The sequence below is a fragment of the Lithobates pipiens genome, unplaced genomic scaffold (genome assembly GCF_037356315.1).
Source record: "Lithobates pipiens isolate NorthernLeopardFrog02 unplaced genomic scaffold, aLitPip1_a1.2 Scaffold_25, whole genome shotgun sequence".
Taxonomy (NCBI): Eukaryota; Metazoa; Chordata; class Amphibia; order Anura; family Ranidae; genus Lithobates; species Lithobates pipiens.
This window is the reverse complement of record NW_027507787.1, coordinates 177,238,470-178,391,902: the sequence shown is the minus strand read 5'-3', so window position 1 is coordinate 178,391,902 and position 1,153,433 is coordinate 177,238,470. Positions and strand designations below refer to the sequence as shown.

General features: G+C 43.1%; 3 protein-coding genes and 2 long non-coding RNA genes across 5 annotated transcripts in view; 3 read left to right on the top strand and 2 right to left on the bottom strand.

Annotated features, from left to right (window-relative positions):
- Positions 1-320,079: 320,079 nt before the first annotated feature.
- Positions 320,080-938,262, bottom strand: DNTT (DNA nucleotidylexotransferase). Its single transcript, XM_077455236.1, has 11 exons — positions 937,952-938,262; positions 873,005-873,179; positions 801,290-801,406; positions 759,369-759,539; positions 754,686-754,757; positions 748,974-749,097; positions 735,012-735,144; positions 507,678-507,780; positions 503,811-504,071; positions 462,860-462,943; positions 320,080-322,747 (listed from the first exon to the last, which is right to left on the bottom strand). The coding sequence occupies exons 1-11, from the start codon at positions 938,152-938,154 to the stop codon at positions 322,661-322,663; spliced, it is 1,530 nt and encodes a 509-aa protein (XP_077311362.1). The 5' UTR covers positions 938,155-938,262; the 3' UTR covers positions 320,080-322,660.
- Positions 700,279-708,019, top strand: LOC143930700 (endogenous retrovirus group V member 2 Env polyprotein-like). The gene is made up of 2 exons (XM_077455237.1): positions 700,279-700,707; positions 706,132-708,019. Exon 2 carries the CDS (start codon positions 706,319-706,321, stop codon positions 707,594-707,596), a length of 1,278 nt encoding a protein of 425 aa, XP_077311363.1. The 5' UTR covers positions 700,279-700,707; positions 706,132-706,318; the 3' UTR covers positions 707,597-708,019.
- A 65,963-nt stretch (positions 938,263-1,004,225) lies between the features above and the next one.
- Positions 1,004,226-1,153,433, top strand: part of BLNK (B cell linker) — a gene marked incomplete in the record, with an annotated part of 346,417 nt that continues 197,209 nt past the window's right edge. Inside the window, 3 exon segments of the mRNA XM_077455234.1 lie at positions 1,004,226-1,004,410; positions 1,013,333-1,013,395; positions 1,113,931-1,113,977. Coding sequence (XP_077311360.1) covers positions 1,004,336-1,004,410; positions 1,013,333-1,013,395; positions 1,113,931-1,113,977 — 185 coding nt within the window.
- Positions 1,107,224-1,111,522, top strand: LOC143929958 (uncharacterized). Its single transcript, XR_013262673.1, has 3 exons — positions 1,107,224-1,107,506; positions 1,110,281-1,110,382; positions 1,111,416-1,111,522. It is a non-coding gene; the product is annotated as an uncharacterized LOC143929958 (long non-coding RNA).
- The window catches only part of LOC143929957 (uncharacterized), a 39,547-nt gene continuing 20,486 nt past the window's right edge, over positions 1,134,373-1,153,433 (bottom strand). Inside the window, exon 3 of the long non-coding RNA XR_013262672.1 lies at positions 1,134,373-1,134,632. This is a non-coding gene — a long non-coding RNA (uncharacterized LOC143929957). The remainder of the gene's footprint in view (positions 1,134,633-1,153,433) is intronic.

Below are 1,153,433 nucleotides of genomic sequence, written 5' to 3'. Positions count from 1 at the left end.
CTTTATTGCTGGTGTTCTATAATAAAGGCATCTGCAGGAGTTAGTGGGTGTTTTGTGCCTCCAGCACAGCACAGTATATACCTGTATCTACCCTTTATTGCTGGTGTTCTATAATAAATGCATCTGCAGGAGTTAGTAGGTGTTGTGTGACTCCAGAACAGCACAGTATACACCTGTATCTACCCTTTATTGCTGGTGTTCTGTAATAAAGGCATCTGCAGGAGTTAGTGGGTGTTTTGTGCCTCCAGCACAGCACAGAATACACCTGTATCTACCCTTTATTGCTTGTGTTCTCTAATACAGCCATCTGCAGGAGTTAGTGGGTGTTGTGTGCCTCCAGCATGGCACAATATACACCTGTTTCTACCCTTTATTGCTGGAGTTCTCTAATACAGCCATCTACAGGAGTTAGTGGGTGTTGCGTGCCTCCAGCGCAGTATACACCTGTATCTACCCTTTATTGCTGTTGTTCTCTAATACAGCCATCTGCAGGAGTTAGTCGGTGTTGTGTGCCTCCAGCACAGCACAATATACACCTGTATCTACCCTTTATTGCTGTAGTTCTCTAATACAGCCATCTGCAGGAGTCAGTGGTTGTTGTGTGCCTCCAGCCCAGCACAATATACACCTGCAGCTACCCTTTATTGCTGGTGTTCTCTAATACAGTCATCTACAGAAGTTAGTGGGTGTTGTGTGCCTCCAGCACAGCACAATATACAGCTGTATCTACCCTTTATTGCTGATGTTCTCTAATACAGCCATCTGCAGGAGTTAGTGGGTGTTATGTGCCTCCAGCACAGCACAATATACACCTGTATCTACCCTTTATTGCTGGTGTTCTCTAATACAGCCATCTGCAGGAGTTAGTGGGTGTTGTGTGCCTCCAGCACAGCACAATATATACCCATATCTACCCTTCATTGCTGGTGTCCTCTAATACAGCCATCTGCAGGAGTTAGTGTGTGTTGTGTGCCTCCAGCACAGTATACACCTTTATCTACCCTGTATTGCTGGTGTTCTATAATAAAGGCATCTGCAGGAGTTAATGGGTGTTGTGTGACTCCAGCACAGCACAGTATACACCTATATCTACCCTTTATTGCTGGTGTTCTCTCATACAGGCATCTGCAGTAGTTAGTGGGTGTTGTGTGCCTTCAGCACAGTATACACCTGTATCTACCCTTTATTGCTGGTGTTCTATCATACAGGCATCTGCAGGAGTTAGTAGGTGTTATGTTCCTCCAGCACAATATACACTACCCAATTGCTGGTTTTCCCATCTCCCTGCAGGCCATTACTATGTCTGGAAGGCCAACAAGGAGAGACAGACAGCCACGAGCCAATAAAAGTGGGCAAGCAGGCTCTGTGTCTAGAGACAACAGTGCTGGTCGTGGACGCGATGCATCATCATCAGCACGTGGCCATGGGACATGCTTGTCCTTATTTTTGGCAGCTGGACGTGTTGAGCCGCATCATGCCGAAGACTTGGAGAGTGGATGACCAAGCCCTCTTCATCCTTCTCATCCTCTCTCACCCAAGTTCAGGGTACTAGCAAAGAAGCTGCCAACGCATCCTCTTCCCTCGTCTCAATGTCATCATCAGTCATTCCTTCCCTAGACCCACCATGTCCTCCTGAGGAGTCCCCCAAACTGTTTGAGCACAGAATACCGCCAGCTGATGACAGCACGGCCGGTTCCACGGGTACCCGCGTGGCCGGTTCCGCGGGTGGCAGCGCGGCCGGTTCCGCGGGTGGCAGCGCGGCCGGTTCCGCGGCCGGTTCCGCGGGTGGCAGCGCGCCCGGTTCCGCGGGTACCCGCGCTGAGTGCACGGGTGAGGGGGGGCGGCTTAGGAGGGCTGCTGGCCAATCAGGAAGCCAGCAGGCAGGGGAGCAGTGAGATTACATCATCTCTCACTGCCCTGCATCCCTCCAGTTCCGCCCTCACTGTGCAGGAAGCTGTGTGCAGCAGAGAGATTACATCATCTCGCTGCTGCCTATCTTCACTCTGGACTCAACAAAAGACCACCTTAGCAGAAAAGTGACACAGTAGGTGACAATACGCAATGTGTGGCAGACTACGTGGCAAGTGGCAATCCGCAATGTGTGGCAGACTACGTGGCAAGTGGCAATCCGCAATGTGTGGCAGACTACGTGGCAAGTGGCAATCCGGAATGTGTGGCAGACTACGTGGCAAGTGGCAATCCGCAATGTGTGGCAGACTACGTGGCAAGTGGCAATCCGCAATGTGTGGCAGGCAACGTGGCAAGTGACAATCCGCAATGTGTGGCAGGTGACGTGGCAAGTGACAATCCCCAATGTGTGGCAGGTGACGTGGCAAGTGGCAATCTGCAATGTGTGGCAGGCTACGTGGCAATCCGCATCTGGTGGCAGGCGACGTGGCAAGTGACAATCCGCAATGTGTGGCAGGTGACGTGGCAAATGACAATCCACAATGTGTGGCAGGCAACGTGGCAAGTGACAATCCGCAATGTGTGGCAGGCTACGTGGCAAGTGACAATCCGCAATGTGTGGCAGGTGACGTGGCAAGTAACAATCCGCATTTGGTGACAAGTGACGTGGCAAGTGACAATCCGCATTTGGTGGCAGGCGACATGGCAAATGACACCCTCAGGGCTCCCACTGATTCTGCATTATGGTGAGTTGAACCATTTAATTTTATATTACAATGTATTAATAGAAATAATACGCTTTAATCATCCTGACACCATAACAACCATGGTGCCGTAATGATTGAAGCGCCAATACCAGCCATTTCCCATATAAATTGCCCCCAAAAAAACATATTTTATAGCAGTACCCCTCCCGAGACTAGACTCTGGATCCGCCCCTGGCACAGTGTTGGGTACATGCTTCAGGAGGATGCCCAGTGTTTTGAAGGCTCTGATGATGATACTCAGCTAGAGAAAGGACAGTAATCTGGCAGTCATGTTCCACCAGTTGCAGCATACTGCCAGGTTTGCTCCAGTGATGAAGAGGGAGAGGATGATGAGGTCACTGACTCCACGTGGGTGCCTGATAGGAGAGAGGAGGAGGCACATCTCCAATGAGGCAGGATGCCCTCCAGGGGTAGCGCACCGATTTAATCATACCGCAGAGCTCCACCTGTGCAGGGCGCTGCCTCTGCGTGTTATTCCAAAAGTTCTTTGGTGTGGGCCTTTTTTGAGACAAGTGCATCAGATCGCACCGCTGCTATTTGCAACAAATGTCTCAAGCGTATCTCGCATGGCCAAAACATTAGCCGCTTGGGCACCACGTGCTTGACCTACATATGTTGAACTGCCATGCAGCTCATTGGCAAGCATACCTTAAAGACCCACACCAAAGAACAAAGTGGACCTCTCCTTGCTCCTCCTCAGCTGGGATCTCCAACCCCACTAGACCTTCAGTACTCTCTGAAACCTGCACTGAGAGAAATGAAGGTGTAGAATTAGGTGTGTCACAGCCAAGTGCTTGCAGTCACTCTGCTAGCAATACACCCATGCCCGATTGCAGCAGGCAAATTTCGCTGCCCCAGCTGCTGGACCGTCGAAAGATGTTCACTCCCAGCCATCCACATGCCCAGCGGTTGAATGCTAGCTTGGCTAAATTGCTAGCACTTCAACTGCTGCCTTTTCAGTTGGTAGACTCGGCCCCCTTCCGTGAATTTGTGCAATGTGCGGTTCCTCAGTGGCAGGTCCCCAAACACCACTTTTCTCATGGAAGGCGATTCCGGCTCTCTACTGGCATGTGGAAGGCAATGTCCTTGACTCGCTGGACAGGGCGAGGAGTGGTAAGGTGCATATTACCAATGACTCATGGTCCAGCAGGCATGGACAGGGACATTACCTATCTTTCACGGCCCATTGGGTCACTCTTCTCGCACCTGGGAAGGATTCAGGACAAGGTGCAGTAGTGTTGGAGGTTGTTCCGCCACCACGCCTCCAAAATGCTACTACTGGATGTGACACACCTCTCTCCTCCACCCCCTCCTCTTCTTCTTCCTCCATGGCCTCTTCCAGTGCTCTGTCCTCGGAACCAGCGGTGCTCCGTAGGCGTTCAAGGGGCTACGCAAGTACGCAGGCAAAAAGATGTCACGCCGTGCTTGCGCTGGCTTGTTTGGGGGACAGGAGCCACACTGGGGCAGATATTTTGTCAGCTCTGCAGGGGCAGACCGAGAGGTGGTTGACGCCATGCCATCTTAAGCCAGGAATGGTGGTTTGCGACAATGGCACCAACCTCCTCTCCGCCCTCCGACAGGGACAACTGACTCATGTGCCCTGTGTGGCTCACATCCTTAACCTGGTGGTGCAGCGGTTCTTGGGCAGGTAACTGGGCTTACAGGATGTCCTGAAGCAGGCCAGGAAAGTCTGTGTGCATTTCCACCAATCATTTAATGCCAGTGCTCGGCTGGCTGAGCTCCAAAAGGAGTTGAACCTGCCCAAGAACTGCCTTATATGTGACATGTCCACCAGGTGGAACTCAACGTTGGCCATGCCGCAGCGGCTGCACATGCAGCAGAGGGCCATCAATGAGTACCTGTGTGACTACAGCACCAGGACAGGGTCAGGGGAGCTAGTTTTTTTCTCACCACGCCAGTGGGGAATGATCAGGGATGCATGCACTGTCCTGTCACAGTTTGAGGAGGCCACAATGATGGTGAGCAGTGACTATGTGCATGCATCAGTAACACTGTACCTCTTTTCCACCTGTTGGAGCATACCCTGCGTGGAATAATGGACAGGGCACTTGAGGCAGAACAGAAGCAGGAAGAGGAGGGCTTCCTTGCCTCTCAAGGCCCCCTTTATCCAGACAGTGTTCCTGCTGTCCCACCCATCACACAGGAAGAGGAGGAGGAGGAGGATTGTGTCAGCATGGGGGGGGGGGAGCCTGGCACTCAGCATCAGCAGCAGCAGTCTTGTAGGGATGATTTACAGTCCCAAGAAACCCGTGGACTTGTATGTGGATGGGAGGAGGTGGCTGCGGATCATGTTGTCCTTAGTGGCCCAGAGGACTCCGGACCGAATGCCTCAGCTAACCTACGCTGCATGGCCTCCCTGATCCTGCAAAGCCTGCGGAAGGATCCTCGTATTCTTCGGATCAAGGAGAGGGACCATTACTGGCTGGCCCCTCTCCTTGATCCACGGTACAAGGTTAAGGTTGCGGACCTTATCTTGCCGTCGCAGAGGGAGCAGAGGATGAGACATCTCCGGGAGGCCTTGTAGAAAGGTCTGTGCAACGCGTTCCCAGAGACTAGGAGGTTACAAACTCCTGGTCCTGGACAACATGTTGCTGAGGCTTCGGTCAGGAGTGGTGGAGAAGGTGGTCATCTGACCGATGCATTCAGACAATTTTTTAGTCCGCAGCCCCAAGGTATGATTGTTCCAGCAACCATCGCCAGTGTCTGATTTACATGGTGCAGGAATACCTAGGGGCAAGGTCAGACTTGGACACCTTTCCCACCGAAAATCCTCTGGCTTACTGGGTCTTGAGGATGGATCACTGGCCAGAGCTTGCACAGTATGCAATTGAGCTACTGGCCTGTCCTGCATCCAGCGTTCTTTCGGAACGCACCTTCAGTGCTGCTGGTGGCTTTGTTACCGATAACAGGGTGCGCCTGTCCACCGACTCAGTTGATCGACTGACCTTCATAAAGATGAATCAGTCTTGGATCACCACCAGCTACCAAGTACCTGAAGCTGATGTAGCCGAATAATTTTTTGGGGAAATGTCATATCCCTTCAAGACTGCCTATGCTGGTGCTGAGTGACTGTCCTGTTATGTTGACTGACTATCCTCTTCCTCCTCAATTATCTTTCTGATATCTTGGAAGAACATTTTTGGTTCTGGGTGATGCCACCAGCCCAATTTTTCAGCCCCTGTTTAACAGGGGCGTGTAATTACAATTTTTGATGCAATGCTTTGCAGCAGGTCTCATTCCTGCACTCCAAATAGAGTATATGGGAGAGGTTGCAGTGTCGTGGCACCAGCGCATAAGGCCCAATTTTTCAGCCCCTGTTTAACAGGAGCGTGTAATTACAATTTTTGATGCAATGTTTTGCAGCAGGGCTCATTCCTGCACTCCAAATACAGTATATAGGAGAGGTTGCAGTGTTGTGGCACCAGCACCAGTGCCTAAGGCCCAATTTTTCAGCCCCTGTTTAACAGGGGCGTGTAATTACAATTCTTGATATAATATTTCATAGCAGGGCCCGTTCCTGTGCCCACCGAGAGTAACTGTGAAGACTTATAGTGTTGTGGCACCAGCACCACCACCACAACCACCAAAGGCCCAATTTTTCTACCACTGGCATGTAATTACAATTCTTGATAAAATCGTTCACAGCAGGGTGCTCCAGCGCCCACCAAGAGTCACTTTGAGGGCTTACAGTGTTGTGGCAACACCAACACCTTAGGCCCCCATTTCTGCAGAGCATATAGGGTAGGCCCCTACTTTCAAACATCCAACTTACAAACGTCTCCTACTTGCGAACAGAAGGAGACAACAGGAAGTGAGATGAAAAAAGACGGATGGCAAAAAAAATTATACGGGGGTATTACCCCTTCCCTATGTTTTCCATAAATCTTAAAAATAGATTTTTTGACTGGAGCTACACTTTAAAAATGTACCAGTTCAAAATTACAAACAGATTCTACTTAACACAACAAACTTACACAGTCCCTGTCTTGTTTGCACCACCTGTATACTGCTGTTCTGAGTATATAGGGCCTGGGGGCCCCACGCCTTTCCTTATTTTAATATGGGTATGGGATTCCCCTTAATATCCGTACAAGACCAAAAGGGGCTGGTAATGGGCAGGGGGGCTACCCATGCCAGTTTTCTCAATGATTTTCATCCATATTGCCGGAACCAGATATTACATTAAAACCGCAAGCAGTTTTAAATGACTTTTTTTCCGTTAAATGTCATTTTGTGCAGGGACTGTTCTAAAGATGGGACACATGTGTCACTTCACAGGCATACTATAGACACCCCCCAGGCACGATATTTAAAGGAATATTTCACTTTTTTTTCACTTTAATTGTCATTAAAACCAGTGCTCCCGAAAAAACTGCAGTTTAAAAAAAAAAAAAAATGGCATTGACCCATGTCCCTTGGGGTAGGAGCCAGGTCCCCAAACCCTTTTTAGGACAATATCTTGCATATTAGCCATTAAAATTAGCACTTTTTATTTTGAACATTTGAGTCCCATAGACTTCAATGGGGTTCTAAAGTTCGCACAAATTTTCGGTCCGTTCGAAAGTTCTGGTGCGAACCGAACCGGGGGGTGTTCGGCTCATCCCTACTAGTAATATACTGTCCAGTCTGGAAACTGGAAGCAAAGAGGAGATATAGGAAGTTGAACAAAACATTTTATTTATTTATTTATTTTATTAGGAACCGCATATGCACCTGTCTGGCTGAGCAATGTCAAAAATGTGTACATTTCAAGATTGGCTGCTTGGAATTACAGATCCATGGGTTGTTCAAAGAGTAATGATACATACACACGACCAGACTTTTCGATGGACAACCCTGGCCCTTGGTTGTCGCTCGTCCCCACCCCCTTTCCTGATTGGCCGGGCTGCGTACTCGGATAAGGGTCTGGTATGGATTTTGTGGGGGACCCCACACCGTTTTGATGATCACGCTGGAAACATTCTCGCGGGCAGATGCTGTAGCTGCCCTTGCATCGTATTTAGTCCATCGGACCAGCATACAGACGAACGGGCTTCCTGATAGGAACAAGGTGCGCCGGACCAAGATTTAAAACATGTTCTATTTCTAGGTCTGTCTGACTTTTGGGAAGAAAAAGCCAGATGGGGCCCACACACGATCAAATTTTCCGATAAACTCTGGTCCACCGGACCAAGTCTGCCAGAAAGTCCGATTGTGTGTATGTGGCACAACTCTATTTATTCAACTGTTAGCTTGGAGCTTTACTTTAAAGTCTGTGGCAATGCTGTGCCGTGTCATGGTGTGAAAAGGGGTTGGTGTCATCTTGGGCTTCTTACCCAGACAAGTCAAGGAGCTTTAGGGAGGGTGCTTGTGCCATAAAGAGGAATTTGGATTTTTAGTTCCCGCCGAGATTTAGAAAACCCAGCTTGGGTCCTGGAGCGCAGAGACTTCTTAAACACTTGGGAAGGACAGAGTTTCATATCCTGGATCTAAGCTTTTGTGGACAACCAGCACCCACTGATTGCAGAGCTGCACACATCCCTTATGATATGGTCATTGACTAGTGTTCTGAGTTCCACCCTCCTGAGGAGACCATTGTGGGATGTTTGTTTGACTGCAATAACCAGGCCAACCCCTGGATTTATAGTTGCTGCAGAAGCAGTGTGGTAACCCCATTGTGTTCTGGATTGAGAGTCTACATTCTAGACTGAGAGATAGTGTAGCCCAAGGTGAGCTGCTTCGTAGCTTAGAGGCTGTGTTTTTTGCTTTGTTTGCTGTACAAGGTAAAACCCCTCTATGAGAAACCTACTGGAAGGGATCTTTATTTTTTTTTAACCACTTGCTTACTGGGCACCTAAACCCCCCTCAGTCCCAGACCAATTTTCAGCTTTCGGCGCTGATGCACTTTGAATGACAATTGCGCGGGCATACAACACTGTACCCAAATGAAATTTTTATCATTTTTTTCCCACAAATAGAGCTTTCTTTTGGTGGTATTTAGTTACAGCTCGGAGTTTTATTTTTTGCTAAACAAACAAAAAAAGATGCAAAAAAATCATGTTTAATAGTTTGTTATAAAATTTTGCAAACGGGTAATTTTTCTCCTTCATTGAAGTGCGCTGAGTAGGCGGCACTGATAGGCTGCACTGGTGGGCACTGATGGGCTGCATTGGTGGTCACTGATAGGCTGCATTGGTGGGCACTGATAGGCTGCACTGGTGGGCACTGATAGGCATAGTTAAGGCGGCACTAATAGGCACAGATAAGGCAGCACCGATGGGCACAGATAAGGCGGCACTGATGGGCAAAGATGGGCACAGATAAGATGGCACGGATGGGTGGCACGGATGGGTGGCACGGATGGGCACTGATAGGTACCACTGATAGATGGGACTGATGGGCACTGATAGGTGGCACTGATAGGTGGCTCTGATAGGTGGCACTGCTGGGCACTGATGGGCGGCACTGCTGGGCACTGGTAGATGACACTGATGGGCACGGATATGTGGCACTGGGGTGCAGCACCTTTGAGGCAGATTGTGGGCACTGCTGGGTGGCATTGTGGGCACTGCTGGGTGGCACTATGCGCACTGCTGGGTGGCACTATGGGCACTGCTGGGTGGCACTGACGGGGGGCACTTACTTTTAATACATGTGGCACTGCTGGGGGCAGGTGGGCACTGGCAGGGGGCAGGTGGGCACTAGCAGGGCTGGCCGTGATCGGGACTGATGTCCCGATCACGGCCGCCAGTGATCGGCTTTTTTTTTCTATAATAATAATAGCCGATTACTGGCTCCGTTATATCACATGATCAGCTGTCATTGGCTGACAGCTAATCACGTGATAAGGGGTCAGGATCGACCCCTTGCACGGATCGGTGATCAGGCGAGTCTCATGGACTCATGGACTCGCCGATCACAGAGCGCGCAGCGCGCGCCCCTCAGGGGGCACGCAGGCCGCTCGTGCACGGGACTACGTCAATAGACGTAGTCCCGGAAAAGGAGATCCGCGCTGTAGCCGTCATTTGGCTATAGCGCGGATCTCAAGTGGTTAAAGTGGACAAAGAAAGCCTTGACATGTCCTGCTGAGGCTAGACTAAGGTTTTAGAAAAATGCTACCATTAGGCTTAATCCCTACAAGCTGTAGAACAGTTACGTTTGAGGTGAGTGTAGGGGAAAGTAGCTACAAGTATTATGACTTTTATTAATTTCACTGCTACATATACAGTATCTAACAAATTGAGCACACCCCTCACATTTTTGTAAATAGTTTATTATATCTTTTCATGTGACAACACTGAAGAAATCACACTTTACTATGGTGTAAACTAGTCAGTGTACAGCTTGTATAACAGTGTAAATTTGCAGTCCCCGCAAAATAACCTATCACACAGCCATTAATGTCTAAAACGCTGGCAACAAAAATGAGTATACCCGTAAGTGAAAATGTCCAAATTGGGCCCAAAGTGTCAATATTTCGTGTGGCCACCATTATTTTCCACCACTGCATTAACCCTCTTGTGCATGGAGTTCACCAGAGCTTCATATGTTACCACTGGAGTCCTCTTCCACTTCTCCATGACGACATCACAGAGCTGGTGGATGTTAGAGACCTTGCGCTCCTCCACCTTCCATTTGAGGATGCCCCACAGATGCTCAATAGGGTTTAGGTCTGGAGTGGAGATATGCTTGGCCAGTCCATCACCTTTACGTTCAGCTTCTTTAGCAAAGCATTGGTCATCTTGGAGGTGTGTTTGGGGTCCTTATCATGTTGGAATACTTCCCTGCGGCCCAGTCTCTGAAGGGAGAGGATCAAGCTCTGCTTCAGTATGTCACAGTACATGTTGGCATTCATGTTTCACGGCAGTACTCATGCAGCCCCAGACCATGACAGTCCCACCACCATGCTTGACTGTAAGCAAGACACACTTGTCTTTGTACTCCTCACCTGGTTGCTGCCACACATGCTTTAGACCATCTGAACCAAATAAGTTTATCTTAGTCTCATTAGACCACAGAACATGGTACCAGTAATGGATGTCCTTAGTCTGCTTGACTTCAGCAAACTGTTTACAGGCTTTCTTGTGCATCATCTTTAGAAGAAGCTCCCTTCTGGGATGACAGCCATGCAGACCAATTTGATGCAGTGTGCAGTGTATGGTCTGAGCACTGACAGGCTAACTCTCCACCCCTTCAACCACCGTAGCAATGCTGTAGCAATGCCGGCTTTTGGGAGGTGGGAAGGGGAATTGAATCAATCAATCCCAGAAAAACTGAAAGGGAAAGTTATAGACTATACCCACTCCACTTCAATAGATACGAAGATCCAAGAAATGAACTATAAATTATTGGTTAGATGGTATTATGTTCCATCGAAAATGCATAAGATTAACAAAGACTTATCACCCCTTTGTTGGAGAGAGTGTGGGAGGGAGGGAACCCATGCCCATATATGGTGGCAATGCAGTGCAATCCAGTTATACTGGGAAAAGGTGGTGGGTTTAATTAAAGAGATCGACGGGAAGGAAATAGAACTGGATCCCTGGAAATGTTTGTTTCACGCGGCCGAGGGCCCTAGGGAAAAATATAGAAGAGCATTAACTCCATTTTTGCTAAACGCAGCGAAAGTACTGATCCCGAGATACTGGAAAGTAAAGGAAACACCCGGGATAAGAGAATGGTTTAGGGAAATAGATAGATTGAGGATTATGGAAGAACTAATACACCTTCAACGGGGAGCCGAAATTAGATTCCAGGTGACTTGGAGGAACTGGATGGAATTTAGAAAATCCTCAATATATCTTGGAATTATGGGGGATGGAGAGGGCATCTAGGGGAGGGAGATAAGATGCATATACTTCATAGCCCCCTATAAAATTTTTTTATTTATTTTTTATAGGGGAGGGAGGAGGAGAGGAGGGAAGAAGGGAGGAGAAGGGGAAAGGATCCTTTCCCCCCCTTGGTTCTCCCCCTTTTTTTTTTTTTTTTTTTTTTTTTTTTTTTTTTTTTTTTTTTGCGTGGGGGGGAGGAGATGGGGGACCCCTTGTTCTGGGGCCCTTTAGGGGGTTTGTCGGGGGGTTTTTTTTTTTTTTTTTTTTTTTTTTTGTAGAAGGGAGTGGGGATGGAAGGAGAGGAATCCCCACCTTACACAAATCACAAATTGGAAGTAAGAAAAAGCGTCACGTGGGAGGGGTAATAAATATGGGTAAGATAAAATCACAAAAGGATAATTCTAAACACATGAAGAGAGGGGGAGGGGGCGGGCTTAAAACCTTTTTTTTTTTTTTTTTTTTTTTTTTTTTTCTTTTCCCTCCCTCTCTCTCTCCTCTTCTTCTTCTCCCCTTTTGGGATATTTAAGATCGATCCGGTTGGGCACCCAATGTGTACTTTTTTTTTTTTTGACTGTTTGTTTTTATGTAAATGTTGAAAACACTGAAATAACATGAATGTTAGTCAAAGTGATTTTTAAAAGTATGTATAAGGAATATTTTGTACTGTTCTTTTTGTAAATGTGGAAAACGAAATAAACAATATTTAAAACGCAATGCTGGCAGCACCTACACATTTATTTCCCAAAGACAACCTCTGTATATGATGCTGAGCACATGCACTCAACTTCTTTGGTCGACTATGGTGAGGTCTGTTCTGAGTGGAACCCGTCCTGTTAAACTGCTGTATAGTCTTTGCCACCATGCTTCAGCTCAGTTTCAGGGACCTGGCAATCTTCATATAGCCTAGGCCATCTTTATGTAGAGCAACAATTCTGTTTTTCAGATCCTCAGAAAGTTCTTTGCCATGAGGTGCCATGTTGAATATCCAGTGAGTAACACACCTGCTCCCCATTCACACCTGAGACCTTGTAACACTAATGAGTCACATGACATAGGGGAGGGAAAACGGCTAATTGGGCCCAGTTTGGACATTTTCACTTATGAGTGTACTCACTTTTGTTGCCAGCGGTTTAGACATGAATAGCTGTGTGTTGAGTTATTTTGAGGGGCCAGCAAATTTGCACTGTTATACAAGCTGTACACTCACTACTTTACATTGTAGCAAAGTGTAATTTCTTCAGTGTTGTCACATGAAAAGATATAGTAAAATATTGTCAAAAATGTGAGATGTGTACTCAGTTTTGTTAGATTCTGTACATGTGAAAAAAATAAAAATAAATCAATAACTGTTAGCCCTTGTACACACGGTCGGACATTCTGACAACCAAATCCGTTGGATTTTGTACGATGAATTTTGTCTGACGGATTTTGTCCAAAACTGTTGCATACACACGGTCGGACAAAGTTGTCGGAAAATCCGATTGTACATAACGTGATGACATTATTTTGTTATGACGGGACTACGTTCAGGCTAGTAGCCAATAGCTTTGGTCTAGGAATTTGATCTGAGCATGGGTGGCACTTTGTCTGTCGGAGTAGGCTACACATGATCGGAGTATGTCCGATCGGAGCATTTTGTCTGAAAATTTTACTGCCAAGTTTGAAAAGTTAGTCCGTCGGATATTCCGACGGAAACAGTCCAATGGAGACCACACACAGTCAGAATATCCGACAAAACGGTCCGATAGGACACATTCCGTCGGAATCTCCGACCATGTGTACAAGGGCTTAAATTGACAATTAAGGCTCCCCGTTTAAAAAAAAAATTAAATGACAAACACGCAATACTTACCTGCTCTGCAAAATGGTTTTGCACAGGTCAGCCCCAATCCTCCTCTTCTTGGGTCCTCCGCCAAGTGCCCCTTTAGCAAGCGGATTGCTAAAGGGGCACTCATGTGTGCCTGCTCTTGAGCCCCACTCTGTGTGTCCATAAGACACATAGAGCAGGGATCGGCCCAACCCTTAACTCCCTCATCACTGGTTGATATTGACAGCAGCAATATTGCTGGATCGAGATCAGGCTCAGGTAAGTATTTAGGAGGGCTGCAGGGGAAGCTGCATGCAAAAGGTTTTTACCTTACTGCATAGAATGAAATGTGCTGTGTTTAGAAAAAAAAGAAGAGGCTCCATACTATGTACGGAAGCTTCCAGTTTCTGTCTCATTGGAGGCTGATTGCAAATACATTTTTTGTGGTATTTTAATGTACAATATGTTACACCTAAATTTGCATTATGTTAAGAAAACCCATGGAAATGAATGAACTGCCAGCACACCCTGATTTCTCAAATACCGGACTTGACCCTTTTTTGTAATGCAATGCACTAATGTCAAACACAACAAGAGGTGGGTAACCTCATCTAGTATGAAAAATAGCTTTTAAAAAAAGTAATTTCATTAATGATGTTCAATATTTGGACAGAATAATATGAAGCAATCTGTACTGCTTGGAAAAAACTGCCAAAGCAAATCAAATGTGGCAATAATTAAACAAATTATTAAAATCAGTGTAGTATTACTGAACTGGGTTTGTAGGCTGATAGAGAAATCCTTTCATCCCTTACTGTGTCCATCTGGAGGTCCTGGTGCGTGGGTGGAATCCCAAGAGGACCCAAGGGAACACTAGGAAGGAACACTAACACTTACACTATATGAGAAAGTCATTATTAAAATGCTCAATAGTCCACCAGGAATTCTTCGGTTTTCTCAGCATTTTCATATAATCCTCATATTCTTTTCTGTTTATACCAGATGGCTTTGAATATATTCAAAGGGAGTTATTTACTAAAGGAAAATCCACTTTGTACTGCAAGTTTAAGTGCACTGAAAGTACACTTGGAAGTAAAGTCGCTGTAGATCCGAGGAGGACATGCAAGGAGAAAAAAAAAAACAGCATTTTAGCTTGCACATGATTGGGTGATAAAATCAGCAGAGCTTCCACTCATTACAGCTGAGCTTAGATTTAGAGTGACTGCACTTCCAAGTGCACTTGAAGTGCAAAGTGGATTTGCCTTTTGTAAATAACCCCCAAAATGTTGGAAATATTAAGTAACAGTCAATTAACATTAAACAGTCATGGGTAGGGCACCATATAAGTGAAAGGGGAAGAATGACTGAAAATCAGCATACCTGCCAAATTTTAAAATAAGAAAGATGGGACTAATTTTAGCAGAAAGTATGAAGGAAGGACAAACCCCCACAACATCCCTAGTTACACTGATTATGGAGAAGGAACATACCAAAAATGACTGCTTGATTTTTTTCATTGCTTCTTTTCTTTTATATTGGCTTTTTTAAAATAGAAAATGCAATATTTTAGAGATTGGATAAAAGGTTTAGTGTTTTATAAAAATGTTGGTAGTCACACAGCAGATATTTATAGAGCTATATATATTAGAAAAAAAAGAGAGACATGGGGCAATAATTGCCTATGCCCTTGTACACACGGTCAGACATTCCGACGGAAAATGTCCAATCGGACCGTGTTGTCGCATAATCCGACTGTGTTTGGGCTCCATCGGACTGTTTCCGTCGGAATATCCGACGGACAACGTTTTAGAGCTGGGCTATAAAACTTTCCGACAACATGATCCGATCGGACTTTGTCCGATTGTGTGTAGAGAATTCCAATCGGACAAAGTGCCACGCATGCTCAGATCAAATTCCTAGACCAAAGCTATTGGCTACTAGCCTGAACGTAGTCCCGTCATAGCGAAATAACGTCATCACGTTACGTACAATCGGATTTTCCGACAACTTTGTCCGACCGTCTGTATGCAACACCAGTTTCGGACAAAATCCGTCGGACAAAATCTGACGGATTTTGTTGTCGTAATGGTCGACCGTGTGTACAAGGGCTAAGAGTGACAATCCCACCAAATATGGGACTTTGAAATCAGCTCCATATATAATGCATTTTATTAAAAGAGTTACACTTGCCAACTAAATCCCTTGGAACTGAAGAAAAAGGAAATTACTTTTAGTTTGCAACCGTTCTTCTCATCCTAAGCTGTGACTCACTTTACTGGGGGAGTTATACATCTATAGGCAATCATTTTAATGTACCAGTTGTTTACTGAGTTTACTGCTATGTATTTGATATTAACTCTGATCAGAATGGAAGTAGAAATCACTTAGGTCATAGCTGTAAACAAGCAATGGTTAAAGTAGGCCTTTATTGAGATTGTTATTGCTGACCTTCTATTCACACAGATGTCTTTGACTTCATATTTCCTAAGTACCTGACAATCATGCAGTCAGTGAAGTCGCAACTTCTGATTTACATAATATGTCTAGGTCAGTGACTTAGAATGTCATGAAATCATTGTTTAAAGCATTTGTTAACCCACTTCATGTACTTTATATAATCCGCTCTGCCTTATAATGATATGTCCCCCTGTGTGTGTGTTGTTTTTAAAAAAAAGCTGTATATACTTTATCTATGAGTGCTGATCAGCGGTCACGTAATGTGCTGTATCCCTTCTTTACCTGTCTGAGAGATGCAGCGGTAGGGGCCAAGATTCCCCCACTGACGTCAGTCTGGAGGGGGGAAGGAGGAGAGAGCCGAAGAGATGCGGAACGTCACATGGCCACAGCACTCACAAATAAGGTATATATGGCTTTTTTTCAATACAACACACACACACAGGGGGACATATCGTGTTAAGGCAGAGTGGATTATATAAAGTACATGATGTTATTACAGCAGCAGCAGGGGGAGCGGGGGGGATGGGCGGGGCGGACCCTAACACAGAAGCTGACACGCAGGGAGGAGAGGGGGAGGAGGACACAGGAGCAGAGAAGAGAGACAGCAGATGATGTAGGCATGCAAACTGACCACAGTGTCAGGGCTCAGCAACCATGATTACCGTGGTCAATTTACATAGGCAAAGGAAGAAACTGGCAGGATCAGCCAGGTTTTTTAGGTGTTACAGGTGGCCAAATGACGCAGGACCAGCACTGTGTCATATAACATGCTTTAAAGAAGCAGGATCCATTTTTTTTGGGGGGGGGGGGGGTTAACATACGCTTTAAAGGGGTTGTAAAAACGTTTCTTTTTTTTTAAATAGTGGGTTCCACTGATATTGTGTCAATCTCGCCACTGTTAGTGGCGAGATTGACACCCTCAAGCCCCGTTGCGGGAGCCAGCACCGAGCTATGTCACTCCTCCAGCTCGCCGCCCCAATACATTCCTATGGATACGCAGCATCTCGTGGGGGCAGCGAGCACGAGAAGCAAAGCTCGCAGCGGTGATTTCCAGTGTGATCCCTTCATACTGGAAACACAATATCGGCAGCACCTACTATAACAAACATGTTATACTTACCGCCACTGTGCAGTTTGCTTTGCACAGAGTAGCCCCAGTCCTTCCGTTGTGGGGTCCCGCCTGTCATGGCATGGCCCGAACTTGAAACAGCATAGTGTGCCCTTTCTAACTCTGGCGCATGCGCAGAATAAATTGCCCTACGGGGATTTGCAAGTATCTCCTAGACCGTTGGCTGCTCCCTGAGAGAAAGCTGCTCCCTGATACAGGGCATGTTAATACATAATTATACATAACACTGTGATACTAGCAGCTAACAGTAGAGGGCAGCAGATTCCTACACCTGCAACCTGGGCATTTGTCCCTGAAAATAAAATAAACTTATAGGCATGGGCATGAATGCAAAAGGATTTCACAGATAAGCAGTGGTCATTATATTTAGATGAAACTTGTCTCCTACGATTACTAATATTTTCTACGTTTGTATTGCACTGACATATTATGGTGCCAAGTCATACTGTCCAGGCAAACTGGGTCTAAAGAGGTATAGGTATGTCAGTGCATGAAGAGGCATTTGAAACAGAATGCTAACATAAGCATCGTCAATGTAATTGGGGGTCAGAGGCGGTGGAACAGAGTCCTACTGTTGTTCATCAAGGCACTGTAGGAGGTGTGAGCCACTAGACAACTCCACTTTTGTTGGATATCCCTGTTAGGGTCAGTGTACAAGTTTTTGAGAATAGGCTAGATGCACCTGCATTTGAGATGCATTTATCATACTTGTTTATACTTTTTCCATGCATTCTTACTTAGCCTATCTGGAAGAATGAAAGCAAAGCACAAACTTATCACAAACTGACCTTAACTAATTTCAAATGCCCATGTATAGTAGCCCTTAAAGCGGACTTCCACCCAAAAGTTTAACCTGTTTTTGACAGGTACCCTTCCCCACGTCTGGGAGACTGCGCTGTGGTGCTATCCCTCAGAAGTTCGGCTCCCTCTTTCTTCCTCCGCTACTGGGCTAGTTAGAAAGCACAACGCATGTGCGGTAGGGGACCGGCTGTAAAGCCAATAGGATTTACTGCCATTTCCCTCAACATGAATGGCAGCGGCAGCACCTGAGAGCTGACCCGAAAATCAGCTAGGGTGCTGACATCACGGGAACCCTGGACAGGTAAGCATCCTAATATTAAAAGTCAGCAGCTACAGTATTTGTAGCTGCTGACTTTAAATTTTTTCATGGGGGGACTTCTCTTTAAGTAATTCTGTACATGGCAACTCAACAGGTTCCCTTTCAAGTAGCCCTTCATTGTCCTTTTGCTCCATCACTTACTACTCAAGAGAAAGGAAAGTTCTATGTAAGCCAAGGGTCACTGGAGTTGTATTTTACAAAGGGATAAGAACTCTCCGTGTGAAAGTACTGACTGGCCCAGCACAGTCACATGGAGTGAGCAATATACTACTCGGTCACCTAGTATTTTCTTTGGCTCTCTGTGCTGAGCTGAACAGTGAGAGAGCAGTGGGAAGGTAAGTACACCCTGCTGGGGATGGGGGAATTTTAAAACAAGCCTTTTTGTCCTGAATATGCAAAACACAGCTTTCTTCAAAAGTCTGTTCGACAACAGTTTTGTAAATTTACTATTTTTCTTCCATGTGATTTAGCCAAAGACAGTGGTCACAAATTCAACCTACCACCAATTTTGCTTTTCATTTCATGCAATTCAAACCACCGCCTACTAGTATTTGAACAGCTGGAGTGCCCTGGTTTACCAATGCTATTTATTGAGTATTGCCATGCATGCCATGCAATCAATGGCTGTGTCTTTTCCCTAAGTATTATTTAATGAAGACTGTGAAAACATTTCTCAGATAGTACACAACCTCATTACATGCATTTCAGAATCATTGCCTTAAATGTGAAATTATTTGCAGCCTAACAACAAAGTGAGTATGGCTATTTTCCTGTCTGTACTCAAACAGTTTGTCACTCTTATGATGCTCAAGACATCAAACCCAATTTCAGTCCTCATTTCAATTAAACTTGAAGTGACCCTTTTTTCTCGGCAGGCTCAAAACCTATTTTCACTTTCCTTTTAAACTGTGTAATTTATGATGGAGGCAGCTGAGACTAGGCACTAAGCATCTCTTCCTTGCTGTTATTTACAACATTCACGATTGTCGTTATTGTTTTTCTTCAATTTTAGAAAAATGTTGGGCTGTCTTTATACAGGTAACTGGTATAAAAAAATATATATTACAACATAAATAAATAAAGTGAGATGACATGAAACCAGCTTTAGTGATAAATGGACTCCGTAGATGTACTACATGTCGGCAGACTGAGCTGAATACATAAACACTAGGGCCAATGGCTCAAAAGGAGAAGCATTTAAAGTGTTAGAGGGTCCAGTGTACAGTAGCAATGTTGCTTCCTGGTGGTGCAGGTGCTGCCCATTGGCTGCAAATAGTGCCCATCATTGCACCTTTACAGCATCCTAAAACATTCTAGCATGACATCATGGCAAGAGGTGTGCACAAGATCAGCTGGATCAGCATCAGAGGGGGAAGATAGGAACTGGGGGGATCATTTTATATGTACAAATGAACAAATTAAGAATTCCAACAATGGTATATTTATACGCAGTTGCATTTGTAGGCAGGTTAAAAAAGCCAGTCAGGCACTGTCCTGGCTGGGAGGGTAAGAGTTAATGCATTTCCTGGTTCTTTGGTATTTATGCAGGTTTTTCCCAGGGTCTGGCCCACCAATCCAGTATTATAAAAGAGGGACAGTGGCCCAGAGCAGGGGGAGGGGCGTAGAGTGGTCTGTTCTGTAAAGATTTCCATGGACTGCAGCAGGTCTAGGAGTGAGATGGAGAGCCATACCTGCGAGCAGCAGAAGGATGTTGCTCATCACTGTTTTGATGTAAAGTCATCAGAACCTGGGGTTCGCCCCAAAGACACCAGTTATGGAAGAATGCCGCTATGGGACCTTTGCAGGTATGCTGGGGCAGCACACAGCCTGTAGTTAGAGTTAGGGAATTAGGTAAGAATTATGCTTTTGAATGTTGGACTCTGTAATTGCCTTTGCATTTTTCTATGTAAAGAGTTTGAAATACTGCCCCTTCCTGGTCTGAAGTTGCTGAAAGGGATGTAATGCAAGAAACTGGCACACATAGGGAGTTATTTACGAAAGGCAAATCCACTTTGCACTGCAAGTGCACTGAAAGTGCATTTGGAAGTGCAGTCGCCCTAAATATAAGGGGCAGATCTGAAATGAGTGGAAGCTCTGTTGATTTTATCATCCAATCATGTGCAAGCTAAAATGCTGTTTTTTATTTTCCTTGCATGTCCTCCTCGGATCTGAAGCAACAATGTAGACAAAAGGTGCAGAGACACATCCCAGTTAGAAGGGACTGACTGCTTATCATAATCCCTTTGTGTTTAAACTGTAGTTTCTGTTTGAATGAACAAGTGTTGAGTTCCCATTGCTTCTTCCTTATCCTCTACCCCCTGTATGACAAAGCTAAGGGGAGTGTCCCTTATTAAAAGTGTATGTTTCGTACTTAATAAACAGTTTATGCTCTGCATGTTTAACCCTCAACATCTGTGTGGTCTGCCTCATGATTGGGGGTTAAGGGCTGGTTATGGCGAGTCTGCCAGCTGAGGGTGCATTTGGAGAACAGGAGACACAGTTCTGGTAGAGGTGCCCAGACAGGGCATCCGAGATCCGTCACAAAGACAATGGTGTGGAGTGAAGTAGTGAGAAGACACAAATGGTTACCTAGGGTAATGAAAGTTTTACAGCAGCCTGTAGATAGGATGTACCAGTTATAGGTGGAAAAGCCTCTAGCAGCAAGGGCGATGTTGTCAGCATTTCTTCCTCCAGTGGTCTGTCTCCCAGACTGATGGGAGTGCACATGGGCTGTAGAGGTTCCCATCCTGTGAAGAGGTACAGAAGTTCAAGATTTAAGTTACATGCATGTGTGGAGCCCATGCAGTGTTCACAGAGGGGCCCTCTCCACTACTGGGGAATGGTAGTGGAAAAGGCTGGAAAGGTGGATGTGGACAAAACTCAGCATGCCCTCCCAATTACAGATTACAGAAAGGAAGCACATTGTCACAGTTAACTGGAGAACAGTTGCAGTGCAAGTGTACAAGGTGTGCATTTATCTCTTATGCCCCGTACACACAATCTGATTTTCCAACAACAAATGTTGGATGTGAGCTTGTTGGCTGAAAGTCGGACCGTGTGTATGCTCCATCGAACATTTGTTGGCAGACTTTCTGCCAACAAATGTTGGCTAGCAGGTTCTCAAATTTTCCCCCAACAAAACTTTGTTGACGGAATTTCCGATCGTGTCTACACAAGTCCGAAGCACAAAAGTTCACACATGCTTGGAATCAGGAGCCGCACTGGCTATTTAACTTCTTTTTTCTCGGCTCGTTGTACATGTTGTATGTCACCACATTCCCACGTTCATAAATGTTGGCCTACATTTGTGTGACCGTGTTTATGCAAGACAAGTTTGAGCCAACAACCTACAAACAAAATTCCACGGTTTTGTTGTCGAAAAGTCCAATTGTGTGTATGGGGCATAACAGTATAGGCTCGCCTTAAAGTGTTACTAAACCTATGACCCTGCATTTACTATATGTGGTCTCCCACAGTACACAGAACATGGAAATGCGATAATTTTAGTAAATATAAATCTCTAAATACATTTTCTCATCATCAGTATATAGCAGTCTTGTGACTTCTATCAGTGCCCGGTTAAAGCTTGTATGGGGAGTTTTCATACTGCACTGGCTGTCTTATCAGGAAGAGAAGAGAAAAAACGGGCACCCCTTAGTGTAGACTGTATTGCAATTTATTTGTATTAAGAATAAAACTTACATGATGGTAGTGAGGAACAGGCATTTCACAGGAAAACATATACCCAAGGACATCCATAGGTGCAGGAGCTACATGAGCCAGCGTTGGAATTGTTACCACTGCTTGCTAGGCTGTTCCGGCCAGCTGGATGGTGAAGAGAAGGAAGAGCTTAAAGCGATTTCGGAGCACGCTCCTTTCTCAAGCTAGTTCCAGCTGCTCAGCATGGGTGCCATTCTGAGAATACTTTGCATTTTCTGAATGAATCCATATCATTCTCTTATTGGGCAAGCTGAAGAGGTGGGGAGATGATGTCACACTCAGGAAACGCTTTGCATTCATTCGGACGATGCAAAGCCTTCTCTGAATGGCACCTGTGCCAAACAGCCAACATCAGCGTAGAACCCTGAACCAAGTGGAGGTCACTGGAATAGCGGTGTCTACTTAAGTGATTTCCAGCTCTGGCAGTATGCCAGAATGTAAACTGAGCTATGCATGTGCAGTTCAATGAATCAGACTTGTGCTGAATGAAAAAAATTGTTTAGTTTTGTTTTTATTCTTTACTTACATAAATTAGTTTAGTTAAATGAAGTTCATTTGTTTTCAAAATTCATTTTGTTTATTCATTTCAAATTTGGATCCATTCAAAAAGTTTTAAAATCAATTTTGAATAGTTTTCGAGTTCAAAAAACGTTTGAATTTGAATAGTTTTCCAATTTCCAAAGAGACTAAAACAGAAAAGAAAATAAATAGAATAGAAAAATAATAGAATAGAAAAGAATACTATAATAGAGTAAAACAGAACAAATAGGATAAAAAATAAAAGAACAGAATAGAATGGAATAAAAAAAGAATAGAATAAAATAGAAAGAGTATAATTATCTTCTGAAATTTGAATACAATAGAAAAGAATATAATTAAAAAAAAACAATAAAATAGAATAGAATAGAAATTATATAATCCTTTTCCAAAAATTCAAATAGAATCATTTTGAATTTGAATAGAATAGAAAAGAATAGAGTAGAATAGAATAGAAAATAACACAATAGTATAGAAAAAAAAACAACAGAATAGAATGAGCATAACCATCTTCCTAGTGTAGCGCTGACATCATGGTTTATTGATGTGATTTTACATGCTTTAATGTGAGGTATATGGACAATAACTGTGGTTTTTCACTAGAGCCATCTAGTGGCCAAATATGGGTAATGCACCTGTTTTATTTTACCTCAGAACAACCTAAAGACTTGTACAGGAAGTGTCTGTTTGTTTTGGATTCTGAAGGTTGACCTCGTTACCCAGGAGTCTGTGTGTGACCTACTCATGAACACTCTCTTATGCAGTGCATGCTGGGTAGGGGATATAAGGGACAGCAGTGGCCATCTGCAAGGAGGTTTCCGGGAGACAGCTGCGTGGATTGCAAACCTGCTTGGTGCAAGGTGATTTGACGGAGCCTGAGAGCTGGTGATCAGATTGATGAGGCCCAGAGACGCTTATCAGAGTATCAGAGGACCAGATCCAGTCAGCGGAGTGACACAGAGCACCTGCACAGCTGATACAGAAGCAAGCTACAGTTGCCAGATTAAAGTCATCACCCAGAACTCCGATCCAGTTGATGAGCGGGTTACGGCCCACCGTTTGTTCATTTGCTGCACACAGTTAGACTCACTTACAGGCCTCGCTAGAACCTGTTGTTCCACGGAGATGTAACAGAGCAACTGACATTGAGCAGGCTTGAGGCCTACTTCACTAGTAGTGCCCAAGCGTTGTGTATAAGTTCTTGGAGTTATACCTGGAGTACCTTAAGCTAACCCTTACCTACCTTTTGGATTACAAATATAAGAGGAGTCATCTCTAGCTAGCGAAGAAAGAAGATACCCGAGAGAGTACTTTAAGTGAGGCCTCACGTATAACTTTAAAGTAGCGGGAGCTCCCAGGTTTAGATACATAGAAATATATATATATATATATATATATATATATCTTTTTATATTGTATTTGTCTGTTGATTTATATTGTACTGACATCCTACGTTGGGATGGCAGTGCAATCTCTGTAACCACCTGCTTTAATATACTTGCAGTAAAAATATTTCTGGTTAAGTGCCCAGTTGTGTGGCGTGCTGTTTTTCCACACAAGGTGGAGCCAGAGGATCTTGAGGGTATTATACAGATACTTTACATTGTTTTATATTGTACTGTTTTACATTGCACCACAGCTGTGCCAAAGGGAATGAGTCAAGTTAGTGGTGTTTCTTGATAGAGTGCAGGCCCAATTCAAACCAGCAGCTCCTTCGGGGGTCAGTGCTACACTAGTCTAATCTATTCTTCTCTATTCTATTCAAATTCAAATTGATTCTATTTGTATTTTGGGAAATCGTTATATTCTATCAATATTCAAATGTATTCTATTTTATTCTAATCTGGTGATTTTGCGAGCTACCATACACAAATTGTCAGCTCTAAGACAGGACGGTGCAGGAGGCAGTGTGAAGCGGGGAGCACCAGAGAGGACACAAGGACACGTTTTGCCATCACCAGTTTCTTTGGATGTTTTGAACTGTGAATGGACTGTATATATAATGCATGTCAGTTTGTAAATCAAGCAAAATAGCACTTTGCACATAGCACTTCTTAGTGCATGGGACCACGTTTGTGAATATTTTGAGCACATATATATTGGATTTATTTTATGACAGATGTTGATATTTGAGTATTAATGTATATATTTTATTTTGTTGCAGAGTGAGTCACTTTAATAATAATTAGTTGTGGCACTCATTAGCACTATATGCATGTGATTTTCTATAGGCATTAGTAGAGTGTGGATATAAGTATAAGCAGAGATACTAATCAATTAGAAGTCCACATGCTGCAATCTAATTAAGTACAGAGTTACACCTATTTGAGTTAGTGGTGCCATTATATTATTTTTTATGTGGGTTACTACAGACATAGTATAACGTGTGTATACATGTGTATTAAACACACACACACATTTTTTAGTGCAGGACTTTTTTTTTATTCTATTCTATTTTATTGTTTTTTTTTTAATGATATTGTTTTTGTATTTTTTCTATTCTATTCTTTTCTGTTCTATTGTTTTCTGTTCAAATTCAAATTTATTCTATGTGAAATTTGAATTTCAGAAGACCGTTATAGTCTTTCTATTCTATTCAGTTTTTTTTTTCTATACTATTCTGTTGTTTTCTATTCTATTCTAATCTATTATTTTCTATTCTATTCAAATTCGAATTGATTCTATTTGATTTTTTGGAAATGGTTATATTAGTTCTATTCTATTCATTTTTTTTTATTCTATTCTTTTCTATTCTATTATAGTCTATTCTATTGCTTTTTTTCTATTCTACCCTTGTCTATTTCTTATGTATTCAAATTCAAATGTATTGTATTTCATTTAAGAAGATGGTTATATTCGTTCTAAGTTATTCTATTCTATTCTATTTGTTGCTATTATAGTCTAGTATTTTCTATTCTATTTTGTTCTGTTTTACTCTTTTATTATATTTTTCTCTTTTATTTTATGTTATATTCTTTTCTAGCCTATTATTTTTTTTTTCAATACCATTCCTTTATTTTCTGTTCTATTTTATTCTCTTTGAAAATTTGAAAACTATTTGAATTTGAAAATGTTTCTAATTCGAATTTGAAAACGTATCTAATTCGAAAGCATTTCAAATTCAAATTTGAAAACTATTTGAATTTAAAAAACCATTCGAAAATGATTTGAATTAAAAATTTTCAGATTTTCTTTCTGTTATTTTGGATTCTTTTAAATTCGGTACTATTGTAACTCAGAAATTCGAGGACATTTCGGATTTCAGAAAAACTAAACCAAATTTCAATTTGAAACGAAACAAGCAAAGTCTACATTGAATATTTTGCTGAGAATTGCAAACAGGCAGGTAAGTGTACTTTACTGCAGAAGAGATATTGCATGTCTCTTCTACAATATAAAAAATAAAAGGTAAAACACAATAAGAAATGATTTAGTGAAAATAGATTACAGGACCATTAGGTAGTAGATGTACATGGATTATTTTTGGAGAATAAGGATATCGTTTAGTGTTACTTTAAGTTTTAGCACCTTTCAAAACTTCTAAAATGAAATGTAGATTTGTCTTTCATAATGATAAGTGATGTGTTAAATAAATAAAAGCAATCAGATTTTTTTTCTTCCTATTAATAATTTTTCCTATTTCCTGTTAACAAAATGGCAGATAACTGGCACACATCCACCAAAAAATATATATATGTGTTACATGTGGCCCAGAAGCAGATGGTGAGGATACAAATGTAGCATCATTATAATTCAGAATGTCAAAATAGTTTCATGCAGATTCCGATGACTAACAGTAGTAATGTACAAGGTTGGCACATTGTGTGGAATAACAGAAAAATTAAAGCTACAGACTAAAGGAGAAGTCCAGCCAAAGCTCGTTCAGCTGTACTTCGCCTATGGATTACAGGAGTACAGTTCGTTTTGCACTCCTGTGACCCGTTTTCAGCAGAGAGCGGACTGAAATCCGCTCTCTGCTGGCGTCACTGCTGTCAGTCAAGGCACCACGTCATCATGACCACAGGGTCGGGACCTACCGGGGGCCTGGACTGACAACCAGCTCAGTCTCTCAGCAAGCCGCTGAGATCCTGATATGGCCACTCTGCCCCCTCCACAGCTCAGTGCTGCAGTGAGTGTGGAGGGAGAAGAACAGAGAGCTGTGACTGACAGTCTGCAGCTCTCTGCTCACGGAGATGTGAAAACCAAGCGATTGGCAATGTCTGATCGCTCGGTTCTCAGTGCAAAGAATGTCAAGGGACAGATGCAACATTGGACTCATGCTGCATCCACCTAGGTAAGTATGAATCTGCAAAAAAATAAATAAATCACTTACTTCTCTTTTAGTCAGACCTTTCATGAAGATGCAATGTCGACCTGGCTTGTAGCGCCCGAACAAAGAAACACTAAAATAAAGCTTCAGAAATAAAATGCAAAAGATTCTTCTACCGTGCTCCCTCTGAGCATTGATGACTTAACTGGACCGTCTCATAGGAGACCAAGAAAGCAGAGGTTTCCAAATTCTTAATTAAATCAAACTGTGCTGCATTAAACAAAATTCAGGTATATACATATAACTTAGAAAAACTGAATAAAACTTGTAAGAAGAGTCCTTCTGTATTAAAAAGTCCTTATAATGTTTTTCAACCGTGAAACATCAAGAATCAGTGTATCCACCACCTATAAGATAAACCATCACTGGAAATTGTTCAGTGGAGGCTTACAAGAAATCCACAATGTTCTAACCCAGTGATGGCGAACCTTGGCACCCCAGATGTTTTGGAACTACATTTCCCATGCTGCTCCACTACACTGCAGCATAGTGGAGCATCATGGGAAATGTAGTTCCATAACATCTGGGGTGCCAAGGTTCGCCATCACTGTTCTAACCTAATAAGAAGGTCATATCAAGCATATTAGAGGACTCCTTGGTACTTGGTAAGACACATCTCTTGATAGCAGCTCTCATACAAGCACACCCACCGTAGTCTGATCAACCTTCCAATGAAGATGGAGGGGACACCTAAGGCTGATGGATAAATCTCCTTGGATTCCAAACCTCCAGGCAATTGTTGCTCAAAAGAAAGGAGACCCAGGTTCTACAAAGTGTACACCAGGTTATAAAATTAAATAAAGAATATAATTGTATTTACAACAAAGTTAAAACACAGTGCCATTAAATATCATTCAAAAGCCAACTCCAAACTTGATGACATCATGTGTGTGGCCCCGCTCTGATGCGCTTGGTCAAAAATGACATTTTTGACCAAAAAAAGGAGCTCCCCGCAAAATCATAACTTATATAAAAAATTGTCCAGGTGCTGCAAATGAACTATGCCACATAATATTAGTTTCATTTGAGTTTCCTAAAGTGATGGAGCTTTACTATTTCTGATACCTGCTTGTGTATTAGCATAGCGCGATCTTTAACAGTGTGTTCAATTTTGGAAGTTTTATCTGTAGTGTCCACACACAGACTGCTCATGTTCCTGGTGTTGACCTTTAGGTTTGAATTCTGATACAAGGAGTCCCGGAGAAAGGAGAGAAAAGGATGGACAGAGGGACGGCATAACAATGTGGACATTCACAGTCATGCAAGAAGATGAAAAAGTTGTCCCCTTTAAGGAAAGAGGGGTGGCCGGAGCAGGAAGGCACGTGTGCGTAGGAAGAGCAGGAGAGGGGGGAAGTGACGTAAGTTGTGAGTGTCGGAGAGAGAGATTCCCAACCATCCTTCCGAGGTTTGGTAGATAAAAAAGGGGGCTGTCAGGACAGCCCAGTAGTGTTGGGTCTTTGGAGGAGGAGAAGATGGCTGTTATATATATATAACATGGTTGGGACCCATCTGTGGTATGGGGTTCTCAGGTACCTTCCGGTTAACGAGAGGTTAACCAGGAAGGGGTAAAAGGTAGGTCACTGTGAAGGTTGAGTACTGTCTCAGAGTCAATGACTTGCGACTTGAGGCCTAAAGTTTAAAAGAAGTTGGTTGCAGTGACCAAGTTGTGTGTCGTTGCCCTTGAAGACCCCAAAAAGGATATAGAAAAGTTGGTTAATGGTTATTTAAAAGTTATTTATTTTATTTACGGTAATTGTTAATAAAAAGGCTGTAAGGCCATTTACTCCAAAAACCTTGTCACCTCATTTGTGGGGGATTTGAAGGAGTTTAGAATATGTATAACAGGTTGGTAAGAGACTGTGGGTTATGTCCTTCATATGTCATGGTTTACTGCTTGTTTGTGACAGATAACACCACTGTTTGCGAAGTGTTAATACTAATAAACATTCAGCGACAAAGAATTTACCTACCACCAACATGATGCAACATCAGCTATGGTGATTGATCAATGAAAGTGAAAACACAAAAAGCTTAAAGTGATTTTAAAAACTGTTTTACTTTTTGTTTTGTTTTTTCAAATAACAAGCATGTCATACTTACCCACTCTGTGCAGTGGTTTTGCACAGAGCAGCACCGATCCTCCTTTTCTCAGGTCTCCCGCCAGCACTACTGGCTCCCCCCCACATAGCAAGCCTCTCGCTTTGTGGGCACTTTTGTGGGCTCGCTCTTGAGCCAGCTTTGTGTGTCTATTGTGTGTCTACACAGAGCATTACTCAGACCCACTCCCACTCCTTCCTCACAGCCTGTGATTGACAGCAGCGGGAGCCAATGTCTCTAAGTCCAGGAGGAGTGAGAGAGCAAAGATAGCTGGTGCTCTTATGCACATCGCTGCATCAAGAGTGGGCTCAGGTAAGTATAAGTATTTTACCATAATGCAGAGAATGTAATAAAGTGAACAACATTCAGCCTTCAGAACTATTTTAATCCTGTAGGGCAAAAGACCTCTTAACAATCTATTATCAAAAAGTAACTGGATAAATTCACAGGTAAAATAGGAAATAAAAAAAAATTAGAGAAGATGTTCCGGTTTGAAGTAATATAGGAAATCAATCTAACTATAAGCATTGTTCAGGTTTAAAAAGACTTTCTTCAATTAAAAAAAAAAAAATCTGACTGAAAATTTCATATTTTCCTGTTGTAAAATGCCAAATGTTTTTTTACTTTAATTTTGAACTATAATATTTGAACTTGAGATTTCAGTAGCTTCCTAATCTCAAAATTGCTTTTTCTGTCACTCTGCAACAAAATAGAAATAATTGTATATTTATTTATACCTGCTGCGAGATCTCCAACCAGAGCAATTTGACTGTACATCAAAAAGTTCAAGTTGTATCCACTAACTGCAACAGAATGACTTATATCATGGTAGAAAAACAAAATTCTATATAAAAAAAAAAAAAGAATCATGATGTCATGTGACATCTTTTTTTTTCTTTTAAAACAGAGGTGTCAAACTGGCGGCCCTCCAGTTGTTGTGAAACTACAAGTCCCAACATGCCTCTGCCTGTGGGAGTAATGCTTGTAACTGTCAGCCGTGCGATGCCATAGGACTTGTAGTTCTGCAGCAGCTGGAGGGCCGTAAGTTTGACACCTAAGGCTCGGTTCACACAGGGGCAGCACGACTTGCAGCTCCGCGACCTGCATACGATCAGCGGCGACTTTCAAAACAACTTCTGTATAGAAGTCAATACAAGTCGCCTGAAGTTCCCCCAAAGTAGTACAGGAACCTTTTTTCTAAGTCGGAGCGACTTGAGTCACCCCTATTAGAACGGTTCCATTGTACAGAACGGGGTACAACTTGTCAGGCGGCGAAGTCGCCTGGACAAGTCACCCCTGTGTGAACCGAGCCTAAAAGATACCCCATACTGAAGTATTATTATTCATGTACTTATTTCTGTGACTAATAAAGAAATAAAGTAAAAAAAAATAAAAAAAAAGCAAACCAAAAACTGTTCACAGTACAGACCAGGAAACCAATAGATTGTTGGAGACACTTTAGCAATATTTTTCTGCTTAGTTCCTCATTTAGAGATAGGAATATTGGTTTCCAATTCACATAGTAGATTGAATTTTATACAATCATTGTATTGTTCTAAAGCTAATGTGGCTTCTTACAGATCACTGAAACATGACCAATGTCTTTTTATACGGTAGATAATGACTAATGTCCCCTACAAGGTCAAGGGAAGAGAAAGGAAAAGAAGAGAAACACTTTAAAGTGGTAGTAAACTTTTCCTCACAACTTTATCACATTTCAGTCTGCATAAAATCCCTAATGATCGCTGCTTGTAGATGTCTCCTTACTTGCTTTGTTTTCTTGTAATCCATCACGCTCTGTGTGGTGATGCCACTGGTGCATGCGCAACTCTCCTGATTTTCACGGCATGCTCCAAGTGCCATCTGTCCATTGACAGGTTGCCATGGCTGTGATTTCCACTCCCAGTGACATTCCGATCTAGACCTAAGTAAAGTGTAAGAACTAGCATAAAATGTAAAGCTTGAAAGACACGACACTCACTGTTTCATCTTTTGGCTCTCACTTGCAGCACTGCTGCTCTGGCCTTACATGCCAAGCCATTGTCTGTCTCCTACAGGCTGTTAACTGACCAGCTTGGTGCACACAGCTAGCAGCCTCTTGCTGCACTGGCTCCCATGTGGAGCCCTCCTGACTCCTAGGCCAGACCTCCTGTCTGCCCGAGTGGAGCTCAGAACCATGGTCAGGCTATTACTAAAACCCCAGCACACACCAGACCAATCAGTACACTGGCCTATCTGAATGTCTGGATTCAGGATTGGAGATTTCATCACACGCGGATCACTTTGAAATCTCCAGGCTCCACCCAGAAGGGCCAAACCTAGTCTTATCAGGTGACTTTCCCTGTGTCCCCCTGCTACACTGACTTGGGTACTATAAAGACACCCCCTGTGACTTTTTACGGGTGCACTTCCAAAAGCGCCATCTGCCTATTTTCCTTGGGACCACACAAGTCCTTTTGCCATCAGGGAATTTTCAATTCTTGGTACCATTTTTACTGTAGGCTGACCACTGACCATTAGGTGTCGGGTACCTTTAAAGTTACCAAGTGCTCCCTCAATTTCCTCTGGACCATTCCTTCTTGCTTGATTTAATTTTGAAGGGGTGACACTTTTAAACACTTCAGTAATATGCGTGGGCTTTTTTATTTTGGAATTAAACTCTTTTATTGACACCTTGTTAGGCTTTGGGCCAGTGTCCTCAGACCTTTTACTCTTACAACTTGGCAGGTTCCTGGACCTCTGGAAATCTTTCCCAGAATTACCCTCCTGAACCTGTCAGGGGCCTAATTCAACTGCACCTAATCCCTCTTCTGTGTCTGTCTTACCATTATTCATCTTCCCACATTTTTTAAGATTAGCAGCAACCAAGTCACCTTGACCCTTATTTTTGTATTCACTCAGTCATAATAAGACTATGACTAAGCGAATTCCAATTTGTGAAACACGTTAATCTCTGCCCGGTCTGCATTAATGTCATGATGTCTATGATATAGATTTTTATCTTCAATAAAGTCTTCACTTTTGCTTCAAACCTGTAAATGCGGTCAAACCTTTTCCTGTTCCAGTGGTTCCTATCCAGATTGTGGACTGGAGCTGCACCATGAGGTTGAAGTGTGGGATTGCTCTCACCTGGAGTGACTTGGCTTTGCTTTCTACCATAATATTTCTCTCAGCATGTCTGTCATAAAAAGGCAGAGTGATTCTACACATAAGACCTTCCTGGGGTCCTTTATGTTCCTTGGAAAGTGGAGAGACTCATTTACTGATGCCCCAGATGTGGTGATTTCCTAAAGGGACTTCCTCCCCGCTGGAGGTATCCAATACAACAACCTGGTGCTCTCCTAGAGAGCAGCTAGGTGCAAGATTCACCACACAACTCTCAGGCGCCATGTCAATCTATGGTCTTCTCTATGGATAACATTAGTTTGGTATACCACACCAATAACTTCTTTATGGGTTGTGGGCATGACCTCTGCTATGTGCTCAATCTTACTTGGCCCTTCCATCTCCTGGGGGATATCCTCTGCAGTAACAAGTACACTCTGGACTATAAGATGCTCTGCAGTCCCTCTATTCAGCACAGCAAAAATTGTGTCTGCTCCCCTATTACACACTGAGACCTCTTTCAATAAAGCCAACAGACTTGTTGCTGTCATGCCCAGCCCTTCCTTCTCAAAGCTGGCCTCTCAGCTGTTGGCTAATTGCCAGCTCCTTCCTCTCCACAGTGACTCACCTGTTGATGATATCCTGCTCATCAGTCCTGCCTACATAAGCCGTCCAGCCCAGATGATTTCTGCCTTCGCCTTGATCACATCTCTCCTTTGTTCCTCTTAAAGACTTGCTTGGCTGACATTCCTTCTGGCTCCAGATCCTGCTTGCTGTTCTACTACGCTCATCTCTGTCTTCCTGATGTTTTGAATTCTCTGAGTATCCGTTCCGGTTCCTGAACTGGCTATGTTTTGACTATGTTTACTCTGTTTACCTTTTTATTATTATTATTATTAAACAAGTGTGATATAATTGTACTTCTGTCTCATTCTGATTCATTAAAAGATATACTTTGAAATGTTGCCCCAGGCGTTTCCCACGGACAGAAGCAAAGTCGTTTTTGTGATATCTTTGCTTTCTGAGACAGCCTTGACCTGGGCAAACCCTCTATGGGAGATGCAAAAAAACCTGTTGTCTTGAGTTACCTAGAGTTTGTGGCTTCTTTTAAAATGGTATTTGATGTTCCCGTACACTCCGCTTCTGCTGCCAAGTGCCTCATGTCCATTAAACAGAGTACGAGAACTGTAGCCAATTACGCCATTGAATTCCGTACTCTGGCAGCAGAGGTTGCTTGGAACAATGGGGCCCTCATGGCTGCTTGTTTCGTGTGTGCTCAGAGTAATGCCCCGTACACACGATCGGACTATCCGGTGGACCAGAGTCCGCTGGACAATTTGACCGTGTCTGCGCTCCAGTGGACTTTTTCTTCCCAAAAGTCCGGCGGACTTTGAAAGAAGACTTGACTCAAAATTGTCCGCTGGACTTCGCTTTCGAGCAGACAATCTGCTCGTCTGTGTGCTAGTCCACCGGACTTTTCAAATGAACGGACTTGCCCACACACGAACTAAAGTCCGTTCATTTTGAACGTGACTTCAGGTATGACGGGACTAGAGAAGGAAGTCAATGTCGCCGCCTCCATCAGCGAGTTTGACACCTTGCGAGCCCTTATGCCTGGTATGGGTTTTAAGGGTAACCCCTACGCCGAAAAAACGCATATAGGCAACAGAAAAGTACATATATGTAAATAGTACTTTGTTTCACAATGAAATGCATAAACCCTAAACATCAGAAGCAAGATGTAGATCAGCCATCTAGGGGAATATGGAGAGTCCCAAAACTTTGCAAGTCCATTTGTTCATGCCCATGGACAGTACTTCCTCAGCTCCCGATACAGACTATCTTCTGCTGCCTCCATTTGACAGGACCAAATGCTGACTGATGCACTAAATATAAGAAACATTAGAGTAGGTTTCCCACTTACTTATGTTTTTTATACATACTGCATTGTCCAACTTACTATACCAGATTTTACTGTTATTGTTGCATATGTTTTGTAGAAATGCATCTGTTCCTGAGGAAGAGGATTGAAGACCACAAAAAACGTTGTATGATTTTGGCTGAAGTTGGGCTTCAACACAAGTGGTTGGTGGGACAAAATTCTGAAGTGTTTGTAAACTTTGGGCATAAAATATGAACAAATCACATCCCTTTATAGCGTGTGCTTGTCTCAGTTCAGAGCACAGAGAGAAAAAAGGTCACAGGGGAAGGATCTCCACAACACAGCCTGTAATTGACAGCCTTACCCTGTACTTGTGTACTATGTAAGGAGGAGGGGGGGGGGGGGGGGTTGTCCCTTTCCGCCAATCAGCCCTCACAGCTCTTCCCACTGCTTTCTGAAAGCTCACAAAAGGTACATCAATTCTTTACTTTGAAAAGATGTAGAGAAGAGAGGGCTATAGATAAGCATGTACAACTTACTGTATGTAGTAGATCTTCATCTATGTGTATCATTTAAGGCCGGTCAGTTCATTGGGTATATGTAAGGACTTGCAACCACTTTAAGTGAAGGAAAAGGAAAAAGGACAAGTTAAAGGAAGAGAAAGAGATGGAGAGGGAAAAAAAGAGAGAAGAAATAAGAGAGGCAAAAAGGAAGAATAGAAAGCGTGGAGGCATTTTCCATCACAATATATTAAAACTGCATATGTTAGTGAAATAAAAAGTCGTGTCTACATCTTTCTTTTTCATATAGAAAGATTTTTATAGGTATATTTTCTTCTTTTTGGTTCAAGTTATTACTTATTTTACTGTTTAAATTGCTCAGAATGTGTCAATTGATTTTAATGATTCCGGTTAAATCAATTTGTTGTTCTTAATATAATATATTACAAAACAAAGATAACGAAATGAGAGAACAGGTGCCTCGGCTCGGCATTTAGAAGCTGGAAGATTATCTCTGTGTGTATTGCACTCATATTTTGCATATTAATTTTCATCCTCTGCAGTGTTGTAATTTTTCTATGCACAGGTTCACATTTGTATTCACTTGCTCTAATAATTTAGACAGTGGTAATTGGAACAATTGGCTTCCTGCCAATACAGGTGTATTTAACTAGTCGCTGGATTAGAGGAAACAATGAATGCAACGGCAATGGATATGTTATTCTGAGTCCATTACATTGAAGGTTCTCATACATGGACATGAATGGCATTTTACAAAAATAATTCCAATTACCAAATCAGATTGCTATATGACTGTGTGTGTCGGTGCAAAGTTCCAAACAGAGCATGTTAAATGGACAAATATTTGAACTAACAAGCTCCAAATTCCCTTTTCTTTATTTTTGAACTAAAAGCTGTATATGCAGTCTAGCAGGAAGATCTGATATAAACTTCTGGCAGCCATAAACTCCCCCGTCACTCCTGCCACAATTCTTTACTTAAAAGCTTCTTGGGTTTTCACTTGTGTATATATATATATATATATATATATATATATATATACATATATGTGTATATATATATATATATATATATATATATATATATATTCGGATATTTCAATATGCTCTTTTCCCTTGATGAATAATGGAGAGACATAGGCACGTGCATGGTGTGTGCTGGGTGTGCCTGGGCACACCCTAATCAACCCATGCACCAGTGGCATATCATAAAGGGTGCAAGTATGTGCAGGGCACAGTGCGCTTCACACATGTAGTAATCCATCCTATTTTGCGAGCAGAGCTGCATATTCTGCAGCTAAATCCCTTTTGCCCTCAGACTTTTTGTCTAGGAGCTGTGTGACCCGTAATGTACTACCTCAGGTGGGCCCTACAAGCTGGGAGCACTAAGCTGTGTTTACAACAGTGCAGTGCTCCAGGTGGCTTGCACAAAGCCTGCCCTATCCTGTACATCTCTTTGGGAGCAAAGGAGGGGGCGGTGGATGTGTCAAGCTGCTCTAGTCTGGCAGCAGCAGCCTGCATTCTGCATGTAAGTAAGTAGTTGTAAGTTGTAGCCGCTTCTTTCTATGGCTGGAAGGAGAGTTCTGTTGGAGAAAATTTGTGAGGGAGAGCTCTGTACTAAGGTGGGAGGGGAGAGTCATTTTTGCTTGTAAGATATACACTCATGAACTCTGCCCTCTATATGCAGTGCAGCCCTGAAATTTGCCCTCTGTATGCAGCATCTGTCCTCTGTGCACAGCACACTCCTGAACTTTGTCCACTGTGTGCAGCGTACTCCTGAACTCTGTCCTCTGTGCGCAGCGCACTCCTGAACTTTGTCTTCTGTACACAGCACACTCCTGAACTATTTCCTCTGTATGCAGAGCACTCCTGAACTATGTCCTCTGTACACAGCGCACTCCTGAACTATGTCCTCTGTACACAGCGCACTCCTGAACTATGTCCTCTGTACGCAGTGTACTTCTGAACTCTGTCCTCTGTATGTAGCACACTCCTGAACTCTGTCCTCTATATGAGGTGCACTCTTGAACGTTGTCCTCTGTATGAAGCGCAATCCTGAACAATGTCCTCTGTATGCAGCGCACTCTTGAGTTATATCATCTGTACACAGCATACTTCTGAATTCTGTCCTCTGTACACAGCACACTCCTAAAATCTGTCCCCTGTATGCAGTGCACTCCTGAACTTTATCCTCTGTATGCAGCGCACTCTTGAACTCTGTCCTTCGTACACAGCGCACTCCTGAACTATGTCCTCTGTACGCAGTGTACTTATGAACTCTGTCTTCTGTATGTAGCACACTCCTGAACTCTGTCCTCTATATGAGGTGCACTCTTGAACTTTGTCCTCTGTATGAAGCGCAATCCTGAACAATGTCCTCTGTATGCAGCGCACTCTTGAGTTATGTAATCTGTACACAGCATACTTCTGAATTCTGTCCTCTGTACACAGCACACTCCTAAAATCTGTCCTCTGTATTCAGTGCACTCCTGAACTATGTCCTCTGTATGCAGCGCACTCCTGAACTCTATCCTCTGTACATAGTGCACTCCTGAACTCTGTCCTCTGTATGAAACACACTCTTGAACTCTGCCCTCTTTGGGGTTTATTCACTAAACAAGCAACTTTGGACAATTGGCAACATATAGATCAATTCAAAAGCAGATACCTGATTTGTGTTCATAGTTTTCTATTTAGTGAATCAAATCATATTTTGGGGTGCACACCCTAATGCAATAGACTGTGCACACCTATGTGGACAGTCAATGAAAAAAAGCTAAGTAAACTGACCTCAATCTTTCTGAACACCTGCAGGATGAATTGGGAAGATAATTGTGAGTAAGGATGAGGCAAACACCCCCCCCCCCCCGGCTCGGTTCGCAACAGAACTTGCGGACAGGCAAAACATTTGGATGAACACCGTTAAAGTCTATGGGACACAAACATGAAAAATCAAAAGTACTAATTGTAAAGGCTTATATGCAAGTTATTGCCATAAAAAAGTGTTTGAGGACCCAGGTCCTACCCCAGGGGACATGTATTAATGCAAAAAAAGTTTTAAAAACGTCAGTTTTTTCGGGAGCAGTGATTTTAATAATTCTAAAAGTGAAACAATAAAAATGAAATATTCCTTTACATATCATGCCTGGGGGTGTCTATAGAATGCCTGTAAACTGGCACAGTTTTACTGTGTTTAGAACAATACCACAGCAAAATGAAATTTTTTAAAGGAAAAAAAGTAATTTAAAACTGCTTGCAGCTGTAAAGAATTGTTGGGTCCTGGCAATAGAGATAAAATACAGCTCCTTATCCTGCTTGCTGTTCCTCTACTTGGATCCCTGACTTCTGGTCTGGCTGATTACCCGATCTGGTTACTGAACTCTGGCTTGGCTGATTACCCTATCTGGCTACTGAACTCGGGCTTGGCTGACTACCCATTCCAGTTACCGATTTCTGGCTATACTTTGACTACGCTTACTCTATTTACCTTTTTATTTTTATTAATAAACAAGTGTGATTTTACTGTTTACTGTTTTGGCCCGGTTCATGCTTTCTGACACCCCCCCCCCCCCCCCCCAGGCACAATATTTAAAGGAATAGTTCATTTTTATTGTTTCATTTTAAGCATTATTAAAATCACTGCTCCTGAAAAAACGGCAGTTTTTAAAACTTTTTTTGCATTGATACATGTCCCCTGGGGCAGGGCCCAGGTCCCCAAACACTTTTTATGGCAATAAATTGCAAATAAGCCTTTAAAATTAGCACTTTTGGTTTTTCATGTTAATGTCCCATAGACTTTAACAGTGTTCGTCGGCTTTCGAATTTGCCTCGAACACCGCATAATGTTTGCTGTTCAGCGAACAGGCGAACATCGGGCTCATCCCTAATTGTGAGCCAAGTCTTATCTTCCAACATCAATACCTAACCTCATTTGTTTTTGTTTTCTTTGACCAAATGGGCATAAAATAGGCCAGACGCATTCCAATTTAATGTCTATGGTTTTGGAATGTGATGTTCAACATTCTCAATCCCTTTTTGATATATAATGCTGTCCTGCTGTTTATTTTTGCTATATTAACATTGGCCAACTATACCCAAATTAATGATGGCATTCCCTCCAACATTGCTCTACAACAGTAAAAACACATGACCCATACCTCGGCATAGGTTATGTAAAAAGAGACAGACAGCAAAAATAGTATTGACATTTACAGTAACAGGTAACCCTTTATCCTTGATGGTGTTAGTCATAATAAGCTTAACTTGATTTGTTTTTAAAGTGTAAGTTCACCTTTAAAGAAAAATCTGTTAGGTGAACCACACAAGACCCCCTCCGCTGACCGGTTGCACGGTGATCTCTCATTCTGAGCCCTGTTGTAGCCGCCTCATGGTTCTGGGTCTTAGAAACCCCCTCTGCATTCACGTGTCTTCTTCCCCACTGAGAGGACAGGCTACGCTGTTCTAATTGGTCGGCAACCGCCCATGTGACAACATTGACCAATTAGAATGCTGCTAAAAATCTTTCCTGATGGGGTACGTTTAGGAGATTAAGCTCCGGGGATTTCTAAGCCCCGGAGCCGTGAGGCGGCTATAGCAGGACTCAGAATGGGAGATCGCCACGCTGCAGGTCAGCGGGACTGGGGGGAGTGAGGAGGGGGTCTTGTGTAAGTTCACCTTACAGATTTTTTCTGTAATGGTGAACTTACCCTTTAACTGTAGGTCTGCTCTAACATTGTGTTAACAAGATGATATTTCTGCCCACACAGCTTGGTACATCGCATGCCCTATTGTACACTACAGTTTTATTGGCCATAAGATATAACTACATGTATCAAAACACATAGCAAGTACTTTTCAGCAGTAGATCACACAGAGGTTATTAATACCTGCTAGCTCATCTCTTATTAAATAAAGTAAAAATGTGGAGCTCATTACTTTACAGATAATAGACTAAAGCTAAGAGACTAATGCTATCATTCACTTCCTGACCTGCTATCAATGGGCAATTACCAACAGCAATAGTTTACAGGAAGTGGCATGCACTCCTTAAAAATGTATTTTAACTTCTTGAGGGCAATTCCCTAATCGTGTAGTACATGTACCCAAATAATTTAATAATCTTGTCATTATTCCGTACTCTTACTCTTGGACTTCTCCGCTGCCTTTGATACAGTTGATCACCCCCTCCTTCTCAAAAATCTTAATTTGCTTGGTGTCCATAGCTGCACTCTCCGTTGGTTCGAATCTTACCTATCTTACCATACCTTCAGTGTCACTTACAACTCCACTTCCTCCTCTTCAACTCCTCTTACCGGTGAGGTCCCCCAAGGTTCTGTCCTTGGACCTCTACTATTCTCGATGTACACATCCTCCCTGGATCAGCTGATAGCCTCCCACTACCATTTATATGCCAATGTCAGCTGATAGCCTCCCACTACCATTTATATGCCAATGTCACCCAAATCTATCTCTCTACCCCTCAGCTCACCTCATCAGTCTCCTCACACATCACTGAACTACTAACAGACATATCAGCCTGGATGTCACACCACTTCCTCAAACTGAATCTATCTAAAACCAAGTACATTATATTCCCTCCCCCACATGCTGTATCAGTCTGTCCTCACATGCCAGGGTGCTAGGTGTAACCCTAGACTCTGAACTGTTCTTTCAGGCAATTCCATACACTATCCCCCTTCAGTCCATAATGAATGTGGCTGCAAGACTCATCCACCTTACCGACCATTCAGTATCCTCTGCCCCTCTCGGACAATCCCTCCACTGGCTTTCACTCTCCCAACGAATAAAATTCAAAGTACTAACAATTATTTTACAAAGCCATTCTTAACTCTTCCCCCAGCTACATCACTAATCTAGTCCCAAAATATCAACCAAGACGCACTCTTAGGTCCTCCCAAGACCTCTTGATCTCTCTCATCACCTCCTCCCATGCTCACCTCCAGGATTTCTCCAGAGCTTCTCCCATCCTGTGGAACTCCCTTCCCCAATCTGTCCAACTGTCCCCTAATCTATCCATCTTTAGTCGATGTCTTCTCTTTAAAGAAGCCTATCCTGCTTCTAACTAATGCACTGTGTTACTTTCTCCTTCAGCTCATCCCCCATAGCTATTATCTTGTTTATCAATTGACCCTCCCTCTGATTCCTCTTATGCCAAACTGTAATGCCTACCTTCATTTTGTTAATCAATTTGCAAACTGTTGCCGCTGTATTATAATAATAATAATAGTCCACGGGAACCAAATGTAAAGGATACATTTAAAAGAAAAGGAATTCTGATTGACTGCTAAGCATGCTATTAGTCAACAGAAAGGAATTCAATTATTAGTCTAAAATGAGGAAATCACTGCAACCAATTTACAATTTTGCCAAATTTGCTGCAATGGGAAAACAGGACCTCACACTTACAAAAATTAGGCAATGGTGCCCCTAATAGACATAAGCAAACTTCTGAAAATAAAAAGTCTGACACTTTCTTTAAAGCGTAACTCCACTTTAATTGAGAAAAAAAAACCATCCCCCTGTGTGATCTATGTACAGTGTAAGGATTATAACAAACTTTGTTGCAGATTCTTACCTTATGTTATTCTGACGCAATCCATGTGTATTTTTCTGTGCCCATGTTCTAAGTGGGTCTAATGGGAGTGGTTTCATAATTATCTGTCAGCTGTGCACCTGAAGGGCACTAATGAGGAAAGCTGCTGGGCCTACATCCTTTAGACGTGTTCCTATTGAAAATAGCTCACCAAAAATTATATTTTAGTTTGCAGGGGATGCCTGAAATCTGACTTGTATCTTAAGCAGACTTCTGGGAAAATTGGTGAGCCAATCACACAAGCAGGAATGATGTTTCTGGGGAGTGGTCAGTACATACTCTGTGTACAGAACAACTCCATGTAGCCATATTGCATTGTATTTATAGAAAATGACAGCAGCTGCAGATTGAAAAGGAAAGGTAATTTTTAATAACATTCAATTACAATATGACGTGTATCTAAATTGTACATGCTATATTATTTTTGCTTTATTTGCTATTTTTTACCCATTAAAGTGTAGTTATCTTTTATTGGAAGACAATGCTGCACTCTATGGACCATGACTTGTTGCCTACCTCAAGAGGCATTTAACCAACATATATACTGTAAGCTTTATCCCCTTCTATAAGTGTCCTGGAAGATGGAGGTATAGGATGCAGATGTGCTCAAAGGGTAAGTGTAGGTATTGGTGTTCTTATTAGCAGGAGGAAGGAGCGCAAAACATGAGCCATGATATACCTTATTTATTTTAGTATTGTCATATTTTTTATTATCGTCGCACTGTTACAAACTTTCAGGGCTTTGGTAAACTCCATGTAGCCATATTGCATTGCATTTATAGAAAATTACAGCAGCTGCAGATTGAAAAGTAAAGGTAATTTTTAATAACATTCAATTACAATATGACTTGTATCTCAATTGCACACGCTATATTATTTTTGCTTTATTTGCTATTTTTTTCCCCATGAAGGTGGAGTTACCTTTTAAAGATTCTGCCAGGAAAAATAAGTAGAAAGGTTGGATGGACAATTAAGCTAAGAGGGCTCAGGCAAGTGGAAGAAATAGTGTAGATACTGTATAGCTTCTGAAGCAGTTTGTGGTCCCTTTCTCCAGAAGCTTAATGGAATTTCAAACCACTACAAATAGCCATGACATGATCAACTCAAGTCCTTTTCACTAGATCACTAGATTATACTGGCTGACAGAAGGTTACATTGCATCATAAGTTAAGAAATGCTTAACCACTTGGGACCCGCGCTATAGCCGAATGACGGCTACAGCGCGGATCTCCTTTCCCGGGACTACGTCTAATGACGTAGTCCCGTGCACTAGCGGCCTACGCGCCCCCTGAGGGGCGTGCGCGGCACGCTCTGTGATCGGCGAGTCTATGAGACTCGCCTGATCACCGATCAGAGCAAGGGGTCGATCCCGACCCCTTATCACGTGATCAGCTGTCAGCCAATGACAGCTGATCATGTGATATAACGGAGCCGGTTATTGGCTATTATTCCTCCTCGCGCTGACAGCGCAAGGAGAAAAAAAAAAGCCGATCACCGGCGGCCGTGATCGGGACATCAGTCCCGATCACGGCCAGCCCTGCCAGTGTCCACCTGCCCCCTGCCAGTGCCCACCTGCCCCCTCATCAATAAAGATGATACAAAAATAAGTGCCCCCCGTCAGTGCCACCCAGCAGTGCCCATAGTGCCACCCAGCAGTGCCCACAGTGCCACCCAGCAGTGCCACCCAGAAGTGCCCACAGTGCCACCCAGCAGTGCCCACAATCTGCCTCAACAAAGGTGCTGCCCCCCAGTGCCACATATCTGTGCCCATCAGTGTCATCTACCAGTGCCCATCAGTGCCCAGCAGTGCCGCCCATCAGTGCCCAGCAGTGCCACCTATCAGAGCCACCTATCAGTGCCACCTATCAGTGCCCATCAGTCCCATCTATCAGTGGTACCTATCAGTGCCCCTTAGTGCCACCCATCCGTGCCACCCATCTGTGCCACCCATCCGTGCCATCTTATCTGTGCCCATCTTTGCCCATCAGTGCCGCCTTATTTGTGCCCATCGGTGCCGCCTTATCTTTGCCTATTAGTGCCGCCTTAACTATGCCTATCAGTGCCCACCAGTGCAGCCTATCAGTGCCCACCAATGCAGCCTATCAGTGCCCACCAATGCAGCCTATCAGTGCCCACCAGTGCAGCCTATCAGTGCCGCCTCATCAGCGCACTTCAATGAAGGAGAAAAATTACCTGTTTGCAAAATTTTATAACAAACTATTAAACATGATTTTTTTTTTTGCATTATTTTTTTTTTTTTAGCAAAAAATAAAACTCCAAGCTGTAATTAAATACCACCAAAAGAAAGCTCTATTTGTGGGAAAAAAATGAAAAAAATTTCATTTGGGTGCAGTGTTGTATGCCCGCGCAACTGTCATTCAAAGTGCATCAGCGCTGAAAGCTGAAAATTGGTCTGGGACTGAGGGGGGTTTAAGTGCCCAGTAAGCAAGTAGTTAAAGGAGACTGAATGTGAAAAAGGAAATGGCCACACACTAGAATACGAATCAGAGTTTGATTGACATGCTTCCTGACAGTTGAAGGCATAAAGATACCAAAATAAGAAAAGTTGTTTCTCAAAAGTGGCTGTTGGTTTTTAAAAATGATATTGGGGGTATGATATATCATCATTTTGATAAAATGTTTTCAGTGGTTATCTTTATTGCAATTAAAAATGACTCCTCTATTGAATGAGGATTCTGTAAAGAGAGTGGTGTAATAAAGGCACCCACAAAAATAGTTTTCCAGACAACAGACATTATGGATGTCAAAGGGAGAAAAAAAATATTTTTATTAATACCCAATGGTAGATTTTACACTCTTGTTAGGTGTTATGTATAAAAACTAGCTAGTTACTTCCTCAGGAAAAATGGGCCAACAGTAGCCTATCATTAGCAGAGCTGTAGAATGTCATACATTCTGCAGGGTTACCAACAGTAGAAGTTTTTATTTATATTTCCTTTACTGGAACTACTATTATCTTTGGTAGTTATCAATATGTTTAATGTTAAGAGTCAGTTTCAATTGTACTTTCAAGGATGCTGCTCTTTACTACTCAGCTCTTAATATCTACATTTAAAAAAAATATATATATTTTATATGGAGTAGGGATTTTTTTTCCAATCTCATTGGGAAGATTTCCGTTTACTTCTTGCCCTGTAAACACAATGGGTAAGTAGGAGGCAATCTCTATAAAGTGGGAGAAATTTCCTCCTAGACTGCTGTCACCTGAACAAGTATCCTCATCGAAAAATTCCCCCCTCTTTTCTTTTTTTGCTGTCAACTCAAACATAGGTTTTTCTTAATTTTCAGCCAGCAGCGGTGTTAACCAGGACAAATAGTAAATTTTCCCAACAAGGACCATACAGACAACAATAAAAGCCCAGTAAGGGTTCTAACCCTTCAAAGCACAGCTCTATCTAACAATAAAAAGATTTACTTTAATGACCCCACATAATTATTTTATATGAAATATGACTTGATACAACAATCTTCATGGATGAAAAGGCCTAGGTTTTAAGGACAGACCTATATGGTGGGATGCCATGGTAAACTAATCTTATGCATTGCTAGTAAAAACAATCTGTTTTCTCATGACTGCAGCTGTTAACTTCAAATTGCTTCCAAATTTTTACAAGTAGTTTCTAGGCTTTCACTGAATGCAATGTCCTACAATATAATGTTGCTCTTCCCACAAAAAGTTGAGAGGTGCCTGCTTTGCACAGTGGAATGTGATTGGGGCATGCAAATACTCTCTATCATATGAAAAGTTATAATATGCATAGGACTTTTTGGAGTTGCAGTGGAGGTGAAGGATAAAAGTGTGCTGAGCAAACACTGGAAGATGCCTACTCACTGCACAATTGGGAAAACATTTAAGAAATTAGGGAAAAGTAGTCCCTCATTCTCACAGAGAATAAAAGATGAAAAATGATTGGTGAATAGGAACTAGGAATAGGAGCTTGTATTCTTATATTTTTTCTCAATTTTTTTATAACTAGCCATGATATAGCTGATGATTTATCATTATTCATACTTACTATAATTTAACCTTTATCCATAGAATACAATTTCTCTCCTCTCCTTCATCCTCCTTTCCTCTACCACATATTTTATCCTTAGTAAAGACCCTTTCGTCTTCTATGCAGCCCCCCAAATCCTGATTCCTCATCTAGGCAAGGATGGTGTAAACTGTTCACCTGCTACATGTCTATGCCAACCCAGGGGCAATGGGACAAAGTATAACACAATTTCAATGGTAATAATGCAGGAGGTAACAAATAACCGCCCCTTGTTCACACCCCTCCACTCTTCTTGGATTTCACCTTAAAATAACAGCAGCCACTTAGCATTAAAGTTCAAAATCTAAAGTTGGCAATATTATAAACAACTAAATATCAAGTCCCAATAATCTTGCAGCAGCGCTTTTTTTCATTCATATATGTCCATCACTTTTTGTTATCAATATGATGAAGAAAATAGTAGATAGATAGAGTCTCTTATTGTGAACTGTACAGCTTCCACCCACAATTCACCACGTGTGGCAAACAAGCCCCTTATGGGAGTACATTCACCAGACCAAAAAAGTAATAACACCTTGATAATTTAAGATTAGACACTCCACCCTCCACTGTTCGTCTCCAACCATCCACTAGGTGTCAGGGTTGACTCACATAGGGCTCCAGGAATGCATAGAAAATAATAATAACAATATCCACATAGCGTAATCCCGTTTTAAATAGTTTTATTCAATGTTGCCCTCAACCTCTTGATAAAATCATGCATACCAAACAATAAAATATATGAAGCATGTAAAAAGTGCACTGTGCCTGTTCAGTAGAAACGTCCACCAGAAAACTGAGAGTCCACTGCCCATATAGAAGCAGCGGAAATCTCTCCACACGTCTGGGTAACTGGAACACACTCATGAGGCGCAGGCGTCGCTTCCGGTAGGTCACGACACTGATGCGTTTCGTCATATCCGACTTCGTCTGAGGGTGTGACCAACCAACCAAAAGTCAGCTTTTATGTGCGTCCCACGGCCATCCCAGCCAACCGGGCCCACAACATATTTGACAAACAGTGCGGACAGCCAATCTCCACTGTCAGAAAGAATAGCTCTAGAACTATTACTCCATTCACCTCTACTTCGGTAAACTGACAAACTTACTATATACATAATACATAATCATAAATTAAACATAAGTGTTGATCTGTAAAAAAAAATCATGAATAATTGGTGCTTAATACACAACTAGTCCCCACCTACTAAATGGCCAAAACTGGAGGACGATCGTGCACTATGTCAGTGTAATCGGGGTATCCTACATATACCCCCGATTACCTTGCAATACCGTTTATTCATCTCATACTGTGCGATATTAAAATGTATCTATTAATTTAGTACCCCTCACATTTAGTGTCTAACGATCTGTCCAACGATTTTCTCCCCGTGTATGGCCTTACGAATTCATACGTTTAAGAAATATTAATAAATACTATTTAAAAGCTAAACCGATAAATCCAATTAGTGACACTTTGATACATAAATAAATGCATAAAATATTGCACCTATTTAAAAAGTTAAAAAAAATATTGTCCAACTACAAGTATACTGCTACTGAAACGCAGACCCCTGGTGTTGAATAAAAATGGGGGGGGGAAACTTATTAAAAACATTTTCTTAGATATAATACCCATTACGTTCTCAGCAACTCAACGCATATTAAAAATGCGTTTAAAGTAAAAATGTGTTAAAATTTCAATCTTATTTTTTTAGATAAAATAAATGAAAATACTCTATGCACACCATCAACTATGCATAAGAAAGAGCATGTCGAAATTCACCGGAGAAGTGGATACCAACCAGTAACCCCTGGAGATTTGCACTACTGAGCGTAGAAACATAAATAAAGAACCCAACGAAAAAGGACTATCATTTATTAATCAGTACTATGTATCACTAATAAAACAATTGATATCCAATTCTATGTTCAGGCCTCTCTATCTTTCCACTATTTTCTTCATCATATTGATCACAAGAAGTGATGGACAAATATGAATGAAAAAAAGCGCTGCTGTAATATTATTGGGACTTGATATTTAGTTGTTTATAATATAACACAATTTCAATTGCAAGCAGAAGCAGGCACAGCACAGATTTAAGTCCTAGCAGAGACGTGTGGTATGTTGGCATAGCTGCAATTTTCCAAATGACAGGGCTCTGTTAGGTCTTTTAAAACTTTGGAAACTTACATGGCGGTGCATGCACAGAGAGTCCTAAAGATCTGGTAGAGACTTGTGGCTTGTCTGTGCATGCACAAGATAAACTTCAGGAAGAGGACTTTCAAGATGGAGATTTGTTCCAGGTGAACTACGGCTGCAAGGAAGACAATGCTGCACTCTATGGACCAGTAAGTATGTTTTTGCATAGGGACAAGTATCAGATAGATGCAATCTGATTTTATTCAGGTTGGGCAAAGTTCCTCTCTAAAATCCAGACTTTCTTTGGAGGACATTTTCCTTGAATTCCCTTGAAATACATGAATTGTTGCCTACCTCAAGTGGCATTTTACCAACCTATATACTGTAAGCTTTATCCCCTTCCATAAGTGTCCTGGAAGATGGAGGTATAGGATGCAGATGTGCTCAAGGGGTAAGTGTAGGTATTGGTGTTCCTATTAGCAGGAGGAAGGAGCAGGAGCGCAAAACATGAACCATGATATACCTTATTTATTTTAGTATTGACATATTTTTTATTATCGTCGCACTGTTACAAAATGTCAGGGCTGGGCTTAGCCCTTCCCTAATTGCCAGCTCCAATCTTTTCCCCCGTCACTCACCTAATGATGATATCCTGTTCATCAGTCCTGCTGGTTACTTAAGCTGTTCAGTTCAGTCCCTCTCTGCCTTCGCCTTGGTCAACACATCCAGAGACTCTCTCCTGTGTACCTGTTGAAGACTTGCTTGGCAGACGTCCCTTCTGGTTACTGATCCAGCTTGCTTTTCCACTACGCTGATTCTCTGGTTTCCTGATTTCCTGGCCTGTCCTGAAGTACCCTGACCTCCTGGCTTGTCTGACCATCCTTTCCGGTTACCGAACTCTGGCTATGATTTGACTACGTTGCTCTGTTTACCTTTTACTATTATTATTATTATTAAACAACTATGATTTTTAACTGCACTTCTGTCTTGGTCTGATTCATGGTTTCTGACACAAATTCATTTCTTTCTGTATTTATAATGAGTGATAAATAAGGAAACTAAGGCATGTAACACCTTCTCCATATTTTAGCATGAACTATAGCCCTACTTTCTCTAAGCGATGATATATTACATTACAAACTAGCGCCAATTAGTACAAAAGCCCGAGCAAGTTTGTTTTCTTAAGTGTCCATTATTGATGTAATACGATATTTACAGTCTGACTAATTATTATTTTTTTTTACGTTGAAATCGTTTTAACGAGAATACCCTCATTTAATTAGTTGTTTATTTTAAAAAGGTTACCTTGTGATGCTCCAACATTTATCAGTCTGTTTGCTAGATAATAAAGATAATTGAGTGTTCTAGAATGCTAAAGATGGGATTACAATTAGTGTACAGATCAACGGAAACCACATTGCCTATTAAGAGATTTACAGCGGTGTAAATAAATCTTGAAGAGACCTGTGCTCACAGTGTGGGGACTAAATCAGTCAATGCCTACTTCTCTTTCTTTTTGTATACAAAAGACTCCCTTCTTTGTGTTAGTCTGCAGTACCACTGGTTGTATTTTTAGTGGTAGACCAGAGAAAGCGCATTTAGCTTAAAGTGACCCTGTCACCTCACCGTTCATTACAACAACAATCTTCCTAAGAATATTATACTGTATGCATATTTAATATATTTAAAGCTGAATTACAGATTTTTTTTTTTGTTACATTGGTTCGGCTTGGACTAATGTAAGTATGTATGTATCACACCTAATCAAGGCCGGTGGAAGAGGAAAATTAATGAAGTAGAAAGTGATGATCACCAAAATTGTTTTCATTGTGAAAGTGTGGACCTAATTGCAAATTAAGGAGAAATATTCACCACCCTCTCAATAGCATGCAGCAAATATATTGAAAATTGACACTGGTTTGGTTGAAAATGTATACTTTATTTTACAAGAAAATATACAAAAAACAAATACTTCAACAGGGTACATTCCACTCTTTACTGTGATGCAGCGCATAAATACCCTACATAACAATACAGTTCCAAGCATACAAATAAATTACATTCATCCTGCGGTATGATGCCTGATGTGCTGCGCAGAGTAATAGTACGCCGGAACACCACATCATGCATGACGCCGCATTAACCTGAAAGCATTACTTCGAAAACATGTCACAAGGTATCAAGTCATATGCTGTCATTTGCATTTCAATGGCCATGGGTGTGATGGGGGGGGGGGGGGGTAGAAGAGGAAAAAAAGAGTTCACAGGCCCAAAGCTTTATTGAACTGCCAAATGACACATGGGGGGGATCTTCAGATCTCCTCTTCCTCCTTAAAGTCCATCAAGTTATAGTCTCTGAGCAGACTGTGGACCAGTCTGCGACAGTCATCGATGGACATCCTCTGCTGCTGGTGGATGAGGTGCTTTCTGGTGCACCATACACCATCCTTAAAGCAACACAGCACCCACCAAGCACTGTCAATGTCCTCCTGTGAATGAATTCCATAGAAGAGTCCGTTAAGCACACCAAAGTGTGTGTTTCCAGTCTGTAGTACAAAGTCTTTCAGTTCTGGTTCCAAGGCCCTCAACAGGCCCTGTGCAAAGGGGCACTCCCGGAGAACATGCCAAGCAGTTTCCTACTGGATGATGCAAAAAGGGCAGTGGCTGTATCTGCAGAGGTTTCTGGCATGCATGAATGTCCTGAGTGGCAACCGCCCTTGGATTGCCATCCATGCCAGATCATTGGCCTGTTGGTGAGTCTCTTTGAAGAAACATTCTTCCAGACCACTTTGCAAGTGGCTGAAGGGAGGCCTGGAACAGTCTCAACAATGTCAGATGCTCTAATCAACTTGTGGATAGTTTTTGGCTTCCAAAAGTCGGGCTTCACTCCATGCAGCCCCAGCTCCTTAATAAACTTGAAATTGTCCAAGCAATACCAAGGAGTGTCCCAGTTGTAGGGGATGGAACTGTCCCATTTATCCCATTCAATGGACCTCCAAAGAGGCAGGAGGAAGAAACGGGATATGGAGTTACCACCAGAGCCCACAGTTCTGTCAACCAAAGTCCTGCGAATGCAGTTACAAGCAAAGAACGTCCTTACCGCCCTTGAGAGATTCCTTGAACAGAATCGCCTGCTTCACTCTGTCCATTTTGGGGCTCCAGATGAAATGAAATACCGCCCTGGTGATGGCTTTGCAGGTGTTGACCCGGGGGTGCCAGGCATGAGCGAGGTACTGCAACACAGGGAGAATCAGTGTGGAGTACCAGTGTTTTACCTTTGATGGGGAGTTCTCTGAGGCTCCAAAGTCCAAACTTTTGTCGCAACTTTGTCTTTCCTCCCAGGACTTCAGGGCTGCACCCTCAGCTCCAAACCAGACCCCAAGGATTTTGATGAAGTCCACTTTGATGCTGAAGGGGATGGGTGCAGAAGAAGGCAGGAACCACTTTCCGAAGAACATGACCTCTGACTTCCCTCAGTAAGCTCGGCCGAAGTCCTCACAGGTCTGGATGAGTGTGTTGATGGAGCGCCGGTCAGCACAAAACATCGTCACATCATCCATGTAGAGTGAGCACTTGACCTCCCATCTGTCTGGTCCTGGTGTGGTGATCCCCCTGTTCTCTGGGTTCCATCTGATGTTCTGGGTGAAGAGCTCTATACAACAAACAAAAAGCAGAGGTGAGAGAGGGCAGCCTTGTCTGACCCCAGAATGAATTGGAAAGGGGTCAGTTTTCCAGCCATTTACCAACACCAAACTACAAATGTCATTATACATTACATTCACATACGAACAAAACATTTCCCCAAGACCAAACCTGCGCAGAGCTCTGCTTATAAACTTGTGGGAGACACAGTCAAAGGCCTTCTCCAGGTCAAGACTGACCAGGGGAGCGTGCACACGGCAGTCATGAATGTACTGGACTGTGTCCTGGACAAGCGCAAGGCTGTCTGTAATCCTGCGACCAGGAATGCCACAAGTCTAATCCGGGTGGATGATCTGTCCGATGACAGACTTTAGCCTGTTGGCTAAAACCTTGGCGAGGATTTTGTAGTCCATGTTCAAGAGAGAGATCGGACAAGTTTTTCAAATCTGATCTCTCCCCCTTCCATTTATACAAAATCATGATCATCCCCTCCCCCAGTGACGGAGGCATTCTGCCCTCTACCACCATAGAGAATTCAAGAACTTTGCTCACCAATGGGATTTTCAGCATGTCACTAGCAGTCTCAATTTCTCTAGATTCAATGGTCTTGCAGAACGTAGTGTCATCCAAGCAACTCCTAGAGAAATGTGCATGTGATGGTTCTGATGTTTATGCAGCCCTACTCAAGCTCCGCAACACACCTCGGGGTGGCATGCCTTTTCCGGCATAACGTTTACAGTCACAGCAAACCAAGACTCTGATTCCCATGGTCCCATCCCAGCTCCTGTCAAGAGTTGAGAGTGTTCAAGCTGCTTTATTTACACTCAGGCAAAAAGGAAAGACAAGCCATGACAGACACCTTTCTCCTCTGGAGCCTGGGTAGGTGGTAAAGATGGAGACAACCCATGGGTTTGACAAACTGGCCACGGTTCATGGAAAGGCATGCCAACTAGACAGCTATGTTGACCATTCTGATGGTAGGACCTATGTAAGGAACCGCCCTTACCTTCTATGGGTACCTAAATCATACTGTACTGTCACCGCCCACGTGCCAATGATCACTTCAGGACCCCAAGCACAGCAGTCTGCTGCTGTTCCAAATGACACTTCCACCAATGGATGTAACACACAATCACAACAAAATTATGATGGCAACAGGGAAGAGTGTGTAAACTCAATCCAAAGTTCCAAAACTTTATCACACACTGACTTTTACTCAGCATATTTAATTTTATATTGTAGTTTGTTATTGTTCCTTACTATGCTGCACTCCTTGTGGGTTCTATATTATACTTCATGTATATATGCAAATCCTTTCTTTAAAAGGGGAAAGATGTAGAATAGGTATGTGTTGTATTTACATAGCTGTGTTAGGACCTGGGGGGTGGGAACAGGAAGTAGGAAGTTATGAAGTGAAACAAGGGAAATAGGTTTTCCTGGTGCCTCCATGGCAACATACCTGTGACAAGCTCCACCTTGGTTCCTCCCTCAGGACTAGTTAATGTCATAAAAGAAATGGTTAGCGCAGCCCCAGAATTCTCCTTTCTTTCCTCATACCTCATGGCAGTGAATTTTGGTTGAACGCCCTTACCTTCTGCATTCGGCAGCTTCCATCCGGGTTCAACCTCTCCCGGATGCAGTCCCTTCTCTTGGGTAGCTAAACATGCTTATAAGGTTGGGAGTCCCTTCTGTAGGATCTTTTGGGACAAGCAGTTTGTCTCTTAACTAAGAGCTTCTCCTGCACTAGTGTTTTTATGCATTAGCTCAGAGGTAGCAGCTACTTTTTGTTTTCTTTCCTTTTTTTCCTTTCCAGGTTTCTTTCTATGTTCTGTTTCTCTTCCATTTCCCTATATGTTCCTGTCCCCCACACAGTCTCCTTAGGAGCTGCGCGCTCTTCATGCCGGCCTTTTCATTTGTCCCCGGCGTCTTCTGCCATGTACTGCACATGGACTGGAGCCTGGGAATTCCTGGTCCTGGGGCATGTGCGATGGCCTCAGAGGCCGCGGCTGCCATTTTGGAGAAGGACAGGATGCGTGTCTTTTTGCCCTCATGCACTAGGCTCAGGACAGAGGCGTTTCCTCTGCCCCTCCTTACTTATCTCCCCGGCAGCCTCAGTGGGATGCTTGACACTGCCCAAAGAGGTTGTCCTACTGAGAGCTCCAAGAAACTTTCTTTAAAAAAAACCTTAAGCCCCATACACACTATCAGTTTTTCTGCTGAGTTTTTCCTTCAGGATTACCAAAACCATGTAGTGCAAGGGCCTGCCTGATTGCATACACATTGAAACTCCTAAGGTTTGACCTCATATCATATGGTTTTGGTAAATCTGAAGGAAAAACTCAGCAGAAAAACTGATAGTGTGTATGGGGCTTTAGAAATGTTTTAAAAATTTAAAAGGGAAGGGGCAAAGGGGAAAAAGAAAACCACAATATAGGAAAATATCCCCTTAGTCAAGTCAGGACACAGCCCATTAACCATTTCCTATTCTTTTCTTAGCTGCTTCTTATGCTAGCCACCTAAAATGAGCCATTCACCACCCAAACAAGATCCTACTCTACATTTAAGATAAGGGACTATGTCCAGGGAAGTTTACACATGGAAAAAAAAAGAGTGCACTGAGGCTGGTACTCTTATGCATTTCAGCCCTGTATGCCAGAAGACATCCAAGAGGACCTAAAGGCGACATGATTCTAGTCCCAACAGAGAAAGGTCTTCCAGGTCCGGACATCATAGAAGTGGCAGAAAATCATCGATCAGAAAACACTGACATTCTAGTTCTCTGAGACCTAGATCCTCAAGATGTAGGGCCACTACCAGACAAACTGGTCTGTGAAATTGTCTCAGAGACTATGCAGCAGAGAGTCTGAAGGACTGCAGGTGGCGGACCTACTTAAGAAAACAGTGAAAGATTCTCTCGCAGAGTTGGTAGCAACAATGCCATCACAGCGGCCAGCCTCTCCTCCTCAAGAAGAAATGGCTGATGCATCCCTTCCTGGTCCATCCACAGGTGAAACCTCCCACCCGACGGCTGCTTCATCCTTTAAACATCTGGAGGAAAACATCATTTCGGAGGACTCCTCTGATGACCTAGATGCCTCAGGTTTTGCTTTCTCCATGGTCCAGCATTATGTGCAGGCAGTAAAACAAGTGATTGGCTCAGAAGAAACTGACACAGAGGCCAAGAAGTTAAAAACATACTTCCCTTTTCTAAAACGTCAGATTTCTTTCTTCCCGCTCATGGACAAGATCATAGATCTGATTGAGGAGGAGTGGAAAAAGACAGAGAAAAGATTCTCCCTTAATCGTCTGAGAAAGCTATACCCACTCTCAGAGATGGACTCTGCAATGGATGGATGGTCCACCAATTGTGGATGCAGCCATACTGAGGTTGGCAGAGAACGTCACATTACCCATAGACAGTAGAATGGATCTCGACCTCAAAAAGGCTTACCAGATGGTGGGCAAAGCTTGTAAAACTGCAATAGCCCTGACTTCAGTGTCCAATGCCTCCGTGTTTGGACGGATAGCATAGAAACATCCGTCTGCCAAGATATCCCAAAGGAGGACATCATCAAGGCCTTAGATGAGCTAAAGCTCTCGGCAGACTTTATTGGGGAAGCCGCTATTGACTCAGTCCAGTGCTCTGCAAGGTCAATGCTCCACACAGTGATGGTCAAACGGTCTTATTGCTGAAGCCATGGTCAGCGTATGTTGCCTCAAAACAAAACTGGTATAAAATACCATTTGACGGCAAAGCCTTGTATGGAGAGAAATTGGATAAAGCCATATCTCACGTCACAGTCGGAAAATCAGGCCTGTTACCCCAAGACAGATGACCCAGGCGCACCAGGGCATTTGCACCCAGATTTCAACATTTCAAGAACAAGGACTACAGGCATTTCAGACAGGGGAAAGGCTTTAGACAGAATTGAAGAAGCATGAAGCATTGAAGAAGCATGCCTGGAATAGACAGCATCTATCTCAACCCATGCACCTAACAAGTCTAATGCTCAGGAGTCTATCCCAACCCATACACCTAACAAGTCTAATGCTCAGGAGTCTACATTGGTGGATGAAGAAACACACGCTTATGAAATTGTGTCATAGGGCATATCAACTGGGTTATAATTACCACCAACGCCAGTGCAGCAGGCTGGAGGATACACTGCAACCAGATTTCAATGCAGGGAAGATGGTCCTTCCGCACAACAGACCTGGTATCAAACATCCTGGAAATCCTTGCATTACTAGCCCTAAAATTTGATATTATGGGGAAGCCTGTGGTATCTTACATACACTGACAAGGGGGGACACACAGCAACTCCATACTAAGAGAGGTGAAACTCATTATTCTATGGGCGGAAAGGAATCTAAGAGATCTAAGGACGGTCTATCTTCCTGGTCATCTAAACTCAAGCGCCGACCATCTATATTGCAGGTTCGTTGATGCCAATGAATGGTCTCTGCACCCAAAGATTTTTAATTGGTTTGTAGACCAGTGGGGTCTCCCCGAGCTGGACATATTCACAACAGCAATTAATACCAAGGTTCATCTCAAGGCTCCCTCACCCTCAGGTGGAGGTGATAGATGCTCTTTCAGCCCCCTAGAAATGTGGTCTGGCTTATGCCTTCCCTCCCTGGCCTCTTATCCCGAAATTCCTGGCGAGAGTTATGATAGAAACCACAATGGTAATAACAGTCCTACCATACTGGCCGAGAGGCCCTTGGTTATCACAAAATTACCACATTTTGGAAAGCAAACACCCCAACAAATGTTCCTTAATGAGTCTTTTGAAATAGCCATAATGAGTCTTTTGAAAATGTCTGTTTTGCCACAAGTTTTTAGAAAATGTGGAGAGAAAATGAAAATGTATTTTTTTACACAAAGATGTTAATTTATAGAATATATCTAACACACAGCCTAGCCACATAAAGAGGCCCAAAAATCATGGAGCATTTATGAATTGTAGATGGCTGGCCGGGTGTGACAGCAATCAGGGTACTGCAGCTGGTTGCACTGATGTGGCTGAATCAGGGCACTGCAGATAATAGCACTGGTGTGGCTGAATCAGGACACTGTAGATGGTTGCGCTGGTGTGGCTGAATCAGGGCACTGCAAATGGCTGCACTGGTGTGGCTGAATCAGGGCACTGCAGATGATTGTACTTCTGTATCTAAATCAGCGCACTGACAGATGCATGCACTGGTGTGTGACAAGTGTTCTCCGCAGTAAGTCACTGCAGCTGTTAGATACCTCAATGATCTGCCACAGATAACTCTCATGTCTGTGTGAAGGGAAGGAGAGGTGATGGCTGCCACAAGCAGCCTGTGTTTACATCTGTGATCACTGTGATTGGCACTGTATAATGTGATTACTGTGACCAATCACAGTGGCCCCCATACCCCAATCTTTGTTCAAGGGACATATCGCTCACAGATCATGCAGCTGCACACCTCTGGGGGCATGCATGGACACCAGAAGTGGGAAGACATAGGTGTACACCCTCCTGAAACAAGAGAGCTTCCGTTTATTTATAGTGCCGGCCAAGAGGAGGTGAAATAATATTTCAGATATAGCATTATATTACTGTGCCTAACTGTGCTGTTAAACCTGCTAAACCTGCTGTTAAACCTATAATAATAATAATGTTGGCTTAAAGTGGTTGTAAACCCCTGATATTAAAAATGATCAAGGCATATTCTTCTATAGTGTGTACTTGCCTCAATCCAAAGCACTTAGTATGATTTATGTCTGTTCTGTCATTCCTCTGCTATCTGCATGAGTCACTTCTGACAGGCTTTGCTGTTACCAGTCAAGTTTGGATACAGACAATCCCCCTATATCACATAACAGGTGATTGACAGCCTCAGCTGTGTGGGGATGTGTGTCCTTTCTCTTCACTAAGGTCGCAGATTACACTCAGCTCTATGTTCTATGTAGTGTGGTATGTGACTTCTGATCCCCATCTCCGATTTCTGGAGCTCATAAATGCTGTGTAAATGGTGCACTTTGAACAGCTTTAGATGGTTTGCAGATGAACAGATACAACATATGTAGAAGGATTTGTTTAATCTCTGTGTATTACCTGAGGCTAGTCACTTCAGTAGGTATATGTAAAGCCCCATACACACTATCAGATTTTATGCTGATTTTTTCCTTTGAATGGAATTCATGTACAGGACCCAACCTACCCATCCAGATTTTTATATTATTTCGTTTTGCAGTACTAAAATATAGCAAGCCATCTGACTTTACAAACTCGTAACTTCTGTATTGGGAACACCTGATCCAAAGCTTGTGCTTCTGTAGGCTTTGGACTTTAAAACTGCACTCATCAAAGTCATTCTGCAATCTAATTATGCACAGATGAAAATGTGGAGGGGAATTATTTATTAATTTGATCTTCTTATAGTACAGTCTGCAGAATAACTTTGATATATGGAGCAGTGTTTTATGGAAAAAGAAGTTGTACATTATAGAACGAGTGGGCAAGAGGCTGAAAACCCATCTAAAGACCTTTGGAAAGCCCTGCTAGGATGCCAGTATTAGAATATAAAACTCTACATAGAATTCAGAACCACTAAAAAGAACTGTAATTAATATTTAGTTTGCTGTTTTAAAATGTGAGATTGCTGAAAACATTAGATATAACCTAAGCTTGTATCTGTATTGAGGACCTGCTCTAGCAAAGGACCCCTAGGGAGGTGTGTTATAACAATATAGACATGTTGGTACTCCAGCATTGCTTACTATATTGGCTTTCATAATGCAGATAGAGACCTCTCATTGCACATTTTAAATGTCTGGAAAACAGACTGAAAAGGCTGATGTATCGCTAACTAACCTAACCCCTTTTCACTGTAATCTTGGGAGCATAATATTCCATTCATCCATCCATGTCTCCGTGCTTTATTTTGCTGAGAAATCACTTTGAAAAACACCCTCTAGCATGTCTGACTGTGGCCATCTTGAGTAAGGGCAGATGATTCATGTAGCATTTACTTCCTGGAAAATATTTGCCCTTAGCTCAGGCACGCAGGCAGCAGGGTGTGCATAGCTGAGAAAACTCCTCCTCCCCACTTGCCCTTCTGAAGACTCCTGGGATGTATGACTTAATTTGCCTAGGCATGAAAACCAGTAAGTAACTGAAGAAATGCAAAAAAAAAAAAAGTTTACAAGTAAATATAATATCCTTCTCTATCTATTTATTAATACTAGCAGCATAAGGATTAAAACTTAATCAATGTTGATTGAGAGAGTGAAGTTCCACTTTAATATCACAATGACTAGAGGTAAAAGCAAGATGAAAAGATAGATAGATAGATATCAGAAGCGCATTTATGATGTCAGGCATTGATGTTGGACGAGAACGCCTGGCTGCTCTAATTCATCCCAAAGGTATTCTATCGGGTTGAGGTCAGAACTCTGTGCAGGCCAGTCAATTTCCTCCACCCCAAACTCGCTCATCCATGTCTTTATAGACTTTGCTTTCTACACTGGTCTAAATCATTTGGTGGAGGAGGGATTATGGTGTGCGGTTGTTCTTCAGGGGATGGGCTTGGCCCCTTAGTTCCATTAAAGTAAACTCATAAGGTATCAGCATACCAAGACATTTTGGACAATTTCATGCTCCCAACTTTGTGGGAACAATTTGGGGTTGGGCCCTTCCTGTTCCAACATGACTGCACAACAGTGCACAAAGCAAGGTCCATAAAGACATGGATGAACGAGTTTGGGGTTGTTATGGCCGGGATACATACATTTTTTTTATAATTCATGAAACAGTCAGCCAAGGAGTCGTCATTTCAAGACCCCGCCCCCACCAGAGAAAAGGTTACTTGGATTATCCTCTCCAGTGGAGGGTTGAGGTCAATATACAAACCTTATGTTGAAACAGAGTAACCTTTACAATGGTGCCACTTTACACTAAACCAACTGACAATGGTCAAATTAGTGTTTTGAGATGCAGATATCAAGGCCTTTGATCAAAGAAAAGCCAGGGTAAATAGCCCCCTTGTTTCAAAGGGTGAGATCATCTTGTCAGTAAGAACCCATTGTTGACTCAGCCTTTCCCCAGACAATGGCAGAGACTCTTGATTTATATTACACCAGAAGGACACCAATCACAAGGGGAAATAGAACCAAGAGTATACAGTGGTGTGAAAAAGTGTTTGCCCCCTTCCTCATTTCCTGTTCCTTTGCATGTTTGTCACACTTAAGTGTTTCGGAACATCAAACCAATTTAAACAATAGTCAAGGACAACACAAGTAAACACAAAATGCAATTTGTAAATGAAGGTGTTTATTATTAAAGGTGAAAAAAAATCCAAACCATCATGGCCCTGTGTGAAAAAGTGATTGCCCCCCTTGTTAAAACATACTATAACTGTGGTTGTCCACACCTGAGTTCAATTTCTCTAGCCACACCCAGGCCTGATTATTGCCACACCTGTTCACAATCAAGGCATCACTTAAATAGGAGCTGCTTGACACAGTAAGGTCCACCAGAAGATCCTTAAAAGCTACACATCATGCCGAGACCCAAAGAAATTCAGGAACAATTGAGAAAGAAAGTAATTGAGATCTATCAGTCTGGAAAGGGTTATAAAGCCATTTCCAAAGCTTTGGGAATCCAGCGATCCACAGTGAGAGCCATTATCCACAAATGGCGAAGACATGGAACAGTGGTGAACCTTCCCAGGAGTGGCCGGCCGCCCAAAATTACCCCAAGAGCGCAGCGACGACTCATCCAAGAGGTCACAAAAGACCCCACAACAACGTCCAAGGAACTGCAGGCCTCACTTGCCTCAGTTAAGGTCAGCGTTCATGCCTCCACCATCAGGAAAAGACTGGGCAAAAATGGCCTGCATGGCAGAGTTCCAAGGAGAAAACCACTGCTGAGCAAAAAGAACATCAAAGCTCGTCTCAATTTCTCCACAACACATCTTGATGATCCCCAAGACTTTTGGGACAACATTCTGTGGACCGATGAGACAAAAGTGGAACTCTTTGGAAGGTGTGTGTCCAAGTATATCTGGCGTAGAAGGAAAACTGCATTTCATAAAAAGAACATTATACCAACAGTAAAATATGGTGGTGGTAGTGTGATGGTCTGGGGCTGTTTTGCTGCTTCAGGACCTGGAAGACTTGCCGTCATAAAAGGAACTATGAATTCTGCTGTCTACCAAGAGTACCTGAAGGAGAATGTCCGACCATCTGTTCGTGTACTCAAGCTGAAACGAACTTGGGTTCTGCAGCAGGACAATGATCCTAAACACAACAGCAAGTCCACCACCGAATGGCTGAAGAAAAACAAAATTAAGCTTTTGGAGTGGCCTAGCCAAAGTCCTGACCTGAATCCTATTGAGATGTTGTGGTATGACCTTAAAAAGGCCGTTCATGCTCGAAAACCCTCTAATGTAACTGAATTAGGACAATTCTGCAAAGATGAGTGGGCCAAAATTCCTAAAGGACGCTGTAAAAGCCTCATTGCACGTTATCGCAAACGCTTGGTTGCAGTTGTTGCTGCTAAGGGTGGCCCAACCAGTTATTAGGTTTAGGGGGCAATCACTTTTTCACACAGGGCCATGATGGTTTGGATTTTTTTCACCTTTAATAATAAACACCTTCATTTACAAATTGCATTTTGTGTTTACTTGTGTTGTCCTTGACTATTGTTTAAATTGGTTTGATGTTCCGAAACACTTAAGTGTGACAAACATGCAAAGGAACAGGAAATGAGGAAGGGGGCAAACACTTTTTCACACCACTGTATGTGTGTATGTATATATGTATTTATATATTGTGTATTGTATATTGTGTATATATATATATATATATATATATATATATATATATATATATATATATATATATATATATATATTACAATGTTGCAATGTATTTTGTAAGAATCAATGTGTATTGGAGTCACCCATGTATTGGACAAGGATTTTGCACCAGTCTTTCATGGTTAAAAGAGGTGGTATTGTTTGAGTCCATAAATCTCTGTCAATCTCAAAATATTTGAAGCAGTGGCTAATGCGTTTCAGCGATAGGCCTTAAACACAGAACACATAGACATGAAAAACAGTATATATATATATATATATATATATATATATATATATATATATATATATTTACCTAACGAGTCACTGCCTCTCCACTAATTGGGTCATCAATTAATCAATCAATTAGTCACTAGCAGCATTGAAGCAGATGTGGTGCTAAGGAAAGAAAGAAAACGTGATGGTAATATCACTAATATTAACCTTGAAAAAACAGGAAAAATACAGTTACATCTAAATAGATCAAAACTATATAAATATGCACATGTTTACTACAAAATCTATTTAAGAAAAAGATCCACATCATAACAATGATTCATACCCAGAGGCAATCTAGTTTGGAGGTGAAACATCCACCACACCTCCCACTTGAGCAGTTTGCATGTCCTCCTCATGGGCACAATCTGATGCTTTCCAGACCAAGGAAAGCAATTCCGATGTCATGTTGCCAAAGTGAACGTATTTGAAATATTTTGAGACATTAGACAAATTTTTGTCACTAATGTAAGAAGCACCATGAAAATGTTCGCTAATGCTAGCTCTGAGGGGTCTTGATGTACACCTCACATAATGTTGTTGCAGAGTTTGCATCTCACAGTAGACATGTGCATTCGTTATCGTCTCACAATGTACATCTTTGTTCTCTCACTCTTTAAAAACGTGAATAAAAAATAGATTTTACAAAAAAAACATGAAATGCATTTTTTATATGGTTGGGTCTGATTCTGTCTTTTTATTCACTGTCAATAATTCTTATGCCCTGTATGCACGATTGGACTTTCCGACAACAAAACCGTGTATTTTTTATTCGAAGCATGTTGGCTCCAACTTGTTTTGCATACACACGGTCACGCAAATGTTGGCCAACAATTACGAACGTAGTGCCGTACAAGACATATGTGATGTCTCCATTACGAGCACTAGTTTTACAAGAATGAGTGCTTCTGGCTCGTACTTGATTCCGAGCATGCATGGACTTTTTTCCGATGGACTAGTGTACATACGATCTGAAAGTCTGACACCATATAATATATGAGATCCTGCTAGCCAACATTATTGGCAGGAATCTGACAAAAAATGATCGATGGAGCATACACACAATTGGACTTTCCGCCAACAAGCTCACATCCAACAATTGTTGTCGGAAAATTTGATCATGTGTACGTGGCATTAGAGTTGTTGAAAGAATGGGAGTGCCACACTAGCTTGTATATTTCTTTAAAAGATTTACTTTTGCAACAGCCAACACATCATCAGGAGCTTAGCACTACCATTTCATCAGGGCTAAAAAAAACAAGCATGCAGGTGCCTGGATTGAAAGACACTAAGCGAGGAAGGGATGGCACTCTGAACCAGTCAAGCTCTGCGGTATTGCACAATGGGTGTTGTCAGCCTGAAGGTCTCTATAGGGGGCTTGAATTTTGGGTGATTCCGGCTAAATAGGCTGAATAGGCTGAGTTTCAAGTTGTGGTTGGCCCTGCAAGTGCCACCTGGCTCATTAAAATTCAATTAGTGTTTTTAGCAGTGTTTTGGCTCTTCATTGTCAGTAGAGAAAGGTTGGTGACCAAGCTCTATTGCTTAAGTGCAATGGAGAAACATGAGGCCGTCAATGTGCCTAGGCTCTCTGGCAGAGACATCTAGATAATAATACCAGATGAATCAAAGGTGGCAGAATAGAATTATGAATCTGTTTTACTGTTTACCTGAAATCCAGCGTAAATAATAATTATGCAGGCTTACTTGTGAAAGATATATAGGGGCACTTTATTAACCTTCATTTACTTTGTCTAAATCTGATTCTTAAAGTGATTGTAAAGTCTCCTTTTTTTTCCTATTAAAATAACAAACATGTTATACTTACCTGCTCTGTGAAGTGGATTTGCACACAGTGGATCCTCCTCTTCTCGGGTCCCTGTCTGAAGCTCAATGCACCCAACATATTTCATCAGGAGGCTCTGACGTCATCAGGGGTCATGAGACTGATGAAACATGTTGGGTGGATTGAACATGACACATTACCTCCGTTGATTGTAATGCAGCCTTAGGACGCTCGCGGTGTTCCTCAAGACACGTGCTTGTGCCAGCTGCTAAGGAATTATTCTCTGCTTTGCCTAAGCCTTTTTTAACTTGTTTTTAACAACTTTTTTTGGAATAAATTACAAATGTACTTACCTTTGCAAGTTCCATTTTTTATTTCCCACTAAAACAATTGGATTCCTGCCGAGGGTATGGTATACACCAGCTTGGAGCATACCCATTGGTATATCCAGTGATTGAAACAGATCAAATCCCGTTTGTGGCAATTAGCAGTGAGGTCGCTAGGATTTCGGGTCGAAATTGCTGTTTGAGTCTATATGACCACCTGTAATGGGTGACAGGGGATTTTGTTTGTAGCATACCAATTGAAATATCCAGCAATCAAAAATCGATCGAATCCCGTTTGTGGCAACCAGGGGCGAGGTCATTAAGATTTCTGGCCGGGATTGTTGTTTGAGCCTATATGACTACCTGTAATGGGTGTCATGAGATTTCGGTGAGTAGGATGTGTGGCAGGTGTTAAAGGTGGCGGAGTTTTCTAACCAAGACCAGGAATATATCATAGATCATTGAAGACTGAATTAACTTTTTCATTATAGGTTTTTTCACTTGATTATTAATTTCTGTGCACTTTGGTGCATATTATGGGACATTATAAATTTATTTAAGATAATTTCACAATTATTAATCAATTTTTTTTACAAATTTTATAGCACTTTAAAATTTCTTGCACTTGTTTTTTGCATTTATTCACAGGGAGAGCGGTTTAATTAATTTTTTATGAATTATTATTTCCCACAGCAAGCAGCTTGCTATGGGGGGCACCCAAGCTGAGCTGCAGCTCGGTGTATCCATTCAGACACAACGCTGTGGCCTGGCCTCCCCCTCTCTCTCTCCTGATTGGTTAACTGAGTTTGTTTTGTTTTTTTTCAATAATATTTTATAAAAAAAATTTCAGCATCATACAGCATAAGCAGTAGGTACAATTCTTATGGTACATATTAAACAGAGGAGTTACTGATAAACACCAAAGAAAAAGGAAGCAAAAAATGTCGACACTGGTGATATCCTTTTGCAGAGAACAACAGATATTAGAGTGAGCAGAGTTACCAGTAAGGTCATAGTAATGAACAAAGTACCTTAAACATGTAAGGTTAGGTAGTCTCGATTAGGAAACGTAATGAGCTTAAGAAGCTATAACTTTTAACGTAACAGATGTCTAAAAAAGGGTATAGCAACCTGCACCAATCTCCGGCCACCCCAATGGGGAGCAAACTGTGACCGGAGGGAGAACTTAATATCCTAACAGGGAAATAGGAAGGGGTCTTAAGATTTCTTAACTGACCCCGTGTCGAGAATAATGATCCCAAGTGTTGAACGAGACATAGTTGCTAAAGACACACTCAAATAGCTCCTTCGCTTTACCAGATAAAGGATTCAAGTAAAATCATAGGTCAGAAAGGAAGAGTATATCATGTCAGAGGATAGTAGGGGGACGAGAAGTATATATAGGGATGGGATCATATTAAACCTCTAACGTCTATAGGTATGCTTGGAACTTGTATTAGTGTGGTAAGGAAGTGTGGGAGTCAGGGGGGTGTAAGGAAGTTTTGAAAAGATTCCAGCACGCCCAAATTCGTCCATGTTTGGAGGGATCATCTTTAGTCTGCGCAATTAAGCATTCCATTTCAGCAATACGGTCTACTCTAGAAATCCATTCAGATATTGAGGGCAATGAGGTGTTCCTCCAATGTACTGGAATACACTGATTAGCAGCATTAATTAAATGCATAGTTAAGGATTTAGCATATTTATGTTCTGGGCTGGGGGAGTAATGTAGTAGGAACTGGGCAGCAGTAAAGTCTGGGATATACGTTGTAATTTTGGAGATGTGTCGGTGGATATCTCGCCAGAACTGGTGTAAAAGGGGGCATTCCCACCAAATGTGTAGTAGGGTCCCTAATGCGTTGTTGCAACGCCAGCAGGAAGGGGAGACTGCTTTCGAAAATTTATGAATTTTATCAGGAGTTCTGTACCAGCCTGAGAATATCTTATATCTATTCTCCTGAGTGGAAACATTCAAAGAGCCCTTGTGTAGAATGTGAAATATACGGCGCCAATCATCCGTGGATAAAGTGACTTCCAGGTCAGTTTGACATCGCTGGGTCAGTTTATCTTGGCGGATGTCATAAGTAGAGAAAAGGAGTGTATAGGTGATAGATATGACATGTTTTTGGGGTTCAGAGGCGTTGCAGATAGATTCCAGAGGAGTAAACTCCCTATACCAGTTGGATTTGGAAGTGGGACTTTGAAAGAAGTGTCGTAATTGCAAGAATTTAAAGAACGGGATGCGGTAATCAGGTAAGGATGAAACCATGTCTTAATAGGACAACAGTTTCCCCTTGTGAAAGAAGTGGTGGGCTCGGGGTATGGAAATATTCGGACTTATACAATTGTTGTGTAGTGGAAGGCCCGGTGGGAAATCAGGGTTATTATTCAGCGGTGTCATGGGGCCATTAATTGGGTCCAGCTTCAAGAAAAGGCATGACGCTTTGAAATTTTGTAACGTAGATGACAGAAATGGATTTAATTTAACGGAATTCTGGTAATGGGAAGAACGTATCCAGGGTAAATGTGTCAATGGAGATTGCGCGAGGGTCCGTTCGAGTTTGATTCATTTACGTGCCAATCTACAAGTCTAGTTAAATGACAAGCTAAATGATACTTTTGGATATCTGGTACACCCAAACCTCCCAGGTAAAGTCAGACGTTCCCATTTGATTCTAGGTGATTTGGATAACCAAATGAAATTTCTGCACATGCGTTTATACGTTAAGAAAAATGTCGGAGGTAGGCTGATAGGGATAGCTTGAAGTAAATAGAGGAGCCTGGGGAGAACATTCATTTTTAAGATGGCAATCCTGCCGAACCATGAATAAGGGCCTTTAATCCATTTGAGTAGATCAGCTTGAATTGTATTAAATAGGGGTTGGAAATTTATAGTATATAGGTCTTTAAGATCGGGGGGTATAAGAATGCCAAGATATAATTATACAAAGTCCATACAAACACTCATGACCCTGACATCTTTAATATGATATCCCAAAAACGTAATGAACTGGATTCCTTATTAACGTTTAAAGCCGAAAAGGCACTTAGATGGTCGAAGGCTAAATTTTTCTTATCTAGCAACAATTACTCCACAATGTTCGCACGTAAGCTTAACCAATCCATCAATCCTACACATGTTTATAAACTCAAAAATAATTCCAATCAAATAATCACTCACCCACAAGAAGTACTCTCCATTTTTAGGAATTTTTACTCTAACTTGCTGTCAACCCCATCCTCACCTATCCCTCCCACATCACTCTCTTGGTTAGACAACTTTCCCTTTCCCAAACTTACACAAACACAATTAGATACTTTAAATGCCCCATGCACAGAAGAGGAATTACTTACAACAATTAAATCCCTCAAAAAAAATTCCGCCCCTGGTCCGGATGGATTCTCCTCCTTCTATTACAAACAATTCCACCAAGTATTAATACCATATTTAATAAAGCTATATAATAATGTTCTAAAAGGGAACCACTTCCCAGAAGAGATGTTACATGCAAATATGTCACTTATTCCGAAACCAAATAAAGACCATACATTACCACAGAACTACAGACCAATCTCAGTAATAAACAATGATCTTAAAATATTCAGTCGAATCTTGTCAAATAGATTGGCCTCAATAATCCCCTCCTTAATTTCTCCCTATCAATCAGGCTTCATCCCAGGCAGACAAATCACGGACAATATAAGATTAGTTACAAATGTTATTCAAGATGCCAATATTAACTCCAAATCAGTTCTCCTACTTAGTCTGGACATTAACAAAGCTTTCGACAGCGTATCATGGAACTTTCTAGATATAATTTTAGATAAATACGGTTTTAAAGGGGAATTTACACATGCATTCCATGCACTATACCATAACCCATCCACCAGAATTAGACTACCAGGTTGTAATTCAGATTTTTTTAATGTTGGGAGAGGCACTCGGCAAGGCTGTCCCCTTTCCCCATTACTTTTCGCTTTAGCGATAGAACCCCTAGCAACAGCTATTCTACTAAACCCTGACATTAAAGGCTATATTACAAATGACAACACATATAAATTAAGTATGTATGCAGATGACATGATCCTCTTTCTTACACAACCAAATATTTCTCTACCGAACCTGCTTCAAACACTTAACACCTTTGCGTCTCTATCAGGGCTAACGGTAAACGTTTCCAAGTCTGTAGGTATGCCGATTAATATACCGCCATCTCAATTATATACCCTACGCTCCACGTTCAATTTTTCCTGGTCACTAGAATCACTCTCCTACCTGGGCATCTTCCTCACCCCCAACATCAATGATTTATATTCCAAAAATTATATACCTTTAATTAATAAAATAAGAGCTACCCTCAAAATGTGGAAATCATTTAAAATTTCATTCTTAGGCAGAATCACGGCAGTTAAAATGACCATTCTACCAAAAATTTTATATCTATTTAGAGCACTACCAATCAGACTAAATAAAATAATGATTTCAAGACTCCAGACAATTATTAATAAATATGTATGGTTGGACTCCCACCCACGCCTACCCAGACTGATATTATATAAACCACAGAGAAACAGAGGATTAGGCCTTCCGGACTTTTGGTTATATTATCTGTCTGCAAGATGGGCGCAAATGGCCCAATGGCGTATTTACAACTCTAAGATACCATGGGTCAGATTTGAACGAGAGTCTATCAAACCACTATCTATCTCTGGTATTCTCTGGGGCAACAAAATCCCAATAAACACTATTGATGCTCTCAACCAAATAGTCGCACACTCTTATCGATTATGGACTTTACACAATAAAAAATTCAATCTTATTTCTAGATCTCCACCTCACGCTTCCTTTGTAGGAGATCCAAGATCCCCACAGAACGACAATGATATGGTGGACTTGTCATGGTGGATCAACCATAATTTGACCTCCCTTAAGAACTTTATAGAAAATAACAATTTCTCCTCATTTGCATCTCTTAAATCAAAACATCAGATCCCAAATACAGAATTTTGTGGATATCTGCAGATTAGACACTTCTTCAATACATATTTCCAAACAACAAATCCCCCTCCCCCCTCGTTTTTTGAAAATATCTGCCTTAAAACACCAAGGAATCCCGGACTCATCTCAGAAATATATCATAACCTTCTCAATCACACTGAAATGACCAAACTCCCATACATGATCAAATGGGAACAGGAAACAAATCTCTTGCTCTCTTCCCATGACTGGGACATTTGTATTAGCAATCTACACAAATGCACGAGATCAATCACAGTCAAAGAGACCGCACTAAAATTATTTACCAGATGGTACTATACCCCAGTAAAATTACATTCAATATACCCCACAACACCTCGTACATGCTTCAGAGGCTGTAATTCCCCGGGCTCATTCTCACATATCTTCTGGGATTGTTCCAAAATTACATACATATGGAAACAGTTAGAAAACTTTGCCTCAGTGATCTCAAATAAAAACATAAAACTAACCCTACAGAATTGCCTCCTATATGCCCCTATCCCCTCTCTTTCCACTTACAATATGAGATTGATTCATACAATATGTGTCGCAATTCAATGGCTAATTGCTTTTCATTGGAAATCGCATTCAGTCCCCTTGGATCACCTTAAAATCAGAATTAATAATATTAATCTGATGGAAAAGATATTCCATATCACACAGAATTCCACACATTTATATAGTAAGAAATGGGATCCCTGGTTTAACCACTCTACCTCCTTTTTTAATACTCCCTGAAATTGGGTCTCCTATACATGATTGTCTACGGTTTACTGCACTATTATGGTTCTAGCCCATCACCTTACCAAATGAAAACACAAACTATTGCAATATATACGCACTGTATCTTGTACAAAATTTTGTATCTATGGTGATTTTCTATGTTTGTCTTGATATACATTGCATTTATTATATTATATCTATGCTTACTCTCTGTACTTTCTCTATGTACCAAATAAAAATCGTTTGTAAACAAAAAAAAAAAAGAATGCCAAGATATTTAATGGCCGAACGTTTCCATTCAAATGGGAAATTCTGTTTACATTGTGACACCAGTGAGTTTGATAAGGATATATTTAAGGCAGAGGACTTGGAAAAATTTATTTTCAAGTTGGCTAAGTTTTGAAATAATGAAAAATCCGCTAGGAGGTTGGGAATAGTGATAATTGGCTCAGATAGAAAGAGTAAGATATCATCAGCATAAGCTGCAACTTTGTAACTCTTGTTTTTTATGGTAATACCCTTAATATCTGAATTATCTCTTAATTTACGGAGAAGCGGTTCCATAGTAAGAAGGAAGATCAAAGGTGAGAGTGGGCATCCCTGACGTGTTCCATCGGAAATGGAGAAGGCGTTCGATAGGTGGCCATTAACCCTGATTTTAGCTGTGGGAGTTGAATACAGAAGCATGATCATCTGCAGTAGATGTGAAGGCAAACCCACCGCACGTAGAGCCGCCTCCATATAGTCCCAGGCCACTCTATCGAACGCCTTCTCCGCATCAAGGGATAAGAAAAAAACAGGTGTAGAGTTATTATGAGAGAGCCAGTGATGGATGTGAAGTGCCTTGATAGTATTGTCCCTGGCCTCCCTACCAGGGACAAATCCTACCTGATCTAGATTAATCAAAGAAGGCAGTAAGGGGGCGATCCGATTTGCAAGGGCTTTGGCATACAGCTTTACGTCAACATTGAGGAGCGAAATTGGACGATAATTAGTAACTAACATATGATCTTTGTCAGGCTTGGGTATTAGGGTGATGTGGGCTTCCAGAAGTTCTTTATGAGTCATGTGAGAAGGAGTAATCGTGTTAAAGGCATTAACCATGCGTGGAATTAAAATGTCTGTGAACGATTTATAACAGCCAACCGTAAAACCGTCTGGACCCGGACTTTTCCCAGGTTTCATTGATTTTAAGGCGTTTATTGTTTCTTCTACAGTCAGTGGGGAATTTAAGCTAGGGTAATCAGCAGGGTTAATAGGGTCCGGTGAGTATTTTTGTAGAAAGTCATTAATAGCAGTCGCGCGAACAGTCGGTGTAGCAATCGATTGCGCGTTAGGGAGGTTATAAAGGTTAGAAAAGTAATTTACGAATTGGTTCGCTATTTCATCCGTCTTAGAGAATACCTTACCGGATGCATCTTTTATTGAGCGGATGTTAAAACGAGCTTTCTGAGTTTGTAGGGTTCTGGCCAACAATCTGCCAGATTTATTTCCAGATTCGTAAAAAACTTTTTGGGATAATGCGAATTTACGTTTCATTTTTTTATGGATTTCTTCTAGAAGAGCCTCTCTGGCTAACGTTAATTCCGTCAGTGTTTCCGCGGCTTGTGAGGCCTTATGTTTTTTTTCCAAGTCCTTTATACGTCTGGTCAGGTCATCAATGTGTGCCTTTTTAATTTTTTGACGTCGAGCTGCTAGGGAGATAGCCGCCCACAGCAGATCTGGTTGTGAGTCAGCAGGGGAGTTTTCAGAGAAATAGTTGGTCAGACATTTGGATAGTTTTTGAACATTATCTAGGTCGGTGAGAAGCGAGTTGTCAAGGCGCCAAATAGGTGTGGATGCGGGGAGAGATAGTGTCATAGAGATTGGGTTGTGATCAGATAAAATCATTGGGTCGATATTGGCTTTGGACAGGTAAGGTAGTTCGGATTGAGAAATAAATAGATAGTCAAGTCGTGAATATTTGGTATGAGGTGGGGAGTAAAAAGTAAAATCTTTTGTGTTTGGGTACAACGTACGCCATGAATCATGTAGTAGGAGATCATGAAATTGGGATTTAATTGCGCTGAGGGCCCTGTATGTTAAATTGGAGAAACCATTGGAAGTGTCCAAAGAAGGATTTAAAGCTACGTTGAAGTCGCCACCTAACACAAGAAAACCACTTTGAAACACAGTCAGTTGTTGAAGAGTGTTGCGAAAGAAAGTAACTTGATGGGAGTTAGGTGCATAAATATTAGCAATAGTAATATGTCTATTAGCAAACGTGCCTTTCAGAAAAAGAAACCTACCGTGAGTGTCTATTTGAGACTCCGTGATTTGTAATGGGCAATTGCGGGAGATCAAAATGGAGACTCCTTTTGATTTTGCCTCAGTATTGGGAGCATGGTAGACCGTGGGAAAGTGTTTGTTATATAGTTTGGGGACCACATCAGTTCTAAAGTGTGTTTCCTGTATAAGAGCGATATGCGTCCTAGAATGTTTAAGCGAAGAAAGCAATTTTGTTATTTTCTCGGGTATATTGAGACCGTGCATATTAATGGAGCATATTTTGAGATGGGTAGTCGGTGGATCTGTACAGGATGTAGACGTGGACATAGTTCCAATTGTCGTTCGTATATATGATGCAAATTAAAAGATTGGGACTTTTGTGTATTTGGGGTTGAGAGGCAGTAGCGAAAAGTGAATACTGGGATATGTGGGAGAGAGTATAACTCTAAACCGATGAGGCAGTGGGGAAAGTAATCCCCACTATCTCCAGTGTGAGAAGATCTGTATATGTACAGCGTGGCAATGACAAGTCCACTCAATAATAAATGAAGTTGCCAAGTGTCACAACTGCATGGGGGTTGGCTGAAGCCAAACCAGGGATTAGGTGTGAGCAATAGGGAGAATCAGCTATCTCCCAACCTTGAAGATAATTAATGATGGAGGAAGTTTACCCGAAGTATTAGTTAGTTAGTTTATAGGGGATCCTCAAAAATAATGGAGAAGTTAAAAGAGCATTATAAAAGCAAAAGGTAATATGATATTAGCATAAAGACATAGGTATACAGCTAAATATGAAAAGTACAAAATCAGTGAACATAAAAACAAACTATAGTAAACCTTCCATATTACCGGTGCTTATGTGAGAGAAGGAAACAGAAGCAAATAAAAGTGTGGTGAGAGAGGTAGCTCCCCCTCAATGCCCTATCCAGTAGGAAGAGATAAGGCAGTTCAACCATTAAATACTTGCTGAAGCAATAAAAAGAAAAACAGTTCAGAGTAATAGTGGGTGCGTCTAGTACTTTCCTGTTTTAAGCTTGTGTCCCTTTCCGATTTTTCTCCTTCTTCTCCCTTTTCTGCTGGATGTGTAGTTCGGAAATATAGCATATTGTGGGAGCAAGGTAGAGTAAGTGGCAGTTCGAGGGTGATAGAGTATTATGGACGCAAAATCATGTTTCCCTCGTAAACCTTCAGAAAGGTGGGAAGTCCGGTAGAGGTGAGGTCAGGCAGGGAAGTGTAAATAAATGGCAAGAATGCATAAAATATATCGCTTCCTCGAGTCCTCGGGAGCGGTTGCAGCAAACTTGAATCATTGCCGTTCCGGGGCGCAATCAGGAAGCTGGATACAATAGGTCAGCGGAGATCACCGCAGGGCATTGTGGTAGCTGTAGTTTACAGTCAGGACCATGAATTGAACTAGATGTGTAATCTGAGAGCAGAGGCATAGGCAGGGAAGGAACTTGACATGTTAGAGATTGTGGTAAAAGCAATGTTTTAGAGAAGCGAGTGGAGTTTAAATAAAAACAGAAACGAACCAACCGATGTCCCACGGAAGCTAAGGTGACCAAAGTAACATAACGTACAGTGACTCCACATAACAAAGCATGAGATATTTTAGCGTGTCTGAATTGCAACGCAAAAAAGGAAAAACCAAGTCTCATTCATCAACTGTGAAGGAAAGAATAAATCAAGAGACTAGTATTAGATTCAGCGATCTCTCCTAGCCCTCCTTGAGCTGGGTGAATGAAACGGGCTGCGAGTGCGGCCGTAGCTCCTAGGTGTACCGCGGCTGTCTGCGGTGGATGGAGATCTGGGCCTTCTCAGATTATGGTCTTGTGCCTCCATAGGTTCGACGGGTGGCAGATCCTTGTGCACCGCTGAGCGACGGAAATCTGCAAGCCAATTAGGCACATCAACTAAAGGGATGTTTAGTGAGCGACAGAATTGAGGCAAATCCTCAGGAACTCTGAGAAGCGCGGTGCGGCCCTGAGCCGAGGCCGCCAAGCAGAATGGGAATTTCCATTTGTAGGTTATGCCATGAGAACGAGGAGTATCCAGTAACGGTCTGAGATCTCTGCGGAGTTGCAACGTAATACTGGAGAGATCTTGATAAATCTGTATAGCCGCACCAGCATGAGTGATTTGTGGTATGACTCTCGCTTGTTTAAGGATTTCTTCCTTAAGTTTAAAATCATTTAAACAGCACACGATATCTCGTGGGGGATCAGTGTCCCTTCCTTTAGGTTTAAGAGCGCGATGGATCCTAGCCATTTCGATGGGCGTCTGAGGTGGCCTGTTGAGTAGGTTATTAAAGATGGACGTCACAGCCTGAGGTAAACTATCACCTTCGATCGCTTCAGGAAGACCCCTGACTCTTAAGTTATGTCTTCTGCCCCTGTTGTCGAGGTCTTCCAGGTGGATATGGATTGCCCTGAGTTGGAGGGTATGTGTGTCCACATGATGAGTCGTCTTCCGCAGCTGTGCCTCTTGTTTGTGAACAGTGTCCTCCACCTCGACCATCCTGTCAGATAGGGAACGGATGTCTAATCTGAGCTCTGAAATGGCGGCCGACAGGGTATCCTTTATGTCAGCTGCGATGGTTTTAAGATCGTGGATGCTGAGCTGAGGTTGAGAGTGCGGTGTGGTTCGATCCAAGCTCTCTACACTGACAGACACCTGAGGAGCTAAAGTTGACGGTATGTCATTCAGCGAAGGCGCTTCAGGCCTTGGGTGGCTGTTGTTAGCGGTAGCCATGTTCCCTCTATTCGTCCGGAATAGAGCCGGGATGGTGGTGTTAGAACCGCTCGAATTCCTACGCGGGGAGTGGGATCTGGAAGCCGAGGGCGTCCACGAAGCAGTCCCCATTAAGGAGCGAGGTGGGGTAGGTAAAAGACCTCCGTTAGGCAGATAACAGGTCGTGAGGTAGCAGGAGCTTAGGCTCTAAGTGTCCATCTTCTAGTCCAGCCAGGCCACGCCCTGGTTAACTGAGTTTAAATGACAGCAGCAGTAGCCAATGGTGCTGCTGTGTTGTCTCAGCCAATCAGGAGGGAGAGTCCTGGATGGTCAAGGGACTCGTGTACATCACTGGATAGAGATGGGGCTCAGGTAAGTATTAGGGGGCCTGAGGAGCAGAAGGCTTTTTATTCTAATACATAGAATGTATTACCATACAAAACCTTCTGACTTTACAACTCCTTTAAGCTTGAGAGTTAAAGAGGAAGTAAACCCTGATAGGTTTTACTTCCTCTTTTGCTCTCTGCAAAGCCTGCAAATGAAAAGCATAATTATGTGCCACTTACCTGCAAAAGAATCTAGTGATGTCCTCTGTGTAGGCAGTGTCCATCTTCTGGACCCTCTTCCTTCCGGGCCGCAGACTCTGGCTCTGTGATTCGCCGGAGCCGCGTGACGTCACTCCCGCACATGCGCACGGGAGCCGCAATTAAAGACACAGGCCGGGGAAGAAATGGCACTTAGTTTAGTTTCTTCCCCGTGCATGCAGCGTTGAAATTTTCGGTGGACTATAAGTGAAATATCTCCTAAACGGCGCACGTTTAGGAGATATTTCCACTACCTATAGGTAAGCCTTATTCTAGGCTTACCTATAGGTAAAAGTTCAAAAAGTGGTTTTACAACCACTTTAAAGATGCGGACGATACCAAGCTAAGCAGGGCAATAACTTATCTGCAGGATGTGGAAACCTTGCAAAAAGATCTAAACAAATTAATGGGGTGGGCAACTACATGGCAAATGAGGTTCAATGTAGAAAAATCTAAAATAATGCATTTGGGTGGATAGAAAAAATATGAATGCAATCTATACACTGGGGGGGACGGGGGACCTCTGAAGGAATCTAGGATGGAAAAGGACCTGGGGGTCCTAGTAGATAATAGGCTTAGTAATGGCATGCAATGCCAAGCTGCTGCTAACAAAGCAAACAGAATATTGGCATGCATTAAAAAGGGGATCAACTCCAGAGATAAAGCGATAATTCTCCCGCTCTACAAGACTCTGGTCCGTCCGCACCTAGAGTATGCTGTCCAGTTCTGGGCACCAGTCCTCGGGAAGGATGTACTGGAAATGGAGCGAGTACAAAGAAGGGCAACAAAGCTAATAAAGAGTCTGGAGGATATTAGTTATGAGGAAAGGTTGCGAGCACTGAACTTATTCTCTCTGGAGAAGAGACGCTTGAGAGGGGATATTATTTCAATATACAAATACCATACTGGTGACCCCACAATAGGGATAAAAAATTTTCGCAAAAGGGAGTTTAACAAGACTCGTGGCCACTCATTAAAATTAGAAGAAGAGATGTTTAACCTTAAACTACATAGAGAGTTCTTTACTGTAAGAGCGGCAAGGATGTGGAATTCCCTTCCATAGGCGGTGGTCTCAGCGAGGGGCATTGATAATTTCAAGAAACTATTAGATAAACACCTGAATGACCGCAACATACAGGGATATAAAATGTAATACTAACCTATAATCACACACATAGGTTGGACTTGATGGACTTGTGTCTTTTTTCAACCTCACCTACTATGTAACTATGTAACTAAGATGTCACTTGAGGTCTGGCAGGCATGGAATGTGACATGCTTGGCCTTACATACTATCTTTCAACTTCTGAGTGTACATACTATTATAAAAGAATGGATGCAAGTTAACACTACAAAACTGTTATTACACTGCTATTTTTATTGTTTTGTTTTTTTGGCATAGTTACATACCTGACCAATCCCTGTGGAATAGTAGCATCCACTATGAAAACAAGAAATTTTCTGATTGGACAATGTGAATATCGTAAAGTCATTGCCGCATCTCTACACATGCATTAGCTGGAGCCAATGCAGCGTAAGCAACCCCCTGTGGATACTATTCAGCAAGGAAGCCTCTTGGCACAGGATCAGAAAGTCAGTGATGATCACCCTAGTAGCAATGCCTACTACAATGATTATCCCCTTCCACAGGGATCATCCATGGAATGGAATAGGTATACATGCACTGGTCTATGCTGGACCAATGTAACAAGGCAATAAAAATATCATATCTGGAATTCAGCATTAACTTAGAAAGCTGAAAGGCAGCATGTGAGGTCAGGCATTTGACAAGATAGCAATGCCAGACTTAAAGTGTTACTAAACCCAGGACCCTGCATTCACTATATCTGGTTTCCCACAGTACACAGGACATGGAAATGCAAAAGTTTTAGTAAATATAAACTGCTAAATACCTTCTTTATTTTTTTTCACTTGTATCAGTATCTGCTTAAAGCTTGTAGGAGGAGTTTTCATTCTCCCCTGACCCTCTGTCTGGACAGTGCTGATTGTCTCCGTGCTGATCACTTGCACTGTCCCAAGAAAAAAAAAAAAGTTTTTATCAATACACACCAAACTGAGCATGTGCAGACTGACTCCTAATGCTCTGTTTTACCAGGAGATGGATGGGAGTCAGTTAAAGAAGAGGATGACCAGAGAGAAAGAACACAGCTTTTATACACAATGCAGAGGATTAACCCCTTACGCTTCACAGAGAGTAAAACAAGCATGCTTTACTGCATATAAAGACTAAATTTAATGTTGTGGGTTTAGTAACACTTTAACCACTTTCAGACCGGACCAATTTGCTGGTCAAAGACCAGACCACTTTTTGCAATTCGGCACTGCGTCGCTTTAACTGACAATTGCGCGGTCGTGCGACGTGGCTCCCAAACAAAATTAACGTCCTTTTTTTCCCACAAATAGAGCTTTCTTTTGGTGGTATTTGATCACCCCTGCGGTTTTTATTTTTTGCGCTATAAACAAAAATAGAGCGATAATTTTGAAAAAAACGCATTATTTTTTACTTTTTGTAATAATAAATATCCCCCAAAAATATATAAAAAAACATTTTTTTCCCTCAGTTTAGGCCGATACGTATTCTTCTACATATTTTTGGTAAAAAAAATCGCAATAAGCGATTATTGATTGGTTTGCGCAAAAGTTATACATGTATATGTTAGTTTACAAAATAGGGATAGTTTTATAGCATTTTTATTAATAATTTTTTATTATTTTTTTTTTTACTAGTAATGGCGGCGATCTGCGATTTTTATTGTGACTGCGACATTGTGGGGTTCCCATCGGACATTTTTGACACATTTTTGGGACCATTGTCATTTATACAGTAATCACTGCTATATAAATGCAGTGATTCCTGTGTAAATGACACTGGCAGTGAAAGGGTTAACCAGTGGGTGGCAGTGTAGGGGTTAAGTGTTCCTAGGGGTGTGTTACTAACTGTGGGGGGTTGGGCTTTCATTTAGTGTACACTGATCTCTGCTCCAATCACATGGAGCAGAGATCAGCGTCACTAGTTGCTAGGCAGAATGGAAAAATGTTGTTTATACAGCATTTCCTCCATTCGGCCGCTCTGTGAGACGATCGCGGGGATGCCCGCGGCGATCGAGTCCGCGGGTCCCGCGACCGGACTCACGGGGGTCCCGACCAGCGCAGGAGCGCGCCGGCGGCGGCGCGCTCCCGATGGCACGGCGGCAACGAATATTGGACGTACATGTACGCCAATATGCCTGCCCGTGCAATTCTGTCGACGTACATCGTCGTGCGCTGGTCGGGAAGTGGTTAAGGTGACCTTCCATTCTAAATCTATATGAAAGTCAGAAACAAACATAAGTAAAGAAAATGGGAAGTATATAAACCTTCCATATGTCTGTTCAGTCAAAATAATTTAAGACAAAATATTCTGATTCCCCCATCATGACTGGTTCCCACAGAGTGTATTTTCCAGGGGAACAAAACATAAAATATGAAGAAGAGATAGCACAATTCCAGCAGTCAATCCAAGTTATTTTTTTATTTTTTTTGATTTTTTGGTCTCTGGGGATGTTTCACAAGCCATAGTCAGGAAACAAAATGTGAAACTGATTCCTGAAATTGTATTTCGCTTTATTCTTTCAATGGTAGAGATGAGTGAACTTTTAGAAATGTGCCACAGACTGCCAAAGTACCAAGATCAATAAAGGTGATATGTGTCTGCTAGTTAACAGCAGTCCAGGTCTTTCAGCCGCCACAATCATGTTTTGCTTGAATCACACTGTCTGCCATTCACCATGTAGAAAACACAACTGGGGGTTTGTTAGAGTAGGTGATAATATGAGAAACCAAAAAAAATGAATTTGCACCTTGTTCAAATAGACTGTAGGAATCCACAATGAAATGAAAAATCTCCATTTAAATCCTATCTCCAACTAAAAAAAGTTCTCCTATTTTCAATATAATGGGGAAGAGATAGATCATTCTATTGCCAACATTTTCCCTATTAGGATGATTTCCTCTACTTGTTGGTCAGGGAGTGATGACATAATCTCTCATATAGGGACACACAGAAATACCATGAACACTTTAGTAGAATGGTAAGGTTTAAAACGCTCAAATTTCTTTTGGTTTGAATAAATGCAATAGACAAGGCAATAACATCAAGCCAGTATTTTGTTTTATGCCACAGAAATGTACAATGAATTACAGTGTGCAGTACATGTATGACAGAGTCCCGAGAGTAATTAGAAAACACATGTAGGGGGTTATTTACGAAAGGCAAATCCACTTTGCACTGCAAGTGCACTTGGAAGTGCAGTTGCTCTAAATCTAAGGGACAGATCTGAAATGAGTGGAAGTTCTGCTGATTTTATCATCCAATCATGTGCAAGCTAAAATGCTGTTTTTTATTTTCTTGTTTGTCCCCCTCGGATCTACAGCAACTTCAATTCCAAGTGCACTTGCAGGGCAAAGTGGATTTTCCTTTAGTAAATAACTCCCATAGCTTCAGAACACCCTGTTCATAATGTAGAGAATTGTAAGGTACTTAGTCCCACGATAATAGGTAGGAAAGGTATAAACCAAATATCAGTGGAGTGCGACAAGTGAAGGACTACGTTTTTATGGCCTAAGGTCTATATGAGAGACTGCATATGTGAGAGACTTCTCCCTTTTCCAGAAAAGACTTAGAAGAACCCTCATTTCAGGATGATGGCTGCAAAGTCACAGGCTTGCTAAATGAATATAAAAAACTAGGTGAACAGAAAGAGGAAAAAGAGAACAGAAAAACAAAATGGGTTGGAGTTGAGCTGGAATTGATTCCATCCACAAGATGAGTCCCCTCAATGATACAGTAAAGTCGATTAAAGATGTCAGATTGTTAATAACCCCCCTAGGTAATTTAAAATCTAGGGGTTTAAAATCTTCCTAAATTTTTGGTATTACCACATAAGGTGCTAGCCAATTTCTCACTAGTTAAATATCACAACATATTTTGTATGACTTGAGCTACAATCAGGACTCATGACGTCCATGCCCTAGCCAAAGTTTGTTTAGCTGCCGTGAATATAAAAGATACCAATTTAAATTGATTAGAAGTGCACAAAGGAAGTTTTAAATCAGGCAAGGTCTCATACGGGTTCTTGGGAAAGCTATCTCCTATAACTGTATACATTTTTATAGGAACAATCAAAGATGCTCTAATGCTTACCCACAGAGGTGTGTTGGTGGTTACATGTTAACCTGTCAAGGGAGTGATTTGTGCTGCCTGAAAATACTGTTGAATATGGATATAAGTAGGTCCCCCCTGAATCGTGGATGAAACCAGACTATTGCCTTCAGTCTTGAGTTGTGCCATATAAACCTAATACAAGGCCATTGAAGAGATTGAAGTATATGGTGAGGAATATTTATTGGAATGGTCCTGAAGGGATATAAGAGTTTTGGAAGGATTGTCATTTTTAATACCACTAGGCAGCATTTTATGGGCACACTGGCAACATTTGATGGGCATACTGGCAGCATATAATGGGCACAGTGGCAGCGTTTAATGGGCACAGTGCCAGCATCTGATGGCACAGTGGCAGCGTTTGGGCACAGTGGCAGCGTTTGATGGGCACAGTGGCAGCATTTGATAGCACAGTGGCAGCGTTTGATGGGCACAATGGCAGCATTTGAGGGAACAGTGTCAGTGTTTGATGGCACAGTGGCTGCAATTGATGATTTTTTTTCAAAAAATTTTGCTCCCCCCCCAAAAAAAAATATGGAGCATCAGTCGCCACTGATCATAGGTCCATTGATAAGGAAAGTTTGCCTTGAGAAAACGTAATTAATCCAGGGAAAGGGTAATATTCAGAGCCTTGGATTTACAGTCATTGATATTGATGGCAGAGAACTCCTTGTGGATACCCATCAGGTTCAGAGGAGAAATCAAGGGATTCTGGAGGGACATTCAAAATGTTATCCATGAATAGCATACTTTATGCTGGTATCCACACACCTATACTCCAATACATTTGAGTTAGTTCTAACAAACAGAGTTAGTGGTTCCAGCACCAGAGAAAACAGCAATAGATAAAGTGGTCTCCTGCCCCTTTTAATGAGGAATAGGGGCTACTAAAACCCAACATACTGGATAAAAGCTTTAGGGTTATAATATAGTGGTATAATCAAGGAAAAAAATGGTGGCCAACACCCCAGGTTTTCAGAACTTGGCTGTCAAAAGCTCTCTGGATATCCAGGGAAATGAGGAAGACCATTTGAGCCTTCAGTTTAAAAAGCTAAATCAAGTGGATTGCGTGTCTATAGTTGTCGGTAGCTTGATGTTTAGGCTTAAAACCTTGTCTATTAATCCCAAAAATCTTGTCTTTCAGCCTGGTCACCAATATTTTAGCCAACAGTTTTACATCCAAATTAAAATTCTATAACGAGATAGGCTAAAGTTAACCCAGGATGAGTGAATGGAGTTTAGCTTTGGTAAGAATACCCACAGTCAGGGTGTCCCCATGCAACTTACTGTCCTCCAACAAGAAACTGAAATGATGGGAAAGACGAGGTGTTAGGATATCACTGAATTTATTGTAGAAGGGTCACTGTGAAGTCATCTGGCCCTGGGAGATTATTGATTTTGGGGAAGGCGTATATTAGACAAAAACCTGTCCATTCTTGCCTGGCTAAAGGTGGCTGTAGTAAGACAGTGATCACAACTATATTACTAGATTGTCAATGTGTCCCCGATTGCTAACATTAAGGTGAAGGGTATTAAACAAGGTCTCAAAGGTCCATAGAGGTTTAGCTAACATGGAGTCTGGTTTGTTACCTTTAAGATAGAATTTATTCTTAGAGCATTGGATTTGCTTCTCAGCCTTGTCCATCAGGAGAAGAGTGAGTTGTCATTGCACTTGTTCCAATTGTTGTTTAAAATGTCTGAATCTGTTTATTTTACTCTGAGCTTTTCTTTCAGATGATTATTGCTCTCCCCCATTTTTTGTAGGGGGTTAATGGGACAGGAAGTGAAGAGTGGATAAACTTTTTAAAGTGGGGTCACAGACTGAAGCCAAAATCTAACATGAATGTTATTTCCTTCTCATTGCATCCACAACTAAAAATGAATATGGGTTTTAAACATAAACTCTAGCCTTCCCTCCCCCTCCCCCCTAAAGTCACCCAAAAAAAGTATACATACATACCTTTTCCCTGCAGTCTTTAAGCCAGTCCCGTTACACCACATCTGTACAGTTCTCACACAATGATATCTGAGTTCCACTCAGTCCAGGAGTAGTGTGAGCCCAGGGTGCTTGATGAGGCATTCCTCAGGGGTGTGTCTATGACAGCCTTAACTCACAGGAAGTGGGTTGAATGACACTAGCCATCATTCAACCGAAAAACTGGCAAAATAAGTTATCGTGCTTGGCAGTTCCTGATAAAAGGTAATCATTGTAGTAAAAGTAAAAGTTGTGTGTTATATTTAACCATCTGATGAGTTTAGCTTTACATAAGCTTGTAAATGTTATTTATTTTAAAGCCAGTTTTACATATTCAAAATGTGCATTTTAAATAGAAGGGCTATTGTTCACATACGTATGTTATTTCTTTGCTTGACAGACGGTGCTCTATAGTTCAGCCATGTCAAATGTTATAATACACAGAACTCCTGATTACTAAAGCTTGCCAGATCAGCAGATGGGGTATGAACTACAGAAGGCTGCCAAATCTGGTAAGAAACCATAACTATAGTGTCTCTTAATACATTAACCTGACTAATCCATATATGCACATGGTGCACAGAGACTTAAAACTCACATATTTCTCCTTCATGTGCGCTCAAGGATTTTGGAGAATTTAAAATCACTGTACTTATAATTACCTCTATAAAAAAGTCCATAAAAAATTAACACTCCCTAAGACAAATCCTCTCTTCCTCAGGACCCATAAAACTAGTGTGTGAACTTTGTGCTAATAAATTGTATTCAATGGCATTAAAGAGAATTTATCATGAAAACACACACTTTTCTCCTCTAAAACTGATAATTACATTCTTGTTTTAAAACTGGAGTACCGCTCTGCCATTTTAATGCCCTGTATAATAAAAGAAGCTTATTTTTCAAAAACTCAGATTATTAGAGTTTAGTGCTGTCCTCTGAAGGACTGGTTCGCAACCTTTTTCATCTACGTGGCAAGTTATATTCATGGCAGTTGGCCAGTGGTAGATTTAAACTGCATAGAACAATCTTTATCAGGTCTTATCACATTTAACTCATAGCTGCAGACACCTTTGCCGTTTTGCCAGGTTCTGCCAGGTTACTGTATTTTTTTGCAGTGCATCGAAGCTATGCCTGAATTTTCTGCACAACTTGACTATCCAAATTATATCTATAGATCTTGAAGTCACAACTGCATTCGAAAACTCAGGAGGTAGGGGGAAATTGAATATAAACACTGCCTGTCAGAGGAGGACCAGGTATGTACAAAGCGAATGCCCTGCATCTGAAGCCTTTTTTTATATAATGGCTAAGGGGGAATGGTGGGACTTTTATAGGATTTTACATGTGGATATACACTGGTACATTAAGGTAAAACCCCCTCTTGGGAATGATATTAAATTTACCCATACAGTAGGTCCCACTCTCAGATTGCTTGGGTTACATGCTTATTTGGTAGGGGAGAAAAGAAAAAATGTAAATACTTTATTCCTTTCCTCTGCAGGCTTCTTCTCTCTGTGTAACCAGTTCCCGGAAGCCACTTTATCTGGCTGGTTGCAGCCCCCCAACATCATCATGTACAGTGCAGGACCAACAGTCCTGCATTTCCTTAGCAGTTCTGCATAGTATGTTGGAACCATAAGGGAAAGGTAGCCCCCAATTAGCACAAGGGACTTTTAAGGCAACTGATAAACAATTATATTATAATAATTTAGAAATTGTATTATAATAAAAACGATAGCAGAATCGGATCATATGAAAATATTCTGCTGGTACTGAGCCTGATATGTTTCAGGAGCTGTAGAGAGTCCTTTCTTTAGGGGCATTCCATAAGTAATTTTTATAATATATTTAACACTCTAAAATGAAACACAACACAAATTAAGAATCAAAATTCAAAGACTGAGAAATGAGAGCATTATGGGAAATGAATTTGAAAAGACATACCGATCCAACAGTGTCTGCTCTTTAACTGGTGGCAGTTAAAGCGCAGACCCTGTTGGATCAGTATATCTTTTCAGTGTTGCATGATCGTGCAAATGTCATTCGAATTGTGACAGCGCTGAAAGCTGAAAATTATTCTGGGCGGGAAGGGGATAAAAGTGCCCAGGATTGAAGAGGTTAGCATACATGCAAAAAATCCAAAAACGGCTCTGACAGCTGAAGGGTTAAGGGTTTAGGCCAATTGTTTTTTCTTGCTCTAAATAGGATAGATATGATTTACATTCCTGTCAGGTTTTTTTTTTTTGCAAAATGTTTCCCAATGGGGACAGTTCCTTTCATTTCCTGTCTGTGCAGGCCCTACCAAATAAGCATGAGTTTTAAAAGAAAGATAAAGTATGAAAAATGAAGAAAGAAAGAGGAGAAAAAAGTTGGTGGGTTGGGATAGTGCATCCCAACCCACCAACTTTTTTCTCCTCTTTCTTTCTTCATTTTTCATACTTTATCTTTCTTTTAAAACTCAATATTCTATCAAACATAAATATTATTTCCCATTAAACTATAATATATATATTATACTATAACTATAATATATATATTATACTATAACTATAATATATATATATATATGTATATATATAGGGTTTTACTCAATATTACAGTATGCATTTTTTTGGGGGGTATTTAAACCCATAATAAACCCCCAGACTTATTTGAATAATCAAATGTTTGTATAATTATTACATACATATCTTTACATTCACAGTTTATATATTAATCAGCTTTCTTATGTTATTAACCCCCCTGGCGGTATTCACAAGTCTGGCTCGGGGTGAAAATTCAGTACCATTAGCGGTAACCCCGAGCCAGACTCGGGATCGCATCGCTGGATCCAGAATGAGTTTACTTACCTTATCCCCTGGATCCAGCGATGTCCCCCCACTGTGCGGGCAGCTCGCCCTCCACTCGATCTATCATGGAGCCGCGCTCCATTCCCTGCAAGAGTTGCGATGCACGGGGACGGAGAATGGCGCCAAATTCAAAAAGTAAAACACACACATTACATACAGTATAATGTAATCTTACAGATTACATTGCTGTATGTAATTATTTCACATCCCCTTTGTCCCTAGTGGTCTGCCCAGTGTCCTGCATGTAGTTTTATATTATAAAAACTGTTCTTTCTGCCTGGAAACTGGAGATTGTCCATAGCAACCAAAACTGTCCCTTTACATCAAAAGTGGTTTTAGACCAGCTAGAAAACAGTGATAATAAATTAGAATCACTCGCAGAATTGAGTGATAGTGATTTGTGGGGAGATCTGTCATCAAATACTGAAAAGTAATGACAGTGACAATTCTGCAACTGAACAAATTTCAGTGTTTTTGATTTGATTACATTATTGAATCATTTTTATTATTATTATTATTATTATTATTATTATTATTTTTTATATTATTATTTGGTATAATTATTTATAGTTATTTATTATATTATAATTTATGATTAAATTTTTCAAACTTTATCATACCCGGGATGTCTACTAGACTCTGGTTTGGACAGATTTAAGTGAGTTGTTCCTAAGAATTACAGGACTACAATATAAAACTTTCCATGCAAAATAATTGTACCGCTTTCAGCACCTAAAATCTGAAATAACCATACCGCCAGGGAGGTTAATATTCCATACTATATACTGTTATTATTCATGTCACTGAACATACATTAATAAAAACTTTTGACAAGGAAAATACTTGTAGCGAGCTTGGCTATATGCCCAAATAAATATCTAAATAAATAAATATAATCATAAATACTGATAAATATGTCTGGCGCATAATGGGAACTTTAAGATTTTACAATAATACACACACACATATCCTTTTAGAATATGTGCATTAATCACTAACAGGTGTTATTAAGGGGGACAAACATATGTATATTAACAATTCTATGAAAGTGGGTTTGTCTTTAACTACTTCAATACCAGGCACTTACACCCCCTTTTCTGCCCAAGCCAATTTTCAGCTTTCTGAGCTGTCGCTGTTTAAATGACAATTGCGTGGTCAAGCTACACTGTACTCAAACATAATTTTTATCATTTTATTCCCACAAATAGAGCTTTCTTTTGGTGGTGTTTTATCACCTCTGCATTTTTTAATTTTTGCTAAACAAATAATAAAAAAAAAAACTTAAAAGAAAAACATTTTTCTTTTTTTTTTCTGTTATAAAATTTTGTAAATAAGTAAGTAGGTGGCACTGATGGACACTCATGGGGGGCACTGGTGGGCACTGATAGGTGACACTGATGGGCACTGAAAGGCTGCACTGATGGGTACTTATGGGTGGCACTGATAGGCAGCACTGCTGGGTACTGATGGACACTGATAGGCTGCACTGCTGGGAACTGATGGGCACTATTAAGTGGCACTGATATGCGGCACTGATACATGCCATTGATAGGCATCACTGATGGCACTGGCACTGGCAGGCATTGGGGATAGCACTGATATGCAGCACTGATAGATGGCATTGATAGGCATCACTGATGGCACTGGCACTGGCAGGCATTGAGGATAGCACTGATTGTCAGCTGCCTGGGCACTGATTGACATTTCCCTGGTGTTCTAGGGTGGCATACCTCATGGTCCAGTGTGGTGGAAATCCCTGGTGGTCCTGGGTGGGCATCCGAGGGGGGGGGCTGCGCTGATAAACTCCCTGTCAGGAGAGCAGCCGATCGGCTCTCCTCTACTCGCATCTGTCAGTGAGCAAAAGCCGATCAATGGCTCTTCCTGTTTACATCGTGATCAGCCTTGATTGGACATGGCTGATCACATGGTAAAGAACCTCCGTCAGAGGCTCTTTACCGAAATTGGTGTAGCGGTGTGTCAGATTGACACACCATACCACCAATCGCCGCAATGCATCCCCGGCGAGCACGCAAGAGCAGTCATTCTGGAGGGCCATCATATGACGTCCACCCAGAAAAAGAGCCGCTTCACCCAGCCGTCATTTGATGGCTAGCGGGCGGGAAGTGGTTAATGATGAAAAGCAATGGGTGGACATTTTCTTTATTGGTTACAACGTAATGTTGTAAATATCACTTGGTCATATCTTGACACTATATTGTATTTAAGATACTGAACCAGGAGATAAAGGCAGAGTGATGTATTATTCTACATTGCTCCCTGCAGAGCTAGACATGTGCGCTGTCCATAAATTTGTTTTGTTTCGTTCCCTTCCGTTTCATATTAGCCATTTTGTATTTCATAATTCGTGTCTGAAATTCAATTTAAATTGGTATGAAATACGAATTTTCGTTAAGTTCCTTAACTTTTCGTAACAATTACGAACGTTCGTTATGATGAATTTAAAAAGCAAAAAATATCTTTCGCATTCCATTAAAGTCAAAAAAAATTTAAAAAATGGCTAGTGTGTCCTCCTAAATATCCATACCAGACCCTTATTCGAGCATGCAACCTGGCAGGCTGCAGGAAAAGAGAATGCCCCCCCTCCTGAACCATAAAAGGGCCTCATCCTCAAAACCCTTGCCCGGTGATTGTGGGGGTCTGCAGGCAGGGGACTTATGGGAATCTGGAAGCCCCCTTTAACAAGGGGACCCCCAGATCCTGGCCCCCCTGTGTGAAATGGTAATGGGGCACAAATGTACCCCTACCATTTCACAAAAAAAGTGTGAAAAATGTTAAAAAAGACAAGAGACGGTTTTATACAATGTCTTCTTCTTTCCCCGCTTCTTCTTCCATCTTTTTCTGGTGTTCATTCGGTTTTCTTCCTCCATCTTGTTCTTCCCCTGCTTTTTCCTCTGCTTCTTCCTCCAATTCTCTGTTTCTTCCTTTGGTCTTCTCGTCCTTATGCGGTCCATTCGATGCGCATCCATGGGAGGTTACAGCTGTTTGACGCTTCTGTTCTTCTGAAGTTCTTATATAACTGACGCACAGACTTCACGGGGACTTCCCCGTAGTGTCAGAGGGGGGCAGGGTCACCCGGTTACGTAACGCGGGTGATCCCGCCCCCTCTGACATCACAGGGAAAGCCATAGGAAAGTCCCCATGCATCAGCGTTATATAAGAACTGTCAGAAGAACAGAAGTATCACACAGTGGGGACCTCCACACCATTTTTATTATTTTTTTTTATTTTGGCGTGGAGTTCGCCTTTAATATCCATACTAGACCTGAAGGACCTGGTATGGAATTTAGGGGGACCCCCGCGCATTTTTTTTTCTAATTTTGGTTCGGGGTTCCTTAATATTCATGCACTGTGGGGGAATCCCAGGCTGCTTTTTTTCAATGACTTTTATGTGTATTGCCGAGACCCGACAATTCATTTATAGCCGCAAGTAGTTTTAAATTACTTTCTTTTCCTTTAGAAATGTAATTTTGCTCTCGGACTGTTGTAAACATGGGAAACATGTGCTACTTTACAGGCATACTTTCACTTTTTTTGTTTCACTTTAAGCATTATTAAAATCACTGCTCCCGAAAAAACAGACGTTTTTAAAACTTTTTTTGCATTAACTTTTTATGACAATAACTTTCATATAAGCCTTTAAAAGTAGCACTTTTAATTTTTCATGTTAATGTCCCATAGACTTTAACGGTGTTTCGGCGACTTTCGAATTTGCCACGAACACCGCATATTGTTTGGTGTTCTGCAGCAAAAAGTTTGGATCGAACAGAACCGTTCACCCATCCCTACTCATCAGCAGAATAAAACCTCTGATTGGTCAACAAAACACCAGTCACGTTTCTGTCACGTTTCTGTTTTGGATCCAAAATCCATCAACGAAATTTCGTATTTCTTATACAGTTCGGAAGCATAGAAATTTGTATTTCGGATGCTTCCGAATGTACAAATTTTTGAAAATTCGTATGAATCAAAAACTCATACGAAACGAACTGCACATGTGTGTCTGAGAGTGTGGAACGAAGAGTTCTGGCAAAGGTTAGTATGGGAGTAATATAGGGAGGACATCTTTAATTAAAGAAATGTACTATTAACTTGCTGTAAGTCAGGTTGTACTTAGGGGCGGATCCAGAGTCTAGTCTCAGGAGGGGCACTGCTATAAAATATGTTTTTTTGGGGGCAATTTATATGGGAAATGGCTGGTATTGGCGCTTCAATCATTACGGCACCATGGTTGTTATGGTGTCAGGATGATTGAAGCGCATAATTTCTATTATTACATTGTGATATAAAATTAAATGGTTCAACTCACCGTAATGCAGAATCAGTGGGAGCCCTGAGGGTGTCATTTGCCATGTCGCCTGCCACCAAATGCGGATTGTCACTTGCCATGTCACTTGTCACCAAATGCGGATTGTTACTTGCCACGTCACCTGCCACACATTGCGGATTGTCACTTGCCACGTCACCTGCCACACATTGCGGATTGCCACTTGCCACGTAGCCTGCCACACATTGCGGATTGTCACTTGCCATGTCACTGCCACACATTGCGGATTGCCACTTGCCACGTCACCTGCCACACATTGCTGATTGTCACTTGCCACGTAGCCTGCCACACATTGTGGATTGTTACTTGCCATGTCGCCTGCCACACATTGCGGATTGTCACTTGCCACGTCACCTGCCACACATTGCGGATTGCCACTTGTCACGTAGCCTGCCACACATTGCGTATTGCCACTTGCCATGTAGTCTACCACACATTGCGGATTGCCACTTGCCACGTAGCCTGCCACACATTTCGGATTGCCACCTACTGTGTCACTTTTCTGCTAAGGTCTGGTCTTTTGTGTCTCAGAGTGAAGATAAGCAGCAGAGAGATGATGTAATCTCTCTGCTGCACACAGCTTCCCACACAGTGAGGGCAGAACTGGAGGGATGCAGGGCAGTGAGAGATGATGTCATCTCCCTGCTCCCCTGCCCGCTGGCTTCCTGATTGGCCAGCAGCCCTCCTAAGGCCGCGTACACACGGGCGGACTGTTCGCCCAACTTTGTCCGCTGAACAGTGTTTGGGCGGACAGTCCGCTCGTGTGTGGGCTTTCAGCGGACAGTTTCAGCGGACAGTTTGACGGACAAGGTTTTTCGGAATTTCCGAAAAACTGTCCGCTGAAACCTTGTTTCAGCGAACAGTCCGCTCGTGTGTAGGCTTGTTCGTCAAACAAAGTTGCGCGCATGCTCAGAAAGGATTTTCACGCCGAAAGTTATAATGCAGTGTATAGGACGTCGTATTTTTCGTCCCGTCGTACGTGCCGTTCACGTCATCGCGCACGGTTTCAGCAAACTGTTCGTCCGTCGTGTGTGGCCATGTCCGTCCATGCTAATTTTGAGCGGACTGTTTGCCGAAACTGTTTGACGGACAAAGTTGGGCGAACAGTCCCCGCGTGTGTACGCGGCCTAAGCCCCCCCACCCGTCCACTCACCAGCATTCAGCGCAGTCACCCGTGGAACCTGCCGCACTGGCACCCGCGGAACTGACCGCGCTGGCACCCGAGTGCACCAGTCTGACTAATGCAGGACACATCCCAGAGATCGCTATATACAGCGTGAAGAGCAGAAGATACTGGGATGGTGGCCACAGGAAGTTTCTCTTTTGGGGTACCCTTGAGTAGGCAAGAAGAGGAACAGGAGGAACCCCAAGCCAGTATCTGTCCAGCAGACCAGTCAACGTGTGGAGAATGGAGCCGTAACCAAGGAAGACCTAATATGATAGGAGATGAAGCCTTAGGTAAGACAAGGAAGGATATCCACTCCTGGTGGAGTGTCCCTACTGACAACAGGAAGGGTCTGGAAGCAGATAGGGCCCCCTGGGAGAACAGTGCCATCAATTGCCAAGACCACCAATGGCGTTGTAAGGAGGATGCAGTTTCCCAATCCATGAAATTGGCAGCGGCTCCGGAATCCAGATGTGCTGAGACCGAACGAGAGGAAGCACCTATATAAAGCAACACAGAAAGGAGAAGACGAGAAGGTGAAGGTGATATTTCAGGGTCTAATACTCCACCTTCCAGATGTATTAGCCCTGAGCGTTTTTCCAGATGAAGAGAACAAATGTCACGGAAATGACCTTTGGCCCCACAATAGAGGCATAGGCCCAGAGTTCTGTGCCTAGCGCGTTCTTCGGGAGACAACTTTGTCTGGCCCAACTGCATAGGTTCCTCAGATCAGCAGGATGGGATCTTCCTGCTAATTCATCCTTCACTCTAACAGAGAGGCCATGTAAAAAGGTTGCAACTAGGGCCTCATTATTCCAGCTTAATTCAGCTGTGAGGATATGAAACTGAAGAGCATACTGTCCCACAGATGTGGACTCTTGACGGAGATGTAAAAGAGCGCTAGCCGCTGAGGAGACACGACCCGGGTTCCTCGAAGATATTCCGAAAAAGGTTCAAGAACTCAGACAGGCTAGAAACCACTGGATCATTCGGTTCCCACAGAGGGGCAGCCCAAGCTAGCGCCTCGCCGGACAGGAGGGATATAATATATGCTAGTTTCGCCCAATTGGACAGGAAGTTTTGGGGCTGAAGTTCAAAATGAATTGTGCTCTGGCTAAGGAACCCCCTGCAAGCCTTGGAGTCCCCAGAGAAACGGGCCGGAGCAGGCAGTTGTAATGAATGTGTGGCTGCGACTGATGCGATAGGTGCAGCAGCAGATAGCGGTTGAGGTTGTTGAACCGGGGGTCCTAATGAGGCCTGAACCTGTTCAAAACGGGATGCCAAATCCTGATGGAATCACATCATCTGGGTCTGATGCGATTCTTGGGTCTCAAGTCTGCGAACTAAGCCCTGCAATGGATCATCTGCGGGTAGCGGCACATCAGCTGGGTCCATGGCTGATCAAACTGTCAGGTCACCTGACACCAGGTGACAGATGCACTCCATAGGAGTCGGAAGTGCACCGCTAGGTAGTGGACCTTAGGACTGACTGCTGCGGATTGTACCTGGGAGATTCAGGACACAGGTCTACAGGATCACTAACAGAGATACCAATGGGAGCTGGAGCATAGATTCCCCAGGGCGCGGAGTCTAAGATCCAGCGGGTGTTCGCCAGAGCCTCCAGTGGTGAGGATGAACTTCGCTACAGTCTGGCACCAGGTTGCGGCCCCTAGGGTCTCACAGCTCACACTCACAGTAGACTACAGGAGAAGGAAGCAGCAGGCTGGAACGACAAGGATAGTAAGGGGATACGGCAGAGGTCAGGGCAACTAGCAGACAGGAACAACAGAGTACACACCAAAGGTTCAGGGTCACAGGCAGACAGGGATGGTCGGAGTCATGCAAAAGGTCAAGGTCGCAAGCAGGCAGGAATCGTAGAGAACACGCCAAGGTTGGTAACAGAGTCAAACGTAGAGCACACGGCAAGCAGGAAACAGGAAGCCAAACACACAATGAATACACAATGGTTGATCAGCACCACTGGCTTGCAGTGCACAGGTTAATATAGGGTTCCCTGATTGGGCCTGGGGTGGAGCCATGCTTAGAGGAGAGGTTATAAAAACCACCAGGTGGAAGTGGCTGGCCTCTTAGTCAGAACACATGAGGAGAGGTAAGCAAACAGAGGAAGATTACTGCATAACCATGACAGCCCCCTATTTACGCCTCTATCTGGATGTTCTACTTGAAGAAATTACTTGATCCTTACATAGAGATCCTTGTCTCAGAAGTTCCTGGGAAGGCCTGGAGAGGGTTCATGATGCTAACACAAGGCCTGAAAGTTCCAGTGGACAAGAAAGATAGAGGATGATTCTTTGTTTCTTTGCAACATCAGTTCCAGTTTGTCCGTGGATGTCAAGTTCTGCCCTTACCAAGAGGCAAGCTCTCTCTTATGGGGTGGTAGATTTCTCCTGGCTATATGGGAAGGTACAGAGTCCTCAAAGGTGTTTAAAAGTTTAGGAAATGCACTTAAGGACTGAAATAATATGGATTTTGTACAACCTGGACATTTGCAAGATTCAAGGCAAGACAGACTTTTCTGCTCTGTTCTATTTTGCTAAAGATTACTTTATTAACTTAAGGACTATCACATTCTGCTTATTTCTCATGAACATTTGTTATACAGTTGAGATGGCAGTTGAAATGACCCTTATGTATGTATCATTATCTTGACATATGCAATTAAATGTATTATGTGAATGATTTTAAAGCTAAAATCTAGAAGATTTGAAAGGGATGAAGAGGATAATGAGACTATATGTTAGACCTATATTAGTGATCCTATTGGAGGATCAAAGGCAGTGAGCGATGGCACGAGGGCTGCGGTGCCGTCTCTGGCAGTGGGGAAGGGTACCTGACAAAAACAGGTACCCCCCTGAAAGGTGCCAAATGCGGCATTGGGGGGGGGGGGGGCACAGATAAGCGGAAGTTCCACTTTTGGGTGGAACTTCGCTTTAATAGGAGCACAAATTTCAATATAAGTACTGACAGATATTACAATCCCCCGGCGCTATATCCTAAACTTAAAATATTTTTGCCTTTAGATATAAAATCTTTAACCTTCACTTATTTTATTGTTGCTAACAACCAAAAATGAAAAAGATCATCATACTTATTACAATGCCATCAAAAACGAATCGATATACAGGCATTTAGTAGCTTTTATGTTTCGAATGGTGCTCCCCCTTGCCTCTTGAATCTCAGGTAACTGTTGATGGTAAATAAGTAATAGGATATCTTTTTTGAAAAGTTTGTTTGCACAAGATAGTCTAGTACCAGGATTCCTATAATGTGAAAACTATGATTGATCCTTTTATACTTTGAAGTTCTCTGTTTACGATTCAACTTCAATAAGAATAAAGTTGCAACATATTCTGGGTTTGTATTTTATTTCATTTTCTCTCATATTCCAACAATAAACACATAGCCTTCATTAATTTAGCTTTTATGTTTTCAAATTGGTTAATTATCTGGTGTCTTGGTATTTGGCGATGGATCTGAACATGTTTATATTTAGAATGATGTCAGTGTTTTAACTCGTAAGTTTGAGAAAAATCTTTAGCTTTCTTGGTTAATTAGCTCAAATAACTGAAGCTTTCAGCTTTCACAGTTATGAGAAAAATAATACAGAGCTTACATTATTTTACTGCCATAGATTTGTAGAAATCAAGCTAATTAAGTACAATTAAGGCCGCCTTCACATACTCTGACATTTGCAAGCAATATATTCTAATATATATTGCATTGCATTTTGCAATATATTCTATTTGAGCACTCACAAATGGCAGAAATGCTTGTTATCGCATACATAAACATTTTAACAGATGTAAAATTTAGGTGGAAATCAAAAACCCTACCAGTAAATTTTTGGATTATAGGTCAAATCTGGAGCACCCATGGAAACTAAAGAACATGCAAACTCCATGGATATTGGGTCCTTAGTGGAAAATAAACATTTAGCCACTGTGGGGCAACAAGTCATCCAAATCATGTAAAAAACTACAGCAGGCTTTGGTATATGGCTGAAAATGAACTTAGCTATAAAAGGCTGTCTGAATTTGCTTTACTTGTAGTGGAATCCTGGACTGGAAAAAATAAACATGGCCATTCAGCCCACAGCATATGAAGAGTATAATGTTCAGTTTGTCAATGGGATTATTTAACACAGAATAATACTTATCTTAACTTGTGGCCCTACAAGAGCTGGAGGTCTGATCCTCTTCTTTCCTCTATGTCAATATATACAATGCAGAACCAATGATTGCTGCAGGTCATCACAATCAGGGAGACTGTAGGACGGCAGTATTAGGTTACGTAATACTCTTTGGTTCAGGGGAACCTCCAGTGCTGAATGTATGTAATGGCAAGGGGTGCTGAGGGATCGATTGTCACTGGTGGGGATCTATTTTTGCATGGGGGTCTATTGTTGGTGGAAGGAATCTTCTGTTGAGGGAGAGGTCTATTGTTGCTGGCTGCTGGATGCTGGTTACTGGGAGACCTGTTGTTGCTACTAATGGTCCATTGTTGCTGGGGGGAAGTCTATTGTTGTGTGGTGAGGGGGGGTCTATATTTGCTGGGTGGGGTTGCACGAGTAGTTACATAGTAAGTTTGCATAAAGACACCAGTCCATCCAGTTCAATCTGAGTGAGTGTGCATGTCTACAATTATCCCTATCCCTGTACATTGCATCTCATTAAGATGCTCAGCTATTAAATTATTATTTATTTAAGGTACCCATATAGCACCATCAATTTATACATAGATTGCACACTCACATCAGTCCCTACCCTCAAGGAGCCCACAATCCAAGGTCCCCAACCCACATTCATGCACTAGGGCTAATTTTGGACAGAAGCCAATTAACCTACCAGCATGTCTTTGGAGTGTGGGAGGAAACCGGAGTACCAGAGGAAACCCACGCAGGCACAGGGAGCACATGCAAAGTCTAGGCAGGTAGTGTCGTGGTTGGGATTCAAACCAGCGACCCTTTTTACTGCTAGGTGAGAGTGCTAACCTCTACACCACTGCCGCCTATTCTTGTTGGGGGGAGGGTCTACTGTTGCTGGGGTGGGGTCTATTTTTGCTCACTGTGCAGGATCTATTTTCCCATCATTCTTGTTATCATTAACAAATGCCATACAAATTACTTAGTAGCATAAAATTATAATTGGTTCTGTATTCTGTAAAAGGGGCGCTGCTGGGAGCTGGGTAGGGGGCGAAACCAAGGTATGGCGCACAGAGGTGGGTAGAGATGAAGGTTGACTCAGATGGGAGGAGTTCTTACACCTATACTTTGAGAAAAAAGACCCTACATCCACTGAAGAAATATCATTTTATTCTACCTCTCCTGGGGGATGGTTTTCTCCAACGTGAGGCACAGACGAAAAATAATATATATATATATATATATATATATATATATATATATATATATATATATATATATATATATATAAAAATAGAATTGGGAAGGATTAAACAATGGGTTTTGAAAATGTTTTTACTGCGGTTTGTGTCTTCCTGTCTCTATCTATCTATCTATCTATCTATCTGTGTGGCCTAAAGACATTGGTTGGCCTATTACCCTTTTTGTTATAACCAGATGTTAAGAGCCCTATCCAAAAGTCAGGATATAATAAATTACGAAAATTGACTTTCCACCTCATCATTATTATTATTAAACAGGATTTATATAGCGCCAACAGTTTGCGCAGCGCTTTACAACATGAGGGCAGACAGTACACTTATAATACAAATCAATACAGGAGGGATCAGAGGGCCCTGCTTGTTAGAGCTTAAAATTTAGAAATGATTAAATGGTTTTTTTTTTTATTTTATTATTAAATAAATTTGACCAGGTATAATACTTTTACAATCTCCTATACAGCATAGTTTAGACTGGGAGAGGTAGATGCAGCACAGGTAGACAGTTGCACTGCTGTCCTCACTTGCTAACCATGAAAATGCTGCTAGGAGAAAGAATGACCGAGAAATAGGCTCATCCGTTTGATTCTTTACTTTTCACTGTCTAGTCAAGAGGCTGGAATATGGAAGACCTGTGAATATTACTTGACTGCAAGAAAAATCAGATCTCCTGCCATGCAAAATAGAGCTGTGCTGTGTGCCAGGGCTCTGTATATCTCAAAACTGAATAGGAAAAAATTCAAATCCTTTGGCAGGTAAAACAGCTCACTGTTATGTATTTCATCCCTGCATTTATTTTTATTTTTTTTCTGCCTGGGGTTCAGATTAAAAAAAAAAAAAAAAAAAAAAAGCAGTATATAAAAATAATAATCACTAGAAATAGGATAATATACTGGGGCTATTAGGTAATGGAAATGTTCTTTGTTCCAAGTCTTTTGTCTGCCTATTTTATTTTTTTGGTTAGGAATCTTTCATTTTAAATACAATGGCATCGCAATGTACAGTGGATGTAGAGTGCTTGCAGATGAAAAGCCTGGAAGTCATGATTCCACATCATGCATCTAACACTTCTGCTGCCATTTAAACACTTCGAGCAGAGTGAGAAACCCGAGATTGACAGCAAGAAGGACATAAAAGCAGACTGCATATTACTGTATAAAAACATCTTTTGTACAAGCTGTCGAGAAGGTCAAATTGAATTCCATGGAGAGGTCGTAATATATAAGGTTGTCTACACATTATGTATCTTTTCATCGTTTTATCAAGTTCTGTCATTTTATGGGATTTGTACCGTATAATGTATATTGCTCATGCCAAATGGCTTTAAAAAAATTACGTTCTATAAGGTAGGTTTTCTAAAGGTACAAAATATAATTATTATCAATGGTAGGGGTGAACCAATAGTTCTGGGTTCGATTTTGGGGTAGTTTGCCATACCCATCCTAAAGTCTATGAATTGGGATCCTTAATCCAAACCCAATTGAAGTCAATATGAGGCAAATCTTAAAAATCGAATCTGCCCATTTTCAAGGCTACTAGACAAGGGATTGTCAAATAAAGGGCATGAGCACTGCCATGGGGGAAATGTTCCAATGCAAAAAATAAATATTAAATAATGATGAGAAGGAAGATATTACTCATTTTTGTGTGTCTTTGTAGGCAACATAGGATGAACACCACTCTTTTCTAATACGTGTTTTGGGAGATTCTGTAATAAGCTGTAATAAGCTGCATTTGTTGTTACAGAACTGTATGTACAGTGGGTATAGAAAAAAATCACCCCCCTTGAAAATAATCAATTTTTTTCAGCCTGAAATGAAGACAGACACAGTTTTTGTTTTATCCAACTGCTTTTACTCGGTGCAGCTTATAACACCCAAGTGAAAGGTATAACACAAACATGTCAGTAACAAATATTAAAAAATGAAAAACAGAATCACAGAGTTGGAAAAAGAATCACCCCTCCTAAAAATGACTTGTAAACTCAATCAGTTGTAGCTAATCACCTTGCCAAAGCCATTTAACTTTCAACTGTGATCAGTTGTGGTTATTTTGAAAAGAGCTTTCCTGGAGAATTTCAGTCCCAGGGAGTGCAACTGAAGCAAACAATCAACTATAGGTGGCAAGGCACTGCCAAAAGATTTCTGGGATAACGGTGGGGACAGGCACAAGTCAGGACATGGATGCAAAAAAATGCAAAGACTTTATCAATGCCTATAAGCACAGTGAAGTCTATTATTAAGAAAAGGAAGGTATTTGGTACAACACAGACCCTCCCTGGATCAGGACGTCGCTCCAAATTGGATGGAAGAGTCAGAAGGAAAGTAGTCAGAGAGGCTACCAAGAGGCCTACAGCAACTCTGAAGCAGTTTCAGGAATTTATGACAGAGTAGTTATTGTGTGCATGTGACATCAATATCACAAATTCTCCACAAATGTGGCTTGTATGGGATGGAAGAAAAAAAAAACAGTCACCACTGTGCTTTGCCAGAACGCACCTTGAAGATTTTGAGGCCACATGGAAAAGGGTGTTATGGTCAGATGGGACTAAAATTGAATTATTTGGCCTCAACACTAAACCTTATATCTAGCGGAAATCCAATACAGCTCACCATCCAAAAAAGGCTATTCCTACATTAAACCATGGAGGCGGTAATATCCTGTTATGGGGGTGTTTCTCTGCAGCAGGGACTGGAGCAATTGTTAGGATAGAGGGAAAAATGGATGGAACAAAATACCATCAAATTCTTGAGGAAAATCTGCTACTCTCTCACAGAAAGTTGTCAATGGGAAGAAGGTTCAACATGACAATAACTCCAAGCATACAGCACAAATGATCAAACATGGGTTGAAGGAGATAAGGGTGAATGTCCTTGCATGGCTCAGTCATAGCCCAGTCATAGCCCAGACTTAAACCCCATTGAAAATGCTCCCTTGTGACATCATCAGCCAGGGGCATTTTGGGTCAATGAAGTCACAAGGGGTTTAGGTCAACCAGTGACATCACCAGGTGGATCCCGGGCCTTAGTTATTTAAGAACTGTCAGGTGATGGAGATGGCAGATGGCAGGAGCCTTGGACACCAGCATATCTTTTCTTTTCTCCTTTTTTTCAGATAAGCAGTGGTGGCAGAGGTCGTGCTTGATAATGGATCTACACCAAGGGACATTTGTTTTATTTTTATTTTTGAATAAAGGACTTGTTAAAAGAGAGGTGGGATCTGGGGGAGATTCCAGGTTCTGATAAACCTCTGGCCCACAGATCCCCACAACCACCAGCCAGGGTTGTGGGGAAGAGGCCCTTGTCCCCAGGAAGCGTGCTCGGATAAGGGTCTGGTATGGATTTTGGAAAGGGGCCCCACACCACTTTTTAAAAAAAAAATTGGCATGGAGGTTCCCTTTCAAATCCATAAAAGACCCAAAGGTGTTGCATTACTGCATGTGTTCACTACTAAAATACCACAATACTCATGCAGCATTGTAGTGGCGTTTTTTGTGAATGCCCAAAAACTTTTTGAAAAATGCTGAGGGGTATTTTACTGTATTTTAAAAAAATTAAAAACATACCCCTTTGTGAATGAAGCCCAGAGTGCATATGGGGCTGATCAACAGCATGGCTGTAAAATTGGGATGAGTGGCTGTGTCTGTGCAGCCTCTGTGTCCTCATACAGTAGACATGAATTAGCTGCCATCATATAGCACCTGGCGGCTCAGGTTGCATAAACACATGGCCCATTCACAAACTATGTGAATCAGCACCCATGTGAATGAGACCTTAGTAGACATGTTGTATGTAAAAATTGGACTCTTGGAGTCCGCATGTAGTTTGCATGTAGCTACTAATATATTTTGCTTGACAACAGGAATCCCTGTAATCCTAAAAAGTGGAAAATTACTGTAAATTTCTGCTTGATCGGTTTGAAATAAAAATCTTCAGCTTGCTTCTTTATGCTAGTCAATCGTGTTAAAATAAATTATAAAGTCATTGTTACCGCAGTGCACATGTCAATGTCATACACCATGCAAAACACTAATCTATTCTTCTTTAGCTTTTGCGGCATCTCTGTGTGATAATACAGGGTTCTGATTATATGTTATCAGTGTGCATTCCTCTCTCCCATCAATCAGACCTTGTCTTAAACAAAAGAAACAAAATCACAACAATCGCTGAGATGAATAATTCATTTTCTTTATTAAAGGGATCAGTGTACTGTATGCTGGAATTTATACTGCATGGTATATGCTTTAAATTACTGATCTTTCTTCAGATTAAATTACCAAAATGGTTGTAGGAAAAAATACAATTTAATGAGTTTCAATTCAAAGTGAGATTGACATTAAAAAGAAATTATAATACCTGTTTGAAAGAAAAATACAGAGTATTATAATGGGAATCTGTCATTTGTGTATAATGGAGGCTACCATTACCGAACCCTTCTTCTGAGAATGCTCTTTTCCTGGCTGTCACATTGATGCGTTGGCTTTATTGCAATCTGAGTCATTGAATAATTATAAAGATAAGGGATTCCAACATATTTTTCTACACTCATTTACAACATCCTTGTTCTAGATCTATGACAAATAAGTCAGACACAGCCAAGCAACTGGCATTGTCAGAAGGAGATCTGCAATGGCAACCCCCATACTTCACAGACAGAGTCACTTTAAGTAAATATTCATTTTGTGTAATTGGAACAAAGACTTTAAAAGATAGGCTGCAACTTTACTTGCTTTTCCTGCTTTGTCTTGTTGAAGTAAATGGAAAGACATATTAGCAGGGCTTTTTTTTTTCTCAGAGAGTAGGTGCAGGACCTTCCCTGCTCTGAGTCCCCCCTTGGTTCCACCACCTACCCACCTCTGAGCACCATCCCTTGGTTCCACCCCCTACCCACCTCCCAGTACTGCCCCTTTCAGAGAAAATAGAACAAAGTATCATTCTGTGGTTCTAAGTAATTTGTATGGAATGTGTTCATTATAACAAGAAAGCAGTATATAGATCCCCTGAAGCCAGCAACAACAGATCCACCCCAGCAACAAGAGATCCCCACCAGAAACAGCAGATCTCCCAGCAGCCAGCAACAATAGACCTCTTTCTCAACAGTAGATCGCTACCAGCAACAAGTGACCCCCTGGGAATATAAGACCCCTCCGGGCAACAATAGATCCTCCACCAGCAATAATAGACCTCCTCCGCAACAATAGACCCCCATGCAAATATAGACCCCCACCAGCAACAATAGATCCCCCAGCAGCCATCATCAATAGACCCAGAAGAACACCCCAGGTTTCCTTCAAATTACATACATTCAGTGCTGGATGTGCTGCAGGCGCTGGAACTGCACTCCACCATGTTCAACTTAAAAAAAAAAAGACATGCTTATTGGCAAAGTTATGTCAGATTAGAGTTCGACAATACGAATATTAATGCAAAAACAGAAATATTGCTATACAAATTTATTCTGTTTTTAGTGGTCATGTCATGCAGTTATGCCCAGTGCAGTGGTGGTGTGTACTTATGTATGCCAATATATCACTTTCTCTCAGATTACATTTCCCAACATGCCCCTGAAGCTATACTGCCAAGGGGTACTAAGGCCTGTTTATTGTAGGAAACACCAATATAAAATGTACAGTTGTAGTCCTATAGGAGAAATTGCAGGAAGAGGGTGACAACGCTGCTGGAATTTCAGATGTGGCATTGCAATGTTATTGGTCTTTCCGGGAAATTAGGTCATTTTCTCAAAACTGACAGGCTATAAAGTACATCATTTTCAGTGAGCTTTGCTTAACAATTAGGATGAATGCAAATTATTTAGTAAAGGGGACAGGATTTCATTTTTAATCACCCTAACAGGAAAGTTCCGCTTTATGCTCTTCTTCTTCCGTTTTCAATTTTTGGCACTTTTTTGGGGGGGGGGGGTACCTAGTTTTAAGGTACCCGCTCCCACTTACTATCAGATTGCCGCTGTGAATCACCAGAAGTTCTCCCCACACCACAGCCCTGGACACGTCGCATGCCCCAGAAGGCTGCAGGACCATTCACAAAGTGCAGCTCACACATGCGCAATGGGCAGCCTGCTGTTAAGCCACAAGAAATCACAGCCGTCTGCCCACAGTAAACGTGCCGCCACTGAAGACCCAAAGACCAGCGAAGAACCGGTTCAGGTGAGGACAACACTGGGTCCCTGGACAGGGGAGTGTCCTTTTATCAAAAGTCAGCAGCTGCAGCGAAGAACCACTTTAATAACACTTTAATTGCATTTCATGGACTTAAAGATTCTCCTTCAATGGCTTCATGTACACTATATTGTATTTCCACATAAGGGTATAATCACCCTTGCTAAGACAAAATCAATTACAGGAAAATCCATTAAAGATCACATTTATCTTATACATACACTGAAAAAACCCATAAGCCGCGCTAAATAGATACCAAGGCAAATGCAACCAACTATTTGTGCAATGATATAAAGGTAAATGTTGAAATAAATATTAATAAATACAACCAACTACTTGTGCAAAATAAACAAATAAATGTTAAAACAAATATTGTATAGAGTATAGCAACCCTATATGTGTATATGCATATACGTGATACAAAACATATAAGTATTAGGATTCCTGATCTCAAAAACCCACAAATGCTGATGGGCACATATAATGGGAATCAGTAACACACACCTATTGTAAAATATATACACCCAATGTGTGAACAATGAGTCCGTATAAAAACAAAAAAGGGGGTAACGTAAGGCCCAGTAAGGGTCCTCTGAGTAAACACCACACTCTTCCTGGAAATCCAAATATGGGAGCAGTTATATTCAATCCACCACCAACACACGAGAAGATTTACTGCTTACCAGATATGAGTGACCCCCCACTACAGAGGGTCGCACGGGGCTTAATAGGAATGGACGTCACTTCCAACCACAAGATAAAAGAGGTTCCTCGATGTCTTCCTGGATTCACTCTTTTAGGAACTCTTGGGAAGAGAACTCACTCCCGGACACTCAACTCAGTAGTCCAAACAGACTCAGGGACAGTAGTCCCTCAGTCAGGGACATCAAAGCCATAGGGGAAAGATAAAACTCAAAATAGTGTAAAACCCTTTTTATTTTAAAATTAAAAATATAAAAATACACTTACAAGCGTATAAAAAAGGAAAGCGCCTTAAGTGTACGCTTGTAAGTGTATTTTTATATTTTTAATTTTAAAATAAAAAGGGTTTTACACTATTTTGAGTTTTATCTTTCCCCTATGGCTTTGATGTCCCTGACTCTGAGTCTGTTTGGACTACTGAGTTGAGTGTCCGGGAGTGAGTTCTCTTCCCAAGAGTTCCTAAAAGAGTGAATCCAGGAAGACATCGAGGAACCTCTTTTATCTTGTGGTTGGAAGTGACGTCCATTCCTATTAAGCCCCGTGCGACCCTCTGTAGTGGGGGGTCACTCATATCTGGTAAGCAGTAAATCTTCTCGTGTGTTGGTGGTGGATTGAATATAACTGCTCCCATATTTGGATTTCCAGGAAGAGTGTGGTGTTTACTCAGAGGACCCTTACTGGGCCTTACGTTACCCCCTTTTTTGTTTTTATACGGACTCATTGTTCACACATTGGGTGTATATATTTTACAATAGGTGTGTGTTACTGATTCCCATTATATGTGCCCATCAGCATTTGTGGGTTTTTGAGATCAGGAATCCTAATACTTATATGTTTTGTATCACGTATATGCATATACACATATAGGGTTGCTATACTCTATACAATATTTGTTTTAACATTTATTTGTTTATTTTGCACAAGTAGTTGGTTGTATTTATTAATATTTATTTCAACATTTACCTTTATATCATTGCACAAATAGTTGGTTGCATTTGCCTTGGTATCTATTTAGCGCGGCTTATGGGTTTTTTCGTTTTTATTTGCATGTATGTGACATAGCGAAAGCCGCAGCTGAATATCCTTACAGGATTTTCTTTATACATTTACACATTCACACATTCACATATTTAACCTTAGCGCAGTTATTTTCTTTTTTTCTTTTTTATACATACACTGGCCCATGCAATGGGCAAGGGACAAGGGATCCCAGTAGTTTAAAATGCACTGTGCCATTTGTAAAAATATTGTTTGATACACATGCAATGCCTGTAGACCTTTTTTATATCAAGTCTGGCTGAAATAAACCCTGTGTTACATTCTTATGTGTTGGTTTATTTCCAGGACAGATGTTGGGCATGTGCCCTAACATCACAGGAGCTAGCATGTTTCCTGATTCAAGTGAGCAGTACACTCTCTCTTCACCCTATCCCAGGAACGCTAAACTCACCCATTGTTGTGATTGGGAAAGAGAGATCGAACTCACTGCACACTCGCTCCTGCGATGCTAGGGGTGAAGCCCAATGTCTGCCATGTCCTGGAAATAACTAATTGGAATATTTCAGCCCAGCTTTATGGGTGATAGAAAAGTCCAACAAGTATGGCATTTGCATTAACCACTTCTTCCCCGGACAGATTTACCCCCTTCCTGACCAGAGCACTTTTTGTGATTCGGCACTGCGTCACTTTAACTGACAACTGCGGGACGTGCAATGTTGCACACAAACAACATTTATGTAGTTTTTTTTCCCACAAATAGAGCTTTCTGTTGGTGCTATTTGCTCACCTCTGTGGTTTTTGTTTTTTGCGCTATAAAAAAAATAGCGACAATTTAGAAAAAAACGCATTATTTTTTACTTTTTGCTATAATAAATATTAAATATAAATATATCCCCCAAAAATATATAAAAAAAAACATTTTTTTTCCTCAGTTTAGGCTGATACGTATTCTTCTACATATTTTTAGTAAAAAAAAATTGAAATAAGCATTTATTGATTGGTTTGCGCAAAAGTTATAGTGTTTACAAAATAGGGGATAGTTTCATGACATTTTTATTAATATATTTTTTTTATCAGTAATGGCGGCTATCAGCAATTTTTATCATGACTGTGACATTATGTCAGACAGATCAGACATTTTTGGTGTGATTTTGATACCATACACATTTATACAGCGATCAGTGCAATTAAAAATGCATTGATTACTGTGTATATGTGACTGGCAGTGAAGGAGTTAACCACTAGGTGGCGCTGTAGGGTTTAATTGTGTCCTAGGGAGGGATTCTAACTGTGGTGGGGAGGGACTGTGTGTGACACTATGCAGAACAGGGAAATGCTTGTTTACATTAGCTTTTCCCTGTTCTTCCTCTCCGTGAGACGATCGCGGGTATCCCCCGGATATCGAGTCCACGGAACCCGCTATGATGCCCACGAAGCTCCTGGTGCACGCGCGCCCGCAGCCCACCTCTTAAAGGGCAAGAAACAGGTACGTGGTTTTTGCCTGTACGTGCCCTTCTGCCACAGTATATCTGCGTGAGGCGGTCAGGAAGTGGTTAAAGGGGACGTACCTGTATGCACATTTGCCCAGCCATGCCATTGTGCTAACGTATATAGTCGTGCACTGGTCGGCAAGGGGTTAAACATTATTTTACAAATTGCTCAGTGCATTTTAAAGTACTATGATCTCTTGTATGCATGGGCCACTTTATGTATAAGGTGAACTTTACAGACATGAGATCACATTTGCATAAAATGGCCAGATTAGGCAGTTATCTTGGGAGACAAAACCTACGCATGAGCGTCAGTCAACTTTTGTTGGGAGGAATAATGCATCATATTGCATTGCTTTATTTTTCATCTTACATTTGGACCCTCTCATAGCTAACTATATCGTAGCGACTTTATGCTGGACCTGCATGCAGGAGGAGCCATCTGTAAACATTAGGCCCTGTAAGCAGGTGGAGGCTAGGATGGCTCACAAAAAGTCTTTTAAGCTAGTTTGAAGATCCCTGTATGAGGTTGCTACCCTGGAGGGTTCCCCACATAGTTGTACCTAGCTAGGAGGTGTCTATAAAGAATACAGTCCTGTGACCACTGTTGATCCCTGGCAGAGGAGAGACTAGAGGGATGAGATGGCTGCGAGGTGCTGCACGTGATTTCACTGGTGATTACTGTGGATCACCCATGTTATGTGATTGACTGAGTATGTCAAGTGACTCCTAATTTCTATGTCCTAATGATGTGATTGTCTTGGCATTCCCTGAACAACATCACCAAAATGCAGAGAAGCTAACTAGTGAGCACATTCCTTCTTTGAGATACAAAGGTCTATGACCAGGAATGTCGTGAGGAGGCCTATGGAAAGGAATAGGGCACAAGATGGCATAGTGGTCGGCCTCAACAGGTGGGATTGAGTTCCAGCAAGGCTGGAGCAGGGGGTAGGGCCTTGTGCTTGGGCACCAAAACTAGCCAACCACAAAGACCCTATTATATGCTGTGTCCTTCACCACCATTGACAGCTTGAAGCTGCCATATATAATAGCAGCAGTAATACCACTATTTTACATGACGTCTGGTTTCCAGTGAAGAGGTAAATGTTTCAGTGTTTGTCCAAATAACCACACAACCATGGTTTGGTCAGAAATTGTGATCTGACTGAACTGTAAGCTCATCCTTAAATCGGAGCTCCACCCAAAAATGGAACTTCCGCTTATCCGGTTCCACCCCCCCCCCCCCCCCCGTGTCACATTCGGCACCACTCAGGGGGAGGGGAGAGCAGATACCTGTCTAATACAGGTATTTGCTCCCACTTCCGGCAAATAATCTATTTGCGGTGATCCATGTCCGCCCCTCCACCCCCCCTCCCCCGTGGTCTTCTGGGAGACACACAGGTCCCAGAAGACAGCAGGGACAAGTCCCTTACTAAATATGCCGGTGCCTGTACCTGGGAGCCGAGGGACAGGTTGGCTTCGGGTGAGGACATTGTGGGCACCCTGAACAGGTAAGTCTAAGACTTATTTTAAAAGTCAGCAGCTGCAGTATTTGTTTTTTTTTCCGGCGGAACGCTTTAAGCAGCGCATTGATTAGTCTTTTTTTTTGTTCAGCCAATACAAATCCACATACTTAATGTGGATTGGGGAATCCTCCCTGCTAAGCTATTGCATTCTGACAGTGGGGAAACTTTCCCACAATCAGAATACACTGATCAGTGCTGCCGGGCTATAGCCAGCGGTGTTGATCAAATGGGGAAAATCCGGCAGGCTGGTTGTACAGAAGTCGATCAGTAGACCAATTTTTGTACAACTAGCCTGCCTATACATCAAAATCATCAGGTTCCTGCTGATCCATGTATGGAGGGCTTTAGTGTATGGGAACATGTTAGGCATTCATTGGAGGTCTGCAATCTTTAAAATTAAGTTAAGCTAAAACAAATTCAACCAGACAGAATAACTGTTTCCTGAAGAATGATTGGCTAAGAGTATTGCAAGGTAATCCTATCAGCTGTTAGCAAAGTCTTCCAAAATTGGCTATAATGAAGCACAATAATTGCATATCTACAGGAATACAAACTGAGGATGCTCCTTTCATTCCAGCATCGCTCAAAGCTATCTCTGAAGATAAGAGCTGCAAGAATAAAGCTCACCAATCAAAATCATCAGGTTCCTGCTGATCCATGTATGGAGGGCTTTAGTGTATGGGAACATGTTAGGCATTCATTGGAGGTCTGCAATCTTTAAAATTAAGTTAAGCTAAAACAAATCCAACCAGACAGAATAACTGTTTCCTGAAGAATGATTGGCTAGGAGTATTGCAAGGTAATCCTATCAGCTGTTAGCAAAATCTTCCAAAATTGGCTATAATGAAGCACAATAATTGCATATCTACAGGAATACAAACTGAGGATTCTCCTTTCATTCCAGCATCGCTCAAAGCTATCTCTGAAGATAAGAGCTGCAAGAATAAAGCTCACCAATTATCTCCCTGCAAAACACAATATCTGTCTCAGGGAGGGGATTGCTTCGCTGAAATTATGAAACACATCAGGGGCCCAATGTGAGTTTCCTCTCATCTGATCAATTGGAAAATGAGTTCATCACCTTGAACTGTTAATTGCACAAAGTGCACTGGGGCGCATATTCATTGCATGTTAAATTGAATCTCCATGGCTGGAGGTAGAAAATACCCCACCCTACAACAAATCATTCTTCTCACAGCAGAATACATGATTGATTGCTCTTTTTCTTGCTTGAAACTGTTATGTGGCATAGAAAAATTCTGATGTGCTCAAATTCAAACACAATTTGTTGTATTTAAATTAGGTTAATAATAAAAAGAAATAAAAAGGAATAATTATTCCAAATATAACATTATTTATTGAATCTTTGATTTCAGCTTTTAAATATTAGAGGAAATTATGGACTGGAGCTGAGAATTTTCTACCTAGGAGAAACCCACTAATGGTGGTACACCTAATACAGGCTGCAAACACACTACACACCTTTAGGATGCATTGGAGGACAGTTATCAATTCTCTCGCACAGCCAGGCAATGCTAAATGGGAGCAGAGAGACGGATTTGAGAATTATTATAATTAAGCAGCTTCATTTAAAAAATTCTCTACTGCTCTAATGTAGTCCTGGGACAGAATAAAACCCCATAAACATTTGTCTCATCTCCAGTGCCAATTCCATCAGAGACCTGTGCAAACCTGTACCAGTTGGTTGCCCAGGATTACAGGTATAGGCATCACAAATACACATACAGAGAAGCCCGCAGCAGGATGCAGGCTTAGCTGCAGGGCTAGCATGACAGGGCAGCAGGGTAAAACAGCAGTTATAGGGGTTAAATTTGTAGCTGGCCAGGGTATGGCGGGGGGCTTCAGTTAGTTTATTCCCGGGTGTAGGAAGGGCCTGGGTCTGGTGGTTCAGTCACAGGTCACTGGATGAAGAAGGAGCTCCCACCCTCCCGCCCTAATAATTTGGTTTGACTGCATGTATGTTGGTTATTGGGGTAAGGGGTAGCTGTTTTGGAGGCATTTGAAAGTAAGACCAATATGGTATAAGTGGGGAACCATCATGGTATGGGATCTTTGGTTGATGCCAGTTAACCGAGATTTACAGTAACTGGCATTGGGAGATGGGTATCAGCGTGTGAAGGTGCAGAGTGGTATGGTCCTCGAGTGGGCATGCAGCGTCTGGGGACCTTGTGTGACCAGGCTGATATGAAGAAAATTTGGTCAGTGCCTTCGATGATCCTCAACACGATTACAACGTATCTGTGAAAGGATTGTTTGTAAATAAATGTTATGGTTAAACATTAATAAAATGGCCGGTGCAGCCAATTTATTCCAAAATGGGCATAGTCTTGTTATTATACAGTGGTGTGAAAAAGTGTTTGCCCCCTTCCTCATTTCCTGTTCCTTTGCATGTTTGTCACACTTAAGTGTTTCGGAACATCAAACCAATTTAAACAATAGTCAAGGACAACACAAGTAAACACAAAATGCAATTTGTAAATGAAGGTGTTTATTATTAAAGGTGAAAAAAAATCCAAACCATCATGGCCCTGTGTGAAAAAGCGATTGCCCCCCTTGTTAAAACATACTATAACTGTGGTTGTCCACACCTGAGTTCAATTTCTCTAGCCACACCCAGGCCTGATTATTGCCACACCTGTTCACAATCAAGGCATCACTTAAATAGGAGCTGCTTGACACAGTAAGGTCCACCAGAAGATCCTTAAAAGCTACACATCATGCCGAGACCCAAAGAAATTCAGGAACAATTGAGAAAGAAAGTAATTGAGATCTATCAGTCTGGAAAGGGTTATAAAGCCATTTCCAAAGCTTTGGGAATCCAGCGAACCACAGTGAGAGCCATTATCCACAAATGGCGAAGACATGGAACAGTGGTGAACCTTCCCAGGAGTGGCCGGCCGCCCAAAATTACCCCAAGAGCGCAGCGACGACTCATCCAAGAGGTCACAAAAGACCCCACAACAACGTCCAAGGAACTGCAGGCCTCACTTGCCTCAGTTAAGGTCAGCGTTCATGCCTCCACCATCAGGAAAAGACTGGGCAAAAATGGCCTGCATGGCAGAGTTCCAAGGAGAAAACCACTGCTGAGCAAAAAAAACATCAAAGCTCGTCTCAATTTCTCCACAACACATCTTGATGATCCCCAAGACTTTTGGGACAACATTCTGTGGACCGATGAGACAAAAGTGGAACTCTTTGGAAGGTGTGTGTCCAAGTATATCTGGCGTAGAAGGAACACTGCATTTCATAAAAAGAACATTATACCAACAGTAAAATATGGTGGTGGTAGTGTGATGGTCTGGGGCTGTTTTGCTGCTTCAGGACCTGGAAGACTTGCCGTGATAAAAGGAACTATGAATTCTGCTGTCTACCAAGAGATCCTGAAGGAGAATGTCCGACCATCTGTTCGTGTACTCAAGCTGAAACGAACTTGGGTTCTGCAGCAGGACAATGATCCTAAACACACCAGCAAGTCCACCACCGAATGGCTGAAGAAAAACAAAATGAAGACTTTGGAGTGGCCTAGCCAAAGTCCTGACCTGAATCCTATTGAGATGTTGTGGTATGACCTTCAAAAAGGCCGTTCATGCTCGAAAACCCTCTAATGTAACTGAATTAGGACAATTCTGCAAAGATGAGTGGGCCAAAATTCCTCCAGGACGCTGTAAAAGCCTCATTGCACGTTATCGCAAACGCTTGGTTGCAGTTGTTGCTGCTAAGGGTGGCCCAACCAGTTATTAGGTTTAGGGGGCAATCACTTTTTCACACAGGGCCATGATGGTTTGGATTTTTTTTCACCTTTAATAATAAACACCTTCATTTACAAATTGCATTTTGTGTTTACTTGTGTTGTCCTTGACTATTGTTTAAATTGGTTTGATGTTCCGAAACACTTAAGTGTGACAAACATGCAAAGGAACAGGAAATGAGGAAGGGGGCAAACACTTTTTCACACCACTGTAGGTGAAGTAGGGTTATGGTATTATAGATATGGGCAGTTTGCATCTGTCTTACCATAGTCAAGTATAAATTGTAGCACAGACTGCTGACAGCCCACATTCACACAGGCATACTTAAGCATCCAAGGGCTGTATTTGCCCACATACGTATACACAGATGTTCTGTGCATTCCCAGACAGGCAGTCCCACTCATGTCTAAATGTGACACAGTGGTTGCTCCTAGACAGCCATGCGGGTGTGCAGACTTGATTGCGAACAGTGTATGTTGGGCCATAAATCTGCACCTGTACGGCTGACAAATTGGGAGCAGCAGCTGTGTCTGTGCAGTTGCTGCATACAAATTTATGTAAACGGGTGGCCCCTCCCTCTGTTATATAAGAGCTGTCACAAGAACAGAAGCGTCACACAGCAGGAGACTCCCATTGAGGCAGATCGTCCGGAGGACGAAGTGGGGAAGAAGAACCCGGAGGAAGATGGCGGACGAGAAGACCGGAGGAAGAAGCAGAGGAAGATAGAGGAAGAAGCGGAGGAAGAAGAAGATGGAGGAAGAGGAAGAACACTGAAGGAAGACTAGAAGAAGATGGAAGAAGAAGCTGGGAAAGCAGAAGACAATAATAACATGATTGTCAAAATCCGTCTATTGTCTTTTTTAACATTTTTGACACATTTTTTGTGAAATGGTAGGGGTACATTTCTACTCCATTGCCAATTCACATGGGGGGCGGGATCTGGGGGTCCCCTTGTTAAAAGGGGCTTCCAGATTCCGATAAGCCCCCTGCCCGCAGACCCCCACAACCCTTCTCCCCATCTACCCCAAAGCACCCTCTCAATGTTGAGGGCATGTGGCCTGGTGCGGTTCAGGAGGGGGTGCTCTCTCATCCCCCTCTTTTCCTGTGGCCTGGTTGCGTGCTCGGATAAGGGTCTGGTATGGATTTTTGGGGGGACCCCATGCCATTTTTTTTTATTTTGACACGAGGTTCCCCTTAAAATCCTTACCGGACCTGAAGGGTCTGGTGTGGATTTTGACATGGGGTTCCCCTTAATATCCATAACAGACCTAAAGGGCCTGGTATGGAATTTGGGGGACCCCCACACATTTTTTTTTACATTTTGATTTCGGGGTTCTCCTGTGGGGAATGCTGTTTTTTTCAATTACTTTTATGTGTATTGTTTTAAAGGACTTTTTTTCCTTTAAAATATAATTTTGCTCTCGGACTGTTCTAAATACGGGGAAACATGCGCCACTTTACAGGCATACTATAGACACCCCCCAGATACGAAATTTAAAGGAATATTTTTTAACTGTGGTGGTGAAATCACCTCCTACAGCACTGGAGTTGCTGATTTTCTTATTATGAGAGCAAACACTGTTACTGTCAAGATAAATAAATCAGTGCTGCAGCTGAATGGCCTACCTGAAAAGCAAACAATGGTAACGATAAAACATTAACTCAATAAAACAACTTGATTTTTTTAATGCAATCTGTGCCGAAGCAGGGGGGCAATCTGCCCCTAATGTTAGGAGCAAATTGCTCCACCACCCCTGCACCCAAGGCCTCAGCATATATGCTCTTTTTTTAACTGTGGTGGTGAAATCACCTCCTACAGCGCTGGAGTCATGGCTTTATGTATCGTGGGAGCAAACACTGTTGCTGTCACAATAAATAAACCTGTGCTGCAGCTGAATGGCATACCTGCTAAGTAAATGATGGTTAACAATAAAACAAAGTGACATTACAGTATAACAGTATCACATACCATACCTGCAAAGCAAATACAATAAAACATAGTAAAAATAAAACATTACAGTTCCAAAATACAGTAACAATAGAGAGAGAAAAATAGATAGAGAAAAATTGAGAGTGAACAATAGAGTGGACAATAGAGAGCGGACATTAGAGAGAGAATAAAAATAAAACCACAATTATTTTTTGTGTTTTTGTGTGTTTTTTTATTTCTTTTTTATTGTTTGTACTTTTATATAAACTGTAAACATTCCAGATTAGGGTTTCTCAAAATGTGATTACCATCTCATCTTTCGAAACCATGTGTAAGTGTGCCCTAGGACTGTGCAGTGCTGTACCCTACGCTAATACTCCACTAGTGCATTTTTAAAATTTATTGAAGCCTAGGGCCCACTTTTAATCTTGCACACTGGCCACTGATTTGCCCCTCCCAGATAGCAAGGATAACTTGCCACAAATTTATGGCAGTGTTGAATTGTAAGTCTGTTAACTTGCTGCACATTTTCACTGGCACGTTGTATACTTGCAGAGCTGTTCTAGTTGACACTTCTAGTTGTAGTTGACACTTCTCCAGTTTGTAGCAAATTTGCATGGCAAGTCTCTAGCAAGAGCAAAGTTGCAGTGGTGAGTGTACAGCGAGAGCTCTGCAAGTCTACAGTATGAAAATTCAGGCACAGTGAACCCTGTGGTGGGATGACTATAGCACTACATAATTGAACCAGAACTTGCAGTAGACTTGCAGAATGTTTGCAAAGAAAGTTGATCTGGAGTCATGCAATGCGGACTTACTGCAATTGTGCAACAAACTTGTGAAGCCTGGCAAGTCTAGCAATAGTTTAGCAAGTCATTTTCAAACGTATAGCACAATTTCTTGCTATCTGAGCTCTTATTAACTGGCAGGGATGGTGGTGATGGGCAAGTGTAATTTGCTTTCACTAACATGTACATTTGACCTCCTGGCCTGCATTTGACCTGCTTCAAGCTGTTCTTGCGTCCCCAGAGACTTCTGTGGGAGTGAGAAGAAGTTCTGATGTGAATATATCCCCTTTGGCACAACCACTTGAGAAAAAGTAATAAATATATGATATTTCTTTTATTCTTGAACATACAGTAATAATACAAAAATAAAATAATATACAGTATAATCATGCTGTACCTTCATTATAGATTTTGAACCCTGTACCTAACTGCACAGTCCATTGATGTATAGCAGTTCATAAATCCGGTCTTTTTGCAGAATAAACCTAAACAGCCGGTTCGCTGTCTAGGCCGGAGGCCCCCTGAAATACCAAGACTTGCCCACGGTGACATACAAGTGTGTGATTCTGTCATCCAAGTACATTTCTTACAAAGGTCACACAATCTCTTGTGATATTCCCTGTATACCAGTAACCTTCTGCCAATATAGTTTGCAATATTCCATAAGAACTTTAAGTAATCATATATTTTACTGGGCTGAGAAGTTACTAGATGTATCCTAATGTTGGCTAAAAATGTGGGGCCAGAGATAGTGTAGATAGATATATCGATAGATAGGTATTAGATGGGTGAATAGATAGATAGTTAGATAGATATATAGATAAATAGATAGATAGATAGATAGATAGATAGATAGATAGATAGATAGATAGATAGATAGATAGATAGATAGATATTAGATGGATGAATAGATAGATATATAGATAAATATTAGATAGATAGATAGATAGATAGATAGATAGATAGATAGATAGATAGATATTAGATGGATGAATAGATAGATATATAGTTAAATATTAGATAGATAGATAGATAGATAGATAGATAGATAGATAGATAGATAGATAGATAGATAGATAGATAGATAGATATTAGATGGATAGATAGATAGATAGATAGATAGATAGATAGATAGATAGATAGATAGATAGATATTAGATGGATAGATAGATAGATAGCTAGATAGATAGATAGATAGATAGATATTAGATGGATGAATAGATAGATATATAGTTAAATATTAGATAGATAGATAGATAGATAGATAGATAGATAGATAGATAGATAGATAGATAGATAGATATTAGATAGATATTAGATGGATGAATAGATAGATATATAGATAAGACATCTCAAGTCTCCTGGAAGGTGCGAGAAACACCCGCAAGCGCCTCCTGATCTCTCGGGATCTCCCGTCGATCTCCTTTGTATAGATTTTTAGTTGACGGCCGTTTCTCCTTCTCTCCCTCCCGCGGCTGATGGCTAAAAAGCTATACAGGGAGATGGGTGATAACAACTGTCCCTCCAGCCGCACCGATCATCCCCAACTTCTCCTGTGTACTCCTCCCCGTCCCCCTCCATGTCCTTCTCTGACATCTCACCAAAGCCCCCCAAAAATAAAAAATAAATTTTTTAAAAAATATTCAAAAAAATAAAAAAGTGTAAAAAAATAAAAAGCCTTGTGAAAAAAAAATTCAAAACAAATTAAAATGTAAAAAAATTTATTATTAAAAGTAAAAAAAAAAACTGACACCGTCCACTGCTTCAGCTGCCCACAGTTAAAATGGCTGCAGTCAGACTCAGTGGAGGGAGATTTCTGCAGCATATTTGGTCAGTACAGAATCACAATATATATAAAATAATATGCAAAGTGGTTGGAGGGAAGCTTCAGAAAGGCAAAGAAGTTTTTATTACAAATTATGTGAGCAGACTGCAGTTCCTTTTTAACCACATGCTGACCGGGCCATAGCCGAAGGACAGCTACAGCATGGTCAACTCGTGCTCCCCACACACCCCCTGGGGAACGCGCACGGAAGTGTCCATGCTCGCTGGGTTTACGGGTCCCGGCTCAACACGAATAGTGGCAAAGGGCCAATGACAGCTGCCCTTAACCATGTGATTGCTCCATCCAATGAGGGAGCGATCACTATGTCAACAAACTGGGGTCATGCAGAGGTCCAGCTCTCTTCTCTCCTCACACTAATACAGCGTGAGAGGAGAGAAGAGAGATTGAGTGTCAAACAGTGAGTGTGACTAATTTGCAGAGTACAACAGTGCCCAGCAGTGCCATACAGTGCCACACAAATGCCACCACAGTGCTAATCTGTGCCCTACAGTGCCACCAGTGCCCCTACACTACCCATCAGTGCCACTACAGTACCCGTCTGTGCAGCCATATCTGTCCAAGTGTCCCTACCACAGCAGTTTGTCACCACAGCCCACAGTCACCAGTATGGCAAAAAGATTTTTTTTCTGCTGAGGAGGCATACCAACTGCTTAGCTTGACCGAGGAGAGCAGAATATGAACGTTGTAAGCAGTGGGTCTGCTACAGAATTGGAGGAAGAGCAAAGTGTGCCCATGAAACAAAGGCATTCTGGCATGGAGCAGCAGGCTACCACAAGTAGTGCTGTGGCATCAACCAGCAGCTCAGTGCCATCCACTAGAAATGCAGTGGCATCAACTAGCAGCTCAGTGCCATCCACCAGTAGCACAGTGCCATCCAGAAGTATTGAAGTACAGCAAAGGCCAAGAACTAGCGGGGTGTCATCTCGGCCCCAAAGCATTAGGACCCATGCTGGCCTTCCCTATGCTCTTGAAAACCCTCTGTGGCTTCCCCCTAATTCAAGAGCAGCAAACATCGCCCCTTTCACTGCCCAGTCAGATGTTCAGGTGAACACAGAGAATTTTGCCCCTATTGATTTCGTTTAATTAAATTTTTACCCAAGACCTATTATCCTCCATCATGGCCCATTGCAAACTCTATGCACAACAATTCATAACAAGCAACCCTGGTTCAAGTTATGCCCGTCCCTATGAGTGGAGAGCATTGACAGTGGAGGAATTGAAATAATTTTTAGGCCTAACATTTAATATGGGACAATCCCATCCACCACATGCCAATCTATTCATCCATTATGCCAAGATCATGATACCTTATGATAATGCGTTTTCCTCCAATACAATGACAACACCCAGTGCTCTCCCCGAAATGACCCATCACATGACAAACTATTTAAAATTCTGCCACTTATAATGTTCTTCTCTGAGAAATTCCCCCAGTTATTTATCCCCGACCAAAATATCTCTGTGGGTGGGTCATTGATCCACTTCACAGGCAGGCTTGGCTTCAAGCAGTTTATCCCCAGCAAAAGGGCCCGATATGGGGTTAAGCTCTACAAGCTATGTGACCGAGCCACGGGGTACATCTATGCCTTCCTGGTGTACGAAGGGAAGCATACCCAACTGCAACCCCCTGAATGTCCAGAGTACATCAGAGCCAGCGGAAAAGTGGTTTGGGAGCTTGTATATCCACTCCTTGGAAAGGGTTACCATCTTCATGTGGATAATTACTATACAAGCTTGCCCCTGTTTTGCAATCGTTACCGCAAGGACACTCCAGCATGTGCTACAGTGTGAGCCAATAGGAAGGGCTTCCCGCAAAGGCTCATTACTGAAAGACTACAACAAGGGGAGATGGTGCGGAATGAAGAGATATTGGCTATCAGGTAGAGGGACAGATGAAATGTCCACATGCACACGACGATCCATAATGATACCTACGTGGAAATCCCCAGAGGAAACAGCCCAATCCAGAGACCAGCATGTGTCCATGACTATAATTTGTTCATGGGGGAGTCGACTTCAATGATCAGATGATCGAACCCTACCTTCCCACAAGAAAAAGCCGCTATTGGTATAAAAAAGGCTGCAGTTTGGCCATTTACAATAGTTATGTTATTTACCATAAATCTACAGAGAGCCCCATATCTTATTTTCAATACCAAGAAGAAATTATATCCACCCTTTTGTACCCTGAAGGCCCACCAGAAAGCAAAGCATTCGCTCGGATTCAGTGAAGCAGACTCCATGAACGCCACTTTCCTGAGAGACTCCCCCACCACGAAACAGGCCGGAAACATCAGAAGAAATGCCGGGTGTGCTCCAGAGGAGGAGCTAGAAGAGACACTGTGTATTATTGTCCCCAATGTCCTTCCCAACCAGGCCTTTGTATTGGTGTATGTTTCTGCCATCACCATATTTCTCTACATTATTAGGGAAGTATGGTAAATGTAATTGTCATTTACGGCCACATCCTTTATGCCACTGTACATATCGCTGCCTTCTCCGGAACTGACCCTGGCCTGCTGAACGACCACGCTTGTGCCTAATGCTAAACTGTACCTACCTCTGCCTTCTCCGGAACTGACCCTGGCCAGTTATATGACCACGCTTCTGCCTAACGCTAAACTGTACTTAGCTCTACCTGCTCTGGAACTGACCCTGGACTGTCTGACCATGTTTTTTGCCTGCCTCTTGGAATGATCTTTTACTCTGCTACTGGAGTAGGGGGCTTCATAACACAGGGGTCTCACATATGTGAGGGGCTCCCCCACCAAGAAACAGGCTGGAAACGTCAGAATAAGTACCAAGTGTCCCCAATGTCCTTCCCAACCAGGCCTTTGTATTGGTGAATGTTTCCACCGTTACCATATTTCTCTACATTATTAGGGAAGTATGGTAAACGGAATTGTCATTTACCGCCACACCACTTATGCCATTGTACATACCACTGCCTTCTCGTGAACTGGTCCTGGCCTGCTAAATGACCGCGCTTCTGCCTAATGCTAAACTGTACCTACCTCTGCCTTTTCCGGAACTGACCCTGGCCTGCTAAATGACCACGCTTCTGCCTAATACTAAACTGTACCTACCTTTGCCTGCTCTGGAACTGACCGTGAACTGTTTGACCATGTTTTTTGCCTGCCTTTTGGACTGATCTTTTACTCTGCTACTGGAATAGTGGGCTTTATAACACAGGGGTCTCACATATGTGAGGGGCCCCATAATTGTTTTTCTGTATGAAGAAAACAATTTTTTTAGTTTTCTCATTCCCGGATTAGGGTTTGGAGACTCGGACGCTTCAAAGAGATTTGGGTGGAAGAAGCCTCTACCTCTGCCCCCATTCTTTCCTGGCCTGCTACTTGTATTATGGACCATGTTCCTGTTTACTACCAGGACCAGTATTTTGGCACTGCTGGCAATATCTCTACCTTCACCAAGCCTGGACTGTATATGGACAGTATTCCTGCCTGTACTGACTATGGACAATATTCCTGCCTAGACAATTCCATTCACTGTCGCTGACCACGTCCCTGCCTGCTGCCTGGATCAGGGCTCTCCTGCTGTGGAGAACTACACTACTTTTTGCACTACTACTATATCCAACAAAATAAAAAATAAAAATCCGATTTCATCATCACTTTTGGCCACTATGTATTCTGCTACATATTTTTAGTAAAAAAAAAAAAATCCCAATAAGTGTATATTGATTGGTTTGCGCAAAAGTTATTGCGCCTAGTAACGGTGGCGATCAGTGAGTTATAGCAGAACTTATATTGGGGCAGACAAATCAGACATCTAACTGTCACTTTTGACACTTTTTGAGGACCAGTGGCACTAATGCAGTGATCAGTGTTAAATAATGCACTGTCACGGTATTAATGACCCTGGCTGGGAAGGGGTTAAAATCAGGGGTGATCAAAGAGTAGACATATGCGGTTCCTTTTGTTCCGAATTAATATTTAGTTATTCGGAGATTCAGATATGTCCGAATACCCAAATTAAAAAATGAACAAATTTTACCGAATGCTCCGAATAATGTAATGAAATTTGTCCAAATTTTCGGAAATTCGGACTGAAATTCGAATCTAATTTTACATTGAACTCCAGTCTATCTCTAATTACGCATATTGCCGAAATCAAAGACTGTGTGTGTTATTAGCGTACCATTTTAGAAATAATGTTGTTTTTGTTAAGCCAAAAGGGATTTAAAGAGTCACTGTATTCATTTGATAAAGATTTTTCTTTCGTTTGTTCACTTTGCTGCATTTCAGTTCAAAACAATATAACATTTTAGTTTTGACTGCTTCTAAAATTTATCAACGTGAACATTTTGAATCGAAAAAATCTGTAAATTTGAAGAATATTTGAAAATTCCGAATACGAATTGAAGGAATCAACCGAATTTAACTAAACAAAATAACTTTATTAACAAATCAAAAAGAAATTAAGCACATTTTTTCGTAATGCACATCTCTATCAAAGAGTTAACTGTGTGCCTAGCTGCTGTTTTCTCTTTTGTGGGAGAGGTGCTTGTACTAGGAGAAGGCAAGGATCCATGTCTCTGCTTTTAGGGAACACAGGATCCATGCCTTCTTTACTGATAGAATAGCTATCTGCCTTGTTTACCATTCTCCTTCTGTACTGAAGGATCGAAGGGGGCTGGCAAACGTCGAGTCCACGGTCCCTGTCAATCAGCTCCAGTTGCGCATAATCAAAGTGGGAGTGGGACGCCGGTGGCATGCATGCACGCCCAAGACCTGGAAGTGTCGGATCACATACGGGTGTAGCCGTGCCACTTTGCCAACGTATATCTAAGTTATATGGTCGGCAAGCGGTTAACTAATGGGTAATATATGTTCTTTGTGTGTCCTAAATGAACTTTGGTGTATTTTTTACTGAAAATGTGTGCATGATAAGCTAGTTTAGCCACTGTTTTATTTTCCAGGGTCTCTGCTTGCAAAGAATATATAATGTTTTGGGGGTTTGAACTAATCTCCAGGCCTAAAATGATTTTCCAAACCTATGCAATAAAACGCAAAACAGCTCTGGCAGCAAAATGGTTATGGTATGATTATGATCATGATATAAATATAATTCTTATTTTTTTCTGCACATCTATCTTTATTTAGTAAGAATGCAGAGAGCGGTGACAATGAAAAGATTTTGGAACCTTATAGCTGCCAACCAGAATACAGTGTTGTGCATGGTGAAGAAATGTCAACGTTGAGCGATAGAAAGTAAAATTCACCGGACAGTCAGTGACACTTCCAACGCTAGTGCCATTGCTGATGGCATATAGCAACCGCCCCCATAAAGCGCAGATATTTTAAATTTTTTGTCACTTGGATATGATTAGCATAATATTCACATTGTTTAACACTTTCTATTTTTACATCCTGCCGCCTGCATTAAAAGCCTTTTGACATCACAGTGGCTAGTTTCACAGCATAAGCAGAGCCTAAATGGACAATGCAGCTGTAAAGAACAGAGAAACGCACAATCATTGTTAAAACTCCTTTTTTTCAAATACAAAAGACTTCAATATGTGGCAGAGATCCCCTAAGGTTAGAATTTTCTCGCTCAATGTCAGCCATTCCAAGGAAATGAATGCAAAGTCCAAATATTCCTAACAAGCCAGGTAATGACAAAGCAGAATGATTGCTGAGTTATGGTGGCTAATGAGCCGCAACCGGTCATTTCAAAACTCCCAACTTTACAAGAGAACCCTGTAATGTCACCTTAATGCAGTGTTTTGTAATTATAGTTTTTTTTTTTCAAACTGAAGTCTTTGCCTCGGGCTCTTTCAGCATGTATTCTGCAGCACAGGGAAAGTTGTATCATCGCACTGAAGGTTTAAGGTTTAACAAACCTATTATATTTTTTCCTCTATAAATATGTCATGACCAAGGTCTTAGATCTCATCAGAAAAGAATTCTCACAGGTACAAAATCCTCATCTTGCTGCCTGGTGTGGGCAAAAACAAAAATCCTGTCTTCAAAGATGTGATACGATATTCTTGTACAGGCAGAGCATTGGACGATGGAAGATTTAATGGCAGTTGCATTTTATTTTTCGTTACATGAAAAGAAAAAGAAACATCTGGTGGTGTGACTTACTAATTCACTTGTGTCTACAACATTCTCATGAAAATGGCATGGCTTTGTTTATAAACAAAGGAGAAAGGTTATTGCTAGGCTTCATTCACATAGGCAAAAGTTCCACCCTGAAGATTCCAGCAGTAGGTATAATACCAATTTTCGTCCAGGATCCCAGATGCGCCAATGATTGTGACCACTGGAGCCCCCACTCCTGTCACCTTGACATTCAGTTGTACATACTGAGTAGCTGCATCTTATGAAAACACCTGGGATCCCAGTCACAAGTATCTGCGGTATCCTTGCCTCAATATTCTGCAGGTGGGCACTTTTTGTTCATGTGAATGAGGACTTACGGTTAACTCTAGGCTTAAGTTTCTGAAATAAAATGTTTCTTTTCATTTTGAATAGCGTAGGGAATGAGTAGAACACCTCTTATTTTAATTCCACCATCTACAACAATAGACCACATTTTGGAAACTTAGGACTGACTGAAAAGTCGGGAAGACAGAGATGTTTACCTACAGCAACAAACTGGGTTCAAGCAGAGCTGAATTATTGGCCAGTCTCACACCAGTATGTCGTATGGTAAAATTATATGAGTAGTTTGACACGGGTTCAATCATTTCCTGGATAGTCAACCAATATGTAAATAAGAGTGCATATAGCTGAAGATTATGTAAAGTTTCAGCATGAAAGATGCCTGGACATGGGAAGAATAAGAATGACTAAGTATACTGTACATTCATAAGGGTGACCTCAGCTCAAAACAGATCTGAGCAATTAGCATTCCTTTGCTTGAAGCAGGCTTTCAGTCTCATTCTCTATTGCCGTGTTCACCACCAAATTACTGGTTGACCTGGTATGAGTAGATTAGACTGTCTCAGTTCTATTTGGATTAATCAAAAGAAAATCTATAAAGAAACAAGCAAAAGAAAGAGGGGCATGATACCAGAATGCTATACAGGGACTACTCCTTAGGTAATGATTCCAGGGGTCTAACAGAATGAGACACTGGGATTGATTTACTAAATATGAAGAGTGTAAAATCTAGTGCAGCTAGATTGGTTTCTGCATTGAAAGCAAACAGCTTCCAGGTTTTTCCTTGTCAAAGCTCAAATGAACAAGGTTAAGTTATAAGCTGATTGGTTTCAATGCAGTGTTGCACCAGATTTTGCACTCACCAGTTTTCGTAAAATAGCCCCGCTGTCTTTATTGGCTCTAGTAAAGACCATTAGATGGTAAGTAAATAATGTAGTAAATTCCTTTACCAAATGTCTAATTCATAACTCATCCAAGCCACTTTCAGTTCTAATGAAAACAATATGAAAGAAGTTAGTGAACTGTACAACAAGACCAAAACAAAGTACAAATTTCAATAGCTAGGAGATATCCAGGTCATAGCTCCCAATTGTCCCTGCTTTTGAGGGACTGTCCCCGATTTGGATCAAAGTTCCTCTTTCCTCCTCATTTGTCCCTCACTTTGTCTGTACAGTTGTATATAAAATGCACTTTTTATCTTTAAAATAGTGTTTCACAGTTCTAAACCTTTCACCCAATTTCTAAGTTGCTGTAAAATGTGTACATTTAAAAAGCCAGTATAAAGGAATAGTAGTGGTAAAAAAAAAGCACATGTGGGTTTACCTAAAAAAAAATTGGGATAATTCTCCTTTAAGGGGGTGTGGCAGGGGATGTGTCCTATGCCTACATACTTTTGCTAATAGATGTCCCATGTTCCCATTTTAAAAAGCTGGAACATATGCTAGGTGGTAGAATCCAAAACTCTGACCCAGTAAAAAATAGAAGACAAAAGCATAATAGTAGATCAGAAGACTACTAATAGTTACATGTAATGAGATTTGTTCTGGTGATGTTTCACAACATATCTCTGCAACTTTTTCAGTTCTAATGCATTTTGGAAACATATCCTATCCTTTATACTGTAGGCACACAATCCAGACACTCATCATTGTTACTCTACCGAGTGCCAAGTACATAACTCAGCATTTAGACTGGTTCACATCTATGCGTTTTTTAGTGCATTTTCAGTTTTGCTGAAACACACTACAGTCTATTTAACATGGTTTCCTATGGGTCATGTTCACATCTATGCGTTCTATGAAAAGTGCCAGAGATTTTTTTTCTGGTTTTTGGTTCCATGCACCTCAATGGATCAAAAGCGATTATTGAAATCACAAAATGCACCTGGAATATGCAACCTGCATAGGGGCGACCAGGCCTTACACTATAGCAACATGAGTTATAGGACCCACAACCAGAAAAAAAAATGTTTCCAGTCATGTTGGAATAGGAAAGAGCCATCCCCAAACTGTTCCCACAAAGTTGGAAGCATGAAATTGTCCAAAATGTCTTAGTATGTTGATGCCTTAGGAGATCCCTTCACTGGGACTAAGGGGCCAAGCCCAACTCCTGAAAAACAACCCCACACCATAATCCCCCTCCACCAATGATTTGGACCAGTGCACAAAGCAAGGTCCATAAAGACATGGATGAGTGAGTGTGGGATGGAAGAACTTGACTGACGCATATAACTTCATGTGCATGTCTCAATACTTTTGAGGAAGTGCGGTGAAGAAGTTCAGTTCTGAGAACAGGACCGGGGTTGTAAAGTACGTAGCATGGTGACATAAGTTCCGAGCAGGTGCTCAGAAAACATACAACAATGACCAGAAAAAATGGTGGACATGGGTGAACATTTGAAGTTCCCTTGAGGCAGTGAGCAGATGTGGTCAGTGTACACAGAAATAGTTCCTGCTGCGTGTGGTCACATGAGGGTACGCTCCAAGAGGTAGTGACTTGTACACGTAAAGCTTGGCAAAGAATAACAACAACAAAAAAAAAACTTAAAAAAACGAAAAGCAAAACAGTAAAGCTATAGTAAAAAGTTAGGCCTCCATAGGCCGGGCACCGAGATGCCCTATGCGGGGGGGTAATGGTACGTTGACAGGTACCAGATACACTCGGGGAGTCATAATGACATCTTGTGGTAGAAAGAGACTTTGTGGGCCTTCAAGTACGGCGAGTTTTCGATCTCCTTGGCTGAACTACTTGCCATTCATCTTGAAGTTTGGTTGGTAAGCGTCCCGTCTGTTGATGAGCATATATGGTTGTATCAGAAATCACTATCTGCCATTGTCTCAAGAGGATGAGCCCATCTTCCAGGGAGCGAACAACGTGTGTGGAACCATTGTGGGATATATGCAAGGTGGCGGGATATTTCCACTTGTATAAGATTTTGTGATTTCTCATGGCTTTTGTTAATGTGGCCATGTTACGGCGTAGTTGTAAAGTATATTGTGACAAGTCAGGCAGGATCTTGAGGTTAGAGATTGCTTCTGGGACATTGTCTCCTTTGCGTAGTGTCTCCAGTATTTTTTCTTTGGTGGTAAAGAAGTGGAGTCGGAGCAAAACGTCTCGGGGTATCTCTTGAGGTAGGAAGGATGGTTTTGGGACCCTGTGAATTCTGTCGATCGTCAGGTCCAGAGGAGTTAATGATGGCATTAGGGTACGGAAGAGGTTTTGGGCGTAGGGTAGGAGTTGTTGTGTCGCTACCTCCTCGGGGACCCCACGCAGTTTTAAATTGTTCCTACGAGAACGATCCTCGAGGTCCGCCATTTTTCTTTGGATTTTATCGATCGCTTCGTGGTGCACCGAATGTGAGTCCACTAGTGTATTGAATGACGAGGTAAAATCCCCCATTTTGGACTCCATTTGTTGTACTCTGTCACCCAATTCGCTTATTTCTGCTTTACATTGGCGTAAGCATGTCATCATGTCTGTTTGTAAGGAGGACCTTAACAACATTAACAGCTCTTTAAGCGTAGTGTCAGAGATGGGCTGCCCTGTAGTTGGGAACTGTGCAATGGGGTCCTGTGCATATTGAGGGGCTGATCGGCCACTGGGTTGTCCACTCACCTCCATAGCTCGGTCCGTTATACCGGCCTGTGTATTTGTGGAGGGTTCCATCCTGGGCTTTGACTTTACGGGGCTTCTGGTTGATGGGGATGAATTCGGGGAATCGGAGTCAGAGGTTTGAGTGTCGACTTCTTCCTCCATTTGCGCTGCGTCTTCCGCCCTTTCCTGTAAGTCTGTGGGTACTGGAGGCTGCGGGAGCTGCTGCGTGTGGTGTCTCCCTCCGCCATCTTTCCGTGGCCCGCGGTCAATGGCCGGATAGAAATCCGGCAATTTCAGCTCGGTTGGTGGTTTCGGAGATTTCCGCGGCATGTTGGTTCGGACGGCGGGTGTCTCCAGAGTCCGGATCAGTTATTCCCGCGGCCGTAACCGATGTATAGTGGGCGTATGATACGTTGTTCCCCGAGTGCAGAGCGGAGCTCTCTTAGAATGCGGCCATCCTGTTGCGCGGTCGCCACCCCCCCCCCCCCCCCCCACATGTCTCAATACTTTTGGCAATATAGTGTATGTTCCAACTTGGAGATTCTTAAAAATATAGTTAGGACAGCAGTATACAAAGGAACCTTGGCATAGGCACCGTGACTTCAACATATATTTGCAAATGTGTGCAAATAAACCCCCTGTTTTTGTTTTATTTTTTGGGTCATTTAGGGTTTTTGCAGGCTGACTGGAAAGTGTGCTGGGAATTTTTTGTCTGTGATGTGCCTTTCATGTGCACCTTTTTGCAAATGCTAGTTGGGGTGATTGTTATCTTCTTGTATAGCTTGTTTGGTGAGTTACTGATGACTCATAGGGGTGAATTTACTAAAGGGAAATCCACTCTGCACTACAAGCGCACTGCAAGTGCACTTGTAAGTGCAGTCACTGTAGATCACTGTAGATCTAGAGGGGAAGTTGTGCTCATTTTATCATCTAATCATGTGCAAGCAAAAATGCTGTCTTTTATTTTCCTTGCATGTCCCCCTCAGATCTACAGCGACTGCACTTAAAAGTGCACTTGTGGTGCAAAGTGGAGTTGCCTTTCGTAAATAACTCCCATTGTGTCATGAATGGTGTCATTGAATGGAAATCATAATACCCCCAGTCCGTAAAACCATGATGTTGGATGAAGGTGACTAAGTTACTTGTATGACTATAAATGCTAGTGTATATTCTTGATAATGATTTGTACTGCGGAAACCCTTGGAACAGCGTTGGAACGTCTTCAGAACAAACACAATTAAATGTGATTTACTACTACTAGCTATCCTACGACTTAGATAAATGAAAACCTTCACAGACAAAATCACGAAGCACAAACCCAGGATAAACAGGAAATAGAGAAACAGATAACAAATAAAGCCAAATAATGTATCAGCAAGGTTTTGGGATAAGAGAATTCTTTAAACAGCTTCTAAAACAAAGCAAACCTGAGGAGAGAGATAGACATACAAAGTAAGGGAAGCAATAAAAAAGGGCCAAGCAAAGGTAATGTGCTAGCCCTTAGCACAGCTGTAAGGGACACAAACAAGACCCTGGATCAAATCCAATCATATTGTTGTAATAGATAGGTGACAACTCTGTAAGTACTTGGAGATATATTTTGCAGCTACAGATTTTTCAACCTTATATCAGCTGTGTCAGCTGATTAGGAGCTAAGAATGATTGATTCCTTTTAAAACAATACATTACGCGCTGTCAGACAGGAGGAGATCTCTTTCTTATATGGCTACATCATACTTTGTTCTGGAAAAGGTATTTCATCACAGATCATTTTATGTGATCTATAAAGTGAAGACAGATCACTAGAATGCAATCTTCAATTCTTTTCATCAAACAATAGGATAAAGTTGAAAAAGTATATACTGTACATTTAAAACTAAATGCACATGAGTAATACAGTTTTTCTTATAATATGCCTTATTCTTAATATAGTCTATTGTATGACCTCTAAATTAAAATAGAAAACGTACACAACTATGCCAACCAAATGTGAAAGTGTCTTGGGTGCCCAATTGCCCGTGTATGAAGAGAAGGTACAATTAAATATATGCATAAAACAACAGTAGCTTTAGCTGAACTGTGTGTCCATTGTATGTACTCTTTCTGGTGTAGTTATGAAAGTAGCTAAGAGTTCAGCTAAACAGGTGTGCTGTAAAAATCTAATGATAAGAAAAAGCCAGAACTTTTATCAAGGTGACATGCAGAAACCTTGATGTCACCTTGTCACCTTGATAAAGAGAGCTAACATGCCCTTAAAAAACATTGGTGTTACCTTTGTTGCTGATATGGGAATTCAGTAAACACGTCATCTAGATTTACAGTTTGACATGCTTTCCCTTTCTAGCTATAGCCGTTAGCAGTAATCATTGTGTTCTCCCAACCAGGAAGGTTCCGCAACCCCCCATCACCTGCCAGCAACACAGTAGCACAGTGAGAGGCATCCCCCCTATCAATTGTGTTGATGGGGGAATTGAGTGATTTTCAATAGACATGTGCACTGCCGAAAAATGTGTTTGCTTTCATTTTTGTCTCATTTGTTTGTTTTGTTTTTTTGTTTGTTTTTTCAGGTCGCTATGATCACAATTCGTAAATTCGTAAATTTGAAAATTCATAAATTCAAAGATTCGTAAAATTCGAAGATGCGAAAATCTGAAAATTTGAAAATCCGAAAATAAGAAAGAAAATCCAAAAATTTGAAAGAATGAAAATTCAAAATAATAACTAACTAACTAATCACTAACTATTAAAATGTAGGTATTTCCTTTTTGAATTTGGCTGTTAGTGAACGTAACGAATATGAATTTATCCAAAGTTACGAATTATCCAAAATAACGAATGCCGCATCTAAACAAATGGAACGGAACAAATTAATAATATATAATAAGAACAATAAAAAGCTTTTATTTTTATTATTGTTATTTAATATTAAAAACATTGGTGTTACTTTCCATTTGTTTAGATACGGCATTTGATACTTCGGATAATTCTTAACTTCTGATAAATTCATATTCGTTACATTCACTAACAGCTAAATTTTAAAGGAAGTTCCAATACCTATAACTTCATAGGAGAAGAGAAAGCCACCACTCAAGGCCAATCCACCCGAAAAACTGTTTCGTTTCCAGACAAAGGGAGTCTCAGGTGCAGGCTGATTGCACAGACCAATAAATGGGGAAAGAAGAAACTCTGGACAGCCGCACTCCGGAACGAACCAAAAATGATTTGTGCCTTTATTCTTCCAAGTAGAGACTTACATCATATGAACCACAGCAACAAAGGAGAAAAATGGAACAAAAGACTGACACATTTCATGCTAAAATCAGCGCTTACTCATAGTTAGTTATTGTTCTGAGTGAGAAACAAATATATACTATATAGGTGATATCATGTGATCTCGTAATCAATGGTGAAAATCTGTGACGGCTGGTGGTCCATTACTACACTATTATTATTTATTATTATTATTATTACATGTGATCCCAATATTGAGTCACCAGTGAGAGAAAGTCCCAAATGAACAAGTGTGAATTGAAAAGAACCCCAAACTAAAACTGATTGCTCAAGTGTGCATGTATATACTCAATGTGTGTAAAGAAAGATACTGTGTATCCATATGTGTACATATGATCTGTTATATGTGACAGATATGGGGGGGGTGAAAAAATATGGAGAAATGTGAGTCACGTGATTGTAGTGTATGGGCATGTGTCCATAAGAACAAAAAATGTGTGCATATGAATATGTACATAATGTGCATACAAACTATGTCCATGTGATAAAAAATAACGAGGGGGGGAAGGGAGGGGAGTGAGAAAATCGAGTGTCAAAAGATGAGAATTTAGCCTTTCATAATAATAATAAAATCATGATAGTAACAGATGTATTTATAAAACCAAATATAAGTGTGAATTTAAAGTATTTGTGTGAACCTATACCTATAACTTAATAGTTAGTTATTATTTCAAATTGTCAAATTGTCAGGTTTTCGGATTTTCGAATTTACACTTTACAAATTTACAAATTTACGAATTTTCAAATATATTCAAATTTACGAATATTCAGAAAAATTTGTTAAATGGGTTTTCATTAATCCAGATGTTTCCGAATTAACAAATTTGTTGAAATTTGATAAAAAACTAATTTGGAACTAAACTAATTCCACATGTCTAATTTTCAAATGAACTATGGCCTGCCTTGCCCCTGACAGGGCTTGTAAACTTTTCAAAGAGAAAAAGGTTTTACCTGCTGTTTTACTTTTTTCATTTTTTTAGGCAATATATTTACCTAATATTAGGATTTTTTTAACAGCTTACCTGTAAAATCATTTTCTTGGAGGTCTTCTCGATCCTGGACCATTTCCCTTGGACCGTAGCTTCCTCTAGGACTGCTCCACAACCTGACAGATAGGCATCCGTCATCACAATCTTCCAAATAACTGGTTGAAGGATTTTCCCTTCTGCAAATTCTTGGCTACCAAACAGATGGCAAAAATTCTTCCCCCCGTAGGGTGGAGACTACTGACTGGATTAACTCCATCTGGAAAGAACGGGTGTTTAGGAACTGGCTTAGCTCCTTGTTGTCCAGTATGGGTCTGACATCCCCATTCAGTTTTTATTTTTTATTTTTTATTTTCAATAACGTTTTATTCGATTTTTGTCAGGTATACAATATTGATAACAGTATATAAACATTAACAAAAGATTGAAAGCAGATTGGAAAACGTAGATCTTTACAAACAGCAATCTACGGAGATGTAAAACAAAATAATTAGGTCTAGCTTTGAAGTAAACGTTATGCTAAACTGCGACATTCAATATCAAGGGTTACAAAACAAAATAAACTGAGAGAAGAGAAGAGAAAAAAAATAAAAAAATAAATAATATATATATATATAAACAACTTAAGATACACTATCAATGACCTCCCAATTAGTATATCATCACAGCGCTCACACACCCCCTCCCTCCAGCTGCCACTTAAAAAATTAAATATATCTATCAGAAGGTGGAAAGAAAGCAAATCTATCACTTGAAATGCAAAAAAAGGCACCTAGTGGCGCTATACAAAATCCACACTGTTAATTAACAGTGTGCTATAATAACCAAAAAATACCCAACGTGAAAATAAAAATGTGCATAAAAAATAAACAACAATACAATAAATATTGATGCAGTAGCAACAAAATACAATCAAACAAAAAAAGATTTACAGTCAAAAATATATAAATCACACAAAAAGTGATGCTGTGAATAAGTGACAAAGGGTGAAAATAAAAAATGAACACAAGAACAAATGGTGCTCTAATAAAGATGTGCAGTTCCAAAGTGGATTCGATTAATCTTCAATCAAGGAAAATTGATGGGGAGCAGTAACCATAATGGTGGCAATAGTTCAAAAAATGATTAATTCAGATAAACATTCTGTAGCCAAGTGTCCATCAAGTGAAAAACCTCCACCGCACCCTTGGTGCTCGTGCCCCCCTTGTATAAAAAACTCACCAAAAGTATTGCCCAGCACTTTCGTGTCAGACAAAAACGCTTATAGTGCATACAAATGATGATTATTTTCTCCAAGCCACTTCTTATGAAAACTTCGCAGGTCGAGGATAGTCACTTATTATCTCAGAATTACCTCAAGGAGACAAAAGTAACTTCCCATAGTGCAATAATGTAAAGCTAGTTTAATAAAACATCAAATTTTAAAATCACACTCACATGGATCCAATTAAAAACAAGCACTTCAAATAGACAATCCACTGGTCAGTTCAAAGGTTCTTCCCTCATAGGCATTGGTGAGTATACTGGAAGCAAGCTAGGTAGTATCACATAGCACCGTCTCTATACAAGGTATCTGTGTGGTACCTGACAGCAGATAGCTCAAATTGAAAACAGCGCCAAATGGTGATTTAGGAGAACATACAGATTGAAGGACGGAATATCACCATTTGGCGCTGTTTTCAATTTGAGCTATCTGCTGTCAGGTACCACACAGATACCTTGTATAGACTTTAGACATGTTTGAACTTAGAAAACGGTATGGTGGAAACTCCTGAAACTCCAGTTTGTAACCTAGAGATACTGTGGAGATGATCCATTTGTCCTGGATCTCTTCCTGCCAAGTCTCTGAAAACTGCAAAAGCCTCCCCCCTCCACCCAACTGAGCGGGGACGCCTCTTCAGAGGGAGGCCTTGGGACTCTGCTTTGTAGGCTTTTGTCCCCAGAGTTTTTTCGGCCCCTGGGATTGCCCTTGAGGTTTACCTCGAGAACCCGATGGTGTAGGCCATCACGACTGCCTGGAGGCAGATGTCCCTGAACCTGAAGAAGATGAACATTTAAAGGAAGGACGTTTAGTCTTCTTTTTCACTGGTAAAAGGGTACCTTTACCACTTGAATTTTTTTTTGGATATATTTGTCCACATCTTCCCCAAACAACCTTTGCTCATGAAAGGGGAAACCAGTCAACAGCCTTTTGCATGGTGATTCGGCTGACCAGTGCTTTAGCCACAGACTTCTGCACATTTGCACTAGCAAGAGAGCAAGGCGAGATGCCTGATGAATAGAGTAAAACAAAACAATATAAAGTTGGCGCACAAATGAATGGTCTCTTTAAGAGCGCTTGACTATCTCGTGGGATGTTTGTTTATTTAAATAAATGTCCTGTAGATGGTCTCAATGTGCGGCTGTTAACCCATTATGGACTTGGCAAAAAATGGATGCAGCAGAAAAAACGATCAAAAACAGCGCATCAAAGGGACTAGTAGATTGATGTGAAAAAGACTTTAAAATGTCATTTATTAAATGTAAAAAATGAACACAGACATCTGATCCCTGCAGGATCTAAAACACATAAAAAATATAAAAAACACCAATCATAAAACGGACAGATGTTTGATAATGAAAAGCTCCTCAGATCTCTCAATTATAACTTTGGAAAGCTTAAGGCAAAACAAAAAAGAAAGGGTGGAGACATAGTGGAAGAGAGTACCATAAAAATCTTCAACCTTTCATCACACACCCTCAATCCATATGAATTAGCATTATTGAAGAAAGGTCTAAGCTTTTCGCCATCCACTGGACCAAATAAATTTGGCCTCTTCAAAGATTTAAATAAATTTATTCGATCCCTTACCCTGAAAAGACATTTTGCAAAAACAATTATTAATAACAACAAAAAAGGAGATTCAACACCTGTAATCGATAATATTGATATGAATGTCACCCCTCAGGATGACATTTTGAGAATTCTTGAAGACTTGTGGAGCGAGTGTCATATCTCAAGCCAAACACAATATCCCTTTACAGAACCAGCGATAATTCATACTCATCTGAAACCGGCGTCCACCTTTAACCCAACCCATTCTAAGGGCCCCTTTATTGAGACTTTTTACCAAGTGGTTTATAAAGAATTTATTGAGTTATGCAATACAACCAATAACAAAAAACAAGCTAATCTAAATAAATTTGAACAACAGGCTCTTCAAAACCTTACCACCAACAAGGACATTGTGGTCAAACAAGCCGATAAAGGAGGGAGTCTAGTCGTACAGGACATGGGCGACTACCTTGGCGAAGCCAATCGCCTGTTATCTGATACGACTACATATCAAAAACTTCAAACCGACCCCCTTCCAATTTACCAGCGTGATTTAATTACGTTGGTAGACAAAGCTCAAAAAGATGGGGTGTTAAATCCCCAAGAAAAACGATTCCTCCTCCCCAAAGTCTGCAGCACCCCTTACTTTTATCATCTCCCCAAGGTTCACAAGTCCCTTACTAACCCTCCGGGTAGACCAATAGTGGCCAGTACTAATAGTTTCACTAGCGGCCTTTCGGCCTATATAGATCACATCTTACAGCCATTGGGTAGGTCAGCCATGTCCCAGGCCTGTTGAGCAGGCATATACTTTATGACCTGCTTCATTTGGTCCTTTAAGGGCTGACAAATACCAATTGCTGCCACTGCATCAGCCATAGCAAAGGAGGTTTTAAGCAAAGATTGCAGTTTTTTATCTACTGGGTCTTTAAATACCTGGACATTATCCACTGGACAAGTTAGGTTCTTAATCACGTAATAAATAGCCGCATCAACTGCTGGCACCTTCCACTTCTTGGTGAATTTTTCCTCCATAGGATAAAGCAAAGAAAACTTTTTAGGAAGAAGAAAATGCTTATCTGGGTGCTCCCATTCAGCATATATAAGCTTTTCCAACAACAGATGGAGAGGAAAAGCATGTAAAGCCTGAGGGGACTTTAAAGAGCCCAAAGAGGGAACTGAACCTTTGGGCGCCTCAGCAGAGGGTAATCTATAGGCCGAACGAACCATCTCTGAAAGGGATTAAACCTGCAACCTTTGAGATTGCGAGGCTGAGACAGTCTCTTCTGAGCCTGTCTCCTCTGAAGAGGAGTCATCAGATTGCCCCTCTTCTTGGTCTTCCGATGGTGATTCAACCTCATCTTCCCACTTTTCCTCCGGCTGGGGTTCCAGGGAGGGAGAAGGGAACCTGACAAGCTTTTTTCCCCCTTTCTGGGAAGATTTAGCGATTAATAAGGCTAACCTCTCTTCTAAGCAAACCAAAGCCAAAGCAGAACATCCTCAGTGATGTATGCAGGGGCTGAGATGTTAGGAGAGGCTGCAATATCTGATAGCACCAATGGCTCCTCCTGACTGGCTACATCTTTCCGGAGAGGAAGGAACTGCGGATGCATGCCCAGGATCCTCAGACCCTGAAGGTGATGCCTTTGTGTCCCCTTTTGCTGCAACCAAGCCCCCTCTGTGAGTACACATAGTCCTAAGCGCAAATGCAGAGGTACTAACCCAAATGCATCACCTGCTGAGTCCTAGTCCAGCAATATTTTATTTATGGGCTGCTATTAATTGCCCAGCCTGATGCCTTAAGTAAATGTGTCCCCTTAGGAAGTGCCTGGTTTCACCACCTTACATGCCTCTGACACTCCTGTGTGCCACCGACTGCTCAGCCAAATTGAGCGAGGCTTTTTAAAAACTTTCAGCCCGCTCCGCAACTGCGCCATTGCGAACGTGCACACCAAATACATGTGCATGTCAGCTTGCGCTTAACCCTGCCCCCTTTTCCCCGCCGTCCGATCATATCTATTTGGCTAGAGAGCGGAGAGAGGCAGCTGAACATATCCAAAGCTGCTGCTGCATTGAGCATTGTCACACTGTGAGGCAAGGTAAGTATATCAGGCAAGTATTTAGACTTTCATACCCTTTAGTGGTGAAAAATAGGTATGACACCATTTACTAAAAATAGAAGAAATCCATAGGATTTCCTTAGGATTGTCTTCACGTACCTTATCCCTGATACTGCTGAAGACCAGACAGACCCAAGCTTCACCCATCACAGCGGACCAAGGCATGATAGACCTTCAGGGACTGGGACTCCACTTACAGGGTCCCCTTTCCTGGACTCATATAGCACCCTGCTAGGAAACTTTTAGGTGTTCTGAAGAAAGACCAAAGTACTGGATCCCAGGGTCCAGCTCTCCAGGGAGAAGCATTACAGGCACCTTGAATGGATCTGGTAGCATAGCTCCTTGATCCAGTGAGGATCCTAGCAGAGCTTTTTTCTTTAGAACTTTTTGTACCTGTGACCAACACCTTAGTTTTATTATATAGGGAGGGGGGCTTCCTGTCTTGGGTGTCTTGGGTGTGCCAGTGTCCATCACCTGAAGGTGACCTATAACCCATGTAGTAATTATTATGGCTCTGTGTCCCATGATGTATGATAAAGAAATCTTGTTTTTATAGTGCATAACTTTTGTTAACCGTTAAAAAGGTAAAAATAACAACACAATTATTTGATACTGTGGGGTTTCTTGGTTATTGTGTCTTAATTATATGCTTGTAAAGATCATTGTTCTTTCACTCTCAAAGAAGCGCATTTACCTGTGAAACATGGGGAGGAATATTGGTTCCCCAAAACAATCCCAAAACTATTTTCATTTTGAAACCAGGACTGTTACATACGGAGGCCTCATAGACTCATTGGAATGGGATGGCATTAAATACTCATGATTTCTCTCAATGATGTATATGCTCCCACACTGGAGGTGCCCACCGGCAGGTCCATGCATTGATTTGTAATCTATAGTGATCACGTGACCTGCACTTCTAAAGCCAGAGAAAACAATAAAGACAAGTAATGATAGGCTTACATTTATCTATGTAAAAATGTGTTTATGAGTTCCGAGGTTCACAACTACTTTAAAACCTGCACTTGCTGTAACATTTCGCATATAAGGAGATAGCATTTATGTAATATCTACTTCATTTTGGATTGCAAGCTAGTTAATGTTTCCCAAAGTACAACAGCGACTCATGTATAAAGATATGAATAGATATAGTGGAAAACGAGTAAAATGGTATGCATTAGAAACTATTTGCATAATTCAGCTAACAAGTCAGCCAGCCATAAGACACAAACAACCTCATAAGAAGGCAGGCTTCATTAGTTTGGGTACAGCCATCAGAATATTATAGTTATAGTGGTGGCCGGGGTAGTGGTAGGAAACGCTCTTTAAATATAAATTTTAATTTCCGCTTGAAAGAAATCGATTTTCTTTTAAACAGCCCATTAATATTCCTCATGCATAAACATGCAGTCAGATAGAAAAATGATGTATCCCATCGTAGGCATCTGAATACCATTCTTGAAAAGTAAATAAATGTATTCTTTTTTTGTTTTATTTTTACTTGTAGGAAGTATATTTTAAGTTTACAGGAACTTAACTTTTAAGTTTCAAATAATTCTCCCCTACCTTCCACCAACCCCCTCTTGTCCACCTTTCTATGATCCTGGCAGATCCATATTCTAGTTGCCGCAGGGAACTCTCCTGAAATCCTTTGAGCACACACAGATGACAAATGACAACTCCAATTTGTTCCTATGGAGTGTCCATCCTCTGTTGTGTCACATAATAATCAACCTCTTAAAGAGAATAGATGGAACTTTGTGAGTACAAGCACAAGACTTTGGAACCAACTTGTAGAGTATCCAGCACAGCAATATCTGACTGTGCAGTTACCTATGGACCATACTGCATGAGGATCGTGGACATTTAAGTTTAAGACCTAAGAGTTAAATAGAGGATGGGGTAATTTAGAGGATGATTAGACTTAAAAAAAAACTTCACTAGGCATGATGTACAGGGCTGTCCTAAAGGCAAGGCAGCTAGGATAATTACTTTACTCTATACGGGCACATATTTTTGTTTGCCTCTGCTCACTGAATGTGTTAGTTTTATGCTATTGGCGTTGGAGCACTAAGGTCATTTGCCAATACCATTATAACATGCAACAGCGGGTGATGTGGGTAGAACATCTTCAAAAATAGATTTTGATAATAGACATTGTTTAGCCTCTTGCCACCAACTCATATAGCAGCAGGGAGGGTGGGCTTTAATGCCCACAAACTGCTTATATGTGTCCATGGGTGGTAATATGATCAGGAAGTCCTTCCCACCCCCTCGTCGTAAAGTCCCTGTTAAAGGGACACCAGGGCCAGACAGGAAAAGGTTAACACCTTGATGAGAGAACATAATTCCACATTTCATATTAGTAATTGGAGCACACTGCGTTGGCATCACTCTAATGTCCAGAAGCCATGCTAAATTGTTTTTTAACATGTGATCACTATGACAACATGAGTGTGTTTACAAACAAACCCACCCTATCTCTCTCTCTTTGTGCATTCCTTATATAGAAAGATGATCAATAACTGTTGTGAAAAAATTAAGAAATTATGATTAAAAATTGTTATCTTTAAAATAACAAGAATGCATATTTATGCTTTAGTCAATTTTTCAGCTTATAAGTCCTTAAAAATAATGCAACAATTATTTAGGCAGTCAAATTTGTCATACAGCTATTGTCAAGTTAACCAAAGCAATTTGGTCTTGGCATCTGTGCATGTACAACTTTTGTCATAAAGGGGTTATTAACAGTGAAGAATGACATTATATCAAAGACTGACATTGTACGTTTACTGACACCAAAAACTGAAAATATATCAGGAAAAAAGGTTGCATTTAAGTTTCACATTCCACATTTTCCTTAGACACCACATTGAGTTCACATGTCCTTGACAACTGGTTTCCAAAATATCCAGAACAGCTTTAAAAGAAATGAATGCCTCTAGCTGTGAAATTCACGCACAGAAATTTGACTGTTCCTTCCTGTGTTTGGCCACTCTTCATCTAGGCATGACATTGCACTCGTGATATAAGAGGGGCTTGTGGGTAGCATAGGGGAACTACATGCTGATATTTTATATTGTTTCACATATGAGTTAGCGCTACCTATGGCCAGAGTCAAACTGCTTCACCAGACCCCCCCCCCCGCAGAAGCATCATGTCTTATGACCTGCCAATGACACCTGTCCCGGCACTGACTAGGGAGACATTTTGAGGGGAATAGAGCTGGGCACTGATTGTCCTCCATCAGCTCTTTACAGCCCACTTTACTTTTTACTTATGTCCAGCCCTTTTGCAAGGTTTTACACCCCATGGTTCCAGGCCCAGACCCTATGAGGATTCCATTCTGCAGCATGCCCTATGCTCGGGACCTAGCCATTCAGTAGGGCTCACCAAGTACCAAGCTACCCCTAGTTGCAGAACCTCTGTCACCGGCCACCAACGTTCCCTCTCCTGAATTGGCTGCTCCTCCTTTATCACTCATCACTCCATAACCTCAAGGGTTAACTGTAATTGTACATTTCATTCATCAGTTCTCATAAAACAGCATAAAAGCACACTTTCCTCAAAAGTAATTAAGACCAAACAACTTGTCTTAACTAGTAACTTCTTTATTTAATAAAGTTTTATTTATACTTCTGTACAGGCTCCATAAGAGTACATTTGTGTGACATACAGACTCATAGATGCCTTCTCACACTTTCATTCAATTCACTGTGCTGGCTTTTAGCTGTGCTGTGTGGTCCTGTCCATACCTCTGTTTCTAGATAGTCCGATTCTCAGAACCCCTCCTAGGGTCCTGCAAAGGGAAACTCCTCTGTACAATCTGATTACATTTTTACACCATCCTCACTAATTGCTTTGCATTCTCAGACAGACAGACCACAGGTCTGACCTCTTTCTGCATAAAATTACTGAAGAAGCAGGAAGAGGGACATGCAGGCAAGGAGCACCACTGCACCAAGTATTAACCCCTGCAACACTACACAGTAACACTTAACTGGCAACTTTTGTACACCTGCCTACAGGCTTTCTTTGCTCTTCTGCTGCATGCCCTGAGCTGCACTTTAGCATGAGGAAGCAGTAGGATACAAGCAGTAAAAAACAGGCTAATAAAGGAATATTTTAGTAAGGAGAATGGGGGGTGTTCAGGGGGGCTGCCTTGGACATTCTACTCAAGATCCTAGTTTTCTGGCTATCTGTGGTTTCCATACTTTATGAGTGATCTTGACTAAGGGTGAGCTGAACACCCCCTCTGGTTCGGTTTGTACCAGAATTTGTGAACAGGCAAAAAAATTTGGACGAACACATGAACACCGTTAAAGTCTATGGGACACAAACTTGAAAAATCAAAAGTGCTAGTTTCAAAGGCTTGTATGCAAGTTATTGTCATAACAAGTGTTTGGGGGCCTGGGTCCTGCCCCAGAGGACATGTATCAATACAAAGAAAAGGTTTTAAAAACAGCAGTTTTTTCGGGAGCAGTGATTTTACTAATGCTTAAATTCAAACAATAAAAATGAAATATTCCATTAAATATAGTGCCCGAGGGGTCTCGGCAATATAGATAAAACTCATTGAAAAAAACAGCATGGGTCCCCCCCCCCCCAGGCCATCAACAGGCCCTTCAGGTCTGGTATGGATATTAAGGGGAACCCTGCGACCAATAAGATAAAATGGCATAGGGGTCCCCCAAAATTTCCCTTCAGGTCTGGTATGGATTTTAAGGGGAACCCTGCACCAAAATTTAAAAAAAAATGGCTTAGGGGTCCCCCCAAAATCCATACCAGACCCTTATCTGAGCACACAACCTGGCAGGCCACAGGAAAAGAGGGGGGCAATAGAGCACCCCCCTCCTGAACCTTACCAGGCCACATGCCCTCAACATGGGGAGGGTGCTTTGGAGTAGCCCCCAAAGCATCTTGTCCCAATGTTGATGAGGACAAGGGCCTCGTCCCCACAACCCTTGCCCTACAACCCCCTCTAACGCCACGTGACATCAGAGGAAGGCGGGGTCGCCCGTTTACATCACTGAGCTGCCCCACCCTCAGCTATATAACATCTGTCATCGAGAAGAAGCGTCATTCGGTGAGAGCCTCCCATGGAGGCGGAGCTGTTGGCGCTTTTTTTTTTTCTTTTTTTGGCTCGTTGGGCGGTGTGAGATGGATCTACATCGCAGGACATTTTTATTTATTTTTTATTTTTTTTATAAAGGACTTGTCCCAAAGTGTCGCCTGTCTTTTTTTACTATTTTTGACACTTATTTTTGTGAAATGGTAGGGGTACAATGTAACCGTTACCAATTCACACGGGGGAGAGGCAGGGATCTGGGGGTCCCTTTGTTAAATCTGCATCCAGATTCCGATAAGTTGTACACTCACTACTTTACATTGTATCAAAGTGTTATTCCTTCAGTGTTGTCACATGAAAAGATATAATAAAATATTTACAAACATGTGAGGGGTGTATTCACTTTTCAGAGATACAGTACATGCTTCAAGTCAGAGACTCAAAAAGTCTTGAAGCCAGTGGATTGGCGTGTCAGCCAGGCAGCTAACATTTTAAGAGCAAGTGTTCAGCATTGGTAGCCTCCATACTTTCTCAGTACTGATTTCCTTTAAGGTACCAGGTACTGGATTCACATATTGATTGTACAATGTATATATGAAAAGCACTGCATAAATTAATAGCGAAATATAAGTACCTGTAATAAATAAATAAATAAATAAATAAATAATTGTTCTGCTATAGTAAAATATGTATATCTTACTCATTCACCTAGTGGAGTGCATGTAAAGCCTAACAATGGGGTTCTCTTTTTTCTTCCTATTGATCTGTTGAATATAACATTTAAAGTGTTTTGTTATAACAATTTGTGTTGCTCCTACCAGAAATCCAGAGCTGTCCATTGCACTCTGCACTTTTATCTAAAACACTTTCTCTAGCCGGTTCCCGACCAGCGCACGCCGATGTACGTTGGCAGAATAGCACGGGCAGGCATATTGGCGTACAGGTACGTCCAATCTCTAATGCCGCCCTGCCATCGCGAGCGTACCACTGGCAATGGTTAACCAAGAATGGGTGGTAGTGTATAGCAGCCCGTCTAAGCGTGGAACCTGGTGTAGGTTAGAGGTACTCTGGTAGAGAAGGGGTCAATACACTGACTCCCTCACCAGCGTTCAGTTTCCCAAAAGTATCTGGGACTGAACACATGTTATGAAGACCCCATATCTCTTGCCACACTGTAGAGCTGATGGAGTTAACTGCATGCATGAGGTCCACCACGCTAGGTGCACAGCGGGACCCCATTCTGTCACTGGGAGTGAGGTGGTAGAGTTACACTGGACTGACAGAGAGGGCATGGGCTCTGCAGTGTCCTTCTTAAATTCAAGTTGTGTAGTAATATGGGACAGTACACTTAACTACTGCACACAGTGTACGGCTCATCTCTAAGCCAGATTACCACCAAAATGTTGACTTTCCCATGAATATGGCCTCGCCTGGTCTTGGGCATTAAAGTGTTGCTGAATCTACAGTAAAGCTGTTACTGTTTCATGCTTGGTCTGAAGTTACTCAAGAGAAAAGCAAAGATAACCCTGCACATTCAGGATGAGAAGGCCCCACCTACAAGGTGATTATAATGAACCAGACTCTCCCATTCAATATCATTATCCAAAGAACATAGTCAAACAAGCAGCAATTTCTTTAGAGCAACAAAAGGTAGGAATCTGTTACAAAGTTTGTTAAAATCCCTGCAATGTACATAGATCCCCCAGAGGAGATTGTTTTTTTTTCTTAACAAATGTGAAGTTACTCTTTAGGAATAAATACAAATTCTACCTACTGCTATTTCGAGCGACAACCCTTATTAATATCAGGGCTTTGGAAGTGGTAACAAAATGCCCACTTTCCAAAAACTGGACATGAATGAGGTAGAAGGAATTAAAAACTCCATTAATTCATAGAAATGCTAAAATTAAATTTTAAAAAAGCCGCTACTTGAAAAAGAATATTGTTACATAGGTATTTTAGCATGTACATACATTAAAAGGCAAGCATTAATTTCAACAGTTGTCTATAATTTTTTTCTGTACTGTTGAAAATGTTTCCTTAGCCACATGCATTTAAGTCGTAAAGCAAGATTGTCATTCAGCATTTAATTCAATCTTCTTTAATGTATTTATCAAGGCTTTTTTCTCAGGGAATAAGTGCAGGTACTCCCTCCTTCCAAATCACCCCTTGTCTACACCTCCATCCCACCTCCAAGTACTATACCTCCCAACTTTCTGAGATGGGAACGAGGGACACCTATCAGCAAAAGTATGTAGCATAGGACGAACCCCTTGCCATGCTCCCTTAAAGGAGAATTGTACAACAAATAAACGATTGGTTAGACGCACAAGCACTTTTTTTACTACTACTATTCCATGCTATTAGCTTATGACATTTACAAATGCAGCAATTTGGATTGGAGATTGGATGAAAGGTTTAGCACTGTGAAACACTGTTTGATAGATAAAAAGTGCATTTTATATACAACTATATAGATCAGACCAAAATGAGGGACAAATGAGGAGCAAAGAGGGACAGAGGGACATTGCTCCAAATCAGGGACAGTCCCTCAAAATCAGGGACAGTTGGGAACTATGAAGCACCGTCCCTTGGTTCCACCCCCTACCCACCTTCTTGTACCATCCCTTTTAAAAATTACAGAACCAAGTAATTGGTATATAATTTAATACCGATAACAAGAAAATCAATAAAATAGATCTCCTGAAGCCAATAACAATAGACCCCCCCCCCCATCAATAACAGACCCCCTGCAACAATAGAGCTGCCACAAAAAAATACCCCCTACCCCAACGACAATAGATCTTCCAGCAGCCTGCACAACAGACCCCTCCCTCAACAGTAGATCCCTCCCAGCAACAATTAACCCTCCTCCAGCAACAATAGATCCTCCACCAGCAACAATAAACCTCCCCGGCAACAATAGACCCCATACAACAATAGATCCCCCAGCAACCATAGATCCCCCAGCAGCCAGTATCAGTAGACCTTCCAGCACGCTCTAGTACCTCTTGCCATTTCCCACTGAAAAAAAACTCTGGTATTTATCAAAAACCATCACAAGTGCATTGAGATGCAGTTGGATGCAATTTCTATGCATTTTCACAGGTGCCCGCAACATGTACTCCAAAGCACTGAATGCAAAGACATGGGACCAGATTAACCACAAAGCCATAATTGAAAATTTTGTGGTGCAGCACAGAGACTCAGTGGTGAACACTCCTGCCCGACAGCACTGAGGACTTCTGTTCTCATCTCAGGGAACACTCTATCTGCATGGAATTTGCATGCTTTTCCTGCACATGCTGGTCAACTGCCTCCTAACTATATTGGCCCTAGCATGTGCAAATGGGATCTTGGATCGTAGGTTCCTTGAGAGCCAGGGCTGCTGTGAGTGTACAATATGTAAGGCACTGTGTAAATTGTGAGCGTACCTGTGTAAAAAAGAATATCGTCTACAAATAAAAAAAATAGTAAGTACTGTAGTGTTGCACTGCAATTTCCCAGAAACCACAGTAGTGTGTATGCATCCCGTTAAAGAGCCTTCTTGCTCTTGCTTCTATAATCCCACTACATCTCAGCAAAAATTATTTAATGAAAAGTGTTTGCAGCTTTCAAAATGTTTCCCCCACGTGTCTGCTATCCATTAGAACAGTAAAGTTTGTTGTGCAAAACTTTGAACCTGATCCTAAATGTTTTCAGCAGAACAAAAATTGTTCCTGCTTCAAATGTCAGGCAAAATGTGAACTGTGTGGAAATGAACACAGCTTTGCAGACAGAAGAATGAACAACTAGAGATGACCCAAGGTGACCTTGACAAGATAAATTGAGTTTCATACAGAAAGATGAAAGATTCAAAGTCACCTCCTCTAAACCCGGCTGAGTCACTGGATTTATATCTCGGCCGAACACAGACAACAAAAAACAAAGGTTTACTTTAAAGGATTGACGCATGTCCCTGGGTTAAAGCAAGAGATTTCCAGAGCTACCGAGAATGGTCAACGCTATTGTCCTCTATAAAATAGTCTTTTACCATTTTAACACTGTGGATTATAATTTGCAGAGTGTGCTTAATTTTCTGTACAACTATTGCAGATATGTTGGGACCTAAAGCAAACATGTTTACTCATACGGTGCAAAGAAAAATTTGCCCTCCGAAAAATGTACCCCCCCCCCCCCCCCCCAACCAGGCCTTTTTTTTGCAATATGGAACTGCATTAATTTAACTGACAATTGCCTGGCCATGCAACACTGTACCCAAATAACATTCATGTTCTTTTTTTCCCCACAAATAGAGCTTTCTTTTGGTGATATTTGATCACCACTGTGGTTTTTATTTTGGTGTCCGTTTATGAAGCAATGATCAGTGGAGATCCAGAGGATCGCCGCTGATCACAGCCCATAAACAGTATATAAACCAGAGATAATCGGGGGAGATGTGTTTGAACTTGTTCTCCCGCCGATTATCTCCGCACATGGAGAATCCTCATAGACTGACACAGTAACGGTCACTATATGAAGCTGTGATCTCAGCGCTTCACTGGTGATCTGTGTCAGAATTCACACGCCCCGATTCACCAACTCAGAGGTGGAGAACCGGGGTAGTGAAGAGGGAATCGGGGGGATCTGAGGAGGAAAGAGGAAGATAATTAACTTCCTTATGCCTCGTTCAGACCCCCCAACACTGTAACCATGTCCCCTTGTCATATGTATGTGTATACATATATATACATATATATATATAATGTGCATATGTATATATATATAATGTGTGTGTATATACATGTATATATAATGTCTGTGTGTGTATACATGTATATATTATGTAGGGGGACGCTTTATTTCACTAACATTAATCACACCGCGTGTCAGTGTATTGAGCTGTGATAATTTATCACTGCTTAATATAATGACATCTGTGTGTATCAGTGAATTTCTAGTACTGTAATCTCGTAAAGTCTCACGAGATTCCAGTATTAGGGGCCGTTCTCCAGTGTTAGAAGCGTTTGTAGATCTCTTCACTCCTCCAAGTGTGAAGAGATCTACTCCGCTTCATATAGTGGCACACAGAGGAGAAAGATCTCCTATGTGAATGCCGGAGAATGAAGCAGTGAATAGATTTCACTGCTTCATAAAAGGACACCTTTTTGCGCTATAAACAAAAACAAAAAAGACAATTTTGAAAAAAAAATATATATATTTTTTATTTTCTGCTATAAAACACAACCAATAATAAAAAAAAAATAAAAAATAAACTTTCTTTATAAATTTAGGCCACTATAAATTCTGCTACATATTTTTGGTAAAAAAAATCCTGATAAGCAAATATTGATTAGTTTGTGCAAAAGTTATAGCATTTACAAACTATGGGATATATATATATTTTTTTACTAGTATTGGTGGAGATGAGCGACTTATAGCGGGGCTGCAATATTGCAGCAGACATTCTGACAATAACAATGACACTTTTGACACTTTTTGGGAACCAGTGACACTAATAAAGTTATTAGTGCTAAAAATATGCACTGCCACTGTACTAATGACACTGGCTGGGAAGGGGTTAACATCAGGGGTGATCGAAGGGTTAGCTGTGTGCCTAACCAGTGTTTTACTATATTGTGCTTTTACTAGGGGGAGACATGGATCCTAGTCCCTGCTTTGCAGGGACACAATTTCCATCCATTCCCTCCTGTCAGAACTGTCGTTAAATTCAACCTCCCCAGCAACATATACTCACCCTGTCTTCTCTCCCTCACCAATCTGTTCAGCTGCAGAGAGCAATGAAAAAAGCCTGATTCTTCTGAGCATGTGTCCCACTCCTTTCCCATCAATGTAACAGTGCTGGGGCTTAGTGATTGGCAAACCATGTGGCCTTGTCTCATTGGGGTGGAGGAGGGAGTCCCCGGACATGTGTAAGCTTTGACTAGAGTAAACATGAACTTACAGAGGGCTTCCAATTCGCATTTACTATGGGTAAATAGAAGATGAAAAGTAGGTGAGCATGTGCTGCTCTTGTGGCCAGCCTTAAACAGCCTCTGTTCACTGAAGCCAAATACTGTGCTTTTTGTCATTATAGGAGACCAGGAGACTGAGGACTATATTCATAACAGCAAAAAATCCTTTGGTACACAGCAGCAAGCCAAAGACTCCATCCCAACAGCCTGACTGCGTACACAGGGCCCATCCCTGACTTCTTAATGGCTGAGGCATGCAGATAGAATCGTTAGTGTTTTAGAGCTACAAGGATTAAAGATGAGTTATTAGCCACTGTGCTTCCCCAGCTTAACTATTTAGTAAGCTAATGAAATGTTAGCTTCATTGTGGTAGTGGTGGGATACATATTAAACCCTAACTCCAGTTCATTTTATTGTATTTTAAAATAGAGTGAGACGTTTGTATTTTGCCGGTATTGCCTTGAAACATCAGTGTTTTTCTTGTATGGGACTTCATTAAAAAAATGTTCCTGGACTTTTCTGCATTTGAGGTTTTCATGGCAGCACCACTGAACTGCTTACCTACCTTTACTTATGACTCTGATATCTGTGCTGCATTCTACAATATAGCTTCAGGTTTGTACTTTTGTCTGTGATACCTTTTGGCGGATCCCCACTTCCGTTCCCTGTGAAACCTGAAAAAAATGCTGTAGGTGCTGTTGTTACTAGGATAGGAAGGTTTGGACAGAAAAAAACACTTTCGAAATTCTTACCCTCACTCTACTAAAACATGTGTCCCATTGTAGAGAGTTCTAACCACTTTCTGTCCTGACTGGATATGGGGGGGGGGGGGGGGATCGCCCAAATATGGAAAAATACAGCAATACAAATATTGTACAGTTCAATTTTCACTGCTCAATGCAAAACAAATGAATGCATTTTTATTTATCCAATCTTTAAAGACTGATGGGGCCTCTTATTTCCACCAACATGTCCATCAGCAAAATGAAGTGGTCTAGAGGTGGGCTAGTAGAGTTAAGTTGGGTTCTCCCAGCTGATTAGAAACTGTAGATCAACACTTAACTGCTTGTTATAGTCAACACTTTCAAATACTCTTTCACTTATCAAGAATTTGCAGAACATATAATAAAATACAGCACGCTATAAGGTTGAAAAATACACAGGTCCATCCAGTTCAACTTGTGTGTATGTATGTGTGATTTTTATTTTCATACAGTTCTCATAGACCTGTATGTTCTTCTACCTGAGGAAGACATCTGAGTTTTCTGAGGTTGTCAACACTCTCAGCTAGTACCACTTCCTGGAGGAAGGAAGCTCAATATTTTACAACTCTAACAGTAAGGAGCCCTTTAATCTAAGGTTAAACTTCCTTTCTTATAACCTCAAATAGTGGCCACATGTCCTTTTCGGGGACCATAAAGTAAACATTTATTATAGTTACTGAAGTCACCTTTCATATACAGTATTTGTAAAAAGTAATCATATTACCCCTTAAGCACCTTTTCTCCGGAGTGAATAAATGTAATCTATGGAATTGATCCTCATAGCCAAAGTCCTTTATCCCCCTTATTAATTTGGCTGCCCTTCACTGAACTCTTTCTAGCTCAACAACTTCTTTCCTGAGAATTGATGACCAAAACTGAACTGCATATTCAACATGAGGTAAAACCATTGTTTTGTAAAGGGGTTAGAATTATTGATTGAATGATAGTATACGTAATCCAGGCAATCTGCCCTAAAAAACTACACTTGCACACAGAGAAGTTAAATCACTAATTTGATTTAGAGAGAAGGGGTCAAAAGTGCTGATGTATCAGCAACAGCAGCATGAATTTCCAATAAAACTAAGTTATAAAGTTAGTATCAAGCCATTCCACAGCACTGTTATCTTGCTTCATATGTGACAGGTTTTCTTTAATGATATGAACGCTTACTGCTGGTGTAGTTGTCAGAGTAAGGAGACCTAGAGCAAGCCCAACAACTGACAAAATAAGAAAAGGCCAATGTTTAAGGTGGAAGAAGACATGCAATGTAAGCTTCATTAACAAGACATCAGGGAATACCCATACACAATTATCTGATGTATCATATAAGGGGAAATACTGTAGGAATCATATGGGATTCAAGTAATAGTAAATGTCCTTGGTTTAGCTGCCCTTTCTCTGGGGTTTACATCAGTTTATCTGAAGAGTCTTTAACTCAGACAGAGTGCAATCAAATTTGCTTTGCAGTTGCACTGTTATGCCGCGTACACACGATTTTCCGACAACAAATGTTCGATGGGAGCTTGTTGTCGGAAATTCCGACAGTGTGTAGGCTCCATTGAAAATTTTCCGTCGGAATTTCCGCCAAACAAAATTTGAGATCTGGATCTCAAATTTTCCAACAACAAAATCCGTTCTCGTTAATTCCGACCGATCGTGTGTACAAAATTCCGATGCACAAAGTTCCACGCATGTTCTGAATCAATTTCTGTTCTGAAAACCTGATATCTTTATTATTTCTTGTGATCTCATGAATATTTTTTATTTTTTTCATCAGATCTCCATAATAATGTTTAGAATTTCTGTTTATAGTGTTTTTTCTGTTTTTTGTTTTTTATAGTGATCTTCATAATTCTTTCTTTTGTTTTCTGTCAAGTTACCACAACACCATTATTATTTTGTATTTTTTAACCTCAAGGAGGTTGGTGTTGGTGTCCTTGATAATTTGACATTGTATTTTTGAAATGTACCTGCCTACTCACAAACAAACTGTCCTTTTTGAAGTAAAACACATAGGCAAGTATTTGTCAAAAATAAAAAGCCATTTATTATGGGTCATAACAAAATAAAGAGGAAGGCAGCGCTGGAGAAACTGGTGAAATTTGCGAAGCCTTTGTACCCCAGGACAGACATCAATTATTTTACAGTCAAAATTGGTGGCCTGAGGAGTCCGTATAATAGTGAGCACAATCGAGTCCAGGACTACAAGAGATCAAGAACAGCAGTAGATGACATATCTGTCCCCAGGCTGTGGTCTTACAACAGCCTGCATCTTTTGTCAGACCAAACTGAACCCAAGCCATCACTCTATTGTCTTCCTTACACACTTGCGTCCAGGCTGTGGCTCTGGTGTTGGAGTTGTGGCAGGAGGTGGAGGAGGAGGACTATGGTTAAAATCACAAAAACTTGACTTTGTATTGTGAGTTCACCCCTCAACCCCTTATTTAGGGCTTGTAACATAACTTCCTCACATAAGAGGCATTGGCCCTCCTTAATTTCCATTTTGCAGGCTGCCATGTAGGCATAGTCCTCTCGATAATCGGGGGGGGGGGGGGGGGGGCTTCTGAGGGTCACAGTAGCCTTACGAAATAGGCCAAGTGCTGCCTCCTCCGGGTTACTCCTCTTCCTGGGACTTTTCTTTTTGGAAGGCGGAGGGGAGGGACCTGGGATTCGGGCAAGCTACTGGGCCCGGTCATCTCTTGGCTGCCACTTACCCCTGTCATCTCTTGGCTGTCACTTTCCATGGCCTCCTCCTGGCTGAGATTTTCCTGTATGAAACTGAGGAACTCAAGAAGTCTGACTCAACTGAGGAAACGATGGGCAGACCTCAAATTTAGGGAGCAGGATCAATACAGAAGAATCAAGTGAGTTCTGCAAAAAAGTAAGTATTCTGTCATGTGTTCCTATTATTATTATTACGTTTGTGCTGCTCCATGTGCTTTTCTTTACTGTTTTACAGTTTAAAATGGCAAGTTTCAGGTTCATGGGAACAGTAATAGTTTGTAGTAAACATCGTTCATTCGCCCACTAATACAATTTTATTGGCAGATCCAGGTTAAGTACATTTGTTCAGGCCTATTTGTATACAAATAAGTTTGTTGTTTAGATGGGTTTGTAACTAGAATGAAATGCAACCTTGATTCAGCGTAAGAAGAGGACACTCAGGCGCAGGAGCACTAGTATAAAATAAATGGAAATACCACCAATCCACGCAATTGTTCATTTTTTCTTTTGCAGGAGCATTAGTGTGGGACACCAGAACAAACTTTTTAGGGTGTCCCACACAGGTGCTCCAGTGGATACTAGGGGTGTCTCCATGGGGGAAAAATGTACAAAAAAGGTAAGTATTCCAGCTTTATAAAGGGAAAAAAATAACGTCTTCAGCTTGGAACTCAAAAAAGACAATTGTACGACACTTCCAAGCAATGTTTCATATTACTATTTCTCGCATCAAAGATCTGTGTGCTAAGTATACCTTTTTTTTCTTCACATAAGAGAGAAAAGACTCGGGACATCTGAGGTCACCAGGAACCCCACACCTCCTAAAGAAGGGGAAATCCCCACACTCCCTGAAGAAGATGTGGAGGAAGGAGAGGTTTATGAAGTGGGCAAAGTAGTGACCACAACAGTTGAGTGTCTGAGACCACAGCTTCGGGTAATAGATGTATGCCTGCATATTTATAATACACGGTGTGTTTTTTTTATTTTAGGTGATGTGGAAGAAGAATCTAATTTCACAAGTGCAAGTGCAAAAATAAAATGTAATTTATGTTTTCGGCAAAATCTAAAACACCCCATAATTCTTCTAGTTTGTTTGTATTTTTTGTATTCTCACACATTTTAAATATTTTTTAGAAAGCCAAATTTTGAAGATGCACACAGTGTCTCAACATGTACAGTACTGTCTGCCATCACGGGATACCAGGGTAAGTATTTTGGGGGTAAATGAGAGGAAGGGGTTGCACCCCTGAAACACGTCCATTGATCCTCCATTATGGGAGCTAGCACATGTTGACATTAGGCATGGGATCAAACGGGAATTGCCCATTTTGACTCTCAATTTGTGTGCATCTTCAAAATTTTACATCACCTCATCTGATGAAGGTAATATCAACACAGTTTGGACATACTAATGTATGATATTACCTTCACTTTGTCAAAGTTGAACTTTGGAATTTCCTGAGTTGTGTATTGTTTTATGGTTTTAAACATGCCTGTTTTAACACAAAAAAGGCTATTTGTACTGTTCCAGTCTGCTCCAGTCTGGAGATACTCGCTTGGAGATCCAGACGGCGTTGTGGGAGTACTTCTCTATTAATGGGGCCTCGGTGGCTAACCCCCTTACTGTATGGGAGGCACATAAGGTGGTGATTAGGGGCGTGCTGATGAAAATAGGGGCCCGTCTTAAGCCGGAGAGGATCCAGCGCATGGACGAACTCCTAGCCACGATCCGGAGGCTGGAGACTCAGCATAAGGCGCATTTGGCACGGGCTGTTCTTCAGGACCTTCTTAAGGCTCGTGAAGAACTGCACTCTCTTCTTTTCCAGAAGACTAAACAAAAGCTGGCCTGGGCCCGACGGACTATGTTTGAGTACTCAAACCGGGGTCCTTACTGACAAGGGCCTTGAGGGGCCCGCGTGCCCAGACCTACATTCCCCATATTAAGTCGGCGTCTGGTCAGAAACTGAACGTGTCAGAGGGCATAGCGGCCGAGTTCCAGGCCTATTATGAAGGGCTCTACAATCTGAAAGGGCCGTCTGCTCCTGGCTCCCCTGATGTGGAGGGCCTGACCCCTCGGTCGTATTTAGCTGCCTCGGGTATGCCCTCCCTCCCTGGGGAGGTGCGGGATGAGCTAGAGGAACCCATTTTGGTCGAGGAGCTGGGGGTGGCACTGGCGGAGTCAAAGCCTAGGAAGGCTCCAGGCCCCGACGGCTTTACACCGACATACTACAAGACCTTCTTTGGGATACTGGGGAAGCCCCTGGTCACTGCCCTCAACTCCCTCACCGAGGGCACTTCCTTTCCAGTGGACTCCCTCAGAGCTCATATTTCCCTCATCCCGAAGGAGGGAAAGGATCCACTGTGTTGTGGAAACTACCGTCCAATCGCACTGTTAAATACGGACCTGAAGCTCTTTGCCAGAATTTTGGCGAACAGGTTACTCCTGCACATCCCTAGCCTCATCCACAGGGACCGGGCTGGGTTTGTCCCGGGGCGTGAACCCCGGGACAACACCATTAGAGTCCTCAACCTGATCCACGCGGCCAGAACCTCTAAGCGAGCCCTTCTCTTGCTGTCAACTGGCACGGAGAAGGCTTTTGAATGCATGGACTGGTCGTTTATCCGAGCTACCCTGGAACATATAGGACTGCGCCACTCCATGCTCCACTGGGTTTTGTCCCTCTATTCAAGCCCTACTGCGGAGGTTAAGGTAAACTAAACGAGGTCTCCCTACTTCTCTATCAAGAACGGTACCCGACAGGGTTGTCCCCTGTCCCCACTGATTTTTATTTTGTCTCTTGAACCCCTTCTGTGCCATGTTCGGTCAAATGCGGACATTGATGGCTATGCAAAGGCATCGGGTACCTACAAGGTGCCCGCATTTGCGGATGACCCAATTTTCTTTTTAACGGATCCCCTTACGTCACTGCCTACCCTGCTATCCTCTTTGGTGGAGTATGGTTCTCTCTCCCTTTCCCAAATCAATTTAGCTAAATCCTTCATCCTTAACATCACCGTAGGGGGAGATGTGGTTCGACGTCTACGGGGGGCATACCCGCTGAGGTGGGCTACGAGTCATGTTCGCTACCTCGGTGTTGATGTTACCCCTGACCCAGCGTCCCTCTATACAGCCAATTTTGTGCCTTTGTTGGACCGCTTAAGGGCAGATCTCCTGCACTGGCATTCACTAACGCTGACGTGGTTTGGCTGGTGCAGTGCACTTAAGATGACTCTGTTGCCAAAAATTTTGTATCTGTTACAGGCGTTGCCCATTTACCTCCCTCCCATCTTTTTCAAGGGGATAGATTCCCTGTTCCGTGCTTTTATCTGGTCGCACCGGAGACCACGTCTTAGATTACAGCTTCTGCACCTGCCTAAGCACAGGGGTGGAGTTGGTCTTCCAGACGTGAGGGCATACTACAGGGCAGTTCACCTGACCAGGTTGGTGGACTGGCATTGTCATGCGGGGGCGAAGCATTGGGTGGCCATGGAGGGAGAGGACTCTGGGGGCACGATCGGGAGCAGGCCCTGGTTATCAGTGCCCCTGCCAAGGGCTATACTGGATCACCCCACATTGGGAGGTACCCTGCGGGTGACGAGGGAGGCCTTTTGGAACTCGACGGTGTCCCCGGTGCCCTCCCCTATGGTGCCGGTTCTGGGTAACCCAGATTTTATACCAGGCTTCCAGAATCCCTGCTTTCATCATCTGCAGATGGGCGACAGGCGGCGGTTATGTGACTTTATTGGCCTGGATGGCCGACTTACCCTGGAGGCAGGGCCGCGGGCAGTGGACCCTCCACTGGACTTTTGGAGCGGCCTGCAATTGAGGAATTTCTTGCGTAACTGTTTGCGGACGCCGAGCATCTCTCGCCCCCTCACGGAGTTAGAGCGAATCTGTCATTGGGGGGAACCGGTGTGGCACTGCCTCTCGCTCCTTTACTCTGTCCTGATTCGTCCAGCTGAGGGGTATGTCCCCCCATTCGTGGCCAAGTGGGAGGCGGAGCTCTGCACCCACTTTACTCCAGATCAACAGCAGAAAATTCTTCTATGGCTACACGGGTTCAAGAGACGTGCTACAAAATCACATCTAGGTGGTATAGGGTCCCATCCGTTCTCCACTGCATCTTCCCTCAGGTGCCTGCCTGTTGCTGGCGTTGTGGGGAGGCGGAGGGAACCATGTTGCATGTTGTTTGGGCCTGTCCCAAGCTGGTCCCCTTCTGGCGCGGGGTGACCGACACGATCGGTCATCTGACGGGTGTCTCCCTGGAGGGGAACCCTGTGGCCTGCCTGCTGCACCTGTCGGAGCGATCCATTAAAAAGTATAGGAACTCTTTGGCTATTCAATTGCTGAATGTGGCGAAGGTCTGTATCCCTTTGTGCTGGAGATTGGAGAACCCACCGCCTATGTCTCTATGGTTCTCTAAAGTGAACGAATTAAGAGATATGGCAGACCTCACAGCGACGCTTCACAATAAGGAGGAGGCCTTTTGTGAGACTTGGAGACCATGGCAACATTTCACCTACACTGAGGCTTACCTCCGGGTGGTAGCTTTAGATGCCCATTGAGAGAGGGTCTCTGTTCTCTGGCTTCTGGACCCCCCCCCCCCCCCCCCCGTGGCTTGGTGGCGCCCACGGTCACTATTCTGCTCTTTTGTGTTAGGTTCTTTTGCTTCAGTCTGCCTGGAGTCTCTCCTTTGCTTCTTCTACTTGGTCTGTCTCTCTGTTCTGATCTCTCTTCCTTTCTCTCTGGCCCCCCTTCCCCTCTATCTTCCCCTGTAGTCCCTTTGTTCCATAACCCCTTCCCCTTTATCGTTTCACCTCCTCATTCCTTTTTCTTTCACGGTTAGATTTTGCCGGCTAGTCCATGTAGGATGCGGTGGGTTGTGGGCTCCCCCGGGAATGACCAGTTCTCAATAGTGTATGCTCTGCCCGCCTGGGGCCCAGCCCATCGCCCATCTCCCTCCTCTTCCCTTTCTTTATAAAATAACAAAATTTGTGCATCTCACTGTAATGCATGGCCATGTGATGATTACCGCTCACCTGGGTGGGATCAGATTGCCTAATTGGTGTCAGAGGTCTTAGAGGGGAATCTAGCCCCCTGTCCGGGAATGCTTCCATGTTTTGTTTAAGCCTAAGTTGGGGATGGTCTCTATATCTCCCACCCGGGTGTTACCGAGATGTTTATGTTTTGCAATTCTGTATGTTTTATTACTGTTGTCCATGCGCCTGTTATTTCTTCTGGCATTCAATAAAGGAATTACAAAAAAAAACTGTCATAAGGGGTATAGCTCCTAAACACAAGGGGTGCTGTTTTATTACTGTGTTGTTGAAATAATTTTGTTAATAATCTGTTTTAAATGTTTGCAAGAAAAAGAAAATTGGTAAATGTTATATTATTGGTTTTGTGTGCCTAAAAATGTATGTTTCAAACAATTGTTTAATAATACTTTTTAGTTAGGACGTGGTACTGTGTACTTAGTAACAGATTTCCACAACACCACCCAGTGGTTACTCAAAGCTTCATATTTGCTCCCTCTTTCTGGGTCTACAGCTGCAGACCCCCTAACCTCCTATACAGGTGTTTTAGCATTAAAAATAGCGCCTGCAAAGCGCTTCTCCTGTCACTCCAATGTGAAAACCTGAGTGCGTGCACACTGGAGCGGTGAACTTGCGGGATGTTAAAAAAAGTCCTGCAAGCAGCATCGTTGGGGTGCTTTAGGAGCGGTGTATACACACCGCTCCTAAAGCACCTCTGCCCATTCAAAATCAATGGGCAGTGCCGCTGAAGCACCTGCAAAGCGCTTCAGCAGCGGCACTACACAGGTGCTATTAACTCCTTAATTGGCCACTAATGGGGGTTAAAAGCACCCCGCTAGCTGCTGAAAAGGGCTGCTAAACTGACGGTAAAGTGCTGCTACAAAATATGCCTGGCTGTTGCCATTACCTTCGATGCCCCCCCCCCCGTCTCTGTGTGAAAGGGCCCCCTGAGTGCCAGCCAGCAGTGCTTTATATTTTGATGCAGAGACTCCAGCTCCCCAGGGGTTTTAAAGAAGCATTATGTATGTATGAAACGTTGTCACCCTTGGTCCATCGTCATAGTCCTGGCAGTCTTTCTATAAACCTGTTGGACAGATGTTGGTGTGCAGCTAACTCTTCTCATTTTGTCTCAGTTGCGAACTGGAGCTAGCACCCAGCCCCTCCTTTTTCATGGATTATCATACTCACCTGGAGCAGCGACCTGTCTCATTGTTCTGGTCCCCATGGTGCACCCAACCTCCAACAGTGTCCCTCAGCCCCCTCAGGGCCCTACAGTCTGACACAGTGCCCCTGCAAGCCCCCTCCCCCCAATCTTGGAGAGACCCAATCCCCCACAGTTTCTCCCAGCTCCCTCCGGAGACCTCATTCCCTACAGGGCCACTGATTTTGCTGCAGAGTCCTCTCTCCAGAACCCCCATTACCCTACAATTACACCAACCCTTATCCAGAGCCCTCCAGCATTTCAATACATATTTTGTTTTCCCATACTTTTACTGTGCCAATAAAAACATTATTTTTTTAAAATATTGGGGCATGGAAGATTTCAGAATAATTAGTTGGCCTTGGTTTCAATAAGGTTAATAACCACTGCTTACAGAGTACACAGCATATCCACCACCACCAATCCCTACCTACAAAACATTTACAGTATAATCAAGGAAAAAAAATGTAACATTATATAGCTTTCTAAGCAAACAAGATCACTTAAGTTTGACAATTTGTACACTCTATACTGCATCAGAGTAACCAAGTGAATTCATATCTTGGAAAATGTCAAAAACCTAAATTTAATTTGTTATCATAATCATGATTTTCATATAGACAATTTACAAAATATGCCTGGCTGTTGGCATTAATATATTTTGCTTACTGAAGTCACTTGTCCAGGCAGACCTACTGCTTTAATTTAGTGTGTCCCTTACTGAGGAGAAGAAAGTTTATTAAGCAGAAATATATTTATAGAAAGTATTATTACAGCAGATAAACCAGCAGGGATGATGGAGCACATTGTAGGCCGTGTCACAGGTCCTTCTCAGATTTATATACAGGGGTATAGGTTATATATTGTATCTTACTTCTGTTATAAAAAGTAGGTGAAAACATAATATGTTAACATCACATTGTATTCTCATCCCTTACTGGTATAGATCCTATAAAATTCATTCCATAGCAATGTCATAAATCATAAATAATACAAAATACAACTGATAGTATCAACAATTAAAGCACCAGCTCATATTTTACTAGGGTTTCAGTACTTCTGAAAATGTGTGATTATTAATTAAAGATGAATTCCAGGTCTGGACATTTTCTACATACTGTAGTCACTAACTATGGAGGTTAATTTACTAAAACTGGAGAGTGCAAAATTTGGTGCAGCTCTGTATGGTAGCTAATAAGCTTCCAGGTTTTATTGTTAAAGCTTAACCACTTGACCTAACGAAAAATTGTACACTCCCTTCATGACCAGTCTATTTTTTGAGATATGGCACTGCGCTATTATAACTGACAATTGCGTGGTCGCGTGACGCTGTTCCAAAATAAAATTGATGTCCTTTTTTTCCCCACAAATTGAGCTTTCTTTTTTTTATTTTTTATTTTTTTTTCTTCTTTGAACACCTCTGAGTTTTTTATTTTTTGCACTTTAACCTCCTCGCGCCCGCCCTATAGCCGAATTACGGCCGTAGAGCAGGCGCGTTCGTTCGGGCGGTCGTCCCTGGACGGCCTGATGTTTACTTCCGCAATGCGCGCCGCCGCGGGCGCGCATCGCGGAAGTTCTGTGTTCGCCGTGTCCCCCGGGGACAGGCAAACACAGATCGCTGTAAACGGCCAATCACAGCGGCCGTTTACAGCGTGATCGGCGTGTCCAATGGGAGATGATCTCATATGTAAACATATGAGATCATCTCGCAGCGCCGCTCTCCTTCCTCGCACAGACAGTGCGAGAGGGGAGAGATGAACGGCTGCAGCGGCAGCCGTTCTGATTCTGGAAAAAAAAAAATTAAAAAAATGAAATAAAAAGTGCCATCCGCCCCCAGCAGTGCCATCCGCCCCCAGCAGTGCCATCCGCCCCCAGCAGTGCTATCTGCCCCAGTGCCATCCACCCCAGTGCTACCTGCCCCCAGTGCCATCCACCCCAGTGCTACCTGCCCCCAGTGCCATCCACCCCAGTGCTACCTGCCCCTAGTGCCATCCACCCCAGTGCTACCTGCCCCTAGTGCCATCCACCCCAGTGCTACCTGCCCCCAGTGCCATCCACCCCAGTGCTACCTGCCCCCAGTGCCATCCACCCCAGTGCTACCTGCCCCCAGTGCCATCCACCCCAGTGCCACCTGCCGTCAGTGCCACCTGCCCCCAGTGCCACCTGCCCCCAGTGCCACCTGCCCCCAGTGCCACCTGCCGTCAGTGCCACCTGCCGTCAGTGCCACGTGTCATCAGTGCCACATAGTGCCATCTGTCATCAGTGCCACGTATCAGTGCCATTTGTCATCAGTGCCACCTGTCAGTGTCACGTGCCATCTGTTGTCAGTGTCACGTGTCATCAATGCCACTTATCAGTGCCATCTGTCATCAGTGTCACGCGTCATCGGTGCCATGTATTAGTGCCATCTGTCATCGGTGGCACATATTAGTGCCCCGTATTAGTGCCATCTGTCATCGGTGCCACGTTTCAGTGCCACGTGTCATCAGTGCCACGTATTAGTGCCACGTGTCATCAGTGCCACGTATAAGTGCCACGCGTCATCAGTGCCACATATTAGTGCCATCTGTCATCAGTGCCACATATTAGTGCCATCTGTCATCAGTGCCACCTGTCATCATTGCCACGTATCAGTGCCATCTGTCATCAGTGTCACGTGTCATTGTCCTGGTGCTTCAAAAGTGTAATAAATAGTCAACAAGTTAGATGTGTAACTTATGTTCCTAGAACACATGATGGCGCTACCTGCATGTTGGGCCTCTCTATGTGGTCAGGCTGTGAAAAAGTCCCACACATGTGGTATTGTAATACTCAGGAGGAGTAGCAGAATTTTTTGGGGGGTGTCATTTGTGGTATACACATGCCACGTGAGAGAAATAACCTATTACAATGACAATTTTGTGGAGAAAAAAAAAAAATGAAAAATCTTAATTTTGCAAAGAATTGTGGGAAAAAAATGACAACATCAAAAAGCTCACTATACCTCTTACTAAATACCTTAGAATGTCTACTTTCCAAAAAGGGGTCATTTGGGGGGTATTTGTACTTTCCTGACTTGTTCGGGTCACAAGAAGCGAGATAGGCCACCAGTACATCAGATGTGATCAATTTTGTGCGATTCGCACCACAGCTTGTAGACTCTCTAACTTTCACAAAGACCAAATAATATCCACTAATTTGGGTTATTTTTACCAAAGACATGTAGCAGTATAAATTGTGACCAAAATTTATGAAGAAAAATTAATAATTTGCATAATTCTGTCACAGAAACAAAGAAATATGCGTTTTTTTTCAAAATTTTCGGTCTTTTTTCATTTATAGCGCAAAAAATAAAAACCCCAGAGGTGATCAAATACCACCAAAAGAAAGCTCTATTTGTGGGAAAAAAAGGACAAAAAATTCATTTGGGTACAGTGTTGCATGACTGAGTAATTGTCATTCAAATTGTGAGAGCACCGAAAGCTGAAAATTGGTCTGGGCAGGAAGGTGTTTAAGTGCCCTGTAAGCAAGTGGTTAAACAAAAAAAGAACTACAATTTAGAAAAAAAACAAAACAAAAGAAAAAACAATATTTTTTTACTTTCTGCTACAAAAGGTATCAAATAAGAAAATGAAAAAAAAAATTTCTTCATCAAGTTAGGCCAATATGTATTCTACTACATATTTTTGGTAAACATTTTTTTCTAATAAGCGTATATTGATTGGTTTGCATAAAAGTTATAGCGTCTAAAAACTATGGGATTTTTTTTCTTTTTTTTTACTAGTAATGGTGGCAATCAGTGACTTATAGCAGGACTGCGATATTCCGGTGGCTAGTCAGATACTAACTGAAATTTTTGACACTTTTTGGGGACCAGTGACAGTCATACAGTGTTCTGTGCTAAAAATATGCACTGTTACTGTACTAATGACTGGGAAAGGGTTAAACACCAGAGGTGATCAAAGGGTTAACTGTGTGCCTAGCCAGTGTTTTAATGTACTATAGGAGGTGCTTTTACCAGGGGAAGGCATGGATCCATGTCCTTGCTTACATGATCCATGCCTTCCCTAATAACAGACCGCTGTTCTGCCTCTGTGCTGGATGATGGGCAGGTGTCGGCGATACCTGCAGATCAGCTCCTGCTGTGTATAATTATAGTGGAAGTGGGTCGCTGGTGGCATGTATGTGTGCCACAGACCCAGAAGTGTTAGATCACATACTAGGTACGTGATCTGGTGCAGCAGTGCCAACTTGCCACCATATAGGTAAGTTGTATGGGCAGCAAGTGGGTAATTGAACAAGGTGAAGTTGGAAGCTGACTGGCTACCATGCACAGCTGCACCAGATTTTGCACTGTCCAGTTTTAGTAAATCAACCCCTACCAAACTGTGTGAATCCAAATCTGGTTTGGAAGCACTCATGTGTCTTGCAGAGAAGGGAGATCAAAAACTGAAGTGTTTTTATTGTTATCATTTAGATGAAGCTCAGTCCATCTCTTTCAATACTGAAGTCTTGAGAAAGATAGACTGAGCTTCATCGAAACTTTGACAATAAAAACACTTTCGTTTTTGATCTTCCTTCTCTGCAAGACCCATGAGTGCCTCTAACTCAGTTTTGGATTTATATGTATTTCTTTGTGGGTGAGCACCTTGGCATTTACATTAAACATAGAGTGCTGTGGCTACCCTTGGAACCATTTAAATATGTATATACCGTAGCTAGCCAATGCCCCTGGCAGCTCAAAATCAATGAAGTAGACACTGCCACTCCAGTGACCTCCAGTTGCTTCCGGGTCCTGGGCTGAGTGGTTGGCCTACTGCATTCTGAACAAAACTGGTTGGTTGCTAAGCACGAATGCCATTTGCATTTTGTGAATGAATACAGAGTGTTCTCTCATTAGACAAGGTTTCAGCTTATAGGGGCATCGGCCAGGTATGGTATATACAGTTACATTTGTCCAGGGTGGACCAATGAAACTATATATAAAATATCCATACCTGGAATTCATCTCTAATAACATGTAAATAAGAACACTGTAACCCACCGAAAACTAAGCTATAAGTCACATTCGTTTACCCACTTGACCTCCGGAAAATGTTACCCCCTTCATGATCAGACCATATTTTGCTATTCAACACTGCGCTAATTTAACTGCTAATTGCCCCATCATGCAACACTGTATACACAATTTCAATTTATATAATTTTTTCACACAAACATTGATTACCACTGTGTTTTTAATTTTTATTTTATATAAATGAAAAAAGGATGACAATTTTTAAAAAACAAAATGATATTTAATGTGATTGAACAGAGCCGTTTAGCAGGTTTCAGACAAAATCATTGGCTGAAATTTGCTACCAAACTCGTTCTAACTGTGCCCAATCACAACATGGGTCGGCAGGTGGCGTGTATATAAGCACCCCAAACCTAGAAGAATGGTTGATACATACAGGTATGTGACTGTGCCAGCTGTCTGCTTGCAGTATATTAATGTGAGTGGTTGGCAAGGGAATCTTTACCCAAAACCTTTTTATTTAATTTCAGATAGTGTGGGAAAGGGTTAGAGCCTCTGTAAGGTTTTTAGTGCTGTCTGTGTCCCGGTTGTCATGACAGAAAGTTATGGATAATCTCTCCACTTCCTAAAAAAACGCAACTTTTTTGGAAGCATACTAAGTAGGAACAACGATCTGTCTCCTCTCCTAGTCAGTCTTATCCCCATACAGTTAGAACACATCCAGGGAACACATTTAACCCCTTGACCCCCCCACCCCTAGTATTAACCCCTTTGTTGCCAGTGACATTTACACAGTAAACGGTGCATATTTATAGCACTGATCGCTGTATAAATGTCAATGGTCCCCAAAAATGTGTCAAAAGTGTCCGATCTGCTCGTCGCAATGTAGCAGTACTGCTAAAAATCGTAGATCACCGCCATTACTAGTAACAAAAAAAAATGCATTTTTGCCCATTTGCAGATGCTATAACTTTTGCACAAACCAGTCAATATACGCTTATTGCAATTTTTCTCCCAAAAATATGTAGAAGAATATATATTGGCCTAAACTATATTTATTAAAAAGTAAAAAATATTGTTGTTTTTTTCAAAATTGACGCTCTTTTTTTTGTTTATAGCACAAAATATAAAAACCACAGAGGTGATCAAATACCACCAAAAGAAAGCTCTATTTGTGGGAAAAAAAGTACCGTGCAATTGTCAATTAAATCGACACAGTGCCATATTGTAAAAAGTGCTTTGGTCAGAAAGGGGGTAAAACCTTCCAGGGCTGAAGTGGTTAAAATTACAGTGAAACAAATGTGAAGACTCATGTTTACTGCAGAATGCATTGTAGTAGAAATTATGAACGAGTTCCAACAGCTATAATGTTGGTTGATAAAAGTAAATAAAATAAGTAAACAAATAGATTTTCTGTTTTTGTGCACAGTTTATTAGTGGATCGGTATTATTAATATATGCACAGGCCATCTGTTTTACTGTTTGATCGTCACAGTTTATACAACACAAGTTTTTTATACACATAGATGTGTGTTTTTCTACACAGATAATTAGTCTATGGGTATTACTAACCACTTCAATACAGGGCATTTTCACCCCCTTCCTGCCCAGGCCAATTTTCAGCTTTCAGCGCTGTAACATTTTGAATGACAATTGCATGGTCATGCAACACTGTACTCAAACTTTGATCATTTTTTTCCCACAAATAGAGCTTTCTTTTGTGGTATTTGATCACCCCTGCGTTTTTTATTTTTTGTGCTATAAACAAAAAAAGAGTGACAAAATGTAAAAAAAACACAATTTTTTTTTACCTTTTGCTTTAATAAATATCCCCCAAAAAAAACAAAAAAAAATGTCTTACTCAGTTTAAGCCGATATATATTCTTTTACATATTTTTTGTAAAAAAAAAAACGCAATAAGCGTATATTGATTGGTTTTTGCCTACAAAATAGGTTATTGATTTATGGTATTTTTAGTATTATTATTTGTTTTACTAGTGATAGCTACGATCTGCAATTTTTGTCAGGACTGTGACATTTCTTACTCAGTTTAGGCCGATATATATTCTTTTACATATTTTTTGTAAAAAAAAAAAAAACGCAATAAGCGTATATTGATTGGTTTTCGCCTACAAAATAGATTATTGATTTATGGCATTTTTAGTATTATTATTTGTTTTACTAGTGATAGCTGCGATCTGCAATTTTTGTCAGGACTGTAACATTGTGGCAGACAAATCGGACACTTTCGACATTATTTTGGGGCTATTGACAATTATACAGAGATCAGTGCTATAAATATGCACTATTTACTGTATAAATGTCACTGGCAGGGAAGAGGTTAACACTAGGGGGTGATCAAGGGTTTAAATGTGTTACTTAGGGAGTGATTCTAACTGTGGGGGGATGGGACTGACTAGGGGGGAAATACCACCCTATTTTTAAGCCTGTTAGAGCTCAGGTAATTTAAAAAAAACACCCCCTCTACTATAATACATGCACCTGGTGTCATGAAAGGGGACTGGACGCATGAATAGGGGGTGGCGGCTGTGCATATAGGGGGCAGTGCCCAGATGCCACTGCTCCTGGTCTTCCCTTTTCAGCTGCTTAATTGGCCAGGCTGGGCCATGTTGCATGCACATTGGAGTCACATCTTTTCCACACAGAGTCGTGCCATAAATGTACACTGAAGCTGTACATGAGCTGCTCAGTGTACAATTGTGCTGACAAGTATGGAGAAACAGCTATGACATAGGAAACCCTTTTGGTAAATGTCTTACATGTCAGGCACCTTTCAATTTTTACATTTATTTCCACTTTAACCACTTCAGCTTCGGAAGATTTACCCCCTTAATGAACAGGCCATTTTTTGCAAAATGGCACTGCGTTACTTTAACTGAAAATTGTTCAGGGTGGGGCGCTACACCCAAATCAATTTTGGATCCATTTTTTTTTTTTTTAAAAGCAATATTTTTTACATTCTGCTAAAAACATTCCAAATAAAAAAACGTAAAAAAAAAAATCGAATTTTGTCATCAATTTAAGCCAATATGTATTCTGCTACATATTTCTGGTAAAAAAAAATCCCAACACATGTATTGGTTTGTGCAAAAGTTATAGTGGCTACAAACTATGTTATATTTTTGTTCATTTATTTATTTTATACTAGTAAGGGTGGTGGTCTGCCTTGTTTACATAGGCAGATCGCCGTTCTGCCTTTCTCCTGAACGATTAGCAGGACCAGCCGAATAGGTCCCGCTGTGTCCAATCACAGTGGGAGCAGGTCACCGGCAGCGCCCGTGCATGCCCCAGATCCGAAATTGTCAGATTACATACTAGGAATATCTGCTTAGGGCGGTCGCTAAGCGGTCAATATATATACTGACCATTTGTTTTACTGATTGATCATTAGGCCTCTTGCACACTGCAACTTAAAAAAGCTCAGTACAGCTTTTTCTTTTGTTTTTGTTTTTTACTGATCTAGAATCCAGCCCATTGTTTACCCCTAGGAATGTATTGTGCCCATGAATGCGCGAACGCATATATATACCGTATATACTCGAGTATAGGCCGACCCGAATATAAGCCGAGGCCCCCAATTTACCCCCAAAAAAACTGGCAAACTTATTGACTCGTGTATAAGCCGAGGGTGAGACATGCCTGTCCATCCCTGTGTGTGTGTCCGTCCATCCCTGTGTGTCCGTCCATCCCTGTGTGTCCGTCCATCCCTGTGTGTGTGTCCGTCCATCCCTGTGTGTCCGTCCATCCCTGTGTGTCCGTCCATCCATCCCTGTGTGTGTGTGTGTCCATCCATCCATCCATCCCTGTGTGTGTGTGTGTCCATCCATCCATCCATCCCTGTGTGTGTGTGTCTCCATCCATCCATCCATCCCTGTGTGTGTGTGTCTCCATCCATCCATCCCTGTGTGTGTGTCTCCATCCATCCATCCATCCCTGTGTGTGTGTGTATCCATCCATCCCTGTGTGTGTGTGTGTGTGTGTGTGTGTGTGTGTGTGTGTGTGTGTGTGTGTGTGTGTGTGTGTCCAGCCTACCTGTGTCCCGAGCCTGTGTCCCGTGCCTTGCCTCCTTGCCTCCGTCCCGTGCCTTGCCTCCTTGCCTCTGTCCCGTGCCGTGCCTTGCCTCCGTCCCGTGTCATGCCTTGCCTCCGTCCCGTCCCGTGCCGTGCCGTGCCTTGCCTCCGTCCCGTGCCTTGCCAGGATCGCCGCTCTTCGTCGGCGCCTCGGCGGACATTCTACCATTCAAACGCCGCGCCTCCGCCTCCGCCTTCGCCTGTGATAGGCGGAACACTGAATTTCCCAGCAGCCTGTGTTCCGCCTATCACGGACATCGTCTCATCCTCGTCCGTAGTACGAGGATGAGACGATGTCCGTGATAGGCGGAACGCAGGCTGCTGGGAAATTCAGTGTTCCGCCTATCACAGGCGAAGGCGGAGGCGGAGGCGCGGCGTTTGAATGGTAGAATGTCCGCTGTCTGTCTGCTCGACACGCTGATCGAGCAGGCAGACAGCGATGACTCGAGTATAAGCCGAGGGGGGCACTTTCAGCCTCAAAAAAGAGGCTGAAAATCTCGGCTTATACTCGAGTATATACGGTATATATATACCGTATATATATATATATATATATATATATATATATATATATATATGTACAAATACGCACATAAATACACGTGACGTAAAACAAACGCCTGAAATTCTGTCTAAAAAAGCAGATGCTCAAACATCAGTACCGTGTGTAAGAGACCTTACTATACATTGTTTGGGATTTTATTTTTATTTATTATCATGAATTTTATAGGGTTTATTTTTTCCTGTATATAGAGTTGTGAGTTGGTATTATTTGATGTAAATAGCAATACAACCAGCATACAGATCTTCATTCAGCACCATTGACTGCACCGTTCAGGAACTGCTGCTAAAGGTATTTATGTCATTCAAAGGTTTTCAAATTCCTTTACAAAACCTGTCATGAGGAAAATATGTGGACTGTCATTGCTGATTATTATTATACAGGATTTATATAGCGCCAACAGTTTGCGCAGCGCTTTACAACATGAGGGCAGACAGTGCAGTTACAATACAAATCAATACAGGAGGGATCAGAGGGCCCTGCTCATTAGAGCTTACAATCTAGAAGGGAATCTCTCCTTCTAAAAATGCTGGTTGCCTGGCTAGCTATCATCATTTCTAAGTCTTTGTCATAGAACAATTATAGCAATTACCTGGCTAGCATGCTTGTTTTGTTATTGTCATTAACCGCTTCCGGACCAGTCGCCGCAATTAAACTGGAACAAATCCCGGTTCTTTCAGGAGAGAGGAGACAGATTGAACTTTATTTGACCACACCCTTTTTTATATTTATTTGCATTTATTTTCAATACTATTCATACATTTGAGTGCGGCATGAAATTAATTATTCATTTTCTTTTCAAAAATATACTACAAAAGATAAAAAAGCATTAATGATTGTATACAGTTTTTTTTTTTTAAATTGTTAAAAAGAAACAGAACATTGCACATGTCCTAAAGATGACCCAAGTTCATTGCGTATTACCAAGATACCGAGGTAGGCATAAAAGGTCTATGATATACGAAAAAATATTTCACAATGTAAGACAATGCAGCTCAGTATGTTACAAGAATGGTATTCAAGGCACAATAGGATACTTCAATACAGTGGAAATAAGGTGGCATACCTTGAACTGCCAAGATATTATGCTGTCAACTGAGTTTGGAATGCAGTTGTTCTGAACCTTGTTTTTGATGCTATTGGAAAGTGCATTATTTAGTAATAGATGGTGTATTTTAGAATAGACATGGAGGAATAACTGGAGGTTCCAGCAAATGTGCGGCAGAGGAGGAGGTTAGAGAGAAAGTAATATAGAACAAGGTGTAGTAAGATTCTATACGGTTTATCTTTTACATAATAACCAAGGTAAAAATCAATAAAAGTTTTCAGGAGTTGAAGAGACTCATTTATTGTACCAGTGACAATTTTACTAAACAGGATGTGAGGCAAAATCTCTAACCACAACACAGATTAAAATAAAAAATATTTTTCTTTAGTAATGTATAAGAAGGCTAGGACTGTCAAATTTTTATTTCTGAAACAAGAAACTATATATAAATTCCATACCGCGCTTATAAATTACAACTATGCGTAACAATTAATAAAGTCCATAAACCACCACCAAATTCTTTAGTCCAAGTGAAAGTGGAGTATTCTTAATTGCTGTGAGGAATACGTTTATCGTTAACATTATCATTGGCAAACTTAGTGTTTGAGGGCCGTATTATACTGGAGGATACATCTTCATTTACCAATGCTCATTTGACTACCTGTAATGGGTGTCATGGTGGTCTGGTGAGTAGCATATTTGCCTAATTATCGGTGGAAGATGGCATTAATTCTTCACAGCAATTAAGAATACTCCACTTTCACTTGGATTGAAGAATTTGGTGGTGGTTTGTGGACTTTATTATTTGTCATACATAGAAAAGGTTAGCCTCAAAAAGGGTATAGTAAAGATATAGGTACTATCATTCCGAATATTCAATTGGTAAAAAGAGAAGGGTGAATAGATGCAACAAGGGCTACTCCTAATCCCGTTAACCCTAAATCACCCAAAAGGTCTTAGGACTATTACGGTACCCAATAATGCAAAAAATCGTAAGTAAAAAAGGGGAATAACATTTATTAGAAAATATACAAGGGGAATTTAATTAATAATTCACAATACAAATAACGACACAATATTTAAAAATATAAAAACATTAAAAAGCTGGGTAGTATCCCCCATAGAAAACTGGGGGTATGATGTAGGTGTGGACGTGACCTCAACTAGTTTCGTGGCTTTAACTCCTTCCTCAGGAGGCATCAATCTATGAACATCTGGAGAAAAATGTAATACAAAAATATAACAATACAGAAATTCATAATTGCAAAAAATCGTAACAGAAAGTGTTGGGAGTATTTGATTATTTATGCAACTCACTGACAAACCCAAAAATAGAGTAACAGACGGCATAAACTGAGATACCCACAAATGGGTGTTCCCCCTGGGGGCTGGCACGGGGGGTATATATACGTGCAGGTAAGATTCTAAAAAAAAAGATAAAATAAATATAGATTTTTCTATAGGGGATACTACCCAACTTTTTAATGTTTTTGTATTGTAAAATATTGTGTTGTTATTTGTATTGTGAATTATTAATTAAATTTCCCTTGTATATTTTCTAATAAATGTTATTCCCCTTTTTTACTTACGATTTCTTGCATTATTGGGTACCATAATAGTCCTAAGACCTTTTGGATGATTTAGGATTAACGGGGTTTGGAGTAGCCCTTGTTACCTTTGTTACACATAGTTGTGATTTATGAACGCGGTATGAAATTTATATATAGTTTCTTGTTTCATTATTAGACCTTTGGTCTCACTACGGGCTGCTCTATATATATGTATCTCACTGTTAGTTCATTTTTAATTTATATTTATTTGTTAATTTTTGGTCCAGGACGCACGACCCATAGGATTTTTTTCGAATTAAACCAATTTTTTCAAAATGTTATTTCTGTCTTTATCTCCATTGTAGATTTTTAATCACTTCCTGTCTGGTGAAACTGTTCTTGCCATGACAGCAAATGCAGGATAATCTCTCCAACAAAGCCCTAAGCAGACCTAGAGATAAATTTACTAAAGGCTAATAGACTGTTTGCTTTTCAAGGGAATTTTTCCCCAGAGCTTAGTGAATGTGGTGAACTTATGCCGCGTACACACGATCGGAAATTCGGCCAGCAAAAGACCGATGAGAGCTTTTCATCAGAAAATGTGACCGTGTGTAGGCTCCATCGGACTTTTACTGGTGGAATTTCAGCCAGCAAAATATTGAGAGCATGTTTTCAATTTTTCCGATGGAAAAAGTTTCTATTGGAAATTCTGATCGTCTGTGGCAATTCTGAAGTCCAAAATTCCGACGCATGCTCGGAAACAATTCGACGCATGCTCGGAAACAATTCGACGCATGCTCGGAAGCGTTGAACTTTATTTTCCTGGCTCGTTGTAGTGTTGTATGTCACCGATTGTCCTGAGAGGGGTAAAGAATATGTCCCAAACAGCATGAACCTGTGGCTGCCCCCTGGACACATATAATAATATTAAATATTAAATATATTAACATTCTGGAAGTGGAGCAAGGTTATATAAAGGAGTCCTCCGTGGGAATCTCCTCACAGCTGGTCAGATTACAGCAACAAGCTCCCCATCCCCTCTACCCTTATCGCAGGCACTTTATTTGGTTTTGTCACCCTTCAAAGTTAAAAGGGGGGGGCTTGTTTTTTGATATACAGTATTGCACGAGTCCTGAAGACTGAGCTGTTTATATTTATTATTTACAAATGAGAATTTTATCAATTAATAAAATGATTGAATGGATTTAAGTTATTTAAAGTTTACACCAATAAACGTGCCTCGGCTAATTGGCAAGGAGGGCAATTGCCTCCCCCCCCCCTCAGAATCGTAAGAAGGTGTTGAAGAGTGAAGACAGTTGCCCTTGTGTTGCAATGGCCACCACGGCCGCCTCCGCTGCAGCCATGGATTTTTTTCTCTAAGTCTGCTGGCTTGGGGCTGCTCTCAATCTGTTCTGACTTATCACTGATACATACAGATATCCGTCCCTCCCTCCTCACCCCACGCCCAATCATTGGATTGGCTCTGCTGCTCAGGCCTCTGCTTGACATCTCGGCTGTTCCGTGACTAGCTGCCTGCCAGTCCGGCCAGCGCAGCTCCTCCCACAGGTGCGAGCAGAGGCCGAGAGAGAATACGCTGTCAGTGCCTGCCCTGGGCCTATCGCTGAAGAACCACAGGTAACAGCAGTGCCAACTGTCTGTGCCAGTTAGGAGGAGAATATATTGCTTGTAAAGTTGGACAGCTGAGCTGAGCTATTGCTGGAAAAATAATGTGTGTGTGTGTGTGTGTGTGTGTGTTTGTTATATATTATCTTCTTCACTTTGTATGGAGTTACTCTGTCTCTCAGGCATACCAGTCCATGCGGCCCATATAAATATAGCCTGGAGAATGTACATCTTTTTGTATTGCAATACATCTGTTGTGGACATATTTTGATCTTGTTGAAAACAACCTACAGTATAGGTTGTTTTCATAAAGATCAAATTATGGCTACAACAGATGTATTGCAATATAGAAAGATGTACATTCTCTAGGCTATATTTATAGGGGCATGAAGTGAAGCTGAATTATCTCAAGATCTATTTCACACTGTCAGCTGACCGCATTATCGGTAAAGCATCGCTAGTTTTAGCAGCACTTTACCATAGTTTTAGCGCTATACGGCCACTAGCAGGGCGTTTTTAACCCCCGCTAGCGGTCGAAGAAAGGGTTAAATGTGACTGTGTGGACCTTGCTCTCAATTGAGGACCTCCCTGAGTGCACTCCACTTTGCCTTTTTCTACCTTGTGCTCACACCAATCCTCTTATGCTACTTTGTCAAAAGAATTGGGACGCCTGCTTTTACACACACATGAAATTTAATGGAATCCCAGTCTTAGTCGGTAGGGTTCAATATTGAGTTGTCCCACCCTTTGCAGCTATCACAGCTTCAAATCTTCTGGGAAGGCTGTTCACAAGGTTTAGGAGTGTGTCTATGGGAATGTTTGACCATTCTTCCAGAAGCACATTTGTGAGGTCAGGCACTGATGTTGGACAGGAAGGCCTGGCATGCAGTCTCTAATCTAATTCCTCCCAAAGGTGTTCTATCGGGTTTTGGTCAGGGCTCTGTGCAGACCAGTCAAGTTCCTCCCCCCCAAACTCACTCATCCATGTCTTTATGTACCTTACTTTTTACACTGGTTACCATGTTGATACAGGAAGGGGCCAGTCCCAAACTGTTCCCACATATTTGGGAGCATGAAGTTGTCCAAAATACCTTGGTATGCTGACGCCTAAAGAGTTCCCTTGACTGGAACTAACGGCCCAAGCCCAACCCCTGAAAACATCCCCACACTATAATCCCCTCTTTGCCAAATGATTTGGACCATTGTACAAAGCAAGGTCCATAAAGACATGGATGAGCGAGTCCTGATCTCAAACCAATAGAGCACTTTTGAGATGAATTAGAGCAGAGACTGCGAGCCAGGCCTTCTCATAGAAAAATGGTAAAACATTCCAATAGACACACTCCTAAACCTTATGTACAGCCTTCCCAGAAGAGTTAAAGCTGTTATAGCTGCAAAGAGTGGGCCAACTCAATTTTGAACCCTACGGATTAAGACTGGCATGCCATTAAAGTTCCTGTGCGTGTAAAGGCAGCCGCCCCAATACTTTTGACAATAAAGTGTATCTAAATGTCCTTCGTGCAGCCATGAGGAGATCCATAGACAGCCACATGATCAGAACGATACTCAGGTTGTCCTGCACTGCACATAGAAAGTGTCCACAATAGAAGGTCATGGGAGCCATTCAGGGAAAGCCTGTGTCTCAACGAGATGCAGTTCCTGCTTTATATTAAAGCAATAATTCAATCTGGCGATAATCCATGGGCATTGCTAGGGGGAACTTTTTTTTTAACTGCTGCGTGAACAAAATTGTACACAATTTCTATGGATATTTTTGAAAAGCTTGCAAGTTAATGAGAAATAATTTCCTCGGAACATCATGCTAATATTATACTTTTAGTAAAAGTTGAATTTACTGGTAGCAGAACTATTAAAAAGTATTTTCTTTCATTTAATTTTGCAAACTTAGCACAAGGTTATGAAAGGATAGCAAAGTATTTCCAACAGATCCACAGATTAAAACACGGATGCAGCAGTGCTTCTTCAAATAGAAGTTTAGAAGGTTTTATTTTTCCATAAAGGAAACTTTGTGTAAATGCAATTCACTGTAACAGGACCACCTACCCAGCCACTTATCGAAATGTGACTAAGCAGGAGGTACTGCTAATGATTCTGTTAAAACCCCCATTGAGAATAAAGTTGACAGCAGTGTTGTCGAGTAGACAAGAAAAAAAAACTGTTCACTTAATCACTAAGTAATCATTGGGTAATGACAGGAGTAGGACAGGGCTAGATTTCACCTTGTGGAGGTTAAAAGACACTTTTTTTATGGCAGAAATGCACATTTTTAAAATGGTGGGTCACCTATTTAGTGCTATTACCATCGCTGTTTAATTCTGTCACTTTTAAACAATTTATTTGTTGGGTGTTCTTGAAATGGTGTAATTTTTTTTCCATCTCTTTGACACCTGAAAATTTTATTATGGATAATGCAAAGTAAGTAAACATGATGGGAGCCTACGCATACTAGACATTTAGGCTGGTGTTATTATGTTTTGCCTGTGGCTTATTTGGAGGAATTGTAATATTTTAACTTAGCTGTTAAAAGGTGTCACAAATGCCTGTGGATGTTTTTTAATATTGTGCTGGAGGAACATTTTTCAGCATGAGATAAAAATGTGGAGAAAATCATTCAAGCGACACAATGCTGTTTTCAATTTACCAGTATAAATATTAAGTATATTAATATTATATTAATTTTAAGTATATCCATTTTATATTATATATTATAGCAATAATATTATTTTATAGCAATAATAATATTATAATAATACATATTTATATTAATATAATTAGTCTAAATAAAGGCATTTTTTTTTAGATTTGGATAGATTAGTTAGGGATTAGAACATCTGTCAGGTTTATAGCACTATCTGTGTCACTGTTCAGCAGATTTACTCTCGTTAATTGTCCTGATTACCCATGTCACCGACAATGAAAGTGAGAGTTATTCCAACATTTTGATTTGACATCATAGCAGGAATAGAGAGGATATATTCTAATGGGGACAGTTGTTCCTGTGACAACTGTCTGAGAGGAGACTTCCCTCATACTGGAAACAGTACTACGAGGCAAACAAGCCATTTTTAAGGAGGCAGCACCACCCCAAGGCAGAAGGGCAGAGGTAATTCTTTAAACGCTTGCGGACCAGCCGCCACAGTTTCACGGCGGCAGGTTGGCTCCTCTGCATGAAATCACGTTATTGTACGTGATCTTGCAAGGCTTGCATAGCAGGCGTGTGTGCCCACCGCAAGCTCCATGAGTCTGAACGTGGGTCCCACGGACTCGATGTCTGCGGGGATATCTGCGATCGTCTCACGGAGAGGACGAATGGGAAAATGCTAATGTTACATAGTTACATAGTAGGTGAGGTTGAAAAAAGACACAAGTCCATCAAGTCCAACCTATGGGTGTGATTATATGTCAGTATTACATAGTATATCCCTGTATGTTGTGGTCGTCCAGGTGCTTATCTAAAAGTTTCTTGAAACTATCAATGCCCCTTGCTGAGACCACCGCCTGTGGAAGGGAATTCCACATCCTTGCCGCTCTTACAGTAAAGAACCCTCTACGTAGTTTAGGGTTAAACCTCTTTTCTTCTAATTATAATGTGTGGCCATTGTTAAACTCCCTTTTGTGAAAAAGTTTTATCCCTATTGTGGGGTCACCACCAGTATGGTATTTGTATATTGAAATCTTATCCCCTCTCAAGCGTCTCTTCTCCAGGGAGAATAAGTTCAGTGCTCGCAACCTTTCCTCATAACTAATATCCTCCAGACCCTTTATCAGCTTTTTTGCCCTTCTTTGTATTCGCTCCATTTCCAGTACATCCTTCCTGAGGATTGGTGCCCAGAACTGGACAGCATATTCCAGGTGCGGCCGGATCAGAGTCTTGTAGAGCGGGAGAATTATCGTTTTATCTCTGGAGTTGATCCCTTTTTTAATGCATGCCAATATTCTGTTTGCTTTGTTAGCAGCAGCTTGGCATTGCATGCCATTGCTGAGCCTATCATTTACTAGGACCCCCTAGAATTCCATCCTAGATTCCCCCAGAGGTCCCCCCCCCCCCAGTGTATAGATTGCATTCCTATTTTTGCCACCCAAATGCATTATTTTACATTTTCCTACATTGAACCTCATTTGCCATGTAGTTGACCACCCCATTAATTTGTTCAGATCTTTTTGCAAGGTTTCCACATCCTGCGGAGAAGTTATTGCCCTGCTTAGCTTAGTATTGTCGGCAAATACAGAAATTGAACTGTTTAACCCATCCTCCAGGTCGTTTATGAACAAATTAAACAGGATTGGTTCCAGCACAAAACCCTGGGGGTCCCCACTACCCACCCCTGATCATTCCGAGTACTCCCCATTTATCACCACCCTCTGAACTCGCCCGTGTAGCCAGTTTTCAATCCATGTACTCACCTTATGGTCCATGCCAAGGGACCTTATCTTGTACAGTAAAAATTATGGAGAACTGTGTCTAATACTTTTGCAAAATCCAGATACACCACGTCTACAGGCCTTCCTTTATCTAGCTAGCAACTCACCTCCTCATAGAAGGTTAGTAGATTTGGTTTGGCAAGAGCGATTCTTCCTGAATCCATGCTGATTACTGCTAATGATACTGTTCTCATTAATAAAATCTTGTATATAGTCCCTTATCATCCCCTCCAAGAGTTTACATACTATTGATGTTAGGCTAACTGGTCTGTAATTCCCAGGGATGTATTTTGGGCCCTTTTTAAATATTGGTGCTACTTTGGCTTTTCTCCAATCAGCTGGTACCATTACAGTCAGTAGACTGTCAGTAAAAATTAGGAACAATGGTCTGGCAATTACTTGACTGAGTTCCCTAAGTACCCTCGGTTGCAAGCCATCTGGTCCCAGTGATTTATTAATGTTAAGTTTCCCAAGTCTAATTTTAATTCTGTCCTCTGTTACCCATGGAGGTGCTTCCTGTTCCTGTGTATACAATAGCTAAGTATAAAATAAGAACAGTGAGCAAAAGCACAGATGAAGGGCAGGGGTTAAATATATACATACAAGCCACTCCCTGCAAAAATACAAATACCTAAATTTACACAACCTATTTTTTTCTAGAACAAAATTTGTAAAAAAATCCTGGGAGATGTTTCCACCAGAATGTTCAGTCATGCAGCCAATCTTTAACCCATTACTAACAGCCATCTTGACAGGGCTTTGCTTCCTCATATCAGAGCATCCACCAGGGAGAACAGTGAGCAGCACAGTACACATATACCACATCTCAATCTAAATCTCCTGAGACTAGAAAGCAGAGGCAGCAGTGTCTTAGATCTTACATGGCATATATAGCAATAGAACTGTAGGCACCCAAGCCTAAGCACACTCATACACCAGGAAGTGCACTGCTATTTTTCAGGAGAACTCAAAATGAAAGTTACAATTACTGCTTAACCACTTAAGGACCAGAAGGATTTACCCCCTTAATGACCAGGCCATTTTTTGCAATACGGCACTTCGTTGCTTTAACTGAAAATTGCACAGTTGTGCGACACTGTACCCAAACAAAATTGATGTCCTTTTTTTCCCACAAATAGAACTTTCGTTTGGTAGTATTTGATCACCTCTGTGGTTTTTTGCTCTATAAACAAAAAAAGAGCATCAAATTTGAAAAAAACGCAATATTTTTAAACTTTTCACTACCATAAATATCCCCCCAAAAAAAAAAAAAAAAAAAAAATATATATATATATATATATATATATATATATATATATAAATATAGATATATATATATATATATATATATATATATATAAATGCACATGTTTTCCTCAGTTTAGGCCAATATATATTCTTCTACATATTTGGGGGGAAAAAATCGCAATAAGCATATTTTGATTGTTTTGCACAAAAAATTGTATAGCGTCTACAAAATAGGGGATAGATTTATGCCATTTTTATTATTATTATTATTTTACTAGTAATGGCAGTGATCAGCGATTTTTAGCGGGACTGCGACATTGCGGCTGACAGATCGGACACTTTTGACACTTTTTTTGGGACCAGCGGCACTTATACAGCCATCTGTGCTATAAAAATGCACTGATTACTGTATAAATGACTCTGGCAGGGAAGGGGTTAATACTAGTGGTGATCAAGGGGTGAAATGTGTTCCTTGCAGGTGTTTTATAACAGTATGGGGGACTACTGTGTGACTGGGGAAACACACAGATCAATCTTGCTGCTTAGCAGAAAGACAGGATCTGTGTGATCTCTCCTGTCAGAACGGAAATCTGCCTTTTTTTACACAGACAGATCCCCATTCTGTCACCGTGGGGAGCGATCGTGGGTGTCCAGAGGACATTGATTCTCCTGGACCCGCTGATTGGCTCCCCCGCTGACCAATGGGAGCATGGGCAGGCCCTCAAAAGTGAGTTCTCGGCCTGACGTACTGCTACGGCGATTTGCGGGATCGTGCCACCTTGCCGTAGTATAATGACAGCGGCTGGCCGGCAAGTGGTTAAGTGCAAATTATACAAAAAGTATCTGTGCTTTTTGAGCTAAAGTCCATTTTAGCATTCAATCTGATGTTGGAACACCTCTGCTATCAGATGTTGGCAAATGTGGCTAAAAACCATCCAATGGTAGTCATCCACATTATAATTGTATTGGTTTTCCAACTAAATATGCAATGCAAATACATTTTGGATTCTTAATGCTGAACTGTTGTTTTCTCACGCAGATTTATATCCATATTCTTCTATTCCATTAAGAGTAACAAATACTGCAACATCTATAACACAAATTTCCACACCAGTTTTGTCTCTAATAAAAAGTCTTACCTTTCCAACTGTTTTATTACTTCCCATGCAATGTATTTGCATTTGGCTTAATGTTCTACTGCTGGTTGCAAGGTTGAGAGATACTTTCCCCAGAATGGTCAATTTATTTTCAGTGGAGATTTATTTTCGCTTGTAGCAGCTGTTCTGAAAATACAACAGAATAAATTTGCTGTGAAAATAAAGGGTTACAGTGAATTAAATAAAAAAAGAGAGAGAGAGGGAGATGCATGGCATATTTTATTTTTCATGTAGGACTGTTAAATGTCTTAGATTTAATCTACCGCCATAGGAAAAAAATGATAGCCGTGTTCATCAAATTATTGGTGCCCTAGTGAAAGCATTTACAATTTAAATGCTTCAGCACCTCCGTTCCTTTTATGATGCTGAAAAGGTCATCCTTCAAAAACTGTGATCCAATTCATATAGAAGATTTAATGTCTGCAGATAGAAAACATTCTAATGCTTCTGTGAAACAGGAGGAATACTTACCATAAAGTCACACTTTTTTTTTTTAACACGGCCATAACTTTTTCCGAAACAAAAGGAATGAATTTACAAAGACCTTCCAAAGTGAGTGAAACATCTATCCAATGCAAATCTGACAGACAGACATCTAAGGAGGGAATGTGAAATCATTTTCAGCCCTTTCGTAACCCCTATCTACAACATTTTTGTATGCATTTGCAAATTAAGCAGTGCACCTGAAACATTACCTAGTCTATATAAAAATATAAAATATAAAATGTGTTTGCAAAGGTTTCACAACTAGTACAGAAGTTGAAATGTTTCATCACATCTGGTTGAATTACTATAGTAATAGAGTGTGTTAACTTTGTAAAGTGAAAGTTCACTTAACTTAGTGAATAACATCAAAGAAAAAGAAAACACTGCGCTACAATATAAAAACGTGATAAGCAGCTAGCACTCAAGCAAACAAAGTTGGACGAAGTGATGGATAATTAGTGCAGCACTAAATATTATATGTTCAAATATGTGAAATAATGTAATAAAACACACAGCAAAATGATACACAATATGTCATAATATACATGAAAAAGTGAAAAACAAAGCTGAGTGAACGTAATTCACACTAGAGAACTTAGCTCCAATATATCACGTGAAAATAGTCTGTATAAACACAAATGTGCAAATAAGTGTTCAATAGAATGGTGACAGACACAGAAATATATGGAAAAGACAATACAAATGGTAGAGGCTGTAACTGGTTGTCTGAAGTCACATCAACACCAACTGGCTATCTGGAATCGCATCAACACCAACCACTCAAGGATAAAAGGATGGGTACTCTTACCGAGTCTTGTTAACCACTTACCGACCGCCGCACAATGATGTACGTCCCTTTTTTGAAGAGGGATTCTCAGTAACGGCAGCAGCTGTGGTTCGGTAAACGATAATGGTGGTCTATGCGGCGGATTCACCACAAGATCACCGTTATTGGCGGCGATAGAGGTGCCACTCACCCTCACACCGCTCTTCCGCACCCTCCGGCGCCTACCGGAGCCGTAAGCAGCAGCGGAGGCAATCGGGACCTGTCACTTCCTTGGTATGGAGACGAGTGAGGCTAAGATGGCGCCCACCCATCTCCATACCATAGCAGGGCGGAAGTGGTGTCAAAACATCACTTCCGCCCATACCTCTTAAAGGCATATTTTTTCAATGTCATTTTTTTTATTTTATTGCATTTAAGTCCAAATATGAGATCTGAGGTCTTTTTGACCCCAGATCTCATATTTAAGAGGCCTGTCATGCTTTTTTCTATTACAAGGGATGTTTACATTCCTTGTAATAGGAATAAAAGTGACCCAAATGTATTTATTTTTTAAAACAGTGTAAAAATAAATAAAATAAAATAAATAATTATTTAAAAAAATGTAACGCGCCCCGTCCCGACGAACTTGCGCACAGAAGCGAACGCATACGTGAGTAGCGCCTGCATGTTAAAACAGTGGTAAAACCACACATGTGAGATATCACCGCGATCGTTAGAGTGAGAGCAATAAGTAACCTCCTCTGTAACTTAAAACATGCAACCTGTAGAATTTTTTAAACGTCGCCTATGGAGATTTTTAAGGGTAAAAGTTTGACGCCATTTCACGAGCGGGGCGCAATTTTGAAGTGTGACATGTTGGGTATTAATTTACTCGGAGTAACATTATCTTTTACAATCTAAAAAAAATTGGGCCAACTTTACTATTGTCTTATCTTATAATCAAAAAAGGGATTTTTTTTCCAAAAAAAGTGCGCTTGTAAGACCGCTGCGCAAATACGGTGTGACAAAAAGCATTTTATTCTCTAGGGTGTTAGGAAAAAAATGTATAATGTTTGGGAGTTCTCAGTAATTTTCTAGCAAAAAAAACGTGTTTTTAACTTGTAAATACCGAGTCTGAAAAAGAAGCCTGGTCCTTAAGTGGTTAAACTCCCTTCTGCGATTGTGGGGTCACCAGTATGGTATCTATATATTGAAATCATATCCCCTCTCAAGCATCTCTTCTTCAGAGAGAATAAGTTCAGTGCTCGCAACCTTTCCTCATAACTAATATCCTACAGACCAGACTTTATTAGCTTTGTTGCCCTTGCTTGTACTCGCTCCATTTACAGTAATTCCTTTTTGAGTACCGATCCCCAGAACCGGACAGCATACTCTAGGTGCGGCCGGACCAGTCTTGTAGAGAAGGAGAATTATTGTTTTATGGAGTTGATCCTCTTTTTAATGCATGCCAATATTCTGTTTGCTTTGTTAGCAGAAGCTTGGCATTGCATGCCATTTCTGGCCCTATCATCTACTAGGACCCCCAGGTCCTTTTCCATCCTAGATTCCCCCATTGTCAAACTTGCATCTTAATTGCTTGCTATCTAGGAAGGGCAACAGGATTGGAGTCCAGTGATAGACAGGTATGGAGCACAATGTAAACAGTAAAACATACATTACTGATTATATCTCTTGATGATGTTTTCAGTTTATCAAAAAACTTCCTTTAGCTTTGTTGTGTTTTCTATTTTAAATGTTATCTGTCATTTTGAAAAAAAGGTGGTAGTTTTAAAATTTTATTTTTTTCAATAAGTTAACTTACAAAGAAGTCAACTCAGTGTAGCTAAATCCTTTTCCAGAAAAAGCTATCTCAAAGGCTTCCTTAATGCATACAAATACAAATCATAAATCTCATAGATCCTCTACCTATGACCTCCAGCTGCGACCTTCGTATGTGTTTACATAACCCATATGTTTCTTAGTGAACAATTTCCCTATAAAAATCAGATAAATCACTTTGGTGTTCCACCTCATGGTTAAAAGTTCAGCTTCACTCAAGGGGACTTTACTGACACAGTTCAAGTCTGGAAGGAAGCCCTTAAGATTCATGTTCCAGGTCAATAGATAGTAAAAGTAACAAACATGGAAGAAAACTAATGTACTGTATGTAAGAAACAAGCAGCACTAACACGCTTGCTCCCTAGAGTCTGCCTGCACTTTGATGCACTGGAATATGTTTTTTATTAACTGCAGGGCAATTGCATATAACTGCCCTGCTCGTCCTAAAATCTAATTCCGGATAATTAGCTAATAGGGATGAGCTTGATGTTTGGGTCGAACATATGGTCGACTCGAATGTCAGGTGTTCGCCCATTCGCTGAAGAGCAAACATTATGGAGCATTCGCAGGGTGCCTTTGGCCAACCATGGCTCAGAGTGACTAAGTCCAAGCCCCACACTATATAAGTCTGCTTACACGATGGCCGTGTGTATTGTTGTCATAGCTCGATTTAGATTAAGCAGGCAGGTTATTTAGTTAGTGGCAGTGTATTTGATATATATATATATATATATATATATATATATATATATATATACAGTCAGTTTAGTGTGTGTGTATATATATATATATATATATATATATATATATATACTCTGCATTTAGCATAGGCTATATATTCAGTGTTTACTCGATATTCAGTCAGTGCAGCAGGCAGTGTATTAATATATGTATACAGTCTGTATATATTTATATACTCTGCATCCAGTATAGCCTATATCTATTATATATATATATATATATACATATATATATATATATATATATATATATATATATATATATATATATAAGATACTGTATATACACACATTTGAGCTTGGCTTCTTATCGCCAGTGGCTACTGATCAAGGATGTATGCACTGTCCTGTCACCATTTGAGGAGGCCACAAGGATGGTGAGCAGTGACAATGCATGCATCAGTGACACTGTCCCTTTAGTGTTCCTGTTGGAGCACACTCTTCGTGGAATCATGGACAGGGAATTTGAGGCAGAACAGCTGGAGGAAGAGGGGGACTTCCTTACCTCTTAAGGCCTCCTTTATCCAGCATTACTGCAGGCCCACCAAACACACAGGAAGAAGAGGAGGAGAAGGATTGTGTCAGCATGCATGTAGAGGATAACACTCAGCAGCAATTACTACGTGTTCATAAAAACAGGTTACAATATTCTCATTTGATTAGAATAGTGGAAATCGACAACTGTGTGGGAGATGTGCCACATGACAGATGGTGTATTTCTATATGTGAATTCTCCTCTGTTTCAGTGGTGTTCCCATTCACATCACAATGCTCTCGGGCTCTGTACGGTGTGTACAGTAATTGTAGTTCATTAGTTGTTAATGTTGGTCATCTGGACCTGCACACTGGCTGGTGAAGGAGTTTCAGCTTGTTTAAAAGTGGGTACAAGTCTGAATTGATTGTTGGCTGACCCTGTGATCCTCCTGTCAGAAAGCTGTAGTGTGCTAAATATGACCCTGTGATGGTCTCCATGGTTTTTACTCCCCAGAAACCCAAGGAGTTGTACGTGGCTGGGGGGAGGTAGTTACGGATCATGTGATCCTTAACCACTTGGGTACCGCGCTATTGCAAAATGACGGCAATAGCGCGGACCCACATTTTCGGGACTACGTCTATTGACGTAGTCCCGGTTACGAGCGGCCTGCGCGCCCCCTGAGGGGCGCGCGCGGCGCGCTCTGTGATCGGCGAGTCCGTGAGACTCGCCTGATCACCGATCCGTGTAAGGGGTCGATCCCGACCCCTTATCACGTGATCAGCTGTCAGCCAATGACAGCTGATCATGTGATAAAACGGAGCCGGTAATCGGCTAGTATTCCTCCTCGCGCTGACAGTGCGAGGAGAAAAAAAAAAAGCCGATCACCGGCGGCCGTGTTCGGGACATCAGTCCCAAACACGGCCAGCAATTTAAACGGACACCTGCCCCCTGCCAGTGCCCACCTGCCACCCGCAGTGCCATCCTGAAATAAAGTAAGTGCCCCCCTGTCAGTGCCACCCAGCAGTGCCCATAGTGCCCACAGTGCCACCCAGCAGTGCCCACAGTGCCACCCAGCAGTGCCCACAGTGCCACCCACAGTGCCACCCAGCAGTGCCACCCACAGTGCCACCCAAAATCTGCCTCAAAGGTGCTGCACCCCAGTGCCGCCCATCAGTGCCCAGCAGTGCCGCCCATCAGTGCCCAGCAGTGCCGCCCATCAGTGCCCAGCAGTGCCACCTATCAGAGCCACCTATCAGTGCCACCTATCAGTGCCCATCAGTCCCATCTATCTGTGGTACCTATCAGTGCCCATCCGTGCCACCCATCCGTGCCACTTATCCGTGCCACCCATCCGTGCCATCTTATCTGTGCCCATCTTTGCCCATCAGTGCCGCCTTATCTGTGCCCATCGGTGCCGCCTTATCTGTGCCTATTAGTGCCGCCTTAACTATGCCTATCAGTGCCCACCAGTGCAGCCTATCAGTGCCCACCAATGCAGCCCATCAGTGCCCACCAATGCAGCCCATCAGTGCCCACCAATGCAGCCTATCAGTGCCGCCTAATCAGCGCACTTCAATGAAGGAGAAAAATGACCCGTTTGCAAAATTTTATAACAAACTATTAAAACATGATTTTTTTTTATTTTTTTTTTGCATCTTTTTTTGTTTGTTTAGCAAAAAATAAAACTCCGAGCTGTAACTAAATACCACCAAAAGAAAGCTCTATTTGTGGGAAAAAAATGATAAAAATTTCATTTGGGTACAGTGTTGTATGCCCGCGCAATTGTCATTCAAAGTGCATCAGCGCTGAAAGCTGAAAATTGGTCTGGGACTGAGGGGGGTTTAAGTGCCCAGTAAGCAAGTGGTTAATGACCCAGAGGACTCGGAATCGAATGCCTCTGCAAACTTACGCTGAATGGCCTCTTTCATTCTGCAAAGCCTGCAAAAGGACCCTAGGATTCGTGTTATCAAGGAAAGGGATCATTACTGGCTGGCTACCCTTCTTGATCCATGTTACAAGGAAAAGTTTGCAGACTTCATCCTGCCTTTGCAAAGGGAGCAGATGATGACACCTTCAGAAGGCCTTAAATATAGGTTTGTGCTATGCATTTACAGACCCTGGGATGTTACAATTTCCTACTGCTGGACAACGTATTGCTGAGGCTTCGTTCAGTCAGAGGAAGAGCGATGGAGAAGGTGGCCAGCTGACCGATGCCTTTAAAAAAATTCCAGTCCTCAGTGCTAAGGTCTGATTGGTTCAAGCAACCATTTCCAGCGTTTGCATTACATGGTGCAGGAATATGTAGGGGCAAGAGCAGACTTGGAGACCTTTCCAACAGAGCATTCACTGGGTTACTGGGTCTTGAGGATGGACCATTGGCCAGGACTTGCTCAATATGCAATTGAGCTACTGGTCTGTCCTGCACCCAGTGTGCTTTCTTTACTATTGTCTAATTTTATATTAAAAAAAGTGATTTTTTTTTGGGGCGTGGCCTGGCTGCTGGTGAGGATGGCCGCTTGATTCAGCTGCTCCGCTCCTCCGCAGCCACATACAGCATCAAGGCAGCTCGTATCCCGCCGCACTGCCTCCGGATCGGGGGACACAGCTAGGGGACGTCCCACGGAGTATGTCCCGCAAAAAATCTAAACTGAAGGGACTCCGTAGGCTCTTAGACTTCTACATGAAGCCTCCTCAGCAGGGGAGCCAAGATGGCGCCGGCCGCGCTAACCGCGCGTGCTGCAGCCCTGAGATACCGCCGAATACACAGGCAAGTGTCCCTCCTGACTGCCCTGAACATTTGGAGGATATGGACCACTTGGACAACCACACTTCGTCCCCGGGAGACAGAGGTAAGAGGCTAGCTGACTTTCCTGCACCTTCTCCTGACAAACAGCCTCCCTCTAAAAGACAACATGGCGCTGAGACTTGTAGTCCCTCTGCAGCACAATCTCAGGCACAGTCACTTGCTGCTTTTCCCTCTACAGACAGCCCTGCCTCAGAACACAGCATTAAAGCCATGCTAATGTCCCTCCAGGCTGAATTACATAGAGAGTTAAAGATTTCTATTAACAAAATACAGGACACAGTTAACTCTTTAGAGCAGCGCACAGAGCATATTGAGCAGCACCTTTCTGAAGCTACCAACGCGCATAACATGATGGTTGACATACAAGATGAGCAGGCTGCAGCAATATCCCAACTGCGTTTAAAAGTCGCAGACCTCGAAGATCGCTCACGCAGGAATAATATAAAAATAAGGGGGGTATCAGAGTCCCTGGCAGCAACGGATATTATTCCGTACCTACACCAATTATTCCGCAAACTTGTCCCATCTCTGACGACTCAGGACATGCTAATTGATCGAGCACACAGATTACATAAGCCGCAACACCTTTCCCCTTCAATCCCCAGGGACATACTAGCACGAGTGCACTTCTTCCATGTAAAAGAGGAAATCATGCGTGCTGCAAGAGCCTTACGAGCCCTCCCAGAGCCATTCAATAAGGTATTGCTATTCAATGATATTTCTGCCACCACGGCTCAAGCTCGTAGAGCATTCGCCCCAGTGACTTCCATCTTGATTGAACGTAAAATCATATACAAATGGGGACACCCCACAAAGCTCTTGGTGTCATATCGCAACCAACAAGTTACCATTATGTCTCCGAAAGAGGGCCTCAAGCAACTTCACAACTGGGTCTGATCACCCAGGCACCCCCTCCTGCTACTCCAGGAACAAGACCCTCATCCAGGATGGTCACCCCGTGGGACTCCCATACCCTCACTTAAATAGATCACACCCGGCTCTATGCGGTATTATGCACTAGTAGATACTGTAGTTGAATACTGCTGCCTTTTCTGTTTCTGTTTGTGTTTAATTGCACCTGTATAATGTCGCTGTGGAGGAGTGGAAGCTGATATTATATCCCTTCCACGTTCCACTTCTTTTTGATGTGCTAAGCACATCCGTTGGTTAGAGTTCAACTGTTGTAGGGTTCATCGCCCTATAGTTTACTACAATTTTTTTTTGTTTTTTTTGCGTTACTCTTCTATTTAAGTTACAACTGTACTGATTGCTACAGGGGTGTGAGTGGCTCAGCCATTTATCTGAGGAAATTAGTCTGATCTGATAACCCAATCTACTGTTTACGTAGCAAGTGAGATATTCCGATTTCCTCACTGTGTTTTTGCTCTGCTGCGACACCCCTGGAGTCTCCTTCTAGTGCGGGGTGTATCTCTCTTGGTACCACAGCATAGCTAATAGCAGCCCCTGATCACCGTCAGTCATGTCGATCAAGATTGTGTCGTTAAATGCCAAAGGCCTTAACAGTCCCTTTAAACGATCGCTACTGTGGCGAGAAGCCTTAACCCAAAAGCCTAGAGGCGATTCAGTTCGCATTGTGCGCTATATAAGTATTTCATTCATTCATTCATTCACATATTATGTGTTCAGGAAACGCATTTCTCTGAACTGAATCACCCACACTGTTCCCACAGACTATTTCCCCATTGCTTCCACGCTCGCGCCGATAAGAAAACAAGAGATGTGATGATCGCAGTGCGTTCATCCGTAACCTTCTCCCTCACACATATTGAACAAGATCCTGCGGGTAGATACTTAATACTCTCGGCTGTATTCAATTATCAACAGCTAGTTTTGGTTAACATTTATGCCCCGAACACCGGCCAAAGAGAATTTTATAAGTCCATACTAAGCAAAATCCAACCCTTTCCCAAGGAGCACTTAGTGCTCTGTGGGGACTTTAACGATGTCCTAGATACTCATATGGACACCTCCAATGCGAAACGTAGACATTCCACTGCCTTATCTGCTGTAGTCCTGCAGGAGGACCTTCATGACCCATGGAGGTGTCTTCATGGTACCAAGAGGGATTACTCCTTTTATTCTCATGCACAAAAGTCATATTCTCGGATTGATCTATTCCTAGTCTCCAAAATTGCACTTCAGAGAATTAGTGAAGCTACAGTGGGCCTCATAACATGGTCAGATCATGCACCAGTATCGATTACTATTGCCATCGCCCCATCCACGGTCAGACATTCTCTATGGCGTCTGAATCCTGCACTTATTAGTGTTCCGGAGACTAGAGAATTGATTAGATCAGAGATTTCATCATTCTTTGATTCCAACTCTGGATCTGTGACCAATCCCACAATGCTTTGGAACGCCCATAAGGCGGTTATCCGTGGAATATGTCTAAAATTGGGTTCCCAGGAGAAGAAAAAACGAACAGCGACCATTGACTCCCTCCTACAACAAATCCGCAATCTCGAAGTTATAAATAAAAGAACACCCTCCCTCTCGGTTGCGAAAGAAATTACCACCCTAAGAAATGACCTTAGCTCATTTCTCCACAAAAACTTTGATTATTATCTTAGACGCCTCCGACTCACCTGGTACTCCCAAAGTAACAAAGCTGGGAAGCACCTTGCCCAACAATACAAAAAAAGAGTAGCACAGAATAGGATCCCCTTCCTGCTAAACCAAAAAGGACAGAAACTTAGTAATCCCAAGGATATAGCCGATGAATTTAGTCACTTCTATTCGAAATTATATAATCTTGCCAATTCTACCTCAGAGCCAAAGCCCACGTCAGAGCAAATATTAGAATTCTTGGCCCCCCTTCAGCTCCCCTCACTTTCCCTTACACAATTGGAATCACTGGCCCAACCCTTCACTCATCAAGAACTTGCTAAGGCGATAAAAGACCTTCCCCTACATAAAGCTCCCGGACCTGACGGTTATACAAACGACTATTATAAAACCTACTTAGACCAGTTAATACCTCATTTATGTTCCTCTTTTAATAGGTTCTTAACAACCGGGGAAATTCCATCGGAATCTCTAGAAGCGGTCATCACTACTATACACAAATCGGGGAAACCATCCCATGACCCAGCTAATTATCGCCCCATATCGTTACTAAATACTGACACTAAAATATACGCAAAATTATTAGCCACCAGGCTAGCCAGGTTCATCTCATCCTTGATTCAGCCGGATCAGGTGGGATTTATCCCTTCCAGACAAGCCCCGGATGGTACTCGCAGGCTGATTGACATGCTCTACTGGGCTGAGCGCCGTCAGGTGCCTTCTCTGTTGATCTCTTTAGATGCAGAGAAGGCATTTGATAGGGTCAATTGGCTCTACTTGGACTTGGTCCTCCAAAAATTTGGCATCTCGGGAACATTCCATCAAGCCATACTAGGCCTATATTCTACCCCCAGCGCTAGAGTACTGACGTCAGGTCTACTGTCATCCCCCTTTCAGATCTCGAATGGGACTCGCCAAGGGTGCCCTTTGTCACCATTAATTTTTGCATTGATGATTGAACCCTTAGCACAAGCCATTAGGTCTAACCCCGAAATAACAGGCCTTGAAATTAATCAAACTTCTCACAAGATTGGCCTATACGCTGATGACATTGTCATCTGGCTCACCAATCCCAACCACTCTCTTCCTCCTCTCTGTGCTCTCCTGCACAGTTTCAGTCAAATTTCCTTGTATAAATTGAATCCTTCCAAATCCGCGATGTTAGGGATCTCCCTCTCTACACAACTTAAATCGAACATTACGTCAATATCACCCTTCTCCTGGGCGCCCAATAATTCCATATCTTACTTAGGTATTCAGTTGACTTCCCCAGCCTCCCTAATTCTGCATACTAACACTGCTCTGCTGACCAGGAGACTTCAGGAAACGGCTACATCACTTCTCTCCATAAAAGCCTCCTGGGCAGGCAGAATTGCTTTAGCTAAAATGTTCCTACTGCCGCATGTTCTTTATATGTTTAGAACGATACCTGTGCCTATGTTGAAACCAGATATTGCTATACTGCAAAGAATCATCAACAACTTTGTGTGGGTGGACCGCAAGCCACGTATTAGAGCCACACTACTTAATATTCCAACTAGATTTGCTGGGTTGGGAGTCCCAGACCTTAGAGCCTATTACAAGGCCATCATATTGGACCAATCTAGAAAACTGTGGGACTCAGCTTCACCACAACCATGGACCTTGATCGAATCTGCAGATATGTCACACTCCCCCTCTCACTTGATTGCAGCTATTTGGATGGGTCTACACTCTGCACAATTTCATCTCCCAACTGTCAAGGCCCTCATAAATAATTGGAAGGTGATTGTGCAATCATCAGGTGGCGTACATGCCCAAGCCCTTTATCACTTTCCGATTGCCTCCATCTCGCTTCTAGCGCAGGATCTTCCACTTCTTGATTGGACCCGGAAAGGCATAAAAACCCTGGGGGACCTGTTTCAAAACTTCTTGGTCTTGACATTGCCCCATGGCCCTCAAAATTCCACCCCATCATCACGCACATACTCATAGCAGCGAGATTGGCCATTTCCCGATGTTGGAAACAAACTTGCCCACCAACCATTTCCGACGCCATTAAAATCTTAAATGAACACCTATTGATGGAATTCCTTTTCGCAAAGGCGCATTTGTCCTTAGGGAAATTTTACAACAATTGGCAATATTGGTTATCTAACCCTAGAGCTGTGCTATGCACTTAATTCTATTATATCACATTGTGCCCCGCCACTATAACTCTCCTTTTAGGGACAACTGAGACACATTTGTGCCACTCATAAATTAAGAGGAGCCCTCCGCGGTGGATTCGGCCTTGTCTAATCTTATTTTATCGTATTGTATTGCAGTTTGATCTGTGAAGTGCAAATTTTTTATAGGTACTTCCAGGCCATAGTTCACAGCCTACTTCACCCTGTACGATTACTTTCTTCCTATGTGTCCCTGATCCTTGTGTGGATGCTCTGGAGAGGTAGGGATAGAGATAGTCCCTTCCTCCCAGTAGTCATCTTCCAAAATGGATACTATGCAATGCTGTTCAATATTTTTGTTCTTCCCTTTTTCAATTTTCTGTTTTGAGACTCTTGTGTTGGCTAGTACTATGCTATTGTTGCATAAAATCTGTACTGCTAAGCCATTGTGAAACTTGATGTACATTATGCTTTGTCTTCAATAAAATCCTTAAAAAAAAAAAAAAAAAAGTGATTTTTTTCCAAAAAAAGTGCGCTTGTAAGACCACTGCACAAATACGGTGTGACAAAAAGTATTGCAATGACCGCCATTTTATTCTCTAGGGTGTTAGAAAAAAATTTATAATGTTTGGGGGTTCTCAGTAATTTTCTAGCAAAAAAAACATTTTTAACTTGTAAACACTGAGTCTGAAAAAGAGGCCTGGTCCTTAAGTGGTTAAACTCCCTTCTGCGAAAATGTTTTATCCCTATTGTGGGGTCACCAGTATGGTATCTGTATATTGAAATCATACTTGGATACCTTTCCAACAGAGCATTCACTGGGTCACTGGGTTACTGGGTCTTGAGGATGGACCACTGGCCAGAACTTGCTCAATATGCAGTTGAGCTACTGGCCTGTCCTACATCCAGTGTGCTTTCTTAACACACATTCAGTGCTGCTGGAGGGTTTGTAATGGATAACATAGGGCATCTGTCCACAGACTCTGTTGATAGGCTCACATTTATAAAAAATGAATCAGTCTTGGATCAGCAGCTATCAAGCACCTGATGCTGATGTAACTGAATTGAATTTGCTATAGATGTGGGATCCCTTGAAGACTGCGTATGCTGACTATCCTATTCCTCCTCAATTTTGCTGATGCTAGCTTCCAACAATATTTTTGGTTTAGGACACCACCACCACCACCCAAGGCCCAATTTTTCTGCCCCTGTGGGGCATGTAATTACAATTTTGGATCTAATATTTTATAGCAGGGCCCGTTCCTACACCCAACGAGAGTAACTGTGAGGGCTTACATTGTTGTGGCACCATCACCATCACCACCAAAGGCCCAGTTTTTCTGTTTAACAGGGGCATGTAATTACCGATGAGCTGATGACTCATCGGTTGTTAAGAATGCCGCAGCCAGCTTCCTGGCCCCACTACTTAACAACCAGCCTTTACTGTGCCATGATTGGGCAAAGCTTTGCTCAATCGGGGCACAGAATGCAACATGCAGCATGCCGTGCATTGTAGAACGTTCAATGGGGCGAACACCCACCGAATATCCTGCTAATTCAGATGTTCCCCAAACCAATGTTCAGCTCAAGTCTTAAAAGGGATGAATGGGGGCTTTAGGACTTTAAATGCACCAATATAGACTTGAAAATACAATGAACTAATTTTTATATAAATTTATTCAAAATTTGAAAATATGCAGAGTAAAAGGTTAAAAACCATAGACAGAGATTTATATACACACAGGGATCTACGTCAGCATTAGCATCACGATACAACATAATACAATCCTAGGTATGTAATGGCTATTTCTGAACCAAATACAGTATGCATTAACATGTGTAGTCACTACAGTGATGAGCTGATATAGCGTCCCAAAGATATGCCCGACATGTTTCGCGTTCCAATGATGCTTCTTCTGGGGCGCAATAAAAACACTCTTGAAAGTAGAATACCTAGGATTGTATTATGTTGTATCGTGATGCTAATGCTGACGTAGATTCCTGTGTGTATATAAATCTCTGTCTATGGTTTTTAACCTTTGACTCTGCATATTTTCAAATTTTGAATAAATTTATATAAAAATTAGTTCATTGTATTTTCAAGTCTATATTGGTGCCTTTAAAGTCCTAAAGCCCCCATTCATCCCTTTTAAGACTTTTATTCATCAAGGATGGTGGCACCCCCCTCTAAACTATTATATCTCGAATGTTCAGCTCAAGCTCATGCTCGGACCGAACACTAGCCATATCTTTCTCTGATGCAGCTGCTGAAACTACCTTGTGAAATAAGGTATTGGGAGCATATAACCTCCTCCCCTCTGAGTGTTAGTGCCCAGCAGCCAATTGCTAGGCTCAGGCAATGTCATATGCCTACGCTAGTGATTTTACCACTTTCCCGGGCCCCACAACTGGTGATTTTAGTGCTGGCTGCATGAGAAACTCGAGTGGCAAGGAAATGAGGGCAGGGTAAGTATAGAAGGTTCTGGGGCACAGAGGGTCCTTTGCAGAGACACTATTACTTTACCCTGCATGAGCAAGGTGGCAGTAAGCACCATTGTTCTAACTTGCCACTGTTCTGCATCAATGTTTCTGCTCTACAAATTGGCTAGCTGCAGAGAATAGATCACCTCCACAGAAAAGAAAAACAGCAATTCTACATCAATATACAGCAACTTAAAACAGAAACATTGAATGTATTATAGATATATGGTTCCTTTTCTTTTCCATATGAACAGTAATGAACGCAAGCTTAATGATAGGTTAGCATATCTACGTGAACAATAGCTACCATACGGTGTTACAAGACAGAGGAGGTAAAATATTTACACTCAGTGATTCCAATTATGTTTTTCTCAAGTGTAACTTTCTTTCTTTTTTAAGATGATAATTGGGCATAATAAGCAGTAACACAATGTAAGCAGTTATTTGTCCAGTGGCGATTTTGTCAGCAGCTTAGTAGAGACATGCTGTTCAAGAGAAGTATTGCTGTATGAGGGATTTCTTTGGCCAGGAAATGAGTCTGATTGTACAGTTTCCACTACAATAGATAAAATAAGCTCATATTTTTCCCTGTGGTAATTGAAATTGGTATAGAATACTTTGTCAGAGGTTCTGTAAAAAGTGTGTAGAAAGCACAATCAAGCTTCTTTAGCAACAAAGAGAAAAAAATGATGTACAAAGTGGTCCCTCAGCAGCCAATCGGAATTCCCCTCCCCTGACCCTAGAGCTGTTCAGAACAATGAAATCTGATTTCAGATTAGTTGTTATAAAGTCGTGCTCTTTGTTCTAAGCCTTATTAGACCATTTTGTGGATTTAGCATTCATGAAGTAGAATATTTATTTTACAGCATGTGCCGGATTGCAAGGAAGCTGGCAAAATATGGAAGATCTTAAGCACTCAGAAGAGAGAGATGCAAATGGTGGGAGTGGACCCACTGCAGTGAGAATGACCTAAAGAAACAAGTGCAAGAGTAAAGGTTCCTACAGAGTTGGGTACTGGTGAAGAAGTACGAATCGTTGAGTATACCTTGCAAAGGGGCTATCAGGAGGTACTGTCACTTTACCCTAAATAGGCAAAATAGAAATGGGGTGTATTTACTAAAACTGGTGCACTCAGAATCTGGTGTAGCTGTGCATGGTAACCAATCAACATCTAATTTCAGCTTGTTCAATGAAGCTTTGACAATAAAACCTGGAAGCTGATTGGTTTCTATGCAGAGTTGCACTAGATTTTGCACTCTTCAATTTTAGTGAATAATCCCATGTCACTTTAAGAGGTCATGGTTAAATAGAACCCGTACCTTTTTGCTGTTTATACTGCACACATGTCAGACTCCATGCGCCCAGTCCTTTGTACCCAGTCCCTGAACTGAGAATCTCTTATAAGCACCGTAGGTATTGGTTAAAAAAGAAATAAAACTTTTCCATTAAATGTGATAACAGCATCAGAACTACACAGACACCTTCAGGCAAGAAATCAATCCACCCTTCATGGCTTGCATAGCTGGATGTCACTAGATCTAAGGAGACCTGGTACATTTGTTTCAGATGACTGGATCTGGTATTGTTTATGCCTGCTGGGCTCAATAACTGACTAATTAGTTTTATTTCTTGTGGATCATGCAATCTTTTTTTTCGCCCTAGTCTTAGGTGCTCTCATTCACCGTAGAGTCCACTTGTTTTGTGTTTTGCATTCCACATTACATAAAAAAACATGTAGTTGACACCTTGTAACTACAGCAGTAGCACGTGTACACATTTAGGATCTCTGTACAGAGATCTTACCAAAGTCCTAAAGAAATGAAAGAAACCATGACATGATACCCTATCAAGATTTTAAATAATATTTTGGATGGACTGACATTTATTTAAAGTTTAGAGTAGGAATAATTGCAAACTTTCCTGTCCCTGTGACAACAGTCTGTTCACGGGTGCTCAACCTGTAGCCCTCCAGTTGTTTCAGAACTACAAGTCCCATCATGCTTTTGCCTTTGGGAGTCATACTTTTAACAGTCAGCCTGGCAATGCCTCATGAGACTTTCCGCAACATCTTGAGGGCCACAGGTTGAGAACCCATGAGTCAGGGATTGGAAAAGTCTGCAAAATAAGGGGAAATCCTTCTCTTTTAAGATAGGAATACATAAATCTGCCAAGGTGTGGTTCATGAATCCCGGTTCGGTTCGCACCAGAACCTGCGAATTGACTGAAAATTCGCACAAACTTTAGAACCCCATTAAAGTCTATGGGACTCAAACGTTCGAAATCAAAAATGCTAATTTTAAAGGCCAATATGCAAGTTATTGTCCTAAAAATGGTTTGGGGACCCAGCTCTTGCCCCAGGAGACATGTATCAATGCAAAAAAAAGTTTTAAAAATGGCAATTTTTTGGGGAGCACTAATTTTAATGACGCTTAAAGTGAAAAAAAGTGAAATATTCCTTTAAATATCGTGCCGGGGGGGGGGGGGGGGGGTGTATATAGTATGCCTGTGAAGTGGCACGTGTTTCCCATGTTTAGAACAGTCCCTGCACAAAATGACATTTCTAATGGAAAAAATTCATTTAAAACTGCTTGCGGTTTTAATGTAATGTCTGGTCCTAGCAATATGGATGAAAATCATTGAGAAAAATGGCATGGGTAGCGCCTCCTGCCCATTTCCAGCCCCTTTGGGTCTTGTATGGATATTAAGGGGAACCCTGTACGAAAATTAACAAAAAGAAAGGCGTAGGGCCCCCAGGCTTTATATACTCAGAACTGCAGTATACAGGCGGAGCAAACAAGACAGGGACTGTGCAGGTTTGTTGTTAAGTAGAATCTGTTTGTAATTTTGAACTGCCACATTTTTAAAGTGTAGCTCCAGTCAAAAAATCGATGTTTAGGGGGGGCGTGGCTAGCGCGCAATAGGAATGGACGCCTGATCCAGGAGCTCCGCTCCAGCGCAGGGACATCGCACTCACCGAGGCGGCGATTTTCGCCCACAGACACACGGGACCGGAGCTAAGCTCATCCCCAACACCGGAGGATGACTCGCAAGCGGGCCAGTGCAGCACAGCCGAAGAAAATTAAGGATTTCTTCCACACTGTAGGCCGACCGAGCCAAGATGGCGCCGGCGCCAACTCTCCGCTGTCTGCAGACGGCTCCCCTCCTGCAACGCCGAGCCCGAGATCCGACGGAGGATCACAGCGGCACTCTCCGGCTGCTTCAACCCCTCTCTCATGCAGTCCTGCCAAATCAAGACCTCGCTTGATGGATGAGCCTCTAGGGGAGAAGGTTAGTGCAATCAATAGTTCCCTAGAAGACACAAGGGAGCTTGCTGACAACATTAACTCCTTCCCAACCACGAGCCAGCCCATCACAGACACAACACTCAAAGACATGCTGATCTCTCTGCGAGGCTCACTACACTCAGACCTTATGGAATGCATGCGGAATTTTAAAACTGAAGTGACTGAGTTGGGGACCAGAGTAGATCACGTTGAGAAAAAAATGGGTGAATATGCAAACTCATATAATACCCTAGTTGACTCCCATAACGATCAGGCCGAGGAAGTGGCCTGGCTTAAAAACAAACTCGCGGACCTCGAGGACCGGTCGCGTAGAAATAATGTCAAACTGCGAGGGGTGCCAGAATCTGTTTTGCCGAACCACCTGCAGCAGTATGCCAAAGACCTCATGATGGCGTTTCTCCCCTCAACTCCATCTGCCGAACTGGTCATTGACAGAATTAATCGCCTGCCTAAGCCGTCTCACCTCTCGGACAATGTCCCTCGAGACGTCCTGATGAGGGTCCACTTTTACCATATAAAAGACCAACTCATGACGGCCTACCGTAGGAACCCCAACCCCCCGGAGCAATACTCCACTTTGCAACTTTTTGCGGATCTCTCGCAACACACGATGCAACAACGCAAGTCCCTTCTTTCGATTACCAAGGCTCTTCGAAACCACAGCATTGTGTACAGATGGGGATATCCCACCAAAATTATTGTCACGCGTGATGGCAAAACCTCCGTGATAGCAACACTGGAAGAGGGTCTGGCCCTGCTCCGGTCCTGGGATATCTTGCCAGCCCAGGTTTCTGACACTAACTCTGCCGCCCAAGGGGTGAACACTAGCGACACCTGGCAGGTAGTATCTCGCAAAAAGCATGTGAAGAAACCTGCTGTTTAGCTGCCTCGATCTCAATACTCCGAGTGAAACGACGAGATCCCTTGCGCTCTGGAGCTCAAAGACCCATGTTTTACCCCCTGTTTATATGTTTAAGCAGTATATCTGCCTACAGATTCCGGATGGAATCCACCTTTTTAGCTCTCTACCGACTTACCCTTTTGTTACTATCTGACTTTTGTTGCTCTTCTAACTACTTCTTTTATTTTTATTTACTACTTACTGGTGAATGGACTCGGAGAAATACCCATGGAGACGAACAGCCAACTCATCTGTTACAGCCTCATGAAGCGGACCTGGACCAACAAGGTACTTTTTCAGCATCTCTCCCTTACCTGAACTATGTCTATTAAAATAACCTCTTTTAATGTGCGTGGCTTGAACCACCCAGCCAAACGAGCTTCGCTCTGGAAAGAGGCCTTCAGGCTCGGATCCGATGTTTTGTGTGTGCAAGAAACGCATTGGTCCTCTCTGAGCGAACCCATTTTCAAACATAACAAATTTCCACATATCTTTAAAGCCTCTGCTCCTACCAAAAGAAAAGGAGTTCTAATTGCTATCAAAGACACCGTTTCTTTTACGCTTCAACAGTCTCTTATAGACCCGGAAGGTCGATATTTAATCATACTGGGTAGCTTTAATGACAAGCCCTACACCATAGTAAATGTCTACGCACCCAATACCCATCAAACACGTTTTCTGAGAAAACTTCTTCGGAAGGTAGAACTACTAAAAAAGGGCGACCTGATTCTATGCGGAGACTTCAATATCATTCCTGATCAGGTCATGGACACGACCTCCAAAACACAGCGCCCAAGAATTGCTCTACAACCTTTGCTCCACACTGAGGACTTGTATGATGTATGGCGCTGCCAACATTCCACTGAAAGAGACTATTCTTTTCACTCTCTTAGACACAACTCGTACTCACGTATAGATTTGATTCTGACTGATAGGTTACTTCTTCAACGAATTACAAACTCGTCCATACATGAAATTACATGGTCGGACCACGCCCCCGTGTCCATCACGGTGGACGGGGGGCGCCCTCTGACTCCTGCTAGTGTATGGCGGGCTAATCCCCGCCTCTTTCAACAACCACAACAGGTCTCTTACCTAACTAAACATTTGCAAGAATTTTTCTCTTTTAATGCTACTCCTGATGTTAGTCCGTTTACCTTGTGGTGTGCCCATAAGGCTTTTATTAGAGGTATACTTCTACAAATGGGTGCAAGGGCAAAAAGGCAGAGGACACAGAGGCTGGACTCCTTGCTTTCGGAGATTAAATTATTAGAAGCCCAAAATAAATCCACGACTGCTACAAATCAGAGTGTTCTGCACAAATTGACCTCACTACATTCGGATCTCAGGCTCCTACTACTAGAGCAATACGATAAACACGTCCACTCGCTGAGATTATCACATTATTCATCTGGCAACCGGGCTGGTAAATTATTGGCCCAGAGGTTAAAAGATCGTAAAGCTAAAACCAAGATCCCCTTTCTTTTTCGTAAATCAGATCAGGGTAAATTATATGATCCTAACGACATTGCAAACGCCTTTGCGGACTACTACGCCTCTCTGTATAATTTAAGAGATGACCCCTCCACCCCACAACCTACGGATCAGGATATCCAGAAATTTTTCACCGACCTCTCCCTCCCCTCCTTGACCAGTGATCAATTAGAGACTCTCAATTCGCCCCTTACGGAACCTGAGATCCGACGGGCCATCAAAACTCTTCCAACCGGCAAATCCCCGGGACCTGACGGTCTTCCGAATAGCTACTACAAGATCTTTTCCCAGACTCTCTCCCCAACTTTGAGAGAGGTCTACTCTGCTGCGGTGTCCTCTGCCTCGTTCCCTCCTGAAATGCTTAAAGCATTTATAGTCACTATCCCAAAACCCGGGAAGGACCCCACGACTCCAGCTAATTTTAGGCCTATCTCCCTCTTAAATACCGATGTAAAATTGTTTGCTAAGATCTTGTCCCATAGACTTCTTCCGATCCTGCCGTCACTGATTAAGCCGGAACAGACCGGGTTCACTAGGGGAAGGCAGGCGTCGGACGCTACTAGAAGAGTCATTAATGTTCTGCATCACGCGCATTCCTGTCGGACGCCTTCTCTGTTACTGTCTTTGGACGCGGAGAAGGCGTTCGACAGGATACATTGGGGATATATGTCCCAGACTCTTAGTAGGTTTGGGTTCTCGGGTCCTATCCTGTCGGCAATCCTGGCCTTGTACTCTTCCCCCTGTGCCCAAGTTTATACCTCCAACATACTCTCCACTCCTTTCACTATCTCTAACGGTACTAGGCAGGGCTGCCCTTTATCCCCTTCCATTTTCAACCTTCTCATAGAACCCCTTGCTGAAAAAATTAGAACACATCCCGACATTCACGGTTTTAAATTTCTTGACAAGTCCCACACCATTAGCTTATTTGCAGATGATATTATTCTTTTCCTGACCTCCCCACAGACCTCCCTCCTCCATGCACATTCTATTCTTCACGACTTTAGCTGTATATCTTATTATAAAGTAAACTTCACGAAATCCCTTATTCTAGACCTTAACTTACCTCCCCAAATCCGAACAAGTCTCCAAAATAGTTTCCCCTACGCATGGGCAGAGTCTAGTATTTCTTACCTTGGCTTACAGCTAACGTCTGACCCACTTAATCTAGCAGATGCCAACTATATCCCCCTTATTGCTAAAATTGAAAAAGAGGCACAAAGACTGGCCAAGACAGAACTCACATGGTCTGGTAGACTGGCATCCTTTAAAATGCTCCTGCTCCCCCAGATTCTGTATGTGTTTCGCACATTGCCCATTCCTCTCAAAAATACACACCTGTTAGCGTTAAATGGCGTTCTTCGCAGATACATCTGGGGGAGCAGGAGGCCTAGGTGCTCTAGACACCTCCTAATCAAGCACAGATCGGTGGGGGGCATGGGTTTGATCGATCTTAAAGACTATTATAGGGCAGCCATGCTTACAGCACTTAGATATTGGATATCACCATCGCCAGATGTACTCTGGTGTGACATAGAACGGGCTCTCAGCCCCACTACTGACCTGCGCATGCTCCTGCTGCTGGACATCTGGAGACCTCTCTCCTTGTGTCGACTTGCCCCTACTCTTCAGGCTTCGCTACTTGCATGGCGCGATCTTCAAAGATCAACCATTACAACTACTGAAGTCACAACACTCCCTGTCCCCATTGAGCTATTGTCTCACATGATTCCCAACACAGACTACTCGTCTTGGAAAACAAAAGGAATCTCTACAATTGAAGACCTGTATAAGGATAACTCACTCCACTCGTTCGTATCACTTAGAGCAGAGTTTAATCTGCCCCCTACAGACTTTTACAGGTTTCTACAAACCTCACATCTCCTTAACACTCTAAGATGCCCCCACGTTTCCATACCGACCAACCTGTGGCATTTCTACACAAAAACCCCATCCCCAACCAAAGGTATCTCCCTTTTTTACTCCACTTTCCAAAATAAACGTTTGTTTACCGACTCGCGGCCCTTCACTAAATGGTCAACAGACTTTAATAAAAGCTTTGATCCATGTGAATGGAAGAAAGCATTTCAAACGATCTATACAGCATCTCGATGTGTAAATCATTGGGAGCTTGCCCAAAAAATAGCCCTGAGGTGGTATCTGACGCCATATCTCTTAGCAAAGTTCTCACCGGCTAATTCCCCCTTATGCTGGAGGGGGTGTGGGGAGGTGGGTAATATTTCACACATGTTTTGGTTCTGCAGACACCTCTCCAGCTTTTGGGGCAGTGTGTTTCGATGTATCTCCAGTGTTACAGGAATCCTAACTCCGGTTAATCCTACATTGGCAGTTTTGAATTTGGGTATCGACCATTTCCCCCCTTTCTGCCGCTCGGTTGTCACACACATTCTACTGGCGGCTAGATTATCAATTACCAGAAATTGGAAATCCAACAAAACCCCCAACCTGTCAGAGGTGCTTAGCATTACCAGACAAAATTATGTGTATGAATCATTACTAGCTGGTAGAAGGGGGAGCAGAGCAAAATTTGACGACCAGTGGAAAGTCTGGGTCGACTGGTCTAAACAGTCCACGGATGTTTAGTTGTCTCCAATTGTTAATTATTAATGGTTACGTTGTATTTTAAGTTTGTTCTTGTACTTCCTTGCCAAGTTCTAGGGCAATAAGTAGCTTCTTTCCTCCGGATGTCCATCCACCAGATTACTGTTTCCGTTTTTCCTAATATTTCTTCTTCTTTTCCCTTATCTCTACTCTCTTTCTATTCTTTTGACATTCGACCTATATGAGCATGACAAATAACCCTCTTTATGTGTACTGATGTTAATCTGTATCTATGATTATTCTTAAAGGTGACACAGCCACGATTGTTTTGAAATCTACTCATTTCTTGTGTGATTTGCTATCTGTTACACTATATTCTGTATGTAAAATTTTCTTCAATAAAAACTAATTAAAAAAAAAAAAAAATCGATGTTTAAGCTTTTTGGAAAACATAGGGAAGGGGTTATCACCCCTGTAACATTTTTTTTTCTGTCTGTGCACCTCTTCAGAAGATTTCACCTCACTTTCTGTCCCAATGACAAATGTTTTTTGAAAATGTGGGTTTTTTGGTAAAACAAGGATTGGGATTAAGCATCCGTGGAGAGGAGACACGTTTTTCCCATATCAACTCTTACAGGAGAGAATTTCTCTTCCTAGAGGTAGATTTCATCTCACTTCCTGTTGTTTCCTTCCGTTGCAAGTGAGAGACGTTTGTAAGTTGGATGTTTGAAAGTAGGGGCCCGGCCGATATGCTCTGCAGAAATTTGGGACTAACGTGTTGGTGTTGCCACAACAAGCCCTCAAAGTGACTCTTGGTGGGTGCTGGAACGCCCTGCTGTGAACTATTATATCAAGAATTGTAATTACACGCCATTGTAGAACAGTGGTAGAAAAATTGGGCCTTTGGTGGTGGTGGTGCTGGTGCTGGTGCTATAACACTGTAAGCCCTCACAGTTACTCTTGGTGGGTGCTGGAATGGGCCCTGCTGTGAAATATTATATCAAGAATTGTAATTACACGCCATTGTTGAACAGTGGTAGAAAAATTGGGCCTTTGGTGGTGGTGGTGCTGCTGCTGGTGCCATAACACTGTAAGTCCTCACAGTTACTCTTGGTGGGCGCTGAAACGGGCCCTGCTGGGAAATATTATATCAAGAATTTAAATTACATGCACCTGTTGAACAGGGGCAGAAAAATTCAGCCTTAGGCACTGGTGCCATAACACTGCAACACCTCACAGAAACTCTAGTTGGAGAGCAGGAATGAGCCCTGCTGCAAAGTATTGCATCAAAAATTGTAATTACACACCCCGTTAAATAGGGGCTGAAAAATCAGGCCTTAGCCACTGGTGGCGGCGCCCAGAACCAAAAATGTTCTTCCAAGCTATCAACAGGATCATTGAGGAGGAAGAGGACAGTCACTCAGCATAACAGTATAGTCACTCAGCATCAGCATAGGCAGTCTTGAAGGGATCTGACATTTAAAAAAAATATTCCGTTACATCAGTTTCAGGTGCTTGGTAACTGGTGGTGATCCAAGACTGATTCATCTTTATGAAGGTCAGTCGATCAAGCAAAACGGTGGACAGGCGGACCCTGTGATCGGTTACAAAGCCTCCAGCAGCACTGAATGTGCGTTCCGAAAGAACGTTGGATGCAGGGCAGGCCAGTAGCTCAATTGCATACTGTGCAAGCTCTAGGCAGTGATCCATCCTCAAGACCCAATAACCCAGAGGATTTTCGGTGGGAAAGGTGTCTAAGTCTGATCTTGCCCCTAGGTATTCCTGCACCATGCAAATCAGACACTGGCGATGGTTGCTGGAACCGATCATACCTTGGGGCTGCAGACTAAAAAGTTCTCTGGACGCATCGGTCAGACGGCCAACTTCTCCACCGCTCCTTCTGTGACTGACTGAAGCCTCAGCAACACGTTGTCCAGGACCAGGAATTTGTAACCTCCCAGTCTCTGGGAATGCATTGCACAGACCTTTCTGCAAGGCCTCCTGAAGATGTCTCATCCTCTGCTCTCTCTGTGACAGAAAGATAAGGTCTGCAACCTTACCCTTGTACTGTGGATGAAGGAGAGTTGCTAGCCAGTAATGATCCCTCTCCTTGATCCGCTGAATACGAGGATGCTTCCGCAGGCTTTGCAGGATCAGGGAGGTCATGCAGCGTAGGTTAGCTGAGGCATTCGGTCTGGAGTTCTCTGGGTCACCAAGGACAACATGATCTACAGCCACCTCCTCCCAGCCACGTACAAGTCCACGGGTTTCTTGGGACTGTAAATGATCCCTAAAAGACTGCTGTTGATGCTGAGTGCCAGGCTCCACCTCCATGCTGGCACAATCCTCCTCATCCTCCTCCTCTTGCTGTGTGATCGGCGGGTCAGCAGGAGCACTGTCTGGATAAAGGGGGCCTTGAGAGGCAAGGAAGTCCTCCTCTTCCTGCCTCTGTTCTGCCTCAAGTGACCCGTCCATTATTCCACGCAGTGTGTGCTCCAACAGGTGGAAAAGAGGTACAGTGTCACTGATGCATGCACTGTCACTGCTCGCCATCCTCGTGGCCTCCTCAAATGGTGACAGGACAATGCATGCATCCCTGATCATGGCCCACTGGTGTGGGGAAAAAAACATGCTCCCCGACCCTGTCCTGGTGCTGTAGTCGCACAGGTTCATTGATGGCCCTCTGCTGTGTGTACAGCTGCTGTAGCATGGCCAACATTGAGTTCCACCTGGTGGGCATGTCACAGATTAGGCGGTTCTTGGGCAGATTTAATTCCTTTTGGAGATCAGCCAGTCGAGCACTGGCATTATATGACCGGCGGAAATGCACACAGACTTTCTTGGCCTTGCACCACCAAGTTAAGGATGTAAGCCACACAGGGCACATGGGTCAGTTGTTCCTGTCGGAGGGCAGAGAGGAGGTTGGTGCCATTGTCGCAAACCACACAGAATCTCTGCCCTAGTTTGGCTCCTGTCCCCCAAGCACACCAGCACAAGCCCAGCATGGCATCTTTTTGCCTGCATACTTGCGTAGCCCCTTGAACACCCATGGAGCACCGATGGTTCTGAGGGCAAAGCACAGAAAGAGGCCATGGAGGAAGAAGAAAGGGAGGGGGTGGAGGAGAGAAGTGTGTCACAATCACCAGTAGTAGCATTTTGGAGGCGTGGTGGCGGAAAAACCTTCAACACTACTGCACCTTGTCCTGCATCCTTCCCAGCTGCCAGAAGAGTCACCCAATGTGCCGTGAAAGATAGGTAACGTCCCTGTCCATGCCTGCTGGACCATGAGTCAGCGGTAACATGCACCTTATCACTGACCGCCCTGTCCAGCGAGGCAAGGACATTGCCTTCCACATGCCAGTAGAGAGCTGGAATTGCCTTCCGTGAGAAAAAGGGGCGTTTGGTAACCTGCCACTGAGGAACCGCACATTGCACAAACTCACGGAAGGGGGCCAAGTCTACCAACTGAAAAGGCAGTAGTTGAAGTGCTAGCAATTTATCCAAGCTAGCATTCAACCACTGGGCATGTGGATGGCTGGGAGTGAGGTTCTTTTGACGGTCCAGCAGCTGGGGCAGGGAAATTTGCCTGGTACAATCGGGCGTCGGTGTACCGCTAGCAGATTGCCCGCAAGTACTTTGCTGTGACACACCTAATTCTACACCTTCATTCCTCTCAGTGCAGGTTTCAGAGAAGACTGAAGGTATAGTGGGATTGGAGATCCCAGCTGATGAGGAGCAAGGAGAGGTCTGCTTTGTTCTTTGGTGTGGGTCTTTTAGGCACGCTTGCCAACTAACTGCATGGCAGGTCAACATATGTCTGGTCAAGCATATGGTGCCAAAGCGGATGATGTTTTGGGCACGTGAGATACGCTTAAGAGATATGTTGCAAATTGCAGCAGTGCGATCTGATGCACTAGTCTCAAAAAAGGCCCACACCAAAGAACTTTTGAAATAATGCGCAGAGGCAGCGCCCTGCACAGGCGGAGCTCTGCGGTGTGATGCAGTCGGTGTGCTGCCCTTAAGCTGGCCCCTGGAGGGCATCCTGCTTTGTTGGAGATGTGCCTCCTCTCTCCTACCAGGCACCCATGTGGAGTCAGTAACCTCATCATTCCCTCCCTCCTCATCACTGGAGCAATCCTGGCAGTATGCTGCAGCTGGGGGAACATGACTGCCAGATTGATTTCTTTGGCATCCCCTCTCTCTGGGCTCACGTTACTGCCTTCCCCTAGCTGGGTAACATCATCAGAGCCTTCAACACGCTGGGCATCCTCATGGAGCATGTACCCAACACTGTGCTCAAACAGTTCAGGGGACTCCTCAGGAGGAGGACATGGTGGGACTAGGGAAGGAGTGACTGATGCCATTGAGACGAGGGAAGAGGCTGCATTGGCAGCTGCTCTGCCAGTACCTTGAGTCTGGGTGAGAGAGGATGAGGAGGATGAGGAGGATGAGGAGGACTTGGTCATCCACTCTACCAATTCTTCGGGATGTTGTGGCTCAACACGTCCAGCTGCCGAAATGAAGGACAAGCATGTCCCATGGCCACGTGCTGATGAGGATGTACTGTGTCCACAACCAGCACTGTTGCCTCTATACATAGAGCCTGCTTGCCCTCTTTTATTGGCTGGTGAATGTCTGCCTCTCCTTGTTGGCCTTTCAGACATACTAATGGCCTGCAGGGAGATGTAGCTGCACAAAGCTGGGACGTATATACTGATTATACTGCAGCTAGCAGAATCAACTGCCTGCCTGTAGTATTATTACTATGAGAACACCAGCAATTGGGGTAGCTTTAGGTGCACACTGTGCAGATGATACAATACACCAACTGTAATTACTGGAGCTGCCTGCGGTATAGGATCAGCAGAACAACAGCAATTGGTGTAGCTTTAGGTGCAAATTGTGCAGATGACACAGTACACCGACTGTAATTGCTACAGCTGCCTTCGGATAGAATCAGCAGAACACCAGCAATTGGGGTAGCTTTAGCTGAACATTGTGCAGGTGGCACAATACACCCACTGTAATTTCTACAGCTGCCTGAGGTATAGGACCAGTATAACACCAGCAATTGGGGTAGCTTTAGCTGTACACTGTGTAGGTGGCACAATACACTGACTGTAATTGCTACAGCTGCCTGTGATATAGGACCTGCGGAACACCAGAAATTGGGGTAGCTTTAGCTGTACACTGTGCAGGTGGCACAGTACACTGACTGTATTGCTACAGCTGCCTGTGGTATAGGACAAGCAGAATACCAGCAATTGGGGTAGCTTTAGCTGTACATTGTGCAGGTGGCACAATACACCGACTTTATTTGCTACAGCTGCCTTTGGTATAGGACCAGCAGAACACCAGCAATTGGGGTAGCTTTAGCTGTACACTGCGCAGGTGACACAATACACTGATTGTAATTGCTGCAGCTGCCTGTGGTATAGGACCAGCAGAACACCAGCAATTGGGGTAGCTTTAGCTGTACACTGTACAGGTGGCACAATACACCGACTGTAATTGCTATAGCTGCCTGTGGCATAGGACCAGCAGAACACCAGCAATTGCACTAGCTTTAGGTGTACACTGTGCAGGTGGCACAATACACCGACTGTAATTGCTGCAGCAACTGCATGTGGTATAGGATCTGAAAAACACCAGCAATTGGGGTAGCTTTAGGTGTACACTGTGCAGGTGGCACAATACACCGACTGTAATTGCAACAGCTTCAAAGGAAATTCAGACACTGTCTCTCCGTCTATTTCTCTCTCTCTTAGCCGACGCAACACACTACGCAAGGCCGCCTCACAGGTGGCCTTATATAGTGTGGGGCGTGTACTAAACCCCCTGAGCCATAATTGGCCACAGGCATCCTGCCGCCTCACACCAATATACGTCGGCAGAAGGGCTTGTACAGGCAAACTAACATACCTGTATGTGGCCCTTTAAGAGGCGGCCAGTGGGCGCGGCCAAATCCCCAAGGCACACTTAACCCCTACACTGCTCCCCAGTGGTTAACCCCTTCGCTGCGAGTGTCATTTATACAGGAATCAGTGCATTTGTATAGCACTGATTGCTGTATAAATGACAATGGTCCCAAAAATGTGTAAAAAATGTCTGCTGTGTCTGCCATAATGTTGCAGTCACAATAAAAATCGCTGATCGCCGCCATTACTAGTAAAAGAAAAAAGAAAAAGAAAAATGCCATAAAACTATTTTGTAAACACTATAACTTTTGCGCAAACCAATCAATAAACGCTTATTGCAATTTTTGTTTAACAAAAATATGTAGAAGAATAAGCATCGGCCTAAACTGAGGAAAAAAAATAATTATATATATTTTTGGGGGATATTTATTATAGCAAAATGTAAAAAATAATGTTTTTTTAAAATTGTCACTCTTTTTTTGTTTATAGTGCAAAAAATAAAAACCGCAGGGGTGATCAAATACCACCAAAAGAAAGCTCTATTTGTGGGAAAAAAAGGACGTCAATTTTGTTTGGGACCACGTCGCACGACCGCCCAATTGTCAGTTAAAGCGACGCAGTGCCGAATCACAAAAAGTGCTCTGGTCAGGAAGGGGGTAAAATCTTCCGGGGCTGAAGTGGTTAAATTGATAATTAATTGATATCTCAGTCTGCCTTTTTACTACCCTCTTTTAATTCACTGCACATCGGCAATCAGAATGGGCGAGAAAGGATGCAATGGAAGTCTAACTTTATTTTATTAAGGTTGCTGATTGGAGGGTAGAGCTAAGACGTAGAACTGCTTCTCATTCACAGAGACAGAGGCATAAAACCATCCCCTACTCTACTGAAAACTAAAATTATGTTTGGCTTTAAGACAGCAGTACCTGTTGCCAAAAGCATATTCTGAAGTGCAAATGCAATATGAAAAATTCATACACACCATTAATGCAAATATGCCCAAAATGTTCATATAAATTTCTTATATGAGCTGATGTATAAAGCCCCCTGTCTTTGCGTAGCAACGCTGCCATGACTTGTCTAACTGAATCTCCTTTTTTATTCCGCATCAATATTGCTGATGACAAATCAGCAAAGTCATTGCGCATACATCTTGGATGTTTACAGAGCAATATCTGCCATTACTAACATCTAAATCGTCTTGGCTGCTTTTTCATGGGCTGCTGCCAGTCGTAATAGAGAGAACAAGACCTTGTAGCGTTTTCTGCATCAATAGAAACTAACTATAGACATAAAAGACAGTGGGGTTGATTTACTAAAGGCAAATCCACTTTGCACTGGATGTGCACTTGGAAGTAAAGTCGCTGTGGATCTGAGGGAGACATGCAAGGAAAATAAAAAACAGCATTTTTGCTTGTACATGATTGGATGATAAAATCAGCAGAGCTTTCACTCATTTCAGATCTACCCCTCAGATCTAAAGAGGCTGCACTTCCAAGTGTACTTGCAGTGCAAAGTGGATTTGCCTTTAGTAAATCAACCCCCAGTGTCTGCTAGTTGCAGCTATTTACTGACTTATCAGTTCAAGGGCAAAACAGCTGGCAGTTTTTTTCTTTACTTCTGTAGTGAGCCCCAGCACTTAACCTCCCTGGTGGTATTCCTGAGTCTGGCTTGGGGTGGAATTTCAGTACCATTAGCGGTAACCCCCCGAGCCAGACTTAGGATGGCATCGCAGGATACAGGGAAAGTTACTTACCTTGTCCCCTGGATCCTGCGATGTATCCCCACTGTGTGTACAAGCCGTCTCCTCGCTCAATTCAAACAGTGCCGAGTTCCACCGGGCTCCGTTACCTGCGAGCGCTGCGACGCATGGGGACGGAGAACGGCGCCAAATTCAAAAAGTAAAAACACAGTACACACGCAGTACACTGTAATCTTACAGATTACAGTACTGTATGAAAAAAATGGCACATCCCCTTTGTCCCTAGTGGTCTGTCCAGTGCCCTGTGTGCACTTTTATATTATAAATACTGTTTTTTCTGCCTGGAGAATTTGAAAATTGTCCATAGCAACCAAAAAGTGTCCCTTTATGTCAAAAGTGGTTTTAGACCAGCTAGAAAACAGCCATAATAAATCAGAATCACTTGCAGAATTGAGCGATAGCGATTTGTGGGGAAATTCATCATCAAACACTAAATATAATGACAGAGACAATTCTGCAACTAAACAAATGTCAGTGTTTTTGATTTGATTACATTATTGAATAATTTTCATTATTATTATATTATTATTTGTTATAATCATTTATAGTTATTTATTATATTATAATTTATGATTCATTTTTCAAACTTAATCATAACTGGGATGTCTACTAGACTGTGGTTTGGGCAGATTTAAGTAAGTTATTCCTAAGAATTACAGGCCTACAATATAAAATGCCAAATTTCCATGAAAAATAATTGTACTGCTTTCAGCACCAAAAATCTGAAATAATTATACCGCCAGGGAGGTTAAAGGACAGGACAAATCTAAGTGAACTTGTGACTACTAAGTGAACTTGTGACTACTAATGGTAGCACAATGCACTGCAATGTGATGTCATTTTGAATGGAATCCTAAAGCACTATTACAGTAATAGGCAACACATCCGCACTGCAGGGCGCCACAACACACATGCAATGATCTGCTATAACCACCTCAATACTGGACACTTTAAACCCTTTCCTGCCCAGGAAACTTTTAAGTTTTCAGCGCTGTCACACTTTGAATCACAATTAATCAAATAGATTTTTTTTATCATTTTTTTAGACAGATAGACCTTTTTTAATAGTAATTAATCACCACTGGGTTTTTAATTTTTTGCTATATATATATTTTGCTATAAAATCAAAAACATACAGACATTTTGAAAAAAAGTTTCTGTTGTAAAAGTTTCAAATAAATAATCTTTCTTCATAAATTTAGGCCACAATGTATACTTTTATATTTCTTTGGTAAAAACAAAAAACAAAAAAACAAATCAGGATATATTATTTAGTCTGTGTTAATGTTAGAGTCTACAATCCATTGTATATATGTTTGAAAATTGATCAGTACTGTACTGATTGCCTATCTTATTTCTTGAGGCCCTAAAATGCCAGAACAGTTCAAATACCCCCCAAATTGCACCTTTTTGGAAAGTAGAAAATTCAAGGTGTTTAGCAAGAGGCATGCTGAGTTTTTTGAAGTTGTAATTGGTTTTTCAGTTTTTGGGAAAATTAAGAAGTTAAATAATTTAGTTTTTTTCACAAAGTTGTTGTTTTAACAAGTTATGTCTCACACACAATATAGGCATACTTAGAATTACACCCCAAAACACATTTTGCTATGCCTCCTGAGTATGAGGATACCACATGTGTAAGAATTTTGCACAATCTAGAAGGACTCAAAATTCAAGGAGCACATTTGAGCCTTCAAGTAGCATAAATTAGGCATCTAATTTCCAGACTACCTATTACATTTTTGGAGGCCCTGAAGCACCAGGACTTTGGAAATACCTATAAAAGAAAACACCTCAAGATATTTTCTAAATGGCATAGTGAGTCTTCTAAAGACTTTGCTTTTTTTTCACAAGTTTTTGGAAAATGCAGAATAAAAAAGAAAATGAAAATTGACTTTTTACACAGTTGTCAATTTAATAAGATATTAACCACACATACCACAAGCATACTTAAAATAACAACCCAAACATATTCTGCTACTTCTTCTGAGTATGGTCATACCACATGTGAGACTATTTAAATTTTTGGACTGATGATATAGCGGACATTGGGGGTTATTTACTAAAGGCAAATCCACTAGGAAGTGCACTGCAAGTGCATTTGGAATTGAAGTCCCTGTAGTTCTGAGGGGGACATGCAAGGAAAATAAAAAACAACATTTTTGCTTGCAGAGCTTCCCTCCTTTTCAAAGCTTCCCCCTCAGATCTACAGCAATCTACAGCGACTGCACTTTCGTAGTGCAAAGTGGATTTGCCTTTAGTAAATAACCCCTATTGCATCTTGTGTATCACAAAAATCAACCAATTATATCAAAACTAATGTACTAGAATGGTCACTTCTATATGTATCTATATATAGGGAATATAGCTTAGTGAAGTGCCACCTTTAGCAGTACCTATAAGCCAAGGAAGCCTAGCCTACTGGTACATAGCTGCCTCAAAGAATACCATCTCCCCAGTTCACTGGCCAAGAAGTACTGTAGGCTGAAGACAAAAGATTAAGTGGTCTATTGAGTCTGCCCCACTTTTTTTTCTTTTTCGTATACCGTATATACTCGAGTATAGGCCGACCCGAATATAAGCCGAGGCCCCCAATTTACCCCCAAAAAACTGGAAAACTTATTGACTCGTGTATAAGCCGAGGGTGAGACATGGCTGTCCATCCCTGTGTGTCCGTCCATCCCTGTGTGTGTGTCCGTCCATCCATCCCTGTGTGTGTGTCCATCCATCCATCCCTGTGTGTGTGTCCGTCCATCCATCCCTGTGTGTGTATCCATCCATCCATCCATCCCTGTGTGTGTGTGTGTGTGTGTGTGTATTCATCCATCCATCCATCCCTGTGTGTGTGTGTGTGTGTGTGTGTATCCATCCATCCATCCATCCCTGTGTGTGTGTGTGTGTGTGTGTGTGTGTGTGTGTGTGTGTGTGTGTGTGTGTGTGTGTGTCCGTGCAGCCTTGTGTGTGTGTCCAGCCTACCTGTGTCCCAAGCCTCCGTCCCGAGCCGCCGTCGTCCCGAGCCTCCTCTGTCCCGTGCCTCCTCTGTCCCGTGCCTCCTCTGTCCCGTGCCTCCTCCGTCCCGTGCCTCCTCCGTCCCGTGTCGTGCCGATGGATCGCCGCTCCAGGATCGCCGCTCTTCTCGGCGGCCATTCTACAATTCAAAAGCCGCGCCTCCGTCCTCCGCCTGTGATAGGCGGAACACTCAATTTCCCAGCAGCCTGTGTTCCGCCTATCACGGACATCCTCTCATACTCGTCCGTAGTATGAGAATGAACGGATGTCCGTGATAGGCGGAACACTGACTGCTGGGAAATTCAGTGTTCCGCCTATCACAGGCGGAGGCGGAGAAGGAGGCGCGGCTTTTGAATTTTAATGTCCGCCGTCTGTCTGCTCGATACGCTGATCGAGCAGTCAGACAGCGGTGACTCGAGTATAAGCCGAGGGGGCACTTTCAGCCTCAAAAAAGAGGCTGAAAATCTCGGCTTATACTCGAGTATATACGGTATATATTTCGAGTATAGATCCATGTTTTTCCCAAGCATGCTTTTATGCATGTGCATTTATACCTTTATTACGCATTTATACCTTTTGTATTGCTAATGCAGGCTGTACTACGGTATCCTGTTTTCTCACCTTGGCTAGATTGATGTCAGCTGCATGATATGCACATGTTAGATTTGCAGTGTTACATTTGCTGTTACTTTGGCAATGTATAAACCAAATTATCCCCCCCCCCTCACCATGGATCCCCTGCAGGCCCCTTACATGTATTTTTTTTTTATATATATGTTCCTTTTACAGATGTCTTCATCCCAGGTGCTTCTTGCATTTTGCATTTTTTCCAGTATGAGTAGTCCTCAAAGATGCAGATAGCAGCACTTCTCAGGGGACATATCCATGGTATCTTGCATTTAAAGGATGCCCTCAGTCTTCTAAATTGAATGATGCTGGGAGCAGTGCAAGAGAGTAGGTGAGTATTTTATTTTTTTATTTTTACACCATCAGCACAATGTTTATGAGGGAAAAATATCATATCCGATTGGTTGGAACAGTTCAATACTCAAGCCCTCTCATATGTATTTTATGAAAGATTACCAGGCTGAGGGATTCATTACGCTATGTACTTTTTGGCTGACTTTTTTTGGTCAATAGCACTGACCCTGTTAGAACATTGACGGAAAGTAGCTGGCAGGGACAGTGAATGAAACAACAAAATCATTATCAGCACATATGAGTTCTGTCTCTATTATTTATCAATGTTTGCCAAGAATGGGTACAGCCAAGAGCCAGCTTTATCCCACCATAGCTATTTGTCAAACTGTTGGATGAAAGACATTTTAGATTTCAGTGCTGGAAATAAAGATTAACAAGAGATTAGCAAAGCAATCTATTGCAGAACAGAATTAGTCAGTGGGGTATTTTCTTATTAAGAAAAATGATTTATACTTTAATATTTAAGGAATTATTCTAGGTATAGGGGGGGCAACAAGATGAAAGACTTGATTGTCCTGATCTGAGAAAAAAAAAGATCAAAAGCAGTACAACTGATAACAGCAAACAATCAGGATTCAACCTTCAAAAGAACTAGGGAATGGCTTGTTTCCTATGACCGGCTGCTCCTGGTTTGCTCCAGTGCTCATCACTTTTGTCTAAGTAAATTTATCCTACAGTTTTTATTTACAAAGACCTTAGTTAAAACTGAACTTCAGGCAAACAGCTAATTACCAAGATGAAATGCATATAGGGGTTTTAACTGCCAAAGCAATTGTATTTTTGTCTGACCAGTCCTGAGATTTACACAACTCTGCCACCCAATACAGCCTGGCCTGGTGGGGCAAGATACCTATTTTTTTTTATTCTGCAGTTCTGTAACATATACAGGTCTCTTACCACCCCCACCCAATGACTGGAAAGTGAAAGGAGAAGCAGCAGACTGATGAGTGCATCTATCTGTCAATGTGCTCTCTCACTCTGCTAGCATGGTCCTTTCCAGTGGTGGCCAGTAGTCATTTTTTGGTGGGGGGGGGGGCAGCAAACGGTATACCACCAACACCCTGACACCCCCGGTTGGTCAGTAGCACTTACCCCATCGCTTCACCAGTGGCTTCCCCTGCTCGGCGGCGGCTTTTCATTCCCCTGCCCTCCATGGGTCATCACGGCAGCCTCCTCCTGTTTACCTGCTCTCCGCAGGGCTTCACGTTGGTGGCGGCAGCTTCCCTTTCCTCCCTCCTCCTCGGTGGCCAATCAGGAGACTACTCCTTTCAGCCAACCAGAAAATGGGTCTCGCACCCACTTCTGACTGGCTGAATTGACGTCCAGTGTTTCAACAGCGAATATTCATTCGCTGTTGTAACACCTGGGTGGGCTCATGGTGCAATGCTCTGTGCCACAAGCCCACCCTATTTTGAAGCCTATTAGAGCCTATGGCTCTAATCAGGTGCTTCAAAAAAACACCCCTACCACTGTAATTCAGGCGCCCGGCCGTGGATAGATTCATGCTATGCATGAATCTGTCTATTATATATATATAGGGGGTGGTGTGGACAGAGGGTGCGGAGCCCGGCGCCCCCAATGGATGGGCTGCCACTGGTCCTTTTACTGCAGCAACAATTGATTGGCTCCTCATGCTCTTTGTCTGTTCCATATACTGAGTTCTGCTGTGCAGGAACTGCAAGAGATTAGGGAGTTCCATAGGAAGGCAGAGATTCATGTGAAGTCATGGAGGCGAGAATGGAAGGAGATGAGGAGGGGGCTAGAGAGCAGGAGGTCTTCAGAGGAACAAAGAGGTTGTTTTGGGTATTCTGAGATGAGATTTGTGAAGTAGCTTGAGGTAGAGCTGTTGATGGCTTTGTATGTTGGGCTAGTGGAAGCCAGTGGGGGCAATGGCAGAGAGGGGTGCTGATCCTAAGCAGTTGGTAAGGAGAATAAGTCTGGCAGAAGCATTCATTATAGACTGAAGATGGAATACCCTGTGTAAAGGCAGGCCAACCAGAAGAGAGTTACAATAGTCAAGATGCAAGATAACAATGCAGTGAATTAGAAGCTTTGTGATGTCATTGGCTAAGAAGGGACATATTTTGGAAATACTATGTAGTGCCACAATAATACTGTTGGTGCACATAAGGACAGTCACAGCAAGGCATGCAGGCAGTAATGGATTATAGGACAGTTAGGTGGGTGGTTTCTAAAGGTTCAGTTTCTTTAGTGGCAATAGGTCATGGCCACAAGGTTCTCTCACCAGACTCAGCGACCCAGATTGGAAATTCCCATTGCTTGAAAGAAAATCCACTGCCCTGGTTCGGCATGGCCCTTTTCACAGTGGGGGTAACACAGTCCCAGCTCCATCATCTCTAATGCTCTCTCTATCCATTCTCATGATGGTGTTGTTGAGGCCTTAGCTCTACCCACAGCAGGTCCAGATCCAGGGATGTGCTTAACCCTCAGCAAAAAAACGCCCAATATTTTTAGTCTCCTCTCTGCTAAGCCCCTGGGAACTGTAGCCCACTGGGTAATAGAGGCTCATAATAATTTTCCTGGTGTGGACTTCAAGTCCCATTATCCACTGCAGACAGTTTCACAGTCAATGGCTGCTGCTGGCACTCCTGATTGCTTTCAATGTACAAATAGCTACCTACAACATCAGAGTTGACAAGATTGGGTAATTTGGCAAGATCTGTACAGTGATTTTATGTGGGGTCTAAAGTATAGGACAGAATGCAGAATTACACCTAGAAACCTGGTCTGAGGGGAGAGATTGATTGTTGTGCTACTGATCTCATTCTCAACAAAGAAGTTGGGGTAGGGACAAATGGGGGAGCAAATATTATGTGCTCAGTTTCGGAAAGATTGAGTTTGATGAAGTGGTGTGACATTTATATTGCAACGTCAGTGAGTAAATTAGTAATGTAAAAGGAGATAGAAGGGGTGAGCTGAGGAGTAGAGAGATAGATTTGGGTGTCGTCAGTATAGTGGTCTTAGAAGCTGTGAAAGATTATCTACTCATCCGGAGAGAAGGCATAGATAAAAATAGAAGGGTTGTGAGGACAGATCCTTGGGGCACCCCAATAGAAAGAAGAACAAGAGATGAGGAGATAGAATTTAGGTAACACTGAAGGTGCCTTGAGAAAGGCTGGAAGGGAACCAGGAAAAAGCAGAGTCTTGGAGTCCAATAAAGTGAAGTTTTCTAAAGAGGAGCAGGTACAAAGGCAGCAGACGGTTCTGAAAGTATTGCATGAGTAGAGGTCATTGATTTTAGAAGTTAGTAAGTCATTAGTGAGTATTAGATGGGCAGTTGCTGTTGACAAAGCAAAATTGGAAGGAGTGGAGAAGGTTGTTAACAGCGAGGTAATGACAGACCGTTGTAGAATGGGGTTTTAAGAGTTTAGTGGTAAATGGAAGTGCAGATATGGGTTATCATTTATCAGACTAAAAGAGACCAGTGAGGGCTTTTAAATATAGGCATGGCTAGTACAGATTTAATGCATTATGACAGTTCACAGGAACAGATTGAGGCTCCATGCACACTAGTTTTTTTTTAACCACTTTCAGACTGGACCATTTTGCAGACCAATGACCAGACCACTTTTTGCGATTCTGCACTGCGTCGCTTTAACTGACAATTGCGCGGTCGTGCGACATGACTCCCGAACAAAAGTGACGTCCTTTTTTTCCCACAAATAGAGCTTTCTTTTGGTGGTATTTGATCACCCCTGTGTTTTTTATTTTTTGCGCTATAAACAAAAAAAGAGCGACAATTTCGAAAAAAAACGCATTATTTTTAACTTTTTGCTATAATAAATATCCCCCAAAAATATATAAAAAAAACATTTTTTTTCCTCAGTTTAGGCCGATACATATTCTTCTACATATTTTTGGTAAAAAAATCACAATAAGCGATTATTGATTGGGTTGCGCAAAATGTATAGCGTTTACAAAATAGGGGATAGTTTTATGGCATTTTTAGTAATATTTCTTTTTACTAGTAATGGCAGCAATCAGCGATTTTTATTGTGACTGTGACATTATGGTGGACACATCAGACATTTTTGACACATTTTTGGGACCATTGTCATTTATACAGCAATCAGTGCTATACAAATGCAATGATTCCTGTGTAAATGACACTGGCAGTGAAGGGGTTAACCGGGGGTGGCACTGTAGGGGTTAAGTATGTCCTAGGGGCGTGTTACTAACTGTGGGGGGCTGGGCTGTGTACTAGTGAACACTGATCTCTGCTCCACAGGAAGCAGAGATCAGTGTCACTCACGGGGGTCCCGACTGGCGGCACGCACGCGATAGGAGGGGTGGCAAATTCAACTGGACGTACCTGTACACCAGTTTGCCTGCCCGTGCCATTCTGCCGACATACATCGTCGTGCGCCGGTCGGGAACTGGTTAAGCTCCTAGCAGCTAGTTTGAGTGTTCTTTTTTTCTGCTCCTAGAAGCAAATAGTGTTAGTCTATGTGTCCATGCACATATGTCAATCACAATGAATGCTGGCCGCCGAACCGAAAGAAAACATAGACCCAGGGGGTTGCTGGGGCATACTGGGTCGATGACATCACAAATTTATTTATTGGTGGGTGGTGGTGGGGTTGTCAAATGGCGGGAGCCTTTGTCACTTGCAGACCAATGTACCCCTACTCATTCCCATGGGGGGGCAAGATTTGGGGCTGGTATGGGGTCTGGTATGGGCCTGGTATGGATTTTGGGGGGACCCCATGCCAAAGTAAAAAAATGGTGTGTCCCTCTCAAAATCCATGCTAGACCCAAGGATCTGATATGGATTTGGGGGGAATCCATGCCTTTTTTATTTGTTTTTTGCTGTGGAGTATCCCTTAAAATCCATACCAGACCCAAAAGAGCCTGGTAGGGATTGGGGGGATTCCTACCCTGTTGTTTATTTAATTTTTTTATTGCCAGCAATTGTTAAGTTTACATTCATTCCTAAACACTGCCACCCATTGCAGATTGTCCATTAGCCACGTCACCTGCCACAAGTTGCGGATTGTCACAAGTTGCAAATTGTACACTTGCCACATCACCTGCCACACATTGCGGATTGTCCACTTGCCTCCTCACCTGCCACAAGTTTTTTTTTTTTTTTTTTTTTATTGGCTGGCCTAAAACATGTACACTTAAAAGTGGTATTTGGGAGAAATTTGTAGATTATAATGAAACTGTTCCTATCAACTTTAACATCCTTATTCTGATAGCTTGGCTGTGGCTGCTATTAAAGATGGCTTATCACAATATTATGTGCCATAACTGACCTGGAAGAATATTAAAAACATGGTTTAGAAGCACTGGCAGCTCTGCACTAGTCAGAAAGGGTTATGAACATGTCTTACGATTGTGACAGTTACAATGAGTCTTTTATTGCAGGTTTGTGACATTTTGGAGCAGATAGTAACCACAAAGTGTCTCATGGGAATACACAATTGCAATGCAATCACATTAAGCAAATGTAACCTAAAACTTGTTTTGTTGTTCTCAACTCCCGAAAGGAACATGGTGACCTAAGTTTAAAGATATTTTTGCATAATAAAATCTAGAATGCAATTTATGTTCTAATTTATGTATCTAGGATGTAATGAATTCAAAGGCTTTACTTACTCATTAGAAGAATCCACTAATGGATGGTAATGCAAGCATTAGACTCTTTTTTTTCCTACATTGTGGGCTGAATAACGACCTTTTATGTTAATCTTTTAAGCTTGAGTATCTTTTGTTCTTTTTTTTTCTTTTATAAGTCGATCTGGTCCAGTTAAATATTAAGATATTGTTTCAATATGAGGAGGTGAGTAAATTGCTAAATGTAGTAAATGGATCATCCCTTATAACAGTGGCGGCCACTCCATTAGGAGCGTGGGGACGTCACCCCCCTAATCCATGTGCCTGGCCCCTAATCTACATACAAGCGCTGGACGCATGGATTTCAATGGGGTTTTTTGTTTTTGAAGCATGTGATTAGAGGCTGTAATTGGCTTCAAAAAAGGGTGGACTCAGAGCACAGAGCACTGAGCCCTGAGCCCACCCAGTTGTGTGACAACAGCGAATTTATATTTGCTATTGTCTTCTTGTTTCTTCTCCCAGCCAATCTGATGGGATGGAGAGCATCAATTGGGGCGTCAATCAATCGGATTTAAGTCTGGACTTTGACTGGGCCATTCTAACACATACATATGCTTTGATCCAAACCATTCCATTGTAGCTCTGACTGTATGTTTAGGGTTGTTGTCCTGCTGGAAGGTGAACCTTGACCCGCTCTCAGGTCTTTTATACATTCTAACAGGCTTTCTTCCAAGATTGCCCTGTATTTGGCGCCATCCATCTTATCAACTCTGACCAGTTTCCCTGTCCCTAATGAAGAAAAGCATCCCCACAACATGATACTGCCACCACCATGTTTTACAGTGGGGATAGTGTGTTAAGGGTGATGTGCAGTGTTAAGCCCTGTACACATGGTCGGACTTTCCGATGACAAAATCCGTCAGATTTTTTCCAACTGATTTTTGCCCAAACTTGTCTTGCATAGGCACAAAGTTGTCGGAAAATCTGATCGTTCCGAACGCGGTGATATACAACACGTACAATGGGACTATAAATGGGCCAGTAGCTAATAGCTTTCATCTTGTAATTTATCCTGAGCATGCGTGGCACTTTGTCCATTGTAATTGTCTACACACGATCGGAATTTAAACGATCAGCTTTTGTTGTCGGAAAATTTTAGACCCAGCTCTCAAACTTTGTGTGTCGGAAAACGTCCGATGGAGCCCATACATGATCGGATTTTCCAACAACACGATTCGATCGCACATTTTCTGTCGGAAAGTCCGACCGTGTGTACAGGGCACATGTCCTCCGCCACATGTAGCGTTTTGTTTTTAGGTCAAAAAGTTCAATTTTGGTTTCATCTGACCAGAGCACCTTCTTCCACATGTTTGCTGTGTCCCCCCCATGGCTTCTCGTAAACTGTAAATGTGACTTCTTATGGCTTTCTTTCAACAATGGCTTTCTACTTGTCACTCTTCCATGAAGGCCAGATTTGAAGATTGCGTGACGAATAATTGGCCTGTGGACAGATCCTCCCATATTGGGGTACAAAACATCAAAATTGTGGTCGATGGCTAAGAAACCTCCCAGACCTTAATCCCATTGAGAACTTGTGGTCAATCCTCAAGAGGCAGGTGAACAGAAAAAACCCCCCACAAATTCTGACAAATTCCAAGGATTGATTATGCAAGAATGGGTTGCCATCAGTCAGGATGTGGCCCAGAAGATGATTGACAGCATGCCAGGGCGAGTTGCAGAGGTCTTGAAAAAGGAGAGTACATTTTGTTCTCTTGTTCTAGTGAATTGCCCCCATTATCTCTTGTGTTTTTAATATACTGTATACTTATTTGATTGATCTAATAATTACTGCTCTTGCAAAATGAACCAATAGTCACTATGCTTTCAATGTATTTCTTTATTTGTTTATTTGTTGCTCTACTCGTTACATTTTTTCATTGTTATGTTTTCATCCTGTTCATAAATCAATATTTTTAGCTTCATTGCTATTTGAATAGTGTACCCCCATCCTTGTATTTCCTCAATTTGTCAATCTTTGTTATATTTAAAAACGAATAAACAAATCTGACAACAAAAACATTGCAAATATTGCCTTTTTGCATAAACCTAAAGGGGTTGTAAAGGCAGAAGTTTTTAAACACACCGCTAGTTTTTTTTCTGACAGCGATCATGTGTACAGCAATCCCCTCTGCTTATTCTTTACAGCCCCCACCAGAACCCTCCAGTCAGTGCTCTCAGCCATTGGCTGAGTTGGAGACTGTTGATGGAGTAGAGATGGAGATCATGTGTAGTGCACAATCTGGAAGATATTGGCATCAGTTGAGATGACGTCCTTTGGTTTGAAGGGAATTGCTTTTTGAAAGGAGCGTTTTACCAGATGCAAAAATCTTTTAATAGACAATAGTCTAGTTTGGTCACAACAAGGTCTTTTACCATGTGAGGCTGCGGCATTGACCATATGCTGGTGTTATTGTACGTAAAAAGTTGTGAGTTAAAATCCTCAGATAACTACGTTTTCAGACATCTTTGTTGAAGATTTAGGAAGCAGTTGAGATTGTGCCCTGTGGTTCAAAAGAATGGACTGTTGAAACGAATGGAGTAGAAATGGAGATCATGCCATGTAAAAGAGCTTGAAGATATGGCATCAGTTGAGATGAAATGTTCATATGGTTCAAGGGAATTTACTTTTTACATTTATCAGAGGCAAAGCTTTTTTTAGTAGGTCAAGTGAAAGACTAGTCTAGTTTGGTCACAAGAAGCTGACCTTTTACCTGAGGCTGTGGCACTGAGTGTATGCTGGGGTTGTCATAAGACAAAGGTTGTGAGTTTGAATCTTCAGCTAACCACCTTTTCAGACTTTTTTATTGAACATTTAGGCAGCAGTTGAGATTGTGCCCTGTGGTTCAAGAGAATGGCCTGGTAAAACTAAATTTTTACCAGATGGGAAGATTACTTAGTTAACCAAGTAGAGGACTAGTCTAGTCTTTGATATGAAGCCACTAATATGATAATACGTGATAATATAACTGCTGTTTTTGGCACTCCTATCACCTTTGCTGATAGTGTGTATGGCAGTGGTTATATAAAAACTATGCTTGTGAGTTTGAATCCTGAGGTAGTTACTTGCTTGGAATTATTTATTAAAGTTGCAGAAAGTCATAGTAACCAATTTCAGACTTGGTAATTGGTTGCTGGAGTGTTACTGCACTTGGTAGGCAACAGTTGAGATGGCATCCTGTGGTTCAAGGCAATGGAGTCTTGAAAGTGCACTTATGAGGAGGTGAAGTGGGAGACTAGCCTAGGTCTGATGGTAGAAATTTAATAAAATGTTTGAATAATAACGCACTAGTCATATGGTATTCCATGATATTAAAGGTCTAGTTCTGAGAAACACTTACAATCAAAGGAAATTCCCTTGTATGTATGCAACTAAGCTAACAAATAAATGGTTACAAGTTTGAGCCCTCAGGTGGCTACCTTTTCAGATTTAGTCATTAAAGCTACAGAAACCTTATGCAACCAATCAACTTTGAGACGAGGTGTCCTTCCATATTGGTTGCTATGTGTTATTGCACTTTGTAGGCAGAAATTAACAGTGTCCTGTGGTTCGTAGCAATGGACTCTTGAAGGTACAGTTTTTCCAGATGGGAATTTCCTTTAGGCCGAGTGAGAGATTTGTCTAGGTCTGATGGTAGCAGTTTAGTAAATTGTGTGAATATTATTTCCACGAGTCATATTCCATTAAATTAAAGGTCTAGTTTTGATACTCAAGGTAAGGTATTCTTAAAAATACAGATTTACCAGATGGGAATAACCTTTGGAAGGTCAACTGTGGGACTATTTTTTTTTTTGGATGATGGCAATTTAGTACAATGTTTGAACATTAATCCACTGATCATATGGTATGTCATGATATTACAACTATGGTTTGGGACAGCATCAACCATCTGAGACTATAGTCTTGGGGGTATGTTGGTAAACTCACAATTTAAAATGTTTGAACTTGAACACAGTAGAGTTGGCTACTGCAAGCTAAGGAATGAACCCACAGAGTTGATAAGTGCAATGCAAACATCTTGAAACTTAAGACATTATTGTAGGCTATATTATACCAAATCTCCTCCAACCCTAAACTTTGAAACTACAATTTTTACTATGTATCTAATCCAGTTATTAAACTTTATACATGTTTATCTTTAGCTAAAATGTGTTAAACTAATATATCCCAAATTACATGACTGTTATTATAGTATTCACCTCCTGTTAATATACTGAGAAGCCTCATTTCACACTTTTATACATTCTACTTAACTATAAATCTATTGTATGACTCTTTTTATTGCATTATATTCAATAAAATATTTGAAAAGAAGACATTATTGTAGGCTTTTTACCAATGAATTTCATATTTTTCATAAACATGCCCTTCTTCTTCACATTATTCCTGCTCACGTTCCAGGGTTACTCAAGGCCAATTGATGGTGGTCCACCAACTTAGTCAAGCCCTGACCACTTCATCACAGTCTTTACAATTACATCTCAATTTCACAGAACCCCTTGATGTTTCTTTGAGGAACCATCTTTCCGCATGTATGGGAATCCAACCTCCAGGCCTTTAGATTCAAACTTCAGGAGTTTGCATGCTGTGCCTCGGAATCAGAAGATGTCAGATGTAGTTGCTAGAGTACATATATCATGGATCTAGACTCTCTAAGCCTTTGAAACATAAAACTGTTACCACACCAGTGTTTTAAACTAAGAAATTCAGGGCTTTCAGCATTCAACACCAGCACACCAACACCATGCACCACAGGCTCTAGACAGCAAGTGATCTTCTCTGTAGAACTATATATCAAATACAACAAGATGAGAACAATTGAAAAACATTTGGTGGCTCGTGAGACACAAAACTGGGCGTTATACATGCAGATTTGAACACACAACCTTTGTTTGTTGAGTTACACCAAAAACAGCCACCTTTCTATATTCCAGGACTTTGTAAATGCAGTGCTCATTTTATTTGCCACAAATCAGTGCTGGGTTAGAGATTTACTAAGCAGTAAAGCAAACGGTATGGGTTATAGCTAGCAAAAGGCATAGGTTACAGCTTCCAAAATTAGACATTAGTGGTGGCTACCATTTTTTCTTTTTTTTATGCTGACAAGTCATTATGGGTACAGGCTCGGTTAGAAAGCATTCCCATAGACATTGGATGCAAAGCACAACCAGAAATTGAGTTTATTTTGGCCAACAACCAGACTGAGTTGCTAGTGCTCCCCTTGCAAAAAGCTATTGGCATAAGTGCCTAGACCTTGAACACAGGACTCTGTAATACCTGATGAACATATACAGTTTCCAATCTGACGGCCTGTTCTTTAAAAAGTTTGAGCAACCTGGGAGCCTCTGATCCCAGATAACACAATATGCAAAAAAAAAATTTTACCACTCGTTTGGAGAATGTGCAGTGCATCTCCCATTCGTGAGGCAGGGAGCACTTAAGCACCAAGAGTACATACTGTATAAGCATCTTGAAATTTGTACCTTTAGGTCCTTTTCTCACCTAAACTTAAAAAAAAAAAAAAAAAAAAAAAAACCTTTGTGGGAAGGCACTGGTGGAAGCTGTTATTCTTGCCAGCTCAGCCTGAATGTTACTCTAATGCTCACCCCCAAAAGGGCCTGTTGATTTGCCCCAGGTTCCTTTGCCATATTACTGCAATAGCAGCCAGGCTCACAGCAACAGTCATTCTTCTGGCTCATAAAATGCATATAATATGGATTGCACAAACTACCACCACAACTATTTAGTAACATATATCACTTCCACAATATTTTGTACAAAACCACATAAAGTGCCGTGACTTAATTAAGTTCCTCATTTTGCTCTCATACCCCTATATAGAGTGCAATTAATATAAACAACGTGGATAAACAAATCCAAACATAAAGAATATGCATCCAGTATATAAATAAAAAGTAAAAATAATAAAAAAATAGAGAAAACAATTTCAGTGCCACATGAATGTCCTAAGTGAGTGATCACTCCAGTGTCACTAAATTCCTCCCATTTAAAGTGATTCTTCTATAAAGTGCTTCTTCTAGTCACCAATCAAGTGACTTCACCACCACCTGCCAAAATGGCCACTGACCAGATTGAGTCTGTGTATGCACCTTTGGTTCATTTAGGATAACCACTCCGTTTAAGGTTTCACCAACAGCCTTTCCAAGCAGTATATGGGGGCCTCTTGCACTAGTTATTTCTCATAAAGATATATGAATAGCCATCATAGTTTAGTATATAGTAAAAAGTTTATTTAAACTGTAAAAAAATAAAATTCAAACTCACATGTGTCTGTGCCTATGCCGGCACCAAGCATGTCCAGTCGTATGTTTGGGGATGGTGTTCAGATCTGCCTGGGAACAGAGTTCCCAGCAGCCTCTATGCGTTTCAGAAAATGTATTGCGTCATCAGGAAAGCTCCCTCTATGCGCTTTCCTGATGATGCAATACATTTTACGAAATGGGTAGAGGCTGCGGGGAACTCCGTTTTTGTCACTGCTGGCACCACGGGAAAACAAGGCTTGGAATGCACTCGCAGACTGTGGGACACACACCACCACTGGTAGGGGATTGGAGCATTAGTAAGGCAGATCTGAACACCATCCCCAAACATACGGCTGGACATGCTTGGTACCGGCATAGGCACAGGCACATGAGTTTGAATTTTTGTTTTTTACATTTTAAATACACTTTTCACTAAATACTACACTATGATGGCCATTCGTATATCTTTATGAGAAATAACTAGTGCAAGAGGCCCCCATATACTGCTTGGAAAGGCTGTTGGTGAAACCTTTAATAGAGTGGTTATCCTAAATGAACCAAAGGCCGCATACACAGACTCAATCTGGTCAGTGGCCATTTTGGCAGGTGGTGGTGAAGTCACTTGATTGGTGAATAGAAGAAGCACTTTATAGAAGAAGCACTTTAAATAGGAAGAATTTAGTGACACTGGAGTGATCACTCACTTAGGACATTCATGTGGCACTGCTATTGTTTTCTCTATTTTTTATTATTATTTATATACTGGATACATGTTTTCACTGGAGTGATCTCTCACTTAGGACATTCATGTGGCACTGAAATTGTTTGCTCTATCTTTTTATTTTTATTTTTTATTTATATACTGGATACATATTCTTTATGTTTGGATTTTTTATCCACGTTGTTTATATTAATTGCACTCTATATAGGGGTATGAGAGCAAAGGGAGGAACTTAATTAAGGCACGGCACTTTATGTGGTTTTGTACAATATTTTGTCAAAGTGATATATGTTACTAAATAGTTGTGGTGGTAGTTAGCCCACCCATATTATATGCACATTTTATGTTAAATTTGTCCACTTATATAGTGACATTTATAGCTGATTGCAGCAAACTAACACATTATCTGTTGAAACCTTTTGCGCCGGTAATTCATTGGTTTTTTCATTCTTCTGGCTCAATCAATAGTCTAGGGCAGGGATCTCCAAACTTTCTGTATTGTATTGTACAATATATTGTGAAAGTGATATATGTTACTAAATAGTTGTGGTGGTAGTTAGTGCAATCCATATTATATGCACATTTTATGTTAAATTTGTTAAATTTGTCCACTTATATAGTGACATTTATAGCTGATTGCAGCAAACTAACACATTATCTGTTGAAACCTTTTGCGCCGGTAATTCATTGGTTTTTCATTCTTCTGGCTCAATCAATAGTCTAGGGCAGGGATCTACAAACTTTCTGTATTGTATTGGTAAATGGCAGGGGCATAGCTTACTTTCAGGACTGCCCTATATGACTCTTTATTGGGCAGAAATTGAAATGTGACCTATGTGTAGTATGTCCCTGAGATCCAGGCACACAGAAATCAATTAGAGATCAATCAAAGCTACTTGCAGGCATCGCAAGATTACAGTGTAGATTTACATAAATGACTTAAAATGAGGACCATAACATAGTCTACCACTGTGGATGTTTGAGGTTTACTAAAGAAAAATCTATTGTGAAGACTAAAAAAATCTCACATGGGAACCTTTAGCCTCTTATAGAATAAAATATAAAAAGATCCACAACATTTTTAATTTACTATTATACTAGTCCTTGAAATGTACCTGCCTCTGTGCACAGAAGCATACAGTTCCATTCTTTTTAATGCTACAAATAACAAATATCACAAACATGTAACAGAGACTCATACAGCACTCCATAGATTCCGGTGGCAGAGAAAGAATGGGCATCACGCAGCATTACCAGGAGACAATCGAAAAATCAAGCTTGAAGGAGGAGATTCAAAAAAATCAAAGATATGTGAGTTTAGCTGTTTCTATCTGATTTAAGAAAATAAATTAACTTGGATACCACTTTAAAAAAAAAACTGAAACTGCTTTTACAGGGTCATGGGTCTGAATTGTATTTGCTCTTACAGAGACAGTAGATGAAAGTGGCTTTTATTAAAGGGCCCATACTACCAAGAAAACCTTAACTATCTTGTTTTTCAGGAGTCCTGTATCCTTAACCCTCGCTCCTTGTACTGAGTTCACAAATAAATGTTAAAAAATGACTGATGCCCAACTTATGTTTCTCCCCGCCATATGATCCAAGCTCTGAGAAGTTAGATGCTAGTCTGCTACACTACTTTGGGAGTCATTCCAAACCACCCCTACAGGAAGAGTGCTATTTGTGTATGCTGTCTTTCATTCACATTGTTTAAGGGCAACAAGCAGATCAAGATTTGACAGAAGAGCTCCTGATAAGAGCAACTTTCACTTGGGCAGAGCAGGGCTAGGTGGGGGGGTATGGTGGCAAACATGGTGTGGAGATGCGACCCCATGTCACAGGTGCATATGGGCAGTGTATGCCTGATTTTGGTAGGCTTGCTAATTGCACACCTGTGCACTTGCTTCACAGTCACAGGAATAGAGGTCAGTGCTCATCCTTGTAGACAGCTCCGCCTGGCAGACGGGAGTTCTGTCCTAGGAGTTAGGAGGGAGGCAGTGCAGCACAAAGCTGCAAGCACAGAGGTACTGAACGTCAGGTCTGGGGAAGACAGACCAAGGCTTAATGCTGTGTACACACGGTCAGACTTTCCGGCAGAAAAGGTCTGACGGAATCATTCCATCGGATATTCCGATCGTGTGTGGGCTTCATCTGACTTTTTCTTTCGAAAATTCTGATGGACCTAGAAATAGAACATGTTTTAAATCTTTCCAACGGAATCAATTCCTATCGAGAAAACCATTCGTCTGTATGCTATTCCGACGGACCAAAAAACTATGCAAGGACAGCTATTGAAGTTCCTTTTTCTGGACCCATCGTATGTCATCACTTTCTAAACCAATCCGACTTTGGTGTGATTGTGTGTAGGCAAGTCAGTTTCAGTGGAACTCCGTTGGAAAGACTGTCAGAGTTTATTCAGACAGAAAAAACGGTTGTGTGTATGCGGCATAAGGTGTAAGGCCTGAGCAGGGGTGCTGTGTTTTAGCCAGGAAGGCTGAATGCTGGTTATTCTGAAGCAGGACTGTAATGCTGATTACCCCTGTGAGGGAATCTAATCTGATGTTTATTTTTGAACTTTGTTTCTTTTGAATAAAAATGGGCTGCCATGCGCTTGAAAATGCAGTTGGGACTGACACAATTTCTTCAACTGGAATGCACCACTAGAGCTTAATCAACCCGGATCATCACAGTTGGTGAGGAAATTGGCATTGGGCACAGATGGCGCTGGTCCAGATCCTCGTATGCCGGAAATTGTGAGTGTCAAAGATTGTGTGCATTGCTGTTGCTGTGTGAAGCAAAGTGATGGGTGCTGTGTCTCAGCTGTAAGGAGACAGTACACCAAAAAAAAAAAAAATTCTGAAGGAACCCTGCATCTGTTGCTGCAAAAATGCATGTGCATGTTGTTGCTCGTAGCAACAAAGGCAAGGTCGATTGTGAGACCTATGGTGGATGTGGAATGATCCTGATGAGAGTCCTGGCTGGTGAGCTCAAGAGGACCTGTTACAGCCAGTTGGAGAGGGCTAGAGAAGCTTTGCAGGGAGAATACAGTCTCCCATAGAAACCAGTGAAGTGTTGTCTGGATGGTGGGGCTGCTATGAGGAGGTTGCTCACTGTTCCCACAAAAAGGACTGGGATGCCCGAGAAAAGTCATCTGGATGGTGGGGCTCCTATGAAGAGGTGGCTCACTATTCCCAGAAAGAGGGCTGGGAAGCCCAAGAGTCTTTCTTTTGACCCGGTAACCGCATGGGGAAATGCAGCAGGAGAGCAATAGGCTGACCGGAAGTTCAAAAGGAGAGCGGTTGCCCGTAGCAATGCCTGTGATTCCAAGTCTACAGACTGAGTGAGAAAGACTGACTATGTGACTGTGCACACGGGAGTGAAAGTGACTCTAAATGAGAGATCCCCTGTTTGTGCTAAAAAGGACTTGCCTTGCTGCAGTGCTCTATTCAGTGGGGAGGCAAGTGTTAAAATAAAAAATAATATATGATAATGCAAAACTTGATGTCTGAAATGAAACTTCATATGCTCACGGTGGCACGGGTGAGGTACTGCAACATGGTGTGGTTAAAAATGTGTTGCCACAATGCAGGCTAAAAGAAAGTGATGTGTTTAATGTTGAGAAGTGAACAACTGACTAGAGCAGTGTTTCAGATGCTGTTGAGCCTCTTGGTCTGCCTATACCCCCTTGGGCAGATGCAGTGCTGAGGAGCATAAACTATTGGGATGACTGGGCCAAGAGACATAGCAATGCTGGAAAAAAATTCTGTGGCTAAAAGAGTAGTGGATGCTATGGCTGCTAGGCCAGGAGAGGCATCTGCAGAACAGCCTATAGCCCAAGGTGCACAGGCTGTTGTGGAGACGAATCTTCTCATGACAGAAAGACCAAGCGAGTGTAAACGCACAGCAAAAAGTTTGTCCACAATGCATAAAGGGAAAAATTTGTATTTTGTGACAGTCATGCTTAAAGAAATGTTACAAAAAACTGGCCACTGCCCACACCTATAACTGGCCTTCATAGTGAAGAGCCAATGGAGAGCGTATACATATAAAACAAAGACAATTCCATAGCTCAACTGACCAACCAGTCTGCTGACCAACCAAATGAACCTGTCTAACAGTCTGTCAAAAGTAGGGGTTTAGTAAGCACACATTTGCAAACGCATGTGAAAGCTGCAAGGTCTCGTCACAGCACCCTGCATTGCTTGCAGTCCTAACACTACAAATTTATAAGTGTCTCCACAGTGGAAGCACATGCATGGAATGGATAGATGTGGGACAGGTGAGCCTGGAGACTGCCCAAGCCCCCTTAAAGGAACAGGAGCACACTGGACACCCAGCAAGGGCACAATGGCAGCGAAGGTGCCCAGTGTGTCCCCGGACCCTATACCTTAAGGAAATGTTAAAATCATGAGTGTACAGCCAGTGTATGTCCTGTCGTCCTCTCTTGTGTTTGGAGACCTGGTACCATGGGGTACAGCTGATTGGAGCTGGATATTGCAGGCTGTACTGTGTAGAAATCGCAAATGGTGGAATCGTTTTAATGCAATGTTTTGTATTGATGTGAAAAGTTGTGCTGGATTGCTTTATACAAATATTGTATATGACAAGCACTCTGGAGCCCTGTTAGACAAGGATAGGTATCGGAAATACTAGCGGTAACAGAAATAGTAAAAAGTGTTGTGCAAGAACAGTCGCTGATGGAGTGTTGGACAACGGGGTGATGTGAAACTATGGGAAGGTCCCATGGAGAGTAACTGCTTCCCTGTGTGTAGTCCCTCCTCAGACACTGTCCTAGCAGGCAATGGGACCAGAGTTCCTGGTGGTTTTGAACTGGGTAATTTTAAGAAACCAGTTGCCATTGGTAACCACACTGGTATCAGTGAACCTGAAACCCAAAAAGTGCAGGGTAAAGTTGAGACAGATGTCATAAAAGTAGGCCCCCTACAGGCTTGGGAGCGTAGATCTGGGGGAGATGAGAAGAACTGTAAGCTCCCAAAAATTAGGAAGAGGTGCTCATGGAAGCACACCCGGAAAAAGAGGAGGGTAGAGTGCCCCTTTAGGAAGAAGGGTGTTTCTCCATCCGGTGCAAAACAAGGGGGGGGGGGGGTATGTGGAGCTACGACACCGTGTCACAGGTGCATATGAGCAGTGTATGCCTGATTTTGGTAGGCTTGCTAATTGCACACCTGTGCGCTTGCTTTATAGTCATCCCAGTAATAGAGATCAGTGCCCATTCTTGGAGAAAGCTCCGCCCGGGAGAGAATTCTGGCCTAGGAGTCAGGAGGGAGTCAGTGCAGCACAAAGCTTCAAGCATAGAGGTGCTGAAAATCAGGTCTGGGGAAGACAGACCAAGGCTTAAGGTGTAAGGCCTGAGCAGGAGCGCTGTGTTTTATCCAGGCTGAATGCTGTAAGCAGGACTGTAATTCTGAATACCCCTGCGAGGGAATCTGATGTTTATTTTTGAACTTTGTTTCTTTTGAATAAAAATGGGCTGCCATGCCCTTGAAAATGCAGTCAGGACTGACACGATTTCTTCAACTCGGTTGGACAACTAGAGCTTAATCACCTCGGATCGTCACAATGGTTACGGGACTGCAGCTCTGATCATCAAACTAAAGGGGGCACAAACTGACAATCACATCACCATTGATCTGCTTCCTTGAGTATGCTGCAGGAAGATAAAGGAATTGGCAGGTTCGTTGGCTATTGGACAGGAAATTAGAGTACAATGGAAAGAGAAGGAACTTGTACAACATACTTTATTAAAAAGGAAGTCATAACTTAAATATACATTTTACATTTTACGTGCACTTTAGCTTGTATAAAGGTCAAATCTTGCATGTGTGATTTTTTTAATCCTGGCAAGAGGTGGTCCCATAGTAAGCCCTAATCATCTGTACTGGTTGCTCTTAGTTAATGTACTGCTCCCCAGTTGAAGTCATTATGGACCCCGACTAAAACCTGACAGAATGAAGGAGTTATTGATTGAACATCCTGTGGATATGAAGAAATGCTTTTCCTACCTTTGTATTTATATCTTTGTGATGAAAGAGGGATAAAAGCAGCCCGACTGTGTAAAGAAAATTGGCAAATGCCAGACATATCATCAGAAACCAGTTTATAGCATTGAGGGTGACGGAACATCCTCCATGTACATACAAAGCTATTACTCCAGCTTATCATTATCTGCAGAGCAACATTGCATCCACAGGCAACGATATGATTCCCAATAATATATTTTATTGCCGCATACCCTGTATGACTATTATTGTTTTTTTCTTTAAAGGGACTCCAGCAGACCTCGTGAGGTGCAATTTAGAAATACAATTTGTAACGGCAGTTAGCATATTTGTCCTCATTTCATACCAAGTAATCATGGGGGAGCTCTGACAGTCCAGAACAATGGTTCTTGTAGGACAAAGTGATTGGACATTTTAGAGAACCTTGTTGAAATAATGCTGTTTACTTTTTCTCCTTCCTGTAGACACATTTCAAAACAACATGTGTCTGAATTATTCCTTTTCATACACTAAATGAAAGCAGGCATGGAAGGGCAATCTGGAAACCCTGACATTTGTCAAATGGACTGGTGTCTTTATGAGTGCTTGTGAGCCTAGGGGAGCTGCTCAGAGCAGTTCAATAGTACAACATAGTTAAAGCTTAACTCCTGGCAGATATAAAAAAGCAGCTCTCTATTCATGAATACATCCTCATATGTATTTATCTTAAACGCAGTGTAATTACCTGGATTTGACTTGTTATCAGCCTCTTGAAGTCCCGGTATAGTTGAGGGAGATGTTGCTTGAGTAGCCAATTAGTTGGCATGCAGTATAAGGAGCATTCCAAAGAGATGAGAGCAGATTAACATAGATAGGAACTCAGTGTGCTGCTTCTCCTTTTACTGTCCAGTAGGGATGCACCGATACCGGTATTGGTATCTGAACCGATACTTGGCTTTTTTGGGGGTATCGGTACTCGTGAAAATGCACTGATACCAGAAACTGATAGTGATGTCAGCTTGGGCAGAGCTCGGGAACCGGATAAGGTTGTGGCCTCTCCACACGGCAGTGAGTGCTGTTTCCCTCATGACACGTGTTTTGCTGCTGCTGTTGCGTCTGTTATATGGATGCCCCACATGGCGAGCATCCTCCTTACACCATGTCCCCTGGTGGCCAGTGAGTGCTCTTCTCTATTTCTAACTGTTGCTTGCTTACTTATGTGTCCCGCGGCCGGTGATTGAGTACAGTACTACTAGCTTATATCACTTACCTAACATGGTGGCCGGCTTGTGTTACACTTACTTTGTCCCACATTGTCACTCTCTCTTGCCATAATGTCCACAGTCCAGCATGGCGGCGGCCTGTGTTTGTGTGTGTTACATAACTTAGTGTCCCACATTGTCTCTGATGCCTAACATGTCCATCATGGTGGCAAATGACTGCTGCTGTTACATAAATCATTATGTTGCCTAACATTTTCCTGCATGTGCCTTTCTGAGACCATCCTCTGATTTTTGTATTGTAGAGATACCAACTGCGACCGTTGTACTCAACAAATGGATTTCCTCATCCCCACTGCCACAGGTTTACTTGGCTATACCAAGTTGCTGGATGCAACAGGAACAAACAACAAGCACTGATGAGAGCAGCTTCATTATGCTAAAATATAGTAGTTGTCATCATGTGTGAAAAAAATCAGAAAACAAATAATTTGGGCTCAACATTATTTTTTTTTGTTTCCCCCCTTAAGGTGGAGAGACTTACTTATTTCTAGCTTTAAAGTGGTTGTAAACCCTTACAAACCACTTTGACCTACAGGTAAGCCTAGATTAAGGGTTACCTGTAGGTCCAAGAAATATCTCCTAAACCTATATTTGCCCAAAGACAGGCACCGCTGTCTACGGCGCATGTGCTGTAGACAGTGGCGCGCAGGCGCACTGAGCGCGGCATCGTCAATGACGAAGATGCCGCGCGTGCCGGCTCCCGTGCGCATGTGCGGGAGTGACGTCATCGCGGCTTCGCGGAATGACAACGGCGGAGCTGCGAGACCCCACCGAGAAGATGGATGCGCCGGACTACAGGGGACAGCGGTGACTTCGCTGGCTCCTGTGTTAGGTAAGTGACACATAGCGATGCATAGTAGTCCATTATGCTTTGCCTTTGCATGGAATGAAAGAGGAAGTAAACCCATCAGGGTTTACTTCCTCTTTAAGTGCAATGCAAACGGATGCCACTGCCAGCAAAAAGTCAGCTGTCTGGAAGTTTTTTTTTAAATTGATGAAACCAACAAACGCATTGCAAACTGCAAACTCTGTTCTGGCAAAATATCCAGAGGAGGTTCAAAAGTTAGTTCTTATAATACCAGTAATCTCATAAAACAACTTAAAATGAAACACAACCCTGAGTATGGTGAATTTACAGCTGTCACTAGCTCTTGCATTCAGCGGCTGACACTGCAGCAAACCCTTGCCAGACGTGAAATATTTTCCATGGATAACCCAAGGGCTAAAAAAAATTCTGAAGTATTTACCCAATTTATCGTTCTTGATGATCAGCCACTATCAATAGTTGACAATGTGGGTTTTCGGAGACTTATGAATCTTTTGGAGCCAAAGTACGAAATTCCCAGCCGCCACCATGTCACAGATGTCATGTTGCCACAATTACACAACACAGTGAAAAAACACATTACCAACATGCTACAGGAGGACATAAAGGCTATCAGTTTCACCACGGACATTTGGATCAGTAGTGTGAGTCCCGTGTCTGTAATTAGCTTAACTGCACAGTGGATTGATGCCAATTTCACTCTGCACCAAGTCATTCTGCACGCAAAGAAATTTCAAGGCTCTCACAAAGGCCAAGCTATAAGAAGCATACTAGAAGAAATGCTTGACACTTGGGCGATTCCCAAAAGTTCTGTCCATGTGGTAGTCCGTGGTAATGGCAGAGGTATGATAAAAGGTGTAGAAGATGCTGCTCTTCAGAGTCTTTCATGTGTGGCACATACACTGCAGCTGGCTGTCCCAGAGGGGCTTTTATTCAGCAGCATTACGGAGGCTGTAGGAGTTGGGCGCAAAATAGTTGGGCACTTTAAACACTCAAACCTGGCATATTCTTGGCTGCAAGAAATTCAGATCCAGCTTGGTCAGGCCATTAAAAGACTTCAATAAGATGTTCAGACTTGCTGTAACAGCACTTTTTACATGCTGCAGTCTATGAAAAAACGGGCCATTGGAGTATATGTGTCAGAACATGAGCTGCCTGCAACGATCACTGCAAATCAGTGGAATCTCATGGAGAAGATGATCAACATCTTGGCTCCCTTTGAATAGTTGACTCGGCATGTGAGTTGTTCATATTCTTTTGCCTCGGGTGTAATTCCCGCAGTGACTGTGCTACAGTGATTGTTATCTAAAGAAGTGGATGAGGACCACGGTGTGAAAACGATGAAGAACACATTGCTTGGTGCTTTGCAGAAACGGTTCTCTGACATGGAGCAAAATCCACTTTACTGCATCGCTACCTTACTCGATCATAGGTAATCAATTATTTATTGATTTATTGACTGCTATTTTGACTTGTTTTTATTTGAATATTGATGATATGATTTTGTTTTTTGTTTTTTGGCTGAAGGTGATATTTTACAGTGTTATCACTTGCTTGCATTTGTAATGCAAGTGATAGCACTGTAAATCTCACCTTCATAAAATAAAAAATTGATAATGACAAACACACTTATCTGCTCTGCCTCTGTGGAAAGGTTTTGCACAGAGCAGGGCAGACAACTGTTTTTGCCATGTCCCCTGCCATCACCTTTACTTCTAGCAGTGCCCCCACAGCAAGCTTCCACAGTTGTTGCTTTGCTTGCATGACGTTGTCTAATGTCTTGTATTTTTCTTCTTCTAGCTATAAAGATAGGTTCTTCTCAAATGCAGATGCTGGCAGGCAGGCCAAAGACATGTTCGTGCTGGAAATGCAACAAATATCTTCTGTACAGGTACTACAGGCAAAGGCAGCTACACCTTAGTTGCTTGAGAAACCAGCTACCAAAAGGCCTCATACTGAGCAACAGCCATGTACCAGTGTGACTGTGGACAGTGTTTTTCAAGAAATTGCTTATTCATCTACATCTGGGAACAGTGCTCCCACAGCTGCTACCATACAACTAGAAGCATATCTTGGAGAGGTCACTGTGCCTCGTTTGGACAAACCTCTTGAGTATTGGACAGTCAATAAACTGTGATTTCCCACTCTAGCTCAAATGGCACAAAAATATCTTTCAGCTCCTTGCAGTAGTGTGGAAAGTGAGAGATTGTTCAGTGCAGCGTCACACATTCTGACTGACACCAGAAACCGACTTCTAACTGAACATGCAGAGATTATTCTGTTTCTTTAAAAAAACTTGCCACTTATGTTTGAATTGGAAAAGTAATCTACCGCCTGTTACTGTCCAAGTGTAAGGCATCATGCACAGTTGCACGCTTCGTCTCAAAGCAACTGCTCCACCTGGCATTTGAGTGGTTTTTAGCATTTCCTCTGCCTGTTAACTCCTCTCCATGTTGGCCTTTAAAAAAAAAAAATTTGGGATTATTTAACTCCATGCCACAAACTTTTTCCTTAAGTGAAAAAGTGAATCACCTATGGTGTGCACATTGCACACCATAGGTGATTCAATGTGCAATGCATGGGGGACACATAGCCTAATATGGAGCGGCAAAGAGTTAACACTACAGGCAAATGAAAGACTCAAAAACAGGGAGCTTAAATGCCTGTAGGAGCAGATCATTTTAGCTTTATTGTGCATGTGGCCTTATTGCTGCTAAGTCCTTGGCTCCTTGTTCTTGCCATCCTGGAATGAACCTAATTTTGGTCTGGGAAAAATGTTTTTTCACGAGTTTCATAAGAAGTTGAACTAGAAGCTAGCACTTTTTTTTTTTAATTTAAAAAATGTTTACAAAATAATGTTAGTTTTGAGGTACTGTTCAGTTGGTCCTCCTCAGGCCTAACATCATTTAACTTTATTGCACTTGGGTTGGTTGATGTGATGACGTGAACTTGTGATGTTTGTTTTATACGTGGCATCATCAACAATGATGATATTTTATGTTCTGTGTGACATTTCAGCTTTTCATTTTCAAGGCATAATGCCTATACAATGCAACTAAAAGCATCTGCTCCTCAAAGAGTTTGAGCTTTTTTCCTGCCTGGTAACGCCTCCCCTCCATGTCAGCCCATTGCACACTAGTTTCAGGAGTTTAGTGGCAGGAAAGTTTTCAGGCAGAAAAAAAAATCCAAAGATCTCCATTTCCAATTTCTTTGGATTTTTTTTCTGCCTGCTGCCTGTAAGCTGCCCTGCCACTAAACTCCTGAAACCGCATAGTGTTCCTTGGCCAATGGCCAAGAATGCACACATAGGATAAAATGGAGGGGAAGAGGTAACAGGTAGAGAAAAAAAAAGCTCAAAGAGCTAAAACACCTGGAGAAGAAGCTGCTTTGAGCTGTGCATGAGACCTTACTGCAGCCTATATGCCAACCTAACACACATCCTTCCTTGCCATCCCGGAATGTTCTGTCTGTGAAATGTGTTTCTCTTACACATGTGTAAGAAGTTGAACTGGAAACAAACACATGTGTTTTTATTTTATTTTTTTGGGTTTTTGAAATTGTATAATGTCTTGTGTTGTGAGTTGACTGAGGTACTGTACTGTTCTTGCTTCTCCTCATGCCTAAATTGTGAACTTGCAATGTACATATTGATGACATTTGACATTATTTTTTATATAACATATTCTGTGCAAATTGCACTTTAACATCTTTGTGACCAGCAAATAAATGTTTTCGTTCATAATGTCTTTTGACTGCACTTCAATTCCTCATATTATGGCAAAAATATGTAATTGTTCATTATTTTTTATTAAATGATCACATGACCAAAATCCGGTATCGGTAATTGGTATCGGCGAGTACATGATGTCAAGTATCGGTACTCATACTCGGTGTCAAAAAAGTGGTATCAGTGCATCCCTACTATCCAGTCAAAGAGTGGGTTTGGGGAACAGATCAGTAAAACTGGCTGCACAATGTTTGAATGTTGACCATTTCCTGAAGAACTGGTCAAAACTGTTTTTTTTAGGTGTGTCCCTATTAGCCCCTTCCTACCTGACATCCTTCAACTATAAAATAATAAAAGTGTCTGTATCCAATCTGTTCAGGTATTCTGACAGTTGTTGGTGCCTGAAGGGTCTGGTATGGATATTTAGGGGAGCCCCACGTCAATTTTTTTTAAATTTGACGCAGGGTTCCCCTTAATATCCATACCAGACCTGAAGGGCCTGGTAATTGAATTTGGGGGACTCCACGCTTTTTTATTTATTTATTTATTTTTTTTTTTTATCAATGGCTTTCAATGAGTGTTCTCTGTATTACGGAGCCAACAATTCATAATAGCTGCGAGTGATTTTAAAGGACTTTTTTTCATGCATAAACACTTTGTGCAGGGACAGTTCTAAGCACTAGAAACATGCGCCCCTTCACAGGCATACTATAGACACCCCCCCTCACGAAATTTAAAGGAATATTACACTTTTATTGTTTCACTTTAATCATTAATCACTGCTCCCGAAAAAACTGACGTTTTTGAAACTTTTTTTTGCATTGATACATGTCCCCTGGGGCAGGACCCGGGTCCCCAAACACTTTTTAGGACAGTAACTTGCAAATTAGTCTTTAAAATTAGCACTTTAGATTTTGAATGTTGGAGTCCCATAGACTTTAATAGGGTTCTAAAGTTCACACGAAGTATGCTATATACTAGCTCCGTCGAATCTTCTTTATACATTTGACAGACACCATAAGCCTTCAAAGACAGATTCGACCGTAATTCATGTGGATTTTCAGACGAATGCAATTTTTGAACGAAAAACGAAATAAATAAAAATGAATTTCGGGAGTAACTAAATAAATTAATTTTTCGGACGAAAACGAAATTCCGAAACAAAATATTTACATTTCTAGAGTTATTTTTTGATCAATGTACCCAGTAACTGTGTCCTGCTTATTAGTGGAGTCTGCCAGCCTGCAAAATCACCAAAGAGTTCTTGAGATCTCTAACTGGCAGCAAGATTTCCACATGTGATCATTGGTCCAGAGAATATCCAATTGCCTTCAGGGAATCAGGAAGGTTTCTTTTTCCCTGGTGGAGCAAATTGGACCCTGCTTTATAGAGTTTGTTTGCCTTCCTTTGGATCAACTGTTGGTATAGGGTTCTGTATATGGAGGCATTCTATTTACTATTTACTTTTTTCTGTTGGATGAACTAGATGGATGTGCATCTTTTGTCAATCTAACTATGAATTCCCAGCACTGAAACACAAAAGGATTGATTTACTAAAGGTAAATAGACTGTTCACTTTGCAAGGGAAGTTGAATTTTTGTGGTGGAATCATCCACAGAGCTTAGTGAATGAGGTGAAGTTCTACTGACTTTCATTATCAAATCATATACAAGTAAAACTGCAGTTTTTTTTTTCCATTTCCTTGCATGTGATTGGGTATTCTTTCCATATTAAAATTTCACCTCATTCACTAAGCTCTGGGGAAAATTCTCTTGCAAGGTGTAACTTCCCTTGCAACGTGTACAGCTTATTTGCCGTTAGTAAATGAATTCTGAATCTGCACTGCTCCTTATGCAGTCTACCTAATGTAAGATAAATAAAATATACAGTTAGTGAATTAGTGAGACTATCCCATAATGGTCAGACATGTAAACTTAAATGCAGTTCTTACGAATTGGATCCTGACAAAAATGAACACAAATTTGTCATGGAAACCAATACTGACTTCTTTGCTAGTTGTCCTGCTACTTTTTTAGCTTCACTCCTTAATAAGTCACTTAAGGCTTGTTCACATGGACTTACTAAAGTGTACGTCTGTGTGAGGACCATACTTGCCACATTGGGATGCACAAGTGTTCTGTGTATCCATGTGCAGGCAGTTCCATTAATGTTAATTGGGACACAGCTGCTGATCCCAATTTGACATGCATGTGGGTGCAGCTCCCTGAACATACACTATCTACATTCAAGGACCAGCACCTACATGCACCTCCATAACTGTCAAATTTGGAGCAACAGCTGTGTCCTTGCAGAATGGGATTACCTGCATGGGGATGCATGAGACACTTAAACAACACACAAACACTTAATTACACTCATGTGAATGAGGCCTTCTGCTGTAATGTAGCCAATTGGATTTCACTGACAGGTCTACCACAAGTTAGGAGATTAAGGTCAAGAGAGGACTGGTTGTTATGGGCATATTCTTCAATTGTTCGTTTCTTCAACATTAAAGAAAATCCCTGATTATAAACAAAGAAAACGTATTCAGCAATAGTAGAAAACCCAATTATTTGCTTGTAAGGTCTGGACAGAACAAGCATTGGCACTCCATTAAGCTGCACTTTTGTAAAGAACGAAATGACCGGAATGCTGCTCAATACATTCCCTTTCTATAAAACATTTATATTCGAATATCAATAGGGGCTACTGATTAGCTATTTTATGGGTAATTGCTTTTTGTTTGCAATCTTATGCTCAGTTGTGCAACAAATGTGATTTATAATTATGACCCCCTATAAATAATTAAGAACTCTATTCTGTAGCCAGCTTTGAGATGCAATGATTCAGTTTGTTGGATTCCTGATTAAAGGCCTGTCACATCAGCATTCAGTTAGTTACTGAGCTTTGACTGGTTTTTAAGTTAATGGCTAAATATGGTTTTTATTCAAATTAATATTAAGCAACCTAAAATCTAAATTCTAGATTATTAAAGCATTGGGATGATTTAACCCCTTTCCTGGCTGCAGTTAGTATATTAACATTCCCCAGAATGATAGCCCTTGCTGAGGATTTATTCATATACATCCTCCCTGTTAGGGCCACAAGCTAACAGTGTGCAACTGGCAACTTTCAAACTGGTACTGATGGTTCAAGTTTCCCACTGATCACTGGGAACCATTGTTCACGTGATTACTATGTCGTCTATGACATAATGATCACTTGCAGGCTTGAGAATTAGCTGACAAAATAATCCTTCAGTTTCAGCCTGAGAAAGTGTCAGTGTTCATTTGTTTAATACTTTAATGTCAAATATATATAGTCACAGTATTTAAAAAAGAAATTCATGAACAAATAAAAATGAAAAAAAAACATGATTTTTGTATATTTTGTATATGCAGTATCTCACAAAAGTGAGTACACCCCCTCACATTTTTGTAAATATTTTATTATATCTTTTCATGTGACAACACTGAAGAAATTACACTTTGCTACAATGTAAAGTAGTGAGTGTACAGCTTGTATAACAGTATAATAGTAAATTTGCTGTCCCCTCAAAATAAATCAACACACAGCCATTAATGTCTAAACCTCTGAGTATACCCTGAGTAAAACATGTGCAAATTGGACCCAATTATCAATTTTCCCGCCCCGGTGTCATGTGACTTGTTAGTGTAACAAGGTCTCAGGTGTGAATAGGGAGCAGGTGTGTTAAATTTGGTGTTATCACTCTCAATCTGTCACACTGGTCACTGGAAGTTCAACATGGCACCTCATGGCAAAGAACTCTCTAAGGATCTGAAATATAATGTTTTTAGCTCTACATAAAGATGGCCTAGGCTATAAAAATATTTCCAAGACCCTGAAACAGTGGCTGGGACCATACAGCTGTTAACAGGACAGGTTCCACTCAGAACAGGCCTCAGAGGCGATTCAGTTCGCATTGTGCGCTATACAAGTATTCATTCATTCATTCATTCACCATGGGCAACCAAAGAAGTTGAGTGCATGTGCTCAGTGTCATATCCAGAGGTTGCCTTTGGGAAATAGACATAGGAGTGCTGCCAGCATTGCTGCAGAGGTTGAAGGGGTGGGGGGGTCAGCCTGTCAGTGCTCAGACCAAACGCCGCACACTGCATCAAATTTTTCTGCATGGCTGTCATCCCAGAAGGAAGCCTCTTCTAAAGATGATGCACAAGAAAGCCCACAAACAGTTTGCTGAAGACAAGCAAACTAAGGACATGTCCTGTGGTCTGATGAGACCAAGATAAACTTATTTGGTTCAGATGGTGCAAGAGTGTGTGGCGGAAACCAGGTGAGGAGTACAAAGACAAGTGTGTCTTGCCTACAGTCATGCATGGTGGTGGGAGTGTCATGGTCTGGGGCTGCATGAGTGCTGTCAGCACTGGGGAGCTACAGTTCATTGAGGGAACCATGAATGCCAACATGTACTGTGATATACTGAAGCAGAGCATGATCCCCTCCCTTCAGAGACTGGGCCGCAGGGCAGCATTCCCAACATGATAATGACCCCAAACACCTCCAAGATGACCACGGCCTTGCTAAAGAAGCCGAGGGTAAAGGTGATGGATTGGCCGAGCATGTCTCAGATAGTGTATATATATATATATATATATATATATATATATATATATATATATATATATATATATATATTCTTAAAATCTATAAATTATTGTTATAGGCATAGAGTTATTGTAAAGTTAACTGGTGTATGCTGATGCTGCTGAATTTAACCTGGGCATCTAGGCATCAATGACTACTGTTTACAGAATAGTTAATAGGGTTTGTTAATGTAAAACATGAATGTATTCTTAGTAGGTTGCTAAAGGTTAAAGATTAATTTAGGGTAAATATGAAAAAAATGCAAAAAAGAATTGCCTCTCGAAAGAAAAAACCCAATTAGTGCTACCAACTATCCCTGAGGTTTTTCCTGCTGAAATGCAGAACACCTCCCCCTTATGCCATGAAGGTAAGGAGAGGGGTGTGTGTTCTGTAGTCTAGAGGGACTCAAGCTGGGCTCAGGCTGCACTGATCTGACTTTTTGCAGTGATTTTAAAGAGACAAAACATGGGAAAATGTGCATGTATTGTAGAGACGTACTGCTTATTGTTTTTTTTTTCACTAGCCATACACTTTAAGTTCTGTATCACAGAGGAATGGAGATGAATCTGTGTAAGTGTAGCACTCAGCATTGCACAAATTTACCAAGTATATCACTGTAGAATGTGGCTTACCATGATGACCATGACCCTCCACATGGCCTTGAGTATCCTTATACTTATATGTAGTGTCTACATAATTACCATTACATATATATATACTTTATATAAACTGCATATAGTATACTGTATATATGTGTTTGTTTTCCATTTCCTTTGCCTGTAAGGTGAAGCTGCAGATTTTTGCCTCATAATATTGATTTTCAGCTTGGAGAAATCACTATATTTTTATGACACCTCGCATAGAAAAACAGCTCAGTTGGGTGGTTCTTTTATTTTAAGAATATGCAGTGTGACATTTTGTCCCCACAGGGCTATTTTAGCTACTCAGGTAGAGGAAACTGTCTTCTATATAAATGTGATGGTTTATATGCCAACGGCAAAATCATATGTTGTGTTGCATTAGCGTATCGCGCTAAATGCCAACAAGAATTATTTAGGAGAAAGAAGACCGGCGACAATGTTGCTCAGTGAGTTATCTACAATGTGTCATAAAAGGGTGTCTAATTAATGGAAGCTTATAGGGGCAATTTCTAAATACATTATAGCAAAATTAAAGAAAATTCTTCCTTCAGATGACCTTAATGACTTGTCTTGGATAAGAAACTTTCTGTTAGGAAACACTAAACAGACCACCTGCTCTTTCTTTCTTACCATGTGTCACTAGGGCCAAGAGGTGGAACTCTCCAAATATAGTGGTGCTTTATGAGTACTTTCAAAACTGTCTGCTAAGCAAAGATAAACAACTTTGGGTCTTTCTGCTTCTGACTTTTCTTTTTTGGAAACACAAATTACATCACCCCTCCCCATTTCACCAGGGAAGGGATTCCTGTCCAGGGTTCTGTGAGTTCTGTGGAACCCTAAAGATTTTCCAGAGTTTGCTAGGGGTTCCTTGATCTAGTGCCAGATTTGGACCGTGGGGGGCTCGGGGCATTCCAAGTTCGGGGGCCCCTCAACATTGACATTAAATTATATGACAATTTAAAAAAGTGAACTGAAATGAATGATAAACCACATTTGTTCTAAATATATATAAGTTCCAAAGAAGACACTTGTCTGATGTTTTTCTCAATTTTACTGACTGTAAGAATACACATTACAAAGGTAATTGGAACTGGCAAGTCACACAGTTATGCATCACACTACAAATGTCCTTCTTCCTACACTTAGCATCTGCAAAAACTTTAACTCATCAAACTGTATCATCCAGTAGGCACAGACCATTTAGGTGGATTTATTAAAGTCAAATTTACTGTGCACTTTTGAAAGTGCAGTTGCTCCAGAGCTTAGTAAATGAGGGAGAGCTCTGATGGCTTCAATCATCCAATCATGTTTAAGCAAAAATGCTGTTTATTTATTTTCCTTGCATTTGATTGGCTGTTCTTTGTAAAGTGAAGCTTTACCTCAATTAATAAGCTCCGGAGCAACTGCACTTTCAAAAGTATGTGGTCTATATGCCTTTAGTAAATCAACCCCTTAGTCTTTCATGGGTCATTGTTGTTCTCAGATAATTCTTCAAAACCGAATTTTAGGAGAGTCATGGATAGGTAATTCCAGTTAACTCTATTGAACACCTTCTCTGCATCTAAAGACAGAAGCAAAGAAGGCGTTCCTGTTGAGTCGGAATGGTGGATAATATTGATAAGTCTCCTGGTTGCGTCTGAAGTCTGATGACCTTTAACCTCCCTGGCGGTACGATTATTTCGGATTTTAGGTGCTAAAAGCGGTACAATTATTTTGCATGAAAATTTGGCGTTTTATATTGTAGTCCTGCAATTCTTAGGAATAACTCTCTTAAATCTGTCCAAACCAGAGTCTAGCAGACATCCCGGGTATGATAAAGTTTGAAAAATTAAATCATAAATTATAATATAATAAATAATTATAAATAATTGTACCAAATAATAATATAACAATAATAAAAATTATTCAATAATGTAATCAAATCAAAAACACTGAAATTTGCTCAGTTGCAGAATTGTCACTGTCATTACTTTTCAGTATTTGATGACGGATCTCCCCACAAATCGCTATCGCTCAATTCTGCGAGTGATTCTAATTTATTATCGCTGTTTTCTAGCTGGTCTAAAATCATTTTTGATGTACAGCGACAGTTTTGGTTGCTATGGACAATCTCCAGTTTCCAGGCATAAAGAACAGTTTTTATTATATAAAACTGCATGCAGGACACTGGGCAGACCACTAGGGACAACGGGGATGTGAAATATTTACATACAGCAATGTAATCTGTAAGATTACATTATACTGTATGTTTACTGTTTGTTTCACTTTTTGAATTTGGCGCCGATCTCCGTGCCCGTGCGTCGCAACGCTCGCAGGGCACGGAGATCGGCGATGTAATGCATCGAGCGAGACACGGCTCGCTCGTACAGCGGGGAGACAACGCTGGATTCGAGGGAGAAGGTAAGTAAACCTCCTCCTGGATCCAGCGATGCAGTCCCGAGTCTGACTCGGGGATACCGCTCTTGGTATAAAAAATCCACCCCGAGTCAGACTCGGGAATACCGTCAGGGGGGTTAATGAAACCTGTTTGGTCTCAGTGTATTAGTGATGGGAACGTCTACAATTCTATTTGCCAGTAGTTTGGCGTATAATTTGAGGTCTAGGTTCAGTAATGATATGGGTGGAGAATTTGAGGGGTGGTAGGCTCTTTACCGGGCTTAGGTAAGTTCTCAGATAATTCTTTATCAGTGCCAATTTACTGAGTGACCTTTCTCTAAAACAACTAGTGACCATCATGCTCAAATATATTCTAAAAGCTACCTTAATGCCTGAAAAGGTATTACGATAGCCCTATCATGTAAAAAAAACTGCCTGTTGAGATGGAGGCTGGACAATTTCCTCAACGAACACCCTACTGGAGTCTTGGGGGAAAATAAGTTTCATTTTTTTATAAATAAAGTCTGGGGCCCCCTCTGGCAGGGGGCCTGGGACAATTGCCTTTTGCCCCCTAAAAATCTGAAACTGCTTTGAGTTATGGTTAATTGGCCTCTCATCTGAAAGTGTCTGGATAGTTCCCGGTCTAGTGCCAATTTCCAGCACCAGGACACCAATGATCTTTTAAACTGTCTGAAAAGAGGGCATTCTGACCACCACTGTATGGGGCATTTTTCTCACTGATCGACATTAGCAGGAGTTCCCTGACACATGAAAATTACTTCAAGGGTTCTTTTTGGTAAAAAGGTTGAGAAAACCTGCATTAGAGCAAACAAATGTAATGCTGGTCTTTGTCTGTAGTGCCGTCAGCAAGAAAAAAATGGCAGTGCAGTCGTCTCCAAATATAATGGTGCTCTATAAAATCAAATAAAAGAGACTTCTAAACCTTTCAGATTAGCCTTTTAAAAAAGAAAATATAAATATAGAGGGTTCTTCATTGCAAGAGCGGTGAGGATGTGGAATTCTCTTCCACAGGCAGTGGTTTCAGCGGGGAGCATCGATGATTTCAAAAAACTATTAGATAAGCACCTAAATGACTACAACATACAGGGATATGCAATGTAATACTGACATCACACACATAGGCCAGGTCAGATCTATCTATCTATCTATCTATAGATAGATATAGATATAATTACATAGTAGGAAAGGCCAAAAAAAGTCCATCAAGTCTGACCTACGTGTGTGATTTTATGTCAGTATTACATTGCATATACCTGTATGTTGTGGTCGTTCAGGTGCTTATCTAATAGTTTTTTGAAATTATCCCCACTAGAACCACTGCCTGTGGAAGAGAATTCCACATCCTCACCGTTCTTACAGTAAATAACCCTCTACGCAGTTTAAGGTAAAACCGCATTTCTTCTAATTTTAGTGAATGGCTGTGTGTCTTATTAAATTCCCTTTCACAGAAAAGTTTTATCCCTATTGTGGGGTCACCACTATGGTATTTTTACTTTGAAATTGTATCCCCTCTCAAGCGTCTCTTCTCCAGAGGGAACACGTTCAGTGTTCATAACCTTTCCTCATAACTAAGGTCCTCGAGTCCCTTTATTTGCTTTGTTATCCTTCTCTGGACCCTCTCCTGTTCCAGCACATCCCCCCTGAGGACTGGTGCCCAGAACTGGACGGCATACTCCAGATGTGGCTGAACCAGAGTCTTGTAGAGTAGGAGAATTATCATTTTATCATTTTATCTCTGGAGTTAATTCTCTTTTTACTGCATGCCAATATTCTGTTTGCTTTGCTTGTAGCAGCTTGGCATTGCATGCCATTGCTGAGCCTGTCATCTACTAGGACCCCCAAGTCATTTTCCATTTTAGATTCCACCCAGAGGTTCTCCTCCAACCCAAATGCATTATTTAAAATTTTTCTACATTAAACCTCATTTGCCATGTAGTTGCCCACCCCAATAATTTGTTCATATCTTCTTGCAAGGTTTCCACATCCTGCCGGGAGGTGTTATTGCCCTGCTTAATTTGTATCATCAACAAAAAAAAAATGAGATTGAGGTTGTTTATGAATAAATTAAATAGGATAGGTCCCAGGACAGAATCCTGAGGGTCCCCACTTTCCACCCCAGGCCATTTTGAGTACTCCCTGTTTATCACTACCCTCTGAACTTGCCCCTGTAGACAATTTTCTTTTTTTGTTTACAAAATTTTTATTGAAAAAATTCAAACAGGTACATAGGAAAAGCATAACAACTGCATTAATCAGCATTGGGAGCGTTATACATAGGTATGATCATTGTAAATACAATCTTTCATCAAAATAGAGTGCTGAGATTTAAAATTTATATAAGGAACACTAAAAATGATCAAATTCTTGGAATGCTTTTGATTGATATTGTAGAAAACTAAAAACCAAATTCAAAGCAAAATTAAATACTGCTACTAGTACAATAGGTATCATGTAAAACACATTGTTTAACCATCATGCAAAATATATCCGCATACATTTCTGTATAGTCGAGGCACTATTGATGTTAATTCTTGAAGAAAACAAACCCTTAACGGGTCCCACAGTTAGAGTCAGAGGTGCAGTCTGGTGCCCATGGGGCAAAAATGAACCACAAGCCAGCTAGGAAGCTGGCCAGGGGCCCGATTTTTGTTTGAAGATTCCTATAGAATGCCTAAGTTTGTGGTGGATACGTTCCATCAATTTTATGGATTCCATGCAAAGAAGAACCTGGGACCAAGGGACCCGAGGGTTTACAACAGTTTACGGCTATTGCCCACTGTACAGCACCAAACAGCATGTGGACCAGTTTTTGTTCTGAGGGTAAGACACCAGGGAGGTCAGGAAACAGAATGCACATCTGGTATGTCAAGGGGATGCTTGATCTTGATCCAGTTATTTGTAGTATTTTCGCAGTTGTCTGCTGCCAGAGATGTTCTAGAAATTTACAGCTCCAGAAAGTATGGAGGAGAGTACCCCTATCTCCACAGTCCCTGAAATATCTGTCAGGGATGTTTGGGAATATTCTATTGATTCTAACTGTATAGTACCATCTAGTATGTAGTTTCAGTACTGTTCTTTAATGGCCACTGAGTGGGTACATTTATGCATATTGGAGACCAGATCTTGCCAGCCCTCTGCTGAGAACTCCATGCCCACCTCAGATTCCCATCCCAGCATTGCTTGGGGTTTTGCGTCCAAGTGATGGTCATTGAGGTACATATACAATGTGGAGATCGTCCCCTTATCTCTGGATCCCCGATGGCATAGATTTTACATAGTTAGTCAGGTTGAAAAAAGACACAAGTCCATCCAGTTCAACCTTAAAAACCATATATAAATAGAATAAAAATTATCGTACAATCCAATATACCCAATTTTATACCCACACTTGATCCAGAGGAAGGCAAAAAACCCCAACAGAGCATGATCCAATTTGCTACAGCAGGGGAAAAAAAAATCCTTCCTGATCCCCCAAGAGGTAATCGAATTTTCTCTGGATCAACTTTAACTATAAATGTTAGTACCCAGTTATATTATATACATTCAGGAAAGTATCCATGCCTTTCTTAAAGCAATCTACTGAGCTGGCCAAAACCACCTCTGGCGGGAATCTATTCCACATTTTCTCAGCTCTTACTGTGAAGAAACCTTTCCGTATTTGAAGATGAAATCTCTTTTCCTCTAGACGTAAAGAGTGCCCCCGTATCTTCTGGGTTGACTGTAAAGAGAATAACTCAACACCAGGTTCACTATATGGACCCCTTATATATTTGAACAAGTTGATCGTATCCTCCCTTATTCTCCTCTTCTCAAGAGAGAATACATTCAGTTCCTCTAATCTTGCCTCATAGCTGAGTTCCTCCATGCCTCTTATCAGTCTGGTTGCCCTTCTCTGCACTTTTTCCAGTTCCCTGATATCCTTTTTGAGAACTGGTGCCCAAAACTGAACTGCATATTCCAGGTGAGGTCTTACTAATGATTTGAACAGAGGCAAAATTATAACTCTCTCTCTGGAGTCCATACTTCTCTTAATACATGAAAGGACTTTGCTCGCTTTGGAAACAGCAGTTTGGCATTGCATGCTATTATTGATCTACCAAAACCCCCAGATCCTTCTCCACCACGTATTCCCCCAGTTGTACTCCCCCTAGCATGTATGATGAATGCATATTTTTAGGCCCCAAGTGCAAAACTTTACATTTCTCAACATTAAACCTTATCTGCCACATAGTCGCCCAATTAGACAGAGCATTGAAGTCAGCTTGTAAATTGGAGACATCCTTTAAGGATGTTATTCCACTGCATAGCTTGGTGTCATCTGCAAAGACAGAAATGTTACTTTTGATCCCAGACCCAATATCATTTATAAAGATATTAAAAAGTAAGGGTCCCAGCACTGAACCTTGGGGTACACCACTGATAACCTTAGACCATTCAGAGTAAGAATCATTAACCACTACTCTCTGAATTCTGTCTTTTAGCCAATCTTTTATCCATTTACAAACTGATATTTCCAAGCCTGTAGACTTACCTTACACATGAGCCATGTGTAGGGAACTGTGTGTGGGGAACTGTGTGTGGGGAACTGTGTGTGGGGAACTGTGTTGAACGCTTTTGCAAAATCCAAGTATACCACGTCCACAGCCACCCCTCTGTCCAAGGTTTTACTTACCTCTTCATAAAAAGAAATCAGGTTTGTTTGACAACTTCTGTCTTTCCGTCTTTCTGTCTGTGTTCTAGTCTCATCCCCTATCTGGGAGATAGCCTTTTGGAAGAAATGGTATCTGTAGGTATTTTTAGAGATCTGAGTTGGGCATGGCATAGTTTTGGGTCAAGTGTTCAAAAGAACAGAATGTGGTGCCTTGTAGCAGGGAGTGCACCATCACCAGACCTTGTGAGACCCAGTATGCAAAAGCTATTTAAGCATGAAATGCCACTGGGAAGCTAGGATCTCCCAAAAAAGGATGCCAATCTGGATGGCTTATTGAAAAGTTCAAATGTTCCCTTATATAGGGTCCAGAGATACAGGTACTGCCCAACTACTTCATTGAGTTGGGAAATACTTCTGTAATTCACTGCATTAGACCATAGGAGGCCCGGGAGATAGTAAGGTTTAACTGAAGCACTCTCGAACTGTAGCTAAGGTATGTGTGACGGGGATCTGTAGCCAATTTTCAATCCATGTACTCACTCTTTGGTCCATGCCAACAGACCTTACTTTATACAGTAAACGTTTATGGTGAACTGTATCAAATGCTTTTGCAAAATACATCACATCTACGGGCCTTCCTCTATCTAGATGGCAGCTTACCTCCTCATAGAAGGTTAATAGATTGGTTTGGCAAGGACGATTCTTCATAAACCCATGCCGATTACTGCTAATAATACCGTTCTTATTACTAAAATGTTGTATATAGTCCCTTATCATCCCCTCCAAGAGCTTGTATACCATTGATGTTAGGCTAACTGGTCTGTAATTTACAGGGATGCATCTTGGCCCTTTTTTAAATGTTGGTGATACATTGGCTTTTCTCCTATCAGTTGGTATCATTCCAGTCAGTGGACTGTTCATAAAAATTAGGAACAATGGTCTGGCAATTATTTGAGTTCCTTAAGGACCCTTGGGTTCAAGCCAATCTGGTCCCTGTGACTTGTTTGTGTTAAGTTTTTCAAGTCTATTTCTAATGCTGTCTTCTGTAAGCCATGAAGGTGCTTCCTGTGATGTGTCATGAGGATAAACATTGCAATTTTGGTTACTGAAGCCCCACGATTCCCTTGTAAAGACTGAAGTGAAGAATTAATTCATTCTTTATGGGACCAATACAATCTGACCTCCTTTACTTACTACTTATATACTTGAACCATTTCTTATGATTTTTTTTACGCTCCTCCGCTATGTGCCTTTCGTGTGCTATCTTAGCCGCCCTGATTTCACCCTTACATTTCTTGTTGCATTCTTTGTAAAGTTGGAATGCTGCTGATGATCCCATAGCCTTGTATTTTTTTAAGGCCCTCTCCTTTGCTTTTATATGCATTTTTAGGTTGGAGTTAAGCCACCGAGAACATTTATTAGCTATTTTAAATGTATTTCCCATTGGGATGCACTGACTAATGCCCTTATTTAATATGCTCTTAAAGCACACCCATTTATCCTCCGGGTTCTTTGTTCCTAGGATTTTATCCCATTTAATATCTTCTAGCAAGGCTCATAGTTTAGGGAAGTTGGCTCTTTTGAAATTCAGTGTCTTTATATTCCCCTTTTGTTTCCTGGTATTTCCACATTCCACATCCGTGATCAGGTCTGTATTGTTGGTAATCAGTAGGTCTTGTAACGCTTTGTTTCTAGTTGGTGCATTCACCATCTGACCCATGAAAGTGTCCTGCAAGACATTTAGGAAATATATATATATATATATATTGTATGACTTATTCTGCTAAGCAAATAAGACATTTGTAACAGTTATCTGGAGCTTTTTATGGTCCCCAGCTAATACACTAACTCTTATCCCTTAAAAATGATTCTATATTTGTATTAGCTAAAATAACATGACAATACATATGCTGCAAAAATATAGAAAACAACATTTGATAAAATGACCATTATTGGTCACACACGGTACATTAAGTATAAGCAATCTTACTTAGATCTACCAACAACAATGCAGGAATCTCCCTGACACAGATTGAATAGATTGTTTAAGTATGTCTTCACATTACACCTTTTTTTGGTGGCCACGCACGCTTTGTTTTTATTATATGATCAAAATTATACAAAACCAATTAATTAGCTTTAACTTTCCTACTGATTTTGATTTGATTCACAGTGCCTTTAAAAACTATTCCTACCCCTTGAAATTGTCCACATTTTGTCATGTTACAACCAAAAATGTAAATGTATTTTATTGGGATTTTATGTGATAGACCAACACAAAGCGGCACACAATTGTGAAGTATATTTAAATAATGTTTTACAGATATGTGAAATATATGGCCAGCATTTATATTCAGCCCCCCTTTACTCTGATACCCCTAACTTAAATCTAGTGGAACCAATTTCCTTCAGAAGTCACCTAATTAATAAATAGAGTCCACCTTTGTGTAATTTAATCTCAGTATAAATGCAGCTGTTCTGTGAAGCCCTCAGAGGTTTGTGAGAGAGCCTTAGTGAACAAATAGAATCATGAAGGCCATGGAACACACCAGACAGGCCAAAGATGAAGTTGTGGAGAAGTTTAAAGCATAGTTAGATTCTAAAAAAAAAATATTCCAAGCTTTCACGGAGCACTGTTAAATCCATCATCTGAAAATGGAAAGAGTATGGCACAACTACAAACCTACCAAGACATGGCCCTCCACCTAAACTGACAGGGCAGGCAAGGAGAGCAATAATCAGAAAAGCAGCCAAGAGGCCCATAGTAACTCTGGAGGAGCTGCAGAGATCCACAGCTCAGGTGGGACAATCTGTCCACAGGACAACTATTGTCGTGCACTCCACAAATCTTGCCTTTATGGAGGAGAGGCAAGAAGAAAGCCATTGTTGAAAGAAAGCCATGAGAGGTCCCATTTGCAGTTTGCGAGAAGCCATATGGGGGACACATCAAACATGTGGAAGAATGTGCTGTGGTCAGATGAGACCAAAACTTTATATTTTTTGGCCTAAAAGCAACATGCTATGTGTGGCAGAAAACTAACACTGCACATCCCCCTGAACATGACGTCCCCATCATGAAACATGGTGGTGGCAGCATCATGTTGCAGTGATGCTTTTCCTCATCGAGAGCAGGGAAGCTGGTCAGACTTGATGGGAAGATGGATGGAGGCAAATACAGGGCAATCTTAGAAGAAAACTTGTTTTAATCTGAAAAAGACTTGAGACTGGGGCGGAGGTTCACCCTTCAGCAGGACAATGACCCTAAGCATACAGCCTGAGCTACAATGGAATGTAGATTAGATCATATTCATGTGTTAGAATGGCCCAGTCAAAGTCCAGACCTAAATCCAATTGAGAATCTGTGACAAGACTTGAAAATTGCTGTTCACAGATGCTCTCCATCCAATCTGACAGAGCTTAAGCTATTTTGCAAAGAAGATTAGGCAAACATTTTACTCTACAGATGTGCAAAGCTGGTAGAGACATACCCAAAAAGACTTGCAGCTGTAATTGCAGTGAAAGGTGGCCCTACAAAGTATTGACTCAGGGGGGCTGAATACAAATTCACGCCATACTTTTCACATATTTATTTGTAAAAAAAAAAATGAAAACCATTTATATTTTCCTTACACTTCACGATAATGTGACACTTCGTGTTGGTTTATCACATAAAATCCAAATAAAATACATTCACATGTTTGGTTGTAACATGACAAAATGTGCAAAAAAGGGTACGAATTATTTTTCAAGGCACTGTAGCTCATTTTTGATCAAACTAGTCAATTGTCCAAGGCAGAAAATTACTGATCATTTTGTATTGATTGGCAGAGCTGAGATACTTTCTTTACCATCATATTTCCATCAATCAGATTATGGGATTACATGATGGAAACAGAGATGCTATTGATTATGATTGTATCTTTATTATAGGTTTAAGTCTACTTTTTCATGTATGACATATTGATTGAATGGGTTGCTGATATAGATCAGTTATTTCTAGCAGAAAATATTGGCCAGAAGAAGATATTGGCCAGAAAAGAAATCAATCATTCGAAGTATGGTGGCCATTAGTAGATCTAAAGACTGTTGTACAGACATTATACGAGCAGATTGACAAATGTGTGGCCAGTTAAAGTCCACTAAACTTGATGCAGGTTGAACTGGTAAGGGGGGATATACCCGCAAAGTTTTTGGAATGCGTTAGCTTAGGTTTAGACACATGGCAAGGTTGCCACACCTCTGAAATCGATCTGCAGTTAGATTGCTGTTCAAAAGCATCTCACAGGTGAAGAGAAAATGATATGTCACCTCCTCACCATCTGTTATAACCGTGTAAACGCTGCACCACCATGCTGCAAGTATATTCATTACATGCGGTTGCAAGGGCAGTTACTGTGTAGCTGGATTAGGTTGAGTCAGTTGCATATGCCAGTGGTACTGCCTGGTGAACATGGCATGGCAGATCATTTTTACTATGTGAACACCCTGACTGCTGTCTTTGCAGCTTAAAGTGTGTGTGTGTGTGTGTGTGTGTGTGTGTGTGTGTGTGTGGGGAGGGCTAAATGAGCCCAAAAGAGCAAATCGATCCAACACTTTCCTCCAATGGGTTAATTTTCTCCTTTAGTATGCATTTTAGGTGTACCAGTCCTTTAACAAGTCTGTGCATAATAACAGTAAATAATAAAATACATTTTATGTAGCACATGATTTGTCAGATACCTTTTCTGTGCACGCTGACTGCTCTCATGATTTCTCGGAGTAAAAACAGAACTCCCACTGAGAAGTTTGTCATATCTGTTGCCTTTAGAAAATTAATTTCTAGTCCGCCTAACTGCAAATGACATTTACTCTCTTTCATTTGCATCTCTACTTCTGTTCTGTATATACATTAAAGTATTGCAATTCTTAGAATGACACCAAGAGTCTTAGCAGCTATTCTTCAGGGTATGAAATGTATAAATCCATATTGTTCATCGGAGATATTAGATTGTAGAGCGGGTCCATAAATAATTTTGTGAACACGCTATACTGTGTGACATTTTTATTTAATTTCGATCATATACTGTAAAGTTGATACAACCAATGTGCCCTCAAAAATGTCCAATATTTTTTTAGTTGCCACGAGGAAATAAACAGCGGTGTCTTTGTAAGGCTGGATCTGTGCATGTTTTTGGAACTGTTATGGGCCGTACACATGATCGGATTTTCCAACAACATTTGTGTGACCGTGTGTATGCAAGACAAGTTTGCAACATCCATCGGAAAAAAAATCCACGGTTTGGTTGTCAGAATGTCCGATCTTAGTATTGTCTAATACAATTTACTGGCAAGCACTTTGAAGGTACCTAAAGTGGCACTACAATTTGAAATAAAGAAAAATTGTTTTAAGTATATATTCTCAACTCAGAAAAGTCTCTTCTATTGCTCTCGGTCTCCTCCAAATTATTATTTGTTTTTGCTGCTGTGATCTGACTTCCAATTAGAGGGTAGCTACATTAATTCTCCATGGCCCCACTGTATGTAAGAACATAGCCTCTTGCTTGCTCCTGAGATGGACTATAAGATTTATAGTGTGAATTTAGAGCAGGGCACACTGCAAAGTTTAGATGACAGCTTCAGCGAGAGGGATGAAGCTCAGCTGAACTGAAGACAGAGTGTCCATATGGAAACTCCGACCTCAGTGTGCCCCCACACTCAGTGAATGCCCTAGATTCATGTACCTGTCTATAGCATGTACATGAATCTGTCACCTGCACCAACATTTGTTGTCTGGGGGCACATTGAATTGTCTTAAGCTGGCCATAGATGGATCTAAATGAATCCGATTTACCAGGGACAGGAACAATTTTGATATATCTATAGCCAGTCCCATTTGTGAGAAGTTAATCTAATGATCAACTTTTCATGAGCAGGCTTGTTGGAAATGTTTTGTTCATCAGGAGTGCGGCCAATTGGCTACAGCATTGATTAGTGTGCTCTGATAGCTGAGGAGGTAGATTGAGGAAATCTCTGTAGCTCTGGAGACCTGCAAATTATTTTAAAGGTTCCTCTATGTCAGGGATCTCCAAACTTTCTAAGCAAAGGGCTAGTTTACTGTCCTTCAGACTTTAGGAGGGCCAGACTGTGGCCAGTGGGAATAGAAAAGGTCCCAATGTCAGTGGGAAAAAATATTGCCTTATTGTTTGTTTCTGTCAGAGTAATTACACCCCAATATTGGTAAGTAAGGCTTTTAGCAGAATTTATTTGGAAGGAGCGCTTAGTACCAGAAAAAAAACCTCTGCCAGCACGTTCTGGAGCAGCAGCATTTTGGCAGAAAAAAAGCTGACAGCTCTTAAACTCTCCTAAACTCTGCTAAACACCGGAAAAGGAAAGGAAAAAGGACCATCCAGTCTTGCAGGAACCGCTTGTGGCAAATGAAACTGTCAGATCTGAGGGGAGCCGATGATGCCAGATTGTATCCCAGGACTGCAAGGGGTCCCCAGATCCCTCCTATGTAAATGAGTATAGGGTAGATAGTACCCCTACTCATTCACCACAAAAAAAGTATAGTGTAAAAGAAGACAGCTTTTGACAAGTCCTTTATTAAAAACAAACATTTAAAAAAATGTCCCCTGGTGTAGATCCATCGTCAACATGATGCTGTGACCAAGGGTTTGTGCCGAAACCTGTAAGCTATTTTATCCACCTTTATGTAGCAATAAAATGTATACATTTCAATGGATTCTGGAGTTGCTGGCTACCTTTTCTTCAAAATATGTGTTCCTACATTATCACCCTGCCTCATGAGCACCTGTTAAAGACTACACATGGATGTGCCAACACACATAGCATAGTTCAGGAACCCAGTCAGGAGCGATGATGTGCCACTTCAGTGACTGCATGTAGACAGGAAATGCTAAACTAGGCTAGAGGTATTTTGCTTTCAATAGTTTTTTATTGAGATATCAACATATGAAATCAACAAAATTACATGTAATACCTTTGTGAAATATTTACCGAAATAGTATCAGAAACATCATATATCATATCAAAGATAGAGACCTTTATAGTGCCTGCAATAGGTAAAATCTAACAAAGCCGACTCTGGTATGGGGGACCATCCCGCCACCCCAGAACCCCTCAAGGGAACTTGCTGTGCTGGGAAGGGAAGGCCGCCCCCCCAGGTGAAGCCAAACTTCCAATACCAAGGTGTATTGTGTAACAAAAATGGAATAAAACATTAAGACAGAAGAGAGGAAAGAGAGTGTACCGCATTCAAAGTGACTAGCATGAAGACTGTGCCTAAACTATTGGGTGGGCTATCAGAGATTGAAGGGGACAGAGGGATTCAAAATAAGCATCATCCAATTAGTGTTATTAACATGCAGAATAAACCTTTCTCCTGTAATTCGAAAAAGGGCTCAAGTAACGTCTCCAAGTGGTAGCTAAGTAGTAGAATCTGTAGGATGATAACGAAAAGTATAGAAGAGGAAAGGATAGAGAGGAAAGGAGAAAAGTGAGGACAGAGATGGAAGGGATTGGATATCGGAAGATGGTGCAGTGTTCGCTCATCTACAGAGGCGCCGGTGATATGGAATCGGTAGGAGGACGAGATATGTATCTAGTCCAGGGATCCCAGACAGCATCATGTTTGGTGGCAGTGTCCAAAAGGATGCTAATCATTTTCTCCTGGGCCATGATCCATGATATCTTTCTCTTAACCAAAGAAAAAAAACGGTCAGTCTTTTCCAAGCCTGTGCAATTGTGAGTTTAGTCCCCAGGAAGATGAACATAATAAGTCTTTGGGCTGGTTTTGGGGTTTTAGGGCAAGGAAAGTTTAAAAGAGCTAGTTGAGGGGACTTTTGGATGGGTAATCCCGTAATTTTCCTAATGATATTAAATATCTTATTCCATAGGCCCCTGATTTTGGGACAGTCCCACCATATGTGCAGCATAGACCCAACATCTCCGCAGCTGCGAAAGCACAAGGGAGAGGCGTTTGGGTAGATTTTGGAGAGTTTTAAGGGGACCATATACTACTGCATGAGGACTTTCAGGTTTGCGTCAATTAATGTGATATTTAGAATGCCCTTAGATGCTGCAGTAGATGCTCTATGCCATTCTTCAATGCTCTACGTGTGTTGCAAGACATTTTCCCTTTATTACTATTACCATTAAAGAGTGATTTGGTCTCAGCCTTAGCAAGTGATTGGTAAATCACCATAACCCCCCCCCCCCCCCCCCCTGCTCCACAGTCTGACCACACAACCTTTCATATTCTGTGATCGAAAGTGTGTCGTGTTCGCTGATGCAGTGGGCCATAGTGAGATGTTTAACAAAATGTCCTGAGTTGAGGACCAGAGAATATAGTCCAGATTATATTGGGGGATAGCGTGTCCTTCCATGTGTACCCAATAAGGGTGTGCAATTTTAGAGTAGATAGTGGAGAGTTGTGCTGCCTGATGGTACCAGAGAAGGTTAGGCAAACCCACACCTTCCTGGTCTCTGCTCAACAGGGACAGGGTCCCTTTGACTATCCTATGCCCCTTCGCTCCCCATATAAATTTAATGAGTTTAGATTGGAATCTCTGGAGGTGATCCTTGGGGATGGGTACGGGTAGTGATCTAAATAGATAAAGGACACATGGGAGTAGGGTAATTTTTACTGAATTGACTCTGCCTAACCAGGATAGCCCCATTTTATCCCATTGTGACAAATCCTCTCCAAGTTTGTGATAGAGTGGGACTAGAGGTATTTTCTTCTGAATACTTGTTACAGCAGATGGAGATCCTTTAAGCCTGTCAACCCAGCAGAAAGACTCCACTTCAGATTTGTTAGGAGTCTCCTTTTCTGAGAGCACTGCTCTTGTGTGTTAATGTAGGAACACAACTGGGAGACAGAAAGTGCTTGATCAAAGACTTTCATTACAGGATCACCAGGTATTATTTTAATGAAAGCTTCAGATTAAAATGATTTCAATGACATCAACATTTTATCAGTGATGTTATGAGATTTTTTTAGTTGGGTTTAGAACTACTTTATTAAAATTTCTGAATAGTGAAATGAGTGAAAGCTATCTGGAATGTTCGTACTGGCTCATCTGAGAAATACACTAGTTCACATGTAGTAGCCTTTCATCTTTCATGAAAAGTACAAGACTGGGTCTTCTAGATATGATATTTTCCACTCTGTGTGATAATAAGAACCTCCAAATGGCAAAGCCACTTATTACTCCCTAGGTCAGCCTTTCCCAACATTTTCACCCATAAAATACATTTTTGGTCTCAGGGAACCCTTACTAAATCCAATTTATCTGTGGCCAATAGGAAAACCGCCTCTTACATTGGTGGTCAGCAAGAGGAATGCAACCCTTAATGTGGTGGTCAGAATGCCAACCTTATCAATAGCTAAAAAATATTTGGTGTCATTTTGCAGGCTTTGCCAAGTGGCTTTTGCCCCGGAACTGTGCAGCCACATATCAAGAAAACTCTAGCAACCTCTGGGGGTACTCTGGTTTAGAATGACTGCCCTAGGGAAACAGAAATGACCCAGTTATCACAAGTCATGCTCAGTTCCTAGCTTTATTGGGTACTGTCTGCTTCTTTTGGTCACCCATACTGGTCCTGGCCATCACAACTCTGTAGTCAGTTTTCTTACCTGGAACAAACCAACACCATGATTTGTTGGGACCAGTTGTGAAAAAATATTACATTTGTAAAGTATTATGCTTTCTATAACAGTATTTTCCAGCTTTATTTCAGCATGCACCCCTCTTTAAAAGCCAATGTTTACTAAGCACCCTCGAAAATAGGTCTCCTTACAGTATATGTAAACCCATTTACTAAAATCTCATATATGTTTTAAAACATTAATGTAATTTTAAAATACATTTTCAATATTTGAAACATTTTTAAATACCTGACGATCCTTCCATGAAGGCCCTTGTTCTGGTGTTTCCAGTTAATGAATGACAACGATCTATCCCTGTCTCCCAGTTGTGATCCTACCATGTTGCTCTGTCACCCAAGCTAATGATAGAGAATGCAAATGGTAATTTTAGCACATTTTAGACATGCAAAATCCACTGTTATCCCCAACGGGAAACCAACCCTGAGAAATGCCATGCAGCTATCAAGGAAATGGTTGCAAAGAGGTAATTTAAGCGTATTGCTTTAAAAAAAGCTATTGATTATCATACACAGTGCTTTAGCAAAGTAAATGTCAGTCTACTTTTTTTTTGTCTGTTAAAATAGAGTTAGACAAACGGAATCAGAAACTAATTAAATTATCCAGCGCAGTAGAATTTTTTGTCCTATTAAGTGTAGCTGGAGGCTAGACTGACCCCATTAGAGCAACTTAGCAATGATGTGCGCGCTGGGATACCTACATAGGCAAGACAAATTTAGCTGCTGGAAAGACTAAATAAAAATGTTCTCTGTACTTGTGACATCGGCACACTGTGGCACTGATAACTCGCACAGCATGGCACTATTAAAGGGTCAGTCCACCCAAGACTGATATTTTAGAGCTAAAGAGAGAAATCCCTGATCGGTTTTTACTGCTGTCCAGAGCTCGGTGACAAAGATATCATCTTACTTTCTGTCCCAGTGACAATGGTTTCACCAATCAAGAAGTAAGGGAAAAATCTTTAAAAGGGACACAGAAAGAAATATATTTGTTCAACATAGTAGAGGAAAGCTAGAATCACATACCTATTTGTTTGGTGAAACTGCCTGTACATTTATTTTGTGTGAATTAACCATCAAAACAAAGCTGTGGCTGTTGTGCAAATGAGATAAAATTGATTGTTCTTAGGGTGTTTTATTGTCTGCGTGAACATTGTTTTAGGCTATTACTCTTGTGGTCTAGTCCAGTGATGGTGAACCTTGGTACCCCAGATGTTTTGGAACTACATTTCCCATGATGCTCAACTACACTGCAGAGTATATGAGCATCATGGGAAATGTAGTTCCAAAACATCTGGGGTGCCAAGGTTCGCCATCACTGGTCTAGTCCTACTGGTCACTAGGCAATTGTTTTAGGCTGTTTTTTCTTCTGGCTGAAGAAAAGGCTATTAGGCTATTATTTTAGCCGATTTTTGGCAGAATGTTGTTAGGTCATTGTTTTAGGCAATTTGGCTATTTTCTGCTTGAATGTTCTTAGGCTATTTTCTAGGTTTGATTGTTCTTAGGGAATGTTACATTTGCCCTACGCAAGACAGGTTAGCCACTTGTATTTCATCCTGTAATTCTCCTTCATTACCAGGCTATTTTTTTTCAGTGCTGTGATAGTTTGACTGACAAGTACACCACCATGCAACAATGTACCTACATGAATTTTTACACCTTTTTGCCTTTATTTTTTTTTTTTTTTTTTTTTTTAGAGATAGAACTTTTTTTTCCTAGTAATTAATAATCACTGTTGTTTTTTATATTTTATTATATAAAGGAAAAAAAAAACTAAAGTTTTGAAAAAAAGGATTTTCTCTTAAAATAAAGATGCAATAACAGTACAAAAATCCTTAAAATTCTTTGGAGAATAGACACCCCAAGGTAATCCCATTTTTTGCCACAATATTTTGGAAATAATGAAACATGCTGGTACCGAGGGGTGTTTAACACACAGAGCTTGGTAAAGATGCCCTAGATTCATTCATGTACAGATCGCACACAGAGTGACGTTAGAAGTGAAGGGGTAAAGTTTTAGTCACATACAGTGGCAGGATGAAGGTGAGAGGGTTAACGTTCATATATGCAGGATAAGGGAGCTGAAAAGGTTAATGTGCAGGTCATTAGGAACAATATTAGATATAGTATGTGTTTGAGAGGTGGGAGGGAGAGGAAAGGGTTAAATAAAAAAAGACTCTTGTGTCACAGTAACAGAATGAATAGATCAGCAGCTGCAGCTGCTAATCCATGCCTTCTGTACCCATTCACAATTACTTGATCTATTTCCTTCCCTTGATATAAGGGGACGGGGAGGGAACAGCACCATGTGATTGCTGTGATGACCAATCAAATGCAAATTGTATGATGCCCAACCACTTGGATCGGCTGGGTACAGTGCCTCTGTGTACCAAGCTGTCTAATGATGTCTCAGTACAAAGCAATCCCCTAGGAGATTGGCCACATGAGGGCTCTTTATCCAGTGCCAGTGCCAAATTGCACTTGATAAATAAAGGGTCACCAATCTGCCATTGATAGATTTACTATGATACAAAAGTGGTTAAATGTCAGGAGACACCATTTTGCACATAATAAAAACATTTGCAAAGGTAAAATTTGTGGCTTTTGTGTGAATGCTTATACATTTCTATAGCAATTTTTAATAAATGAACACCTAAGTATGGTTAAATTCCTTTAGCAGAGTCCCAGACAGCAGTAAAACCCCAGCAGGGGTCTAATCTTCCTCAATGTATCCAAAACCTAAAAAAAAAAGGGCATACACATTTAATCCCATTATAGGTTCCTATAACTATTGCTTATAAGCCCTTGTACACACAGTCGGAGATTCCGATGGAATGTGTCCTATCGGACCGTTTTGTCAGATATTCCGACTGTGTGTGGTCTGCATCGGACTGTTTCTGTCGGAATATCAAACGGACCAACTTTTCCAACTTGCCGGTAAAATTTTCCGCCATAATGCTCCAATCGGACATACTCCGATCATGTGTAGCCTACTCCGATGGACAAAGTGCCACGCATGCTCAGATCAAATTCCTAGACCAAAGCTATTGGCTACTAGCCTGAACGTAGTCCGTCGTAACGAAATAACGTGATCACGTTATGTACAATCGGATTTTCCGACAACTTAGTCCGACCGTGTTTATGCAACATCACTTCCGGACCTCCTCCGGAATTAATCTATCGGAATTACTGACCATGTGTACAAGGGCTAAGAGTCAGGATATCTGCTCTTGGGTATCCAGACTAGTGTCACTACCATAGATATTTTAAGGAATCTTACAATCCTCACCATATTTGTCATTTATTTTATATTTTTGGGTTGCAAAAGAAAGCCCCCAAAATGTTACAATACATACAACAGAGTCTGGATCTACGGTAGGTATATCTTGTAGTTGAAGTCCAAATTGAATAAACGTAATGGGATGGCTCAGCCTGCCATGTCCCTTTTATAACTGAAAATAATACTTTTAAATGGACTGGCCCTTTAGATTCTTTCAAGTATTTGCTTAGTTGTTTGCAATGTTTGGACAATGACTGTTAATAGTTGAATGTTACATTTCAAAAGGGTTTGAATTGAAAGAAGAAAAACAGTAAATAGTGTTTTTTGGAGTAAAGACTTGGCACGACGTAGAATGAAATTAATTACTGTTCAAATGTTTTTAAGAAAAAAAAGTTCATAGTGAAAAATAACTGGAGTCAACAGATAATAGCTAATAAGTCTTTCCAGATAGCAAGGATAACGTGGCACAAATTTGTGGCAGTGTTGAATTGTAAGTCTTGTTAACTTGCTGCACATTTTCAGTGGCAAGTTGGACACTTGCAGAGCACTTGAAGCACAAGTACTAGTTGACACTTTCCAAATTCAGCCACAGTGACCCCTGTGGTGGGATGACTATTGCACAACGAAACCAGAACTTGCAGCAGACTTGCAGAATGTTTGCAAAGAAAGTTAAACCAGAGTCATGCAATGCAGACTTGCTGCAATTGTGCAACAAACTTGTGAAGCCTGGCATGTCTAACAATAGCTTAGCAAGTCATTTTCAAACTTGCAGCTCAATTGTTTGCTATCTGGGTTAACACATATAATATTAGAATATTTGGCTCTGGAACATTTACCTTATTACCAGAAATTTCTGTTGTGTACATATTTGTTTAACCTGGATGGAACGATAGTAAGAATTGTTTCATTGCACTCTTAACTCAAGGCGTTTCATGTCTATCAAGCTGTAATATGTGCCCCAATTCTCTACCATTCCTTTCCCTCTTTCATCCAATGTACTATAGTACCTTGAGGAGTATGTCTCCCAGCCCTCATTGTCTGACCACTGGCCAGAGATTGAGTACACCATTTCAACATGCTGCACTTATTATATCAGATAACATATAACAAATATTACAGCTACAATACTTCCTATGTGTTAGTTATAATGATTGTCAATTTTAATGGGTTTGTGTTGATTCTATTTGTTTTTTTTTATGCTCACGTATTTTTAACAGCTTCACCCCCGGGAAGATTTTACCCCCTTCCTGACCAGAACACTTTTGCAATTTGGCACTGTGTCTCTTTAACTGACAATTGCGCGGCCATGCGACGTTACACCAAAATAAAACTGAAGTCCTTTTTTTCCCACTAATAGAGCTTTCTTTTGGTAGTATTTGATCACATCTTTTTTTTTTTTTTTTTTTTTTTAGCACTATAAACAAAAACAGAGCGACAATTATATATTAAAATAAGATGTTTTCCTCAGTTTAGGCCGATATATATTGTTCTACATATTTTTGGTAAAAAAAAAATTGCAATAAGTGTATATTGATTGGTTTGCGCAAAAGTTATAGCGTCTACAAAATAGGGGATAGTTCTATGGCATTTTTATTATTATTTTTTTATTATTAATGGCGGTGATCCCTGATTTTTATCGCGACTGCGACATTATGAGTGTAAATGACACTGGCAAGGAAGGGGTTAAACACTAGGGGGTGATGAAGGGGTTAAGTGTGTCCTAGGGAGTGATTCTAACTGTGGGGAGGATGGGCTTCCACTCACATGACAGGGAGCAGTGATCTCTGTCATGTGACAAGGCAGAATGGGGAAATGCCTTGTTTACATAGCGATCTCCTCATTCTGCGGCTCTGTGACACGATCACTTGACACCGGCGGACAACAAATCTGCGGGACCCGTGGGCACGGTCACGCAGTACGCGGCGGGCTCGCACCCACTAGCCCCTCCAATTAAAGGGGATGTACAGGTACGCCCATTTGCCAACTGCTGCCATTGTGCCAACGTATATTGGCGTGCAGCGGTCAGCAAGTGGTTAATGATGTGTTATACCTCTTATTTCTTATTCTTCTCTTCTGTGCATCCATTTCGTGGATCTGTGCTACATACATAGTTATGTAGTTAAGAAGGTTGGAAAAGACACAGATCCATCAAGTTCAATCTTTGTGTTTGTGGGTTGTATGCGTTTAAAACAAAATGAAGGCAAAAAAAAGAAGAAAAATAAAAAAACCTATAAGCATAGAAAAAAAAATACAAAAAAAGCCTTCCTGACCCCATTTACCCCCCCTTCCTTACCCCATAGTGATGAACAACAAGTGTTTTCTGAACCTTTCCTGCTGATTCTTGATTATGTCTCTATCAGTTATCAAAATGCCAGTCATCTGGATGGGGGGATGGGGGGGGGGGGTTCTTAGGCTTAATGGCTATATAGAGTGTACAACAATGCATGATAGGTCGGTAATGGGGAACAACTAGCTACACAGAGACCGCAGGGAATACTGGTGACTAGTCCTTTGGTTTTCATAAGCATATTTTCTACAGTTAAGGTAATCTTTAATGCAGGATACACCAATGACACTGGATTACCAGATCAAAATGAGTTTTCTAAAGATAAAGGGAAGAGCAAAAGCTATTTGACTATTTGGTGTAAATTTTTCTTAAAAATTCAGACAAGGTATTCTCATTTCTAGTTCAAATATGATACATCAGTGGTTCTTAACTCTGGGAAGCTGGGTTTCACTGCGGAAGGTTGGGGGGAACAGTGGAAGCTGAAGGCTCTCAGGGGGCCTGAGGGCACTGTGGACAACTAGGGGAGGCTGGGGGCACTATTGGAGATGGAAGACACTTTGGGAGGTTAAAGGATCTGCCACTTGCTGGATGCCTGGGAGAGAGGAGGCCATGGTGCGGCAGTGGGCCAAGACATGTTGGTTGAGGACTCCTGCCCTCCAGAACATGATCATCTCAAAGGAAGCTACAATTTTCACACTGCTTGCCAATATCAAGTAATAAATACCTGCACATACCCATGGTTCCACAGATGTAAAAATCAGGCAAGTATATTTCCAGCTCAGACTCTCACGACTCTCACGAATCAGAAACAAATTGTCACAATGTTACTTCTTTAAGATAAACTCCAGCATCATTTACAGATGTATATTGTACATATATTGTATGTGAATGATTTATTTGTCAAAGGATTTGTTGTTCTGTGTTGCAATCTAGGCACCTTGACTTCCCTGCAAACTACGTTGGGCAATATGGTCTGGTCTAGGGCACACCCTAGCTAATATCAGTTTTGCTAGTTTTATCACAAAATATATTTATTTAATTTATAACTGGACTGAATTTTGGTTTTAAGTGATATTTTGGAAGACTTTCAGATGATATAAGTGCTTTGGTGATATTATCCAAATTAAATGTTTGTAAGGTTTTTCAGTAATTAGTAACAGTTTGTACAGTAGTATGTTTGCTATTCACTTCTCATTTCCTGTGAATGGATCACTCTTCTAAGTAGATTTAGATCCTTTGGTTAATTCCTGTTCATTTAAATGACTATCTCTAAGCTGCATAATGTTCATTCATATGGAGTATCAGTCCGTAGACCTGCATTCACACTCATAAACTTCAGAATGATGTGTACATTGTTGTTTCTAAACAGGCAAAATCATCACCATAGCTGACAAAGGTAGAGAACTTACTCAGTGACAGATGTAATTATAAGTTCTCTGGCCTGCGGCAAAGACTCAAAGAAAAATGCACAGAGAGCAATGACAAATGCAGAAAAAGAGAGATGGACAGGTAAAGGACAACCAAGAAAGAACATGAAGACTATAGCTCTAATCTGTGTAGCAGAAGTGAAAGCTGATCCCTGGTCTAATCCCACAACTACACTTAACCCACCCACCCCCTTTATCTTACCCCCAATTCGAAATAATAAAAAAAAAAGATAAACCAAATGCAACAATTTTTACCTGAATCTACAATCACAAGACATGCTAGATCCTTGTCTGCTTTCTACTGCCCTAAAAAGTTAGACTGCCCTTCTTTGAGTGATCTTGTCCTTCCCTTGTAATGTGCATGCTATCTACTGGTTGCTTGTTGGTGACATCCTCAGAGGGGTTTTAAGACTGCAGAGGCTGGAGAAGCACCCACAAGCAGATGGTGGGATTGGACTGCAAAGGTGGATCACTAGTCCCCACATATAGAAAGAGGATCACATGACAGCTGACTCTGTTGAGTAAGGCCCCTTTCACACTGCTGCGACTTGGAAATCACATAATTTTGCCGTGATTTTGCAGCTGCGATTTTGACGTGATTTTGCCATGATTTCATGGAATGCCTGTGTAAATTTGAGGTCTATGGACCTCAACTCACATCAAAATCAGACCAAAGTAGTACAGGGACTACTTTGAAGTCTGTGCGACTTGAAGTTGCACAGATATGTATGGTTATCATTGGTAATCATGGGGTACAAGTGTGAAAGGGGCCTAAAACAAGGTTGTTAGAAATTTTTATTTTGAAATGCAAATAGGTAGGAGTAGGAGGATGGGTGGGAGGAATTGAGGTTGGGACTATATTTGTCAAGACATGGGCTTTAAGTATGGATCTCAAAAAGGAAAAGAAAGAATTCCCAGTGGGGTTTTCTAGCAGCAAGAAAGGACAATCACTTTGTAAAAGTCAAAAAACTATTTTTATTATCAAAATGACTTGTCAAACGATATTAGAGTATAAAAAAATGTAATTAAAATATGAGCTCTAGTGTACACTTGCTAGTTTAAGTATGGATCTAAGTATGGTCTATCAAGTGCTAGTGTTTAAATTAGACATTATATTCAAGTTTGGTTTAGGTATTAGGACTAAAAGTAAAGAATATCTCCAAGCAAATATTTTTTTTCCTAACCTTTCCCCCACCACTCGACAGAAAACCACGTTCTCTATGTTTTACTTATCTTGTCTTTGAAGTATCATCACCACCAGGCTTCACATGGCTTGAAGATCTTCCTGATCAAGCAGCACTAGGAGTAGGTGTCTGCTGGGCTTTGTCAAATATACATGGATTCAGGGCAACAAGAAAGACAGCATGTGTATGATTGCACAGATATTCACCTTTTTCATAAAAAAAAAATCAATAAACTGCACTTAAAATATTAGGACTTGATCTTGGGGAAATCAGCAGGATGAAGTCTTACAAAAAAAACATGAGGTTTTCTGCCTTAGAGCAGCCAACAGGAACAGGGTCAAAATAAATTAATAATAATTTTTAAATTATATTACATTATAATACAAATTATAGTAAATTATAAGCAATCTATAATTAAATATACTTAACCACTTACAGACCGGACCATTTTGCTGGTCAAAGACCAGACCACTTTTTGCGATTCGGCACTGCGACGCTTTAACTGACAATTGCGCGGTCTGCAACGTGGCTCCCAAACAAAATTGACGTCCTTTTTTTCCCACAAATAGAGCTTTCTTTTGGTGGTATTTGATAACCCCTGCGGTTTTTATTTTTTGCGCTATAAACAAAAATAGAAAGACAATTTTGAAAAAAACACATTATTTTTAACTTTTTTTATAATAAATATCCCCAAAAATATAAAAAAAAAAATTTTTCCCTCAGTTTAGGCCAATACGTATTCTTCTACATATTTTTCGTAAAAAAAAATCTCAATAAGCGATTAGTGATTGGTTTGCGCAAAAGTTATAGCGTTTACAAAATAGGGATAGTTTTATGGCATTTTTATTAATAATTTTTTATTATTATTTTTTTTTACTAGTAATGGCGGTGATCAGCGATTTTTATTGTGACTGCGACATTATGGCGGACACATCGGACATTTTTGACACATTTTTGGGACCATTGTCAGTTATACAGCAATAACTGCTATATAAATGCAGTGATTCTTGTGTAAATGACACTGGCAGTGAAGGGGTTAACCAGTGGGTGACAGTGTAGGGGCTAAGTGTTCCTAGGGGTGTGTTACTAACTGTGGGGGGCTGGGCTTTTATTTAGTGAACACTTATCTCTGCTCCAATCACATGGAGCAGAGATCAGCGTCACTAGTTGCTAGGCAGAATGGAGAAATGCTGTTTACAACGGCACTTCTCCATTCAGCCGTCCCATGAGACGATCGCGGGTATGCCCGTGGCGATCGAGTCCGCGGGACCCGCGACCGGACTCACGGGGGCCCCGACCAGCACGTGAGCCCACCGCCGGTGACGCGCTCGCGTTGGCAGGGCGGCATTGAAGATTGGACGTACCTGTACGCCAATATGCCTGCCCATGCCATTCTGCCGATGTACATCGGCGTGCGCTGGTCGGGAACCGGTTAAACAAATGCTTACAACTTGTGGATTTATGTACAAGAAAACAATCTTTTTACCTCTATTTTGTTTTTGTTTTTTTGTTTTTATCTATTTCGAACAGTGGTCAACATATATCACTGTGCTTTATCTTCATATTTCCTATGAAAATCAGCAATATATTTATTTAAACTTTAACTTGTGCATTTGGTTTTAAATACATTGACAGTCCTTTCTATATAGAAAGTGAAAAAGATAAGAAAAAAAAACTGAAAATTGAATTCAAATACTTACCGTAATTTTCCTTTCCTGACAAGCTCAATGGCAGCACAGCTGGGTATAGGCTCCGCCCCAAAGCCTCCAGGACTTAACTCATATATTTGAGCCCACCTACAGCCTCTGCATTCTGTAACTAGTCCTACTAAGCTGGGTGGGATCTGTGCTGCCATGGAGATCGTCAGGAAAGGAAAATTACATTAAGTATTTGAATTCAATTTTCTGTTATTCTGACGGCTCCATGTCAGCACAGCTGGGAACTAACTAGCCAAAACAGGGGAGGGATAATGCTACACACTCCTCAATTCTTACCAAAAAACAGAAGCCAGGATGCCTCTGCCAAACTCAACTGTCATTAAGCCATGAATATGAATATTTTGGTGCCCAAGTAGCTGCCTTGCAAAAAGTTTCAGACACTCGGCCTGCTGCCACTCTCAAGGTCGAGACCCTTCTAGTAAAGGGTGACCTGATTCTCCTGGCACAGCCAACCCATTCAACTTGTAGGCCAAGGAGATGAGCTTTACCAACCAAGAGGCAATAATCTTGCTGGAAGCCGTAAAATCATTATGTGTTCCACCTGGAATAACAAACAGATGCTCCGACTTCCTGATGGCAGAAGTCACCTTGATTAAACATTTTAAAGCTTGGCCCATTATCCAATGGGCTACTTTCTTGAGTACTTCCCAAAAGGAATGTAGGAGGACAACCTCTTGTGTGATATGGACTCTGTAGGTCAGTTCAGGCACAAAATTCGAGCATTGGCATGAGTACCACCCTGTCTGAGAAGAACGCAAGTATGGGTTCTTTACACCTCAAGGCCACCAATTCTGACTCTCTTCTGGCTGATGTTGTTGCGCTGTCCAACTTTACCATGATAGGCTTACCCCAAAACATGTTTCTTTAATCATAAGTTCAGGCCACTGGTCCAGAAACCTGACTTGAATGGGAGCGAGAGTTAAACTGAGCCTACCTGAGCTGCTGGAGTGAGGTGATTTCTATGGCTCAATCTCAGATGTGAAGGATGAAAGATCTCCAAATATGGCCTAAAATGCTTGCCTTAATGGACCACGTGTCAATCACCAAAGCCCTACCTATGTCCACAGAGGAGCCACATAGTGCCCATAAAGCATGTATGGGTGGCACAATCCCAAAATAACAGAAAGCATCCTGACATGGAACTCTTTACTGACTTCTTGGTTTATGCTTTGCCTTCTGACTGACTCTTGAGTTTTTCGGTATCCTTTAACTCAGCAGACATTCACCTTGAGGCAGGAAGCCAAACTGACCACTACTAAATTTAGGCTTGACCTTCTACAATTAAGAAATATGCAGTGATGGCATTTGTCCTTGAAGGCCACAACATCTTCTGATGGTAAGGTCATGTATATGGCCAATCCCACAAGGGAAACACACTGACCAGTGGGGTGATCCTAACCCTTGGACATCTTTCAGTTCAAAAGGGCATAACTTTGACATCCTGCTGTGAAAACATACTCTAATCTTGTAGAACGAGCACTCGATCCATCCAACATAATTGTCAAGCTGTCTTCTGGAGGTACTTCAAACACTTCCAAAGCTTCACTTCTATTTATAGGTATTTCACCAACCTTACCAATCTGGACAAAGGTCGCCCTCATCTTCCTGTTCATAAGAGACTGAATAGGATTGACTGGCTTGAGAAGGCCCTGAATAGAAGACTGGACATTGCCAGAATAGATGGCCCTTGCAGAAGATGAATTCAGCAATTCCTTTAGAGTGTCTTGACCATATGCTTAATTGTGACAACTTTGTCACCTTCATCTTAATCACAGCCTGCCTGAACAAAGTAGGAATCACATGTTCATTCACCTCTACTTGGCAAGAAGCTGACAAGGGTTAATTTGCCTGAGGAGGTTCTGAGACTACTCATTGGCACCATATATGACCCCATCACAGAGTGACTGGAAATTACTCCTTTAGAGTGTATTGACCACATGTATAATGAATGTGACATTTGGTTAGGTGTCATTGTCATCTTTATCCTTGGTCGCTTGAACAAAGCAACATCCTTGCAGCCATGTTCGTCTGTCTTCTCTTTGGAAGAATCTGAAGCAGATTGCTTGCCTGGGAAGGCTTGAGATTGCTCGGTAATCCTTTCACAGGGTGAGTGGAAACACTCCTTTAGAGTGTATTGACCACAGGCTTAATGAATGTGACAACCCGTTTTGTCATCATTATTCTTGGTTGCTTGAACAAAGCAGAATTATGCAGTCATGTCCATTCGGAAATTTGGATAATGGGCTGTTTCGCCTGATATTGCTAGGCAGCTTCTCATTGCCAGAGCAGATAACCCTTTCAAACGGGTGAGCAGAAACCATTCCTTTAGAGTGTACTGACAATGTGTTTATTGAATGTGACATCTTATTAGCTGTTATCCTTATCCTTGGCTGCTTGAGCCAGTGGGATACATACTGTAAGGTCTATCGGGAAATTCAGAAAATGGGCAGTTTCACCTGGTAAGGGCTAGGTAGCGTCTCATTTCCAGAGCAGATAACCCTTTCAAAGGGTGAGCAGAAACCACTCCTTTAGAATGTATTGACAATGTGTTTATTGAATGTGACATCCTATTAGGTGTCATCTTTATCCCTGGCTACTTGAGCCAGTGGGATACATACTATCATGCCCATACGTGTGTTCCAGAGTCTGAATAGGGATGTTTGCTTGGGAAAGCTGTGAGACTGGTCCTTGCCAGAGAATTCAACCCCTTCACAGCGTAAGTGGGAATAACTCCTTTGAGTGTATTGGTCACTTGTTAAATAATAGATAATATAGATAAATAAGAAAACCTGTTAGGTAATATCATCCTCATCTCTGGTTGCTTAATCAAAGCAAGATTCACACAGTCATGTTCATCCACATCTTCTTTATTGAAGAGCCTGAAGAGGGCTGTTTTGTTCTGAGACTGGTAATTACCAACAGATAACCTTTCCACAGGGTTTTGCGTGCCGATTAACAAACCAGCCCATAAAAATAATTAAATGCAGTAAAATAGTTTGCTTAGTAACAAACCTTAAGGGGTTAACCACTGCTAGAGGGAGACTGAAGCCTCCATCTACAGCCCTGATTCACTAGGTGGTTAATGAACTAAACCTTGCCCTGCCAGGAATCAGGACATAATGAAAAAGGTTGTTCAGAACAGCAAAATGGTAGGAATTTTCAACAGAATTGCACCAATATTCTGCAATGTACACAAACCAAGGGAATTGTAGACCACATGCTTCTCCCTTTTTTTTTACATGAAAAACTGGAGAGCACATAGAAATATAAAAGGATATCCCATATCTCAACAGGCCATGACTGGATCCAGTAATCATCCACAGGTGACTCATCTACCTTCTCTGGAAATGCTGGTCTTTTGAGGTGGTTTGCATAATGGCACAACAGTAAATCAAACATGAGAAGCCACCAACAGATTATTGCTATGTGTGAACAGACAAAGTGTTACTTTGCGTACCTGTTATGCAGAGTACTCCCTATAGAGGTGCTCAGGTTATGCATAGTGGCTGCAGGGAGCAAGGCGCCACAATACCCAGCAATGCAGAATTCATTTGGATACAAATCCTTTTTAAAATTTAGCTCACCCATCCTCCAACATCCAACCGTAAACACTGGCACAGCGCGGGTGCGAGTGCATAGGGGAGACTCTGCCAACACTGCTGCCCAATTTACATGGACCCAGCAGACGCAGACAAGGCTTTTAGCCCTGATAAAAGCTGCCCTGAGGACCAGCAGTGGGGCTCCCTGGATTATGGGTCATTTAGCCGAGACACCAGGGACTGTATCCAGCCTAATCCACATGCATGGACAGATAGCCAGCCCTTTGGACCAGCCAGGTAGAGGAGCACACTTAGGTCCTAGGCATATGAGGAAAAAAGAAGAACACGAGGCTGAAGGTGGGCTCAAATGTATATGAGTTAAGTCCTGGAGCCATGGGGGCGGAGCCTATACACAGCTGTGCTGACATGGAGCCATCAGGAAATAAATAAATGTAGGCCAAAAAATGCATGTATTGATTGCAAACCAGTAAGCCCTTGTACACACGGTCGGAGATTCCGACAACCAAATCCGTCGGATTCTGTCCGTCGGATTTTGTCCGACGGATCTTGTCCGAAACTGTTGCATACACACGGTCGGACTAAGTTGTCGGAAAATCTGATCATACTTAACGTGATGACGTTATTTCGTTACGACGGGACTATGTTCAGGCTAGTAGCCAATAGCGTTGATGTAGGAATTTGATCTGAGCATGCATGGCACTTTGTCCGATTGGAATTCTCTACACTTGATCGGAGTATGTCCGATCGGAGCATTTTGTCGGAAAATATTTCCAGCAAGTTGGAAAATTTGGTCCGACGGATATTCCGACGGAAACAGTCCGATGCAGACCACACACAGTCGGAATATCCGACAAAACGCTCCAATTGGACACATTCCGTTGGAATCTCCGATCGTGTGTACAAGGGCTAACACTTAAAATGCAGTACATATCAGTACAATTAGCTGCATTTAAAGATTGTATAAATAATGGAATAACACATCTGTGTGTACATACCCCTTTGGCACATGGCATCAAACAGTTTTATATATTTCTTGAAATATGTGACAAATATGAAATGGTTCTTAATTAGCAACAGACACTGTTGATATATCAACTTCAAATATTTAAATACAGCTAACAGTCTTGCTGCGATGGCTAAATATAGGAAAATAATGTCTTTCCCTATATTATTGTCACTAGCCTAGGCATTTGGTAATGAAATGCTGAATGAAGCATCGGAGCTACCATAGGCACCCCTGAGCCTTGATCACTAGACCATTGTGACTAGAACAGAAGGGAGCTTAAGTTAGCATTTTCTCTAGGATAGGTAAGCATTTCATGTTTAATTGAACTTTTTATATATCCACCCCAGCTTAGAGGTTAATATAGTTTTATGTTAAAGCCCATTTTTATATTTAAAATTCTCCCATGCAGTGGGGATGGGCTTACACTGCATTGGTTAATTGTTTGAGTAATTATTCAATCTTCTGCTTCCCCAACAGACAGCCCTCCCTTATGTCCAGTGGTGGACTGTCCCTTGGCATCATCATAGTCAATGTGGTGCTATCAGTCTTGATGATGACAGGACCTTTGACTGCTGGAGCATGGTGGAGAAGATGCTGTGAGGACCGGTCTAGCAGCATGGAGAAGCAAATATCAAGTAAGTAAATCCTTTTTTCTATGCCCCCTAGTAGGGATGAGCCGAACACCCCCTTGTTCGGTTTGCATTCAGAACATGCGAACAGGCAAAAAAATTTGTTCAAAAACGCGAACACCGTTAAAGTCTATGGGACATGAACATGAATAATCAAAAGTGCTAATTTGAAAGGCTTATATGCATGGTACTATCATAAAAAGTGTTTGGGGACCTGGGTCCTGCCCCAGGGGACATGTATCTTGTGTTTTTTTACCCTTTTGACACTTTTTTTGTGAAATGGTATTACCAACTCACACGGGGGGCGGGACCTGGGGGTCCCCTTGTTAAAGGGGGCTTCCAGATTCCGATAAGCCTTTTGCCCACACACACCCACAACCAGAGTTGTAGGGATGAGGTCCTTCTCCCCATCAACATGGGGACAAGGTTCTTTTGGGGGGCCGCTACCCCAAAGCACCCTCCCAATGTTGAGGGCATGTGGCCTGGTGCGGTTAAGGAGTGGGGCACTCTCTCGTCCCCCCTCTTTTCCTGCGGCCTACCAGGTTGCGTGCTCGGATAAGGGTCTGGTATGGATTTTTGGGGTGACCCCAAGCATTTTTTTTTTTTAATTGGCTCAAGATTCCCCTGTGGGGAAATTCCATGCCGTTTTTATCAATGAACTTTATGTGTTTTGTTGAACCGACAATTCCTTTTAGCCACGAGTAGTTTTAAATTACCTTTTATCCTTTAGAAATGTAATTTTTCTGTCAGACTGTTGTAAACACGGGAAACATAGGCCACTTTACAGGCATATTATAGACATCCCGCAGGTGCGATATTTAAAGGAATATTACACATATTCCATATTGCATATTGTTTCACTTTAACCACTTGCCGACCGCCGCACGACGATATACGTCGGCAGAATGGCACGGGCAGGCATATGGGCGTATATATAAGTCCCTGCCTGCCCGCGGGTGGGGGGCCCGACCGGGCCCCCCCCGGTGCCTGCGGCGGTCGGCATTCGTTCGAGAGCGATCCGGGATGAGGGGGCGGCCATTCATTCATGGCCACCCCCTCGCGATCACTCTCGACGAATGGAAATCCTTCGTGACATCACTTCCTCTCCTGTAATGTAAACACAGGAGAGGAAGTGATGTATTCTCTCCTCCGTGTCGGTATTTTTCGTTCCGGCACCGAGGAGAGAGGTTCGGTGAGTTGCACCAACACACCACACATACAGTAGAACATGCCAGGCACACTCACACCCCCCTTTACCCCCCGATCACCCCCCCAATTACCCCTGCCCCCCCAGTCACAGTGACACCAATTGCTTTTTTTTTTTTTTGCATTGGTGTCATTTGTGACTGTAATAACTGTTAGGGCAGTTAGGGTTAGCCCCCTTTAGTTCTAATGTGCCCCCCTAACCCCCCCAATAAAGGTTTAACCCCGTGATCACCCCCCGTCGCCAGTGTCACTAAGGCTGGGTTCACATTGCAGCGGTTTATGAGAACGGATGTGATTCGCACCGCACTGCAGTGCAAATCACATCCGATCTCTGTGCGATTCGAGTTCAGCCATACAGATAGTATGGCTGAATTCCCGCCGCACCCGCCGCAAATTCGCATGGGACCCTTTTTTTGGTCCGCAGCAGAATCGGATCGCATGGGTGTTCACACCATGCGATCCGAGTTTGCAGATCGCACTGCGATATGCGAACTGATCTGGGGGTGTCATTAACATTTCACTGACACTCCCAGCAGTTCGCATAGGGCAGTGTGAACTGCCGCCGGGAGGCATGCGATGCGGGAACCCACCGCGGATTCGTGGCGTTCCCGCATCGCTCCAGTGTGAACCCAGCCTAATAAGCGATCATTTTTCTGATCGCTGTATTAGTGTCACAGGTGACGCTAGTTAGGCAGGTAGGTATTTAGGTTCGCCGCAACTTTTTATAGCGCCAGGGACCCCCATATACTACCGCATAAAGCCCCCTGATTGCCCCCTAGTTAACCCTTTCACCAGTGATCACCATATAACTGTTACAGGTGACGCTGGTTGGTTAGTTATTTTTTTATAATTTCAGGGCACCCGCCATTTATTACCTAATAAAGGTTTAACCCCCTGATCACCCGGCGGGTGTCATTTGTGACTGTAATAACTGTTAGGGCAGTTAGAGTTAGCCCCCTTTAGTTCTAAGGTACCACCCTAACCCCCCCAATAAAGGTTTAACCCCGTGATCACCCCCCGTCGCCAGTGTCACTAAGGCTGGGTTCACATTGCAGCGGTTTGAGAACGGATGTGATTCGCACCGCACTGCAGTGCAAATCACATCCGATCTCTGTGCGATTCGAGTTCAGCCATACAGATAGTATGGCTGAATTCGTGTCGCACCCGCCGCACCCGCCGCAAACTCGCACGGGACCCTTTTTTTTGGTCCGCAGCAGAATCGGATCGCATGGGTGTTCACACCATGCGATCCGAGTTTGCAGATCGCACTGCGATATGCGAACTGATCTGGGGGTGTCATTAACATTTCACTGACACTCCCAGCAGTTCGCATAGGGCAGTGTGAACTGCCGCCGGGAGGCATGCGATGCGGGAACCCGCCGCGGATTCGTGGCGTTCCTGCATCGCTCCAGTGTGAACCCAGCCTAATAAGCGATCATTTTTCTGATCGCTGTATTAGTGTCACAGGTGACGCTAGTTAGGCAGGTAGGTATTTAGGTTCGCCGCAGCTTTTTATAGCGCCAGGGACCCCCATATACTACCGCATAAAGCCCCCTGATTGCCCCCTAGTTAACCCTTTCACCAGTGATCACCATATAACGGTTACAGGTGACGCTGGTTGGTTAGTTATTTTTTTATAGTTTCAGGGCACCCGCCATTTATTACCTAGTCTCACTAGTGTACCCCTAAATTTAGGGGTGTCTACTTTCCAAAATGGGGTCATTTGGGGGGGGGGTTTGTGCCATCTTGGCATTTTATGGCCTTTAAAACTGTAACGCCCTTAGAAAGCCTGAAGGCGGTGCTTGGTTTTCGGGGCCCCGTACGCGGCTAGGCTCCCAAAAAGTCCCACATATGTGGTATCCCCGTACTCAGGAGAAGCAGCAGAATTTATTTTGGGGTGTCATTTCACATATGCCCATGGCATGCGTGAGCAATATATCATTTAGTGACAACTTTGTGAAAAAAATTTATAAAAAAAAAAGTTTGTAATTTTCCCGCAACTTGTGGCAAAATATAAAATATTCCATGGACTCAACATGCCTCTCAGCAAATAGCTTGGGGTGTCTACTTTCTAAAATGGGGTCATTTGTGGGGGTTTTGTGCCATCTTGGCATTTTATGGCCTTCAAAACTGTAATAGGTAGTGAGGAGTGAAGTCAAATATTTACGCCCTTAGAAAACCTGAAGGTGGTTCTTGGCTTTCGGGGCCCCGTACGCGGCTAGGCTCCCAAAAAATCCCACACATGTGGTATCCCCGTACTCAGGAGAAGCAGCAGAATTTATTTTGGGGTGTCATTTCACATATGTCCATGGCATGTGTGAGCAATATATCATTTAGTGACAACTTTGTGAAAAAAAAATAAAAAAAAATTAAAGTTTGTAATTTTCCCGCAACTTGTGGCAAAATATAAAATATTCCATGGACTCAACATGCCTCTCAGCAAATAGCTTGGGGTGTCTACTTTCTAAAATGGGGTAATTTGTGGGGGTTTTGTGCCATCTTGGCATTTTATGGCCTTCAAAACTGTAATAGGTAGTGAGGAGTGAAGTCAAATATTTACGCCCTTAGAAAACCTGAAGGCGGTTCTTGGCTTTCGGGGCCCCGTACGCGGCTAGGCTCCCAAAAAATCCCACACGTGTGGTATCCCCGTACTCAGGAGAAGCAGCAGAATTTATTTTGGGGTGTCATTTCACATATGCCCATAGCATGTGTGAGCAATATATCATTTAGTGACAACTTTGTGTAAAAAAAAAAAAATAATTTTTTTTGTCATTATTCAATCGCTTGAGGCAAAAAAATAAAATATTCGATGGGCTCAACATGCCACTTATCAATTTCCTTAGGGGGTCTACTTTCCAAAATGGGGTCATTTGGGGGGGTTTTGTACTGCCCTGCCATTTTAGCACCTCAAGAAATGAGATAGGCAGTCGTAAACTAAAAGCTGCGTAAATTCCAGAAAACGTACCTTAGTTTGTAGATGTGACAACTTTTGCGCAAACCAATAAATATACAGTTATTGACTTTTTTTTACCAAAGACATGTGGCTGAATACATTTTGGCCTAAATGTATGACTAAAATTGAATTTATTGGATTTTTCTAATAACAAAAAGTAGAAAATATCATCAAAATTTGCGGTCTTTTTCCATTTATATCGCAAAAAATAAAAATCGCAGAGGCAATCAAATACCATCAAAAGAAAGCTCTATTTGTGGGAAGAAAAGGATGCAAATTTTGTTTGGGTACAACATTGCATGACCGCGCAATTACCAGTTAAAGCAGCGCAGTGCCAAATTGTAAAAAGACCTCTGGTCATTTACCAGCAAAATGGTCCGGTCTGAAAGTGGTTAAGCTTTATTAAAATCACTGTTCCCGAAAAAAACATCAGTTTTTAAAACTTTTTTTGCATTGATACATGTCCCCTAGGGCAGGACCCAGGTCCCCAAACACTTTTTATGACAATACCATGCATATAAGCCTTTAAAATTAGCACTTTTGATTTCTCCCATAGGCTTTTAAAGGGTGTTCTGTGGCTTTCAAATTTGCCGCGAACACCCAAAATTGTTCGGCAAACTGGCGAACAGCCAATGTTCGAGTTAAACTCATGTTCGACTCGAACATAAAGCCCATCCCTACCCCCTAGACTTAAACAAGCAGGGGCTGCACCCACACTGCAAGGGTCATTTTTAGATTTCCTGGAATTTAAGCCTAGTACACACAGGCCGAATATTAGCAACATCGGCCCATTCAATAACATTCGGCATGTGTGTATGGTAGCTGGTCCAACAGAAGCCGGCTTCTGTTGGACATGCATGCCAGAAAGCCAGTGGCCGTCTGGCTCCTGATGGCAAATGGCTGGGAGCGCTGATCAGAATGTTCTTGTGGAGGACAATACCCCTGTCAGAACACAATAGCCCAGCTGGGGAGATCACTGTACTAACATTGGATTATTAGTACAGAGGCTCCGACCACAACTAATGGTGTATACTAGGCCTTAGCCTTATGTCCATATAAAAAACGGATGGATCTCTGGTCTCATTTTATCACTAAAATAAGTTCAGGGATGATGGTAGTACTTAATCATTTAGTTTCTATTAACAATGACTGCAATGCAATATTTTGTGCTTAGTCTTTGAAAATTGCATCCAACCAGGAAAAAGTTCATGTACACCATGACAGCATAACATAATATTATTAGTGATGGAAATATCCAGTAAACGCCATTTCAGAACAAAGCCATATAACATTTCCAGACGTCAGGCAAAATGAATGACGTTTGATTTCCCATGGTGGGATCCTACAAGTTGGCTCATTTATTTAAGGGGTCATAGAACATGCTTGCTCATGTCTTTCAAGAAAAATAACAATTAACCTTCTGCCATGCACACAATTGTTTGAAAACAGACACCAAAGGTTCCGCCGAAAGAGCGTAAAGTTAATTAGCTTGTATGTAATATGGTAATTTTTATATTATCATCTTCGGCAGCTGGTAGGCAGAGCTGTTTTGAAACATTAATCAAGCACCAAATATATTCTGATTGTCTGATTGCACCTGTAAATTAAAAATATTTCCCATGAGCATTGATTCTTTATTTCTGTGCATATACATGGAAGGGAGTATGAAACAAACGACACAACTACTTTAACCAGATTGGGAGTATTACCCTATTATTAACCCCTATCAGGGGACTGTCTGTGGCTAATTTTATTAATTTCTAATACATTTCTTCATCAATGGTATTAATTTCATTTAAAGATACACTCTAATAACTTATGAAAATGTTGCATTTAAATTGACTCAGTTGACACAGGCTGCTCCCTATGTGCCTCTAATATCCACCAGGTACCTGTCTGATATGGAATCTAATTTTGTTAAAATGGAAAAAAGTGGTCTTTGGTTATGAGATATGCCTTCTACATTTCTCATAAGATAATCAGAAGAAAATCATGGGACAGCAGGCTGTTGTTTGACCCCAAAACACTAATTTGTAAAAATATATATAAAGAAGGAGAGAAATAGTCCAGAATTGCCGACAGGCCCAACATTTAGCGGTGGTGGGCCGGGCGCGGGCCACGGGCCGTGGGTTTTCCGAACCCCTGGCTTAGAGTGTGCTGGACACCATTGCTTTCACACACATGTCTGAAGCATGCTGGTATGGGCAAGCTTTTCTACTCGGGCTGTAGCTCCTTTCTAAAGAAAAAACCCATAATGCTCTGTAACCTTTTGTTTTAGAAAGGAATACATTTGGATGATTTTAAACTGAATATTCAGTTGAGCTTTAATGAAAAAAAACTGCACTGAACAGAGGAGCCATGTACACAAGCTATGGCATGGAGCAGACCAAGCTGTACAGTAAAAAAGACAGTATAAAGGTTGAACAAATCATTTAACACTGACGGGGTTGCTTCCAATGATCAGTTTTATTCATTTATGTTAAACATTTATCCCAAAAGAAAAAAAACTGTTGCTTTAACTGTTTAAAAAATGATAGCTGTAGTTCAGCTTTAAAGTGTTAGTTCACCTTTACCAAAAACTGTCCATGACCGTAGTATCTGAAAGAAGGGGATCATGCCCTGCTTCACTATTTCACAGTGCATGTTGGCATTCATGGTTCCCTCAATGAAATGTAACTCCCCAGTGCAGGCAGCACTCATGCAGCCCCAGAACATGACACTCCCTCCACCATTCTTGACTGTAGGCAAAACACACTTTATCTTTGTTCTTCTCATCTGGTTGACAACACACACGCTGACACCATCTGAACCAAATAAGTTTATTGTGGTCTCATCAGACCACAGGACATGGTTACAGTAATTCATGTCTTTAGTCTGCTTGTCTTCAGCAAACTGTTTGCGTGCTTTCTTGAGCATCATCTTTAGAAGAGGCTTCCTTCTGGGACAACAGCCATGCATACCAATTTGATGCAGTGTGTGGCGTATGGTCTGAGCACTGACAGGCTGACTGCCCACCCCTTCAACCTCTGCAGCAATGCTGGTAGCATTCATACGTCTATTTCCCAAAGACAACCTCTGGATATGACGCTGAGCACGTGCACTCAACTTCTTTGGATGACCATGGCGAGGCCTGTTCTGAGTGGAAACTGTCCTGTTAAACCACTGTATGTTCTTGGCCACCATGGTCCAGCTCAGTTTCAGGGTCTTGGCAATCTTCTTATAACCTAGGCCATCTTTATGTGGAGCAACAATTCTTTTTTTCAGATCCTCAGAGAGTTCTTTGCCTTAAGGTGCCATGTTGAACTTCCAGTGACCAGTATGAGTGAGTGAGAGTGATAACACCAAATGTAGCACACCTGCTCCCCATTCATACCTGATACCTTGTAACACTAATGGGTCACGTGACATTGGGGAGGGAAAAAGGCTAATTGGGCCCAATTTGGAAATTTTTACTTAGGGTATACTCACTTTTGTTGCCAGCAGTTTAGATATGAATGGCTATGTGTTGAGTTATTTTGAGGGGACAGAAAATTTACACTGTTATACAAGCTGTACACTCACTACTTTACATTGTAGCAAAGTGTCATTTCTTCAGTGTAGTCACATGAAAAGATATAATAAAATATTTACAGAAATGTGAGGGGTGTACTCACTTTTGTGAGATACTGTATGTATTGAAAAAAACATAAGGCTTACTAAAAAAAAAAAGGATTTTTGCGTGGCATATATTCTTGTCTGAGTATGAATATTATTTATTTATTTCTTTTTATTTTATTTCTTTTTTTTTATTTATTTTAATGCATAGACGATTTAAAAAAAAACATTCTGTGTGCAGCAGCTCCCCTCAGCCCCCCTAATACTTACCTGAGCCCCATTTCCATCCAGCAATGTGCCATTGGCTCCTGCTGCTGTCAAAGTCAGTGAGCCAAGTAGGAGAGAGAGGGGGTGGGGTCAAGCTGCGGCTCTGCGTCTGAATGGACACACAGAACAACAGCTCAGCTCGGATGCCCCCATAGCAAGGTTCTTGCCAGTGAGGGACCAGAGGAGAGGAGGATCTGGGCTGCTCTGTGCAAAACTACTACACAGAGCAGGTAAGTATAACATGTTTGTTATTTTTAAACAAAAAAACAAAAACAAAACTTTAATATCATTTTAATGAGATACATTGTGGTTTATTTACTAAAGCTGGAGAGTGCAAAAGCAGGCTCATTTCTGCATAGAATCCAATCAGCTTCCAGGTTTTAATGCCCAAGCTTAACCATTTATGGACCACCCCACATATATATATTGTGTCAGGGCGGACCTTAAGCGCATAATCACGTACCTATATGTGATTCCGTCCCTCAGCTCTGGGGCACGCACGCGCGTCGCCGGAGTTCTGCTCCATCTGTGATTGGACACAGCGGGAGCCAATCAGCGGGTCTATGATTGCTGTCGGGACCCACAGATCTTTCTCAGGAGAGGCAGAATGGTAGTCTGCCTATGTAAACAAGGCAGACCGCCGTTCTGTGAGGGAAGAAAATGGAGATCTTGTGTTTCTACTAAGCAGAAACACGGATCTCTGTTTTCCTTTTCACAGCATTCCCCCCACAGTTAGAAAGCCCTCCCTTCGAGCACAATTAACCCTTTGATCACCCTTGATGTTAACCCCTTCCCTGCCAGTGTCATTTATACAGCGACAGTGCATTTCTTTTAGCACTGATCACTGTATTGGTGTCACTGGTCCCCAAAAAATGTCACTTAGTGTCCAATTTGTCCTCTGCAATGTCACAGTCCTGCTAAAAATCGCTGATTGCAACCATTACTAGTAAAAACAATAAAAATAAATAAAAAGCCCATAAATCTATTCCATAGTTTGCAGACGCTATAACTTTTGCGCAAACCAATCAATATACGCTTATTGGGGTTTTTCTTTTACCAAAAATATGTAGCAGAATACATATTGGCCTACATTGACGAAGAAATGTGATGTTTTACTTTTTTTTTTTATTGGATGAGTTTTATTAGCAGAAAGTAAAAAATATTGTTGTTTTTTTCAAAATTGTCCGGCTTTTTTTGTTTATAGCGCGAAAAAAAAACAAAAAAAAGGTGATCAAATACCACCAAAAGAAAGCCCTATTTGTGGGAAAAAGGGACACCAATTGTATTTGGGTACAGTTTCGTATTGCCAAAGATGGCCTGGTCAGGAAGGGGGTGAAATCTTCCAGAGCCGAAGGGGTTAATTGAACCAGCTGGGGTTAGAAGATGATTGGTTTCTATGTAGAAGTGAGTTTGTTTTTACATTCTCCGGCTTTAATAAGTAAACCCCATTGCCGTTGCTTACCGCACACCACTACCCCTTTATGTCACAACCAGCCTAATGGAGTGTACTGTTTTTTTTTTTTTTTATGTTTTTATTTTAGATCTGCGGTTCCAATTAAGTGCATCTATTCTAGAATTCATTATCCCGGTATCCATCCATTTAGTTTCTTCTGTAACATTTACAGCATGCCATGGGTGTTAAACATGAATTTACTGCCAGGCCATAATTTAATGTTTTATTATTAGATTAAAAGGTGTTATTTCGCATGTCTTCGGATTCGGCTTTCCGTCAGCAGATGGACAGTAAGAGCTGTGCGCCTTTACAGCATATATAAATAACACTTTACAAATAGAGCCATTCTTATTTTTAACATGTAAAAAAAACAAACAAAAAAAAACAGCATAATGTTTAATTTTATTAAGCGCACAGCTAGTTATAAATTCTTGCCGAGCTTTGATAGACACAGCCGGTATGCAGATGTTGATGAATATCTAATAAGGAGGTTCTGGGAGCAGAATGTAGGACATATACTTTCAGCTAAGTTATGTTTATAGATCTCTACTTTTACAGTGCATTAGAATAACATTTGCTGCAGGTGCACTCAATTTATTTTGATTGAGTTTGGCTGACAGAGAATTTATGAGATTATTTTATGCAGAAGGGAACAACATTTTTTATTTTTTATTTTTTTCGGTGGTTGGAGAAAAATGCAGCTGAAGTAACAAGATAAGTATTCATCCAGTTAGATTAGCAGGGTTCATAGTCATTATGACAAACTTCAAAGCGAGACAAGAATTACATTTTCACCTACTGTTTTGTAACAGCCATCGTAAAAGGACTAAAACTGGAAAACGATGCCTGACGGAAAGACGTACTGCGATGTATATGTCATGGATACACTAATGGGATGAAGGACAAGATTGCATACTTTTTTGGTTGTGTGATGGCAGGTTTATGATTAATTATTTAACCCCTTTGTTCCAAGGCCTTGCGTTGGAACTACACCTATTTTCCTAAAAAAAAGAAGCTGCCCACAAAGGCTTTCTGCCACAGGTTTGTGCTCCTGCCTGGTGACTGGGCTTCCACATCACTGGGAATCACATCACTGTTTTCGTACAAAAACTTGAGGCCCCTGTTCAGCCCTTGGGCTGCTCATTTTTCATAAGATGCGGTATGGCTTGTTTGTTAAGAGCCGTAAACATGAGTTATGAGTTGTAATATAGAAAAACTATTAAACGAAAAGTTCAGCCAGAATAAAAAAAAAAAAAAACAGTAAACGTACCTAAAATCCATTAGGTAGAATGTTGTTTCTTTCTCTTTGCAATGCGTAGCAGTATGTGCAGTACTTCATAACCCTTTATGATCTGGGATATTTTGTGCCTTCATTAGAGATTCCTGTCAAAAGTCTTTAAAGCGGTAGTAAACTCTTTTTAAAAATAAAAAAAGTTTCTTCCTGCAAGGTAATATCATAACGTGATAGTATGCACCACATACTAGTACATTATGAGAGACTTACCTTGAAACAAAGCCCTCCAGCAGCACACTGTCACCAATGCAGAGGCTTAAATCTTCACCTGGTCTTCCTTCGGGGGTTCTTTGGCTGCTGTGGCTTGAATGCTCGAGCCACGATGACTTCACCTTCTTAGCCCAGTCTTGGCCCATGGCACACAGCTCTGAAGAAACAGTGAGGGTATGCAGTTCCTTCAGAGCGAATGCGTCGGTGATGCCACTGGCTGCTGCTCACTAGATTGTCTCCTAAACGGTGCATATTAATTTTACCTACAGGTAAGCAGGGCCGGACTTACCATTGGGCTTCACTGGGCTCAAGCCCATGGGCCCCACCCAATAGGGGCCCCCGCCGAGATACATAGCCGAGTGTACTCGGCTCCATTTCGCTCACCGTTACACCCAGTCCCGCCCTATGATGGACATAACACAGGGACTTGGCGTGACTGTGAGCCAAGCCGAGTAGACTCGGCTACTCTCAGCTCCGCTTGGGACTGAGAGAGGACCCGAGAGCCACCGAGAGGACCCGAGAGCCACCAAGAGGACCTGAGAGCCACCAAGAGGATCCGAGAGCCTCCGAGAGGACCCAAGAGCCCCGAGATACACATGACCCTGTATCTCGGCGGCACCATTTTTAAACTTAAAGACTGCAATGTCAAGGCTGCAAATGACACTGGGGCAAGGCTGCAAATGGCAAGGTTACACTGACAAGGCTGCAAATGACACTGACAAGGCTGCAATGACACTGAACAAGGCTGCATATGGATGGGCAAGGCTGCAGATGGACACTGATAAGGCTGCATTGATGGGAATTTAAATGTACGATTTTTCCTTAAACTTCCCTCCTAAAAGTTTTTTCCTTAAAATTCCCTCCTAAACTTGGGGTGCGTGTTATACGCTGGCACATGTTATACGCCGATAAATATGGTAATTTATAGAAGGTAGGGCTCAAAAGTGACTCAAGGGGCCCCCACCACCCTAAGTCCTGCCTTGCAGTTAAGGTTTATTATAAGCTTACTTGTAGGTAAAAATAATGAGAGAGTTTAAAACCGCTTTAGGTTACCTTAAGTAAAGGTAAACAACCATGTTTGTCGCTTTGGCACTACCAGGTTTGAGCAGGGACACTATTGAAGAAAAATCAAAATTACTCATACACAGTAATACATTTTTAAAATTGTTTAAAATGTTATTAACATTAAAATGATATACGGCATAGACAGGGAGTGGGGGAATGCTAGCGGGAAGTTAGCTGGTTTAAAAACTACATTTTAACATAAAAGTGGGAATAGTCCAAGGTGAAAAGTCCATGTATCCTGGGTAATAACCTCAGGAATATATGACAATCTGGAGATCAACACTGGAAAGGCAGCATGCCGAAGAGCAGGAGCAATTCTAGTAGTAAAGACATAAAAACAAAAGAGCAGCGGCAATCTAAGTGTAGAGATTAAAAAAGCATGGTTTAATCACAAGATATTGCACACACTAAACTCACTGTCTAATAAATGCAATATCTTGTGATTAAACCTTTCTTTTTTAACATCTACACCTAGAATAGTGCTGCGCCTTTGTTTTTATTTCTGTATTAAAGCTAAACCACACTAATCCCATCCTAGGTCCTTTTTTACCCCCACTGCACAGAGGCAACCTGCTCTGCTGTTTACATCCTCTGAGATTCTCTTTAACGCTGTCCATGCATACCCCACTAGCTCCATCAATTCTCTTAGGCTTAAATGGGGAAGTATGTCAATGATCTCCAATGTATGTGCAAGTTTGATAAGTTCTGATAAAATAAAATAAAAAGACCAATAATGTAAACACTGGATCAGCCATAGCTGTGCAATTGAGATAGGCATGTAAATGGGGTGCAGCACTCTCTCCCAGTGCAATAAAATAACTTTTTGTATTGAAATAATGCAGACATAGTTCACAAATAAACCAGTGGGAAGACAGCTCAACCTGGAACACTCACAGTTCCAACAATATGCATAGATCAGAGAGCAGCCACTGTCAGCATCTGTAGAGAGAGGAAGCATGTGGCCTGGCCGTCTTGTGCCCAACAGCCAGGTGTCCAGAGAAGTTAGGAGCCCTATGCTTTCCCTCCTTGTCAGGAACCTTTTCTTGCCACTAGCACTGTCCCTACCAGCTCGCAAGAGCACCAAAACCTGGGAGCCAGGGCCTTAAATTGTCTCTGTCTGATCCAAGATGGCTGCCAGAGTCACATAGGTCAGCAGCATCCAATTGGATGCTCCCCAGTGACCCAGGAAACCTGGGTTCCTCTTGACTTCCTCTCTAACTGCAGTGCCACTGTGGAAGAGCACCACCTGCAGTGAAGAAAGTAGACTGCACCTGGGTTGGGAGGGGCCTAGTACAGTATAGCTTAGAAGGGCTGGAGAAGGGGGGAAGGGGGACAATTCGTTTCTTCTAAAGTAGACATGCCTTTTAAAGCCCAATTTTTGTTCTTCTTTTAGTCATCTGAGAATGCAAGGGTTGCAATCTCTGTCAACAATCTATTGCTGTGTTTGTCCCTGTTTGGGAGATTTTTTCCTAATCTCCTATTTGACAAGAGTCAGATGGAGAAGAAAGGGAAAATCTCTCCAGTTCCTGTCTATTTAAGGAGTGGCAAAAAACAGTAAGAGAGGGAAAACTCCCATTTGGGGAAAAAATTTGCAATAAAAATAGACTTTTGAATTATGCAGAGAAGCTCCTCCAACACTTGACTAAACTGGAGTAACCTTATGTATATACTGTACATCTTTCTTAATGGTTATGTTTGCTTCTTACAGTATTACATCTACTCAGATGTTTGTGTACAGTCTAATAAGTGGAATTCAGCAGTATATACAGGTGCATCTCTAAAAAATAGAATATCATCAAAAAGTTTATTTATTTCAGTAATTAAATTCAAAAAGTGAAACTCATATTCTCATTATATAGATTAATTACACACAGAGTGATATATTTCAAGCACTCTGTTTGTAATGAATCTATATGAGTTTCATGTTTTAAATGCAATTACTGAGATAAATTAACTTTTTGATGATATTATATTTTTTTGAGATGCACCTGTAATTTGTAGAAAACCAATATTTAGAAATGTGAAAGAAAAATCAATAAGGCTGGGTTCACACCGCTGCGGGGGGAGAACCGGATGTGATTCGCACAGCAAATCACATCCGATCTCCGTAGCACTGCGAGTTCAGCCATACAGATAGTATGGCTGAACTCGCAGCGGTCCCGCAGCAAACTCGCACAGGACCCTTTTTTGGGTCCGCAACGGAATCGGATCGCATGGGGGTTCACACCATGCGATCCGATTCCTGTGCGAGTCGGCAGATCGCACTGCGATATGCCGACGGATCTGGGGGTGTCATTAACATAACATTGACACCCCCAGCCGTCCGCATAGGGCAGTGTGAACTGCCGGCGGGAGGTGAGCGATGCGGGAAAACGCCGCGGATTCGCGGCGTTCCCGCATCGCAATAGTGTGAACCTAGCCTAAGTGTACTTTCCTGATCCTGACTTTCCTGATGAAATTTTCCTTCCTTATGTAAACCAGGAGTATCCTAAAAGCTGAACAAATATGGAGGAACTAATGAGGAGAGACTGCCTGTGTTTCCTGGTTATGAAATAAGGGAGTCCTGGCATTCCTTTTGATGTGCTCACTTCTTGCTCATCCTTGCCAATAAATACTAATAGCTGACAGCTGTAATTTACTTCCAGGGGTAGTCCCAGGCTTTGTAGACTTGGCCAGGAAATGCTTATGTTAATTTCCGTTTTGAATTTATTCATGTTGCAGGTCTTTTACATTATTAATGTTTTAAGGAGGCAAAAAGAAAACTTTTTTATACATTGTGAAAAGTGATGATTGTAATGCAGTACTTAAACAGAGAAGGCAATTATCTGATGTGTTAAACAGAGAGTAACTGTGACTTGCAGTTTATCAAACAGGGGCAAACTTGGAATCAGTAATGCAAACCAGGTTTATGATGGCAAAGAGCATGCATACACTGCAGAATAATACAAAACAGGTTATGAAAGCTGCACAAATATGAACTCTTCAGCGCAAAGCCTCTTTGGTCCAATCAGGATAACTTGGCTGCATAGCACAATCTGTACAAGAGAATCTAGCTGAGGATCACTACTTCTACTTTAAAACAGTTTCAAGCACAAATACTTGTGATTGTCTTAATACAGTGTCCCTCTCAGTGAAGGCCAGTGTAGCTCTGGTAACACAAGCAAACAGCTGGAGGGATCCAAGGACAAACCCTACTAGAACTGGACATGGGATCGTATCCCTCTGCTGTGTGGACAGAGCCTTTTTCCTGGAGCTTGTGTAGAAAGACTAGTGAAACCACTTTTGCCTAAATTAGCTTTCCTTACCTCTCAGTGTGGAAATGATATTTTAGATACTTTAGCTACTTTAGTGAGCCACCGCGAGAGTGTAGGGGGAATTCCTGCTTCAAAAGCACCAGTATGCAGGCTTTGGCTGCAAATAGTGTAGAAGGTATTTAGCTGAGACTATAATCAAGACCCTACTTTGGACCAAAGAGGATATTGCACAGACCTGCCCTTATCTCCTCTTCTAGAGTCCCCCAATAGCACTCTTCATTCCTCTTCTTTTGTAAGTGCCTCCATAGCGAGCCAGCTGCTACAGAGCCACACATGCAGGCATGCTCCCGAGTCAGGCTGTGTGCATCCATAGACACACACAGCACAGAACAGCCCTGCCCTCTGCTTCCTCCTTACAGGATTTGACTTACAGTAGCAGGAGCCAATGGCTCCAGCTTCCGTTAGAGCTTCCTGTGAACACAGGAGTGGAGAAGAGCTACTGCATTTAGGCACAGTACTGGCTCAAGAAAAAACTCGGGTAAGTGTAGCGCCCTGCTCCTGATGGGCAGACGCTATTATTTTTTCAATTTAGTTATCTGAAGCTGTAGTTTGGTTCAGACTAATTGTCTCTAAAAGTTCTGGTTTCTGTAACAGTCCAGCTGGGTTGCACTGGCTCCCACTTGACCGCAGGTGTCGCTGTCACCGCCGGTAAGTGTGGAAGTGCAGCAGGCTTGATGCATTGAATACCACTTCTTGCTCGGAAATAGCTCAGTGGGAGTAGTTTCCCTGCTGCGTATTCTGGGAGAGGGTATTTAAGGTACCGACACCATTTTTGAGGGTTCTTTTCCGGGGTCCGCTATCCTCACCTCATGGCCATCCTGGCCTGGGATCTGTGTCGCATGATCCTGCGCCTTGGGGGCCAGGCTGACCCGAGGCTCTGCGAGTGAGAGTGTAGGCCCAGAAATGTCTTGGGGCCTACTGATCCAGGGCTGGTCCTGTGCTGTCTTGCCTGTGGGCAGAAGCCAAGAAAACTGGAGGATCCAGGGTAGGACTTTTCCAACCGAGCGCAAGGCTGGTGTCTCTGGAGGTACCTGGAAAGTCAGTTGGAGGATGCAACCCGGATCAATACCCTTACAGTATCATCGGGTTGGCTGAAATAATCTGGTACTGTATGGTAGTTCTTCTAAAACTCTCAAGATTTCTAAGTTCAATTGACAAGTCTGTGGCAGAGACTTTGTTGAGCATCTCATCGGCTGCAAGGTCAAGTGAGAGGGGCCTGTCCGGTGATTGCTGGATCCAGTCTGTGGAGCTGTTTGTCCTCTGGATCTGACTAATACCTCTAACTCACAATTACTAGGTGCCTGAACTCCCCTTTATCCTCTAACCCTCTATTGAAGGACTTTTTGTTTTATTCCTGAATAAATATTAAAAAAAGGACTAAGTGTGGGATTCCTCATCATTTAAGGTACTTTCCAACGGGACCCCTAAGCAGTGGCGTAACTAGAACCTTCAGGGCCCCGATGCAGGAAACCATGGCGCCCCCCCCCCGACTTCCGGACAGGGCTCTTTTCTCCAAGCCCGATGGTGGAACACCAGGGCCCAGTCCCAAGTGGGTGGCCGCATATAAAGGAACCGATTTAAAAAACATCAATTACAGCCACTGTGCCCATCAAACGCCACCACTGTACCATCAAACGCCACCACTGTACCATCAAATGTCACTACTGTGCCCATCAAATGTCACTACTGTGCCCATCAAACTCTGCCGCTGTGCCCATCAAACTCTGCCACTGTGCCCATCAAACTCTGCCACTGTGCCCAACAAACTCTGCCGCTGTGCCCATCAAATGCCACCACTGTGCCCATCAAATGCCACCGTTGTGCCCATCAAATGCTGCCAGTGTACCCATCAAATGCTGCCACTGTGCCCATCAAATGCCGCTACTGTGCACATCAAATGCTGTTGGTGTGCCCATCAAATGCTGCCACTGTGAATCCCCTGTCTTGGTGGGGCAGCGGGTAACGGTCATGAGCGGGGTCCTCCGTGCATCTCCTGCCATCCTCATCTCCCGTCCTCTCCTTCTGATGGGCATCCAATAGCTGTGTCTATCGTTTCAGCCAATCGGGTGATGGGTAACAGACCCACACACCTGATTGGTGGAGAGGTGGTTCAGTGTTAGGAAAGTGAATATTAATTCACTTTTCTAACACATCTGGGTAGACTGTGAGCGTCAAGCATGGCGCTCGCAGTTCACCTATTTTGAAGCCTATTAGAGCCCATGGCTCTAATCAGGTGCTGCAAAAACACCCCCACCACTGTAATTCAGGCACCTGGCACCCCAAAAAGGGACCAGACACCTAAATATGGGGGTGGCAGCAGTGTCCATGGATAGATTAATGCTATGCTATGCATGAATCTATCCATTGGTCATAGAGGGGGTGGAACATGTGCACCCTTTTGGATGCACCGCCACTGATAAACACATGCACATTCACATACATACATATGCATACATGCACACTCACATACATGCGCACACACATACATTTATGAACACACACACACACATACATGCATGCTCACACACACACACACACATACAAGCATGCTCACACACACGCACACACATACATGCATGCTCACACACACACATACAATCATGCTCACACACACGCACAAGCATGCTCACACACACGCACACACATACATGCATGCTCATGCACACACATACATGCATGCTCACACACACACACACACATACAAGCATGCTCACACACACACGCACATACAAGCATGCTCACACACACGCACACACAAGCATGCTCACACACACGCACACACAAGCATGCTCACACACACATACAAGCATGCTCACACACACACACACACACACACACACACACACACACACACACACACACACACACACACACACACACACACACACACACAAATACAGTAGATAGTATTATTAAAAAAATGGCAGACATTTACCTTGGCTCTTCCTGCCGGGTACTGCACTGTAGGGGGAGACAAAGAGCACACACTGTGCTTTCACTAAAGGCTAATGTGAGGAGCTCACCGCATAATGCCGATTTCAGTTTGGCTGATGATCGGGGAGCTCCTCTCAGCCTCCCCTCCTATGGAAGAGTACAGGGGGCCCTCAAGGGCCCCCTGCAGCAAGGGGCCTGGTCGCCATGGTGATCTTGGCGACCCCTATAATTCCGCCACTGCCCCTAAGACAGAGAGGCAAGCAGGTGAGGTAACAGTAAGCCCAAACAAAACCAGCAGCTCCTTCGGGGGTTAGTGCTACATATGTTTTTAGGAAGGGGGGCAGGGGCTGGGGGAGCTGCTATTGAAATGTTTTTTACCTTAATGCAAAGAATGCATTAAAGAAAAAAAACTTTTGCCTTTAGAACCGATTTAACTATAGTAAATAATTACTAGTCTGACACAGAATCTTCCCTGTATCCTCTGGAATATGTCATTTACCCCATTCATATCAGGGGCTCTGCCACTGAATGATGTTAGCAGGCATTTGGAGGAAGACACCAATGTAAATGAAAAATTTGGAAGCATATTATCTCCCTGTTGCAGTTCTACATTTTCCCACCAAAAGTATACTTATCCTGTAAGGAAGTTTCTTTTGTTCTTTACATGAAACAGAAAAATGGCCTTCTTGTTCAAGAAAATACTGTTGAAAGTGGAAATTGGATTCAGTGCCCTATAAAGTCAAATGATGTGGGCTTTTACATATCTCTTAAACATCAAATAAAAATACAATTTCAAATGCTTTCTCTTTTCTAATACTTGTAGTCCTTGTATGTCTTGGTAAAAACACAGCGTATAGGAGAGTGTAGTAAGTTATTACTGTAATGTAAAGGGATGTAATCTGAATTAATATGGCAAGCCAATGTTCCCAGGAGTCTGAAAAAGTAAGAGATATTCTAGCTTGAATAAGTAACAAATTGGTTTTATACATATATCTCTGTTAGAAAGTTTTTATGTCTTGGCACAATTCTTTCAATCATATGTGCATCATATCATCAATCATAAGAGACAGAAATTAAAATGTTTTAGTCCGTTTTGCTTAAAGGCATTTTTTTTACAGTTTTGAGTTTTATTTATTATCATTATTATATATATATATATATCGTTGTGATTAAAATGGTATTTCTATATACCTGACAAAGACCAGCTAGAGGTATAATTAATGCAATTACAATACTCACGAAACCCTTTACTTAACACTGCAGTATTAAGGCGACAACAAGAAGAGATGAGTCAAGATTACAGTTCAGCAGTTGTCTGGTGTATTGTGGGAGGGGCTGCATTTTATATGCACCCTTATCAGCCAATCATTGTATAGAGCATGGGTGTGGTTAATACAGAGGCGTACATTACACATCATCATTACATATCATTACATATCATTAATTATGTCATCTGCTTCTGAATCACAGTCAGGGGATATGTGGCCCAGACATATTGTGACACAATTTCTTTATTTAGACAGTACAGAATAAAACTGCCTATGCAAGCTATATTTTCTTATATGCATGTCCACAGAAAACCTGTCATAGTCTGCAGATACAGAGTCTAAGCTAACTAATAGGTTAACCCCAGTTAATCTTATGTGAACTTATAAAGATGGAGTCACTCTGGTTCTGCCAAATCACAACATATATTATATGATTATTATATTTTTTTAGTTAGCATATATTATTTAATTTATTATATGTGTTTATTTACAATGTATAAAAAAATGTTTTGCTTTACATGGGGGTACTCATGACACAGGATTCACAAAACCAAGTGAGAGAACAGCACAAACTGTTTGCCTTTTAATCTCTGATTAAAGCATTGCATGCTTCATCTGAACTGACAGACAGAGAGGGTAAGGAGCCACTGATATGGCTGTTTCAGGTGTAAATTTAAGCTTGAGTTATTGAGCTCTGCAAACAATGATCTTTAACAGCAAAGTAGATAAGGGTAGACTGGTAAATGCATATACAGTAGCCTAGAGCTTTCACTAGCTTGCTGTAGATCTGGAGGTCCCAGAATGCTTCATGCATTCTAAAATTTGCATAAACTGGGTATAAAAGTTGACCGTTCACAGGTGCTGTACCTGGGGTTATGGCCTCAAAAGAGTTCAAGCAGAGATGTCTGCTTAGATTAACAAAATATCAGGGCTTCTTCCAGGTATAAAGGTATATGTTCGCCTATAAAAGTGCACACACTGCTCATAACTGTAACATTTCCTGAACACCGATTATACTTTACTTGGAAATGCAGTTGCTCTAAATATAAGGGGTAGATCTGAAATGAGTGGAAGCTCTGCTGATTTTATCATCCAATTGCGTGCAAGATAAAATGCTGCATGTCCCCCTCGGATCTACAGAGACTTTACTTCCCAGTGCACTTTTGCAGTGCAAAGTGGATTTTCCTTTAGTAAATAACCCCCATTGTCATGTAACAGTTGTAAATAAAGAAATATAGATGTATTTGTGGACGAAACCTCAACCTTTTTCTCATCTAAATAGGCTCCTCTGTTTTTTACCATTGGGGGCCATAATGACTACCTCATGTCATGTCCCTCAAGCTTCCATCCACCATAGTGTAAGCTAGCAATAAAGGTGAAAAAACATCTAACACTGCTTGTGCCCCCAGCCCCCCTCCCCCCATTTTTCTTACCTGACCCCTCGAAAATCCCGCGCTCGCCCCCGACGTCCTCTTCACCGCTCAGCCTGGCCGCTGATTGGCTGGAGTGGATGGATGGAAAGCAGCGCAGCCATTGGCTCGCGCTGCTGTCAATCATATCCACTGACGTGGACCGTCGGGGGGCGGGGCAGTGTGATACAGCGAGCGGCTATAGCCGCCGGCTGTATCACGGGAGCGCGCCCGCAGGTGCTTCTAACCATGCGAGGGAGCTCGCATGAACATGAGAAGTACCTGCGGGAGGAAGCAGAGACAGCCGCCAAGGGACCCCAGAAGAGCAGGTTCGGGGCCACTCAGTGGAGGTAAGTATAACATGTTTGTTATTTTAAAAAAATACTTTTTTTTCCTTTACAATCCCTTTAAGATCGACCTGTCAAGCATCAAAGGTCTGTGTGGAGACTAATCTATTATCCACAAGTTCAAGTACTGATTGCTTCATCTCTCTGGCCTTCTAGCAACCCAACACAACAATGTGAGCAAAGGATTTATCATTACTGTGCCTTGCTACATTGAAACAATCCCACTGTTGAAATCAAAATGCTACACTTAAACGCATCTTTCTATTTTCTTTCTACAGTGGAACCTTGGATTACGATAATCTATTCCAGGAGAATGCTTGTAATCCAAAGCACTCGCATATCAAAGCAAATTTCCCCATAGAAGTTAATGGAAACGAAGATAATTTATTCTGCATTGAATTCTACTGCATGCAATACTACATGTAGTTAGAGGTGGGGGGAGGTGCAAGACAACACTCGCAAACCGAGTCAGAATAAAAAAAAAAAAAGTTGCTTGTCTTTCAAAACGCTCGTTAACTGCATTACTCGTTAAACAAGGTTCCACTGTATACTGTTTTTCTCTATTTTTTTTCCATTAATTATTGTCTACGCTACCTGCTGTGGAACTTTACACACTGGTGAGCAGCAGCAAAACAACATCCTTTACAATGTGTTTGTTTGTGGGAGGGGTTCTGGGCATGCCTTATCTTGACTATTATACTGGTGTGTTACAGCGCCTCTGACTGATTATACTATTCAGAGGTTTCCATCTTGAGTATTCTACAAATGTTTCCCATACGGTGGTTCAGGTTCTTTTATCAATTGCATATTTAGACATTCCAAAAGTACTAAATACATGTGTTTACATTATGAAGGTATTACACTTAAAAAGTGATATGGTATAACACGTAACAGATTGTATACAAGATTGTCTAGATCTTGAGGTTAGTCAGCTAATTAATTAACGTGTTTGGTGAGTATGTCTTAGAAATGTGTTATTTGTGCATGAGATTGGATGGTGTATAAAAAAGTATGATGATATGGGAAATGGGTGTGCAGTGGTTGAAATGAGTTGTGCACCATATGATACGGTAAGAGGGGGGCAGTAAGGAGGGGAGACTCAACACAGATGGAAGGCAAGGATAAGAGAGGAGAGAAACTGGGGTGGCTGGCAGGTGTACTGGCCACATAGGATATGTTCTGAGCGGCGTGTATATATCTTCTTTCTTTGATCTTCAGTTGATGGAACTTAAAGGGCAGGGTTAATGAGTGAGAAGGGTAATAAGTAGAAAATAAAAAGGATGGAGAGCAAGAGATGGGATGGTTGGTGAATTCTGCACTAGTTTGATTTGGCATACATGTCAGAGAGCTCCATTGCTGGCTGGGCTCTGTGGTGCCAGAAATGATGGTGTCCCAGAAGGAGGTGGCTTAATTTCTTAACCGCCCATGTGAGCATCTGCTCATGCCATCTAGTCTGCCTGTTTTTAATGTTCTCTGTTTGCCATCAGGTTCTCATTTAACCATTATCTCATCTTACATTTCTGTACCTCCCTTCGCTTCTGCCAGCTGTCAACTGTTGCCAGTGTGGGTGTATCTGAGGACCACAACCTGGGAGTGGTATGGTAAAAATATGGTAGCCCACCGTATTTTTACCATCTCCCGAAAGTACACAAGTCTCTGACAGATCCCCTGGGAAGAACCATAGTGGCCATTACTAATAGCTTCACTAACGGTCTATCAAAGTACATAGATTTTTTTCTACAACTCTTGATTTGCCAACTCCCATCATATATCAGAGATTCAAGTTATTGATGTTCTCCAACACTATACTTGGAAGAGGGATATATGTGGGCATCTCTTGATGTCGCCTCCCTCTACACATCAATACCCCTTAAGGTAGGCCTTATGACCTTACAACATTTCCTCAGCTAGAATGGAGACATCAATTCCGTACAATCAGAATTTCTGGTCAAATCAACAGAATTTTGTTTAAGACATAATTATTTTACATTTTTTGAGCAGTTTATTCTACGACGCAGGGGCACAGCTATGGGGGCAAATGATGCCCCTGTATATGCCAACTTGATGATGTGCTCCTGGGAGGAGAGATACATCTGGGCCAACAACCTGTTTGCTGAGCAAGCACATTGTGTTTTTCAGCAGATATATTGACATTCTGCTTATGTGGAGTGGTGGCCCATTTCCCTGCCCACTGTAATGCCAACCCCTTTGGGCTGTCCTTTACACACGTACGTGACTCCATTAAGTTGGTGTTTTGGGAACTTAGTGCTGACTCATGATCATGGTGGAATTGTTACTAAAAATCATGTCAAGCCAGGGCTAATTCCTGTAGTAGGCCTTTAAATAGGTAAACCTACAGTATGTATCCACATTTGCTGCAATGAAAAACTGTGTAAATGTAATATATAATGCAGCATGCAAAATTCTCTGTCACGGTCAGGAGGCGAGGCCGAGATGCTGAGAGGGCTCCCCTTGCGGCCGAGTGCAGCACAACCCTGAAGTTGACACAGGGATGCAGTGCCCACAGTAGCACAGGTTGCCAGGTAGCAGCAGCAGAGGTCAGGTGCCGGGTAAACAAGTCTCTAAGGGCAACCGTGCTAGGAAGTCCAAGAGTGGGCAGCAGAAGTCCAGAGAGTGGTCAAGACAAGCCGGGATCGGGTGCAGGGAGCAGACCAGGAACGTTGGGTACAGCAGGAAACACAGGTACAGGTTCACAGGAGAGCTGACGATAATCCAGCGATGCAGCACTGTCAGGCGAACGTTTAAATAGGCGAGGTACCCAGGTCACGTCGTGAGCGCGTCGGGGCGATCGTACGGCTACGTCGAGTACGTTGTGTGTTCGTAACATCACCGCGTATGCCCGCCTGGTTAGACGTAGCACCGGCCGTTCGTCTTGAAACTACCTTGCACTTCCGTAGGCGCCGACGCGCGCTAACACGAACGTACCTCGTGAGATTGCGCCTATTTCCCTGACAGTGCCCATCTTTCAGGATAGCGGCTGCGGAACCCGTGAATAAGCTTAGGAGCATGTACGTGACTGGCAGGTTCCCAAGAGTTCTCTTCAGCAGAATACCCCTTCCATTTGATTAAAAACTGGATAGTCCTACCTCTCCGACGACAGTCAAGGATAGACTCAACTTCATATTCGGTTTCTTCACCAACCTGAACTGGAGGCGGGGGCACTTCTTCTCTTCCTGAAAAAGGACTAAAGGTAACACGTTTAAGAAGGGAAACATGAAATACAGGATGGATCTTAAACGATTCAGGCAAAACAAGTTCAAAAGCTACAGGATTAATCTCCCGTTTAATCTCAAAAGGACCCCCGGAATTTAGGTCCCAATTTCCGGGATGGACATGGCAGTTTAAGATTTGCTGCTGAAAGCCACACCTTATCTCCTGCCTTGAAGGTAGGGTTAACTCTCTTCCTCTTATCGTACTGTTTTTTGTACTCCTCCTGAGCCCTCTTCATGGTATCTTTTTTTTAATTTTTTTTTGTAATTCTTTTATTTATTTAATGTGGAAGAAATAACAGGCACATGGACAATCATAATAAAACATACAGAATTTCAAACATAGAGCTTACAGTATCACTCAGGTGGGACATACATAGAGACCACCCCCAACACAGGCTTAAAACGAAACAAGAAAAACATTCCCAGACCGGGGGCTAGAGTCCTTCTCCAGACCTCCAACATCAATTAGCAAACCAATCCCACCTAGGTGAGCAGCAATCATCGCATGGCCATGTATTACAGTGAGATGGACAAATTTTTTGTGTTATAAAGAAAGGGAAAAGGAGGGAGATGGGCGATGAGCCGGGCCCCAGGCGGACAGAACAAACACTCGTTGAAAACCGGTCAGTCCCAGGGAAGCCCACAACCCACTACTGTCCGCCAGGGCTAACCGGCAGGATCTAAGCATGAAAAATAAAGGCTGGGAAAGCAAAACGGTAAGGGGAAAGGGGGGTACGGAAGGAAGAGACTACAGGGGGAAACAGAGAGGAAGGGGAGCCAGGGAGAAGGAAGGGGTATCAGAACAGAGAGACAGACCACGTAGAAGAAACACAGAGAAGGCTCCAGGCGAGCGAAAGCGAGGAAGGCAAACAGAAAAGAGCAAAACAGGGACCGTGAGTACCACCGGACCGCGGGGGGGGGGGGCGAAGCCAGCCGACAGAGACCCTCTCTCAACGGGCATTTAAAGCTACCACCCAAAGGTAAGCCTCAGTGTAGGTGAAATGATTCCAAGGCCTCCAAGTCTCACGAAAGGCCTCCTCCCTATTATGAAGCGTCGCTGTGAGGTCTGCCATATCTCTTAATTCATTCACTTTAGAGAACCATAGAGCCATAGCCGGTGGGTTCTCCGATCTCCAGCACAGAGGGATACAGGCCTTCGCCGCGTTAAGCAGCTGAATAGTCAACGAGTTCCTGTACTTTTTAATGGAACGGTCCGACAAGTGCAGCAGGCAGGCCGCAGGGTTCCCCTCCAGAGAAACACCAGTCAGACGACTGATCGTGTCGGTCACCCCGTGCCAGAAGGGTACCAGCTTGGGACAGGCCCAGAAAACGTGCAGCATCGTTCCCTCTGCCTCCCCACAACGCCAGCAACATGCCGACACCTGGGGGAAGATGCGGTGGAGAACGGATGGGACTCTATACCACCGAGTTGTGATCTTGTAGCACGTCTCCTGAACCCGTGTGGCCATAGAGGATTTCTGTGCAAAATGGAGAATTTTCTGCTGTTGATCTGGAGTAAAGTGGGTGCCGAGCTCTGCCTCCCACTTCGCCACATACGGGGGGACATACCCCTCAGCCGGACGAATCAGGGCAGAGTAAAGGAGCGAGAGGCAGTGCCGCACCGGTTCCCCCCGGTGACAGATACGCTCTAACTCCGTGAGGGGGCAAGAGATGCCCGGCGTCCGCAAACAATTACGTAAGAAATTCCTCAATTGCAGACCGCTCCAAAAGTCCAGTGGGGAGTCCACTGCCCTCTGCCCTGCCTCCGGGGCGAGTCGACCATCCGGGCCGATAAAGTCACACAGCCGCCGCCTATCACCCATCTGCAGACGATGAAAGCAGGGGTTCTGAAAGCCCGGTATAAAGTCCGGGTTTCCCAGAACTGGCACCATGGGGGAGGGGACCGGGGACACCGACGAGTTCCGAAAGGCCTCCCTCGTCACCCGCAGGGTGCCACCCAATGTGGGATGATCCAGTATAGCCCTTGGCAAAGGCGCTAATGACCAGGGCCTGCTCCCGATCGTGTCCCCCGAGTCCTCCCTCTCCATGGCCACCCAAAGCTTCGCCCCCTCATGACAATGCCAGTCCACCAGCCTGGACAAGTGGACTGCCCTGTAGTATGTCTTCACGTCCGGAAGACCAACTCTACCCCAGTGCTTAGGCAGATGCAGAAGCTGCAATCTAAGACGTGGTCTCCGGTGCGACCAGATAAACGCACGGAACATGGAGTCTATCCGCTTGAAAAAGGTGGAAGGAAGGTAAATTGGCAATGCCTGCAACAGATACAAAATTTTCGGCAACAAAGTCATCTTAAGCGCACTGCACCGACCGAACCACGTCAGCATTAGTGAATGCCAGTGCAAGAGATCAGCCTTCAGGCGGTCCACCAGAGGTACAAAATTGGCTGCATAGAGGGACGCCGGGTCAGGGGTAACCTCAACACCGAGATAACGGATATGACTGGTAGCCCACTTCAGCGGATAGGCCCCCCGTAAGTGCCGTGCCACCTCATCCCCAACGGTAATGTTAAGGATGGAGGATTTAGCTAGATTAATTTGGAAAAGGGAGAGAGAACCGTACTCCGCCAAGGAGGACAGCAGGATAGGCAAAGACGTAAGGGGATCTGTTAAAAAGAAAATTAGGTCATCAGCAAATGCGGCCACCTTGTGGGTACTCGACGCCTTTGCATAACCAGCAATGGCTGTATTTGACCGAATATGGCACAGAAAGGGTTCGAGAGCCAAAATAAAAATCAACGGGGACAGGGGACAACCCTGTCGGGTGCCGTTCTTGATAGAAAAATAGGGAGACCTCGTTTCGTTAACCTTAACCGCCGCAGTAGGGCTCGAATAAAGGGACAAAACCCAATGGAGCATGGAGTGGCGCAGTCCTATATGTTCCAGGGTAGCTCTGATAAATGACCAGTCCACGCGGTCAAAAGCCTTCTCTGCGTCAGTGGACAGCAGGAGGAGGGCTCGCTTGGAGGTTCTGGCCGCGTGGACCAAGTTGAGAACTCTAATGGTGTTGTCCCGGGGTTCACGCCCCGGGACAAATCCGGCCTGGTCCCTATGAATGAGGCTAGGGATGTGCAGGAGCAGCCTGTTCGCCAGAATTCTGGCAAAAAGCTTCAGGTCCGAATTTAACAGAGCGATTGGACGGTAGTTGCCGCAGCACAGTAGATCCTTTCCCTCCTTCGGAATGAGGGAGATATGGGCTCTGAGGGAGTCCACCGGAAAGGAAGTGCCCTCGGCAAGAGAGTTGAGGGCAGTGACCAGGGGCTTCCCCAGTATCCCAAAGAAGGTCTTGTAATACGCTGGTGTGAAACCGTCGGGGCCCGGAGCCTTTCTAGGCTTAGACTCCGCCAGAGCCACCCCCAGCTCCTCAACCGAAATGGGTCCCTCCAGCTCAGCTCGTACCTCCCCCGGGAGGGAGGGCATACCCGAGGCAGCCAAATACGACTGAGGATTCGTGCCCTCCGCCCCAAGGGGGTCAGGCGCAGGGGGCCCCCTCAGATTGTAGAGGCCTTCATAGTAGGCCTGAAATTCGGCCGCTATGTCCTCTGACCTGCTCAGCTTCTGACCAGATGCCGATTTAATATGGGGAATGTAGGTCTGGGTTCGCGGGCCCCTCAAGGCCCTCGCCAGCAAGGACCCCGGTTTGTTAGAGTACTCAAACATAGTCCGACGGGCCCAAGCCAGCTTTTGTTTAGTCTTCTGGAACAAAAGGGAGCGCAGTTCTTCACGAGCTTTAAGGAGATCCTGAAAAACCGCCCGTGCCAAGTGCGCCTTATGTTGGGTCTCCAGCCTCCGGATCGTGGCTAGGAGTTCGTCCGTGCGCTTCATCCTCTCCCGCTTAAGACGAGCCCCTATTTTCATCAGCACGCCCCTAATCACCACCTTATGCGCCTCCCATACAGTAAGGGGGTTAGCCACCGAGGCCCTATTAATAGAGAAGTACTCCCGCAACGATGTCTGGACCTCCAGACAAACATCCCCAGACTGGAGCAAGGCCTCGTTAAGTTTCCAGGATGGCGGAGGACGTGATACCAACCCCAACTGAAGGGTTAAGTGGACGGGCGCATGATCAGAGAACGAGATAACGTCAATGGAGGCGGATACCACCGCAGGCAGATCCCTATGCGACACCAATAGGTAGTCCAACCGGGAGTACGTATGGTGGACCTGCGAGAAAAAGGTGTAATCTCTGGTTTGTGCGTGCAGCAACCGCCACGGGTCGACCAGGCGCAGCGCCTGGAGCTCCGTTTTCAGTCGTTTTAAGCGCGCATAAGATAAGTGGGAAGCCCCCCTAGATACATCAAGTGCTGGGTCCATGGCAAAGTTAAGGTCCCCGCCAAAAACCAGCAGCCCGTCTGCAAATTCCAGCAACTCAGGGATAAGAGTCTGCATGAACTGCACCTGGTCAGTGTTCGGAAAATACACGTTGGCAAAGGTAACCTGCCTACCAAACACCGTCCCCTTCAGAAAGATAAAACGGCCCTGTGTGTCCGCCCGCTGCGCCTCGATACACCATGGAACAGATCTGGCTATCAAGATACTCACCCCCTTTGATTTGGAGATCGGAGAAACGCTGTGGTAGGCCCAGGGGAAGGCCCCATTGGTAAGTTTGGGTGTGCAACCCGCGCAAAAGTGCGTCTCCTGCAAAAATGCTACCTGCGACCCACCCTTGCGCAGGCTCGTCAACAGCTGCGAGCGCTTCTCCGGGGTGTTGAGGCCCCGCACATTCAGGGACGTGACCTTAAGGAGACCCATTCCACCTCACTGGAAACCAACGGCAAAGGAGCTCGGCAATCCCCAACCCGCTGCCCCCCCGGCGGCACGGGAACAACCCACAGGAGCCCCAAAAGAGAGTGGGCAGAGAACACAGGGGAAGAGGGGGGAGAGAAAGGGAAATAGAGGAGAAAAGAGGAGAAGGGGATCACCGGGAACGGGACAGGGAAAAGAGGGGGGCAAGAAGAAAGAGAGTCAGCGGTGATCGCTACTTAAACTCGTAGCCCTACGATTGGGCACACTAGGTGTCCACACCAGGGCCCACCCTAACGTGGGGGGGGTAAAAAAACAAAAGAAAAACGCTGGGATTCCCGAAGATGGACACTCGAGAGATCGTGGAGAGATAAAAATCAGGGATAGAGACATTGGAGATGCAGGAGACTAGCCAATGAGAACCAAAATCTAGAAAACTACACTGCGAACAAAACATTAATACATAAAAATATATAACAGGTGTCAACACTGGCAGAACATATCACATCATAACATGACATAACATAACCGGCCACCCATGACACTGTCCCGGGTCCCAAGACTGGGACCGGAGACAGTGGAGCAGGAGCAACCCAATCAGGACATAAGGATTCCCATGGTGGTCAGCAAGCTGGGGATGATCGGTAGGTCCGCGCCCAAAGCATTATCAGTGTGGGGGGGGTGACTCATAAAAGGGAGCAAAAGGGCCGCAGGGAGGGGCCAGCACCCCGGATCCTGCCGGGTGAGGCGTGACTATGTGAGGGCGAGTAAGGGCACCACAGAAGGACTAAGGGCATCCCAACTGTCGGGCATCTGGGGGGAGGAGAGGGCACAGGGCCCCAGCTACGCCGTGGGCAGGCCGACCAACCCATCCCCCCGCATGAACCCCCCCACCCCTCACCCATGACACAAATTCCCCCCCCCCCTGCAACACAGAAGAGTAACCCCATCCCCATCCAAGCAACTAACAAGGGATACAGGAAAAAAGGGGACAAGCAATATCAATTACAGTAAGACCCCACCAGTCATCACCGACACAGTCCTGGGAACCAAGGAATGCATGAAGTAGCACAGTAGCAATGAGGAAAAAGTTCAGCTGCTTACCCAACCCCGGACAGGGGTAGGATCCGTCCTCCGAAGCCAGTGGATGACGTCTAGTGTCCTCTCTGCTGGGCGCACGAGACCGGGGACGGCGCACACGCTGCGGCCTTGGCAATGGTGGTCCGAGTGCCTCCTGGGAAAGCAAATAGTCAAACCAGTTAGGAACTGAAACGGCTGGCCTACCAAGAAACCCAAAGAGGTTCGGCAACTGATCAGGAGAGCGAAGAAAAAACTCTGCTCCCCTCTTCCGGACTATTAGATGAAAGGGGTGGCCCCATCGATAGGTAGCTTCGGCCATGCGGATCACCTCAAGAAGGGGGCGCATAAGACCCCGGAGGGCTCTCGTTTGCCTGGAGACATCCGGGTAGATCCTGATATGAGCTCCATCAAAATCGATAGGGCCCCTTTCCCAAGCGAGACGTAGAATTTCCTCCTTTACAGTGAAGAAGTGCACTCTGCAAAGTACGTCGCGGGGTAGGTCTGCTGCTCCTGGGTCCCTGGATGCCGACGGAGTCACTCTGGGGCCTGGGATTCGGTGGACCCGGTCTAGCTCCAGGTCAGTACCTGGGGGCTTCCCAAGGACTTGATTCAGTATGGCCACCACCGTTGTACGTAGGTCAGGTCCCATAGTCGCCTCCGGGATGCCCCGGAGGCGCAGATTGTTCCTCCGACTTCTGTTTTCGCCGTCATCTACGCGAAGTTGCATTTCAATCAAATGTCGCTGCAAGGCTTGCTGCCCGCTCTCAAGGGCGGCCAAGCGGGTTTCCGAGGAAGAGCTGGAGGTCTCCAGTGCGGTGACCCGTTCATCAACAGTGTCCACTTGTTGGCGCAAGTCGTGTAGCTCGCGAGACAGGGCATTAACAATGGAAGCGGCCATCTCCTGCAGGTCCTGCTTGGACGGCAGGCCTGCCACTAAGTCCCGCCAGGGGCCGTCCACCCCAGTCCCCGTGCCCCCCCCGCCTGTTAGACTGCAGGGAACATCCAGGTTTGGAGAGGCCGGTGAGGCAGGGGAGGGGGCCAGGGAAGAAGATGCTTCGGATCGAGGGGGTTCGGGTGGGATGAAACTGTCCCTGCTGCACCATCCGTCTCCTGCGAAGCGATACCTTGTGTGGATGAGAGGCGCTGCGGCGCCATCTTGGCTGGTACGGCAGGGGAATCGAGCCCGTGCTGGCGAAGAAAGTAGTTGCTTATGCCGTGTCCTGACGGTGTCCCCGAGGCCCGCCGGTGCCTGCGCCCTCCTGGAATGTAGTTTCCACCACGTCTGACAAGTTTGAGTTTGCGGCCGGTTCCCTGGCTAGCTCCTGCAGAGCTCCAGCTTGCGGTTTCACATGCCCATCTTCACTCCACGTCCCCCAGGACGGCTACTTGGCAGGGTGAAATGTATAGTAGGAGGCCGGGCCGGCCTCGGAGCTCTCCCGCGGGTGGCTGGATCAGGAAAGGCCGGGGATCCACAGGCCTCACTAGGCCGCACTAGGCCGGAGCCTGCCGCGGCCTCCCAGAGCGTCCCACGGGCCCCAGAATCCCACCGGAGCGACCCCCAGCAATAGATGAGTGGCAGGGGGGTGTAGATGAAAGTCCCCTACCTGCCTGAGCGGCTTTGTGTGGCTGCAAACGGGAGGCCTCGAGGCGGCAAGATGGCGGCGGCCGGCGCCGGTTCTCCTCGCGGCCCGCGGGATTCGACGGCTCCGAATTCCTTCAATAACCACCTGGGGGGAAGCTGCAGAGTGTCCCGGACCCGACTCTTCATGGTATCTTGAAGTATTTGGTAGTTTGTGTGAATGAGGTTTACTCTGTCTTGAACTGCCGGGACAGAAGATTCAGGAATGGTATTAGGCAGAAATGAGGGGTGGAATCCGTAGTTTGCCCAGAAAGGTGACTGGTTGGTAGAGGCGTGCACTGAGTTGTTATAGGCGAATTCTGCACAAGGTAACAAGGAAACCCAATCATCCTGGGAAAAGGAACAGAAGCATCGCAGGTACTGTTCCAACGTTTGGTTGGTTCTTTCAGTTTGACCGTTGCTCTGTGGGTGATAGGCAGAGGACAAACATATTCTAATTGAGAGTAGTTTACACAGTTCTTTCCAAAATTTGGAGGTGAATTGTACCCCTCTGTCCGATACAATGCTGTCAGGTACCCCGTGTAATCGGACAATTTCTTTCATAAAAGTTTTTGCCGTATCCAGGGCAGAGGGAGTCCCTCTTAACGGCAAAAAATGCGCCATCTTGGACAGGCGGTCTACTACCACCAAAATGGTCGTAAACCCTTCAGAGGGAGGTAGTTCTACAATAAAATCCATGGAAATTTCTTTCCATGGTTTCTCCGGGACTGGCAGTGGCCTTAACAGACCCCAGGGTCTGGTGTTAGATCCCTTGTTACGTTGGCAGATGGTACAGGAGTCAACGTATACTTTACAGTCAGCCCTTAAAGTAGGCCACCATAGGGACCGCTGTACAAGGTCAGTCGTCTTCCGGACTCCAAAGTGGCCTGCAAGTTGGTGGTCATGGAAAGTCTTTAATACCAGTAACCTGGCTTTCCGGGGAACAAAAATCTTGTCTCGATGCCATAGAAGCCCTCCTTGGCTTCTCAGGGAAGAAACTTCAGTTTCCGTACACTGCCTAGTGGCCAGCTCGATTGAAGACCTTAGATCCGGTTGGATCAGTAAGAAATTTTGGGGGGACAAAATTGTACTGGGTGGGACTCCTTCCGGGGTATCAGAAAACATCCGGGATAAAGCATCCGCTTTGCTGTTCTTAGATCCTGGGCGATAGGTTATGTGGAAATTGAATCTTGAAAAGAACAAAGCCCATCGGGCCTGTCGGGGTCTCAGACATTTGGCTGTGCGGAGATACTCTAAGTTCTTATGGTCAGTAAAAATTAGAATGGGGTGAGCGGCACCTTCCAGGAGATACCTCCATTCTTCAAGAGCGGTTTTGATCGCTAGAAGTTCCCGATCCCCTACATCGTAGTTCCTCTCTGGGGAACTCATCTTTCGAGAGAAAAAGGCTACAGGATGCAGTAAAGCTTTGGAACCTTGACGTTGGGATAAGATCGCCCCTGTGGCCACCTCCGAGGCATCAACTTCTAGCACGTAGGGCAAGGCGGGATCTGGATGCTGCAGGATGGGCGCAGTGGTAAAGAGGGTCTTGAGCTGGTCAAAGGCGGACTGAGCTGCTGGGGACCAGTGGAACTTGGTGTGTTGGCGAGTGGTCTGAGTGATGGGGGCTACAATGGTGGAGAAGCCCCTTATGAATCTTCGGTAAAAGTTTGCGAACCCGATGAATCTCTGTACACTCCTTTTGTCAGAAGGAGCGGGCCAATCCAGGATAGATTTCACTTTCTGCGGGTCCATGGCAATTCCACCTGTGGTAATGATGAGTCCCAAGAAATGAATGGATTCCTTCTCGAAATCACACTTCTCGGCTTTGACATATAACCCATGTGTTCTAAGAATACATAGTACCTTTTTAACATGTACCCTGTGAAGCTCTAGCGAAGTTGAAAAAATCAGAATGTCGTCAAGGTAAGCGACAACAAAGTGGTCTAAATGCTCCCGGAAGATGTCATTAATGAAATGCTGAAAGGTTGCCGGGGCATTACATAGTCCAAAGGGCATGACTAAGTACTCAAAATGCCCAAATCTTGTTCTGAAGGCGGTCTTCCACTCGTCCCCCTCCCGGATACGGACAAGGTTGTAAGCCCCACGTAGATCGAGTTTGGTAAAGATACGTGAGGTGTGGAATCTTTGGAAGAGTTCAGGGATGAGCGGAAGTGGGTAGCGGTTTTTAAGGGTAATATTATTTAATTCCCTATAGTCCACACATGGTCTTAGAGTCTTGTCTTTTTTTTCCACAAAAAAGATGCCTGCACCGGCAGGGGATGAAGAGGGACGAATGAATCCTTTGGCCAGGTTCTCATCAATGTATTGTCTCAGAGCCTCAAGTTCAGTCTCAGAAAGGGGAAATATCCGGCCAAAAGGAATGGGGGCCCCCGGGTAATAATTCAATGGGGCAGTTATAGTGGCGGTGTGGAGGCAGGGTATCGGCTTTCTTCTTATCAAACACATCTCTAAATTCCTGGTAAACTGCTGGTATGTGAGGAACTGGACTGGGTACGGGTTGTACAGTCAGACAACTGGGAAAGTTATGGGGTACGGAATCTAAGCAATGCTGTTGGCAATAGGCAGATGTGAAGGATACCACCTTTTTGGGCCAATCGATCCGGGGATTGTGAGCCTGTAGCCAAGGAATCCCTAGGATAACGGGGAACATCGGAGAACTCAGAACATCAAATTTAAGGAATTCCCGATGACCTGAATCGGTGATTGCCAGGATGGGAATAGTCTCCTTGGTGACATGGCCAGAACTGGGTAAGGAGCCGTCGGCCAAATGGACAGTCAATCTCCGTTCCTTGAGGTTAAGTGGGAGAGCCAGACTCTTAGCCAGGGTTAAGTCCAGGAAGCAGCTACAGGCTCCGGAGTCAATTATCGCCTGTAGAGGAACCCCTCTACCTGCCACCATCAATGTAACCGGAAGAGTGATGTGGGCGGAAGCTGACTTCGCTACCTGAAGATGAAATGGAGTGCATAGGACTGGTTTACTCGGTCTTGTGGGGCAGTTGTTAATGAAATGTCCCGATTCCCCACAATAAAAACAAAGGTGTGCCTGTCGGCGATGAAGTCTCTCTTCGGAAGTTAAAGCGGGACGGGGCATGCCCCTCAGAACGGGAGCTACTGCTGGGCGAGCTGAAGGTGGAGCCTGGGTAGAACAAGAAGTCCGAGCGCGTTCAGACTGGCGCTCCCGTAGACGCCTGTCGAGCTGGATAGTGAGTAAGATGAGATCCTCAAGGGTAGTGGGAATCTCTAATCTGGCTAACTCGTCTTTGAGAGCTTCAGACAACCCCACCCGATATTGATATTTTAGTGCTGCTTCGTTCCAGCCGGAATCAGAGCTCCAGGTACGGAATTCTACTGTATAGTCCTCTGCAGGTCGCTCACCCTGGCGAAGGGCGTACAAGGTTGCTTCAGCTGTAGCTGTCCGAGAAGGGTCATCATACAAGCGTGCCATGGCCTTGAAGAACAGATCCAAAGTATCCACGTAAGGGCTGTATTGTTCCAGCAGGCCATGGGCCCACGTCTGGGGATTGTCCCTCAGCAGTGAAATGGTGAACCCCACCTTGGTCGCTTCTGAACAAAAGGTCTGAGGTTGCAGGGAAAAATAGAGAAAACATGAATTTTTGAAGGATCTGAATTTCCTTCGGTCCCCAAAAAAGCGTTCCGGGGCTGGGACTCGTGGTTCTGGAGCGGCTGAGGTTGTAAAAGCAGGAACTTGACCAGAGGAGGTGGGCGGTTCAGGAGGGTGTTGCAGGCGTTCCTTCAGCCAGTGATATCTCTCTTGGAGCTCCTGAATAGCTGGAGTAAGTTCTTGTAAAATGGCCTCCATTGGGGAGTCACCTCTGTCGACCTCTGACATGGCTGGATTATACTGTCACGGTCAGGAGGCGAGGCCGAGATGCTGAGAGGGCTCCCCTTGCGGCCGAGTGCAGCACAACCCTGAAGTTGACACAGGGTTGCAGTGCCCACAGTAGCACAGGTTGCCAGGTAACAGCAGCAGAGGTCAGGTGCCGGGTAAACTAGTCTCTAAGGGCAACCATGCTAGGAAGTCCAAGAGTGGGCAGCAGAAGTCCAGAGAGTGGTCAAGACAAGCCGGGATCGGGTGCAGGGAGCAGACCAGGAACGTCGGGTACAGCAGGAAACACAGGTACAGGTTCACAGGAGAGCTGGCGATAATCCAGCGATGCAGCACTGTCAGGCGAACGTTTAAATAGGCGAGGTACCCAGGTCACGTTGTGAGCGCGTCGGGGCGATCGTACGGCTACGTCGAGTACGTTGTGTGTTCGTAACATCACCGCGTATGGCCGCCTGGTTAGACGCAGCGCCGGCCGTTCGTCTTGAAACTACCTTGCGCTTCCGTAGGCGCCGACGCGCACTAACACGAACGTACCTCGTGAGATTGCGCCTATTTCCCTGACATTCTCATACTAATTACTGTGAGCATCAACTTGGTTTTGAGAGTATTTATAATTGATGGCAAAATATTGTTCCATTTATTTCCTGGTTACAATCAAAATGTAAAATAAAATGACAATCATTAATGCTGTGTGTGTATTAACACAGTCGCTGGTGGGTGGAACCATAGCATGCGACAGGGCATCCAACAGCTGCATGCAATAATTTCCAGCAATCAGCAGTCTACTTTTATTGTTCTGACTGGCTGATGAAAGTAAAGTATGACAGGCTGTTGCAGTTTACTGCAGCTTGGATACTTTTTATTTTTGTATCTTATTTAATATACGGTAACTAAGAATGTAATACCATTCTTACTATTGTGTTTGCTGAAGCTATTTTTCTCACACTTGGTAACTCATGTTCACAGATCTTTCCTAATACTCCAGATCAGTGGCCCCAGATCACTCCCCCTCCCAAAGCTAGTCATTAAAAAAGAAAAATTGGTCCTTTAAGTGTGTACAGGCACCGGACACACAGCGGTCTATGGGACACTTTTACACCTTGCAATCCTGTATATAGAGACTCGCTATATACAGGAAGGATGACGGTGGGCATATGTAGCTGCATACACAAATACACAAATTGTGATTACATCTGTCCTGTGTAGTGTACACAGCTATATACAACCACCTTCTTCCTGTATATAGAGACCTTCCTCCATCATCAATGACTGCAGATATACATCACCTGTCCTGTTACTGTATATATAGCTGTATACAGGACAGATGATATATATCTGCAGTCAGTGATGATGGAGGAAGGTCTCTATATATAGGAAGGAAGGTGGGTGTATTTATAATCCCATAGCTGCAAGTCAGTGCAGCAAGAGCAGAGTACAGGCATACCCCACTTTTAAGTACACAATGGGGTTTATTTACTAAACATGGAAAGTGCAAAATCAGGCTCACTTCTGCATAGAAACCAATGAGCTTCTAACCCCAGATTGTTAAGTTAAGCTTTGGTAATAAAACCTGGAAGCTCATTGGTTTCTATGTTTTTCACTTTTCCAGCTTTGGTAAATATGCCTGTACAAGCTTGTGGAACCACAGGTGCTAGCAGTCCTACAGCAGCAAAAGAGAGCACGATATATCTTCCTTATTTACATGATTATCATGGTACTGGAGAACAGAATTGTATCTGAGGGAGGAGTTTGGAGTGCATTGAGTGTAATCCATTTCCCGGCTGAGCGGTGTTCCCCAGTGATCCATTCCTGTCAACCCAGCTGAGTGGTGGTTCTTCAGTGTTTGTATTGTGTCGTCCCAGCAGAGTTGAGATCCCTGTGAGATCCCAGTGTCCTGCAGATCCAGGCTAAATATTGCCACCCAGTGCTTCATTTTGTGAATGAACAGAGGAGTTCAGAACCCTTCCCATTCATTCACTGCCCAGTGCAGCTGAGGCTACAGAGAAAGAAACTGAGGAATCTCTGTCCTCAGTTACTTTCTCTATCTCAAGTGAGACATCAGGGTTTTGTTTAGACCCCTAAAGGTCAGCAAAGTTCCAAAACAGGGCTGTTAAAAATGTGAAAAAAAAAATTCTAATAAGTAACTTGCTCACATTTTGGTCTCAGCATCCTGACTGCTTTTCAGAGAGCACTTGGCTGGTGGTGAGAAGGCCTTCTCATCATCTGCTTTAACCCAATCTAACCCTACACTAGAGTGCACACGGTTGCGGGGCACTTGCAGAGCATCACCATTCAATTTAACGGGTCACATTTGTCAGGAGATATATTCATGCTATGGCTGTGAAGCAAAGCATTATGGTCACAGCATGTGTAAACCCCCAGGGGCTGCATCTGCAGCTAAAGATGGGCAGCAATTAATATGCCCAGGTGGTGCTAGATTGTCCCATTTTGGCTTAATAATTGAACCACACCCACCTTTTAGACACACTCACTTTTACACCACATCCACTTTTGGCCGCAACATGCACATGCACTACATGCACTACAGGTCGCTGTCCCCTGAAGTGTCCCTCAGCTTCAAAAGTTGGGAGGTATGATCATCAACTGCACAGTGAAAGTACCTTCCTGCCTAATTATGATTTAAATGTACTATATCGGTAGAATTTCTTCTCATGTTATATAATTGCTGATATTATTTGTTGGTTTGGTAGATCAGATGTGAAACAAAGCTTAACTTTGTGCGTCCAGCATAGAAGTTTAGAATCATAAATGCAAATTTATTGTTATAATATATCTCCCCCACCGACAACTATAAATGGGTATTTTGTATGGTTTGTTTCCAAAGGTACGACTACTGATAATACCACTAATAAGTCCTGATGTGCAATCCATTTTATATCACCTCACAGCCTTATTGGCTTAAAAATAACATATACGTTACAAACTGACTTTTATTACTTCCAAACATTGAATTAAAAGTTGAAACTCTCCTTTGTGGCCTTGGTTATCATAGCAACATAACGTAGGAGTAACTGATCCAGTAATATAGCTTTGTAAGGCACATAAATGGCACAATAAACTTCCCTTATACAGTATAAAAATATTTGCCTTATTCAATACGCCATTCAATTCTAGAAAAATAAATGTGCACTTTCTGGTACTTTTTTTTTCATCAAATCAGAAAAGCACACATATTTATTCATTCTTAGAACTTATCCAGGAGCGTGGTTATATAAAAAAAATTGTCCAGATGACTATAGGAGGTGGATCTTTGTCCCCCAGGAGAAGGAGGAAATGGTTCAATGGCACTGAGAGTAATGGAACCTTTCAGACTGTTTAGCATTACTTTAAAAAATGCAGGTATACCACAGAACATACACAAAAGTATTGGGACACAAGTCTTTACACGCACATGAACTTTAATGGTATCCCAGTCTTAGTCCGTAGGGTTCAATATTGAGTTGGCTCACCCTTTGCAGCCATAACAGCTTCAATGTTTCTGGGAAGGCTGTCCACAAGGTTTAGGAGTGTGTCCATGGGAATACTTTACCATTCTTCCAGAAGTGCATTTGTGAGGTCAGGTACTGATGTTAGACAAGAAGGCCTGGCTCGCTGTCTAATTCATCCCAATGGTGTTCTATTGGGTTGAGATCAGGACTCTGTGCAGGCCAGTCAAGTTCCTCCACACCAAACTCGCTCATCTGTGTTTTTTTGGACCTTGCTTTGTGGACTGGTCCAAATCATTTGGTGGAAGGGGGGTTTGGAGTGTAGTTATTTTTCAGGGGTTGGCCTTGGCCCCTTAGTTCCAGTGAAGGAAACTCTTAAGGCATCAGCATACCAAGACATTTTGAACAGTTTCATGCTCCCAAATTTGTCAGAACATGACTGCCCACCAGTGCGAAAAGCAAGGTTCATGAAGACATGGATGATGAGTTTGGGGTGGAGGAACTTGACTGGCCTGCACAGAGTCTTGACCTCAACTTGATAGAACACCATTGGGATGATTTAGAGTACTGCGAGACAGGCCTTCTTGTCCAACATCAGTGCCTGACCTCACAAATGTACTTCTGGAAGAATGGTCAAACATTACCATAGACACACTCCTAAACCTTGCGGACAGCCTTCCCAGAAGCTGTTATAGCTGCAAAGGGTGAGCCAACTCAATATTGAACCCTATGGACTAAGACTGGGATGCCGTTAAGTTCATGTGCATGAAAGGCAAGCATCACAATACTTTTGACAATATTGTATATATTTTTAGTTACTAGCTTTACAATTTGGATGAACTGGCTAACAACTTACTAAAGTTTGAGTTGAGCTTTTAAGCAAAACGATGATTTGCCCATTAAAGCCCAATGCACTTGTGTGCCATGCTTTTCTGAAAGCTTCAGCAATGTCTTAGCTACTAATGTTTGCATGCAGCTAGTAAAATCAACATGAATTTAGAACAACTGATCTGCCTACCTAGTCCACATCACTGAGTCAAAATGTGCTGAACTCACTGGACCAACTTGACAGCCAGGCAACTAGAATTTCCAGGAGATATCAGTAATGGCAGCCCGCATATTTGTTTTTTTCAGTGCACTTTCCTTACAGATTTTCTGACAGCTGTTATAATAAAAGGTGGGTGATGTTTACGCTGTGATACATTGCTCTTTTATTCATCCTTAGGCAAGGTGCAGAGAGAGGTCGCGTCAACCTCTGATCAATACTAAGCACAAAATAAATGACTATTTTCCTCTGCGCCATTGACTTTTGTTTATAAAAATGCAGGACAGAGTTTGTCAAGCTCACAAGGAGTCATATCTTTGTGATATTTGTAAGTCATACTTATTTATTGTGACATTCTAGTTATTAGCTGCAATGGCCAGGACCTCTAGAACTTTCCTTCAATGTCCCATTCCTTTTCCATCTTTGACTGGCTGTGAAGAGAACACTACACAATCAATTTCCTCTGTGAATGGGATCAGTAGATTACCTGTCAGCCACATTGTTAACAGGTGGGCTTTGAGTGAAATGAATGGCCGCACTGCCAAAACCTGTCCTTTCTCTAATTCACAATATCTGTTTCTGAAGGGCTGAATCACATCCAAGTCAATACCTATCTGCTCTGATCTCCCAATAGAGAAAATTGCCATATAACAATGTAAAAGGGTTAGATTAAATACTGTATGCAATAGATCATACGCACAAGTGTCTAAAAGGGGTACTCAGTTGACCTAAATAATACCCTCTTCTGAGCATTCCCTAGAGACTGTGCTTAAAATGTTGTATGAAGGTGGCATAAAAGACAGTAAACAGCTCTTTATTTGTGTTCCATGACGGTAAAATTACCACTGAGTGCAATGTCTTCTGACTTTTGGTTATGTGGAAGCCAACATATTCCCCCGAATTCATAAAAACTGGTACAGATAGTTTTTTTGTTTTTTTTAACGTGTCACCCATGCATTCTGATAGTGGCATAGCATGCATCAAATGCATTCACCTGTCTAGAAGTTGTAGTTGAATTACGCACACACTTCACCACTTTTTAAATGCATGCAAGACACTTTTGCAAGATCTTTCTGTGCCAGGGTCTCTCTCTGTACACAAAGAAGAATTGGTCTCAATTACCACCACGTTCATAAGATACAAATTGTTGGTATTTAATTTTTAATTTGGCGCAGGCATTGAGCCACAATGTAAAAGTGGCACATCTCAGAGTCGTTGGCAAAACCAAAAAATGTCACAGATGCTTTATGAATTTGGTGCAACACATTGACCACTTCTCGACCACCTCACATAGATATACTGTGGAAGAAGGGCACGTACAGGCAGATTAGCGCACCTATACGTTATCCTTTAAGAGGTGGCTTGCGGGCGCGCCCACCGGGAGCTCTGTGAGCATGATTGCGGGTCCTGCAGACTCGATGTCCGTGGTGATACCCGCGATCGTCTCACGGAGAGGAAGACCGAGGAAATGCTAATGTAAACAAGCATTTCCCTGTTCTGCCTAATAACACTGACACTGATCACAGCTCCCTGTGATCGAGAGCGGTGATCAGTGTGGTGTCACACACAACCCCCCCCCCCCCCCCCACAGTTAGAATCACTACCTAGAACACACTTAAATTTACATATCTCTGTAACTGTATGACGAGTCAAGCACAGCCATTAGTTATTCAAAAGGAGAAAAACCCCAGCTCATATGCTTAGATTGCTACATATATATCTTAAAGCCTAACTGCAGCTTAAAAAGATAAAAATAAAAGTCATCTCTCCCCCTAATTTTCAGCGATGCTCCCCTCAAACTCTTTGCTCTGTCTACAAACTCTGCTACTGAAGCCTGCTGTTTAATAACTTTCCTACTGGGCACTTTTAATGACAATTGCGCGGTAATGCAACACTGTACGCAAACAGAATTGTTGTAATTTTTCCACACAAATAGAGCTTTCTTTTTTGTGGTATTTAATCACCACTGGGTTTTTTTTTTTGCTAAATTAATGAATAAAGACCAAAAAAAAAGAAGAATTCATAGTTTGTTATAAAATTGTGCAAAAAGGTAATTTTTTTCCCTTTCACTGATGTGCGATGATGAGGCTGAACTGATGGGCTTTGATGGCACTGATACGCTGCACTGTTGGGCACTGATTAGGTGACACTGGTGGGCACTGATGAGGCTGCGCTGATAGGTGGCACTGATAGATGGCACTTATGAGCACTGATAGGTGGCTCAAATTGGTGATACTACTGATAAGGAGGCACTGATGGGCACTGATTGGCAGCTCTGGTGGGACAGATTGGCAGCACTGATGGGACTGCACTGATAATCAGTGCCCTAATTATCAGTGTACATGTCTCTTTTACACAAGCCAGTTATCAGCTCTCTTCTCCTCTCCTTGCGCTGTCAGCGTGAGGAAAGGAGTGCCAATAACCAGCTTCTATTTACCTCTGTGTTCAGCTGTGATTAGACACAGCTGATCGCTTGGTAAAGGGCCACTGATTACTTCAATCTGTGATCAGCAGTGGCCATAGGACACAGAGCACGCTATTTGTACCCCACAGCAGGCGTCAATCACGGGAGGCCATCATATGACGGTGTCCCATAACTGGAAAACCATGCTGTAGTCATCATTCGGCTATAGCGTTGTCAACAAATAGTTAAATATAAGACTATGACATTTTCCTGTAATGTCCAACAATAAAACCTCTGAAATACATTGGCATATTGGGTTGTTATGATTAAATAAATTTAGTTGGTATCTACTATCATTATAACCCCAAAACACATTGAGTTGTTGAAATGAAATAAACAAAGTTGGCTTTGGCCGGTTATTAAAATTAAATAAACTTTTCTGAACTCTACTACCAGTTTTGGCTTCTAAAACCATTGACATCCATGATATGACGAGGAAGGTGTCAGAAACCATGAACCAGACCGAGACAGAAGTACAATTAAATCACACTTGTTTATTAGTAAAAAGGTAAATTGTGTAAGCATAGTCAAAGCATAGCCAGAGTCCAGTAACTGGATCGAGTAGTCAGCCAGGCCAGAGTTCAGTAACCAAATAGGGTAATCAGCCAGAAGCCAGGGATCCAAGTAGAGGAACAGCAAGCAGGATAAGGAGCCAGAAGGGATGTCAGCAAGCCCATCTTTAAACAGGAAAGCAGGATATGGTTGCTTGTGACGTGACCAAGGTGAAGGCAGAGATGAAGCGAGCTGGACAGCTTTAAGTAGGCAGGTCAGATGAGCAGGATCAGGAACAGCAGGGTAAGTGTGGAGAGAGATGAGAGCTGGCAATTAGCCGACAGCTGAGCAGCCAGCCCAAAGAAGGAAGGGCTAAGCCAGCCCTGACAGAAGGGGAGTTTCCATACACGGGTTGATTTCCTAAAACTGGAGATTGCTAAATCTGGTGCAGTTGAGCATGGTAGTCAATCAGCTTCTAACATCAGTATCAGGGAAGTAATTTGGATCAAGCTCACTATCTCCCTGCGCAAAGATGCACACAAATTCGCCATGGATCGGCGCTCTGGCGCACGCACATTCGCGGCCCTACTGAACGGACAAGCACTCGCATAATGTAAATTCCCTGACCAGCCTATAAAAGGAGCCTTAGCAGACAAACAAGTTGCTGGTTTGTCTCAGCTCACCTGTGTTCCTCTGCTTCCTGTTTACCACTTCCTGTTGTGACCTGGATTGCCTGAAGAATACGCTGATTCTCTCCTGACCTGACCCCTGCCTTGTTTAACGGACTTCCTGCTCTTAGCCTTGCTGGCTCCCGGACTGATACCTGTGTTTGACTCTCTGCCTGCCTCTGGATTAATCTCTGTCTGCTGCACTTAGCCTTGCTGGCTCCCGGACTGATACCTGTGTTTGACCCTTGGCCTGCCTCTGGATTATGCTCTGTCTTCTGCACTTAGCCTTGCTGGCTCCCGGACTGTTACCTGTGTTTGACCCTCGGCCTGACTCTGGATTATCCTCTGCACTAAGCCTTTCTGGCTCCTGGACTGATTACTTGTGTTTGACCCTCGGCCTGTTTCTGCACTTCTCTTACCTGTTTTACAGACTTGCTTACTACTTACCTTCTGCTCTGGTCCATCCTGCACGATCCCTCTTCCAGACCTTCACACAAGTCAGGTATCCCGCTAGAGGCTAGTGCCTCTTGGTGCAACCCACTCCCTGTATCACCTCCAGGGGTGGTGTGCGCTGAGTCGCAACAGCCACCGCTCTCTGCATCTTGGCCTCGGTGAGTACCTCTTTGCTGATAGTCAGCTTGTTCAATTCCATTTTGACAAAAAAAATGGAATCTAATTGGTTTCTATGCAGAGCTGCACCAGATTTTGCACTTTCCATTTTAGTAAATCAACCCCACAGTGTATTGTATTTTATTCTTCACATGTGGCTAAATGGTAGATGTGTGGTGTTTTCCATAAAAAGTTCTTATCTCTTTCTGTATTTTCTGTCTGGTTTCCCAAGCAGCTTAGATGTGAATAGACTTAGCAGAGTTTTTTCCTGAATTGTCGTCTAGTAGATATTTGTTTTACACAGTTGTTCAGCTGCAGTCTGCCTGTAACTGTATTACTTAATACATACAATCCATAAATTAATCAACTTGTCTTTCCAACACAAAGAGGAAGCAATTGAAGCCGTCACATCCTCTCTCATAATAACACCTTTGCTATAGCTCAAAAAGAACTTCTATTGTTTCCAAGGATAATCATCGCCCGTTTTCCACTTCTTTCCAGTGTACAAAATGTTATAATCATTTCAAAGGTTTTTCGGAGCGCCATTGTGAAAGAAAATGAGTTTGTAAGAGGCAGCACTCTCAATCACCTTTAATCTAAAAGTGACAAATTAATACTTACTAAATGACCTTACTTTCTCTACAGATAGATGTCCTTGGTGAATGGTGCCTCATTAGAGGATTAATGTGTTACATGTAATACAAGCCATCCATAGAGAACTCAAGGAGCTGTCTCTGCGATTAAACTTTGCCGTCATGACAGATGACAGCAAGGATTTAATAGCAGAAGAAACGTAACAAATCTTGCTCTATATTGGTGCCATTGGCTTAAGTATTTTAGGTTACAATGTCACCATCATCAATTACTATTAAATATTACTTATGCCTATTACTGCTTGGGGTTCTGTCAAATACTAATGGCAGAATCTGGACACTAAATAACACTTAACAAGCCAATACATTTACATATGAGGACAGAGATCCTGCAAATATTATTGGGTGTTTTATTAAACTCTCAGAATTCTCAAGGTATTTATCCAGGGCTAAATATGGGATAATAAGAACAGAAAAAAAATTATTTTAGATTTTAGAAGTTGGTCATTTCACTTCAACAAACGATGGGCCTTCTTAAAAAGATCGCTCAAACGATAGTTCTAAATTGCTAAACTACTAAGACTGAAGATGAAATCCAGGCAGATTTAAAAGACAGAAATCAATGCAGCTCTTTATCCATGAATACATCATTAACCACTTAAGCCCCGGACCAATTTGCAGCCAAAGGACCAAGCCCCTTTTTGCGATTCGGCACTGCGTCGCTTTAACTGACAATTGCGCGGTCACGCGACATGGCTCCCAAACAAAATTGGCGTCCTTATTTTCCCACAAATAGAGCTTTCTTTTGGTAGTATTTGATCACCTCTGCGTTTTTTTTTTGTGCTATAAACAGAAATAGAGCGTAAATTTTGAAAAAAATTCAATATTTTTTACTTTTTGCTATAATAAATATCCCCAAAAAATATATAAAAAAAAGTTTTTTTTCCTCAGTTTAGGCCGATACATATTCTTCTACATATTTTTGATAAAAAAAATCGCAATTAGCGATTATTGATTGGTTTGTGCAAAAGTTATAGCGTTTATAAAATAGGGGATAGTTTTATAGCATTTTTATTAATTTTTTTTTACTAGTAATGGCGGCGATCAGCGATTTTTATTGTGACTGGCGGACGCATCGGACATTTTTGACACATTTTTGGGACCATTGTCATTTATACAGCAATCAGTGCTATTTAAATGCACTGATTCCTGTGTAAATTACACTGGCAGTGAAGGAGTTAACCACTAGGGGGCAGGGTAGGTGTTATGTATGACGTTATGTGTTTTTTTTATTGTAGGGGGCATGGCCTGGCATGACGTTATGTGTTTTTTTTTATTGTAGGGGGCATGGCCTGGCATGTGGCATCACAGATTGTCCTTCCCTATAAAAGGGAACAGACGATCGGTGACAGCCACACTAGGAAGCACCGGGAGAGGTTTGTTTACACAGACCTCCCCTCGTTCTTCAGCTCTGTGACCTGATTGCAGGACACCAGCGGCGATCGGGTCCACTGGTCCCACGGCCACGGTGACGGAACTCAGGACCTGGTCGGGATCGCGCCGCCAGCAGCGCACTCCCGACCCACAGCTGAGCACTTAAAAAGCAACGTACTGGTACGTGTTTGTGCCCAGCTGTGCCATTCTGCCGACATATATGTGCAGGAGGCGGTCCTTAAGTGGTTAAACATACTTGTTAAAATGCATAGTATAAGTATCCATATGAGCAGTATAAGCACCAGAATTTCCTTGGGATCAGCCTCTGTCAAACCTTTACACAGCAGAGAATAAAAGGGGAGAGGGAGAAGCAGCACAAGGAACCAATTGGTTGTGCTGCAATGCTCACAAGTTTACAAAAAACATGCTGATGGGTGAAGAAAGCAAAGTGGCAGGGAGATGAGCTCATCAGTCTGCTGCTTCACCTTTCACTCTTTGCTGTATGATTGAGTCATTTTCTAAACATGGATTGCATTACATTGCAGTGGTGGCTGGTGCTAAACTTTTTAGGGGGTGCCAAAACAAACCCCCCGGTTCACACTCACCCCTCTACCACCGTGGCTTCCCCGGCCAACTCGGTCTTCTTCAGACCTGCCTCCTGCCTTGATTGGCTGGGAGGAGAAGCCAGAAACCAATAGCGAATATTGATTGAGTCTAGTGTCACAAATGGGTGGCTACGGGGCGTAGTGCTCTGCACCCAAGCCCAACCTTTTTCAAGCCAATTAGAGCCTTGGGCTCTAATCATGTGCTTGCAAAAAAAAAAAACTCATAGCAAGCTATGAGTCCAGTGCTCTGCATTCACACCACATGCAAACTAGGGGGGGGGGGGGCGGTGCCCCTTATGTGCCGGCCGCTCCTGTTCTTATGAACTAAGTTTAATAAAGTTATTATGTTCACAAGATTGTCAGTGTGTGAGAAATACAACCACAAAGTTATTAAGTGGTGCTATACCTGTAGATATGCAATTCACAAATCCATAAATTTTAACTTGTAAGAGTTTGAAAATTTCCGGAGAGAGAGAGAGAGTATATCCCAAGTATACCCATAAAGCTGTTGTTGACCTGTTCTTAAAATGCTAGTTGCCTGCCTGTCATGCTGGTTTTAATGATTTCTGAGTCATGGGGTTGATTTACAAAAGGCAAATAGACTGTTCAGTTTACATGGGAAGATGCACTTTGTAAGTGAATCATCTTCAGAGCTTAGTGCATGAAGTGAAGCTCTACTGACTTGATCATGATCCATTCATGTGCAACCAAAACATTTTTTTTTTTCTCGCACGTGATTGGGCATTTTTGCAAAGCGACATTCTACCACATCCACTAAGCTTTGTGCAAATTTCAGTTGCAAAGTCAACTGCTTATTTACCTTTAGTAAGTCAAACCCATTGACCCTAAAGAGTGCTGTCAATTTACAGAGCACTTTACAGATATATTGTACATTCACAACAGTCCCTGCCCTCTAGGAGGTTACAATAGAAAGTCCCTAACTCATATTCATACATACTAGGCACAATTTTAGACAGGGGCCATTTAACCTACCACCATGTCTTTGAGGTGTGGGGGGAAACCCACGTAGGCATAGGGAGAACATGCAAACTCCAGGCAAGTATATTTAAACCAACAACACTTGTACTGCTAGGCAGAAGTGATAACCACATAGCTATGCAAGGCTTTGGATAGAGACAAGTACACAATATAGAAGAATGTGCTTTGTTCATATTTCATGCCTAAAGGGTTTACAGCCACTTTAACCCAAGAATAAAAATGTCATTCATTGAAGCTTATCCGTCATGTGGCTACATTACTTTTCTTTTTTCATGCTTTTTGTGTCTTTATTTTCATGTGGTCCTAGCACAGAAATAAAGAACACCTTCACATTTCCTTTTATCCATAAAATAAGGTGGAGGTGCTCTGTAGTCCACAGAGATAGTTGGAAACAATGTAACTAAAATCACAGGAAGTTATTAGCTCACAACATGTATGGCAATATCAAAATATCTTTTTTAAACATATAAAACAGTGGGAAACAATTTCCATAAGGCCCCTTTCACACATGCGGATGGTATGTCCGTATTTCATCCATCCGTTTGCAGATGGAATACGGGCATACATTCATCCCTATGGGATAGCAGGTGTCTGCGGATGAGCATCCGCAGACACCCGCTATTGTCCGCCTCCGCAACTGTCCGATTCTGCAGACGGAGGAAAATCCTATTTTTCTGTCCGTCTGCAGAGCAGATCGGATGAACACGGAAAGACGGTCCGTGCTCATCCGATCCCCATAGAGGAGAGCGGAGAGATGACAGGGCGGTCCCTGCACAGTGTGCGGAGACCGCCCTGTCCGCCGCCGGCTCAGCGGGGACAACAGAGCGATCCCCGCTGAGCGAGCGGATCATCACAGGGCGGATCATTACTGATCCGCCCGTGTGAAAGAGGCCTAAGTCCCCTCGTCCCCCGCTGTACATATGTGTAATTTATAAAATCAATACTAAAAATTACAATAACATAGCATGACACGTAGTAAAAAAAAAATACTTTATTTCACACTGTTTTCTTGTGAGGAAATTACATTATGATGTGAGAGTGTGAAGAGAAAGTAGTGCAACAAATTCATAAAGCATTGCATTTATGTGATATTAAAGAGTTACCAAAAACATGAGTTATCCTGCATCTGTTAATAGCAATCACAACTGTTTATATAAAAAGTCTATATCCTGGCAGCTTTTGAGATATGTCATGCTGCTGTAGCATTTGCACATATAAATGAATGTAATTCATGGTTCTATGTTATCATCTATTTTAGAGCTTTGAGAAACAAATAGGGATATCTGTCAGTGGGTGGACTAGGCAGAAATTAAGCTATTCAGAGACAGTCAACTCATCAATCACAGCAAATAGATTTTGATGGATACCCTCATGTTGAATGACCCATCAGCTTTTTGTGTCTTTCAAGTCCATCAATAGTAGTGAGACCTCTGCAGATTTTCCTGCTCCATGTACCAACCTTACCAATTACAAGACATGTACGGTATATGCAAATGGCCCAGAAGCCACATGTAGCTCTAGCTATCTATAACATGGCTCTGGACTGTCTTTTACAACAAGTTGTGTATCTGTGTACCTGAACATCTGTTATTATGCATTATACAGTATATTCTCCATAAACATGGAACAAAATATTAGCTGCCTAATTAATACTAGTTAATGTAGATAATCAAAGTCTTGAAGCCTAACTCTGGGCTCAGTCTTTTCGTCTAGACATCCACTTATTTAGGATGGACCCACGATGCCCTACATTTACAGTATTTTCTTTATTCAGCTATGCATCATTCAACCATGAAAACTAAGAACATCTTGTGGGCAGTGGCAGCTGGTGTTTTTTTTTTTGTTTGGAGGGGGGGGGGTTGGTCGGTCAGTCAGTCGGGGCCCCCAGACTCCCCATATAGCAGGCAGTGCTCCAGCCGATAGGGTGATGGGTCTCATGACCTGCTTCCTGATTGGCAGGGAGGAGAATCAGTGTTACTGTAGCAAATATGAATTTGCTATTGTCACAACTGGGTGGGCTTTGTGCCCAAAGCCCACCCTTTTTTTGAAGCCTAGTAGAGCTTCTGGCTCTAATCACATGCTTCAAAAAAAAAAAAAAATGGGATTCCATACACCTACCACCCTGCATATAGATCAGGCTTGTGGGTGAAAAGAAGTAATGTAGGTGTCAGCTCAAGATTAAAAGTAAATATTTTTTTTAACCAGTTGGGTGATCATATCCCAAGCACAAAAAAATACCCTGAAGTTGGGACTTAGGGTTGAGCTCAATGCAATTTTGGAAGAAATAAAAACCCAGGATAAAAAACATTTGTTTCTGTGGTCCCCATGGCTCTAACACATTGGTAAGAATGTAAATAAGTGTGACATGGGTGTGGCAATTCATCCTTAATGTGTCCTTGGCTTACTAAGTCTGAATAAGAAAAACAAATATTTTCCCAGTAGACAATGTGTTTATATGTTTTTCATAAACCGATTTCATGAAACAATATGTTTTTCATGTGTCCTTCAAGATGATGCCATTGTGAGCATGGGAGCTGCCATGACATGGTTTCTACAATCACCATGTAAGGAGTGACACTTACTTAACTTTGATAGTGCTGCATAGCACAGAATAGTTCCACGGACAGATTTTACCTCTAGGGTAACTAGCACAGGTAATAGGTCACTGAGTGATTTGAAAGGATGAGTACTCAAGCTTAAGAGACTCTTGGATTTCAGTGGACTTTTAAGACAAACCTGAATTTGCATATAAGAGCATGAGTTATGTTAATGGTACTTAGCACCTCCATGGTCAGGTCCGTCATTAATTTCAAGGCTCTGGATATCTCCAAATCAAGGGGCCCCTGATTCTCTATTTTTTTCCAGAAATACAAGTTCAGAACAGGTTGCTTATGGCACCTTGCTGCCATTACTTACCTTTCTAAAAAAATGTATATCGCTGTGCTTATCTCCTCTCAGGCATGTGCTTCTAGCTCCAGATTGGGTCATAGAATGAGAAGTATTTGTTGGGTTACTTTGTAACGAATGCTGACCAGCAAGCCACAGAGTCCATGTCCCATATCCCAACTGCAACTAGTACAGTAGCAGGCACCTGCAAGGGACTGTGATTCTGGTGGGTGCACTGCAAATGCTTGCAATAGGTCTCTACAAGTTGAGTAGCTCTAAATCTCTTTTCTACAAGAACAAAATATACTATTACATTTTTTCTTTGGTTCTGAAGGACTTGAATATTTTAACCTTAAAAAGTTGTATAAAAATGTATGTTTATCCATTAATATCAAGAAACCCTAGTTCAGCTCATAAAACATCTACAATGAAAATGTAAGCTATAAAGCTTTTATGCAAGCGAGCTTCTATTTTAGCTCTATGTTAGCTAAGGTCTACATAAAGTAAATCTAAGGTATGCATATCTAAAAGTGTGTATTAATGTGAAGGATATGAAAAAAATTCAATAAATTCATTAATGCGAGATACAAAAATGTGATAAAAAGACAGAAGGATGATATGAAATAAAGTAAATAAAATGAAACATGCACATTTTTATGGATTTTTTCTTTGCTATGCATTTCTTTCCCATGGTTCCAGGTATTCTAGACCAAGGTGTTTAAAGATGTCTTCTTCTGTTTTAGCTTTGAGAAACATTTTCTGGGGAAAAAAAAAACACAGAAAAGTATTTTGAATCATATTGTATTGATAATTACCACAAAACAGAGCATACAGATGTCCATTTTCTAACAGTCATACAGTAATACAATATATCTAAATATAAAGCAACACACAAAAAGTAGAAAAATATTTACAAATATGCCTATAACATATTTTTATTCATAAAGTAATAGAATTTCTTTTTTTATAAAATTAATAAATTCAGAAAACCTATTATAGTAATAGGGTGGGTGCCATATGACATCTTCACAGTCTTGCACCTCGTAGGCAGCCTAAGAAATTAAATTATGTAAAAAAACTTTGAAAAAATGTAAATTTGTCTTTTTTTAAAAACACTGTCACCAGTCAGTGTCCCTGATCCCTGCCACACAGTCAGTATCCCTGATCCCTGCCACACCAGTCATATGATGACATTAAACTGCTCTGGTGACTGTAAAAAAATAGAAATTGTAAAAAAAAAAAAAAAAAAAAAAGTACCGTATTTATTGGCATATAGCACGCACAGATTTATAACACGCACCTTAATTTTAGAAGGAACGTTTCAGGAAAAAAAACTCAAATTTTTTATAAAGAACTTTGAAGCAAAATAAGGGTCAGTGCCGATCAATGCAGCCTCACCATTGCCTCAATGCAGCCTCACCATTGCCCATCTTCAGCCTGATCAATGCCATCTGCAGCCTCACAATTACCCATCAATGCAGCTTGATCAATGCCCATCTGCAGCCTCACCTCAGATTACTGCTGCCTCAGAGGAGACTCGGAGGGGACTCAGAGGGGACAGGGAGGGGATGGGATGAGCACCATCAGATATACATACAGCGAGAATCTCCTGTTTACTCGGTGGCTTCTTTAATACAAATTATTAAGCAGGCTTCCTGCCCAGGAGATGGGACTTCCTATTACAGAGGCCGATGAGTAAACAGGAGATTCTCTCTGTATGTAATCTGACAGCTCTCGTCCCAACCCCCTCCCCATTCCCTCCTAGGCAGCCCAAATTGCAGTATCGGCGTATAATATGCACGCGCTATTTGCACTCGATTTTCGGGGTGAAAAAGTGCGTGTTATACGCCAATGAATACATTATTTATTTTTAAATTTTTACAAAAAATTCTGACAAAAAAAAATACAGCTTCAAAAAACCCAGCATGCCTCTAACTAAAATACACTGGACTGTCATTTTGTATTGGTCTATCACAAAAAAATCCCAATATAAAACATTTATGATTTTGGTTGAAACATGACAAAATTTGGACAATTTCAATTGGTGTGAATACTTTTTCAAGGCACTGTATTATATTATGTTTGTCGTACACAGCTCAAATTTGAATATGATTAACGCTGAATTGGTCAAAATTCAACGTGTGGGTTTAGTTCATTTACTTTCTAGTCTATTCACATTGTTGTTAATCATGCCCTGGTGAGGGGGAGGGAGCCCTGAAGCAAGTTGGCTACTTTTTGGATTATCCCATTTACTTTTTGGAATGGACTTGTATCTAAACTTTTGTCAGTGGTGCTTCAATTTCCATTTTTGTTAGATTACACTACAAGCCAAGGAGAGAGTGGGTGATAAAATAGCTGACAACCTGGGAACCTGATCATTTATACCAGCATTAAAACTTCAAGATAGCAATAACATTGAAATAAACCTATGGGTCCTATCCAATTTGCTGTACTGTTCAGATTCTCTGATAGCCGTGAATACTGACTGTCAAATTACAATAACCTGCAGGGGAGATTCCTTTATCCACACTGTCAGATGTTTATACTAAAATATTAACAGTATTATATTTATGGAAATATGCAAAAATCTATGGTTCGGGAGATTTTCACGTCTTTCCACAAATCAACCAAATAATTAAAATGTATTTATCCATGTTAGTTTGAAGACAAAATGAATACATTGGTGTGCTAAATATATATATATATATATATATATATATATATATATATATATATATATATATATATATATATATATACTAAAAAGTCTCTGTCTCTTACATTCCCTCTGTGTTCCAGCACTGCAGCCTCCATCAGACTCCTCAGGATTCAACACTCCCAGTTTTGTATGCTCCATATGCAGGAATGGTACTCTATGTCATTGCTATGTCCTGCAGTGATGTTGGGGTGGAAAATGGATCCAGAGAACGTGGTGGTAAACACAGGCATCCAACACTCCAGGAAGTGTCAAATGCCCCCTTCCTGCCCAGGCTACTGGGCGCTATCACACTATAAATGACATTTACTGTTACCATGCAACACTCTGCCCACTGGGTTTTTATTTACTGGTAAAAGAATACAGAATATTTTTGGGGAAAAAGAAAAAATCTTTGTTTCTGTTAAAAAAATAAAAATAAATCTTTCTTCATAAATTTAGGCCAAATGTTTTTTGATTAATTTCTTTGCTAACAATAACCCAAAAACAGTGTATATTAATTACTCTGTGTGAAAGTTATACTCTACAAACTATGGGATGTATAGTTGAAAATTCACAAAAATATATAGTATACCGTATCCGTACCCTAATTACCTCGCATATACTATATTGACAGCGCTGTCAATATAGTATATGCGAGGTAATTAGGGTACGGATACGGTATACTATATATTTTTGTGAGTTGTCCTTCTGTATGATAGCAGCTGGTTAGGGTGAGCTTTGACTTACTCCATAGGGCGCTGGGATCATTGGTTGTCACTTTCAACATTTTGTGTGCGCATTCCAGTGATATTAGTACTTGTTATAGTTGAAAATTGATCAGTCCTGGTGCACTGACTGCCTTTTTAATTTCTTCAGTGCAAAATAATATCAAATATAATTGGTGATAATACAAAAAAAGATATAACTTCAAATATCAAATAATGTGGGTGATACTAATGATGAAAATTTTTACCACAAGCTCTTGTTACAAAAATACCATGTCTTAACACTTTATGATGGCTTAGTAAATAGCTTTCTGTGGCTTTACAGACAAACTAGGTGTTGATGCAACACTTGTGATTTCTTCTCAAACAGATAGATACAGACAAAATGTTATACTGTGCACAGTTTGTGGCCTCCAGCTACCTGAGTGGCTGGAGACATGATGACATCACTCCTGACCATGCGTGTGGGAGCCACTGTTTATGGCATGGGCTCTGAAGGTCCGACAGTCCGAAAGTCGGATCTTCAAAGCACATGCACCGGTGAAATCATCAGCTGCATGCAGTCTGAATATCTTCTAAACTGTGGGAGATATTCACATTACCTATACATAAGCCTTATAATAAGCTTACCTGTGGGTAGAAGTGGTGTAACAGAGTTTACTACCACTTTAAGTAATTTAACCAGAAGTTTAGTTATAGGTTGACACTAAATGTTGAGAGTTAACTTATGGTGGCTAAAAATTTAAAATCTATAAATGTATTTAAAGGTTCAAGTAATTTAATCTGAGGTTGAGTTATAGGTTGTCACAAGTCACCCACAAGTTGCACTTTTCCTCTTGAGCATTTTATTTTACATTAAAGAAAATCAGCAGAAAGATTTTCCCTCTGATGGAATTAGTTAGGTAGCACAACAGTTTTCAAAAGATTTTTTTTTTTTTACAGGTAAGAAGTGAAAAGACCATAATGAAAGCAAGATGAGAATTTTCAGCATAATCTTCAGCAGCTAAGTGTACTTTTGCACAAAGTCTGCCAAATGTTCCATTCATTTCAAGATCTAGTTCAACAATTTTTGCAATTCATCAGAGCGTGTTAGTCTTTTGATCAGTCAAACACGGCCAACTTTTGTTATTGCCGTACACTGGCTCGGGTACTAATCTGCAATCATCAGCTCTGAGTAGTTCTTTGTGTCAACAGAACAGCTAAAAGGTTTACGGTTTCATAGTTTAAATGTCTGTACTAGCACTGGCATTATTTATCAAAGGGTCTAAAATAAGAATTGGCTGCATCGTCTTATAGCATCAGATCAGATTCCATCTGCAGTTTATTTATGCAAATGAATGGAAAAATCTGTTTGGTTAATATTTGGCAAAACAGACAAGGAACATGTTATCTTTACACATTTAGGAAAGTAGCGCACATACTCTCAGCTGTGTTTCTTTTCCTCCAAGGTTTATTGTTCAGGTATATGTAAATTCAAGGATAAAAATGTAATAATTTTCTTTTTTTATAAATATTTGTTTTCCTTTATTTTCACTGGGTGATCCTGCCAGCAACACACTTCTTGTTCCATGGCGACAATGCTTAATCATCGATATCTATGGAGAAGCAATGTCACCCTAGTCTACTTGTTTCTTAGTTTTAGATCAGCGTCTCCACATTTTTGGGGTACTGGACTTTGATCAGTGGAAGCAGAAAATGGTATCAGGGGAAGGAATAGTGCCCCATATTTGGTGTCAGTGGGAAGAAAATCTGATGCCTGACTGTTGATATCAGTGGGAAGAACTGCCCCTCATCATTGGTGTCAGTAGGAGAAATTGCCCCTCGTCATTAATGTCAGTGGGAGGAATAGTCCTTCATCATTGGTGTCAGTGGAAGGAATAGTCCCCCACCACTGATATCAGTGAGAGGAATAGTGCCCCATCATTGGTGTCTTTGGGATGAATAATCCCTCATCATTGGTGTCCAGTGGGAGGAATAGTCTCCGAGGGCCAGATAAAGGCAAGCAAATATCCTCATACAGCCCACAGGCCACAGCTTGGAGACCACTGTTTTAGATTATAGAACACCTAACCCTCTCCATCTCCATAACATAGGGGTGAGATGTTCCATAGTTCACCGAGGTAATCTGTGCAGGGCTAATAATACTACTTGAGCTATCACTTCTGAGTGTACGGGATAACACTGGGTTTCTGACAGGATCAACAGGTATTTCTAGATCTTTTAAACCGATACAGCCTAATTTAAAAATTTTCAGATTTGACAGAAAATAAGAGAAGTTTACTATTAGGGTATACATATACTTTAACATAAAGCTGTGACACTGAAGGACAGCTGAAAAAAAAAAAATCCCACTGTACTTCCATTGATTAAAATATTAGTGTAATTGGTTGGAGTTTAAAGGCAATATCCAATCAAAATTGTATTTTTTGAAGTTTGAAATACCATGGGAAAAGGTTAGATGTTCTTATAATTCTTGTCTGTGACCACACTGGCAAGATTTCCCCTTGCCTTTATATCCCTGTGCCCCCAGGACAAATTATAAAGGGGGGGGGGGCAAGAGTCACAGGAATGGGAAGGCACCAACTGCATTGTCTAAAGAGAATCAAAATGCACATAAAATCAGACTTGATTGTAAAAACTTAAATATATAACATCACAGCTGGGTAATCTCCCTACAGAAAACAACACTGCTGAGAATAATAAAATAAATGACAATTTTCTCATCAACCTGTAGGAAGGGGTGAATTTAGTGCACCTTTATGATAGGTGTTTTTCTTAAATACTTCAAGGAAGTGAAATTAGTTTTCTTCCTGGCAGGATTCTTCATAAAGCCTGAGTGGAGCTTAGCTAGTGGTCAGTAGGCTGATGGTAATGGATAGGCCTGGTTGTTGGCATGCATTAACCCCCCTGGCGGTGTTCCCGAGTCTGGTATGGGGTGGAAGTTTTGTACCAAAAGTGGTAACCCTGAGCCAGATTCAGGACCGCTTCGCTGTATGCAGGAGGAGGTTTACTTACCTTCTCCCCTGGATCCAGCGATGTCCCCCCGCTGTACGAGTGGCTCGTCCTCTGCTCGATTCATCACGGAGCCGATCTCCGTTCCCTGTGAGCGTTGCGACCCACAGGGACGGAGATCGGTGCCAAATTCAAAAAGTGAAACACACAGTATACATATAGTATAATGTAATCTTACAGATTACATTGCTGTATTGAATTATTTCACATCCCCTTTATCCCTTTAGTGGTCTGCCCAGTGTCCTGCATGCAGTTTTATAATATAAAAACTGTTCTTTATGCCAGGAAACTGGAGATTGTCCATAGCAACCAAAACTGTCACTTTACATCAAAAATGATTTTGGACCAGCTAGGAAACAGCGATAATAAATTAGAATCACTCGCAGAATTGAGGGATAGCGATTTGTGCGGAGATCCATCATCAAATATTGAAAAGTAATGACAGTGACAATTCTGCAACTGAGCAAATTTCAGTGTTTTTGATTTGATTACATTATTGGATAATTATTATTATTATTATATTATTATTTGGTATAATTATTTATAGTTATTTATTGCATTATAATTTATGATTTCATTTTTCAAACTTTATCATACCCGGGATGCCTGCTAGACTCTGATTTGGACAGATTTAAGTGAGTTATTCCTAAGAATTACAGGACTACAATATAAAACGCCAAATTTTCATGCAAAATAATTGTACCGCTTTCAGCACCTAGTGCCGTAGACAGCGGCGCGTAGGCGCACTGAGCGCGGCATCATCAACGACGAAGATGCCGCACGTGTCGGCTCCCGTGCACATGCGCGGGAGTGACGTCATTGCGGCTTCGCCGAATGACAGCGGCGGAGCTGCGAGACCCCACCGAGAAGATGGATGCGCCGGACTACAGGGGACAGCGGTGACACTGCTGGCTCCTGTGTCAGGTAAGTGACACATAATGGACTACTATGCGATGCATAGTAGTCCATTATGCTTTGCCTTTGCAGGGAATGAAAGAGGAAGTAAACCCATCAGGGTTTACTTCCTCTTTAATGCCAAACAGGTGAATCTCATGGAGGAAATACACTGTAGGAAACAGGATCCTAAGGAGAATTGCACAAGTGAACACAAGTTTGGAGCTGGTAGTGGATAAGAGATGAACCTCTTTGTGTAGCATGTCACATGGGCGTCAGGTGATTGATGGACTGTCTGAGCCCTATCCTGTTATTACGGAGGAGATGCAAGGCCCTAGACAAGATCAGTCCTCAGCCATTGATGGGTAATTTTTTTGATGACTGGTGAGTGAAAGATTTACAATCTGCCATTCATGCATACTATGTAGAAACAGAGTTCTGCATTGACTGTGGAATTTCTGTGGCTGGTATGTTTAGGCCTTATTCAATCTGTCCTGAAGGAGACTCCCTAGTGGAATGTGTGGGTGACTCACTCATGGTGGACGCCTCCTTTAAACCATATATCATTCACCCTTGAACTGCATTAAAGCCTAGCAGAGGTTATCTTTTCCCCACTTTGCTGAAGAATGCCTTTTGCTGCTATATAACCTTTCTTCATTCTATCCAATACAAATAGAAAGTTTTGGCTGCAGTTGAGCTATAAATTATGCAGATGAAGACTTTAAAAATACTCTGTCAATTGATAGAACACATCCACCACACCCTCATGGATTCTATAAGAATCTTTGAGTGTAAATGGGGCCCATGGCCTGCATCTTAGCTAGCTTGGGGGAAGATTTTTCCTCCTGGGTACCAGAAAGCACTCATGACTATAACAGAGGGATTTGTTATTTGCTTTGTTTCTTTAAAGATCAACATCGATAGTGCCTTGAATATATGAGAGCTCATATAGATTGTTAAGATGAATTAGATATGCAGTACATTTCCTATAAAGTCTATTGCACTAGTAGCAGTTTGTATTTTTATTTTTTCGTTTTGTAATAAGTTAATCTATAGACTTCCAAGAACTTCAGCATTGTGAATGATACCTACACTTCATATTGATTTCAGCACTCTAGTCAGAGAATTGATTGTATGTACACTGATTCTAGGTTTATATAACACTCTCAATTCTGATTAATGTACACTTTATATTTTTTTCATGTAATTATCTTAATTTCTTTAATAAAAACATTTGTAAACAAAATAAAAATACACTGTCAGTTTGGCTATTCAGAAGAAAGTGTCAGGTCTTTCTGAAAGTAGAATCCCCCAAGTCACTGGCACTTATTTTTCACCTTTGCTACAACTCCATTTCTTCACTGAAGCCAGGATTCTAAACCCAATCTAAACTCCATATTGGATGGCGTCAGAGCTTAGGAAGGTTAATGACTTTCTTCCCCATCTCACATTCCATTCTAGGAGGTGGTCATATGCTCCTCCATACCCAGAAGAACTGGGTAATTAACAATGGCTCCAATAGCTCAATGGAGTGGCAGGTAAGCACAGAGACATTGTATATCAGAGGGTACGGAGCTGCCCGCAATAGGCAAAGTGCCAATTTTCTTTAAAGAACTCTAATTACCATATGTATTCAAAAAGACTGTTGTTTGTGGCAATGAAGCCATTCTGAGGTTTTTGGAGAAACATTCAAAAGACTACTGACAGATCTAGACAAGGATAAAAGGAGAGGAGCTTTTGGCAAAAAATTATTAAAGTTTGTATGTCTTTAAAGCATGACAGCTAGAATCACAGCTTATCCAGAACCATAAAGATCCAGTCATATATAATTTTGCCTTTATCTACAAACAAGTTGTACATTTTGTTTAGTGACTGCCATTAAGTAAATTCATTTGAGATTATCCTTTCTCCATTTTCTTCACTTCAGTAGTGAAGGTGTTTAGTTGATGATTATAATCAGTACTATTCTTTATGCCTTCCTCACAGGGGAAGTAAATAAGGAATTTTGTGTCACGCTCTACATTTCTACCAATTCAGAGCAGCATTTAACATGCTTATGGCTGATCTCTAATCAGCATCAATCAGGCTTATATAAATGCTTAAAAGCAGCTGGCACTCTCTTGTCTTCTCTGTGCCAATCAATGCTGTTATTTCGATGGCTGAAAATAATGCTTTCTGTGGCTGCAAACATGACCATTAACTACACTTAGTGCAAAACAAATGCCTCTAGAAAAGATCATGCCCTGATTTGTTACTTCCTACATTTTTATGTTGGTATTGATAATCAATAGTACTAAAATCGCCAGCAGAGGAAACAAGGAGGCCTAGATTGTCATAATTTGTATTTTCTTATTAGCACTAATAGAGACCGCTTTTCATGGATGCTTCCCTAAATAACAATTTGCTACAATTACCAATGTCTCTGGCAAAACAAAAATAAGGGAAATTTCAAAAGTCACATACACACATGAGCTCAAACAATAAATATGCTTTAAAGCAAGTCTTCAGTGATCTCTGTAGCTGCAGCCACTGTACAGAAATTCATGGAAATGCAGGCCGCACCTTACCCTCCCCGAATGCCATAAAATCTAATACATACTTAAATAATGACACAAAACAAATTGTTGGCAAAAATTGGCCGTATATTTATTGGTGTATTCAATTAAATAAATAATAATAACCTCATCTTGATAATTTTATTAATTCCTAAAATTCATAACTTTCCAAGCAATAAACTTAAAACAGCTCCGTCTTAAAGATCTTGAGCATACAGAATATCTATAACCAAATTCCCCCCTTCAAAAATGAAGGGTGACAGAACCACATAATGTGCCTAGCGACTAGGGAGAGAGGGTGGGGAGCTTGGTGAGCCGACACTGATTGACTGGCTCTTACATAGTTACATAGCAGGTGAGGTTGAAAATAGACACAAGTCTATCAAGTCCAACCTATGTGTGTGATTATATGTCAGTATTACATTGTATATCCCTGTATGTTGCGGTCGTTCAGTTGCTTATTTAATAGTTTTTTTAAACTATCGATGCTCCCCGCTGATACCACCGCCTTTGGAATTGAATTCCACATCCTTGCTGCTCTTACAGTAAAGAACCCTCTACGTAATTTAAGGTTAAACCTGTTGTCTTTTAATTTTAGTGAGTGGCCACGTGTCTTATTAAACTCCCTTCCACAAAAAATTGTATGCCTATTGTGGGGTCACCATTATGGCATTTGGAAATTTAAATCATATTCCCTTTCAAGCGTCTCTTCTCCAGAAAGAATAAGTTCAGTGCTTGAAACCTTTCCTCATAACTAACATCCTCCAGACCCTTTATTAGCTTTGTTGCCCTTCTTTGTATTTGCTCCATTTCCACTACATCCTTCCTGAGGACTGGTGCCCAGGACTGGAGAGCGTACGCTAGGTGCGGCCGGACCAGAGTCTTGTAGAGCGGGAGAATTATCGTTTTATCTCTGGAGTTGATCCCCTTTTTAATGCATGCCAATATTCTGTTTGCTTTGTTAGTATCAGCTTGCGTTGCATGCCATTGCTGAGACTATCATCTACTAGGACCCCTAGGTCCCTTTCCATCCTAGATTCCCCCAGAGGTTCTCCCCCCAGTGTATAGATTGCTTTAATATATTTGCTAGACTTGTGCACAACGGAAAATTTCGTTTCGTTTCAGTTCGTTGTCATTCGTAAAATACATCATTTCGTTCTGTTATATTCGTTATGTTACGTTAATAATTTGTTATTATTCGTAGAGTGTCGAATTAATTCGTTCGTATTCGTTGAAATTCGCTATTTATGTATGTATAGACATTCGTGATAATGATTCGTAGTTTGGAAAGTCTTTTGTTTATTGAATCTTTTAACACACACAATGACAATGTCTCTTCTCCTCGGCTCAAATACAATACAACACCCTTCTAACTCAGTTCTCAGGAATGCACTTTGCCAGTAATCCATCCTCCGGCACAAAATTAATTAGCTGATTGGACTAAGACTTACTTTGAGCTGGCCTTTTGTTTCATTAGATCTTTAAAGAATTACCGAATTAATTTGAATTAATTCGAATTCATTCGTTATATTTCTTTCGTATTCGTTGTTATTCGTTATTTTTTTATTCGGACATTCGGATGCATCCGAATGTCCGAAACGAATTGCACTAGCCTAATATTTGCCACCCAAATGCATTATTTAAAATTTTTCTACATTAAATCTTATTTGCCATGTAGTTGCCCACCCCATTAATTTGTTCATATCTTTTTAAAAGGTTTCTACATCATGCGGAGAAGTTATTGCCCTACTTAGCATAGTAACATCCTCAAATACAGAGATTGAACTGTTTACCCCATCCTCCAGGTCGTTTATGAACAAATTAAATATGATTGGTACCAGCACAGAATCACACAAGAATCACAAGAATGCAGAACGAAGTGCACTGCTGTAATCCCCAGGAGAAATAGAGCCAAAAGAGATTTGGCCCTGCTTCTCCTTTAAAAGCACCTGCTTTGTGCTTTTATTGGAGGTTATAAAACTGGAAGGCTTTTGAGTAAAGCCTGCCTTACACAATTTGAATCTTGGCCGGGTCAGCAATAAGAATGTATAAGCAGGCTCAATGTGCCCAAGTTGATCGATCAATCAACTTGGGTACAACCAGCCTGCTCGATTTTACATGGGATTTTTGCTAGTGGCTGTCAAACCCGCTAGCAATGATCACTGTGTCCTGCCAGCAGAGATGCCCCCCCCCCCCCCCCCGTTGGGAGAAAACAATGGCTCCATGGGAGGGATTCCCCTGTGAACACTGTCTGTATGGTTGCAGCAAAAGAAATTTGCCCCGTCTATGGCTGGCCTAACTGCTGAGAAAACAAAAAGGGGAAATTGATCTGACTTAAACAATAATTTGTGCTTTTTTGTGAAATTTTGAAGGAAGAATTGCTAAACGATGTCTGCAACTACAGAAGCCAGGGAGGGCTTGTTTTAAAGTTAATTTTCTGTTTTCTAAGAATCTGTAAACACATGTGCTGGTAGGTTAATTGGCTCCTTTCTAAATTGTCCATAGTATGTGTATGTATGAATGTGTATTAGGGACCTTAGATTGTAAGCTGCTTAAGGGCAGGAACTAATGTTAATGTATAATATATATATGTAAAGCACAGCATACATTGACAACATAATATAAGTACCTGTAATAAAATAAATAAGCAAATGTCTGTAGCCTGGGCTCAGTTACACTCAAAAGGAAAAAATATACTATAACTCCCTCACCCCTCAGCAACCACACTGGTGTTATACTTACCCATCCCCAGGACCATCTTAATAACATCATGGGCCCCTTGGCAAAGTAATTCACTGGGGACCTAATCCCTGCTGGCTGTCCTCTCTTACTCATCCCATGTAATCGGAACAGTACACATCCTGCCCATTCAAACAGCAGCAGTAGTAAGATGATCCATCTTGGGGTTCCTCCTTAACCTCTGTAAAGCGCCGGAAGAGTGCCAGAAACTGCGGGAGGAAAGTAGCTGGGAGAGATGTCATTCCGATTGTAGATTTAGGCTCAGTGACAGGCTGCTGCTATCCCTGCAGCTCAGATTCTGGGACCCTGTTATGAACATGACCATCCCGGGACAGCTTAGTAAAAAGCATGATTTTCCACGCAAATCCAGGACAATTTGCAAGTATGATGCAATGCAAGATTATCATGGGGCCCCCATGCACCTGGGGCCCCTGTACAGTGCTCAGGGGTGGCAATGCGTAAAGATGGCCCTGCCCACCCCCCATCCTTCCAAGATCTTTACTTGACTGAGAGAAGCACACCTTCCTGACTGAAAATCTCCTTGCCATGCAGGGAAAGCATAAAATCTCAATTTATTCATATAGCCATCTGTCCACCACTGAAACAAATAACTATTTTTTTCATAGAACTGAACAGAGATTTCTCCATGCATAAAAGATAGACAAGTATGAAGCAGGAGACATAGTTACATGACCTGATTGAAAGCCTCCTTCAGATTTATCAAGAACTATATTTTTTAAGCTCCTGCTTCATTGAAGACAGGGCCGGACTGGCTTACTGGGATACCGGGTAGGCCGCCTGTCCTGGGGCCGCTTTTAGTTGTGGCTGCATTGGTGCTCTCTACTGCGGATCACAGCACTGGCTGGCTCTGCGTTCGGCAGCCGCTCTGTAACATGGCCCCGCCCCCCCACAGACCAGCTCGTGTGATAGTAGATAGAAGAAACGTTCCGCCTATCACACGGTCTGTAGGGGCGGGGCCATGTTACAGAGTGGCCGCCGAACACAGAGCCAGGCAGCGCTGTGATCAAGAGGAGGAGATGCCGCCTGTACAGCCCACCGTGTGTGCCTGGATAGGAAGATCAGCAGGGGGCCTGCATATAGAGGAAATGAGTATTCTATATTCCTCCATGCAGCCGCTGAATGCTTGCAGGAGGGAGAGGAGAATCAAGCATTCAGTGGCTGCATGGAGGAAAATAGAAAGCTAATTTCCTCTATATGCAGCCCCCGCTGATCCTCCTATCCAACTTCTTTTACTGCCCCCTCCAGTTCATCTCGTGCTCCCTGCCCCCCCCAGTGCTCTCCTCCCCCACCACACTCTCCAGACCCCCCCCCCACAGTTCTATCCGACCCTGTTCTTTCTGCCCCCCCAACCTGCTCTCCAGTTCTCCCCATCCTTCTTTAACCACCATCCCAGTGCTCTTCACCCCCCAGTGCTCTTCACCCCCCCCAGTGCTCTCCCCCCAGTGCTCTTCACCCACCCAGTGCTCCCCCCAGTGCTCTTCACCCCCGCCCCCCAGTGCTCTTCTCCCCCCTGTTGTCCCCCCACCCAGTGTTTTCCACCCCAGTGCTCTCCACTCCCCCCAGTGCTCCCCCCGTTCTCCCCCCGTGCCCTCCACTCCCCCAGTACTCCCCCCCTGTTCTCCCCCCAGTGCTCTCCACCCCCCAGTGCTCTTCACCCCTGCCCCCGTGCTCTTCTCGTCCCTGTTCCCCCCAGTGCTCTCCACGCCAGTTCTCTCCACTCCCCCCAGTGCTCTCCCCCCTGTTCTCCCCCCCCCCAGAGCTCTCCGCCCTGTTCTGCCCCCCTGTTCTTTCCCCCCCCATGCTCTTTACTCCCCCCAGTGCTCTCCCCCCCGGTCTACCCCCCCAGTGCTCTCCACTCCCCCAGTACTCTGCCCCCCTGTTCTTTCCCCCTCCCAGTGCTTTTCACTCCCCCAGTGCTCTACCCCAGTGCTCTCTGCCCTTGTTCTCCCCCCTCCCCCTTGTTCTTCCTCCCCCCAGTGCTCTCCCCCCTGTTCTTCCCCCCTAGTGCTCTCCACTCCCCCCAGTGCTCTCCCCCCTGTTCTCCCCCCCAGTGCTCTCCACTCCCCCCATTGCTCTCCCCCCATTCTTTCTCACCTCCCCAGTGCTCTCCAGCTCTCCCCATCACTCTCTGGCCCCCACCTCAGTGCTCTCCAGCCCTCCATTCTCCCCACCCCTGTGCTTTATGGCCCCCTGGTGCTCTCAAGCTCCACCCATCTCTCTCCAGCCCCCCCAGTGCTCTCTACCCCCGTGCTCTCCACTCCTGTTCTTTTTGGCTCCCCCCAGCACTCTCCTCTCCCCACCTCTGTACTCTCCACTCTCCCCTGCATTTTGCCCCCACCCATGTGCTCTCCAACCCTGCCAATGCTCTCCACCTCCCATAATGCTCTCCAGTCCCCCATGCTTTTCCCCCTGTTCTTTCTGGCCCCCACTGGTGCTCTCAAGCTCTCCCCCTACTCTTTGTACCCCCCAGTACGCTCCAGTCCCCGTGCTCTCCACCCCTGTTTTTCTGCCCCCCCCCCCAGTGCTCTTCGCCACTCCACACTCTTAGCTCCCTCAGTGCTCTCAGCGTACTATGCTCTCCATCCCTTTTTATTTTTGCCCCCCCCCCCAGTACTCTCAAGTTCCCCCCCAGCACTCTCTGCTCCCCACCCCTGTGATCTCCACTACTCCCTGCTCTTTGCCCCCACCCATGTGTTCTCCAACCCCGCCAATGCTCTCCATCTCCCATAATGCTCTCCAGTCCCCCATGCTTTTCCCCCTGTTCTTTCTGGCCCCCACTGGTGCTCTCAAGCTCTCCCCCTACTCTTTGTACCCCCCAGTATGCTCCAGTCCCCGTGCTCTCCACCCCTGTTTTTCTGCCCCCCCCCCCAGTGCTCTTCGCCACCCCACACTCTTAGCCCCCTCAGTGCTCTCAGCGTACTATGCTCTCCATCCCTTTTTATTTTTGCCCCCCCCCAGTACTCTCAAGTTCCCCCCCAGCACTCTCTGCTCCCCACCCCTGTGATCTCCACTACCCCCTGCTCTTTGCCCCCACCCATGTGTTCTCCAACCCCGCCAGTACTCTCTGCTCCCCCTTCTCTCCAGATCCCACCCAGTACTCTCCACTTCCTCAGGACCAGAGGACAGGCTGACTGGGGCCGGAAAATGGGGACGGCTGAAGGTGCAGGTGGCCAGGGACCACTCGATCTCACAGCAAACAGATCCTCTGGAAGGAGCACCATCCCCATCCAAAACGAGAACAGACCCTGCCTGCTGCTGCCCGTCATGGATATCCTGCTGGCATGGAAGGTACTGTACAGAGCATCAACAACACACCTTCCCACAGACAGGGACTGTAGACTGGGACATGGGGCACAGGAGGGCTGCATTCATGGGCTCAGTGAGGCTGCATTCATGGGCACAGTGAGGCTGCATTCATGGGCACAGTAAAGCTACATTTGATGGGCACAGTGAGGCTGCAATAATGGGCACAGTGAGGCTGCAATGGTGGGCATGGTGAGGCCGCATTTGTGGGCACAGTGAGACTGCATTCACGGGCAGAGTAAAGCTGCATTTGGTGGGCACCCACCCCCCTTACCTTAGTGTATTCTTTCTGTGGAAGGTGGTCCCCCCCCCCACGTTCTGAGTTCCTGGGGTCCCCCTTGATGATTGTCCACTTACCACTTTTAACTGGAATTTGCATTTATATATATCCCTATGTGATTTCATATCTATATATAATACACTCTTCATCAAATGTGCTTTAAAATGTATGGTTTTCCCTTTCATGAAAAAGAAAATAATGACGTTATGCTGTTGGGCTGGTATAATAATGCTGTGGGGCTGGTATGAAATTTTTTCCAGGGCTGGTTTTTATTCCCAGTTCGGCCCTGATTGAAGATACTGTACGTTGTAGATTAAATGGATAGCTGTGTGGGTCATTGTACTACATAGTTGTGGTGCCACTCACTCAGATAGTGACAAAGCACTTTTTTAAATAGATGCAGGGGTGCTCCATTGTGAAAGGAGAAAGGTGGGGGATGAGAAAATAGGGATGGAGGACCTAAGCCCCGAGTTGACCTTTTAAGCATTACTATACAAAAATACAGGTACAGTATTCTTTAAAATGACATTGTCTTGGCCCCAAAGGGAATTTTCATTTTTTTTTTATTGGCTGGCCATAACATCAATCTGCCTTAGAGCGCTAAGATGGTAATGCCTAGTTCTTTATACTTATTCTCTGACACATCAAATTGCATGTCCCTGTACATAATGCTTTTTACTGAAAATCAGCACTTAGACTTTTTCCTGTCCTTGTTTTCAGACTCTGAGAATGACCTTATAATTTAATTATAGTTGAGCAGCTGCAAGTGTAATAAAACTTTTTTTTGTCCTCTTTCGCCCTTCTGTTATGCACGGTAAGAAAAATGTGATTGAAAATTCTAAATTAAAATAGATGCACATTAGACAATCCTACCATTTTTCTACCTGCAGGTATTCTGGAATGAGGAAGATTGCAGCCCCACTTCCAACTGCTCAAATCTGATCTAAAAGAATTATGTGACACTGGAAATAGATTAGTCAAGAAAATGCAGTACCAAAATCCAAGCATGCTCTGTGCGAAGTTCTTACCAAAATGATACGACATGGCTTTAAATTAGCAATTTATTTTAAAGTGAAATTCAGAGATGCATCTAAATGCAGTTATTTGCAAAATAATTCTATGTAGCGCCCTCTACTTTAGGTTGATGCTAGAAGTTAAATTTTTATAAGTGAAGGTAAATTTAATCAGGCCTAGCTCACAGTTTGTTTTGATCTGTGTGGGCCGAGAGTGGCTCAGTGTAGGCTAGTGACCCACAGATAGCATCATCTTTCGGTTACCTCCCTTCTGCTTCTAGAGGATTCTAGAAGGAAGGAGGGGAAGAGAGGTGGAGCTGTCTGGGGTGTCTCAAGGAGCTCTAACCAATCCCCTAGGAGTATTGGCAGGGGGCAGGCCTCCTTGATGTACAAAGGGTCAGCCCAGCTGGGGAGGAGTTGTCGGGTGGAAGAAGCTGGAGACAGAGCATTAGCATTAGGTTGTTGGGCCTTTGAGGCACTCCCAAGTCTGGGGGGTGACCTTGCGCCTGAGGGGTTTGGGTGCAAGTCAGAGCATTTCTGAGTAACAAAGAAGGATCTGGACAGGAGGCATAGAGAGGAACCCAGAAGAACAGTGGGAGCTAGTGTTGCCGGGAAAGTCTCCAGGAGGGATCCACCGGAGTGCAGCCAGGAGTGGTGAGTGACAGGCACACTTGGGGTCGGGGAACCCGCACACTGTTTTTTGATAATGCTGATTGCTAAGCAGCAGCCCGGAAGCCAGCCGCCGCATCCTTATTAACCGATGACTCATGAGCTGTCAGTGGCTTCCCCGCTGACAGCTGACTGTAAAAAAAAAGCAGACAATTAAAAAGTATGAAAAAAAAGCATACTAGGGCCTGGTCATACTTCTTAATTTGAGATATAAATTAAGCTTTGGCGCTAAAACCTTTTTGTGCACTGTGGATACCAAAATCATGTATGAGTGTGAAATGATCTATTATCTCTGCTAGTGCTCTGGAGAATTTAATACAAATTAAGGTGGAAATCTCCCAAAAACCACTATATACGTGATATTAAAATGCGTGAAAAAAGAGAAAAGGATGTGTGTCTGTTGACTTACACCTCAAAAATGCACATATGTATTAAAAAAATGGTGAATCAATCACATAGAAATAAACAATTAAAAATATTAATGTGCTCAATAGAAAAACATACGCAAACCAATATCTGAAAAATCATATGCAAACCAATATCCAAAAATTATGCTCTATGTTCAAAGTGACAATCAAAAAGCGTTTTGTGAAAGTACCAAGAAAAAATAATAATAACAACAAAAATCTTATAATGTCCAACAAATTTTTTTTTTCAAAGTCGCATCATCTGGTTGCTGGAAAAACGCATGGAACTTTCATCAAATGAGGAAGGTAGAGCAAAGTGACTAGTGCAGAAGGGTTAAATGCATTCCTCTCCGGTGCGCCACTCTGTGTTAGGAAAAAGGTATATATATGTGCTCACCAGACCAAAAACCCTCAATGGGTTAACCGAGCAGCCACAGTATGAGCCACTGTGCAGCTTTCTTTGGGCTCTGCTTCTGCTATGCTGGGGGGATGCTTTACACTTTTCCTTCCGCAGATAGTCCGTTTAGCAATTATACATAAAGGGAAACAGAAGTACAAACATAGTGCAATACTGTTGTTTGAACGTTTTTGTTTATTAAGAAGTCAGGTTACTCACAATATCCAAAGAGACAAATCGCTTTAAAATTAACTGCGCCGGCGTTGCTGCTTGTATACCAGTGTAAGGTGCACGTCCTAGGCCACGCCCTACGCGTTTCGTCAGAGCGACGTCATCTGGAGCGGCCATGTTGGTGCACCCTCACGTTTATGTAGGGTGCAGTGCTCTTCTGCGCTTGCGCGAGTGTATTAGCGCCATCTTTACTGTGGGAATGCCCTATACGAGCCGCTGTGTGTCTATTACATACTGTGTGCTCTCTTGTGACAGCACGAACATGGAAAAACTATTTCATTATTGTGGACACGGGATATGCTATATTCTGCAGTGTATTCACTTATGTCAATCCCAATGAAAACCTTTCTTTTTGCTTATTGTTGCGGACTCAGGGCATGACAAATTATTAAGCTATAGGGCACCGCAACCTACATATTACATTCCGGTATATTATAAGAGAATTGTCAACAACTATACATGATTATAATTAATAAAATGTATATAAAGAATTATCGTAAAACATTTATATAAAATATAAAAAAGAAAAAATAGAAAAAATTTATTTATATATGCATAAAAACTATGTTAATAAAAACAATAATTTCCTAACTAACCACCTAATACATATGACTCCTGCCGACCTATCAGAATGCAGGGTTTTTATCTGTATTTTTGAATGTGGATCATGATTACAGTTGCTGAGAAACAAATTACGTCAAACTGTATAATCACTTCCCTAGTAAATGAATATACTCCAGGGGGAAAAGAAAAATATAAAATAGAATAAAATAGAGGAAAAGAAGGAAGGGGAAAATGGGTAAATGGAACAAACTGGAAATATGAGTGTATGTATACATATGTATGCTTTTATATCTGCACTTCCCTGTAATACAAATCAGGAGGGCAATTACAGGTAAGGTAAAAGGAGTATGTTGTGAGGAAGTCTATTCATTTTTTAAATCATTTTTTTGAAATCATTTTTAAAATCATTTTTAAAAACATTATTTAAAACTATTTTTTAAAAACGACAGTCAGGATGAGAATATGTAGTAAAAAGAAACTGACAATAAGAATAAATGGGAAACGAAGGCCAATATGTGTGTATGTATACTGTTCTCATTTGAGAACATATATGTGTAACTTCAGATAGTGTGTATGGGCTCTCTTGTGGGGGCCAGAACTTTTTAGGTGGGTCTTTTTACTGTAATGCCACAGCTTATTGGGAGAACTTCCTTAGATACGGGTCGAATGTTGTACTATGATTTTTTGGGGTGTAGATGGTCCTACCTTAAGTAGGTGATGTATATTCTAGAGTTGGGACTAGGAGAGTTTTAAAAATTAGTCAGAAAACAATTTAAATCCAACTCCACATTCATTCCCTGTGGTTGAAGGGTATCTAAATTATATATCCATTTGGTTTCGTTTCTGGATATTTTGATGGTTTTGTCCTCACCTCTCCAATGGGCCCTTATTTTATCAATACCGTAAAACACCATTTGTCCTGGGTCCCGATTGTGGTAATCCCTAAAATGTCTGGAGACACTGTGATTGGGGTACCCTTTTTTAATGTTTCTAATGTGTTCTCCAATTCTGGTTTGGAGTTCCCTTGTGGTTCGCCCCACATATTGTCTGGAACAGGGACACTCTATAATGTAGGTGACATGAGTGCTTTTGCATGTAATGAGCTCATTTATTCTAAATTATTTTTTGTTTGAAGATGACTGGAAGGTAGTTCTCTTCTTTTCAGTTTTTTTGCTGTTTTTACAAGGGAGGCATTTGCCACACCTGAAAAAACCTTTTAGATTACCTGCTACTTTAATTTGTTTTGGGGGATCAATGGTATTTTTAACAAGTTTATTTCTCAGTGTAGGTGCCCTTCTGTAAATAAACAGTGTTTTTTTTGGTAGGATATCTTTGAGTGTATGATCAGCTTTCAGGATGGGCCAGTGTTTTTTGATGATGGATTCCACATCCTTATGTTGTCTATTGTATCCTGTGAGGAAAGCAATTGGTAAATTGTTAATCTTATCTCGTTTTTTGTCTTCCAATAATTTGTTTCGTTCCATTTGTTTTATTTCGTTTTTCAGTTTGCGCAGGCCCTTTTCATCATACCCCTTATTTTTGAATCTTTCTATGATTATGATTATGATTCCAGACAATATGTGGGGCGAACCACAAGGGAACTCCAAACCAGAATTGGAGAACACATTAGAAACATTAAAAAAGGGTACCCCAATCACAGTGTCTCCAGACATTTTAGGGATTACCACAATCGGGACCCAGGACAAATGGTGTTTTACGGTATTGATAAAATAAGGGCCCATTGGAGAGGTGAGGACAAAACCATCAAAATATCCAGAAACGAAACCAAATGGATATATAATTTAGATACCCTTCAACCACAGGGAATGAATGTGGAGTTGGATTTAAATTGTTTTCTGACTAATTTTTAAAACTCTCCTAGTCCCAACTCTAGAATATACATCACCTACTTAAGGTAGGACCATCTACACCCCAAAAAATCATAGTACAACATTCGACCCGTATCTAAGGAAGTTCTCCCAATAAGCTGTGGCATTACAGTAAAAAGACCCACCTAAAAAGTTCTGGCCCCCACAAGAGAGCCCATACACACTATCTGAAGTTACACATATATGTTCTCAAATGAGAACAGTATACATACACACATATTGGCCTTCGTTTCCCATTTATTCTTATTGTCAGTTTCTTTTTACTACATATTCTCATCCTGACTGTCGTTTTTAAAAAATAGTTTTAAATAATGTTTTTAAAAATGATTTTAAAAATGATTTCAAAAAAATGATTTAAAAAATGAATAGACTTCCTCACAACATACTCCTTTTACCTTACCTGTAATTGCCCTCCTGATTTGTATTACAGGGAAGTGCAGATATAAAAGCATACATATGTATACATACACTCATATTTCCAGTTTGTTCCATTTACCCATTTTCCCCTTCCTTCTTTTCCTCTATTTTATTTTATTTTATATTTTTCTTTTCCCCCTGGAGTATATTCATTTACTAGGGAAGTGATTATACAGTTTGACGTAATTTGTTTCTCAGCAACTGTAATCATGATCCACATTCAAAAATACAGATAAAAACCCTGCATTCTGATAGGTCGGCAGGAGTCATATGTATTAGGTGGTTAGTTAGGAAATTATTGTTTTTATTAACATAGTTTTTATGCATATATAAATAAATTTTTTCTATTTTTTCTTTTTTATATTTTATATACATTTTTTACGATAATTCTTTATATACATTTTATTAATTATAATCATGTATAGTTGTTGACAATTCTCTTATAATATACCGGAATGTAATATGTAGGTTGCGGTGCCCTATAGCTTAATAATTTGTCATGCCCTGAGTCCGCAACAATAAGCAAAAAGAAAGGTTTTCATTGGGATTGACATAAGTGAATACACTGCAGAATATAGCATATCCCGTGTCCACAATAATGAAATAGTTTTTCCATGTTCGTGCTGTCACAAGAGAGCACACAGTATGTAATAGACACACAGCGGCTCGTATAGGGCATTCCCACAGTAAAGATGGCGCTAATACACTCGCGCAAGCGCAGAAGAGCACTGCACCCTACATAAACGTGAGGGTGCACCAACATGGCCGCTCCAGATGACGTCGCTCTGACGAAACGCGTAGGGCGTGGCCTAGGACGTGCACCTTACACTGGTATACAAGCAGCAACGCCGGCGCAGTTAATTTTAAAGCGATTTGTCTCTTTGGATATTGTGAGTAACCTGACTTCTTAATAAACAAAAACGTTCAAACAACAGTATTGCACTATGTTTGTACTTCTGTTTCCCTTTATGTATAATTGCTAAACGGACTATCTGCGGAAGGAAAAGTGTAAAGCATCCCCCCAGCATAGCAGAAGCAGAGCCCAAAGAAAGCTGCACAGTGGCTCATACTGTGGCTGCTCGGTTAACCCATTGAGGGTTTTTGGTCTGGTGAGCACATATATATACCTTTTTCCTAACACAGAGTGGCGCACCGGAGAGGAATGCATTTAACCCTTCTGCACTAGTCACTTTGCTCTACCTTCCTCATTTGATGAAAGTTCCATGCGTTTTTCCAGCAACCAGATGATGCGACTTTGAAAAAAAAAATTTGTTGGACATTATAAGATTTTTGTTGTTATTATTATTTTTTCTTGGTACTTTCACAAAACGCTTTTTGATTGTCACTTTGAACATAGAGCATAATTTTTGGATATTGGTTTGCATATGATTTTTCAGATATTGGTTTGCGTATGTTTTTCTATTGAGCACATTAATATTTTTAATTGTTTATTTCTATGTGATTGATTCACCATTTTTTTAATACATATGTGCATTTTTGAGGTGTAAGTCAACAGACACACATCCTTTTCTCTTTTTTCACGCATTTTAATATCACGTATATAGTGGTTTTTGGGAGATTTCCACCTTAATTTGTATTAAATTCTCCAGAGCACTAGCAGAGATAATAGATCATTTCACACTCATACATGATTTTGGTATCCACAGTGCACAAAAAGGTTTTAGCGCCAAAGCTTAATTTATATCTCAGATTTCTAACCTATTCCTATTTTTAGGGACAGGTTTCAAGCACAGGCAGCTTTAACCCCTTGAGTTCATTTTAATTCATCTTTATTTCATTTTGTTTTTTCCCTTGCCTGTGTGGCGGACGGGTGGAATTTGTCCATAGCGCAATCTTATCTATTTTTATTGCATACTTCTTAATTGTCTGATTTTTTTTTTCTTTTCTTTTTTTTACTGTCAGCTGCCACTGACAACTGAGGAATCAGAATTTAAAAAAAAAAAACTGAGTGGGCGAGCAAGCCACATGCCCTTTTATAGGAAAAAAAAAAAACAAGACTTTACAATCACTTTAAGAGTTCCCTTCACTGGAACGAAGTGGGCAAGCCCAAGCCCTGATAAACAAGCTTGCAAAATAATCCCTTCTCCACCAAATGATTCAGACCAGTGCACAAATCAATGTCCATAAAGACATGGATGAGCAAGTTTTGGATGGAAGAACTTGACTGGCCGGCACAGAGTCCTGACCGCAACCCGATAGAACACCTTTGGGATGAATCAGAGTGGACACTGCGAGACAGGCCTTCTCATCCACATCAGCACCTGACCTCACAAATTTGCTTCTGGAAAAATACAAGAACATTCCCATAGACACACTCCTAATACTTGTGGAAAGCCTTTCCAGAAGTGTTGAGCCTGTTTTATCTGCAAAAGGTAGGCCAACTCAATATTGAATTCTACAAACTAAGACTGGGATGCCATTAAAGTTCATGTGTGTGTAAAGGCAAGTTTCGCAATACTTTTGGTAATATAATGTATCTATAAAATAAGTTACAAAATTGCATTTTTTTTTCTTAATGGGGATTAAAACATGCAAAACATACGTCCAAAAAATAATATTGTTTACATAAACCCATAATGGAAAATGTATCCACGGTTATTCAGCCTCCATGATATAATGAGATGTTGAAGAGGGGTCCAAAACAGCACAATAGCATTGTCTCTGCCAAAGGATCTTGGGACTAACATTCAAGCAAAGCTAAATAGCAGCTGTGCCTCAACGCTCTCCTGATGTCAGTATTCTAACATCCTCCACACTGGCAATCATGCAAGCTGAATGTTGAAATAAAGGTATATTAAAGCCAAAATATCCAGCCAAAGCGTTTCTTTTTTTAAAATTTATGATAGTGCGGAAGGGGTAAAGTCTGTGAGATTTTAAATGCTGCCTGTGTCCACTTCAAGGTGGTTTTGCCTGGCCTCTTGTTCTCTTTGAGTATCATCACCCTGACAGAAGGAAATAAATATCTCTATACAGTAGTAAAATCATCTACAATGCTCCCCTGCTAGAGCTGTCAGGGGATAATTACCAGAATCAGTTATGGTTCAATAGCTGACATGTTGCTGCTCTGATGAAGCTCTGTGCAGAACCCTGAAATTCATTAGTAGCTGCCACACAAGTGGGTTCTGTGTTTGAGGTCTGGTGGCTTCATTTTTAGAAGCTTAGAAGTTTGGCCCTGGGTCATTCCAGGCCAGCAAAATGTTGCACACATTCCCTCTGTGCCAGCCCTAGAAGCGTGAGTCTTGATTTGGAGGATTTGTGGGTCATTTGAGGCTACCTCCAACTTCATTCACATCCCCTCAGTGCCAGACTGCCAGCCTAGAAGGGTACAACAGTGATCTTGAGTTGGAATATTTTCATTCCATGGTACCCACAATGTTGCCCACATGCTCCCTGTGCCATCTAGAAAGAGAGAGCATCAATCTCGATATGGAGAATTTGTAGGTCATTCCAGGCTACCTCAAGTTAGAGTTAGGGGATAGGCTACCTCCAGTTTTATACACATCCCATCTGTGTCAGCACTAGGTGGAAAAAGCATTGATCTTAGGTTGGATTATTTGTGGGTCATTCCAGTCTACGTCCAATTTTTTACACATCCACTCTGTGCCAGTCCTTGGAAAGTAGCCCTGATTTAATGGTTTGCAAGGGCCATATTGTGGACTCTTGAGTAACCTACTATTGACTGTATGCTTGTGTAGCGCCAGTACTCCTAACGAGTATGCGCTATTTGTTAAATTTAGTTTTTTGCCTAAAACTGTAATGAGTTTTGGGACTAATTGTGCTAAATTGTACTTGGCATCAGTTTGGATGGGCTGTATAGAAGTTCTGCCTGGTCATAGGTGGGGTTGTACACCTGTGGGAGGCTTTAGAAAGCAGTCTGGTTGGACACATTGGGTACCAATATCTGTCTCTGGACCAATCAGTGGGAGTTTGTCTCACTGCGTAATCTGGGAAGGGGTACGTAAGGTGCTGAAGTCACGTGGTTTGGCGTTCCGGTCCAGAAGTTATTGCTGACTCCGTGGTCCTGGTCCTCCTGACCATCCCCCGGGGGCCCTCATGGACTAGGGTGTGGATCCATCAGTTCTCGAGCCTGGAAACTGGCTAGATCGAGGCACAGCAACTGGAAGGGGGATTCTAAGGTTTTCTGGTGCCGTCTCGGGTTTTGGAAAGGCCCAGTAACTCTACATGCGACCAGGGGAGGACTCTTCGAGCAGCCATGCACAAGGCTGGCTGCTCAGTAAGAGCCTGGAAGCTGAGCTGCCATGGACATTGATTGAATCCACAATTCTTAGCCCTTGTACACACATTCGGACATTCCGATGGACAATGTCCGATAGAACCGTGTTGTCGGATAATCCGACAGTGTGTGGGCTCCATTGGACTGTTTCCGTCGGAGTATCCGACGGACCAAGTTTTCCAGCTGGGCTATAAAATTTTCCGACAACATGATCCGATCGGACTTTGTCCAATCATGTGTAGAGAATTCCGATCGGACAAAGTGCCAAGCATGCTCAGATCAAATTCCTAGACCAAAGCTATTGGCTACTAGCCTGAATGTAGTCCCGTCCTAACTAAATAACGTCATCACGTTAAGTACGATCGGATTTTCTGACAACTTTGTCTGACTGTGTGTATGCAACAGTTTCGGACAAAATCCGTCGGACAAAATCTTTTTGGTTCTCGGAATGTCTGACCGTGTGTACAAGGGCTTACAGTATCACCAGACCGGCTGAAAGATTCTGGTACAGTAAGAAAAGTTCCTACTTCTACCCTTCCAGTTATATCTAAAGCCGCGTACACACGGGCGGACTGTATGGCCTACTTAGTCCGTCATACAATCCGACGGACAGTCCGTCATACTTTCGAATGAACGGACTTGACCACACACACCACTTTTTGAGTGGACTAATACGGCGTACTAAGTCCGCCATACTATCCGCCCTACTTTTGAAATGAACGGACTCACCCACACACGCGGAGGAAAGTCCGCTCATTTCGAGCGTGTCTCCAGGTAGGCGGGCCCGCGAAGGAGACGTCGCTGACCCCGCCGCCTGGTATGGACTTAAAGGGGAACCCCAACGCCGAAAAAAATCGGCGTGGGGATCCCCCCAAGTCCACAACAGACCCTTGTCCGAGCACGCTACCCGGTCGGCCAGGAAAGGGGGGCGAGCGAGTGCCCCCCCTCCTAAACCGTACCAGGCCGCGTGCCCTCAACATGGGGGGGTGCCTTGGGGAAGGGGGGGCCGCGCGGCCCCCCACCCCAAAGCACCTTGTCCCCATGTTGATGAGGACAAGGGCCTCTTCCCGACAACCCTGGCCGTTGGTTGTCGGGGTCTGCGGGCGGGGGGCTTATCGGAATCCGGGAGCCCCCTTTAATAAGGGGGCCCCGGATACCGGCCCCCCACCCTATGTGAATGAGTATGAGGTACAATGTACCCCTACCCATTCACCTGTAAAATAAAAGTACAAAAAAACACATGCTCTTTTACAGGCGGTTGCTCGGTCTTCTGTCGCCGCCGCCGCCTTCCGTTCTTCTTCTTCTTCTTCTTCTTCTTCTTCTCCAGGAGATGTTGCCTCGACGATCTCTCCGGCCGGAATGCCAGGGACGCACTGCGCGGCCACTTATATAGGGACAAGGGGCGGTGTCACATGGCTTTATGTCACATGGGTTGTTCACATGGGTTGATGTCACATGGGGACTATGACATCGTAAGGGGCGGGGTCACCATGTGACAATAACCCATGTGACATAAAGCCATGTGACACCGCCCCTTGTCCCTATATAAGTGGCCGCGCAGTGCGTCCCTGGCATTCCGGCCGGAGAGATCGTCGAGGCAACATCTCCTGGAGAAGAAGAAGAAGAACGGAAGGCGGCGGTGGCGGCGACAGAAGACCGGGCAACCGCCTGTAAAAGAGCTATAAGAAGGCGCGGTGGCCCGGCAGAAGAACCGAAGAGGGGGACAAGACCCCCGAAGTCGGGAGAAGAGGCTGGTGGCGAGGAAGAAAGCCGGACTCCTCCGCTAGCAAAAGAGCTACAAGAAGATAGTGGAGAAGCCCGGCGAGAAGACCCCCGAAGACGGAAGACCCCCGGAGCTGTGCAATAAAGTATTTTATCTTGTGTGTTGTGTTTTTTTTTGTACTTTTATTTTACAGGTGAATGGGTAGGGGTACATTGTACCTCATACTCATTCACATAGGGTGGGGGGCCGGTATCCGGGGGCCCCCTTATTAAAGGGGGCTCCCGGATTCCGATAAGCCCCCCGCCCGCAGACCCCGACAACCAACGGCCAGGGTTGTCGGGAAGAGGCCCTTGTCCTCATCAACATGGGGACAAGGTGCTTTGGGGTGGGGGGGCCGCGCGGCCCCCCCTTCACCAAGGCACCCCCCCATGTTGAGGGCACGCGGCCTGGTACGGCTCAGGAGGGGGGCGCTCGCTCGCCCCCCTTTCCTGGCCGGCCGGGTAGCGTGCTCGGACAAGGGTCTGTTGTGGACTTGGGGGGGACCCCCACGCCGATTTTTTTCGGCGTTGGGGTTCCCCTTTAAGTCCATACCAGGCGGCGGGGCCAGCGACGTCTCCTTCGCGGGCCCCGCCTACCTGGATACCCGCTCGAAATGAGCAGACTTTTCTCCGGGCGGGAAAAGTCCGCTCATTTCAAAAGTACGGCGGACTGGCATACACACGGGCGGATTGTCCGCCGAAATGCGAGTACGATGGACGGTATTTAGAAAAATCCGAAATACTTAGTACGCCGGACTGCACGCTGAAAAAGTCCGCTGAAGCCCACACACGAGCGGACTGTCCGCTGAAATGTGTTTCGGCGGACTAAGTAGGCCATACAGTCCGCCCGTGTGTACGTGGCATAAGTTTCCAAGTCTTTAACCAAGTCTGTGAAGACTTTGAATTCTAGAATTACCTGTTGGCTGCTAAACCCAGAACCTAAGGATTTATCCAACAGTTAAAGAGTCCAGTTGCAAGCTGCTGTTCCCTGGACTGTGTACATAGAGAGAGACTTTTATTGAAGTCAGCAGTTCCAAGCACCTGAGCTAAACTACCCTGATACCCTCTATTCCCAAATTAGAGACTGAGTTTGTTCAACCGTTTTATGCAAAATAAAAATCCTAACAAGGAATTTAAGTGTCGGTCTCTACTAGGGATGAGCTTCGAGTTCGAGTCGAACTTATGTTTGAATCGAACATTGCCTGTTCACCTGTTCAGCGAACAGTGAACAATTTGGGTTGTTCGCGGCAAATTCAAAAAGCCAGAAGACCCTGTACAAGTCTATGGGAGAAATCTAAAGTGCTAATTTTAAAGGCTAATATGCAAGTTACTGTCCTAAAGAGTGTTTGGGGACCTGGGTCCTGCCCCAGGGGACATGGATCAATGCAAAAAAAACGGTCGTTTTTTTTCCCAGGAGCAGTGAATTTAATAATGATTAAAGTGAAATAAAAGTGTAATATTCCTTTAAATTTCGTACCTGGGGGGTGTCTATAGTATGCCTGTGAAGGGGCGCATGTTTCCAATGCTTAAAACTGTCCCTGCACAAAGTGTCATTTCGCAAGGAAAAAAAGTTTTTTTAAATTACTTTGAATTGTCGGCTCCCATAATACAGAGAACACTCAATGAGTGTTCTCTGTATTAGGGAGCTGACAATTCATTCATTGATAAAAAAAAAAAGCGTGGGGTTCCCCTAAATTCAATTACGAGGCCCTTCAGGTCTGGTATGGATATTAAGGGGAACCCCGCGTCAAATAAAAAAAAATGGACGTGGGGGTCCCCCTTAAAATCCATACCCTTTATCCGAGCACGCAACCTGGCAGGCCGCAGGAAAAGAGGGGGGACAGGAGAGCGTACCCCCCCTCCTGAACCATACCAGGCCACATGCCCTCAACATTGGGAGGATGCTTTGGGGGTCTGTGACCCCTCAAAGCACCATGTCCTCATGTTGATGTGGAGAAGGGCCTCATCCCCACAACCCTGGCCGGCGGTTGTGGGGGTCTGTGGGCGGAGGGCTTATCCACTGAGGAGACTCTGCGGGGATTACAGCGCCTGACGTTTCTTATATTAGGAGGGCGGGCCACCTGTCACCTGACCCTGCCCCCTCTGATGCTGGTGAGGGAAGCCAGGGGTTCCCCATGACGTATGGGTGACCCCGCCCCCCTATGATGTAACGGAAACCTGCGTTACATCAGAGGGGGGCGAGGTCACCCATACGTCATTGGGGAACCCCTGGCTTCCCTCACGAGCGTCAGAGGGGGTGGGGTCAGGTGAAGGGTGGCCCCACCCTCCTAATATAAGAAACGTCAGTGCTGGGATCCCCGCAGTGTCTCCTCAGTGGAGACAGAAGACGGATGCATAGATGGACTGTGCTGGACTGAAAATCAGCTGTCGCTGGATCAGATCAGCCATCGCTGGACCCCGGAGAGATGATCATCCATCGCTGGATAGCAAGAGTGGATTAGCAACGCTGGAATCTTTTTTTAATTTTTTTTATTTTTAATAAAGGAATTTTTCAAAAATGTGTTTGTCTTATTTAACCATTTTTTTTACACTTTCTTTGTGAAATGGTAGGGGCACTTTTGTACCCCCTTACCATTTCAAAAGGGGGGGGGATCTGGGGGTCCCCTTGTTAAAGGGGGCTTCCAGATTCTGATAAGCCCCCCAACCGCAGACCCCCACAACGACTGGTCACAAAGAAAGTGCAAAAAATGGTTAAATAAGACAAACACACTTTTGAAAAATTCCTTTATTAAAAATAAAAAAAATTTAAAAAACTTTCCAGCGGTGCTAATCCACTCTTGCTATCCAGCGACGGATGATCATCTCTCCGGGGTCCAGCGATGGCTGATCTGATCCAGCGACGGTGATTTTCAGTCCAGCGCTGTCCATACATGCATCCGTCTTCTGTCTCCACTGAGGAGACACTACGGGGATCCCAGCGCTGACGTTTCTTATAATAGGAGGACGGGGCCACCCATCACCTGACCCCGCCCCCTCTGACGTTTTTTTTAATTTGACGCGGGGTTCCCCTTAATATCCATACCAGACCTGAAGGGCCTGGCAATTGAATTTAGGGGAACCCCACTTTTTTTTTCTTATCAATGAATGAATTGTCAGCTCCGTAATACAGAGAACACTCATTGAGTGTTCTCTGTATTACGGGAGCCGATAATTCAAAGTGATTTTAAAAGACTTTTTTCCTTGAGAAATAACACTTTGTGCAGGGACAGTTCTAAGCACGGGAAGCATGTGCCCCTTCACAGGCATACTATAGACACCCCCCAGGTATGAAATTTAAAGGAATATTACACTTTTATCGTTTCACTTTAATCATTATTAAAATCACTGCTCCTGAAAAAACTGACATTTTTTTGCATTGATCCACGTCCCCTGGGGCAGGACCCAGGTCCCCAAACACTTTTTAGGACAGTAACTTGTATATTAACCTTTAAAATTAGCACTTTAGATTGTGAACGTTCGAGTCCCATAGACTTTAATAGGGTTCTAAAGTTCACACGAAGTTTAGGTCTGTTCGCAGGTTCTGATGCGAACCAAACAGGGGGGTGTTTGGCTCATCCTTAGTCTCTACAATTACTGGGTTACCAACCCTGAGAACAGAGGTTGAAGGGGTGGCGGGTCAGCCTGTCAGTTCTCAGACAATACGCCGCACACAGCGTCAAAATGGTCTGCATGGCTGTTGCCCCAGAAGGAAGCCTTTTCTAAAGATGGCGCACAAGAAAGCCTACAATCAGTTTGCTGAAGACAAGCAGACTAAACACATGGATTACTGGAACCTGTGGTCTGATGAGACCAAGATAAATTTATTTGGTTCAGATGGTGTCAAGCGTGTGTGGCGGCAACCAGGTGAGTGAACCATGAATGCCAACATGTACTGTGACATACTGAAGCAGAGCATGATCTCCTCCCTTCGGAGACTGGGCCGCAGGGCAGTATTCCAACATGATAACGACCCCAAACACACCTCCAAGATGACTACTGCATTGCTAAAGGTGATGGACAGGCCAAGCATGTCTCCAGAGCCTATTGAGTCCCACTGCTGCATGCATTGGCACAGAAAGTGGGACTCAGCTCCTCCCCCATGTCACCGGATTTGATTGACAGCAGCGGGAGCAAATCGCTCCCGCTGCTATTAATCTGTCCAAAGAGGATAGAGATGGAGCCACTGCACTCGTGCACATCACTGGATCAGATCGGGCTCTGGTAAGGAAAAGGGGGGGGGGGGCTGGGGGCAGCTGCAGCACAGAAGACTGTTCACCTTAATGCATTGAATGCATTAAGGTAAAAAAAAAACTTAAGGCTTCAGAACCACGTTAATTAGCTTAACTATCTAAGATTCTAACATTCTCTCCTCCCTAGGAACCCTGGCATATACTTGTACACTTTCCAAAATGAACATGTGCTAAGTAAAACATTATTGCTTTAGTAAATCATGCCCATTGGATAATTGATTCTAGATTAATTTGTCTTCAGTAGGCTGTTAAAGGGTCATCTATGGTTGGCTCGGATACATAAGGATTACTTGTATCTTCCATCGGGCATTTTTAGTAAGGTAACACAAGTGCTGTAATGGATCTCGGGCACAGAGGAAACCAGGCCTGTTGTTTTTGCAGGTAGATCAGTGAGAGATGATTTCTGATTGCATGCTATAGGCTTACAGCACTTGACAAACCATCATTGTTCTTTACACTGCCTCAACTCAGTAAACCTGCATGGCCTCCTGCCGACTATTCTAACGTAAATCACATATGGCTGAAAAAAAAAAACAGATTTATAGCAAACTGCGAGTTGACTGTCCGGCACAAGCTGTGACTAAGACTGAAGAAAAAAACTCCTTCTATAAAAAGCATACATTGACGATGGCTTGATATTTAGAGGTTACCAGAGAATAGGTCAGCAATGTTAGATTTACCCATTAGACACAGCATGCACTAAAAAGCAGATATATATATAGATATATATTGTATATGGTATACTGTGTATAATATATATATATTTATGGTCCAGAGCCCTATGTCCGGTACGGATAAGGATGACAAACAGGGTTAAAATAAACTTACCACTTGAAATAGACCTAAAAGTGTGCCTTGGTCTAACATACGGTATACCAAAATAAGGGGGCATACCCTAGATAAGAAATGAGGATTAAATGAAATGAACATGAAATGAAGTAAAATGAGTACTCTGTGAGGAGTATGATGCCTTGAGAAATGCCCTAAAAAGGGGATGGGAGGGTGGGTATTGCACACAGGAACCGACAAGGAACACAGCAGAATGAGCTGATTAAATACCCCTCCGGGCTCCTTCCATAAATTCCGGCCACCATACTGGCTGATAAGGAACACAGCTGAACGGGCTGATCAATTACTCCTCCGGGCTCCTCCCATAAATTCCGGCCACCATACTGGCCTTCTATATATATATATATATATATGCATTGCACAAATAGCAAATTATATCACTTTTTGTGTTCTGCATTACAGTTCTCAAGCAGTTTGGCGGTTTGGGACTCCAAGTAGGATTTGGTCCCGGCAAAGAGGCCTTTACACATCTTTATGTAGTAGAAAGGTCCCACAGAGTCCTGACTAGGCCACTACCACCAGGACATCCCTCATGCCCCATGTTGGCGAGACTATTAAATTATAGAGACAGAGAAATCCTCCTGAGACTGGCAAGAGAGTACAGAAATGTTCAGTTTAACCGCTTAAGGACCGCCTCACGCCGATATACGTCGGCAGAATGGCATGGCTGGGCACAAGCACGTACAGGTACGTTGCCCTTTAAGTGCCCAGCCATGGGTCGTGCGCGTGCCGCCGCCGGCGCTCTTGTGACCCGGTCCTGAACTCCGTGACCGTGGCCGCGGGAACCGCGGACCCGATCGCCACCGGTGTTTCCCACGATCGGGTCACAGAGCTGAAGAACGGGGAGAGGTAAGAGTAAACAAACCTCTCCTCGTGCTTCCTAGTGAGGCTGTCATTGATTGTCTGTTCCCTGTTATAGTGAAAGAAGATCAGTGATGTCACACGCCAAGCCACGCCCCCCCTACAGTTAAAAAAACACACACACACTTAATCCATACACTGCCCCTTAATGGTTAACCCCTTCACTGCCAGTGAAATTTTTACAGTAATCGGTGTATTTTTAATCGCACTGATCGCTGTATTAATGCCAATGGTCCCAAAAATGTGTCATAATTGTCCGACATATCCGCCATAATGTTGCAGTCACAATAAAAATTGCTGATCGCCGCCATTACTAGTAAAAATAATTATTAATAAAAATGCCATAAAACTATCCCCTGTTTTGGAAACGCTATAACTTTTGCGCAAACCAATCAATAAATGCTTATTGCGATTTTTTTTTTACCAAAAATATGTAGAAGAATACGTATCGGCCTAAACTGAGGAAAAAAATGTTTTATATATATTTTTGGGGGATATTTATTATAACAAAAAGTAAAAAATATTCTATTTTTTAAAAATTGTCGCTCTATATTTGTTTATAGTGCCAAAAATAAAAACCACAGAGGTGATCAAATACCATGAAAAGAAATCTCTAATCGTGGGGAAAAAAGGAGGTCAATTTTGTTTGGGAGCCACGTCGCACGACCGCGCAATTGTCAGTTAAAGCGACGCAGAGCCGAATCGCAAAAAGGGGCTTGGTCCTTTAGCTGCAAAATAGTCCGGGGCTTAAGTGGTTAAGGGAACCTGGATTTCTCGGCCGAGGTGCAGCGGAGTAGATCTCAATTTTCAGATGTTAAAAAGCGCCTGCAGAGGCTCCAGGCCGCCTACGTAATGCTATATCCGGCAAGGCTCCGCATCACCTCTGAGGGGCGAACCCATTTTTTTGAGAATACTGTGGATGCCTCCCAATGGATGGACGCAAATGAGAATGTTCTCAGACAGGCTCAGAGGCCAATAGCGGAGGAAGACTGAGAATCCAGGTACTACAACACTGGGCGCTATGCAAAGCTGAATTTCCTAGCTCTCCATTTTGACAGAGAGCCCTGCTGGAAACATACAATGATCCAAAGTTCTACAAAATGCGAGTTCGGAACTGTGATTGTCTATGAACTTTCTTACATTGCTCCTTATTTTTGTCCGTATTGCTGCGTTAAGGGATCAAGTGGACAATGCCTGGAACCTGTTGTCCCCAACCCTTCAGAAGTTGTTTGGAAAAAAAATAGTGCCAGATGCCCCAATAGAAGGACAATGGTCCGAAACATGTCAGGTTTTTGATTCACTATTTTTTTTGTTACCACGCTATATTTTCTTTGCGATTTGTATATGGACTTACCGCATGGGTTCTGTTCATTTTTATCTCATTTTTAAATAAATTACCTTTTTTATTCAATCAGATTCATGCACTATGTGGAAGTTTTTCCCCTTTTGTTCATTTCATGATTGGAAATCTGCCATTGCCCACCACTGAGAGTTCCTGGGATCCAGTGTCTCAGAGATTGGCCTGCCTCATGGGTTTTGCTACCTTGTGAAGTGATTGTGATACTTGCCACCCATCTTTGGTCCATTTGGATTGTGGTAAAAGCACGTCTGCATATTGTCAGCGCCTCCGTGGAAGGACCCAGAGGACGAGACGATCCTAATGCCCATTTGACCCACCACTATATATTGTGTGTGTCCATCTTTTGGGGTAAGCGTACCTTATCTGTATATCATCTGCATATGGATCGCCACTTGTGACGTATGGATGAATAGAGGCTTTCTGGTGTAGCAGCATTTTGAAGAGGCAACATTTTCTACTTTTGGAATAGGACTTTATCCCTTACATGGGAATTAGTTTACTTTACACATGTATTGGAGGAGTATATTGTTATTGTGTATAGACACACTTTATTTTGCTGATACAACATCATCATTTAGATACACACTTGCTGGTTTCACAAACTAGAGGTGGTTTAGGCACCATTTGAATTTGTTTATTTTTGCACTTTACAGGAGCTTATGGTTGGGGTTTGGAGTTAAACTGCCTTCCTCTGCTTGGAGCCATTGTTTTTGCATTAGTGCACATTTTCACTATTGTGATGTTTTTTAATCAAACACACTGTTTTGTCTTTTTTACGCACATCTTTGTGTTATATATTCATGATATTTGTTAAGTAGCGCTGCATTATATATTTTTCATTTTCGGTTACACAATTTCACTAAGATTGTTGATACTGGCTGCTGTTGTCACTTTATTTGATTAGTGGCGCAACTTTTTTCCATTTAGTTTGTTGTGTAAATACCTGCCTGCAATTTTTGCCCTACAGGAAACGCATCTTACTGCTGACTCTGTAACTTGTCTGGGGTTCCAGTGGGTTGGGAGGGCATACTACTCAACTACCTCGTTCTCCAGAGGTGAGTGTACTGGTGCATAGCTCCTTAGACTATGAGGAAGTGATTCACTAATTGATGCTGAGGGAAGCTATATTTTTTTACTGTGCCATATATATACTCTTAAATGCCTCCTCGCTTTTGTTTATATACCTCCACCCTATGATAACCAGATCCTTAGAGCACTGCTGGAATTTCGAATCAAACACCAGGAGGTACCATTATTTGTGTTAGGAGACTTTATCTGTTAAACAATCCCGGTCTTAGACAAACACCCACCAGTGATGAATAGCAGGGGAACTAAACGTATGGCCCTGAAAAAATTCATGGAGGATGTGGGCTGGAAAGGCCCCTGGAGAACAAAATACCCGGGTCTGAAACAGTCATGTTTCTCTAAGAGCCACTCATCGTTATCCCACATAGATTTGTGTATATGGTCTTATGTGGCAGGACGATACTTCTCGGAAGTCAAGTATGCCCCCCGAAATGTCTTGGATTACTCCCCACTGGTGGTACAGCTGGAGGTACAACTACCATCAGACCTGGCGAGAGCTATTTGGAAGTTAAATGCCTTCTGCCTCCATTTTTTCCCCTCACATGAGCGAATTATGACACAAATTATAGACTTCTGGCATAACAATACTGAGGAGGTAAATACCAATATTACATGGGAGGCCTTTTAGGCAATGATAAGAGGATTCTTTATTAGAGAGATTCAATCGATTAAACGCAACATAAATGCTCAGAGGGAGTCCATGGAACAGTTGGCACATGACACTGAAAAAGCATTTGTAGAGAACCCAACAGATGGTAACAGACATCATCTGCTCAGGATACCATAAACCATATGACCGCTTTGGCGGCAAAGAATAGGAGATTTTTCAATAGATTGGTCTTCTATGAGGAGGGGGAACACATGGGTCGCCTTTTAGCCAAAATTGCTCATGCCCACAAGCTGTCACCTTCTATTGGGGCGTGACAAACAGCCACTGGAAAAGTTACTGACTCCCCCTCTATGATAATGTCCACCTCAGTGGACTACTACTCCTCACTCTATGAATCTAAATAGAACTACACAATAGATTCCCTAAACAGTTATTTGAATACTGTACAACTCCCCCAAATGTCTTTCTCCTCTAGGAAGCAACTAGATGCCCCCCTAACACTAAAGGAACTGCAGCTGGCAACTGGGGCGTTCCCCAACTCCAATGCCCCAGGGGAGGATGGCAATTAATTTGCGGCGTCTTTTCTTCAACATTCAGTCACCAGTGGACAATGGGGGGGGGGGGTCGAGCATTACTGTCTTGATGCCCACCAAGCTTTCGATAGCATTGAATGGGACTATCTCTGGGCAGTTGTGCACAAATTTGGATTTGGGGACAGATTTATTTCATGGGTGCAACTCCTGTATAGCACACCGATAGCACACATCAGAGAGGGAGGTCAAGTCTCCCAGAGCTTTAAACTGCATAGAGGAATGAGACAGGGCTTCCCCGTCTCTGTTGCTATTCGCCCTGGCTATAGAGCTTTTGGCCGCTTTGGTCCGAGCCAATACTTCTATGCAGGGATTTAGGTACGGGAAACTTCAGGAAAAAATAATGATGTACGTGGATGATACGATGCTGTTCCTTGGCGATACTTCTAATTCCCTAACAGGGGCAATGGTGGTGATAAGAGAGTTTGGGGAATACTCCGGGCTGGTCATAAATTGGACTAAGTCCTTTCTTATGTTACTAGACACCACGCTCGGCCCATCAGTGTCAACCATACAGGACATTCCAATCTCTGGTTCTTTTAGATACCTGGGCATACAAGTAACCCCCCAATCCATGGACTACATTGGACTTAATTTGACCCCCCCCCCGCACTTTTGTTGTCGAGATAAGGTCAAAGTATGGAGCAGGCTTAAGATATCCCTAGCGGGATGCATAAATCTTATCAAAATGATTATGATGCCACAGCTGCTCTATGTGCTACATAACACCCCAATAGTCATCCCCTTGAACAAATATAGAATAATAAACTCAATTTTTAGGTCACTGCTCTGGCAGTCCAAACCTGTCAGGATAAAACTAGAGCAGGGGTGGCCCTAAAATTCAGTAAATCTAATAAAATCTATCCTACTTAAGCACTCATGCAGAAAATCTGGAACAAGGTACGAACAATGCAGGGGGTACAGGGTTTCACTAAATACAGACCCATATGGAATAACAATTATTTTCCAGAAATAGCGAAAATATCCTATGGTGCAAAGTGGTTACAATTTGGCATATCTTATGAGGAGGAGCAGTGGTGTTCACTGAATGTAGCTCAGCACGTGTCCCACTTATATATCCTTTTAAGGGTTCACTAGACACCAGCTAGATTAGCTTGTATGGAGGTAAGATCGGGTGCTGAATGTACTAAATGTAACAGAGATCCTGGAGATTTGATACATCTCTTCTGGAGATGTCCGAAGCTCCATGTATAGTGGACTCAGGTCCTGACCACTATTAACAGAGTCTTCCAGATTAAGATCCCGGTTGATCCAAAACACTGTATATTAGGCATACTTGATCAGGGGTCAAGTCCTGGGGAAAAAAGTGTGGGAACTCCCACACAAGATCCACTCGCCCACAAAAAAAAAACCAAAATGATACGTTCATATGCACGAACGCTTCAAAAGTGGTATTTTTCATCCAATTTTCGTATTGTGTGTATGAAGCTTAACTGTTAGTACATGAAAAAAAAAAATCCTCAATAAACATGAATACGGTAATTCTCTGAATAATCATCATGTTCTGATCTTTATTGGGGAATTTTATTTTGTATATAGAGTGTTTATGTGGTGAGTTTACACTTTTCAGTGAACAGAGTTTGGATAACACAGGGTTAAACGGAAAGGTCATAAGTTAACTGCACATTATCTGGACAGATTGCTTGGGGAGATATTGATGTGTTCCTGCTTAGGAGATGTATGTTAGCTTGGGGGGCTGCAAACTCTGCAGGACTCCAACACACTCTCACTGCTATTCCAACTCTTCACATATTTCCACATAAAATTCCCTCCTGGCATTAAACTTTGCCAGGTATTGTTCTCAGCTTATCACCCCAAACTGATGTTCCTCCCTCAGCTCACCTCTCTCCCTGCTTGTCTTATGAGCAGAATAGCTGTGCTCCTCCTCTGGGTTCTCTCATCATATAGCCCTGAAGATAGGGGGGGAATCAGCGGGACACACAGAGCAAGTATGCAGGAGACTGGGGGGGGGGGGGGGGGGGGAGATGAGAAGACAGAAAATCAGGTGGGGCTGGCGGGGAGGAGCGCATCACGAGAGGTCTGACTAAATAAAATCACCTGTGATTGACAGGTAGATCAAAGCAGAAGCTGTTATGGGGCCCCCTACTGGCAATGCCTGAATGGTCAGGTGTGTGGCACTTACTATTGTGAGCTTTGTCGGCAGCTGCTGGTGTAGCACCTGCCACACAGCTCGCATACTTCAATGTCTTGCAGGATGTGGCTGCTAACAGGAACTGAGTTCCTGTTGTGTAAAAAGTACAGGAACTCCGCTCCCATGCGTTCCCGCAGGACTTGTGCCCTGTACTTGATGCACTCTCATTGGAAGACACGCCAAGGCAAGCTGTGGCAAGGGCCCTATTTCAGGCTCAGAAAGTAATCCTGAGGCATTGGAAATCCACGGAACCCCCAACATTGCAGGAGTGGATTACTCAAATGGGTGATACTATTCGATTAGAAAAATGTATATACCAGCACAGAGGTAAAAGAGGCAAGTTTGACAAGTTATGGGCCTCATGGCTGGATGTTTCTGGATTAGCCGCTTTAGATTTGGTTCATGACCGATTGTTTTAGTATCCGTTATTGTACCTCTTTTATTGTGTCTCTTATTAATCGTGGGGACAACAAAAAATGAATATTTATTTGGATATAATGGAGGTCGGGTGGATGGTTCCTGGGTATCTAGACCGTTCTTTATAATGTGATGTTGATATGTATCTTGAAATAGACTGCTTACGTATGCCTGTACCACTCTGTACCATGTCTGTACGTATACTCTTTGTGCTCAATAAACACTTTTTATTTGATAAAAAAAAAAGTAGGATTTGGTCAATTTAAAGGAACTAAAAGCTGAAGAGTTTAAAGTGCTTGTCAACCTAAAAAAAGCAAAAATGGATCCTGTTCCCTTAAAGCATGTTATACAGCACAGTGGTTGCGCTATGTAACTTTTTAAATATGCAGTTTTCAGTCATACTCTATTCACACGTGTGGCTCACAGCGAAACGCAGTAAAATATGCATTTTACCACAATGCACCTGCTCTATTTGTGGTGAGTTGTGGTGAGTTGTGGTGGAGTAAAGGGTAGTGAATGATGCACAACAAAGGACAGTGGGGTTGATTTACTAAAGACTGTGTACTTTGCAAAGTGCAATTGCTCCAGAGCTTCATATACTGTAGGTAAAGTTAAACTTTACAAAGAATAACCAATCACATGCAAGGAAATTAAAAAAAAAAGCATTTTTGCTTGTAGATGATTGGATGATGGAAGTCTGCTCATTTACTAAGCTCTGGAGCAACTGTTCTTGTAGAGTGCAACTGCACTTTGTAAAGTGAACAGTCTATTTGTCTTTAGAAAATCAACCCCATAGTGTGCACTGTGTTGTTGGATCTGTTACGGTATGTTGGCAGCCAACCCATAATGAATGGGCTTCCTTAACCACCTCAATACTGGGCACTTTCACCCCCTTTTTACCCAGGCCAATTTTCAGCTTTCAGCACTGCTACACTTTGAATGACAATTGCACAGCCATACAAAATTGTACGTAAATAATTTTTGGTAATTTTCTTCACACAAATAGAGTTTTCTTTTGGTTGTATTTAATTACCGCTGGGTTTTTTATTTTTTGCTAAGTTTTCTGTCAGAAAATTTTGTAAATAAGTAATTTTTCTCCTTCACTGATGTGCGCTGATGAGGCTGCACTGATGGGCACTGAATGTGGTGACACTGACGAGTAGGCACTAATATGCAGCACTGATAGGTGGCACTGATATGCAGCACTGATAGGTGACACTGATATGCAGCACTGATAAGTGACACTGATGAGGCGGCACTGACGGGTACTGATAGGTGGCACTGATGGGCACTGCTAGGTGGCACTGATGGGTGGCACTGATGGGCACTAAAAGGAAAAACTGATTGGCATCACTGATAGTCACAGATTGTGGCTGTACTGATGATCAGTGCCCTGATTACCTTTACACACCTCTTCCGTGAGGAGATGCGGCTGATCAGTGCGATGCAGCTGTCAGTGTGAGGCGAGGAGAGCCGATAAACGGCATCTCCTTGTTTACATGTGATCAGCTGTGATTGGACACAGCCGATCACCTGGGATAAAGAGTCGCGGCTCTTTGACAAGATCGGGGTCATGCCGTGTCTCAGACACATTGCGCGCCAACGGGCGTGCGATCGCGGCTAAACTGGATGTCATATAACTCATCCTAGAACAAGAGCAACCAGCTCCATCATCATTTGTCTATATGGCAGGCGGGAGACGGTTAAAGGCTAAGTTCACCTTTTGTTGAAAAAAAACTCTAAACACGCATACTTTTGCAGAAAAAAATGCGTATTTCCAAAGCATTGCTCCTGTGATCAGTGCGACATGGGTGTAATGTGGGCTCCTTCAACCAATCCCTACAGCTTTGAGCCTGTAATGCTTCATGTACACAGGACATTTTATAACCTCTCCTGAACGATTTAACTTGACAGATAGTAACCCACATTTAAAACGTTCATTTTGCTGCGTTTACATGACATGTTTGAATTTAGAAGCATTTGAAAATGTTCCCTTTTTTTTTTTAAATAGCCAAAAATGAAAAACACCTGTTAACGAAACATGGCCAAACACGAGTTACCACTTTTTTCAGCCGCATTAGCTGCATTTAGAAGCGTTTGGCACTTGAAATGCCTCTAAACACAACTTCTGAATGCATTTTTTTGGGTTCCAAAAAAGCCTCTTATCTCTACTGCCTAGAAATGACTGTAAACGACCCTGTGTACATGTACTGATAAGATAACAGAGGAGAGTTCAGGAGCAGTTGAAAAAAATGCCCAATTGCTCCTCAACGCCTGTTTACCAGCAGCAGTATACATGAGGCCTAACGTTGCACAGGCTGTCATTTTGAATGCTGCAGGGCTTGTGAATGAACTACGAGAGTGCTCACCAGCACCCTCACAGTTCATTCCGAACTTCATGCCATCTGCATAGTTGCCAACTGTCCCGAATTTCCCGGGACAGTCCCGGGATTAGGACATTTGTCCCAAATTAATTTTGTCTCGGGAAATTCGGTTTGTCGCGGGAAATTTGATTTCCCGTTTTTTTTGCCGCCGGCCGCTAGAGGTCCACGGCCGGTGGAGACAATGTCTCCGCTGGCCGCCATTTTTAAGAAGACCAGAAGCTGGTCTTCAATAGAGAACCTGTGGCGGCGCCCACCCCCGCTGCCAGTGTGTGTGTAATGTGCAGTGGGCGGCGCCACAGTTCAAAGTTAGACTCTGCGCGGCAACGTGAAGGACAGTATGTCGGGGGCAAGTCTGTGGATAGGATGGCAGAGGATGCAGTCTGTGGATGGGATGTCATGTCAGGGGGGGGGGAGTCTCTGGATGGGATGTCATGTCAGAGGGGGCCAGTCTGTGGATGGGATGTCATGTCAGAGGGGGGGCAGTCTGTGGATGGGATGTCATGTCAGAGGGGGCCAGTCTGTGGATGGGATGTCATGTCGGGGGGGGCAGTCTGTGGATGTGATGTCATGTCAGAGGGGGGCAGTCTGTGGATGGGATCTGTCAGAGGGGGCCAGTCTGTCGATGGGATGTCATGTCAGAGGGGGGCCAGTCCGTGGATGGGATCTGTCAGAGGGGGCCAGTCTGTCGATGGGATGTCATGTCAGAGGGGGCCAGTCTGTCGATGGGATGTCATGTCAGAGGGGGCCAGTCCGTGGATGGGATCTGTCAGAGGGGGCCAGTCTGTCGATGGGATATCATGTCAGAGGGGGCCAGTCTGTGGATGGGATGTCATGTCAGAGGGGGCCAGTCTGTGGATGGGATGTCATGTCAGAGGGTGCCAGTCTGTGGATGGGATGTCAGAGGGGGCCAGTCCGTGGATAGGATGTCATGTGAGAGAGGGCCAGTCCGTGGATGGGATCTGTCAGAGGGGGCCAGTCTGTGGATATGATGTCATGTCAGAGGGGGGCAGTCTGTGGATGGGATCTGTCAGAGGGGGCCAATCTGTCGATGGGATGTCATGTCAGAGGGGGCCAGTCCGTGGATGGGATGTCATGTCAGAGGGGGCCGGTCCGTGGATGGGATGTCATGTCAGAGGGGGCCAGTCCGTGGATGGGATGTCATCTCAGAGGGGGCCAGTCCGTGGATGGGATGTCATGTCAGAGGGAGCCAGTCTGTGGATGGGATGTCAGAAGGGGCCAGTCTGTGGATAGGATGTCATGTGAGAGGGGGCCAGCCTGTGGATGGAATGTCAGAGGGGGCCAGTCTGTGGATGGGATGTCAGAGGGGGCCAGTCTGTGGAAGGGATGTCAGAGGGGGTCAGTCTGTGGATGGGATGTCAGAGGGGGCCAGTCTGTGGATAGGATGTCAGAGGGGGCCAGTCTGTGGATGGGATGTCAGAGGGGCCAGTCTGTGGACGTCAGAGGGGGCGCCAGTAAGTCTGGATGTCAGAGGGGCACAGTCAGAGTCTGGATGTCAGAGGGGCGCAGTCAGAGTCTGGATGTCAGAGGGGCACCAGATGTTAGGAGGGGCTCTGCTGATGGACACCAGATGTGAGGAAGGCTGCTCTGATGGACACCAGATGTGAGGAAGGCTGCTCTGATGGGGCACCTGATGGCATCTGGTGGCAGGCAACGTGGCTAGTGAAGCGCTCATGGCTCCCACTGATTCTGCATTATGGTGAGTTGAATGATTTAATTTCATATTACAATGTAATAATAGAAATAATGCGCTTCAATCATCCTGACACCATAACAATCATGACGCTGGGATGATTGAAGCGCCAACACCAGGTATTTGGAGTATCTTCATCTGCTGATTGTCAAACTCTGGAAAACACATTGCTATTGTGGTGTAGGATCGGGGGGCTGCTGTCCCTCCATCCCTCCACCCCCCCCCCTTTCCCTTAACCTTTCCCTCTCCATCCCGCATTCATCTCAGACGCTAAACACACCCCTTTGAGCCATGCCCCATGTAAGCCACACCCACCATTTTACGTAAACCACGCCCATATTGTGCCGCGGCACCCGCAGCGCGCCGCATTTTATCCTTTTCCTATGCCATGCCTATAACCGCATGCCCTGCCCCTAATTATAACACAATTCCGCCTACTAACAAAAAAGTGTCCCGATTTTTTTTTTTACAATGTTGGCAACTATGCATTTGCCAAGGTGACAGATGGAACTTGTGGTTCTCTCATTCACAGATTCCTGTAAATGAATGACACTTATGTGTGGGTGGAGCCTCACAAATTGTCCAGTAATATTATTATTAAGAAGCTGGTCCAAAGCAATTATGTGCAGCTGATGCTGGAGACAGGATGTATCTCAGGACTCGTTTACACTTGTTTTTTTTTTGGGGGGGGGGGGTCATGGGGTCATAAAAACACACAGTTGAGCTGTATTTTTAGCACCCTACCCACAGTTTCCCCTTAAGCTGCAAAGGCAGCAGATGGGTGTACACATGCCAGAGTTTGACGCTTTGTTACTGCGGCAAGAATTAAACCCACTGTCATACTACAAATCATTAGAGCTCCCTCTAGCTGCAGCCTGGTAATAACTTTACTGGGAGGTTTATTTATTTACTTAGTTAAGCTTTTTTTCTAATTACCGTTTTGGTAAGTCCCGGTTCACACTGAGGCAGCACGACTTGCAGCACGACTGCCTCAGGCGACCTGAACACGACAGCAGCAGCGACTTGCAAAATGACTTCTCTATAGAAGTCAATGCAAGTCACCTCAAGTCGTCCCCAAACTCGTACAGGAACCTTTTTCTAAGTTGTAGTGACTTGAATCACTCCGATTAGAATGGTTCTATTGTACAGAACAGGACACGACTTGTCAGGTGGCTAAGTCGCCTGTCAAGTCATCCCAGTGTGAACCGGCTCTAAGAGATATGTATGTATTGATTATTATAAATCATTATTATTAACCACAAGAACCTAGGATCTTCTGTACTCTATGATTCATCTCAAAGAGGACTTGGCCCTGAGGTTAAATGGGTCTTTGAGGAGAACTCTGCATAAAACAGACAATTGTGCCACAAATATACAATTTTTATAGCTTTTAACTATACATGATTTGTGACTTTCAAATGTGTTCTGTCTAAAGTTTCGTCCTGTAGAAGTTAAACAACTTATTGTAGTCAGTTCTCCAGAGTTCTGGATAGCGTGATCTGTGATTGCACCCTCCCCTCTAGCATCAAAGCTTCTTAATTTGAAGGTTGAGATAGCATTTTCAGAATAGAATAAACAATGGCAATCTGCCTGGTTCCTTACATTGGTCCAATTACTTTTTCTAGATGTCATCATGCCAGTAACACAGGTAGGCAGGGTCCTTTTCAACCCTTTAACTGACAGTGGGTGGACCTTAATGATCTCATTGAGTCAGTGCTGTTCTCTATATCATTTTTGGTGAGTGCAGGGTGCCATGGTGGTGCCCTATCATGGGGTGGGTACATGACTCTCTTAAAGGCTAGTGCACACAGGCCAAATGTGAGCTGACATGGCAGTGGGTCTGACAGCTTCTTTTAAAGGCTTATGACTGAAAAATGTCTGTCGACCGCCTCTCGGTCAGCACTCTCATCTAATTGTTGAGAACACTGACTCAAATATTCTGGGGAGGATGAACACAGTAGCGCAGCAGGGGAGATCGATGCAGTAACATCGGATTGTTAGTACAGCGGCTCGGACCTGAGCAGTCTAGTGGTGTGTATGAGGCTTTAATCACAGGGTGTGCTTGATCTCTGAGGTTGAACTGAGTTTTGTAGTCACCTAAAGGTTAGCAGGAGCAATCGATAACAGCTGATAGGGACACAGGAAATGGAGGTGTTGGCTTCCCTGCAGACCTTTGGGGATGGCAATTATTCCTCAATGGAGCGGTGTTGGGCAGCCAAGGCAGAAAGAGAGGTATTTTAAGTAGAATTATTGGTAAAACTTTTTTTTTTGTTCATTTTGCATAGAGTAAGGGAAGGTTATAACCCCTGTCATATTTTTCTTTACCCGCTGTGTCCTATTGGGGAACTTTACCTTCACTTTCTGTCCCATAGCCAAAACAGGAAGTGAGAGGAAATCCTTAAGGGAATCCTTTGGGGCCCCTTTGTTAGATTTCCACTCTATTGCTTTTTGGGGACAACCCAAACATTGGGATTTTCTTTTACTTTCACTTTCAATGATAATGGTAAACAGGACAAATAGAGAGGGTGACTCTTCCTAACGGGGGCACAGACAGCAAATCAAATCTGCCAGTTGTTGCCTCCTTGTCACTTTTAGTTATACTTTAAGTATTTCTATTGTAGCCAAATAGTTTTGGCCAGGTGGATTTTTAATTTTTAGGGCCCTCATGTAACAAGCATAGCTCCCAATTGTTCCTGATTTGGAACAATGTCCCTCTGCCCCTCTTTCTTCCTCATTTGCCCCTCATTTTGGTCTCATCCATATAGTTGTATATAAAATGCACTTTTTATCTTTCAAAAAGTGTTTCCCAATGCTAAACCTTTCATCCAATTTCTAAATTCTTGCATTTGTACATTTTAAAAGCCAATATAAAGGAAGGAATAGTAGTGGTAAAGAAAAAAAGTCCTTGTGGATTTGATTCATTTTTTGGGGTTATTCTGCTTTAAGGGGGTGTGGGAGGGGGCATGTCCTATGCCTACATACGTTTGTTAGTCGGTGTCCCTCATTCCCATCTCAAAATGTTGGGAGGTATGAACAAGTAGTACTTCCCTTGTTTGGTTCAGCTCTGATATACCTTTCAATAAACAGAATTAAGCTGTAATTGGACATCCATCCTTGTCTGATGATGAACATGCTGTTTAGTGATCTTTCGCACATGTAAATGAGTGCCTCAACTCTACCTGACAATAAAAAAAATGAAATACTCACTGCTCAAAACTTGACACAAAGTATAATTGACTGTGAATTTTATTCTGATTAAGGTTCAATTGTATATTTTTTTTTTACTACATATACTGTATGTATACATAGATGTATTTGTTGTCTTTTCAGAGATTTTGCCAATATGCTCAGAATGCACAGTTAAAAACGTCAATAAATAAAACAGGCTCTGGTCAGAAAAGCCATCAACCAAATGATCAGAGCAGAGCTAGGCCAAGATTTTAGTAGCAGACAACCTGTTTCATATGTCCATCAAAAGAAATTCAATTATATTCCTGAAGCCTGCACACAGCAATGACACTAAAGAGGATCACTCAATGTCCAGACATATGGTCAAGAGTGTCTCCGCCAGAGAAATACAGAAAGCAATGATGCTCGGAGTGCTTGAAACAAATGGAAGTGCTGTTACAATGGGTTTCACACATTCCTTTAATTTCTGAAGGCTATATCCTTTAGCACTTTAGCACTTTAACATGGCTTTAACACTGCATTGTAATATTTCTCAGTTACAGCTAAAGTACAATACAGTATTCATACCGCTTGACATTTTCCACATTTTGTCATGTTACAAGCAAAAGCATAAATGTATTTTATTGGGATTTTATGTGATAGACCAACACAAAGTGGCACATCATTGTGATTGTGAGGTGAAAGGAAAATGATAAACATTTTTTAAAATGTGTTACAAATAAATATCTGAAAATTCAGTACTTTGCAGAACCACTGTTCGCTGCAACTACAGCTGCGAGTCTTTGTGGGGATGTCTCTCCCAGCTTTGTACATCTAGAGAGTGATTTTTGCCCATTCTTTTGCAAAATAGCCAAAGCTCTGTCAGATTGGATGGAGATATATTGGATGTGAACAGTAATTTTCAAGTGTTGCCACAGAATCTCTAATGGATTTAGGTCTTTGACTGGGCCATTCTAATGTAGCAAGGGCCCGACCCCTAGAGGTCTAATGGTGACCTCTAGTGTCAGGGAGAGCCAACATCCTTTGTAGAGTGGGTTACTAGGCATAGTGAGTGCAATGAAAGATAGAATGATTGAGCGCCAGTCACTTTTTGAATGAAAACAAAAGAGACGTATTGTCTCTTAGCAAGAACTGGGGAGAGAGGATTAGAGCCTGAACACCCTTTTGGCAGAAGCAATAGCAATTGGCAGACTCCGAGACAAAATAGGCAGACAGCTATACAGGTTGATGGCCTTTAAACTGGTGGCAGAACTGCATTTGTAAAACTGTGGCAACTAAGTTTGTAGGTTGACTTCAACACAGATCTGTACACATACCAGACTTGGTATCCCCATTGTTTAGGACCTGGCCTCCATCTCACAGCTTCCCGCTGTACCTTTTCTCACTGAGCTCCCAGTCTTCTCACCAGACCTTCAGATCCCAGCTGTCCACTGGATCCCCTGAGCTCTTCCACAGCTAACCCGCTGTACACTCCAAGCGTCACCCATGCTAACCCACTTGGTCCCTGGCTTGACTCTCAGCTAACCAGCTTGGTCCCTGACTTGACTCTCAGCTAACCTGCTGAATCCTCTTCAAGTGTCACCCACACTCATCTGCTGGGTCCCTGACTTGAACACTGAAGCTTTCCCAACTTGTTCATCGTCCCCGGCTAGTGAAAAAGGCTGCTCTGGTACTTCTTCAGACATCACAAACATGGCCACTGATAACAGGAGTAGTTGTCCCTTACTGGCGACGTTGTTCCCTTTATCTCTGACCTCTGATTCTCACTTGCCTCTGGTAACAGTAATGGTCGTCCCATGTGGCAACTGCTTCTCCTTCACCTCTGTTAACACTTGGTTCACCTCTGTAACGATCAGGCGCCCCTCGAGCTGAGCCTTTACACGTGGTTAGGCCTCAGGCTTAGGCCTAACCTTCAGCTGTTGCTTCACATACAACCCCCAGGCCTCAGCCTGGGGCTAAAAGAACACTGATCACCTGACTCATTCCTCTTAAATAGACTCTCCCAGCATGTTTAGTCACACATATGATTGGCTGAGAAATTATGTCTATTCACAACCTGAACTCACTGTGGTCTTGTCACTCTAATACCAAAAGCAGCAGTGCCACCTATTAAAAGAAGAGAGAAATGCACCAGATTTAGGCTTTAGGCAAAAAGTCAGAGGCTACAACTACCAATTATCCAGGCTAATTACCGCCTAGCATAACCAAATTTGTTAGCAACCCTGCCTAATATCAAGGTGCTACATCAGCACACAGATGCTTTTATCTTAACCATTCCATTGTAGCTCTGACTGTATGTTTAGGATTGTTGTCCTGCTGGAAGGTGAACTTCTGCCCCAGTGTCAAGTCTTTTGCAGACTAACAGGTTTTCTTCTAAGATTTCCCTGTATTTGGCTCCATTCATTTTCCTGTCAAGTCTGACCAGCTTTCTTGTCCCTGCTAAAGAAAAGCTTCTCCACAACATGATGCTGCACACCGCCATGTTTCACAGTGGGGATGGTGTGTTCAGGGTGATGTGCAGTGTTTTCTGCACACATAGCATCTTGCTTTTAGGCCAAAAAGTTCAATTTTGGTCTCATCTGACCTGAGCACCTTCTTCCACATGTTTGCTGTGTCCTCCACATGGCTTCTCACAAACTGCAAATGGGACTTCTTATGGCTTTCTTTTAATGGTGGCTTTCTTCTTGCCACTCTTCCATAAAGGCAGATTTGTGGAGTGCACAACTAATAGTTGTCCTGTAGACAGATTTTCCCACCTGAGCTGTGGATCTCTGCAGCTCCTCCAGAGTTACCATGGGCCTCTTGGCTGCTTCTCTGATAAATGCTCTCCTTGCCCAACCTGTCAGTTTAGGTGGACAGAGATGTCTTGGTAGGTGCACAGTTTTGCCATACTCTTTCCATTTTCTGAGGATAGATTGAACAGTGCTCAGTGAGATGTTCAAAGCTTGGGATATTTTTTTATAACCTAACCCTGCTTTAAACTTCTCCACAACTTTGTCTCTGGCCTGTCTGGTGTGTTCCTTGGCCTTCATGATGCTGGTTGTTCACTAGGGTTCTCTGACAAACCTCTGAGAGCTTCACAGAACAGCTGTATTTATACTGAGATTAAATTACACAAAGGTGGACTCTATTTACTAATTAGGTGACTTCTGAAGGCAATTGGTTCCACTAGATTTTAGTTAGGGGGTAAAGAAGGTGGAATACAAATGCATGCAAACATTTTCAGATATTTATTTGTAAAAAAAAATAATCGGAAAACCATTTATCATTTTCCTTTCACTTCACAATTATGTGCCACTTTGTGTTGGTCTATCACAGTGTTTCTTAAAGAGGAAGTAAACCCTGATGGGTTTACTTCCTTCTTCATTCCCTGCAAAGGCAAAGCATAATGGTCTACTATGCATCGCATAGTAGCCCATTATGTGTCACTTACCTGACACAGGAGCCAGCGAAGTCACCGCTGTCCCCTGTAGTCCGGCGCATCCATCTTCTCGGTGGGTCTCACCGCTGTCATTTAGCGAAGCCGCGATGTCGTCACTCCCACGCATGCGCACGGGAGCCGACACGCGCGGCATCGTCGTCATTGACGATGCCGCGCTCAGTGCGCCTGCCCGCCGCTGTCTACGGCGCATGCGCCGTAGACAGCGGTGCCTGTCTTCGGGAAAATATCTCCTAAACAGTATAGGTTTAGGAGATATTTCTTGGACCTACAGGTAAGCCTTAATCTAGGCTTACCTGTAGGTCAAAGTGGTTTGTAAGGGTTTACAACCACTTTAACTCCAGTCCTCAAGGCGCCCCAGCAGGTCATGTTTTAAGGATTTCCCTTAGATAAAACAGCTGCAGTAATTACCAAGGCAGTGAAACTGATCAAATCACCTGTGTAAAATGGAAAGCCTGAAAACATAACCTGTTGGGGGCCTTGAGGACTGGAGTTAAAGTGGTTGTAAACCCTTACAAACTAAAATCCCAGTAAAATAAATGTACGTTTTTAGTTATAACATGACAAAATGTGGAAAATGTTAAGGGGTATGAATAATTTTTCAAGGCACTGTATGTATTGGGATAATAACAGACCATCAATTTACATTCAATAGGTAGAACCTCTTGTTTTTACATAAGATAAGAACTGCAATTAGGAACTAAGTATAAAAACTTTGATGATCTTGATATATGCACAAGAAATATATCTAAGGTAACGTAGCGATTCCTGCCTTATAATTGTTCTTCATATGTGAGCAAAGGCCCTACTTTACTGTATTGCTATTCGAATTCTTTAAAATGTGTTAATATTAGTGATACTTTTATCACATTTTTGACTTAATTAAGGCTGGGTTCACACTATTGCGCATTGGATGCAGCTTACACCGCATCTAATTCGCAGAACATTTGAAAATATATTATTTTCAAAGGGTATGGTTCTAATATGTGCGCTGCATCCAAGCTCCGCATTACACTAAGAACAGAAGGTCAATGGACTATGATTAAATGACTATTAGATATGTAGAGTGTATAGAGCAGTGTCCATAGCTGCTACAAATGTGCACTACTAGTTACAAATAAATGGAAGTAAGCAGGAAAATGGAAAGCTTCAGTACCTCATGGAGGACATTACAAGAAGGCAGAAAAACAAAGCAGGAAAAGATTTAATGAAAAATAGATTAGAGAGGCATTAAGTAGTGGATGTGTATGGATTGTTTCTGGAAAATAAGGATATAGCTCATTTAATCTAGGGGTGCAGGGATAAGGTGTAATACTATGGCAGACTTCCTCCATCTGTTTGACTGGTTCAGCAGTTCTGCCAAAGAATAGGGTAAGAGCCGGTTCACACTGCGGGCGATGCGAGGCGACACGACTCGCCTCGCCGCGCTCTCGCAAGTCGCCCCCGTTCTGTACAATGGAACCGTTCTGAGAGGAGCGACTTGAGTCGCTCCAACTCAGAAAAAAGGTTCCTGTACTACTTCTGGGCGACCTGGGGGCGACTTGCATTGACTTCTATACAGAAGTCATCTGCAAGTTGCCGCTGAGGTCGCGGCAGGTCGCGGCGAGGCAAGTCGGTGTCGCCTCGCATCGCCTGCAGTGTGAACCGGCCCTAAGTGTAGGCATCTGCTACCTTCTACTGTTAGCGTCTAATATCAACATTATATATGATTTTGTATTAACACTTCCTGTTTCTGTGGCTAAATTCTCCAAACAAGTAAGGGACAATGTTGTTGAGAAGTACAAGTCAGAGTTAGGTTATAAAAAAATATCCAAATCTTTGATGATCCCTAGGAGCACCATCAAATCTATCATAACCAAATGGAAAGAACATGGCACAACAGCAAACCTGCCAAGAGACAGCCACGCAGCAAAACTCATGGACTGGGCAAGGAGGGCATTAATCAGGCAGCACAGAGACCTAAGGTAACCCTGAAGGTGTTGCAGAGTTCCACAGCAGAGACTTTAGTATCTGTACATAGGACGACAACAAGCCATGCGCTCCATAGGGTTGGGCTTTATGGCAGGGTGGCCAGAAGAAAGCCATTACTTTCAGCAAAAAACAAGATGGCACGTTTTGAGTTTGCGAAAAGGCATGTGGGAGACTCCCAAAATGTATGGAGGAAGGTGCTCTGGTCTGATGAGACTAAAATTGAACTTTTTGGCCATCAAAGAAAACGCTATGTCTGGCGCAAACCCAACACATCACATCACCACAGGGAAACATGGTGGTGGCAGCATCATGCTGTGGGGTTTTCCAGCATTCAGGACTGGGAAACTGGTCAGAGTTGAGGGAAAGATTGATGGTGCTAAATACAGGGATATTCTTGAGCAAAACCCGTACTACTCTTTGTGTGATTTGAGGCTAGGACGGAGGTTCACCTTCCAGCAGGACAATGACCCCAAACACACTGCTAAAGCAACACTTGTGTAGTTTAAAGGGAAAACATGTAAATGTGTGGGAATGGCCTAGTCAAAGCCCAGACATCAATCCAATAGAAAATCTGTGGTCAGACTTGAAGATTGCTGTTCACAAGCGCAAACAATCCAACTTGAAGGAGCAGTTTTGCAAGGAGGAATGGGCAAAAATCCCAGTGGTAAGATGTGTTAAGCTCATAGAGGCTTATCCATAGCGACTTGGAGCTGTGATAGCCACAAAGGTGGCTCTACAAAGTATTGACTTTAGGGGGCGAATAGTTATACACATTGATTTTTTCTGTTATTTTCAAAGTTATGGGCATGTTCTGTAAACTGATGCAAATCCTCAAACAATCCATATTAATTCAAGGTTGTGAGGCAATAAAACATGAAAAATGCCAAGGGGGGTGAATTTTGCAAGGCACTGTATATATACCCAGGTGGAATTTGCACAATTTCATCAAGACTCTTGATGGACCTCTTGATGATACTACCTTTTTGTACATTGGATGCATGTACTGTTCTTATTCTTTTCTTATATACATGTTGTATTATTTACATTGTTATACACTGTTATACAAGCTGTATACTCATGACTTTACATTGTAGCAAAGTGTAATTTCTTCAGTGTTGTCACATGAAAACATATAATAAAATATTGACAAAAATGTGAGATACTGTATATACTGTGCATTCAGTGTAGACTATATTATATATATATTGCAGGCAGTCTAGTACAGCCCAGAAACATTCCTCTCATCTGCTTGCATTTTGCGAGTGGAATTTAGTGCAGTGTGAGGAGCAGGGGCGGACCAGGCTGACAGTTTCCTGGCTGATCGCTTCTGGCAGAAACAGTGCGGCCATCAGAGAAGCCTGGAGGGGGGGTTACCCGCCCCCCCCCCCCCCGCACCTCTCTGATGTCCTGTTAAAAAGCCTGCACCGATTCTGCCAGACGTGATCAGCCAGGAAACTGTCAGCCGGAGAACACAGAGCGGCAGGGCTGGTGGTCATTTTGTCACAACATCGGACTGCCCTGATGCCCCTTTGAGCTGAGGCTGCAGTGCTCCCCTCCATCTCTCTTTCCTCCTCCTCCTCTTGTGTATCATGGAGCTGGGTCTGTGTTTGGCAGCGCTGTAACAAGGTGCCGTCCCACTAGACCAGCTCGCGTGATGGTAGATAGAACACTGATTAAATCAGTGTTTCGCCTAACAAGCTGGTCTAGGGGGCAGGACCTTGTTACAGTGTCACCGAACACACACAAACCCAGTTCCGTGACACACAGCGGGAGATGCCTGCTGTGTGTGTGTGATCCATCATTCATGATGAGTTTGTATTGATGATGGGCACAGTGAGGCTGCATTTATGGGCACAGTGAGCTGCATTTATGGGCACAGTGAGCTGCATTTATGTGCACAGAGAGCTGCATTGATGGGCAGTGAGACTGCATTTATGGGCACAGGGAGACTGCATTAATGGGCACAGTGAGCTGCATTGATGGGCAGTGAGACTGCATTTATGGGCACAGATAGGCTGCATGTATGGGCAATGAGCTGCATTCATGGGCACAGGGAGCTGAATTCAGGGGCAGTGAGGCTGCATTCAAAGGCAATGAGGCAGCAATCATGGGCACAGTGAGGCTGCATTCATGGGCACATTGAGCTGCATTTATGGGTACAGTGAGCTGCATTTATGAGCACAGTGAGCTGCATTGCTGGGTAGTGAGGCTGCATTTATGGGCACAGATAGGCTGCATTTATTGGCAGTGAGCTGCATTAAGGGGCAGTGAGGCTGCATTCAGGGGCAGTGAGGCTGCATTCATGGGCACAGTGAGGCTGCATTCATGGGCATAGTGAGGCTGCATTGATAGACACAGTGAGGCTGCATTTATGGGTACAGCGAGGTGGCATGTATGGGCACAGTAAGCTGCATTCATGGGCATAGTGATGTTTCATTTATGGATAGTGAGACTGCATTTATGGACAGTGTGAAGCTGCATTTGATGGGCATAGTAAGGCTGCAATAATAGGCACAGTGAGGCTACAATGATGGGCACAGTGAGGCTGCATTGATGGGCACAGTGAGAGTGCATTGATGGGCACAGTGAGAGTGCAATGATGGGCACTGTATAGCTGCATTTGATGGGCACAGTGAGGTTGAAATGATGGGCATAGTGAAACTGCAATGATGGGCACTGTAAAGCTGCATTTGATGGGCACAGTGTGCCTGCGTTGATGAGCACTGATGAGGTTGCACTGATGGGTACTGATATGCTTTATGTTAATAATGTTAAAGTAGTTGTTAATATTTATTTTTATAACTTCATTCTGCATAAAACATTTAACAGTATAATTTCATGAGATAATTATTAGGGCACTTTTAGGGATGGACCCCAAAGCACCCTTCCCATGTTGAGGGCAAGTGGCCTGGTACGGTTCAGATGGGGTTGCAATGATGGGCATAGTGAGACTGCAATGATTGGCACTGTAAAGCTGCATCTGATGGGCACAGTGAGGCTGCGTTGATGAGCACTGATGGGTACTGATATGCTTTATGTTAATATTGTTAAAGTAGTTGTTAATATTTATTTTTTGAATTCCATTCTGCATAAAAAATTTAACAGTATAATTTCATGAGATAATCAAGAGGGCACTTTTAGGGACGGACCCCAAAGCACCCTCCCCATGTTGAGGGCAAGTGGCCTGGTACGATTCAGATGGGTGGGGCCACTCGCTCATCCCTCCTTTTCCTGGCCTGCCAGGCTGTTGCTCGGATAAGGGTCTGGTATGGATTTTGGGGGGGGGGGGAGCCCCACTCTGTTTTTTTTGTGTCTGATTTTTTCATCAATCGTGCTGGGAGTCGGCAAAACATTACAGCCGCAAGCAATTTTAAATGATATTTTTGCCTTTGAAAATTTACAGGCAGACTAAGGGGACCCCCCCCCCCGACAATATTTAAAGGAATATTTCATTTTTATTGTTTCACTTTAAGCATTATTAAAATCACTGTTCCTGAAAAAACAGGCGTTTTAAAAACTTTTTTTTTGCATTGATACATGTCCACTGGGCCAGTACCTGGTCCCCATACACTTTTCATGATAATAACTTACATATAAGCCTTTAAAATTTAGATTTTTCACGTTTGTGCTCCATAGACTTTAACGGTGTTCACATACATTTTTTGTCTGTTCGCAGGTTCTGATGCGAACCAAACTGGGGGTGTTTGGCTCATTCCTAAAAATACATATTTGTGAACACAGATATAGAAAAAAAAAATATTTAGGGGAACATATATTTTAATCATAACAGACCTGCATTATTTTGTGTTTCCCTTTAAATGGGAGCGTTAGTTTTCAGGCAGTTATATAGATAGCCAAAAGGTTAAACAATCTATTTACTGCCAAATAATATTTCACGCTGCATCCTTCAACAATTAAAGTGTATTACAAGAAAACTGGCTGTACAGAGATGATACACTGTGTTAATATGGACAAAGCGGATTTGAAAGGAATTCTTAATAAGACCTAGAAGAGTGGCGAGAGTCTCTTCCAGGCTTGAAAGATGCTCAGTTATTAAATGTAATTTATGCTGTCAGCCCAAAGCTATCTTCTTTCAGCCTAAGGATGAGGGAGAAAAAAAACCCAGTAATAAATGGCACACTGTAAGTAAAAACTTGACCTTAGACCGCATTCCATTTTCAAAACTATAACAATTTGTTGAACGCTAAAATATTGGACAAACATAAAGAAAGCTGTAAAATAAAATAAAATAAATGGCTTTAGCTACAGGGGGGCAGTTGTAAAAGTTGCATCGGAGATGAGTAAGAAGCTCTTTTTTGCTTAAGCGATTATGTATTATGCTAAACAACAACAGTTCTAATGTGCAGGGATGGTAATCTTTCCCGTGCTGTGTTCTATCAAGGTCTGATTATCATATTTATTGACTTTTTATACATACATTTTTTACTCATCCCATATATCCTTCCTTTATAAGCTTGTCCAATCAGTGGCAAGGTTTAAAGCCTTCTTGATAAATTAGATATTGTAAAGCAATGTGAGGCAAAATCAGCAGCTTTGTAAATATAATTGATTACTTATTTCATTTCTTTAATCACTGTGTCCAATGAAAAATATACAAGTTTTGCTTTCTTTTAACAGTGAAAGAGTAAGAGACATGTAGAATTCTGTATTTACTCAAAGGTTTTAGACCGTTGTAAACAGTTATCAACAATTGTGCCTACATGGCAAAAAGAACAATTAGAATTGCTCCACCTCAAAATAGTGAAGCTTATACAGGATATTATGGAGATCCATCCTGCCCAGTTTAGAGGACAGCCCCCGATTTAAAGAGCCTGTCCCTGAATATAAAGTATCACCCGCTGTGTGTCCGGTCTTAGCTTGTGTCCCCAATTTTAGCCTGGTTGGCAGGCTTTTTATTGTTTGGAGGCCACTCAGCCTAATTTGTAAGATCCCAGATGCTTCTTCTCACTTCTTCTCTCTCCTCCCCGCTGCTTGATTGGACAGTGTGGCTCATGAGAGGAAAGGAAGCTGTAATGTAATTGGTTGTATCAGGGCCCGGGACTTTATGTCAATCAGGGCATGGGAGAGAGAGCAGCCCCAAAGTCCTGAAATCAGAATAGGATACCAACTTTTGGGGTGCCCCGAATTCAGGGACAAGGTCAGAGAAGGAGCTATACTGCAGGGGCAATGATGGAGGATAACTGAGACTCAGGAAAGGGAAACATTGATGGAGCTTGTGTGTACATAATGCTCTTCACTACTACCTGTTCTCTCTGTACTGTCTGTCTTCACTATTAACACTCCTCTTTGTACCGTTTGCCCCCATCATGAACACCCCTGTCTGTACTGCCTTTCTCTACCATCAACTGACCTTTCTGTACTGAATGTATCTACCATCAATTGCCGCTTCTGTACTGCTTGTCCCCATTATCAACTGCCCCCTCTGTGCTACCTGTCCTCAATATTAACTGCCTTTCCTGAAGAATAAGGGAAAAAGCGCTCACACTGCCACATCCGCAAGGTGAAGGGGGGGGGGGGGGGGGGATACTAATACAGTAACCAAGGGTCGGAGACTTTGAAACCAGGGAAACAATGGAGAAGTGACACAAATAAAGTTTATTGAACAAAAACATGATACAATCACAGTGTTAAAAATCATATGAAATTATACAGCTTGTACAATGAGCCCTTGCGCGTCTGCAAGTTTCGCTGTTAGGTTTCTTCAGGACACGATCAAGATTCAAAGACGTAACAGAGAAAAGAAAAAGGAGAGCGAATCTCACTGTCTTGGGGTGGACTAGGTCTCATGTACAAAACTCCAACAGCTGGAAGGTTTCCAAAAATGTGGAATGCTTTTGGCAAGGTATAAGAAGGTAGACAGTGTGCAGCTGATTTCGCAAGTGAGCTTTAGATGTTGCTATAGCTGGGGCGAGTGTGCGTCTAGTGTAAAAAAATAGTGATAACCACCAAAAGAATATCGCTGGATGACATCCAGGGTCCAATAGGGAGAGGCACTTCGGTAAGGCCAGCGGCATATAGTGCAGCCAGGATAGCCTATACCGCCCACAGGGAAAACATATAGATATAGATGTAGAGATGAACGGGTATGCCCCTGGGAGACAGCCTTGTGCTGTACGTAACTGCCTTTCCTGTTCTATAAGTCTCCATTATCAACTGCCCCATGTACTATCTGCCCCTGCCATCAACTGCCTCCTCTGTACTGCCTATTTGCAACTTTAACTGCCCCCACTGTGCTACCTGTCCTTGCCACCAACTGCCACTCACTGTACTTTTTGTCTCCACCATCAACTGCCCCCTTTTTTACCTTGTGTCCGCATTATCAACTGCCCCCTTCTGTCATTCCTCTTTCCATCATGAAATGCTCCCACACATGTGAATGGATATCATTCATTCCGGCGCCACTGCAGCTCTTTATTGCATGCTCTTTAAGACATGTCTTGTCTGCTGCAGTAAAACACACCTGCCGATTTGCAGTCTTCTATTGCATATAGGCTGAACTGCACAGGCAGTGGTGACACCGGAATTATTGATTTCCCTGCACATGTATGGTATTCACATCATCTCTCACTGACCATTTAAGAGGACTGAAGAACCAACAACCAAAGCCCAGGAAGAAATAAGTCAGTGGCCAGCAAGGGATCTAGCGGTCGCATCGCTGGAAGGTGGAGGTATCTGCAAGCTTTAAAAACAGATTTCCTCTTCTATTCATTCTTAACTAAAGTTGGGCTGAACAACCAACCCCCCCCCCCCCCAGTTTGGTTTGCACTGGAACTCTCAAACATCACAAGAGCTGAGACCCGAACTCCGTACCCCACTGAAGTCTATGGGACCTGAACTTGAAAAATCAAGTGCCCATTTTGAAGGCTTATGTATCAATGCAATTTTTTTTTTTTTTAAGATTGTTTTTAAAGGAGCAGTGATTTTAATGATGCTTCAAGTGAAAAAATAAAAATGAAAAATTCCTTTAACTACTTTCAGACCAGCCGCCGTCATTATACTGAGGCAGGTCGGCTCGTTCCCGCAAATCGCTGTAGGTGTATATTGGCTCCAATAAAAGCCATAGCAGGCGCATACCAACCCTTATGTTGGTCAGCATCACTTGATGCCCCACCACACAATAAATATATCAATATAATACATATATTATATAAAAATATACAGTACATGAAGATAAGCAACTGTACGATCCCTGTATCGACACGCGTTGGGGAGGGGACAGGACGGCACGTTGGGCAGGTGATCTGCTGAGGAGGAAGTACATATCATCCCGATACTAGTCTGGTATTTTTAGCTGTTTTTGCTTGATGTTGCGCCACTAAGGGGAAAAATCTTCCAGGACTGAAGTAGTTAAATATACATTTTTGGAGTTTCAAGTAGAAAACACTCAGGTGTGAATGGGGCCTTAAAATTTTTTTCATTTTTTTCAAACACACTCTTCAGAATAGATTACCCAAGCAAACAAGTGCACATAATGCTGTATACAGTGCACCCCTCACATTTTTGTAAATATTTTATTATATCTTTTCATGTGACAACACTGAGGAAATGACTGAGGAAATTACACTTTGCTACACTGTAAAGTAGGAAGTATACAGCTTGTATAACAGTGTAAATGTGCTATCCCCTCAAAATAACTCAACACACAGCCATTAATGTCTAAACCGCTGACAGCAATAGTGAGTACACCTCCTAAGTGAAAATGTCCAAATGTTGCCCAATTAGCCATTTTTCCTCCCCGGTGTTACATAGTTACATAGTGACTATTAGTGTAACAAGGTCTCAGGTGTGAATAGGGAGCAGGTGTGTTAAATTTGGTGTTATCGCTCTCACTCTCTTATACTGGTCACTGGAAGTTCAACATGGCACCTCATGGCAAAGATCTCTCTGAGGATCTGAAAATAAATAATTGTTGCTCTACATAAAGATGACCTAGGCTAGATTGCCAAGACCCTGAAACTGAGCTGCAGCACGGTAGCCAAGACCATACAGCAGTTTAACAGGACAGGTTCCACTCAGAACAAACCTCGCAATGGTCAACCAAAGAAGTTGAGTGCACGTGCCCAGCGCCATATCCAGAGGTTGTCTTTGGGAAATAGACATATGAGTGCTGCCAACATTGCTGCAGAGGTTGAAGGAGTGGAGGGTGAGCCTGTCATTACTCAGACCATAGGCTGCACACTGCATTAAATTGGTCTGCATGTCTGTCTTCCCAAAACAAAGCCTCTTCTAAACATGATGCACATATCTGCACACAGTTTGCTGAAAACAAGCAGACTAATGACATAGATTACTGGAACCATGTCCTGTGGTCTGATGACAAGATAACATTATTTGGTTCAGATGGTGTCAAGCGTGTGTGGCAGCAACCAGGTGAGGAGTACAAACACAAGTGTGCCTTGCCTACAGTCAAACATGGTGGTGGGAGTATCATGGTCTGGGGCTGCATGAGTGCTGCCGGCACTGAGGCTCTACAGCTGAGTGAACCATGGATACCAACATGTACTGTGACAAACTGAAGCAGGACATGATCCCCTCCCTTCGGAGACAGGGGCGCAGAGCAGAATTCCAACATGATATTGACCCCAAACACAACTCCAAGACAACCACTGTCTTGTTAAAGAAGCTGAGGGTAAAGGTGATGGACTGGCCAAGCATGTCTCCAGACCTAAACCCTATTGAGCATCTGTGGGGCATCCTGAAATGGAAGGTGGAGAAGCACAAGGTCTCTAACATACACCAGCTCTGTGATGTTGTCATGGAGGAGTGGAAGAGGACTCCAGTGGCAACCTGTGAAGCTCTGGTGAACTCCATGCCCAAGAGGGTTAAGACAGTGCTGGAAAATAATGATGGCCACACAAAATATTGACATTGGACTCAATTTGGACATTTTCACTTAAGGGTGTACTCACTTTGGTTGCCAGCGGTTTAGACATTAATAGCTGTGTGTTGAGTTATTTTGAGGGGACAGCAAATTTACACTGTTATACAAGCTGTACACACACTACTTTATATTCTAGCAAAGTATCATTTCTTCAGTGTTGTCACATGAAAAGATATAATCAAATATTTACAAAAAAGTGAGGGGTGTACTCACTTTTGTGAGATACTGTGTATACATACTTACCCACTCATTCACCAAATGAAGTGTGTAATATGTTTTTAACAAACAAAGAAGACGTAAAAACCTTTTGCTGCATTCAGCTTCATGTAAGATGTGTCAGTTACTAGTTATTAACTTAAACAATTTATTCAAATTGTAATTATGCAGAGCTAGCAGGTACTCATTAAGCTATATTTGCATTATTGTTAATAAGTTATCTTTTCCTGTGCTAACATAATATCCCATGACAGGTGCAAATGGGCTTTATGATTAATGGTTATATAACTTATCTCTAATTATCTAGAATGGTTACAGACTTTCCTTGTGAAATTTGCCAGATTTTTACCTACATGACTTTTTTTTATATATATTATATTAAAGGCATATTTTAAACAACTAAAAATATATAATCCTTGCGCTGGGTGATGTTGAGAACTGCTGCAACTAAATCCTGACTACTGGATTAAAGATACTATGAAAAAATAGTGTGCTATATATTTAAACCCGATAACCAAACCAATGCAAATAAATAATATATATACAAATTTGTCTACAAATAAATTAATTAATGTGCATTGGAATTCATAAATGTGCAAAATAAATGGCCATATAATCAAAAAAGTCCATCAATAGTAATATCATATTAGATCATAAAATATCTGAGTGCTTCTAATGTGCTTAATGCTCCAAACATTTGTAAAGTGCTCCAGTGCAAATAAGGTACTCTTCAAAAAAGATTGGCCTCTTACCAGACCAGATCTCAAATTATAGAGATTAAACAGCTCTAAACATCTCTTCTGGCTAGCCGACTTTCTCACAATCAGGCATCCAGCTAGCTAAGTAACCCCACCAGTAAGATATAGCTGTAGTGTCCCCACTGCTGGATTGCATGCCTGGTAACTTACTCCATGTCGACACAATTAGTAGCCATGCACATTAAATATAAAGAATATAAAGAAGGAGAAGCCACATAGAGTAATACAGCTAAAAGAATCTTCTTTTCTTAAAAGATAAAAATGCCCTTACATGTATATACAAAATTCAGTATTGATATATGGGCAAAGGAATTATACACCTATACAGGGCAACAACACCTCCTACTGATTCCATTCATGAATGAAGATCAAGATATGTGCTTACATTTGTTACTGACAAAAAGAAATGTGTCCTCACAATGGGTGGACTCTCTGAGCGATGTCACCGGTTGGCACCACCCCATGGTTATATAAGAGCGCCAGACAGTGGGTGACAACACAACGGAGGAAGACAGCCTTAGAAGAAGATCAGCCTGTTTTTGTTTTTAGTGGGTAACTGGCAAGGAGGAAGAAGACAGCTCGGGTAGAAGACAACACAAGGAGAAGATACTACGGAAGAAAACAGCTCGAGGGCTTCTTTGTTAATAAAGGACTTGTCAAAAACCGGTTCTTGTTTTTTTTAATGTTTCACTGCTTTTTCGGGTGAATGGGTAGGGGTATGATGCACCTGATACCCATTTACATGGTGGGAGGCTGGGATCTGGGGACCCCCTTGTTAAAAGGTGCTTTCAGACCCCGACAATCAGAGCCCAGGGTTGTTGGAGGAGGCCCTTGTCCCCATATACATGGGGGGCAAGGTGATTTGGGGCGGGGGGCAGAACGTTTTCATCTTAATGCATAGAATACATTAAAGTGGATGTAAACCTGATTTATGAAATTTGACCTAGGCCCATCTATCTGTAGTATTTTCTGTGACAAGTTATTTGTCACATATGATAAAAGCAGCCTGAAATTTGTGTCAGGGTGGGTGCTATAAATAGATTAGCAGACAGCTGGTCTATTCACAAGACATTCCTTTCTTCCTTTGCCTATGTGAAGTGGGGGTGTGTCCCTTTCCTCCAATCAGCTCTCACACAGTGTATGCCAAGACTACACTCTCAGTGCTGAACAGGAAGAGAAAATGTCTAACATGATCTGCACTTTCTAAAGAATATAGCAAGCTGAAGATAAACATGTAAAAATTATGTAAGGAGATTTGTTTCATCTCTATGCATCATCTAAGGTTGTTCACTTCACTGGGTATATGTGAGGGTTTACATCCACTTTAGCCTCGTACACACAATCAGATTTTCCAATGGGAAATGTGTGATGACAGGCTGTTGGCGGAAAATCCCACCGTTTGTATGCTATCGGACAATTGTTGGATTTTCCATGGACAAATGTTGGTTGACAGGCTTTAAAATTTTCTGTGGACAAATGTTTGTTGTCGGATTTTCCGAGTGTGTGTACATAAGTCCTTCGGACAAAAGTCCAAACGCATGTTCTGAAGCACGGATGAGCCAGAAGTGGTCGGTCTTGTAAACTAGCGCTCGTAATGGAGAATTGACAATCGTGACGTGGCCAATTATGAAATTTTTAAATGCAGCGCACATTCTCTTCTTCTTTATAATGGGATAATAATGAAGCTGCTTTGCTGGTGATACTGATAGATTTATTGCAAATTTTCAAAGGCTTTTTTTCTAGTGATATCAAGAATAATAATATTATTATGCTTTTTTTTTATTTTATTTGAGCAAGCTACCACAACACCATTATCCCGTAGTTTTTAATATCAAAGATACAACTATGTTGGTGTCCCTTGTTAATTTTACATTGTATTTTTTAAAATGTAACTGCCTACTCCCAAACTGTCGTGTACAGTAAAACACATAGCCAAGTATTATTCTCCACATTTTTTTTATTGTGCTTTAAAAATAAAAAATAAAAAAAATAAGACATGCTATCTGCCAATAGAACTTAAACAAAAAATGCATTCTATGCATTCAAAAATATAGAAAACATACCAAATCAAATCATTATTATTCAACCAAAAAATGTAAAAAAAAGCCTCATACATGTGCCCTGCTTCTTAATATAGGGGGGTGAACAATGCTAATAGTTGATGAAAGCAGGGGTCCATCATCCGGAGATAATTACGAAAAACATCTGGATTATTCTCCTGGAGCTCCCGCAGCAATGGCATATGACATAATTGGCCACGATTAATAAAGCAACCGATTTTTGGTTCAAGAACTCCTCCTCCTCCTGGACTGAACTTGGGTCAAAGCAATAACTCCAAGGCCAATAATAAATAACATGTTATCTCCTCCGATTCCGCAACATGTCTGGTTGACAAACGAACAAATGAAAAGCGCAAAATGAAAAGCGCAAATTAAAACTTCTACTAACATGAAATTAGCAGAAATTAGCAGAAGGAGCCCAAAGGGTGGCACTAAAGAGCTGAAAAACCACATAGTATGTTACTACGTTCGTGTTTGTTGGCCAAAAATTCCTTGCCGTTTGCATGCAAGACAAAATACAGGCACGCGCTTTCAGACAAAAGTCTGAGGTTTTGTCTGCGGAATATCCAATCGTATGAGGCTTTAAGATAAAAAAAACTTCTGACTTTATAACCTCTTTAAGAACTCATATATCCAACAAAGTATAACATAATTCATATACATAATATCTCAGCATATAAGTGTGCAAACATATCAAATGGGATAAAAAAAATATCCATACAAAAAAATATGTGCAATATTGCAATTTATCAATTCATATAATTGTACAAAAAAAAAAAAAGAAGAATCCAATCCACAGAGCAGATCTCCAGCAATGACGATCAGGATATGACTGTGACGGAAAGTGCTGTCTGTGCATAAAACAGTTTACCAATTCATATATTTACCACTTAGTCCACTTGTGCAAATAATAATAAAAGTCCAGTGCAAATAAACAGCAATGAAGATCAATACATGACCGTAATGAAAAGTGCTGTTTGTGCATGGAATTGAGGACAGCTGTGCTCCAGTGCTCATGTGCAAGTTGCAACATATAGCAGCTTATCGACAGCATAAAACAGCAGAGTATATATGCATTAGAAACTCTCCCAGCTGGCTTAAAAAGCAGCCATCCCTGCTCCGATCACCTATATGACACTCGATCCCCCGAACACTCCAGGGTAGCCAGTTAAAACATAAAACAGGAGAGCTCCATAGTACAGTAAAGTCTTATATATAAAAAAAAAAATGTTTTATTTAAAAATAGATGCACTTACATAGAAGCAAACACAGCAGTAAGATCTCAGATGAGGACCCCCCCATGAAATCAAGTTGCCGGAGATCACAATGACATCACAAGATCAGTTCTGTCCAGTGTATTTCCACCAATAGGACATCTTCAGGGATAGAGACTCTATGCTTATTTATGTGGACTAAGTTGTAACTAAATAAATTATTTGAATAATTATATGAATTGATAAATTGCTATTTTGCACATTTTTTTTTTTTTATGGATTTTCTTAGCACTTTTTATATGTTTGCACACTTATATGCTGAGATATTAAGTATATGAGTTATACTTTATTGGTTATATGAGTTCTTAAAGGGACAGACACCTTATTTAATGTAAAAGGATAAGCGCACCTGTTTTTTTTTCCTTTTGATCTATTTGTTAGGTTTGTATTCAGCCTCACCTGGTGCAGCTGTCAATATTGATCCGATTTCAGACAAATCTCTTGGTTTATTCTGCCGTACTGTCCATTGATGACAGCATTATTCCAAAGATGCAGTATAGCGAGTGAGCACTGTCACTCTAGGACAGGAAGTATTTTACTGCCAGGATCACCAGGTGAAAATAAAGAAAATGTGAGTGTATAATATGCTTAATATTGCTAGATGTCTATGAAAGCTGATGAACCATATACACATATCTTGCATTTGCATGGCACACAAGTTTTTTTTTTAGGACAGCATATATGTATTACTAACGTACATATTTGTAGCACCAGCTAATGTGTGCTAGAAGTGAGAGTAGGAAAATTATAGTTTAGCCCAGGGCTAAGCCTGAGCTATGGAATCTGGGTCAGGGTTTACTAAGGTTCAGAGCTGGGTGACTCATCCTGGCAGCTCCACAGGTCTGGAAGGTTGGAAGGTTGGATGATCACCTAGAATTGGTGGGTGGTGGTTAGGAGTATCTGCCTTGAATACTTAGAGGGCCCCAGTCAATCCTCAGAGGTAGGCTGGCAGGGGGCTGAGAACACTCCATAAATAGACATGGGCCATGCCAGCAGGGGCAGTCGGGGGGAAGATGGAGATACAGTGTTGAGGAGGCTGTTGGTGGCATTCACGGGTGCCCCTTAGTTTGGGGAGGGGGGAGTCCTGCCTTTGCCTCGGGGGTCAGGTGTTGGAAGGATTGGAAGGGTCCTACCAAAACACATGGGAGAAAACCCTTCCTGGAGGCACGGAAGAAAGAGAGAGGACAGAGTGAGTAGTCAACACTGTGGGTACTAACAAAGTGGAGGGAAACTGCCACATGTAGCCAGTCTCCCTTGAAGACAGCAGTGTGCTTAAATCTTCAGCCTTTCCCTAGAGAGCTTCTGAGACTCAGCCAGATAGGCTGGTGAAGAGTCAGTCTGGGGGAGTGGTGAGTTAGTCTTGAGGGCTAGTGAAGGTGGCAGCTACAGCCAAGTCGGTTGGCAGTGTCTGAATCAGAAAAGAAAATATCCCCTATGGTGGACTTTAAAGGTACATATGAATATAATTGAAGGACTATACAGAGTATTTGTAGAACAAACTTTTTTTTTATTATTCATAATTAAACACAGTAGCTAAAATTATACATACGAAAATATGAAAAGATGGAATGTCTAGACAGTTCAGGCTTTTGTCACAATAGTTGTAAGAAAGAAACATATAAGACGTCCTCTTGCACCCAATACGTTTTGGAGTACAATCTTTCTCCTTCTTCAGGGAAGTATGAAGAGGAAAATATATCTATAACAGTTAAAGAACAGTAAATGTCTGGTAATATAGAGTTATGGTAGAACAGAAGATTATATAGAGAATTTGACTCCCGCTTACTTAGTTTTTGGTGGCAAGAAGAATTTCAACATTCCATCATGTTAAAAACAAGAAAAATACACATAGCAGTAAGAGCTGTGTCTGTAGATTCTCTATTTCAAAGCACATAGACATCAAGAAAAGTCTCTAAAGGACTTAGTGCTGTAAACAGAACACCCAAGGAACCGGCTTATCGTTCCCTGTACATCCCACAGCAGAAATTGCCAAAAGAATTTACTGGGGCCAAAGCGGAAAATCCTGCAATAAAGATCAATTTAAAATGTAACCGCAAATGGAAAAAAAGGTGTACTAATGTATTCATTTATGTATTTATTATATCCCCTCAAATTAAATGAAATAATGTACCCGAGTATAGCCAAGGCGCTCAGCCAAAACAAAAGAAGCCGTATTAATAGAAGAGGCGACAGCAACTGCAGAGTATACAACAAAAACCTATTAATTAAATTTTATCTGAAAGTGGGCTGAATGCTGTGACGAATTATGTGTGAGGCTGATGAGTCTGTCAGAAGCCCGTGTACAGCTGAGTGAAACCCAGCCTGTAATATCGTGGGATCCCCTGTGTAGCCTAATCGCCTTGCTGCTGGTCTGATTGAAGGCTGTGAGACAACGCTGTCAGTACGGGAGTTGAGAAATGCTTGAAAAAGCTGGGGACTTTTACTGTGAGACCTGTGCCTCTCTACCTCTCCACTCCTCTTCAGTGGCAGCAGGGCTGAAGCGTATGCTGTATTATTCCAGAGTGCATTACCATTTTTTATGAAAGCCCATAAAACTGACTGCTTTAATTACTAATATATGTATTATGCTCAGTAAACGGGCCACAGATGACATGTCGCACCAGTAAGGGGCCCAAAAAACCTGCTCAGCGAAAGAGAAAGCAAACCAGGTCTCTGCGGCAGCAGCAAACCTTGAACATTTTGCCCATGCGACTTCACATGCGACCTCACAGTCACCGACCAAGGGAGGTCATCAACAGCTAGTGACGCAGTTGAAAGCCCAGGGATCGGCATCAGACAGAAGAAGCCACAGCCAACCAGCCTCAAACCCTACAACTCCAGCTACCAGTAAAACTGAGTAATAAGGGGCCAGGGGAGGGTAAAGTGGCTCATACTACAAAAAGTTCTGCAGCGTGCCCCAAAGCAGGGAGTGAGGAACCTACTATAAGGGATATATTTTAAGCTATTAATTCCTGCAAAGACTCTATATCTGGTCTTGATAGCCAGTTGAACAGTATTAAAGATTAATTATTTTCAATAAACCAGGTACCGAGTAGTACCGAGGAAAGGACTATCGTGCTTGAGGAGAGGCTAAGTACAGTTGAGGATGGGCTGCATCCATTACAGCAAGAAATTAAAGGGTTACAGAAGCAAATGGCTACACAGGCACTTAAACTTGACAAAATGGAAAATAATAGTCGCAGAAACAACGTGCGTTTAATAGGTCTACCAGAGAGGAGCGGGGGCCCCAATCCTATAGTTTTCTTAGAGGGGTGGTTTAAGGAAATATGTGGGGACTCTACCTTTACGCCACTATTTGCGATAGAAAGGGCCCATCGAGTCCAAGATTTGATGGAAACCAGAAAGCAATTCCTAGATATACTTGACCGCAAGACACGCCGCAAACTCACCCAAAAACTCTTCTATGAACAAATAACAAATGTGGGAGACTATTAGCGAAAGCCATCCAAGCTCAAAAAATACACACAAACATACATACCTTAAAGGATTCCCTAGGTTTTGCACACACATCATCAAACGACATAGCGACTCAGTTTGAGAGATACTACAAAGGGCTATATAATCTCTCCTCCCAACCTGCAAACGCTAAAGAACACAAACAGAGAGAAACATTAAGTATGGCCCTGCCACGTTATCCAGAGAAGATGCACAAGATATAGATCATCCAATCACAGAAGAAGAATTTAAGATGGCTATTAAACAACTAAAACCGGGCAAGAGCCCTGGCCCAGATGGCCTTACGGCTCCCTACTATAGAACTTTCTTAGACACACTAACGGGGCCATACCTTAGGGCATTCAATTCACTAAATGCAATATCCCTACCCTTCCACAGGCTATTAGAAGCACACATCAAAGTGATACCGAAAATCGGTAAAGACGCTACATCTGTTACCAGCTATAGACCAATTTCATTACTTAACGTCACCCTTAAGTTATTTGCCAAAATACTGGCAAACGGCCTCCTCCCTCTCCTCCCCGCAACAATAGGCAAATACCAGGTGGGGTTTGTCTCTGGACGGGAGACCAGGGACAACACCATAAAAGCAATCAACTTGCATCATTGGCTTTCCACCAAAAAACAAAGGGGGTTCTTTCTGTCCCTGGATGCGGAGAAGGCTTTTGACAGGTTGGCCTGGGACTACCTAGGGGCGGTTTTACGCCACCTGGGATTACCAGACAGGTTGTATAACATGATCGTGTCCCTGTATACCACTCCAACAGCAAGAATAAGGGTCAATGTCCACCTGTCAGACGTCTTCCCCATCCGAAACGTAACGAGACAGGGGTGCCCACTTTCCCCAATCCTCTTCATTTTAACACTCGAGCCCCTACTAAGATGCCTCCAGGCAAACGACAACATCAGAGGAGTACACATAGCTGGTCACACTTATAAGTTAGCGGCGTTCGCTGATGACATCCTCTTATTCCTCAGCGAACCGCTAACTTCCTGCTAAAAGATTTTCGAACTATTTGGTTGCATATCAAACCTAAAAATAAATTTTTCTAAGTCCAACGCCCTAAACATCTCCCTCCCTAAAGATATAGTCACACAATGCCAAAAAAACTTCCCATTTTCCTGGAAACACGTCGCTATCACATACCTAGGCATCCAACTACCCACACATCTATCAGACCTATACTCGAAGAACTATCTCCCACTCTCTCGCACAATAGCGGATGACTTACCCAAATGGGACAAACCCCACTTTTCGTGGTTTGGCCATGCAGCCATCTTAAAGATGAATATTCTTCCACGTATTTACTACAGACAGTCCCCATTAGGATCCCTAATTCGTTCTTTCAGTCCATTAAACGTTTGTCCCTGTAATTCCTATGGAAAAACAAACACCGAAGGATAAGCTTTACCCAACTTACGAAACCCAAAAACAAGGTAGGTATTGGCCTCCCTGACCTACAAAATTACTCTCACGCATGCCACCTGGGTAGAATCGTGGATTGGGCAATTCAGGGGAAAGTTAAAGAGTGGGTCCAATTGGAGAACTCGTTCTCAAACCTACCTATAAAGACTTTACCCTGGGTTCTCCCTTCTCACATACCTAAAACGGCAAGGGAACACCCCCTTGTAGAAGCCACCCTGTGTAGCTTCAGGGAGGCTTACAAAAAATTTCATCTGTCATCAAACCCGGGACCACTCACACCTATACGCATGAATCCCACTTTCACTCTGGGCATGTCTAAGCGCTTCTTAGAGACTAAGTGGCCCTACGAAGACATACAAGCACACCACTTTTATAAAGATGGAGATCTATTAGACCACAAAGCCCTCCCCACTATTCTAGTCAGAGAGCCCCTACCATTCTGGTCATATTTTCAAATACGCCACTTTCTTAGAGCGTCAAACCTAGAGGAAGCCCTCTCACGCCAATGGACCCCATTTGAGACTCTCTGCTCCCAATCCACCCCTCAACAACACTTAATTTCGAGTATACATTCTATGCTATTTCTGCCAAGCTCCCCAAAAGAAGGGAGAGCTTGTCAGGCATGGGAGAGGGAGTTACAAATGGAATTCTCAGAGGCAAGCTGGGAAAGAATTGTAACGATTGCGCACAAAGGCTCCCTAAACGTTAACATGCAAGAGAATAATTACAAAATCCTTTCCAGGTGGTATCGAACACCTGCACTATTACACAAATTTAACGCAGAAGTATCAGACAAATGCTGGAGTTGTCTGAATGAAATGGGGACATTCACACACATACGCCCAAATTTGGGAAAGATGGACCCAATTCCGCTCTTCTGCAAGGTACAGGGCTTGCACAAGTCCAGTTGCTCCTGACCCCACAAGCGACTAAGAGAAACCTGGTCTTACTCACGCTTGATCTGATGTTGTGCCTGGGAGTGGAGGGGGCCTCTCAAACGGGTCCCGGGCCAATTGGGGAACTCATCGCCATAGGCAAAGCTGCCGCACTTGACCCTCTTTTGCCCCATCTGTCGCGGCGGAGGCCGGGGAGCTGGCCCCCAATGCCCTCAGTCCAACACTCCTTACTCACCTCCCGCCTCCCCCCAGAACCCCCCCTGTGCCCTCCTCCCTCCCCCAACACTCTACCTCCATTCCTATCTCCCTCCAGACTCTCCTTTAGTTGCCCCCTTGCCTTACGGCACTTAGACGCAGAACCCTCATACCCAATGACAGACGATCACCTCAACTCTGCTGATCGCTAAAATTTCTTGCCCTATATAAAGGACGTTTGGAAGAGACCCTGCAACACAGAGGTGACCATACTTGCCCCCAACCACACAGACCGAAGTATCCTTGTAAAATGGCCTGGCTGAGGCATTAACCATAACAGCAAGATCACCTCGCCCCCGCTGATCATAATCCTAACCTCAGACAGACCTCTCTGGGCAGGGGGAAATTTTCTAACGGTGTTTACTGAATAATCCAAAGTTATAGGCCTAAGACCAAGATTGTTACAAGGTTATAACTGTACCTGTTATCTGAATCCTATTCACCTGTTTGTACATTCGGTATAATTTGTACTGCCATTTAATTCTGAAAATAAAAACTTTTATGGATAAAAAAAAAGAAAGGGCCCGTCGAGTTCCCTTCAGGCCTCTGCAATCTGAGGAACACACTAGACCACTACTTTTGAAATTTGTAAATTATAATGACGGGGTGATTCTATTACAGAAGGCCAGAGAACTGGGGGACATTTTTTATAGTGGAGTTAGGGTCTCATTCTCATTTTTCGCCAGACCTCCAGAAGCAGAGGGCAGAATTTATTCCAATCAAGCACATTCTGCAGAAATATAAGATTGTATATGCTTTGCTGTATCCAATTAATTCAACAGGTGGCAATAATTAAGAGGAAGTCGAGGGAGCGGGAGAGGGAAATCAGGAATGAGGTAGCCCAAGCCGAGAAGCGCTATGTTGAAGGTCTGACCCCTGACAGGCAGAGGGAATGGCTAGACAAACAGCAATTCTATAAAATGGTAATTACCAAGAGGATGGAGAATAGACAAATATTTCAGCGCCAGTACTATTTTGGGGAAGGGGAAAGGGTTGGTCGTACCCTCTCCCTTCTGTTTAAAACTAACAACTCCCCTTCTGTGATTCCGGCAATTAGGATGTTAAACGGGGATCTCACCACTGATCCAACAGAGATAATGAATGTATTTGGTGATTTTTATAAGTCCTTATATAAATCTACCAGAGGAGGGGGTGGGACAACAGTGGTTGATTTTCTACAACAAATAACAATCCCAACCCTGTCAGAAAAGGACAAAATAGATATGGAGGCGCCAGTGACTATAGAAGAGCTAAAATGGGCAGTGGCAGCAATGTCCAATGAAAAATCTCCAGGTCCTGATGGGCTTCCAATGGAAATATACAAGCGCTATGGAGAAGTATTGCTACCTGAGTTGCTGGAAACACTGAGATGGGCACTAGATAACAGTAAATTTCCTACCTCAATGTTGGAAGCCAATATTACCTTAATACTTAACGAGGGGAAAGATCAACAGGAAGTATCCTCGTATCGCCCAATTTCATTGCTTTGCTCTGATGTTAAAATCCTGGCCAAAGTCCTGGCGACCCATTTAAATAAATGCATACACAAGTTAATACATCCTGACCAGCCAGGCTTCATCTCCAACAGATCAACTAGCACCAACATTAGAAGAGTTTTTTTAAACATGCAAATTCCAACTGATAATGTAAGCTCCAAGGCCATTCTGGCCTTGGATGCTGCTAAAGCATTTGACAGTTTGGAATGGGACTATCTATGGTTTGTGCTGGAGAGATTTGGCTTTGGTCCCTTTTTTATTAAATGGGTAAAATTGCTCTATAATGAGTCTAGAGCAAAAATTAGGATTGGGAGTAAATATTCTGAGATATTCCAGCTGGAGAGAGGGTCAAGACAGGGATGTCCCCTGTCTCCCCTGTTGTTTGTTCTGGCAATGGAACCCCTGTCGATCATAACGAGATCACATTCGGATATCCAGGGATTCTGGCGCCAGTTAAAAGAAGACAAAATTGCCCTGTTTGCTGACGATGTCTTGTTTTTCATTGGCGATATTAATTCTTCACTTAATACTGTGATACGTATGGTGGGGGAGTTTGGACAACACTCTGGCCTGGTTATTAATTGTAACAAGTCAGCCTTACTACCATTGGCCTCGTTTGGTGATCAACCATTGCCTATAATCCCCTCCCTGGATGTGGTAAATAAGTTAAAATATTTGGGTGTTTGGATCTCTGGAGATGTAAATCTCTATATCAATGATAATTTAGTACCATTATTGTTGAAGTTGAAACAAAAGGTGGATATTTGGTGTTGCCTCCCTTTTTCCGTGGCAGGGCGCTGCAATCTAAATAAGATGTTTTGGCTACTGCAAATGCTGTATATTCTCCATAACTCTCCAATCTGGATTAGCCAGAAATGGTTTAAGAAGGTTGAATCCCTATTTAGGGATTTAATTTGGAAGAAGGGCCAAGCCCAGATTAGTTTGCAAACAATGCAGCTCCCTGTTAGGGAGAGAGGGATGGTGATACCACATCCAAGACTATTTCTTGTCAGCCCAGCTCCAGCACTTGGTGGGTGGTGGAATTCTAGGGGGGAGAGCCCCAGTAATAGAAGGGTGTTAATGGGAGCCCCCCATAATTTATTAGTAGAGGTGTTGGAAGCAGACTCATTTATCTATAGGTGTCAGACTGTTGATTTAATGAGTAGAGTATGGCAGGCAGCAAAGGCGCTAATGGGATACAATGGGGTAACTGAATATACCCCTCTATGGTATAATAAAAACTTAGCTGAAATAACAGGTATAGAAAGACCTTGAGAATGGGAAAGACACGGTATCTGCTGATTAATTCAGCTATACAAGGGCAACCTTATGAAGCCATTTGAAGATTTGAGACGAGAATTTAACATCTCAAGTAAGGCGTTCTATAAATATCTACAGATTAGTCATGGAATTCAAGCCCAATTTAGGTCCTTAACCATTGAATGGGTAAAGACTCCTTTACTCCAAAAAATAATTAAACTTGGTCCAATGAAAGGTTTAATTTCCAAGCTATATGCTAGTGTGATAGATAGAATTAGGAGTGGAAAGGGACTCTATAAGAGCAGAATGGGGTGGGTGAGGGATATAGGGCCAATAACCCTAGAACAGTGAGATAAGATACTAGAACAGGGAAGCCTGGTTTCGATATCCCCCTCACAGAGGGTTTCCTATTTGTTTCTTATTTACAGAGCCTATTACAGCCGCAAAATTTTTTGAAATTTGGTAGGAAGTCTAATGATGAATGCCCTAGACGTAAGGCGACAGGAGATCTTATCCATATGGTGTGGAAATATCCAAAATTATTTAGATATTGGATATAAATAGTGGAGAGGATAAATAAAATCTTTAAGACTACATTGAAACCCGAGGCTAAGATTTGCCTTCTAAGAAGCCTTGAGGAAGGTAGAATCTCGCCTCTTACAAAGGTATCAGTGTTGAGATGTTTGTGCCAGGCGAGGAGATTAATAGCGCAGAACTGGCAGGCTCCCCCATCTCTGATGCTATCGACCGAGTCTATTAACTCTATGATATGGAGTGAGAGGGCAATGTACATTAGGCAAAATAACTTAAAGAAGTTTGTAGGCTTATGGAGCCCATGGCTGAGTGAGATGGGCTGTTCATTTCGGGGTGGCGATGGCGGGGCGGCTAGAGTTCCCCCCTCCCTTTGTTGCCCCACCCACAAATCTCTTCTGTATAGCTCTTTTCCCATCTATACCTCAGGGTAAAATTTGGGTCTTTTCTCTGTCTCTGCCTTTTTTTTTTTTTTTTGGTATTAACCAACGATTAACTTGACTGGCATAATATGAGACTAGAAGGTGTGTAGTGGGGGGATGGATTTGGGAGGGTTAAGCGGGTAGAAAGGAAGGTATGAAAATAATAAAAGCTGTTTTCTCATTTGTACTACCTGTTGTATAACATCTTAATAATGTATGTTGTTAAGTTTGTCAATTTTAAATTTAATAAAAAGTAAAGAATTAAAAAAAAAAATTATATCTGAAAGTGATCTAATACTGATGAGGGGTGGTGTATATATAGATTGCTCTATCATTCTACAATTGAAAGTTATGTTTATTTTTCCATTCCACCCACGGAAAAACCCTCGAGGAATGGTTTAAACCTATAGCTTCATGTAACCCTGGGGGCTGGGTAGCCTTTAGCTGATGGATGCACCGTAGCTCCATTTGGAGCAGGGTTTTTTTTTTCCAGTCATCCCCCTCTTGAGCTAGGATGTATACAATCCAAAATTAGAAACATGACATTTTGGAAATTGCCACCATTTACTAATTGAACATGGAGTCCCAAAGGAAGATCAGGATTGCACACCTGCATACTTCTAATATGCCTGTATGCCCTCCTCCAAAATTCGAATTCGTTTTTTCCAATATAAAAGCAGCCCGCAGCTACACTGTATATTACTCCAAATGTCCTACAGTTTGCAAAATGTTTGAAATAAAACATTTTTCCATTTGGAAGAGTGGGATTTTTTTTGAGTCCACATAAATTTACAATAGTTACAGTTTCCACACATATAGGTACCCTTGTATTTGCAATGGTTTTTAGTTGATTCATTTTTAATTCAATCTTATTTTTATTGAGATATAGAAGCAAGATAGGAGGGGGAAAAAAATACAGAATATTCCAACATATTCATGTTACATTGTTACATAAACATAAAAAAAGAAACCACAGAGAAATCCACTCTACTACAGTGGTGTCGAACTGTCACGAGGTTAAAGTGTTTGTTTTGAGCTTCAATTTAGGCAGTATGGTAAGAGAGCCTGTAGTCCTACCATGATTAGTCTAAGTTAAAGTGGGTGTGTGTGCACCACTATCCTCTCAGCGGGTGTTGCCCACTCATTACAGGTAGACTAGGGCTATTGTGTTCATTCTGGCAACGTTCACTCTGGGGGGGGAAGCTCTGTATGTGCCACCATGCTGGTCTAATGAGACTAGAGGTCATAACTTAAGTAATCGGGTATTACTGCAACTTGTATAGGGGAGGGAAGAAAGGGGGAAGAGAGTGAGGAAAGAGGGGTCAGGACAGTAAAGAGCTTAGGGATCAAAAGATATACATTCCACCCTGATCACACAGGTGTATTGGTAGAGTCCTCTGTGGCCCATGAGATAAACTCTGAGGAATATCGAAACATCGACCATGAGGTCCAGGTCTTAGAGAATTGTTCCTCCCTACCCGTTTCCTGCGACAACATTCTTTCCAAACTATTAATTCGGTCCACTTCAATTGCCCAATCCCCCAGGGAAGGCATGCTCGTTGACTTCCAATGTCTGGGCAACACCGTTGTAGCAGCCGCCAAAAAGTGACGCAGAACGTCTTTCTTGACTGACTTAAGCGGTCCCGGGAGCAGAGATAGCAGAGCCATCTCAGGAGAGGGTGCGATGGAGGTCGCCATGAGTTTGCAGTACAAGTCAAGGATCTTTTGCCAGAACTTCCTCACAGGGTGGCATGCCCACCAAATGTGAAGTAAGGTTCCCTTAGATGACAAGCAACGCCAGCAAGTATCCGGAAGTGTCGAGTTGATTCGGTGCAAAGTCGAAGGGCATCTGTACCAGCGTGTCAACAGCTTGAACCCCTTTTCTTGAGAATTGGAGGCTATGGACATTTTGTGGGTCAGTATGAAGCACTTTTGCCAGTCTACAAGCGAGACGGAGTGGCCCAGGTCTTCCTCCCATGCCTGTGTGTATGGGGGAAGGTCAGGATTGTAAGCCACATGTAAGAGGGAATATAATTGAGAGACTACATGTGTAGGAGGGGTGGCCTGGAGCAGCATGCCCTCCAAGTCTGTTAAGTCAGCGAGTACATTAGGTAACGATGGGAAAGTGCGAATGAAGGAAATCACCTGTTGTCTCTGCAGCCAGTGCGTAGAGGCATGAGAAGATGGGTCAGAGGGAATGTCATGAGTCAGAGAGGGGTCTGAACGTAGGACTTGTGCAATTCGCCTGTGGTCCTCCTTACACCAAGGTCCAAAACTCGCTCCCTGTAGGGCCGGTGGAAAAGCTGGAGTTCCAAACAGTGGAGCCATGGGTCCCTGCATGGGAGATAGGGTCTTGGAGGAATTCATTCGGGTCCAGATTTGTATGGTTTGTCGGGTGAGGTCGCTCAGTGGTACCTCTCCTTTCAGGAATTCAGTAGGTGTCCACGGCAATGCACAGAGATCTAGTGGGTTAATATGGCTCTCTATCTGTACCCATAATTTGGAGGAGGAATGATGGAACCAGTTAAGTATACGCGTGAGCACAGCTGCTCTATAATATAGGCATCCGGGGCTCCTGCTCCACCACGAATCTTGGGGAGTGATAAGGTCTCGTAGCGTATCCGGGGACGAGCCCCTCCCCAAATAAAGGAGGAGAATAGTTGGCGGAGCTTCCTGAAAAACCAGGAGGGTATGGAAATGGGAATTGTTTGGAACAAATAGAGAAACCGAGGGATTACGTCCATTTTTAGGGCATTTACTCTGCCTAGCCACGATAGGCATTTCTTTGCATAGTTTGAGAGATCCGTCTTGGTTCTAAGCAGCAGGGGTGCATAATTCAAAGAGAATAGATGGGACCTTTCCGTGGGTATTTGGATTCCGAGGTAGCGGATGGAGGTAGAGCCTGTTTTAAATGGGTACCTAGCGGATATCTGGCGGAGGACCTCTTGGGACAGTGAGATGTTCAGGATTTCTGATTTAGTATTGAAATTGCTTTGAAATTGCTCAGCATGCCAAACCTTGTGAATTCCTGCATTATATGTGGTAAGGATAGGTGGGGTTGGGTTACAAACAATAGCAAGTCATCCGCGAAGAGCGCCAGCTTAGAATGAATGGGGCCTATCGATACACCTGAGATGTTGGGGTTATTGCGTAAGGCTATTGCTAGGTGTTCCATGAAAAGGACATATAGAAGGGGAGATAAAGGACAGCCCTGTCGTGTCCCATTTTTAATGGCAAATGTAGGTGACAGTGAACCATTTACCCGAATTCTAGCGGAAGGGGAGGAGTAAAGGGCCATAATTCGGGATAACATTTTGGGACCCAGGCCTATCTGTTGCAGAGACATCCGAAGGAATTGCCAGTCAACCCGGTCGAATGCCTTTTCTGCATCGACTGTCAAAAGGCATAGAGGGATTTCGTGGGTGCGGGCATAGTCGGTAAGAAGCAGGGTTTTCAGGGTGTTATCCCTTGCCTCGCGGCCACTTACAAAACCCACCTGGTCCAGATGTATAAGGCGGGGGAGTAGTGGTTGCATTCTAGTAGCTAATATTTTGGCATATATTTTCAGATCCACTCCAATTAACGATATGGGCCTATAATTTGCACACAAGGTAGGGTCTTTGTCTGGTTTGGGGATAATGGCGATGTGGGCTTCAAGCGTTTGTGGAGGAAACGCTGAGCCTTCTGATAGAGAGTTAAACACCTTAGCCATAAAGGGGGTCAGTAGAGGAGCAAATGTTTTGTAGAATTTAGGGGTAAAACCGTCGGGTCCTGGGCTTTTACCTGAAGGAGTGGCCGCTATTGCTCCCACTACCTCATCTGCTGTGATTACTCTCTCTAGCTCTTCTGCAGTATCGCCATCTAATATAGGGAGCTCAGTTTCCTCGATATAGGACTGGCCATCGGGCGCAGGAGTGTGGGATGGGCTAGATGGGATACCGGTCGGTAGGTTGTACAGTGTTTGATAGAAATCTCTGAATGGGCCCGAATATGAGGTATAAATGTGGAAGGCGTGCTTGGCCTACCACATTTATCTCGAAATCGGTACTGATGTAAAGCAAGTCTGTCCGCATAAGTACGAGCTGAGGCCTCGTATAGGTCCCTGAGTTGGGATCGGGCCAGTGAAACCTCTGTCAAAGTCACCAGCGTAGGGGCTCGTTTATACTGGGTCTCAAGGTCCCGAAGCTTTTGTGTTGCTGAGGTTATTGCAGCTGAACGAGTCTTTTTCAAGCGGGTTCCCACCTGAATAAAGAGGCCTCGCAGAACAGCTTTAAGTGCCTCCCATTGGAAGGGTAGTGAGGTGGTGTCTGTGGCATGATCTAGCAAGCAATTAGAGATCGTTTCCGAGACCTTGTGGGAACACTCAGGGTTCGTGAAGAGGGAATCATTCAGCCTCCATGTCCATTCCCTCACCGGTGTGGAAGGGATAGATAATGTCAGATATATAGGCGAGTGGTCAGACCAGACCATTGAGTCTATGTCACATTCAGGTGACCAATCTAAGCAGCTATGGTCAAGAAGGAAGTAGTCGATATGACTATAGGAGTGATGGACCTGTGAGAAATGGGTATAATTCCGATTTGTTGGAAACAGAACCCGCCAGATGTCGATTAGACGGAGGTCGTATATAGCCCGTTTAAAAGCCCTCAACTTAGTAAAGGAGATGGATGAGCGAGAGGTGGACGAGTCTAAAAGCGGGTCTAGGGGGGGCATTAAAATCCCCGCCTATAATTAGTTTACCTTCCGCAAATTCTGACAAGAGCTTCATGTATCGCAGAGCAGTCGAGATTTGGTTAGTGTTTGGTAGGTAGAGGTTGGCTATAGTAAATTTGGTGCCCCATAGGGAGAACTTTACGAACACATACCTTCCCTGAGGATCCGACAGCTGGTCTATCAGATCAATCGGGAGCGTTTTGTGGAAGGCAATAGAAACGCCTTTAGTTTTCTGAGAGGGGTTTGTACTGTGGAACCATCTGTTAAAGTACCTGTTGGAGCAGGAAGGGGTGGAGTTTGTGTGGAAATGTGTTTCCTGTAACAGTAATACGTTGACCTGCTGTTTATGCATGTGGTAAAGGATTTGTCCTCTCTTGGATGCAATATTGAGGCCATTTACATTGTACGAGCAACACGTCAAGCGAGGACGAGATAGTACTGTGTGAGCCATAGTGGAATGCGGATAAGAAAATCAGGTTATAGACAGTGGGGGGGGGGGAGTAGGAGAAGGAAAGGGGGAACTTATAAGGTAGCAGAAAGTGTACTAGTAAAAAACTAAAAAGGGAAAAGAAAAGGGAAAAAAAAAAGGGGGGAAAGAGGGCTCCCAGGTAAGGAGCCAGGTAAATCTAAGGGGTCCACGAGAACGGGACACCACGTGAAAGTTCACGTATACGAGCACTATTCGTGCCCGGCCTATTGAGGGTGAAGGGTCAAAGCGGAGAACCTGAGCCATGAGCCCGGTAGCATGACAGGCATGTAAAACTTCACTGAGGCACATTAGTATAACAAGATATTAATACAGAACACACAGCAGATCCTCCACGAAGGGGGAGACGGTCCGCATGGGCAAATAGCTCCACACCAGTCCCGTCTCGCCCCTCCGCAGAGGAGACAACAGTCCGTGAGACACCTCACGGGAAGGGAGCAAACATTGACAACATATGTTTCCACATACCCCAACGGGGGGCCAGAGATCCATCCGTGTAATATGACAGAGAGCGCAGTAGGGTGAAACTACCTGGTGCGTAAGAAACTGTGAGTATATAACTAAGGAAGCCCACGTGGATAGCAGCAAGGGACCGTGGACCCAACCGGTCCATCAGTCGCCCCTCCACCCATATCCAGGTGGGCCATTACCGCTAAACATCTAGAGAGTAGACCTGTATATTAAAGTAGATTAGGAACTCAACATTTACATAACTAGATCAAACATGAGCAACCCGCTGTTCCATTGCCTCTCCCGAACCCCAGCCAGTCACAATACACTAGCAAAGGGCAGGGAGAAGGTCCGTGAATTAAGTGCACCAGCTGTACCGAGTTATTTAGTATGCGGTCTACCACCCCATCCCCCATCATGGCATAACCAACAGAGTATATGGAGAAACAAGTAAGATGAAAGGATGGGAGAAACCACAAAAAAAAGAATAACATCCCCAAAAAAGGAAAAATGCTGCCCGTCCAGGAGACAAGGGATAGGTATAATACTGAGATGGTGCTAGTCATACAATGTGCATCGAAATAAGTCCAAAAGGTTTCTTGAAGTTACTTTAATCTTCCGGAGAGGTAGGGTGACGTGGTCCAGGATCAACAGAGTGCAATGCATACCTCGGATGTCTGCGGCGTTGCGGTAGGGGATCACATATTTGTATCCTAGTGCGGTCGTCTGGGGGGTCCAGCCAGTTAGGTACATCAGTTGGATCATGCTCCAAAAAGCGGAAAAAGGCTGGAAGTTGATCTGGATCAGAGAGTACAAATTTATGCTCGGCCCTGGTCACCTTGATGCTGAAAGGGTGCCCCCAAGTGTAGGTTGCTCCGGCTTGGCGTATCAGGTCTAGCAGTGGGCGGACCATTCGGCGCATGTGGAGAGTGTTGCGAGAAAGGTCTGGGTATAGGTGGATAGTTGAACCGTCAAAGTCCACAGGGCCCAAACGCCACGCTTTGCGCATAATTTCTTCTTTAAGGGTGAAGTAGTGAACCCTGCATAGGACGTCACGTGGGCGGTCACTATGTTCCCTCCTGGGCCCCCCAACTCTGTGCACCCGGTCTATCTCAATAGGGGACATAGTCTCTCTTCCCAGGACTAGGTTGAGGATGGCAGTGACAGATGGTTTCAAGTCTGTACCCGCCGTGGCTTCCGGTATGCCTTGTAGTCGTATATTATTCCTGCGGCTCCTATTCTCCCCGTCTTCTATGCGCAGTTGATGTTGACGAATACGGTGCAAGTGTTCTTTGGAGGCCCGCTCAAGAGACGTGATGCGGGCAGCATGGTCAGATTGAGTATCAGTTAGGGTAGAGATTGCGGTCTGATTGGTAGAGACCTGCTGTTGGATGGCCTGAAGGTCCTTGTGGAGTGAGGACTCCATTTTGACTGCCCAGGATTCAAACTCCGCTCGGAAGGCCGCCAGAAGAGTCGAGGCTTCAGACCTAGGTAATTCTCCTGAGGTTGGAGGGGCCACGGCTCCAGGAACTGCACCTGGAAGAGGGACAACAGTGGTGCCGGATCTGGACGCTACACTTGAAAGGACCGCGTGCTGGGTCGGGGGGTCATCTGATTCCTCGCCGCTGTCCGTTGTCGGCTGAGTAGGAGGAGGAGGTTTGCTCTTTCCTGGATTACGCGCTGGTGCCATCTTGTCTCTGGGAGTGCGGGGATCAGACTGAGACGTACGGAGCAGGTATCGCTGGATTGTACCCTGTTGGAGATCCATAGACTCAGTAGATCGAGAGCTGTGTGTGGACATGCTGTTCAGGTATGTGCAATGTCTGAGGTATAGCCTGTCCACTACGGGCGATCACGGGACTCAGCTGGACATTTCCTTAGCCAAACATGGTCGTTCCGTGTCTCTGCGGAGTTGAACGGACAGAGACCCCAGGTGGGCACTACCCGGTTGGGCTGCTTTGGTGGCTGTGTATGTAGAGATCCAGGTTTGTAAGAATGAGGGAGCTCAGGAGTGTGGGTGCATACAGCAGCCTGGGTGAACCAAGATGGCCACCTTTCTGGGTCTCTGGATCTGTATCAGCAGCCTATGTAATAGGGGGGGTTGGTCCTCAAGGATATCCCCGTCTAATTCTGAAGGTGCCCGGCCAGGATTTCCAAGGGGTCAGTGAGTCTAGAATGGGGCCCAGAAGACACGGAGGTGTAGCAAGATGGCCGCCCCTCTAATTCTCTGAAGCCAGAGCCTTGTCAGCAAATGCAGCCAGAGAAAAGTACATGCCCCCTTAATAACCCCTTTAGGGGTCTCTGGTGGTCTGGCTAGAGTGTTCCTGAGGGTGGATGGGGACGGCTTGAGCCCAGAGAGAACAGAGAGGCCTCCGGGTGTACCAAGATGGCCGCCGTCACTTACCAGGACCGTTTTGGATGATCCCAGGGCCACTCAGGGAGGACTTCGGGCTCTAGATGGCAGGCTGGGTGTCCCCGGCAACCTGCAGGTTGTAGAAACAGCCGCTGGGCATTGTAGTGCGCCGGAGCTCGGCCTCCGGGTGGAGCAAGATGGCTGCCGTAGGCCGAAGCCTCGGACTGTCCTGCCGGGTGGCCGGAGCTCCGCGAACAGCGCACCCGCGCTAGAGGTATGCCCCAGCTCCTCCTGGTATGCCCAGGGCCTCCGGTGGGGTCCGTTCCGCTCCGGTGGACCACGCCCCCCAGTTGATTAATTTTTAAACTCACTGTTGACGACCCTGTCCCTAATATATATAGCTCTTCTAAACATAAAGAGAGGTGTGGCAGGGACAAATTGTCCCAGTGATGGATCTAGCGTTAACATGTGCCAGTATCTTTCAACGATTGCTTTAACTTTATGTTGTTAATTAGTGTACTTTGTGAAAATACTTAAAGAGTTAGCATAATTTTTTGATTTCTGTGCAAAGTAACTCATTTCTAGATTGCATTGAGGCTTGTTTATATGATCTTTTTAAAGAGGCATGGGAGTAGCCTCTTAACAGGAGTCTATCACGTAGTTTTGCTGCTTCATTTTTATAGGTGCTATCATATGAGCAATTGTGTCTTATCCTTAGATACCGACCTGTATGGAATTTAATCTATTAGGGCTTTTGGGTGAAAGCTTGAGGCATGGAGTATCCTGTTACCAGCTGTTGGCTTTCTATATAATTTGCTACAAAGGGTGCCACCCTCTCCTCTATAGATTTCCACATCCAAGAATGTGATGAATTCCTTATCGCAAGACATGGTAAAGCCTAGGTTAAAGTCATTCCTGTTCATTCTAGATAGGCACTGCTGGAGCATATCTAGTGATCCATCCCAGATGATAAAAATATTGTCAATCAATCCCCTTTGATAAAGTCCCGTGGATGTGACGCAACGCGTCAGAGAGGAGCCAGGTGTCACTGTCGTCACTTCCGGTCGCGGCCGAGACCAGAAGTCTGTTTCTTTACTCACGCGCAAATTCATCTACGGAATTGTAAGTGTGGATATGTTTTAATAAAATTAGATTTTTGACATACTACACATGGGAGCCCCCCCTCTTTCTTCTTCTTATCTCATATATGGCTGATGAATTGTTAACACTGACAGGCTGAACTCACGAGGAGGTTAAGAGTAGGAGTGTCGCCAGTGTTTATACAGCGCTGTATGGCCTTTAATGGTCTTTCATTGAGGTGAGAGGCTGGGGGAAACAGGGGGTGCACAGCTGAGCACTGAAATATTGGTGGACTGTCACAATCAGGAGTTGCTGTATATTTTATCTCACTGCGTGGACTGTCACTATTATATATTGGAGTTTGCACTGCACTTTTTATCAAGATACCATATTTGGTGATATATGGACTTTATGCATCAATTCTTATGTTATATAAATTTTTATGCTATTTATTGTGCTGTCTTCTTATTGTATTGGGGTTAAGAGGCCATTCATTTAATTGTATGGGTGTGGCTCAACAAACAAAGTCAGTTGGGAGTAGGGAAATGAATTCAACTTAAAGCGGAGTTCCACCCAAAAGTGGATGTTTCGCTTATCTGTCTTCTCCTCCCCTCCGGTGCCACATTTGGCACCTTTTGGGGGAAGCGGGTACCTGTTTTTGACGGGTACATGTCCCCACTTCCGTCGGAGCTCGCTGCGACGAGGTATGTCAGAAGTTCGGCCCCCTCCTCCTCCCTTCTCCTTCTCCTGCTGCCGGGCCAGGAAAACAACAGAAGTCAGAAGAAAATCACCACAAGTGAAGGAAATTCCCATCTTACACCAGAATATTTGTCCCCATTGAAAGATTTTCCCTTCACCTCATGCACTTGGTGAAAACTCTACATCTTCCACCAGGACAAAGAGAGGGTTGTTCTACCAAGAGCAGACACTGACCAGAATAAAACCTTGACACAATAACAGCATTTAAATACTTTAAAAAAATATAAAATAAGATTGAGTCAACCTATTATGATTTCCCTTTAATTTGGAACTAAAGTCAAAATATAAAAGATTTTTGCACATGTGGGATTCATTTAGAAGCGAAATTCCGACAAAATTTGCGTGGTTCGGAGATTTGGATGTATCTGAATCTTTGAATTACAATAGTAATAAAATTTAACTAATTTCAAATAAATTATAGCAAAAACAACAAATTCATTTGTATTTATTTGTTTCATTTAGATGACCTGATGCAATAGTTTGGGCCTTTTGTTAATATTTGAAGCATCCAAAATAATGTAATGACATAAAGAATGATCCAAATTGATTCAGATTAATTTGTGTTTATTCTGGTATGTGTAGCATGAATATTCAAAAAAGATTCTTATTGTATTGGGGTTAAGAGGCCATTAATTTAATTGTATGGGTGTAGCTCAACAAACAAAGTCAGTTGGGAGTAGGGAAATTAATTCAACTTAAAGCGGAGTTCCACCCAAAAGTGGATGTTTCGCTTATCTGTCTTCTCCTCCCCTCCGGTGCCACATTTGGCACCTTTTGGGGGAAGCAGGTACCTGTTTTTGACCCCACTTCTGTCGGAGCTCGCTGCGACGAGCTCGCTGCTGTCAGAAGTTCAGCCCCCTCCTCCTCCCTTCTCCTTCCCCTGCTGCTGGGCCAGTAAGTGTGCAGAGAGAGAGTGCAGCAAGCTTCGGCCCCCACCCATCTCCATACCACTGCATAGCTCTTAAAGGGCCTTTTTTTTTTAAATTACATTAAATGTATTTTATTTTTTCATTGCATTTTAGTGTAAATATGAGATCTGAGGTCTTTTTGACCGCTGAGTCATATTTAAGATGTTTACATTCCTTGTAACAGGAATAAAAGTGACACTTTTTTTTTTTTTTTTAAACAGTGCAAAAATAAAAAGTAAAATAAATAAGAAAAAGAATAAATAATTTTTAACCACTAGAGATCCGCGCTATAGCCGAATGACGGCTACATCGCGGAACTGCTTTGCCGGGACGACATCTATTGACGTTGTCCCGTGCACGAGCGGCGCGCTCTGTGATCAGCGAGTCTATGAGACTCGCTGGATCACAGATCGGAGTAAGGGGTCGATCCCGACCCCTTACCACGTGATCAGCTGTCAGCTGTGACATGAATTACAGCTGATCATGTGATGACAACCGAGTCGGTAATCGGCTATTTTTCCTCCTCGTGCTGACAGTTCGAGGAGAAAAAAAAAGCAGATCACCGGCGGCCATGAGTGGGACATCAGTCCCGATCACGGCGAGCTGGTGCCAGCTCATCAGTGCCCACCTGCCCCCTGTCAGTGCCACCTAAGAATAGGCAACAATGCTGCCTATCAGTGCCCACAGTGCCACCCATCAGTGCCCACAGTGCCACCTATCAGTGCCCACAATCTGCCTCAACAACAGTGCTGCACCTCAGTGCCACATATCAGTGCCCATCAGTGTCATCTACCAGTGGTACCAATCAGTGCCCATCAGTGCCACCCATCAGTGCCACCCATCCGTGCCATCTTATCTGTGCCCATCTTTGCCCTTCAGTGCCGCCTTATCTGTGCCCATCAGTACTGCCTTATCTGACCCCATCACTGCCACCTTATCTGTGCCTCTCAGTGCTTCCTTAAGTGTGCCTCTCAGTGCCCATCAGTGCAGCCTATCAGTGCCCACCAGTGCCGCCTCTTTAGCGGATATCAATGAAGGAGAAAAATTACCTGTTTGCAAAATTTTATAACGAACTATTAAACATGACTTTTTTTTTTAATTTTGCATCTTTTTTTGTTTGTTTAGCAAAAAATAAAGCTCCCAGCTGTAATTAAATACCACCAAAAGAAAGCTCTATTTGTGGGAAAAAAATTATAAAAATGTAATTTGTGTACAGTGTTGTATGACCGTGCAATTGTCATTCAAAATGTGTAAGCGCTGAAAGCTGAAAATTGGTCTGGGCAGGAGGGGAGTTTAAGTGCCCAGTAAGCAAATGGTTAAACGTGCCTGAGCTTGCGCGCAGAAGTGAACAAATTACGTGAATAGCGCCCGCATATGAAAACAGCTTTCAAACCACACATGTTAGGTATTGCCGTGATCATTAGAGTGAGAGCAATAATTCTAGCCCTAGACCTTCTCTGTATCTCAAAACATGCAACCTGTAGAATTTTTTAAAATGTCGCCTATGGAGATTTTTCAGGGTAAAAGTTTGTCGCCATTCCACGAGCGGGAGCAATTTTGAAACATGACATGTTGGGTATCAATTTACTCAGTGTAACATTATCTTTCAAAATATAAAAAAAATGGGCTAACTTTACTGTTGTCTTATTTTCAAATTCAAAAAAGTGTATTTTTTTCCCAAAAAAGTGCGCTTGTAAGACCGCTGCGCAAATACAGTGTGACATAAAGTATTACAACAACCGCCATTTTATTCTCTAGGGTTTTAGAAAATGTTTATATATATATATATATATATATATATATATATATATATATATATATTAGCAGAGCTTCCCAGAGAGAGCTGGGAAAAGTCCTTTTTGGGGTTTATACATCTCCCAGGCTCCTCTCATATACGCTCAGGGATCTCAGATCCATGATCCAGTTCGGGTCGTGTGTGTGTGTGTGTGTGTGTGTGTGTGGGGGGGGGGGGGGGGGTGTTTACAAGTTTAAAAACAACTGTTTTTAAACTTATAAACACCAAATCTCAGAAAGAAGCTTGGTACTTGTGGTTAATAACATAATGAATGTAAACAGAACTTCCAAAAATCTGAATCAATTCAGAACAATGAACACAGTGTATACTCTCCCGAAATAACGAATCGTTCCGAAAGTGAATCATTCTAACATAGCTATTGTGACTAAACAAAATTATTTACTTAACGAATGAAACCGAAACTAAAACCTTTTTTGCCATTGAGCACATTTCTAGTCTCTTCTGCAATAAAATGAACATATTTGTCTGTCCACAATGGCCTATAAAATGTGAACTGAGCTGCACATGTGCAGTTCAGTTTACATTTCCATCTTAGTACTATGATAACTGAATCCCTGTGCATGCGCTGGAGTTACATCAACCCTTGCTGCCCAAGACATCTAAAGGCCAGCACTCAAAAGAACCCTGGGAGAAGATCCCCACGCCAACAAGTGACCTGTTACTGGGCAGATGAGTATTGCATATTTTTGCTCTTCTTTAGGATAATTATTGTCCTAATTTTACTTTAGTTGATACAGTATTTCTGATATTGTACAAGATTCTACCAAAAAAAAAAAAAATAAGCTTTCTCTGTGAACGTGTTTTGCCATTTACTGATCCTGATTCTCATACATTTCAGACAGGACAAGCCTATGTTTCAAATATATTATAACATAAGATTAAAATAGCCACATTGAAAATACAATTTCCATTATCTGGATGTCATATCACTAAACACCAGCAAGTACATTGCTGAAACCCAAATAGAAAAATATACTGAACAGGATATATTACATATATTCATGTCACCTTTCCTTTCGTACATGCCATAATTTATTCTTGTTCAATTTCGCTGACATCCTTGCCTTTATGAAATACTATGTACACACTGCTAAATGTAATTACTGTGTAATCTTGGTTTTTTTTTCCTTCTCCTCATCTATATGTGCATGCTATTTTCTATTTTATTTACCGGATGTTATTACAGAGGTGAAACGCGTTGCTTTGCTGTGTCTCTCAAAAACATTATCCGAGAAGCTGTACCTAACGAGGTACAGTATTACTTAGAATATGAATTTCCAATTTTTTTTTTTCACTACTGTGACTGTTTTGTTGCTAAGGGAAAAAAGGTATGTTTACTACTAATCCTGCAATAAAACAACCATCAAATGTCATATGGAAAGGGAGATGTTACTACTATGTCCAGACACATTAAAAACCAATTGTTCCATCATTCAATCATTCCAAGGAGAGCTATGACAAATCGCAGTTGAATGACCTTCAGTCCAACTGAATTTTGTGTTAAATCAGCTAACTACACGCTAGGTACATTAGAACAAAAGGTATGCAACATTTTACAGTTAGTTTTCCTGAGAAAAAAGCTGAATCCTGAGCACAAAAGCCTTTCCCCTGCCAGCAATCTGCAGAGGAACCCTTGTTTCTCTTTGTGAAAGCCTATGGTCCCTCTGATTATGTCAGACAAAACCTCCATTGAGTCATATCTAGAGCTCTTTAATCAGTAGGGAGCATGAGCTTTGATCATTGCAAATTTATAGTGCTAGCTCAGCAGGGCATGTGTTGGACCTCTAAAAATTGACCACTGTTTCGACACAGAGTTATAGCCACGTACATACAAGCTGACTTTCCGGCAGCAAAGGTCCAACGGAATGATTCTGTTGGACATTCCGCTCCTGTGGGCTTCATCTGACTTTTTTTTCCAAAATTCTGACGGACCTAGAAATAGAACATGTTTCAAATCTTTCCGCCAGAACCAATTCCTATGGAGTAAACTGCTCGTCTGTATGCTGTTCCAATGGACAAAAACGGCGCATGCTCTGAAGCAAGTACGAGATGGAAGCGATCGGTCTGGTAAAACTAGTGTTCGTATTGGACCTAGCACATTCCTCACGCTGCAAATTCTGTGATCGTTTAATGCAGCGCATTATTGTCTTCTTCATAATACTAGAAGAACGAAGTTGTTTTGCTGCTCCTATTCACACAGAGTTCTCACAAACAGATTTCTGGATTATTTCTCCTGATTTCATGAATAATATTGTATTTTTTAAAAGCCCGATCACCATAATAATGTTTACAAATTTTTTGTTAGAGTCATCTTTTATTATTTTTGATTTCATCGAGATATTTTTTAGGATCATTTAAAAATAATTTTCTAGTGCTCTCCATATTTTTTTTAAAAATGTTTTGTGTGTCAAGTTACCACAATAACATTAAAAATGCTCATGCCGGCCTTGTCCTAGTAGTGAAAATAGCAGCTGAAACTTATGACTGCAACTATTTTGATGTAGGTCTTCAAACATGGACTGTGTCTTAATTTTGGGAGAGTCTGGGTTAATGAAATTCTCCTATGTACTATTTGAATAGAAAAGCCCCACCAGAGAAAAGTTGACTACTCTATCCTCAAACTAACTGCCTCGAGTAAGAGCTCTTTGTGTTACACCTGTCAAAGTATAGCATGTCCACAGCAAACAGACCTCTCCCTTTTATTCTAATGAAGCCATTTCAAGAAAATATGCCGCCTAATTTAAACTGGGGACATGACTCTTTGAGCCAACATTTTCTTGCATTTAACTCTATTTGGCTTATTGAAAAAGGTCAGCACAGTGAAACTGGAGGTTGCTAGGGAATGCACAGAGCCTAAGCTACAGTATGTAGAGATCCCAACTAGGAGGCATTTTATGGTGAAATTATGTATGTGCAGACTCCTAATCATTTAATATGCCCAATGTTCAAATTTATATATACTTATAAACTGAATATATGCAATGTCCTCAGGAAATATTCCAATGCACTGCCAGGAATGAATATTAATATTCTCTACAGAATCTTCAAATGATCTGTTGTTCAGTTTGTATGGTGCCCATTACTGGGTCATAGCAATGGCACTGTAGAAATGCAGCCACTGGGAGGAAAACAGCAATCTCAACTGCGACACTCTTCTGGGCAGGGAAAGGTATGAAGATGTCCATTATGAGAGTGAAACACTAGGTAGCTCCACATTACCCTTTAAGTCCAATTGAACTCTAGGAAAATATACCTATTTCAGTGTAGTAAAATCTATTGTATGCTCTATAATCCAGATACAGTTTGTAAGGGCTCTCTGAACTTCAGGACCAAGCAAAAACAGATGTCTTTATGAACCAGAAAGTCTATAATAGGGTATCTTCCACACTTAGGGCTGCACTTATGGAGAAGCAATCTCTGAATAGGAAACAGAAAAACAAAGAAAAGGCGCCTCTAAGTGTAGAATTAAAAGCTGTTTAATTTCCCCAAAAAAGGTTAAAAACACTTACAAGATATGTAGACTGGCAGAACATATCATTAATATCCATGTAGGTGGCCCGGCATGAATGCAGTGGTCACTGGCATTTACCAGTTCTTTAGGCTGTGTGTGTCCAGTAGCAGGGAGGTCCAGGGGATGCCAACGGGAAAAACAGCAGGGAGCTCCAAGAGAACTGACAGGCCAGCCCGCAATCACAGTCTCAAAACACGAGGATCCCGGAAGTGACGTCAGCGGCAGGAGACAATAACCAGCAACCAGCAACCAGCGTGGACCACAAACAGGAAGCATAACAGGAAGCAGTCATCAAAGAGGGACGCGTTTCGGAACATTTCATTGGTTCCTTTATCAACCTGATGACTGTGTCTGTATGGGACTAATTTATACTACCTGGGCGGACCTTAGGGGCGGGAATATGTAAATGGAGCGTTATCACAATATACAGGTATAGGACAGGAGGAGAACCAGAAACAAAATCCCTATCCAAACAAAAATATATATATGATTTCATACAGAACAACAACCAATAAGCGACATTTAAAAATAAAAATAAACATAAAATGAAAATGAGAATCAATATTTTTACACAATCTTCAATAATGCTTAAGACTAGGCATATATATATATAAGACTGAAGGGGAGGGAGTAGGGAAAAAAAGGGGAGGGGCAAAAGAAGTCTGCACAAATATATTAGGAAAGGAGGAATCTAGAGAATGGCACTAGTTTCAAAGTCCTCGTTCAACCCTCCAGGGGCAAGAACATTTAAAGTAAAAATCCAAAACATTTCTCTATGACAGAGTTTTCTGAAACCTTCGGCTGAGGGGAGGTTCTTTGGCATTGTCTCAATGACCCAGACCCTTAAACCATTTTTTAAGGGTTGCGCTATTGAATAAAGCAGTATATAATGTACCCCGGCATACCCAGTTTGATTCATTTTATGTTTCTTGCAGCAAAAAATGCCATTGCCACAGCGTTGAAAAGTTTTGTTATAGACATGGTAATAATGAAACTCAAGCTTAGGTGGATCATGTTGAATGAAAAAATAGTGAGTGTTCTACACGACAAACAATCCCTATTCGATAAAACATGGTCTCCTTGGCTTGCCTACTTGCAGGTCCCAAATACATAGAGATATTTCTTAAATTAACTGGTGGGAGGCTCCCAGATTGAATTTTCCTCTTTTCCTCTTCCTCTTTTCCTCTTTCCTTCTTTCTACCCCATTCCGTCCTTTCTATTCCTTTTACTATTCTTAGCCAAACTTGCCATCGCAGGTGTGTAGCTGCTTTTTTTACAACCCAGACTATTATGTGCACACTTTGGAGAATTTGAGCCCTCATATGGGATAGTTGTAATGGCGATGGTTACAAGTGCCTTAATTATCGCACAATTTGAGTAAGAGGCATTATTGCCACCAATACTATCCCATCAGGATTAAATAATAACAATGCTAGGCTCCCAAGTCCACGGTCTTTCATAAACCCATTTGCCTCATCAAGGGGTTTACCGGATGGTGAACCTCCTGAGTTTATATTGCAAAACCACTCTAGTAGTATTATGTTAAATTGATTTTTTCTATAAACTCCAGTTTACTTACATTAGAGGTCCCCACAACAGTGATTTATCAAGGTGCTGTGGTCATCATCAGTTTATACCTAGCCTTGTATTTGTATGTTTCCCTGTTACATGCTTGGAGCAGACAAGGATTATTCGCTGCTCCAATGGGTACACTAGCAACCTTCTCAGGAAGCAAGGGACACAAGGAAGCACTGGTAATGCAGTAGTAATCTTCTCAGAAAGTTGGGGAACTGGCATTAGAAACACTTGTTGATGCTTAGGCAAATGCTTAAACCAATAATTAAATATAAAGGGATATGGCCAGCTGGTTAACCAGTCTTGAACACAAGTCTTGTGGGATAACAGGTAACAGCAGAACCCTACAGGTTAAAGGCATGCAACTACATGTAGCAGTATGCCTGCTGATATTTGGGAATAGAGGCGACAGATCTCTGCAGATATGTGACATCTAGTCTATAAGAGATATAAAGATTTGAGAGTTGATTTAGTTAAGTCAGCTCTAGGTCACTAAAGCCACTGATAAACACCAGTCACAATAGGATTGGTCTGGCTGCTGCTTGTCATACATGATCATACTCAGAACTGACCATGCATAATGCAACATTTACAAACAGTGCAAAAGATTGTGGCATTGCCTCTGGGAGTTGCATAGTGCACTTGACATGGGCAACCAGCCCCGAGCTTGAGGTTAGTAGAAGCCTTATCAGCAGTAAACATTTTCATGCAAAGCTGCCATACGCAGCCCAAACCATATATTTTATGCACAATATAAACCTTGTACAAGTTGAGAGTAGAGATGCCCAGGAAGCACTTAAAGGATGCAAACATTCTGTAGATACCTATGAGATTTGTCATCTTAAAAGCAAATTTCTTTGCCAACCCCTGATATGATTGTGCAAAACAGAATCCCAGATTACAAATTTTAAGCTTGTTTCTGCAGTAAATACTCTCATCATTACCACTTCAGTGGATGAAAAATTAATTTGATTTTCTATATAGTTCAGCCACTAGTAACATGATCATAAACTGCGTGATAATCAGTGTCAGTTTTTCATTTCTATTTAGCAAAAAGCACGCATGGATACTTTTCCTATTACATCTTATTTTTGCTCTACATGCACCTCATTATTTCCATTTACTTGCTATGGGTTTGTTATGCTGTTTGACTTGCTAATGCTGCTTTCTGAGGTTATAATGAAAACACAACACTTCTTTTTTCTCGCAGTATGGGCATACTGGTTAATGAAATGTAAACACCAATTTTTTGTTTGCAAAGAGTGTTGATTAGATGTAAAATACAATATACTGTTTTATGTAGTATAGTCAATGTCCATTTGATGAAAGTGGATCTTTCACTATGTTTGTTTGTACATGAATAGCCATCCTTGGTCTGCTATCTCCTTCGTAAAGTATGCCCCACATTTGTAAAATTCTAAACCAATATTCAGCTGCTGAATATTTTCATCGTAGTATTTAGGTGTTTGTATATATTCATATTTTCCAAATATACTATATGTGTGACATTTTATTGCTGTCTGGGAAAGCTATAATGCATGGTTTGATCTGTAGTGACATTAATTGCTTGCAAAGAAGAGGAAAGAACTGAATGCTAAACAGCAGGCATAGGTAACCCTCAGAACATGGTGCCTTTTCAGTGGCACATGCTGGCATTCTTACACTGAGCAGCAGATGTGCAGAGAGAGTACAGTGGTGAACAGATGTGAAGGGGGTACAGTGATGGAACAGATGTGCAGGCAGAGTACAGTGGCGGAACAGATGTGCAGGGGGGTTACACTGGCGGAACAGATGTGCAGGCAGAGTACAGTGGCGGAACAGATGTGCAGGCAGAGTACAGTGGCGGAACAAATGTGCAGGCAGAGTATAGTGGCGGAACAGATGTGCAGGTAGAGTACAGTGGCAGAATAGATGTGCAGGGGGGTTACACTGGCAGAACAGATGTGCATGGAGTGTACAGTGGTGAAACAGATGTGCATGGGGGTACAGTGATGGAACAGATGTGCATGGGGGTACAGTAGTGGAACAGGTGTGCCAGGGGTTACAGTTGTGGAACTTGTGTGCATGAGGGTACAGTTGTGTAACAGGTGTGCAGGGAAATACAGTGGAGGAACATGCCTGCTGGCAATGTAGTGGTATAGAAACAGGTGTGCAGGGGTAACAGTTATGTGGAACAGGTATGTAAGGAGGAAGCAGTGATGATAGAACAGGTGTGTGGGGGTAGAGTGGTGAAAGAGGTATGAGGAGGATACAGTGGTGGAATAGGTATGCGGAGGGTACAGTGGTGAAAGAGGTAAGTAGTGGGTGCAGAGGTGGAACAGGTCTGAGGGGGTTTCAGAAGTGGTACAGGTGTTTTGGGAGTGCAGTGGTGGACAAGGGGTGCAGAAGTGTGGGGTGCAAAGGGAATGAGAGAAAATGGCTGGTTGCCATGGGCAAAACGCCACTCTAGGCTGTCAAGTATAAAACTTGACCCATGGCTAACCCATCTCAACCTTACTGGAAGCTAATTCCAGCCAGTGGCTAAGGACGTCGGTTTGTGGAAGAAAACTGCTCACACACCTATGCAATTCCTTCTCTTTTTTAAATCAAAATGTACTGTCTTTTTTCATTTGTTTAGCAAAAAATAAAACAAACCCAGTGGCTATTGAATACCACCAAAAGAAAGCTCTATCTTCTCTGCTCACAATACAAATTTGGCAATGCTAAATCTGACTAAACTCATATGCAGATATGCTGTATATGCGGTAATGATGTCATCCCAAGTAATCAAGACGTGGAAGCGGGCCGCCCAGAGATGTCAGTGCCCAGCAGGGGAGCTCGGGGATGCCACATTGCGGCATCTGAGGTGAGTATAGTTCCACTTTAATATATCCAATCTGTCCCCAATCAGTACTTGCGCTACATTGCTGTTGGTAGCTATAAAGGAGATTGTACAACTAGATTGTAATGTGTGTGGTGAGCTTTACAGAATAGGTTATCAACAAAATGATCAGGGAGTAACTAACTTGCAATTTGAAAAATAGGTACAAAGTTAAAAGCAATAAGACGAAACAGGTTAGGATGGAAGAAAAAAAATCACTCATATACTGCAGAATTATGAAAGCCGCAAAACATATGAAAGCTGCACAAACATGGCCTATTTATAGCAATGTCTCTGTTGGCTCAATAAGGGTAATGTGTGGCTGCAAAGCATAGTCAATAAAAGTTTATAACAACATAGAATCAAGTTGACAATCACGTCTTCAGTAAAACAGTTCAGAACAGAGCTACTTTAGACAGATATTTTTAACAGATTATTCTCATAAACAGCTTCCCTTACAATGAAGTCCATGTTAGCCCTGGTAATACAGGTGAACAGCTGGAAAGATCCAGGGCAGAGAGAAACAGGACTACCTCACTGGAACTTGAGTACTCTGTTAGCAATTGAGAAGGTGCTCCTCACAGTAGCTGGATCTTCCAGAGAAAATGCATGCTATTAGGCTCTAGCCTGACTGCCAGTTCTGATAAAAGAGGTCCTCTGACCTGGATGCAGACCATTTTCCAGCTATCCATGCCTCATCAGGTGTGGCCATTAGGGGAAATGGAGGTAAGGGGACCTACGTCTGAGCATGAGTAAATAGGCACTCTCTGCAGGATGCACAATGTGGATCTGCCAAGAGCATAGGCCTATGGGATATGGGTATAAGGATTTGGGTGCTGGAAGAGGATGGATATGGTTATTTTAAAAGGACAATCTATACAAAAGTCTGTTCATCTTCTCAGATGACACCTGTGCTCAGACTATGCAAACATAGTATTTATTCTGAACAAGCCAAAAAAACACTTTAAATATGTAAATAATTTCATATCTATAGTTGGGCAAAGATGCACTTTGAATAAAAAAAAAAAGTAATTAAAGAAATGACAGTCCATGTCCAAAGTACTAGATGCAGATCAGGTCCCATTTATAGACATAAACAATCCAGTACTGTTTTTTGATTGGATTGATTTGCCCATTTCCAAACAAGATTTTACGTTTTAAGAGTGGTTTAGCCTACACTTAACAACTTACTGTAACAGAAGGCTTTTTATCACAAAATAAAAAAAATAATCACTTTCACAAAAAACTGAATAAAACAAACACAAATGTAAACTGCATTCCGCCTGTGACTTCCCTTCCCTTGGGATTCTGATAATAACCGACAGACACACCTCTTTGGGAGTAATTATCGGTATGCAGAATTTGCTGTCCCTACGTGTTTGGACAATGTTCTGTGTTATAACTATATCGGTGTGCTAAGTTTATCATCAAAGGATAGAATTTGCAGCAAACATCTAAGTGTCAGAGGCTGAATAACTGAATATTTATGGGAAGACTTTACATAAGTACAAATAAACACTTGGGTTCATTGCTAATGTTCGCTCTTTATCCAAAAATAAATTGATATAACGTATATAATTACTTCTCAATTTTGTTATTTTATGTCACAAAAATGATTTTCCTTTTTAAATCTAAAACCAACAAAAGTGTAAAATGTTGCTTTTATGTGACTCTGACAACACAATACACACAATATGCCCTCAACTGAGCCACTCAAGGAGGGGCACATGACCCAGGTGGGCTAAGGACATAGATGTGTCAGAGTGTAGGTAGGTGCAGTCTATTTTCTCCACTGTAGGTGGCGTATTGCAGTCGGATGGGAAGTCAAGAGGAACATAGTTTCTCTATGATTTCCTGAGTCACTGGGAAAGTTATCTGATTGAATGCTGCTGCCCCACGTGACTCTGGCAGCCATGTTTGGCCAGGCAGAGCCTATTTAAGGCCCAGGCTCCCCGTCTGGTAGGAACAGTGATTAGTGGTAGGTAGAGGTTTGAGATGAGAAGAAAAAGAATAGGGACACGCCATCCTTCCTGGAGACCTCCCCATTCAGGTATGGACCAGCCAGGCCGAATTCAAGACAGATGCAGTCGGTACATCATAGACCTGCTCTGCTACACACTGCCGTATCCTCTGTGGATGTTCCCAGTTGAATGCCTTCCCACTGGGCTTGTTGTGAATTTATGAACCCTGACATTAATACAAGTTCTGTTCTCTGCAACTAGACTCAGAGTATTTACTGCCACTGCACTATGCAGCACCTCCCCACAAGTGGCAAGGTTTAGGATTAGCCCGCCTAAATGTTGGGGGCATGATTGTGGAATAGAAAGGGGAGTCAAATTCTTGTGAGGAAATAGAGGCTGTGTGGCTTACTGGCACTGTGTGTGTTCATGGACACACACAGCCCACCTCGGGAGCAAGTATGCACAGATGCCTCCTTAGCATCTTGCTGCGGAGTAGAAGCTGATAGCTGACCGCTAAAAATTGAGCATAATTATAGTTTACTGAGAGGGTGAGGTGATTATAAAGAGTCTATCAGTTAGACTGATGGAATTCTATTGGTAAATTAGGTTTAGTCACATAGGGAGTGGGCAGGTCCTTGGTGGTGCCTAAAGGAAGACATGATGAGAAATGGTCAACGGTCACCAATGTCCTATACAAGTTGAATTAATAGCTGCTCTTAATAGTGGCTGGTATGGATCCCTAACGTAACTGCTTTAAAAGGGCATTGTCAAATGACCTGCTTTACTGTTGTAATGTTGTTGGTAGTGGAGTTAAAGGCATAATTCACCTTTACCAAAAAAAAAGCCTAAGGAGCCTACGGAGGAGTAGGTAAAACAAACTGTGCAGCTTTGACTAAAATTGAATAATGCCCTGCCCTGCCTTGTTGCTAGGATGTCACTCAGAGACTCCCAGCTAGACATGTGCACTGCTGAAAAATTTGTTCATTTTCGTTTATTCCATTTTTTTTGTTGGGTCATTCATTATGATCGAAATTCGTAAATTCGAAATTCAGAAATTCAAAAATCTGAAATTTCGTAAATTCGAAAATTCATACATGAGAAAGAAAATCTGAAAATTCTAAATAATAACTAACTGACTAATAATAACTTCATCCAATAGCTTTTATCATTAGCGGCGCTCCTGTCAAATTAAAATGACCGGACTAAAAATTATTTTTAAATGATAAAACAACCAAAATAATCATCAATTAATAACAACATCAGATGGTGTTTTTAAGAGAGAAAGGAGAGTCCAGACACAGATGGTGATATCAATAATTGTCTGTCGAATGTGCACCCTTCCACCAGATTACTCCACCCGTGGGTCACACACACCTCTGGGGTTCAAACTCGCCACAATTCCAGATTAAATGAGCCTTGAATAATTCCACCAGAGCTCTACTCCTTTATGCCTCCTTCTTATCAGAATCCATAGACAAGTGCAGCCAGATCCAACACATGAGGAAAGAAAAAAGATTTCTCCACATAGTCTAGTTCTAATTTAACACCTTTTATTGGAATTTAATTTTGGTAATTAAAAAAACTTGTTCTCTTCAAAGGTTGCTACAATCCTTGGTTCAATTAGGCCAATCAACTGGATGTCATACGTTAATTGTTTATGAGCCTAATGCTGAGGAGATACAAGGTCGGCTTTAAGAGACACTGCACAGCGCAAATCTCGTCACATAATACCTCTTCCGGTTTTGCCGGTTATCTCAACTCAGACCTCTGGAATGCAAGGAACGTGCATATCACTTCCAATCGTTGCTAGATCACGTCCTGGTGCGTTTCGTCATCACGACTTCCTCAAAGGGCGTACGAATTTTTCTGAAATTACGAATTATCAGAAATAACAAATTTCCGCATCCAAACAAATGGAATGGAATGAAATAATAATAAAACGTTATTATAATAATAATAAAACATTTTTATTATTATTGTTATTATTATTCATTTGTTACGTTTCATTTGTTTAGATACGCCATTCGTTATTTCAGATAATTTGTAATTTTAAATAAATTTGTATTCATTACGTTCTCTAACAGCCAAATTTGAAAGGAAATTCCAATACCTATAATTTAATAGTTAGTAATAGTTAAATTATTATTTGTTAGTTATTTCAGCTTTTCGTATTTTCAGGTTTTCGAATTTTCATATTTTCATTCTTATTTTTGTATTTTCATTTGGATTTTCATTCTTATTTTCGGTTCTTCGAATTTATGGATTTTCAAATTTCCGAAACTTCGGATTTTCGCATTTAGAATTTCCGACTTTTCAAATTTTCAGAAATTTGTTAGAAAAATATAATTCAGAACAAAACAAATTGCATATGTCTACTCCCAGCTGTTATTATTCACCTCCTCCATTACAGGAGTGCGCTCCAAAACTCTGAGCTCAGAGCTACTGCATCACGGGAGAGAAAGCGCATGTGGGCTAATTTGAATCAGAGAAAGAGCTCACTTCTTTGATGTGGAGGTGAATAGTAACAGCTCTTAGCAATGTCCTAGCAACAAGGCAGGACGAGAATGTCTGTCTGCAAGTTTTTCAGTCAGGCTTCATAAAGTAAGTAAACGACCTACCCCCAAAGCAAGGGCAGGTCATTTAATACTATGTATGTTAAATTATAAAATGAACTGAAATGCCTACATTTACATGTTAGAAAAAAAAAAAAGCTGCAACCTTTCATTTCCCAACGTTGACCAGTATTCAGTACAATTATTTGGTTGTCACCCTCCATCTTCAGCATGCTGGAGTCAGGTTTAAAGTCTGCTGGATAATGTCATTCTGCTGGATAATGTCATTCTGCTGGATAATGTCATTCTCGGTTTTTACCTGTGTTTTTTTTTTTCTCTTCTTACAACAATGGGACTGAACATGTGACTATAGCAGGCAGACTATCCATTTAGTACTAATGAAGAAGTAAGTGGTTGGATTCTCATTTTTAATGAAACATCAACAAGTTAGACTTTGCAAGGAAGCTTGCTAAAATTCAACGTATATAACTGACATAGAGAGGACTAATGCCGCGTACACACGGTGGGATTTTCCAACGGAAAATGTTCGATGGGAGCTTTTTGTCAGAAATTCTGACCATGTGTAGGCTTCATCAGACATTTTCCATCAGAATTTCTGACACAAAATTTGAGATCTGGATCGCAAATTTTCCGACAACAAAATCCGTTGTCAGAAATTCCGATCATGTGTACACAATTCCAAAGCACAAAGTTCTATGCATGCTCAGGCTATTGAACCTCAATTTTCTCAGATTGTCGTACGTCACCGCATTCTTGACGTTTGGAATTTCCGATAACATTGCATGACTGTGTGTATGCAAGACAAGTTTGAGCCAACATCCATAGGAAAAAAATCACATGGATTTTGTTGTCGGAATGTCCGATCGCGTGTACGCGGCATTAGAGTATTGCTACTTAGTTACAATCAACAATCAAGTTTTAACTGGAGAACCATTAAAAGCATCTATTATTAGCATGACCCACCATATAAAACACATTTAAATTAAGTTATTCAATTTCTCTTTATGCCCCTCTTTGTTCCCTAAAGTTTTTTTTTTTTTTCCTTTCAATCGATTTTTATTGTAAATTCAAAAAAAGACAATGAATACAATACATTGTAAGGGTTTCCAGTACAGGCATATCCCACTTTTAAGTACACAATGGGGTTTATTTACTAAAGCTGGAAAGTGCAAAATCAGCTTCACTTCTGCATAGATACCAATGAGCTTCCAGGTTTTATTACCAAAGCTTAATTGAACAAGCTGGGGTTAGAAGTTCATTGGTTTCTATGCAGAAGTGAGCCTGATTTTGCACTTTCCAGCTTTAGTAAATAAACCCCATTGTGTACTTAAAAGTGAGGTATGCCTGTATAAGGATAGAAAGCATAACAATATGTGTAGGTATGGAAATGCTACATCTCTTAGTGGTATTAAATAGTGGTGGTGGTTAGGTTGTTCAATAATCTAAATAAGGCATTGAGTATATGGCCATGAGAATGTGTGTCCATATAAATTGCTTAATTTTGAGAAGCAGTGGGATTGTGTTAAATTTGGTGTTATCGCTCTCTATCTCTCATGCTGGTCACTGAAAGTTCAACATGGCACTTCATGGCAAAGAACTCTCTGAGGATCTGAAAAAAAGAATTGTCGCTGTACATGGCCTAGGCCAGTGATGGCGAACCTTGGCACCCCAGATGTTTTGGAAATACATTTCCCATGATGCGCCACTATACTGCAGAGTGTATGAGCATCATGGGAAATGTAGTTCCAAAACATCTGGGATGCCAAGGTTCGCCATCTCTTTCCTAGGCTATAAGAAGATTGCCAAGACCCTGAAACTGAGCCGTAGCACAGACCAAGACCATACAGCGGTTTAACAGAACAGGTTCAACCCAGAACAGGCCTTGCCATGGTTGACCAAAGAAGTTGAGTGCACGTGCTCAGCATCATATCCAGATGTTGCCTTTGGGAAATAGACATATGAGTGCTTCCAGCATTGCTGCAGAGGTTGAAGGGGTGGGGGGGGGGTCAGCCTGTCAGTGCTCAGACTATACGCCACACACTGCATCAAATTGGTCTTCATGGCTGTTGTCCCATAAGGAATCCTCTTCTAAAGATGATGCCCTGCAAACAGTTTGCTGAAGACAAGCAGACTAAGGACATTGATTACTGGAACCATGTCCTGTGGTCTGACAAGACCAATATAAACGTATTTGGTTCAGATGGTGTCAAGCGCGTTTGGCAGCAACCAGGTGAGGAGTACAAAGACAATTGTGTCTTGCCTACAGTCAAGCATGGTGGTGAGAGTGTCATGGTCTGGGGCTGCATGAGTGCTGCTGGCACTGGGGAGCTACATTACATTGAGGGAAACATAAATGCCAACTTGCACTGTGACATACCGAAGCAGAGCATTTTCCAGACCTAAACCCTACTGAGCATCTGTGGGCCATCCTCAAATAGAAGATGGAGGAGCGCAAGGTCTCTAACATCCACCTGCTTTGTGATGTCATCATGGAGTGGAAGAGGACTTCAGTGGCAACCTGTGAAGCTCTGAGCTTTGGTGAACTCCATGCCCAAGAGGGTTAAGACAGTGCTAGAAAATAATGGTGGCCACACAAAATATTGACACTTTCGGCCCAAAATGGACATATTCACTTAGTGTTGCTTTTGATGCCAACGGTTTAGACATTAATGGCTGTGTGTTGAGTTATTTTGAGGGGACAGAAAATGTACACTATTATACAAACTGTACACTCACTACTTTACACTGTAGCAAAGTGTAATTTCTTCAGTGTTGTCACATAAAAAGATATGATAAAATACTTACAAAAATGTGAGGGGTGTACTCACTTTTGTGAGATACTGTAGATGGCAAGTTCTACCTGGTTGAAGTGTGTTTAGGGAAACTGCTTTGTCCCCAACCAATGAGTACTCTGTTATGTGTTTCCCACCTACTCTAGTGGAATAGTCTCAATTCTCAACTGGGAAGTGGAATCCCTCCACGGAGGGAACTAGGAGAGGAGACAGAGAAATAGAAAAAAGATTTGAGGATGAAAAAGGGAGGGGGAGAGCAGGTTCAAAGAGAAGAAGTAGAGGAAAAGTGGATGTCCTACCGATGCGTGTTAGGTAACAAGATTGAGGTTGTCTGGGAGATGTGCATTCAATCAGCCCACGGTTCCCAGGTGGTCTCAAATTTCTGAACTGTGTCTTGGAGGATATTGACCATCTTCTCCTGTGCCATGATGCATTAAATGCTTTGCTTTGCCATAGTACTGGAGACAAAAGGCTGTTTTCATGCTTTTGCTATAATCAGTTTAGTTTCTAGAAGGATAAAATGAATCAGGCACTTCTTACTTTTAGAAATCTTTTCTGTTGGGAAGTTCAGCAATGCTATGTGAGGGGACTTAGGAATTGACAGTCCTGCCCTAAAGTATTTTTAAACCTAGTCTATAAAATGTTTAGTCTATTTACAGGTTTTTTTTTTCTTAGCAGTTATGTGACTACCTCACCCTGTCCTCTCTCCCATTCAGGGAGCTGTGGGTGGATCTTAAAGTCAGTGCTCAACAGCTTGCACCGTTTCATATGTCTCGGGAGCACTTTGAAAGCTCAATGGAAATGGTCAAAAGCATCCTCAGGCCATAGGCAGGGGATAAAGGGATGAGTGGCACCGAATCCAAAAAGGACTGTTTGGATCAACAGGTATTTGTACTATGTGCAAGAAAACAAAGTAATAAAACCTAAACAGGCTGCAGTTGCACACACCATTATAGAAGCACAGACACATATGAAATAATACATTTATGGGAAATATACACTAACTTGCAATCCTCAAATAATAAAAAAAATACCAAGTACTGATATTCATCCCTTCCTATACATCTGGAATTTGTACTACATACTTAATCCATAAATTAATGTTATCACCTTGCCCTTACCTTTGTTATAATACTTGTTTGAATTACTATCAAGCGGCTGCGTCCACACGATTCCTAACACCGTATGCTCTTTAAAAAAAAACAATAAAAATATTAAAAAAAAAAAACGGGTGCAAAGTTTATAAAGGTTTTATACAAAGGCCAGCTCTGACTTATGTCAATTCCTTAAAGCGGTAGTAAATAGGCTTGTGCAATTCGTTTTTCGTAACAAATCGAAATTCGCCCGAATTTTACATCTTTCGGACATTCGGATGCATCCGAATGTCCGAATAAAAAAAATAACGAATAACAACGAATACGAAAGAAATATAACAAATTAATTCGAATGAATTCGACATGATTCGGTAATTCTTTAAAGATCTAATGAAACAAAAGGTCAGCTCAAAGTAAATCTTATAGTCCAATCAGCTAATTAATTTTGTGCCGGAGGATGGATTACTGGCAAAGTGCATTCCTGAGAACTGAGTGAGAAGGGTGTTGTATTGTATTTGAGCCGAGGAGAAGAGACGTAGTCATCGTGTGTGTTAAAAGATTCAATAAACAAACGACTTTCCAAACTACAAATCATTATCACGAATGTCTATACATACATAAATAGCGAATTTCAACGAATATGAACGAATTAATTCAACACTCTACGAATAATAACGAATTATCCGATAACGTATTAACGTAACATAACGAATATAACAGAACGAAATTATGTATTTTATGAATGACAACAAACCGAAACTAAACAGAATTTTCAGTTGTGCACAAGTCTAGTAGTAAACTGCATCCACTGCAGCTTAACCACCTCAATACAGTGCACACCCCCCTTCCTGACCAGACCAATTTTCAGCTTTCAGCGCTCTCACGGTTTGAATGACAATTAGTCATGCAACACTGTACCCGTATGAAACTTGCGTCCTTTTTTTCCACACAAATAGAGCTTTCTTTTAGTGGTATTTAATCACTAGTGGGTTTTTTATTTTTTGTGCTATAAATAAAATAAAACATAAATTTTGTGAAAAAAAATGCCTTTTTCTTTGTTTCTGTCATACATTTTTGCTAATTAGTAATTTTTCTTCATAAATGTTGGCCAAAATTTATAGTGCTACATATCTTTGGTAAAAATAACCCACATTAGTGTATATTATTTGGTCTTTGTGAAAGTTATAGTCTACAAACTATGGTGCCAATCACTGAAAATTGATCACATCTGATCAGGCCTTCAGTACATCAGGTGTATCTCATTTCTTGAGACACTAACAAGTCAGGAATGTACAAATACCCCCCAAAGGACCCCTTTTTATAAAGTAGACATTCCAAGGTATTAAGTAAGTAGCATGGTGAGTTTTTTTAAGTTGTCATTTTTCCCACAATTCTTTGCAAAATGACGATTTTTTTATTATTATTATTTTTTTTTACAAAATTGTCATATTATCAGATTATTTCTCACACACAGCATATGCATACAACAAATTACACCCCAAAATACATTCTGCTACTCTTCCCGAGTATGGCGATACCACATGTGTGAGACTTTTACACAGCCTGGCCACATACAGAGCACCAACATTGAAGTAGTACCTTCAGACGTTCTACGGGCAAAAATTACGCATCTCATTTCTTAACCACCTATTACATTTTGAAGGCCCTGGAGTACCAGGACAATGGAATTTCCCATAAAATGACCCCATTTTGGAAAGAAAACACCCCAACATATAATCTGTTAGGCATAATGAGTCTTTTGAATGGTTCATTTTTTTCCAGAAGTTTTTGGAAAATGTGGAAAAAATGAAAACACATTTTTTTTTTTACACAAAGTTGTCAATTTATAAGATATTTCTAACACATAGCATGTATATAGCAAAAATTACACCCCAAAACACATTCTGCTACTCCTCCCAAGTATGGTGATACCACATGTGTAGGACTTTTACACAGCCTGGTCACATAGAGAGGCCGAACATTGAAGTAGTACCTTCAGGCGTTCTAGGAGCATAAATGATACATCTCATTTCATTCCTACCTATCAAAATTTTGAAGGTCCTGGAGCACTAGGACAGTGCAATTACCCACAAAATGACCCCATTTTGGAAAGCAAACACCCCAATGTATATATTCTATGAGGCATGGGCTGCAAATAGGTACTCAGGTACTCTGGTGGGCTGTGACAGGTACTCGGGTACTCTGATGGGCCGTGACACATACTCAGGTACTCTGATGGGCCATGACAGGTACTCGGGTACTCTGATGGGCCGTGACAGGTATTTGGGTACTCTGATGGACTGTGAAAGGTACTCGGGTACTCTGATGGACTGTGACAGGTACTCTGATGGACTGTGGCAGGTACTTTGATGGACTGTGAGTGACAGGTACTATGAGGGGTGGTGACCGGTCCTCTTTATTGGGGGGGGGGGGGGGCAATCAGTGTGATTGGTGTACACTGTAAGTGGTAACGAGATGTTATCGCAATCTCTTCCTCACACACGATCGGTGTGTGAGGAGGAGAACCCGGTAACATCTCATTACCGCGGTTTGTTTACATTTTAATGATCGGCTGTGAAACGATCACAGCCGATCACGTGGGTAAACAGCCGGCCAATGGCTGTTTACCAGCGTCAGTGATGAGCAGTGTTCCCAGGAACACGCCACCACTGACGTGCACGCGCGGCACGCTCGCAATCTCGCGCACGCGCCGTGCACAGTGGGGGTATGACCATCTGTGATCAGCCGTGACTTCATCACGGCTGATCACGTGGTAAACAGCCATACCCAATGGCTGTTCACCCCCTTCGGTGGCGAGCGGTGTCTCCGTGACACGCCGCCACCAAAGTAAAAGGGATCTGCGCGCACGATCGCGCACATTCCCTGTTTAAACGGGAGGACGTCATATGATGGCCCCCCGCCACAATAGGTGTGCCGCCTGGCCGTCATTTGACGGCCGGCAGTCGGGAAGTAGTTAAGCCATAATGTGGCTTAAGCTTAAGCCATAAGGTGCTAGTATGCATCGCATATTAGCACGTTATGACAGACTTAGCTGAATGAAGCCCTCCAGGGCTTCGGCTATCTGATTGGCCAAGCTGGTGATAATGTAACTCCCGCGTATGCACAGGAGTCGCTGTTTACGGCACGGCTCTGAAGGAACAGCACAGGTATACCATTCCTTCAGTGTGCGCGCGCACTCGCAATACAGAATAAAAACGGTGCATGTTTAGGAGATATTTACAGTACCTATAAGCAAGCCTTATTATAGGCTTACTTATAGGTAAAAATCATACATGGGAGTTTATTCCCTCTAACTCTTTATTCTGAAGTTGCTATTTTTGAGAAACAAATTCAAAAACTGATTCAAGGTCCACCACCACAATCTCTAGGTAAGCAAAAGTTAGATTCTTGCCACTGTTACTTAAAGTGATCACCTTGAAAAACAACCTATTCAGTATAAAAAATAAATGAAAGGCAAAACATCTGTGTACAGATATAGAAAAATACATATATATTGTAGGGGATCAGAGGGGTGAAGAGCTGGCTCAGAGGCAGTCCAGTAAAATAAAATTGGCTTTTATTCAGCAAAACAGGAAAAACAAAACATAAGACCAGACAGACTTGTCTTATCACATTGATGTGCACCCAGGTACAGCTTACAGTTCATCAGCCCCCAGGCTTAGAGGTAACAGTTCATGGTTCCAAACACAACTAAAGTCTTTTTGTGGTTTAAGCTCACCCAGCAGGTACACCTTCCAGCAATGGACGTTTCCACACAGCGTGCTGCTGTGTCTCTCTCTCCTACTCAACAACTCCACACTGACACTTTCAGCACACCTGATAATAAGCAGGTCTGAAGGGGAAGTACAGTACTTGCCTTCTTCAATTAACATATGTATCTATATACACATACACACACACACACCTTTTTTCCCCTTTTTTCACATCAGTCTGATCATTGGAGGAGAGGCGGCTGAGTTACCAGCATAGCTGGAGCTGACCACAGAGAGCTCTCATGCCTAATGTGGTCAGATTTTAATAGGAAAGCAGAGTGGCAGGTAGGAACACCAGGGATTTCACACAAAGGAAGCAATACAAAGAGAACAAGAGACTTTTTCCATACAAGTACATGGTACAACAGGCACATATTGGGAATTTTAAATACTGGGTTCACATATTCTTTAAATTGTTTGGCTACATTCATTCTTGTAGTATGTGTGAGTGTAGTATATTCATATGATTGTATAGACTCTCTTGTGCTTTTTCTTACAGTTTTCTGCACATTTTAAAAGCAATGTGTATTATGGAAGCTTCTTTGTGGCAGGAAATATCGTTTTTAGATCCACACATGTTTACTAGCAAGAGCAAAGTTTCAGTGGTGAGTCTATAGCAAGAGCTATGCAAGTCACAGTGCCCCCTGTGGTGGGATGACTATTGCACAACATAACTGAACCAGAACTTGCAGCAGACTTGCAGAATGTTTGCAGAAAAAGTGGAGTCATGCAATGCAGACTTGCTGCAATTGTGGCAAGTGTAGCAATATCTTAACAAGACATTTCAAACTTGCAGCACAATTGTTTTCTATCAGGGCATTGCTCAATGTTTACAATCAGAAGTGAGATCTCTAGAGATTAAAGTGGAGTTCCACCTAAAAATTTTTTTTAAGTCAACAGCTACAAATACTGCAGCTGCTGACTTTCAAAATAAGGACACTTACCTGTCCAGGGTGCCCACGATGTCCTCCCCCGAAGCCGACCCATCCCTTGCCTCTGAGCGGAGGCACCAGCATCTTAAGTAAGGGAATCAGGAAATTAAGTCTTGCGGCTTCACAGTCTGGTTCCCCACTACGCATGCCGTCATGCTGTGTATTCTGAGTGGTCCCTGCTGTATTCTGGGACCTGTGTGTCTTTCAGAAAACAGTGGGGGGCAGAGGAGGGGCCGGACCTGGCATAGATTGCTGGGAATCTTTTGCTGGAAGTGGGAGCAAATACCTGGATTTGAAAGGTACCTGCTCCCCCTCCCCCCTGAAAGGTGCCAAATATGACACCGGAAGTTACATTTCTGGGTGAAACTCCGCTTTAAGAGAAATGTATGTCCACAACACTAGCTAGCATACTGTAGTTTAAAATATTAAAACAACATACTACAATTCAGACAAGTAGCAAAGTGGGGACAACTTAACATTACAATAGGGATGTAACAAGTATGTACCATAGCCCATATGTCAGAGAATGACAGTTCCCATTAGCAATTAATCTGGGTAGTTTAGGGTGCATTATTATGTACCTAACACAAAGTGGTGTGAAGGGGCCTGTTAACCTTTTGTTAAAATGATTATTACTATTATTATTATTGGAGTAGAAGATCTGCTGAATAATAAAGGTCCTTGTAGATACCTTCATATACATGCTTTTAAAAAGTAATTGCAGGTCTGCATGTCAGGTGCACATGATAGGTTAACTTTAATGATATGCTGAAGCAGAGGCTGTTTTATTTTCAGTGCGATGTGGGAAGACAAAGAGCCCAGGTGAGAGCAAAAAGAGATAACTCGAACATTGTTTTTCTCTCTTAAAGCCTTTAGTATTTCCTCTTTTGAGTCTTAAGTCACAAACATGAACATGGTGACGTACTACGACGAATTTCAGCTCTTGATTGACACCCTTTGGGCCCCTTCTGCTAATTTTGTGTTTGAGCATTGATTCTGAGCATGCGTGTTTGTACTTGCAACTTTTGTGTACTGACCATCCGAAAATCTGATGTGGAGCTGTCGTTTGACAAAAATTGACTAGCCTGTCATCCAACATTTGTTAAAATTGGAAAACAATTGTTGAAAGGAGCGTACTAACGGTAGGAACTTCAGACAATAGTCTGTCAAATGACAACCCCCTTCTGATTTTTTCGGATTGTGTATGAGGCTTTAGCTTCTTTACAAATGCCAAGCAAGCCAGAGATAAGTAAACTGATCTGCACAAATTATTTTATGTATTTTTATATCAGCATTATATTCTGAAGCATTTTGTAGAGAACAATAAACCATTCCTATTTGTTGCTGACCTCTAAGGAGCTTACACGCACATTTGATCTTCATCCAAGTGTCTCCTGTATCAGGGGATTGCCCCGGAAGTCTATGGTGACCAACTGCAGAAATGTGATCAGCACAAAGAGTAGTAGTCCAAAAAATCAGGAGAACCCTGCAGGCTGTACCTGTCCAATTTAGATAAATCTGGGTTTATTTTAAGGGGTCCTTTATTTGATCAGGCGTTAGGCCAAAGGGTATGTTCTTTAAAAGTTTTCCCCAAAAAAATAGCCAAAGGTTTTTAGATTGCAGGAGGAATTTATCTATGGAAACATAGGGAGAACACAAAAGCTCTTTGCGGACACTAGACACCCTTTCAGAATTTATTTAGGGTTAAGCACAGAAAGTGGTGGTGCTTGTAACCAATTCATGTACCTGTCACGGACAGTACATGAATTGGGTCAGTCTCAGGTATACCAGCTTTGGAAAATAGCCAGGTATAATGTTCCTTCTCCACCTGAGTGTTATACTGAGAATCACATGCAATTCACACCTATTCATGCATTTGCATCTTCTGTATTATTTAACATTTTTTTTATGTAGGGCAACCGAAAACGGACCTGCAACAATTGTAATTGTCAAGTACAGACTGCTACCAGATGTACCCTACTATTCACATATTTGTTGATTTTCTACATTTTATTCTTGGCAGTAAACTTGTAAGTTTTCTTTGCTCACTTTTAAAGCATTGACTATCTTAGACCCTCTATATCTGAAAGACTTACTAAAGCCCATAGGTGTGCACAGCCTATAGCTCAAACACATATGCGTGTATGCGCATGTGTATATATATTGAAAGTGTCAGTAGAGCAATGGACAGTGTCAGTAAGGCAGAGGTTGGTGTTAGTAGGGCAGTGGACAGTGTCAGTTATTATTATTTTTAATTATTTTACTTTTACAACATTTTTAGTTGCCCCATTAGAGGGCTTTCGTGAAACGTGGAATTTGCTCCACACGGGGTGATTAGAGTGTGCCCAGGCACACCTGCACACGCCTATGCTAAAGCAATATACCCCAATGAATTTCCTCACCCCAACAGAAGAATTCTAGCTATTCTCAGGATCTACGTGAACTCATTTCAGTGCTTTGACCATCTATGCCTTGTCTTGTAATAGCAAGAGCAACCTCAATATTACTGCTGTAATTACCTTAAAGTGGAACTACACAGCAGCTGAGCAGCACAAAAAAAAGTACTATTTCATTAATTTTTTATGTAGTGCACTACTCCCTTGGGAGCTGCAAAGTTGTTCATTACCTTTCTGTTAACAGGTTCCGTTCTTCCTTCCCATGCAAAGATCCACAAACAGCAGACAGTCTTTATCTTTTAAAAGGCTTTATTTCTTGGACTTGAGTGAACGTTACATTCGGATAGAGGATATGAGTTGCCTCTAATAAATCTGGTTTCTGACTCTGATCCTGTATACTTTCCTTTTATGAACTGACCAACATCACTCTGGATAAAACTGTGGGTTGTAGATTCCGAAGTCCCAAGGCCTCACCTGCCTAATTCCTTGACTCTTGCAAATCCGCCCAATGTCAGTTCTTGGACATATAGAGAGTTTACAGATAAGCACCACTGGGTTTCACTCCCTTTGCTCACCTCCCATCGACAGTCCAAGTTTCCCACAGAAGGTCGATCCCAGTTTCCTCCGTCTGCTTCACACCTACTTCCTCCTCCGCATGGTCCGGCTGGGACACCCGGTTTCTCCTCTGAACTACATGATGATAACTGTTCGGTTATCCAGCACTGGGGTATCTGAACCCCCAGGCCTTCAAACCGGCTCCTGCTATCCAGCATTGGGGTCTCTGAACCCCTGGGCCTTCAAGCCTGCTCCACTCTACATCTTGGGTTCTCTCCTTTTTCTCCTACTCCTCCTCCTCCTGAAGCATGTGACCCCCAGCTTATATGCGAGTCCTGCCCCTGCCAACACAAATTAATGATTGTTCTCCAGATAAGCTGCCTGACACTCCAGTTGCAAGTCCTGCCTCACTTCCAGAACATTTCACTGAAAGGCTGAGGGGATGTCTCTGAGCCAGAGTGTAGGTGGCCACATCCCCCTCTATTCTAGCACTCCCCTCTCCAAAATAAACAACCAGGCCTAGAAAAGAGCAAGGCCCTGGTCAAATTTACATATCACTATATACAGAAAACCTATTTAGCACCCACCTAAATGGGGTGGACGCTACATTAATATTCAAAGCAAACTCACCCATCTTTCCATGTCTCCATGTTTTATTTTGCTGAGAAATCACTTAGAAGAACGCTGTCTAGCATTTCTAGCTGTGGCCATCTTAAGTAAGGACAGATGATTACATGTAGCATATACTTTTTGCAATACATTTGCCCTTAGCTCAGGCATGTAGGCAAGAGTGTTCATCTGGGAAAGCCCCTCCTCCCCTCCTGAAGACTCCTGGGGTGTAGGACATAATTTGCCTAGACATAAAAACTAGGAAGTAACTAAAGAAATGTAAAACACGGTTTAAACAAGTAAATAGTATATCTATTTACTACCCAGATAGCAAGGATAACTTGTCACAAATGTGTGTTAGTGTTAAATTGTACGTCTGTTAACTTGCTGCACATTTTCACTGCCAAGTTGTACACTTGCAGAGCACTTGAAGCACAATTTCTAGTTGACACTTTTCCAATTTGTAGCAAATTTGTGTGGCAAGTCTCTAGCAAGAGCATCAGTGGGGAGTCTAGAGCAAGAGCTCTGCAAGTCTACAACATGAAAATTCAGCCACAGTGACCCCTGTGGTGGGATGACTATTGCAAAACAAAACTGAACCAGAACTTGCAGCAGACTTGCAGAATTTTGTGTAGCCCCCTGGTCATAAACTAGGGCTATAATGTAACTTTAGTTTTTAGCTAAGCTGTAAACAGTTCGGACTCTCTCTCTCTCTCTCTCTCTCTCTCTCTCTCCCCCTTCTGGCCTGAGGATGTGTTGCTGTGAGCTCTGCAAGTAGACCAAGGGGGTTGCTACATTTGCAAAGAAAGTTGATCTGGAGTGACGCAATGCGGACTTGCTTCAATTAATCAACAAATGTGTGAAGCCTGGCAAGCCTAGCAATAGCTTAGCAAGTCATTTTCAAACTTGCAGTACAATTGCTTGCTATCTGGGTAATGCTAGCAGCATAAGGATTAAAAATAGTCAATGTTGATTGAGAGAGGGAAGGAACAGCACAGGTATACCATTCCTTCACTTCACTAAAGTGTATGTTCAGCTAAAACTTTTTGTTTTAATTTTGGATAATATGGGGTAGGATTAGAACTGCTGTGCATTTTTAGGAAGAAGTTCTGGACAGCCGCACTCCAAAAAAAGTTTCTTTTATTCAAAAATGAAAACGATAATACATTCCACAGCAGAACGGACAGAGGAGTTGACGCATTTCACACTGTAAACAGTGCTTAATCATGGATTATGATTAAGCACTGTTTTTATTGTGAAATGTGTCAGATCCTCTGTCCGTTCTGCTGTGGCATGTATTTTTGTTTTTGAATAAAACGCAAACTACTTATTTATTATTATTATTTATTGCTATATGCATTGCCAGCACCTATGGCTTCTAAACTGGTGAAGAAGTTTACTATTATTTGACCTTCCTGGAGCGGTGATATCTTTCCTTTCCTGCTGTGCATTTTTGTATGGCTATGTGTGGGTTCCATTGAAGTGTTCCATTTCCCCTGTTGTCACAATGAGTTCACCAGGAGAGTTAGTGAGGGTAAGTATTTCTAATGGAGCCCAGGGCAACAGTAAAAACCCAATAGGGGTTCTAACCCTTTCCTATTATATCCAAATGTAATCTCCAATGAAAAGATCCACCTAAAGGAGAGCTCAAAAAGCAACAGGGAACCAATGGGTAACTTAATCCACCAGCATTTACCATAAATAAAAATACCAGTACTGGATAGAATGACCCCCTCAATAGACCATCTTATAAAAGCATAAATGTAAACAAAATGACTGTTCTAAACACCATTGCAATTCCACTAGGACTCTCACTTCTGTGGGGAGGGAGAGGTAAACTAATTACCTTCATGTTCTTGTCAACCAGGTGCAATGACAAACAAATAAGTCAACTGAACAGCACAATGGCTTGCTGCAGACAAATGATAAAAGCCTGGAAATCGCTCAGGTAATGAAGGAATAAGCATCTGTTATTGTGTTTGCTATGTGATAGTATTTAATTGTGGGAACAAGCTCCCTGTATCACGCCAGAAATCAATATTATAACCTCAGTATATCTTTATGGCTTGTCTCCATCATTACTGCAGACATCTGAAGGAAGCACTGCAGATGTAGAATGTTTAATTTATCAAGATGTTCTTGGGGCTGACGATTCCCCATTATAACCGTATAATCTTAGCGCAGCGTCTGCCAAAACAAGACTATTACATCCAACTTAAAAAGGCATAAAAAGCCTGTTTAACTGTGCAAGTAAATAGCTTCAGGCTTAGGCAATGCAAAACTCCCAGAAAAAAAAAAAGAGATTTCCACCTATACATGAAGGATATTCAACTAGGCTTTTTAAAGTGAACCTGTCACTTATGCAAAATAGCTCATTAAAGGGAACATCTTCTCAGATGTTAACATGAACGATTGTTAATAAACTCGTTGAAATGGATAAATAACAAAGTAACAGAAGGGCTAAATGTGTTATCTTCCCTGAAGAAGATACTGCTGTAGTCTCCCTTTAGTTGGGATTACAAGTCTTAACCACATGCCGACCGGCGCACGCCGATGTACGTCGGCAGAATGGCATGGACAGGCAAATGGGCGTACGGGTACGTCCCTTTAAATTTACAGCCGTCCCACCGCGTGCGCTGGTCGGGACCTCCGTGAGTCCGATCGCAGGTCCCGCGGACTCGATCGCCGCGGCGGTTCCCTCCCTATGTTCTTTCATGGGAGGAAGAAGGGGGATGTAATGCAAACAAGCATCTCCCCGTTCTGCCTAGTGACAGTGTCACTGATCTCTGCTCCCTGTGATCGGAGCAGAGATCAGTGACGTGTCACACGCAGCCACGCCCTCCCCCACAGTTAGAAACACTCCCCAGGGCTCACTTAACCCCTACACTGCCACCTAGGGGTTAACCCCTTCACTGCCAGTGTCATTTACACAGGAATCCGTACATTTGTATAGCACTGATTGCTGTATAAATGACAATGGTCCCAAAAATGTGTCAAAAATGTCCGATGTGTCAGCCATAATGTTGCAGTCACAATAAAAATCACTGATCGCTGCCATTACTAGTACAGAAAAAAAATATTAATAAAAATGCCATAAAACTATCCCCTATTTTTTAAACGCTATAACTTTTATGCAAACCAATCAATAAAATGCTTATTGCGATTTTTTTTTAACCAAAAATATGTAGAAGAATACGTACCGGCCTAAACTGAGGAAAAATTATGTTTTTTTATATATATTTGGGGGATATTTATTATAGCAAAATTTAAAAAATAATGCGTTTTTTTTTTTTTTTCAAAATTGTCTTCTTTTGTTTATAGCGCAAAAAATAAAAACCACAGGGGTGATCAAATACCACCAAAAGAAAGCTCTATTTGTGGGAAAAAAAGAAGGTCAATTTTGTTTGGGAGCCAAATCGCAAAAAGTGCTCTGGTCTTTGGCCTGCAAAATGGTCCGGGGCTTAAGTGGTTAAAGTGGTTGTAAAGGTTCAAATAAAAAAAAACAAAAAAATAAAAAATAAACATGTCACACTTACCTGCTCTGTGCAGGGGCTTTGCACAGAGCATCCCCGATCCTCCTCTTCTCGGGTCCCCCGGTGGTGATCCTGGCCCCTCCCCCTGCTGAGTGCCACCAAAGCAAGCTGGTTTCTCTGGCAACACTTGTGCATGCTCAAGAAACAATGGGCAGCAGCTTGTTCCCAAGCCCCCCCTCTGTGTGTCTAGGAGGTGCACAGTGCATGGATCGGCCTCATCTCCCACTCCCTCCTCACTGGCTGTGATTGACAACAGCGGGAACCTATGTCTCCTGCTGCTGTGTCTCAGCCAATGAGAAAGCAAAGACCTGGGAGAGCTTCTGCTCTTGTGCATATCAGTGAATCAGGATTGGGCTCAGGTGATTATAAATGGGGGCTGAAGGGGGTGCTGCAAACTGAAGTTTTCTTGCCTTAATGCATAGAACGCATGAAGGTAAAAAAATATTCAGCCTGTAGAACAAATTTGAGACCTAGGTACTCTGGCATGTGATCTGTGCTAAAGGTTAAGATCATTCATAAGTCTGGAAAGTTTAAAGTGCAAAAAAGAAAAGTGATTATCACAATGTTTTGAACTTTCATAATTGTGTTTCATTCATAACAGCGGTGATTACTAGTGATCTCTGATTGGCTCCAACTGGTACAGGGTGCTGTGTTTGGCCCAAATACCATGTGATACCTGTGGGCCAAACATAGGATCACAATGCATTTGTAAGCACAACTGATATGAATCAAACTAATTTATAACAGTTGTGTGGACACTGAGATCATGTGACATCATAGCCGATAAAATCAGTTGGTTACCTCGATTCGCAATCCAAGGGGGCTCACCAGTCCGCATGTAATGGGCAACATACAAGTACATCGGCTGGCTTGCAGCTGGAGCCCGCCCGCAGTTAAACTACTGTGGGGACGGATGGAGAGTGGTTAAAGTGGTATTTTACATACATAATCCAGTGTGATCTCTTTTTTTTGTTATTACGTAAATATTTGGCTTGTGGAGATATATACAGAGCTTAAAAGATGCTGAGAGTTGATTTGGTTCCAGTGTAATGTAGTACATTTGAAGACTTGAGCTTTTTAGCTGAGGAGACAATTTGGGAAACTTTTGTATTTTTACAGCCTTTGGAAGACTGTTTCAGGATAATCAGAAGCTCTGAGGACAATACATCTATCTACACCACTAATACAGCTAAACAAATTCTCCTTAACCACTTCAATACAGGGCACTTAAACACCTTCCTGCCCAGACCAATTTTGAGCTTTCAGCGCTGTCGCACTTTGAATGACAATTGCGCGGTCATGCTACACTGTACCCAAATTACATTTTTATCATTTTTTTCCCACAAATAGAGCTTTCTTTTGGTGGTATTTGATCACCTCTGCGGTTTTTATTTTTTGCGCTACAAATAAAAAAATACCGAAAATTTTGAAAAAAAAAATGTTTTTTTTTGTTTCAGTTTCAAAACTTTGTAAATAAGTAAGTTTTCTCCTTCACTGATGGGCACTGATGGGGCTACACTGATGGGCACTGATAAGGCGGCACTGATGGGCACCAATGATGTGGCACCAATGAAGTGGCACTAATGAGGTGGCATTGATGGACACTGATATGTGGCACTGATAGGCGGCACTGATGGGCGACACGGATGGGCGACACGGATGGACACTGATAGGTGGCACAAATTGGCACTGATAGCTGGCACGGATTGGCATGGATGGGCGGCACAGATGGGCATGGATAGGCGGCACATATGGGCATGGATAGGCGGCACAGATGGGCATGGGTGGGCACTGATAGGCGGCACAGGTGGGCACTGATAGGTGGCACAGGTGGGCACTGATAGGCGGCACAGGTGGGCACTCATAGGCGGCATTGGTGTTATACTGTACTAATGGATGCCAATCAGTGCCAAACAATAATGCATGCCAATCAGTGATGCCCATTGTGGGCACTGATTGGCATCCATTATGGGCACTGATTGGTATCCATTGTGCTGACTGGCATCCCTGGTGGTCTAGGGAGGATTACCTTTTGCTGGGCATCCCTGGTGGTCTGGTGGCGTCCCTGGTGGTCCAGTGTGGGCATCCTCGGGGGGGGGGCTGTGCTGATAATCGATCAGCACAGACCCCCCCCCTGTCAGAGGAGCAGCCGTTTGGCTCTCCTCTACTCGCGTCTGACAGACGCGAGTGAGGAAAAGACGATCACCTGCTCTTCCTATTTACACTGTGATCAGCCGTGATTGGACATGGCTGATCACGTGGTAAAGAGTCTCCGTCGGAGACTCTTTACCGAGATCGTAGTTGCCGGGTGTCAGACTGACACCCCGCAACAACGATCGGCGCGATGAGCGCCCCCGGGGGCGCGCAGCGGCTCATAATCCTGATCACGTCATATGACGTCCGGTCAGGATTATGAAACCACTTTGCCACCGTCAATTGTCTATAGGGCGGGCGGCAAGTGGTTAATGCACAGCCTGCAAAGGGGATCTTTGACTACGACAACAATTCTGAAGTCTCCTCCTGTATGTCTGACATCAGCTCTTTTTGATTGGAAATGTTTTAAATTACAGTGTCTTGAAAAGGTATTCCTACCCCTTGACATTTTCCACATTTTGTCATGTTACAACCAAAAACATAAATGTATTTTGGAAAAATACAATACAATTTGGAAAAACATTTATCATTTTTCTTCCACTTCACAATTATGTGGCACTTTGTGATGTTCTATCACATAAAATCCCAATAAAATACATTTACTTTTTTGGCTGCAACATGACAAAATGTGGACAGTTTCAAGGGGTATGAATACTGTTTCAAGGAACTGGTATAGGGTCATTGTCAACAGCAACCTTTGCAATCCTTACAGTACTCTGTTTGTGTGATCTTCACATGCCCACAAATTTTCTATGTTTAAATTCCCTCAACAGCCTCCTTACAGGGACCCCCTTCCACCCCGAGGCCCCACAGCAGCATGGTCTTGAAATTCTTTTTTAACAGTTGGGGTCTGAAAGGTGAGTATAAGCTGGTCTGAACTGTTATCCTTCCCACTGGCAGCCATACATTCATTTTTGTGTTCGACATTATCTCATTTTTTTTTTTAATGCAGGCTCCCTTGAAAATGCCCTTTCAGTAAATGCCAGAAGTGCCATGTTATCAGGTTGGGTTGTTAGCAGTCATTGCTAGTCACTGCCTCTGGACTGAATTAATAGTAATTATGCATAGTATTTACAATTAAACTTAGATGATGTATCAAAAGCGTACGGTTGGCACCGTGGTATAGTGGGTAGCGCTGGTTTGAATCCCAACCACGACACTACCTGCCTGGAGTTTGAATTATCTCCCTGTGCCTGCTTGGGTTTCTTCTGGGTACTCCGGTTTCCTCCCACACTCCAAAGACATGCTGGTAGGTTAAATGGCTTCTTTCCAAAATTGGCCCTAGTATATGAATGTGAGTTTGGGACCTTGGATTGTGGGCTCCTTGAGGGTAGGGACAGATGTGTGTGTGTAATGTATGTGTGGAGCGCTGTGTAAATTGATGGCACTATATGGGTACCTTAAATAAATAGGGATGATTGTAGATACGCACCCACACTCAGATTGAACTGGATGGACTGGTGTCTTTATTCAACCTTACTAACTATGTAACTATATGTATGTATATGTATGTATGTAAAAGATAAGAATAAATATTTAACCTATGTAAGCTTAGCCACTACACAAATGAGCACATCTGCACTTGCCACCACTGCACCGTACACTTGTTTGCTTGCCCAGACTGTACCAATGTACAGCTATTCATTTTCCACCACTGCACCTATGTGCACTACCACATTCTCTGCACTGGCATGTCTTTCAGTAGTTATTCTACAGAGTGGACTTTTCATTAACTTCAGTGTAAACATTTCTGCCATGTCACTATATATGACAAAATTATACTGTTTCAAAATAAATCTGTACCTTTGGCATTACAAAACAGTCAATTCACTTTGTTTAAGCTGAAAGGTCATAGGTTTGCTGCAGGCAAGAAAACAAATCTCCTCTGTTACAAGATCACACTGTAAAGTTGTTAAAATGTAGCAAGCCACCAATGTTATAATGTAGCAAGTGTCACCCTTATCCCTACAATAGGTGGTCAGCCCATAAGGTAAATAGGCCTACCGGTACTCAGTTGCCCCCAGGACTTATACCCAATGCTATAGTTCCTGGCTACCATGCCGGAGCAGGCATCAGCTGAGCATAGAAAACGGGTACTTGCATTTCGCAGACAGATAGAGTGGTTCAACGACAGTCCAGGTACAAGGCAGGCAAGGTTCAGAATAGTCAGTCAGAGTTCTGAGCGTTTTTGATATCTGATCCAAGTTATTCTACAAGGAAATCCAAGCTGGCAGACAGGGCAGACAAACAGGAAGCTTGAAGCATATGTTAAACACAATATTACAAGCATGTGGATGCAGGCTTGGCTGGCTTAAATCAGGTTTGGTCTCTACCCAGAGACTAGCTACATCAATCATGCAGGTGAACAAGGAGACAAGAAGAATGCATCATGGCCAAGACCAGGATGCTGGAATGAGACCAGCAGCTGTGGTGGAGCAGGAGCATTACACGGTCCTCACTGCAAGTCACTGCAGCAGGGGTCTATCTGGATAAAACAAGAACAAAAACAAGAAGGTTTACATGACTGTCATCTCTGAGCCAGAATCTGTCCAATAAGTAGATGCTGAGCTTGAATAATGCTTAAACAAAAACGGTGCAATTTTTCTGCAGAGGAAAATAGATTAAGCTATTGTAAGGTGCTACGCTTATGTATTATCTAGCAAGAATGCGCTTAACATTGACATACAGTATCTCACAAAAGCGAGTACACCTCTCATATTTTTGTAAATTTCTTTTATATATTTTCATGTGACAACACTGAAGAAATGACACTTTGCTACAATGTAAAGTAGTGAGTGTGCAGCTTGTATAATAGTGTAGATTTGCTGTCCCCTCAGAATAACTCAACACACAGCCATTAATGTCTAAACCACTGGCAACAAAAGTGAGTACACTCCTAAGTGAAAATGCCCAAATTGGGCTCAAAGTGTCAATATTTTGTGTGGCCACCATTATTTTCCAGCACTGCCTTAACCCTCTTGGGCATGGAGCTCACCAGAGCTTCACAGGTTGCCACTGGAGTCCTTTTCCACACCTCCATGACAACATAACAGAGCTGGTGGATGTTAGAGACCTTGCGCTCCTCCACCTTCCATTTGAGGATGCCTCAGGCCGCGTACACACTGGCGGATTGTCTGCCCAACTAAGTTCGGCAGACAATCCGACAGACAGTCCGTTCAAAATTTGCATGAACGGACTTGACCACACACGATGAGCAGACAGTCCGCTGAAAGCGTGCGTGATGACGTGTACAGCACGTACGACGGGACTAGAAAAACGACGTCCTATACACTGCAATGCAACCTTCGGCCGTGTAAACCCTTTCTGAGCATGCGCCATACTTAGTCCGTCCAACTTGCCTACACACGAGCGGACTGTCCGCTGAAACCAAGTTTGGACGAACAAAACAAAGTTTGAACGGACTGTCTTACGGAAATTCCGTAAGACTTTGTTCGTCAGACTGTCCGCTGAAAAAGTCTGCTGAAGCCCACACACGAGCGGATTGTGCGCTGAAACACTGTTCAGCGGACTAAGTTGGACAGACAATCCGCCCGTGTGTACGCAGCCTAACAGTTGCTCAATAGGGTTTAGGTCTGGAGACATGCTTGGCCAGTCCATCACCTTTACTCTCAGCTTCTTTAGCATAGCAGTGGTCGTCTTGGAGGTGTGTTTGGGGTCATTATGTTGGAATACTGCCCTACGGCCCAGTTTCCAAAGGGAGGGGATCATGTTCTGCTTCAGTATGTCACAGTACATGTTGACATTCATGGTTCCCTCAATGAACTGTAGCTCCCCAGTGCCAGCAGCACTAATGCAGCCCCAGACCATCACACTCCCACCACCATGCTTGTACTCCTCACCTGGTTGCCACCACACATGCTTGACACCCTCTGAACCAAATAGGTTTATCTTGGTATCATCAGACCACAGGACATTTTTCCAGTAATCCATGCCCTTAGTCTGCTTGTTTTCAGCAAACTGTTTGTGGGTTTTGCTTTGCATCATCTTTAGAAGAGGCTTCCTTCTGGGATGACAGCCATGCAGACCAATTTGGTGCAGTTTGCGGCGTATGGTCTGAGCATGGTTGACCCCCCCCCCCCCTCCCCACCCCTTCAACCTCTGCAGCAATGCTGGCAGCACTCATACATCTATTTCCCAAAGACAACCTCTGGATATGATGCTGAGCACATGCACTCAACTTCTTTTGTTGACCAAGGTGAGGCCTGTTTTGAGTGTAACCTGTCCTGTTAAACCACTGCATGATCTTGGCCACCATGCTACAGCTCAGTTTTCAGGGTATTGGCAATCTTCTTATAGCCTATGCCGTCTTTATGTACAGCAACAATTCTTTTTTTCAGATCCTTAGAAAATTCTTTGCCATGAGGTGTCATGTTTAACTTCTAGTGACCAGTAAGAGAGAGTGAGAGCGATAACGCCAAATTTAACACACCTGCTCCCCATTCACACCTGAGACCTTGTAACACTAACGAGTCACATGATACTGGGGAGGGAAAATGGCTAATTGGGCCCAATTTGGACATTTTCACTTAGAGGTGTACTCACTTTTGTTGCCAGCGGTTTAGACATTAATGTGTATTGAGTTATTTTGAGGGAACAGCAAATTTACACTGTTATATAAGCTGTATACTCACTACTTTACATTGTAGCAAAGTGTCATTTCTTCAGTGTTGTCACATGAAAAGATATACCAAAATATTTACAAAAATGTGAGAAGTGTACTCACTTTTGTGAGATATAATTAATATTTAATATTAATTCTCAATAAATAGTATAGATAGATAGTATAGATTAACTCTTTTGGTGCACTGTCCCTCAGTGAGCCTCCCTTTTTCTGGGATTACCTGTCTATGGGGAACCCCTTTTTTCTTTTTTAGGTCACTTTTGTGAGATGCTGTATATGTGATGGTTAATGCATATGCTTTATATGGTGTTTGAAACCTTTGTTCCTTTTCACAGAGAAACAAACTCCAGGAGATATCATCCTGACAAACAACATAAATAGAAATTAGAGGGCTGAAGTATCTGGCTTTGTCTTGTGGCAATACATCCCACATAATTTATCACCCTCTTCCTCCTACACATATATAAAGTATTAGCAATCAATGGCGTTCTAACAAGTCACAAAGTATAAGCCATAGCCTTCCCGAGAATTGTATAAAATGGAAATTTAGCTCACTCTCTACGGTTTCAATTAGGGATTGATTCTCAGAGTGAAATTTGTACATGCTCAGCTCATTGGACTAGGACTATGTTGTCATTATTGGGCACTTTACATTGGAGATTTATAAAAATCGATCGGTTGAAATGTTATCCAAAAGCAGCAAGGAAGCCTTATTTTTCACCGCATGGTGTACTGCCTGGATTTTACAAAGCTAAGTCTAAACAATTTATTAAACCCATTACTGCTCATTGTGGATACAAGCTGGCAGATATTTTGCTTTTTACAGCAACAGATTTGATTAAAGTATAACTAAACCATTTTTTTTATATAGTTTTGGATAGAGTGGAGATAGATTAAAGCACCTGTCAGTTTACCATTGCTCTGTGCACCCGTCTATTTGTCCTGTTTCCTGTGATCACTACAAGCAAAACCCTCCCTTATTCTATCAAACATGAAAAAAAGGTTTGCCTTTATTTCTACTTTAAATGCTTGCTGCCCGCCTTACTTACTGTGCATACATACAGAAGTAAGAAGAAGAAGTAAGAAGAACGTATGTGATATGTGATCCAGCACTTCCAGATAGGGGTCGCCAGTAAAATGATTAATCACAGCACAAGCTGACCAGTGGGTTCTGACCAACAGCCGGCCCCTGCTGATCAGCTCCATCATTTAATGAAAGGGAGCTCTGTGTTGTAAACAACACAGTGCTCCGAATAGTGACAGGCTATCTAGATGTTTCTTCATTCCCTGCAAAGCAGGGATAAAACAGCAAGATTGCTTAGAAAAAGCACCACATAACACACATAGTTAGGCAGATATTTAACCCCTTGATTGCTCCTAGATGTTAACCCTTTCCCAGCCAGTGTTATTAGTACAGTGACAATATAGTATTAGCACTGATTACTGTATTAGTGTCACTATGGGTGTCAGTCAGTTAGTGTACCCCCAGCCAGTGTCAGCTAGTGTCAGATTGCCCACTGTACCCAAACAAAACAAACAAAATCGATGTCCTTTTGTTCCCATAAATCGAGCTTTTTGGTGGTATTTGATCACCTCTGCTGTTTTTATTTTTTGCGCTATAAACAAAAAATGAGCAACAATTTTGAAAAAAAAAAACAACAGTATTTTTTACTTTGTGCTATAAAACATATCCAATAAAAATATGTAAATAATCAAAAGAAATCTAATTTCTTCATCAATTTAGGCAAATATGTATTCTGCTACATATTTTTTATTTTTTTTGTGGGATTGCGGCAGAGAAATCAAACACTAAGTGACACTTTTTGGGACCAGTGACCAGTGACACTAATGCAGTGATCAGTGCTAAAAAAAATGCACTTTCACTGTATAAATTACACCGGCAGGGAAGGAGTTAACATCAGGGGCGATCAAAGGGTGCTCCTAGGGAGTGCTTGCTAACTGTGGGGGGGGGGGGGTGGACTGACTGGAGGAAGAGAGACATCTGTGCTCCTGATTAGCAGGAATCATAGATCTCTATGTTGCTCTGTGTCAGAACGACGGGCTGCCTTGTCTACATAGGCAGATCGCCGTTCTGCCTCTCCTACAAATGATCGTGGGTGACCAGTGACAATCGTGGCTGCCGGACCTTGCTGATTGGGTCCTACTGTGTCCAATCACAGTGGGAGTGGGCCTCCGGTGGCGGGTACCCCACGCCCAGCAAGAGGAACCAACATATAGGTATGTTTCGCACAGCCAGGCCGCCCTACCACAGTATATGTGCGGTAGACGGCCTGGAAGCCGTTAAATAATTTTTTACAATTTAAAAATGAATTACTATTTATATTCCAATGCTGTTGGGGTAAGCTTTGGTGACATATCACGGGTCTAGACCCCTGATGTCTCACTTTTCAGAAAAAGAAGGGGACTGTGGATATCAATTCTCCAGTCACTTTCTCTGCAGCCTCAGTTGCACTGGACAATGAATGATAAGAAAGTGCCCTGTACAGAGGCTCTTGATCATTCACAGACTGAAAGCCATATAAAACTCAACACTAAACATGGAATATACTGATGTTTACCAATCCTTAGATGTGGTGTCTGTATTAGTTTCCTTTTTTAGGCTTTTTTTCCTCTGTTTTCACCTGGTGATGTAGCCAGTTACACACCTCTTGTATTAATAGTGCCTCCACTCCTGACGAAGAAGCACAAGATCATCTTAGGACAACAGCATTGTCAATCTGGGAGGGAGAGTAGTGTAATGCCCCGTATACACGATCGGAAATTCCGCCAGCATAAGGTCCGATGAGAGCTTTTGGTCAGAAAATGCGATTGTGTCTATTTCGGCCAGCAAAAGATTGAGAGCAGGTTCTCAATTTTTCAGTCGGAAAAAGTTAAGATCGGAAATTTCCAATCGTCTGTACAAATTCCGACGCGCAAAATTCCTACGCATGCTTGGAAACAATTCGACGCATGCTCGGAAGCATTGAACTTAATTTTCTCGGCTCGTCGTAGTGTTGTACATCACCGCATTCTTGATGGTTGAAAGTTCAGAGAACTTTTGTGTGACCGTGTGTATGCAAGCCAAATTCCGACGGAAAATCCGCTCGTGTGTACGGGGCATAACATGGATTAGCAGATTGAGACACACTAAGGAATTAAAGGCAAACTCCAGCTCACACTGCAGTTAAACAGTTCTTTTGGGATAAAGGTTTTACAAAAATAAATAAAATGTAAGCACCCCTCTCAGTGGTATTGGTTTGTCTCACCGCTGTACCTGCAAGAGAGACAAATCACCAGATGAAAATACATTAAAGAAATCCTAGAAATTAAAAGAAACGAAGCCATCACATCAAGGAATGAGTAAGCTGCTATATAATAATGTTTGCTTTTGGCTTTGACATGGAGATGAGTGAGAGGAAGATGGACCCCACCTGTCTCCATATTATTGCAGGGCGGAAGCGACGTCAAAACGTCACTTCTGCCCATAGCACTTAAAGGGCCTTTTTTTTTTATTATTTTTTTTTTTATAAATTACTTTTTATTTATTTTATTTTTATTTTTTTGTGTAAATATGAGATCTGAGGTATTTTTGACCCCAGATCTCATATTTAGGAGGTCCTGTCTTGTTTTTTTTTCTATTACAAGGGATGTTTACATTCCTTGTGATAGGAATAAAAGTGACTTTTTTTTTTTTTTTAAGAACATAAATAAAAAAAAAATAAAAAAAATAAAAAAAATGTTTTAAATGCGCCCCATCCCAACTAGCTCACGTGCAGAAGTGAATGCATATGTTTGGTAGAGAGAGAGAGAGCATTAATTCTAACCCTAGACCTCCTCTGTATCTCAAAACATGCAAACTGTAGAATTTTTTTAAACATCGCCTATGGAGATTTTTAAGGTTAACCTTTCGTCGCCATTCCACGAGCGGGAGCAATTTTGAAGCGTCACATGCTGGTTATCAATTTACTCTGTGTAACATTATCTTTCACAATATTTAAAAAAAAAATGGGTTAACTTTACTATTGTCTTATTTTTTGGTTCAACGAAGTGTATTTTTTCCAAAAAAAGTGCGCTTGTAAGACCGCTACGCAAGTACGGTGTGACAGAAAGTATTGCAACGACCGCCATTTTATTCTCTAGGGTGTTAGAAAAAAAATTATAATATTTTGAGGTTCTAAGTTATTTTCTAGCAAAAAAAAAAACAGTTTTTAACTTGTAAACAACATATCTCAGAAATGTGGTTAATGGTTCAAGTACATACTTTATACCAATCAGAATGTAAAGGAACACAAACAAAACACACGTTAGCCTTTGATGTAGGTAATTCATCCGGAACATGGAAAAATGATACAGCAGTAATCAAAAGGGCAAGGAAGTAAAAAGTTAGGTTTATAACGCATGGGCAATTTTTTCACATTACTGCTAAAAAAAAAAAAAATGCTAATGCCATTAATTAACAGCAATTTGTAGGTAGCGATTTAATCACCAGAGTCGCTATAACATTGGGATGTGCTCTGCTACAAATTGCTTTCCTTCAATTAATTGTAACTCAACATAGTGATTGCTGCAACATCTTATAGAAAATGATTAGGCGGTATTGTTGCTAGCAATTTTGCCATCCAACCATAACCAGGGTTGCCAACTGTCTGTAAATTTACAGAGAATTTGTAAAATCTGTGATTTTTTACATCTGTCCATGAATGTCCATTACGAACATGAAGACTGTATATCCGTAATAGATATTCTCAGACAGATGTAAAATGGATTTTGCAAACTGTCCCTGAATTTACTTATGGCAACCCTGGCTGAAAACGCTGATGAATCGATTGCTGAGACCAACAAAATCGCTTTAAAAACTGCACTGTTCACAAACACATCATTATCATTAGGTCTGACTGAATCATTTCGGATATTACGATAGTGTGTGAGCTTCATCTGACTTTTTTCTTAAAAAAATTCCAACGGACCTAGAAATAGAGCATGTTTCAAATCTGTCCGACGGAATCAATTTCTATCGGGAAAACCGCTAGTCTGTATGCTAGCTTGACAGACCAAATATGACGCAAGGGCAGCTATTGGCTACTGGCTATTGAACTTCTTTTTCTAGTCTCGTTGTACGTCATCACTTTCAAAACTAACTGACTTTGGTCCGTTCGTGTGTGGGCAAGTCCGTTTGGTTGGAACTCTGTCGGGAAGACCATCGGGAAGACCGTCAGACCAGTCTTGTGTACGTGGCATTAGAATCACTTTGTTAAAGATAGAGTCACAGACAGCATTAAAACCCCAAAAATTCTAATGCCCTGTACACACGGCCAGACATTCTGACCACAAAACCTGTCTGATTTTTTCAGACGGATTTTGTCCGAAACTTGTGTTGCATACACATGATCGTACAAAGTTGTCGAAAATCTAATCGTTCTGAACAAGGTGACATACAACACGTACGTCAGGACTATAAACGGGCCAGTAGCCAATAGCTTTCTTCTTAGTTTATTCTGAGCATGCGTGGCACTTTGTCCGTCGGAATTGTCTACACACGATCAGAATTTATGTGATCAAATTTTGTTGGCGGAAAATTTTAGATCCTGCTCTCAAACTTTGTGCATCTGAAAATCCAACAGAAGGTCCGATAGAGCCCACACACGATCAGATTTTCTGACAACATAATCCGATCGGACTTTTTCCGTCAGAATTTCTGACCGTGTGTACGGGGCAAAACTCTTACAAATACTGTAGCTGCTGACTTTTAATATTAGGATACTTACCTATCTACGAATCCAGCGGTGTCTTCATCTGAGCCGATTTTTGGCTCTCGGGTGCTGTCACCGCCATCTTGGCTAAGGGAAACCGGCAGTAAAGCTTTGTGGCTTCACAACTGGTTCCCTACTGTGCATGTGCGAAGCACGCTGCACTTTGTGAATGGCCCAACGGCAGGGGAAGGAGGAGAGGGGCTGAACGTCTGGCTCAGGTTGCCACAGCAAAGTCAGCCGAGTACCTATCAAAACCAGATACCCCCAAAAGGTGCCAAATGTAAGGGGAGGAGACAAACAAGCGCAGATTCCCCTTTTGGGTGGAGCTCCGCTTTAACTCCTCGCCTACCCCAGAAGTCATTATTCACCTTTCCTCACTCTGGTTCCTTGCCATTGGGATGGGGAAAAAGGGGGTGCAGAATAATCAAATTAGAACACCATGGGTGTATACAAAAGACATATTATTGATGTTTCCTGGAATTTGGCTTGAATTAGCCTATTGTAGTCTGTTTACAGGAGAACTTAGACTGGGAAAGGGAGATTCAGCCAATGAGTTGTGCTGCCGTACTCATGTGCTAACAGGGAACAGACTGATAAAAAGAAAAGAAACTGACAGAGAGATGAGATAATCACTCTGTTGCTTCTCCTTTCACTGTCCAGTCATAGATCTGTGTTACTTAAAGTGGTTGTAAACCCTTATAAACCACTTTGACCTACAGGTAAGCCTAGATTAAGGCTTACCTGTAGGTCCAAGAAATATCTCCCAAACCTATACGGTTTAGGAGATATTTGCCCAAAGACGGGCACCGCTATCTACGGCGCATGCGCCGTAGACAGCGGCGTGCAGGCGCACTGAGCGGGGCATCGTCGATGACGGCAATGCCGCGAGTCTCGGCTCCCGTGCGCATGCGCGGGAGTGACGTCATGAGACCCACGGAGACCCACCAAGAAGATGGACGCTCTGAACTACAGGGGACAGCGGTAACTTCGCTGGCTCCTGTGTCAGGTAAGTGACACATAATGGACTACTATGCGATGCATAGTAGTCCATTCTGCTTTGCCTTTGCAGGGAATGAAAGAGGAAGTAAAACCCATCAGGGTTTACTTCCTCTTTAACTGCAGCTGAGAAAAATCAGGTCTCACCCCCTATCAGACTGGTCTGTGCTGCGTGGTAGAGTTGTGTAATTATCAGGATTGGATGGACTGGAAACCAAATCCTTTGGCAAAATGCAGGCAAAAAGTCTCTGTATTTGTATGTAGTTTATCTGTGTATTTAGTGGTTTGCTTGGAGTTTGGTTCTAAGTAACCCTTTTACCTTGACCTGTGAAACACCTTTCTGTGCCGCAGTGCATTGGAGTAATACGGGTCTTACTGCAATACATGTTAAAACACAATACAGATGTTGGCACGATCAAGAATTTCTAATTTTGAAAGGCACTTCAATGCACTAAAGATGCTTTCAGACAGGTGGTAAGCTTATAACATTATAGCAGTGGCTGGTGGGCATTCGGGAAGCGCTACTGCTGCATCATGACTCGCAGTTGCATTATGGCTCGATTGATCTCAATGGGCAAGTTTGACAGCCCAGATCCTCCTCTTCTCGGGTCCCTCTTTAGTGCTCCTTGCCCCTCCCTCCTGCTGAGTGCAGCTTGCAATGGGGGCACCGTGCAGAGCCGCAGCTCTGTGTAACCATTCAGACATGAAGCCTTTGGTTTGGCCACGCCTTGCCCCTCTTTCTTCTCATTGGCTAACTGACTTTGATTGACATCAGTGGGAGCCAATGGCGTCCCTGCTGTGTTTCAGCTAATCAGGGGGAAAAGTCCCAGACTGGCCTAGGATGACAACTTGAAGCTGCCTGTGTCGTCTCTCACATAAATTCCTCGACCAGAAGGTTTGACTTGTTTGGTAAAATGATGTACCTCATAAAAAACACCTTGGGGGTTATTTACAAAAGGCAACTCCACTTTGCACTGAAAGTGCATTTAGAAGTGCAATCGCTCTAAATCGAAGTGGTATATCTGAAATGAGTGGAAGCTCTGCTGATTTTATCATCCAATTATGTGCAAGCTAAAATGCTGTTTTTATCTTCCTTGCAAGACCACCTCGGATCTACAGCGACTTTACTTTCAAGTTCCCTTGCAGTGCAAAGTGGATTTTCGTTTAGTAAATAACCGCCCTTGTCAGATAAATGTTCATCTTGGATGAGCATCTGAATATCCTCATATATTCCTTTAAATTCTAGCCCTTTTAGATACTTTATGTTGTACTTTCACTTCATTAAATCTATGCGTATAGTTCACCCAGTCATGTTTACTGGCATACTTGAACAAGCAATGAAAAATTCCTCCACAGAGCCACTATAAAAAGGGCAGGGATCAAATGCATTATAAGCAGCAAAAATGCTATTTATGTGACTCCTCTATTGCTTGTTTCTCATTAGCAGCCACCATTATCTCCTTAAATCACTAAGAGCAGCTATAGAGAAACCAATTAGTCTCTTTGTAACAAGGAAGAAGGATTTAATCATTGATTATCTGTCCGGGGGCTATATGCAGAAGACCCTTTCTGTCTTCACCATCTTTTAAATACCCAGTACATTGCCATGGTTACATCGTAACTATTTCTGCATTTTTATCCATGTGATTTTTTTGATGTTTCTTTGGTTCTCGTATAACACCAACTGAAGGGACCAGAAAACTTTTCCAACAAGCTGAATTATATAAATGAGTTTTCCAAAACATTCTTAACCGTTTTAAATAAAGTTGTCTTAAAGTGGTAGTAATTTCTGGAGATTTTTTACCATCATGCATAGATGCATGAAGGTGGAAAAACTTCATTGTGCAGCTCCCCCATAGTTGCACATAGTTTTTGAAGAACTCGGCAGGTAGGTTGTTCCAATCCTCTTGGAGAACTGACCACGGCTCTTCTATGGATGTAGGCTGCCTTAAATCCTTCTGTCGCTTCATGTAATCCCAGACAGACGCAATGTTGAGATCAGGGCTCCATGGAGGCAAAACCATCACTTCTAGGACTCATTGTGAAGATAGTTCCTATTGACATTGGCTGTATGATTGGGGTCATTGTCCTGCTGCAGAATACATTTGGGGCCAATCACATGTCTCAATGATGATATGGCAGGATAAATAAATATTTCTCAGCATTGAGGACACCATTGATCCTGACCAAATCGCCAACTCCATTTGCAGAAATGCAGCTCCAAACTTGCAAGGAACCTCCACCATGCTTCACTGTTGCCTGTAGACACTCATTATTGTACCACTCTCCAGCCCCTTGGCTGCTTTCTGCTACAGCCAAACATTTAAAATGTCAACTCATCAGTCCAGAGCACCTGCTGTCATTTTCCTGCACCCACTTTCTATGTTTTTGTGCATAGTTCAGTTGCTTAGCCTTGTTTCAATGTAAGACGTATGGCTTTTTGGCTGCAATTCTTCCATGAAGACCACTGCTGGCCAGACTTCTCTGGACAGTGGATGAGTGTACCTGGGTACCACTGGTTTCTGGCAATGAACTTGGCTCATAAAGGAAACTGTAACTTTGATCTATTACATGGCTTAGGAATAGATGTTTCCAATCAAGAATGAGGATTAGAGTAACTGATGTTGCGCTATGTAAATTTCATTATTTTTTGCTGGAACTTTTTTTCGAATCTAGATAGTATAGTGTCTGTTTTTTATTGCTGTCTGTGTCCACATTAGAGATCTCCCTCTCTTTCTTTCTAAGGCCTTGTACACAAGGGTGGCTGGGGGAGGAGGTAGTAAAAATGGGTGGTGAGTTGCCCCCCCAACCACCCACATAAAGTAGCGTGAAGATGCTCAGGGTTGGGCACATGCCATTTGTATATGTATATGAATAAACTGTAACATTTTGATCAATGTGTTAGATCATGCGCCTTCCATCTCTTTCTTACACTTGGCTTTCTTCGGACCACCCCTGGTCAGTTTAGGCAGCAGGACTCGCATGATCATCTTCCAATTAATCTTTTCCTTTTGAAAGTACTACCATTTTATAGCAACAATGTCCTCACAAGTGCAGGAGAAATTCTTTCTTTGTGTATATTGGGCACATGCCATGCTGTGCTTTGTGGTCTCCACAAAATTATACCACCTGTTGCGTTCAGCCTACAAATATGACCCACCTCAGTGAACAGTGGCTGAGGTACAGTAATTACATACAAAGTCCCCATTCTGGGGCGTTTAGGAGGTGGTGTCGCTTATTGAATGCCTGCCAACCACTGCTCTACTGTCCATAGTGCCCAGGAGAACCTAACTTGCTGCCTAATTGAGTCAGTGCTTCCTAAGGCTTCATGTATACTGTCATTTACAGTTTCCTGCAGGAAATCGCACCATCACAGTCCTCCCTGCAGTTATGGCCTCCGTCACAGTCCTCTCTTCAGTCATGCACCCCCTCTTCCCCCCACCCCCTCCAATCACAGTCATCCCTGCAGTCATGCACCCCCACTTCCCCCCTTCAATCATAGTCCTCCCTGCAGTCATGGCTCCCCATCTCAGTCCTCCTTGCAGTCATGGCTCCCCATCTCAGTCCTCCCTTCAGTCACTGGTCCCCCAATCACAGTCCTCCCTTCAGTTATGGCCCCCCATCACAGTCCTCCCTGCAGTCATGGCCCCCCCATCACAGTCCTTCCTACAGTCATGGCCCTCATCACAGTCCACCCTGCAGTCATGTACCCCCCCTCAGAGAACCATCATAACAAACATTCGTTCCCGTATGCCAGCCATCAATCTTCATTCCTCCAATACGAACGTGCGTATGTCATGTCGTAGGCAAGAACAAACAAGCCCGGACCAAGCATGCGCACTGGCGCACCCACACAAGCAGGTGTGTGTGCATACACACACACGCCAATGAATCATGGCGCACGGCGCCCTATTTGAATGCAGAGCTTACCTGGTGTCAGTGCTGGATTGTCTTCACCTAGTTCCTGTGTACCCGTTGCTGTCTTGCTTGATTGATCTTGATTCTGATCACCCGGCTTCCTCTGACCACTCTCTCAGATTATCCCTGCATCTTTGTCTGTTGCCAACCTCTGCCTGTCCCCGACTACGAGCCTGCTTTACAATTGTGTACTTCATTGCCAGCCTGTTGCCAACTCCTGCCTGTTCCTGACTCTGCAATTGACCTTGTTAGACTTTTCCTGGACTGTTTGCAGGCACCTGCACCCTTCCATTGCCCTAGCAGTTCCTGTCTCAACCTCCAGGGGTGCTAGGACCGGGACCGTGCAAGAGGCCACCCTCATCATTTCGGACTCTGCTGTAAGGTACATGACATCATGGCTTCCCATCAGTCCTCCTTTAAATCTACTTTAATGTTACATCACAGAACACAGAGCGGATAATAAAATACATTCAAATTTTATGGGACACATTTTATTTGCTCATTTTGCTTACTGATAAAGAATAGCTTGGAATGCATCATACATCTAAAATATGGTGTATATACAGTCATGTGAAAAAGTAAGTATGTCCTATACAAACTGTTGACATTTTCAACATATTTGAACAGGCATTAGATCATCAAATAGTGAGAACAAATATAGGTGATGTGTTTGAACAGATGACTTTTACATTTATGTAGTGTATTCATAATTATCTAAATTAACTAAAATCCAGATTTGTCATTTGGAAAATGTAAGTACACCCTACATTTACCACCACTTCAAATCTATGAAATTAGTATCAGGTGTTCAGATAAGATGATGCCAATGATTTAAATATTCTTGGTCCCCTTTCACATGGCATCAGGTCCACCTGTCAGTTTTTAAGGAGGACCTAATTGGACCTTGCAGTCTCCTCTATGGAACAGCGGATGTCAGCAGACACACTGACACCCTCCGCCATCCAATCTGATCCTGCCCACAAAAGCAAAATGGATGTGGTCCTAATTTCCATCAATCTGGTGTATCAGATCGGATAGAAACGGACAGGCGGTCCATTTCTATCCAATCTCCTCATAGAGAAGAGCGGGCAGGGATCTGTCACCCCCCTATTCAGCAGGGATCAGCGGAGCGATCCCCCACTGAGCAAGCAGAATTCGTAACACACAGGCTAATTAGCGCTAAAACAGTTTACACTATAGCGCTGGTAAAAAAAAAATGCTCCCAAAATCAAATTTACTATAGATCCCTGAAAAAAATAGTCCCAAACCCTTACTCTGCTAAAACCTAGAGTAGTGTACATGAAAATAATGTTTAGAGTGTGATATAATTGCCTAAATGGTACTGAAATATGCTGTATTTTATTTAAAGATAATCTGCTTTTAAACTATGTGAAAAAGTGATTTATACACTGAAATATCTTTAAAAAACCGAGAAGAGATACATTTGGTTTGTACAACTAGGTGCCAACACAGCTGAGCATTCTCGGACCTGTAAATAGCTCTCATTTTAGTTCCAATATCTTTTTTACAGGGCGCTATAGTAAATACCAGAATGAGCGCTGTTAAAGAGCATTTTTTGGGAGGGGAAATCGGCGCTATCATAGTCCAATGCAAGTTTTAGACATTGATTCTAATGGTACAATTGTAACTTCCCCAAATAAATCCTTTTAATGTTGAGATGAAATGTATCTTTCTCTGAAATTAATTTTCCTTTACAACATTGTTGCTTCTACTTTCTACTTTCTTCTATTTTGTTTTTAAGAATGCTAGAAAGTGCAATGTTTTGATAAAATATATTTTTCTCGGTCACTTTCACTTGTTACTCTCCATCTTACAACAATCTTTACCCAAACTCACACAGGTGTCTTTACAAACCACAAACAATACCATTGCTGATGAAAATTTAAAACGAGTCACAATTTTTTGTGCTTTTTATTATTTCCAAATAATCATAATTTGAGCCCAAAAAATGTGATATGTACCAACATAAGAAATTCTAAATGTAATTCCCAAAAATTTGAGGGTAACGTCACTATTCTACACTCACCCACAAAGAACCACCAAATATCACAGAATAAATCAAGAATAATAACTTTTGAGTAATGTAATTCCATCACCTGTATGTCCAAAGAAATGCAGTATTTATGTGTAGGAGGTTTTCACATGTGGCAGCTCTGTGGCTTAGAGGTTAGAACTTCTGCTTAGCATCCCTGAGTGTCTTTGTTCAAATCCCAAACATGCCACTTCATGTAGAGAAGTTGTCTCATCTCCCACCACCATTATAGGGGGTTCCACCACAATTGTAAATCTAGCTAAAAGTATTGGGATGCCTGCCTTTACAAACACATGAACTTTAATGGCAGCCCAGTCTTAGTCTGTAGGGTTAAAAATTGATTTGACCCACCCTTTGCAGCTAGAACAACTTCTGGGAAGGATAGGAAGGCTGTCCACAAGGTTTAATGTGTCTATGGGAATGTTTGACCATTCTTCCAGAAGTGCATTTGTGAGGACAGGCAATGATGTTGGATGAGAAGACCTGGCTCATAGTCTCTTCTCTAATTCAGCCAAAAGGTGTATTGGGTTGGGATCAAGACTCTGTGCAGGCCAGTCAAGTTCCTCCACCCCAAACTCGCTCATCCTTGTCTTTATGGACCTTGCTTTGTGCACTGGTGTGCAGCCATGTTGGAACAGGAAGGGGCCATCTCCAAATTGTTCCCACAATGTTGGGAGCAAGAAATTATCCAAAATGTCTTGGTATGCTGATGCCTTAAGAGTTCCCTTCGCTGGAACTAAGGGGCCAAACCCAACCCCTGAAAAACAACCCCACATCATAACCCCCTCCACCAAATGATTTGGACAAGTGCACAAACAAGGTCCATAAAGACATGGATGAGTGAATTTGGGGTGGAGGAACTTGACTGGCCTGCACAGAGACCTGACCTCAACACAACAGAACATCTTGGGGGTTAATCAGAAAGGAGACTGTAAGCCAGGCCTTCCTGTCCAACATCAGTGCCTGACCTCACATATTCACTTATGGAAGACTCAATCCTAAACCTTGTGGACAGCATTCCCAGAAGATCTGAAGCTGTTATAGCTGCAAAGGATGGGACAAATTAATTTTGAACCTTACGGACTAAGACTGGGATGCCATTACAGTTCATTTGTGTATAAAGGCAGGCGTCCCAATACTTCGGACAATATATTGTATATTGCTTGTGACACTGAGCATGGCTATGGTCTTAAGACTGGTTCACACCACAGAGATGCAGACAACATGTGTGAGGCTGTACGCTGTCTAAATGGGTAGAAATTCCATCTATCAGCCTTGGGGTTACTGGTTCAATTCCCCAACATCCTAATGCTTGTGTTGAAGCTTATATGTTCTCCCTGTGTGGGCTTCTAACCACAATCCAAAGACATGCTGGTATTTTATTTGCCTCCTGTCAAAATAGTCTCTAATGTAAGAAAGTTGGTTTTGGACTTTATATTGGAAGCTCATTGCAGCCAGGGACTGATGTTAATGTTTGTAACCACTAATCATGCCCAGGGACTGTTGCTTTGTTTATGTGCATGCAAATGGACTTTGATCTTTGGCCTGTACTTGGAGATTTGATGCACATAGCCAAGGGCTAACACGGTTGCAAATAGTATTATGTGTTCCTGCTCATTAGGTGCAATCACTTTAGACATACATGAAGAGACAAATTGAAAGATACCGGTGGGCGTGTACTTCTATTGGGGGTGTGTCAGTGTGCTAAAAATACAACCAATCTTATATAAAGGGCTGCAGTAGGGGGGTTCGTTAGGCCTGAAGGCAAGGTTTTTTGCTGTGATTTGTGGGGAGATGGAATGATATTGTGCATATTGACAAACGCCCAACTAGGGCTGTTTTTCCATCAAAAGTGGATTTATGTGGCCATGCTGTCAATGTGTGTGTGTGTGTGTGTATTGTTCCTGTCTGACCTTGCAAACATGGTTTGGGAGCATGTACTCTTGGATATCATTGCTTAATCATGTACACAGAAATGCAGCTTCCAGCAGAACATGGTCACTGATGTATATGTGTGGATTGTGGGGTGGTGGTGGGTGTTATATTTTGAATATGTGCCATTTTTAATACTATGTTGAAATGCTTCGTAAGAATAATGACTGTTACGTATGTTTCTATAATCTTGCAGATAAAATGATGTGGGCTGGTGGGTGAGTTGTAGTATGAAATGTTACCCTTTATACACTGAAAGTAAAGCTGTGTCCACCCTAAGGTTTAGACAAATTTTAGATTGCTCCTATGAGCAGGACTAACTGTTTTGCTAAATGTAGCACCATGTATCCTGTAGAATTTTTTTTTTTTTTGAAGCTAGTAAATTAATGTACATATTTTTTTCTGTTCTGCTAGAAAAATAAAAGTGCATTATTGAGCTTATTTCGTTTTTTTTGTTTTTTACTCTTTTCTTTCTTCTTTTTGATTTAGGGGGTGGTGGTTTTGGGGAAGTGCAATCTCTTTCTTTTATATCTTATCATTTCTATATGTATTTGTGCACCAAAAAAATAAAAATAAAACTCTTCAGCACACCTGCAAGTAAATGATAAAGGTGAAATCTTTATATATAACAGCTGTCGAGAATTGCAGGTAATGAATTCAGCTGGTGGATAGGCAGTGTTGTGTCAGCCCTGGTACACATTGGTGCGATTTGTCATGTGATTTAACATGTCAAATTGGCAGCAATTGCACCGTTCTAATTGGTGCAGTGTCTCAATCTCCAAAAGTAGTTTCTGTACTGCTTTTTGGTGACTTCAGGGCGTGAATTTCATTGACATCAGTGCAGAAACCTGCACAGAAGTCTCTGAAATTCCCCCTGCAGTCAGGGCTGACATGCAGGAATTAAATCGTGTGATTTAATTCTAGTTGGTGGGTCTAACATCTGACCCATGAAATTGTCCTGCAAGACATTTAGGAACTGGCGAGCCTTAGACGAATGTGCGGTTCCTTTCGCCCAGTTTATGTCTGGATAATTAAAATCCCCCATTATAATGACACTTCCCATCCTTGCTGCTAATCCAAATTGTGATAAGTGGTCTGTCTCCACCTCCTCCCTCAGGTTAGGGGGCCTATAGCATACTCCCAGTGTTACTTCCCCCTTAGTTCCATTCCTTTGGAGCTCTACCCATAAGGATTCTACCTCCTCCCTTGCTCCCTTAGTGATGTAATCTCTCACATTCACTTGTACATTATTCTTGATATACAGGCATACCCCTCCCCCAACCTACCACTAATGCCCCCAATACTACCCTCTGGAATATGTTCCACGCTGACTATCTCTACCTCCCCCGTCGCCTAGTTTTTCGGACATCTTAACTCCTAGCAGATCTGCACCCTCCTCATTTAGGTGCAGTCCGTCCCTTCTATAGAACTGGTGATTGAGAGAGTTTAGTTCAGGTATAAGCACACCACACAAAGTTTGCCACCCTGATTGGTGGTCATGGTGAGAGGTGGGTGCTGTCTTATAGAATGTGGTTTATTATAACATACCTATTACAATTATATGCTAATACAGTAGGATTGTTAGGGACTTATTGTGAAGAAGTACTTCATAAGCTGAACAAAATGATAATTGCTCTGTGAAAATAATATGGACTCGCTGAAAGAAAACATTAAATCAAACACCATGTCTTCATCACAAATAATCCTTATCATTCAGCTTCCTTTAAAAAATAAACACAACACATTTCACATTTTTGTATTATTCCAGAGTTTACTTCCTTATCATCTTTTTTCATTTAGTATCAAAAAATCTCAAAGCCACAAAGGAAGTTGGTGCTGGAAACATTATCTCTGCCACGGGCTGTGACTTCCGGTCTGAAAAAGGAGCCGACAGATGCATAAAGGTTGATATTTGCCTCATTCACCTGGGCATACCAATCTGTACGCCAGCATAAGTGTTCCCTGCAGACCCAAGCAGGTAGTCTGTTCAAATCAATAAAGAGCGGCTGGCTGGATGGACCTGCAAGGATCTTCACACACATTCCAGGGTATATACTGTATCTGCGTGGGCCTGATACATGGATCACGATACAGCCAGACTTAATTTTGATCCATGCATTGGACCCACACAGTTGTACTCTCGAAGATTTGCGTGGAGATTCCTGCTACCTGTCATTGATTTGAACAAGCGGTTCCCATGCCATTTTTTCTTTTTTTTTTTACATTTTGGCATTGGGTTCCTCTCAAAATCCATATCAGACTGAAGGGATATGCCAGGAAGTGCCAGGACCACTACTTATTTAGCGCAAACATTTTTTTTTTTTTTTGTGAATTGATTTTCACTCCTGTTTTATGCGGTATTTACCAAGTGTTTTTGCTTCATGCGGTATATACCATATAAAGCAATAGTGAATTGATATTTTCAGGATTGCATGCACTATATGTGAAGACACTTAAATACTGCATGCAATCCAATTTTGTGAATGGAACTCTCTGTCACTATGAGATTTGTTTTGTGTATTCTGCAAAACAAATGGTTGATCATGCTGTTCCCTAATGCCACCTACTGTCCATGTCCCCAATTCACCTAGGGATTTTGCAGCTATGATGGCAACTCTGCACATGCTCACTTTTCAGTGAGTTTCTATGCTGATCATTTCATCCCTATCACATATGAGTAGCTCATGTGACTATAGATATAAGAATATTGGACACCCGTGTCTTGGTGATAAATGGCAATATAATTGGGACACTGTTGTTAATATTGTCCCCACAAGTAGGCCAACTGAGTGAATGAATTATGGACAGCGCTTGTTGGTATTTATTACAGTATAGGAGGAGCAAGCGCTATCCATAATTCATTCACTCATGTGACTATATGTGACTATAGAGTCACACATGTGGGCATATACACAATGGTAAATCACAGCCCACTCCCACCCTCCTCCTCCATGCCCACTAACCAGCTAAATGCCTTGGCACACTTTGTGGAATGTACAGTACCTTGCTTTTATCGTACAAAGCATGGTTATCCAACATCATCTTCTTTTCTTGGGATGCATATCTCCTCAAATCTCTTTCAAACTGCTGTAAAAAAAATACATTTATTTTGTTCAGCTGTGTATTATACTATCTAATAATACTTTTACGTCTTGGAAAAAAAGCAATGGTATACTGTAACAGACCCAGATCAATTTTTAGTTCTAATAAAAGCAATTATTATGAGTGGTTGGCATAATTTTTCCTGTGTAATTAATGGCAAATGACCTGCACGCTCCTGAAAAGTGCACCGATGATTGCTGATTTTCAGCAAAATATATTTTACATGAAGTTCTGGCCTTTCTTGGTGCTGTATAATTATTGTTCACGCATTTTTACCATCATAGGTAGGCATTGTAATTTCTTATAAATTTATTTAAAGATTATTAGAATATGCAAAGCTAGGTTAGAACTCAGTAGATTGTTGCTTGGGGTGGCAAAAGTTGTGTGCCTATCAGCTCTGATGTCGAAAATCCAGTTGTGCTGGTGTTCATGGCTAATTGTACTTCACTGCTCAGTGCATTATTAAAGACCCAATCCAGCCAAAACAAGAGGTACCTGTATATACCTACAAATTGGCTAAATTTATCGCTATTCATGTACTCAAGTTCTACTATTTCCTAAAGTTTTCCCATCACTTCCTACCTCCTGCATATTCCTATTGGCCAGTGACTATATCCATTATAATGGTGGGCCAATAGGAGTCTGGTAGCAGAAGGTAGTTATAAGGTCTGACCCTATCTGAAAGTATTGCAACCGAGGATTCAGACATAATAGCAATAGCAATGCAGTTGTGCACCTCCAGTTTCTGCACTTTATACCTGCAATTGTTTTTGCAGAACCATCTACTTAGGTGCTAAAGTTAGCATTTTTGTGATAGCAGGTAAATTTAAGCAGGCCTAGCTGGGAGCTAGGTCTGTTTGTTTTGATCTGTGTGTGCTGGGAGTGGCCTAGTGCAGCAGCTGGTGATTCACAGAGAGCATCTCTCCACTGTCACCTCCCTCTTGCTTCTATAGGATTCTAGAAGAAGAGGAGGGGAAGAGGGGAGGAGTAGTCTGGGGTGTCTCAGGGAGCCCTGACCAATCCCCAACTAGGATTGGTAGGGCGCAGGCCTCCTTGAAATGCCCAGGGTCAGCCCAACTGGGGATGATTTGTCGGATGAAAGAACTGAGAATGAGTACTAGGCTGTTGGGGGCCTTGGAGGGAGCTCCCCAGTCTGTGGGGGCAGACCTAGGGCCTGGGGCATGGTTGCAGGATGGATTCCTTCAGAAACTCATTAAGGATCTAAACAGGAGGCACAGAAATTAGTCTGAGAGGACAGCTGGAGCTAGTACTGCCATGCAAGTCTTCAGGAGGGAACCATCAGTTGCAGCCCAGAGGGCTGGTGAGTGACCTGTGCTATCACAAGGACTGGAGGGGCATGCCAGAGAGGACTGAGAGGAAACAGTCAGAGCTGGGCATGGAGCCAGTAGGGAGGGCTGGCAGGGCCTGAAGAGGGCTTACTGGGAGAAGTAGTCCACCATAGGACAGCTAGCACTAAAGACTTCCTATTTTATTTTTGCTACACTAAAAGGGACCCGCAGTCCCTGCCTGAAAAGTCAGAGTTGGGCCTAACCATGTGCTAGCTGTGCCTGGAGTAAAGTGCTGTGCAGGAGAGAGTGAGTGTAACAGTCTGCAACAAGAGATGTCCTGGAGGAGACTGGAGTAGCCAGGTGTGTATAGTTGTCCCATCTGATTGATATACAATCAACCAGATGCTTGTTATACTGGGCATCCCATATATTTCTATCCCTATCCAAGTTCAAATCCCTCAATAAAAATACAAAAACAAGCTCATGGACTGTTCAATTCCCAATACCTTGAAGAAAATGAATGCAGGGCTGGGCAGAGTGCCAGGTGGGCAACATCACTCAGCAGCCCCTACGGGGGTACTGCAACTATTTATTTTGAAATGACAGAGAGGCTTTAAATAACTCAGTGTCGATGGCAGATATCCACCTGTAACAATCAATTTCTAATCGGTTGTCACATAATTATAATGAACTTCCTTAAATCTCATACACAACTTGTTTCTCTGAGTTAAATTGACCCGATCAAGTTACAATCTGATTGTAAAATCTGCTAGAAACCTTACAACTCTTATGTAGGAAAAGGCCTCCTTCACACGACACTTACCTACATACACTGGATTCCAGCTGCAAGAATTAGAACGTTGCTGCAGCTGAAATGGCAGAATAGCGGCATCCGCTCACCCTGCATAGAATAGTGGTAGGCTAGGGGTTAGGGACAGATGTCCAAGACTGAATGCATCTGACTGTGTCCTGGCTCAAGCATCTGTCCCTAACTGCAGGTAACTGCTTAGTGTGCGGCCACATGGGAACAGTGACCACTGCCAGCCTGTCCTCACTTTATACAAAGAGTTTAAATGGAAGCGCCACACCACTGCTAAGAGGTCCTTTTTTATTCCATTAAAGGTCAGGAGTACAATTCAAAAAGTAGCCAATGCGTTTAGGGGGTCTGATTGCCCCCTTCATTGGGGCTAGAAAGTACATAAGGGACACTTAGACCCTCAAAACATGTTGGCTACTTTTTGAATTGTAGCCCTGACCTTTAATAAAATAAAGTTGTATCTGGACCTCATAGCAGTGGTGTGCCGCTTCAATTTCAACTTTTTGTACATCACACTACAAGATAAGGAGACTGAAGATCCTCTGGGGTATAGAAACCGCCTGCCCTGGAGCAAGATCATTTACACCAACCTTAAGATAATAATACCAGTAAAATAAACATACAGGTCCAGTGCAATCTTTCCACCTTCCTCAACTGCTCACTTTATACATGCTGAGCAATTGTTGCTTTTTGCATAAACCTGTGGTTCCAGCTGCAGGAATCTTCTGATTCTTGCCATTGGAATCTGATGTATATGGATAAACTCCTGTGTTAAGGAAGCCTAAGCTTAGATCCCAGTACACAGGGGCCAAATGTCGGACAGTTCAATAGAAACCCGACAACATTTGGCCTATGCAGGGCCAGCCCAAGACATTGTGCTGCTTGGAAGAATGAAATGCTGCCCCCCCCCCCAAAAAATAATAACATCACGCCCCCCAAATGGCCCCCCAATTTCATTATTGTATATCATGTTAAATAAAATTAAATTTATTAGAAAATCTGATTAAAAATGCCATAAATCTATTCCCTATTTTGTAGACGCCATAACTTTTATGCAAACCATCAATATATGCTTATTGTGATTTTTTTTTTAACCACATATATGCAGCAGAATACATATTGGCCTAAACTGATTAAGACATTTTTTTTTTGGGGGGGGGGGGGGGGGCATTTATTATAGCAAAAGGTAATAAATATTGTTTTTTTCAAAAGCGTTGCTCTTTTTTTGTTTATAGCACAAAAAAAAATAAAAACTGCAGAGGTGACCAAATACCACCAAAAAATGGCCTGGTCATTAAGGGGGCAAATCTTCCAGAGCTGAAGTGGTTAATCAGGGCTGGGCAGTGGGCAAGGCAAGTCCCTCTCATGCTCTCATGTTTCATACAACTTGTGATGTGTGACAGTGTACTTACAGTACTTAGATTCGGACTACTGCAGACAATGCTGCTATGAGGAACTGACTGGTGGCAGAATGGACAGGGTGAGGGTCAATGCTGAGTCTCCAGAACATGGTGGACACAGTGACAGGCAGGCTGTAACACCTCAGGCAGCGGCAGGTGCTGTGCAGGAGGACTGTGGACAGCTGCTCAGCTCAGCTCAGGCACAGGCAGCTCCCTTGCCTCAGGCTCTGAGCCCTGCTGAAGAAGATGGACTATGGAAGATGTTGGTGGGTGGAGGCGGAGCTAATTGACTAGGCTTGGAGGCTGAGCGCTCTGAATGCTGGGGCAACAATGGACTCTGACATCACTGGTTGCTAGGCGCCGGGTAGCAGGAGATTCTAGCAACCAGTGCAGCCCACAGCCGACCAGGATCAGCCCTGCCCCTGCTGACTGATCTGCCCTTCTCCTGACCAGTAGGGTACGGCTGGGCAGCTACTAAAGTACTGTAGGGGCATAAGTGTGCGCAGCCTATTGCATTACGGTGTGCACCCCAAAGCTCAAACACACATATACGTGTGTGTGTGAGTGTGTATATATATATATATATATATATATACAGTGCCTTGCGAAAGTATTCGCCCCCCTTGAACTTTTCAACCTTTTGCCACATTTCAGGCTTCAAACATAAAGATATAACATTTTTAGTGAAGAATCACCAACAAGTGGGACACAATTGTGAAGTGGAATGAAATCTATTGAATTTTTGAAACTTTTTTAACTAATAAAAAAATGAAAAGTGGGGTGTGCAAAATTATTCGCCCCCCTTGCGTTAATACTTTGTAGAGCCACCTTTTGCTGCGATTACAGCTGCAAGTCGCTTGGGGTATGTCTCTGTCAGTTTTGCACATCGAGAGACTGAAATTCTTGCCCATTCTTCCTTGCAAAACAGCTCGAGCTCAGTGAGGTTGGATGGAGAGCGTTTGTGAACAGCAGTTTTCAGCTCTTTCCACAGATTCTCGATTGGATTCAGGTCTGGACTTTGACTTGGCCATTCTAACACGTGGATACGTTTATTTGTGAACCATTCCTTTGTAGATTTTGCTGTATGTTTGGGATCATTTTCTTGTTGGAAGATAAATCTCCGTCCCAGTTTCAGGTCTTTTGCAGACTCCAACAGGTTTTCATCCAGAATGGTCCTGTATTTGGCTGCATCCATCTTCCCCTCAATTTTAACCATCTTCCCTGTCCCTGCTGAAGAAAAGCAGGCCCAAACCATGATGCTGCCACCACCATGTTTGACAGTGGGGATGGTGTGTTGAGGGTGATGAGCTGTGTTGCTTTTACGCCAAACATATCGTTTTGCATTGTGGGCAAAAAGTTCGATTTTGGTTTCATCTGACCAGAGCACCTTCTTCCACATGTTTGGTGTGTCTCCCAGGTGGCTTGTGGCAAACTTTAGACGAGACTTTGTATGGATATCTTTGAGAAATGGCTTTCTTCTTGCCACTCTTCTATAAAGGCCAGATTTGTGCAGTGTACGACTGATTGTTGTCCTATGGACAGACTCTCCCACCGCAGCTGTAGTTCTCTGCAGTTCATCCAGAGTGATCATGGGCCTCTTGGCTGCATCTCTGATCAGTCTTCTCCTTGTCTGAGCTGAAAGTTTAGAGGGACGGTCAGGTCTTGGTAGATTTGCAGTGGTCTGATACTCCTTCCATTTCAAAATGATCGCTTGCACAGTGCTCCTTGGGATGTTTAAAGCTTGGGAAATCTTTTTGTATCCAAATCCGGCTTTAAACTTCTCCACAACAGTATTACGGACCTGCCTGGTATGTTCCTTGGTCTTCATGATGCTCTCTGTGCTTTCAACAGAACCCTGAGACTATCACAGAGCAGGTGCATTTATACAGAGACTTGATTACACACAGGTGGATTCTATTTATCACCATCAGTCATTTAGGACAACATTGGATCATTCAGAGATCCTCGCTGAACTTCTGGTGTGAGTTTGCTGCACTGCAAGTAAAGGAGCCAAATAATTTTGCACGCACCACTTTTCAGTTTTTTATTTTCTAAAAAGTTTAAAATATCCAATAGATTTCATTCCACTTCACAATTGTGTCCCACTTGGTGATTCTTCACAAAAAAATTTAAATTTTATATCTTTATGTTTGAAGCCTGAAATGTGGCAAAAGGTTGAAAAGTTCAAGGGGGCTGAATACTTTCGCAAGGCACTGTGTATATATATATATATATATATATATATATATATATATATATATATATATATATATAAAATATACACACACCCACACACACACACATACACTATATTGTCAGTATTGGCACACCTGCATTTACACGCACATGAACTTTAATGGACTCCCAATCTTAGTCCGTAGGGTTCAATATTGCATTAACCCACCCTTTTGCAGCTATACCAGCTTCATCTCTACTAGGAAGGCCATCCACAAGATTTAGGAGTGTGTCTATGGGAATATTTAACCATTCTTCCAGAAGCGCATTTGTGAGGTCAGTAACTGATGTTGGACAAGAAGGCCTGGCTCGCAGTCTGCACTCTATTTTATCCCAAAGGTCTTCTATCAGGTTGAGGTCAGGAATTGCTACCCATTTAACCAGCGGGCAGCCTCACACATGTTGTCTGCATCTCTGTGGTGTGAACCAGTCTTAAGACAATAGCCATGCTCAGTGTCACAAGAAATATACACTATATTGTCCGAAGTATTGGGACGCCTGCCTTTATACGCACATGAACTGTAATGGCATCCCAGTCTTTAGGGTTCAAAATTCATTTGGCCCATCCTTTGCAGCTATAACAGCTTCAACTATTCTATGCTGTCCACAAGATTTAGGAGTGTGTATGTTTGACCATTCTTCCATAAGTGCATATGTGAGGTGAGGCACTGATGTTGGACGAGAAGGTCTGGCTTACAGTCTCCACTCTAATTCATCCCCAAGGTGTTCTGTCGTGTTGAGGCCAGGACTCTGTGCAGGTATGTCAAGTTCCTCCACCCCAAACTCGCTCATTCATGTTTTTATGGACCTTGCTTTGTGCACTGGTCCAAAACATTTGGTGGAGGGGGATTATGGTGTGGGGTTGTTTTTCAGGGGTTGGGTTTGGCCCCTTAGTTCCAGTGAAGGGAACTCTTAAGGCATCAGCATACCAAGACATTTTGGACAATTTCATGCTCCCAACTTTGTGGGAACAGTTTGGGGATGGCCCCTTCCTGTTCCAACATGACTGTGCACCTGTGCACAAACAACTGTGCACAAACAAGGTCCATAAAGACATGGACTTAGCAAGGGTGGTGAAAAAGGTATTTCAAGTGTGCAAAAAATCACATTATAATAGTAACTAAAACATATAAAACTAAGTGTAACATTCTAAAAAATAGAAGTTAATCTGTATAACCAATATTTATAGCAGGGGTTTCCACCACCCCTGCTAAGTTTAATTTTACACAGTATGTCTTATTTTCAGTTTGATGTGCATTATATGTGAAGTTGCATATCAGAGACCGGTATTTTGGTAATATTGAAGCCTTTTGAGATTTCCATATATTAGAGGCTTCCACCTTTATTGTTAAGTTATTGATTAGCATTGCATTTTGTTTTTGTGGTGTGGGAATACATAACAGTGCTTAGTGGCAGGCCTTTTACTGACACTTATTTTACCTCTAGTAGTCTATAGTAATAGTAAATATTAGTGTGGTGATTACCTATTATACTAAAGATCGGCATGTGGAATTAAACTTCAACAGATTTCAGTTGTGCCCCACCAGGTCGGCCCCCCATGGACAATGTGCCTTGCTGATGAGTTAATCGCACCATTCCTCCACTCAGTGCACTGATTGGCACTGACAGGCAGCAATGATTGGCACTAATAGGCGGTACTAATTGGCACTGATAGAAAGCACTGACTGGCAGCACTGATGGGCCCTGGTTGGCACTAATAGGTGGCACTGATTGGCAGTACCAATGGCACTGATAGACTGCACTGATTGGCACTGATAGGCAACACTGTTTGGCAGAATTTGTGGCACTGATTGGCAGCACTGATGGGCACTAATTGGCAGCACTGATGGGCACTGATATGAAGTACTGATAGTCAGCACTGATGGGCGCTGATAGGTGGCACTCATGGGCACTGTTAGGAGGCACTGATAGGTGGTACTGATTGGAAGCATTGGCACTAATTGGCAGCAATGATTGGCACTGGTAGGTGGCATTGATTGGAAACACTGCTTGGCACTGATAGGTGGCATTTGTTGGCACTGATATTAGGCAGCCCTAATTGACACTGATTGGAAACACCGATTAACACTGACTGACACTGATAGGTGGCACTGATTGGAAGCACTGGCACTGACAGGTGGCACTGATTGGAAACACTGGCAATGACAGGCGCCACTGATTGGAAACACAACAGGTGGCACTGATTGATACTGACAGGTGGCACTGATTGGCACTGACAGAGGAGAGGGAGTGCCACACTGAGCTGATGTTGACACTTAGTGAAACTGTGTGTGAAACTGTCATGTGATGTAACTACGTGATGTAACTACAGCTGTCAAAATTCAACGGTGATGTTGGGGTGGGCGGGGACCAGCAGCTATCAAATACCAGCCAATTATTGGGCTGCTTCCGAAAGGGGACAGGGCCACATACACGTAGCAGCCCGCCCATACCCCATCCCATTGTCTGGTGTTAGCTGCTGGGTTCCACCCACCCCAACATCAACGCTCAATTTTGGCAGCTGGTCTCTCTCTGCATGCAGTTACATTAAATGACAGTTTCACACACTGAGCGGCTCTGGCAAGCATCAATATCGGCTCAGTGTGAAACTATCTTACAGACAGCATGGACTGCACACTCATTGGATGCGGCTTTTCACAGCAGTCCTGCTGCCGCCCCTCTAAAATGCTGCCTGGGACCATAGACCCACTGGGTCCCAGGGTAGAGCCAGCCCTGGCCCCTTGTATACTGCAGCCTGTCAAACAGAAGCTGACCTGTTTGTCTGGCTTCTGTCAAAGGGGAATGACCAAAAGAGGTCTGCCAATCAGCATTCTCAGCCAATGGGTGTTCTGGCAGGGAGGGGGAGGTTTTCCGATGGGGTCAGTCCCCCCTGTCAGAACACAAAAGCACAGCAAGGATATTGTTGCACTAATGTTGGATTGTTGGTACAGTGGCTCCTTCTGAGCCGTCTTGTTTTTGGAAAATACTAGTAGTGTGTATTAGGCTTAAGGGTCTGTCTAACTGGATATAAACTGCATGTTTAGATGGATCCTCACATTACAAAGATTGTACAGAGATTATACAGTGTGATTGCAACATGTACTGTCATCTTAAGTGATATCGGTTATTGCTCTTTAAATAAATCCTAATTTCCCAAAAAAAGAGCTTGATATTATAGATGGTTAGCTAAAGGCTGATTAAAATACCAGGTGAGATGCTAAACTATTTCAGTCCTGTATTAAAAATAATTGGCCTGCCAGGATTATCACTTGACAAGACCATGCGCCACTTCTCTCTTAATTTAGAACATTAAAGAGCAGCAATTTCAGGGGAGCTGCAGATATTTCATGCATTTTAATCCTGCCTCATATCTACTTAATGTGTTTTCTCCCTGTATGGATTAAAATAAAAAGGAGTATTATGAAGCATGCAGTTTCTGCTTGAGAAAATAAAGCTTTCTTGTTTCTATACAAACATGAAATCTTCGCATATATAATAGGAACCAATGTCATTATGCAAGGCTTTGCTGCTTAAGATAACACACATTTCTAAGTGGAGTAGAACACTGTTCTAAGTATAATGCTTACTTATGTAAAGTTGTCGAACCACAGCCATTTTTCAGACAAAATAAAGTTTTTTTCTGATGACTTCTGGTCTATGCATGGTCTGACCACATTGCCAAGGCTGACAGATAAATGCTCAAATACCAAATAATTGGGAATGAAGATAAGACTATACAAGGGCCTTATTGACATACTGTATATTTGGGCAAAATACGGATAACAATAGCATCCCAATTTTGAATTATATTTAATAGGTGTCTTGGACTTATAGGCTTTTGAAGGGTCCATAATAATTGATAGTCATAATAAAATGGATATTTTGTTGATAGGCAACTCCTATCCTCATATTGATTAGTGGTTCCAAATTAATACTAACTACTGCAGTAGGGAACAGACACAAAAGATACGCTCAGCATCTTTCCAAATAACTGTTCTCCTTTATTATAACACATTTTAAGGTTTTTATACATATGATTATGTAGGTATCACATTAATATTAAAATTGTACGTTTATGGTAACAAGGGACGTTACATAGGCAGGCTAATTCTAATCAGGAATCGAAAGAATGCATGTCAGCAGGTATGTAAACTCACACCATTGTGTCTGTATTCAGGTGTCACTCTTGGCGTTCACTCAGAACAGAGACCAGTCAAAAGTGGTGTACCACAAGGCTCTGCACTGGGTCTTGTTCTTTAATCTATATGTAATTAATATAACTAAAGGATTGTTATACAAGGTATGTCTTTTTTGCTGATGATACAAAGGTGTGTAATAGGGTTGATATCCCTGGAGGTGTCTGTAACTTGGAACATGATTTGGCATTGTTGGAAATTGGTCGAAGCAGTGGAGACTGCAGTTTAATATTTCTAAATGTAAAATAATGCACCTAGGGAAAACAATCCCCTGAGAGAGTACAACGTTGGGGGTTCAGTTTTAGGCAGGCCATACATGGGTTGAATTTTGAAACTACTTTCTAATCAATGATGGGAGAATCGTACGAGAAATGTAAATCAAAAAAGAAATGTGCATGTGCAAGAAAAGAAAATTCCCGGAAAGAAAAGAAGATTCCCAGCCACAAAAATTATTTTCTGTAGCAACATGAGGTGAAATTGAAGGCTTGGTTGGCCAAATTTCGAAATCAATGGTGGCACCATTGGATCACAAAATGCACACATTTTCTGATTTTCAAAAGAAAATTATTTCGATATTCGACCATGTAGCCAGCACTACAGAGGAAAAAGATAGTCAGTAGGAAAGGCAAATACAATTCTAGAATGCATCACTAGAGGGATCACCAACAGGAGGAAGGAGGTTCTGATCCCTCTATATAGATCTTTAGCAAGACCTCAATGTACTAGAATACTGTGTCCAGTTCTGGAGACCACACTTACATTAACATATTAATAAAATAGGAGTCCAGAGATGGGTAACAAAAATGGTGAAAGGACTGGGGATAAAACATATTAAGATCCACTTCGGGAACTTAATAAGTTCAGTCTGGAGAAAATAAGGGAAAGGGGAGACATGATTGAATCCTCAAGGGGTGAATAAGGTTGAGGAGGTCAGTTTTTTTCAATATGAAACTATAATCAAGAAAACAGGGACATGACCTCAAACTAACTGGAGGAAAGTTCAAAACTAATCTTAGGCCGCGTACACACGGGCGGATTGTCTGCCCAACTTAGTCCGCTGAACCGTGTTTCAGCGGACAATCCGCTCGTGTGTGGGCTTCAGCTGACTTTTTCAGTGGACAGTCTGACGGACTTTGTCTTTCGGAATTTCCGTAATTTTGTCCGCTGAAACTTGGTTTTGTCCGTCCAAACTTGGTTTCAGCGGACAGTCCGCTCGTGTGTAGGCAAGTGGGACGGACTAAGTATGGCGCATGCTCAGAAAGGATTTACACGGCCGAAGGTTGCATTGCAGTGTATTGGACGTCGTTTTTCTAGTCCCGTCGTATGTGCTGTACACGTCATCGCGCAAGTTTTCAGCGGACTGTCTGTTCATCGTGTGTGGTCAAGTCCGTTCATTCAAAATTTGGACGGACTGTCTGTCGGATTGTCTGACGAACTTAGTTGGCCAGACAATCCGCCCGTGTGTACGCGGCCTGAGAAAGTATTATTTTACTGAAAGGATAGTTGATGCTTGAAATAAACTACCAGCACTGGTAGTGAGACAGTCAACAGTAAATGGCTTGAAACATGCTTGGGACAAACATAGATCTATACTCAGACAATAAAGGAAAAACAAAAAACAAAACAAGAGGGGGGAGGGGGTGGAGATACCTGTCAAAGACAGGTATTTTCACCCACTTCCGGGCATAGACTCCCGTGGGAGTCTACGCCATTTCCTGCCCTGCTGCGCTGTCTGCTGGGACACACACGGGTCCCAGTGACAGCGCGGAGATTTCCTATTGCGCGGCGCGGCTCGGGCATGCGCAGTAGGGAACCGGGAAGTGAAGCCGATTCGCTTCACTTCCTGATTCCCTCACCTAGAATGGTGACTGCAGCAGCCGAGAGCCGAGCGATCGATCGGCCTCGGCTGCCGGCATCGCTGGAACCCGGGACAGGTGAGTGTCCATTTATTAAAAGTCAGCAGCTGTAGTATTTATAGCTGCTGGCTTTTAATATATTTTTTTTTGGTGGAATCCCTCTGTAACTTATAAAAAGATACGATTAAAGTGTCACTAAACCCACATCATAATGTTATTTTTCTTTCATAAAACAGTAATAGAACAATGGATAGAAATCAGCTTGTAGTTTGTTGCAGCTGTCTTTGTTCTCACTGACGGAAAACTGTCCTTGCCAATTTCTTTCAAGCCTTTATTAAAGTGTCACTAAACCCACATTATAAAAATAAACTATCAATAAATGGTGTATTACATGCTGTTCATACTCACTTAGTCACTATGAGATTTATTTTCTGTATCCTTTAAAAAACCTGGTTAATCCTGCTGCTCTCTGTCTCCAACTTCTGTCCAATGCATTTAGGAATCTTGCAGAGCGGTGTTGTTAGCTCTGCAATTGCTCAGTTTTCGGTGTGTTTCTATGCTGAGCATTTCCTGTCTAACACATCAGAGCAGCCCATGTGACTTTAGAGTCACACATGTGGACATATACACAGTGATAAATGACAGCTCTCTCCTTCCATCCTCCATGCCCACTAACTAGCTAAACACAATGTGGGTGGGATATTACATGTTGTTTATTAGAGGATTCACCTCCCTCTTATTCTAAGACACAGACTGGAGGGGGTGACTGCAGAAATCCACCCACACCATGTTATTGACAAAAAATAATAAAGATTTGATTTTAAATATGTATTTGTATGACAATTTAAAAGTGTTTATTGATATAGATTATTTATTTTTACTCCGTATTCCAAAGGCAGTTTTTTTTTTTAACATGTGACAAGCAGCAGAGTACTAGAAGCTCCTCCTGCTTATGTTTCCCTGCAGGCAGGCTAGGAAAGACCTGGGTGACAGCTGTATATCGATTAGAAAAAAGGTAATTGGTGTCAGGAACCATGAAACAAACGGAGATAGAAAATGCAGTAAAAATCACACCTTTTAATAAAATAGTAAAAATGGTAAAACTGGTAAACATAGTCATAACATAGCCATGGTTTAAACGGTAGCCAAATCGAGTAGTCAGAACAAGCCAGGAAATCAGCGAGCCAGAGATCAGCATAGTCAGGGGCAGCAGACAGGATCAGGAACCAAAAGGTACATCAACCAGGCAACTCTTCAACAGGAACACAGCACAGAGTCTCTAGATATTTTTGACCAAGGCAAAGGCAATTGATAAAATGAACGAGGCAGTTTAAATAGCCAGGAGGGCTGGCTGTGGGCTTAACTGACAAGCAGGAGATGATAAACAGGTGAGCCACTGTGAAATGATGAGTTCTGCCAATTAACCGACAGCTGAGTGTCAGGTCACCAGAGACCAGGTGACAGATGCACTCCGTAGGAGTCGGAAGTGCACCGCTAGGTAGTGGACCTTAGGACTGACTGCTGCGGATTGTACCCAGGGAGATTCAGGACACAGGTCTACAGGATCACTAACACAGTCCCCAATGGGAGGTGGAGCATAGATTCCACAGAGTCTAAGAGCCAGCGGGTGTTCACCAGAGCCTCCAGTGGTGAGAATGGACTTCGCTGCAGTCTGGCTCCAGGACGCGGCCCCTAGGGTCTCACAGCTCATGCTCACAGTAGACTACAGGAGAAGGAAGCAGCAGGCTGGAATGATAAGGATAGTAAGGGGATACGGCAGAGGTCAGGGCAACTAGCAGACAGGAACAACAGAGTACACGCCAAAGGTTCAGGGTTACAAGCAGACAGGGATGGTCGGAGACATGCAAAAGGTCAAGGTCGCAAGCAGACAGGAATCGTTGAGAACACGCCAAGGTCGGTAACAGAGTCAAACGTAGAGCACACAGCAAGCAAAAAACAGGAAGCCAAACACAATGGTACACAATGGTTGATCAGCACCGCTGGCTCGCAGTGCACAGGTTAATATAGGGCTCCCTGATAGGGCCTGGGGTGGAGCCACGATTAGAGGAGAGGTTATAAAAACCACCAGGTGGAAGGGGCTGGCCTCTTAGTCAGAACACATCAGGGGAGGTAAGCAAACAGAGGAAGATCCCTGCATAACCATGACACTGAGCTACCTGAGCACAGAGAAGGAGGGACTGAGAGCCCAGCCCTGGCACATGAATGTTTTTTTTTTTAATTAAAATAATTATAGTGCCATCATTCATATACAGAAATATAAGGGAAGATGTAAATTAAACAGTGTATCACTTTAATTCTGGTGATCGTGCATCTTTACAGGTAGTGTTAGGATTAAGTATTAATGATACATTTTAAGTGATAGTGGTTATGTTTCAGGTTTATGTGAGGTTAAAAGTTCAGTATTAAGTGTTAGGGACAGGTTTTTTGGGCTTAGGCTAAGGGGGATTAAAGGCTAATTCATACAATACAACAAACATGTGTGTAGTACCCTGTAGTGTGCTAGATGTTTTGTAGAGTAAGCTGTAGTGTAGGAAATTTGGCTCGATTAAGAGCATGGTCTGGGTGGAATCTGGGTCAGGGCTGAATGACACAGGGAGGCTGGATAACTAAGCAAGCAACATGCCTGGTGCCTCCTCCTTTCTGGAACCTTGGAGAAGCTTCCAGAAGTAGTGAGTGGATGCTAGGAGGAGCTACTTGTCATATTTATGAGGTCCTCGACCAATCATCAGCAAAGACAGGCTGGAAGGGCTTAGGCATCTTATAAATAGTCATGAGTCACGCCAGCAGGGGCAGTTGGGTGGAAGATAGAGATAGAGCGCTGATGAGGCTGTCGGTGGTCCTTGAGCATGCCCCCTAGTCTGTGGGGGGGTGACCTTGGGCCTGGGGCTCGGGTGCTGGAGGGAACCTCTACAACACACAGAGGAATCGTTTCCTGGAGGCACAGAGGCAAGTGAGAGGAGACAGCAGGAGAAGGTCAACGTGTGCGGGAGATTTTCTGAGAGGTCGGGTGGGCTGGTGAGTGTTCAGTCTGGGAAGAATGTGGAGAGAGTGTCAGTCTGGGAGGACTGTGGAGAAGTTAGCCAGAAAGGCTAGTGAAAGCTGCAGCTGCAACTAGGTGGGCTGGAAATGTCTGAAGAGGTAGTAATGGGATTGTGAAGGGATTGCGAGTCCCTGCCTGTAATGCACCTTAGCTACCAAATTTCAACTGGAGGAAGCAGTGGAATGTATATAGACTGTATATAGGAAAAGTTGTCCCTGAAAAATGTTTGAAGTCAAGTGGGCATCCCATAATACCCCTTATCCCATGCAAGTTTATTACCCTCAATAAAATAAAAAATATAAAAAGTACTGGGCTGTTCCCTGGCTCTAAGGTGACTGTAAAGATTTGGTGTGCCTGGCTGTACAGGGTGGGGGATCCTAGTTACTTGTGGCCCTTAATGGGTTATGCTACATGTGTTAACACACGGTTTCTTGGTACATTGCCGAGTGCTGCATTGGGCAATTTATTCAAAATTAGCTCTGTTGAGAGCTTCCAGTATATACTTCCAGCTCCCACTGAATCGGATCAGTGTGTACAGTATGATCAACACCAGTTCCAGAGCTTTTCCTTTGCCCTCCTCAATCTGCTGTGCCATTCACAACATAGCGCAAATGTCATCACTGAGCTGATGACATTATCATCTATTAGCCTGTCATCAAATGAACAAGTATTGGCAACACTTCTGTGGGAAAGCCATACATATGTGGAATTCTCTTCAATATACCATATGTCCATGTGGCGAGAAGCTATATGGAAGTAAGATATATTAAAGGCAATCACACACAGACATGGCAGTTCCCACAGAAGGTTTGCCAATGCTCAGGCATTTCATGGCAAGCTATTGGAAGTAAATGTCATCAACACAGTGCTGGCATTTGTGCTGTGATTTGTGAATGGATATTTAGATCTTTCCATTGCAGTGATATCCATGTGCATTATTAATGTATAGTGGACCTTTTTGCCACAGGCCACTGTTTGCAAATACCTAGATTTTACATTTATTAGGTATTTGAAATGCGGTCTTACATGAATAGAAACTAGCCACTCCCATTACTTTTGAGAGACTTCAGAATATTGTTGGAGTACTGTCCTGTACTTTATGAGCCATCTCAGTCTGATAACCTTTGGATGTATTATTTACTGTACATTGTACACCTGGTTGCTTGTGCACACTGTAGGCATTTGTTTGTATTGCGTTGGAAATTTGGACACCTTGGGGTAGATTTACTATACCTGGTGCACAGCGGTGGCCCGTCCATTAGGGGCACACGGGCACCGCCTCCCCATCCATGCATCTGGCTCCTTGATTTACACACAGCGTGCCGGATCATGGATTCCAATGGGGAGGGGGTTTACGTACGTGATTAGAGCCAGGGGCTACAATAGGCTTCAAAAAATAGCTATTAATATTTGCTATTGCCACACTGGTCCTCCTCCCAGCATTCCAGAAGCAGGGCTTGAGACTCATCACCCGACTGGCTGAAAAGACAGGGGATCCTATTGGACGCCCTAGGAGGAGGAGGGAGGAGATGGCAGAAGAGGAGGAGAGGACACAGGAGCCGCTGCCCGCCGCCCACTGCCCGCTGCCCACTGCCCGCCGCCCACTGCCCATCTGCAACCCGCCCGCCGCCCACTGCCTGCCCACAACTTAGATCCGGTAAGTGCTGGGTTTGTTGACCGACCCACCACACCAACTGGGTGGGGGAATGGGGGGCACCCGGCTGCCAACCGACCTACATAGAGCGGGTGGGGGGTTATGCCTGCCGACCGCTGGGCTGCCCCCCAAAAAATAAAATACACCAGCCGCCACTGCTGGTACAGCTGTGCATAGTAACCAATCTGCTTCTAACTTCGACTTGTTCAATTAAAGTGGATGTAAACCCAGTGAAGTGAACAGTCTCAGATGATACACAGAGATGAAACAAATCTCTCTACATAAGTTTTACATGTATATCTGCTGTCTTCAGCTTTATATACTGTTTAGAAAGTGCTCTTCATGTCAGAATTTTCACTTTCTCATTCAGCACTAGCAGTGTAGTGTTGGATTACACTGGGAGACAGCTGATTGGCAGAAAGGCACACACCCCCTTCCAGATTGGCAGAGACTTTCAGAGCTTTCCTGTGAGTAGAGCAGCTTTCTGCTAATCTTTTTATAGCACCCACCCTGATACAAATTTCAGGCTGGTTTTATCACATGTGTCAGAGAAATCGTCAGACGTTATCATGCTGATAACAGAACGGAAAAGGAGAAAGCCACGGGAGGTAATACTTTGAAGAGAGTTAAGAAAACACTGCAGATATGTGCCCAGCTCAAATTTCATGAATCGAGTTTATATCCACTTTAAGCTTTGACAATAAAACCTTGAAGCTGATTGACTACTATACACAGCTGGACCCGATTCTGTGTCCACCAGCTAGTAAATCTCCCCCCATAGTGAATTACCAAGTTTTATTATGTAACTTATTTGAATGAACAACAAAAAGTGCACATCAATGCAAATGTGCAGGTTTAAAAGAAGCTATATATTCAGCATGTCCTGCAGGCTTTATGTTAATTGTTTTAAAATGCCTCTCATACTATCTGTGGTGTGATAAATGTGATTAAAATTCAAATTTTTGGTAAAAGAAAATGTTTATGTGCCCAAATATAGACATGTCCAAAGGGAGGGCAAATATTATTATTATTATTCAGGATTTATATAACGCCAGCAATTTACACATTGCTTTACAATACACACACACACACACATATATATATATATATATATATATATATATATATATATATATATATATATATATATATATATATAATTTTACCCGATATGGATCAGTAAAGTTCTTGTTTCTTTAGAAAATAGCTTGGAGGAGAATTGTTTACCCTCAATATAGATTCTGAATTATGTATTTCATTAAAAGACAATTAATTGGCTGGCTATTGTAACCTTCTGATATAAGAGAGGCAGATGATAGCATGCTCCTGTAGGCAGTCCAGGGAACAGAAATAGATGCAGATGATGGATGGGGTGTCAGAGACGGAGGGGAATAACTGCAAGACAATGAATTCATGTCTGCTATGGGAAAATTACATCTTTCTGGAAAAAAGTTATTACGAAGTTGGAGGTTGTGGGAATGATGATCTGCATTTACTATTATAATATGGCTCTTTTATGCAGTATTTTTACCATATAAAAAGACAAGTAAACAAATAGAAAGATGACAAAATGCTATAAGGAAATCCCATTTAGCAGTAGCTCGCTGAAAGTCTGAAATTTAATTTAAAGGGGTTGTGTAGGCAAAATAGAACATTACTATGGTTTGCCATACTTTTATGTCAATGTTACATCCTAACACTATCACAGAGGAGGGGAGCTTCACATAGACATTGAAATCTATGGAGAAGTGGGTCACATAGACACAGGCACTGAGCAAATTTAACTACATGCAGCCAGTTTATTATTGGTTCTTTACGCTACTAGAACTAGGCAAATTCCAGCATTTTCTTTGTAAAAGCCAGTTAAACAATAGTTTCCTCCCTATTCTCACCAACCACAATATCACTAATCTATTTTTGTGCAACAAAAAGTCACATTGTTTCAACTTGCTACATCCACTTGAATGGTCTAGAAAAGTCATTATGTCTGTTGGTGACAGAAGAGAGCAGCAGTCATTTGTGTTCATCATACCTGTACAGGAAAACCTGTTGGCAGGGATATGAGGGGACATAAGTAGCTTTTATCCTGAAGATGACTTTTCCTTCCCTTCATGGCTATGCCTAAAGCTACTTTCACATTGGAACATGGGGGGGGGGGGGGGCGCCAGCGGTAAAGCAGCACTTTTTTTAGCTCTGCTTTACCATCATTTTAGTGGCATTATTCGGCTGCTAGGGGGTGGTTTTAACCCCCGCTAGCAGCAGAAAAAGGGTTAAAACCACTCTCAAAGTGCCACTGGAGTTATGCTTTGCCCTCGGTTTGGCAGCGCCGCTCCATTGTTTTCAATTGGGTAGGATGCATCTTGCAGGCCTTTTTGACCATCCTCCAAGCGTACCACTCCAGTGTGAAAGCCCTCAGGCTTTCACACTGGAGACACAGAAGAGGCTCTTTACAGGGACTATACAGGCGCTATTTTTAGTGCTGTAGTGCCTGTAATGCGCATCAGTGTGAAAGTAGCCTAATTCTGCTTGGCTTTCTGCACAGCAGTTCTTGCAGCTTCACACCTACACTCACCGGCCACTTTAGAAGGTACACCTGTTTAATTGTTTGGTAATACAAATTGCTAATCAGTTAATCACATGGCAGCAACTCAATGCATTTAGGCATCTAGATGTGGTGAAGAAGACTTGCTTAAGTTCAAACCGAGCATCAGAATGGGGAAGAAAGGGCATTTAAGAGGACTTTGCCAGACGGGATGGTCGGAGTACTTCAAAAACTGCTGATCTACTGAGATTTTCACACAACCATCCTTAGGGTTTACAGAGAATGGTCCAAAAAGAAAAAATATCCAGTGAGTGTGGCAGATATGTGAATGAAAATTCCTTGTTGATATCAGAGGTCAGAGAAGAATGGGCAGATTGGTTCGAGACGATAGAATGGCAACACTAATGCTGGCCATACACTATAAGAAAAAACTGCAGAAATTCATTCATTTGGTCGGTTTGTTTGTTTTTCGGCCAGGTAATGGGCACAAAATCATTGGTATGTTTTTGAGCTGAAAAAACGAAGGACAAGTTTGGAAATATTTTGCTGAATGAATGATAAATTGAAAGGTTAACGTGTTTCCTGTCCAAACTGTTTGCACTAGGTATATGTAAAAAAAAACTAGCAAAAAATAGATTCATTCATGTCCACTGGACGATTTATCGCTCATTACATGATGGCATTATCATGTGCTCTCACGGCCGAATGTTCATTTTTTGAAAATGGGTTTGGCCGATTTTTCATATAGTGTATGGCCAGTATAAGGCAAGGCCATACATGGGTCGAATTTTGAAAGAATTTTCTTTTGAAAATCTTATATAAGAATTTTCGTTCGAATTTCGCACCATTAGTGGGCTGCAGCAACACACGATTTTCGTGCAGCCATCAAATTTGAGTAATCGGGCATGTTGAAATTTTTTTGAAAAACAAACAATTTTCTAATCAATGATGGGAGAATAGTGCGAAAAATTGAATCAAAAAAAGAAATGAAAAGAAGAAGAAGAGAATATTCCCAAAAATAAAAATTCCCAGAAAGAAAATAAAATTCCCAGAAAGAAAATAAAATTCCCAGCCACGAAAATTATTTTCTGTAGCAACATGAAGTGAAATTGAAGGCTCAGTTGGTCGAATTTCGAAATCAATGGTGGCAACATCAGATCACAAAATACACAAAATGTCTGATTTTCAAAAGAAAACTCTTTTCAAATTCAACCCTGTATGGCCAGCTCAACTCATATAACCACTCGTTACAACCAAGGTATGCAGATAGACCATCTCTGAATGCATAACACATTGAGCCTTGAAGCATATGGGCTTTGGCAACAGAAGACCACATCAGGTGTGACTCCTGTCAGCTAAGAACAGGAAACTGAGGCTAAAATTCGCACAGGCTCACCAAAATTGGACAATAGAAGATTGGAAAAATGTTGGCTAGTCTGATCAGTCTCAATTTCAGATGGTAGGGTCAGAAATTGGCATAAACAATATGAAAGCATGGATCCATCCTGCCTTGTATTAACAGTTCAGAATGGTAGTGGTCTAATGGTGTGGGGAATATTTTTTTGGCACGCTTTGGGCCCCTTAGTACCAATTGAGTATTGTTTTAATGCCACACCCTACCTGAGTATTGTTGCTGACCATGTCCTTCCCTTTATGAATACAGTGAAAGGAATGGAAATTCCCCCATGGGTCTTTTTAGCAGCAAAAATCATCGAAAATGTTCATAAAAAATCACTGATTTTATTAACCTCCCTGGCGGAATTTGATTCAGTCTGGTTTTAGGTGCTGAAAGCGGTACAATTATTTTGCATGGAAATTTGGCGTTTTATATTGTAGTCCTGTAATTCTTAGGAATAACTCTTAAATCTGTTCAAACCAGAGTCTAGTAGACATGCCGGGTATGATAAAGTTTATAATATAATAAATAATAATAAAAATTATTCAATAATGTAATCAAATCCTAAAACACTGAAAAGGGGACACTTTTTGGTTGCTATGGACAATCTCCAAATTTCAGGCAGAAAAAACAGTATTTATAATATAAAAGTGCATGCAGGGCACTGCACAGACCACTAGGGACAAAGGGGGGGGGGGTGTATTTTTTAATATAGTACTGTAATCTGTAAGATTACAGTGCTGTGTGTGTTTTGTGTCTTTTTACTTTATTGAATTTGGCGCTGTTCTCCGCTCCTGTGCACCGTAACATTGCAGGGAACGGAGCTCGGCGGCATTCGGCACTGTGAATCGAGCGGAGGACAGCTCGATCACACAGCGCGGAGGACATCGCTGGATCCAGGGGACAAGGTAAGTAACTCTCCCTGTGTCCTCCCTGTATCCAGCGATGCAATCCCGAGTCTGGCTCGGGGTTACCGCTCCTGTTAGTAAAATCCCAACCCGAGCTAGACTCGGGATTAACGCTAGGGAGGTTAACAAGAAAAATTGGACAACGGTTACATATGAAGTTTAAAATATGAGCTCTGGTATATACAATGTGAAATTTAGAATTCGAGAGAAAGGACAATTTATTCTGTGAGTAAGATACTTAATAAGGAGCAACAGGTGTTAGACAGTAATAGTAGATTATACCATCCAATGTATAGAAAAAACCCAATACATTTCAACCTTCGAGATTCTAGTCTTCTTCAGGGGGTTCTTACATTTCTATAAAAACATCAAATGTACAAATTACAATATTTAGTGACACATAGGCACATTCCATGACAAACAGCCATGTATGCAACTTAATAATCACAATATTTTTACCCCTTCCTTTCAGTTAATTCGCATCCTCCAGAGACTTTGTTTAACATGTAAAAGAATAGAGTAGAAGACTCCCCCCAAGAGAGAATCCCAAATACCGCTGGGGAACTGACCCCCTAATCCTCACCACCAAGCAGGGCGGTCTGAGGGGCTTGCAGGTGGTCACTGAATCGTGTCCCTCCTCACACAAAGGCAAGTGGGGGAAGCGTGGGGAACAGAACACCTAGAAATTCATGAGGTAATATATGTTAGCATGCTATATATTGTATTTAGTGATTTTTAAACAGTTATAACAAGGATTGGAACAGTCAATATATTAAAAAGAGATAAGAACACATGTCTACATCTCCCATAAGGGTACAATGAGTAACCCAGTTAGAATCATTTCAATATTTGATAAAGTGCTAAAATTATGAATGTATAAAAGGAGATACTAAAAATTAAGCACCCTGCTGCTTGGTGGCAAGGACTAGGAGGTCAGTTCCCCAGCGGGATTTGTCCTATCTCTCGAATTCAAAATTTTGCATTGTATATACCATAGCTCATATTTTAACCCTTTTATGACTAAGCCTATTTTTGGCATTTGGTGTTTACAAGTTAAAATCCACATTTTTTGCTAGAAAATTACTTGGAACCACCAAACAATATATATCTTTTTAGCAGAGACTCTAGAGAATAAAACGGCGATTGTTGCAATATTTTATGTCACATGGTATTTGGGCAGTGGTGTTTTAAACGCAACTTTTTGGGAAAAGGGACACTTTCATGAATTTAAAAAAAACTACAGTAAAATTAGCCCAATTTTTTTGCATAATGCGGGAACGGCGGGCGCTTTAAAATTTTTCTTTTTTTTAATTTATTTTATTTATTTTAAAATGACTAAATTGTTTAAAAAAAAAAATTTGATCACTTTTATTGCTGTCACAAGGAATGTAAACATCCCTTGTGACAATAATAGGTGGTGACAGGTACTCTTTATGGAAGACCCCCGATCCCTCCTTTACACTTCAATGTATTCAGATCGCCGAAAACGGCGATTCTGAATACTGTATATTTTTTTAAAACCGGCGCCATTGGCAGCCGAGTAGATAACCCCCGAAAGCCGAGTACACACATCTGCGTACACTCGGCGGGAAGGGGTTAATCTTCATATGTAACCATTGTCCAATTTTTCTTGTTAATAAAATCAGTGATTTTTTTAATTAGCTTTTTCGATTGATTTTTGCTGCTAAAAAGCCCCATGGGGAAATTTCCATCCCTTTCAAATATTTGTTTTGGGGTGCGCAGCCTCATCAGACTCCCATTTATGTGTCACTTTATGCTATAATTTATCACTACTAGTGTACCCATCTTCTGATAGTTACTTCCAGCAGGATAATGCACCATGTCACAAAGCTAAAATCAGCTCAAACTGGGTTCTTGAACATGACAATGAGTTAACTGTACTCCAATGGCCTCCACAGTCACCAGATCCCAATCCAATAGAGCACCTTTGGGATATCGTTGAACGGGAGATTCACATCATAGATGTGCAGCCGACAAATCTACAGCAACTGTGTGATGCTATCATGTCAGTATAGACCGAAATCTCTGAGGAATGTTTCCAACACCTTGCTGAATCTATGCCATGAAGAATTAAGGCAGTTCTGAAGGCCAAATGGGGTCCAACCCAGTACAAGCAAGTTGTACCTAATGGCCAGTGAGTCTATGTTTGAACATTTTCTCGCTTGTTGGTGCGTGTTATTATACACGTTAATGTGTGGTACAGCAAAGTTCTTTCTCTATGTGTTGCCTTTTATTTTTAACAACACCATAATGAACATACACAAATAAAATACACAAGCAGAGTTCAGTGATGGCAGCCTCCATCCTCCCCTCACTAACTGTTACCCAACAATCTCAGGAAGCAAATGAAACTAATCAGTGACCTATTAATAGACATGTGCATTTGTTATCACCTGAATGCATGCATTCCAAATACTAGGGATTTTCGCGTTCGTTTTAACAAAACAATGACAAACGTGCAGAATCCGAAACCTGAAGAGATCTGAAAAAAAAATGCTTTATTTTCATAGCTATTATATTTTCGTATCATGACAACAGTTTGATATAGATAGATAGAAGATTAGACATGACGGTGACAATAGCGATCTGTGTCTATCGAACCTGTAGTCAAATGTGCCTAACCTAACTCTATTAGTCCATAAGTATTCTTCATAGAGAGGAAAGATTCAACATTATAGAGACAGGAAGATTCGACGAAGCAGCTAAAAACATATGATCATCGAGAGCGGAAATTTAGGCTCAAATGCTCCACACATAGGCTATAGAAGAATCCTAATGTTGTTTGACTAGTAATAATTAATAATTATAATTATCACTAGTCAAACAACATTAGAATTCTACTATAGTTTGTGAGCGGAGCATTTGACCAGAAACGTACGATCGCGGCATTATACAGTTTAGCTGATTCGTCAAATCTTCTTAGAACATCCGACAGACACTATAAGCCTTCAATTAACAAATCAACATTAATTCAGATTTTCATACGAATGCATTTTTAATGAAACTAAATAAAAAAAATGAATTTTGAGAGTGACAACATTTTATTTTTCGGATGGAACCGTGTGCATATACCGTACTATAATATTTAAATGTCTGCTATTAATGGATTCCAACTAAAGTACTAAAGGTCACTGGATTTACCTTTAATGGAGTTCTATGTAACTTACAACAGTCTTCCCATAAGAGTATATGTGCATTCAATGTATTTTATGGACATTATTTTTCGTTTAAAGCCTCACTTGTGTAGACATCCAAAGGCCTGGGACAGACTGCTGCTGGATGCACCATCTATGATGTGATGTCAGCAGGATTCAGAGTTGTCAAGCAAAGGACACTCTATAGCAGGCTTTGTCAAACAGGGTTTCTCCAGAAGTTGTAAGGAGTTCCTTGAGCCATGAACAATTTCTGCCTCTTAGATAAGTAACCATTGGCAACAATGATCTTTTTTAATCTATCTGTAAGTTAGGGGATTCTTCCATCTAACTACAAATTCTTCCCAGTGACCATCACACGAATGTACTGTAATTATGTAATTATTACCAGGGGTTCCCCGAGACCAGAAAGTTACTTTCAGGGTCCCTCCATGTTAAAAAGGTTGGGAAAGCCTGAACTATAGTATTCACCTACTCTTCCCCTGGCAGCTATATAAAAGATTTGTAGGAAGGAGAAAGAAGGGGCAGAGAAGCTAGGCCAACAGAGAGAAAAAAATAGACACTCCCAGAGGAGGAGAGGGTTATGATGTGCAAAGAATTACGGGACTGTGCTGAGAAATTGACTCTTCTAGATTAGTCAAATTTTCTAACAAGTTTTTATTTTTTATTGGCGACTAGTTCTTTTTAAAGTGTATCAAAATGTCCACAAAAAAACATGTAATATATTATAGCTTACCAGTCCTTAGACGCAGCGCCGGTTTTATATATATAAATATATATATATATGTGTAGCGCCTTGCTCCTGATGGACAGACACTATTTTTTTTAAATTTAGTTGTCTGAAATTTAGTTGGCTGTAGTTTGGCTCAGACTAATTCTCTCTAAAAAGTTCTGGTTTCTGTACCAGTCCAGCTGAGTTGCACTGGTTCCCACTTGCCCATAGGTGTTGCTGTCACCGCCGGTGGGTGTGGAAATGCAGCAGGCTTGATGCATTGAATGCCACCTTTTGTTCAGAAATAGCTCAGTGGGTGTGGTTTCCCTGCTGTGCATTCTGGGAGAGTTTATTTAAGGTACCGACACCATTTTTGTGGGTCTCTTTTCAGGTCTCTGTCCGGGGTCCGCTATCCCGACCTCATGGCCCACCTGGCCTGGGGTCTGTGACGCATGGTTCCAGGGGTTCTGGGGCCGGCTGGCCTGAGGCTTTGCAACTGAGAGTGTGGGCCCAGAAATGTCTTGGGGCCTGCTGATCCGGGGGTGGTCCTGTGCTGTGTCGCCTGCAGGGAGAGGCCAAGAAAACTGGAGGATCCAGGGGAAGACTTTTCCGGTGGAGAACCGAGCACAAGGCTGGTGTCTCTGGAGGAGCCTGGAAACTCAGTTGGAGGACGCAACCTGGATCAATACCCATACAGTATTGCCGGGTCGGCTGAAAGAATCTGGTACTGTATGGTAGTTCTTCTGGAACTCTCAAAATTTCTAAGTTCAATTGACACGTCTGTGGCAGAGACTTTGTTGAGCATCTCATCAGCTGCTAGGTCAAGCGAGATGAGGGATAAGCACAACAAGAATCCGGAAGGGGTGCAATTTTGGGTCTTTATCGTTGGGGGGGGGGGGGGGGTCTGAACAAAGAGTTTAACCTCCATTCCTCCTCACTTTTTAAGTAATTGTTAAAGTGAGGTTACTCTGTTTGTTTATCCCCCCCCCCCCCCTGCTCCTTGGTATACGACGATGGGTATTGGCACAATTTATGGTGATATTATTGCCATTATTGAGGGAGTGCTATTTTTGTTCCCCCCATCTCTCTCTCTCTTTTTTGTAGCTAGCCATCACCTTGCCTCTATATAGAGTTTAATTGGGATTCAGGTATAGTGTATGACACTATGTACTTGTTCTGTGTTTGCTATATGTAAACATTATCTCCCTCTGGGTTTTTTATTTAGTCGTACTATCACCTAGGAGTTTTCCTAGGATCTTTGGGAAAGATGAATTCCCCTTTTTTGTGTAGGTTAAATTGGGCTATTTTATATTTTTATTTTATAAAGTACATTTTTTTATTAATGCTATTTGATTCCCTTGTTTCCATTGATGAATATTAGATGTTGGGTTGTAATTTTTACAGCTGTATATTATCCAGTAATCCGTATGATGCATCATTATAGGGTTAACAGTGTGCTAAGTTTTGGCTATTTACATACTGTATCAATAGGGCTAATAGTGGATCAGTATTGTAACAATGAATTAGAGAATGGTATATACATTGTCATTCCTCTCTGTTCTTGTGTGCTCTCCCCGTCCTGTATTTAGTGAGGGAATGAACAGTATAGTGATCTTGGGGGTATTGAGCTATCCCGCTATCATATGGCGCATGTTGAGTCTTAAATATTTTGGCCGCTATAGTATTTTGCTATGCTTGTAGCCAGCAATATTATTGCCGGCAGGCGGCCCCATTAACATGGACGCGGTTGTAGCTTATTGTTCAGACAGACCCACAACAAAATATTGCATATCGCGGCTTAATTTTAATGGCCGCGATATCCCTCTGAGGAAGATACGTGATTAGCCCTGTCTCGTCATGCATAGGGGAGGGGCCAGGATGGTGGAGGAGATAGTTACATGCTCTCTGAGCAAGCTGCTGATACACACAAGTTTGTAATCTGTTTGGAGAGGATTTTTTATACTGAATGTTTTCTATAGTTTAGTGTGCTGGAAGCACCTGCAAAATGTGAGTACCATGATGTTTTTGCCTACAATAAATTTATACTTAAACAATAATGCACTATCCAGCCTCTTTCTTACATTAAATTGAGGACAACATCTCTAGATTACACCTGAGGGATCCTGTAAAGCCCATTTTACTTTGTAGACCACACTTGATTGTGCGGCCACACTCCTTGAGGTGAGCACGTGTGTGAAGTCACTCTCTCTTTTTACTCTTTTTATTACCTGGATCATCATCACAAGAGTCACCTTATGGGACCTTACTTTAATATATATATATATATACATATATATATATATATATATATATATATATATATATATATGCAAAAAAAATTTCCAACACTAAACCTAATATGTAGTTGTAACCTAGGTTGGTTTAATGGTAGCTCTCAAGATTTCTATTTAACTTAATAGCAAACTAAATTTACTAGCAACCCTGCCTAAACACCAGGGTGCTACATCCTCCCCCTGCCTAGGAAACATCTTGGAGTTGTAAGAAAATAATTTTACTCTAAAGCCTGAGAGTGGATTTCCTGGCAAAACTGGGATGGGACACTCTCCCATGAGCAATGAGACATGTTGATTTTTCCCCACATTGTTGGAATGCACAATAACACAGTCTATACGGAGCAAATATGTTACTTGCCACTTTCCCACAGAGCCAGACGAAATCCCGATGTCGCGGTAGCCAGTTGCTATGGGCGACTGCTGCAGGATCAATGCCTTTGCCCCACGTTGGGCACAAATGTAGCAAGGTCCTGGACCTCCAAAGGCGTAATGGTGACCTCCAGAATTAGGGAGAGCTCATATCCGTCTTTGTAGATCGAGTTACAAGGCATGGTGGGTGTAATGCAAGATGGAGTGATGGGGGCCAGACACTTTTTAAATGCAAAAGAGATTTATTGTCTCTTAAAAGAACTGTGGGAGAGAGGGTTAGGGCCAGGACTCCCTTAAGTAGATGCAATGTTAATTGTCAGACTCTGAGACTTCTATAGGAAGACAGCTATACAGGGAAGGCCCTCAGTCGTACACCACTTCTGAAAAAGGTAGGACTGCTGTCTCCTATGGCAACAAATCTTGTAACAGTCATGAACGGTAGTTGTATTTAACTATTGGTAACACAAATAGTTCTCCTCGCACTCTATAGTCCAGTGATGGCGAACCTTGGCACCCCAGATGTTTTGAAACTACATTTCCCATGATGCTCATGCTCTCTGCAGTGTAGCTGAGCATCATGGGAAATGTAGTTCCAAAACATCTGGGGTGCCAAGGTTCGCCATTACTGCTATAGTCTCTCACTGTAGGTCTTCATTTACCGAGTTCCCAGACTCTCAGACCCAATCACCACTGGATCCTCTAAGCTCTTCCACATCACCTCTGCTGTCCTGCTGGGTCCCTGGCTTGGCGCTTGCTAAAGTTGTCCCAATTCTTATCTGTCCCTGGTTGGTGAGCAGACTGCTCTGGTACTTGCTTCAGCTTACTGACAGTGGTCCCTGGTTACAAGGTGGATGGGGCCTTAGTGGCGACAGCTTCCCCTCTACCTCCAACCACAACTGGTTCCCCATCAGGCTGAACCGTTACTTTCGTTTGGACACCAATCCTGCAGTCCCAACCCTCCGCTGCTTTTCCTGCTTCTGGATAGGCCCTCAGATAGCCTAGCAGCCAGATTCTCCAGGATAGGCCTCAGGCTTCTGGCCTAGTAGCATAACATACGTCTACCCAGACAGCCATCCAGGTGGCACCAAACCCCGATTACCTGACTCCACCCAAATAAATAGGCTCTCCCAGTAGGCCAGGGGGCTAAAGAAACCCCCGCCAACTGCCCAAGACTCCCCATCCAGTCATAAACTGACCTTGCTAAGCCCTTGTCTATCTAATGTCACCAGCATAATGCCACCTAGTGACAGAAGAGAGAAGGTGCAGCAAGCCCAGAACTAGAGAGTAATCAATGGATCTACTAACAATTAACCATGGACGACTACCTTGCAAACTAAATTTACTAGCAACCCTGCCTAAACAACATAGAGATATACTTGAGGGCCCTTTCACACTTGAGGACCATTTGTTCATATTTCATCCATCTGTTGACAAATAAAAAACAGACATTAATGCATCTTTATGGAAAAACAGATGTAAATGGATTATCATCTATTTATATTTGCTTCCGTCAACATCAATTTTTTGGATTGGATCAAAGCCCTATTTTCTTCTGTTAAAAAAATGGATCAGATGAAAAATGGATATAAACAGACAAATGGTCTGTTTTTGCTTAAAAAAAATGGCTACGGGACGCAAGTGGTTAAGGACTCTAGCTGGTGGATGTAAAAAAACTGATGTAAAAACAAATGAAAAACTGATGTAAACTTAATCTGTTTTCTTTCTTGAAAAAACATGACTGAACTGATGAAACGAACGGTCCATAAGTGTGAAAGGGGCCTAAGGGATTGCTAAACATCTTTTCTGAAATAGGCTCTGTAGAAGACATTTTAAACTCTTACCACCTCTGCAGAAAGATAAGTTATTCAGAGATAAACAGTTCATGGTTCATTTGTTTCCACTGGAGAGCCAGGCATGTGCAAAACTGGCTCTAACATCAGCTATGTTCAGATGGTCAGGTTGTTGGGGAAGTGTTTTCATAGATACTTATGGAACTAAAAGGGTATCAATGGCAGGACATCCCTTAAGAATCGGTCTTTTACCATGGCAGATTGAGAAGCCAAGATTAGAATTCACACTTCTCTTTTACAGACCTCAGTGAATTAAGGGTGTAAATTACAGAACAACCCGTTCATGAGTATAAGGAAGACATATAACCCATGGAGATCCTTATTATATAACATATGTTGTTCAATTATCCAACTTTTTTTAAACTCTCTTTATTGCAAATAAAGAGTACAAAATACAGGATAAATTAAATAACCCATTGCAATATGACAAATGTTACATCTAAAAATAAACATCTTTAACGGTAATAGGGGTTTAAGTGCACATACGGTAGCAATAAACCGTTCAAAACTTCAACAGCCATCTTGTGTTTTTATTATACATCCAATGGGAATTAAATTCAGCCAACTTGGTTGTCAAACCCAGCTGAAAGCTAGATAGGTACAATGTCATGCAAAAGAATATTAAGCAGTGTTAAAGTATGAGTAGAGTTGCACCAAGCATCCCAAATCATATGGTGTTTACCTCTAATGTCATAAGTTATTTTCTCATAGGGAATGATTCGATTGACTGAGTTTAACCAACTGAGGGACTGTGGGAGATGGTTGTAGTGCAATCATCTTTGGGGCTAAAAACAAGTCTTCTCTTACAAACATTCTTGTGCACCTAGGCCATACTCTTCGTCTAAAAGCCCCAGCAGGCATATCTCCAGGGTTAGCAGGACTGGGGTAGCAATTACGAGCTACCACGTGCTGTCTGTATTGGTGTATATCTGGGCAAGACCACATAAGATCTGCAAATTCTGCTCCAGACTGCAAGCATCTGGCGTAGTTGGATGTAAGGATACGATATGTAGCGGCCATAACCCTTGGCAGGGCGACCTTGACTTTTGGGCTTACCGGTTACCTCTGCTTGGCTGGTTCTTCCACGTCTAGGGGTTCCCAGGGTTAATACCCAACAACTTTGGATGCTCACGCCATAAAAGTCCTTTAGAAAGGTTTTTATTTGCAGGGGTAACATCCAATAAACACAGTCTCGTATGGGTACAAAGAGCAGGGGTGAAGAAACTCAGGCACCTTGAACTGAAAATACAACAAAGTCTCTAGTCCCACCCAGAGAGTAGCCACTCGCAGTTGGGTGCTTCAAGGCTGAACAAATCTCTAGCCAGAGGTTATGGCAATCAGCACTTTGATTCAGAACTTGTGAAATCTCTGACCTTGAACAAGTTGTAACTGAAAGTGACCAGGAACCTCTTTCCTCAGTACCTGGAATGTTCTCTGTCTCCTTGACAGTACTGGAAAAAGTGTGAATTCATCAGTGTCCTTCACAACTCAGCAACCAGGCACTTCTCAGGATGCCAGTTTCTTGGCCCTCCTCCAAAGAGTCCTCCCCCGGTCGCTTACACGAGCTGTGGTGCCCCTCCAAGCCGAGAGCACACCCGGACGCCTTGAATCCTCCCTTAGTTACTGCGACTCGGACCAGCCGGTTCCGAGACTCGGGAACAGACGGATCCTCACCCCAGACCATGCGGGTCTATTGGGGCTAACCAACCGGAACATGTTGTGGAGCGACAAACGCTCCCGTGACCGGGACCCCTCGCGGGGCTACCCTGGTCCAGAATCAGGAACAGATCGCTAGGGCCTCACGAACGAACCCTGAACACATGACTTCAACTCCCTACTACATGCTGCCTCCTCACATCCAGCGCCACTAGTGGCAAGTGTGCCATACGGCCAATACTTGCGTTTAAAACGCAATTGCAGCTCCGATGTAGACCTTGAAAGAGAAGCTAGGCTACTATACTTACGGCTACAGCACATGGCTACAGCCGCAAATGTTTAAAGAAAGCTTATTTAAAAGCTAAAAATCAGAAGAGGACTGTTCTCTTACATGGTTCTGTACCAAAGAATGCTGATTCTGGTGTCCATTTGGTCACCACCTTCTCGGGCCAACACAAACAGGTTAGGGATATCATGACAAAATACTGGTACCTCCTAATGAGTGACGAGAAGGTAGCAAAACATCTTAAATCATATCCTGAGATTACGTTTAGACGTTCTAAATCTTTGAAAGATAATTTGGTGCAAAGCCATTATACCACTCCATTGGGTGTTCCCAATGAATCCAACAGGGGCACACGGCCTTGCCACAAATGCAACTTTTGCAAATACATTCAGGCAGCTCAATCAATTGTTCTGCCAAATGTCCGAACATTCAAACCTAACTTCACTGCCACTTGCCAATCCATCGGCATTGTCTATATCATGCAATGCGAATGTCTTTTACATCCGGTGACCCGCAAGCTACTGTCCTTTCCAGATCTCCAAAACAAATTTGATATACCAAAACAGTTTTTTTACTTACCTTCAATTTAAACACTATTTTCACTCCATATCTCCTACCATGGCCTTGGAAAAACCTAATGCCTTTGAGGTTTTGTGTACCCACAGCCCTTACCAGAAAGGTCTTATATCCTCTATATACAAGATCCTCCATGACTCATCACCATACACGTTAGAATCTCATCTCTACATGCGGAGGTGGGCTAAGACTTTACCCACTCCTTTATCTCTTCCTCAATGGCAGGAGATCTGGACATTTCTAAAGCCTCTAGGTGTGTGGAACAGAGAGAGACAGCCTACAAGGTTTTGATGTTTTGGTACAAAACCCCTGAAGTTTTGCATAAATATGACCCCTCACTATCCCGATTATGCTGGAGGTGTTTGCACGACGTGGGTACGCATTACCATATCTTTTGGGATTGCCCATTAATTATACCTTTCTGGTCCTCGGTTCAATCCCTGCTCCAATCAGTGTTGGAGATAGATATTCCGTTGAACCCAGCACACTACTTATTGGGCCTCCCGGTCCCGGGTATACCATACATGCCAAGAAACTGATGGCATTTATACTTTTAGCTGCCAAGAGAGTAATACCTACCCACTGGCTGTCTCCTGCTCCTCCTGCGCAAACCCAGTTAGTCTCAACCATTGCGCAGATGCGCAGGATGGAGCATATGACGGCAGTGGTCCAGGACTCCTTGCCCCAATTCTCCAAGATATGGGATTCCTGGGACAACTCCTCATTTAACCCAGAATCCATATCTGGTTACATTGCCAGGTGCCCCTAGGGCAATTTACTGCGGTTACGCTTCAGTATTTATATCACCTACTTCCATTGCATGTTTTATCACTATGCAGTTCCGGTATCCAGATCCGTGATGTACCTCCCCCCCTTCCCCTTATGCTATCTTTATGTGCCTTTCTTTTCTTTTTGTAACATGAAGCCTACTTAAGGATGATTCCTATGCTGCGATTATGACGATAATAATGATTGTTTGCGACGTATTTGTTTTCTTTATGTCTTGCAAAAATGTTTTCAATAAACGCACATTTATATAAAAAAAAAATTCCCCACTACAATTCTCAGATCAGCAGATGACCTTGATCAAGAGCACCTTAGTTGGCTGATCAGAACTCCCCAGAACTGCCTCTGATCCCAACTCCCCGCCAGCACTGCCACTCATCCCAACTCCCCACCAGCACTGCCACTCATCCCAACTCCTCGCCAGCACTGACACTCATCCTAACTCCCCACCAGCACTGACACTCATCCCAACTCCCCACCAGCACTGACACTCATCCCAACTCCCCACCAGCACTGACACTCATCCCAACTCCCCACCAGCACTGACACTAATCCCAACTCCCCACCAGCACTTACACTAATCCCAACTCCCCACCAGCACTGACACTAATCCCAACTCCCCACTAAGGAGTAAGAGAAGGAATAAAAATAGAGAATACATGGATGGGAGAGGAAAAGAGGGGGGGGAACAAAGAAAAAGGGAGAGAAAGAATAAGAGAAAGAACAAGAAAGATGGCTAGAGAGAGGGATGGGGGGGGGGGGCAAGAAATTAGAACAAAGATAAAGAGTGGTACATCCTAAAATGTACTATAAGGGCTTTTAATACTATATGAGTGGAAGGGACTAGGGGAGCGCTAAATGTCTATGGGTTAGGGCCGCAAATTACTTGCCTTGCCTTGGGTGCTGACAACCCACTCTACAAAAATAATGTTACTGTTAGGGGTCCCCACCACTTGAGAAATGTTATCAAGGGGTCATGGCACTAGAAAGTTTGAGAACAAATGATCAAAAGTGTGAAAAATACCATTATTATGTAAGTCAGCCAAAACAAGAATAAAAAGGGGGGGGGGGGGGGAGGGGGAATAAGGTTTGCGCTATGGGGACCGGAAAAACTACTTAGAAATTAGGAAAGAGGCAAAAAATATATATAAAATCACATATGTAGAGAAAGGAGGCTGCCACTACCAGGTAATACCAGCCTAATAGGTTGGAAGGAAATGTAAATACTAAGATGGTAGCTATAGCGCTCTCCTGTGACAGCAAATAAAATACATATTACATGTGAATAACCAGTGCTAAAATAAACAACTTTCTTAAAGTGCTAGTGCTACCTAAACTCCTATGTAATTATTGCAGTGCAAATTGCAGGTGGTGAATAAAAACAGAAAAAATGTTAGAAAAATACTGAAAAAATACTGAAAAAAAATGTTGAAAAAAAATGTTAAAATAAATATACTCTATATTTCACAGCTGTGTGCAATCAAAAGTGCTTATGTGCTTTTGGTGCAAAAAACGTGCATATAAAGCTTATGAAACTTATATCATCTTCATGCAATAAAGTCCATTGAAAAACCATTAAAAAAACAATAAAGTCCAAAAAAAGATAACTTCAAAAAAATTCCACAGTAATTCAATCAAAGTGACTTGTGCTCAGTGCCTGGTGTATCCTGAATTGCAACCAGTGCGTTTTCCGTGCATAGGACAAATTGTCGCACTCACCAGCTCCCCTGCCCCTGCAGGGGTTAACTCACCTCCACAGTGTGAGCCCCTGTGTCGCTGTATAAATCTGGTCCGGTTAATATTCAGTTACTCCTCATTTCCTTGTGTTATATAGAAAGATAAAACATCCATAGTGTAGTACTGTTTAAGACTATTATCTTTATTGTAATACAAAAGTGGCTACTCACATAGATCAGAGGTAAAAACGCTTTTAAAATATAAACACCTCCGCCGCCTTGTGAGAGAGAGTGTGTATACGTTAGGCCACGCCCTACGCGTTTCGTCATTGGACGTCGTCTGGAGCACCTCTCTCTCAATATAGGGTGTAATGCTTATACTGCGCATGCGCGAGTGCATGAACGCCATATTTGTATCTGGAATAGGATATAAGATGAACGTACTTTGTATTGCGGCATGTAAGCACGTACAGCATTACATCCACCCTCTAGTTCTGCTCTAAAACTATTACAACAGCGGCTTTGTTATACATATACATGCGGCGGCTTATTAAAAACAACATGATGCATTACACTATGTTACATCGTATATCTTATGTGTTAATCCCCTTAGAGATCTTACATAGAAGATTAGCATTATTTAATGACAATTATAATAAAATTGAAATAAAGATAAAAATAAAAATTAGATGAAGTATATATATGCCCTACTGAGGACCAAAAAACAGAAACGAAAAAAGGTGCCCCCCCAGCTTAATTGTTATAACTATGGGATTGGGAGGAAATAAAATATATAAATGAAATGTGTATAAGAAACGTATAAAAATATAAAAATATGAAAAATAAAAATAGAGAAATTTCAATATTTTAATTTTTAATCTGGGGGGGCGGGGGTAATATTGGATTAATTTTATTCCATGGGCTGGACAGGAAGCCACCTAATTTATATAGATTCTACAGACACCATTTGAAAGGTCAGGCAGTGTGGATATGAATGTACTACATTCGACCTAATTGAATGCATTACATTCGATCCAATCCATCAATGTGCTGTATTGTACTCCTGGGCTTAATGTGGTGTGTTGGAAAATTTCAACATTTTTTTTCAGTATTTTTTCAGTATTTTTCTAACATTTTTTCTGTTTTTATTCACCACCTGCAATTTGCACTGCAATAATTACATAGGAGTCTAGGTAGCTAGCACTTTAAGAAAGTTGTTTATTTTAGCACTGGTTATTCACATGTAATATGTATTTTATTTGCTGTCACAGGACAGCGCCATAGCCAAAACAAGCAGACTTCTGCGTATCCAAAACGAGTCTGGAAATTAGTTTATTTGGGTAAACATGGGGTTTACCCAACAATTTATGTAACTTTACACAAGGAAATCTTTATTTTCATCAATGTGGCTGTTAATGAAACTGCATTTTTGTATCTTACTAGTATAGGATATCAGCTCTTCCTTTAGACACATTCTATAGTTAATTTTCCTAGCCAGGTTTGTCATATTGTGAACCACCATTTTTTGTACAGTACCCCTCCATGACCTGCCTAAACATTTTAGACCTCAGTCAACGTGTAACCCATCCTGGAGAATTCCACATCTTTCGCACCCAGGCGGCATTAATCTTACTATCCTAGGCTCTTCTTCCCCTTCCCCTGACTGAACCCTGATTCCTCCCTCAAATAGGTCCTTGCGTCTCCTCTCCTCTCCCCAGATGGATATCACTCTGACCTGGGTATTTTCTTCAAATGACCCTACTCTGTGGTATTTTCATCCTATTACCTTGAGCCAGGTTATTCTCTTAAAATTACCTTGACCCAGGGTATTCGCTTTCTATAACCCTGGCCTACAGTTTTGATGTCATATTACCTCGACCCTGGGTGTTCCTTTCATATTGCCCTGATCAGGTTATTTTCCTCATATTACACTGACCTAGGGTATTCTATCCATAGTACCCTGACCCCCATCATGTTCTCTTCATGTTATCCTATTGCTTCTGGCCACAGAAATTGGTCCTAGTACACTCTACCTCCTGGCTGCAGGCACTGCTCCTGACACACTGCTTGTCAAACTCTACTGATTGCCCTTGCAGCTGGGCACAGTAATTCCTGATATGATTTGTTTGCCAATCCTTGCATTTGAACACAGCTTCTCCCGATACACTCCATTTGCCAAACTCTGTTCCTTTGAGCCACTGCAGCCTTACACTGCAATTTCTGGTATGGTTAGTTTGCCAAACTCTGCTTCTCTTAGCCTTTTGCAGCTGGGTTGCTTCTGGTACTCTCCATTTGCCCAAATCTGCTCCTCCAAGCCCATGCAGCTGGGAACATCCAAGCATGTCTCTGGTGATTTCACTAGCTTCTTGTTTTTCTTCTCTAGTTGCCTGGCTGTCTCTGCCAGTGATCCTTTTGCATCTTTCTGACAGTATGCGAGGAAACAAACTGGCAGGATGCAAAGTCCAAACCTGGTGAATACAGGCATTATTCCTGATACTGTGGGGTTGATATACTAAAGGAAAATTGACTGTGCACTTTGTAAAGTGCAGTTGCACTCTACAAGAGCAGTTGCTCCAGAGCTAAATAAAAGAGCAGAAGCTCTGTTGACTTCCATCATTCAATCATGTAGCAAAATGCATTTTTTTAAATTATCCTTGCATGTGATTGGGTATTCTTTGTAAAGTGAAACTTAGCCTCGTTTACTAAGCTCTGGAGCAACTGCCCTTGCAGGGTGCCAATGCACTTTGCAAAGTACAAAGTCTATTTGCTTTTAGTAAGTCAACCCCTCTGTTTGTCAAACTCTGCTACTCTATGCCCTTGCAGCTGGGGATAGATACACTTCCCTGTTCCTCAGCAAAGCCAGTTGTATTCAGGGTATTGGCCAGTTCACTCCATTTCACTTGGTGCATGTCAATTTACTTAAGCCAGCCATCATACACTGTTCGAAGCTCGGCCGGTTTAGTCGGAACCGGCTGAGATTCGAACTATTAATGGGCAGGCTGAATTACCAACCTGATCAATCGATGTAAGATCAGAGGATGAAAACAATTATGAAAGCAGGAAAAAGGCCACTGATATAAATAAGTTATTCACTGATTTTTCTCTCTGCCTGAAAATGATAGTTATGCTTTTCTTGGTGTAAATAACTGCAGCACTGATTAAGCCTGGGAAGCACAATGTATACTTTGTCCAGCACTCAGATATAATAGTATCACTTTACTTGGCTAATGTTAGTTCTGCCTGTCTGCAGCTCCCTAATTACAGTATGTATGCTGCTTGTAACACACTGTTCAATTGTGCATCTGCTGGGGGAGTGTGTGACTTTATACACACGCACAAATGCATATGTACAACGTGAATGATAATAACATTTTGTAAGACAAGTCTAGAGAGCTTTTGCATTTACTCCTACAAGAAGTTAACATTCAAACGTGAATTTTGGGTAGCAGAAAGATATACTGATTGGCTTAATAATATATTGGGAAATAGCATATTCTTACAGCAAAATATATCCTCTTGTGTGCATTTAAAATAATCTGACATCATGCAAAGTACTTTTGCTAACACGTTAAGGCTAGCTTATATTTTAAGAACTATTTCCAAATAAAATGCAATACCAACTTATGTAGGCAGTTTAATTATCAGATATATTGGTAAATAAAGGTCTATGAAGGGCAACCCATGGCACTTAATCAGAAAACAGATGTTATCAGTCTCCTGAAATTAAAGTGAACTTCAGGGCAAAGTAACAAGAGCATTTAAAAGAAACCCCCTCCCAGTGGTAACTTCCCTATCAAAATGAAATACTTAGTGCCCCTGGGTGTGGTGGAGCAAGTAATGTCCTCTTATTTCTCCCTGGATACAGTGTTGGGTGCTTGTGTGGCCAATCTTTAAGCAAGCCATAGATGAATTGATTTTCTTCCCTTCCACAACAGACAGTAGGAAAGAAAATCGCTTGATTCCCCAGGAGGGCGGGGGGGGGGGCGAACACTTGCCATCTGGCAGAATACAATGAACACTGCTAGCGGCTAAAGCCACTGGCTGTAATTACATGAAGATAAATCCAAGAGGCTGGTTGTACCCAAGTCAATCTATGCTGAACCAGCTGCATTTCAATCCATGTATGGCCAGCTTTGGGGTGGTTTACTCTCACGTGAGAACACTGACCTTGTGTAAGCTCTGATCGGATTGATGTGGAATTAATATGGTTAATTTTTGCTCTTTTGGTTTTGTTTTAGTGGGAAAATGGGGTGGCAGTGTAGCAAATAGATTTTTAAGCAGTGTGGGATGGTCCATTATGTGAACCTGTTATGTTGCCCTGTACCAACACAGTACAGGTTCAGACCACCCAATCGTTGCCATGTAAATGAGAGAATCAACAGAAAAACAGAGATTATTGGGTGATTATCATCACCCGATGACCCCGCCCATTGTCCCTATATAAGTCGCCGCGCAACACATTCCTGTCATTACGGCCAGAGACAGAGTTGAGTCAACATCTCAAGGAAGAAGAAGAGAAGGCAGCGACAGCGGCGAGAGAAGACCGAGCCACCGCCAGTAAAAGAGCTGGAAGAAGGAGCGGAGGCCCGGAAAGAAGAACCGAAGAGGGGGACAAGACCCCCGAAGTTGGAAGAAGAGGCGGCGACAGAAGACCAGGCCACCACTAGAAAAGAGCTAAAGGAAGAAAGCGGAGGCCCGGCAAGAAGAACCGAAGAGGGGGACAAGACCCCCGAAGTCGGAAGAAAACCCACGGGCGGCGACGAAGAAGAAAGCCAGGCTCCTCCGCTAGTAAACGAGCTAGAAAAAGAGCAGAAGATAGCGGAGGAGTCCGGTGAGAAGACCCCACCCCCAAGACGGAAGAAGACCCCCGGAGCTATGCAATAAATTATTTTGAAACCTTGTGTGGTGTTTTTTTTTATATTTTTTTCACAGGTGAATGGGTAGGGGTACATTGTACCCCATACTCATTCATATGGGTGGGTGGGTGGGGGCCGGTATCTGGAGGCGCCCTTATTAAAGGGGGCTCCCAGATTCCGATAAGCCCCCTGCCCGCAGACCCCGGAAACCAACGGACACAGTTGTCGGGAAGAGGCCCTTGTCCTCATCAACATGGGGACAAGGTGCTTTGGGGTGGGGGGGCCGCACCCCCCCCATGTTGAGGGCACGCGGCCTGGTACGGCTCAGGAGGGGGGGGCGCTTGCTTGTCCCCACCCCCTTTCCTGACCGGCTGGGTAGCGTGCTCGGATAAGAGTCTTATATGGACCTTGGGGGGGACCCCCGCGCCGTTTTTTCGGGATAGGGCTTCCCCTTTAAGTCCATACCTGGTGACGGGGCCAGCGACGTGTCAACCTAGTCCGCCGGAAAAGTCCGGTTGTGTGTGGGCAGGTCCACTTGTTCGGAAAGTCCGGCGGACCTCCGCTTCAAAGTCCGGCAGTTTGTCCGCCGGGCTAAGTCCACCAGACAGTCTGATCGTGTGTACGCGGAATAAGACAAACTGTCTCCCTTCTCTGTTGGTAATTGATGTACAGACTCAGAGGTTTAACCATAAGTGTATAGTACATTATTACATCAACAATGACCTTTAAATTGCGCCGGGACAGCAACAATGATGACCCAGATGGGTAGCTCTGGCAGACAAGGGGCAGTCTAACAATTTTTTATATAAGAGAACGTGTTACTAAAAGTTATGAGGAATCGGAACATCTTCACTCTTCATTGGAACCCAATAGGGTTCCTTGGCAATAACAAGGATCACTAACTGTTTGCATAGTTTGTTATTACCTTCTGAGACATCAGAAATGGCCTAAAAATCCAAGAGATGGTGCATTAGCTGCTTTAATCGAACCAAGTATGGAAATTTTTTCTTCAAATTATCTCCAAATGCTAACAAATAGAGACTGATTTAATAAAATAAAATTATTTAATCATATAAATAGCAAATCCTGTTTTTTGATTGAAGTCAAGTCCAAATCAGCCATATTCAAAGCCTCCTAAATCAGACATATTTTATTTCCTGTTGTGTTTCCTGTCAAATGCTACCACGATATGCTGTTCAAAGTCTTAGTGAAGTTTACTACAAAGCCATATAATTTGAGGGTACTAGAAAAAGTATATTCATACCTGTGAGCCTGTCCATCCAAGAAGCGCAAAGGCATATTGCTCGTATGGTGTTACTACCAGGTCTACGCGAATAGCCTTCCATCTTCGGTGGGCATAAGACTCTTTAGGCTTTTTGCTGTTAGCATTTTTACTTTCTTCTTCTTTTTGAAGCCGAAGAATTAGAAAGCACTTTTGGAAATGATCAAGCGAATCTACACATCTGCTTGGGCGTTTTGTGTCATCAAATGTTGACTCCACAAGGTTGTGGAAAAGCAGTAGGCTCTAAAAATAATGATAATAACAAATGAATATCTCATACTATGATGTGTATTATGTGTATAATATGTAAAGAGGACCCTAAACTAAGCTCCTCTGGCATCCAAAAAGACAGCCATGGTGGTGGGGCACATGCACTCTAACAAACTATAATGTGCAGGCAGATGCAAAAAATAAGGGGATTTGCCTGGATCACCGAGTAAATAATATTAATTGTACTAAACAATTAAGCAATCACTAGTTTGAAGATCAATCTCGTCCACATGGATAACCATGAGACACATAATTGCCCTATTGGCATACAGAACAAAAAATAAGAGAATAAAGTTCTCTTAAGAGAGTAGCAGGCAGATGCAGCCTGTTAGTGGTCTGAACATACTGTAGATCTCATTTTTTTTTTAACTGCTTCAGCTCTTCAAGATTATACCCCTTTCATGACCAGTGCATTTTTTTGTGATCCGACACTGTGTTATTTTAACTGACAATTGTGTAGTCATGCTACACTGTACCCAAATAACATTTATGTCCTTTTTTCCCCACAAATAGAGCCTTTCTTTTGGTGGTATTTGATCACCTCTGCGTTTTTTTGTTTTTTGCACTATACACAAAAAAAGACAGACAATTTTGAAAAAAAACTATATTTTTTACTTTCTGCTCTAAAACACATCCAAAAAAAATGTAAAACAATCAAATGTCTTCATTAGGGATGAGCTTCGAGTTGGAGTCGAACTCATGCTCGACTTGAACATTGCCTGTTCAGCGAACAGTGAACAATTTGGGCTGTTCGCGGCAAATTCGAAAAGCCGGAACACCCTGTACAAGTCTATGGGAGAAATCTAATGTGCTAATTGTAAAGGGTAATATGCAAGTTACTGTCCTAAAAAGTGTTTGGGGACCTGGGTCCTGCCCCAGGGGACATGGATCAATGCAAAAAAAAGTTTAAAAAAAGTTTTTCAGGAGCAGTGATTTTAATAATGATTAAAGTGAAACAATAAAAGTGTAATATTCCTTTAAAATGTCATACCTGGGGGGTTTCTATAGTATGCCTGTGAAGGGGCGCATGTTTCCCGTGCTTAGAACTGTCCCTGCACAAAGTGTCATTTGTGCAGGAAAAAAGTATTTTAAAATCACTTGCGTCTAGTGTGTTTGTCTTATTTAACCATTTTTACACTTTCTTTGTGAAATGGTAAGGGTACTTTTGTACCCCTTACCATTTCAAACAGGGGGGGCAGGATCTGGGGTCCCCTTGTTAAAGGGGGCTTCCAGATTCTGATAAGCCCCCCGCCCGCAGACCCCCACAACCATCGGTCAGGGTTGTGGGGATGAGGCCCTTCTCCACATCAACATGGGGACAAGGTGCTTTGAGGGGTCACAGACCCCCAAAGCATCCTCCCAATGTTGAGGGCATGTGGCCTGGTACGGTTCAGGAGGGGGGCACTCTCTCCCCCCCCCCTCTTTTCCTGTGGCCTGCCAGGTTGCATGCTCGGATAAAGGGTCTGATATGGATTTTTAGGGGGACCCCACGTCAATTTTTTTTTTTTATTTGACACGGGGTTCCTCTTAATATCCATACCAGACCTGAAGGGCCTGGTAATTGAATTTAGGGGAACCCCCACACTTTTTTTTTTTTTAAATCAATGAATGAATTGTCGGCTAATACAGAGAACACTCATTGAGTGTTCTCTGTATTATGGGAGCCGACAATATAGCCGCAAGTGATTTTAAAATACTTTTTTTCCTGCACAAGTGACACTTTGTGCAGGGACAGTTCTAAGCACGGGAAACATGCGCCCCTTCACAAGCATACTATAGACACCCCCCAGGTATGACATTTAAAGGAATATTACACTTTTATTGTTTCACTTGAATCATTATTAAAATCACTGCTGCTTTTTTTTGCATTGATCCATGTCCCCTGGGGCAGGACCCAGGTCCCCAAACACTTTTTAGGACAGTAACTTGCATATTAGCCTTTAAAAGTAGCACTTTAGATTGTGAACGTTGGAGTCCCATAGACTTTAATAGGGTTCTAAAGTTCACACGAAGTTTAGGTCTGTTCGCAGGTTCTGGTGCGAACCGAACAGGGGGGTGTTCGGCTCATCTTTAGTCTTCATCAATTTTGGTCAATATGTATTCTGATATACATTTTTGGTAAAAAAAATCCCAGTACGTGTATGTGACAGTGGGGTCACTTTGGACACAGGGTGAATAAAAGAAACCCCCGATATGGTCTGTGATAGCCATATTCCAGGCTGTATATACATTGTATATAGATTGGATGTATACTGTATATGGGGGTTAAGTATCATTGCTGTGAGGAATTAAGTTGTTTTGCATTTCTATTGTTCATTTAAGTCTGTCCTTGTGTGTATTGTAAAGTGCCAGACAGACTGGCTGCCAACCCTTTGTGAAAAGATGTGTATTGGGTGGGATCGTTTGAAGCCTAGCAGACGTCAGGATGAGGTGTTGAGTCTTGGGATGTGTGGGTGGAGCTGGGCCCTTGTTCATGTTAAAGCATGTGCCTTGAATTGTGTATAAAGTTACAATGTTTCTCAATTATAAAGTCATTCCTACTACAGAAGAGACAGAGTGCGTCTCGTCTTTTTGCCAGAGGGGTCGGCTCCTATAGGAAAGGGTCGTTTAGCTGTGGATATTGGTAGCGAGTGGATGTGTGTCTAGGAGAGGGAACATCGTAAACGGCGTTAACCCCCTTTATATTAGGGGTGCCGTTACAGTGTATATTGATTGGCTTGCACAAAATTATAGCATCTACAAACTAGGGGCTATATTTATGGATTTTTTTATTTATTTCATTTTACTAGTAATGGCAGCGATCTTATAACGAGAATGCAATATTGCAGCAGACAAATTGGACACCTAACTGAAACGTTTGGCACTTTTTTGGGAACCAGTGACACTAACACGGTGATCAGTTCTATAAATATGCACTGTCCCTGTACTAATAACACTGTACTAATATACTAATGGCTGCGAAGGGGTTAACATCAGCGGCGATCAAATCGATAACTGTGTGCCTAGCTGGTGCTTCAGTGTAGTGGGTGAGGTACTTTTACTAGTGGAAGGTGTGAATCGGTGTTGCTGCTTTACAGGAAAACAAGATCCATGCCTTCAGTACTGCCAGAACGGCGATCTGCATTGTTTACATAGGCAGATCACTGTTATGCCTGTGTACAGAATGATCAGAGGGTGCCGGTGGATGAGAGTTCCGTGGAACCCGCTGTGTGAGCCACCGCCTGCACACACTCATGCCCGTTACCCAGAAGTGCAAGATCACGCTATCTAAATGTGATCCTGCATAGCACAGTTACCCTGTAGAAGAAGGTGGATAATAATAATTAAAAAAAATGTATTGGTTCTGTATATGGTACTCATGTCCTGCTCCATGGTCTCGGTAATGTTTGGCTTTTTAACTAATGTTGTAACTAATAGTCTGTATATGGCTGACACTGCTTGAATGAATGGACCCCTTTGGCTACCATCTATAACACTGCTGCTTTATCGTCAGCTAATTATATCTCTAGAAAGTAAATCCTGGATGATTTATTACTGCAGAGGAGCGTCAGTTATTTATGGTAATAAAATATTACTTACCCGGTTCTTCAGTACTTTAATAGTTTTGTGCAAAATTTGATTTTCATCTTCTTTGCGGGGACATGTAATCAGGATATCCACATCATGGCCAATATGTTTACCCCTGTATAAAACACATAGTACTCCTACCAGTTATTAAATATTTCATGAATGTTTTTAAAATCAATGTACATAATTTGACCATTACAAAAAAATGTCAATTAAACAACGTTTTATTCCAAAAGCTAAACCAATAGAATTGTTTTTGTTTGTTGAGATTAAAGCACAATTCCAGGCAACTTTTGTTTTCTCTTTATTTCCTGTCCCTATGACTTCAGGACAAAAACTAGGGATCATGTTTGTCATTGAAATAGAAAAATTCTGCAGAATGGTACATTCTAGATGCATTAACTCTAAATAAATGGTCCTTTTTACCATCTAAAACTAGCGCAACCTGTGGATATATATTATTGTTTATAAATTATTACTGTAATTATGATTTATAACTATAAATTGTTTATTTAATGTATTGCAGAGTTTATGAAGGCTTAAAAATCTATTTTTTTTAAACGTATGTTATCTATTTTTACATTTCGATAAAATATTTATTTTCCAAACAAATATTTAATTTTGATTTCTCTCATGAACCCGGGGTCATAGAGCATTATAGGTTTTTTTTAAAGAGAGAGCGCAGCAGAAGAGGTTTGCTTTAAGACTCTTTGTTGCTATTTGAAGCAGAATTAAAGCCAAAAGCAAAACTTTATTATAAAGCATCCTACAAATTCTTAGATGTGATGGCTCTATTCTTTTTCTTTTTTAAAGGCATTATTTCCTCTATTTTCACTTGGTGATCTCACCAGTAAGTCAGTTATTTTTTAACAGAGCAAGATATTTTCCACATGTATTAGTTTACAGGGATAAGACAAATCATGTAACACTGACAGTAAAGCTTACAATGGTCAGCTTTTATTTGTGTAAGCTTTTTTCCTAAAAGACCAAAAAAAAAAACGTTTGCTGTAACTAACTATAAAGTGTCAGCTGTAGTGTGGCTTTAATGTGTTAGTGTATTTAAAGCTGCTAGTACATTTAACACTACCCCCCCAGACTGACAATGTTTCTGCCTGCTGTGTCCCCTGTGACCATTCATCCATTTTTATTTTTATTTTCTCTCTGTTGTCACCTGGTGATTAGGCCGGTAAAACACCTCCTGTAGTAAAGTGTCCACACTCCTCTTCATACGGCACACAGGAACAGAGCAAAGACTGTCACTCTGATTACAGAGGAACGATGTAGCAGAGAGAGTTGACACTTAGTGCTTTGGATTGAAAGTACAAATTACATAGGGATATGCTTTGTTCATATTACATGTCTGTGGTTTACAACCACTTTTAACCACTTGTCACAGAATCATATACATGTACATGATTGTGTTCAAGTGGTTATACCAGGCTTATGGCTGCAGCTGTATGGCATAACCCTGGTCATTTTTTTTTCAGCCAGTAATGCACTTATATCTATAATCTAACCTAGTAGCTAAGTAGCCGCTGGATTGCTTTTACAGGTGACAAGAGGGGACGTCCCCCCTTTCTGCAGCCACTCCAGGCTCTCCTGTGCAATTGAGGAGCCCAGTATATAATCTGGCGGTGCCATCTCTATGGTCTCCAAGCTTTCTAAACAAAGGACCAGTTTACTGTCCTTCAGACTTTAGGGGGGCTGGACTCTGGCCATTGGGAGTAGAAAAGTTCCCAATGTCAGTGACAAAAAAAACGCCCCATCTTTTGTGTCATTGGCAGGAATTGTGCCCTATCACCGCTGTCATTGTGGCCCATTGTTGGTGTCATTGATAGAAATTGTGCCCCTTCATTGCAGTCAGTGGGGGGAATAATAGCCTATTGTTGTTATCATTGAATGAAATAGTGCCCCAGGGGCCGGATAAAATAAAGCAAAGGGCCGTAGTTTGGAGACCACTGGTCTAGGAGGCCGGAAGCGCCATTATTTTGCCATTTCCAGTTAGGTCAGATGTAAATATTGTCTTTTTTTCTTTTTTTGGAAAGCATGAGATCATTTTTTTTTGTCATGCTTTATTTCTATCACAGGATGTTACTCAGGATTGTTTGCGCACAGAAGCGAACACATGCATATGTTGGCACCACACATGTGAGGTATCACAGCGAACGTTATAGCAAGAGCAATTATTTTAGTACTAGACCTTCTTTGTAACTCTGAACAGGAAACTTGTAAAATGTTTAAAGCTTATGGAGATTTTTAAGCACCATATTTTGTCACCATTCTATAAGTGTGCGCAATTTTAAAGCGTGATACTTTAGGTAGCTATTTACTCAGTGTAACATCGTCTTTTATAATGTACCCAAAAATTGATTTACATTGTTTTTTTTTTTTTTTGCATAAAATTGAAAGTGTACTTTTTTCAATCAAAATTGCATTTGAATAACTGCTGTGCAAATACAGCGTGACATAGAACATTGAAAAAAACTTCATTTTATTCTCTAGGGCCTCTGCTTAAAAAAATATATAATGTTTGGGAGTTCTAAGTAGTTTTTCTAGCAAAAAAAAAAAATGCTGGTTTTTACTTGTAAACAAAAAGGGGTTGATTTACTAATACTGAAGCGTGCAAAATCTGGTGCAGCTCTGCAGAGAAACCAATCAGCTTCCATTTTTTTTTGTCAAAGTCTAATTCAAGGATATGTAATTAGCGGACCTCCAGCCATTGCAGAACTATAAGTCCCATGAGGCATAGCAAGACTCTGACAGCCACAATCATGACACCCAGAGGCAGAAGCATGATGGGACTTGTAGTTCTGCAACAGCTGGAGGTCCGCTAATTGCATATCCCTGGTCTAATTGAACAAGCTGAAGTTAGAAGTTGATTGGCAACCGTACTCTACACAGCTGCACTAGATTTTGCACTCTAGTTTTAGTAAATCAACCCCAAAGTGTTAGAATAGGCCTGGTCCTCAAGTGGTTAAGGTAGTTGAGAAGACACAATTTTACAATTTCTAATTTAGTTATAACTATGCAGGCAGCCTAACTGCTTTTGCTTAGTTTCAGAAATAATTTTTCTTATCTTTTTCATAAGATCTTTTATGTGATCGTGCATCTCCGCGGAGATAGTGCTGGATTTCTTGGGCTGGTAAATATGTATTTTTTTAAAGTCTGCAGCTGCAATGTATGTATAGCCAGATTCATCATTTTTTTTGTGATGGGAATGTTTTTTCCAGTTTTAATCAGAATTGATGTTTTAACCATTTTCTACTCTAATCAAAGCTAACATTGGCTTCAGATATACGTTACAACAAGAGAACATAAAGGCAAAAACAATGAAAGTGGTATTAAAGAGGAAGTAAACCCTGATGGGTTTACTTCCTCTTTTTTTCCCTGCAAAGGTAAAGCATAATGGACTACTATGCATCGCATAGTAGCTCATTATGTGTCACTTACCTGACACAGGAGCCAGCGAAGTCGCCGCTGATCCCTGTAGTCCGCCGCGTCCATCTTGCTGGTGGCGTCTCGCTGCTCCGACCAATGACAGCGGCGCAACCGCGATGACGTCACTCCCGCGCATGCGCACGGGAGTCGCGCCTCGCAGCTCCGCCGCTGTCATACGGCGAAGCCGCGATGACGTCACTCCCGCGCATGCGCACGGGAGTCGACAAATTTGGCAAATCCATTCTTGGATTTGCCGCATTTAGTGCGCCTGCGCGCCGCTGTCTACGGTGCCCATTTTCGGGCAAATATCTCCTAAACCATATAGGTTTAGGAGATATTGCTTGGACCTACAGGTAAGCCTTAATCTAGGCTTACCTATAGGTCCAAGTTGTTTGGAAGGGTTTACTTCCTCTTTAACCTCCCTGGCGGTATGATTATTTCTGATTTTAGGTGCTGAAAGCGGTACAATTATTTTGCATGGAAATTTGGCGTTTTATATTGTAGGCCTGCAATTCTTAGGAATAACTCTCTTAAATCTGTTCAAACCAGAGTCTAGTAGACATCCCGGGTATGATAAAGTTTATAATATAATAAATAACTATAAATAATGATAACAAATAATAATAAAAATTATTCAATAATGTAATCAAATCCAAAAACACTGAAATTTGCTCATTTGCAGAATTGTCGCTGTCATTAGATTTAGTGTTTGGTGACAAATTTCCCCACAAATCGCTATCGCTCAATTCTGCAAGTGATTCGAATTTATTATCCCTGTTTTCTAGCTGGTCTAAAATCACTTTTGACATAGAGGGACACTTTTTGGTTGCTATGGACAATCTCCAAATTCCAGTCAGAAAAAAACAGTATTTATAATATAAAAGTGCATGCAGGGCACTGCACAGACCACTAGGGACAAAGGGGGTGTGTATTTTTTTTTATACAGTACTGTAATCTGTAAGATTACAGTACTGTGTGTGTTTTGTGTACTTTTACTTTTTTGAATTTGGCACCGATCTCCGCTCCCGTGCGTCGTAAAGTCGCAGGGAACGGAGCTCGGCGGCACTCGGGCACTGTGTGAATTGAGCGGAGGACGGCTCACACACACAGAGAGGACATCGCTGGATTCAGGGGACAAGGTAAGTAAGTCTCCCTGTATCCAGCGATGCAATCCCGAGTCTGGCTCGGGGTTACCGCTTGTGGTACTGAAATTCCAGCCCGAGGCAGACTCGGAATTACCACCAGGGAGGTTAAAGCTTGTTTTTTTTTTTTTATGTATAACAGTATAGATCAAGCAGCGCAATTGAAAAACCTAGCAACAGCAGCTGAACCCTGAGAGTCAAATTATCAAATCCCAGATAGCAATAAAGGTAAAAAGCAGTGCAGCGCAAAAAACAAAAATACTCATAATAAATTATATACAAATAATAAAGTCCATAAAGTTCATATTAAAATAGGTGATAGAACGCCAGAGTGTCCAAATAAGTGCTTCTATGGACCAGATACCAGGTGCTCATGTGACAACCTCCACCGATGACAATTCTAGCAGCTCACCTCATTGAATGGACCCCTGAGTAAATCAGACAGGTCACACAGTCATTTCCCTCATAGGGTATAACAGCTGGATCATTGGATGTGATAAACACTGGGGAGGAGAGTACTCAGATGATAATGAGATCCCTTGCGCTCTGACCATGAGCTCCGATTCACAGGTACATGGAATACAAGCAGCAGAATAAAGTGCTCTCCATTTGATAAAAGCATTTAATCAAGTAAAAAAGTTGCACTTACAAGTCAAGCACTATTCCCAGTGCAGAGTGATAAGGCAGATAACAAACAAATCCACAAGGAACAACGATAGACGCAGGTGACTTCACGCTAGTCACATGGTTCACTACGTGTTGCGTCCTAGGGGGCAGGACTTCATCAGCGGTGACGGAATGACGTTAGACACCCACTTTATATGTTGTGAGCTAACACCTAAAGATGCTAGGGATTTAACTCATGATTGATCTCCATGGAAACCCTGCTCATGCCCGGAACCAACCAGAAAATTACCTAGCATATGAGTCAATGGAAAAAACACACACACACACCATTCATAATAAACTGTCAAGACAATGGGGGTGAACATTACATAGCACGTCAAGACGGAAATGGTGCATCTTGCACCTGTCTAATGCCCATCAAAACCTATGAAGAGGACAAATGACACAATATATAACTGTCTTAAAATGGGCATAAATGCACATACTATACAAAATCAATATTTTTTGCTATAATAAATATCCCTCAAAAATATATAAAAAAACAACTTTCTTCCTTAGTTTAGGTCGATATGTATTTTTCTACATATTTTTGGTAAAAAAAAAAATCGCAATAAGCTTATATTGATTGGTTTGCACAAAAGTTATAGCGTCTACAAAATAGGGGATAGATTTATGACATTTTTATTATTTTTTTTTTTACTAGTAATGGCGCGATCTGAGATTTTCATCAGGACTGCGACATTATGGCAGACAGATTGGACACTTTTGACACTATTTTGGGACCATTGACATTTACACAGTGATCAGTGCTATAAATAGCCACTGATTACAGTATAAATGTCATTGTCATGGAAGGGTTTAACACTAGGGGGCGGTAAAGGGGTTAATTGTGTTACCTAGGGAGTGATCTCGTCCTCACTTAATGAGCTACTGTTTAAGGTGTAAATACCTGTTCCTACTGGGGTTTTGGTCTTTTGTATTCTTCTACCCCCTTTCCTTCCTCTCTTTCCTTTCTTTTTCGTGGTTGGCTATTTCCTTGAGGGGTTTGTTGAGACGAATGTTTCCACCATTCCCCATGGTTTGGCTGGTACATTGGGCTGCTAGAATTGTAAATATAATTTATTATTAATATTTGTGTTTTTTGCACTCCACTGCTTTTTACCTTTATTGCTATCAGGGATTTGATAATTTGACCCTCAGTGTTCAGCTGCTGTTGCTAGGTTTTTATTTGCACTGATTGATCTATACTGTTATACATTTATTTTACAATTTATTATAATTTAGCAGCAAGTATGGATATTTTTCAGTATTTCGAGAAACGTAAGGTAGAGATAGGGGAATTTTTTTTTCCCGTAACTCACCCTCTGAACAGGCCAATGATTTTACTTAGTCATTTAGGAAATTGGGACACATCTTTGAGAAGAAAGTTAAAACCTGGTGGGATATCATATCCTTTGAACAGTATTTGGCTGCTAAACCTATCCCACGACATCTTAGGTGGGATGTACCACCTAATGATGGTTTAATGGATGAGGAACCTATGAAAGAATGGGGAGACTTCTTTATAAAGAAAGGTTTAGATTTGCTCTATTTTTTGCTTTTACGCAAACAAAGGAAAATGAAAGTTTTGGAGTCACAAATCCGAGATATTAAACATCTCATGGAACCACATAAGGACAGCGAGGAGTTCCTTAGATTTTCTGTTGAGCATAAAAATAAACTTTCAAAATGGGACTTAGAAGTCCAAAATAAGAAAAAGGAGAAATACATCAGGGATCTGCATGATTTAAATAACGGTAATACAGACATACCCCACTAATAAGTACACAATTGGGTTTATTTACTAAAGCTGGAAAGTGCAAAATCAGGCTCACTTCTGTATAGAAACCAATGAGCTTCTAACCCCAGCGTGTTCCATTAAGCTTTGTAATAAAACCTAGAAGCTCATTGGTTTCTATGCAGAAGTGAGCCTGATTTTGCACTTTCTAGCTTTAGTAAATAAACCCCATTGTGTACTTAAAAGTGGGGTATGCCTGTATATTTAAATGGCAGACCTTCCCACTCAGCCTATCCCTGATAAAGCTCCTAATCAGGGACTTACTGATTTCCCTTTACCAACCCCAAGAGGAAACCTAATACACATATGACTACCCTGAACAGGATTTCAACCGTCGCGGGAATTATCAAGTCTCTAGAGGGAATAATCAGAGGGGAAAGGACAGCAGGGGAAGGGGAAGGAGAGGAGGACAACATCAGTCTTCCTTTGGAAATAACACTCAGCATCAATATAACTATGAGTAATCTCAGAATTGGGAAAATTACCGGCAGGATCAAGACCCCCATATAAATCATCATGGTAGAGGTAAATCGCATTACCCTCGAGGTGGACAAGTTCCACTTCTATAAGATTTGCTCCCCTGCAAAATTATGCAATATATGAAGGGGGGGGGGATATTTCAAGGGCACAGAGTGGTCCAGGGAGGGCCCCCCACTGTACCAGCCAAACCCTGGGGAACGGTGGAGATATTCGTCTCAACAAACCCCTCAAGAAAATGGCCAACCATGAAAAAGAGGGGGTAGGAGAATACAAAAGACCAAAACCCCAGTAGGAATAAGTATTTACTTAAGTAGTAGCTCATTAAGTGAGGACGAGATGTGTGTTCTGGACAGAGAGCTTAAATTTGCCCCCACTCAGAACCTCAATAAATTTCAGACATATGTGAATATTCATAAATACATCGGGAGCTCAAACATCAAAAAAATATTTCATGTCTAACCCCATCAGAACCCCTACAGTAGATATGGGTATCCACTCAAATCTTTGCAATAAGTCCACCTTCAATCCTCTAAACACAGATAACAAATACTTGGAAGTGTTTAATGATCTGAATAGGATGAGGGTAAGGAAGGTGGTGGATCCCCAGTATATTAGGAATGGTGTGAATACACTTGAGGAGCGAAAACAGTTTATCATACACTTGGCTGATAAGGAAGGAGGTTTGGTCATTTTGGACAGAATCTATCAAGCTGAGTCAATTACTGAGTGACGTTAACACTTATAAAATTCTTACTATGGATTCGATGTTGGATTACAAGGATGGATAGTTTATTCAGACATTGAATAACAATACTAACAATATCAAGCTAACATGGAATATAAGTATGAACGTGTGGTCTTTCTTGATTTTGAGATTTGTAAGGATAGTGATCACTTTTGCTTGTGCAATTATTTCAAACCGACAGACCGGAATGCCTATATACCCGTGGAGAGTTGCCACCATAGGTCATGGTTGTGCAATATCCCCAAGGGTCAATTCATTAGGCTTAGGTGTAATTACACTTGCAAGGAGGATTTTGTATCTCAATCCCAGGTTCTCAAATCTAGATTCTAGCACAAGGGGTATGAGAAATCTACCTTGAATAGTGAAATAAAGAGAGTGCGTCTTATGGACAGACATACATGGTATCGAATCAGAATAAGGAAAACAGTACTCAAATTTTAAGATGGTGTTGAACTACAACATCCAACACAAAAAGTTTTAGAAGATTAAGAAAGGATTAAAGTCTCACAATGTTTCCAGGCATTTCAAATTGATTCATAATCAGAACCCTAGGGGTTTGAGATTTTTTGGTATTGAGAGCGTCACCAGGCATTGGAGAGGAGGGAATTTTATAAGTCAACTTAGTCGCAGGGAATCTCATTGGATACATGAGAGAAGTTTTTGTATCAGCAGGCTTGAACATTCTTTGACGTGAATGTCTGTTTCATTTCTGATCGTCAGCACATAATGTATGGATTAAATGGCATATGTTATTGCTATTGAGGATTTATGCTAATACATGTTAATATGTGCATTTGTGTTGTTATGAGGATCAATGAGGACATGGATGGAGTTTAATTATAATGCATTTATTATTATGATTTTTATTTTTATGACAGATCTTTTAATATTTTGTATAGTATGTGCATTCATGCCCATTTTAAGACAGTTATATATTGTACCATTTGTCCTCTTCATAAGTTTGGCCATTAGACGGGTGCAATATACACTATTTCCATCTTGATGTGCTATGTAATGTTCACCACAATCGTCCTGACAGTTTATTATGGACGGTGTGTTTTTTTTTCATTGACTCATATGTTAGGTAATGTTCTGGCTGGTTCCGGGAGTGAGCAGGGTTTCCATGGAGATCAATCATTAGTTAAATCCCTAGCATCTTTAGGTGTTAGCTCAAAACATATAAAGTGGGTGTCTCACGTCATTCCATCACCAATGATGAAGTCCCGCCCCCTGGAACGCAATGCGTAAGTAACCATGTGACTAGGGTGACGTCACCCGCATCCATCGTTGATCCTCATGAATTTGTTTGTCATCTGCCTTGTCACCCTGCACTGGGAATAGTGCTTGACTTGTAAGTGCAACTTTTTTACTTGATTAAATGCTTTTATCAAATGGAGAGCACTTTATTCTGACGATTTTATTCCATATACCTGTGAACTGGAGCTCATGGTCAGAGCGCAAGGGATCTCATTACCATCTGAGTACTCTCCTCACCAGTGTTTAGCACATCCAGTGATTCAGCTGTTATACCCTATGAGGGAAATGTCTGTGTGACTTGGAGGTTGAGGTTGTCACATGAGCACCTTGTATCTCGTCCATAGAAGCACTTATTTGGACACTCTATGGTGTTCTATCATTTATTTTAATATGAACTTTATGGACTTTATTATTCATATACAGGTATCATTTATTATTAATACTTGTGTTTTTTGTGCTGCACTGCTTTTTACCTTTGTTATTTTTTAAATAACAAATATGTTATACTTACCTGCTCTGTGCAATGTTTTGGCCCAGAGCAGCCCTGATCCTCTTCTTTTTGGGTCCCCTGCTGGCTCTCCTGCCTCCCACCTTCGAGCAGCACCCCCCAGAGAAAGCTGCTTGCAGTGGGGGCACCGTTGCATGCTTGCTCATGAGCCACTGCTTTATGCTTCCACACATTATCAGGAAAGTCCCAGTAGAAGACGCAGTATTGGCTGCTCTGGCATGTGCCTGAGTGCACTGGTGCATGCTAGTGCACGTACCCTGGTGCACATATGCCTGTGTGAGCTAGTGCGCAGGCACGTGGCACTTGGTGCTAAACTGCCTTTTTAAACTGGAAACGCACACTGGATCAGTGCTGTCTGATCTGCAGCTCCCTTTTGACCCCTGCTCCTGTTTACCTGCCTTTGTGTGTTAGATCTCCTGAACGACCCGGCTTGACGTTTGGACTCTCCTTTCTCTGCCTGCATCTGACCTCAGCCTGCCTCTGACTTTGAACCTGCCTGCTCCTCTGGTACCTTGCCACCCCCCTGTTGTTGACCCAGCCTGTGACCTGATCTGTTTGCCCTGCTCCTGCTGCAGCATCATCCGTCTGTACACCTGCCGGCCTGCCTGCTCCCTCTGGAATCCACTAACCTTTGAACTGAGTACAGACTGCTTGATCCAGCTTCTGGGTGTGGACATCGGGTGCTCCTGCTTCCAGCTTGTCTGCTGTCCGGTTGGTGATCATCTCTACAACATCAGGAACCCCAGAGCCGTCCTTCCTGCAACTAACCCACCAGGCTCTCATTCCACTCTGCATTCCTGTGCCTCCTGTCTACTCTACCAGGGGCCGCAAGTCAGATCTGTAAGGGAGACCTTCCTCTGCACTATCGGGCTCATCGGTCAGGTAGGTGAGAATATGACAAACAGAGCTGTGGCTCGGCTCGCCCACTCCCCTCTCTTTTCTTATTGGCTCTCTTTTTGGGGGGGTGGAGACTGCGCTGGACTGACACAGTCAATCGCTACTTGTGGGTATAAGAAAGTATGGGCAGGTAGGAAGGTTTTCTTCCAGAAGTTGGTGCCTTAACCTCCCTCGCGGTATGATTAGTTCTGGTTTTAGGTGCTGAAAGCGGTACAATTATTTTGCATGGAAATTTGGCGTTTTATATTGTAGGCCTGTAATTCTTAGGAATAACTCACTTAAATCTGTTCAAACCAGAGTCTAGCAGACATCCCGGGTATGATAAAGTTTATAATATAATAAATAATAATAAAAATTATTCAATAATGTAATCAAATCCAAAAACACTGAAATTTGCTCATTTGCAGAATTGTCGCTGTCATTAGATTTAGTGTTTGATGACGAATTTCCCCACAAATCGCTATCGCTCAATTCTGCAAGTGATTATAATTTATTATCGCTGTTTTCTAGTTGGTCTAAAATCACTTTTGACATAAAGGGACACTTTTTGGTTGCTATGGACAATCTCCAAATTCCAGGCAGAAAAAAAACAGTATTTATAATATAAAAGTGCAGGCACTGCACAGACCACTAGGGACAAATGGGGTGTGTAATGTTTTTATACATTACTGTAATCTGTAAGATTACAGTACTGTGTGTTTTGTGTGTTTTTACTTTTTTGAATTTGGCGCCGATCTCCGCTCCTGTGCGCCGTAATGTTGCAGGGAACGGAGCTCGGCGGCATTCGGGCACTGTGTAAACCGAGCGGAGGACAACTCGATCACACAGCGCGGGGACATTGCTGGATACCACTCGTGGAACTAAAATCCCAATCCGAGCCAGACTCGGGATTACCACCAGGGAGGTTAAATGGGCCTGAGCTGCTGCCTCAGGGTACGACCTTGTGGTGGACTATGATCTAGAAGAGTTGAAAGTAAAGAAGTGCCCGGTGTCCAGTAAATGCAGGTTTAAAACGTTTTATTTGGAGTAACAGCGATAAAATGGAGCCAATGTGTTGTTGGGTGAACAAGGACTCCCTCTTCATCAGGGCTGCTGTTGAAAGATTTTGGAGACTAATCCTGTTGGTGTCTGCCTGTGGTGCATGGATCATATCGGATGGGTAGGTATCCAAAAGCTGGCTGTAAATTCAGAAGCATCATTGAGCCAATGGGCTCCCGCTGCTGTCTCATTGAGAAGGGAGAGTCCCGGTATGGCCGAGGCTATTGTGAACATTTCTGGATTAAACACTCAGGTATGAATTGGGGGGGGGGGGGCTGGGGGTGCTACACACAGAAAGCTTTTTACCTTGAAGGTAAAAAACCTTCAGCCTTTAGAATCACTTTAAGTTGTCCTTAACAACCAATCACAATTCTGATTTAAAAGGTGAGGGCAAATTAGCCGTTCTTGGCAGCAGCTCAATTTTCTTTCTTACGGTTTTAATGAGACAGTTTTAATGACTAAAAGCATAAGTTTATGAAAATGATAAGACTTTCCCCATTATATTATTTGTCCCCTTAGCAGAAGCATATTAGCGAATGTAGCTCATTGGAGAGAATGTTCTCTTTTTCTTGCTAAATCGCCATTATAAAAGAAGGAACAATTCTCAGCACAGAGCAGTGTAACATGTCTGAAAATAGATTCCTGGAGGGAAATTTTTACTAAAACATGTGCTACATCTGGCAAAATGATCAGCATCATCGCTTTGCAAGCACACATTTTCAAATCAGATTCACTCCAATGCAGATCATTTGCTCTGGCGCCATCTGAAAATAATTAGAATATGCTATTTCTGTCAGAAACCTGTTTATAGCTTTTTTAATATGTACAATTATTTGCAAACGTGCTGTGCATATTAAAGAGTTCAGACTTAGCGTTTAGTCAAAGGGAATTTCGAGCTCAAATGAAAGTGGCGAAAAAAATAAATATCAGACAAGTCAAAATAAAAGTGGCCAAGTTGTCAGCACTTCCGCCAGGCAGCACTGGGTTTGTGGGTTCAAATTCTAACCACGGCACTGCCTGCATGTAGAATGCATGTTCTCCCTGTGCCTGTGTGGATTTCTTCCTGGTATTCCGGTTTCCTCCCACACTTCAAAGACACGGTAGCTTAAAAAGTAAACCCTAATGGGTTTACTTCCTCTTTGTCTCCCTGCAAAGGTAAAGCATAATGGGCTACTATGCATCACATAGTAGCCCGTTATGTGTCACTTACCTGACACAGGAGCCAGCTGTCCCCTGTAGCTGTCCGCTGTCCCCTGTAGCAGGGAGCGTCCATCTTCTTCCGGGTATCACTGCTCCGGCCACTCACAGAGCCAGAGCAGTGATGATGTCACTCTCGCACATGTGCACGGGAGCCACCACTAATGGCATATTGCCGTTGGCATTCCCAGTGCGCCTGAGCACCCCTGTCTACGGCGCATGTGCTGTAGACAGCGGTGGCTGTCTTTTTGTAAATATCTCCTAAACCGTGTAGGTTTAGGAGATATTTCTTGGACCTACAGGTAAGCCTTAATCTAGACTTGCCTGTAGGTCAAAGTGGTTTGTAAGGGTTTGCAACCACTTTAATTGGCTCCTTTTTAAATTGGCCCTTGTATATGTATGAATGTGAGTTAGCAACCTTAGATTGTAAGTTCCTTAAAGGTAGGACTGATGTGAATGTACAAAATATATATGAAACGCTGTGTAAATTGATAGCACTATATAAGTACCTTTAATAATAATTATAAGTAAAACGAATGTGCTAAGCATCCCGCAGTGCTGCGGGACATAAGATCACTTCCAACAGGTATCCTAAAACCCTTTTCAGTTCATTTTCTGCTTCCTGTGTCATGCTGGGGAGATTTACTTTCACTTCCTGCCATAGAGACACAATAGGAAATTAAAGGCGATTCAGTTCGCATTGTGCGCTATACAAGTATTTCATTCATTCATTCATTCAAAGGAAGTTTCTCAAAAGTGAACAGAATTCCCATGTTAGAGCTGTCACTAAAATGGATGTACCCATTGAAGATTTTCCCTCACCTCTTGCTCCCCGCAAGGGTGTCACAGCCGGCTTCCCAAAGTACACATGCCAGGGACCTAAAAAATGGCAAAGAATAGGCCCAAGTGAGGATGGCGCTGGCTCTCCTGGACAGGTAAGTGTCCTTTTATTATAAGTCAGCAACTACAAAATTTGTAGCTGCTTTTTTTATTTGGGGGGAGGGGGGGATCTGAAGATCCTCTCTAAACTAACAAAAGGAACACAGACAGCAATAAAAATATACAATATGGAATATAATACCATTAACTCTTTTACTTATTCCTATAAATCATACGTCAATTATTCTGTACAACAAACACCTATTAAATAGACACTAAGAGAGATATGCCTCTTGCACACTGCTACATGAAAACTCTGTTTTAAGGCATACTTGTTTTTTTTCTGTGCTCATCTAAATGCAGCCCATTGTTTTCAATGTGCCTGTACACACAAGTACGTAAAAACCAGTAAAAAAAAAAAAAAAAAAGAAAAAAAAAGGAAATCTGAATTACTGGACAGTATTCTTGCACGTATACACGCAAATATGCCACACTTACTTCTTGAAAATAAGGTAGAAGAATTTTAAAATGCTTGTGTTTGCAAACTCGCAAATACATGAGTGATATACAGGCATACCCCACTTTTAAGTACACAATGGGGTTTATTTACTAAAGCCCGAAAGTGCAAAATCACGCTCACTTCTGCAAAGAAACCAATAAGCTTCTTTTTTGCTTTTTTTTTTTATATTACTTTATTTGTTTTTTCATCCATATAAAAAATAATCAGTAGTACATTCAACTCCTTTACAAACATTTCGTACTATTTTCTTAATTTATTTTGTTTTATACAGATTTCCTCTAAACCTTAAATACCCTTCTATCTTCCCACACCCACCTCCCGCACCACCCCCCTCCCCTTCCTGGCTAGTTTCTCATGGGGTTCCAATTTAATTTGTATCTCACAGGGGTTACTTTTCCTTATTGCTGTTGTGTTATTTCCTCCACATATCGCCAAGATTTTTTACATTTTTCCCAGGGTTCCCATTTCCCAACCCTAACCTCCTTTGCGGATAGTTCCTCTCCCTCTTCCTCATAACATTCCAGATGTTGTATTTCGGTTACTCGGGAGATCCACTCCTGTATTTTAGGGCTCTCCTTCTCTCGCCATTTTTTCGGAATTAAGCTTTTTGCAGTATCAAGTAATATGGGAACTAACGTGGATCTATATTGTTTTATTGTCTCATCTGTCCCATGGAATAAAACAATCCATGGGTCTTCTCTTATTTCTTTTATGGTTACCACTTTTATTATATCAATAATCCTCTTCCAATATTCTTTAATAATGGGACAGTCCCACCATATGTGACCCATACTCCCGATTTTCTTACATCCCCGCCAACAATCCGAGGATTGTTCAATTCCAAACTGTCTTAGTTTATCAAGGGTGGCATACCACCTTGCTATGCATTTATAATTCGTCTCTATCAATTTGTTCCCTCCCCCCCGCGTAGTAAATTAGTTTAAATATTTTCTTTCTAATTTGAGTACTACATTGTGCCCCCAACTCTTTTTCCCATTTTTTGATAAATGCCGGGTCCTCTCGCTCGTCCCCCTCTGAGAGTATTTTATAGATTAGGCCTATATTTTTGGGGGATTTTACTTTCTGACAAAGCTGTTCAATAGGTCTAAGCTCTTCTTTGCTTCGTATTGGTTGGGGCAATTTTGCAACAAACTGACGTAACTAGAGGAACCGCCATGCATCAATCCTCATAAGCTCTGTGTCCTCCCTTAGTGCTTGATAAGTGCTTAATTTATCCTTTACTAAAATATCTTTTAATTGTGCGTTATTTTTTATTATCCAATTTCCCCCTATTTCTAGTTGTCCCGGTGGAAAATATTCATTTTCTTTAAAAAAAATCAAAGGTGAATTATACCCCCATTTATTTTGTGTATGTAATCGATTCCAAATTTTAAATACGTGTTGTGTTATTTCATGTGTGTTAGGACCCAATGTCCTATATTGTGGCGGGTTCCATATTAATCTCCCTAATTGTGCTTGACATAATGTGTTTTCTAAACTAACCCATCTCTTATCGTTTACTTCTTTCGCCCATTCCACCACCCGTGAGAGAACCACTGCATTGTAATATCTTTTCAAGTCCGGAGCTGCCAGTCCCCCTTGTTTTTTCCCCCTCCTTAGTACCGCAAACGCAATTCTTGGCTTTTTATATTGCCATATAAACTTTGAGATTATTTTCCTTAAAATTACGAAGAAGGCCGCAGGGAGTGTGATGGGTATCATTTGAAACTTATATGATCTTCGGGACCAAAATCATTTTGACCACGTTTATCCGTCCTAACCACGAGAGGGGGCTAGATGAGATTTTTTAAATTTCTCTCTTTATTTCCTCTAACAATGGTATGTCATTTTTCAAATATATTTTCCTAATAGTATTCGAGAGAAGGATTCCCAAATATTTAATCTCCTTACGCCAGGGGAAATGAAATTCTGCTCGTAGTCTCTCTTCTTCCTGTTTACTAATGTTAATATTTAAAACTTCAGATTTACCAAGATTAATCTTCAGATTTGATATTTGACCAAATTTTTCTAACATCCTTAGCAAGTTCGGAATCGTTATCCGGGGGTTTGTGATGAAGAAGAGCACATCATCCGCGTATGCTGCAAGTTTGTGCTCTTCCTCTCCCACCCTAATCCCCTTAATATCTGGGATGTTTCGGATCGAGGCCAACAATGGTTCAAGAGAGATCGCAAACAGCAGGGGCGATAAAGGGCACCCCTGTCTGGTGCCATTTCCCATTTGGAGCAGTGTAGATGATTCTCCGTTAACCCTTACCGTCGCTTGTGGATTGTTATATAAAGCTTTGATCCAGTGGATCATCCTCGGACCCACCCCCATCACTTCTAGAGTTTCTAGCATGAGTCCCCAGTCTACCCTGTCAAAGGCTTTCTCAGCGTCCATTGACAGGAATAGACCTGGGGACCCATTATTTTTTAATGCCTGGATAAGGAGCATTGCCCTTACCCCATTATCCCTTCCCTCTCTCTCGGGTATGAATCCGACTTGGTCTGGGTGTATCAGTTCTATCATTTTTTCTTTTAATCTGGCTGCTAATACTTTGGCGTATAACTTTAAATCTGTGTTTAGTAAGGCTATCGGCCTGTAATTGGAGCAGAGTGTATGATCTTTGTCCTCTTTCGGGATCAACGTTATTGCAGCTCGCAATGCTTCTCCCCCCATATCATATTTTATTCCTATTCCATTTATATATTTGCAAAATTGGGGGACTAAAATTTCCTTAAATTTTTTATAATAAGAAATCACGAACCCATCTGGGCCCGGACTTTTCCCTGAAGCCATTTCTTTCAGAGCCTTATGAATTTCTTCTTCTGAAATGGGTCTATCCATATTCTCCCTATCCCAATCTGGTATTCGTGGTAATTTAGCTTTGTGCAAGAATTCTTTAATTTTCTCCTTTTTCCCTTTACCTTGTTCCCCTTTCTGTCCTACATTGTACAAAGCTTCATAATATTGTTTAAATACTTCCGCCATTTCCCTAGATGTATGGACCATTTTCCCGTTCTTATCCTGTATTTTATCAATGAAATTAATCCCTCTCTTACTTTTCACCTGTCTCGCTAAGCATTTTCCTATTTTATTTTCCCTGTAGTATCTCTCTCTGGCTCTCCCCTCTAGTACCCTTCTTGCTTCCTGGTCATATTTGTCTTTAAGCTCCTCCCTCTTATTAATCAGTTGATGAAAGAGGTCTTGTTGTCGACCCCCTTGCTTTTTATGCTCCTGTTCCAATCTATAGACCTCTCTCATCAAATTCTCCCTTTCCTCAGCTCTTTCCTTTTTTTTTCCCGTCCCTATGGAGATGAGGACACCTCTAACATAGGCTTTATGGCCCTCCCACAGGGCAGCGCCCGACGCTTCACCTATATCATTTATCGTGAAATAAAATTCAATTTCTTTCCGTATCGTATCTGCGGTTTTATTGTCCCATAATAGGTCCTCATTTAACCGCCAGGTGAACAGGTGTCTCTGTGTCCCAGGTATCCTCATCTTCATTGTCACCGGGGAGTGATCTGACAAGGATGCTATTTCTATCTTTGTTTCCATTACAGTCTCTAATAATCTATGTTCAACCAGTATATAATCCAGCCTGGAGTACGTCCCGTGCACTGGGGAGAAAAAAAGTATAATCTTTTATTTTTTCATGCTGTATCCTCCATACATCTATCAATTGGCTTTGTCTCAATCGGAGTTGAATTGTTTTTAAACTCTTCCCACTCATCCCCTTTGTACTAGACGTACTGTCATATACTGGGTCCATACAAAAATTAATATCCCCTGCCAATATTACATCTCCTGTTTTAAAATCTGCAAGTCTTCTCAAAATTTGTTTCATGTATCTTACTGGGTTTTTATTTGGACTGTATACATTTACTAGAGTGAGGGTTCTATCCCTGAGTTTCCCTTTCAGGAACAAATATCTACCCTCTGGGTCGGTCAGCCTATCGGACACCTGGAATTTTGTACATTTCTCAAACCCAATTGCCACTCCCTTAGCCCTCCTAATTGGCGAGTCTCCGTAGAACCAAGTTGGGTAGTTATCGGAGTACAGTTTCACGTTTGTGTCTTGCGTTAAATGGGTCTCTTGTAAAAACACTACTTCTGCTTTATATTGTTGTAGTTCTTTTAAGAGTTTAAATCTCTTATCGGGGGAGTTCAGACCCTTTACATTGTATGGCACAAACTTTATCTCTGTCATCCGATACTACCCCGGAAAAATTTAATCTGGACCCTTTGAAATTCCTTTGGACCCCCTCTTCTCTCTCTTTTCCTCCTTTTTTCCCTCTCCTCCCCTCTTCCCCTCGACTGCCAGGAATATTTTTTTCCCCCTTTTTCCCCCCAATCTCTCCCTCCCCTCCCCCCTTTCCCTCTCCCACCCTCTGGCCCATTCCTGGCCTTTGCTTTGCATAATGAGATCTACTCCTTTTGCAAGCCCTATCTCCCGGGGTTTGGCCCTAACTGCGGCGCCTCTCTTCTTAACCTCCCACTCCCCTTCCCCCCAGGGAACGGGAGTAACCCTCATGGGTAAGGAGTGAAAGAGCCCGATCCCCCCCCTAGTCCCTCCATCAGTCCATCCCCTCCTCCGCCCCCCTCTGCCCCCCCCTCCATCAATAGAACAGAAGACTGAGCATAAGCTTAGTTTCATACACTCCCCCCATCCTCCACATCCATTATCGTTACACATCCCACGGATCTAGAGGAATCATGGGGGTTGAGATTCCTATTTTATTACAAAAGTCCTCCAGTTCGTCTAAAAACTTAAGCCTGATAGTTCTTCCCTCTTTCTGGACTAAGAGGGCTGCCGGGGAGCCCCAGCTATATCTTATGTTTGCACTTCTCATTTGTTCCAATAAGCTTCTAACCCCAGCTTGTTCAATTAAGCTTTGGTAACAAAACTTAGAAGCTTATTGGTTTCTATGCAGCAGTGAGCCTGATTTTGCACTTCCTAGCTTTAGTAAATAAACCCCAATGTGTACTTAAAAGTGGGGTATGCCTGTATAGCCCATAGCCCATCCCTGTGTTTTTTTCTTGCAGGAATGTCTGATGCTTCTACATCAGTACAGTGTGCAAAATGCCCTAGGGCTTTCTACAAACTTGGTTATATTTACCTCATTGCAGGTTAGTGCTTCTGTTATATATTAGACAACGTTTATTTTTTACAGGAACAGTTTTTGCATTGAGGATAATATTGTAAGACTTTCCTGAACAAGAGTCTTGGATAGGTAATATGCCAAGCAACTGCATTTATGGTTCATGGTTAGCCACTAATTAAATATGTAATCCTTTAATGTAACAAAAAAATGTTTTAGAATAATGGATGTGTAATGTTTTTAAAATCTGACCTACCACAATTTCAGCAGAAAGGAATTACCACAAGCCTATTATTACACATTCAGCCACAATTTTAGCAAATATGTCCATTTGACCAAAGTTATCATTATTATTTCAGATACATATAAAAAGCTCAACTTAATAATAGTAGCAATTATTGTAACATTTGCTGGCCATTAAATTACAAAACAAATGTGAAATTATTTGAATGCAATAAATGCCTGGCAAAGTTGGCATGTGATTTTTTTTCTTTTAGTTGTGCAAAGTTGGATATTTAATGATAGGATCACTTAAATGTCCCCAAATAAAATAATCAAACTACGGCTATTTTTTTTTTTTAATGACCTGCTTAAAGCCTAATCAGTACACATGTGATGACTTCAACTTCCATAACTCATAACTACCAGAAATCATTTTATTCAACCTCATCTATCATGTGTGTAACTAACCAAAAACTAATTTTTAGCTTTGCATGATGCCACTTTGATGTCACTGCTGTTTTTAAAGGTAATATCTGAGTTTTAAACAAATTGGTATAGATAACATGGTTTTATATCTTTTGTGACTTTTGAGGATTATATTTAAATTAAAGTATTTGCAACCATACTATACGTTTGAAAATATTTGGTAATTTCAATAATTTAAAAACATCTTTCTGAATAGTGTGTAATTTTAAATTAATATGGGGGAAGCCTTTATGTTCCATACTTTTTTTCTTTTTTTAAATAGATTTTTATTGAAAGGTGAAAATCATACAGATTATAACAGAAAGCAGTAATGTATTTTAACATATGGATGGTTGTGGCAAAAACAGTAACCAGATAAAAAAAAAAGGAGAAGAGAGAGTCATATGCAATCTAGGGGATCCATGGGTGGGTCCCAAGAATGGGATAACAAACATGTAGGAGGCATCAACTCCATACCTAGACATACCTAAGTAAAGGGGGGGTAACTGAATGGATCTGGAACTAGAGATCCCTATGATTGCTGGGAAGCAAAAACAAACAAAAAATCCCAGAAAGGGGAGGATAGGGATATGCTCCATACTTAAACCTTGTATAAACAGGCCCATTGTCGGGAGGTATTAATAGAAACAGGCCGACATTCAGCCATGGGCAGCTACATGGCAAATGAGGTTTAATGTAGAAAAATTTAAAATAATGCATTTGGGTGTCAAAAATATGAATGCTATACTCTAGGGGGTGAACCTCTGGGGGAATCTAGGATGGAAAAGGACCTGGGAGTCCTAGTAGATGATAGGCTCAGCTATGGCATGCAATGCTAAGCTGATGTTAAAGCAAACAGAATATTGGCATGCATTAAAAAGAGGATTAACTCCAGGCATAAAGCGATAATTCTCCTGCTCTACAAGACTCTGGTCTGGCTGCACATGGAGTATGCTGTCCAGTTCTGGGCACCAGTCCTCAGGAAGGATGTACTAGAAATGGAGCGAGTACAAAGAAGGACAACAAAGCTGATAAAGGGTCTGGAGGATATTAATTATGAGGAAAGGTTGCGAGCACTGAACTTATTCTCTCTGGAGAAGAGACGCTTGAGAGGGGATATGATTTCAATTCACAAATACCATACTGGTGACCCCACAATAAGGATAACAAATTTTCGTGGAAGGGAGTTTAATAAGACTCGTGGCCACTCATTAAAATTAGAAGAAAATAAGTTTAACCTTAAACTATATAGAGGGTTCTTTACTGTAAGAGCGGCAAGGATGTGGAATTCCCTTCCACAGGCAGTGGTTTCAGCGGGGGGCATTGATAGTTTCAAAATACTATTACATAAGCACCTGAACGACCATAACATACAGGGATATACAATGTAATACTGACCTATAATCACACACATAGTTTGGACTTGATAGACTTTTTTCAACCTCACCTACTATGCAACTATGTGTACGGCAGCCTGTCTGAAGGATCACTGCCAAAAAAGGTCTGCTGTCTGGCTCCCGATGGCTGAGAGTGCTGACCGGAATGTTCTGGTGGGGGGGAGGGGGCATTTCTCTGTCAGAACATAATACAGCATCAGAAGATATTGCTGTACTAACATTGAATTGTTAGTACAGTGGCTCCAACCTGAGCTGTCCGTTTTTGTTTTGTTTTTCATTCAAAATGCTGTGTTGAATGAAAAAGAACTAGTAGGGTGTACCCGGCTTTAGGCTGAGTGTCCTGTTAAAATGTATAAACTACAAGCATACTGCCTGTGTATTTGAGTCAACTGCTTGCCTGGAAAACTCTATTTATACTACCACTAATTAAGATCCACTGATGTCATGGAGTCTTTCACCGTTTTGAAGCTCTCTTCAGATCAGGAAAAGTGCCAGTCTACCAAAATCATAAAAAGAGAGAGTATGTCAGCTTCATGCAACACCTTTTGCACCACATTATTAAAGTTCAATAAATATTCACAAAAATATTTATATCATGTAACCATCCATCATATCCATCATAGATAACCATCCATCTATCATATCCAGGACCTCTTCAAATCTCCACCATTTAGGTGACTTAGAGAAGACCTATAGACCTCTACAGCAATCCTCAATTGGTACAAGGTATATGACCTGTTTTGAGAGGCAAGCCCTCTTTCTCTTTTAAAAAGCCAGAAGGGCTATTAAAACTGCACTAGTACAGTATGTCAGTGCCGATTGGTCTATTACGCTCCTGTGTTCCTGTTACCAGTTCCTGTTCTTCTGCTGCCAACCTCATCCTGCTTCTGACTCTGCCTGACCACTGGCTTGTCCCTGGAATACATTCCTGCCTGCTCCTTCTGCTCATCTACTCTGTTGCTGCCAACCCTGGCCTGTCTTCTGACTACTCCTGCCATCTGAACCTGATCTGCTCGCTAGTTGCTAACCCGTACTGTCCAACTGTGCCTTGTGCCTATCCTGCATCCACACCAGCCTATCTACACCTTTCACTGGCTCCTGTCCCCCCACCAGAGCCCCAGAGCCAGGGCTTTAACAGAGGCCTTCCTCAATGCCTCAGGCTCCACCACCAGATACAGGTGTTTTTTACTTGCTTAAAATCCTCCCTACTCTGTCATGGGGGGTTATGGAGTAATGTTTACCACCAGGCCACCTGGATGCCTTTAGTATTCCATGCATTGTGGGCATATTATATGGATTTATAATATGTGGATTATATTGCTTTATCTGGGCAGATGCATGGATGGCCATGTCCAACCTGAGATCTAGAGGGTGCTTTATCTTAGTCCACTGGCTCTTTGATCTTCTAGCTATATTTGGCTTGATTTTAGTCTTTAATAATTGCAAATGGATCATATCCTATGAGCTACTAGCTGGCTCCTGTGAAATATATATTCCATAATTTGTCTTTGGACCTTTGTTCTCCTTCTGGACATAGTAGGGGTGCCTATAATGTATGTATATACCTGAATGACCTACCGTGGGTGATACTATATCTGGTTGGGTTCCCTTTGATGCTCCAGTGTCCACCCATGGGGCTATTGTGCTTGCGCTGTTATGCGCTAAGATGAGTACTGTAGTATTTTCATGAGCCCTGATGAGGCTGAATCTGGTGAAACGTGTCTGCACATGACGACCTTCTTTATCAGCACTGATACATGCAAAGTATATGAACACATACAGTACAATATACTAGCACTGCTGTATAATTGTTTTTAATTACCAAGATACAAACATTTTGTATGAACTTTTTTATGTTTGTTATATTATAAAACTTTAGGATTTCATAGATAAGCTTCTTACTACTTGTCTGGCCTGTACAGGCTGAATCTTTTTTTCTGTTTTGTCTAAATATTTACAATACAGATGGTGGGCATGAATGCCACAATGTATGGAATAATCCTGTCTATACTTTGCTGGCAGATCTCATTTTCATTGTAAACTAGATGTGTACACTCTCATACAAAGGGTTAATAATCATAGGAGATGGGTTCTGTATTATATAATAACGTACTGAAAACAAGGTCCCTACTTCTGTCCCTTATCCTCAGAGCAATGGAAGATACCTATAGCATCCAATGTTTTAATCTGTTTCAAAAGAAACAACTAAAAAGGTAAGAAATATTTTTATTTTATTTGTTTACGTATGCTATGTGAATGAGGACATATAGTGGGGGGTTTAAAAAGTGGAAATACAAGAGCGCATGCGCGGGATCTCGGACGCAGACGTGCTCTGAGAGAGCTCCGCACGATCCGGCCCAAATTTAGCTAAAATCAGCGCAGCCAGCGGGACAGCGGTGACGAAAACGGCTGAGGGAAGTTCCGGAGAGGGTGATGAACAGGCGGGCTCGGGGCCAGCCGAAAAAAGGACAGCGTAAAGCCCTAATATTCACCGGGGGGTCCGGGTCCTCTCCGGAGCGCAGGCCGCAATCCAAGATGGCGCCGGGACGCCGAGACACGCGAGGCCCGGCCGGAGCTGCGGCCTTCCTGAGGGATGGAGCCAGCAGAACACCCCTGAAGCTCCCCAGGGATCCGTTCTCCTCGCAATCTTCCGGGGACATGGAGGAAGAACAGCAGGGTGAGTCCCGCTCGCATCCCCCTTCCCCAGCCATAGATGAAGATGCACAGGAACTGGTGGGCTCCCCTGAATCCTCTATGGATAAGAATATGGCTGAGCTGGCAGAGGCCATGTCTAGCCAACTTAGTTCTGCTTCTATAGCACCCCAGCCAGCTTACTATTCCGGGGACACAGTGTTACTAGCTCGGTTCTCCACGATGCTACAACAGGAGCTTTCTAAGGCCTGCACTCTGATTACCACTGATCTAAAGAAGGACATCCACAGTATTGGTGAGAGATTTGACATTGTTGAAGCTAAAGTTGAAGGAACTGTTAAAAGGGTTAATCAGAATACCCATATGCTCACAGACCTCCAGGATAGGCTGGAGGAGGCCCTCGCTAAAATCGAGGACTTGGAAAATCGCTCTCGTAGATACAATGTGCGTATCCGCGGCCTGCCCGAAACGCATACCGATTTGGAAGGGGCAATGCAGGAGTTAATGAAGGACTTAGTCCCGGACATAGCACCGCATCGCATGGAAATTGACCGCATTCATAGGGCCCTCACTGCCCCTAGACCTGATGGCCTGCCTCGTGATGTTATTGTTAAACCACACTACTACCAGATTAAGGAGAAGTTGATGTTTGCTGCCCGCAGCCGACAGGACTTGACTCTATGTGGGTCGTCCATCCAGCTGTTTACCGACCTTGCTCCTTCTACGGTACAAAAGCGCAGACATTTGAAACCCCTGCTGCAACATCTCATCAACCAACAGATTAGATATCGGTGGGCCTTCCCCTTTAGACTGTCTTTCACCTATAATGGGAAATCCTATTCATTTTCCACGTTGCCGGAGGGAGAAGAATTGCTACTTAGTTTGGGCATCATCTCAAGGGACTCATCAGCCTCCTCTCCTCCGATTCAAGCACGCCGCTCACTCTCCCCACTTTGGACGGAGCGTAAGCAGAACCCACCTAGAGGAGCCCCCCGGAAGACCAGGAATCCCGAGAATACACTTTTATGCCCTCCTTGAAATTCTGGACTGGCCGCTTGCGGCTGAAGGGATACTACTAATTTTTTTTTGATTGAGGGACGCTCCTGAGTCCGTCTATACCTACGTGACTACGTAGTCACCCTGTTAGCACAACCATAGTGCAGTTTCCTATTTTTTGGATTTACTCCACCCGAAACGGTTCTTCCATGACTGACTTAAAGTTAATGTGCTTTATCTTTATTGGTTTTATTTTTATAATTACTCTCTATTTTTGGACATGTTCTACAGCGTCCTCATAGTTTGAGGTTTGCACTTGGTTTCTATATAACATGGGTGAAATGGGGTCTGTCCTATGGCGAGGCCCGTGGGGCCTCCCCCGGGGGAGGGGTGCTGGGGCGGGAGGGGACCATTAGGTGCCTGCTTGCCCTGGGGCCGTTGCCCTCGAGGTGGGATGACTCGCGAAGCTAGTGTAACTCATTGTCCGACAGCATGCGAAACCTGAATCCACACCGCTGGCATGCTATGGAGCTAGGGCCCTTTGGGCCGGATCGGGAATCCATGCTGCTCCTTTGCAAGACTACCTGCTCTCTCTTTGGAGAAGAGGTACCCTTGCCACTACCGGAAAGGACACTCTATCCGTCAGGGATCATTTCCCACATTGTTCTACGGTTTACACGAGTTTACTGGTATAAGTTTCTGGGCCTACGGCCCTTGTCCTGTATGTTCACTAATTCTCTGTTTTTTCTCATTTTTCTCTTTTTCCTCTCTCTCTCTACCTTCTATCTTCCCCGAGCTGTAGTCCTGACTCTAACCTACGTGCGCTGGTATTGGAAGCCTGCGGAAGGTGATCCCCATGTATTGAAGGCTATGCCCGATCTTCTGGTGCAACAAGGTAAGAGTGCTCTGCCCTACCACGATGGCTAAGTCGTATTCGTCCGACTTTTCGGTGCTCACGCATAATGTCCATGGCTTTAATTCCCCAACTAAAAGGACTAAAGCCTTTCAATTTTATCACAAGCAGAAAATAGATATTTTACTACTGCAAGAAACGCATTTTTCTAAGACGTCAGCTCCGCGTTACCTTAGTGTTAAATACCCGCAGTTTTACCTGGCAAATGGACCCGATAAAAAGGAGGGGGTGGCTGTGGCTTTTTCTAGACGTACCCCTTTTACGCCCATAACCATAATTAAGGATAAAGGTGGCAGATACATCATGGCCGTGGGACGTATACATGACCAATTGGTATCCTTTATATCTTATTATGCTCCAAACTCAGGACAGGTGGAATTTTTTAGCAAAATGTTGAGGACATTGATGCCCAAAGTCCAGGGGCAGGTGATTTTGGGGGGAGATAGTAATGTCCCGCTGGACAGAATTATGGATAAATCCAACCCTGACAGACCCACTCTCAAGAGACCACCGACTGGGAGCAATAGGGTGGCTAGGCTCTTACATCTCTATGATTTAATTGACGCTTGGAGGGAGTCCAATCCCACGACTAGAGATTATACGCATTATTCGCAGGTACATCATACATATTCCAGGATAGACCATATCCTGGTCCGCACGCCCCTACTCCCGTATCTAACGTCGGTATCGATACTGTCCACCCCCTGGTCGGATCATTCTCCGATCAAGATGTCATTGACTGGGTTATGGTCCAAAGCTTCCCCGGCCCCGTGGCGTCTGAATGCTAGTCTGTTAAAAGACCCCGTTTTGTGCGCTGAGATAGACAAAGCATTACAGCAGTTTTTTGCGGGTAATAAATCCTCAGACACATCACCCGCGATTAATTGGGCAGCTCACAAGGCCACGATTAGGGGCATTATGATACAAATAGGCTCTAGACAAAAACGAGCACGTGACCATGCGATTCGGCAATTAGAAACCAAATTGGACCAGCTACTCCGGGAACAACATGCTCACCCGCACTGCGACATTAGACAAACGATTGACGATGTTAGACTGGAACTGAACTTAGCTCTGACGACTCAGGCTGAAAAACATATCGGCTGGACTAAGCATAGGTACTATACAATGGGTGACAAACCGAATACTATGCTGGCCAGGAAACTGGTTCCCCGACCACATACACCTACGTTACCAAAACTGAGGCTTTCAACAGGTCGCTCTACGCAAAACCCTGAACTTATTATACAGGAATTTTATAAGTTCTATTCCAAGCTTTATGGCTCACAGACTGCGTACGATTCTCGTAAAGCTGATCTCTTTTTCCGTGATGTTCCGCTGCCTCAATTGACACGAGCTCACGCGGATCTAATGGAGGCGGAATTCACGGAATTAGAGATTAAAATGGCGATTAAGTCACTCCACCCCTCGAAGGCACCGGGACCAGATGGATTTCCAGGCCAATATTACAGGAAATTTCAGGATGTTCTGATTCCTCACCTGTGCTCTTATTTTAATGAGCTTCGGAGGGGAAGCAAGATACCCTTACATGAAAATGTGGCTTATCTTAGTGTCATTCCTAAACCGGGCAAAGATCACGGGGACTGTGCGAACTATCGACCGATCTCCCTGATCAACACTGATCTAAAGATTTTAACGAAAGTCTTAGCATTTAGACTTAACACTTTTCTGCCAAACTATATTCACCCTGACCAGGCCGGTTTTGTCCCGCTTAGGCAGGCATCGGATCAGACCTGCAGGCTAATTAATCTTATATCAGCAGTGCAGTCGGACTGGGATGGTGGAGGCACTAGACGGGGAATGCTGCTATCGTTGGATATTCAGAAAGCGTTCGATTCCCTTTCTTGGGAATATTTATTTGCGGTCCTAAGTAGGTATGGTTTTGGTGAGCGCTTTCTGACTCTCCTCGGTGCGCTTTATGACACACCGTCGGCATCGTTGATGCTGCGGGGATATTCCTCTGAACCTCTACCGATTAGACGGGGCACGAGACAGGGCTGTCCACTGTCCCCGCTCCTGTTTGTTCTTGCAATAGAGCCACTGGCCATTAGGATCAGGGAATGTCAGGATGTTCAGGGGATTAGGTGTGGAAACAGAGATCATAAATGCCTACTGTTTGCTGATGATCTCATGCTCACGCTGACGTCACCAATTACTTCTCTCCCAAACCTATATGCGATTCTTCAACCCTTCTCCGAAATCTCAGGGTTAAGAGTTAATCAGTCCAAATCTAAAGCGCTCAATCTTTCCCTGTCGGAGGCCACACAGAAAGCTATAGAGAGCACATACCAATTTAAGTGGGAGTCGGAGGCCCTGCCTTATCTTGGTGTTAATCTGACCTCGACTATCCAGCAGTTATATAGGCAGAATTACCCCCCACTCTACAAGACACTGGCAATGGACCTAGCTAAATGGCAGCTACACCCTCCATCGTGGTTCGGCAGATTACACTCTATTAAAATGAATGTGTTACCTAGAATACTGTATCTGTTCCGTACCCTACCAGTGGCTATTCTGCGTAGGGATCTACAATTATTGCAAAATGATATTCTTAGGTTTATTTGGGGACACAAGAGGCCCAGGGTGAACAGGAGTACAATGTACACCCTAAGGAAGCAGGGGGGTCTGGGCCTGCCGGACTTGCAGAAATACTATCATGCGGCTCAGCTGGCCCATCTTACTAGATACCACTCTAGCCACGCACATGCTATCTGGATGGACATGGAATCTTATTCCTGTCGTCCCTCACAGGTTTCACAGTTACCATGGCTTCCAATGAAGGATAGACCGCAGATATTGTGTCCTACCCTGTCACTGGCTCTGGCTATATGGGACAGGCTGTCCAAATTATACAAATTCAGATCGCCCCACAACCCGCTGGCGCCATTACTTAATAACAATGAGTTCACCCCGGGCCTCTCTCCTCAACTGTTCAGTTGGTGGACAAATAAAGGGCTATTGCGCATTGCAGACCTATGTGACCGTAGGGGTATACTTTCTGAACAAGCTCTAACTGAAAAATTTGATATGCCGTATTCGGAGAGGTTTCGATGTGCTCAATTAAGGCATTTTGTGCAGAGTATGGTCCGTAGGGGAGACCTGGGTTCCCTAACTCCCATGGAACATTTGAGTATGCAATATGACAAAATAAGAGGCCATTTATCTGCCATCTATGCATTACTTAGGGGGCCAAGGAAGAAGTTGAGTTATATGCTTCAGTGGGAGCGGGACATTCAGGAATCCTTTGATTTAGATGACTGGTGTACACTCTCCGAGACGGCATATCGCTCTCTCGCCAACACATCGGTGATAGAGGCCAATTACAAGGTATTGTTGCGGTGGTACATGGTCCCAGCCAGGTTGGCCGCTTTTGTTCCGGGAGCACCGTCCCATTGTTTTAGGGGATGCGGCCAGGCGGGGACCACCTACCATATCTGGTGGTCATGCCCAAAGGTCAGGAGGTTTTGGATTAGAGTGTTTAATTTTGTCTATACTATCACAGGATTGAACCTGAGGAAATCACCTAAGCTGGCCCTCCTGGGGGGCAAGGCGACAGAGGCTTCCAGGCCTCAGCAGCGGCTCCTTACCTTTATATTTATTTCAGCGAAGATCACTATAGCTCGTAACTGGAGATCAGCCGCACTACCGATAGCCCAGCTTAAACATAAAATGTGGGGGGCGGAGCCGACCGGCAGAGTGGATGGCAGCATAGATCCGCAGCTCCTGCAGTGAACGTTCTCCGGAGCAGTAAATAGCGACGAGAGGCACCGAAATTTTGACCGAGCAGACCGACTACGGTGGGCTGACATCAGCGGGCATGCCGAGGAAAAGGAAAGAGCGGAGGGAACCCGGTAAGCTGACGGATTTTTTCGTCCGCTCAGGCCGCGCGGACAGCCAAGATGGCGCCGGCCTCAGCTCCAGCAACACGCGCCAGTCCTCCCCGCATGTTAGTGAGGGAGGGAGAGGTGATAATACTCATGCGGAGGAGCGGAGACAGCGTTTCCCTGACTCTCGTGCATCATCCACTTCCAATAGCCCTGTTAAAACCAAACAAAAGACGATTGATACCTCACCCTCAGGCTCTGACTCAGACAGCAGGGGGGTAGTGCTAGATGATACCTTAGAATTTCAAGACGCCATTGCGGCCTTCCCCACCAACAATGCCCCAGTAATGGACTCCACTATGAAGGAGATGCTGTTAACCCTACGTAGTGCGATCCACACTGATATGCTACAACTGGTCAAACAGTGTAAATCGGAGGTTAAAGCGGTCAGTAGCAGAGTGACCCACATTGAGAGTAAGATGGGTGAATTTACTGCAACCTTTAACGAAATGGTGGACGCGCATAATGACCATGATGACGACATCCAATGGCTGAAATCAAAGGTCGCGGACCTCGAGGATCGTTCCAGAAGGAACAATATTAAGATAAGAGGAATCCCTGAAACGGTCAAACCGCAAGACTTGATGTCCTTCTTAGCCAAGGCAATAAAAGACGCACTACCGGACCTCCCATTGGAGGAATTGATTATAGACAGGATTCATAGACTGCCGAAACCCAGACATATTCCTGAACAGCTTCCGAGAGACACTATAGCCCGAATCCATTATTATCATGTTAAAGAAAAATTTATGTCGGCGACCAGGAACACAACCCAAATGCCTGAAACTCTGCGGGGGCTGTCTTTCTTTGCAGACTTATCGGCGCATACAATGCAACGCAGACGCAATCTGGTGACCATCACTAAACCATTACGGAACCATAAAATCCCCTACCGCTGGAATTATCCAGCCAAGTTAGTAGTGATGAGAGGCGACCGCGATTACACAATCTCTACCCTGGAGGATGGCATCAAGCTACTAGAAAAATGGAACATCATCCCACGACAAGAGGATAAGCATCAATCGGATGAAGAGGCTGGTGCACAAGGCCCTGACCATTACAATTGAGCTGTCCGCAGGTTGGTGCCTATATTTCAACTCCATATACCCCGGAGAGCAGTTCCAGCGGAACAGAATAGTTAATTTTTCCCCCAAAATTAACAGGTGCATACCTGTTCAGATTTCGAGAGAAATCGTACCTTTTTATCTCAAGCGCTAACGCGCAATTGTTTGTTTGTTTTTCTTTTTTCTTTTTGTTTTTTCTTTTGTTTTTTCTCTATCTCTACAGTTCTTCTGCTTCACGTTTGTCAGTCCACTTGGATAGTTCATAAGCAGAAACTTTGCAAGGCAATAACTCTACAATTCTGATTTAAAGTATTTTATATACTTGGTGATTGATAGTTACTTGGTGCACTTTCCATGGACCACTGGTATATCGCACTGCACTAATTTCGTTCACAGGTATCTGGGACTTTAATTGGATTTTTTTATTTTTTTTGCTAATTGAGTCATAATTTGGTATTTTAAGATCTACACCGTAATATCCTCTCGACTTTTCTTTTATTGAACATGGCATTCAAAATTACTTCTATGAATGTTAACGGTTTGAATACTCCTTTTAAAAGACATATGGTTTGGAAGGAAGCCCAGTCCCAAAAATGTGACATATTATGTTTACAGGAAACACACTTTAAAGAACAGGGACATCCTCACCTATCTCACAATCAATTTCCGCACTGCTACTATGCGTGCGCGCAATCAAAAAAAAAGGGAGTAGCTATCCTGATTAAACAATCGCTAGCGTTTAAATATAAAGCTCATTATTGTGATAATGAAGGCAGATATATTATTTTACAATGTGAGATAGGTGATGCTGCTTACACCATAGTTAACACTTACGCTCCTAATAATAATCAAATAGCATTTCTAAACAAACTATGGAAGAAAGTACAGCGTAATAAGTATGGGCATGTTATATTGTGTGGAGATCTGAACGTTATCGCTGACCATAAGCTTGACATATCGCACTCTGGTGACAGGAAAACGCTTAGATCTTCTTTATCTGGTTTCGCCTGCAAAAATAATTTATATGATGTTTGGAGATGTCAACATTCAAACGAAAGGGATTTCTCTTTCTTTTCGAAAGTTCATCTGACGTATTCCAGAATTGATGTATTCTTCGTGGATAAATTTCTCTTACAGAAAATATCGGAGTCTGACATTGGTCGTATCTCTTGGTCGGATCACGCGCCGGTATCTGTAACAGTGGGCATTCAGAATTTTACTACCAGGGCCAACAGATGGCGCAATGACACCCTACTGTTCGCGGACCCGGCGCTTGCATCGGACATTGGGAGATCGATCAAAGAATTTTTTGAGTTTAATGACACACCTAATGTTGATCCTTACACCTTGTGGCTCTCCCACAAGGCGTATGTGAGAGGGATTATGTTAAAGCATAGTGCGGCCATACGGAGGAAAAGGAGGCAGCGAATGGAAGACATCCTAAGCGACATTACTCATTTAGAATCCCTAAATAAACTAGCGCCTTCCCCGGATACTAGTTCTAAATTATCCAAAGCAAGAGAAGAACTCAGAAGTTTGTTGGTGTCGCAACATGTTAGGACTTTACATAGACTTAAAGCTAACTCCTATATGCATGGTAACAAAGCAGGTAAATTACTAGCCAATCAATTAAAAGATAAAATTACTAGACAAAAAATTCCCTTCTTAATTCATCATAAGACCGGATCTAAACACATTAACCCTAAGGGCATTGCAGACACCTTTAGAGACTATTACGAAAGTTTATATAACATAAGCAAAGATCCTGATACTCCCCAACCGTCACCGATCCTGATTAATTCTTTTCTAAAAGATATTTTACTTCCTTCGGTTCCACCCGAAGATTTAGACTTATTAAATTCTCCCTTTACTGAGTTGGAAATCAAGGAAACAATAGCCAAACTTCCCAATGGTAAAACGCCAGGGCCAGATGGATATTCCTCGGAATATTATAAACAATATAAAGACATCTTAATACCTCACCTTCAGAAGGTCTTTCATAACGCTGCCTCCTCGGCCTCGTTCCCTGAAGAGATGTTACAAGCTACGATTATTACATTACCTAAACCAGGGAAGGCGCCAAATAATGCCCAAAATTTCAGACCTATATCACTATTAAACACAGATGTTAAATTATACGCGAAAATTTTAGCGAATAGACTGGCGAAAGTATTGCCACGTCTTATTAATCAAGACCAGGTGGGATTTGTAGAACATAGACAAGCCACAGACGCTACGAGACGTATAATTAACATTATACATTCTGCAACCGAATCCAAACAACCATCTGTCCTCCTGTCCTTAGACGCCGAAAAGGCCTTTGACAGGATACATTGGGGCTATATGTCTAAAGTATTAGATAAATTCGGACTTAACGGGCAAATAAAATTAGCTATTAACGCTTTATACTCCAACCCGTCAGCCACTATATTTACGGAAGGTATTTTTTCTGACCCATTCCATATATCAAACGGCACTCGACAGGGGTGCCCTTTATCGCCCCTAATATTCGCACTTATGATGGAACCATTAGCGGAACGTATTAGACAGCATCCCCAAATAAAAGGTATACACATAGGGAAAGAGGAACACACAATAACACTATTTGCAGACGATATTATTCTTTCATTGTCCAACCCGACTGAATCACTTACAGCTGTACAGGACTTATTAAGACAATTTAATGCAATATCTTACTATAAAATTAACGACTCGAAATCCAATATCATGAGATTGGTACTACCTTCAGACATGGAGATTTCATTAAAAAATGTTTTGCCATTTTCGTGGGTAGACAAATCTCTCCAGTACCTAGGCATCTCACTCACAAATCAACTTTCCCAGCTTTACCAAGCAAATTTCGAACCACTGATCACAGAATTCACACGGGACTTATCTAAAATGAAACGGCATTACATATCCTGGTCAGGGAGACTGGCCGCATATAAAATGATCATGCTCCCCAAATTACTATACTACTTCAGAGCGCTCCCTATTCAACTGCCAGCCTTTTTCTACTCTAAAATGCAAAATGTTTTGGCACAATTTTTATGGGACGGGAAAAAAGCTAGATGCCACCATACTCTCCTTACAAAACATAGGGAAGCTGGAGGAATGGGGGTCCCACTTTTAAAGGATTACCATATAGCGGCTATTTTGACACAAGCAACAGCATGGTATGACACATCACAACCAATTCACTGGTGTAGAGCAGAGAGATCCTATGTGCAGAAAGGGGAAACACAAAACTTATTGCTTACCACTGCCCTATCCAGTCAACCATTATGCGGGAATCATCCCACGATTCATGCAACTCTTAAGGCATGGACCTACTTTTTACAAGTCAAAAACCCTCATGTCAAACATGTCCCATCACAAATCCCTATTAACACTCTTCTATTACTTACACCGGATCTGCACCTTCAGAAGTGGGAAGCCGCAGGAATTCATTTTATAGCAGATCTTTACGATTCACAAAAACTGAAACCATTTGCCAATTTGCAATCTGAATACTCACTATCGCCCTTAGAGTTCTTAACATTTGCTAGAATTTCTCGTATTCTAAGAACAGCATCCACTCATGTAATTGATATCCCGGAGGAGATCCATAAACTATGGACAATGGGTTCGTCTGGGAAAAAAGGTATCTCTCGCTTTTACAACTTACTGAACAGCAAGACATACCTAGATATTCCTAAGCAATTCCAAAATTGGGAATCAGAATTGAAAGTTACTATATCACGGGAGCAATGGCTTCGCGCAATCAGATATAACAATACTTATACTAAATGTTCTAACTATAAAGAAACAACACAAAAATTAATGCTTAGGTGGTACAAAACTCCTTATATAATAGCAAAGTATGACAAAACTCAGACTAATCTTTGTTGGAGGGGCTGTGGCCAAGTAGGAAATTTGGTACACATGACTTGGTCTTGTATTTCACTGAGAAGCTATTGGTCAGTGATATCAAGTTTAATAGCCGGTATAACAGGCATATTGAACAAGATAACTGCTGCACAAGCAATCTTAAATGTTGACCTTGATATATACCCCATCAACTGCCGACCATTGGTGCTACATATTCTCCAAGCTGCCCGTCTAGTTCTAGCCCGTCACTGGAAGTCACCGTCTCCTCCACTGATAGCAGAAGTTTTAAAATTAGTAAAGGACTCATGCGCATATGAAAAAACAATTGCATGGAAAGAAGGCAATCACACCAAAATCCTAGCCCAGTGGTCTCTGTGGGATAAATTTAACAAAACAAATTGAGGCTCATGCCTGCAAGTTGATACTAATGCCTTAACTTGTTTGTTTCTTCTATGTTAATAAGTTATTAATACTTAAGATGTTATTATTACTGCACTGTTCATGGAGATTTGCCGAATCTTGCTGATCTGAGTGTCAGAAGTAAGACTGACGCACTAGCATTTTATATGTATACTCTGTATTTCTACAATGTAAAAGTTCATATGTTACATGTGTCTACACCATGTATGACTATATAATAATTGTTATTTTTATCCTAATTTCTTTACTGTTTCTTTTGCAATATTTGTATCCATATTTGAAACTCAATAAAAAAAATAATTTAAAAAAAAAACATAAAATGTCATGGCTAATGCTAAATGAACGGTTATCCGCATTGTCACAAGACAGGATGAAAATGTTTCATAAAATTTGGGACCCATGGATTATCTATCTAACTAATGGTTCCGGGACACATGCTGTTTAACGTTGTCACGGTAGCATGAGTTTGTGGATCCAGGACTACGGCTCCCCCCCCCCCCCCTCCCACTCAGTACTCCCCCTTTCCTTCTTTTTTCTATCTTTTTCTATTCGCTACTCTTTTCTCTTTCCCTGCTATAGGGTCCTTCTTCTTTTCTTTACTGTTCTCTGCTGAATTCTTTATATCTCTCATTCAGCGGTGCTAGCAAAATAATTGGGTATCTCCATCACTCAAGAGGCAACAGCTCCGGCAGCTGGGATCCTATGTGATCCGGGGTTACTGGATATGGCACCTATTTCGAAGCCGCCAACATGTTTACGGAGCGGACTGGTGTGTTAGTCCATTGTACATTGTGCTTAATGTAATAAGTTGCCGCATTAATGAGACTATTGCTTGTATTGTACTGAAAACCTTTAATAAAAATTATTGAAACATAAAAAGTGGAAATACACTTTAAAGATACCATTGAAAGTTTATATCAGGTAGGTACTGTACATGGAAAAATGCCAATTGATCCTGTCACAAAATACTGTGAGATCATATCTTCTTGTGCTGTCTTCCTCAGTTGCAATGAAATCTCTAGGAGCATTATTGCCCTGTCTAATTAACCTATGTGAACTACAGAACACCTCCCACATATGTTATGAAAATAGGGAAATTCAAATTAGTGAGTAGCCTAATGTTGTTGCTCTATAAGTAAGAAAAGTGAATGTTGTCAACTTAGAACAGGAATCATGTTACTTGCAGGTGAAAATAAAAGATACAAGTCTGGAAAAAAGAAAACGAAGGCAGTCACCACACCTAAGGACTGGTAAGGTGCACTATATCATTTTTGAGCTTTTTAAAAATACGCTATAAATAAAGGAAATACCTTTTTAAAGTTTACATATTATACTGACATCTACACAACTTGTGATTCAGCTTGTCCTAAAAGTTCCTAAATAGATTTTGAAGTTTATTTCTAAAGTTGGTATAACTGCTGATTCAGTAGTCATGGGACCACAGGCAAAATAACAGGTTTAAAGACGAGAAAATTCTGTTTCTTTGCAGCTTAATAGGACTTTTTTTTTTCTTGAATCGCTATCTTCAATCCTTAATAATCTTCTTATATAAGTATAGTCTTCGAGCATTAGAGCTTGCAACCTTATGGGAATATAATTTAAAGTGTGCAGGCTTGAAATTGATGCAATTTTCTTGTCTCTTATTAATGCTTATACACTTGTACAAGGTAGGTGGAATAAGATAAAGCACAATAAAAACTTAAGTACATCAGAAATTAGAAAGGCAAAATGGGTCTATTGTACGCGACGCAAGGGAGTCCATTTTGTCTTTGGAATGCAATGCTTAAAGCACAGTCAATATAGTTTACATGCATTTTTATGCTAATTCGTGAAACCTTCATAACATGGTAAATCAAATGGAATGCTTTAACCCATAAATAGTTCTAGCGACCCCACAGAGCAGAAAGTATTCTATAAAGCCCCATGGTGTGTGTGTGTGCACTTTGCATTATTATAATACAGCAAGCGATTGTAATTTTGTTTGTATTAACATCATGATATCAGCAAGCGGTACAGAAGTTGTTTATTTCCGTTTGTTCTCTGGATCTAGCTTACATCTTGTTAGAAGCAACAGACTAATCTATGCCATAACAAGTAAATATAATAGGATTGGAGAAATGAGACATGAAAAATCTACAGCTAGAAATGAAATATCCAGACTAGAAAAGAAGAATACAATGATATACATGGTGTACGATTTCCCAGAAGTGCTTGCCAAACTTTAGTCAGTTATGTACTCCTATCACAAACTTTTCAACATTTAAAGTGATTGTAAATGATCACCTTGTAAAATGAAAGAAAACGTAGGAACCAATAGGTTCCAAACACACAAATTAATGACCAAAAAACAAATAAACTACAATAAAGAGCTGCATGTTGTAAAGTGTAAAAAACGGTTCCACAACTCCTGAAGACTTCAGACGTGGGCTGACGAAACGTCTTTAATCACTTAAGGACCAGGCCTCTTTTTCAGATTCGGTGTTTACATGTTTAAAACAGTTTTTTTTTTTTTTTTTTTTGCTATAAAATTACTTAGAACCTCAAAACATTATATATTGTTTTTTTTCTAACACCCTAGAGAATAAAATGGCGGTTATTGTAATACCTTTTTCCTGACGCCTTCATGGCACCACACACTGGGTTGTGACTCCGCCCCCACAACCTGACAGGATTGGTTAACTATAAATTTGAAGGGGAGACCTCCCGCTGCATTCTCTTTTTTATCCTCACCTGACAGGTTGGAGCGTTCGAGTTTCAAAGATACCTACAGATGAATAAGCCTCTTACCGCCTCACCCCAGCAGGTTCAAGCCTCTCCTGTTTGGAAGTCCCTCCTGTACAGTCTCTAAATGAGCTCTATGGAGGGAATCCCCGTTCTGGTGGTCTCAGGGGACTTCTCATGGATTTTTTTTATAGGCTTTAAATAAGCCTTTATTATGCAGTGGGCTCCCTTTTTATATATCCTGTTCGTTTGTCTGCTTAAAGTACATTCTCCTATCTTACTTTTCTTGCAGGAGTGGCTGGGTCTTGCTGTCCTCCAGGACAGCTGTCATGGCCGCCGCTAGTGTCCTCGCCGCTCTGCGCATGTCTGTTGGCATCTGGTTGTTTTTCTTTCCGAAGAGAGGGTTTTTCCCTCTTCCAAGATGGCGCCGGCATCCTCGAGACGTTCTGCGCATGCGCGGAGCGTCATTCGGCGCCGTTATGGCGCCGTTTTTAAAATCACAGCTGTATGCTTCTGCATGCTGCTGTTTGCAAATTACTGCCCTGTATTTCGGTTATCAGCTGGATAAGGTAAGAATATTCCTTATTTTTCTACTGTGGCTGCATAGTTCTTTGTGTGTATATACTCCTCCTGTTTTGCAGATGCTAAAATTTTTAAAGGGACAGGTCTTCAAAAAAAAAAAAAAAAAAAAAAAAAAAAAATTCTTTAAAAAAAAAAAAAAAATGGATGTTTTTTAATTATTTGTTTATTATCGGTATCGCAAGGAAAATTCTTTTCTTCTTCCTTCAGCCTACTCTGTCTACCTTTTTTCATGGAGTCCACTGCCCACGCAGACCATCGACAGCTGGAAAGGTAAGAGGCTCTACAAGTCGTAGGTGAGTATTGAAGGGGAAAAAGAGTGCCGACTGCTAAAGATGCTGCTTTTCTTGCAGCCCTACCAGATCAAGGGGAGCAAGTTCCAGGCATGGAAGAGGCTCAAGTCGCACTTCCAGTAGGAGATCGCACAGAAGTCGCTCCAGGTCCTCATCTCGTCAGAGACATGGTCGCTCCCACCACGGTCGCACTCGGCATAGCCGCTCGGATCACAGGTCTCCTTCCTCTCATCACAGCCATCGCACCAGACCCGCAGCTAACGCCTGCTGGATATGTGGCGCACCGGCCCTTCCGGAGAAGCTTGCCTGTCGCTCTTGCTTCAATGAAGCAACTAAAGAGAAGGAAGCAGACGCCAGAATTGCGACTGACCTCATAAGGGAATCAGTGCGTGAATCTATTTTGGCAACAGCACCTGCTATGGAGGTGGCAGGCCCTAGCACATCCACAGCGCACACATATCATTCCCAAGCCTCAGAATCATCCTCAGATAATGACGACCAGGAGATGTCTGCAGGATTTGATTTTTCTTTGGTGGAACCATTTGCAAAATCGGTCAAGGAGGCTATCGGCTGGGAGGATATTATTCCAGAACCTCAGAAGACCCGCAAGTACTTTCCCAATTTAAAAAGACGACCAGAGTCCTTCCCATTTATTGAGGAACTCGGAGATCTTATTAAAGATGAGTGGGAATCAGACAAGCGACCCAGCATAGCGAACAGATTAGCGAAGATGTATCCGCTGGACGAATCAAAGGTTAAACCTCTGATTAATGCTCCCATAGTGGATTCCTCCCTGATGCGCCTGGCCCGTCATGTCACTTTACCCATTGAAGATGCGGTCTCTTTTAAAGACGTATTGGACCGTAAAATGGACTTGGAGTTAAAGAAAGCGTATTCCATGGCAGGGGGCTCCTGCAGACCGGCTATTACTACAGCGGCAGTGGCAAGAGCTATTTCTGGATGGGCTACTAAATTGGAGAAGGATCTGCTAGAAGGTGCAGAAATGGAGAAATTAGTCTCTTCCTTGCAAGAGATCAGATTGGCAGGCGACTTTGTAGCAGAGGCCTCAGTGGACATCATAAGATCCTCGGCCAGAACAATGTTGGCATCGGTAACAGCTAGAAGGGCCCTATGGCTGAAGCCATGGATGGCCGATACAGCCTCTAAAATAAATTGGTGTAAGATCCCTTACGATGGTTCTAGTCTCTTTGGAGCCAAACTGGATTCGGCTATTTCCAAGGTCACAGGAGGGAAATCTGGCCTGATTCCCTCCGACAGAAGACCCAAAGCTCACAAAGGGCCTTCTTTCAGGCGAAATCTTCCGGACAAGTATAGGGAGTCCAGATCCTATCGTCCCGGCAGAGAATTCAGGAGGGATTGGAAGAATACCAAGCCTTCTTTTCGGAGAATGCAAAAGACCAAGGCTACGCCCGCAGGGGAGCATCCAAAATCCTTTTGAAAGTTTGCCCGCTCACCCAGCCCAGGTGGGCGCCAGGCTAAGAGGGTTTATTCAGATCTGGACAGCACATATACAGGACAATTGGGCACTGTCCACAATCAGGTATGGGCACAAGTGGGAATTCATCAACGGGTTTCCAGGCAACCACTTTCAGCCTACCAGACTGCCTTCCACACTATTCAGGAAAAGCCTCCTGATAGAATATGTAGCGGATTTAAAACAGAAGGGGGCTATTGTAGAGGTTCCATCAACACAAAGAGGGAGAGGTTTCTACTCCCCGTTATTTTGGGTAAGGAAGAGAACAGGAAATTTTCGTCCAGTACTGGATCTCAAAAAGCTCAACAAGAACATCAAAATAGAAGCCTTCAAAATGGAGAGTCTCCAGTCCATACTTCTGGCAATAAATCTGAGCGATTGGATGCTGTCCGTAGATTTGTCGGACGCCTATCTTCACATCCCAATACATCCGGCCTTTCAGAAATTTCTTCGGTTCTCCATCAATCATTCCCATTTCCAGTTTCGATGCCTTCCATTCGGCATTTCGTCGGCTCCCAGGACTTTTACCAAAACTCTTCTACCGTTAGTAGCGTTCCTGAGGGGGAAAGGTCTTCGGATTCACCATTATTTAGACGACATCCTGCTGTTAGCAAAAAGTCAAGAGCTATTACTTCAGCATCGGGAAATTCTTCTTTCAACTCTCCACAACTTCGGGTGGATCGTCAACTTCGAAAAAAGCAGTTTACAACCTACACAGAAGATGGTGTTTCTAGGGGCACATCTGGACACCAAACAGAACAGAGTTCAGTTACCACAGGCAAAGATTCAGCTCCTAATTCAAAAGATGCGGAGACTGCTGTCAGCAAGTCATCTTTCAGCCAGGGCCTGTCTAAGCGTGCTGGGATCCATGTCGGCCACCATACCCATGGTGCAATGGTCCCAATGGCACATGAGGATCCTACAAATCTCCTTTCTCAGGCAGTGGAATGGAGTGTCCATGCATCAGACCATTGTCATTTCCAAGCCGGTGAAACGGTCAGTATGGTGGTGGACACACCAGAGCAATTTAGAGAGATTCAAGCCAATAGTCCCTCCAGACCCAGAAGTGGTGACTTCGGACGCCTGCCAGAGCGGCTGGGGAGGACACTACCAGGATCTAGCAGTCCAGGGCCAGTGGCAGTTCCAAGCCTTAGGGGTAGTTTCCAATATTCTGGAACTCAGGGCAGCCTTCCATGCCCTAACGGCATTCACATCTCTGCTTTCAGGGAAGAGCGTGCTTATCAGGATGGACAACAAGGTGGCAGTATCTTATGTGCAGAGACAAGGAGGTACAAGAAGTGTCACCTTGATGGAAGAAGTTCGTCCCATTTTGGAATGGGCCCAAGTTCACCTAGCAGACTTGAGAGCAGTATATGTTCCAGCAACACAGAATGCATTGGCCGACTATCTGAGTCGGAAGCCGTTGTCCAACAACGAGTGGTCTTTGAGTCCTCAAATTTTTTCTTTCCTGACGGGAACCTGGGGGACACCGGAGATAGATCTAGCAGCTACTCCCTTGAACACCAAATGTCGCAGGTTCCTGTCGAGGAATCCGTTTCCGTCAGCCGAAGGAATAGACTGCCTGACACATCAATGGAGCTTCAAGTTGGGGTATATATTCCCGCCTACTCCTCTAATTGCGAGGTTCCTGTCCAGACTTCGGAGGTCTTCAGTAACAGTGATCGCAATAATTCCGTTCTGGCCGAGGAGGCCGTGGTTTACGACTCTTCTTCAACTCAGTGTCCAGCCACCAATTGCTCTGCCACTAGAACCAAACCTTCTCTCACAGGGGCAGTTTCTTCATCCTGCTCCCGAGAGGTTACATTTGATGGCCTGGAAGTTGAAAGGTCTAGGTTGAAGGCGCAAGGCTGCTCCCAGGAGGTCATTTCTACTTTAATGCAGGCTAGGAAAGTTTCCACGAATTCCATCTATTCTAGAATTTGGGAAAAGTTCTGCCTTATGGCCCAAGAAAGAGGTTGGAACCCTCTTGCTCCGGGACCACCTCAAATCCTGGAGTTTCTTCAGTCAGGGATTAGCAAAGGCCTCAGTTCAAGCACCCTCAAGGTGCAGGTTTCGGCTCTCTCGGCTAAAACAGGCACAAAATGGGCTTTTCATCCCCTGGTCATCCAATTTCTTAAGGCTAGTCTGAAGATAAAGCCTCCTAGGAAGCCTATGTTTCCGACATGGGATCTATCGGTAGTTCTCCACGCTTTTTCTAGTCCACCATTTATTCCTGTGGAATCTATTTCACTATGGGACCTGACCTTGAAGCTTGCCTTTCTAATTGCCATAACATCAGCCAAAAGAGTGTCGGAAATTCAAGCCTTGGTTATTTCGGAGCCTTATCTGGTTTTCTTTCCAGACAGGGTAGTTCTTAGACCCTCAGATCGTTTTATACCCAAAGTGGCTTCTTCCTTTCACTATAACCAAGATATTGTCCTTCCATCCTTCACTGATGATCAGGGATATCCTCATCCGCTGGACATTAAATCCACCATCACCAACTACCTGTCAGCTACAACCTCTGTTAGGAAAACGGACTCTCTCTTTGTTATTCCTCATGGAACTAGACGCGGAATGCCAGCTTCCTCACGCACTATTGCGACCTGGTTGGTGAGGGCCATTAAAAAGGCATATTCTACGCAACATTTGGCGATTCCAGAAGACGTCAGGGCTCATTCTACTAGGGCAGTGGCTACTTCCTGGGCGGCATATTGCAGAGTTTCTCCGGAGACGATTTGTAGGGCAGCTACATGGTCTTCTGAACATACCTTCATTTCTCACTATAGAGTGAACTCTGCCCTTTTGTCCTTGGCAGAGTTTGGTAGATCTGTTATTAGAGCCAACTCTTCGGCATTATAGGAATTAAATATATTTTGCATTTACCCACCCGTCTGGCGAGTTATTTCCCAGTGTGTGCTGCCATGAAGGCGTCAGGAAAACGGAAAATTCTATACTCACCTTTCCGTAATTTTCCTTTCCTGACGCATCTTCATGGCACCACACAAATCCCTCCCGTTTGTTTAATTTATGATGATAGTTACAGAGAATGCAGCGGGAGGTCTCCCCTTCAAATTTATAGTTAACCAATCCTGTCAGGTTGTGGGGGCGGAGTCACAACCCAGTGTGTGGTGCCATGAAGATGCGTCAGGAAAGGAAAATTACGGAAAGGTGAGTATAGAATTTTCCGTTTTTCATACAGTATTTGCGCAGCGGTCTTACAAGCACACTTTTTTTGTAAAACATTCACTTTTTTGAATAAAAAAATAAGACAGCAGTAAAATTAGCCCATATTCAGTGGGCTCCTGCGCTTAAATGGGATTCACGAGAAATGTTCTTATTAGATGGATGCCGCAGACACTTTCATGAGACACCAGCTCATGTGAATGGACTAAAAGAAAAAATGGTGGTGCTGCGCTTCCAGAAAATGTGACCTTACGAGAAAACTCTAGAGAGCTATTTGTTTAGATGGGAGTATATCAGATGGTATATATTCAAAAACAATAAAGTAAAATTAGCCCATTTTTTAATATTGTGAAAGATAATGTTATGCCGAGTAAATTGATACCCAACATGTCACACTTCAAAATTGCGCCCCGCTCGTGGAATGGCGTCAAACTTTTAGCCTCAAAAATCTCCATAAGCATCATTAAAAAAATTCTACAGCTTGCATGTTTTGCGTTACAGAGGGGATCTAGGGCTAGAATTATTGCTCTCGCTCTACCGATCGCTGCAATACCTCACATGTGTGGTTTGACTACCGATTTCATATGCGGGTGCTACTCAGGTATGCGTTCGCTTCTGCACGCAAGCTCGTCGGGACGGGGTGTTTTAAAAAAAAAATAAAAAATTCTCATTTATTTTACTTGATTTTATTTATTTTTTCACTGTTTAAGAAAAAAAAAATTGGATCACTTTTATTCCTATTACAAGGAATGTAAACATAAAAAGCATGACAGGTACTCTTAAATATGAGATCTGAGGTAAAAAAGTCCCCATATCTCATATTTGGACTTAAATGCAATAAATAAAAAAAAAATGACATTGAAAAAATGTGCCTTTAAGATCTATGGGCGGAAGTGACGTTTTGACGTAGCTTCCACCCTCCTATAGTATAGAGACGAGTGGGGGGGCGGGGGCATCTTAGCCTCACTCTTCTCCATACCCAGCAATGTGAAGGACCCAATCACCTCCACCACTACCGACGGCTCCGGTAACATCGGAGGACGCGGGAGAGCGGCGGGAGGGGGGTGGAACCTCTCCCGCCGCCGATAACAGTGATTTCGCCGCAGAGACCACCACTATTGTACACACGACCGGTGCCTGAAGAGATGGATATCTCGTTTGTGGCAGCAGCTGCTGCCGTTACCGAGAAATCCCTCTTCAAAAAATGGACGTACAACGTCATGCGCCGGTCGTAAAGTGGTGTTTGAGTTACGTCATTTCCGGTGATTCCTATGCAATACATGCTGATCTCTGTCTTTGATGAATGTGCACTACACAAGCTTCTTTTTTTAAGTAAATGATTTGAATTACTGAACCATGAGAGTGTTCTTTCATCTCCCTCTCTATATGGCAAAACTGGAGCTTTGATTACACTATCGATATATACAGTATATTGAATGGACGATAGCAGCGGTTTGGGTTCAATCCTGTGACCTCATGTATGACATCTTGGATTTTCCCATATGCGTATTTTGAATCCCTGCAATAGGGGTCAATTAAGTCTGGTGAGTGCATTGTGTGTCTGCATGTGGGTGGAGAGGAACCTTTCCTATGACCATACTATACCCAATGAGGGCATTATTCACCTGTGGGATCTAAACATCGACTTCACAATTTTTATGTGTTTTTTTTATCATTCAAATGAAGATGTATTTATTTGTTTATTCACTATTTTGATATGTAATTTATGATATAAGAGTGCAGTTCCTTTGTTTCTTTTCACCTTGTAAAACAACCCATTCAGTATAAAATAGAAATGAAAGGAAAAACATGTTTGTATAGATATAAAAAACAAATACCCTTTTCCCTTATTTTTATATGTGATCACCTTCCCTCTGTTCTCAGTTGCATAAGAGCTGGGGAAAGAGAAGCTGTAGCAGACTAGGCTTCCTAGTGAATGGCTGCACAGTGGGGGCATGTCAGGACAAGTCTAATCATTGGAGAGTACACAGAGTTCACAGCATAGCTAGAGAACTGACCACAGTGTGTTCGCTTGCTTAGTGTGGTCAGTTTTTAATAGGAAAGCAGAGGGATTAGCAGGATAACCAGGGATGTCAAATAAAGTGTGCAATATAAAGAGAGCAGGATACTTTATCATACAAGTACATGGTACAGCAGGCACATTTTAGAAATATGAATTGTTGGGGGTAACAAGCGCCTTTAGTGCCACCAATTCACTCCACTGCAATTCATTATTATTTATAGTGGATATCCCTGAACTGCTAATAAAGCTATCAGGTCACATTCCTTTCTGTCACCTTAAGTCTTAACTCATGCTAGTGCACAATGCTTAAGTAGATAAACATAAGCAGCTGACACAATTTGCAGGTGACAAATCAAAACTAACAAAGTGACTTAAAAGTATGCAAACTCCAAGAAAAAAATGTAAAGTTCATTCATTATCCCCAGAGAAGGATTCAAGTGGCAAGTGATGTCAAACAAGCCAGAAGGATCCTCTACCAACAGTGAACACGTGTACCCACTTACCAGATATCCATGACCACTACATAGAAAGCGGTCAAAAAGCATAGTGGACAATAAAGGTTGGGGTCAGAATCCAGGTAGAATTAGTCTTCTGGTTCACCTAACTTTCTCCAACTCCTCCACTATCAGGAACAATTCATAAACCAAAAAACAGTAGATTTCCCAAGGACATACAAGTTATAAAGGAAGCAAAACCATTTCATAGTGTAGTATGTTCCACAATATGGTATTTATTAAAAGTATTGCACTTACATATGTTAAAAGAAGTCCAGCATATCAATATGGCTTTGTTTCAAACTAACACGATAACATTTGTCTATCCTGGTGTGTGATGACACGTTGTGGCTCCTCTCAACGCATTTTGTCATCATAAGACGTCCTCAGGGGCCTATCTGATGGACTCCTGTCTGATGGTTCAATTACCATACTCCCCATACTGATCCCTGCCACTGTTAAGGGGGTTCACCTATCAAAACATTGGAATGCTAAGTACCACCATAATCTCATCTCTTAAGCCCCGTACACACGAGAGGACTTATGTCCGACAGACTTCCGAAGGAGTTCTGCCGGAGTTCTGCCGGAGTTCCGACAGAGTTCTGACTGACTTTTCGACTGAGCGGACTTGGCCACACACAATCACACCAAACTCCGACGGATTCGAACGTGATGACGTACGACTGGACTCGAATAATGAAGTTCATAGCCAGTAGCCAATAGCTGCCCTAGCGTCGGTTTTAGTCCGTCGGAATAGCATACACACGAGCGAATTTTTCGGTAGGAACTGGGTCCGGCGGAGTTCCGTCGGAAAAATTTGAAGCATGTTCCATTTTCTAAAGTCCGTCAGACTTTTGCGAATCAAAAGTCCGTTGCAGCCCACACACGATCGAATAGTCTGACGGAATCATTCCGTCGGACTTTGGATGTTGAAAAGTCCGCTCGTGTGTACGGGGCTTTAGTGTCTCCAGAGGCAAAATTTTGGAATTGAGCCTGGAGTCTTCCCATAAAACGGGCTTCTTTCTACCCCTTAAATTGTTAATTTGTGTTATGGTATTTAGAATGCAGCAGGAGGAATAAGGGTGGCTATATAAATTAGATGCCAGTCCTTAAAAATCCATTGTCTATGGACTAATCAAAAGACAAGGACCAGCACCATTACATGTCAGGGCAGCTAGATATTATACAGACACACCAGTTTATTCCTCTACATCAAAAAGGCTATAGTACAGTACATACGTTATCCGATGAGTCAAAACCACATTCATAAACCCCACATGCATTTAAAACAAAAACATCATCTTAAACTCTCAAATGGGACAATACACACATAATAAAGCCTACAGTCCAAGTACAGATCCCACCCTGGGTCTGGTATGATCCAGATCATATAAAAGTATATATTAATGTACTACTGCACAAAGCAATAATGCTAGAACTATCCACAAATTCAATTGCATAAAATGCCCAAATCTTTATATAGGTGAATAATAAACTGTTGAGTTATACTAAAGTGAATATATGCAACCCTACAATTCCCCAAGGAGGTGGCACAGTTCAATGTAGCTGGCTGTGCAAGACAAAAGTGGTCCCATCTATGACAGAGAGCTCCATGCATCACCCTTGATTTCTGAAATGCCTATGGGGCAGCAAACAAAAGCCTTCAATGTATGTTCTTGCAGTATAACAATAATAAAGCAATGTAGAAAACCTTAAAGAGGAAGTAAACTCTCCCACTCTGATGCTTCTTTTCATTTAGTCCATTATAATACGTCATTATCAAACTATAGCCAATGTGATCCAGCCCAAATCGCATATTACTTACTGTTTAAAGAAACTTTAAAAAACTTGTTTCCAGGGGTAAGGCAGCACCATCTTAAGTATTTTTTTCCACAGTCCACAGTGGAATGTATTCTGCCCTTACATTGAGCGCTTCCTGTACTGTTAACCAAGCCTCCTTCTCAATCCAACGTTTCTATGGCAACCCTGCTTCCCTGTTCATAGCTGACTCGTTTTATTTCATAGTATTTATTTGTGCCGATGTCTAATGTTTCCCTTTGTCAGACTTATCAGCTTCAGCTGATAAGACTGCAGTAATGGCCAAGCTTAGACTGTATGTGAGGTCACATGGTGTGTAGGAGGAAGCTCTGAGTGATTAGCAGAGTTCAGTGTTGTGCCGTAGGAAGTCCTGATAACAGATAGATAAGACATAGAGAGTGTGGCTTAAATCAGGGGAGATCTGGGCATGCTCAGTGACTTCATTCTACAGAACAACAAGGATTACAACAATACTAAGCAAGTAAGGAGATATCTACAAGCAGTGTTCATTAAGGTTTTTTATGCTGATTTACATGGGACAAAGTTGTGGGAGAGAGTTTACAACCACTTTAATAAAATCATAGTTTTTTTCCCCAGCACTGGGAGTTTTTGCTAGACTAGAGGAGGTTCTATAAAGTTTCACAAGAATATACCTTACACAATACTGAAAAACAACCTTGTAAAGGGAAAAAGTTTATCAACAGATAAACCTGCCCCTATATTGTATCTAATAGTAGATGTGAGCAAATAAAGCATTTTTGAATAAGAACTGGTCCAACACAGTCCATATGGCCAATAGCAGCTGCTGTCATCATAGCCATCTGCTAGAACCATAACAAGGGAGACTGGACCTGCTTAAAGATCTCTGTTTAGCATCAGTGCTGCCCCAGGCATACAAGAATTGTACATTCCTTCATAAACGTTATTCCCTATTGCACCAACTACGGTATATGCATTTATATAATGGATATTGAAAATGTTGTGTGTAGCAAGATGCATTAATAGTGTTTTCAGCTTAAGAACAGATAGCACAAAACTGTCACTGTTCACTTTACTGGCCAGAAAACCTAATATTTGCCCCGCTCAAATTTTTTGAATTTACTTTGTTACCAAGGAGGACTGACATTCTCTTAATTCATCCAATGGCATACCACCATCTAATAAGACTCAATGGTCAGTAATGACATTCTCACTGGACAGGACAAAGACTATTGGTGGTGCTTTCATTTAAAATAGAATACAGGTTCACTATATAAAAAAAAGCAATTTTTTGCTTATTGCAATGGAGTGGCATAGTGCTGTCTGCTTGAAAATGAAAGTACAATTACTGGCAGGAACAAGAACCTTTGCAACAGATTCACAAAGAAGAATGGAAGGAAAAAGAAGGAAAATGAGGCATGATGCAAAACAGATTATGGTCTAACATACACTTTTTGGCTAAAAATGCCCAAATCTGCCTGAAAAGAAGCTTCTGTGCTTTTTCGAGCAACAAGCACATGAGCACTCAGGTATGAACAAGGATCATTTAAAACAATGGGATTTTTAAAAGAGAAAAAAGAAGTATGGGTTTCCTTTTTTTTTTTCTATATATACTTACCTAGGTGGATGCAGCATCGGTCCGATGCTGCATCTATCCCCTGGTGCCTCTGCACTGAAAACAAGCAGTCGAACACCACCGAACACTTGTTTTGCAGAGCTTCATGAGCAGAGAGCTGTAGACTGTCAGTCACAGCTCTCTGCTCATCTCCCTTCGCACTCATTGGAGTGCTGAGCTGTGTGGGGGGGGGGGGGGGCAGAGTGGGCAGTCTCAGTCTCTCAGCCCCTCGCTGAGAGTCTGAGATGGGTATCGGTCCAGGCACCTGGGATGACGTGGTGCCAGGGCTGATTTCTGTGACATCAGCAGAGAGCGAACTTCAGTCCGAACGGATCACAGGAGTGCAAAAGGAACTGCTCTCCTGTGATCCATAGGAAAAGCCCAGCCAAACAAGCTTATGCTACAAAATGCTCTGGTGTGAGTGGGCCTAAAGCACAGGAGTTGCTCTTAAAGTGGTTCTAAAGGTGCCAGGTTTTTCCCTAATGCATTCTATTCTTTAAAGAGGTTGTAAACGCTTAAAAAAAATAACCTGTAAGACAAAGGCATAATGAGCTGGTATGCATCACATACTAGCTCATTATAAACTGCTTACCTTAGAACAAAGTCTTCCAGAGGCTCCCACACACTGCTGAGATAGCTGACATTTTCCCCGGAGTCTCTTCCGGGTTTGTGGGCTTCGGCGCAGTGAGTGGCTGGAGCCACGATGACATCACAGCTAAATAAAAAGTAACAGTACAGCGCAGATAAAAATTAACAAAAATAAATATAAATGTAAATATAAATATAGTGCGTATAGAAAAGTCTATAGATGAAATATAAGATAGAATAAATAGATTTTCAAGAAGAATCCACTTGTGCAGTGTGTCTTCAATCAGCAAAAACAGGTGATGATGTGATCCCTTCCACCAAAGAGCAAGATGGACTCTCACCTCAAATACTGAACCCCTGATAAATCAGACAGGTCAAAAACACATATTCCCATCAAGGGTTAATCACAGCAATCAGCAAACATAACGGTAGTACTCCGGAGGTGGATCCTTTTCAAGTCCCAAATACCAGCATGATTCCACATAAAAGCATAAAAGACAAGATCTAGTGCTCTCCGTTTATGAAGGATTTATTAAAAGAAAAACAAAATAAAATGGTACACTCACATTTTTTTGCACTGATCTCCAGTGCAGAGTGGTAAGCATAAATATAGGTGCATTCAAGTGTCCATGCACGGATCAGTGTTGCGGCTTGCGGGTGACGTCACGGCTTGAGTCACGTGTCCGTACGCGTTGCGTCCCCGAAAGTAGGTGGGACTTCATCAGCGGCGACGGCAGCTTTTAAGCTAGCACACACTGATCAATGGCCAATAAGAAGAGCAAGTGTGTGCAAGTCAGCTACACAGGGCAAATACAACAAACGTGACCCCGGAAGCCCAATGCGCACACAATGAGTATCAAGAAAGAGAGGAGATACAAAAATAACTAAAAACTACATGATAAAAAACACCGGAGGGACACACAGAGAACGTAATCATTGGTAGTGATTAGTACAGAGTACACACTACACCTCCAGCTGTTTATGGCACAGCGCTCTGAAGGAAGGGGACCCGTGGCCGTTCCTTCTGAGCGCATTGCACCAGTGATGTCACTGGCTGCATGTAATGTAAAAATCTCCTAAACGGTGCATGTTTAGGAGATATTTACACTATCTATAAGTAAGCCTTATAGGCTTACCTATAGGTAAATGTCTGCAGAGGAAGTTTACTCTTTAAGATAAAAAAAAAAACTCTGTGCAACAGGATCCCTCAAATCCCCCCCCCCCCCCCCTCCCCAGTATACACACACACACTTATGCCCTGTACACACGGTCAGACTTTCCGACGACAAAATCCGTTGGATTTTCTCAGATGGATTTTGACCCAAACTTGCGTACACACGGTCGCACAAAGTTGTTGGAAAATCCGATCGTTCTGAACATGTACGACAGGACTATAAATGGGCCAGTAGTCAATAGCTTTCGTCTCGTAATTTATTCTGAGCATGCGTGGCACTTTGTCCGTCGGAATTGTTGTCAGAAATTCCGACGGAAAAAGTCTGATGGAGCCCACACACGATCGGATTGTCCGACAACACGATCCGATTGCAAATTTTCGGTCGGAAAGTCCGACCGCGTGTATGGGGGATTATACTTACTTGGGCCCGATCTTGATCCAGCGCTGTGCCTGACCTCATCGGCTCTCTCCCTCATTACAAGGCAGATTGAAAGCAGCAGGAACCAATAAAATCCTGTGACAAGGTAGCAGGGGGTGGAGCCGAACTGCACTGTCTATGTCTTTGTCACAGGGTGCCCCCATAGGAATTGGCTTCCCATAGTGGAATTCGCTGAAGAGGAGGAGCCAGGAACGCCAGCAGGGGAACTCAGAAAAGAAGGATCGGGGCTGCTTTGTGCAGAACCATTGTAAGTATAACATGTTTATTATTTTAACCACTAATAAAAAAAAAAGGAAGAATGTTTACAATCATTTTAAGAAGTTGGGGGTCATTTTGTAAATCTTGTTACCTCCTTCTCTCAGTGACTCAGCAAACACCTATAACTTCTACTGAAGTGACTCATATCCATTTTGATTTACCTATTGCATGTCAAGAATGTGGGCATGTGCCCAGGAACTAAAGAAGTGTACTTGGGCATTTAGAGTGTACGCCTTTTCGGCTGTTTGGGGGTCATCTCAAATGATCCTGGGTATAGCAGTGTTCTATGTGAAGAAACATAAGTCAGACGTTATAGAAGAAAGTACAAACAGATTACCTTTTACAAACTTCTTTGGGCTAGAAAAAGCAATTCCTGTTTGGTTGTAAAGTATTCCTCTCCCTCTCTTTGATAGCACAACCAGTGTCGTCTATTAACGGGAATCACAGGTCTGCAAAGGATAGCAATCTCTTCCTCTATGAGCACAATGACTCTTGGAAGTTTACAGAGATGCTCTGAGAAGAGAAGTGTTAATGTGACTTTATTTCCATGTCCTCATTTTATTTCTATTTAAGAAGTGTAATAGAGGATGAGAAAAGATAGTGTGACAAGGATGAAATATTAATGTCAGCACAGATCTCTGTTCCATCACGCTCAAAATGTATGATCTCTGAAACTATAGCTGCCAGCTGTGGACAGAGAGTGAAGATTGATGTGGAAACCAACAGTGAGCTTTAATTTCACTCTCTGCTCATAAACAGGAGAAACAGATAAAAATAAAATTTGCAAAACCCAGAAACTGTCAGCAGTATCGGAGGGGAAGATACTTGTCACAGTGTACTGGACTTTGCCTTAAGACACAGCAGTTCATCGTACCTAATGAAATGATGGAATTGTAAGAAAAAAGTTAAATTTCAGAAGGCCTACATTTCTCTTCAAGACATCTCTAGATTTTCCATATTACAACACCCACTCAATATGTGTCTTTTCAGATGACCACCTCAGGCCGTAAGAACAGTTACCAGGAACTTTACTCCTGAACAATCTTTTCACAGTAGCTATCAAGCTTTGACTACCGTAAGCTTATTGCCACGGCCAAATATTAGCCATCAAACAAGTTTTCTGACCACTCGCGATCCTGTGGTATTCTCAGTACAGTCAACTGATTGTCTGCTATTACCTGATAGATTCATATTAAGCCTCATAAACACGATCGGACTTTGTAAAAACTTTCCCGTGGACTTTTGTAAAAAGGGCGTAGTCCACAAGTTTGCATTGCATACACATGATCTGACTTTTTAGGCAACAAACACGAACGTAGTGACGTTTCAATGTACTGACGACGCTTCAAAAGAGGACGTTCAATTACTCCAGCGCCACCTTTGGTCCACTTCTGTATTATTGTCTGATCTTTTGCATTGGTTCTGAGCATGCGTGCGTGTACCTTGTACAAAAGTCCGATGGTTTTGCGTGCACACAATCGGACTTTGCTCCATCGGACTTATGTTGTCAAAAAGTTTGTCCGTTCGCACAGCCAACAAAAGTCAGATGAAAACGGAAAAAGTTTGTCCAATGGAGCGTACACAAGGTCGGATGTTGCTCCAAAACAGCTAATTTGCATGTTTGTTGTCAAAAAGTCCGATCGTGTGTACGGGACTTAAGAAACAAAAAAAAAAACGGGATTAGGGGCACACATATCAGTTTGATTATTTCCATAGTATAAAGGCCCATACACACGATCAGACTTTTTGACAACAAACATGTAAATCAGCTGTTTTGGAGCAACATCCGACTGTGTGTACGCTCCATCGGGCAAACTTTTTTTGTTTTCATCTGACTTTTGTTGGCTGTGCGAACGGACAAACTTTCTGGCAACAAAAGTCTGATGGAGAAAACCATAGGACTTTTGTACAAAGTACAAACAGGCATGCTCAGAACCAATGCAAAAGATCAGACAACAATACAGAAGTTGACCAAAGGTGGTGGTAAAGACCAGAAAAACCACATGATTTGGTGAAAGTTGGCTGAAAAAGTCGTGTGTGTGTGTGTATGCAATACAAGTTCACGGCCGACACGCTTTGTACAAAAATCCAAGGGAAAGTTTGTACAAAGTCCTATCGTGTGTATGAGGCTTTAGGCTGCATTCACACCTGAGCGTTTTCAGCTTGTAAAATGCCATAAAACGCTCATCTCAAAAGTTCCAAAACTCCCAACAAACAAAATGAGATTTATTTAAATGTTCACATCTGAGTGTTCTGTCTTCTGAAGCAAAATGGCGAAGCTCAAAAAAAAGTACATGAGCTTCTTTTTAGGAAGATTACAGGCGTTTTACTCCTCTATACATTGGTGACCTATGGACCTCAAAACGCCTGTACAAAAAAAGCTGCAAAAACTCTGCAAAAATGCCAGAAAAAACACCAGAAAAATTCCATAAAAAACACCCTAAGGCCCCTTTCACACTAACGTCCCGTTCAGGCCCGCCTGTCAGTTTTTCAGGCGGACCTGAACGGGTGCTCCATAGAGCTCTATGGAGCGTCGGATGTCAGCGGTGACATGTCCGCTGACATCCGACCCGCTCCGATCCGAAAAAGTGTGACGGAGGAAAAAGCTATTTTTCCATCCGTCTGCGGATCGGATCGGATGACGACGGGCACTGCGGTCCGTCGTCATCCGATCTCCCATAGGGGAGAGCAGCGCTGTGACAGGTCCGTCCCTGCACAGTGTGCGGAGACAGACCTGTCATCTCCCTGCTCAGCGGGGATCGGCGGAGTGATCCCCGCTGAGCAAACGGACATCCACGGGGCGGATCAGAACTGATCCGCCCCGTGTGAAAGGACCCTAACAAACTCCTGAAAACGATACGCTCAGGTGTGAATGCAGCCTAAGATCTTAAATTACTACTCAGAAAATAGGAATACGCAGGAAACCAGCAGGAACTCAGGAATATACAGATTAGACCTGGAAAAGACCAGAGAAGAGAGAGAGCAAAGACAAAGAGAGGACATGGGTTAGAGTGTGAATAGTGGGGCAAATAGAAGATGCAGGCTAGGCAAAGGTGGGGTTCTGAATAGACTAAACAAAAAAGAGGAGGAGTACTGCAAAGGTAGAGAGGGGATTCTGACTATGTTTTTGTGCATAGTTGAGTCGCTTAGCCTTGCTTCTATGTCCTGGACATTAAAACTATAAGAACTGGGGTGCAGAAAAGTGTCAGCAGGTGCTCTGGACTGATGTGTCAAATTCTGAAATATTTGCCTGTAGCAGGAGGCAGTTTGTTGACAAAAGGCTGGAGAGTGGCACAATAATGAGTGTCTGCAGGCAACAGTGAAGCATGGTGGAGATTCCTTGCAAGTCTGGAGCTGCATTTCTGCAAATGAAGTTGGAGATTTGGTCAGGACCAATGGTGCCCTCAATGCTGAGAAATACAGGTGGACACTTATCCATCATACCATACCACCAGGGAGGCATGTGATTGGTTGAAATGTATTCTGCAGCTGGACAACAACAACCCTAAACATTTATTCTGCAGCCAATGTTATTAAGAACTATCTTCAGACTAAAGAAGAACAATCCTATATTACAATATCCTGGAGGTTATGGTTTGGCCCCCACAAAGCCCTGATCTTGACATTATCAAGTCTGGCTTGGATTACATGGAGAGACAGAAGGATTTAAGCATCCTAGATCCACAGACGTTCCTTCAAAAACTGTGTGCAAGTAGACCTAGAAGAATTGATGCTGTTTTAAAGTTACAGGGCGATTTGGATTTTATTTCTTTTAATTAACTTTCGATTTTGTTAATTGATAAAAATAAATGAACACTTCTTCCACTTCTATTTCTGAAAGTATTCTTCATCTATGGCATATTTTTCACACCTAATGCCGCGTACACACGAGCGGACTTTTCAACATCCAAAGTCCGACGGACTGATTCCGTCAGACTATTCGATCGTGTGTGGGCTGCAACGGACTTTTGATTCGCAAAAGTCTGACGGACTTTAGAAATGGAACATGCTTCAAATTTTTCCGACGGAACTCCGCCGGACCCGGTCCCTTCGAAAAATGCGCTCGTGTGTATGCTATTCCGACGGACTAAAACCGACGCTAGGGCAGCTATTGGCTACTGGCTATGAACTTCCTTATTCGAGTCCAATCGTACGTCATCACGTTCGAATCCGTCAGAGTTTGGTGTGATTGTGTGTGGCCAAGTCCGCTCAGTCGAAAAGTCCGTCAGAACTCTGTCGGAACTCCGGCAGAACTCCGGCAGGACTCCTTCGGAAGTCTGTCAGACATAAGTCCTCTCGTGTGTACGGGGCTTTAGACTTTTACACAGTAATATATATATATATATATATATATATATATATATATATATATATATATATACACACACACATATACATCTACACACACACACACACACTATATTACCAAAAGTATTGGGATCGGGTTGAGGTCAGGACTCAGTGCAGGCCAGTCAAGTTCCTCCACCCAAAACTTGCTCATCCATGTCTTTATGGACCTTGCTTTGTGTACTGGTTCATTTGGTGGAAGGGGGAGTATGATGTGGGGTTGTTTTTCAGGGGTTGGGCTTGGCCCCTTATTTCCTGTGAAGAGAACTCTTAAGGCGTCAGCATACCAAGATATTTTAGACAATTTCTTGCTCCCATCTTTGTGGTAACAGATTGGGAATGGCCCCTTCCTGTTCCAAGATGACTGGGCAGCAGTGCACAAAGCAAGGTCCATAAAGACTTAGCCCTTGTACACACGGTCGGACATTCCGACAACAAAATACATCTGATTTTTTCTGACGGATTTTGTTCGAAACTGGTGTTGCATACACACAGTCGGACAAAGTTGTCGGAAAATCCGATCGTTCGGAACGTGATGTCGTTATTTAGTTACGAACGGACTATGTTCAGGCTAGTAGCCAATAGCTTTGGCCTAGGAATTTGATCTGAGCATGCGCGGCACTTTGTCCGATCATTGTAGAGCTTTCCAATCGGACAAAGTCCTATCGGATCATGTTGTCGGAAAAATTTTATATCCAGCTCTCAAACTTTGTTGGTCGGACATTCCGAAGGAAAAAGTCAGATGAAGCCCACACATGGTCGGATTATCCGACAACAAGGTCCGATCGGATATTTTCCGTTGGAATGTCCGACCGTGTGTACAAGGGCATAGAGTTTGGGATGGAGGAACTTGACTGGCCTGCACAGAATTCGGACCTCAACCCGATAGAACAGCTTTGGGATGAATTAGAGCAGAGTCTGTGAGCCAGGCCTTCTTGGTTCAAACATTCCCATAGACACTCCTAAATCTTGCAGACAGCTTTCCCAGAGGAGTTGAAGCTGTTATAGCTGTAAAGGTTGGGCCAACACTCAATATTGATCCCTATGGACTAAGACTGGGATACCATTAAATTTCATATGTGTATAAATGCAGATGTCCCAATAATTTTGCTAATATAGTGTGTGTGTGTGGGTGTGTGTGTATATATATATATATATATATATATATATATATATATATATATATACACACACACACACACACACATATACACACATACATACACATATACACACACACACACACATATATATATATATATATATATATATATATATATATATATAAATATATATATATATATATATATATATATATATATATATATATATATATATATACACTACCGTTCAAAAGTTTGGGGTCACATTGAAATGTCCTTATTTTTGAAGGAAAAGCACTGTACTTTTCAATGAAGCTAACTTTAAACTAGTCCTAACTTTAAACAAATATACTCTATACATTGCTAATGTGGTAAATGACTATTCTAACTGCAAATGTCTAGTTTTTGGTGCAATATCTACATAGGTGTATAGAGGCCCATTTCCAGCAACTATCACTCCAGTGTTCTAATGGTACAATGTGTTTGCTCATTGGCTCAGAAGGCTAATTGATGATTAGCAAACCCTTGTGCAATCATGTTCACACATCTAAAAACAGTCTAGCACCTTCCAGAAGCTACAAAACTGACCTTCCTGTGAGCAGATTGAGTTTCTGGAGCATCACATTTGTGGGGTCAATTAAACGCTCAAAATGGCCAGAAAAAGAGAACTTTCATCTGAAACTCGACAGTCTATTCTTGTTCTTAGAAATGAAGGCTATTCCATGCGAGAAATTGCAAAGAAATTGAAGATTTCCTACAACGGTGTGTACTACTCCCTTCAGAGGACAGCACAAACAGGCTCTAACCAGAGTAGAAAAAGAAGTGGGAGGCCGCGTTGCACAACTAAGCAAGAAGATAAGCACATTAGAGTCTCTAGTTTGAGAAACAGACGCCTCACAGGTCCCCAACTGGCATCTTCATTAAATAGTACCCGCAAAACACCAGTGTCAACATCTACAGTGAAGAGGCGGCTGCGGGATTTTGGGCTTCAGGGCAGAGTAGCAAAGAAAAAGCCATATCTGAGACTGGCCAATAAAAGAAAAAGATTAAGATGGGCAAAAGAACACAGACATTGGACAGAGGAAGACTGGAAAAAAGTGTTGTGGACAGATGATGAATCCAAGTTTGAGGTGTTTGGATCACAAAGAAGAACGTTTGTGAGACGCAGAACAAATGAAAAGATGCTGGAAGAATGCCTGATGCCATCTGTTAAGCATGGTGGAGGTAATGTGATGGTCTGGGGTTGCTTTGGTGCTGGTAAGGTGGGAGCTTTGTACAGGGTAAAAGGGATTCTGAATAAGGAAGGCTATCACTCCATTTTGCAACGCCATGCCATACCCAGTGGACAGCGCTTGATTGGAGCCAATTTCATCCTACAACAGGACAATGACCCTAAACACACCTCCAAATTGTGCAAGAACTATTTACAGCAGAAGCAGGCAGCTGGTATTCTATCGGTAATGGAGTGGCCAGCACAGTCACCAGATCTGAACCCCATTGAGCTGTTGTGGGAGCAGCTTGACCGTATGGTACGCCAGAAGTGCCCATCCAACCAATCCAACTTGTGGGAGCTGCTTCTAGAAGCGTGGGGTGCAATTTCTCCAGCTTACCTCAATAAATTAACAGCTAGAATGCCAAAGGTGTGCAATGCTGTAATTGCTGCAAAAGGAGGATTCTTTGACGAAAGCAAAGTTTGATGTAAAAACAATGTTATTTCAAATACAAATCATTATTTCTAACCTTGTCAATGTCTTGACTCTATTTTCTATTCATTTCACAACGTATTGGGGGTGAATAAGTGTGACTTTTCATGGAAAACACAAAATTGTTTGGGTGACCCCAAACTTTTGAACGGTAGTGTATATACACATATACACATATACACACACATACATACATACACATGTGTATATATATATATATATATATATATATGAGAAAGAGAGAGAGAGAGAGATAGGAGAGGCCCCATTAGACCTCTTATCATTTTTATCAGTTCACTGACAGCCTGGGATTTAAAGTATTTCCTGGCAGAGCTAAAAATGGATTCTGCTCCACTGGAGCAGATTTATCACTACTTGCTCATCAACAATCATTTACAAAGCACATTTTCATTCCCTCTCCTGCACTGAATAATCAGAAGCTACACATTACTACTTATAATAGATAACATATGAACATTAAAGCCAACACCATCAGTGATGCAAGTATTTTGCGTAAAAATATAAAATATAATATAAAAATATAAAGTAATTGAAGAATCAGGTTATCAATTAACAATCATAATGAACCATTGACCTGTCATTTTAATTAAGAAGAAATTGTCTCATCTACATCTTTAGAAATCTTGACAAGCCTGGAGTAAGTAAGATCCCACAAATATTATTTGATCCAGTATATTAAATGGCAAATTTTAAAATCACATACTTAGCGACAACCCTTCCTCTTACATGATTCCTAAATTGTAATACAGTAATGTAAGTGCTCTCTGAAGCCAGCACATATTTGGTCTAAATATGCCCACTGTAGCTAACACCTGCTCCATAGGTCATATATTCATGTCATCTAAATAAAATATATTTCATTATAACGCAAAGAAAGAAACAGGTTGGCTCTTTATAAATAAAAAATATCTTGCTGACACGTGATTTAGTTTGACACTCCACTTACTCCTCTCTATCTTTAGAGAGAATGCTGTAGTTGCAAATTACTTGTTAACACAAACTGTATGCCCTTTTCTGTAACCCTGTTCTTGATTTATTTATAAACTGAAAGTTTTTTTTCTGTATCTGAAGATACATGGGACTGTTATTTTAAGTAAGAAAATAAGTGTTATGCCTAGTTGAATTAGAGGGATGAGTAGAAAGCCTGGAAACAGGGATCACCTGGTTAACAAATGCGAGATGACGTTCCTTTGTGAATTCTGAGCACACTATTTTTAATGTTCATAGGTTGACAGGTACGAGAAATTCCACATGGGATGTTGCATAATATGATTCTCTATAGACATTCAAATGAATAAGAGTATAGGAAATGCATCTCCTTGATCTTTGTACGGGGATCTTCTTTCCTAGATGTCTACAATGTTTAGCTGATCAGCGGTATATCCTAGACCAGGGGTGCCCAACCTTTTTAAGAGCGAGGGCCATCGAAGCGACTTGGTGACCGGTCGCGGGCCAAAATAAGTGTGATGGGTGGATGACAGGTCTGTATCTACGCTGCATATGCAGAACAGATATGGACACAGCCCATGCTACTATATGGGCCCTCCAATTCTATCTGACGGAAGGGGACGGTTCCCCTTTTGTTTTTGATGAGTTGTTTTTTGGGGTTGTTTTTTTTTCCTTAGCATGTAGGATTGAAGGTAAGCAGGGGCAAATGGACATAGAGGTGAATGGAGGGTCCGATTGGGTCCTAAGGCTGCTTTCACACTGATGTGCACCTGTGGCTTTCCTGCAGGTTAGCTGCACTTTGCCATAGACTTCTATTATATCCTCTTTCTGAAAGTGCACCAAAAACCACAGGTATGGCTCAGTGCAGGTAACCCACAGGTGCATGATTAGTTTAACAGCAGCCTAGTAACCACTGAAGAACAGATATGACCATATATACACTGATTTCAGTAACAAACACACCTTTAAGAAGTCTTCCATTCAGTTTTCCCCAGCTGTTGCTGTCCCAGACGGAGTACATTTGGTATCGATTGTGACAGGAGCTGGCGCTATACAGGAAGCATCAGCTTATGCGGCTCTACTCTACAGCTCCTTGCTTTCTCTAGCGCCGGCTTCATTCACAACAATGATGCTCTGGGATGGTGGGTTGGCAACCTGTGATCTGGGCTTGTCAAACCACCATCCCAGAGCAGGAGGTTGCGGACCACATAAGAGGGCTCTGTGGGCCCCAGGCTGGGCCCTCTGTCCTAGACAGTTAAAGTTTATGTTTATTCAAAAAAAATGTTTTAGTTAGGCTATAGTTGGTAAGAATTAGACCCCTTGTCAAGTTTTTTTGTGCAGTGTTTGTCCCTGCTAGGTAGTTTCACTCTCTATTTATCCATAGAACCACTGTCACAGAATGTGATGGAAAAGCCAACATTTTACCTGGGTCACAAGTAGGGATGGGCCGAACACCCCCGAATGGTTCGCACCAGAACATACCGAACAGGCAAAAAATTCGGCAGAACACTCGAACACTATTAAAGTCTATGGGACACGAACATGAATAATCAAAAATGCGAATTTTAAAGGCTTATATGCAAGTTATTGTCATAAAAAGGGCCGAACTTGCGGTTGAGCCTGGGGTCTTTGGCCTTGAGGACCACTGAGACGTCCCCCCAGGCGTATGATTTATTCTCTGCCAGGTCGTGGACCAAAATAAGGAGAAAAGCTAGGTTCATGTCCTTGCCATCCAAAATGTCCTTCCTGATGCTGGCTGGGACCAGGGGCGCGAGGAAGATAGTGGAACTCCTCTCTTTCATACCTGCTAGAGAGGGAGCTGGGACCGCGATTGAGTCAGGGATGGGTGCAGCCGGGCGTCCTTCCGAGTCTGTCACTCTGGCTTAGACATCAGAGACTGCGTGGACAATGATGACACCATGGTGTAAAGCTGAGAAATGGCCAAGGATATGGTCTGAAGAGACGCTTGCCGGGTGCTGGGCCCAGCTGTTGCTGGCGGTAAAAAGAGGAAGCTGAAGAGCTCAGCTTTCCTGGCTATAGTGGGTAGGGCACGCCCCTGAGCTTTAGTTCTGCTGTTAACATGGGGATGGTCCATCCCCTGAGGGACTGCACGCTGCTGCTCTGAAACCGAAGAGGGTGACAGAGGGGCAGATGTGAGGTCTTCGCTGCCAGCCTGTGATATGGCTCTAGCCGACTTGTGCCCTAGTTGCGAAGTCCTGGTTTTGAGGTTGAAGACTCAGTCGACCAGAACCTGTAGTAAGGGCGACATATTGTAGAAGTCAAGTGTTTTTTTGTTTGTTTGTGTCTTCTATATGTATTTCTTTTTTATTTCTTTTTTTTTTACCTGGGGGAATAATGTCCAACCTGGTGCAGGATGGAACTACCTGAACTCGACTGACCTGGAGGAGAAATGACAGATGGACAAAGGTGAGTGGCTCAATTATATGCCATTTGGAGATTAATGAGTGTCCGGATCGTGTGACTTTGAGATACGCTTGTAATGACTGCAAGGGAAAACCTTATTGAGAAGGCAAATGATGGTTAAATCAACCATGAATGGAATTCAAAGGAAAATGACTTGGAGAATAGTTGTCTGAAACTGGACCATGGGGTGAACCATACTGTGGGGTGTCAGTCAATAATGAGACATCACGTACAGCGAACTGAATTTTAAGGTGGATCATTGTGTCACTGAAGCGATCGGCATCGAGCCGAACTGTAGAGCGTATGGGATGGAAAAAGAAACGAAAAATGCACGAATGAGCCAACAAGAAGCGAGTGACGTATTTAAGGAGAACATGACAGACAATATGAAATAAGAGCACTGAATGATTGAAGTGACAGTGACACAAATCAGGGTGCCATAATTGTGACCCGAATCGGGATGTAAGGTATATGAAGTGAGTGAAAAATGACTGCAATGACAGAGGCACGAATCTGTGTCGCGATTGTGACTAAGAGTGAACTGAACAGTGGAGCATCCAATGAACATGAGGGGATATGACTAACACAAATTAACACGAATCGGTGTGTTGCTGGTAAGAGTGGAACTGGGTAGAATCAGAGTGTAGGGTATGTGGTATAAACGGAATGATTGCCGTGACAGAGGCATGAATCTGTGTGCCGCCATTGCGACTGACAGCGAACCGGACTATGAGCATGGAATGCGAAGATACAAAATGACTAACACGGGCGGACATGTATCAGTGTGTCGCAGATGCGAATGGAGTCGAAAAGAAAGTGAAGGGTATGCGATATGTAATGAATGAAATGATTTGCCATGACAGAAGCACCAATCGGTGTACCGAAATTTGCGTCTGACAACAAACCGGACTGTGGAGCATGGAATTGCATGGGACAGAATGAATAGAATGAGCCAACAAGAATCTGTGCATTGCAGATGCGACTGGATTCGAATCGGAGTGAAGGGAATGCAAAATGTAATGAATTAAATGATTTGGCATGACAGAGCACGCATTGCTGTGTCGCAATAGCAAATGACAACAAACCGGACTGTGGAGCATGGAATGCATGGAGATAAGAATGACTAACACAAGCCAAAGTGAATCGGTGCATCGCAGATGCAACTGGATTCAAATTGAAGTGAACGGTATGCGAAATGTATGTCTGTGTCTTGAATGAGTATAAGAATACTGATACCGGATCAGGCGGGCATCATTTTTCGTGGTGCTTGCTCTATTCAGAGCGAGATTGCTCCCAATACTTTGGGTCCCCCACGTGTTGTCTCTTTTATTCAGGAATGCAAGGGTTTTTTCCCTTGCAGGAAGTGTAATGTGTGCCTGCATAATGTATGCGGCAGACGCAAATCTGTAGTTTTTACTTCTACAGTTACTCTGCAGAGCTACAACATGAGACACTGGGCGTGGGTCGCACATTCAGGACTTCTTCAGAGTGAATGAACACATAGCCAAGATAGAAAATAGCTGTATAAAGCACAGTGTTCCGCGACACTATCTGGAGCATCACAATAGAGATCCAACTGGTACTCAATTTCAGGTCATAGACAAGTTCGTCCAACATTGGAGGGGCGATTCTTGTCGTAGGGGTGTTTCGTGGCTGGAGACCTACTGGTTTTACGAGCTGAGGTGCTACTCACCCCACTGTATGAACATTGATTGGGTTACTCAACTGGCTTGAGTGGCACCTCTATTCCGATGTCTTCTCCATCCTCGACACTTCCACTGGCCTGTCTCGTCTGTGTGATGTTCCAATAAGATCACTCTAGTCCTTTCCTATACTCATTCTAGGACTCATTATCTGTTCAGAACTTGTTAGAACTTATTTATGTTTGTTTGACATGTGTTTTTCATTAACACATTTGGTGTGTTTATTGTTTCCTTCCTGGGTCATATGCCTTTTGGCATTTTTTTGTGGGAAATTAGTGGTCCTGTGCTTGGGAAGAATCGGATGTGTTAACACATTTCCTCTGCATGGCACTGTGGCGTGACCTTACACCCAGCACGGGAGTTTAGGCAAGATGACAGGCTCTCATACGTTGGTCTACTATTCCCCCACATGATGGCGCTGTGACGTGACCTTACATCCGTTCAGAGATTTTAGGCGCGTATGACAGGCGGCCATGTTCCTTTTTTTCTTTCCTTCAATACTTGGAGGTATCTGGCCCAGTGTTAAGTAATGAATTGTTTATATTTTTATTCCTGATGGAGTCATATAATGTCTTGTTTTTGCCAGGTCGTTTTGGGCTGAGGCTTGGAGCTCAGATCACGTGTTCAGCACTCGGCCGGCTCACTCCGTCTATGCATGCGTTGTGACGTCATCGCGTCCTGAGACTAGGAGAGTGGGTACATCGGACACAGACCGCGTTTTTCGCTGGTCTTAGAGGTAACTGGTATGGCTTGGAACGCGTACCCTGCGCGCTCAGACAGAAGTGAAACATATCCCAGCTTCTGTGTTCATTATGAGATTTGGGATACAAACTCAGGGGTTTTCTCTCTGAGTCTATTCTTTTATGTTTTTTGTATATTAGACATTGGTTTTTATCCAAAACTGTCCTCATGTATAGGATGATGAGATGTTTAGATGATTTTTATTGCAATAAACCATTTTTTGGTTGACCTGCGCCATATGGGGCACCTTTTTTCTTAATTATCCATATTTGCATCCATATTTGGACGGTTATCTTCTTGCTAACATCATCCCTTGGCTTGGTCTTGTTGTTGAGAACCTCGGAGCGGCAAACTGACTAGTGAGTGGTCTGGAGTCGGAGACGCATTGATACAACCCAGTCCGGCATCCGCATACCATCAGGAATCCAGGATTATGAACCAGTTTGAAGAATCTGTCTGAAGTGCCTATCAATATATTCCACAGTCTACTTCGAGCAGACATTCTACTCCAGTCGGAGATTGAGGGGAAAGAACTTTATTATCCTACATATATTTCCGTGTGGACATTGACATCTGTTTTTTATTTAGGTTCTTGCCTCACCACTCATTTGTGTGTATATTTCACTTGTGTTTGTAATACTCTATTTACAGGTTACTTTGAGTCACTTCCTATCAATCTCAGTTCTACAGAGGTTGTCTTCTTGGATAGTTCCTTTTATTAGACACTAGTTGTTTAGCGCTAAACTATTTTCTGGCATTCTGTATTGGGACTTTCTTTGTTTGAGTGTTAGCTTTTCTTATAGATATTTTTGATTCGGTTTAGCACAGTATTTTCCCTTTCTTTTCAGACTAAAATAACTGAGGTGATAGACAGTGTTTTAGTGAAACGATTCGAACTTGTAGTGTGTGAAAACGAAAAGCAAGAATGTACGATTGGAACTGATATGAAATGACTCGAGGTATGTGCTCGACAAACTGAGCCACAAGTTCATGGTTTGCACGAGGCCAAATAAGACTGCGCACAGAGACTTTAACGAATGACTCATAAGTTCCATTGCGGGGCCTCGATGATAGGGAGTACCTAAACAACGATACGTAAAATGAAGAAATGATATACGAATCCTACCTGTGACAATTGAGCAAGACTCGATCTATGAAAAACCATGAACAGAGAAACGAAAGCCTCTGGAAGTTTGGACACATAACTCACGAACACCGAGTGAGTTGGAAACAGTCGGTCTAGTGACGTAATGAATCGTGCACAGGAACCGACAAAGACCACAGATGAGTGGGCTGTTTAACCACTTCCCGACCAGCGCACGACGATGTACGTCGACAGAATGGCACGGGCAGGCATATTGGCGTACAGGTACGTCCAATATTCGATGCAGCCCTGCCATCGGGAGCGCACCGCCGGCGGCGCGCTCCCGCGCTGGTCGGGACCCCCGTGAGTCCGGTCGCGGGACCCGCGGACTCGATTGCCACGGGCATCCCCGCGATCGTCTCACGGAGCGGCCGAATGGAGGAAATGCTGTACCCGCGATCGTCTCACAGGACGGCTGAATGGAGAAATGCCGTTGTAAACAGCATTTCTCCATTCTGCCTAGCAACTAGTGACGCTGATATCTGCTCCATGTGATTGGAGCAGAGATCAGTGTACACTAAATCAAAGCCCAACCCCCCCACAGTTAGTAACACACCCCTAGGAACACTTAACCCCTACACTGCCACCCACTGGTTAACCCTTTCACTGCCAGTGTCATTTACACAGGAATCACTGCATTTATATAGCAGTGATTACTGTATAAATGACAATGGTCCCAAAAATGTGTCAAAAATGTCCGATGGGTCCTCCACAATGTCGCAGTCACAATAAAAATCGCAGATCGCCGCCATTACTAGTAAAAAAAATAAAATAAAAAATGATTAATAAAAATGCTATAAAACTATCCCTATTTTGTAAACGCTATAACTTTTGCGCAAACCAATCAATAATCGCTTATTGCGATTTTTTTTACCAAAAATATGTAGAAGAATATGTATCGGCCTAAACTGAGGGAAAAAAATATTTTTTTATATATTTTTGGGGGATATTTATTATAACAAAAAGTAAAAAATAATGCGTTTTTTTCAAAATTGTCGTTCTATTTTTGTTTATAGCGCAAAAAATAAAAACCGCAGGGGTGATCAAATACCACCAAAAGAAAGCTCTATTTGTGGGAGAAAAAGGACGTCAATTTTGTTTGGGAGCTACGTCGCACGACTGCGCAATTGTCAGTTAAAGCGACGCAGTGCCGAATCGCAAAAAGTGGTCTGGTCTTTGACCAGCAAAATGGTCCGGTCTGCAAGTGGTTAAATACCCCCCGGACTCCTCCCATAAATTCAGGCCACCATACTGGCCACCTTATATATGGTACTCAGACTTCCCTGGATTGAACAAATTGGACCATTTTTTTGCCTTCCTCTTGGTTCTGTATGGAAGCCTTCAGTTAATTTATTATCTATTACTTGAACTAGATAGACTTTTTCCACCTGAATAAATATGTAACTTGAAGATATATTCTCCATGACATCAGTTTTGTTCAGGTACTCTTTACCCTAATGGTGACATCCTAACGATGTCTCTTGAATCAGTTACAGCTTCACTGTTGAGAATCATTCCCATACATTGGTTGACATAGCCTTTGTCTTCCTTAGGGCCAATGTTGACAGGATTTTTCACATCAAAACAGTTTTTCCCCCATACTGGTCAAAAGGAATACAACAGGATATTGAAGCAGGCTGAGGCAGCTTAGGAGGTCAAATGCAGATCATAAGGAGGTCAACAACAGGTCCAACTCAGGTCCACAGGTCCAACTCAGCTGTTAATGGTCTCAGAATCATCTCAATCTGATGTCATATGCAACTGGAATGCATATAAAATAAAGCTGCATTTTTCTATGAATATAATTAATAACTGTAGTATGCACTGTTAAGGCTCAGTTCACAAAACCAGTACACTAGGATCAGGATCCTTATTTGTAAAAATGTGACATTTACTTCCAGCTAGATGAAATTTAAAAATAACAATCATATGGCTGAAAATAAAGACACATATCTCTGTGTGAAGCTTTGTGAATTTAGTCCAATGTCTCACCTGACAAATACAGGAGCTTCCAACTGAACAGACAATTTTTCCAGGGACCCGGTGGGGGGGGGGGGGGGGGGGGTCGGTCCTTCGTGCTTTAATAAAGGGAAGTGCACTGTAAAGGGGCACTGTAATGATTGAAGTGTGACTTTACAAAGCAGTCCCCTTTATATTACAGTGCCCCTGCAATCATGCCCCCCCTTTTACTCTCTGCTCACTATGCAGATCACCAGCTCCTCCCGGTCTCTGAGTCCACACAGACCCCCCCATTACATCAGAGTCTGCAAAGACCCCCCTTACATCAGAATCCACACAGACCCCCCTTACATCAGAGTCCGCACAGACCCCCCTTATATCAGAGTTCGCACAGACCCCCTATTACATCAGAGTCTGCACAGACCCTCCTATTACATCAGAGTCCGCACAGGCCCCCCTTACATCAGAGTCCGCACAGACCCCCCTATTACATCAGAGTCTGCACAGACCCTCCTATTACATCAGAGTCCGCACAGGTCCACCTTACATCAGAGTCCGCACAGGCCTCCCTTACATCAGAGTCCGCACAGGCCCTCCCTTACATCAGAGTCCGCACTGGCCCCCCCTTACATCAGAGTCTGCACAGCCCCCCCTTATATTACAGTCCACACAGGTCCCCCTATTACATCAGAGTCTGCACAGGCCCCCCTCTGTAGAATTTCCACTTACTGTAAGGGGAGCTCTGTGGACTCAAATGTAAAGGGGAACCCTGATTTAAGGGGGGATCTGATGTAAAGTGGTGTTCTGAGAACCCTGATTTAAGGGGGAATGCTGTGTAATGGGGAACTCTGATGTAAGGGGGTCTCTGCTCACCAAAGTCCCCCTCTTGCATCAGAGTCTACAGAGCACCCCTTAAATTTGTTTTATATATACACTGGAAGGCAGGAGAGTGGGTGAGCTGACTCACCCCAGGCTGGAGGCTCAGATGCAGGCTGCCTGCAGCTTTTATCTTGTGTTCAATCTTCCTTCACATCTCCCCAGGGATGTGTGGGTGGGGCAGACACAGGGATTGTGGTGGGACAGAAAGGAGCAGGAGGAGCAGTGTCCAAACAGAGAGCGGAACTTTCAGTCTCAGCTCTGAGGCTGAGTTGTGTGTGAGAGAGACACACAGCTCAGCCCATCAGCCGCTAACATAATTTGTAGTTGCGCCGGAGCCCAGAGTTGACACCGGCATGGCCACATAGTGGTAGGTGAGCAGTGGCCACGGCCTGTGTTAACCCTGTCCAGGCCGTGGGCGCCGCTTACCTCCCGCTGTGCAGCCTGATCATCAACAGGCCATGGAGCGGGCGGCCTGTCGATGGACTTCCATCGAATCGGACTTGTCTACACAAAATCACACCAAAGTCCGACGTATTCGACCGTGATGACGTACGACTGGACTAGAATAAGGAAGTTAATAGTCAGTAGCCCAACTTCTCATTGGGATTCCGAGAAAGAGCATGCAGAGGTTGCAATACGTTCAAAACTCTGCAGCGAGGATCCTAATGAGAGTGCGGAAGCATGAGCATATCACTCCAATTTTAAAATCTCTTCATTGGCTGCCGGTCTCTACAAGGATTGAGTATAAGGTCTCTCTTCTTGTCCATCAATGCATACATGGACAAGCTCCACCTTATCTTAAGGAACTTCTTAGATTGCAAAATCTACCGCGTTCCCTTCGCTCAACTAATTTGAATTGTTTAGAGGTTCCAAAAACTAGGTTGAAAACCATGGGAGATAGGGCCTTTTGTGCTGTGGAATGCTTTGCCTGATAGTCTGAGGGTTTCTCAGTCTACTGAAAATTTTAAAAAGGGGTTGAAGACTTTTCTTTTTAGCAAATGTTTTGTAAATTAAGCGGTTTGTTTGTTTTTATTGTAATTATGTAGCACTTTGAGGTCTTTTGATGGAAAGTGCATTATAAATAAAAAAAATGTATTATTATTATTATTATTATTAATAGCTTCCCTAGCGTTGGTTTTCGTCCGCTGGACTAGCATACAGACAAATGGATTTTTCGACCAGACTCGAGTCCGTTGGAAAAACTTGAAACATGTTCTAAATCTAAAGTCCATCTGATTTTTCAACAGCAAAGGTCCGATGAAGCCCACACACGGTCGAATTGTCCGACGGATTCATTCTGTCAGACCTTTGCTGACGAAAAGTCCGGCCGTATGTACACAGCATTTGAAACATACTTGGTCTCTATTCTAGAGGATGTTACAGTGTACTTGTTCCACAACCATGAAAGTACACTCCAATATTCAATAAGAGTGGTAGTAGTGTTTATTTTTGGGAGCTAAATTATCTAGCACATGCTGCTTTTTGGGTGCATTGACCTCCATTTTGCCCCTTACCTCAAAACAATCCTAAAAAAATACAAATGAGTATAATGCACCTAAAGTTTATCTTGCATATCTAGCATAGGTGAGCACACAGGGTGTGCGGGATAAACCTGGGCACACCCTAATCACGCCGTGCAGTGCAGAGTCCCCCTGCTCTCTGGTGCCCCCCTTTATTCCCCCTGCATTGGTGCCAGCCTCCTTCCTCTCCCGCTGGCTACTGTGGGGAATGTTTCAGGACGGAGAGCAGGGGAAGGGGCCAGTAAATATTTAATTTACCGGCCCCTTCCATTTCTGAATGAACACAATGAGTGATCTTTACCCATCACCCCTGTGTTCATTCTTAACTGAAGCATAGTAAACTATGCTTTAGTTTGTGAATGAACAGGTGGCTGCTCAGCACAGAGCACTTCTCATTCGTTCACTATTCAGTGCAGCTGAGACTTTAGAGAAAGGGACTGAGAAATCTCTGCCCTCAGTCCCTTTCTCTGCTTCAAAAAGTGAGACTTCAGGGGTCTGTTTAGACCCTTGACATTTCACCAAAACCCTACATCGCCAACGCCCTCACTGCCCCAGTATGAAAGTAAGATGTTGATTGCAATTGGCAATTGCATTGCAATGCTAAAGCTGCATAGGTAGTACTAGCTGAAGGCAATGTGCACTTAAAAGAGTTCACATGCATTTAAAAGACTGACTACATAAAGCAAATACCACCTCTTCTTTATCGTACTAATTTCATTTCTGGGAATGGGCTATTATAATGCATTACCGAAGACAAAAGAACTGACCACAGCAGCTACTAAAACAAAATACAGATGAAAATTTAAGTATCATCATAAATGTAATTACCGTAGCACATAAAAATATCCCGCCAGCTTTAATTTACATATAAAACATATATACTGTACATATATTTTTCTCTAGTACAGAATAAAAGAAAATTAAGTGGTAATACAAGGAAAGGCACATCTCCTGGAGAGAGAAAAGAAAAAATATATTGTTGATCTTTTTTATAATATAGCTAGCAAAAAAAAGATAGGTCAGCTAATTCTAAATATTTCAGAGAATAAGTCTGTAAAAGGTAGCATTATTCAATAGATAGGTATTACCATAATGTTGTGGACAGAATACATTTTAAAGTGTTACTAAAGCTAAAACCCAAGATAGAACACACATGCAATTACAGTGGATAGAATATGTATAACTTTGTAAAATTTGAAGAGGTTGTTAAAACTTAAAGTGAAAATTCAGTTTTGCAGACAAAAAAATAGTTCAAATATACATATTGCAAGGATTCTATCAAACTTTGGGAAAGATTCTTACCTGCTTCTGTTCTGTAGATACTGAGATAAACCTATTCAGTGCATTCGCTCAGATTTTTCAGAGTATTAAGTAGGAGGGCTTGCACTTACTATGATCACATGGCAACTACTAGCTTTGTTTTAAAGACACTCCTTCTCCTACTCTCCAAGGCCCCGTAGAAAATGCCATATGTTCCCTCATCAATTTCTGCTTCCCATCTTTGCCTATGTGGAACAGTAATGTTATGTCCCAGACCTCCTTTGGTCTAATGTGAACCTCCAGAGCCAGGAACAGCTGACATCCTTCTGTATAGAGTGGGTTGCAAGGCATAGTGGGTGTGAGGTAAGGTGGGTGCCAGGCACTTCTTGAATGCAAAGAGATTTATTTTCTTGAACAGAACTGTGGGAGAGAGGGTTTAGGGCCAGGACACCCTTAGGTAGTTGCAATGTCAATTGGAAGACTCCAAAACCTCTACAGGTAGACAGCCATGCAGGAAAAGGCACCCAGCCAGGCACCACATCTGGATGTGAAGGAGTGCTGTCTCCTATGGCAACAGCCTAAGAACAGTTCCTAACACAAACTGTAAACTGTACAACTTTACTTTTACACAATCACTTCTTGTAGATTCTCGGCACACTGAGCTGCCAGTCTCTCTCACTAGACTTGCTGATTCAGTGCCACTGAATCTCATGAGCTCTTCTAATCTTCTTCAAGTGTCACCCCTGCTGGGTCCCTGATTTGGCACTCCAGATACTCAATCATCACCCCACTGGCTGGGTCCCTGGCTTAGCACTTGCTGAAGTTTCCCAATTCTTCACCGTCCCCGATTGGTGAGAATACTGCTCCGGTACGTGCCTCAGCTACTGTGGACCCTGGTAATAAGGTGGATAGTCCCTTAGTGGTGACTGCTTCCCCTCTACCTCTAACCCCAACAGACAAAGCCGTCAGTTCTGGTTGGACTGCAAAGACGCAATCCCAAACCTACGCTGCTCTCTTGCTTCTGGATAGGCCTTTAGACAGCCTAGCAGCCAGATGTGTCTGAGATAGGCCCAAACTCCGGCCTAGCAGCTCGGGCAGCACAACACACTTCCACCCAGACAGCCATCCAGGTGGCACAGACCCTGATCACCCTGATCCTCACTCCCCCCAAATATATAGGCTCTCCCAGCAGGCTAAGGGGCCCAAGACAACCCCTGCCCATTGGCTGAGACACCCCATATACCCCTAATCTGTCCTTGCATTGCCCTTGTCTTATCTAATGTCACCAGGTACCCGTCCACCCAGCAACAGAAGAGAGAAGTACAGCAATTCCAGACTTAGGGTGAAATCAATTGATCAATAACAATTGACCAAGGCAACTATACCTGGCAGACAAATTTAGGCACAACCCTGCCTAGACTTCATGGTGCTACAGTTAGATAACATTTCAGATAACAATCGTGTATATACCTTAGTAATAAGGCCCTTCGTAGTATTTGCACCAACTATGTTGTTCAAAATGGGAACAGAAAGAAATTAGACCATTGGAACCAAGCCTTGAATCTTCAAGGCATTTCTTAGTTGTAATTATTAAAAAAAAAAAAAAACATTTTTGGTCTAGATTATATTCAGTACAAAGTTGTTGGTACGTTTTCAAGACTCAGGGCCATATTTACCTAAAGAATAAAGCCCATCCTCTGGCAAAATTAACCACCTAACCCCCCCCCCCCCCAACCACTATTGAACCCCCCAAAAGTTTGTAAGACACCCAGGTCTTCCATCACATGTCCCCCCGTGGGTACATCTTTCCAGAGTAAAGGCCACTATTACAGTGCTGCCAAACTGGTCTAGTTACCACTCCTCTTTGTGATGTGGACAGTCAAAGGAAGTGTTTACTTCACAGGGCAGCAACATAGGCATCTGGAGAAGGACACTCTTATGCTACAGTCAGTGACCATGGATTCATGTAAAGATTTCAGTGTAGTTTTCTGGGCAATTGGCTAGGGGGGATAAACTGTGGTAGAGGTCCTTGGCTGGAGATAAGCTTTAAATTAACAGCCATATAAACCTGTGGACATTGCCAGGGATGCCACATTTAGACTAATGAGCACTGGTTGCTCATCCCCAGCAAACACATGACATCAATTAATGAATCTGAACCACCATTTAGAATGATGCTGCTAAAAATGATTCTGCTTATAGCACCTTGAAGGTAGAAAGGCATAAAATAAATTAAATCTCCTGTATAGACAGCTCCCATGGGCATTCGAGAGGCTTCAGAGCAGAGATAAACATATCTAAAGTAGCTATAGGGAAGAACGATTCACTCCATTGTTAGATTATTTTAACAGGAAGCCATGAAGCTGACATATAAATTGACAAAAATACAAGAAGTAAGAAATTGCTTCTCGGCTCTGGAGAGACACCGGGTCACTAAGTGTAAAATTGCTCATGTGAATTCCATATGTTATCAACAGAAGCAATCCATATTGGAGGGAATGATGCTTCTAATGTTGCATCTTGCCTGACTTCTAAAACAGAAATGGATTCTAGGGCAACATGCATAATATATGGAAATAAATGATCGGTGGTCATCAGCAACTGTCATCTGTTCATCAGGAAAATAAGCTCATTACTTACCAAAGGTTAGCAGTAGATGTATATTATACTGGTGCCTTAGTAATAAATATAATGCAGTGATGGAGGGGAGTAGGTGGGGGGATCTTTATTGGATCTTCCAGTGATAACATTTTAAGTGTACTATGGATGGAGCATTAGGACACCACAATGAGGCTTAAAGTGGTTCTAAAGTTATACATTTTTTTTTTTACCTTAATTCATTTCCTGCATTAACCCCCCTGGCATTATGATTATGTCAGATTTTTGATGCTCAAAGCGGTACATTGTTTTGCATGAAACTTTGGCGTATTATATTGTAGGCCTGTAATTTTTAAGAATAACTCAATTAAATATGTCTAAACAAGAGTCTAGTAGACATCCTGGGTATGATAAAGTTTGAAACACAAAATCATAAATTATAATATAATAAATAATTATAACAAATAATAATATAATAATAAATGTATTCAATAATGTAATCAAATCAAAAACACTGACATTTGCTCAGTTGCAGAATTGTTGCTGTCATTACTTTCTTTTTTTGTTTACAAAAGTTTTATTTGACAGTACAAAGCAATACACACATATATCCAGGAGATGTGTTATATCAATAGGACAAGGTATAAATAGTTAACATTTGTAAAGTAGTATGATACAATGTAGATATAAGATGCTAAAAGAGTGAGAGATATAAAGTCTCAATTCGTTTATAATGAGTTGTTGGCATAAAATGAGTACATAACAGGAGCCTATACACGAATGGGAGAGCGTACATGGGAGGCTGTAGGGTAGGGAACACAACACCAGTGTTCAGTTTATGGTATGGACCAGTAGTTCCATTTTTTATGGAAGGATGACATTGTGTCTGAAAGTGTGTGGTGGATTCTCTTAGATAATTTAAGAGTCTCCATTCTGGACAATACTTGGGACCAAGGTAAGTTGTGTGTTTTCCAGTTAAAGGCAATCATCCATTGAATGGAGCTGATTAGCGAATGGAGTAATCTGTTGCATGGTGGGGGAATGTCCATAATATCATCATATAATATGCATATTAGTGGTGAAAGAAATTTTCATTTTGGTTGAAGATTCCATTTTGGTTACTACAGCCTGCCATATAGGCTTGAGGTGTCTACAACTCGAAAAAAATGTGAAGGTAGTTGCCCTCATCCAAACATCCTCTGAAGCAAGCTGGGGAAACTGAGGGATAGAAAGAATGAATTTTGGCAGGAGTCATATACCATCTAGTAACCAGTTTCAATGGGGATACTCTGAAAGCTGCAGCTTGGTTACTTTTGTGTAAATTATCAATCATCCTATACCAGGATTCCACAGAGAGAGAGAGGTCCAAGTCAATCTCCCATCAAAGTAAGCTGTCATTACTTTCAGTGCTTGATGACGAATTTCCCCACAAATCACTATCGCTCAATTCTACAAGTGACTCTAATTTATTATCGCTGTTTCCTAGCTGGTCTAAAAACGCTTTTGACGTAAAGAGACACTTTCTGGTTGCTTTGGACAATCTCATGTTTCCAGGCAGAAAGAACAGTACAGTGGAAACTCGGATTGCGAGTAACGCGGTTAACGAGAGTTTCGCAATACAAGCAATTATTTAAAAAAAATCCTGACTTGGTTTGCGAGTGTTGTCTCGTAAAATGAGCAAGATTCAAGCCTCTGCGGTATGCAGTAGCTCATTTGGCCAGAGGTACGGGGGCGCCGGTGACACACGGAGCCGTTTGGAAATACTCAGAAGTAGTCCATTCCCAAGTGTTTCCAAGCCTTTCCAAGTGCAGCCTAGCGGTCTCCAAGTATTTCTGTATTTCTCCGGTGCCCCCCACCTCTGGCCACATGCAGTATTGTATGCAATAGAAGTCAATGTGGAACGAATTATCTTTGTTTCCATTGACTTCTATGAGGAAACTTGCTTTGATTTGTGAGCGCTTTGGATTACAAGCATTCTCCTGGAACGGTTTATGCTCTTAATCCAAGGTTCCACTGTATATATAATATAAAACTGCATGCAGGGCACTGAACAAAGCATTAGGGACAAAAGGGATGGGAATAAATTGATACAGTAATGTAATCTGTAAGATTACAGTGTACTGTATGTATTATGTGTTGTTCACTTTTTGAATTTGTTTCTGGGCTTCCTCCCCGTAAGTTGCGACGCTCGCGGGGGAACAGAGCACTGTGAGAGCAAGTGGAGGACGGAGGACACAGCCCACACAGCCCACACAGCCCACACAGCCCACACAGCCCACACAGCCCACACAGCCCACACAGCCCACACACACACACACACACACACACACACACCGCAGGATCTTGGAGACAAGGTAAGTAAGTTTGCCTGGATCCTGCGAAGCAATCCTCAGTGTGGCTCTGAGTTACCGCTTTTGGTAATGAAAATTCACCCCGAACCACACTCTGGAATACCGCCAGGGAAGTTAAGGTAAAAAACATTTAAAAAAATTGTCATTGTATGCAGATGATGCATTATTATTTTTGGGTGATACATCTACATCTATAGAAGGTTTCTTATTCAGGCTTCAATGTAAATTGAAATAAGCCTGTTCTCCTGCCGGTTGACCCTCTCAGAGACCCCTTGCCACCAATTGGTTCTCAGATAAAGGTGGTAGAAACATTTGTATACCTGGGATATAGCTATACCAGCTATACATTGGGATATCTCTAGGTATGCAGATTTAAATATTAACCCACTATTCATTAAATTTAAGGCTTCATGCACACTGGACGTTAAAAGAACCTTATTAAAATGTCAGTAGCTTTGCAGTGAGTCTTTCAAAGTTTTTTAACGTTTTTGCAATAGCGTTTATTAACTTATTTTGTATTTTTCCGCATTAGTGTTTTTTCGCTTTTTTTTTGTGAAAATATTTTTATTTATTTTTTCGAATGGATCAAAAACATAGAAATACGCTGGTGAGTAGTTTTTGAGTGTTTGTAAGCTTTTATGAGCGTCTGGTGTTTTTTGTGGTCAGAAAAACGACTCCTGAACGAGATTTTATGGCGTTCAGAAAACAGCCCATAAACTCCACTGCTGGTGAACATGCAAAAACGTCCATGTGTGCTTGGACACATAGGATAACAGAGGGGAGTTTATGGCCTGTTAAAAAAAACGCCCAAACTCCCAAAAACGGACATTTATGAGCTTCAGTGTGCATGGAGCCTAAAACAGAAAGCTATAAGTTGGTGCAAATTACCACTTTCAGTAGTAGGGAGTAAGGAGGGAAAACCTCATTAAAATTATATGGATGCCACAATGTGGCTCCCTATGTCTCTTTTTAAACCACTGGATACTATACTCTGTATGCTTATCTGGAAAAAGCGGAATTCAGGCATAAAATTAGAAACACTGCTGGAAGCTAAGGAGAATGGGGGGCTGGCTGTTCCAAAACTATTCCTAGATTTTCTGTCAGCAGAGCTCCAACATTTAATGGGTTGCATAATGGACATTAATTGGGACTTTTAACGAAGCTATGGCCTGGTAAAGTCATGTGTTTCCATCCCACGGGACTTTAAATGAAACCAAGGCCTGGTAAGGTCATGCGTTTCCATCCCTATTATATAAAAAAAAAAAAATAGCTCTACGCACGTTTCGTGGCCTTTGTACCACTCATCAGGAGCAGAGCACGTGTTCAATCTATAATAAAGAGTAATATGATATTCAGAAGTAAGGTAAATGAAAAATAAAAATAATAATAAAAAAGCATGAAAAAGGGTGGGGTAAACAAGTCACCCACACCTAATACATGCTTACTCACTTAGGTGAGTGCACTGATGGTCTAGTAGGTGCCGCAAGCCGTCCAATATACACCCCCAACCATTGGTTTGGGAGGAAGACATGGGGATTCACCCAATTAGGAAGATACTGTCTATGTTATTTCTAGGTAGAAAATTGGCAGATTGTTTAGAGGTGGGTGAATTCAAACTAGCCAGGCAATTATCCACTTTAGCTATAATTGACAAGGTATGGAATCAGAACTAGGTGGTGTGGCTGTTTCAAGATGCACAATAAGGAGGAACTTGAAGAAAGATGGGCTGCATGGTCAAGCAGCCAGAAGAAAGCCATTACTACGCAAATGCCACAAAGTATCCCACTTACAATACGCCAAACAGCACAGAGACAAGCCTCAAACCTTCTAGCACAAAGTCATTTGATGAGACCAAAATGTAGCTTTTTGGCCACAACCATAAATGCTACATTTAGAGAAGAGTCAACAAGGCCTATGATGAAAGGTACACCATTCCTACTATGAAACACGGAGGTGGATCGCTGATGTTTTGGAGATGTGTGAGCTACAAAGGCACAGGAAATTTGATCAGAATTGATGGCAAGATGAATGCAGTATGTTATCAAAAAATACTGGAGGAACATTTGAATTCATCAGCCAGGAAGCAGCGCATGGGATGTACTTGGACATTCCAGCATGATAAGAATCGAAAACATAAGGCCAAGTCAACCTGTCATTGACTACAGCAGAATGAGTGGGATTTTCAAGGTGTAAGTTAATTTGAAAAATGGTAACAACTATTTTATACAAGAAAGTTTTTTTATTTTAGAAAAAATTCTTAAAAAACACAGCAATTGGCAATAGTGATGGCCGAACGGTTCGCCCGGCGGTCGTTTCGCGGGGAATTTCGGCTGTGTGAATCCCTGTGCTATGCTGACTTCCTCCTGGGGCTGCTTACGGTGCAGGTGACAGTGATGTATATCACGCTGCTGATGTCAGTGCTCTCTATCATGGTGCTGCTGTCAGTGCTGTATATCACGGTGCTGGTGTTAAGTCAATGGGGCCCGCCGCGGACGTTCCAGTTCGCGAACTATCGGCCGCGTTCGCGGTCCGCGTTCACGAAACGTCCCATCGGAAGTTCGTCTATCACTAATTGGCAAATACAAATCAACAAAGATTTGTGGATACAGCATAAAGGGATAGAATTCCCAACATGTTTCACCCATATGTCGGGCTTGTTCAGGGAATGATGTCCAATTAGAGGTATAAGCCTTCTCATGAAACATATACATACAATGATTATATCGACAATCAATTTATAGCCATAATATCACATACATGATACTTTAATTTTAAATAGCATAACAGATTCAGTACATACATGTGCATGTCTATCAGGGTAACACTCCTTACCTTGGTCTCTTGAAAAAGTCAATCAAAGGATCACAGGTGTCTAAATGCATCCAGAGAACCATAAAGCTAAAGGTGACCATAGGAGGAATTCAATGACTGACTAAACAAATAATAAAATAGATCACATTTTATTTAAATAATACAGAAACAGATCTCCACAATAGAAATAATGAAAGCCACAATAAAAATGTCAACTTTCAAAAACAAAGTTCTATAATGGACTCAAGTCCAAGGGACTAATGCTGTCAAAAATGCCAGTGCCTATTGGTAGAACTGTCCAGGGAACCGGACAGATAAATGGTAAAGAAGAGATGAAAACTATTCAAAAAGCAAACATTTGCAGTAAAAATACCACTAAGAGCGGTTCAATATTACTTTAGCATAGCAGAAAGTTCTCAATATATCTCCTGAAAGGGCAGTAGCCTATATCAGGGCAATAGCAAGAGTGGGCAATGAAAGTTTCCAATGATCAAAAGGTTTTAAGTATTTACTTTCTGGCATTCAGCAGCATGTTGTGTCCCTGGGTTCCAGCAGTGTCTAATAGCTGGAAACAGAGGTTTTAAATACCCCCTCATTTAGCCTAGACCGGATGCGCACATAAAGACCGCACCGCACATGTGTGAACCGCGTCACGTCTGTCCCTATCGCCGCTGGGTCTGAGGACTCAACCACAGGGGTGAGAAGCATCACTCCCTCTGGTGGTCGGAGGGGAGATCTCCCCACATCTCGAGGAGAACCAGGAGATGCAAAGATCTTGTGTAAAGGAAAAAATAGAAGCAAGGCGGCAAGCGCACACGTGGGACAGTAGATCGGGTGTCTGGCCATGGGATTAGCACAGAAGCCATGGGTGTCCATATGGTCACCCAGAGTGCACAGGAAACAGAGTCGCACAACTCATGTGCCATATAGGCCTTGAAGATGGTAGAGAATCTTTCAAGAGAAGATGGATAAACTGGGGCCGGGTAGTGTGACCAGATACAGAAATGCACATATATTCACAAAAAAAAACAAAATTGGTCTCCAAAATATTTATTACAAAATAAAGAAAATAAAAAAAGGGGAAAAAATATATTAACCACTTCAATACCTTAGGGTATCATATGATGTCCTTGACTTTGTGCTGGGATATCTGAATGATGACTGCAGCTACAGGCATCATTCAGATATCATTATATCCAGCCGGCGATTTTGTGCATGATAAGATCATAGCAGCAGTTCCACCGCTTGATCGTTTTTATAGGCGACAGGAGGGGACGTCCCCTCCCTTCCTGCCGCCTTCTGCTTCCCCGGGCTCTCCCGTGCCATCGGCCGGCAACGGATGATGACCATAGAGATTTCTGGTCAGTCTCTATGACCGTTGGAGGCCCGGGAGCCATGTTATGACATCACGCCCGGGTTCCCGGAAGTAAGCAAAGTGGCTGTCAGCATGAGATCAGTGAATTTTTTTCATCAATCTCACTGACCCCACAGTCTTACTGACCCCATATCTCTCCATAAAGAGGACCTGTCACAATAAATTAATATTACAAGGGATGTGTACATGCCTTGTAATAGGAATAAAAGTGATCAAAAAAAAAATGTAAAAAAAAGTGTAAAAAAAAAAAAAAAAAAATTAAGAAAAAGAATAAAGAAAGAATAAAGAAAATGTAAAATGCCCCTGTCTTTGGTAGCTCTCATTCAGAAGCGAACACACACGTAAGTCCCGCCCACATATGTAAATGCCGGTCAAACCACACGTGAGGTATCGCCACATGCGTTAGAGCATGTGCAACAATTCTAGCACTAGACCTTCTCTGTAACTCTAAACTGGTAACCTGTAAAAAATTTCAAAGCATCGCCTATGGAGATTTTTAAGTACCGAAGTTTGCCGCCATTCCATGAGTGAGCGCAATTTTAAAGCGTGACATGTATTTATCTATTTACTCAGACTTGCCATAATATCATCTTTCATATTATATAAAAAATTGGGCTAACTTTACTGTTTTGTTATTTTTTTAATTCATGAAACCGTTTTTTTCCCAATAAAGGCGTTTAAAAAATTATTGCGGAAATATTGTGCAAGATAAAAAGTTGCAATGACAGCCATTTTATTCCCTAGGGTATCTTCTAAAAAAAACAAATATAATATTTGGGGGTTCTGAGTCATTTCCTAGCAAAAAAATTATGCTTTTTACATGTAGGAGAGAAGTGCCAGGATAGGCAGGCACGGTATTGAGGTGGTTAAAGAAAAATAACTAAAGTACAATTTCAAATTATTAACTATATATACTGATTAAACAGTCTTATATTAATAGTATATGAAACATGTCATAAAATACAGCATTATAGAATTAAATTGAACAATTATGTAGATTGAATTACATATGTACCAAATAACGAGGGGAAAAGGGGTAGGGAGGTGGGAATTGTTGGTAAAACCCATAACACTATATATAAAAATGGAGGGGGAGAAGGGGAGGGGGGAAAAAGGGAAAAGGGTCGGAAGAGAGGGGGAAGGGGATATGTAAAGGATGCAAAGGGGAATGGGTGGGGGGAAAGAAAGAGAGGGGAGAAGGGAAGTAAACGGGAAAGAAAGAGAAGAAGAGAGAAAGGGAGGGGAAAAAAGAAAACAAGGGAAGGGTCGCAGTAGGAGACCAGTAATGTCAATCAAGTAGATGTGTATTAGTATTATAAAAAAGGTTTGTAACTTAACATTTCATTCAGTCCAGGATAGGCTGTCGCTTTTAATAAATTAATCCATCGTGATTCTATTTGTAGAAGCTTTCGATCATTGCTGCCTCCTCTGACATCAGTGGGGATATGTTCTAAAGCCATGAATTTTATAGTATGTAGGCTAAAGCCATGGAACAGACCCACATAGCAACTTATGGGGGTTTCCATTTTATGTTTGTTTAATAAGGGATATGTGGTCATTTATTCTCTTAAAAAAGGGTCTCTTAGGCCTCATTCTCACAAGGCGGATCTGTTCTCACAATCCGGCAGATGACAGGTCCCTCCCTCTCTGCTCACTGAGCAGGGAGGGGCTTGTTGAGCGACGCCGGTTTCTATGGAGAGATCGGATTAAAAGGATAGCATGTCTGTTTTCATCCGATCTCACCTGATCCGCCAGCGATGAATGCGAATGCAGGGTCATCCATCTGCTTTTAGCGGATCGGACCGGGTCGGATGTCAGCGGACAGGTCACTGCTGACATCCGCCGCTCCATAGACTAGCATGGAGCTATCAGGTCTGCTGTCAAAACTAACAGGTGGACCTGAACGGTGTAAAAGGGGCCTTAGTCGTCTCGACATAAAAGCAGTTACAGGTACATTTCATCATGTATACAATACCAGGAGTTTGGCATGTCACTCTATGTCTAATCCTATGAATTTGACCATTTGGTAATTCTATCTCATTGTTATTCAACATACATTTTTTACATGGGAATGAGCCAAAAGACAAAGTAGATAGGGATGGGATTTTATAAAGACTTTGGACCAGATGTTCCTTTAAAGATTTTGCTTGTCTATAGGTTATTTGTGGTTGTTTTTCTACGCATTTACTGCTATAGGATCTTCAAATAAGAGTGGCCAGTATACAGCAGAATAAAGTGAAGGTTCTGGAGTGACCATCTCTGTCTCCTGACATCAATATCATTGAGCCACTATGGGGAGATCTCAAACATTCAGTTCATGCAATACGCTCCAAGAATTTACAGGAACTGGAGGCTTTTTACCAAGAGGAATGGGCAGCTTTACCATCTGAGAAGATAAAGAGCCTCATCCACAAATACCACAAAAGACTTAAAGCTGTCATTGATGTTAAAGGGTATTAAGAACTGGGGTATGTAAACTTTTGATCAGGGTCATGTGGGTAGTTTCTGTTGTGATTATGATTTAAAAAGAGTAAACACAGTTGATTGATAATAAATGGCTTCAGCCAAACACCAACCATGAGTGAAAGAAAAGTTTTTGTGTTATCATTAATTTTCTCTGAAAAATGGCCAAGAAATCATAAATTCTGCCAGGGTATGTAAACTTATGAGCACAACTGTATGTCTGTAAAAGTGTCAAGGAATAAAAAGAGCAGCAAAGTTTCAATAAAGCCGCTTGGATGCACTCTTTGCTGGCTTGCTTTGTGCTGTGAATATAATATTCAGTGGCAGCAATGCTTAGAAGTCCAGTATGAGAGCAGACCATCTGACATGCTCAGCTGTTTGTTGTTTCTTCCCATCAGTAACATGTAGCGTTTCTTTATGAAGCTCGTAGTCCTGATGGGTAACTCAGCGGTCAGCTCTTTGTGCCAAGGCTGCACTTTTTCTTTCTTTTCACTATTGAGTATGTTTAGCTAACTTTCGGCAGCTATTGATTTAAGTCCTGACCTGAAACTTTGTGTGTAGACCTCAGCTCTGCTTGCCTGCAGCCCTGAATTATTCTAACAATGCCTATCAAGCGCCTAGCATGAAGTTTACCTTTACCCTATGTCTCCACAATTACATTAGTACTACATTTAACCTTTTCACTGCTGTGAGCTGTGATAGTGTTTTGTTCTGTTCTATAACTGCAAAAAACACTTCCCAGAAAACGAAAGTTCCTTCGTGTGATGCCTGATTGTGCTTTACTCTTATCAGTTACATTGCTCCAAGCTTGCTTTGTGGAGTACATTACACTTCCTATTTTGATGGAGAAGAGCAGAGGGGAAGATGTTTGATATTCCTGTGTGACAATGCTGCTCATCCATAGATACAGTTTAATATTGTGAGAGAGCATTGTCGCGCTAAGACAAGTATTTTACTGGCAGTATCACCAAATAAAGAGAAAAAAACTTGAAAAAAATGTATAAAAACTTAACTTAAAGTTAAAAAGATCACCTTGTAAAACAACCCATTCAGTTTGACCGCTTAAGGATCGCTCCATGCACATTTACTGCGACAGAGAGGCCCTTTAGCACAAAATCACGTACCTCCTCAACAGATTACGAATCTTATTATGAATCCCTATACAACCTGCACACGACACACCCATCCACAGGGAAATTGACAGAATATATAACCTTATCCCACATGCCTTCTCTACCAGCAGAAGTGAGTACTGCCCTTGAGGAACCCATTAGCCTATTCAAACACCAAATAGCGATAGGAAACAATAATTCAGGGAAGGCAACGGGCCCAGACGTTCTAAGCCCTTGTACACACAGTCGGAGATTCCGACAACCAAATCCGTCGGAGTAATTCCGACGGATTAATTCCGGAAGAGGTCCGGAAGTGATGTTGCATACACACAGTCGGACTAAGTTGTCAGAAAATCCGATAGTACATAACGTGATGATGTTATTTCGTTACGACAGGACTGCGTTCAGGCTAGTAGCCAATAGCTTTGGTCTAGGAATTTGATCTGAGCATGCGTGGCACTTTGTCCGTCGGAGTAGGCTACACATGATCGGAGTATGTCCGATCGGAGCATTTTGTCTGAAAATTTTACCGGCAAGTTGGAAAAGTTGGTCCGTCGGATATTCCAACGGAAACAGTCCAATGGAGACCACACACAGTCGGAATATCCGACAAAACGGTCCAATAGGACACATTCCGTCGGAATCTCCGACCGTGTGTACAAGGGCTTACAATCCAATACTACACAACCTTCTTACCCTCTCTAGGCAGCCACTTGGTCAAACTGTTCAATGACATAAGTAAAGGAAAAACATTTCATAATTCCTCCCTACAGGCCCAAATAACGGTGATCTCAAAGGAAGGTAAAGACCCAGCTCAGTATGGGAGCTATCATCCCATATCCCTGCTAAACGTAGACCTCAAATTATTTACTAAAATACTGGCCTCAAGATTACAACAGCATCTACCCGATCTGATTCACCTGGACCAGGTAGGATTTGTCCCATCAAGAGAGGCCAGGGATAACACTACTAAAGTCCTCAATCTACTGCATATAGCAAACAGTACCACGAAGCCATGTGTATCTATAAGTACAGATGTTGAAAAGGAGTTCGATAGGGTGAGCTGGCCAGACATGCTTGCGACCCTGAGCCATATAGGTCTCGGAAGCAACATGCTAAACTGGATTGCTGCAGTCTACACAGACCCATCAGCCAGAGTCCTGGCCAATGGAGTGCTCTCTGACCCATTCCCTATTAAGAATGGGACTAGACAGGGCTGCCCTTTCTCTCGCCCCTACTTTTCACACTCTCTTGCAAACCCTTTCACTGTCACATGAGGTTCAACCCTATCATTTCATGGATCGAGGTGGGTCGCTCACAACAAAAAGTCCCGGCATATGCGGATGACATGATGTTCACGATTACTAATCCAACCATTTCCTTACTGAACCTTCTACATGAATTTGAATGCTACGGTACACTCTCCAACCTCAAGATAAACTTTTTCAAATCAGAAGCAATGGGGGTGGGTGTACCGCAGCCTCAGCTCACACACCTACAAAATTGGTTCAACGTTAAGTGGACCAAAACAGCTCTAAAGTACTTAGGGACTTTTATTCCTCTCAAACGCTTCAAAATCTTTGACCTTCACTTCCCACCCCTGCTGAACACAGTCAAACAACTCCTAGACGAATGGAATACTGGCCTACATTCATGGTTTGGTCACTACAACATTCTGAAGATGACCATCCTGCCCAAGTTCCTTTACCTTTTACAGGCACTTCCTATACACATTCCAGTGAATTATTTTAGGCAGGTACAATCAATATTTATTGCATTTGTCTGGGCACAGAAAAGACCCCATCTCAATAAGAAGATACTCTCCCTCCCTAAACAATACAGGGGCCTGGCACTACCTGACATTCACACTTATTTTCATGCTGTACATCTCAGTAGACTAATAGACTGGTGCAAACACAAGGAAACTAAACTGTAGACTCAAATAGAACAAGACCAAAGTGTCATCCCTCTACGGAGAGCCCCTTGGTGTCATTTGGTAGTTCCTATGTTGATTAAAAGACACCCACTAATTGGTAATACCATCAATATCTGCTCACAGCTAATATCCCAGTCCTCCTCTCCTTCTAGGAACTCTCACCTATTCCCGATAATAGGCGATCCTCAGTTTGAACAAGGCTTACATGACATGACCTTCCGGGGGTTAGCAGAGGGGGGATATTTCCAGGCATCACACTTCAGCTCCCAAGGCAGATGGAAAACGATATCACAGCTGACAGATCCCACAGGCCCTTTTTGCTTGGACTTTTTCAGAGCGTTACAGCTCCATCACTTTTTGAAACATATATCACCTCCCAGGGACGATAGTCAACCCCAACACCAATAGAAGATTACTGCACTTCCCAAGGTGCCCTGCCACATGCACTATCCCTCACTTATACTGACCCCTCCAGAGGGATACCAGCCTCCGAGCCTACTGGGGTGGGGACAGGAGCTGAACCGTACATTTAGTGACAACCAACGGCACCACATGCTCAGATTTACACATAAATCCTCAATTTGAACCAAAATCCAAGAGACAAACTACAAACTCCTGACAAGGTGGTATAGAACACCTGTACTGCTGCACAAATTCTTCCCGGCGACGTCTGACATTTGCTTGCATTGTGGGGAGGAAAGGGGAACATATTTTGGTCGTGCCCTAAGATGGTGGACTTTTGGAAAACAGTACGTCAGATTGCACAAAAGTTCACGGAACGAACTATTCCGGAAGACCTTGCGGTTTTTCTACTACATGCATCCGCAACTCCAGAGCGCGTCTATAAGGAATCTGTGGTATGCCCCCTCTTAGACACAGCAAAGACATGCGTTCCCCCACAATGGAAATAGACGCAACCACCAACCATAGCCATGTGGCTGAGGAAGGTGGAATAAATAAAAAAGATGGAAAATCTTATACTATCAGACCAACACAGACAAGAAAGGTACTCCAAAACATGCACATTGTGGAACCTCTTCATATATTCAGACGACCCCTTAATTAGTGCTTTACTATCATGAGATAGATTGCGAACCACACCACTTAGGAATTTAACCTAACGAGACGACACTGAGACCTATGCTCGTGGACCCCCCGTCTCCCCGTCTCCCCCCTGTCTCCCCCCCTCCTCTCTGCCCCCCTCCTCTCTGTCTCCTTCACCTCTGTCCTTTCCCTCTCTACTCTTTGCATTCCCTATTCACTGCCCCGAGGCAACTTACTTTCTATATGCACTGCTATTTTAGAACAGTTGGAATAAGGAAAGAGGTTGAGTCCCCGGGAACAACAGGGAACAAACATTAGTCACTACCATATACGGGCATACACAGATGGCCAGATACATAAGGGATGTTACAATAGGAAATGGGTGATATTCAAGACAGTCGTAAGACAGGCACCCTTTTCGGACTGGTACCCCCTTGAGGCATTATCCCTTGCAATACCACCGAAACATACCAGGAAAGGTAAGAAACATACACAGATAAATAACCACAAATTTGTATGTGATAATAATGTAACCCATGTGCCGATATGGTTTTCTCTCATTGTCTTGTGTCATTTTGTTATTACTTGTTCCACTCATTGGATACTCTGTTGTACTGTTGTCCCTATGGAACCTTTTCTCCTAATAAATAAAAAATGTGAAAAAAAGGAAAAAACCTCATGTACCTGTACGTGATCCTCGTCTTCGGTTCTCGGATGCATGTGCGCACCGTTCGGCACCTGCGATGGCCGCTGGGAACACGATCGGACAAAGTTGTTGGAAAATCCGATTGTACATAACGTGATGACATTACTTTGTTACGACGGGACTACGTTCAGGCTAGTAGCCAATAGCTTTGGTCTAGGAATTTGATCTGAGCATGTGTGGCACTTTGTCCGATCGGAGTAGGCTACACATGATCGGAGTATGTCTGATCAGAGCATGTTGTCGGAAAATTTTATAGACACGTTGGAAAACTTGGTCCGTCGGATATTCCGACGGAAACAGTCCGATGGAGACCACACACAGTCGGATTATCCGACAATACGGTCCGTTTGGACACATTCTGTCGGAATCTCCGACCGTGTGTACAAGGGCTTAGGCTTTTAGGCTGCATTCACACCTGAGAGTTTTCAGCTCATAAAACACTCGACAAAATGCCTGAAAAACGCCCAACAAGCAAAATCCCATTCATTTTAATGACACCTGTTTACATCTGAGCGTTTTGTCACCTGAAGCAAAATGCCTGAAAAACGCCTTAAGCTCAAAAAAGAACACAAGCTTCTTTGGAGCAGATTACAGGCGTTTTCTGCTTTTTACATTGGTGACCTGTACAAAATCGTGCCAAAAACGCTGCAAAAACACAATATACTAGCATACCATGAAATACTCACCTTGGAATGAAGCCCTCCAGCGATGTGCTGTCACAACTAAGAGGGAGGACATCTTCCCCCAGGCTTTCATCCAGGTTTGCGTGCTTCGGCTATGTGATTGGCCAAAGCAGCGATGATGTAACTCACACGCATGCATGCAGGAGCCCTCAGTTCCGGTACAAAGTTCTGAAGGTCCAGCAAGTTATATTGATTGGTTTGGTTATAGTGTCTACAAACTATGGAGTATATACACTGCATTTTTTTTTATACTGGTAATGGCAGCAATCAGCGACTTATACAAGGACTGCAATATTGTGGCAAGCAATCTGGCACTGACACTTTTGACACTTTATGAGAACCAGTAACACTAATACAGTGATGAGTGCTAAAAATATGCAGTGTCACTGTAGTAATGACACTTGCTACATCTAGGGCGATCAAGGGGTTAAATGTGTGCCTGATCCGGCGCAGGAGAGTCGCTCTGCCACCATATAACACAAGTTATAGTTATGTTAGTTATGCAATCGGCAAGCGGTGAAGAACATGCTGAGAGAAGGTACAGATAAAGCAGACAGAGGGATGAGCTCATCACTGAATAGGCTGGGGGCAGGCCTATGATGTCCTAGGCTCAGAAGAAGTGAGTTAAATGAAGCTACCACCAGTCAACCCAGAAAACTGAGCTTAGTCTAGTAGAAGAAAAGAAGAACTAAGCGGGGCAGCTCCGGATTGAACGTCAGTATTGCCACAAAATGCTTTTTTCATCTTTAACCTCTTTCCGCCCGCTGGCCATCAAATGACAGCTGGGTGGCACGGCTCTCATTCTGGGTGGACGTCATATGACAGCCGCCCATAACGACTGCTCACATGCTTCCGAGGGCATGCAGTGCGTCGCCGCGGCCGTGCTGTGTTGCTAGGACAGGGCGCGACCCCAATCTGTATAAAGAGCTGTGGATCTTTAACCATGTGATCGGCTGTGTCCAATTACAGTTAAATGCCACCAGTGCCAGATCTGTGTGCCCACCACTGCCACCAATCAGTGTCAATCTGTGCCCACAATTGCCCCCAATCTGTGCCCACGAGTGCCAGTAATCCGTGCCCTCAAGTGCCAGTAACCATTGCCCACAAGTGCCAGCAATCAGCGGCCATTAGTGATGCCAGTCAGTGCTGGTTATCAGTGCTGCCCATCACTGCTGCCCATCAATGCTCATCACTGCTGCTCAATGCCACCCATCAATGACCATCAGTGCCGCCTATCCGTGCCACCTATCAATGCCTATCAGTGCCACCTATCTGTGCCCAGTGCTCACCCATCATTGCCACCTCATCAGTGCCCATAAGTGCCACCTCATCAGTGCCCATCATGGCAGCCTATCAGTGCCCATCAGTGCTGCCTCATCAGTGTCCATCAGTGAAGGAAAAAATTACTTATTTACATTTAAATTTACTTACAGAAACTAAGAAAAACCTTTCAGTTTTTTTTTTTTTAGGAAAAAAAAAAAAAAAACAGTAGTAAATACCACCAAAATAAAGCTCTATTTGTGTGAAGAAAATTATAAAAATTCCACATGGTTACAGTGTTGCATGACCGCGAAATTGTCATTCAAAGTGTGACAGCTGAAAAATGGCCTGGGCAGGAAGGAAGTGCCCTGTATTGAGGTGGTTAAAAAGGTAATTTTTGACTGAAGTTCTGCTTTAAAACTGTGTGCACATATATAACAGAAGAGCAAGTGATTTGGGTGAGACATTTTCTGAATTGCCTAAGGATAACACTTTTCTTAAGTAAAGATTACTGTCACTAACATCCCCTTTTATTAGAAGAAGGGGCTAAAGTCATCTCATATAAATTACATGTTACTGCTGAGTATTGACAGCATGGAGTTCAGTCTAATGACACAGTGTTTACAAACTGGCAAAGAGAATTTAATAAAGTTTGCTTAGGAACAATATTTGTCAAAAAGGACATCTATAAATATAGATAGGAATTTTCAGTCATTGTTGAAATTCTTTGAACATATTTAATTAAGTAACATTTTTTCTTGGTCAGCCTTGAAGTTTAAATGCATATTTACTTAAAAGGGAAAGCCCCAGGGAGACTTGAGTAAGCTCCGCTGGGAGACATTTTCCGTCAGTCACAATCAGCTAAAATACTGCTAAGCCAAGAAAACTATTTTACCAAAAAGAAGACAGAGAGAGGCTTTGGTGGCACTCTACTCATTGAAATTCTTGGCAAGTTCCCAAGGCTCCTTACTTGGTTTATTAGCAGATTTTGGATTTGGATGGAGAGGCTTTCTGTGCTTGGCATTAGCATCAGAGTGAGGAGGTTGTGAGCCTGGCTGGGATACAACAGTGTTCCTTACATGAAAGAATACTTAAATATTTTGGTCCTATCAAGTAAATGGTAGATTGTAGGGAAAATCATGTCAGTTGTAGGGATGGACGAGCGGTTCGGCGGTTGGGCCAAACTTTCGTTGTTCGGATGTTCAATCATTTGTTCGGCTGAAGCAGTGAAAGCTTCAGCCAATCAGGGTACAGAGCACTATCCGAGTCATGATTGGACACCGTCTTCATGACTTTATCCAATCATGGCTCATTCCTGCCCCATAGTATAAAAGTATTCTTTCAATGGCAGCCATTTTCAGTGTGATTTTGGCATGGAGAGAGATAGAACAGGGCTCTGTTCAGTGCTATTAGTGTGCTATTTTGCTTCAATTGTCAGTGTAGAATATTAATTTAGTGTCAGTTTAGGGATAGTGTGAGTGTAGTGAGGAGGACCCATCATTTAGCTTTGCATAGTGTGCAGCTAGAGTAGGGACAGCTCAGATAGTTTCACTAAAATGTAGTGAGACTGTGTCATTCATACATACATTAGTATAGAGAGGGGACAGCTCAGATAGTTTCAGTGTAGTTTAGTGAGACCGTGTCAGTAATCTTGACATTAGTGTATAGCTAGAGTAGGGACAGTTCAGATAGCGTCAGTGTAGTGACAGTTGAACACTGTCTATTTGATTGCGTTACTGCCAGTTTATTGCCATTTACTTCTGTGCATTACTGCCAGTTTAACGTCATATAATTTTGTGTGCGTTACTGCACACAGTTCAATACCATATAGTTCTGTGTGCGTTACTGACAGTTTAACGCCATATCGTTTTACGTGCGTTACTGCCAGTTTATCGCTATATAGTTTTGTGCGTTACTGTCCGTTTAATGCCATTTACTTCTGTGTGTTACTGCCAGTTTAACGCCATATAGTTCTGTGTGCTTTACTGACAGTTTAACACCATATGGTTTTTTGTGTGCATTACTACCAGTTTAACGCCATATGGTTCTGTACGTCACTGTACATTTGGCACATTATATTGCAGTATATTATAGTGTATCCGTATCCGTGTGTGTGTAGTGTGAGTACTCAAATTAACATGCACCAAACACCCCTTTACATTGATTAAAGTGCATCTAATTACAGATTTCAACTTCTTCTCTATATTTGCTTATAAGCACCTCCCCCTCCCTCCCAATAATGTCTGGGAGGACAACAAGGAGAGGCAGACATTCCCTTGGCACTGTAAGGGGGCCAGCAACAAATGTGTCTACAGGCAAAGGTGGACGTGGTGGTCAGTCCTCAGGCAGGGCATAATTTCCTCTGTTTAGTGAGTTTGCCCATGCTATCCAGCCACAGCATGCAGAGGAGGTGGTGGACTGGCTTACTAAACCTTCCTCATCCTCTGTCACGCAAGCAGAGACAAGTGTGCAGTCCCCTGCAGTTGCCAGATTGGATAAACCTTCCTCCTTGTCCACATATATTCCTGCCATAGCCCCAATAGCAGCCATTGAGGAGTTAGCTGAGTTATTTGACCACAGCATCAGCCACTTGTTCCTTGATGATGCCCAGCCATTACTGGATTCAAATGTTGGTTCTGAGGTTGAGGATGACAGGAACATGAACCTACAGCGAGGAAGGAACACTGGTAGACAAATTGGCATTTATGTTCCTCAAGCCGCAGCATATTCCCAAATTGTCTCCAGTGGTAATGATGAAGATGGAGGAGATGATGATGATGACAATGATGATGAGGTTACTGATGGGACTTGGGAGCCAAGTAGAGCCGAGGAGGAAACTGAAGGTGAGGCGGCACAACCCCATGGAGGCTGACATCAAGAAAGGAAAGAGCAGCCACCCTATTCCATCACATTCTGCAGCAGTTATCTCCTGGCCCACTCCCCAAAGCTGAGCTGTCTGGGCCTTTTTCAGCACATCTGAATCAGATCACACTGCTGCTATCTGCAAACTGTCTCAGGCTCATCAAACGTGGCAAAAACACTAACCATTTGGGTATCACATGCTTAACAAGGCATTTAACGTCCAACAACTCAGCCCATTGGCAAGAGCACTTAAAAGCCACACAAATCTGTCCCTCCTCCTCCTTACCCACTTCAATCTGCCCCTGCGATACCGAGTTTACCTTTCAGCAGCCTCCACTGACAGGGATGATGGTATAGCACAGGGTGTGCCAGGTCCTAGCAGCACATCTGCCAGCAGCACACCACCAACTGTAGACTGTAGCCAGTAAATTTCTCTGCCTTATCTGCTGCAGCAGAAAAAAAAATACAGACCCTGCCACCCACATGCCCAGCGTCTGAATGCAAGCTTGTCAAAAGCTGTTGGCTCTCCAACTTCTGCCTTTCAGCCTGGTGGATTCTGAGCCCTTCCATGAATTCGGACAATGTGCTGTACCACAATGGCAGGTTCCCAGTCACCACTAATTTTCACGTAAGGCTGTTCCATCTCTCTACCATCACGTGGAAGGGAATGTTCTGGCATCGTTGAGCAAGGCAGTCATCTTACTGCTGACACGTGGTACAGCAAGCATGGGCAGGGACGATATACTTTGTTCACAGCACGCTGGGTAACGCTGCTTGCAACTCGAAAGGATACAGGTCAGGGCTCAGTGCTGCACCTTGTTGTGCCCCCATGTCTCTGTACAGATGGTGGTGATGATGCCAGACCTGTGAGCTCTACCCCCTCCTCCTCCGCCACCTCCATGCCCTCCGCTGCAGAATTGTCCTATGAACATCAGGTACCCCCTAAGCATTCAAAGGGCTATTCCCAGAGTCAGGCTAAAAGGTGCCATGCAGTGCTTCAGCTGGTGTGTTTAGAGGACAGGAACCACTCCAGAGCAAAGATTCTTGCAGCTCTGCAGGGACAGGCCCAGATGTGGTTCACACCACGCCAGTTGGAGCCAGGATTGGTGGCGTCTGATAATGACTCAAACTCCTGTCTTCCCTTAGATAGGGATAGTTGACACATGTGCCATGCCCGGCACCTCCTCAATTTGGTGGTGCAGCGGTTCCTAAGTACGTACCCAGGGTTGCAAGATGTACTAAAGCAGGCCATAAAAGTCTGTAGCCATTTCAGGGGGTCATACACAGCCAGTACTCGGGTTGGCTGAAATTCAGTGGGAATTCCACCTGCCCATAAACTGATTTGTGATATGCCCACCAGGTGGAACTCAACTTTGGGAATGCTGCAGTGGCTATACATGCAGTAGAGGGTCATCAAAGAGTACCTGTGCCAGTACGGCACGACGACAGGCTCAGGCCACCTTGGCTTTTTTTCCCCATGCTGATGGCTGATCATTAAAGATGCATGCACTGTATTGTCACCATTTGGAGGCCAGAAGGATGGTGAGCAGTGACAGTGCATGCATCAATGGCACAATCCCTGTTGTCAGTGGCGTTGGAAGGGGGGCTGGAGCCCTGAGTGAGTCCCCAAAAAGCCCAGAGTTTCAGACATGCACAATTCTATTATTAGCCCCGAGGCCAAGCGGGGACCAGTCTGACCCCGAGTGTGGCCAAGTGACATAGCAGGTCCCGCCTTTTGGAGCCTGTAGCGCCTATGATGGATGTCCCACTGGTCCAATCCTGGGACTGCGGGACGTGTGACATCCATCATAGGTGCTGCAGGCTCCAGAAGGCAGGAATTACAATGCAGCCACCGCGCTGTGTCACTGTGAGAAGATCCCCACTTGATGCTTGGGCAGACGGTTCTCCTCTCTTCTCCTGTCCTGCCCTGCCATGGCTCTGGCTCTGGCTGCCTGGAGTGCCTGCTGTCTACTGTCTTCTCTACTGTGATGGGTGCACCGCACACTATGGCTTAACTGGTCTTTTTGTCACCTAGCAACGCCCCTGCCTGTTGTGTTCCTACTGGAGTAGACTTTGCGTGGCATTATGGATAGGGCACTGGAGGCAGAGCAGGACTGTCTTTCCTCTCAAGGCCCAATTTATCCATACACCATCATTCCTATGTCACAGAACACACAGGAGGAGAGAGGGGAGGAGGATGAAGAGGACGATTCTGGCACTTTCATAGGCTTCGAAGAAGAGGAAGACATGTGTCAATCTGTTAGTGATGGCTTTCCAACCCCAGGACCCTCTGGAGCAGTACGTGGCTGGGAGGAGGAAGTTCCAGATGCTGTCATCCTGAGTGACCCTGAGGAGTCTACTTCTCAAGCCTCTGCAAGTCTGCAAAAGGACCCAAGAATACATGGCATAAAGGAGAGGGATGATAACTGGTTGGCAACCCTCCTTGACCACCGTTAAAAGGAGAAGGTCTCAGAACTCATCCTGTCCCCACAGAGTGCAGAAGATAAAATCTCTTGAGGGCACGTTAAAGAGGATTTTGTTGAACGTTTTTACTGACTCCAGTAGGCTACATTGTCGTGGATTGAGTCTTCTGTTGGTCAAGAGAGAAGCGTTGGAGAAGGTGTCCGCCTAAGTGAGGCGTTTCAGAATTTTTTTAGTCCTTGCCACCCATGGCTGTCAGCTTCCACATCCCATCAGCAGCGTCTGCATCACATGGTGGACGACCTCGGGGCCAAAACAGAGTTGGAGAGCTTTCCAGCTGACGAGCCACTGACTTACTGGGTCATGAGAATAGACCACTGGCCAGAACTTGCCCAGTATGCTATTGAGTTGTTGGGCTGCCCTACATCCAGCATGCTTTCAGAACAGGTTTCATTACTGATCATAGAACGCGTCTGTCCACAGTCTCCATGGACCGTTTGACTTTTATAAAAATGAATCAGTCTTCTTTTACCAGCTATGCAGCCCTGATGCTGATGTCACTGATTAAGTCTTTTTTGGGATGTGGAATCCCTGAGGATTTCGAGGCTGCCTAGCTTTGAGTATGCTCAATCATTTCATCTGGAAGAATGTTTTTGGTATAGGTTTCATGGGCACAATTAAAACCCAAAGACCAATTTTTCAGCACCTGTTTGACATGTGCATATCATTGCAATTTTTAACAGCAAGGCCAATTCTTGCTTTCATCAAGAGTACCTCTATAGGGTTAGAGTGGGAAGGAGCCCCCGACACCCAAAGAGTCATTTTTCTGCACATGTTTGACAGGTGCATTTCATTGCAATTTTTTACAGCAAGGCCAATTCTTGCTTTCATCAAGAGTACCTCTTATAGGGTTATGGTGGGAAGGCACCACCGAAACCCAAATACCAATTTTTACGCACACGTTACTTCTATCCAAAGTCAAAGTGAAACCAGAATGTATTCAAAAAATCTCTAACCTTGTTCCCAGTGCACTACATTGTGGCCTCATCATACACACTGAATCCCCAGCTGTTGCTGAGCAAAATAAAGGCAGCTTGCAGGGAAAATGTCATTTTTTTGGCTTTATAAATGCAATTATTGCTGCAGCAGATTCTAGACATAGTACAGATCTGCCACATTACAGCTAGACAACGGCACTATATAGGAAGTAATTTATCATTTTTATGCTTTCACAAAAATTCACTGCTCATTTAAAAATTACGTTTTCCACAGACTTTTTTTTATTGATACATATCCCCCAGTGCAAGACCCGGACCACGGTAACCATTGCATGCCCAATTACTTGCATATAAGCCTTCAAAATGGGCACTTTTGATTTTTGACATTCTGGTCCCATTGACTTTAATGGGGTTCGTTATTTGGGTCCATACTTTCGCAGTGTTCGAAAGTTCACTCGAAACGCACAGAGTTCTGTTCGGCCCATCCCTAGTCAGCTGTAGTTGGTACTGGTGTTCTGGGCCCTCTTCATTTAAACTTTACAATAGACATACACTCACCTGCCACTTTATTAGGTACACCTGTTAAATTGCTTGGTAACACAAATTGCTAATCAGCCAATCACATGACAGCTAACTACTTCAAAAATTGCTGATCTACTGGGATTTTCACACACAGAATGATATCTAGGGTTTACAGAGAATGGCCTGAAAAAGAGAAAATATCCAGTGATCAGCAGTTAGGTGGATGAAAATGCCTTATTGATGTCAGTGGAAAATGGTCAGACTGGTTTGAGACAATAGAAAGGCAACAGTAACTCAAATAACCACTCATTACAGCCAAGGTATGCAGAATACCATGTCTGAATGCACAACACTTCGAACCCTGAAGCAGATGGGCTACAGTAGCAGAAGACCACACCGGGTGCCACTCCTGTTAGCTAAGGACTGTAGAAACTACTGTAGAAAACTGGAAAAAAGTTGCCTGGTCTGATGAGTCTTGATTTCAGCTGCAACATTAAGATGGTAGGGTCAGAATTTGGTGTAAACCTGAAAGCATGGATCCAACCTGCCTTGTATCATGAGTATTTTAAATGCCATGGCCTACCTGAGTATTGTTGCTGACCATGTCCATCCCTTTATGACTACAGTGTACCCATCTTCTGAGGGATCCTTCCAGCAGGATAATGCACCATGTTAAAAAGCTTAAATCATCTCACTACTGGTTTCTTGAACATGACAATGAGTTCACTGTACTCCAATGGCCTCCACAGTCACCAGATCACAGTCCAATAGAGCACCTTAGGGATGTGGTAGAATGGGAGATTCACATGTATATGCAGCCAACAAATCTGCAGAAATTGTGTGATGCTATCATGTCTCTATGGACCAGAATCTCTGAGGAATGTTTGCAAAACCTTGTTGAACCTGTTATGAACAAATTAGGCAGTTCTGAAGGCAAAAGGAGGTCCAACCTGGTACTATCAAGGTGTACTTAATAAAATGGCCAGTGAGTGTAGGTGTTATTAACCACTTGACCAATGGCCACTTAAACCCCCTTCCTAACCAGAACAATTTTCAGCTTTCGGTGCGCTCACATTTTGAATGACAAATACTCAGTCATACAACCCATATGAAATGTTTGGCCTTTTTTCCACAGAAGAGCTTTTTGTGGTATTTAATCACCACTGGGTTTTTTATTTCCTTGCACTATAAAAGAAAAAAGACTGAACATTCTGTCAAAAAAATGAATTTTTCTTGGTTTCTGCAAATTAGTAATTTTTCTTCATAAATTTTGGCCAAAATTTATACTGCTACATATTTTTGGTAAAAATAACCCGAAATCGGTGTATATTATTTGGTCTTTGTGAAAGTTGTAGAGTCCACAAGCTATGGTGCAAATATCTGAAAATTGATCACACCTGAAGTACTGATGGCCTATCTAAATTCTTGAGACCCTAACATGCCAGAAAAGTAAAAATACCCCCCAATTGACCCCTTTTTGGAAAGAAGACATTCCAAGGTATTTGGAAAGATGAATGGTGAGTTTTTTGAAGTTGTAATTTTTTCCCACAATTCTTTGCAATATCAAGATTTTTTTTTTCTTTTTTTTTTTCACAAAATTGTCATATTAGTAGGTTAGTTCTCACACACAGCATATGCATACCACAAATTAAACCCCAAAACACATTCTGCTATTACTCCAGAGTATGGGAATACCACATGTGTGAGACTTTTACACAGCGTAGCCACATACAGAGGCCCAACATGCAGGGAGCACCATCAGGCGTTCTGGAGCACCCAGGACAATTCTGACATTTCTCTCCTACATATAAAAAATCATAATTTATTTTATAGAAAATTACATAGAACCCCAAAACATTATATATTGTATTTTTAGCAAAGACCCTATTGAATACAATGGTGGTCGTTGCAACTTTTTATCTAGCACAGTATTTGCACAGCAATATTTTGAATGCGTTTTTTTGGGAAAAAAACAATTTTGTGCTTTAAAAAAAAAACAGTAAAGTTAGCCCAATGTTTTTGCACAATGTGAAAGATGAAGTTACACCGAGTAAATATATACCTAACATGTCACCCTTCAAAATTTCACACGCTCGTGGAATGGCGCCAAACTTCGCTACTTAAAAATCTCCATAGGCGACGCTTTAAAATGTTTTACTGGTTACATGTTTTGAGTTCCAGAGGAGGTCTAGGGCCAAAATGATTGCTCTCGCTCTAAAGTTCACAGCGATACCTCACGTGTGGTTTGAACAGTTTTCATATGTGGGCAGGACTTACGTATGCATTTACTTCTGCATGCGAGCACACGGGGACAGGGGCACTTTAAAACTTTTTTTTTTATTATTGTTCTTTTACTTTATTTAATTTGACACTTTATTCCCAAAAATGTATTTTTTGATCTCTTTTATTCCTTATAATAGGAATATAGTACGACAGGTCCTCTTTACAGTGAGATATGGGGTCAATAAGACCCCACATGTCACCTCTAGGCTGGAAAGCCTGAAATCAATAAAAAAAAAAAAAAAAAGGATCCTGGCTTCGACTGTAGCGGTGAGTCGGTAGAAGCACCAGAGGGCAGCAGGAGGGGGGGGCATCCCCTCTTGTCTCCCGTAAGAACGATCAAGCAGCGTAACAGTCCCTATGACCGTTCTTATGGTGTAGGGAATCGCCGGCTGAAAAAGCAGATACATTATCTGAATGATGCCTGTAGCTGGGTATTACTTGGTATGGCAGAGTATGGCTGGGTATCACAGAGTATTGCAGAGTATGGCTGGATTTTGCAGAGTATGGCAGTATTTCAGGGTATGGCATTGGCAGTATTTCAGGGTATGGCAGTATTGCAGGGTATGGCAGAGTATGGCAGGGTATTGTAGGGTATGGCAGAGTATTGCAGAGTATGGCAGAGTATGGCAGAGTATGGTAGAATATTGCAGAGTGTGGCAGGGTATGGCAAAGTATTGCAGGGTATTGCAGAGTATGGCAGAGCATGGCAGAGTATGGCAGAGTATGGCAGGCTATTGCAGCGCATGGCAGAGTATGGCAGGGAATTGCAGAGTATGGCAGGGAATTGCAGGGTATTGCTGAGCATGGAGGGATGGCTGAGCATGGATGGATGGATGTGACTGCAATTGTCTGTGGGCACTACAGATTCAGCCCACAGCGCTGCTGCCATCCACTCTCTCCCCCTCTCCTCTCCCACTGTACCGATTGGTACACAGAGGGGAGAGAGGAACTGGCGTCATGACATGACGCTGGTTTGTTTACATGTGACCACTCCGTCATTTGATCACGTGGTAAACGGGCATTTACCATGATCCATGATGCGCCGGGTCCCCTGGACACGACGGTCACGGACGTTCCCGGGTGCACACCCCAGGGGGTGCGCAAGAGCGGGATTCTGGAAGGACGTCACTGTACGCTCTGCCAGAGTTATCCAACCGCCCTGTAGCCGTCATTCGGCTATGGGCCAGTTGGCAAGCAGTTAAAGTGGTTGTAAACAGATATGAAATATGAACAAAGCATATACCTCTATTGTGTGTTTCAATTAGGAGCACTAAGTGTAATTTCAGTCTTCTGCTTTATTCCTTTGCTAGCATGAATCACTTCTGACGATTTTTTTCTGACACCAAGAGAAGATGACAGGGAAGGAACCTCCAGCTGATTGACAGCCTTGGCTCTGTTCCTGTGTGAAGGGTGTGTGTCCCTTCCCTCCAATAAACTCTCAGAGCTCTCCGCCCCCTGTTTTCTGACAGCTTAGACAAACTTTATCAATTCTGGACTGTAAATGGCTGTAGAGGAGGAGCAAAGACCACGGTACAACTCATGTGGGAGGATTTGCTTCATCTCTGTGTCTCACCTGAGGCCAGTCACTAGGTATATGAAAGGGTTTACAACCGTTTTTTTTTTTTTAACAATCAGGAGTGCTTTATTAAACATACACATAATACAAAATCTGCATACAAGGCATACTGTAACATCGTACCAAGGTCAGCAAAACAATCATAGTGAACACTGAGGATCTGTGAGCCAAAGAATAGCTATGACAATGATATAACCCTCTTAAGGGGGAAAAAAGGGTGAAGGCAAGACAGCCGATTCAGAAAAAGAAAAGAGGAAAGGAGGAAAAGAAAACAGAAAAAAAAAAAAAAGGGGGGGGGGTGAGAGTAGAGAGGGGGGAGGAGATGTCAGAGAAAGGGGGAGGGGAGGAGAGGGAGCTCACCAGAGAGAGACAAGAAAACGCAAGAGGGGTAAGACACAGGGCACCTCGCCACCCTCCGCCCATTATTCAAGGGTAGGTCCAGTCCAAGGGGACCATACCTTGTCAAACTTCCAAGGACATCTCCTACTTAGATAAGTCAATTTGTAAAGAGGCAACACAGCATTGATTTTATTCTCCCATGCAGACACCCTAGGCGGCACTGAGGATGTCCATCGCACCAGAATCTCCCTCCTAGCATAGAAACAAAGGATAGAGATAAGGATCTTACTGTGGTGTGACCTCTGATCATCCTCTTGTACCCCCAGGAGAGCAAGTTCCGGAGTCCTAGGGACCGACAGTTCCATACGGACATTCATCTGTTCAAAAATCCCTTCCCAGAAGGGCGCTAGGGATGGGCACTCCCAAAACATGTGCAAAAACGAGCCAAGACACGTCCTGCAACGGGGGCAGTACGGGTCCCTGTCCGCATACATCCTAGATAATCTAACTGGAGTGAGATACACCCTATGAAGGAATTTAAGCTGCATTAGTTTGTCACCCGCCGCTATCATTACCCTGGGACCATGATGTAAACAGTGCTCCCAATCTTCCCGAGTGAGCGACGGTATATCACCATGCCATGCCTCCCACAACCTAGCCATCCTGGGAATATCCTTTGGCAGTAAAACACCATACAAGGAGGAGAGGGGCTTTCGTAGTTCACCATCAGACAGAAGATCCTCCACTGGATCCAACTGGAGCAGGGGGGGAACCGGGAATTGGGCCCTGGCTGCATGACATAGTTGAATGTAACGGAAATACATCCAACCCGGTAGATCATGTTTCCCAGTCAGCTGTGTAAAAGTCAGTAGGGTGCCGTTAGGCATAATATCCTTGAGTGTCATTATCCCATACCTAGCCCACACCCGGTGGTCCGGAACCATACGAAAGTGTTGCAAGTTGGGATTACCCCAGAGTGGCTGAGCAGGAGACCATCGCGCGGCAACCGAGAATCTACGCCTAGCCACAACCCACGCCTTCAATGTAGTTTTTGTCGGGATAGGGAGATCAGAGTGAGCCCTCACCCCCTTATACACCAGATCCTGAAGATCTCGTCTGGTACCCACCCGCGCCGCCTCCACATGCACCGCAGCGTTAGAGCGACTCCCATCCAACCACCAGTGCGCTGTAACCAATATTGCCGCCCAATAATAGGCCCGCAAATCGGGGAGAGCAAGTCCCCCCAAATGTGTAGGAAGGCGCAATGTAGCCCTAGCCAGACGAGGGGTCATACCATTCCACAAAAAGGAGGTAAGGTATCCATCCAGTTCACGAAAAAAGGAGGCCTGAACCCACACCGGACTATTTCTAAAAATGTAGTTGAGCTTGGGCAGCAGCACCATCTTAAAAATACTGATGCGACCCAGGAGGTTTAGTGGCAACCCAGCCCACGACCGAAATCGGTCTTTGACAAAACGTAATAAGGGGCTTATATTCAGTCTGTAATAATGAGTGGGATCTCTAGATACCAGCACCCCCAAGTACTTAAAAGACGATACCCATTCCAAAGGGCCAGAATCCACGCCATCACCCACCCCTCCATCCAAGGGAAGCAAACTCGACTTCGACCAGTTAATACGGATACCGGAGTGAGCTCCAAACTGGTCGAAGATCCGTAAGGCGGCTCCTAATGAGGGGCCAGCATCCCTCAGATAGAGCAGGGCATCATCCGCATACAGCGAAATCTTTTCTTCCACTCCGCCCACCACCAGTCCCTGAACTCCCGGGGACTCCCTGATGTAAATCGCCAGGGGCTCCAAGGCCAGGGCAAATAACCCGGGGGACAAAGGACATCCCTGACGCGTGCCTCTGTGGAGGGAGAACAGCTCCGAGAGTCGATCGTTGGTGCGCACCCTAGCCCGGGGCGCCCTGTAGAGCAATTGCAGCCAACGCAAAAAACCGGGGCCAAACCCAAAGCAACAAAGCACCTCCCAAAGGTATCCCCACTCCACAGAGTCAAACGCCTTTTCTGCGTCAAGGGACGCCACCACCCGGGAGCCACTATTGTCATGCGAAATAGAAAGATTAAGGAAAAGACGACGTATATTGATGTCCGTGCCCTTACCAGGCATGAAACCAGTTTGGTCGGCATGGATCAACTTCGAAACGACCGATGTGAGTCGGGTGGCCAGAACCTTTGCTAGTATTTTGGCATCTACATTTAGTAGAGATATGGGTCTGTAGGAGGAGCACTCCTGCGGGTCCTTACCCGGTTTGGGGATAAGGACAATGACCGCTTCTTCCATGGACTCAGGAAGGGCGTCCGCCGCCCCGAGTCCCAAGAACAGGCAGTAAGTTTAGGGGCAAGGAGCTCCATATTTTGTACATAGAATTCCGATGGTAACCCATCCATACCCGGGGCCTTACTCGGCTGAAGCGCCCCAATCGCCGCCTGTACCTCTTCCAGGGTAATATTGCCATCCAGCATATCCCTGTCCGTCTGAGATAACATAGGGAAGGGGATCTGCTGCAAATAATTCCGCATCTCTGCGGAGTCAGGCCCAGCACGAGAAGTATAGACCCCTCTAAAAAAGTCAAGGAACCGAAGATTAATGGCATCAGGGGAAGACAGTAGATCCCCAGTGACATCCCGAATCTGAGCTATATGTGTGGATCCCATCTGCCCCTTTGCCAGCCAGGCCAGCAGCCGCCCATTCCTATCACCGAATTCAAAGACCCGCTGCCTAGCGTGTAGCAGAGATTTTTTAGTCTGTTCCACCCTACACAGCGAGAGCTCCCGCAACGCACCCTGCCACCGTAAGTAGTTAGAACCGCTGGGATCCAAGATGTAGGTCGCCTCCCGCCTCCCAGCCTCCCCCTCCCGCTCCCGCACGGTCCGCTCAGCCTCCCTCTGCACATGGAAGATATGGGAAATGAAAGCCCCCCTCGTCCAGGCCTTAAAAGGATCCCAGGCAGTCAGCACAGGTGTCTGTGCCTCATGAGTAGTCCAATACTGACAGAGTGCTTCAGTCATCGGTTCCAGAACCCTGTCATCCATCACCCAGAAGCCCGACAAACGCCAGAGTCTCAGTCCAGGGGGTCTATCCAGAGATAAGGTTAGGCACAGTGGGGAGTGGTCCGAAATACCCCTGGGCAAATGGCGGACCTCCTGCGTCCACACAAGCGCCCCGGAAGAGGCATAAACTAAATCAATTCTGGAGAGAGCTCTGTGTGATGCCGAGTGGCATGTATACTCCCGATCACGCGGGTGGTAATGCCGCCACACATCAGTCAGAGCGAAGGTAGTGGCCCACTGCTGTAACTCAGAGGAAGACCTGTGCCCGAGGTGTAGTCTATCAAGATCATCCCTAGGAGTCAAGTTAAAATCGCCGAATATAAGGATCTCCTGTGTGGAATAGCCCATCACCACCCGCATAATGTCATAGAGAACCGTCGAATCGGCTGGAGGGGGAAGATATAGTCCCACCAAAATCACTTTTCTCCCACAGACAGTCAGGTGTAGGATCACAAACCTTCCCCCAGGGTCAGTACGGACATCCAGAACCTGAGACGGGAGAGATTTCCGGATCAGTATGCTAACCCCCCTAGCATAGTTCGAGTAGGTAGAATGGTAATGCGTGCCAACCCACTCCCTCCGGAGACCCAGGATCCGCTGGCCAAGCATATGCGTCTCTTGGAGAATACACACGTGGGGGGCATACCTCTGCAAGTACTTAAACACCAGAGACCTCTTAACAGCAGAGTTTAGCCCCCGCACGTTCCAAGATAAGATGGAGACATTAGCCATACTGTGCATTACAAAGCCATCGGACCCAGGCCACCCCCCCTCCCCCAGCCACCAATCCCCAGAGATCACACCACAGTGCCTGTCACATACTGACACCGTACCCATGTATAGACATGTACCCCCACAGGTTAGCTCGCGCCTTGTATTATAGTAGCAACTCCGAACAAAACAGCAAACAAAACCACAAAAAAACATAAAAACACAAAACACAACCCCACCGTCTGCAACTGCAGACACGCAATCCCAAACCATAACCCCCCCCCCCCCCCCCCCACCCCGCACCCCCCTACAACTGGCGATGCATTGGTTCCCATACCCAATTACAAAAACGCAACAGTAAGAAATATCAAAGGGACGTTAGCTGACAGCAAAAATCCCCCACCCTACAAGACAGTAGAGATGCTGGAACGCTAACATATTAACGTTCTCCTAAGCACACTTAGGGGCACACAACTTAAGCAAAGACATGTAAATGAACACTGCCTCCCACATTCCAAAAACACATAAAAAAATAAAAAAAATAAAAAAAAGGGGGGAAAAACAGTCAAAGAGGAGGGAGGACATCCCGGGTACACAGCATCATACATATACATTCCCCCCCACCCCTCCGGGTACCCTCTATGAAATAACCCCCCACCCAAATGTCCAAACGTCCAGCTGCAAAGGCTTGTATATCCCCAGCAACATGTAGGCATGTTCCCGGCCAGACATCCAGCGCCACAAGTGAAGAGGGGGGGGGAAGACCCCCCCACCTGGTAACCCCCGTTCCCTGTCGGCAAAGCCCATGAGAGCATAAAGGGAGCACGCCACCCCCACCCAAAACCAATACATGAACCCAAGTTCAACATTCGGGCAGAGCGACATGTTCACAGGCAGGGAAGGGGCTTTGTGTCACAGTAACAGATAGGACAGTACCTCATCCGATGCAGTTGGCCAGCCTGCGCACAAGGCACCACCAGCAGTGTTAAAAGAGAAATGAGGAATACAGCCAGAGTACCCAAATAAACAGGGGAGTAGAGAAAACAGTGGGACAAAATAGAAGCTTGCACTCTTCACCCCCGGGGGGGCAAGGTCTCCAACCACGCGGCCGCGTCCCGCGGCGAGGTGAAAAATTGCACTGTCTCACCATCTTGGACCCGCAACTTGGCAGGGAACAGGACACTGTACTTAATATTTCTCGCCCGCAAACCCGCCTTCACTTGGTCAAACGCACGGCGGAGCTTCTGCGTTTCCATGGAGTAGTCTGGAAAGAAGAGAAGCCTGGCATTGTGGTACGATAGGTCACCCTCTCTCCTGGCGGCCCGTAATGCTTCATCCCGGTCTCGGAAGTTCAACATGCGGAAGATTAGCATCCGTGGACGAGCTCCGGGCGGTCCGGGGGCAGGAGGCACGCGGTGCGCCCGCTCCACAGTAAAGTACGGGGAAAACTGTGCGTTCGGTAGCAGGGACCTTAGCAACTCCTCCACGAACACCGTCGGATTCTTCCCCTCCTCACCCTCCGGCAGACCGACAAGGCGGAGGTTATTCCTCCTATTCCTGTTCTCGGCGTCGTCCACTTTATACTCCAGGGCGCGAACCCGAGTCTGAAGGGAGCGAATGGAGGCCGTGTGCTCTGCCACCGTGTCCTCAGTCAGGCTGGACCTGTGTTCAACCTCCGTCACCCGAGACCGTAGCTTGTCCAAGTCCTGCCTGATGAGCCCGACATCTAGCTGCACCGCTTCGATCTTATTGGTGAGGGTCGCCTGACAGGTGGCGATCGCCGCCATCACTTCTTGAAAGCCAAGCTGTCTCTCCTCCGCCGGGTCCGCCATCTCCGTCTGCGAGGCCATGTTTTGTAGACACCTCGAGGAGGCCGCAGCACGCGGGACCTCTTGCGACCCAGAAGTCTCAACAGGCAGCGGGAAATGGAGTCTCTTGCCCCTGTGCCTTGTTTTGGAGGACATCTGCCGCAAGATAGGCAGTGTATATATAGCCCACAGGCTGTCCGGAGTCAGGATAAAGACAGGATATCCAGCAGAGCTCTAAATCTTGCTGCCTCCTAGATCGCCATCTTGGCCACGCCCCCCTTACAACCGTTTTAAAGGCAATCCCCACGTCACCCAGCCAAACAGACAGTGTGACCAATATGACCTAAAAGACAACTGTATCTTTGGTACAAGTTGTTATTGGAAGCAATGTTATACCCAAAGAGAAAAATTGTGTGTAATTATTGCAGCTTACCAGTTCAATGGGTGGATGCATCACTTTCTTTGTTTTTACTTAGTGATGTAACAATCCAGAAGGATCTAATAACATATCAAGAAAAATGAACAGTACACTTTTATGTACGCTGAACTATATATCTTGTATGGTAAATTGTCCCTTTTTTATGAAAAATCATACAAATTATTCACTTGCATGCTCTTAGGTAAATTTTTTTTAAACCTTAATCTCCCATTAAAGTAGGGCACCCAGTACCTCCTCTAGCCTCCAGTAGAAGGTGGTTGTGTCTATGTCAGACTGGACATTGCATGAGTTTCCAGAGAACACCTTCTTGTCTCCTAACTGTAGTCTTGGAGCAGTTATAGGCAGTACTTTTACAAGCTAAGGTATGTGACCAAGGCCCTGTGGCCCTTACAGGCTGGCCACTTTAACAGCTTTCACTGTTTGTCCACAAAGCACCATCATGGCGGATTTCACCCAAGCTCGTTATTTCTGAGCAAGTGTACAGAATCAAATTATATCCAGTTTTTTTTCCACTTGGTATTCTTTTGTTTTAAATGGGAGTTCCAGAAGCACTAGTATTAAAATTCTTGGAGAAGATCTTTAACTATTTGCCCTTCGGAAGATTTTACCCCCTTCATGACCAGGCCATTGTTTGCTATTCGGCACTGCGGTAATTTAACTGAAATTGATTAAAAAAAAAATCACACAAATTGAGCTTTCTTTTGGTGGTATTTGATCAAACAGCAAGATCGCCTGCTAGTGTACAGGGCTCTGTGTTGTCTACAACACAGAACTCTCTTCTGTAAATGACGGATCCTGCTGATCAATCATTGACTGTAACAAATCACAGCACAGCCAGGGAAAAGGGTGCGCGCATGTGCGACTTTCATGGAAGCACTGATCACATACTAGATACGTAATCCAATGCACAGTGGCCACCCTGCATCAGTAAATGTTCGTGGGACGGTTCATGGGGTGGTTTGTGAGCGGATACATTTCAGCCAACATGTTTTTTCTAGTTTTGGATACAATAGAGAAGAGGTAGATCTGCCAGGTTTAAATTCTTTGTGAGTCCTTGTGGAAGGCTTTCCCTCAACTCTTGTCAACCAAAAATAACAGCTAGTGGTGCTCTTAAATCCCCTCTAGCCTTAAAAGAAAAAAAAGAAAGAACATTAAAACATAATCTCCAATCCCTACAACCGAATGGTCTTTCCATTAATAAATTGATCTGTGACATTCCCTATGTGTTGGAACTCCATTGCAGAGTTTTTTGGCCACATTTATAATCAAGGTATAGCTCCCAATGACAACACAACAGGGAGTGCATACTGTTTTGAAGCTGAACTGACAGACAGCTAAAGTCACTCTGCTGTAGTTATGTAACACCTTTAGGTATTGTGCCTACCCTAGCCTGTGATTGGACCATAGGCGTAAGCAGGGGGTGTGCCACAAGTGGAACCACAAAAAAAGAGAGGGCGCACAGACCTAGTGCATTATCCTAAACCAGCCTTTCTTAACCTTTTTAGCCCAGAAGAACTTTTAAAATAATTTTCAGGTCTCGGAACCCCTGATAAACCCATTCTTTAGGGGTCAGTGGGAACAATGCCCCTTACTTCAGTGTTCAGTGAGAAGAATGCCCTTTTTTTACAGTGGTGGTAAGAATGGCCCCCTTACAGAGAGCTATAAAGATCATTGGTGTCATACCACTGGCTCCTCCAAATGGCATTGACTCAGATCTATACAGGCACGATTAAAACAGGAAGTAAATCAACCACAGCTCAAGGAACCCCTAGCCAACTCTGAAGGAAGCCTGGTTGAGAATGGCTGTCCTAAACCATTTATTTTTTTAATAAAAAATGGTAAGTATTATACTCACAAGATACCAAATATACCAAGCTCATCACATGGTACAACGTCATCCAATCCACACTGCATAATGTCATGTGATAGGAGAAAGTAAAGATCCAATAGGCTAATGCGTTTCAAGGACAGCCTCTTCCTCAGAGCTCTGAGGAAGAGGCTTGTCTTCAAAACACGTTAGCCTATCTGAGCTTTACTTTCTCCTACGACATTATGCAGTGTGGATTGGATGAAATTGCACCATGTGATGAGCTTGATACATTTAGTATCTTGTGAGTATAATACTTACCATTTTTCATTAATAAAGTGATGGTTTTAGAATAATGCACTAGGTCTGTGTGCCCTCTTTCTTTTTGTGGTTCCAGTTGTCCAGACTCTCCCAGTTTTAGAAGGGCAGCAAGAAGAGGTGTATAAATACCAGCCAGGATGGAAGTATAGCCTGCCGATTCCCCCTGCTGCCTGGGCTTTCCCTGCAGTGCTGCTGGCTTCACTCCTACCCCCCCCCCCCCCCAGCTGCTGCAGGGGGATATTTCAGGATGGAGAATGAGTGAAGGGGCTAATATGTAATTTACTACAGCCTTCTTTTCTAAATGAACACAGTGAACACACTCACGGTGTTCATTGTGAATGAACAGGAAGCCGCTCAGCACAGGGCATTTCCCATTCATTCACTGTCCCATGCAGCTGAAGATGCAGAGAAAAAGGCATGTGTGCTTGAGCTTTGGGGTGCACAACCTAGTGCAATAGACTGTGTGCACCTATGGACTGGACAGTGAAAAGAGAAGCAGCAGACTGATGAGCTCTTCTCTCTGTCACTTTACAACTGGCTGACTTTTTGTGCTACAGTATGAGCTCTGCAGGGAATGGGGAGATGCTTATTCCATGTCAAATTCAGGTACTTACACTGTTTTCATTTAGAAAATATATTTAAAGCTGAATTAACCAGATCCCGACCAGCGCACGCCGATGTATGGCGGCAGAATGGCACGGGCAGGCATATTGGCCTACAGGTATGTCCAATCTTCAATGCCGCTCTGCCGGTCGGGCATACCCGCGATCGTCTCACGGGACGGCTGAATGGAGAAATGCCATTGTAAACAGTATTTCTCCATTCTGCCTAGCAACTAGTGACGCTGATCTCTGCTCCATGTGATTGGAGCAGAGATCAGTGTTCACTAAAAGAAAGCCCAACCCCCCACATTTAGTAACACACCCCTAGGAACACTTAACCCCTACACTGCCACCCACTGGTTAACCCCTTCACTGCCAGTGTCATTTACACAGGAATCAGTGCATTTATATAGCAGTGATTGCTGTATAACTGACAATGGTCCCAAAAATGTGTCAAAAATGTCCAAAGTGTCTGCCATAATGTTGCAGTCACAATAAAAATCGCTGATCGCCGCCTTTACTAGTAAAAAAAAAAATAATAAAAAATTATTAATAAAAATGCCATAAAACTATCCCTATTTTGTAAACACTATAACTTTTGCGCAAACCAATCAATAATCGCTTATTGCGATTTTCTTTTATCAAAAATATGTAGAAGAATATGTATCGGCCTAAACTGAGGGAAAACATTTTTTTTTATATATATTATTGGGGGATATTTATTATAACAAAAAGTAAAAAATATGGCGTTTTTTTCAAAATTGTCGCTCTATTTTTGTTTATAGCACAAAAAATAAAAACCGCAGGGGTGATCAAATACCACCAAAAGAAAGCTCTATTTGTGGGAGAAAAAGGACGTCAATTTTGTTTGGCACGCCCACGCAATTGTCAGTTAAAGCGATGCAGTGCCGAATCGCAAAAAGTGGTCTGGTCTTTGACCAGCAAAATGGTCCGGTCTGTAAGTGGTTAAGGAATACAAAGCTGCTCTAAATTATGCATTATATTTGTGTCTGATGTTCAGCTTTAAACCCTGCCTGTGGCAGCGAAACAGGGCCAGGTCTTTCCGGCACATAACAGGGTAATAAACTACTTTTGGGTTTGGGCCACCCTGATCAGTGAAGAGAGTTTTTGAAGGTGTTGCATTCTTCCCTACATAGGCAATTAGTATTTTTAGGATGTAATATGCTGAACATTCTTCCTCTGAGCAATACAGAGAAAAACACCAATCCCTAATGAAAAGGGATTAAAATAACCAAGTTATAGCATACAGCAAAGGCTGTGTTGTTGGCATCTCTCAGCATGTGGAAATATTAGCTTCTGGGTCTTCTTTATGAACATGTTTATAACTTACAACATTCTATGGAACCACAAGGTAGAAAGAAGTATCAGACTCCAGAAAGATGCTTCCCTGTGGAGCTGTCACAACCTATCAAAGGATCTTACTTTCTGACAAGATTTATGTTTCTAAATTTAAAATGAATTAAATTGTGATCCTCTCTGCATAATTTCCAGGACTCAAACGTCATTGTATTTTTGAGATGCACCCAAATCATAATCTTTTAATATATGCAGATTATCTCCTTCTTGTGTGTGAACATTTACGGGCTTCTTATCACTCCCAACGCTGTATCCTCAGTTTAATATATATTTATTTTTTCCCCTTGTAAGTTATTTTTTTTCCTAAATAAATATGTTCTGTTTCATAATTTGTGAGTCTTTCTGACCAATCTTCAAGATTAAACTACAATGTCCTGTTTATGGTGACATGTAATCCAGTGTCCTGTCCTGAATGATTCCATTTATTCAACATGAAAGTACAAGAAGAAAAACATGAAAAGCAAAATGTAGCAACTTAAAACTGAACAAGACATATGGGAGATATGGGACTTTAAAGGTGCAAATCATTGAAGATAACAAAAGATAAATAAGGAAAAATATATACAAATTGTATTAAACGAGCAGCATCAATAAAAAACAGTACATACAGTCATAGCCATAGATGTGTGCAAGGCATCCTATAAATGACAATGATTTACGGTAGTCACGTTCATGTTTTCTACATGTTTCGCTCTATGGCTTCTTCAGGAAAGAAAGTGAAGATGTATTAGATACCAAGATCTGTAATTTAACAACTTTAGTTGTGCGATGGAAAGAGAAAAAATACCAGTTAATAATTGTTCTATTTCCATTGCACAACCAAAGTTGTTAAATTACAGATCTTGGTATCTAATGAATCTTCAAGTTCTTTCCTGAAGAAGCCATACAGCGAAACATGTAGAAAACATGAACGTGACTAAAGTAAACCATTGTCGTTTATAGGATGCCTTGCACACATCTATGGTCATGACTGTACTGTATGTACTGTTTTTATTGATGTTGTTCGTTTAATATAATTTGTGTATATTTTTGCTTTTATATCTTTCGCTGTCCTTAATGATTTGCACCTTTAAAGTCCCATATCTCCCATATGTACTGTTCTGGTTTAAATGGGATATTGGTGTCATATTTCATGTAAACTGATATAGTTAAAAAAAAACTACCTTAAAACCGAAGTCTATCTTATTCTGGTCTGACTTTAATGTATTCTTATTGGCTTCTAAACTTGGGCATACAGTATAAGATTAATTTTTTTGTTCAACCTGCAGACTGAACAAAATAATTCTAAACAGATTCCTCTATCCACTATAAAAGGATGGATGAAGGAATCTCCCCGGCTGGTCTATTGTATTCTGACATGCACAAACGTGGGCTGTCAGAATACGTGAACAGTGCATGAAGCCGATTGACTGCAGACACTGTTCAACCGACAATTTTTGGCCTGGCTCCTCGATTGAGTAAATGTCTTTTGTCGAGCCAGGAGGAATACCAACTTTTCAAATCTTGTCTTATTTAGAGAAATCACATAATGGGTAGTAATGGTTGTATTCTGCCAGGTGCCACATCCCTACCATATTAGTGAAAAAACAGCAGGGTTCCTCCAAAATTGGATTTTTGAACAGCACTTTTGAAATAGCACATGTAAATACAATTTGGTAAAAAGTAAGAATAATTTTTAGTGATACAAAAGTTTAATAAAAATGCATACAATCCCCCCCCTTTTTTTCCCCCTCCCCATATTTCTCTCCCCCCGTCCTTCTTCCTCAATCCCCTCCTAGATATACAGAGACCCCCCCCCCCCCCCCCACCATTCATTGTCTAAACTGTCCGATAGGTTCAAAACACACACTCCTCGCCCCAACACCCCCTTAAGTAGATAATTTTCTTAGCCCAACATATCTTATCTCCTCTTCCCCGAAGCATACCTATTGGTTCTGTTATATACTCTGAAACATTACCTCAATGCCACATAGGATTGATCTTCAGAAGGGAACTAATGCCTTAAACTCCTTGCTTACTTTTGCTATGCATCTTTGCCAGGGCCGTCTTTAACATTGACTGGATCGGGGCAAAAATTTTCTTGGGGCCCTCCTCCCCCATGCAATTTCCCCTGGCCAGACCTTGGTCTACTTATACTTCTCTGCCATTTCCTTCAACACCCTCACCACCTTTTTTTCTTTTCCTCTATTCTCTGTCCCCGTTTTCCCCCATTCCCTTGCTTTTCTCCTGCACTATTCTTTCCTTTCCTCACCCATTAGCCAGAATCGTCTTGGTGAAGCCCTCTACCATGTTTTCTCTCCCTGTGAATGGAAGAGAAAGATAAATTGTATCTCTCTCTCTCTCTCTCTCTCTTTCCTTGCAGAGAGAAAAAAAAGTGTGTGTAAAAAAAATATAAAATAATAATTAAAAAAAAATACCTACAGTAAAGGAAGGTTTGATCTAGGTCAGTGCAAGGGTTAGTGTTTGGGTCAGCAAGTCAACTATTTTGGACCAGATATCAATTAACATTTACCACCGATTGAAAGCCCAATTTGTCCTAGAAAAAAATAAGGTATAATCCACCTGGATGAAAAAAGTAGTTGTTAGGATATGTACGACTTTAACACATCTCAAAGTTGCTAAATTGTGCTTAGGCATTAAGATTTGTTTTATCCTCAGGTGCAAAGGAGTTAAAGCTTCCATTCCCTCAATACCCTGGCCAGACCTTGATCTACTTATACTTCTCCGCCATTTCCTTCAACACCCCTCATTACCTTTTTTTCTTTTCCTCTATTCTCTGTCCCTGTTCCCCCCCCCCCCCCCATTCCCTTGCTTTTTCCTGCACTATTCTTTCCTTTCTTCACCCATTAGCCGGAATCCTCTTGATCTATGCCTGTTCCTATTCTCTTTCCAATCAACAGGAACAAATGCCAAATGCTGTACCAAACTATTGCATGCAATTTGTTTAGGTTTTACATTTACTTTAATAATGCTATTGCCAAGTAACCAAGAGTTGTGTTATCTTTTATATGAATCTGCATCACTACAGTAAAAAGCTGTATCCTGCCTGGAGCATCAACGCAACTCTTCCCGATACCTGGACTCTCAAGATAATTATTCAAAATGGCGGTGCAGAAAGTTCATATTGTTTTATGTTTCACCATGAACCAAGATACTGACAAATTCACCAAAAACATTAGTGGGTGAACTGTCGTATATCCAGAAAGTATTTTCTTTTCGACAGGTTCTCTTTAATTCTAGCACATAAACAGGGCCTCTAATTACGATAATGTAACCGTATATTGCTGCCATTTAAGTATTATGCTTAGCTCGGTGCTGAGAGGTTAACAAAGAACACAAGCAGTTTTTCTCTGTGCTGCGGACTGTCAGTCAGTTTAGGAAATGCCAAGATGGTAATTAACACAGAAACATCAGTCTAGGAAAGTAGCTGGGATGAGATGAACACTCATTTGAGAGCATTTTGCACTTGCCATTGAATATCAAGTTTCTCAAGTGGCACAGATGAGGAAAAGCTAAATGGAAGACAAAGCGCATGAAGGACTTTAATTGTGCTAAGAGGAAACAAAAGTGTTGGAGGGAGACAAGGTGAAGGCGTCCCTTGGAAATTGCTTTCCTGTCCTCTCTGCCCTGTCACTATATATGAGAAAATATACCACGCGGCAGTATTTGTATTCCATTATCATATACGGAACACTCGCCCTTGCACTGTTCTCATCCTGCTGAGACGTGTTATCAGAAAGGATTCTCAGCTCTTACATTAGGCTCTCATCTTGGCTGGAATTTTCGCGTCAAAGACATATTTTTCACTTACTGTTATCCAAAGCAGAATACAGAGACATCAAACAACATGTATGTCAAAGCAACTTTTGAATCTGAAGACAGGTGTGGATTCCAGTAGAAAAGAAGGAAAAAAAAATCAGACCGTGGAATGGAAGAGATCTGCTTATTAAGGTGACAGTGAGCTGGAAATGAGGCCTACATCTAATTGTACTTTACAATACAAAACAAGCAAGCAGCAGCTTTCACATTATAAAGGAGAAAACGGCTGACAGCCAGCAATTCTCTCTGAAGTTCAGTATAGTTTTGTTCAAGTAGCAAAAAAAATATCAAGGTTTATTCAGTAAGCTAGTGCAAAGAAGAAGAAAAAATTATATATTGGAAAATCTTGTAACATTTAGTTGTCAGCTAACTGTAGACAGAAATAATGGTCTGATTCAGTGGTGGTTAATTTCCATGTCATATGGGGGCCCTCAAGTGTGGCCCTTGACAAATTCAGTGAATGTCAAGATATAGTCAAAGACCATGGGATGATGCAAGAGATGGTCAGAGACTGTAGATATACTACAGGAGATAGTCAAGGGCTGCAGAAAGGATAAAAGAGATGGTCACAGACTTTGTACAGGATACAAGAGATGGTCAGAGACTGTGGATATCAAAATCATAATACTTTATTCTGATTAATACACTGAATGGTCAGAGACAGTGGACATAGTACAGGAGATGTTCAGAGACTGCAGGCATGGTACATGACTGTTGTATAACAGATTATGATGCTTCCAGACCCCAACCTTACCTTATACCCCATTAACTTGAAACCACACTGGTTGGAGTAACAAAGGCCGTAGCAGCCTACTTTATTTAAACAAATAAACAAATAAATTCCAATAGAAAAAACTCTAATAAAATATGAACTATCAAAATATAAAATTATAAAAATATAAAACTTCTGAATAGCAACCACTATGTGGCATTGGTCTGTGCAGGCAATTATTACAAAACTTCTGAAACCATAACCAACTTGACAGTGCGGTTCCTCTCCAAGCGTAATAATAGGCCTCAAGCCGACAAGCAGGCTCAAAGACAAACGCTGGCCTCAGTGCCCCATAACACTTTCCGTCTAACCTCAGTTATCCGGAAACCACCATCAGGAGCCCATCCAGCGATAGTTCCTGAACCATTTTCTGCCATATCTCTTTCGCCTGCACAGACCAACACCCGCCACCCTTTGAGGAAGTAACCCACTTACTCCAGATTGCCCCTCCACACCCGAAGTGCTCGTTCAATGCCATCCTGTATCCCCAGAGTCCACAAATCGATGCCCACGTCATTCAAGTGAACTCCGTTCCCTCTCAGGTACCTCCAAGTCTCAAGCTCGAGCTCCAAGTGCCTAATGGCCAAACCTCTGTTGCGGACCATGAAGTTGCTGACTGCCCTATTCCTTTCTCCTCGCCCTATTCACCCCTACCACAGACCTGGCCATCCACCACGTGGTGCGGGCCACCATGTCCGACCACACTATAACCATGCTTAGACGCCACACTTCGAACTTAATGTCGTGTATAAGGTCAATCATAGTTCTATTGCCCAGGTCATTACCGCCCGTGTGGATGACTAATGCCCCGTACACACGAGAGGGATTAAGTCTGACAGACCTCCAAAGGAGTTCTGCCGGAGTTCCGACGGAGTTCTGGCGGACTTTTCGACCGAACGGACTTGACCACACACCATCACACCAAACTCCGACGGAGTCGAACGTGATGACGTACGACTGGATTCGACGTAGGAAGTTCCTAGACAGTAGCCAATAGCTGCCCTAGCGTCGGTTTTAGTCCGTCGGAGTAGCACACACACGAGCGGATTTTTCAAAGGGGACCGGGTCCGGCGGAGTTCCGTCGGGAAAATTTAAAGCATGCTTCATTTCTAAAGTCCGTCAGACTTTAGCTTCGCTAAAGTCCGTTGCAGCCCACACACGATCGGATAGTCCGCCGGACTCAGTCCGTCGGAGTTTGGATGTCGAAAAGTCCGCTCGTGTGTACGGGGCATAACACATCCAGCGGCCTATCTCTCTGCACAAAATGATGTACCTCCCCCACCAATCTGCCCCATAACATTCCTGGGAAACTGAACCACTTAATACAAACCTCCCTCTTTGAAAAAACTGCCTGCCTCCCCTTCTAGCATCAACCCTCCGTGCACCCCAGCACACATAGGAATGGCCCATTATCCAGACTAATCCCTTTGCTGTACCTGAAAGTAGAAGAAAAACAGAAACCATCCATGATCATCGTATTCCACCAGTACATTATCATTAAAGAAAACAAAATAAACACTCACCTCATCCAATGCCAACCCAGCCACTCGGCAGAGCCCCTAAAATTTTACCAATTATCCCCAGGCCATGAAACAACCCGACCCAACCTCAAAACCTGATATTTGCTGTAACACATCCCAGTCTAGGAAAATTTAGTTAACGATTCATAATAAACTATAAAAATATATATATTTTGTTTTTATTATCCACCAAACCCCAAAGGGAAAAACATGTTAGCACTAGCCAACTAGGCACTTGACCACTTAAACAACATCAAAAAGGAGAAAAGAAACCTACCCGGTCAAAAAGCCCACAACCTTGTGCACTACTGCCATGCATGTACGCCCCCCATCCGACCAGTCCCCCCCCCACTTGTAACCCCACCACCATGCTTGTGAAAATGACCACGTACACTCGTGTTCTTATCCGTCTTCCATACTACAACCTCCTTCACTCTGCTGACCCATATCCGGCACTGTGGTACAATGCCTAACCGCTACCACCCCCTCTGTGCCAGCTACTAAACCACCCCGCCACTCTCAACGACCCTCTCCTCTTTCTGGCGGTGTGTCCAAAGCTATGTCCCACAACCATGCAGGGCAAGGCGTCCCAAACTGCTAAGCCTCCGGCACTAACTCCCGGGAACCTACCCCACCTGAACCTGGACAGCGCATCCGCCACTACGTTCTCCACGCCCGGGAGGTGCACCGCATGAATGAAAACATTCAGTTGCAGGCAGAGCAATACCAGTTGACGCAACAACCTGATGACCTGATGACTGGTGGGGGAAGAAGCCGTATTGCTATTAATGACCTGCACCACCCCCATGTTGTCCCCATGGAAAAGCACCTCCAGATCCCTGAACGTTGCGCCCCACAGTTCAACTGCCAGTACTACCGGAAACAGCTCCAGCAGAACCAGATTCTTTGTGTATCCCACTGCCACCCAGGATTGCGGCCAAGGACCCGTGCTCCATTGTCCCTGGAAAAACACCCCAAATCCAAAGGTACCGGCCGCATCGGTGAACAGTTCCAGGTCAAAGTTGCTGACTGGTCACTAGTGATGGCCGAACGGTTCGCCCGGCGGTCGTTTCGCGGCGAATTTCCGACTTTCGCCGTCCGCGGGTTCGAACGCCTTTTTCCGTCGTTCGCCCCGGCGGACTTACGTGTTTAATGTATACAAGAACTTTAACCTTTCGTGACACGTTTATCATGTGTTACAGGACAACCAATTGAGACATGACAGCTCATGGACACTTGGACATTCCCCCTAACCTATAAATACACCCGATCCGGTGGCCATTTTACATTCTTTCTTCTGTCACTGTAGGGAAAGGATCCTGTGTGGAGTAGGGACAGAGAAAACGCTAGCTATTTGGTACACAAAAGTTCTTTTCAGGACTGGTATAGGTGTTAGGTCAGCAGCCTGAGTTTCTTTTGTCAGTTTAGATAAAGGGACAGAGCGCTGTATGCTGCTATTTTAGGGACAGCTCAGCCAGATTAGTCTTTCTTCATCATCATCATCATCATCATCATTAGCTGTTACTATCAGGTCCACAAAAGAGCTGTTCCAGCTAATCGTTCCAGCCTACTCTTTTTTGCCAATTTGTATAGGGACAGGCAGGAAGCAGTGTGTCAGGCAGTGAGGATAATTTTAAAGACTTGCTGTTACTATTAGTTCCACAAAGGTTCTTTTCAGGACTGGTATCAGTGGTACGGTAATAGGCTTGTACACGTATAATATTCTTTCTTCCAAATATAGAAAGAATATTATACTTGACTGCTGCCCTTCTGCTGCAGTCTGCTAATCATTCACAACTCACTTGTTCCACAAAAGTTCTTATAAGGACTGGTAACTTGGTCTGTCTAGGGTGCTACGGTACATAGGCTTGGGTGCGGTACAGTCTGCTGTTCTGTAAGGACCGCTATCGGTCCACAATAGATAGGGTTGCCGTGCACTACTGCTGACCGCTGCCCTATACTGCAGCAGTCCTTCAGCGGTATAGGGACTGACGCACAGTCTGCTAAACACTAATACACAACCTGCTTGGTCCACAAAAGTTCTTATAAGGACTGGTAACTTGGTATAGGGTGCTACGGTACATAGGCCTGAGTGCGTTACAGTCTGCTGTTCTGTAAGGACCGCTATCGGTCCACAATACATAGGGTTGACGTGCACTACTGCTGACCGCTGCCCTATACTGCAGCAGTCCTTCAGCGGTATAGGGACTGACGCACAGTCTGCTAAACACTAACACACAACCTGCTTGGTCCACAAAAGTTCTTATAAGGACTGGTAACTTGGTATAGGGTGCTACGGTACATAGGCCTGAGTGCAGTACAGTCTGCTGTTCTGTAAGGACTGCTATCGGTCCACAATACATAGGGTTGCCGTGCACTACTGCTGACCGCTGCCCTATACTGCAGCAGTCCTTCAGCGGTATAGGGACTGACGCACAGTCTGCTAAACACTAATACACAACCTGCTTGGTCCACAAAAGTTCTTATAAGGACTGGTAACTTGGTATAGGGTGCTACGGTACATAGGCCTGAGTGCGTTACAGTCTGCTGTTCTGTAAGGACCGCTATCGGTCCACAATACATAGGGTTGCCGTGCACTACTGCTGACCGCTGCCCTATACTGCAGCAGTCCTTCATTGGTATAGGGACTGACGTACAGTCTGCTAATCACTAACACACAACCTGCTTGGTCCACAAAAGTTCTTATAAGGACTGGTAACTTGGTATAGGGTGCTACGGTACATAGGCCTGAGTGCGTTACAGTCTGCTGTTCTGTAAGGACCGCTATCGGTCCACAATACATAGGGTTGCCGTGCACTACTGCTGACCGCTGCCCTATACTGCAGCAGTCCTTCAGCGGTATAGGGACTGACGCACAGTCTGCTAAACACTAACACACAACCTGCTTGGTCCACAAAAGTTCTTATAAGGACTGGTAACTTGGTATAGGGTGCTACGGTACATAGGCCTGAGTGCAGTACAGTCTGCTGTTCTGTAAGGACCGCTATCGGTCCACAATACATAGGGTTGCCGTGCACTACTGCTGACCGCTGCCCTATACTGCAGCAGTCCTTCATTGGTATAGGGACTGACGTACAGTCTGCTAATCACTAACACACAACCTGCTTGGTCCACAAAAGTTCTTATAAGGACTGGTAACTTGGTATAGGGTGCTACGGTACATAGGCCTGAGTGCGTTACAGTCTGCTGTTCTGTAAGGACCGCTATCGGTCCACAATACATAGGGTTGCCGTGCACTACTGCTGACCGCTGCCCTATACTGCAGCAGTCCTTCATTGGTATAGGGACTGACGTACAGTCTGCTAATCACTAACACACAACCTGCTTGGTCCACAAAAGTTCTTATAAGGACTGGTAACTTGGTATAGGGTGCTACGGTACATAGGCCTGAGTGCGTTACAGTCTGCTGTTCTGTAAGGACCGCTATCGGTCCACAATACATAGGGTTGCCGTGCACTACTGCTGACCGCTGCCCTATACTGCAGCAGTCCTTCATTGGTATAGGGACTGACGTACAGTCTGCTAATCACTAACACACAACCTGCTTGGTCCACAAAAGTTCTTATAAGGACTGGTAACTTGGTATAGGGTGCTACGGTACATAGGCCTGAGTGCGTTACAGTCTGCTGTTCTGTAAGGACCGCTATCGGTCCACAATACATAGGGTTGCCGTGCACTACTGCTGACCGCTGCCCTATACTGCAGCAGTCCTTCATTGGTATAGGGACTGACGTACAGTCTGCTAATCACTAACACACAACCTGCTTGGTCCACAAAAGTTCTTATAAGGACTGGTAACTTGGTATAGGGTGCTACGGTACATAGGCCTGAGTGCGTTACAGTCTGCTGTTCTGTAAGGACCGCTATCGGTCCACAATACATAGGGTTGCCGTGCACTACTGCTGACCGCTGCCCTATACTGCAGCAGTCCTTCAGCGGTATAGGGACTGACGCACAGTCTGCTAAACACTAACACACAACCTGCTTGGTCCACAAAAGTTCTTATAAGGACTGGTAACTTGGTATAGGGTGCTACGGTACATAGGCCTGAGTGCAGTACAGTCTGCTGTTCTGTAAGGACCGCTATCGGTCCACAATACATAGGGTTGACGTGCACTACTGCTGACCGCTGCCCTATACTGCAGCAGTCCTTCATTGGTATAGGGACTGACGTACAGTCTGCTAATCACTAACACACAACCTGCTTGGTCCACAAAAGTTCTTATAAGGACTGGTAACTTGGTATAGGGTGCTACGGTACATAGGCCTGAGTGCAGTACAGTCTGCTGTTCTGTAAGGACCGCTATCGGTCCACAATACATAGGGTTGACGTGCACTACTGCTGACCGCTGCCCTATACTGCAGCAGTCCTTCAGCGGTATAGGGACTAAGAGTTTTGTCACAGGGTGATTTAAAAAATGACAGGCAGAGGAAGAGGCAGGCCCTTCCGCAGGGGTGGTAGGGGTAGGGCAGGAGCAACAGCCTTGAGCCAAAGTGGGAAGTTGCAGAAGGTGCGTTCAATTACTTTAAAGGACGCACCAGACTTGGTTGAGTGGCTCACTCAGCCTTATTCTTCTGCACCCTCCTCATCCTCTCGATCTGCACCCTCTTCTTCACTCTCTGCTATGTGCACCCCCAAAGACACTACCACCAACAACACCACCACCACCACATACCTTCCGCTTGAGTGCAAATGGGGGCCTTCATGCTCCAGTGTTTTAATAGGGACCCCCGTATAAAAAGCATGAGGGTCAAGGACCAGTACTGGGTGGCAACGTACTTAGATCCCCGGTACAAACACAAAATGGCGGAAATGTTACCGCCGTCGCAGAGGGCTGTCAGAATGCAGCACTTCCAGGCCTTGCTTCGAGAAATGCTGCATTCTGCTTTTGCGTGCGCTGGCAGAGGAGCAATTCCCACTCCCAGAGAAGGATTTGCGGGTACCAATCCAACAGCGCCTGCAAGAAGAGGCCGGTTTGAAGATGTGTTGGTGACTTCGGATATGAGGTCATTCTTTCAGCCGACCCATCGACAGGTGTCATCCGGATCCAGCATCAGGGAACGCCTAGACCGTCAGGTGTCCGACTACATTGGGTTAACGGCCGATGTGGACGCTCTGAGGAGTGATGAACCCCTAGACTACTGGGTGGGCAGGCTTGACCTCTGGCCAGAGCTTGCCCAATTTGCAATCGAACTGTTGGCTTGCCCCTCATCCAGTGTCCTGTCCGAAAGGACGTTCAGCGCAGCAGGGGGGATTGTGACCGATAAGCGTACTCGCCTAGCTCACGACAGTGTTAACTACCTCACATTTCTAAAAATGAATGAGGCATGGATCTCGGAGGAATTCAACACATGTGATCAGTAGACCATGTATATGTCTATAAACAATTTTTGGAATCAAGCACACAGACCTTCTTAATTCATTTGGCTCACTTCCCTGACCCAAAAAAGCACACCGTACTATATGCCCCTACCCTCCTCTTTGAAGAGGTTGAGCGGTGTCATATTTCTACTGGGGCTGCTTATTATGAGGGGTTCCCACCATCCCTGTGCTGTGCTGACTTCCTCCTGGGTGTTCTTATTATGAGGGGCTCCCACCATCCCTGTGCTGTGCTGACTTCCTCCTGGGGGTTCTTATTATGAGGGGCTCCCACCATCCCTGTGCTGTGCTGACTTCCTCCTGGGGGTTCTTATTATGAGGGGATCACACCATCCCTGTGCTGTGCTGACTTCCTCCTGGGGCTGCTTACGGTGCTGCTGTCAGCGCTGTATGTCACGGAGCTGCTGTCAGCGCTGTATGTCACGGAGCTGCTGTCAGCGCTGTATGTCACGGAGCTGCTGTCAGCGCTGTATGTCACGGTGCTGCTGTCAGCGCTGTATGTCACGGAGCTGCTGTCAGCGCTGTATGTCACGGAGCTGCTGTCAGTGCTGTATGTCACGGAGCTGCTGTCAGCGCTGTATGTCACGGAGCTGCTGTCAGCGCTGTATGTCACGGAGCTGCTGTCAGCGCTGTATGTCACGGTGCTGCTGTCAGCGCTGTATGTCACGGAGCTGCTGTCAGCGCTGTATGTCACGGAGCTGCTGTCAGTGCTGTATGTCACGGAGCTGCTGTCAGCGCTGTATGTCACGGAGCTGCTGTCAGCGCTGTATGTCACGGAGCTGCTGTCAGCGCTGTATGTCACGGTGCTGCTGTCAGCGCTGTATGTCACGGAGCTGCTGTCAGCGCTGTATGTCACGGAGCTGCTGTCAGCGCTGTATGTCACGGAGCTGCTGTCAGCGCTGTATGTCACGGAGCTGCTGTCAGCGCTGTATGTCACGGAGCTGCTGTCAGCGCTGTATGTCACGGTGCTGATGTCAGTGCTCTGTATTACGGTGCTGCTGTCAGTGCTCTGTATCTCCTGCACCCTCTTGTTTGCCTACCCTGGTCCCTGACCTTCCCTCTCCTCCATTGCCTTCATTAGCTCCATAGTCCTGAATTGTCAGAACAATTTCCCAAATAAAAAAAAAATGCTTGTAGTTATCGATCCCAAATTCACCTCATACATGTATTATGCTATTGTCCAGGTGGTGGGACTACGTGCTACCCCCTAATAATTACCCCGTGGCCGCAAATTCGACCTAAAGGTTTGCGAAATTCGCCTCCCATTGAAGTCAATGGAGCCCGCGGCGAACGGTCGTTTTCGCGAACGTTTGTGCCCGTTCGCGTTTCGCGTTCGCGAAACGTCCCGTCGGAAGTTCGTCCATCACTACTGGTCACGACATCCACATCGCCCTACCATTAAAGGACTCCAAGAAGGTCTGCCAAACCTTCAGGTCCTCCTTATGCGATTTTACCAGATGCACAAAATGAGTCGGAGATCTGATTTCTGCCGTGCTAGCAGCCAACCTGCGGGTGTTAAACTCGCCCCATCGGCAAAATACGTCAGGCAAAATTAAGTTTTCCCAAACCGATTGCAACCTCGGCAACTGAACTTTTCGAACCCCCAGCAAACCTGCTATCTCCTGCCGCAAGTCAACCAGTTTTGTCTTCTGGTAACCTACATTCCGTGGTCTCAGAATCCGGAACAATGCCCAGAAATATGATGATCGTTCGAGGTCCCTCAGTTTTTTCTGGTGCCAAAGGAATGCCAAATTTCTGTGCAATATGCTGCAGCCTCGCCAACAATATCGCACAAATCTTAGAAGCCGCAGGCCCAAAATCATCGAGGTAGTGAATTATCAAATTCACTCCCAACACATCCCTAACCACCCATTCAACAAAAGAGCTAAATTGTTCAAATAACGCACCCGATATTGAACAACCCATTGGCAAGCATTGGTCAATGTAAAAATCATCCTCCCAATGACACCTCAAAAAGCGAAAACTATCCGGGTGCACCGGCAACAAACTAAAGGCCGATTCCACGTCCGCCTTGGCCAATAACGCCCCTTTACCATATCTGCGCACCCAATATACCGCCCCATCAAGCGAAGTGTATGACACTGAGCAAGCCTCCTGGTGTCTATCCCATCATTAACCGACCCACCCTTCGGGAAGGAAAGGTGGTGAATAAGCCGGAACTTGTTGGGCTCCAACGGACAGAGCACTAAGTCCATCACCCTGCTCAGGCTATGTAATTAAGTCCCCCAGGGAATGCAATAGCCAGTCCTCAGCCCGGACCGCCGCCTGCTCCCTCAGCTGGGCCAACATCCTCTCCACAGGGTCCATGCTGCAACTTTTTCCTCTGTCTTCTGTTAACTCCCAGCATGCCCCAGGAGATTATAATAACTTTTCTTAACCCCTCCCCCTAGGCACCCTAGCACTTCCCCTTTTGTCTTTCTTCTATCCTTACTGTTAACCCCGTCATGTCCGCCCTGCGCTTATTGCTTCTGGCTGTTTGCTGTGGGTTCTATAGAAATAGTCAGAGACCTCAACACAAAATTCTCAGTACTGAGGTCATGAATGAATGAATGAATGAATGACTTGTATAGCGCTACCTACACTTTTCTTGCCACCGGTGTCCATCTGCAGCTATTTATGCGTTCCTATGACCTGTAGAGTCCCGACAGGAGATGACCAAAGACTGCAAACATGTTGCAGACATGCTTCAGGAACTGGATACATAGTACATTAGACTGCTAGAAATTACTGCTAAAACATGGAAATAGGGAAATCTAGATTAGTGTTTGCAGGGGCCCTCAGGGCCACACAAAACGTGCCAAAGGTGGCTGGTTGGGTACCAGTAGTCTGGTTGGTGTGGATAACTGCAATTGGAATATTGCTCTTTTAGTCAGATATTTTGTTTAAAAAGCTCAAAGTGCAAAGTGTTGGGAGATGGTCTATATGGACAGCTTTACCCCAGATGCCTGCATTCTTAGATGTGCCTCTTTTAATCATCATTCATGTGAGTTGCTAAATGTTGTACCTCAATTAAATGTAACCATATTGCTACACTTATGCCGCGTACACAAGATCAGACTATACAGCGGAGTTAGTCTGGCGGACATACCGGCAGAAAGTCCGCCAACTTTCTGAACGAGCGGACTTGCCCACACACCGGACTTTTCCGGCAGACTATGTCCACTGGACTATCCGCTATACTTTTGAAATGAACGGACTTGCCCACACACGGAGGAAATTTCTTTCATTTTGAACGCGGCTCCAGGTAGCCGGGACTAGCGAAGGAAGTCAATGTCGCCACCTTCACCTGGTATGGACTTAAAGGGGAAGCCCTATGACGAAAAAACGGTGTGGGGGTCCCCCCCAAGGCCGATATAAGACTCTTATCCGAGCACGCAGCCCAGCCGGTCAGGAAAGGGGATGGGGATGAGCGAGCGCCCCCCCTCCTGAGCCGTAACAGGCCACGTGCCCTCAACATGGGGGGTTGCTTTGTTGATGTTGATGAGGACAAGGGCCTCTTCCCGACAACCTTGGCCATTGGTTGTCAGGGTCTGCTGGATATACATTTCTTATCGGAATCCGGGAGCCCCCTTTAATAAGGGGGCCCCCCCAGATACCACCCTATGTGAATGAGTATGGGGTACAATGTATCCCTACCCATTCACCTGTGAAAAAAAAATAAAACACAACACACAAGGGTTAAAAATAATTTATTTTACAGCTCCGGGGGTCTTCTTCCGTCTTGGGGGGTCTTCTCGCCGGACTCCTCCGCTATCTTCTGCTAGCTCTTTTACTAGCGGAGGACCCCGACTTTCTTCTTTGCCGCCGCCCGGGGGTCTTCTTCCGACTTTGGGGGTCTTGTCCCCCTCTTCGGTTCTTCCTGCCGGGCCTCCACTCCATCTTCCAGCTCTTTTACTGGCGGTGGCCCGGTCTTCTGTCGCCGCTGTCGCCACTGTCTTCACCGCCTTCTGTTCTTCTCTTCTTGTTCTTGAGATGTTGACTCGTCGCTTTCTCTGGCCGTAATGACAGGGACATTTTGCGCGGCAACTAATATAGGGACAATGGGCGGGGTCACCGGGTGATGTCCCCACCCATTATGATGTCAGAGTTCCAGCATCCTCTGGGACTGGCGATGTCCCTATATAAGTCGCCGCACGCCGCGTCCCTGTCATTGCGGCCAGAGAGAGCGTTGAGTCAACATCTCAAGGAAGAAGAACAAGAAGAAGAGAAGGCAGCGGCGATAGAAGACCGGGCCACCGCTTGTAAAAGAGTTGGAAGAAGGCGCGGAGGCCCGGCAAGAAGAACGGAAGAGGGGGACAAGACTCCCGAAGAGGGGGAGAAGATTTTAATTTTTAAAACGTGAGGGAATTTTTTTAAGTTTCACACCACAATCACCTTTACCACTTGCTGACCAGAGACCGTCACTATACTGCGGCAGGTTGGCACGTTCCCGCGAACCGTCGTAGCTATACGTTGGTCCCTTTAAGAAGGATAGCAGGCGCAGGCAAGTGCCTGCTCGCAATGACCGCCGACCATGAGCTATCGCGGGCATGAGAGGCAGAACAGGGACCTGTGTGTGTGTCCGCTTATTATCCTGCAGAGACACAAAACGGTGGTCTGCCTATGTAAACAAGGCAGACTGCCGTTCTATCAGGAGGGAAGGCATGGATCCTGTGTCTCTGCAAAGCAGGGACATGGATCCATGCCTTCCCCTTTTGCACCTCCCACACTGTAATAAAACACTGGCTAGGCATACAGTTAACCCTTCGATTGCCAATGATGTGACAGTGCATATTTTTAGCACTGATTACTGTATTAGTGTCACTGGTCCCCAAAAATATTGCAGTCCCGCTATAAGTCACTGATTGCTGCCATTACTAGTAAATAAAAATGAATACACATATCCCATAGCCCATATGGCCATATAGCGGAGGCCCGGTAGAAGAACCTAAGAGGGGGACAAGACCACCAAAGAGCAGGACAAGACCCCGAAGTCGGAAGAAGACCCCCGACAGCGGCGACGACCAAGAAGAAAGTCGGGCTCCTCCGGCTAGTAAAAGCTAGCAGAAGATAGCGGAGGAGTCCAGCAAGAAGACCCCCCAAGACAGAAGGGGCCCCCTTCCCCAAAGCACCCCCCCATGTTGAGGGCATGTGGCCTGGTATGCTCGCTCGTCCCCACCCCCTTTCCTGACCAGCTGGGCTGCGGGCTCGGATAAGGGTCTGATATGGACTCTGGGGGGACCCCCACGCCGTTTTTTCTGTGTACGGCTTCCTCTTTAAGTTTATACCAGGTAACGGTGTTAGCAACGTGACAATCTCGCCAATGGAGGTGGCAACATTGACTTCCTTCGCTAGTCCCGTCTACCTGGAGCTGCGTTCAAAATGAACGGACTTTTCTCCGTGTGTGGGCAAGTCCGTTAATTTCAAAAGTCCAGCGGACTAGCACACAGACGGGCGGATTGTCTGCCAGACAATTTTGAGTCAAAACTTCTTTCTAAGTCCGTCAGATAGTCCGATCGTGTGTACGGGGTATTCGTTTTTCAATTTTGGTCTCATTTGACCAGAGCACCTTCTTCCACATGTTTGCTGTATCCCCCATATGGTACTGCAAACAGGACTTCTTATGGCTTTTTCAACAATGGCTTTCTTCTTGCCACTCTTCCATAAAGTCCAGATTTGTGGAGTGCACAACTAATAGTTGTCCTGTCAATAGACTTTCCCACCTGAGCTGTGGATCTCTGCAGCTTCTCCAGAGTGCTCTCCTTGCCTAGCCTATCAGTTTAGGTGGACAGTCATGTCTTGGTAGGTTTGCAGTTGTGCCATACTCTTTTCATTTTCGGATGATGGAATGAACAGTGCTTCATGAGATTTTCATAGCTTGGGATATTTTTTTTATAACCGGACCCTGCTTTAAAGTTCTCCACAACTTTATCCCTGACCTGCATGGTGTGTTCCTTGGCCTTCATTATGCTGTTTGGTCACTAAGGTTTATTAACAAATCTTGAAGGGCTTCACAGAACAGCTGTATTTATACTGAGATTAATTTACACACAGGTGGACACTATTGACTTCTGAAGGCAATTGGCTCCACTAGATATTAGTTATTGGTATCAGAGTAATGGCAGCTAAATACAAATGCACGCCACACTTTTCAGATATTTATTCACAAAAAGAAATTCAAAAACGTTTATCATTTTCCTTCTACTTTGGGTTGATCTATCACATACAATCCCAATCAATTTTTTTTTATGTTTTTGGTAGTAATATCACTAAATGTGGAAAATTTTAAGGGGTATGAATACTTTTTCAAGGCACTGTATGTCCTCTTTCAAAGGTGAAGCTTCAGCTGTAGGTGGAATGTGCCTTTATGCAATATGAGTCCAGAAACACTAACATCTAAACATGATATTATATAAAACAGCAATTAACTAAATCTCTAATGGCAGAGGACCTGCCAACATCTGAACTGTACTCCATATTAAAAAGCGAGTAAAATGCAAGTCTCTCTTTTCAGCTGTAAGTCATCAGTAGTTTCTTATAGTCGGAACACTCTGGATGCATTTGGAATACTGCTTCTCTAAAAGCCAAAACATGAGTTAGTGAAGTGGAATCAATGAATCATGTGGGCAAGGAGGCAGATGACTTTTATTGCAAAAATATTCATCAGCAGAGCGGTGTAGAAATATATCCATGTAAATCTTTGTATAAAGCCGGAATTTAGTGTACACATTGTCACTGAAATGTTAGACCTGACAAAACAGTTTTATTTGTGTACAACCTGCTCCGCTATTATTTTTGTTTTATGCTTTTACTCCCCTCTGCTCTTCTGCTGGAACTTACTTTCTAGAGCCATGGTATAGAGCAGGAATCTCTAAACTATGGCCGTCCAGCTGTTGTGGGACTACACGTCCCATGAGGCATTGTAAAACTCTGAGGTTCACAGTCATGACTAGGCATGATGGGATTTGTAGTTCCTGAACAACTGGAGGGCCATAGTTTGCAGACCCCTGTTATGGCGCATGCCACCATTTTATAAATAAAAGATCTCTATGAAATTGCATGGTGAACAATCCAATTGAGCAAGGTAAGCGGTGACACGTTTATAGTAGGTTTGTTTTATTTCTTCATTCTGATTACTTGTCGTAATATGCAAAGTATTTGACTATTAAAAATATTAAAGAAAAAAACTAGGAGAAACAGAATTCTCCAAAAGAAGTCACCATAGAACACATACGTAAATGCAAAAAAAAATTAAATTTTAATTATAACAAAACAACCAATTACGTAAATTAGTACAGCACCAAAACAAAAAGGGAGTTTTTAAATACAGACTCATTAAAAAAATGTGACAACGTTGTCACACCTATTAGAAACAACCAAACGGCGCCGCGACTACATCCATCACATACACACCACAATTGCCATAAATTATCTTCTTAATATTAGTCCTATGCACGGATAATATCCATACGGGAACTTTATTAAGTTCAAATAATTAATTAGATATAATGCTCCTGGCGTATTTGGGTGGGTGAATGGTTAGTTGACCAGGTGTGTGTTACTGATGGTATATTTCATAGGCATACAGCCTTAAACCCTTACAACCAACTTTGACCTACAGGTAAGCCTAGATTAAGGCTTACCTGTAGGTCCAAGAAATAATTCTTAACCTACACGGTTTAGGAGATATTTGCCGAAAGACGGGCACCGCTGTCTACGGCTCACTGAGCGCGCCACGGTCAACGCTGATATGCCGTGAGTGGCGGCTCCCGTGCACATGCGCGGGAGTGACGTCATTGCGGCTTCGCCAAATGACAGTGGCGGAGCAGCGAGACCCACCGAGAAGATGGATGCGCCAGACTACAGGGGACAGCGGTGACTTTGCTGGCTCCTGTGTCAGGTAAGTGACACATAATGGACTATTTTGCGATGCATAGTAGTCCATTATGCTTTACCTTTGCAGGGAATGAAAGAGGAAGTAAACCCATCAGGGCTCCCAACCAAAATTGACGTCCTTTTTTCCCCACAAATAGAGATTTCTTTTGGTGGCATTTGATCACCTCTGCAGTTTAAATTTTTTGCACTATAAACAAAAAATAGAGCAACAATTTGGAAAAAAACGCATTATTTTTTACTTTTTGTTATAATAAATATCCCCCAAAAATATATATATAAAAAAATTTCCCTCAGTTTAGGCCTATACATATTCTTCTACATATTTTTGGTAAAAAAAAAAATCGCAATAAGCGCTTATTGATTGGTTTGCGGAAAAGTTATAGCGTTTACAAAATAGGGGATAGTTTTATGGCATTTTTATAAAAAAATGTTTTTACTAGTAATGGCGGCAATCAGCGATTTTTATTGTGACTGCGACATTATGGCGGACACATCGGACATGTTTGACAGATTTTTGGGACCATTGTCATTTATACAGCAATCACTGCTATACAAATGCACTGATTCCTGTGTAAATGACACTGGCAGTGAAGGGGTTAACCAGGGGGCAGTGTAGGGGTAAAGTGTTCCTAGGGGCGTGTTACTAACTGTGGGGGGCTGGGCTTTGTGTTAGTGAACACTGATCTCTGCTCCAATCACATGGAGCAGAGATCAGTGTCACTTGTTGCTAGGCAGAACAGGGAGATGCTGTTTACAACGGCATCTCCCCGTTCAGCCTCCCCGTGAGACAATCTCGGGCATCCCCACGGAGATTGAGTCCGCGGGACACACGACCGGAGTCACGGGGGTCCCGACCTGTGGCGCGCTCGCGATGGCATGGCGGCATATAGAAATGGACGTACTTGTACGCCAATATGCCTGCCCGTGCCATTCTGCCGACGTACATCGGCGTGCGCCGGTCGGGAAGTGGTTAAATATGCACGTTAGCATTATCATTAGCTTATATACAGTCCATAGTTGGATGAGTACTAAGCATTGGGAATATATTATTTAGAAAGGAAGCGGTTAATTTCTCAGAATGTTCTCATCATCCTTGCTGGATCATACATCCATCCCTTTGCATTCCTCTACCCCAATACCTCGGTACAAAGGTGGCTATTTTGCAAGCTATCCAATCCTTCATATGTTTGCTTCCAGCCAGTGAAGGATCTCTTTGAGGTGGAAAACGATCAGTTCTCTTGCAGGTTGATATACCGATTTACCGAGCCTCTGAGGAAACCGACGGCAATTGGTCGGTGAAACGCGTCAACAGGGATGTCAGTACACAACGATGGCACCGTGCGATGTTTGACCTGGTGTGCTTTCATACAGTCTGACTGATGAATGGCGTGCACTCGTAAGAGAGGACCGTAAATCTGTATATCAACCTGCAAGAGAATCGATCGTTTTCCACCTCAAAGAGATCCTTCACTGGCAAGAAGAAAAAAAAAGTAAGTCTGGGAGGGAGCTGCAGCACAGAAGGTTTTTCACCTTAAGGGCTCTTTCACACGGGCGGTCCGCCCCCAAAAGACTTTGCTTTCCTCAGCGGGGGATTGATCCACTGATCCCCACTGAGCAGGCGGATGACAGGCCCGTCTCCGCCCGTCGCAGAAACAGACCTGTCCCGCTTTCCTCTATGGGGAGATCGAATGAAAATGGACCACCTGTCCATTATCATCCAATCCCATCCGATTCTCCAGACAGATGGAGAATCATCACCATCCGTCTGGATTTCATGGACAGGATTGGATCGGATATCGGCGAATGGCAGCAGACATGTCACCGCTGATATCCGCCGCTCCATAGAGGTGAATAGAATGTCTGATCATGGCCACCTGAAAAACTGACAGGTGGACCTGATCAGAAAGCCCACGCGAAAGGGGCCTAATGCATAGCATCAATTAAGGTGAAAAACCTTGTCTTTTTTTTTTAAATAACAAACATGCCTATATTTACCTGCTCTGTGTAATGATTTTGCACAGAGCAGCCCTGATCCTCTTCTTTTGGGATTCCCCAGCTGACGCTCCAGGCCCCTCTTCATCGGAAAGCTGTTTTTCATGGGGGCACACATTCGGGCTCACTCCCAAGTCCCACTGCTGTGTCCATTGACACAGACAGGGGGACTTGGCCCCGCCCCTACTCCTGCATCACAGCTTTTGATTGACAGCAGCAGGAGCCAATAGCCAATCTGTCCAATGAAGAGAGCGACCGTGGCTGGAGCCACTGCGCTCTTGCATATCGCTAAATCGATTGGGATCAGGTAAGAAAAATGGGAGGTCTGGGTGGGAGCTGCACAGAAGGATTTTCACCTTAATGCACAGTGTACATTAAGGTGAAAAACCTTAAGGCTTTAAAACCACTTAACCACTTCAATACTGGGCTATAGTCATATGATGTCCGCAGATGGGATCTCACATCCTAGGCAGGCGTCATATGACATCCTCGGTTTCTCGTCGCTCCTGCGCACCCCCAGCGAGGCGATTGGGGATGAGATGTGTCCCTCAGACACAGCCCATCCCATATCCGTGTAAAGAGCCAATAAAAAATGTCTCTTTATCACGTGACCGGCTGTGTTCAATCACAGCTGGTCACGTGTACTGCCCATGTGAACAGTGCTCATGCACGCCCCTAGGGCGCACAGAGAGCGGCGATCGGGGACGAGGCTTGTCACTCTGACACAGCCCAAATCTGATTGCAGTAAAGAGCCAATGAAATTGGCTCTTTATCACGTGACCCGCTGTGTCCAATCACAGCCAGTCACAGAATGTCAACAAACCGCGATAACGAGATGTTACCGGGTTCTCCTCCTCACACACAGATCGTGTGTGAGAAGGAGATTGCGGTAACATTTCGTTACTGCTCACAGTGTACATGAACCACACCGATACCCCCCTAATAAAGAGGACCTGTCACCAGCCATCAAAGTACCCGATTACCTGTCACAGCCCATCTGATTACCTGAGTACCCGTCACAGTTCATCTGAGTACCCAAGTACCTGTCACAGCCCATCTGAGTACCCAAGTACCTGTCACAGTATATCTGAGTACCTGAGTGCCTGTCACAGCCCATCTGAGTACCTGAGTACTTGTCGCAGTATATCTGAGTACCCGAGTTCCTGAGTGCCTGTCACAGCCCATCTGAGTACTCGAGTAAGTAAGTACCTGTCACAGCCCATCTGAGTACTCGAGTAACTGAATACCTGTCACAGCCCATCTGAGTACCCAAGTACTTAAATACCTGTCACAGTGCATCCGAGTACCCGAATACCCATCACAGTTCATCTGAGTACCCGAATACCTGTTACACTTCATCTGAGTACCCGAATACCTGTCACAGCCCATCTGAGTACCTGTCACAGTTCATCCGAGTACCCGAGTACCTGTCACAGTTCATCTGAGTACCCGAGTACCTGTCACAGTTCATCTGAGTACCCGAGTACCTGTCACAGCATATCTGAGTACCCGAGTACCTGAGTACCTGTCACAGCCCATCTGAGTACCTGTGACAGTCCATCTGAGCACCCGAGAACCTGTCACAGTTCATCTGAGTACTGCCTCATCTGAGTTCACTGCCCATCTAAGTACCTGTCACCATCCATCAGAGTACCCAAGTACCAGTCACCAGCCCATCAGAGTACCTGAGTACCTGTCATAAGGCCATCAGAGTAGCCAAGTACCTGTCATCAGTACATCAGAGTAACCAAGTACCTGTCTCCAGCCCATCAGAGTACCCGAGTACCTGTCTGCAGACCATGCCTCATAGAATATACGTTGGGGTGTTTGCTTTCCAAAATGGGGTCATTTTGTGGGTAATTCCACTGTCTCAATGCTAAAGCACCTTCAAAAATGTGATAGGTAGGAATGAAATTAGATGTGTAAATTATGCTCCTAGAATGCCTGAAGGTACTACTTCAATGTTGGCCATCTGTATGTGGCCAGGCTATGTAAAAGTCTCACAAGGTGCTTTGGGGTGGAGGGGCGCAGAGTCCCCCTGCCCTGAAGCACCTACCCCTATGTTGAGGGCATGCGGCCTGGTATGGTTCAGGAGGGGGGCTTAACTCTCATTTAACACCTTTTACCGGTGTCTGACGTTTCCAGTGCTCTTGAACGCGGGTTTATGGTGCTTAGAAAACAGACCATAAACTCCACTGCTGATAAATGTCCAACAACGTCCATGTGTGCATGGACACATAGGATAACAGAGTGGAGTTTATGGGCTTTTAAAAAAAATGTTCAAACTCCAAAAAACTTCCGTTTATGAGCTCCAGTGTGCATGGACCCTAACATTTTCAGTGATTAAATAATATCCACTCATTTGGGTTATTTTTACCAAAGAGATGTAGCAGTATAGATGTTGGCCCAAATTTATCAACAAAAATGTCTTATTTGCAAAGTTTTATCATAGAAACTTAAAAAAGCGTTTGTTTGTTTTTCACTTATGTTGCAAAAAATTAAAAACAGTGTTGCATGACTGAGTAATTGGCATTCAAAGTGTGAGCACTAAAAGCTAAAAATTGGTCTGGGCAAGAAGGGTGTATAAATGTCCTGCATTGAAGTGGTTAAAGATTAGGAAGTATTGAAGTATAAAGGATTACATTTTTTTCCCCAGGTCATCCCCTAAGCTAGACCTCACAACTATTATTAAATATAACCTTTAATTTCATTTGCATAACACTAAATAGTAATATGCAATATAAGCACATTTTTTACCTTTAATTAAAGAAAGCAAAAAAAATTAAAAATCCTATACTTTTTTTTTTTTTTTTTAGAAAATACAATAAACTGTTGACAGAAAAACAAATCATAAAAACAAAATGTGTAAATCAACCAAATGAAAACATTAAACAATAGTCCGTATCTCTATGTCCAATCTTGAAAAATCAATAAATACACCAATGTGTATGACTTTGTACTCCAGGAGATATCCCAACCACACAAAGTTCAAGACCACAGAGGGAAACAACATACAAATAACTGTCAGTGCTCAAATGTTGAAAGATTTTACTGGTAGATTACCTTTATCCAGAATTCATTCAAATGTTCCCATAAGAATGCAAAATGAAAAATGATAGCTGAAGCCTTGCAGCTCTCTCCAGACTGGAAAATCCTTATGAGAAACTATAAAATAAAAGGAAACGCACCGGCCTCATGCAATATCTTGAATAAAACTTTCATTTCTTTCCTATATTCACAAAGGTGTTTGGCAAAAAGCACATAAAACATAAAATGCTTTCATGTTGACATTTGTTCTATACATTGGATACAGAGGGCCAACTGTTGAACTCAACACCACTTTGTCACTGTCACAAAAGTGCATACTGTAGTACAGGGCTTTTTTTCTCAAAAAATAGGTGCTGGAACTCAACCACGACCCCCCAAAACCCCTCCACCCACACACACCCTCCAAATCACATCAAATAGTGGGTGTGGTCAGTCAAATTTCACTACGTGGGTCTCAAAGGGGCATTAAATACCAGGATTGCATTACATACAGTAGAGTGCATTACACAGAGTGCAGAGTTCAGGGGGTTACTTGCTGTCACTTGTAAAAACAGAAATCGGACTTCTGTGTTTACAAGTGATTGTGGTGAACAGGCACAAAAGGGTCTGAGCCAGAGTGGTGGAACTGAGTTCAACCAAGTTCCCCCTGAAAAAAGCCCTGCTGTAGTAAATTTTTCAAAGAAGAACCTTCTTTACCAGAGCTGTTTTGAGGAGGAAGGTCTGCCTTTGAAATGTAATACACCGTGGCTGTTGTCTCACTTAAAAGGACTGCTAACCCACCTGAGCTGTCAGCTGATATCTATTGAGGAATGTGGGGAGTATGTAGGATGGAGAGGGCAGGAGGAGGAATTTTGCCCCAAGGTGTGTTACCCTTTTAAGAGACACTGTTACTTTTATCATTCAGGGCAAAGTGAAGGTTCTCTTGAAAATTGAACCCTACACCCACTGATACTTACCTTTCCCAAGCTCCCATGTCACTGTCTTTCATTGCCAAGTTCTAAGCCAATGTAAGTTCTGTTCAACTGGTGTCAGAGCTAGCAGAGGGCTAATGTTTTATTCCTCCTCATGTGACAGTGTTGATAACTTAGCTCAAGTATTGAGTCCTAGGAAGAGGAGAAGTGGAAGTGAAGATTGAGCCCAAGCAGTATAACAATGGCCAACTGATAGCCTGGACTGGAATATATGTGACAGTAATGCCGCGTACACACAATCAGACTATCCGGCGGACTTTGCAGCGGAGGTCCGCTGGACTTTACGAATGAGCGGACCTGCCCACACACGACCAGACTTTTCCGGCGGACTAGCGGCTGGACTATGGTGGGAGTCCGCCAGACTTTTGAAATGAACGGACTTGCCCTCACATGGAGTAAAGTCCGTTCATTTTGAACGTGGCTCCAGGTAGATGGAACTAGCAAAGAAGGTCAATGTCACTGCCTCCATTGGTGAGATTGACACCTCACGAGCCCCGTCAACTGGTATGGACTTAAAAAGGGAACCCCTACGCCGAAAAAGTCCATAGCAGAACCTTATCCGTGCACGCAGCCTGGCCGGTCAAGAAAGGGGATGGGGACGAACATGGTGACCATGCCCCTTATGATGTCACAGTCCCATCATAAGGGGCGGGGCATGTGGCATCACCCCGTGACCTCGCCCCGTGTCCCTATATAAGTAGCCACACAACACGTCCCTGCCATTACGGCCAGAGAGAGCGTCGTGTCAACATCGGAAGGAAGAAGAAGAGAAGAAGAAGCAGAAGGCAGCGTTGACAGTGACAGAAGACCAGACCAACACTAGTAAAAGAGCTGGAAGAAGAAAGCGGAGGCCCGGCAAGAAGAACCGAAGAGCGGGACAAGACCCTCAAAGTCGGAAGAAGACCGACGAAGGAGAAAGCTGGGCTCCTCCGCTAGTAAAAGAGCTAGTAAAAGAGCAGAAGATAGCGGAGGAGTCTGGTGAGAAGATCCCCGAAGACGGAGGAAGACCCCCGGAGCTGTCTAATAAAGTATTTTAAAAACCTGTGTTTTTTTATGTACACTTTTTCCCCCAGGTGAATAGGTAGGGGTACATCATACCCCATACCCATTCACATAGGGTGGGGGGCCGGAATCTGAGGGCCCCCTTATTAAAGAGGGCTCCCAGATTCTGATAAGCCCCCCGCCCTCAGACCCCGACAACCAATGGCCAGGGTTGTTGGTAAGAGGCCCTTGTCCTCATCAATCTGCGTGCTCAGATAAGGGTTTGCTCTGCTATGGAATTTGGGGGGACCCCCATGCCATTTTTTCGGCATAGGGGTTCTCTTTTAAATCCATACCAGGTGACGGGGCTAGCGAGGTGTCAATCTCGTCGATGGAGATGGTGACATTCACTTTCTTCGCTAGTTCCATCTGCCTGGAGCCAAGTTCAAAATGAACGGACTTTTCTCCGTGTGTGAGCAAGTTCGTTCATTTCAAACGTCCGACGGCTAGCACACAGACGGGCAGATTGTCCGCCGGACTGCCGAGTCCAGTAGACAATTTTGAGTCAAAACTTCTAAGGCCGCGTACACACGGGCGGACTGTTCGCCCAACTTTGTTCGTCAAACAGTTTCGGCAAACAGTCCGCTCAAAATTAGCATGGACGGACATGGCCACACACGGCACTTTTTGAGCGGACTGTTTCAGCGAACTGTTTGCCAAACAGTTCGCTCAACTTTTGAAATGAACGGACTCGCCCACGTAAGGCGGAGGCAAATCCGCCCATTTCGAGCGCGTGTACAGGTAGGCGGGGCCCGCGAAGGAGACGTCGCGGGCTCCGCCGCCTGGAATGGACTTAAAGGGGAACCCCAACGCCGAAAAAAATCGGCGTGGGGTCCCCCCAAAGTCCACAACAGACCCTTGTCCGAGCACGCTACCCGGCCGGCCAGGAAAGGGGGGCGAGCGAGCGCGCCCCCCCTCCTGAGCCGTACCAGGCCGCGTGCCCTCAACATGGGGGGTGCCTTGGGTAAGGGGGGGGCCGCGCGGCCCCCCCACCCCAAAGCACCTTGTCCCCATGTTGATGAGGACAAGGGCCTCTTCCCGACAACCCTGGCCGTTGGTTGTCGGGGTCTGCGGGCGGGGGGCTTATCGGAATCCGGGAGCCCCCTTTAAGAAGGGGGCCCCCGGATACCGGCCCCCCACCCTATGTGAATGAGTATGGGGTACAATGTACCCCTACCCATTCACCTGTAAAATAAAAGTACCCAAAAAAAAAAACACAACACACGAGAAAAAATATTTTATTGCACAGCTCCGGGGGTCTTCCGTCTTCGGGGGTCTTCTCGCCGGACTCCTCCGCTATCTTCGTGTAGCTCTTTTGCTAGCGGAGGAGTCCGGCTTTCTTCCTCCCCGCCGCCGGCCTCTTCTCCCGACTTCGAGGGTCTTGTCCCCCTCTTCGGTTCTTCTGCCGGGCCACCGCGCCTTCTTATAGCTCTTTTGCAGGCGGTGGCCCGGTCTTCTGTCGCCGCTGCCTTCCGTTCTTCTGTCGCCGCCTTCGGTTCTTCTGCCGGGCCACCGCGCCTTCTTGTAGCTCTTTTACAGGCAGTGGCCCGGTCTTCTGTCGCCGCTGTCGCCGTCGCCGCCTTCCGTTCTTCTTCTTCTTCTTGTTCTTCTTCTTCTTCTCCAGGAGATGTTGACACGTCGCTCTCTCCGGCCGGAATGCCAGAGCCGCGCTGTGCGGTCACTTATATAGTGACAATGGGGCGGTGTCACATGGTATATGTCACATGGGTTGATGTCACATGGGGACTATGACATCGTAAGGGGGCGGTGTCACCATGTGACCAATCCATGTGACATATACCATGTGACCCCGCCCCATTGTCACTATATAAGTGACCGCACAGCACGGCTCTGGCATTCCGGCCGGAGAGAGCGACGTGTCAACATCTCCTGGAGAAGAAGAAGAAGAACAAGAAGAAGAACAAGAAGAAGAAGAAGAAGAACAAGAAGAAGAAGAAGAACAAGAAGAAGAAGAAGAACGGAAGGCGGCGACGGCGACAGCGACAGCGGCGACAGAAGACCGGGCCACCGCCTGTAAAAGAGCTACAAGAAGGTGCGGTGGCCCGGCAGAAGAACGGAAGGCGGCGACAGAACAACGGAAGGCAGCGGCGACAGAAGACCGGGCCACCGCCTGCAAAAGAGCTACAAGAAGGCGCGGTGGCCCGGCAGAAGAACCGAAGAGGGGGACAAGACCCCCGAAGTCGGGAGAAGAGGCCGGCGGCGGGGAGGAAGAAAGCCGGACTCCTCCGCTAGCAAAAGAGCTACACGAAGATAGCGGAGGAGTCCGGCGAGAAGACCCCCGAAGACGGAAGACCCCCGGAGCTGTGCAATAAAATATTTTTTCCCTGTGTTGTGTTTTTTTTGTACTTTATTTCACAGGTGAATGGGTAGGGGTACATTGTACCCCATACTCATTCACATAGGGTGGGGGGCCGGTATCCGGGGGCCCCCTTCTTAAAGGGGGCTCCCGGATTCCGATAAGCCCCCCGCCCGCAGACCCCGACAACCAACGGCCAGGGTTGTCGGGAAGAGGCCCTTGTCCTCATCAACATGGGGACAAGGTGCTTTGGGGTGGGGGGGCCGCGCGGCCCCCCTTCCCCAAGGCACCCCCCCATGTTGAGGGCACGCGGCCTGGTACGGCTCAGGAGGGGGGGCGCGCTCGCTCGCCCCCCTTTCCTGGCCGGCCGGGTAGCGTGCTCGGACAAGGGTCTGTTGTGGACTTTGGGGGAACCCCCACGCCGATTTTTTTCGGCGTTGGGGTTCCCCTTTAAGCCCATTCCAGGCGGCGGAGCCCGCGACGTCTCCGTCGCGGGCCCCGCCTACCTTCACACGCGCTCGAAATGAGCAGACTTTCCTCCAAGCGGGAACAGTTTGCTCATTTCGAAAGTAGCCTACACACGGGCGGACTGTTCGCTCAAACACAGTTTCAGCGGACAGTTTTTCGGAATTTCCAAAAGACTTTGTCCGTCAAACTGTCCGCTGAAACTGTCCGCTGAAAGCCCACACACGAGCGGACTGTCCGCCCAAACACTGTTCAGCGGACAAGGTTGGGCGAACAGTCCGCCCGTGTGTACGCGGCCTTAGTCTGCTGGACTTTTGGGAAGAAAAAGTCCGCCGGAGCCCACACACAGGCGGATTGTCCGGCAGACTCTGGTATTTCAAACACCAGAGCCCTTTCAAAACAAAAGGAATTTACTATCTGAAACAAAAGGTACAGCTGAGACTTGGAAATGTTCCTTCAAATTGTGAATTAGGATGCCAAAAAAAAAAAAGATAAAAAGGTTTTGCTTGCTAGTCTTTTCTTTAGGGACTTTTCAATCAAGATCAACTGTAGGTATGATAGGCAATAAAACAGAACTATTATTCTGGTGTTAGAGGATGGTAACACAAGCGGCAGGTAAAGTATCAGCGGCAATAAATGCAAAAAAATTTAATAAAAAATGAAAGAGATATAGTAACAGCTGCTAGCGGTGGCAATAAGTCAGATAAAAATGGTATTGTGCTTGATTGGTCAAAGGTCTAAATAAGGCTAAATTGTTATAGTCAATGCTGTCAGGCATGTTAGTGCCCACCTAAACCAGGTCTCCCCATCAGAATGCTCCTTACATAAGGTGACCCTATCAGGGTGCCCCCTTATGTCAGATGTCCCCCTAAGAGCACCTCTTTACATGTGCATGCCCCACCCCCTGCAGCATGCTTCCCCCATCCCCTGCCTTCCCAGCTACTGGTTGTGCTCCTAGCACTAACTGTCTTGGTCACAGTCAAAATTCAGAATATCCCCAAAAAATGTTTTAGGGGGAAAAAAGGGTCTTCTTTGCTGAAAAGGCTAGCAAGCTACAGTCCAACAATATCCTCTATTGTAAGATTAGCAATTGGACTGTTAGAATTGAGAGTAGTGGGTCTCAGATGCAGAATGCCACTGGTGCTTTTCCATAGTTCTCATTTAATATCTAATGTCTTCTAAATTCCAGGAAGCTGATAAAATACAACCTGGCCAACCTTTTCCTCTACAGTACAAATAGCTGTTCTCTGTACTTAGACGCTTTTATATAGGGCAGAGGGAAACCATTTAAGCTCCATTCACAGAGGTGATTACCTGCATGCCCCATACAGGGCCGTGTTTTTCCAGCAAGGGGATTCACAGTTGTTCCTTTGCATGACTGCCGACACAGGGATGTACAAAACAACTGTGCATCCCCTTGCTGACAAAACATGGCCCTGCACAGAGCACACAAGTAATCTCCCCGTGTGAATGGGGCCTTATGATGACTGTCATCTGCTACAAATGGTGAGAAATGCTAGAAATTATCAAGCTACCCTCAAAACTCACATATAGCAGTAAAATTCCTTAACCATGGGTGGCACAGATCCCAAAAAGCTGTCATTATCTGCCTCATGGGAGTCAGCGCCAGTCACCACACCCTTTGCTAGGAGTTGATCAGGTGGCTTATCCCTATTTATAGCACACAGCAGGTAATAGAATACAGGGGCCATATATTAAAACTTAAAGCAAAACTTCACCCTAAAGGGGAAGTTCCACTTTATACCCTCCTCCCCTCTCTTATTTTTGGCACTTTTTTGGGGGGGAGTGAGGGGTAACTGATAGGTACTCAATCCCAATTCCAGTTGGATTGCCATGGTACATTCCACCCGATGTTCTACGACGCCCATACCCCCGCCTACACCCACACCCTGCCAGCACCCTTTTTGGGCATTTCACAGGACCCATCCACAGCAGCAAGGCAAACACAACTGGCTGCCCACAGTAAACATCCTAGCACTGGGGGGCAGAAGACCTGGTGAGGAGCCGGTTTGGGTGAGGACAGCACTGTATCCTTCGACAGGTGGGTATATTTTTTAAAAAGTCCACAGCTACAGTATTTGTACCCGCTGATGATTTTCAAACAGGGTAAAGAACCACTTTAACTTTAATAAAGCATTCTGTGAAATAAAACACACTGGCACCCTCAAGTAATTTTAGTTTGTAACTCAACTTTGCTGTTGCACATAGAGGAGATCCTTTGACACAGCAAGAGTAATAAAAGAGATTTCGAGCTACAGTACAAAGAAAAGAAGATTCTGCTGATGTGCTGCTCAGAGATTACAGAGCAGCAAATAATCCTCTTTGTGTCAACTAAAGAGAGAAAATATGTTTTACTATTATCGGACATAACAGTTGCTGCAAAAATACAGCAAAAGATTCAGTTATGAAACACTAACAGAGGTCAGGGGAATAGGGGTTTATAGTCAGGACATTACCAGATGTGACCACTTTTTGTTGGCATATGGTTGGGCTTCCCATATACATACAGTGCCTTGAAAAAGTATTCATGCCATTGAAATTTAACATTTTCTCATGTTACAGACAAAAATGTAAATGTATTTTATTGGGATTTTATGTGATAGACCAACACAAAATGGCACATAATTGTGAAGTTGAAGGAAAATTATAAATGGTTTTCAAAATGTTTTACAAATAAATATGTGAAAAGTGTGGCATTCATTTACTCTTTATCCTTTAGGCCGGGTTCACACCGCTGCGATGCGGGAACGCCGCGAATCCACGGCGTTTTCCCGCATCGCATTACTCCCGCCGACAGTTCACACTGCCCTATGCAGACGGCTGGGAGTGTCAATGATATGTTAATGACACCCCCAGATCCGTCCGCATATCGCAGTGCGATCTGCCGACTCGCACAGGAACCGGATCGCATGGTGTGAACCCCCATGCGATCCGATTCTGTTGCGGACCAAAAAAAGGGTCCCGTGTGAGTTTTCTGCGGGAGCGCTGCGAATTCAGCCATACTATCTGTATGGCTGTACTCGCATCGCTACGGAGATCGGATGTGATTTGCGGTGCGAATCACATCCGGATCTCCCCCCGCAGCAGTGTGAACCCAGCCTAACTCTGATACCCCTAACTAAATTCTAGTGGAACCGATTGCCTTCAGAAGTCACCTAATTAGTAAATAGAGCCCACCTGTGTGTAATTTAGTCTCAGTATAAATACAGCTGTTCTGTGAATCCCTAAGCCCTTGTACACACAGTCGGACATTCTGACAACCAAATCCATAGGATTTTGTCTGACGGATTTTGTCCGACGGATTTTGTCCGAAACTGTTGCATACACACAGTCGGACAGAGTTGTCAGAAAATCCGATCGTACTTAACGTGATTATGTTATTTCATTAGGACGGAACTACGTTCAGGCTAGGAGCCAATAGCTTTGGTCTAGTAATTTGATCTGAGCATGCGTGGCATTTTGTCCAATCGGAAATTCTCTACACATGATCGGACAAAGTCCGATTGGATCATGTTGTCGGAAAATTTTATAGCCCAGCTGGAAAACTTGGTCCGTCGGATACTCCAAACGGAAACAGTCCGAAGGAGCCCACACACTGTCGGATTATCCGACAACACGGTCCTATCGGACATTGTCCATCGGAATGTCCGACCATGTGTACAAGGGCTTAGAGGTTTGTTAGAAAACCTTAGTGAACAAACAGCATCACGAAGGCAAAGGAACACACCAGACAGGCCAGGGATAAAGTTGTGGAGAAGTTTAAAGCAGGGGTAGGTTATAAAAAAATATCCCAAGCTTTGAACATCTCATGGAGCATTGTTCAATCCATCATCCAAAAATGGAGAGTATGGTACAACTACAAACCTACTAAGACATGGCTGTCCACCTTAACTGAAAAGCCAGGCAAGGAGAGCATCAGAGAAGGAGCCAAGAGGATCCTTCTCAATCAAAGAAGGAGCCAAGAGGAGCCGTGTAATGGTTATGCAATAGAGTTCGTCTGCTTACCTGTCTCCATGTGTTCATTTCTAGAGACCAGCCGACCCTCACCTGACTGCTTTTATAATCCATCCTCTGGCATGGCTCCACCCTAGTTCCTATCAGAGAGCTCTATATTAACCTGTGCACTGCAGGCCAGCCCTGCTGATCAACCTTTGTGTGTTAGCTTCCTGTTACCTGCCGTGTGCTCTGCTGTTATTCCGTTACCGACTTTGGCTTATCCTTGACCATCCCTGTTTGCCTGTGATCCTGACCTCCTGATTATTTCTGTCTGCTTGTGGCCCCAACCTTGGCTTTGTCCCTCACCATCCCTATCCTCCTGTTGCCTACTGTGGGTGCGAGCTGGGGGACCCTGGAGGTCGCGACCTGGAGCCAGTTGCAGCCAAGTCCATCCTCACCACTAGAGGCTCTGGTGAACGCCTGCTGGCTCTTAGACTCCGCGCCCCAGGGAATCTTACGCTCTATCCCCGGTGGGATCCATCTTGGTGTTCTGGCGGCCCTGCCTTCCTGTCACCTTGACCTCTGTCAGCAGCAGTTAGCCGTAGGGTCCACAACCTTGCAGTGCACTCCTAATCCCTACGGTGTGCATCTGTCACCTGGCCTCAGGGTGACCTGACAAGCCGCATAGCTCTACAACTCAGGTGGGAAAATCTGTCCACAGGAGAACTATTACTCATGCACTCCACAAATCTGGCCTTTATGGAAGAGTGGCAAGAAGAAAGCCATTGTTGAAAGAAAACCGTAAGAAGTCCCATTTATAGTTTGCGAGAAGCCATGTAGTTGACACAGCAAACATGTGGAAGAAGGTGCTCTGGGTCAGATGAGACCAAAACTGAACTTTTTGGCCTAAAAGCAAAATGCTATGTGTGGCAGAAAACTAACAATGCACATCACCCTGAACACACCATCCCCACCGTGAAAGATGGTGGTGGCAACATCATGTTGTGGGAATGTTTTTCTTCAGCAGGGACAGGGAAGCTGGTCAGAGTTGATAGGAAAATGGATGGAGCCAAATACAGGGCAATCTTAGATGAAAACCTGTTAGTGTATGCAAAAGGCTTTTTATTATTATTAATTATTTATTAATAATTTTTTATTATTAATTTGTTCCGTTCCATTTGTTTAGATGCGGGATTCGTTATTTCAGATAATTCGTAACTTTGGATAAATTTGTACTCGCTCGTTAATTTAATAGTTAGTTATTAATTAAACTGATTTTCTTTTTTTTTCAGATTTTTTAATTTTTGGACTTTCAAATGTTTGAATTCCCAAATTCCGAAAATACGAAAATTCATAAATTCGGAATTCCAAAAATCCAAAATTCAGAAATTCGAGAATTTGAATTTCGGAATTTTCGGAAATTCAGAAGTCCGAAAATTGGAAATTCGGAAATTTGGAAATGTGGAAATCCGAAAAATCTAAATGTGAAAATTCCCGAAATTTCCGAATTTTAAAAAAAGCAAAAAGACAAATGAAACGAAAACAAAAATGAACTAATTTTTTGTCAGTGCACATGTCTAGAATTGACATCCTGTAACACAGGCTTCCAATGGGGACACGTGACCACCTCAACACACATTATAGAAGCATGGTTCACTGCTGTTACCATCCAGAAGCCAAAAACTTAGAAATACCATGCAGCCATTGCTGCATTTAATGAGTGAAAACAGGAACTGACTGTAAAGAGGCAGCAAGAGCTCAGCACCAAGATGCAGCAAAGAACAAATAACAAAGAAAACAAAAAAGCTGAACTACAGGTACAAAATGTTTCTCCTTATAAATATATATTCCTCAACATTCGCAAAGGATAAAGATCTAGTTTGTATGCACAAAGCGCCTTTCCAAATGCAGATATTATGTTGAAAATGTAGCAGTGACTGTGCTCTCACAATCACCGTGCAGCACAGAGAACAGCTCAATCTGAGTGTAGCATTTTAACAGATTTATTGTGGTGAAAAGAAAAATGGCAACTCACATTGTGATAGGTAAAATCAGGCTCATCACATAGTAAGGGCTCCTGATGGGCAGTCCCACAACAACCAGACCAATAGGATTACTGGGTGGACAGATACACCTGTAGGAGCAAGAGAACACAGGGGAGGGCACCAAACTAAGTGCAGCAATAATAGTACTGAGAAATACTTGTAAAACGAGTAACTCACATAGGAAGAAGAGATGTCATATTTTGTATTAGCTTGAGAAAGAGGCCTTGGAATGTATAGCTCTGCCCCTGACATCCAGATGATATCACTCCCAGTCTGCTCTGCATCCCACAAGAAGCTCTCTGCCATCTTTTTGTTTTCCACTTCCTCATCTAAGCTCATACAGCCTGACGTCCAGCCTTTCCCGGCTGTGAGTTGAGGGAAGAGGCTCCCCACCCCAGATGCATGAGCTGACCGCTCACAGATCACATACACAAAGAGTCATTTCTTTTTCCCCATGTGAGTTACTATTTTATAAGTATCTCTCGGTACTATTAATGCTGCACTTAGTTTGGTCCCCCCCCTCTGTTTGTTCTCTTGGTTTTGCAGGTGTATCTATCCACCCAGTACTCCTATTGGTCTGAGGTTCCCTGTTGTGAGACTGTCCCTCGGAAAGCCCTTTACTATGTGATGGGCCTGATTTTTATTTTTTTCCAATGAAATGAGCCTGATTTTAACTGTCACAATGCGAATTGCCATTTGTCTTTTCACCACACTAATTCCATTAAAATACTACACTCAGATTGCACCCTGCTGTTATCTGTTTGCTTAGAGATACTTCAGTCTCGTGAGAGGTGAGTCGGTAGGAAGTAGAGAGAAGACATTGCTGGAAGTGGCAGCAGAGGAGGATCCACTGGCCCGCCTTTAACCTTTTTAAAGGGGAACCATCCGAGATACAAAGGAGTGAAAGAAGGCGGAGGATTTGGTTGTAAAGCGGCTGGAGACTGAGACACGCATGCAACCCCCTGGGGGTACAGAGATCTGGTGAGTGGGGACCCGAGGGGGCGAGCACGGAAGTCAATGGACCTTTTTGAATGAGCACTAAAGTCACCTTTTTCTTTATCCGTTTGGAGATTTGCTACATACAGACTGTGTACTTTATATTTATCTAGACTATGAAACTTTGCATATTTTGCACATTGCAATTTAAGGAACTCTGAGCACTGTATTTTTTCACATTGTTTTGCAAATTTTTTAGACTTTTTGTATTTTTTGCACATTCCTTTTGTCTTTTTGCACATTGGTTGTGGATATCATTCAGAATCCAGTGTCACATTGGATTTATTAGTGATATTTTGTTTGTACACTTGGAGATACATACTGTGGATTTAATGAACTGTATAGAAACACCTTGATTGAGGATTTTCACATTTATAATCTGATCTATATAGTCATTTCATTTAGAAACTTTTTCTCTGGGTTTCAAAACGACATCTCACTGGCCTAACTCATCCCAATCACCCAGTACTGTTCTATATCAATAAGGTGTATATAGAGAACGGGGTGCTTTCCCTGTTTATCCTTATGCCGACTTTGTGAACGGGCTACTTTCCCACACGCGGCAATTTTTCAGCGGACTAATACGGCGTACTAAGTCCGCCGGACTATCCGCCGTACTTTTGAAATGAACGGACTCGCCCACACGCGCGGAGGAAAGTCTGCTCATTTTGAGAGCATCTCCAGGTAGGCGGGGCCCGTGAAGGAGCCATCGCTGGCCCCGCCACCTGGTATGGACTTAAAGAGGAACCCCAATGCCGAAAAAATCGGCGTGGGGGTCCCCCCCAGGTGTACATCAGATCCTTGTCTGAGCACGCTACCTGGCCGGCCAGGAAAGGGGGGACGAGGGAGCGCCCCCCCTCCTGAGCCGTACCAGGCCGCGTGCCCTCAATATGGGGGGGTGCCTTGGGGAAGGGGGGCAGCGCGACCCCCCCACCCCAAAGCACCTTGTCCCCATGTTGATTAGGACAAGGGCCTCTTCGCGACAACCCTGGCCGTGAGTTGTTGGGGTCTGCGGGCGGGGGGCTTATCGGAATCCGGGAGCCCCCTTTAATAAGGAGGCCCCCGGCTACCGCCCCCCACCCCCGAAGTCGGAAGAAGAGGGCGGCGGCGAGGAAGAAAGCCAGGCTCCTCCGCTAGCAAAAGAGCTAGAAGAAGATAGCGGAGGAGTCCGGCGAGAAGACCCCCGAAGATGGAAGACCCCCGGAGCTGTGCAATAAACTATTTTAACCCTTGTGTGTTGTGTTTTTTTTTACTTTTTTTACAGGTGAATGGGTAGGGGTACATTGTACCCCATACTCATTCACATAGGGTGGGGGGCTGGTATCCGGGGCCCTCTTATTAAAGGGGGCTCCCGGATTCCGATAAGCCCCCCGCCCGCAGACCCCGACAACCAACAGCCAGGGTTGTCAACATGGGGACAAGGTGCTTTGGGGTGGGGGGGTCGCGCAGCCCCCCTTCCCCAAGGCACCCCCCCATGTTGAGGGCACGCGGCCTGGTACGGCTCAGGAGGGGGGCGCTAGCTCGTTCCCCCCTTTCCTGGCCGGCTGGGTAGCGTGCTCGGACAAGGGTCTGATGTGGACCTGGGGGGGACCCCCACGCCGATTTTTTCGGCATTGTGGTTCCCCTTTAAGTCCATTCCAGGTGACGGGGCCAGCGACGCCTACTTTGCTGGCCCCGTCTACCTGGAGACACGCTTAAAATGAGCGGACTTTTCTCCGCGCGGGAAAAGTCCGCTCATTTCAAAAGTACGGCGGACAGGCATACCAAAGGCCGGATTGTCCGCCGAAATGCGAGTCCGGCAGGAAGATTGGAGTGCAAAAATACTTTCTAAGTCCGCCGTACTTTCGGGCAAAAACAGTCTGCCGGAGGCTAAACACAGGGGGATTGTCCGACGGACTTGAGTTTGCCGGACTTTTCCACCCGATTGTTTGATCGTGTGTGTACGCGGCATTAGTGTTAGCTGTATATCCACCTAATACAAGGGAATAGTGCACATAACTCTCGTAGCCTCAATTGGACCAGTTAGTCCTATTTAAGACATACTAGTGTTATCTCACTACCGGAGAAGATTCTGTGGCCTTTCCTCGGTGTAGGCGGGTCATTGACCTTGTGCAGTAGAGAGGTTTCAGAGTACTTCCATAAATTACGGGTGTAGCTCATAAAATATCCCTTTGAGGCCCAGGGACCTATTATTATTTTATAAAATAGTTGTATATTCACAGCCTTCAGCTGGGGGATGAGGACTCATAGGGCGGCAGCAACCTATCATACACCTTAGCGTGGCTTTTCCTCTAGCATTTTTTATCTGGTGCATTTAGATCAGCAGGAAGTTACCCTGAATGCTCCAAGTGGACTCCATGAACTTTCTGTTGTTCTGAATTCACATTTAAGTACACACAAACACTTGAGCCATTTACCTTATTACTATATTGTAGCAAATAGTGAGAATACTTGTGGGAGGGGCCCATCAGCTCCACCCACTACAGGCTGCTGCAGAATATTACAGGGGGGCGGATACAAGACCAGTCGCCCTGCACAATGAAAGGGAGCATCAGAGATAGGTCTTGGTTCCAACAAACTCCTGTATAAAAGAAAAGGGTAGGAGTTTTTTTCATGTGCAGAGATCTGGAATAATTACATAAAGGACATTGATATTCAAGGAATATTACATAAGGCTTGTATTTAGACAATATTTACATCGTTTTAAATGTAATGGATTGCTTGAGTGATAGCTTTGTGGCCACACATGTTGCATTTATTTAACTTTTTTTTAACGGGAGAAATGCTGTAGGCATAACACTCTATATGATTTAAGAGTATTGAAAATATCTGTTAAAAATGATGCTGTGACGGAGTATATGAGATTCTAGTAATTAGCTTTATACTGTATATACTTTTGTTTTTTTTTATTTACTGCTGTGTTACTGCACTTTACTCATAGCTTCATAAGCTTCTCTGTGTTCCACAGGCAAGTTCCTTTTTTTTCTTTTTCCTTTTAACTTGCAATTCTATAGGACCCACATTATGTCTGAAACAGTCTGAAATAGTTTCCTTTTTAACCCCAAACTCTTAGTAGGATAGGAACAACATCAGATCCTAGAGAGGCAGGAAGAAAAAACTTCATAAAAGACAAGGAATACCATTCCCAGCACTGGCACCCAGGCGCTTTGTTAACTCTAATAGCCGAAGGCAAAATACCAAGTAACATGTACAGGGTCCATCTGTGCCTTTCTTCCAGTCGATCTGCCAAATGTACCTAAGGTCTCTTGAAACTTAACAATGTAAAAAACAGTGTGATCAGCTCAAGTACCAGACGGGAACAAGATCCCTGAAGTGTTTGTGGAAGGCAGTCCTGAACTGCAGAAAACAGCACTTATCACAGACAAACATTCCTGCTCTTTACAAGAGCTCCATGTTGTGCTTTTTGTTTTATTCTGGCACCATTTGATAATACTTTACAAGACAAATCAAGTATATGAACAGGCACAGCTGGCATTGCGGGATTGGGTCAACTGAGGTTGTCTAGTCAATGTGGAATTTTATCTGTACCATAGAATTGTAAAAGAACACAAACCCAGTACTAATCACTTCTATTCTGACAATTAAAAGGAATAATTGGTAAGGCTACATACAGGATTAATAAATTAGTAAACAGTAAAATAATTCACAGCCAAACAACCAAATTGTATTTACAAATAATCTACACTCCAATGGCTAAAGTAATGCCCCCCCCCCAGTTCGGTCTGTAGCATTTACCCCATCACCAGTGGCTTCCCTTGGTCTACCATTCATCTGCTCCCCACGGGTCATCACGGCGGCTTCCATTTCCTCCCTCCTCCTTGACAGCCAATCGGGAGTCTTCACTTTTTGGCCAATCAGAAAATGGGTCTCACACCCGCTTCTAGTATGATTGCCCAGATTGACAATCAGTGTTTCAACAGCGAATATTCATTCACTGTTGTAACACCCCTGGGTGGGCTCTGTTCGCACTCTCTGCAACCTGAGCCCACCCTATTTTGAAGCCTATCAGAGCCCCTGGCTCTAAGCAGGTGCTTAAAAAAAAGCGGGTAGACGCATGAATAGGGGGTGGCCTCGGCAGCCATGGATAGATTAACGCTATGTATGAATCTATCCATTGCATATAGGGGGTGGCCTGGAGAGATAGGCCCTGACCCTTATTTTGCTTCAAAGTTCCTTATTTAAAATTTCATTTTTTTCCCGAAACCTCCCTCTTAAAATCAATGTGCATGTAAATAAATATGGGGATATACACATTATATATATATATATATATTGTAATGTTCGGGGGACCAGGTAGACCGCAGGACACAGGCTTTTCATACAACAAACGGTTTATTAACTTAAATAGCTTTACAGCAGCCAAAAACAAAAGGAAAAAGATTTGTAGTCTCACCGACTTGCAAAGTCCAGAACAGCTGTCCTTATCAGAAACAGAGCTTGGTCTTGATGGCAGGTAGCTTCTCCTGCCAGGAGCCTTCCAAACAGGACACTGCTGTCCACTTCATTTGCTGCAACCCAAAACAAACGCCAAACACCATCCACCATGTGTTCTCCACTCCTCCACACACATCTACAACTTCCTGTCTTGCCTTTTAAAGACACTTCCTCTAACAGGTGGGTTAATCAATTTTCATTCCCTAAAGAGAGCACAACCCAAACAGAGGGGAAATATAGCGTCCTTCCAGGACCCAGCCACGGCGTCCATTACATATCCCCCCCCTGTGCCCCAACGCCAAGGAGGTGGAGGCAACAGTGGAGCTCAAACAATGGACTCGGGAGAGGGCATCTGCATTTTGATGCAGTCTCCCGGGCCTATGCTCCACTACAAACTTAAATTCCTGGAGTGCCAGGAACCACCGGGTAACCCTGGCATTAGTCCCTTTTCCCTGTCTCAGCCATGTTAAAGGGGCATGGTCAGAAATCAACCTAAACTTCCTCCCCAAAAGGTAATATCTGAGGGATTCCAGAGCCCACTTAATGGCCAGACACTCTCGTTCAATTATGGCATAGTTTTTCTCCGCTGGTATTAACTTCCTGCTGAGGAAGACTATCGGGTGTTCCTCGCCATGAATAACCTGTGACAACACCGCTCCCAATCCTACATCGGAAGCATCAGTCTGGACAATAAATTCTTTTGAAAAATTGGGTGCTACAAGGACAGGGTGTTGGCACAGCGCCGACTTGAGCTCCAAAAAAGCCTTTTCAGCGTCTGCATTCCACTCCACCATGACCGATTTCCGACCCTTAGTCAGATCGGTCAACGGAGCCGCCAACGTGGCAAAGTTGGGTACAAACCTCCTGTAGTATCCCACCATGCCCAGGAATGCACGTACCTGCTTTTTTGTGAGGGGGCGGGGCCAATTCTGTATAGCCTCTATCTTGTTGACCTGAGGTTTCACTACCCCTCTACCCACGATATAACCCAGGTATTTCACCTCCTCCATTCCCAAAGCACATTTTTCAGGGTTTATTGTAAACCCCTCCTTCCAAAGAGAGTCCAGCACTGCCTGCACTTTGGGCAAATGTGATTCCCAGTCTTTGCTAAAAATGACTATATCGTCCAAGTATACTGAGGCATACTTCCGGTGAGGTCGTAAAATCCTATCCATTGCTCTCTGGAAAGTGGCTGGAGCAGTTTGCAATCCAAAAGGCATCCTTTTGTACTGAAAACTTCCCTCTGGGGTAGAAAAAGCAGTTTTCTCTCTAGCAGCCTTAGTCAACGGTATTTGCCAATACCCCTTGGTAAGGTCTAACGTAGTGATATACCTGGCTGGACCTAGTCTCTCGATAAGCTCATCTACCCGGGGCATAGGGTAGGCATCAAACCGGGAAACTTCATTAAGTTTCCGGAAATCATTGCAGAATCGCAGAGTCCCGTTGGGCTTCGGTACCAACACAATCGGGCTCGACCACTCACTCTGCGATTCCTCAATAATCCCTAGGTCTAACATCTTTTTTACTTCCTCTGAAACGGCCTTCCTTTGAGCCTCTGGAATGCGGTAGGGCCGGACAAAAACTTTGACTCCTGGTTCTGTGACAATATCATGCTCTACGACACTAGTGAGCCCGGGCAAGTCTGAAAATTTTTCTTTATTTCTCTGCAAGAACTCCTTTGCCTGCTGACTTTGGGTTTTAGACAGGGTATTTGCTATTTGGACACTCTCCACCCCAACCCGAGGCTCAAGTTTTGTACTAGCCAGGGAGGTCGCTGGTTCCCTGTCTGTCCAGGGCTTTAACAAGTTTACATGATATATCTGGAAGGGTTTCCTCTTGCCTGGTTGGTGGACTCTATAATTTACCTCTCCCATTTTTTCTACAACCTCGAAAGGGCCTTGCCATCTGGCCAAGAATTTACTTTCCACAGTGGGAATCAACACTGCTACTCGATCCCCCACTTGAAAGTTCCTAATTTTGGCTGCCCTATTATAGACCTGTCGTTGAGCCTCCTGGGCTTTTTGTAAGTGTTCCTTAACTAGCGGCATCACAGTTCGGATCCTCTCCTGCATTTGAGAGACATATTCAAGAACACTTTTATGCTGGATTGGTTCACTTTCCCATTCTTCTTTAACAAAGTCCAGTAGTCCGCGAGGTCTCCGCCCATATACCAACTCAAAGGGCGAAAACCCAGTGGAGGCCTGGGGCACTTCTCGGATAGCGAACAGGAGAGCTGGTAACAGGCAGTCCCAGTCTTTCCCATCCCTTTGTACCACTCTCTTGAGCATAGACTTAAGGGTCTTATTAAAACGTTCTACCAATCCATCTGTTTGGGGATGGTAGACCGATGTGCGCAGCTGTTTAATCCGGAACAGTTTGCATACATCAGCCATAACCTTCGACATAAACGGGGTGCCCTGGTCTGTGAGTATTTCCTTGGGAAAACCTGTCCGTGTAAACAACTGGAATAACTCTCGTGCAATAGCCTTAGAGGAGGTATTCCGCAGGGGTAGCGCCTCAGGATATCGAGTGGCATAGTCAAGGATCACTAGTATGTAAGAATGACCTCGAGCCGACTTTACCAAGGGACCCACTATATCCATGGCTATCCTCTCGAATGGGACCTCAATTATGGGTAGAGGGACCAACGGGCTCCGGAAATGGGTCGCTGGAGCGGTCAACTGACAGGTGGGACAAGAGGTACAGTATCTCCTTACCTCTGCTTTCAAGCCTGGCCAGTAAAACCGGTCGGCGATCCGTGCCTCCGTCTTTTCAACTCCCAGGTGTCCCCCTAACACATCATCATGGGCCAGGTCCAGGACCTTGCGTCTATATTGTTGGGGTACCAATAATTGTTCTACCACATTTTCTCTCACTTTAGTAACCCGATAAAGCAATTCATTACGTATTGAAAAATGTGGCCACCGCTCATTAGCACCTGGCTCTTGGGGCTCCCCATTTATTACTACAACCTGTTCCCGTGCCCTGGCCAAAGTGGGGTCCTGCATCTGGGCAGTACCAAATGCCCCCTGGGGAACACCCAAATCTGGCAAGTCAGGGGTAGAGGCCATTTCCTCATCATCTTCCCCCAGCATTACCTGAAGCGGGGAAGGTTCCCCCCCCTCAGTGTTCAGGTAGGTCTGAGAACCCCACATATTGACATCTTTAACAGAATCAGCACTATTTTCATCATTATTAACCAAAGTCTTGGCGTTTTTATCAACTGAGTCCATATTATGAACATGTGGCATCTCAGGGTTATTACCCTCTACAACAGGAACAGAGGGACTAGTTTCTTCCCAGTCTCTGGACCTTTCAGTTAGTTCTCCTTGTCTCCAAAGTTTTGCAAATAATGGACAGTCTCGTCCTATGATAACGTCATGTACCAAGTTCTTTACCACCCCCACCTCTTGAGTACCAGTGCCACATGCTGTGGAGATGGACACCGAGATGAGAGGGTACTCTCTAGTGTCCCCATGAATGCACACAACCCGCAAAATTTTGCTTACCGGACCGATCTTCCCAATTACTCTAGGGTGAACCAGGGTTACCATGCTTCCAGAGTCCAGCAAGGCCCATGCAGGGTGGTGGTTCACTTGGACTTCACACTCAAAATTCCTCTCTCCAAGGTCAAGATGTGTTGTACACGATTTATGGGCATAAAAAGACCCCCTCCGAAGAACCCCGCATTCCATGGGTTCTTCCTGCAATGGGCAGTGGGCCCGGGTATGGCCCCAGGCATGACATCGCCAACATTGTACATCCCCTCCTCTCCGATCAGGAACAGGTCGCTGAGGGGGTAACGGGTGTGACTCTTGGCCTTCCGGGGTGTTGGTTCCAGGGCTCCTGGGGACATCCGTTCGAAGGGCGGCAGTTGATCGGAAGGGCCGTGGCAGACTGGGCCCTTGACGCCTGGTGGGGCCAAGCAGATCCTCCACCACCGTATATCGTTCCACCATCTCAACAAGGCCGTTCGCGGTTTTGGGGTCGTCATGACTGACCCACCGTTGAAGGTCATCTGGCAGTGACCTTAAGTACCGGTCCAGCACGATCCGCTCCACAATTTGGGGGCCAGACAACACTTCGGGCTGCAGCCATTTTTTTACTAGTTGCACCAGGTCATGCATTTGAGATCGCGGTGGCCGGTTTGAACGATACTTCCATTGGTGCACTCGTTGGGCCCGAACGGCCGTAGTCACCCCCAACCGAGCCAGTATTTCTGCCTTTAGTTTTTGATAATTTTTAGCATCTTCTGGTGGTAGGTCAAAATAGGCTTTTTGAGGATCTCCGGTGAGGAAAGGAGCAATTAAGCCGGCCCACTGGTCCTGGGGCCACCCTTCTCTCTCTGCCGTCCTCTCAAATGTTGCCAGAAACGCCTCTACGTCATCACTCGGGGACAACTTCTGCAAGAAATGGCTTGCCCTTATGGTCACTTGGTTGCCAGGGGCAACGGCCACTTGTTCACGGCCCTGAGAAAGCTGCTGCACTGCTTCTTTTAAGGCCGCCATCTGATCCTGCATAACCCCTTGTTGGGTCGCTTGCTGGGCTGCTAACTGGGCCACCAACAGGCGAGTATTTTCTTGCTGCAAAGCCAGTGCCTCGTTGTGCTGCGTTGCTAAGCGCTGATTAGCTTTCTCATGGCGGGTCTGCGCTTGTAAATTCGCCAAGGACAGCTGTTTAATTAGCTCCTCCATGGTTTCAGCTTTCCGCAGTTGTGCAGCTTTAACCCAGGACATAAATTCACTGTACTGTCCCTTTAAATGTCAGTTCAAATCCACAAAAAAAAAAAAATAGCAAGAAAAAATGCCTGTTACTTTGTCCTGCCCGCATTCGAGCACCACTTGTAATGTTCGGGGGACCAGGTAGACCGCAGGACACAGGCTTTTCATACAACAAACGGTTTATTAACTTAAATAGCTTTACAGCAGCCAAAAACAAAAGGAAAAAGATTTGTAGTCTCACCGACTTGCAAAGTCCAGAACAGCTGTCCTTATCAGAAACAGAGCTTGGTCTTGATGGCAGGTAGCTTCTCCTGCCAGGAGCCTTCCAAACAGGACACTGCTGTCCACTTCATTTGCTGCAACCCAAAACAAACGCCAAACACCATCCACCATGTGTTCTCCACTCCTCCACACCCATCTACAACTTCCTGTCTTGCCTTTTAAAGACACTTCCTCTAACAGGTGGGTTAATCAATTTTCATTCCCTAAAGAGAGCACAACCCAAACAGAGGGGAAATATAGCGTCCTTCCAGGACCCAGCCACGGCGTCCATTACAATATATATATATATATATATATATATATATATATACATATATATACACACACACATACACACAGTCATGGCCGAAATTGTTGGCACCCCAGAAATTTTTCCAGGAAATCAAGTATTTCTCACAGAAAAGTATTGCAGTGTGACACATGTTTTGCTATACACATGTTTATTCCCTTTGTGTTTATTGGTACAACCAAAAAAAAGGAGGAAAAAAAGCTAATTGGACATAATGTCACACAAAATTCCAAAAAAATGGACTGGTCAAAATTTTTGGCAACTTTTCAAAATTGTGGATAAATAACATTATTTCAAGCATGTGATCCTCCTTTAAACTCACCTGGGGCAAGTAACAGGTGTGGGCAATATAAAAAAATCACACCTGAAAGCAGATAAAAAGGAGAGAAGTTCACTTAGTCTTTGCATTGTGTGCCTGTGTGTGCCACACTAAGCATGGACAACAGAAAGAGGAGAATTGTGGAAAAATATCAACAATCTCAAGGTTACAAGTCCATCTCCACAGATCTAGATTTGCCTTTGTCCACAGTGCGCAAAATTATCAAGAAGTTTGAAACCCATGGCACTGTAACTAATCTCTCTGGGCGTGGACGGAAGATAAAAATTGATGAAAGGTTGCAACTCAGGATAGTCCGAATGGTGGATAAGCAGCCCCAAACAAGTTCCAAAGAAATTCAAGCTGTCCTGCAGGCTCAGGGAGCATCAGTATCAGCGCGAGCTATTCGTTGACATTTAAATGAAATGCTGTGGCAGGAGACCCAGGAGGACCCCACTGCTGACTAAGGATGAGCCAAACACCCCCCTGTTCGGGTCACACCAGAACCTGCGAACAGACCTAAACTTCGTGTGAACTTTAAAACCCTATTAAAGTCTATGGGACTCAAACGTTCAAAATCTAAAGTCCTAATTTTAAATGCTAATATGCAAGTTACTGTCCTAAAAAGTGTTTGGGGACCTGGGTCCTGCCCCAAGGGACATGGATCAATGCAAAAAAAAGTTTTAAAAATGGCCGTTTTTTTGGGAGCAGTGATTTTTATAATGATTAAAGTGAAACAATAAAAGTGTAATATTCCTTTAAATTTCATACCTGGGGGGTGTGTATAGTATGCCTGTAAAGGGGCGCATGTTTCCCGTACTTAGAACGGTCCCGGCCCCTGTAACGGAAACCTGCGTTACATCAGAGGGGGGCGGGGTCACCCATACGTCATTGGGGAAGCCCGGTTTCCCCCACTATCATCAGAGGGGGCATGGTCAGGTGACGGATGGCCCCGCCCTCCTAATATAAGAAACGTCAGGCATAAGCATCCCACAGTGTTTCCGACAGTGGAGACAGAAGATGGATGCATGGATGGACTGCGCTGGACTGATATCACCTGTCGCTGGATCAGATCAGCCATCACTGGACCCCGGAGAGATGATCATCCGTCGCTAGAATCTTTTTTTTATTTTTTTTATTTTTAATAAAGGAATTTTTCAAAAGTGTGTTTGTCTTATTTAACTATTTTTTACACTTTCTTTGTGAAATGGTAGGGTACCCCCTTACCATTTCAAACAGGGGGGGCCAGGATCTGGGGTTACCTTGTTAAAGGGGGCTTCCAGATTCTGAAAAGCCCCCTGCTCGCAGACCCCCACAACCACCAGCCAGGGTTGTGGGGATGAGGCCCTTGTCCCCATCAACACGGGGACATGGTGCTTTGAGGGATTACAGACCCCCAAAGCATCCTCCCAATGTTGAGGGCATGTGGCCTGGTACAGTTCAGGAGGGGGGGCGCTCTCTTGCCCCCCCTCTTTTCCTGCGGCCTGCCAGGTTGCGTGCTCAGATAAAGGGTCTGGTATGGATATTTAGGGGGAACCTCACGTCAATTTTTTTTTGAGTTTGAAGCGGGGTTCCCCTTAATATCCATACCACCCCTGAAGGGCCTGGTAATTGAATTTAGGGGAACCCCACTCTTTTTTTTTTTTATCAATGACTTTCAATGAGTGTTCTCTGTATTACGGGAGCCGACAAATCATTATAGCCGCGAGTGATTTTAAAAGACTTTTTTTCCGGCAGAAATTACACTTTGTGCAGGGACACTTCTAAGCACGGGAAACATGCGCCCCTGCACAGGCATAATATACACACCCCCCAGGTACGAAATTTAAAGGAATATTACACTTTTATTGTTTCAATTTAATCATTATTAAAATCACTGCTCCCGAAAAAACTGCAGTTTTTAAAACTTTTTTTTGCATTGATCCATGTCCCCTGGGGCAGGACCCAGGTCCCCAAACACTTTTTAGAACGATAACTTGCATATTAGTTATTATTTAAAATTAGCACTTTATATTTCTCCCATAGACTTGTACAGGCTTTTCGAATTTGCCGCGAACACCGCAAATTGTTCACTTTTCGGCGAACAGGCACTGTTCGAGTCGAACATGAGTTCGACTCAAACTCGAAGCTCATCCCTATTTACCATTATCACGGAAAAAGTGCGATCGGACCGTGTTGTCGGATAATATGACCATGTGTGGGCTCCATCGGACTGTTTCCATTGGAATATCCGACCGACAAAGTTTTAGAACTGGGCTATAAAATTTTCCGACAACATGATCCGATCGGAGAATTCCGATCGGACAAAGTGCCACGCATGCTCAGATCAAATTCCTAGACCAAAGTCATTGGCTACTAGCCTGAACATAGTCCCGTTGTAACGAAATAAAGTCATCACGTTCTGAACGATTGGATTTTCCGACAACTTTGTACAACCGTGTGTATCCAACACCAGTTTCGGACAAAATCCATCCGACAAAATCCAACGGATTTGGTTGTCGGAATGTCTAACTGTGTGTACAAGGGCTAAGAGGGGAAATCTTCCAATGGGGACACTAGTTCTGATGAACTAGGGATCCTCAGGGAATTCCCTAATTTACAGGGATTTTGTTTTACTTCCTGTTTAGCTATGGGACAAATATTAAGGGAAATCTCGACAATGGGACACAGATGGCACAAAATAGATCTTACAGGTGTTATAACTTTCCCTTGCTCTATCCAAAATGGAAAAAAAAAAAAAACGCCTATATTTCTACTTTAGAAGACTGTTGTCAGATAGAGCAATATTTTTTCTTACAGCACTGGATATTTGTACTGGATAGTCCACTAACGAGATTTCTTTGCCATATTTCCGACTTTTCTCCTCCAATCTGGGCACACCTTTGCTTGTTGCCCTTTCCCTGTTTATTTTATCATATGGAAAATGAAATCAATGTGTATCTAAAGCCAATGTTTATTTACCCTCTATAATACAGTAGGGAAAGGTTTTAACCCCCTATCATTTCTTTTTTTGTCTGTGTGCCCATGGGAGAGATTTCTTTTCACTTATAGGGCCTTCACACTGCAGCACCGTGCCATTAGCGGTATAATGCCGCTCGTTTTTGCAGTACTTTAGCTGTGTTTTAGAGGCACTTTTGCAGCACTTTTCGGCTGGTAGCGGGACAGTTTTTACTTAAAAAATTATAGAAATTCCTGTTTTGCATCGCTTTCAAAATGCTTTTAAGTCGATTTAGAAATCGCTGCCCATTCTGTGTAATGGACAGGGGCATTTTGGAAGCACTAAATACAGTGCTCCCAAGCTGCCCCAAAGATGCTGCTTGCAGGACTTTTCCTAAGGTCCCACAAGCGCACCGCCCCAGTGTGAAAGCACACTTTTCACACAAGTACACGGTACAGCAGGTACATATCATAAATATGAAATGTTGGGGTAACAAACACTTCAAAGAACCAACATTTTTTTTATATAGCTGAGGTACTGTACTGCTGAGATCTTTCAACTACAGTGGACATTATGAGGGGTCCCATAATTTCAAGTGCTAAATTGCCTGAAAACTGCCTCAGTGTGAACAGGGTCTTACTGTCTTGTGGATAAAACTGAACATGATACCAAATCACCCAAAAGCAAGGGTAAAGTTAACCTTAAACAGTTGACAATAGAACAGCTATTCTCATTGGAAGATTTTCCCTCTATTCCTATACCAATGACAACTGTAAAATGTTGGATTCCCATCACTTTATTTCTCAGTGACAACAGTCACCATCAAGGATTTCAAAACATACCCACTCCTTTCAAAAGCCTAAAAAAAGTTTGGGACTTAGACATAATTTATGGGACCCCTCATAATGTCCACTGTAGTTGAAAGATCTCAGCAGTACAGTACCTCAGCTATATAAAAAAAATGTTGGTTCTTTGAAGTGTTTGTTACCCCAACATTTCATATTTATGATATGTACCTGCTGTACCGTGTACTTGTGTGAAAAAGTATGCTGTTCTCTTTATATTGCTTCCTTTGTGTAAAATCCCTGGTGCCCCTGCCAGTCACTTTCCTATTAAAAACTGACCCAATTTAAGCAGGAGAACACACAGTGGTCAGTTCTCTAGCTGTGCTGGGAACTCAGCCTGCTCTCCACCAATGATAAGACTTGTCCTGACACACACCCCCTACACAGCCTGTCACTGGGAAGATCAGTGTGCTGCTGCTTCTCCCCCTCCCCTAGCTCTTATGCAGCTGAGAACAGAGGGAATTGTCATGCCGAAATATTATATTTCTCATGAAGCTTTCAGCTTCGGAGTCATCACTCCAGGAGTGCGTTCCCCCCTCTCATCAGGGAAGGCTGATTAAGTTATACTATCCATTGGAGAGCTAAAGTCAAGAGACAAAACTTATGTTGAAACGGAGTAAACATGAATAGTGCCATCTTACATGAAACCAGTTGAAAAATGGTTAAATTTGTGTTTTCAGATCCAAGTTAAATAGCTTTTTATTAAAGGAAAAGCTTGGTTAAATAAATCCATTGTTTCAAAGGGTGAGATCGCCTCCCCAAGAAGAACTCAATGTTGACTCAGCTTTCCCTCAGGCAATGACTGAGATACGAGGTTAATGATATATCAGAATGACAAACAGGCACAAGTATCTGAACAGCTGATAATGAGTATGTGTTTAAAATGTCTGGAAGGAGAAATTGTTTGGACCTCTAAACCCTGATATAAACATTCATTGAGCCTGTCCAAGGATAATTTCAAATGCTCTAGGGAAACATTTATTCCTGTATACATGTGGTATTTTAAATATATGTGATCATAAGTAATTCAAATGTTATATTAGACTCTGAGTCACAGATACAACCATGATTTTAATATCCACTAACCCCATGAGTAATCTGCCATAAGGCAGAAATATAAATTTTGATATAGAACAAATGAAGAATTGTGGTAAGATAAAGATACCCATTATTGTTACAAAGACATATAAATCGTGACCACATCTACATAAAAATACCCATATAGCATGTGTTGTCCCAAAAGAAATAGGTCTTCTCAGAATATGAAGGAGTTATGCATTTACCCATATAAACAATAATTTGGTGTGATATTGATTAATTAGAATTATACTGAGTGTATTGTATATTGTACCTGTTGCCAGAGTCCCTAAATAATATAGATATAGATTTGTCAGCCCCAATACATATAGGTAGATGCCAGTTATGAAAGAGAACATATTTTGTTTTAACAAATAGTTTAGAATAAATTTTCTGACCTCAGGCACACCTAGTGGCTGAAGATGTTATTGCCTGAGCTCACCAGGTAAATCATTAGAGTTCTCCAACCAATGGAGAATAAGCCAAACCTTCTGGGCTGAGATTATAATAATTTTATGAGTTTATTGTTCCAGATGGTATAAAAGATGTGAGGGCCATAGAGCGAGGATGACAGACCCACACGTCAGATACACCCCTAGATGGTCAAGAAGCCTGTTGATATTTGACCACTCCCCATCTTGCTGGAACTTGTGACTGGAGCAGCTCAAAGTACTTGGTACTTGGTAAATTGGTAAGATACAGACCAGATGAATATTAATTAATTATCTTTTTCTCTCAAAATTGTAGGGATTGTATTTGAAAGTTTATGTGTAAACATTATCATGTGCAGTGTGCAGGGTAGTTTTATAATTATTAATTTGCCCCTACTGATCATCTAGGCTGTGTGTATTGGAGCCGTTTGGGGGAATTCAGACATAACCTGTATTTACAACAAATTAAATTACTGTGGTCCCAGGGAGAATATTAAGTGGATAGGAAACACAGCACAAATACAAAGTATTTCCCATTCAATTTAGAAGCTCTGTTGGACTAATATTATTTTCAAATTGGCAATATCAATCTGTTGACTCCATGAGACATACTTTGGATTCCTTCCGGTCGGAGAAATTCAGAGTACTGTTTCCCCGAGCAACAAGGGATTTTGTGTTCTTGGATGTAAAGCGTGATTACCACACACATTTTTCTAACAGAACAATTTGGGCTCCCCTGAGTTATTTGTAATATATTAAGAAATATTGTTTTATTGCTGCGTTGATGTTTTGATAATGTGTGTGTAAAATATCAATCACCAGAAATTCCAGGTCTGTATGAAATTGTATAACTATACTTGTTAATGAATAAAGTCAAATTATTTACTTATTAATTTTATTGGGAGATATTTATACATTGGTAAGAAATCCCCATAAATTATCGAACTCAGGAAAGTATTGTGGTATGTACTGATTGTCTGAACAAAGTTCACAATTTTACCGTAAGTTTGGAGGCACTGAAAAACAAAACACTGAAATCTTAATTAAGATTCCATACCACACTCACTACAGAATGTAATCAGAAAAAGGAGGCAAAAGGTATTTATGTATATATATATATACATTTTATATCTATACACAAATGTTTTGCCTTTCATTTTAGCTATTGTATTTAATTAATAATTATTATATACTTATTAATTATATTTATTTTTCTATTTTAAACTGAATTTGTTTTACAAGGTGATCGTTACAATCACTTTAAAGAGGAAGTAAACCCTTTCAAACCACTTTGACCTACAGGTAAGCCTAGATTATGGCTTACCTGTAGGTCCAAGCAATATCTCCTAAACCTATATGGTTTAGGAGATATTTGCCCGAAAATGGGCACCGCTGTCTACGGCGCATGCAAGTCCAAGAATGGATTTGCCTAATTTGTCGACTCCCGTGCGCATGCGCGGGAGTGACGTCATCGCGGCTTCGCCGAATGGCAGCGGCGGAGCTGCGAGACGCGACTCCCGTGCGCATGCGCGGGAGTGACGTCATCGCGGCTTCGCCGCTGTGATTCGTCGGAGCTGCGAGACGCCACCAGCAAGATGGATGCGGCGGACTACAGGGGACAGCGGCGACTTCGCTGGCTCCTGTGTCAGGTAAGTGACACATAATGAGCTACTATGCGATGCATAGTAGTCCATTATGCTTTACCTTTGCAGGGAAAAAAAGAGGAAGTAAACCCATCAGGGTTTACTTCCTCTTTAACTTTGAAGCCTTGTCCAAAAACCATGTATACAATTTGTGTTGGACTGAACATTTAAAGAAACACTGTCAGTTTGCCTATTCAGGGCATAGCAACAGTGTCTGATGATAGTCCTCAACTGCAGCAAGTTATGTCCACTAATCTTCCCCTCCTCTCTGATCGATTGGATTATCAAGCATTACTTACAGCATTGTTCTCTTGGTCTAATGGAGTAGGACTTTTAGGCATGGGGGAGCATGCAACCTTCCCCTATATCATGTGGGGAAGTGTAGCTATGCCATTGAACTGGCTAAGATCCAAGACCATCCTTAAAGCTTACCCAATGTAAACTCCTGCAGCAGGAAGCTGACAAGAGATTATTGCTTAGTGAGCATAGATTGCTGGGGGGGGGGGTCAAGAGACACTGTGTATCTATTGTGAATGGGCAAAGTGACAGTGTCTACTGTTCTCAATCATGTGCAAGGAAAATTAAAACAGCATTTTTGCTTGCACGTGATTGGATGATGGAAGTCAGCAGAGTGTGTGCTCATTTACTAAGCTCTGGCACAACTGCAAAGTGCACAGTCTTTTTGCCTTTAGTAAATCAACTGCTCAATAAAATAAAAGTCATCTAACCATAAGGAATGTTATGGTGATGGGTGAATGCTGGTGGGTTGGATTAGTATCCTGGCCAAATATAATACATTGAAACTTTAGTGGAAAGTCCACTACTAGACTTCCCAGCACTGCACCCTCTAATTCCCTGTACAGACGATAGGATTTTCCTACGGAAAATGTTCGATGGGAGCTTTTTGTCGGAAATTCCAACTATGTGTAGGCTCCATCACACATTTTCCATATTTCCATATATTTCCGTCACACAAAATTTGAGATCTGGATCTCATATTTTCCAACAACAAAATCCGTTGTCAGAAATTCCGATCGTGTGTACACAATTCCGACGCACAAAGTTCTACGCATGTTTAGAATCAAGCAGAAAAGCCACACTGGCTATTGAACTTCATTTTTCTCGGCTCGTCGTACGTGTTGTACGTCACCGTGTTCTTGACGTTTGGAATTTCCGACCAACTTTGTGTGACCGAGCGTATGCAAGACAAGTTTGAGTCAACATCCGTCAGAAAAAAAAACATGGATCTTGTTGTTGGAAAAATCCTATTGTGTGTACAGGGCATAAGCCTCACACCTGCAGTTTCAGTATATATACAGTAACTTGAAAAGTCCAAAAATTAGGGTCAGACAGCAATGTATTAAGTGGATAGGAAACACACCACAAATACACAGTTCTCTAAGTTTTAGATGAGTATGATTCAAGCTGCAAGCATTTTAACAGGCAGTTCTGAGTGGAATGGCCTTTTGATTGCATTGTATAATAAATCTCTGCAATAAACAGAGAAATTCAAATATCAGCCAGCTGTGAAGTCAAGCTGAGACTTTTAGTTCCCCAACAGAGGCCTGCCTGTCTCCCCTTCCCCATTTGCTCAGAATTCTGATGCTGTACACTAAGGAAAATTTTATTTTTTTATTTTTTTTGTGTTCAGCTGAAAGAACTACATGCAATTAAAGTTCCATCATTCAGCCAATTCAGGCAATATAGAAAGTTTTGCCAATGATTGCTTCATCCTTTTGTAAAATAAATAGCGAGGAAATAAAGTGCTGTTTTTGATTGTAGCTTTTCTCTGGCAGACAGAATCACATGTATTTACATAAAGCATTTCAACTAATGGGAACCAAGTGCTCAGTCTGAGATAGGCGAGACACTGATACAAAAGCAGGAAAGCAATAGACGGTGTGCTATTTTATAAGTGCTCAGTGGTCTAGTCACACCAGTAAACACTGCACAATGGAAATTAAGTAAAAGAAGTTTAGGGATTTTCCCCCCCCTCTTTGAGTAAAAGTGGATTTCTGGCATCTTAAATTATACCTTATTCAACATGAAAGGCCCATTTGTGCAATCCTGGAACATCTTATTTAAAAAGCATGTGTAGAGTTTTAAAGCACAGAGCCATAGAAATAAATACCCTTAAAAACTTACAGTCCAAATCCAGGTTAGGTACCCTAGAATCCCGTTACTCCACCACCTTGGAGACCCCTCACCCATGCTACAAATTAGCGTTCCTTTCTTTTTTTCAGCAGTCCCCTGTCTGGTCTCATGAGCATAGAGTCCTCTTCATCACTTCTCTGGAGGTAAGTTGTCCTAAAAGCTGTGAACACCGAGCTCTGCAGCAAACCCAGGCCAGCGTAATGAAACACTCACCTCCACTTTTCTCTTTTCTTGACTCTTCTACACTGTGTCTGAGCTTTCTTCTTCCTATTCCTTTTTTTCTCCAACCCTATCAGTTAAGTAATACATTTGGAAATACCGCCCTCATCGCATACAATATTTCTGAGATACTTATCTGTTATGTGGCTTTTGTGCCTACCACTTTGTAACCGTTGTATCTTTGGAAAACTCTCAATAACAAATTGAACATGAAACATAGCTGGATATGGGTTTTTATACTTGTAAAGGAAAGCTGTGCTGGGAGAAATATGGAGAATGATATTGAAAAATGATCGTTACTTGGCTACCTATGGCTTCACCCTGAACAAGAATGCAGAAAGAAAATTAGTAGAACAAAAAACTCCTGACCGCCATGCTTGTTCTGGGACAGTAAATTGGAATTCTGATTAGTATGACAGCCAGGCAAATAGCATTATGAGAAGGCGATCAGTAAAGTTAGCTTCCTAATTTTCCCATCACAGAATTCCTTCAAAGGGTAACTCCACTTTCATGGGGGGAAAAAAAAAATAGCAAAATATAGCATATACAATTGCGACACAAGTCCTATTGTAATTGAATGTTATTAATAACTTCAGCCCCGGACCATTTTGCTGGTCAAAGACCAGAGCACTTTTTGCGATTCAGCATTGCGCCGCTTTAACTGACAATTGTGCGGTCCTGCAACATGGCTCCCAAACAAAATTGACATCCCTTTTTCCCCACAAATAGAACTTTCTTTTGGTGATATTTGATCACCTGTGCGGTTTTTATTTTTTGCGCTATAAACGAAAAAAGAGTGAGCAATTTTGAAAAAAAAAACATTTTTTTTACTTTTTTGCTACAATAAACATATAAAAAAAGTTTTCTCCCTTAACCCCCCTGACGGTATTCCCGAGTCTGACTCGGGGTGGATTTTTCATACCAAAAGCGGTATCCCCGAGCCAGACTCGGGACTGCATCGCTGGATCCAGGAGGAGGTTTACTTACCTTCTCCCTCGGATCCAGCGTTGTATCCCCGCTGTACGAGCGAGCCGTGTCTCGCTCGATGCATTACATCGCCGATCTCCGTGCCCTGCGAGCGTTGCGACGCACGGGCACGGAGATCGGCGCCAAATTCAAAAAGTGAAACAAACAGTAAACATACAGTATAATGTAATCTTACAGATTACATTGCTGTATGTAAATATTTCACATCCCCGTTGTCCCTAGTGGTCTGCCCAGTGTCCTGCATGCAGTTTTATATAATAAAAACTGTTCTTTATGCCTGGAAACTGGAGATTGCCCATAGCAACCAAAACTGTCACTGTACATCAAAAATGATTTTAGACCAGCTAGAAAACAGCGATAATAAATTAGAATCACTCGCAGAATTGAGCGATATCGATTTGTGGGGAGATCCGTCATCAAATACTGAAAAGTAATGACAGTGACAATTCTGCGACTGAGCAAATTTCAGTGTTTTTGATTTGATTACATTATTGAATAATTTTTATTATTGTTATATTATTATTTGGTACAATTATTTATAATTATTTATTATATTATAATTTATGATTCAATTTTTCAAACTTTATCATACCCGGGATGTCTGCTAGACTCTGGTTTGGACAGATTTAAGAGAGTTATTCCTAAGAATTGCAGGACTACAATATAAAACGCCAAATTTTCATGCAAAATAATGGTACCGCTTTTAGCACCTAAAATCCGAAATAATCGTACCGCCAGGGAGGTTAATTTAGGCCAATACGCATTCTTCTACATATTTTTGGTAAAAAAAAATAAAAAAAAATTGCAATAAGCGTTTGATTGGTTTATGTAAAAAAGTTATAGTGTCTACAAAATAGGGGATCGTTTTATGGCATTTTTATTAACAATTTTTTACTAGTAATGGCGGTGATCAGTGGTTTTTATCATGACTGCGACATTATGGCGGACAGATCGGACACTTCTGGCTCTATTTTGGGACTATTCACATTTATACAGCGATCAGTGAAATTAAAAATGCATTGATTACTGTGTAAATGTGACTGGCAGTGAAGGGATTAACCAGGAGGGGGCACTGCAGGGGTTAAGTGTGTCCTAGGGATGTGTTCTAACTGTAGGGGGGGATGTGCTACATGTGTCATGACACTGATCACTGCTCCTGATCACAGAGAGCTGTGATCATTGTCACTATGCAGAACGGGGAGATGCTTGTTTACATTAGCATTTCCCCGTTCTTGCTCTCGGTGAGACAATCGTGGGTATTCCCGTGGACATAGAGTCCTCGGGACCCGCGATCACACTCACGGAGCTCGCGGCAGGGTCCGTGACCACACGGCGGGAAATTTACCTGTACGCCCATTTGCCTGTCCGTGCCATTCTGCCAACATAAATGTTTGTGTGGCGGTCAGCAAGAGGTTAAAAAGGACCTTTCCCTTTCAAAGCTGCAGCTCTGTAATTGCCTGTAATGGTCTGTAAAATGCAATGCAATATGGCTACCTGGAGGTGTCCTGTACAGAGAATGTATACAGAATGCCCCCCGCAGAAACATAATTTCCTGCTTGTGTGATTGGCTCACTGATTTTCCCAGAAGTCTACACAGGTTTTTTTCTCAACAAAAGTGGAGTTACTTTTCCTGGGAAATACTTTTCCCAGGAAGAAGAGACAAATATATTCTCAATTAATGGACAGGCCTACCTAAGTTGGACCCTATATATATATATAAGCTTGTTATTCATAAGGAATTGAGCTAATTTTTCTCAGCCACCAATCATCATTAGAGCCTTGCCCTTACCGTAGCCATACCAATATTTGTTACAAAACAAGCTACATAATTATTAGCCCCTGTACACGCGGTCGGACATTCCGGCAACCAAATCCGTCGGATTAATTCCGACGGATTTAGTCCAGAAGAGGTCCGGAAGTGATGTTGCATACACACGGTCGGACTCAGTTGTCGGAAAATCCGATTGTACATAACGTGATGGCGTTATTTTGTTACGACGGGACTACGTTCAGGCTAGTAGCCAATAGCTTTGGTCTAGGAATTTGATCTGAGCATGCGTGGCACTTTGTCCGTTGGAGTAGGCTACACATGATCGGAGCATTTTGTCGGAAAATTTTACCGGCAAGTTGGAAAAGTTGATCTGTCGGATATTCCGATGGAAATAGTCCAATGGAGACCACACACAGTCGGAATATCCGACAAAACGGTCTGATAGGACACATTCCGTCGGAATTTCCGGCCGCGTGTACAAGGGCTAAGAGTCCATTCACACAGGGGCAACATGACTTCCAGCGAGACTTTGGGAGGCAACTTGGACATTTGAGTAAGAATCAAACCACGACTTGAGGCAACACAGATCAGCAGCAAATCTGATCTGCTGATCTGTAACAATCACAATATGAAAAAAAAGTTTATGAAAAAAAGGGTTTAACTTTTAAACTGGATTAAACTGTTAAAAGGGTTCAACTGCAAAAGTAACAGTGACATTTACACAGAATCGATTGCAGAAATTATATAATATAAATAAATACAAAGATGTGATTTTACTTCTACATAAACGCTGATGCACACATTGAGCTTTCTTGGCATAATGAAGAAAGTATCTAAATGTAATAAAATAATGCTTAAACAGAAAGAATGATTTTAGCCATGTTTAATAATGCATGCTTTCCAGGCTGTCACTGCTAGATATTTATCTACAGCAGGGTGAGAGATTTAATTACTTCTTAGAACTTGGCACTGACAAATCAGTGGACAGTGCAGATATTACGAATGCTAAAGTGAAGCATGCCAATATATTTATATATACAAAAAATATATGTGTGTGTGTGTGTGTGTGTGTGTGTGTAGGATTTACTAAATATATGGCTATATATTTCAAACTATGGATATACAATATGTACCGTATTTATAGGTGTATAACACGCACCCCAAGTTTAGGAGGGAAGTTTAAGGGAAAAAACGTAAAACTTTAAATGCCCATCAATGCAGCCTTATCAGTGTCCATCTGCAGCCTTGTCCAGTGTCATTTGCAGCCTTGTCCAGTGTCATTTGCAGCCTTGCCCAGTGTCATTTGCAGCCACCAAGATACAGAGCCGGATGTCCTGTGTATCTCAGCGGTGCTCAGCTTCTCTCTACTTATCTCACAGTGACTGTGAGCAGAGCTGAGAGGAGCCGAGCACCACGGAGATACACATAGCCGAGTGTACTCCACTCACAGTCATGCCCAGTCCATGTTTATGCCCATCATAGGGCGGGACTGGGCGTGACTGTGAGCAGAGCCGAGAGTAGCTGAGCCTAGCTGAGTACACTTGGCTATGTGTATCTCGGCAGGGCTCGCTCCTCCGCTCACAGTCAGTGGGGATTGGCGTATAACATGCACCCACGATTCCCCCCCCCCCCCCCCCAATTTTAAGGAGGAAAAAAAGTGTGTGTTATACGCCGATAAATACGGTAATTCTGTCATATGAGCTGAATGTATGTCTTGGCAAAATAATTTAAAAAATATGCATTTCTGCATTATGGTACATTTCCCAGTGTTTTAAAAATCCTGCAAGTAAAGCAAAATATCTGGTGAGTGGTGATGCTACAAGAAATCCATTGAGCTTCTAACATTTTGCTGTTGACAACACTGCCTCTGCTGCATGGAAATCTCAATCACCATTGCCAGCCCTGCCTACTGGACTACAGAACTCCACCTATCCCCATGAATCCCTGTCCCTGTCCACGTGCATGTTTTGATTTCTTTCCCTGCAAAACAATTTTCCTGCCTTGACTCCTAAGAGCCTACCCACACATTGTGAGTAGGGAAAGGTATCTTAGGAGGTAGTTTTTGGGGGTTGTGGCTGTGTCAATAGGATCTCGCATCGTGCATCCTACTGATGCCTCCTTCCCACAATTTTTCAAGCCTAGTAATAATGTCACAGGGAGTAATAAATGTTTCACACTACAGGAAAGGTAAAAGACAAAATTAATGCTGACATGCTGTTGGTCAACTTTTGGGCTAGGTTCCCATTTTTTGCGGGTGCGGGAGTGTGCGTAAATGCATATATTCCTGTACTCTCAGGCAGAAGCACACAATACGTGCTGCTATAAGAAAATGCGTGGGGGTGCTACCAACTCTTAATGGCGCCCCCCACCAACCGAAAAATGTGGTGCATTCTCCCGCACATGGAAACACGTGGTGCTGCATTTTGAAAAAGGTGCAGGGACATTTTTCATGCAGTAAACACAGGCAAAGCAGCCCATTCAAATGAATGGGCTGCTTTGCTTGTGTAAATGCAGCAAACAGAACCTCATAGATGTGAACCTAGGGTTAGGATACATTTGGGTCATGGGTCTATACAAATTCTTAAAGTGGTTCTAAAGGCAGAAGGTTTTTTATCCTAATGCATTATGTGTGCCACAGCACTGCAGCTCCCTCCATATATACAGTAGAAGGAGTGTTGTCACCCTTAGGAGAGGAAGTGTGTTACTGGCTGCATCAAAAAGGTGAAAATAAAAGAAACAAAGCCAGAGAATGGACTCAAGAACTTATAAACTGCAAAATATATATTTTTGTTTTAAAGAGTTATGCCCTGTACACATGGTCGGACTTTCCGGCAGAAAAAGTCAGGTGGAATCATTTAATCAGATATTCCGCTCGTGTGTGGGCTTCAGAGGACTTTTTTTCCCGAAAATTCTGATGGACGTAGAAATAGAACACATTTTAAATCTTTCTGACAGAATCATTTCCTATTGGGAAAACCGTTGGTCTGTATGCTGTTCCGACAGACCAAAAACTACACAAGGGCAGTTATTGGCTACTGGCTATTTAACTTCCCTTTTCTAGTCCCGTCGTACATGTTGTACATCACTGTGTTCTAAAACGATCGGACTTTGGTGTGATCATGTGTAGACAAGTCCATTTCAGCGGAACTCTGTCGGAAAAACCGTCAGAGTTTATTCTGATGTAAAAACCGGTCGTGTATACATGGCATTAGATACACTTTATGTATTAATATCTCTATTGCACAGTCTCTAAATTATGACCAAGCCAGGTATAACTCAGTTCTTCTTTATTCTAGGACTGCTATCTGATGTGGCTTTCTCCAAGAACAAGAAAAGACGTCTGAAACGCCCAATTAAGCCATACATGATCTGGTCCCAAATTTACTGTCCATTTCTGACTAAAGCCAATCCTAACACCACATTTACACACATAAGTGCACTGCTTGGAGAGGAATGAAACAAACTGACCGAGGCGGAGTGGATTAAAAGAAAACACACTGAAGAGTATCCAAGTAAGTAGTCCAGACACAGTTCTTAGTCCTCAGGGCCCTAATTCCCTCATTACAGGATTCGTATTCCTATGGATTAAAACTAATATTGTTATTAGTACAGAAAAGTCAGTTTATTTATCTGATGGATTGGCCCCTGCATTACATATCCAAATCCCAGAATTCAGTGAAGTGTAAGGTGGAAGAAAATGCCTACACTTGAGTTTCACCGAGATGTGAAGACCCAATGTGGGATCCAAACATGCTTCATTTTATACAAAACAGAAAAGGTGTTTTATAAGTATTTCTGCTTTAAATGTGCTGTATATAACTGTGGATTGATCCATTTTAGCACTAATCTGCAGATCACTTCCATGTACCTTCCAGTGTGCATTGTACAATAATGTCAAATCTATAGATTTTCACATCTTTAGATTTAGGTATTACCCAAGATAATTGATAGTCATAAGCAGGGGTGGCACCAGGTGGGTGCTTGGGGGAGCTATAGCACCCACAAAAATATTGCTAGCATCCCCATCTTTGCAACTGTTTCCAAATCCGGCCGGGCTGAAACTCGGAACTTAGACTTGTGATCTGGTGTGGGTTCAGCCATGCTCACACTCCCCTATGTGTTCCAGACTGCTATTCCTGCCCTCTACTCTACCTGTAAGCCACCATCTCTCGGGCTGTGCACAATTTCATTACTTATTGAGTGCTCTGCCCTCTGCCTGTCCATTGCCGAGAGGGTGACTGTGCAATGGAAGCCAGGCAGCCAATGGGAGGTGAGCAGTGGCTGTGTGCAGTGAGCTGGTATTTGAACAGAAAGAGTGAGTCCAGGAGCAAGAGAGTGGGTGAGTGTGAGCGTGGCACTGATTACTGCCATACACTGCATTGCCTTATGTGTGTATATACTGTACATAGTGTATGTGTGTTTTCTCAGGCGGCACTGTGTCCCTGTCTGGCACTCTGTGTCCTGTATGTATGCATGTATGTTTGTGTTTCCACACAAAGCCTGGTGTCTGGGCATGCAGAAAACTGAGCGGTATATACACATGGTGGGAGCATGGTTGCTCTAGAGGAGTGCTGGTGCCTGGGAGGCAGGTAAACTGGGGGATGGGGGTGCTCAGGTAATGCACTGTACATGTTATATATTACATAGCCCTGACTAAGGTGTTCTTTGTCCCAACAGCTGCTGGTTTGAATGAAGTTCTTCATGAAGGTCAGCTTGGTCAGTCATTTTTGTGTGCACAAATGCATATGCAATGGAAATGTTACATTTTTAAATGATTTTGTCCTGAGATTTATTTGTGTCTGTGAGGCTGAGAGTTGTCGTACAGTAATTAAGAATATTTTGTGGGTACAAGGAGGATTATATGTGTGCAGTGTATTGATCCCCTTTTAATTCCCTCCCACTGTTAGCCAAAATGTGGTCATTTCTACGAGGGGCGGCTCGTCTATTAGGGAGGGACGGGCGCTGCCCCCCCATCCGTTTGTCCGGCCCCCAAATCTACATGCAGGTTTTTTTTTGTGAAGCACATGATTAGAGCCAGAGGCTCTAATAGGCTTTAAAACAGGTGGGCTCGGGGTGCAGAGTACTGTGACCTGAGCCCATCCAGTTGTGTTACAATAGCGAATAATTATTCGCTATTGTCACACCGATTCTCCTCCGAGCCAATCAGTAACTGTGTCCCGATTGGTTGAAAGGATAGGCGATCCTATTGGCTGCCTAGGAGGAGGAGGAAGGAAGGAGACACATAGGCACCTCGAGGAGACGCACGACAAGCCCCTGCCCACTTGATGGGGTAAGTGCGACTGACAGGGGGTTTATAATAGGAGTTTCTGTCATATTTCAGGATGCCAGTAAAAAATGTGCTCCATCAGTAAATTTTCCATACTTCAACGCAATGCTCACTGCCCCACTACACACTGAATGGGGCACACTGACTGTTATATTCCTGGAGGTTAATTAAATATTTAATGTTTGGGGTAATTATTGTGTAGTTCTGGAGGTTAATAATGCACAGTCCTGGGGGTTTATTTCGGTGCCATGCTTGGATTTAAATGTTGTGCCATTCTAAGGGGTTAATTATTGTTTATTGTTGGAGGTTAATTGTGGTACAGTGCTGGGTGTATATTATAATGCCATGCTGATGGTTCAATATTGTGCCGTGTTGGGGGTTGATTATTGTTTTGTGTTCGGGGCTAATTATTGTGCCAGGCTGGGTGTTTATTTTTGTTCTATACCGTGGAGTTAATTATTATGCTATTCTGGCCTTTACACTTGTTGGGGTTATTGCTGACCCTGATACTTGCTGGAGGGTAGCATTGCTGGTCCCATTTGAGCTTATTTTACTCCAACAATCTCTTTAGTGTGCCCCAATGCCCTATTTTTACAATAGGATAGACCATTAAAAAAAAACCCCATCTTTTTGGCCACACCCACCTTTGGCCAGGCCCACAAGAGCACCACACTTATACTTTCAGCACCATTTAGCAACCCCCCAAACAAAATTGTTTGTAGCCATCCCTGGTCATGAGTATTGTATTTTACACTATAATACCCTTTGCCTCTTTGTTTAGATTGGGAATTTTAACCTGAAATTAAGAAAAGGAAGACATCCTCGTCAGTATACGACACCATGCCAAGTTCTTCAGGGGATCCACCAGCAGACTCAGCGTATTCAATGCTGCAAAACTTGCCATTATATTCAGAGATGGTTCTTCAACCCAGCCCACCAACAGGTAAGCCAGTGTGTACTAAGTGAATGTAGCCTAAGGCCGCGTACACACGGGCGGATTGTCTGCCCAACTAAGTTCGGCAGACAATCCGACAGACAGTCTGTCCTACTTTTGAATGAATGGACTTGACCACACATGATGAACAGACAGTCCGCTGAAAGCTTGCGCGATGACGTGTACAGCACGTACGACGGGACTAGAAATACGACGTCCAATACACTGCAATGCAACCTTCGGCGTGTAAATCCTTTCTGAGCATGCGCCATACTTAGTCCGTCCAACTTGCCTACACACGAGCGGACTGTCCGCTGAAACCAAGTTTGGACGGACAAAATTACGGAAATTCCGAAAGACTTAGTCCGCCAGACTGTCCGCTGAAAAAGTCCGCTGAAGCCCACACACGAGTGGATTGTCCGCTGAAACACGTTTCAGCGGACTAAGTTGGAAGGACAATCCTCTCGTGTGTACGCGGCCTGACACTACACAATTGTATGATACTATGGCAGCAATTAAAGAAAACCTAGATCACCCTACACAATGCCTACTGGGTATATTCCCGGACCCGGACTCTGACAAATTCCACAAAATATTTTTACAGGAATCTTTATTCATGGCCAGATTACTCATAGCAAGAACATGGTTGAAAACCACGCCTCCAACTGTCAGGGAATGGATGATGGCAATCAACGTTTTACCATATAAAAAGGAGACTTATGCCCACAGAGGGTGCCCGGCCAAATACGGAAAGATCTGGGATCCATGGCTGGAAAATGTAGCCACATGCAATGAAATCCCTGACTGACCCTGTTGAGATTGGGCATTCACGCTTACCTAATAATAGAAGCCCCCCCCCCCCAGTTGTAACAGAAAGAACAACTACTGCCTGACTCCTGGCCCCCTCAGAGATACTTAGCGAAAAGTATGTGTTACCTTTGAGCATTGCCAACTAACGCTAACCCGAGGGTATACGCTTTGATGTATGTGATGCCTAATATGAGATTGTTGCTAATGTTATGCTCAACTGTACGAGCGTTGATATTGCTACCAACTTGTAATTGTTTACTCTTCTAATAAAAACCAAGTCATTTGTAAAGAAAAAAAAAGAGAACCTAGATCAAAAGTGCCTAGGATAACAGTGCTGAAGTGAAGACAATTTGTTATATCTGCAGTCAGTGTTGATTCCTGTTTCCCTAACCAAGCTTTGACATCTCTCCAGATCAACATTGTTGTTTCACACTGATGCAGTGCAGAATTTGCAGTGATTCCTGTGCATTTCCCACACCGCATCAGAATTCATACAAACATCTGCAGGTGTCAATGCTAGGTTAACACCCCAAAAGCAGGTCACAAAACACAGTGCGGTTGGCTGAATTGGATCGCTTGGGTGTGAATACCATGCAATCAGATTCCAGTGTCAAAAAAATGCTGCATGCACTTTTTGTGCTGGTGCAGTGCAATTTAAGCCAAAATGAAGGAGCTCAAAGAAAATGATCATAAAAAGTGCCCCACAGTTATCATACCAACTTAATAACTGTAGAAACAAATTAAGAGCTACTCTATTAACTAACCACAATAGATAGCTTAAGAAACTAAAACAACTTTTATTCACAAGGTAATAGAGCAGGGAAGTTGCTAGCCTCCCAATTTCGAAAATGACAAACCAAAGGTAAAATCCATACAATGGTCCATTATAACACTGGAAGGGTTATTTACTAAATATAGTGGACACCTTCTCAGAATATTATGGACATTAAGGACATAACAAAATTTCTAAATAATATTAATCTCCCAAAGATTGATCCTGCCACCCATGATAATCCAAATAAGCCAATTACAGAACAGGAAATATTTAAGGCCATTAAAGACATTCCAATTAACAAGGTACCAGATATCGACGGCCTCTCTGGTGAATATTATAAAACATTTGCCACTACTTTACTAGCCCACCTGTCTAAATTGCACAATTTTACAGCCTTCAGTAGTTATAATTTCCAAAGGAAATGTTGGAAGCTATTATAATTACCATACCAAAAACCTGGGAAAGATCCAATTATAGGCCAATATCACTATTAAACTGCGACATTAAAATTTATGCTAAAATATTCGCTAGTACACTGTTGAAAATTAATCCCTATCTTATAGGATCAGATCACTGGAGTAGCCTTCTCAATTCTTACAGCTACTAAGAATGGTGGAATGGGTCTCCCAGATATTCAACATTATTACAATGCGTCACTCCTTGATCAAATGAAATTTAGATTTTCTGATTCAGACGCAAAACTTTGGGTAAATATTGAAAAAGTCACCAAGGGCAATGACATGTGTGCATTGGTTATAGTGTATGCTTTGCTTCCTAAACTCATAATACCAAAACTCATCACTATCAAATCCACATTGATAGCTTAGAAACACATATTGTCAATAATATGCTGAAATGGGAAAAGGCTCTTTCCCTATCAATTTATGGGGAACAATGGAACAAGGCTATATTTCTGAGTACTAAGGCATCATCCCGCATTGAACATTGAGATAATGCCCAAAAGATATTAAACAGATTGTACCTTACACCATTTAAACTTTCCAAAATCTACCCATCACTCTACCCAACTTGCTGGCGATGCAGTGAACAAACTGGCTCCCTTGATCATGGTTTCTGGAGCTGCAAAAATCTTAGTAGTTTCTGGAAATCAGTTTCAACATACATTGCCAGGGCTTTTTTTTCAGCAGGAACATTGAGGAACGTAGTTCTGGGACCTCCAACACTGAATGTATGTAATGGTAAGGGGTGCTGGGGTGTGCTTCAGGGTCTATTGATGCTGATGGGAGATCTATTGTCACTGGAAGGGATCTATTTTTGCAGGGGGATATTGTTGCTGGGGAGGTGTATTGTTGCTGGTGGGGAACCGGGGGGGGGGGGGGGTCAGTTGTTGCTGGGAGGGATCTACTGTTGAGGGAGGGGTCTATTGATGCTGGCTGCCGGTAGATTGGTTGTTGCTGCCAGGAGTCTATTGTAGCTTGGTAGGTATTTAGTTGTGGATGATCCATTGTTGCTGGGGAAATGGGGGTCTATTGTTGCATGCTGCAGTGAATCTATTTGACTGCTTTTCATACAAATTACTAAGTACCACAAATGTTACCTGCTTCTGTATTCTCTAAATGGGGCAGTACTGGGAGGTGGGTATGGGGTGGAACCAAGGAATGGTGCTCGGAGATGGGTAGGGGGCGTGGACAAGGGGTGACTTGCAAAGGGGGAGTTCCTGTATTTATTCTCTGAGAAAAAATATATATTGCTAACCTCACTGGTAATTTACTTCCCCTTACTCCTGCAATGGCAGGAAAAATAAAAAAATCAAGATCTTTACACTTTAGAGTACAGAACAGTAGTAACAAACATATTAATAGCAGCAAGATTGACTATAACAAAACTATGGAAATCCAGTGATGCACCAACTTTATCTGATGTTGTTATATGTTATACGGTTAAATACACATGCTCTATAGGAGTTGATGTTAGCATATAAAAAGTACAACATGACCAAGTTTGAGACACTATAGCAAATGTGGATTAGTCATCCTAGAGCTTCTATCTCACGCAACACAATCTGCAGTTCTTAAACCATAATTCAGTATTATTCCAGGAGTAACATTTCTCAGTAACGTTTCACAGTTCTCTTTTCCATTTTCTTGAACTGTCTATTATAATGTAGTCATTATATTAGCTAGCACCTGTTTACAGCTAGAACCCAAAGGGGTAAACATGGATTTTACTATACTGTTTATGTATGATTCATTTGATCATTTGTATGACTAGTGTTATTACTACGATTGAGATTTATATGTAAATGTTTTCCTGCTATACCTGATTGTTATTTATCGGAATCAGCTGCCTTTAATATTTCTGTTATTTGTTTGGAAATTTCAATAAAAATTCTTTATTGATAAAAAAACAAAAAAACAAATGGGCTCAATTTGCACTGCAATGAATCACATGTGATTTGAACAGGAATGTGGTGTGATTCCTTTCAGAATCACATGTGGTTTTTCACAGCACATTAGTGTGAACCACTGCACCCCCCACCCCAACTGCAAAGGCAGCAGACAGGGGTGTAGACATGCGGGTGGTATCAGTTTTTACAGGCTGAAACAGATGGCAATATTAACACTTCCTCATCTCTTTTCTTTACTTCCTTCAGCCTACTAATTAAGAGAGTGGTTAATTGGGCACAGGTGCTTGAGGCCTATTTAACTTGGTGTAGAGCACATGTGAAATTGCCAAACTGCTGGTTGGAAGCTAAACAGTGGAGCCTTGAGTGGAGTGTGAACAAGTATTGCTTTTTGACTGCTGGTGACTGCTGGGTTGCATTTTTATGTTCTTTTTTGGCTTTTCCTTGTAGCTTTATAATACCCTTTTCCGACACTTTTTAAACAGTTTTTTTTTCTTTGGTTCCTTCAGCCTACTAATTAAGGGGAATGGTTAATTGGGCACAGGTGCTTGAGGCCTATATATCTTTGTGTAGAACTCATTGTGAGCCTGCTCATCTTGAGTCTGTGGGAACTCTGTCCAAGTGGAACTGGTCAAAGTAGTGAGTTAAAAACAAGAGTTAGTGGAACTGGTCAAAGTGGTTAAAAACCAGAGTTTAAAACAGGAGGTTATAACAGGGGTCATAGTACCTGTGTAGTGTGAGTACCTGCGTGTTGTCTGAGTAGTGTGTGTGGATCGTTAGTACTTGTGTATTGTGGGTGCATGCTGGTCTGTGAATACCTGTGTATTGTCTTGTTGAGTATTAGTGTCAGGAAGCTAGTTGTTAGGTAATTTGGACTGGTTATAATCTCTAATCCTCATTAAATTAATAGATACGATGCCTGGCGGTTGTGGAGAGGTGACTCTGTGTACATCTTGCGGCATGTATGCGTTCCTTGATCATCTGATCGAGGGCGAATACTGCTGTGCAAAATGTAAGCAAATTGTTTCCCTGGAAGCCCAGGTTCTGAATCTGGGGAAGCAACTGTCAGCACTGAGAGGACCCTCCACACTAAATGAGAGCCAGGAACATACACGGCAGGTGCCGGCAGGGGCCAGCACAGAGGTGGGTGGAGACAAAGAGGTGCAGGCACTAGCAAAGAGTAGATGGGTGACAGTCAGGAAGGGTAGAGGGGCAAGTCCCATTGAGGCCGATCCAGGGCTGGAGCATCCCAATAAGTACGCTCCATTGAGTGACATTGGTGATCCCAGTCAGGGACCAGCACTGCTGGAGCTGAGGGATTCTCCTAGCTGCCAGGGGAAGAACTCCTCCAGTGAGAGTGGGGGGGGGAGCGAAGGGAAAGGAAAGACAGATTCTGGTGGTAGGGAACTCAATTCTTAGAAGGACAGAGAGGGCAATCTGTAACAAAGAACTGAAGCGCCGAACTGTATGTTGTCTACCGGGCGCTGGGATTTGGCACATCACGGATCTGGTGGACAGATTACTGGGAGGGGTTGGGGAAGACCCAGATGTCATGGTGCATGTTGGCACCAATGACAGAGTCAGAGGCAGATGGAGTGTCCTAAAGAATGATTTTAGGGACTAGGGAGCTAAATTGAGGAAAAGGTAGTATTCTCAGGAATACTACTGGTACATCGAGCCACAAAAGAAAGGCAGAGGGAGATTAAGGAAGTAAACAAGTGGCTGAAGAGCTGGGGTAGTAAGGAGGGGTTTGGGATCCTGGAGGACTGGGATGACTTCTCAGTCGATAACTGGTACTATAGAAGGGACGGACTGCACATAAATGAGGAGGGTGCAGATCAGCTGGGAATAAGGATGGCCAAAAAGTTAGAGGGGTTTTTAAACTAGGTGATGGGGGGGGGTCCAGAGATAGACATAGTCAGCGTGGAACATATTCCAGAGGGTAATATTAGGGGCATTAGTGGTAGGGTAACCAAAGCACATAAACACAAGGTAAGCATAGTAGCAAGTCCTAGTTGCAATTTTGGAACACCCGAGAGGATAACATGTGACCGGTCAAAATGTATTAATGCATTAAAATGTTTGTTCACCAATGCCAGAAGTCTGCCAAGCAAAATAGGTGGGTTGGAAGCTCTGGTGCATCAGGAGAGCTATGATGTAATCGGTATTGCTGAAACTTGGGTTCATTCTTCACATGATTGGGCTATTAATATTCCTGGCTATGCACTCTTTCGGAAAGACAGAGCAAAAAGGAAAGGTGGAGGGGTCTGTCTGTATGTGAGAAGTGATCTCAAAGCGACTGAGAACCTGGTGGATGGAGAGTGTGAGGAGTCTGAAGCATTATGTGTGGAACTGTTTGTTATAGACCACCCAATGTTAATGAGGAGGTGGAGACTCAGCTCCTTGCACAGATAGAACGGGCTGCAAGGGCTGGGACAGTGATAATAATGGGGGATTTTAACTACTCAGATATTGACTGGAGTAATGGCACTGCTGGGACAGTTAAAGGGCAAAAATGTATAAAAAATTATTACAGGACAATTTTATGGTCCAGTTTATTGAGGCCCCAACTAGGAATAATGCTCTGTTGGACCTGGTAATCTCAAACCATGCAGAGTGTATTACTAATGTTCAGATAAAGGAACACTTGGGTAGCAGTGACCATAACATGATTTCATTTGATGTTAGCTGTAAGCAAAAATCACATACGGGAAAGATAAAAACACTTAATTTCAAGAGAGCAAATTTTCCAAGGATGAGGGCTGCTCTCCAGGACTTAGACTGGGAGAGAATATTGGCATCAATGGGCACAGAACAGAAATGGGAATTCTTCAAAAAGACTGTTTGTGATCTCAATGCAAAGTATATTCCTATGGGCAATAAGTTTAAAAAGGCAAAAAATAAAACCTATGTGGCTCACGGCCAAAGTTAAAAAAGCTATAAACTATAAGAAAAGATCTTTTAAAAAATATAAAAATGAAGGAACACTAGTGTGTTTAAATGTTACAAAGAATATAACAGAATATGTAAAAAGGAAATCAAGGATGCAAAAATTCAAAATGAAAGACAGATTGCAAAAGATAGTAGGACAAACCCCCAAAAATTCTTCAAATATATTAATAGTAAAAAGGTCAAGTCTGAGCATGTAGGCCCTTTACAAAACAATCTGGAGTGGGTGACTGGGGACAAAGAAAAGGCTAATTTATTAAATACTTTCTTCAGCTCTGTGTATACAAAGGAGCATGGGGGAGCTCATGTCCATAATAGGGGTGGTAGTGACACAGTCCTAAATCCGCAATGTCTCAAAAGTGATATGGTCCAGAAATATTTGGACAGAATAAAGGTGGATAAAGCACCTGGACCAGGTGGCATCCACCCACAGATCCTAAAAGAATTGAGCTCTGTCATTTCAAAGCCACTGTATCTAATTTTTAGGGACTCATTAATGACACGAATAGTACCACTGGATTGGCGCAGGGCCAATGTGGTGCCTATATTTAAAAAGGGAAAAGGTCTTTACCAAGTAACAATAGACCTGTTCGTTTAACTTCTATAGTTGGGAAGATGATGGACAGATTAATAAAAGACCACATAGAGGAGTTCTTGCAGGAAAAAAATATTTTAAGCAACAGACAGCATGGATTCATGAAAGACAGAAGTTGTCAGACAAACCAGATTTCTTTTTATGAGGTGGTAAGTAAAACCTTGGACAGAGGGGTGGTGATGGACGTGGTATACTTGGATTTTGCAAAAGCGTTCGATACAGTTCCGCACACATGGCTCATGTGTAAGGTAAAGTCTACAGGTTTGGAAATATCAGTTTGTAAATGGATAGAAAACTGGCTAAAAGACAGAATTCAGAGAGTAGTGGTTAATGATTCTTACTTTGAATGGTCTAAGGTTATCAGTGGTGTACCCCAAGGTTCAGTGCTGGGACCCTTACTTTTTAATATCTTTATAAATGATATTGGGTCTGGGATCAAAAGTAACATTTCCATCTTTGCAGATGAAGCCAAGCTATGCAGTGGAATAACGTCCTTACAGGATGTCTCCAATTTACAAGCTGACCTCAAAGCTCTGGCTGATGTGGCAGATGAAGTTTAATGTTTAGAAATGTAAAGTTATGCACTTGGGGGCTAAGAATATGCATGCATCATACATTTTAGGGGGAGTACAACTGGGGGAATCCATAGTGGAGAATGATCTGGGGGTTTTGGTAGATCATAAGCTCAATAATAGCATGCAATACCAAGCTACGGTTTTCAAAGCGAGCAAAGTTCTTTCTTGTATAAAGAGAGGTATGGACTCTCTTTATATATATATATATATATATATATATATATATATATATATATATATATATATATATATATATATAAGAGAAAAACTCATCGAACCACTGTGGCCAGGCCCAGATATTGGTTCCGTTACTCCCTGTAACAGCTCAATACAGACAGCAAAATGAACAGATATCATCCCGTGAAACAAAGAGATAAGTGTATTTTTAAAGAGAAGGCTTGAAGCTAAAAGCATCATTGGGGCCAGGGGCAGTGGTAGCAGCCAGAGTGTGAATCCATCTCATTTCTCTGTGTAGAATCTTTTTATCATGATTACCACCTTGAGAGTTCATTGAAATGTGTTCTAACGCTGCAAATTGTACTACGCTGCTGTCACCAGCATGCGTTTGGAATTGCATGTCATCCTATAGGTGTCAGCAGTTGATTACTGTTGATGTATTATATATGATCCTTGATTCGAGGCCAGAAAACTTTTTTGGTTTAACTGCTTCAGCCCCGGAAGATTTTACCCCCTTCCTGACCAGAGCAATTTTTGCGTTTCGGTACTGCGTCACTTTAACTGACAATTGCGCGGTCGTACGACGTTGCACTCAAACAAAAATGACGTCTTTTTTCTCCACAAATAGAGCTTTCTTTTGGTGGTATTTGATCACCTCTGCGGTTTTTATTTTTTGCGCTATAAATAAAAAAGAGCAACAATTTTGAAAAAAACGCAATATTTTATATTTTTTGCTATAATAAATAGCCCCCAAAAATATATATAAAAAAAATGTTTTCCACAGTTTAGGCCGATATGTATTCTACATATTTTTGGTAAAAAATAAAATTGCAATAAGCGTTTATTGATTGGTTTGTGCAAAAGTTATAGCGTCTACGAAAGGGGATATTTTTATGGCATTTTTAGTCTTCATTTTTTTTTATTAGTAATGGCGGTGATCTCCGATTTTTAGTGTGACTGTGACATTATGGCGGACACATCGGACACTTTTGACACATTTTTGGGGCCATTGTCATTTATACAGCGATCAGTGCTATAAAAATGCACTAATTACTGTGTAAATGGCACTGACAGTGAAGGGGTTAACACTGGGGGGGGGGGGGGTGAAGGGTTTAAGTGGGTCCTAGGGAGTGATTTTAACTGTGGGGGGGGTGGGCTACAAGTCTCATGACCGAGATCACTGCTCCTGATGACAGAGTCATGTCACAAGGCAGAATGGGGAAGTGCCTTGTTTACACTTCTCTGTTCTGCCGCTCCATGACACGATCGTCAGGAGACCGGTGGACATCGAGTTTCCTGGTCCCGCGGGCACGTTGTACGTGACGTGTGTGCGACACTTCTCAAACGGACTCTTTGAGAGTAGTCCTGTGCCCTTTTTAAACCCATTTATATAGTGACAGGGACTCTCACTGTCAAAGTCTGTACATAGGGTAAATGTTGGATATGCATTGGCAAGTAGGCATGCACATGTACACTCTGCAGTTATATTGGCACTCAGTGGCCTATGCTAACGGAAGCACTGCAGAAGGTATTACTGAGTGGTATTCAGCTTATCCTTGTTTACCCGAACTACCGATTCTGCCCTGCCTTGTATGACCCGATTTGCCTCCTGATCTGCTTCTGTACTTCTGCATTTTTGTTGTGAGTGTGGCCTGCTTTCTGGACTCTGCTTACTGCCTTCTACCTTGTACTTTGTTTGCCCAGCTGTTACTTACTTTGGTTTGTTAGCTGGACCCTGTCTTTGCCTTCTGATTTGGTACTACACTGCTAGACTGCTCCTTACCTCGGTGTGTGCCCTGACTTTGCCTCTGTCTCCTGATCCGTTACCACATTTGCTAACCATGTCCACCCTCGACAAAGGCCTCAACCTAGTTCCTGCTGCCTGCTCCAGTACCATGGTGTTCCCGTGCCTGGTTTCTGCTCCATGATTCTCGGTTCCCAGCTCTTCACAGATCTGGTAGGTCCTGCAACTCTGACACCTATGCCACTCTGTGCCCTCACACTCTCTGTCACCACTGGGTAGGAAATGCAAGAGAAGCCTCCTTATCTACTCAGTCTTCTACAGGTACATGATAAAGAACCCTACTGTATTCATCTGGGTAAGACTAAAGCTAAGGCTGGAGTTCAAATTTAACTTCTATATATTGTTGAAGGGAAACTAAAAACTAGTCAAAAGCCTTTGTGTGCACTTGTTGAAGAGTAGTTTTATATATTTTAAACTGATCTTGAAACCTATAGTCTGAACACAGTGTCTCGATATGTATATTTGTACTCTACTTCCATAGTAACCTTATGTTTCCAGAAGTGCACAGCACTCAGAACATATTGTACTCTTTGCTTGGCAACTCGGATCCCCTCCACTAAGCCTATTCACAATGGTATTCTAAGTACACCAACAGATGAAAGTATAGAACTCTGGAAATGTAAAAACAGAATGTAATTATTTGATTATTGAAGCAGTAAGATTAAAAGGAAAAAAATGTTTCTCTAGCACAAGAGACTTTCCCTCCTATTCCCTAATTAAGCAATACAGCTGTTCATCCTAAATTTCCTACAAGCCAAACTTCAAATATATTTTGTTTAATACAGCCGCCTTAGGCAACATCCTTTCAAAATCTGTTCTTTTTTACAGGCTTTTGGAATTGTACAAATATTCTGTATTTTACATATGCAGTTTTCGATGTACGACATCATTGCTTGTTAAAATCTATTTATTCAAGAAATTTGTGCTGCTTGAATATGATGGGATCAATTCTATTTGCCCTGGGATCAAAATGAGGCAAATTCAAAGAGGCCATTTATAACGGATATTACGGACAAATTGATGCATAATATTGTTTTAATGGAGCTAAATCTCAGGAGTTCAGCAGCTCGATTATACAATTAGTGACATGCGGATGACATTGCTCATTTAAGTGGTTGACATTAAAATGTCCTGTGCCCATACAACAGCACTTGGGAAAAGCTCCTAGAGACTAGATTTAAAACATTCTTACGGAGAAAAATGATGGGCTTTTCAGAGAATATGAGCTTCTGTTGGTAGACAAATGTGGAAAGGAAAATCCAAAGATGATACAAAACCTGGATACATTATAATAGACATTTGCCATGGTGTACTATATGAAGAAAAATACCAATTTTGTTTAACTATATATAAACTACATATAAAGTGTATATAAATCCAATAACAAAATGTAATATATTTTGCAGCTCTTAGATGCTGTTGCTGGATTTGTCTTCTTTATTACAAGCTTTGTTTCTTTATTTTCACCTGGTGGTCTTACCAGTTAGGCCTCATGCACACTGGATGTTTTTTGAATGTTTTTACAGCTGCTTTTTTTGACTTCAGATGTTTTTTTTCTACAGTCAATAAACTCTCCATCATGATATTCTATGTATCCATGCACACTTATTCCCCGTACACACGAATGGACTTTCCGTAAACAAAACCGTGGATTTTTGTTTGAAGGTTGTTGGCTCCAACTTGTCTTGCATACACACGGTCATACAAATGTTGGCCAACAATTACAAACGTGGGAACGTGGTGACGTACAAGACGTACAACGAGCCGAGAAAAAGGAAGTTCAATACCCAGTGCAGCTCCTTCTGCTTGATTCCGAGCATGTGTGAACTTTTGTGCATCGGATTTGTGTACACACGATCGGAAATTCCGACAACGTTTTGTTGGTGAAAAGTTTGAGAAGCTGCTAGCCAACATTTGTTGGTGTGAAGTCCGACAACAAATGTTCGATGGAGCATACACACGGTCAGACTTTCAACCAACAAGCTCACATCAAACATTTGTTTTGGAAAATCTGATCGTGTGTACGGGGCAATAGGCTGTTATAAACTGTTTTTGGCGGGTGAATTTTTTGGCTGTAAAAAAACCCCTAAAACTAGTGGGTTCTGAGATGAGTTTTTCAGCTGTAAAAACGCTATAACGTCAAAAAACGCTGATAAACGCCGATAAACAATCAAAAATGCGGCTCACCAGCATTTTTTAACGTTTTCGATCCTTTGCAAAAAAAAACATAACGTGAAAAAATGCTCAAAGCGCTCATCCACTCATTGGATTTCTGGCAGGAACAAGTTTTTTGTATCTGTAACTGTCAAACAGATATAACTAAACACTTTCAACTGTATATTTAACAGACCAAGGTGTCCTTTTATGAAGCAGTGAAATCTATTCACTGCTTCATTCTCCGGCATTCACATAGGAGATCTTTCTCCTCTGTGTGCCACTATATGAAGCGGAGTAGATCGCTTCACACTTGGAGGAGTGAAGAGATCTACAAACGCTTCTAACACTGGAGAACGGCCCCTAATACTGGAATCTCGTGAGACTTTACGAGATTACAGTACTAGAAATTCACTGATACACACAGATGTCATTATATTAAGCAGTGATAAATTATCACAGCTCAATACACTGACACGCGGTGTGATTAATGTTAGTGAAATAAAGCGTCCCCCTACATAATATATACATGTATACACACACAGACATTATATATACATGTATATACACACACATTATATATATATACATATGCACATTATATATATATATGTATATATATGTATACACATACATATGACAGGGGGACATGGTTACAGTGTTGGGGGGTCTGAACGAGGCATAAGGAAGTTAATTATCTTCCTCTTTCCTCCTCAGATCCCCCCGATTCCCTCTTCACTACCCCGGTTCTCCACCTCTGAGTTGGTGAATCGGGGCGTGTGAATTCTGACACAGATCACAAGTGAAGCGCTGAGATCACAGCTTCATATAGTGACCGTTACTGTGTCAGTCTATGTGGATTCTCCATGTGCGGAGATAATCGGCGGGAGAACAAGTTCAAACACATCTCCCCCGATTATCTCTGGTTTATATACTGTTTATGGGCTGTGATCAGCGGCGATCCTCTGGATCTCCACTGATCATTGCTTCATAAACGGACACCCAAATAGCAGAAAATAGGAAAAGTTAATTGTTAAGGTTTTCATACACTTTAAGCTAAGCCACCAGAGAGATTTAAAAGAAAGTGTCTAAAAAGTGACTCATTTGTAAAGTAGTTGGATGGACTATTGATGTAATGATTTATGCATCTTTATTGATTTGCACAGCATTTTTGTCATGAATTATTGTTTTTAATTTATTTATTGATGCACTGATGTATTGGTTTAATGCACTTCTTTTTATTTGTATAGATTGTATGATTTATTAATTTTTTTTATATATTTATCTTTTGGGTAGTGCTGTGTATTGCAGTGATATCGCCTGACCACAACCAAACTGCTGCTTTTCTTGAAGCATCAGCGCATTGATAAAGTGCTGCTGCTTGCTTCATAAAAGTTTGCTTTGCTTGTTTAATGCCCATGTACACAAGGTCGGACATTCCGACAACAAAATCCGTAGGTTTTTTTTCCGACGGATTTTGTCCGAAACTGGTGTTGCATACACACCGTCGGACAAAGTTGTCGAAAAATCCGATCGTTCGTAATGTGATGAGGTTATTTAGTTATGACGGGACTACGTTTAGGCTAGTAGCTAATACCTTTGGTCTAGGAATTTAATCTGAGCATGCGTGGCACTTTGTCCAATTGGAATTCTCTACAAACGATCGGACAAAGTCTGATCGGATCATGTTGTCGAAAATTTTTATATCCAGCTCTCAAACTTTTTTGGTCAGACATTCCGATGGAAAAAGTCAGATGAAGCCCACACACGGTCGGATTATCCGACAACACAGTCCGATCGGACATTTTCCGTTGGAATGTCCGACCGTGTGTACAAGGGCTAACAGTGTGCTTTGTTTGTTTTTAGGTATATGTTGATTGATTTATAAATGTGAAGCAGGGGTGATAAGCATGTTCTCCATATAAAGCAAGTGTGCATTTCTTGCTTTAAAAGGGTGCTTTGCTTTGCGATGATGAAGCCCATTCAATCGAATGAATAAAAGAAAAATAAAGTGTGCCAGGAGGGGCAGGAAACATTTCATATGACCTGCTTATCCAATTGCCCACTGGGCACTTTTACCTCCTTCCTAACTAGGCCAATTTTCAGCTTTCAGTGCTCTCACATTTTGAATGACAATTACTCAGTCATGCAAAACTGTACCCAGAGATTTTTGTCCTTTTCTCCGCACAAATAGAGATTTTTTTTGGTGGTATTTAATCACCACTGGGTTTTCTATTTTTTGCTCTATTAAATAAATAAGACAGGAAATTGTGAAAAAAAATGCCTTTTTCTTCATTTCTGTTATAACATTTTGCAAATAAAAGTAATTTTTCTTCATACGTTTTGGACAAAATTTATACTGCTACATATACTGTATTATATAACCAAAATGTTGCTTCAAAACATGGCTTCAGACACGCTTTCTTAAAGCTCTCTGATGGCCAGTCAAAGCTCCTGTCACTAAATAAAATGGTTAGCTTACAATCCTGTTTACACCTTGCTTTTGCTTGATGCTTCAATGAGGCTTTGGTGGGTCTTTAATGAGGCTTTGGTGGAGCATCTATGGAGCTTCAATGAGCCATCGATGAGCCTTCAGTGGAGCTTCAGTGGAGCTTCAAACGAGCTTTGCCATTGACTTCTATGGAGGCTTTGAAGATGTATTGAAGCACCACTAAAGCTGCATGGGGTATAATTTTTGAAGCAAAGTCGAAGTAAAGCAAAAGAAAGGTGTAAACAGAACTGAAAGCTAACCATTTTATTCAGTGACAGGAGCTTTGGCTAGCGTTCAGAGAGCTTTAACAAAGCATGTCCGAAGCCATGTTTTGGAGCAAGTGTAAACTAACCGTTAATGTGTGTTGAAGCAGAAGTGTAAATGAGCCCTTATAGGGTCCACAAGCTATGGTGCCAATCACTGAAAATTGATCATATCTGATCACACCTGATGTACTGACAGCCTCTCATTTGAGACACTAACAAGACAGGAAAGTAAAAATACCCCCCAAATGACCCCTTTTTGGAAAGTAGACATTCCAAGGTATTTAGTAAGAGGCATGGTGAGTTTTATGAAGTTGTAATTTTTTTCCCACAATTCTTTGCAAAAAAAGTTTTTTTTTTTTTTCACAACATTGTCATATTAACAGATTATTTCTCCCACATGGCATCACATACTTGCAGCTACACCCCAAAACATATTCTGCTACTCCTCCTGAGAATGGCGATACCACATGCGTGAGACTTTTTCATAGCCAGGCCACATACAGAGGCCCAACATGCAGGGAGCACCGTCAGGTGTTCTAGGGACATAAATTGCACATCTAATTTCCTGACTACCTATTACACTTTTGAAGACCCTGGAGCACTAGGACAATGGAAATGCCCACAAAATGACCCCATTTTGGAAAGCAAACATCCCAACACATAATCTAGGAGGCATAATAAGTCTTTTGAACATGTAATTTTTTTTCACAAGTTTTTGGAAAATGTTGGAAGAAAACTTTTTTACACAAAGTGGTCAATTTATAAGATATTTATGACCCCCAAAATACATTCTGCTACTCCTCCTGAGTATGGTGATACCACATGTGTGAGACTTTTACACAGACTGGTCAGATATAGAGGTCCAACATGCAGAGAGCACCGTCAGGATGCGCACTGATGTGGCATGGATGAGCACAAATGGGCATGTATGGGCATAGACTTGTATTTTGAGGCACGGATGGGCAAGTTTGAGGCATGGATGGGCATGTTTGAGGCACGGATTAGGTATGATCTAGGACAGATCAATGCTGTGGGCACTTCAGAGACAGCCCACTCATGCTGTTTCGATACTGATTGCATGTGAGGAGAGGGGAGGAGCTGAACCGGACATGCGCAGGACATAGCGATCATGTGGTAAAGAGCTGCTGTCATCGGTCCTTTACCCCAATCTGTGATGCTTAGGATCCAGAGAACCCAGCAATTAGAGCCATAGGCTCTAATAGGCTTCAAAAAAGGTGGACACGGAGCACAGAACATTGGCAATCAGGTAGCGTGGGTCTGATATCTGTCACCTGACTGGCTGAAAGGACAGTTGCTGCTATTGGAACGTTTAGCAGGAAGCAGGAAGACGAGACACATGGAGGATACAGTACGCCACTGCATGACCAGCAACCAAGACAGCGGGTGGGCTGGGGTCACAGTGGCTGCAATTTGATGGGGCACTATAGTGGCATTTGATGGGCACAGTGGTGGCATTTGATGGGCACAGTGGCTGCATTTGATGGGCATAGTGGCTGAAATTGATGGCACAGTGGCTACGTTTGATGTGACATGGACATTCACTGTACTGTTCATTTAAGCACAAGAGACTCCATTTTGTCCTCCTTTGCTTTAGTGTTCTGTAACCTTCACCTAACACACAGAAACCTCTCCTACTAAACACTCTCTACTCCCCCCTCCCTTCTCACTGTTTTACTTTTGCAATTGTTCTATTCGCTAGCTTTTAATAATATATTTCTATTTGTTAGTTTTTAATAACATCTCACACCACCCCTTTCTTATCTATGTATAAAATAACATGTAATAATACATTTTGACACTGAACGGACATTTTAAACACAGTGATTGAGTCCTGTGAATCTGTTCCTGCAGCTGCAGTATTAACTTTGTTTTAGAGTCCCAATCAGAAATCAGTCATAACAGTTTTGGCGAGTCAGAATATCAGGAGCTTGGCAGAGTTTCCAGAAGGAACCGCGCTTTGATCTGGATCATCGGGAACGCAGACATCTAAATGCCGGCTAGGTAAGCTGTCCTTAAGCTTGCTATATTTCTGCCTTTCCTATGTATCCTATCTGTCGGTTCTCAAGGAAACCAGACCACTCTCGGACCTTTCTGGTTGGGTAACGTGTGTGTGTGAATGTGTTTGTGTCCCCCTTCACGGGCTGGACTGTGTGTGGATAGGGAGAATCCTCTGCAGTTCCCTGCGTTGACTCCTTGTGGGCGACCTGGGTCAGAGGCGCATGGTAGGGTCAGATAAAACTCAGAGAAGAGAAGAGACGAGGAGGGTCTCTTAATGAGTGTTTTGTCTATTGTCATAAACCCCTTCTATCCACGTAGATAAGTGGAGACTTTTCTTGTAAATCTGCAGATTTGCTGTACTATTTGTTTTAGAGGCAAGAGTGTATAGGCACAGATAGAGAAGACTGGCCAGTCATTATGGGCATTAATTTAAGAGAATGAAGGGAGAGAAGCCTTCAGAAAATGCCCAGCGCAAGATGAGCGCTAGAGAATATATGAACCGAAGGTACGGTTCCGCCTATACTGAGCCCCTAGATAAATGGGTAGAATGGACAAAAGGAACAGCTAAACCTTTAAAATCTGAAGGGACTTTTGATTTACAAGTATGGCAAACTTTTCTGCACGATTATGGCCCACTACTGTGCAGTGAAGGAACGTGGAGAATAGCTTGCACATGGGAGACAGAAGCTAAAGTAGCAAATCAAACTGGCTTGATGGAGATGTTTAATAAAAGTACTGCCCAAATTTACTACGTTTGGCCAGAAGACTCTGTAGAGGAGGACCCCCCACCTTATGTGGCTGCCAGTTTGGCTTTAAGGGGTCCACGCACAAAAGCAAAAGAATTAGATTACATGGAACATACAAAAGATGAGCTGGGCAATATAGTAGAGAGCAGAGGTTTAACAGCCCCATATCAACCTACAAAGAGGGATTTGGCTCGAATCTTAGAAACAGATGATTGGCATAAATCCAAAGGCACATATGCAAAACTAGATCTCTCTGAACTTAAGGCTTTGGCCAGACAAAGAGAGATAGAGTCTGAACTTCCGGAGCAAACCATAATTTCCAAATTGTGGCAGCAAGATGAAGAGAGAAAGAAGGGAGATGCCGCCCCTTCTGCCCCGGTCATAGATCAATCTGTTGCAGTTTATCCTGTCAGAACCCAATTAGTTTTTGAAGGTAATGCTGTTGACAGTAAGTCTCAAATTAAATGGCATGTACCTTTTAGTCCCCAAGATATGAGATCCATATTAGAGGGATTGGGAGACCCTAGAAAGAATCCAATTGGGTTTGCAAACAAACTTAGCGCTGCACAGGAAGCATATGAGGCTTCTGCTACTGACATTCATCAGCTTCTTATTAAAGCAGTGGGAAGCAACATGTCTGGTTATATACTTAAAGAATGTGGTGTAGACATCAAAAATCTAGGTAAGATGGTTAGTGGACGGGAGGTTTGTGAGAAATTGAAGGAAAAATTGCCCCAAATATATGGACAAACCAGACATGCTGAATTTATGAATGCCAAGCAAGGGAAAGAGGAGGCATCAGGGGCTTATTGGAGGAGGTTAAGTGATATGGCTGAGGAAGCAGGCATTAAAATAGAGGAAGAGAAGGCGGGAGAAACTGCAAGTCCATCTACACAACTGGTGAAACAAAGGTTTCTTGATGGTTTAATACCCCAGTTGAAAGAAAAGTTGTTCACAGCAAGGCCTGAGGCAGGCAATATGTCTATTCGAGACGTCCTGCCTATCCTGTTATCCATAGAAAACAGGATTAACCAAAAAGACAGCAAACCCAAGGTTATGTATGTGGGGAAGCAGAGAGGTAGAGGAAGAGGTAAAGGCAATGTCAGAAATCGTGGCAATCGGGGACCAATCATATGCTACAATTGTGATGGGGAAGGACACATAGCCAAATACTGCCATCTTCCTGACCGTAGACTGGAAAAGAGCTCAGAGGCACCTCATGCTGATCCCAGTTCTCTGCCAAAAGCAGTGGATCAGGCATAGGAAAATGGCATGCCAGTATCAATCATGTTAAATAGGGGAGACAATGGTCCCGAGGCCAGAGTAAAAGTATTTTTACGAGAACTCCCCTATCCTGGAGGAGAAACAGAATTAACCTGTTTAATAGATACTGGTGCAAGCCGAAGTGTTTTTAATATAGAGGACTTACCTCCAGGATTATTATCTACAAATGTTATCTCTGGTGTTGGCCTAACCGGGACCTCTACTGATTTGGTTGAGTCCAAGCCACTTAAACTCAGGCTAGGACAGCAAACAGAAATTGTCACTAAAGTGTTAGTTTCAGACACAGTTCCTACCAATCTTTTGGGAGCTGACATTTTGAATCAAATTTTAGCAAACATAGACTACACTCCTACAGGAGTCCAAGTGGTCAGTAGTCTGTCAGGAGAAGTTTTAAATACTGCGTGTGGAGTATTTTTAATTCAAGACTCCACTCCGCCATTTCCACCAGAATTGAAAGTGATTCCTGCTGAATTATGGGCCACCAGCAAATATGATGTAGGTCTGCTGGATTGCACCCCAGTCATGATAAAAATTAAACCAGGAGCCCATCTCCCACAGATTAAACAGTACCCACTGAGTATTGCTCAGATTGAGGGGATAAAGGATCAAATCACTCAACTGAAAGCCGCAGGGGTTGTTGTACCAATTAAGTCCCAAGTCAATACACCCCTGTTCCCAATTGCAAAGAAGCCAGACAAGAAGGGTGGGCAGGTGACATACCGCATGGTGCATGATTTGAGAGCCATTAACAAAATAATTGAGGCAGATACCCCGATTGTGCCCAATCCCCACACTTTACTAAGTGGAATACCTGCCTCCAGCACCTGCTTTACAGTGATTGATCTTGCAAATGCTTTCTTTTCGGTGCCTCTGCACCCAGATTGCTGGCATATCTTTTCTTTTACCAATGACGCCCAAAAATTAGCATGGACAAGATTGCCCCAAGGCTGTGTGAGTAGCCCCTCTGAATATAATACTGCGTTAAAGCAGGTATTGGACCAATGGTCCCCCTCACACCCAAACACAGTCTTGCTTCAGTACATAGACGATTTGCTTATTTGTTCTGATACAAAAGACATTTGTAGCAGAGAAACCGTAAGCCTTCTCATGTTTCTCTATAACAGTAACAACAAAGTTAGCAAAGATAAGCTACAATACTGCCAAGAGAAAGTGATCTTCCTGGGTCACTGCATTTCACATGGAATCCGTCACCTAACCCCAGATAGAGTTAAAACTCTACAAAAATTTGAAAAGCCAAGAAATGTACGGCAACTACGTGCCTTCCTGGGGTTAGTGGGATATTGTAGGGACTGGATTCCAAATGCATCAGAACTTATGGCTCCTCTATATGAGGCTACCACTAGAAACCCTTTCGACCTCACATGGGAAAATGAATTGCAGATGAAGGAGCTTATTAAAATTTTGTCTGAAGCTCCCGCCATTGGACTTCCTGACTATAATAAGACTTTCTCGTTGTTCTGTCATGAAGTCAATGGATTTGCTGCAGGTGTACTCACCCAGCTACATGGAGACAAACAGAGGCCTGTGATGTATGTATCAGCCTCATTAGACCCTGTCATTAAAGGCTCCCCCAGTTGTATGCGAGCCATAGCAGCCTGCATTTTGCTGCTAGACAAAGTAACTGAGCTTGTACTAGATTCTGCTCTGATCCTGTATGTGCCACATGCAGTACAGGAAATCATGAATCAAGTAAATACCAGACATGTGTCTGCCAGTAGATTTGACAAGTACCAGTCTGCTCTTTTTGCTCCATCGAATTTAACAATCAAACGGTGTGTTACTTTAAATCCGGCTACTCTTCTTCCTATAATTGATGAGAAAGATGCAACAAATGGTACTGATGTAGAATCAGAGAGTTTTTCTCATGATTGTATGGCTTTGATGGAGGTAGAAAGGGCCTCTGTCACACCAGCAAAAGATGAGCCTTTATCAGATTGTGACACACACTTATTTGTAGATGGTTCCAGATTTTACACCGATGATGGTCAGCCACACACAGGTTTTGCTGTAACTACTACAGACACCATTTTACACCAGGAGGCATTGGCACCCCAGATGTCAGCACAGGAAGCGGAGTTGTGTGCTGTAGTCAAAGCATGTCATCTCCTAGAGAATCAAAGGGGAAACATTTACACTGACAGCAGATATGCGTTTGGAATCGCTCACGATTTTGGGCCTATTTGGAAAGCACGGAATTTCCTGACTAGTGCAGGGAAGCCAGTGAGACATGCAAAACTCATAGAGCGGCTATTTGAGGCCTTTCAGAAACCAGCAGAAGTTGCCATCTTGAAGGTAAAAGGGCATGCAAGGGGAAATGACATGACAGCCAGAGGAAACGCTTTAGCGGACCAAGCGGCAAAGGATGCTGCCCTTATGGCATTGGGAGTCACACCCACTGTAGGGGTCGCCCAGGTAGCGGGGACAGATTCCCCTCATCAAGAGCAGTGGGATGTAGAAACTCTAATTCAGTTGCAGAACCAGGCCCCTGATGAAGAGAAGGATAAGTGGAACAAATGTAATGCTACCCAAAATCAGCAGGGCCTGTGGAGCGCTGACAACAGGTGGTGTCTACCCAGGAGTTTGTACCCAGTTTTAGCACAACTGGCACATGGCGTCAGTCATCTTGCTAAGGGCGCGATGGTGGCACTTACTGACTGCTATTGGATAGCACCTGGATTTAGTGCATTTGCAGCCAGGTTTTGTGCTTCATGTCTCACTTGTGCTCTGTACAATGCAGGGAGGCCTGTCCATGTTCCCCAAAAGCATTCTCCTAGGCCAGATTTCCCTTTCCAAAGAATTCAAATAGACTACATTCAGATGCCCAGAATAGGCACCTATGAGTTCGTTTTAGTTTGTATTGACATGTTTTCAAGCTGGCCAGAGTGCTGGCCGGTAGCCAAAGCAAATGCAAAAACAACAGCAAAGAAAATTTTGAATGAAGTAGTTTGTAGATATGGAGTTCCTGAAACGATTGAGAGTGACAGAGGAACCCATTTTACTGAGGAAGTAATGAAAGAGGTAATGGAAGCCCTTCACATACAGCAAGCTTTCCATACACCTTATCATCCACAAAGTAGTGGCAAAGTTGAGAGACTTAATGGAATTTTGAAAAACAGATGTGCAAAAATTAAAGCAGATACAGGAAAAGGATGGGTGGAAGCTTTGCCATTAGCCCTATATTCTGTACGAACTACCCCTAAACAACCACATGGGCTGTCCCCCTATGAGATTTTATTTGGAGGGCCACCCAAAACAGGGCTATATTTTCCCCAACAGTTGCAGGCTTCTCACTCTAGTCTGTTAGAATATGTTCAGATTTTGCAAAGAACTTTGAATAAAATACATGAAGGTGTTTATAAATCTATCCCCGACCCAGATTCTGTTTCAGGTATTCACAGAATCCAACCAGGTGACTGGGTGGTGGTCAAGCGACACGTCAGAAAGCCGCTAGAACCAAAATTTGACGGACCACATTTGGTGCTTTTGACAACCGGTTCCGCAGTCAAGTTGGAAGGAAAGCCCTCCTGGATTCACGCCAGTCACTGCAAGAAAATCCTGAAGTGATGATATCCTTTGAAAAAATGATGATGTTGTTCTTTTTCTTTTTGTTGTTTGTGAGAACAGAGACATGGAAACATAACCCTTTCATACAAATGTTAAAATTGTATGCAACCCATAGCAACGCTAGTGACTGCTGGGTGTGTTCTCACTTACATCCCCAAACAGGAACAATACCCATGATAGCAATGCCTCTCAAATTCACTGATCTAAACAGGACCAGAATAAATGGCTCATACATCGTCTCCACAGCTAATGAGCACAGATCAGTAACTTTGATGGTTTCGAAACAGATAGACACTCCACAGATTTGTTTAAACATTACATGCCCGTTTAACACTAAATGTACACGGTTGGGCAATTCAGATTGCACCAGGGCAAAGATTACAGTTTATGGAGGAAACCATGGTCAATATTATTATATCCCAGATCCAGAACTAAATAGAACCCTTTATAGTACAAATTGTTCACAGTTCCCAATATGTGAAAATATCGGTTACCTGAGATTCCATGTTATTGCTTCCAGTTTCTTAGGCGCAGGCATACCGTCCATACGTAGAGGGTTATATTATATATGTGGAAATAAAGCTTACGCCTGGCTTCCTGCTAATGTTACAGGTACATGTTATATTGGGAAGTTAGCACCTGCTTTGGCTGTTCGCAAAGATACAGTGCGAGCAGATCAAAGTCCAGAATACCCTTTAGTGTTCAAAAGAGAGCTGTTCACTGAAGGCGACATGGCATGGTCATGGTTCCCTTCCTGGACAGGATGGGGAATTGAAGCAATGAAAAGAATAAATAATTACACTAGAATTGTAGATGAGATTATTAACCTTACTACCACTGATATAGGTTTATTAAGTGAAGAAATGGCTCAGATTAAAAAAGTAGTATTAGAGCACAGATTAACGCTGAATTTTCTCACTGCAGCTCAAGGTGGGATGTGTAAGTTATTTCGCACCGACTGTTGTATATACATTTCTGATAATGAGGACATTATAAAAGGACATCTTGCTAAGATAAGAGAACTACAGAATAAGGCCAGAGATATTGCTAAAGATGGATGGAACCCCTTTAAGGCTTTAGGAGGTTTTGGTGACTTTTTATATGGTATAGCAACATGGTTACAGAAACTAGGCGCTTACATTGCGATGTTCCTATTTCTCATATTTGTCATTTACTTCCTCATCAGGCTGTGCCTCCGTGTGACTACCCGCTGTACCGACAAATGGTCCACCAGCCCTGATGAACCCATTATTGTGAGAAAGTTAGGAGAGAGCTGAACAGGACGCCGTCTCTCTGCGCCAATGTAACAGGAGTTACCAGCAATCGGCTGAATGTAACGCGGAGAAGAATGGTGTCAAATAAACAAAAGGAGGGAAATGACATGGACATTCACTGTACTGTTCATTTAAGCACAAGAGACTCCATTTTGTCCTCCTTTGCTTTAGTGTTCTGTAACCTTCACCTAACACACAGAAACCTCTCCTACTAAACACTCTCTACTCCCCCCTCCCTTCTCACTGTTTTACTTTTGCAATTGTTCTATTCGCTAGCTTTTAATAATATATTTCTATTTGTTTAGCTCTTAATAACATATTTCTATTTGTTAGTTTTTAATAACATCTCACACCACCCCTTTCTTATCTATGTATAAAATAACATGTAATAATAAATTTTGACACTGAACGGACATTTTAAACACAGTGATTGAGTCCTGTGAATCTGTTCCTGCAGCTGCAGTATTAACTTTGTTTTAGAGTCCCAATCAGAAATCAGTCATAACAGATGGCACAGTGTCTGCAATTGATGGGCACAGTGGCTGCATTTGATGGGCACAGTAAGGCTGCAATTGATGTTTTTCTTCCAGTATTTTTCAAAAATGTTCAGTTTGCTTGCGTCCCCTCAAAAATTTTGAGCACCAGCCGCCACTGACCTACACTCTCTAAGTTTCAGCACTGTTTGCAACTTCCTCCTCAGTCCAGCACTGACAGTCCTCTTCAGGGCAAAAAGACAGTAGGGGGTTGATTTACTAAAACTGGAGAGGGAAAAATATTGTGCAGCTGTGCATAGAAACCAGATTTTTTAGACGCTTATTTGAACAAGCTGAAGTTAGAAGCTGATTGGCTACCATGCACAGCTGCTCCAGATTTTTCTAGTTTTATAAAAATCAACCCCTATGACTTTCTGACTATTTCCTTGTAAACCCAGCCTGTCATTTATATGCCCTAGGGGGTGTGTCATCATGCAGGCTGGGTTAGACCCCTTTCACACTGGGCCGGCTGGCCCATTAGCAGTAAAGCGCTGCTAGTTTTAGCAGCGCTTTACTGCTGTTTTAGCAGTGCTTTTTGGATACTAGTGGGACGCTTTTAACGCCCGCTAGCAGCCAAAAGAAGGGGTTAAAAGCGTCCGTGTTGCGGCGCTTCCGAAATACTTTTCGGGCGCTTCCAAAGTACTGCCCATTAATTCCAATGGGCAGGGGCAGTGTAGGAGCACTGTATACAGCGCTCCTACACCACCCCAAGGATGTCGCTTGTAGGACTTTTTTTCCTGTCCCGAAATTGCACTGCTCTAGTGTGAAATCACTCGGGCTTTCACACTGGGGAGGCAAGGGAGGCTGTTTTTAGGTGCTATATTTAGCGCTAAAACAACTGAAACCTACGTCGGTGTGAAAGGGGTCTTATTGTACTCGAGGACTGAGCAGGACTAGCACCTGAGCACTGCACAGAAGAATGCCTACCCCACCAAAGCAGCCAAACAGGGAAAAGGTGACATTGACATTGCTTGGTAAGAAGACTACAGCTTAGAAAGAAAAAGTAGGTATAGGAGTAAAAATAAAATACTAGGCAAAAGGGGAGGTATTGGGACGCAGGTGAAGAGTAACTTCAGTGAACGAAAAAAAAAATTACAAAAAAACAAAAACAAAACCCGTATAAAGAAAAAATAAAATAAAAGGCAGACCCAATGGACCAGTGCCACTTGGTCTTTTTTTCTACCATCACTTTTGTGATTATGTCCCACTTTAAAATATATACAGAAGAAATATATTTGTATGTTTACTTATGTATGCCAGTTTTACAGGAAATCCCTCACTATATCTCCATCAATGTCAACCTCACTTTAGGAGAATTTCAGTAGTATATTGAGTTAGTGCACCTAAACTTAGGCAAACCTTTGCTTCGGCCATACTAAGTGCACACTTTGTGGACTTGATTTGCTAAAGAAGTTGAGAGTTTTCATTTGCAATGTCAGTAATGTGAAGCTGCAGTCACTTCAATCATCCAAAATGCTCATATAAAAATCCTGTTTTTTCTCCTGCACATGATTTAGAATTGAATACTTAAAGTGAACATGGCTTGACCTTATTCTCTGATGCAGAGGGAACATTCTATACTCCTTTAGCATATGACTGCCTAAGGCTTATTGAATGAATAGATTCCACAGCATTGTTACATTAGGATGCACCTGTATTTTTTGGACCAAATAATAAAACATGAAGAGGATGGGACCATTCTTTCTTTTTCTATTACAAAAGTGTTTGGGTATTTTGGAAGAGAGTGATTCGAAACTCCATTTGCTGTTACCTTCTATATATTGGTTTCATTCTACCATGGTAACTACAGGAAATTATGTTGTGTTTTTTTTTTGCCCTGCAGGCAAATTAAAGAATCACTATAAATTAAACCAAAGTTACATCTCAGACTGTTCATTAGGGATGCTTATTGAGAATAATTTAGGCTTGGGTCGGGCATGAATGTGTTCAAGGCAAACCCAGCCTGTCTGCCATTCACGGACATGCTGAACTAACGTAGCCATTGACCCATCCAAATTCCTGAAAAAAATCAAGTCCATTGGGGAAGGGGGGGCACTCGTCATATCATAGGACTATTGATCCCGGTTAATGTTGTTGACTAAATATGGTTGCCATATTTGCTCACTGACATCACCCAGGATCTCAGGCATTGTCTTAACATTACCTCAGCACTAAAGATCTGCCAGTTTGTGATGGGAGTGCTGCTGGTAAGCATTGATTACATAGCTGGACATCATATTTGGTGATGGAGTACATTGGGGGCATATTTAACCCTTTTTCATGTTTTTTAAATATGTATATATGATATTATGTAATGTCATTAAAGCACTTTTCCTTGAGTGTGTTTTTATTCACATGTAGCTCTTTAGAAATGGGTAAGGGGTACCAATGGGAGGGGCGATATCCGTGGTCCTTTTTTATATTCCAGATTCCACTATATTCCATGTTATTCCCATATCTATCTTGGGGCACTAGAGGAGAGGTAGAGGTCTTTCTCCCTACAATATTGGGACAGGGTGTCTTGCAAAATACCCCTCCCATGTTAAAAGGCATGTGGTCTAATCTGGTACAAGTGGGGGGGGGGGGGGCAGGGGGCACACTTGGCAGGCCTAGGGTCTAGGTGGAATTTTAATGGCCTATGAAAGGCCATTCTTTTTTCTTACTTTTTACCTGAAAATTCAGCATGTGAACATAGCATCAGCAGCTGCCTCTTGTTCTGATATGAAATTTTCATAAAAAACAATCTATGCATTTCTTTTCTTCAAATGCCCAGTACAAATTGCCCACTGACATGATTTTTTAAATCACATTTTTTGGAAATTTTAAAGTAGAACTGAAGGCAAGTGCTGAGACTAAAATTCACATAAATATCGGTACTCATGCAAATGCTCTGATACCTGAAACCAATAACTTTAGGTTCGGTACTTTCAGGATTCCTCCACTGACAGCTGAAATGTAAAAGAAAAAAGCAGGCAATTATTGGTTGTTAAGGAGCTGGGCCACCAACCGATGACTCATTCAGCTGTCAGTGAGGTTCCCCTGCTGACAGCTGAAGTGTAAACAAAATCCCACATTGGGGGAAAAAAAAGCAGCCGGGTAATGCTTATTAACAACATTGCTCAGCCGCTGAAACAGAAAGATAAAAAGAAGCATTGTTTGTTTTTGTATATTTCTGTTTATTCATCTACAGATCGGAGAGATAAACTTCGATCTGCAGATGAAGTCAGGTTACCCACTTGAAGTCCACCCATCGCATATATACTGCGGCAGGGCAGCTCTATTGCGTGAAACAACGTACCCGTACTTTGTTTTATGCACTAGGTAATGTGGCCTTTCCTGCCAGTTCCATTTACACAGTGATTGGTGCATTTTTTTTTAACACTGATCACTGTTTCGGTGTCACTGGTCCCCAAAAAGTGTCACTTAGGGTCAGATTTGTCCGCCGCAATGACGCAGTCCCACTAAAAATCACTGATCCCCGTCATTACCAGTAAAAACAATAAAAGAAAATTAGAATCCCTAAATCAATCCCATAGTTTGTAGATGCTATACATTTTGCAAAAACCAATCAATATATGCTTATTGGGATTTTTTTTACCAAAACTATGTAGAAGAATACATATTAGCCTAAATTGATGAAGACATTTGTTTTTTTTACTTGAATATGTATTATAGCAGAATGTAAAAAATATTTTTTTTTTTTCAAAATTGTCTGTCTTTTTTTGTTTAAAGCGCAAAAAAAATAAAACGCAAAGGTGATCAAAAGCTCAATTTGTGGTAACAAAAGGACATCAATTTTATTTGGGTACAGCGTCACACACCCAAACAATTGTCAGTTAAAAATAACGCAGTGCCGTATCGCAAAAAATGGCCTGGTCATTTTTTTTTTGTTCACTTTTATTATATAAACTATTAATGTTTAAAACTTTTTTTGTTTGATTTGTTTGTTAATATTTGTACACCTTTAACATAAATGTACCCGTTCCACATTGAAAAAAGTGCAAAAAAAAATTATAAAAATGTATCTAATTTGTAAATAACTCTTCAATGCCATTACTGACAGCTAAAGTGTAAACAAAACAGTTGTGGTAGGCATCAATAATTGGTATCAGCGAGTACTAAAAAAAAGTGTCGGTACTCATAATGGTATTGGTACATCCTTAGCTATAACCCCTGCCAGTTTTTTGGGTTTTTTTGGCCATCCGGTATCAGACTATGAAGATTTCCCTTCACTTCCTGTCCCATGGCCATAAAAACAAATGAAGAATTCCCCTCCTATCCTGTTCTGGTGAACACTCACAATTTGGGATTTTCATTCACTTTTTATTTTGGTGATTATGGTCACCAGGACGAAAGAGAGGGTGAATCTCCTTAGCGGGAACACAGACAGCAATAAAAAACCTGACAGGTGTTTTAAATACCTCTATCCTATCTAAAATGAAAAATATGTTTGCCTTCAGTTGCACTTCTACTATTATTACTGTTTAATAAACCATATTACAATCTATCTTCCATGCATTAACTATCACAGCGTGAATCTTGCAGCTAGAGTTGCCCTTTATTGAAGAGGATGGTAAATACTTATCATGAAGTGTTTAATTTGCATACATGTTTTTGCAGTTTTGTTCCAGTTGTTTTCTACAAAGAAAAGAACGAAAAAAGGAAAAAAATTATACACAAATTATCCCTAATTATATATATATATATATATATATATATATATATTAACGATCCGAATCCTGCAAAATCCAAGCCAAAAATTTTATATTTTTCAATATTGCATTGAATTGTTTGAAAAGGATGTTCCCATCAGTGTTCATGGCTTTACCCAAAAAATGAAAAGAAGAACTCAACAAGATCACTTGTCCTAGGTTAAAGTGTGAAGTCCTAAGGTCCACCTCTGTACAATCTCTACAATATAAGAATCCAGTCTTCTCTGCAGCACATCAAGGTGACCAAGCCTGCGCTGAATGTATTTTCTGCATGAAATATTTTCCATCCACAGGAAATTCTATTCAAGCTTTGCTGAAGCCCATGCTGTGCACATGAAACAAACAGTAGGGATCCATCTCAGCAGGAGCCCCCGGGAAGGTAGAGGTATAATTACAATATTCGCATGGCACAGGAAAGCCATAAAACAAGTTTGCAGTTTTGTTTCGCGGAGTCGGAACTTTCCTCTCCTTACCAGTATCGTCTGTTAAAGCTCATCATTTATCTTTGGGAGCAGGACATTTTTTTATATGTTGGAAGAACTGAGACAAAGTATATTGTCTTTTCAAATCATGATAAACGTGGCATTGATTTTCCTATTACAATGAAAACAGCAAAAAGTCAAAAACACTATATGAGCTTAAAGCTGAACTTCAGGCAGATGTATAGGACACAGTCTAATTCAGCTTTTATTCATTTATTATTACATACTTAAATGTATTTTTTTAATGCAAGAAGTGTAAGTACCTGAATTTGACTTGGTATCAGAGTTTGTAGTTTCTTTACAGCAGAGCTTAGGTAAGGGAGGGAGAAGCAGCATAAGGATGCAATCAGTTGTGCTGTAGCGCAAAGAACATATTGATAGGAGGAAGGAGTGACAGAGAGATGTACTTATCAGCCTGCTACTTCACAATCAGGGGAGCTTTAAGAAACCAGTGAACCTGTGTGTTAGATCATAAGTTGGGCCACACTCTGCTTGATATACAAAAAAATGGTTTTCCTTATGCCAAGGGTGTTTTTAGGATTGTAAAAGACCTGAAGCACCCTTGGCATACCTAATAGAAGAGTAATGTGGAATGCGTAGTGTGCGGCGGCAAACAGTGGGTGTGGCCAAATTATGTCATAGGTGAGAGGGGCTTAAATGTTGAGGCTAATTAAAACAAAAGCCTTCTTGTACCCATAAAATATGCTTTGATTGTTCTGCCACAGGTAAGAGTCTCATAGACATGAATACACCTCAGTACAATCATTAAAAAAAAAAAAAAAAAAACTTTTCCGTTACATATAGCTTTGTGTACACTGAAAACAGACAGAGGAGATACCACTTTTTCTAAACCTATCGTAAAGCGGTAAACCCACAACCAAAATGTAATATATTGCAGGGTTAAGGGGAGGGTTAAGGGGAGTTCAGGTACCTTGTAACTGCGGGTTAGAGGTATTTCCTTGATCTAGAGGACAAACAGCTTCCACAGGCTGGCTCTAGCAACCACCGGATAGGCCTCTCTCATTAGCAGCCGGTGACATGCTCCAACAAAGTCTCTGCCACAGACTTGTCAATTCAACTAAATCGTTGTGCAATCCTCTGCCACAGGAGAGCACAACCAGCAATTTGTTGAGAAATTATAGGGTTGTCACACAGTACCAGTTTCCTTCAGCCTATCCGTGATACTGTGTGATAGGTGACCCGGGATGTGTCCTCCAATTGAGTCTCCAGGCTCTTCCAGAGATACCAGCCGTGTTGCTCGGTCCTCTCTTGAAAAAGTCCTCCCCAGGATCCTCCAGTCGCTTGGCTTCTCCCTGCAGGCAAGACAGTACAGGACCACCCCTGGATCTGTAGGCCCCAAGACTTTTGGGCCCACCCTTTTCAGTTACAAAGTCTCGGGCCATCCGGCCTCCGAGACATAGAGACAGGCAGCACACACCTCAGGCCAGGAGGGCCACCAGGTCAGGATAACGAACCCCAAAAATATGGCGCCTGTACCTTAAGTACCCTTACACAGCAGGTGAACCACTCTCACTGGGCTATTTCTGAGTAAAAGGGGTACCCAATGCATTCAGCCCGTTACATTTCCAATACTTACGGGTGGTGACAGCGACACTCACGGCCAAGTGGAAACTAGCACAACCCAGTTGAACTGGTACAGATCAGAACTGTGACATAATTAGCCTGAGCCAAACTGCAGCTTCAGACAAACTTAAATTTACAAAAACAATAGAGTCTACTCATTAGGAGCAGGGCGCTACATTAGTATAGTTTTTCTAGTGTTAGCAGTGTTTGAGATCTTCTAGGGCTGTTTATTAATTAATTTCTTTCTCACTTTGAAAGAATATAATCCTGTACCATGGCAATAACTCTGCAAGGCTGTCACAAGACATTTAAGTGTTGCTATTTATATTTTAATTCACTCAAATTTGTCTTATAGCAAAAAAGATCCTTTTCTGCATTAATGTTCATTGGAAAGAAAGTTCTTGAAGGAATGTTAAATAGGTTACAGCAAAAGTATCAAGAAAAATAAAGGTAAGTAATGTTTAATGATGTTTTGCCAGCAATGTTTCTTGTTAATTTGTTGTATACCTGCTCTACTCCAAACACCAAAACTAGAACATTGGTTTGGGGTGGTGTACAAAGAACAGGGCCTGAAGTCTCAAGATGACAAGGGCATTTCTGAGTTTTAGGGTGCCCCACAGCATGTCACTGCTAAATATCCCCTCCCCCCACCAACTAAAATTCAGAGCTGGGCATTTCACAACAGAATACCTTGCATCCTGAGAAAGCGAATAACGGAACCCTCTTGGATCCTGCTTACCAACTCCAGTGGAGGCCAGGAGAAGGTAGGGGGTCTTATTTATTTCCCCCAGGGTGGAGCTAGAAGATTGGACGTCACCATACACCATGCACCAGCCAGCTGACGCGAGCCGCGGCTGTGTCTTTTGGCTTTGAAGTGCAAGTTTCTTTGCTTTGCTGGTTACAGATGATAGTTGTAATGTTGTTGCTTTTTGGAATAAAGGAACTTTGTTTTTTAAAAACCCACTGCACTATGAAGCCTCCTTTTTTTCCTTTCTTGATCCACCCATTTGAAAGCCCTTATTTGCAAACACAGGTCTCATGGAGCAGAGTGGAGTCTGAACTCACTAGCATAGGAGAGGATCCGGATGGATGGTTGAAATTGCCGCCTCCAGCCCGAGTGATTTCCCTGGTCTATGCCTACTAGATCTCCGTAATAGAGATCCTACATTTCTGGCAAGCGGCCATCTGGCATTTTTTTATTCCGTGGCTATCGTGTGGGACCATGTTGTGAAAAAAAAGAAAAGCTTTTCTGGGGTCTTAAACCTGAGGATTTAACTTTTGGACTTTATCGAACACTTTACAGTGGTGTGAAAAAGTGTTTGCCCCCTTCCTCATTTCCTGTTCCTTTGCATGTTTGTCACACTTAAGTGTTTCGGAACATCAAACCAATTTAAACAATAGTCAAGGACAACACAAGTAAACACAAAATGCAATTTGTAAATGAAGGTGTTTATTATTAAAGGTGAAAAAAAATCCAAACCATCATGGCCCTGTGTGAAAAAGTGATTGCCCCCCTTGTTAAAACATACTATAACTGTGGCTGTCCACACCTGAGTTCAATTTCTATAGCCACACCCAGGCCTGATTATTGCCACACCTGTTCACAATCAAGGCATCACTTAAATAGGAGCTGCTTGACACAGTAAGGTCCACCAGAAGATCCTTAAAAGCTACACATCATGCCGAGACCCAAAGAAATTCAGGAACAATTGAGAAAGAAAGTAATTGAGATCTATCAGCCTGGAAAGGGTTATAAAGCCATTTCCAAAGCTTTGGGAATCCAGCGAACCACAGTGAGAGCCATTATCCACAAATGGCGAAGACATGGAACAGTGGTGAACCTTCCCAGGAGTGGCCGGCCGCCCAAAATTACCCCAAGAGCGCAGCGACGACTCATCCAAGAGGTCACAAAAGACCCCACAACAACGTCCAAGGAACTGCAGGCCTCACTTGCCTCAGTTAAGGTCAGCGTTCATGCCTCCACCATTAGGAAAAGACTGGGCAAAAATGGCCTGCATGGCAGAGTTCCAAGGAGAAAATCACTGCTGAGCAAAAAGAACATCAAAGCTCGTCTCAATTTCTCCACAACACATCTTGATGATCCCCAAGACTTTTGGGACAACATTCTGTGGACCGATGAGACAAAAGTGGAACTCTTTGGAAGGTGTGTGTCCAAGTATATCTGGCGTAGAAGGAACACTGCATTTCATAAAAAGAACATTATACCAACAGTAAAATATGGTGGCGGTAGTGTGATGGTCTGGGGCTGTTTTGCTGCTTCAGGACCTGGAAGACTTGCCGTGATAAAAGGAACTATGAATTCTGCTGTCTACCAAGAGATCCTGAAGGAGAATGTCCGACCATCTGTTCGTGTACTCAAGCTAAAACGAACTTGGGTTCTGCAGCAGGACAATGATCCTAAACACACCAGCAAGTCCACCACCGAATGGCTGAAGAAAAACAAAATGAAGACTTTGGAGTGGCCTAGCCAAAGTCCTGACCTGAATCCTATTAAGATGTTGTGGTATGACCTTAAAAAGGCCGTTCATGCTCGAAAACAGTCTAATGTAACTGAATTAGGACAATTCTGCAAAGATGAGTGGGCCAAAATTCCTCCAGGACGCTGTAAAAGCCTCATTGCACGTTATCGCAAACGCTTGGTTGCAGTTGTTGCTGCTAAGGGTGGCCCAACCAGTTATTAGGTTTAGGGGGCAATCACTTTTTCACACAGGGCCATGATGGTTTGGATTTTTTTTCACCTTTAATAATAAACACCTTCATTTACAAATTGCATTTTGTGTTTACTTGTGTTGTCCTTGACTATTGTTTAAATTGGTTTGATGTTCCGAAACACTTAAGTGTGACAAACATGCAAAGGAACAGGAAATGAGGAAGGGGGCAAACACTTTTTCACACCACTGTATATGTTTTTTTGGTTTTAGCACAAAGACTTTTTTCAGCACATTTAAAATGTAAATGTATATATGCTGATGAGCAGCTGTTATTTTTATTTTTACTTCCTCAGATTTCTGGTTGGTAAAAAAACTGCCAAATTATCCAAACTTGATGAGGAAATTAAATGTCTCCAGGTTAACCTTACTTCCGCTAAAGGTAGTGTTGAATATCAGGATAAGTCTCAAATTTTTTTGAAAATCCTTGAGAAAGAGGATAGGGATCAAAGAGTCAAGAAAAAGAAAAAATACAATAGGGACTTGGCAGACTACAATGGCAACATTGTGTTTGAATGGCAGAAGAAGCTCCTTGAGGATCTTCCTAAAACAAACAATATGGAGGTCACAGTAAGACAACTAGAAAGGCCGGTGGGCGATATGTACCCACCACCTACTCAACCTCCCAGCCATAAACGTATACATTCTGTTAATCAAGTCCAACAGAATATAACTCATCATTCTTACCAATCACCTCACAGAGGGCGTGGTAACAATAGAGGGACAGTTCCCCAACGGGGTTCTTGGAGACCTCCTGGTCCTCCAAGATTTTTTAACGGCTACGCCAATGGGAATACAACTTATCCCCCTCCCCACATTGTGAATCACCCCCCACGAGGGAGGGACCAGGGTCAATACTCTAATCAAAGAGGACGGGGTCCACCGGTATACTATCAGGATAGATGGAATTATTACACCGATAATCAATATGGTTATGGACCTTTCACACAAGACAATATAGGAGGTTATTCTGAATGGGAGTACAATGTCCCTACTAAGAATGCTTTCTTTCCACTAAGGGACCTCAATGGCCCAGAGAGGGAACATAATTTGCAACCTCCCTCTGTAGGTGGTGCTCCACCTGTTGGACCCCAGCATGTCCCTGGTGAGGTCCCTTTGGAGAGAGGTCTAGGGCTATTGGGACCCAACAGTTGGGGTTTTCCCAAACCCATACAGGGCACCAAAAGGCAGGGGGAAAGAGGAGAGGAACCAGAGGGGGGAGGAGAATTAGAGCAGCAAAAAAGGCCCAGGATGTAGTAGGTAAAGGGATTTTCAATCTGAGCTCTAAACCCCTATCAACATCTGAACAATTAATTTTGGATAAAGGGTTAAAGTTTGTGCCTCCAACTAGTCTGAATAAATTTTTAGACTTATATGGATGTTCACAAGTTTGTAAGGAAAATTAATATAAAAAGATATATGGTTGGCTGTTCCACTAATAACTTAGGGGACAATCCCAATACTTCAACCTCACAGGTAGCCCATTCGGGTCTAGCAAATGCGTCACTTTTCAATCCTCCAGGTATACTCCCACCTGCCTTACGTGTATTTAGAGACTTAGTATTAAAGGACTTAGATTCATTGGAAGTCAAGAAAACCAGGATGAATAAAAATCTACAAGGCTTGGATTCATTGTGCAATAGGAAAGATTTGGTCATTAGACCAGCCGACAAGGGTGGCGCAATAGTAGTTTTAGACCGCTCAGATTACCTATCAGAAATGAATAGGATTTTGGGCGACACTGATACCTATGTTGTCTCGCCCTCCGTTCCCAAGACACAATATAAATAGGAATTGGAAAGAATAGTTGCTGTAGGTCGTGAGACCGGGATTTTGAATGTTAAGGAGAGTTTATTTTTGATTCCACAAACTCCGCGTACCCCTATCTTGTATTATTTGCCCAAATTACACAAGAACCCTATCTGCCCCCCGGGACGACCCATAGTTAGTGGGATAGATTCTATTACGTCCCGGGTGGGCAGATATATAGATTTTTACCTGCAACCGTTGGTTAGGGTTACGCCTTCTTATGTTAAGGACTCTAGGCACATTATTAACATGTTGGGAGCCATTTCAGCTAAGTCAGGCATCTGGTTGGTTACAGCTGATGTCACATCACTGTATACCATCATCCCACATCATTTGGGTTTTGAAGCAGTTCAATCCTATTTAAATAGATATTCGGGCCTGTCTGATGAACAAATTACTTTTATTATGTGTTTATTAGAATTTGCGGCTTCGCATAATTATTTTTGGTTTGGTAAACAATTTTACAGGCAGGTTAAGGGTGTCGCCATGGGGGCTAAGTATGCCCCTAGTTTGGCGAATCTTTTTATGGCCCGTTGGGAGGAGGATGTCATCTATGCCAAAAATGTACCCCAAATAGTCCTATGGGCTAGGTACATTGATGACGTCCTCCTCCTATGGGATGGTAACAGCCATGATTTGAATATGTTCCTGGAATCTCTTAATATGAACGAGAGGGGCATACGACTTAACTATGTGACTAGCCAATCTATGATTCATTTTTTGGACCTTGTTATCACTGTGAAGGATGACCGTTTTGTCACTTCTATGTTTTTCAAAGATACAGATAGAAACTCCTTCATCCCCACTGATAGCTGCCACCATATACCGTGGCTTAATTCAATCCCGAAGAGTCAGTATATACGACTAAGACGGAATTGCTCAGAAGTTGGAGAATTTCTGTCCCAGGCAGAGATTCTTACTGCTAGGTTCCTCGAGAAGGGTTACCAGCCAGACTTCTTGTCGGACACTATTAAGATGGTGACCAGTATGAATAGACAGGAACTACTTTCTGAGAAAGGCCCACGAGGTGACAATGTCCAAGGGTTTGTTCCCTTTGTGACCACTTATTCTATTCAACAAAAGAAGATTAAACAACTTGTTAATAAACACTGGCACATTGTTAGCAGCGATGCTGCTCTAAAAGAGATAGTTCCAGAGAGACCTAGAATAGTCTTTAGAGGTGCCTCATCATTGCGGAACCGATTGGCCCCTAATGTCATCGATCCACCACAGAAAAGTAATGTTTTTTTCGATCAGTTGACTGGCTTCTATAAATGTGGAAGATGTAGGGTCTGTTCCCTAAATTCCTGCCCACGTAGACGTACTACCTCTTTTGTGGGTACAACTACGGGGCGGAACCATGTTATTAAACCTTGTATCACATGCTCCACTACGGGGGTGGTTTATTTGCTCCAGTGCCCATGTGGGTTACAGTATGTGGGTCGGACCAAGCGCCCACTACAGGTGCGCTTGAACGAACACATAACCAACATTTTGATAGGGTTCCCTAAGCATTCTGTGTCCAAGCACTACCTGGTTGCCCACAATAAAGATCCATCAAATACGCTATTTTTGGGAATAGATAAATTTCAGCCCCATTGGCGTGGTAGCCCGCTGGTGAGAGGAATCTCAAGACTTGAAATGTCTTGGATCCATTGTTTAAAATCATATACTCCATATGGATTGAACATCGATACCGACATTAACGCTTTCATTGATAATTCATGAATTTGCTTGTTCTACTCTAATATATAGTGTATTATTCTTATTTTTTTATTTTTTCCTTTATTATTATTGTATTTAGAGTATTACTGTATAAGGTATGGGTATATTCATACATTTTTTATATATGTATTTTTTATATCTTTCAGTGTTCTTTAGTGTAAACCTGCTCTGAGATGCCGAACAGGCCAAAAATTAATAATTAATTATATAATCAAATTGGGGGTGATAATTCATATATTTTTTTAAATTAGGGATTATATACTAATTATGGGCTCATTCTTATAAGATGGGTATATTATTCATTTACATTTTATTATTTATCTACTTTTTATTCCCCTTTTGTTTTATTCTCCTTTTGTTGTCTACAATTATTTGATTATAGGTACACGTTTGTTATGGTTTGTTGTACTGACAACTTCCTCTTTCAGTTAGATTAATTTTTATTTAATTAACATACACATTTTTTTAGGTATACATATTCACTTAATGTTGTACCAACATTTATTTTATTTTATTTTTTATTTTTATTTTTATTTTTTATTTTTCCTTTAATCAAACATTGTACATTTGTATATGTTTGATAATTATATGTTTTATTCACTATTATTTTTATATGTTTTGGTGATGTATATCTTCACTATATGCACATCTCCGTAGTAATTTTTAGTTTCCATCTCATGTGTATTCCTATTATATACACATTTTCTTATTAACTTTCAATTTTTATCACTATGTATTCACTCACATATATATGTTTTATGGTTTCGTTTATATACACTGGTGCAGAGTTTCTAGTCTCATATTGGAACTCACATATCTACTTGTTATTTTGTTTTCCCAACACCGCATTTAATGTGGAAGCTTTTGGGACCATTACCTAGTATCACTATTAGTACTTACCTTTGCCATCAGGCAGGGATCTGCAATATCCTTTTCTTTTTCTTCTTTGTTTATTTTCTGTATTCCCTTTCACTATGGGAAGATTAGCCATTTTTGCCATCAGCTAAGATGGCGCTGGAGGCCGGATCTTGCATCTCAGAACGAGGTCCGGGCATAAATAGGTGGTGCGTCGCTGCATTGCCCGTTCCCCATTGATAACGTCATCTATGACGAAACGCGTCTGGAAAGGTACGCAGTGACGCCACCACGCTCTACGAGGGGAGGACGGGTCGCTTTGTTTGAATGCCGGCCGGCGTTGTTCAGTTCCGCTTTCGATGCTAATTTAAAGTTATTCCATGTAAGTGTGATTCTTTTATTTAATAAATTACCCGGACGTTTTTACGCTATGGAGGCATCTCTTTTTCTTTAATGGTGTTACCGGAGATATATGTGACCATTAACCATTAGAGCTCTAAAGGCTGGGGTATCGCCATATACCTACATTAAGGGCCATTTTGGATGCAAGTACTGTGATTTGATGTTCCATTACCCTGCCGCGGACCAGTGTCAATAAGGCTTTTATTGTCCATATTTCTGGTAAGCGCATCACCTATTCGGTGACGGGCACAGATCTTCAGCTTTGTGTGGATTCACGGTGGTGACATGTTAATCGCCTTTACATTGGAACACCTTATTGGACTATAAAAAATCTTTCTACCTTCACTTTTATTTTTATATGCAGTTTTACATTTCACATAGACTACATGTTCTCTACTTAAATATTTCTTTGTATTTGCTATATGCACAATGGGTGATTGCTCTTTAGGCATTTATTTTGTATGAGAGCCATATACCCTCTATATATTTTCATTTATACAGTTAGTTTTATTATATATTGGTACTGGCGCAGCTTTCCATATTTTCTATTTATTTTAGTGCTTGTATCTCACTCAGAGCTGCTGCCTATAGTTTGTGTTTATTTTCATTTATTTGTATTTTTCACATGTAATTCTTTCCTGAGCGCAGTTTATATATTTTTTCTATTTCTATTTTGTGTTGGTTGTTTTTTGAACACAATTGTTTGAATCTGTATGTTTCTTTTAGCACAGGATTTACATGTAACACTGGTGTTTGACATATGTTCATTTGTTTTTGCACACATTGGTACACTTTTCATTTTTGGTTGCGCATCTATTTTCCTATATATATATATATATATATATATACATATATATATATATATACATACACACATTTCAAAACTGAATATATTGGTAGATTGCAGCACCATCATATATATATATATCACTTAATTTTTATTTGTATTTTAGTCATCAGCACTGATTGGGGGTAGTGTGGATTATCCACGTTACATATGACCTCCTCAGAGTCCTCATTGCCTGTCAATGCTTGTCAATTGCCTCCGAAAAGTGCTTTGAATGTCGATTACTCTTCAGAGAACCAGTAGATGTATACATATGTCTAAATCTACCCTAATAGTTTAGTATTTAATAGTACTGTCTGCTAATTTATAGGAAGAAAGTGGCAACAAACAAATAAAAGTGCTCCAGTCAAGTCAAGTCAAGTGTTTTACTTATGACTCCCATTATACTCTAACACAGTGATTCTCAACCAGGATTCCGTGGAACCCTAGGGTTCCTCCAAAGGTTGCTAGGGGTTGCTTCAGCATTGGGCAATTTCTGCCTCTCAGATAAGTTCCCACTGACACCATTGATCTTTTTAGCTATCTGTAAGGGGGTAATTCTTCCCAATGAGCCCAAGTGTAAGGACCATTCTTCCCACTAACCATCACACTAATGTATCATAAGTTGTAGATTTTCTCATTTTTAGCAGGGGTTCCCCGAGACCAGGGAACTATTTCAAGGGTTCCTCTGTGTTGAAATGGTTGAGAGAGGCTGCTCTAACATCTCCATTCACATCTCTATATCATAAGAAAACTCATTAGATAGTTTGGTAGACAAAATCCTGATAAGTTAAATAGGGCAATCTTTCCCTCTACTTCAATGATTTTTAATACTACCCAAGGCTCAACTCCAATAGAGACATATGGTGCGACAGAGGATTGCCATTTGTGTAAATAGGCACATCTCTGTAGCTTTACTGATGTTTATAATTAAAGGGAAATAAAAACTTATCAAAAATGAAAAGGGGTCATCAAAGTCTGACATTAAAGTATAACTGAAGGCAATTTTTGTTTTAGTTTTTTTGGACAGTGTGGAGATTAGAACACCATTTTCGCGGGATGGAGTGCTGTCCGTGAGAGAGGGGAGGGACCCGATGACGGCGCCAGCGTGAGCAGATGGGGGCGGTCCTAACGATCAGCTGGAGCAGCGCGAGGGGAAAGGACGCCGAGCTCCATGCATGAAGCCGCCCGGCCCGTACCACCTCATCCCTCCCGCATCTCGACGCACACGGCGGGCATGAGCAGAAGAGTACAACCATAGTGTGGCGGAGCCTTAACGGACCGGCAAGAAATCGCCGATTTCCCCCTCCACCTCCCCGCAAAGTGCGTGATGTACCTACACAAAGAGGAAACGAGATCAGCCATGCTCCAGGAACAGAAGGAAAGATAAATCAAACCAAAGCCTCAAGTTTACCCTGAAGCACTGGAAGACAGCGGAGCCCTAAGTAGATACTTGCTGCTTACCGCCTTCCGGACAAGATTCCCCTTCCTCCCCAGGTATTTATTTTTCTGATTACTATTCACTCTGATTTTTAGTTGCTGAATATTTGTTGAACTTTACCTGATCCTCTCCCTGATTGTCTAAACCTGTTGAATGCCCACGGAACCTGGGCTGGTGAGATCCTGGGGAGTGAAGAGAGGAACAGCAGGGGCTCAGCGAACTGATGCCAGAGGATTACATATTAAAGATCAAGATGTAAAACAGGATCAAACGGAATGTAACTATAAAGGATGTGTAAGAGGTAATATACCTAAAAATTGATGCAGCGGCTCTGAGCATAAAGTACAGTGGTCAAGTGCCGGAAGGCTAAGCGGGTTAAACGTGTCGCCCTTGCCGTGGAATCGCACTGCAATTTTCATCTTGAGAGCGTGTGAAATCGCAGCAAAAGCTATATGGGAGAGTTCACCCCGCTTAAAATCATAGAGCAGGTGAAAACGGATCTGAGGCTGGAGCCTTCAGCGCAGGACAGGTGCCACAACTAAGGAGAGACTGTACAAAGAATTGTCGCTTTTCTTTTTTGTGTGTTGTTTTTTCTGCCCTAATAAACCTGGGGAGGCAAAGGACAAAAGGGGTAAACATGAGGGGAAGAAATCAAAAGGCGAACGATCCAAAAGAGAACCTGAATACAAGCACGATTCAGAAATATCTGAAGGAAACCAGTTTAAAAAGCCCCGGTATAGAAAAAAAACAGCAGGGAGTAAAGGAGAAAAAGAGAGAAGGATCCAAGACAGCAGGGGCCCCGGGAGCTAATTCAGGGGAGGATACGGACCCAGAAATAGATGGTAATTCGCGGGGGCAGAGGGACATCGCCCAAATCCCCACTAAAAGTGAAATGTTGGAAATGTTCGCCAAACTTGAAAACACCATCAAAGTTGAAATCTCAAATGTCAGGATGGATATGGGCCATTTACTGAGGAGAGTGGAAGAGGCAGAGGAACTAACAGGAAAACAGGCCCACGAAATATTAGAACTGCAAACGCAAGTAAAGAAATTGCAAACAGATCAGCGGGACACTTTGTATAAATTGGATGAACAAGAAAACCAGAATAGACGGCAAAATCTGAGGGTCAGAGCATTGCCGGAACAACAGGGAGAAAATCTAGAGGCTAAGATGGGAAAAATTTTTAACCCCATTTTGGGAAAAGCAATAGGAGAGGTCTTAAAGATCGATCGGGTACATAGGGTGAGGAAACCCCTAGGTCTGAGGGAAGAGGTCCCGAGAGACGTAATCATCAAATTCAGCCACTATGACGACAAAGTTAAGATATGGAGCAGGCTTAAGGGGTCGCCCCCGTTAATATACGAAGGGGTCTCTATACAGATCTTCTCTGACCTGTCGGCAGGTACACTGGCCCGGAGGAGACTTTTAAAACCTTTATTAGAACTATTGAGAGCGGCAAATATCAGATACAGTTGGGGATTTCCTGCGGCCCTATTGGTTCAAAGAGATGGACGAACATTCAGATTAAAATTCCTCGATGAGTTGGAGGTTTTCTGTAATAACCTAGGGATCCCAGTACCAACGAATATCAAAGTTCCCTAGTGGATGGACACGGGGGCCTCTGACGGGGGAGTATGACTTTTGGATGGTTATTTTCTTGCATGGTGGAAGGGGGGAGGGGGTGAGAGGGGTGGGAGGTGAGGGTGGCGGAAGGATCATGTGGGACCCCGGGATATCATACCCCATCTGCGAGGGGACCCCCTGCCTTCTTAGGGGAAGGAGGCAGGGGGGACCCAGACACGGGGGGCCTTAGTCGGAGTCACACCCTAGCGGGAGAAGTCTGCAGAATGGAGGAGATCCTCAGCTGCAGAAAAGAGGCCAGGAATTGGCCAGGGGATGGGAGGGGGGGAGGTCGGGAGGGAGGGATGAGGGAAGGTAGGGATGGGGGGAGGCTAGGGGGGGGGGGAGGTGTCTTGCAGAGTCAACCAAGGTGTCATAGATCACGCCTTTTTCTTTTTTCATCTTATCTGGAAAAATTTAAATGTTAGATGTAAATTTCTTGTCTTATAACGTAAAGGGTCTGAATTCTGTGGGTAAGAGGCACAAATTGTTAAAGGAACTACAGCTGTACAGAGCAGAGGTGGTATTTTTACAGGAGACTCACTTGTCGCAAGACTCAAATATTAAACTATATTCGGCTAACTATCCAAACTGGCTATATGGGGACTCACCGATAAAAAGGGCTAAGGGAGTGGCAATCGGGTTTGAGAAAGGCATAAAGTTTACAGTGACTGACAGGAAGACAGACCCCGACGGCCGTTATATGTTTGTAAAGGGAAAATTAGGGGACAAGATCCTCACCCTAGCAAATGTATATTGCCCCAACAAAAACCCTATAAGATATTTGAAGATAGTGCTGGGGAAGTTAGAGGAATTTAAGATGGGGGATGTGGTCCTTGCAGGAGATTTCAACTTTTGTATGGATCCATCTTGGGATAGTACGTCTTGTGCTAGGGGGTTAAATACGAAGGCTCGGAAGATGATTAAACTATGGCTGAAACAACACCAAATGATGGATGTATGGAGGTTACAGCACGATAAAAAAAAAGATTACACCTTTTTTTCCCACGTACATGGGACGTACTCCCGGTTGGACCACATACTAGTCGACCACAGGTTGTTGGATCTCGTAACAGAATCCAAGATTGGAATAGTTACACTGTCAGATCATGCTCCGGTGTCGGTGAGGATGAGGATACTCGAAACGCAGAGGCTGCCGTTCACGTGGCGCCTGAACGAGAGCCTATTGCAGGACGAGAAAATTGCGGAGGCAGTACTAAGGGAAATAGAATTTTATTTCTCTGTTAACGATACAGAAGAAATTTCGGGTGCCACTCTATGGGAGGCACATAAAGTATATATCAGAGGTATCCTCATCTCCATGGGCACAAGGAAAAAAAAAGAAAGACTATAAAAAATTGAAAGTCTAAAAGAAGAGGTTTATAAACTAGAACAGGCCCATAAAAAAACAGGGGGGCAACAGCAGAAATATTTCCATCCACTGGTGGCTAAACGAGATGAACTTAAAGATATGATGGAACAGGATTCAAAAAGGACATTGGACAGGAGAACCAGAGAGAGGTACTATCAGGGAAATAAAATAAGTAGACATCTAGCTAGGCAGCTGAAAAGGAAGAGTGGGAATAACTTTATAGATAAAATTCAAGATAAGGATGGGAAGATGACCCACACATCCAGGGAGATATCGGAAGTGTTTAAGCAATACTACGAAGCTCTGTATAACATAAGTCAGAAAGGGGCAAAAGATGTAGGGAAAAAAGAAAAAATTAAGGAATTTCTGAACAAAGTGAAATTACCGACTCTAGACGAGAACGATAGAAGCAACTTAGACAGACCCATTACAGAAGAAGAGATTTACAAGGCGTTGAAAGATACCGCCTCTGGGAAAAGCCCGGGACCAGACGGTTTCACGATTTCGTATTTGAAAAAATACAAAGAGACGCTGGTCCCCAAGCTTTGTAAGCATATGAATGGCTTAGCTAAAGATTTTGCGATGGGAGGTGAGGCCCTGCGGGCTTCTATCACGGTATTGTTAAAGGAGGGTAAGGATAGTACGCTGTGCTCTAGTTACAGGCCAATAGCCTTATTAAACGCTGACACCAAATTATTCGCCAAGGTCTTAGCATCGAGGCTGAAGGACAGGATGTCCGACCTGGTGCACCCGGACCAGGTCGGATTTATCCCTGAGAGGGAAGGTCGGGACAACGGAGTACGCTCGCTGCTCCTGCTACAGGCCTTAAAAACGAATGGGTCCCCAGGACTACTCCTGTCGATAGATGCCGAAAAAGCATTCGACAGGGTAGACTGGGGACTCATGTTTGAAACTCTGAAAGTGATGGGTCTGGGACCAAGACTGATCCAATGGATCAAGGTGTTGTACAATCACCCTCAGGCGTCAGTAAAAGTGAATGGGCTGTCTTCCTCCCTCTTTCAAATGGAGAACGGCACCAGACAGGGGTGTCCGTTGTCCCCTCTTTTATTTGTCCTGTCTATGGAACCTTTATTGGCCTCTATCCGAGAGAACCCAGACATAAAAGGGATCACGGTCGGAGAGGAAGAGCACAAACTCGCAGCTTACGCGGATGATGTGCTGTTCTATATCTCCAACCCAAGGATCACGATTCCGAACTTGTTGAGGCTACTGGAAAAATATGGGGAAGTCTCGAATTTAAAAATAAACCTCAACAAGTCCGAAGTCTTAAATATCAACATTGAAGGACAGGAAAAGATTAGACTCCAGGAGGAATTTAGGTTCCCATGGCGAAAGGAGATCAAATACCTAGGAGTCTACCTCTCCAATACTATCAAGAAAATATATGTTAACAATTACATCCCCCTACTAGAGGAAATAAAAAGAGAATTAAAAAAAATTACAATTAGCCACCTCTCCTGGTTAGGGCGGATCAATGCAGTCAAAATGGTTTTGACCCCAAAGATTCTATATAAGTTCCAAATGCTGCCCATATCGCTCCCCCCAGTTTTCTTCAGGATATTAAAGGGGTTGATTTCAAGGTATATTTGGCAACATAAAAAACCAAGGATAGCCTTCGCGGTACTGAGCAGAGAAAAAAAAAAGGGGGGCCTTGCCGTTCCGGATTTCAAAAAATACTATAACGCGGTAGTACTTACTCGAGTGGTGGAATGGGGAAAAGAGGTAAATAATAAAAGGTGGGTAAAAGTAGAAAAGGCAATGAGTCAAGCACAGTTAGGACGAATTATCTGGAACCCCCCTCAATACAGGACAATAGGGCCAAACACACACGAAATAACACGGATTGCTCTTAGATTATGGGACAGAACACATGCACAAAATAAATGGAGTTATAATTCACCTTTGATTTTTTTAAAAGACAATGATTTTTTTATGCCGGGGAAACAGGAGGTGGGGGGAAACTGGATAATAAATAATAATGCACAAGTAAAAGATATTATTTACAGAGGTAAAATAAACACGTTTCAAGCACTAAGAACGAGCACGGAACTTATGAGTATAGACACTTGGAGGTACCTTCAGTTAAGACACTTTATATTAAAATTGCCCCATCCAATTAGAGGCGAGGAAGACTATAGGCCTCTCGAGCGGCTTTGCCGTAGAGAAAAATCAAAAAATAACATAGGTCGAATATACAAAATTCTATCTGCGGTGGAAGGTCGGGAGGGCCCACCTTACATTAAAAAATGGGAAAGAGAGCTGGGGACTCGATGTTGTACACAGACAATGGAGAAAATAATGAAACTAACACATAGTGCGACGGTTAACCACAAGTTGACGGAATTAAATTATAAGTGCCTCGCAAGGTGGTATGCGACCCCAGACAAACTAGGTAAATTTGTAACCGCGCAATCCCCAGAGTGTTGGCGGGGGTGTAAGACAATAGGAACCATGGCTCACATCTGGTGGGACTGCCCGAATATTAAAAAGTATTGGAAGGAGGTGCTAGAGCTAATAAAAGTTGTTACAAATAAAGACATAGCAGAAGACCCCTGGACTGTATTGTTTCACGGGACCGAAAGCTCTGTGAGACAATATACGTCCTCTTTAATCCCTATACTGCTCAGTTCCGCAAAAAGTCTAATCCCTAAAAAATGGGGGGAGACGGACAGTCCTAAGATACGGGACTGGATACTCAGGGTAAATGAAATACAGAATATAGAACGTTCAGAGGGAGAGGAGGAAGAATGGGTAGCTGATGAGGGGCGTAAGGATAAATGGGTAGCATGGATAAAGTTCAAAAAATCATGGAGGTATGTTGAAGAAATAGTAAAATAAGTCTGGGTAAGATAAACATAGGGTTGGCTAGGGAGGATATTTCTCCAAACCCACTGCAAGGCAGGGAGGGGGGGGGGGGTAGAAGAGGGAAAGGAAATGTCTATTTTGTATGTATGTAAAAGATTTTAAGAAAAGAATGAGATATGGATTGAATGTATTTTCATTGTACCCTCTGTCTTATTCTATGTGTAAGGGGAAAAAAAAAATAAAAACTAAATAAAGAATTAAAAAAAAAAAAAAAAAAAAGAACACCATTTTCGATTTTTATTGAGGTCGGTGGCCCCATTAGGGAGAGTTGCTCTCTCTATTTGCCCTGTTTACCATCATTGAAAGTAAAAATAAAAAAATTGGGTTGCCCCTGGAAAAATGATAGATGGGAAATCTTACAATGGGGACACTAGTTCTGGTGACCTTGCGGTCCCAAGAGATTCCCTTAATTTGCAGAGATTTCTTCTCAATTCCTGTTTTTGCTAAGAGGCAGGAAGTGAAGGTAAATCTCTCCAATGGGATACAGATGGCAAAAGAAACTGACAGGGGTTATAACCTGTGTTAAGCCCGGGGCCGAATATCAGCCAGTACATACCGTCCAACATTTGGGCCGTGTGTACCGGTCCGTTTGACAGAAACCGATTTCACAACTGGGTTCTGTCGAAACAGCATAAAAAACCAGCAACTGATATGCATCTGATCAGTGCTCTCAGCCAATGGGGTGACAATTCTCCTTCTAGATAGATACAGTACAATGAGTGAGTGTTGACATCCTAGGACACAAAGTCTATTATTGGCAGAATCACTATGTGAAAATAAAGAAAAAAAGCCTGCAACAAAAACTGGTCGGAGCTACAACATCTAAGAACCAGTAAGATGTTACATTATGTTTTTTGGGCTTAGTTATGCTTTAGTAGACCTATGGCCTTTCAATAAAAAAACTTTGTGCTGCATTACTTAACTATAAATGCATGTGCACTTACAGTTTTCTACAAACCAAGAAGGTCTCCAATTTTATATTTTCTAATCTAGGTGTCCTTTTATTCCTAAATCCAGATTACAGGTAAAGTGAACTTGTGCCCAGACTATGCACATTAAACTGTTTACATGAAATATGAATGTGAAATATGAAGCATTGAAATTGTTTAACCACTCCCCGTCGGGCCTATAGCAAAATGACGGCCGGGCGGTGGTTCAGTTATCCTGACTGGGCGTCATATGATGTCCTTCGGGATAACAGCTGCCGCACGCCCGTGGGAGCGCACCCGTGGGAGCACGCCTCACAGCGATCGGTGGTGTGGTGTGCCAGTTTGACACACTGCTACACCGATCTTGGTAAAGAGCCTCCAACGAGAGAGCCTCTGGGTAGAAGGTGCTTATCAAAAATTGCCTTTGAGTACTTTTTACATGAATATAATGCTCTCTTAAAATACACAGTGGCTCCCTATAAATTATATCATTTGATATATTACACAATCATTATACAACTATAATTTTAATAACAACATAGAACAAATGACTTATTATGTTCACGCAAAAACTAAACCGAGGTCTAAGTGTATTAAAGTATTTGTCAGCTGCCGGTGATAAATAAATATCCACAGCAAACAATACCTTCTTGAGATCCTTCTGAACAAGATAACAGGGCTGATGAGCTGTTAAATAATGTAGGCACATCTGTTGGCAAGGAGAGGCACAGTCTCTCTTCTAATAAATAAATAAGTGTTATTGTTATTGAAGAATGGTAATCGTGGATCATTATTTTTACATGTTTTATAAATATTTACCATTTCGAAACAATGCATTATGCTTACACACATCAAAAAGTTTAATACATTTTATGATTGACCCAATGTGCGCAACCATTTACAATATACCGTACAGCTCTTCAACACTTTCACTGCCAAAAACAGAAAACTTTTGAAACTTTGCATTCTTAAAGTGAGATTTGTTCTTTGCCCATATCTGCTCCTCCCAGCACTGCACTCAGACTTCAGACCACAGTCTTGTACAGGGCTTTTTTTCTCAGAGAAAAGGTGCAGGAGCCCTCTCTCCCCGGCCAACTTCCCGCCCCCAACCAAACCCAAACCTGCCCATGACCACGCCCAAATTCCACCCCAACCACGCCTTCCTTAGGGTAGAGAAGTACAGCAGCACCAAATAATGGTAATAAGTAGAAATCCCCCTTTCTGCAAAAATCTCCCCCTTTCCCAGCTCTCCTCTCTGCACAAATCTTCCTCTTTCCCAGCTCTCCTCTCTGCACAAATCTTCCCCTTTCCCAGCTCTCCTCTCTGCACAAATCTCCCCCTTTCCCAGTTCTCCTCTCTGCACAAATCTCCCCCTTTCCCAGCTCTCCTCTCTGCACAAATCTTCCCCTTTCCCAGCTCTCCTCTCTGCACAAATCTCCCCCCTTTCCCAGCTCTCCTCTCTGCACATATACCCCCTTTCCCAGCTCTCCTCTCTGTACAAATCTCCCCCTTTCCCAGCTCCCCTCTCTGCACAAATCTTCCCCTTTCCCAGCTCTCCTCTCTGCACAAATCTTCCCCTTTCCCAGCTCTCCTCTCTGCACAAATCTTCCCCTTTCCCAGCTCTCCTCTCTGCACAAATCGCCCCCCTTTCCCAGCTCTCCTCTCTGCACATATCTCCCCTTTCCCAGCTCTCCTCTCTGCACAAATCTCTCCCTTTCCCAGCTCTCCTCTCTGCACAAATCTTCCCCTTTCCCAGCTCCCTTCCCTCCACAAATCTCCCCCTTTCCCAGCTCTCCTCTCTGCACAAATCTCCCCCTTTCCCAGCTTTCCTCTCTGCACAAATCTCCTACTTTCCCAGCTCTCCTCTCTGCAAAAATCTCCCCCTTTCTCAGCTCTCCTCTGTACAAATTCCTCAAAACCTCACTTTCACATTCTCTCTGTCCATGTTCACTCTCCCAAAAGTTCTTCCCCTCCCCCTTTCACAGCCCCCTTACCTCCTCCTCTGGAAAGCAGCCACTGCTGTATGGTATGTGCGGGCTCTTTTCTTTCAAACTCGTCACAGTCAAGTGACGATCTGAGAGCTCCGCCCATCGGAACTGTCAGAGTAGCTGTGGAGACAGGGATGGAAGCTGCCTCTTGGATGGCCACAAGGAGCTGCAGTGCTGTGACCCAACACGATCAAGGGGTCACCATATCTGATGGAACACCAGACTCACATTGGCTAGCACAGAGAAGCCGGTAGAGGAAGTAAGTTGTGCAGAAAACTTCCTCTACTGGCTATTGTGTTACATGACATGTTGGAGCAGCGAGGGCTATAGGTGCCGGAACTGCGTTCCACCTCGTTCCGGCAGAAAAAAAAGCCCTGTTCTTGTATATTGCTGAGAAAGCCAAAACTTTAACTGTTAAACACACCCACCAAAATCCCACATAACATCCCAGAGAGCAAGCAATTGTGCTGCAAGTTTGAAAATGACTTGCTAAGCTATTGCTAGACTTGCCAGGCTTCACAAATTTGTTGCACAGTTGCAGCAAGTCTGCATTTCATGACTCCAAATCAACTTTCTTTGCAAAAATTCTGCAAGCCTGCAGAAAGTTCTGGTTCAGTTACCTTGTGCTATAGTCTTACCACCACAGGGGTCACTGTGGCTGAGTTTTCATGCTGTAAACTGGCAGAGCTCTTGCTGTAGACTCACCACTGCAACTTTGCTCTTGCTAGAGACTTGCCACGTAGATTTGATACAAATTGGAAAAGTGTCAACTAGAACCTGTTCTTCAAGTGCTCTGCAAGTTTTACAACTTGCCAGTGAATATATGCAGCAAGTTAACAGACTTACAATTCAACACTGCCACAAATTTGTGCCAAGTTATCCTTGCTATCTGGGATAAAACCTTGCACCTAAAACCTGGCATTTAGGCACCCAGGATTGCATTGTGTAGAGGAAAGGAAAATGTCATATGGGACATTTTCACTTAGGGGTGTACTCACTTTTGTTGCCAGCGGTTTAGACATTAATGGCTGTGTGTTGAGTTATTTTGAGGGGACAGCAAATGTACACTGTTATACAAACTGTACACTCTTTACATTGTAGCAAAGTGTAATTTCTTCAGTGTTGTCACATGAAAAGGTATAATAAAATATTTGCAAAAATGTAAGGGGTATACTGACTTTTGTGCGATACTGTATATATATATATATACAGTATTTTTTTTTAAGGTACAATATTATTAATAATCACCTAGCAAGTCTCTAGGTCAGTTTAATACAGTGGTGTAGACTCTTGATCTTGTGTTAACCGAGAATGTCCTTTGAAAGAAAAAATAATATTTTATTTAGGACTAGCAAATAACCCAGACACGTTTTATGTATTCTGGAATTATACTGTGCAAATGGTAATACTATTGTTATGGAACATCTGTCCATTTGTATGAGGAACATGTTAAAATATCTCTGCCAAAATCTACAATGATGTTTGACATGGATGGGCAAGAAAATCCCATCAGTGTCACAGTACCTTCTGAAGCCACCGGTGACTGTCACAATAGCATCTGATACAAATCCCCAAATAATGGTCCTGATAAGGCGCTCAGCCGCATCTGCTTCCGTTTTTGTTACATAACCAGCGATGTCTTCATAGTAAAGTAGTCCTGTAAGTAAGTATAATGTATTAGCATTAAATGAAATAGCTCCAGTCTACCTAAAGTGACTCTGTTACATATCAAGCAATATCACAATGATGAAGAATAGATAAAAACAATGCAGAAATCGCTTTTTTACTTTGTTCTATACAAGCTGTCATGGGCAAGTAACCAGCAGGAGAAAATCAGGGTTGCTGGCATATCCTATCTAAATCTCTCTTTCACACCATGCTACATAGATTCGGAGCTTGACACTGCTCTGTGCCTGGAGCCTGCAGATACATACTCACAATGACTGAGCCCACAATGAATTTTATATTACATGGGAACATTAATCCAGACTCTGAAAGACTGGTGTTTTCTCCTAGTAACACATCCCTTTAAAAAGGAATGTAATATAATATTAAAATAAAATAAAAATCTAGAATCATTAAATACAGCCTTCATTTTTACAAATTTTTTTGTTATGGTAGAAAAAAAACCTACACTAAGAAAACAGTTAGGATCTATTTTCCTAGCATAATACTTTTGCAAATCTAGTGAAATACATACAATATGTAAGAAAATAAAAAAATAGGACTATGACAATGCTAACATCTCTATTAAAATGAATAAATTTATTGTGTCACAAAAGCCACATCCAAACCCATTGTCAGTGCAAAATGACAATGTTATCACTGGATCCTAAAATGCTAACCCCCTCCCCACTATACCCCATCAAGCTTAGAGGTTTTTACCATACAGCAACAAATATGAAAATATAGATCAGGGGCGGCCCCTATCCATGCCGCCGTCACCCCCTATCCATGCATCCAAGCCCCTTTATTTACAGTGGCGGGGTGTTTTTGTTGAACCACCGATTAGAGCCAGGGGCTCTAATAGGCTTCCAAATAGGGTGGACTCCAGGCACAGAGGATTGCGCTTGGAGCCCACCCAGGTCTGCTAGAATAGTAAATGAATATACACTATTCTCACGCTGAATCGCCTCTCCGCCAATCGTGAAGCGCAGGTCTGAGACACGTTTCCTGATTGGCTGAAAGGAAAGGCCTACTGATTGGAGGAGGAGAGAGGAGATGGAAGGCACAGAGCAGGGGAAGCTGCTTGTGATGACCATGGAGGAGAGCCAGGGAAAGCTGCCCGTGATTGCCCGCCATGGATGAGGTAATTGCACCTACGGACCAACCAACTCGATCCAACCATGGGGTGGGGGGTGGCGTCTGCACTGCTTGCTGCCCCCCCAAAAAATAATTACCACCAGCCTTCACTGATATAGATGTGTTAAAAGTCAAAACAAAATAACAATGCAGCACGAATAACGGATTAATTTGCCTGTATCGCTCACCTTCATAAATAGACCTCTTACAATAGAAACGTCAATTTATGAAGGTGAGCAATATAGACACGGATTTAGGAGTACACCTTGTGAATATTACCTCATTTGTGTTAGGAATCTTACTGAAGATAGAATATGAAGACATTTTTTGAACAGTGTGGACTTGGGGCTATTCTTTAAATGTATCACTCGGTTTTTATGTATTTTTATGTTTTGGCAGGTTTAAGCCTAGTACACAAGGGCCAAATATCGGGCGACATCGCCTGGTTCAATAAAAACCTCTGACATTCGGCCATTCAGCCAGCTTCCGTTGGACGAGCATGCTGGAAAACCAGCAGCCGACTGGCTCCTGATCAGCGCTCTCAACCTATGGCTGTGAGCACTGGCCCGAGTGTTCTGGTGGGGGCGCCGTCCCCCTATCAAAACAGCAGGGAAGATCACTGTGCTAACATCAGATTGTTCGTGCGGCAGCTCCAACCTGAGGTGTGAAGTTTTTTTTGGGTTGAATGAAAACAACTGATGCGTACTAGGCTTTTTAGGGTATAGGTTTTTAACACTGCACTATTTTTTAGTTTTAACTTTTGAACTTGGGTGTGAAATACTTGTCAGTGCTGGCTAGCTTTAATTATTTTTGTTATTGAGGATAGGCATAGTTGCACAGTTTTTCTTGTATTATAATATCAATGTATTCCAACATAAATGCCATTTTTAAAAATACAAAAACAGATATCCGTGTTAACCAGTTTCATTTTAAATTATAAGACAAATTGTTCCTGGAATAGAGGAGAAAAACAACCCTCAAAATCAATTTACTCTGTAATATCCAACCATCAAATGCCAGCCATGTTTGTAAGATGGTACTAAAGGGAAACAAGTTGTAGGAGAGCTACAAAGTTCAGGTCTGGTCACCAACCTGCAGTGCAATAGAAGATATAACTGTGCTCAAATCCCAACAGCTATTGTAGTGTAGCTCTCCTACAACTTGTGTCTCTCTGCCCCCATATTGGTACTTTATCCACTGGAGCACTTGCATTTTGGGGGCACTGGCATTTTGGGGGGACTGGCCAGAGAGGGATTTACTTTGACGCAGTTGGCCAGCTTAAAGATGTGTTACATAGTTAGTCAGGTTAAAAAAAAAAAGACACACGTCCATCCAGATCAACCAAAAAAATAAATAAATGCAACCCCATATACAGAATCCTATACCCACAGTTGATCCAGAGGAAGGTGCAGACCCCAGCAAAGCACGATTCAATTTGCTATAGCAGGGGAAAAAATTCCTTCCTGATCCCCCAAGAGACAAGCAGATTTTCCCTGGATCAACTTTACCTATAAATGTCAGTATCCAGTTATATTATGTGCATTTAGGAAAGAATACAGGCCTTTTTTTAAGGAAATGTACTGAGCTTGCTAGAACCACCTCTGGAGGGAGTCTATTTCACATTTTCACAGCTCTTACTGTGAATAAACCTTGGAGATTAAATATTTTTTCCTCTAAACGTAAAGAGTGTCCTCTGTGATGACCTTAAAGTGAATAACTCAACAGCAAGTTCACTATATGGACCCCTTATGTACTTGTAAATGTTGATCATATCCCCCTTAATCTCCTCTTCTCAAGAGAGAATCAATTCAATTCCTCTAATCTTTTCTCATAGCTGAGCTCCTCCATGCCTCAGTATCAGTTTGGTTGCCCTTCTCTGCACTTTCTCCAGTTCCCCGATATCCTTGTTGAGAACTGGTGCCCAAAACTGAACCGCATATTCCAGATGAGGTCTTACTAATGATTTGTACAGGGGCAAAATTATATCTTGCTCCCTGGAGTCCATACCTCTCTTAATACAAGAAAGGACTTTGTTCGCTTTGGAAACCACAGCTTGGCATTGCATGCTATTATTGAGCTTATGATCTACTATAAACCACAGATCCTTCTCCACCATTGATTCCTCCAATTGTACTCCCCCTAGTATGTATGATACATGCATATTCTTAGCCCCCAAGTGCATAACTTTACATTTATCAGTATTAAACCTTATTTGCCACCTAGTTGCCCAATTAGTGCATTGAGGTCGGCTTGTAATTTGAAGTCATTCTGTAAGGACATTATTCCACTGCATAGCTTAGTGTCATCTGCAAAGATAGAAATTATACTTTTAATCCCAGATCATTTATAAAGATATTAAAAAGTAAGGGTTCCAACACTGAACCTTGGGGTACACCAGTGATAACCTTAGACCATTCAGAGTAAGAATCATTAACCACTACTCTCTGAATCCTGTCTTTTAGCCAGTTTTCTATCCATTTACAAATTGATATTTCCAAGCTTGTAGACTTTACTTTACACATGAGCTGTGTGTGGGGAACTGTGTCAAACGCTTTTGCAAAATCCAAGTATACTACATCCACAGACATCCCTCTGTCCAAGATTTTACTTACCACCTCATAAAACAAAATCAGGTTTGTCTGACAACTTCTGTCTTTCATGAATACATTCTGTCTGTTGCTTAAAAAGTTTTTTTCCAGCAAGAACTTGCTTATGTGGCCTTTTATTAAACTCTCCAGTATCTTCCCGACTATAGAAGTTAAACTAACAGGTTTATAGTTACTTGGCAAAGACTTTGATTCATTTTTAAATATGGGCACCACAGTGGCCCTGCGCCAATCCAGTGGTACTATTCCAGTCATTAACGGGTCCCTAAATATTAGAAACAATGGCCTTGAAATTACAGAGCTCAATTATTTTAGGATCCGTGGATGGATGCCACCTGGTCCAGGTGCTTTATCCACCTTTATTCTGTCCAAATATTTCTGGACCATATCACTTTTGGGCCATTGTGGATCATTTGGGGCTGTGTCACTACCACCCCCATTATGGACATGGGCTCTCCTATGCTCCTTTGTATACACAGAGCTGAAGAAATTATTTAATAAATTTGCCTTCTATTTGTCCCCAGTCACCCACTCTAGATTATTTTGTAAAGGGCCTACATGCTTAGACCTGACCTTTTTACTATTAATATATTTGAATTTTTTTGGGGGTCTGTCCTATCTTTTGCAATTTGTCGTTAGTTTGGAATTTTTGCGTCCTTGATTTCCTTTTTACATATTCTGTTATATTCTTTGTAACATTTAAATGATGATAGCATTCCTTCATTTTTATATTTTTTAAAAGCTCTTTTCTTATTATTTATAGCCATTTTAACTGTGAGACACATAGGTTTTATTTTTAGCCTTTTAAACTTATTACCCATGAGAATATACTTTTCAGTGAGTTCACATACAGTCTTTTTGAAGAATTCTCACCTCTGTTCTGTGTTCATTGATGCTAATATTCCCTATCAGTCTAAGGTGTCCGTTTATGAAGCAATGATCAGTGGAGATCCAGAGGATCGCCGCTGATCACAGCCCATAAACAGTATATAAACCAGAGATAATCGGGGGGAGATGTGTTTGAACTTGTTCTCCCGCCGATTATCTCTGCACATGGAGAATCCACATAGACTGACACAGTAACGGTCACTATATGAAGCTGTGATCTCAGCGCTTCACTTGTGATCTGTGTCAGAATTCACACTCCCCGATTCACCAACTCAGAGGTGGAGAACCGGGGTAGTGAAGAGGGAATCGGGGGGATCTGAGGAGGAAAGAGGAAGATAATTAACTTCCTTATGACTCGTTCAGACCCCCCAACACTGTAACCATGTCCCCCTGTCATATGTATGTGTATACATATATATACATATATATATATAATGTGTATATGTATATATATATAATGTGTGTGTATATACATGTATATATAATGTCTGTGTGTGTATACATGTATATATTATGTAGGGGGACGCTTTATTTCACTAACATTAATCACACCGCGTGTCAGTGTATTGAGCTGTGATAATTTATCACTGCTTAATATATTGACATCTCTGTGTATCAGTGAATTTCTAGTACTGTAATCTCGTAAAGTCTCACGAGATTCCAGTATTAGGGGCCGTTCTCCAGTGTTAGAAGCGTTTGTAGATCGATTCACTCCTCCAAGGGTGAAGCGATCTACTCCGCTTCATATAGTGGCACACAGAGGAGAAAGATCTCCTATGTGAATGCCGGAGAATGAAGCAGTGAATAGATTTCACTGCTTCATAAAAGGACACCTAAATCCTGGAGAGCAGCCCTCATCCTTGGAAAATTTGCTCTTAAAGTTAAGTGTTTTTATCTTACCCATATGAGTTTGTTGCTTACAGCTAACATTAAATTAAATCATGTTATGGTCACTGCTACCTAGATGCTTTTATATGAATATTGGTAATAAACTCTGCATGGTTTGATCTTCATTTCTTGTCAGGGCCTCAATAAACTGGACCATAAAATTGTCTTGAATTAGGTTTAGAAACTTTTGACCTTTAACTGTCCCAGCAGTGTCATTACTCCAGTCAATTTATGGGTAAAATCCCCCATTATTATCACTATCCCAGCCCTTAAAGTCTATGTTGCATATTTTTTATTTTTTATTTTAGTACAAATAGTACAATTTCCAATGGTTGTAACATAGGAATCTTCATATCATCTGCCGTAGCCCCATCTTTCCCCATTCCACCCACCAATAGGTCTGACCCATTATGATGTAATTCACCCTCCCACCACAATCCTAGTTTAAATACTTGTCTAGCCTTCTCCCCAGCACAGTAGATCCCCTTCCATTTAGGTGCAAACCATCTTTAGCATATAGGTGTTGCACCCCAATGAAAAGTCAGCCCAGTGCTGTAAAAACCCAAATCCCTCCTCCTTACACCAGCTCTTTAGCCACGCATTCAGCTCTCTAATCACCTGCTTCCTTTCCTATGTTACACATGGCATAGGCAATATTTCAGAGAATATCACCTTGGAGGTCCTTCAATGGTATTGCAATGTACGTGAACTAAAAATCCCTGTTTTTTTTTTTTTTTTACAAAGTCTGCTAGAAAGGGTGTATAGCAATGTGCAGAGGGTTTATCCAGAATTTTTGTATTAACATCCTTTTAGTACCAGATGGATTATATACATGTAGAAACTATTGGGATTTGAGCACAAGTATGTTACTTCTTCTACTCTCTTCAAGAGTTACAGCATCTAGCAGAATCTTCATATCCAACAAACCCAGAAGTTTTGGATGGTGAAGATTCTGCTGGATGATGTAAGAGATACTGAAACGCAAGCAGTCAAAAATCAAGGTCATGCATTGTCAAGTTGCAAAAAGGAAGGTGTCTTAGCCCTAAAGAAGATCTGATGGGATCGACTTGTAGATTTCACTGACATTCTTTGCTTTGCCCCAGTAGACAAATGGGAAAGCGTAGGAGTTAAAATAAGAAAAGCAGCAGGAGGAAGGAGGTCATTCAATTAAGTTGTTTGCTGTAAACCTAGGCACTACTGCACACGGCTACCATGCATTCACTTCTTATGTACTATTATGTGTACTAAAAAAATGTAAGATACATTTTATGTAAACTACTGATATTTTTACATGCAAATCAGTATATTTTGTGAATGTATTTATAATTTAATAGGATAATGCAAGGAATGAGGTGTTTTGTTGTTGTGCAAATCTGATATCTATATTCAGGCATCTTAGGTCTCATGTTGGCTTCCACATTCTGATAATTTTTCTTCTTTGTTTTCAAATTTAATCACTGCACGATTCTCTCCTTGCTGCTTTTTCTATTTGCTCCCTGCTTTTCTTATGTTTAATATTTTTGTTTGCTTCAAAAGTGTTCAGGTACTCCCTTTCATGTCTCTCTATTTGCATAACAATTGGTGCACTAACTGCTCTGTGTCCCGTGGATCTAGCTTGGATGAAATGAGAAAATGGAGTGTGGAGTCCAATGCTTATGGGCACTCGATGTCCTTGCCAAGCTTCCCCGATAAGAAAGACACTGGATGGCTTACTGAACCATCTGGCAGTTATCTGCACAGGCCAGGCTGTGTTCTAGGTTGGAGGGCCCACCAGGGATGGCACCCAGAATTCACAAATCATGTTTTTGATAGTGACACATCATGTACAATAAAATGAAACAAACTGCCATCCTGCCCATTAACGCCATTTGGTCATGTCCCCATTTTGTATGCAGTCAACATAAATTATAAGGATAATCATATAACAGAGATCATATAAATGATATAGATGCCTAGAGAAAAAAAGTCCAAAATTGAGCACACATTCCACAATGTAGCTGGCACGGGAGTGACCGAACCGTCACAAAAGAGGAAGGAATCACACTAGGCGAATGTATTCATGTGAATCTGCTTGACTGTAAACATCAGGGAAAGTAGATAAATACTTCTTACCAACTCTGTTGGACTCACACAGTCGTATGACAGTTGAGTCTGAAAGGCTTGAGGTCACAATCTGGGACCAAGGAGTATAAGGAGGGAGGTCTTTTGAGCTGATGTAGGAACTCCAAACGGCTGTATGCCCGATAATGTATTTCTCAGATGGAACGTCAAGGTTGTTTGTAGTCCAGCTCAGACGCGGCCCGTTGCACTGATACTCCAATCTCCCCCGAATGGGGAGGAGGATATTTGGGGGTTTAGACCAAAGAAACGGAAAAAAAGAAAAAGAAAAAAGGGCTCCACATGGTGCGGGTCAAACGGTATAAAAAATGATATTTATTAAAGTCAAAAGGTTATTAATGACTTTGTGATCACAAAATAGAGTAAAATGAAATTAAAAGCAATGTAAGGTGCCAACAGCTAGCCCAACGCGTTTCGACACATATGTCTTCGACAGGGGGCTGTCGAAGACATATGTGTCGAAACGCGTTGGGATAGCTGTTGGCACCCTACATTGCTTTTAATTTCATTTTACTCTATTTTGTGATCACAAAGTCATTAATAACCTTTTGACTTTAATAAATATCATTTTTTATACCGTTTGACCCGCACCATGTGGAGCCCTTTTTTCTTTTTCTTTTTTTCCGTTTCTTTGGTCTAAACCCCCAAATATCCTCCTCCCCATTCGGGGGAGATTGGAGTATCAGTGCAACGGGCCGCGTCTGAGCTGGACTACAAACAACCTTGACGTTCCATCTGAGAAATACATTATCGGGCATACAGCCGTTTGGAGTTCCTACATCAGCTCAAAAGACCTCCCTCCTTATACTCCTTGGTCCCAGATTGTGACCTCAAGCCTTTCAGACTCAACTGTCATACGACTGTGTGAGTCCAACAGAGTTGGTAAGAAGTATTTATCTACTTTCCCTGATGTTTACAGTCAAGCAGATTCACATAAATACATTCGCCTAGTGTGATTCCTTCCTCTTTTGTGACGGTTCGGTCACCCCCGTGCCAGCTACATTGTGGAATGTGTGCTCAATTTTGGACTTTTTTTCTCTAGGCATCTATATCATTTATATGATCTCTGTTATATGATTATCCTTATAATTTATGTTGACTACATTTATTATTATTGAAGCGCTACACTATTTTTATTATTTTATTTGCTGAACTTTGTTTGTTTTTGGTGTTGGCTGCTGTTTTGGCTGTTGAGGCCTTTACTTTACATATATTTAACTATAGCGCAGTGTTTTCCCCCTAATTGTAATTCCCATTTTGTATGCCCCTTTCCAGCCTATGCAATTTCGTTGGAGGGGTTCTGTGTACCTTAACCACTTCAGCCCCGGAAGGATTATACCCTTAATGACCAGGCCATTATTTGCGATGCAGCATTGTGTCGCTTTAACTGACAATTGTGCAATTGTGCAACGCTGTACCCCAAAAAAATTGATGTCCTTTTTTCCCACAAATGGAGCTATCTTTTGGTGGCATTTGATCATCTCTGAGGTGTTTTATGTTTGCGCCATAAACAAAAAAGAGCGACAATTTTGAAAAAAAAACAATATTTTTAACTTTTTGCTATAATACATATAAAAAATGTAAAAAATAAATTCTTTATAAATTTAGGCCAATATGTATTCTTCTACATGTTTTTTGGGGAAAAAAAAAATCAGAATAAGTGTATATTGATTGGTTTGTGCAAAAGTTGTCGCACCTACAAACTATGGGATAGATTTATGGACTTTTATTTATTTATTTTTCACTGGTAATGGCGGCGATCTGCAACTTTTAGCGAGACTGCGACATTGTGGTGGAAAAATCTGACCCCAAATTAATTTGGGGACTAGTGACATTTTTACATTGACCAGTGCTATAAAAATGCACTGATCAATGTATAAATGACACAGGAAGGGAAGGGTTTAACACTAGGAGGGCAAACAAGGGGTTATCTGTGTTCCTTGGGTGTGCTCTAACTGTTGGGGGAATGGGTTGCCAGGGACATGGCAGAGATCGCTGTTCACGATCACTGGGAACAGAAGATCTCTGATGTGTCCGCTGTCAGAACGGGAATCTGCCTTGTTTACACAGGCAGATGCCCATTCTGCCTCTGTGTTCAAGGATCACAGGCGGCCGGCAGACATCAAGTCATACCCGTGGGCGCGTTGCCATGGCACGCAGTGGGCAAAAGTATTTTGTGGTCAGGAGCTGATTTTACAGAATGCTGAGTTGGCTTTAAGGTCCTCTATTTTTAGTATTTTTTCTCCCTCATCTGAAGTCTGACAAGTCCCTGGGTGCCCTGCACCCGAACTCTCCCTTTCAGGAGATTTTTATTGAGGTCAATGAACTTTTTTTCTTGCATTGAAAAGTGACAGGCACCAATCTGTCCACATTGCTCCACTATTGCTCAGGACTAGACCCCAAGGTAAATTGCTAACCCACTCTGCCTCTGACATACTTCACATGCTTTGGGAGTTGAACCAAGACTCATTATCTGGGTTGTACTTTAAAGGCACAAAATAATACAAATGATATAAAACATTATACATTTTATTACAAATGTTTGTAAAATGATGATAATAAAAAGTGAATAGTACTACTCGCTTAGTCACACGGGGGGTGCTACACAGCTAACTTGTTTCAGGGGTTAAAAGTTTCCACTTCATCAGGAAAAAAGAGAATTAAGTCAATGGATTCCATCATTTATAAACACATAGTTACTGAGGATTCACAATGAATACTACTATACTAAATGTTATGTGATATATTATATTAAATTATAAGAAAGAGAATTGGAAGTTCTAGTTCTAGTATTCTTAACCTACCAGATTCAGCCTACAACTGGGTCACTTGGGAATAATGACCTTTAGGGTTAAATGTAGTTCTTCTCTAAGGAAAGCGGTCAACATTTTCAAAGAAAAGTGTTGCAAGAACTTTAAAGAACTTGTGATATATCAAATGTTGTGACCAGATGAAACAATCTCCATCTGCTGCTTTGGAGACTTAATTATGCCAATGGAGACTGCATAATTAAGTGCTAATAATGTATATGGGAAATAAATTGCAACTGAACAATCCCAGATGGCATCATTATCAGAAAAATCTGAAGAACAGAAAAAGATAGAATGCAATAAATAAATTATCAAACACAAATTACACAAAAATAACAACTGTACAATCCAGCATGCAGATGGAGCAAATTTAAATGAAACAGAATAAACAATGGTAACGTAATGGTAGCATTAGAAAATTGAAATAAGCAAAATCTAATAAATATCTAATATTTAGAACTGGGTTCCGCTCTTTTTGGAGCTTTGACAGCTAATGAGAGATCAAATGATTTTTTATGTTCTTTGATTCCCTATGGGTTTAGTTGTTACAGAACAGCAATCAACATTGAGGTACACATGGATACTAGATTACAATGTGAAAACAATAGTTGAATCAAATCGTTTACAAGCTGTTAACCTTTGCTGTGTAAATCCATGTCTTTTCATTTAAAATCCATTTTACACTGGAGGGAGGAAGATAGACTGCTGAATTGGTGTGTTAGTGTAATATATATATATATATATATATATATACAGTATATATATATATATATATATATATATATATATAATTTTCTTTTTCACACATACACTATATTACCAAAAGTATTGGGATAGCTGCCTTTACACGCACATGAACTAAGTCTGTAGGGTTCAATATTGAGTTGGCCCACCCTTTGCAGCTATAGCAGCTTCAACTTATCTGGGAAGGCTGTCCACAAGGTTTAGAAGTGTGTCTATTGGAATGTTTTACCATTCTTCCAAAAGCGCATTTGTGAGGTCAGGCACTGATGTTTTCGAGAAGGCCTGGCTTGCAGTCTCTGCTCTAATTCATCCCAAAGGTGTTCTATTGGGTGAGGTCATGATTCTGTGCAGGCCAGTCAAGCTCCTCCACCCTAAACTTGTTCATCCATGTCTTTATAGACCTTGCTTTGTGCACTGGTCCCAATAATTTAGTGGAGGGGGGATTATGGTGTGGGGTTGTTTTTCAGGGATTGGGCTTGGCCCCTTTGTTCTAGTGAAGGTAATTCTTAAGGCGTCAGCATACCAAGACATTTTGGACAATTTTATGCTCCCAACTTTGTGGGAACAGTTTGCTGATGTCCCCTTCTGGTTCCAACATGACTGCACACCAGTGCACAAACAATGTCATTAAAGGCATAGATGAGCGAGTTTGTGGTGGAGCCCTGACCTCTCTGACCCTACTAAAGTTGCAATATGCTGTTATTAGGACCATTGAGATGTAGTATAGCTGTTATTATCTTGGACATACCTTTTCCATAAATTATTTTGGTTGTTTAAATCATTGATTCAGTACAGATAGGGCATTGTAAAGTGACGTTTGATGTTTGTTAAAAGATAAATTAACTTCAGGTCACGTTTCGGGAAACTTAAAAGTCATGGTTTCAGGTTAACAAACATTTTCACAACTGTGTATCATGCTTGGTAACATTTCTGGATTATTAAGTAACAAAAAAAACCCCAAAAAAACAGAACATGACTTACATCATCCAGAAATGCGAGCAACATTCAGCAAATGTTGCTCATTAATATGGTGCAATTGCCATGCCCCTATTTCTGGAGCTTGTGCAATAAATAACTTGTATTTTAGATGTAACAATATTTTAAAGATATTTTCACGTTTCTCTTTTCCCTACTTAGTAAGTTGTGACTTGCTATGTTTTCTAGAGGGCAATGTTTGAATTGGTGGAAACAGGAACAGTGACAAGCCACTCAATTGGCATATAAATTGCATGACATAATGTCAACTGCTACATGACAAGTTGCCAGCATGTTACGTGTATGGAAGAAGTCAAGCTTTACTTGATGTGAACCAATGCTGATGTCTATCAGGTTCTTATGACATCTGACATATTCCCTTGACATTTAATGTTCAAGCATACTTCATAGCACCTGAACTTGCCATTATACCCTATTGCAGAGGAGGTGCAAGCAGGGGGTACAAGACACTTTTATTAAAGTGTGCCTGTTACAAGGATGGAATAGGGTAAGGGGTGGTACGTAAAGATAAGTCCCAAGGAGCACACTGTAAAACCTTTTTTTCCCCATAAAGTAATTACGGTAACCACTTGCTATCAGGGCCAATTCTGGCAATCCACTCCTACATGTAAAAATCATAGTTTATTTTGATAGAAAATTATTAAGAACCCCCAAACATTATATATATTTTTTAGCAGAGACCCCAGGGAATAAAATGGTGGCCATTGCATACATTTTATGTCACATGGTATTTGCACAGCAATTTTTCAAAAAAAATTTTGGGGGAAAAAAAGAGTTTAATGAAAAAATAAATAAAATAAAAAAACACTGAAGTTAGCCCAATTTTTTTGTATAATGTGAAAGATGATGTTACGCCAAGTAAATAGATACCTAACATGTCACGCTTTAAAATTGAGCACGCTCTTCGAATGGCGCCAAACTTGGGTACTTAAAAATCTCCATAGGCAACGCCTTCAATTTCTTTTACAGGTTACCTGTTTAGATTTACAGAGGAGGTCTTAGGATAGAATTGTTGCTTTTGCTCTAGCATTCACGGCGATACCTCACATGTGTGGTTTGAACAGCATTTACATATGTGGGCCTGACGTAAATATGTGTTCGCTTTTATGTGAGGGGGCGGGGCCAAATTTAATTTTTATTTTATATTGTTTATTTTATTTAAAACATTTTTTTATAAATTTTTTACACTTTCCCTTTGATTTTTTTTTTCACTTTTATTCTTATTACAAGGAATGTAAATATCCCTTGTAATAGGAATAGTGCATGACAGGTCCTCTTTATGGAAAGCCTGAGATCAAAAGAAAAAAAAAAAAACAATCTTGGAGATAACACATTATATTTCTTAACAGGAAGCAGTGTCATTCCCCTGGTTCTACTTTGTGATGGGTCTGTTGTAATCCCTGGAGTAAATGGTTAGAAGCGAAAATATTTTGTCAGGTAAAACCATACATTTATATGTATTTCATTCAGTTATTTATTTAGATGTTTGTTTGGAATTCAGCTTTAATGTAGTAACTATTCAACTAACAACCTCAAATTGGTTACTCTAAATATGACCTAGTGAGGATTCTTTGGTATCACAGGTAGGACACTATTATACAGTACATAAAAACTCAACAATCTAAAAGAATTACCATGTTTCTGCATGCTTGTAAACGTCAAACCCTTATTACTTCTTATATCGTCTAATGTCCGGTAACCCATTCTGTACCACTTCTCGGCAGTCTTCAATCCCACTCCAAAGATAGATGTAAATATCTGTAGGAAGAATCAAAGTTCTAAATATTTACACAAAAGGTCAGAGCATATTGACCCATATAAACGATAATCAGGGGAGGTTGGTTACAAGTTACAAGAAGAAGGCAACTGTAATAAATACATTCTTTCTCCCAGTTTTAAATAGGAAAGAGAGGGGTATAACCGTGCCCAATAAAGACTTGAAAATTTGAAACTGGAACTAGAGACAATTTTTTTTTACATTTTAGATTCAAGGGAGGGTTAATCCCTGTCAGATTTTTTTTTCGCCATCTGTGTCCCGTTTCGGAGATTTCCCTTCACTTCCTGTCCCATAGCCAAACAATACGTGCACATATAACAAACTAGTATGAACCTAAATATTTAATATTGTCCCTTGTACTCATAACATCTAGTACCTATATACAGTACAGTAAAAGTGCAAATGAAAAATTGTGCAAATCAAATTTATGTGCACTAATTTACAACATCAATAAAGTGTTTATATAATAATCCACAAATTATTAAATGAAATAAACATGAAAAAAAGTTGTTAACCTTTAAAATCTATACTTCTGATTTATTAATCACAAGATATGATATGGGTTAAATGAGAATTCTAAAGACAAGGAGGAAAAGCTTTAAATATAATAACATTTATTAAAAGTAGTTGAAAGTCTGACTAACACACAAATCTCTATCTATGGTCTTACATCAAGGAAGAAAATACTAGGTTGAAATATAATATTTACATGCAGGAATACAAAGTATATTTTCTAAGACAGTGATCTACAAGCATATTTAGTTACAAGCAACACCTTAACCATAATTACCCATCCTTACAAACGTTCCACTTTTGAGGACTGGTTTCCCAAAAAGAGACCTGTTACCTCCCCTTTGCTCTGAGTATATGCCTTCATGCTGATGCCCCATAGGCTGCCTTAACTTGATCATGATTGGAGGGCTTACTATAAAAGTCGGCCCCCTTTCATGCAAATCCTTGTGACTATTCTGGGAAGAAGATTTAATTGGATTTCCCCAGGAACTTAGCTATGCTTTAAATAATGCTGATGAGATCAGCATCTAAGACTAACATTTTTTTTCACAGAAAAATTAGCTGGCATTAAAGTTTAATCAGGTTATTTTTTTTTTTTTGTTCTGTCCTGCTGAAAAGATTTGGAGATTCAACAGGAAGTATCCATTTCAAGGCAATAAAAATACTCTATCTGTACTTCCCCTATAAAGCTTTATTTACCCAGCTATACCAATACAATACAGAAGCAGCACAACAATGATGATTTGATCATTCATTTAGTACTATCAGATTTTATTTGAAACTGTTTCTTCCTTGTCCCGCAGCGACCAGATGCAAATTTAGTGCGCAATATGTTTCTGATTGTTTCTAAAGTCAGAGTGAATAAATCTCTTCTTTATGAATGCAATATTTTCCATCATGTCTAGAAACTAATATTTTCTTAGTAGTAAAGAGTAATAAAAATATGACAATGTTCCAAAGTAATTTAACTTGAATACTGCCCATTCTTATTGAAAAAAGCTTGGTACATTTCCTCCAGACACATTATTGTATTTCTCATTAAAGGAGATTTATATCTGCTATTTTTAATTATTTTCCATTTATAATTTTTTTAGGCTTCATCAGAAGACACTGCAAAGTTTCATTAACAGCAGCCTAACGCAGAGATGAAATTATATTAAATCTAATTCTATCATACAGGACATGAAAATGGCCATATAAAAAGGACAAAACCATGATGTAATGTGAAATTAATACAATATTATTCTTCATTTAGGAGATTTCTTGTAAATTAATATAATTTTACTTTTTTTACACAGAAGTATAGAAATACTAAAAGAAAATTATTTTTGGCATTTATAAGTGTTCTTTGAAATAGAACACGCTCTACCTTTTTCTCTTCTGAATAAATATCATAGTATGAAACAATGACAAGCTAAACTGTCAATGGTGGGAGAAGGAACAATGACCACACTCAGTACAGGTTATAGCTGTTCAAAGGGCAGCTATATGCATATTAAAACATTTTCAAAAACTGGTTTGTGTAAAAACAACAGAAAAATGTTATAAGTTATCAGAGTATAAAATATTTAAAAAAGAAAGTGTTTTTTAGATATACAGTATATGTGTGTTATCAACTTAAAGCCCAACTCCAGCTCACAAATGTTTAAAATATTATTTGCTAAGCATATCTGAACACATATAGTCATAAACAGTGATGTAGCACAACTATATATGAACACTTATGCAATAAAGTCCCAACATAATGGAAAGTCCATTCAAAATTGTGCGTCCAACCACCAATATGTCGTGATAGATATATCAAATGCCACTTGTGCTTTGCATGGTTCCACCTTGTGTAGATCATAAATGTTCACCTTATAATATTGGCCCTAATAATAAATCATGGTCAAGGTGCGCTTTTGCCCCTTCTTGGGCTATAATATCCACAGCTCCCCAGACAGACTCTTTTCCTTTGCTGGTATCACACTCATGGGCATGTAACATGCAAATCAGAATGGAACTAATGCTGTGTACACACGATCTGACTTTTCGACGGACTTGGTCCGGCGGATACATTCCAACGGACTTTGCAGCTGAGGTCTGCCAGACTTTAAAACTAACGGACTTGGCCACACACGATCACTCCACAAGTCTGACGGATTCCAACGTGATGACATAGAATAAGGAAGTTCATAGCCAGTAGCCAATAGCTGCCCTAGCGTCGGTCTTAGTCCGTCGGACTAGCACACAGACGACCGGATTTTTCGACCGGACTCGAGTCCGTCGGAAAGATTTGAAGCAAGTTTTATTTCTAGGTCCGCCAGACTTTTGGGAAGAAAAAGCCAGCTGGAGCCCACACACAATCGAATTGTCCGACGGATTCCAGTCTGCCGGACCAAGTCCATCGAAAAGTCTGGTCGTGTGTACATCATCATAGTGTTCTCTGTATATATAAGTCTATTTAAAAGTCTGGTCGTGTGTACATCATCATAGTGCTCTCTGTATATATATATATATATATATATATATATATATATATATATATATAAAATTATTTTTTATTTTATTTTTTTAATACAACCAAGAAAATAAAATGCACTTACCTATGGTGAAATGCACATGTGGGGAAATTACTTAAATGTTTTAGTAGCAAGTTATGTTGTATTGATTTACATATTGTAGATTTGGTGTAAATATTGACCGAACTGATCACTTTAGGTATTCTTTGGTTTACATCTGAAGACAAAAACTCAATGTCCTAGCTCCAGCAATGCCCCCTGAAGACTCAGTGCTCTATAATAAAGCTCCAGTCCTCTTCAGGACTGAATGATGCTCAGAGCCATTTAAACCAATTTATATGAACTCAGTGCAACATGGACCAGTCTCCTGGGGACATGTCATAAAGCCACCCTGGACTCACAGGTGAATGCTACATTTTGGACTTACCCATAACTCCCAACTTTCTCAGATGGGAAAGAGGAATACCTATTAGCAAAAGTATATAGGCATAGGACACACCCCTTGCCATGCCCCCTTAAAGAATTGTTCAAAAAAAGAATAATTGGTTAAACCCACAAGTGCTTTTTTACCATTACTATTCCTTTATATTGGCTTTTGTAATTTTCGAATGCAGCAATTTAGAATTTAGAGGAATTTAGATGAAAGGTTTAGCACTGGGAAACACTTTTTTGATAGCTAAATAGTGCATTTATATACAACATAAATGAGAAGGGGCAAATGAGGAGGGACTTTGTTCCTGAATGAGGAAAATCACACAACGCATTTTCATCTAACAACTGACTCAGCAAGTTGCTGTCTTGTCGGCAGTACCTTCAGCCAATCCTACTTGCTGTTATGGTAGCTAGTCACCACTACTTTCTCCATTTCCAAAGCACTTACAGGTGGTTAGGAGGAAGTGGTAACTTAGTTACCTTATTTATGCTCTACTGTGTTAAACACAAGGCCTGGCCGAAATCCAGGCCTCCAGGATATTTTATGTGGCCCTTGCACCTCTCTTACAGCTGCGCCAACCCTCTCATTGTTGCTCTCAGCTTTTCTCAGCAGGCAGCAGCAGAGAGAAGGACATAACTCCTCATACAGATCCTGTGCCTCTCTGTGAAGCCGCAGCCAGTGTTGCCAACCTACCAGATTGAAATTAACTGACGCGACACCCAAATTTTACTGGCACCGCCAAGTTTTTACTGGCAGTTCCAAAAGTTACAAAATTACATGTTTAAGTGCAAATTCCAGTATTTAGGCTACAAATAACTACAATATGCAAATAGAAATGTGATTTAGGGTAGATATTAAGGCAAAAAGCATATTTCTTACTTTATTTTTAATATAGTAAGTAGCTCAGGGACAGGACTCAGGAGGGCAATACATTAGAATCGGTGGTGCACACATGAAAATGACTCTCACAGTGACACTGACAGCAGTGTGCAGAAGAACACATCACCGACATGACACGTCCCCACCTGAGTCACAGTGGCAGTCTCTCTCCATGCCAGGTGGTCCCTTCAGTCCAAGTCGTACTGATAGTCCCGCAGACCCACACACAAGGCTCCAGCCTCTCTGCTAGGCTCCCTTGCACCATGAAATCACATGACACACTCAGACACTGCCTCCACCGACCAGCCCCCTCGCCAGCACCGCCTGAACACACTGTAGCAGGCACTTGGATAGTTTCGGTCGGTTCCAAGCTGCACATGCGCAGTTCCGAGCCAAGCGCCACAGCCACATTTTTTTACTGGCAACCTTTTTGCTCTTAATGGCATTTACTGGCAGGAGAAAAGTGCCCATTTTTTACTGGCTGCCAGTAACAATACTGACGGTTGGAAACACTGGCTGCAGCACTCCCTCCTCTCCACCTCTCCTGGTCTCAGCATCCAGCTCTCCTCTGGCTCTCCTCTAGACTCTGCACTTTCTGCTTCCCAGTTCTGCCCCCAGCTTTTTCCCGACAGCAGCACAAGGTAAGGGGGTGCACTGTGATGTGAGAGAGAGTAAGGACTCTAGTCTTACAGATACAACCAGCCCTTGGAGGGCAACCATAGTGCTTATGTGGCCCTCAATGAAATTTAGTTTGACACCCGTCTACTGTATCATAAAATGGGGATGGTAAATTAAACAAAGGTGTTTTTTGGTGGTTTGTAATGGACTTTAAATAGCTTCTAAGGTTTATCTATCTATTATTCTAGATTTGTTCTTGTGTCAAATATGTCACCTTGTTAACTTGGTATATGATGTTAGATATTGAGAAACAAAGGAACCCTAAGTTTTTATAGAAATAGACAGTAAAATGTGATAAAATATTTAAATATTTTCTAAAATGTTTTTCTTTTCATTAGTATTATTACGTTTCACTTTTTTTGTTTATCATTAAAGCCTTGAGTACAATATCCATGCTGCCTTGCATGGTAATCATGGTGGCTTTGTTAGTAAACATTTTTTCAAGCAATTTCCCCTAAGCAGTCCAAATAGTGAACTTTAATAACATTTTGGGGGGGGACAAAGTTCTAAGAGATCATAACTCTTCTCCCTACTCAAAAGATACAACTAAATTGCATTTGATTACCTTAAATGATTTATATCTCTCTGCACTTATAATTTCCTCGACTATGGAGCATTTTCCATCTTCAAGAATGTCCTAGAAATAAAATCATAGTACGTTAAATAAGTTCATTAATAAAGTAGTGCTTTAGTCAAATTTTTATTGTAGCAAATTCACTCTCTCCACTGTTAATTTCTACCCCATTACCTATATAGCATTACAAATAAAAAATAAAATTGAATTACTAGAGATAAAAAAGTGAACCAAGGGCTACAAAAAACACAGTCACTTCCAGCACTAATAGGTCATCCAAGGTGTGGAGTAACATATGTCAGATAAAATGATGGTGTGAAAGGTATATATAGTATTCCAGAACTAGGTAGATGCTGCCTTCCTCAGATGGGGTAATCCAAAAGGAACTACAAGAAAAACAGACATGGAAGGCGCGCACACCTAGTACATTACCAGAGATAATTTAATAATAAAAAACTTTTGTATAATAGTGAGCACTCACAAAAAGTAACTGACTAAAGTCCATAAACACAGTGCACAGAACACGGGGTACAGCTAACATGTTTCAGCTAATGCGTTTCAGGGGCGCACCCCCTTCCTCAGAGCTAGGCCTAGCTCTGAGGAAGGGGGTGCGTCCCGAAACACGTTAGCTGTACCCCGTGTTCTGTGCATGTCCATGCACTGTGTTTATGGCGTTTTGACAGTTGCATTTTGTGAGTACCCACTTTTATACAAAAGTTTCTTATTATTAAATTATCTCTGGTAATGTACTAGGTGTGTGCCCCTTCCATTACTGTTTTTCTTGTGAACCAAGAGCTAGTTCACACCAGAACACGGTGTGGGAAACCCAACACTCCATGAGTGTTTCCCGTACCACATTCAAAATGCAGAGTGTGTGATCTGCTACAGTTATCAGGGTATTCCTCATTACACTCCAAACACATATGGTGAATGCAGTATGTTTGCCTGCATTCAGGTTGCATATTACCATAGTACCATGCAATCTAGTTGCAGTGTATATTTAAACTAGTACATACACTACTTTGGTGAGATCCAGTGAAATGAATGGGCTGAAAATCGCACTACACTGAATTGCAGAGGAATTGTTGTACGATTCAGGTGTGAAAGGTCCTTAGCCTCAGTTCACACTAGAATGGGGTGTGGGAAACCCGCGATCCATGTGCATTTCCCACACAGCATTCAAGTTGCACTGCCCTTGCGATCTGCAGTAGGTGTCAGTGCAATTTTAACGACATCCCAAATGCAGGTCACAAATGCTGTACACTTGCTTGTACCAGATCGCATAGTACATAAGGACCATGTGATCTAGTTTCAGTGCGTTCCCAAAATTGCTGCATGCAGGACTTTGGTGCGGATGTAGTGCAATCTGAGCCCATTCAAAATGAATGGGTTCAAATTGCACCGCACTGAACCGCATGTGAATTGTACCAGAATGTGGTGCATTCCTGGGCTTGATATTAAAATCATCTGTGTATGTTCTTTCTCATGGAGCAAAAACTTTCATAAAAACAGCAAAAACAATGTAAGTTTGTGCCACAATACTTTATTTTACTCCTGTCTGTGAGCTGCACAAGACCATACCTAATATATACTGTATATGTACTGTACTGTTTTGGCTCATATGGGTATTACTAAATAGGGCCCTCTAACATGACCAATTTCATAAGGTACACATTATTTTCCTAATAACTTATTACCTTTCCAATTAGTTAAACATGTACTCTTTACTCTCCAGCCTGCACCCTCTTTTCAGTTCCTGTGGGTGAGAGCGATTCATTCTGATCAGGATGTCATGCTTGGCCTGTTTGGCTTAAAGCGGCCACCAGCCAGGGTTACATCATCTTATGGTAAGATCGACGTTGAAATGAATGGTCTGGTGACAGGGTCCTTCAAAGTATCACTGCACCTTTGATCCCAGAGACACAACAGCAAGTAAAAAAGGACATTTCTGCAAAGCGATGGGATATCCCTCCTTTGGTAAGTATTTTTGACCTGCCAGAGGTAACCCTTCCTTGCTGATTCACAAATTAGAAAAAATATTTGGCTGAAGTTACATTTTAAAAGAGTTACATGGGTTGTTGTTTTTTTTTTATTATTCATACTTGCCTAGGTGGATGCTGCATCTGTCCCCTGGCACCTTTAACACTGAGAACCGGGGGACAGAACACCACCAATTGCTTGGTTCTCACAGCTCCGTGAGCAGAGAGTCGGTGACTGTCAGTCACCGGCTCTCTGATCTGCCCCCCAATGCTTACTGGAGCGCTGAGCTGTGGAGGAGGTGAGAGTGGTTGGCTCAGGCTTTCAGTGGCTTACTGAGAGTCTGAGCAGGGGTGCCGGTCCAGGCATGTGGACAGATCCCGACTTCATTGTCATGTTCTTACCTGAGCCTGGACTGGATCTGTGATGTCAGCTGACAGCGAGCTTCACGGGTCACAGGAGTGCAGAACGAACTGCATTCCTGTGATCCACAGAAGTACAGCTAAACAAGTAAAAAAGGATGCAAAGATAAAATATAAAAAAAGATCCTGGCATTAACAGCGCTTGAAAAACATATAACCAAAGATGTTAAAGTGCAAAAGTGCAAACTATACCATACATGAACCCAACATTCATATATAATAATGTCCCAATGAAAAGTTCATAGGATAAATGCAGTGCTCCGTGATCCCTCAGAAACGTTGGACTGCTTCAATGGCTATACACCATCACCAAAAGAAGAAACCTTGTGCTCGAAGTGGTCCCCTTTAGTAATGCACGTAATGGGTTAAAAATGAGCCTTAAAATCCCCAGAGAGCACTACATATGCCGCTAATCTGGACTGAAATCCTTCCAAGAACAGCAATCCTATTGTGGGTAAACCTAGACTCTGCTTTATATTGCAATCTGAAATCCTGTTCTTGCATACACCACAGTGATTGCTTAGAATTGCTCACCACACCAGCCACGCAAAGAAAAAAGGGATTCTCATAGCATAACACAGTTTTTATTTGGGCCATCCCCACACACAATACTAATATGCTTACATGATTAAACAAGTCAAACAGCATTAAAGATATTTGCGTCAATACCGCACAGCATTTGGTCAGTTCTCACCACTTCCTAAGGTGTTGTTTGGATTTGGTGAGACCCAGGAAGACACACACTGAGGCTGGTAGACAGGACAGCTCATGGACATTCTATAACGCGCTTCGTAATCACGTCTTCCTCAGAGGGCGACAGCTAAACAAGCTTTTATTATTTAAACTTCTTTTATTATTACCTCTTCAATAATAAACAGCTCTTTAAAGTGGTTCTAAAGCCTCAAGGTTTTTTTACCTTAATGTGGGGCTTGGGAGCTTGCCTGGGAAGGGAAGAGGAGCCAGGAGCATCGGTGAGGGACCCAAGAAGAGGACGATCAGGACTGCTCTGTGAAAAACCATTGCACAGAGCAGGTAAGTATAAGTATGTTGGTACTTTGATGCTAAATACCGTTGTTATGGCAGCAGCTAGCTGCCATAACCCTGATATTTTCGGGAACGGCGTGTGTTTCTCTTTAAGATAAAAATGTTCTCCACGGTGGATTCACCACAAGATCATTGGTGGTGGGAGAGGTGCCCACCCCCCTTCCGCCATGCTCCGGTCATCTCCGCAGCTTGCTGGAGCCGCCAGTAGTGGCGGAGACCATTGTGTCACCTCACTGCCTGGATGCCGAGTAAGGGGAAGATGGCCCCCGCTCATCTCCATAGCATTGGAGAGTGGAAACAATGTCAAACATCACTTCCGCCCAATGCGCTTAAAGGAAAATTGTCCCAACGAGCTCGCACGCAGAAGTGAATGCATACACGAGTAGCCCCCACATATGAAAACATCGTTCAAACCACATATGTGAGGTATTGCTCCGATTGTTAGAGCGAGAGCACTAATTTTAGCACAAATTTTAGCCCTAGACCTCCTCTGTAACTCAAAACTGGTAACCTGTAGACATTTTTAAACGTCGGGTATGAAGATTCTTAAGGGTAATAGTTTGTCGCCAAACTATTTGGCACAATTTTGAAGTGTGACATGTTGGCTATCAATTTACTCTGTGTAATATTATCTTTCACAATTAAAAAAAAATTGGGCTAACTTTACTGTTGTCTTATTTGTTTATTCAAAAAAATGTGTTTTGTCCAAAAAAAGTGTGCTTGTAAGATCGCTGTGCAAATACGTGACAGAAAGTATTGTAACAACCGCCATTTTATTCTCTATTGTGTTAGAAAAAAATATATAATGTTTGGGGGTTTTAAGTAATTTTCTAGCAAAAAAAAAGGTAATTTAACTTGTAAACAACAATTGTCAAAAAGAGGCTTCGTCCTTAAGTGGTTAAAGAAAAAAATCTTTTAGAACCACTTTAATGTAGATGTAATGATCCTTTTATAAAGCCAGAGCTTTACTACAACAAAGTTGCTTTGCCTAAAAAAGTTGACACTCACTGCTGCCAAGTTCAGCAACCATTCACAATTATTAAGTGAGGGTAGACAAATTATAGCTGTCTTGCGATTGGTTGATTCTGCAGACCATTACAATCTGCATTGTTTTATAAAATGAAGCCCTTAGTATATAGTAGTAATATTGCAAAATATTACGGAACAAGATAGATGGTAATAATTTTTTCATGACAAAACCTTCTTTCCCAAATAAACACTGTGTCCTTACTTCAATGATGTATTTCATCTGCTGTCCCAGGTGAGGCAAACCTTCCACATCTTTCATTGCTACTATAGGAAATGAAAGTGATTTAAGTACAGCTGAAGCTCTCTGATAGGCCTTGCGAGGTCCTTTATTTTCCAAAAATTCACTATTTTCTGCCAAGATATCAAAAGCAATCTAAAAAAGAAAATGGGGAAAATAAATATCTTCTATAATCACACATCATGCATTATATAAGTATGCTCTCTGTTATATACTGTTTTAAGTAAAATGTTATTAGCTTTGCAGGCAACTCTCTAAAGAATACCTAAACCCGATCACTAAAATCGCATAAAAGTTTTACCATGTTAATATGATTTTAAAAGTTGTTTTCGGTCTTTGTTGCATTTGCAACTTCAAAAGATGCTGCCATGTAGGTTGTTGTTCAGAGATTTTCTATTATGTGGGGACAATTTCTCCCAATTGTGTTTCTACGTTGTCAGGTCCACTTGGGGTGGACAACTGCTTTAAAGAAATTGGGCCGAATGTACAGAAGAAGCTTTAGCTCACTTCTTTAAGCTTTTAGGAGGCATCAAGTTTCAATGAACTTATTTTAATTGAACAAGGTTTAAATGTTTGTTTAGTCCAGGGGTGCGCATACAAGGAGAAACACCTACTTTACTCAAGGAGAGATACTTACTTTATCACTGGCTTTGGTAGACTCCATGCAAACAGTCCCCTGTAGGCTCCTCTTAACTTTGAACTGCAGTCACATGCCTGCAATCCATGGTTATTATTACACAGACCAGGGCTTCAGAGAGAGGAGGAGAGTGCCAGAGCCAGCCAAGTAATAAGTCAGGTAAGTTATATTGTCTGTGCATCTACCCCCTAGACAAACACGCTTTTAACCCTTGCAGTGCAGGTTCCCCCACTACAAGAGTTATTTTGTCACATTCCTAGGGTTCAGGTGTAAAGTTATGTCTATCAATTTTTTTAGGGGGGTTTTGGGGAGAGCAGGGAAGGATTCAAACCCTGTCATTTTTTTTAATTGTTTTCCTGGGGCTCTTTGGGAAGCCTAAAACCCCTGTTAGCATTTTATTGCTGTCTTCATCTCCATTGTAGATTTCCCCCACATTGTAACAGAACACCAATGGACGTATCAAATTAGTCTATTGAGTTCTATTATTTTGCTTATTGTTCCTGATTATGCTGCTGGGGCAACAGCAAATGTATGGCCTCCTGTGTCCATAGATATATTTTGAAGAGGTATTAAAGCGGTTGTATAGTCACAATTTTTACTTTAACCTACAGGTAAGCCTATAATAAGGCTTACCTGTAGATAAAAAGAATATCTCCTAAACCTGTACGGTTTAGGAGATATTCCCCTCGCAATGAGCCGCTCACTTCAGCGACGCATACACACAAGGGATTCTTGGCTGAAAGCCCGACAGATGCCAGGAAGAAAACTCCCACGACTCCGGCCATTCACAGCGCCGAAGATGCGATACCCGGAAGACGCGCCAAGGGAACATGTCAGCTCCCTCTGCGTGGACCGAGTGAGATGCCGGCACCTCGTTCTAAGGTAAGTATTTCATAATGAGCTAGTATGCGGTGCATACTAGCTCATTATGCCTTTTCCCTTGCAGGTGTAAAAAAAAAAAAAAAAAGTCAGCGGGTTTACTCCCGCTTTAAACGTCACTAGCTATCATCATTATCTACCAATTTAGGCTCACATCAAAACTAACAGTGGCTACAAAGATCTACCAGGTATATTGCAGTAGCCCTTCTTACTGTAGGTCCATAAGATCTAAAGCAAGCTGTATTCAGATGATTGCTATAAGCTCTGTTCGAAGAACAGTATATGCCAGAGGTACTAAATTAAAATTCACAGGGGTCTGGTCGGAAAAATTTTCTTACAGCGGAGGTCCGAGTGTCATATTGGTGCTATGACTCCACATGATATCTTCCACATCACAGCCTCCCATGTAAATCGCAGCCCCCCCCCCCCCCCCCCCCCACACACACACACACACCTTTAGTGCCCACACACATTACACTTTGTGCTTTTTTTTCTTTCAACTTTATTGAAATGTCAAAATACATTTCATTAAATTTTATGCACCGCAGCTCAGTTGCGGTGCATGGAAACAGTATGCATTTTACACTGCACGGCTCAGCACTCAGGGGCGCTGCTGCAGTGTGAACAAGACACATAGAAAACAATTGTTTTCTATTCCCCGTTGCAGACACCTGTGTTTTGCTAGGCAGACAGCACCAAGCATTAAAATCTGCAAATTGGGATAATTTGTTTTAATTTTAGTCCTTTTTCTGTATATTTATAGAAATCCCATAAAAAAAAAAAACTATGAGTGGGATTCAAACAATGTTGAGATGAGTATTTATGGTTCAGAAAACATGAACTATCTCTCCTTTTTCTTGTTTGGTGGTCTCTATAGTTGAAATGCAGTCCTGCACATTGTAGACCATGCAGTCATTTGCCTTAGGAGCTACATGAAGTACCCAAGAAAACAAATCATACTGTAGCAATAAGCTGTAATTAAAGCTGATTTCCAGGAATGCAGCTACTTTGTAAAAACTGCAGGCATACCATGATTTAAGTCCAATGAGGTGCCTGTCGCCTCATAGGCTTACCTCTTTTACTTACATCTGACAGGTTTTTTGTGCTCCAGGAAGATAACATGCAGAGCTCCAACACTGCTCACCATAGTCTCTGTTCCTTCAAGAGCAGAGCTGCATTGCTATGCCTACCCCTTCCCTTCTTCTGCCCATTCACAGAAGCCTTTCTATTATGTGAAGTCATTGAAATACAAAGGCTTCTGAGAATAGGAAGCAGAGGAGAGGGGCAGGCATAACTGCTCTGTGTGCTTCTCTCCTCTCACAGCTGACAGCTGGAATGTAACCTACCGGAGTGCAATAAGCCTCTTACATATAAGTAAGAGATAGGTCCCTGAGGTGACATGTGCCCAATTAACTCAAAGTATGTCTCAATTTTTTGCAAAGTTGCTAAATTCTTAGGATTCAGCTTTAATTAGAAAGTCATACCAGACTAAGCTAACGAAAGGCCAGCACATGCAGAACTAAAAAGGATCTGCTTTAGGTAATGTGGAATGCCTTTGAGCTATAGGAAAATAAATTAAAGAGTTTCATATAGAAGAGCTGCTCCTCAGTGGTCTCCATGACAGCTATGGAACACTTGTTACAGTACCTGATGTTTGCTCAGATGATGAGGTTACCATTCAATGGGGTGCAGCTGTGCATGGTAGCCAATCAGCTTCTAAAGGCCTGTACACACTAAGAAAATCGTAGGAAAATGTCCGAATGGCGAACAGGCGGCCAACTATCTTATCATTTGTATAGTGCTTTCCACAGTCGATTCCAAAGGTGAAGGCTAGGTCATTTTTAACGTACGAGAACACATCAGATTTTAATTTAACCGCTTGCCGACCAGCCACCGTCATTTTACTGCGGCAGGTCGACACGATCCCACGAACTGAGTAGCTATACGTTGGCTCGTGGGATCAGGATAGCAGGCGAGGGTGCCATGATGACCGCTGGCCACGATCGATCGCGAGCACGAGAGGCAGAACAGGGATGTGTGTGTGTAAACACAGAAATCCCTGTTCTGTGAGGAGTGACAGAGCGTGAGTTCCTAATAGCTAGAAACCACGATCTGTCATTTCCTCTAGTCAGTCCCCTCCCCCTTTAGTTAGAAACACACACAAGGGAACCCAGTTAACCTCTTGATCGCCCCCTAGTGTTAATCCCTTCCCTGCTTATTTAAAGCAATACAGAAATATTTACAACAGCTAATGGACAGTATATCATTTGAGAAGGAATAAGGGAAAGTTATCTACACTCATTTCTATATCAAACAGTCTCCAGAAAATGACCTATCAAAAATGTCCTTTATGTTCTTATCCTTGAAAGCAACATCCTGTTAGCATAAAAGTTCACCAAGCAAAGACATGCATTTACATTCAGAGGTAACAGCTGCATTATCACAAAAAGAGGCCACATTAGCAAAAGTAAAGAACACATATGAACTGTATCAGCTGAAGTGAAGTGAACTGGTTACCAGTGAAAGCAGAAAAACAATTAAACCAGTGGCAAAAAAAACTGACCCACACAGTCAAATAATGAAGTGTACTAGCTGCATAAGGGGAAAAACAATGAAGAAATATTTTCCCAAAAGTAGCAACAGTAGTAGTCTACCTGTTACATGGTAAAGATGAAGTTCCATATAAGCTTCAACAAAATCTAGCCCAACCAAGCAACAAATTTGGCAAAATGCCTAAAATACTCCGAACAGATAATTACACAGTATACAAGTGTCAAAAAACAAATTATTCTGAGGAAGCATGGAATTGAGTTCCAGAATACTGGACCATACAATCTAGAAAAAATGGTGTTGCAGAAAGGATGAGTCACACTTTATGTGAAAGTGGAAGAAACATACTTTTTTATGTGGATATACCAACAATATATTGGGCAAAAGTAATTATGACTGTCTGCTATTTCCAAAAACTTTTACATGGAAAAGCATTAGAGAAAATCCCATTTGAGCTAAAGAATGGAAAAGGCCTAACTATTTTTTTACAAATGATTGTGCTGAGGATTATACATGGTTGTTAGATTTTCAGTTGTGACCAGTGCCACAGGACCCCCCGCCTCCAAAATGTTTGTGACATACTGTATGCTGAATAGTGCCAATGGTTGTAATACACTGCAGCAAACTAAGGAGCTTAAAATTGGCGCACACATGTGGGGCTAACATTGGCAAAATAAAAAATATCCCTGCATCATTGATATCACTGGAAAAAAAAAATATCCTTACGTATGTGGTGTCACTGGAAGAAAAAATGTTCCAGCATCGGCCCAGCATCAAATGTCCTTGCAACCGTAGTGTCACTAGGAGGAAAAGAACTGTAGCAAATGAATTACCAAAGCTGAACTTTCTCCAGGAGAAAAGAAGACCAATGGCCTAGGGGATGAATAAGCAATTGTTTTTGTCCTTGTTAGAACTAATTGGACCATTTTTCCTTTATCCTTTATCGCAAGGATAGAGAGGGTAAAAAAGGGGGAGGGGTATGCCTATATATCAAGAATAATGTACACGTGAATGTGAGAGATGACATCACTAAGGGAGCTAGGGAGGAGGTGGAACCCTTATGGGTAGAGCTCCAAAGGAATGAAGCTAAGGGGAAAATAATACTGGGAGTATGCTATAGACCCACTAACCAGAGGAAGGAAGGGGAGACGGATCTCCTATCACAATTTGGATTAGGAGCAAGGATGGGAAGTGTTATTATAATGGGGGATTTTAACTATCCAGACACAGACTGGGAGAAGGGAACCACACATTCATATAAGGCTCGCCAATTCCTAAATGTCTTGCAGGACAATTTTATGAGTCAGATGGTAGACGTACCAACTAGAAATAAAGCTTAACTGTATCTACTGATTACCAACAATACAGACCCGATCACAGCTTTGGAAATAAGGGGCAATTTAGGTAACAGCGATCACAGGTCAATTGACTTCAGTATAAATCACACAAATAGGAAACATAAGGGGAATACAAAGACACTGAATTTCAAAAGAGCCAACTTCCCTAAACTACAAACCTTGCTATTAGGTATAAATTGGGATAAAATATTAGGAGCAAAGAACATTGAGGAGAGATGGGTTTGCTTTAAGAGCACTTTAAATAAGGGCATTAGCCAATCCATTCCATTGGGTAATACATTTAAAAGAGCGAACAAAAGTCCTGGATGGCTTAAATCAAATGTAAAAATGCATATAAAAGCAAAGGAGAAGGCCTTCAAAAAATACAAGGTTAAGGGATCATCAGCATTCAGACATTATAAAGACTGCAACAAGAAATGTAAGGGTGCAATAAGGACAGCTAAGATAGAATATGAAAAACACATAGCGGAGGAGAGCAAAAAAAAAGTCCCAAGAAATTCTTTAAGTATGTAAACAGTAAAAAAGGTAGGACAGGCCACATCCACACCATAAAGAATGAGGAAAGACATCTGGTTATAAAGGATGGCAAAGGTATTGAATTTATTATTCTCCTCAGTCTTCACCAGGGTATCGGGGGGTTTTAGTAACCAAAACTGCAGTGTTTATCCTCATGACACATCACAGGAAGCACCTCCATGGTTAACAGAGGATAGAATTAAAATTAGACTTGAGAAACTTAACATTATTAAATCACTGGTGCCAGATGGCTTGCACCCGAGGGTACTTAGGGAACTCAGTCAAGTAATTGCCAGATAATTTTTTCCTAATTTTTACTGACAGTCTACTGACTGGAATGGTGCCAGCTGATTGGGGAAAAGCCAATGTAGCACCAAAATTTGAAAAGGGCCCAAAATATATCCCTGGGAATTACAGAGCAGTTAGCCTAACATCAATAGCATGTAAACTCTTGGAGGGGATGATAAGGGACTATATAAAGATTTTAGTAATGAGAACCGTATCATCAGCATGAATTCATGAAGAATCGTTCTTGCCAAACTAATCTTTTAAAATTCTATTAGGAGGTGAATTGCAGTCTAGATAAAGGAAGGCCTGTAGACGTGGTGTATCTGGATTTTGCAAAAGCATTTGATACAGTTACCCATAAACATTTACTGTACAAAATAAGGTCCATTGGCATGGACCATAGGGTGAGTACATGGATTGAAAACTGGCTACAAGGGCGAGTTCAGAGGGTGGTGATAAATGGGAAGTACTCGGAATGGTCAGGGCTGGGTAGTGGGGACTCCCAGGGTTCTGTGCTAGAACCAATCCTGTTTAATATACGACCTGGAGGATGGGGTAAACAGTTCAATCTCTGTATTTGTGGACGATACTAAGCTAATCAGGACAATAACTTCTCCGCAGGATGTGGACACCTTGCAAAAAGATCTGAACAGAATACTGACATGCATTAAAAAGGGGATTAATTCCAGAGATAAAACGATAATTCTCCCGCTCTACAAGACTCTGGTCCGCACCTAGAGTATGCTGTCCAGTTCTGGGCACCAGTCCTCAGGAAGGATGTATTGGAAATGGAGCGAGTACAAAGAAGGGAAACAAAGCTAATAAAGGGTCTGGAGGAAATTAGTTATGAGGAAAGGTTGCGAGCACTGAACTTATTCTCTCTGGAGAAGAGAGGCTTGAGTGGGGATATGATTTCAATATACAAATACCGTACTGGTGACCCCACAATAATACAGGATACAACTTTTTCACAGAAGGGAGTTTAACAAAACTCATGGCCATGCATTAAAATTAGAAGAAAAGAGGTTTAACCTTAAACTACTTACTATTTATCTGCCCTTAGACTAACATGGAGCAGTCAGTTAGGTCCACCTGATGCTCTTTCATCTGGACCCGATCAGTTGCTCAGTGTTGTCTATGCCCACTATGTCTAAGTCTATGCCTGCTTATGTAAAAGGAGGGGATTTCCCCTCATTTTGAAACGGTTTCTCCTCACTCCTTGCTGTGTCTTTGGAACTGGAAGTGAGGGAAACCTCTTCAATAAGATACAGGCAGGAATTAAAAAAAAAACTTACAGGGCTTTTAACCATTACCTACTCTATGCAAAGTTAAAAAAAAGTCTTGGTTAGAAGTAATAGATATTAAATATTCATTAGATATTTATTATGAAATGCAATTTTTTCTCTCTCATATGACCCATTGACAGCTAATAAACACAACTTTTGTACCTGTAAAGACAGATGACCACTGTTTATAAGATTACCATGTTAGTAGGCACTACTATGTATAGTATGTACAATAGTAGGGGGTCAAGTTTAAGAACAGCTTGCAAATCACAGCCTGAGCGAGTGAAGCTTAAGGTAACCTCTTATATGGCTGTATTGTGTCATTTGACATTTGGGTAATGCTAAGCTGGCCCTTTCTCGTGAATCCTTCACTCCTTCAAGTCCAGAGGGCACATTGCTTTGGAAACAAATTTCTAAAAAATATAGCCTCACTAAAATAGCATTGCCAAATCAATGCCATTTCTATGTATCCGGTGTGTTGAACGGGCAGTTATATATGATAAACACATTGCACCTTGTGATTCTAAAATGAGCTCAACTTTAATGTGCTGCTTTTACTTCTTTTTATATGTATAATACGTCTCCAGACAAATGGGACACTTCACACTGCTTCAGGCAGCTAAAATTTTTTTTCCAGAGGGCTATCAAAATAAGAGATCGTCTACCCGCTTCTACATTGCTACTTCCAGGTTTTATTTCACAGCTTTAAATCAGTTTTAACCAGCTAAAACACCTGCATATACCTAGCTAGGTTTGTAATAGCCATCAGGCTAGAGTACAAGTTTGGGGATTAACTACTTCTGGACCTGTAGGACAGAGACAGGGGTGAATTTATGAATTTATGCATATATCCACAAAGGCCCATAGCTCCCAGCTCAACCTCATTTTGAGGGATTGTTCAATTTTAGAACTTCTCTATTCTGCTATTTTAATTTGTTTTACTTCTATTTGGCTTGATGTACAGATCTCTATGTTAAATGTAATATTTAATTAACAAAATGTTTTGATGCATTAAACTATTAATTTAGACTTTAAATGATTGGATCTGTAATTTTACAATGTTTAACCAATCATTTTTTTGCAATTTTAAAATGTGCAACCAATCATTCTTGGCCAATTGATTTATCATGGTCTGCATAACTAGCGGTGTGTTCTTTTCCCACATACTTTGTGCTAAAAAGTGTCCCTCTCTCTGAATTTAGAAACTTGGGAGGTATGCATAGCATAGAGTGACCGAGCCTCCCACATATCATGCTATTGAAAGTCAGTGATAGCGCTTCGATTGTACAAGGGTAGTGCTGGGTGAATTCATTCACCAAGGACCATCTTATTCAAAATTCAGAAACCTATACAGTAATACCTTGGATTACAAGCATAATTCTTTCCAGAACAATGCTTGTAATCCAAAGCACTCATATATCAAAGCGAGTTTCCCCATAGAAAATAATGGAAATTCAGATAATCCGTTCCACAGCCACTGCTTGTCTATGTAAAGGTGCGGGGCGTCAGAGACACTCTGAAACACTTGGAGACACTCAGAGATCACTAGGAGACACTTGGAGACACAAGTTTCTCCGAGCATCACCAGCGCCCCCTCACCTCTGGCCAAATGCGGTACTGCACACCCCAGAGGTTTGAATCCTGCTCGTCTTACGAGATAACTCTTGCAAAGCGAGTCAGGATTTTTTTTTTAAATAGTTTGTATTGCAAAACGCTCATAAACCATGTTACTCGCAATTTCGAGGTTCTACTGTACTTAGAGGTGACTCCCATTGAAGTCTATGGTGACAGATCTTGTAATTAAATTATGGCGCTCGTTAGGGCTAATAAGCAAATGATTGTCAAATAGAGGCATGAGAAACTGGGCCCTGCCATGGAGGACATGAACAGATACAAAATAATTTAAAAAATAAAGGGTATTTTCTTGCAATTTTAAGGGCAACATTTGGAATATAAAAATCCATTAAATAACATGCTTGGGGGATGTACAGAACTGTACAATTTTTACCAACATCCTCAGTGACAGTGTATATTGGCAGTGCTATGAAAGTTCTTTTTTCTCTATTACCATTAGCTTGGCTCATATTTAGGAGCACCTCCCAAATCCAATGTTATTCACTTTTGAACAAAAGGCTTTTTTCATTTTGCTTTAGAAGTGCCACATATTTTTTCATCAAATAGTATTAGACTTGCCTGGTGGATTGAAATCAGCTTGTAGTTTGCTGCAGCTGTCCCTGTTCTCACTGATAGAAAACTGCCCTTGCCAAATTCTATGAAGCCTAATGCCCTGTACACACGGATCCGTCGGATTTTGGCCCAAACTTGTCTCGCATACACACGGTCGCACAAAGTTGTCAGAAAATCCAATCGTTCAGAACACGGTGACGTACAACACGTATGATAGGACTATAAAGATGGCAGTAGCCAATAGCTTTTGTCACGTAATTTATTCTGAGCATGTATGGCACTTTGTCCGTCGGAATTGTCTACACACAATCAGAATTTAAACGATCGGATTTTGTTGTCAGAAAATTTTAGATCCTGCTCTCAAACTTTGTATGTTGGAAATTCAGATGGAAAAAAATCAGATGGAGCCCACACACGATCAGATTTTCCAACAACAAGATCCGATCGCACATTTTCCGTTGGAAAGTCCGACCGTGTGTACAGTGCATTAAGAAAGTCAGATGGTACAGAGCATTTTTAAAATGGCTCCAAAGCCTAAATATATTTTACTTTAATGCTTTTCCTGCATTAAGGTAAAAAATGTATAGGTTGTAGCAGGGCTTTTCTCAGAGAATAGGTGCAGGAACTCAACCATGCCCGCCACACACACATACCTGCCAAATGGCATCAAATAGTAGCTCCTCCCTCTGCATACAACCCCCTCCCTCCACTGCCCTCATTTTCTCACCCCTCCTTAAAATCTCCACCATCTGTCATATGTCTTACCTTTGTTGCAATATTAAGCTGAAACACCTATCTGACTGTAGTACCTCCCAGCATACTATACTATACTACAGTCACTTGCAAAGGAGATCATGCAGTAGGAGCATCAAAAACTGGTCACCAGGGAGAAAATGGAGACCACAGAGGGTGCAGCCTACCATGCACCCTCTCCTGCCCATGACTGCACTGAACCCTGGGCACCTGAGATAAGTTATCACTTGTAAACGCAGAAGCTGAACTTCAGTTTTACCAAATTATAGTGATGAGCAGGGAACAGAAGACCTGAGCCAGAGGTGGTGAAACTGAGTTCCCCCTAGTTCCTGCTGACAAAAAAGCCCTGGGTAGTAGTATCCCACCTCACCCTTCTGTATACTTAACTAAGTGCTCAATCAATTCAGCTCTGTACCCATTTGTAGCGGCTCTCCCCACTCTCATAGGGTATCATGTACATTGTACCCCTACACATTCACAAAAAAAAGTGTCAAAATGGTAATGACAGTAGACAGTTTGGGACAAGTCCTTTACTAAAAAAAAAAAAAAAAAGTGTTCCGCGATGTACCGCCATCTTCGATAACAGCACCAATATCCTGAGAAAAAAAAAAAAGAGAAAAACTCTGCCTCAATGGGAGGGTTTATTTTTCTCGGGTCATCTGCGCTGTCATCAAAGATAGAGTTACATCGTGGGGCACTGAAATGGTTTCTGACAGTTTGAAATGAAATGAACATTCAATTCAAAGGCAACAGCTCTGGTGGAAGTCCCTGAAGTCAGCCTGCCAATTGCACACTCCTTCAAACTTGCTACATCTGTGGCATTGTGCTGTGTGAGAAAACTGCAAATTTTAGAGTGGCCTTTTATTGTGGCCAGCATAAAGCACACAGGTGAAAAAATCATGCTGTCTAATCAGCATCTTGATATGCCCCACCTGTGAGGTGGATGGATTATCTCGGAAAAGGAGAAGTGCTCACTAGCACAGATTTAGACAGATTTGTGAACAATATTTGAGAGAAATAGTCCTTTTGTGTACATAGAAAAAGTCACAAAAGTGTTGCATTTATAATTTTTCTCAGTGTATATGATATAGTGGCACAAAATGTAGATTGTATTCATATTTTGGCATGTTACAATATCAGCTTACAATGGTGGCACACCAAGAAAAGTAGGAGACAGGAGCACAGATGAATGAATGAATGAAATACTTGTATAGCGCACAATGCAAACTGAATCGCCTCTAGGCGCTGTGGCGAGCTTTGATCATCTGCTAAAAGAGGAAGGTCTTGAGTTTTTTCCTAAAAGCCAGGTGATTTTCTTCCAGGCAGATGTTGATTGGTAGAGCATTCCATAGCCGAGGCCCTTGGACAGCAAATCTCCGATCCCCCTTGGATTTATACCGGGCTTTGGGCATGAGGAGGAGGTTTTTGTTGGCTGGTCGAAGACTGCGGTTTGGTGTGTAATGATTTATTTTCTCCATTAGGTATTGCGGAGCTTCTCTATGCACGCATTTGTGGGTGAGGCAAAGGGTCTTGAACGTGATCCGATTTTTTACGGTTAGCCAATGTAAGCTCCTCAGCGAAGGAGAGATGGATTCCCAGGGTTTTTTTCCTGTTATCAGCCTTGCCACCATGTTTTGGATCAGTTGTAATCGCGCAAGTTGATATTGTGGTAATCCTATGTAAAGCGAGTTTGCGTAGTCCAGTCGTGAATTAATGATTGTTCCAACTACCACTGCTTTGTCATTCTTTGGGATAAAAGGGATGAGTCTGCGAAGCATGCGTAGCAGATGGTGAGATCCACTGACTACAGATCCTATTTGCGCATCCATTGACATTTGTGCGTCTAAAATAACCCCGTGACTCTTCGCTTTGGTCTTTGGGGAGATAGTCTGCCCAAAGACGGTTGGTGGAGACCAGGAGGTTTTGGTTGCGGGCTTATGATTTGGGTGTAAGATAAGAAGCTCTGTCTTTGATTCATTCAGCTGAAGGGAGTTAGTGGTCATCCAGTCCTCTATTGATTTGAGGCAGTTTTCAAGTTGTTGTTGGTGATCTTTTTTTCCATTGATCCGGAAATAAAGTTGCGTGTCGTCAGCGTAAGAGTGGAAGCAGAGATCTGAGCATCTGATGATTTGGAGGAGTGGGAGAATGTAAATGTTGAAGAGAACGGGTGATAAAGGAGAGCCTTGAGGGACTCCGCAGGTGACTGCCCGAGTTTCGGAGAGGAATTTTCCTAGTTTCACTGTCTGTGACCGATTTCCTAGGAAGGACGCAAACCTTTGGAGATCTATGTCTTGGACTCCGGCTACTTCTGTGAGTCGGACGAGTAGAGTATTGTGATCTACTGTATCAAACGCTGCACTTAGGTCTAGCAGTACGAGGAGACACGGCTCTCCGTCATCTGCTGCTTCGAGGGCGTCATCCCAAATCTTGAGGAGAGCTGTTACTGTTCCATGACCCGGGCGGAAGCCTGATTGCAGCGGGTCCAGGAGTTTGTGAGTATCCAGGTGAAGTTGTAGCTGATGTACTACAGCTTTCTCCATGATCTTAGAAATGGTGTTGAGGCTTGTAATTGGCCTACGGTTGTTTGGATCCTGAGGGTCCAGGTTTGGTTTCTTGAGTAGAGGTTTGACGATGCCTTGTTTGAGGATGCTGGGAACAATCCCTTCGTGGAATGATCGGTTTATGAGGTGGGTTATGGTTGGAGCCACGATGTCGGAGCATTCTTTCAGTATTTTTGTGGGGATGATGTCAATAGGTGAGGTACTGTCACGCAGTTTATTAATGATGTTTTTTGCAGTGTCTACGGTAATTGGGGATAGTGAAAATTTCGGCGGTTGCGGTATGTTGGTGCAGACATCCTCTTTATGTATTTGCTGGCTGAGGTTGGATGTTTTCTTGGGGAATCTTAGACCTCAGCAGAGGAGGATTTTGGCTGCTCAGTGCAATTCTTTTGTACAGAGCAGGTAAGTATAACATGCTTGTTATTTAAAAGAAAAAAAAAGTTTAAGCTTTACAATCACATTAAATATCAAGGCTAGATCCTAATTTATTAAAGGAAAATAGCACAGACTGGGGCTTTACTACAACAATTACTGCAAATGATTCAATAGTGTAAAACTGGTCAGCAGCAGGACAATTTTAATGAGCAAGGATAGGCCCAAAGATCCCAAGCTGGGTTTTACTATGAGACTTAAAGTGATACCAAAATCCATTTTTTTAAATTAAAAATAACAAACATGTTATACTTACCTGCTCTGTGCAGTGGTTTTGCCCAGAGAAGCCCAGATCCTCCTCTTCTTGGGTCCCTCTTCTGTACTCCTTGCCCCTCCCTCCTGTTGAGTTCCCCCATAGTAAGCAGCTTGCTATAGGGATACCCGAGCCGAGCCGCAGCTCCCTGTGTCCATTCAGTCTGACTGACTTTGACAGCAACAGGAGGCAATGGAGCAGCACTGCTATCTCAGCCAATGAGGAGGGGAGTTCCGGGCAGCTGAGACACTCCGACAACATCGGTGGTTCAAGATGGGGCACAGGTAAGTATTAGGGGACTGCTTCACACAGAAGGCTTTTTATCCTAATGCATATGTAGCACCCTGAAGGTATGTAGGTGGGAGTCCTGGGAGTTGGCAGTAAATATTGGGTGCAGAACCAGTGGAGTGAACTGTGGAATGGGCAGTGGAAAAGAAGTTGCTGCAGCCAAGAGGGCTGGCAGGGCCTGAATATGGCTTACTGGGCCCAGTAGCCATGTGTAGAACAGCTAGCACCAGAGACTTTTTACTTTGCTACACTATAAGGGCTCGTGGTCCCTGCCTACAAAGGGCAATTGCTAAAGGCCTGGCTGAGCCACTGTCAGGCCTAACCACTTTGTGCTAGCTGTGCCTGAAGATTAGAGAGGAACCGCTGTGCTGGAGGAGAGAAACTGGCGATTAGAGAGGAAGTGATGTGCCTGAGGAGAAAAGAGCATAGAGTGGAAAGGAATCGATGTGCAGGAGGGAGGAGAGATGGAGTGTATAAACTGGAGTGTATATAGTCATCCCAAGCAAGTTTTGTCAATTCTGATGGGCATCCCATATTTCCCTTACCTCATCCAAGTTCAATCGCCTTAATAAAACAAAAAAAAGCAAAGATCTCTGACTGTTCCATGTCTCTGAGTGACTGAGAAGTGAATGCTGGGCTGGGCAAGGTGATGGGAGAATCACAATATCTAGCAGCTCCTACGAGGGTACCAATACACAGAGAATGCATTAAGATAAAAAGCCTTCTGCCTTTACAGCCCCTTTAAGATACTGCAGAGGATACAGTATAATTGAAAGTAGTGATCTATGTAAAATTGAAAGCAGTAAGACAGTTTTAATTGGGGAAAATATGTCAAACTGGTGCATGCCTAACTTTTATTTTATCTAATGGAATGGAAGGGGGTGCAGTAAATGTGGCTGATATAATGCGGGATGGTATAGGTGCACAGTGTTTTCTTTTGTTTCAGATGATACAGTGAACAAAACACAACTTCAAGGACAGGTGGTTAGTAACAAGTTAATACTCCACTTTGAGCACCCAAAACTAGCACATTTTGTCAGTATAGAGGTTGTCAGGAGTGGTAAAGGAACTGTGTCATATAGGGATGAGCTTCGTGTTCGAGTCGAACATACGTTCGACTCGAATATCGGCTGTTCGCCCGTTCGGCGAATTCCGAACGTTATGGGCCGTTCGCGCCAAATTCGTGTGGTGCTCAAGGCCCACAATGCACTGCGTCATCGCAGTGCATTGCTGGCTCATGATTGGCCAAGCATGCACTGTGACCCCGCATGCTTGGCCAATCACAGCGCCAGCAGTGAGGAGAGCCATGATTGGCCACAGGCAGGATGCCTGTGGCCAATCATAGCTCAGGCTGTGTAGTACACGCCCCACACTATATAAGGCCGCCAGCACGCCGGCCTTGTGTAGTGTGTTGGCGTCTGAAGCAGTTAGTGGGTGTTCTGTGTACCTTCAACACAGTACACACCGATCGTTATCGGCCGATTTTCGATCTTGCTCTTCTGTAGTGGTTGTTGTCTGCTTGCCCTGACCGCAGTATACACCGCTATATTCACCTCACCTATATAGCTAGTGATCTATATTTTATAATAGAGCTTGCAGTCAGTAGTGTTAGGAGCTTGTGCGTGCTGTCTGCGTGCTCTGTACCCAGTACACACCGCTATATCCACCTACATAGCTCTTCTCTATTTGAGCCCACTTGCCATCTGCAGGAGTTATTGGAAGTTGTGTGTGCCTCCAGCACAGCACAGTATACATCTGTATATACCCCTTTATCTCTGGTGTTCTATAAAAAAGGCATCTGCAGGAGTTAGTGGGTGTTTTGTGCCTCCAGCACAATATACACCTGTATCTACCCTTTATTGCTGTTCTCTAATAGAGCCATCTGCAGGGCTTAGTGGGTGTTGTGTGACTCCATTACAGTATACCCCTTTATCTCTGGTGTTCTATAATAAAGGCATCTGCAGGAGTTAGTGGGTGTTGTGTGCCTCCAGCACAATATACACTACCCAACTGCTGTTTTACCCAACTCCCTTCAGGCCATTACCATGTCTGGAAGGCCAGCAAGGAGAGGCAGACAGGCGCGAGCTGATAAAAGAGGGCAAGCAGGCTCTGTGTCGAGAGACAACAGTGCTGGTCGTGGACGCGGTGCATTGTCATCAGCACGTGGCCATGGGACACGCTTGTCCTTCTTTTCGGCAGCTGGACATGTTGAACCGCAACATGCCAATGACTTGGTAGAGTGGATGACCAAGCCCTACGCAAGTACGCAGGCAAAACGATGCCATGCCGTGCTTGTGCTGGTTTGTTTGGGGGACAGGAGCCACACTGGGGCGGATGTTTTGTCAGCTCTGCAGGGGCAGGCCGAGAGGTGGTTGACGCCACGCCAGCTTAAGCCAGGAATGGTGGTTTGCGACAATGGCACCAACCTCTTCTCCGCCCTCCGACAGGGACAACTGACCCATGTGCCCTGTGTAGCTCACGTCCTTAACCTGGTGGTGCAGCGGTTCTTACAGGATGTCCTGAAGCAGGCCAGGAAAGTCTGTGTGCATTTCCGCCGATCATTTAATGCCTGTGCTCGGCTGGCTGAGCTCCAAAAGGAGTTGAACCTGCCCAAGAACCGCCTTATATGTGACATGCCCACCAGGTGGAACTCAACGTTGGCCATGCTGCAGCGGCTGCACATGCAGCAGAGGGCCATCAATGAGTACCTGTGCGACTACGGCACCAGGACAGGGTCAGGGGAGCTCGGTTTTTTCTCACCACGCCAGTGGGGCATGATCAGGGATGCATGCACTGTCCTGTCACCGTTTGAGGAGGCCACAAGGATGGTGAGCAGTGACAGTGCATGCATCAGTGACACTGTACCTCTTGTCCACCTCTTGGAGCATACGCTGCGTGGAATAATGGACAGGGCGCTTGAGGCAGAACAGAGGCAGGAAGAGGAGGACTTCCTTGCCTCTCAAGGCCCCCTTTATCCAGACAGTGTTCCTGCTGTGCCACCCATCACACAGGAAGAGGATGAGGAGGAGGAAGAGGAGGAGGAGGATGATTGTGTCAGCATGGAGGTGGAGGCTGGCACTCAGCATCAGCAGCAGCAGTCTTGTAGGGATGATTTACAGTCCCAAGAAACACGTGGACTTGTACGTGGCTGGGAGGAGGTAGCTGCGGATCATGTTGTCCTTAGTGACCCAGAGGACTCCGGACCGAATGCCTCAGCTAACCTACGCTGCATGGCCTCCCTGATCCTGCAAAGCCTGCGGAAGGATCCTCATATTCTTCGGATCAAGGAGAGGGACCATTACTGGCTGGCCACTCTCCTTGATCCACGGTACAAGGGTAAGGTTGCCGACCTTATCTTGCCATCGCAGAGGGAGCAGAGGATGAGACATCTCCGGGAGGCCTTGCAGAAAGGTCTGTGCAATGCGTTCCCAGAGACTGGGAGGTTACAAACTCCTGGTCCTGGACAACGTGTTGCTGAGGCATCGGTCAGAAGGAGCGGTGGAGAAGGTGGCCGTCTGACTGATGCTTTCAGACAATTTTTTAGTCCGCAGCCCCAAGGTATGATCGGTTCCAGCAACCATCGCCAGCGTCTGATTTACATGGTGCAGGAATACCTAGGGGCAAGGTCAGACTTGGACACCTTTCCCACCGAAAATCCTCTGGCTTACTGGGTCTTGAGGATGGATCACTGGCCAGAGCTTGCACAGTATGCAATTGAGCTACTGGCCTGTCCTGCATCCAGCGTTCTTTCGGAACGCACCTTCAGTGCTGCTGGTGGCTTTGTTACCGATCACAGGGTGCGTCTGTCCATCGAATCAGTTGATCGACTGACCTTCATCAAGATGAATCAGTCTTGGATCACCCACAGCTACCAAGCACCTATAGCTGATGTAACCGAATAATTTTTTTTGAAATATTACATCCCTTCAAGACTGCCTATGCTGATGCTGAGTGACTGTCCTGCTATGTTGATTGTCTATCCTCTTCCTCCTCCGCTGATATGTTGGAAGAAAATTTCTGGTTCTGGGTGATGCCATCAGCCCAATTTTTCTGCCCCTGTTTAACAGGGGCGTTTAATTACAATTTTTTATGCAATAATTTGCAGCAGGGCTAATTCCTGCAATAAAACAAGAGTATATGGGAGAGGTTGCAGTGTCGTGGCACCAGCACCAGTGCCTAAGGCCCAATTTTTTTGCCCCTGTTTAACAGGGGCGTTTAATTACAATTTTTGATGCAATGTTTTGCAGCAGGGCTAATTCCTGCAATAAAACAAGAGTATATGGGAGAGGTTGCAGTGTGGTGGCACCAGCACCAGTGCCTAAGGCCCAATTTTTCTGCCCCTGTTTAACAGGGACATGTAATTACAATTCTTGATATAATATTTCACAGGAGGGCCCGTTCCTGTGCCCACCCAGAGTAACTGTGAGGACTTATAGTGTTGTGGCACCAGCACCACAACCACCAAAGGTCAATTTTTCTACCACTGTTCAACAATGGCATGTAATTACAATTCTTGATATAATCGTTCACAGCAGGGCGCTCCAGCGCCCACCAAGAGTCACTTTCAGGGCTTACAATGTTGTGGCAAAACCAACACCTTGTTCCGCCATTTCTGCAGAGCATATAGGGCAGGCCCCTACTTTCAAACATCCAACTTACAAACATCTCCTACTTGCAAACGGAAGGAGACAACAGCAAGTGACATGAAAAAAGATGTACGACAAAACAAATTATACAGGGGTGATAACCCTTCCCTATGTTTTCCAAAAAGCTTAAAAATAGTTTTTTTGACTGGAGCTACACTTTAAAAATGTACCAGTTGAAATTTACAAACACATTCAACTTAACACAACAAACCTACACAGTGTCTCCCTGTCTTGTTTGCACCGCCTGTATACTGCTGTTCTGAGTATATAGGGCCTGGGGGCCACACGCATTTATTTTTTTTAATATGGGTACTGGGTTCCCCTTAATATGCGTACAAGACCCAAAGGGGCTGGTAATGGGCAGGGAGGGCTACCCATGCCATTTTTCTCAATGATTTTCAACCATATTGCAGGAACCAGATATAACATTAAAACCGCAAGCAGTTTTAAATGATGTTATTTCCATTTAATGTCATTTTGTGCATGGACTGTTCTAAACACGGGAAACACGTGGCACTTCACAGGCATACTACAGACACCCCCCAGGCACCATATTTAAAGGAATATTTCACTTTTTTTTCTTCACTTTAATCGTCATTAAAATCAGTGCTCCCGCCAAAACGGCCATTTTTAAAAACATTTTAGGCATTGACCCATGTCCCCTGGGGCAGGAGCCAGATCCTCAAACCCTTTTTAGGACAGTATCCTGCATATTAGCCGTTAAAATTAGCACTTTTAATTTCGAACGTTCGAGTCCCATAGACTTCAATGGGGTTCTAAAGTTCGTACGAATTTGGGGTCCGTTCGAAAGTTCTGGTGCGAACCGAACTGGGGGGTGTTCGGCTCATCCCTAGTGTCATACTAGTATCTCACATACTAGTAACTCACATAGTTACCTCCTTCGTCCCTTATCTTTAACCTCTTGTGGTTCATTCCTAAATTCGTTACCAATAATTTCTTCTTAACATCAATTATTGCTCCATAAACCTCATTACTGTATTAAAATGGTAGTAAACTCAGTTTTACCACTTATACCTACAGGTAAGCCTATAATAAGGCGTGTAGATACTGTGAATATCTCCTAAATTTGCAGGAGATATTAAGATTGCATGCCGGCGCATGTGCTCTAAAGGTCTGGCAAACCGCGCCGGACCTCCAGAGGCCATACCATAAATGGCAGCCCCCCTCCCCCCCCGGCCGCTCATGTAGCCAGAGGCCACCAACCCTGTAGGAGGACTGGGTGAAGATGGAAGCCCTCTCAGTGGTGACAGCGTGCCACTAGAGGGCTTTGTTTTAAGGTACTGTAAGTGTCTCATAATGTGCTAGTATACACAGTTTTTCTTTAACTGCTGTTTACTATCGCTTTAGGCACGCAACGTTTTGGTTTGGCTTTAGTGCTATTACTTCCACTGCTCTTTACAAATATAACTTTAGTTAAATAGGCCAGCTACTGTGGGTTGAAGTGATTGACACCTTTGAATGTACGGATAACAAAGGGAAAACACTCTAGTACTCACACACATGCTTCTACAAAGCACAAGTTCCTTTTGTAATTGCCATGGCAATGGTAGAAGTAGTCCAGTCTTATTTCAACCTTTTCAACATGGAAGAACCCTTGAAATACCTTTCAAGCCTCAGCGAACCCCTACTAATAATTACTATATCTACAGTTCACAGTGCATTAGCATGATGGTAACTGATAAGAATGCTCTTTACATTTGTGATTATTAGGAATAAAGCCCCCTTACAGGTAGCTAAAACGATAATTGGTGTCAGACTGGTTACTCATCTGAGAAGCAGGAATTGCCCATTGCTCAGGAAACCCCTGTCAACCTTTGGAGGAACCCTATGGTTCCATGGAGCCCTGATTGAAAAAGGCTGATCCGGAGGCTAATGGTTCTGGTTCCGGATCAATGACATATTCAAACTCAGAAGGATGTGAAGGATCAGCTTTTGATAACGCAATTACGGTCATTTTAATGTCAAAATTGTAGTCACAAACCAATGAAATACAACCCAATTTTCTCAATACCTTACATGTCTGTACATGTACAATTACAATATGTTCTGAGATATATACACACACATGTTCGATACATGTACATATATGTAGGCAAGGCAAGACAAAACACTGTAATTTACAACATCATGAGAAATATAAAACTGATATAACTCAATACCATCTGGACACTGAGATGTGATATGTGAAGTAGAACAGAAGCAGTGGCCATGATAAGGGTTATTCTTCTGTAATCTTTTCGCCAAGGGCCAGAAAGCAGGCAGTGCAGATGTAGCAAAAATTATGGACAGTGATCAGAACAGCTGCTGTGGAGCATACTGTTCCTCTCAAAACTGTTATAAAAGAATAAAAAAAAATGTATATAAACTTTATAGATATTATAAAATGTTGCACTTGGGAAGGAAGGAGAATTGAACTACTATAGACCAGAGAACCGTGCTTTCATCCTGAATATTTTTGTTTTTTTTTGCCTAAATTTACTTTACGATGGCACCATTGGGTTGAATCATTCTTTGTCTTCATATAGTCCCTTTTAACCCCAATTGGTTATACTTCTCCCTCCATATTTTATGTCTGACATAATGAATGTCAAAATTAAAGTACCGTATTTATCGGCGTATAACACGCACCCCAAGTTTAGGAGGGAATTTTAAGGAAAAAAACTTTTAGGAGGGAAATTTAAGGAAAAAAAACCTTACATTTAAATGCCCATCAATGCAGCCTTATCAGTGTCATTTGCAGCCTTGTCATGCAGCCTGTCCATCATTGCAGCCTTGTCATGCAGCCTTGTCCATCATTGCAGCCTGTCTATCATTGCAGCCTTGTAATGCAGCCTTGTGTATGGTTGTCCCCTTGTCAGTGTTCATTTCAAATTTTATTTTTAAAAACGGTGCTGCTGAGATGTCCTGTGTATCTCGGCGTCGCCGGGTAGTTCTCGGCCGCCTTCGGCCGTTCTCGGCGGCTTTTGGCGCCTTCAGACGTTCTCGTCAGTTTTCGGCCGCTCTCTGCCTTTCTCTGCGGTTTTCGGCCGCCGAGAAGGGCCGAAGGCGGGCGAAAGCTGCTGAGAACGGCCGAAGGTGGCTGAAAGCCGCCCAGAGGCTCAAAAATCGTGGTGGATCAGCGTATAACACGCACCCGTGATTTTCCCCTGATTTTAAGGGGAAAAAAGTGCGTGTTATATGCCGATAAATACGGTAATATTAAACTCAAAACAAATATATTAGCATACACTGAAGGTTACCATTCCTTATGCCGCGTACACACGATCAAACAAGCGGGTGGAAAAGTCCGGCAAACTCAAGTCCGCCAAACAATCCCCCCGTGTGTAGCCTCCGGCATACTTTTTTGACCCGAAAGTACGGCGGACTTAGAATGTAGTTTTACATTCCAATCTTCCCGCCGGACTTGTCGGCGGACAATCCGGCTGTGTGTATGCCAGTCCGCCGTACTTTTGAAATGAACGGACTTTTCCCGCCCGGAGAAAAGTCCGCTCATTTCGAGCGGGTCTCCAGGTGGGGCCCGCGAAGAAGACGTCGCTGGCCCCACCGCCTGGTATGGACTTAAAGGGGAACCCCAACGCCGAAAAAAATCGGCGTGGGGGTCCCCCCAAAGTCCACAACAGACCCTTGTCCGAGCACGCTACCCGGCCGGCCAGGAAAGGAGGGACGAGTGAGCGCCCCCCCCCCCTCCTGAGCCGTACCAGGCCGCGTGCCCTCAACATGGGGGTGCCTTGGGGAAGGGGGGGCCGCGTGGCCCCCCGACCCCAAAGCACCTTGTCCCCATGTTGATGAGGACAAGGGCCTCTTCCCGACAACCCTGGCCGTTGGTTGTCGGGGTCTGCGGGCGGGGGGCTTATCGGAATCCGGGAGCCCCCTTTAATAAGGGGGCCCCCGGATACCGGCCCCCCACCCTATGTGAATGAGTATGGGGTACAATTTACCCCTACCCATTCACCTGTAAAATAAAGTACAAAAAAAACACAACACACAAGATAAAATAATTTATTGCACAGCTCCGGGGGTCTTCCGTCTTCGGGGGTCTTCTCGCCGGACTCCTCCGCTATCTTCTTGTAGCTCTTTTACTAGCGGAGGAGCCCGGCATTCTTCTTTGTCGCCGCGGCCTCTTCTTCCGTCTTCGGGGGTCTTGTCCCCCTCTTCGGTTCTTCTGCCGGGCCACCGCGCCTTCTTATAGATCTTTTACCGGGGGTTCGCCCGGTCTTCTGTCGCCTTGGGGTTCCCCTTTAAGTCCATACCAGGCGGCGGGGCCAGCGGCGTCTCCTTCATGGGCCCCGCCTACCTGGAGACGCGCTCGAAATGAGCGGACTTTCCTCCGCGTGTGTGGGCGAGTCCGTTCATTTCAAAAGTAGGGTGGATAGTACGGCGAACTTAGTACGCCGTATTAGTCCGCTGAAAAAGTGCAGTGTGTGGGCAAGTAGCCCGTTTGGAAAGTCCGACGGACAGTCTGGCGGGAAGTCTGCATTAGTCTTCTTTTTTTTAATGCTTTTTTCCCTTCTGTTTTCACCTGGTGATCTGGCCAGTAACGCACCTCCTGTATTAGGCTACCCCCATTCCAGATGAAGGAGTACAGGGGACACCTTTGGACAGCAGCATTATCCGTCTGGGGGGAGGGGAGTGTTATATGCATTAGCAGATTTAGATAACGAATACACTAACAAATTGAAGCCAAACTCAGGCTTACATTGCAGTTACAGCAACAGCTGTGTTCTGTAGCGCACCCCCTAAGGAGCTGCAGGTGAAATGGGAACCCCCACCCTGCATAGCCAGGCACACCAAATTTTCAGTCTCCTGGAGTCAGAAAACGGTCTAACACTTTGTTTTGTGTTTTTTATTGAGGGAATAGAACTTGGATATTAGGGGTATTATGGGATGCCCACTTTACTTTAAACAATTTCAGAGACAACTTCTACTCTGTACAGTCTATATACACTCTGCACTCCTTCCAGCATTCACTTGCATGCAGAATTCTAGCTGGTTCACTTTTAGTGGATCTGCCAAGGGATTCAGCCAGATAAAAGCAAAAAGCCCTTTACAGGCAGGGAACCCTGACCCCTTGGTGTATAGCAAAGTCCAGCATCCAGCTTACATTCCTCTTGTGGCTACTAATTCCAGCACCACTTCTTCAGGCACTGCCAGCCCCTCTGGCTGAATCTGCCACTTCACTAGCCCTCCTGACTAACTTCTCCACAGTCCTCCCAGACTTATACTCACCAGCTCACCTGACTTTTTAGCAGACCTCCCAAATGTGCTGATCTGCTTCTGCTGTCTTCTCCTTGCTCCTTTGTCTCCAGGAAGGATCCCTTCATCTGTTGTAGAAGGTCCTTCCAGCACCCAAACCCCAGGCCCGAGGTAAACCCCCCCCCAGACTAGGGGGCACCCTTAAAGGCCAACAACAGCCTCCTCAGCACTCTGTCTCCATCTTCTACCCGACTGCCCCTGCTGGCATGAATCATACCTTTTTATGAAGGGGCCTGCCCCCTGTCAGCCCATTGGCTGGGGTCCCATAAATATGCCAAGCAGCTCCCCTAGCTTCCGCCCACTACATCTGGAATCTTTTTCAAGATTCCAGAAGGCAGGGGGAGGCACCAGAAAAGCTGCTTGCAGAGTCATCATGCCTCCCTGAGTCACTCAGCCTTGACCCAGATTCAACCCAGGCCTGGGTCTCAGTCAGGCCAAATTTTCCTACACTACAACTATTTACATCTAGCATACTAGAGAGTGCTTCAGTTCATTTTGCGATAAAGGTTTTACATATGTAAATAAAAACTGATCATTGTAAGCACCCCTGTTAATGGTAAATGTTTATTTTATACCTTTATCTGCTACATCTGCAGGACAGCTTGTTCTGTTGGAAAAAACTGACTTACTGGCTGTATCACCAGATCAAAATAAAAGAAAGAAAGTCTAAAAAAGAAAACAAATGCAGCCATCACATCTAATACCCTGTACACACAGTCGGACATTCCGACCACAAAATCCATCTGATTTTGGCTGAAACTTGTGTTGCACAAAGTTGTCGGAAAATCCGATCCTTCTGAACGAGGTGACGTCAAACACGTAACACTATAAACGGGGCAGTAGCCAATAGCTTTCACCTCTTAGTTTATTCTGAGCATGCGTGGCACTTTGTCCGTCGGAATTGTCTACACATGATTGGAATTTATGCAATCGGATTTTGTTGTTGAAAAATTTTAGATCCTGCTCTCAAATTTTATGCGTCAGAAAATCCGATGGAAAAAGTCAGATGGAGCCCACACACGATCCGATCGCACATTTTCCATCGGAAAATCCGACCGTGTGTACAGGGCATAAGAATTGGCAAGCTGCAATATGAAAGATGTTTGCTTTTGGCTTTAATACTGCTTTAAGGTGTCAAACCCTCACAACCGATATCCCTAATTATTTATTATTCTACATTATTGAGAAATCATCAAGGGAGTCTGATACCTTCATTACATTTTGTAAACAATAGCAAACTGAGGATAGCGAAAAAGGACAAACTACATGACAACACTTTAACCACTTGCCGACCAGCGCACGACGATGTACGTAGACAGAATGGCACGGGCAGGCAAATGGGCGTACATGTACGTCCCTTTAAATTTGCCGCCCTGCCATGCGGCGCGCTCCCGCGCTGGTCGGGACCTCCGTGAGTCTGGTCGCGGGACCCGCGGACTCGATCGCCGTGGGCATCCCCGCGATCGTCTCACGGAGCGGCCGAATGAAGAAATGCCGTTGTAAACAACATTTCTCCATTCTGCGTAGCAACTAGTGATGCTGATCTCTGCTCCATGTGATTGGAGCAGAGATCAGTGTTCACTAAATGAAAGCCCAACCCCCCCACAGTTAGTAACACACCCCTAGGAACACTTAAACCCTACACTGCCACCCACTGGTTAACCCCTTCACTGCCAGTGTCATTTACACAGGAATCACTGCATTTATATAGCGGTGATTAATGTATAAATGACAATGGTCCCAAAAATGTGTCAAAAATGTCCGATGGGTCCCCCACAATGTCGCAGTCACAATAAAAATCGCTGATCGCCGCCATTACTAATAAAAAAAAATAATAAAAAATGATTAATAAAAATGCTATAAAACTATCCCTATTTTGTAAACGCTATAACTTTTGCGCAAACCAATCAATAATCACTTATTGCGATTTTTTTTACCAAAAATATGTAGAAGAATACGTATCGGCCTAAACTGAGGGAAAAATTTTTTTTTATATATTTTTGGGGGATATTTATTATAACAAAAAGTAAAAAAGAATGCGTTTTTTTCCAAAATTGTCGCTCTATTTTTGTTTATAGCGCAAAAAATAAAAACCGCAGGGGTGATCAAATACCACCAAAAGAAAGCTCTATTTGTGGGGAAAAAAGGACGTCAATTTTGTTAGGGAGCCACGTCGCACGACCGCGCAATTGTCAGTTAAAGCGACGCAGTGCCGAATCGCAAAAAGTGGTCTGGTCTTTGACCAGCAAATTGGTCCGGTCTGAAAGTGGTTAATAAACTATTGCTTTTTCCTTATAGTCTCCTGGATTTTAAAGCGCAGTTCCAGCTAGCATGCGAAAAAATGAAGTATGTATGACACTTACCTGTCCTGGAATCCAGCCATGTCGGGACCCCAGTCAGTGTTTCCCTCGGCTCTCGGGTGCTACTGCCGACATAGCTGGTAATGGAAACCAGCAGTGAAGCCTTCATAGCCGGTTCCCTACTGCGCATGCATGAAGCACGCTGCGCTCTCTTACTGGCCCGGCAGTGTGGGAAGGATGATGGAGGAGGAGGGCTGGACTTCTGGCAAACCTCGCCGCTACCTCGCCGCTGTAAAAAACAGGTACCCAATGCCCCCCGAAAGGTGCCAAATGTGACACTGGAGCGGTGGAACTCCATGTTAAGGTTAGTGGAGGCTTTGCAGGACAAAAAGGGGTTCAAGAGCATAAACTGTTATCCATTTTTTGCAAAACTAAGCTCCCATTCCACCTTTTTACGTTACTGCTTTTCCATTATGAAGAAAAGGGCTCTTTTGGCTTCAGAATCCCAAAAAAGAGTGAGCGTGGCTACCCTAGGAAAAGAAGTGTGCTATTCTCAAGATTACCTAGTAAAAATAAGGGAAGCGTGCCTGGAAAAAAAAAAGAAAACGAATGCCACCTCATCTAAGGACAAATAAAATTACATTTTCTAAACTTTAATTAGGAAGTTTAGCTGCACTTTAGCTTTTCAACCCAAATAACAAAGAAAAACAATCCAATTCCCTCATCCTCATCCTTGAGTTTTGATGGTGGCAAACCTTCCCCACCATCAGAACACACTGATCAGTGTTGCTGGCTACAGCCGACAGCACTGACCGATTGGGAAAAACCCAACTGATTGTACAGAAGTTGACTGGTAGATCATCTTCTGTACAACCAGGGGTGTTCATTGATCAAATTTCAGCCAGTTCATACTGAATCTGCCATGTACAGTGTAGACAGTTTTACTGTGTGCAATGAAGCCACAGGTAGACACTGCACACAATGTAATTTGGTCTAAAGAACCTCCTACATTCCGACATAATTCCGACATAATGCTTATTACAAATGTCTGTACAGCTATTGACAACTGATTTTAACCTTCAATGAACCTTCCTCTGTGATTTCAGTGAAGCTCCAAAAATAATCATTTATTGGCAGGTTTTATCCTTGGAAGAGTCTGGAAACAGGCCTTGATGTGCAATAAGGCAGTTTACCAGTTACCTAACTAACTAACTAACCTAACTAACTAACCTAACTAATTTGTAATTAATTATTTTTGGTGTGAAATCTCAGAGCTTGATAGAGTATTAAAACATAAATCCCAATTGCCCCGCAGTATAAAATATTCTGGGCTTTACAAAATCACAATTGCATTCTAAAGTTACAAATGAAAGTACGTGTGAGATAATAATAATAACAAAAATAATAATAGTATTAATAATAATACAAATAAATATTATATATATATATATATATATATATATATATATATTTTTTTTTTTGCTGATTTGAGCCTTCCTGTTAGAGGGTGGCTATGTTCTTTCTCCATAATCTCACTGTGTGTCGGAATATAGCCATCCTCTCTTGCTCGCTTTGATGGACCATGCACTATGGGATTTGTAGCGTGCATAGAGCAATGCACATGCCAGAAAAAAGGAGAGGTTCAGAAGCTCACAGAGAACGTTACAAGGAGATAGAAAAACACAGTAAAGCCGGATACACATTATAAAATTTGTGTTGTTCAATTTCCTTTAGATTTAATTTCAACTATGTAGTGCAAGGGCCTGCCTGATTGCTTACAAATTGAAAGTCTTTAGGTTTGACCTCATATTATATGGTTTTGGCACATCTAAAGGAAGGTTATACAAGAAAATTGTATAACATTTTAGAAACGATTTCATTAAAAACAGATTACTGGACCATTAAGTAGTGGATGTGTATAGATTATTTTTGGAGAATAAGGACATGATTTAGTCATTTTAGTGTCACTTTAACCACTTGCCGACCGCCGCACGACGATATACGTCGACAGAATGGCACGGGCAGGCATATGGGCGTATATTTAAGTCCCTGCCTTCCCGCGGGTGGGGGGCCCGATCGGGCCCCCCCCCCCGGTGCCTGCGGCGGTCGGTATTCGTTCGGGAGCGATCCGGGATGAGGGGGCGGCCATTCATTCATGGCCACCCCCTCGCGATCGCTCCCAACGAATGGAAATCCTTCGTGACATCACTTCCTCTCCTGTAATGTAAACACACGCAGAGGAAGTGATGTAATCTCTCCTCGTGTCGGTATTTTTCGTTCCGGCACCGAGGAGAGAGGATCGGTGAGTTGCACCAACACGACACTTCACAGTAGAACATGCCAGGCACACTCACACCCCCCCTTTACCCCCCGATCCCCCCCCAATTACCCCTGCCCCCCCAGTCACAGTGACACCAATGCATTTTTATTTTTATTTTTTTGCATTGGTGTCATTTGTGACTGTAATAACTGTTAGGGCAGTTAGGGTTAGCCCCCTTTAGTTCTAATGTACCCCCCTAACCCCCCCAATAAAGGTTTAACCCCGTGATCACCCCCCGTCGCCAGTGTCACTAAGGCTGGGTTCACATTGCAGCGGTTTATGAGAACGGATGTGATTCGCACCGCACTGCAGTGCAAATCACATCCGATCTCTGCGATTCGAGTTCAGCCATTCGCCGCACCCGCCGCAAATTCGCACGGGACCCTTTTTCTGGTCCGCAGCAGAATCGGATCGCATGGGTGTTCACACCATGCGATCCGAGTTTGCAGATCGCACTGCGATATGCGAACTGATCTGGGGGTGTCATTAACATTTCACTGACACTCCCAGCAGTTCGCATAGGGCAGTGTGAACTGCCGCCGGGAGGCATGCGATGCGGGAACCCGCCGCGGATTCGTGGCGTTCCCGCATCGCTCCAGTGTGAACCCAGCCTAATAAGCGATCGTTTTTCTGATCGCTGTATTAGTGTCACAGGTGACGCTAGTTAGGCAGGTAGGTATTTAGGTTCGCCGCAGCTTTTTATAGCGCCAGGGACCCCCATATACTACCGCATAAAGCCCCCTGATTGCCCCCTAGTTAACCCTTTCACCAGTGATCACCATATAACTGTTACAGGTGACGCTGGTTGGTTAGTTATTTTTTTATAGTTTCAGGGCACCCGCCATTTATTACCTAATAAAGGTTTAACCCCCTGATCACCCGGCGGGTGTCATTTGTGACTGTAATAACTGTTAGGGCAGTTAGGGTTAGCCCCCTTTAGTTCTAAGGTACCCCCCTAACCCCCCCCAATAAAAGTTTAACCCCGTGATCACCCCCCGTCGCCAGTGTCACTAAGGCTGGGTTCACATTGCAGTGGTTTATGAGAACGGATGTGATTCGCACCGCACTGCAGTGCAAATCACATCCGATCTCTGTGCGATTCGAGTTCAGCCATACAGATAGTATGGCTGAATTCGCGTTGCACCCGCCGCACCCGCCGCAAACTCGCACGGGACCCTTTTTTTGGTCCGCAGCAGAATCGGATCGCATGGGTGTTCACACCATGCGATCCGAGTTTGCAGATCGCACTGCGATATGCGAACTGATCTGGGGGTGTCATTAACATTTCCCTGACACTCCCAGCAGTTCGCATAGGGCAGTGTGAACTGCCGCCGGGAGGCATGCGATGCGGGAACCCGCCGCGGATTCGTGGCGTTCCCGCATCGCTCCAGTGTGAACCCAGCCTAATAAGCGATCGTTTTTCTGATCGCTGTATTAGTGTCACAGGTGACGCTAGTTAGGCAGGTAGGTATTTAGGTTCGCCGCAGCTTTTTATAGCGCCAGGGACCCCCATATACTACCGCATAAAGCCCCCTGATTGCCCCCTAGTTAACCCTTTCACCAGTGATCACCATATAACTGTTCCAGGTGACGCTGGTTGGTTAGTTATTTTTTTATAGTTTCAGGGCACCCGCCATTTATTACCTAGTCTCACTAGTGTACCCGTAAATTTAGGGGTGTCTACTTTCCAAAATGGGGTCATTTGGGGGGGGGTTTGTGCCATCTTGGCATTTTATGGCCTTCAAAACTGTAACGCCCTTAGAAAGCCTGAAGGCGGTGCTTGGTTTTCGGGGCCCCGTACGCGGCTAGGCTCCCAAAAAGTCCCACATATGTGGTATCCCCATACTCAGGAGAAGCAGCAGAATTTATTTTGGGGTGTCATTTCACATATGCCCATAGCATGTGTGAGCAATATATCATTTAATGACAACTTTGGTCTTTTTACGTTTATATCGCAAAAAATAAAAATCACAGAGTCAGTCAAATACCTTTAAAAGAAAGCTCTATTTGTGGGAAGAAAAGGACGCAAATTTCGTTTAGGTACAACATTGCATGACCGCGCAATTACCAGTTAAAGCAGCGCAGTGCCAAAGTGTAAAAAGACCTCTGGTCATTTACCAGCAAAATGGTCCGGTCTGAAAGTGGTTAAGGAAGTTAATTCATTTGAATGGTCTATATATAATGCACCAAAATTTACAAAAAATGATACACAAACCCGCATAATGTGTTACTGCAATGTAACTGTGTGAATCTGGGCTTAATGTATGTCCAGTAAAAATTATAACATTACCAGCTTTGTTGAACCGAGGTAAGCAAGGCTCTGACCATACTTCAGGAAACCTTTTAATGAGAAAGCTGACTATAAGCCTTTCATTTTCACCTCATTCCTATAATTTACATTAACTTTATGGCACCACATTGGTATTATTTCCTACTTATTCTGTAAATGTTGCTCTGACAATTTATAAAGTGCATTTGGGTCTATCACCTACAGCTTTCTCCTACACTTCCTGCTGGCCTGTCATTGTAATAGCGACATGCACGAGGCCTTTGAATTCGATAGAAAACTGCTATATCCTATGACACCACTGTAACACATTCAGATCCCAGAGAGAGAATAGTGCATCATTAACTACTGATGTTATGAAAGGGTTCTGTCAACTCTACAGGTAAGTATTCCATTATAAAATAATCTAAAGATGATGTTTCACCACATCTTTGTTTTGTTGAGTTTATACAGTACAGTAATGGAAATGATTATTTGCTAAGCTTTCCAAATATTACACGGAAGTGTTTTGCTGAAATGCAATTTTTTTTCCATCTTATTCAATTCACATTTTCTTGCCATTTGCATCACTTATGGTTGGCCCCTCGAAAAACATAAATAAGGGATTCCACTATACTAAAGTAATAGATGACAGTTGTGTATTAATTAAAGTGATTTAGTGAGGGAGTGTTATCAAGCAATATATCACCAAAATCAAGAACATTTCTAGTACATTAAGACCTGCTTTGCTGTGTGATGTGCAATCCACATTTGCATTGCGCTTCAGAAATCAAAAGAGAGCCTCCTAACCAAATGTTTTTTTGTTTTTTTTTCAATACTTTCAATACTTTATTTCAAGGTAACCCACTATATAGTACAGAAACCATAGGTCCAGTAATACTTGACATTGAAAATTCAACACATCTAAAATCATTGCATACAGTTGCGCTCATACGTTTATATACCCTGACAGAATTTAGGAATTCTTGGCCATTTTTCAGAGAATATGAATGATAACACAAAAACTTTTCTTTCATTTGTGGTTAGTGTTTGGCTGAAGCCATTTATTATGAACTGTGTTTACTCTTTTTAAATCATAATGGCAAACAGAAACTACCCAAATGACCCTGATCAAAAGTTTATATAACCCAGTTCTTAATATCGAGTATTGGCTCTTTTAACATCAAATGACAACTTGAAGTCTTTTGTGGTATTTGTGGATGAGGCTCTTTATCATCTCAGATGGTAAAGCTGCCCATTCCTCTTGGCAAAAGCCTCCAGTTCCTGTAAAGTCTTGGGCAGTCTTGTATGAACTGCATGTTTGAGATCTCCCCAGAGTGGCTCAATGATATTGAAGTCAGGAGACTGCGATGGCCACTCCAGAACCTTCACTTTATTCTGCAGTAGCCAATGAAAGGTCGACTTGGCCTTGTGTTTTGGATCATTGTCAAGTTGGAATGTCCAAGTACGTCCAATGTGCAGCTTCCTGCCTGACGAATGCAAATGTTCCTCCAGTATTTTTTGATAACATACTGAATTCATCTTGTCGACAATTTTGACCAAATTTCCTGTGTCTTTGTAGCTCACACATCCCCAAAACATCAGAGATCCACCTCCGTACTTTTCATCATAGGCCTTGTTGACTCCTCTCCAAATGTAGCGTTTATGGTTGTGGACAAAAAGCTACATTTTGGTCTCATCACTCCAAATGACTTTGTGCCAGAAGGTTTGAGGCTTGTCTCTGTGCTGTTTGGCATATTGTAAGTGGGATACTTTGTGGCATTTGCGTAGTAATGGCTTTCTTTTGGCGACTCAAACATACAGCCCATCTTTCTTCAAGTGCCTCCTTATTGTGCATCTTGAAACAAACACACCACATGTTTTCAGAGAGTCCTCTATTTCACCTGAAGTTATTTTTGTTTTGTTTTTTGCATCCCAAACAATTTTCCTAGCAGTTGTGGCTAAAATTTTAGTTGGTCTACCTGACCGTGGTTTGGTTTCAACAGAACCCCTCATTTTTCACTTATTGATTAGAGTTTGAACACTGCTGATTGGCATTCTCAATTCCTTGGATAGCTTTTTATATCTCGTTCCTGTTTTACACAGTTCAACTACCTTTGACAATTCTTTTGCTTTCCCCATGACTCCAGAAATGTCATTGCAGCACTGGATGAAAGATGCAAGGGTCTGTCAGGAGTCCAGAAACTCACTGATCTTTTATACACACACACTAATTACAAGCAAACAGATCACAGGTGAGGATAGTTACCTTTAATAGTCATTCAAACCCCTTTGTGTCAACTTGTGTGCATGTTATCAGGCCCAAATCACCAGGGTATGTAAACTTTTGATCAGGGTCATTTGGGTAGTTTCTGTTGTGATTATGATTTAAAAATAGTAAACACAGTTGATTGATAATAAATGGCTTCAGCCAAACACTAATCGGAAATGTTTTTGTGTTATCATTCATATCCTGTGAAAAATGGCCAAGAAATCAAATTCTGCCAGGGTATGCAAACTTATGGGCACAACTGTACACGAGAAGCAGATATATGTGCAAACATGTTAACCGGAATAATAGGTATTAGGGGAGGTCTCTGCACCCCATGTGACATTTTCCACAGTAGACATCGGTATTGGGAAAGAAAATCATAGAAGAAAAAGACGGAAAGTGGAAGAAAAAAACAAGGAGGGGGGTGTAGGGGGGTGAGCCAAACATACCACCAGCCCTTCAGTGCCTACACTAACCGTCTGTTTTAATCCAAATAGACGTGCCATTTTTAAATGTGACAGCAGGTGTGGGCAGAAAAACTCCCACCTGCTGTCACAGGGGAAGGTGCTCTGTGGGTGGGGGGGGGGTGGGTATGATTACCAACATGATATCTGTTACACCCTAACTACTGGTGTAACATGTAACAAGGTAAAAGCAAACCTAGAGTGCCTTTAAAAAGTATTCATACCCATTTAAATTTTCCACATTTTGTCATGTTACAACCAAAAACATAAATGTATTTTATTTGGATTTTATGTGATAGGCCAACACAAAGTGGAGTGGCACATAGTTGAGAAGTAGAAGGGAAATTATAAATGGTTTTCAAACTGTTTTACAAATAAATATCTGAAAAGTGTGGCATGCATTTGTATTCAGCCCCTCAATACTTTGTAGAACCACCTTTCGCTACAATTACAGTTGTACGTCTTTTTCGGGATGTTTCCACCAGCTTTGCACATCTAGAGTGACATTTTTGTCCATTCTTCTTTGCAAAATATCTCAAGCTCTGTCAGATTGGATGAATAGGAATTTTCAGGTCTTGCCACAGATTCTCGATTGGATTTAGGTCTGGACTTTGACTGGGCCATTCTAAAACATGAATATGCATTGATCTAAACCATTCCATTGTAGCTCTGGCTGTATGTTTTGGGTCATTGTCCTGCTGGAAGGTGAACCACTTCCCCAGTCTCAAGTCTTTTTTAGACTCTAATGGCGTGTACACACGACAGTACTTTCCAGCAGAAAAGGTCAGACGGTCTTCCTGACGGAGTTCAGACGAACTTTCAACGGAGTTACGGCGGACTTCCAAACGAATGGACTTGCCCACACACCAACGGACCAAAGTCATTTTGAACATATTGATGTACAACGGGACTAGAAAAGGAAGTTCAATAGCCAGTCCTAGCAACGTATTTGGTCCATCGGACCAGCATACAGACGAACGGTTTTCCCGATAGAATTTGATTCCATCGGACAGATTTGAAGCATGTTCTATTTCTAGGTCTGTCAGAATTTTTGAAGAAAAAAATCAGATGAAGCCTACACACGATCGTAATATCCGACGGAATGATTGACCTTTTCTGCCGGAAAGTCCGGTCGTGCGTACACGGCATAACAGGTTTTCTTCTAAGATTGCCCTGTATTTGGCTCCATCCATCTTCCCATTAACTCTGACCAGCCTCCCTGTACCTGCTGAAGAAAAGCATTCCCACAAAATTATGCTGCCACCACCATGTTTCACTTTGGGAATGGTGTGTTCAAGGGTTTTGTGCAGTGTTAGTTTTCCACCACACATAGTGTTTAGGCCAAAAAGTTACATTTTGCTCTCATCTGACCAAAGCATCTTCTTCCACATGTTTGCTATGTTCCCCACATGGCTTCTCTCAAACAGGACTTCTTATGGCTTTCTTTCAACAATGGCTTTCTTCTTGCCACTCTTCCATAAAGGCCAGATTTGTGGTGTGCATAACTAATAGTTCCCCCCCCCACACTGTCCGCCGGTCGGTCCACCGGAACTTACCCCATCTATGGAGCGGGCATTGTCAAAAGTATAGTGTAAGCGCTCAACTTATATATATTTCTTATAGTGCTACAAAATGATATGTGCTCAAATGTGTCAAAATATATATAAAATTGCCCCGAAGAAAGGGGGATATTCCTCTGTTATAGAAAATGAGAAAAATATATAAAGATATACAAGGTGACTTATACATATATATATAAACCAAAAATAGGTGACTGTATGAATATTTTATCCCAAAGGAGAAAAAAGTGACTGTAAATTTATATGAAAATAATCACAGTGATGAAGTCCATAAAATGGATGTATAGTCCAAAAAACGTGCAGGGTGTCAATCTGAACGTGTTGTAATAACAGCCAGGATTCTGTGATGTTGTGACCGAAGAAGACAATATTTCACCCTGTGACGATCCCACCACCATATAGGGTACAGGCTTACCGGATCTATATGACCCTAGCAGACATACGCCTCAGGGGTCAATCAAAGCTTGTGATCCCAGCCAAAATGGTCTCAAGGATTAGATGTATCAGTCATGGCATATACGGTCCCAACAAACGACTAGATGTGATCCCCAGATGATGACCGGTTGGTCGAAACGCGTCGGGAGGACTCCGCTACTGCCACTTCTTTCTCTCTGACATGCTTTATTGTCCATCTTGGAAATGTGAGTTTTAGCAAAAAATTTTTATTAAAGTTTTTTTTTAAAAAAACGTTATTATGCCATGTCGGCTTTGTTTCTTCATCTTCCATGCCTGAGTCGTTGTCGGATTTGTATATGCACATGAGGAATAGTGATCACATCTAGTCGTTTGTTGGGACCGTATATGCCATGACTGATACATCTAATCCTTGAGACCATTTTGGCTGGGATCACAAGCTTTGATTGACCCCTGAGGCGTATGTCTGCTAGGGTCATATAGATCCGGTAAGCCTGTACCCTATATGGTGGTGGGATCGTCACAGGGTGAAATATTGTCTTCTTCGGTCACAACATCACAGAATCCTGGCTGTTATTACAACACGTTCAGATTGACACCCTGCACGTTTTTTGGACTATACATCCATTTTATGGACTTCATCACTGTGATTATTTTCATATAAATTTACAGTCACTTTTTTCTCCTTTGGGATAAAATATTCATACAATCACCTATTTTTGGTTTATATATATATGTATAAGTCACCTTGTATATCTTTATATATTTTTCTCATTTTCTATAACAGAGGAATATCCCGCTTTCTTCGGGGCAATTTTATATATATTTTGACACATTTGAGCACATATCATTTTGTAGCACTATAAGAAATATATACAAGTTGAGCGCTTACACTATACTTTTGACATGTTTTCCAGCTAAAAAATCCCTAATTTTAGCGTGTTAGCAGCTCATCACTTATATATTCCTACATTTTTTGATTTTTCTTTAAAATTTCGTTTGCGCAATATTGTTGGTGTATAACTTTTTATGGAGCGGGCATTGAAGGGGATCCGTTGAGCAGCGGCGGGGATCGTGCATCCGAGGAGCGGCAGCAGGGATTGAGCATCCAAGCATCAGCGGGGTCCGGCGGCTCTTCTCCTCCTCGATTTCGCTGTGCGTCTCCCCCCCCTCATCTGATAGGATCGCCTGTCCTTTCAGCCAATTGGGTCACGGGTAGCAGACCTGCTTCCCTATTGGCTGAGAGGAGGGTCAGTGTTGCAACAGCGAATATTCATTCGCTGTTACAACACACCTGGGTGGGCTCCGGACGCATCCTCTGTGACCCGAGCCCACCCTATTTTGAAGCCTATTAGAGCCTCTGGCTCTAATCAAGTGCTTAAAAAAACCTGGCCATTGTAATTCATGCACCTGAAAGGGAACGGACACATGAATAGGGGGGGCCATGGATAGATTCATGCTATGTATGAATCTATACATTGCATATAGGGGGAGACGAGGAGAGGGGGGGTGGCGGCCAGGCGCCTCTAATGGATGGGCCGCCTCTGTTCTCTGATTAATGCTCTCCTGGCCCAGCCTGCCAGTTTAGGTGGACGGCCATGTCTTGGTAGGTTTGCAGTTGTGCCATACTCTTTCCATTTACAGAGGATGGATTGAACAGTTCTCCATAAGATGTTCAAAGCTTGGGATATTTTTTTATAACCTAACCCGGCTTTAAACTTCTCCACAACTTTACCCCTGACCTGTCAGGTGTGTTCCTTGGCCTTCGTGAGGCTGTTTGTTCACTAAGGCCCTCTAATAAACCTCTGAGGTCTTCACAGAACAGCTATATATATTCTGAGATTAAATCACACACAGGTGGACTCTAAATACAGTTTCAGGATATTTATTTGTAAAAAATTTTGAAAATCATTTATAATTTTCCTTCAACTTCACAATGATGTGCCACTTTGTGTTGGTCTATCACATAAAATTCCAATAAAATACATTTACGTTTTTGGTTGTAACATGACAAAATGTGGAAAATGTCAAGGGGTATGAATACTTTTTCAAGGCACTTGTATCTTTTAAGCAAATATATTCCCAATTTTTTTCTCCCACACTATCGAGAACATGTGGCTCATTCCTCTTCTCCCATGGGGCAATTATAGCCAGTTCATAGCCCTGTTTAAGCTCTGACAAATTGGTGTGGAGCTTACATGGGTCTTTCTTGGGCAAGGAAAGGTATGTACTGCTAGAGAGAGGGAAAGTTAAACGAATGGTCAAAGGAAGTGACCACTCAAAAGTAAACCTGTCATTAGAAATGCACTCACCAGTTACTTTATTAGGTACACCTTGCCAGTACCGGGTTGGACCCCCTTTTGCCTTCATAACTGCCTTAATTCTTCATGGCATAGATTCAACCACCACCCTGAACCATTGATAGAAGGCAGGATGGATCCATGCTTTCATGTTGTTTATGCCAAATTCTGACCCTACCATCTGAATGTCGCAGCTGAAATCGAGACTTATCAGACCAGGCAACGTTTTTCCAATCTTCTATTGTGTAATTTTGGTAAACCTGCGCAAACTGTTGCCTTCTTAGCTGACAGGACTGGCCCCCAGGTGTGGTCTTCTGCTGTTGTAGCCCATCTGCTTCAAGGTTTGATGTGTTGTGCATTCAGAGATGGTATTCTGCATACCTTGGTTGCAACGAGTGATTATTCGAGTTACTGTTGCCTTTCTATGATGTCAAATCAGTCTGCCCATTCTCCTCTGACCTCTGACATCAACAAGGCATTTTCATCCACACAACTGCCACTCACTGGATATTCTCTCTTTCTCAGACCATTCCCTGTAAATCCGAGAGATGGTTGTGCATGAAAATCACAGCAGATCAGCCTGTCTAGCACCAACAACCATTCCACATTCAAAGTCATTTAAATCCCCTTTCTGATGCTCGGCTTGAACTTTAGCAAGTCGTCTTCACCACGTCTAGATGCCTTGGGTTGTTGCCATGTGATTGGCTGATTATCAATTTGTGTTACCAAGCAACTGAACAAGGGTACCTAATAAAGTGGCCAGTGAGTGTATATGGGTGCTACTATTGCTAATCTCTTTTGAGGAATACTAGTTGCACTGACTATCTACTGACATCTGAAGTTTGGTCTCATAAGAATTATTTTGCTAGGTTAAAGTGTTACTAAACTCATTTAAAAAAATAAAAAATAACAAACATGTTATACTTACCTGCTCTGTGCTGCCTAGAGTGGCCCCGATCCTCCTCTACTGGGGTCCCTGATGGCAATTTTGGCTCCTCTTCTTCTTTTGAGGGACTACCATAGCCAGCCGCTGGCTATGGGGAGAGCATATTCTCCTCGCTCCCGAACTGTGTGACTGTCTACAGAGCCGTGCTCCACAGACTTACACAGCAGGACTTAGGCTGGATTCACACCTATGCATTTTTAGTGCTTTTTGCATTTTGAAGATTTGCACTACAGAACGTGTTCCATAGGAAACCATGTTGAATGGACTGTAGGGAAAATCTGCAAAATGCAAAAAAGCACTAAAAATGCATAGGTGCGTATCAGGCCTTAGGCACGTGCTCCACTTCCTCCTCATTGCATCTGACTGACAGCAGCAAGAGCCAATGGCTTCTACTCGAATGCTGTGTAAAGAGGAAGTAAGGGGAGAAAAGATGCAGCCCTGCACAGCACTGATCTCTTCTTTCCTCTCTTCCCCTTCACAGAGAGAAACTAAAAACATTTTTTTACCTTAATGCAAACAATGCATTAAAGAAAAAGTAAACCCCGATGGGTTTTACTTCTTCTTTGTTTCCCTGCAAAGGTAAAGCATAATGGGCTACTCTGCATCACATAGTAGCCCATTATGTGTCACTTACCTGAAACCATAGCCTGCGATGTCACCACTGTCCCCTCTTTCAAGAAGCGTCCATCTTCCTTCCAGGTATCACGGCATGTGCGCGGGAGCCGCCAGTCATGGCACAATCTCCTTTAGAAACGGCACGCTCACTGTTTCTAAAGGAGTCTAAAGTGCGCATGCACCATAGACACCGGTGGTCTTGTTTTTTGTGAATATTTCCTAAACCGTGGAGGTTTGGGAGATATTTCGAGCACCTACAAGTAAGCCTTAATCTAGGCTTACCTGTAGGTAAAAGTGGTTGTAACAGGTTTAAAACCACTTTAAGGTAAAAAAACGTTTTTTAGGTTTAGTAAATTTAATGACTTAGAAAAGGCAAAACTCTGCAATAAATAAAAAATAAATACAGCCAACAGCCAGGCAACCAGTATTTTCATGAGGAAATGCCAGCAAGCCTCATGGCAGTTTTTTTTTTTTTTTTTACCACAAGATAGCAGTAGTTTTGGCATTCAATATCCTCCAGGCCTGGCTACTTGGCTGCTATTACTTTTATTGGGTATTTTTAGAGCGGTAGTAAACCCGCTGACGTTTTTTTTTTCTGACCTGCAAGGGAAAAGTCATAATGAGCTAGTATGCACCGCATACTAGCTCATTATGAAATACTTACCTTAGAACGAGACCCCGACATCTTGCCCGAACCACGCCAAGGGAGCTCACATGTTCCCTCAGCGTGTCTTCTGGGTATCGCGGCTCCAGTGCTGTGAGTGGCCGGAGCCACGATATCGTCACTCATGCGATATCGTCAAGCATGCGCGTGGGAGATTTTCAGCCGAGAAGCCCCTGTGTGCATGTGCCGCTGCAGTCAGCAGTGCATTGCAAAGGGAATATCTCCTAAGCCATACAGGTTTAGGAGATTTTTTTTTACCTACAGGTAAACGTTATTATAGGCTTACCTGTAGGTTAAACTTCTAAAAAAAGTCTATACAACCACTTTAATATTGTTCCTATTGTTAATTTTCATTATTATTATTATTGGTATTAGTATTATTATTTTTATTTAAATACTATTATTATTGTTATTAGTAAAAGTAGTAGTGGCATTATATAACCATTAGGATATTTTCCCACTAAGGTGTTTTTCAGGCGTTTTAGCTCTAGAAATAGCGCCTGTAAAGCGTCTGAAAAAAGCCTCCCATGCCTCCCCAGTGTGAAAACCCGAGCGCTTGCGGGACATTAGAAAAAGTCTTGCAAGCAGCATCATTGGGGCATTTTGGGAGAGCTGTATACATCGCTCCTAAACCACTCCTGCCCATTGAAATGAATGGGCAGCACTGCAAAACTGTTGCTTTTAGCCCTTTCTTCACCCCTAGTGGGAGTTAAAAGTGCCCCACTAACGGCTGAAAAGTGCGGCTAAAATGACCGTAAAGCCGCTAAAACTAGAGGCGTTTACCGCTAATGCTACGCGCTTTCAGTGTGAAAGTAGCCTTACGCGTCAGCTATGCAGTTCCTCCAATTTTTCTTACCTCTACTTTTGTAGAACAGTTTTTCAAAGGTTGGCTGAGTACATTCGATAGTACATTCTGTCTTCAACAAGACAGCGCTGCACCTTTCAGAAATTGTCTGTCATACGCCAGCACAAAGCATTTAATGTGCAATCGGCTAATAAACTAAACCGCTTTAGGTATATGTACACAAAGTACTAGAAAATAAGAAAATTGCACTTGTCCCCATAAATCTGTTTTTATTTGCGGAGCAAGTCATGCATGCTGTGACCTCAATATCCCACTATGCAGAGCGTGTCCCAGCTTTGCATAGCAAGCATAAACGACTTAGCTACAAGCCTTGCCAAGCGTCGAACACTGGGGCACCTTAAAGAAGTAATCTCCGAGATTATCCACAGCTGAACCATTGCCTTCTCCGAGAACTCAATAACAGTAAAATGAGTCGGAGAGCTGCAGTAAGTATATGTTTGACAAGAAAATGCATTTGATGTTTCTAGAGTGGAACATCACCTATGGATCTAAAGCGCATCTGAATGTGGTGGAGACATCGGGGGGAACAAAAATAGGAGGATATTATCGCTCTATGGTTTGAATTTAAATGTCGTTTGGAAAGTGGATGTGTTGAAAGCAAGTATACCCAGATTAAAGCAAAGTGATGATCAAGTCAACTTTCAAATTTTCGCGATTGTGAAATAATCCTTTTAAAAATATATGTTGCATTCAACATGAAAAATAGCCTGTAGTGAAAGAATGCAGAAATGATTTTCGCTATTGATTCCTGAGTGTTTGGAAAAATCTAGCCTAAGCCCTCTGCAATTAACTTGACTATTTTTGTCACTGCAAGCCTTGCTTGCCGCTGAGACGAGATTCAAAAATCGCAAAGAAATTCCCTTTTCACCGCCATAAAACTGACCCTAGAGTTTGCTTTCTTCCACGCTACTGCCTGGTGTATCATTATTTTAGCAAGTGGTTTTGATGCCTATGTAGCCAGTAATTATTACCGTGAATATTCGGTTGATGTCCTGAAGCGGCGTCCGTCTCTGACACGCATATGGAGACACACGGACACATGATGAAGAGACTGGCGTATTGAAAGTGGCAGGGCAATCTTCTTGCACCTGAAGTGAAAAATACATACAAGAACAACAGCAATGTTAGATAAATCAAATATTTCTAACACCTTCCCCCCGCACAAGCCTGTTCTTTTTAGAGAAATTCACAAATGTCTGTTTAACGCTGAGGGCAGAATGCATGAATCTGTAAAGAGAATACCCTCCAATTATGATTCTTGTGGTCTGAGGAGGTTTGTAATTTTGTGCAATTAACTTGTGCGCATGTGCAAAAGAACAATCAGCTCTGATTGCCCTTAATATATTTATGTTGCAGCTTTTGAAAGGTGAAGTGTCGGATGAGAAGACGCGATGTCTAATGCATGTGAAGACTTTTTTTTCAGTGTCATTATTTTTTTTTTTTCAGAATGAAATCATCATGACCAATAAAGAGTAAGTTAAAGTGCATCTAAACTCAAAAACAAAAAATGTAATATGGGCCAAGGATAAATCCATGGGAAAAAAGCAAGCTTACTTACCAATCAGCTCGCAGACAACCAAATCAACCTGTCTAACAGTATGCGTTTAAAGCAGGGCTTTAGTCTGCACACATTTGATGCAAATTCTGCTCTAGGACTTCCTGTCCACACTTCCTGTCGTAGGTGACAACACTCACTGTACTTTATGGAGGAGCGGCACTGGTATGATCTGCACTTAGAGCTCTTTCTAAAAGGCTGTAAGCTTACTGCCTTTGTTAAAACATTCCTCATGGATTGCTTTCTGGGGGAAGGTATAGCAGCTGTAAAGATATGTATAGCAGGATATCTGTGGTAAACCTAATGGACATATAAAACAGTGCATATAAATATACATACATACACATATATATATATATATATATATATATATATATATATATATATATATATATATATATATATATATATATATATATATATATATATATATATATATATATATATATATCAACTATATGTATAAAAAAGGCGGTGCTGCATCTAAAAAAAACCTAACTACTTTATCCTCCTTTCCCAGTGAAAGCCTTGTATGGGGAAACACGTCGGGCGGAGCTACAGGTCTTGAGGTCACCACGCACCTGCTGGCTGGCATGAGCTGCAGCTGGTTTGAATACACTGAATGCCATTTTGTTTGGATGTCAGTGCCTATGATGCTTTAAGAATAAATACCTTTTAAATTCGAGTACTGCACCATGAAGCTTCTTCTTTACATTTCATAAATACATACCTTGGAGGAACCTATCTTGCTAGAAGGCTCCAAGAGGAGTATTTTAGCAGAGAAAATCCACTACAGGAGGAGGGATCCTGTTATTGGAAAAGTCAGTCTTTTGGCCAAATGATCCTTCCTGTGTGTGCCTATCCGATCTCTATAATTTGAAATCCATCACATCTAGTAAGCTGCGCTGTTTTACTTAATTTGTTTGATGAACAGAAAAATCTTTTTTCTTTTTCCGAGAAGTTCAACTGGTTGTTCACATTGGGTGAAGCACTTTTTGGACTACAGAGTTTTAATATTTTTATATTCTTTATTTTTATCTCAGCATTTTTTAAGAACATTAATTCAATGTAGCACATGCTGGCATTTATACACACCTCCTCTTTTTATTTTACTAATATTTATATTTCATGTAATGTGAATGTATACAATTTAGGGCTGTGGAAATTAAAGATTAATTCCTCGATTAATCGTACATTTTTTTGATCAATCAAAATACTCACCTCTTTGCTGGCTTCCGGGTCTTCAGGGAGTTTCGTCAGACATCAACATCAGCAGACCCCTCCCCCTTCCCCAAGTGCCTCTACCCGCTAAGGAAGGGAAGGGGGAGGAGTCTGGTGACGTTGAAGTTCTGATTGAACGTAACGCGTACAGAGAGGAGCTACGCATTACGTCAACCACTGCTGCCCTATGGAACTATCATGATTGTAGGCTTTACATGCTGTGTTTTTATCATCTTTATGTGAGTAGTTTGTGTTTGAACACAAAAATTTAATCTTATAGTTAACGGGTGAGCACTTAGATCTTTTCTTTCTACCCATGACCTGAAGTCCTTTCTGAGATCTAAGGAGACGTGAGAGAAGTTTATGGTCCATGTTTAACCCTTTTGATACCAGCTTGCATGACCACCTGTTTGCACAGGGGTCCATGCCATGATTAGTTAGACCAGAGGTGGAGGGATTGTCACACTACTGTGGAAAAATAAATTACTTACATCAGTGCTACAGTTTGAATTTAAAATGTATTTGTGTGAACTGTGAAGTTAAGTCATGGATTGTGGAAACCAACTAGTGTCGGGTGATTGTATATAGTGTATACCACATTTACCACTGACTAATGCAGAGTTGCAATGCAAGGAGATCACCTCTTATGGAAGGAATGCAGACTTACCAGCTATATAAGGCCCTCTAATAAAAGAAAGGTCAGCAGAGCATGTGACCGCACAGCCCAGTCAGGGTCATCCAGGAGCAGTTCTAAGGCTGGGTTCACACTATTGCGAATTGGATGCGGGTTTCCAGCTTCCAATTTGCTTGTCAGGCGATTGTAACTGGCTCTCAATGGAGAGGCTCCGGAGCGAATTGTACAGGAGTCCTGTGCGTCTTCTGGTCTGTTTCAGGTCCAAATTCAGCCAGAAATCTGGACTGGAATCGGAGTTCAAATGGTGAACAGGGTTGCACCAGACCCCTGCTATGAGCTGCTCTGTATGGCAGTGTGAACCCAGCCTTAAGGATCCCCTCAGAGGCAGATTTTTTAACAATAATGGTCATCCCAAATGGTTAATTTATTGGTATTTATTGCTTATGAGTGTGTAATCATTTAGTAGCGCGACCCTTTTGTGTTAAATTTGAGTAACTGCAATACACCTTTTTAGGTCTTTGCACACAATGGCCAATGCCATAAAAATATAATTTTGCAGAGGATTATACCTGTGCATGTTTCTAGTTTTCAGATCCCCTGTAATGTTCAGTGATAAGCATTCTATTCATAGTAGACATACAATACAAAGATATGGCTGTATACAGTCTGACCTGCTAAGAAAGTATGTAATGCTCATTTATCAAGGCATGGCAAGTTGATTTCAGCTCATTGCTGATGGTTCTGACTTTAACTTATTATTCCCCCATAGGTGATACTCCCTTAGGATAGACTAATCAATATTGGTCTTCACAGGCTCAATGGTATCACATTGATACTAAGGAAAGGAATTGGTAATCTTCACTGAAGGAAGTGCTTAGATTGCACAGTCTCTTTGAAGCTTACAAGAATATGAATTATACCTCATAGGAGCAGGGGCGGACTGACAAATCATGGGGCCCCAGGCAATAAGAGATTATGGGGCCACACAGTATACACACACACAGTATACACATACATGTACACACAGTATATGCAGACATGTTTCTATTGGCTGAGACGGTACTAGAGAGGTGGAGCAGCTATAATCTCTGGATTTTTAGACCAAAGGATGTCGGTAAGGGACATTTCAGAAACATATGTAAAAAAAAACACAGATTTTTACATACTGTCCCTGGTTTTACTTAGGCTGGCAACCCTGATGGGGCCCCCTAGTGGCCCGGGGCCCTCGGGCAGTGCTCGAGTGGTCCAATGGTCAGTCCGCTCCTGCATAGGAGTGATATAATTATCAGCCTATGAACTGCTTGACTTATTATCACAATAGGGTGTGAATTTAGGGTTATTGTCCCCATCTTTATGGCACACTGATACCTCGTTGGACATCCTGGAGGGCCCTGATGGTTCTTTGAAACCTTGACCACATTTAGGTGACATTGCATAAAGGCCCAAAAAAAGCTCCAGAAGAAGCCATGATTATGGAAAAACACGAGGAGACAACCAATCTTTGGTATAAAATATATTTTTTCTGCTCATTTATCAAGCAGCTTCAGGTTGACTGGCCCTATGGATATTGAAAAAAGTTACATTCCAGACAATCAATGATTTTGCCTTACCACAGATCTCAACATTTTCTATGTCCTCAATATCTATATGTCTTGCTGCTGCAGAAGTTCTCGGCTACCAGGCAGGCTGACGGTTGGGTTGTAGGCAGTATGATGGGGGCATAATAAGATTAAGGCAATGTCGGAATCTCTTTTTTAAAACCCTACACTTTTTTGAGCTGTCTGCTATTTTTGTTATGCCAGTGACAAGATTGTTTTAAATTATATCCAACACCAAGCTCAATGTAAAGCACAGCCTTTAGAAGCAAACATTTGGCTCAATTCACAAAGCTTTAACACCAGGATAACATCTCTAGCAAAGTGACTGTTATTTCCAAATGTCATTGAAGTTACCTAAAAATAACTGTCACTTTTTTGAAAATAAGTTCCCTTATCTTGGTGTGTTATCTTTGTGAATTGAGCCTAATTCTAAGGACATGTGGAGATACACTTGGCAAAAAGAGCTATATCATCAGTGTTCAATGTAAAATAGATTCAAGCACTTGAGATTCTGTTCATTGCCACATTGACACTGCTGAAAAAACTGTCTACAGCGGTATTCAGTCATTTATTTTCTGAGCCCCAATTGTCAATGTAACATTTGCTAGAACCTTAACTGACAGTTTATCACTTTCTTGCAACAAATATAAACACATGGCTCCAAATAGAAGCTAGTTATTTAATAAGCTTGGGACTCCTTTTGGGGTGACAACCAACAAGCTTCCAAATTCTTAGGCTCGATGACAAATAAACATTTCAAAAGTTTCCATTGTGCACAATACAGCAAGAATAGAGGTAAAATAATGTGGAAAAAAAACAGATTGTTAGAAAAGTTAATCATTCTGAGACTAAAACTAAGTTGGTCATTAAAGCGAAGTTCCACCCAAAAGTGGAACCTCCACTTATTTGCTTCGAGGGACCCCTCCTCCTTCCTCCACTGCTGGGCCAATTGGAAAGCGCAGTGCGCTTCGTGCATGTGTAGTAGGAAACCGGCTGTGAAGACAAAAGGCTTCACTGCCGGTTTCCCTTAGTGGTGCTGGCGGCGCCAGCACCCAGCAGTAGATCCAAAAATAGGCTGGGTTGCCAACATTGCATGCTCCCTGGACAGAAAAGTGTCCATATATTAAAAGTCAGCAGCTACAGTATTTGTAGCTGCTGACTTTAAATGTTTTTTTTCCCAGGCGGAACTCCTCTTTAAGGCCTCATGCACACAGGGCGTTTTTCCTGCCACTTTTCGGAGAGTCAGGCGTTTTTTTTACAGCTTAGAAACACCTCTTCATATTATTCTTTGTGTCCATACACACATAGGCTTTAAGGAGCTTTTAGTGGCAAAGGCTTTTTGTCAAACAGCAAAACAGCGAAGACCAGCGTTACAGCTGTAAAAACGATTGACGTGGCTAAACACGTGTTTACACTGTATACAACATTAAGCCGCATCAAGCGCTTTTAAGCTGCAGTTATGTGATTTCGGAGTGGACAGTGTTCTTTAGAAACAATGCTGCTAAATGCTAACGCAGCTAAATGCGCATTAACGCCAATGCAAAACGCTTATAAAAGCACATTTTTCTTGATGCTTTTTCCTAGCGTCAGTATTGGATTTGCAGCTCATTTTTTTAACACCCTGTGTGCATGAGGCCTTAATCTGAGCAGGCAAGCGACTAAATACATTACCTTTCATAGTCTACTTCTCACAATACGCATAAACTACATAAGCATATTAACGTATGAATTAAATCTAAAAAAAAAAATGAACTGGCTACATCATGTAAATAAATAAATGTAATATTATATTTTAAAGCAGACCTTGCACTATACACGGGAGTGTTTTCTCACATACAGTATCTCACAAAAGTGAGTACACCCCTCACATTTTTGTAAATATTTTATTATATCTTTTCATGTGACAACACTGAAGAAATAACACTTTGCTACCATGTAAAGTAGTGAGAATATGGCTTGTATAACAGTATAAATTAGCTTTCCCCTCAAAATAACTCAGTCATTGATGTCTAAACCACTGGCAACAAAAGTAAGCATGCCCCTAAGTGAAAATGTCCAAATTGGGCCCAATTAGTCATTTTCTCTCCCCGGTGTCATGTGACTCGTTAGTGTTACAAGGTCTCAGGGGTGAATGTGGAGCAGGTGTGTTAAATTTGGTGTTTTTGCTCTCACTCTCTCATACTGGTCACTGGAAGCTCAACATGGCCCCTCATGGCAAAGAACTCTCTGAGGATCTGAAAAAAGAATTGTTGCTCTACATAAAGATGGCTTAGGCTATAAAAAGAAAACTGAGCTGCAGCATGGTGGCCAAGACCATACAGTGGTTTAACAGGACAGGTTCCACTCAGAACAGGCCACGCCATGGTCGAATTTGAGTACACGTGCTCAGCGTCATATCCAGAGGTTGTCCTTGGAAATAGACCTATGAGTGCTGCAGCACTCATAGGGGTGGGGGGGGGGGGGGGTCAGCCTGTCAGTGCTTAGACCATACGCCGCACACTGAATCAAATTAGCGTGGCTGTCATCCCAGAAGGAAGCCTCTTCTAAAGATGATGCACAAAAAAGCCCGTAAACTGTTTGCTGAAGACAAGCAGACTAAGGACATGGATTACTGAAACCATGTCCTGTGGTCTAATGAGACCAAGATAAACTTATTTGGTTTATATGGTGTCCAACGTGTGTGGAGGCAACCAGGTGTGGAGTACAGAGACAAGTGTGTTTTGCCTACAGTCAAGCATGGTGGTAGGAGTGTCATAGACTGAGGCTGCATGAGTGCTGCCAGCACTAGGGAGCTAAAGTTACTTGAGGGAACCATGAAAGCCAACATGTACTGTAACATACTGAAGCAGAGCATAACCCCCCTCACTTTTGGAGACTGGGTCGGGAGGCAGTATTTCCACATGATAATGACCCCAAATACACCTCCAAGATGACCACTGCCTTGCTAAAGAAGCTGAGGGTAAAGGTGATGGACTGGCCAAGCATGTTTCCAGACCTAAACCCTATTGAGCATCTTTTTTTTATTATTATTATTATTATTCAGGATTTATATAGCGCCAGCAATTTACGCAGCGCTTTACAATATAAAAGGGAGACAATACAGTTACAATACAATTAAATACAAGAGGATTAAGAGGACCCTGCTCAGAAGAGCTTACAATCTAAAAGGGTGGGGCAGGTGGTACAGAAGGTTATAATTGTTGGGAATGAGTTTATGGAAGTGGTAGGAGATTAGTTTGAGACGTGATAGGCTTCCCTGAATAGATGAGTTTTCAGGGATCGTCTGAAGGTAGCAAGAGTAGGGGATAGCCGGACCGGTGGAGGTAGCGAGTTCCAGAGGATTGGAGAGGCTCTGGAGAAATCCTGGAGACGAGTGTGGGAGGAGGAGACAAGAGAGCTTGAGAGTAGGAGGTCTTGAGAAGAACGGAGGGGACGGTTTGGGTGATATTTGGAGACAAGATTGGTGATGTAGCTCGGGGCAGAGTTGTGAATGGCTTTGTATGTGGTGGTTAGTATTTTCAATTTAATTCGCTGGGTGATTGGGAGCCAGTGTAGGGATTGGAGGAGAGGGTTGGCAGACACTGAGCGGTTGGTAAGGTGGATAAGTCTGGCAGCAGCATTCATGATAGACTGAAGAGGAGATAGCCTATGGAGAGGCAGGCCAATGAGAAGGGAGTTGCAATAGTCAAGGCGAGAGATAACAAGGGAGTGAATGAGGATCTTAGTAGTTTTAATTGTTAAAAAGGGGCGAATTTTAGAGATGTTACGGAGGTGAAATCTACAAACTTTTGACAACGATTGGACTTGGGGCTGAAATGACAAGTCAGAGTCTAGGGTTACACCTAGTACCCTGGCGTGAGGGGAGGGCCTGATGGTTGCATTGTTGATTTTGATGGAAAAGTCATGGAGGGGGGCATGTGCAGGGGGGATTAATAATAGCTCAGTTTTAGAGAGGTTTAGTTTAAGGAAATGGTGTGACATCCACGCTGATATGTCAGTTAGCAGGTTAGTAATGCGAGAGGAGACTGAAGGAGTGAGGTGAGGAGTAGACAGATAGATTTGGGTGTCATCGGCGTATAAGTGGTATTGGAAGCCGTGGGCGGTTATCAGGTGACCAAGGGAGGAGGTATAAATAGAGAAGAGAAGGGGTCCAAGAAGAGAGCCTTGGGGGACCCCCACAGAAAGGGGCAATGGAGAGGAGGATACAGAGTTGTAGGTGACACTGAAGGAGCGCTGTGATAGATAGGCAGAGAACCAGGAAAGCGCATCTGTGGGGCATCCTCAAATGGAAGGTGGAGGAGCAAAAGGTGGACTCCAGGGGCAACCTGTGAAGCTCTGGTGAACTCCATGCCCAAGAGGGTTAGGGCAGTGCTGGAAAATAATGGTGGCCACACAAAATATTGACACTTTGGGCCCAATTTGGACATTTTCACTTAGGGGTGTGCTCACTTTTGTTTACAGCAGTTTAGATATTAGTGTTGAGTTATTTCTAGGGTACAGCAAATTTACACTGTTTTACAAGCTGTACACTCACTACTTTACATTGGAGCAAATTGTAATTTCTTCAGTGTTGTCACATAAAAAGGTACCTTGTACCTAAATAGGAAATGTTTTTTTATTGCCAAAAGGTATGAAGTTCAGTTAGGCTGGTATTGGGACCCAGCGCTGACAAACTGCATGGCCATGGACCCTTAAAGTGTTTGTTAAGCCACTCAATAACCTCGCAACAATCCCCTCTGCTATGTTAAATCATGTCCCCAGTGCATTTGTTTTTTTTTAAAGAATGCCGATTTGTACCCGATATCAGAGCGCCGATCAGCGCTCACGTGATCGGCCGCCTCTCTCCTCTCTCGAGATGACAGCAAAGTGGGCGGAGCTGAGAGACCCAGGAGGAGGACAGGAGAGGAGGAGAGAGGTGGCCGGTCACGGGAGTTACGACCAGTGCTCTGAAATCAGGTACACAGCGTAATTTTTGTTTAAAAAAGCAAATGCACTGGGGATATTATTTAACAGAGCAGAGGGGATTGTTGCAAGGTTATTGTATTATGATAGCAGAAGGGGAGGATCATGGAGTGGGCAGAGCTGACAGGCAGGGAGGAAAGGGGGGATGGTGAAGAGAGGACAGAGCAGGGCTGCGGATGACAGAGGCACAAAAAGCTCAGTTTACAGAGGGAAGGGTAGAACCAGGATAACAAACACTTTAAAATAGCAGTACCCCATTAGATCCATATTATAGCAAATTATGCTGTGTCCTGATGTTGGCACATGTGCACTACAATTGTTCTTTATTGATTTCTGACAATCCTTCTAATTTGTAATAATGCATCTCATGATTAATTAATGGCTGTGTTAATTGGTGTTTTTAACATTTGCCTTGCATTCAGATTTATAGCCAAATTTAGGTCACGGAGATATATATTTAATGGAATAGATTTTGTACTGGCAAGCTTCATTTTCTTGGTCTTAAGCACGGAATACACCTTCAGGCTGAATGAAAGAAAAAGCACATTTCCCTATCCACACAGGCGACGATGCTGTGCTATTGTATAAAATAGTCCAAAATGTCTTTCTATGCAACGCCCTAAGAGTTCCCCTCACTGGAACTAAGGGGCCAAGTCCAAGCCCTGAAAAACAACCCCATACCCATAACCCCCCCTCCACCAAATGATTTAGACAAGTGCACAACGCATGGTCCATAAAGACATGGATGAGTGAGTTTGAGGTGGAGAAATTTGACTGGCCTGCACAGTTAAATGGTGTGGGGTTATTTTTCAGGGGTTGGGCTTGGCCCCTTAGTTCCAGTGAAGGGAACTCTTAAGGCGTCAGCATACAAAAACATTTTGGACAATTTCATGCTCCCAACTTTGTGGGAACAGTTTGGGGATGTTCCTGTTCCAACATGACTGCGCACCAGTGCACAAAGCAAGGTCCATAGACATGAGCGAGTTTGGGGTGGAGGAACTTAACTGGCCTGACCTCAACCTGATAGAACACCTTTGGGATGAATTAAAGCTGAGACTGTGAACATTCCCATAGACACACTCCTAAGCCTTGTGAACAGCCTTTCGAAAAAAGTTGAAGCTGTTGTAGCTGCAAAGGGTGGGCCAACTCAGTATTGAAGATTGAACCCTGCGGACTAAGACTGGGATACCAATAAAGTTCATGTGCATGTAAAGGCAGGTGTCCCAATACTTTTGGTGATATAGTGTATTTATAAGCATATACCAGTCACAAATCAAATCTTGCAGGTTACAGGACTATACAAAGATTAAAATGGTTAAAGCATAACTTGAATTTTCTTGAGGAAAAATAACATTCCCACTCTGCGTGATCTACGTACATTGCAAGGATTTTGACAAACTTTTTTTGCAGATTCCAATCATTTGTTATTCTGAAGAAATAGCTGTTTGTCTGTGTCCGTGTGTAAAATGAATGTGCATGGGAGTGATTACATAATCAATCAGCTGCTGCACCTGCATGGTTCTAATGGGGAAAAATTCATCTCTTTAGGCATGATTGCCTATTGGGGAGTATCTCACCAAAAATTGCATTTTTGTTGCAGGGGATGCAATCTAACTTGTATCTTAGTGCGGTCACCAGGGAAAATCAGTAAGCCAATCACACAAGCCGGACATTTCTGGGGGTCAGTTCTGTACACTGAATGCCTCCAGGTAGCCATATTGCATTGCATTTTACAGAAAATTACAGTGCTGTAGATTGAAAAGAAAAAGATAGTTTAATACCATTAATTAAAAAAATAACTTGTGTTGCAATTGAATTATATGTTGTTTTGCTATTTTTTTTTTTGTCTGCAATCTTTTTCTCTGAGAAAGTGGAGTTACCCTCTAAGTTATAAAACACACAGTGACATCAGACCGCATGGTGTTGCTAGAAAACCAAAACTTAAAAACCTGATTATGTTACACTATCAACAACTGGTTTGGGCTCTACGTAGAATATGTGACCAGATATGTAACCCAACCTGACATCCCACAATATGGCATTGCCAGGGGTCCAAATTGACTTTTTTCCAAGCTGTCAGGTGACAAAGGAACAAATTGAATACATAAATCATTGTAATCTTGATTCAAGATACATTGTGTTTTCTGCGAATTTTGATGAAAGTCAAGTTAATCATGCTGAAAATCAGGACGTTAGTACTCTTTTGCACATAATAACAGGCAAATAACAAAGGCTCCTAAAGGAGCACTTGAGATCTGAGTAATATAGGTATTACTCATGGCTACATGTCGCCTCTGTCCATATTCAGCAATGAAAATTCAGCAAGAATTAAGCAAAATAAATAAGGTACCTATTCAGAGGAAACTGATTAAAATTATAACTCATCTAACCTTCAGAAATAACAGCCTGCTGAACACTAATGGCCGATCATGTGCCTGTAAATAAATGTGACCTTTAAAAAAAGAAGACTCATTTCAAATAGTACATCTGTATTCTGGATAGTTCCAGGTCATAGCTGGAGATCAAAGTCATTAAAGATAAAACTAAAATAGAGACTACGCTGTAAGTTTCATAAAACATGTCCATGTAGCAGAAGAAAAACTGATCAATACTTGTTGGCTATATAGATTTATAGATTTTATTTATTGGGGTTCACCCTTTAAGCAGGTTAGTGTAAACCACAATCTCTTCAATGTCAGTGGTTCATGGACACCATCAGCCAACGTATACTTTTCTGAGACTCACTAGAGACCATATCCAGGGCTGGTTTTCTTAATAGTGTAGCCCCCTGGTCCCAAAAATGGGGCTATAGTGTAAATTTAGTTTTTGGCTGAGCTGTAAACAGCTCAGATTGATTGTACATAGTTTATTTGGTTCTGTTCTAAACTTGACTGGGTTGTGCATTTTCTACTGTTGCCAGTAGGTGTCACTGGTACCACAGGACAGTGCGAGAATCCAGAAACAGCCCAGTGGGAGGTTCCTGGTCACTGTGTATTCTGGGAAGGGGTATTTATTGGACAGATGTTATGTGCTTTTGTTCATACGTACCTCCGGGCCCTTCTGGCCTGAGGCTGTATCGCTGCATCTTCTGCAGTAGGCCCAGAAGAATGTCTGGGGCCTACTACTTCTGAGGTGGTCCTTAGGCTGTCTTGCCTGAATGGAAGAAGCCGAGCCAAGCTGAGGAGATCCAGGGGAGGACCCTTGCTGGAGAGAGCCAGGATGAAGGCTGGTCTCTCAGAAGGCAGTTTAGGCCAATATCTATTCTGCTACATATTTTTGGTAACAAAATCCCAATAAGCGTATACTGATTGGTTTGCGCAAAAGTTATCACATTTACAAACTATGGGATATATTTATGGCATTTTTTTTAACAGTAAGACGATCTGCAATTTTTAGCAGGACTGTGACATTGTGGCGGTCAAATTGGACACTAATGCCACGTACACATGATCAGACTATCCGACGGACTTAGTCCAGCGGACAATCTGCCGGACTTTGCAGCGGAGGTCTGCCGGACTTTATGAACGAGCAGACTTGCCAGCACACACCCGGACTTTTCTGGCGGACAGTCCGCTGGACTTTTACGGCGGACAGTCCACCGGACTATGGCGGGGATCCACCAGACTTTTGAAATGAACGGACTTGCCTACACACGGAGCAAAGTCCGTTAATTTTGAACGTGGCTCCAGGAAGACGGGACTAGCGAAGGAAGTCAATGTCATGTAAAAAGCATGTCGCAATTTGCTCCAGCAGGGGAAAAATAAGGTATTTGCTATTATATTCTTATTATATGAGATTTGGCAAATTGTCGTTAAAATCCCCTTTGCACACATAACACCCACATATGTCCCAGACAATAAAAATATTATATTGCAAGCCTCAAAGAGAGGTAATAAGTACCCGAACCTAATGTAAAAAAATATTTCCTTTCTTACAAGCAACATCTACAAATGTGAGTTGTGCCTAAGCAGTACCCTGAACAAAATATTTCAATTCCTCCTGAAAATAGCAGTGCACATCCTGATATGTGAGTGTGCCTAGACACACTTGGACCCAAAGCCTCATAGTTGCATATGTGTGAGAGGCACTACTGTCCCAAACTGCTACTCTGAAGTTTGTTGTGAGATTGGGCGATATTAACAATGTATCGATCACTGTTCTTCTTGCTGGAGAGAAAGCTGCAATGCAAGGATCTTCCTGCTTCAGCTTAATTCATTCTGTGTCTGTTTCCCTCTACTACAGCCTCCACAGTTTAAGTCCTCCTTAAAAGGATAGTTCACCTTTACAAAAAAAAACTACCTATGCAGGTAAGGGATGTTTGTAGATTAAAACACACTGTGCAGCTCTGACTAAAGATGAATAATACTCTTGCTATAGGTGTAGGCCATTTACACACCTTATGAAGACTAATTGGAATACTCTCAGGATGTTGCTAAGTACTCCCAGGATGTTACTAAGTGAGGCCTAGTCATCACTGCTCACCTCCTCCATCACAAGAGTGAGTTTGTTTACTGTTTCAAACCCCCTTACATATGCTAATTATAGCAAGGGCTTTATTCAACTTTAGTCAGAGCTGCACAGTTTGTTTTTATCTACAGATGCCCTTTTATCTGCATAGGCAGTTTTGTGGTAAAGGTAAGTTTTCCAATATCTCTGCTTAAAGCATATGACACCATAAGATACAGAAGGACTCGTGATTGAAAATCCCATTTCAATTGATTTCCAAGCACTGAAAAAGAGAAAAGATTCAGGTGTTGCGCAAGCCTATCTGATTGTGCTTTTTCTAATTATAGCTGATTTTACTGACCTTACTGTTTTCAATAAAAATACATCTCTGCTACTGCATAGCTCTGAGCACCTTGTTTACAAGAACTATAATCGTCATGTAATGGAATCTTAATTATATGCTATTTGAGTCTTCAAACAATATAGAAATGTGATAAGATAATGATAACAACCTGGCACCCTGTGAAATTCCCCTCTATAATCTCCTGCACACATTAAGCTAAATCCAGACATCCCAACCTGCAAAAACTAATTTCAGGGAGGTGGCAAACTAATTTCAGGGAGGTGATTCTTCGTGCCAGTGCTGACCCCCCCTAATAAAATGCAGCCTTACCAGTGCCAATGAAATGCAGCCTGATCAGTGCCATTTAAATGCAGCTATACCATTGTCCATGAAACGCAGCCCTGCCAATGCCCATGGAATACAGCCTGGTCACACAGCTGCTGGGGCTGAGCTGCTGGTCCTGTCTGCTAGGGCCTGGCTGCTGGGGGCAAGGGTTTGGCTGCTGGAGGTGGGCTGCTGGGGTCCGGGCTGCTGGTCCTGGGTTTTGGCTGCTGAGGCCTGGGGTCTGGCTACTGGGACCAAGAGTCTGGCTGCTGGAGCCTGGTGCCTGGCTGCTGGGGCCAGTGGTCTGGCTGCTGAGCCTGGGCTGCTGGTCCTGGGGTCTGTCTGCTGGGCCATTGCTGCTGGGGCCTGGCTGCTGGGGAATGGGATCTGGCTGCTGGGGACAAGGGTCTGGCTGCTGGGGACAAGGGTCTGGCTGCTGAGGACAAGGGTCTGGCTGCTGGAGCCTAGAGGTCTGGCTACTGGGGCCTGGCTGCTGGGCCCTTGTTGCTAGGGCTGGGGCCTGGCTGCTGGGGCCTGGGTTCTGGCTACTGGGGCCAAGAATCTGGCTGCTGGAGCCAGGGGACTGGCTCCAATGGGGCCAAAGGTCTGGCTCCAATTGGGCCAAAGGTCTGGCTCCAATTGGGCCAAGGGTCTGGCTCCAATTGGGCCTAGGGTCTGGCTCCAATTGGGCCTAGGGTCTGGTTCCAATTGGGCCTAGGGTCTGGCTCCAATTGGGCCTAGGGTCTGGCTCCAATGGGACCAAGGGTTTCTCTCCAATGGGACCAAGGGTCTGGCTGCTGGAGCTGGGCTGCTGGTCCTGGGGTCTGGCTGCTGGGGCCGGTGAGCCAACCCGGCAAAGAATTCCCCAGAAGGAAGGGGGTGGGTGGAGGCAGAGAGAAGATTGAGCGCTGTGATCTGCAGGCTGTAGCAATTAAATGAAAAGAAAAAAAAAACAGTCAAGTGGATTCTTTCAGGTGCCGCTGCACAGTAATCACCTGTGTGACAAGTACATGACAGTTCCGGTCTGCGCAGCGGATTGATATAGAAGAGACTAGGACTTTCATGTATTTGTCTCACTGGTGATTACTGTGCGGTGACACCCAAAAGTGGAGAAAGAGTCTGCTTGTTTGGGGAAAGTCTTTTCTTTTCTTTTAATTGCTACAGCCTGAAGATCATGTCAGTCTTCTCTCTGCCTCCACCCACCCCCCTGCCATCCCTGCTGAATCGGCCAGACCTGACCTAAAAAAAAAGTACCCATACAGCAGCCAAAGCAGGCTGGGGATAGCAGGCTGGGGACAGCAGTATGGGCTGCCCCCAACCCCCCCCCCCCCCCCCCGAAGTGTGCAGCCATCCTGGGTTCAGGATTGGCCTTGCATCCGCCTGTCACTCAGCCACAGACAGAAGACAGAGCAGCCGTACTCCATTCGGCCGCTCGGGCTGCTCTGTCTTCTGTCTGTGTCTGAGTGACAAGCCCAGCCGGGAGATCATCTGGCGCTCGCAGGTGTCTGGGAGCCCCCAGCCAAATGTGGGAGACTACCGCGACTCGCGGTAGACTTGGGATGTCTGGCTAAATCCCCATTCACATCGGTGCTGAGGCCTGTAAAGTGTGAACCAGGCATTTATTTATGCGACTGGAGCAGACCGGACTTGCATGTAGACAGTCTATGTAACATTATAGTGTTACAGCGGCTGTATGGACATAGTCATTCATCCTAATTTGGCCGGAATACTCCCAGGGGATGAAAAAAATGTTGCTTTTTTAAACTAGTACCCTCCACTAGTTCACTAGTGAACTTTAAAACCAAGTTTAGCCAAGTTGCAAGGAGGGTGGATTTGCTGAGATTCACAAACTACTAATAATGATCACCAAGAAGGAAACACCTTAATCAGACTTATCTGTAATATGGAATTGGATACTGTATGTATATGTTAGCAAAATGTTTAAAGAAACTTTCAGTACTCTTTATTTAATGTATATTGTCTTGGGCATTCCTTATTTAAAAAAAGTATTTTGTAAGGAAGGATCATGGGTCAGTTGAGCAATTGTATATTTTTAGCCTTTAAGCTTATATTACTTAAAAACCATTAATGCTGAGTACCCAAATGATTTAATGTATTAGTTTTGGAGGACATTTACAGTATAGATTCACTTTAGGGGTACCTAAAATTGAAACTATTGGGAGACGTGGTCTGGTTATGGAAGGGTGAAGAGTAGTAGACCAACTTAGCTCACAGATAAGTCTCACTTATTTTACCCCATATTGATAGCAAACCCTCGCCTGCAGCCTTATGACTAAGAAGAAGAAAACCCAAGGGGTCCAAACCCCCTCCAAGACTGTTTTTGTTTGTTACCAACACACCAATTAACAAACCATGCCCAGTCCTAATATGGTGCCTGAGGGACAGAACACATTGAAGGACTCTAGAAGAAGCCCCACCCATAACACTAGCTTTTTGCAGACTTCCCTAGAGCTCCCCATTGAGGTAAAACACACTCCACACCTCTACCACAAAGGGGAGGTGATAGACATGCTGGCTTAGGGGGCACTAATGATAACCAAACCCTCTCTGTCTTTACAGTGCATATATTATATGTGATAATAAATATACATAAACCTATATATATTTTTTTTTTATACAACATATATTTTTGGCATTCAGCACTCACGATCGCTCATGACAATGCGAGAACCCCGGGATCTGTGTGTAAACACACAAATCCTGGTTCTGTCAGATGAGAGGAGACAGATCGTGTGTTGCTACCAAGTAGGAACAACGATCTCTCTCCTCCTCTAGTCAATCACATTCCCCCCACAGTTAGAACACACATAGGGAACACATTTAACATTTAACCCCTCGATTGTCCCCTAGTTTTAACCCCTTCCGTGCCAGTGACTTTTATTTAGTAATCGGGAGCTATTTATAACACTGATTGCTGTATAAATGTCAACGGCCCTAAAAAAGTATCAAAAGTGTCCGATTTGTCTGCCGCAATGTCTCAGTCCCGATAAAAATCGTAGATTGCACCATTACTAGTAAAAAAAATATATATATATTAATAAAAATGCCATAAATCTATCCCCATTTTTTAGAAGCTATTACTTTTGCGCAAACCAATAAATATACGCTTACTGCGATTTTTACCCAAAATATGTAGAAGAGTACATATCAGCCTAAACTGGGGATATTTATTATAGCAAAAAGTACAAAATATTGTGTTTTTTTTTTCTAAATTGACACTTTTTCTTTGTTTATAGCTCAAACAATAAAAAGTGCTGAGGTAATCAAATGCCACAAAAGAAAGCTCTATTTCTGGGGGAAAAAAAATGACATATGTTTTGTTTGGGTACAACATCGCACGACCGCGCAATTGTCAGTTAAACCTAGGCAGTGCCATATCGCAAAAAATGGCCTGGTCAAGAAGGGGGCAAATCCTTCCGGGGCTGAAGTGGTTAAGATGTGGATTCTTTCTTCACCTTTCTTATTTCTTTAAATTTTCTGGAGCCATAATCTAGCACAGCTCAAACACCAGATCATTGGACTCCCTAAATCCATGTGGTTTGTTACTTGGTGAGAGACCGGTGGACTGATGCAGACATGACTCCACCAAACAATGGGTCTCCCCCAACTAAAATTTCCCATTTAAAGTGATACTAAACACACACTGTTTGATTTACATTATCCTTTCTGTATCTGATCGATGGCACTGTAATTATTTTAATAAAAAATAAAAAATAAATCTTTGTACCTTTTTCCTAATCATTATACAGCTGACACATGACCCAGATCTTTCCCAGCCTGTCTGCAGGGAAACAGTGGCAGGAGAAGCGTCTAGTCCTCTGCTACTGGTCACAGCATAAAAATCAATAATTAATATCAATAAGCTGTTAAATCTTGTCATATATATATATTTGTAATTAAATATTTATTATATTTTTGGCAATAACATGGTGTGGGTGGATTTCTGCCAGTCAGCCAATGTTGTGGCACGCCCCTCCAGCCTGTGTCTTAAACAGGGAGGTGAAACATCCATCCATCAAGATGTAATATCCCACCCCATTGTGTTTAGCTAGTTAGTGTGCATGGAGGAGGAGGGAGGAAGTGGGCTGTCATTTACCTCTGTGTATACACCCACATATGGGACTCTATAGTCACTTGAGCCATTCAGATGTGATAGGGAGGAAATACTCAGAAAAACACTGAAAACTGAATGCGTGCACTAGCTGCCAACACTGCGCTTCGAAATCCCCAACTGCATTGGGGACCTGGACAGAAGGGGGAAACAGAGAACAGCAGGATCAACCAGCTTTTTTACAGAATACAGAAGACAAATCCTATAATGAATGAGTGAGTATGAACAGCATGTAATCCACCTTTTTTTGATAGTTTTTAATGATTCAGGTGTAATGACACTTTAAAAGACTATTGTGTTCCTAAAAAATTCCTATGCAGCTGAAATCTCAACTGACTATAGGGCCATCTACAAGCACATGGGCTAAAGTTTTGACCACTTTTCTCCCACATTATGACCCTTTAAATTTTACATTGTAACTAATGCAAAAAAAAAAGGTATGATTATGGGGCTGCTTTGCACCATGCACACAGCAAATCATACAGGTATGTATTTGATAAAATCATTATACGTATTTTAAATGCATCTAATATAAGTACTAGTCTTTTGTAATTGTTTGCAGACTGGGAGAGGGAGAGACAGCACTAAGGGCTAACCAGGGTGCTGCATACATATGTGCTGCCAGGAGTAGAGAGCAGAGAAATTACTGTATTTGCTGGCGTATAAGACTACCTTTTACACTTAAAAAAAATGCCCAAAAATCGGGGGTCGTCTTATACGCCGGGTATACAGGTATACAATGCTGCCCGATGGATGTCAGCCCCCAAATGTCTGCTAATACTGTATGTGGCTGCAGCTACAAACAGTATACGCCGTTGAGCCAATCCCAGCGAGCGATGTATTCTATTAAGAGAGAGAGAGACAAGGGCTGACGATGCTACAGCCTCTGCCAATCCAAGCAGGAGTTGTATTCATTAAAATAATACACCGCTCACCATACTTCCCTGGGTAAATCCATTCACTGATCTCCTACTACTATACATCCTGCTGTTTGCCTTTGAGATCCCAGGCACCCAAGAGGGACAGGTAAATCTGGGACATATGACAGGGGGGTTATTAAATGCATTTTGGTAGACAATTCCCATAGAATGTAACCCAAAAGTGGTATAGGTTTGGTTAGTGAAAAATTCTACTTTCCAGTGTTGTGGCATTCAATAGATCTGTTTGTGCTATTATTGTTTGATTTACTTTATGACATAACACAGCAAGGCGGATGAGTAGTTGGCATTCTTGCTTTGTATTTTTTAATCGTTCTAATGTTTTTTTTAAATGGTGTTGCCTCAGAAGGGGGGTAGTCTTATACCTCGAGTATTGCCCAAAACCTATGTTTTCACTTGAAAAATAGGGGGTCGTCTTATACGCCCAGTCGTCTTATACGCCGGCAAATACGGTAGCTAATCGGTCTTCTACTTCTCCTTTATCATCCAATGACTAGCTAGGGGTGGGGAGGAAATCAAGCTGAATATATAAACCATACCTCCCAACTGTCATGGGACTGTCATGAGATTTCAAGTTAGCCCCAAGTCCTGCGGATCTGGGCTGGAGTCCTGGAATCCAGAGCCCAGCACTGGGCTTCATTTAAGCCCCATACACACTATCAGTTTTTCTGCTGATTATTTTCCTTCAGATTTACCAAAACCATATAATATGAGGTCAAACCTTAGGAGCTTAAATTTGTATGCAATCAGCCAGGCCCTTGCACTACATGGTTTTGGTAAATCTGAAGACAAAAATCAGTGTGTATGGGGCTTAAGTGGTGGTATTCTTAATGGGTGTTCTCACACACTGCACCAAGAGAGCAGGGCCGGCAATCTCTCTTCTCCCCCATCTTTAATCCAGTCATTTGTTGCTAGGACCACCAGCATCCTAGCAACTGATAACACATTTTGCAGGCCACCTCCCAGCTCTGCCCACCGTCTCTGGCTCCGGCTTCATGCCTCGCAGCGGCTCCCTCACAGTGAGAGGAACCATGAAGTAGCATCACAAACAGTGAAAGGCAGGGACAAGGAAGCACCATGAGAGAATCACAGATGCCGGAGCCTCTGCAAGCACAGCCAGCAATCTAGTCAGTATCATTAATCCCTTACGCCATCCACCACCCTTCCTATTCCATCTCCCCTTTCCACCCCCCTCCCCCATCCCTGCCAGCATGACTCTCTCTCCAACCCAACCATGAGCCGACCCCCGTTGTTGCCACCCCTCTGGCTCTTCCAGCATCCTCTTCCGTTCCTACTCACCAGCCAACATTGAAATCCATCCTCTAGCCCAGCCCTTACCCCCACTAGCACAAGACATTGTTTTAAGAGACCCTCTACAGCCCCCAAGAGATCTTCCTACAACCCTCCCATCCCCTTCGAGGCCGCTCCACAGAGACTTCAATACCATTCATTTCAAACACCCCTTCCCTCCCACTCCACCCCACCCCCCACTTACCCTTTCCCCAGCCCTACCCCCAAACCCACACCTTAGCTTCACCCCTACCATTCACCTATAACTCCCTCCATCCCCAGCCCACCTCAGAACAATGACAGGGGGTACACTCATGGGGGGCACAGTGACCGTGGGAGCTGGGTGAGAGAGAGGAGTTGTGCTGTGCTGGATTAGAGGGAGATGATTTGTGCTAGAAGTGGGGAAAGGATTTATACTGGAAGGAGGAGTATCTGTGCTAAAATAGGGATTGGGGGGTTTGCTTGAAGGGGGGAGAGAATGTTTGCTGGGAAAATAAATTTGGGGGGGATTTGTTGGGCTGGGAAGGGGGATTGGTGAGGGAAATAAGATTTGTGATGGGGGATTTGGAGAGGGGGGATTGGGTGGGAGAGGATTTGTAATAAAATAAGGGATTGTGCTGGGACAGAGAATATGGAGGTTGAAAGAGGATTTATTCTGAGAGGGGGACTGGGGGGAAGGAAGATTTTTGCTGTGGGGGGGGGGGCAGTTGGGAGGGGGGATTTACTTGAGGGCGAGTGTGAAAATTAGTGTGTTTTTATGGAGTGGAAGGAGTGAGATTTTATGTTAAAAGGGTAAGTGGAGGAGAGTATTGCTTGTGTTTGAGGGTTTGCACTCGCCTTACCCCTAAACTTGGCATTACGCATCCCTGGCTCCTGCATTCTTTGTGTTTGTACTCATGACTCCTGCTATGCATTGCACACTCCTGTCCCCTGTATTCTGTGGATAACACTCCTGTGCCCTGCATTATGTGGATAATGGCCCAGATGTGCCCTGAGCAGTTGTTTTCATCTAACCTCACTGAACCGGAATTTATTGAGCTTACAATCCCAGCACATTTTTAATACCTTCCCTTGTATTTGATGCAGGATATTTTGAACAGTTACACAGTCTGTGTGACATTTTTTACATCCTGCCATTACCGCATACCCCTGAAGAAGAGAAATTATATTTATAGTCTTGAAACGAGTTGGGCACTTCTGTTGTCCTCACTTGTATTTCAACAGATTCAACTGTGGTCATCTGTGATATTAACTTTGTTTTATCTGTATCAGTATCCTACCCAATCTTCATGTATTGTATATGATTATTCTTTTTAACTTTAAATGATTGATATATTTTTCTAAATACCTGTGTGATACTCCGGCTAGCTGCTTTCTGTCCCCTTTGTAAAGTCCCATCCAGAGAAAATATGTCTTTATCTATTTTCCCTGCATTATGTACTCCTGGACCCTGCTCTCTGGGTGTTATGTACTCCTAAACCCAACACTGACTACAGCCCTCTGTGTGTTACATACTCCTGATCCTTGAACACATCCCAGAGTGCTGCAGTCAGCGTCGGGTTCAGGATACATAACGCAGACTGTAGCACTCCCCAACCCCTGTGCTCTGCCTTACACACTCCTGCTCTATATACACAATACTGTACATGATATACTTCTTTTATATTTTCTCAACAGTTGCTGGTTGCTGTGCAGTCTCTGACTTTTTTAACCACCTGAAATCCACGCTATGGCCGAATGATGGCCACAGTGTGGATGTGAACTCCCGGGAGGCCGTCCTATGTTGGCCTTGCACGTGCACGCTCCCTGACAGTGGAGGAGGAAAAAAAAGCTGATCACTGGCTTATCTGAAAGGGACATCGGTCCAGAAAAGGAAGAGGTAATTATGCCTCATTTATACCGTCGAAGCCCTTGTACACACAGTTGGACATTCCGACAACAAAATCCATTGGATTTTGTCTGACGGATTTTGTCCGAAACTTGTGTTGCATACACACGGTCGGACAAAGTTGTCGGAAAATACGATCGTTCGTAACGTGATGATGTTATTTCATTACAAAGGGATTATGTTCAGGCTAGTAGCCAATAGCTTTGGTCTAGAAATTTGATCTGAGCATGCGTGGCACTTTGTCCAATTGGAATTCTCTACAAACGATTGGACAAAGTCAGATCGGATCATGTTGTCAGAAAATGTTATAGCCCAACTCTAAAACTTTGTCGGTCGGATATTCCGACGGAAACAGTCCGATGGAGCCCACACACGGTTGGATTATCCAACAACACGGTCCGATTGGACATTTTCCGTCGGAATGTCTGACCGTGTGTGTACAAGGGCTAACAGTGCCCACAAGTGCCACCTATCAATGCCCACCAGTGCCACCTATCAATGTCCACCAGTGGTGCCAATCAGTGCCACTTAGAAGTGCTGCCTATCAGTGTAACCGATCAGTGCTCATCACTGCCACCCATCAGTGCCCATTACTGCCACCTATCGGTGCCCATCAGTGCTGACTAATCAGCATACATTAATGACAGACAAAAATTACCAGTTATAAATTTTTAAAACAAAATTAAAAAATTAAATTCGGTCTTTTTACATTTAAAAAAAAATAAAAAAATCGCTCAGGTGATCAAATACCACCAAAAGAAAGCTCTATTTGGGGGAAACAAAATGGGTACAGTGTTGTATGACCGCACAATTGTCATTCACAGTGCGACAGCGCTGAAAGCTGAAAATTGGTCTGGATAGGAGGGGGTTTAAGTGCCCAGTAAGCAAGTGGTTAATGAAGTTCTTTAAAGCGGTTGTATACTCTTTTTTTTACTTTTACCTACAGGAAAGCTTATAATAAGGCTTACCTGTAGGTAAAAAAAATATCTCCTAAACCTGTACGGTTTAGGAGATATTCCCCTCGGCATGCGCTGCTGACTGCGGCCGGGATGAAAAAAAGTGACGATATCGCGGCTCCGGCCACTCACAGCGCCGGAGCCGCAATACCCGGAAGAAACGCAGAGGGAGCATGTCAGCTCCCTCCGCGTGGATCGGGCCAGATGTCGGGGCCTCGTTCTAAGGTAAGTATTTAATAATGAGCTAGTATGCGGTGCATACTAGCTCATTATGCCTTTTGTTTTGCAGGTGGTAAAAAAAAAACAACATTAGCGGGTTTACTACCGCTTTAAGGTAAGCTCAGACAAAGCAATTAAAGCATATTTTATAAGTACAAGTTTTTTGTTTAACCACCCCCGTAAGCCCCTCCCACTGGTAAGACTTTGGCCACACCCACATTGTCGAGGTGCGCTGCAGGTCACTCCATCCTTCAAGTGTCCCTCATCCTGAAGTTAAAAATGTTAGGAGGTATGTATAAACTACAGTAGAGAAAAGTCAGATAATCACTTGGCTCTGTTGTCTAGCAGAGCTGTGTAAACCTCAGGACTGGATGATATAAAGACATGTCCCATGCATGTTTTTTCAACTTTGTGTTTTAGACGTTTGCCTTGAATTCAGTTTTTATTATTGTGTATAAAAAAAATTTAAGATCTCAAAATGCAGCAGTTTGCGGCCCCTGTAACATTTTTTTCTCCTTAAAGCGGGATTCCACCCTAAAGTGGAACCTCCGCTGATCGGATCCCTCCCCCCTCCGGTGTCACAATTGACACCTTTCAGAGGGGAGGGGGGTAGAGATACCTGTCAAAGACAGGTATTTACACCCACTTCCAGGCATAGACTCCCGTGGGAGTCTACGCCATTTCCTGCCCTGCTGCGCTGTCTGCTGGGACACACACGGGTCCCAGTGACAGCGCGGAGATTTCCTATTGCGCGGCGCGACTCGCGCATGCGCAGTAGGGAACCGGGAAGTGAAGCCGATTCGCTTCACTTCCTGATTCCCTCACCTAGAATGGTGGCGGCAGCAGCCGAGAGCCGAGCGATCGATCGGCCTCGGCTGCCGGCATCGCTGGACCCCGGGACAGGTGAGTGTCCATTTATTAAAAGTCAGCAGCTGTAGTATTTATAGCTGCTGGCTTTTAATATTTTTTATTTTTTTGGTGGAATCCCTCTTTAAGCCCCAGCCAATGTGACTTTTATACAGGTTTATACCTGCTTAAGATGTCATAAACAACTTTCAATGTGGCATCTTATTTTAACAAATGCAAAGTAAATGGTCATAAGGCTAACATACTCAGAATCAGGGACATGTGACTTCCTGAATGCTTACTGGAATCTAAAGCAAAGGTATTCCCCAGATATGTACTTCTTCAAAGGGATGAATCTCTGTGGACTGTCCATCAAACTTCGATTATATTCACGTGGCAAAATGTCAGGTTTTTCTAATTTTACCCATCGCTGTCTCTTTGACAAGACAAAAGGCATATTTGAAAAAGTTCAGCCAAGTATACTTTTCTGTTCAGTTCAAATTTGGGTTCAGCTGTGTCTAGGCTTTTTCCATTCTGTTTCATTACCACCCTCTCCATTTGATGCTCTCAGTGATGATGTTGCTTTAATATTGAAGCTTCAGGGCATATAGCTTAAAAAAAAAAAAAAATCAGAACTTTCCCTGGCCTTCATTTTTAATTGAAATGGACAACTTGGCTATAGAGCATTATGTGCAATGTGAAATATTAGAGCGCATTTTCCCCAATAACCTCATCAGTGCATCTCTCCTGAGATTGTCTTCAGATAGACTGTGCGTGATCCGCAGTTACCTGCTGCAGCCATTATTGTACTAGAGGGCTTTATCCATGGCTATCATCAAAGCTGAGGATTGAAAGGGAGAAGCAAATTGTCTGACACTAGGCAACAAGAGCAGTTTTTCAGACACATGCAATCCTCACTCCTTTTGAGGAACAAGACGACTAGATCCCACCAGGCCTGATTGGCTAGGTATAATATACCGCCACAATTCATATTTTTTAAAACGGTTGCTAATTTGCATAATGTTAGTGGCCAATCTGTCACAGACAAGAAAATAATGCCTTTTTTAAAGTCATGGTATAGAAAGACTATTTGTCCCTAGTCTGAAGTTAGAGTATTGGAGCCTTTCACCTATAACACAGCCTACTCTTCTATACCTGCTGCAAATACAACCTCTGCACAAGGTACCATTATAACATGTATATCTCAAAATCATCCTATGCTCAAACCATAACAACCTAGAGTCAACTGCAAAAGTGTATCAATAGCCAAATCCTTTTATCCGTGGTCTTGAATAGAGTAGACTGGTCCAGAAAGATTATCTACTGAGAATTTACAGTATATACACATACAGTACTGTGCAAAAGTTTTAGGCAGGTGTGAAAAAAATTATGTGAATTCAAATGATTTCAGAAATTGAAGTGTTAATAGTCTATTTTTATCAACTAAAAAAATGGAAAGTAAATGAACAGAAATGAAATCCAAATTAAATCAATATTTGGTGGGATCACCCTTTGCCTTCAAAATTGCATCAATTCTCCTAGGTACACTTGCACACAGTTTTTGAAGGAACTCAACAGGTATATATTTCCAAACAATACATTTCCAAATATCTTGGAGAAGTAACCACAGATCTTCTGTGGATGTAGGCAGTCTCAAATCCTTTTGTCTCTTGATGTATTCCCAGACAGACTCATTGATGTTGAGATCAGGACTCTGTGGGAGCCAAACCTTCACTACCAGGACTCCTCGTTCTTTACACTAAAAATAGTTCTTAATGACATTGGACGTATGTTTGGGGTCATTGTCCTGCTGCAGAATAAATGTGGGGCCAATCACACACCTTCCTGGTGGTATGGTATGATGGATAAGTATCTAACTGTATTGATTTGCCTGACTCATTTGTTCCGTAGAGTATTCCTGCGTTAGAGAAGCATCTCTATGGTCTTCGTTCCACTTGGGCACCAGTCCAGAAGGCTTTGCGACATGCTAATGATAGGTACAGACTCCATGTTGACCGGAGACACTTACCTGTGCCTTCCTACCAGGCTGGCGACAAGGTCTGGCTGTCATCTCGCAACCTCCTACTTCGTGTTTCCTCTCTGAAGTTTGCACCTTGGTTTATTGGGCCTTTCTGTATTCTCCACAGGATTAACCCAGTGGCTTAAGCATTAGACCTTCCTTATAATATGTGTATCTCAAATGTGATTCATGTCTCCTTATTAAAACCTTTGGTCTGCAACCGCTTTACCACCTTGGTGCCACATCCTCACCCTGTACAGGTTGAAAACCATGAGGAGTATAAAGTACAGTCCATTGTTGACTCCTGTAGGTTCCGTGGGCGCATACAGTACCTGGTACATTGGTGCATTGGAAAGGGCGCGGTCTGAAGGAACGCTCTTGGGTCTCATCCTCAGATGTACATGCCCCTGTCCTACTCTGTGATTTTCATAGATGTTTTTCCCTCAAGCCTGATGGTCCTCCAAGGAGAAGGGATCCTTGAGGAAGGGGTACTCTCAGGGTTGGGCTCAGCCCTTCCTTCTTTGAGCTGGCCCCTCAGCTGTCGGTTAATTGCCAGATCCTATATCTTCACAATGACTCACCTGTTGATGATATCCTGCTCATCAGTCCTGCCTTCTTAAGCCGTCTAGCCCAGATGATCTCTGCCTTCACCTTGGTCAACATCACAAAGACTTTCTCCTGCGCTCTTGTTAAAGACTTGCTTGGCTGACATTCCTTCTGGCTCCAGATCCTGCTTGCTACGCTGATTCCTGACTTTATGGCTTGTCTGACTATCCGTTCCAGTTACCGGCTACGTTTGTTCTATTTACTTTTATTATTAAACAAGTGTGATTTAGCTGTACTTCTGTCTCGGTCTGATTCATGGTTTCTGACAATTAACATGCATTCTTAAAATGCATGTTAACTATAAATGACCATTAACATGCATTCTTAAAAATAAACTGCTTTTTTGTCCATATAGGGATTGCATGTGAATTATTTTCTAAAGTTGATCCAGGGAATATCCGATTGCCTTTTGGCGGATTAAGACAGATTTTTTTCCCCCTGCTAGATGTGAATTGGATCATGCTCTATTGTTTTTTTTCTTGCCTTCCTCTGAATCGACTATGGATAGTGGATAGTGTATTTATATAGTGTATGTGGAGGTTTTTTTTTTTATTTGAATGTGTGAGTTTTCTTTTCTTTTTTTTCGTTGAACTGGGCGGGACTTGTGTCTTTTTTCAACTAACCTAAGTAAGATTGAACAAGATTAAGCTAGGACTGGAAGAATTTGAAGTAGGACGTATGGCATTGGAGTAAGAAAAGGTGATAAGATAAATGATGTAGTAAACAGCTGTGATGGAGATGGGGAACAGGGCACCCCGATATATTAGTGGGACAGTGATGTGTATGAATGGTGTGTGCATGTTTGGTATGTATGTTAAGATTTTGTTTTGTTTAAGTTGCTCCATTTAAGAGGTACCCTCTTGGCATAATTGAGACACACCCTTGCCCCAGCTGCCACTGTTTTGGTTGTGGAGGTATCAGGTGGTATTGCCTCTGTTTTAAAATTCCAGCTACTCATGCCAGTTTACAAAATTGATGTGTATGTAATCATAAAGGGTATACAATATACTTTCTATGTAAGTAGACATACTGTTATACTGTTTGTACTTATATTGTACTGCTGAAAACTAAATAAACACCTTTCAAATGTAACTATGCAATTAGCTACGTTCATTGCATACCATGGTAAAGGTTGCATATTATCCATCAGATGTGGTGCATGAAAAAGTTAGCTCCAGCAATCTAGATTTTGTATCAGTCTTTCCAAGTTAGGTGACACCTTGTTACTGGGTCAGGTAGGCAGGTAGACAGAACAAAACTCTGGATAGCCGCACACTGTATAAAGACTTGAAATGACGTATTTTATTGAAACATAGGTCCCATCAAATCAAATCAAGTAATCCACAGCAAAAAGAAAACAGGGTATAGAAATATTCATGTGTTTCGCATTGTAATCAGTGCTTACTCATAGCTAACTCTCTTTTGCCCTGGAGGGCTACTTTGGAGTGGTGTTTTTTCTTCTCTCTCACTGGGACAGGTAATTATGGAAAATTTACCGAATGCGCACAAAGATAGCAAAAAATCCCATCTCTGTTCAAAACTAAAAAAAAAATTTAATTGGAGTTCATCTGCAAAGTTACCCCAATTGAGCAAAAGTCTGCCACTTACTTTGAGGGACTAAGGTTACTCCACAAAGCCAGTAGGGCATTATAGTTATGGAGATATAAGATGACAGGGGGAGAGAGTGCGGGGAAGTTCCAATTGTACCTGAAAGTGTCAGTTTGTCTGTTCATAAAAGTCCAAATTGAGCCGTAGCAGAAGAGAGAATCACTTTAAGTAAAACCACTGGTGTTCTTTAATAATTGGGCGAGGGGCCTCCTTTAAAGGAAATTTAAATGTTGCTAAAAATATTAAACGGAAAAGCAGAAATGCATCTGAACATTTCAAATGCTGTACTTCTTAAACACTATAATTCACTGCGTTGGGTATTTAAGTGTGAAAAGAATAAAAGTGTATGGAAATGAGTAGAGTGGGGGGTGGTGGAGGAGAGAACACAGGGGGTTTCCATATTAGCATAATTTCAAAGCAATGTACTGTTCCCAGCTCAACACAAGATGCTGATAGATTTTATTTTCTATTTTATTTTCTTGCCCCATCACTTGAACCACAGAAAAGCATTACACATATTATAACACAGGTCTTCTGCTAGGCCATACACAACACATCATTTGTTATTCTGGTCATACATGTTTAAGAAAAAAAATAAAATGGTAATAAAAAAAAATGTACCGGTGTTCAGTGAATAACCTAAAATCGAAACACATTTTTTTTTTATCCCACTGGCAAAATACTTCATTACTTCCTAGGGAATTTAGGATCTAAAACCGCTTTAGGAAAAGTAGCTTATGGCTCTGATATTTAACTAAAATCAAGAAATTGTTCCATAAAATCCCTTTTAAGGATTCTGACAGATCACCCTAACTAGCTGTACAAAATCCCTTTGGATATGTTCCACATCTACAGATATTAAAGACTAAAAAAAAAAAATTGCTTACTCCTTGCTTTAGGGATTGAAGAGAATGTTGTAAAAAAATAAAAAAAATAAAACAGTTGTAACAGAGAAGGCTAAGAAAGATGTGGGTTATGATACTGCAAGATCTACACAAAAATGACATTGAGCTATTGTGCTGCCATGGTAACAGTTTAAGAAAAGTGCTATCTGCGCTCAGTGCAAGAATAAACGAACAATAATGTTAATCAAAAATCACGACCGCTGCAATCACAATATTGCACATAATATCAACCATATAAAAAAAAAGAAAATGTTAAATTATGTTCGTAACCTCATGTTAATTTTATTTAAAAAACGTACTTCAGTACAATTCAGTGCATAAGTACTGAAACAAATGCTAAATACAAGTGATAATCATACAAAAAGTAAATTCATCCAATACTAGTGAGCATAAAGCTCACATAGGTCCGTGTTGTCAAGCATAAATGGAAAAAATACAAAATCCACTAAGAAATAGTAAAGTAAAAGAATCCAAATGTGATTATTTGAAAGTAGTGCTGAACACGTGCACATTCTTATTTCTTAGTGCTTCAAGTGATCCCCTATCAGTGCTCCGCTCCAAGATGAAAAACAGAGCCTCTTACCAGAGGATAAGACCTTTTAAGGGTCTAATCTTGCCTTCGTGTGCCCACTTCTCACTGGGTATGGAGTCTCCCTTTAAAATGGCCCATAGAGTATTGGTATGGAAATGATCTCACACAGTATGGAGCAGATAAAAAAGAAGAAGAAAAGCTCACTGTGCAACATCCTCTATTTAAAAAAAATATTAAAATACATCTACAGTACTTACAAGTCTGAATAACAATCAGGAATTTAATACAAATATTCACCCAGTGACCCAGCAGGCATGCTAACGTCATCGCTACTTCCTCCACCCAACGTATGTTTTGTCGTAATAGACGTTGTCAAAGGGACAATGGGGGGGGGGGGGGATGTGCACATGATGGTAACAGGGCTTCCAATAGTCCGAAAATGTATGGACAGACTTAAAAAAAAAAACATATTTTAAAGCCCCATTCACGCAGTTCCCTTCTTGAGAACAAATAAAGGGTAACTGCTATGACATACAGAAAACAATAGTTTTCAGTGTTTCATTCTCAGACCAGAATGCAGTATTACCCTACATTCCAGAGCAGTACATGTGCGCTATTATGCAACATGTTTGCATAATATTGCATAACTCCACATGGTCCTGAATGTCACTTCACAGCAAGAGCAGCACACCACGCTACTGTGCAGTGACTTGAATGAAGTGTTACTTTGTACACTTTATATAAACTTCTGTTTAAAAAAAGCACATCACACCACCTCCTGTTGCACGACTCTGCAGCCCAAAACACTACATGAGCAGCAGCAGTTTGGGCTGCAGGGCAATATGAATAGGCCCTAAAGACCAAATGATTTATCAGTTAAACTTAGCTAAATATATTTCAAGTGTATTTAAACAAAAGCTGTGCAAAGTCTTCACAGATCATAGTTTTTAGAAAAAGCCACAGTCTAAAAACAAAAGCCTGCCCCCTGCCAGCATTCTGAAAAGAAGGATCTTTGTTCTCTATATCAACATAGTGGTCTCTCTATAGAGATAACATGCCGCCTGTGGAGTCAGCTGAGCTCTCCAGTCAGCAGGGAGGATGTGCTTTGCAGAGCTATAGGTCCGACTCAGCGGGGGTATAGGAGACCTCTGCAGATAGACCACTGCTTCCACAAAAGAGAGGGTCTCATTTTTCAGCATGTTGGCAGGAAACACGATTTTCTACTTTTTGATTTGATGCACCTGGAATGTATTTAGTAGATTTAGGATGAAAGCTCAACTCCAACCACATTAGGGAATGTGTATAACCCCTGTCAGGTTTTTATTGCTGTTGGTGATTAGACTGGAGAGACTCTCTCTTGGAGGTTGATTTTCTAATGCAAATGAACAAGAGCAGGGATAAATCATTATGGTACACTTGGATTGCAGGTCTGTATGAACCTATCTAGCTGATCATCTATTAATGCCCAATGTGCACAGCGTGGTCCTAGTTTGCTGTGAACATCAAAATGTTGTTTCTTTTGTATCTTCTGTTTTGTAAAGTTCACCACAGAATGCGCACATCAAAACTCTGCTTTAAAATGATTCACGTTTTTAAATAGCGACCAGCTAGCTAAGCAATGAAATGTGCACGCACCAAGCTAAACAACATATCAAAAAGCCTTTCTTGCTATGCTGATGTAGGAGTAAATGTCAGCATTGGAGCTCCCTATAGAGCCTATTATATTGTACATGTGTGGAGAACACTTAACTTAAAACTTTTTAAGAATACAGAAAGCAAATAAAATATAAAATTTAGTGTTGATCAAACATCCTCTAGCTAATGACTACCATGTTGTCCAAGCCCAATATTCCCTGTATATACCTGTATGCTCTTCCATATTTTTATTATTGCATTAAAACAAAGAAATATGACTATTGACCACTAGATGGATCTCTCAATGTAAGAATGTATACATACTTTATGATTTATTTGATTAGTAGTTTGATTAGTTATAATTAAAGCCATGTAGGCTGAAACGTGTCAACTGACTGCATTTGCGCACTAAACACTGTGGTCTCCTGAATAAAAGCAAGATGTTAGAGCTAAAGCACCCCCCCCCCCCCCCCCCAGATCATACCAGACCCATCAGTGTGAATTTTGAGGGTAAACATCAACAAAAACAACATGGGGTCCAAAATCTATACCAGAACAATATCTAAGCATACAACCTGGCAGGCCAGGAAAGGGGGGGTTCAGCGAGAGCGGCAGAGGTGGAGTGTCTTTTTTTATTCTCAGCGGGTCAGCGGCAGCAGAGGAAGAAGACATCAGTGGAGGAAGCAGAGGAAGTAGACATTGGTGCCGGAAGCGGTGAAGAAGATATTGGTGGAGGAAACGGAGAAAGAAGACATCGGAGGAGGAAGCGGAGAAAGAAGACATTGAAGAAGGAAGCGGAGAATGAAGACATCGGTGGAGAAAGTTAAGAAAGAAGAGATTGTGATTGACGTTGGAGATACGACATGGGGTGGGGATTACCCTCAAAATCCACACGAGACCAAAGAGTCTGGTATAGTCTCGGGGGGGGGGGGGAACCCCACGTTGTTTCTTTTTTACATTTTGGCATAGGGTTCCCCCTCAAGACCCATATCAGACTCAAAGGGCCAGGTATGGATTGGGGGGACCCTACGGTGTTCTTTTTAGGGTTTCTGTGTGCACCAGTTTTAGTAAATCTCCCCCACCATGTAGCACTGGATGGCAAGACACAGAGCCTGCATATATAATAGGCCAACATAGCTGCCCTCATCTACTAACTACAGTATTTTACAAAAGTGAGTTCACCCCTCACATTTTTGAAAATATTTTATTATATCTTTCCATGTGACAACACTGAAGAAATGACACTTTGTTACAATGTAAAGTAGGGAGTGTACAGCTTGTATAGCAGTGTAAATTTGCTGTCTCCTAAAAATAACTCAACACACAGCCATTAATGTCTAAACCGCTAGCAACAAGAGTGAGTATGCCCCTGAAGTGAAAATTTCCAAATTGGGCCCAAAGTGTCAATATTTTGTGTGGCCACCATTATTTTATAGCACTGACTTAACCCTCTAGGGCATGCAGTTCACCAGAGCTTCACAGGTTGCCACTGGAGTCCTCTTTCACTCCTCCATGATGCCATCACAGAGCTGGTGTATGTTAGAGACCTTGCACTTCTCCACCTTCTGTTTGAGGATGCCCCACAGATGCTCAATAGGGTTTAGGTCTGGAGACAGGCTTGGCCAGTCCATCACCTTTACCCTCAGCTTCTTTAGCAAGGCAGTGGTCGTCTTGGAGGTATGTTTGCCATCATTGTCATGTTGGAATACTGTCCTGCAGCCCAGTCCCCAAAGGGAGGGGATCATGCTATGCTTCAGTATGTCACAGTACATGTTGGCATTCAAGGTTCCCTCAATGAACTGTAGCTCCCCAGTGCCGGCAGCACTCATGCAGTCATAGACCATGACACTCCCACCACCATGCTTGACTGTACGCAAGACACTCTTGTCTTTGTACTCCTCATCTGCTTGCCGGCACACACACTTGACACTATCTGAACCAAATAGGTTTATCTTAGTCTCATCGGGCTACAGGACATGGTTCCAGTAATCCATGTCATTAGTCTGCTTCTCTTCAACTAACTGTTTTCGGGCTTTCTTGGGTATCCTCTTCCTTCTGGGATGACAGCCATGCATACCAATTTGATGCAGTGTGCAGCGTATGGTCTGAGCACTGACAGGCTCACCCCCCCCACTCCTTCAACCAGTGCAGCAATGCTGACAGCACTCATACATCTATTTCCCAAAGACAACCTCTGGGTATGACGCTGAGCATGTGCACTCAACTTCTTTGGTCGACCATGGCGAGGCCTGTTCTGCATGGAACCTATCCTGTTAAACTGCTGTATGGTCTTGGCCACCATGCTGCAGCTCTGTTTCAGGGTCTTGGCAATCTTCTTATAGCCTAGGCCATCTTTATGTAGAACAACAATGCTTTTTTTCAGATCCTCAGAGTTCTTTGCCATGAGGTGCCATGTTGAACTTCCACTGACCAGTATGAGAGAGCTATAACACCAAATTTAACACACCTGCTCCCCATTCATACCTGAGACCTTGTAATACTAACGAGTCATATGACACCGGGGAGGAAAAATGGCTAATTGGGCCCTATTTGGACATTTTCACTTAGGGGTGTACTCACTTTTGTTGCCAGTGGTTTAGACATTTTTGGCTGTGTGTTGAGTTATTTTGAGGGGACAGCAAATTTACACTGTTATACAAGCTGTACACTCGCTACTTTACATTGTAGACAGAAAAAGGAGCTGCGCTAAACAGTGACAGCACTCTAACAAAAACTTAGTAAAGTACAAATAGTGATGTTAAAATGATAAATAAATTAATAAATAATTTTATAATAGATATTATTAATTTTGTTTTTGTTATTTGTTTATATTGACATTTATTGAGTTTATGGTATGCACTTCTAGTCATACACTTTATAGTTTCACTATCGGGTGCTGATTTTCAATCAGGTGTTCACATTCATTTCAATCAATTTCATTATTATATATATTTATTTATTTATTTGCTTTTGTTTATGTAAATTATTCATTAATTCATTTATCACTTTAACATCACTATTTGCACTTTACCAAGTTTTTGGGTTTTATTAGAGAGCTGTCACTATTTAGCGCAGCTCCTTTTCTGTCTAATTTTGTTAGTGTTGTATAACATTTTGAAAAAATCTTTGGAAAACAGCGCTGTCCACAAAATTACTCAATTATTCAAAAGAAGGCCTAAGCCAGTGAGGCAACCTCTAAAAATAATAGTATGAATACTACCAATAAACTAAATATAAATATAAATTCTTGCTGCAACACAATGTGAGATACCCACAATATACACAAACCAAAAAATATAAAGCTGCGCTAAAACTTATAAAGTGCAAAAATGATATTGTGACATATTGAATTCTAATATCAAAATGCTAAACAGTGTATACTACCAAAAATTGTGCAAAAAAATTACTCAAAATTAAAACACATAAAAAGTCCAAGGGGAAGAGAAACGCAAAGAAATAAATTCAGTCCATTGAAGTGACTCTTTAAAACACCCTTCAGATGTATAGCAGGTGCGCCCAGAGAGAGAGTTTTATCCACCACCAAATTCAGTAAGGCTTACCAGCTGACAAGATCTCTTTTTAGGGAGATTATACAATCTTGAAAACAAAACGATCACTCCTGGTCTCTCCAATAGGTTCTGCTGGCGTCTCCAACTCCTATAACTCCTTCTTAGAGCGTCTCACATTCCACCATAGTTATTTGGTAAGAAAAAAGAGAAAGGCTCCCATAGCATAATTCCGTATAAAATTTTAATCCGAACGTAATAAAAGAATAACAAACTCACAAATTTCCAGCTGAGTACAAGCGTGTGTATAATCACGAGCCGGCCGGCTCTCTCCTATTTACACTGCCCGCCCTTCCTGGTCAACGGGGAATGGCGGTGACGTCAGCACGCCGCTCACCCTACGTCGTTTCGTCAAAAATGACTTCTCCCAGGAAGAAGTCATTTTTCTCCCAGGAAGAAGTCATTTTTGACGAAACAACGTAGGGTGAGCGGCGTGCTGACGTTTCTCTCCCCCTTGGACTTTTTATGTGTTTTAATTTTGAGTAATTTTTTTGCACAATTTTTGGTAGTATACACTGTTTAGCATTTTGATATTAGAATTCAATGTCACAATATCATTTTTGCACTTTATAAGTTTTAGCGCAGCTTTGTATAACATTTTGAGCCGCAGCTTGTTATTCTTTAGAGATAGCGCAGTATTTTTTTACACTATACTTTACATTATAGCAAATTGTCATATCTTCAGTGTTGTCACATGAAAAGATAGAATAAAATATTTACAGAAATGTGAGGAGTGTACTCACTTTTGTAAGATACTGTATATATATAACTACAAACTATTTATAGAAGTTTCAAAAAATATTAACAGGTATTGATAAGATCACAAAAATCTCTTACACCTTTATCTAAAATAACTCTTAATTTGAATAGACAGGTTGTAAAGGGTTGGATTACAGTATGATACTCATTGAATCACCACGTTACACCAACACCTCCTACACATCATGTAGAGGTTGTTACGTGACAGCTCCAATGAGTGTCAGTTATATCAGCAGAGAAGTAGATTTGTTACAGAGGTGTAATGTGGGTCATGGCATATTTAGGGTACGCATAATGAAATGTAACAACTACTAAGTTAAGTGGCCATAGTTTTGACAGCAATAAATACACATTTACTATCATTGAAAACACCTTACTCCGAGTTATCAGCACCTTTTATGCCATTCTTCCGAATCAATACTTCTTCAACCTGTGACACCAAAGCTGCTACTACTGTTACAAAGCAGTATATGTGAAATCTGTGAACAAGGACATCAGCAGAAAATTGATAAACTAGGAGCAAACAAAAAGCGTGCAGGCATCTATGTGCATTTGTATTTTAACCATTTTGACCAGGCCTTTTCTAAAGCTTTTTGTTTAAAAGTTTAAATTAGTATTTTTTGCAAAAAAAAAAAAAAAATAAAAAAAAAAAATATATATATATATATATATATATATATATATATATATATATATATACACACACACACACATATATATATATATATATATATATATATACACACACACACACACACACACACACACACACATATATATATATATATATATATATATACATATATATATATCTGTATTTCTTTTCTTTTTTTACATATATTTTTATTTCTTTTCTCTCTCTTTTTTATATATATATATATATATATATATACACACACACACACACACACACACACACACACACACACACACACACACACACATATATATTTTTCTTCTTTTTTTTTTAGCAGAGACCCTTTTTTTCCCCTTTTTTATAAGTGATAACATTCCCTCTATTCTCAGCGGCATAAGAGCTGGGGGAGGAGAAACAACAGAACACGGAGCTTCCCAATGAATGGCTATGCAGCGGGGGCGTGTCAGGACAAGTCTGATCATTGGAGGAAAGCAGGCTCAGTTCTGAGAAGAGCTAAAGAACTGACCATGCTGTTTTCCTGCTTAATGTGGACCTTACTGTGTCAAGCAGCTCCTATTTAAGTGATGCCTTGATTGTGAACAGGTGTGGCAATAATCAGGCCTGGGTGTGGCTAGAGAAATTGAACTCAGGTGTGGACAACCACAGTTATAGTATGTTTTAACAAGGGGGGCAATCACTTTTTCACACAGGGCCATGATGGTTTGGATTTTTTTTCACCTTTAATAATAAACACCTTCATTTACAAATTGCATTTTGTGTTAACTTGTGTTGTCCTTGACTATTGTTTAAATTGGTTTGATGTTCCGAAACACTTAAGTGTGACAAACATGCAAAGGAACAGGAAATGAGGAAGGGGGCAAACACTTTTTCACACCACTGTAAATGTGTTTGTAGGTGATATTCTTACCTTTAAATAAATCAAAATAAAAGGAAAAAATAGTGGTGCTTATATTATAAATATAAATATCTCTTTAATGTGACTCCAAAAAATATGTATATATAATATATATATAACTACTAAGTAAACAGTATTAACACCCCGTGACAAGTGAACACAAAATGTGCTAAAGCAAAATTAATAAACATAAATAAAAAAACAAAAAATAATTCATAAAGTGTCCAAAATGTCCTTTCAATTGTAGTGTCTTCTTATTCCATCCACCATACCAAAAAGTGATAAGCGACTCCTCTCCCTTAAGAAATGCACTCACCGACTCCCAATGCCTGTACTTTCGTATCAGGCTATAAGCGCTTTGAAACCACACAACTAATGGTGAATCGATAACCCAATAATCCAATGTGTATATTCAGATCATTCCACATGTAAAATAATAAAGGTGCTGCAATAGTGTAAAACAGTATGAACCATCATCACACGTCACTGCTGATGATTGCCGTACAGCCATGCAGTGATGTCACCAACTGCATCTAAAGTAAATATCTCCTAAATGGCGCACGTTTAGGAGATATTTACTGTACCTTCAGCATACCTCCCAACTTTTTGAGATGGGAATGAGGGACACCAATCAGCAAAAGTATGCAGGTATAGGACACACCCCTTGCCACACCCCTTTAACCACTTGCCGACTGCTGTCAGCACATATATTTCGGCACAGCTTTGCAAAGTAACGACTTGATTGCCGCTGGGATACCCGCGATTGTGTCACGGAGCTGAAGAACGGGGAGATGCCGATGTAAACAGCATCTCCCCGTTCTGCCTTGTGACAGGACACCAATCGTCTGCTCCATGTCATCGGGTGCAGAGATCAGTGTCGTGTCACTGCTAGCCCATCGCCCAGACAGTTAGAATCACTTCCCAGGACACACTTAACCCCTCCCCGCCCCCTAGCGGTTAACCCCTTCACTGCCAGTGACATTATTACAGTAATCAATGCAATTGTATAGCATTGCTCACTGTATTGATGCCAATGGTCCCAAAAATGTGTCAGAATTGTCCGATGTGTCTACAATAATGTCACAGTCACAATAAAAAAAATCGCCGATCACCACTATTACTAGTAAAAAAATATATATTAATAAAAATGCCATAAAACTATCCCTATTTTGTAGATGCTATACGTTTTGCGCAAACCAATCAATAAACGCTTATTGCGATTCTTTTTACCAAAAATATGTAGAAGAATACGTATCGGCCTAAATTGAGGAAAAAAAAGTTTTTTTATTTATTTTTGGGGGATATTTATTATAGCAAAAAGTAAAAAATAATGTTTTTTTTTTCAAACTTTTCGCTCTTTTTTTTGTTTATAGCACAAAAAATAAAAACCGCAGAGGTGATCAAATACCACCAAGAGAAAGCTCTATTTGTGGGGAAAAAAGGACATACATTTTGTAAGGGAGCCACGTCGCACGACTGCGCAATTGTCAGTTAAAGCGACGCAGTGCCGAATCGCAAAAATTGCTCTAGTCAGGAAGGGGGTAAAATCTTCCGGGGCTGACGTGGTTAAAGGAGAATTGTACAAAAAACAAAATTGGTTAAACCCACAAGTGCATTTTTTTACCATTACTATTCCTTTATATTGGCTTTTGGAATTTACAAATGCAGCAATATAGAAATCAGATGAAAGGTTTAGTGCTGGAAAACACTTTTTGAAAAAAAAAAAGTGCATTTTTATATACAACTATATGGATCAGACCAAAATGATTGACACATGAGGAGGAATGTGGGACAGAGGGACATTGCTCCAAATCAGGGGCAGTTGGGAGCTATGCTATAAGTATGCGTAAGCCTTATTATAGGCTTACCTATAGGTACAAATCATGCATGGGAGTTTACTCCCAATTTAAATTGTTTCCTGTCATATGCAGACATTTTGTGTAGTACATTCAAACTTATCAGGTGGTGGTGTGTCTGACCATTATGTGGGATAAAGTTGAAGTATTTGGCTAAGACGATCCTCCTATCTCTCAGCACAGATAAGCAACAGCAGACACCCCAAGCAATCATTCCTGAGAAACTAGTTATCAACTGTTAGATATTTTTATCTTTATATTGGATTTGACCTATGCGTTATCAGTGTCTATTTTACTGGACTGAGATGATGGTCCATTTCGTTACGCCAAAACTTATGCCACGTACACACGACCGGACTCTCCGTCAGAAAACTCTTACCGATGGAGAGAATTAAAGCATGTTCTATTTCTAGGTCCATCAGAATTTTTTAAAGAGAAACAATTGGATTATGCCACACACGAATAAGGCTTACCTATAGGTAGTGGAAATATCTCCTAAACGTCATTTAGTCTTGTCATCATCGGTGCATGCGGTGTGAAAAAAAGGACCACCGTGGCACTTCTTCCCCAGCGCGTGCTGTGACTGGCGACACCCATGCGCATATGCAGAAGTGGCGTCACGCGACTCCGGCTAGTTAAAGAGCCAATGTCCATGGGCCCTGGAGGAGGGGCGAAGATGAACGAGGCCTGCACAGGGGACAGTGCGGGCTTCGTTTGCAGGTAAGTGTCATATATGCGATGCATACTAGCCTATATGCTTTTACCTTGCAGGCCTTTTGGGGAGCAAAAGAGGAAGTGAAACCCATCGGGGTTTACTTCTTCTTTAAACTAAACCTTGACAGTAGCCAAGCCCTATTTTTTTGCACTAAGGGCTTCTGCACCGACATCAGATAGAATAACTTGCCTGACCAGTATAGACAATTCTTAATACAAACTTAGATAAAAGGATTGAGAAAACCACTCCGGAATGCATGCTCAATGCTCCAGCTTAAAGTTTTACTTTGATTTTTATCAAATTTACATAAAAGGTTCTAAACCATAAATTTGTATGAATTCCCTCGTACTTTGTTAGGACAATGCAGAGTTTTCCATCCGTTTGAACACACTTAGGATTAAAAATCCCTCTAGCTTCAGAAAATGTTGAAGAAATAAGAAAAGACTGCAGGAGGATTGGAAAACATTGCTTTGATGAACAGATCATAGAAATGAAATAGAACCACCGAACCTTTTCTATAATGTGCTCTTGGAGCTGCGACCTCTCAAGATTAAAAATCAGCCAGGAATTTATAGACAGGAGTTCCTCCTGGCTGAGGGCTGAAAGTCGAAAACAAAATGTGCAAATGCCCTTTCCAGTGGCTGGTATAGCGTGCGCACTTCATCTGTTAATTACAAGAGAGGTGTACATCTATCATATACCAGAGTAAAATACAGAGGGATAATTATACCAGTCATGACATATTCTGACTGATAAGATTTATCATCATTGCACCCGAATTTATAGCCTGTTAAGGAAATCGTTCAATATTAAAATGCCAATAGCAAATCACTTAAAAACCGACTCATTCATATGAAAAGGTCATTTGGCAATAGGATTCATATACTACTAGAGTCAATTTCAATTTAAACTTGATGTTCATTCACGCTAAATCTTTAACACCAAAACAAGATCTCTATTATAATGGATTCATTGTTGACTCCAAAATTATTAACATGTAGAATGAGATTCCAAGTGTCTCCAGCTTGGTTTAAAGAGACCTTATCAAGTACTAAAATGTTTTCAATAAAGGGCATATGTACTTATTTCTCTCTGCTCAATAGTCCAACACAGTCCACTGGAAATGTCGAACTCTATGGTCCCCCTCTCTCCTGCATTGGCGTAAAGATGAGAGAACTAGTACAAACTGTAAGGGTCCAAGAAGATAATTCGGCAGTGCAGGCAGCAGGAGAGGTAAGTATTCATCCTCTTCTTTACAGGTTTGTCCTTAGCTGGATTTTAGTACATGACTGGGTCTCTTTAAAGCAGACCTTCACTCTCCAAAAGGAGGTTTGTTCCTTGCAACTTCCTCTGCAATATGAAAAGGCTCTTCTTTTTGTTTTTACTACAACCCTGTCCCCATCTCCATTCTTGCCTAGGCAAGAATGATGTCCTTTGGCTTCCACAACCTCCATCACATTCCAGAAGACTTCAGGAAAAGAGACACACAACAGCAGGCCTATTGTGTGCCATCTGGGGTCTGACTGAAAACTGACTGATAAAAACCCAAAAGAAGCAGCCAGGCTCCCAATGATGTCAGAGGAGAAGATGGCAATGCAGGACATCTATGGCACCTGAACAGTAGATCACAGCAGGACAACACTGGATTTGCTGGGGAGATTGGTATGTGAATTGAGGACAACCTTGCATAACATGCAAAAAGGGAAGTAAAAAAATAGTGAGTGAGGTTCCTCTTTAAGACTTAGAACAAGCTATGATAAATATTAGATAATATTTAATATCATAAAAATATTTGATCTTTATTTAATATAAGAAAATATTATTTCAAATATGAAAAATCATTACGCTGTTAAAGTATACCTAAATTCCATTTTTCTTTTAGTTTAAAAAAAGTGGGGGTAGATTTGGCAATCCTATCAGGTTTATTGTGGACAGCCCCCATTAGGCAAATTCACCCTCTCTATTTGGCATAAGAGAGATGGGAAATCTAAATTTAACAGATGCCACCAGAACAGAAGGTTAGGAAAACTCTTCCAATGAAGACACCGGTCGATTTCTCCTAACTTGGGAGGGATTATGTCATGTACCTGGTGGTAGAGTCTGGTATGCAGAGGGAGGCCTCTCTTATACCTCTGACTCAAGGCCCCAGATAGAGAAAACAGGAGGCGCGGAGTGCTGAGTGAATGGCTAGGTTGCTGGTAGACAAGCTGGACTGGAACTGAAGCAGGAACTGGAACGGACCCAGGAACAGCTGTCGGACTGGAAACTGGAGCTCAGGCAGGTGCAGGCAGGTAGACAGTAGAGCGGGGTCAGGTGCAGACAGGTTCTGGCAGCCAGCGAGGTAGCAGATGGAGCAGGCAGGAATGTGGTCTCAGATAAAGGCAGGTTTGGAAACAGGCTGGCAGGCAGGAACGTAGTCAAAACAAGCTGAGGTCAGGTGCAGGCAGGCAGATTTTCTTTTTTATTAGATAAGCAGGGGGAGACAGGAGCAAGCTGGGTACGGTCAACTGGAACAGATACAGGCAAACAATAATCAGGGATCATAGGTAACGCTGTAGACCAGACAGCACCGATCCAAGGAAATAAGGCAGTTTAAATAGTCTGTTAGCACCACAAACGACACCGGACACGCGCGCGTACACGTCAATGTCGGCATTTCATGCAGCACTAGTGCGCAAGCGTGTGCGCATGTGCATAGGTGCACACAAACGTGCCCGCGCAGCCCTTCTCAGTGGGACATACAGAACAGAGGGACGTCTATGGTCGCCATCTTGATTGCTGATGTGCCCTTCCTGGTGGATTACCTGTTGAGTCTTTAGAACAGAAAGCAAAAGGAAATCCCCCTGATTGGACAAAGGTTTTTTTTATAAGTTCCAACTCTTTCCATAGCTAAAGTAAAAAAAAAAATTTAGCTGAAGATCTGGGACCCATGGGTCACCCATATCCTACCAGTAAATTTTGATCATTGCTTAATAGTCTCTGAACCCCTATATCCACTCCAAGTTAACAGACCTTCTCTCAATTTCAATATTTCTTTATTGATTTTCAGTGAGTTTAACAAGATAAACATTTGCAACAGCATATCGGATGTTCCAACAGACCTTCTCTCATCGACAAAGGCTCCCACTCTCCAACATCTCTCAACCTACCATACAGTTATTATTTTTCCCACCTTACTTTTTTACAGCTTCTTTTTTAAGTTGTTAGATGTTTGGTTTCCTAACTTTGACAATTCTAACTGCATTAAGTTGTCTAATACAACACTTTGGGAAGTCATTGCTCTGGCTCTAATACATTCAGAATATGATCATGATATGTATTAATAACCTTTAATATCATTTTAATATGTATGCCTTCATAAGTAAAGTATAACTACAAATAATAAACAAGAAAACAGTATAAGGACCGGACGTCTTAATATTGAATCCTCACATTCTAGATGAAGGTTGTAATCAGAACTGCAGTGGAAGTATCTTCTCTGAAGTTGATATCAAGGGGAGAGAGGCAAGCACTTAGGTGACCTTACAGGAGAGCTCTGAGTGAGCACTACCAGTGTTGTAATGTTCAATTTGTATTCAAAAGGAAAATGTGGAAAAGTCTGTCACCCTCATATGTTGTATAGACACTTTAGAACTTGTTGTATACACACTTTAGTGTATCCATAATGGCGGATTTATCCTTTGCTTTAGTCTGTTTCTCAAAGAAAAAAACAAACATATTTTTAATTTCAGATCCAGAAGGGTATATTTTACTAATATTTTGCTAAAATAGCTATTTTATCAAATACATATAGAGATGGCATTAGAGTCAATCCCGGTTGTGTCAGAGCTGGCATCTCAAACTGTTGCAATTATTCATACTACATAGGTCCTACCGCACACCTGTTCCAAAATGTACCATCCATAGGGGAGACTTCATACATATGATCTGGTGCTGTCCAAAGCTTACAAAAAAATCGGATGGAGGTCACTTAGACTCCACTTTGGCCCAAATGCCCATACCATCTACCTCATTGGTGTGCCTCCTAGGGGTGACTGACGCTGAAATGTATCCTAAAAGGTATTCATATTATGGTAACCAGACTACTATACCTTGCTAGGAAACTTACACCAACTGCAATGTGGTTAAAAAGTTCAACTTTATATGGCAGAGCTGGCTGGATATCCCAAATCTCCGCAGTTAGTAATTGATAGATTGTTACAGTTCTAGACCCTTTAATTTTTTCTTGGTTTTCCTCCTGAGCTTGGGACTTCTCCTATAATATATATATATATATATATATATATATATATATATATATATATATAAAACGTGTAGATGAAACATCATTCGGTGCACTTGCCCACAAACGAGCTCAGAGGAAGGTGTTTTTTCCTTTTTTCTTTTTCTTTTTTCCCTTCTTTTGTTTCGTTTCAAGTTTTACCAGAAACAAGATTATATGGGCTTGCTACTAGGTAACTGCATACTCTGCATTTGGGTATATACATTATGTTTATGTAACGGCGGGCTCCTGAAGAGCACACACTATAGGTTTTTCAATGTTAAACTTTACCCAAACTACAGTTTGGTTTGGGTCTATTTGCCTAAATTGGACTTCTGTGTCAGTCTGAGATGAGCCTAGCCACAGGGGGCACTGTCTCTTGTGGCGGGTGTGGAATTATGGTCTGGTCAGGCGCTTAAGTTGCTCTCTTTCGGAGCCAGGTCAGTGGCAGTGGCCCTCTCGCTGTGCCCTCTGGGAGGGGGTATTTAAGATACGGACGTCACGTGGATCGGGGTTCCGGGCCAGTATGATGTGCTGACTACTTGGTCCTGGTCCTCCTGACCAGCCCCCAGGAAGGCCATGGCCTGGGGTGTGGATCCACCTGACTTTAATGCCTCTGGGCTGGCTAGCCCAAGGCAAGAAAACTAAAAGGGCCTGGAAGGGCTGAAGTAACCGAGAGAATCCGGTCTTATGGATATCGCGAAGTGGGCTGAAAGATCCAGGTATCCTACAAGTGTTCTACAGCTTAGTTTCCCTACGTGTTCTGCAACAACGTGTGTGACAAAGACTTTGTTCCTGAGTAAGCACCTTGTTGGCTGCTAGTGAGAGAGGGACTGTCCAACCTGAGTGTTCATCCAGCTCCGAATGGTTATTCTCTGGATGCAGTCAAAGTAAGCAAGTTCTTTAATGTTTTCTGGACTTTGACATTGAGAGTACCTGAACTACCTTTTCCAACCCTCTGATCCCAAGTTGAAAGACTGTTCAATGGTTTGAGTTTTTGCAAATAAAATCCATTCAAGTGAATCTATTGTCAGTCTCAAGTTACTGGGTCATCTACCACGGGACATCCCCTAGATGTGTCACAAGGAGAATGGAAGGTAACGGTAAGCCCAAAAATAACCAGCAGCTCCTTCGGTGGTTAGTGCTACATATACACTTCTGTTACTATTTTCTATGTATATCTTTTTATTGTACTGTACAGTTATCCATAATCCTTGTCAATAAAAAAAGTTTTGATTAAAAAAAAAAATACATATAGAGGCCTAATATATGTCCTAATTTACTACTGCTCACCCCTGCCTTACTCAGTTCACTGAATTCCCACCTAAACAGAACAGATAACCCCCCCCCCATTGCTCCATTTAAAGAGAATATATAGTGGTATTGTACATATTTTTTCTTTAACCTTTTCACCCCGGACCATTAGGCTGGCAAAGACCAGAGTGTTTTTTGCGATTCGGCACTGCGTCACTTTAACTGACAATTGCACGGTTGTACGACGTGGCTCCCAAACAAAATTGACATCCTTTTTTCCCCACAAATTGAGATTTCCTTTGGTGGTATTTTATCACCTCTGCGGTTTTTATTTGTTGTGCTATAAACAAAGAGTAACAATTTTGAAAAAAAAAGCCATTTTTTTTACTTTTTGCTATAATAAATATCCCCCAAAAAAATCAGTTTAGGCCAATACATATTCTTCTACATATTTTTGGTAAAAAAAAATTGCAATAAGCGTTTATTGATTGGTTTGCGCAAAAGTTATAGCGTCTACAAAATAGAGGATAGTTTTATGGCATTTTTATTATTTTTTTTTTCTTTTACTAGTAATGGCGGCGATCTGTGATTTTTATCATGACTGTGACATTATGGGGATAGATTTAACACTTTTGGCGCTATTTTGGGACCATTCACATTTATACATTGATCAGTGTGATTACAAATGCACTTTACTGTGTAAATGTGACTGGCAGTGACGTGGTTAACCAGTAGGGAGCACTGCAGGGGTTAAGTGTGTCCTAGGGAGTGATTCTAATTGTGGGGGGGAGGGGCCACGTGTGACATGACACTGATCACCGCTCCCGATCACAGGGAGCTGTGATTAGTGTCCTGTCACTAGGAAGAATGGGGAAATGTTTGTTTACATCAGTATTTTCCCATTCTTCCTCTCCGTGAGATGATCACGGGACCCCACAATGCTGCGTCTTAAAGGGCAACATACAGGTATGTTAATATGCCTGTACCTGCCCTTCTGCAGACGTATATTGGCGTGGGCCAGTCAGCAAGGGGTTAATGCTGAACTTCAGGAATAAAACAATTTTGGTGAATTTTCGGTGTAAAAATAAGTGACCCTTATTGATTCCCCCAGTCCTTTTTTTGGCTGCCACTCCATTTGGTAAAACCTTTGCTTTCATTCAGCCCCCACCATCTAAGTGCTGAATGTCCGACACGGAGACTTGTTTTCCAGCGGTAGTGCACTGATCATAGCAGGTCACTCCCTGTACTCCACCTCCTTTCATAAAGTCTAGAGTTGCACCAATATTAGTATCAGTATCGATGCCGATACCGAGCATTTGCACGAGTATTTGCACAAGTATTTGCAATGCTTAATCCGATACCTGGGCAGCCTCACAGGTGATCGATGCCGTAGTGGGGGCAAGCACCAATGTCCCTGTATAGCTTTCAATAAAACAGCTGACAACCACTTCTCCTCCTCTCCCTCCCACAGCTTTCAGCTGCTTTATTGAAAGCTATACAGGGAGACTGGTGCTTGTAACTGCCTGCACCGATCCTCCCAACTGCCCCTGTGTCCTCCTCTGGTCTCCCTCCGTGTCTGCCTCTGTATTCCTCCGGTCCCAGAACTATCAGGATAGAAAGTGGAGGAAAGAGCCGGTAAATATGTAATTTACCAGCTCCTTCCTTTTCTGAATAAGCAGAATCAGTGATCACTGACTGTCCTTTTATTAATAAGCATCATAATCTGTGTTTACAATGCTTTGGTTTATGAATGGAGAGGAACCGCTGTCTCCTGTCCATTCATCTTCAGTGCAGCTGAGGCTGCGGAGAAAGAGAATTCCTGTCCTCAGTCCCTTTCCCTGTCTCAAAGGGGAGATGTCAGGGGTCTATAACTGACCAATGCCCCCCCCCCCCTCCCCCCAAACAGGGCTGATAAAAAAAAATGTAATAAATATTTAAAAGTTAAATTGTAAAAAAAAAAAAAAAAAAAAAGGTATACATTTTTTTTTTTAAATCACACCGTCCACTCCTCCTCCTCCATGTTAGTGCCACTCTCACATGACATTTTAAAAAAGTATCAATAATCGGTATCAGCGAGTACTTGAAAAGAATTATCGGTTCTTAAAAAAGTGGTATCGCCGCAACCCTAAAAAAGACCATTGTATTCATTCCATTGCATGCAAGGCTTCCTGTGATTGGAAGTGGAGCAGATGAATGTCATGCTCTCTCCTGCTTATCACAGGACACCTTGCAGCGTACTACAACTCAAAGCTACAAGTCTCAGCATTAGACATTCAGTGCTTACGTTACTGTAGGGCAGGGGTCTCCAAACTGCAGCCCGAGGGGCAGATGTGGCCCTTTGCTAGCCTTTTTGCGGCCCTTGGAAAACAACTCCTTCCACTAATATGAGGCAATATTCCTCTCACTGCCACCAAAAATGGGGCATTATATCTTCCACTGATACCAATGATGGAATACTATTCCTCCTACTAATAGGGGGAATACTCCTCCTCCTATTGACCACCAACCCTGGCGCCATATTTATTCTCACGGATGCTGGGCCCGTGACATTTTCTGCCCCTGCTGGCCACAATCTGGCCCTCCTAAAGTCTGAAGGACATTAAAGTGGCCCTTTGTTTGAAAAGTTTGGAGACCCCTGCTGTAGGGAATGAATTTTTTCCCCATATAACACTACCCTGGGGACAGCAGACAATGGCATCCTTGGCAATGATGATTTGATTTGGATTTTGGAACTGACCTTCTAATATAGTGTGCTTGCTGGACAGGATCTGAAGGACGCAGGGAAGTTGTTGTGACCTGCCAACAACATGGTGAGTTGCTTGCTGGACTGTGGGCATGGTGGACAGTAGCTGGTGGCTGCAGCCAGGGAAGATGGCAAGATGCTGCTGTGACCTTCTGCTCGCTGAACGAATCTGATGTGGGCGTAGGTCACTGTCTATCTACACCTGAGCTGTGGACACCCCACCCACACCACCCCCCCTTAACAGACCAGCTTAGGTTGGCTCAGCTACTATACATGGGTGGTGGAAAAAGAAGTACCCCTCCCCATCCATTCCCGGTTATCAGACCAGCTCAAGGTGGGCGGCTCTGTCAGCTACCATAACTATATATAATATAGATGTGTCCAGCAGCTCCCCCCCATCAGCAGACGATCAGAAAACTGGCAGGGGTGGTGGGATGGATGGGATGCTGCTCTACACATCTATATTATATATAGTTATAGTAGCTGACTGAGCCACCCACCCTGAGCTGGTCTAATAACCAGGAATGGGGGGTGTGCTACTGTACAGCTATATTAGTTATATAGCTGTACATCAGCAAAAACCAACATCTCGTCATCAAGCAACTAGCACCCCCCCCCCCCACCCCACCCCACCCCACACTAACAATACAGAACAGGAGGCCAGAGTCTGCTTTTATCCCACCAACTCTGAGCGGCTCAACCCACTCATCACAACATCTCAGCTCAGGCAGTAGAGGACTGGACAGAACACCCCACCCATCACAAGAGCCCCCCTCAGCCTGTTACCGCACCAGCTCAGGGCTCAGGTACACAAAACGCCCTGGGCGGCACCTGGAGAGGACACACAGTGTGCAGCCGTGCTGCCTGGGCAGAGAATAGATAGTGACACCGGTTCAGGCATCAGCACAGGAGTGAAGAGAGGAGGAGTAGGACACATGCTGCAGCGCTGGAGGTGTGTTACGGGCCAGCTGAAGAAAAAACTGCCTAAGGGAGCCAGGGCTTTTGTCAGCCTCAGAACGGTGTCACACCTCCAGTGGGTGTCACCCAGGTGCGGACTTCCCCCCCCCCCCCCCTCAGCAACGCCACTGACTGCATCTGGTGTAAATGAGCCCCTTAAAGTGGTTGTAAATCCTTATTCAGTAAAGGGACTATCCTCATGTGATACACAGAGATGAAACAAATCTGCTACATAACTTGTATCTGTTTAGCTGCAGTTTTCTCTTCTCTACATCTGTTCAACGTGCTGAATTTGTAAGTTTATCTGAGAGTTCAGAAAAAGGGAGCAGAGAGCTGAATTTACGAATTTACACTCTGCAAGAGATCAGTGAGAAGAGCTCTGAAAGTTGATTGGAGGGAAGGGACACACCCCCTTTACACAGCACACTGGAACAGAGATAAGGCTGTCAATCAACTGTCTCTTTTTTCTCTTGGTGTCAGGTTAACTAACCAGAAGTGATTCATGCTGATAGAAAGCAGCAAAAAAACGACACTTAACCTCCCTAGCGGTGATCTTGAGTCTGGCTTGGGTTGGGATTTTAGTTCCACAAGCGGTAACCCCGAGCCAGACTCGGGATTGCATCGCTGGATACAGGGAGGACATGGAGAAGTTACTTACCTTGTCCCCTGGATCCAGCGATGTCCATCGAGCCGTCCTCCGCTCAATTCACGCAGTGCTCGAATGCCACCGAGCTCCGTTCCCTGTGACGTTACGACGCACGGGAGCAGAGATCGGCGCCAAATTCAAAAAAGTAAAAGTACACAAAACACACACAGTACTGTAATCTTACAGATCTTACAGATTACAGTACTGTATAAAAAAATACACACCCCCTTTGTCCCTAGTGGTCTGTGCAATGCCCTGCATGCACTTTTATATTATAAATACTGTTTTTTATGGCTGGAATTTGGAGATTGTCCATAGCAACCAAAAAGTGTCCCTTTTTCAGTGTTTTAGGATTTGATTAAATTATTGAATAATTTTTATTATTATTTATTATATTATAAACTTTATCATACCCGGGATGTCTGCTAGACTCTGGTTTGAACAGATTTAAGAGAGTTATTCCTAAGAATTACAGGACTACAATATAAAACGCCAAATTTCCATGCAAAATAATTGTACCGCTTTCAGCACCTAATACCAGAACGAATCATACCGCCAGGGAGGTTAATGCTTTTAACAGAAACAAGTACACACCGAGGGATATGCTTTCTTTATATTTAATGCCATAGGTTTACAACACTTTAAGTAGAATTCCAGACCAAAACTACAGGATAAAAAATAAATAAGGCATTAACCATTTCAGCCCCACAAGATTTTCCCCCTTAATTACCAGGCCATTTTTTGCGATACTGCACTGTGTCGCTTTAACTGACAATTGTGGGGTCGTACGACGCTGTACCCAAACAAAATTGGCCTTTTTAGAGCTTTCTTTTGGTGGTATTTGATCACTCACCTCTGCGGTTTTAATTTTTTGTGCTATGAACAAAAAAAGAGTGACAATTTTGAAAAAAAAACAAAACAATATTTTTTACTTTTTGCTATAATAAATATCCTCAAAATAAAAAATAAAAAAAATTTCTTCATCGGTTTAGGCCAATATGTATTCTACATATTTTTGGTAAAAAAAAAAATCGCAATAAGTGTATAAGTTAAAGCATCTACAAAATAGGGGAGAGGTTTATGGTATTTTTATTACAATTTCTTTTTCTTTTTACTAGTAATGGCGGTGATCAGCGATTTTTAGCTGGACTGCGACATTGCAGATTGGACACTTTTTTGGGTCCAGTGACATTTATACAGCGATCGATCAGTGCTATAAAAATTAATTGATTACTGTATAAATGTCAGGGTTGGGCCCAGGCCTTCCTTCTCTGAGCTGGCCGCTCAGCTGTTGGCTAATTGCCAGCTCCTATCTCTCCACAGTGACTCGCCTGTTGATGATATCCTGCTCATCAGTCCTGCCTACTTAAAGTGGAAGTAAACCCATCGATTTAAACAGTTTAAAAAAAAGGCATGCCGGGAATGCTAACTGCACATTGGCTGTGCTCTCAGCCAAATTATCAAACCACCCAACGAATCACATGTGCAGGACCATAGCAGTTGAAGATTAAACAGAGGCAAAGATGGCAGCTTCCTTGGCTGAAAACGATAGGAGAGTTTACTTCCACTTTAAGCTGTCCAGTCTAGATGATCTCTGCCTTTGCCTTGGTCTCATCTCTAGAGATGCTCTCCAGTGTTCCTGTTAAAGACTTGCTTGGCTGACATTCCTTCTGTTATGCCGGAGGAGCGGGAGGGGACGTCCCCCCCTCCCGCCGCCTCCCGACGCTGTTACCGGTGCTCCCGCTTGATCGGGAGCACCGATTCCATGTCCGCTGCCTCCGGCTGCTGGGGAGGAACTGGAACAAAGCCGTAATCGGCTTCGTTCCAGTCTCCTCATAGTAAACACGGAAGCAACGTCATGATGTCACTTCCCGTTTACTCTGCTGCCGATGGCTCCGGTTTTAAAAATATATACGGTATTCAGAATCGCAGTTTTTGGCGATCTGAATACATTGAAGTGTAAAGGAGGGGTGGGAGGTCTTTTAGACCCCCGATCCCTCCATAAAGAGTACCTGTCACCACCTATTACTGTCACAAGGGATGTTTACATTCCTTGTGACAGCAATAAAAGTGATCAAATTTTTTATTTTATTTTTAAAAACAATTTAGTCATTTTAAAATAAATAAAATAAAAAAAATTGTTTTAAGCGCCCGCCGTCCCCGCGAAGCAAAGAAAACGCATATGGAAGTCACGCCCGCATATGTAAACGGTGTTTAAATCACACATGTGAGGTATCGCCGCGATCGTCAGAGTGAGAGCAATAATTCTAGCACTAGACCTCCTCTGTAACGCTAACCTGGTAACCGTAAAAAAAATTTAAAGCGTCGCCTATTGAGATTTTTAGGTACCGTAATTTGTCGTCAATCTACGAGTGCGTGCAATTATAAAGTGTGACATGTTTGGTATCTATTTACTCGGCGTAACTTTATCTTTCACATTATGCAAAAAAATTGGGCTAATTTTACTGTTTTATTTTTTTTAATTCGTGAAAGTGTCCCTTTTCCCAAAAAGTTGCGTTTAAAACACCGCTGCACAAAAACCGTGTGACATAAAATATTGCAACAATCTCCGTTTTATTCTCTAGAGTCTCTGCTAAAAAAATATATATAATGTTTGGGGGTTCCAAGTAATTTTCTAGTAAAAAATATGGATTTTAACTTGTAAACACCAAATGCCAAAAATGGGCTTAGTCATGAAAGGGTTATTAAACAAGTGCGATTTAACTGTACTTCTGTCTAAGTCTGATTCATGGTTTCTGACAATAAATGACACTGGTAGGGAAGGGGTTAACACTAGTGGGCAATCAAGGGGTTAAATGTGTTCCCTGGGAGGTGTTTCTAACTGTAGGGGTAAGGGGACTGACTGGAAGAACAGAGAGATCGCTGTTCCTAATCACTTGGAACAGACGATCACTCTTTACTTCCACGTCAGAACGGGGATCTGTTTGTTTAGATTGACAGATTCCCATTCTGGCTCTCTGCGAAGTGATTGTGCTTGGCCAGCGGACATTGCAGCCGCCAGCCAGATGCATCAGCTCCTCTGCCGCGCAGCGGGCGTGTGCCCCCCCTCCGACGGCATGTGCATGCCTGTTATAGCTGTTAAAGGGACTGACGTACAGCTATGGGGATTAGCGAGAGCGAACCGACCCACGACAGTATAATGACTGCGTCTGGTCGGCAAGTGGCCAAAGACAAAAAATAACAAAAATAGCTTTTCACTACCGAAGAATTATCATCTATCATACATCCATTCTGATATACTGACTGGTACTTGAAACAAGATCCCATTAAAACTTTTTGCAAACTCAAAATATCTGATCTGCCCAATCCTTCCAACTCCCTCTCACTTTGAGCCTCCCTCGTTGTGCCACTGTTCTAGTATTGTTCACTGGCCACAATCCCCTAGTCCCAGACGTGCAACCTTATTTATCAATATTTTTATTTTTTACCACTTATAACAGTCTTTACTCTAATACAGATAAGGATACTTCCACTCCTGAGCGCCAGTTCACACTACAGCGACTTGGGAGCCGACTTGTCAGACCTCAAGTCGCCCCAAGTCACTGGACATAAGAAATTCCATTGAAATGAATGAGAGCTGTCTTAATGTAAACTAGTGAAGTCACTCCGACTTCAGAAAAGGCTCCTGTAATACTTCATGGCGACTTCAAGCCAACCTGTACCTATAGATTTCAATGGAGGTTGCCTCCAAGTCAGATCCTGTAATATAGCATTGTTTACAGGTAAATACAACCCTTTTCCCCCTTCCTCTACTCCCTCCACCTCCCCAATAACATCCCCCCCACCCTTTATTCCCCCTTACTTATCTTATACATTGGACTGCTACCGTGTTTTATGCTGTGTACACACGACCGGACTTTCTGGTAGACTAGGTCCGCCGGGATCAGTCCGTTGGAAAATTTGATCGTGTGTGGGCTAGTCCGGTCGTTTTTCGGGAAAAAAATCCAATGGGCCTAGAAATAGAACATGTTTCAAATCTATCCGACGGACTCAATTCCGACGGACTAAAAATCGGAAAGACCGCTCGTCTGTGTGCTGGTCCGACGGACCAAATACCACGCAAGCACAGCTATTGGCTACTGGCTATTGAACTTCCTTGTTTAGTCCCGTTTACTTCATCACGTTCAAAATGAACGGACTTTCAAATGTACTTAGGCCGGTCATGTGTGGCCAAGTCCATTCACTTCGGAAAGTCCATCGGACCTCCACCGAAATTCCGTCGGGAAGACCATCTGACCTAGTCCATCGAAAAGTCCAGTCGTGTGTATTAGAGTTTCCCAGCTCTATACTTTCCATTGTAGGCTGGTTTATACTCTGTATTTTAATAATCCAATAAATATTTTACAAAAAAAATAAAACATTTAAAATCACTTTTTCTGCTTTAACTTCAGTCCAGTACTCCCCAACAGTACATTTTTTTCTGCCGCTAAATGTCATGATGGTCAGCATTATTTAGCTGATTGGACAAAAGAGAGCATGATATTAAAATACAATAGGTAATGATTCTGAGCTTTTATGTTTTTATTTCTTCTTATTCTTTTCTTCTCCATAATAATGAAACAAAATACTGTATGTACAAAGCATTGTACATTCCTTTTAAATGTACCTCTATGCAAATGTGTGCTGCTTTTGAAAAGCTGTTGGCACCTGCAAGTAGGCAAATAGTTGTTTTTTTTACTTGACCTTATCCACATTTTGAATGCATTGAAAGTTTAATCAAAGTACCTCAGGACAAGTAGTTATGTTCTAAAGTCTAAAAAAAAAAAAAAAAAAAATCATTAGGCATGTGCCAACCCTGCATGAGACCGCTGACCTTATTACCATTTTAATAAGAACGGCTGTTGTGGGGAAATAAGGACTGATTGCTCATTTGCATTGCATATCCCGCACTACGAAGTTTTCACTCTCAGAGTTTTAAAAAGTTTAGATTGGAAAAAATGTAACTACCATAAACCTGCAGCAAGTCAACATTGTAAGCAGTATTAATAATAGATGTCGAGGATTGTCAGGAAAGCTATACTCCAGCCTTCCCACACAGCAGATGCCCATTGGAGAGAAGCACACAATGACAATAGTAATTTGGGTTGGATCTCTTATTTACATGCACATATTTACACTCTGCCTTCAGCAGCAGGTCTTCTGTGAGCGCGGCAATCAACTTCTTGTTGCTGAGAGAGAAAACACTTTTTTTTTTTGGCCTGTGATTGTTTTAGGCCTGACAGCGAAGCTCCATCTGCCGTGTTGCTTCTACTTTGTCGGCTTAAATTAAGTGGTGGTTACAATATTCAAATGAATAACAAAACTTAAAGTGTATGTGAAAACACAGCCATTAAAATTTCAAACAAGCTTCAACTCGTTAATGGCATTTCAAAAGCCATTTTACTAAAAGCGGAATTTATCCCGCGGGAAAAAAAAAAAAAAAGACCACAGGAGCTTTTAGCCATGATGTGCTAGTATGCACATTATACTAGCACATTATGGCAGATTTAGCTTGAAAATGATCTCCTCCAGCGCTGTGATGTCATGAGCCCTCCATCTTTTCTCGGTCTTCCCCTCCAGATTCGGACTCTTTGGCCACTAGACATGTGCGATTAGTTTCATACAAATCGAAAAATTCGTACGAATTTCTGAAAATTCGTACATTCGTACGAATCCGAAATATGAATTTTTATGCCTACGAATTCTGTACAAAATACGAAATTTCATTTACGAATTTCGGTTCCAAATTCATAACGAAAAGTCGTAATTGTTCCGAAAATTTAACGAACCTAAATGTTAAAACCCCAGGAAGTCAGCATAGGGTGGTGGGAACCCCTCATAATGGGCACAGCGGGTGTACAGACCTGGGAACTCAGCACAGGGATGGTGGGAACCCTATGGGAATTTCTATGCTTACGAATTTTATACGAAATACAAAATTTCATTAACGAATTTCAGAATTTCAGATCCAAATTCTGTTATAACAGAAACGTGACTGGTGTTTTGTTCACCAGAGGAAGTCAGCACAGCACAGGGATGGTGGGAACCCCTCATAATGATAAACTCATCATAACGAGCAGTCGTCATTTTTACGAAGTTAATGAACCTAAAAGGTTAAAACTCCAGGAAGTCAGCACAGCACAGGGATGGTGGGAGCCCCTCATAATGATAAATTCATCATAATGAACTTTCGTTATTTTACGAAAAGTTTACAAATCTAATGAAAATTTCTATTTTGTACAAATCCAAAATGAATTTCGGACACAAATTCCGAAATATGAATAAATTTTCATACGAAACGAAACAAAACAAATTTATTGATGGCGCACATGTGTCTATGCAATGGCCACTTGGTTGGCCAAGCCAAGATGATATCCAGTGGCGGCTGTTTTTTTTTGTGGGGGGGACAACCTCCCATCCTCCCCGAGTAGCCCTCACCAAGCCACCCCCACCCCTGTGCTGTTTGCTGGTCGGTCCAGCACTTACCCCATCATGGCAAGTGGCAGGCAGAGTGGTACAGCGGCTCGGCTTCGAGTCCTCTCCTCCATGGCGGCTTCCAGCTCCTCCCCCCTCCTCCAAGGTGTCCAATAGGATTGCCAAGGGTGATCCTAATAGGGTGCCAGGGCCATCACTGGGGTATACAATTGCTATACAAGTCATATTGTAATTGAATGTTATTATAAATTACCTTTCTTGATCATACATCACGGGACACAGGAGTTTCATTACATAGTGGGTTATATAGGCACCTGGTGATTGGACACTGGTTAACCCTCAATTAAGGAGAATTCCTCCCCTATATAACCCCTCCCATATGGGAGGCACCTCAGTTTTTTCGCCAGTGTCTATGGTGGTTGGTCACGTAAAACATGTGCTATGAAGAAATCTCTGTGCAGGTCCCTGCGGAGGCCTAAGGGCTACAACAAACCGGATCCATATCTCGGGCCGATATTTTGACTCCCGAGATGGTATGGTACCCGGGCCTCGTCATCCGAAGAAACAAGGTTTTGCCTGTAAGTCCTCTCCTATTGGAAGACTGGGCTCTGGGAAAACAAGACTTGGTGTACTATTTACATAGTGGCACGAAAGTTTCTGGCAGAGTCTTTTACAAGGTCCAGGAAGGAGATTCCTCTGAGAAGGAACCCCAAAAAATCATGAAGGTTGGCACAACTCTGCCCGCCGTGATGGGTGAAGGCTGTAATCTGTCTGTTTCAGCAATTCCTGCGGCGAGGACAGGTAAGGGAAGTTAATCCTATATAAATGTATGGATTTCTTCATTGAGTAGTTGTATGTCTTACCTGGTTTCCACCACTAGAGGGAGTAAGAGCAGCCTGATGTATACTTACATGCCTTTCATATACACACGCTCAGTGAAGCCTGGTTCCTCCAGATGACTCATGTTTCCACTGCACTCCCTGCCACAATAAAGGTAATACAGGGGTCCCACGTAGTCTGGGGGTCCCGCGCAGCTCCGATGGTGGTCCCCTTACCCCCTGGACATCCGGTGGTCCTCGTGCACGCACGCTAAGCGCGCTCCCATGCTAATGGAGGGGGGGAGTGTGGTTGCGAGCCGTGCACGTCGGTGTGCACGGCGCTGTACTGCGCAGGCGCCAGGCGGCAATTTAAAAAAAGCCCAGAGCACCAGGGGGCTGTAAGTGGAGACACAGGAGCTGTGGGCAGTAAGCATCCTAAGGGATTGGATCCAGGTAAACCTAAGACACCTACTCAGCATCAGGTTGTGCAGTTTAAGCATATATATTTATTGTGAGACTTTGAGCACAACAGTGATTACACTTTGTACTAGTACCTCTGCTTTGTAGCTTAGGACTATGTCCCCTCGTAAGAGGGTCTCAGGGGGAGGTAACAAAGGCACTGGTAAATCACCGCCTAGGTCTAGGGGTTCTAAAAATGCCTGTAGGTTACCATCCCCCCCTGCAAGACTGGAGCCAGCCTCACAGGATGAGTCAGTGCTCCTGTCAGGTTTTGCAGCCTCTCCTAATATTTCAGCCCCGGTATATGTCACTGAGGACTCCCTTAGGGCTACACTGGAGGGTTTTGAAGGGAGAATCATGAATTTTATTTCAGTTTTCCTAAAAGATAGCAGGAAAAGGGGTAGATCCCCTCCCTCTGCTGAGATTCCTCTTTCAGATGACACCTTTGACAATGAGGAGAGATCCCTATCTTGGGACAGGGATCTTGAGCAGTCGGATGAATCAGAGGAAGAGGAGAGAGTCTCCTCCTCCCAGGCACTCAGAAAACAGGTGCAGTATTATACTGAATTGGTGCGTACCACATTCAGAATGCCTGCTGCTGAGGTCGCAACATCCTCTGTTTCTTCCCTGGGGGTCAGGAAAACCCCACAGACTGCCTTTTCCTTTCCAATTCATCCCTTAATGGATAAATTGTTGTATGAGGATTGGGGACATCCCAATAAACTGTTTGCTCCTCCTAAAAGGTTTTCTATGCTTTATCCTCTGAAGGAAAGTTTCACCAAGAAATGGGGGGTCCCATCTGTGAATAGAAACCTGACCTGTCCTTTGGATAATGCTCAGGTATTTAAGGATCCAACTGATAAGAAGCTGGAAACCTTATTGAAAGCCTCCTTTTCCATGACTGGCGCAGTAGTGCAACCTACAGTCGCAGCCGTGGGGTTGTGTCAGTTCCTCAAGGAACAAGTTAAGCAGATGCTTGGCCTCCTTCCCAGTGAGGAAGTGGAGAACTATGCAGAAATACCTCAAATTCTGTGTTTTATGATTGATGCGATTTTGGATTCTGTCCAACAAGCATCTAGTTTGTCTCTCCTTTTGGTACACATGCGAAGGGCCCTATGGCTAAAAAATTGGGCAGCTGAGCTATCATGCAAGAAGCATTTGATTGGGTTCCCGTTTAAGGGGGAACGTTTATTTGGAGAAGAATTAGACAAGTTCGTCCAAAGAATTTCAGGGGGTAAATCTACTCTCCTTCCAATCAAAAGGAGCAAACGTCCATCATTTAGGCATTCTCTCTCTCCCGGAGCATCAAGCTCTAAGCAGTGGCGACGGCCTTCCCAACCTCCCTCTACAGGAAAGGCTCAAGGCCGGGCCCAGGGGCAGAAAAAGACTTGGGACTTGGCAAAAGCCTGCCAAGCAGAGCCCAAAAGCTTCCTTGTGAAGGGGTGCCCCCGCTCGGCCGAGTGGGGGGAAGGCTCCTGCAGTTTGCAGAAGCCTGGCAGGAAGAGATCCGGGACAAGTGGGTAGTCTTCTCGGTATCTCTGGGCTACAAGCTAGAGTTTCAGGAGATTCCACCTTCTCGCTTTCTAAGGTCAAGGATCCCCAGGGATCCAGTAAAGCAAAGACCGCTATTCCTGGCCTTAGATCACTTACTATCCCAGGGGGTGATAGTGGAACAGGGTTCAGGCTTTTATTCAAATCTCTTCACCGTTCCAAAGCCAAATGGAGGTGTCAGACCTATCCTGGATCTGAAGGATCTGAACCGTTTTTTACGCATCCGGTCCTTCCAATACGCGCTGTGGTCTCCTCCCTGCTAGGGGGAGAGTTTATGGCATCAATAGATATCAAGGATGCATATCTTCATGTGCCAATATTTTCCGCACACCAAAAGTGGCTATGCACTCTTTCGGAGAGACAGGGTAAAAAGGAAAGGTGGCGGGGTCTGTCTCTATGTGAGAAGTGATCTCAAAGCAAGTGTGAAAGAGGACCTGGTGGATGGAGAGTGTGATGAGTCTGAAGCATTATGGGTGGAACTGCATTTAGATGGGTGTAGTTCAAAGTTAATCGTTGGAGTTTGTTATAGACCACCCAATGTTAATGAGGAGGTGGAGACCCAGCTCCTTGCACAGATGGAAAGGGCTGCAAGGGCTGGGACAGTGATAATAATGGGGGATTTTAACTACCCAGAAATTGACTGGAGTAATGGCACTGCTGGGACAGTTAAAGGGCAAAAAATGATAAACCTATTACAGGACAATTTTATGGTCCAGTTTATTGAGGCCCCAACTAGGAATGAAGCTCTGTTGGACCTTGTAATCTCAAACCATGCAGAGCTTATTACTAATGTCCAGATAAAGGAACACCTGGGTAGCAGTGATCATAACATGATTTCCTTTGATGTTAGCGCTAAACAAGAAATACATACGGGTAAGATAAAAACACTTAACTTCAAGAGAGCAAATTTTCCAAGGATGAGGGCTGCTCTCCAGGACTTAGACTGGGAGAGAATATTTGCTTCAATGGGCACAGAACAGAAATGGGAATTCTTCAAAAAGACTGTTTGGGACCTCACTGCAAAGTATATTCCCATGGGCAATAAGTTTAAAAGGCTAAAAACAAAACCTATGTGGCTCACAGCCAAAGTTAAAAAAGCTATAAACTATAAGAGAAGAGCTTTTAAAAAATATAAAAATGAAGGATCACTAGTGTCATTTAAATGTTACAAAGAATTTAACAGAATATGTAAAAAGGAAATCAAGGATGCAAAAATTCAAAACGAACGACAGACTGCAAAAGATAGTAGGACAAACCCCAAAAAATTATTCAAATATATTAATAGTAAAAAGGTCAAGTCTGAGCATGTAGGCCCTTTACAAAATAATCTAGAGTGGGTGACTGGGGACAAAGAGAAGGCTAATTTATTAAATACTTTCTTCAGCTCTGTGTACACAAAAGAGCATGGGGTAGCGCATGTCCATAATGGGGGTGATAGTGACACAGCCCCAAATGATCCACAATGGCTCAAAAGTGATATGGTCCAGAAATATTTAGACAGAATAAAGGTGGATAAAGCACCTGGCCCTGATGGCATCCACCCACGGATCCTAAAAGAATTGAGCTCTGTAATTTCAGAGCCATTGTATCTAATTTTTAGGGACTCATTAATGACGGGAATAGTCCCACTGGATTGGCGCAGGGTGCCTATATTTAAAAAGGGATCAAAGTCTTTACCAAGTAACTATAGACCTGTTAGCTTAACTTCTATAGCTGGGAAGATACTGGAGCGTTTAATAAAAGACCACATCGACGAGTTCTTGCTGAACAAAAACACTTTAAGCAACAGACAACATGGATTCATGAAAGACAGAAGTTGTCAGACAAATCTGATTTCTTTTTATGAGGAGGTAAGTAAAACCTTGGACAGAGGGGTGGCAGTGGACGTGGTATACTTGGATTTTGCAAAAGCGTTCGATACAGTTCCCCACACACGGCTCATGTGTAAGGTAAAGTCTACAGGTTTGGAAATATCAGTTTGTAAATGGATAGAAAATTGGCTAAAAGACAGAATTCAGAGAGTAGTGATTAATGATTCTTACTCTGAATGGTCTAAGGTTATCAGTGGTGTACCCCAAGGTTCAGTGCTGGGACCCTTACTTTTTAACATCTTTTTTGGGATCAAAAGTAACATTTCTGTCTTTGCAGATGACACCAAGATATGCAGTGGAATAACGTCTTTACAGGATGTCTCCAATTTACAAGCCGACCTCAATACACTGTCTAATTGGGCGACTATGTGGCAGATGAGGTTTAATGTTGATAAATGTAAAGTTATGCACTTGGGGGCTAAGAATATGCATGCATCATACATGCTAGGGGGAGTACAACTGGAGGGATCCATAGTGGAGAAGGATCTGGGGGTTTTGGTAGATCATAAGCTCAATAATAGCATGCAATGCCAAGCTGCTGTTTCCAAAGCGAGCAAAGTCCTTTCTTGTATTAAGAGAAGTATGGACTCCAGAGAGAGAGATATCATTTTGCCCCTGTTCAAATCATTAGTAAGACCTCACCTGGAATATGCAGTTCAGTTTTGGGCACCAGTTCTCAAAAAGGATATTGGGGAACTGGAGAAAGTGCAGAGAAGGGCAACCAAACTGATAAGAGGAATGAAGGAACTCAGCTATGAGGAAAGATTAGAGGAACTGAATTTATTCCCTCTTGAGAAGAGGAGAATAAGGGGGGATATGATCAACATGTTCAAATATATTAGGGGTCCATATGGTGAACTTGGTGTTGAGTTGTTCTCTGTACGGTCAACCCAGAGGACAAGGGGGCACTCTTTACGTCTAGAGGAAAAGAGATTTCATCTTCAAGTACGGAAAGGTTTCTTCACAGTTAGAGCTGTGAAAATGTGGAATAGACTCCCGCCAGAGGTGGTTCTGGCCAGCTCAGTAGATTGCTTTAAGAAAGGCCTGGATACTTTTCTGAATGTACATAATATAACAGGGTACTAACATAGGTAAAATTGATCCAGGGAAAATCCGATTGCCTCTTGGGGGATCAGGAAGGAATTTTTTTCCCCTGCTGTAGCAAATTGGAGCATGCTCTGCTGGGGTTTTTTTTTCGCCTTCCTCTGGATCAATTGTGGGTATAAATTGGGTATTTGGATTGTACGATTATTTTTTTATTTTATTTATTTGTTTTTAAGGTTGAACTGGATGGACTTGTGTCTTTTTTCAACCTGACTAACTATGTAACTATGTAACTATATGTAAAAGTATCTAAGGTTCGCGGTAGAGCGGCGCCATTTTCAATTTGTGGCTTTGCCGTTTGGGCTCGCTATGGCTCCTCGAGTCTTCACAAAGATTCTAGACCCTCTCTTGGCAAACCTAAGAGCTCATGGTATAGCCGTCATGGCTTATCTAGACAATTTGCTTCTCATAGAGAAAACAGTAGCGCTCCTGAACCACAGTGTTACCAGAACACTAGACTGGAATGCCTAGGTTGGATTAGAAACCTAGAAAAATCGTCCCTACAGCCTGCTACCAGGTTGGAGTACCTGGGTATGGTCATCGACACCGCTCAAGGCGGGGTGTTTCTACCAAGGCCAAAAGCCTTGGCCTTTGGGGGTCTGGTGCGCCTAATTCTGGGCAGAAGATCTTCCCCCATTCGGTTGTGCATGAGACTATTAGGGAAAATGGTCGCCTCCTTCGAGGCCGTTCCATTCGCCCAGTTCCACTCAAGGCCTCTGTAAAGATGCATCCTTGCGGCGTGGAACAGGAAACCCCAGGCCTTGGATCTTCCTATGTGTCTATCCCCAGGGACACGCAAGAGTCTCGTTTGGTGGTTACAAACCGAGAATTTGCTGAAAGGCAAAACTTTTCTTCCTCTTCCATGAAAGATTATTACGACAGATGCCAGCCTGACAGGCTGGGGAGCAGTGTTGGAGGAGACGTGCTCGCAGGGGAAATGGTCTGCGATCGAGAAGCTATTGCCCATAAATGTCTTGGAGATCTGGGCAGTTTATATGGCTCTCATAAAGTGGTCTTACAGACTACGGGGTCTCCCTGTTCGGGTTCAGTCTGACATTGCCACGGCAGTGGCCTATATCAATCACCAGGGTGGTACTAGGAGTCTGGTTGCACAAAAAGAGGTGAATCGCATACTTGCCTGGGCAGAAAGGCATGTTCCATCCCTTTCTGCAGTCTTCATTCCAGGAGTGGAAAATTGGCAGGCGGATTTTCTGAGCCGCCAGCAGTTGTGCCCAGGAGAATGGGCTCTGTACCCCGACGTGTTTCAGAACATATGTCGCAGCTGGGGTACTCCAGACGTAGATCTGTTTGCGTCCAGATTCAACAGAAAGCTGGACAAATTTGTGTCAAGGACAAGAGATGTTCTTGCTCAGGGGTCGGATGCTCTGACAGTTCCCTGGGATCAGTACAATCTAATTTATGCCTTCCCCCCATGCTCGCTTCTGTCACGGTTCCTGGGAAGAATCAAGAGGGAAACAAAGTCTGTGTTTTTGGTAGCCCCGGCTTGGCCCAGGCGACCTTGGTACGCAGAGATCATGAAGTTGGCAGTAGGCAGGCCATGGATCCTTCCTCTCCGGCCAGATCTGCTCTCACAGGGTCCAATTTACCATCCTGCTTTACACAGTCTGAATTTGACGGTTTGGCTGCTGAGACCCACATTCTGAGAGATCGTGGGCTTTCGGGGCCAGTCCTTTCTACTCTGGTCAATGCCAGAAAGCCGGCCTCCAGGCTTATTTACTACAAAATCTCGAAGGCATATGTTTCCTGGTGTGAACTCAGGGAATGGCATCCTAGAAAGTATGTCTTTAGCAGGATCTTGGCCTTTCTCCAGTCAGGCCTAGAAATGAATTTGGCCGTAAGCACTATCAAGGTGCAGATTTCGGCCTTGTCAGTGTTTTTTCAGAAGCCACTTGCATCACATTGCCTGGTGCGGGCTTTCATCCAGGGGGCCATGCGGATAAGACCGCCAGTCAAACCTCCGGTATGCCCATGGGATCTGAATTTGGTTCTCTCAGCTTTGCAGGGGCAACCATTTGAACCTTTGCATCTGGCTTCATTAGTTCTTTTGACTAAAAAATTGGTTTTCTTGGTAGCCATTTCCTCGGCTAGGAGAGTGTCAGAGCTAGCAGCTCTCTCCATCAAGGAACCGTATCTAATTATTCATAAGGACCGGGTGGTAATGTGTCCCAACAGGTCCTTTCTGCCTAAGGTGGTTTCGGGATTCCATTTGAATCAAGATGTAATCCTACCATCCTTTTTTCCGGATCCACAGTCCGCAGAAGAAGAATCTTTGCACACTTTAGATGTGGTTAGGGCAATCAGTACCTATCTTCAGGCAACTGCTCAGATAAGAAAGACTGATTGCTTATTTATTCTGCCAGAAGGCCCTAGGAAGGGCCAAGCGGCATCAAGATCCACTCTCTCAAGGTGGATTAGACAGGTTATTTCTCAGGCCTATAGTGTAAAGGGGAAGATTCCTCCTTTTCAAGTGAAAGCGCACTCAACTAGGGCTGTAGGTGCTTCTTGGGCAGTGCATCACCAGGCCTCCCTGGCTCAGATCTGTAAGGCTGCAACTTGGTCATCAGTCCACACATTCACCAGATTCTATCAGGTGGATGTCAGAGGGCAAGAGGATATCGCTTTTGGGTGCAGTGTACTGCAGGCTGCAGTTTAGATCCTCCGGTCCATGGCTGTCTATATTTCTGATCTGTGTCTCCCTCCCCTCAAACTGAGCATTGCTTTGGGACATCCCACTATGTAATGAAACTCCTGTATCCCGTGATGTATGATCAAGAAAATAGGATTTTTATATACAGTTTACCTGTAAAATCCTTTTCTTGAGAAGTACATCACGGGACACAGGGCTCCCGCCCCTCTTTGGTTTTACGTGGTTTCCTATTGCTTTGCTACAAAACTGAGGTGCCTCCCATATGGGAGGGGTTATATAGGGGAGGAATTCTCCTTAATTGAGGGTTAACCAGTGTCCAATCACCAGAGGTGCCTATATAACCCACTATGTAATGAAACTCCTGTGTCCCGTGATGTACTCTCAAGAAAAGGATTTTACAAGCAAGCTGTATATAAAAATCCTATTTTTCCTTTCAATCTGCAGCGCTGTCATTTTCTGTCAAATGCAATGCAATATGGCTACCTGGAGGCATTCTGTACACAGATGGAGTACAGAACAACCCCCAAAAATGTAATTTCCTGCTTGTGTGATTGGCTCACTGATTTTACCAGAAGTCAGATTTTGAGCATCCCCTGCAACACAAATGTCATTTTTGGTGAGATACTCCCAAAGGGAAATCACATCTTATGCACTTGTAACATTGGGGGATGTTTAACTCAGTGGCAGATGTCTTTTCAGTAAGTTCACAGTGAACAGGAACTTTCGTTTAAGGGCATGGTAGCCCACTTTTATTAAAAAGGAACAACATAAAGTTCATACATGCACTCGGTTGCCCACGCAGGGGTTCTTCTGCTAGAAACCATACATGAAAAATGCCAATCCACCTGGCTCTCTTCATCAGCACTGCCACCTAGGCTTTACAATTCAGCCCTCTTGGCCTTATAACAGGGTTCCCGCACAACTACTGTACCTCTTTTCAGCTTCCTTGCTGCTCAGGCCTTCCACTTCAGGCTCTCATTTGTCTCAGATGCGCACAGCTTTAACACACACAGTGTCCCTAGAAAGCAGCCCCTCACTGCTCTGATCCTCAGACTTGGGTCTCTGGCTTTCTCTAGTGCACACCTGCACTCTCTGGACTCCTGGAGACCTCCTGTCTCTCTGGGTGGAGCCCAGAACCCTAATCCTAACTTTGCTATAAGCCCAGGACCAACCTGCTCAGTCAACCAGCCAGACTCCTGGCTGTTCCAAAAACCCGGTCCCAGGATTGGAGATTCCATCCCACCCATAACGCTATGGAATCTCCGGGCTCCAGGTCCCCAAGTGGATTTTACAAACTTTGGAGGAAACTGATAAAACAGATTCCTCCACATTAAATACTTCTGGAGCCCCTCAACCTGCCTATTTGAGAACCCTGGGCGACAATTACTAGGACAGGGAATTGTACTGTCATAGCCCTGTACACACGTTCGGACATTCCGACCACAAAATCTGTCAGATTTTTTCAGACGGATTTTGGCCGAAACTTGTGCTGCATACACATGGTCGACAAAGTTGGCATAAAATCCGATCGTTCGGAATGAGGTGATGTTCATTGTGTATGACGGGACTACGTAGAAGCTAGTAACCAATAGCTTTGGTCTCGTAATTTAATCTGCGCATGCATGGCACTTTGTCCTTCAGAATTCTCTACAAACGATCGGAAAAAGTGTGATCGGATTTTGTTGTCTGAAAATTTGAGATCCAGCTTTTAAAGTCTCAAACTCCGATAGAGTCCGATAGAGCCCACACACAATTTTTTGACAACATAATCTGATCGGACCTTTTCCATCGGAATTTACGACCGTGTGTACAGGGCATAAAGGGACGTCGACCTTGCCACTTTCCTTATTAGAGCCCTGCAGGTGCAGCAGCTTAATGATAATTATGAAATCACTCCCATACAGATTCACTGAGCACATGGACACAGAGAAACAAACAGCTATTTCTTCAGAATAACAGAAAGGTTGGAAGCTGTAACAAAGTTTGTTCAAATCCCTGCAATGTACATAGATCACCCAGAGGGGATTGTTTTTTCGCAGTAAAAGTGGAGTTACTCTTTAAGTTTGATTCCAATTTTAAAATCTGCATTAACTGCTTGCAGACTGCCCCACGCACATGTACGGAGGCAGGACGGCCACTCTGTGCCAGATCCCATACATAGTACGGGGTCTGACACTTCTGGGTCTGGGGCACGTGAGCACGCCGCTGTCGACCCTCTCCTACTCCCGCTGAGTCCAATCACAGGTCCCCGCCAGGGACTTTCCAATTTGCAGGGACACAGGCAGGGCGCCATCTGCCTAGGTAAACAAAGCAGACTGCTGTTCTGTGAGAGGGGAATGTACTGATCCTGTGTTTCTGGTAAGCAGGAACACGATTCTTTACATTCCCCTAATGAAAGCACCTCCCCCACAGTTAGGAAGCACTCCCTAGGAACACATTTAGCCCTTTGATCACCCCTGATGTTAACCCCTTTCCTGCCAGTGTCATTACTACAGTGACAGTTCATATTTTTTAGTCACTGGTTCCTAGTGTCAGTAATGCCGCGTACACACGATCAGACTATCCAGCAGACTTAGTCTGGCGGACAAAACCGCCGTAAAGTCCGCTGGACTGCCTGAACACACGGACCTGCCCACACACGTGACTTTATCCGCCGTACTTTTGAATTTAACGGACTTGCCCACACACACGGAGGAAAGTCCGTTCATTTAGAGCGCGTCTCCAGGTAGCCGGGACCAGTGAACGAAGCGTCACTGGATCCGTCACCTGGTATGGACTTAAAGGGGAAGTCTTACGCCAAAAAAACGGCGTGGGGGTCCCCCCCAGGTCCATATCAAACCCTTATCCGAGCACGCTACCTGGCCAGTCAGGAAGGGGGGGGAGCGAGCGCCTCCTGAGCCTTACCAGGCCCCGTGCCCTCAACATGGGGGGGTGCTTTGGGGAAGGGGGGCCGCGCGGCACCCCCACCGCAAAGCACCTTGTCCCCATGTTGATGAGGACAAGGGCCTCTTCCCGACAACCAACGGCCAGGGTCTGCGGGCAGGGGGCTTATCGGAATCCGTAAACCCCCTTTAATAAGAGGGCCCCCGGATCCCGGCCCCCCACCCTATGTGAATGAGTATGGGGTAAAATGTACCCCAACCCATTCACCTGTGAAAAAAATGTAAAAAAAAAAACCACAACACACAAGGGTTAAAAATTGTTTTTGCACAGCTCCAGGGGTCTTCTTCCATCTTCAGGGGGCTTCTCGCCGGACTCCTCCGCTATCTTCTGCTAGCTCTTTTACTAGCGGAGGAGCCCGGCTTTCTTCTTCGTCCGCGCCCTCTTCTTCCGACTTCTGGGGTCTTGTCCCCCTCTTCGGGGGTCTTGTCCCCCTCTTCGGTTCTTCTTGTCGCGCCTCCGTGCCTTCTTCTACCTCTTTTACAAGCAGTGGCCCGGTCTGTCGCCGCCTTCTGTTCTTCTGTTCTTCTGTTCTCTTGTTCTGTTCTTCTCTTCTTCTCTTCTTGAGCTGTTGACTCGTCGCTGTCTCTGGCCACAATGACAGGCATGCAGCGACTTATATAGGGACATCGCTGGGTGATGTCCCTGCCCATTATGATGTCACAGTCCCAGCATCCTCTGATATGGACCTAGGGGGGGACCACCACACCGTTTTTTTGGCGTAGGGCTTCCCCTTTAAGTCCATACCAGGTGATGGGTCCAGCAATGCCTCATTCGCTGGTCCCGGCTACCTGGTGCCGCGCTAACAATTAACAGACTTTTCTCCGTGCGGGAAAAGTCTGTTCGTTTCAAAAGTATGGCGGATAAGCACACACATGGCCGTATTGTTATTATTTTTGTGCAAAACTACTTTCTTAGTCCCCTGGACTTTTGGGTAAAAAGAATCCACCGGAGCCCACACACAGGGGGATTGTCCGCCGGACTTTTCCACCTGATTGTTTGATCGTGTGTACGTGGCATTAGGTGTCCGATTAGTCTGCCGCAATATCACAGTCCCACTATAAGTCGCTGATTGCCACTATTACTGTTAAAAAAAAAATCCCATAGTTTGTAGACACTATAACTTTTGCGCAAACCAATCAATATACGCTTACTGGGATGTTTTTTTACCACAAATATGTAGCAGACGACATATTGGTCTAAATTGATGAAGACATTTGATTTTTTTCAATTTTTTTTTATTGGATGCGTTTTATAGCAGAAAGTAAAGAAATGTTTTTTTGTTTTTTTTCAAAATTGTCAGTCATATTTGGTTAATTGCAGAAAAAATAAAAACCATAGAGGTCATCAAATACCACCAAAAGAAAGCTCTATTTGTGGGAAAAAAAGGACAAACATTTTATTTGAGTACATCAACACACGACTGCGCAATTGTCAGTTAAAATAACGCAGTGCTGTATAGCAAAAAATGGCCTGGTTAGGAAGGGGGTAAACCTTCCAGAACTGAAATGGTTAATCTCATTAAAGCTGAACACTGGGAAAAATACTTTTGGACATTCTGCAATGTAAGAACTAACGATGTGTCTTTTGATGGGTTTGTTAAAACTGTTAGTTTCATTCATAAAAGGTCTTGCATTCTTTTCACTTAATAGAAGACATTCTGTGATTGGAGGAAGGAAGATTGTGACATTCATCCAGCCCTTCTTCAATTGCAGAATGCCTTTTAACCACTTAAGCCCCAGACCATTTTGCTGGCCAAAGACCAGACCACATTTTGCAATTCGGCACTGCGTCACTTTAACTGACAATTGCGCGGTCGTGCAATGTGGCTCCCAAACAAAATTGACGTCCTTTTTTTCCCACAAATAGAGCTTTCTTTTGGTGGTATTTGCGGTTGCGGTTTTTATTTTCTGCGTTATAAACAAAAAAAGAGCGTCAATTTTGAAAAAAACACATTTTTTTGGGCTATAATAAATATCCCCCAAAAATATATAAAAAAATACTTGTTTTCCTTAGTTTAGGCCGATATGTATTCTTCTACATATTTTTGGTAAAAAAATAAAAATCGCAATAAGCGTATATTGATTGGTTTGCGCAAAAGTTATAGTGTCTACAAAATAGGGGATAGTTTTATGGCATATCATTTTGGGGTTAAGTATGTCCTGGGGAGTGATTCTAACCTGGGGGGGCATGGCTACGTGTGACACGTCACTGATCTCTGCTCCCGATCACAGGGAGCAGAGATCGGTGACACTTTCACTAGGCAGTACGGGGAGATGCTTGTTTACATTAGAATCTCCCCGTTCTTCCTCTCCGTGAGACGATCGCAGGAATCCGACTCATTCGCCCGCAGGCACGCCTCTTAAAGGGCAATGTACAGGTACGTTAACTTGCCTGTATGAGCCCTTCTGCCGACGTATATCAACATGAGGCGGTCAGCAAGCGGTTAATCATGTGGAAGATTTTATGAACAGAGGAAGTGGAGAGCAATCTTTCGATCGGTGCGTGGTCTCCGCAACCACCCCCCCCCCCCCCACCGTAGTCGTTTAATTGCTTGCCGACCATGTACATATACTGCGGCGGGGTGGCTCATACAGGCATCATAATGTACCTGTCCATCGCACGTTTCTTCCAGGTTAAGGGCACGCGCGCGCATACCCGCCCGCTGGCTCTGTTCTGATTGAACACAGCGGGACTTATTCTCATAAGACAAAGACTTTTTATTTTGTTGCTTCTGATCATGTGCAGTCTTTCGTAGCTGAAATTTATCATACGAAAATAGTACGAAAACGGTACACATTAAACGAAAAATCATTCGTTCTGTTCTCGTACGAAAAAAAATTGGGGAGTTTGTCACTTCGGAAATTTTCGTTCAGAAGGTCAGAATCGGCTGTCGAAAGTTTTTTTTTTTTTTTTTTTTCACAATAAAGTTTATTCTGTCGAAAGTTGTGTACACACTGTTAGAAAATCGTACAATCGTTCCTCGCATGAAAATGTTTGCCCGATTTTCTTATAGTGTGTAAGGGGCATTAGTCAGCACATCCTGACCAATGATTCATGACTGCGTCCAATCACAGCCCAGAGCCCTGTGTTGACAATCAACATAGGGCTCTGTACAAAGGTAACAATCTCTCTGTTTCTTGTCCCTGCAAAGCAGGGATAAGAAACCAAGAGATGTTTTGTAAAATTCAGCACAATACACACCATAACACTAGTTAGGCACACATTTAACCCCTTGATCACCTGATATGTTAACCATTTTCCAGCCAGTGTCATTAGTTCAGTGACCGTATATATTTTTAGCGCTGATCATTGTATTAGTGTCCCTTGTGATGTCAGTTGGTGTACCTCCCACAAGTGCATTTCTCTAAGCCCCCCGTACACGCGGTTGGACATTCCGACAACAAAATCTGTCTGATTTTTTCAGACGGATTTTATCCGAAACTGGTGTTGCATACACACGGTCGGACAAAGTTGTCGGAAAATCCGATCTTTCGGAACGTGATGACGTTCGTTCATTGTCACGGGACTACGTTGCGGCTAGTAGCCAATAGCTTTGGTCTTGTAATTTGATCTGAGCATGCGTGGCAATTTGTCCGATCAGAATTCTCTACAAACAATCGTAGAAAGTCTGATCGGATTTTGTTGTCGGAAAATTTGAGGTCCTGCTCTCAATTTTTTTCCGGCGGAAATTATAACGGAAAAAGTCCGATAGAGCCCACACACAATTGGATTTTCCGACAATATAATCCGATCGGACCTTTTCCGTCTGAATTTCCGACCGTGTGTACAGGGCATTATACTTCTCAGTACAGGTTTCCTTTAAGTCATACAAACATAGAGATAGTAATAATGTAAGTTTTGGGGCTCACCTTGAGTTGGTGCCGGTTTTCTATCTGTACAGGGCATCCTGCTGCCATACACTCCGTGAACCAGGAGATGTCCACAATCTGACATTTAATCACATTGTCCAACTGCTTAGATTGCAGCCACTCCACAACTTCAGCCCCAGAGTTGTTCTCAGCCACAATATGAGTGACACCATCTCTGAAAGAAGAGAAGAGCAATATTTATATCCTTTTGTACCTCCTGCCCCACCCTATTAGATTGTAAGCTCTTCTGAGCAGGGCCCTCTTAATCCTCTTGTATTTTATTGTATTGTAACTGTATTGTCTCCTTTTATATTGTAAAGTGCTGCGTAAATTGCCGACGCTATATAAATCCTGAATAATAATAATATTTCATGTATGTATTTGTTTACATACAAAAGGAAGTTTTTGTGAGCAACATTTCCTGCCTGTACTAACAGCAGTTTTTATATTCCAGGGAGTGGCAGTACTAAAACAGTACAGGGGCCCATGCTCCAGCCATATAACTAAGATATCAATAAATATAATATAATGCAATATAATATAATATATAAATGTACTTTAAAGCGGTAGAAAAATCATTAAAAAAAAATATAGTGCCCCCACAAGTTAACAGCATAATGTGCTAGTATTCATTGCATACTAGCACATTATATAAGACTTACCTGAAAAGCAAAGCCCTTCAGCGGTGTGCTGTCACAGGGCTCCAATCTTCACCCAGTCGACCTTTCCGGTTTAATGGGCCATTTGAATGGCTGAGCCACGGTGACATCACTTCCGCGCATGCACACAATTGTTATGGGCGCGGCACAGAGCTCTGGATTGACCACACATACACTGTTCCCTCCAATCAGAGCATAGTGCACATTCGCTGGTGACCTCACCGGCTGTAAAATAAGCAAATATTTCTTAAACAGTGCACTTGGAGATATTCAGGTTCCCTTAGGTAAGGTTTATTATAAGTCGCAAAGTGGAGTTTACTAACTTTCTAAAGTGATTGTAAGGCACCATGCACCCTGGACGTTAAAATAACATTATAAAAAAAAAACGCCAGTAGCTTTGTAGTGAGTCTTTCAACATTTGTTTTACGTTTTTGCAATAGCGTCTATTAGCGTTTTTTAGTTTTTTTTTTTTTCAATAGATCACAAACTTTAAACGCTGGTGAGCCATGTTTTTGAGCGTTTATCTGCGTTTTTCAGCATTTGGCGTTTTTTGTGGTCAGAAAAACGACTCCTAAAAAAAAAAAAAAAAAATGCGATTTTATGGTGTTCAGAAAACAGCCCATAAACTCCACTGCTGATAAATGTCCAAGAAACGTCCATGTGGACACATAGGATAACATAGGGGGGAGTTTATGGGCTGTTAAAAAAAAACACTCAAACTCCCAAAAATGGCCGTTTATGAATGAATGAATGAATGAAATACTTGTATAGCGCACAATGCGAACTGAATCGCCTCTATGAGCTTCAGTGTGCATGGAGCCTAAGGTTTTTAGCTAACATATCATACTTACCTGCTCTGTGCAAGGGTTATGCACAGAGCGGCCCTGATCCTCCTTTTCTGGGGTCCCCCGACGGCGCTTCTGGCTCCTCCTCTTCATTGAGTGCCCCCACGGAGAGACACGCTCCATTTGTGGCACACGTGCAGGTGCGCTCCTGAATCCTGCAGCTACGTCCATTGACACAGACAGCAGGACTTGGCCCCGCCCCAGTGTCACTGGATTTGATTGACAGCAGCGGAAGCCAATGGTTCCTGCTCCTTTCAATTAATCCAATGAAGACCAGAGACAGCGGCTGGAGCTGCTGGGCTCGTGTTTGTCGCTGGAACGATCGGGTTCAAGTAGAAAAAAAGGGGGGAGGGGCGGTCTGGTGGGAAGCTGCACCACAAGACTTTACAACTCCTTTATGGTGTTTCAAAGCTGAACCCCAGGTAAACAGCGAAATACACAGATGAAATACATATAAGCCAAATAATTTGTAGGTGTGGCAGGTGTCTGTTCCACCTGGCAGACACAAACAGCCACACTATTCCATCCCAGCCATAAGATCAATGAGGCCGATCCAGCTATCGGGTTGACTTGTATAACCATTTCTAATGATGATCTGGACAGTTGGATCCAAGACCCAGACTCCACTCCCTATCAACCGGATGTGTGTTTGGGGGGAACAAGTATTATATTTAGCCTTTAAATTCACGGTTAATATAGAGATATACCATAAACTGTATAGTGGGACTACTTCATCCTATGTGGATCATTGGCTGTCCTCATCTCCCTGTGTTGCTCTGACGGATATAGCTCTCTTTTCATTTTTGAGTTAGGATTTCTTTCTGTATGGGTGGAGCATTAACATTTGGGATATAAGCTACAGATTTTGAACCCACAGGCCCTTTTTCTCCTGAAGAAGATCTACATTTTGTTTTTTCGAAACGCGTTGGTGGTTCTCTCTGACAAGTTCTGGGCTTTCTCCACAGCTGTTTCCATTTATGTTCCCAATATATGTGTTTGTGGCTTTTATTCCCATTTCTATGTTGTGATTGGCAGCAACGTGCAATAAGTGTATATATTTTTTCTACAGAACTGTTTGTGGCTTGTTTTACGGCTTCCCGACCGCCTCACATGGATATACTGCAGCAGAATGGCACATACAGGCAGATTAACTTACCTGTGCATTGCCCTTTAAGAGGTGGCTTGCGGGCGCATGCGCCCCCCGGGAGCTCCGTGACTGTAATCGATGTCCGCGGAGATACCCGAGATCGTCTCACGGTGAGGAAGAATGGGGAGATGCTAATGTAAACAAGCATCTCCCCGTTCTGCCTAGTGGCACTGTCACTGATCAGCTCTCCCTGTAATCGGGAGTTGTGATCAGTGACGTGTCACACACAGCCCCTCCCCCCACAGTCAGAATCACTCCCTAGAACACACTTAACCCATACAGCGCCACCTAGTGGTTAACCCCTTCACTGCCAGTGACATTTTTACAGTAATCAATGCAATTTTTTAGCACTGATCGCTGTATTAATGACAATGGTCCCAAAAATGTGTCAAAATTGTCCGACCTGTCCGCCATAATGTTGCAGTTCAGATAAAAATCGCTGATCGTCGCCATTACTAGTAATAAAAAAATTAACAATAAAAATGCCATAAAACTATCCCCTATTTTGTAGACGCTATAACTTTTGTGCAAACCAATCAATAAACGCTTATTGCAATTTTTTTTTTTTACCTAAAATATGTAGAAGAATATGTATCGGCTTAAACTGAGGAAAAAAATGTTTTTTAAATATGTTTTGGGGATATTTATTATAGCAAAAAGTAAAAAATAATGTGTTTTTTTCAAAATTGTCGCTATTTTTTGTTTATAGTGCAAAAAAAAAAAACGCAGAGGTGATCAAATACCACCAAAAGAAAGCTCTATTTGTGGGAAAAAAGTATGTCAATTTTGTTGAGCAACATCGCACGACAGCGCAATTGTCAGTTAAAGGGACGCAGTGCCAAATCGTAAAAAGTGCTCTGGTCAGGAAGGGGGTAAATTCTTCCAGGGCTGAAGTGGTTAAAGTTCCAACCTGAGGAACTTAACTTTTACTCTATGTATCAGGGATGTGGTCCACAATCAGCTCAGTCAAGTAGTTACGGCAAAGGGCTACTTCTATTATTTGTTTTCGGAATTTGTTTTGTTTATTTATTTTCCAATTGGTTCAAATTTTTCGAATTCAGATCGATTTGAAAAGTTTTCTCATAGTTTTCGTATTTTGAATAGTTTTCCAATCTCCAAAGAGAGTAAAATAGAATGCAGAATAAAGGAATAGAATAGAAAAGAATATACAAGAAAATAATATAATATAATATAATAGAGTAAAACAGAACAAAATAGGATAGAAAATAAAATAACAATAGAATGGAATAGAATATAAAAGAAGTAGAATAGAATAAAAAAAGAATATAATAAAATAGAAAGATCATACCCATCTTCTGAAATTCGAAAAGAATAGAATTAAAAAAACAATAGAATAGAAAGAAATAATATAACCATTTTCCAAAATTCAAATAGAATCAATTCGAATTTTAATAGAATAGAAAAGAATAGAGTGGAATAGAATAGAAAATAACACAATAGTATAGAAAAAACAACAAAATAGAATGAATATAACCATCTGCCTATTCCATTCTATTCAAATTGATTCCATTTGAATTTTGGGAAATGGACTGGTTATATTCTAATCTATTCCTTTTTTATTGTTTTTTGAATTATACTCTTTTTTTATTTGTTTATTCTATTTTATTAATTTCTATTTTTTTATTTTCTACTATATTCTTTTCTATTCTATTCTTTTTTTATTCAAATTCAAATTTATTCTATTCAAATTTCGGAAGATGGTTATATTCTTTCTATTCTATTGTTTTTTTCTATACGATTCTGTTATTTTCTATTCTAAGCTATTCTTTTCTATTCATTGTGATATTATATTATTATGATAAACAAGAAACAATGGTGCACAATGTAGGAAGACAGCGTGCCACACACTGTCACTCGGAATTACAGGATCCATACAACTGAGTCACAACTAAACAGAAACACACGCCCATCTTTATCTGGATGTCAGAACCTGATAAAAGAGCTGACACTTTAATCTGTCACCTGTTCCTTGCATATTAGACTAAAAATAATAGTTGTATCACCAGGTTTCATTTGGATGTGAGATATCAACCCTATGTTTGATGGTTTTAGCATATGAGAATAAAATACTGAACAGACAAATGTAAAAGATTCTAACTACAGTAAGTCAGTTGTTGTAAAGAGGGACTATGGTGAAAAACAAATACATTAATAAACATTCTACTATAGGTATTCAGAAGACGGGTGTAGCACCCTTCTAGGCTGTCGGGTAAATTTTGTTCTTTTTGAGTTTCTCTGTAATCAGTGGAGTAGCTGCTGATTGCTTTGGAGTGATCATGGTCTCACAGACTGCAGGATTGATTGCTTCTCCCTGCCTTCTGGAAAGCTCCAGAACATAGGAGTGGAGTAGGTCAATGAAAAGCCTGAATATTTATGGGGTCTTAGCCTACCCAGTAGGTGGCTGCAGAGCACATAAATAGTCGGGGGCTGAAGTAGTCCATGTTCCTGTCCAGAAGGAGAAGTTCTCAGCCTGGAGGGCTACCGCCCTCCCAAACAGCCCAGCTGATACTAGTCAAGAAGCTCAAGAAGCTCAAGCGAGGGGGGCCTATTTACTAAGAATCTCTGAAGCTAAAGAAGAGGGGTTTTACCTAGGATACATGGAAAGAAGAAAGAAATGGCTGCACATCCAGAATGTAAGGGAAACCCAGGCAACAAGCACACAGTGGTGCACAGGCATGGACATTCCAGGAGATGCTCAAGAAAAGACACGTATTGGTGCATGCGAGAGCACGTGCTTGTGTGCACGCGTGGGTGCGTGTGCGCACTTGTGTGCACACTAGTGTGCGTGTTGGTGCACGTGAACGCATTGCAATCTGCCTATTTAAACCTGCCAGTGACATGCACAACTTGCTGAGTGGTATTTTCAGCTAGTGCTTGCTTACCCAATCTGAACCAGTTTTCTGTATCCTGACCCGGCTTGCCTGAACCACCTCTTGACCTCTTCCTGCCTACTTGTGACCCTGGCTTGTGTTTGACTCCGCTTCTGCCTGATGTTCCTGTGCCTCATTGCCTGCCTGTGTACCGAACCCGGCCTGTGTCCCGTTTTTTCCTCTGCCTCACGTCTCGGTACCTGCTCTGCCCAGCTGTTGATGAACCTTGGCTTACGTCCCGGATACGCTTCCAACTGATTCAGCGTCATGGAGCCCCTGTCTTCAGTTCCGGCCCCGCGCTCTTAAGCCACCTGGTTCCTGCCAAAGTACAACCAGAGTCATCGGCCCTCGTGCCACTCTGTGTCCTCCACTCCCTGTCATCACTACCAGGGGTGTTGGACAGGAGGTGCAAGAGAAATCCCCTCTACAGCTCGATCTCCACCAGGTACGTGACACAGAACTTCCGATTGCCTTATTTTGTTTCACAAAGATAACACCAAAAACACCAAACTGTGGTCACGTAGCTGTGTTTTACACATACATCTTGTGCTTAAGCATTACCAGTGTATGTGTGAAACGCTTATTTTTTTTAAGGTTGAACTGGATGGACTTGTGTCTTTTTTCAACCTGACTAACTATGTAACTATGTAACTATCCAATCGGAAGTTCTGGGTGTGCAACCATTTCTTTCTCCTTTCCAAGTTTCCCATGGAGGCAGGCCGGGGCTAACACTCTGCAAGATACTCCAATCAGCCTTATCTTTATATACCTTGGGCAGTGGTTCTTTTTCGTGTTACCTAAGATGCATACTGGAGAGTCCACCACTGATTGTCTGCCTATCACAGGAGGGAGGCATCCTGGTACCCAAGAACTCCTGAGTACAGACCTGAACACAGGATCTGGGTAACTGTTTGCTTCACTACTTCTAAGGCTTGCCTGGCCTGGAGCATTGCTTATGGTGCTCCAGTACTGAAGGCCCCTTGACCCACCCTGCCCTAAGGAAAGGGAGCCTTGACTGCTGGATGTTTGGCAATCAAGCTTGGCGTCAACCTAATCAAGGAGTCGGAGTGGCTCCATTGGGATTGGCTACAATGGCACGAGGTGACTGGGTGGAGCCGGAACTCTAGAAAAAGGCTACGCAGAGGCACGTCCCACAACTTTTAAGAGAAATTGACATCACAAGAGTTGCCCACCCACCCGCCCATTGTGTTTTCTTCACAGCTTCCTTGGCGGTTTTACCTTGCCAGCAATTGTTATTACTTTATGGGCTATGCTCTCAAATTAATTACAGGGTCAGTTTAATGGCTGTCTCGCACTGATGGTGGAGACAGGTCTCTTAGACTATACGGTTTGGTTATAGATGCTCACGGTGTAACCGTGACCAGCACATTATTTGTATTGTGAAGGTTGTTATACTAAGATGTTCAATAAAGCTGTGGCCTTGTCCTACTTCCAACTTAAAGTGGCCTATGTGTCTTTTTGGGGGGCAAGGGTTTTGTTGTGGTTTAAATAAGTGGGGGTAAGACAAGACTAAGCTTCTCAGCGGTCATGTTCATTTCTTGAGATATTGTTAAGGGGACTATTTTAAAGGGAGGAAGGAGTATTACCGCTTCAAGAAGCTCAGACAATAGTGAACCTCTTCACTGGTTGAGAAGCCACAGGTGCTGGCAATGCGTAATGCGATGAATGGAAGAAATATATCTGGACAGCCGCACTCCAAAAAAAGGTTTGCCTTTGTCAGAAACCATGAATCAGACCGAAACAGAAGTACAATTAAATCACACTTGTTTATTAAATAAAAATAAAAAGGTAAATAGAGAAAGCATAGTCAAAGCATAGCCAGAGTCCAATAATCGGATCGAGTAGTCAGCCAGGCCAGAGTTCAATAACCAGATCGGGTAATCAGCCAGGCCAGAAGTCAGGGATCCAAGTGGAGCAACAGCAAGCAGGATAAGGAGCCCAAAGCGATGTCAGCAAGGACTGCAGGAGATGGTTTCTTGCGATGTGACCAAGGCGAAGGCAGATAAGAAGTGAGCTGGGCAGCTTTAAGTAGGCAGGTCAGACGAGCTGGATAAGGAACAGCTGGTAACTGTAGAGAGAGATGGAGCTGGAAATTAGCTGACAGCTGAGCAGCCAGAACAGAGAAGGAAGGACTAAGCCAGCCCTGACAGCCTTTTATTCAAAAACACTCACAATCAAAAGTATATGCCCCAGCAGACAAGATAACTAACACGTTTCACACTTATAACTAGTGCTTACTCATAGCTGCCTGCATGGCCTATGAATAAGCACTAGTTATAAGTGCGAAACGCATTAGCTATCTTGTCTGCTGTGGCATATACTTTTGCTCGTGAGTGATTTTGAATAAAAGCCACTGTTTTAAAGGGTTTGTAAACCCTCCTTTTTTTTCCACCTTAATGCATCCTATGCATTAGGTGAGCCACGAGCGCTGTTGGGGGGCACAGTGGAAGTAAATATGATAAGTTTGTTATTTAAAAAAATAAAAAAAAATTTACAGCTCCTTTAAGAAGTAGCTGCAGAGTAAGGAGCGTCCTATTATTACGGTCCAGCATCATTCTGCAGTATCTCACGGCTACCTGTACTATCCAAAGTATTCAATAAATACAGAAAACGGCAACCCCTACCTTTTTATTGAGCTAGAGCCATGAATGCTGTTTGCTTGGCTGCCACTGCACTAGTGAGAGAACAACCTGGGACAAAATCAGCAGTCCTTCCGGGAAGCTACACAAGATAAAAAACTAGAATCGTATGCAGAAAGAAAAGCTGCCTAGCCACTTTTATCATGGTAGCTTTTATTAAACCCCTTCCCATAATTCTCTGTCATTGTGGCTCATTTTGGAAAATCCAGAGCCTATGGCAAAGTTAAAAAAATCATTAAGAAAATAAATCACACTTTAGGATGGTAAATATTTCCTACAAATATTAGCTATCCATTTATCATGACTACAATTATATTTATAATATTACTCATACATTTCCATATACAGTATACGGAAGATAAATTAGAAGCAATTTACACATTGTATTTTAGTAATGTATAGTAAAACACTCACTGCACCCCATGTTACCGCAATTCACAGTAAAGTATAAAACGATCAGTGCACTCCAATCAAAACAAAAAATTAACCACTTCCCACCCACTCAAAGTCATACGACGTCGCAGACTTTAAGCAGGGATATCTGAATGATGCCGCTTCATCGTCCTTACAAGTGGCAGCAGGGGACGCCCCCTCTCGCCACCCCCCAGTTCTTCTACATACTTACCCGTGCGATCGGGGAGCCGGGGAAGGAACTGACTGGCGCCAGATGTTGACGATAGAGATTTATGGCGGGCCAAAAGGTCCCTGAAGTCTCTTTGATCGTTTGAAAAAATGCCGCCACCTTGGCTGGGCATCTAATATTTTTTTTTATTATTTTTTTTTTCTTTATTTGATTTCAGGCTTCCCAGCCTAGAGGTGAGATCTGGGGACTTATAGACCCCGAGATCTCACTGTAAAGAGGACCTGTCATGCCAAATTCCTATTACAAGGGATGTTTAAATTTTTTTACATTAAAATAAAAAAATCAATAAAAATAAAAGTAAAAAGAAAGCATCAAAATTAGAAAAATCAAAGTAAATTTAACTAGAATATTTTTTTTTTTTTTAAAGCACCCCCACCTCCATGCGCTCGCTCGCAGAAGCGGCGGCATACGTAGGTCGAGCTTGCATAATTCTAGTAACTCTAATTAGGTGACCTATAAAAACAATTGAAAGCGTCACCTATATGGATTTTGAAGTACCGAAGTTTGGCACCATTCCACAAGTGTGCGCAATTTTAAAGCGTAACATGGGCTTACTTTCTTAATGCATGAAAATGCTTTTTTCCCCCCAAAATTACGTGTTTGAAAAATTTCTGCGCAAATACCATGCAAGATAAAAAGTTGCAACAACAACCATTTTATTCCATAGGGTCTCTGCTAAAAAAACAAACATTTATAATGTTTTGGGCTTTTGAGTAATTTTCTAGCAAAAAAATGATGATTTTTACATGTAGGAGAAAAGTGTCAGAATTGGCCCAGTAGGCTGGCTTTTAACAATATAACACTTACCTGTCCTGGAGTCCAGCGATGTCGGCACCGCAGCGGATGTTTCCATCAGCTGTCGGGTGCTGACGCCACCATTGCGTGTAAAGGAACCTGGCAGTGTAGCCTTATGGCTTCACGCCGGGAACCCTACTGTGCATGCGCAAGGCATGCGCAAGGCACCGCTCCTCTCTCCTACTGGCCTGGCAACAGGGAGAGGAGGAAGGTTGCCCCTGTTCAAACCATTAGTAAGACCTTATCTGGAATATGCAGTGCAGTTTTGGGCACCAGTTCTCTAAAAGGATATTGGGGAACTGGAGAAAGTGCAGAGAAGGGCAACCAAACTGATAAGAGGCATGGAGGAGCTCAGCTACCGGATTCCGCCTGCAGACCCCGACAACCAACGGCCAGGGTTGTCGGGAAAAGGCCCTTGTCCTCATCAACATGGGGACAAGGTGCTTTGGGGTGGGGGGCCGCGCACTGCTCAGGAGGGGGGGGGGGGGCTCGCTCGTCCCCACCCCCTTTCCTGACCGGCTGGGTAGCATGCTCAGATAAGGGTCTGATATGGACCTGGGGGGGACCCCCCACGCCGTTTTTTCGGCGTAGGGCTTCCCCTTTAAGTCCATACCAGGTGACGGGGCCAGCGACGCTTCCTTCGCTAGTCCCGGCTACCTGGATCCGCGCTCAAAATGAACGGAGTTTTCTCTGTGCGGAAAAGTCCACCGGAGCCCACACACCGGCGGATTGTCCGGCGGACTCAAGTCCACCGCACTTTTCCACCGGATTGTTTGATCATGTGTATGCGGCATAAGAGTACCTGAATTTTCCTTTCCAACCCTCTGATCCCAATTTAAGAGACTGTTCATTGTCTACGTTTTGCAAATAAAATCCATTCAAGTGGATCTGTTGTCGGTCTCTCAAGTTACTGGGCCATTTACCACGGGACACCCCTAAACGTGCAACGAGGAAGACAGAAGGTAACGGTAAGCCCAAATCTAACCAGCAGCTCCTTCGGGGGTTAGTGCTACATACATTATTGGTTTTGAGTTTAATACCACATTAACTGCACTAGAGAAACTGGAGGTGACCACCCTGGCTCTGCTGTCTGGTAGGGTTGAATATCTCAGGACAGTTCCCTGTCTTCAGCTTGTATCACTTATTACCATGGCTTCACATTAAACAGAAGATTTCATATTACAAATGAGGCGATGCTACTATTTTATGAACAAGCGCACGTCTTAGTAAATAATGAATAATTAATAGGACTGAATTTGGACAACGGGAGCTTTGTTAATGTATGAATCTCCCACATCAAAAAGAAGCGTAGCTGATGCGAGTTTCTGGTGTAAAATCTTGCTTTTGTGCCGATTTTTATTACAGAAAGGAACTTCATTTTTTTTTTTTCACTTCCATTTACAGAGAGTAAATCTGACTTGCCAACAGGAACAAATTGCACACATTCCTCTTATTCTTAATGAGTTCATAAAAAGTCATGAAAATATGAATATTTTAAGACATATTTATTCCTCCTAGGCAGCACTTTCAATTCTAGGTAAGGGTTTTAAAATGCTTTTCTCACAAATGTCGCTTCTTTCCAGCAATTGCTGTTGAAAATATTGTATTCCTGTAGGAGAGGTTCTTATTAACGGAGTCCAGGGTGTCATGCTTCTCCCGCACAAACCGAAAAGCCACGTTTATGGGTGAAATGTATTAGCTGCCTCACGGCGGCGGTAACCCATAGCAATTAGTCAAAAAGTCTCATTTTTTTTAGATGGGTTGTGGACTGAAAAAAAATACAATCTTTGGTAGTCAAGCTGCATTCATCTGTGTCCCCGTATCTCTTAACCTCTTGCTTACTGGGTACATAAACCCCCTTCCTGCCCAGACCAATTTTCAGCTTTCAGTGCTGCCACAGTTTGAATGACAATTACGCGGTCATGCAACACTGTACCCAGATGAAATTTTTATAATTTTTTTCACACAAATTGAGCTTTCTTTTGGTGGTATTTATTCACCACTTGTGTTTTTCTTTTTTGCTAAACAAACAAAAAAACTAAACGTTTTATTCGCTGATGGGCACTGATGGGCTGCACTGATAGGCACAGATAAGACGACACTGATAGACACTGATAGGCACTGATAAGGCGACACTGATAGGCACTGATAAGGTGACACTGATAGGCACTGATAAGGTGAATAGGCACTGATAAGATGGCACGATGGGCCCTGATGGGTGGCACTGATAGATGTCAATGATGGGCACTGGTAGGTGGCACTGATGGACACTGGTAGGTGGCACTGATGGACACTGGTAGCTGGTATTGATAGGCAGCACTGGTGATGAGGCACTGATTGGTAACATTTATAGGTGCTGCTGATAGGTGACACTGTGGGCACTGATAGGTGGTACTGTGGGAACTGGTATGTGGCGCTGGTGGGCACTGGTAGGCTCATCTGAACTGTCAGAAAACATGGGGGGAGAGCTGAAATTACACACTGCAGAGCTCAGTGAGGAAAGATCTGAGAGATGATTGGAGGGAAGGGACACAACCCCCTTCCCAGAGCACACAGGAACAGAGCTTAGGCTGCCAATCACTGGCTGTGTGCTGGTGCTCCCTTTCTTGTCACCATTTTTTTCTTGGTGTCAGGAAAACTTGTCAGAAGTGACTGATGCAGATAGCAGAGGAACAAAGCAGTAGACAGAAATGACTCCAGGTTTGAGCAGGGGAGTGCCTTACCATCCTAGGCCATGGGGCAGTATAGGGTGACATAATTCTATTCCCTTCACCTAAGGGTGCTTCCATAGAATTCTGCAACAGAAAGGAGCCACCCTGAAACAGGAAACCTTGAGCAGCAGCCATGGCACCAGAATAAGCTGGAACATAAGCAAGGAATAAAAGATATAGCTGTTGCATATTCAGTGATTAAATTATTTCTGAAAGTGATGTAGGTGACTAAAGATGTCCTCTCTCATGGGCTTCAGGCAGCCATCTTGAGAAGGGTGGTGTCTTCTGTGGGATGCTCTGCAACCGCAGCGGAGATATGTGAAACAGCTCCATAGAGAGCCAGTCACAATCTTCTGTCATGCAAATTGTATGCAGAGAAATCCTCATCCAATTTGTATAGGTGTGAACCCAAGGTGAATGGGCTGCTGTACCTATGGAAAATGGAGGGAAAATGCTGCCACAGGGAAATCACATAGTGCTATGCAGTGCCCTGCACAGGAAACCATGCTGTGGTACCCTGTGTGTGAGGTACCATTGAGAATTACTCTCACCATGGCGCCTCTGCGAACAGCAGCGCAGTTTTGATGTAGGTGGGGTAAAGTGTGCGATTACACGCAGTCCTGTACCGTAATATAGTGTGAACCTTGACTAACTCTCTCTAAGGAAGACCTCGGTCTACATGCAGCCGCCTGTAAGTCTACACTGCATTGCTTGTGTAAAGAAGTGCCTTGTTGATAATACCTCTCCATCCGAACAAGTGAAGTAGCTTGGAATCCACCTTTGCCATTGGGTGACTTGCTTTATATTAGTTGTAATTTGCCTTTTACATCAGAAAGCTACATTAGAGCAACCTCATGCCCTGCCCACACAATCGGCCCTGAATGCAATCATCTGTCCCAAACTGCACAATGGGCAGCCATAGATACCCACAGGATACTTGCTGCACCATGACCGATTTTGCTTTGTGAATGAGGCCTTAGAGGTCACGTGAAGTCTGACTGTTGATGTCTGTCAGCTGTCTTATCTCACAGTATGCACACTGATAGAAGATAGAGAGGCTGATATACTAAAGGAGTTGAGAATATTCATTAAAAAAGTTAGCGAAGATATGCTTCAGTTATCCATTCACATTAATGCCCCATATACACGGTTAGATTTTCTGACTGAAAATGTTTGTTCAGAAGAAAAAAGAGGAGTTAACATGGACTACTCCAAGTATGTTACCATGTGACACCAATGGAGTTGAGGACTATCTTGATACCAGAGATTAAACAATATAAGCTAAAAATGACATAAATTGTATTCAAAAAGGTTCAACATTAAAAACATTGGTGGATAGCCAGCCATTTTACAAATTTATAGCACAACCAGAAATACAATGAAATAATGCCCAGCCCCCCATTCAAAGGAGCCAGGAGGAGCCAACAGCGAGGGACAATATGACAAATATGGTGTCCCTCCACTGTTTGCATAGCATTCAATTGTGGCCGTCAAAAGGTATCTCCCATTGAAAAGAAGCCTCCTACGATGGTCACGTCAAGCCAACTGATCGGGAAATCAGCTGGAGTGCCCTTCTGTTCTGCGCACGTGCGGGTACTTTTCTACGGAGGGCACAAATCGACAGAACACTGGCAGAAGTAGAGTAGCACTCTCCCAAATGAATGGGGGGGGGGGGGCGGCGTCCTGGACTCTTTCTATCATCATGTTATCCCAGATACACTTGTTCTATCAGCACCAGCTGGTGAGCCACCACAGTTGCTGTATGCTGTTACTTTCCCACTGCAAAGTAAATGTGTTTTGTGCAGACATCAGCAAGAGCATTATTGGAAAGATATTAGAAAACAATCATGATGTTTGGACATTTTCCTGCAAATTTTAATGCATTCATTTTTTACTATATTTAGCAAGCCGTGTACGTAATTTCCTATTCCCTTTATGAAGAAAGGCTTTTAGGTGAATTTTCTTCTTTTCACTTTGAGGGTTCGTTTACACTAGATGTGTTGACATAGGCATGCGCAGGGGGTGTGCCGGGTGTGCCTAGGCACACCCTAATCACCCCGTGCGGCACAGATTCCCCCTGCTATTTCACCAAAGCAGGGCTGGACTGGGACAGAAATTTGGCCCTGGACTTCATCCAGACCGGCCCACTTACATTTTGAGTGTCCCATTAGCACCCCTTACATCAGAATGTCCCATCACCAACCCCCTTACATCAGAGTGTCCCATCACCAGCCCCCTTACATCAGAGTGTCCCATCAGCAGCCCCCTTACATCAGAGTGTCCCATCACCAGCCCCCTTACATCAGACTGTCCAATTACCAGCCCCCTTACATCAGAGTGTCCCATCAGCAGCCCCCTTACATCAGAGTGTCCCATCACCAGCCCCCTTACATCAGAGTGTCCCATCACCAGCCCCCTTACATCAGAGTGTCCCATCACCAGCCCCCTTACATCAGAGTGTCCCATCAGCACCCCCTTACATCAGAGAGTCCCATAAGCAGCCTCCTTACATCAGAGTGTCCCATCAGCAGCCCCTTACATCAGAGTGTCCCATCACCAGCCCCCTTACATCAGAGTGTCCCATCAGCAGCCCCCTTACATCAGAGAGTCCCATCAGCAGCCCCCTTTCATCAGAGCGGCCCACTGAGCCATCAGCCCACTGGGAAACTCCCAGTTGTCCCAATGGTCAGTACATGCCTGCACCAAAGTCACCCAATGGGGCTCTGAAAACAAAATTGTAAAAAATAATACAAAAATAAAATAAAAATAAAGAACTACTGACACCATCCTCTGCCCTACTGACACGCCCACTGCTCTACTAACATCATCCATGTTTTAATACATTTAAAAAAAAAATTACATTTATTTATAAGAGTGTGCCTGTATATTACACAAATGCACGCACACGTGTTTGAGCTTTGGGGTGCACACCCTAATGCAATAGGCTGATCAATACAGGTTCCACGCAAGAGCACCAAGATTGTTCTCTATATGCTCTGTTCACACTGTACAGTGTTGGTGTGTAAAATAGCAGCATGTCTGCATTTATATTGCAGCACAACACATGTCACCCCATCACATATATTTGAATAACTTGTCTTTCATTCATTTTGACTACAACTTAAAAAATCTAAACAATATGATGCATTTTAACAATGCATTGCACTGTCCTAGCACAAACCAGCAGGCATGCATCAAAAGGACCAAAATGAGTGTGCTTATGTGAATGGGATAAAAATCTTTATAGTAAATAGACATGTGCATTTAGTTTCGTACGAATCTCAAATTCGTACGAATTTCCCTAAATTCGTACGTTAGGGAGGATCCGAAATACGAATTGCCATGCGTCCGAATTTTGTACGAAATACGAACTTTTGTTTACGAATTTTCGGATCAGTCGTCGTCGCGTCGACGACTCATTATGTTTATTATGAGGGGCTCCCACCATCCCTGTGCTATGCTGACTTCCTCCTGGGGCTGTACCCATATTCCTGTGCTGGGCTGACATGCTGACCACAGCAGGGGTACAGCCCCAGGAGGAAGTCACACAGCACAGGGATGGTGGGAGCCCCTCATCTAACAAAAATTCGTATTTCAGATAGGAAATTCTTCAACGGGATTTCGTATTTCGGATAAAAACCAAACTTCATATTGAGGTATATTTTTGCCTTTAAATTCATGGTAAAGTACGTTCGTACAATTTAACGAACCTAAAGAAAATTCATATTTCGTACGAATTGAAATTGAATTTCAGACCCGAAATATGAAGTACGAATTAATTCTAATACGAACTGTAATGGAACGGAACAAAACAAATTTATTGACGGCGCCCATGTCTAATAGTGAATGTAAGCAAAACCTCTCCAACTGTAGCTATACCGTAGAATCCAGCAGGGAGTCCCAGCACTGTTTGTAGCTGCCTGTGCCGATCCTGCAGTGTCACCCTATATCTCACAGGGGGATTCAAAGTGGACAGCACAGGCCCCTAGGGTGCTGGAGAGTGGAGACCCCTTGTAAAATGACCAGTCCCTCATTCCCTGCTGAGCCCATGCTAGCAATCCCACCCCCTGATATGTACACACACAGCATGGCGTTAGGTAGGTGTGTGTGTGCAGCTGCAGCAGGTGAAAACGTAAATTAGAGTAGACAAGGGGTTGTAAAACCGGTGAGTCCACGGGGGGATGTACTGTTTGGCGCAGAGCGTTTCCTCCCTGAAATGAGTTTTTGCAGGTTGGGATGTCTGCCTGTGTGATTCCTGCAAATTCAGTGTGATTTTGCAGCTCATTCATTTGAATGGGCTGCAAATCAGAATGCACAAAAACAATTGCATGCACTACTTTAAAAAAATTGGTGCACCAAATCACATGGCTTTGCTTTTTCTAGGGCCTGTTCACATGAATGCCCTGAGGGCATGGATTTTATGCAGTGCAATGCGTTATAATGTGAAATGTAATGTAATATAAATAAAACTCAAAAAGAGAAAAAAAAAACAAGCACTGCAATGAATTGTAGCAAAGCATCACAGAGCACGTGCACAATGCACACCATAACGTGCTCCAGCTGGTGTGAATGGGCGCTTAGCAGATCAGTCCCGGTGTGTGAGGCCTGGCAGCTGGCAGGCCAGATCGGACATCAGGTGACCTGTAATTGTCTCAGCAACAGCAGTCTCTGAAAACAAATGTTATATGTTCAGATATGCTCCTAGTGCGAAATATCCTCAAACTTTCACATGACCTTTTCAAATAGTCATACACTAGCTGGCACCGCAACAGTTAACCAGACTTTATAAATGAACCCTTAAAGGATATACAGCCTACCACAAGGTATTGAGCTCCAGCTTAAAAACCGCTCGCACCTACACAGTTGATCCCTATGTATATTAATGGGGCTGTGTCAAAGGATAGTTCAAAGAAGAACTGGCACATCTGCCAAAACTCAACAGGACTGCAGACAATGTTTGCAGGGCACTCAGGCGTGAGCCAGTGCAAATGCACATGCAGCCACAACTGCGAACATTATTGCGCAACTACGTACACGTGTGCGCCACGATGCACGCATACAATGCTTGACAGATGCTGGCACCCAGTGACCAATTTAAAGTCAGCAGTCTGATCCACAAGTTGCTGGATGATCGTTAGCCCCCCCCCCCCCCCCCCCCGTGTGTTCCTGCCTATGCTGTTATTGGATTTGCTGCTACCGATCTGGCTTGCATTGTCTTATCTCCATCCCTGGCTTTGACCCTCAGCTCTTTCTACTGACTCTGCTTTGCCTGATTGCCCATGTATGACCTTGACCTGCTCTCTTGACTCCGCTACTGCCTGATCTCTTGTGTATGCCCCCCTGATTGTTCCTGAATGTGCTACTTGATTCTGCTTCTGGCTGATCTCCCGTGTATGACTACTGGCCTGGCTCCTGACTTTTCTACTGGCTCTCCCTACTGCGAAGTATCACCTGGTACTTCTGAGGGACTCCTGCCCTGCAGTACATCCTGCTTGTCTGGCCATCATCCGGTGAACATCTCTTCAGCACTTCAGCCTAACGCAGCTGGCAACCTGTGCTTTTTTGGATGTAGCATCTCCTGTTAACAACATCAGGGGTGCTCTGCCCTGGGAGAACTCCGGCCTTCGACCAGTCATGTGACAGGCTGTCTCTTGAGCATCTCCTGCCACAGGAGATGGTGATTGGCCTGCTGATGTCATGTGAGGCAGGGAGAAAGTCCTTAGCCCTGTGTAAGTATAGCACCTTGGATTTTACACAGGCATTTTTTCCTCATTCTTGGCGACTTCATAGAGTGGTAGGGAGTAAAGGAAAGGCTGGTGAATGGTGGGAAGCAGGGCATTAAAGCATATTTGTTGCTTTACCATCCATGTTCAAACCACAGATTTAGTTTACGTAGACCACAGTTATTTAAAAAGTATGATAAATAGATGACTACCATCTTTAAAAAAAATATTACATTTAAAATCCATTTCTTGGTGTACAGTACAGGACACAGGCAGCTACAGAGATTACTGTGTGATAAGGAGATACCTGTATGAGGGGCTTTGCGATTGGCTAGTAATGGTGCCAGCAGCACAAGTCCTTGCCCCACTCCTGTCCTGCTAGAACACTGCCCTTCCTGCTGAGGCTGAAGCCTCCCCATATTGTGCCTCACTCCATGCAGTAGGCCTCAGTGGCGGCTGGTGCTCCATTTTTTGGGGAGCAGGCGGCAAACAAACCCCCACCCTGCCGCCCGGGTCTGCACATACCCCATCTACGATCGCTTTCCCTCTTCCTTGACAGAAGCAGTAGGAGAGCAGCCAGGTGAACAAAGCTAGGCCACAGCACGCTCTCGTCAGAAATCACCATCTTTCTTCTCTCTACTTCAACTCTGCCTCTGCACGTCACCACCAGTGTTTTGGCAGAACACCGGAGACTGCACACTCATTGGCTGCCGTCAGCTCCCCCAGCCTCCTCCTTCACTTCTCTCCGCTCCAACTACTGCTGCACATATCATAGAAGTGGGTGGGCTCTGTGCCCCGAGCCCACCCTTTTATGAAGCCAATTAAAGCCTCTGGCTCTAATTATGTGTTGCAAAACAAAAACAAAAAATTAGAAATCCATGCATACAGCGCCCTGGATGCAGATTAGGGGCTGGGCGTATGGATCAAGGGGGGGCTGCACCCCTAACGAGTGGCCGTCACTGGTAGGCCTCCTCTTGACATTCCTGTTCGTGGACCTTTTTATCCCAACTAAGGAATGTCCACGCACATGGATAGAATCATTGCACTTTTACTGATGGTACTCAGTCACATCAACATACATTTCAGAGTCACATGACATTACATCAATCTCATTTAGTGGACGGCCCACAGTAATCATATGTGAAGGCATATGCAGCACTTCAAGCAGCTATCTCCCTCTAAGCCCCTGTACACACGGTCGGACGTTCCGACGGAAAATGTCCGATCGGACTGTGTTGTCGGATAATCCGACCGTGTGTGGGCTCCATCGGACTGTTTCTGTCGGAATATCCGACCGACAAAGTTTTAGAGCTGGGCTATAAAATTTTCCGACAACATGGTTAGTAGAGAATTCCGATCGGACAAAGTTCTAACGCATGCTCAGATCAAATTACAAGACCAAAGCTATTGGCTACTAGCGTGAACGTAGTCCCGTCGTAAGGAAATTACGTCATCACGTTCTGAACGTTTGGATTTTCCGACAACTTTGTCCGACCGTGTGTATGAAACACCAGTTTCGGACAAAATCCAACGGATTTTGTTTCAAATCTTATTTTTATTATTATTTTAAAAAAATCAACCATAATACATACTGGTTCATTTACAACATTATACATAAACCCCACTCAATATATTCCACACTTATTAACATCAACATACCCCCAAACACACACACAGAGAAAAAAAAAAAACACCTTAACCTTCTCTCTCCTCTTCCCTCTCCACCTCTTTTACATTATAAATATTCTTTCAGTCCATTTGAGAACCTAAACTCTTCCCACTGCTTCCATACAGTTGTTGACTGATTATTTATATATCCTTCTTCTCTTATTTGTTTTTCTATGAAACATATTTCGTTCAGTTCACATACCCATTCCCACACTGTTGGACTCACTGTTTCTTTCCATTTACGTGCTATTATTATTCTAGCTGCTGTTATCATATGTTGTATTATCCCATTTTTCATACTATCCACTGTATCTGACGTAAGAGAGAATAATGCTACCTTTACATCTGGAGCCAGTTTTTTTCCAGTCACTTTTTGGTATATCTCGAAAACACTTAACCAAAAGTTTTTTACTTTCTTACAACTGAACCAGATATGTTCCATTGTCCCTTTTTCTATCCCACACCTCCAACATTTCTCTGTATTTCCTTTATTAATTTTTTTTAATGCCACTGGACTCCAGTACCACCTCATTGTTACTTTATAATTTCGTTCTTGATGTTTTACCGCCGTTGAGGTTTTATGAATTATTCCTAAAAAATGTTTCCATTCTTCTTCTGTAATTATCTCTCCTAGTTCTTCTTCCCACTTTCTTATTCCTATCAAATCTCTAATATCTCCTGTGGGTAACAACGATACATATACTTTAGATAGTTTATTCTTATGATTCTGCTCTTTTAATATTATCTGCTCGAATTTAGTTAATGGTCTATTAATCCGACGGATTTTGTTGTCGGAATGTCCGACTGTGTGCACAAGGGCTAACAGTCTTTCCTTACACCCGGGGTCATTGTTACACACAGGACTGGGATCTATGTAGACACCTCCACCATACATACACCTCTTCCAGGACCCTCCAGGGGAATAGCCTACCTCAGGGAACTCTTGGTCTGGCCTGAAAGGCCTTTTGCAACCTGACCTAGCCCCACCTCCATAAAGGTCAGGAATTCTTGAACTGGCTCTAATGGGTGCAAATCTACTTCTCCCCAGCCTCCAGCCCTGCACATTAGACATGTGTGATTAGTTTCTGGAAATTCGTATATTTGTACGAATCTGAAATCCGAATTCTTATGCATACGAATTCTGTATGAAATATGAAATTTTGTTTACGAATTTCGGATCCAAATTCATAATGAAAATTGGTAATTGTTACGAAAAGTTAACAAACCTAAAAGTTAAAAACCCAGGAAGTCAGCACAGGGATGGTGGGAACCTCCCATAATGATAAATTCATCATAACAAACTTTCGTTATTTTTACGAAAACTTAATGAAACGAAAGGTTAAAAATCCAGGAAGTCAGCACAGCACAGGGGTGCTGGGAACCCCTCATAATGATAAATTCATCATAACGAAAAATTATTTTAACGAAAAGTTTACGAATCTAACGAAAATTCGTATTTTGTACGAATCCGAGTAGAATTTCGGACACAAATTACTATTTTTTTTTAATATGAAACGGAACTAAACAAAACAATTTTTTTGACAGCGCCCATGTCTACTTCACATGCCGGTTACATCTGTACTAGTGTGGGGTGTTTGGCTCCCATGCCCCAGGGCTCCCAACAACCTAGCTTATTTGAGAGCATTGACTCACCCATGACATCCCTCCAGGAGGGCCCTAACTAAAAGGGGCCTAGCGCCTAATGACACTGTCTGCTGTAAATGAACACCATTCTGGTACAGAGCCAGTGGTAGACAAGCTAGCTGCACCTGCCTATATAATTTCAAATGATTGGCCAAAAAAATAGATGATTAGCAAAAAAAAAAAAAGCAGTGAGGGCTCCCATATAACCCTTCTTTCTCCGTGTAAGGTCTGTAGCAAGAAATCAAGAACCATGGAGTGGAGGGTGGACTGAGCCATGTACTATGATCCAACATATGGATTTTACAGGTAGGTAAATAAAAAATCTAATTTTCTTGTTCATACAGTACAGGACACAGGAAAATTCAAAGATGACCAGGATGTCCCCTAGCAATACTATATGAGGTGGGGGAGTAAAAATGGCAGCAAAACCAACCAACATACCCCTCAGTAAAAGAAAAAAAAAAGAGGTCCAGACTCCACTCAAGCAGCCACATGCAGGCCGGGATGGGGGGAGCGGGAAAGAAAAAACGGGGGCTGGACACAAATCTCACCTAGGGAGGAGGGGGATCCCACTAAGGGAGCATAAAGCACCCTTTGTATTTACAGTACTTACGATCTGGCAGCCAGGTCAGATTCTCACAGGAAATAATAGGCAGTTAACCCTTATATTTATTTTATTTTATTTATTTCAGGTATTTATATAGCGCTGTCAATTTACGCAGCACTTTACATATACATTGTACATTCACATCAGTCCCTACCCTCAAGGAGCTTACAATCTAAGGTCCCTAACTCACATTCATACATACTAGGGACAATTTAGACAGGATCCAATTAACCTACCAGCATGTCTTTGGAGTGTGGGAGGAAACAGGAGGACCCGGAGGAAACCCACGCAGGCACAGGGAGAACATGCAAACTCCAGGCAGGTAGTGTCGTGGTTGGGATTCAAACCAGCAACCCTTCTTACTGCTAGGTGAAAGTGCTATCCACTACACCACTGTTATCTTAAGCTTTGTCCACTTCAGAAGGGCATGCCCCTCTCAGCGACTGGGTCACACCAATAGTTATCACCTCTGCCCTGAGACTACATAGTGCCCTGCAGATAGCCCAACACGCTGTACAGTCAAGGTGGGTGCCTAATGCAGAATCCAGTGCCCAAAACGACTTCACGGGCCAGCCCCATGTCTTCTTTGGTGGGGTCAGGGTATGTTCCCCAAAGCTCTTACCACGAATCACTGTATAATATGCCTCCTTGGCCACAACACAACAAGGAATGTTGATTGAAGATCTTGCACTAACGTACACTCAAAAGAGAAGACCCATCCAACACCTAAAGACACTAGCAAAGAACTGAGCATTGCTGGGAGTGGGAGAGTTTATATGGGGGTCCTCGTTGCTTTTTTTGTTTCCGGTGTCCAATCTCCTGTCTGTGTCCTGTATTACATGAACAAGAAAATAGTTTCTTCTATCTTTCTCAAGTAAGGCTTGAACTATGGATATTTTTCTGCTAATACAAGTAATCTTAACTTGCAAGTCTACGGATATATTTTTATAAAATGACCCTGCCTTTGTTATCTAATTGTTCTCTTCCATATCAGGGAAATTTCAGAGAAGGTGAGAAGGTACCAGGTTAGAGAAAAGAAAGTTTGTTTCAAACGTTGTTAAATTAAATGTATAGTTTTAATAGTTTTGTTTTACACGTACTGTAGAATTGTAGGTCTCAGAATAGGGTGCTTACTTATAATAGAAAAAAATAAGAGCTTTTCCATCATTTTTTAATAAAACATTGCCTTCAGCTGCATTACTGCCAATGAGAAAGTCACAGTTCGATCAGGAACACAATCCATATATAACGGAAACAACATCCTGCCATCTACTGTTGGTTTCTAACAACTGCTATGACTAGTGCTGCTTGTGTGGGAATTTTCTTAGCCGATGATCCATACATAACTGCTAAAGCCTCGAGTTCCACAGATATTCTTATCCAAAAACTTTTTAACCCTTAAATTTAAAGCAGTGAAAGAATAGGCATAGAGAGCAGCCCTGCCATGTAAAGCATGGTGCCATATATGTTAAACCCAACAGGGCAATAACATTTATAAATTAAAGTCTTAGTAAACTCACAGAACTAAAGGGCTGGATTTGCTCTAGCTTTATTAGTTGTGACAGTGACTGCAGATGATTGAGAAATTGTAAAAAAAAAAGCTTAACAATCAAAGTTTGTCAAGCAAGGCCAACCACAGCTTAAAATGTGGCCTTATCTTATCGCCACATTAAAGAGGAAGTAAACTCTACTACTGCCTTTTACCTATAGGTAAGGTAAATATCTCCTAAACTTGAGCCCTGTGCTGTGACAAGCGGCTCCCATGCGCATGTCATCACAGCTTCGGCCGCTCACAGTGCGGGGGCCCACAAACCCAGAATAAACACCGGGGAAGATGTCAGCCATCTCAACGGTGTGTGGGTGCCAATGGAGGCCTTCATTCTAAGGTAAGTATTACATAATGACTTAGCATGCAATGCATACTAGCTCATTATGCCTAAAGCTGGCCATACACCTATAGATTATCTGCAAATTTTCTATGGTTAGAGGGAAAAAGTGCAACAGATTTCTCCATATATACTAAACTGTGTGGATGGAGGAATCTCCCACTGGGCCAAGCTTCAGTATCTTGCTAGTCGGCCCCGCTGGCTCTCAACCTAAACAATGCCTACACCCAATCAGAATGTTCTGGTATTGTGAGAGCCAGCAGGGCCGACTAGCAAGATATGGAAGCTTGGGCCAGTGGGAGATTCTTCCATCCACACAGTTCAGCGTAGGTGGAGGAATCTGTTCCACCTTTTCCTTCTGACCATAGAAAATCTGCAGATAATCTATAGGTGTATGGCCAGTCTTAGCCCTTGTACACATGGTCGGAGATTCCGTCTGAATGTTTCCTAATCGGACCGTTTTGTCGGATTTTCCGACTGTGTGTGGTCTGCATCGGACTGTTTCCGTCGGAATATCCGACGGACCAATTTTTTCAACTTGCCGGTAACATTTTCAGACAAAATGCTCCGATCGGACATACTCCGATCATGTGTAGCCTACTCCGACGGACAAAGTGCCACGCATGCTCAGATCAAATTCCTAGACCAAAGCTATTGGCTACTAGCCTGAACGTAGTCCCGTCGTAACTAAATAACGTCATCACGTTATGTACAATCGAATTTTCCGACAACTTAGTCCGAAGAGAAGAAGAGAAGAACAGAAAGCGGCGGCGACGACAGCGGCGACAGAAGACCGAAGAGGGGGAAAAGACCCCCAAAGAGGGGGACAAGACCCCCGAAGTCGGAAGAAGAGGCCGGCGGCGAGGAAGAAAGCCGGGCTCCTCCGCTAGCAAAAGAGCTAGCAAAAGAGCTAGCAGAAGATAGCGGAGGAGTCCGGCGAGAAGACCCCCCGAAGACGGAAGACCCCCGGAGCTGTGCAATAAACTATTTTTACCCTGTGTTGTGTTTTTTTTGTACTTTTTTTCACAGGTGAATGGGTAGGGGTACATTGTACCCCATACTCATTCACATATGGTGGGGGGCCGGTATCCGGGGCCCCCTCATTAAAGGGGGCTCCCGGATTTCGATAAGCCCCCCGCCCGCAGACCCCGACAACCAACGGCCAGGGTTGTCCTCATCAACATGGGGGCAAGGTGCTTTGGGGTGGGGGGGCCGCGTGGATCCCCCTTCCCCAAGGCACCCCCCACGTTGAGGGCACGCAGCCTGGTACGGCTCAGGAGGGGGGGCCGCTTGCTCGTCCCCCCCTTTCCAGGCCGGCCGAGTAGCGTGTTCGGACAAGGGTCTGATGTGGACCTGGAGGGGAACCCCCACACCGATTTTTTTCGGCGTTGGGGTTCCCCTTTAAGTCCATACCAGGTGGCGGGGCCAGCGACGTCTCCTTCACGGGGCCCGCCTAACTGGAGACCCGCTCGAAATGAGCGGACTTTTCTCCGGGCGGGAAAAGTCAGTTCATTTCAAAAGTACGGCGGACTGGCATACGCACGGCCGAATTGTCTGCCGAAAATGCGAGTCCGGCGGGAAGATTGGAGTGCAAAACTACTTTCTAAGTCCGCCGTACTTTCGGGTCAAAAAAGTATGCCGGAGGCTACACACGGAGGGATTGTCTGGCGGACTTGAGTTTGCCGGACTTTTCCACCCGATTGTTTGATCGTGTGTACGCGGCATAAGGCCCCTTTCACACTGGGGGCTTTGCAGGTGCTACAGCGATAAAAATAGCACCTGTAAAGTTCCCTGAAACAGCCACTTTGTCTCAAATGTGAAACCCCCAAGGGCTTTCACACTGGAGCGACGCACTGGCAGGACAGTAAAAAAAGTCCTGCTAGCAGCATCTTTGGAGCGGTGTGTATACACCGCTCCTGTCCATTGAAATCAATGGGGCAGCGCGGCTGTCCTGCCGAAAAGCGCCTCTGCAGAGGTGCTTTGCAGTGGTTTTTAACCCTTTCTCAGCCACTAGCGGGGGTAAAACCATCCCGCTAGCGGCCGAATAGCGCCGCAAATCCAACGGTAAAGTGCTGCTAAAAATATCACCGCTTTACCGCCAACGCACCTCCTCCCCCAGCGTGAAAGGGGCCTTTAGGAAATTGAACAACAAAATTAGTAATGTATGGCCAGTTTAAGGGAAGATTATAATCTCTATCAGGTTATTTCCCATGTGCCTATGTCCTATTGGAGAGATTTCCTTTCCCTTCCTGTCCCATAACCAAAACAGGAAATGAGGGAGTAAAAACCTCTACCACGGTCATCAGAATTTTGGAATATTTCCCTTCTATTCCCTTTCTTGTGACAACCAACAATTTTGGATTTTTCTTTCACTCTCAATAACGGTAAACAGTTAGGGTGCCCACGTGTCCCGAATTGCCCGGGATTGTCCCGCAATGGACATCTCTGTCCCTGGTCCCGGGCACCTTCATTCCGGGACAATACAGTGTCCCGGAATGAAGTAGTGAACACAGCCAGTTCAGCCACCCTATTAACTTCATTTGCGGAACTGGTTGCTAGGGCTGGCCCCGCCTGGCGTCTAGTAACCAGTGACGTCAGCACAGTAAGGTCGGGAGCGACGCCTGCGCCTAATGCTGCCCTGCTCTTTCCACCCATCTCGGCAGTCAGCAACTCTTCCTTCTCTGGCACCATGCAGCAGGGAGTCAGAACAGTGTCTCTGGAGTCCCTGACCAGCCCACCTGCTGTGTGTCAGCCTGCCCCACTGCTGCTACTGATGGGGTGGCAGGCGGTGGGTCTGGTTACCAGTGATGACAGTGCCAGGAAGCAGGAGTGGCAGAGGCTGCCAGGCTAACCCCAGAGGAGCACAAAGTATCCAGACTCCGTTACGGAACTCCTCCTCCCTGCACTTCACAGCAAAGACTGAGAGCAAGTGGCACCGACAAGGAGCTGCAGTAAGCCAAACAGGCAGGGGCAGTACATAGGGGGGGGGGGGTGGAAGGGGCACCTGCCCTGGGTGGTTTTCCAATATGCAGTGAGGTGGGTGCATTGGGAGCTTCCATTGTTCTCCTGTCTCATTGCCAGGAGTGACTGTTCTCCCTCATTCTCTGCACTGTAACGATCCTCTCTTATCTCTCAGGCTCTTATCTGTGCAGTTATAAATCTGTCTCCTGTAGCCTGTGCCATGCCCACTGTGCGCTTCTACACTGCACATGGAGGAATGCCACCCTAGCTGAGCTCTCCTGGGGTCCTGAGCAGTGAATAGTGATTACAGAGAACCAATCTTTTAGCAGCAGCAGACAGAGACAAGAACAGCTGAAACATCTATTCCCTGTAATCACTATTCACTGCCTAAGATAGGGCTCTGAAATTCTGAACACCTCTGTGCTCCCCCTTCTCCCTCCAGTTATTGGATACTAAGTCCACTGTGGGGTCCTAACCCCCAGCTCCCAGAGGAGGACAGAACTTCCCATGTTACACACTTGCTCCTCATCCAATCTCCCACTGTGAGCTACAGCCATGCTGCTTAAGGTAGAGGGCACACTAATGTAAAGGGGAAGGAGGGGGGCGCTCTTATGCAAGGAGGGGGCGCTCTTATGCAAGGAGGGGGCGCTCTTATGCAAGGAGGGGGCGCTCTTATGCAAGGAGGGGGCGCTCTTATGTAAGAAAGGGGGCACACTAATGTAAGGTGGGGGTGCTTTTATGTAAGGAGGGGGCACACTAATGTAAGAAGCGGGGCACACTAATGTGCCCCCTTACATCCTCCAGAGAGTCCCCTTACAACCCTGGGAGTGCCACTTAGAACAGTAGTACTAAGGGGGCACCCTGGAGGAGGATGTAAGGAGGGGGGGGGGGGGATAGACCTGCTGTACTCCCTGCGGTAGTCCCTATGAAAAGTGATCCTAGCACCCACTTATGATCTTGCACACAGGCCCACTGATTTAATAATATGCCACTGCCCCAGCCTCAAAAATTGGCCAAAAAAAAAAGTATCAAAAATTATCTTTTTTGGGGGGGGGGGGGGGGGGGGGGGTTGTCCCTGAATGGAAGTCTGGAAATGTGGTCATCCTATAAACAGTACAAATAGAGATGATGAATCCATGACGGGGGCAAAAATAGCAATAAGGACCTGACAGGGGTCCTAATCCCTCTCCACTCTTTCCAAAAATAAATAAAATAATAAAGTTTACCTTTAGGTACACTTTAACCAATTGCTGACCACCCCGTAGCAGATTTACTGCTGAACGCTGTGCAGATATATATAGGGTAGAGTTGTCACAATGTTGGCTGATTTGTCACAGCAGAAGCTGTTCAGCGGCTGCCAGCCAATGGATGTCCACCCGCTGATTGTTGAGAAGAGAGGCTGGATGGAGCTCTGCATATGTAAACAATGCAGAGCTTCGTCCTGACAGGGGGGAATTGATCATCCCTAAGTAAAAAATGGCACACATTATACAGACAAACACTGGCTAGACACACATTTAACCCTTTGAGTGCCCCTGATGTTTAACCCCTTCCCACCTGTGTGTGTGTGTGTGTGTGTGTGTGTGTGTGTGTGTATATACAAATTTTATTTGGGAACAGCGTTGCATAATCACACAATTGTCAGTTAAAGTAACACAGTGTCGTATAGCAAAAAAATGGCCTGGTCATAAAGGGGAATAAATCTTCCAGAGGGAAAGTGGTTAATGACCCTGCCTACTCAGTGAGTAAACAAATCTGAGAAACCCAACCCCTCCCAAAACTTTTTTCATTTGGTTTGGATAAAGCATGGAAGGGTTCAATTTTTATTGCAGTCTGCATTCCTACTGGGGAGGATTCTTTCAACTCTTTCTCAATCAACAGTTCTATGCACTTAGCATTTGAACTTTACAGTACAAAGCTCATTTGATTTTTCATAGAAAGAAAGCTGAAGAAGAAGCTCTAGAAGGCAGAGTAAATAAATTACCTAGAATAAAATAGCTTACTACATGCGTTACTTTTTAATGCTGTCCTTCATCTTTACAAAAAAAAAAAATGTAAAGGTGCGCACACAGTTATATAGCTATATAGTTACATAGTAGGTGAGGTTGAAAAAAAGACACAAGTCCAACCTATGTGTGTGATTATATGTCAGTATCACCCTATATATCCCTATATGTTGCGGTAGTTCAGGTGCTTATCTAATATTTTTTGAAATGATTGATGCTTCCAGCTGAAATCACCGCCTGTGGAAGGGAATTCCACATCCTTGCCGCTCTTACAGTAAAGAACCCTCTACATAGTTTAAGGTTAGACCTATTTTCTTCTAATTTTAATGAATGGCCACAAGTCTTGTTAAACTCCCTTCCGCAAAAAAGTTTTACTCCTATTGTGGGCTCACCAGTATGGTATTTATAAAATCAATTCATATCCCCTCTCATACGTCTCTTTTCCAAAGAGAATAAGTTCAGCGCTCGCAACCTTTCCTCATAACTAATATCCTCCAGACCCTTTATTAGCTTTGTTGTCCTTCTTTGTACTCGCTCCATTTCCAGTACATCCTTCCTGAGGACTGGTGCCCAGAACTGGACAGCATATTCCAGATGAGGCCGGACCAGAGTCTTGTATAGCAAGAGAATTATTGCTTTATCCCTGGAGTTAATCCCCTTTTTAATCCATGTAAATATTCTGTTTGTTTTGTTAGCAGCATCTTGGCATTTCATGCCATTGCTGAGCCTATCATCTACTAGGACCCCCAGGTCCTTTTCCTTCCAAGATTCCCCCAGAGATTCTCCCCCTAGTGAGTAGATTGCATTCATATTTTTGCCACCCAAATGCATTATTTTACATTTTTCTACATTAAACCTCATTTGCCATGTAGTTGCCCACCTTATTAATTTTTTCAGATCTTCTTGCAAGGTTCCCTGCGGAGAAGTTATTGCCTTGCTTAGCTTAGTAGAGTCCACAAATACACACACAGAATCCTGGGGGACCCCACTACCCACCTCTGGCCATTCCGAGTACTCCCCATTTATCACCACCCTCTGAACTTGCCCTTGTAGCCAGTTTTCAATACATGTACTCACCCTATGGTCCATGTCAACGGACTTTACTGTCAGGGCTGGGCTTAGCCCTTCCTTCTCTGAGCTAGATGCTCAGCTGTTGGCTAATTGCCAGCTCTCATCTGTCTCCACAGTCACTCAGCTGTTGTTGATATCCTGCTCATCAGTCCTTCCTACTTAAGCCATCCAGCCCAGAGGAGCTCTGCCTCCGCCTTTGTCAACATCACAAGAAACATCCCCCGTGTTCCTGTTTAAAGACTGGCTTTGCTGACATCCCTTCTGGCCTTGGATCCTGCTTGCTGTTCCACTACTTTGATCCCTGACTTCTGGCTTGGATGACTATCCATTCCTGTTGCTGAACGTTGGCTATGTTTTGACTATGTTTGTTCTTTTTACTTTTATTATTAAACAAGTGTGATTTAACTGTACTTCTGTCCAGTCTGATTTCATGGTTTCTGACACTTACTTTGTACAGTAAACACTTATGGGGAACTGTGTCAAATGCTTTTGCGAAATCTAGATAAACCATGCCTACGGGCCTTCCTTTATATAGATGGCAACTCACCTCCTCATAGAAGGTTAGTAGATTGGTTTGGCAAGAGCGATTCTTCATGAATCCATGCTGATTACTGCTAATGATACCGTTCTCATTACTAAAATCTTGTATATAGTCCCTTATCACCCCATCCAAGAGTTTGAATACTATTGATGTTAGGCTAACTGGTCTGTAATTCCCAGGGATGTATTTTGGGCCCTTTTTAAATATTGGTGCTACATTGGCTTTTCTCCAATCCGCTGGTACCATTCCAGTCAGTAGACTGTCAGTAAAAAATTAGGAACAATGGTCTGGCAATTACTTGACTGAGTTCCCTAAGTACACTCGGGCGCAAGCCACACCACACACCCTCCCCACCCCTGAGGTCCCCAATGTACTTGCCTCTGGGGTTTCTGAGCTGTTAGCATCCCGGCAGCTGCTCCAGCGGTCGCAAAGGTTTGAAATCCCTGCATTTTCCCTTCTTCTCCTTGCAGCACTTCTAGGATAGCCCAGATCAATTATTATTGACCAGTGCTGTCACATGAATCTATCTGGTCTGTCCCAGAAGTGTTGCAGGAAGAAATGTGATGAATTCAAATCCCTGAAACACTGGAGTGGTTACGATGGTACTGACAGCTCAACATCTTGGGGAGGTAAGTAAAGTGGGGAACTGGGGATGGGGAGGGCGTCTGGTGTTAGTTCACCTTTATGTTTTATTTTTTTTGTAAAGGTGAACTAACACTTTAAATATCATGAAAATATATAGTATTCATACGTAAAGGCACAAAGTTGCCATGACTGCCAGGCAACGCAGTCAAGATCTGACCTACCTTTTCTCTACAGCAGTAAAGTAATACAGTTTGCTCATGCAATGTCCACACCTGTGACTGGATAGTGAAGAAGCAGGAATACACCAATAGGGTCTCCCTTATTATCAGCCAACCCCCCCCATTCACTGTGCAAAGCAGTCAAGCCTGACTGTGTCAGTGTTACCCTTTCTTCTCTAAGACAGAATTTTGCTATGTAGGAAACGGTGGTGCTTACAAACATACACTATATTGTCAAAAGTATTGGGACAACAAACTTTTACGCACACATGAACTTTAATGGCATCCCAGTCTTCAAGGGTTCAATATTGGGTTGGCCCACCCTTTTCAACTTATAACAACAGCTTCAACTCTTCTGGGAAGGCTGTCCACAAGGTTTAGGAGTGGGTCTATGGGAAAATTTAACCATTCTTCCAAAAGTGCATTTGTGAAGTCAGGCACTGATGTTTGACGAGAAGTCCTGGCTCGCAATTTCCACTCTAATTCATCCCAAAGGTGTTCTATCGAGTTGAGGTTAGTGCAGGCCAGTCATGTTCCTCCACCCCAAACTTGCTCATTCATGTTTTTATGGACCTTGCTTTGTGCACTGGTCCCAATAATTTAGTGGAGGGGGGATTATGGTGTGGGGTTGTTTTTTAGGCCCCTTAGTTCCGGTGAAGGAAACTCTTAAGGAGTCAGCATACCAAGACATTTTGGACAATTCCATGCTCCCAACTTTGTGGGAACAGTTTGGGGATGGCTCCTTACTGTTCCAACATGACTGAGCACCAGTGCACAAAGCAAGGTCCATAGAGACATGGCTGAGTGAGTTTGGGGTGGAGGAACTTGACTGGTCTGCACAAAGTTCTGACCTCAACCCAATAGAACACCTTTGGGATGAATTTGAGCGGAGACTGAGAGTCAGGCCTTCTCGTCCAACATCAGTGCCTGACCTCCCAAATGAGCTTCTGGAAAAATGGTCAAACGTTCCCATAGGCACACTCCTAAATGTCCACAACAAGAGTTGATACAGTTAAAGCTGCAAAGGGTGGGCAAACGCAATATTGAACCCTACGGTCTAAGACTGGGATGCCATTAAAGTTCATGTGCGTGTAAAGGTGTCCCAATACTTTTGACAATATAGTGTGTATGGATTTTAGAAATTACTATAACTGTGTTAAATTGCAGGTATTACATAGCCGCCTATACTTTTGCTTTAAAGCAGGAAGCTGATATCAAGAAAGAATAATATATTCACGCTAGTTCTATGCATGAAATAAATAAGTAAACATAATCATTTTTTTACATATATTCATAATAGAATTAAATGTTTTTATTTCTGCCTGGAGTTAATGTTTAATATATAATCACACAAAGGCGATTAGTACACTTCAATCCATAGCAAATATTTCAATTTCCTGTTTATCTGAAGCAAGAAATATGCAGCTTGTTACATTCTGTAAAAATACCACAGACCCCCGTCTGATTTTTCCTGTGCAAAGAAAAATCAGTTGGAGAAGGAACGGCTGCTTCCTGTGGTTTATCTATTTGATATACAAAGATTCACATTAATTGTTGCCCATGCTGCAAAGCTGGGAATGTTATTATGTGCCATACCCACTGCTGTGGTGGAAGCAGAAGGGTTGCTGATGGCACTACTCCCCGGATACCTGTACAGCTGTGCCCATTTCTTGGCACACACAGCAACAAACGTAGGGCACTCTGTGCTATACATAGCAGAAATGACAAAGCTGAGTATTAAGCAACTGCAAAATAACAGATGCTCCATAATAATACACAACAAGCTGCATTTTGACCTGCATTTCACAGTTTGCTACAGAGGCAGATGACTTGGTTTATTAATGATCAGCAAAGTTACTTAGAGTAATAGATGAAAGGTGATAATAATAAGATTCATGGTACAATGCCATAGGATAGCATAGCATTTGTAGCAGTTATATGGTAGGTACACTATATTACCAAAGGTATTAGGAATCGATGCCAGCCTTTACACGCACATGAACTTTAATGGCATCCCAGTCTTAGTCCGTAGGGTTCAATATTGAGTTGGCCCACCCTTTGCAGCTATTATAGCTTCAACTCTTCTAGGAAGGCTGTCCACAAGGTTAAGGAGTGTGTCTATGGGAAATTTTGACCATCCTTCCAGAAACACATTTCTAAAGGTCAGGCACTCAGTTTGGACGAGAAGGCCTGACTTGCAGTCTCCGCTCTAATTCATCACAAAGGTGTTCTGTCGTGTTGAGTTCAGGACTCTGCGTAGGCCAGTCAAGTTCCTCCACCCCAAATTTGCTCATCCATGTCTTTATAGACCTTGCTTTGTGCACTGGTTCAAATCATTTGGTGGGGGGGGGGGGGCATGATGTGGAATTGTTTTTCAGGGGTTTGGCTCGGCCCCTTAGTTCCATTAAGGGAACTCCTAAGGCGTTAGCATACCAAGACATTTTGGACAATATCATGCTCCCAACTTTGTGGGAACAGTTTGGGGATGGCCCCTTCCTGTTCCAACATGACTGTGCACCAGTGCACAAAGCAAGGTTCATAAAGACATGGATGACTGAGTTTGGGGTGGAGGAACTTGACTGGCCTGCACGGAGTCCTGACCTCAACTGATAGAGCAACTTTGGGATAAATTAGAGCCGTGACTACGAGCCAGGCCTTGTCGTCCACCATCAGTGTCTGGCTTTGCAAATGCGCTTCTGGAAGAATGGTCAAGCAATCCCATAGACACGCTCCTAAATCTTGTGGACAGCCTTCCCAGAAGAGTTGAAGCTGTTATAGCTGCAAAGTGTGGGCCAACTCAATATTGAACCCTACAAACTGAGACTCGGATTCCATTAAAGTTCATTTGCAAAGGCAGGTGTCCCAATACTTTTTGTGATATAGTGTATGTTAAAAGCTCTACCCAGGAGGTCCTTCAGGGTATAGAAGTTCAAATGAACAGTCGAGAACAAGTTCAGGCATGGACCACTGGACAGCAGTATAGAGGACACAAGGTTTAAAAGAGATGCTTACAGCAGCACCTCCTAGTCTCCCTGACTTTTGGCTAATATGAAAACTAGACATGTGCAGAGTGAAATATTTTGTTTCGGAATTTCGTTTTCGTCCGAAAAATACATTTATTTAGTTACTCCCGAAAATTCGTTTTTATTTATTTAGTTTTTAGTTTTTCATTCAAAAATTGTATTAGTCTGAAATCCACATGAATTATGGTCAAATCTGTCTTTGAAGGCTTATGGTGTCTGTCCAATGTATAAAGGAGATTCGACAGAGCTGCTAAACTCTATATAGCCTATAGGCGGAGCATTTGACGGAAATGTACGATTGTATCGTCGTACAGTTTCGATGCTCCATCGAATATTATTATAAACGTGTGTGTTTTTCGTTGCTTTGTCGAATCTCCGTCGTTCATGTTGAATGAATGGTCTAAGTCTCACAGTGTCAGGTGACTGATAATAACGAATATGGCGGCAACCCATTGTGAGAGCGACATGGAGGCATTGGAGGACGTTCCTGGGCCATCTACAAGTGTTTCTGTATATATATTATATACTCGTTCAAACAGAAACTGGTGGACTGGTGATAGTGATCACTGATCAGACAGGTAACAAGATTCTATAATAATAAATCCCCCCCACAAAACAGGCAGCCTCTGAGGCTATCACAACAACACTAGCAGCAACACTATAAGGTTCTCACACTACACAATAGCAGCAGATTATTAGGAAAAAGCTAAGTTGAACTGTAGCTTGCTTCACTATTGTTCTGCTGCTGTGCTTATGCTTAATAATAATTTGGGTTCTCTAACAAGTGACAATTCACACAGACCAGCTAAAGCCGCGTACACACGGGCGGACTGTATGGCCTACTTAGTCCTTCATACAATCCGACGGACAGTCCGTCATACTTTCGAATGAACGGACTTGACCACACACACCACTTTTTGAGCGGACTAATACGCGTACTAAGTCCGCCATACTATCCGCCCTACTTTTGAAATGAACGGACTCGCCCACACACGCGGAGGAAAGTCCACTCATTTCGAGCACGTCTCCAGGTAGGTGGGGCCCGCGAAGGAGACGTCGCTGACCCCGCTGCCTGGTATGGACTTAAAGGGGAACCCCAACGCCGAAAAAAATCGGCGTGGGGGTCCCCCCCAAGTCCACAACAGACCCTTGTCCGAGCACGCTACCCGGCCGGCCAGGAAAGGGAGGCGAGCGAGCGCGCCCCCTCCTAAACCGTACCAGGCCACGTGCCCTCAACATGGGGGGGTGCCTTGAGGAAGGGGGGCCGCGCGGCCCCCCCACGCCAAAGCTCCTTGTCCCCATGTTGATGAGGACAAGGGCCTCTTCCCGACAACCCTGGCCGTTGGTTGTTGGGGTCTGCGGGCGGGGGGCTTATCGGAATCCGGGAGCCCCCTTTAATAAGGGGGCCCCCGGATACCGGCCCCCCACCCTATGTGAATGAGTATGGGGTACAATGTACCCCTACGCATTCACCTGTAAAATAAAAGTACAAAAAAAAACACAACACACGAGATAAAATACTTAATTGCACAGCTCCGGGGGTCTTCCGTCTTCGGGGGTCTTCTCGCCGGACTCCTCCGCTATCTTCTTGTAGCTCTTTTGCTAGCAGAGGAGTCCGGCTTTCTTCCTCGTCGCCGGCCTCTTCTCCCGACTTCGGGGGTCTTGTCCCCCTCTTTGGTTCTTCTGCCGGTCTTCTGTCGCCGCCGCCGCCGCCTTCCGTTCTTCTTCTTCTTCTTCTTCTTCTCCAGGAGATGTTGCCTCGACGATCTCTCCGGCCGAAATGCCAGGGACGCACTGTGCGGCCACTTATATAGGGACAAGGGGCGGTGTCACATGGCTTTATGTCACATGGGTTGGTGTCACATGGTCACAAGACCCCCGAAGTCGGGAGAAGAGGCCGGCGGCGAGGAAGAAAGCCGGACTCCTCCGCTAGCAAAAGAGCTACAAGAAGATAGCGGAGGAGTCCGGCGAGAAGACCCCCGAAGACGGAAGACCCCCGGAGCTGTGCAATAAACTATTTTATCTCGTGTGTTTTTTTTTGTACTTTTATTTTACAGGTGAATGGGTAGGGGTACATTGTACCTCATACTCATTCACATAGGGTGGGGGGCCGGTATCCGGGGGCCCCCTTATTAAAGGGGGCTCCCGGATTCCGATAAGCCCCCCACCCGCAGACCCCGACAACCAACGGCCAGGGTTGTCGGGAAGAGGCCCTTGTCCTCATCAACATGGGGACAAGGTGCTTTGGGGCACGCGGCCTGGTACGGCTCAGGAGGGGGGGCGGTCGCTCGCCCCCCTTTCCTGGCCGGCCGGGTAGCGTACTCGGACAAGGGTCTGTTGTGGACTTGTGGACTTCGGCGTTGGGGTTCCCCTTTAAGTCCATACCAGGCGGCGGGGCCAGCGACGTCTCCTTCGCGGGCCCCGCCTACCTGGATACCCACTCGAAATGAGCGGACTTTTCTCCGGGCGGGAAAAGTCCGCTCATTTCAAAAGTACGGCGGACTGGCACACACACGGGTGGATTGTCCGCCGAAATGCGAGTACGACGGACAGTATTTCGAAAAATCCGAAATACTTAGTACGCCGGACTACACGCTGAAAAAGTCAGCTGAAGCCCACACACAAGCGGACTGTCCGCTGAAATGTGTTTCGGCGGACTAAGTAGGCCATACAGTCCGCCCGTGTATAAGATTGACTGTCTTCTGAAATGATTCAGTGTGTGTGTCTCTGTCTGCTAGCAATCGTAAGTGAAAGTAAGTTGGCTGTACGCGTGTACTTAGTTCTAGCTATTTTACTGCTCCTCCTCTTTGGTTACAATCAGCCAATAACATTCATCATCATCATTATTTTAATTTTACTTCCCCCACCCAATTCCAGAATCTTTTCTCTCTGTCAAATCTTTTCTTTCTATGTCGAATATTTTCTCTCTGTCGAATCTTTTCTCTATATAATCTTGGACTAAGGTAAGGCACATTCGACCACAGGTTCAATAGACACAGATTGTTATTGTCAGAGTCACATCGAATCTCCTATTCTATATCGAACTGTTGTAACAACGAAAACGAAAATTAAGCATTTATTTATGTCGGATCTTTCGTTTTTCAGATTCTATGCTTTCGTTATCGTTTGTCAAAATGAAAACGAAAATACCTGAAATTCTGATGAAAATGCATTTGGACAAAAACAAATGCACATGTCTAATGAAAACATTATTTGCCAATACATGGTCCAGAGCATAAAAAATGTATGCATTTTATGGGATCTTTCGTTTTTCAGATTCTATGCTTTCGTTATCGTTTGTCAAAATGAAAACGAAAATACCTGAAATTCTGATCAAAATGCATTTGGACAAAAACAAATGCACATGTCTAATGAAAACATTATTTGCCAATACATGGTCCAGAGCATAAAAAATGTATGCATTTTATGGGTTACCTGAGCTAGGTCCAAGACAACACCCAGATAACTTGTGGGCTAAAAATCAATCTTACGCCACCAAATCGTGCATCACCCTGAAATGGAAGAACCCACAACCCCTCTCTATCTCATTATGGCTTACTAGAGTTGAAGAACTAAATACAATGAAAGACCTGGTACTTTCAGCTCAGAGTGAACATGAGTGTCAGAGCCTGGATTTGAACCCAGAACCTCTGCTGTGACAGACAATGTCTCTTCTTGCTGAGCAACCTGGAATGCTATTTAGCCCCCAGGACAACTCCTTAAATGATCCTGTCTTGAACCCTAAAGCCTTATGGAGCATCACCTTCTATTGGAAGGACCCACAACCTCCCTCTATCTCACTATGGCTTACAAGAGTTGAAGAACTAAACAGAATGGAAGACTTCACACATTCAGCTCAAGATAAACATGGGCGTCAAAGCCTGGGTTTGAACCTTCAACTTCCCCTGTGTCAGGCAATATCTCTTCTTACCGAGTTAGGACAAGTCCTTGAATGATACTGTCTTGAACATTATTTGTCTTGAACTCTGAACTCTTTGTTCCTCCCATGAACTTCATTATTTAAGCCATGTCTCTGCACTTCCGGTTTGCCAGATTATGGTGCCCTCTCCAGCCAGTATCTCGCTCCTGTCGTCCCTGCTTCTGCAAATATTTTACTACCACTCTTTATCGACCCTTGGCGTGTTCCTCGACTATGCTTCTGCCTGATCCCAACCTGCAAACTATTCCTTACTGACCTTTTGGCTTATTCACTGACTAGGCTTCTGTTTGATCCCTACCTGCTTATCCGCTACTGGACCCCAGCTTCTCACCTCCTGATGGGGTGATACTTAGGACTGTGAACTGGTACTATCATGCAGCAAAATCAATCTCCACCATCAGGAGCTCTGGTGAACAGAGTCAGTAGTTAGACTCTGCTCCTCAGATGAGCCCCCGTCATTCACAAGGGTGACTGCCTGTGTACCTATCCTGCTGTTCCGCTACTGCTATAGCAACTAGTCTTCTAGCCTGACCCCTTATCATGAGACTAACTCTAAAATATGGATTCATTGTAACATGCTTACATTCTCAGCTAAGGGTAAGGCCCTTTTGGGGCCTAGCCCTCAGTAATTAATTAAATAATGAACCACCCTATTGCTAAATAAAGAGAAAATTCTCCATTCTATACATTCATACCATTTTGGTTGATCCCATTGAACATTGGAACCATCATATAACAGCATTGGGGGACTCTTTCTCAGTTTATACTGTATATAATGAGAAAGAGTCCTCCAATGCTGTTATATGATGGTGTATGGAAAAAACGATTACCAAGCTTTTGTTTACATCATGTGATCAGCTGTCATTGGCTGACAGCGGATCACATGGTAAGGGGCCGGGACCGACCCCTTACTCAGATCGGTGATCACCCGAGTCTCAGTCACTTGGTGATCACAGCACTCTCCCCGCGTGCCCTGCAGGGAGCGTGCACAGGGGAGCACGTTCTATGACGGTCTCCCGGAAATTGAGGTCCGCGCTGTAGCCATCATTCGTGTTTAATCATTCAGATGTGCAAATGGATGATGTCTGAATACTGCCCTGCCTACAGTCTAGGAGGGGTTCTTGAACATTTTAAGATTACAGACCCAATGGATCATCCAAAATTTGCCCATAGTCCTTTCTCCAGATTGCAAAAATCATCATCATAAAAGTCTTAACAGCTTGGTGGTATTTACATATGGATAGCTGGGAACAAAACAGGTGAAAGAAAACAAAAGGATACACAAGCTAGCTACAACTGGTGAGATTTTTTATGTCTTTCTGTGCTCATATACCTTGTGCTGAAACCTTGCAGCACAACAAGCTGGAATTATGCAGTTCCTGTGATACCTACATTAAAGTTACAGATATAAAAGCAGTAAGAGAGAAAGCTGGCTGGAATAAGGTATGTTAACATGAAAATTTCCATTGCAAAGAGCAGGAATAACATTTTTGAAGCAAATACAGGCCTTTTCACAGTCACTGGTTCTGCTGTAATTAATCTTTATAATTCCTGTAACCTGCGCAATCCTGCCCTCCAAAAAATCTGAAATTGTGGAGATGACTACTACTTTGTATACTTAAAAAATGTGTATACATAGTTCAAGACAAATAAGTCTTATATTTGTTACACATTGTAATAGAGTTCTGTTTTTTATAAATTTTGAAAAAACATTTTTTTATATATTTTGAAAATGTACAAATTATTTAAAAACACTATGTTTGTACTAACAATTACAGTATTAAGCAGATGCACATTGCCATCTTCAGATGGCAGTGGCATCTGCAGTGCCACATATAGGCTTAAAGCGGTAGTAAAGTGCAGATATATAGCACATTATGAAATACCTTGCAACGATGCCTTGAAACGGCGCCCAGTCATTGCTGAGGGTGCTGACATGTTCTCTCTGTATTTCTTCTGGGATCTCTGACTCGGGCGATGTGAGTGGCTGGAGCTGTGATAACATCACTCACGCACAAGTGTGTGAGAGCCCTCTGTTCCAGGACGTTCCGGCAGGATACGCCAGACCTGCAGAGCGCATGCGCCGCTGACATCAGCCGCTGCATGCAGGGTCAATATCTCCTAATCCTTGCAGGTTTAGGAGATCTGCTTTTAATCTAGAGGTAAGCCTTATTATAAGCTTACCTGTAGATAAAAATCACCAAGCGGGGTATACAACCACATTGAGACCCCTTTCACACTGGGGCGTTTTTCAGGCGTTTTTCAGGCGCTTTAGCATTAAAAAAGCGCCTGTAAAGCACTTAAAAGAAGCCTCATCTGCAATCCCAATGTGAAAGCCCAAGTTCTTTAAGAGCCCTTTCATATTGCCAGCGACCAAAAAATGTTGGTAAAGCGCCGCTTAAACTAGCGGCACTTTACCAGCGTTTTTAGAGCGATATCGGGGCGTTTTTAACCCCTGCTAGTGGCTAAATAAAGGGTTAAAGGCGCCACTGCCAAAAGCGCTTTTGCAGGCACTTTGCGGGCGTTTTGCAGGAGCTTCCTATTGATTTCAATGGGAAGGGGCGATTTAGGAGCGGTTTATTCACCGCTCCAAAAGCGCTGCAAGGAAGCTGCTTGCAGGAATTTTTTTGATGCCCTGCCAGCGCAGCGCCTCAGTGTGAAAGCACTTGGGCTTTCACATTGGGATTGCAGCAGAGGCTTCTTTCAGGAGCTTTAGGCCGCGTACACACGCGGGGACTGTTCGCTCAACTTTGTCCGCTGAACAGTGTTTCGGCGGACAGTCCGCTCGTGTGTGAGCTTTCAGCGGACAGTTTCAGCGGACAGTCTGCTGAACAAAGTTTTTCGGAAATTCCGAAAAACTGTCCGCTGAAACTTTGTTTCAGCGAACAGTCCCCTCGTGTGTAGGCTTGTTCGTCAAACTAAGTTCCGCGCATGCTCAGAAAGGATTTACACGCCGAAGTTTGCATTGCAGTGTATAGGACGTCGTTTTCTAGTCCCGTCGTACGTGCCGTTCACGTCATCGCGCACGGTTTCAGCGGACTGTTCGTTCATCGTGTGTGGGCAAGTCCGTCCATGCTAATTTTGAGCGGACTGTCCGCTGAAACTGTTTGACGGACAAAGTTGAGCGAACAGTCCCCGCGTGTGTACGCGGCCTTACAGATGCTTTTTTTTAACTCTAAAGCACTTGAAAAAAGCCTGAAAAGCACCAGTGTGAAAGGGGTCTAAGGCTTTTTTTGTGAATGAAACTGTCAGCCTGCATGTGATCTTTAGAGTGAACCTATAATGTCCTATACACCAATACTTCACTCCCAAAAATCTGAAAATTATGCCATTGTGGAGGTGACTTCAGGAAAATCAATGCTGAATCATTCTAAGAGTGCCTTTCACTAATACCGCGTACACACGAGCGGAATGTCTGACAGAAAAAGTCAGATGGAAGCTTTTCATCGTATATTCCGACCGTGTGTATGCCTCATCTGACTTTTTTTTTCCGAAAATTCTGACGGACCTAGAAATAGAACATGTTCTAAATATTCCTATCGGGAAAAACACTCGTCTGTATGCTTTTCCGATTAAGCAAAAACGACGCATGCTCTGAAGCAAGTACGAGACAGAAGCTATTGGCTACTGGCTATGGAAATTCCTTTTTCTAGTCCCATCCTACGTGCTGTACGTCACCGCGTTCTTGACGATCGGACTTTGGTGTGATCATGTGTATGCAAGACGGTTTTAGCAGAACTCCGTTGGAACTCCATGGGAAAAAGCTTCAGAGTTTATTCTGATGGGAAAACCGGTTATGTTTACAGGGCATTAGTAGAGAAAAGAAGGAATCAGCTACTGGCAAAATGAAAAATTCTAGGAACTTTAAAGTTCTAAAGCAGAACTTTACCCATAACAACTTGCTTCTTACTGGAGGCTGCCATTTTGCTGAAGCCCAGAGCCCTCAAACAGCAGTAAATCCTAAAGTGGAACTAAACCCATTGATTTAATTAATGGTTTTAAAAAACATTTTAACCACTTAAGGACCAGGCCTCTTTTTCGGACTTGGTGTTTCCATGTTTAAAACAGTTTTTTTTGCTAGAAAATTACTTAGAACCCCCAAACATTTTATATTGTTTTTTTTCTAACACCCTAGAGAATAAAATGGTGGTCATTGAAATACTTTTTTTCACACCGTATTTGCGCAGCGGTCTTAGAAGCGCACTTTTTTTGGAAAAAAATTCACTTTTTTGAATAAAAAAATAAGACAACAGTAAAATTAGCCCAATTTTTTTTATACTGTGAAAGATAATGGTATGCCGAGTAAATTGATACCCAACATGTCACGCTTCAAAATTGCGCCCGCTCGTGGAATGGCCTCAAAAATCTCCATAAGCGACATTTAAAAAATTCTACAGGTTGCATTTTTTGCGTTACAGAGGAGGTCTAGGGCTAGAATTATTGCTCTCGCTCTACCGATCGCGGCGATACCTCACATATGTGGTTTGACCACCGTTTTCATATGCGGGCGCTACTCACGTATGCGCTCGCTTCTGTGAGCAAGCTCGTCGTAACGGGGTGTTTTTAAAAAATTTTTTTTTTTTTCTTATTTATTTTAATTTATTTTATTTATTTTTACACTTTTTAAAAAAAAAATATAAAATGGATCACTTTTATTCCTATTACAAGGAATGTAAACATCCCTTGTAATAGAAAAAAGCATGACAGGTCCTCTTAAATATGAGATCTGGGGTCAAAAGGTCCTCAGATCTCATATTTGGGCTAAAATGCAAAAAAAAAAAAAAAAAAAAAAAAATCTGACATTTAAAAAAAAAATATAGCTTTAAGAGGTATGGGCGGAAGTGACGTTTTGACGTCGCTTCCGCCCTCCTATGGTATAGAGACGAGTGGGGGCCATCTTAGCCTCACTTGTCTCTATGCCCAGCTGACTGAAGGACCCGATCGCCTCCGCCGCTACCGACGGCTCCGGTAAGCGGCGGAAGGTGCGGGAGGGCGGCGGGAGGGGGGGTGGCACCTCTCCCGCCGCCGATAGCGGTGATCTCGCGGCGAATCCGCCGTGGAGACCACCGTTATCGTACAGCCGACCGCCGCCGCCTGAAGAGATGGATATCTCGGTTGTGGCAGCAGCTGCTGCCGTTACCGAGATATCCCTCTTCAAAAAATGGACGTACATCATCGTGCGGCGGTCGGCAAGTGGTTAAACATTCCTGGAATGCCGGGATTACTAACTGTTACATTTGTTCTAACAATTAGTGCCCGTTCACACAGGGGCGACGCGACTTGCAGCGCAACTCACAGACGCGACCTGCACACGACTTCAGCGGCGACTTGCAAAATGACTTCTGTATAGAAGTCAATGCAAGTCGCCTGAAGTCGCCCCGAAAATAGTACAGGAACCTTTTTCTAAGTCGGAGCGACTTGAGTCGCTCCTATTAGAACGGTTCCATAGTACAGAACGGAGCGTGAATTGTCAGGCGGCTAAGTCGCCTGACAAGTCGCGGTAGTGTGAACGGGCACTTACAGTATTACATTATTACACAGATGCACACTGCCATCTTCAGGCTGCAGTAGCATCTGCAGTGCCATCTGTTGGCTTAAAGTGAATGTAAACCCACTCTCATCCTTTGTAAACTACTGCCTCCTGCATGTATCCTTACCTGTCAAATGTCTCCGCTCTGTCTGTTATGAGGCCCGAAAAACTGCAGATTCTGTGGGCGGGTCTGTTGTCCAGAGCTTGGTGGGTGGAGTCGTGATGTCAGCAGACTCCCTGCCCACCTCTACACTCCACTTGTCAACATGCATTTTCTCCCGTGTATTTCTTTCACTGAACTTCTGCTATGATCACTAACATCCAGTCAAAACACAGAAAAGTCACCACATGACTTCAGCATGCCCAATCATGCTGAGGTATAGAACAGCCAATCTTGGGAGAGCTGGGGTAGAAAGGAGGAGGGGATCTGAAGTACACAGAATGTTTCTTTCATGCTTGTGCATGAGATATGTAAAACACCTGTCACAGCAAGGGGGAGAAATGGACTCCTATTTCTCTGTAAATGTTTATCTCACTGAAAAAAGATAAGAAGACAGCTCAGATCTGGATTAACTCTCCCTGGCAAGACTGGACACAGATGACATGAAATCCTATACCGTACAAGGTGCAAGCCTTAATTTAAAAAAAAATTTGGGTTTACATCCACTTTAAGCCTTTTTTTGAGAATGAAGTCTCCATGTGATCCCTATCTCAAAACTGACACAGGGATCACGTAATTAGAAATGACTGTGATGTGTTTCCGATTGTTAATGAGACAAAAGTTATTAGTGATAGCAGGTACAGTATGTATGTAGCTGCCTTGCAAGACCAATCCTGGGCAGGGGAGCTGGGTGCACTGCACCCACGCGCCGCAGAAGTGGGGGCATCGAAGTTCCATACCTCCTCCTCTGGTTGCGTGTGGGCAGGCACGCTAGTGTGGGCACACCCACCCAGGGGTGGACTGACCGCAAGCATTGTACACTGCTCAGAAAACCCTGCCCTCAGCTCCTACTGAGGTTCTGCCCAATCTACCATCCCAGCATCTGTGTCTGGCTGCGACTCCTCCTCTGTGGTTGCCTAGCAGCGGGATGCTGTAGACAGAGGAGTGGTAGGTGAAGGTACCATGGCATCCAAGAAGAAGGGAATAAAGGGAGTGGGCAGGAAGAAGGAGAAGACGGCGGAGGAGAAGACCAGAGGGGAGCCCATCACTGAGGAGAACAAGGGGTTCTACAAAGTCCAGATCTGGGACCTGACAGACTGCCTGGAGAGGTGATGGGGAGGGGGAGGGGGCTACAGGTCTCAGCATGCCCTGACTGGAATTACAAGAACAAAAAATCTCAGGTGTGGTAGCATTAAAACTCCCAGCATGCCATGGTAGAGTGAAAGGAGCAGGGTCATGGTGATAGCCAGCATTTCCAGAGGGATAGGTCAGTGACAGTGGACATATTTTCCTGCGGGCTTATTTACATCACAGTCTCTGCACTCTGTGCATTCACCTGCATGTTCAGTGCATTTGCTGTGCATTGTATGGAACAATTACTTGTGTTTTCAGGTACGCTACCATTAAACTCTATTGGAATAAATTTGCATCAAACTCCTGCATGCTGCCCTTTGATGCGCTTTCATAAAACACGCAAACTGATCTAATGGCAGCGTGCCTTGGAGGGAAAGTGGGGATGGCGAGCGCTGCCAGATCACACAGAGCAGATATCTCCCGCTGTGACACCTGGTGGCCACTGTCATACAAAGTCCCGCCTCCTGGACCATCTCCTTTGATAAACATCAATGCTGGGACATGTGACATCTATCAAAGGAACAGGTTCAGGAGGCGGGACTTTTCATGACAGCGGCCACCAGTTAATTTATTCAAATCCATACTGTGTCACAGCAGGAGATCCCCACTCTGTGTGATCCGCTAGCTCTCCTCTCTATAATCCTTATACACTGACGAGGCTGCATTGATGGACACTGGCGAGGCTGTATTTATGGGCACTGGTAGGCTGCATTTTATAGGCATTGGCAGGTTGCAACTGGTGGGCACTGGTAGACTGCATTTGGTGGGCACTTTTAGGCTGCATTCGATGGGCACTGGCAGGATGCATTTGATGGGCACTGGCAGGCTGCAATTAGTGGGCACTGGTAGGCTGTAGTTGGTGGGCACTGGTAGGCTACATTTGATGGGCACTGGCAGGATGCATTTGATGGGCACTGGCAGGCTGCAATTAGTGGGCACTGGTAGGCTGCATTTGGTGGACACTGGTAGGCTTCATTTAATGGGCATTGGCAGGATGCATTTGATGGGCACTGAAAAGCTGCATTTGATGGGAACTAGTAGGCAGCATTTGGTGAGCACTGGTAGGCTGCATTGTATAGGCACTGGTAGGCTGCATTTGATGGGCACTGATGAGGGTGCATTTGGTGGGCACTGATGAAGCTGCATTTGGTGGGCACTGATGAAGCTGCATTTGGTGGGCACTGATGAGGCTGCATTTGGTGGGCACTGATAAGCTACATTTATTGGCACTTGTAGGCTGCATTTGATGGGCACTGGTAGACTGCAATTGGTGGGCACTAGTAGGCTGCATTTGATGGGAACTGATAACTTACATTTGGTGGGCACTGATGAGGCTGCAATTGGTGGGCAACCGGTAGGCTGCAATTGGTGATCACTGGTAGGCTGCATTTGGTGGGCACTGATAATCTGCATTGAGTGGGCACTGTTAGGCTGCATTTGATGGGCACTGGTAGGCTGCATTTGATGGGCACTGATAAGCTGCATTGGGTGGGCACTGATGAGCCTGCATTTAATGGGCACTGGTAGGCTGCATTTGATGCATAGATCCCTTGTATCATTTATGCAGTCTGTGACTATCTTCTGTAGCATGTCTGCAGTCTCTGACCATCTCCTGTAGTATGTCTGGACGCTCTCTCTAACACACTCTCTAACAGAAGCCCTCTCTGTGTCCATTAGAGAGACCCCTCTCCAGGTCCCTCTAGAGTACTCTCTTCCTGTATTTTGTTTATTGTTAAGAGATCATGGGAGGATCCCAGGGTAACGAAGACTCCTTAGGGGAGCATCTCTGTGTTTGGATCATTGCCATAGAAACATTTGTAAAGGGGAGGGGTTAGTAAGATGACCACACCCAAGTGGGGGCACCAGAAACATTTCTGTACCCAGGCATCTGTGACCCTAGAATCGGCCCTGCTGCCATGCACAGTGTTGGCTGCTACCTGCCAAAGAGGGATATAGAATAACATACCCCCAGCCTCAGGAAATTTGCTGAGGATATTTAGTTGACAGGTTGCAGGCAGGAAGGGGTTAAAGACATAAAAGATAGAGGAAGCCATTTTGATTGCAAAAATCATTGCTTTGGGATACTATGACACTATGGGGGTTATTTACGAAAGGTAAATCCACTTTGCACTGCAAGTGCAGTCGCCCTAAATCTAAGGGGTAGAGCTGAAATGAGGGGAAGCTCTGCTGATTTTATCATCCAATCATGTGCAAGCTAAAATGCTGTTTTTTTTATTTTTCTTGCATGTCCCCCTCGGATCTACAGCGACTTTTCTTAAAAGTGCACTTGCAGTGCAAAGTGGATTTTCCTTTAGTAAATAAGCCCCTATGATACTATGACAGCTTTCTAATGAAGAGAAGGATCACACTTGAGATCAGATGAATCTGTTCTTTTGGAGAGATTGCATGATCAAATTCTATGGCATGTTAAGAGAGCGGGTTTTTTTTCTATTGATTATCGAAAACAATATGTGTTTATATTGAGTACAAAACAAATGCAAAAAAAACGAAAAAGAATAGAGAAAAATAATTATAAAAAAAAAAAAAAATGAAAACCGAAAAGAAAACATGACAATCAATTAAAAAAAAAAGTGTCATCTTAGTCTACTACAAGAAATTATAACTCTTCCATACTTACAGCAGGTGGGATTAACATACTGTATGTACACATAGAAAATAAAGCAAAGGCTATGGAAAAGGGCATCTGGATTTACATAATTGCTTCATTCCTGGACCCGTGTCTTACACTAGGAAGTAGATGTTGATCCTGGATTATGCCTGAACAAAGATGGTGTTGATCTTCTGGGGACAAAAGAAAAACAGTCCTGTAGAAATCTTCACTGCAGGGATGCCTCGTCCTCTTCCTGTCTATAAATGTCCAGCACACAAGGGGTTGATAGCTTAGGGCCTCTGAGCTGAGTCCAATAGAAAAAGGCCCCAATGGTGGCATGATCCCTCCTCTCATCCATTGTGCAAAGTTATGTCATTGCTTCCACTGGATGTAACATGACATATCAATGAGAGAGAATATTGTGACTCGTCAGACTCTGCCCCATTCGGAGATCCTGTCACAGGCCAGGAGGAAGGAACTTTCTATGGAATTCAACCTGCATCTGCTGGAGATTAAGAGACAGGAAGAGGACGGGGCATCCTTGCTATGAAGATTTCTATGGCATCCACTTACCTGCATGATGCTGGACATACTTCACTACCTGTAAGTTAGGCGAATATAGGGTTAAAAAATTATTTTTAGTTAAACTTCAGCTTTAAGATTTTAAACTTGGCAGAACTGGAGACAGAAAGAGCAGGCATGAAACTAGGACGCATAAAAAAACACTTTGCTATTATGTTACACATTGAGGTGAGAGGGATTTAGTGCAGCAAAGGCAGTGTTTTCACTTCCCTACAAGCTAGTTAGAAGCTAACTGGATTTTTGGCAGGATCAACTGGCATTTTTCGGCACTTGGAATGTTTTTAAGGATATACAACATGGGGAAATGTACATGTATTGCAGTGATGGAACAAATATGTTTTTGCTTTACCCCAAACTCACACTTTAAGACCAGCTCTAATTTTATCTACCTTTAAAGACTGTGAATAAAAACTTTTATGTACTTAATTGGGGTTTGTGATAATCCACCTCACCTAAATGACTGTGATAAAGTTCAATGAGGCTACAAATTGAAAAGGCTGCAAACAGAAAATGGGTCATTATTATGTCTGATTGTAACTACCTACACCAGAACATTGAAGTTATTTGTTATAGTAAATGATGCAGCTTTTTAATCACAATATAAAAAGGCACCTTACGCAAGAGATGAATGACCCTAGAGAGGAAGCTCTGCAAGATTCGGTCATTTCTAGCGGAGCAGATTCCATATTAATTGTGCAGGTCTGGAAAATCTAGACAATAGTTCCATTCATACTATAAAAGTTTGAATAAAATACTGAACAAAAGGACTAAAAAAAACATAGTATAATTTTATAGAAAACCCGAGTACCAAAAACTCACAGACGCAACTTGTTTTGCTGTGTGGGAAGGTGCATTGTAAAAGAAAAGGGCAATTAACCTAAATCATAAATATAACAAAAAATGCAATAAATAAAGTGGCAGGGGTTACAGAGTTACATAGTTAGTCAGGTTGAAAAAAGACACAAGCCCATCTAGTTCAACAATAAAAAATAAAAAAATAAATAAAAAATAATATCAAACAATCCCATATACCCAATCCTATACCCAGTTGATCCAGATAAAGGCGAAAAACCCCAGGATATTGGAACAACATTTTTAGGAATAAAAGAAAACGAATATGGCTAAATAGTTTAGATTTTTTTGTAATGCATAAAATGAATAGTTTCATTTATCTAAAGGTTGAAGGCACAGAACATTACTCAAGAAGACAAAACAAATCTAAATAAATGCAAAATTACATTTCACAAAAACATAAGCTGAAAAGCAGATTCTAATGTGTTTACATTAAATGGAAGAATTACAATTTTCACACAAATAAACTCTAGAAAAAATAAATAAAAAGAAAAACAATAATATATAAGATATAAGATTTAGTACACTTGGCTGAATAGATGACAGTCCCTGCCTTTGGCCATGCCCTCTACCATGTGTCACCCTAATGAGCTTATTTTCAGAGGTCATAATCAAGCACATTGGGGTGAAATGCGTTGGTGGGATGTGACCACAAGCTCACAAGCAGCATAACACCTATTAAGCCCAATGTGGGTGAAACATGTCAGAGGGATGTGGCCGATGGGCTGGGATCTGAGCTGAAGCCAGTTTTTCATTTACATAACAGTTTAATACACTCCATGCCGCACCTCCGACATTGAAGCAAGGGGATCTGGCTTCAAAGTGGAGCTCCACAATGACAGGAAGCACGTGACCTCCACTCCACTGTGCTGTGAGGGCAGAAGATCGCTCATGTGTGGCGAGCAGTGAGAGATAATGTCATCTATCTGCTGCTCACCGCACCTTGCTCCCAAATTGAAGAGGCCCGGCTGTGAAGAGCGCTGATGTGGAGCGGGCAGAGAGAGATGTAATCTCTGCTCATCCACCCGTTCGCTTCTCTCCTCTCTTCTGGCTCTCTTATGCAGCTAGCCCGTCCAACACAAGAGCAGCCACAACCCACTGGTTAGGCAGGCACCCTGTAGCAAGAGGCTCAGAGCTATGGGCCCCAGATTCGGGGCTATAGCCCCAGTAGCCACCCACTAGCAATGCCCCTGCTTACAAAGAAACTTCTTATTAGAAGATGTAGGAGTGGTAGGAACACACCATCAATAGAATGGAGCCCAAAAGGTTTTAATTCCATCACAAAAGTCCAATTAATATCCACATACAGTCATTGCTGTGTCTTGCCTAGGTCAGCACTTTGCAGGGGGTGGCAGCTTTTTTGCCACCCCCCCCCCCCCACACAAAAACCCCTCCGACCCGTCCTCCCCATGTCCCGTTCGGATACAGCCTCCCGCAGGCCTTGCACTCAGCACTAGCAGTATGGGCGGCTTGGGAGTGTACTTGGCCCGCGGGGGAGTGACAGCTTAACTGGTGGAGGCGGGGCCTAATGCTCCACCTACCCACCTCCGCACGGCATCATTGCACGCTCTCCAGCTTGGGGCGGGGAGTCTGGGACAGGTCTCTCTGTAACCAGAGGAGGAGTGAGAGAGAGGAGGAGGATGACAGCAGGAACCCTCAGGTACAAATTGATTAGAACGAGTGAATGGATATATACTAAAGCTGCCTGGGTATACAAGCTTTTAAATTGGCCTTGACTCTGGGCTCGCTGTTTCAATCCATTTATATAGATGGATTGTAACAGCGAGCCAAGAGTCAGGGCCAGATTAAAAACATGTACACCCAGGCAGCTTTACTAATGCAGCCACTGTGCCCATCAATTGCCGCCACTGTGCCCATCAAACGCAGCCACTGTGCCCATCAAACGCAGCCACTGTGCCATCAAACGCAGCCACTGTGCCAATCAATTGCGGCCACTGTGCCCATCAAACGCAGCCACTGTGCCATCAAACGCAGCCACTGTGCCCATCAAACACAGCCACTGTGCCCATCAATTGCTGCCACTGTGCCATCAAACGCAGCCACTGTGTCATCAAACGCAGCCACTGTTCCCATCAATTGCCGCCACTGTGCCCATCAATTGAAAGAGGAAGTTGTGTGGTTTACAGAGGACAGGGCGTGTCTTAAATAGGAAGGGGTGTGACCTTGACAGGAAGGGTGGGTTGTATTTAAATTAGGGGGTGCATGAGTTTAGTCAGGCCTAGGGTAGCACAAAACCTAAATACACCACTGCATACAGTATGGATCAAGCAGCTGCAATAACCAGCTGCTGAGAAGCATGCCCTTAGAAACACTGATCCTTAAATCTTCCTAGTCACTAAAGTCTATCATTTATTTTACCCAGCATTCTGAGCTCTAATGAAGGGGGTACTCTAAAACTCCAGAAACTTGTTGGATATACATAGATTACCATGCAAACATTTTAGGCAAGTGTGAAAAATGTTGTAAATTATAAATAATTTCAGAAATAGAAGTATTATTGGTTTATTAATCAATTAACAAAATAGAAAGTAAATGAACAAAACAAAAATGCCTTCAAAACAGCATTGATTCTTCTAGGTAGTTTTTGAAGGAACTCAGCAGGTAGGCCAGTGGCGGAATTATAGGGGTCGCCAAGATCGCCATGGCGACCGGGCTCCCTGTACTTCTGCGATAGGAGGGAAGGCTGAGAGGAGCTCACAATCACCAGCCGAACTGAAATCGGCACTGTGCGGCAGCTCCTCACATTAGGCTTAGTGAAAGCAGTGTGTGCTCTTTGTCTCCCCCTAGAGTGCAGTACCCGCCAGGAAGAGGTAAATGTCTGCTGTTTTTTTTTTAATAAGCCTATCTACTGTATTTGTGATTGTATGTGTGTGTGTGAGCATGCTTGTATGAGTGAACATGCTTGTATGTGTGTGTGTGAGCATGCTTGTATGAGTGAACATGCTTGTATGTGTGTGTGTGAGCATGCTTGTATGAGTGAACATGCTTGTATGCAGGGCTCGAGTCCTGCGGGAACGCATGGGAACGGCGTTCCCGTACTATTTCCACAACGGGAACGCCGTTCCCATTAGCAGCCCGAGTAGCCCGCCACTCGTGCGTAGCCCGCCGCTCCTCTGCCGCCCGAGTCAGTGACTGGTTGCTAGGCTAGGGCCGCTCCGCGTCTAGCAACCGGTCACATGACATCGGCCGTACACGTGGGCACGCACTGGAGTCAGTGGGCAGTACGCATACGGCCTCCAGCACAGCCAGCGGCAGACACACGCCGCTGGCATACGGACTGTCTCCTCCCTCCCCTCTACGCAGTGCTCTCCCGAGAAGTAAACCAGGTTAGTCACTAGCACTCTGCATTACCCTGCCAATACTCTGCATTACTCAATACTCTGCAATACCCCGCCAATACTCTGTATTACTCCACCAATACTCTGCATTACCCCGCAAATACTCTGCATTACCCCGCCAATACTCTGCATTACCCCGCCAATACTCTGCATTACCCCGCAAAATACTCTGCATTACCCCGCCAATACTCTGCATTACCCCTCCTCCAATACTCTGAATTACTCTGCCAATACTCTGAATTACTTTGTCAATACTCTGAATTACTCCGCCAATACTCTGCATTACTCCACCAATACTCCGCCAATACTCTGCATTACCCCGCCAATACTCTGCATTACTCCACCAATACTCTGCATTACTCCGCCAATACTCTGCATTACTCCACCAATACTCTGCATTACTCCACCAATACTCTGCATTACTCCACCAATACTCTGCATTACTCTACCAATACTCTGCATTACTCCACCAATACTCTGCATTACTCCACCAATACTCCGCCAATATTCTGCATTACTCCGCCAATACTCTGCATTACTCCACCAATACTCCGCCAATACTCTGCATTACTCCACCAATACTCTGCCAATACTCTGCATTACTCCACCAATACTCCGCCAATACTCTGCATTACTCCACCAATACTCCGCCAATACTCTGCATTGCTCCACCAATACTCTGCATTACCCAATACTCTGCAATACCCCGCCAATACTCTGCATTACTCCACCAATACTCTGCATTACTCTACCAATACTCTGCATTACTCCACCAATATTCTGCATTACTCTACCAATACTCTGCATTACTCTACCAATACTCTGCATTACTCCGCCAATACTCTGCATTACTCTACCAATACTCTGCATTACTCCACCAATACTCTGCATTACTCCACCAATACTCTGCATTACTCTACCAATACTCTGCCAATACTCTGCATTACTCCACCAATACTCTGCATTACTCCACCAATACTCTGCATTACTCCACCAATACTCTGCATTACTCCACCAATACTCTGCTATACCCTGCCAATACTCTGCAATACATACCCTGCCGATACTTACTCTGCAATACTTACCCTGCCAAGACTCTGCAATACTTACCCTGCAATGCCCTGCCAATAATCTGCAATACCCAGCAATAATCTGCCATACCCTGCCAATACTCTGCAATACCCTGCCAATACTTATCCTGCCAATATTCTGCAATACCCTGCCAATACTTACCCTGCCAATACATATTCTGCTAATACCCAGCCATACCCATCCATGCTCAGCCAAAATATTATTGGGGGAGATGACGTGGATATTACAGTAGGGGAGATGTATATTACAGTAGGGGAGATGTATATTGCAGTGGGGACTATATGGTGGTGACATTTTCACAGGTTTTTGCAAATTCAATTATTATTTGCTGATCCGAAAAAAGATCCGATCTGTGACTCAGATCCAAGGAATGATCCGATCCGTGAGTTTTTTGATCCGTTGCCGATAATCTTGCACGGCAAGGGCAACGTTATTCCAGTTTGTGTGATATTTTCTAATTTGCTGTATTTGAATTTGGAACAGGGTGTATTTGTGTTAGAAATTCCCTGCGAGGGAAAGATCATCACCCATTGTGTTGATTATTCTGTTTGACAAGTTAACTTATTTTGTATTTGTAAACTGGCACTTTACAATAAATGTACTGTATTTTCTGTGAAATATATATGCATATGAGCGTACCTTTATTTATTTATTTTTTTTTTGGTGGGGGAGTGGATCTTGGGTGAGAGTTCCCACACTTTTTTCCCCAGCACTTGACCCCTGCTTGTATGTGTGTGTGTGAGCATGCTTGTATGAGTGAACATGCTTGTATGTGTGTGTGTGAGCATGCTTGTATGAGTGAACATGTTTGTATGTGTGTGTGTGAGCATGCTTGTATGAGTGAACATGTTTGTATGTGTGTGTGTGAGCATGCTTGTATGAGTGAACATGCTTTTATGTGTGTGTGTGTGTGAGCATGCTTGTATGAGTGAACATGCTTGTGTGTGTGTGTAAGCATGCTTGTATGAGTGAACATGCTTTTATGTGTGTGTGTGAGCATGCTTGTATGAGTGAACATGCTTGTATGTGTGTGTGTGAGCATGCTTGTATTAGTGAACATGCTTGTATGTGTGTGTGTGTGTGAGCATGCTTGTATGAGTGAACATGCTTGTATGTGTGTGTGTGAGCATGCTTGTATGTGTGTGTGTGAGCATGCTTGTATGAGTGAACATGCTTTTATGTGTGTGTGTGAGCTTGTGTGTGTGTGAGCATGCTTGTATGAGTGAACATGCTTGTGTGTGTGTGTGTGTGTGTGTGAACATGCTTTTATGTATGTGTGTGTGAGCATACTCGTATGTGCATGTGTGTGAGCATGCTTGTATGTATGTGTGTGAGCATGCTTGTATGTGTGTGTGAGCATGCTTGTATGTGCATGTGTGTGAGCATGCTTGTGTGTGCGTGAGCATGCTTGTGTGTGAGCATGCTTGTATGTGTGTGTGTGTGAGCATGCTTGTATGTGTGTGTGAGCATGTGTGTGTGTGTGTGTGTGTGTGTGTGTGTGTGTGAGCACGCATGTGTGTGAGCATGCATGTGTGTGTGTGTGTGTGTGAGCATGCATGTATGTGTGTGTGTGAGCATGCATGTATGTGTGTGTGTGAGCATGCATGTATGTGTGTGTGAGCATGCATGTATGTGTGTGTGTGTGCGAGCATGCTTGTATCTGTGTGCGTGAGCATGCTTGTATGTATGTGTGTGTGTGTGAGCATGTATGTGTGTGTGTGTGAGCATTAATGTATGTGTGTGTGTGTGTGAGCATGCTTGTGTGTGTGCGTGTGAGCATGCTTGTATGTGTGTGAGTGTGTGTGAGCATGCTTGTATGTGTGTGTGAGAGCATGCATGTATGTGTGTGTGTTCATATATGTATGTGTATGTATGCATGTGTGTGTGCATGTGTTTATCAGTGGCGGTGCATCCAAAAGGGTGCACAGGTTCCACCCCCTCTATGACCAATGGATAGATTCATGCATAGCATAGCATGAATCTATCCATGGCCACCGCTGCCACCCCCATATTTAGGTGTCTGGTTCCTTTTGGGGTGCCGGGTGCCTGAATTACAGCGGTGGGGGTGTTTTTGTAGCGCCTGATTAGAGCCATGGGCTATAATAGGCTTCAAAATAGGTGAACTGCGAGCGCCATGCTTGACGCTCACAGTCTACCCAGCCAGATGTGTTAGAAAAGTGAATTAATATTCACTTTCCTAACACTGAACCGCCTCTCCACCAATCAGGTGTGCGGGTCTTTTACCCATCACTTGATTGGCTGAAACGATAGACACAGCTATTGGACACCCATCAGGAGGAGAGGACGGGAGATGAGGATGGCAGTAGCTGCATGGAGGACCCCGCTCATGGCCATTACCCGCTGCCCCACCAAGACAGGGTAAGTGGCGGGCAGACAGTGAGCGGGCAGTGGGGATTCACAGTGGCAGCATTTGATGGGCACAGTAGCAGCATTTGATGGGCACAGTAGCAGCATTTGATGGGCACAGTGGTAGCATTTGATGGGCACAGTGGCGGCATTTGATGGGCACAGCGGTGGCATTTGATGGGCACAGCAGTGGCATTTGGGCACAGCGGCAGAGTTTAATGGGCACAGTAGTGACATTTGATGGTACAGTGGTGGCAATAGATGGTACAGTGGTGGCGTTTGATGGGCACAGTGGCTGTAATTGATGTTTTTTAAATCGGTTCCTTTATATGCAGCCACCCACTTGGGACTGGGCCCTGGTGTTCCACCATCGGGCTCGGAGAAAAGAGCCCTGTCCGGAGGTCGGGGGGGGGGGGCCCGCCATGGTTTCCTGCATTGGGGCCCTGAAGGTTCTAGTTACGCCACTGAGGTAGGCTGTTCCAAGTATCCTTGAGAACTAACAGCAGATCTTATGTGGATGTAGGCTGCCTCCTTCTGTCTCTTCATGTAATCCCAGACAGACTGGATGATGTTGAGATCAGGGTTCCATGGGGACCAAACCATAACTTCTTTACTTCTGTACTTTTTTACACTGAAGATAGTTCTTAATGATAGATAAGAATCTACCTGTATTTCTGAGCATTGAGGACACGATTGATCCTGACCAAATCTACAACTCCTAGAACCTGCAAGGAACCTCCAGCATGCTTTACTGGTGCCTGCAGACACTCAATATTGTACCGCTCCTCATCCCTTCGGTGAACAATCTGCCTCCTGTTAAAGCCAAATATTTCAAATTTTGACTTATCAGTCCAGAGCACCTGCTGCCATTTTTTCTGCACCCAGTTCCTATGTTTTCATGCATAGTTGAGTCACTTAAGAAAAATCTTTACACTTAAAAAGGGTGCGCTTGGTCGCTGTGTTAAAAAGACTGCTGCATCATAAAATCCCTGGAAAGTTGGGATGCTAAAGGATAAAAAATACATAAAGTGCACTGTCAATCAACTTGAGTGCAAAACCTCATAAAGTGAATGTTTGACTACCCTAAGTATATAAACAAATGGATACGAAGTGACAAAAAAATGAAACAAACCAGTGAAACAAATTCTGAAAAACATAAAGACCTGAAATAAAAAAACATTTAATTTGTAAAAATCTATTATCAAATAAGTTCAAAGGTGTTTAAAAAAAAAAAACTGTGTGAATGAAATGTTAATCCATCCATGAATCAACAACTGTGAAAAAAGTGTCCATGCAAAACTGAAAGGAACAGCAAAATTCCAGGCAACCTTATCCAGCCCTCCTTCACCACTGTGTTTAAATTAATAGATGGCAGTTTTCCAGATCCTAGGATCTAAATACGCGTGTCTCCTCAAAGGGACCTGTGAATAATCGCTCTCCGAGACTCAAGCTGGACTCCGGCTCCACCAGCAGGTACAAACATCTCAACCAGGTCCACAGACGCATGTCCCCACCAAGGCAAATAGGCAAATAGGTTCCTGATGATCAACCACTGAGATAAAGATAGAGCACCAACTTCATGTGCTCAGTTAATACCGCGTGGAGGGGTTAAAAAAAACTCATAGTGCATGAACTCTTAAGCTTAATAAGAAGTTGTACTTACAAAAATTGGGTAAAGAAACAGAAAAACAGTATGAGCACGGCTGCCTGCAGTGCAGGTCGTACTCTAAATGCCACACTATTAGCTCCTTATCCAATACATTTCCCCTGAATAGGCATTGACTGGGAATTTTTGTTTTTCAGACTTTGTTTTACTTGTTTGTTTCAATTTTTTGTCACTTTGTATCCATTTGTTTATATACATAGGGTATTCAAACATTCACTTCATGAGGTTTTTGCACTTAAGTTGATTGACAGTGCACTTTATATATTTTTTTATATTCGAGTCACTTAACCTTGCTTCCACATAGAAGGTATGGCTAATTGACCACATTTCTTCCATGAAGACCACTTCTGGCCAGACAGTAAATGGGTCCCACTGGTTTCCACCAGTTCTGATCTGTTGGCACTGCTGGACATCTTCCAATGTCGAAGGGAAGTAAACATGGTGTGTCTTTCACCTGGTGCATTAAAGAGGAGGGCCGTTTAAAAAATAAATAAATTAAAAGTCAGCAGCTGCAAACACTGCAGCTGCTGACTTAATAAGCACACTTACCTGTCTAGGGCGCCCGCGATGTCGGCCGCCTGAGGCCGACCCGTCCCTCGGTTCTCGGGTCCCGGCGCCGCCATTCCTTCTAAGGGAAACAGGCAGTGGAGCCTTCCGGCTTCACTGCCCGTTTCCTACTGCGCATGCGCGAGTCACGCAGCGCTTTGTGAATGGAACGCGCTGTGTTCTGGAACACACAGTTCCCAGAACACAGCACGACCCATTACCCAGAAGACAACGCGACGAGGAGAGAAGAAAGAACATCTCCGCGGAGGAGGAAGAGGAAGATTAGGATTATGTGCCTAGCAACAGCCATTTCTGGTAAGTAAAAAAAAAAAATTTTTTTGATTTTTTTTTTTTGATTTTTTTGTAATTTTTTATATTTTTTTTTTTTCAGGGTGGACCTCCACTTTAAGTGTCCTTGGCTGACCACTACATCTATGGTCCTCAGCGATGCCTGTTTCTTTGTGCTTATTCAAAGGAGCACATTTTGAAACCCCAGTCTGCTTTGAAATTTTTGCCTGGGAGATACCTTGCTCATGCATTTTAACTACTGCGTGTCTTGTTGCTGTGCTCAGCCTTGCCATGGTTTATGACCTGTGACATGAAACTGTCTTCTGCAACCTCACCTTAGTAGCAAAGTTTGGCTGTTCCTCACCCTGTTTTAAGCCTCCCACATTTCTGTTTTTGTTTTAGTTAATGACTGTGTTTCAACCTACATATGAAATGAATGGTCATTAGCACCTGATTGGTATAATTGGTTAATCATACACCTGACTTGAAAAACCCCTGACTTTGTAAAAGTGTACAAAGTGCAAGTATAAGAACTGATGCTGGTTTGAAGCCAAAGTTTAGTCTCACCAAATATTACCGTATTTTTCGCTCCATAAAGCCGCGTACACACGGGCGGACTGTATGGCCTACTTAGTCCGTCGAAACACATTTCAGCGGACAGTCCTCTCGTGTGTGGGCTTCAGCGGACTTTTTCAGCGTGCAGTCTGGCGTACTAAGTATTTCGGAATTTTCGAAATTCTGTCCGTCATACTTTGGTTTCAGCAGACAATCCGTTCGTGAGTAGGCTAGTTCGACGGACTAAGAATGGCGCATGCTCAGAAAGGATTTACACGGCGGAAGGTTGCATTGCTGTGTATTCCACTTCCTATTTCTAGTCCCGTCGTACGTGCTGTACACGTCATCGCGCAAGCTTTCGACGGACTGTTTGTGCATCCGTGTGTGGTCAAGTCCGTTCATTCGAAAGTATGACGGACTGTCCGTCGGATTGTATGACGGACTAAGTAGGCCATACAATCCGCCCGTGTGTACGCGGCTTTAGACGCACCTGACCCTAAGACGCACCTATGTTTTAGAGGTTGAAAACAAGAAAAAAAAATATTCTGAACCAAATGGTGTACTAAAATATTTTCCAATGCCCATGAAATGCAGAGTGACCATTACCATAGAAAATGCAGAGTGACCATTACCATAGAAAGTATTGGCAGGGTATTGGCAGGGTATGGCAGAGTATTGGCAGGGTATCGCAGAGTATTGGCAGAGTATTGCATGGTATTGCAGAGTATTGGCATGGTATTGCAGAGTATTGGCAGGGTATTGTAGAGTATTGGCAGGGTATTGAATAGTATTGGCAGGGTATTGAAGAGTATTGGCAGGGTATTGCAGAGTATTGGCAGGGTATTGCAGAGTATTGGCAGGGTATGGCAGAGTATTGGCAGGGTATTGGCAGGGCATGGCATGGTATTGCAGAGTATTAGCATGGTATTGCAGAGTATTGGCATGGTATTGCAGAGTATTGGCAGGGTATGGCAGAGTATTGCAGAGTATTGGCAGGGTACTGCAGAGTATTAGCAGGGAGTTGCAGAGTATTGGCAGGGAGTTGCAGAGTATCGGCAGGGTATAGCAGAGTATTGGCAGGGTATGGCAGAGTATTGGCAGGGTATGGCAGAGTATTGCAGAGTATTGGCAGGGTATTGCAGAGTATTGGCAGGGAGTTGCAGAGTATCGGCAGGGTATTGCAGAGTATTGGCAGCACTGCTGCCATCCGATCTCTCCCCTCTGTGTACAGATCTGTACACAGAGGGGAGAGAGGAACCTGCGTCATCATGACAAACAGCGGGTGCACCAATATGGCCGTCCCTCCGGAGCTAGGCCGAAGCCGCGGCCTTTACTAAGGCCGAGGCTGCGGACCGTTTCGGATTGCGCCGGGGCGGTGCCAATCGTATATTCGCATATCCCCATATTTCTGAGGGAAAAAAATGTGCGTCTTATGGTCCGAAAAATACAGTAATTTGATTTCGATTTTTCTTCTGTTTGCTCATTTTGTAAATTTATAAAAATAATTTTTGAAACCATTCTTACTTTACAGCAATTCTTCACACCTGCCTAAAACTTTTGCTTTTGGACTCCAGTCTATCAGTGGGATGACTCCAACTTCTCCTACATCTTTAGATTAGTATCCAAAAGACCCTAAAGGCTTGTCTGTGCATGAAAGGTAGAGAAGACCAGACCAAGCTAAAAAAATTTACAGGAAAAGTAAAGATTTGCATATAATGTTACCCTATGTTCCTGGATCTACTTATTATTTTGACAGGAGGTTTTATTGGAAATTAACCTCTGCATATTTTTATTGGACGATATCTAGTGACCCTATTAATTTGTTTTAAGAAACAATATGAAGGGAAATGATTAACTATATTTTTTCTCCATGACAGAGTTCTTTCTACAACCTATAAGCTCAGGAGGGTCCCTGACAATAATGCAGCCTAAACACCAGTGTGGTGTGGATATGTCCAAGACTTGTTTTTAATAAAGACAGTGTCAACACTATAGAGATGTGCTAACTTACTAATACTGATACTTAAAGTGGTTGTATGGTCATTTTTTTAACTTTTACCTACAGGAAAGCCTATAATAAGGCTTACCTGTAGGTAAAAAAAATATCTCCTAAACCTGTACGGTTTAGGAGATATTCCCCTCGGTATGCGCCGCTGACTGCAGCGGCGCATGCGCACAAGGGGGTTCTCTCCGTGAAAATCCGGCAGCGCTCGTGCGGCCGGACTGAAATCTCCCGCGCGCATGCGCGGGAGTGACGATATCGCGGCTTCGGCCACTCACAGCGCCGGAGCCGCGATACCCGGAAGAGACGCCGAGGGAGCATGTCGGCTCCCTCGGCGTGGATCGGGCCAGATGTCGGGGCCTCGTTCTAAGGTATTTCATAATGAGCTAGTATGCGGTGCATACTAGCTCATTATGCCTTTTGCTTTGCAGGTTTAAAAAAAAAAAAAAAAAACATTGCGGGTTTACTACCGCTTTAAAGTGGGGTGCCGCTAAAAAAATTTTTTTTAAAGTCAGCAGTTACAAATACTGCAGCTGCTGACTTTTAATAATCAGACACTTACCTATCCCAGGGTCCAGCGATGCGGGGGAACGAAGCCCCCTCTCGTCCCCCGCTCCGCTTGCGGCACCGTCATTCGTACTGTGGGCACCGGGCTGTGGCTTCACAGCCATGCACCCACTGCCCATGCGCGAGCGGCGCAGGGCGCCGTGATACGCCGCACCGTCATCTGGGACACGTGACAGGTCCCAGGTGACTGTGCGGCGCGAGGGGAAGTGACGTCACCAGCCCGGGCAAGAAAGAAGGCCGACTATGAGGGACTCCCTAGCAACAGGTATTTAGAGGTGAGTAAAAAAATGTTTTTTTCCAATTATTTATTTATTTATTTATTTTAAGATTTTTAATCCCTTTTTTATTTTTTGGTGGCATCACCACTTTAAAGTGGATCCAGTTCCATCCTTTTAGGGGCTTTGCTTACAGCAAACAGCATTTGGGAAAAATACGTTGTTGCAGATAAAAATACATTTACATTGGAAATAAAGCACATTCATAGAACATATGAGCAATAAGGCTGCATTCACACCTGAGCGTGGCGTTTTCAAGCAGAAAATCAGGATATTTACGGCGATTTTGCTGCGTTTTTTGCTGCGTTTTTTACCGTGTTTCGCTGCGTTTTTACCATGATTTGCCACGATTTTGTGCAGGGCAAAAGGTCGTAAATGTTAAAAGAAGAAAAACGCCCAAATCTGCTCAATTTGAGCGACAAAAAAGGGTCCGGAACTTCTTTGAGCTTCAGGCGTTCAGCTTCAGGCGACATGGAGTGGAGATGTGAACCATCTCCATTGAGAATAATAGATTTTTTCCCCTCTAGCGTTTTGTAGCTTCAGGCTTCAAGCTACAAAAGCTCAGGTGTGAATGGGGTCTTAATGTGAAGAAACCTTTCTCTATTTGGAGATTAAATCTCCTTTCCTACAGATGTAAAGTGTGCCCCCTTGTCCTCTGTGATGACCTTAAAGTGAATAACTCAACACCAAGTTCACTATATGGACCCCTTATGTATTTGTACATGTTGATCATATCCCCCCTTAATCTCCTCTTCTCAAGAGATAATAAAATCAGTTCCTCTAATCTTTCCTCATTGCTGAGCTCCTCCATGCCCCTTATCAGTTTGGTTGTCATTCTCTGCACGTTCTCTAGTTCCCCGATATCCTTTTGTGAATTGGTGCCCAGAACTAAACTGCATATTCCAGATGAGTTCTTACTAATGATTAGGAATGGGTGAACGGTTTGGTCCGAGCATAAGTTCGGGCCGAACTTTCACTGTTCAGACATTCGACAAACAGCTGAACAAACGGGTTGTTCGACCGTTTGTTCCCCCCCCCAACCAACCTCAATGCATTGTGGTGCTGAACAGTGTATTGCAAGCCCTGATTGGCAGAAGCAGTGAAAAAATCGATTTTGTGCAGGGCAAAAGGTTACCAATGTTAAAAGAAGAAAAACGCCCAAATCTGCTCAATTCGAGCGACAAAAAAGGGTCCGGAACTTGTTTGAGCTTCAGGCGTTCGGCTTCAGGCGACATGGAGTGGAGATGTGAACCATCTCCATTGAGAATAATAGATTTTTTCCCCTCTAGCGTTTTGTAGCTTCAGGCTTCAAGCTACAAATGCTCAGGTGTGAATGAGGTCTAACTGAATGTTTTTACTATAGTTGTGCTTTATCATTTAGGGCCGTAATATAAATAAAGAATTTCAGAGTTCCAGAATGCAGTCATAATTGGATATATCATTTTCAAGGTTTTTTAAAAGTGTAATATGCTTGACAACCCAATATTTCTGAGGCATAGGTGGATAAAATCAGTGCCATTGTTCCACTGCACCTTGGAGGAAGGGGGTGGGGCGAAGGCTGCACAGGGCCCCAGTGGCGGCTGGTGCCCAAAATTTTTAGGTGTGGGGCACAAACGAACTGAAAAATATACGGAAACAAAAACATCAATTGCAGCCACTGTGCCATCAAATGTAGCCACTGTGCCCATCATATGCAGCCCCTCTGCCCATCATATGCAGCCACCTGTGCTATCAAATAAAGCCACTGTACCCATCATTTGCAGCCACTGTACCCATCATATGCAGCCAACTGTGCCCAGCAAATGCAGCCAACTGTGCCCATCATATGAAGCCTCTCTGCCCATCATATGCAGCCAACTGTACCCATCATATGCAGCCACTATGCCCATCATATGCAGCCAACTGTGCCCATCATGTGCAGTCACTGTGCCCATCATATGCAGACACTGTGCCCATCATATGCAGCCAACTGTGCCCATCATATGCAGCCACTGTGCCCAACAAATGCAGCCAACTGTGCCCATCATATGCAGCCTCTGTGCCCTGAAAATGCAGCTGATTGTGCCTATCATATGCAGCTTCTGTGCCCATAATATGCAGCCACTATGCCCCCCCGCCTGCTTGCCCACTGTCTGCCTGGAACTTACCCCATTGTGGCGGCGGGACAGGCAGTGAGTGACAGCGACGAGCTGTGGGACGGGTAGCGCAGTTCAGGCTGCATCTCTTCTTCCTGTTCTGCTAGGCGATCAATGGGATTACCTCTGCCTTCAACCAATCAGGTGACCAGTATTAGATCTGCACCTCCTGATTGGCGGATAGGCGGTTCATTGTTAGAAAAGAAAATATTAATTTGCTTTGCTAACACACCTGGGTGGACTGTGAGCGCAATGTTCTGCGCTCGCAGTTCACCTTTTTTGAAGCCTATTAGAGCCTATGGCTCTAATTGGGTGCTTCAAAAAACACCCCTGTCGCTATAATTCAGGCACCCGGCATCCAAAAAGGCTCCATATGCCTAAATAAGGGGTGGCTACAGCGGCCATGGATAGATTCATGCAATGCAGGAATCTATCCATTTTACATAGAGGGGGTGGCTGGAGAGAGGGGGTGGCGCATGTGTGCCCTTAATGGACGCACCGCCACTGCAGGGCCCCATGATTTCTAACATCAACCCTGTGTGTCAGAATGGCCCAGTCAAAATCCAGAGCTAAATCCAATTAAGAATCTGTGGTAAAACTTGAAAATTGCTGTTCGCTCTCCATCCAATCTGACAGAGCTTGAGCTATTTTTGAAAAGAAGAATAGGCAAAAATGACACTCTCTAGGTATGCAAAGCTGGTAGAGACATCCCCAAAAAGACTTGCAGCTGTAATCACAGCAAAAGGTGGTTCTATAAAGTATTGACTCAGTGGGGCTGAATACAAATGCACGCCATACTTTTCACATATTAATTTGTAAAAAAAATTGAAAATCATTTATCATTTTCCTTCCACTTCACAATTATGTGCCACTTTGTGTTGGTCTATCACATAAAATCCCAATAAAATACATTTAAGTTTTTGGTTGTAACATGAGAAAATGTGGAAAATTTCAAGGGGTATGAATACTTTTTTAAGGCACTGTGTGTATAAACACTCTTACCTTAATTCACTTTCAATCTGGAAACCTCTCTTCCTTGCCAGTTCCATCAGGAAATTTCTCCTGCTTGCTCCCATCTTCCTCTCCACGAGAAACAGGACAATTCCTTTAAATTTCACTTCATAGCGGCAGAAGGAAGAGGAGCCGTGTAGAATTCTGGGTCTCTTTTTGACAGGGACCAGCCCTGACCCTCTAACAAGATCCATGATAGAAACCTACTGCCAGCGTGACCATAAATGAACCAAACCTTCCTCTGCCAGCTGCCTTTTGATATCGCGAGCCATTTATGTCAGTTTTCCTGCTTGCCTGGTGGTTTTACTTTTTGTACATCTGCAGAGATAATTCACTTTGAACAGAAACTAAATTATTTTATAACAACATATAACTAAATACCACCAAACAGATGTTCTTTGCATTACCCACCAACAGTACCTTCCGTGTCCCAGTTACGTGCAATAACATATTTGTCATTTGCAATGTTTTTAAAGTATATATCATGTTGCTATAAAAGATGCTATAAAAAGAGACCAATAACATATATTCCAAAGTATTGCTATCATTAATAGAGATGAGCGAATCCTCCCGGGTTTAATTAGTCCAACCCTGCATGAAGTCTGCAAAACACAAACTTAAAATTGAACACCATTGACATCTATGGAGGGGCAAATCTCGATTCTCCATTCTTTGCATTTTCAAGGCTAATACACAGGCTATTGTATTGGGTACTGCTATGACAGACATTAAAAAAGCAATTTTTTATTAAATAAAGTACGGTGGGGAAAGAGTATTCTTTATAATATGACTTTGAGGATAACATCGGAAAATCAATAGTCCTTTACATTAAATGCTTGTAAGATGCCTTTAGGCTGTATGTGGTGTTAAGGAACAGTATGGTTTTCACAGACAGCACCAACGACACCATATTCTGCCATCACATATCTTGCATTTGTATATATTATTTAACTTTTACATTTGGCTTGGCTTCAGAACAGCATCAGCACCCCCAATCTGATTGATCATAACTTGAAATTAAATTCAGACTGTATCCCTGGTGAATTTGATGATCGGTGATTTTTTGCAAATGGTTTGTGGCCTGTGCTACACCACAGTGGCAGGTATCTGGGCCTCATTATTTGGCCTAGAAGTAGAAGGCCATCTGCAATCCAACATTATTTTTCACAGAAGGCCATCTCTGCTCACAGACCAATAGACAGAATTCAATCAGACAGCATGAGACAGATGGAGTAAATGGGGAGGGTTTTCGAAGGGGGTGCTTCACCCCTCCCTGATACAAAGGTAAACAAGGACCAAATTGTGCCACTTACGAGGCGTGCTTAGAAGAACCTTTTTTCCACATTCCCTGATGGTTGCAGGGTCCCATCTGATGAGCAATATGTCTCCAATCTCAAAAAGATGGCCAAGGCCAGCTGCAGGGAGCACTCTCAGACAGCTCCAAAATGTGCCGACTACATCAGGATATAGAGAGGATTGGGATTAGGGTTGCAAATTTACTGACAGGACACAAAAAAATTCACTAACAGAGCCAATTTTGTTTACTGACACCACCCATACAATTTACTGACTGAGCCACATTTTTTACTGACACTTCAATAATTACACAGAATGACCATTCTCAGTTCAAATATCAATATTTAAATTACAAACATGTGGCTAGTGCATTTAGCAATATGCTTAAAGTGGATGTAAACCCGATTCATGAAATTTGAACTTGGCACATACTATATCTCTAAAGTGTTTTCTTATCTCTCTTCAAAGCACTAGGTCCCGTGGCTTTCTCCTGCTCCTGTCTATGTGGAGTGGGGGTGTGTGCCTTTCCTCCGATCAGCTGTCTCACGGTGTATGGGAAAAATCACCCACAGGTGAATCAGGAAGAGAAAATTCTAACAGGATGTGCACTTTCTAAGCAGTGTAAAAAGCTGAAGATAAGTAAAACTTATGTAGGGAGATTTGTTTCATCCCTGTGTATCATCTGAGGCTTGTCACTTCACTGGGTGTATGTGAGGGTTTAAATCCACTTTAAGCTATAACAAAAGGCAAAAAACATTTTTCTCTTTTTACAAGAAGATCAGGTACATAAACCTAGCACAGAGTTCCCCCTTACATCAGAATCAGCAGGGTTACCTTTGCCATGCAAGGAGGAACTCTGTGGATCTTGATGCAAAAGGAAACACTGTGATGTAAAGGAGAAATCTGTGGAGTCCACATAGCTCCAGTTTACATCACAGTCAACAGAGTTCCCCCTTACATCAGGCTCCAGAGTTCCCCTTTACATCACAGTTCACAAAGACCTCCCTTTCATCAGATTACACAGAGTTCTCTTTTACATCAGAGTCTACAAGGTTCTCCCTTACAGTATAAGGAGGAACTCTGTGGGCTCTGATGTAAAGGTGAAGACCGTGGACACTGATATAAAGAGGAACACTGCTGACTGTCTGCCATGTAAAGGGAAACTCTGATGTATGGGGGTTTCTAGTCACTAGAGCCCCAGCTTCCTTTCACAAGAGTCCACAGAGTTCTCCTTTACATCACAGTCTGCAAGATTTCCCCTTAGGCCGCGTACACACGGGCGGACTGTTCGCCCAACCTTGTCCGCTGAACAGTGTTTGGGCGGACAGTCCGCTCGTGTGTGGGACTTCAGCGGACAGTTTCAGCGGACAGTTGGCCGAACAAGGTCTTACGGAAATTCCGGAAAACTGTCCGCTGAAACAAGGTTTCAGCGGACTGTTCGCTCGTGTGTAGGCTTGTTCGGCCAACTAAGTCTCGCGCATGCTCAGAAAGGATTTCCACGTCGGAAGGTTGCATTGCAGTGTATTGGACGTCGAAATTTTCGATCCGTCGTGCGTGCCGAAACGTCATCGCGCACGGTTTCAGCAAACTGTTCGTCCGTCGTGTGTGGCCATGTCCGTCCATGCTAAGTTTGAGCGGACTGTTTGCCGAAACTGTTGGACGGACAAAGTTGGGCGAACAGTCCGCGCGTGTGTACGCGGCCTAACACATACAAAAAAACAAAAAAGAAGGAGAGGGGACGCCTCCCTCTAAATGTAAACCTGTTAGATTGCATAAAAATTGCACTGAGAAGATATTAAAGACGAATCGGCATATCATCAGTAGGAGTGTTGTCATCTGGGGAGCAGCAGAGATCGGCAGACAAGCGGCTGGCACATGCAGAGTGCATCTGGGAAGCTGTTAGAAGGATGGATTGTAGAAATGTTGAAGTACTGGGACTCAATCTGTTAGTCTAGCGTGGCGGCTTCCAGGTCTCCTCTGCCTGCTCTGCAGTTCAGTCCTGGCGACTTGCTCTTACTCTGCTGTTTTTAGTCCTCTCCAGTCCCAGTGGTTCTCAAGTCCCCTGGCCCTGCTGCAGTTTGTAAAACATGTCAAGCGGTGCCGGGACATCACCATGCGCAAGCCCCCTCCCCCCATTCAAGCCCTGCCGAGCTTGCCTGAGCATGGCTGGGCCTGCCCAAGCATATCCAAGCCCGCCCGAGCATAGTCGACCCCACCTGAGCCCAGCCAACAGAACTGCATGCGCGGTTCCGCAGCCAGCCCATGGGCATAACTTGAAACGGTTTGTAAATCGCCCAACATATACAAACTGTCTGGTCAGTTGGCAACCCTGGTTGGGATGCTGGTGAGGAAGAGGAAATGCTTTCATTTAATTATAGTCAAAGAACTGAAGATATAGCTTCAGTGGAAAAAGGTCCTCCCCCTTCATCAGGGCATAGGATAAGGGCAGGAGCAGCAAATATTAGGTGACCATAGGATGCCCTGCCTTCTCCAAATTAGTTTTTTTTTTTGAGGGAGTGGTAAACAAAAGTTTTGTTTTTCTAGAGTCTTTTTTTATTTAAGGGCCTCAAAGCATAAACTAGGCAGAACTGTCCTTTGTTTACAGCACCTCACCACATACTTGTACAGTAAAGTGCGCCAAAGTTCTGCACAATGAGAGGAAGTCTTTTTTTTTTTTAAACATTATTTACTGTCCATTTTGTACAGGGATGGTGATGCAAACTCAGTATTACCAAAAAGGAAGTCTTATGCCACGTACACACGACCGGACTTTCCATCGGAATGAACTCTGACGGACTTTTCAACTGACTTTTCGACGGAGTTCCACTGAAACAGACTTGCCTACACACGATCACACCAAAGTCCAATCGTTTAATGCGATGACTTACGCCGGGACTAGAAAAAGGAAGTTCAATAGCCAGTAGCCAATAGCTGCCCTTGCGTCATTGTTGGTCCGTCGGACTAGCATACACACAAGCGGTTTTCTCGATAGGAACTGGTTACGGTGGAAAGATTTGAAACATGTTCTATTTCTAAAGTCCATCAGATTTTTCGACAGAAAAGGTCCGATGAAGCCCACACACGATCGAATTGTCTGATGGATTTTGCTGTCGAAAAGTCCAGTCGTGTGTACATGACATTAGGCCTCAACAGCACCTTGTCCATGTGGAAAAATAAAAAAGGGTTCCTTTCAAGATAAGGCTGCAGCTCAGACACTCACCTGGCAAAGGAATGCCACCTTGTAGGGGAACGTAGAGATGGAAATGTCTCTGAGGGGTTAAATGGCCATTCAGAAGCACATAGAGAACTAGATTATGACTTACAGTGGTTCTAGAGCCTCATTCTATGCATCAAGGTAAAAAAACCTTCTCAAGAAGCTTCCCCTCAGCCCTCCCTTATTCGTACCCAAGCCTGATCCGATCCAGTGACTTGTGGGGGGCGTCGGCGGTAAAGCGGTGCTATTTTTAGCGCCGATTTACCGTCATTTTAGCAGCGCTATTCGGGCGCTAGCAGGGCGGTTTTAACCCCCCGCTAGCGGCTGAAAAGGTCGGAGGTATCGCAGCGCTGCCCCATCGATTTCAATGGAAAGCAGCGGTGGAGCAGTGGTGGAGGAGCAGTGGTTTATTTCTGTCTGGATCAGCAGTGAGTGTCACATTCAGCTCTGAGGAAGAGTGTGTACTCACAGGCAGAAGCTATGGTTGAAGTTTCCTTCTACTTTATGTTATAAGCCTAACATTCATCTACGTTTGTGAGTATAATTGTCTAATACTTTCATTATAATAAATCATGCCATTGGTAATGGGCTAGGCTGGGCTAGGCCCTTCTTGTTTTCTTTTATTTTGTGTTTTTGATTCCCCTGAAGAGGGCTGAAAGGCTCAATGAGCAGCTGATGATCCGTGGAAAAGCCAAACCAATAAGGAAACCAGTTGTGCAAATCGTTAACTACCACTCACATCCACCACATTTACCACAATTGTATGCAGAATAGTTTCTTGTATTTTTTATTTATTTTTTATACCTACAGTAAATATCCACCTACACTATTTTTGCTAAAGCACTGCGGAACAATGCACGATAGTGTGTTATCGCGCACTTCGTTGTGCTGCAATACAGGTACATTGCTTTAGTGCATTGGGATGCTACATCACCCTATGTGTGCTGTTGCAGGTTACGACAACACATTTATATAATGCCAGCCTTAAAGTTTATCAATGTTTGTGAGTTCAGAATTTTATTGCTGTTGGTGGTCCTTAAAAAAGTAGCTATAGGCTACCAAACATGTGGTGTCTGAGCACATTGGCTGTTCCTCCCTCTTAATGACTGGCTCTCCCTGGGTGCATAAAGGGGCACTCAAGTCGATGCACAAATCCCAATAGCTTGTACATGTATATAATCTATCAGGTGCTAAAGGGGTGTAACCAAATGTTAACACTATATCATAACATGTATTGTCACCATAACAAGGGGAAATTGTTTCTAAGCCTTGCCTGTCTGAAATGTGTAAGCTGCAGAACATTGTTGGAAGCTCTGAGGAAGGGAGCTTGCCTCCTGTAACGCGTCAGCTTTCCAACTGCAGAGATTGGTCATCCCTGATACTAGAATTGTGTATGATATGCGTTTTATCTTCTCCTGTTTGTGAGTATGTCCTTGGCGTTTTTTCAATAAATAATTTATTGGTGTTCAGGGTAATGCACTAGGCATTTGCGCCCCCTTTTTTTTCTCTTTAGTGATTTGGAGTTTCCCCACTCAAGGAGAGCAGCATCGCTAGAAATACCATAAGTATTGGAGTTAGCGCTGTGGTTTGATTGACTTTGGAGAATTGCTGGATCTGTGTCTGAGGTCTGTTAGCCTTTGAGCATGTTTTGGGATTTTGATGATTCCAGGTTTTTCTCTATTTTCCATAGCCCAACTCTTCTTGCCTTTAGGGCTTATATTGGCTTACCATCATACCTGTATGAGCTTGCTGGGCATATAATTTCAAAACAATAGGCATTAATGTCGAGCTGGCCCCTTTTGCAGCTATAACAACCACACTCTTCCAAGAAGGCTTTCCCCAAAATGTTGCATCGTGTGTTTGTGGAAATGTGCGCACATTCTGTCAAAAGGACATTTGTGATATCTGGTACTAATGGCAGTCAAGAAGGCCCAGATCATAATCTTGATGACCATTGGGTGCCTCCTACAGTCATTTAGCTATCATAAGTTTGGATTTGAGGCTGTGGGTGGTTGGGCCCCTGTCCCCTTCTCCCCCTCTGCCTTCTCTCCTTTATTTCCCATTTCTTTGTTCTCCTCTTTAGATACCCATCTGTGCCTCTCCTGAGGAAGCGAGTTCCTTATTTCGCTAAATGTGTAGAAAAAAGTAGCACAGATTACCCATGTTGATGGAAGTTATTCAACTCTGATTGTTTCAATATTGTATTTATGCACTTTCGCTGTTATTAAATATATATGACAGTATGTTTTTAAATGTGTGTGACATTTTTGTTTTGGAATAATACATTTGCTTATATTTTACACTTCTGGGGTTCCGTGGGAAATGCAATGTTGATTGTTCCAGCTCATAATCAGCATTTCAGTTCATTTCAAAGGTGTTTGAAAGATTTCAGGTCAGGACTGTTTGCATGCCACTTTAGTTTCTCCGCACGAAACTCATCAAACCATGGCTTTATGATTCTGGCTTTGTGCATATGGACACACAGTCATGCTGGAACAGAAAAGGTTGCTACATGGTTGGAAGTGCACCTTGGAAAAGAAAGAAAAACTTGTAAACGAAAGGAAGTGCACAACTGTTAAAAAAGTATTTTGCAGATTTGTCCATATATTTTGTTCATATAGTAGGTGTGATGATTATATATTCTTAAACCTTTGGCCATATAATCTGACTGGTAAGCACATTCTGTTTGTGTTGTGCTTGTCTCCAATATGGCCATAAACTCAAAAAAAATCCATGTTCAAATATTATTTAGTGCTTTATGTGCCCTTTAAAGTTTTATAATCTCGTAATGTTTTGTTAGCTAGGTTGTAAGGCCTCTTCACGTGCTGATAATTTGTCACACATGAGATTGATGCATCCGGAACTGTCCAAAAGTGAAATCATGTTAGTTTGAGAATGTGTTGTCCTTGTCTGTGGATAAAATAAAGAGCTCCTCTTCATTTTACTGATGCCATTCCCTTTCTTCTCACCGTCATACTCTGTACAGTCTATTTGTTATTTATTACTCCTCAGAGATTCCTGTGATTTCTTGTGCAGCCTTGGCTTTATATTTGTTGCTAAGTATTCCCCCTATTATCGCGCTCCTTCATACACGGTGTCTAGATGTTCAGAAATAATTTAGAAGTTCTGCCTCATCCTTTCGGGAGCTGTCTCCGCAGGACAGATTTATAATTTAAATGAATGCCAAAATATCAGGGGAAAGCATCCTTGGCTCTTTCAAAAAAGGAATAAACATAAAATGGATTAAAGAAGAATTAAAATTATAAATATAACAATTCTGAGTTTTTGAGTTAAAAACGAATTCTGATTCTAAAGTAATGATGTATTTGATACAGTTGAGGCAATACAGGCAATTGCACATAATACACAGAAGGCGGGGGTGGGGGGTGGTTACTGATCCCCAGCATGCCTCCAGTCAACTTACTTTAAAGTAGAACTAGAGGAAAAATCTAAAATTACATAAGGTGTATGCTGCCATCTGTCAGTAGCATTAACGCAGCAGTTTCCATTTTTTATCATTTCATTTACATCGGAAGAATAATAAAAACATGATTTTCAGTGTACTTCAAAACCTATAAAGGTTGTCCTGCCTAATGTGCCTCCTTTCAATGTGTCATTTGGCCAGTATCCATTTCTTCCTTTATTATATCTGTGACATTATTATATCTGCAAACTTTTCCCCACGGCATCTCCCCATCTTATCTTCTCTCACTACAGCATGCCTAAACTCAGATCCATTTTAATAGCTTCCAACTTTACTTATTTGCAAGGAATCAAATCTCTCTGTCCCTCTGCTTTTCACTTGTCCCTTTTTGGTCTGGTATATAGACCTCTATTAAAAAATGTACTGGTTAACTTGCAAATGTATTATCCTACTCATCCAAACTCTAAATTATTGAATTTGTAATTTTGAATAGCCAGTATAAGGACAAATATGGCCCACATATCTTGGGCTGTGCCCTTTGCCTCCAGGTGTGCTTTAATGCAACCTCTTTAGAAAGTTGTGATATATGAATGTTTAGAATCCCTTATGCCAGTGATTCTCAACCAGGGTTCCGTGAAACCCTAGGATTCCTCCAAAGGTTGTTAGGGGTTCCTTCAGCATTGGGCAATTTCTACCTCTATGATAAGTTCCCACTGATAAGTTCCCATTGATCTTTTTAGCCATCTGTAAGGAGGTAATTCTTCCCAATGACCACAAGTGTAAGGACCATTCTTCCCACTGACCATCATACTAATGTATCACGAGTTGAAGATTTCTAATTTTTAGCAGGGGTTCCCCGAGATCGGAGAACTATTTTCAAGGGTTTCTCTGTGTTGAAAAGGTTGAGAAAGGCTGTCTTATGCTGTCTGATGCTTCATGCCACCTAGTGTCACTAGTGCTAATGAGTCCTTATTGGTATGACATGGGTTTTAAAAAAAACTCTAAATGCATGAATTTAAGATCTCTCCTCTCAATTTTCTTTTTGATTTTGATTTCCGTTTCTGTTTTTAAAAGGGCTTCTTGTTCTTGTCTGGTAGCTGATGATGCAGGTTGGTACATACAAACACAGTAGCTCATATCAAGAAAACATTTCCATTGTGGGACGCCTTCATTCGCTTTGGTAAACCCCATTGTAATAAACCAGGTCATGATAACCAATGTCTCAGATATGATAAACCCCAAGTTAATCTCTGTCACAGCTTTTGGGCCTACCAGTTTTAAGGGTTTCAGAACCAATATTCCAAATTCGTTGTCACTATTTCTACATATCTTATTCACTATTACCCTATAGATAGCTATTTTCTTCCTTCCCAGGCTGCTGCTAAAATGAATTCTGATTCTAGAAATCAACCCTTTAGAATCGTACAGTTCTTGAGCTGTTTTGTGAGCCAGTCCAACAGGTCTTCATCATTTACAGAAGTACACCAATTAAAAAAAAAAGGGCTACCACAGTGCCATAGAATCTATATTGACTTCTCAGAAAAATAAGAATTTGCCTCAGATGCCCTATATAGATATCCAGCAGTAGGTGTCTTATTGAACACAATTAGAGAAGTAGACTTGTTTAACCACTTAAGGACCAGGCCTCTTTTTCGGACTTGGTGTTTCCATGTTTAAAACAGTTTTTTTTGCTAGAAAATTACTTAGAACCCCCAAACATTTTATATTGTTTTTTTTCTAACACCCTAGAGAATAAAATGGCGGTCATTGAAATACTTTTTTTCACACCGTATTTGCGCAGCGGTCTTAGAAGCGCACTTTTTTTGGAAAAAATTCACTTTTTTGAATAAAAAAATAAGACAACAGTAAAATTAGCCCAATTTTTTTTTATACTGTGAAAGATAATGGTATGCCGAGTAAATTGATACCCAACATGTCACGCTTCAAAATTGCGCCCGCTCGTGGAATGGCGTCAAACTTTTAGCCTCAAAAATCTCCATAAGCGACATTTAAAAAATTCTACAGGTTGCATTTTTTGCGTTACAGAGGAGGTCTAGGGCTAGAATTATTGCTCTCGCTCTACCGATCGCGGCGATACCTCACATATGTGGTTTGACCACCGTTTTCATATGCGGGCGCTACTCACGTATGCGCTCGCTTCTGTGCGCAAGCTCGTCGTAACGGGGTGTTTTTAAAAAAAAAATTTTTTTTTTCTTATTTATTTTAATTTATTTTATTTATTTTTACACTTTTTTAAAAAAAATTAATAAAATGGATCACTTTTATTCCTATTACAAGGAATGTAAACATCCCTTGTAATAGAAAAAAGCATGACAGGTCCTCTTAAATATGAGATCTGGGGTCAAAAGGTCCTCAGATCTCATATTTGGGCTAAAATGCAACAAAAAATAAAATAAAAATCTGACATTAAAAAAATGTATGGGCGGAAGTGACGTTTTGACGTCGCTTCCGCCCTCCTATGGTATAGAGACGAGTGGGGGCCATCTTAGCCTCACTTGTCTCTATGCCCAGCTGACTGAAGGACCCGATCGCCTCCGCCGCTACCGACGGCTCCGGTAAGCGGCGGAAGGTGCGGGAGGGCGGCGGGAGGGGGGGTGGCACCTCTCCCGCCGCCGATAGCGGTGATCTCGCGGCGAATCCGCCGCGGAGACCACCGTTATCGTACAGCCGACCGCCGCCTGAAGAGATGGATATCTCGGTTGTGGCAGCAGCTGCTGCCGTTACCGAGATATCCCTCTTCAAAAAATGGACGTACATCGTCGTGCGGCGGTCGGCAAGTGGTTAATAGATTACCTTTTCTTTTGCTATTGTTTACTGCAGTGGTCTTCAAACTTTCTAAAGAAAGAGCCAGTTTACTGTCCTTCAGACTTCAGGGGGGCCGGACAGTGCCCAGTTGGAGTAAACAATGCCTGTTCTTTGGTATTAGGGGAAAAAATTGTTGGTGTCAGTGGGAGGACTAGTGCCCCATTTTTGTTTTCAGTGGAAGTAATTTTTACCATTGTTGGTGTCAATAGGAGGAATAGTGCCCCATTGTTGATGTCAGTGGCATGAATAATGTCTCAAGGGCAGGATAAAGGCAAGCAAAGAGCTTCCTCCAGCCCCAGGTCCGCAATTTGGAGACCACTAGTTTACTGCTTTCATTTTCCTCAATTCGTTAATCTAAGCCCTTGTACACACAGTCAGACATTCCGACGGAAAATGTCCGATTGGACCGTGTTGTCGGATAATCCGACTGTGTGTGGGCTCCATCGTACTGTTTCTGTCGGAATATCCGACGGACAAAGTTTTAGAGCTGGGCTTTAAAACTTTCCGACAACATGATCCGATTGGACTTTGTCCGATTGTCATGGTTATGCAATAGAGTTTGTCTGCTTACCTGTTTCCATGTGTTCATCTCTAGAGACCAACCGACCCTCACCTGACTGCTTTTGTAATCCATCCTCTGGCATGACTCCACCCTAGCTCCTATCAGAGAATTCTATATTAACCTGTGCACTGCAGGCCAACCCTGCTGATCAACCATTGTGTATTCCTTGTGTGTTTAGCTTCCTGTTACCTGCCATGTGCTCTTCTGTTGTTCCGTTACCAACTTTGACTTGACTATCCCTGTCTGCCTGTGATCCTGACCTATTGGCGTGTCCCTGACTATTCCTGTCTGCTTGTGGCCCCGACCTTGGCTTTATCCCTCACTATCCCTGTCCTCCTGTTGCCTACTGTGGGTGAGAGCTGGGGGACCCTGGGGGTCGCGACCTGGAGCCAGTTGCAGCCAAGTCCATCCTCACCACTAGTGGCTCTGGTGAACACCTGCTGGCTCTTAGACTCCACGCCCCAGGGAATCTCACGCTCTAACCTCGTGGGATCTGTCTCCCATCCGCAGCAGTCAGCCTTAGGGTCCACAACCTTGCGACACACTCCTGATCCCTTCGGTGTGCATCTGTCGCCTCGCCTCAAGGTGACCTGACACCGATTGTGTGTAGAGAATTCTGATCGGACAAAGTGCCACACATGCTCAGATCAAATTCCTAGATCAAAGCTATTGGCTACTAGCCTGAAGGTAGTCCCGTCCTCACGTTACGTACGATCGTATTTTCCGACAACTTTGTAAGACCGTGTGTATGCAACACAAGTTTTGGACAAAATCCATCAGACAAAATCAAACGGATTTTGTTGTCGGAATGTCCGACCGTGTATACAAGGGCTAAAGCCTCTAGATTTCTCTCCAAAAGCGCTAAACTGGTAGAGTGAAGGCAAGTTGCCATGCTTAATTTAATGAAATGTATTTGAATTGCTTTCTTAATGGTAAAGCAGCTGGGAATGTAAAATGTTCATGTGCATGTAAAATGCATAAGCAGGGCTTCAATAACATTTCCCAAAAAGAGAAGTAAGGGTTTTTTTTCGATTCATACTTACCTGGGTGGATAGAGCATCAGACCGATGCTGCAACTCTCCCCTGCTGTCTCTACACTGAGAACCGAGCCACTGAAACTCACAGATGGCTCAGTTCTCACAGATCCCTGAGAGGAAAGCTGCTGACTGTCAGTCAGCGTCTCTCCTCTCTGCCTTTCCACGCTCACTGGAGCGCTGAGCTGTGGAGGGGCGGGGAGAGGCTGTCTCAGTGGCTCACTGTGACCCTGAGTCTGCCATCAATCAAGGCAGCTGGCGGATCCAGACTTGGAAGTCAGAATGATTGGCTGCCTCGACTGATGGCAGTGATGTCAGCGGAGAGCAGACTTCAGACTGTTCTGCGCTGAAAATGGATCACAGGAGTGCAAAACGAGTTGCACTCCTGTGACCCATAGGAGAAGCCCAGCCTAAAAAGCTCAGGCTGGACTTTTCCTTTAAGGGCTTATTCATACTTGTCTGTTCCAGTGTGTTCAATTAACACATGCATTTTAATGTCTACTAAGTTACTTGTAACCATATTTGTGATAAGTCAGCCTATTGTAATGAGTGGGTCGCCAATGCAGCAGAACTGACTAAAGAAATCAGACATGCACAATTTTTATATGATGCAGTGCACCGCTGCAACACACAAACACATGTTATCAGGGTTGTCTTTAATATTCATTAAATCCTGGGCAAATATTTTCTTGCCACCCCCCCACATGAAATCTTGCTCTCCATCTGCTCTGAGACATATAATAAATAGCAGCTAGACTCAAAATCCTGAATCAGATCGGGCAGCGATTGCAATTTGTGCCAGAGGTTACAGTGTATCATTACCACTCACTGACTGGCTGCTAGAGATTATAGCACCAATTATGTCTCACTTATTCTTTGAAAGAGGTTACAGCACATGACTTCTGCTTGTTGGTTGGTTGAGATTACTGTACATCAATACTGCTCACTGGTTGGTTGCTAGAGGTTATTGGACATCCTTTCCACTCACCAATTGGTTGCTAGAGGTTACTGCACATTATTACTGCTCACTGATTGCTTGCTTGAGGTTACTGCATACTCTTACCACTCAATAATTGGTTGCAAGAGGTTAGCGCTAATTATTACTGCTCACTGATTGGTTGCACATAATCTCCTCACTGCCTGCACACCATGGACTGGGGAGATGAGGGGACCCATCAATAGACAGAAAACTCCTAGGGATCCTAGGACTCCTGGGATTAGCGGCAATGCTGGGGGTTTGATGGGATCAGTGGCAGTGGTGGTGGGTGGGATTAGTTGGAGGCAGTACACAATGCAAATTCTGAATCATATGGAGCAAAGCTGAAAATCTTAGTCATGTATATAGTGGGGGATTCTACACTGACCACCAATGTAATGGGGAATTTACAATGACCACCAATGTGAGAGGGGATTTACACTGACCACCATGTAACAGGGAATTTTAAGCCACCAATCAATATGTAGAGGGATTTCTACACTGACACCAATGTAATTTAGGCATTTACACCAACCACCAGTGTAAGGGGAAATATACAATGACACCCATGTAAGGGAGAATTTACACTGACAACTAGGGATGAGCCCAACACCCCCCGGTTCGGTTCGCACCAGAACTTTCGAACGGACCCCAAATTCGAACGAACGTTAGAACCCCATTGAAGTCTATGGGACTCGAACGTTCGAAATGAAAAGTGCTAATTTTAACGGCTAATATGCAAGATACTGTCCTAAAAAGGGTTTGGGGACCTGGCTCCTGCCCCAGGGGACATGGGTCAATGCCTAAAATGTTTTTAAAAATGGCCGTTTTGGCGGGAGCACTGATTTTAATGACGATTAAAGTGAAAAAAAAGTGAAATATTCCTTTAAATATGGTGCCTGTAGTATGCCTGTGAAGTGCCACGTGTTTCCCGTGTTTAAAACAGTCCCTGCACAAAATGACATTAAACGGAAATAACACCATTTAAAACTGCTTGCGGTTTTAATGTTATATCTGGTTCCTGCAATATGGTTGAAAATCATTGAGAAAAATGGCATGGGTAGCCCTCCCTGCCCATTACCAGCCTATTTGGGTCTTGTACGCATATTAAGGGGAACCCTGTACCCATATTAAAAAAAGGAAATGCGTGTGGCCCCCAGGCCCTATATACTCAGAACAGCAGTATACAGGCGGTGCAAACAAGACAGGGACTGTGTAGGTTTGTTGTGTTAAGTTGAATCTGTTTGTAATTTTCAACTGGTACATTTTTAAAGTGTAGCTCCAGTCAAAAAAACTATTTTTAAGCTTTTTGGAAAACATAGGGAAGGGTTATCACCCCTGTATAATTTGTTTTCTCGTCCATCTTTTTTCATCTCACTTGCTGTTGTCTCCTTCCATTTGCAAGTAGGAGATGTTTGTAAGTTGGATGTTTGAAAGTAGGGGCCTGCCCTATATGCTCTGCAGAAATGGCGGAACAAGGTGTTGGTTTTGCAACAACATTGTAAGCCCTGAAAGTGACTCTTGGTGGGCGCTGGAGCGCCCTGCTGTGAACGATTATATCAAGAATTGTAATTACATGCCATTGTTGAACAGTGGTAGAAAAATTGACCTTTGGTGGTTGTGGTGCTGGTGCCACAACACTATAAGTCCTCACCGTTACTCTGGGTGGGCACAGGAAGGGGCCCTCCTGTGAAATATTATATCAAGAATTGTAATTACATGTCCCTGTTAAACAGGGGCAGAAAAATTTGGCCTTAGGCACTGGTGCTGGTGCCACCACACTGCAACCTCTCCCATATACTCTAGTTTTATTGCAGGAATTAGCCCTGCTGCAAAGCATTGCATCAAAAATTGTACTTAAACGCCCCTGTTAAACAGGGGCAGAAAAATTGGGCCTTAGGCACTGGTGCTGGTGCCACCACACTGCAACCTCTCCCATATACTCTTGTTTGATTGCAGGAATTAGCCCTGCTGCAAAGCATTGCATCAAAAATTGTACTTAAACGCCCCTGTTAAACAGGGGCAGAAAAATTGGGCTGATGGCATCAACCAGAACCAGAAATGTTCTTCCAACATATCAGCGGAGGAGGAAGAGGATAGACAATCAACATAACAGGACAGTCACTCAGCATCAGCATAGGCAGTCTTGAAGGGATGTGGTATTTAAAAAAAAAACTTATTCGGTTACATCAGCTTTACGTGCTTGGTAGCTGTGGGTGATCCAAGACTGATTCATCTTGATGAAGGTCAGTCGATCAACTGATTCGGTGGACAGGTGCACCCTGTGATCGGTAACAAAGCCACCAGCAGCACTGAAGGTGCGTTCCGAAAGAACGCTGGATGCAGGACAGGCCAGTAGCTCAATTACATACTGTGCAAGCTCTGGCCAGTGATCCATCCTCAAGACCCAGTAAGCCAGAGGATTTTCGGTGGGAAAGGTGTCCAAGTCTGACCTTGCCCCTAGGTATTCCTGCACCATGTAAATCAGACGCTGGCGATGGGTGCTGGAACCGACCATACCTTGGGGCTGCGGACTAAAAAATTGTCTGAAAGCATCAGTCAGACGGCCACCTTCTCCACCGCTCCTTCTGACCGATGCCTCAGCAACACGTTGTCCAGGACCAGGAGTTTGTAACCTCCCAGTCTCTGGGAACGCGTTGCACAGACCTTTCTGCAAGGCCTCCCGGAGATGTCTCATCCTCTGCTCCCTCTGCGATGGCAAGATAAGGTCGGCAACCTTACCCTTGTACCGTGGATCAAGGAGAGTGGCCAGCCAGTAATGGTCCCTCTCCTTGATCCGAAGAATACGAGGATCCTTCCGCAGGCTTTGCAGGATCAGGGAGGCCATGCAGCGTAGGTTAGCTGAGGCATTCGGTCCGGAGTCCTCTGGGTCACTAAGGACAACATGATCCGCAGCTACCTCCTCCCAGCCACGTACAAGTCCACGTGTTTCTTGGGACTGTAAATCATCCCTACAAGACTGCTGCTGCTGCTGCTGATGCTGATGCTGAGTGCCAGCCTCCACCTCCATGCTGACACAATCATCCTCCTCCTCCTCTTCCTCCTCCTCATCCTCTTCCTGTGTGATGGGTGGCACAGCAGGAACACTGTCTGGATAAAGGGAGCCTTGAGAGGCAAGGAAGTCCTCCTCTTCCTGCCTCTGTTCTGCCTCAAGTGCCCTGTCCATTATTCCACGCAGCGTATGCTCCAAGAGGTGGACAAGAGGTACAGTGTCACTGATGCATGCACTGTCACTGCTCACCATCCTTGTGGCCTCCTCAAACAGTGGCAGGACAGTGCATGCATCCCTGATCATGCCCCACTGGCGTGGTGAGAAAAAACCGAGCTCCCCTGACCCTGTCCTGGTGCCGTAGTCGCACAGGTACTCATTGATGGCCCTCTGCTGCGTGTGCAGCCGCTGCAGCATGGCCAATGTTGAGTTCCATCTGGTGGGCATGTCACATATAAGGCGGTTCTTGGGCAGGTTCAACTCCTTTTGGAGCTCAGCCAGCCGAGCACAGGCATTAAATGATTGGCGGAAATGCACACAGACTTTCCTGGCCTGCTTCAGGACATCCTGTAAGCCGGGGTACCTGCCCAAGAACCGCTGCACCACCAGGTTAAGGACGTGAGCTACACAGGGCACATGGGTCAGTTGTCCCTGTCGGAGGGCGGAGAGGAGGTTGGTGCCATTGTCGCAAACCACCATTCCTGGCTTAAGCTGGCGTGGCGTCAACCACCTCTCGGCCTGCCCCTGCAGAGCTGACAAAACATCCGCCCCAGTGTGGCTCCTGTCCCCCAAACAAACCAGCGCAAGCACGGCATGGCATCGTTTTGCCTGCGTACTTGCGTAGCCCCTGGAACGCCTACGGAGCACCGCTGGTTCTGAGGACAGAGCACTGGAAGAGGCCATGGAGGAAGAAGAAGAGGAGGGGGTGGAGGAGAGAGGTGTGTCACAACCAATAGTAGAATTTTGGAGGCGTGGTGGCGGAACAACCTCCAACACTACTGCACCTTGTCCTGCATCCTTCCCAGATGCCAGAAGAGTGACCCAATGGGCCGTGAAAGACAGGTAACGTCCCTGTCCATGCCTGCTGGACCATGAGTCAGCGGTAATATGCACCTTACCGCTGACCGCCCTGTCCAGCGAGGCAAGGACATTGCCTTCCACATGCCGGTAGAGAGCCGGAATTGCCTTCCGTGAGAAAAAGTGGCATTTGGGGACCTGCCACTGAGGAACCGCACATTGTACAAACTCATGGAAGGGGGCCGAGTCTACCAACTGAAAAGGCAGCGGTTGAAGTGCTAGCAATTTAGCCAAGCTAGCATTCAACTGCTGGGCATGTGGATGGCTGGGAGTGAACTTCTTCCGCCGGTCCAGCAGCTGGGGCAGGGACATTTGCCTGCTATAATCGGACGTGGGTGTACCGCTAGCAGAGTTCCCGGAAGCACTTGGCTGTCCTAATTCTACACCTTCATTCCTCTCAGAGCAGGTTTCAGAGAGGACTGAAGGTCTAGTGGGGTTGGAGATGCCAGCTGATGAGGAGCAAGGAGAGGTCCGCTTTGTTCTTTGGTGTGGGTCTTTGAGGTACGCTTGCCAATGAGCTGCATGGCAGGTCAACATATGTCTGGTCAAGCATGTGGTGCCCAAGCGGCTGATGTTTTGGCCACGTGAGATACGCTTGAGACATATGTTGCAAATAGCAGCGGTGCGATCTGATGCACTCATCTCAAAAAAGGCCCACACCAAAGAACTTTTAGAATAACGCGCAGAGGCAGCGCTCTGCACAGGCGGAGCTCTGCGGTGTGATTCAGTCGGTGTGCTGCCCCTAAGCTGGCCCCCGGAGGGCATCCTGCCTCGTTGGACATGTGCCTCCTCCTCCTCCTCCTCCCTCCTTCCAGGCACCCACATGGAGTCAGTGCCCTCATTATCCCCTCCCTCGTCATCGCTGTAGCAAACCTGGCAGTATGCTGCAGCTTGTGGAACATGACTGCCAGATTGCTGTCCTTCTTGAGCATCCCCTCTCTCTGCGCTCACGCTACTGCCTTCCTCTAGCTGAGTGTCATCAGAGCCCACAAAACACTGGGCATCCTCCTGGAGCATGTACCCAACACTGTGCTCAAAGAGTTCAGGAGACTCCTCAGGAGGACGTGGTGGGTCTAGGGAAGGAGTCACTGATGATGACATTGAGAGGAGGGAAGACGATGCGTTGGCAGCTGCTTTGCTACTACCCTGAGACTGGGTGAGAGAGAATGAGGAGGATGAAGAGGGCTTGGTCATCCACTCTACCAAGTCGTTGGCATGTTGCGGTTCAACATGTCCAGCTGCCGAAAAGAAGGACAAGCATGTCCCATGGCCACGTGCTGATGACAATGCACCGCGTCCACGACCAGCACTGTTGTCTCTAGACACAGAGCCTGCTTGCCCTCTTTTATCGGCTCGCGCCTGTCTGCCTCTCCTTGCTGGCCTTCCAGACATGGTAATGGCCTGAAGGGAGTTGGGTAAAACAGCAGTTGGGTAGTGTATATTGTGCTGGAGGCACACAACACCCACTAACTCCTGCAGATGCCTTTATTATAGAACACCAGAGATAAAGGGGTATATACAGATGTATACTGTGCTGTGTTGGAGGCACACACAACTTCCAATAACTCCTGCAGATGGCAAGTGGGCTCAAATAGAGAACAGCTATGTAGGTGGATATAGCGGTATGTACTGGGTACAGAGCACGCAGACAGCACGCACTATCTCCTAACACTACTGACTGCAAGCTCTATTATAAAAGATAGATCACTACTACTAGCTATATAGGTGAGGTGAATATAGCGGTGTATACTGCGGTCAGGGCACGCAGACAATAACCAGAGAACACCAGAGATAAAGGGGTATATAAAGATGTATACTGTGCTGTGCTGGAGGCACACACAACTTCCAATAACTCCTGCAGATGGCAAGTGGGCTCTAATAGAGAACAGCTATGTAGGTGGATATAGCGGTATGTACTGGGTACAGAGCACGCGGACAGCACGCACTATCTCCTAACACTACTGACTGCAAGCTCTATTATTAAAGATAGATCACTAGCTATATAGGTGAGGTGAATATAGCGGTGTATACTGCGGTCAGGGCATGCAGACAATAACCAGAGAACACCAGAGATAAAGGGGTATATACAGATGTATACTGTGCTGTGCTGGAGGCACACACAACTTCCAATAACTCCTGCAGATGGCAAGTGGGCTCAAATAGAGAACAGCTATGTAGGTGGATATAGCGGTATGTACTGGGTACAGAGCACGCAGACAGCACGCACTATCTCCTAACATTACTGGGTACAGAGCACGCAGACAGCACGCACTATCTCCTAACACTACTGACTGCAAGCTCTATTATAAAAGATAGATCACTACTACTAGCTATATAGGTGAGGTGAATATAGCGGTGTATACTGCGGTCAGGGCACGCAGACAATAACCAGAGAACACCAGAGATAAAGGGGTATATACAGATGTATACTGTGCTGTGCTGGAGGCACACACAACTTCCAATAACTCCTGCAGATGGCAAGTGGGCTCAAATAGAGAACAGCTATGTAGGTGGATATAGCGGTATGTACTGGGTACAGAGCGCGCAGACAGCACGCACTATCTCCTAACACTACTGACTGCAAGCTCTATTATTAAAGATAGATCACTAGCTATATAGGTGAGGTGAATATAGCGGTGTATACTGCGGTCAGGACACGCAGACAATAACCACTACACAACAGCAAGATAGAAAAGCGGCCGAAAACGATCGGTGTGTACTGTGTTGAAGGTACACAGAACACCCACTGCTTCAGACGCCAACAGACTACACGAGGCCGCCGCGATGGCGGCCTTATATAGTGTGGGGCGTGCACTACACAGCCTGAGCTATGATTGGCCACAGGCATCCTGCCTGTGGCCAATCATGGCTCTCCTCGCTGCTGGCGCTGCGATTGGCCAAGCATGCGGGGTCACAGTGCATGCTTGGCCAATCATGAGCCAGCAATGCACTGCGCCATCGCAGTGCATTGTGGGCCGTGAGCGCCACACGAATTTGACGCGAACGGACCAAAATGTTCGGACTTCGCCGAACGGACGAACAGCCAATGTTCGAGTCGAACGTACGTTCGACTCGAACACGAAGCTCATCCCTACTGACAACGACTGTCAAGGAGATTTGTACTGACCACCAATGAAAGGTGATACTTTTACACTGACCACCAATGTAAAGTGGGATTTTGCACTGACTACCAGTGTAAGGGCAATTCTGCACTTACCACCAATATAAAGGGAAATGTACACTGATCACCAATGTAATGAAGAATTTACACTGACAACCAATGTAATGGGGGATTTTACATCAACAACCAATAAAGGGGGATTTCTACACTGGCCATCAATGTAAGGGGGAGGGTTACACTCACCACCAATTTAAAGGGGGCATCTACATGGACCACCAATGTAAGGGAGGATTTGAAACTGATCACAAATGCAAATTTGGATTTTTTTACAGATTACCAATATAAAGAGGACTTTCTACACTGCCACCCATGTAATGGGGATTTACACTGACCACTAATGTAATAGGAGGATTCACAGTAACCATCTATGTTAGGAGGGATTTGCACATCCCACCAATGTAAGGGGGGCCTTCACACTGGCCACCATTGTGAATGAAAGGATTGTACACCAAGCCCCAATGTAATGAGAAGATTTACACTGACCACGAATGCAACTGAGACATTTATCCTGCATTCACACTTGTGTGTATCGGGAATGCATCCAAAATCACTTTTCTAACACCACAGAAGCATTCTGAAGATACACAGCAGTGCCATTAATTGTTAATTACACCCTTACGCATTCTGCTGAGATGTGCTGAGATGTGCACCAAAATTCAGGGTGCTGTGGCAACATGTTATTTTGAAAAAGGGGTCCACCTCTAATTTGCTTACCTTTGCAGAACAGGCTGATGTTAGGCTTAATGACCAAAGTTGTAGGCAGGACTTTCCAGTATGCTCCTTTACCTCCCCAGTGGGCAGCATTAAGCAGAAGTGATGGTGGCTATGGCCTCAGGGGGGCATGATATACATATAAATGCTGCCTCTATTTACATATCAATGCATCCAGTCCCTGGCTATTTACATAGTAATGCAGGTTATTTACATGTAAACACAGGGTCTGCAGGGGAGTCATCTATACATGGCAATAGGGCAGAGCTGGGCAGCATTTGTAACAGAACTTCACACTGAGACATCGGGACACAGGACTGGACTAAAACTTCAAGGGACAAGGGAATTTAAACTGAGATAGTTGGCAAGTATGAGGTAGCTGCTTTGGACCCCACAACAATGATGGGGACCAGGGTAGCTGCCCCTTTTGCCCTGCCTTAAAAACGGCCCTGCATGTTATGCATGTTCCCACAATGCATTGAACTAGAGAGATGTGAATTGACCCTTAGTTCCTGCAGATTGCACAGTATGCCGTCAAAGAAAAGGGCTGGGGCAGAACTAGGCATGGCCATTCACTGATAGGGCTATGAATGGTGCCAACATCTAAACAGCTACAGAAGCAGAAAGTGTGGGGGTAGGAACAAGATTCCAGTATACTTGGAGGAACTGGCTGGAATTTAGAAAGTCCTCAACTTATTTGGGAATTATGGGGGATGGGGGGAGCGTCTAGGGGTCTGTCGCTGGATGTCTCCATAACCCATGCCTTTTTTTTTTTTTCAGGGGGGGGATTGGTGGCGGGGGAGGGGGGCACAGGGAGGGGGGAGGGAAGATTTTTTCCCCCTCCCCCCCCCTTTTTTTTTTTTCTCTTTAACACTTATATAAATCCATGGAAGGAGGGAGTGGGGATAGAGGGAGAGGAATCTCGACCTTATATATATCACATATTGAAATTAAGAAAAGGAGTCATGGGGGAGAGGAAATAGTAAGGGTAAGATATGATCACAAGAGGATAACTGGGATCACTAGGGTGAAGAAAGCTCTCCCTTTTTTTTTGTTTTTTTTTGTTTTTTGTTTGTTTTTTTTGTTTTTTATTAAGGATCGATCCGGTCGGGTACCCAATGTGTACTTTCTTATTCCTTATTTTTTTATGAATGTTGATAATGTGGAAATAACATGAATGTTAAACAAAGTGATTTGTAATAGTATGTATAAGAATTTTTTTTTACTGTCTTTTGTAAATGTGGAAAACTAAATAAAAATATTTAAATCAGAAGCAGAAAGTGTGATAACACAACAGTGATTTCCTTGAAGAAGGAAGACCATTGTAACCCTCTTAAAGGAAGTGCTTATCAATGGTTCCACTTGCAGGATAAACAGGTCTTTACAAAATGTTCCAGGGGATACTTAGGAAAACAGAGATCTTATTGGAATGGACAGTTTATATCACATATACCATTTTATATTTTTACCATAACTCAAATTAAAATATTTTTTTGCAATCTTTTTACTGATAATGGTTTAAAATATATGCTTTAACTATCATAACCACTATTGGGTATATTTACCAGTAAATTGACAATACACCTGGAATACCATCCTTCACATAAATAATCCTCAAGCACAGTAGATATTTAGCCTCGGTGCATGAGACTCCGATGTTTAGGTGCCGGAAGCCGGAAAAACACTATGAGGGGCTGACAGTGCAGCTGGATCATAGGTGTGCACAGGCAATTGCATCAGGGTGTGCAACCCAAAGCACAAAAGCTCAAACACACATGCGTGTGTGTGTGTATATATATATATATATATATATATATACCCCTTGCATATTTGTAAATATTTTATTATATCTTTTCATGTGACAACACTGACAAAATTATACTGTACTACATTGTAAAGTAGTGTGTAGCTCTTATAACAGTGTAAATTTGCTGTCCCTGCAAAATAAAAAACACAGCCATTAACCACTTAAGCCCCGGACCATTTTGCTAGTCAAAGACCAGACCACTTTTTGCGATTCGGCACTGCGTCGCTTTAATTGACAATTGCGCGGTCGTACGACGTGGCTCCAAATTGACGACCTTTTTTTACCACAAATAGAGCTTTCTTTTGGTGGTATTTGATCACCCCTGTGGTTTTTATTTTTTGCGCTATAAACAAAAATAGAGCGACAATTTTGAAAAAAACACATTATTTTTTTACTTTTTGTTATAATAAATATCCCCCAAAAATATATAAAAAAACATTTTAGGCCGATAGGTATTCTTCTACATATTTTTGGTAAAAAAAATCACAATAAGCGATTATTGATTGTTTTGTGCAAAAGTTATAGCGAATATAGGGAATAGTTTTATGGCATTTTTATTAATATTTTTTTTACTAGTAATGGCGGCGATCAGCGATTTTTATTGTGACTGGGACATTATGGCAGACACATCGGACATTTTTGACACATTTTTGGGACCATTGTCATTTATACAGCAATCACTGCTATATAAATGCAATGATTCCTGTGTAAATGACACTGGCAGTGTAGGGGTTAAGTGTTCCTAGGGGTGTGTTACTAACTGTTGGGGGCTGGGCTTTAATTTAGTGAACACTGATCTCTGCTCCAATCCCATGGAGCAGAGATCAGCGTCACTAGTTGCTAGGCAGAACGGGGAAATGCTTTTTACAACGGCATTTCCTCGTTCAGCCGACCCGTGAGAAGATCGTGGGTATCTCCGCAGGGATTGAGTCCGCGGGACCCGCGACCAGACTCACAGGGGTCCCAACCAGCACGAGAGCGCACCGCCGGCGGCGCGCTCGCGATGGCAGGGCGGCATTAAAGATTGGACGTACTTGTACGCCAATATGCCTGCCGGTGCCATTCTGCCGACGTACATCGGCGTGCGCTGGTCAGGAACCGGTTAATGTCTAAACTGCTAGCAACAAAAGTGAAAATGTCGAAATTGGGCCCAATTAGCCATTTTCCTCATGTGACTCATTAGTGTTACAAGGTCTCAGGTGTGAATGGGGAACAGGTGTGTTCCATTTGGTGTTATCGCTCTCACTCTCTCATACTGGTCACTGGAAGTTAAACATGGCATCTCATGGCGGCACAGTGGTGTAGTGGTTAGCACTCTCGCCTAGCAGTAAAAAGGGTCACTGGTTCAAATCCCAACCATGACACTACCTGCCTGGAGTTTGCATGTTCTCCCTGTGCCTGCGTGGGTTTCCTCCGGGTACTCTGGTTTCCTCCCACACTCCAAAGACATGCAGGTAGGTTAATTGGCTTCTGTCTAAAATTGGCCCTAGTATACGAATGGGGATCTTGGATTGTGGGCTCCTTGAGGGTAGGGTCCAATGTGAGTGTGCAATGTAAAGGGATAGGGACAATTGTAGACACTCACTCAGGATGGACTGGTGTCTTTATTCAACCTTACTAACTATGTAACTATGGCAAAGAACTCTCTGAGCATCTGAAAAAAGAATTGCTGCTCTACATATGAAGATGGCCTAGGCTATAAGAAGATTGCCAAGACCCTGAAACTGAAATATAGCACAAGACCAAACAGCAGTTTAACAGGACAGGTTCAACTCAGAACAGGCCTTGGTCGATCAAAGAAAGAGTGCACGTGCTCAGCGTTATATCCTTAGGTTTTCTTTAGGAAATAGACATATGAGGGCTGCTCGCATTGCTGCAGAGGTGGAAGGGGAGCAGAGTCAGCAGGGTCAGCGTGCCAGTGCTCAGACCATACGCCGCACATTGCATCAAATTGGTCTGCATGGCTGTTATCCCAGAAAGAAGCCTCTTCTAAATATGATGCACAATAAAGCCTGCAAACAGTTTGCTAGACAAGCAGACTAAGGACATGGATTACTGGAACCATCTTCTGTGGTCTGATGAGACCAAGATAAACTTATTTGGTTCAGAAGGTGTCAAGCGTATGTGGCGGCAACCAGGTGAGGAGTATAAAGACAAGAGTGTCTTGCCTCAGTCAAGCATGGTGGTAGGAGTGTCATGGTCTGGGACTCCATGAGTGCTACCATCACTGGGGAGCTACAGTTCATTAAGGGAACCATGAATGCCAACATGTTCTGTGACATACTGAAGAAGAACATGATCCCATCCCTTCGGAGACTGGGCCACAAGGCAGTATTTCAACATGATAACGACCCCAAACACACCTCATAGCCTTGACAGCTGAGAGTAAAGGTGATGGACTGGCCAAGCATGTCTCCAGACCTAAACCCTATTGAGCATCTGTGGGGTATCCTCACAGAAGGTGGAGGAGTGCAAAGTTCTCCAACATCCACCAGCTCTGTGATGTCATCATGGAGGAGTGGAAGAGGACTCCATTTGCAACCTGTGAAGCTCTGGTGAACACCATGCCCAAGAGGGTTAAGGCCAGGCATGTACTGGTCATCGGGACTACCGGGAGTTTCCCGGTGGGCCAATGGCTCAGTGGGCCAGTCAGATGCAGTCCTGGAGCCGCTCCTCTCTGACAGTGAGTGATCATGATTTCACTCCTGTCAGGAGGAGCAGCTTCTGTCATATGTTGGAGAGAGCATTAGGCTTCCTGCTCCCTCCAGCCTGCAGGGTGAGATAGACTACCAACAGACTTTCCTTCTTCTCTCCCTTTATCACTTGTCACATGACTGGAGAGAGGAAGAAGAGAAGCTGTCTTCAGAACTGTGAGCAGGCATGTACTGGCCATTGGGACTACCGGGAGTTTCCCGGTGGGCCGATGGCTCAGTGGGCCACTCTGATGTAAGGGGGCTGGTGATGGGACACTCTGATGTAAGGGGGTGGTGATGGGACACTCTGATGTAAGGGGGCTGGTAATGGCACACTCTGATGTAAGGGGTGCTGATGGGACACTCTAATGTAAGGGGGCTGGTGATGGGACACTCTGATGTAAGGGGGCTGGTGATGGGACACTCTGATGTAAGGGGGCTGGTGATGGGACACTCTGATGTAAGGGGCTGGTGATGGGACACTCTGATGTAAAGGGTGCTGATGGGACACTCTGATGTAAGGGGTGCTGATGGGACACTCAAACTGTAAGTGGGCCGGTCTGGATGAAGTCCAGGGCCAAATTTCTGTCCCAGTCCAGCCCTGACTGTGAGTATACATGGGAGGGGGACACTCTGAAGTAAGGTGGCTGGTGATGGGACTCTGATGTAAGGGGGTGCTGATGGGACACTTAGAATGTAAGTGGGCCGGTCTGGATGAAGTGCAGGGCTGAATTTCTGTCCCAGTCTAGCCCTGGTTAAGGCAGTGCTGGAAAATAATTGTGGCCACACAAAATATTGACACTTTGGGCATTTTCACTTAGTGGTGTACTCGCTTTTGTTGCCAGCAGTTTAGACATTAATGGCTGTGTTGAGTTATTTTGAGGGGACAGCAAATTTACACTGTTATACAAACTGTACACTCACTACTTTACATTGTAGCAAAGTGTCATTTCTTCAGTGTTGTCACATGAAAAGATATAATAAAATATTTACAAAAATGTGAGGGTGTAGTCACTTTTGTGAGATACTGTATATATATATATATATATATATATATATATATATATATATACTGTCTATATATAATATTACACACACATGTCTGTAAAGTGACATTTTACATTTTACAGTGTAATAAAACATGAATGGTGTCAGTAGAGCAGTCCATCGTGTCAGTGGTGTCATTCGTTTTTTTGTTTTTTTTAGGAGCCCTATTGGAGGGTTTTGGTGAAATATCAGGGGTCCAAATAAACCCCTAATGTCTCACTTTTGAGACAGAGATTCTCCAGTCCCTTTCTCTGCAGCCTCAGCAGCACTGCATAGTAAATGAATGGAATGTGCTCTGTGCTGAATGGCTTCCAGTTCATTCACAAATCACATCCCCTACAGCATCTGGCAAGGGAGTAGGGAAGCTGGCAGTGCTGCAAAAGAGGGGGTGGAGCGACAAGGGGGTACTTGAGCAGTAGGAGGACTCTGCGCTGCACAGGGTGATTAGGGTGTTCCCATGCACAACCGGCACACCCTGTGCACATAACTATAAGATGGATAGTGCACCGAGCAGTACTAATAATTAGGACGCCTAGAGATAAATGTCCAGAGCGCAGGCTGCTTGTGTTCTGAGCATTCGTTCCTGGGTGCATACTGCCCTAAACAATAGTACCACTTCATGCAGCGTCCAGCCACAGCAGCTGTGAAGCTCTCATAGAGTCTTTTAGAGTCGGTTCACACAGGGGCGACTCGTCAGGCGACTTAGCCGCCCAACAAGTTGCGTCCCACTCTGTGCAATGGAACCGTTCTAATCAGAGCGACTCAAGTCGCTCTGCCTTAGAAAAAGGTTCCTGTACGACTTTTGGGGCGACTTGAGGCGACTTGCATTGACTTCTATACAAAAGTCGCTTTGCAAGTCGTCGCAGTGGTCGTGTCCAGATAGCCTGAGGCAGTCGCGCTGTAAGTCGTGCTGCCTCAGTGTGAACCGGACCTTAGTCAGCTGGCAATGGGGCTGGGTGGTGCACCTGTGCCTTCCACCTGCACTTAAATGCTGGAGTCTCATACACCAGGGCAAAACACCCAGTGTGCATGAGCCCATAAGCTGCAAGCATTTTCTCTCCTCAAAACTTCACATATTTGTCCCAGAGATTTCATGTAAAATCTGGCTTTAACAAAAGGATTTTATTTTCAGCACTTGAAGTTGCCAGCCTTGGCTCATACAGGTACGAGGAGTTACAATGCAGTAATCTATTATTTTTATCATAGGACAGTCACTTTACTATGGAGAGCACTAAACTTTAGTACCGAAAAGGTTTTTGCAGAATATAAAATTCCCCAGCCTCTAATTATAATCTAGTTCAACAGGCAGAACCAGGACTTGACTATGCGCACATGGTGGAAGAAGATTACCAACAGATGGCCTGCTAACATAAGATACAGGGAAGAAGGAGACAGATTGCAATAAGAGAAGCTCTGCTACAGCATGGAAGAAAAGTCATCTGTTGTGTAAATGTGCCTCAATGTGCACTTTGCTCTTTTCATGCTTGATGAAAGGCACGCTGTCCTTACACATGTGTTCTCTACTACAGAGGAAGAAGTAAGTGTAACAGTGAGACAGGCAGATCTAGGTCATGTATCTGTGTCATCTATTTGAAATACCGTAGTTTCATACAGGCATAGCCTACCGAATATCAGGGTTATGTTGTCTGTGTACGTCAAATCATATATAAGACATTTAATAATTATTTTAATTATTGCTAATTTTAAAAAGCACCAGTTTACCAAAGACCAATCCAAGGCAACAACCACAAAATAAGTTAATGAATGGTCCATTCTAAAATCTTCCGACCTTCCAAGACAAAAGAGGGGCACTCTTTAACCACTTCAGCCCTGGAAGATTTTACCCCCTTCCTGACCAGAGCACTTTTTATAATTTGGCACTGCGTCGTTTTAACTGACAATTGTGCGGCCGTGCGACACTGTACCCAAACAAAATCTGCGTCCTTTTTTCCCACAAATAGAGATTTCTTTTGGTGGTATTTGATCACCTCTGTGTTTTTTTATTTTTTGCGCTATATACACAAAATAGAGCGACAATTTTGAATATTTTTGACATTTTTTTTAAAAACACAATTCTTCATCGGTTTCAGCCAATATATATTCTTCAACATATTTTTGGTTAAAAAAAATCGTATATTTTTTTTTACTAGTAATGGTGGTTATCTGCAATTTTTGGTGGTACTGCGACATTACGATGGACAGATCAGACACTTTTGACACTTTTTTGGGACCATTGACAACTATGCAGCGACCAGTGCTGTAAAAATGCACTGATTACTGTGTAAATGCCACTGGCAGGAAAGGGGTTAACACTAGGGGGCGATCGAGGGGTTAATTGTGCATTCCAGTTGTGAATGGCTATTCTCTGGATTTCTAAAGTGAGAGACTTTCTTATCCCATCAACCTCGGGAAACTCCTAGATATACATGAGGTGAAGAAGGTAACGGTAAGCACAATAAAATCAATAGCTCCTTCGGGGGTCAGTGCTACAATTATAACATCTAGGAACTATTCATACAGGTGTTTAGTTACTGAGGTATCAACTTTCAAGCAGAATCCTAACCTTTTTGGCACATTTACATCATACTCAGCCATTTTGAAATGTAGCAAGTAGAAAATGAATATTTCAGATGCAAACAGAAAATAATTGTTCTTCCCATAATATTGGTTATTGTGACAAACCGCCTAGCACCCACCCTGAATGCCTCCATCAAGATACAGCTTCCTTCACTTTGGAGCCAGAAACCAGGTATTATAGCTGAGAATTACAGGTAGACTAAGGGGACCCCCTTAAGCACTATATTGAAATTTTTCATTTTTATACTTTCACTTTAACCATCAATAAATCATCATATATTCCTTCAAAATGGGCACTCTTGATTTTTCACTTTCGGGTCCCATAGACCATAGAATCCAATGTGGTTCATTATTTGGTAACAAACTTTCGTGATGTACAAAGGTTCTGCTGCAAACCGAACAGTGGGTCGTTCGGCCCATCCCTAATCACAAGTATTAAGAAAAAGGATGATGAACGCCAATGAGGGGGATCTATTTGTTATGTTGTCCCTGCAATAAGATTTACATAGAGAAGACCGAAAGGCAATTGCGCATCAGAATTGGCAAACACATTACAGGTATTAAGAAAAGCGGATGATGAACGTCCCCTGGCTGTGCATTTCACGCAATAGCATCAAGGTAATCCGAAAAGGCTTAACAGTCAAAGGTATCTATGTGTTAAACCTACCAGAAAGATGGGGGATTTAGACATTATCCTCCTTCAGAAGGAAAAGATGTGGATATACAATTTAGGTCCTTTAGTTCCACATGGTTTGAACAACGAATGTAATCTGAAACTCTTTTTGGAGACCTGACTCTGGATTTTTTTGTCCCTGTCGTTTCATTCCTTAGTCCATCTAATAGCCCCCTTCCCCTATCTCTTTCTTTCCTTTCCCACCCAACCCTTCGTTCTCCTTCCTCTTTCCGCTTCCTCCTTACGCATTAGGACGTTTTCAGACTACTCCATCATTACTGGCCCTTCCTGATATTGCAACCACAATTTATGAAACTGTCTTACTCATAAGGACTGAGCTCAGCTCTACATGACGTGTTGCTTAAAAGGTTACATGGCTAAAGTGGATACCTCGGCTGAGGTCCCAATTATTTGAACTTACATCATCAGCAGGACAATTAGTTCTGAATCAGTGAATGGCTGAATGTATGGGGGTGTGAGCGCTTTCCCTGTGTGCTTTCCCTTCAGGTCTGATATGGATAGTAAGGGGAACCCTGCATCAAATTTTTTTAAAAAATTGACGTGGGGGTCCCATTAAAAATCCATACCAGACCCTTTATCCGAGCACGCAACCTGGCAGGCCGCAGGAAAAGAGGGGGGGACGAGAGAGCGGCCCCCCTCCCTCCTGAACCGTGCCAGGCCACATACCCTCAACATTGGGAGGATGCTTTGGGGGTCTGTGACCCCTCAAAGCACCTTGTCCCCATGTTGATGAGGACAAGGGCCTCATCCTCACAACCCTGGCCGGTGGTTGTGAGGGTCTGCGGGCGGGGGGCTTATCAGAATCTGGAAGCCCCCTTTAACAAGGGGACCCCCAGATCCCGCCCCCCCCCCTGTTTGAAATGGTAAGGGCCTACCATTTCACAAAGAAAGTGTAAAAATGGTTAAATAAGACAAACACACTTTTGAAAAATTCCTTTATTAAAAATAAAAAAAATAAAAAAAAGATTCCAGCGGTGCTAATCCACTCTTGCTATCCAGCGACAGATCTCCGGGGTCCACCCCTCTGACGCTGGAGAGGGAAGCCAGGGGTTCCATTACATCAGAGGGGGCGGGGTCACCCATACGTCACTGGGGAACCCCTGGCTTTTTAAGAAGTGCCTGGCGCCCAATGAATCTAACTTGCGTTACCAGACATCCCAACCTGCCAAAACCCATTTCAGGGAGGTGGCGCTGCGAAGTGGTTCGCGCAACCCCCAATCCCCCCCCCCCAACCATCAGGAGATGATCAGAGACTGCACACATAGTACAGGAGCTGAACAGAGACTGCAGACATGATACAGGAGACGGTCAGAGACAGCAGATATAGTACAGGGGATTAGACCCATTTCTCACCGGATGCATTTTTCCGGCACGTTAGCGTTAAAAATAGCGAAAATAGCACCTGAAAAAAGCCTCATCTGAAATCCCAGTATGAGAGCCTGAATGCTTTCACACTGGAGCAGTGCGCTGGTAGGATATCAAAAAAATTCCTACAAGTAGCTTCTTTCAGGTGCTTTAGGAGCGGTGTATACACTGCTCCTAAAGCACCCCTGCCCATTGAAATTAATGGACAGTGCCTGCAAAGCGCCTTGGCAGGGGCACTTTGAACTCTTTATTCGGCCACTAGCAGGGGTTAAAAGTACCTCTAAAACTATGGTAAAGTGCCGCTAAAACTAGCGGCACTTTAGAGCCGACACCCCCGCGCTTTCAGTGTGAAAGGGCTCTTAGTACATCTCATTATACATTAGATCTGTAGATGGACTACTGAGGCACAGGAAGGGACAGGGCATGTGTATCCTATGTAATCTATCATGCCATAAAACATCTAGAGCAGAATATCCTTCAGCACACTGAACATTGTGAGTGTGACTCACCTCGGTTTTCTCTCCCTGCAGCCCCAGATAGAGATGGGGGGGGAGCCATTGAAGTTGGTGGAGATAGTGTGAGGAATTCATTCCCGCACATCAGCACTTATCAGCCACTAACTAGAACCCTTGTCAGGAAGAGAAGCGCCCCTCCCCCCCAGCACTGCCAGGCTGCCCTATGCTCACACTGGTGTTCGGACAGACACAGAGGAGAGGAGGGAGGAGAGAACTCTGGCACTTTGGCGCCCCCACCTATGCAGGTGCCTGGATGAAAAGTACCCTGCTGCACCTGCCTAGGATCGGCCCTGCCACTGACTCCCCTGGCTGGGAGGAGGGGGCGACTTGGGCTGATGCGGCTGACAGCCGGGAAATAGTGCGTGGGTGTCCGTGAGCCCACCATCAAATGCAAGAGACTCCCGCTAGATGCGGGAGACTTGAGATCTCTGCATTACACCCACCATGCCTCACAACCCACCATATACAGAAGGATGTCATCTATCTGTGGCCCTGGAGGTTCTCATTAGACTGAAGGAGGCCTGGGACCTTACTACAGATACAAATTGTTCTTTGATCTGCATTTAGTTACGAAATGAATGAGCAATATGTATATATTTGTATGTATACAAACTTACACATGTGTATAAAAGTATATTACACACACACACACATTATTGTTCTTAAAAACTTTTCTTTCCCCTTCTTCTTCTTCCCTTTTTTTCAGATACTTTTCCATTCATATGTGCATTTTTCAAGATTTTAAGTTTATTATTAGATTTAGCAATGCAACTACAAGAATTAATCATCAAGCCATCATTTTAAAATCTGTAATTACAACAGGAAAAATTATAACACAGTCTACCCAAAAGTGAACTAGATGATTATAATTATGCAATAATACAATAACTTCCCAAAACCTTGTCAGCTCAAAGGTAAACTGTTACCTCATCAGGACATTGTGCAAACACTTAAAGCGGAGTGCCACCCAAAAGTGGAACTTCCGCTTTAAGCACTCCTCGCTCCCTTACATGCCACATTTGGCATGTCATTTTTTTTTTGGGGGGGGGGGGGCACCTGGTTTTGATAGGTACTTTCTGTCCCACTTCCTCCTTCCGTTGCTTGGCCACTAGGAGCCGCAAGCTATCACAGCTCGGTGCCCACAGCAGCAATGTAGCAATGACGGTGCTACGGAGAGGAGGGAGACCGGAGCGAGGCTTCGGACAGCTGCATCTAGAGTTGCCACCTCATCCCTTTAAACCCGAACACATATGAATTACACGGGTTCTGAGGCTAATTTATTGAAGATAGGCACCAAGTGAGTTTAATTACTGCCTTAATCAGCCACAGAACCTGTGTAATTAATATGTGTTTGGTTTTAAAGGGATGAGGTGGCAATCCTAGCTGCATTGCTGGATCGTGGGACAGGTACTAGGGTGCCCACGTGTCCCGGATTTCCCGGGATTATCCCGTAATTTACATGTTTGTCCCCGGTCCCGGACAGTGTCCCGGAATGAAACAGACAATCTGGGAACAGGGGCAGACCGAGCCGCCATAGCACTGGCTCCGCCTCCACCTCCTCCACCTACCCCTGATCACTGGTTGCTATAGCCGCCTTGCGTCTGGCAACCAGTGACATCACTGCCCAGCATTGAAAGCGGAGGAGGATTTCACATCCTCCTCCTCCGCGGCCGTGCTGCTGGGAGTCACTGCTGGTTCTTTCACCTCCGCACTTGGCTGCAGTGACTGGCTTGCAGCTTGTGCGGGGTGTTTCTGTTCCCACACACTGCGATTACAGTGTGTACTGCATGGCATCTCTCCCTTCCTCCCCCCTCCTGCCCACCTCACACTAACAAACGGACTGAATGGAGAATGGACACAACAGGAGGGGACATGCTGATCTGAGGTTTGTACAGAATATTAATGCTTGGCACTTGAAGGAGAAGGAGACACAGAGAGACAGGGGGCAAGTTGTCCAAAAAAGAATACCTGCAGTGATTTTAGGGGATAAGAGCATGCTGCATGTGCTAGGAGGCACTTTAGGAGGGGAGAGAAATTGTGATGGGGGGGGCAGATATTTTATTCAACCCCCCTTCCTGCACAATTTCTCTCCCCTCCCAAAGTGTGCCTCCTAGTACATCCAGCATGCTCTTATCCCCTAAAATCACTGCAAGTATTCTTCTTTGACAACTTGCCCCCTTCCCCATCTTCAAAGACAAACTGGCTGCTATTGAGGGGGCAATTGTACCGTCTGGAATCCTGGGAACTTTGCTAGAGATTCAGGGCAATTCTGGAGGAGGATGTAAGGGGGCACTCTGGAGGAGGATGTAAGGGGACTCTGACTAAGTTAGTACCACCAGAGTGCCCCCTTACAACCTCCAGGGTGCCCCCTTAGTGCCTCCAGAGTGCACCCTTACATCCTTTCGGAGTGCCCCACCACCAAGGTGGTATAGCAGTGGCTGACAGACGATCAGGAGGTGGTATTGCACTCCTCTTCCTCCTCTCTCCACTAACTTCCCTCCCGCCATACACGCCGCACTCCTCTCCTGTACATATTACCCACCTGCCATACACTCCGCACTCCTCTCCTGTACATATTACCCCCCCACCATACACTCTGCACTCCTCTCCTGTACATATTACCCTCCACCATACACTCCACACTCCTCTCCTACACATATTACCCCCCTGCCATACACTCCACACTCTTCTCCTGTACATATTACCCCCATCATACACTCCGCACTCCTCTCCTGTACATATTACCCTCCACCATACACTCCACACTCCTCTCCTACACATATTACCCCCCGCCATACACTCCACACTTCTCTCCTGTACATATTACCCCCCACCATACACTCCGCACTCCTCTCCTGTACATTTTACCCCCCCCCCCCCCGCCATACACTCCGCATTCCTCTCCTGTACATATTACCCTCCATCATATACTCCGCACTCCTCTCCTACACATATTACCCCCCCGCCATACACTCCACACTCCCCTCCTGTATATATTACCCCCCACCATACACGCCGCACTCCTCTCCTGTACATATTACCCCCTCCATACATTCCGCACTCCTCTCCTGTACATATCACCCCCCACCATACACTCCGCATTCCTCTCCTGTACATATTACCCCCGCCATACATTCCGCACTCCTCTCCTGTGCATATTACCCCCACCACACACTCCACACTCCTCTCCTGTACATATTACCCCCCGCCATACACTCCGCACTCCTCTCCTGTACATATTACTCCACGTCATACACTCCGCACTCCTCTCCTGTACATATTACTCCCCTACCATACACTCCGCACTCCTCTCCTGTATATATTACCCCCTACCATACACTCCGCACTCTTCTCCTGTGCAAATTACCCCCGACCACACACTCCACACTCCTCTCCTGTACATATTACCCCGTGCCATACACTCCGCACTCCTCTCCTGTACATATTACTCCACTCCATACACTCCGCACTCCTCTTCAGTACATATTACCCCCCCGCCATACACTCTGCACTCCTTTCCTGTACATATTACCCCCCACCATACACTCCACACTCCTCTCCTGTACATAATACTAACCACAATACATTCTGCATTCCCTATTTAACATTACCACATTCTGCACTATATAAGTCATCTCAGACTCTCTTTAACAACACCCCCTTTAAGCCAATATTTAGCGCAATTTAAGACACCTCCACTGTTCACCACGACACGGGGGGGGGGGGGGGTGTCCCTGAATGGCAGTTTGGAAATGTGGTCACCCTAACAGGTACGTGTCTGTTTACTAAAAGTTAGCAGCTACACTCTTTGTAGCTGCTGACTTTTAACAAACTTACAAAACATTGGAACTAAGCTTTAATAAAGAGGCCCTGTAAATGTGCATATTTCCCTAACCTTGTTTCATCAGACAGCTTCATGCTGAAGGGGAGATCCACACATTTAAATGAACTTCCTCTTCCAGACCATGTGGTTTGATTTCCTTTCTTGTAGTCTCTATTACTGTAACATCTACCAGAATTTGGCAATCATTGAACAGCACATCACAGGAAAAAAAAACCTTTGCCCGCAGGAACCTGTCTGATTCGAGTCATCATTTCTCCAGTACAAGTTTGAAAATGACATCCTGATTGGTTTGTAATCAAAAAGACAACACAGTTTTTTTAAGCATATCGACAATAAAGAAGATTGGTCAGAAAGTTTTTGTACTACTCGGTTGAGTACCGTTTACAGACAGACCAACCACATAAAATAATCCTTGTGCGATCTTAGAAAAACAACATCCATTTTAGTTAAAATACACTTAGGAGCCTATTTATAAGGAAAGCAAATATCCCTATCTACCGCACAACACAGTGTTGACTCTGTACTTAGCTTTTATTTTAAGTACTATTAAAAAATTGCATACTGTGGCATGGAACCTGGGGTCTCCCACATAGCGTTCTTTGCAAAACACTGAAGAGGAGCTGAGGACAGTCCGTGACTAGATGAGATGCCACAAAAGTTTTGTAGCACTACTCCAAGCTGGAGGCTTCAGGATCACCTTGCAGGTACTCGGAACATGGGAGCAGGCATCCGAATGCACCAATTTAAAAGTGTGGGTGAATCGAGGAAAAGACGCCACTAAAAACTGACCTGATTTAGTCACGGTGTATGGCCTCAGCTGGCACTGCTCTGCCCATGCTCCCTGATACGTTTAGTACTGCTCACTGAGGCTTGGTGACAGAGGTCACCTCTGTGGCCAAGCCCTGGTGGGCCGCGTGGCCAGAGCAGCAAAGGCTGAGAATATACACCCCCCAGATAGCAAGCAATTGTGCTGCAAGTTTGAAAATGCCTTACTAAGCTATTGCTAGACCTGCCAGGCTTCACAAGTTTGTTGTACAATTGTAGCAAGTCTGCATTGCGTGACTTCAGATCAATTTTCTTTGCAAACATTGTGCAAGTTTGCTTCAAGCTCTGGTTCAGTTATGTTGTGCTTTAGTCTTCCCACCATAGGGGGCACTGTGGCTGAATTTTCATGCTGTAGACTTGCAGAACTCTTGCTGTAGACTCACCACTGCAACTTTGCCCTTGCATGCAAATTTGCTACAAATTAGAAAAGTGTCAACTAGAACTTGTGCGTCAAGTGCTCTGCAAGTGTACAACTTGCCAGTGAAAATGTGCAGCAAGTTAGCGGACTTACAATTCAACACTGCCACAAATTTGTGGCAAGTTATCCTTGCTATCCAGGCAGTGACTATGGGAGTTATTTAGGAAAGGCAAATCCACTTTGCACTGCAAGTGCACTTGGAAGTGCAGTCGCTCTAAATCTAAGGGGTAGATCTGAAATCAGTGGAAGCTCTGCTGATTTTATCATCCAATCATGTGCAAGCTAAAATGCTGTTTTTTAGTTTCCTTGCATGCACCCCTTGCGGATCTACAGCGACTTTACTTCCAAGTGTACTTTCAGTGCAGAGTGGATTTTCCTTTAGTAAATAACCCAATTTATCTGGTCAGTTTGAGCGTTTTTTTTTTCCCTCAACCAGTATGTGTGTGTGTGTTTTTTATGATACACAATGCTTTAGCACAGGGGCATACCTAGAGCATTTGGCACCCGGGGCGGATCCTATATCTGCCCCCCCCCCTCCACGTTAAAATGTAAAAATACCCCACTGTACCCCCTCTCCACAACTGCACCTCTTGACCCCTTTACATTACACAGCACCCTGCATCTCTGGACCCCTTTACATTACACAGAACCCTGCATCTCTGGACCCCTTTACATTACACAGCACCCTGCATCTCTGGACCCCTTTACATTACACAGTACCCTGCATCTCTGGACCCCTTTACATTACACAGCACCCCGCATCTCTGGACCCCTTTACATTACACAGCACCCTGCACCTCTGGATCCCTTTACATTACACAGCACCCTGCATCTCTGGACCCCTTTACATTACACAGCACCCTGCATCTCTGGACCCCTTTACATTACACAGCACCCCGCATCTCTGGACCCCTTTACATTACACAGCACCCTGCATCTCTGGACCCCTTTACATTGCACAGCACCCCGCATCTCTGGACCCCTTTGCATTACACAGCACCCTGCACCTCTGGATCACTTTACATTACACAGCACCCTGCATCTCTGGACCCCTTTACATTACTCAGCACCTGCACCTCTGGATCCCTTTACATTACACAGCACCCTGCATTCCTTTACATTACACAGCACCCTGCATCTCTGGATCCCTTTACATTACACAGCACCCTGCATCTCTGGACCCCTTTACATTACACAGCACCCTGCATCTCTGGACCCCTTTATATTACACAGCACCCCGCATCTCTGGACCCCTTTACATTACACAGCACCCTGCACCTCTGGATCCCTTTACATTACACAGCACCCTGCATTCCTTTACATTACACAGCACCCTGCATCTCTGGATCCCTTTACATTACACAGCACCCTGCATCTCTGGACCCCTTTACATTACACAGCACCCTGCATCTCTGGACCCCTTTATATTACACAGCACCCCGCATCTCTGGACCCCTTTACATTACACAGCACCCTGCACCTCTGGATCCCTTTACATTACACAGCACCCTGCATTCCTTTACATTACACAGCACCCTGCATCTCTGGATCCCTTTACATTACACAGCACCCTGCATCTCTGGACCCCTTTACATTACACAGCACCCTGCATCTCTGGACCCCTTTATATTACACAGCACCCCGTATCTCTGGACCCCTTTACATTACACAGCACCCTGCACCTCTGGATCCCTTTACATTACACAGCACCCTGCATCTCTGGACCCCTTTACATTACTCAGCACCCTGCACCACTGGATCCCTTTACATTACACAGCACCCTGCATCTCTGGACCCCTTTACAATACACATCCCCCTGCACCTCTGGACCCCATTACATTACGCCTTTACTTAGAATTTTGGAAAAGTTGAGAATCTCAAATCTCAGGATTAGGTGCTCAAGCGTGGTACTCACTTTTGTTGCCAGTGGTTTAGACATTAATGGCTGTGTGTTGAGTTGGTTTGAGGGGACAGTACATTTACACTGGTATACAAACAGTACACTCACTACTTTACATTGTAGCAAAGTGTCATTTCTCCAGTGTCGTCACATGAAAAGATAAAATAAAATATTTACAGAAATGTGAGGGGTGTACTCACTTTTGTGAGATATTATATATGGTCATGAGATTTGGGATTCTCAATTGTCCCTGGAAACTGGGCCAGGGTGTGTGTCTTTTTCTTCTTCCTCTCCAAATTTGGATATTTTTTTCCTAGCTTTTTTATATACTGTAGATGGTGTTGGGATACAAAGTAGCACTACCTTGTTCTTGGGGGGCTTTAATTAGTGGCATTCCGGCAATCAAGCTTGCACTGTTTTTATGCTCTGAGCAGGCCAACAGCAGTTGTCACCGTGTATGACCCCAAAGTTCCTTTTTGTGATCACCGTCATTTAACAATGTTTACCAAAAACTGCACTCAGCGTGTTTTTGTTCTCTTCTAAGAAACATATTTTTTTTGTCCCCACTAAGCCCGCCATAAACAGACATCAGATGAGATCAGTGAAATATTTAGCATGCTTTGGTTTTTCGTTTCCACTTTTCTTGTCTTACATTTGTTTGTTGCTGCCTCAGTGGAGATAGACAATGATAGACAATACATTTTTTTTTAAAAGAGTGACAGTTTTTTTCCTGTACTACACAAATCTCTCAGTCTCTCTGATTTTCTAAACAAACAAAAACATCTGTCAAAAAACAAACACAAATGCAACAAAGAATTCTGTAGTGAATGACTACCTCCAAGGATGCCTGCAGTCACCCCAGACATGAAGTAGTTAATTCATTTTTTACAAAGCCAACTTTCAATAGAAGAAATTCTTTGATTTTGATGTCTTATGCCGCGTACACACGAACGAATCATCCGGCGGACTTAGTCCGGAAAACAATCCGGCAAGCAATCCGCTGGACTTTCTAACGAACGGACTTGGCCACACACGGACACTCCGAAAGTCCGGTGATTTCTAACGCGGTGACGTACAGCGCGTACGACCGGACTAGAAAAAGGAAGTTCAATAGCCAGTAGCCAATAGCTTACTTCTCGCACTTGCTTCTGAGCATGCGTCATTCTTAGTCCGCCGGACTAGCACACTGATGAACGGATTTTCCGCTGAAAGCCAAGTCCGGCGGACAAATCTTGAGTCAAAACTACTTTCTAAGTCCGCCGGACTTTACGATGAAAAAGTCCGCTGGAGCCCACACACGATCGAATTGTCCGGCGTAATGCGTATGCCGCGTACACACAATTCGGTCGTGTGTACGCGGCATAAGTGGCACATTTTGTATTTAAATTGATGTTATTCCAAGGAACTATATCTTTCACATTTATCTGCCCCAGGAAAATACACGACATGTCAGGTTCTTCCTCCAGGTTGTGACTCTAATGCATCTACTTGTAGCACCTCTTGTGCAAATGTTCATAGGCAGTCAGGCTTAGCATGTCCTTTCTGTAAAAGTGTCAGCGAGAGTACAGTCACATCAGCTGTTCAGTTTAGAGATGCCTTTCAAGTGGAGACAGCTGCTGCTACCTACCTTTGAGGTTTTGATAAAATGTGGAAGGGTTAGAACCTCAGTCTGGTTTTTATTAATCTTGGGGAGAGTCTCTCTCACTATTGGATCTGCTGATTATTGTCTTCACTGTACTAAGTAAGGGGAAATCCAAAGAGTTGTTACAGAAAAGCCTGTGATATATGTAGAACCTTGAGGGGAAACCTTTAATTGATGAACCTGTTCTTTTGACAACTTTCTAACAGGGAACTCTCTTTTTCTTTGGAGAGATCTTCTTTTACTTCCTGGTGTGTCTTGAGACAGGACACGAGAGTGCATGTGAACGGCACAGGGCCAATCAGCACTGTCCAGACAGAGAGTCAGGCATCCTGCAGCCACATAGGGCAGTCAGAGGAGAAGGAAAACTCCTTTTACAAGCTTTAACCAAGCACTCATAGAAGTCACAAGACTGCTATATACTGCTGATGAGAAAAGGAATTTAGCAGTTTATTTACTGAAATAATTGCATTTCCATGTTCTGTGTACTGTGGGAGACCAGATATAGTGAATGCAGGGCCCTGGGTTTAGTAATATTTTAACTAGAGGATAGCGTTGGGGAGTCGGATACTCCAAAATGCTTAAGCATATATGCAAGTTGAAGAAGACACTTCTTGCTTGAGCAGCCATACTGTGAATCCTCTCTTTAACAAAGGCTATGTAAGAAAGGGGTTTTAGCAAAGTTTGAGGTAAAACAGAGCAATCTAAAACCCCGGTAGCTGTAAATCATAGCAAAATCTTGAGCAAGTTTAGGGCTAACTGGAACAGTTACTATCCACAGCTTGGGACCATGGAGACTTCAGCTCAGTAAAGAAAGATCTACTCACAGACCCAAAGAAAAGTTCCAGAGCTTGAGGATCTTGTCCGTGGCACCAAATAGTCCAGCTCAGCAGTCTTCCTGAAGATCAGACCAGACACACTGCTCTGCCTGCCCAGGCCTCAGCCCATTTACTCACTCATCTGACCACCTACTGTGCACACCCCCCCCCCCCTCTCGAGGATTGGTCAGAGGGCAGTAAATAATCAGGCTGAGGATTTTAATCTCTGAATCTGGAGGGCTACAAATGTTTAGGCTTTACATATATGTTTGACTTTATCCAGAATGTATAGTTTATTTCTGTTGGGCACCAGTGGTTTTAAAGTGTTACTAAACCCACAACAGCAAAAAATCAGTCTGTATATGCAGTAAAGCATGCTTGTTACTCTCACTATGGAACCTAAGGGGTTAATCCTGCGCATTGTATAAAAAGGCTGTTTGATCCAGTCTTCTTTGTTCCTCCCCTTCTTCCACTGTCCCCAATCCATCTCCTGATAGTACAGAGCCTTGGGAGGCACTCTGCACATGCTCAGTTTAGTGTGTATTTATAGAGAGTTTATTTCTTTTCTTGGGAGGGTGCATGTGATCAGCACAGGGCCAATCAGCGCTGTCCAGACAGAGTGTCATGGGTCCTACAGCCTCATAGGACAGTCAAAGTAGAATGAAAACTCCTCCTACAAGCTTTAACTAAACACAAATCTGTCTGCTGTTGAGAAAAGGTATTTAGTATTTTACATTTACTTGTACCGTGGGAGACCAGATATAGTGAATGCAGGGTCCTGGGTTTAGTAACACTTAAATAACCTGCAAGTCTTCTATAAATATCAAGAACCCCCAAAGATGATGTTTCTTGGCAGTAGTTTGTTTCTTCCACCCTTCCACAAAGTCATCACAAAGTTGTCTCTTTCTCACAGTTGAATTGCCAGGGTATTTTTTATTCTAAATATGGGCATCTTGTGAATGTGACACCATCAGTTGGTTGTGTAGTAATTACGGCAAGTGGACGATGGTGGGAGTTCTGAAAGGGATATCAGTCCCCAAGCCATGTAAGCATGTGGCATACTTGATGATTTCATCCAGAAGGTTGTCTTCACCCGTACAGAATTTTATTGTGTTTAAACTTTATAATAGCTCAATTCATTTCCTTTAAGATAGGAGTTGGGATTGTCTCGTCACTCATATCTTCTCTATACATTGTCTGCTCCTCTTCCTCTTCCAATACTACTACCCCCGAGTCTCTCATCTTCCATATTTGTAGAGTACTAAGCCCATCTGCCAAAGATATAATCTACTCCATGGTTTGGTTTCTCTCCTTATCTTTACAGAAGGAAGTCCCCAGCTGGGATCTTCTACAGTTCAAGCGACTCTGTTGCTAGAATTGAAATGATCCTGTCAGTCATCAAAAATAAACTGAAATGCAATAATGGAGGATGTATAATCACCTTTCTGATGGCTAACGCCTCCTACCATTGATCCTTTCCACCATTACAATCTCCATCAGACTCTTCAAATTTGACACTTCTTTTCCCTATAGCACACTGTGGTTCCTTCCTAACCCCTTTGTTACTGCTGTGTACTGTAGTGGCTTGGTGTCAGAGGATGGAACCACAAGGTGCAGAAAGGTAAGTATTCAGTATATTCTTTACAAAGAGACCTTATTTTGAAGTTTTGATTCTACAGAGGCACTTTAAATAACGTCACCCAATGTTCTACTTACTATCCTTCTTTTCTTTCTACTCTATTTATCAACCTCACTCCTTTTAGATTTAAGCTGTTCTATGATTACTCTGGTTTTCCTTTATCTCTCCTTTTTCTGCAGCACTCTTCATCAGGTCAAGCCTTTACAGGTTTATTTAAACACTCATTTATTTTATGTACTACATCTTTTACTATTTTCCATTTTCCTTGTAGGCTGCTTCATTGTCCAGTCCTGTAAGTAGAATTATGCTTTTTTATTACTTCAACTCTTAAGCCTCATACACAATCAGATTTTCTGCAGACAAAACATCAGACTTTTGTCCGAAGGCGTGTGTCTGGATTTTGTCTTGCATACAAATGGCAAGGAATTGTCAGCCAACAAACAGGAACGTACTAATGAACTACCCTCTGGGCTCCTTCTGCTAATTTTGTGTTAGTAGAAGTGTGGTGAGTGTTGATTTGCACTTTTAATTTTGCGCTTTTCATTTAGCGCTTTTCAGTTTGCACTTTTCATTTTGTGATTTCAGTTTGCGCTTTTCATTTTGTGCTTTTCAGTTTATTTCTGAACGGCCATTCGTCAACCAGACATGTTGCGGAATTGGAGGAGATAACGTGTTATTTATTATTGGCCTTGGAGTTATTGCTTTGACCCAAGTCCAGTCCAGGAACAGGAGGAGGGGTTCCTGGACCAAAAATTGATTGCTTTATTAATCGTGACCAATTATGTCGTATGCCTTTGCTGCGGGAGCTCCAGGAGAATAATCCAGATGATTTTTGGAATTATCTCCGGATGATGGACCCTTGCTTTCACCAACTCTTGGTATTGTTGACCCCTTATATTAAGAAGCAGGACACGTGTATGAGGCTTTTATTTTATTTTTTAGTTGAATAATAATGATTTGATTTGTTAGATTTTCTATATTTTTGGATGCATAGAATGCACTTTTTGGTTAAGTTCTATTGGCAGATAGCATGTCTAATTTTATTTGTTTTCTTTTTTTTAATGCACAATAAAAAAAATGTGGAGAATAATACTTGGCTATGTGTTTTACTTCAAATGACTGTTTTGGAGTAGGCAGTTACATTAAAAAAAAAATACAATGTAAAATTAACACCAACATAGTTGTATCTTTGAGCTTAAAAACTACGGGATAATGGTGTTGTGGTAACTTGCCCAAAAAAAAAAAGCATAATAATATTATTCTTGATATCACTAGAAAAAAAAGTATTTGAAAATTTGTTTGCAATAACTCCATCAGTATCACCAGCAAAGCAGACTTTGCAGGCTCACCAGATATAAGGTGCAACCAATAATGAAGTATATAGCCTGATCACAAGAGCCAAAAATCTGACAGAATGAACAACCCAGCCACCTCATTGTAACAGGGTCAACTCACAGCGGCTATATTGTTAGTGTGTGTTGTTGTTAGGAAAAGTATACAAAATTACAGCAAGATTCCAAAAACTGTTCATGAACTGAATCTTGGCAGATTTGCCCATCCTCTGTCAGATTTGCATTGCCATCTTTGTCTCTAACAGGGAGATTTCCCCCACTTCCTGTCAGCACATGAAGTGATGGGAAACCTCTTCAACAGGCCAATATAATATAAAACCTCTTCAACATGAGAGTTTTGTTAGGAGGGGCAGAATCTGGTCTGGACATCTTGTACCAAAGCGAGAAGATGTCCAAAGAAGTTGCAAACCCTACGCTTTCTCTCCTCATCAGGAACCTTTTCCTGCCGCTAGTTCTGTCCCTTCCAGACAAGGTACCTGCCCTACTCTACCCACTCACAAAATGCACCCCAAGCCTGGAAGCCAGTGCCTTAAATAGGCTCTGCCTGACCAAATATGAATTCTAAAGTCATGTGAGATGACAGTATCCAATTGGATAACTTCCCCAGTGTCCCGAGAAACAATAGAGGAACCATGTTCCTCTTGACTTCCTCTTCAACTGCAATGCCGATGTGGATGAGCACCACCTACAGTGGAGAAAGTATACTGCAACTGCTTACATACCCACCCATGCATCTGAGTTTGACAGGCATTTCAGGATGGGTGTGCTGACTATTTGCACTTAAGGCCCCTCACCCTGTCAAACTCAGATGGGTAAGTGAGTCTATACATCTTCTGTGTCTTCATTGACTAACATAGGCTTCCTGCATGCAACCCATTGTTGCTCCAGGTGCATAAACAAATGGCTCTTGAGCACCGTACCATCCTGTGCACACATGTGAATGAACCCTAAATTCATCTTATAGCCCTATATGACACCTGTCTGATTTATCTCAGTATATATGTCTGTACAGCAAGCTTGTTTACCTTTCCTTGCTTTAATCATTTGCTTGTAGTTTTAATCTGTCTACCTTTGTTCTTTGGATATGGTCGATCATTTTTACTGGACAGAGTTTCCTCCAACTTAGGCCAGCCATACATGGAACAAACTTCTTTCCTGCAACCGCAGCTTGATTCCCCAGCAACACAGACAGTTTTAATGGGGAAATCCCTCCTGCAGGGCCACTGTCTTCTCCCGGGGGGCGGGGGAGAGCAGGGGAAGCCGTCCCCACTGGGAGGAGACAGTGATTACTGTTAACAGCTAACGCAGCCTCTAGCAATAATCACAGGTAAAACTCAGCATGCTGATTGTACCAAAGTTGACTGATCGATCACCCTGCCCACACATGGTTCAAATCACGACCGGTTCCTAGTGAACCCGCCGAGATTTGAACCGTGGATGGCCTGCCTTAGCGGTTTAGGTAATTTGATTTTGGGGTTTCTGCCCCTCAGACCAGTTACCAGCTACTTATTTATTGGTGGCGTTTATTCACTATGTTCTAACTTTGAATATATAGAGATATTATCTAGCATGTTCATGAAACTGTCATCCTTTTATTGCCCAAGGGCCTCAGTACATGTACTTTTGTTAGCTTAAGAATTGAGTTTCTCTGTATATGAGTCAATGAGAAGTCACAAGCAGCTTAAAGCAGTATAAAACTTCAGGCAGAAGGAGGATAGCTGCAAGTTGGAAGAAGGTTAACTGCATGTTAGAAGAATGACAACTGCAAGTCAGAAGCAGGACAGCTGCAGGTCAGTAGAAGGACAACTGTAAGTCCAAAGGAAGACAACTGCAGGTCAAAAAGAGAGCAACTGTAGCACCTATGAAGGTACATCTCCAACATACATCTCCAATTAAACTCAAATGGAAGCCGAAGGCAGCAATCCGACTGTGATCTGATTTTCAGTGTGATTATGTAGTGCAACTTGAATGCAACTTTACTGCTACTTGGATAATGTCTGTATATTCTATGGGGCAAAAATTGCCTGGAATTGCACCAAAGTACTACAGGAGGCTTTTTCAAAATTGATTGATGTAAACAGACATTTTTTTTGCCAAAGCTTAATTGAACAAGCTGACGATAGAAGCTGATTGGCTACCATGGGGCTGCATTTTTTTAACTTTTCTGTATTAACAACCTTCTGTAGAGGTTCCAGTATCTCCAATCTTTGGACACATGAATAGCTGCAGTTTGTAGCAGTACAAACTCTTATGTGAACAATTTCCTGCGCTAGGAAGCCATTTGATAAGGTAAAAAATGGTTGTTGGCCGTAACAACCAATCCAAGTGTCAGTTCTCAAACCAGCACTAGAAAATAAAAGATGAAATGTGGTTGTGTGCCTTAAGGAACATATTCATTTTAGTTTTCTCCAGCTTACATAAATCAGACCCAGACGTATGTGTTAGTGCAGCATCAAACACCTATATTTCCAAAACTAACAGGAAATTCTATTTCCTCTTCAGTAGCCACATAAAGGATTCCCTTCATGTTATTTATAGTATGCATGCAAATCTCCTTTTGTAGATGTAAGCAGCAAAAATCCAGTGCAAAATATGATTACATGTATATAAATAACTAAAGCATCAGCACATTTTATTTAAATATTTCGCTTCTTTATTTAATTTTTCATTTTTTTTTTTCTTAGCCCAGATGTGTATTGAGCCCTCATTTACAATATGTCTTTCCTTAAAGATACCAAATCCTGAACAGCTTAAGATTTAGATTTTTAATGCTGTCTCCTACCATGAGGATTGCCTTGCTTTATTTATATTTCTTCAGCATAATGGTAGGCAGGCAGCCAGGCAGGTCAGGATAATGGCACATTGTTTCTGCTTGTTACCGATGTTTGATTATTGATTATTCTAGATTACACTTCTGCAAGTGATTTTAAATAATACAAGAATTACAGTTCCACAGGTACATTTCAGTGTTACATGGGAAGTGTACGTTTTTACCATTATTTTATTTCTTTATGATTAATACTAAAACTAAACGTATTGAATTGCTTTAAAAATGTAGTATTTTTTTTTTTCAGAAATAAGCCTAAATAGCAGGGAGATCACATTACACACCCTGCAGAGAGACCAAGAGAGGATTGAGGCATCTCCCTCTTCTCTCTTCTAGCAGAAATGGGGGTATTTGCTGGGGTTTATCTATGTAAAATGGTGCATATAACAAGCATTGAAATGTGATAGTGTAATAGATCCACACTGATGAAAAATAAAGACAGCATCATATTGAAAGTTCTGATGTACACTGATCTGCCATAAGTATATGATCAGTGATGGGTAAAGTGAATAACATTGATTATCTTGTTACAATAGTAATGAAAGTGGTTGGGATATATTAGGAAGCAGGTGAACATGTTGTCCTTGAAGAAGATTTGTTTAAAGCAGAAAAAAAATAAACAAGCCTCAGGATTTGACGACTTTGACAAGGGCTAATTTGTAATGGTTAGACAAGTGGATCAGAGCAACTCCAAAACTGCAACTCTCGCGAGATGTCCCCGATCTGGAGAGGTCAGGACCTACCAAAGGTTAACCAAAGAAGGAGAACCGGAAAATTGGTGACAGGGTCATAGGTGGCCAAAGTGTCACTGATGCACGTGACGAGTGAAGGCTGCCCATTTAGCCCAGTCCAATAGAAGAGCTACTGTAGTTCAAATTGCTGGAAAAGTTCATTCTGGTTCCAATAGAAAGGTGTCAGAACACAAAGTGCATTGCATGGGGCTGCAAAGCCACAGATCAGTCAGGGTGCCCATGCTGATCCATGCCCACAGCCAAAAGTACACTAGAGTATGCGCATGAGCATCAGAATTGCACCACGGAATTGAACCACGGTGCAATGGCCCGGTCTAATGAATTCAAGAATGATTTGTGGAATACAACAAGTTCAAGGTGTTGATTTGGTCAACAAATTCTACAGATCTCAAGCCAATTGAGCATCTATGGGATGCACTAGAAAAAACAGCCTGATCCATAGAGGTCCCACCTTGCAACTTATAGTGTCACTAAACCTACATCATAAAAAACCATCAATAAATGGTGTATCACATGCTGTTCATACTCGTTTTCTGTATTCTGGAAAAAAAACTGGCTGATCCCACTTATCTCCACCTTCTGTCCATGTTCCTAATTCAGCTAGGGATTTTGCAGCTGTGTTGGCAACCCTGCACATGCTCAGTTCTTAGTGAGTTTCTATACTGAGCATTTCTTCCCTATCCCATCTGAGCAGCCCATGTGACTATAGAGTTGCACACGCTGTTTTATTTTTGAACATGTGACTAGCAGCAGAGGACTAGAAGCTCCACCTGCTTATGTTTCCCCGCAGACAGGCTGGAAAGAGCTAGGTCATGTGACAGCTGTATATCAATTAAGGAAAGGGTACTTTTTTTATTAAGATAATTACAGTGCCACCATCCACATACAGAACTAGAAGGGACAATGTAAATTTAAACAGTGTGTGTTTAGTATCAAACGTGAATACAATGTGAACTTGGTTGTCCTGATTTCTACACTTGTTATGGGACAATGCTGCATAGCTCCCAACTGTCCCTGATTTCGAGGGACTGTCCCTGATTTGGAGCAATGTCCCTCTGTCCCTCTTCCCCCCTCATCTGTCCCTCATTTTGTTCTGATCTATAAAGTGTACATAAAATGCACTTTTTATCTTTCAGAAAGTGTTTCCCAGTGCTAAACCTTTCATCAAAATTCTAAATCGCTGTATTTGTAAATTTTAAAAGCCAATATAAAGGAATAGTAATGGTAAAAAAAGTCCTTTTGGATTTAATTAACCTTTTTTTGGTTAATTCTCCTTTAAGGGGCGTGGCAGGAGGCGTATCCTATGCCTAATACTTTTGCTAGTAGGTGTCCCTCATTTCTATCTCAAAATGTTGGGAGGTATGCTCAAAGTATTAAAGCCAGTTAATTAATATACTGTATTTATTGGCGTATAACACTCACTTTTTCACCATGAAAATCGGGTGCAAATAGCGTGTGCGTGTTATACGCCAATACAAAAATTTTAGTTTTTTCCTGAAACTTCCCTCTTAAAATGAATGTGCGCGTTATACACCTGTGCGTGTTATACGCCGATAAATACGGTAACTGTCAGATACCAATATCACTTTTCAGAGGCAGTTGCCAGGTGTTCAGGAGGCAATATGATGCCTCCTTACCCCCTGTTTTAACCCCATAAATGTGATACCAACTTGCTGCAGCCATGTGCATTGCATATAGTTTAGGGCATTTGTGGCACGTCCATATTCACTTGAATGTGTTGCATTTTGTAGTGGTACTGCCCACCAGGGCCGTTGATAAGGCAATACAACTGGTCCTGTTGTACTGGGCCTAGGCCTCATCAGCTAAACAGGGGAGTCTGCTTTATTGTTCATTTCTGCCTAACTGAAAATATTGATTTTAATAGACTACACCTATACCTTACAAGATTTTAAGATGGGAATGAGGGACACCTAATAGCAAAAGTGTGTAGTCATAGGACACATCATCTGCCACACCCCTTAAAGGAGACCATCAAGTGCTTTTTTTACCACTACTATTCCTTTCTGTTGACTTTTGGAATTTACAAATGCAGCAATTTAGAAATTGGATAAAAGATTTGGCACTGGGAAACACTGTTTGATAGATAAATAGTGCATTTTATATACAACTATATCATTTAGACCAGTGAAAGAAAACTTCAATTGCGCCACCAAATGAGCGAGTGATCCACCGGAATACAAACTTCCATACCCAAACTAATGTGCCATTCACCCCTACTGAATAGATAACCCAATGACCAAATATAAAAATAAAATTTATAAATAAACAGTGATAGATTATAAAAGTGTCCACGCTATATAAATCGTGAAACAAGTGAAGATACTAAGATTGAAAGTCCATATCACACACAGGTCAAATAAATGTTAAACTTCAGAAAAGGTTCTTTCCCAAGTAACAGAAAGTAGACAATAGTGACAAAGTAGCAACAGTTTCTCTTTCCTCCCTCTCTTCAAATGGAGGTGCCACACATTATCCAGTGGGTAACAGCTTCACAGAGAAAATAAAATGTGGCCGAATGGCTGCTTACCAGATCCCAGGATCAATAAGGCGTATCTCAAAAAGGACCCTCCACACAGGGTGATGTCTCCCTCCGACTCCTCGGCACGGCGCATCCACTCCCCTGGTATGCGGCGATCTCTTTCACTCTGTGCTCAGCTGCAGACCGTGCACAGCACTTAACCTGCTTCAATGGCTGCGAGCACGCCAACCTCTTCCTCCTTTCACCATATAGGGCAGAAAAAACTTATAATGTGTAGCACCAGCTCCTGAAGAGCACACGCTATGTGTTTTTTCTCTATTTAACGTTCCTAGAATCGCAGTTTGGTTTTGGGTTTAATTACACCAAATTATGGTTTCAGTACCAGTCTAGCTGTATTGCACTGTGTTCTGCTTGGCCATAGGTGGCGCTATCATCACTGGCAGATGTGAGAACGCAGTTCAGCTGGGTGCATTGAGTACCATTCCTTCTCGGAACCAACCCAGTGGGCATATCATCCTGCTGTGCATTCTGGGAGAGGGTACTTAATGTGCTGACATCACGTGCTTTGGGGGTTTCGGTCCAGAAGATCTTTCTGTCTGTTTGGTCCTGGTCCTTCTGACCAGTTCCCATGGCTCTCATGGCCTGGGGTGCGGATCCATCCAATTCCGAGTCTCTGGGCTGGCTAGCCCGAGGCAAAGTAACTGGAGGGAGGATTCGGAGGTGGTCCGGTGCCATCTCATCTGTGGAGAGGCCCAGCAACTGAAGAGGCAACCAGGGGAGGACTCTTTGGGAGAAGGCCACGCTGTAGGCTGGCTTCTCAGAAAGAGCCTGGAGGCTTAGTTGAAAGACCCCAAGTAAATCTACACTCGTACGGTATCGCTGGGCCGGCTGCAAGATATTGGTACTGTATGAGGGCTCTCTAAATTGGTCTACACCTTTCAGTTACTACAAGTGTTTTACAACAAGTCTGTGGCAGAGACTTTACTACAAGTGTTCTACAACAAGTCTGTGGCAGAGACGTTATTCAAACGTTCCATATGCAAGTCTGTGGCAGAGGCTTCGCTTTATCTGAGCACTCTATCAGCTGCTAGCCTAGTGAGAGGAGGTCTATCCGATACTGGTGAGAATCCAGTTGTGAATGGTTATTCTCTGGATTGTTATGGTGAGAGACTACCTACTTTGAATAAGTTCCAAGAGTACCTGAACTTTCTACCTGAAACCCTCTAACCCTTATTGAGAGACTGTGTTTTGTCTACTTCTTTTTTGCAAATAAAAATCCCAAAAGCGGATCCAGTGTCAGTCTCTACAATTCTTTGGGCCATCAACCTCGGGAAACCTCTAGACGCACACAAGGTCAAGAAGGTAATGGTAAGCCCAATAAAATCAGCAGCTCCTTTAGGGGTCAGTGCTACAAGTGCAATAATGTTTGAACTTCAAAGTTCATTTATTTCAAAATTTCACACACATGTCTAAAATCCAAAGAGGTGCATAAAAATAACAACACCAAAAGAAAAAATGTGCAACACACAAAAATCCTTCAAAATATTATTGGCAAAAAGCGGTGTATCGATATAAATGTTACAGCTGTGACTGCTAGCTGTACCGTATGTCTGGTCCTTGGCTCCACCCGACGCATTTCTCCGTATAAGGCTTCAACTGGGAAAGGAGACCAGGACCAGGCAACACCAATAACGCTATTTATATATAAAATAGCACCAGAAGCCATTTTTCCTACTGCTTCCTCTATCGTGTCAATGGAGCAAGATTTCACACATCCATTATCTGTATCCTGTCTGTCAAAACATATAATCAACAGATGGTGAATTGCTTTCATACAACCACATTTTTTATAAATAATCAAAAATTAAAAATGTATTAATTATTTAGAGTGACGCTTATTAAGTTACCAGCGTCAATCTAAGGTTTATATATATATATATATATATATATATATATATATAAATAAATCAATTTATCAAATAACTCATATCGATACTTCCGCAAAAAAATTATAATACAAATATAAAAAATACAATATATAAGAATAAAACGCAGGGTCAGCTATAGTTTGTACCAAAATGAGGGATAAATGATGAGGAAAGTGGGACAGGGGGACTTTGTTCTGAATGAGGGGTAGTCCCTCAAAATCAGAGACAATTGGGAGCTATGCACACCCCCACTCCTACTTGCTTACCAGGACTTAAAGTGGTTGTAATCCCTCCCTAGTGACTTTTACCTATAGGTAAGCTTACCTATAGGTAGTGGAAATACTGTATCTCCTAAACATGTGCCGTTTAGGAGATAGTTCACTTGTAGTGCACTGATGATGTAATCGGCGCATTCGCTGTGAAGAAACGGACCTCCATGCCTTTTTTCCCCTGTGTGTGCAGTTACTGACGGCTCCCACACACATGCGTGGGAGTGACGTCACCCAGCTCCGGCCAGTCACAGATCCAGAGTTCGTGGCCCCCAGAAGGAAGAGGGGCAAAGATGAACGCAGCCTGCACAGGGGAGAGTGATGGATTCGCTTGCAGGTAAGTGTCACATAATGGGCTAGTATGCCATGCATACTAACCCATTATGTTTTTAATTTGCAGGCTTTGCAGGGAGCAAAAGAGGAAGTAAAACCCATCAGAGTTTATTTCCTCTTTAAGTTACATCATGTCAACAGCGGGGCCCAAGGGGTGGGAGCAGAGGAGAAACTTTTTTAAATTATTTTCAGGACATAGGCACATAAAGTCAGTGATGTTGTTTTGCTGCACCTCAGGGGGTGTAGATGGGGTTGGGGGGGGGGGGGGGGTCAGGAAGACTATACAGTGCTCCATGATTTCTAACAGTAGCCCTGCTGCCCATCAAACACAGTAGGCAATAATTTTTGCTGCAGGCATGAAGCAAAACATCCACATCTGCTGCCTTTGAAGCTTAAGAGGGGTCGGTTGGGGGTAGTAAAAACATGACTCAACCGTGTGTTTTTAACACTAGCCAACCCCATATCAAAGCAAGCCCTTTGAGTTTTAATGACAATGGTCAAAAGATTAAATAGAGAAAGGTGAATGGTCCAGCAGGGTCTAACTCTTCTAAACTATGCTGAAAACTAAAACAAAGTTTTGTTTTCAAGTGCACTTAAAATGTTCAATTCTTTAAAATGGCCATTGAAATTATGATATGAAACCAAACTTTAGAGGAAAAACAAAATGGCTTCTGGTTTGCTGACTAATACCACACGTGAGTTTCATGTCCCCTGTGCATTGAGTTGACATCATTGCAATACAGGAAGTTCAGCTTCCAAGGTGGATGTGTCGTCCTCACAGAAACAATGACAACAGCAGACAAAAAATGGCTTCTGTAATTCTACAATGAAAAACACTTTGTATATCATAGGCAATCAGCATCATTAAAGCTGTGACTAAATAAAAAAAAATGATTTTATTTGACAGTAGTTTTAGTATAATTCCAGGATATGCAATACACTAAACACAATGGAGAAGTGGTATCATGAATTTACATTAGAGGGTGATATGCATGGGCGTCCGCAGCAGGGGGCAAGGGGGGTCAAGTGCCCCCCCCTGGAATCCCCAAGGTGTTGCAGCCGCCATGCTGCATTTTTTTACTGAGTCCGCCAGGTGTTCCTCCGCTCTCTGCTCTGGATCACAGAGCGGGCTGCCTCTGTGTTCGGCGGCCGCTCTGTAACATGGCCCCGCCCCCCCAGACCTGCTTGTGTGATAGTAGAGAGAATCAACATTCCGCCTATCACACGAGCCGGTCTGGGGGGTGGGGCCATGTTACAGAGCGGCCGCCGTACACAGCCAGCCAGCACTTTTATCCATAGGAGAAGATGCTGCAGGTACAGCCAGCCCTGTGTGCTCCAGTGCCCGGAAAGGAGGATGGGGGGAGGGGGTCTGCAAGGGCCCACCCTGCCAATTCTCCTATCCAACTTATTTTACTGTCCCCAGTTCACCTTGTGCTCCCTGCCCCCCACCCCCCAGTGCTCTCCTCCACCACATTCTCCTGCCCCCCCCCCAGTGCTCTCCTCCACCACCACACACTCCTGCCCCCACAGTGCTCTCCTCCACCACCATACTCTCCTGCCCCCCCCCCACAGTTCTTTCCTCCCCTGTTCTTGCTGCCCCCCTGCTCTCCCCATCCTTCTCTACCCACCATCCCAGTGCTCTCCACTCCCCCCGTTCACCCCCCAGTGCTCCCGCCACAGTGCTCTCGCCCTTGTCCCCCCCCCCAGTGCTCTCCTCCACCACACTCTCCTGCCCCCCCACAGTTTTCTCCTCCCCTGTTCTTGCTGCCCCCCCTGCTCTCCAGCTCTCCCCATCCTTCTCTAGCCACCATCCCAGTGCTCTCCCCCCCGTCCCCCCCAGTGCTCTCCCCCCTGCCCCCCCAGTGCTCTCCCCTGTTCCCCCCCAGTGCTCTCCACTCCGCCCAGTGCTCCCCCCCTTTCCCCCCCACAGTGCTCTCCACTCCCCTCAGTCCTCTCCCCTCCATGCTCTCCCCCTGTTCTCCTCCCCAGTGCTCTCCCCCCTGTTCTTTCTCCCCCCCAGTGCTCTTCAGCTCTCCCCATCACTCTCCAGCCCCCACCCTAGTGCTCTTCAGCCCCCTATTCTCCCCACCCCTGTTCTTTCTGCCCCCCTGGCGTTCTTCAGCCCCCCCAGTGCTCTCTACCCTCCATGCTCTCCACCCCTGTTCTTTTTGGCTCCCCCCAGCACTCTCCACTCCCCAACCCTGTACTCTCCACTCCCCCTGCATTTTGCCCCCACCCATGTGCTCTCCAACCCTACCAGTGCTCTCCACCCACCATAGTGCTCTCCAGTCCCCCGTGCTTTCCACCCCTGTTCTTTCTGGCCCCCAACTGGTGCTCTCAAGCTCCCCCCATTGCTCTCCACTCCCCCCTGCTCTTTGTACCCCCCCCGTACACTCCAGCCCCCGTGCTCTCCACCCCTGTTTTTCTGTCCCCCCCAGTGCTCTTCACTACCCCACACTCTTAGCCCCCCCAGTGCTCTCAGCCTACCGTGCTCTCTACCCCTGTTCTTATTGCCCCCCCCCCAGTGCTCTCAAGTTCCCTTCCAGCGCTCTCCGCTCCCCACCCCTGTGATCTCCACTCCCCCTCGCTCTTTGCCCCCACCCATGTGTTCTCCAACCCCGCCAGTACTCTTTGCTCCCCCTTCTCTCCAACTCCCACCCAGTGCTCTCCACTTCCCCAGGACCAGAGGACAGGGTGACTGGGGCTGGGAAATGAGGACAGCTGAAGGTCCAGGTGGCCAGGGACCACTCCATCTCACAGCAGACAGATCCTCTGGAAGGAGCACCGTCCCCATCCAAAACGAGAACAGACCCTGCCTGCTGCTTGCCATCATGGATATCCTTCTGGCATGCAAGGTACCGTACCAAGCATCAACAACACACCTTCCCACAGACAGGGACTGCAGACTGGGACATAGGGCACAGGAGGGGCTGCAATGATGGACACAGTGAGGCTGCATTCACGGCACAGTAAATCTGCATTTGATGGACACAGTGAGGCTGCATTTGATGGACACAGTGAGGCTGCATTTGATGGACACAGTGAGGCTGCATTTGATGGGCACTGGTGAGGCTGCATTGAGCTCTTGCATCAAGTTTGCAGTCTCTGACCATCTCCTGTAGGGAGTCTGGAGAGGAGTCAAGAGTGGGAGCACCACCAGGATGGGGGTCATGGGAGAAGTCAGACTTGTGTGGACTGTGGACAAGAGACTATAGGCTAAAACCAGAGCCACCAAGCTGGAGCCGACTGACTGAGCCCTGCACAGTGCACCTGAGAGGAGGTTAGTGAACGCCCTGCCAGGCCAGTCGGGGGGGGTCACTGATGTAAGGGGGGAGTGAATACGATAATGTAAGGGGCACTGATATAAAGGGTTTCCTCCTTATATTAGTAACCCACCCCCCTTACCTTCGTTTATCTTTTCTGCAGAAGGTGGTCCCCCCTGATGATTGATCACTTACCACTATTAACTGGTAAAATGTATGGTTTTCCCTTTCATGAACAAGAAAATAATGACGTTATGCTGTTGGGCTGTTATAATAATGCTGTGAGGCTGGTATGAAATGTTTTCCAGGGCTGGTTTTTGAAAGCATGGGCGTCCGCAAGGTTACTCAGGTGGCTGCGTACCATGCCCATATAGCCTAGAGAATGTACATCTTTTTACATTGCAATACATCTGTTGTTGCCATATTTTTATCTTGATGAAAACAGCCTATACAATGACAGTATGAGATCAAAATATGGCCACAACAGATGTATTGCAATGTAAAAAGATGTACATTCTCTAGGCTATATGGACATGGAACACAGCCGCCAGAGTAACTTCCAATACAAAGTGAAGATGAATTATCTGTTATATAACACATATGTATTACCAGTGGAAAGATTTTCATGAGATTGTCCAAAAGGGGCGGAGCATGAGTGGCCTTAAAACGATGCCCCCCCTTGGAAAAAGTTCTGCGGACGCCCATGGTGATATGTGCAGAGTTTCATGAAATAAACTGAATCTTGCCTACTTTTTATGTAAGTATTGCTACCAGTGGCAGCTGGTGACATTTTTGGAGGCAGGGGCGCCAGACCCCACCCATCCTTTTTGACTCCTCCCACGTCTAGAAAAAAAAGGGGAAAAAAATATATATATATTACAATGTATAAAGTAATATTTATAAATATATAAAATAAATTCAGGGCCGTCTTTAATTTTGATTGGGCCCTGGGCAAACATTTTCTTGGGGCCCCCCCTCCATTCTGAGACATACAAAAAAATAGCAGGTAGACTCAAAATCAGTTTACTGCAGCAGATCATGCAGTGATTGAAATTGTTTGCCAGAGGTTACAGCCTATCCTTACAGCTCGCTGGCTGGTTGCTAGAGGTTACAACACATAATTTCTGCTTGCCGATTGGTTGCTAAAGGTTAATGCACATCATTACCACTTACTGATTGGCTGCTAGAGATTAAAGAAGATCACTACTGTTCGCTGATTGGTTGCTACAGGTTAATGCACATCATTACCTCTCACTGAGCAGTGGAGAAATCCTAAATAATTGAGCAAGTAAAGGGGCACATCAATACACATACTACAGGAGAGTGTCAGAGAGTGCAGCCATACTACAGGAGAGGTTCAGAGACTGCAGACATACTACAGGATACAATCAGAGACTGCGGACATACTGCAGGAGACAATCAGAGACTGCGGAAATACTGCAGGAGACAATCAGAGACTGCGGACATACTGCAGGAGACAATCAGAGACTGCGGACATATGGCAGGAGACAATCAGACTGCAGACATACCGCAGGAGACAATCAGAGACTGCGTACATACTGCAGGAGACAATCAGAGACTGGCGACATACTGCAGGAGACAATCAGAGACTGGCGACATACTGCAGGAGACAGAGACTGGGTACATACTACATGAGACAATCAGAGACTGCGGACATACTGCAGGAGACAATCAGAGACTGCGGACATACCGCAGGAGACAATCAGAGACTGCGGACATACTACAGGAGACAATCAGAGACTGCAGACATAAGGCAGGAGACAATCAGAGACTGCAGACATACTGCAGGAGACAATCAGAGACTGGCGACATACTGCAGGAGACAGAGAATGGCGACATACTACAGGAGACAATCAGAGACTGCGGACATACTGCAGGAGACAATCAGAGACTGCGGACATACTTCAGGAGACAATCAGAGACTGGTCACATACTGCAGGAGACAATCAGAGACTGGCGACATACTGCAGGAGACAGAGACTGGGTACATACTACAGGAGACAATCAGAGACTGCGAACATACTGCAGGAGACAATCAGAGACTGCGGACATACTGCAGGAGACAATCAAAGACTGCGGACATACTGCAGGAGACAATCAGAGACTGCAGACATACTGCAGGAGACAATCAGAGACTGCGGACATACTGCAGGAGACAATCAGAGACCGCGGACATACTGCAGGAGACAATCAGAGACTGCGGACATACTACAGGAGACAATCAAAGACTGCGAACATACTGCAGGAGACAATCAGAGACCGCGGACATACTGCAGGAGACAATCAGAGACTGCGGACATACTACAGGAGACAATCAAAGACTGCGGACATGCTACAGGTGATGGTCAGAGAACTTTCAGCAACCCACAGCTTGACAGTTGAATAACACAGCTCAGGGTTAAGACAGCTTAAGCAGTCAGGCATTTTATGGGTGCAAGGACTTACCTGGGCAGCCAAACTCACTACATACATTTAGAGGTATGTGGGCGGGGTTCCATTCTCTGATCTCACTACAACAGCCTGGAGCTCCACTGATGCTTTGTAGGGGGGCCCCGTTACCCGTGAATTGGGGCCCCAATGAAGGTTTTGCAGAGTGCACAGAGGACACGGGAGGCTGTATTCCCGCGCTAGCCAGCTGAGAGGGGGCAGCCTGTATGCTGGGAAGATAGCGGCTGTAGTGAGAGCCAGTGATCGGAGTGGGAGGGTCAGTGGAGCTCCCGGCCCCGCCCCCTCTATACTGGCTGGGGAATACAGAGGTCCGGGGGCGGGGCCGGGAGCTCCCCTGTCGCTCCCACTCCGATCACTGGCTCTCACTACAGCCGCTCTGTTCCCAGCATACAGGCTGCAAGGGGCGGGGTCAGAGCGTCAGTGGAGCTCCCGGCCCCGCCCCCTCTCAGCTGGCTAGCACGGGAATACAGCCTCCCGTCCCGTGTCCTCTGCACACTCTGCAAAACCTTCATTGGGCCCAGGGCAGGTGCCCCATTTGCCCTGCGCTAAAGACGGCCCTGAATAAATGAAATCTCGTCATAGGCTTAGGCTGTGGCCCCCTGTGAGTAATTTTAAAGGAATTCATACCCTGCATGATGATAACGTAGCTTAGCCATGTATGCTTAGGGTGACCTACATGTATTAATACGTATTGTTAAGAGTGGAGGTGACATATATATTAACGTGTACCAATAAAGAGGAGTGAATGAGACCCCTAACCCTATATATATATATATATATATATATATGTAGAGAGAGAGAGAGAGAGAGAGAGAGAGAGAGAGATAGATCTATATACAAATATATCTATATATCTAAACATATATATAGATCTATATCTAAATATATATATATAGATCTATATATAAATATATATATATATTGATCTATATATATATATATATATATATATATATATATATATATATATATATATATATATTACTAGTGTGCTATAAAAATAGATGTACTAAACAATTAAAATGTACTGTAAAGAGAGACAGGGAATAGTGAGATATCTATATCTATCTATCTACAGTATGTACTATAGAGTAGTGATAGCATATATACAACTCCAATGTTTTTTTTTTTAGAAGCACATGATTAGAGCCTGAGGCTCAAATTGGTTTAAAAAAAGGGTGGGCTTGGGGGAGCAGAGCACTGCACCCTGAGTACACCCAGTTGTGTGACAATAGTGAATCAATATTTGCTACTGTCTTCTGATTCCTTATTCTCCCCTCCCCCCCCCCCCCCCCCCCGGCCAATCAGGAAGCGAGACCCGTCACCCGATTGGCTGAGAGTAGAAGACAGGGGAAGCCACTGTGAAGCCGAGGAGGAGACAAAGAATGAAGCCACCGCACGGAGAAAGCGCTGCCCGCAACCTAGATCAGGGGGGGGGGAGGGGTGCCTATGACCTGACCAACCAGAGGAGTGTGTCGACAGAGGGTGGATTGTTTTCCACCCCTCCAAAAATATATACCACCAGCCGCCACTAATTAAGACATGAATGAAGAATATCTTTCTGAGAGTGAGACACATCCTGCTGTTTCATACAGCTGTTTTCAATAAATGCCGAATTATCTTAAGAATGCTGAAATATATAAACTTTGCTGAATAGTGGGCAATGGGGTACACATATAGGGATAGTTATGTAATATACAGGCATAGCCTGTATATGTGTTTGTATATGAAGCTTTTACATTGGAGAAAAAAACTCTTTTAACACTTTTATATATTTGTTTAGTTGTTTGTGGCACCTTATAAGTCCCATTGCATTATATTTTTGATATGTCTCTAAACATGAAACAAAGGGGTCTGTTTATAAATTATGTGGTGTATGAATGTTTGAAGCATTCGCACAGTTGTCACAAATAATACACCAAAGTGTGTAGCAAGGTTCCAGGCCTCCTTTGATCTAATGAGAACCTCCAGGACCAGAGATAGCTGACATCTGTCTGTATGTAGTGGGTTATGAGGCATGGTGGGTGCAGAGTAATTAAAGTTACTGAGTGCCAGACACTTGAATGCAAAAGAAAGTTTATTTCTCTTAACAAACTTTTTTGAGGGAGAGAGGGTTAGGGCCAGGACACCCTTAGGTAGTTGCAAGATTAATTGGCAGACACAGAGACTTCAATAGTACAGCTATGCCGGGAAAGGCATCCAGCAAAATGCCACATCTGCATGTGTAGGAATGTGTAGGAATGCTGTCTCCTATGGCAACAGTCTTTAACAGTTTCTAACACAAAGCGTAACAGTTCTTTTACTCTCACTACAATCGTAGTTCTTCAGCCCACTGAGCTTCAGGTCTCTCTCTCTAGACTAGATGATTCACTGCCACTGAATCCCTTGAGCTCCTCCAATCTTCACGGTGGTATCTTCTTCAAGTGTCACCCCCACCTCTCTGCTGGGTCCCTAGCTTGGCACTTAAGATACCTCTTCAGGTTTCACCCCACTGGCCTGCTCGGTCCCTGGCTTGACACATAAGGCTGCTCTGCAAGCATCCCCTCCTCTGGCTGGGTCCCTGGCTTGATACCTACTGGAGTTTCCCGATTCTGCACCGTCCATGGTTGGTGAGAATACTGCTCTAGTACTTACTTCAGTTACTCACTGTGGTCCCTGGTAATAAGGCGGATAGTCCCTTACTGGCGACAGCTTCCCCTTCTACTTCCGACCATGACAGAACCATCACTTTTGGTTGGACTGCAAGCCACAGTCCCAACCCTTGCTTCTGGATAGGCCCTCAGACAGCCTAGCAGCCAGATGTGCCCCAGATAGGCCTAATCTCCGACCTAGCAGCCAAGGCAGTACAAAACACGTCCACCTGGAAAGCTGTGCAGGTGGCACAGAACCTAGATCGAAAAAATAGGCCCTCCCAGCAGGCAAAGGGATTAAAGAAAACCCCTTCCCATTAGCTGAGACACCCCATATACCCATAACCTGACCTTGTGTTGCCCTTCATATTTAGTACCACAAAGTACCCAGCCACCTATTGGTTAAAAGAGAAAAGTGCAACAAAGCCAAATTTAGGGAGAAATCAATGGATCTCTAACAATCCCACAAGGTTAACTATTCCTGGCAAGTAAATTTGTGAGGAGCATCTCTGCCTAAACTCCAGGGTGCTGCAAGTGTATTTCCTATGATTGTCGGCCCCATCTAGGGGCCATAATGATGTATTTTCTTTAACTAGGTATTTCTGCAAGATATCACATTTTGGCAGTTCCAATCATGGAAAACACACAAGCAAAGTACAGTACAGGGATTATTTGTGATGGCTGAGAAAATGGTTGAGACAGTCGCACTGCAATTTTTTTATGAATAGACCCCACAGTGAGTCAATGGGGCTTCAGAAGAGCAGAGATAAAAAAGAAAAAAAGGGATCAAAAGCCGATCAAAAGCCATAAGAGAGGTCCTTCTAACGTTCGGCAAATTCAGAACTTTGTGGACCGTTCGCACCAAATTCGTGTGGCACGAACGACCCACAATGCACTATGCCATTGCAGTGCATTGCTGGCTCATGATTGGCCAAGCATGCACTGTGACCCCCACATGCTTAGCCAATCACAGCGCCAGCAGTGAGGAGAGCCATAATTGGCCACAGGCAGGATGTCTGTGGCCATTTATAGCTCAGACCAGCACGACGGCCTTGTGTAATGTGTTCCGGCATGCAGGGAAAGAGCTAGATAGGCAGGGACAGTGTGTTCTTTTCTCAGGCATCTGCAGGAGTTAGTGGGTGTTGTGTGCCTCTAGCACAGTATACACCTGTATCTACCCTTTTTTTACTGTGTTCTCTAATACAGGCATCTGCAGGAGTTAGTGGGTGTTGTGTGCCTCCAGCACAGTATACACCTGTATCTACCCTTTTATGCTGGTGTTCTCTAATACAGGCATCTGCAGGAGTTAGTGGGTGTTGTGTGCCTCCAACACAGCACAGTATACACCTGTATCTACCCTTTATTGCTGGTGTTCTCTAATACAGGCATCTGCAGGAGGTAATGTGGGTGTTGTGTGCCTCCAGCACAGTATACACCTGAAGATGCCCCTTATTGCTGGTGTTGTCAGTTGCATATTTTGCATATTAGCCTTTAAAATGAGCACTTTTGATTTTGAATGTTCGAGTCCCATAGACTTTAAAGGGTTCTAAAGTTAGTACAAATTTTTGGTCCGTTCAAAGGTTCTGGTGCGAACCGAACTGGGGGGTGTTCGGCTCATCCCTAGTGGGGTACACAATATGAGAAAATCGGGCAAATGTTCGTCTGATTTTTCTCGATGTTTCACAGCAAGCCGAAACCGATGAACGAAAATTTGTACGAATATGCTCACGAAAATTCTCGTACAACAAAGAAATTTTTTTTGTTTATTGTTTCTGATCATGCGTAGTCTTTCTTTTCTGGTTTTTCTTGTATGAAAATCGGATGAAAACGGTACATATTAAACAAAAATCGTTCTTTTTGTTGACATACGAGAACATTTTTTTGGAGCTTGTCCCTTTGGGAATTTTCGTCCGAAAATTCTGAATCGGCTGTCAAAAGTTGTGTACGCACTATATGAAAATCTAAATATTCCATTTTTGGTTTTGGTTTTGGGTTTAATACCGCACAAACCGCTACATTGTTGGTTGTGCTTTTTGAATACATGCTAAATATATAATTTTGAATATACTTTAAATATAATAATATTAACATAAAATGCATTTAACCGCTTCTGGACCACCCACTGCATATATACTGCGGCAGTGCGGCCCGGCTGCGCAAAATCAAGTACCTGTGCGTAATTTTGTGCTGTGAAGGGGGAGCGCACGCTGCCAGAGCGCCGCTCCCACTGTGATCGGACACAGCGGGAGCCAATCAGCGGGACCGGTGGCTGCGATGGCTGCCGCAACCCACTGTTCAATGGAGAGACGGAGCAGCAGTCTGCCTATGTAAACAAGACAAACCGCTGATCTGTCAGGGAGCAAAAGAGAGATCTTGGGTTTCATCTAAGCTGAAACATGGATCTCTCTTTTCCTCCAGTGTATCCGTCCCCCACACAGTGAGAAAGCACCTCCCAGGGACACACTTAACCCTTGATCACCCCTGGTGTTAACCCCCTTCCCTGCCAGTGTCATTTATACTGTGACAGTGCATTTTTTAGCAATGATCACTGTATTGGTGTCACTGGTCCCCAAAAAGTGTCACTTAGTGTCCAATTTGTGCACCGCAATGTTGCAGTCCCACTAAAAATCGCTGATTGCCGCCATTACTAGTAAAAAATAAAATAAAAATAAAAATGCCATAAATCTATGCCATAGTTTGTAGACGCGATAACTTTTGCGCAAACCAATCAATATATGCTTAAACTCCTTTCATACTGAGGCAGTTTTCAGGCATTTTAGTGCTAGAAATAGCCCCTAAATAACGCCTGAAAACCACTTCCCATTCAATTCAGTGTGTCTGTTGTCACTTGTGAGACGTTAGGAAAAGTCCTGCAAGCAGCATCTTTGGGGCAGGTTGGGAGCGATGTATACAGCGCTCCCAAAAATGCCCTGCCCATTGAAATGAAAAGCGCCTGAAAAGCGTTTTGAAAGTGCCGCAACACGGATGCTTTTAACCCCTACTTTGGGGTTAAAAGCGACCTGCTAGCAGCTGAAAAGCGCCACTTAAGGACCAAGACCCTTTCTGAGATTTGTTGTTTACAAGTTAAAAACATTTTTTTTTACTAGAAAATTTACTTAGAACTCCCAAACATTATACATGTTTTTTCGTACACCTTAGAGAATAAAATGGCGGTCGTTGCAATACTTTCTGTCACACCGTATTTGTGCAGCAGTCTTACAAGTGCACTTATTTTTTTTTTTTATTCACTTTTTTAAATAAAAAAATAAGACAACGGTAAAGTTAGCCCAATTTTTTTTGTATATTGTGAAAGATAATGTTATGTGGAGTAAATTGATACCCAACATATCAGGCTGCAAAATTGCACCCGCTTGTGGAATAGCGACAAACTTTTACCCTTAAAAATCTCCGTAGGCAACGTTTAAAAAATTCTACAGGTTGCATGTTTTGCGTTACAAAAATTAATTAGTTAATTATTGCTCTCGTGCTACTGATCGCGGCGATACCTCACATGTGTGTTTTTTTTTCATCAACACCATTCAACACCATTTTCATATGCAGGCGCTACTCGCGTATGCATTCGCTTCTGCATGCGACGCTGGAGGGGCGCGTTTAAAAATATTTTTTTTCTTATTTATTTTACCTATTTTTTTTTTACACTGTTCTTTTAAAAAAAAAATTGTGTCATGTTTATTCCTATTACAAGGAATGTAAACATCCCTTGTAATAGAAAGAAAGCATGACAGGACCTCTTAAATATGAAACCTGGGGTCAAAAAGACCTCAGATGTCATATTTACACAAAAATACAGTAAAAATAAATAAATACATTTGGTAATTTGGAGAAAAAAAAATGGCCTTTTAAGACCTATGAGCGGAAGTGACGTTTTGATATCGCTTCTGACCTGCAATGGTATGCTGACGAACAAGGGCAATCTTCCCCTAACTTGTCTCCACACCCAGCCAGCAGAAGGACTCGATCGCCTCCGCCGCTACAAGCGGCTCCAGTAAGTGGCGGGGGGCACCAGAGCGCGGCAGGAGGGGGGCCCTCTCCCATCGCCGATAAAAGTGACCATGCGGCGAATCCGCCACAGAGACCACTATTATCGGAAAACCGGACCACCAGCGGAAAAAGCGGTTATGGTAGCTAGCTGCTGCCATAACAAATATATCCCTCTTCAAAGTTAAGACATATATCGGCGCGTGGAGGTCCGGAAGTGGTTAAACAGCGCTAAAACGAGTGGCGCTTTAGCACTAACGCGGCCACAGCTCAGTGTGAAAGGGGTCTTATTGGGATTTTTTACCAAAAATATGTAGCAGAATACATATTGGCCTAAACTGATGAAGAAATTCGATTTTTTTTACATTTTTTTATTGGAAATGTTCTATAGCAGAAAGTGTTTTGTTTATAGTGCAAAAAAAAATAAAAACTGCAGAGGTGATCAAATACCACCAAATCTATTTGTGGGGGAAAAAGAACATAAATTGTATTTGGGTACTGCGTCACAGGACCGCGCATTTTTCAGTTAAAGAAATGTAGCGCCATATTCCCAAAAAATGGCCTGGTCGGGAAGTGGGTAAAACCTTCCAGAGCTGAAGTGGTTAAAGAGTATTTATGCTATTTAAATGGATCATATACAGTAGGTCTCTTTCTGACTATGATTTACTTTCTGCTTACAGTCATATCCACACACCCTTTTTTTTTTTCTAGTACTCCTTAGTGCCTGGAGCTCTTCTGCACACAGCATGCTTAGTAGCAATCAATGGAGAATGACAAGATAGATGATCCTGCTCTAGTGTCCTATTTTTCACACGCATGTCAATAGCAGCCCTGGCGATGAAGGGGTTAAGCCTAGTTCCACGCAGCTACTGTAGACTGAAAAGGACACTTCCTCTCTGACAATTTGTAAATCTCTTAAGAGAGGCTCGGCATATGTTATATTGTAAAGAAAGTCCCTACGATGGCGTATAGACTCCCACTCCGGGAAGACTTTGAAAGCTGGACAACTTATCAAGTTTCTGATCTTTTAAAGCAGGTAAGAAGGGTGCTGTATACTCATTGATGTATACTGCTGACACATGGGACAAACTGCACAAAAAGTATTCAAAAAGAATATAGATGTCACACTGACACTTTGTGTAGCAGAACTATTATTTTCTTTAAAGGACCAGTCCACCTAGGGTTGCCATCTCATCCCTTTAAACCCGACCACATATTAATTACACAGGTTCTGAGGCTGATTGAGGTTGTAATTAAACTCACTTGTTGCCTTATCTGCATTAATTTAGCACTCAGAACCCGTCTAATTCATATGTGTTCAGGTTTAAAGGGATGAGATGGCAACTCTAAGTCCACCGTAAAGTGTAATTCTGGTTTTGGTAGGTGCTGGAGACTTGGACTACTCAACAGTTTCTTCCATTTCTCCAGGACTCCATTGGCGAGATCTCTGTCTTGGTTTTTCTAGGTCTGCACATTGGATCTACCTCTTACGAGGGGTTCTCTTCCTGTTGGATTTTGTATTATATTTATTTTTATGGAAAATGCAACAGATAAAGCTGGAACATTCAATGGTGGGCGGGAACACCCAAACTGAGATGGGCAGGAATAGACTCTGGATTATGTGAGGGGACTTCACTACTGGGTTATTCCAGACATATAAAAAGGTGGGGAGTGACTCAGCCCACTAGGTTCCACTTCTAACTGAAATAACACTTTTGTATAGAATGGTAATTGTAATGTTATGTGCAAAAAAAAAAAAAAGCACCAATTGGGGAAAAAATTTAGATCTAGCAAAAAATTTGGCGTTATAGGTGTGCGCAGCATATTGCATTAGGGTGTGCACCCCAAAGTCCAAACACACATGCACAGTAGAGCAGTGGATGGTGTCAGAAGGGATGAGATTGGTGTCAGTAGTTTTTTGTTTTTATTATTTTATTTTGTTTTTGTTTTTTACAATTCTTTTTTCCAATATTATTTTTTTTTCTTACAATTTGTTAGGAGCCCCATTGAGGGGCTTTGATGAAATAGCAGAGAGAGGGCCTGAGGACAGAGATTCCCCAGTCTCTTTTTCTGTAGCCTCAGCTGCCGCCTGCCACAGGGGTTCAGCAGGGGGAATCTACGTCGTACAGGGTGATTAGGGTGTGCCCAGGCACCCCCAGCACACCCTGTTGCACGACTAGGTTTGGTTTTATAATTATAAGGTATCACAAATTAGAGGCATACAAGGGGCTGTTGTGTTACAATGGGATTCTTGATCGGAATTAAGCTGTTTTTGGGAATTATGGTTACCATACATGCTTCAATAAATGATCAATTTATTTTCTAATCCATAACGGGGAAGAGGATTTCAATGGATAAATAAGATATAATTGTAATACTCTGAAGTACTGGGTTTTATTTGTTCATTCTGGCAGTTAATAGAAGGCAGTGGATAAAAGTAAAATAAGCATTAGCAGAAAGTGGGCCGGGTAGAAGGGACTCTCACCATCCACAAAACTCTGTAAGACCCCTTTCACACCAGGGCGTTTTGCAGGCGCTATAGCGTTAGGAATAGCGCCTGCAAAACGCCCTAAAGAAGCTGCACCATTGTGTGTAGTGTGAAAGCCCCGAGGGCTTTCACACTACAGCGGTGCGCTGGCAGGACGTCAGAAAAAAGTCCTGCCAGCAGCTTCTTTGGAGCGGTGAAGGAGCGGTGTGTTTACCGCTCCTCCACCGCTGCTGCCCATTGAAATCAATGGGGCAGCGCTGTAATGCTATTGCGGCGTATTGCCGGCGGTTTTAACCCTTTCGCGGCCGCTAGCGGGGGTAAAAGCGCCCCGCTAGCGGCCGAAATGCGCCGCAAATCCGGCGGTAAAACGCCGCTAAAAATAGCGGCGTTTTACCGCCGACGCAAGGTGCGGTGTGGTGTGAAAGGGGTCTAAATGCACAGGGTTCAGGGTTCGCAAAATGTGAATGTCACACACAGCCATGCCAAATAAAAAAAATGACAGGTAGAAGAACCTTGCGATTCAGTAGTGCTGGTGGAGGGGGGTAGTTGGAATTGGGGGACTGTAACAATCGGGTGTAACATATATACATTAGGGAAGTTACACTTTGCAATGGGAATTTTCCCTAGACTTTAATCAATGAATTAAAGCTCTGCTGGTATCCATTATCCAATCATGTGCAAGCAAAAATTTTGTTTTTTTTTGTCTTGCACCTAATTGGGTATTCTTTTGCAAAGTGAAATTTCACTCATTAACTATGCTCCGGGGGAAAATTCCCATGCAATGTGCAACTTCCAATGCAAAGTGAACAGCCTATTTGCTCATTGTCAGAAAAGTGGACTAAAGCCGGTCATTGACAGATTGAAATTCAGCCGGTTCAGCAGGAACTGTCCAAATTTTCATCCGTCTATGGGCAGGCTGGTTGTACTGAAGTCAATTCATCAACCAGCCAATCAGGGTTTTTTCACCCAATCACTGTCGGCAGCTTTAGCAGATCACAAGCAGCATCTTTGCAGCGCTGTAGGAAACAAGTGCCCCTGCCCATTGAAATCAATGGGCAGCGCCGCCAAACCACCGGCAAAGCGCCGCTGCAGAGGCACTTTATGAGCGGTTATAACCCTTTTTTGGCTGCTAGCGGGGGTCAAAAGCACCCTGCTGGCGGCCAAATAGCACCGCTAAAATGATGGTAAATGATGGTACCCCTGGCGCCCCCAACGCCCCAGTGTGAAAGTAGCCTAAGGCTCACCATACACAGTGCTAATTTCTTTCCTGCAACCATGGGTTGCCCAGACAGAGCTGACAGAGGAATCAGCAATTGTCCACTGATGGGGGCAGACGGGGGAAGCCATCCCTGCCGGGAGAAGAAGATGATTATTGCTATAGAAGCTGCTAGTGATAATCGCAAGAGAATCGAGCAGGCTGGTTGTATTCAAGTTGATCAATTTTCAGCCTGGCCATTAATGGTTCAAATCTCCGCCGGTTCCTGCTGAATTGGCCGAAATTCGAATCTATGGCTGACCTAACTCTCAAGTTTAGGAAAAATATCTGTGGTGTTCAGCTGTGCATTTGCAGGTAGCAAGGATAAAAGGCCCAGCTGGAGGTAAACATGGCGGCAGGTTGTTGCTGGACTGGAGGTGTAGGTTAGATGAGCTAAGTGGGGAGGATGGGGGCATTGCAAAAAAGCCTACAGCTGTTTTTTAGTGATCACAGCACTTCATCTGTCTTCCGTTCTAACACTACAACAAACACAACATAGATATTTGTTATTGTCTATACTTCACTATCCTGCCTACCGCACAATGTCCAAGCTACCAGAAATGTGAACTTTCATGTTATAATGAATCATATTTACAGGACAAAACTGGAATTGGTTTGGGTTTAGTTGTTCACATGTAAATCAGTAGGTATCCTCATATGAACCTGCATATTCTTGTTAGTATTTGAATTTATTCAAGCCTATTTTGTAGAGATATTTTTCTAACTTGTGATGGTATTACTTCACGCTTATATTGACACATTTTAGGGCGATGTCAGGAAAAACTGCAGACGTCACGCCCCTGTGGCAATAAATTCTCAGTTTGAAACTTTCAATAAATGTAAATATTGCCTTATAGATGGAAACAAGCATGTTACAGTTTTAGAATTTTCCAGTGGACGTGGGTAGTGATGGATGTAAACTATAGCGGGTGTTCATTCCCGTTATCAGTGGGCATTGTGAGTCCATGCTTGCCGTGAAGCCACTTTAGGAGACAGGTCATTTCCTCCATGTCATATTCTGTCTCTCACCTCTCCCTGATAACACCGGCTTCAGATATGTTACTTTAGTTTTGGCAGATGCTGGAGAGTTACACCACTTAACAGTTTCTTATATCATATAACAACTCTTGAATATGCAAAGATAGGGATGGAAAACTTCAAAACTCCCAAGTAGAACTATGGCACTGAGATCAGATCATATTGTTGGAGCCTCCAATACATATGAGAAACTAGTGGCAAGCTCAGCCCAACAGGGTCTGCTTTTTGGGCGCACAAAGGGCTCACCATGCCCATTGCCATGGAAAATATTGAAATTTTATCAGTAAACTTTTTTTACAATTTTTTTTTTTTTTTTTTTTTTTTATGAGCCCTTGCACATAGCTGCATAAAGATCAGTAAACTTTTGCATCCAGATCTGTATATAAAAAAAAAAAAGAGATCCTGTATATGGACCATATTTTAAGCTGTAAGCATGTGCGAATGTTAACATGCTGTCAAGATACATCGAAAATGCACTTTGTTGAAGAACAAGAGCCGTCTGAGAATAAGTCACTTCTGACAGCAGACAATCTGGGGACATGGCCCTGCCCTCCTCCAGTACACAGCAGGTGATTGCTAGCCTTAAGCCTGGTACACGCGATAACATTATTGGACGAATGATCTCCGTTTTTTTTAGTGCTAATCTCCATATTGAAAATGAAGAGGTTACCAAAGTTATGAAATTTCTCATACGACAGAATAAAAATTTGAAAGTGAATGTAATGTAGTGTATTGTATTTGTATTGTATTTTCAGACAAATATTGTACTGATTAAAACAAAATCATACGATCTGGTGTTTGTACGAGGAAAATTTTCCTGTTTGTCCCTTTGGATAATTTCAGACGAAAGCTGTGTACTAAAAATCTGATTATCGTATAATCGCTTCAAAAATAGTATTTTTTGTACGATTTTCTCATCATGTGTATTAAGCTTAAGTTGTACATATTCCCATATAGGACTGTGCAGGCTGTGGGTATGTCCTTTTCCTCCACTCAGGTCTCAGATTACACTCAACTTCCTGCTGGCCTAAAATTCAGCCTTTTTCAACCAGGGTGCTCACGTACCCTGGGGTGCCTTGAGGTTTCTTCAGGGGTGCCTTGGCAAAATGCCTAAAAATTGTCCAATAATTGTATACAACCGACATGTGTCTGAAGCTGCCTTTTAGTTACACAAAGCCACAGGTTTTCATTGACCACCATTACAACCTTCTAGTTGCCGACATCCTAACAACCATTGGCATAATCAGTTAATAAGAGGATGTCTGTCGGCTGCATAGCATACTTGTATCCTCCTCTCCTGCCCCTCTCAAACAGCATTGCGGTCATATTAGCTGAGTGATGGAGAAAAATTAAGGGAGTAAGAGAAACATCGGAATACTAGTTAGTACCAGGTTGCAAAGGCGTATTTGCTTTGGAAGAATAAGTGTCCTATGTGTGTGGATGTTGCTGCAGTAGAACTATTAGAATATTTTTTACATTTTAGAGTGGGGTGCCTTAAGACTGTCCATAATTTTAAAGACTGTCTATCATTTTTAAAGGGTGCCTTGACTGAAAAAGGTTAAACACTGCTCTATGCTGTGCTGTGTAAACAGATAAACAGGTACAACTTATGTAGGAGGATTTGTCTATCTCTGTGTATCACCTGAGGCCAGTCACTTCACTGGGTATATGTAAGGGTTAACAACCACTTTAACAGGTTGAGACAAACTATGACTCTAAAAGGGGTACTATAACACATTGAATTGCATTTGCTCTGACTTCACAAGCATGCATGTTTAGCAGTACCCCCCGTAGGGGCTGCTGAAAGTTGTGTTCCACCTGTGACCCCGCCCAGCCCGGCATTCACTTCCCAATCACATTGGAAGCAATGAACAGTCCATGTACTTGTTTTGGAATTTTTATTGAGGGATTTGAACTTGGATAGGGATGGGAATATATGGGATGCCCAGTAGAATTTCAGAACAGTTAATTTGGGACAGAACTATGTATACTGTTTGTACAAGACACTTCTTCAAACTCCTCCTGCACAACACTTGCTTGCAGACTATCACTCTCTCTCTACTGCACAACACTTGCTTCCAGGTACAGCTAGTACATGGTTAGGCCCAACTCTGACTTGGTCTGACCCTAAAAATTGCCATTTGTAGACAGGCACTACAGGTCCCTTTTGGTTTAGCAAAAATAGAATAGAAAGTCTTTAGTGCTAGCTGTCCTATGGTGGACTACTGCTCCCAGTAATCCCTCTTCAGACCCTGCCAGCCCTCCTGGCTGCAGCTGCCTGACTCCACTCCCTGTGACATCACAATCCTTACTGCTGGCTCTGCACCCATCCCAGACTGCACACTCCCAGTCCTCTCAGGCATGGTAGTTCTCTCCCGAAGACTTGCCCGGCAGTACTAGTACTAGTACAAGCACTACTTGTCCTTCTTGACTCCTCTCTGTGCCTCCTGTCCAGATCCTTCATGCATTCTTGAATGGATCCTTCCTGAACCCAAGTCCTGAACTCATCTTGAACCCGAGTCCAACGCCCAAGGTCTACCCCTTCCCCCCCAAAACTGCAGAGTGGCCTTAAAGGCCCCGATAGCTTAGCACTCAATCCTCTGTTCTTCCACCTGACAACAACCCTCCAGCTGTGCTGAACCTGGGTATATCAAGGAAGCCTGCCCCCTGCCAACCCTAGACACCTCAGACAGCTCTACCCCTCTTCCCCTCCTCTCACCAGCCTACATTGAGCCACTCCCAGACCACACAGATCAAAACAAACAGGCCTAGCTTCCAGCTAGGCCTGCTTAAATTTATCTGAACTCACCAAAAAACTCACCTCTAGCACCTATCTAGGTAGAAGGTGCTACATTTGTTTATGTCAAAAGAGGTGATATCTCAGCCAGGGATTTAAGTCCTGGCTTCTATTGGGAGACATCATAGCAATCGTTTGATAACAAACCTAATGTCGTGTACACACAATCGGAATTCTCGTTGGAAAAAGCTCTGATGGTTTTCCTGACGGAATTCGGCTCAAGCTGTCTTGCCTACACACGGTCACATCAAATTACGATCGTTTATAACGCGGTGACGTACAATATGTACGACATGACTAGAAAAAGGAAGCTCAATAGCCAGTAGCCAATAGCTTCTGTCTCGTAGTTGAAACTGGGCATGCGTGATTTTTGGCGTGTCGGAATTACATACACACGATCGGAATTACCGATAGAAAGTTTTACCGCCGGGAAAATTGAGAACATGCTATCAATTTTTGGCTGGTGGAAATTCGGACAGCTAAATTCTGATGGAGCATACACACGGTCGCATTTTCCGATGAAAAGCTCTCATCGGTCTTTTTCTGGCCGGAATTCGGATCGTGTGTACACGGCATAATAGTTGTAGGGATGCCCAGTGTAGTTTGTTTTTTAGCCAAAAACAGAATAAATTTTGCCAAATCTTTATTAAGTTTATTCATCAAGTGAGAGTATTTCATTCATATAGCTACATATCATTATGTATACCACTGAGACGATGAATGAATAATTGGGCAAGCAGTTCCTTGGTAGCAAGCTAGAGAACGAAGGATTGTACAATACATGTTGTGTCATGTTAGTTCCTTTTCCCTGCCAGTAATGGCCAACAAGCACAATGTAATCTACAGCCTAATAAAGATAAGATATATTTGCTGCGAACGTATTTGTAAATGCATGTCATTTTTCAGAAGAAATTTATGATCACACAGGTGATAAGTTCTTTTGGATGGTTACAATTGACTATACTGACCTACAGTCACCAATCCGATCCAAATATGTCCTTATAAATGACAGATGTAATCAATACCGCTGGGGCAACACAGACAATATGTATGAGAGATGTATGTATACATTTTTGGGCTCAATACAGGAAATCTACACTGCCACGCTTGTTCAGTAAGGTAAATAGCAGTCACCTTGTCAAAGTCTGACTAGTAGGTCTAATGGGGGAGCTGTCAATGATTATTGCTATGCACTTCCACTTTAAAACAGCAGTAATCATTAAACACCGCTCCACCAATGATGACATTAGGAGAACTGTGCATTTAACTGCAGTGTATACATGTCATCAATAAAGCAACGGTGAATAACTGTTTTCTTTAGAAGAAAAGTACTTGTTTCTATTTCAAGCTAAAAGAAGTACAGTAAAACCTTGGATTATGAGCATAATTTGTTCCGGAAACATGCTTGTAATCCAAAGCACTCGTATAGCAAAGCGAAATAATGGTATCAATTTGAAGACACGATCAAGGTCCATAAGCTCGAAACTTGTTGGGAAATCACCAAATTGTAGATCGGTGACAATCCAAACGGACCGGCCATGCGGCCCAGCGCAACCTCCTTCACCAACTTTTCCGACATTCCCCTCCAAGTGAGCCAGCGCAGACCTCAAATTGTCCGCAGGATGGAGGGATGAGGAAGACTACAAAGAATCTAAAAAACCCCCGGCAAATCCCGAATCCAGTAGGTCTGCCATTCCACGGTTTGTATATTTACCTAAAAATAGGCGCATCTTTGCTACGCTCACCGGAGTCCTCCCTTTTTTCATGCAAGCTCCCCAGGACTTCCCTTCCATTTTTGCCCACATCTACAGTTGTGCTCATAAGTTTACATACCCTGGCAGAATTTATGATTTCTTGGCCATTTTTTCAGAGAATATGAATGATAACACAAAAACATTTCTTTCATTCATGGTTAGAGCCAGTTCACACTGCGGGCGATGCGAGGTGACACGACTTGCCTCGCCTCGATCTGACAAGTCGCCCCCGTTCTGTACAATGGGACCGTTCTGAGAGGAGCGACTCGAGTCGCTCCGACTCAGAAAAAAGGTTCCTGTACTACTTTCGGGCAACCTCGGGGCGACTTGCATTGACTTCTATACAGAAGTCATCTGCAAGTTGCCGCTGAGGTCGCGGCAGGTCGCGGCGAGGCAAGTCGGTGTCGCCTCGCATCGCCTGCAGTGTGAACCGGCCCTTAGTGTTTGGTTAAAGCCATTTATTATCATTCGACTGTGTTTAAATCATAATCACAACAGAAACTACCCATCTGGCAGAATAGTAAAGCAATAGTAACTTTACGCTCACTGTAGTTTTACTAACCTTATTTTAAAACCCAGCCTGTGTATACAAACTAATTCCATGCAATCTGTTTTCTCATTATCAGTGTGGTCTTCAGGAATGTACTGGAGTAGTAGAAAAAATGGGAATGACTGGACATACTTTTCTGGTAAGTGTCAAGTTATGTCAATGATGATTCACAAATGTGTTAATAATCCACTGAGCCTATTAGGTTGAATGCAAGTCTTCCAATAAAGAGACCCTGTCACCAGATCATTCATTTCTACAACAATCTTCCTACAAGATTATACAGTATGCATTCTTAACGTATTTTAGGCATGCTCATTGCCTGTAAATCCCACCCTTGTATAGACCTTCAATAGCCCTAAACTGCAGTTGGGCCCCACCACACTGGATGAGATGTCAGCAGCCCTAGCTATCACTCAATGAACACTGTATAGTATTTCCTTCACTCCTCCTCCATCTGCTAGAGAGGTGAAGGGAGATATGCAGGGTCGTCTTTAATATTGATTGGACCCTGGGCAAAACTTTTCTTGGGGCCCCCCATGCAGTTTTGCTCTCCGCCTGCTCTCAGCCCTTGTACACACGGTCGGACATTCCGACGGAAAATGTCCGATCGGACCGTGTTGTCGGATAATCCGACAGTGTGTTGGCTCCATCAGACTGTTTCCGTCGGAATATCCGACGGACAGTTTTAGAGCTGGGCTATAAAACTTTCCGACAACATGATCCAATCGGACTTTGTCCAATTGTGTGTAGAGAATTCCGATCGGACAAAGTGCCACACATGCTCAGATCAAATTCCTAGGCCAAAGCTATTGGCTACAAGCCTGAGTGTAGTCCCGTCGTAACGAAATAACGTCATCACGTTACGTACGACTGGATTTTCCGACAACTTTGTCCGATTCATGTGTATGCATCACAAGTTTCGGACAAAATCCGTCAGACAAAATCCGACGGATTTTGTTGTCAGTATGTCCGACCATGTGTACAAGGGCTAAGACATACAATAAATAGCAGTTAGGCTAAAAAATCTGTTTACTGAATCAGATCAGGCAGCTATTGTGATTGGTTGCCAGAGGTTACAGTGTATCATTACCGCTCACTGACTGGTTGCTAGAGGTTACAGCACATGATTTCTGCTTGTTTATTGGTTGCTAGAGATTATTGCGGATATGACCTCAGGGGGGCATGAAATACAATGCCGTCGGCTGCCCCCATTTACATATGAATGCCGGTAATTTACATGTAAACACAGGGTCTGCAGGTGAGTCATCTTTACACAAAAATAGGGCAGAACATAGGGTAGCATTAGTAGCAGCACTTCACACTGAGATATTGGGACACAGCACTGGACTAAAACCTCAAAGGACGAGGGAATTTAAACCAGGATAGTTGGCAAGTATGAGGCAGCTGCTTTGGGCCCCACAACAATGACAGGGCCCAGGGCAGCTGCCCCTTTTGCCCTGCCTTAAAAACGGCCCTGGCGATATGGAGGAGCTGGGTCAGCACAGATTAGACACATACAAAAGAGGAGAGAGCTATGACATGGCAGGAGAGAGAGGGCTGTGCTAGAGAATTGATTGTTCCAATTTGCTTGCATATTCAGAGGCACAATGCAAGTTTATTGAAGTTGTTTATGGAAAGGAAAAACACAGGTAAGCATGTAAAATACTTCATGTTTGTGTGTGTGTGTGTGTGTGTGTGTGTGTGTGTGTGTGTGTGTGTAATGCTGGAATGCACTCTGGAATGCAGCTGCAGTTAGGAATGCATGCTAAGCCTTCCTTGATAATTGTGGGCTAGGGCAGCCTTTCTCAAACTTTTTAAGAAAAGCACATAATCAGCAAGAACCTCCTGTGGGAGTTGGTTTATTTCAAGTGTCCCTTTTATGTGAATGCATTTGGGCTAGGTTCACACTAGCCAAGGCTCTAAAAAGTGATTAATGGTGGATCGATTTTCAAGGCTTGGATAAGCAGCCTCCTCCTGAATGCCTTCTTTTTTTATAATGGGGCTATTGCACCACAGCTGTAAAACAATTGTTTACAGTTTGGCCCTATTGACTTTAATGGCCAAGTTTGACAGGCAATGCCATCTGTCAGTTCACCATGTTGTGTGAAATTTGCAGCTGAGGCGACACGAAGCATCATGGTTGCTGCATGTGAACAGTCTCCTCCATCTTTAGCATGATTGGGTGGTCTTTGTAAAGTGAAATTTCACCACATTCACTAAGCTCTGGGGGACATTCCCTTGAAAAGTGCAGCTTCCTTTGCAAAGAGAACAGCCTTTTTAAGTGGTTGATTGCGTGGACAATAATTTATTTCAGAAGGTTGGCTTCAGGCCAGGAGTACTTGAGTAGTCAAGATGGCGGAGGTCCTCAATAATACAGGGGTTTGTTACCCCATCTCATTCCTGTTGTGGGAAGACACAGGGAGGTACCCTTGGCCAGCATGACCATTGCTGAAAACTAATCAGGACCTTGCTTACACACTGACCATAGGGGGTCACTAGCTTGGCACCTCCACCATTCATAGGACACCCTGTATTTTTTTACTGAAGGGTGTTATCTGATTGGACAAGATGAAGAGGAGTGGAGGAAACATTACAATCTCCACCTTGTTTAACAAAAAATGCCTTTATTCATTGAAAAAATGTAAAGTGATTATACACCTCTGACATGAAATATGAATAAAGCATATCCCTCTATAGTGTGTCTCAATCCAGAGCACTGAGTGTCGTTTCTGTGTGCTGCTTCATTCCTCTGCTAGAGTCACATCCGACAAGCTGTCCTGATAGCAAGATGTAAAAAGGTGACATGGGAGGGAGCTCAAGCACACAGCCTGTGATTAACAGCCTCAGCTCTGTTTCTTTGTGCTGCATGAAGGGGAGGGGGGTCCCTTCCCTCCATTCAGCAGTCAGAGCTCCCTGTACTTAGATTTGCATAATGTAACTTCAGCTCCCCACTCCCTGCTTTCTGACATCCCAGACAAGCTGTATAAATTCTGTACTTTAAACAGATGTAGTCAAGAGAAGACTGCAGAAAAACAGGTACAACTTAGAATTTGCTTCATCTTAGTGTTTTATAGGAGACCAGTCACTTCACTGGGTATCTATAAGAATTTACAACCACTTTGAGGCTTTCTGTGAATGGCAGTAGTGATAAGTAAGTGATCCCTTTTGGTCAGCGTGCAGAGAAAAATCTGTTCACACACAACCTAGTAGATCAAAGCTCTTACTGTTTGTAGCACAGGCCAGTACTGGGACAGGTTCATCCAGCACCCAGGGCAAGGTTAAGACTTTGTGCCCATTCTTTGCCCCCTTGCTCCAACTTTCTATGGTTGGCATGGATTGTGCACCACTACCCCTGCATGACCAATCACTTGTTTTCTTGTGGCTAGAAGGTAGTTGCAGATGCATGGTGTGTTTCTGTGTCAGATGTGGGTGGAAAGCGGATAAGTTAGAGCATGGCGTCAAGCGGTAGCTGTCAGAGTAGATTTGAAACTGAAGCCTCTGGTTGCTAGCCGCTGATTTGGAGCTTTCATGGGGTGAGTGGGTGCGCTCCACTATCGCTGAACCCGGGGCGGCCTCACCTCTTGCCCACCCCTTGTCCCAGCCCTGGCATAGGCTACTACAGTGATTTACAGCATCCCCTGTGGCCCTCTGGAAATCAAATATGCCTACCTACATCAAGCCAAGCTGGCTCAATGCAAGTATGCAAAAAAAACGATTATTGGAGTTTAGCTGTAATGTCTTAGGGCAGAGTCATATCAGAGGTCTTCGTGCCAATATTGTTTCTGGTTTACTTGAGAGTCAGCTTGGAAAACTTCAGATGGATCTGATAACAGGAGGAGCCACTGCCTTTAGTTAAGTAGAAATCTTGTCTTAAATTATGACTTCATTACTGATCAGCAGCAATTTTCCTCTATTCTCCCAAAGAACTTTTCAAATAACAGATTTCACACCATATTCTAAACCTCGGAATTTATTTATGAGTAGGTCACTGCCTGTCGCATATTTCCATGGTAACATAGAGGATGTCCACTGTTAATATTATGATGTTATATACAATTAATTAATGAGTGTTGTGTGAATAACAAAATCATCACCAGTTTAGCTTTTCTGAACAAAGAATATTCTGCTTTTATGCTATTATTACTCATGGACTATAAAAAATATACATTGAGTCTGAAATGTACAGGTCTAGAATGTACGGCTATTAGTAAAGGGCATTTAGCTCTACTCAATAGTGGTGAAGAGTTGTTGTTATCCCTTTAGCAGAAAGCTCACTTCCTCCTGGTATATTTATAGATCAAGCAACAAGATACTACATTGTGCTATTCTCTTCTATCACTAACCCTGGTCCTAGAAAACACCAAATTCCTGGTATCATTCTGCACAGATTGGTTGATCCACTCAGTGCAAGTGATCCTTTTCCAGGAACGAGGTGTATGCCAACATATAAGATAATGCCATGGGTTTATGACAAAAAAAGGTGTGTGCTGACTACGCTAACCCCTATATTATATATCTTATGCCGCATACTCACAATCGGAATTCCGGCCAGAAAAAGACCGATGTGAGCTTCACATCGGAAAATGTGACCGTGTGTATGCTCCATTGGAATTTAGCTGTCTGAATTTCCACCAGCCAAAAATTGATAGCATGTTCTCAATTTTCCCGACGGAAAAACTTTCGGAAATTCTGATTGTGTGTATGCAATTCCGACACGCCAAAAATCACGCATGCTCAGATTCAATTACGAGACAGAAGCTATTGGCTACTGGCTATTGAACTTCCTTTTCCTAGTCCCGTCGTACGCGTTGTATGTCACCACGTTATAAATGATCGGAATTCGGTGTGACCGTGTGTAGGCAAGAAAGCTTGAGCCGAATTCCATCGGAATTCCGTTGGGAAAACCATCATAGCTTTTTCCGACGAGAATTCCAATCGTGTGTACGCGGCATTAGAACCAGAATATACACCACTAAGAAAAATGTATATATTCATATACATACACACTAGTGATACTAAAATCAATATACCCATACAATACACCCATGTCTTTATCTCATATATAACTCATACATCCAATGTTACCATTAGTGTTAGGTTTAAACAATACAAAATAAATAAACAAACAAATGTTCAGTGTTTTTGCTGGTATAGATAAACCAGCATTTAGTGAATCCCCCTTCCGGATTCTATGCTGTGTATTAAATTACTCCACTCTTGCTATTCCTGGTATCCGTGATTCTGTGTATTTCATATCCACCAATTTAGTGACGACACTACCATAAGGATTGGCCACTCACCAGATATTAATATATAGAACGCCTTTGGTTCATTAATAGGGATAACCACTCCACTCAGGTCTATGCTGCTCCCAGCTTACAGGTTTAAACAATATCCGCCCTCATAAAAAATAAACAACAAGCATTGCGCAGTATGTCTGTGCATTTATTTATAAAAAGTTGTTGTTCATTTTTTATGACTGCGGATATTGTTTAAACCTGTAAGCTGGGAGCAGCATAGACCTGCGTGGAGTGGTTATCCCTATCAATGAACCAAAGGCGTTCTCTAGATTAATATCTGGTGAGTGGCCAATCCTTATCTCGCTGGCCGGCAGAAGTGTCAAGTGCATCCATAAAAAGTATTAACAAAGCCAAACTGGTTGTTCTACCCAAAACTTATATTTTCTATTTTGGACACGGTGGAGAAAAAGATTTTATGTCAGATTGTTAATACAGGCGAGATTTCTTACTTCCTATGCTAGTGAGAGTGGCCGCAGGGACAGGAAATTTTCTCCAATGAGAATCCATCAATACAACATTGTTTGGCTAGACTTTGGCTTTATTTTGCACATGGCAAATGTATATGTAGCTTTAACTGGGTATTTACCATGGAAAGTGTAGACCTCTGGCCCATCGATTGCCAGCCTGTATCTACTGAATATAGGGGGAGCCATAAGGAAGAGTTATGTACCAGAGGAATTCCTCTACTACTGGCCATTGCACCTCTCTATGGGGGGACCAGGAGCCAATATGGATGCTTAATATAACAGAGGTGGTAATGTTTGAGCTAGTAATAAGGACTTAGTAGTAAAAATACAACTGCAGTAATGGGTTAGTAAATGGATAGGCATGGCGGTAAAAGGGGTTAAAAGGGTGGATGTGCTTTGTACTTGCAGGTTCCTGCCCAATACTGGCCATACACCAGTCGAAAAAATAATTTGAACAGGTTTTTGAACACACGGGCGTGAGAACAAGCGATATTGCCATCACATAATGACCGATTTTCAAACAATAAAATATCATAATAAAATGTTTATTTTTGCATTATTTTGGTCTCTATTTTTCTTTATTTACATTTTTTGGGGAACATTTAGACCCCTTTCACACTGGGGGTGTTTTGCAGGCACTATAGCTTTAAAAATAGTGCCTGCAAACTGCCCCAAAACAGCTGCTCCATGCACTCCAGTGTGAAAGCCCGGGCTTTCACACTGGAGCGGTGCACTAGCAGTGTATCAGAAAAAGTCCTGCCAGCAGCTTCTTTGGAGCGGTGAAGGAGCGGTGAATTTACCGCTCATCCACTGCTGCTCTTCATTGAAATAAATGGAGCAGTGTTGCGATACCGCAGGTAAAACGCTTGCCCGGCGATGTTTTGCGGGCAGATTTAACCCCTTTCCACCCGCTAGCGGGGGGTAAAAAAAACGTCCCCCCCGCTAGCGACGCTGGTGGCGGCTCAGTGTGAAAGGGATCTTAAAGAAACAAAAAGGTACATAAAAATTGATGGTTGTGTGCTACTTGTGTGTATTCTTGCTGTGCTCTTTATTTTAGACATGACTGTTGACAGGAACGTTTATCTTCCAGGTTAAAATTCTTTTTACATATGTGCAGTAACAACAGTTTGTTTTTTTAATGGACAAGAAACACATTAACCTTTCAATTTATCATTCATTCGGCCGAAGTTTTCCAATCTTTTCCTTAAATTTTTGGGTTAAAAATAGTCACAACTACCGTATTTATTGGGGTATAACACGCACCCCAAGTTTAGGAGGGCATTTTAAGGAAAAAAGTTTTAGGAGGGAAGTTTAAGGGAAAAAAAAACTTACATTTAAATGCCCGTCAATGCAGCCTTATCAGTGTGCATCTTCAGCCTTGTCCATCATTGTAGAATGATCAGTGTCATTTGCAGCTTGCCCAGCGCTGTTTGCAGCCTTGCAGAGTGTCATTTGCAGCTTGCCAGTGTCATTTCCAGCTCGCCCAGCGCTGTTTGCAGCCTTCCATGTTTAAATATCCCGCCGCCGAGACAGACCAAGCGAGCGCCGCCGAAAAATACCGAGCGGCGCCGAAAAAGACTGAGCTGCCTGCTCGGCTCCGCTCGTAGTCCCACCTCCCTGCTGTTTCTGGAGCGAGCGCTGCCGAAAAAGACCGAGCCGACTCTACTGCGTATTCGGCTTGGCTCGGCTCGCAGTCCCGCCCAGTATGGGCGGGACTGCAAGCCGAGCCGAGCCGAGTACACAGTAGAGTCGGCTCTGTCTTTTTCGGCAGCGCTTGCAGAAACAGCAGGGAGGCGAGACTACGTGCGGAGCCGAGCAGACGGCTCGGTCTTTTTCGGCGCCGCTCGGTCTTTTTGCCTCACAGACAGTGGGGATCGGCGTATAACACGCACCCACGACTTTCCCCCGATTTTAAGGGGGAAAAAGTGCGTGTTATACGCCAATTAAATACGGTAATTATCTATTTATGCCTATTAACTGGAGACAAACGAACGAACTATCAAAGTGACGATTTTTGATCTAGTGCAGCCTTTCTCAACCTTTTCAACACAAAGGAACCCTTGAAATAGTTCTCCGGTCTCGAGGAAACCCCGGCTAAAAAATTTAAATCTACAACTCATAATACATTAGTATGATGGTCAGTGAGAGGAATGGTCCTTACACTTGTGGTCATTGGGAAGAACCTCCTTACAGATAGCTAAAAAGATCAATGGTGTCAGTAGGAACTTATCTAAGAGGCAGAAATTGCCCAATGCTGAAGGAACCCCTAGCAACCTCTGGAGGAACCCTGGTTGAGAATCACTGATCTAGTGTATGGGCACCATAAGGCTGAGTCTGTCCAGGTGGTCCATGACAAGAGAATGTCTGTATTTATAGGACAACAAAAAGTGACAAAACGAAATTTGTGCCTTCTTTAGAGTTGGCCAGTTCTTTACAAACTGTTAAAGAACCAAGGCTCCCACAAGCTGAACATAGACACTTCTAAACTACACACTGGATAATAGTAGATTTAGGCCGCGTACACACGGGCGGACTGTTCGCCCAACTTTGTCCGCTGAACAGTGTTTGGGCGGACAGTCCGCTCGTGTGTGGGCTTTCAGCGGACAGTTTCAGCGGACAGTTGGACGGACAAGGTTTTTCGGAATTTCCGAAAAACTGTCCGCTGAAACCTTGTTTCAGCGAACAGCCCGCTCGTGTGTAGGCTTGTTCGTCAAACAAAGTTGCGCGCATGCTCAGAAAGGATTTTCACGCCGAAAGCTATAATGCAGTGTATAGGACGTCGTATTTTTCGTCCCGTCGTACGTGCTGTTCACGTCATCGCGCACGGTTTCAGCAAACTGTTCGTTCGTCGTGTGTGGGCATGCTAATTTTGAGCGGACTGTTTGCTGAAACTGTTGGACGGACAAAGTTGGGCGAACAGTCCGCGCGTGTGTACGCGGCCTAAGGGTAATCTAATCCTTCCGTTAGAAAATTGCCTGTTTTCCTTTCAATCCTATTTTATTTTCCTTCTCTGCTACTCTCAATCAGATTTTCTCAGCAGCAATAGAACCCAGCAGCAGTCTATACAGTGTCAGCAGAGAGTCTTAGTAAACAATTCCCATGCCCCAGGCTTGCTGAGGCTATCTGCATTAAAGAGGCCACTAATGTAAGCATTTACCAGTGCGGCATAGACTGCTCCCTACAACCCTGCGTGTTCCTCTGGAGGAATAAATACGTGTTTAAACATGCAGCTTCCTGTGACCCAATCACTTCATTTCCAACATTAAAACTATTATGTAGAGCAAAGTCATATGTTAGAAGTAAAGAAAGCAAGGTCAAATCCTGCTGTCAGCTTATTCTGATGTCTCTGACAAGTAATGCATTTTACATCAGGAAACCATAACATATGTCGTTCCTAGCTGAGATTCAGGGGGAAAAAAAACTGACACTATTTCTGGCTTACATTTAAATAAAACAAGATAAACTGTGTATATTTTTGAACTTCAAAAAAAAATTTGATGCATAACATATTAACATTGTAGTGGAATGCCAATTTGTTCACCATGCTCAGATGCAGGCACTGGCTCCTTTAACTCCTTTTCTGACCATCCATGGGTTCTCGGACATGCCAAGAAGTATACCTTCATTAGCTTCCCCCACTCAGTAGTTCAGAAAGGTCACACCTGATTGGGCAGAGGTAGCTGGGCAAGTGATCTGCAGCCAGGTGAGAGGCCCTCCTCTGTCAGAATGGGTGCATGGGCATGGGCATGCAGTATTTCCAAATGACCCATCAACTGTGGGGAACAACCCCCCAATTGCTACTAGAGTATTCTAGCTCCTTTGCACCAGTTTAGTAAACTGATAGTTACAGGTACTTTCTGTCTGATTAATTAACTGTCTTGTTACACTGGGCCTCTATGACTAGAATTGCCATGTCAGACAAAAGGACTGGGAGGCAAAGGGAAGCAGGCCCAGGTCCTCTCTATGACAGAGAATCCACATGGACGCCGGACACCGGGGTGTCCACAAAACATTCACCTTGTTAAAGAAACAAGCCATGGGTGTGAGTCTGCTCCAGTTGGTTGAACCATTCTGACAACACTGTGTGGTCTGTTCAGTGACAAATAGGGCTGAGGCCCAGATTCCACTCCTGACTTGGCACACGTCTGCTCCACTGGAAATACTGGTCACTTTATCAATTCTGGGGCGTCATTACTGACCCGAGACTAGATGATGGTTAGGAAGTACTAATGCCTGTGGATATACATTCTTGTCTACCAATTTTTAATGTATGTATCTTGAATACTGAATACTATTGTCCTGTAATCGTTTCAAAGTTTCAATAAACTTTATTGTGAAAAAAGGAAGTACTAATGCCTTTCTTATGGCTGTTCACAGAAGATATGTGCAGACCAGGGACTCTGTTTCGAAAACGAACTCTATACCCTGGACCACCCAGAAAGCTATGGGGGGGGGGGGGGGGCTGAGGTTCAGTTGCACATTGATGCAACTGCTGAGAGGCTTAGCTTGTGAAAAACAAATGGAAATTGACCCATAACTTAGCAGAAGTGGTCTGGAAATACAACCAGTCCAAGGTACTACTCTCTGTCTGATCATTTGGATGATTAACCACTTCAGCCCCGGAAGACTTGGCTGCTAAATGACCGGGCCATTTTTTGCGATTCGGCACTACGTCACTTTAACTAACAATTGCGCAGCCGTGCAACGCTTCACCCAAAAAAAATTGATGTCCTTTTACTTTCCCCACAAAGTGGTATTTGATCGGCTCTGTGTTTTTTATTTTTTGCGCTATAAACGAAAAAAGAGGGACAATTTTGAAAAAAACACAATATTTTGTACTTTTTGCTATAATAAATATCCCCATTTTTTTTTTTTAAAAAAAAGCTAATTTTTTCTCAGTTTAGGTCGATATGTATTTATACATATTTTTGATTAAAAAAAATCATAAGCGTATATTGATTGGTTTGCACAAAAGTTATAGCGTCTACAAAATAGGGGATAGATTTATAGCATTTTTTTTATTATTATTTTTTTACTAGTAATGTCGGTGATCTGCGATTTTTATTGGGACTGCGACATTATGCTAGACACATTGGACAATTTTGACATATTTTTAGGACCACTGGCATTTATACAGCGACCAGTGCTATATAAATGCACTGATTACTGTAAAAATGTCCCTGCCAGGGAAGGGGTTAACACTAGGGGCGATCAAGGGGTTAACTGTGTTCCCTAGTACATGTTTCTAACTGAACGGGGAGGGGACTGACTAGAGGAAGTGACGGATCGTGGTTCCCAGCTAATAGGAACACACGATCTGTCAGGGAAGTGTATGTTTACACACACTGTCCCTGTTCTGTCTCTTGTGCTCACGATCACTCGTGGCTGGTGGTCATCACGACTGTTGGCCACGAGCATCGGCACCCCGCTGTGCAGCGAGCCTGCTATCCTGATCCCGCAAGCGGACGTATAGCTATGGCGGTTCGCAGGATCGTGCCAACCTGCCACAGTAAAATGACAGTGGCTGGTCGGCAAGCTGTTAAAGTGGATGTAAACCAGAAATATCATCTGTGCTCAGTCTTGCCACAAAGAATTAATCCAGCTTTCATGGTTATGCAGTAATCTTCCTCTGTCTGCTTAACTCTCCTCATGTGTTCAGACTAAGTGGCGAGCCAATCTCACCTGACTGTTTTTAGAACCTCTCCTATAAGCATGGCTCCACCCATGGCCCTATCAGGGAAACTTACATTAACCTGTGCACTGCAAGCCAGCGGTGTTGAACAACCATTGTGTATTCATTGTGTGTTTGGCTTCCTGTTTCCTGCTTGCCGTGTGCTCTTCATTTTGTCTTTGTTACCGACCTTGGTGTGTTTTCGACTATTCCTGTCTGCTCGTGACCCTGACCTTTTGGCATGTCCTCAACTATCCCTGCTTGCCTGTGACCCGGAACCTTTGCCATGTACTCTGTTGTTCCTGTCTGCTAGTCGCCCTGACCTCTGCCTTATCCCTTTTTGTTCTAACCTGCTGCTTCCTTCTCCTGTAGTCTACCGTGAACTGTGAGACCCTAGGGTCCTTGACCTGGAGCTAGACTGCAGCGCAGTCCATCCTCACCACTAGAGGCTCTGGTGAACACCTGCTGGCTCTAAGGCCGCGTACACACGCGCGGACTGTTCGCCCAACTTTGTCCGCTGAACAGTGTTTGGGCGGACAGTCCGCTCGTGTGTGGGCTTGTTCGTCAAACAAAGTTGCGCGCATGCTCAGAAAGGATTTTCACGCCGAAAGTTATAATGCAGTGTATAGGACGTCGTATTTTTCGTCCCGTCGTACGTGCCGTTCACGTCATCACGCACGGTTTCAGCAAACTGTTCGTTCGTCGTGTGTGGCCATGTCCGTCCATGCTAATTTTGAGCGGACTGTTTGCCGAAACTGTTTGACGGACAAAGTTGGGCGAACAGTCCGCCCGTGTGTACGCGGCCTTAGGCTCCGCTCCCTGGGGAATCTATGCTCCAGCTCCCATTGGGATCTGTTAGTGATCCAGTAGACCTGCTTCCTGAACCTTCCTGGGTACAATCTGCAGCAGTCAGTCCTAGGGTCCACTATCTTAGCGGTGTACTTCTGACTTCTACGGAGTGCATCTGTCACCTGGTCTCAGGTGACCTGACACCAGCTCTGAGCAATCTTTTTTCAGTAAGATAAAGCCAGACATAGAGAAATAGGGGGCAGTTTTTCCCCCTTGCTGTGACTGACAGGTGATTTCCTTATCTCGTGCAAGAGCGTGAGAGAGACATTCTGCGTACTTCACATCCCCCTTCCTTTCTTATCCAGCTCTCCCAGGATTAGCTGCTCCACACCTCACCTCAGCATGATTGGGCATGCTGAAGTCATGTGGTGTCTTTCCTGGGTTTTGACTGGATGTTAGTGATCATGGGGCATAATCCACGAGACCAGCAGAAGTTCAGTGTAAGAAACACACAGGAGAAAATATATGTTGCCAACGAGAGTGTAAAGGTTGGCAGGGAGTCTACTGATATCACAACTCCACCCACTGAGCTCCAGACAACAGACACGCCCACAGAATCGGGAGTTAGGCGGGGTTACAAACAAAAAAAGGGGAGATATTTGACAGGTAAGGATACATGCAGGAGGCATGTATATCCTTAGAGATGAGCACTATGGCAGTAGTTTAGCAATGGTGAGAGTGGGTTTACACCCACTTTAATTATCCTGTTACAACATGAGTGTAGTTAAAAAATAGAAAACTTTATCAGGTTCAGCCTATTACTGTTATCACATTGTTGATTGAAAAAAATAAAATACAAAGCTTTAGTGTGGCAACCAACAGTTTGTTTTAAAAAAAAAAATATCTAGACATTCAGAGGAAGTTGAATTCATCGACTTGGCAACTTGCTAGTTACCACAACGAATAGTAACATGCATTATACAAGCCAGTGCAGTTCATTATATACTCCTGAAGAAAAATTGAATAACATGTATAGGGGTTGGGGAAGTAAATGCAAGTGAGGGAGTACGCAGGGCAGAGGACTGGTCTGGGGAGGATGTTATTTAAGGCTGGATTTGCACTTATGCATTTTTAGTGCTTTTTGCATTTTGCAGATTTGCACTACAGAACGTGTTCCATAGAAAACAATGTTAAATGGACTGTAGTGCAAATCTGCAAAATGCAAAAAGCACTAAAACTGCATAGCTGTGAATCCAGCCTTATGCCGCGTACACACGTATCAGACTATTCGGCAGACTTAGTCTGGCGGACAAACCGCCGGACTGTCCGCCGGACTTTCCGAACGAGCTACCTGCCCACACACGGCACTTTTGCGGTGGACTAAGTCCGCCGGACTATGTCCGCCAGACTATCCGCCGTACTTTTGAAATGAATGGACTTTTCCCGCCTGGAGAAAAGTTCGTTTATTTTGAGCGCGGCTCCAGGTAGCCGGGACCAGCGAAGGAAGCGTCGCTGGCCCCATCCCCTGGTATGGACTTAAAGGGAAATCTCTACGCCGAAAAAACAGCGTGAGGGTCCCCCCCTAGGTCCATATCAGACCCTAATCCGAGCACGCTACCCAGCCGGCCAGGAAAGGGGGTGGGGACGAGAGAGCGCCCCCCCTCCTGAGCCGTACCAGACCACGTGCCCTCAACATGGGGGAGGTGCCTTGGGGAAGGGGGGGGGCGTGCGGCCCCCTCACCCCAAAGCACCTTGTCCCCATGTTGATGAGGACAAGGGCCTCTTCCAGACAACCCTGGCCATTGGTTGTTGGGGTCTGCGGGCGGAGGCTTATCGGAATCCGTGAGCCCCCTTTAATAAGGGGGCCCCCGGATACTGGCCCCCCACCCTATGTGAATGAGTATGGGGAACAATGTACCCCTACCCATTCACCTGTGAAAAAAATGTAAAAAAAAAACACAACACACAAGGGTTAAAATAGTTTATTGCACAGCTCCAGGGGTCTTCTTCCGTTTTTCGGGGGTCTTCTCATCGGACTCCTCCGCTATCTTCTGCTAGCTCTTTTACTAGCAGAGGAGCCCGGCTTTCTTCTTCGCCGTCGTCCTCTTCTTCCGACTTCGGGGGTCTTGTCCCCCTCTTCGGTTCTTCTTGCCGGGCCACCGCGCCTCAGGGGCGGATCCAGAGTCTAGTCTCGGGAGGGGCACTTCTATAAAATATGTTTTTTTGGGGGCAATTTATATGTGAAATGGCTGGTATTGGCACTTCAATCATTACGGCACCATGGTTGTTATGGTGTCAGGATGATTGAAGCGCATTATTTCTATTAATACATTGTAATATAAAATTAAATGGTTCAACTCACCATAATGCAGAATCAATGGGAGCCCTGAGGGTGTCTTTCGCCATGTCACCTACCACCAAACGCGGATTGTCACTTGCCACGTCACATGTCACCAAATGCAGATTGTTACTTGCCACGTCACCTGCCACACATTGCGGATTGCCACTTGCCACATCACTTGTCACCAAATGCGGATTTCTACTTGCCACGTAGCCTGCCACACATTGCGGATTGTCACTTGCCACGTCACCTGCCACACATTGCGGATTGTCACTTGCCACGTAGCCTGCCACACATTGCGGATTGTCACTTGCCACGTCTCCTGCCACACATTGCGGATTGTCACTTGCCACGTCTCCTGCCACACATTGCGGATTGCCACTTGCCACGTCACCTGCCACCAGATGCAGATTTCCATATAACCTGCCACACATTGCGGATTGTCACTTGCCACGTAGTCTGCCACACATTGCGGATTGTCACTTGCCACGTCACCTGCCACACATTGCGGATTGTCACTTGCCACGTAGCCTGCCACACATTGCAGATTGTCACTTGCCACGTCACTTGTCACCAAATGCGGATTGTTACTTGCCACGTCACCTGCCACACATTGCGGATTTTCACTTGCCACGTCGCCTGCCACACATTGCGGATTGCCACTTGCCACGTCACCTGCCACACATTGCAGATCGTCACTTGCCACGTCACCTGCCACACATTGCAGATCGTCACTTGCCACACATTGCGGATTGCCACTTGCCACGTCACCTGCCACACATTGCGGATTGCCACGTCGCCTGCCACACATTGCAGATTGTCACTTGCCACGTCGCCTGCCACACATTGCGGATTGCCACTTGCCACGTCACCTGCCACACATTGCAGATCGTCACTTGCCACGTCACCTGCCACACATTGCAGATCGTCACTTGCCACACATTGCGGATTGCCACTTGCCACGTCACCTGCCACACATTGCGGATTGCCACGTCGCCTGCCACACATTGCAGATTGTCACTTGCCACGTCGCCTGCCACACATTGCGGATTGCCACTTGCCACGTCACCTGCCACACATTGCGGATTGTCACTTGCCACGTCGCCTGCCACACATTGCGGATTGTCACTTGCCACGTCGCCTGCCACACATTGCGGATTGTCACTTGCCACGTAGCCTGCCACACATTGCGGATTGTCACTTGCCACGTAGCCTGCCACACATTGCGGATTGTCACCTACTGTGTCACTTTTCTGCTAAGGTGTTCTTTTGTTGAGTCCAGAGTGAAGATAGGCAGCAGAGAGATGATGTAATCTCTCTGTTGCACACAGCTTCCTGCACAGTGAGGGCAGACCTGGAGGGATGCAGGGCAGTGAGAGATGATGTCATCTCTCTGCTCCCCTGCCCGCTGGCTTCCTGATTGGCCAGCAGCCCTCCTAAGCCACCCAGCTGCCCCCCCTCACCCGTCCACTCAGAGCTGGCACCCGCGGAACCGGCCGCGCTGGCACCCGCAGAACCGGCCGCGCTGGCACCCGCGGAACCGGCCGTGATTGTACCCGTGGAACCGGCCGTGCTGGCACCCGCTGGCCATATCCTCGGAGGGGGCAATTGCCCCGTTGCCCCCCCTGGATCCGCCGCTGTTGCCATAGAGAAGTCTGGCAGTGAAGATGGGTCTGGACAGTTTGTACATGGTGAGAGAGGGAAGAGAACCCTGTGTAAGAGCTGAGGGAGATTTAGAAGCTGGTCTGTAATATAGGTACTCACAGTTAGTCCGGGGCTGAATTTGCCGAATGTATCGTTCTTCAGGCTCCCTGTAGCGACTTCTGTCTTGGCGATGAGTATTCACAACTGTAGTATACTGCAGAGCAGGAGGATGGTAGTATGGCTCCGAAGATAAAAACTAAAATTGATAAAAGAAAAAAAAAACAGAAATTCCAGGTATCACAAACATAACTTAGAAAAAAAGAGCATTTGAACGTGGTAAAACACAACATAGGGCTAATCCTCCCTATAGTAAATTTGGGGTGTCCCGTGTGCAGCTAAATGCTGCTCAAGTAACTCAGGGTAAAAGTTCAAGCCTAGCGGTTATCCCAAATTCCTCGTTAGGGATAAATGTTGACTCTGTATGTTTATAAAATTAGGTGTGTGACCTGGCGTTCTTTGGTGTTACTCCCTTCCAGTCCGGGCTGGGTAGTCATCGGTTGGAAGCATCCATATTGTCATCCCTAGTGTCTGGGAGAATTCCTCAATCTTTCAGCAGAGTGATGCCCTTTTCCAGGGAATCTACTACAAATGGTTGTTCCTTATAGTTAATTGTGATTTTGGTGGGGTACCCCCACCGGTAGGGTATTTGGTGATTTCGCAATACCTTTGTAATTGTATTCAAATTCCTCCTTTTTTGCAACGTATGCTGAGACAAATCAGCATAACACTGCAAATGTTGATGTTGAGGTGGGATTTGCTCCACTTACCACGCCACCTGCCACACATTGCAGATTGTCACTTGCCACGTCGCCTGCCACACATTGCGGATTGTCACTTGCCACGTCGTCTGCCACACATTGCGGATTGCCACTTGCCACGTCACCTGCCACACATTGCAGATCGTCACTTGCCACGTCACGTGCCACACATTGCGGATTGCCACATGCCACGTCACCTGCCACACATTGCGGATTGCCACATAGCCTGCCACACATTGCGGATTGTCACTTGCCACGTCGCCTGCCACACATTGCGGATTGCCACTTGCCACGTCACCTGCCACACATTGCGGACTGTCACTTGCCACATAGCCTGCCACACATTGCAGATTGTCACTTGCTATGTCGCCTGCCACACATTGCGGATTGTCACTTGCCACATAGCCTGCCACACATTGCGGATTGTCACTTGCCACGTCGCCTGCCACACATTGCGGATTGCCACTTGCCACGTCACCTGCCACACATTGCAGATTGTCACTTGACACGTCACCTGCCACTCATTGCGGATTGCCACTTGCCACGTCACCTGCCACACATTGCGGATTGCCACATAGCCTGCCACACATTGCGTATTGTCACTTGCCACATAGCCTGCCACACATTGCGGATTGCCACTTGCCACGTCGCCTGCCACACATTGCAGATTGTCACTTGCCACATCACCTGCCACACATTGCGGATTGTCACCTACTGTGTCACTTTTCTGCTAAGGTGTTCTTTTGTTGAGTCCAGAGTGAAGATAGGCAGCAGAGAGATGATGTAATCTCTCTGCTGCACACAGCTTGCTGCACAGTGAGGGCGGAACTGGAGGGACGCAGGGCAGTGAGAGATGATGTCATCTCTCTGCTCCCCTGCCCGCTGGCCAGCAGCCCTCCTAAGCCGCCCAGCTGCCCCCCCTCACCCGTCCACTCAGCGCAGTCACCCGCGGAACCGGCCGCGCTGGCACCCGCGGAACCGGCCACGCTGGCACCCGCTGGCCATATTCTCGGAGGGGGAAATTGCCCCGTTGCCCCCCCCCCCGGATCCGCCGCTGCCGCGCCTTCTTCTAGCTCTTTTACAAGCAGTGATAAAAGAAAAAAAAAACAGAAATTCCAGGTATCACAAACATAACTTAGAAAAAAAGAGCATTTGAACGTGGTAAAACACAACATAGGGCTAATCCTCCCTATAGTAAATTTGGGGTGTCCCGTGTGCAGCTAAATGCTGCTCAAGTAACTCAGGGTAAAAGTTCAAGCCTAGCGGTTATCCCAAATTCCTCGTTAGGGATAAATGTTGACTCTGTATGTTTATAAAATTAGGTGTGTGACCTGGCGTTCTTTGGTGTTACTCCCTTCCAGTCCGGGCTGGGTAGTCATCGGTTGGAAGCATCCATATTGTCATCCCTAGTGTCTGGGAGAATTCCTCAATCTTTCAGCAGAGTGATGCCCTTTTCCAGGGAATCTACTACAAATGGTTGTTCCTTATAGTTAATTGTGATTTTGGTGGGGTACCCCCACCGGTAGGGTATTTGGTGATTTCGCAATACCTTTGTAATTGTATTCAAATTCCTCCTTTTTTGCAACGTATGCTGAGACAAATCAGCATAACACTGCAAATGTTGATGTTGAGGTGGGATTTGCTCCACTTACCACGCCACCTGCCACACATTGCAGATTGTCACTTGCCACGTCGCCTGCCACACATTGCGGATTGTCACTTGCCACGTCGTCTGCCACACATTGCGGATTGCCACTTGCCACGTCACCTGCCACACATTGCAGATCGTCACTTGCCACGTCACGTGCCACACATTGCGGATTGCCACATGCCACGTCACCTGCCACACATTGCGGATTGCCACATAGCCTGTCACACATTGCGGATTGTCACTTGCCACGTCGCCTGCCACACATTGCGGATTGCCACTTGCCACGTCACCTGCCACACATTGCGGACTGTCACTTGCCACATAGCCTGCCACACATTGCAGATTGTCACTTGCTATGTCGCCTGCCACACATTGCGGATTGTCACTTGCCACATAGCCTGCCACACATTGCGGATTGTCACTTGCCACGTCGCCTGCCACACATTGCGGATTGCCACTTGCCACGTCACCTGCCACACATTGCAGATTGTCACTTGACACGTCACCTGCCACTCATTGCGGATTGCCACTTGCCACGTCACCTGCCACACATTGCGGATTGCCACATAGCCTGCCACACATTGCGTATTGTCACTTGCCACATAGCCTGCCACACATTGCGGATTGCCACTTGCCACGTCGCCTGCCACACATTGCAGATTGTCACTTGCCACATCACCTGCCACACATTGCGGATTGTCACCTACTGTGTCACTTTTCTGCTAAGGTGTTCTTTTGTTGAGTCCAGAGTGAAGATAGGCAGCAGAGAGATGATGTAATCTCTCTGCTGCACACAGCTTGCTGCACAGTGAGGGCGGAACTGGAGGGACGCAGGGCAGTGAGAGATGATGTCATCTCTCTGCTCCCCTGCCCGCTGGCCAGCAGCCCTCCTAAGCCGCCCAGCTGCCCCCCCTCACCCGTCCACTCAGCGCAGTCACCCGCGGAACCGGCCGCGCTGGCACCCGCGGAACCGGCCACGCTGGCACCCGCTGGCCATATTCTCGGAGGGGGAAATTGCCCCGTTGCCCCCCCCCCGGATCCGCCGCTGCCGCGCCTTCTTCTAGCTCTTTTACAAGCAGTGGCCCGGTCTTCTGTCGCCGCTGCCGTTGTCGCCGTCTTCTGTTCTTCTCTTCTGGAGATGTTGCCTCGTCGCTGTCTCCGGTCACTAGGACAGGACATGCGGCGTGCGGCGACTTATATAGGGACATCGCCGGATGATGTCCCCGCCCATTATGATGTCACAGTCCCAGCATCCTCTGGCTGGCCGGCCGGGTAGCGTGCTCGGATAAGGGTCTGATATGGACCCAGGGGGGACCCCCACGCCGTTTTTTCGGCGTAGGGATTTCCCTTTAAGTCCATACCAGGTGACGGGGCTAGCGACGCTTCCTTCGCTGGTCCCAGCTACCTGGAGCCGCGCTCATAATGAGCAGAATTTTCTCCGGGCGGGAAAAGTCCATTCATTACAAAAGTACGGCGGGCTGGGACACACATGGCTGTACTGTCTGCCGAAATGCGAGTCCGGCAGATAGATTGATGTGCAAAACTCCAATCTTAGTCCACCGGACTTTTGGGTAAAAAAAGTCCACCAGAGCCCACACACGGGCGGATTGTCCGGCGGACTCAAGTTTTCACCGGATTGTTTGATCGTGTGTATGCGGCATTACACAGTACTAAGCACTGCTACCTGGAGGGGAAACACTCAGCACATGGTTTGCAGGGCAATGCTCCAGAACTCCCAGGCAGACAGGGGGAGCCTGCATCACTCAGCCAATACAGCTTGTCAGGGGGCTAAGGCTTTAACAGACAGACAGAGCTCTGGGGAAAGCGGAAATGTAGGTGGGTAAACACCCCCCCCCCCCTCCATAGGTGTGCACAGCCTATTGCATTAGGTTGTGCACCCTAAAGCTTAAACACACATACGTGTGTGTGCTTGTGTATGTATACTATTAGTAGAGCAGTGGATTGTGTCATAAGGGCAGATATTGGTGTCGGTAGGGTAGTGGACGGTGGCAGTCATTTTTTTTATTATTTTATTTAGTTTTTTCTTGTTATTTTTTACAATTACATTTTTTATCATTTTTTTACAATTTTTTTAGAAGAAAAAAAAGGGGCGGATTTTATCTAAACAGGGAGAATATTTAATTGTTCAATTTAAAAAATATATATATTATTTTTTTTAGTTAAAAAAAAAATTATTTGCATATGAGTAATTCATTTTTACATTTCCAGACAGAAGATCGAGTTTTTGGGTAGTTTCACTTGCTTGACAGGCTAACTTTAGCTGCACTGCTAAAAAAAAAAAAAAATACTGTTTACAGAATACATCTTAGCTCAAGATCAAAGTTACAAACACAACAGAATAAGAAAGTGGGAGACATCCTTTTTCCCATTTGTGCTGTTTAAGGCTGGATTCACACTTATGCATTTTTAGTGCATTTTGCAGATTTGCACTACAGAACGGGTTCCATAGGAAACCATGTTAAATGGACTCTAGTGCAAATCTGCAAAATGCAAAAAGCACTAAGGCTCGATTCACACTAGCGCGTTTTTGATGCATTTTGCAGAAATGCAGGGACATTTTTTAACATGGGTTCCTATGGAACATGTTCACATCAATGCATTTTTGCCTCTGCGTTTTTGGAAAGGGTTGGGGACTTTTTTTTTCATGCAAAATGCAGCGTTTTGCATGTAATAGAAGTCAATGGACCTGCATCAAAAACGCAAGTACCGCTTTTTTACCGCGATTTGCGTTTTGCGGTTTTTTTTTCTTTTTTTTTCACTGTATATAGCTGGTTGCTAAGTAACCACAGTGAAAAAAAACGCTGCAAAATCGCGGTAAAAACGCGTGTCCAAAAACACGACAAGCACCGCAAAAAGCACTGCAAAAACGCTCAAAAGCAACATGCATAGATGTGAATCGAGCCTTAGGCTGGATTCACACCTATGCAGTTTTAGTGCTTTTTGCATTTTGCAGATTTGCACTACAGTCCATTTAACATGGTTTCCTATGGAACATGTTCTGTAGTGCAAATCTGCAAAATGCAAAAAGCACTAAAAATGCATAGATGTGAATCCAGCCTTAGTGCTTTTTACGTTTTGCAGATTTGCACTACAGTCCATTTAACATGGTTTCCTATGGAACACAATCTGTAGAGCAAATCTGCAAAATGCAAAAAGCACTAAAAATGCATAGATATGAATCCAGCCTAAGTGGGCTGAAAAGAATTGCAGGGACATGGATGCTAAAAGTGAAATGGGCAAAACAAACACAATTTTTTTTGCAATTCACCTAATTAATATTTCAGTGTACAGGTCAGAGGTAGCTGTTTTTTTTTGGGGGGGGGGCGAGGGTGGCAAACAACCACCCCCCCAGTTGGTCGGACGGCGGCACCCCCCCCCCCCACCGCACTTACTCCATCGGTTGCAGGTGGACGGGTTCCTACGTGCAGCAGCTGGGATGCAGGCTCCTATGGGTGGGTTGCGGGCTCTTACGGGCACCTGGGTTGTGGGCTCCTATGGGCAGGTTGCGGACTCCTTCCGCCCTGCAACTTCTCCCTCCTCCTCCTAGGCCTCCAATAGGATCACCTGTCATTTCAGCCAGGTGACCGGTGTCAAAACCTGCTTCCTGATTGGCCAGGAGGAGGATCAGTGTGAGACCCCTTTCACACTGCCAGCGTTTTTTCAAGCGCTACAGCGCTAAAAATAGTGCTTGAATAGTGTCTGAAAAAAGTTGCTCTATTCACTCCAGTGAGAAAGCCCGAGGGCTTTCACACTGGAGTGGTGCGCTGGCAGGGCGTGACAAAAAGTCCTGCCAGCAGCTTCTTTGGAGCGGTGAACTCACTGCTGCTCCACCGCTGCTCCCCATTGAAATCAATGGGGCAGCGTTGCGATACTGCTGGCAAAACGCCGCACCGATGGCGGTTTGCGGGCAGATTTAACCCCCTTTCGGCCACTAGCGAGGGGTTAAAACTGGCCTGCTATCGGCCAGATAGCGGCACTAAAATGGCGGCGATGACCCCCCCCCCCCCCGGCTTAGTGTGAAAGCCGTCTTATAACAGCAAATATTATTTTGCTGTTGTAACACACCTGGCTTGGAGCACACTCTCTGCGATCGGAGTCCACCCTCTATTGAAGCCTATTTGAGCCTCTTGCTCTAATCGGTGCTTCAAAAAAAATAGCCCCTTCACATTGGAATCCATAGTCCGATGGGGTTGGATGCATGGATAGGGGAGGTGGCGATTAACAAGGGGGGTGGCTGTGTTCTCTTAACGCTCTGGCCATCCCTGGTCCATATTAGTATTCCAATTTAATACAAAATGTAGACAGCATGCTGCCATGTTAAACAGTAAACGGCAGTGTGCAGGTACAGAACACCACAGAGGCAGATTCACATTTTTTGTGGATTATAATAAACAGCACCATGATCCCTGAACTTCCTTTTCTGATTACTTGGCAACATCTGCACACATTTAAAGTAAAAAACAAGTATTTTTTTAGATTTTTTTTTTCATTTTTTTTTCTAAGTGGTGTATGAATTGAATTTTAACAAACCTTACAGCTGTTGTCTTTACTGATATTTGCCTTGCCAGCATTTTATCAAAGTGACTGCTAAGTGGGTGAAAGGTGTGACCAATCAGTCACAGTGTTGTAATAAGAGATCCTGCACCCTTGTGTTTGTGATTCAGCATTACCAGAATCTCACAGAAAATAAGGCCTGGTTCACACCTATGCATTTTTGAGTGCATTTTCAGTTTTGTAGAAACACACTACAGTCCAAATAACATGGTTTCCTATGGATGTAGTTCACATCTGTGCATTTTATGGAAAGGGCTAGAGATTTTTTTCTGGTTTTTGGTTCCATAGACTTCAATGGATTAACAATGTGTATTGAAAAACGCAAAACGCACCTGCAATATGCAAACTGCACCCTGCATAGGTGTGAATCAGGCCTAAGGCTGGATTCACATCTATGCATTTTTTGTGCTTTTTGCATTTTGCAGGTTTGCACTACAGAACGTGTTCCATAGAAAACCATTTTAAATGGACTGTAGTGCAAATCTGCAAAATGCAAAAAGCGCCAAAAAATGCATAGGTGTGAATCCAGCCTAAGGCCCATACACATGATGAAAATATCGTACCAAAACAAAATGTATTCAGAACAATTGTAAAACAATCTGATTGTTAGTACACAGCTTTCAAGAGCCAATCACAACAGTTCATGAAAAAATATCTGAAGGGACAAGCACAAAAATCTTTCTCATACGATAACAAAACAAACAATTTTCCGTGTAATTAGTATAGTATTTGTGTGAAAGAAAATCGTGTGACCAGGACCACGCATGCTCGGAAATGAAGGAATACATACAATACGAAACAATACATTATAATTTGTGTTCTGTATTGTATTCTTTCAATGTGAGACTAGCATGAAAAAAGAAAAAAAAAAGACGATCATTTGCCTAATATACGCAACGTGTGTACTAGCCTTTAAAGAGGAAGTAAACTCTCCCACTCTGATGCTTCTTTTCATTTAGTCCATTATAGTAAGTCATTATCGGACTATAGCCACTGTAATCCAGCCCAAATTGCATATTACTTACTGTTTAAAGAAACTTTAAAAATCTTGTTTCCAGGGGTTAGGCAGCGCTATCTTAAGTATTGTTTTCTGAGTCCACAGTGGAGTGTATTTCCACCCTTACATTGAGCACTTCCTGTACTGTTAACCAAGCCTCCTTCTCAATCCAACGTTTCTATGGCAACCCTGCTTCCCTGTTCATAGCTGACTTGTTTATTCCATAGTATTTACTTGTTCAGATGTCTAATGTTTCCCTTTGTCAGTCTTATCAGGTTCAGCTGATAAGACTGCAGTAATGGCAAAGTGTAGACTGTATGTGAGGTCACATGGTTTGTAGGAGGAAGCTCTGAGTTATTAGCAGAGTTCAGTGTTGTGCCATAGGAAGTCCTGATAACAGATAGATAAGACATAGAGAGTGTGCCTTGAATCAGGGGAGATCTGGGCATACTCAGTGACTTCATTCTACAGAACAACAAGGATTACAACAATACTAAGAAAGTAAGGAGATATCTACAAGCAGTGTTCATTAGGGTTTTTTATGCTGATTTACATGGGACAAAGTTGTGGGTGAGGGTTCACAACCACTTTAAACACCTATTGCAAGGGATACCTAGAACTCAATGCAGACGTCTGTGGACAGCTCTTTACCAAATACTTGAGATTTCTTACATTTTTAGGGATATTCTGTAAACAAATGTGTACATAACACCCACAATTTGTATATTAGCAAGAACATGATAATCTTAATTTTGAGCAAAGTAAAAGTAATATCTGGATCACTTCATTCTGCTCTACAGTGTGACAGATTGTTTTTAAGACAGCTGTTTATGATACTGTTGATGGCATGTTTCAAAAGGGTCCGTCCTAGACGATAGAATGCTGCGTAAATTTAGTTTTGGCTCCTTTTATAACCAAGAGAGTAGGGATTGTTTGTCCTGGTTTGTTGGGGGTTTCATAGGCTGGGCGTTTGATTGCTTCCCCCTGCCCCTGGAAAAAGCTTCCAGAGTTTAGGGAGGGAAATACAAATAGCCAGCATGAATTTTTTATTATGCTCCAGCTAATCCCTGGAGAGGAGTGTTTCACAAGGGGGCTGGAAAGGTGGTAAATAGTCTGAGGATCTGGAGAGCTGGCTTCCTTCTCCCCAACGGGGTTCCAGAACTTGAGGGGAACTGTTCAGGAGGTCTCAACGATGCCAGAGCTGAGGGCCTGGGTGGGGAAAGAACAAGATAATACCAGTTGCCACTGTAGATCTATATAGTAAAAGTTACATTTTTAAACGTAGTTAATTCTCTGTTTGTAGGAAGGGGACATATTATACCGTATGTGGCTTGAAACACCAAAAAGGCTGCAGGTACTCCTGAATATAGATGCAAACATCAAGGTTTTTTTCTTACTCTTTAGGAGGAACAGAGATTATTTGGCTCCTACTGGGCTGCAACTTTTAGCAGAAGTGTTCTTACCATAATTGCTTTTTGACCTCTTCCACTCACCTTGAACACTGCTAATAATGAAACTTGCTCTAGTCTTTCACATGCTTTGCAAAAATAATTTAATTCTTAAAAAAGGTAAAGTGTAACAACCTGTGAGGTGCCCATAATCCCAACCACAGCGCTACCAGTATAGATTGCATGTTCTCCCTGTGCCTGTGTGGGTTTCCTCCAGGAATTCAGGTACTCAGGTTTCCTCCCACACTCCAAAGACATGCTGGTAGCAGTGGCAGCCCATCCAATAGGGGCACCTGTCTTCAAGCCACCCCCCTATATGCAGTGGAGCATGAATCTATCTATAGCAGCCTCGGCCGCCTCCTATTTATGCGTTCATCCCCTTTCAGGGCACCGGCGCATGAATTAATGTGGGTAGTTTTTTTACTTCCCACTAGAGCCAGAGGCTCTAATAGGCTTCCAAAAAAGATGAGCTCGGGTTGTAGAGTATGTGACTGGAGCATGCCCATATTAATTTGCCGTTGCAACACTGATCCTCCTCCCGGTCAAATGGGATGCAGGTATGAAACCCATTTCCCTATTGGCCAAAATGTCAGGCAATCCTATTGGATGCTTAGTGTCGGGAGGAGCAGAGAGAAGAAACACACCACAGAAGCTGCTCCAGGATAGGACACCTAGGCAGTTTTCCGCTGAGCCCACCACCCTTAAGGACAGGGGGGACTGCACTGGAAGATGGCCACATAAGCTCCGACCATTGCTCTCACCACCCTGGCCAGGGTAAGGACAGCTCAGTGGATGTGTGGGTCTGCAGGGGGAACTTATCAGAATCTGGAAGCCTCCACTTTAAGACCGCCTAACTGGAAATTTACATCATTACGTGACCTTAAATACCGGGGTTATGGCTGCAGCTAGATGCCATAACCCCAGTATTTTTTTCCCTCAGGCTGCTGGCTTTCCGATAAAAGTTATCCATCGGCATATTCCCGGCGGGATCACTTTAAGAAGCAGCAAAAGAAGTACCCCCTCCCCCCTTCCACCCCTCAGCACTTCCCAGGGGTTCCCGGGCTAACATTACCGATCGCCGAGTCCAGGGACCATCCAACGTCAACAGGGTTTTCCCATAGAGATATGCGATGGCAAGATGACCATCGCTCATCTCTATGCTTTTGGAGGACTGGAGCGATGTCAACGTCTTTTCCAGTTCTTGGGCTATGTAACATGTTTTTTTTTTCTTAAAGCAAAGGGTTAGAAAAAATTAGTTTTTGATCTATTGCTTTTAAGGTAGAGGAGAGATTTTTAGATCCCATATTTTTCCAAAAAGAGGACCTATTATGCTGTATTGTTGTTGCAAGGGATGTTTACATGTTTACAGTGTATATAGTTACAAAACATAATAAAATAAAAAAAAATAAAAAAACATAGGTCACGCGATAGGTAAACAGCGATGCCTCACACATATGATGCATCGCCACGAACGTCTGAGCGAGAGCAATAATTCTAGCACTAGACCTTCTCTGTAACTCTAAACTGGTAACCTGTAGAATTTTTTTAAAGCCTCGCCTATGGAGATTTTTAAGTACTGTCGTTTAGCAGCATTTTACGAGCGAACAATTTTAAAGCATGTCATGTTAGGTATCTGTTTGCTCAGCGTAACACCATCATTCATATTATACAAAAAATGGGAGTATATTACCCACAGGCCTTACAAGAAGTGGCTAAGTCCATGCAGCCACTACATCCCCATACACTTAAATGGGCTGTCTGCATGCAGCACCTGGCAGCTCCAGCCGCATAAACAAATTGCCCGTTCACAGTCTCAGGACCTGTTTGAATTAGGTCTTTAACTGAAAGCTCAGTTGTGCATTCCATATTTTATTACAATATTTACATGTTATAATGCTTTCTTCTGTGTCAATGGGATGGTAAATTTTGGTTTTACCCAGTCTGTGAATAAAACTTTGAAAACTTTAAACTTTGAGAAATAAAAAAAGCTAATTTATATAAAAAAAAATTACTTTTTAGCAGTATTGTAGTTAAAAGTGTATTTTAGGGTCATTACCATGTTTTTCTGTTACTTCCTCCTTCTACCAAGATCTTATCCAACATACTTCTGCCAAAGAATTCCAGGCCTGTTCTCTAATGCAATTAGAGAATAAACATATACCAACCAATCCACATTCCTTATGAGAGATTGTTACAATAGAAAATTTTCTGTGAAGATGCACAACCACAAAGCAAGTTCTCACCACCTCTATATATCTCTCAGGGATCCTTAATCAAAGCTTTTCATGCCATAGTTCTCAACTCTGTTCCCCCTACCTTGAAGTCATAGCCCTTGTACACACGGTCAGAGATTCCGTCGGAATGTTTCCTATCGGACCGTTTTGTTGGATATTCCGACTGTGTGTGGTCTGCATCGGACTGTTTCCATCGGAATATCCGACGGACCAAGTTTTCCAACTTGGCGGTAAAATTTTCCGACAAAATGCTCCGATCGGACATACTCCGATCATGTGTAGCCTACTCCGATGGACAAAGTGCCATGCATGCTCAGATCAAATTCCTAGACCAAAGCTATTGGCTACTAGCCTGAACGTAGTCCCCTCGTAACGAAATAACGTCGTCACGTTATGTACAATCGGATTTTCCGACAACTTAGTCCGACCGTGTGTATGCAACATCACTTCTGGACCTCTTCCGGAATTAATCCGTCGAAATAACTCCGACAGATTTGGTTGTCGGAATCTCCGACCTTGTGTACAAGGGCATAGTCCTCCAGCATCGGAGGCTCCCTCCTCCTCAAGCACATTCATAAATAAATTAAAATACTTAATAATAATAATAATAATAATAATAAAATAGTGAACAAGCTCCCTTGTTATGGACAAGACAAATGAGTTGATGCACAAATCTCACTAATAAAGTGCAATGGATATACAGAGTCAGGCTGTTAGGTCAACATGCTAGCCTTAATCCAGAAACAGAAACATCAATCTTGCAATAATTTGACTGTTTAAAGGAGTGTGATGAAGTTTTGCACATATTTTTTTTTTCCTTATTGTAAGGACTAATAAAAATAAAATTGTAAAAATATGTTTTCTTTTGTTGGATCCATACAGCATGTAATAATGGAGTGGCGGCTGGTGAAGTTTTTGGATGGGGGGGCACCAGACCCCGCCCATTATGACCCCGCCCATCATTATGGCCCCTCCCACTTCTCATAAACCACGCCCGTTATGTAATTGGAATAAAAAATTGGCGTGGGTTCCCCCCTCCGAGAGCATACCAGGCCCTTAGGTCTGGTATGGATTCCAAGGGGAACCCCAACGCCGAAAAAACGGCGTGGGGGTCCTCCCAGATCCACACCAGACCCTTATCCGAGCACGCTACCCGGCCGGCCAGGAAAGGGGGTGGGGACGAGCGGGCGCCCCCCCCCCTCCTGAGCCGTACCAAGCCGCGTGCCCTCAACATGGGGGGGTGCCTTGGGGGAGGGGGGGCCGTTGGTTGTCGGGGTCTGCGGGCGGGGGGCTTATCGGATACCGGCCCCCCACCCTATGTGAATGAGTATGGGGTACAATGTACCCCTACCCATTCACCTGTGAAGAAAAGTAAAAAAAAAACACAACACAGGGTTAAAATATTTTATTGCACAGCTCCGGGGGTCTTCCGTCTTCGGGGGTCTTCTCGCCGGACTCCTCCGCTATCTTCTTGTAGCTCTTTTGCTAGCGGAGGAGCCCGGCTTTCTTCCTCGCCGCCGGCCTCTTCTTCCGACTTCGGGGGTCTTGTCCCCCTCTTCGGTTCTTCTGCCGGGCCACCGCGCCTTCTTATAGCTCTTTTACAGGCGGTGGCCCGGTCTTCTGTCGCCGCCGCCGCCCGTTCTTCTTCTTCTTCTCCAGGAGATGTTGACTCGACGATCTCTCCGGCCGGAATGCCAAGGACGTGCTGCGCTGCCACTTATATAGGGACAATGGGGCGGTGTCACATGGGTTGATGTCACATGGGTTGGTCACATGGTTGATGTCACATGGTGACAGTCCCAGCATCCTCTGGGACTGTGACATCGTAAGGGGGGCGGGGTCACCATGTGACATCAACCCATGTGACCAACCCATGTGACATCAACCCATGTGACACTGCCCCATTGTCCCTATATAAGTGGCAGCGCAGCACGTCCCTGGCATTCCGGCCGGAGAGATCGTCGAGTCAACATCTCCTGGAGAAGAAGAAGAAGAAGAAGAACGGGCGGCGGCGGCGGCGACAGAAGACCGGGCCACCGCCTGTAAAAGAGCTATAAGAAGGCGCGGTGGCCCGGCAGAAGAACCGAAGAGGGGGACAAGACCCCCGAAGTCTGAAGAAGAGGCCGGCGGCGAGGAAGAAAGCCGGGCTCCTCCGCTAGCAAAAGAGCTACAAGAAGATAGCGGAGGAGTCCGGCGAGAAGACCCCCGAAGACGGAAGACCCCCGGAGCTGTGCAATAAAATATTTTAACCCTGTGTTGTGTTTTTTTTGTACTTTTTTTCACAGGTGAATGGGTAGGGGTACATTGTACCCCATACTCATTCACATAGGGTGGGGGGCCGGTATCCGGGGCCCCCTTATTAAAGGGAGCTCCCGGATTCCGATAAGCCCCCCGCCCGCAGACCCCGACAACCAACGGCCAGGGTTGTCGGGAAGAGGCCCTTGTCCTCATCAACATGGGGACAAGGTGCTTTGGGTTGGGGGGGCCGCTCGTCCCCACTCCCTTTCCTGGCCGGCCGGGTAGCGTGCTCGGATAAGGGTCTGGTGTGGATCTGGGGGGGACCCCCACGCCGTTTTTTCGGCGTAGGGGGTTCCCCTTGGAATCCATACCAGACCTAAGGGCCTGGTATGCTCTCGGAGGGGGAACCCACGTCAAATTTTTTTTCAGAAATTTGGCGTGGAGTTCCCCCTTCAGAGCTCACTCTCTGATTGGCCACGGCAAAAGTCGCCTGGCCTGGGGAAAGCTTTCTGGCTGTGAAAGCTTTTTTTCCATTCATTCAGCTAAATGCATGAACATTCTCAACAAAGTAGAAACTAGAAAGCCTTTATGCGGTGACTCACCTCCTGCCTCACTGTCTTGCAGCTCCGCTCGGGCTGAGGAACGGAGCTGCCGACGTCACTTCCGGGTTTCGTGAAGCAGCCGAAAGCCGGAAGTGACCTGCCTGTCTAAGATTGACAATGCTCCCGCCTGTAGAATCACAATGATTTTACGGGCGGAAGCTAGTTGGCGTTCTGCAGTGCGCCGCAAGGCGGGTTTTTAACCCGCAAATGAAGCGCCATGGATGCAATCTTGTGATTGCATCGACATGGCGCTTCTCATAGTGCACTGTGACCGGCGCCACAGTACACTATGTTAAATTGTTAAATGACATTTTTTTTTTTTTTTAAATGTCTTAAAGGGCCCATTTTTTTTTTTTTTTTACTTTTTTTTTTACTTTTTATTATTTTATTTTTTTTTACTTTTTTTTTTTTTACACCTAGGGGGAGGGGGGGTGGCGCCCGGGCGCCCCCTATGGGCGGGCCTCCACTGATTGGATGTCAATAATAAATTATCCAGCCAGCAGAGAGAGCACCTTTTTTTCACAATCTTTCTGGTTTCTCCTTAAAGGATAACTGCGGAAAACTAAAATAATAAACATACAAACTTACCTACCCTAAGCCAGAGAACTCAGCAATTATGTTACAGATGATCGCTCAGTTCTCGATCTTCACTAGGTAGAGAGCAGTGAGTATCAGACATCGGCTCTCTGCTTTGCCCCTTCAGCGCTCACTGGGGTGTCAAGCAGGAGAGGGAGTGGAAGCAGCTGACTCAGACTCCCAGTGGCCCACTGAGTGACTGAGCCAGCTGCCGGACAGGCATCTAGGTCGATCCTGACATTATTCTCGGGATCCCTGAAGACCCTAGACCAGCTCTGTGATATCAACCAACTGCAAAGTTTAGTCCACTGTCGCCTGAATCTGGATGACAGAAGCGCAAAAGTGAATGCACTCCTGGGACCTACATGAGAAGTATGGCCAAAGAGCTTTGGCCATACTTCTCTGTTAACATTGTGTTTTTAAATCGCTGTTTTTACAGAGATCAACAGCTAAAGCTGAACTATACACAGACCGGCATAAGTCAGTAATGACTCTTTTTCTATTGGACTGCTACATCCTAGGCTTTAATCAGCATGAAAGAGAAATCACTTTACTTTGCTGTCACCTAAATCATAATGATTTGGTTAAATATTTATTTGTGTAACAAAGATGTACTGTATCTGCTCTTCTATAGAAATGGCAGTCATACACTATATTAGCCATCGATCAATGCAACAAGTTACTCACGTGTGAGTTTTATGTGTGCGTTTTCTTTGCTGTGCGAGCTGGCGGGGATGGGGCGCTTTAAACTTTTTTATATTTTTTTTATTTTGTTTATTATCATTTTTTTACATTGATACTTTAAAAAAATGTGTATTAGCCATCGATCATATAGATATCCAACATTTCATGCGTTCAAATTGCGTACACTCATGGAATGGCAACAAACTACGGTACCTAAAAATCTCCATAGGCGGCGCTTTAAAAAAAAAAATAACAGTTAGCAGAGTTACAGAGGAGGTCTAGTGCTAGAATTATTGCTCTCACTCTAACAATCACGGCAATACCTCACATGTGTGATTTGAACATCGTTTACATATGCGGGTGCAACTTATGTGTGCGTTTTCTTTGCTGCGCGAGCTTATTTTAATTTTTTTACATTGTCACTTAAAAAAAAAAAAATTTGATAAACATCCCTTGTGTGACTGGTACTCTTTATGGAGGCATCGGGGGTCTAAAAGACCCCAAATCCCTCCATTGCACTTCAAAGTTTTCAGATTGCCAAAGACAGCCCCATTGTCAGCCGAGTAAACCGGAAGGGACATTGCGACGTTGCTTTCGTGTTTACAGATAGGGATGAGCTTCGTGCATCGGCTGTTCTCCCGTTCGGCGAATTCCGAACGTTATCGGCCGTTGGCGCCAAATCGTGTGGCGCTCGCGGCCCACAATGAACTGCGTCATCGCAGTGCATTGCTGGCTCATGATTGGCCAAGCATGCACTGTGACCCTGCATGCTTGGCCACTCACAGCGCCAGCAGCGAGGAGAGCCATGATTGGCCACAGGCAGGATGCCTGTGACCAATCATAGCTCAGGCTGTGTAGTACATGCCCCACACTATATAAGGCCGCCAGCGCAGCGGCCTAGTGTAGTGTGTTGGCGTCTGAAGCAGTTAGTGGGTGTTCTGTGTACCTTCAACACAGTACACACCGATCGTTATCGGCCGATTTTCGATCTTGCTCTTCTGTAGTGGTTGTTGTCTGCTTGCCCTGACCGCAGTATACACCGCTATATTCACCTCACCTATATAGCTAGTGATCTATCTTTTATAATAGAGCTTGCAGTCAGTAGTGTTAGGAGCTTGTGCGTGCTGTCTGCGTGCTCTGTACCCAGTACACACCGCTATATTCACCTACATAGCTCTTCTCTATTTGAGCCCACTTGCCATCTGCAGGAGTTATTGGAAGTTGTGTGTGCCTCCAGCACAGCACAGTATACATCTGTATATACCCCTTTATCTCTGGTGTTCTATAAAAAAGGCATCTGCAGGAGTTAGTGGGTTTTTTGTGCCTCCAGCACAATATACACCTGTATCTACCCTTTATTGCTGTTCTCTAATAGAGCCATCTGCAGGGCTTAGTGGGTGTTGTGTGACTCCATTACAGTATACCCCTTTATCTCTGGTGTTCTATAATAAAGGCATCTGCAGGAGTTAGTGGGTGTTGTGTGACTCCAGCACAATGTATACCTGTATCTACCGTTTACTGCTGTTCTCTAATAGAGCCATCTGCAGGGCTTAGTGGGTGTTGTGTGACTCCATTACACTGCTGTTTTACCCAACTCCCTTCAGGCCATTATCATGTCTGGAAGGCCAGCAAGGAGAGGCAGACAGGCGCGAGCCGATAAAAGAGGGCAAGCAGGCTCTGTGTCTAGAGACAACAGTGCTGGTCGTGGACGCGGTGCATTGTCATCAGCACGTGGCCATGGGACACGCTTGTCCTTCTTTTCGGCAGCTGGACATGTTGAACCGCAACATGCCAACGACTTGGTAGAGTGGATGACCAAGCCCTCTTCATCCTCCTCATCCTCTCTCACCCAGTCTCAGGATACTAGCAAAGCAGCTGCCAACGCATCTTCTTCCCTCCTCTCAATATCATCATCAGTAACTCCTTCCCTAGACTCACCACGTCCTCCTGAGGAGTCTCCTGAACTCTTTGAGCACAGTGTTGGGTACATGCTCCAGGAGGATGCCCAGTGTTTTGTAGGCTCTGATGATGACACTCAGCTAGAGGAAGGCAGTAGCGTGAGCACAGAGAGAGGGGATGCTCAAGAAGGACAGCAATCTGGCAGTCATGTTCCAAAAGCTGCAGCATACTGCCAGGTTTGCTACAGCGATGAAGAGGGAGGGGATGATGAGGGCACTGACTCCACGTGGGTGCCTGGTAGGAGAGAGGAGGAGGAGGAGGCACATATCCAACGAGGCAGGATACCCTCCGGGGGCCAGCTTAGGGGCAGCACACTGACTGAATCACACCGCAGAGCTCCGCCTGTGCAGGGCGCTGCCTCTGCGCGTTATTCTAAAAGTTCTTTGGTGTGGGCCTTTTTTGAGACGAGTGCATCAGATCGCACCGCTGCTATTTGCAACATATGTCTCAAGCGTATCTCGCGTGGCCAAAACATCAGCCGCTTGGACACCACATGCTTGACCAGACATATGTTGACCTGCCATGCAGCTCGTTGGCAAGCGTACCTCAAAGACCCACACCAAAGAACAAAAGCGGACCTCTCCTTGCTCCTCATCAGCTGGCAGCTCCAACCCCACTAGACCTTCAGTCCTCTCTGAAACCTGCTCTGAGAGGAATGAAGGTGTAGAATTAGGTGTGTCACAGCCAAGTGCTTCCAGGCACTCTGCTAGCAGTACACCCACGTCCGATTATAGCAGGCAAATGTCCCTGCCCCAGCTGCTGGACCGGCGAAAGAAGTTCACTCCCAGCCATCCACATGCCCAGCGGTTGAATGCTAGCTTGGCTAAATTGCTAGCACTTTAACTGCTGCCTTTTCAGTTGGTAGACTCGGACCCCTTCCGTGAGTTTGTACAATGTACAGTTCCTCAGTGGCAGGTCCCCAAATGCCACTTTTTCTCACGGAAGGCGATTCCGGCTCTCTACCGGCATGTGGAAGGCAATGTCCTTGCCTCGCTGGACAGGGCGGTCAGCGGTAAGGTGCATATTACCGCTGACTCATGGTCCAGCAGGCATTACGTTACCTGTCTTTCACGGCCCATTGGGTCACTCTTCTGGCAGCTGGGAAGGATGCAGGACAAGGTGCAGTAGTGTTGGAGGTTTTTCCGCCTCCACGCCTCCAAAATGCTACTATTGGTTGGGACACACCTCTCTCCTCCACCCCATCCTCTTCTTCTTCCTCCATGGCCTCCTCCAGTGCTCTGTCCTCAGAACCAGCGGTGCTCCGTAGGCGTTCCAGGGGCTATGCAAGTACGCAGGCAAAACGATGCCATGCCGTGCTTGCGCTGGTTTGTTTGGGGGACAGGAGCCACACTGGGGCGGATGTTTTGCAGGGGCAGGCCGAGAGGTGGTTGACGCCATGCCAGCTTAAGCCAGGAATGGGGGTTTGTGACAATGGCACCAACCTCCTCTCCGCCCTCCGACAGGGAGAACTGACCCATGTGCCCTGTGTAGCTCACGTCCTTAACCTGGTGGTGCAGCGGTTCTTGGGCAGGTACCCCGGCTTACAGGATGTCCTGAAGCAGGTCAGGAAAGTCTGTGTGCATTTCTGCCAATCATTTAATGCCTGTGCTCGGCTGGCTGAGCTCCAGAAAGAGTTGAACCTGCCCAAGAACCGCCTTATATGTGACATGCCCACCAGGTGGAACTCAACGTTGGCCATGCTGCAGCGGCTGCACACGCAGCAGAGGGCCATCAATGAGTACCTGTGCGACTACGGCATCAGGGGAGCTCGGTTTTTTCTCACCACGCCAGTGGGGCATGATCAGGGATGCATGCACTGTCCTGTCACTGTTTGAGGAGGCCACAAGGATGGTGAGCAGTGACAGTGCATGCATCAGTGACACTGTACCTCTTGTCCACCTCTTGGAGCATACGCTGCGTGGAATAATGGACAGGGCACTTGAGGCAGAACAGAGGCAGGAAGAGGAGGACTTCCTTGCCTCTCAAGGCCCCCTTTATCCAGACAGTGTTCCTGCTGTGCCACCCATCACACAGGAAGAGGATGAGGAGGAGGAAGAGGAGGAGGAGGATGATTGTGTCAGCATGGAGGTGGAGGCTGGCACTCAGCATCATCAGCAGCAGTCTTGTAGGGATGATTTACAGTCCCAAGAAACACGTGGACTTGTACGTGGCTGGGAGGAGGCAGCTGCGGATCATGTTGCCCTTAGTGACCCAGAGGACTCCGGACCGAATGCCTCAGCTAACCTACGCTGCATGGCCTCCCTGATCCTGCAAAGCCTGCGGAAGGATTCTCGTATTCTTCGGATCAAGGAGAGGGACCATTACTGGCTGGCCACTCTCCTTGATCCACGGTACAAGTGTAAGGTTGCCGACCTTATCTTGCCATCGCAGAGGGAGCAGAGGATGAGACATCTCCAGGAGGCCTTGCAGAAAGATCTGTGCAACGCGTTCCCAGAGACTGGGAGGTTACAAACTCCTGGTCCTGGACAACGTGTTGCTGAGGCATCGGTCAGAAGGAGCGGTGGAGAAGGTGGCCGTCTGACTGAGGCTTTCAGACAATTTTTTAGTCCGCAGCCCCTAGGTATGATCGGTTCCAGCAACCATCGCCAGCGTCTGATTTACATGGTGCAGGAATACCTAGGGGCAAGGTCAGACTTGGACACCTTTCCCACCGAAAATCCTCTGGCTTACTGGGTCTTGAGGATGGATCACTGGCCAGAGCTTGCACAGTATGCAATTGAGCTACTGGCCTGTCCTGCATCCAGCGTTCTTTCAGAACGCACCTTCAGTGCTGCTGGTGGCTTTGTTACCGATCACAGGGTGCGCCTGTCCACCGAATCAGTTGATCGACTGACCTTCATCAAGATGAATCAGTCTTGGATCACCCACAGCTACCAAGCACCTGAAGCTGATGTAACCGAATATTTTTTTTTTTAAATATCACATCCCTTCAAGACTGCCTATGCTGAGTGACTGTCCTGTTATGTTGATTGTCTATCCTCTTCCTCCTCCGCTGATATGTTGGAAGAACATTTCTGGCTCTGGGTGATGCCATCAGCCCAATTTTTCTGTCACCAATATGCCTGCCCGTGCCATTCTGTCGACGTACATCGTCGTGCGCTGGTCGGGAAGTGGTTAACAGGGGCGTTTAATTACAATTTTTGATGCAATGCTTTGCAGCAGGGCTAATTCCTGCAATAAAACTAGAGTATATGGAAGAGGTTGCATTGTGGTGGCACCAGCACCAGTGCCTAAGGCCCAATTTTTCTGCCCCTGTTTAACCACTTGCAGACCGGACCATTTTGCTGGTCAAAGACCAGACCACTTTTTGCGATTCGGCACTGCTTCGCTTTAACTGACAATTGCGCGGTCATGCGACGTGGCTCCCAAACAAAATTGACGTCCTTTTTTTCCCACAAATAGAGCTTTCTTTTGGTGGTATTTGATCACCCCTGCGGTTTTTATTTTTTGCGCTATAAACAAAAATAGAGCGACAATTTTGAAAAAAACGCATTATTTTTTACTTTTTGTTATAATAAATATCCCCCAAAAATATATAAAAAAACATTTTTTTCCCTCAGTTTAGGCCGATACGTATTCTTCTACATATTTTTGGTAAAAAAAATCGCAATAAGCGATTATTGATTGGTTTGCGCAAAAGTTATAGCGTTTACAAAATAGGGATAGTTTTATAGCATTTTTATTAATAATTTTTTATTATTTTTTTTTTTTACTAGTAATGGCGGCGATCAGCGATTTTTATTGTGACTGCGACATTGTGGGGGACCCATCGGACATTTTTGACACATTTTTGGGACCATTGTCATTTATACAGTAATCATTGCTATATAAATGCAGTGATTCCTGTGTAAATGACACTGGCAGTGAAAGGGTTAACCAGTGGGTGGCAGTGTAGGGGTTAAGTGTTCCTAGGGGTGTGTTACTAACTGTGGGGGGGTTGGGCATTCATTTAGTGAACACTGATCTCTGCTCCAATCACATGGAGCAGAGATCAGCGTCACTAGTTGCTAGGCAGAATGGAGAAATGTTGTTTACACAGCATTTCCTCCATTCAGCCGCTCCGTGAGACGATCGCGGGGATGCCCGTGGCGATCGAGTCTGTGGGTCCCGCGACCGGACTCACGGGGGTCCCGACCAGCGCGGGAGCGCGTCACCGGCGGCGCGCTCCCGATGGCAGGGCGGCTTTGAATATTGGACGTACCTGTACGCCAATATGCCTGCCCGTGCCATTCTGTCGACGTACATCGTCGTGCGCTGGTCGGGAAGTGGTTAACAGGGGCGTTTAATTACAATTTTTGATGCAATGCTTTGCAGCAGGGCTAATTCCTGCAATAAAACTAGAGTATATGGAAGAGGTTGCAGTGTGGTGGCACCAGCACCAGTGCCTAAGGCCCAATTTTTCTGCCCCTGTTTAACAGGGACTAGTAATTACAATTCTTGATATAATATTTCACAGGAGGGCCCGTTCCTGTGCCCACCCAGAGTAACTGTGAGGACTTATAGTGTTGTGGCACCAGCACCACAACCACCAAAGGTCAGTTTTTCTACCACTGTTCAACAATGGCATGTAATTACAATTCTTGATATAATCGTTCACAGCAGGGCGCTCCAGCGCCCACCAAGAGTCACTTTGAGGGCTTACAATGTTGTGGCAAAACCAACACCTTGTTCCGTCATTTCTGCAGAGCATATAGGGCAGGCCCCTACTTTCAAACATCCAACTTACAAACATCTCCTACTTGCAAACGGACGGAGACAACAGCAAGTGAGATGAAAAAAGATGGACGACAAAACAAATTATACAGGGGTGATAACCCTTCCCTATGTTTTCCAAAAAGCTTAAAAATAGTTTTTTTGACTGGAGCTACACTTTAAAAATGTACCAGTTGAAAATTACAAACAGATTCAACTTAACACAACAAACCTACACAGTCCCTGTATACTGCTGTTCTGAGTATATAGGGCCTGGGGGCCACACGCATTTCCTTTTTTTAATATGGGTACAGGGTTCCCCTTAATATGCGTACAAGACCCAAATAGGCTGGTAATGGGCAGGGAGGGCTACCCATGCCATTTTTCTCAATGATTTTCAACCATATTGCAGGAACCAGATATAACATTAAAACCGCAAGCAGTTTTAAATGGTGTTATTTCCGTTTAATGTCATTTTGTGCAGGGACTGTTCTAAACACGGGAAACACGTGGCACTTCACAGGCATACTACAGACACCCCCCAGGCACCATATTTAAAGGAATATTTCACTTTTTTTTCACTTTAATCGTCATTAAAATCAGTGCTCCCGCTAAAACGGCCATTTTTAAAAACATTTTAGGCATTGACCCATGTCCCCTGGGGCAGGAGCCAGGTCCCCAAACCCTTTTTAGGACAGTATCTTGCATATTAGCTGTTAAAATTAGCACTTTTAATTTCGAACGTTCGAGTCCCATAGACTTCAATGGGGTTCTAAAGTTCGTTCGAATTTGGGGTCCGTTCGAAAGTTCTGGTGCGAACCGAACCGGGGGGGTGTTCGGCTCATCCCTATTTACAGACAGAAGACTGAAACAAAGCCATTTCTAGCTACCTTCCAGGCTTACTCTAGCTGGCGGAAGTGCCGACTCGTGTCTAGGGTCTTCCGGTGGGACAGGAGGCAGAAGGCAACGGGAAGAGCGGCGGAAGGCAACGGGAGGGGGGACGTCCTCTCTCGGTCCTCCGAGATTACAGCTGAGTGGCTTTTAGCCGCATCGGTTGTTATCCCTGAAGAGCCGACTGCCTGCTCTAAATGGTACCGGGTTGATGCATGCAGCTGCATGGATCATTCTGTTATAACCCCCTAAAGCTGAGGCCGCATATGTCGGTACGGTCGGTGAGAAGGGGCTAAGAAACACTGCACCACCAAATTGAGGACATGTGCAAGTGATATCCTCTCTTTTCTAACTTAAAGTGATATTAAAGTCTTGTTTATTTTTTTATTTTTTGCTGTTTAAAAATAAACAAACATGTCATACCTGCTCTGTGCAGTGGTTTTGCACAGAGCAGCCCAAATCCTCCTCTTGCTATGGGGGCACCCGAGCCAAGCCGTTGCTCTGTGTGTCCATTCAGATATGGAGCCACAGCTAAGCTCTGCCCCCTCCCTCCTCATTGGCTTATTTAATTTGATTGACAGCAGTGGGAGCCAATGGAACCCGCTGCTATCTCAGCTAATGAGGGAGAGTCCCCAGACAGCAGCCGAGGCTCTTGTGCAACATCGCAGGATCGGGATGGGGCTAAGGTATGTATTGGGGGGCTGACGATGGCTGCTGCACACAGAATGTTTTTTTGCTTAATACATAGAATGCATTAAGATAAAAAACCTTCTGCCTTTAGAACTATTTTAACTTAATAAAAATATAAGGTTTGGGGACCCATTAGCTTCTTTCCTCAGGCATTGTACAAAACATTAAATTACTAGTCTAAAAAGCTTATATAACTCAGGTAAGCAAATAAAGGTTGTGGCTTTTTGTATATAGAAAACAGATATAAACCTAAAATAGCTTCCCTTTAAGCAGTAAACCGATATGAGAGCAGCATTTTTTTAAAACCACAATGACCCATCCTGGTGTGGCTATAAGGCAGATATAATCATTGTAAAAGCTGAAATAGAACTTTCCAAATGAATAGCAAAATACACAATATACAGTACATTCACATACATTTGTAAAGAATATTTGAAACCACAATTTAGCATCAGTCCAAAATGCGGAAACACTATAGCCTTCCTGCACCTGACTTCTCGACAGTAAGTTGTTCCTGTTCCCCCTTTTCTAAAAGGTTTCATGCCTGAGGTTGCAGGACAAATACTTGCAGCTACAGATATTTTTGAAAAGAATATTGCAAAGTAAATTGATCCTTTCACTGCTTCAAATTTCATATATTAAAAAGTAAGCTCAAGTTTAAAAAAAAAGAGACTTACCAAGCAGTTTTAATAATCACTGCCATACAAACTTACAACCGTCATATTATGTCTGCAGGCCATAGATGGAGCAATTTTCTTTCCTGCAACCACTGGTTGCAGGAAAGAAAATCACCCGATTCCCCCATCTACACAGTCAGTGTTGATGGGGGAACTGCTCTCACCATTGTGTTCTCCTGGCGGAGGGGCAGGGGAAACTGCGGGGGAGGTCGCCCCCCACCTGGAGAACACAGTGATTACTGCTAGAAGCTTCAAAAGCCACTAGCAATAATTGTAAAATCCTACAGGCTGGTTATACCCAAGTCGATCGATTAATCAACTTGGGTACATTCAGCCTGCTCATACATTGATCAAATCTTGGCTGGTACCTGCTGAACCAGCCAAGATTCAAACCATATATGGCTGGCCAAGATTCAAACCATCTATGGCTGGCCTAAGGGGTCTCCACTCCTCCTCCTGGAAGGTGCAACCTGTGTCTGAAATCAAACTGCTTTATTTATTTAGTACAGGTATTTATATAACGCCAACAATTTAAATTTTATATCTATATATTGTACACTCACATCAGCCCCTGCCCTCAAGAGACTTACAATCTAAGACCCCTAACTCACATTCATACATACATATACTAGGGCCAATTTAGATAGTAGCCAATTAACCTATTGTGAAAAAAACAAAAAAGTGACCTTGCGGGTAATGTAAAATAAACAAAAATTGACTGCAGGACCTAAACCACAATCTAGTTATATGTTCTTAAAAATATACCGTATATACTCGAGTATAGGCCGACCCGAATATAAGCCAAGGCACCTAATTTTACCCCAAAAACTGTGAAAATTTATTGACTTGAGTATAAGCCTAGGGTGGGAAAATGCAACAGCTACTGTGTAAACAATGCCCATCTGCAGCCTCATTGTGCCCAATTGCATCGTCACTGTGCCCATTTGCAGCCTCATTGTGCCCAATTGCAGCCTCATTGTGCCCATTTGCAATATACAAGTAAATGCGCAAAAACAGGATCAGGAATTTCCCACAGTGCTAGATAACATGGATCTCTAGGCAATCAATCAAACAAAAAGTCCAATAAACATGTAGAGAAAAGTCCGTGCCATATAGGGTCCATACATTTATATAAATATAGTCCAGTGGAGTGAAGAAAATGATAAGAAATCAAATACAGGAGATCCACATCCAGGGCCACCGTCAGGAAGGAACCGAAAACCACGTTCCAAGGTCAACAGGAAAAAGCAAAGGACTCGTTTCCTGGACACAAGCAGCTACAGCGCCTCAGCCTGACAGATTTCATGATGACTATGCCCATGTTCAGATTTTAATGTATTCAACGCTCATTTACCTCAGAAATGTGGGTTGCCTGTATATACATGTTTTTATAATTAAAAGTGTCCTTTACGTCTACACCCAGAGGCGCCCCTTCCTTTGATTTTGACTGTGCCTATTTGCAGCCTCATTGTGCCCAATTGCAGCCTCATTGTGCCCATTTGCACTCATGTTCTATAGACTGTTCGCATGTTCTGGTGCAAACCAAACTGAGGGGTGTTCGGCCCATCCCTAATCTAAACCAGGGACTCCAACTACCAAGGGTACACCATGTAAATACAGCTCCCCTTTAAAACCACACTCAAGAGTCCATATACAGCAGAGTCTACAGTGGCAACTCTCTAGAGCTGGTGTTTTTCAGGGAGGACTACAGGTCTCAGCAGCCCCAGGCATGTTGGCAGTTTCTTTAGGCAGGCAATCTTCAGTGACGGCGGTCAGGATAAAAGGTAGCTGTCAGCCTTTCCTGTTTTCCACATGGCTGGAACACCTTGGGGCACAGTCTTCCTTCTGAATTTATATGCACAGGGAGGAGGGCAGAGCCCACCAAAAGCTGCCAAAGCAAGAGACCCAGAAGATACAGTTAACGCTTTCCTCCCAACTGGGGCAACAGTTGTCTAGTATTTCAACCTGCTTACACACTGACATCAACGATGGGCACTATTCCTCTCACTAACACCAATGATGGGGAATTATTCCTCTCGTTGACAGCAGTAATGGGGCATAATTCCTCCCACTAAAAACAATGATGGGACACTAACCACAGATACTATGTCAAGTTTTTACTCCCATAGATCACCAAGTCTGAGACTACTCCTACCGTCCTTGGTCCACTTTCCCTTAAGTCTGAAAGACAGTATGCTGGTCCTTTGTTTAGAAAGTTTAAAGATCCCTGGCCTAGATTCCTGGTCAAGGATCATTATTTTCTGGATTCCTGATCACGAATCACTGTTGCCCAGATTTCTGAATCACTTGATTGAGATTCTCCAACAGACATGCATGCAAATATTGGCCAAGCAGAAACGTGTTCACAAATATGAACTTCACACCATACTATTGCAAGACAGAAAAACTGTTTTGAATGGCTGCTAATATGACAGAAAAAGGTTAGAGCAAATCCAGACAACTTATTTGAAGTTAAAACAATGTTATATTTCATGCATTTATACTTGCCATACACTAGGCAATTTGTAGACTTTCTAACAGCTTCTACCCACAATTATTTATTAACTTATCTAATGACTTGGTTTAACGCATATATTTATTTATTTATTTCCTTAGTAAATTGAGTTTAACACCATCTTATGAGTTATTTACTGAGTGTTTTTGGTTTTTAAGGTAAATAATGAATGAGGTGATAGTGAATAGTCACACAGACATTGCTGTGAGGAATACATGTTTGTGCAGCTTTCATAATCTCTTTCGTGTTGATGGGGGAATCCTTTCAGCAACGTGTTCTTCCGGCAGTGGAATGTGGGGTGCCTTCCCTACTAGCAGAATACAATGATTAGTGTTGTCTGCTATAGCCGGTGGCACTAATCATTTGGGAAAAAAATGGACAGGCTATCAATTGACATGTGTACTAGCAGGGTGCCTATGCATGAATCTGAATTTCAGCCAGTCCCTGCTCTACTGGCTAAATTTTGATCCAAGTAAGGCCACCTTTACTCCCTGATCATTTGGAAGATTACTGTTTGCAATGGGTTAAAAAATAAGTCTAGCAATTAAAAAATAAAAAACATGGCTCCTATACATCTTCCAGTTGCAACAAATTGGCAGTTATTGGTGGGAGTACATATGGCAGTTGATGGTGGGCGTAGACAAGGTCTTTCAGTAATGCATTCTAAAGATATACATGTTAATTTTTTGTGATTATAAACAGGATGTACATTTCCTCCTGTTTTATTTTATTACTTTACAGCTGCTTGGTATGATCCGTGATGCTTACATGTGGAATTTTGTATTTGGTTGATCCAGCCACTAATTGAATCATCTGTTTCAAAAATAGCTCCTCGCAGCGGCACACATTTGTTACATGGAAGCCTAATACAAAAGAACGTATCGTGCAGTTCCACTGCGTGAGCTGGCATGCTCTCCGCCACCAGATGGTATCCTCTGTTTAATCGCAGCGCACTCCATATTAACATTTGTTATTATGATAATTACTATTGAAGCTCTCACTACCATATAGAACAGATTAATGCTTAATTTCTGCAAAATACACATTCTGGGTCCAAGAATATGACACTTTAAATTCAATAGCGAGCTACTTTACGCCGCATCGGAACATCGTGGGTACACAAAATCCTTTCATCCCCCTTCTAAGGGAAATTACTAATGAATTGTTTTGATGTCACGCAATGAAAGCATTCAAATACACAGCAATTTGAATAAGAGCAAGGAAACAAGTTCCATTAAAACGCACACAAATAGGACACAGACTGAGTTGTAGTCAGCAGAACAGTAAGGGTTTTTAATTGTGAGCACAAATAAGAAAAATATCACAACAAAAAAATATAGCTGCTTTCCCTACGTGTCAGTTAAATCAAATATTAGAGCACTGAATGACTGCTACCTGTTGGTGGACAAACACTTAGCACTCTATGGCAGCTGCTGTGCCTTAGCAGATAGTAAAATCAACAGGTTTTGTTTTCAGTTTAGCACTAGGAGGATGGATTTCAACATCTACTGGTAACTTATTGGAGAAAAATTTCTTCCCATCCCCTCTACACCACAGAGGCTCCCTTGGTATCTTAAAGTGTGTCTAATTTGAAAAATAAAAATGTAATACATTGTATGTAGTACCCCGAGGGACCCGCCATAGTTCAACAGATTCTTTACCAAATCAATAGAGAGGCAACCAGACACACAGCAACAAGTTTATTGAACAGTCCAGGTGTCAGGAAGATCCTTCTCACAGGCGTCCGAGCGGCGTAAGTCGCAGGAGATCTTTTGCGCAGTTTCAAGAGCGTTACCGCGATCAGCGGTGCGCGCGTGCACGTGCTCGTGCGCACGCGGATGCGCACGCGGCCGTTTGACGCAATTGGCGCCAATAGCGCTATTTAAACTGGATCCATGCTTCACTGCCTTGCTGCCTGATCAACAGCATTCCCGTGCTTCCCGGTAACCTGTATCTGAACCTGAACCTGCATCCGTATCCTGATCCGTATTGAACCCGGCCTGTTCCCGACTTTGCTGTTTGCTGCCTGCCCCCCGACTTTGGCTTTGTACCCGACTACTCTTCTGGATTCCGTTTCTGTACCTGATCTGCCCGCCTGTGCCTGACCTGGACTGTAACACCATCCGTCAACTGTAAGTTGCCTGTTCACCGCTGCTGTACTACAGGACACCTCCCAGTCTCCCACCATACCCGGCTGTTACTCCCTCTGCGCTTGTTGCCTTCTACCTCTTGCTGCAGACTACTGGACTCTTCCCACTTCCTGCAGTATCCCGGTTGCACCTGCATCCGCTGTCGGACTACAGAACCCCTCCCGTTGTTCGCTGTACCCTGTGATCATTTGCATCCCGTTGCCGGACTACAGGAATCCTTCTGCTGTCTGCTGAACCTTACCTTTGCCTGCATTCCGCTACTGGACTACAATACACCTCCACCATCATCGGTCTGCTGCTTCTTACATCTACCATCCAGTCAGGCACTTGTGCCCCTCTGTGCTCCTGAGGCCCTGTCATCACTACCAGGGTCTCTCGAGTCAGAGGTCTACGAGAAGCCACTCCCTGCACTCCGGGCTCTGCCTTAAGGTACGTGACAGTATCAGGCAGCCATGTCTGAGCCCACGCAGGGAGATTCTGCTATGGATGATTTATGCCGTCATCTTGCTGGACTTACCCAGGCTGTTAAATCTCTACAAGAAGGCTATTCTCGGTTGGAAGAGCGTGTCCAGGTCTTATCTACCACAGGCCCTACCGTGCCAGGAACGTCTTCTGCGCCATCAGTGGTTATGATGCCCCCTGAACCCAAGGTCCCAACTCCGGAGAGGTTTTCGGGAAATCGCAGCAAGTATAGAGCTTTTCGCAATGCCTGTGAACTATTTTTTGCACTTCAACCCAGAACTTTCTCTCTTGAATCCACTAAGGTGGGTTTTGTCATTTCCCTCCTACTGGGTGAGCCCCAGGCATGGGCCCACCGCCTTTTGGAGCAAAAGGATACATGCCTTAATAACTTGAATACCTTTTTCCAAGCAATGGGTTTGCTCTATGAGGATCCTCAACAAGCGGCCACTGCGGAAGCAGCCTTATATTCTCTTCAGCAAGTCCGTAGAGCGGCAGAGGACTATGCGTCCGAATTCCGGCGCTGGAGTTCCGATACTACCTGGAACGATGCCGCTCTACGTTACCAATTTCGCATGGGACTCTCTGAACCTTTAAAAGATGAACTGGCCCGGGTTGGTATTCCAGCAACACTTGAAGCCCTTATTAATCTCTCCATCCAGATTGACAGACGCCTGAGAGAACGGAGAGCAGAACGCACTGCCGGGCCGTCCCGACCAGTCTGGATGTTACCCCGTGTTCCAAACCCCCCTGCACACCCTGCTGCTGACACTCCTGAACCCATGCAACTGGGCTTACTTAGACCAACGCTCACTACCGAAGAACGACAACGCCGACAGCTCAACAATCTGTGTCTTTACTGTGGGGAGCCCGGACACTATGTGAGATCCTGTCCTGCCAAATTCCGTAAGCACTCTTCTTTGTCTACTCCTGTTTTACCTGCTGTGCCTAGTAATGCTACTCACCTGGCTGTTCCCGTTTCTCTTCAGCTTCCCGGAGGGAACATTCAAGTCGCCGCGATAGTTGATTCTGGATCGTGCAGTGGGTTTATGGACTTATCGTTTGCCCGAAAATTCCAAGTGCCCTTACGGCCCAGGGCGAAGAGATTGACTGTACACCTTGCCGATGGATCAGCTATCAAATCTGGACCGGTGACACAAGAGACGCTTCCTTTGACTGCCACTATGTCCGGTAACCATCAGGAACAACTCTGCCTGGACATTATTGAATCTCCCCTTTTCCCTATCATACTGGATATGCCCTGGCTTCGGGCACACAATCCGCAAATTGATTGGTCAAACCGGGAACATTTACTTTGTCTCTCCCTATTGTCGGCAGCACTGCCTCCAAGAAGCAATTAAGGTCTCACCCCATTTAATGTGTATGGAGACCGATGTTGAGACTCGCCAGTGTGTTCCTGAGGCCTACCATAGCTTCTTGGACGTGTTCACCAAGAAGGGGGCAGAAACACTTCCCCCTCATAGACCCTATGATTGCCCGATTGAGGTCCTCCCCGGAGCCGAAATCCCTTTCGGGAGGATATTCCCCTTAACGGAAGTGGAATTGGAGACTCTCAGGACTTACATTGATGACAATCTGAAAAAGGGGTTCATACGTCCTTCTACTTCCCCAGCAGGAGTAGGAATCTTTTTTGTAGAAAAGAAGGACCATTCTCTCCGCCCATGTGTTGACTATCGGGACTTAAATAAGGTTACAGTCAAAAACCGGTACCCATTGCCTTTGGTGCCCGAATTATTTCAGCGCCTTGGATCAGCCGTTATTTTCACAAAACTGGATCTTCGCAGAGCCTATAATTTGGTCCGTATCCGAAGCAGGGATGAATGGAAGACTGCCTTCCGTACCCGCTTCGGACACTTTGAATATCTCGTAATGCCCTTTGGGCTATGCAACGCTCCTGCGACTTTCCAGCATTTTGTGAATGATATCTTTAGAGACTATCTCGACCTGTTTGTCATAGTGTACCTGGATGACATTTTGATTTTCTCCCCCTCTCTGCCCGCTCACAGGGATCACGTTAAAAGAGTTCTTACTCGGCTTCGTCAACACGGCTTGTACGCAAAACCTGAGAAGTGCGAGTTCAAACGTCGCAGCATTCAGTTTCTGGGGCTGATTATTTCGGTGGATGGAATCAAGATGGATCCGCAAAAAGTTTCGGCCATCCTGGACTGGCCAGCCCCTACTGATAAGAGAGGTATTCAACGTTTTGTGGGGTTTTCAAACTTTTATCGTAAGTTCATCAAGGATTTTTCTACGATCATCGCCCCGATCACAAGATTAACCAGACAGGGTATCAAGTTCCAGTGGACTCCGGAGGCTCAGGCTGCATTTTCCTCCCTTAAAGAGCAGTTTGTGTCAGCATCTATCCTGAAGCACCCTAATTCTGCGCTACCCTACATCCTCGAGGTGGATGCATCTGAAATTGCAGTGGGGGCAGTCCTCTCTCAGAGACAGGGCCCCAAGGCCTTATTGCATCCGGTGGCGTTCTTCTCACGTAAGTTGTCTGAAGCGGAGAGGAATTATGATGTCGGGGACAGGGAGCTACTCGCTATCAAAGCCGCACTTGAGGAGTGGCGCTATCTCCTGGAGGGAGCAGCTCATCCCATTCTGGTATACACTGATCACAAGAACTTAGAGTATTTGAAGACCGCTAAGAGGCTGAAGCCGCGTCAGGCCAGATGGGCACTTTTCTTTACAAGATTTTCCTTCCACATTACCTATAGGCCCGGATCGAAAAACACCAAACCCGACGCGCTGTCTCGGATGTTCAGCGAACCCGAAGTTCTTCAATCTACAGATACCATCCTTGCACCCGGAAATTTCCTTATGCTCCAGGAAGATCTTTTATCCCAACTCAAGCAAGCTTCATCTTCGGCTTCGCACCCATCAAACACCACCCTACACTCTAGCAATGATTTGTTATGGCATGAAAATAAAATCTACGTGCCCCAACAACTACGGGTAGCTGTTCTCAAATCTTGCCACGACCACAAACTGGCCGGCCACTTTGGGGTACGCAAGACCGCCGAACTTCTCCAACGCACCTTCTGGTGGCCTCAGTTACTAAGAGACTGTAAGCTTTATGTAGAATCATGCATCACCTGTACCCAGAACAAGGGTAGCAAGACCCAAGCCTGGGGGTTGCTGAAACCACTTCCCATTCCGGAAAGACCTTGGAGAATGATTTCCATAGACTTTATTGTAGAATTACCACTGTCAGAAGGCTATACCACTATCCTTGTGGTGGTTGACAGATTTTCTAAAATGGCCCACTTTCTGCCCATGAAGGGTACACCTTCTGCCCCTGAGACCGCAAGGATCTTCATTAAGGAGATAGTAAGGCTCCACGGTATACCTGCAAACATTGTTTCTGATCGTGGGGTGCAATTTACATCAAAATTTTGGAGAGCTTTGTGTAAGTCCCTGAAAATTGACCTTTCGTTCTCTTCTGCCTACCATCCCCAGACCAATGGTCAGACTGAACGAACAAACCAGACCCTTGAGCAATATTTGCGTTGTTATTCTTCTTTTTCGCAAGAAGATTGGGTATCCCTTTTACCACTTGCCGAGTTCGCCTACAATAACTCTGTTCATTCTGCAACGAGTCAGTCTCCCTTTTTCGCGAACTATGGTTTTCACCCTCAGTTCTTATCAGCCAACATCCCAGAATGTACGGTTCCGGCGGCTCAAGAAACTTTGAACTTTTTCTGCACCAATAACAAGTTGCTTCAGGAGACGATGGCAAGGACCCAAGAACGCAACAAGGCGGTTTTTGACAAGAAGAGGAGAGGGGAGCTCGATCTGAAACCCAGGGATTTAGTTTGGCTGTGTACTTTGAATTTGAAATTAACATGTCCATCTAGAAAACTGGGCCCAAGATTTGTGGGTCCCTTCCCAATAACCAGGAAAATTAATAATGTGGCTTATGAACTGAAATTACCGGAATCGCTGCTTATTCACCCAGTGGTTCATGTGTCCCTTTTAAAACCTTCAATCCAGGATCCCTTCACTGATCGGAACGTGGGTCCTCCTGAACCTGTGCTTATTGATGGTGAGGAGGAATTTGAAGTTGAAGCGATTTTGGATTGCAGAAAGAGACGCAACCAGGTCCAGTATCTGGTGAAATGGAAGGGGTATGGTCCAGAAGAGAACTCCTGGGAACCAGAGACTGGTATCCACGCCAAGAGGTTGGTTCTGGCATTCAAAAGATCTCACCCAGGTAAGATGTCCCAGTTGGGCATCCGGAGGCTGCCCATTGGAGGGGGGCAATGTCAGGAAGATCCTTCTCACAGGCGTCCGAGCGGTGTAAGTCGCAGGAGATCTTTTGCGCAGTTTCAAGAGCGTTACCGCGATCAGTGGTGCGCGCGTGCACGTGCGCGTGCGCGCGGGGGCGCGCACGCCGGTGCGCGCGGCCGTTTGATGCAATTGCCGCCAATAGCGCTATTTAAACTGGATCCATGCTTCACTGCCTTGCTACCTGATCAACATCGTTCCCGTGCTTCCTGGTAACCTGTATCTGAACCTGAACCTGCATCCGTATCCTGATCCGTATTGAACCCGGCCTGTTCCCGACTCTGCTGTTTGCTGCCTGCCCCCCGACTTTGGCTTTGTACCCGACTACTCTTCTGGATTCCGTTTCTGTACCTGATCTGCCCGCCTGTGCCTGACCTGAACTGTAACACCATCCGTCAACTGTAAGTTGCCTGTTCACCGCTGCTGTACTACAGGACACCTCCCAGTCTCCCACCATACCCGGCTGTTACTCCCTCTGCGCTGGTTGCCTTCTACCTCTTGCTGCAGACTACTGGACTCTTCCCACTTCCTGCAGTATCCCGGTTGCACCTGCATCCGCTGTCGGACTACAGAACCCCTTCCGTTGTTCGCTGTACCCTGTGATCATTTGCATCCCGTTGCCGGACTACAGGAATCCTTCTGCTGTCTGCTGAACCTTACCTTTGCCTGCATTCCGCTACTGGACTACAATACACCTCCACCATCATCGGTCTGCTGCTTCTTACATCTACCATCCAGTCAGGCACTTGTGCCCCTCTGTGTTCCCGAGGCCCTGTCATCACTACCAGGGTCTCTCGAGTCAGAGGTCTACGAGAAGCCACTCCCTGCACTCCGGGCTCTGCCTTAAGGTACGTGACACCAGGGCACGGTTTCTCAACCTGGGTTCCATGGAACCCTAGGGTTCCTCCAGAGCTTACTAGGGGGTCCAATGGAACCCTAGGTTTCCTCCAGAGGTTGTTAGGGGTTCCATGAGCAATCTGTGCCCCTCAGATAAGTTCCCACTGACATTATTGATCCCTTTTTCTGTCTGTAAGGAGTCATTTTTCCCAATGACGACAAGTATAAGGAGCATTCTTCCTACTGACCATCAATCTAATGTATCATAAGTTGTAGATATAGTCATTTTTACAAGGCTTCCCTGAGACTGGAAAATTATTTCAGGGGTTCCTCTGTGTTGTAAAGGTTGAGAAAGGCTGGTCTCAGGGATGTCTTTTTAAAGTTTACTTGTTGTAGAACTTGGAACAGGAGAGCATGAAGGTGTGTGGGATACTCCATAAAACTTGAGCTTAATAGACAGAGGACACGCTCATCTCCAGAAAAAGAGAGCAGTCTGTCACTCACGGGTAGGTATTAGAGGGTAGTTTGAAACAGTCTGTAGTCTCATGGCTAAGGACCAGGTAATTGGCAGTACAATAGAAGAACACTGGGACAATCTTAATGCTCATGGCTGGGGACCATGAAGTAAATAGAGGCTGACTGGAACAGTCTCTTTATTTATGGTTAGTGACCATGAACTGAGGTGCAGCACAGAAAGGAGGCTTCACTCACAGAATCTTGGAACAGGATCATTCTATAGATGCAGTTCCTTATAGAGTAATTTGGCATCCAGTCCAAAGTGCTTCAGGGGCAGCTTCCACTGCCCTCTCACCTTTCCCTTTCAGCTCACGATCCATTCCCTCACAGGGGAAAAAGGCAATCTCTTCATTCAGGGCTCTAGATTTTTTAGAGCGGAGTTCCATACAAAAATGGAACTTCCGCATTAAGTACTCCTGACCCTCTGACATGCCACGTTGCCATGTTGTTTTTTTGGAGGGGAGCGGTTACCTGCTTTTGACAGGTACCCAGCTCCCACTTCCTCTCCTGGTATCGTGGGGCTGAGCAGAACTTCACCTCTCCTCCCCCTCCCTCCCTGCAATCTTCTGGAACACGTCACAGGTCTCCGAAGATTGCCCCGGCTATTCAAGACAGCGCAGCATGACTCGCACATGCGCAGTACACGCCTGGCTGTGAGGCCGCAAGCTGTCACAGCCGGGCGCCCACACTTGCAATGCCGGCGCCGTGGAGAGGAGGGGGAGAGGAGCGAGGCTTCAGGGGGGACGCATCGCTGGATCACAGGACAGGTGAGTGTATGTTCACTAAAAGTCAGCAGCTACACTTTTTGTAGCTGCTGACTTTTGAATGGGTGGAACTCTGCTTTAATAGCCTCCCAGACATCATCTGGTCATATCTCCCAGGGAACGGCTAGGCCCTGCTCAATATTGAATCATTTGAATTCTCTCTCTAGGCTCCAGCAACTTCTTCTGGGGGCAGGGGGAAGCAATCAAACTCCCAGTTAGTGAAAGCGGAGGTCCACCCTAAAGTGGACCTTCCGCTCATCGGAACCCTCCACCCCTCCGGCGCCACAATTGGCACCTTTCAGGGGGGAGGGGGGTGCAGATACCTGTACAGTACAGGTATCTGCACCCACTTCCGGGATAGCTCTCTGCGGAAAGGGGCGTAGATTACGCCCCTTTCCGCAAGTGCCCGCCCCTTTCCGCAAGTGCCCCGCTGCCTGCTGGGAAAACACACAGATCCCAGAGGCAGCGGGGACCGTCCTTATTGCGCAGCGCGACTCGCGCATGCGCAGTAGGGAGCCGGGAAATGAAGCCGAAAGGCTCCATTTCCTGATTCCCATACCCAAGATGGCGGCGGCAGCACCCGAGAGACGATCTACAGATCGGCTTCGGGTGCCGACATCGCGGGCGCGCTGGACAGGTAAGTGTCACTATTTTAAAAGTCAGCAGCTGCAGTATTTGTAGCTGCTGGCTTTTAAAAAAAAAAAACGCGGAGTCCCGGCGGACTCCCGCTTGAAGCTCTGAACAGACCAGACAAAACAACTGATCCATTGATTACAGAAGGAGCCAAAAATGTAATTCACCTAGCAGCCTAACAAGGAGGGTGCTACATGTATTTTACCAGACATTAGATGTGTGGGGCTGTATTCATTTTTATTAATAATATTGCTACCCTATAGGCATTTTTTTCTTTTTTTTTTTCCACTTGCTAAAACTGCAACTAACACACATCCAGTCGTAGGATGGCTTCACTTACTCCACTGTATCTAATGTCATAGGAGAGGCATACAAGTCTAATGCCCCATACACACAATCAGACTTTACGCCAACAAAACCGTGGATTTTTGTTGACTCAAACGTGTCTTGCATACACACGGTCACACAAATGTTGGCCAGCAATTCCGAACGTGGGGACGCATTGATGTACAAGACGTACAACGAGCTGAGAAAAAGGAAGTTCAATAGCCAGTGCGGCTCCTTCTGCTTGATTCAGAGCATGCGTGAACTTTTGTGTGACGGACTTGTGTACACATGATCGGACTTTCCGACAATGAAGTTTTGTTGGTGGAAAATTTGAGAACCTGCTAAGAAACATTTGTTGGCAGAAAGTCAGAAAGCAAATGTTTGATGGAGCATACACACTGTCGGACTTTCCGACAACAAGCTCACATCCAAGATTTCCCGTTGACAAATCCGCCCGTGTGCATGAGGCTTTAAAGTGGATCTTCACCCTATATAACGTGATCCCTCCCCTCAACCCCTCCTCCAGTCCTCTGCATGCATAGCAAGGTTTCTGTTTTCTCTTAATCTTTATCTTTTTAAAGAAAATGTTTGGGCCCTGCCCTCCTAGCCGAATGATATGCCTGACAGGCACGTCACATATCCCAGGGGTCATAGCTTTTCATTGAAGAAAGGAGGTGGGGTGGGCCAATCAGTACATCATTGGGAGGCGTGCGGCTGAACCCGGAACAGACATCAGTCTATTGATGATATTACAGTCAAATATGGTGGCGCAGGACCGGTTATATATAATTTTTTATTTTTATTTTTTTACACAAAAGTGTAGTTGCCCTTTAAAAACAGTTTTTCTTGCCATAATTTTAGACGCTATTATCACATCATTCAAGCTTTTTGTATTACCATCCTCTATGTATGAAGAAATACTGGTGACAATATTGAAACCAAGTAAGGATGCAATGCATCCAGATTCGTAGAACACAATATTTTTGCTTGCAGTAAATGTTTGATTAAGGTAATACGTAAAGTTCTAAATCCTAACTTTACAGGCTTTTTACCTAATAAATCTATAGCCCATAATAACTGGTGTAGCTTTTTTAATGTTTAAATACCTCTGGATAATATGAGCGCTAAAGAGAGATTATCTTTAATTGCAACTAAAGCCTTTGATAGCAGAGTGGCCTTATGTGTGGGCAGTAATGGGAAAATCACATTTCCCAAAGTTTATTAAATGGTTTAAATTTTACAACAGGATCTTAAAGTAAGAGCTAGAAAAAATAATTTTTTCCCCTTAATTCAAAGTACAATGAGACACTCCATAATTAATATGTGGTGTAAGACCCCTTTGCCTATATCTGGCAGATCTAATTTTATAAGGATGATGTGGATGCCTCAATTATTATATGTACTTCATAACAAAACAAAAAAACCCTTTAAAATAATTAATAGTATCTTTAGAGATCTTATATGAATAAAAAAAAAACCATTACGTATAGAAACATTGCAGAATCCACCTGATGAGGGTGTATAGATACCCATAATTCAAGGATAGGGATTATATGGGTGATATAGAAATGTGCACTGACAACAAATTTGTTCGTTTTCGCTTCATTTATTTATTTATTTTTTTGAAAAATCAAAAATCCGTAATTCAGAAATTCAGAAATCCAAAAATGTAGATTTTCACATTTCTGAATTTCCAAATTCTGAGTTTTCGGATTTTCGGATTTTCACATTTTCAAATTTCTGAATTTTCAGAATTCGAAAATTCTGAAATTTTAAAATTAGAAAATCTGAAAAAAAGAAAGAGAAAATCAGTAAAATTAGAAATAATGACTAATTAATAATAACTAACTATTAAATTATAGGTACTGGAATTTCCTTTCAAATTTGGCTGTTTGTGAACGTAACGAATACAAATTTATTTGAAGTTAAGAATTATCCAAAATAATGAATGCCACATCTAAACAAATGGAATGGAACAAAGGAATAATAAATAATATTAATAAAAGGGTTTTATTATTATTATTGTTGTTTTTTATTATTATTAGATTGTTGTGTTCCATTTGTTTCGATATGCCATTCGTTATTTCAGATAATTCGGAACTTTGGATAAATTCATACTCGTTACGTTCATTAACAGCCAAATTTGAAATGAAATTCCAACATCTAGAATTTAATAGTTACTATTTCAGATTTTGGGATTTTCCTTGTTTTGAATTTTCTGATTTTCATTCTTATTTTTGGTTTTTCAAATTTTCAAATTCAGAATTTTTGAATTTCCTAATTTCAAATTTCCTAAATTTCGCATTTCTGCGTTTCCAATTTGCGAATTTTACAATTTGAGAAATGTCTAATTTTCCAATTTCTGAAATTTTGAATTTCTGAAATTTTGAATTTCTGAAATTCAGAATTTTCAAAAATTCTGAATTTTCAGAAATTTTTCAAATTCAGAAATTCAAAATTCAGAAATTAGAAATTCGGAAATTTGGAAATTTCCAATTGTTGGATAAAATTGAGAGATTGTTTAAGAAATGACTCGGTATAAGGGGTTTAGTTCTTTTACACTTATTTGTGTTAGGTATTTGAATAGAGTGAAGGCAGAGTTGAAAGCAGTCTATACCTAAGAAAAGTTTTATCAGTATTTACAATTGTGTGTGTCATGCAAGCTGCTCCCTGAGTAAACGATAACAGCAATGAGATGTAAGGTTTGCTTTAGTTTGGTATTTTTCTTTTGTAGTCTGTTCTGTATTGTGATGGTTTTCTATAAAAAATATATAAATATATATATATATATACGGGGAAAATAACTTTTTATGATAAATAAAATATGGATAATGCTTCGTTAAGCAGGTCCTACATCATTACCTACACCATAAGATACAGGATACTTGGGGTCCTCTTTGCCTGTCAGATTTTATCACCAGGCTGATAAAGCCCAAGCGCAATAAAAAGTTCATAAACATTGTCCTCCCCACCCCAGCTAATAAATGATTTAATGCTCATTTTCCCAGGGGGTTTAACAAACTGAGTAAAACCTTCATCCATGACCCTTCAGGTTTCCTTTCCTCCAGATATGGCTGTGAAGACTGGTTCCATTAAGCCATGGGTGCTCAACCTGTGGACCTCCAGCTGTTGCAGAACTACAAGTCCCATCATGCCTCTGCCTTTGGGAGTTATGCTTGTAACTGTCAGACTTGCAAGGCCTCAGGGGATTTGTAGTTTAGCAACAGCTGGAGGGCTGCAGGTTGCGCGCCCAGGCAAGCATTTCTTCTTGCCGGTCTCTGACTGATCTTATAACTGCTCCTCTCACCAATGTCATCAGGTACAATGTAGGACCAAAGGCCAGTACTGGTCTTTCATTGTCAGTGATGATGTAGGATGGCCCAACAAAATTTTCCAGAATGGGGTCAAAGAGGACTGGAGCTAAGAAACTGTGGCTTATGGTAAGTTAGGTTATCCCCTTAATGACACAAGTTTTAAATATGTTGGGGGGGGGGGAGTGTTACAATGCTTAGGATTAATTAGCAGCCCTAAATTTTGTTTTAACCACATCAATCCACTTATACACCTTCCTGCCCAGACCAATTTTCAGCTTTCAGCGCTGTGGCACTTTGAATGACAATTGCGCGGTCATGCTACACTGTACCCAAACTACATTTTTATCATTTTGTTCCCACAAATAGAGCTTTCTTTTGGTGTTATTTGATCACCTCTGGGATTTTTATTTTCTGCTAAACAAATAAAAAAAAGAGCGAAAATTTAGAAAAACATTTTTTTTGTTTCTGTTACAAAACTTTGTAAATACGTTTTTCTCCTTCACTAATGGGCACTAAAGGGGCTGCACTGACGGGCACTGATAAGGCAGCACTGATGGGGATAGATAATGTAGCACCAATGAGGTGGCACTGATGGGGTGGCACCAATGAGTTGCCACTGATGATGGGCACTAAAATGCGGCACTGATGGGGCACTGATAGGCGTACTGATGGGCACTGATAGGTGGCATTGATATGCAGCACTGATGGGCACTGATGGGCACTGATAGGCGGCATGGATGGGCACTGATAGGCGGTATGGATGAGCATTGATAGTTGGCACGGATGTGCACTGATAGGTGGCACGGATGGGCATGGTTGGGCACTGATAGGTGGCACTGATGTACATTAATGGATGGTACTGATCGATGCCAATCAGTGCCAAACAATAATGCCTGCCAATCAGTGATTCCCATTGTGGGCACTGATTGGCATCCATTGTGGGCACTGATTGGCATCCCTGGTGGCCATGTGTGGCATACCTGGTGGCGACTAGTGGTGGGCATCCCTGGTGGTCCTGGTGGCGTCCCTGGTGGTCCAGTATGGGCATCCTCGGGGGGGGGGGGGGGCTGCGCTGAAAATCAATCAGCACCGACCCCCACTGTCAGAGCAGCCGATCAGCTCTCCTCTACTTGCGTCAGACAGATGTGAGTGAGGAAAAGCCGATCAATGGCTCTTCCTGTTTACATCGTGATCAGCCGTGATTGGACATGGCTGATCACGTGGTAAAGAGTTTCTGTCAAATACTCTTTACCTAGATCAGAGTTGCAGTGTGTCAGACTGACACACCGCAACAACGATCACTGCGATGTGTGCCCCGGGGGCACGCAGCAGCTTGATATCCTGGCGACATCAAATGACATCCGGTCAGGATATAGCAATCATATTGCTATATGGCCGGTGGCAAGTGGTTAAAAAGACTCTTTACAGGAGGGACATTGAGATGATGGGTGTTTTTTACTTAATGGTATAAAGGGTCATTGGAGACCATCAATTCACTAAGCTATAATTATCACTATTTGGCATAATAACTGCTATTTTCAACAAAAACAGCCAACAGGAACTGAAAATAACAGTTACATAACTTACACTATCATATGTGATATATTTAGGTTAGTACTAGAAAGGTTATTTATGAATACTTAATGACAATCCTTATTTCTAGTGAGGAAAATTGAAAATTCAATATTAATTTTAAAAATGTTATAGATGGTTTATCGTCCGTGGAGAGAGCTGTATATGCAGGCTGGATTTACTTTTCACAGGCTCCTTAGCAGTGTGCCTGGAAATGTTTTTCAAATGTTGGTGACTATGTAAATCTAATTATAACCATTTACTGTCAGTCCCTCCCCGATGAATTATCTTAAACAGGATGTAACATAGAGGGATAGAAAACTACTTTCACTCCTGTCTTTTCACACACCTGCTTAATTTGTAGTGATGCATACTGCTAGCTAAGAACAAAAGTGCCTGTTTAATACAGCTGTTTCTAAATATATCCAATACCATAAACAGCAAGACAGGGGAGACAATGGGTCTCACAAAAAAAAAGATGACTTTAGGAAGGTAAGTCACAGTGGTCACTACACCCTAGCTAAGTATTACATTTAAATCTGCTTTAAACATGACTAATTTAGTGCCAGATTATGCCAACAATTCTGTCACTTGTGACAACCGGCCAACAACCAAATTGCCAAGAATGCACGTACCTTTTCCTATGACATCTCTCTCTTGTTGGCTAAACCAGTAGATATCATTTTGTTGTTGATCTCTCAATTGCACTCATGATTCTGCAGCATATTGGCCAGAGAGGGAGCAAGGTCCTTTAGGTAAGGTGGGGTCTTGTTTCGATGATTGGCCAGTATTTTTAAATGGGCCATAGTTTTTAAAGCGGTGTTCCGAACCAAAAAAAAAACTTTTAACAATAGGACTGGAGTCCAACGATGTCGGTACTGAACAATGTCGGCGAGGCACTGTCAGGTGCTGCTGCCGCCATTTCGGGTAAGGGTACCCAGCAGTGTAGCCTTACGGCTTCACGCTGGGAACACTACTGCACATGCGTGAGGCCCCGCTCCCCTCTCCTACTGGCTTGGCGACGGGGAAAGGAGGAGGAGGAAGTAGGAGGGAGCCCCACAGTGATGTCACAGGCCGTTATAAAAAAGATGGGTATCCTGTCCTCCCTCCCCCACCCTCCCCGAAAGGTGCCAATTGTGGCACTGGAGAGAAAGAGGAGACAAATGAGTGGAAGTTACACTTTTAGGCCCCTTTCACACATGTCCGTATTTCATCCATCCCTTAGCGAATGAAATACGGACATACATGCATCCCTATGGCATAGCGGGTGTCTGCGGATGAACATCCGCAGACACCCGATATCGTCCGCCTTCGCTATTGTCCGATTCTGCAGACGGAGGAAAATCCTATTTTTCTATCCGTCTGCAGAGCGGATCGGATGAACATGGACAGACGGTCCGTGCTCATCCGATCCCCCATAGAAGAGATCGGAGAGCTGACAGGGCGGTCCCTACACAGTGTGCCGAGACCGCCCTGTTATCCGCCGGCTCAGCGGGAGCAACTGAGCGATCCCCACTGAGCAAGTGGATCATCACGGGGCGGATCATTACTGATCCGTCCCGTGTGAAAGGGGCATTAGGTGGAACTCCGCTTTAATACTTCACTACTTGTTAAAATTAAACTTTACAAAACCTGGATCAATTATCAACAGCAGCAAGATAACTTGCTACACTTGAACAATAAAACCTGTCTGCTGTTGGGTCTGCTCCATCTTAGATTGAGGTTTTAAACACTGACTCTATGGAATCAGAGTAGAAGGTATCAGCGTGGGCTCTGCGTTTTTTTAATCAATAGGTCTCTGTTGAGTGTAGCAATCAATTTTCCTGGCGCATTATGGCAGCATACATATGGGTTGTAGCTCCACCCCCACAACCTGATAGGACTGGTTAACTATAAATCAAAGACAGACCAGGCTCACTGCATTCTCTGTAACTCTCACCATTTGGGTGGGAATCTGTATGCTGCCATGAAGATGCACTAGGAAAGGAAAATTACGGCAAGGTGAGTATACAATTTTCCTAGTGCATCATGGCAGCAAACAATGGGAACTTACTCACCATTTGGGGGTGTAAAAGAAAAAATGTTGTAATGGTCAGTAGTACAAGTATGCACCTGCACAACACATTTTCCAAATTTTACCGTTGTGAGGTGAACCGGGTTCACCTAATAAAGCGTAATGAAGGTGCTCTGGGAGGACCATATTGCTGACTTGCCTCAGGAGACACTCTGTGCTATCTACAAAGCTGGCACTGCCCTGGTTGAATGTGCTCTTAAAAGAGAAGTATGTTTTTTGTTTTGTTTTTATATTCATACTTACCTATGTGTATGAAGCATCAGACCAATGCTTCAGCTGTCCCCCGCCATCTCTTCACTGAGAAACAAGCCACCGAACACCGCCAATGGCTCGGTTCTCTCCACTCCCCGAGTAGAGAGGTGCTGCCTGTCAGTCAGCATCCCTCCTGCTCTGCTCGTCCATGCTCAATGCAGCACTGAGCTGTGGAGGGGTGGGGAGCGGCCATCTCAGAGTCTCAGTGGCTTGCTGAGACTGCCACCAGTCAAGCCAGCTGGAAGATACAGACTTTGGAAGTTGGGATAACGCGCTGCCTTGAATGAACTTGGTGACGTCAGCAGAGAGCAGACTTAAGGCCGCTCTCTACTGAAAACAGTGAAAAACGAATTACACTCCTGTGACCCATAGGAGAAGCCCAGCCTAAAAAGCTCCAGCTGGACTTCTCCTTTAAGTCTACCGGAACAGGAAGGTCTTGTAAAGAGTAGACTCTTTTAATTGTCTTAACAATCTAGGAAACTACTGTACGTGTTGATGCTGGAATGTCAGTGTTTGTGCATGTGTTGAACAATAAAGTTGGTTTAACCCTTTTGAAGTGGTGTGTGGCTTCAGGACTTTATTAAGTTTCTTGCATAAAAACTGAAGGATAAAACATTTGGGGAAAGTCAAAGGATTCCGTTGGGGCTCAGCACATGCCTATATTTGTTAGATGACATTGTTTGTATACCGTTTATATATAGCCTTCGGCTCTCCAGGCCAACAGCTAAATAAGGTTAGAGGTAGAGGATATAGAACTGTATAGGAAGCTATCCCATACATGACAAATTACTGGCCTAAGCATGGCCCGCTCTGAGTACTGGCATAACTTCTGTACTCCAGCTCAGAGTTGGTCTTAATTACCGCCAGTTTCCCAATCTGAGAACTGGTGGTAATCCTTTAAGAATTTGTCCCTGCTATAGTGACATATTCTTAAAGTGATGGCAGTAACAACTTCCTGAATTTGTTGCACGTGTCAGTAATGTTACTGACACTGGCACAAATTCTTGCCTGAATTAGGCACAGGTAGGTCTTAATAAAAAGGCTGTGGTAAGGCTAAATTGGATTCCCCTGAATATTTTACTAATTGGAACCAGAATCCGTTTTATAATTCAATCCAGACACAGGTCTGTTTGGTTCTATAAAGTTGTAATGGGCACTATGCTCTGGAGAGTTATAGCTGCAATGGTGAAGCAATTATTTTAAAGCAATGGTTTCATCCCTGATACAAGTTTTTCATAAACTGAAAAAATGTCTCTAGAGCACATTCTTTGGAATGGATACATAAAGGAAATGTTTGCATTAAGTCACAGAGGTGGGCCGGGTTTTTGGGAGCTGCATTATACCTCAACTTATTAAAACAATTCATTATTGCCATTGTAACCCCACACCTGCAATAATGACTATATATCCCCAGAGCAAAGACCATGTGTGAAAATGTCTTGCTTACACACTATATTGTATGTATAAATAATCGCTAGCATGACATATGGGCTTGTATATAAAATATATATGTAAAAAGGCTCATAGCTCAATTGTCAGTATTGTTCCATGTGAAGCAGTCTGATTAAGATTTTTATAATACAACGTTTATTAACCACTTAAGCCCCGTAAAATTTGCCCCCTTAATGACCAGGCCATTTTTTGCGATCTGGCACTATGTTGCTTTAACTGACAATTGTGCGGTCGTGCGATGCTGTACCCAAAGAAAATAGAGGTCCCTTTTCCCCCACAAATAGAGCTTTCTTTTGGTGGTATTTGATCCCCTCTGCATTTTTTATTTTTTGCGCTATAAACCAAAAAATATGCGAAAATTTTGAAAAAAATATATATTTTTTACTTTTTGCTATAATAAATATCCCAATTTTTTTTTACTAGTAATTGCAGCGATCTGCGATTTTCTATTGGGACTGCATCATTGTGGCAGAGAGATCGGACACTTTTGACACTTTTTTGGGACCGCTGACATTTATACAGCGATCAGAGCTAAAAATAGCCACTGATTCCTGTATAAATGCCATTGTCAGGGAAGGCGTTAACACTAAGGGGCGATCAAGGGGTTAAATGTATTACCTAGGGAGTGTTTCTAACTGTAGTGGGATTGGACTGCCTGGGGGAGGAGACTGATTGTTGTTCCTAAGCATTAGGAACAACTGATCAGTCTCCTCACCCCTGACTATTTACATTGACAGACCTCCATTCTGTCTCTCTCAGGAGCGATCGCAGGTGCCCGATGGACATTGCAACTGCCGGGCATGCACATCGGCTCCGTCGCTGCACCCCCTAGTGCTCTTAAAGCACTCGACATACAGCTACGGGGGGGGGGGGGGGAGAGCCAGCCTGCCGCAGTGTAACTGTTGCGGCTGGTCGGGAACCAGTTGATATATGTCACTTGGGGTAATATGGACAATTCTTAGCAGGGTTGCTGTTATAAATCAAAGGGCACCCCTTCCCCCTGAAAATATCAAATTATATTTTCACTAACAACACACTAAAATCATTATTAGTGGACACAAACACAACAAAATTCCTTCTAAATCTAAAAGATAAAACTATATTGAATTATTAAATAAAGTTCTGTGTGTGAAGGAGGCCTCCATTGAAATGACTCCTCCTGTGTGCCCTCAGCAGCTGCTGGCAGGAGAGAGAGAAGAGCAGGGAAGCTGGTAGTGCTGCAAGGGATAGGGCACACAGGGAGCCCAGACAGCAGGTTAAAGGGGGACTCACAGGGTGCCTGAAGAGCAGGAGGATGGGGATAATCAGAATGGTGGAAGGGGCAGCTGTAGAGGGGGAGGAGAAGCCAGCATCACTGCAGGGAGAGCCACAAGAGATGTCAGCGATAAGGCAATACAGCTGACCCTCCTGCTTGACAGGTGCCTGGGCCCTCCTTTTGAACTGATGGGCTCCGGGCCCAGTACAGGAGGGCTGGCTGTACTACCTGATCAGCGGCCCTGATTGTTAGTACTTACCTATTGATATCATACAGTCGTTTGACATATGCTGGAGTTCTATTTTAAAGCTCAATTCTAAGTCCTTGTACACACGGTCGGACATTCCGATGGACAATGTCCAATAGGACCGTGTTGTCGGATAATCCAACAGTGTGTGGGCTCCATCGGACTGTTTCCGTTGGAGTATCCGATGGACCAAGTTTTCCAGCTGGGCTATAAAATTTTCCGACAACATGATCCGATCGGATTTTGTCCGATCATGTGTAGAGAATTCTGATCGGACAAAGTGCCACGCATGCTCAAATCAAATTCCTAGACCAAAGTTATTGGCTACTAGCCTGAACGTAGTCCCGTCCTAACGAAATAACGTCTTCATGTTAAGTACGATCGGATTTTCTGACAACTTTGTCTGACTGTGTGAATGCAACAGTTTCGGACAAAATCCGTTGGACAAAATCCGTTGGACAAAATCTGTCGGACAAAATCCAATTGGTTTGGGTGTCGGAATGTCCAACTGTGTGTACAAGGGCTAAGAATGAAAAAAATTACCCTTACAGTGAGGTCCTGAACACTGCAAGGGTTAAATGGTTATTATGTTTAGGGGTGCACAGAAAGGGAGTAAATATTTAGAGCAAGCAAACAACTACATTTTCCTAGTAATTCCTATCCTAGGAGGGTGCTACATGGTTGAAGAGATTTTCCATCACTTAATGTCCTTGTGATGGCTGTATTAGAAATGGCAGAGAGCAGATGTCAAAAGCACAGAAAGACGGATACAACAATAATAACATTGTCACAGTTCTAACATTTCATTACTGTACCTGGAGGTGTTTTTGCTGTTGTCCATTTCTCCATTGGTGAGTGTAAATCTACCTAATAGGGGCACAGGAGGGAATAACAACCTGACAGAGGCTGTAAATCTTCCCTATCCAATACACAATTAAGCTTTTTTAGTTGTAATTGGGCTGTATAGCTATAGACTGGTAAGGTTTTTGTGCAAGACATGCTCTTTAGTCCCAGTTCACACCAACACTTTTAATGCTTACCGTCCTATGAAAAGCGATCCTTTTCAGAGCGACTGGCAGGTGTTCAGTAGGTGCTTTGGTCGCCACATGACGCCTGTTCTTTTCTTTTTTACTTTTCATTTTTTAATTGCCAAATGGCCATTTTACACTGTGGGACCGCGTTGCAGTTGGCTCGCAGTTCCAAAGCAGCCTCATTAATCTCAAAGGGCGAGTTTGAGAAGCCTGACACCAAGACAGGAAATAAATAAATAGGGCTTACCAGGACAGACACAGATGGCTGTGAAAAACAAATAAAGTTCCTATTATTTCTCAATGCAGTGTCCCCATTGGAGAGATATCCCTTTACTTCCTGTCCATGTGAAATCTAGTCAGGAAGTCAGGGGAAATCTCACCAGTTGGTCATATAAAGAAATAAAAAGGTTGACACAGATTTTCTCCCTTCGTCCTCTATCTAAAACTAAAATCAAAAGTATGCTGAAGTTGGCATTTAAAGTTTTAGGAAGCCATTAAAGAACCAGTTTTAAATTATTCACACATAGCTTTTGACCTTCCCTATTACCAATGTCAGTGTGCTCCTCATAATTAGAGGCAATTCTCCTAATGATGGACTGTGGTGACTGCAGATGTCCACTCTCTGCTCGGTATCATCTATGTTATCTTAGTCTGCTCTGATCAGCTAGTGTAGGGTTAATTTTCTTACCCAGGTCCATCTCTGGTCACAGTCAGTTTTAATAAATTTGACCAGGTTGACTCTCATGTTCTACACCATGCCGAGGAAGCCTGAAGGGCAGCCAGGGGGCACAAGCATTGTCTGCTGCCCCATATTCCTTGTACTGTATATGTACCTGACCTGACTGTACAACTCACGTCAGTGAAGATTATCGATTTCACTTGTCTTGTAATGTTTACTCATTCCCGGGTCTTTATCAGATCACAGTCATTTCTTAATATACCTTCAAAATATAAAAATATTATACACATATGCACACCATATATTCATTGTATTAAAATGTATCTGATCCCAAAACTTTTTAGTTTTGGATAGTCATGAGAGACTTGGGCATATTCACCCTCTCTGCTTGTCCTGATGACCAATGTCAATGGGATAAAGAGTAATAGGAAATCCAACATTTTAGGTTGTACACAGAACAGGAATAGAGGGGAGGTCTTCAAATGGAGACTTTTTGTTACGGTGGTATTTGCCTCACTTTCCATTGTGTCTATAAAACAGGAAGTGAAGGGAAATCCCCCCAATAAGACATAAATAGCAAAAAAACAACCTACTATCCTAGACTTCATCCAACATGAAAAAAAAGAAGGTTTAGGCTGAACTTAGGGCTTATTCACACCATACACTGTGTAATTGTGTACATAATGTGCGTGCACTAGTTTGTGGTGTGGTGTGAACACCACCTGCGTTTTACTGAAATGTTTTATTAAAACACATTGCAATGCTTACTTTTTTATTTTATTTCAACTTCTTTATAATTCGTATGCACAAGTGTTTCGAAATACGTCCTACTTTATATATATATATATATATATATATATATATATATTGCCTTGTTCTTAGCTTGGGTCTACTTTGGGCATTGTTGCCCAATGCAGTCCAAACTTGCTGGTGTGAATGGGCCCTTACACACTTTTTAATTAAACTATGGCTTTTCCTGTTAATTAGCTTCCTGACCAGCACATGCAAGGTGGTCTTAGTCTATATACACTATGTCCATGAAAGCTTGTTTCCATTAATGTCTATCAACCAGTGTGCTAAGTTGCAGTGTAGTTTGTGTATAGTCACTAATTTGCTTATTATATTTTTTTATATTTTAATAGTTTGTTAAATGTTTACAAGAGTAGGCAGTGAATAAACTGTTGTGATTATTAGCCATTGCTCCAGTACTTAACTCCCTCTTTACTTTCTTCATAATACCAATGGACAGAGAATTTGCTTCCATTAGATGTTTTCCTGGCTTTTACGTTAGTAGATCTAGTTGTGCAAAATGATCATGCCATAATTCTCTGAAAGTTGGGCTGGGTTTTATTTGGTGGTGTGTCTACAACATGGTGCCATAAGGGTCTGTCTGGTGTATTTCTTCAGATTGTTTACAGTGAGATATTGGATGTGGTGGCATCTGTGGTGGACATTGACCCGATATAATAACCTGTGCTATTATGGTTTCTGTGGCTTTGCAAACTGACATTTCTTTGCTAATTGGAGATTAAGATCAGTTAGTACGCAGCTTCTCATACAGTAAAATGTGAAGATTCTAAAAGAATCTAAAGCCACAGACAAGAGGAAACTCAGGATTTTCTTCACTCTACTGGGTGCTTCTGCATATGAGGTCTGGTGAGGGAATTTTGTAGAGGGAGGGGGGAAATTTGTGCTGTGGGCAGGTTTTGCTTTTGAGGTAAATGTTTGTTCTAAAAGGGGGGGATTTTTGCCTGTGGGGGGAGATGTGTTAGATATTCCGGACCTCTGCACTGTGTGTTACATACTACTGACCTCTATACAGTGCCTTACATACTACAGACCCCTGCACTGTACAGTATTTTACACTCTGCATCCTTACTACTGGCCCAGCTTTCTGCTTTACTTACTCCTGAACTCTGAACCTGTGTTACATAGCTGCATCCTGCACTCTGCATTATTTACTCTTGACTCCTGCACTGTGCCTTATATAGTACTGACCTTTGAACTCTGTGTTACTCACTACTGACCTTTGTGCTCTGCATTAATAATTCCTGACCTCTGAACTATGCATTACATACTAGAAATTCCCACACTTTGTGTTAATTATTTCTGACCCCTGCAGTATGTGTTACATATCACTTACCCCTGCACTCTCCAAATCTAACTCCTAAACTTAAATATGCACCAATGACCCCTGCATGCTGCATCACCTACTCTAACTAAGATCTGGTAAGTGAATTTTACAGAGGGAGGAGGGATTTTTTTTTTCTTCCACTGGCGATTAATGCCAGGCATTTTTTCTTTCACTGAACAAAAATTCAAAACATTTTTTCTAGCACCGAACACCAACTTACCAATGATTCTGGGTATTTTCCCCTTCCACCGAACAATGTTGCTGGACATTTCTTACCACATACCACCAACACAGGGATATTTTTGGCTTTCTTTCATTGACCAACATAGTATATGATACTGTGTTACACAATCCGGTTACCATGCCAATGCAAGAAAAAGAGTAAAAGGGTACCCTCCCAACCCCCTTATATTCACATTGTCAGCACTCTCTCACAAGCACCCTCCTCTGCAGCCGCATTGAACTCTGAGGTGTTGGCGACTCTCCTCAATGTGACATTGGGCCTAGTGCTTGGCTTTCATACATGAGCAATGACCCATGAGAAGGGGCACATGGCCCCCCTTACCTGTAAGTGCCAGGTAGTGTGTCGCCAGCTGTGGAGAAGGAAAGATAAGCAAGGGAGCACTTGCTTGCTTAGAATAACTGGGTTGGGGATCTTTTTTCAATTTGCCCCTCATTGGTAAGGCACCAGAGGCTCTTTAAATTAGTGATACTATCACTTTAAAGAATGAAGTGACTCCCCCTTTACCTATACACATCTGTACTTACCTCATTATCATCACCACTGATGGTATTGTACATCAGTGTTTGTTTTTTTCTTTTGGGGCGAGAATTGACATTTTGAGGTCCTGTGTTTTCCAGTAACGTCCTAGTTTTTAACCAAATTCTAATCATCTTTGTTTTAGCCAAGTGAAAATAGCTACGCTAACTACTTGTAATCACACTGATATAGCCTAAAATGACAAACACATACAGAATAGTTAAACTTGAGGCTTCTTGGATGCTGTCAGTATGAGATAGAAGAAAAGAGAAAAGTTTTTTTGGCTTGAAAGTGTAGACTACACAAGGTGATGATATCCGGCTGAGAAACGTTAATCTACAAATTGCTGTTGTGAACTGCTTTGACTTTCTTCACCTATAAAGTACAATGGCTATCTTCTTCTGAACCTCTTGGGATTTAAAAGCACCAGTCGAAGCCACATATAGCTACAGTTTTCATTTCTATCGCCTCACAGTTTTCACTGATGTTTCTAAAGAATATCAAAGGAATTGGAGATTTGAAGCAAACCAGTACCTACTTCACCTAACAGGGCAACAGCTTTGTTTAATACTCATTAATGCTAAGCTTTTCTTGCCCTTCATAGCTGCTCATTGCACCCTTTAGCACCTTAATTCACATGGGTGGTAGAGGAACAGTAAAAATAGGTGGCATTTGTGCATTTGTATGGCCTCCTAAATTCACAAGGCCGGATGGAGGGGTGAGTTCACATTACCACGGCTGCTATGATGGCTATGGTGGTCGTGATGTGGTAGTTCAATGTAGATTGCCCATTGGGATAGAACAAAATCCCCCTGGGGTTTAAAAAAGAACAGGCATTCAGGTGGCAGCGATATCACCTCCTGGACACCTGTAAACCAACTGTCAACCAAAGTTAGTAAAGGGTATATTCTTCGTGAGGTATACTGTACTTCAGTTGACATTTATATGCTAATTTAGAGTAGAAGTAAAGAATAAGTAATAAAGCCACATTTAAATACTCCTTTCCCATTTTTTCTTCTTGACCCTACATATACTTTGGGTGAATTCACACATAGTGCACTAAAAGGTGTTTTACTGCATTATACAATGCCTGTCACCGCAAGGACAAACATAAAACAATTGCTTTCTGTGTGTCCCATTTACACTGCAATTCAGCCTAGAACTGTGTTGCGATAAAAATGCAGACATGCTGTATTTTATGGCAGCATACTGTACACAATTGCATGGCATTATAGCAGCACACTGCATCTCGCTGCTGTACAGCAACATGTATGAAGTGTACTTTTGTACACTTCAAATAAAGTTCAGAGAGAAAAAAAGGGAGCTATATGATGTGCTATATAGCACACCACACCGTCCCCTACCACAGCCAGAATAGGTAGATAGCTGCCCGAGTGGAAACCTCTGTGGTTTAACTCTCCAGCAGCTGTCCGTTGTGTATGAAAACATCCTTAAACAAATCATCTGTGGTATACTGGGGCATGTGATTGGCCCCGAGTGCCAGATATGCTAGATATAGTGTTGACACCTGTCCAGGATTAACCTGGAAAGCCCAGGTTTTGAATCATAAGCCCCTGTTTCAGACTCCCTGAAACCAGACACATTATTTAGACCAGACTGTGGCTCCTGTAGACGTGCACATGGTTGGTGCAGACTATACCCTAATCACCCCTAGAGGTGCAGATCCACCCTGATCCTCAAGCCCCCTGTGCCCCCCCCCCCCCCCAGGGCTTCCAGGTTCCCTCCTTTCTTCTCCTCTCCCACTGGCTGCCACGGACGGGGGATGTTTCAGGATGGAGAGTGAGGGAAGCAGCATGTAAATATGTAATTTACCGGCCCCTTCCTTTTCTGAATGAACACAGTGAGTGATTGAAGAAAGGGTGGCAATACTAGCTAGATACATCAACATAGCTCTGAACTGTCCCCAATTTCAGGTGACTGTCCTTGATTCAGAACAAAGTTCCTCTGTCTCTCTTTCCTCCTCATTTGTCCCTCATTTTGGTCTGACCTATATTGTTGTATATAAAATGCACTATATTTTTTTTCAAAAAGTGTTTCCTGGTGCAAAACTTTTCATCTAATTTCCAAATGTCTGCATTAGTAAATTTCAAAAGCCAGTATAAAGGTGTAGTAGTAGTAGTAAAAAAAAAAAGCACTTGTGGATTTAACTAATCTTTTTTTGTAACATTCTCTTTTAAAGGAGCGTGACAGGGGTGTGTCCTATGCCTACATACTTTTACTAATAGGTGTCCCTCTTTCCCATCTCAAAAAGTGGAGAGGCATGCGTCACTGAAGATTCCAAACCTTTTTTAGAGGTTTTTTTATGCAGCTGCAGCTCTAGATTCTTCTGGTAGGGCTGGTGGGAGGGAACCCTCTCCCCACCAACAACAATGGTTTAGCACAGTAGAGGCCGGCAAGTGACATGACTGCTCTAGTAGAAGAAACTGGAGTTTCCCAGCAAAAGGCGTTGACGTCATCCCCTTAACCGTCTGACACACCTCTGCATCCCCGCCCAGGATCCACAGTGTGAATGGACTGCGGCACAGGAGTGCAGGACACGGGACTTTGGGCCATTGCGCCCAGCGGCTACCCACAAGACTGCCCAAACTGCATGGAGTCACTCCTCACATACAGCAGGTAATAGCACTCCAAGTTTGGCGTGACGTGGCCCGCCGTGAGTAAAACGGGAAACGGCCAAACCTGAAGGGAATTCCTCTTTCAGCCATTAGTGCATTAACGCTATCCTTATCCCAGCTGACGACGAAGCACGCCTACCACTAGCTTTCAACCGGCATCTACACCCCAGAACCAGGTACTTTATGCCCCAGATGGTTATCTGTTCTAATTGTGATCTTGTTGGGAACTTGGTCTTTGCTTCATGAGTGACCATCCATGATGTCAGTTCACTTTTTGTTTCCTTCATTCCCTCTGATCAGCGTGTAAGGTCTGCCAACATACCACCCACTATCAAGCCTGCCGCACAGCGTCCCATTCCATTTTTGATTCTTGCATTTGCCCTTTTCTATATCCATATCAGGACTGCCTGGCACCGGCGGTGTCTTTTCATTTTTGCCAATTGCTTCATGCAGTGCATTTACATGGTCTCAGGTGCAGTGTCTAGATGGTTTGTTTGTCCTGTTTGTCCCCAGACAACGTTGTCTATGGATGGTGAAAAGTGGAGGATTGATGGTTTTATGAATTTGTACCTGTTCTAATTATATATTTATTTTTTGCAATAAATCTTACATTTTTGATTCTTAATTTAATTTTTTTTTTCTTAATTGTATCATTTTGGACACTATGGGAGTTATTTACGAAAGGCAAATCCCCTTTGCACTACAAGTGCAGAGTGCACTTGAAATTGCACTGAAAGTGCACTTGGAATTGCAGTTGCTGTAAATCCCAGGGGGATATCTAAGTAGGGTTGCCACCTGTCCAGGATTCACCCGGACAGTTCGGGTTTGGAATCATGTGTCTGGGCTTCAGACACTTTATTTAGACTGGACTATGGCTTCCCAGCAGGGTTGCTGGCTGCAGTTTTCTAATCTGAGAATGTCTGTTACACACTTTCACACTGCCCAAAACCAGCACTAATAATCCCCCCTCCCCCAAACACACACACAGATGGGAGAGGAGAGAGGGATCAATCTGCACCTCTTCCCCTCTACCTAACCCTCTGTGTCTGCCCACACTCCAATCCCTGGTGCTGTGCCTCAGAAAAGGAAATTTGGGGCCAGAATTTTAAAGTCCAGCACCCTCAGATACATCTGGATGAGAAGTGAGTGAAGGGGTGAGTGAGCTCACCATCCATCCCTGTCTGTAGGGTAGGTACACTAAGGCAAATCAGGGTTCTCAGAGCACCCCTTAAATCAGATTTCCCCTTTACACCAGAGGCCACAGTGTTTCCCCTTATGGCAGAGTTCTCAGTGTCCCCCTTTAAATCAGGGTTCTTAGAGCATCGCTTATGTTAGAGTCCCCAGAGTTCTCCCTTACATCAGAGTCTTCAGAGCCCCCCTTTACAGTGAAAGGGAACTCTGTGAGTTCATATGTAAAAGGGTAACTCTGTGGACTCTGATGTAAAGGGGACTCTTATTATTAACCTCATATGATTAGAAATGTTTTTTAATAGCAAAATATATGTATAGTTTATACTATAAAAAAAATTCGATGTGCCTCTAAAGTGTTCAGGTTTGACTTGAAGAAAAGGTGGCCACCCTACATGTAAGGAAAATAAAAAAAACAGCATTTTAGCTTGCAAATGATTGGATGATAAAATCAGCAGAGCTTCCACTTATTTCAGATCTACCCCTGAGCCCTTGTACGGTCGGACATTCTAACAACCAAATCCGTTGGATTTTGTCCGACGGATTTTGTCCGAAACTGTTGCATACACACAGTCGGACAAAGTTGACGGAAAATCCGATCGTTCAGAACGTGATGACATAATTTCGTTACGATGGGACTACGTTCAGGCTAGTAGCCAATAGCTTTGGTCTAGGAATTTGATCTGAGCATGCGTGGCACTTTGTCCGATCGGAATTCTCTACACACAATCGGACAAAGTCCGATCGGATCATGTTGTCGGAAAATTTTATAGCCCAGCTGGAAAACTTGGTCCGTCAGATACTCCAACGGAAACAGTCCGATGGAGCCCACACACAGTCGGATTATCCGACAACACGGTCCTATCGGACATTGTCCATCGGAATATCCGACCGTGTGTACAAGGGCTTAGATTTACAGCGACTGCACTTCCAAGTGTACTCGCTTCCTTTGCACTTGTAGTTCAAAGTGGATTTTCCTTTTCGTAAATAACCCCCTATATCTCAGAGGCTCTAATCTGTGGCACTATTCTATACATACCTCCTTTTGGTATAGCGTTTTTTTTCTATGGAATGCAACTGGTTTATTACTTAGCTTTTCATTCTAATTTATGGCTGCAGATATAAGGGAAGTCCTGCTCCCTATATGTTGGCGCTGATCTGTTTGTAATACCAAACTACATATGCATCATGAGGCAAACTTATCAAGGATAAGAGGAAACACTGAAAATTACATTTGAAGATTGCTGCTTTACTGAGGATTCCAGAGGAGGTCACAGATTAAATCCCAACCAACTTCCAACCAACACTACAATTTGACTTTTCTAGACCATGTTACCAAGAACTGCCTGGGCATTCTAATGGCATCACAACATAATACAATAATATATCTATTAAAAAAAAATATATATATATATATATATATATATATATATATATAATTTATTTCATAGACATTCATCAGACCTACTGTAAGACTTAAGCAAGTCTTTAGTCTGCACATACTTGCTTTTTACCACTAGATGTCAGGGCTGTGCAATTTTTCTTGCTTGATTCTTTGAATAGGAAAGGACCGATGGCTGAAAAACTTTTAACAATGAAAAAAAAGTTTTAGAGAAGATAAAAGATTTTTTCCAAAACTCTCCCTAATAACCTCCTTCCTCCCTATCCAACGGACCATCCTGCAATAGAAATTAATGTATATTTGTTCCCTGCTGTATTCTTCATTGAAGCTGAACTCCAGGTATGAATTGTATTAAAAATGCAAAAAGGTTGCGCTCAAAAAAATTTAACATATATGTATAAAAATAATAACCTAAAAACGAATCAATTCATGATGTGAACACTAAATAAATAATAAATGAATAAATATTAAATCCTGTGAAAGAATTACGAATAACAATTCAAATACCAATACAAATGTAAATGAACAATAAATAAATAAATCAATTGCTATAAATAAAAATAATGAAAATTAATTTGTGTATGTGATCATAAAATTCATATAAGTATGTACATAAATATCCATAAAGAAAAAAGCAAATAAAAATAAGAAATAAAAAATACAGTGAAAAAATGAAAAAATATATAGATCAGTCCACAGTCCGTAAAGAAATTTAGTGACAACTGGAATATTTTCCACAATAAAGTGACTTGTGCTGAAGGGATCCCATCACCAAGTGAAATGCACGCTTACCAGCTGTGAAAAACTTCAAACACATATGGCCATAAGCCAGCCGGGGCCTTTTCCTCAGAAAGATCTCCACACACGATCCAATCATCAAAACGATCCAATCGACAAATCCTCTGCAAAAGTCACCCAGCCTAACTTAATCGGCTCTCCGCTGGTACCAAATGATATGGCGAAGGGTAGGTAATTGTTTGCTCGAAAGAAGCGAAAATGGAGCAATCATAGGTAAAACCCGTAGGGCACTTTTATTTAAAAGTAAAAAACGCTGCAGCGTCTAAACAAAAAAGAACACTAAAATTTACATACAATTGTAGCCGGCCGGCTACAGAACACACGCCCGTTCTTACAAACAAACGGACGTAGCGCGCGGTGACGTCAGCACGTCGCTCCTCCCTATGAATTGTATTGCATACATACATGGGTCCAGCCGGGCACAATGTAAGCATGCATATCTCATACCTGATGGTCTGCCGGGGATGCTGGGAATGACTGTAGCTACTACAGGGGTAGCTGCGATTTTCCAGGTCATTATGGGGTTCTGTGTCTGCGGCTTTAGGGTTGCCACCTTTTCTTCAAGCCAAACCTGAACACTTTAGTGGCCTGGGACACAAGAGAGTAGTAATTTGGTGCATGTAGCGTGCCACAGTGAACAGTGGGTGCGGTCAAATTGCTCTTGCTGACGTCATGGCCCTGCCCCCCCAGTGATGCCAAACCTGCCCTCAGACAGACACTCGCAGCTTCCGGACGTCAACAGATTCGTGTGTGACTATCTTGGTTACTTGGGGAGCCACAGTCCGATCTGAATCATGTGTCTGGGTTTCAGTCTGCCTGAAACCCAGATACATGATTCAAAACCTGGACTGTCCGGGTGAATCCCGGATAGGTGACAGCCCTATGCAGCTTCCATTCTGTACACTGACAACAAGGGTCACTTGCTCAGAAGATAAAAACAACTGTTGTAATCACCACTGCTACAGTGATAGCTGGGATCTTTCAGGTCCTGCTGGGTTTCTGTGATAGCAGCATCCCCTCTACTTATAGAAAACAGGGGGTCACTGGCTCGGCATCACTATCTACAGAATGCCTGATTGGATGGGGTGGAGTGGAAAGGCGCTGAAATCACCATCCCAATCTTATCCAACGCACTGCCCCTCCTTTCCACCTTGTCAATCAGAGAATGCCCTGAAGGCGTATTATGAATGGTGGCGTAGTACGCCATGCTCTGTGTTCTGTGTGTAGGGTGGAAGCCACTCGCACAGAACTCCAGCAAGACACAGGAGGTCACAGCCATTACTGTAGTAGCGCTGACTACTACAGTGATTTTCACTTCCCCAGCAGCATGTGAAGTATTTTTTAAGTTTTTTACACAAATAGAGCTTTCTATTAGTGGTATTTGATTACCACTGGGTTTTTTATTTTTTGCAATATAAACAAAAAAAAATATCTAAATTTTGGGGAAAAAAACAATATTTTTTACTTTCTGCTACAAACATATTCAATAAAAATGTCTTCATAGATTTAGGGAAATGGTATTCTGCTACAAGTCTTTGATTAAAAGTGTATATTGATTAGTTTATGTGAAAGTTATAACGTCTACAAACTATATATACTGTATTTTTTCAATTGTTTTTACTAATGGCAGTGACCAGCGACTTACAGTATAATGGGACTGCAATAGTGCGGAGAGCAATCTAAAACTAACTGATGTTGGGGGGAACTGACTAACTGCCACTGACGGAACAAACTACTGGAAGATAAAAGACGAGAAAAGGTTAACAATTTACCAACTGCCTTCCTCACAGGGTACAATAGGCAACACAGAGATGTGGAATCCATTATTAAAAAACATTGGCCTATCCTGAAAGCGGACTGTACACTCAAAGACATCCTACCAAAAAAACCTCTGTTTATTTACAGAAGGGCACCCACACTGAGAAATAAATTAGTTAAAAATACCATTGATCCCCCAAGACAAATAAAAGTAGCAGGCAATTTAAAAGGTTTTTTCAAATGTGGCAAATGCCTCCCTTGCAGGAATAGTAAGAGAACAGAAAAAAAGAGAACTACTTTCCAGTCATCCTCAAACAAAAGAGAATACAGAATAAATGAGCTCATCACGTGTAAAAGCACTCATGTCACCTATATTATTGAGTGCCCCTGTTCCAAGCAATATGTAGGGCGAACCACGAGAGAACTCCAAACCAGAATCGGAGAACACATTAGGAACATCAAAAAAGGGTATCCCAAACATAGTGTCTCCAGACACTTTAGGGACTTCCATAACCGTGACCCAGGGCAGATGGTGTTCTATGGAATTGATAAAATAAGGGCCCACTGGAGAGGAGAGGACAAAACAATTAAAATATCTAAAAATGAGACCAAATGGATATATGATTTAGACACCCTTCAACCACAGGGAATGAATGTGGAGCTGGATCTGAATTGCTTTCTGACCAATTTCTGAATGTGTTCAATTTCCCCTTCTTTATAGTTAGACCATACACCTTTTGAGATAGGATTGAATACAATAGAAATCAAACATCATATTAAGCATTATACGAGGCTCCTTCTAATCTATTGAATAATAATTTGTAGTATTATATAAAAAAGACCCACCTAAAGCTTTGGCGCCTAATAGTATAATTGGGGGCCTAAATAATGGATTATACACATATCCCCTATTGGGGGCAGTATACACATACATACAAAAAATACGAAAAAATACAAAAATACAAAAAATGTTGAGCCTACAATAGATTGATTATGACGCATCACCCCCCAATGAGGGATTTATATGCATATATTCCTTTGTCCTTTTCTTCACCCTTGGGAGTAAGCATTTCCCAAAAAAAGGAAACATACTGGTACTCTTTTACAATATGCTTCCCACATAAACCTATTTCCACCTGTGGTTACATATTACCTTATCCCATATCCATTGATTACAGTTAACTGACTGACTGAATGAGTTTGCATTATAAATTTCTCATAATAATTTTTATAATTTTTTATAATTTTTTATATAATATATTTTCATTATTGTTTGCAACCTTATACACATAGGTGAGTGTAAAGATGTGTGTGTATATATACACACACACACAGGTTTTTAGCTTGTTTCATTTAATTTTCCTTCTTCCTGATTCCGTGTCCACTAAAATGCTATAATTATATTCATTTCCTAGGAAAGTGTCTGCAACAGATTAATTCTTAATTTTAATGTTTTAAAAATAGAACAAATCAGGTATTTTAGGAGTTCTGAAAGTGTCATAAGTATGGGATAGTCTGTTAGTAGATTACATACATACCGTTTTTATTTATATATTTGTGTGTATTTTGTATTTTATTAGTTTCTTTTATTGCCTGTTTTTGTTCTAAGTGCCTGGATTAAATATGTGGGTTGCAGTGCTCCATAGTTTAATATAACAATATAACAGTTTATCATGCCCTATGCCCGCAGGGGAGATGAAAATACGGACTTTTCTCCGTGTCTGTGCTGTTATGAGGGAACACACAGCACGCAGTAGGATCCGTAGCGGCACAGTCAGGGCATTCCCACAGTTAAAATGGCGCGGATCCTTCGCGCAAGCGCAGTGGAGCGCTGCACCCTACATAAGCGATAAGGTGCACCAACATGGCCGCTCCAGATGACGTCGCTCTGACGAAACGCGTAGGGCGTGGCCTAGGACGTGCACCTCATACTGCTACACAGGCAGCAACGCCAGCGCAGCCATCTCAAAGGCGAATTGTTTTATGAAATATTGTGAGTAGTTTGGATTTTAGATAAATAAATCGTTAACAAACAGTGTTGCACTATGGTTGTACTTCTGTTTCCTCCCTCATGCACTTGCTAAACGGACTATTTGCGGAAGTAAAAGGGCGAACATTCCCCCAGCACAGCAGGAGCAGAGCCCAAGGAAAGCTGCACAGTGGCTTATACTGTGACTGCTCGGCTAACCCTTTCAGGGTTCTCTGTCTGGTGAGCGCAATTATTTCTCTGACACTGAGTGGCGCACCGGAGAAGATTGTTCCTAACCTTTCTGCACTAGTCACTTTGGTCTACCCTTTTTACTTGAAGAGACTTTATGCGTTTTTTCGAGCAACTGTGTGATGCGATTTGAAAAAATTTGTTTGGGCATTGAAAGAATTCTTTTTGTTTTTGCTGTTCTTGGACTGTCACTCTTGGGACTCATAATATAGAGCACAGTTTACAGACCACTAATATAGTGGCTTGTGGTTTGCATATGATCTCTCTCACTTAGCATATATGGTTTATTTATTTACATTTTTATGAAATATTTTCACTATTCTTTGGTTATAACACATGTGTACTTTTTGAGTTGCATGCCAACAGGAAAAAATTGTCTTTTCTACACAACACGCATTTATAAGAAGTATATATATAATATTTGGTAGGTACCACCTATAAGGTGGTCCTCAGGAGACCACACATTTCACATCAATTCACAGTATTTATTTATATTATTTTCCGGGGCAATAAACAGGGCCATCTATTTATTACACTGATTAGATCTCTACACACCTTTTTGACACCAGGATATTTGTTAGAAAAGGTTTTAGCGCCACAGCTTAATTCATACTTTACTTTAAAAAAAAAAAAAACAGCTGACATAGGGGGTTATTTACTAAAGGAAAATCCACTTTGCACTGCAAGTGCACTTGGAAATAAAGTCGCTGTAGATCTGAGGGGGACAAGCAAGGAAAATATTTTATGCATTTTAGCTTGCACATGATTGGATGATAAAATCGGCAGAGCTTCCACTCATTTCAGATCTACCCCTTAGATTTAGAGCGACTGCATTTCAAGTGCACTTGCAGTGCAAAGTGGATTTGCCTTTCGTAAATAACCCCCATAGTATGTTTGTTGATCTGTCCGACAGAAGCTGGCTTCTCTCGGATGTGCATGCTGGAAAACCAGCAGGCAACCTCAGCCAATGGCAGAGAGCGCTGATCGAAGTGTTCTGGTGGGGAGGCCGTCCCCCTGTCAGACCACAACAGTTCAGCGTGGGAGATCACTGGACTAACCTCGCATTGTTAGTACAGCGACTCCGACAAGAGCTAACAAAAGCTGTTAGCCCTTGTACACACGGTCAGACATTCCGACAACAAAATCCGTCAGATTTTGTCTGACGGATTTTGTTCGAAACTGGTGTTGCACACACACGGTCGGACAAAGTTGTCAGAAAATCTGATCGTTCGTAACATGATGACGTTATTTCATTAGGACGGGACTATGTTCAGGCTAGTAGCCAATAGCTTTGGTCTAGGAATTTGATCTGAGCATGCGTGGCACTTTGTCCGATCGTAATTCTCTACAAACGATCGGACAAAGTCTGATCGGATCATGCTGTCGGAAAATTTTTATATCCAGCTCTCAAACTTTGTTGGTCGGACATTCCAATGGAAAAAGTCAGATGAAGCCCACACACAGTCGGATTATCCCACAACACAATCCGATCGCACATTTTCCGTCGGAATGTCCGGCCGTGTGTACAAGGGCTAAGTGTGTACCCAGCTTAACAATGTGTAATGTGTGTACAGTGTGCTGCTTTTTACTATACTGTAGATATCTGTGTTTCTTATCTCTGCTTTGCAGAGATAAGAAACATAGAGTGACTCTTTCTGTACAGAGGCCTGTGTTGATTGTCAACAGAGGGCTCTGGGCTGTGATTGCACACAGCCAATCAGCAGGTTCCAGGCATGAATCATTGGCCGGGATTTGCTGGCAGGCTCCCACTGTCTACAATCACGGTGGGCGTCGGTAGAGGGTGTGCATGCACGAGCCCTAAACCCAGAAGCAGCCAGTGACATACGGGCTGCAAGTTGTTAAAGTGGAACTAAACACTCTCAATCAACATTAACTATTGTAATCCCTATACTGCTAGCATTAATAAATAGATATGAAAGGCATATCATATTTACTTGTTTTAAGCTTTTTTTTTTTTACTTTCCTTAGCTAAGCACACCCTCCTGCCTGCATGCCTGACTTAAAAAGGAACTGCAGTCTGCTCACATAATTTGTAATAAAAACATCTTTGCCATTCTGAAGCTTCCCCCCAACCACTTTGCATATTTTTTTATATATATATATACTCTGATTCTGTACTTGCCAAATATGCTGCAGAAAACTCCCTCCACTGAGTTTGGCTGCAACCATTTTAACTGTGGGCAGCTGAAGCTACTGCCTGTTCACTTCCTGGATTTACACAGACACACAGAGGTACACTCCTAGCTCTGCAGCTCTCATTGGCCTTCTTATGACTCACCCCCCTCACTTCCTGGCAAACTCTCACAGAGAGCTGTGCACAATGACATAAGCCTAGGCTTTTTACCAGACAAGAAACTAGAAGTGGGCTGTATAAGGTATTTACTGGCAGAAAAAAATGTTTTACTATCCAAAGGTAAAACAACAAGGGCAAAAGATTTAATAAATGGAAAAATGAAAAAAATGACTGAAGCTTTAGGGACAGATGGGTTCCAGGAAGTAAATGCTACATGAATCATCTGCCCTTACTCAAGATGGCCACGACTAGAATTGCTAGGGTGGTGTTTTTCAAGGTGATTCTTCAAAAAAAATAAGTATGGAGATATGGAAGGATGGGGGAGTTGGCTTTGAAGATTAAAAATTAATTAATTCATTAAATTTTTTTGTTTCAAAGTTTTTATTAGGGTTTTTCAATGCACAAAAATAATAGAAAAAAGCACAATACAGTTGTACATATATGATTTTTTTCCATATACAAATAAGATAAAGACAACTTTAGCAATGTCCTACGAAACATGGCAGTGCATATGGTTAAAGGGCCCTTTGGCAAGTGAAGAGGGAGTCTATAATGAACTTATAGAGAAACTGAGCATGCCTCCAATACACCCAAACACTACTTTTGGGTTCAAACTGTGTGTGGATGGGGCATTTGTAATCTATACTTTTCTTATCTAACTGGTTCTCCAGGGGGTTAAATAGCATTTAAAAAAAAATAAAAGGCACCCTGCAAGACAGTGTCTTAATGTGCTCGTATGCTTCACATACTAGCACATTATGATAGACTTACCTTACAATGAAGCCCTATACCGGCATGCTGTCACTGCTGACAGGGCTTCCATCTTCACCTGGTCTTCGGGGGGGTTCACAGGCTCCGACTGTCTGACTGGCCTAGACACAATGATGTCACTCCTGCACATGCACATGGGAGTTGTGGTTTACGGCCCAGACATCTGAAGGAACAGCACGGTGACGTCAGCAGCTGTTGCTCTATGAAATATCTCCTAAATGGTGCGCGTTTAGGAGATATTAATTTTACATACAGAAACCCTATTATATGCTTACCTGTAGGTAAAAGTACCAGAAAGAACTTTACTACCACTTTAAGTGTACAGTGCTCAAATACAGTTTAGTTCTGTTTTAAAATAATTCTTTAACCGGTTCCCGCCCGGCGCACGCCGATGTACGCCGGCAGAATGGCACGGTCTGGGCAAATTGACGTACCTGTACGTCCCTTTAAATTTGCTTCCGTGCCATTGTGTGCGCACTCCCGGACGGGAACTCTGTGAGTCGGGTCGCAGGTCCTGCGGACTCGATCGCCGCAGGAATACCCGCGATCGTCTCACGGAGAGGAAGAATGGGGAGATGCTAAAGTAAACAAGCATCTCCCCATTCTGCCTAGTGACAGTGTCACTGATCTCTGCTCCCTGTGATCGGGAGCAGAGATCAGTGCGCCGGTTCCCGACCAGCGCACGCCGATGTACGCCGGAAGAATGGCACGGTCTGGGCAAATTGGCGTACCTGTACGTCCCTTTAAATTTGCTTCCGTGCCATTGTGTGTGCTCCACTGGCCAGGAACTCAGGGAGATGCTAATGTAAACAAGCATCTACCCGTTCTGCCTAGTGGCAGTGTCACTGATCTCTGCTCCCTGTGATCAGGATCAGAGATCAGTGACGTGTCACACGTAGCCACACCCCCCCACAGTTAGAAACACTCCCCAGGACATACTTAACCCCTACACTGCCCCTAGTGGTTAACCCCTTCACTGCCAGTGTAATTTACACAGGAATCAGTGCATTGCTATACATCGATGTATAGCACTGATTGCTGTTTAAATGACATTGGTCCCAAAAATGTGTCAAAAAATGTCCGATGTGTCCGCCATAATGTCACAGTCATGATAAAAATCACTGATCGCCTCCATTACTAGTAAAAAAAAAAAATATTAATAAAAATGCCATAAAACTCTCCCCTATTTTGTAAACGCTATAACTTTTGCACCAAACCAATCAATAAACGCTTATTTCGATTTTTTTTGTTTTACCAAAAATATGTAGAAGAATACGTATCGGCCTAAACTGAGGAAGAAAAAGGTTTTTTTTATATATTTTTGGTGGATATTTATTATAGCATAATGTAAAAAAATGTGTTATTTTCAAAATTGACGGTCTTTTTTTGTTTATAGTGCAAAAAATAAAAACCGCAGGGGTGATCAAATACCATCAAAAGAAAGCTCTATTTGTGGGGAAAAAAAGCACGTCAATTTTGTTTGGGAGCCATGTCGCACGACCACGCAATTGTCAGTTAAATTGACGCAGTGCCGAATAGTAAAAAGTGCTCTGGTCTTTGGCCAGCAAAATGGACCAGGGCTTAAGTGGTTTACCTAAAATAAAAAAATAAAATGGCAGCAAATATAAAGTGCAGGCACTTAGAGGAGTTGACATCCCTCTAGGTTCCAATACTAGCCAATATGGGGAATTTTGTTGGCAGCTGTGACAGAGATAAAGTAGCGTCAGGGGATAGCGGGAGAGGTGAGTGTTAGTGAGTTGCGGAGCCTTTACTTGCACATAGTCACTTTAATTGGGCAGAGTGATGGTGTCTCTTTAAATATATAAGCCACCCCGTTACCTGTATTTTTTCACATGAATGGTGTCACAAAAGGACGCTTTAACATTGTTTGATGGATGTAGCCCTCTCGTGAATTCTGAAGCAGCCGTGTATTATATGTAGGCTGTGTAGCTTATTTATTATGTTTATTATAACATCCATTTAGATAAGAGGAAAGCATGGTGCTATAATTCTTAATCACATTTCATTCTTGACAATCCAATACTTCCAAAATGCAATGTAATTAGGCAACCTTTGAAACCTTCAATTAGGGAGAAAAGCAGCACGATTAATGTATAAACATAAAAATGAAGACAAACAACAAACTCCGTTCCACAAAGACTATCACGGAACTTCAAAAGTGCTGAGTTGTCGCAATCATAATCGGTCCATAAATTTTAATTACAGCTGTCAAATCTGTACCCGAAAAAATATGTCTAGGAACTTTGCCACTGTACGCATTATTTTAGCCGCGGAGTTGAATTTTTACATCTTTGTTAACAAACATAAAAAAGCCACCTGAGATTAATTAAAGTTTGCATCCCATCTGCTGTTCTTTGAATATGATCATTGGAGCATTTGTAGTTTGGTACAAGGAGCATCGCGCTCCGTCTCCCTGGGGCAGGCAGCTGGTGCTATAAACTCGCATGACATTAGTACGTACAATTTCCTTCCTATTATGTAAGAACATTCAGAAATGTTCAGCTTTTCTATGGCCATAAATATTGCATTATTGCGAAAGGTTTCACTCTCTAATTTTGCCGTTAGTACTACTAATGATAATGTTCCAAAATTTTAAAGGGTAAGTATTCTTACTTTAAAAAAAAAAAAATGCTACATTCCAACAGGGAGCAGATGTGCTGCCAAACTATAAATATAACCCAGTGCTCCTTCTCAGCAGAAACCCTGCGTCACGCTGTCCGGCTACTGTGTCTTCTGTACTGGAGAAGTAACAGAAATCATTACGTTTTACATATTCTTTTCATCGGTGACCTTGATTCTTTAAAACAGTCATTTTTTCACCTTTCTGGTTGAGATATTATTATCATTATAATCATTATACATGATTTATATAGTAACAAGAGTTTGCACAGCACTTTACAATATAAAGGGAGACTGTACGGTTACAATACAGATCAATGCAGGAGGATTAGGAGGGCCTTGCTTGTGGAGCTTACAATCACAAATGAACAGGGCAGTGCTACAAAAGTTAATAGCTGTGGGGTATTGGCTGATGGAGATGGTCAAAGTACGGTTTTTAGGTAAAGGTGGGGTAGACTTCCCTCAATGGACACAATTTCAGGGATCACCTAAAGGTGGACAGAGTAGGAGATAACTGAACAGGTTGGGCCAGGGAGATCCAGGGGAGAGGTTCTACAGAAGTCCTGGAGGCAGCGGCGGCTGGTGCTCAAAATTTTTGGGGGGACACAAACAAACTGAAAAATACTGAACATTGTAGCCTCACTGTGCCCATCAAATGCAGCCATTGTGCCCATCAAATGCAGCCATTGTGCCCATCATATGCAGCCACTTGTGCCCCATAATATGCATCCACTTGTGCCCCCTCATATGCAGCCACTTGTGCCCTATCATATGCAGCCATTGTGCCCATCAAACAGCCACTGTGCACATCATATGCAGCGACTTGTGCCCATCATATGCAGTCACTGTGCCCATCAAATGCAGTCACTTGTGCCATCATATGGAGCCACTTGTGCCCATCATATGCAGCCATTGTGCCCATCAAACGCAGCCACTGTGCCCATCATATGCAGCCACTTGTGTCCATCATATTTAGCCACTTGTGCCCATCATATGCAGCCAGTGTGCCCATCAAATGTAGTTACTTGTGCCCATAATATGCAGCCATTGTGCCCATCAAACGCAGCCACTGTGCCCATCATATTCAGCCACTTGTGTCCATCATATTTAGCCACTTGTGCCCATCATATGCATCCACTTGTTCCCATCATATGCAGCCAGTGTGCCCATCAAATGTAGTTACTTGTGCCCATAATATGCAGCCACTGGGCCCATAATATGCAGCCACTGCGCACCATCATATGCAGCCACTTGTGCCCATCATGTGCAGCCACTTCTGCCCATCATATGCAGCTACGTTTGCCCGTCATATGCAGCTACTTGTGCCCCATAATATGCAGCCACTTGTGCCCCATCATATGCAGCCACTTGTGCCCCATCATATGCAGCCACTTGTGCCCATCATATGCAGCCATTGTGTCCACCAAACACAGCCACTGTGTCCATCATATGCAGCCACTTGTGCCCATCATATGCAGTCACTGTGCCCATCAAATGCAGCCACTTGTGCAATCATATGGAGCCACTTGTGCCCATCATATGCAGCCATTGTGCCATCAAACGCAGCCACTGTGCCCATCATATGCAGCCACTGTGCCCATCATATGCAGCCACTTGTGCCCATAATATGCAGTCACTTGTGCCCATCATATGCAGCCACTGTGCCCATCATATGCAGCCACTTGTGCTCCATCATATGCAGCCACTTGTGCCCATCATATGCATCCACTTGTGCCCATCAAATGCAGCTACTTTTGCCCATAATATGCAGCCACTGTGGACCATCATATGCAGTCACTTGTGCCCATCAAATGCAGCCACTGTGCCAATCATATGCAGCCACCTGTGTCCATCAAATGCAGCCACTTGTGCCCATCAAATGCAGCCACTTGTGAGAATCAAATGACTTGTGCCAATCAAATGCAGCACCTTGTGCCCACTATATGCAGCCACTTGTGCCCATCAAATGCAGCTAGGTGCATTTCCTGGCTCGGCTGTCACTTCACTAACCCCCCAACTTCACTTATCGTGTGGCGGGGCTCTGATCCTCTCCTGGAGTGATGGGGCTCTCCTCCTAGGTGGAAGCGGCAGTTGCGGCTCCTGTGTCTGCTTGGCTTGTCCTCAGGCTTCCCCCACCGTGTCTCCTCTTCTACCAAAGCGTTAGCTATCCTATAGTTTTCGCCCAATGCTTTGGCCAAAGACCTGCCTGCTGATTGGCAGGGAGGAACGTTAGTGTGAAAATAGCAAAAATGTTTTTGCTATGCCACACAACAGGGTGGGATTGGGACGCAGTGCTCTGCGCCCTGAGCCTACCCTATTTTGAAATCTATTAGAGCCTCTGGCTCTAATTACGTGCTTCAAAATACACCCCCTGCCTATCCCCGCCATAGTATTTCATGTGTTCTGTAAGGGGCCGGGCACATGAATAGGGAGGGCAGCGGAGGTGTTGGGGGGCGGCGCCTGTGCATTGTGGAGCCAAGCATGGGAAGTGCTGATGAGGGAGCTAGATGTGCTCACCTAAAGCTGGAATCCAGCCAAAAACGATTTTTGCTCATTTGCACTGTAAAAATAAATAGACACTAATGAAGTGTGTGCAATGTGTGCTCCCTTTTGTATTGTGTAGTTCCCTTACTTTCATTCCCTCCATACTGTACATGTACAGTCAGCATCAAATGTCCAATGCTGAAACTTAAAGAAGAAGTACAGCCAAAGCTTGTTTGGCTGCACTTCTCCTGTTGATCACAGGAGTGCAGTTGTTTCTGCACTACTGTGCCTTGTTTACTGTGCCACAGAACCGGTCCAAGCTCAGAAATGATAGTGACTATATGGTCAGGATCCACCCACGTGCCTGGACTGGCACCTGGCATAGCCACTCAGTGTGCTCCTGAGAGCCTGAGCTGACTACTCCCGCCCCCATAGCCCAGCGCTCCAGTGAGCACGGGGGGAGGGAGGGCAGATAGCAGTGACAGACAGTCACCAGCTCTCTGCTCAGGGAGCTCTGAGACCTGAGCGATCAGCCTTAGAGCCGGCCGGGGACAGATGCATCATCGGAGCGATTCTGCATCCATCTAGGTAAGTATAATTGTAAAATAAATCCCACACCTCTCTTTTAAGCCTGGCACACACAATGAGATTATGGATCATCCGTTTTTATTTTGTTTTTTTTTGCATGCAGGTCAAATAAAAGAAGCTACTAAAATTCCCGTACACCATAATACAAATTTGGAAATGATGTAATGTATTGGATTTATATTGTATTTTCAGAGAAAAACTACTGATTAAACAAAAATCGCACAATCTGGTATCGTACGAGAAACATTTTTGTGCTTGTCCCATTGGATAATTCTGCATGATCTGCCCTGATCGGCTCTCGAGAGCTGTGTACTAACGATCAGTTTATCATATGATTGCTTCTAAAGCGGTATTTTTTACTAAAACTGGTGCAGAATATGGTGCAGCTGTGCATGGTAACCAGTCAGCTTCAAAGGGCCCTTTCACAAGGACGTGTCCGTGCAGGGCTCCGCTTTGTTCAGCAGGGATCGCTCCATCGATCCCCACTGAGCAGGCAGATGACAGGGATGGGCCTGTCAGAGCGCTGCTCTCCTCTATGGTGGATCAGATGAAGACGGACTATAGAGTCCATTTTCATTTGATCCCATCTGCCAGGCGGATGAAAAATAGGGTTTCCATCCTTCACACTTTAGTGGATTAGAGTGGATCAGATGTCAGCGGACATGTCACTGCTGACATCCGTTGCTCCATAGACCTGTATGGAGCGTCCGTTTAGGTCACCCTAAAAAACTGACAGGCGAACCTGAACGGTCCACCTATGTGAAAGGGGCATAACTTCAGCGTGTTCAATTAAGCTTTGACAATAAAACCTGGAAGGCAAGTGGCTACTATGCACAGCTGCACCAAATTCTGTGTGCACCAGTTTTAGTAAATCTTCCCCCCAATGTTTAATCCATGCCTTGCCATTTCTTTGTGTTGCATCACAAATATGGGAGCTCTAATAAAATGAAAACACATCCCTTCCATCATGGTGACCTCTCTTTTAATTGTTCTGCCTTCCTGTGGCTGTGTCCTCTCTAATAACTGTGTAGCTCTCACCTACACCTATGCTGAGATATGTAGTTTCACCATAGGAAGTGTCAGTTCTCAGGCTACAGGCAGAGGTCATGCATTAGCCTGTGCAGTGCCATGCTGCATGCCTTATGTTTAAGCACAAGCACACATTTCTGACACAGGAATGTGAAGATTTACTCTGCTATAGGCTGTGTGTACAGGGCAACAAGTGTCACCATAAAAATACATGACCAATGCACATCCTATGCAGATGATAAACACTAGGTACAGGTAGGAAGGTTTATAATGCATTTAACTGATTGCCTTGTCTCCCAAGATTGCTTAGTAAAGCTCAGCCAGGGAATATCAGCAAAGGTCTGAGGACATACAAGTCTACAATCTGAGCATAAATGGGTGAACTCTCTGTAGACACAATTTATTGTTTCAGTGCAGAATCAAATTTTTCAAATTCTACACAGACATTCTTAAAATTGCATTATTACGTTTTGTTAAACCATAAAATACTAAAAAATGTACCAGTTCCCCAGAGTCCATTCTCTCAAGGAGCGTAGAATCTCTGCAGTCTTTATTTAAATGGTCAAGACAGATTTCCCAAAAATCAAGAAGCTGGAAATTCTGAGACTTCCCCACGTATCAGTCATGACTAGTGATGATTTAATGCCTTGTGATTGGCTGTGATTGCACTTCCAACGCTACACCTTTTTGTTGGTGATTTTGCTGACTTCACTTTGAATGAGCTCCATCTGTTTGCTACAAACTTTGACTCTGAGTCTGATTCTTACTTGCTATGTAAACACATGCACAGATAGCAGATTTATTAAAGTTAATAAATCAGATATCCCTGCCTGAAAACACACAGCTACAGAAAGAAGCAGAATAGTTTTAGCAGCTGTGCTCACCATTGTACTGTATAGGGTACCCACAAGGGACTCAATGAATGATTTCTGCTTGGTGAGTGTCTCATATTAGTATAGTGTCATCTCCTTGGCTAGAGACTTTGCTTAACCACTTTAGCCCCCTTAATGACCAGGCCATTTTTTGCGATACTGCACTGCGTAGTTTTAACTGACAATTGCGAGCTTGTGCGACGATGTACCCAAACAAAATTGATGTCCTTTTTTTTCTTCCACAAATAGAGTTTTCTTCTCGTGGTATTTGATCACCTCTGCAGTTTTTATTTTTTGCGCTATAAGCAAAAAAGGACCAATAATAATAATGAAAAAAAAATATATATATATATTTTTCACTTTTTGCTATAATACATATCCAAAAAAATTATAAAAAAAAATTATAATTTATTCATCAGTTTAGACCAATATGTATTCTGCTACATATTTTTGGTAAAAAAAAAAAAAAAAATCACAATAAGCGTATATTGATTGGTTTGCGCAAAAGTTATAGTGTCTACAAAATAGAGGATAGATTTATGGACTTTTATTTTTTTTATGTTTTTACTGGTAATAGCGGTGATCTGTGATTTTAGGTGGGAATGTGACATTGCAGTGGAAAAATCTGACCCCAAGTGACTCTTTTTGGGGAACAGTGACATTATTACATTGATCAGTGCTATAAAAATGCCCTGATCAATGTATAAATGGCACTGGCAAGGAAGGGGTTAACACTAGGGGGCGATCAAGGGGTCAACCGTGTTTCCTGGGTGTGTTCTAACTGTATGGGGGATGGGCTTACTGGAACACCACAGAGATCGCTGTTCCCGATCGTTAGGAACAGCAGATCTCCATGATGTCACCTGTCAGAACGCGGGTCCGCCTCATTTACATAGGCAGATCCCCGTTCTCCCTCTGTGTACCGGGATTGCGGGTCCCTGGCAGACATCATGTCCGTGGGTCCCGCAGGCACCTGCGATTTGACATGCACGGACCGACGTATGGGTACGTCGGTTTGCGCTGGAGTGCCAACCTGCTGCAGTATATATACTGTGGCTGGTCGGCAAGTGGTTAAAGAATTTTTCCATGCATGTCTGTATTATACATAGTTACATTGATTCAGCTTAGATCTAATGTAACTATGTATGTACCAAACCTGGCCAATGCCCCTGGAAGATGGAAATATGGAAAAGTAGACACCTCTATTTCAGTGATCACATGCTTCCAGGTCGAACATCTGCTTACTGAACACAGAAGGTTGTCCACTCAGCACAGGTGCTTTGCATTTTCTGAATGACTGCAAAGAGTTCTCTGATTGGATGAGGCAGAGAAGTGGAATGGTGATGTCCACCTTGTCTAATCAGAGAACTCTTTGCATTTATTCAGAAAATGTAAAGCATTCTCTGAATGTTGTCTATGCTGAGTGGCCGACCTCCTTTGTTCACAATGCATCAGGCTGACCACTCAGCTCAGGACCTGGAAACAAGTGGATATCACTGAATTTCCAGCTTTCAGGGGCATAAGCCAGGTGTGGTATATACTTGTGTTAGTTTGCACCTGCCTTCCTCCAGGTGCAATCTGGTCCACTAAGAAGAAAAAAAAACAGAAGGGTATCTGTCCTCCGTTTAGTTCAGGGGTCACAAACTGGTGGCCCTCCAGCTGTTGCGATACTACAAGTCCCATGGGGCATTGCAAGTCTGAGCCCTTGTACACACGGTCAGAGATTCCGTCGGAATGTGTCTGATCTGAGCGTTTTGTCGGATATTCTGACTGTGTGTGGTCTGCATCGGACTGTTTCCGTCGGAATATCCGTCGGACCAACTTTTCCAACTTGCCGGAAATATTTTCCGACAAAATGCTCCGATCGGACATACTCCGATCATGTGTAGAGAATTCCAATCGGACAAAGTGCCACGCATGCTCAGATCAAATTCCTACACCAAAGCTATTGGCTACTAGCGTGAACATAGTCCCGTCGTAACGAAATAACGTCATCACGTCGGATTTTCCAACAACTTTGTCCGACCGTGTGTATACAACAGTTTTGGACAAAATCCGACGGACAAAATCCGACGGATTTGGTTGTCGGAATCTCCGACCGTGTGTACAAGGGATGACAGTTTCAAGCATGACTCCCACAGGCAGAGGCATGATGGGACTTGTCGTTTTTCAACAGCTGGAGGGCCACCAGTTTGAGACCCCTGATTTAGGTGTATCAGATCGGAGAGTAGTCAGATTTAAACAGACAGCAGAGTCCGTTTACTCCTGGCCGCCCATAGAATAGAGCGGGCTCTGTCCATGTCCGCTCTGCAGAAACTTAATGGGCACAGATGTATTATCTGTTCTGCTCCGATCAGCAGAGGATCTGTGAGCTGATTTCCTGCTGATCTGGACAGAACCTGCCTTTATGTGAATTGTGCCTTATAGAGCTCTCCATTTACAGAGCCATATCCTAATGCATCCTACAAAAGAATTAGAAAAACAAATGAGCTAAAGACATAACAGACAGATCTCTCAGAAGATAATCACATAGGAGTTTTAAAGTTTGCATACTTTTCCCTACGTATTATGCAAATCTCTGCTGACATGACACTCCTTCCAGACTCAATAATTCCTTTGTCATAAGTCTGTTCTGCACAACCAGTTCTGGTTGTTAAACACGGAAATTATTTTTGTACAGATCAGTCATGGAAAATGTGACACACTGCCAAGATTGTGTCAAGCTAGTTTTGGATTTTCCATAATGGAATTGGTGAGTCAGTGACAAAGCAGAAAACCTGAAGATCTACAAATCCTGATAGCTTTTTTCTTATATGTCCTCTAGACATTAGTGGCTAAATTCATTAGGAGAATTGTAGATAGAAGGGGGTACAGGGGCTGCTGAGAGAAAGCAGAAGGCGGTTAGGAACTGGATTCAAACTCAGGGCTGTGTAAAATAAATCAGTGGTTCTCGACCCTGTCCTCCAGTACCACCGACAGGCCATGTTTCCAGGTTTTCCTTTATCTTGCACGGGTACTTTAAATCAGAGTCAATGGCTTGGTGTTTTGGACAGCTATTTTATCTAAGAGAAATTCCCAAAACTTGGCCTGTTGGGGGTACTCGAGGACAGGTTTGAGAACCACTGCTCTAAAGAACAGCTTGCCTGATTTCTTGATCCATTGATTCCTTTCTTGCTGAAATCTGAACTGTGTGCTTCTCCCTTGAACTTCCTATTTAAGCCAGGTCTCTATGCTTTTTGTTTGCCACATTATTGTGCTTATGCAAGTATCTTGCTACACTCGTCTTTAAATACGACTACTCATGTACCAACCCTAGACTGAAGATTCACCAACCACTCTTTATATTGCTTACTGCTTTAAACCAAATACCTTCTGCTATCAACTTTGGCTTGATCTCTATGTTCCTGCCTGCTTCTATATTGCTACCACTACTTGTGAATCCAAATCACGCTAAAGGTTCTTTATGGTTCAGGAAACATGAAACCGTCTTTCCTTTCATTTGTCTTGTAATCTACCGACCATATAGAGTAGACACCATGCTCCCTCAAAAAGCACATCCAGAAGTTATTTTTTCCAAAATATACCTTGACACAAGGGCAAGGGCATGGTGCAAAAAGGTTAGTGCTGTTCACAAGTGCCTAGGGCAGTGATGGCAAACCTTGGCAACCCAGATGTTTTGGAACTACATTTCCCATGATGCTAATGCAATCTGCAGTGTAGTGGAGCATCATGGGAAATGTAGTTCCAAAACATCTGGGGTGCCAAGGTTCACCATCACTGTCCTAGGGAAACTGGATCTTTTAATGCAGCTCAAACTTTAATGCCTGCTATTTTACATTACCTAAGAACATATGTGCTTTTTCATTGGATTTCTTAATGTAATAGTAGAAGTTTGTTCAGCTGGTCATACATAAAGCTATCTCCAAAAATGTTATTCATTTGGTTAATTTAGGAAGCAAGGCAACTGTGCTTAAAGTCCAACCCAATGAAAATAAAAAATCCACCCTTGAATTAAATGTCACCAAGGGTTAAATGCTAGGAGCAGAGGATTAATGCTTAAAAATACTTACCTGCCTTGTTCTAGCAGGGTCCTCCCAGCTCTGCCACCAGCCCCCGCTCTGCTCCTCTGTAAACTGCAACATGCTCAAGTTGCACTCCAGCCTCCAAAACATACAATACAAGGTTAAAGCCATATTGAAGGCTTGTTTAGAAATGGCCCGGACATTAGGATAAGGGGAGGGCCGACATGACGAGGGTGGGGGCGGTGAGGCTCGGCTGGGCGGAAAGGAAGTGTGGAGGAGGCGGGCCCTTGAGCGGGGGGATGACGAGGAAAGGGGGCGGAGTCGGCGCGCAGAGTTTCAGTGCGCGCCGGGGGAATAGGAAGCAGGAGGAGAGTTTTTTCAGCTCTCCCCTGCGTTAGCGTATCGAGCCCGGCGGACCGGCGGTGTTGCTGTACATGATGGACGTGGATGCGGTATTGTCGAGGCTGCGGGAGGAGGCGGTGACCCGGGGTGTTGGCTGGTTAGAGGACTCTGTGGCAGGCTTGCTGCGGGGCCCCGGCCAGGCCTCGTGCGTGGTGCTCGGCGGCCCCCCTTCCCCTCTCTCCCCCCCTCATCCTCCCGGCCGCCTCGGGGCCCGCAGATCCCGGCCTCCGGAGCGGTACAGCCCCGAGCTGGCAGCTGACAGGGCTGGGGGGAACCCGGATAGGGACACCGCTACCCCGCCGGCTAAGCGTAGGCCGCTGGCGGTTGGGGGGGTGCTAGTTTGCGGCGTGCGCGGGGGGGTGGCGATCCCGGGGGCCGAGTTGCTCAGGCGCGGGAGGGGGGTCAGATGGCGGCTACCTCTGCGGGCCTCTTGCCTGCAGCGAGGGGGGCTCGGCGTGGGAGAGAGGCCTCGGCGGGTGCTGGCCAGTCGCTTGGAAAGGCCAGGGCCTGTAATCCTGATGGACGGGGGCGGAGCAGGACGGCCGGGACATCGCGGCTCCATCGGGGGGACCGGTCCGCATTGCGGTCTGGATCTGTGGCTAGGCGGGCTTCCCCGGCCCGGCCCAGGGCTCGTCGTGGTGAGAACGCTGAGCGGGGGTTGCAGACCTCCACGGCGCGCAGTACGGACGGTGCTGCAGGGCGCTCTACGCCGGCGAGGAATCCTGACCCACGGCCTGGTGTGACGGCACGATCGGAGGCTGGGAGTTCCCAAGACGGCTTGTCGGAGGGGGAGCTGGTCGAGCCGGAGGAGGATGAGGTACCGAGGACGGCACGAGGCACGGGACCTACGGCTGGATGTCCCCTTGGGCAGCGGCAGCCAGGTAAGAGACCTTCTACTCTGTCTTCTTCTTCTTTTTCTGTCCTTCCTGAGGGGGGTCCTTCGGGAGGGGTGGGGGGCGCTGGGGCGTCTGGCGTCTTCGGGGTCGGCCCTGGGGCGGGTTCTCCAGATGTGGGGGTAGTTCACTGGTTCAGTGGTAGAATTCTCGCCTGCCACGCGGGAGGCCCGGGTTCGATTCCCGGCCAATGCAATTATGGGCTCTTTGTGTTTGCAGCGCTCTCCCCCAATTTCCAGCCCCGTGGAGTGCATCAAGGCACAAGGTGTTTCTTGTCGAGAATGTACTAGGCGTGCGGGAGGTTTTGGCGCGCTGTGAGGCTGGTTCACGGCCGGCGGCGGAGGCGTCTCCGGTGGCTGCGTGGGCCTTGGGTGCGCAGTCTGGGGTTCGGGGTTTGCCGTCAGGGGTTCCCCCTGTGGTGGTGGCCGCTGCGGATGGGCCGGCGATCGGTCCGCTGGCAGCTGCTCCTGGGCTGGCCGTTGGGGGGGTTGTTCCTGCGGCTGCGACGGCGGTGGTTGCTGCGCCGGCTGCGGTTGGTGAGGCGGTGGTAGCCGCTAAGGGAGTAGCAGGAGGGGATGGCCTGCGTCTAGCTGACGCAGCGAAATGTGAGGTCTACGTCTGTTTTGAGGGGCCTTTGGGCGCTCACTTGAAGACTGAGGTGAGAGACCGCATTTGGAAAGGGGAATATGTGGAGATTTTTTCCTTGCTGCCTCTGGAAAAGTTTAACTTGGACAAAGTTAAGCCGGATGAGAGCAAGAAGGAGGAGGAAGAGAAGCGGCGGTACCGGCTGATCCCGCGCACGTTTGCAAACTGGTTGCAGGCGTTTGCGATTCTGGCTAGCGTTATTGGAGAGAAGGCGCCGGAAAACTGCTCGCCACTTTTTTGCTACCTCGATTCCATCGGGGAGGCGCAGAGGGTTTACGGGGGGACTGCTTGGTTGCGCTATGATGAGCAATTTAGGCAGAAGAAAGCGGTCCGCCCGTCCTTGCGGTGGGATCACAAGGACATTAGTCTTTGGATGAAGCTGATGTCCTCCCCGAGGGGCTCCTTGCCTCCCTTTCAGGGAGGGGCCGGGAGCCCGGCAGCCGTCGGACAACCGGCCGGAAACCGCATGGGTTTCTGTTGGCAATTCAATGCCGGCACTTGCAAATTCGGGGCCAAGTGTCGATTCCGGCACGAGTGTTCCGCGTGTGGAGGTTCCCATTCCCAGTCCCGGTGCTTCAAGCAGGGACGGGGAAAAGGGGGGGGACGCTGGAAAAGGGGGAGACGCCGGTGAGGGTAGGAAGGATGGTGCCTTTTCTAAGGCGCTATCCTGATCAAGTTGCAGCCAAGTTGCTGGAGTTGGGGTTTGCGGAGGGTTTTCGGTTGAATAGTCAGCTTCAGGTGGTTCCGCCGGTTGCGAACAACTTGAAGTCGGCTAGGGAGCATGCGGGTGTTGTCACAGACAAGTTGCTCAAGGAAGTTGCTTTGGGGCGCATGGCTGGTCCGTTTGGGGATCCGCCCATGGCTAATTTGGTGGTCTCCCCGTTGGGCGTGGTTCCGAAGAAGGAGCCGAACAAATTTCGACTCATTCATCATTTGTCCCATCCGCGGGGGGGTCGGTTAATGACTCCATTGATCCCAGCCTCTGCACAGTGTCGTACACTTCTTTTGATACGGCGGTTGACTGGGTGCAGCGTTTTGGCAAGGGGGCATTGTTGGCGAAAACGGATGTGGAGGCGGCCTTCCGCCTCTTGCCGGTTCACCCGGATTGCTGCCACTTGTTGGGTTGCCGGTGGCAGGGCATGTTTTACGTTGATCGGTGTTTGCCCATGGGGTGCGCAATTTCTTGTTCGTTGTTTGAGCAGTTTAGTTCTTTTTTGGAATGGGCGGTGCGGGATGTTTCTGGTTTATCTTCCGTCATCCATTATTTGGATGACTTTCTGTGTATCGGGCCTGCTGATAGCCACGTTTGTGCGTCTCTCTTGGCTACGATTCAGCAGTTGTTTGAGGTTTTTGGGGTCCCGTTGGCCCCGGATAAAACGGAAGGTCCGACCACAGAGCTGCGTTTTTTGGGGATTGTCATAGACACCATGGCGATGGAGTGCCGTTTGCCGATGGACAAGTTGGAGGATCTGCAGCGGGAGGTGGCCGGGGCGTTGCGGGCAAAGAAGATTCAGCTTCGGGCCCTGCAATCGCTCTTGGGCAAGTTGAATTTCGCCTGCCGCATTATGCCGATGGGGCGTGTTTTCTGCCGGCGCTTGGCGGCGGCCACAGCTGGCGTGCGGGCTCCTCATCATTTCATCCGTTTGGGCCAGGAACTCAAGGCTGATTTGTTGGTGTGGGATTCCTTCTTGGCCAGTTATAACGGCCGCTCGCTTTGGTTGGATAGGGTGGTTTCTAACTTTGATATAGAATTGTTCACGGACGCGGCTGGTTCAGGTGGTTTTGGGGCTTTCTTTCAGGGTCGGTGGAGCGCTGGGGAATGGTCGGTGTCTTGGAGGGAAGCGGGTTTGGTTCGCAATCTGGCCGCACTGGAATTGTTCCCCATTGTACTGGCAGTCGAATTGTGGGAGGGCGACTTCCGGAATCGGCGCGTTCGCTTTCATTGTGATAATCTGGGGGTGGTGCACGCCATTAATAATAACACTGCCTCTTCTCCTCCTGTGGTGCGTTTGCTGCGCTATCTGGTTCTTAAGTGTTTGTGTCTTAATTGTTTTGTGACTGCTGTGCATGTTCCTGGAGTAGAAAATTCAGTGGCTGATGCGTTGTCTCGTTTCCAGTGGGACAGATTCCGTCAGTTGGCACCGGCAGCGGAGGCGCACGGGCTTCAGTGCCCCGAGAGGTTATGGAGCATCGCCTTACCACAGCACAGCTGTTGATTCGTAAGTCCGTATCGGCAGCTACCTGGTCAGCGTACAGTAAGGTCTGGAGTGAATGGGGCGCGTTGGTACAGGAGGTGGGTGATTGCAGTAGCGAGGAGGGTAGGGTTCATTTGCTGCTTTATTTTATTGGCCGGAATTTTGAAAGTGGGGTGTCGGCGTCATATATGTCGCAAAAGCTGGCCGGGCTGGCTTTTATGTTTCAGTTGGCGGGCCAGAGGGATGCTACTAAGGTTTTTATGGTTCGGCGCGCTATGCGTGGTTACCGCGCTGGTCGCTCGGCGGCTGATACCAGGCGACCGGTTTCGTTCCAGCTTTTGGGCGAGGTGGTAAAACAGTTGCAACGTGTTTGCGTTTCACGTTTTGAGAGGGTGTTGTTCCGGGCGGTTTTTGTTTTGGCCTTTTTTGGGGCGTTTCGGGTTGGGGAGATTGTGAGTAGGAATAAGAGAGGTGATGGGGGTTTAGACGTGAGCGAAGTGTTCGTGCGGGGTGGAGCGTTGGGTGTGTTCTTGCGCAGGTCCAAGACAGATAGGTTGGGCAAGGGTGTGTGGGTGGAATTGCGGTCGATTCCGGGTTCCCCTGTGTGTCCGGTGGCATCGGTGGGGGAATTTTACTGTATCCGGCCCCAGGGGGAGGGGGTCTTCTTCCGACATGAGGATGGCACGGCCTTGTCTAGGTTTCAATTTCAGGCGGTATTTAAAAAGTGTTTGGTGGCCGCGGGGTTGTCAGTTAACAACTATTCTTCTCACTCTTTCCGCATTGGGGCTGCCACTGGGCGGTCCGGTGGGGATTGGATGACCAAGCTGTTCAGAGCATTGGGCGTTGGGAATCGGCGCGATTTAGGTTGTACGTCCGCCCTCATTTATTGTAGGTACGGGGTGATGCTGGGGCTCGGTCGGATTGGGGGGTGCAGTTCTTTCTTTCGGGGGTAGGCCGGGTTGGTTCGTTCTGTTCTTTAAGGAAGCGTTGTGCAACCTTGCTCTCCTCTCATCCCACCCTGCCACTCTATTCCTTTGTGTTTTTTCTTTTCTTTCAGACTCGGAGGCCTGTCTGGTGTGGATCCTTGGACACTCATATGTTTATTGGGGTGCCAGGAGGGCTGAGGTCCGGAGGGATGGGAGGTTGTTGGGTCTGTCTAGGGAGGAAGGCACGGTTCGCTGGTTGGGTATCCCGGGAATGCTGTGGTCTAGGGTGTTGCCGGAAATACACAGGTACGCTCGCTTGGATCGTCCTCCTAATGTGGTTTTGTTACACGTGGGTGGTAATGATCTGGGTTTGCGGTGTGCCCGGGAATTAATCAGGGATATTAAATTTGATCTGCTACGGTTGCAAGCCTCTTTCCCTGATACGATTTTTATCTGGTCCGATATTGTGGCCAGAACGGCTTGGCGTTTGGCGCGCTCTGTAGCAGGCTTGAATAGGGCCAGGGTGAAGGTAAACAAGGCGGTGGCCAAGTTTTTTGTCCGGAATGGAGGGCTGGCGGTGCGTCATCGGGATTTGGAGGAGGAGACTTGGCGTTTTTTGCGCTCTGATGGCGTGCATCTGAATGCCATCGGACTTGACATTTGGCAACTGGGGGTGCAAGATGGTGTGCAACGGGCAGTTAGGATGTGGTGGGCGTCACGCATGTAAGGTGTCACATGCGCTTGCTGTGGCGTTAGGTCTATGGGGTCTTTGAAGGTGGTGCTGGAAAAAATAATGGAGGTTAAAGGGGGTTGGGCACAGATGGAGGTATGGGTGTCCTTTTTTCTCCCTTAAAAGGTTAATAATGGAATGGAGGAGGTTGTATCTGGAAGGAAGTTGCTGGTTTGTCCCTGAGCTTGCGTAATTACACGGCGGGGGGCCTGTTTATGGTTTACCGATACAACTGGTGGGTTAAAATTCTAATTTACCTTCAAAGACCTCTAGATCAAAAATGGGTTAATGCTGGATGTATATATATTTGGTTTATAATGTTTTTTGTTGAAAATGTATTTATATGCATTTAAGTTATGTTTCAGAGTATTTTTGTATTTTTTTATATGTTTGTAATAAAGAAAAATGGGCAGCTATGGCCATTCGACTCCAAAGAGGACAATGTGTCGTCTGGTCATTTGTTAGATAAGTAATTTAGAGTATAAGTGGTTATAGAAGAGCCTCACAAATGAGCACATCCCCTAGTCATGTGTTTTTCTTGGTTCTTGATTCCTGTTGTACCCAATATTTCTTGTGATAATTAACCTTACCTGAGTCAGGGCTCCAAATGACAATGACAATTGTTGACCAGAATATATTCAATGCAGTCATTATTGTTGTAAATAATAATAAATATGAGTATTAAAGTGATTGTAAAGGCAGATTTTTTTTTTATTTTCAATTAACAAACATGTTATACTTACCTGCTCTATGCAGTGGTTTTGTACAGAGCAGCTCAGATCCTCCTCTTCTTGGGTCCCCCACTGGTGCTCCTGGCTCTTCTCTCCTGCTGGATGCCCCCACAGCAAGCAGCTTGCTATGGTGGCGCATAAGCAGGCGTGCTCCCGACCTATGTGTCAGGTTCGACCACGCCCCCTCCGTCTTTTGACTCACTGGCTGTAATTAACAGTGGGAGTCCTTATAGAGGCAAGGCTCTTGTGGACATCCCTGGATCAAGAGGGGGCTCAGGTAAGTATTAAGGGGTGGGGGGCTGCTGCACACAGAAGTTTTTTTTACCTTCATGCATAGAATGCATGAAGGTAAAAAACCTTGTGCCTTTACAACCACTTTAATATCTGTGTATTGTAGGTGATGATGCCAAGGCTCCGCCCATAAACCAGAGGAAGGGTGGATTTTGTATTGTAAGTTAGAAAAGCTGCCCGAGTTTTGTGTTCTTGGATACAACAAAATTCAGACACCTCCTGAAAGTGCTTCTGGTCTAGATATCAATTCACAACATTTCTTTCTGTCTGTGGAAAACAGAGACTAAAAAAGGCAGGTCTGAGAAAAACTGACCTGTACAGTCACAAGGCTCGCTAAGAGGTGTTCTTAGAATACCAGATGCCAGAAGTTTTAAAGAGGGTCCATCGCCACATTAAAAAATTGCATTAAAAGCACAGAAGAGCACAGAAAAATCAAGTATTTTACATGCTTACTTGCAGTGTTTTCCCTATCCATAAAAAAATTCTCTTCAGTTCCTTTGATCTTGTTCCAGGACAAGTCAATTCCTTAGCAAAGCCTTCTCCTTACCTGCCTCTGCTGGGGTAGTTGAATCACATGCAAGATGGTGGTGCCCAGCAGCAGCCCCAGGGCTGTTGTAAATATATATATATATATATATATATATATATATATATATATATATATATATATATATATACACACAAGGGAGAATATTACAGTTGAAAACCATACATGAAATACATTAAATGTACATACAATCTTAAAAAACTCTTTAAAACAGTCGGATGGACTGGTGTACTACAACTATGCCTACATGATAGCAGAATGAATGAACTGAATGAATTTCAGTGTTTTCTTTATTGAGCACATTTTCATGTACATTGGATTTATGATTTCTTCTTATATTTTTACAGAACATGACAGATTATGAACTGAATAAATTCAGCATTCTTTATCAACCGTAAGTCAGTTGCTATTTATTTTGTTCTGTTACAACCTGATATATGGTTATCTTTATGAATGCTTGTGTATTGTACATGTGCTGAATATATGTGTAAAGATGTCATCTGCAAATTGCCAAAGTTGGGCAGTCTGTGGCCATGGGTCCTCTCAGGAGATTTTGGCCCTGGGTGCTGCCCATAATGCCTACTTTACAATTCAGGGGTGCCCAACTGTTTGACCTTCCTGGGCCACATTGGAAGAAGAGGAATTGTCTTGGGCCATACATATAATACACTAATAATTAGGATAGCTAATGAGCAGAAAAAGTCAGGCAGATCACAAATTAATGATCACTGATATAGATAATGTACCTATATAAGTAATACAACTGTATTATTTTTTATTAAAAAAGTAAAAGAAGGTAACAAAAAAGTAGTAGGATATTTGACACTATTTTTGATAAACTAACGCATCAATATCTGCTTCAATGGATGTGGTAGTAATTTTCAACAAATCCTCAAGGTGCTCATCTGATATGTTGGTACTAATTTTGCCCTTCGTGTTCTTAATCCATGGAAATAATTGCTCGCTAATATGGGTGCTATGGAAAACTGATGACGTGAATAAGGAATGATTGTGAAGAGTGGGATATTTTTCTTTGCAACGATAAAAGTCCAGTAAAGAGACACTTTAATTTTTTTCTTCAGAAACATATGTTTGCAATGTGTAATGCATTTTTACAAAATAAATTCCCCCAAAAAATCAACATTTTGTGTTGGGCCGCATTTATAGCCATCTTGAGTAGCAGTACACTAGGGAGATATTAGTATGTATGCAGCTTGATGGTACTCAGTGTGTATTGTGCTGTTTTTCTGGAATCCTCCAGGTGCTGTGTGTTTATGCCAATGTACTGCTTTGTGAAAAAATCTTACTATGTAATTTCAAAAGTTAACTGTAAAGTATGCAGCCAATAATTATAACAATAAACTGTAAAAAAAATGTTTGTGATGTTTTACATCTATGGTACCATTTATATTAAAACCAATGTTGAAGCCACTGTCTATTTTAACCATCAGCAAACTAACTATTGCTTTTCATGACAGTCCAGCATCTGTCTCTTACATTTTAGTGACGCAATATAATTAAAGTATCCTTATTTCTATGTGAAATTATTTGCTCCTAAAGAACAATGCCAGCACATGAGGTCCCATAAGAGAAAAAGGCCGGCAATAAAACAATGTTAAAGAATGAAACCATATTATTAAACCTCTTGACATGATTCACTGTCCTGAATCCTGTCAATTATTCAAGAATATCTAAAGCTTAAAGTTAACAATGTAGCCTTTTATTTTTCATCATATTATTTTTCATTGCCTGTGGTATTTTTGACTTCAAGAATAAAACGTTTCAATTCAGGATCAAAATGCTTGGAGATGTTTGATATGTCTTGCTTTGTAGCACACTTATTCAAGTTCAAATTAAGCTTAAGCCAAGCGATTGTCCATTAGGATCTGGTGAAGGACCACAGATAGGACCCTTATCTATAGGCTATCAGGCTAAAGCCCCGGGTCAAATTTCTGGAGACAATCGCTGGTTAAAAAAAAAAAAGTCCGACATTGGGCTCGTGTGTTTTCCACCCTGTCCGGTTGAATGGAAAAAAAAAAACTCATTGTGTGTACCCGGCTTTACCTAGATGAGTTACTTCATTTATAAGACCAACAATGGTCAAGAAAGTCACTCTAGCTAAATATTCTCACAGCATAATTAGTATGTGCCAATGATCACATTTATTCCTTAGAAAACAAAAACTATAAAGGCTACGAGGAATCCAGCCACATAACAAGCTTAGAGAAATCTAAACCGGGTTTCGAAATGTATGAAGGTTGATAACAAAAAATCAATACCCGGCCCCAGTTAACAAGATGGTGGACTGCCCGTGATTGCAATGTATGTTTCTTAGTATACATAAGCTATGCACTGTTAATTTTAATGCCAAATCTCTATTTTGTATTGTTGAAAATTTTATAAAAACTATTGAAAACTAAAAGCTACGAGGATTCAAGTCCATGACTTAAAGGGTGAGGAAGCAAATTAATTGAAACCATTTAAACTGGATCTGAAACACCTTAAAACGTGAAGCTCTGCTTTGTTATGTTTAAATATTTAGATATGTTAATTGTGCCTAAGTAGGACCCTAAAAAAATACTTTTTGTCTTTAATGTCAGTGTTACTCTAAGGCCGCGTACACACGCGGGGACTGTTCGCCAAACTTTGTCCGCTGAACAGTGTTTCGGTGGACAGTCCGCTCGTGTGTGGGCTTTCAGCGGACAGTTTCAGCGAACAGTCCGCTGAACAAGGTTTTTCGGAAATTCCGAAAAACTGTCCGCTGAAACTTTGTTTCAGCGAACAGTCCCCTCGTGTGTAGGCTTGTTCGTCAAACTAAGTTCCGCGCATGCTCAGAAAGGATTTACACGCCGAGGTTTGCATTGCAGTGTATAGGACGTCGTTTTCTAGTCCCGCCGTACGTGCCGTTCACGTCATCGCGCACGGTTTCAGCAAACTGTTCGTTCGTCGTGTGTGGCCATGTCCGTCCATGCTAATTTTGAGCGGACTGTTTGCTGAAACTGTTTGACGGACAAAGTTGGGCGAACAGTCCCCGCGTGTGTACGCGGCCTAAGGCATTGCTGCCTCTGACTGCTAATCTCGCCAGATCTGGAATCAGATTTGGTGATGTCACTCACTACTATACTACTATGCTAAAAGTTCTGACATAAGGAAGTGAAACCTTGCCTCTACCAAGATGGCCACTTCCACAGTGAAAAACAAGGCATGGTAAGTCAGTAATGGGGTAAAGATCAGCTGCAGGAAGACCACAGACAAGTCTGCGATTAGTCCTTTGACAAGAGCTTCCAGAGTCCAGTTCCTCTTTCGATTCATAAAGTAGGTTCAGTAATAGACACCAAATTATAGGCAGGATCAGAGTCCGGAACAAACAGAGGTCAGCAACACAGGAGAGAAGACTGAAAGACCATTATTCAATTATCCTGTGCAGAGCTCAGGCTTAAAAAGCTCTTTTGACAATTGGCACCAGTGGACGTGCCCACATGTTTGCCGATATGTTGTGATGTGCATGTGTTGGTGCACATACCCACGCTCACCATCACTTGTGTTCTTAGGCTTCTATGCCCATAAATATGTGTATGCATATGAGCACACAAAGTAGCCTGATGGCTAGCACAGTGTTCCTGACACCCCATGTAATATCCGGCTACACTTGCATAAAGTTTGGGTGTGCTTTTTCTTTAAACATTTGGATTCTAGCATTATTTTCATTCCAACTCCCATACTGGCCTCTTAAAACAAACCTGTTAGTATCACTATAAAAGTAAACTATCCTATCTAGGAAAGTTTGGGCACCACCATGTGCGAATCCATGCATTTCATTTTCCAAAAACACATAGGGGGACCCAGAAACCTGGATGCCGGCAATTTTCTACTTCTGTTTTATATATCAGCTACAACCTAGTACAAGGAGGACCCTCTCAAATTTTAATTTATGCCTTGGAAAAAGTAGCAGGAAGTGTGGAGCCTATGCTGTTAAAAGAGATTTGATGATAACATATCTAAATAGATATAATACGTTTATGAAATGCTTATTAGTATGCAAGAGTTTATGCTTGTAATAGATAATAACAAGACATTCTGTAATAAAAAATCTGAATCGCACACTGGTGAAATTGGTAGCAGTTTTAAATAATGAGTACTGTGTGTCTGAGCTGGTCATGACCCAAAGCTAGTATCTGTAACTCTGAAATGAAATAAAACACAGAGTGTAGTCTGACTTTAACATTAATTTATGTTTCTGGTCGGTGGCAGAATACAGCAAGTTCCAGCTGTATGAACTAAGTAGATAACTGCAAAGAACAAATCATTCCTCAAATTTCTTGATATACTTTTCATAGGTAAGCAATGAACAAATGTGCAAAATGTGCAAAATTGAATGACAAAGTGAACAAATAAAAAGGAAAAAAAAGTTAATGTATGGCTGATATACAAATGGAAAAAAAATCAGATAAAAAAGACAAAATTCTTGTAAACTAGTATTCAGTGAAGGAGATCCCATAAGAAGTGGACAGCGTTGGTCAGATGCTTGGCAGCATGTCACCTATCACCATAGTTAAAATAAAAGGCTTACCAGAAAGCCAGTGACCACCCTTACTCAAGGGGGTCACAAAGCGGTTGTTTGGATTCAAAGATCCACTGGAGGAATATCCAAGTGTCTCTCGCCAGAAGCCTTTATATACACCGGATGGTAATCAGCAGCCAGAACATCCGACAGCCTCAGCAACACATGTTAATATGTGAAGAGACACATATAGTGGGATATTATCTCTTAAGCAGTTTATTGGCAATGCTGCAGTGCTGCATACATACGTTTCAAAACTGGGGGCACCGCTCCAGTGCAAACAAGACAAAACAGTTCCTTGCAATTTTACAAATCCATGGAAGCGATTGCAAATGTGCAATGCGTGTGAGCGTGGCGTCCCGATGATCGTTTAGTCAAAGGTGATGTCATCAGAGGTACCCCTAATGGCGTCACCTTTGACGTAATGACCGTCGGGATGCTACGCTCACATGCTCTGAGCATGTGCGATTTGCTTCCATGGATTTGTAAATTGCAAGGAACTGTTTTGGCTTGCTTGCACTGGAGCTGTACCCCCAGTTTTTGTAGGCATTATGTTATTTATATTTTCAGTTTAAGTTAGCATTGCACTTTTATATATATATATTTTGTATTAATAATTGCCGCTATGATTGGGCTTAAAGCTCTGGTGTCCAACTTTTAGCTCAAGAGCCACATGTGGCCCTTTGGCGTTAGAATTGCAATGCGGCCCTTGGACCTAGCAGTCAGCAGTGGGAGTTTCATAATGGATCTGTAAAAGCTGTCATTAGCAGTTTCATGTAACATGCCCACAGTCTCCGACAGCTTGACTCCAATCTCCAACAACTCCTGTAGCAGTCTATGACCATCTCTTTTTGTAAGTCTTTAGTCTTTGACAGCCTTTTGTAGCAATACATACAATAAATATTGTATGCAGCCCTTTGATGATATCATGGGCAGCATTTGAGGCCCCATAAAGTTGACAACAATTGACTTAAAGAGTAACTTTAGAGGGTTTTAATAGGAGGAGTCTAATAAACATTGTTGCAGATTCCTACCTGTTTCTGCTCTAAAGAAATAGCTGTTTGTTCCATTAAGTTTTTTTTGGATACTGATTCTGAATGAGAGAAACTAATTCATTATAAGCAGCTGATGTACTGATGTAGGATTCTGATGAGAAGGGCTGCATTGTCAGCATCCCTGGTTACCTCTTTGGGAGTATCTCACCAAAAATTACACTTTTTTTGAAGAGGATGCCTAAAATCTGACTTGTATCTTAGTGCAGAGTTCTCTGCACCAGTAAGAAATTACATTATGTGGGCATTCTGTATACCAGCAACCTGTAGGTTGCCATATTGCATTGCATTTTACAGAAAATTACCATTCTGAAGTTACATAGTTACATAGTAGATGAGGTTGAAAAAAGACACAAGTCCATCAAACCCAACCTATGTGTGTGATTATATGTCAGTATTACATTGTATATCCTTGTATGTTGCGGTTGTTCAGGTGCTTCTCTAATAGTTATTCTTGAAACTATCAATGCCCCCAGCTGGGGCCACCGCCTGTGGAAGGGAATTCCACATCCTTGCCGCTCTTACAGTAAAGAATCCTCTACGTAGTTTAAGTTTAAACCCCTTTTGTTCTAATATTAATGAGTGGCCACGAGTCTTGTTAAACTCCCTTCTGCAAAAAAGTTTTATCCCTATTGTGGGCTCACTAGTATGGTATTTGTATAATGAAATCATATCCCCTCTCAAGCATCTCTTCTCCAGAGAGAATAAGTTCAGTGCTCGCCACCTTACCTCATAACTAAGATCCTCCAGACCCTTTATTAGCGTTGTTGCCCTTCTTTGTACTCGCTCCATTTCCAGTACATCCTTCCTGAGGGCTGGTGCCCAGAACTGGACAGCATACTCTTGGTGTAGCCGGACCAGAGTCTTGTAGAGCGGGAGAATTATCGTTTTATCTCTGGAACAAATCCACTTTTAAAGGAATGCCGATGTTCTGTTTGCTTTGTTAGCAGCACCTTGCCATTGCTGAGCCTATCATCTTCTAGGACCCCCAGGTCCTTTTCCAGCCTAGATTCCTCCAGAGGTCCCCCCCCCCCCCAGTGTATAGATTGCATTCATATTGTTGCCACCCAAATGCATTATTTTACATTTTTCTACATTGAACCTCATTTGCCATGTAGTTGCCCACCCCATTAATTTGTTCAGATCTTTTTACAAGGTTTCCACAGCCTTCAGAGAAGTTATTGCCCTGCTTAGCTTAGTATTGTCTGCATATACAGAGATTGAACTGTTTACCCGATCCTCCAGGTCATTTATGAACAAATTAAACAGAATTGATCCCAGCACAGAACCCTGAGGGACCCCACTACCCACCCCTGACCATTCCGAGTACTCCCCATTTATCACCACCCTCTGAACTCGCCCTTGTAGCCAGTTTTCAATCCATATACTCACCCTATGGTCCATGCCAACGGACCCTATTTTGTACAGTAAACGTTTATGAGGAACTGTGTCAAATGCTTTTGCAAAATCCAGCTACACCATGTCTACAGGCTTTCCTTTATCTAGATGGCAACTCACCTCCTCATAGAAGGTTAATAGATTGGTTTGGCAAGAATGATTCTTCATGAATCCATGCTGATTACTGCTAATGATACCGTTCTCATTACTAAAATCTTGTATATCTCTTATCATCCCCTCCAAGAGTTTACATACTATTGATATTAGGCTAACTGGTCTGTAATTCCCAGGGATGTATTTTGGGCCCTTTTTAAATATTGGTGCTACATTGGCTTTTCTCCAATCAGCTGGTACCATTCCAGTCAGTAGGTTGTCAGTAAAAATTAGGACCAGTGGTCTGACAATTACTTGACTGAGTTCCCTAAGTACCCTCGGGTCAAGCCTTCTGGTCCCAGTGATTTATTAATGTTAAGTTTCCCAAGTCTAATTTTAATTCTGTCCTCTGTTAACCTTCGCCATCTCCCCATTCTTTGTAACCAGATGTGCTTCCTCATTCTTAATGGGGTCAATATGGTCTGTACTCCCTTTTTTACTGTACTTAACATACTTAAAGAATTTCTTGGGATTTTTCTTGCTATCCTCTGCTACGTGTCTTTCATGTTCTATCTTAGCCGTCCTTATTGCATCCTTACATTTCTTGTTGCATTCTTTGTACAGTCTGAATGCTGATGATGATCCCTCAACCTAGTATTTTTTGAAGGCCTTCTCCTTCAAAAAATACTAGGTTGAGGGATCATCATCAGCATTCAGACTTTATAAAGAATGCAACAAGAAATGTGAGGATGCAATAAGGACGGCTAAGATCGTTATATTACTGTATAAATGCCACTGGCAGTGAAGGGGTTAACACTAGGGCACGATCAAGGGGTTAAATGTGTTCCCTCATGTGTATTCCAGCTGTGGGGGGATAGGACTGCCTGGAGTAGGAGACCGATCCCTGTTCCTTATCTTTAGGAGGAGCAGATCTGTTTCTCCTCCCCTGACAGAATGGAGATCTGTCTCTTTACATTGACAGTTCTCCATTCTGTCAGGAGCGATTACGGGTGGCTGGTGGGCATTGCGACCGCCGGGCACACGCAACGGGTCTGGCATTGGGTGCCTCAGGCACACACGCCCCCTACAGCTCTTAAAGTGACCGACGTACCATGACAGCGGTTCACCCAGGAGAAACAACCTGCCGCAGTCTAACTGTGGTGGCTGGTCCTCAAGTGGTTAAACAGGCCATTCATGCTTGAAAACCCTCCAATGTGGCTGAATTAAAACAATTCTGCAAAGAAGAGTGTGGCAAAATTCCTCCACAGCAATGTGAAAGACTCATTGGCAGTTATCGCAAATGCTTGATCGCAGTTGTCGCTGCCAAGGGTGGCAAAATCAGTTATTAGGTTTAGGGGACAATTACTTTTTCACATAGGGCCAGGCAGGGTTGGACACCTTTTCTCAAATTAAATCATCATTTTAAAGACTGCATTTTGTATTTACTTAGGTTATCCTTGTGTTATTAACATTTGTTGATTTAAATCATTTAATAAAAAATAAAAAATCAGGCACCCTATATTCAGTGTTTTTTTCACTTTTTAAGAATTTTTAATACATACAATGTGGTATATCTGTAATAGTTTACAAACTGAAGATAAGAGTTGATCCACATTAAATAGTAGAAGGTTTGCATATAGTAATTTTAGTGATACGCAACCCTAAGCCCATGTATGTACTGTATGTATATATAGATATATTCGGATAAATAAGTTAGAATATTTATTAAAAAAGGAAATTCAAATCAAGTTGAAATTAATTTATATTTGCAACAGAGCTCATACCCAGCAATACCATAGTGGAAAACTGCCAAATACCAGTGGTTAGATTAGCCTCTTTAGCCTGATAAGAATTTCAACCTGTCTATTGCTGCTACTACAGTATACAGTGCAGTAGGTGCATACTGTGCTGTTGCTGCAGTATTTGGCCACAATAAAACCAGCACTGATAATCATATGTGACAGAACAGGATATGTAGAATTCAGAGGTGCTTAGAGCATGGTCTGGGGCGGCCAACCCTCGGACGACCGATCCACAGGTGAGTTCCCCAAATACTCTGCTATGGATGAATCCCTCTTTACCTGAATTCTATTCCATCCCGGACTTGGTCATATGGGCATCACGGGGTATTCGATATTTACATCATATTTGTGAGAATGGCGCACTGCTGACATTTGACCAACTTAAAACTAGATTTGACCTACCCAATGTGTATTTCTTTCAGTTCCTGCTGCCCCGCCACGCCTATAGGGCACAATTCGGGGGCTCTCCCCTGACCCTTTATTAGTCAAACATGGATTTGCTTCTACGTCAAGAGGCATTACCTAAACCATTATCCACAATTTACAAGGTTCTGCAGCCTACCATACATCACGGTTTAGAGAGACTTTGTGGCTTCTGGGTGTCGGAGCTGCCGAAGTTGGATGGAGAGGACTGGGAGGATGTCTGGGACTCCCCCTTTGGACACCTGGTTTTGTCTAGAGATCGGTTGATCCAGTTTAAAATATTACATACATTTTATTATACTCCATGCAGGCTACACAAAATATACCCGGACTGCATGTTGCAGTGTTGGCTCTGCCAAGCTGACTCTGCGGGTTTATTACACATGATCTGGTCATGCTCTGATGTACAGAATTACTGGTCATTAATTACAACTTTCTTTACTGAACTGACCACAATCCCTATACCCCAGAAGATAGAGATCTGCCTGGTTGGCTTGGCGGAGGCTCTTTCTCCTTCGAGGGAAGTCCGTACACTACTAGGATTGCTTCTATTCTATGCTAGGAAACTCATCATACTCGGTGGAGGGTTCCCATGTCTGCACTTACCCTGAATGCATGGAAATCATTAGTCAACCTTGCAGTACCCTTATACAAAGAAACATACTCCAGTAGAGGATGTCCCCTAAAGTTTCAAAAGGTCTGGAACATATGGCTAGAGTCTGAAACGACAACGGTAGAACAAGAAGACCCTGTAGGACAATTGGTCTGATTTTATTTACATATGAGATGATGGTTCCTATGACTGTCCCTCCAGGGGTACATCCTGGCTAACCACACGCCTATAGTAACCCATTGGTTGTAGATTTTTTTATTTTTTTCCTTCTTTTGAAAGTCGCCTGTCGTATACCACATATCTATGTAAATTGCTGAGCATTTCACTCATCCTGTCATTTTTAGCAGCAAGCTATGGGGTTGTTTTGTTGTTGTTTAACCTGTTTAACTGGTCTTAGGCCAGTAATTAAGGTATGCTATACCTAGCCTAATTTTTTATACACCTTGAGCCGGGGAATGCCCAGAGGCTCTGTTATGTAACTTATCTTTTTCTGAAATAAATAAAACCTTTAACCTCTTCCTGCCCGCCCTATAGCCGAATGACGGCTATAGAGCAGGCGCTTTCGTCCGGGAGGCCGTCCCTGGACGTCCTGGTGTTTACTTCCGCAATGCGCGCCGCCGCAGGCACGCATCAGGAAAGTTCTGTGTTTGCCGTGTCCCCCGGAGACAGGCAAACACAGATCGCTGTAAAACGGCCAATCACAGCGGCCGTTTAAGGTGCGATCGGCGTGTCCAACGTGAGATGATCTCATATGTGAACATATGAGATCATCTCTCAGCACCGCTCTCCCTCCTCACACAGACAGCGTGTGAGAGGGGAGAGATGAACAGCTGCAGCGGCCGTAAGTGTGAAAATAAAAAAATAAATTTAAAAAGTGCCATCCTCCCCCAGTGCCATGCTCCCCAGTGCCATCTTCCCCCAGTGCCATCCGCCCCAGTGCCATCCACCCCAGTGCCATCCACCCCAGTGCCATCCTGCCTCAGTGCCATCCTGCCCCAGTGCCATCCGCCCCAGTGCCATCCACCCCAGTGCCATCCACCCCAGTGCTACCTGCCCCCAGTGCCACCTGTTAGTGCTATCTGTCCCCAGTGCCACCTGTTAGTGCTATCTGTCCCCAGTGCCACCTGTTGTCAGTGCCATTTGTCCCCAGTGCCATCTGTCATCAGTGCCACGTATAAGTGCCGTCTGTCATCAGTGCCACGTGTCATCAGTGCCACATAGTGCCATCTGTCATCAGTGCCACATATTAGTGCCATCTATCATCGGTGCCACGTATCAGTGCCATTTGTCATCAGTGCCACCTGTCAGTGTCACGTGCCATCTGTTGTCAGTGTCACGTGTCATCAATGTCACTTATCAGTGCCATCTGTCATCAGTGTCACGCGTCATTGGTGCCACGTATTAGTGCCATCTGTCATCAGTGCCACGTATTAGTGCCATCTGTCATCAGTGCCACGTATTAGTATCACATGTCATCAGTGCCACGTATAAGTGCCATGTGTCATCAGTGCCACGTATAAGTGCCACGTGTCATCAGTGCCACATATTAGTGCCATCTGTCATCAGTGCCACGTGTCATTAGTGCCACGTATAAGTGTCATCATTGCCACGTATTAGTGCCATCTGTCATCAGTGTCACATGTCATTGTCCTGGTGCTCCAGGGCCTTCAAAAGTGTAATAGGTAGTCAACAAGTTAAATGTGTAATTTATGCTCCTAAAACACCTGATGGCGCTCCCTGCATGTTGGGCCTCTCTATGTGGCCAGGCTGTGAAAAAGTCCCACACATGTGGTATTGTAATACTCAGGAGGAGTAGCAGAAGTTTTTTGGGGGTGTCATTTGTGGTATACACATGCCATGTGAGAGAAATAACCTATTACAATGACAATTTTGTGGAAAAAAATTAAAAAAGTAAAAAATCTTAATTTTGCAAATAATTGTGGGAAATAAATGACAACATCAAAAAGCTCACCATGCCTCTTACTAAATACCTTGGAATGTCTACTTTCCAAAAAGGAGTCATTTTGGGGGTATTTGTACTTTCCTGGCTTGTTCGGGTCACAAGAAGCGAGATAGGCCACCAGTACATCAGATGTGATCAATTTTGTGCGATTCGCACCACAGCTTGTAGACTCTCTAACTTTCACAAAGTCCAAATAATATCCACTAATTTGGGTTATTTTTACCAAAGATATGTAGCAGTATAAATTGTGGCCAAAATTAATGAAGAAAAATTAATAATTTGCATAATTTTGTCACAGAAACAAAGAAATATGCGTTTTTTTTCAAAATTTTCGGTCTTTTTTCATTTATAGCGCAAAAAATAAAAACCCCAGAGGTGATCAATTACCACCAAAAGCTCTATTTGTGGGTAAAAAAGGACAACAAATTCATTTGGGTACAGTGTTGCATGACTGAGTAATTGTCATTCAAAGTGTGAGAGCACCGAAAGCTGAAAATTGGTCTGGGCAGGAAGAGTGTTTAAGTGCCCAGTAAGCAAGTGGTTAAAATAAATAAATAAATAAAATATTATTACAAATTTTACAAATAAACAAAAATTTGTTAAACATTTATGTGCATTCAAATTTATTTAACTACTTGAGATCCGCGCCAATGACAGCTGATCATGTGATGTCAACACAGCCGGTAATCGGCTATTTTTTCTCCTCGTGCTGTCAGCACGCTCACCAGCGGCAGTGAGAGGGACATCAGTCCCGATCACTGCGAGCTGCCGCCAGCTTCTCGGTGCCCACCTGTGCCCCCTACAAGTGCCACCTAGCAGTAGACAAAAGTGCCGCCTACCAGTGCCCACCAGTTCCACCTATTAGTGCCCACAGTGCCACCTGTTAGTACCCACAGTGCCATCTGTCAGTGCCCACAGTTGCACCTGTCAGTGCCCACAATCAGTGCCTCAAGAACAGTGTTGCACATCACTGCCACCTATCAGTGCCCATCAGTGTCACCTACCAGTGCCCATCAGTGCCACCCATCAGTGCCCATCAGTGCCATCTATCAGTGGTACCTATCAGTGCCCATCAGTTCCACCTATCTGTGCCACCCATCAGGGCCCATCAGTGCCATCTTATCAGTGGCCATCAGGGCCGCCTTATCTGTGCCCATCAGTACTGACTTATCTTTCCCCATCAGTGCCACCTTATCTGTGCCTATTAGTGCCCATCAGTGCAGCCTATCAGTGCCCACCAGTGCAGCCTATCAGTGCCCACCAGTTCCGCCTCATCAGCGCATATCAATGAAGCAGAAAAATTACCTGTTTGCAAAATTCTATAACAAACTATTAAACATGATTTTTTTTCAACATTTTCCATCTTTGTTTTGTTTAGCAAAAAATAAAAACCCGAGCTGTGATTAAATACCACCAAAAGAAAACTCTATTTGTGGGGAAAAAAACTATAAAAAATGTAATTTGGGTACAGTGTTGTATGACTGCGCAATTGTCATTCAAAGTGTGTCAGCGCAGAAAGCTGAAAATTGGTCTGGGCAGGAGGGGGGTTTAAGTGCCCAGTAAGCAAGTGGTTAATCACTTGCCCCCCGCAAGATTTACCCTCTTTATTACCAGGCCATTTTTGCGATACAGCACTGTGTTACTTTAACCGCTTCAGCCCTGGAAGATTTGACTGCTAAATGACCAGGCCATTTTTTACGATTCGGCACTGCGTCGCTTTAACTGACAAGTGCGCAGGCGTGTGGCGCTGCACCCAAACAAAATTGACATAATTTTTTGCCAACAAACAGAGCTTTCTTTTGGTGGAATTTGATCATCTCTGCGGTTTTTATTTTTTGCACTATAAACAAAAAAAGAGCGTAAATTTTGAAAAAAAACACAATATTTTGTACTTTTTGCTATAATAAATATCCCCATTTTTTGTAAAAAAAAAAAAAAAAAAAAAAAAATGTCTTAGTTTAGGCCGATATGTATTCTTCTACATATTTTTGGTAATAAAAATCGCAATACGAGTATATTGATTGTTGTGGGCAAAAGTTATAGTGTCTACAATATAGGGGATAGATTTATAGCATTTTTATTATTATTTTTATTTTTTTATTAGTAATGGCGACGATCTGCGATTTCTATCGGGACTGCAACATTATGGCGGACACATCGGACAATTTTGACACATTTTTGGGACAATTGGCATTTATACAGCGATCAGTGCTATAACAATACACTGATTACTGTAAAAATCATTACGAGTCACTGGGTAGAGAAGGGGTTAAAACTAGGGGCAATCAAGGGGTTAACTGTGTTCCCTCTCTGTGTTCTAACTGAAGGGGGGATGGGACTGTCTAGGGGAGATGACAGATTGCTGTTCATACTTTGTATGAACAGACGATCAGTCTCTTCTCCCCTCAGAGAACTGAGAGTAAGCACACCCCTAGTGGCCACAGGGCAAAGCGACGTTACATAACACTGTTTCGCCCAGCTGTACCATTCTTTGATCACCTCTGCGTTTTTTTGTTTTTTTTTGCGTTGTAAACAAAAGAATTCAGACAATTTTGAAAAAAATAAAATAAATTTGGTTTACTTTCTTCTATAAAACATATCCAATAAAAAAAATGTAAAAAATCAAATTTCTTCATCAATTTAGGCAAATATGTATTCTGCATATTTTTGGTAAAAATAAAATTCCAATCAGCGTATATTGATTGATTTGCACAAAAGTTGTAGCATCTACAAACTATTGGATATTTTTATTTAGTTTTTTTTTTCGTTTTTAATAGCAGTGATCACCGACTGCGATAGTGTGGTGTGACAGTCGGACACTAACTGGCACTTTTTGGGGACCAGTGACACTAATACAGTGATCAGTGCTAAAAAATATGCGCTCTAACTTTACTAATGCCACTGGCTGGGATGGGGTTAACATCAGGGGCGATCAAAGGGTTAACTGTGTGCCTAGCCAATGTTTCTGTGTACTAAGGGAGGCGCTTAGACATGGATCCCTGTCCCTGCTTTGCTTTCTGTACTGAGAGAATGGATGTCTGCCTTGTTTACATGGGCAGACCGCCTTTCTTCCTCAGTACCAAAGGATCAGGGGGTGCCGGTGGACATGAAGACTTGCATTTGGCTTCAGTGGGTGACTTTTAAAGGCCTAAGCACACCTTAACTACTTCAATACCAGCATGTTTTTTCCATTTCCAGAAAATTGTACCAAAAAAAGAGTTTACCTTTGGAGCATCTATGTTCTTAAAAGGGGTTATCCTGACCTGGCATTTTTATTTGATTCATTTCACATTAGAAAGCAAGGAAAACGTTAAAAAAAAAAAAGGATAGTCTATTGGTCCAAATGTTTGGGCTTGCATGATGGAGTAGTTGTCAGCCAAACTATCACACCACTAAATTTTACCTGGAAAAGAAGGGGGTGCAAAATGCTGGTATAGAGTTGGTTATGAGAGAAATTGATAAAAGTTTGCCAAAGCAGCTCAATCATATGCTGGTGCTATGAAAATGAGTGAAGTATCCACTTTCCCATACATTTAATCTTCAAAAGTAAATACTTACGGGTGTACAACTCCTTTTAGCCCTTGTACACACGGTCGGACATTCCAACAACAAAATCTTGTGTTGCATACACACGGTCGGACAAAGTTGTTGGAAAATCTGATCGTATGTAAGATGATGACCTTATTTCGTTACGACGGGACTACGTTCAGGCTAGTAGCCAATAGCTTTGGTCTAGGAATTTGATCTGAGCATGCGTGGCACTTTGTCCGATCGGAATTCTCTACACACAATCGGACAAAGTCCAATCGGATTGTGTTGTCGGAAAGTTTGATAGCCCAGCTCTAAAACTTTGTCCGTCGGATATTCCAAAGGAAACAGTCCGATGGAGCCCACACACAGTCGGATTATCCGACAACACGGTCCGATCAGACATTTTCCTTCCGTCAGAATGTCCGACCGTGTGTACAAGGGCTAAGAGTAATGCCGCATACACATGATCGGACTCTGGTCCGCCGGACAATTCGATCATGTGTGGGCTCCAGCGGACTTTTTCTTCCAAAAGTCCGGCGGACCTAGAAATAAGACTTGTTTCAAAATTGTCCACCGGACTCGGCTTTTAGCGGACAATCCGTTCATCTGTGTGCTAGTCCGATGGACTAAAACCGACGATAGGGCAGCTATTGGCTACTGGCTATGAACTTCCTTATTCTATGTCTTCACATTCAAATCCACCAGACTTTTGGAGTGATCATGTGCGGCCAAGTCCATTCGCTTGAAAGTCCGGCAGACCTCAGCTGCAAAGTATGTCGGATTGTCCACCGGTCTAAGTCCGCCGCGTAGTCCGATCGCGTGTACTGTACTGTTTGAAGAACATTTTGAAAATTACTTACCTTGAACTAAGTTAATATTTATCTTACTAATGAGGAACAGTCATGTACAAACTTGAAAAAATGCACGACCAGCATGCAACATAAACAGAATAATCACATGGTATAAAAAAATTTCCGTATCTAAGGTTATATCATTTTTGAAGCACAGAAACATTATCTTGGCTTCATAAAGTGTACACAGTAGTGATATTTTTACTGCACCTAGTAAAATCTGTACCACAGAATGAAAGGACTGGCGATAGCTAGTTTTGTATGCTGTGATCAGAATTAACATTAGCTTCTTTAATAATTAACATAAAGAAATGAGGAAGTTTGAGACAAGCCTAGCCACAGATCATAGAAGTTTATCAGTAGCATTAACTGAGTTGTCACACGTTTACGAACAAACAAGGTGCATAGTGCAACCGGAGAACGGGGATTTCACAAAGCTTTTCCTGCCGGGCCAGGACTCAGATACTCGGTGAAGAGAGACGATGTATACGGGGCAAAGTAAAAGTCCAATTAAAGTAAAACCTCCATGGTATGTCAATATTTTTACTCTATTTCATATAAAATTGTACAATGTGGTTATTTTATATCTCTAAAGGGTGCATACATAGATCGAGTAACAGCTAGTATGTCCTGGGGTTTGTATCCATGTAGACAAACTGAAACATATTGAAGTCCAACTTTTTTTTGTTTACTCAAATAGTGTAGAGAAGGGTTAGGATCTCTCTCGGGTTTTAGCTACTTACAAAAAAGAGTTTGGTTAGGGGCAGCGCTGGACCAGAGGTTCTTCTTAGGTCCCAAAAATGTGAAGAACTTGAGGTTTAGTAGTGTTAGTGGTTAGACTGCTCCCAAACCAGTGCTTACCCCCACCCTCTGAGGGACTTCAGCTGAATACTTAGAATCAAGAAGTGCCAAAAGAAGGAATCAATGAGGTTATTGGGTGCAAATACTTGTACACACGATCGGAATTCTCATCGGAAAAAGCTTTGATGGTTTTCCTGACGGAATTCCGCTCAAGCTGTCTTGCCTACACACAGTCACACCAAATTCCGAATGTTTAGAACGCGGTGAAGTACAACGCATACAACGGGACTAGAAAAAGAAAGTTCAATAATCAGTAGCCAATAGCTTCCGTCTCGTAGTTTAATCTAAGCATGCGTAATTTTTGGCGTGTTGGAATTGCATACACACCATCGGAATTTCCGATAGAAATTTTTTCCTTTGGCAAAATTGAGAACATGCTATCAATTTTTGGCTTGCGGAAATTCGGACAGCTAAATTCTGATGGAGCATACACACAGTCGTATTTGCTGATGAAAAGCTCTCATCTGTCTTTTTCTGGATGGAATTCTGATTGTGTGTACGCGGTATTAGACTTATTGTCTCCATTACAGATGTCCTCAATGGAAAATTTCCCCTTACCTTTTGCTCTGTGGACATCTCTAAAATTTTGGATTTTCCATTACTTTGTATCTCAATGACAATAGTCACAAGGAAAGGTGAATCTCACCAGTGGGGACATAGATAGCTTAAAAAATTGACAGAGGTTCCAAATCTTCATAACTCCATAGAAAACTTTAAAGATCAACTCCGGGCAAAAAATACGTTTTCCCATGCAGTGGAGCTGTGCGTGGGCTCCATCGGACTGTTTCCGTCGGAATATCCGACGGACAAAGTTTTAGAGCTGGGCTATAAAACTTTCCGACAACATGATCTGATCGGACTTTGTCCGATTGTGTGTAGAGAATCTGATCAGACAAAGTGCCATGCATGCTCAGATCAAATTCCTAGACCAAAGCTATTGGCTACTAGCCTGAACGTAGTCCCGTGGTAACAAAATAATGTCATCACGTTACGTACGATCGCATTTTCCGACAACTTTGTCCAACCGTGTGTATGCAACACAAGTTTCGGACAAAATCCGACGGATTTTGTTGTCGGAATGTCCGACCGTGTGTGTACAAGAGCTAAGACTTCTTCTCATCTCTAGACAAAACGAGCAGTTGATCCGTGCAGTGTGGGCACAACTCTACTGCATTTTTTCTCGAAGTCGGGGTTTAAAAGAAAGGTTTAACAGAAATATATACTTTAATGTGTTTCTTATTCATTGATTATTTTCAGTTTACTATCTTAAATAGTTCACCTGTTAATAGGAAATGCTAAAACAAGCTGTTTACAAAGCTCAAAAAAAAGTTTTAGCTGAAGTTTGGCTTTAATATCAAGCTACTTCCCATTAAAAATCTTTCCTAAGTTAGCTATTGTAACTGTCAACACTGCTTGATACCCTTTTAGCAAAAAACTATTAAGAATTAATTCTTCAAAAATAACCTGCCTTGGTGGTGCATTAACCTGATTATAGGTAGGTTAATAGACAGAAGGCCAATTTCCAAGCCTTGTTTGATATGCGAGTGCGCTCTCATTTCACATTCACTTTATTTATTTGGCAACAATTATGTTGTCATTCTGCGATCAAACACCTTTTGCTTATGAAAGCTAGTGAAAGGGCAGAAACGCATTTGGAAAATTAAACATAAGACGATTCTCCTGCAAGCTGTAATTTAAACCAATTACTCTGCCCCTTCATCTTCACATCACATGCAGATGAGGTCATGGGATTAAACTGGGAGCCATCATTCAGTTTAACAATGTTTCTTTTTTTAACGATTTGCATAAGGCTACTGGTTATGGCTTAAAGTAGGAGCAGGTAACCCGCAGACTTTCAGCTGTTCAGGTTTTCACCTTCTAGGTACAGCGTATGCATAGATGTCTACATGCACAGCATAAGCCTGGCCTGACATCAATGTACTAATTGCATCAACTCTAATGCCGCGTACACATGATTGGAATTCTCATCGTAAAAAGCTATGATGGTTTTTCCGACGGAATTCCCCTCAAACTTGGCTTGTATACACACAGTCACACAAAAGTTTGCTGAACTTTTGACCATCAAGAAAACGGTGATGTACAACACTACGACGAGCCGAGAAAATTAAGTTCAATACTTCCGAGCATGCGTCAAATTGTTTCCGAGTATGCGTAGGAATTTTGCGTGTCAGAATTGCTACAGACGATCGGGATTTCCGACCAAAACTTTTTCAGTCGGAGAAAATTGAGAACCTGCTCTCAATCTTTTGCTGGCGGAAATTTGGCCAGCAAAATTCCGATGGAGCATACACACGGTCGCATTTTCCGACAAAAAACTCTCATCGGTCTTTTGCTGGCCGAATTTCCGATCATGTGTATGCGGCATAAGTGCTGCCCTTTTTTTAATAAATTAGTTATAAACTATAACATGTATTTTTTATATATATATATATTAAAAAAATACGTATTATAATAAAATATAATATATCTTGTAGTGCAATTTATAGTGAAATGCTTGAGGCACCTGGACATACCTAGTCCTGCCCATTGCTTTCTGGATTGGTAGCATTGCCTCTATTGTTGAACCCCTGCCACTGTGATCTTCAGCGCCTGGGAGGGAGAGTATGTTAGACAAAAAAGAAGCAGGATTTGGCTCAGTCAGGGAGGGTAAAGGATGTTTTTTTATTTGCTTTATGAGCGAGGCACTAATGGGCATAGCTCCCAACTGTCCCTGCATTCGAGGGACTGTCCCTTATTTAAAAAAACAAAGTCCCTCTGTCCCTCTTTCCTCCTCATTTGTCCCTCATTTTGGTCTGATCTATATAGTTGTATATAAAATGCACTATTTATCTTTCAAAAAGTGTTTCACAGTGCTAAACATTTCATCCAATTTTTTAATTGCTGCACTTTTAAATGTCAAATACCAGTATAAAGAAATAGTAATGGTACAAAAAAAAAAAAAAAATACACTTGTGGGTTTAACTAATAATTTTTTGAATAATTCCCTTTTTAAGGCTTCATGTACACTAGCAGATCCTAAACTTTAGGAGTTTAGGAGCGTTTGGCGTTTTTTTGCCAAAGCTCTTAAACTCATCTCCATAAAAGCCTATGGGGTTGATTTACGTAAGGCAAAAAGACTGAGCACTTTGCAAAGGGCAGTAGTTCAAAAGCTTAGTAAATGAGCAGAAGCTCTGCTTACTTCCACCCTCCAATCATCTGCAAGCAAAAAATGCATTTAAAAATAAAAAATAAAATCCTTGCATGTGATTGGGTATTCTATTTAAAAGAGAAGCTTTACCTCATTTACTAAGCTCTGGAGCATCTGCACTTGCTGAATGCAACTGCACTTTGCAAAATGTACAGTCTATTTGTCTTTAGTAATTCAACCCCACTGTATCAATGATCACATAGGCTTTTAGCTGAGCTTAAGAGCTGCTGCGGTAAGGTAAGGTTCAACCTCCCTGTCCTAAACGCAGAATAATTGGGTTCAGGTTAGAACGTTTTAACGCTCGCCGCGGTAAATGGCGGCCAAGTGTACATGAAGCCTATGGGGGCATGACAGGGGGTGTGTCCTATGCCTACATTCTTTTGCTAATAAGTGTCCCTCATTCCCATCTCAAAAAGTTTAAAGGTATTTCTCACATAGCAAACTCACCCATCCATTCAAGTCACCTTGTTTTATTTTGTTGAGAATTCAAAATTCAAAGCACCGCCTAGAATTTTTAGCCATGGCCATCTTGAGTAAGATGATTCAAGTAACATTTACTTCTTGGATTCCATCTGCCTTTAACTCAGGCATGCAGTTAGAAGGGTGTGCTTAGCTGAGAAAACTCCTCCTCCCCTCCTGAAGACTCCTAGGATGTATGACATCATTTGCCTAGGCCTGGAAACCACGAAGTAACTGAAAAAATAAAAAATAAAAGTTTAAAACTAGTAAATATGCTACATTTTCCTATCTATTTAGTAATGCTAGCAAGTAAGGAATACAATTCGTTGATGATGAATGAGAGAGTGAAGTTCCACTTTAAATAGATCCCATGGCTTTGCAAGGCTACAAGAGTAATTAGCACAGCAAAAACAGATAGAGGCATTTACTGTATATTTCCATTGATGAGAACAATTGAGATACCATTTGCTATAGCTCCTATTTAACCTTGAAAACCAAACTCCTGTATCTGACAAAAGGAGGATTTGACTAGTTGGACCTTCTGTGTGGTGTGCGTTGGACAAACACCTTGTGACTTCATCTTCATTTTAGTAATAGTAGGCAATGAAATGCGTTGGGTCAATCCTGTCCCATTTCTACTGTGGAAACAATACCTTTGCAAATGTAGAACTGGCCCCATAGGGATTGCTGTGTGTAAACTTCCACTTTCACTCGACCTACCATACTCTCATCCGCTCGTTATCCAATAATCAATCCAGGGTGTCTGTTTTTTTGGTATTTTTTGTTGGAACTTGGATGGGAGAAGGGAATAGTGGGATACTCCAATTGGAACTAATGACATATGAGGACAACCCTCACTTGGCCTCACCAGAGTGAATGTGGCAACAGACTCTCTGCTATACCATACTGCACTCGTATGGGAGTAAAAAGTCGTTTGCTTGCTCTGGCAGCAGACTTGATGATACTGTTTTATCTTCGGGACACTCACTAGCAATCCCTTTGGGTGACACCCGTCCATTGACTCTACTAGCTAAAGGGATGTTCCTCGCAGGACAGGCCCCAAGACACAGATCAGTACTTACAGTAGGCATAAACAGATCCTTCCTGATGTGTCCCCCTTCCAGTCAGCTTTGCCGGACATCTGGGTTGCAGCTTTATTCAGGCCCTCGGGTTGGCCATCTAAGGCCACATGGCAGCCTGTGTAGATCCCAGACTGTGAAGCTGAGGATCCAATAATTTTGGTGAGTGGGGACACCAAAGGGGGAGCCGCTACACCGATTCAAAAGTTTTGGAGCACTGTTGCACTTTTCACTGAAGCACCATTGCACTTTTAGATTTTATGTTTTCTGTTTTCTCTTAAACATTGATACATTAGACACAATGTGATTGGATGTATATTGCTTGATATAAGCTGCTAGTGCTGTTTTATATATTTTTCATTGCTTCAAGGATGTAACACCTTTGTGCAGCAGTAGCCTTCCTATTCATTTTTATTCATTTTTTATTTTTTGTTTATTCACATTTCACCATTTGAGTCAACTCTCCAGTGCTAGTTTTTGAGTTAGATATACTGTGCAGAGGAGGGGCAGCTGCCCCCTCCCTCCGGACCCCCACTCTCCAGCTGAAGAACCCGAGCAAATGTGCCGTTGGCATATATACAGTCACCCAGCATGCACTGAGGCACTTTCCTCTGCCAATGGCCAGGGCTGTAACTATGCCTATGCTCTCACTTATAAAATATAAAACACAAAACTGGAGCTGAAGTGGTAAACCAAATAAATAAATAGTGATATATAAAATGTTGCAGCTGCTGCAAAAAAGTACTATGACTTTAAATACAATAAACATATGGAAGCAGCGCTATCAAGTGAAAAGTGAAACACAACATACATATGTGGACGAATGTCCAAATACAATTGGTGAAATTCCCAGAATTAATAACCAAAAGTCATTGGTGCAAATCCTAAATTCTTGAAGTGCAAAAAAAAGTATTTTAAATGCAGAAAAATGTGTATCCCCCTTAGGAGACCACACTCACCAAAGAGGAGTCCTCATTTTTTTTAAATCCAAGGATCAGGCCCACAGATGATGGTATTAAAGTTCCAAAACTGTTCAATGGATACTTGATAGAAAAATGCCACACTCCACCGGTAAAAAAAGAGGAAAACCATATATGGTGAAGCCCCGTCAAACTGTATGCAAAACCACGCACTATGGCGCTACTTACAGGAGCAGAGAATCCAAGCAAACACTCAGAAAAACGTACACGATCGCCGCTGGTTAAGCGCACGCTCCACGGAGGCAGGAAATGGCGTCACTGGTTAGCGCTGGCCGGAAATTATGTTGACTACGTTTTTCCCCTCCTCCAGGGCGTTATCAAAGACATCTTTTTTTCTTTTTTTTTTTTAGACTTTATGAATTTTGGATTTGCACCAATGACTTTTGGTTATTAATTCTGTGAATTTCAGCAATTGTTTTTTTACGACATTCGTCCACATATCTATGTATGTTGTGTTTCACTTTTCACTTGATAGCGCTGCTTCCATATGTTTATTTTATGCTCTCACTTGTCAGGTTTCCTCCCACTGTCCAACATGCCCCATCCTATTGGACCAGTGTGAAACATTCAGACAACATGAGCAGAATCTGAGCACCATGAGCAGACCCTATCAATGGATCTCTGCTCCCTGGTTGGCAAAATCTATAGACCCAAAAACTATACTCTTTTTTAGCATCTACCTAGGAGGGTGCTACACAATATAAAAAGAAACCTTTTTATCACCAAGCATAATACATAAAGAGAATAAAAACAATGACATTACCTTAAAAAACACAAGCAAATAAAAAAAATCGAGAGGTAAAAGTAAAAGCAAAAAGAGAGAAAAATGGAAAACAGAACAGCGAAGGGGAAAGTTTGGTTTTATCTGCCCAGCTATACTGTAACAAAGGTGTGTTTACACTAGGTATTTCACAAGTAATAAGGAAATAAAGATTGCAGGCAATATTAAATCCACATAAGAATAGCTAATTGTCTCCCATGAATCATGTACTAGCTGTACATAGTCTACCTACATTGCAAATACCGATATTGGCAATCTTGACTGTGAATACAAAGCAAGAGTTTACTGATGTTATCACTAAGAGTATCATGCAAAGTGAAACCATTAGTCTAACTACAATAAGTTGCAAAAAAAAATCTGATTGGTTGCTGCGTGAGTTCATTTGATTTGTGGTACGATGATATTTATGGGATTGTTTTGTGCATATCAGTATTGGTACACCAAAATTGGTTTTCAAAAAATTCAATAATAAATGCATTACTCATTACTTTGTTCCAGGATTGGGAAGTCCCTTTACCACTGCTGGAACATAGTGCTGTATACTGTATGTCGCTGATGCTGCATACAGTTTATACAACGCTGACAGTGGCCTCATGTATTTGTAAAGGAAATAGTTCATTTGCACCAGCTTGGCCCAAACTAAATATTTCAAGTTAAATAAAACCTGGAATTAGACTTTAACTACTTGCCTACTGCGCACTTTTCTTCCCAGGCCAATTTTCAGTTTTCAGCGCTGTTGCACTTTGAATGGTCATGCTACGCTTTATCCAAACTAAATGTTTATCATTTTTTTACACAAATAGGGCTTTCTTTAGGGGGTATTTAATCACCACAGTTTTTTTTTTTTTGCTAAATAAATGAATACCAAAATATTTGAACAAAAAAACAAAACAACTTTTTAATAGTTTGTTATAAAATTTTGCAAACAGGTAATTTTTCTGCTTCATTAATGTGCGCTGATGAGGCTGCACTAATGAGGCTGCACTGATGGGCACTGATAAACTGCACTGATGATGCAGCACTGATAGGCTGCACTGATAGGCTGCACTGATAGGCTGCACTGATGAGGCTGCACTGATGGGCACTGATAGGCTGCACTGATAGGCTGTACTGATAAGGCAGCACTGATGAGGTGGCACTGATAGTCTACACTAATAGGCACTGATGAGGCGGCACTGGTGGACACCGACGAAGAGGCACTAATGAGGCTGCACTGATAAATGGCTCTGATGGGCACTGATAGGTGGCACTGATGGGCACTGATAGGCTGCACTGATGAGGCGGCACTAATGGGCACTGATAGGTGACACTGATGAGGATGCACTGATGGGCACTGATAGGCTGCACTGATGAGGCTGCACTGATGGGCACTGATAGGCTGCACTGATGAGGCTGCACTGATGAACACTGATAGACTGCTTTGATGATGCGGCACTGATGGGCACTGATAGGCTACACTGATGAGGCAGCACTGATGGGCACTGATAGGCTGCACTGAGGAGGCTGCACCGATGGGCACTGATAGACTGCTCTGATGATGCGGCACTGATAGGCTGCACAGATGAGGCAGCACTGATGGGCACTGATAGGCTGCACTGATGAGGCTGCACTGACGGGCACTGATAGGCTGCACTGATGGGCACTGATAGGCTGCACTGATGAGGGAGCACTGATGAGGTGGCACTGCTAGTCTACACTAATGGGCACTGATGAGGCGGCACTGGTCGACACCGACGAAGAGGCGCTAATGAGGCTGCACTGATAAATGGCTCTGATGGGCACTGATAGGTGGCACTGATGGGCACTGATACGCTGCACTGATGAGGTGGCACTAATGGGCACTGATAGGTGACACTGATGAGGAGGCACTGATGGGCACTGATAGGCTGCACTGATGATGCTACACTGATGGGCACTGATAGGCTGCACTGATGAGGCGGCACTGATGAGGTGGCACTGATAGTCTACACTAACGGGCACTGATGAAGCGGCACTGGTGGACACAGATGAAGAGGCACTAATGAGGCTGCACTGATAAATGGCTCTGATGGGCACTGATAGGTGACGCTGATGAGGAGGCACTGATGGGAACTGATTGGCAGCACTGTTGAGCACAGATTGGCAGCACTGGTGGGCACTGTTGGCACTGCACTGATAATCAGGACACAGATCAGTGCCCTGATTATCAGGGTACATGTCCCTTTTAGAGAAGCCGATAAACGACTTCGGTTTAGCTCGGTCAGCAAGTGAATAAAGTGATTGTAAACGATCACCTTGTAAAACAACGCATTCAGTTTAACACCTTCGCGCCTAAGGGAAAACAAAAATATATAACAATAAAATGCCTGAGCACAATTTTGCAACTTTGACATGCGTTAGTAAAACCGTACATATCCTCACAGCTTCTTTGTGCATCCAGGTAGATTATACCTTGGTTTTTTTTCAGGACAAATTGGAATTTCATTTGGTGGTAAATGGTAATGGATATCTCCTGATTCTTTTTATTATCAAAGGAAAACTGGCCCAAAATATTTAAAAAAATCATTTGTTTTCTTTTAATTTTGCTGTATATTTCTTGCTACTACCATAACCTATCACCAAAACACAACCCAAATTAAATTCTGCTGCTCCTGACGATCACAGTGATACCACATACAGTGGTGTGAAAAAGTGTTTGCCCCCTTCCTCATTTCCCGTTCCTTTGCATGTTTGTCACACTTAAGTGTTTCGGAACATCAAACCAATTTAAACAATAGTCAAGGACAACACAAGTAAACACAAAATGCAATTTGTAAATGAAGGTGTTTATTATTAAAGGTGAAAAAAAATCCAAACCATCATGGCCCTGTGTGAAAAAGTGATTGCCCCCCGTGTTAAAACATACTATAACTGTGGTTGTCCACACCTGAGTTCAATTTCTCTAGCCACACCCAGGCCTGATTATTGCCACACCTGTTCACAATCAAGGCATCACTTAAATAGGAGCTGCTTGACACAGTAAGGTCCACCAGAAGATCCTTAAAAGCTACACATCATGCCGAGACCCAAAGAAATTCAGGAACAATTGAGAAAGAAAGTAATTGAGATCTATCAGTCTGGAAAGGGTTATAAAGCCATTTCCAAAGCTTTGGGAATCCAGCGAACCATAGTGAGAGCCATTATCCACAAATGGCGAAGACATGGAACAGTGGTGAACCTTCCCAGGAGTGGCCGGCCGCCCAAAATTACCCCAAGAGCGCAGCGACGACTCATCCAAGAGGTCACAAAAGACCCCACAACAACGTCCAAGGAACTGCAGGCCTCACTTGCCTCAGTTAAGGTCAGCGTTCATGCCTCCACCATCAGGAAAAGACTGGGCAAAAATGGCCTGCATGGCAGAGTTCCAAGGAGAAAACCACTGCTGAGCAAAAAGAACATCAAAGCTCGTCTCAATTTCTCCACAACACATCTTGATGATCCCCAAGACTTTTGGGACAACATTCTGTGGACCGATGAGACAAAAGTGGAACTCTTTGGAAGGTGTGTGTCCAAGTATATCTGGCGTAGAAGGAACACTGCATTTCATAAAAAGAACATTATACCAACAGTAAAATATGGTGGTGGTAGTGTGATGGTCTGGGGCTGTTTTGCTGCTTCAGGACCTGGAAGACTTGCCGTGATAAAAGGAACTATGAATTCTGCTGTCTACCAAGAGATCCTGAAGGAGAATGTCCGACCATCTGTTCGTGTACTCAAGCTGAAACCAACTTGGGTTCTGCAGCAGGACAATGATCCTAAACACACCAGCAAGTCCACCACCGAATGGCTGAAGAAAAACAAAATGAAGACTTTGGAGTGGCCTAGCCAAAGTCCTGACCTGAATCCTATTGAGATGTTGTGGTATGACCTTAAAAAGGCCGTTCATGCTCGAAAACCCTCTAATGTAACTGAATTAGGACAATTCTGCAAAGATGAGTGGGCCAAAATTCCTCCAGGACGCTGTAAAAGCTTCATTGCACGTTATCGCAAACGCTTGGTTGCAGTTGTTGCTGCTAAGGGTGGCCCAACCAGTTATTAGGTTTAAGGGGGCAATCACTTTTTCACACAGGGCCATGATGATTTGGATTTTTTTTCATCTTTAATAATAAACACCTTCATTTACAAATTGCATTTTGTGTTTACTTGTGTTGTCCTTGACTATTGTTTAAATTGGTTTGATGTTCCGAAACACTTAAGTGTGACAAACATGCAAAGGAACAGGAAATGAGGAAGGGGGCAAACACTTTTTCACACCACTGTATGTGTATGTTGTTTGTACCCATAGGACAGCCCAGAACAATAGTGTGCATTTTGCACACTAATGCTGCGTACACACGTAGCAGACTATCCGGCGGACTTAGTCTGGCAGACTTTCCGCTGGACTGTCCGCTGGACTTTCCGAACGAGCTACCTGCCCACACACGGTACTTTTGCGGCGGACTAACACGGTGCACTAAGTCCACCAGAATATCCGCCGTTCTTTTGAAATGAACGGACTCGCCCACACACACGAAGTTAAGTCCGCTCATTTTAAGGGGTCGCTGGCCCCGCAACCTGGTATGGATTTAAAGGGGAATGCCTACACCGATAAATCGGTGTGGGGGTCCCCCCAGGTCCATGTCAGACCCTTATCCGAGCACGATACCCAGCCGGCCAGGAAAGAGGGTGGGGACGATCAAGCGCGGCCCCCCCACCCCAAAGCACCTTGTCCCCATGTTGATGAGGACAAGGGCCTCTTCCCGACAACCCTGGCCGTTGGTTGTCGGGGTCTGCGGGAGGGGGGCTTATCGGAATCCGGGAGCCCCCTTTAATAAGGGGGCCCCGGATACCGGCCCCCCACCCTATGGAAATGATTATGGGGTACAATGTACCCCTACCCATTCACCTGTGAAAAAAAGTTTAAAAAAAACACAACACACAAGGGTTAAAATAGTTTACTGCACAGCTCCGGGGGTCTTCTTCCGTTTTCGGGGGTCTTCTCGCCAGACTCCTCCGCTATCTTCTGCTAGCTCTTTTACTAGCGGAGGAGCCCAGCTTTCTTCTTCTTCGTCGACGCCCTCTTCTTCCGACTTCGGGGGTCTTGTCCCCCTCTTCGGGGGTCTTGTCCCCCTCTTCGGTTCTTCTTGCCGAGCCACCGCGCCTTATTCTAGCTCATTTACAAGGGGTGGCCCGGTCTTCTGTCGCCGATGTCGCTGTCGCCGTCTTCTATTCTTCTCTTCTTCTCTTCAGGAGATGTTGCCGAGCCTACACACGGGCGGATTGTCCGCCGGACTTTTACACCGGGTTGTTTGATCGTGTGTACGAGGCATAACTGACACTGATACTAATTATAATTTTTTTTTTTTTAATCCTGACCTTTGACCCAAATACTAACCCTGGAACTGGCCTAGATCAAACCATGTTCTAGGTATTTTTTTGTATTTAATTTTTTTATTTTTTATTATTATTATTATTATTATTATTATTATTATGTTTACTCTGCAAGGAGAGAGATACCTCAAAAAAAGACAAAGGAGCAGGCTTTACAGTGACTGATCACTATGGTAGCCAATCAGAGGCTATCAAAGCAGTCAGGGGACCCAGAGCTCTCCATGAGTCCCTGGTCTGTGTACTGGGAGCACGCCGCACGGCACGCTCCCAGCACAAAGGGAGATATGCAAATATCCAGCCCCATTAAATTAATTCCATTGTCAGTGAGGCCGCATATTTGTGTTCGGTTGGCATGAAGGGGTTGAAAAAGAAATGAAAGGCAAAACATTTTTATAAAGGCCATTTATATTGCGGTCTCCCCTTTGCGTGCGCCTGCTGTGATCACCGAGTCACCGAGATTCGGGTGATCACAGATCCGAGTAATGGGCCAGTCCCGGCACCTTACCACGTGATCAGCTGTCAGCCAATGACAGCTGATCACATGATCTAAACAAAAGCTTGGTAATCGTTTTTTTTTCCTCCTCACGCTGATCTGCAAGGGACATCGGTCCCGAAGAGGATGAGGCAATTTTACCTCATCTGTGCCACCAGTTCCCCCTGCCAGTGCCCACCAGTGCCACCTATTAATGCCCATGAGTGCCACCCATCAATGGCCGTGCAATTGTCATTCAAAGTGCATCAGCACTGAAAGCTGAAAATTGGTCTGGACAGGAGGGGGGTTTAAGTGCCCAGTAAGCAATCGGTTAAAAAAATGATTTTGGCTTGCATCACTTCCTGTAGGTCATCACCCATCATTCACTGTGTTGCTGCATCAGACAAAAGGGTGTACTAAGTCGCGTATTACAAGTCTGGACCACACTTCCATCATTACTATACCACCACCTACTTTTTCCCTTAAGGTAATCATACACATTGCAATCTGATTGTACAAGCCCATCAGCTATGTATTGCAAGAGCCTGCCTGATTTAATACAGATTAAATGGATTGTTCAGGTGGGTCCACCTATTATATAGTTCTGGTAAAACTAAGGCTACTTTCACACTGGGGCTGCAGGCGCGGCAGTGCTAAAGCGCCGCTCATTTTAGCTTTAGCGCTGTTTAAGCGGTGCATTTCAGCCATTAGCAGAGCACTTTTAAACCCCATGCTAGCGGCCCAAGAGGGGGTATAAACCACCCATGTTTCAGCGCTTTCAAATCGCTTTTCAGGTGCTTCGGAAGCACTGCCCATTCATTTCAATGGGCAGGGCATTTTGGGAGCGCTGTAAGCGCATAGCCTCAGTGTGTAAAGCACACCTTTCATCCATGGCGGCACCATGCATTGCGCACAATGCACAGGCGCTGCCCTCCCTATCCCTGCCGCTGCCTCCCTATTAATGCGCCTGGCCCCTTTCAGGATGCCAGGTGCATGGATTCTTATAACAGGGGTGGGCGGGAGTGTTTTTTTTTTAAGCACCTGATAAGAGCCAGAGTCTCTAATAGGCTTCAAAATACGGTGACCTTGGGACGCAGAAAGTGCGCCCTGATCCCACCCAATTGTGTGACCATAGCGAAGAAATTTTCGCTATTTCCGCTATTTTCACACTACAATGCCTCCCCGCCAATCAGGAGGCAGGTCTGTTTGTTTGTTTTTTGCTGTCAGTGCCATGAGCCCTGGGGGGGGGGGGGGGGGGGGGTGCTTTCAGTGCCACACTAAATGTACTGCTGGGATACTTACACTATCTGTATTGATGGGCTATTTACACTATCTGTATTTCTGGGCTATATACACTATTTGTATTGCTGTTGTATATACCATATCTGTATTGCTAGGCTATATACACTATCTGTAATTTTTAGAAATATTACTATAAATTTAAGTAGAATTCAGGTCAAATCCTAACTAGTGTAAAAATGCTCCATCCCCCCTCCTAACACTTATGCCGCGTACACAGGATCGGACATTCAACAACAAAATCCTGGATTTATTTCCAACAGTTGTTGGCTCAAACTTGTTTTGCATACACACGGCTGCACAAATGTTGTTGGAAATGAACGCGGTGACGTACAACACTTACGACAAGCCAAGAAAAATGAAGTTCAATAGCCAATTGCTTGATTCCGAGCATCTGTGGAATTTTGTGCGTTGGAATTTTGTACACAGGATCAGAATTTACGACAACGGAGTTTGTTGTCAAAAAATTTGAGCACCAGCTCTCAAATTTTGTTTGTCGGAATTTCCGACCAAAAAATGTCTGATGGAGCCTACACACAGTCGGAATTTACGACAACAAGCTCACATCGAACATTTGTTGTCGGAAATTCCGACTGTGCGTATGCGGCATTATTCTGACTAAATTATGAAAAAGAAAAGAACATCTGTATCTGAATCTGTACATTTACCTGCTGTAGCTCAAGTTGCAATATTTTATTTACTTGAGGGAATACAACATATAGTCCTCCAGGCTCACACGTTTCGAACCTCAGTGGGTCTTAATTTTAGGATCAAGACTCACTAAGGGTCGAAAAGCGTGAGCCTGGAGGCCTGTATGTTTTATTCCCTCAAGTAAGTAAAGTATCGCAAGAGCTACAGCAGGTGCCTGCTATATTTCTTTATTCACATGTGCTGACAGGAAAATACCGTTGCACCGCACTTGCCTTGCAGACATGGAGACCTGACACAGGTGAGCAGCAGCTTGTTGTATACTTGGACACTTACCTACTGCATTTTCAGGCTGCTCCTGTCTGGTCACATGATGTTCCCTGTGTCAGCCAGCGGCAACTACAGGGGAATGCAGAGAGAGCTCGGCAATGGCTGGCCATGCTTGAAAGCGGTGACATTACCCACAGGCTCCCTCCTCTACCCTGTAGTCAGTGCTGACTGATAGAGGGGAAACGTGACCCGACTGGTGCAGCCTGAAAATAGGTAAATATAAAGATCTTTTCTTACATAATTAAGAAATAAGTCAGAATAGGTGTTAGGAGGGGGAGGGAGCATTTTTACGAGTAAAACCTTGGTTTGGGAGCATTTTGCAAGACAAGCAAAATTTTTAAACAAATCTTGACTTGATATACAAGTAACGTCATGTCACAACTGAGTATAAAAGAGAAGAGAGGCACCTCTAAGTGTAGCAATATGGTTACATTTAACAAAGGTACAACATTTGTCAACTGATATGGTTAATGATTAAAACAGGCACATCTAAAGATGCAGGCATCTGGGGTAAAGCTGTCCACATAGACCATCTCCCACACCACCATCGATGCCATCCCTTCCACGCTGCACTCCTCGCTCTACTGCTAGGTGGTCTTCCCAGTCACGATTGCAGACTGACAGCAGTGAGAGCCAGCGATGTGGAGGATGATCTGTGTGGACAGCTTTACCCCGGATGCTTGCATACTTAGATGTGCCTGCTTTAATCATCAACCATGTGAGTTTCTAAAGGTTGTACCTTCATTAAATGTAACAATATTGCTATACTAATGCCCTGTACACACGACCGGTTTTCCCGTCGGAATAAATTCTGAAGGTTTCTTCCGACGGAGTTCCGCTGAAACTGTCTTGCGTACACACAGTCACACCAAATTCCATCGTTAAGAATGTGGTGATGTACAACACGTACGACGGGACTAGAAAAAGGTAGTTCAATATCCAGTAGACAATAGCTGCCGTCTCTTACTTGCTTCAGAGCATTCGTCGCTTTTGGTCCATCGGAACAGCATACAGACGAGCGGTTTTCCCGATAGGAATTGGTTCCATCAGAAATATTTAGAACATATTCTCTTTCTAGGTCCGTCAGAATTAAGTCCGATGGGGTATACACATGGTCCGAATATACGATGAAAAGCTCCCGTCCGACTTTTTCTGTCGGACATTCTGCTCGTGTGTACGGGGCATTAGAGGTGCCTCTCTTCTCTTTTATACTCTGTAGCTCCTGCTGGATTTTGCTTCTAATCCCCTTGTGGAGGCTTCCATTTGTGGATGGACATTTGATGTTTACACAATCTATCACATCTGCTATAATCGTTTTATATGGACTATAAACTGAAGGATTTATGAATAAATGGTTGTGGAACAAATCATTTGAGTTTTCATTATTTCTTTTGGGGAAATTTGCTTTGATATACAAGTGCTTTGGATTACAAACATATTTCTGGAACGAATTATGCTCACAATCCAAGGTTTTACTGTAGTTAGGTTTTGACCAGAATTCGACTTTAACCTCCCTGGTGGTATTCCCGAGTGTGGCTCGGGGTTAATTTTCACTACCAAAAGCGGTAACCCCAAGCCACAGTGTGCGAAGTCCCCCCACTGTATTAATCGCCAGAACATCTGCCTGATTCATCATTGTTCTAGGCTTCGTTCCCTGCGAGCATAGCGATGCACAGGGGCAGAGCCCGGCAGCAAATTCAAAAAGTGAAAAATACATAACACACTGTAATCTGTATGATTACATTACCGTTTCAAATCATTTCACCTCATTTTTGTCCCCAGTGCTTCTTCCAGTGCCCTGCATGCAGTTTTATATTATATATACTGTTCTTTCTGCCTGGAAACTTGAGAATGTCCATGACATTCAAAAAGTGTCCCTTTACGTCAAAAGTGTTTTTTGACCAGCTAAAAAATAGCGATAGTAAATTAGAATCACTTGCAGAATTGAGCCATTCTGATTCCTGGGGAAATTCGTCAACAGACACTGAAAGTGACGACAGCGACAAATCTACAACTGAGCAAATTTCAGTGTTTTTGTTTTGATTACATTATTATATTATTATTTATTATAATTATTTATGGTTATTTATTATTTTATAATTTATGATTTTGTTTTTTCAAACTTCATCATACCCGGGATGTCTACTAGACTCTTGTTTGACAACACTGAATGCAAGATCTTCTGAGTACAAAATGAGAAATTAAATTAAAGTGACCCTGTCAACAACATAAAAAATTGCAGGCAATAACACAGAAAAATCTAGTATCTTATATGCTCACTTGCATTCTTTTTCATTTCCATAAATTATATTTTATGGAACTGTTGACACTTTCGGGAGCTCCGACGCACGTTACACCCGCCTCAGTCAGCTGGGCGTGTCTCTGAGTATTTCTGAGCGTCTCCAAATTCTCCATGAGCCACCAGTGCCCCCCAGACCTCTGGCCACATGCAGTACTGCATACACCAGTGGCGATACTACATGGATTGTACTGCTTGCATATCAAGTCAAAATAAAAATAAAAATGTTGCTTGTCTTTCAAAACGCTCATATACCGTGTAACTCACAAACCAAGATATTACTGCCGACCGCCTGCTGCAGATTTACTGGTGGGACGGCTGCACGAATCGACGTATCTGTACGTCATTTCATGTACTAGCCCATGTTAGCGTGCGTGCGCCAGTTGACCAGAGGGGAAGCCAATCAGCAGGTCCGGAGGCCACCCACAATCATTCCCCACAGAGGCAGAATGGGGATCTGCCTATGTAAACAAGGTAGATCATCGTTCTGACAGGGGAGGACATAGAGATTTTGTGTTCATGCCAAGCAGAAACATAGATCTCTGTGTTGTCCCAGTCAGTCCATCCCACACAGTTAGAAAACACTCCCAGGGAACACACTTAATCCCTTGATTGCCACTGGTGTTAACTTCTTCCCTGCCAGTGTCATTAGTACAGTAACAGTGCATATTTTTAGCACTGATCACTGTAATAATGTTACTAGTTCCCAAAAAATGTGTCAGTTAATGTCTGATTTGTCTGCCACAATGTCGCAGTCCTGCTAAAAATCGCTGATCGCCAGCATTACTAGTAAAAAATGAAAAATAAATACAAAATTCCACAAAAACATCCCACAGTTTGTAGACGCTATAACTTTTTTTACAAAAAATATGTAGCAGAATACATATGGGCCTAAATTGATGAAGAAATTTTTTTTTATTTTTATTTTTTTTAATGGATATGTTTTATAGCAGAAAGTAAAAAATATATTTATTTTTTTCAAAATTGTCGCTCTGTTTTTGTTTATAGCGCAAAAACAAAAATAAAAACTGCAGAGGGGACCAAATACCACCATAAGAAAGCTCTATTTGTGGGGAAAAAAGGACATCAATTTTATTTGGGTACATCATCGCACAACCGCACAATTATCAGTTAAAGTAACATAGTGCGGTATCACAAAAAATTGCCTGGTCAGGAAGGGGGTAAAACCGTCCAGTCCTTAAGCAGTTAATATATAGCCTATAGCCTATTATAGCCTTCTTCTCATTTGGGAGCTGGCCAAGCCATTCTGCTCCTCCCCTCATATCCTGAGTCTAATTGAGCGCCTGGCATCACATCCAAGATGGTGGTGCCTGGCAGCAATCCAAGGGCTTTTGGATGACTACACTTTTAGAGGTATATATCATATATAAAATACATTAAATGCACATATAAATGTATAGGGAAAGTGTTTGTTGAAATGAATGGTCTAGTGCAGAGGTAAGCAACCCCTGGAACTGGTGCCACAAGTGGCACGCAAAGCCTGTTTTGCCGGCACTCGACTCCCTCCCTTTCAGTAGAGCAGCACAGGGAAGTGTCAGTGAGACACTAATACGTTCCAATTTCAGAATTCCCAACGCCGCACCTGCACTGAGGAAGAGGCACTGTGCCCCCACATTGCAAAAGATGGGAAACACTGTTTGGTTCTCAACTTTGCTGTAGCTGCGATCGTCAGCCGTTGTGATGGGGAAGAGATTGAGTGCAGTTCTGTTGGGGGGGGGTGGGGGGGTGGTCCCTTTTTCAAGGCCGAGAACTGTCTTGGCCACTGCTAAAGCCAATCACAGTCCTGCTAGCCCCTTCCACCATCTGGAGGAAGAAGACTCGCTTGGTTGCCACTACCAATCTCAGAAAGAAGGGATTTCACTGATTGAGAAAACCACAATCAGGTGACAGTTTGTGGAATTATTGTTGACCTTCTGAGAACTTTGTTGAAATTACTCCTGAACCTTTGTGTCACTTACTACTGAACCCCGACACTCTGTGTCCCTTTAAGCCACAGCCAGTATTCAGCGCAATGAAAATCACACCAACTACTTTTTGTCAGCCGCGGGGGCCCAACTTCTGATCTTGCACACAAACCCACTGCTTTCAGAAAATGCCCCTGACCTGAACTCATCATTGCGCATCCATTCCATATGCTTGTATGTGACATCACATACATCACATACAAGCACGTGGGCTGGATGCGAGAGGTGGATCAGCAGGATGAGAGTGCCAGGACAGGTAGATGTCTCATCTCTGCTTCCTTTCACCACTCTGCATATCACACATATCATAGATGAGAAGAGGGTACAGCGGTGGAGCAGATGAGCAGGAGGGTACAGCGGTGGGGCAAATGTTCAGGGAGGTACAGTGGTGGAAGAGATGAGAAGGGGATTCAACTGTGGGACAGAAGAGCAGGGGGGTATAGTAATGGGCCAGATGAGCAGGGGGGTTCAGTGTTGGGGCAGATGAGCAGGGGGGTAGAGCAGTGGGACAGATGTAAAAGGAGGTGTATTGGTGGAGCAGATGAGCAGGAGGTTACAGTGGTGGAGCAGGAGAGCAGGGGGTACAGAGGTGGGGCAGAAGAGCAGGAGGTACAGAGGTGAGATAGATGTGCAGGATGTACATTGGTGGGGCAGATGAGAAAGGGGGTTACAGTGGTGTGGCAGATGAGCAGATGGGTTCAGTGTTAGGACAGATGAGAAGGTGATTCAGTGGTGAGACAGAAGAGCATGGGGATATGGTGGTGGAGCAGATGTGCAGGGAGGTACAGAGGTGGGGCAGATGAGAAAAGGGGTACATTGGTGGGGCAGATGACAAAATAGGTACATTGATGGGGCAGATGAGAAAATAGGTACATTGATGGGGCAGATGAGCATGGGGTTCAGTGTTGGGCCAGATGAGAAGGGGGTTACAGTGGTGGGAAAGATGAGCTGGGGGGTACAGTGTTGGGGCATGGGAGAAAGGAGGTACATTGGTGGGACAGATGAGCAGGGGCTACAGCGGTGGGGCAGAGAAGCAGGGGTACAGAGATGGGGCAGATGTGCAGAGGAGTGCAGAGGAGAAGGGAGGTACATCGGTGGAACATAGGAGCAGGGGGTTACAGTGGTGGGGCAGAACAGCAGGGGGAACAGAGGTGGGACAGATGTGCAGGAGGTACAGTCATGGGGCAGAGGAGAAAGAGTGTTAAAGTGGTGGGGCAGATGAGCAGATAAGTTCAGTGTTAGGACAGATGAGAAGATGGTTCAGTGGTGGAGCAAATGTGCATGGAGGTACAGTGGTGGGGCAGATGAGAAAGGGGGAACATTGGTGGGGCAGATGAGCAGGGTGGTACAGTGGTGGGACAGAAGAGCAGGGTGGTACAGTTGTGGGGCAGATGTACAGGGGGTTACAGTGGTGGGGCAGATGAACAGGGGGGTTACAGTGGTGGGGCAGATGAGCAAGGGGGTACAGTGGTGGGCAGATGTGCAGGGGTTACAGTGGTGGGGCAGATGTGCAGGGTATTACAGTGGTGGGGCAGATGTGCAGGGGGGTACAGTGGTGAAACAGATTTGCAGGGAGGACAGTGATCTAAGGTGTGGAGTTGCTGGAATTGGAGCTGATCTGAAGCGTGAGAGTGCAGGATCTTAATTTCTCACTACTAAAGTAGTTTACAGCATTTACTTAATAAAAAATCCCTTTCGTGATTCAGAGTGTGAAGTTTACATTTTAGATTTTTTTCTTAGAAATTCGGGACACTCAGTCTCTTTGAAAACATTACACGGCACACTATGCTCAAAAGGTTGCCTACCCCTGGTATAGTGAAAGTAGTTGGATCCTTCAACAAGCAGCATTAGTCAGAATAGACTTTGTTTGGATAAATATTGGCTTCTCCAGAGGAACACAGACAGTAAGCACTGTTTAACTTTGTTGCTCTATTTGCATAAAAAAATTAAATTTTTGCATTTCTAATCCTTTTTGACATTAAAGTTTATTAAATTAAACAAATGGCACAGTCCACGAAGAAGATTGTACATGGCCTCTCCTACCACACAGAGGAATGTAATATTACTGTTTAGAAATGTTTCGTCATTTCAGACTCCGGCCAGGTACGTGACAGTATCGGTCAGCCTCTCTTGTATCTCCGGCCCTGGTCCCTCTGAGAGTGGAAACAGAAGGAACCAAGGGACAGGAGGAACACGAGTGCCTGCTGGTGTAGCCCTGGAAGCCTGAAGCAGACAATGCGACTCTTGGAAGGCAAGAAGTCGCAGGAGCGAAGTTGCAGATACTCGGGTTGCAGAGTAGAGCCAAACAGGGGACAGAAGCGTAGTCACAAGGATAGCCAGGTTCGGTAGCAGGCGGGCAGCAAGGGACAAAAGCATCAGACAGGAGCAGGGTCAAATAGGAAGCCGGGATCTGGAACCGATAATCAGAGGTATGGGAAAGTCCAGCAGCAAGGTCATGAGAAGCCAAGGTTCAGCAACAGGTAACAGCAGGATACAGATACAGGAACAGCTGAAGATCGATCAGTCTGAAGTCAGTGAGCCCCTTAAATCCAAAGGAACGTGCGGATGCGCGCATTGCTTTGCGCACGTGTATTGGCGCATCTGCGATCTGTTGAGTTTCTTGTGCGTGCGCGAGTGCAGAGTACAATGACAGTTCTCTTACAGGTGCTTTTGTCGGTGAGAGCACCCTGACTTCTGCCCAGGTAACTGTGGCCATTGAGGTGGCCTCCCATGCAGATTGTGGCTGCAGTCTAGGTGATCTAAGGACAGCTACAGATTTTATCCTGGACATGCCCCCAAATGTAGCACTGCCACCTAGGGGACTGCTTGGAATTACCTGCTCATCTGCACTGCCATGACTTGATGAACATTCAAACAGTCAGAACTCAGTGTATTTAGATTCTGATAGTATTTATTAGAATACTGGAAAGGGTGGTACACAACAAGGGGGGGCATAAATCTGCTGCACTTTGAGCCTGATAGCATCAGCTCAGCAAAAGTATTCCTCTGAAAAGTCAAAACAAGGTAATAACAAATATACAGCATGTTATAAACATTTCCTTCAAGAGGTAATACTTTCCCCTATAGATGAATAAAGCTAAAATGGACTAGACTAGCTCACTAAAGGGGGTAACCTGGCGGAACTACAATCACTCTAGTAATGAGAGCTCAGGCCTAGAGATGATGGTACAAGGACCCTTGTTTAACTCTAACATTAATGTCCTCATTGTAGATCTGATGTTCTTCACTGGTACATCAGAGCTCGTTACTTGTAATCTGATTGGGTCTAGTGGGATGTACTAACTTACTTGTAGAGAGTAAAGTTAAAGCATTTAAGTACAGTGTTCAGCTAAATTCAGGAAAGTGTTCATAGGGTGGATGTGTCTCATGCAAAGTGTCCCAGTGATACAGTGACAAGGGTGCTGGTAAAAGATGGGTGATTGGCCCTCTCGCCAACAACCAGGTAGATGTGATGTCTTCTGAACAGTTTGCGGCATAGCGATGCTTCTGCAGTGGATCCGTCGCTTTGATCTTCCTTTTTGCAGCTTGACACACCAACTGGCTGGTCACTGTATTGGTGCGGGAAGGACGTCTGATGGCAACTCGTGGAGCTAGGCCTTTCTGGCACAGGTGGGCAGATGTTAGACCGTGTGGTAGGCTGTGACCTCTCTCTCTCTCCTTGCAGGGAGAGGTCCGTCTCGTATCAGTTCCAGGAGGAAGAGAGTGATGGGCGGGTCTCTGGCTTCTTTTATAGCTCCTCCCAGCAATCCCTCT

Excerpts from the sequence above, each read along its gene's own strand:
- LOC143930700 (XM_077455237.1), top strand. The coding sequence starts at position 706,319 with ATGATATCCTTTGAAAAAATGATGATGTTGTTCTTTTTCTTTTTGTTG.
- DNTT (XM_077455236.1), bottom strand. The coding sequence starts at position 938,154 with ATGGATCTTGTTAGAGGGTCAGGGCTGGTCCCTGTCAAAAAGAGACCC. Across the intron at positions 759,540-801,289 it reads ACATCAACCGAATATTCACG|ATTGCTTTTGATATCTTGGC; the intron begins GTAATAATTACT and ends TTTCTTTTTTAG. Across the intron at positions 462,944-503,810 it reads TTGGATGGACAGGCTCACAG|CAGTTTGAAAGAGATTTGAG; the intron begins GTATGAATATAC and ends TTTTTTTTACAG.